Source organism: Numenius arquata, chromosome 3 (assembly GCF_964106895.1).
Source record: "Numenius arquata chromosome 3, bNumArq3.hap1.1, whole genome shotgun sequence".
NCBI lineage: Eukaryota > Metazoa > Chordata > Aves > Charadriiformes > Scolopacidae > Numenius > Numenius arquata.
In genome coordinates, this window is record NC_133578.1 from 72,206,262 (window position 1) to 73,359,694 (window position 1,153,433).

Genomic DNA, 1,153,433 nt, shown 5'->3' on the forward strand with positions numbered 1-1,153,433 from the left:
TGACTTTATTTAATCTGAAATGCAGACAGACTCTTTGCTTCACTCTGAATCTGTGCTCAACTCTTAGACAAAAGAGAAACAATTTTAAAACAGACAAAAGCTCATTGCAACGACAGCACTGGCTTCACCCTTTGTCTCCTGTCTTACAAGGAACCATGTACAGTTATTGGAATAAGGAACATCTATTCTACCAAGCCTGGGAGCATCTGAATTTTTATGTATTAGTGTCATTCCAGTGACTCTGCCAATGAATAGTGCACCCTTATTTGCAGATGCCCCTGTTAGTCCAAGTGTGCACATGGGAGGGCGATTCATTTATTTCATTGCAGAATTTCTGAATTCACTCCTGCCATCTCTCTTGGAATTTTGATGACTTTACTCACCTCCCTCTATTTTATTTATTTTTATCTTACTTATTACCATTGCTTTGCACTCAGGAGTTAGGTAGAAAAAGAAAATAGTTTTCCTCCTGAGAGTTAAACATTTCACTACAAAGAACAAACAAAACTTGGAAAAATAGCAGCTTTCCAGCACAGTGCCACAACTGCTTCTCCAGGTAAGCTGCTCTCCCTCGAATTCACATGGACCTCTTCTCCTGCTACATAAGCAGCTGGGCATGGAGGCAGTTCCAACTCTTCTGTAGAACATAATCTAAAGCCAGAGCTAAGATGGCACAGTCTTCTCCATTATGGTCCATACCACCAGTCAAGTTCATTATATTATTCATGTGTTTTAATTATAGTTGTTCTGCCCCTGGGACTATAGCACTACACTCAGAAATTCAGCTCTCTGTGGGATTCTTTCTGTTCATTTTGGTGGTTGTTAGAACTAAACCAACAAGGAAATCTTCGGTATCATCGGAAGTTGGGGGTGTGTGCTGCAACACAGAGTTACACACTGGGAAATCCCTCCAGATCCTAGAAGGCCTTGATCCTGCACATTTTACGGTCAATGATGATACTGCCCTGGATTTCAACAGAGGCAGAATCAAGATGGGGGCTTTGGGAAATTCACCAGGACAATTTTACACATTGCATATATGTCCCTTAGCTGAGGATCCAGTGTAAACACCCATGCGTGTGGTCACTACATATGTGCAAACAGTCCCGTCAAGCTTCCTTACAAGTGGAGAAGGGTGAACATGGAACATATCCACTTTTAAATTCCACACAAGACCTCAAACTCAAGTGTTGGTAGAGTCTTGCCTCCTCCAGTTCTGGAAAAACACTGAGTTTTCCTCCTTAGGTAGAATTGCGCACTCATTAGTTTCAATAGGATGAGCCTCTTGGCTCTGTTCGAAGTATCTCTGTCTATTGTCTACCAACAATTTTATGTTCAGCATAAAGAAGTCACCAATAACAGCACTACCTCCCAAAGACCCCAGACTACCCAGACGCTTGCTCTTAGCACTGCTTAGCACCTTAGCTTGCTCTTAGCTCTTGGACCTTCTGTCCATCTCCTCAGAACTGTGGTTCCCCTTGCTCCATCTCACCACAACTTCTGCTTCTGGTCCCTGCCATTCACTTGTGAAGGAGGCAATTTCTTGGAATGATTTTTGTTTTTGTTTTCTCTGATGAGAGGTACATTGGGCTACCCTAGCCATCAGGTTGGAGTGTCTTGAGGCACACACACCTCTTCGGTGTGCCCGCATTACTTATTCCAATTCAGCAGCCTACTGTCTTATCTTGTCAGAGTGCTTTAGAAGGCAAATCCTATCAGAGCATAATAGGAAGGGAAGTTAAAGCTATTAGCACATAGCACTTTCTTAACAGGTCAGAGGACAGAAGGGGAGCTCTCTAATAATCTTCAGATACATTTTCTTTTCTTTCTTATAGTCTTGAATAATACCTAAATATCAGCTCCTCCAGATGGCTTCAGATGCTATTAGCATATCTGATAAGTAACACAGAAAGGTAGCTAGAAGGGCAAATTCATGCTTACAAATTCTCCAAGGTTACAAATTCCCTATGTCTAAGACCCTTCTTGCGGGATTTTCCCCCTTAGCTGCTTTCTTACATTGTAAAAATAAGACTAGCACTCTCATCTCCTTCCCATTAATTTACCCATTCAATTCTTGGATCTTGGAGATCTCCTTAAGGAAATTAGGCAAATCAGGCTTAAAATTCTCCTGAACCCTTTCCTCAGTAGTGAAAAGCTGATAGTGGTTGTTATTAGTAGCTTGGCTTTAGAACTAATTGTGTGACGGGATAAGCTAGTCTATTTTAGTAGGTAGCAATTTTCTAATCTATCAGAAGACACTGAGGATTTCAATAGAAAAGACAAATACAAACATGAAAAGCTATAAACATGCTTTACTTGTAGAAAAATCCTAAGAAATTAAGTAATAAAGAACACAGAAAAGTTTTACTGCTATCATTTTTAAAAATACATAGGGTTTAGTAGAGGTCTCCAGGTATTTGCACCCATCCTAGAGGACTGAGTAGGAAGACTAGACATTGTTGGGGATGCAATGGAGTTGGGAGGGAATACTTCCCTTTCATTCACAGCTACAGGTCTCTTCCTCTAAAGCTCAAGTGGCGCTTCAGAGAAAGATGTCAAAGACTGAACAATGGTATTGCATAATGGGAGATGGTCCCTGCAGGTGAAGAAATTTGTAGAGCTTAGACATGCAGTTTCCAGCTGTGTGAAATTGTCACCCTGCTAGTAATAACTAGAAGAATTGAGATGGCAGGCTTATATAGCGTTATTATGCCAGCATTAGTTTCAATTTTTACACGCTCCAAAGATCACTGGTTCCTGTTCACCACCCCTGTTAAATATCCTGAAATACGTCTCTTCTAGAAAACTGTTCTGTTTTAGCCATTCTTTTAAATGGATGCTTCCACAAGGAGGGATTTTCAGCCAGTTTTTGCTATACAGTTCATTGTTTCTAATCTCTCCATTGCCATTACTATGGCAATCAATTGCCTGTGCAATGCCCCAACTAGAAAATGCCTTTTTTATTTGATTAGCTCCCAAGTTCAGCCTTATTACTTATTAATAACCTCCTTCCATCCATGGTCTTCATTGATCCCTCTTATCAGCACTGGCTCCTGCTCTGTTCTCAACTTTCTCAGAGTAACATTTTCAAAGGTAAAAATTTCCAGCCATCTCTCTAAGCAAGACAATCAATAAGAAGCCCATTGCTTCCACACTTACCAGCCGGCCTGGCAGTTCTTGCTTTGCTCGTTGTTTTATCATTCCCGAGAAACCTCTCCTCCTCCTGATGATGTCTATTTACTCTGCGGTATTCAAGCTGCTATGGTTGGGTATGCAGAGACCAGGTGCCTTGCTTGCTCAGGAGAACTGAAAGGCTTAGAAATCTTACAGAGAGATAAGAAGTGGGAGATTAGGGTCAGCATTGCTGCAGTCACTTAGGGACTGAACAGATTCTGTATGCCCAAAAAATCCAATGTGAATATGTTGCATTCTTCTTGCTTCTTTAAAGAGAGTTTAAGTACCCACCTTTAAAGAATCCCTCTCCTCCACCTATCTTTTGCCCATCATGCACCTTTTCCACCCTTTCATTCTTTTTCTTTCTACTCTGTACCCTGCTTCTCCTTCACCTTGTCTTTGGTCTCTTTTCACTGGGGAATTTGGTCCTAAAATAATGCCCCCACATTTGTGTTTCAGCATCTAAGTAGAAATTGTCTGATTTTCAGCAGAATCAGTGATGGGTTTTGTGGGTATATTGGTCTCTGAAAGCCCAGACATTTATGTTATATGCAATCCCAGTGCATGATGGGGTGCAGGAGTCCAGGGAAGGCTGGTAGCCTATAGTGAGTTATGTGAGCAAAAGACCTTTCAAGCTGTATAAGACCCATCCAGATACACTGACTATGTACATTCATTGCACAGAGTAGAAGAACCTTCATAAGGTCATGCTGAAAGTGCCTGTGGCAAGGTCATCAGATTACATGAATCTTCTGAAAGTACACAGGTGCTATGGTCTATACTCCCTCACATCCATGAGTCTTTTTAAAAGAAAAGCCTGATTTCCAGACTTTTTCTTTTTTTCCACTGATTCTCATTTGGAGAAGATGCAGATGTTTCCCATTTGACCAATGTCTCCCTATATCCACTGACAGATGCTTGGCAACGTCAGTGCTCATTTGCAGCCTCTCATCAGATGTACTGATGAATGTCATGTTTGCAGCAGTGTCATCTCTGATGTTTTTCTAAGCCGTTCTATTGTGGCAAGCAAACATATTCACAATTCCAGTCAACCAGTGGCTGTGCCGTAGCCATAGATTGGTTCCTGAGCCTATTTATTTTTCATTTCTGTCTTGAACAGCTAGGGGAGCTGAGCTTCTGTAAGGACCAACAGGAATAGATCAGTTCAGTTCCAGGCATCCAGCAAGGAAACATGAGAACTTCAGAAATATTCTGGAATTTAGTCAGGCTAAGTCTATACAAATAAATTAAATATGCTTGGGTACATTCTTTCATACTGAAGCCAGTATGCATGGTACACTCCATGTCTGTGATAATAAAGTGTAGTAGGCTGCAAAAGAGGGTGACTGCCTTCAAACTCCTTCCTTTGCGTGGTCCCTGGCAGGTCCTAAGTGCCAACCTGTGCGCGGGAATCCCTTGGGAGGATGCTGGGTGTCATGGACCAAAAGCATGGCTGGCCGCCTTCCAGCACTTGAGCAGAACAGACAGCCCAGTGCCAGTGCCCCAAAACATGCCCTGATAGTGTTGGGTTGACTCGAGCACGATGTATCCTCAGAGGGGCCAGGGACAGAAATTATTCTGTCAGCAGAGACAAAGGTCACAGCAGTGCTGAGCTTGGAAAGATAAAGATTAGAGCTGTGCATGATTCTAAGTGCGATCTGCCCATCCAGAGTTGCTGATCACAACGGGATAGTACAAGGACAGAATTCAGTTACACAACCAAGGATGATTACTGGTGTCACTGGGGAGACCAGTGCCCTCGCTCTTCTGGTTTGAAGAGTCCATGATCTTAATCTGCAGAGACTTCACTGTTTTTGTAGAAGAATGTTTTGCAAGGAGATAGATTAATATCTCATGTTTTCCCTCTGTGCTGTTTATTCTGGAAGGTCAGTCATCTGCCCTGTAAATAAATAGAGGGTGTATCATCATTCCTGCTATGGTATCCACATTTCCCATCTATCACTGGGTAGCAAGATTGCTCTGCTGTAGGGATGGAAGCCAGGGGAACTGCAAGTACCTCAGAGTAGCAGCAGATGAGCATTGACTTTCAGCAACAACCACGATAAACCGCATCCATCCAAATAAAGTGAGACAGTGGTGGTAGGAGTCTTGATATTCCTCAAATTATGCCTCTGAATAGGAACTTGCTTTACTGCATGTTCCCCCTGTCTGCATGTCAATATGGGAAAATCCAGACTAATGATAACTGTTGTTCTTGGATGTTGTATAGAATAAAACGGGAATGAAAAATTCACAGAAGTACCAGTTCCTAAGGCCAAATTTAGTCAGTTCACACACCCCAGCACAAAGAGCAAGAACAGTTCCAGGACCTGAGTGTGCAGCTGCTGGTTCCTGCAGGATCACAGCATGAAACCCTAGACCTTCCCATGGTCAAGCGGGACACCAGGACTTCCCGAAAGCTCCTGGGCCCCATTGTGCTGGGCACAGTCTAAATACCATTGAACAATAATCCCTCATATATTTACAACCTATATACATAATGCAGGGACTTGAGGGAGACATGGAGGCAGCAGAGGGGAAGTGATCTATTCCTGTCACAACAGGAGGTTAATTGCAGCCATTTGGGCAGCCCAGATGATGCTGCCTTCCAGCTCCCTGGCTGTTATGGCCTGATTGACCTGGCTGGCTCATGTTAGCCTTGGGAAACACAACCCTGGCCCAGCCCTATCTCTAATGAGGAGCTGACACTCCTGAAGGCTCCCAGGGCTTCACTCTCCCAGAAGGACGAGAATGACTCCCCACGCTATAAGGCAAGTCTTAACTTTCCAAAACAGAATAGATCCTTCCAGAGAGGGATGGTTAACGGCTGGAAAGATTCAGCAGTCCCAGTGGTACTTTAAAAAAGCAATAAAACCAGGAAATATGACTTTTCCAGGAAGAAAAAATAAATATTGCATTTGGCTGTTAAAGTGATAATTCGAGTTAAGCACAGCACTATGGGAACTGGTTGTTTAAAAGAGAGTTAGCTCTCTAATACAGGACTTTCTATTTACTGTGCCAGGATCCTTTCCACAGATAACACAGTCCGTAGGACAAGTCCTTCAACCCCTGTGAAAATGGGCTATTGATTTATTTTTTTCATTTAACATTCTGTCCTTTTTTATCCCTGATGTGTTTTGCTGTTGTTTGTCTGAAGTCCACTGAGTTGCACCGGAGTGAACAGACAAGAGATATGTGCTTACAGTTTGACAGGGAATTGCCAGGGCTGGGAGTTTTCAATACCAAAAAGAAAGATGGAAATGCCTAAGTAATTATTTTAATCAATTGTTCTTTCTAATGAGGTGAAGTCAGTCAACATTATGTATTAATGTTTAAAATCCTCCTAAATCAGACCTTGGAGTGGACTTTCTGGATTGGGAGTCCAACCAAAATGAATACATGTCAATATATCACCAAGGCCTTTTGGGAGCCCAGCTTGTGTATATTAACATGAATCCTTTTTAAAATATAGACTTTAAAAGATCTGAAAAGTACTGTGAAGACAGCAGTCAACATCTCTGAGGCAGCACACAGGGTTACTGAAGGATCTACCTGATTCCTCTCAGCTGTTTCAAAAACATCAGCAGTAGACCACTTCCCCGTGTGCCATAAATGCACACACTCTCTTTCTCACATGCTCTTGTGTGCATACACACAGAGCAACAATAGTCCAGCCATGTTTAAGGCTCTCATGCCAATGCCCTCTCTCGTCTTTTCACCTGCCTTTGAAATAAAAATATTCAGAAATTGCCTTAGGCACAAGTGGGCAGGGTTCTTGAAAGATTACGTGGCAAAAAAGAAAGGCTTTTGCAAGAGAAGTTAAAAAGAAAAAAGGAGGATTTAAGTTTTTCAAAAGAAAAAATATACACAATCTTGTCCTAAAGTATATGTGAGGAATAAAGGAAGAGCAAAAGGCAAATTACTCTGAAGACTGAAATACAATGGAGATGGGGGTAATCAGCTTACGGGCTGCTTTCATACAATAAAGCAAATCAAGCATAATTTTCAGAGGCACCTTCAGATCTCACTGCCTTCAAACATCATCCCTTATGTAAGCAGAGGCTCATCAGAGCAGACCTGTGCTGTTTTCTGCCTTCCATTTGCACCATTGTAGACATCAGGGACAAATCCGATTGGAGTCCTCTATTCTCATGAAAATGAGAAATAATTTCAGCTGCATCTATTGTACACAACATGCTAAATTACAAATTAGTTACTGTCTGTAGAAAAGAAGTCTAGGTGACCTCTTACTGCTATGTACAACAATTATGTTAACAATTATGATATATACAACAATTTTCTTTTCAAGTCCAGGACAGCTGTTTATGTAGGGTTTGTCTCAACTAAGTGCTTGTACAAGGGGGGCTAACTCAGTTCCCTTTTTAAATTTTTGCTCCCATCTAAATGTTGCTGCAGCCAGAAGTTGGGAAGCTTGAGAGCAGCCCTGAAGAAGAAAGGTGGAGCCAAGTGCATTCTCCTTTGCTAATGTTCACATTTTTATGGTAGATAATAAACTAGACAAGAAGGTAGCCAGGAATATCAACAGTGTGTCTCCACAGGTAAATTTTTGCTGGCTAAGCCTGCACGCAATATATCCCCATTCCCCAGAGCAGACAGACCACGTTTAATCTCCCATACAGTATCTCTCCAGACCACTGCTTAGCTCACAAGTCTCATGCGTGCAGCCCAGTGAATTGGAAAAGCAGGAACCAGAATGCTAATTGGTGTTTCTTACAGATTTATGATGGACTTCTAAGCTGTCACACTCAAAATCTTGCTATGGGCAAGAATGGCACATACCTCACATAGATATAGAGCAATATGAAGCTGTTGTTAGTCCAGTTAAAGTTTTCATAATCTAATAGTCAAATGATAAGAGTATACATGCGTAGTCCAAATTAATACAGCGATATCTCTATAATGCTGCTAAAGTTGTTATTCAAGGAAAAAAAAAACCAACAACAAAACACAAAAAACCCACCAACTTTTTGATACCTACCTTTTTTTTGCTACTATGCTTATTCTTCCAGTGTCTGTCTGGGTCCTAAGGTTGAACATTTCAGCCTTACTGAAGAAGACTAGGAGGTGGATTATGATACATTGCCAGTATCCTGAGGTGTCTGCCATAAGTAGTATGATATTTGTGGTGGGGCTTTCTTCATCCTCCCTTCTGGGAGGCACATGATGTTGATGATGACGCTTCACTCTTCCTCAGTTTTGGGTCTGCTGGGAATTATATTTGTATGTTTTCTTAACACATTCTTTCTTCTTTTTATTCAATTTTTTTGTTCTTTTTGTTATCTCCAAAACTAATCTTACCTGAGCAACATAGACTGCACTTCTGCAGTGACCATTGATTGATCTTTAAGATTTGTGTTTACAGTCAGGGGCCTCTGCTATCATCCCATGTCTCTACTCTTCCACACCACATCTTATTTGAACTCACAGACTGTTCAATCCACACTGTAACTCTTTGTTGTCGCTAGAAACTAAAGCTGATCTAAAACAGACCTAGGCCATAGTTACCTGGCTGCTAGACAATTGCTATCCTTAATAAAAAAAAGTTAAAATCAGCTAACCCTAGGCAAGCCAAGACAACCATCAGCCTGGATTGACTAAATCTTGACTGTCAGGTCAACACAAAGCCTCTGGCCTTCAACTTGTAACAGCAGAAATCATAGTTACTGGGCTGCAAAGCCTCCATGCTATACATGCATGAAGACTTGAATCCAAAACCCCCCTCAGACAGCTCTAGAAAGAGACACCTCTTGCGACATTGCCACAGGCAGGTCCCAACCCTCCCACCTCATCTGTCAGTCCAGCTATTGCACCAAACCATGTCTGGGTTCACATTAACAGTGGCTGCTCCTTGGCTGCTCTCTTGCTACTTGTGCCTAATGCTTTAATGAGTAGCCCTCAGTCATTGGATCAGGATGAAGATTTAAAAATCTCCCCACTTTACAAGTGTCTGTCTGTAGCCTTTAATCACTGTTAAAGGCCATCTCTAGCATCCTGGAGTAATCATGGGGTTGAGAGCGCTCAAACTTTGCCAGAATTTTATGCTACACTGCCATGCCTCCTATTATTTTTAGCGTTGATTTCAGCTTCCTCTGTAACAGCCCTGCTTCCCATTGCAGTACCATTCTGTGGTTTGTCCCACATTTCTGTGTATCAGTAAATAATACCTTTCTGTGTATTTCAAACCCAATAAAAGAACACTTAACGTCATAATCTTCTCAACTAACTACCCCTTCTCTCTGTTTCTGGCTCACTATGGTACTCTAGTCTTTGTTTGAGTGCAGGCTACCATGAAGCAGACACTGTGATTTTTCGGCAGTTGGTTTTGATTGTATTCACAAATTTGGAAGCATTACACAGAAGAATAGCTCCCAAAGTCTTTGACCAAGAAACCTCTTACTGAACTGAAATATTAATTAAACATCACATAATTTGGCTCACTAGATGCATATGAATTGAAGATATCAAAAAAATAACTTTGGCTTCCTGAACCTATTAAGTTCCTGGTATTTGCATTCATATCAAAGTGAAGTAAAGGTTTTAAAAAATATATTCCTAGGAGAGGCTCTCCAGCCACAAATAAAATCACACAAACAAACAAATAAATGAAACCAAGCTGGTGATTTGGAAGCTTCCCTGGAATTTAGAGATGAAAATACCCAGAATCACAGAATCGCTGAGGTTGGACAGGACCTCTAGAGATCATCTCATCCAGCCTCCCTGCTCTAAGCAGGGGCAGGTAGAACAGGTTGCTCAGGGCTGTGTCCACGTCCCTGCACTGTCTGACTCACAGCACAGCTCAGAACTCCGGGTCACTGGTCATGCTGATCACAGAATCACAGAATCACCTAGGAAACCCACCACAAAAAAACAAAAAACACACAACACCCACAAACAAACCACACACACCACCACACCACCCAACACTAATCCATATTCCCAAGCACCATGTCAAGTCCTCTCTTGAATACCTCCAGGGATGGTGCCTCAACCACCTCCCTGGGCAGCCCATTCCAATGCCTGACAACCCTTTCAGTAAAGAAATATTTCCTAATATCTAACCTGAACTTCCCCTGGCGCAACTTGAGGCCATTGCCTCTTGTCCTATCATCTGTAACTTGGGAGAAGAGACCGACCCCCGCCTCTCTACAGCCTCCTTTCAGGTAGTCGTAGAGAGCGATAAGGTCTCCCCTCAGTCTCCTCTTCCCCAGACTGAACAACCCCAGCTCCCTCAGCCTCTCCTTGTAAGACTTGTGCTCCAGACCCCTCACCAGCTTCGTTGCCCTTCTCTGGACCTGCTCCAGCACCTCAATGTCTTTCCTGATGTGCGGTTTGGCCACAGAAATCCTTCCAAACAATATTTCTTTCCAGAGATGGCAATGCTAACATTTAGTTTTGTGATATGTTCCTCCATGGACACATGCAGAATGTACAAGGACAGTCACCAGCCTTACAAACCCCTGGATGCCTTCACTCATCCTTTGCTGTGGGGCATGACCTTTCTGTTTCTCTCTGCATAAAGACTGGCTGAGACCCTGCAAAGCCAAGAGCTTTCTGACACAATGTCAGTCTGGTTTTCCTCTGTTGTGGTGTGACTTCTTTCAGTCTAATATTGCAGTTTGGTAACATAGCTCTGGATAGCTTCCTTCTTGCCCTAAGAGATGTTGTCATTGGCAGTCTTAATGCCTGGAGGACTCTCTGATGCCCAGTACAGTTTATATGATATACTCAGGAGATGGGCTGGTGTCCCTAGACTGTCATACTACTACAGTGCTACTTATAACTGGTATAATGATGTCTCATTTTAGATATGACAGTTTCTTCTTCAGTGGGCTCACTGGACCACATCACATTCTGTGTTTTGATGAAGCAAGAGGCTGTAAAAATTGGCCCTTCTGTTTGCCATGTAACTGTGTTGTCTTTTGAAAATGTTAGTTGATGCTAATTATTCTTAGTACTAATATTATCATATCATGCTCAAGCTAAGTAATTAGAAGGAGAAGAACATCTATGTTCATATTAACTAAAACTGCTAACAAGCACAAGCATATGCTCACTTGTTCAAGCTTTCTTCTGTTTTCTGCAGTTTACCAGTTTAAGCTGCCCACAGTCCTGTTTGGTGGCCAGGCCGGGCACACTGGAGGGAAGCTGAACCCTCATCCAGTGCATTTGGGCACTCTATCAAAGTTCACACTGAGAGTTCTCACAAGCACCCATCCCCTTTCAGATTTCACACACATACAGAAGGACTCTGGGACTGCATGAGCTGGCACAAAAACCATACACCTCCAAATTCATTATTGCTGAGTTTGCAAACAGTAAATCACATAGAGACTTTAGTGGTGAGGGTGCTTGAAGATTTATAACATGACCCTTGTTTTGATCTCCAGATACTTTGCTCTTTCTTAGTACTACCTTAAGCATATCTTCTGTGATGGTAGTTATCTGCTCAAGCCATTTTCCAAATCTTACATGGAGTAAGATGTATCCACAAGACACATCTACGTCTACCTGATCTTTGGTCAGATCTCAAACTGTAGCTGCTCAACAACAGGCAAAAACAAGCTTCTCCCTGGTCTGCAAGCAAAAAGTGCATTTATTCTTATTAGTTGTACTGTGGTCCTGGCAACCAGACGTCCATCTTCTTCGTCAATATCCTTTTATTCCACTAGAAAGACGGGATTGATCTCCACATAAATAGGGGACAGCTTCTCCGTATGCATCTCAAAAGACCTGAGAAATGCATATTGCAGCTATTTTCTTCTAACTGTCTCAATATCTCCAGCAGGGATGCTTTATGCTTCTAAAGCTTTACCTTGATGTGATTGTGTTTCTGAACTGTTTTCTCCTTTGCCTGACTGTAGCCTAAATTGGTTTTTGCCTATCTTTTCTCATGCGATTTACATTCTTGGCCAGTCTACTTCTTTTTCTATGTCCTCTGTTTCCTTCACCCAAGCCCCTGCATTCATTTCTCATTATTTTTGTTTTTTGCATTGTTTAGACAAGAAGTCCAAGGTCTGATCCCTGACCGACTCAATGCTGTTATCAGAATATTTGCAGGACATTTCTGCAATGGTTTCCAGGTGGTGTGGGGAGACCAAGAACTGATCCGGCTGTGATTGAATAGAAAGAGCTCATGACATCTCCATCATTTTCTCCCTCCTGCCCCTGCTGTTGCGGATGGAGAGATGCAGTTCACTTGTAAAAGAGAAGCACCAATATATTTATTGATAAAAAATAATAATTTAACAAAGTTTGATAGTAAATGCAACAGCAGTTTAGTAAGTTTCAACAGCAAGCTGAACTTCATTATTTACTGCATGGAGGAGAGAGTAGGACAGAACTGTCAGGGAGACCCTCCTGTTCAGTCGAGGCTCAGAAAATACCCCCTTGCTTTATTAACTCCTTCTCAGAGGAGCCTGGGTGCGGCTGGACCCATCCTAGTCCCAGTCTTGGTCAAAGGTTTATATCTAAAGGATTATATACGCGCAATCAATCCTTTACATCACTTAGCTAAGATTTCAAGGTTTAGCATGCTATTAATCATATACCAAGAATCTATTGTGGCAAAGAATCTCCCAGTCTCGAGGAGTAGGCTTGAGAGGTGTCCCTACTCCAGGGGAGACCCTCAGGTGCAGCCCGCTGATGTGCAGGAGAGCTCAACTGGCCCCGGGTTGCCCACTATATATAGAGTAAGATGATTGACCTAAAGTCATATTTGCATGCCAGCGAGACATGTAGGTCCCTGTTCCAGACAGCCTTTGGCTACTGTGTTTTCGCTCATCCCCCAAAGACCAGCATGAAATGGGTGCAGCCATCAGGACCCCCACTGGTGATTATGGCTTAAGGGGGAGGGGGGCATGCCACTGCACCTGCCCTCTGCTCTGCTAATTCCAGCCAAATCTCTGGTCTCTCAGGAGATGTATAAAACTCCCTCCCCAAACTTCTGCACTTTCTGTATGAAGAAATAAACTCTATCCGTCTTTGAAATTGAAAATGCAGATGAAAATCACTGTCCATTCCCATCGGACTAATACAGGATTGATTGTTCCACACAGAACATTATCCAATCTGATCATAAAGGACACAAATAATAGCTCTTTTAACGCTTTTCCCTCGAGACTGTGCCTCATCCTGATCAATGTCTTTGTAAGGAGTTTGTGCTGGTAATCAGATTCATTTTTCCAGTTTTAAATTCAGCCTGTTACTCTGAGTTACTTTCCATTGTATGGCCCTTAATCAATTCATCATTATTATTGTTGCTGTTTACATTAATGAAGTAAGCAGTGGAAATGCTTTGCTCCAGTATAATCTTTGCTGGTTTATATGTGTGTAATAAAACTCTCCCTTGCACTGAAGAGTTTATAATCTCTTTATGACTCAAGATAAGAGGCTGATGGAAACACTGAGGACTTACAAGACAAGGTGATGGTATAACAAATTCATGTAACAAACCAGTCTCAAAAGTAGGTAATCTGTCTTTCTGAAACCTGCTGTGTATTACTTGATTATGAGAATAGTTAAAAGTTTATATAAGGCCCTAACTGCTGTCCTTTTATATTTATACACAATGGCCTGTGAACCAAGACCTTCTCAGTCTAAGTAACAGGATTATCAAAGATATAGATAGACATACATCCCTGCCTCAAGCATTACTTTCCTAGGTGATACCCATACATCTTTCTGAAAAAAATTAATTGATCTTCAAATACCTTAATGGGGAATTCAATCCGGTGTCTAATAGGGGGACCCACACTGAAGTAAAACACAACTGTGGATTTTGAGTTATAACAATACAAGATTAGAGAAACAGAGGGATACAAGATCATAGAATCATAGAATCATCTGGGCCGGAAGGGACCTTCAAAGGTCATCTAGTCCGACCCCCCCCGCAGTCAGCAGGGACACCCCCAACTAGACCAGGTTGCCCAGGGCCTCGTCGAGCCTCACCTTGAATGCCTCCAGGGAAGGGGCCTCAACCACCTCCCTGGGCAACCTGTTCCAGTGTTCCACCACCCTCATGGTAAAGAACTTATTCCTAATGTCTAATCTAAATCTGCTTTTTTCCAGTTTAAAGCCATTACCCCTTGTTCTGTCATTGCCGGCCTTTGTAAACAGACTGTCTCAAGATCAAGGTTTCTGTCTGTCTTGCTTGCACAAATAGAGTCTGTTACGTGCAAACCCACCCTACTTGTATATCATTTTATCAGCCTAAACTCTTAGTTGAGTTGTCCTTGTATTTCTATGTCATGGTAAGCAGATGAAGGGCTCAGCCCCTTCCCTCTCTCTCCTCCCCAACGAGCAATACCATTGCTTTTCTGGGTATCCTTCTGCAGTCATTCTGCTTCCTTAGAGCCTGCAAGTTCCCATTTTGTCTGCTTGCATAGGTCCATCAAGCACATGGGCCCTGCAAAATTACCTTTTAGCTGCCTGTGGCTGCATACATCTGCAGTGACAAAAGCAACCACCTTCAGCACAAAACATTATTTACTTATTCCAGTAAGGTACAAAGCTTTCAGAACAAAGTCTAACAACCACACTTAGGCTAAATGCATGGGTATTAAGTGCATCTTCATAAATTTTCATCCTTTCATCCTTTAGAGTTAGAAACATCTCACTCTGTCACCACATCTTTGTCTCCCTGCCTTTCCGTGAGACAGGCAGCCTGTCAGCCTTTCACTAACTCACATTAGCCTCACTTACCCAAACTCCTCCCTTCCTTTCAAGCACTGTTAAAATTTTAGGCCCCCTTTGATTTTTATGTCATTTTTAGCTTCAGAAGAGTAGCACTTTCTAGCTGAATGGAGCCATCTAGATGGTAAATAATTTCTCCCTGTAATTCATGGCCAGCTGTTGCTATGTAACTCATAAGCTATGTACCTGAACTGCTTTGTCTATGTGATGGCTTTATCTTTCTTACTCTGTACAGTGCCTTTTTGCTTTAACCTGACTGAAGAAAAGGAAAAAAAAATTAACTACGAACAGATTATCGACTTAATTGAATTTAATGGTGCATAGAAAGAAGAGCAGGTCCGCACAAGTTAAATAATATTTGGATAAGTTTGGTGCCTGCAAGGCAGTGGGGACTGATGAAATACTCTGTAGGGTACATCAGGAACTACCAAAAGTAATCGTTGCATGATAAGGGATTATCTTTAAGATCTCGTGGAGGAAAAGTACCAGAAGAGAAGAGAAGGACAAACAGTACTATCATGAAAAGAAAGGTGAATTCCAGATGACTCAGCCTAACTTTGATACTTGGAAATAAAATAGACTGAACAATTAAAGAGTTGATATATAAGCACCTAAAGGAAAGGAAAGTGATAAGAAACAGCCAACAACAATTTGTCAAAACCAGATCACTTCCATCCAGCTGAAAATGGGACAACTTATCTAGTTAATAACGAGAAGCAGAAATCATTGATATTTCCCACAACTATGCCCTACCATCATCATGAAAGTTGTAACTTCTCCAACTTCTCCCATTGGAGAAATGTGGTTTCATGACTTCCAGCAATCTCCTCTGGGTAGACTGTGAATTTTTAATTTAATTTTTAATGATTTTAATTTTTTTCTTTTAGAATTCGTAGCCTAATTTGCCAGTGTATTGCAGTTCTGAGTTAATGTAATGGTGATTAAAGCACTAGTGCTGCTTCCTTAAAATCTACCTGTTTACCCAGTCAGTGGTGCCAAGGGAATGAATACAGCCTCAGCATCATAAACAACCCTCTGGAACATATGTGTTTCTTGGAAGGAGAAAGTTTCCTAGTGCACAAACAAAAAGCATGCGCATATTCCTGGACAGAAGAACATCCAGAGGCAACTCAAACCCCTGTATGAACAACAGACCTGAGTCCTAGGCAGTCCGTGGAGAACCAACGAATACAGTTGGCAGAGCAGAGAGAGATCAGCAATTAGGAGAACTGCTCATTGCCTGTGGAGTTGAATACATGTGTGCCACTCAGGTGATGCCCCTGTCACCTGTAAACTACAGATCAGAGCAGGGTGATCAAGGGCAGTTCAAATGGAGGCAAACTTCAGGGTGAGGGCCTGTTGTGTCTCCACCAGCTAAATGCAACCTTCAAGACTTAACTCACAGACTGGCAGAAAGACCTCCACAGACCCACGTGGCTCCTTAGTCAACACAGTCAGTGGCTCCTGGCAAGTGATTCAGCTCACCCTATAGTAGACACCAGGGATCCGCTCGGTTGTCCATATTTAGGTGACTAATATGGCTGAGATTTCTTTACAGACTTCCAGGTTGGGCTGGGAAATATGATGAAAAGTCTAAGGAAAGTCCATGCCTTCTGAGACATGCGTCAAGAGGTGAGATGGGGTTCTCTGGGCAGCTCCAACAGTACCACTTGCCGTACCTCTGGAGTGGTTCAATTAAGACACCCTGCTGACAGGCAGACACCTGTTTGTGGGCACAAAAAGGCAGGAGTTCATCTGAGCTGAATTCAATCTTCGTTCACAGTTTCCCTCTTGAAGTGAAATAAGGCACTTGCACTTAATGCAAGCCTAGAGAGTCCCCGCAGGGAAATGGTGTGGAGAAGCCAGAGCATCGTATGTAGAAACAGATTGTACAGTGACTCTGCTCTGTAGACAAACCCTGTGACACTGCTGCAAACAAGGTACATGGCACTCAGGGACTTCTTAAACACCATCATTTCCCTAAGGCCCCAGAGGGAATTATTCCCTGAACCTGGCAGGGAGGGGACTCCTGTGAGAGCGCTGTGTCTGTTGCTCAGCACTGCTCTGTAGTGAAGAAGTAGACAAATTGGAGGGAGCCCAGAGCAGAGTAACAGCAGTGATACAGGTGCTGGAAACCACGGGTAATGAGTAAAGAATTAAACTATTGGGTCTGTGGGTATGTGGACGTGCGACAACCACCGTCAAGTGTCTAAAAGCTCGATAGAAAGATAATTCGGATCCATTGCTCTCTGTGGGCAACAAACCTTCTAACAGGCAAGATAGTGGAGCTCTTAAACACATTACCTCAGAAGACGGTGGATTACAAGCTAAGAAGCTTCTAAAATGTTACACAAACTTCTGCTAGTGGTGGCCAAGATTAAATAAATCTTGCTGCAGCGTGGAAGGGTCACCTCATCCCTTCTAGTCCTACAGTCTGTTGCTTTAATAAATGTAATTCATGCCTAACACCCAATCATTTAATTCTGTTGAGTTAGACAGATGGAAACACAAGAACTGAACAAGGAAATGGGGATGCTCCTGTGCTTCGTCCAGAATAAGAAAATCCCTTTTCCAGTTTGATGATCTTTTGTACAGACTCTGTCACCCTTACTACTATTTAATGGACTCCTGATAGCACTGATGGGACCACTGTCTCTACAGAGCCTCCCCACAAATCCTCCTGGTGAAGCTGCTTTTTGGCCTGGCTCTTCTCTACAGCACAGAGAGGAGGATCAACATGGTAAGACATCAGGGAAGTTCATGGACAGGAGAAGGAAGAAGAGGAAGTAACAGAAAGGGGAACTGGGTAAAAAAAAGAGAGGGGATTGGTGGAAGGAGAAGTGATGTGGAGATGCAGAGTGAACAATGCAGTGCAAAAGAGGCTAACAAGAAGAAACACCCTGTGGTGAGAGAAACCAGGGAGAAAGCAAAGCAAGCTGTATAACAAGCAGGTCAGTGATGTTGCATTAGCACAATTCAGTGTATTTCCCTTCACAGAGAGGGAAATGAGAAGTTAAACACTTTTTTTTTTTCATTCAGAAAGACTGAGGGACAATAGGCTTAATGTACCCAGCCATCCACTGCTTTTTTGAGCAAGAGAAAGTCTGAAGATGAAATGTTGATGCTGCCTCAAACGAGGTACAAGAGTGAGAGAGAGCATGGCAGGATGAACCATGAGATGAAGAGAGGAAGACTGAGGGGTGCCAAGGAGGCAGTGCAGCTCCCGTGTGTGCCAGGCATGAGAGGTGCCTGAGCTTGCTCTAAGGCCCACGTGGGTCTCACTGAAGCACAGGACCAGCCTGACTGCCCACCACATACGGTTCAGCACAGGTCTGACTCTGAGCTCACACACTTGTAGCAACAGAGGACATTTTTTCCTTGTGTAACTGATGAGGAGAGACATGTCTGTCAGGTTGAAATGTTTTTTCTCAATTCAGTGGTTTGTATTTCAGCAAGCACTGCCTTTCTCCAGGGCTTAGACCCTCTAGCGTGATTGCAGAGTATGCCATCCCCAGGCATTTTCCAGAAAAGCATCCATTTCCTCTGGAAAATGTGATGCCTGAGAACACAGGCGATACTGCTGGCTGGTGTAGATTGAAAAGGTGACTGTCAGAGAACAGTGTTCTTGGACAGACAGCAGCACACTGGGCATCAGGCTGTTACCTTCATTATTTTCAGGTGTCATCTACAGAGCACCATGGTTTACAGGTCCTTCACACAAGCTAAGTTAAAAAAAAAAAAAAAATTGGAAAAGGGAAACTTACTATGACAGGCTGAGAGAGTTGAGGTTATTTAGCCTGGAGAAGAGACGGCTGCAGGGAGACCATATAGAGAGGTGGGTGTTGGCCTCTTCTCCCAAGTGAATAATGACAGGACCAGAGGAAATGGTCTGAAGTTGTGGCAGGGGAGGATTAGATTAGATATTAGGAAGAATTACTTTACTGAGAGAGTGGTCAGGCACCGGAACAGCCTGCCCAGGGAGGTGGTGGAGTCACCATCCCTGGAGGTATTTAAAAACCGTGTAGGCATGGCACTTCAGGGCATGCTCTAGTGCCCAAGATTGTTGGTTTGTGTCTGTTTGTGGGTTTGTTTTTCCTTTTTTTTTGTGTGGTTGGACTCGATGATCTCAAAGATCCCTTCCAACCATGAAGATTCCATGATATAGCCCCTTCCAGTATCTAAAGGAGGCCTACAGGAGAGATGGGGAGGGGCTTTTATCGGGGAGTGGAGCGATAGGATGAGGGGAAAGAGTTTTAAACTGAAAGAGGGGAGATTCAGATTAGATATTAGGAAGAAATTTTTCACCCTGAGGGTGATGGGGCACTGGAGCAGGTTGCCCAGAGAAGCTGTGGCTGCCCCAGCCCTGGAGGTGTTCAAGGCCAGGCTAGATGGGGCTTTGGGCAACCTGGTCTATTGGGAGGTGTCCCTTCCCATGGCAGGGGGGTTGGAACTCGATGATCTTGAAGGTCCCTTCCAACCCAAACCATACTATGATTCTATGACAAAAAAAACCCTCCAAGTTCACATTCAGAGGTGGAGCACTAAGTAGGGGGATGGAGGGTCACAATCACCCTCCTCTGTAAAGTAGTCTTGAGAGCAGAAGAATCAGTACGTTCAGAAATCGGTATCTTTATTAGGAACTACGCACAAACACAATTTTTTCATTCTCAAACATTATCCTGTAGTGTGTATATACTGATCTCCCACACATCGCAGTATTTCTGTATCAGGCATATGGATAGTACCAGATCATTCTCAATGACTCACTATTTACGTGCAAAATGTCATGAACATCTGAGAGTGTTTTACACCTGGAATGCTATATTTGGCAGCACCAAGTGACTCAGTTTTGCTAGCAATGTTAGCAACAGTGAGAAAAATAAATGGCAATTTTAATTACATTTTGTAGATATTTTACAGCTAGGATTTTTATTTTGGCAAATAAAGACATCTGGAGTCTAAATATTTTACCTTCTATGCTCCCACTGCTTTAGGATGACAGGGAAAGGACCCTATACATTGCTGTTTCCATATGTATTTGCTGTGTTATTTGCAGAGGCAGGAAGAGCGTAACTCAAGACAGACACCATGGAGTAGGACAAGAGACAGCATTGTACAGTGGTCACAGGAGCAGGGATCTGCTGAAGGCAGGTGATATTGCAGAGGTGTGTTTTGAGGTGAAATTAAGCTGTGCACAGGACAGAGAGGACTCGCCAACTGCACATGTTCATTTCTGCCTTCCACAGTCCTCATAGCCCCGACGCCAGGCTCCGGCCCACAGGACCACTGCTCCTCCTGCACACACCAGCCATGCCTACGGAGCACACAGGCAGGAAGGTTGCAGGTCAGGCTCCTACACAATATGAACCTTTGTGTTTTTCCTGCTCTAACAGGTGAGATGGACCCAGATCTGTCCTATGACAAGGCACAGCAACAACAAAAAAGCTTATGTGTTGGTGTTTTTTTTAAACCTTCCTCTCTCTAACAGAAGAGCTCACAATTTTGCTCTCCATTGCTAAATATATTGAGTACTCTAAAAAAGTCATGACGTGCTGGAGACTGTCCATAAGGGACATTACTTTAAATGCTTTCTCTACTGTTGAAGCAAAGAAGTCATTAGATCCCACTGCAGAGCAGTGAGGGATACCACCTCCTCTCCTGAATTTATGATCTGTGAGCTAATGCTCTTTCTAATTGAAATGACTAGTGACTAATGAAAAAATAAAGGATGCAGCTAAGCTTGGCTATACATTGGGAAGTTCATCAATATGCATTTTCCCGTGACAGTCAAGGATATTTCCCATAAGAAGGCAGGAATCAGGCTGTGAGATATGAAGGCATGAAGGAGATAGCCTTACCCATTTACTCTGAATACTCACCATCACAAAGTATCCCTGGACACTCTAGAAACCATAACTTATATCTTAAAGTCTGAACCTGGACTATTTCATCATCCGCCTAAAGCTCCTCATTCAGCTTCAGTGAAGCTGTGCTTTAAGATCTGTGATATCCAACCTCACTCAAGAAAAAGGCTTCTATTTGGAGATGTGGGTGTATATGTGCATTTGCTTTTTAACCGTGGATGTGGGAACAAGTAGGTCTACTTATACAGAGTACTCCTTTGTAGCCACCTATGAAATGGGAGACAACAGATTTTAACAATATTCAACTAACACTGTGTTAAAGGACTAAATAAATAAATAAAAGGCATTTTCACTGTATTTAGTTAACTGAAATTGGGGGAAGTGACAGACTTCAATGGCAAAGCAACTCATTTACTCCCATTTGGCTGAGTCAAAGCCCCAGCAGTATCCTATGTGTCATTTACCTGACATAATGTTGCTAGGAAGCCTTTTACTAATCCCAGTTTTTAGCTGAAAGATTTCTAGAGCACATCAGGTCATGTAATAGATAGAACTTGGGTTGAGCTGGGTTAAGTAAAGTACTTAACATGCTTAACTTATCCCTTATTTAACTTCCCCTTAAATAAAAACTGTTCAACGAAACCAGGAATGTGGTCATTCATCTAAAAATAAGTAGTGTAAATCTGGGATTACCTGCCTGTACACTCAAATTCTCCATGTCCAGCTTCAGGGTGATTGCCCAAATAGTTGCCCTGGCTTGGAGGCTACCCATCACCACACAGCTGAATCCAAAGGTGCTTGGTATCTTCTGTCTGGAGGATCCACATTTTCCCCCCAAACACTGCCAGAGACTAATGCAAAGGCTCCTTCTCCAGGCTAAGTGTGGGATGGAGGTCTGTATCTATTGGGCTTTTAAGATGAAAGATCATGAACAACCTCCTTTGCAAATATAGGTCCTCTTTGTTAGAATGTCATATATAGGACACTAAAGAGAAGAGAACCATCTAACGTTTGCAGTGCTATTCTGAACGTCACTTTGGCACAAACTTGAACACTACCCATCGCTGTTTACCTGTTACCATCACACCTACATTACCTGTTATTCATCATTAATAACATTACCTGTTATTCATCACAATTTTGGTAGCACTTTCCCAGTCAGAGCCTATGCTGACTTTGGAGCTAGCATGAGCAAGGGGTTCTTCCCAACAAGCAGTTTGACATGGTCACCCCACTCACCCACATGAACAATGCTCAGCCACTTGCCAGAAGGCCAGAAAATAGCCCTTGGCCCATATTATTTGTGGACAGAGACAGAGTTAAGGAAAGAAGATGACAGATCAGACCAGTTAATTAGGACAGTATCCTTGTTATTCCTCAGTGTGGTAAACGGAAAACCGACCTGTGTCTCTCCTCCCATAGGATGCTGTCAAGAGGCTGCTGGCTTTTCTTATTCCAAGCTATTTCCTGCCTCAGCCAGCAAATTTCCTCCTGCCATCCTCCACTGCTACCTCTGTTTCTAACCCTGCTATCAGGACATGCATTAGCTTTTCAGTGCCACATGTAGTATCAAAAATGATGGGTCAAGGAGCAGAAAGAGGGAGGAAGTTCTTCTGATGTGACTGGACTCAACAGGAAATTCTGGTAAAACAAAATCTAATCAAATCTTCTGAAAGGTATAGTTGGGACGTAGAAGTAGGCTCAGTGCCAGAGTAGTGTCGAGCTGTGTAATTTCTCATGCCTTTACAAAATACTCTCCAGAACTGCTCAGGGACTTCTTGTACAAACCCTGACTTGAGCTGCTTTCGAGCCACCCAGACACAAAAACCTGTGATCAGGATCAAATTGCTCAGGGCTTTTTATATCCCACCCTCTCCCCAAAGAATGATTTTGCAGCCCTGGAGGCATCCTGAGTCCAGATATGGTAAGTCCAGTCACAAGAACTACAGTGAAGTCAAAGTAATCAGAGCATTGAAAACTGCCAGTTGTGCAGAAATATCCCTGGTTTTCCATGAGCTGCTGCTCTGTCTGCTGACTCTAAACTGTCTTCCTGAGGCATTTCCACTGTGCATAGAGAAGGCGAGGGAAATGGAAGATGAACCTCGTTAATCTATCTGGAAATCCAACACTCCAGAACTCTCAACTGCTCCAAGGATCTGCTGCTGCTTTTTACTCTATTCAATAACCGAGGTATGCGAGGGATTTTTTTATCTAAAAGGAGGATTTTAGCATATATATGCACAGATGGACTCTTCACTGCATGTGCCATTAGCCCAACGTGCCCCAGATGCATCAAAATGCAACAGTGGACATATCTCATGGAGCCCCTCAGCAGGATCGATCTGCATGGCAGGAGCTTGCCCTTAGGGCAAAGACCCCGTCAAAACACCAAATCAGCCAAAACTCAAGGAAATGCAATCAGCTTTGCTAAGGTCCTCCCTATTCTTCCACCACATTCATACTAGGCGCAGTATTGATTCAAGCCCATTATTTTCAAGCATCATTAAGAGTACAGTGGAGAGTGATAAATTACTATTTTAATGTGAATATAATGACATAAAGACACTTTTAAAGTAATTAGATCCTCAGCCTTGAGAGTGTGGAGTGTCTTTTTCCCATAAAGTTTGTGTGATGCTGACAGCAGTGAGGTTCGAGATGTGCCAAGGGGGATTGACTGCTGCCCAGAGAAACACCTGCAGAGGAAAGGCTCGTCTCTCAAATAGGGGGTAGCTGTCTTCAAGATTTCTGCTTGGTCACTGCGTGAAAGGAGTGTGGGATTGCCCAGAGGTGAGAGCAGCAGGCAAGGCTTGGTTGTAGTGTTGGTTGAAGTGTAACTGCCCATGACTAACCGACCCAAAAAGTGTCCCTTGTTATTTGCACAGTTCCCTTCCCCTCTCCTGGCACAAGTAACATGGGAATGTGTTTCTGCAGTGGAGTGCCCAAGGCTTTAAATCCCATTCCCTACTCTAGCCAGAAGCCAGCCTGCTTTGGTGTCAGCACCCATCAATGTGATAAACAACCTCACGGCTGTGATGATCTGAGTTCAGGTTGATGGCGTCACTGAGTGCCCCTGCTGAAAAAACTCTGCTTTTCCATACCCTTAAGTAGGAGGAGAGCACCAGCCACGTCAGGGATGGGAAAACATAAAGCTCGTTGCTGTAAATTACTGCAGAGGAGTGCAAAGCTAGGAGAAGTTCAAGTAGAAGGTGCTGTTGTGGAAATGCAAGGTAGTATTAAAAAGGTCTAATAGTTCAGGCATGGGGAGTCTGGACATCATATTGAGTTCCTTCTTCCTCTGCCCAAATCACTGTAAACAGCCCTCTGGATTTGACCAAGAATGGCTTCTGAGTTTTAAATGTTCTAAAAAAATAACTGCTTCTCTTGTTACAGTGTGATTTATACAAGGGTTAGCTCTTCTCATTGGTCTCTCATGATGATTAAAGACTCAAGTAATGTCCAATAACTCTGAGATTAAGGCTTAAATACCACTGTCTGGGAACCAAAGACAGCAAAAGGTGGCTGAATGGATCTACAATGATATTGAAGTGTCATTCTAATGAAGATGAGGCAGTAGCAGCCAGGCAGTGATTAGGACATGGTATGGGGAGGGATCGGGGTGGAGACGAGAGGGGGGCATATGCCAATTAGCTTAAAACGAGGTTGAAGAAGGCTTCAGCTGCAATCTCTATTTCTGTAAGTATGACGACTGGTTGGCTAAGGAGAAACAGCTAAGGTTGCATGGGAGCTAAATTTTTTTTTTTTTCCAGAGAGTAGCTCAAGACTTGCTAATGCAGTTCACCTTTCACAAGACATTTAATCAGCAGAAAAACAATTTGAGAACCTACATAGAGAAGTCTCCCCACAGTTTAGGCAAAGTATAGCTATCTTGCAGTCTTGCAGCCTTACAGATTACAAGAATTATTACTAAGCAGCTGATTAAGAGCAGTAGGACAAGTCCTGAAGTCCATACTTGGTCAAAGATTCCCAAGATATCACTGCAGTATCCTTGCTTGAGCCTGGACCCTGGATGGAGACTTCTGAGTTTGTTCTGAGTTTCTAAGTGCAGCAAATCCTACATCTACACATTCATAATGAATTTAATTCACAAGGAACAATTTCTCAAGTGGAGGATTCAACCTGTCCTACAGGGCTCAGAGGGTATTTACCCAGGGCTCTCTCTGTCATCAACAGAAAGAGAAGGGATTCAGAGTTTAGGATGAGATGAACTAACCTCTAGAGGTCCCTGTACCTTGCCACTGACTTCTTGCTTGGAAGTTCGCTTGGCTAAGGTTTTAGAAGGCCCTGCTTTCATACACATTCCGCCTGTGGAGGTGAAAGGGAACCTCATTAGTAAATGTAAAACCTGTGACCATATTATCCCTGGTAGTCACCTGTCAAGCTCTCAAAAACAAAACAGAACAGAGTTGGTCAAGTTATGTTGGTTTGTGAAGAAAAATGGAGATGCCATAGGAAAGATGTGCTTGCCATGTGCTAATTTCAAAGAACTAACCTGGCAACCATCCTATCATTGCTCAGAGGCTGCGCAGGTCCCTGCCACATCCTTATGGGTCAGCTTTGTCAAACTCCATGTGATGAAATCTCTCCCTGAAGTATCTGGTTCAGTGTTACAGACTGCAGTGCCACTTGCTATAAACCCTTCGGGGCAGGGGCTGTGTGATTTTACCAAAGCCTAGCACGGGAGGGTCCTGGTCTGTGACTGTGGTTTTCACTTGCTGTAGTGGTCCGGATAACTCCAAGTGATGGTTTAAACAACACAATGCAGCAGAGTGGTTAGTTTTAGTACATAGGTGGGTACAAGCTCCATAGTACATAGGTTGTCCTCCTAAATAACATTTTCACCAGTGGATAACATGATCTTTGCAATGGAGATCACTCTCACCTTCCTACACAGAGAGGACCTTCTCAGCCTTGCTGCTTGACCCTATGCTGGAGGTGCTCTTCCTTGCTAAGAAGGCTGCTAATGGGTTAGGATGCAGCTTTCTACTGGAAAAAGCATCTCTTCCTGGGCACCTGACCTATGGGGAGTTCTTATTTGTTTAACATAAACAACAACAGCACAATCCTGTCACTTGATACTTTCATAAATCAAAGTATTGCTTCCTCAGAGAAATCTTTATTAGCCAGAGATAAAATATCATCTTTAGCAATGAAGGATGGCAAATTAATTGCATTAATATTTGCAAAGTGCCTGGAAGATTTAAACGGCTCTATATGTTCAAGTTAATTAATACTTTTTATGATCTAGAAGAAGAGACAAATGCCACCACAGGCCAGGGCATTATGCACTGGTGGTGCTAATTGCTGACGATTTTCCTTTTGTGTTAAATGGGATGGCTCCAATGCCAAGAACAGGGAGATGTTAAGGAGAAACAGGGTTTGGGGTCTTATTGGGTTTTGGGTTTTTTTTTTTAAATGTATTTAATGTAGGAAGTCAATGTGAGCCGTTGAAGGGGATGTAGCAGACAAGTGCAGGACAGTTGAATTTTGAACAGAAGATGGTGTGATGGCTCATACAGGTACTTTGGGGCTGGAAGAAGAAGTGGGAGAGCCTGAACGGAGAAAGCCACAGAGGAAGCAAAGACAACCCTTCAAAGGTTGTGCAAAGAGCTGCAGAGGGAGTGGGTAGGTTTCAAGGTGGATGGGCAAAGCTGAGAGGAACCTGAAGGTGGTGACAGACATATTTGGAGGTGGAAGGGGCAGCAGCCAGAGTGAGTGCAGATCCTTAGGGAGGAACAAGAGCTGTGAGTACACACAGACCAAGACAAGCAAGTCCTGCTCTTTGTTCAGATGCTAGCTCGCTGCAAAGCCCTTGGCAGGAGAAAGACATACAATCAGCCTTCCATTTCACCTCTGCAGACGTCATTTTTCCCATCTGCAACATGACAGAAATTAATATTTGCCTATGGCTGGGGAACTGAATTTTTGATTGCCGGATGATGCTACGGGAATGCAAAGTGGGTTGCTACGAACAAAGCTTTTATTTGGTTGCTGACATAGTTTCCCAGGGCAAGGCAGAGGAGAGGGGGCTGGGTGAGATGTAGGATGCAGAGCACAGCAGACCCATTTTCACACCAGTTCAGGGCTGCTGCCGCATCGTGCTGATTTCTGACCCCCCAGGGGAGTGTGCCAAATTCCCCAGGACATGAGGACAGAGCACCCACCTTGCCCTTCCCCAGGAGTGCCCTGCTGCAGTAACCCTGCACTGCCCAGGGATCCTCCACCTGCTCTGGCTGCTAGAGGACACACAGAGCTTGAAAAGAGGCGTGAAGAAGAGTTCATAAATCAGGGTGGGAACTCAGAAGATTTTTCTTCCTTGCTAGGAAGTCTTTTCACTGGCTCCATAAAATGTAGTTTGAAGAGCCATCGGGAATGACCCTCTCCAAGGACTCTGCACTGAAAGGTGACATCAAAGGGTTTGGTGCATCAGAAATGTCTTTTGGCCCATAGCAGACCCCTGTGGTATCCAATGGGAATAAAAATTTAGGAAATTATAATAATGTGGGAGCATCAAAGAGACTGAGACAGTTCATGGACACACTGCGCCCATGGGAAAGGCTCCTCAGTGGACCACAAATTTCCAGTATCTTCTGTATACGAGGGCCCAGCATCTCCCCTCCTGGTCTGCAGTACTTCTAGATTTTTCTGAGCCCAATATTTCTGACCAGGGAGATCCTATGGCTTCTTGAGTGTTTCTGCCCCTCCTCCTCCCAGCTGCTCACAGGGTATCCCACTGCCAGACCAGGGCGCTATGGGAAGAAACCTCTGTCCAGTGCCCAGAGTGCTTTCCAGCAGAGCATAGAAGCTGCACTTATTTAGATTTATATGGCATTAAGGACCGCTCTAGGCACCTTTGCCATCTATGAAAACCACAGATCAGAAGGAGCAAAGCTGCCTCTGTGGTGCGGAAGTGGCTTGATCAGCAGCCAGGGCAGGGGGACATGGGGAGGGAGGGGAAGGAACGAGATGAAAACTCATCTTAATGAAAGGTAAAAATCTGAATCGATAACCTTCCCTCCCCTCTCCCAATCAATACTTCCCTCCCCGAAGACATCACCTGACATTATTCAGCTTCTTTTTCAAGCTTTTCAGTGAATTCCCAGCTTCTGCCTGACTCTTACCAGGAATCTTGGTGATTTTCAGACTCAAGGGGCTTCGCTTCATGGCAGAGAGTTGGCTCTGGAAGACGACTAATTCCCAACAGCACCTGCTGAAAGAGCGTGTCAGCAGCCGTTACACTCCTCTTCAGCGAGCAATCGAGCCACGCTTTTGCTCCTGCCAAAAGGCTGCACTCTCTGCTACATGGAGATTTATAGCGGGGCTGAGATAAATGGAGATGAGTGCTTTTATTATCTATCTGAAACCATGCAAATGCAGACTGTAGGTTAAGAGGTGAGGGAGAAAGGCCTCATTCAGCAAGACAGAAGTGCCAGTTCGGGAAGTAAATAAAATGTTGGCACTTTCCCTTGTAGATACAGCAAGGGAGGGGGAGGACTATTTCCACCTGCGAATGTGGTTTCCAGAACTGACAGTAAAGGACCCCAGGGAAATATAATTACAGAAGTTTATTTAATGAGCAGAAGTCTCATCAGGAAAAATAAAGTCTTCAAATAAAAAGTGATGGGAAAACGCAGGATACACTTCAACCCTTGGAGTCCCTCTGACTGTGGTTAAAAGTTTCTTTTGGAGTTAGGAACTGAGGCTTACACCAGAAAAAAACCCACTGAAACAGCCAGACTCTGAGGAATCAGAGAATCCATGTAGAAACAGAGATTTCTGCAAATTCCCTGCATTACAGATCAAGAGATGGAAGATATGTCTTATGCTTTCTGGAAGATACAATGTAATTTTCCCAGGAAGGCCTGGGAACAGAAAAGACTCCTGATCTCTGGCTGTTTGTCCAACATAAAACAAGTGCCCCCCTAGCCATTAGAGGAAGGATGCTGTCAAGGTGACCTATGTTTCCTTTGAAGTCCAAGAGCAGGTTCCTTTATAGCTGTAGACTGAGAACCCAAGAACAGGATTACTTTTTGAAACCAGGCTATGGAGGGGAAAAAAAAAAAGAAAAAGAAATTTTATTCCTAGAAGTCAGACTTTTACAAGTTACCCAGTGACTCCAGTAGTACCAGTCACGTGAGTAATCAGTAATCACATGCATGGCTGTAAGCCCCTGGCGGGATAAAAAAAAAGTTAAATATAGCATGCATTAGGGTGAAATCACTGAAGTTAGTTTAATCTAAATTAATTTTTTATCCAGTTAAAGGGCAAGAATACATCTCTTCTGGCAATTTTCCAAAAGCATCAGCAGCAGGGTAGTAGCTTAAGAGATTCATATGATAATATTTTAAGACATAAATAAAATGTATAAGGAATGTTTAATTCAAATTAAGGCACAGCCAGGGACATGAATGAAGACTTTTGACTCTTGCTGACTTCAGTGAGTCGCTAATGCTCAGAACTGAGACCTTGGTGTGTGACAGGATCACACTCTCCAAAGGCAAAAGCCAATGAGTAAATTGCTAGCTGAGTAGAAACACTAATGATTAATTCATATTAATGTAGTTAATAGTGAAGCTATTAGCAAAAATGTTCAGAATCTCTTAGTCTGGCACTTTTAAAGGGAATTCTTGGGGCTAGGCACCAAATTGCCAGGGGAGTTGGAACTTGATGATCTTTAAGGTCCCTTCCAACTCTAACCATTCTATGATTCTATGATATGATTCTATGATTTGGCTCATAGGAAATAAAGCTAAACTCATGTATAATCCATCCCTCCTCCTTAAGGCAGGATTAGGTAGACTTAAGCCATTCCCACCTGGCATTTGTCTACCCTTCTTAAAAACTTAGTGATGGAACAGACATCTTCCGTGGTTCTTTATTATTCTTACTGTTACAAAACTTTTTCCTGATCTGGAGTTCCTCTTTTCCAATTTAAGCTCTCTACTTCTTGCCCTATGCACCCTTGGAGGAAGAGTAGTATATTTCCTTACTTGCTGCAGCAAAAGTTGTGTCTATTTTCAGGCTCCTTTTCTCCAAATTGAGAAAAATTCCTTGCTCATTTCTTTGCCAAGAAGGAGAAAATGTCCCTTAAAGGAGTCCGATCAGGTGTCTGCATAAACTCTGTCTATACACATATTTTTCAAAGACAGTTGTTAAGTGAAGAGCAGTAGGAACAGATCAGTCTACACCTTTACGACTTGATTCTGGTCTCCACTCCAAGATGACTCCCTTGACCTCGACAGGATTTGATCACAGATTATTGCCCTGTGGCTCCTAACTCATTTGCTCTCCTGCTGTCCTTCTGTCCTTACATACCAGTGCAACCATGCCTGTGCATTGTGGACTCAGACCTGGGGAACTTCCAGCACTGCAAAGCTGCTGTCCTCCACATTCACTGCCATTACAACTCTCCTAGCTCAACCCTTAAAGCAAATTTCAAAAATATAGTTGGTGAGATTTGGAATTGGCTCAGCACTTGCCTGCTCCCTACTATCTGATCTCCAGTATTGGATCACTTAGCAACAAAAAACAAACAGGTATTACTGGTGCACCATCAAACCTAGTTTAACCATTTGCAATGAATTGCTAAAAAAGCGACCTGCTGACAGAATGAGACTCTGCTTATCGATAATAGCATTCCTTTTAAACACTGTTGAATGTTCAGCTATAAAGAAACTTGAATCATTCTAGCTTTTCCTTTACTCTGTTTTATTTGACCTATTTTCTCATTCTTTTTCAGCCTCTTTGCATGTTTCTACCAGAAGATTTTAATCTATGGAGGTGGGACTCTGAAAACCTTCAGCTGCAAAAAAAGATTCAAATAAAAACCAGAATCCTTTAAATTTATGAAAAGGTAACAACGTTTTGAAATCCTGCAAAGATTCAGAGCTGGTAGTCTGTATTTTACAAGCTCACCATGTAAGCAAATTTACAACCGTACTTACCTGCCTGATTTGCTGCTAAGACGAGGTTAATAAAAAAACCCACCCAAAGTAGAGTGGAAATTCTAGCAGAAAAGCTATTAGACTCTTTGTATTGCCCTGTGTGGGCCTACCAAAGCACTGATATTTTTAATTACCTTCACCTAGGCTGACCTGATTCATTATCATTATCTTAGAAAAAACATGTGATGTCATCAGCAACTCTTCAGGAGCAAGAGAAAAACCAACCTTTACTAACACAGGTAACTCTTACAAACTTGGAGTATTGGATAATGCCAACAGTCTGCTTCAGTTTTGGCATTTCTAGGCCAGCCACAACCTCCCTTGTGCTGCCCCATGTGTATGTTAACAGACTGCTCCGTGCTGCTCTGGTGTGCCAGAAGATGCTTGCTCTTGCAGTCATGCCATGGGACAAGGCACGTGGACTGGATCTTCTGACCTGTTGGACGACATCCATTCCCAATGCCTGAGGACGTGCTTACACATGTTGGATTTCTTCTCGGCACAGCAATAGCTAAAGATCCCAAATGAGAACTAAGGTCCATTGGGCCAGACGCTATGAGAACATGGGAAAAGATGGAGTCTACCCCAAACAGACAGGCAAAAGAAACAATTAATGTCTCTGTTTCATGAGAGGGAGCTGATGTATAACCCAGAGCAGCAGAGGAATCCTGGAATTAGTACTGCCACTGTAAACCTACCCTTTCAATGCACTTCTAATGTGAGGAACAGAGCCTGAGCACCAACAGACCATTGTCAACTCCACTTCGGTTGCTGGGTCTATGCTTACCAACCTGGCAGCGGGGAGCAGAGGCTTCTGACTAATTCCAGGAAGCGTCATCCAACACAGCTTATCACCTTGGGGCTAGCACTGGTGCAGGCAACCTCCACAGTAGGGCTAATGGCTATGCAAAGGAGGCAGTGACACCAAGGAATTAACTTTCTCATATGAATTATCGTTCTAAAGAGACACCTACACTGCCGAGGACCTGAGATGAGAACCAGAAGCACAATGACAGCTCCTCTCTTGTTCCCCAAGGGTGCTGTGTCTGCATGCCCGGCACTCACACTGCTGTTTCTGCAATGAAAGCACAACCCTGGATTGTCATTTGCCAGCAGCTGTCTTATATGGATATGCTTGGCTTGATCACTTGTACAGTCAGCCTAAGAATAGCTTCCTCTCTAACATCTGATTTCTCTTAAAGGATAAAAATAAAACAATCAGAGCCTGGATATAAAAGAGCAAACTGCTGAACACTGCACTGCATGCATCTATGTTTAATGAAGGAAAATTTCACTTTACGAGGGGCACGAGTTATTTGTGTCAACCATATTTGGCCTCGAGATGAGTATCTAAGCTTCCACTTCTTGGTTTGACAGCTAAATGACTTTTCATATTACAGAGCAGTTGAGCGCTCTGATCATCCTCGGCAGTTCCACTTTTATCATGACCCCAGTGGGCTTGCAGCCCATGACTGCTTTAGCTCTCCCAGCCAATGCCCAGGAAGGATGCAAGCACCATGACAACCAGGATCATGCCCATCTGGCACTTGGGGGGCAAGCACAAAGCTCTGGGCACGGGTCATGCATGCACTTGACCTCGGCAGCAAACAACAGACCTTGGCTGGTGTTAGGTGTAGCTTGAGAGTCCTGGGGCCACATCAGGCATCCTGAGAAAGGTGCTTTGCTTGGACATACAAAAGTTGTGACGTTTCTGTTCATGAACAATGTGGACAGCCCAGTTTAGGCTTCCCAGTCTGAGTCCCTGCACTGCCAATGGAGACAAGTAGTCAAAATACTTAGCCCAGATGACTTGAATATAGGCTATAAATAGCACTTGGTCCCTTTCCCTCTCCCCTCCCTATTTGCACTCTGCATTCAATAAGCTTTTCTCCCATATTGAATCCTCATAGGACATCTGCGATATATGGTACCACTTATAAAACAGATACTTTTCCTTTTCAGAAACAAACAAACAAAATACCCTAAAAAACCAGACCAATGGGAAATCAAATGTGACCAGCATTTTGCCCAGGATAATCAAACTGAAGGATTCACAGAGCAGGAAACGCCAAAATCAAGATAACTTTTAATTGTTTTTTTTTTCTTTTTTGCCACACACAACAGACCTGTCTCTGCAGTGCCAGACCACCTGTCACCTTAATAAGATATTTTTCCTGATTCAAAAATAGCATAGAGTGTGATGGAGCCAGGTACAAATTAGCATGTATGCTGCCGAACAACACGATTAAAGCCAAACCTTCAACCAATGGCTGGCGGCCGCAGCGCAAATATCTGAGCGTTCAGGGCAGGGGATCTCAGTGCCAGGTCCTGACAAAACCTGGTCCTGTGATGTACTCTACAGCAGAAATGGCACCAGTAGCAGGTGAGAGCCCTAAAGGACAACCAGCAAAGCAAGTCTCTGATGCAAGGTAGGCTGAGATCGGTTCAAGCTGTAATGCTATGAGACAGGGTTGTAAATATATTTGTCCTCAGATTATAGGACATGATACTTTGGGATCTGATGCTCAAGAGTTGCTAACAACAGGAAGGGATCCTAACATCTTCCATACCTTGCAATCAAGCCACATCTTGCCCTATCAAACCATGAGAAAGACGCATCTAATCGTACCATCTCCTGAGGTTAAATCTTCTACGTTTGCCACAAGCCCTTGATCAAAACCAAAAGAGACTGTCTGAGGGTGGGAGAAGGGAATTGTCATCATCTTTACTTCATGGCCAAGATACAAAGCCACCAATGAGTAATTTGACAGATGTCACACAAGGGGTTTGTGCCAGCACTGGGACCTGGATGCACTCCTGAGTCCTTGTCCGATGCCCTCAACAAGGGTCTGGTCGCCCCCCTTGAAACGTGTTATTTGGCAGCTTAGTTTAGCTTGATTTTGGCTGGTAATTCTTCCCCCGTTCTTTTTCTCTCTGTCTTCTTAATTACATTTGATTTTCCTTCAGAAGAGAATTCTTTTCTACGGTCATATTTTTATGGGAATTTTAATGAGTCACTTGGCATGACATTAATCACTGAAGATTTAAAGTGTCTTTAAATTGTATTTTCCTTCCTCTTGAATGCCAGCCACACATTTTTGTTTACAGCGAAATGCTAGGGAAAAAAATTCTTCAGCCTATTTTCCTCAGTGCTAATTGGGGGTTTATTACTGCTTCATTTGCTTACAATTGAATCAAACAAAAACCTCCATCCCTTTTTCATGGTGCCACTAATTGAATTGAGTGGGTTATAATGATATTACTGTATATACATAAATGAACATTTTTTAAATAAAAAAATGAACATTAAAAATACGCCTCTAAGGACAGAGACTAAGTAGTTGACTGCATACTTTTCTGAAGCAGATTTTATAGCTACTCTTAAATAAATATACACAGCTCATTTCTGCATTGAGATTAACACAGAAATCAGCTAGAAACAGTTCTGCTGGAAAGGTCTGAGGATGGGATTTTTCCAGAGAACCGAGGAGGGTGGAGTGCTTATTTGCAAGGGAATTCTGTTGGGATTTTGGCACATAATTCCAGTGAATCCCAGGGAACACTGCAGGCCTGGGTGTGTGCTAGATATAGCACCGCAGTTATCATTTCAGCTTGCTGCTCTGAACAGCTACAGAAGAGACCACAGGCTTTAGCTGACCACTCCAAGACTTTTCACAAGTTATAAACTCAGGATGTTTTTGTGAAAATTGAGATTTAAAACAGCCAAGGTTGCCAAAAAACTATTTGTTATATTTGGTGATCATTTGCGGAGAGTGTTTTATGGTTCTTATCAATGTAGCCCCCAAAAGTATCCTGCTTCTTCATCTACATCAAGATTAACCATTGATGCTGATCCATCAGGTTCTTCTCTAGAATGTCAGTGGATTTTTTCATATTTCTTTTGATCTGTAAAGCTTTTCTTTCAGCTAATGTGTTTTTAAATAAAGAAATCTTTCCAAACTCATGGTGAGTATTTTTATCTCATTTAATTCCTACCTAACTCTGGTGTTGGTCAGATTATGTTACATAGATACATTAGAGTAGGCATCTGATAAAGACATCACTCCCTTATGAGTGAGAAATTGTGTCCATGTTCAGCTTTCCATTTTGTATAGCACTTCTTGGAGTAAACTTATTTTGTTAACCGTAAGTGCACTGCAGCTGTTTCATGGACAGTCAGTGCTAAAGTCTGCCCTTATATCATCTCCTTTGAACTCACAGGAACTCCAGGAAAGGCAAGAAGAGTATTTGATTTATACAGGCGTACACATTTAACAGAAGAGAAACCTGACACCTGAAGAAAAGTCAAGGGAGAAAAAGTGATGAATGGTTTGGAGAAAATGAATTGGAAATATTTCTTTTCTATTTGTCTTCATATGAGGATTAAAATCACTAACTGAAATGCTTAGGCATAAGATTTAAAGTAAACAAGTGAAGCTACTTTTTCAGAGAGCTTGCAACGAAACTGCCAACTTATTGCCACAGGACATAATTGTACCTAAAAATGGAAAACTGTCCATGTGGGGTTTACACACATCTACAGAAGAGACATGAATCTGCTACGTATAATGGTCTTGATGAAGTCTTGACTCAGTTGGGTTATTGACTGCTCGACACCAGGAGGGAAAGACTCCCTTGGCACTCACTGTGTTTGAAATATCTTTTCTCTGAGTTTCCCTGGGGGTTCAAACCAGAAGCCCTTTGCTGTGGTGGTTCTTATGTGTGCTGTCATGTAGTCTTTGTCCTTAAACACAATAGACGAAGGACACTGTCTTGAAATTATTTAAATGCAGAGGTTCTAGGTCAGTAGCTATTTAATCCTGGCCTCAGAAGACATTAAGTGTTGGGTTGGTTTTTTGTTTTGGTTTCATTTTCTTTTCTTTGAACGATGTAGCATGTTTTTCAAAATACACCTTGAATATAAATGGAAAAAAAATGTGTTAAATAAATTACAAGAGGATTAGCTTCATTGAGTCTGTTTGTAATTTAGTATGGAATTGCTAGTAGAGCAAATCTATCGGTGACACTTTATATTTCACTGGAACAGTGATCTAAATAAGATGCAATACAGTACATTGAATTTTTATGTACTTACCTGTAGTTGTTTAATAAAGCGTGAGTTATGACATGAGTGTGCTTATGTACAGTAGTTAATAGTTACTCGTGTCAATTTTAATAGCATGCTGCATACAAAGATGCTGCCTGAGTGTTTTTAAACATAAAGTATGTTTAACCCAATGTTCATATATTAATCCCCTAGAAGCTTGACACTAACTTATTACTAGCCCCTTTTGCCTTGGCTACATACACAAATTGTTGTTTAGTTGTTGTAGGGTTGTTCAGCGTAAGTGCAGTGCTGCAGGCATTAAGATTTTTTTATACCAGCACTGAAACATTAATTTAAAAGCAATTATGCACATCTATATTTCAGAGCAGTTCTGTCTGAGAAGAAACACGGTTATGCCACTGGGTAAAAGCTGGCACATCCTTCGGTCCTGATTTCATCCTGTCTGACTGTAGGCACCTAAATACCTCTGCTTAGGGAGCAACTGTTCTGAGATCCCTCTCAGTGGTAATGGCTGGAGACAGCAGCTGGTTCACACCTCAACCAGAATGAGTTTCCCATAGAAGGTGTCTTGCTGTCCTTATTGACTGAGGAGGGAAGACTGGGAAACGGGAGGAGTAGGCATGGGGCCACTGCACCCTCGAGGCTTTGCTTATAACTATATGCACTATTTTCCCAAGCCTACGCCTGGAAGAGACTGGTAGAAGATCAGACCTTACCTGGAGCAGCAGGCTTGTCTGGCCTCGAAGCCCTCTCCAGAGTTTGGTTGTTGCAGTCAGTAGCATTAGTGTAAAGGCTCCTGCTTTAGAGCACCACTAACTGGTCTAGCAACTGCTAATGAGCTAACCTAATGAGAACCAGGTTCTCTGCATGAGCTTCCACTGGACTGCATAGACATACCTTTAGTTAACAGCTTGGATAATTACGGAAAGCCAGGACAGCATTCTCCCTTTTTCCAATGTCTAGATCATTTCTGCAAGGCAAAGGAGTAGGGTCATCTCCATGAGCAGACATGACTGAAGGCTGTGGGCAGCAAATTCATTCAGCCCAAACATGACTTTTTCAAAGGGCTACCTTTCAAAGTTGAGTCATGCTATTAAAATCGCCTGTAGTCCTGCAAAAAAAGAAACAAATTTTGTATAAATGAAAAAGACCTCCTAAGAAGGCCATAACAATATCCCTTGTGGTAAAGGGCATAGCGAAGTGTATCGACTGGAAGCAAGTCAATGAAGTTCGAACTGGAAATATAACACAAGATCCAATGGTTCCATTAAGTATTTCAAGTAGTTAACTAGCATGCTGTCCACTAGTAAATTAATGTTATGCCTTTTTGACATTATGCATTGGGTTCAGCCATGTGTTATGAGGGTGAGATGAGGGAACTGCTGAGTAAGGGTCTATGTGAGCATAACAGCCCCTCTTCTGAGCTTAGGTGCAATTCATTCAGCTTAACAGCAAAACTCCTCGTAACTTCAGCAGGGCTAAGATTTCATGCTGCAAATTTATTTATCTGACCAGTCACAAGCCTTGATGAAGGCATAATCTTGTCTCCAGAGTCAATCAAGACCAAACAAAGCTATGAGTAAGTGCTCAAGGGCAAAAATTTAACAGGTGATTGAACAAGCAATATTTATAGCCAGGATGGATCCATCCCAGCTGCTGAGATCTCTATTGCTTTGTGCTTCTGTTCACCAAAGTATTGTGTTTATTCCTAAGGATGACAGACAAGCTGTACCAGTGATATATAACATGGCACATACGCAGCAAAGCCTTTACATTGCTCCTGCCTACTCTCGTGGCAATAGTTTCACCCATATGCACATAAAGCTTTTTCATATTTTTCTTCAATTGATGTGAAATTGGAGTTGCACAAAGCCAAAGAACAGAGCCGGTAGCACAGGTGCTGCTGGCAGGAGGTCTCGGGTACCAGATGAGCAACACTTGTGGTATCGTTTTGAAGAAAAGATACTCTCTCATTTATTTTCACCTCCCTTTACTGAGGCTAAATGACTTGATTTTCAAAGGCACCAAGCCTCCCTGACTCCCACTGACTTCAGCTGGAACAACAACTGTGTCTCACTTCTGATTCCAGGAGGTCACTTCACTGAGCTACAAAACTAACTTCAGGCACCTGACTACACAGACTCTTTCTTTAGTCTCTTTCCAACTGAAAATGTCAAGCTAACAAGATAACTCCTTAGTGGGCTCCTTTCTTTCCCGTAACTGATGCAAAATTAACTTGGGCATTGCTGCTCACAGCCCAGAAAGCCGATTGTATCCTGAGCTGCATCCCCAGCAGCGTGGCCAGCAGGACAAGGGAGGTGATTCTGCCCCTCTGCACCACTCTGGTAAGACCCCACCTGCAGTGCTGCCTCCAGCTCTGGAGCCCCCAACCTAAGAAGGACATGGAACTGTTGGAGCGAGTCCAGAAGAGGTTATGAAGACGATCAGAGGGCTGGAGCACCTCTCCTATGAAGACAGGCTGAGAGAGTTGGGGTTGTTCAGCCTGGAGAAGAGAAGGCTCCAGGAAGACCTTATAGCAGCTTTCCAGTATCTGAAGGAGGCGTACAAGAAAGCTGGAGAGTGTCTTTTTACAAGGGCATGTAGTCATAGGACAAGGGGTGATGGCTTCAAACTGGAAGAGGGGAGATTTAGATTAGATATCAGGAAGAAATTTTTCACTCTGAGGGTGGTGAGACACTGGCTCAGGTTGCCCAGAGAAGCTGTGGATGCCCTATCCCTGGAGGTGTTCAAGGCCAGGCTGGATGGGGCTTTGAGCAACCTGGTCTGGTGGGAGGTGTTGCCGCCCATGGCAGGGGGGTTGGAACTAGATTATCTTTAAGGTCCCTTCCAACCTAAACGATTCTATGATTCTATGATTAATCACCCCAGCCTCACCATTAGAGAGACCATCATAAACTCCCCCTGAATATTTGTTTCGTCAAGTATGTAGCTCCAAGATAGCAAGTTGGTTTTTTTGCTAAAACCTCTGGTCTGGCCGGGGGACTTGGGCACAACTCCTAGCCCTATTATAGACATTTGATGTGACCTGGAGTAAATCATAGTGAATGGACATATCTTGCCAGCAAACTTGACTCTTACTTGGAAACAACTGCATAAAAACACACTGTTTATTCAGATATCAAGACCTGCTCAGAGCCGTGGTAGGTGGCTGGCAGTATGGGGTGCCAGCGCCACTGGGCACCTCCTTTTGTTTTTAGTTGTAACTCATAGCAGAAATCCATAGCCTTGCAAGGTCCCAGATACCTGACACCTGCATGTAGACATAGCTGCCTTTGTTTCTTTAATCATAGTCACCAGAGAATAGTTCCTTCCATGATGTGCTGTAAACAGTATATAAGGTTCAATGTGATCTCATCAAGTCCCTCTGCCAAATATTACTTCCAGAAAAACAACACCACCCCCCCCCAGACCAAACTGAAGATGCCATTAGTGTAATCAAAACTGTAACCACCAGCTCACTGCAGCTTAGGGCTTTGTCACATTAAGCAACACAAAGCAGATAGATTAGGTGCTATGTTTAAATACATGAAGCTATATATGAATACAAGAAAATCATTAGTAGCCAAGGCAACTAATTGTGATGGAACTTTTTTTCATAACAAATACCAAAATAAGCTAAAGAAGGGAAGAGGCAAAAAAAAAAAAAAAAAAAGGAAAAAAGAAAAAAACAACCACAAAGTACACTACTTAGTAAAATATACTCTTTTAATAGTATCACATTTCAAACTACACACAGAAACACAAGCAACTGATACTAAATCTCAGGATGTATGGACAGCCACACTGCTCATGACAAGGGCCAGCCAGCATGGCAGGACAGACACACAGACCACAAAAGCTGTGTGTCCAGCTCATTCTCTTCACACCACTGACCTGGCTTCCACCAGTTCTCCATTGTGGGGAGTTCATCTGCATAGAAAATGAGTCCATTAGTAGATGCTTAGAGAATAGTAAGAGCAAAATAGGAATGTATACCCTGTCCCCTTAACACTCTAACAGTCTTTGATCCTCCTCTCCTCTCCTCTCCTCTCCTCTCCTCTCCTCTCCTCTCCTCTCCTCTCCTCTCCTCTCCTCTCCTCTCCTCTCCTCTCCTCTCCTCTCCTCTCCTCTCCTCTCCTCTCCTCTCCTCTCCTCTCCTCTCCTCTCCTCTCCTCTCCTCTCCTCTCCTCTCCTCTCTTCTCATCTTCCAAATATTTTTCCCTTGAACCCACACAGATTCTCACCCAAGCACCCCTTGCAGGGAATTCTGCTGATCTCCTGTCCTTGCATGAAGAATCATTTCCTCTTGGTTTCACTCTGTCTCCTCACCTGATGACCCCCATTCTTACATGGGGAGAGATGGTGAAGAGTCAATCCCTCTGTTATATCCTCTTCATAACCAATGATCTGCATTTTCATACATTTAAACCACTCATTGAGAATATGCGGGTGTGAAGAGGATTAGCACATGGCTGATGTAAAGGAGGTTATAGTGCATATCGCAGAGACATGAAACCATCAGCACTTGCTCACCGCCTTTCTCAAGGTACAGGCGTGATATGTCAGCTCTGAATCAGAGCAAGATGCCAAATGGCTGCGTGACAGAAAGGACGGTTTGCACCTCTGAAAGGGTTCTGCTTCCACACAGTTGACATCCAAATGGGATAACACATGTTTAAGAGAGTGGGGTGAAGGGCTTGTGGTACCAGGGAGGGGACGCATTCATAGAATCATAGAATGGTTTGAGTTGGAAGGGACCTTAAAGATAATCTAGTTCCAACCCCCCTGCCATGGGCGGCAACACCTCCTACAAGACCAGGTTGCTCAAAGCCCCATCCAGCCTGGTCTTGAACACCTCCAGGGATGGGGCATCCACAGCTTCTCTGGGCAACCTATTCCAGTGTCTCACCACCCTCAGAGTGAAAAATTTCTTCCTGATATCTAATCTAAATCTCCCCTCTTCCAGTTTGAAGCCATCACCCCTTGTCCTATGACTACATGCCCTTGTAAAAAGACACTCTCCAGCTTTCTTGTACGCCTCCTTCAGATACTGGAAAGCTGCTATAAGGTCTTCCTGGAGCCTTCTCTTCTCCAGGCTGAATAACCTCAACTCTCTCAGCCTCTCCTCACAGCAGAGGTGCTCTAACTCTCAGAAACCAAGGGATGTGCTGACAAACTTGTGACTCATTGCTTTAACTCTGTGTAGTCCCATTGGGCTCCTAAGTCTCTTGGGTTTGAATGGAAATATCTCCCAAGTCCTGAACTGAGGAGCCAGGAACCTACTTCCACGTGGTATTAGGCAAGTGCCAATGTCTGTTTTTTCAGAGCCAGTTCCACATGAACACAAGGAAAACATTACACCAATATTAAAAAGGAAAAAACACTCCACAAATTCTGTTCTTCAGTTCCCTCAGAGGTTACCTGCCTTGGCCTTTTTTCTCCCCCCAACAGACTGAAAGCTCTGCTGCTGCTCAAGATGGGGATCTGATATGAAACACTTGTGAACAATGTGAATGCTTGAAGTAATCTCATTTTTTTTCACCTGACTTAAAACATCTGCTCCCAGACACAACCATAGCTGAGACTAAAAGTCTTCCTCAAATGCAAAATTGTCACTCCTATTTGTAGTCATCAGCAAGGGGTCCATTTTCCTGTGGGAAATGGGGTAAGAAACCTCAGCTTACAGAACTCATGTTGCTTATCCTTTACAGCTTAAAAGAAGGATAAAATTGCTCTATCAGTGATTATTGTCCTGAGACTTATTTAATTCTTTCATATCCCAACCCCAGCTTTCACTTACCTGCTCTTGCCTTCCCATATAACATTTCCTTTTATTCTCCCAGTCCTTCTGATCTGAACATGTGTTTCTTCAAATTTGCCAAGGACAGTTCTACACAGTGTTTTCAGACACCATTTTGCCACCTTTTTAAGTGATAGGGTTAATATTTGGCTATGGTGAATTAAAAATAAAACCCCAACTAATAAGTCTTACTATGTGTTTACCTTCCCATGGCTACATCAGACAGCTGGACCGTAACCCAGCCTCTCTAGCCCATGCCTTTCAACTCTCAACAGGCACTATTGCTGTCCGAGTCTTCCCTTTCTTGCTTCTCCTCTCACTGTTTCTCCTTAAAATCTGTGCCAAACGTGAACCTGTAGCAAGCAATCGACACTCGAAGCAAGTGCATTTCTATATTTAGCAGCGAACGCTTCTGTTGTGCTGCCACAGAGGCTTTTTAAAGAGCTGCACCTTCAAAGAGGTCTTCACAGAGCCACTGAGCCAGAAAGTATTGAAGGGGGGTTGTCTACAATTCAGCATTGTTAAGCTTATAACTCTTAAGCTTATAGCTGGAGGCAGAGCAGAGGGACGTTTGCATGGTTAGCTCTGATTCTTTTCTTCCTAGAAATTGAAGAAAAGGAACACAGGGTGAAAAATTAATGCCAGAGCTAAAAAAAACCCAGCATCTGCCTGTAATAGCACTTTCTTTCCCATATAACCTTGTTCAAACAAGAACCAAGACACATTGCATGTCCATTGCAATGACTGAGAGTTAACACTGCTGTCCGAGTCTTTTTTTCCCAGAATAGATGTGACTATCTATATTCACCCTACTTATACCAATAAAACTGCATTCAATTGCATGCTGTTTACCTAAAACCACCCCTGACACTTCTACTGGTGAGACCAGACCTCACATCCCCTTCTATTATCTCTCTGGCAGTGCTAAATGAGCCCAGGCTGACCCTCTCAGGAGAAGCTATAGATGTTGGAAGAAGTCTTCTTAATCCATGCCCCAGATGTGTTTGCTTCTGTACAACCAGGGGTCTAAATCCTACCCTTCACAGTTTATTAATTTTAATATGTGTTTTTGATTTTATGGTCATCTATGGAGTGTGCTCTGTGAAGGTATATCATCTGATGCGAGTCCATGGAAATTCAGGTTTCACTATTCTGCAGAGTATACTCTTCTAAACCAATATTAAAAATATATGACTGCATCAGCACTCTCCACATTGCATAAGATGGAGGAAGAAAGTGAGAATTACAACTGTTGTTAGTTCTAGAGAAAAGCACTGTGTAGTTTTTAATTCTCTGGTGACTTTAATGGGGATAAACATCAGTATGCTGCCAATTATTTGCATAACAGTTATGTGTGTGGGGCATAAAGAGCAGAAACCAACCATCTAGACCATATAATGATCTTAAATCATTATATACATATTAATTAACTAATTAGTTAGCTAAAGATAACAAAAAAATTTCAAGCACAATTCTCGTAGAGTTCTCTTAAAGATAGACATCTGTTCTTCAAGTATCAGTTACATTTTCTTTTTTCTAATTTTATTCTGCCATTTGATATCTGCACCATTTTTATTCCTCCGTCCCTTGACACCCCAAAGCTGGCTGTGTTTAAGTAGAACAAAGATATTTGTACGTCTCTCATACCCCAGTCATCTTTGAAAAAGGAGCCATTGATGTCAATGAGACCTTTGCCTGGGTAAGGATTTCATGGGCATCCCAGGATTTGGTTCATAGCTCCAGGGGCTTTGCAGGAGAGAAGTACTGCAACTGTAAAGCCAGAGTTATTGTCTCAAACACCCCTTTCTCAAGGAAAAAATTTTCCCTGGGTGTAAGAGCTTTGAGGAGATTTCAGGGTTCTCTGTCTCATTTTTAGTGTTTGCCATAGTTAAAGTATGGAACTTGCTACTGATGATTGCAGAGCGGTCAGCACTGCTGTGAGAGCAGCATGGGGCTGTCTGGGTGTAATAAGGAGAATTAAGCTGCCAGGAACAGCCTTCTTCCAGCAGGAGAATGGCATGTTTTGGGGGGCAGGTGCCAGCAAACCAACCCAGCTGTGCCAATATCCCAACCCATTTCCAGTGCCTTGTCAGAGGTGATGGATCATTCCAGTGGAAATGGAGAATGGGGACACGTTGTCTGGGTAAGTTGCACAGTGCTTGATTTAAAGAAATGCTATCAGAACCCAGGTATTTTTCATTTTCCTGTCCTGTTTTGAGATGTAAGTCAATGGGCAGAGAAGGCAGGAAGGAATTTCCCTGTTGTCATATGGGTGACCTGTGGCTCTTTCCTCTTAAAAGCTAGACTTGACCCCTAAAACAAAGAGAATATTAAGCTTGATGGGCGAATGCTCTAAGCTGTCATGTCATGTTGTTCAAAGAGAGGAATTTGCTAGTACTTTCAAGCGCAGAAACATCTGCAGAAGTGGGTGGAAGGGAAGTTCTTTGGGTGCACAGATAATTACTGGGATTTTTACATGATAGATGAGGTTATTTTCTCAGTTCTGTGCATGCAGTTCATAATGATTCTGTCCCCGTGAAGCAATGCGTCATCCAGTGGCTACAAGTAAAAGGAAAGGCTATTGCCACCTGACTGTCAGCCAGAAGATTCAATGGCCTTTGCACTCCAGAGACAAAAACAGGAGATTGTTTATTCAAAATTAATATCCTTTTTCCATGGCCTGTAAAAGATTAGGATCAAGACCTACAATTCCTGGTTATAAGACAGAGCAAATGCTGGACGGGATTTAGGACCCTACATACCTTTGTGATTCCAGTGGGTTGCTCTTCACATCAGTCCATACACACTTCAATTACAAGAAGGAGTTTTTTTCTTTTTTCCAGACCTGTTTTGATTTGGATGTTGAATCTCAAATACTTTGACAAGAATATACAATGTTTTAATTGATTTGGTGCTAAATGGAAGGACATGCATATGCAGTGTTGTCCAAATCCATAACAAGGGAGGGAAAAACTGGGAGAATTTTTTTTAATCAACATTTTGAGTTCATTGTCCTTGACTTTGTTAAAACACTTTTTATCTTCTGTTACCTTACTTTTATGCTTGGAATGAGGCCATATTTCTGAAATTCACGTAGATAAAGCTATTGAGTATACTCAGTGTGAGTGGAGAGCATAATAGCAAACTATAAAAGTAGAAGGTCTGTTTATATGAGTTATGCCACTGTACCCATTCTGGAGGATACTACCAGCTCTAGATTATATTACACTGCTGGATGTACTTGGGCCCACTCAAGGTTATAGAGTCCTTGTTCTCTTCCATCTTGTGAGCTGGGTAGTGGCTGTTCTACTCTGAGAGAAAGAGAACATAGCTTTTTGGAGAATGGGGTTTAATGAACAAATATGTCAGCACACAAGCATTTAAAACATACATATATAAATTCATTTGGCTTACAACACAGATTTACCAGGGGCAAACCTCCAGCGGGTCCTGGTGCGCAGTAAGCTGAAGAGGAGTCAGCGGTGTGCCGCTGCAGCAACAAAGGCAAATGGTATCCTGGGATGCATCCACAGGGGCATTGATAGCAGAGGTAGAGACATGATCATCCTACTGTACCTGAAGTACTGCGTCCAATTCTGGTCCTCACTAATCAAGAAAGACATGGATAGACTGGAGATATCTAAAGGAGGGCCACAAATATGATCAAAGGCCTGGAGAAACTGACCTATGAGGAAAGACTGAAGGAGTTAGGTCTGCTCCCACTGGAGAAGACAAGGCCTGGAGTGATCTCATCACAGTATTCCAGTACTTAAAGGATGGCTACAAAAATGACAGAGGCTCTCTCTTCACAAGCAGCCGCATGGAGAAGACAAAGGTCAAAGGGTACAAGTTGCACCAGGAAAGGTTTCACCTTTCACCTCAGGGATATGGTGGAGTCCCCTTTTCTGGAGGTTTTCGGGATGTGACTGGAGAGGGTGCTAGTTATTCTCACCTAGGCTCCCTTTATCATGCAAGTTTGGACCAGATGATTTTTTGAGGTCCCTTCCAATTTGGGCTGTTCTATGGTTCTGTGTTCTATGATTCCTTGAAATCTAACAGGAGGATAGAACCTAGCATGTTAATAACAACATTCATCAGTTTCACAGAAATGTCAACTAAATTAACATAAGTTGCACCAAGTTTCATAATCATCTTATATATATTTTGTAATACAGTTTTTTGTATCATAATATCATTTGATCGCCTTCCTTGTACTCTGAACAACTCTGAATCCTTCCCCAGTTTGTGCAAATCCACCCTTGCCCTTATGCAGTAGAGGAAAGAGTTTGATTCAGTGTCTACCCGAGGGCGTTCATCCATTCAGCCCCCACAACGGGGTGGCCTCGGCATAACCAGCTGTGCAATGAGTACTGCTGTATACATTGTCTTTATCTTATTGAAGGCATATTGCTGGGCGGTGGCTACTGATGTCTAACCTGGGACTTGAAAATATTATCCACGTATTTCACACAGATATTACTGCAATTCTTCATGGGATTATTTGTCAGTGTTGTCCACAGTTGTAGCAGTTTGCAGCCTCTGGGAAGCATTTTCATTATATCTTGTAAATCATAAGCTTTTTCCAGTTATTCCTGGAGAGAAACCTTTCAGATTTGAAAAACTTTCATATGTTTCTTCCTGTAAGAGGACACGAGGCATAATTTTTGAATGCACCAGGATGGATCAAGGATCCTGGTGCTGTTTTGGCTTTGCCAGGGTGTAGTTGTCACTGCACCTTGGTTACTTCCATTCCTTTGAAAACACAAACAAAAGAAACAGCTTATCTGTGATTGATCGATCTGCCTTTGCACAAAGTGACAGAAAGAAAGAGCAGGTTTATGTCACATTCAGCATTATCTCTTGCCTCTTAAGGTCCAGAAGAACAAGGGGTTTATGTTTTCTCCCACTGGTATTGCTTGAAGCTCCCTGAAATTTAGCAGATCAGAGATATATTTGAAGGTTAAAGTCACCGCACACTCAGGATGTCCTTGAATGTACAGTTCTCAGCCTGTCCCCACCAAGATAAACCATAAGGGCAAAATCGCCTCCTCCACTTTGGAAATTGAGTGCTTGGAATTAACTAAAGGCCAGATGCAAGGAATTTAGCTAGGAATGCTCATATGATTTAAATTCCTGTCCTGTTTACATTCAGATATGAATAAATCATAAACGTCTTAGCAAAATAAATCCTAAATGGAAGCACAATCTGCCTCTTTAAATCTATGGGCATCCTTTAGGATCAGAGGAAAATCTGCCTGCAGAAAAGTTTGCCTGAAACCTGCATGGCTCAAAAGCTCTTACTTGCTATGCATCTCATGCACAGAATTCCCTTCTGCTGAGAAGTACAAGGAGCACAGACTGCATCTGTTTTTAAATCGTTTGATATTGCTCGCATTGTTCAAAAAGATTTTACGACATGTCCTCTTGCTCTGGTAATGATTTGTTGTTCTTTTGTGTTTCATTAAGCTATTATTTGTAAAGTGTTTTGTGATGCATTGCATGAAAGCTGCTATATAAGCAATTTTATGGGATGGAATGACAATTCAGGTATCAAGGGGCAAGGATTAATGATGCTAATTATTCAATAAAATTGTTCCTTTCTTTAAGTCCTTTGTTAAGAGGGAGGGGTGGATTAAAATGAGTGAGTGGATGTTGTATATAATAGGTGTAAGCATTTTTGCTGATGGGAGATACAAGAGGAGATTGAAGAACATGAAAAATAACTCCAAGTATTATCTATTTGAATGTAGCTACTATATGTCATGTAAATTACTCAATAAAATAGGACTGTACAAGCTACAGAGCAAAACTAATAACACACCAAATAATCCATTTGCCAAATATGGAAAAAATGTTAAAAATGCATCCTTTATCATCTTCACCACCAACTCTAACCTACAGCAAGTCTGCTGAAGTGGACTGCACTATTCTAAAATTTTCAGTGGGAGGCACATATCTACTAAACCCATCTCTTTTCAGAGCAATCTGCTGGAAAAAGTGTTACCCCAGTGAAGAAAAAACATAGTTATTGGATTAAAAATGTTCAAGAGTTTTCCTGTCTCTAGGACTGGGACAGTCTCTCCAGGACTAATAGGACATTTTAATGCATAAGCCTAGACAATCCTTGTGTTTCCTGCTTCACGGGCTTGATCATCTTGGCTTCTCTTCTGCAACATCCGCCAGTTAGTCCAGATTTTAGGCCTCTTTCTGGTAGCTTCAGCCAATCCTGAGCAGCTGATCACTTACTGGCCAAAAACCAGCATGGTACCTCCATGTGAAGTAACATCTATAACTGCACGTATCAAATGCTACTCAAATATAATTTTTACTTCTGCTCTGTTTGGGGATAAAGGATGCTCCAACCCCAGTGTGCTGTTGTTTATCCTTAATGACAGAAGATTCAATTTCTATCAAGTCACCTCTTCCTATAGAATGTGATTTGTAAATGTTTATTCATACTGAATGTATTACTTTGTTTCATTGGCTTACTCTGTGTAAGTGCAGGTCCTCGTTTCATACAAAAGATTTCCCATCTAGCCATAGGCACCTGATAGAGCAAATGACCTCCACTTACCATAGGAGAAACAACTTACAAGATTAGGACTAAAATAAGCAGCACTGGAATCTCTTTTTACTGATCTACATGTTTTTTGCTCTGTGATTTCCCTTAAGAATCCAGGTAGTCACCAACCTCATGTCAGAGGAGCTCATGCACATTTCAGTACAGAAAGAAAGTACACATTGAAATTTTTTTCACTGTGAGGGCAATCAAACAATGGAACAAGTTGCCTAGAGAGATTGTGAAGTCTTCATCCCTGGAGATATTCAAAACCCAACCAGACAGTCCTGGGCAACCTGCTGTATCTGAACCTGCTTCATCAGGGGAGTTGGCCAAGAAGATCTCAAGAGGTCCCTTTCAATCTCAACCATTCTGTGATTCTGTGAATATCGCTTGAAGGATCATAGTCTTCAGTGACCTGAAATCAGTGATGGCCCGTGGGGTGCTGAGAATTCTCACAGGTCAGACATTTAGATTATCTATCTAATATTGTGGTTTAACCCCAGCAGGCAGTTAAGCACCATGCAGATGCCCACTCAGCACCCTGCCCAGTGGGACAGGGGAGAGAATTGGAAGGGTAAAAGTGTGAAAACTCATGGGTTGGTGTAAAGACAGTTAAACATAAAGACATAAATAAAAAAGGAGGAAAAAAAAAAAAAAGAAAACTGGAAACTAAAACCAAAACAAGAAAAGCAAATGATGCAAAAAAGCCCCAGTTGCTTTCCACCAACCAATTGATGCCCGGCCAGTCACTAAGCAAAGGCAGCCCTGGATAACCTTTGCCTCATACCCAGTTTTATTGCTGAGAACAACGTCATATGGCATGGAATATCTCTTTGGTCAGTTGAGGTCAGCTGTCCCAGCTGTGTCGCCTCCCAAATTCCTGTACACCCCCAGCCTACTCGCTGGCAGGGCAGCGTGAGAAGCAGAAAAGGCCTTGACTCTGTGCAAGCACTGCTCAGCAATAACTGACATATCAGTGTATTATGAACGTTTTCATCACAAATCCAAAACATCACCACATTCAAAATACTATGAAGAAATTTAACTCTGTCCCAGCCAAATCTATCTATACCAGAATAAAGGACAAAAACCTTTAGACACAAATGGAAGTCCCCATTCCTGCTGCTGCTTTAACCCAATGCACTAAGGGCCTCGGAGGAAGGGAACTTTTTGCACGGAAGGTCCTAGATGCACCGGCTGCTGTACCATGTCCCAGATTGCCACTAGGATTAGGCAGGTGGAGAAAAACAGTCTGTCTGTCAAAGTACAAACTGCAGCTTTACAAAGCCAAAAACTGTGCAAGTAAAGTGCCTTCTTATGGCATTATTTGTTACCTGCATTAACTAGATTTGGGGAGACAGATCAGGGAGGAAAGTTCCAACTTTTCCCACATCAGCCTTGTTTCGTTCATGGTTTTTCTCTCTTCTGCTAAGTTCCCTAAGCAGTGTCTGGTGCACCTGGAGATTGTTGTTTACTGGTAACTGAAACTAGGAGCATCAGTCTGCAGGAAATGTCAATCTTATTTATGTATAAGAAAACAAACAAAAAAAACGCGTACAGGCTGGAGAGGGTCCAGAGGAGGGCCACCAATATGATCAAAGGACTGGGAACTGGCCATATGAGGACATGCTGAGAGAATTTGGTTTGTTTGGCCTTGAGAAAAGAAGGCTCAGGGGAGACATTATCACCATGTTCCAGTATTTAAAGGGTGGCTTCAAAGAAGGTGGAGTCTCCCTTTTTACAAGAAGTTCCATGGAAAAGACAGGGGTTAATGAGTACAAGTTATGCCAGAAGATGTTCCGATTAGACACATGAGGAAAATTTTTCCCAATGAAAACATTCAGCCACTGGAACAATCTCCCCAGGGAACTGGTGGATTCCCCATCATGGGATACTTTTAAGATTCAGCTGGACAGGGGCTGGGCCATCTTCTCTAGACCGTGGTTTTGCCAAGAAAGGTTGGACTGGATGATCCTTGAGGTCCCTTCCAACCTGGTATTCTATGATTCTGTGATTCCATATAGCTTGACTTCCAGCTTTGCCTGTTGTTTACTCCCTGCTTCCTAAGAATGGGCATGGCATGAGAATGTTTTATTCACATTACTGTACTGACTAAATCTTAGACAAAACAGAACAACGCGTGGAGCTAACAAATCCAGCAAGAACACAAAGTGAAACTCCTGCTTCCTTTCTGTTGGCTTCAGATGGGGAAAGAAGATGCTGCTTCATAAGGTAACCAGTCGAAAGCATGACCTCTGTGTCTGTGAAGTTCCACCTTTCTTGCCTCCTACTAGGGCAAAAAAAATAAAGTTGGGCTGAGCGACGTACATAGGTCTGACAGTAGTGGTTAATTGCCAGCCCTGCTCTCCCCAGCAGCTGTGTGCTCAACTTGGATATCTCTGAAGCATTGCTGCTCTTTGGAAACCAAGGCAAGTCATATCTTGCGGTTGCAGGGCCATGGACCAAAGCAGAACCTCATTACTAATACAACCAGATAATTATCCCTGATGGTTAATGTGTATTCATTATAATGTGTATCTAATGCAAATTATTCATTTTAATTGTGTTTTCTCCTCCCTACGCACACTTAACTCCCATTGACAGGGAGATCAGAATGAACCCCCTCCACTTTCACTTATTAGCCAGTGTTACAAGGATTATTCTGGTCAGGGAAGGTTTTGGGTGCTCTGCAATGATGTGTCTGACTCATCCCTTGTGATGAGTAGGGGAGGGTTATTTTCACAGTGTTAATATGAAAAAGCAGGTGGAAAATGTAATGCTTCAAAGAGATGCCTTCTGTGGAAAGTCATTGCTAATTAGGTGATATGTGGGTGTCATCTGGGTCTCTGTAAACTATAGGTCATGCCAATATTTGAATCCTCTGAAGATTTTAGTGTAATTAGGGGAAAATAATTAGCATTTCACCTTTCATTTGGAAATTGTGATTAATTATGAACTAACCCTTTTTAATGATTTTCAGGTTTTCTAGAATTGCTAAATTCCATGCTGCTTTCAAAGCTGTGTGCTTAATGACAACCAGAGGGCATGTGGAAGTCTTATTGACTATCACAAAGGGTCTCCATTTCTCTGATCCAGACAATTATTGTCATCACCTCTTTATGCTGGAACACTGTCTTTACCCACCTGAGATCTGGACCATATTGTGCTAAGTTCTGCACCTCAATAGAGAAAGACACAGTGCCCTGTCTAACCTAAACAAAAACTGGGAAGGAAATCAGAAACACTATTTTGTAAAGAGTCACTTCACATAATAAAGCAGAATCAGGACTACAGGACTGAAGCTATCAGGCTGACACCACTGCTTCTCCTGGCCAGAAATGTAAAGAGTACCTTACTCTCTTCCCGGTGGGTTTTAAAGAGATGAATACCAGGATGTCATAGTATCATAGAATCATAAAATGGTTTAGGTTGGGAGGGACCCTAAAGACCATCTAGTTCCAACCCACTGCCATGGGCAGGGACACCTCCACTAGACCAGGTTGCTCAAAGCCCCATCCAACCTGGTCTTGAACACTTCCAGGGATGGGGCATCCACAGTTTCTCTGGGCAGCCTGTTCCAGTGTCTCGCTACCCTCAGAGTGAAAAATTTCTTTCTAATATCTAACCTAAATCTCCCCTCTTCCAGTTTGAAGCCATTACCCCTCGTCCTACCACTACATGCCCTTGTAAAAAGTCCCTCTCCAGCTTTCCTGAAGGCCTCCTGTATGTCACATCACTTCTTTCAGATGGAGATATCCAGTCCACAAAGAGATGGTGAGTACAGCAAGAGACAGGTATGTGAGTAAGCTCTAAACCAGATAACTTAAGTACTAATTACAGTGTAGTCATAACACGGTCCCCCTGGGACTCTGGAGATATCTTGTGCTAAGCTCCTTGATGCTATTTAATTAAATGCTGTTTCAGGTATGTGCCCGAGAGCTGCAGTCACACTTTTGATTGACATGAAGTGTTTCCCATAATATGAAGCAATTCTGCTCTTATTATGTGCAATATGAACGAACCTCAGTGGAGATGTTCTCTGAGTCTGCTACTCCCTTGCAGCAGTATCTGTCCCTGTGCCCATGTTATGGCAACTGCTATCTTGTGATCAGCTGTGCAATTCATCTCTGGAATCAAAATTCCCTAAATTTGGCAGGTTTCCTGTTCCTATGGGAAGAGTCCAGAGTCAGATCATTTTCACAGAGGAACAAAGTCTTCCTTTTTTGCCCTCCACCCAAATGGACACAAGTTTAACCTCCAAGAACACCTGTCAAGCCATGCAAGGGGATCCATCCAAGATCCAGACAAGAATCCAGGACCCTCTGCTCTCTCTGATAGACCCTAGAATACCAATTCCATTAGAGCCACAGGAACAAATCTCCCCACATCTTAAATAGGATTCCTATAACACAATTGAGAGTATTTTAACATATCCCAGTCTCCATATTTGGAGCTCCAAAGCATCGCTGTGTTGCTGGGAAGCATGCCTTGTGGACCCACGTTGCAGTCCCCTTGCATCCTAAGGGGAGCAAGTGTTTTTGTCTTCTGATTTTATGTGTAAAGCTGACAGACCCCCAGGTGGCATACTTATCCCAAGGTAGGATGTGAACTGTTAGTTTAGATCATTCTGCAAGAAAATGATCCTGCCCTGTCCATGCCGTATCATGGCTTTCCACTTCTCAGCTACAGGTAGAGCAAGTATGTAATCCTCAGGTGTCACATTTTTGTTGGAAATGTGCAGTCTGGCTCCCAAAAGCCTTTGATGAAATGGTGTTAAGTAGGACAGAGCACAGACAATATTTTTGGTTCCTTGATGTCTTCACCACTTTTCTGACTGGCTGTGGGGTGCCCTCTTAGGAGCACTCCAAGACACGTTGCTGTGTGGCATTTCAGCTGGTGCCAGCCAGCAGAGTCAGGCATGCCTTGAATCGCAGCGAGGGACTTGCAGCCATCTCCTGTCCAACTCTCTCTGTAGGTACTGTGGGCCATATGCTGTCCCTGGCAGGTTGCAACCAGCAACACTGAATGTAGGAGCTGGCAGTGCTCTGCCCCTTCTCCCTGAAAAACCACAGATATCAGAGGAGATGCCAGCCATTGACAGGCAGGAGGTTCGGCCGAGATCCATCTGCCCATGCTTACTTTCTGCCACTGCTGTTGCTGATGCCCAGCAAGTTCCCGCAAGCCTGCAGAACCAACTGCATTTGGCCTCACGTAAAAAAAACAGTGCTGAGAGGGAAACATGACAAGAAGCCTGTAACTTTCACCTTTATAAAAGAGGTATGTGTGCGAGAGGAAATTAGGGGGAAGAGGAAGAACAGCACGACCACCTACCTTGCTGGAACAGAGTGGTGTGTCACCATATGTGCATGCTTCAGGGCCCCAGGGATACTGCGCTTGGAAGAGAGGCGACATCTTCAGCCAACAAATTAATAATAGTGGTGCAAATAAAGACTGTCGTTTAATTACTCACATTAAAATCTCAGCAGAGGAGGCAAGTAATGAAGGTGACGTGACAGGTTCTGCTAGCCTACCTTGTTTAGACATGATATTTCCTAAAACACATGCATCGTTAGACTTCACAGCTGTGTGAATATACACCCATGTGTATGCCATAGGCTGGGACAATGCTGTTGGGAGTTTGCAGATTATGCTGGGGAGCAGTAGGCAGTTTCCATACACTAAATCACCCTTGAAGGTAAATACATGCAAGAAAGGGGGTGCCCTGGCAGCCTGAAACCCTGCCTTCAATATCAGCTTTACGAAGCAACTTCAAATAGTCAAACTTGAGAGACCAGGAGTTTCAAAGGAGTGAGCCATCAGTGAAGGAAAAATGGAAGAACAAAATTTATATGTGCTCCATGATGGCAAGACAAACTAAATCACCCTCAAATGTCAGAGAAGCAGCCAGTGACTGGGGACACTCACAGAGGTGGCTGCAGCCCAGGCCAGCTCCATGAAGCATCCTTCCAGAATCCATCTTCTTTCTCTCTGTTTATGAGTTTATGAGGAAACATCTGAGCCATATAGGAGCAAAAGTGGGATCCTGGGACCAAGCTGGCTGTAACTGTTGCCCAGGGACACTAGATGGAGAAACACCTTTAGGGATAGAGTGTAGGTGAGGGTCTGTGTCACCAGCCTTACAGGAAAAAACAGAGGGAGTAAGTGCCTTCAGCTCACTGTTATTAATGCCGTTGGCTTTAAGTTTTGCTTAAAAGCTTTCTGTTTTCGGATCCCATTACAGCTCTATACAGGCCATTAGTTAATTAAGTTATGCCACCAGAGTCTGTCAAAGCTCAGATATGTTGTTACTCGCTGCCAGCTCTCTCAGGCTCCCCCTCGCCTCCCTCCCCTTCACCCCTCACCACTGGCAGAATTGGAAAATACAGTAAAAAACAAGACCCTGAGTGGATCAAAGAAGTTGTTTTATCCTTGATGAAGTTAGGCCAATACAGCTTCCCTGCGCCAAGTACATAAAATCACTATTTCCATACAACTGTGGCATCCATAGCTTTCAGATACCAAAAGCACCATCAGAAGCTATTTCTTTACTTTTGTCCCTACAGGTATGCCTCTGCCTCCCCCATGACACACCTCATAGGAGTAAGAGTTTACCTATAGAAGAGAAATCCACAATATGGAGCAGCCAGCCAAGACATCTGTGCTTTGTAGAGAAAGGCATTGTACGTCCTCCAGGACACACAGAGGAAGAAGAAAATTGGCAAAGCCAAAAAACTGACTGCCTCCACCTCTGTTTGCCCCAACTTGTGTGCCAACACCAATGGTTTCTGCTGGGAAAAAACTTCTCATGGTGGCCATTTCTGTCGTTTCTTGCTTGAGCTTAAGGATGTCTCACAGTGTCTGAGCTAGCAGAGTTCACAAAAATGGAAGCAATGGACCCATGTTGACAGCCTCTGCACCTAACGAGCAGAGCATGTTGGCATACTGGCAACTAATATGGTTCCCAAAAACCTTTATCATAGCTGTGTTCAACACTGTACTGTGTGGCTGCACCAGCCTGGCTCTATACTTGTTTTCTGCACAGCCCTGTATCAGTTTTACGGTCCTAATCTGCTTATTGCTGATGCTATACACCATGTTGTCTTACCAATTCTCCCACTGACAGCCTGTTAATTAAATTAATGTGTGAAAGACAATTATCTTTAGGAGTGGGTATCTATATGTAAAACATGCAGATGGTACTGGAGGTCTCTGAAGACTCTCTGGATGCATTCCTCAAAAGAAGGGACTCAAAAGGGCTCTGATGCATTTATTGCTATGTAGCAAATTGATGGCCTGGGGATTCAAGGCTTGGACAAAGAAATCAAGACTGATGATCACCATAAGCTACACTGAAACAGTTGTTTTTCTGGGAAGTCAGCTGCAGCAGGTTATGAAGATCAGATTAGTTTTAGAACAAGACCAAGCTACTTCAAGCAAGTAACAGTTGTTACTACAGAGTGGAGTCAATATAAATGATGTACCTGGCATAGGGATCACAGCATCCTTCCAATTCTTAAATAACCCTCTTCTGCCAAGAGCTGTACCTGAGGATGGACATTTCAAGTAATGCTAGAGCACTGGGTCTTAGAGAATCAGAATAGTTTGGGTTGGAAGACACCTTTAAAGGCCATTTAGTCCAAACCTCCTGTAATGAGCAGGGACATAGAATCATAGAATGGTCTTCAAGTAGATCAGGTTGCTCAAAGCCCCATCCAACCTGACCTTGAATATTTCCAGGGATGGGGCATCTACCACCTCTCTGGGCAACCTGGGCCAGTGTTTCACCACTTTCATCATAAAAAATTTCTTCTTAATATCTATTCTGAATATACCCTCTTTTAGTTTAAAACCTTTACCCCTCATCCTATTGCAACAGGCCCTGGTAAAAAGTCTGTCTCCATCTTTCATATAAGCCCCCTTTAGGTACTGAAAAGGCCACAATAAGGTCTCCCCAGAACCTTCTCATCTCCAGGCTGAGTAATTCCAACGCTCTCAGCCTGACTTCATAGGAGAGGTGTTCCATCCCCCTGATCATTTTTGTGGCCTCCTCTGGACCTGCTCCAACAGGTCCATATCCTTCTTACATTGGATGTCCCAGAGCTGGACACCGTACTGCAGGCGGGTTCTCACCAGAGTGGTGCAGAGGGGCAGAATCTTTATGGACGATAAAGCATGCAAGCTTATCCAGCCCCTGCAAAAGTTCATTGAGCAGACCTGGTATGATGTCAGCTGCTTTTGGAATCAAGCCTTTTAAGAAAAAAGATTAGGATTCTGGGAAAAAAAAAAATCCATTGATTGAGAACAAAGTGCAGAGTGAAGCCATACAGATATTCATCTTGTTCTGGATAGCTGGAGATGGAGATTTTACAAGGCTGGAACACAACTGATAAAACTGGTAAACCTGAAGCAGTTGTACTTTTCTCTTAGCAGGGGGCTGTTTTATTCTTTGGTAGAATTTGGAAAAGGCACAATCATTACCAGATGATCTAGGTTGCGTTTTACCCAGTGCAAAAGCAGAACCCAAAGGCTACTCAGCAAAGGGAAGAAGCAAACTGCTTTTGACAAGTGACAACGTGTTGTACTCAGACTGCTTCTTATCAGAACATTTTAGGAATTTGCTTCTTACATTTTTTAAAAGTTTATTTTTAGCCTCACTGACTAAATTAGCTACCTTTTATCCTTTCTGAATTTCTTTATTGCAAGTCATTGACAGCAAGGGTGCAGAATAACCCAGCACTTTTCACATATTGGATGCAACTCAGGGCCTTTGTTGTCAAACATGATCTGAGGTGTGGAGGCTTTCTCTGATAACTGACCTTACGAACTCATGAAAACAGTAACTTGTGGCTGTAGTGCTGCTCCTAAGCAGCTCCTAAGGCTGAAAAAAATACTGTGTGTGTGTTTGAGCAGAAGGAGAGAGTTGGGAATGTCGAGGGGCTAAGCCACAGTATGTTTACTTTTCTCAGAGCCAAGAAGTTTTTTATCAGATTATCAGATATTGGAACTATGTCAAGTAAACTGAATTACAGACATATCAATGGAAAGGGTGTGAACTTAACTGAAAACATAGAGGAGAGAATGAGAAGAAAGTTGAAAATGGCAATAGGGACCCTAAATCCAGCTGCATTAAATCTCAGTGGATGCTAGAGTTTTTATTATCTGATACTGTGTTCAAAATCTCCCTGTAGTTTTAAAATAAAGCTGGTCAGACCTAATTAATTGTTTCGTTGTCTTGCAATGTCAACTTGCAAATGTCAAGTGCCTCAAACTGCCCACACCCAGCACTGACTTTGCTTTGACACAGAAGACGTGTTTCCATCAGCAGGAGAAGATGTAGCAAAGTAACGACATCATGTGCCTGAAAGGAGGGGAACTGGGTGCTGATAACCCACTACTGGTTCCAGGGGGTGTGTTTGGGATGTCAGTCCCCACCACATCACAAGTAAGGACAAGCAAAACATGACATCTTCAATTCATCCCTACGTTAATTTAAGAAAATGCTGGATCCAAGTGAAAATTGAACATGGCAGCGGAAACTGGGGTGAGTGCTCATCTCAAGACAAGTCTCAGCCCTAGATAAATAAGCAGCTTCCACACTGCCAAATCATTAGTGGCCAGACCCACAAAGAGATGTAGGCACCTGAATTTCCACTGGGCTGATGAAATTTATTATCTAAACACTCTTGTGAACGTTGGCCCAGGTGCCTACTGAAAACTCTAGGTGTTGAGTGCATTCAGAATCCCATAAGACCTTGAAGAGTTGACCATGAAGCTGATAGCAGCCGTTGCTTTAATCATAAATAGTTAACTGAACTAGTGCTGCCTTGGGTTTAAAGGCTTAGGGAAAGGTAAAACAGTTTGGAAGTGACTCTTAAATAAAGATCTAGTACTTGCAATGCTTTAGACAGATTCCTCTTATATGAAACTACTGAGCTTTACCATGGTCTTTCTACATAAAAAATAAGGTCAAAATGCAGAAGGTCATGTAGTCTACCTCTCTGCCCCAAGACAACATAATCTCTACCTGAAATAACATCAGACTCACTTCTGACATGCAAAAACCTGAAAAGCAAAGACTCTCAAACCCAGGGGCTTAAAATTAGGCACTGCATTCAATGCATAGATCCCATATATTAGAGACAACAGAGTTCAGTGGTGTGCCATGCCTAACTATAGGCAACTGCACTTCAATTTATGACTTTTAGGACCATCTGTGTGGAAATGAAGTATTGGGACAAAATAGCCCCTGGCATGGAGTCCATCCTTGATTCCTCATGGTGAGGAGCTGGAGCTCCAAACTTGGATTTTTCACCCTCAAAGGTAGGGTTAACCAGCTGAAATGACAATGAGAAAAGGTTAGGCACCAGAAGGAGTGCTTCATCAAGACACTTGCCTGATAGCACTTCACAGAAAACGTGTCTAGAAAGAGACATGTGGATGGAAATAAGCCCACAGGACTGAACTTGTAGCAAGAGAAAGTAGAAGGAGAAGCACCCAGGTCTTTGCACTGCAAACAGACAGCAGCTTGCTCCCAGAAGTTTGGGAGCTATTCAGGACCGCTGACTTCCCAACCTGAGTATTTCCTCTCCCTTTTTGGCCCCATTTACACTAATCTGAGTACAATCAATCAATTAGCTTTGTGGCCCCAGCACAGCAATAAAGCTGCAGGTGTGATGAGACCCATACACATGACCACACCAATGACCACATCAGGTCAGACCCACTTCTAGGGCATGGTTTACTGTGGTCTCTATATGGGAAGGGACCCTGTGGATCAGTCTGGGATCATTTCTTCTGCCCCTCCACAGCAAGGATAAGTGTATCTTTAGTCCACCACAAGGTGGTGGCAGGACCCACTCATGAAGGGGTCAATGTGATAGACTGGACTGAAATGGAGAAGAGTCAACTTCTGTTTCTCGCTGCCAGGAAGCCAACTCAACCTCTGTGCCTCTATTTCTCTTTCCAATTTTGTCAACTTAAAATGTTAATCTTCTGGAGTGGGAGCTGTTTTTCAGAACAGTGCCACTAGTGCAATCTGCTGCTCACCACCTCCCAGTGTGTCCCCTTCCTTCCCCACAGGGAACTTCATCTCGATCTCCCAATACTTCCCCTTTTTTGTCCTGATGCCACCCCTCAGATGTGCCAGTACTGCAAAGGGGGAATGATGAAGCTGGGCTGTGCCAAAACAACTCCTCCCCTTTCCCTTTTGTTGTTACATGGGTTTTGGCACCCTTTCATTGTGAAGCTCCAGAAACAGCTGTGGGGACAGGGCACTGGTGGCCCAAATGGCCAGGCCCAGGAGGGGCAGAAGGAAGAGAGACAGTTGGGAGTCTCTGCTGCATGGGTGCAACCATGCCCCCACCATATCTGCAGTGCCCGGTCCCAGGGCCAAGCTGCGGTCTAATCTGGGACTTCTTCTAATTATTACCACGAAGTGATGGGCTATGACAGATATCAAGCCCACAAGCACCTTGATGTTTAGCATGCAAAACCTCTCTCCACGGGATAGGTTTTCTCAGGCCACTGTGCAAAGCCTCTCTGATCTCAGAGTGCTCTGACATTGCCCCAGCCAACCTGACCCCAAATGCTCGCTAAACAAGAAGCAAGTGCCCTGTTTTGCATTGCCTGTAACATCCCAAAACAGTGTCTGACTTCTCAATTAGTCCAGGAGCGGACTGTAAACTTGAAATCCAAACTGATGGGCTGTGAAATCCATATCACGTTGTCACCCACAGCACACTCTCCCTGCTCTGCACTGAGCTATAAATAGACTTTCATTATTAGCAAGCAGACAAAGGCAGCCTGGAAAATGTTCCACGCTGACACTACTCCTGGCTTACTGATTTCTTGTTTTCACCTTGATATAGGAGTGAAGATGGGGACAAGCAGGGAGGGGCTGTTCAGCAGCAACAGAGCTGAAACCACTTCTTCCCCTAACCAGGATTATTTCTGGGTTTTGTCTTGGGTTTTTGTTGGTTTGGGGTTTTGTTTCACATTCTCTCCCCTGGAGCCAAGATGCTCAGAATACATTACCCAGTGCAACAGAATGCATTACACCCACCACCTCCGTTAGGTCATCTGTTTAAGCTCCTGGAGTCTGACTACCAACTCCAAAACAATGCAGTCATTAAACCCCTAATGTTTTCTCTCTCTCTGTTTGATTTCTGTTATTAAAAAAAAAGTTGATCTTTGCTTTAACTCTTTAAATGTCTTATGGGAGCTATCAACTTGGGAAAAAAATGGAAGGAACTTGAATCTTCTGGGAGGATGCAAACCCCGACACAGCAGTCTCCTTTACAAACCCCATCTTTGCAAAGAATGAGCTTGTACCTGCTTTTCCAAAAAAAACAGATCTACAACAAAAGTGTCTGATCGCAGCCAGTGATGAGATACAGAAGCTCTGTATCTCTGACCCTGAGGCATAAACCTGAACATGTGTGTTCTTCAGGCACGAGACACAGGCACCCTTGGTGCACCTTTTCTTTTTTTTTTAATGGTTCTGCCATCCTTTAATCAAAAAAACCCACTTCACATTATGAGCTGAGATGAGCAAAATGGTTAACTTTCCCTGCTCATTCATACTTTGAGTCTAAATGCCAGCTCTGCTCTTCTCATGCGCTGGTCCCCTATGACACGTGGCAGCTATGTTTCTGCCTGGTTCCTTGGCATTTACATCAAGGTCAATTAAACAAGACATTGGCTGGCCATTATTTGTAGAGTAGGAGTTTATTCCTCAACTAACAGAAGAGACACAGCTTGGCAGAAAACCCAGGAGGGTTTAGTTTTGGATCAAATAGCAGACTGAAGTTTTGAGATAGCTGGTAGTGTTCATTTGCTCTGCAAGCTGCTCTTTTGTGTCTTGTCTTTCTTTGACAATGAAGCAAACCCCCAAATGCCCATAACTCATGCATGCTGTGGCTGTGAAGAAAATTTTACCCACAGAGATGTGTCTGAGGTTACTGTTCCATCAATGTTTCTTTCCCACAGCAGCTAAATTCACATCTTTCCAGCCCCTTCTTGAGCCCCACTGGCCATTTTGACCCCATGAGTTTTCAACTCCACAGCTTCTGCTGAGCTACTAAAATAGTTTGTGAAGCTTTGCTGGAAATTGGATCTTTGGGCAAGGGAAGGAGTGTCATCTGTTGAGGCAAAATCACTGTAGCCTGCATCCATAAAATCACCCAGGTTTTAAAAGTTTTTGTTTCAGTGATTCAGTCTAATGCATGGCCCATAAATGGTAGCACAGGTCAATAAAGGGTCAATACATTGCTGCTTGAGAGCTGGGAGACTTAGGCACTTAGGCACATTTTGAGCACCGAAGGGGCTGGAAAGAAATTTTTAGGTATTACTACAGCCACAGCCCTGCCCAGGCTTGGAACAGCATCTTTGAGAGGAGTAACCTGTCCAGTTGTCTTCATGAAATGTTACCTGAGAGATTAGTGAACATATAGTAAAGTTAACTCTTTGGTTCTTCCTGCCAGAACTGAAACAGGAGGTCATGTATCTATGGGTGTCATCTTCTGTAGGGTGCCTCAGTGAGTAATGCAGGGAAATGCAGCTAAGAAGCTATGCACTTATTCAAATGTTTCCCCACAAAATCTAAGTTCAAGGAACATAACAAAACCCAGCAGTATGCCATCTAAACCTGCATTTCATTTTTGCTTATTTGTGGTTGGAATGAGGGCTGTAGATGGAGTTTTTCCTATGCTACTATCCCTGCTTACCCACAGGTGATGAAAACAGATTTCCTAATTTCTGAAGATGTACAAAGCCACGATGAGCCATAACAATTTTCATTTACCTAACCCTTTTTAGAAAACCTCAAGACTAATTAAAGTTCATATGATGCAAAGACACTTTGGAACTCCATAGTGCACACTCACTGACTAATGAAATTAATATCAGGACAATAAGGAATATTACCAGAATAACAAATGCTCCCGAGTCTTTATAACAGCTGAAAAAAAGGGCAGATACTAGATGTTTTAAATCTATTAAGCGCTTCTGCTTTGTGTATTGACACAGGTAATGAGTTCTACGGAAGGAACGCTACACTTGAAAGCCTTTAACACTAAAAGCTTAATTTAGTGTACAATGAATAATACAGGGAGCCCATTCATGGGTCGATCAGAATGGGATGAGAGAGCACCAAAGGAGCAGACAGATCATGTTAATAGGAAGCTTGAGGCTTATTTAAAAATCTATACTGTAGTTAAAATTAGAACGCAAATTGGAACTTGGCATTCTGTTGCTCAGGAAATTGGTAATGGGATACTAAAACCTTGCACTTCTATCTGTCTGGTCCTAGTTAGAAGAGGATAAAGGCGATGACAGTCACAATGTCGTATACCACAGGGAGCCATTAAAGAAAGTGATAACATAAAGAAATCAGCATTTTCCAGCTATTCACACAGTGTGGTGTGTGCTGTACTCCCTTATTATTCCAAATGTAGAAAAATATGGGTCAAAATGAAGAAGCGGACATTGTTATTATCTTCCTCATGACAATTCAAGAGTAAATTATAATTTTGTCTTCTGGTCTTTTTCTTTAGGTATGAGTTCACAAAAAGCTGTCAGCCCTCTGTGGCCAATGGTATCGTCTAGATCAGATACACCATTGAGTCTTCTGCATTAAACAGCTTTTGGCTGGGCATGATAGTGTCCAGTGGCCCTACTGGTAAGAGAAAAAGGTCTCAGAGGTTTTTGTCTCTTTCCCAGAGAAAAACTATTCTTATCTCAAAGTTCATCCTTACAGTTAGCTAACATTTATCAGGGAAGACCCTGAAAGCAAAGGTGAGAGAGGGAGAACAACACTATCTTTTTTTGAGAAATGATGACTGAGTCAGGGCAGAGCCACCTGCCAGGGACAAACACCTCACTTCACTGTTATGGTTTTTAATGGTGTTCTAATCAACCTCTCTGAACCTAGTCTAGGGCCACCCATTTCCCTATAGACAAGTATGTTGTTACCTGAACCACAAGCTGGGGAGCAGAAAACAGGACCCTGAAAAATCCAACATTTAGTACAAAAGTACTGGGGACAGCCATCCATGTCCCGCTGCAAATGGACCAGAAAAGCTGGGTGAGTTCTGTGTCTAATGGAGACCTCACCTGACGGCCCGGAGAATGAGCCCATAGGGAGAGTTCAGAAGCAGCAGACCATCAGGTGGATTTACATCCTCAAGGAAAAGGTGCCTGGAGAGTCTAGAAAACACCCTTGGAGTTCATTTTAGAAATAAACCACAGTAAAAAAATTACCAATGATTCTTAAGATAATTGTTTCCCAGAGTCACAGGAACAATGGAGAGTGGTTAAATAACTTCTTGTTATTTTAAAACATATAAAAAGTATTAAAAAAAAAATAAAATTAAAATGTGTGTTCTGAGCAATGCCTTATGCAAACATAATGATTAAGATAAAAAAATTATAGGCTTAACTGGGGGAATAGTCACAATTTTTTTACCACTGTTTGATTGTAATTTTTTCTTTTTGTATTAAAGCCTGACATCCCTGGCTGACAGTTTAATTATTAGGGTAATGTGATGGATAAAGGGACTTGCTCTGTAGTGCCTCCCACTTACTAAACACTTGCTTGCAACTGCAGCTGCAAAAAATGCCACAGTTCCTCAAAGCCAAGATAATAATTTCCTTGTTGCCAGTGCCCTTAACACTTATTATATGAACTCTTAAAAGAAAACCACTTTTTCAACACAAAGAGTAGCTTACGGAAGTCAGAGCTGTATGAGGCTCCAGATCACTGAAAGGCTCTAAACTCTTGAGCAGCCACATGTAAGAACAAACTCTTCTGCTTCATTGGGATTATTTGAGGGCATCCAGAAAAGCACTTGAAAAATTTTGAACATGGGTCTACAGTGCGTACAAAAAGGCTCTGTTCCAAATCAATTTTTTAGACTGTTTGATTAAAAATAAAAAAATAATAAAAAAAAATCAATAGATGTGAGAGTCCAGAATAACTGCATAATCAATAGAGACAACACCTGACTAGAGGCAGAAAATCTTGAGTAATAGGACAAGAAAGTTTATGGCAGATATGATATTACACGCTGTCATAAAAATTGCAAAACATTGCAGAATGGTCTTCTTATGTTGAGAGAAAAACTGGCGAATGAAATTCTGTGCCAATCAATACAAAGAATTGCATGGTGGGGCAAGGAAAAAATAAACAAACCACAAAACTTAGTTGTACCTACATAACAGTGGACTCTAACATTTTAAATATATCTCCAGAAAGAGATGTTGATTCGATGTATACAGCTCCATGGAAATGTCAACACAATGTCACCAGGAGGACAGTAGTCAAATAGCATCAGAGATTATTAGTAAAAGAATAAAGAACAAGCCCAAACACTTCCTTCCAGTCCGGTGTACGCTACTACTGTTCCCAGTGCAACATGTGCGTTTCTGGTTATCCCAAGAAAGGTGCAGAAGAACTTGAAAGACTACAAGAGAGGGGATCAAAGGTAAAGAACAGCTCTGAGCAATGACAGAGTCTTTAGCCTTGAAAAGGAAGAGAAGTGAAGAGGGTGTAACAGAATTTTGCACAGCATGGAGTCATTGCACAAGAACTAGTGAGTACCAGATGAAATGATCCGCCAGAAGATTTACACAAAGAAGTGCTTGTTCACACAGTGCATAATTAAATCATGGAATTCATTGCAATAAAATGCTCTGGAAGTTATAAATAGGTTCAAAAAGCAATTAGGCACTGCATGGAAGAAAAGACTATCAGGGCCTGTTAAACTCAAAGCAGAGATACAACCTGCAGCATGAGAAAACCCCAGGCTGGCATCTGCCTGAAGGTGGGAGAGTATGCCACAGAAGTGGGGCAGTATCAGTATATACCTGCTCTATTTTGGTATTCTTTCCTTAGGCATCTTCTATGACCATGGACAGGTAAATGTTATTGAGCCAAAAGGACCGTCATCTGATGCAGTAGGACTCTTTGGTGTCCTAACTCCGCCCCTGGAGCCTCAAATACATCTATGCATAAGGTGTTACCTCAAGAAAGACCTCTCTCAGCCCTTCCACTGTGGCTGAACCAACCAGAACTGAGATCTACATGCATCCAGACAGAGAAGGAAGCCAGACCCCTTTCTTGCAGGCTGGCAGTGTGGACACCCATCTTGATGTTTGTCTTTCCTCCTGGATTTTTCCAGACTTTTTAAAGAAGAAATTGTGAAAGAACTCAATCCTTCACATACCCTCCCACTGAGAAGGACTATCCCACCTTAGCAGTGGGATAAGCAGGAAAACTGGAATATGTCTGCATGGAGACAGCTTGTTCTGGAGGGACAGAAAGGAAAGAGTGTGTTGTGTTTTACGTGAAGAGCATGTACATTTTCCACAAAGTTCAGAAGTGATGCAGGTTTGCTGCTCTCTCCACATGAGTATGAGAAGGAGTAATGGGAGGAGGTGGGTCTTCCGTAGGTCGTGGACACCTGAAGGACAGGTTGTAGTGTCAATAAGGAACATCAAGTGCCCAAATGTGTGTTGGGTAAGCATGGTGGGTTCAAACTATCTATAAAGTCCTTGAAATGAATCAGAGACATATCAAATGGTGGAGGAAATTATAAAGAGAGATAGGGGTTTGGATTTGGTTCTGTCTAATAGAGAGGAGCTGGTGAAGAATCTAAAAAGGGAAGGTGACAGGTGAAAGGACTGTGAATTACTGTTCTAAGAAAAAGGAAGGAGTCAGAGAAAAAAAGTAAAGATAATGGACTTCCCCCAAAAAAAAGAAATAATACCAGATTTCAGCAAACCCAGGGAACTCATCTGTAGGGTCTCCAGGGAACGTAATTTAAGGGATAAAGGAGGGCAGAAGAGCTGGTAGTTACAGCAAGAGAGTGTATTAAAGGCACAATAGCAGCCTATCTTGATACAGGTGAAGGACAGAGTGCACAGTGAGAAGCCATTATGACTGCATCAGGAGCTTTTTAAGGGCCCTAAAATAAACCAAGAAAAAAAAATGACACAAAAGGCAAAAAAAAGTGCGTCAATAAGGACAAGGGATAAAAACCTCAGGGCGGGTTTGGGATAAAATGGGTTACAGGTTGAAAGGAACATAAAGAGCCATAGGAAAAGGTTTTGTAAATGCATTAAAAGTAGGAAAAAACAGGAAAGTACCGTTCCATTACTTAACAGGGAAGGAGAATAAATAGCACATGATCCAGAGAAGACTGAAGAATTCAATACTCTCTTTGCTGCAGACTGCTCTAAAAATTTAATTATGAACAGCTACTTAACGCAATTAATTTTAACAAGAGGACAAGCGGACAAGCTCAAACAGAAAATGAATAGGTTAAAGAATATGTAGATAAGATAGAGCTTTTCAACTTTGTAAGTTATAATGGAGTTCACCAAAGGATTTTGAAGGAGTTGACCAAAATAATCAGTGAACTATTTGGAATTACTTCTGACGATTTGTGGAAGACACAAAAGATGCCAGAGGCCTGAAGCAGAGAAAGGAGAATACTTAAAGAAAGGGGGACCCAAAGCCATGAGGGCAGCCAGCCTCACCTTCACCCCTAGACTGACTCTGGAAGGAATTAGTGAACAATCTATAGGCACCATGGTAAAACTCAGGTGACAGGAAACAGCCAACAGGGATTTGTGAAGAATATATCATGTCAGATCAACCTCCTTGACAAGGTAGCACAAGTATTGGATGATAAGGCAGTGGTGGATGTGATTTAAGCTGACTTCACTGAAGCTTTCTTACAGTCTCGCATAACATCCTATAAGCTGTTGGGAGGAACGTGGTATAGACGATATTTCTAAAATGTGTGTTCATCATTGCAAACACATTTATTCACACTCAGGATGCTATTTTTTTTTGCCACAAGAAGACGAAACATTCAAATTGTGTTTAGCCAGACTATCTCAGCTACCTTGGGGAAAGACAGCAGGACAAGAAGCTGCCATGCGTTAGTTGCTTCACAAGAACTGGTCTATACTGCCCTTTTCCCATTGATAAATGCGAGGCAGCTGGAAGTGCTTTGCCCTTCTATTAAAGAAGGGTAATTTATCATCTTCTGCCCTGGATGAGAACATAGAACTTGTTTTTTCCCAATGACAGTTCAAGAGATGCAAAAAACCTCAATCTCCCCTGTCTGCCTCTCTGCATACAGGAAGTGCTCATGGCCCTGCTGAGCCTAATGAGTGGTGTCCATGCATTAAAACCTTTCCTGTGCACAGGTGTGAAGTTTAGATTACAGACATGTCTTGGATTCAGGTACATACATAATTTAAGGTCCCTTCTAACCTAAACCATTTTATGATTCTATGATTTCAAAAGTTAATTGGAGCTTCATATCAAACTTGGACGGCATTACAAGGGATCCTGTGAGGGCCTTTCATGCATGTGCCTCATTCAGTATTATTTTTAATACCTTGGATAGTACAGAAAAGGCCCATAAAATTTGCTGATGAAGTCAAGCTGTTGCAGGGACCCCAGAGGACAGGATCACAAACCAAAACGATCTTGACATATTGAGGAGTTGCTCTGATAAAAACAAAATCAATAAATAAGCGCTTTGCTTAGGAAGGAGAATTCCAACACAAAATGGGAAATAACTGGCTAAGCAGTAATACTGCAGAAAAAAAGCCAGGGTGAGTGTGGACCACTAAATAGGACTCAACAATATGCTGCTGTTGCAGAAAAGGCACAGCTCATTCCTGACTGAATTAACATATGGAAGACACAGGAGGTAATTAGAATTATTCTCCTTTATCTTGGTGGTGAAACCTCAGCTGGAGTATCGTGTCTGGTGTTGGGCATCCCACTAAGATGTAGAAAGATTGGAGAGAGTCCAGAGGATAACAGCAAGGATAGCAGGTTTTAAAATGGCCTGTGGGGAAAGTGGCTTTGTTTTGTTCAGGAAATGATGATATGAGGAGGGATATATCAATGGTCTTCCAGCCCATACAAGGTCTGTTATGAAAGAGGCCTATGAGGAAAGAGAAATTTTCAGAATAGATGGTTCACACTAAACTGTTAGAGGATGCTGATGGAGAAGGGCAACAGAAAGACCTCAGACAATTTGGAGACCTCCTCCTACATAGCTTTTAAAGAACAGGTTAGGCAGATATTTATCACTGATGAGATACAGATATGCTTAATCCGGCCCTGTGCAGGAATAAATATCCTTCCAGCCCTGCACCCCTCAGTGAAGGAAGCTCCTTTCCCTTCCTTCTCCTTTGTGTCTGAAAACCCTATTTCTACACTTGGGAGAGGGGCACGTAAATAAAAAGAGAGAAGCCAGGAAGATCTCATCTGGCTGGACACAATGTGGAGTCAGGAAGTAGCTGTGGCACTTTCAAGGGATGGCTGAAGGCTGGATTCAGAGGAAACAGAGATGTCTTTCTACAGCTCTGAATCAAGCAGTGGATAGTCAAGATTTTAACATCCCTGTTGTCAACATCTTCTGTTGGCTTGCTCTGGACAGCTGTGTGCTCAGCAGAGCGATGATGGACCTCTCTTCACCCTGTATGCTGCATGCTTTGGATACTTTTCTAATCTTTTGGATACTGTATTGTATATGGTCCTGAGAAACTTGCTAGAGGGAAAGCAAGGAGTCAATGGCGAGGCCAAGAATGGGTAATGTCTGCTCCACACTCATCTTTTGTTTCTTGAATTCAAGCCTTGGCACTTTTTTCCTACCTTGTGGCTCAAAGTATTAGTAAAACAGGGAGAAGGTAAGGAAGTTTTCACTCACAAAGTTGTCAGAAAAATAAAAGAAACAAAAATAAGCATTCAGGGGATATTATCTAGAAATGTCACTTTTACTCAGAAAGTAAGGATTTGTTTATTTCTGAATGCCTAGTGAAGACATTTTTTATGAGGTTTGTCTGTCTTTGTGACCATCAGAACTGCTGCTCCTGTCAGATTCCCTCATTTCACAGTTCCCCCCAAAAAATTATCTACTTAAAAAGCAAGTAAAACCCATTTCCTAGTACATTTCAGGTTGTCAGCAGAACAGCATGATTTAAATCATGTGCATGAATGGTTCTTGCAGTACTTTAAAGCTGTCCCAGTTACATCCTCCCAAGAATAAACCAGAGGTTACTATAATGTCTGTTTTCTGAGAAATAAGACACAGATTCAGACTTAAGATGCCTGCTCTTATGTCTTAGCCCAGGCAACGGGCATTACAAAGGAACATCTCAGGGTAAAATCTAGCTTTAAATGCATTTCTTCCCTGAAAAGCACAGCTTTCACTATGGAGTATACTTAGAAAAATAAATGTGACAAAAGAAAAGATGCCTTTAAAAGACTGTTCCAAACAAACATGCTTTGCTGAAATCAAATTCCCTCAAATTTCTCAGACCTTGGGATATGTTGGTTCATTCCTTTATAGAATCAAACTTTAGGAAAAGATAAAACCAATTATATTATCTAATGTAGCTCTTTTCCTGAATAAGACAGTTCTTATACTGTGTTTTATTAGCCATGCAAGGAAGAGAGGAGAAGTCTGGTTAGAAGACTGACCCAGGACTACTGTCTAGCAGAGGTGGTTTGCATTGCTGTTAGTGTGTCAACACGTGCTTTTGCAGCTTCACGCTCTGTGCTGTTGCCACCACCATGGTTGGGCCCACAAGATTGTCAGGATCATCCCTGTCTCCTCAGGGCTTCTTCAGGTGAAGCTGGAGTACTCCAGCATCATGGGAGAGCAATGGGCCAGTAGATGAGAAATATCTGCCAACATCTAGGAGTGTCTTGATCATTCAGCAAGACATTTCCATCTCAACATCAAAGCCCATATGGCCCAGAATAAGGCAAGGCATATGCCCACCATGGCTTCTCCCTGATCTAACCTGATTGTCCCATCAGGCACTCCCACGGGAGTGCCCAGGCTGCTCAGAAGGGACCAGGTCTGGATGTAGGATGGAGGCTGCTCTAAAACCATTCAGAGTTAGCCCTGGGACGACTGGAGCTGTCATGTTTGACTCTTCTATAGTGCTGCAGAGAGTCATCTAATAACAAGCTTATTAGAAGACAGTCATCTAATAACAAGCTTACAAAAAACCCCAACAGATGAAGTAACTGAGACCCACATAGCAGACTTATGACCTGCACTTGAGAGAGACAAAAGCTTTGGCCAGAGTAATGGACTCTTCAGAAAACAATGCACAGTTCAAAACAGTGGCTAGCAAGAGTCGCAGCCAATGGGGAAGAAATGGTTGCATTTCCCAGACAACAAATCCCTTCAGTAAACACTGGCAATCACATAGTCTACTCAGAGAGAGCAACCAGATTCCAAAGGAACACTTGCTCAGGCAGAGTCAGGCCCCCGAGCTCGCAGCAGGCAGGAGACACAACTAAATCAGAGGACAGGAGCTGTTCTACTCCTTATACCTCACACCAGTGCAATGATACTGCAGAACCTGGGAAAGTGCTTGTAGACGGGGAGATGAGCACATTGGGTTCATAGAAAACAGAAGTGAGGGGCTCTGAAACTGAAGAAGGAATCTAGTCTTAAATAATTAGTTTGGGGCTTCATTTTCCTTCAAAGCAGGTTCTATACTAATAAGTTGGGTTTAACAGGGTTTCAGTATGATTAACTCATTGCCATGACAGTGATTTGCAGTTCTATCCTCGTTTTGCAAAGTAGCACACAAGCAAGAGACCAAACAAGGCTAAAGCTCAACCTGCTTGTAGCAGCTGGACATCCCAGGGGAGCCCAGACCCAGGAGAATCCACAGCGCTGAGCCGGCGCAGTCCTGCTGGCTGCAGGTGGGAACCCGCTCCGGCAGGTCCAGCCTGAGTGGTTTGCAGCCACAGCAGGGTTAATCTGTGCTCTGGATAATCCCCTCATGAGTAATTAAGAATTGACTGTATCCCGGAATCGCCTGAGGAAGGTGCATAGCACCCAGCTCATTGCAAGGCTCACTCCCTTGAAAATTCAGCCACAGGCACTCAAATATGTTTCATTGGGGACCAGAATATGCAAAGAGAAGAGTGGGACAGGCACTCTCCAAAGCCAGAAGAATCTTTTTGCTGTGGTACTGGGTTAAACAGGCATAGCAGACATATAGATCTTTAAGGAGGTCCTTTAAAGGACCTCCAATTGCCTTTTATTCAAATGTTCTGCATGGGAAATAACCGCTGTGTTAGTCGATGCTGCCTGTCGTTTGGATGAATGCACTGCATTACGTAAAAGATAAATATGCATATATTTCTCACACAGCTGGACAACTTTCACAGGGCATGATAGAGAAACTTCAATTAATATTTAATAAGGAATAAATCAGATCAATAGCTGTGTGAATTTTTGCTGGTGCATTTACTGTTCGATGGATTAAATTTATACAGAAACAATATTACTGTACTTATGCAACACCAGATGAATTATACAGAGACTTATATACCCTGATCCAATATTTTGAACTGTTTAAGTAACATCGATGACTTTACTCAGCAAAGATGTGCAATTGCAAAGGCAAAGGCCAAAGACTTCCAGAAATGAACAGTATTTTCTGGCATATCAACTTCTGGACACTCAATTTGAGGTGTTTTAAAAAGGGCTTGAGTTTCCTCAATGTACTGAGTCTGCTCACGTCTGAGAGCAAATCAGGACTCCCCACTCCAAACATGGTTTCAACCCATAAACTGAGGCAACCAAATTCATCAGTGATTTCAGAAATCATCTAGACCTAAAGCAAATAGGCTTTAAAATGGAAAGATGAGAGTAAAACAAAAACGATTATCAAAAAAGAAAAAAAGAAGCGCCTGGCAAAGCAAGCTGCACTCAAGTATTGTCTTTTTTCCAAGTGAGTGTCTGCGTGGAAGTTTCTCTTTGGAGATGGGAGGCTTTTTACTTCCTTTGATCTGATTCTAAGCACTTAGGAGAGCTGCCAGCAGCCGAGGAGCAGCCACGTTTCACATGCTTACCTTGAACTTTATTTGATAGAGCCTAACCCATTACGTTATTTGATTGGATTAGGAAGAGTGCACTGCAGCATTGCATCATTACCCAAATTTACTTGACCTCTGGGAAAATGCACTTCTGACGTCTCCATCAATCCGGCCTTGTGTTTTTAGCTCCAGCAGGAGAGATGCTGAGGGAAGCTCCAACACAGCAGCCCAAGCAAGCTCCTGTGCAGGATCCGTCCCCCGAGAGCAGACAGCCCAGGGGCTGACCTGCTTGCACGACTTCTGCAGCCACTTGACTTTGTACAAGGTGACTGGCCCCAGCACAGGGGAGGGGAGCTGGACTGGGAATAACACAGCCAGGCAATGTACTGAGAGGCATGGGAGGAGGGTAGAGGAGGGAGGGAGGCTGTTGGTCTGTGAAGCAATTTTTCAAACAGGTAAGAAGCCTTTTCTCTTTTTTTTTTTTTATTTTTTTTCCCCCTTAGATTCTCAAGCAACCTCCATTTATCAACATATGAAGGAGATTGATTATAAAAGAAATACCCAGTCTGTAAGAAGATGGGGCTGAAGCAACTTCAGGCTCTCAAAACATGCAAGAACAGTTTGGTTTCCCACAGTTTACAGCCTTGATCTCATGATCAAGGACCCCAGAGGGAGGTGTTGATCCCAGCCCCTTCTGTATAACCATACCAGGAATCATTTGGGATACAAATGGAGACAGCTAAATCAATTGCTGGCAAAAGCTACCATCCTTTTCCCACAGGTGTGTCTGTGCTGAAATCTGCCTCTGAATGTGAGCGAGAGAGTGAACTTAGCATTGGTGCCAAATAAAGTCTTTATCAATTGAAGACTTTAATTGTGGCAGAAGGTTTCTTGGGATAGACCTGTAGTTGGCTCTGATTTTGTTTCCTCTTTCAAGACAGGTTTCTTTTTTTTTTCCCTCCAATGACCTGATTCTTTGCACTTGTTTTGTTGTCACAAGATTTTTGTTTATTTAGGACAAGATCCCAGGTTTCACAGGGAAGCCAGTGGAGCAGGTTGCAGCGAGCGGAGCACAGACAAGGGAAAGGATTGTTTCACTTTGTCGTTTCCGAGTGGTGTAGTGCCATGGGAACAAGACTTCAACAGTGTCACCCCCAGAACCTCTACACAACTCTGAAGAGCTACAGTGCAAAGTTTCACAGAACCACAAGTCCCACTGCAAATCAGAACTCATACAACCAGCTTTGATCTGAGAATGGCTCCAAACCAGCCCCATCACAGGTATTTTCAGACAGAGAGGGAGCCTAGAGAAATTGCCCCAAACCCCTGTAGTTCTCCTTTTGAAAATACATGTGATCAAATATTCCTTGGACATTACCTGTAAAGGGTTAATTTATAACTGGTCATTTAATATGCATTCTCAAATTAGGTTTTAGAAAGCCCAGCAGCCCAACAGGTTGCCCACCCCACAGTTTTTATAATTAAAAATGCTTCTTATCCAGGTGCTAGTGTCTGTAAGATGTTTATAGGAGCAATTAATTATTTACTAAACCTTTAGCTGTTTATAATGAAAAATTCATAGAAAGTGTGACCATAAACAGACTAAGCTAGGAAATGCTTCAGCAAATGAAGAAAAAAGAAAACTAAAGATTTCATTTCAAGCAGTGTGTCTTTTCACCCACCAGATCATGGTGCAGAACAGAAAAGGTCCTTTATCCTACACCAATATATAGGATGCTGCTTGCCATCAAAGAGAGAAGCATCCCATCTCTTTGACAGCACTTTCTTGCTTGCATTAGGTAACTTTCCATGCAGCTCTGAACAATGTTTAAAACTAGTTGCAAAGCTTGTCACATTGCCAGCGACATCTCTATATTGTGCCGTGCAAGAACTTTCTTTTTGAAAGCAACTTCCCACCTTCACACAGCACTCCCAGGTATCCTCACTTTTGCAGGGTGTAAAGCTCTTTCACTCTTCCCCTATGACACCTTCTAACCATCTGATTTTTGTAACTAACTCCCGAGCGTTCACATGTAATGGGCTTAGGGGAGTTGTTTTGGAGGATATCATGTATTCAAACACAACAGCAAGTATCAAATGCAAAGAAACACTGGGTTTTGCTACCTTTTTTTTTCCCCCTCAGAAAAGCCTCCTTTTATCTTAAAACATGGCTGTGCTATCGATTCCTCTGTACCATAACCCAGAAGTAACAAGCTACTGCTAAAGATTTGTTTGACTGCCTTCATCATCAAATCTCATTTTCATCACTGGTACTATCTATAAAAAGCATCCACACCACATGGGGTGGCCCTAAACAAATAAAGCAATGGAAGGCTGATGGAAGCATTGTAAGGCTGTTATGAGAAACAGAAAACAAAGGTGTAGGATGTATTTGCAACAGCCCCTCAGTATGGCAAATTGCTCAGTGTTGCCAGGTACAGGTGAACTTCTCCATCCTGGCACCAAACCTGTTCCCTGCACTTCTCTCCTGATGATCTTCCTTTACCTTCCTCTCTGCACTGCACAGATAATGCTGTGGGAGCCTTTCTATACGGACAAAGATGTCTCCTTTCAATCAGTGTTTATAAGGAGGAAGTCCCCAACAGAGGCTGAAGGAGATTCATAGACTCATAGATTGGTCCAGGCCGGAAGGGACCTCCAAAGGTCATCTAGTCCAACCTCCCCGCAGTCAGCAGGGACACCCCCAACTAGACCAGGTTGCCCAGGGCCTCGTCGAGCTTCACCTTGAATATCTCAAGGGAAGGGGCCTCAACCACCTCCCTGGGCAACCTGTTCCAGTGTTCCACCACCCTCATGGTAAAGAGCTTTTTCCTAATATCCAATCTAAATCTCCCCTTCTCCAACTTAAAACCATTGCCCTTCATCCTGTCACTGCAGGCCTTTGTAAACAGACCCTCCCCAGCCTTCCTGCAGGCCCCTCTCAGGTACTGGAAGGCCGCTATGAGGTCTCCCCGGAGCCTCCCCTTCTCCAGGCTGAACAACCCCAGCTCCCTCAGCCTGTCCTCATAGCAGAGGTGCTCCAGCCCCCTGATCATTTTAGTGGCCCTCCTCTGGACCTGCTCCATCAGGTCCACGTCCTTTCTATATTGAAGGCTCCAGACCTGCACACAGTACTCCAGGTGAGGTCTCACCAGAGCAAAGTGGCAGAATCACCTCTCTGGATCTGCTGGCAACACTTCTTTTGATGCAGCCCAGGATGTGATTGGCCTTCTGGGCTGCAAGTGCACATTGCCTGCTCATGTCCAGTTTCTCTTTCATTAGCACCCCCAAGTCCCTTTCCTCAGGGCTGCTTTCTAATACCTCATCCCCCAGTCTGTATTTATACCAAGGATTGTTTTGGCCCAGGTGCAGAATCCTGCATTTGCTTTTGTTGAACCTCATGAGGTTCATCTGGGCCCACCTCTCCAGCCTGTCCAGGTCCCTCTGAATGACATCCGGTCCCTCTGGTGTATCGACAACACCACACAGCTTGATGTCATCTGCAAACTTGCTGATGGTGGACTCCATCCCTCTATGTCGTTGATAAAAATGTTAAACAGTACCAGTCCCAGCACAGACCCTTGAGGGACACCACTTGTCACTGCTCTCCATCTGGACTTCAAGCCATTGAGTACCACCCTCTGGGTGTGACCATTGCAACTGTGCCATCTAATAAATACGCTCTGTAAAGATCTCTGTGACACGTGACCCATTTTTCACAGAAAGAGTGGTCGGGCATTGGAATAGGCTGCCCAGGGAGGTGGTTGAGTCACCATCCCTGGATGTGTTTAAGAGACGTTTAGATGTGGTGTTGGGGGATATGATATAGGGAAGAACTTTGTAGTGTAGGGTAGATGGTTGGACTCGATGATCCCAAGGGTCTCTTCCAACCTGGATGATTCTATGATTCTATGATTCTATGCTCCCAAAACACTGGCTTTCACAGAAATGCTGATATTATATCTGATTTTCCTCAGAATGCTCATCAGTTGCTGCATGTTGATGTGTGTTACATGACCGCATTTCATTGACTAGCCTAGACATGAAAATTACCTGATTTGTTCTGCCCTTTGCTTTACCCTTTGCAAAGATGTTCCATAGCGCTCTGTGTACCGAGGCACTAGGAGGTACAGCAGGCACGTGAAAGATCCATATTTAAAGCAGCATCACTCTGACTCACCCATGTCCTGCTATTTTGCTTCTCTTTTCCACCTGCAACCTTCACTTGTGAAAAAGAGTCAATAGACAAAAGTTGCTGACATCCCTTCAAGTAGGGGATTGGAAAGTCTCCATGCACTATGTTTTCTCTCTTTTTTTCTTAGAAATTCTTCTTTAGGAATGAAAACCATAAGACTCATGTGGCTACATCTTCCTAAGTGTTTGTGCTGGGTTTGGCTGGGAAACAGCGTTCTTCACAGTAGCTAGTAGGGGGTAATGTTTTGGATTTGTGCTGAAAACAGTGTTGATAACACAGGGATGTTTCAATTATTGATGAGCAGTGCTTACACAGATTCAAGGGCTTTTCTGCTTCTGACACCACCCATGCTGGGGGGTAGGATGGTGGTACACAAGAAGTCAGGAGGAGACAGAGCCGTGACAGCTGACCCCAACTGACCAAAGGGATATTCCATAGCATATGACGCCATGCTCAGCATATAAAACTGAGGGAAGAAGAAGGAAGGGAGGATGTGTGGAGTTATGGAGTTTGTCTTCCTAAGTAACCATTATGCGTGATGGAGCCCTGCTTTCCTGGGGATGGCTGAACGCCTGTCCGCTGATGGGAAGTAGTGACTTAATTCCTTGTTTTGCTTTGCTTGTGTGTGCGGCTTTTGCTTTACCTATTAAACTGTCCTTATCTCAACCCACAAGTTTGTTCACTTTTACCTTTCTGATTCTCTCCCTGATTCCACTGAGGGGGAGTGAGCGAGCAGCTCTGTGGTGCTTCGTTGCCAGCTGGGGTTAAACCACAACAACGTTCACAGCTCTGCTTCAAATGAAGTAGACAGAGAGCTTGAAGCTTGAAGCTTTCACCTTCTTTGGAGATGCCCTCCTCAGTGCATCGCATGGGTGTTTGGGACAGAGCCATTTCATTTACTTCTGTTGACACTGCTCTGCTTTGCATAGCTGAATTAATACCTAATGAGCAAGAGAGTGTGGGAATTTCTCCATACAGGAGTTTGGGCATTCACCTGGGATGCAGGACACTTTCTCCTAGTTTCTGCTCCAATGAATAATTAATTATTTATGCTAAAATGGAATGGCTTCAATATATGTAAATGAGAGAGACATCTTCATTACTGGAGAGGCTGAAGTAGCTGCTGGTGAGGGCTGTAAGAAAATGCAAGCGAGGCACATTCACAGCAGTTTGCCAGGAATACATGATAATCTGCCAGCTGCAGTTTGGCTGGATCTTCCTTTTCTGCTTTTGTTTTGGACTTCAGTCCAAGAACTGTAACAAATAAAGACAGGAGGACAACATCCCATCTCTAGACAAATCTCTAATGGTACAAGACTTTTTTTTCTTCCTTTAATGAATATTTGCTCCATGCTTTATCCTTTCATTGTTTTTCTGTGCCTCTTGGAAGATTATTGTACAAGGATAGAATGAAGTTTGGTTTGTTTTTTTCATTTCTGCATATCTGATTGTCAGCTCCTTCAACGTTAACAGCCACTGCTTCTAGGTTGTTCGGGTTTTTCCTTTTTACTATTCTTCCTTTTGATGGCTTTTCAGCCACCACTCTTGCCTCAGTCCACCCTCTCTACACCTCGCCCCCCATCCAGAGACTTCTCTTCCATAGCCCTTGATTAGTGTCCCATCAGCCTTTATTCCCCTTTTTCTTGGTGACATCTGCAATCCTGGCTCCCATTTCACACTGTCCTGCCTTTTGGGCACATCAGCATTAAATCAGTCTGGTCATCATTGATGGTTAGTCCAACATAATATATCAGAACTCTCCTTAGACCTTTATTTGGACACCTAGCCCTCTTTGGAAAACGTTTTTCTTTCTTTTCTGCCTAAAATCCTGCTATATTGTGAAGAGATAGTACTGCTCTCCCAAACAGCTGGTTTTGGCTGCACGTCTTCACTAGAACAAATTTTCTACCCTTCTTCTCTCCATACTTCTCTCTTCTATGATTCTATGAAAATTGCAGTCCATCAACAAGACACACTTTGCTCTATTTCTTTTCGGACTCCCTTCTCATCTGACTGCAAAACCATCAGGACCGGCCAAACACTCAGATATTTCCTCCTCTCTCAGAAGCTTTCTGTACCATCATTTTTCCCTCCTTTGCCATTTTCTTTCCCCCTATTCATTAGGAGTGGCAATAAAACCAAATGGAAACTCACAGCTTAGTTGAGTTTTTACAGTCAAATGTTTGCAGAAGACCAGATGAGACTCTTTCTGCAATCTGGTTCCCCATTCAAATTCAGGATTGTCTCTCCTTCTATGGAACTGAGCCGATCTGCAGATGCTGCATTTTATTCCATATCTTCTTTGTGACTTTGGCACTCAGATCCCATGTTTTGCCAGTTTTGTGCCCCTTATTCATGCAGATCTATAGGATCTAATAATAGTATTTTTTCCATATGCCTGAAAAATACTTGTTTCCCTATCCATCAATTAAAAAAAAAAAAAAAAATCCATGCGAAGCACCTCTCTTGAAATTCTCAAGGGTTTCATTTGGGGGTTTTAGATTTTTTCTTTTTTTCTTCTTCTTTTTCTTTTTTCTCTTTCTTCTGGCCAAGCTTCTGCTTCCTGTTAATATTTTGCATGTCTCTGAAGATGCAAAATATTCATTGTTTTAAGGTTCACTAAGGCACTATTTAAAATAAAAAGCAATAAAAATACTCAGAGATTTAGAAAAACAGAAAAATACTAGAGTAACCAGTCATAACCACTACATCCATAACTTAAACATTCATCAGAAAAATACATTGAAAAATCAGAGGGCATAAACCCACTTTTCTTTTCTCTTGCCTGATATTTTTAGTCCATTTGACTTCTTCCAGAAAATGTTGTTCTCAACCTCTCCTCTTTTTATATCAGAAAGAACAGAATATGTAGGCTGGACTGTAGCCCCACAGCCCATGCTCTGCACCGCAAACTTTCCACTGTGGTCAGGGAAAGATTAGTAGGAATGAGAGACTGATGGATAGAATGATAGAAAGAGCAGTGATTTATGAGACACAGAGTCTCCTTCAAAACAGGACCTAATCATGTATTCATTTTCTCCTCAAGAGAATACAATTTGGTCAATGTTGACTCACTCTAGATGCTTAATTCCCCGAGGCTCTGGTTGAGGAAGGTGCATACAAGGACAAGTCAGAGCAATCCAGACACCCTGTGCACAAGTATATGGGGCTGTAATTATCTTCTTGCCCCATCCTTACCTCATGACATCTGTGAAAACCACACCATTTTTCAAGCATATCCTGACATGCTGAATAGACCAACACAACTTTCTTTTCAGAGAGGGATCCCTTGTTCTTCTCATCCACTGAGCAAAGGACCAAGTCAATACCAGGCACCTTTGGCAACTCCTGCTGAGATGGAAATCTTACTCCATACGCACATGTTGAGACAGTTGACTCTGGTATTACCAATAGATAATGAAACCTCAGAGTCTTTTCTATGGTTGTGCTGCAGGTCAAAATGCAGTTCTGGAAACAAACCTTGGTTTCCTTCCTTCTAAATTTGTGCTTTTCCCATTGCATGTCCTAAGGGAAAGAATTGACCTTCACAGGCCCAGTAATCATGTATGATGTGCAACTTGTATGTCACGTGCTATATATGTGTTAGCATCCACTTATTGTGTTTTTTTTATATATGTGTGTTTGTGTCCACTATCCCCATCTTTACATGTGTTCATATACACTTTACATAAAACTGAGAACGTTCAAAAATCCAGCACTCATTAAAAAAGAGCAAACATCAGAAGTGAGGGTTTCTATGCAACCATAATTTGATACAAAATCACACAGAAAGTTGAAGTTTGAAGGTGGAAGGAACCTCTAGGGGATTATCCAACCAACCTAGGAACAGCCAGAGGAGGTTGCTCAGGGTCGTCTCCAGTTGGGGTTTGAATATCTACAAGGATGGAGATTCAACATCATCTCTGGCCAAAGTGTTTCAGTATTTGGCCACCCTCACATCAAAAAGTTTCATTCTCCTCTCCTTTCCGTTTTCAGTGGGTTTTCTCCCATCCCCATCTAGCTGTTTCTAAATACTTGAATTCTGTTGTTTTTACCAATTTATTCTAAACCTGGTTATTTAGTTGTTACCGTTGCTTTGCCAACTTTCACAACCAGCATGTAGTTATTTCACCAGTATCACTAATGACACCAGCAACATTGCCTGTCGTATATGCAGACCGTGGAGCAGATTAATCTTGCTATCAAAACATTTTTCTTGTATCTATGAACTGTGTGAAAAAAAAATAAATTAATTAAGTTATCTTAATTTACTAAAACTTAATTAAAAACTTGGGTGCTCATTGCCCAGAGCAAGTTAGCATGAAATTTAATTTGTGCTCATCGGCTTAAAACCGGCAGAGTGTAAGACAGTGCCTGAAACACCCCATTCTAAAGTCTACTGGTGCGTGCCACTGTTAGTATTATGGTTATTTTTTGAATCCCAACAGCATCTGAAGGATCCAGTGTCCCCCTATAATAATATGCATGTTCAGCACTTACTACATGTTAAAATATCTAAGTGTTGGTGTGCTCTGTGCTGAATGCCTGAAACTTTTTATACCTTCTCTGGCAATACCTCTGGGACACACTTTTCTTCTGACTCCACAGAACTAACAGATGTTCAGGTGCAGACGCGTCCCTTATCTCAAAAAAGTTTCTCTGGCTTTGTCTCCTACCGCCTCAGCTGCATGGGTGCATTCAAGGCGCTATTACTGGAGTTTTATTCCTGCTCTGTGACTCTGAATATGTCACCTCCTTCCCTCCCTCCACAAGAAAGCAGGCCTGAGAAGAACATCTTCAGTCTCCACAGACCTCCTCCAGTAGGACACACACATCTGGAACTATTTCAAAAGTTCTCTTTTGAAACAAATTAGTTTCTTTTTTTCATACAATCCACATTCATGGCCAGTTTATCCAGTTCCTTGCACATTTTACAATGCATATGTTAATTCCCGATCTTTCTTGCATCATTAGAGAAGTTGACACTGCGTCAATTCAATCACTCCACTGAAATCTAGAAGCCAGAAATATACTGTGGTTTTTTTATCAAGAAAGTAACCAGCTGGGTCTGGCATGCTCTAAGTGCTGGTAAAGCCACTTGGCAAACATATTTTTCACTGACATCCTTTTCTAATTATTATTTCCTTTGAATTTTAGACTGAGATTAGTCAGGTAAGGAGTTATTTTTCCCTTAGCACTTTCATGTTCCATTCATCAAAACACCCAAGTACAAGCCCATTTAACATGTTGAAAAGTGCCAGAAATAAAATAAAACACAGCTTTCAACATCAAGAGACCGATGCTTAGTGAAGCTGAGAACACAAATGAATGAATGAAAAGATGAATAAATGAATGAGTAAATGACTACAGTAAGATGTTTAGGTAAAGTGGTGAGAGAAACGACATAACTTTAAACTCATTAATTCTCTTCCTAACCAGCTCTTGCTACACAGGGTGACCAACTACAGTTATTTCCCAGTTCTTAATAGATGATTAATTACATTTTAGCCCTCCTATGAAGCTTTTATACCTTTATAGATTCCCCTGGTATAACAGAGTCATGCTCTTTAGCTGGCAAGTGCAGCCTGAGGCTAAAATTTCTAGTTATGTTAGGTCAGGTAGGTCTAAAAAGTTATTCAAAAATAAGGTCATAGAGTAAATAAAACACTGAATTGTAGAAGACAACATAATACTTAATTCTTTCAATTCCTGTAGTTCTATTCCAGCAATTCCATGGCTTGACAAATGATTTGAATAGGTGTGTCAAATAAAGACTTACACATCACCCTTTTAACTTTCATTATTTGAAATTGCTCTTTTTATGAAACTTTCCAGACCTGGTGGGGCAAAGAACCCCATCAAGCATTACTGAGGCCAGCTGGGAGGTGCTGTAGTTAGTCATTCACAAAATGTATTAAGAATAAAAACATGACAGCTCTAATTATTATAAATGGGTCATTAAATCCCTTTCAATTGCAATGTGAAATACAATCTCTGAATAGCAAGCACCTCCTGGAAAAAGTCTCTTCTCTGAAGTCAAAAAAAAAAAGATCAGTTCTGATCTGAATGCGATAGAAGGTGAAATGCATTTTCCTAATGAATGCTAGTGTTATTAAGACACTAATAGCTACTAATGGGGGGAGGACTGCGATGAGAGAAGTAATATTTATAGAAAAGGTAATCTGCAAAAAAGGAAAGACAGCCTTGGATTGTCATATTTCAGGCCTAGATTTTACAGCATTAAAGCTCTTGTGGGGAAGGATGAATAAGGTGACCTTAGAGAAATTTCCAGTAACTTTCTGAAAGTCATCACTTGGAGAGGAGAAGGACTGCTCTTATGCATTGTCAAGGGAGCTAGTGGAAGTCCCTTTCCTGGGTACACCTGAGAAGACATGACGTTGTACGTACACATCAGCCCTTTCACAACAACAAAGGAAAAACAGTGCAAAAGGAAAATAGCCCAAAGGGAAGAACTGAAGATACAGCAAGCAGTAATAACTCCCAAAATGCCATAATAGATCTTTTATTTCAGCTGTTCTGTTCCACACTTCAAGCAGTAGACCAAGACATATGGCACAAGGGGAAGACAGAGAATGTGTACTAGGAGTGAGCACAGGCCAGAGCTCCTGTTTTAGTGTGCAACTTACACAACATACCCTGGACAACACTTGATGTGGAGTAAGGAATCAGTTATACGTCAGTTCACAGGAGTTATTAATACACAACACCATTAATTAGATTTTCCTGTAATAGGGAACACTTCAGGCCAAAATCTAGACTTCCTGGTCTGTAATAGCAAGATAAAAAAAATTATCAAATTAAAGTGTAGACATCTGCAAAAGGTAAAAACCAAAAGCTTGTATCCAAACAATTCTGACTGCAGGAAGTGGTGGCAACAAGCCATTTTCATATACAAACTAAATCCACATTAAATAACTTTCTTGGGTTTAGATGGTCCTATAAATATGAGGGCTTATTCTTCTTCAACGCATGTCTCTCTTCTGGGCTGTTTGATTCCCTTAATAGGGACAGAACAGAAACAGAAGAGTTATAGATAACTAATTTAGAGTGAGAGACATGGTGAAATGTTCCCTACACCTCTAAGTGGAGGTCTGACGCAGCAATAACTACCAATTCCTAGTTCTGTTTATGTGTGTGCCCTTGTAGTTATTGAATGCCTATGCCTATGGTGAGCAGTGATCAAAGAAAGGAGTTTTGCAGCATACACATTTGATATTGGATAAAGAATAACATGTGACACATGCAGTCCCCATGCCCAGTTCTGCCATCCTGAGATAAGCCAAAATCCTTCACTACTGGCCTTGTGATGACCTCCATCAACACCAGAAGCAGCACAAGGTAAATTAGGGGACTTGTCACCAAAAACAGTGGTTTAATCATGCCTTGCTTATCTTCTCTCCCATCAGAGATGACTATAACTAACAAATCCACAAGCAAGTCCAAGTCCATTCACAAGTGCATTTTAAAAAGGCGAAGGCAGAAATTCAACTAATGGTCTGTACGCTAACAAATAGAGAACTTCATGAGAACTCCCATCCAGACAGTCTGCTGGCACTACAGAAACATAATGTACAGTTAAACATCTATGTGAAACAATTTTTTGTGGCCTTGGAATAAAAGCAATGTCTTAGGTCAGCAAGTCCATCTCCCTTATAATCAGAGCTACAATGTACCACTCTCATTAAACAAATCTGATTGATTCTTCTCCATTTCTCATTCTGAAAAGCTTTAATTCCTCTGAAAGAAACTTTCTGCCAGGTTCTAGCCAAAATGCATTTCTGGTCACTTTATAGCTGTTTGCTCTCTTGCCAACATTGTTGTCAATAAATACACCAGGAGAATAAACACCTAAGTGATAAAAGAATTATTTGAGATAAAAGACAACCTCAACTCCAGCCAGACTGTTTTTTTACTTGTCTGAGTAAGCCAAGCTCTTTCAGATCCTCCAGTTAAGAAAGGCTCTCCGTTCCCGCCAACACTGAAGTAACTTCTCTCTGCAAGTTCCAGCTGGAGTTTCTTTGCATTGACCATAAAGATAACATACTCTCTAATTCCCTGTATCCAGTAGACTGGCTCAGCAGATATACCCTGAGACACATGTAGCCTTTAATACTGTTTTCATGGTTTTACTGCCTTGGTATTTCATTGTTAACCTACAGAAAACCATGTTTTTATCCTCCTCAGTCATTTCCAGCTGATGAGCTCTACCACATTGTCTGAGTTCCTGTCTTCAATCCCACATGACCTGTGCATTCTTCTGATTGTGTTTGATTTTATTTCCTATATTGCAATCTTCTAAGTCATCCAACACCTGTCTCACTCATGATAGACCCAACTCCCTTTGTATGGAGGATGCGTCATTACTGTTGTAAGTTAATGTTTTTCTCAAACCCCCAATTTTACACTAATTTATTAAAGAAAATATTAAACATGACTAGTCTCAAAGAGTATCTTTGAAGAAACTGTTAGCAACACCCACTGGTGCTGATATTTCATTGTCATTGTAACCAGTTAGTTACTTCTCTACAAGCCCTCTAAGTACTTCACCCATCTCCATTTCTCCAGTTGTAGGGCTAATTTATTTTGAAGAACTGTAGAAAATACGCCACATTGTTGATATCTAGTTCTTTCCCATAAGTCATCTACTGGGTAACTTAACACAATCCTAACCATAAGTCCAGCTTGCCTTCTACCCCATTTATCACTCTATAGTCACCCTTTCCTTTCCAGTTCATTTAGAACTTGATATTCTATGAGATTAGATCATGCTCCTCTTATTTTCTTTCTTCTAACTTTTGCTCTTCAGATACTTAATTCAAGAAGAAACATATTTTGTGAAGAAATAGGACAAATCTGAGTCTGAAACAGGAAGTCTGCCCTTCTTGTTATAAGAGAGCTGGTAAATAATGTAGGGAATTCAGTTACTCAAATGACTAACAGGTAAAGTACACAGAAGATGAATAAAATTGTGAGGATTTGAAAAAATAGTGGGGTTTTTTTTTGACATTTTCTGTCTGTTTTCTTAAGAAAACAAGGCTAAAGCCATTACGCTGTGTGGGTGACTATGAGTATAAATCTGCATGTGTATCAACTGGCTGCCTTTCTTAGAAAGTCTTTGGATGAGAGAGGCCCTACCAGTCACTCCAGCCTGGCCTCACTCTTACTGAAAGTTAGAGAATCCAATCCCCCTTATGGATCCAAAGGAAAATAGGCTTTCTTGTTCATTTTCTCATGAATAAGAGAAGTGATGACATTACAGCGCCATCACATTGCTGTGAGTGAGGTCACACTGAAAGATGCACTGAAACATGCCATTTAAGTGGAGAACGCTGTTCTTCAGCTAAATCTAAATTTACTCTTCAGTGTCTTTGAGCTATATGTTCATACCCCAGTGCTGGGAAGGACATCAGAAAAAGTCAGGCTGGAAATTACTTTCCAGTGAATAATTTATTTAACAAATTCAGATACTTCCTTTTCGTGAATTGTACCTTGTGGTTACAGAAGAACACAATTTCCTTTAACTCATTATGTTAAAAATTCTGCTGAATATTTTCTGCAAATAATTTCTGATGTGAAAAATGAGAACATTCTTTCAACAGTCCAGTAATCACAGCAACCACAATTATTTCATGATCACCAGGTAACATTCCTCCTCTCTTTGTTGTATCCTTCACTTGTTTTATTTCAAGTCCGCAAAAAGCAGAGATCTTATCTTGTTTTATCTTCATGCACAGTTTAACACAATGGAGCTGAGCACTCCACATCTCACTGTAATATGAATAATAATTCAGGCTATGATCTCTGTTGTCAACACACATCAATCTCAGCTATTACACAGCTCCTCTAAGAGAGGCAGCAAAGCACCTCACGATATCCTAATAATACTTCCATTAGACACAGGAATTCTAAAATCCCCACATATTGCTGTGGAAGAAATGTCCATGCGTAGAGTGATTACTTTGGGCATCTGTTGAAATGCTTAACAAGAGCAGCAAGCTTCCAACCATCTATCTTAGGTAATAACCAAGTCAGTGCAGGTCAATAGAGAAGATTAACCACCTTGGAAGGGCAGTTCAGAGTCGTCTGTGGCACTCACATCTCTCCAGTGATGCTTTCAGGATGTTGCACGCTGTCAGCAGGGCTTTGTAACGTTCCCAGAACGTTAAAACAGAAGCAGAACAAAAGTGGAAATCCAGTAGGAAGCTTCATTTTCCTTCACACTTTGCTGTAAATTTCACTGCATCTAGCAGGCATGCTGGACCAGGGATAGTACTTGCAGCTGATCATTGTAGGTACCTTCCAACTGAAACAGTTATTCTCTTCTAGTCTAATCTGTGAAGTCTCACAAATTATGAGAGGGGAGGAAATGTGTTTCTGGAAGCAAACTCTAAGTTGTTGGTAAGAATTATAGAACAGGACTCCACAGGAACATCCTCTGAACCATTCCCAGTGCCAACTCCAGACCTGACTAGAAACAAAGTCCCAATGCCTGGATGAAAGAAGTTGTGGGAAGAAAGGTAGAGATTTATTAGGATCTGTAGAAAGTCCCGGAAGGATGGAGCAATCCCAATACCAAAACAGAATCAACCTTCAGGCACCACAGGGAGGTCCTCATGTGGAGATGGGACAAAGCAACAGGCACAGAAAAGATGCACCCAGAGATCATGAACCTTCACTTTGAAGAGCAATTGAAGACACAAAACCTCCCTTTCCTTAACAAGATATAGCATAGAAATTAATAATATTTAGGTCATAAGCAACCAAGATCAGACAACAAATATAGAACCGTTTAAGGAGCCGGCAGAAAAACCGACATTCAGGCCCAGGCTAAATGTGGTTTTGGTTCTTTGCAAGTTTTAGAAATTTAACAAACAACTTAGGAGAACTACAACGCCTCTTTTAGATGCCAATATTGAGTTAAAAGAAACTTGGGTGAGAAATGCCATCCATGTAGCAATGTGGCAATGTGCTTATTCACTAGGTCTGCCAAAGAAAACACAAAAGGGGAATGATCACAGAGGAAGTGAATTCAGCATTTTCTTCCCCAGTAAATGAGTTGAACTCAGGTCTAACAAGTAGTTAGTAGGATTAATCCTTCTGAAGCTCCAGCAGTGCCTCTGGAAAGATGTAAGAAGCTGCTAATGAAGCACTGTCCTTGGTCTTCCCTCTGTATAAGCACAGGGACTCGTATGTCCAAGGCCTGGATGTTTTCTCCAGATATTTGGAAAACAGGTCCTGGCTCCAGCACTCATAAACAGTAGAGTGATAACATGAAATTATTTCTTGCTAGCCTAGTCTATAATTCTGTTTTCACCAGAAGGTACCAGATGAAGAATCCCAAAAGTGCAATTTAGAGTTTTTGTAATTTGCTTTTTAACATGGACTAAAGCCCTCTTTCCTCTTTTCCTGCAGAAAAAGTCATTTTGCTAGTTGGTCCTGGCAGCTCCAGTCAGAACCACCTACATGGCTCTGTTCTATCCCACATAATTTCATGAGCCATCAACAAAATGCCACTCATCAGCATAGTGACAGTGCTAATTGCAGCCAGGCAGCCCAAACTTTCTGCCACCACGGTGTGGAGAAGAACACGCAGAGGTTTTAGGACTGACTCAGAGTACTGCAGAGAGAGGTACTTCTATCTTTTGTGGAGGAGGATTATTGTTGCAATCAGTTCCAGCCCATAAGGACATCCTCCCCACACTTCATGCAAACCAGTGGTCCTGCCAAAAGCTGCATACACTGCCAATGGCTACATGAAGGACATCAGAGACCCTAAAGACATGATTGCTGCTATGCGAGTTCAAAGAGAACATCACAGCTATCTCTTCCCTGCTTGATGAAAAGCAAGTTTGGGAATGATTTTAGGCAACCTCAGCCCTCATTCTTCCAAGCTTCCCATCCATTCTTCTGACCTTGGCTCAGTACACAAACTCCCCTCAAGCTCTCCTCAAATGTTGCGGGCCCACCCAAGGACAGGCAGATTGCAGGAGTATAAAATCCAGCTAAAATTGATCTACAGATTTTTTTTCTGTGTGAACAAGAGCTTGGTAAGAGAAATACAAAAGCTCGACCTCCAGCTAATGCTGTACCAGAGGCAAACACTACATGAGATGTCTTCATCCTTTTGTATGTAATAAATATTCAAGCCACAGGTCTTTAAGGCAGTGGGTTAAGGTGCTTAACATTTGAGTACACATCATTGAAAAAGCAGGTTGGTACTTAGCACTAACTCATCTCTATTTTTAGTATTAACACAGCTATAACATCCCCAGAAGCCTGACCACCCTGCTGTGATTAAATATCACACTTGTACAGTGAACTGCTGTCTAGATTTTAGAGCAGGTACATTTATTTTAAAACTCTGATCAGCATAGTAAACCCTTATTTTCAGTCTAGGCTATTAAAACAGAAGGGCCATTCTCCTTTTTCATATTTAACCATGCAAAGGAATTGTTAATGGTGATTTACATTTTTATTGGAATTAGTGGAAGGACTTGTATAAAGTTAATTGGGAGTTTTCATGCCTGTCATATCATTGAAAGTTGCTGGGACAATGAGGAAAAGTAATTTTGAAGTGTTAAAGTATTGTGAGAGGGCAAAGAAGAGTCTTCTAAAGATTTAAGATCTGAAATAGCCAGACACAACAGGCAGGTGATGAGCACTGGAAGGGGAATGGGGGATTGGAAAAGTATACTCATGGCACTACCTGAAGCATTTTTATTTCTGAATATCTATATAAATGTTTTAAGTATTAAAGTACTCATTTATTATTTGTATTAAAGTAATTCACAGAAACCTCTGTATAGGACAGAGACTCTTTGCAAATACACATCAGGAGATGGGCTGGTCAGAAAGAACATAGTCCAAGTAGGCAGAACAGAACATTTTGACAGAAAGAAGTATTGTTAGATATATAAATGGGGGAAATGAAGCAGGGAAAGACTGGATGGAGCAGACCTCCAGGTTGAGGCTCTTCAGCGGAGGTGTTAAGATGCAGGTCACTTAATGTCAGCAAGGTACCTCAACCTCCCATTTCAGGTAATGGAGATCTAAATAAAGCATTCAGTGCAACTGAAGATGCAACTGAGCATTTTAGCGTGGCCAGGTTTGCTCTCTAATTTGCATTAACCAGATCTCACCCTATTCTGTTGCCTAGGCACAGTAATCCAATTTAGATGCTCTTAGGTATCCTGTCTGTTCTTCACCTTCCTATCAAGACGCTAAACAACCTCCTCCAGCCCCTCTGTTATGTCTGACAGCTACATACAGATGTCTGAGATGTACTGCAAATATGTCTCAGGTAGTACTAGATAACTGTGGTTAGACAACTCAGTTCCGCTCCTCCTGTGACTATCATGGAGGTTTCCACAGATATGTTACCCATGTAGAGATGTCTTAATTTGGAAATAAATTCTACCATTAGGGTTTCATTTGTGGTTTTACATTTTGAAACTTGGTGTTGGTCACATTAAATATCATGATATACAGATCATCTCCAGATTCATATGTTCTGGCTGTTCCCTAACCACCACTAGGCAATCAGAAGTCTCCTATCGATCCTGTACCATTTCAGCCAACCCTGCAGAGGTCTTACACACTGTTGGGTGCTTCAAGCAACCAAAGGAATTATGCTGTGACTCAGTTATTTTGGGAATAAAGTTCAGCTGCCCAAACACAGCCTCTGGAGTCACTCTAGGTGCTGTGGGTTATCCTGCTGCTGCTCCAGAACCGTGCAGTTCCTCTGCCAGTCACACTTGGTACAACACACGTTTCCTGCCTGTAGTAACACTCAGTCCATGCTCTTACCCCACACTCATTTAACCAAACCAGAGACAAAATGCAATGAATTAAGAAGACGCACACAGACAGCTGCCACAGCTCCAATGGCTTGCAATAATTCATTATGTAGTGCTAAGTCTGACCATCCCGCTCTCCTCCAAAACAATGAACTGGTCCAGCCCAAATGGCTGGATCTCCTCAGCCTCTGCACTGAGTCTGGCCCCATTCACTCCCCAGCTTGGCAGAAATCCTACAAAATGGCAGGCTGTGAGAAAAAGCCTGTGTGTGGCTGGGAAATTCATGGCCATCACGTCAGAGACTGTCTATGTAGTAAGCTGGGACTCGTGTACTTTCTGCTACCAATGGACTAAACATCGAGCACACACAGCTGGTGTGTATTATTGCAGCTTGTTACAGCCAAAAGCTTTTCCTTTTCTCTTCTATCTACTCCTCTTGTTTGTGTCAGCCACCTTTTATGTTTCATCCACCGAGAAAAAGGCATCTCAGAGTGGGCACAACCGTTTACTTTGTATTTGTACAATTGTCATGACTGCAGATGAGATGTCTGAACACCAACCCTCTTTACATAGGAGTTACTACTACTGGTTCCTCCAGGCACTGTCCAACCACAAGTATCTATATATACATTGATGCACACTGAGCAAAGTTTTAGGACTGGAAAAAGGACTTTAAATACCAGTTCTCCTTTTTTTGTAGTTGCTCTGCCTACTCTGTTCTCCTTTGCTCTGAGACATTTAAAATGCAAGGCAGCTCCAGTGCTGGAGGGAGGATGACCTGTGTGAAGGGAACCCTCTCCTTTGCTCACACTATTGCAGATGTTCAGGTCAAGTGTATCACCCAGTAATGTTAGGAGGAATTGCAAGGCCAAAAACAGTCCAAAAAGTAATAAAACCCTCCGACTTTTCAGTTGCAAGATAGCAATCACAGTAAAATACTGGCCCAGTAATATTTGCTTGGCAGAAACTTTTCCCCTAGTGTGTCTGCATTACAAGCAAATGGTTGGTAATGATTTGTGTGCATGCAACACTTCTACGTAATTAAAACAAACCTCCTTCTGCTGCAGAATGCAAATGTGCCAACAAACCAACTCAACCAGGCCAACTTTGTCTAGGCCCAGTAAATTCGCTGCAGTGAATATTCCCTTGGAATGGCCAATTGCAAGGCAACAGCTCTAGGAAGTCAGCTGTACATCCACTTCTTTAAAGATAAGTAACTCTCCGTTGAGATAGCACTGTGCTTGAAATATGCAGCATACTATCAAATTTTATACAAATTTTATACATCAATTCTTGTTTCCAGAGGAAATGGAAATTGTGGCATGAGTTGATGTGGCAGCAAAACTTCACACATTGTTATTCAAACTCTTTCTCTCTGAAATGAAAAAAATCTCAAAATCTTCTCCGCTGAAAGAAACACTGACATCATTGAGATATCACTTAAATGATCAGAACACAAAGCTTGTGATTTTTCGCCCTCTTGGTGAGAGGAGCCCACTTCTACAATGAGGGATGGTATCACTTCAACTGGGACTGCATACAGCTTGTGACAAGGGGAGGGAAACCACGGATGACAATGGTAGATGTTTTCTTTATTGGCTTCTGCCACCTGACACAAGAGGCAAACCACTGCTTTTAGCATCTGCCTTGGGCGAGGGTAAGAGCTGATACCAGTATTTCAACCATTGCCTAGAGATATAAGTAATTCTTCCATTTGAGTAGTTTGAATAAGGTCAGTGTGGGAGGTAGGAAGACATTTCCCAGGTGAACAGTTTGATCCCTAGAAGAAGTGAAAGGACAAAGAGCATTCATGTGTGTGCTTGTGTGACAGGTGTTTTGAAAGTAACTTTGAAATGGCTTTTTGGTCACAGCTAAGAAGAGAACCCTCACAGACAAACAGCTCCCTGCAGAAACTAAATAGAAAGCTTTCATCTGCATGGCATGGCAGGAATAATACAATGTTTAATGATCTTTGTTAAGAATCACTGTTTCCTTACATAAGAAAGAAGCGTTTTCCTTTTCCTTGGTATTTGCTATTGATCTTGCCCCTTGTCTTTTTGCCCAATTTGGCATGCATTTGAAATTGTTCATTCATGTGTCTCACAAGCTTTGATGTCTGTATGGTTTTGAGGAAATTGCAAAATGCTGTTGTAAGTGCATTTTCTGTATTATGGTAATTGACTACAATATACCAAAGGACAATATTAAAGGAAAATATCCCGTGCGCAGTTGCAGACTTGTGCAGAACTCAGCACTCAGATTAGCATAAGAAAAAATTGTGGGTTTATAGTAAATGTGATAGAGGACAGTTAGTTGATACAAAAATAATTTCTTAAAATATGTGTATAAGCTTCTATTTCTCCTAAGATCAAAGGCAAGTAAAAATTAGGTAGCAACAGCTTTGTAACTTTAAGAAACATGGACAGAAAATAACAAGAGAATGGTTTTCTTAACCTTAGATGAAATGTTCACCTTTCAACTCTTCCAACATATATCTCCAGCAAGCATTCTCTGATGAACCTGCTGTCATTGTCAACTCACTTCTACTGCCAAGGAAATCACTTGCAAAAGTAATTTAAAAGCCAAATAGTTATCAAGGTTATTATACAACTACAGGAATTAAGCTAAAACACTGTCCTTATTTTCCTCTCTTCTCGTCTGAATTTCTCACATCTTCCTCTATGTCTCCCCATTTATTCACACATTTTCCCCTAGATATGACAAGATTTATTTCAACTAACTACAGCCATCAAAAAGCTAGGCTTGGCTTTCTAAGATTGCCCTTTAAGCTCACGCTACTTCCAACAGAGAAGGACTTAAAAAAAGAAAACACACTTCAGAAGATAATTCATCCCCTGGTTTTATATGCTTCTGTTTTGGTGGGATGAATTGCTCTTTGAAACTGCCAATTCCTCTGTGTTGTCTATAGGATGAATTCTCTTAAAACTCTCTTAAACCATGCATCTGCCTCCTAAATGGTTAAATGAATTCTAATCTCTGGGTTTCTGTCTGTTCAGGTCCCAACACTATGAGCTGCTTGGCTTATTCCCTCCTCTCTCCACCAATTATCTGTCTACTTAGGAACTGGTCTCCTGGGTACTCAGTTCCAGTCCTAAATCATTGCAGGAAGTCATGTCATATCACCCCAGTCACGCATTTATCAAACGCCCTCTTAAAAGTAGTTATGTGATCTGTACCCACTACTCCAAGTGAACAGCTGATCTGCATTAATCTTCTTCCTCCAAGGCTTCTTCTAATTCTCTGCCTAACCATATTTATGATCAGTTTATACCCCATTTGTCCTTTAGCTTCTATCTCTTCCTGGAATTTACCTGCTCGTAGATATTTATAAGCAATAATTATATCCTCTGCTAGCTTTCATTCTGCTAGTCTGAAGAAAGTAAGCTTTTAATCCTTTTTTTTTTTTTTTTTTTTTTTTAAGGTAGTTTCTCTATTCTTCTGTTCTAGTAACCCTGTTCTAATTTTAATACCTCCCTTGAATAATGCTGATGAGAGGTGTACATTGTATTCCAGGTGTGTTACAATGGCACTAAAATTTCACTCTATACATGGAGAAATCCCACCTAAAGTATCCCAGTGTGCTTTCTCCTGACAGCCTTGCTCTGGTGGGTCACAGCCACTGGGAGCCAGCTCATATGTCTCTATCTTTCCTCTCTTTTGTTTTCTACTGAGAAAACTTCATCTTATAACAGACCTTCAAAACTTCTAAACCTTCCTTCAAATTTCATCCTACAGCAGTTTTTCCAGTCTTTATAGCCAGAAATTCCTTTTGTATGTTAATCCAGTACCCCTCTACCTTGATAATGAATCCCAAATTTTTTGTCATCACTTACTTCTGCTGATATGGTCTTATTTTTTAGCCAATATCCTTCATGAAAACAACAGGTGACATGAACTGCAAGAATTATCTTCGAATAACTAATAGATAAACTCACAGCAATGTTTTTGCAAAATTCTAAGTTAATTATATACTGAATTTTTAGGACACGAACTTTAATGTGGAGCCTATAGCCACTTAGAAAGGGTATCTGGGTTTTTTAAATGTCATTTTAGAGGATATAGTTCATATATACGACATACGAGCTCTGATCTTTCTAGTGTGTGACACATCTCAATTCATATAGTTGAGAAAAAGGGTTTTGTTGAAATGTTACTGTGTTCTGGTCACTAGATCAAGACAGAATGAATAATTTTTTCACTAGTCACCTAAAAGAAAATTGGATATATATCATTTGGAGGCAATTAATAACAGTCTGCTAATCTAGATCACACACTTGCCCACATACTTCCCTTAATTTCACCAAAAGACTTCCTGAACAAAAAGAACTACCTTCACTTTATTTATTCATAACCCTATTATTGCTTCCTTTTATCATCAATCCACTCATTTTTAATATTTCTCGACCAATTTAAACCTCATAATTCTCTTATTAATTTTAAATTATAAGAACAGAGAGAATCCATTCAGGTCTTTTCTATAGAAGAGCTGGCTGCCTTCCTTTTCCTTTTGGACAAATGTTGCTAAGTTCTTCCTTTCCAAAATAATCCATATAGGGAACCGAGTATCATTAACAATTTTATACTAGCACTAAATCTGTCCCAGTTGGCCTACAGAAAAAAAAGTATCACAGAATCAAGGGATAACTTGGGTTGGAAGGGACCTCTGGAGGTCCCTAACCCAACCTCCTGCTCAAAGGTGGTTAGACTAGGCCAGATTGTTCAAAGCCATGTCCAGTCAAGTTGTAACGTCTCCAAGGATCTTTTACATAAAACACCACACACATTTGCAGAAATTTAGAGAATGACAAAGAATGCTCTGTCTAGCTGTCTACCTGAATATGACAAATATATATGCACATATCACACGTTATGTATATAGGTATATAAAAATTTAAGAAAGAGAATTCAGTGTTAAACATGAGGAAGAAAAAAATGAATCAGTGCTACTCTGCATCTAAAACATATTTTGCAAACTCAACTGAGTTAAAGCAGATATGCCACAGAAACCACTTCCTAAATGTGCATGCACCAGAACCGTGAATCTCTCTCCCTTGTGCTGCATTAAGTATGGGCTTTTTTATGATCTATCTTTTTTTTTAAGTCTTCATTTTACCTTTCATTAAACATTACAAAATGTGTCTCATAAGAAAGCATTGTTTTTTATGGCAACATTTCAAGCTCAGTAACTGAGGAGACTTTATTCTGCATCTGAATATGATCTTCGTTTTTCTTTTAATGAACTATTTTTATAGTGCAAGTGCATAAACAAATAAGAAAATGAGTGGGTAAAGATGCTTAAGGTGCTTTTATAGGAACAAGCTTAATTAATATCCAGCTTTCAAGAGGAGCAATTTGGAATCTGTGTAACTGTTTTACTTGCAGACATTAAGAAGAAGCTATAGGGCAATTAGCAAGACCTTGGTTCTGGAAAGCTAGTTTGAAGTCTATTGCATCAGTTTGAAATTGAGCCTTCCATCAAATACTGCTTCCATGCAGCTGTTCAAAGGAAAGTTCATCAAAGTTTCATCAGGAAAAGAAACCTGGCTATACAGCTCAAGTGAGACGATGAGTGGTTCACTAAACTCTTTTGGCTGACCCTTGGGAGTTATTAAGCCACAGCATCTCTGAGTGTTGGACTTGGGACTTGGGTCTTATCCTTCCATCAGATAGTCGTAAAATTAGCCAGTTTGCAGCAACAGCAACAATGAAAAAAACCCACTAAAAACCCAGCTACAGAATCTTCCTGCTTAGCTTAAAGCTGATAATTCCATGTACCCCTGCAGTCTACCTCTGCTGTCTTTTGAGTGTCTTCCTCGTGTGAGCAGACTGAGTAAGGAGGAGGAGGTCTACAGTTTCTACCATCATTATAATCTTGACTGAGACTGAGCTAAGTTCCATTGTGGGTAACAAAACCTGCTGTGGCTTTCTCCTGTGTATCCCAACCTGACTGTTAACAGCCCTACAGACCCCACCTATCTCCTATATAATTTCTAGGACAAAGAAACTAGTTTGAAAAGGAGGCATTTTTTCCTTTGTTTTGCAGAATTTCTCTGCTGACAGCATCTGATTCAACTATAACACATTCCTTCTCTTAATAGGAAGGGTTCCTTTGTGTAACTTTTAGTTCCATTTGTTTCATTTTGCTATGGAGAAGGAGACTCATTAGTACTCCAAAGAGCAGATTTGACTGTGCCGCCGTCCTTAGCTTTTCTCTCCAAGCTCTGTTCATCATCAAGAACAGTTATTCCACTGAATTATTACTTTCTGTTATACATAAGCTACTTCTACTTGGCATCGGAATATCTAATTTTTTTCCAATAACTAAAAATTTAACTGATCAAATGAAAACACTACAGCATTTCAATTATTTGAAAAGAATACTCATGGATGCTTCTAAAATCTGGGCTGTACTAATCAAATAATGATGCATGATGACTTCAAAGATACGAACGCATTAGCTTATGTAGGAAGAAAATATTTTCAAGCTTAATTACTGATACTTTTTAACAAACTTGGCAGCAAATCCAATTTTAACAATAACTAACTGCACAGTCATTAATCCTGGAACTTAAGCCAAATGTAGTCTTCCATACCGAGGACATCTGTGATCGTCTCCTTTGGAACTGGTTCTCTGTGCATCTTATATAAGTGTAGGAGAAATCTTCCAACTCTGATTCTTTTGTTTTATTTACAGCACATGAGAAAGCAGGCTTGGAAGCCTGTCACTAAAGTTTAGCAGGAACAGAGAAGGGGAAAAAAATAAATTCTAAAAATAGTTCTGATTAAGTTGTTTCACTGAAAAAAAGGAATAGAAAAAAGAATAATCATTGTAGTCTTCATTTGTATATGCATAAAAGACAAGATAGAAACATGCAGAATGTAGTCAGACCAAAAAGCACCTAACGAAGATTTCTTTATTGCTGGGATGGTGAGGTTTGCTCAGAGCAATGGGAGTCTCCACTCTCTGCTCCTTGGAGTTAAAAGAAGGCCTTTCCCAAAATCCTGGTTCTTCCCCAAAGTTACACAAATCCTCTTCCACTTCCAAGGAAACGACCAGCTCACAGCTCCCTTGAACCCAGGTTCTCGCTTATGTATGTCGATACATACTGCTCTATTTGGATATTTTAGTTCTGAAAAATAAGAGTATCCTCTGATTTCATGCTGGCCGACCTTACCCTCATCACGCTTCACTTAATAGTAAAGCAAAGGAATATTTTTAGGTACTGAGGAAACAAATAGTGAAAGAATATGCAAGATTTCCACACTATTCCTTCCTGAGTTAATGCCTAAATGCTTCTCAGAAGCATGCATAGATGAAGGTTTCCCACTTACACTTCTGCTTTTATATCTTCTATTTACTACAGTATATATAGTTATTGCCATTGAAAAAAGTGTGAGGCATCTAACTTCAAATGGTGCCCTTAAATGGTGCTGACGGTGTACTTTACTTGCAAAAACCACAAAGCGGAACAAATAAAAAGAGCTGTTGTAAGACTAGCTAAAGAGGTTCAGGTACTTGCCATAATCATTTTGCAGCTGGAGATAAGCCTGAAAGAACATTAAAGTTTCACAGCAGAGACGTTAGGTGGAGTTGATCATGTCAAAAGGTTAAAAATGTTTTTTTGCTTATGCTTCTGGAGAGTAGATTGAGAGATTTGTATAAATCATTCATATTCTATTAAAATAGAGCTCTGATTCACTTTTTGAGAATTTCAACAGATTACCATACCAAAGTACACTTTCTGTCCAGATTCCACTTTTCAGCTATCCGTCTTCTTTACTCTATTTCATCCTCTTCAGTATGATCACCGCATCATTTTTGAAAGCTCAGCACTTTGCAACTTTCATTTTCTGGCACTATTATTTCTTTCTTCCTTTCAAATAACTGTCAAAACATACTTCTTCACTTCTGAAAGCCTTTCCCTTTTTTGTGATAAAAATTCAACACAAACTGTTTCTGGTAAAAGAGTGTAAAATTACTGCAGAAATCAGATTCTTTTAATAATTGAATAATTTTAAAATTCTTTGAACAAACATATGTTTGATGTTCCAGATTATTGACACTATGAAATTATAACGTCAAAAGCATTCATGTTATTTATCAATGAAAATTAACAAAGCTAGATTACACGATGACAAGCCTTAACAAGATGGTAATTTTGAATATTAAAAAAAAACCTTACTTCAGATTGAGTTGAATTGGAAATTAGTAATTTTGAGAAAGAACCATTTTAAGGAAATTCAGAGCATGATGTTGGAAAGTCAGGAACATGGTTATAATTCTGGTGCCTGGGAAAGAGTTCTTGGGGAAAAGTTGGATCTGTTCCGGCTAATCTTTAAATTATGCTAAGCCTAACTTGTCATCTGAGTAAAGATGCCTACATGTTTTATTGCTTTTGAACCATGGATCTTCAAGCACATTCACTTGTAAAGATTATACATTTCCATGGTGTCATGTATTACAGTAATGAAGAATGCTAGTATTGTACATGGGCATAATATGAATGCAGAGAGAAATTCTATTGCATAAAGTGTCTGTCATTATTCATACTGAACACTGAAGTTATTTCTAGCGTGGGTCAGGCCTACCTTTTTAAATATTTTAGTGCATACGTTTGACTCAGTAAAATATTCATTAATATATTTCAGAATAATCGAATCTAATTTAGATTCTAATTTAGAGCTCGTCTATTCAACAGGTCGCACTGTTCATATTCTGCATAGTTGTGAATTGGAGAACTGTTTCCCACTCTGGAAAACATTTCTGAATGTTAAACAGATTGTACTGAAGAAGTACTACTCATTATTTCCCTATGAATGTATCTCAGACATCCAAGCAGGATGCAAAAAAAACCCCAGGCCACGTGAGCTAACACATACGATGAATAGTGATGATTTGAAGTGAACAGTTTGCAAACAGTGCACAGATTGAAAAGTTTTCATCAACAGTATTTAGCAAAAGCTTATAAATATCACAGATATTCATGAAAGTCAGGAAACATTTCTGAATTAAAATGAGACTTAAATGCATGAAGGTTTTGGACTGGTATCTCCTCCTTAATTGGTTGTACCTTTAACTGTGCTGGATCTCTGTTTCTCAAGGTGGTGCTTAGTGTAGCAACTAAATGTAATAAATCCATGCCAAAGGTGGAATTTCTTTTTATGAATAATATGTGAGAAGTGAGAGTGATTGTACAATGCAGGATATCCCTGTATCTGGTATCTAACACCACATTTCTTGTAAGGGAAAGCACATAGACTTTCTAAGCCCAAAATGAAAAAAAAATCAGAGGAAAGACCAGCATGCATTACAGGTTCGTGTAGCCTGGCTTTTTTCAGGCTTCATGGACTTGGAGGCAATGCCAGGAGCCAGCCATGATAACACTGCTACAGGCAGCAATTCTGGGTATGTACAAGGTTCCTCTAATTTTAAGGATTGCTCCAGTGCTTGAAACGGAGCACTGAGATTGAAAAATCATAGAATCATAGAATGGTTTGTGTTGGAAAGGATCTTAAAACACCATCATGTTCCAATCCCCCTACCACGGGAACAGACACCTCCTACTAGACCAGGTTGCTCAAAGCCCCATCCAGCCTGGCCTTGAACACTTCCGGGGATGGGGCATCCACAGCTTCTCTGGGCGACCTGTTCCTCACCACTCTCACAGCAAAGAATTTCTTCTTAATAATGAATCTAAATCTCCCCTATTTCACTTTAAAACCATTCCCTCTTGTCCTGTCGCTACACTCCCTGATAATAGGTCCCTCCCCTGCTTTCCTGTAGACCCCCTTTAGGTAATGGAAGGGGCTATAAGGTCTCCCCAGAGCCTTCCCTTCTCAGGCTGAACAACCCCAACTCTCAGCCTGTCTTCATAGGAGATGAAGGCAAGCAGCATCCTGAGATACCACGGGATGTAAGTGGTGGTCTCTCTTTCATGTTTAATTCTGTTGCACTCTCTCCAAGTCTCAGTGCTGAGGTGGCAGGATGGGGCCAATGTGTCAACTCTACCATCACAGACATGCAGGGAAGCAATCAGGCACCATCCAAAAACTGCAACAAACAGCTCGTTTCAGCAGTTTGCCAGTTTGACTTTCATTTCAAGGTGAAAGCAATGAATTGGGCTCTGTCAGCACTGACTTCAGCTTGGTCCCACAATGATGTGGGGACTCATGTGGCAATGGGAACACTAGCAGTAAAACTGGTAAAGCGTTCAAGGACTTCTAAGGTTGCCAGAACTTGCATCCAGAGCCTCAATTATTTCTTGCTGTAAAGCTGATCAGAAAATCTTCCAATTTTTAAAAAGATTTTGACGATATCACAAGCTGTAAATTTGTACTATCAGTTGTGCATACCTGAGCGTTTGTTATGTTTCTTTCTTTTTTTTTTAGGGTTTTTTTTTCTTTTTTTTTTTCAAGTCTGATTCATCTCTGAGACTGACACAATATAAGAGTGTGATAAAATGAAAGAGTTCCCCAGGAAGATATGAATAACTCCCTTGCCTTCTCTCATTGTACAACATCAGCAACTATTTCTGCTGCTCTTCTCTCAAAATGATGCCAAGAAACAACAATTCAACCATCCATCCTCTGCAACGGACATTTTGTAGAAATAGAAAATGGGACTCTCCTCAAACATTACTGTAAAATAGAATGAATTGCTGATGTGTATATCTGGACTGGGAAGATCCTGTCAATCACAAGGTGGTTCAGTAGAGACCAGCAACAGGACAAGAGGCAGCGGGCACAAACTGGAAGACAGGAAATTCCATCTCAACATGAGGAAAAACTTCTTCACTTTGAGGGTGGCAGAGCACTGGAACAGGCTGCCCAGAGAGGGTGTGGACTCTCCTTCTCTGGACATAATCAAAACCCAACTGGACACATTCCTGTCCAGCCTGCTCTGGGTGACCCTGCTTTGGCAGGGGGGTTGGACTAGATGGTCTCCAAAGGTCCCTTCCAACCCCTACCTTTCTGTGATCCTGTGAAACAGAAATATTTGGCATTTTAGCCATCCTAATCTCCCTCCCAAAATTTCTGTTACATTTTCACCTGGATAAAATATTTGCTTATTCAACGTCTGCTATGTGAGAAGGAGATCAAGGAGCAAAGTCCCATCTCAAGGTCATGTCTCAAATCCAACCAGCAGAAAAATTTTTGACCTCACTGTGTGATGAACAGTACTTTATCACTCATGAATTTCTTCACAAAGGCAGCAAACCAACTCTAAAAAAGCTCAAAGTTTTAATCAACATATGGAATTTGCCTAAGGCAAAAGAAGTAGTTGGTAGCAAAGATGGGATAAGAGCAAGGAAGCATATCTGTGAAAAAATTAGTAGATTTTTTTTTAGCACAAATTTGCCATAAAAATTCTCCAAACACTTAGCAGGAAACTTTGAATGGATTCATTTCTCTGCAGTTTAGGGCACAAATGGTACAACAAGGCTGCCATAAAACTGCCTTAATGAATTCTATAGACCTGGTTGTGGTCATCTCTCTCTGCATGTGAGTATGTTTATTCACCTCAGGGTGTTTCATATTACTGTCGGCCTCATGTTCTTGAGGCTTCAAATAGTCATTTATCAGACATTCTTCAGTTTAAAATGAAAATTTGCAGAGCAAATCATACACTTGATGAATACCTCCTGCTTCCAGAAACACCTTCAAAATGTTTATATATATACATTTCCAGGTGATAGGAATTAACCTGGCCTCTGCTAAACTAGTTGATTTAAAATGCATAAAACATCACAGGAGCTCAGGAGAGAGCAAGCTAATGAATGTGGTGTTATATGCTCAGATTCTCTCTTCATCAATATTTATTTGCTTTCTCTACCCCGCCTTCTATGACTAAAAGACTTTTAAAAGTCTTTCTTCATCTTACAGATGGCTCTGAACAAAACTCCCACTCCAAATGAGTGTCTACCCCTCTCTTTCCTGCCTCTACCTCCAGAGTGCAAAAGTTGTTCATTGCATAGAGGCAACTCAGTGAAATGGTTGTTGAAGGCCTTCTAGTAATATCAATTTCCCTCATACAGAGTGGCTGGAACAAATCAAATCTTCGTTTATGGAGTCAAAGGATCCATTAGGAATTTTTTCTTTAATTTTGTTGCTATGGAAATAATTGAACTTCTCCCCCTGATTTAGCAGACTTCGTACCACAGTCATTTCTTGTGTATGTGGAAGTTTCTAATCTTCAACACCAGTGAGTCACCTAGACCTGTCCCCCTCCTATCCTCACCCACTTAGGGCACGGCCACCTCCATCTCCGTGTTTAGAAATAAGACATCCTTCAGGCTACGAAGGTTGCACTGATACAACTGCAATCAGATGCTGCAATTGCTGGTGCTGTTTCATGCTAGCCTAACTGAATTTTACATTTTTCCCATTAAAATCACCATAGTGCTTTATGTGAGAAGAGGTCTATGGATTCATGATGATGCATATATCCCTGGTGCCTGCATGGCAACATGCAGTTCAACAATTGGCTTATTTTTCCGGGACATTGCCACTGATTTTGGGATCCATAGTGAAATTCCTTCTGTGATAGCTTCCCATCAAGACAGCTCAAGTTTGAAGAACAGTTCTTATACACTCTGTCCCATATGGGTCATGGCATTTGGTGGACTGAAGCTTCAGTTACTTTCCCCACACACAGTTGCACAAGGGCTGGCATCTGCCAGGCTTGATTCATATGCCCAAGCCCCACCTATGGTCTTGGGCTTATTGCTTCCCATGGGCTAAATCCAGGCTTTCAGACATATCAAGCTGGAAGAAAACACTAAGCACAAGGGCTTAAGTGGGACCGAGACCACCTAAATCAGACTGGTGTCTCTCCAGACAAACAATGTCTATTGTTTCCTGACCCAGCACCCAGGGAGAACCTTAACACCCAGTGTCCCCTTCTTCTTGTGGGAGCACACAACGAACTTCCTAAGCTAAGAGACTTGGAGCATAAGTCATGCCCCAAACATGATACCCACCCCACCTGCTTCCAAGCAGCAATTAAATAACCCCATTAGTCCATAAAAAGATGTTTCCCTTTTATTTAGATTACACTCCAGGTTTTTGCTGCTTATAGTTTCAGGATTGTAAAAAACTCTCTTGTCCTGGAAAAGGCATCCCCAGCAGAGTGAAACCTTAGACTGAGAACAGTTTTCAGTTCTTTCCTCATTCAGTGATCTGGAGCATTCAGCAATGTGGAACGTTACAGTTTGTCACCATTATCAGAGGATTTATTAATTGACTTTTATGACAAGGTTACCTAGTGGTTACAGCCACCTTGTAATGAAGGTGTCAGTTCTTACACTATGGAGAGTAATGATAGACCCTTTTGAATGCCTGTTTCTGAATGAAGAGGGACAGTTTGACAGACCTTCACTCCAAGTAGCTTCAGGTTTATGAAAGGAGAGGTCATCCAGACTCTGTCAAGGAACCAGCTGAACTTAAAGCTCTGGGATGCTGTCACTGTGAATTAACCAAGTTGTCTCAAGTAAAATCACACCATTTCTAGTGATATATATCGTGGAGAAGAAAGTAGAGACATTTCAACCCTAAGATAAACTGCAGAACTTTCCCTTGTTTCATAGGTAAACTTTTTGGTTCCAAGATTTTCATCTTCCCTTCATCTTCAGAGGCTTAACAAAAAACCTTAAGAAAAAAACAGCATAAGTTTCTCACTAAAAGACAAGTTCTTTCCACTGTTAAAATATTAAATACATAACTGATGACTGAAAAAAGACTAATTTCTCCCATAGCGGCTGCTGTGCAGCAATCCCTTCAAACAGTTTGAAATACATCAAGAAAAAAATGAAAGAAAGGAAATGTAAAATACTTCAAGTGAAAAAGTCAAGTGACTTTTCTTCTAGGAAAATTCCCCTTTATTCCTCTCACATGCACAGAGATGCTTCAGAGGGAAGTCTTTGGTTTAACGAGTCACTTGCTAGCACCAGCAATCTCTCTCAAGGCAAGAAAAAAAAATCAATCCACTTCAGAATTTTAAGTCAAGAAATTTTTATTTCTTTAAAATTATTCCCATGACTTCTTTTGATGAAAACAAAAGAGTGAAGGTAAAAAAGTAAAAGAGAAGCCATGCAAACTCTTATCTGATCCTCACTTGTGCACCTGTGTCTCAGCTTAGCCTGATACCTGACTGCCATGCCTTGATGCTAGTACTCCTGCTGGCACCAGGCTGTTTGGGTTTGGGTAACCTCCCAAGCACATTGTGCCAGTTTTTTCCTTGAATTGGATTTCTTCCAAAGCCAGATAAGACAGAGCCTGGAAACTGCCAGACACCTGTGAGTTGGAGCCTTTCTTCATGGATTTTCTTTCAAGCTACTAAGGCTGATCACGCTTAGCTGCATTATCTTCTCTGTCTGGTTTGTTTCTTGAGTAGATCCAGAACCCTGGGTGATACTTACTTTTTCAAGGAGAAGGAAATGCTGCCTTCCATCCCAGCTAGGACTCATAAATCTTCAGGCAATATTTAAAAGCACAACAAAGTCAGTTTAGGCTGAGTTCCTCAGATGCTTTTTGAAAGTCATGGTAGCACTTTGCTCTACCCATGGAGTCTTCAAGAACCCCATAAAAAACAACCACCTCAGGTATTCACACTGGGAGGGTTACACAGGAGCAAAACTCCTCAGAGCTGCTTCTCCTGTCATTGCAATGCTGCAGCTGCAGGAGGAATTCACAAATGTCCTTCCTGGTCAGAGCTGCTGTTCCAGGTTGGTATCATCCAAACTGGGCTTCCCAATCTGGAGTGTACGTATCTTGCCCAGATCCTGGTTCTGTACATTGCCATCACTTTACAAGCTGAGAGGAGAGGCCAATGGGGCTGAGTGAGGAACCAAAGGGGGACAACCCCCTTTTCATTTCATTGCTTCAGCTGCACCCAGAGCCTGCACTGCCCTTTATCACTGAGGAGTCAGTCTCTATAACCTGCTTTGTAACTTTTTTCCCCAAGAAAACATCACTGGTCTTATTTCTAGACAGGGCATTTCACTGGTGCTTGAACTAGCCCCATATGTTACTTTTATGATACAGAAGTGGTGTGAAGGAGGAAGAACAAAAAAAGGCTGAGCCTTTGATAAGACAATTTTCTTCTTCCAAAGATGAAGCCTAGTGAGCATTCTTGTAATTACCAGTAGGAGAGCTCTTCCTCCAGTTTTCTGACAAAGAGATGAATATGATATACTGGAGTCTGCAGTTCCCTTCACTCCATTTTGCATTTCCCTTCCAGCTCTGTAAAACAAGACATTTATTCTCTAAGATCATCAAATTTGAATTCTTTTAATAATCAAATTACCAGCAAAACTAAATATGACAGGTCCATTTCCAACTCTTTTAATGATCCTCCCATTTTGCCATCCACAGTTGCCTGCCTTCATCACTTTCTCCCTTTTGCCTTGGCTCTGACACCTATGAGCCCCAAAGGCTTTATTTATGTTAATTAACAAGGAAGTTTCCTTCCAAGTGAATAGCCAGATTACCTGACTCTTGATTTAATGGCAGAGTCAGCTTTATATACTGTGATTTACCATTAAGAAATATGAACCAAGAGAAAACTGGCCTTCTGAAGTGCTCGAGCAGACAACAGTACCTCTCCGAGTTGGAGTATTTCAGCTCTGCCTGATGTCCCACACTTGAAGCAGGTATGCAGTTTTGCAGTCACCAGTTTGCTTTTCCCATTTATCTGCAGATTTCCTCTGCAGCCCCAGCTCCCTGCACATGCCTGGTGTGATGATTGCTCTCTTTGGGGCATCGCTCACTCTTTATCTCTGGGCAACTTGAGGATGCAGCTTTTCCCAGAGACACCATGCAAAAAGAAGCCGTACTGTAGGTGGTGCGATGTGTTTGGAATAAAGGCAGAAGGAGAAGGCAGCTTAACAAAGTCACTTAGACTGGATTTTACAGCAGGAGATTTTACAGATTTAGCAAAGCCTGCCTCTCTTGTGGCCCAGGGTATTTGCTGGAGAAGCGTGCTATTTGCATGAGCACTTTAGAGGACTAGAGGTGGGGGGAGGATCTGAACAATCAAACGGGAGGCTCAGAAGTAGGTTGAAAGCTGAAGATATGCATTTAAGGTCTCCATGAGGACTCAACATGCACAAATTCAGGCACTGCAATTAAGTCAGCACGCACAGTTACTCATCCATTAGTCACTCAGTGGTTTCTCCAAATACAGCATGGCTGAAGGTCCCTCCATTCCCCTTATATAGGAAACTACCCATTACTGATTTATGTGCAAGAATTTTCTGCTGCCTTCTACAGCTCAGCCATATTAAACAACTCACCATAGCACCCTTTTCATTAGGTGGGCCAATGAAGGTAGAGGTCTTTATTTGGCTGGACCCATTTTTACGACATGAGACCCTTCTGACACATGTGTAACCCTGACATTTCCGTCTCATCACTCCATGTCTCCAGCACAGGCAGTTGCTAACACTGATCAAGAGCTCATTGAACCGTCCATAGAAACACATCAATTAACATCGACAACTGCAAGTAAAGACCTAGGAAATTAAGTAGGAATATTGTGAAAGGTACATGACAATGTGTATGCTCACTTCCCTCATCTTCCACCTCAGGACCAAAGCTGTCCTGATGACCCTCCAGCACAGCGTGAAAATTTGGTAGCAGGGTTCTCTGGTAATGAACACTGGTCAGAGGTCTGATAAATTCACAACTGCTTTTCATGATGCTGTTACAGACAGTATCGTTGTTTATTCCCTTGCTCCACTTGCGTTCCTTCATACATATATGGGAATTTCTATGAGGGGTGTGTTGGAGCCATCATTGGTAGTAGGGAGTATAGGGACCTTTACAATGGTGACTATAAGTCCTTACCAGAGAAGGAGGGATGCAAGAATACAGTATGCGCCCAGGGAATTCCAGCACACACATCTGCAATGTGTACCGAGAATGGGTGGAAAAGATACAATATCAGAGATATGGTCATCCTGAATGTTGCTTCCTTGACTAACAGCTAACATTACCTTCATCCATAACACCCGCCTAGCAACTACAGAGCTTCCAGCTTCTCCTAGCGGTAAATCTCAGCGCAAGCTGTGCTTTTCTGGGTATCTCACAGAAAGATCATTGCCAGTGGACACATAATGGGCATTAGCGATTCTGAACATTTTACCAACCTCTCTTAGAAGTGCTGCATAAGTCAAACAATGACCTGTTTAGCTGTGCTGTGCCCCTGAATGAGAAGAGCATCAACAAACTGGAGCATCAGTGCCCGGAATAACAGAATACCTTTTTAATGATTTATGATTCGAGCTAGCAAACTTGCTAGCCAGATGGATCTGCAACTGAACAAACCAAGGCTGACCTGAGGCTACAGAACCTATGTCAGCACACTGCAGAGGTTTTACTGGAGATTGATTGCATTATATCATTGCCACCTAATTACCTGGTTAATTTTTAATTTTTTTTTTAATTACTATAACTTAATCCAGACACTCTCTGTTCACTTTCTTACCAGAGTGCAAATCTTCTAATAAATTGCTGCAAGATTTTAAGCTTTATTATGTATTTTTCTCGTGGAAACAGCAAGTAAAATTTGCAAAGTCATGGAAGACAGAGAGACGACTGAAAAGACAAATGAGGAGCAAAACCCCTCTAACCAACTAGAATTGTACCCACAGCTCAGAAGATATATCGGATGATTTCAAAGTTGCCGTACCAACAGCTAATGGAGGAAGATCAACTTATGTTTACTTATTCAAAGTAGCTATTTTTTAATAACATTAACTATAATTACATATATTATATATATATAATTTTAATAACATTAACTATTAACTATTTTAATAACATTAATATTTAATAACATTTTTAATAACATAACATTTAACATTAACTGGACTCTTGCTTGCAGAGCATATTTCTAGCAAACAATGTTGTGTATAGAAAGAAATATACAAATTTTAAAATATCCACTTTCCCTACTTTATTTTAACTTCTGAGACAGCATCTGAAGACAACCAGTTATTAAAGACATTCTCTATCTAAGGTTGTGTGTATGGGCTAAAGGGCTCATAACCTTCCTCATCAGTGTGTTACCTGATAAATAAGATGGTTTTTTTTTTTGCTCATGGCATCCTTCAAATAAATGATTTTATTTCAGCATTACTCTGTTTGCTCTTATTCTGTTTATAAATTATATACTTTCATGTCTATGTAATGAAAATTTCAGATGACCAAGTATCAAATGATGAATGCAATACATTTGTCTGACTTTCTAGGCAAACATCCTGCTTTATTCACAAATCCTATTTTGCTTTCATGAATATGGTCATCAAAATCAAACTTCTTTTAATCATTACTCACAAATAGTGGTATTATAAGACAATGCTTTCAGGTAAACTGAGATTTACTGTAGAACTGGCAATCAGTTGTGTCGCCAGATTTAGGGTACAGAATCCCAGATACTCCTTCTGCCTGGTAAAAAGAGAAACAAATAAATTAACTCCTTACTTTTCAAAAGAGGGCATCTTTGAAGACCAACACAACAGTGTACAGAGGAGGATGAAAGGAGTGTTTGACACTTACAAATGGAACTGGTCAGGATTGTCTCAACAATACGCTTTGCACGGTTACTATTCAATAAAGTTTCCCAGGTCTCAGCTGTGAGTGAATGAGTAAACACAACAGTACCATATCAGGGTACAAGTGAGACAAAAGGGAAACATTACCAGATAACTAATTGCCTGGTGGTTAGGAAATTCACTGTAAATGTGTATGAAGCTGCAATTTACTGCTCTATCCAAGCTGATATTCCAAGCTGCATCTCTTTCATATGTTCCTTTGAGAAAAATTTATAAAAGACTAGTTTGCAAAAGACTAGCAAAAAGAAAGCCAAGAGATCCTTGACACATTGTGAAGCATAATTTTTATTTTACAGCCTGGCCTTCATTTTCCTCCTTCCCTTCCCTCATCACAGTACATGAGTTTCAAAGGGGTCTTTGAGACATGCTGCAAGAGAGGAACATATATGACGACAGTCAGTACCTCAACTGCCTCACTCCAGGTTTATGTTAATAGTTACAAGCTTGGAGATAAGCAAGTTTGCCATTCATCCCTTCAAAAGGCTCCTTTTCATGTCAAAAGTAGAGCATCTGGGTGCTACACTACCAAGTATTCCACAAATCCATCAAACAATCCCAACAGCCTTATGACTGATTCCGTCCCACTTTTTCTCCCTGTCCATCCCTGTTTGGTGTAGTTGGAATGGCTTTCTGGTAGCAGCATCACTGAATATTTCAGAGGAGCCCTAGTTCTTCCACAGGCTCCTCTGAAATACTTTTTACTATATTACTCCTCTGAAATAGCAGCTTCTCCAGGAATATACCGCGAGTCTTACCTCAGTAAAAGCTGTGCCATAACTCGATAGTTTGAAAGATCTTTTCATTGATCCCAGATACTCCTTGCTTATCCAATTTCCTGCTCAACACCATGACCATGGTGTGTGCTCTATCAGACTTCCTCTAATGAGACGTGTAAAGATTCACTGGCCCCTGCAGCACTCCCAGCTGGAGGTAAGTTTGGTCTGCAAGGAAAAGCAATTAGTGAGGAGAGTTCCACCCAGCTTCACCATAGGTACTTGGATAAGGAAAATAAAAATGCTGCTGCAAAAGTGTTTCTCATTTGTATTTTACTGGTTTATCACCTTAAACTTATTAAGGGGAGGTAGACTCTCATCTTATTTACACAAACAATAACTGGTGCAATGCCACAGCCACCAGTGGAGTGCCTCACGCACTGCCAGAAGAACTAGGCACACAGAATCTGTCCCACCACAAACAGCTTAGACAGCAATACAGCAGAAATCCTTGAGACACACTAACACCGTGTATATCTCAGAGAAATGTTCCAAAAATCTTTTAAGACCACTTGCCTTCAATGCACAATTCCTATATAAATACACTCCCTCTCACGCCATTCTTCTCAACTATGAGAAGTTTGTAAGCATTTGCTGTTTTTTTTTTTTTAGTCGGTGGTGGTTTTGTTTTATTTCCATACATCTTTGAAATTCTGGAACCTATGCTTATTCAATAAATAAGCTCATTCCAGAAATGGGATAATAGAGCCTTCCAGAGAGAGCCCATGACTATGCAGTATCATAGTAGTACACCCAAAATGCAAAGGCCAAGATTGACCTGTGGCTCCAGAGGCAGAAATAAATTTCTGTAATGCTCCTCCTGCTTCTGTGTTATAACCACCTCTTGAGTCTTGACTTCCATTTAATTTGCAAGCTCTCGATGGTTCAACCATTCTGGTCGGTGGCTGTACATTGCCCTTCCTAAAAGTGCCCTGCTATGTGGAGCACCGAAGGATGAACTCAGCATAAATATCCTCTCATTTTTTTTCTAAGGTATAATATACATATAGCATTTGTACAACTAGTAGCAAGAGGAGGTCTACACATGATGTTTCAGTGGTAATTTAACCTAAATCCATAGAATAGTTTTGTATGCTGCAGACCACTGAGTAAACACTTTTGCTGGAGTAGAAACCAGAATGGAATATGTATCCCAAGCTCACAAGGGACAGAGATGAACATCCAGTATCAAGCATCAAAGATTCGTCCCAGGCTACACACGATTTATGGGGAATTTGAACTGACACTTTTATGGCCTTTTACAAATTCTGGAAACCCATATTGCTGAAGATTATACTTTTCTGAGTTGTATGCTTTTCAGCATTATGAGATGCAATCAAGACCTGAAAGCAAGAGTTAGCATTGTATGAACTTTTAATCTGATATTGCTGTCATTGTAGTTTAAAATGATAAGCTCACCATAAATGAAAATAACATACCCTGTTTGCTAGCTGGCACAGGATCAAAGCTAAAGACTTTCCAGCCTGAGTCTTCAGAGATGCTCTTTTTTTAATGCATGCTAAAAAATTTTATTCCCCTTTAAAATTTTAATATGCATTGGAAAGATTAAATGTGTGGTTTGATGTGCAACTGGGCAATACAGAGCCCAAACTTTTTTCACTTTTCTGACATAAAATAAGGTTGTGGTTCATTTCACATTTACTCTGTTCGGGAAGTACAGCCTGGCCATTGAGGCACAGACCTGGGTGCCAGGTGGTAACCAGTTCTTGAGGACCTATGCGCTTCTCGTCTTCCTTAATGGCAATAAATGGGTGTCAGTTTTTCCAATTCTACCATCCTTGCCTGTTTCAAACTGTAATAGAAGACAAACTTACAGAGAAGTAGAAGGAGGAGGTTGCTTGTCCACTTACTGCTTGCGTTGCCTTCTACCTCTTGTCCTTTGGAAACACTAGGGTGCTCCATTGACAGAAGAAAACTGCTTAGAATTAAGATGCCAAAATTTGAGAGAAGCACAGTCCAGATCAACGCATGAGCATTATCTTTCTATTTTTCATTAGAATGTGACATGTTGTACAACTTAAACAGAACTTCTATGAGGAATAACATGACTGACTTTGCTGAAAGCCTCTGACTTGAAAGTAATATATTTGGAGTAGTTTAAAGAACTTTCAATTTTTTTTTTTCCTCTCACATAACTGCTTCCAGGCCCTCATGCTACAGGACATGGGAGTTCTGCTTTACTTCTCCCTTTTCCCAGGATCCAGATAGCTCTCTTTTGCACTTTCTTCACTCAACAATGGATATTTTCAACAGAAATGCTGTTACACAAATGCACGTGTACAAATCACGTAACTGCAATTCACAGTATTTAAGGAAATGGGCAAATTAGGTAATCATAACTGTAATTTCTAGCTTTAAAAATTGTGAATGAAGAAGTTTGCGAACACCGAGTAAAATTCATAGTTGAGATTTCTTTGGGGAGTCACAATACTTCACTTGCAATATTGCAATAAATACTGGGTGCCTAATATTTCAAATATTCTTTTTCTCCAGCTCAGTACCAATTTTTTGCACCAGTAGAGATGAGCAGGAGTTGATGAGCTCTTCAATCATGTAGACAAAAGTTATGGAAAGCATCTGTGGTTGGACAACTAAGCTAGACTGAGACCCACAATTTTAGCAGAGAAAGATTGGAATACAATTGCAGAGGATTCTACAACACTTATGGCCAAATCACAGTGAACTGGAAACTATATCCTCTTGTTCTAACACAGATAAAATCACGGAGGTCCCAAGGTGTGTACTATGCAACAGGTTAGACTATCTGACTACAGCGGTTCCTTTGGATCCTTTTGTCCTGGAATCTGTGAGCCTGTAGCTGATATTGTATCTCCGAGCACAAGTTTAGCTCCTTGGACAACCACAGTGCATGATTAAATCAGAAATTCCAGTTATGCTGCATGCAGCTGTGGTACTGGAAAGGAAGAAAACTCAGCTTCTGAGATTAGAAGCACAGTAAGAGAAAGATGAGATGTTCTCAGCTACCAGGAATATCAATAACTGGAATTTACTCTGAATCTTTCATTGATTATTTTAAAATTTGAATCACTTTTCCAAGAATACAAATGTGAATGGGGAAAATTAAGTTAGGACTCCTCTAGAAGCAACATGTTATCCTGTTCTCTTTCCTTGATAAATTGATCTGACTCCAATTTGCAGTTGCATATTTTATATCCCTTTTTGTCCTGAAAGATAAAGCCAACCTGAATTATTGCTTGACAGAATTGCTACAATTGTCACATGAATTTGTCTCCCACTGAGTATGAGGGACTGAAAAAATGAACTGCCATTTACAGCTACTTTATTGTTACTTTATTTTCAATACAAGTGATTAAAATTGGTTACACTATGATGTTATTACTTCAACAGCAACCCCCTGAAGTGTTAGAATTCCTTTTTTCATCCAGTTTGACTAATCCATTGGAAGAGAAACTCCTAGGATATGGACTCATAGAATTTATAACTTTGAAGTATCATGTTTAGAGGAACTGTTTTCACTTGTGGTATTCTCCAAGCATTTCTAGACAGGCCTTACCAACATGATCCCATAAAGGACACAAAATTTCAAGTTGTATGAAGCTTCACCTCCATCCTAGATACTCAGTCTCTCTGAATATAAAAAATTTCATGAGATCAATGCCAAGGTAGTCTCCACAATTAGATTAAAATCCCCTCAGGCAGGAGAAATAAATGGCTCCTCTAACTAAAGCTTTGAAACCACCATGGATGTAACATCTCAAAACGCTGTGCACTGTTGTCCTCTCCAGCAGTGATAAGATTATCACCAAAAAACATCTACATGCAATGTGCACTCTGCCTGACAGATTTTGAGGTTATGTAGAGCCAGTGATTCATTAGAAGCTCAGCTATTGGTTCTCTTTAACTCTGTTTTTTTGATCAGTGCAAAGTGCTTTTAAAAGAGGAAAAATTTCTCAATAGTGACAACACCAAAGCAGGACAAGTGGCCTTTTTTTGCCTCCACAGAAAACTCCACAGAAAAATCAGCTGTATTCTGATTTCAGTATCTTTGTGGTTGAAGCTAACGCAGGTTTATGAAATTAAGACGGTTGTCGGTTTTGGGAAACTTCCAGATAACAATTTCTAGTGTGTAAGGGGTATCAACAAGTTCCTTTCCAAATGGCACATTTTATGCTCTTTGGTTTTTGAATAGTTATAAAAGACAGGAAGGAATTTTGTAGAATGAGAAAGATATCTCTATAAAATATTATTGGGTAGCTGATGTGCAAATCATTAATGTAAAAGATTATGGTTATAGGAATGTAAAGCCTTTCAGCTGGGATATGAATAATTGCCAGAGAGTAGGACAGAGTTCCAGAAAACTTTCCATCATCAAATAGAAGCTATTTTACGTAAAATGATACAGAATATTGTTTGGAATTACATTAAATTACACTGAAATCTTTAAATCACTTTCTTTTTACAATCACTTTATATCTTCTACTTTGAAATTTTTGAAAGTACAGATTTTTGGAAAAGAAGAGATTGCAAACTGAACAGGACTAAATTTTAAAAGGCATGATATGTGTAAATATTTCATTTTAACTGGTGGCAGCTGATTAAGGAAGGGAAAGGCTGATCAACTCTGTAATGAAAATAAAGCAGTCATTGAATACACCTTAGCGCCATGGCAGGAGGAGGAACAAAGCAAAAGCATCTGAGTCCAAGGGGCTTCAAGAGGTCCCTGCTGTAAACGTGCAGTTAACCAAGCTGTACGAAATGAGGAACTATTCACTCCTCTCATAATAGCAAGAATTAAGTGGACCATAAGTGTGTTTATGTTTACAGAACTGTATCCTTCTCCTCCTGCAGAAATGATTGTTCAGGCTCCCCGTTGAGCTGCCCTGCATCTGATCACTGTATTTTTTATTAGGACATTAACCTGCTGTTTCTACCGTACTCATGGATGACTGGCTTCAGGGGTCAGGAAGGACCTGGTGTGAGCAAACCCTGGGAGCCCTCTTCTTCACACCAAGAGGGAGTGCCTGAAGGGCACCACGTAACCATCCTTCAGCCTCCTTTAACACCAATACACAACACAAAGTTAGCAAACCTCCAGACTAGACAACATTGTGAAGCTTTCCTACACCACAGGTGTTACAGATAAAATCTAAGCATTAAGGTAGGGGCCAGAACTGAAGTCATTGGTAGCTTTTGTGTGGACCTGAACTCACTTTCAGTTAGGTCCTAATTGAAACATGAAATATTTAATCACAGTTCATTAAATGTCTTTGAACTGGTATTTGCCAGGCATTCCGGTTTTCTGAATTTTCCACTTGTCTTTGTTTAAAAATTTTCATTTCTTTTTCGCCTGGTTGCCACAGAGAAAGACAATAAATGACTAGCCCTGGAGCAGGATCCCATCGTACACTGCACGCTGGGACTTTCACAATAAGTTTCTGCTCCAGGGATTATGGCAGACACAGTGAGCTGTCGCACTTATTGATGGCATGTCTCTGCCTCTCCTTACGTATTTCCTGTATAGAGTTATCAACAGATATTTGGCACCATCAGCCACCCTTCCTTGTTCTGTACTAACAGACAAGGCTTTCCATCCTCAGAAAGATGCTTGTCATGCTTGGCACCTGCCCCATACTGCCGTCGACCAACAAGATTTACTCATTTTGGGATCTAATTAAATCCCTTACTACCCTATTGGATGAGTCATTTCCTTTTTAATGACTTCTCCTAAGTTTCCCGCAGCTCCTTTTAACCCACAGAGAAAAAAACAAAACAAAACAAAACAAAACAAAACAAAACCACCACGGAAACCAAAGTCCTGGCATTGGGCCACTTAAGCTCCATTTGAGCAAGTGTCTTGTAGTCTGCCCTTGGGAACACAGCAAGAAATCTGCCCTTCTCTCAGTCGCATCCCTTGAACTAACAACAGAGAGTATCCCAAATCTCTTTTTAATGACTTTGAAGGCATGATCTAGAAATCTGTTGAACTGGTAGGAAGGCTCAATTTGTCTTTTCATTGGTTTGGATTGGGCCTAAAGGCAGCACAGAACAACTAGATGAAGATCAACCAAGAAAAAAATCCCCAAAACTTGAATAAGAGAAGAGTAAAGCAGTTCCAGTATAATTCCCAGTGAAATCAAGAATCAGTGTTGCTATGAGAAAAACAGGATGCAACTGGAGACCTCGGAACAACCCACCTCTCCTTGTAACTGTCACATAGATGGGCTTCCAGCAATGGCCAGCTATGTTGACTTGGTTTGAACCATGTGCATAAAAAGTCTATAGACAGACTAATTCCACATCATCAAGAATTACTGGGTGTTTGCAGTGTCTACTCACATTCTGTAATTTTTAATCCTGTTTCTTTCCCAGCTTTCAGGTCTAGAAATCTATCATCGGCTTTTATACGTTTTCCTCAAAATTTAGAATCTTATTTGAGCTTCTTTTTTTGGTTTTTAATTTCATTGCATTTCTCCATATTGTATCATGAAGACCAAAACTGTCCCTCTCTTAGAAAGTTACTGTAGATGACGTTTTCCTAACCTCCTCACAGTAGCTTTTCCTGCAACTGGACATTTCCATCTCAGTCAATTCTCTTTAGAATTTAAAATCATTCATCCACTTGCTCCAGCAACCTTTTCACTCAGAGAACTTTCCTCCTCACTACAATTTTGACTTCTGGAATACAATAGCTCTTTTCATTGCAGCAACCTGAACTCCAATTCTATATAGACCTCTTCCACGTGTCCAGTGTGAGCTCTCATTTCAAACCTTAGCTACAAATACTTTCCATCACTACTCTTCACTTAAACCATAAACATTACGGCATATCATACAAATAAAAGACAAATTCGTATAAAAGACTTTAAAGTTACGCCAAATTTTTGCTTGGTTCAGGATGGGGGTATTTTATGCCCAGAAGCCTATGATCTAGGATGGATGTAGTTTAAGGGAGAGAAAGAGAACCAGGCACACAGCCAGTTTTAGCTTACTTTTGAGAGCAGGCGGCAATACCGTATGCCAAGTTTTTGAACTAACTTCCCATCAAATATGAATAGGATCAGACTTTTCACTCTAGCAAATTTTAATGAGGTATATTTGCTACCAAATAATAAATATTTGCAGCACCTAATATCTCAGTTAGAAAATCATCTACTTTGTCAGTCTTTGAAGCCTTTGCCTGGGCAAAGTACATTCATTTCGTTGTAAGAAACACAGCACAAAAGAGTCTTAAAGATGTGGGTGGAAGTTGGGCTATTTATATAGAGAGCTATATGTGGTAGGGCTCACGGGCAACAGTGGGAGTTGTTGATCAACAACTTGACAAAGCTGGAAGCCTTGGCAGAGTGAGAGCAGTCATTGGGTTGAGGAGGACTCAGAGTCCAGCCATGGGGGAGAAGGAGGGAAGGGAAGAGCTCTGAAGAGAGTAGCAAGAAGGTTTAATGTGACGTACTGTTGAACCAGGAGCCAACAGCCAAATTCTGTTGAAGGGGGCTGTATTGTACTTTCTTTCCGTTTTCAGCAGCAATTGTCACAGTTTATCTCTGCCACTGCAGTGCTATAAAAAGTTAAATATTGTTATCTAAACACAGAGGGAGGGAGGGAAGTTAGACAGGTTTAGAAATCCACCGCTATAAAACCAGCAGAAACTGTGCTGGAGAGAGAGCCGAAAGGGGAGATTGTTCCCAGCTCCCCCAAAGCCTCCACCTGTGTCATCCTGCTCTACCTGGATGCTTTCTCCCCAGTTTAAACAGAGCTGTTATAGGGTTATATATCAACCCAGTGCCTGCCTTGAAAGGTTCATTTTGCTAGTGCTGCATCATCATCCTCATGTCAGCTGTTTAGCGGCGCAGTGTATCAGTCAGACACATCATTGGAAGGAAGACGATTTGAGGATAATGTATGTAACAGATAATACAATTGCAAAGCTGTTGGGGCTTAATTATGGGATGCAAGCAACTGCTGCATCTGCACCACAACCACCTGGGAACACAGAGAAATGAATTATTTTCCATGTGCACATCATATTGATGGCTCTTTTCTATTGACACTCTTGATACTGGCAGTAAATTAGATTAGACAGAAGGGAATTTTTCCCATTTCAGTCCATGCTAACAGAAAGGTAATTTTAAGTCTCTGCATATTTACCAAGTAAACTTCAATCTGGCAGCTTTGAACAAAGGAGAGGAACGAAGGGTTTTTTAAATGCCACTGGCTTCCTTGCGCAACAGACTGTTAAATCCTATTAGCAACGTTTCCCCAGGAGTAGCTACAATAAGTGAGGGATGTGGTACTCTCGATTGCTGTGATGCTTAAATATCCAAACATTTGGTTTAAGGACAATGTTTTAAGTTTTTTTGGATAAAATCAGCGGGAAGACAAAAACTGTACTGCCCTTGGGGCCTCTGAATCCACTGAGTCAGCCCAAACCCTTCAGGAGAATTTGGATGCTCTTGTGCTACAGAGCCTGATCCAAACATCAGCGATGTCAATGAACACTGTCACTTGAGCAGGCTTTCAACGAGACTTTCCACACATGATTTCCCTCATTATTTAACTTGCAGAGAGGTGGTAAGTCACTGACACAGGGATAGTGGGTAAAGGGAGACTCTCTCTGCACAAGGCACTATGATTCCAGCACATAAATAATGAGCAAAGAAAATCCCGTCTTATTTGTGATTGTTTTCGCAGAGCTGGCATACGCCTGTATCTTTCAGGACTTTGTGTTTCAGAGGCCTTTTTATTTGTAAACAGGGAGTCACCCAAGGAAATTTTTTTATTCAGCTCTTACCTTGCTTCAAGCATGACCTGAGCCGTTCTGGTTTAGTATACATTTAAATTCAACATTTTTTTCAAAGGAACGGTTTGGCTTTAGTTCCATTTCAGGGGGAAAAGAAAAGGGAAAAAAAAAAAAACAAAAAAAAAAAAAACCAAAAAAAAAAGGAAAACTAAAGTGATTCAGTTTCAAAAAAGATTTCATACTGACCATTGCAGTTATGTTTCACCTCAAGAAAATATATGTCTTTAAACCAAGTTTTCATTTGGGTTCAAGCTGAAGTCAACTCTCTGCTTGTAAATTCCATTTATCTTAGGAGTGAGGCATTCATAAGCAGTAAATAAGAGATAGTGCATAACAGTCACTCTAGACATAAAATTCCACTTCAGCATCATAGGGACAGTAACAGCTAACATACTCCTCAAACTGAGATATTGAAGTAGCTCTTAATTTTCCTGAAACTAAAAAGACTCCCTTCTATAAAAATGAACACAAAAGAAAGACAACAAGGAATTGAGCATGATTATTTTCCAATAGCTATTAATTCAAAAAAGGCATGATGTCTAATGACATTGTGTTGGAAGACCCAAACTAAATTGCTTGAAAGGATGAAGTGCTGCTTACTGAGTCAGGTTTTATCCAGTGGTCTCTCATCTTGGTACTGATTTAGTTCAAGCTTGCTTAGTTTAGAAGGGCTGGCAAAACTCAATTTGGCACTGACATTACTGCACCTGTTTGATAAATTCTGTTTCTTTTCACAGAATCATAGAATCATAGAATAGTTTGGGTTGGTGTGTTCTTCCCATGACATCTACACTGTTTAAAGATTTTCTGCTTAGTGCCTGCTCAATTCTGTTTTCTTGTTTAACACAATAGGTTCCAATATATGTTCTCTTCTGTTGTCAGTTCCTTCTCCTTGCATCCCTACCTCTCTGTGATTTGTCATGGCTGAAAACCCCAGAGTGCTTCAAGTCATCAAACAATAAAAATGAAACAGTGGCAATATTTAAATATCCTGTTTGTTTTGAGAAAACAGATCAAAATTCAGCCTTTATCCCAACTTAGTCTATGCAGCATGTCCACCTAGTGGTATCTTTCAAAGATGAGTTGATGGGTTATTTATCTCAAGTCTACTACAATCAAAATTACACTTAGCTTCCTTAGTATATAGTCACAATAAAAATAACCACTTGCAGGCATTGTTTTCCTATGTATGCTTTCATAAGTGGATTTCCAAAACAATGTCTCCACGTGTGACACTTTTCAGTATTTTATAGAGACTAGTAGCCTGTTTGAATCCCACTGTCCATTCAGAGTTTCCTTCACAGAGTATGTTATTATTAATGGTAATTAATAACTCATAGAGTATGTTATTATTAATGGTAATTAGCAAACTTTGTTTACAGTCTGCCAGGAGGTCCATCTACTTGGCCATCTATACTCAAAAGACACCAGCACCTCTGAAGATAGGCACATGCAGGAAAGACCCTTTAGAAGAAGAGTGAATAGATAATATTGCCATTATATATCAATTATATGAGTGACAGAAAGTGCTCAAGGAGCAAGGTTTGGACTTGAGCAGAATCCCAAGCACAAAATTAGCACCTAGGGAAATGTTTGTCTCCAAAGACAAACAAGATCAAGAACCCAATCAATGAAAGCAATTCTGAATACTAGCACCTTGCTGAGGGACTTCATCACAGCTGGGAGAGCTGAGCAAGTGGGCTGAAACAGAGGTGTTTATTCACCTTCAAGGTGAATAAATATACAAAGTCATAGAAGGACACCTTCATTTCCTACATTGTTGCTGTGCAAACTATGAATTGCATCAGTACATACATCCTCTACTTTTACCATTAAGGCTGTATGGGTTTGAGTGCTTGCACGAACCAAGCTAGCCAGGAGAGTGTTCTAAAGGAGATTGGCAAAAACAGAACCAGGGGCGAATCCTTCACCCCATCAAGGGAAATCCAGAAGTCAGAGGTATGCTCATCTACTAGGCTGCACAGCCTGGGTCCCAGCTTTGGTGAGACAATATTAGCCAGAGCGTGAGATAACTGGTGCCAGAATTCCTCTGAATGTCGTGACAGTCCCTGTGTTTAAACAGGTATGATTCAAACATGTCTTTGTAAAGTCCTCAGCGTAGCCTGGAGATGTTGCTTGTTCTTTGTGTATGCCTCAGTTGAATTCTCATAGTAGAAGACAGCAACAGTGAGAAAGCAAAACATGTGCGCTGTAACCTGGTTGGCAGCCCTCTGCCTTGTTACAACCCTCAGGAGCTTCTGAGCATTGCAACAGATCATCTTCTGGTGATTTTGTAATACTGGTAAATGCCCATCAAGGACTTGCTTCAGACAGTGAAGGTCTAGTAAATTAAGGCAGATTTGGAACACGTTCTCTAGAGCTTATAGGTTAGTGGTTTTTATTTCAAAAATGCTATATGCTTCATGGCAGTCTTTCAATAACACACACACACACACAAAAAATATCAAACAAGTCAATCCCTAATGTGCTGGAATCATGCTGGTAATTAATCTGTTTAAGTACCTGGACTGAAAGAACAGATGAGAAAATGCATCCCTTTTCACCTGAAATAGCAGTGTCGTATCTTGAATTCACAAGCCTCTAACGGCTCTGTAATATTATTTTACAATTTAGTCATGACAGCTGTAACTCTAGTCACTACAACTGACCTCTTCCATGACATGGGATGATTCATTATGCTTAAGTCCTTTTGATATTTGGATTAAAAAAGGAGAGAAAAGAGAAAGGAGAAAGGAGAAGCGGAGAAAGCTGTGACTGTTTAACCTGGAGAAGGACTGTTATTGATGTATATAAATACATGAGGGGAGGTTGCAAAGATGATGGGGCCAGGCTCTTGGGCACAGACCCAGGAGCAATGGGGACAAACTGAAACACAGGAGGGTACATCTGAACATCAGGAAACACGTTTTTACTGTGAGGGTGACCGAGCACTGGCACAGGTTTTCCAGGGAGGTTGTGGAGTCTCAATCCTTGGAGATATTCAAAAGCCATCTGGACTTTTGCCATCCTGGGCAACTAGTTCTTGGTGGCTCTGCCTGAGCAGGGGTTTGGACCAGATGACATCTGGAGGTACCTTCCAACGGAAGGAAGGAAGGAAGGGAGGGAGGGAGGGAGGGAAGGAAGGGAGGAAAAGGGAAAGAGGGAAAGAAATAGAGAAAAAGAAAGAAAGAAACAAACACAAATGAACAAAGTAATTTGTAAAGACACAATCAAGGACAAATGCTCAGTTGGTCTAAATCAGTCAGAAGAACTTGTCTAATGGTGCCTATTTATTTTCTCTTCAGCAAACACATTCCCTGTCATGTCATGTGGGAGCTCCCACGCAGTTTCACATTTCTCCTATTCTGATCAAGGACGTATCTGTCTTTGCCGATACCAGGCGATGACTGTCCTTAGGGTACTAAGGAACTGAAAAGAAAACAAATGATTGAACACATCTGTTGAAGTAAAAAACATATATAACAGTTAGGAGCATCTGACCCCCATCTCATAGCAGGTAGTACCTACAAACCGTTAAAAACTCGGGCTTGTGCCTAGACCTACTGACCTCTGTTTCCCTTGTTCTCTCAGGAATTAAAGCTTACATCATGCAAACTACACATTCATCACTTAGCATTTAAAACCTTATTACTTCATTCTGATTCATACTTGATCAATAAAGTAAAAAGTACATTAACAATGAAAAAATACAGAAATATCTATTAACTTCCTATTAACCACAGTTCCTTTTTACCATCACTACTGTATGAAGGTACATCAAATGGCAGCCTACTCCTGATGAACAAAGTATTAGGAACACAAGAGAAATACAGCAGAGCACCTGATCATTAAACCATGACCATTAAGAGCTATTAATGCCATAATGAACCATCCTCCTTGGCATTAAAGAACAATATGTATGTTAATTTAACTATCCAAAGTTATTATGCTAAAAAGCTATGCATGGTTGAGCTCTTTATATAAGTAATAAGAAAAACCGCTATTGGATTTGGTGGATTTTGGACTGCTAGCTATGAAAATAGTATACTTGTAATCCATTGGTCCACATTTGTTACCTCCAAGCATCTTAAAAGAGAAGATATTTGGTCAGGTGCTGTTCTATTTATTTTTTAAATATTTTAGAATACTAGGAAAATTCCAAGGAACTGGGGTAAAATGTATATGACCCAATATTTTGAAAGAAAAATGTGGGTAATTACAGGACTAAATTTCTGTCCGACACCTATCCTGGGCAAAAAACAAATAGCCTGTCTAACATGAGAATTGATTAATAAGCCATTAAAGATGGCAATATGTAAATCAGAATTCAAGTTTAAGAACAGATCTTGTAATAATAATATAGGTGGGTTTTTTTCCTGAGACTGCAGGCTTGTATGAAAAAGACAATAATGTCAAATCAGTAGAAATCACTATGGTATTTCACCTCACACTGGAAAGAACTTGTACAAGAACTAGGAGGGTGCAAATTTAACATGTAGATGTTGAACTTTTTACAAGTGGTTGACTGATAGTCTTTGACATGCAATTGCAAAGAGAGTGTATATTTAGCTGTGTTTCTAAGCAGACAATACTGAATAGAGAGGTCACTGAGAAAGACCTACCTAATAAAGCAGACACACAAAAATTACCCTTTTATCAACTGCCAAGTTATACAAGAAGGAATAAAGAATAATGTGTTAGCTCCTTCCCTCTTGGAAATCAGTGACTTTGGAACAAAATCATGATTTCTGAGTGTAATGTACTCAGAAGGGCTAATATGACTCCTGAATATATAAATTTGAGGATTTCTAAGTGTATGAACAGAAATTATACAGCCTTTCAATTTGATAAGGTATCACAGCTGTAAGATTACTCCTTCTAGTTCTAGTCTCTATACTTCAGGATGAGTATCAAAATATTAGGAAGATCACATGGGTAACAAGCTGCCCACCAGTTATCACACATAGAACTGAAAAGTGAATTAAACATTCCTCTATCTCCCAGGCAATTACACAGAAAGATCTAGCCTAGTCTAGACAAGCTCAGACAAGAAATAAGTCATGAACTTTCAACAGGCAAGGTAATTAACCATCATAACAACTTAACAACAGCTATGATGGATTTTCTATCACTGGAAAATTTTAAATCAATATTGGATGTTTTTCTGAAAGTTACATTGCAACTCAAGCAGAGATAATGGGCTTGAAAAAGGAATCAGTTAAAGCATGTCCTATGGCTTGGTCTATGCATTTCACACTGGATAATTACTATAGTTCCTTCTGGCTTTAAAAGCTGCTACACTAGGAAAATGGCAACATATTTGAGAATCATAACCAGCATTTGAGGGTTACCATGCAGCATTTTCCTAATTAACACTTGAGTGGATGATTTGCATGTCCTTGTCATGGTCAGAGTACCTGATGAGACACTGACTTGCAAATTCTGTCATTTTTACTGTTTCCAGTATGTGTGTATATGTATATGTGTATATATGGAGATATATATATATGTATCACTGTTTGGGCCTATTTTACATTAGCAACATGATGTTGAAACTTCTGGAAAGTAGAATCCTTAGTTTCACGAAGAATCTTGAGTATAATGTGAGGTCATGGTCCTTCAGCTTCTCATTGAAAGTTCTTAAAATGGGCGAGGGAAAGCTTAACCATCTGTTCAAGCTTTTTCTGTCATAGATATTGACATTTGCTAAAGGCAGCTCCGCTTTTCCAAAACAGCTCCCTTCTGTCCAGTCATTCCAGCTCCGAGCCGACCAGATCTTGTAAAACCCAGTTCCTTAACCAATCTTTACCACCTAATTTGGAACTCTTCTCCCAGTTCTCACCTCTGGTTTCCACAAACGTCTTCTGAGACCTTGAGCAAAAGGTGTTTTTATATCTCTTGCTACAAATACACAGCTGTTTATCTAAACTCATTTCACACACCTTTTACTTGCATATCTTCTCTGTTGAAGTGGTAAGGGTTTGGCTATAAAAACCAATTAATCAATAAATCAGTGCTGAATATCTTATCATGAAGACTCTGGTTTAATCGTCAGTATAGTGCCATGCATCAATAAGTTAACAAAGAACTCATAAGTTCACAGAACTCACACTGTGAGAGATAATGCAGAGCACATAAAATATCTTAATTTTTTTCATATATTCATTTAAATAATATAAATCCACTCTGAAGCTTAATTTTTACTCTGTCAGAGGTCTTTTATTATGTTATTATGATCACATGTAGCAGCAAGAAATCAGTGATGGAAATCTATCCATAACGCACGTTAGTTAATGGTTTTCTAAGTGCATTGAAAACAATCTGCTTCCACAGGTTTATGGTGCCCCTACACTTAAGTCTTTATCAAAGTGTCCTTCCATGGGCAGTTTCATGATGACTAGTCAGGCTTAGTTGTACTTTACTCTACATCTGTTCTGCAGTTCTTAATATATTCTAAAAAGCCAAGATTAGGACAAACTAATTATTAAACACTAGCCTAGGTGCAAAAAACCAGCTTTATAGAGATTAATAAAACTATAAGGGTAATAAAGCAAGACCTTTCAACTCATGGAAAAAATAATCCCTTTTATAAGATTTCTGGTTATTGAGGCTGGAATGACTTTGTCTTAGTTATTGATTTCCAAGTCTACATGATTATTGCTCTTTAAACATTGCAGAGTCATACTGTGCTTTGCTGCAGACTCTAAACCAACAAGTAGTAGAAAGGCCACGTCAGTCCCAAAGCCAAGATATATCATGTGAGTTCTTTTTTATCATCTTCAACTGAGACAGAAAACTGCTGTTTAGACCCCTTTCTTTGTCAAAAGTAAAATTACATCCCACCTACCTCCCTTCCTCCCTCCAGCCTGTTGTTCAGTGATTAGCAGCAGTCTTTGTAGGCAACTATTTCTTCCTTTGTATTAATCAGTAGGAATAGAGTGACTCACTCCACCACAGAACATGAAAGTCCTGCTAGGACATCTGGCCTTCCCTCCACTGGAGCAGGAGATACAAGCTGATGCTCAATGCAGTCAACGCTTTTTGCAGGGGGGTTGGACTACATAACCTTTTAAGGTTCCTTCCAGCCCAAACTATTCTATGACTCTACCTACTCTTTTTTCAGCCAAATAAGTAAGTTATCAGGGAGGTTTTTCCTTAACCAGTGATTCAGAAGTTTTTATTTTCACTTCAGAAGTGTGTAGATGAAGAAACAATCTGCCCAGTAAATATTTGAGGGACCCATGATTTCAAGTAGATTATAGAATCTTAGAATGGTTCAGGTTGGAAGGGACCTTAAAGACCATTGAGTTCCAACTCCCCTGCCATGGGCAGGGCCACCTCCCACTAGACCAGGTTGCTCAAAGCCCCATCCAGCCTGGTCTTGAACACCACCAAGGATGGGAGGAAAACAACACTGTTGAAAGACCTTTCTATACCGCCAGAGTAGTCTAAAGCAAACTTTGGATTGTCTTCTCAGCACAATGAGAGTCAGGCTCAGAAATTAAAAAACATCATGATGTCCATTAGCATCTGCTCCTCAAAAAGCCAGAGGCCCCAGTCTGGCATGTAGTGTAGCATGAGGCAGGTGCATGCTATGATGCCTGTTGAGAACAGGGAGCTACACTAACATCCTACGCAGAGAACCCGGCACAGAGAGTGGAAGCTGCAAACTAGCATCAGTCACTTGCTTTTGTACAGAAAGCAAGAGTTTGCCATCTCCAAGACAAGACTGCATGGAATTCCAGCTGTGTTGTTCTCTGCACATCAACTCTGCCTATCACCCTTCAAACTGGAGAAGGAAGGAGATTTTTCTTTGCTTTCATTCAAGAGCTACTCTCTTAAACAGCTCCTGCATCCTCCCCTGAACGAGGCTGCACTAGGACAGCAGGCAAAGAGAGATTTATTTTACAAGAATGCCCATGAAAAGCAGACCCTTTGGCCATAAGAGGCATAGAAAGAGTGTAACAATTATTACAGTCTTTTCAGTGGTCATTACACAGATCGAGAGAAGAGAAGAAACTGTGTGGGATATCTAATGTGGTAGAAAAAAATCCTAAGCCATTACTGATATCTTAATATCTGTGCAGTATTTAGCAGAAGAGTCTTACCACGCTTCACCCTCTCAGTCGGGAGAAATTACAATGCCATATGAATAATAGATGAAGTGCTATTTTGATGATGTAAATTAGTATTAATGCAGAAGATTATTTTAATAGTGTGCATAAATGGAATTTTCAGTGCTGAAAGGAACCCTAATTAAATCTGATTCTTTCAACCATTTGCTGCTATGCCACTCAGCATTTTGGCAGGGGGGAGGCTGTTTGTTTTCTCTAACACTTATTTCTGTCTCCTCTTTAAATCATTTATTGTTATATTTAGTCACTACAATCAAAAAGTAAAATAAAAACCTAATGATGAGGTCAAACAAGAAGCCTTTTAATAATGCAGAGCACACTGCACCAGAAGGAAAACATGCCAGCACCTAGGGAGAGTCATACTGGGGACAGGCATCCTTTAATGCTAGCAAGCTGAAGAAACTACTTTCCATTTCTCTTGCTTGTTTTCCTGTAAGAAAACCTAGAAATTTCATCAGCACAGAACAGCCAAGAAGGCTATTCCTGCAGAAAGGAGAATGTCCATCCTTTGGTAACAGTGACAAAGGATGAGGAGAAGGCTGAGGTACTTAATGCCTTCTTTACCTCAATCTTTAGTAGTAGAGTCCGTTGTTCCCTCAGTATCCAGACCCCTGAGGTAGTAGATAGGGGTGGGGAGCAGAATGAAGCCCCCATAATCCAAAGGGAGATGGTGAGGGACCTGCTCCAACACCTGGACATACCCAGGTCTATGGGACTGGATGGAATCCACCCCAGAGTACTGAGGGAGCAGGTGGAAGTGCTCACTGAGCCACTTTCCATCATTTACCAGCAGTCCTGGCAAACCAGGGAGGTCCCAGTTGACTGGCACCTAGCAAGTGTGATGCCCATCCACAAGAAGGGCCAGAATGATGATCCAGGGAACTACAGATCTGTCAGTCTGTCCTCGGTGCCCGAAGAGGTCATGGAACAGATCATCCTGAGTGCCATTATGAGGAACACGAAGGACAACCAGGTGATCAGGCCCAATCAGCATGGGTTCATGACAGGCAGGACCTGCTTGACAAACTTATCCTCTCCTTATCTTCTCCACTCTCAGAGAAAATTAGAATTGTAGTCAATGTTCTTTCTCTCCCTCTTTCAGAAGCATCACAGGACACATTCTACCAGAGTCAGGATGAGTATTTTGGTTCTCTGGTGAGATCCTGATGTCTTGTGGCCAAGAGTAGCTCCACCAAAATCAATGAAAGGAATAACAGGGAAAAAAATTAAGATCTAGAAGGAGAAATCCAGGATCTAGAACAAACATGCAAAAATCCAGGACAGTAGTAAAAGTAAGAGCTCCCTGTAGACGGAAGAACATTAGAGGTGCTTGAAATACATCAGTCTTTTCAGTTCTACATGCACTGGATGTACAGTACAGTGGCTGGAGTCGGCTCTACCTTATAGCAGGGGTCAGACACTGTCCTCTGCAGACCCTACTCAAAGATGGTTGAAAGCTATGATTGCATCTACATCCACACAGAGGTAAGGTACAGTATTACTGCACAGCCTGTCACGTGCTAGCCATTTGAGCAATATTTATGGCTGTGTATTGCGCTATGAAGCATAATAATCAATGGCAAAATATCAATGGCATATTCATCTGAAGAATCATCATTTATGTGTTTTATGATGGGGCTGTTCCATAATTTATTGCCAAGTTGCTTTGTGCTATAACATGCATTATCCAATAGTTTCTAATGTATGGTCACAACACATTATTGCAGCACTGAGGTTAAGCTCCAGTGTTTATTACAGAGGTATTTTTAATCTGGTACTGCTTATAAAGGAGAAGCCAGGAGTGACTAACCCATTTCGGTAGAAATTTCAGTTAATGGAATACTTACATGAGAACAATGGATGCTGTCAAACTGGAGGGGCCATTGAAAACGGACTGTGGAGCCTTTGCTTTCAGGAGACAGAATGAGTCTTATTTCAAGCTGCTTTGCTTTTGTTCTGGTGGTGTTGAAACAGGTACAAATGCCTGTTTATGGAAAAAATGAGATTTTTGAGTCACTCCCCTGGACAAAGCAGGTCAGCAGTTTAGGGTTTTGCTGTCCTACTGGGGCCTTCAATAACATCCTCTTCCAGATACAGGTAGAGACTGCCATCCCTGCAGGCCCAGGCTTCCCCCTCCGTAGATGCTACTGGCTCTTCAGACCTGTCAGCAGAGTAGGTGGTATCAGAGCGCTTCAACCTACCTCAGCAAAAATGAGCTGGGTTAACAGAGACCTATTGTTCCAAAGAATTTATAGAGCTACACCTCCAGGCCATGGAAAAAAAAGCAAAGGGGTACAGCCACTGTGATCAAACCATGGGTACTTGTACTGTACACATCTACCCACCAATCAAGTCACATCTGTTTCTCCTTCTAAATCACATTTTGCTACTAAAGAGAACATCATCTTGAAGTGTGCAGTCACCACTTCTGTCTCCTCCAGATCCCTCCCTCAAGACCCACCTTTTGAAGGACGTCCACAAAATGCAACACCTCTGCTGATGGTCATCTCTAACAGCTTGCTCCAGTAAGGCAGCATTGCTCACTTGACTGACATATTCCACACTTTCCACAACACAGGTTTTGGTGGGGGTTTTGGTTATTTTTTTCCCCCAATGGATTGCATCCAGCCATAGAACTAGACTGCGAGGGTAAACATTTATTGACCAAGTGCCACCTATACCTTTCAAACCCTGGTACAACCACAGGACACAATGAAGCACAGAAAAGAGATCCTCAAGCAAGCCAGTAAGTTCATAAACCCCAGAACGGCTGTATGGAAATGTCAGTTCAGGTCCAGCACCAATAAATCTATTTAAACACTAATATCTGTGGATGGCTCTAAATTTCTTCTCTGACTTGCGTTGTGTGCTTCCAGTGTGCTCTCCTTCAGGCCAATGCCAGGGTGAGATTTTTCAAAAAGACCTGCACTTCGCACAAAAATGGGAGGTTAAAATAATATGTAGCTAATAATTAACTTATTTTTACATAATTTGAAATTTCTCATAACACTATATTAAAAATATACAGTGCAGTCATAGACCTAAAGGTATATTATTGCCATCAGTGTCATAAGAATTGCTCTCAGAGAAGCAATAATGAGAACTCCAGCATTGCATATTCTCAGCCAACTTTCAGGATATATAATGTGTCACTGCTACTTGTCTGCAGTCATTAAGGAGGTCATTTGACAAGACAGACCTGAACTTGGACTTCAGCATTTTCATCATGGAAATTTCAGCTTCACTCAGATGTGTTGACCTGAAACATGCATTTAATCGAAAGGGAACTCTACTCAGAAAGAGAAAGCTGAGTTTTTTCCAGTAATGGCTAAAAATATGGTTGACATGGCTGTGCATTTAATTGCACATCTGTTTGCAAGGTTATAATTTCCATTCCAGGTCACTGACATTTACTTTCAAGACACTTCCAATATGATTACAAATTCTGCATATAAGCCTAGCAACCAAGAAGCTAGTGAAGAGGTGAGTATGTTGCAGCTGAAGACAGAAAGTCACATCTCAAATTCCTCCTTAACATTTTCTGAATACTCTGACTATATCATCTTAGGAAAGCTCATTTCGTCTTTGACTTTCTTTTAAAATGTAGAGAAAAGAAATCTGTATTGAGCTTAGGTTATCTAAGCTCAAGCTTCATTCTGAAAGCACTTACTGATGAAATAATTTGTATCAGTTTTCCATTCACCTTGAATTTCAAGATTAAGGTCTTTAAGTTTTGATGTCAGCTCAACAGTGAAAGTCAAACCAGACAGCAGTGGAGGACCACTGAGCTCTTCATACTGTTTACCTCTCTCATCCAAGAAGTGGCATATTTCTGGAAGAAGATTTCGAAATCTTTTCAGTGTTTTTCTTTTTCTGTTGCACTGTTGTGTGGAGAAGGTAGGCAGATGTAATTTGTGCTATTAAACGATGATTTTAAAAATGCAAGTAATGGAATCTGACAGGGATGAAATTTGCTGTCTTCAGGATGGTCTGTGTTACCAAAGGACTGCTGTTAACCTTAGCGGGCACTTAGAGGCACTGGAAAGATATCTCTTTCCTGTGCGGTAAATCGGTATCATCACTGAGGCAAGGGAAAGCCACCAGCTGCTGTTATGGGAAGAGGTTGTGGAATAAGCACTTCTATGTCTTCCATCTACCTTATGAATAGCAGGAAAGTTTTTCCTCCCAGTGTTTTCTTTTGTTAGAGTTTTAAACAGCTCTCCTTTGAAACTGTGCTCTACGGACATCATCAAATGAGTACCGGACTGTGTCGACAACAGCTGCTAACTCATTTAAGAGGAAGACAGCAAGTGTGCATGCTTCCAACTTTTTTTCAATTTCCCCTCAGATTTTCCTGTTACAACTTCATTTTTCCTTGCTGCCTCACTCCTCGAAATCTGGATACCATCAATAACATTCAGAATACATATTTATAGTTATCAGAAAATATGTTTGCACTTGCAAGATGACTCTCTTCTACCAGCTCAACAACTTAATTGCATTTCTTTTTGGCACAGATTTCTGGTTCAAGTCATAACTGTTGCAGCTTCAGGTTTCATTCTAAAGTATGTGAGCAGGACCAACACCAACCTCAGACCTGGGGATATATCAGTTCTTCCACACTGGCTGGCCTCCTGGCTGTGCTGTGTGGAAGACTCAACTGTGTTGAAAGGAAAGCTCTCTCCAGTCCTTGCTCTGCACACATCACATGAGCTAATCCTTGATTAAAAGTATGTAGACAGAGGTAGGACTAAGTCCTGGACCCCGTTGCTCAACTTCTCTTCAGCCATCTCTTGTATCTTTGAACAGTAAACAAGCTTCAGTAAAAGGTATGATTAAGATTTTCTTTTCAGTGATGTGATATTTGAAGATGGGGAAGTCCTAGAGGCTACTTCATTACATACTCATTTATCATAGTATCCCCTTCAAAGAAAGAAAAACCTCCTTGCATTGCAACCTTTCCCTCGGCCAGGGACCTCGAGAAGATGGAGGCATCTAAGCTACATGCTTGATTCAGATGTATGCACTCTGCAGAAGGCACTTGAAAACACTCCTCTGTTCAAACACTGCTTGGCTGTTTAATGCCAGGCTTCATGTGACTGTCTGCCCCATGGGATCGTAATTTCTCCCCATCGAGTTTGCAGGGATCCTAGATGTCCACACACTTCCTTTTTCTCACCATGCAGGGTGGCAGCGCAGGGAGCACAGATATCCAATTTTTCATCCTCTGACACCTAAATTGGAAGTGCTTATGGTGTTTTTCCAGATCTTGTCCTTTGGCTGCAGTTTTGCACCTACTGTCAGCAGAATGCTGAACAAGCCTCTGGAAAACCAAAAGGAAGGTATCCTGAACTAGGCACATTGATGAATACTTCAGAGATTAGTTGGCCTTAGCATTCTGCATTTCTAAAATCCAAATAATGATTGTTACTTACCTTGAGGGCATACTGGGAAGCTTAATTCATTAACCGTGTTCATAAAGCAGAGCAGTATCTTTTGGCTCCTAATTTAAATTCAGTAGCCAATGTTAAGTTCCTAAATCAATATGTAGAGATGCGAACAAAAAAGATTTGTCTTTCAAAAGAGTTTGGGTCCATTCATCTCTCAGCAAGAACTCTCCGACTCTCTCTACTTTTAATTGACTCAGTTGAGAATTGGGAACGAAACATCTGACCATTATGATCTAAATTTGTGTTTGTCAGAGCAAAAATCCAGCCTAAATAATGTGGCTATTATACTCCCCACAACAGCAGCTATCTATGATTGAAGTGTTATTCTCATTAACTTCATTAAAAGCCTCTGCAACCAGAAGATACTTCACTGATGGGAATTTTCGGAGACTGTCTCTGCCCTGATTAAATGTCTTCAGTGCGTATTGGCAATTACATTTGGGCGGACATACATACACACGTGAACATTTCAAATGTCCACACCATAGTCTTACCCCTGCAGGACCACAGAGCAGTTTTACCTTCTCATAAGCTAGAGAGTACCTTGTCTTTTTCTTTATTTCCTCCCTATTTCATGGAGCATCTGTCCATAGCACACTCATACTATAGAAGGACTGGAAATGACCTGGACCTGCACATCAGATGCAGCTTTTCTCACCCCCCACCTCTCTTATTCTCTCATTCCTTTTTAGATGCCAACTTCATTCCTTTCATCTTCCTTTGAAGCAGCTGATGCTTTCAGGTGATGCCATTGGTTTGACAAGGAAGCCTAAATCATTGAATATAATATTATTGTCATTCTTCAGGGTTTCTGCCAGCTGCCTAGAAGGATGACGGAGAAACTGTTTCCTTCTTAGGTACAATTTGTCTCCTGGGATGCTTTAGAGGAAGATTTTGCCTCTGAATCACTGCAGATTGCTAGAGACAGGCATAGGCGATAAGGTTTCTCTTTCCTTGTGAGTCTCACTGACATGCTCACATCTTTGGGGCATTTGCCCTTCAGATCAGAGTGGTATAGGGTGCTGGAGTTGGATTTTTGCCTTTGTCTGTAGCATTTTGCACTGTCTGCTTCCTATGAGTACTGCAGGATATCATGGCAAAGCCTTGGTCTTCTTTGCATGCCATACTATAGTGGTGGCATTTGATTTTTTGATTATAAGCCTTGGCATAGGCTGTTATAAATGGTTTATTGGCCTGTGAAGGCAGGTGGAATAAATGTTTTATGGACTTTTCTATGCTACACACTTACTATACACTTGTTTATAATTGTAAGGAATTGAACTTGTTGAACCACAGAGTCCAGTCCAGTGTTTGTATGTTCACTTTGGTGTGACCAGTTCTTTAATCGGCCAAATCCTTTCAATGGATTTTTCAGATCTCCTTATGCAATTGATGTCTAATTATTGTTGCACTCCTTAGTGTGTAAAGACTTCAACAATCTAGACAGGACCAAGCTTTAACCACTTGTTGAGGTGGTGACCTCACAGTACAGTCTGCATTTCCATAAGCCACTTGAGCCCAGTTGAGGAAACAATCCCATTTCGGGGAAGTATTTAAACACACACTCAAGAATAATTGCTTGAGATGACTGGGATTATGATGGCTGGATTTGCAAGGATTTCCAAGACAAACAGGACATTGGGATAATGCGGTTAAGGCCTCCTCGTGTTTACAGTTAACAGAGCACCAGGGACACGCTCTTTGCTCAGATACATCAAAATGTAGGAAACTAATTAACCAACCAGGCTTAGATTTACTGTGTGGGAAGGGGAAATCGCTGCCTTAGAAAGCATCCTCACTCCTGGCTGCGGTGCAACTCTAGCTGCTCATCTGACTTGCTGAATTTGCAGCACAGAAGGATCTGCACTGGCCCAATGGTCACTTCCAGATGCTTTGGTCTTTTCAGACTCATTCTGAGAGAAAATATCAAAATTTTTATGGGTTCCCTAATGCTAAAGTTCCAACAGTTTGCTTTTCCCGCATGTGTGATACCATGGAAAATCTCTTAGTCTCTTTCATTTCTATTTTTCTCCACTGTGAAATAGCCCATAACTCCACCCACCATCAAGCTGTGATAAAAAAAAACAAACAACCCTGTTGTAAGAGCAAAAGCCATTTCTGTTTCTAAATACTCCCACTCTTTCTAGATTGTGGAGGGGAAATGGTAATGAATATACTAAGATTCGTCCTTGTTTCCTGCTAGGACTTTTATACTTGTTTTCACCCTTTGTGTTAAGATAATGGGTTAATACCTGGGCAATGCCAGGAGTCTCCAGTGGGAGGTTTGAATCAACAGCATTATTAAAAAGAGCTGTGGTTCACTTTAGCAGAAAACAGAAATTATTAAGGAGCAGACAGGGCACAAGGTTACACAAGCCAGCCTAACCTTTCCCTTAGTGCCAAAACCTTGTTCTTGAGACCATCTTTCTCTTGGGTGGTCAACCAGAAGCCCAGAGTGCAAGTCAGGTGATAAGAAGATTTCTCAGCAAGGTTTGAAGTCAACGAAGATCCAGAATTACTGGAGCCAGAGCTATGAAGACCTGCCAAATCTGCTTTTAGCCTAGCTCTGGTAGAGAAATTTATTACATATCCTTACACCCTGCTTTCCATCTTGCTTTCTTCTGTTTCTCTAAGCAAAAAGATCAAAGTTCTTCATTTGCAACTATATAAGTGAGGCATCAGTAGCACTTTGAGCATTATACTGTATTAAGTGCTTCTGTACTACTCAACAAAATAGTTGAGAGAAAAGATCTTGAAAGGCTTTGTATTAAGCAAGTGAAGACAAGAGGGACACAAGCACTAGAGACACTAGATAAACAAACAAAAGCTTTACCCAAACATTTGTCTATAACCATTTTCAAATGATTAAAGAATCACAGTTTTTCCACTTTGGAAGAATGGAGAAATAGGTGGTGTTTAAATCTTTAAACAGTAGGACCTGTGGTCTCATCCTTTATTGATTCAGGTACTATTTATCTCCTTGTATATTTCACTGCAACTAAACAAAAATGGTTCCTATTATATTCTATTCCTTTTAGAAAAAAATCAAACATATCCTGCCTGGGAGGGAAGCCAAAATGTTGAAAAGATATGATGAATGAGAGCAGACATTAGCTGAAGCAGGAGCACTGAACAAAAAATGCAAGGCATCGTCACTGTACTGCTTTTATTGTCGCTAGCGAAGCTGAAGGCTGCCACTAATAAAAGCATTAGCACTTATTTTTTTCAACTCAATAGTTAACTCCATATAAATGGAATGTTGGCTATTTTTAATTAAACATCCACCACTGCCACAACCAGTCCCCAAACAGACAGGCTGGAAAATGCAAAAGGTATCCACAGAGGCTGTTGGTTGGGTTCTGAGGTGCACGAGGGAGCTGCTCCATACTGGCTCCCAGAACAGGAAGCCAGCACTTTCTTCTTCCCCATGCGAGCAGAAACCTGCAGTCAAGAGAGGGTTATAGAAACCTTTTCCTCGGGAGAATTTTCCTGGGTCACAAATTCCCCAGTCATTTGAAAGTAGTCTCCAAAGCACAGTGAAGTTTTTTGATAATGTTTCCACGGACCTTAAGGTTTCATTTAGTTCTGCAAACATCGTGAAATGCCCTACCATGTCCTAGACATCCAGAGATATGACATGGGTCTTGTGGAAGATTCATATGACCCAACAGAGACAAGGTGGGATGTGCCAAAAAGTCTAGGATGGTGCTAAGTACTCATGCTTAGGCAGTGGGCACTAAGTGAATTACAAGTGGAGTCTTGTCACCATCCCTTCACGCTGTCTCCTAAAGCTTGGCCTAGATGATTTTCCAATCCAAATGAAAGAGTCAGTCCCTTTGACCCTGCACCAATAAACTGAATTTTCTCTGACCTGCTCACAGTTATCTTGGCATGAATCAGTTTCCAGGTCACGATGTGAAGCTGTGTTGGTGCAGTGCCACACCCAGGGTAGGAAAATCAGTCCCCCAAGAAACCTGTTAACATGGTCACAGATGCTGGGTCTGGCACGCAAGCAGCCAGTTTGATGTCCAGGTAACATGAGCTGGGCTCTCTCTGTTCATTAAATCCCAAACATGGATAAAGGCTGGGTGGAGAATAGATTGAGAGCAGCCCTGAGGAGAAGGACTTGGGGTTGTTGGTTGATGTGAAGCTCAACACGAGCCAGCAATGTGCACTCACACGTAGAAAGCCAACCGCATCCTGGGCTGCATCAGCAGCAGCATGGCCGGCAGGGCGAGGGAGGTGATTGTGCCCCACTGCTCTGGTGAGACCCCAACCAGAGTACTGTGTCCAGCTCTGGAGCCCCCAGCATAAGGACATGGACCTGTTGGAGCAAGTCCAGAGGATGGCCACAAAGATGATCAGAGGGCTAGAGCACCTCCCCTATGAAGACAGGGTGAGAGCTGGGGTTGTTCAGCCTGGAGAAGAGAAGGTTCTGGGGAGACCTTATAGGCCCTTCCAGTATCTGAAGGGGGCCTACAAGAAAGCTGAGGAGGGACTCTTTATGAGGGAGTGTAGTGATAAGACAAGGAATAATGGTTTTAAACTGGGAGAGGGTAGATTTAGATTAGATATTAGGAAGAAACTCTTTACTGTAAGAGTGGTGAGATGCTGGAACAGGTTGCCCAGAGAAGCTGTGGATGCCCCATCCCTGGAGGTGTTCAAGGCCAGGCTGGATGGGGCTTTGAGCAACCTGATCTAGTGGGAGGTGTCACCGCCCATGGCAGGGGGGTTAGAACTCGATGATCTTTAAGGTCCCTTCCAACACAAACCAATCTATGATCCTATGATTACTCCCTGATATTAACATCAGACATTTCCTGTAAGAGATGCATGCCTGGAACTGGGATTAAATTCCTGCTGACCTTTAATCTCAGACCTTCAACTCTAACCTTGGGTGATACCTGTTAATATCAAGACTTCTGGAAGGAGTCATGTGGGTTTGTACGCACCCAAATCTCTCAAACTGGCCAAGTGCTCTTTCAGCAGCCTCTGCACCTCCACGTCAACTACAACTGTGCTGGTAATAGCCTGGGTACATTTCCTCACTCTTGCCTTCTGCCTCAACTCCTTCAAGGAGCCACTCATTTCCATAATTTCATCGAAAGCTCAGGAGATGCTCCTGCATACCTGTGCAGGATTATTAAAAAGGCCAACATTTGTGAGAGCCGTTTCGGCTGATGCATGAGCTACAGAATCACTGCCTGTCAGATCTGTGACCAATGTGGCCTGCGATAGCAGACTCAGCCTGGGCGCACTTAGCTCACTGTCTGGGACGTATTTAAAGCTCTTTGTTTTCATTATGAGATGAGGATTTGCCAACCCTAGTACTTCTATATACTGACAGCTTAACTGCTGATGTCAGATTTTGCTGAAAAATGAGTTAATTTATGATTGCATGAAATGTTTGTCAAAAAGACAAAACACTCGGATCTGTTGGCAGTATATAAAACTATAAATACTAGAGAACATAGTGACAGGAGCCAACATTTATTAAAATTATGGCCTGTAATGTTTTCAATAACCTCTTTCATATGTTTATTATTATTTCACATCAGGAGGTTTCTAAAACCATACGATTCAGGCAGCCAGACCAAGCCTAGAATACAGGTGGACAGCAAGCTTCAGCATAAAGGACTTGGGGAGGGGCACAAGTGGAGATGGGAGAGAAGTCTGTCATCACATTTAGTCATCCTTAGTCTTCTCCATAGGTAAATCCCACCACTCCTTCTGCCAGAGGTGTGCTCCTTATCCAGTGACCTTCTGATGTCTTTACAACAGCTACTTGGATAGTAATCATGGAAGAGTAATGCCCCGAAAGCAAAAAACAAGCTGTCTCCCTCCTGGCCATCTGAAGCCACTCTGGAGAAGCAAACCTCTTTGACTTATTGCCAAGCGTCATGGTTGCATTCGGAAGCCCCAGACGATTCCTAATCCATGATTTCATCAGGAATCTTGGTGCAGTGAACAAGGTGAGGACCCTCTAAAACCAGCTCTTCTTATTCATTCCCACCCATCTCCTGCTTGTTTTGGATCCCAGGTCCCTCCAAGAGGTTGGCTTCTCTCTAGCTGTACTCTCCACTTGCTATTTATGTCACTGATTGGGACTCCACTGTGCCATTCCTCATGCAGCTACAGAAGAGGTGTCTTGCTGTAGTGCACCTCGCATCTAAAGGCTGGTAGAGAAAGGGCAAAAAGGGAATTAGGTGTCCAGAGAAAGCACATAATCATGACTGCACTGGTGAGAGATCTTAGCTTTTCTGACACAAAGCTTAGCTCCATGTCCACTAATCCTGCCCCTTAGTGGTTTTCTCCCTGTCCTAACCTGTCTTTCATATTCAATCCTATTGTATTCTCATGCATACTATTCCCCTTTTACCTATGCTCTTCTCTCACTCTTCGGGGAATTTCCTGGCCTTCCAACCTAGGCAATTCTATGATTCTATGATTCTATGATTCCATGCTCTTTTACCTTGTTATCTGCATCACTAAAAAAAACTGTGGTTTTTTTTCCTGCTACCGGCCTCCAGTAAAATAACACCGTGGCTTTAATTTCCTCGCATTTTCTTTGGTGTTTGCATGTCTCAAGCTGCTCTCGGCCATGCTGGTCCAGAAAGCAACCAAGGGAAGAACTACCAGGATGAGACTGGCAGACTTCCAGACAGACAGCACGACAGAGTCACTCCACTGTCAATGCATGAGCCTTCCCACAGTGTTTACTCCAATTTTCCGTTTATCTTGGTTTTAAATAGATTGTCCAATCATTCCTTTAGGGGACTAGAGCGTATTGCTCAGCACTTAATCATTGTCATTTATTGGCACTACTAGGCCAAAGACACAATCCTCTTTCCACGGAGCATGCAACCCCAATCAGGCTCCTCTCAAATCAGACTCAAGTCAGTGTCATGGAGATAATTCCACTGGTCATTACTGAGATTGCTATGAATCTGTGCATTTAGTAGTACTAAATTCCTCTGTTAATCTGAACACTGGGAAAAGCTTAAACCGTTATTTCTCTTTTACACTGAAATCTGGAGGTGGAAGCACGAGTTCTGGGGAAAGCCTGAGTGGAAGATACAGGTTTCTTTGCCATTTCGATTCTTTGGGCTCAGTTCAGTAGCCCAAAAATAAGTGTGTAGCAGTGACTTTTGAGATGCCAGTGGCATCCAAGTGGCTGCACATGTATGCCAGGGGACCTACAGGAAAGGCAGTATCAGGCAGGATGCCTTGGGGACTCTAGAGTGGTCCTGGATGCTTTTAATCAGGCAACTAGATGGTACCCCCTTTTCTGCTAAGTCCAAGACAGGAGTATAGTAGTGCACAATTTCAAGCTTAGCTTACCATATTTCCCAGGCTGCTATCTCCTGCACAGTTGGCAAGGAACAAACAGGCATGACTGAGACCCCTATTGTCCCACTTATCCTTAACTTCTGCTGCTGAAGAGAAGGAGTAACAACTCAGTCTCTCAAAACACCTTGTCTAATCCATGTAGCCAGCTGGGTGGTGATCTGAGCAAGGAAAACCACATATTCTGACAGAATGTTTTATATTTTTTTCAGGAGAAAGTTTGGCCATCACAGATCCTTTTCTTGGCTTGAAGGGAAAAATCAGTCAGATAAATGGCCAATATAAGGATGCGGTCCCTTGATCTTGAAAGTGTGAGCAGTCAGGCAAAGAAACTGCATTAGCAGAAAACAAAGAGATAGCTGCAGTAGTTAACCTATTCCAGTACTTAGAGAGACACAGTAATGCTAAATACGCCTTCCTATTGGGACTATTGCCATGAAAGGGCACTGTGAAGACAACATACAGAGTTTCTAACCTGTCCCAGAGGCAGTCTCCTCAGCCACTATTTGAGGAACTAAGTTGTGGTATTCACCAGTGCTGCTCCCATTAGGTCCTCAGCGGTGTGTCAGTCACTCATGTTTTCAAAAGCATTTGTGGTGCCAAACATATCTCATGAAGGCTAAACATCTCTCTACACAAGCTGCTTTACCAGCAAGCTTCCATTTTTCCCGGTGCCTTTAATACAGCAAAGATCTTAAGTCATTAAGCCTTAGGACACTGAGGAGACTGTGGGTTTCGCTGCCAACAGAAGAGTCGACACCGAGAGATTTTACTGGAGTTTTGCACGTGCAGTTGTAAAGGGAAGATATTGTCTAAGAAGCAAAGAAAATTAATAGATGCTTTTAATCACGTGATCGATTTGTCATGATGTGGCAGGTTAGCCCTGGCTAAAGGCCAAAATTCCACCCAGCTGCTCACACATTTTCCTTCAACAGGACAGGGGGCGAAAACAGGATGAGAAACCTCGTGACTCGAGAGACACCGCTTCCCAGTCACTGTCACGGGCAAAACAGACTCAAACCAGGGAAAATTAATTTGATTCCTTGCCAATTAAATTTGGACAGTGAGAAAAAAACCAACACCTTTCCCCCGCTGTACTTAACCCATTCCCAGCTTCCCCCCTCACTCCCGACCCCTCTCCCCACCCCGGGGGGCGCAGGGCTGGGGCTGGGGGTTGGGGTCCCTCCATGGCAGCCCCTCTGGGCCGCTCCTCCCTCCTCACCCCTCTCCCTGCTCCAGCGCGGGCCCTGCCCCGGGCTGCAGTCCTTCAGGGACACCCTGCTCCCGCCTGGGCTCTCCAGGGCCGCAGCTCCTGCAGGAAATATCCCCCCTCCCCGGGCTGCAGGGTGGGTCTCTGCTCCAGCGGGGTCTCTCCAGGGCTGCAGGGGATCCCTGCTCCGGGCCTGCGGCACCTCCTGCCCTCCTCCTCCTGCGCCCTCGGGCTCCCTCTGCTGCTGCTCCCTCCTTGCCTTCCTCCTCCTCCGCCTGGGCCGCCTTCCGCCCTTTCCCAAACCTCTTTTCCCCGTTCCCGGCGCCCCCAGCTTGGCTGAGGGGCTCGGCTGTGTCCTGCGGTGGGGCCCTTGGAGCCGGCTGTGTCCGGCTGTGTCCGGCTGTGTCCGGCACGGGGCAGCCCCGGCCGCTCCACACACAGGCCGCCCGGCAGCCCCACTGCCAGCAACTGGGCTCACAGGAGAAGTCTTAAGGCATTTCAAGTTTAAGGAGCATTAGAAATCTTTTTTAGCTTAAAAATCACTTATATCATATTGGCTGAACAAATTGAAGGAAAATTATATAATTAGAGGGAATTTACAATTCATGGGTCTTTCAGGAGATTCATAACGTGGGATATTTGAGGATATGTCTTTGGGGCAGGTTAAGTCTCACCTCTTCAAACTGTGCGATCAGACAGATAAACTCCAGAGGTTCCACGTTGGGTAGATAAGTCGGAGCTGCAGAGCTCTTACAATCTTTAGCAGGTTAAGGTCAGCAAAAGACATACGAGCCTCAAACAAACATGAGTAAGTACAAGTTTGCTTCTTAGCCAGGAAATAAGCCTGCTGTCCTTCACGAACCCCCTGAAGCCCATCACATGGGTATGGCAATGAGGCAAGGTGGGCAACCACTGCACAGCAAGTTCTCTTCTCCAGGAGGACAAGGGCTACTTGAACTAAACAGCAAGGATCAGTCGTAACAGCTCAGCTTGCTCCCCAGAGCACCTGTGAGTCAGACCCTTAATTTGGTTTGCCCACCGTTTGGTTCCTACTGTACTGCTGGGGTTCAGTTGAGTTGGATGCATGGCAAGTTGCTGAATTAGTTCTCAAGTGGAGAGAACGCAATTTTAACACACTTTGACAGTACATTGTTGGTCCTCCTTGTACCTGGAAGCCCTGCTTGATTGGCAATAGATTGGCAGGAGACTTTAATGTCATAGTTAGACAAGCTGGACATCATCAAGAAAGATCACAGATACTGAAATCCCAAGTGAATAAAAGGTGGCAATGAAGTAAATATAACCCAGCAATGTCTCTTTCCTCCCTCACAGTTCTGACAACAAGGAAATTAGCTCTGACGGTTTTCAGTACCACAACACAACAGAAACTCAAAGGAAACAGCTCTCCTTCTCTGAAATTTATCACAATGCTCGCAAATTCCCCATCCTGGAAAGGGCAGGCTTTATCTGCCCAGTCTTTTATCTGTCTCTCCTGTGCAGCTGTAGATGTAAATTGTCCTTTTTTTTTTTTTTTTTAAAAAAAAAAGGAGTTTGAGATCTTGTACCTCAGCCAAAATTCGATGTACTTTTCAACGTCAGCAAATTGGAAAACCTCAGCGTAAGTTGGAAGTTGAAATAAATGAGCTCTGAGATCTCTACCTCAGTGGGAGGATTTGTTTTGTCTTTTTTTTCTTCTTGGCTGCTTGTGAGTATTATTTTTCTTCTGAGCTTTCTCGCCTGTTGCCTTACCATTGCAGACGGTGCAGTCTGTTAAGGAATGTGGAGAAGAGGGCAAACTGACTGCCCAGCTGAAGGCATCAGAAGCAGATACTTTCTAGTGAAAAAGGTGGGAAAGATTCAGGTACTTCTGCAGATGCCAGATCCAAGGACCCATTTCCAGGCACAGGAGCCTGGACTGTTTGCAGGCAAACAACTACACTGTGAAGTGAAATCAAAAGCAGGCATTAAACTATGTGAGACAGCCCATAGGAAAAACAAATGGCTTTTCTTACCCCGTGCACCAACCCTTTCTGTCCGGCCAAGGCCTCCCAAAATTACAGTCAGCCACTGTGGTGCTCAGGATGGCAAATCCTACTTTGGTTTGTGGCATTATAGTAGAAACCTTACACTTGGGCGAGTGCTCGGGGACCCTGCAAAGGGGAAGGAGACTTAGATTTTTCTGAAAAGGATCTATAGAAGTCACACATGAAAGCCGAGAACCCCCATACTAAGAAACACAGAATGTTGCTGACAGATTAATCCCCCTCCTCTTCAGGATCTAAGAGTTTTAGCACAATATTCATTTAAACCCTCTTGTTAAGATAGGAGCTGCCTTTCAAAGAAACGGCTGGAATTGCAAGGGTCTTCATTTCCCTGTCATCCAGTTTTGCTCGATAAGATCTTGTCTCATAATTGTTCCTCGCCCTTGCAGGGTGAGGAGCCCTGCCTGGAGGAGCAGCCAAGATTATGGAGTTAACACCAAGCTGGGCAATGTCAGAATCTTCTCAACTGTTTCAGCAATGAGGATGTTATTTCGAAACTGGGGTAAAAAACCACACATGAAAAACAAGCTATGGTAATGAATTTTAAGAAGTAATTTAATGCTACTCGTAACAGGGGAGCATAATCTCTCAGACTGATGAACAGTCTAATTAAGACTAATTTATGAATAATAATTCAATCTAAATGGCCTGTGTGTGTATGCATGTCTATGTGCGTTTGTGCAAATAGTGAGTCTGCCTCCAGCACTTGGTAATCCTGTGAGTGTTTTGGCAAGGGTGCTAATGAACCATAAAGTACAGAGATCTAGTTGTCTGACAATGCTTCATAATAAGAACAGGAAATGAAGTGTGAAAAGCGGACTGGATATGAATGCATTAGATCTTGCTGGTTTTTTACACTTCTATGCAAAGAATGAAGCACCAATGAATGGAATTGTACCAGGCAGCACCAGAGGTGTTTCAGATACACCTTTTGATCACTCATACTCCTGAAGCAGAGAAGGTTTTGTTTGTCTTGTATTAGTTTTAAGAATCACACACTAAATTTGTCGTTGCAAGCTTATTAAAAATATTTTTATCTGTCGTAAAGCAAAAGCTATGAATTCCCCAAGAGGACAAATAAGGAAAAATAAATCCCTCCTATCATTTGTTGTAAAGCAATGGTTGCAGACCCAGCATCAAATTTCATGTATTTTGGTCTCTGGTTCTTATCTCTTAAACAAGTGTTTCTAAGCAGGATTAGATTTATACTGTTGATAATGTGTAGAGCAACATTTCTTGGCATATTGCAGAAGGAACCAAAAGAAGAAAACATAATGTTTTCCATTTCTTTGTTTCTTTGCAAGGAACACTTATTAAGAACTTTGAGAACTTTGCTGAGAGATTACTCTGCTGTGATCAGTGTCTCTTTTTTGGTTTTGGTTTGTTTTTTTCTTTCACTCAGGCATAAAATGTATAAACAGAAGAACATAAATAGCAGCAGGACAGAAGAATTACCTACTTTTTACATTAGAGAAACCACTATCGCAGTGCTGTGTGCATTTTTCACATCCACACTTTAAAAAAAAAAAAAAAAAAGCTAAAAAAATAGAAAGGACTTAGTGGAGAGCTAAAAGATTTGTTTGGTGTCTGGCAAACATGTTCCTAAAAGATGCCAGAGGTGTCTGATGGGAAGGTTAACAGGCTATGAAATTATTCTCTATGGGGACATCTAACCTGACCTGTGGTGAACAGCCAGATCCCAAAATTGGCCAGCTCAAGAATCAGGCTGGAGAATGTTGTGAAAATAAGTAATAAGGATTAACATTTGCAGCTGTGGCCTCCAACCTTATTCCTTAAGAGACTCTGAAATGAAGAATTTCCTGCAGACTATGAATAGGAAAGCTGGCCCTAATGCAGAGACAGAGGATGCTGGCTGCTTGTGACAGGGGTATATTGAAAAGTCTTTGGTTTAGTGCACCTTTGGAAAGACAAGCCAGTGGAAAGCCAAACCCAATGTGATGAGACAACACCAAGAAGTGCTAGTAGAAGAGTCCTTTGTTGTTCCTTTGTCCTCTGAAATCTCAGGTGGAACCAAGCCCCAGGTGAGAAAGACATGTCTACAGCTATGTGGAGGCCCAGCCTTTCTTTATAATCTAGTCCAATCTTGTCAGTACAGTGAATGGACTCAAAAGATCATTTTGGTTGACCAGTCAGTAAGTTGTTACTTTAGGATGAACTGAATTGCTCTTTTTGACTAAGCAAGCAATTCAGTTGTGAAAAAGTATGTATGTAGAGCCACTTGAAGTATTCTAGGATAACCACAGAAGGCTGACAGATATGACATGGAGAAACATTGCAAGGGAAAGTCTAGGGTGGTGGTTGGAGTCAGGAGAGGCTTCTGTGCAGATTAGATCAGGTCTCATCATCCCTTCTTTCACCCCTCTTCAGATCAAAATATGCCACCTTCTTTTTGTAATAGCTTGGGACCATTCAGTCCCGCCTTCTTCCACATAAATAACTTACCCCCTCTGGTCATCCCAGACCTTCTGCCCTTCAGCCATCTATCGTCTTCTGGAAATGTGAATGGTCTGTTCCCTCCCCAAAAAGATTTTTATCCCACCTTCTTGCAAAGTAGCTTCTGGTCATGATCAGCACAGCCACATTCAAGTCCCAGGCCAACATCCATCAAGGATTCCCTTGACCCTTCACTTTCCCAACATCTGTCCAGCCTCTCCTCACTTCACACCTTCCCATCCATCACAGCACTTCTGCCAAGGTGGGCTCGCTCACAGCTGCACAGGGGTAAAACCATATGAAAATGGGGACTATGTCATGGGTTATCTCCAACAGGCAGCTGAGCACCACACAGCTGCTCTCTCACTCCCCTCCAGTGGGATGGGGGAGAGAATCAAAAGGGTGAAAGTGAAAAAACTTGTGGGTTCAGATAAAGACATCTTAATAGAGAGACAGACAAAAGCTGTGAGCACAACCAGAGCAAAAGGAGTTCATTCATTACTTCCCATCAGCAGGCATATTTTTAGCTGTTTCTAGAAAAGCAAGGCTTCATCAGATGTAACAATGACTTAGGAATTCAAATGCCATAACTCCAAATATCCCCCCTTCCTCCTTCTTCCCTCCAGCTTTTATTACTGAGCATGATGTCGTATGGTATGGGATATCCCTTTGGTCAGTTGGGTTCAGGTGTCCAGCAGTGTAACAGCTAAAACATCAGTGTGTTACCAACACTGTTTTCATCACAAATCCAAAACATGACTCTAGACCAGCTACTATGAATGAAATTAACTCCATCCCAGCCAAAACCAGTAGAGAGTAGAATGAGGAGGTTTCAGCCTATCTCCCCAAGTAAGCTGTTTCATGGGCATAGAAGAGGAAGAAGTTTTAAGGGATGTAAACAGGAAAAATACAAAAAACACATGAAATTTCATCAGTGAGGGTCCTGCCAAAGGCCTCTACACATTTCATAGGGCATGAGAGGGATCAGGCCCTTTGTTTGTAACCTAATGCTTGAGAATCATATGGCTAAAGAAATATCTATTAAGCTTTGGCTTTTATCAAAGGGGTAATTAGGTCACTTCTCAAGACCTTTTTTGGCATTGTTTTCTATTATTTTGCTTGGGTTTTGTTGTGGGTTTTTTTTTTTTTCAATATCTGAGACTCAAGCAGCTCTATAAAGAGATTCAGACAAATACAATACTCCTTTAAAACTGACTTCTCTCTACTTAGTCCTCTAGCTAGGGAGTTACTTTCTTACATAAAATCAATTACAACTTTTTTGAAAACCTGATTGACTCTTCCAAGTGATCATAAAGTGAGTTACTCAGATTTACTTCATTTCAAGCCACACTCTTCTTTAGAGTTGCAGTAGGGGATGAGAAACAAGGGAAAGGCAATATATATCAACCTGCAATGCATTGTTCACGTGCTCATGCACATACTCAGCAGTAGCATCTAAAAATAGTCCGCAAAATGGGGAGAGATATAAATATATAGACATATATATCTCTCTCTCTTTAAAGTTTCAGCAAAAGTTATTCTACCATCTCAAACAATGAAGCTGGGGGGGGTGGAAAGATGCCCCTACATAATTTCTGGATTCAGACTTACCAAAAGTAGCAAACAGTTGGATTCTGAGGTGCTTGTTTTTTGAGGGAAGTGAGAAAGAGAAGTGACATGATGAGAAGATGTCACAGTAAAAGACTTCAGTGGCTGGTGAATGAATACCAGGCTGGAGTTGTGTTGGACGAAGTGAGAGCCAGCACATACCATATTGGCCCAAGTACAGCACAAATATAGGGAACGCTCAGTACCAGCAATGCTCTGGTGTTCTGCTTTCCCTGAAGGGCTGCTGTTATTACTGGGAGGATAAAACAGTTTGTAGAAAGGAAATTATTCTGGGGAAATGCTGCTTGAAAGCATCTGCTGTTCTCATAAGGTATTGCTGCAAATAACTGCCTGCTGTATAACCAAGCAAAGGAATTTGGTGAATACAAGATTACATAAGGTTTACAAAGGCGTGTTAAGATGTAAGATGGGAAGGGAAGCCTAAGAAGGGAATTGTAGAGGATTAGGCACCTACCCTGCTTAGGTCCTTTTGCAAGCTCTGTGAGGCACCTTTATCCATCTCTGTATGCAGAAATCCCTTAGGAAACCCCCCAGGCTTTAATCATATCCCTTTAAATGAAGTTTGAACCTTGAATTTCAAGTTCCAAGCAGAGAAATGAATCATGAGCAGAATTTTCCCATCGCTTTTCAGCTTCTCTCTGAGCCTTCCCTTCCCCCTCTCAGCACCTTCAGCGAGACACAGGCTATACTTGCAGAGCACAAAAAAAGCACTGTTTTTGCTGGAGGAAAACAAGGAAAAGTAAGCCATCAAGGCAGGACTGCATGTGTTCACTGATCTGACACATTTTGACTGATCTCTCATCTTTGTCCTTTGTGTTTCTGTCTCAACCTGCTCTCTTTGTCCTCAACTTCCATTGAGATCAACAGAAAGTTTCCTATCACACCGTAACTGTTATTTACAAACATCAAGTTTGGAGGTTGTAAAGCTTAAACATTTTCCCATAAATGTATGTTTTAGTTTTGGAAAAAGCAGAATCCTTAGAAAATTTCAGCAAAATTTCTTCTGCTGTTTGAAGGAATGAGGCAAAGGAAAGAAGCAGACTAAAAGTAATTTGTAGTAAATCTAGGTAAGTAAACCTTCCATAGAGTTAAAGTATTTATTTCACTGTCTTCGTGATGATTCTGTAGCACCTTCATGCTTACCTCTATTCCTCACTTCTCAGTAGCGTCCTGTCCACTCTCCTTGTGCCTGATGAGCTGCAGTTTCACCAGAGTACGTTGCACAGAGACTCTAGGTCCTTCTAAAACTCTCAGTCTAGCAAGCATGCTTCATCCCAGGTTTTGGATGAATGGGACAAATTTTTCCTGCAATTGCTTCTTTTAGCTGGTACGGACAGTGACGGGACTGAAAGCAGGGTGGCTGACACCCAGGCAGCCAAGAGGAGGAGAAGGGACAAGAACCAGTCTGTGAGAGGAAATATTATGAGGAGCCTGGGGAGTGGAGGACCACAGGGAAGGGAACAGCACTGGAATGAGCAGCAGACAAGGTTGGGGCAGAACAGTCCCCAGAACAGCAAATAGAATTCCCTGAGCTGTACCACTGCCCTGGGATCTGATAGCTTGCTATCTTGGTCCCACTGCAAACGGGACACAAGAGAAAGCATGTAGCCCACCTACCACAGCGTCACAAGCCCCCATAGAACCTGCACAGGGTGATGCATGCTGGTCCTGTGTCATCTCACAGTTCTAAGGGTGAATTTATTGCCTCTCCCGGGAGACACAGAACTACCACAGGAAATATGGCCTGAGGGCTCCTGGCAAATTACAAATGAAGTTCTCAGATTGACAAGCTTAGCTAAATCTGTAAGAGACCCAGACACAATCTTGTGCTGGGAGAGAATGGCAATAAAAAGCAATCTTGCTTTTATATTGCTGAGCAGAGGCAGTAAACATTTAAGGAAATGCTCAGCCAGCAAACTGAAACAGCAACAGCAAAACACTATATTTTTGTCAAAATCCAAACCACCTCAAGGAGTGAATTAACACTAACCAGTTCTGAGCTCCTCGCCCCATCAGAAATGACGGCATTGCCATATTTATTGTTTCAGTGAGCTTCAATTGCTGGAACAAGGGGCCCTTAAAGGAAGCCAAGCAATTTCAAGATGTGGTGGTTATAAGGACGTTAGTTGTGCAGATGAGTAGTTGTTTGCCTGTACTATTTTTAAAGACCATAAGAATTACTCACCTGTGTTTAATGCTGCTAGAAAAAATATGTGTCCAGTATATTTCAGACATCAAGTCAGCAAAGGAAACTGGGAGCTGTGGAGAAAGTACTGGGGACTATTTTGTACTCAGCTCTGTATTCCAATCTAATGTTTGGTCACCTAGTTCAGTGAGAACAAATATTTCTTAGTTACCCTTTGGAAGCTACTTTTTATTTATAATTTCTTTAGGAAAATCTCATAATACAGGTAAGTTATGATTGCATTCATGACAGAGAAGGGTAAAAAAAAACCCTGAAGAACCACATCTTCAATGCCAGAATTAAGAATAAGGATTGATGTCCAAGTCTTCTGTCTCTGGGTGGTTCTCAATAACTCTGCCTTCAACATGCACAGTTACCAAAAGAGCTGGTTTGGTCTTACTATCCCAAGAAGCACATGCTTCTCTGAGTGAAGATTTCATGAAAGAGGGTCATTACATTATGGGGAAAGCTAATACCACCAGCCAGCCAGAGTTATTGCAGGAAGAGCAAGTGCCTGCCTGCATCCCCCTTTCACCTTCAACCAAACAGAGGATCCTGCTTCCTTCCAAGAAGCACATCAATTTAGCATTCCTGATTTTCTTACATATTATGGTTTATTACCATGACTACCATTGAAGAAAAAGATCTGGGGTGTTTCTTAATTGAGATTTATAATACTGGAGTTCCTTAGTGAATGTATTGGTTTTGGCTAGGATTGAGTAAATTTTCTGTATGGTAGCTCATATGCTGATATGTTTGGGGTTTGTGATGAAAACAGTGTTGAAAACACACCAATCTTTTAGCCATTGCTGAGCAGTGCTTAAACAGCATCAAGAACTTTTCTGCTTCTCACACCACTCCATCAGCAAACAGGCTGGGGGTGCACAAGAAGTTGGGAGGGGACACAGCCAGGACAGCTGGCCCCAACTGGCCAAAGGGATATTCTATACCATATGATGTTGTGCTCAGCAATCGGCACTGGGGGGATGAAAAAAGAAGGGAGGACACTGGGAGATACAACATTTGTCTTCCCAAGTATCTGCTATGTATGATGAAGCCCTGCTTTCCTGGAAATGTCTAAAAATCTGTGTGTCAATGGGAAGTAGTGAATAAACTCCTTATATTGTTTTGCTTGTGTGTGCAGCTTTGGCTTTATCTATTAAACTGTCTTTATCTCAACCCACAAGTTTTCTCACTTTGGCCCTTCCAATTCTCTTCTGCATCCCACTAGAGGGGAGTGAGCAAGCAACTGTGTGGTGCTTAGCTACCTACCGGGGTTAATCCACCACAGTGAGTCAATAAACCTTGGTTGGGCATGAACAGTCAGAAAAACCTCAATGAGATGCAACACACCAGCTAGAACCTATCTAGATGGCCAAACATGTCATACCTCTGACATAAAAGAGTATAGCAACTGCTTTAAACACATTCAGACAAGAAGATACAGCTTCTTTTGAAATGCTGCATCTCACTCCTACCCCAAAATAAATAAGTTTTTCAAACAAATTCTCCCACTTATCCCCAATATCCATTTTGGTGTGTGTTATCCTGTCTTATGCTACGTCATTTAGAAACTAGTAGGCCCTTGAGTGGGAAGCCAATAGGCATGGGTCCCATATCCTAAAGTTGTATTCCTGTGTGAATTCTCCTACCTCCAGTAGGAGAGGCCTATGACCTTTCTATCAGAGCATCACTAGCATCTTTTGTCCTTTACACATCAAAAATTGAGATCTGACATCTCAAACTTTTGTTTAAATTTAGTGGAAACTGGCCATCAGGTTAAAAGTTATAAGGGATTGGAGGATACTGGCTAACAAACATCCAGTGTGTTCACACAACCACATTTCCTACTGATTTCAGTAAAAGCTCAGATTAAAAATAAAATAAACCTGTCATGATTTCTATCCATTCTCCTTATTCTAATGTAGAGAAACTATTTTTATCAGGACGCAGTTAGGAGCTATCATCACTAATATCCAAGATCCCCAGGGTATCATTTAAAAAAGAGTGACTGCAAACATCTGTATTCGGCTTCCCTGGAGAATCAGACTCCCATGTAAGTCAACACACAGCTCTCGACCTATATGATCATATTATTCAGTAGCAATTAACCAAAAAGACAATTCATAGGCCTAATGAGCTGTGATTACCTTTCCAGATTGTGTGCAGAGTACAGACATGGGACAGACACTTCTGGCTTTGTTTCCAAACATCTTGGGTGCATTTTGCCACACAAAAAAAAAAAAAAAAAGCATAATTTGGTTTACCATGGATAGATAGGGCTGTTGAATAAAGAAAGCATTAGGAGTCAGAGGCATCTAACCTGCTAGCAGTCCTGCTCTTGTCACAAAGAAATGAGTTTGTTCTCAGAAGATTGTGAGTTTGGCCTAAAATAACAGCTTTTATGAAATGCTGGCCTCTCTGCCCACAGGGGGACCTCAATTCATGCAAAATTTCCTTCACGACAGTGTGTGCTAGAATTATTTGATTTAATCCCCTCCTTTGTCTTTTCGAATGAAGGCTGAGAATATCAAGTCTTTGCTGTTGATTCTGGCAGCTGGGACTTGCTCTAAGAAAAACATCAACTATTATGTGGCTCACAACCGTGTCACAAAACTTCACAGGAATACCAGTGCCACCCTTCCAGCCTGCTTTGTTCAAGAAGGCGTACTATTTTTGAAGGTATTCGGAAGATGTCTTTTCTCCCTGTGCCTCCATTTACACTAAATCAGACCAGAGCATGGACCAGAGCATGCTGCCCTGCATCCAGGCTTTGTGGTTTAGTCATCAGGTTACCCCATGGCATGATTTTGGTCCGTACTAACTAACATGGGCAGTACCTGTGCCTGCTTCACAGGACAGGGCATCCTAACCTGACCTAGGGTCAGGAGGTAGCACAGACTAGACTGATCCCAATACACAGCTGGGATAAGAGGCTTGGGAAGATGATGTAATCATATGGATATAAGTTGTGTCATGCCACCTGCTCTCACAATCAGGGGCTGAAGCACATTTTATTACCAGGGAAGACAGCTCTTCAGCCCAAATACACAAAACATTCAAGAACGGGCTAGATATTAGCTTCACTAAAGCTTTTGATTTGGCAACATTCATACTTGGATTTGTGATTTTCTTAATAAAAAGATCCATAAGTGTGTTCACTATCCTGTCAAAGAGCTGCCAGTCTGAATCTTTGCTTTCATAGTCCTCTTGTATTGTGCAGGTCTTGAAAGCTTTCTATCGTATCACAACATTACAATTCACAAGATCTTTCGAGATTTTAAAAATGTATTAGTACTATTCTCTCTGTTTCCCTCTCTCGGCCTCTCTGTTCTCACCTGTGCAGTTAGCCAGATGGTAACTAAGGAAACCTGGATTTATAGCGGGATGAGGAGACCATGAAATATTTTGTAACTCTCTAACTTATAATATTTCTCTAAGAATCTGTGGCATAAACAAACCAGGAGTGTTAAGAGACACTCATGAATAATACAGCTGTCCTAAGCTTTGCCATGAAACCTTTAATGGGTTAAACAGAATCTCCAAATCTCCCTCCAGATACAGGCCTCTAGAGGTCCCATCTCTAAAGACTGTCTATACTGCAGTTTTGGTAATGGCACCTCATTTGGCCTTCAAACCATGAGGTAATCTCCAGCTAGTTTATTTCCAAAATTCTGATGCAACAGTGTCAAGCAAATGTCCTTGGAGGAATCAAATCTGCTTGCCACAAAAATTAAACACCATAAATTTTGGTATTTCATCCCACTCTTACCTAGTTATTGGACAAGACTTTCCCCAACAGCTAGTTTGAGGTCCGATGTCTTGCATGGGGGTAACACTAGAAAATAGAGGTGGGACCTGCAGAAGGCGAGGAAGCCATCCCTGCGGGGATTCATATAGTGGTGAAAAATATGGATAAAATGGGTCTCACAAGCAGAATATGTCATTCCCATGTCCTAAGGAGGTGGAGAATATACCTTGTTAATACCACAAGAGCAGTGCCCAAAGTAAAGGAAGACAAGTTCATTCCAGGAGCCACTTGAGGCAAAAAAAACTCGTTCTGTTCCTCTCCTCCTCAGTGCACCTTTTTTGAGACCCATTTCAATATGTCTTATGTGCCACAACCAGAGGAGCAGAAACAAAGCACGTTGTTTCCATTATGTGTCTGGACAGTGTCAGACTAGAACTAGAAACGCTTGTCTTCTTTTCAGATTGCAAAAGAAAAGACTCAAAAGCAGGCGGAGAGCTGCCTGGGTAAGGTTATTCAAGGTTGTCCAGATTTGGAGAAGGGTATTGCTTTATAGCAAAATATTGCAATGTACTCACAAGCTAATCCAGTGTCTATCTGAAGCTTAGGCACCCGCTGAGCTAAACTCAGCAGTGTATGCAGGTGACTGCAACCAGTATTGTGATGGGACCCTGATCTCCTGCCGAGCAGGTCCTCGCTCAGTCCCAGGCTGCCTGGACGCAGCAGGGCACAGATTCAACCCAAATCTCCAGATCCACCTCAATCATTCTTCATCTATCTGCTCCTGCCTCATATTGCTCTCTCTGCTTTATACATGCAGGACCGTTGTAGCCAAAAATATTTGGTATTGCCTTCCAATGCTAAACATTTCTTTCTTTCCACAATACAGTTTCTGCATTCCTTTGCCCTGGAGCAAATATTTTTGAGAATTGCAATCTGTGTAGTGCTGTGGTACTGGGTAGACAGACTTAGCTGTGATTTATCTGCTGCCCTTCCAGATTCTTCCCAGGGTCACTGTTGTTATCACAGGAGCTTGCACACCAGCAAGGACCAGTTACCAGCAACACTCCACCAGCAACATTTTACCTCCCAGGGGCTGTATCATCCACCTGGTGACAGCAAGAACTGGTGCAGAGCATCAGGACACCAGCTCACCAAGGTCGTCTTCCAAATGTTTGTCCACTGTATTAACAACAGTGCGTGTATGGAAGTCTGCACGACTCCCATTAACAGCATTTTGCTGAAAACACTAAAAAAAAACTGTGATAGAGAAACCTCCTGTTTGAGGAGTGTAACACTAGCCTTTCTATTTAAAAAACCCTTGGATGAAGTTTGTTTGCAGGGACACCTGAGCTGGATAAGGCTTTGAACTCTGAGACATCAATGTCACCAATGGTTTGATGACGAAGACTGCTGCTGTGATGGCCTGTGAACCAGGGAAATAAAACTCCTGGGATCAGGCACAAAAATGGAGCTGTAGAAGTCGCTTGAGAAATGGAGCAGTCAGTGGTGTAATGACTTGAAAGCTAGGGGATCATGCAAGCGATGATGTTTGTGCTACAGACAAGGAATTCAATCCCTTTCCCAAATAAGGGCCCTTGACAGATTATAACGCTACATTCTGGACAGAGAGATATTATATGCCTGATGCCTAGACTTTTATTGAAGTCCGGCATTATGAACTGTAAGTCATTTAGCCCACTTTAGATAAGTATCACTTTCAAATCGGATTATAATTTGCAAAGGCACAACATGTTCAGGGCAAAACTGTGTCAGACACCAAGATAAGGATTCCAGGAGGCTCCGCTGCATGGTAGCTTTGCAGAGGAGGAACCAGAGTATCAGGAACATCGTAGCAACACATGCACTGACAAAAGAGGCCTTTTTTAATTCAGCTTCAGACAAAGGTGATTTATCAGACATCCCAAAGCAATTGCCACAGAGAACTGGGGAAGACTGTGCCATGTGCAGGTCTTTCTGGTTGCTTGTGGTGCTTTGGCACACATATATGTTATTAATGCCGCTATTGTTAAGTCGTGTTTTGCCTTATGTTTTGCGGAAAGCTACGGCATTCACTGCTGGGCCAGTGACCATCCTTTGAAGGTATTTTCATTCCCCTTTTCTCCCGTGGTGCATTTGTCTATGTCCAGCCAAAGAAACAAACAGAGGAGCCGCCAGCTCTGACACAGGGGGGTGCTGGATGCCACAGGCAGCTTCCCAGAGGAAGCAAGTGTGAAGGTTTCTCTAGCATGGCATGCAGATGGTCTCCGGCATGCTTTGCCAGCTTCACAGAAAACATGGAATTTAAATGAAGGAAACACAGGTCTCCCTCCTGCCCCTGCTTCTCTCAGAGACGTCGATGGAGTGAGTCAGTGATGAGCTGCTGCCGCTGCGTCATCGCTGCAATCATTGGGGAGAAGCCCGAGTCACAGGGAGAGGCTTAAGCCATCAAGTTATTCCTCACCAGAGTGCTGAGGCGGGCAGGGGAGGATGACATTCAGCAGTGAGCTCAGAAGCAATTCCCTAGTAGGATTAAGCTGCTTTGAAGAAGAGGTCTCCCCTTCCCCAGGAGTCCCTTCCCTGCCAAGCTTTGCATTGACCTGCAAGAGGTTAAAGTTATCTACAGCCCAATAAGAAAGGAGAGTTTTGGCTACGGTTTTCTACCCTTTGATACCACTGGAAAAATGGGTGAAAGTGCACAGACTCATAACTGTGGTTCAGTTTTATGGCCAGCTAGATGTGCAGACACAGAAAAATATTGGAAGATTTGGGTCCAGTGATTGGCTTTGCCAGAGCTTTGAGTGAATTGGTTAAATCACCGACACCCAGTTTTATTTCTATCCATGCAGGCGCTTCAAGCCATTCCTTAGGTATCATGCATTGAAAAAACACTGATCAGGCCTTGCCTAATCTATGGAGCTGGGGAACATAAGTTTCCTCCAGACTTGTCCTGAGACCAGATTTGTCCTGCTTATCTTATCAGGAGGCCTGAACTCTGGGTATGGCATTTGCGCTTTGAAATTCTTATGGTACAGGAACACTGGTGAATGTTTAGGGGCTTGCGGTGTGTGGGAAAGGGCAGAGAAGAGGAACATATTGTGGGAATCATCTGTATATTTCTAAACTCCACACGGCTATTCTGTGGAGCAGGAGACTCCAGGTGGTCTCTCGTATTCCTAAGAGGAAATGCTGAAGGGATTATTATCTGACTGAGTTTTTTCTTTATTTGAACCTGGTTTGTTTTTCCTTGACCTGAGTTCTGTATTGTATTTTAGTCTGGCACCTGCACTAACTGTTGAATTTTTAAAGGATCCACCATTTCGCTTGATTTATGAGATAGAGTGACAAGCTTGACTATGTATCTTAGTCTGTGACATCAAACTTTCAAGAAGGTCAAGGAGGAGTTGCCATGAGAGTCATAGTCCCTTAAAAATAATTTTTACATGGAAGATGGATTTATATTAGACAGCCCCACTCACAGCAGCATGAATTCCTGCGTGTATCTCAAAAGGATGGGTAACATGGCCATCTGCTGCACCAGCAAGAAGATCAGGGTCCAGAAGCACAGATCCACTGTACTCAATGATTCTTCCTACCGTCCCTGAATAAAAACCCCTCCTGTGTAAATTCATTGTCTAAAGCCAGTGTCTTCTATGGGGGCATCACAGTCCTGAAGATTCCTGGCCCATCATGACCAGAGAAGAAGACACAACTGAGCTTGCTGTGGCCCAGTCTCCCCCTTCATGTAAGGGAAGCACTAATCCTTAGCCTTGGGGTAGCATAAGGATTCATTAACTCATGTTTACATAGTGCTAAGTATTAATTACTAAGTCAAGCTGCCGCTGAAGGGAACAAAAGGCCTTGGCTTTCTGAATAATAGGGCAAACATTTCTTGGAAGACTTCCACAGCCTATTTGACAGATGCGCAGTGTGGCATGGCATGTAGGAAACTGGAACCATGTTTTCCTTGAAGTCACATAACTAATTAAACTCATGAGTTGGCTCAAGCTTCACCAAATAGTGTGGTGCTTTGGAAGGAAAACTGCAAAGTTTTTATGGATAGCTGAAGCTCTGAAGAAGAGGATTTACTGGTGAAAACTACAAAGACAACATCACTAGTAATCAAATAGTGAGCATTTTTCTTTTGGCAGATTTTTTTGTGTGTTAAAAAGAGAAGGAGACACATGAAGAAGTGAATATTTCCCTTTTACAAACAATTATTGTATCAACAGTACAGCAGCATCCAAAACCCAAATAAAATTAGGACTCTACTGAACAAGTTATTAAGCAGTAAAGTAAAAGACAGCCCCCGCTCAGTGAGAAAGGTCAATGTCTTCTACTCTGGAGCTGAGGAGTGCAGGGAGCACAGGGCATCACTGCAGGCTTCCCTTTGCTTTGCAGATGCTTGGTAACTTCATTGGCAGATGGAAACCTGTCATGACCAAGCATACACCATTGCACTAAAGGATAGATTATTTTCTAAAAAACATCCCAAGAAACAGAAACAACTGGGACTGTGCCATACCAATACCAATAACTTTCTTTCTGCTCAGATCTGGAAACAATAAGTGTCAGGGACCAGGCAAGATCTTGACCTGGCTATTCTATGTATACTATATGCCTCAGTACAATAGCTGACCCACAATACTATCAGGGTAAAAAAAACCAATAAAACAGGAAGATATTTCAACTTGGAAACAGAGGGAGCAACCACGTATCTGGCTATATGGGTGTTATTTCTGCTCTGAAAATTGTAAATGATCTTCAGAGACATAGCACATATCCGTGTGAACATGGCCACGGTCACAATTTTATCACTGGACTCTAATAGTATGTTTGTAATTCCTTACAGCCCAACGCAGCCTTTCCCACTAGCGTGTTTATCTTCACACATACACCCACCCACCCCTTCACCTCCCATTTTAAAGGCACCCCTGCAGCAAATTTAAAGAACACTGTCTCCAAAGTGGCACCCCAGGAAATTCCTGCATGGATAAACTGCAGCTGCCCAAGGCCAGATGGTGCTGGGGAGTCAGTGCTATTCTTTTATTATTTTTTTTGCCAGGGAAGTTTTAGTGCTTGGAAGAATCAGGGAAATGTCTTCATTATTATTATTATTGCTTGTTGTTTTTATCATTAGCAGTACTATGTATGCTGTATCACCTGTATTAGTAATAGTATTAATAGTAGCAGTAGCAATAGCAATAGTAACAAGAGCATTATTCTCAGGAGCCCCATAGTCACAACTTCAGCTTTACTCTTATCTGAAAAATAAATCTTTTAAAGCTTCTGAAACTTTACTGTGAGGATGGTGAGGCACTGGAACAGGTTGCCCAGGGAAGCTGTGGATGCCCCATCCCTGGAGGTGTTCAAGCCCAGGCTGGATGGGGCTTTGAGCAACCTGCTCTAGTGGAGGTGTCCCTGCCCATGGCAGGGGGGTTGGAACTCGATGATCTTTAAGGTCCCTTCCAACCCGAACCATTCTATGATTCTATGATCTCAGCTTAGTTGCACTGGCCAAACCAGTGAAGTCTGGGGAGGGGGGCTTGCTGGTGATGCATGTCTGCTTGAGACTAGTGTGGCATCTCTAGCACATTTCCCATAGGTCCCAAGGCACTATCAGATGGCAACAGCACTTAGTCAGAGCTAACCCGGGCAACACCAGAGATGGAAAAACAAAATGCACTCGAACGAGTAAAGGAGGAGCACAAGGAGATCCTCATTTGGAGCATACAGGCTCTGCTCAGATTTACTGTCACCAGTTAACTGGTTCTGTAAGGCAACCACTTATGTGTAACTGATAGGTAGTAAAAAGAATTATTTGATGATTATCCCATTGCCTTTCCATTACTGGCCTGACCTGATAAGAAGCAGCTTCCCTATCCATCAAAGCTGTGACCGCTCTAACTGAACTCATTTTTCAGACCACTATCAGCCAGCCTTGGCTATTTTTACTCCTAGATTTATGGGGCAAATTCATCCCCTAAATTCAATTTTCTTTGATGAAAGCTTTTCAGAGATTTTTTTTCATCCTTTCTCCATTCTCTGTGAGTTATGCTTTACCTTCTCTGTCTCAGGTGTAAGTCCCGGAAGGTTATCTGCACCTGCAGGGAGATTGCATTGCCTTCCTATATTTCTTTTTAACTATCGAAGTTATTATTTTAGGAAAGAATGTTTTTCATTCAAATTTCACTGTAAGCTTCAGGAAGCCTTAAAACAAGGTAGAATCTACGTTTGTGTATGTGGGTGGTTTTTTTCCTTCTCCCCAATAGACCTTGGATCAGCTGGTGAACTGTGAGTTTCCGTAGAAGTGGGGACACCAGTGAATTACACACTGGAGGATGCCCACCATTCACTTGCGTTACTGCTTCAGTTATCCATTAATATCTGCAGCAGACTGGGATACTGCCATCTGTGTTAGGCACTTTGCAAACAGCTTATGCATCAGTTTGAACATCAGACAAAGAGTGTAAGTGAAAAAATAACTTCCACTGAAGGGAAAGGAGTCATCAGGAAAAAAAAATAATAAAATTAATTCCCCAATAACTCAAATACCCTACTCAGTCGGACATATCCTGTTCCCTCCTGTCAGCTCTATGCAGGGGTGTTGCTGCAAACCCATTTCCCAGAGCTGAGTTTGGCTCTTTGGGGGAAATTTAGCCACCTCCTATTGCAAACATTGAATATCTATCTTGCAGAAGGGAGACAGAAGTTGCAAATGCAGAATTCTGAGTGAGAGACATAGTCTTGATGATTCCTTGGACAATCTATGCTTTTGATGCAGAAAGCCCAGCCCTGCCCAGAAAACACTCGCTGAGGGAGGAAGATCAAACATAATCCACATTTCTGCTTCCCCAGACACAAAAAATCTGGCTTTGGATGTGAGGTCTTAGCTTTTGCTCATCCTTGCTTACATTGCTGCTTGAATTATTAAACTAAATTGCTTTAATGATTTTGAGTTTCGTATTTCACTCCTCTCAGGCAGCTAAACCTCAGTTGCTTCAGTAGGTTGGCAAGGCAAGCACTGAAGGTCAAACACCTCTCCAAACCCTCTTGGCACTGCATAACAAGGCGAGGAAACTGAGAAGAGGTGGTATACGATACTGCCAACCCTGACATTCAAAAGTCTGGAACCAAACCTGACCCCAGGGAACAGACTGTTGAATCTCCTGTGCCATTTGCATGGGTGAAGGTGAATTGAAACCAAAGGCCAGATCAGGTGTTAGACCATATAGAGACCTACAAAAATCATGTCAGACCTAGAATTTGTGACTAGGAAGTTTCCTGACGTCAAGGTATACCTCTTTCTGTCAAATCTGAATCTGCAGCTAGCGTTTAGGATCAATCAAGACCCTTCACTGGGTGCTGGGTTAGGTGCTTGGGAACACAAGCATTGTCCAAGCCCCAGGAGATGTGGCCTTGTCTTTTGCCTTCAGCAGAGTACAGACATTCAAAACCAAAAGCCCAGGATCCCATGTGTTTTCAGGGGATGCCTGTAAGGGAGAGATTTATTCTCTCAGTCTGGAGTTTTCAACTCATTTATTTTGTCTAGCCTTTTTCTGCAAAGCAGTAGCTTTTGTGTTGGTTTTAAACACCATGGCTGCTTTTAAGGAAACAAATCTAAAAAAAAAACCCCAAAAGTAATAGTTGTCTGCCGTAACCAGGTCACTCTTACTTTCATGTCAGTTCTCAATAAACCTTGTACTCTGGCCCTGAGTGGTGATGAGAAGAGAGCAGTAATGCACTGACCCACCACCCCAAGCAATCACTCATTGTACCATAGCATCATAACATACTGCTGTGCTGAAACATCATAATCCCCCACCCCCAAATCCCACCCATACCAAGATCTGGCCACAAGATAGACCTGATTTAAAACATCTGCACAGGTTATATGTGATGTACTGATTACCCTCCTCCACTCAGCAGCAATTTGGTGGGGAAAGCAATGACTTTGAAAGCAATTGGCCTGTAGGAGTTGGGAGAAGAGCAGGAACCATCTTGCTACAGGACACAGATAAGTGTTAATTGATACTGTGCACTAAAAAACTCTTGAGATGAAGACTTTGCAGTGATAAATGATGCCTTACAAGGTGTCCCCAGCTCCCTGTTTGATGCCAATCCCCCTCAGCCATCCTGAAGTATCTTCCCACCCAGTTTCTTCTCACTCCTCCTTCTGGCCTTCCTACTGCCATTGGCCTATATTGCACCCTTCTCAATGTCTGCTATGGACTGTGTGTGTCCATAGAGACAGTGCCCCATCCAGTTCTTAACATCTCAGATGCTTTCTTTCCCTGGGGGATATTGCTCAAGTGAATTAATCTCTCTGCCAGGACATTCAGCTCGCTACGGGGATAGCTAGCTGCACATTCCCTGAGGACCATGGGAATTGGTTTTACTGTTCTGCAGTTGTGTGGACCTTTTGCTAGGACTAATCCTCTGCATTACACTGATCTGTTTCTCACTGAATAGGCTTTGATTGATTAAGGTTGTAAGTGTTTCTCACACTACCACTAACCTTCATAACCTTGGCATCAAGAAAAGTACTGAGACACTCAGGGAAAGATCTAAAAACCCAACAGCATATACCTCTATAACCAGCCCAATAAGATCAGCTACTTTTGTTTTACTGGTAAGAGTATCTGCTACAAAACTCTATTATGAAAAAAGCAGTACTGTCTCTGTGGCAAGTGCTGCATTCACTGATGTTAGTTCTCAGGCAAATTGAAATAAATGAACTGTAGTGTCCCCAAACCCAGACTATTCATGAGCTATACCTGTAACCCAAACATCTGGGTTCTGGGCCAGGCAATTCTTCCAGGGAGAGGACCATCTTTTTGGGAAGGACACAGTCTTAGCAGAATGAGTCTGTTTCTGCCATATCAGCCTGTTGCCTATGTGTCTGCAGTCTTACCTTAGAGCCCTTGCAAACTCAACGGTCTCGACACAAAGCTCCTGGGTCTGCTGCACATCAAAGACCTTCTGGCTTAACAGTGGCCATAAGAAGATTCTCCTTGCTCCCAATACCACGCTGCCCGGCATCCCGTGAGGTGTGAGGGGGCGTACATTCCCATTCTCTTGGCATTTTTCCAGGAATTGAATGCTGTTGGAGTATCTCAGCAACTTCATTTTAAGGACTTACATACCAAAAGGATTATAAGGCTTAATATTAGCCCATTTTCTCTCAATCACTTTATTTCAAGCTGGGCTAAGGTAAGAGAAAATAGTAGTAATACTGGATAGAATTTGCAGTGTAGGAATAGATAATACAGTTCACAGATACATTTCTATAAATATGCTACTTTCTAGTCTAGCAGGTTTCAAAGTTTCTTTCACACTCTGTGATTCAGCTAATAAGCTGAAAGATGCTTCTCAGCCTTCTTATTCAAGGACTCGCACAACCCATTCACCATCTGGCTGCCTCACAAAAAGCAACTCGTGCATAGAGCCCTTTGCTCTTTTACAATTTAAGTTTGCATTTTCTTCGGATCCAAAGATTTCTTATTCAATCAAGAGGAGTGTTGCAGCATCCTATCCCTCTACCATGGCATGGCCCCACTAGCATTTGAAAGAGTAATGTCTTTTGGATATAGCCTAGTGCAATTTCTGTTTGCCCAGATGGTCAATAAAGACATTTAATGAATATTCCTGTGGTCAGGGGATAAATTATTAAGTCATGTAAAAGAAAATGATCTTTCTCCCTGCAACGGCTATAGTCAAATGCCAGGGTGAAGCCTCATTATTCATCTTCAGATTCCACAGAGCCATGTAAATCGACAATCACATTTTATCCAGCTAAATAAATGGTACTGATGCATGTGGCCTACTGTTGGGTTTTCGTCAAGATTATACTGGGCTGTTAAGGAATTTGTGACTAAATGATCCATGAATTCTGATTTTGAGGGAAACATCAGCAGAACCAAGCCAGTCCCACCTTATCCCTAATCACATGGCACCCCAGTTGGTGAAGTTCTTTATGGCAATTATGAAAATGCCATTACAGAAAATTGGGTCTAAAGAGAGACCCAGCCTAACTCAGTCTAACAGGACAGAGACACTCAGTTCTTTGAACACTGAGTGCAGAGCAGCCCATTACTGGCTCTATGGGCATTCCTCCTTCTTTGGCACATAATTTGCCAACAGATACCTTGTTATATCTCACTTCTTTTAAAGAATCTTTATTGTATGAAGTCTTGGACTTTACTGTCCTTTCCCATTTTCAAAAGCTTATTTTTTTTAATTTGTCAATAGGACTGTGCATCAGCTAGAGGAGTTTGCTCAGGACCGTGACCATCCACATTTTGAATTTCCTCTATTTCAATTTTTGTCATTTCCTTTTGTCTCTCACTGGGCACCACCAAGGACATCTCAGACATCACAACATGGTTCCGTCCTCTTTACTTTTCCCCATCAGATATTTATACACATTGAGAAGACACCCCTGAACCCTCTCTTCTTGAGGTTGAATAGTTCCAGCTCTCAACCTCTCCTCATATGCTAGATGCTCCAATACCTGAACTGTCTTTGTGACCCTTCACTGGACTCACTCCAGTATGCCCATGTCTCTGTTGTACTGAGGTGCCCAGCACCAGACACCGTAGTCCTGTTGGGTCTCACCAGTGCTGGACAGAGGTTAAGAATCACCTCCCTTGATCTGCTGGCAAAACTCTGCCTAATACAGCCCAAGAGGCTGTTGGCCTTTTCTTGCTACAAGGACTCACTGCCAGCTCACGTGCAACTTGTTGTTCACCAGGACCTCTATGTCTTTTTCTGCAAGGCTGCTTTCCAGTCACTTGTTCCCCAGCCTTTACTGGTGCCTGGGGTTATTCCTCCCCAGGGGTAGGACTTGGTATTTTCCTCTGTTGAACTTCATGAAGTTCTGTCAGCTCATTTCTGCAGCCTGAGGAGCTTGAGGTCCCTCTGAAAGGCAGCACAACCCTCTGGTCTCTCAAATACACCTCCCAGGTTTGTACTGTGTGCATAGCATAGGACACCCAGAAATCTCATGCAGGTCATCTCAGTTCTACTCTTAGATACAGAAGAGTGAAAATTAGATACCACAGAAAGTAACTTTGGGGGCCTAAGTTCCTCATTAGTTCTGGATCTGAGAACTGCTTTCCCTGTCATACCTTGTTATCCTCCACTGTTCACTGAAAAGACCATATTTAAATATCACAGCCCTGGTGCATGCACTTTATTTCAGTATTCCTGCGTGTTAATATTATTAGTATTGATTTTCTGAGATTTTTCAGCAGAGATGGCAAAGGGGTCTCTCTGCCTCACGCTCAGCACACCACTCACATGTCATTGCTTTCACAAATACGAACGTTCCATCTCATTTCTCCACATGCCACAAAAATTTACTAACAATGAACCTTGAAAACAAGCCACCTTTCAGTTCATGTCTTTTTTCAAAACTGTTTGCTTAGTTTTGTATTTGTTTCGTTGGCTTGACTTTGCTGACTGAGGTTGATCTCTGCAAGGAGGCAGTGAGATTCTGCTTCTTCCCTTACAGCTGATCAAAGAAGGACAGCATGAGTTCAGATGAGCACTTTTGTGAATCTGGGGCACATTTCTCTCCCTCCTCTGCCCTTTGCAGGAGGTCCACTAGAAAGACCTCATTAGGAATTCTTACTCGCGGCTGCTTCAAGCCATCTGTTGCTACAGAAGAAAGTGCTTGTTGAAAGCATTTCTTTTCCTCAGTAGTTACTGAACAGTTGGTGTTGTCTGGTGTTTGGGGTACTCCTGGAGGGCGGTCAGTGTTCAAACAGGACCTGTCTAGCCAAACACTTTCAGTAGTGCTTTTTGCTAAAACACACCCAGTCTCAGGAGCTGGCTGGATCCCAGTGCATGGCAGTTGAATCTACAAACGCCTTTCCTGGAGTCAGAACAAGACTCATGTTCTTTCTAAAATTCTTCTCAGCAACTGAAGTGGTCTCAGCCAGATGATTGGCAGAACTCAGACATTCTCAGTGTCATGGATCACTACCCACCTCACAAGCTGTGGGGTGTTTTTTGCGCTGCAGAAGAAGGTGTTGTTTCTGTATTAGGAGATGAGGCTGTGCCAAGTGGGTTTCTGTCTCACTTTTCTGACCGGTTATTCTGCAGGCGAAGAATCTGTTTTGTACTCCCTGAGCATCAGACCCATTTGGATCCTTTAGCCCTTCCTGTGTTGGCTTAGAAGGCTAGTGGGGCCTGTGACCCCAGCTAACACTTCCCTCTCTGGCAAGGCAGGCTCACATTAAAGTATTCACTGCAATCAGTGCCATTGTTTGTTTTAGGATCCCCTTCCAACAGAGAGCATTCACATCCCTCTGTGTCAACCCTTTAGACAGAAGTACTAGGAAGGTGGTGAGCATCACAACCAGCTTTCTTTGAGGATTAACTAAAGAAGCAAACAAGCTCAGTGATCAAAGTCACTGTTCAAAGCACAAGCCAGTGCCTATTTTACAAGGGACTGATGGGAAAGGCACTGCACAGGACCCCTGTTAGTAGAAGCAGTCGCAGGATGGCAGATGGAAGGGCTGGGGAAGGAGGGAAAGCACAAGAAATGCTGATGGTATGGCCCTGAGAGAAACAAGGAAAGATGTGGTGTTGCACTGGTTGCAAACAGGTTATGAATTGAACAAAGACAACGATAGCTGCTGTGTTTGGAGAAGTGGTACATTGTACATTGCTTAGAAAGAATTCAGACTTAGGCAAGCATATTTAGCCTATAATCAATCAGTAAATAAATATATCAATGAAACAAGGCAGAATATAATAATAAAAACATGAATGTAATAAATTAAGTACAGTAAGAACAAGAACAAAGAGCAAACACCAGACTTCTTGGGCCCTGTAACAGGACAGTCTTTGACTTGCAGAACTCAGAAACTCAGCTACTCTTCATTTTGTTACAGAAGCTGGCCTGTCACTGAAGGTGAATTGGTAGGGGCTGAGTAAGGTCTGATCTACTGACTATACAGTGAGGGAAGAGAAATAGATGCCTTTACAAAGGGCTGGGGAGATTTTCATACATTCATTTGCCTTCGCTTTAACAGCAGAGACGTTGTAACTGAAATCTTGGCCACTTGAAATCTTGGCCCAACTTGGAAAGGGGAAAAAACAGATATTCATGGGTATGACTTTTTTAAAGAATAAGCTTCAGATTTACCTCATGCGGACAGGGAGGAATGGAGATCTCAATTTCTTTGCCAAGTCACAGGCAATATATTCTTCTTCTCCTCTTCCTTGCTGAAGGATCCTAAGCTTTTGTGAATGCTCTTCTTGTTAGAGAGAAGAGTCATCTTACCTATAGGAGCTGGTCTGGGATTGAGGAGAGTGTGAGTGTTTTCCAGCTGTGTGATCAGCATGCATCCTTCAGAAATGCCATGCAATTTGTCAATTTGTATAACAATGAATCTAATATAATCCTTTTAGTCTCCATTTTGTCTTTTTTTTTTTCCCTATCTAGATCCTGATAGGGAGATATCTTTTTGTTTAGAGGGTTAGGACTTCAATGCATTCTACTACTAATATTAACAACAACATATTACTATGTATATTTTCACCGTTATTAGAGAAGACAACCCAATGCTGGTTAAATTTCAGGACCTCTGACTCCTTCAGGATACTCACGCCCTTCCCTGAATCAATAAGTCTGTAGGAATGAGCTTCCCTCACATCCTGTTTCAGGCACGAGGCTGGACTAGATGATCTCCTGAGGTCCCCTCCAAAGTGAATTATCATACCATCCTCCTATATTTTTGCAATTTGCTAGTGATGGTTGGGCTACATATTTTACCTGAAGAGGTGTCTCATCTGGCTGTGGTCATGTCAAAGGTCTCCAATTACTGAAGTAAACAGTAAATACCAAACTCAGTCAAGTGTACTGTAATGTGTCAGCCAAGGACAATACTAAAACTGAGGAGAAAGAAGCAGTGGGGAAATTCAGCTTACCTATTCACTATAAGCAAAATCTATGAAATTGCAAAATGATCTACAAAAGGATGCAACAGAAGGAGCACCATTTCAGTTACCTTAAATGCAGGCTAGACAGAATATACGGTGCAACAGGAAGAAGGTGGCTTCTTGAAGTGCTTGCGATGGGGAATTGTAAAATAACAAAATAATTTTGATTGGAAGTGAAACTTGATCATCTAACCACTGAATAAAGCAGAGCCAACTTCAAAGTTAGATGAGCCTTCTAAAGAACTTTTCCAGCCAGGCTCTGATTATTTCAAGATTAGTACTGAGGCAACTTGTTCCACGGTTTGACCATTCTTATTGTGAATGATTTTTCCCTGGTACCTAATGGGAATTTCACTTGCTGCAGCCTTTTTCTGTTGCTGCTTATCCTTTTGCTGCACAGCTCGACTAGAGTCTGGCCCATCTTCTCCATAAGCACCCATATAATGTGGGAATGGTCCCATCTTTTTCGTGCTGGTACAGTTCCACTGAAAACCAATTGAGTTGCACTGGGCTAAAACAAAGGGACAAATCCAGCTTGTCATTCTGTGGATTCACAGAGGGTTGAAATTTTCTCATCCTCAGTGTAATAATTCTTCGATGTCCCTGCGTCATTTCCCAGCTTGCTTGTCTTTATACGTGGATCTTAGCATTGCGTTTCATGATGCAGAGAAAAAGAACTATTTAATACCTCATATCCCAGCATCTACTCTTGGTACCTCACTGGGATATTGCCATGGAAACGAGGAAAGTTTGAAATAAAAGCGAATACGCTCGCTTTTCTTATTTTTCAGTAGGGACTTCAAAATTTACTGCAGTATAAAACAAGCCGTGTGCCATCTGCTTATTGAAAATTGAATGCAAATGTTTCTTTTCTTTCTTCTGGAGCTCTAAATCACTGCCACGGCATATCCCCTCAGAAGCATCCTTAGAGGTGGTGCGTGAGTTCATGTTCCTTCCTGCCCAGAAGTTAAGTAGATGAGAATTATCATTGTCCTTCAGCCACGGATGGCACAGATAAAGAACAGACTGAACCAAAATGGAAGGCAACATGTACTGGAGACAAGCAGAGCCATGAAGTCAGCTGCTGGAAGAGAATCTAGGAAGTGTAACTCACACAGTCTCCCAGCTATATTTTGGGAAAGGTCATTTTTTACGTATGATAGGAGTGTGTAGGAGACTCTTCACAAACACACCAGCATCATTTTTTTCCCTCTGTGGTCACTTTCTCTGTGAATCAATTGAGTCAAGCACCACTGAACTGGAGAGTTGAGTCCTCTGCAGAGGCAGCAGCACGAGCCTCCCAGCTGGTGTGACTGCGATTTATTCAGACTGCCTTCTAATAAGGGGCACCAGAGCATGGTTTTCGATAAAGTCGATGGAGACAAGTAGTTACAAGGTCTAAGTGAGCTAGCTGGAGGAGGTGAAGGGTCTGTGTGTGGCACCATTTCTCTCCACTGCCTGTTAAGGTCTGTAAAGGATTTCAGTCTCTCTTCAAGTTATATGCCACAGCAAAGACCTACGTCTATCTTAGGATGTGGCTGGAAGGAAGCTCATTTCTTTTCACATCCTTGATCTTTCTCATTGTATTTCTGCTAAGGAAAACTTTTGGCATCATTTTGAATGCTGCTTTTATGACCCAGACACTTGCCTGTCAATAACCTGTCTCTCTGATGTGAGGTATTGCTCTCTGCACTAGCTTCAGTGTTGGGGTACACAGGGAAATTCCCCCTGACTTGAGGAGGTGACAGTCCAGACCCACCACTGAGCCTCTGTCAGCTTCCGGGGGGACAAGCGAAATGTGGCAACACTGGTGAGTGCAGTTGTTTGTTTGCCCCTGATTTCCCCAGCCCTTTCCCAAGTCAGTGGCCAAAGATCTTATGTCTCTTTATGATTTTCCACAGAGTCAAGGAGTCGGATTTGCAAGAAGAGGCTGACTTGCAGCTGGGTCCCCTCTTCCCCTAGAAGCAGAGGCAGCAGCCCAGCTCCCTCTGTCTTGTGTTCTGCTCAGCAGGCAGCACTGCTCCGCAGGCAACTCACGGGGCTGCAACCATTGCAGGATCACCCGTCTCCTGCACGACTTTGTCTTCCCCTGAGCTGTTACAGGGGAGAGGTGTGCGGGTAGCAGTTGCAACCAGGTTGTGTTGTCTGTTGCTGTTTCTCTGGTAATCAGACAGCTACACTAATAATCATGTCCTTACAACCCTGGCTCCCGCTTATCAGAGCCGCCTTTGAGAACGAAAGCACGCGGTGCCCTGTTCGCTCAGCCATCCGTCACTTTGCCATCCTGAATGATTAATGTCTACCTTCCAGAGCCCACACACAGCTCTCCCTGGGAGGCAGTGAAGCTGCATGTACGATGCTTTGGGGCCGGTGGAAGATGGGTATGAATGTGTGATCATTACCAGGGAAGTCCAGGGTGCTGTGAAGAGAGCCTATGCTTTGCAGAAGATATATTTCTTCTGCAATAGAAGAAATATTGCAGAATATTTCTGCGATATTATGCTTCATTTAAGCATTATGCTTCATTTTAGGTTAAAATTGTGCTTCATTTAACCTTCCTCCTAATTCATCAGGTAAAGTCTTCCACTCTGTCCATTTGGTGTGACAGATCTATTGTCTCTGGAACAGTGTTGTTGATATTGAGAGACTACGTTTGTGTGACTGCTGTTAGATCTATGGGACAAGTCTTGATTCCAGGTGTCTCCTTCATGTTACACTGATTCGTACACAGAGTCACTGTCTTGCTCAGGCTGGGTGGGACCTCAGGAGGTCTCTAGCCCAACCTCCTGCTTGAAGTTGGACCAACACTAAAGTCAGACCAAGTTGTTTGGGGCTTTTTCCATTTGGGGTCTGTGGTGGGTTAATTAACCTTGACTAAGGGAAAAACTCCAACTCAGCTGGTCTCCCACTCCTCAACAGGACAGGGTGGAAAAATAAGAACAGAAATCCTCTGGGTCAAGATAAGACAGGGAGATCGCTTACCAGTTACTGTCATGGGAAAAACAAATTCAAACCAAGGAAAATTAGTTTAATTTCTTGCCAATTAAAGTAAATTTGGATGGTGAGAGATGAAAACAACACCTTCCCTCCATGCCCTTTCCCATTCCCAGCTTCCCCCCTCACTCCCGACCCCTCTCCCCACCCCGGGGGGCGCAGGGCTGGGGCTGGGGGTTGGGGTCCCTCCATGGCAGCCCCTCTGGGCCGCTCCTCCCTCCTCACCCCTCTCCCTGCTCCAGCGCGGGCCCTGCCCCGGGCTGCAGTCCTTCAGGGACACCCTGCTCCCGCCTGGGCTCTCCAGGGCCGCAGCTCCTGCAGGAAATATCCCCCCTCCCCGGGCTGCAGGGTGGGTCTCTGCTCCAGCAGGGTCTCTCCAGGGCTGCAGGGTGGGTCTCTGCTTATGACTTGTTTGATACCTTGGGACTTGATTGACTTGTTTGCACTTGGGAATCCTGACAAGGTCACGTCTTGCAAAGCCGTATTAGCCTACAAGCTGTTGCAAGGAGGTGGAGAATGACCGCACGACCACAAACACCGCATGATTTGCGTTCTAGATTTCTCTCTCTCTTCATCCTTCTCCCTCGGAAGAGCAGACACTAATCATTGCCTGTAGCACCACTGGGTGATTAATTTCAATGATTTAGCACCTGGGGATTCACCTTCACACAGAGATCAATGGTTTGGATGTTTCCTACATTATTACCCTTACAGCAATTACCTCCCACAGATACTTGCTCTTGTGCTAATGAGCCAGAAGCTATTAGCATCCACATCTACCATCCACATGTTTTATAGTTGCAGGAGGGCTCTTCCTTGGTGACCACATCTTCTGGGCAGGCAAATTTATAACATGAATGGAAAAGTCTTTTCTGCAGACGTTTTGGGAAGGAAAAAATAAAGGCAAATTGTATTAGCCTTAGGAAGAGAAGTGTACCATGAGAATGAAATCAGAGCCAAGGAGAGCAGAATCAGGATGTTGGTGATGGGAACAGTGCTGAGATTTACCTGCTAAGTGCAAGTAGCCCAGGCAGGAAGACCATACAGGTAGAACTAGAAAGGTGTCATAACATGGACCAATTTGCTGGCTTGACTCAAATAAGCAAAGTTCAGCCCCAGTGTAGGCTATGGATTAAACTGCTCAGTGCAATGCTGAAAAATTGAGATAACTCTCTTATTAAATCTGACTAGTTAAATAATTCCGATCCTATTAATTGCTGCTCTACCCTCTCCTTTTTAACCACATCTATATTCAGCCGAGTCCTATCTCGGTGATCTTGGGGTTTGCACTACTACCCAACAGTTTGGCTCATACCATCCCACCATTCCAAATATTGCTGTTGTTTACAGTAATATAAATTCAGTGAGCCGATATGAGATTTATTCTGAAATGCAGAGTCCATGCCATAATAATCAGAGCCTCATGCACAGTGTGGGGAGAGGCAGACTAATACAGAAATACAAACTGGGAGCACTTGTGCAGTGCAGTGTTTCACATCGGCAACGTGAGTCTAGAATGGAGGGAGGTTGGTGTCTTGGTTGTTCTATCTCTGCTTCTTGTTTCCTTTTGCCTCTTGGGAAAATTATTTCAACACACATCTTCAAAGATGGTGACATGGACAACATCCCCAGAGAAATCTTAGAGGAGTAGGGTGATTTCATGTGTTAGCAGCCCCCTTTTTATACATGGAATTTCTTATATTTTATGAAGTAGAAATAATGAATGAGGTGTGTAGAAGCAATGTGGCTATCAAAGGGTGTTTTCCTTCCTCTCAACCTCAACGAGGAAGTAGAAGGGAAAGAGTAACTTCAAGGTGGCCTGAGGTTTAGGTCAATAGTTTCTAATTCTGGCATTTCCACTCTCTTAGAAACCAAGCGACACACTCCCACCCCAGCCAGACCTGGAACAACCAACCATAGTGCTAAGACAGGACAACTCATCTGAATCCATATCAAGTGTTAAAGCCAAGAGTTTCCATTAATAGCTACGATGTCAGTGGCACAGCACATTGACTTCATTGACTTTCCTGCAACAGTCAAAATTTCCCAGCAGTAAAATGCTGGAGCCAAGGATAGTCTGGATATAAGCAGCAACTAGTCTTTTATACCTCCTTCAGTGGCTGAACTTGGACTGACACACTGATTGCAGGTCTTCCAGAGTTTATGTTTTCTGCCTTTTAATCAAGTAACGGTTTTTCCTGGCTCTGAAGATCCTAGAAATATGCCTTTCGTTTTTTCCAGTATTTTTTTTAAATAACAGAAATAAAAATATTTCCTTCTCTCAATTCTAAGTGTTTTGGTTTCTTTTTAATTGGCTATTGCTTTGTCCTAAGAGAGTAAGAAAGCACAACAGGGAAGAGCTCATTTACTTTTTCTGTACCGCTCATTATTTTGTACACTTCCAGTACAATTCCCTCATTTGTCCCCTCTCAAAAGTCACTGTTTTTTACAGCGGGCAAGCTGAACTGAAGACATTGCCTTAGGTGGGAAAGATGCAGAGATTTGGTCACAGCATGATTACAGGCACAAAACCGTTTCCAGCAACTGAAATATTTTGTTTGCTGTCAACCAAGCAGCTGATGTGTACTGAGCAGGCTCTTGCATTTTGCTGCAGGATGCTTAATTTCTTTCATCCTCTGAGACAGGACCCAGGCACATGGCAGCAGCCAAACCCTGAACAATCAGGCTTCTGTGACTTTGATTCAGATTTATAAAGATATTTAGATGCCTATAGATGAAAGATTGGAGGGGTTTTTCTGTAATTTTCCCCCATTCCCTGAAGTCTAACATTTTTGTGGTTGTTAAGAAAATTTCAGCACACAAGGTCCTCTTCAGATTCTCCTGGGCACGCTGCTGCACTACCTGAAGACCTTCAAAATGTGGTCTTCTAGTCTATATCATTGCTTAGTTAATTACTCTAAAAGGGTTTTTTTTGCTTGCAAAAGGGGTGGATAGGATTCAACAACACTTTGGCCTGTCTGTGTATGCTGGATAAATTGAGATGATAAAATATGCAGGCAAATACCACTCCAAAATGAAAGAAATTGTTGATCTTAATTGCTAACAGAGATGTTATCTCATGCAGCACAGAAAACACATGTGAGATTTCTTGGGTATATTTATCTCTATTGTTAAAGCTGTTTTTCTTCTTTCTGTGCCATAAGAACTCCTGTCTTCACCACCAGAAAATGAAGTTTTTACAAGCATTTTTTGTTGTTATTTTAGTGTAGGCCAGGGGCTAAATATAGGGTGTATATAATACTGACTGCGTCCCAACACACAGTATACGTTGGCTCTTCACTCATTTGTAAGCGTGCCTTATACAGAGCAAGAACAGATGAAGGCTATGACAAGCAGCTCAGCTCGCTCTCGTTATCATACAGAACAGTGACTTCTACCAAGTACTTCCCACATTAAGGCAATGGCTTCTTCCTGTAAGAGTGTACAAGGTAGTTGGTCTTTGCATGTGATGGTAAATTTGCTGCAACCAGTTTTTTATTCTAATGGTTAACTATTCCCACTGTTCATGTAGACCTATTTTTTTTAATCAAGACTGCTGGTAGGAAATATAAAACCTCTCATTCTCTGTCACTCACAGCTGGGATCAGCTTCTGGCCTGTACCTGACTTCACTTGAGACTTACCTGGATGACGACAATGGTACAAGTTGCCCAACGTTCCATCCCAAATGAGATGCTTGTGCCTCACAGCGACGCCCGCCAGCTAAAGCTGGCACTGAGACCCACTTCCCCTTTTCTGCTAGGAAGCACTAGATTAATAATTTTGTGAGTGAAACGCTGATCTCCTCAAATCAGGAGAAGTTACGCTGTTCACTTTGGTATGCTAAGATCTTGCCCTTCAGCTCCACAAAGTTAAGGTGGGGGGAGTCTCAACAGCAAACTCCATCCCACCACGCACTGACTCTGCTCTTATGCCTCCCCTAAGCTTGTTCTGTTCCATAGTCTTCTGGGACCAGCGTGGTTGGGTATTTGATGAAGGTTCATACTTCACTCTGCACGTACTTTTGTCAAAAAAGCTTTTATTGCAATGCAAAATATCTTCTGTATATGACATCTTTCTCCCCCCCAACCCCCTTAAATTTAATGAGTAATCCTTTCTGGGTTTGTACATTGTGATTCTTGTGTGTATGTATGAATATATATACATATCTATATATCTATCAATCTATAGATATTATATTAATACAATCATATATAAATCTGGACCTATATCATTTTATATATATACACATATCACTAGATATATCTGTGTGTGCATATACATATATATACATTGCATATACACTATATACACATATATGCACACACATACATATCGTATAACCATAAACATCTGTTGGTTGTCAAGGGACTTTTCTTTAACAAAATAAGTTCCATCAGTGGATTTTACTTCTGTAGTGCAATTTTACAGGAAGTTAACATTTCCACATTCAATATAAAAGAAACAATATACATTTGAAAACGTGCCATAGGATTTTTAATGAAAAAATTAGAAAAGTGCATTATTTTACAACACTACAGTAAATGATTCTTTTTTTTTTTCTCTGTAAAGACATTGTAAAATATATACAGGGTTGCTTAGTGCATTCATTACAAAAGAAAGATGCAATCCCTTGCATAAATTACATATTGTACAGGGGTTCGCTGTCTACTTGGACTTGTAAACATTTGTGTGATACAGTTTTCATTCTTTATGTAAGCTGCAATACATCTTATTTTCATTTGACTGTTGTTGCATTCTAACTCCAGTACGGCATTCTAAGGCCATGTGTGAAGGCATCCTCTCCCATTACAGAGAAGGCCAGAAAAAGAAATGAAAACACAAAAGAGTCTTTAATTTGGTTCTTTGTCATCAAGTTATCACTGGTTTAACAAATCTCATCTTGATGCTTATGACCTGCTCTTTGTCCTTTGCTAGGACCAGCTCAACAACTATATTGAAGTTAGAGGTCTGAAATGAGCAGAGAAAACAGCTTCCAGGAGGTAAATTCCCAGTGCAGTCTCCACAGCCAAGCAGCTCCTCTTTCTAGATGACCATGCTCCTAACGCTCTGTGTGCTGCACAGAAAATGTATCAACCAGAGTAGAAATTTAGAGAGTTTTGCTCTATCTCAGGCTGTTGAGGGCCTTTAGAATGCCGTCAATACACCATCGGTAAGTACGCATATGCACATTCAAAGAAGTACAAAAATGCACCAAAAAGTGTCAAGAGATCCAGAAGAGACGTAGCATCAACACACACTCACAAACACACACATACACACACGCTCCTGTCTGAGCAGGAAGGCTCAGTCTCCAAAGTAGGAATCACAATTTAATTTCAACATGTATGTGTGTTTGGAAGAAATCCAAGAATTTCCATATAAACTCCTTAGGTCCCAAATTGAACACTTTTATCCCTGTTTCTCATAGATGAACAGTTTGTTGAAGTAAGAAATTGCACCTTGAAGAGACAGTATCCACATTCTTTTGGCCTACTGGAAACAACTTTTAAGCCCCCCTCCCATTCCCCACTGACCTATCCAGCTCCAAATAATTTCCTTTGCCATCGTATCACTAGGATCAAAAGTTTTAGTCAATACTCCTCAATGGCAACAAACAGCCACACAAATCTTAACAAGTCAAGGGAAGAGGAAAAAGAAAACATATTTTTCTTCCACAGTTCACTCCCGACCTTGCAAAAAAGGAACAGATGGATTATTAGTTGTATAGCATATTATAGGAAATTTACATCCTGTAAAAGAAAGAGACATTAGGTTTGCATTCTAAAGAATGAGCCAGTCTGTCATAATTTCTGCTTATTAGTTAGTTGTTAAAAAGGTTTGTAGTAGACAGGAGTCTTTCTAAAGCATGTACTAGTCCTTTTCTCATACAGGGTCGACCCAACAGTACTTACATCCAAACTAACTTTGTGTGGATTAACCAAAGTTGTTAATGATGAAGTCCAAAAGAGTGGTCCTCAGAGTGGTACCCAGGATATAACTTAACAAAGCCAACCACTAGATTCACAGGGTCTTAAACATGTTGTAACCTGGACACTGGGGTGCCTCTCTTGCTGTGCAGGTAGTATACTTGTCCTCCAATATCTGGATAATGTTCCTGCACTAACAACTTATACAGGAAGTATCTGCTAAAATGCAAGTGTAGGTGGGCAGTCAAAAAGGAGGTAAACTGGCATGAGAAGATCACTAAGTTGTGTTGAGCATACCAGTTGTGTTGGTCAATGTTGACAACACCAGACTCTGCTGTACTAATCTTCCCAGGAGAATAGAAAGGGCACTGCATCAATGATGAAGAGGAATTTCCTACTGCTGCCTCTGGCTGCAGTATCTCTCCATGTTGGGAATTGAAAAGATATGCTAAAAAGGAGCAATATGGCATCCATCTTTTCTGGAAAACGTGTGACTAGGGAATTCTTCAGAGAAAAGAGAAGTCACATAGAAAGATAAGTCACCATAGAGCAACTGGGGGTTAGAAGCTGAAGAACATGAAAGGAATGTACAGTGAAGACCAAAAAAACCCCACAACCACTAACTGTGCATTGCTAAAAGGATATCACGTATATGTCTTTGCTCCTGTGTTGCACTTGGCCAGTATTTTGGTAAAACAACAGCTGTCAGAGCAACCAGCAGAATTTGGCCAGGATCTGGTGGCCACAACCACAATGAATAGCTGTGAGCTGCCCCACAGATCTGTTTTGGATGACTGCCACAAAGAAGGTTATGAGGTGTGCCCACTACTGTATGCTGAACAAGAAACTCCAATTCACCTACATTGCCATTCAGGGGTGCTCAGAAGAGCTTCAAATCACAGAGATCAGAGAAATGTGCTAGGTACTTTAAAGGAAACATTAGAAGAAACAGCTGTGGAGCTATCTGAAGTTTTTTAAGCTTGCTTAGAGAGGGTTTGGGAGAAGCATATGCCGTAACATTGGTGTTCTGATCGATCCAGCTTATGACACAGAAACTCAACTGTATCTTCCCCATTCCCCGGGTGGTCCAGACATGTTTGGACATATATCCAGCCACCCTTCCTCCTAGAAGTATAATCTATCCCAGACAGCACAGCTGAGACACTTTGGCCATTGCACCAAATGGGTACCAGAACCATGCTCCATCCTGAAATACACTCCTTTGCTCATCCATCTACATCATGCCATCTCTCTAAGATGCAACACTGGTTCCTTCCTCTGGAAAGACACAACACTGGAAAAAATCAGGCCCAAAGCCTGTCTCCACAAAGACATTTAAGCACCTCTTCAATTCAATGGGAATTAAGAGCCTCACTTATTTTGGATCTGAGCTAAAGTCCTTTCCTCAGATACTCCCATGACAAACATGCCAAGATGATGTTTGTCAATGGGACAGCCATGGCATGACCCCCATGTCAGCAGTGATATTACCAAACAGGCCTTTTGGAAATCATATTGTAGACTTGCGATTTCAGACTCTGGGAGGCAAAAATCATTTACACACTCTACTTTAGCTAATCTAATTAATCTGTTATCAGATTAATTAGCCTCTTAACAATAATTATGATTAAGGATCTGCATACCCGTGCTGTAGGGAGAGCCAGTAATACTGAATTAATGTTATTTCTCTAAAGGTCGATTTTGATTATGTTTTGACATGTAGAAACTATCCAAACACAGTCAATACGAAGAGGTTTCTTTGCTATATGGTGACCTCCTGAACCCAGCTGGAGAAGCTTAGTGTTTCCCACACATTTCTATGGCATGGCTCTTGGGAGATGCAATCAAAGATGGGCAAGAATACCACAATCCAGGTCTCTGAGCCACAGTACGGATTTGCTGCAGGCAATAGGAGGGATGGTGTAACTGGTCTTTTCCAAGCAATAGTAGAGGGAAGATGCTCTAGAAGACACAGTTTTCCCTGCTTACTGCTTGACACCAACACCGGTAATTTGGTCTCACCAATGACAACCCACTCCACCATGAATCAGCCATGGTGCATCTTTCCCACACCTCCTGCCATTCCTGCTTGGGATGCTGGCAGATGGCTAGCAAATAGGCTAAACCCAAAAGAAGGCTCTTCCTTAATTTGAAACCACGCTCCAGACCTTACTGATGATCTACAGACAATGAGCCAAACCACTGTGTCTCTTTGCCTGCTCATGTCATTTGTGCTGCCCTTACTCCTGATGGCCTTCTCCCAAACACACACGCCCCCAAATTCTCCTCACAGGCTAACGCATTGCATCCTGGCAAAGGAAGAAGTGGATCACACCCGTGCAGGTTCATGCACTTTGCATTTCGTCTTTGATTCCCCGCATATTGTTTTTAATCAATCTGTAGATTTCTTTTGTCAGTAGTAATTAGAGTGGAACATTTCCTTCCCCAGGGTGCAGTTCTGTAGCATAATGCTTTTCATTAATAGATGAGGGGGTAAAGTACAGAGCATGGTGATCTTGGATCTGAACATACATCTATGAAATGGCAAGCTAATGAGTTAATGTCTGGGTAGGAAAGGCGGGGGGGGGGGAGCATATGGAGAAAGCCAGAGGGCCACTGTCTGTGAAATGGATCTCTCTTCTAGCCTCACATGTCGTGCTCTGGATACAGCAATTACTGCAAGCTGTTCCACAGACCAGATAAACAATGAATCAAAGCCCAGCTAGCAGTATCAGAACTCATGCATGAGGAAGATGCATTATAGAGCATAGTTTCAATTATTTTATTTGCAAGCTCCACTTGCAAATTAGCCAGCTATGATAAATGTTATCATGCTGTTGTTTGCTCTGCATTTCTCAAAGTGAACTGAAAGACAACACAGCTTGGAACTGTGAATATTAATTACCAATAAAATTGCATCACTAATCTGTCTTTTTCCCTCCCCTCACCCCACCCGCAATCTGTTTTGATGGCAGCACTCCTCGCATTGTCAGAAAGCAAGGTGAGGGAGGGCTTTGGGATATTTATTAATCACAATATTCACTGAAGGAGAGACAAATGAAGGCTGAAGGCTCCAGGGATAGTATTTCCAGCCTAAAATTAGCAGGCGGCTTTGGATGACTGGATTCCACAGAGCAAAATACAGCTGCATAAATTATACAGGTTGACTGTTGTCTTTAGGTCTTTCTGCTCTCCATTAGGTTTAGGAAAGTTTGTTCATGGTAAGCAGTAGTTGGAGACACTGATTTAGTATCTAGCATTAAATAGAGAAAGGCTCACATTCCAGTTTCAGTAAAGGAGTATAAATCAGGAGTCATTGCATTGCACCAAAATCAGGTTACCATACTGGAAATCTGCATGAGAAAAAAGTAGCCTTAGAGTGTTTTGATTTCTCTGCAGCTTATCAATTCACAGCAATATAAACCCAACAGCTTCAGAAAATAGTCCAGCGAAAGTCAGCTCAGCAGCTGTAACAACCACCAAGGCTATATGCAAACCCAACCATCATGCATTTCGCATGTCTGCGTTCTCCAGTGCACACAAGGAGAAACTTTGTGGAGCTCCCGGTGTAACAGGGACACAAATGCTGAAAGCTCCTCAATTTGAAGCTTTATGTTGGACTTACCCCCCAAAGGAATACTGATGGGTACATGTACATCACTTGGCAATTTGTGCAAAGGACAATGCGGTTTGACCAAGAATCAGTTGGGGGCTTTGGAGAAGCCTCTTTGGGAAAAAGTAAAAAATAAGAATAACAATCACCTAACAATTTACAATTAAATGAAAAATTTGGGCCAGTCTGAACAAGTTTAGCTTTAGTAAAGTGTCCATTGGCTTCAGAGGAAGGTCCTGCCACTCCAGGCTTCAGAGAAGGAAATAATTTGCTTACATTCTACCGAGTCCTTGCACTTGGGAGCACCAGTAAAGGAAATAGCATCACTAACATAATGTATCACAGGGACCAGCACTGCTCAGGACGGGCTGGTTGAATAAAATCCTGATTTCAATGAAGACAGCAGCAAAAACCTGTCTGGAGAATCAGGAACTCCATGAATCTCCTTATCAGCAGTAATCAGTGAAACACCCTGACTAAGCAGAGGACGGTTAGTCTCCCAGATTCATTCTACCCAGATCAAAGCACAACAGTCTTCAGTATCACTTCATGGTGTCTTCAACTGGGAATAACACAACTACTCCTGCTGTTGAGAACCATTTCTTTCTTTCCAACTTTCTTTTTGCCCTCTTACTACTTTTTTGGGGGTTAAAGTTCCTTTGCTATGTCCATTATGTGCATCTTAAATAATTGAAAACTGCATTTTGCAAAGGGTACCATCAGTTTTCACGGTTTTAATTCAGCCTCTGAGCTCAGATTAACTAGCATAAGAGTCCCAGAGTGCCTTCCATCTATAATCAATTTCTCTGTGTCCAATGTCATTATTCCATTTGTTTCGACTTTGGTGTGTTGTTATGATGGCGAATCCTTTTCATACACTCTACGTTTCTGAAGTTCCCAAAATAAAGTTTGATATTAAAGTTAGATGACAGGCAGGCTAGTCAGAAAGGCAATATTTCTTATCCAGATCTGTAAGTATTATGCATCTCTAGTTGATGAAAGAAGAGGTGGTGTGATTCTCATTGTGATTTGTGCAACACTCCAGTCAATAATAGTGTCTTGTTGAAATATGCATTAAAAAGTCCATAACATTAGTGTAATGGACACACTCCAACACATCTCTCTGGTCTGGCTTCTTCATAAAGATATTAAATGACTGTCTTAATTAGATCCTAATATTAACAGGAATCTTACATGCTAAATGAGGACATAAAATTCAGCTGAAAGCTACTTCCACCCAAGCCCCTTCCCACCGGTCTGCACACACCAAATCATTCTGGAACAATTTCATTCTCCATCTTCATTCCACTGACTGCTCTTTTTTAAGCTTTTAGCAACACATGATGCTTTTTTCCCATTAAAAAAAAGCTTTCAAATCTGTCAGAGAAAACAAGAAATTACCTTGCTCAGGTTTGATTTGCAATAATCTTGATTACTGCCCTGGCATTTCTTGGTTTGAAGCACTGGGAAACTAACGAGACAACCTACAATACTGGTCACCTTCCTCTCTTTTCTTTTTTTTTTTTTTTTTTTTTTTTTTTATGATGTTGCTGATTTTGTCCTTATGAGGTGTTATAGCAGAGTTCAAACAGAAGTCTATGGCTGAAGGTCACCGTACATCTTTTCCACTCACTAACGACAAAGAAGCTACTTTGGACCCTTGAAGCAGAGTCCTTGATAGGACAAGGGGTAATGGCTTCAAACTGGAGGAGTGTAGATTTAGATTAGATATTAGGAAGAAATTTTTCACTCTGATGGTGGTGAGACACTGGCACAGGTTGCCCAGGGAAGTTGTGGAGGCCCCATCCCTGGAAGTGTTCAAGGCCAGGCTGGATGGGGCTCTGGGAAACCTGGTCTAGCGGAAGGTGTCCCTGCCCATGGCGGGGGGGTTGGAGCTAGATGATCTTTAAGGTCCCTCCCAACCCAAACCATTCTATGACTCTATGACTCTATGATTCCATGATTCTATGATTCTATGAAGTAACATCCAAACACCCCGTCTAGAGCTGTGCCATTACAGTCATCCCTGTAAAGCAGATCTATTTACAAAGTTCTGGCAAAACAGCCCCAGTTAGATCAGTCAGGATCTTCCTTACACAGTAATGAAGACCAAGTGGAAAGTTGTGCCTCTATTGTTCTATTAGTTTCCTCTTTTGTTTCCATATCACAGCATGCTCAGTCAAAGCTATTTTGGTGCTTCACTGATCAAACTGATTTTTCCTTTTGATGATAATATGAAATATGATAGGATAATGGGGTTGTTATATAATCAAACTCGACAGCAGGGAGCTAAATTTGTGTTGTTTTGATGAAGAGCACATTAGTGTGACATAAATAGACTAATCTGATTTATTGTTATTATTTCTAATGCTTAATAATAGGGAAGGGTAGAGGAAATGAGACTCTGGGGACTGAGAGTGCATCAAAAGTGATAGCAGACGTCTATGTGCTAAGGAAACACAGGTTAGGTATTTGGGATATTAGGATGTCTTGTCATAAGCAGCATCACTACTAACTGCTTCTAGCTCAATTTCAAAAGAGCGAGGAGCAAGCAAGAGAGGTGGAACTGAAAGAAGTAATGTCTTTAGTGGAATAAACCGGATAATGTATCAGGGAAAATATTCTGTGAAAAGCAGTGTTGTCAGAAGAAAACTGGTATTCATATAGAGTAATAAGAAGTCAAAGACAGAGCAGACAAAAATCAGCTCACCTTTCCCTGGCTGATTTTTCATGCGCAACTGAAAAGCTGGGATTAACCTTGGACAAAAGCTTCCCTTTCATGATACTGCCTGTTCCAGTTCCAGGCAGCCCAAGTCATTATTCACACATCACTCAAAACCCACAACAACAACAACAAAGAGAGGCATTATTTTGCCAGGTGTACCAATGTGTACAACATGAGAGTTCTGGTATTTGTGGCTGCTCACAAAGCAAAGTCCTGCAAGAGCTCAGGCAAGCGTCTGAATGTGCGCAGGCTTGCAAAGGAACTATCTTTCCACTTTAAAATCCCACGTGTAACAAAAATATAGATTGGACAGAATTGCAGTCTCTTCAGGCAGAAAATTAAAATAAATAAAGATATTTTAAAATCCTAAGGAATGCAGATACATTTTAGCAAAACATTTTCCCACATACACACTCGTTACAGCTTTTAGACTTAAAATGTCACTACGAACATCTGCTCTGGCTCCTTCATATCAACATCCACCGGTTTCTTCAACCACATCTGTAAACTTAGACTAAGCTAAGGCAGAGCTTTGATAAAGCCATTGAGTTTTAATGCAAAGACTCTAAGTGGCAGATAACCCACGACATGCCATGGTAAGTTGTTCCCCTGGTTAAATACCCTACGTATTAAAATTTACTCTTCATTTATGGTTCCAGAGGGAAGACTTAGTAACAAATCAGCTAGAGTATGTAACAGCTTTGAACTTCTGGAGTTCAACATGGTTTATATGACATTTAAAGATTATTTTTATATGCAGAAGAAATAGAATTTTCCTCTTTTCTTAAAGGAAAAAAAAAAGGAAAAAGCTAATCATTTTTTAATATGATGTTACCTTCTTTCACAAAACTGTTTAAAATTTTTTTGCTAAAAGTCCTGTCACAGAAGTTCTCCTTTGCTAGGCAGAGAGAATTTCACTCGAGTTCTGCAAAACCCCAAACTTTTCCTGCTTTTCAAATATAGCCAGCAGTTGTACATGATATAGGTGTCTATATTCCAGGCATACTTCTTCTTATCTCCTTAGCAGGAAAAGAAACCTGCATTTATTTGCACCCCTGGGATGCCGCAAGCAAAGACTACAGAAGTGAATTTGGACAGCACAGTGAACCTGATGGGCCACCCTCACAGAAACCAGCTTCTAGGTGGCACTGAGGTGTTTTAACACATCCTGAAACTGCTTTTCTAGCTATGCTTGCTTCAATACTTCTGCCATCAGCATTTGCCTTAGGACATGGTACCACGGTATCATTAATGCATCCAGCATGCTCTCTTACTGTGCTGAAGGATGTTATCCCCCACGTCAGACTGAAAAAGTCCATCCTCATCCATCCTCATTAAGAACCCTACATTATTTCTTCACTAATATTAAAGGAGGTTTTCATGCCACAGCAATTTATAATCCCAAAGGAAGCTGCATAGGGGAGTCAAAGTCATGGACACTTGCTTTTCATTTACTTGTTGAAACACAGATATGGAAATTAGGAGAACATGAACATATTTGATATAGCTAATAATTTAAAGCCAGGGAGAAGAGAACAGAGGAGGAATGACATTCCTTATTTCTCCTTATTAATGTTTTTTATAGGTGCCTCTTTGAAAGGATATCAACATCCATCAGCACACAGACCTCAGAGCTGGGGCTCATACAAAAATATACCGTCTAGTTTAAGAAAAAAACAACAACAACAAAAAACAAACAAACAAAAAAAAACCCCAAAAGGATTATTGCTTTTACATCGAGAGCATAAAATGGTAGAATCAGCAGGAGGCGATTAGTGCCAAAAAAAGATGGGTTTTGTATGGCGACTTAACACGGAAGGCAATTTAAAAGATAGGATTAAAACAGACAAAGGTGCAGGTTTATAAAACTCCCAGTCCTACCCTTGTCAAATCAAAGATCAATCTCCCAAAAGCACTAAATCCCATGTAATCATTGCAAATTCCTATTGTCTTAAAAGGGAGCTGGATTAGGCCTCTAATTCAGTTCTGTAAAGTCTGTTTGGTCCAGGTGAACAAACGAGAGACGGACAATCTCCAAGGAACAACTTCACGACGTGGTCTCAAGATCCTCCACTATAACTTGCCAACGCAATCACTCCCGATGTTACCCTCCAAACACTGGAGTAAAGCGGCTTTTGCCCGTTACTGCTAAATGCATTTTGCCTTCCTGCCTAGCAAAAAAGCAATATCACATCTAATCTCACAAGTTCCCAGTGAGCCAAACACAAGATACTGTCCCTTGAATTCTTCCTGAGACCAACAAAGGCTTTCCATTATTTACAAATCAAAAGCATTTAGAGACAATCATCTTTATTTTTTTATTTAAAACAAGGAATGCCCTGTCACTATTATATAAGAAAAAATATACATCCACCTATTTATACCCATCCTAATCCAAGCATTCCAAAAAATATAATTCCTATTCATGCAGGTAATTGCTGCACAAATTAATAATAATAATAATAATAATAATAATAATAATAATAATAATAATAATATTTTTATAAATAAAATGAAAATAACAAAATACACTCTTTAGTTCCAACAATTGTCCCAATTTCTCTTAAAAATTCCATTTGCAAATTGTTGGAACAGCTGAAAATTATAAAAGTAAATATAGTTAAATCAATAGGATTATTTGCTTTTGATTATTAATTCCATTGCTAGTTTTTCTTGTGTTTTTATTATGCATACCAGTTTTACAAAGTGCATGCTTTATTTTATTTTTTTTTTTTTAATTTTGAACTGGCAAGCTAAAATGACCCATCTTTTCCTGCCTTTTTTTTAATGTTAATACAATCTAAAATCTAGCATTAAAAAATTTATCGTGATACACCTGGTATATTGACTGCTTATGGCGCATGCTTGTCTTGGCAAAAAAATAAAACAAATTGGCTCCCCTCCCTCCCTCCCTCCCTCCCTCCCTTCCCATTCCTTTTGGAAGCAATCTAAAAGTTAAAAGCAGGCTGGAACACAATTGCTTCAAGGGAAGAAAAAAAAAAAGAATAAAATAATACCTGATGCTTTAATTTTTTGTCACATGGCACTAGTTGTGGAATTGCCTGCACACACGCACACACACACACCCAACACGCACGCACGCACGCTGCAACCTGCTCATGAGGAAAATAGTTTATTAGGTCAGGAGTGCCAGAGGCACATGAAGGCTCCCAGCTGTGTGTGCAACTTTGGATTTGGTACCCACTTCACGTCACCTTGAATCCTCTGACATCCACCGAGGGGGTAATGTAAGGCATACTTTGCTGGAACAGTAATAATCCATGCTTCATGCTCAAGAGCTGAGTCTCAGAGGAGGACTGGCTTTCTCTACTCCCTTTGGCCTCGCTCCGTCTCACTCAAGGAACAAAACAACCCAAAACAACGGAGAAGAACTGGGGAAAACAAGGAAAGCAAAAGAAGACAAATCCCTTTAAATGGACTTTCGCCTTTTCATCAGCCTGTGGTTATCTGTAAAGCTGTGCAACCCAGGTGAGATGGAGCTGACAGGAGATGGGAAAAGGCTGTTTTTTAATGTGCTTGGCGAGATCTCCTCTATCTTGTAAGAGATGGAGTGAAAGTACTGGGGGTTCAGCTTTGAGCTGAACGAATTTTGGTGGGACACCACCCGGCTGGTGTACTCATGGGACCTGTAACACATGCAGGAACAAACTGACTGAAGGTCTGTTACTTCGGCCTTGTACCGTGGCCGACCATGCTGGGAGTCCTCTTGGATGTGGATAATCATGCTGTTGCGGTTCCCTGCCAGGGACGCCCGTTCCTCGGCATCCCGCCTCTCGTCCTCGCTGTTCATGGTTAAGAACCTGAGAACAACCAGATTTAGAAATGCCCCAATGACTGTCAACCCCACTAGAATGTACATAAAGCTAAAAGCCACATAGAGAGGCTTCTTTTGAAGGGCCCCTTTGGTCTGCAGGGCCACATAGTCTCCAAACCCTATCGTAGTCAATGTTATAAAGCAGTAATAGTAAGCATGGAAAAAGCTCCATTCCTCATACTGGGAAAAAGCTGCTGCTCCAATGCAGAGTGTTCCCATGCATGAGAAGAAACCCACAGTGACCATGTTTTCCATGGAGACCTCGGTGCTCCTCATCCCACAGCACTTCTTGATGCGTTTCAAGAGGTACTTGACGAAGGTGTTCATGCGCTCGCCCAAGCTCTGGAACATGACGAGTGTCAGTGGGATCCCCAGGACCGCATAGAACATGCAAAAGGCCTTCCCCGCATCTGTCCCTGGGGCGGCATGTCCATAACCTGGGAGGGGGAATGAAAAGACAGGACGGTCAGTAAGGCAGGTTATGACCACAGCTCCCCCATTCACACAAACCGCATGAATCGCAAAGACACTGATGTCGCAAGATCCAAAGCTACAGGAACTTTGCAGTCACACAATCTTCCTCTCTCCTGGCCTATGTCCCATAACCAGAGCAAATAAGACACAGATCAACAAAGTCGTATGCACAGGACTGGGAGAGATGAAAGGATGGGCCCTCCATCCTACTTCTAATAACTATGTGCTCTCCTAAACAAGATATTATCACATTCATTTGCTAAAGTTTCACGTCCATCCTGTATCACATGCAATACTGGAAACTTTGGAAATTGATGGAATTTTCCACAGTATTTTTGAGAGGAGTTGGTGTTGTCCTGTCCAAAAACCAGAGTACACTGATGGCATCCAAATTCTGTGTCTGCTGGCAGCACAGAGTTAACAACATCCACAGACCCACCAACCAAAGAAATTCCTTTTCAAACTCTTCCATACTAAAAAAAACTTCCTCCTAGACACTCTACAAAAGCCACTCACTGTGGGAACACCACAGGACTTTAGGGATTTAATGCCTGCTCTATCTTTAATTAGAATTATAGAATCATAGAATAGCTTGGGTTGGAAGGGACCTTTAAAGGTCATCTAGTCCAAGCCCCCCTGCAATGAACCAGGGACATCTTCAATTAGATCAGGTTGCTCAGAGCTCTGTCCAACCTGGCCTTGAACGTTTCCAGGGATGGGGCATCTACCACCTCTCCAGGCAACCTGGGCTAGTGTTTCATCACCTGCATTGTAAACAATCTCTTCCTTATATCTAGTCTAAATCCCTCTTTCAGCTTAAAACCATTACCCCTTGTTCTATCGCAACAGGTCCTACTAAAAAGTTTGTCCCCATCCTTCCTGTAGGCCCTCTTTTAGTACTGAAAGGCTGCAGTAAGGTCTCCCTGGAGCCTTCTCTTCTCCAGACAGAGCAACCCCAACTCTCTCATCCTGTCCTCACAGCAGAGGTGCTCAAGCCCTCTGATCATCTTCGTGGCCTCCTCTGGACCCGCTCCAACAGGTCCATGTCCTTCTTATGTTGAGAGCTCCAGAGTTGGACGCAGTACTCCAGGTGAGGTATCCAGAGCAGAGTAGAGGGGTAAAATCACCTCCCTTGACCTGTTGGCCACGCTGCTTTTGATGCAGCCCAGGCTGATTATTGAAGAATAAACAACTCACCAGCTTGGTTTATAGCTTCACATCTTTTACAACTAGTCTGGCAAAGGCAATTTCATCAGGATGTTAAACTAATCCAGGACAGAGGGTATAGCACGTTTCACAGCATAGCTTACAGAAGGCAAAATCATGGCTAAGTCTTTACTGTAAATCAAACTTGGGGGGGAATGGACTGTTTTGGAATTATAATTCACTTTTTCACATCACACTGCTTTAAAAATCTACAGCTGAGATTCTAAGTGACAGTACCAAAGGCTTCAAACTGGGATGGCTGGGACTCACCTGGCTACGGTGTGTATTGACCACATGGGTACCACTATCTAGACTCCCCTTAAACTCAATGAATAGAAATATGCAATTCCCAAGTGCATTTCATCTCATCTACACCGAAGTGTCTAAAACAGGTCAGTGAGTTATTCTCAGGAGACACCTATTTCTCTACAGTCGTTATAATCAAAACCTTGGGACAGAATTCAGGTAAAGATTAGTATACCTAAATTTTGGTATTTACATGTGTCCTAGGTTTCCAAGCTCCCATTATAGTCAACAAGGATTGAATGAAAACAGGCAGTAGTGAGTTATTAACTGACCATCCCAAGTCTACCTTATGGCAAGATGAAATGACAGTACTGACTGTTCCATTGACTCTATTCATTAGGTCCCCATTAGAGTGACTAGACATCTGTTGACTGCAGAAGAATTTAGACACCTACTGCACAGGTAGACAACAACAGGCAAACAGCTCAATGCAGGCTTCTTAATAATGAGTAGAGCTCCACCTTCACTGACTAGCTCCAGTGTAGTGCTTGCATTGTAGATACTGAGGGTTTAAATCGGCTTTCCAGAAAGGAGCATCTAGCATCATTTGAGACCCCCAAGATATCAGGATATCCATAGAGGACTGGCAGATGAAACACGGGGCATACAACAGACCCACACTCTTAGAGATCAGAAACTGGAGGCCAGACAGCACCTGAGATACCTCTGAGGCAGGACCATTCCCCTCGTATTGCCTCAGCCCTGCCCATCACTTTTAGACTCGGGTCATGGACCTGCTGCTCTGAATTTGTCTAATCCTTTTATTGGAGCTGTTGACACTGCTTATCTCCTCAATCTTCTGTGGCAACAGATTCCAGAATTTCACCATCTGCTGTGTAAAACTACTTCATATTTTCAAGCAGATGTCCTTGTTTTAGCTAGTGCCCCTTAGTTCTAGTATTAAAGTTCTACATGTACCTTATCTACCACCTTCATGACTTCAGCTAAACTCAGCTTTATCTCTGTTCTCAGTTTTCTCTTGACTGAACTGGAGTCTCAGCATTTTTAGCTCTTATAGCAGAAATCACATTCCCTTAATCATTTCAATGTCCTTCTCTGGACCTTTTCTAGCTCTACCACATCATTTTTGAAGTGCAGAAACTAGAACTCTGCATAGCCCTTTGGATGCAGATGCACCACAGAGTCTGAAGTTTTGCTAGAACAAAAATATGAACACCAGGCAACCTTCAAAATTAAAAGCAACAATGGACAAGGGAAATAAAATGAGAAAACCAGCAAGAATGCACTCCAAAAAGCAACAGGTATTTCCTTAGCTCAGTTGTTAGTTGTTGGCAGACAGATGGGATGTAAAAAACAGTTTACAAAAGAAGCACATAACTCAAAATAGGAAGTTCTTTTCAGGTTACAAAACAAAGAGATTCACCTGTTGTATTGGGCCAGGTAGCCTGCTCATCATAAAAAGCAGTTTTCAAATTACCTGGAAAGGTCAGTGTCTTCAATAGACTGATGCTGGGTTTGTTCCACCTGACTGTCCCTCAATAAAGGCTATAATTGCCTCTCATTACTAACATCAGCTTTTGAACTACAGGGGTGTTAATTAAACCAGGGACATCTTCCCATTTTATAGTTTTAGTTACAGCTGATAAAGAGAAGGAAAGCTTCAGAAAATGTGATTTTCCAGATGGTTGCAGAGATGGCAGTTGGTGGAAACAGCTTTCACTTTGGGTTCTAAAGAAAATGGTTGGGGTGAAAAAAGTTTTCTTTTGATATCACTAATCCTTCTCACTAAAGACATCCACAGAGATAGTTTAGGGACATTATAAAGCATTAATATTATATGCTTACACACTATCTCACAATTAAATTTCTAAGATTTGTCACAGACTTTGTAATTAACTTGGGACTCACAGTTCTCCCATAACATAGGAATATATCCATATCCCTGTTTTACAGATAGGAAAGCACACACACTGGCAGGCTATAGTTTCTCTCCAATTCACATGGGTAGACATAATATCCAGAAATTCTGATTTCTGTTCTGCCCCATGTCATACTCACTTTCCACAGTATCAGATAAATGTCTTTTACTGTATTTTCACCATGAAGCTGGGGCAAAGAAAGGACTTTATTCATGAAGCTGGAATAAGACTTTACAAATAGGTTCATATATAGGGGATCAGAGTCATATATTTCTCCAGTACAACATGGCTTTAAGGAATAAGCATCTTAGTCATTGCCTTCAGCACTCTGAAATGAGAGGTTTCAAAACACACCAAAGACAGACTTAACTCTCCATTACTTTAGCGTTACAGAATCTATCTAGCAATACACAGAGCAATGCATGAAAAGCAAACTCCAGCAGCGTATGTTCTCTGAAATTCAGTAAACCTCAAATTTAAAACAAATCACTGTCTTCTTAGCGTCAGAGACTGCCTCTGGGAAAAATGGGAAGGTCAGTAATTGCCAGAGGAAGCGGGGCACAGAGGATCGTTAATGCCGGGAAAGAGCCCCCCCCAGTGCACAGAGTTAGTCTCCAAGTAGTTGGGTTTTACTTGTGTCAAGTAAAGGCAGAAGCAGAAGCATCTTATTTGGTAGCATATTTCAGCTACCAAAATTCAGCCAAAGTTCCTCTACGTGAATGCCACAGCCCTTTACCAGAGTATAAAGAGATGGCTCCACGTGAACCATAAGAAACAAAAGGCTTCAACACAAAAAGAGAGGTTAAATGTGACATTGTTATTTCTCACCCTTCTGTGATGAAGAAGAAACGTTAAACAGAAGACCTTAAAATTGGGTATAGCAAATGCATCCCCTAACAAACCAAGGGGCTGGGGTAACAGTGAGAAAGGTATACATGGAGCTATACATTGGACCACACCTAGGTAAATAATACCTATGCTACTCTAGTACACTAACCAGTTTGCTGAGGTTCCACAATAGAGCAGTATGACCCCAGCAGGCAGGTTTGTCTGATATTTCATTAGATATAATTTAAATGATTAAAGACAGTCTAAATAACTTTCACCTTGATTGGAAGCGATGTCATTAGTATTCTCTCTCTCTTTTATAATCCCTCCCAGCTGCTTAGGATTTCAAGACAGACCTCATCTGGGTTGGCACCAAGAAGAATAGTTTGGCGTGAAGAAATGTCATGTGTCAGAGTGTTATTCCAATTCTGTACTGCAAAGCACCGATGCACCGCAAAAGCTGTCTCCTCCCAGTTACGGAAGGACTGGGCTACAGACATCAAGCAGAACTGCAGGAAGGTGGAGGCAAGGCAGGCAAAGGGTCAGACTGTAAGGGCTGACACCAAATGAGTACTCCGTTGAGCTCTTCCCTGCCTTTGATTTTTACAGGCCTTGTCCGTTCTCCAGCAGAAAAATCTCAAAGACCACGTGCATCTATATATAATTCTAGAAAAAAAGGGAATATTATGAAAGTCTGGGGAAAACCCACTCAGCCTCCTTCAAAGTTTATTTTTCAATGGAGCTTTTCAGATGAGACACGCTCCTCATTACAGTCTATTTGAGGTCCATTTGGGAGGACATCTCAAATAGCTTTTTCTTACTTCTAAAGGGACATTGTGCTGGGGTACCAGGTCACAACCATAGTGTGCAGTGGAACACAGTGCACAACTACCCCGAGTCCAACAGCGACCACAAGCAGATGGCTGGGGAAGAATATAGAAATGGTATAATTATATGTGACATTTCCCCCAACCATTCGTGTACCCAGATTCATCATTTGGAGCTCTGTGATTTCCTAAGCCAGATATGATCTCACTGGATTTAGTAAAAAAACAATGGATTTCTCTTCCATGAGCTTGGACAGTGTCCCTTGTGTGTGTATAAACTTTTAGCACCTGCAGCATCCCATGGCAAGAAGGTCCACAGATGAACCATGTGTTCTTTAAAAAAATCACCATCGCTTCTTTACTTCTCTCCTATTACTATCACCTGATGTGCCCACCTTCTCTATGGAAGAGACCAGGAGCAATTTTTCCCTACTGTCCTTCTTTGTGTCACTCGTGATTTTATAGATATTTTATCAACAAAAATGCTGTGCCTGCATTCAGGCCCAAAACACGTACCTCCGGCACTGTATAGCCTCATGTGGACAGACCATCTTCATTAGATCTACATCAGTGATCTTTGCACCATGCTCAGCTGCAGGGTATAGACAGGCCCATAGCCTCTGTCTTGACGTCTAACACAAATTCTCTTGAATAACACTTTGCTTCTGGGGCAAAAAGGTTCTCACTAAACAATTTCATGCTATTGCAATGATGCAGACTGCCCAAAACAAGTAAATACATAACAAAAATAAAACATTATGGGAAAAAATCCTGACTATTTCCAGTGTGTTGCAGCTACATAGTAACCACCTCCAATACTGCAAGGCACTATCTAAGCCAGCTAACTAAACTGAGACAAGGGATGGATTCCACCACCAACCCATGATTGTCCACACTGTTAAATCATTAGCACAGTTCCCATCATGGCTTTACCCTGGACCAACCAGCACTGTCCGAGGCAAAGTCCGCGCCAGGTCCACCTATGGAGGTCAACACTGACCACGAACCACTGCAGCTAAGAACAACTCTGGGGCAGCACATGTGTTTATCTGTTACTGACATTCTCCATGCCATCTCTGCTGGTCTTCACGTCTTAAAAAGCACAGGTCCAACTCTAGTTAGCAGCATAGATGGAGCCTGCGTGGTGTAAAGCAGAGGGTGTCTACACTGGGCTCTGTCAGACATTGGAAGAGGTTTGTCTCTAGATGTGCATTGGTACCAGGCCAAATACATGGTCAGTGTTAAAAAATTAAAATTAAATGTGGCAGTGGTAAGTTATTTATAGTTCACGTTCAGGCCAGTGTGTAGCTGCAGAGAGGCTAAGACTCATTCACATTCACACTCGATGTGCAACAGTTTTTAGATGTCTTGAATCTCAAAGCAACACTCTGCGTTATTCATGAGGGATGCTTTATTTCTCTCAGGAGCAGGTTTCTCCCCTCATTCATCCACACATCATTCATCCCCATGATGGACATTTGGGCCTGGTCGTCTCTGACAACAGTCACTGGAAAGAAATTAACTACTCCATCCCCGTGACTCAAACCTTTCTTACTCATGCTGGCAGCAGCCCTGTCCGCAAGATAATGAAAAGAGGATAACGGCACCTGTTACTCAGATGGGCAACATAACTCAGATTAAAACATCTTCCTGATGTCACACACTTCACTTCAGGGGCTCATCTACGTCAGAGAAACTGCCACAAAGAACAGGCTGGCTCTCCACTGCATTTGCTGCCCGTGCTTTCAGCAGGGAGAAGAAACATCTTTGCAGTGCAGATGAAAGAGGTTTCAGTAAGGATCAGGGAGATGCTTCATTTAACTACCTGGCAGTATCTCATTTACCAGGACAAAGGCATTCTCCTGTAAGGCAATCGAGGGCACATCATGGATGCTGCTGCACCTGGATGAAAGTTGTCGTGTAACTACACCAGCCTCCTGGCACACGAGCACTGCTGACTGCTCCCTTTTCTCTCTGCCACGTGTCTGGGCTCTCCCTGAACCCTACTGCCTTTCTCCCCAGACACCTTCAGGACCCACTTTTTCTTTCATTCCCTTGTCACTGCAGCACATCACCTGTATAATCTCTCTTATTTTGCACTGCTTTCCCTTCCATCCTTAAAGACACCCTCCCCTTTCATGCTCAAAAGGCGATCTCAAAGCATGGCACATGGCTCCCTACTGGTACATACAGCAATATCGGCTGATATCATCCCGTGTCGTGAAGACATGGACATTCTGTGAGAGAAGGAAGGATGTGCCAATGCCCAGGTGCAACCTCAAATCCAAAATTCCTCAACAAAGTCAGGGCAGCCTCTCACCCCTGGTCCATTATGACTGCTTCCATGTCCTGACTGCAGAGGTAAGGCCATGCCACCTTGGAAATTACACTCATCACTTTGCATTGTATCAAGACCTGCAGAAGACCACTTGTTCTGGGCAGTGGGGATGCAACAGGCTCCCCTCACTTTATTCTCCTCACCATGAACACAGGCGTCTTTCCTTGTAGATCCTGGAACCAAACTTTGAAGATGTTCAGAGAAAATAGTTTCAAAAGCAGCTCTGACCATATAGGCAGGCACACATGTACACACATGGGACGTGCAGCAAGGAGACAGGAGAAGAAGAAATGGCTTCTCTCTGTGATCCGTCAACTGCCAGGTGAAGGCACAGCCAAAGACTTCCTTTGGATTCTTAGAGGATCAAGTCAAATAATGTGTCCCAGCCCCAGTAAGGCTCTCAGTAAAGTCACATCCATGGGGCACGTTGGAGAACTGTGTTTCAGAAGTTCTCAGACTGCTTAGATTGGGCTTTCCTCCTCCTTCCCTGCCTGGACTCCACCACCAGCATGTACAAAGGATGGCCTCTCCTCTGTCCTGTTGGACCCCTACCTGGGGTGGTGAGGGGACAAATCTATTCAGTTCATTTGGGCAGAGCAGTTGGAAGTGCTGATCGTTCAGTTGCGTGCCTGTCAGAGGTGTGTGCCCAGGTAGTTCCCACTCTCCCCACAGCTGGAGAGACCTTGAACTTATACCCCAATGGGTATAAATATAGGGTATATAGGGTATACAGGGTATCTCCCCTGTTTTGAGAGATACTGCTTCTGCCTAACATGGAAGCTGACCGGTCACAATATTTGGCCCTCTCAGATATCCACTGGGGTACTGCATGACAAACAGGTTTACAAGTTCAAACCAAGCCCCAATAAACTTTTCTTTTTCTAATTAGTTCTGGTTTTATTCTCATTTCTCGATAAGGATGAGCCACATATATCTATATCTCTGCCCATCTGTCTTTCCTCCCCAGTAGCTTTGAAGCTGTTCACCAATTTCCACCACTTAGAAGAAGCTGTAATGTGAACTTGATAGTAATCTGTTCTGCTGGGCTGGCCATCTGGCCAATCTGTGAATACACATAAAAGGGTCAAAAAATCAACACACACATAGTGCAGACTCATCTGCAATGTGACCCGCTCTTTCTCTGACCAGTTACAGGAAAGAAACAGGAGCTGGGGGTCCTGCAAGGTGGGGTAAGACATAGGGGCATGGCAGAGAGCTGCAGGAGTAGGACTTCTCCATCATCTTATAAGACAACCTGTGATGGAATACCTATCTGCCTGCGAGGATGGGGATCCAGATCAGGGTTCAAGAGAACTTGGGGATGTTTTGGAGTTCACAGGAAACCAGGCTTGACTACTGATGCTGCTCAAGAAACTACTTGTTTCTAGCAAAAGACAAAACTTGAAAAATATTGTTTAAAAGAAAAAAAAAAACCAAATATTTGAGAGTTTTGCATTTGTTTGTTTGTTATTATTTTTTTCTTTTCCACGTGAACCTGTTCTATTTTTTATATGTAAAATTTACACTATAAAGGGTTTTACTAAAAAAGTAAATGAAGGAAAGTGGAAATTTTCAAATGGCCCCATGAAACCACTGACAATCTTCCTGCTCATCTATATGACACAGAAGACCTGATTATCTCAAATGTCCTCTTGTTGAACTTAGACAGTCTTTACTTTTACTGCTGAGATAAGTGATGTCTGCGCTTACTGGCAATTCTTTTGAATATGATGACAGAGCATCCGAGGTAATTGCCACCTGGTGTACCACCCCCCAGGAAATCAAGGATGCCAACACTTGCCAGTTAATTTTGTCCAGACATGACAACATTATCTCTGCTCATCTCTGTGACTTTCTCTGCTTCAGAAAAGATCTGGAAAGAGGTAAGAGGTTTCTCTCCAGCTCTGTCACAAGACTAGCATTGAAAACAGCAGTGATTTGAGCCGTGTTTCTGGTATACCATTTCCCAGCTCCTCCCGAAACCAACAGCAGCTCCGTTCCGGATTTCCAGCTGGGCAGTAGTTGACAGTTCCCTGGCCTGCAGCTGAGCCTGGCCACCTTTCTGAAGAAATCAACAGCGGTACAAATTGGCAGCCAGGCACACCACCAGGAGACTGTGTGTGCATCACAGGGACGCGGCAAGACAGATCAGCCAACAAGCTGGATTCTTGTAACAGCAAGAAAAACAAACCTCCAAAGACAAAAGCAGGTTGACTGTGACTCTTTGGGTCCATACATCTTGGGAGCTTTGTGGCAAGCACCAAATGATCAGCTTTTGTGGAGCCTGCACACCACCAGCTCAGGTTAAAACCTTTGCATCTGGACCTGTGTGTGTTTTATATCTCTTTGGCATCGAGATACCTGACTACACAAAGCCCTGTCACACTTCTGAGTCAACATTTTCCCATGTTCCCTGTTTCTGACTGCCTGTACACACCTTTCCTCCCCTTCCTCCTCTCCGTTTTGTTTTCTGAAACCGTCAGAGGATTTACCTCAGGCTCACATCACATCTAGTCCCAAGACAAATCATGCCCAGAACAAGTTCTCAATCTAAAAAGAATCATAGCAACCACTAGGAAAAGACTTATCAGGCCATGTTATCCACTCCCAGAGGCTGGCATACGATTGTTCCCTACAATATGTTCTCCAGGGCTTTGTCCAGTTTTGTTTAAATGATTGAAATAACAGGGTTTCTTCTCTATCCCTTGGGAAATTATTCCCCTGTCTAGCAGATGCAGCTATTAGGAAGGTTTCTCTGATACACAGCCTGTATTTTTCTATACTGTCTTTTATCACAGTATTCTTTTATAGCCCTCAACCCAACACACCCAATTTCTCTTCATCATTACTCATTCCTTTACACTTCTTGGAGATAGTCACAGCTTCATCCCTTTGTCAACATTAGATTTAAACAGAGCTCTCTGGGGCAGAGTCTTGCAGCAAGGAAGACAATAGGTGTTTTACAACACATACTTAGATTCAGAATTAATTCAGAATTTAAGATCTTCTCTTAAGAAGCAGATCCTTATGCAATCACTTTTATTACACTTGTTTGAGATCCCTCTTGCTCTTCAGAAACTTTAAGGGTCTTTGCTATTGTGCACACTCCTTGTAGATGCAGGACCACAGTAGCAGGGTTATCAGTTCCCTGGACTGCAAAATATCCCCTTTGGGTATGTAGGTCTGACTCGTCATCACTGTAATATTATGTCCTCATTGCATAGCAAATTTTTCCTGACGCTATCATTATTTTACATCCCAAAGACTCCTTCCACTGCAGGCATGCAATTGAAATAGGCATTATTTTTCCTCAATCCCCTCTATAAATGGCCTTCATGGGCAATTTTAATAGTTTTCTGTAACAGATTTTGCTTGCTCCTAGTTTATTGGCAATGATCTGAGACCTCTCCATGAGAAGGAAAGATGAGGGACTCGCCACCTGCAGGGTTGGCAGAATGATCCAAACAGCACTCCAGGGCATCAGGGAAAAATACTTCAGGAAGAAGCATAGGGACTCACGTCTTAACAAGAGGCCAGAACTGAATGGGTTTCTTCTTCCTTTACTATTCTGTGATGACAGGAAAAGGGGCATGAGAAATTTCTGATTTCTCGTTGTTCAGAGGATTAGCTCTTTTCAAAGTAAAAACAACCAAGTCTGAGCCTTTACGGGGTTAACAGGATTCTTCTCTCAGATCTGCTTGAATGCCTGAGACCACTCTCAGTCTGACGCCGCCAGGGCTTGAGGAGCTCGATCTCAACAGAACCCTGCTACACAAACATTCCAGAAGGCTGGAAAGCAGCAGAGTGGCTGGAAACAACAGGGACAAATCATTCCTGACATAGTAATCACGTCCTCCGAACCTGTGATGTCATTCTCCACTGCAGTCCACAGGGCTCCGTTTGCAAATGGGTGTGACATCAAATGCTGTCAGGGCATCCAGCAAGAGACGCAGGGTGACATTTAGGGAAGCGGTTCAGCTGTGTTTTCTCCGAAGCAATTGCATTTTGCCCCTGCGACTCTCCTCTCTGCGCAACTAAGAGACTGAGAAGAGCACAGACAACTTGCCACGAGTTTGCTCACCTAGCTGTTTTTATTTCGTGCTGTATCTACTGCAGATTGCTCCCATGCAGAAGAAAAAAGAGGATATTTTTCAACCTTTTAGAAAATACTAATAGATACATGGCATTTTGAGCAGATTCTCCTTTCTGCTGTTTGAGAAACCAGGGCTTCCCCCATCCAAAAGGGCAGCTAAATGAAGGGTTAGCAATTCCTATTGTGTTTAACTTCAGTCCCTGCTAGAAAAACATGCCAGCAAATCAAATAGGAGACATGACTTTTACTAATACAAATAAAGTGGTACAAAGTTATACAGATACAAAAGTGTTTCTTCCAGCACAGTCTCTGTCTCAGAGGGTGAACAGTCAAGTGTGGAGCAAACACCAGTTCTTCTTCCCTCTCCTGTGCTTCTCATTCTCTGCCCCTTCATGACCACGATAAGGAAGTTTTAAGATGGAATCAAGTCTTCCTGCTTTCAGATCTTTCCAATCACAGACTTCTTTACATCAGTTACAGAATTTATTGTACCCTTCTCTGAAAAAAGCACTCCCAAACACATCTTCTGAATCTGGCTGGCTGCAGTTTTGGCCAAGGCTATTTTCCCTGCAGACACTCTAATTTTCCAGCAGCTTTATTAGCTGAAACCTGGCTTCAGTGATCTAACAGCCAAAGCAAGGGGAGTCCATCATAATTTCCTCCATTACATCACCTATAGACCGAGTAGTGATTCAATTGGATTTATAGATAGATTTCATCAGAGGTACATGTATTTCATTAAAAAAAAAAAAAAAAGGAAAAACATTTTTTCAAATGCTTTGGCTTGAACTTATCTTCCCAATGTACAATTTTTTATTTCTGTTGCTCTTATTCCCAAAACAGACTTATGCTTGAAAATACAAGCAAAAAGAGATTTCTCAATTTTCCTTTACAAATTTTACACGTGTTCTGTCAACTGTCTTTGAAAAACTGAAATAATTCAACCAAAACTTCTCTGAGGAAGAAGTTCAATTCCAATTGAGAAAGCACTTTTGGAAATTGAAACCAAGAAAGTTAATGGAAATATATTGTCCAACTCCACTGCCCTGTTCTGTTTTCCATTGAGCCAGTGCTAATTTTGAGGTACATTTATCCTTGCACTTTGAAGATAGAAGAGCTGAGCTAAAATGTGAAGGTCAAAGTTTTGCAACATTATTCAGGGCTGTCTATGGGAAGATTTGCTGGAACTGCTGTATGAGGGTAATTACACCACTAGAGCTAGACTGGTCTAACTCATTGCATTGACACTTTCATGTGAAGCCACCTCATCCTTTTTCTCTGACAGCAACTTTTATCTCAAAAAAGCAAGCGCACACCAGGAGCGTAGAGACTGCCAGTGCCTTTCCACACCAAGACAAAACCAGTGGCATTTCTCATGGGATGCTGTTCCAGCCAGCAGAAACTGTCCATGGAAGTCAGGTGATTTAGGAACTTGAGCCTAACACATATTAAACTCAAAACTTGCTTTCACATGCAATGAAAATTCCCTTTTCAAAAAACGGAGCTCCACCTCTGATAGGGCTTCCATCTCAACTAATCAAGCTGTAAAGGTGTCCTTAAACTCAGTGCTCTCACAGCTAGAACTCTTCCCATTTCCAATCCGAACCTCTTCATGGTCTGTTTGTTTTGACAAAAGTGAAATCCTTAGCTCAAACAGCAGTCCTCCGTGATTGTCTTCCCTCCTCCCATAGATTAATAAAGATCAGCCATATCTCACCAGCCTGTTTTTTTTTTCCCTAGGATGAATAATCCAGCTACTGCTACTCTGTTGCATTAGACAGTTTCATTTTCATAGCATTTTGCACCTTTCCAGCTTGAATTCCATTTTCTTGTACATCAACAACCCAAATTTAGATACAGAAACACAGAAATTCAATGCTCCATTTGTACAGCCTTTGAATAGTACTTCATACAATTTTAGACAGATCTTGTAGACAGCACTGACACAAAACTTGAAATGAACTACTGCATTTCAAACCTACCTGTCTTTGCTCTGCAGTACTAAAAATCCATGGGATCTTATTTTGTCTCACACTGATGAAAATAGAGTAATCTTTTTTGGTGACTGAACACAGCACTATAACTCAAGTACACATGAGCTCATGGTTTAACTAGAGACAAGCATTGGAGCTAAGCTCCATGTTAGCATTAAACAGATGGATCCTAAAAAGAAACTTTCCATATACTACAAGCATCTCTCCAACAAATGACCCATGAAAAACAGGATGGGGTTCGTGTGTGCTACTGAGTCTTGAAGCTGACAGGCGTAGCCCAATTAGTTATTCTAAAAGTGGCTTGGTTTAATCTCCTCAACACATTTCCAGTTCCCAACAAATCCTTTTGCTGAGACCAATCTGAGATCTTTCACCTCCCCTTTTGTTTCTTCACTGTTTACAGACATCTACCTTTTCCATGTCAGCCCTGATAATCACACCGAGCAGCAAGATTGCAGAAGGCAGTAGAGTGAGACACCATTTAATGCACCTGACTAGGCATAATCAGAGCAATCCATCACTTCAGTTTTCTATTCCAGCCAGCAGGAATAGTCAAACTGAGTGGGAAGCCACTTACCAAGACTTCTTCAAACCTCTTCTCATCACCATTTCTCTTCTGCTGGGTGGAAAATAGTGTCCTACTATATTATTTTAATATCATAATCAAGTGTTTTTCATTTTATTTCTTAACCGAACTCAAGGTAGCTCAAGAAATCAGACTGACAAAATACTTCATGTGACATTTCTGAGAAGTCATAACCACCATTTGCATGGTTTTTGTACTTGAGAACCTCCATTGTGGTCCAAGACCCAGAGTGGCAGGGCTATACAAATGACACAGAATAACATTAGATGGTCCCTGACTATTTACAATTCTCCCCTGACACTGGGAACTACCATCTGCCCTTTCCAGACATGGATACCAGAGGGCCTAGTCACAAAAAATACAGGTAAGACCAAGAATCTGACACCCCCCCAACAAAGGCCACGTTATGAGGAAAATTATTAGTCTGTTCAACAAGGGAGAAAACTCACTGGGAGGATTATTTGAAACTGTTTTGGCCAAAACCCTGGGTAACATCCTCCAGAACTATTCCTGTAGTGATTTAAGTCTCTTCATTCTCTTTTATAAGCTTCCCTTTCCAACTCTGAAGCTTATATAAATAAGAAGCAGCACCACTAAGGGTCCACTAGAGTTCCTGACTATAAGACATAATGACATGCACTACCCCTCCCATGCATTCCCTGTACTTCCAGTGCGATATCATCTCATACTCCTTAGTTTGGAACTGGGGTTGCAGACAAATGCTAAACATTTGGAATGTCAGTAAGGATCTTAGCACAGTTTTGTGGAATCAAGCTTCCTCCACCACACATTTCAGGGAATCAATATATATAATTATGTGGTGAGTTGACCTTGGCTGGCTGCCAGGTGCCCACCAAGCCACTCTATTACTCGCCCCCCTCAGATGGACAGGGGGAGAAAATAGGATGAAAAAGCTTGTGGCTTGAGATAAGGACAGGGAGATCACTCACCGGTTACCATCATGGGCAAAACGAACTCAACGTGGGGAAGAGTAATTTATTGTCAATTAATAACAGAGTAGGATAGTGAGAAACTAAATCAAAATTAAAACCCCTTCCCCCAACCCCTCCCTTCTTCCCAGGCTCAATTTCACTCCTCCATTCCCAGCTCTTCTATCTCCTTCTCCCCTCCCCATTCAGCGCAGGTGGATGGGGAATGGGGGTTGTGGTCAGTCCGTAACACATCATTTGTGCCACTCCTTCCTCTTCATGCTTTTCCCCTGCTCCAGCGTGGGGTCACTCCCAAGGGATACAGTCCTTCACGAACTGCTCCGACATGGGTCCTTCCCACAGGCTGCAGTTCTTCAAGAACTGCTCCAGCGTGGGTCCTTATCATGGGTACATTCCTTCAGGAACAGGTGGCCCCAGCATGGGTGCCCTGCGGGGCCACAGGTCGTGCCAGAAAACCTGCTCCCATGTGGGCTCCTCTTCACGGGCTGCAGCTCCTGCCAGGAGCCTGCTCCTGCGTGGGCTTTCCAAGGGCTGTAGCTTCCTTCAGGACGCATGCACCTGCTCTGGCGTGGGATCCTCCATGGGCTGCAGTGTGGATATCTGCTTCAGCATGGTCCTCCATGGGCGGCAAGGGAACAACCTGCCTCAACAAGGTTTTCACCACGGGCTGCAGGGGAACTTCTTCTCTGGTGCCTGGGGGTGTCTGCAGGACTATTTCACATCTTCTCACTCCTCTCTCACAGCTGCGAAGTGGCAATTTTTACCCTTTCTTAAATATATCACAGAGGTGCCACCAGCACCGCTGATGGGCTCAGCCTTGGCCAGTGTTGGGGCTGTCTTGGAGCCAGCTGGAGATGGCTTTGTCCAATATGGGGGCAGCTTCTGGTGTCTTCTCACAGAAGCCACTCCTGCAGCCCCTGGCTACCAAATCCTTACTACCTAAACCCAATACAGATCACTAGCTTTTTTTTATTTCCTTGCTTGATTGCTTGTAAGTCTTCGAACTAGCACCTCCACTTCCAAACTTACTACTTCATTTGCTGCTGAGTCTCATTTGCTTTGCAAAACCACAAGCACTTTGATGGAGCTTCAAGTGCTCACACTGAGGCCGAAGTGGTTTCTGAGTCCTGAAGACCTCCTGACTTCCTGGCTGTGTAGCAGTAGCAGAATTATAAACCTGTCAATATTTTATTTATCTTTGCAGAGGACTAGCTCTCAGATTGAAAGAACCTGTCCCAGGCAGAAGACTCCAGTAAGCATCAGCACATCTACAGGGTAACACAGTTGCTTTTCTTACTAGGTAGTTAGGTGTTACACAGCCTAAAGACAGAGAATCTGAAAATATCCTTCAAAACAAAAGAAAAAATCATCTTCTTTGGCTGCACTGCCTCTCAAAGAGACTTTTGTACTCACTGGCCTATTTCTCCCATCAGTTTCTTCCTACTTCTTTTCCATACATACCCTTTCCCTTCTTGTTGGCCATATCTATTCCTCTTCTTCCCCTGATCCACCTACATCTTACTCCCATGCCATTCTTGTGCCTTCACCCTACTTGTTTTCATTTGCTGTTGTCCCCTTCCTTTGTTCCCCTCTTTCCCTCATCTCTGTTGCCCGCTTTCATTCCCATCTACCCCTTCTTCATTGTCCTCTGACTTGAATATGGCAAACACCTGCCTCCTTAGGCAAGGCACAATAGTTAAAAGAACTTCATAGCCAACAATCACCCCATATAACAGTTGCTCTATGACCATAATTGCCAACTGTAAACCATCAGCCTTATCTTTGCAGTCAAGATTAATTCTGGCATGGTGCATTATAAAATTAGCCATCCTTGGCAAAGCTACTGGCCTTCGTTTTCACAAGAACACAATTAAATGGCATTTGCACAGTGAAGCTAGAGGAAAGCTAAGAGGGGACAGACATCATGAAGTTTGTTAGATTAGGAAGTAAACCAACTATTCTTTGGTTAGATCAAGCATTTGAACACATTATATAATGTTTCGGAGGTAATATAATCAAAATGAAACTGCTCTTGAGCACTTTCCATCCTTCCCTCCCACCCCAGCAAGCCACAGGGAAGTGCATGTAATAATGGCAAATGAGGAAAATCACTACCTGATCTCCAGATTTTGGGTTTGCTCAGAAGATAACTTGTGCCGCACCAGTGAAAAGGTTAATTCGGCGGGGACTCCTGAGCATGCACACAGCTTGCGGTCTTTCCTAATTAAACACATACGCATACATCATAATCAGGGCTGCTCCCTCACCCCAGGGCTGGATCTTCGGCTCATAAAAGTCAGGATAATGCCCCAGAGGAGCTACTTTGATTTATGTTGGCAAAAACTCCAGTCCCAGAGCCTCTATGCGTACCAGACGATGTTAGCATACTGGTGAGTATTTGGGCTTAAAGAAGCCTTGCTCACACACAGATTTACACCATGCAGGTAGGCACTTGTGTATACATCAGTAGCAACTCAAGCCTCACCTCTTCTCCATGTCAGCTTTTGATTAGTAATGGGCAATGCTGAGGAGCTGGTGTCCACAAGCTCCATCCTGCTGGGGCTATCTCCTCCCCTCCTCCCTTTTGAATACAGTCCGAAGGAAATAAAATCAAGCAAATTTGCTGAGCATGCCCTACTTTATCATCACAGAGGTCCTCCAAATCACTGAAGTTGGCATGATTTTGGAAGAAAGCTATAAAACTCGGAACAGTTTCAATCCACCTTTTTTTTTTTTTTTTCCAGAACCTGCAATGTGGTTTGCTCATGTAAATTGGAAAAGTTAAACATTTTTCCATCCCCCCAACGTCTATGCCTTGTCAAAAGGTAAGCTTCCATACCACTGTTAGGAAAATAAGGATCCCAGTGTTGTTCTTCTTTAGAGGAAAGGAGGTAAGAAACACTGGGTAAGATCTGTAGTCCCTTGGAGTCTGTCAAGGCCAAGTGTCCCAGGCACTCAAATCATTACACAGTGATAACACATCCTCTGGGAACTGAGTTCAACTTTTGATGACCCACACAAGTTTTATGTGTGAATCCTATTCAGCACAGCTTTGTTTCTCCACCCTCCCGCAGCCAAGGGAGCAGATCAGCTTAATTTACTGCTGTTTAAAAACAGACGCTGGCCCTCAATTTATCTCCATCAAGAGAAAAAATACCCAAACTCCTCAAATGAAAAGCCCTGCAGGATTTTGCCTGCATGAATGTGAGATGGAGATTTGACAATAAAAAAGACATTTCATTTGTCTTATTAGTGGCTGGCTACTGTGGAAGGTGTTCAATCAATTAGACTGATCTTGGACTCCTGAATTATTGATAGAGAGAGCTGGATTACACTCTCAAATGCTTTTAGCTTAATTGCCCAACCCATCATTGCTTCATTTTCCTCTTCTTATGTATATAATTTTTTTTGTTGTTGTTTTGTTTTTTAACTATAGCAGTTTGCCAGCGGCTGACCCTGTCACTTTGCCGCTGTTGCCAGCGCTGCCGATGCTGATCCAAGGAGGGAGCGCTGAAGCCCTGGCCGGGCAGCGATCATCGGGTGCAGCAGGCAGACAACACCCAGGTGGTGCTGGCATCCCCCAACACCAAGTGGGACTGGAGAGGAGAACAGCAGCTTCCCACTATGAGAGAGACACACGTGGGGGATCAGGGGTGCCCCTCTTTACCTCCGGTCCACTCTGTACATTTTATAACTCTCAGTTCCTTTCCATGCCTTTCTCTTCATTCATCTGCTCCTCTTCCCTTTGTGGCCCCTTTTCCTTCCCTCCCCTTGTGTGCAGAAATGCAGTACAGCATAGATCTGGAGCTCATCTTGGCCATCTCCAGCACCATTCAGGTGCCCCAATGGCCCTTCTTACCCCTCCTGACCACCACAGTTCCCCCCAAACCTTCTCAGCTTTCCCCCCTCATTACCCCTCTCCACCTTCAATACCTTCCCTCACGTTCCCCTCCTCATCGTTCCTCAGCTCTTACACCCTCTCCCCCATTTCCCAAACTGGACCCGTCCTCTCCCTTCTCCACTTGTAGCCTGGAGTGGGCAGTTCGGTGTAAAAATCATCAGGATATGGAAATACAACCAAAATAGTTAAACGTGGCCATCAGAAGTAACAAGTGTCATTACGTGCAGGGCTTTGAGTAATCCAGTGTGCGCACAAGCCCTGAACTGGACTGACCTTCATTGTTTAACTCTCACTGACGTACCGGAACATTAGCTGAGGCAGATTCACTGTGTTTGAGCGTGCTCCATATTTTATAGACTAAGCACATCTTAAATGCCTTTAGAGGCATTTAAGTTTCCCTGCGACTCTTTTGCAGGCTAACCTAAAGCAGGGAGAGAATCACAAATGGATTTATAAGGACATGGGAACTATTTCACAGTGAAAGCAGAAAAAAGGAAAAGGGGGGAAAAAAAGAGCAAACTAAGACAAGATAGGAAATGGTATGGAAAAAGAGATGAAATGAGCAGAACGAAGAGGTGAAAAAGAGAAAGGAGGATATGAAGAAAGAGAAAGGAGAGAGAAAAAGAGAAAGTGAGAAGGAAATAGAAAGATGAGGAAAACTTGCCCATGAAAAATGGCAGATACGCAATGTGAACGCCTGGAAGAACAAGAACTCCTTCTGCCAGATGCGAAAAAGAGTATTTCTGTGATAACAGGAACATGATATGATCGGTACACAGTACTGGGGGATATGATCTGAGAGAGAAATACAAGCTGTAATGGCAAAACTGCAGTGCAGGCAAATAATATGGTAGCTCATATGGATTTAAAAAATGAGATCATGCATATAACAGGATCCATCTGAACACAATTCATTTTCTGGGAAGCTGTTACAGATCTCTGCCATTGGATCCAGACATGACAAGAGATCTCTGGGAAATTAATAGAAAGATAAATAATACTGGCAAATGTGTCATTTTGCAATTTTCTAGATGGCAAGTAGAGAATTACTGTTACTAGCGATATTTGAGCTCAGTCCTTCCTGGATGAAATAGGCAATAGATTTCACCCCCCTCCCCCGAAATAGCACCAGAGCCAACAAAGAGCAATTTTATTTTATACTTGGTTTAGACTAACAGTGAGGACACTATGGAAAAGTGTTTCATCAAATGTTCACTACTACTCTTTAAATTAAAAAGAAGGATAAGCAAAAGCAGGTATCCAAGTCCTTAATTTCCAAAGTGCAATGGTGAAAAATTAAAGGGATTAGCAACTGAATCACTTGGTACGAAGAACGCAGGGATGACAAAAAAGCAGCTTGAGATTTCTCCATGACAAATGCACAAAGAATACCAGGATTAGATTGCAATAAGGCTCATTGCAATAGATCTCACAACTTATTGCAGGATTACAGCAATACTTATTGCATAGGAAGAATTGTCAGGGACAGCTAAAAGGCGTGGGAAAAGGATAAATCAACAAATCCATGTCTGCTAAGTTTCTATATGCAGGGGTAAAATGACAACTGCCTAATGAACATTAAAACAAATAGAAGAGGGTTCTTTGGATCTGTAAGGAAAGAAGGCAGCTAGGGAACAAAGGGAGGATGAGATGTACATTACAATAATACATTGCTTTGGTGTTCAGCAGAAAGGAGATTACTTAATGCTCAGGCAAAGTCCAAGTGGAGACCAGTAACTGGGATAGAGAACTTGTAAGTCCTGAACAACTCCCCACATCCTCAAAAGTGGAAACCAAGTATTGCTATATCAGAATTAATTAAATAAATAAATAAGTAAATAAAAGGATGCAGGTGTGTTTCTTGTTGCACTCCAGTGAGATTAATTAATATGCCCCACGGGGAATCCTTCCTCAAAATGAGGAATGCTAGAGGATTAAATAAGAAATGTCAACATGTTATGTGGGATGGGAGAGGATCAGTCTAAGAGTTAATGACTGTGTTTATCACTGTGGTTAAAGAGATGTCTGTGGCAGCTTATGAGGGAGACAAGACTTTAGTACAATGATGGGTAAGTGAAGAAATGTCCAAGGAAGGAGCAGCTGAGGCAGGGGCAGAGATTCACAGATCTCAGCAGGCTGCAGATACAACATGGTGGCTGGGCAACTGGCAGAGGCACCAAAGCCAAAGCCTTGCTGGAGAGAGATCCCATCCCTGCAAGCACACATGGAGCTCCTCATGATGGGGTTGATCTTAATTAGTATTTCCATTCCTGTCGCAGAAGTGGGATGCCAGTGATGAGATAAGCCAGCTAGCAAGTCACAAACACACAGAATCATAGAATAGTTTGGTTTGGAAGAGACCTTTAAAGGCCATCTAGTCCAACCAGCCAGCAATGAGTCAGGGACATTTTCAACTAGATCAGGTTGCTCAGAGCCCCATGCAGGCTGACCTTGAATGTTTCCAGGGATGGCGCATCTACCACCTCTCTGGGCAACCTGGACCAGTGTTTCTCCACCCTCATCATAAAACATTTCTTCCTTATATCTAGTCTGAATCTCCGGTCTTTTAGTTTAAAACCATTATCCCTTATGCTATCACAATAGGCCAGGCTAAAAAGTCTTTCCCCATTACATGTATAATAAAGGACAGGTCTGTAGCTGATACCACCAATTGGGAAGGTTTGCATAGTCACAGACCATCCCTGATAAAATAGGAGGTGAGTGTCTTTGGCAGCACAGGCTGCCAGCCCCTTTCCAGGGGGCTGGGAAAGAGCTGAAATGCAAGGAAAATGGTATTCTGGAAAGGTTTCCATCTCCCCAGACACAGAGCAGGGACCTGGCCCCACTCACCCACACCACCCCAGCCCCTTCCCACCTCTCACACAACCCGAGGACTGGGCGAGGGTAGCAGCGTGTCCCTTGCAAGGTCCATCCCCATCTTTCTGACACAAAGGAGATTCAACCTTTCAACAGGTCACTGCCAACAGAGACAAATTGTACGGAAACGAGGAAACACTTTGCTTACGCCGAAGCACCTCAGAGAATGATTTCATTCACAATAAATCTCCTTTCTCAGCAGTAGCGATCGCAAGGGGATGGGCTGTTCTTGTATTTAATTCTCCTGATTGATGTTAGTCCCAATTTACTGTGGTATAAGCGCAGAACTGAGTCCAAATTTCCTTTGCTACTGCTTCGCTGTATCCTCCTATTTAAACTTTTTTCTGCTGGTCTCATTCTGAGGATTAAGTAGCAGGTCCACCCCCTGGCAACTCAACCAGATCTGTGTTGGCCTTGGTCTTTCATGGCCTTCTTCCAGCCCAAGGGCTGGTGAGAAGCTGCTGCATGCCCAGGTCTCAGATCCCAGCCTGTTCCCAAGTCCATACCTTGCTCATGGCCGAATGAGCCGAGATGCTAATTGCCAGATCACGCTACAAGTCCCGGAGGGGCCAGAACAGTCTCTGCATTCTGGATTTGAGGTGCTCAGACAATAATTCAGTGGGGGCACAGGAATCTGTGGGATTAAAGCCATTTGAAATTATTCTGTCATAGTATATTAAGATAGTGACAAAGGAGAATCTGAATGAATAAATGCAAGTTTGGGTAAAAAAAAAATCAACATACAGGTTTGGTTTTTTTAAATGCAGCTTTAAAGAAAATGGACCACTTTCCACAGAGCATCTTTCAGAAGTGAATATAACTCCCTTCTTACTGGTTTGGGGTTCAATCATTTTGTATCCCAGGTAAATCCACGCACAATCATACATCTTTTTAGCCCTCTAACATGCAACCTGAACCCCTGATCTGGGTGCAGTGCTCCTGGAGAGGCCAGTAAAAGATCCCTCTGCTACTAGCAAAACCAGTTATAAGGCAGCTTGGTGTCACCACACAGCAGTGCAGGCCCTGACACTGTCATACCTCTGTATGGATGCAGCACCAGCATCCCAAACCCTCCATATTCACTCGCTTACCCTGAGAACCCACAAAGAGGTAGCCTGATACAAGGAGCGAACTCCTTGGCTTTGTGCTCGAAATGTCAGTGCAGCCAAGCAGGACCCATTTTCTTATACAGATCTACTGTCAAGCTTTTTCCAACACATTTCTTCATATTACTTAAGCTATTATGACCATGACCCAAGGCATTTCCTGAGGACCGGAGAACAGCTGAAAGTACCAAGCACACAGACCATTAACCCCAGACTGTTGTTAACTGCCAGCTTGAGCATTGTGGTATACAAGTCCCCCTACATTCCTGGTCAGGGTCTCCAGCTGCTACCACAGTATAGATGAATACTACAAAAGCTCCTTTTGCACAAACAAACACAGAGAAAAAGAGAAAAACAGGAAAAAAAATGAGTGCTCTCTGGCCCTCATGGGGGAAATGAGAGATACCCAACAGGTTGGGACAGAGGAAAAGGTGCAGGGAGACATCAGGAGTCTGGGGAAGGTCCAGGTTTCCTTTCAACACCTATCCACTGCCCCCTCGCACCCTTGTGTGTCACGCTCCTGGGATGCTTGGGGAAGTGAGTTTGTGCCGTGAACAGGAGCCACCTGGGACCACACTGTGCTGTGCTCCCTCAGCTTGATAGTCCCTGTGGCTGCAATGCCTGGATGAGAAAGCTGAGTTTGACAAAGTTGCAAGGGCTGAGATGAGGTCTTCTACTGCCAGCCTTGAATTTTACACTCGCCCTCAAACCAGGAGAGTGGAAATATCAGACAAGTGAATCTATTACCTGCACTGCTCAATTAGGCTTTTATGATATTCCCTGTCCCCCTCAGAGAAATGCATAGTGTACTCCTGGGTGTTGAGATACGTTCATTTCCATTCCCAATTCCTTTTTATTCACCATCCATCTCCTGGCTGCTATACACACACACTCTCTTCTTTCCACAAGCAAGCAGCCTTCCTCTCCAGCCCCTTCTTCACAAAAAATGCCTCCTGTTGACCCCTGACCAGCTGCTCTGAGCTTCATTATCACACTTGGGGTAGGAGCATAGCTTTTCGGATTAGCCCTTCAGTTCCTCCATCACCTCAAACAACCTTGCACCTACTTGTACTAAAGCACCCAGTGTCTCCAGTAAAAATTGCTTTCAGCCCCCTTCTCAACAGAGACATGGTTTATTGTCCCCTAAGTAGCCCTTCACAGTTCCCCTTCTCAATCAGCACTGGGTAATGGTTTCCTAGGGACCATAATACTTAGCAGCACAGTAATTGAATGATATTATTAACAGCAGCAGCATCTGTGTTGTCTGTTTAATTAACTGGAGAGCAAATGAGGCCCTAAGAGTCATTAGTCTGATCCTTTATTGTTTTCCTAATGATCTGCAGATTCTCTTATTTGATTATTGGCTAAGGATCTCCTTTACCAAAAAATGTACTTTTAATAAAATAATAACAAAACAACTCTCTATACTCCTGAATGACATATATTACTTCTCTCAAGCTGCAGATTAGATAACTGTAAACTTCTACTCTAAATACTCCAAATGCACCATCTCTCCTACTCCTTGAGTAGCATGAGGGAAATAGGAGACACTAGCCTACCTTTCTAAGGAAACAAAGAACAAAGCTGCAATAAAAACTGTATTGCTGCAGAGCTGACAAGTGACAAAAGCAAAGTTCACCCTGCTATTAATGGTGGGAGCTCTGTGGGGGCTCAAGGAGGTAAGACCACCTTTAAAGACCGCTGGCAAGGAAGAGCTACAACAACCTAGTGCTGGTGATGACCGCATTTCATTCTATCCCTGCAATGAAAAAGGGATGGGGACCAAACAAAGACATCCTCTCCATCCCTAATTGGGCTGAATTTATGGGCAGTCCGACAGCAACAGTTCCCATATCTCCACCTGGGAGGTTCTTGCATACCTGGGACAGCCACTCCGCTACAGGCCAAGCCCACTGTGCAAGCAGTCATGCAACCCTGTTGTCACACAGAAGCAATAGTCAGATGTGGATGTGGAGTCATCACTCTCTCCATACCCATTTAGCAGCAGTCCTGCTCGGGTGTTTGGGCTGAGGTTCATTGCCTGACAGCTGGTTATTGGCCTCACTGCAAGGGGCATATGGAAATTTCCATGAAGATTATCCCAACTGCAGTTATTTAGCTTATTAGGGAGCACAGGCAATTGGCATTAACCAATTTAGAAAAAAAAATCCCATCTCAGACAAGAAAAAAAATCCCATCTGAGACAGGAAGGAGATCTTGCTGTTTGCATGCCTAAGATATTTGCTCCTACGAAGCCTGTAAGTTAAGTTAAGCAGTAAAGGGTATCAGATATAGTCATATACAGATCTGGGGACATAGCACTGTGTGTTATATATCCTCTTCAATGGCCAGGCCTGGAAGTCTTACCATTTCATAGCTTTTCTTTAACCTAATCTTGTGTAGCTGGTTAAACTTCTGGTGTGTTAGCCATGACATCAACCACCAACCATCACGCCGCAGCAGGTACCTGGGCTGGTGGCTGTAGATATGTCAAAACCTGTCTTCACACCAACATTAATCTAGTGCCTTTGTGTTCTCCCGGACTTGGAGGAACTGCCTCTCCTGACACTAATCTGGAGACCACTGTGCTCAAACATGGGCCTTATGTAAGAGAGACACCATCCTCTTCATTGTCATCAATCAACGCCCCACACAGATTAAGAAAAAGGGCATGGCTCCAGGGTTTTGTTCAGGTTTAGAGGTGTGGGTCTTGGGCAGTACTTTTTTACTGTTGTTTGTGGGTCTGATAATCAACACAGGCTCTTTGAACACCAAGTCCTTCCTGGCTGCTCTGTTCCAAGTCCCAAAGGCATCTCACTGTGTAATATCATGACTACCAAGAGGTCAAAGCATATGAACACATTTTGGACTAAAACTGAGGTTTTGAGGGGAACTATGGAAGGACAGCTGCCTGTAACTCTGTAATCTCAATACAAAATCCTGCAGGAGTCATTGCCTACTTATCTGAATTGTCATTAAGGAGAAAAATAAACCTATTTTCTCCTGTGATGGCCTCATTCAGTTCAGTAGCATGTTTTATCAAACAGCTTCTGCTAGCACATATTAAATAAATACAGAGTGAAGAATGAGCAGAACTGGATCCTATGGCTTTAAAGAGATTGGGAAAATGACGGTGTCTTGTATGTGATGCTAAGAATAAACAGGAAAATTAAATGAGCAAGGAAAGAAACAAAAATGTAATGTTTCTTGTCATCACTGGACTTTTCTGTCTCAGGATAAATTCACAATTGCTCCAAAATGTGCAGACTTAAAAAGGTTCTGGTTCACTGGACATTTCTTCAGAGCTCCAGACTGATTCTTCACTAGACTAATTTCTTATCTAGGGACCAGCTCCTTAGCAATTACAGATGTCTCTGCCTCTGACTTGTTCACCTGGTATCTCTGCTACGATTCCAACCAGAAGAGAGACGTATTTGTAACCCCTGATTTGCTGCCATTTCCTCCCTCCCTGGATCCTGGTGCAACAGCTGTTGGCAGCCTTCTGCTCACTGCATGGATGAAAAATAAATGAATGGACATTTGAACTTTGTGGCTTCCTGTAAATTTTGAATATAGTAGCTCCTTCACACTGGGCATAACAACAGGTACAACAGGAAGTCGAAAAGCTGTTGTTTCCTGGATGAAATTGCCAGCGTAATTCCTGAAAGGACCTCAAACATCTCTCTACAGAGAGTCTTGGACTTCCAAGTCCTCCTTTTACCACCTCCACAAATTGGGAATAGTAGTGCCTGTCCATCAATAAGCAAAAATGGTTGTGGGATCTCTGAACAGCAAGCACAGGACATAAAAATGCTCCAATAAACCCTGCTGATTTGTGATTTTTCCCATAAGAGTCTTCCTTGGGATAGCTGTTTGGGAAGCCATCCTGCTGGTTTCTCCCAGCTCTTCCGTTCATATTATTTATGGGCAAAATACTCATGGGTCCTCAACACAGCTTCACATGCATTCATAGCTCAACATACCTGCTGATACACCATTATACACCGTTCCTTTCTCCAGACGCCCTTATCCCTTCTGTGCACTTACCTAGTTACGAAATGCCAACTAAGTGCCACACATCTTAGTTGAAAGGAGAAGATCAGGTTCGAGACCTCTTAAGGAACCTGAAGGTGCATAAGTCCATGCGACCTGACGAAATTCATCCACGGGTCCTGAGGGAGCTGGCGGATGAAGTTTCTAAGCCGCTTTCCATCATATTTGAGAAATCGTGCCAATCTGGTGAAGTTCCCACTGACGGGAAAAAGGGGAATATAACCCCGATATTCAAAAAAGGAAAAAAAGAAGACCCAGGGAACTATAGGCCAGTCAGCCTCACCTCTGTGCCTGGCAAGATCATGGAGTAGATCCTCCTGGAATCTCTGCTAAGGCACATGGAAAATAAGGAGGTGATTGCAGACAGCCAACATGGCTTCACCAAGGGCAAATCGTGCCTGACAAATTTGGTGGCCGTTTACGATACTGCCACAGACTTGGTGGACAAGGGCAGAGCAACAGACGTCATCTACCTAGACTTATGCAAAGCGTTTGATGCTGTCCCGCACAACACCCTGGTCTCAAAATTGGAAAGTCATGGGTTCGATGGATGGACCACTCGGTGGATAAGGAACTGGATGAATGGCCGCATTCAAAGGGTTGTGGTCAACAGCTCAATGTCCAATTGGCAGCCAGTGATGAGTGGTGTTCCTCAGGGGTCAGTACTGGGACCAGTGTTGTTCAACATCTTTGTCGGAGACATGGACAGTGGGATAGAGTGCACCCTCAGCAAGTTTGCCAATGACACCAAGCTCGGTGGCATGGTCAACACGCTGGAGGGAAGGGATGCCATCCAGAGGGACCTGGACAGGCTTGAGAGGTGGGCTCGTGCAAATCACATGAAGTTCAACCAGGTCAAGTGCAGGGTCCTGCACCTGGGATATGGCAATCCCAGGCACAGGGATACCATACAGGTTGGGCGGAGAATGGCTAGAGAGCAGCCTTGAGGAGAAGGACTTGAGGGTGTTGGTGGATGAGAAGCTCAACATGAGCCGGCAGTGTGCACTGGCAGCCCAGAAAGCCAACCACATCCTGGGCTGCATCAAGAGAAGTGTGGCCAGCAGGTCACAGGAGGTGACTCTACCCCTTTCCTCTGCACTTGTGAGGCCCCACCTGGAATACTGTGTCCAGCTTTGGAGTCCTCAACACAGGAAGGACGTGGACCTATTGGAGCGGGTCCAGAGGAGGGCCACGAAGATGATCAGAGGGATGGAGCACCTCCCCTATGAAGACAGGCTGAGAGAGCTGGGGTTGTTCAGCCTGGAGAAGAGAAGGCTCCGGGGAGACCTCATAGCAGCCTTCCAATATGTGAAGAGAGCCTACGGGAGAGCCGGAGAGGGACTCTTTGTTAGGAAATGTAGTGACAGGACAAGGGGTAATGGTTTTAAATTGGAAGAGGGGAGATTTAGATTAGATATCAGGAAGAAATTCTTTACTGTGAGGGTGGTGAAGCACTGGAACAGGTTGCCCAGGGAAGTTGTGGATGCCCCATCCCTGGAAGTGTTTAAGGCCAGGCTGGATGGGGCTTTGAGCAACCTGGTCTAGTGGAGGTGTCCCTGCCCGTGGCAGGGGGTTGGAACTTGATGATCTTTAAGGTCCCTTCCAACTCTAACCATTCTATGATTCTATGATCTCCATGGGAGGTTATTCTCTAAACTAACACATCTGACTATAAATTTGTACAGTGCTCAACCTGGACTTTAACCTTCTGTAATTTCCCCCCATTACTGTTAAGTGCTATGCCCTTTGACTAAGCCAAATCATCCCCCTCTTTCTTCAGTTTTTACATCCATTAAATTTTTGTAGCTAGGTAGCACAAGCCTTTTTACTCTTCCCTTGGACAAGTTCTCCAGATTTAACCCTCCCTTAGTATTTTGCATTGCCTTCCCACTGCTTTTTGTGCATTTCTTTTTTTTTTTTTTTGGTAATAGCATAAGAAGGTCTGAATACCTGCCCTTACTGAATCTATGAGTGGGGGACTCCTCTTTCTTAATAGGGTACAACACCTTCAGACTCTTTCTTTTTCTTCCCAGTGGTTGGACTGGTGATTGCTTCTCCCCACTATGCTTGTGCTTGTAGGAAGTGTTGCACGTTTTATATCATGGCATGAAGCCATCTACTCATGTCCTAGCACCTACAGCGTATCTAGGGGTCATGCCAAGAGTACAGGAGGATTCACACACAAGCTGCAATCTCTAAGCTTGTCTATGTACCATCTTTCCAGTTGCACTCTGCAGAGTTAAAGACTGAGGCATATAAAGAAAACAGGAAAGGGATAAACAGGGAAGAAATCCAGCTCTGTTGGAGGGATCCAGGACAGGTTCTTAGGAAGGTGTATATGGAGGAAGCCCCAGCTTTTTACCAAATAATGAAACAGGTGGCCATGTCCCATGCTGCGGAAGAGCCCAGCCATTGCCAACCGGCAATGCAGGGAACCAGAAAACTTGGCTCACCAGTCTCCGCTCTCCATGTGAAGCCCGTGAGCAAAACTACATAATCCACTTAAGCACAAGTCTCATTTTATGATCTCTGGATGTAACAAGATGGCAAGATCAATGGCCTCATTGCCTATATTTGAAGGGTGCGTGGAGAAGAGATGCCTGACTTGGTTTTAAAGTGTTCCTTGCTGCATTCGCTGAAAGTGGCCGTAATGAAAAAGAGGAGAGAGCAATCCCCAACAAAAGAAATCCATCAGGCAACGCAAATGCTATACTAGAATCTGCCGGACCTTACCCAGCCAGAGGTTGAATTTTAGGTAATTGATTTTCAGAAAATTTGTTCTTTGCCAAAATTACTATTTCACTGGGTTTTGCAGTCAAACAGATAATTCAGCTTTTTTGGCAGATCTTTTCTGGTACATCTGTGGGAAGGGGGACCGGTAGGAAGTAACTGCCCCACTGATGTGGAGCAGGACTGACCACATGTGCACACCATCCTCCTCCCTAATGGTGGCTGTGCCACAGGGTGTCACCTCCCATTCCTCATGTCACTAGAGCTCTGCCTGACTGACAAATTAGGGACAGTGCTCCTTGCATTTTCTCGTGTTTTGGCTGGAGAGCCATGTCACATTCATTTTTGCTCCTGGCCATGTGGGACGTGGCCGTCACGGCCTGTCGAGCCCTTCACACTCTGGCTCCTGGCAGTCTGATCTTCTCTGGCCCATCTGAGAGAAGGGCTCCAAACCAAGAGAGGACAAAGTCTGACTCAGGGTAGAAAAGGTCAGCCTATGGCAACCTATGGCTGATGACGCTGTGCTGGAGGCTCCTGGGATGACATGAAGTCGGTTCACCTCCTATTTGCTTTGTCTTTCCAAGGAGAAATGATTGGCAAGGGATACCAGGGGTATTTTGATGGCTGATCATGATCTCTGCTGGCATGTTCTGGCTAGCAGGTTTGGCACCATTGGCTCCAAGTATATCCTGCACTTTCCCAATTTCTCTTCTCCCACCTGCCACTTTCTTTCCCATCTGTCCCTCCCTTTCCCTTGCCTTTTCCACAGCAAACTCTGCGCTCCTAGATAGCTTTCCATGTGCACGAGACATGCACGAGTGATTTTGAGCTTCCTGCATTCATTGTGTGAAAGATTTCAGCCCCTCCATGGCGCTGGTGAGCGGTGGCAGGAAGACTAGTCACCTCCAAAGACCAGTGCTGGCTTCTGCACCGCTGGGCTTCACCAGCCACTGAGGCTGCATCAGAAAACCCAGAAGCTCCCCACGTGCAAAACACTGATTCAGACACTTTGGCATAAAACCTGCTGGCAAATATTACTTTTTGAGCAGACGATTGATCTGTTTTCCCACTATGGGTCTGCCACATACCAGGGGTATTTCAAAAGGGCCACCATTCTGCTAGACGATCACAGTGAGAAGATTGCTCTACCCAAGAGGCCACCAACTCCTTGTTTTACAATACTTTTTGCTATAAAGCAGAGTCTCAGCTTTTTCTTTACCCTGCTGGAGCCCTTGGTGCAGCCCCCCTGATCTTCTCTCTGTGGCCAGCCAGAGACATCAGAAGAGATCAGGGTGGAGAAGGCGAGGGTACAGCTACACTCCTACCACCCCTGCAAAAGTACCTCCAAGTCTGTGATAGGCAGGGGCAAGAATGACAGCCTTACAGCTGCACTGACATATGTAACTATATACCTATATATACGCACAAATATATATTCATATATAGCTCTAGATATTGCAGAAGCCAGCCTTACTGACTGCATCCCTCTCTCAACCAAGACCTGACTGTTTGTGCAATGAGCTCAAAGTCTTTAGCAAAACATTTTGCTCCCCATATGGCAACCCCTGTACTTCGGCAGCTGTGCAGGGGAGAGCATCAGTAGCAACTGAAGGAGTCTGCGAGCCTGCAGCAGAGTTAGGAGCAGAACCCTGATCCGACAGCTCTGTCAGTATTTAAATCACACGACTATCCTTCCGCTCAGCCACAGCCTAATTGTCTCCTAAGCTGGTTAGCCTTGCTTTCTGCCCGTGTCCTGACTCCATAAGACTGTCTCTTGCATAAAGCAGCATGTCCCATCTATTCAGCTTGCATTTAGATTGCCTCGTCTGGGGTGTTTTTCAGGCTGCTCTCAACAACGACTGCTGATCTCATTCAGATTTACCAAATTGCTTCGTAATGCTGAATGCTTGGTAACCTCGCAGCCATCTCAGTAGGAACAGACTCGGGTCCTTAATCTTTGCTGATATATAAATAATATTTTTATAAGCCTAATGCAATGAATGCTATTGTCAGGTACTAGCCACCAGGTTTTTTATAGTAGAAGAAATGTGTCTCCAGTAAAAAGCAATCAGTCTGCACGGAGAGTCCCGTAAAAACTGAGCTGTATGTTAGCATAGGGTAGATTTAGATTTGTAGTCTGTCCCTCCACTGGAAAAGCATGAGTCCCATCTCTCCAGCTCTACTAGGTATTTTTTAGCACTTATCTGTACCACATAATGCATCAGAGATAGCCACAATGGAACTCTCAGCTCCTAGCACTCTGCCAGATGTTGGTATTAACAGCCATGGAGGGCCATGGCATATATGCTATCACTATTAATCATTTGTATAGCAATGGTCCCCAAAGGCCATGGGCATGAGCCAAGACCCTTTAGGCCTGGGGTTTGGTAGGTGTTAGAGCATGGTATACTTTGGATTAAGACACGTAAGTTGTGGCTGGCGCACACCAACAGATGTTAGCAGATGAGTAAAGAAGTGACTACAGTTTTCAAAGCAGGAAATATCTTTTCCTGCTTTAGGAGAAGCTGGGCCAACTAAATCAGTCACCAGGGGCACTGGCTGTGTGTGCAGAACCCTTACCACAACCAGGCTTAAGGATCTAAGAAGTTTTGGGGGGCAATGTCGCTGACTAGATGCTAAGCACAGCACTAATTTTCCCCTGACCGACACACTCCCAACACGTGTTTTTGAACTTTGATAAATGTTGTTACATGTCCATAGGGAAGTAGAGACACATTATTCACATAATTGCACAGAATTACATGACACGAAATAGGGTCAAGCCCTGTAGGGGTGTAAACTGGGTGATCTCTCCTGAAACCTACAGAAGTCAAAATTTTTACAAAACAGGGGAAAAAAGGCAGGTGTGCTTCAGTATCATGCTTCTAGTAGCACCATTATTTGATGGTTCAAAGAAGCTCTCTTTATGTAAAAACACTTCCATAATGGGTAATCAATATTTTACCTGGCAGGGATGTCATCTTTCTTAATCTATGCAGAAAACATTTTATGCTCTGAAATTCATAACCAGAAATGTTATTGCTGCCCTCAAAATTAGGCAGCTACAACTCTAAAAAGCTGGCCTCATCCACTGAGCAACAGGCTGCTTTGCATGCTCATCAAAAGAGGTAACAGGAGGTAACAGACTGATTTCAGCACCTACCGTGACAGGAGAACACCATTTAATTTCCCTAGCCCCTGATGAGCCAGATTTCTTCCCCTGTCATATAATCTGCAATAAATAACCCATCAATCCTTTCACCGGGTGGCCGGCTGCAGAGCTGTTCCATTTAACATATGCACTTTACTGTCCCCGTTACATCGTTTGACATGAGGCCACATTTAAACCATATTTTCCATCGAAAATCTCACTCAGAAGAAAAGACGCACATCTCTCGCAATCTACATTAGCCACCACCACCAGTGACTCATCCCCCTGCAGCACAGCGAAACAACTTGTCCTGGATAATCCCGTTTCATCTCCATTTCATCTCCATCCCTCTGCGCTCCCCTGCCCTTTCTGTTAACCATTTCACTGCTGCCCCTCTGGGTTAACTTTTTGGGTGTTAGACTGAATAGCCTCTGTATACTGACTGAAGGATGGCACGAGTCAAAATAAGGCAAATTTAGTATTTCAAGAAGTGAAGGGAACATCACCACCATGCATCCACCAGCCCGCTGTAGAAACAGAGACATTGGACTTCTTCTGAAGCAGGGAAGGTACTTTATCACTTGCACTTAGCAATCTAAACTTAGCAGTGCTGAGAGCAATGCAGGTCCCTTGCCAGGAAACACACTGAATATGCCTCTAAACACATCCTAGTTTTATATCAAAATTAAATGTGACCGGACCACCTTTATGCTTGCAACAGAAGAGGAGAAACTAGTGGCCGGCCAGCTCTGCCTGCCCCAGACACCTTCAGGAGATCACTTTTCTCACACCGCATGGAAAAAGGAGATGGCAAAGCACCCACACTTCCCTGCAGGCACCAGATGCTTCCACCAGCCCCTCGAGCCTTCCCAGGGCAGAGCAAGGAGGCTGGGGAGGAGTGGAGAGATGTGCTTTCCATGTTGGAATGGGCATAAACTGAAAATAGCCTCCTGGTAGATGAGTACATTAGTGAAGCACGACTTACCAAGCAGGAGAAATGTTTCACTGAGACAAATCTATTGCCTCTGAACTCTCCCTGAGAATGAAGGAGCCAGCACGGGGAGCAGCTGTTCACACCAATATGTTTTCCACCTTTACCTCGGGTAACCTCTGGATCCTCGCTGAATCTTGCTGGGGCTTTGAGAGGACAGAGGATGTCAAGGCCAGGACCAGTACACTGTGCTCTACATGATTGATCAGAGACTTCCAGTTTGCTTGAAGTAGTAATTTGATGATAAAAATCCTAACAATATCCTGCTCCCTTCAACCTCAATATGCTATAATCTTATTTAACACATTGGGGAAAAAAAAAAGAAAAAAGAAAACTCGTAGTGAGCAGGCACCAGAGGGAATGTGGGCTAGAAAAGGATATTACAGTATCACTTCAGAGAGGGCCACAAATAAATCTTCGCCTGAGATAGGTAGGCAGATCAGTGCAGCGCTCCACACAAAATTGCACTGCTCAACAAGACAGTGACTCATCAACTTCTCCACTTCTGATAATCAGTCCAACCAGGTTTTCATTACAGCAAGGAAGAGAAGCTGGAGAAGAGAACCATCTCCCAGCCTGGCTAGAAAACATGGCCTCACTGTCAGGGTGGGGATTTGGGACACACGGGTCCAGATCCTGCCTCTCTTGATCATTTTCTGATGGACAACGTGGAAGCTCTCCAAAGGACAGTGCTTGTAGCCAAGGCATCCAGTGCTGGGCTCCCCAGTACAGGAGAGACATGGACATACTGGAGAAAGTCCAGCAATGGGCCATGAAGATGGTTAAGGGATGGGAGCACCTGTTCACACAAGAAGAGGCTGAGAGAGCTGGGACTGTTCAGCCTGGAGAAAAGAAGGCTCAGGGGGATCTTATCAATGTGTATAAATATCTGACTGGAGAATGTAAGGAAGATGGAGCCAGACTCTTCTCGGTGGTGCCCACTGACAGGACAATGGGCACACAGTGGCATACAGGAAATGCCATTTAAACTTAAGGAACTTATTTAGCATGAGAGTGGACAAACACCAGAACAGGTTGCTCAGAGAGGTTGTGGAGTGTCCTTCCTTGAAGATATTCAACCCCCAGTTGGATGTGGCCCTCAGCAACCCCACTCTAGCTGACCTTGCTTGAGCTAGGGACTGGATGATCTCCCCTCCCTTCAAGAGATGCCTTCAAACCACCATGACTGTGATTCCATGAGTCTCACCCCAGTTCATTGGCTATTCAAGGGTATTAATATCACCTACATAATGGATTTAGCTGTTTAAAAGCAGATACATGTTTAAATACCTGATGGGCCTCACTAAATGTAAAATCCAGTGTATTTACTCAGGTGCCCGCAAGTTTCTAAGCCAATGTCTAGCCATGTACCACCAAAGACCCTAGATGCAGAGGTCAGGTGTTCACCACTCATTTTATTTCTCTTAAAGAATATAAATTCAACATATGAATCAAAGATCTCCAGTGAAGACCCATTAGTGCCTACAGAGGTGTTCTCTAGAGGCTATCCATCTGGCAAAGATCCCCCTCTCAGATCGCTCTCTCTCCCCACTGGATTACAAATTGTCAAGGAATCCATGTAAACGCTTTCTATAGTGCCCATCGCCATAGTAACCAGGCATTGTTCAGGTATACATGTGCACAGCAACACCCTCAGTGTATGTCATGGACTATTCTGGTTTTCTACTGTAGTTATAGGATGCCCCATGTAAAAGACGGATGATATGTGCACAGACAACCAAGTAGATTGGAGACTCCCAGAGCAACCTATCTATCCTCAATTGGTTGCCAACTTGGGTTTGCTCCCTCCTCTATACTCTCTAACAGATCTTTTCAGTTCTTTGACTCTACAGTAGGAAGCTATTTGTTGTTCTTTATTTAACCTCCTTTATCTTTTGGCTAATGATACCCACCATCTCCTTGTAGAGCTGGAACTGGCTCCTCTGCTCCTTGTACTGTATTACATTGCCTCTAAGCTCAGGTTTGATCAGGAGTGCAACAGGCAGAACCAAGTCTTTAATCCTTGTCCTTTGCAGACATCTCCATCCAACTGCCCTGAATGCATTATTTGTTTTGTTCTGTTTTGTTTTTAAATAATTTTCCTTAAGGCAAATATCGCTATTTTGTCTCTCCATGAGCCTAGACAAGTAATTGTATCTCTGTAGAGCCTAGAACAAGGGTGCATTCTGTAGGTCTAAAGCGTGTTATCATTTTGCTTTCCTGTTTCCATGATCTTGCCCTCACTTAGAACAAAGAGACACTGGAGCCAGTTGGAAGTTTTGTATTAATTTCAAAGGCCGCTGGGTTAGGCCTCCATTTCACAATAAACTCCATGTTCCAACTATTCACCTCCTCAGGCTGACAGCAAAATCCAATCATCCTTTCACAGAATCACAGAATCACAGAATATTTTTGGTTGGATGGGACTTTTGAGATCATCGAGTCCAAACAACAACAACAACAAACCAAAACACCAAAACAAAACAAAAAAACCCCAAAAATCCCAGAACACCAAACACCAAAACCAAATCCACCTTTTTTTCCCCCCAAGCTGGGCGCTTTCTACTATCAACCTCCCAACACATAAGCCGTAAGAAGGGGACACCAGGCAGCCAGCCCCCTCATCAACAGCTTTTCTTCCCCAGAAGCAGTATTGACCCCAGTGCTCAGGAGGATGCTCAGGGGGAACCGTGCCGTGCAGATTAAGGGGAGAGCTACAATCAGGGCCAGCCACACTCTTTATAAGCATTCACCAGCTTAATCCCCGCATCCTGGCAGGATGGCAGCTGTGGTGAGCAAGTTTTGTGTTATTTCTGCTTCCCCTAAAGTTTCCCTTGGACACAGCGCTCTCTGCGTACCACCTCAAACCCATGTGTGGGGCATTTCAGGGCAATTGGACAATAAACCAGAATTTCAGCTGGAATAAATCCACAGAACTCTTTGGAGCTCATGTAGTTATGCCACCCCATGCCAGCTAAAGACACAGCTTAGATTTCAGGGTATCTTTAAAAATAACTGATACACTCCACACCTGGGGAAATGATACCTCTGTGATGAGCTGCAAAATCATTAGGATAACACTGATGGCTACAAGAACACTGAAACATTGTGATGTTACTCCTCCACCATCTTATCTGGACACCTCCAAATGACTACCACTGATAATTATTTTTTAAATCTTCCATACACTGTTTCCTTCTTTCTTGGTTTTTTTTTTCCCAACATGGTATTTCTACCCCCTTGCCCACTTGCACCCTCCACTAAATGAAGAAGGAAAATTCAACCAGACAGAAGTATGTAATACAAGAACTGCCACTCTGGGCCCTAGTCCATGCTCTTCAGCAGAAAAATAGGGCTATTCATACCCAGAGAAAGAGAGAGCTATACACAGCAGTACATATCACTTGCTCTGGAAATTAGGTAGTTGATTTCAAAGGATCGGCATTTATATGTATTGAACAGCTATTTAAGGATGTTCACAGAAGCTTTATGGTTGTCTCCAAGCTCTGGAGATCTCAACTCATGATAAGTAAAGCACCTGGATTTCCAGGTGGGAGGATGCTAATCTAAACCTAATTGTAATACATTACAGCTCTTTATAATGTTTGCAGAACAGTTTCTCTGTAAGAGAGCATGTACAGAACAAATGTTAGAGGATGGGATAGGAAGAATTTATCAGTAGATGTTTGCCTTCTGCAATTCTAAGCCCCCATGCGTTACTTAATCAATGACTCCCACAAAGAGTGTAATTGTCTCTTGCATCCTACAGGGCCATTTTGGGTCTCGCATGACTTCCAAACCAGGTAGAGGATAATTTTCAGTCAAATTATCCCACTAACTCTGTATAGTTAGAGGTTTTCTTCTTTGTGGACAGGATGAGAGCAGGAAGGGAGCAGACCAAGGCAGAGAACCCACATGAATCCCAGGGACTGCGATCCCAGGCAAGGGGAAAAGAGCTGTGAGAGGACTAAGAGAAGATCAAAACACTGCTCAGGAATGGCCTGTCCCACGATCCACATGCTCTGTGCAGCACAGAGCAGCAAATGGAAATCCAAGAAACAGCTGCTGTTTAACTGCAGCAACCTACTGCAAAATCAGCTGGGTTATCCCAAAGGGTATGGGGAAGAAGGGTGACCATCCTGATACACTGATGCTGAAGGGGGCAGGTTCATATGACACCATCTCCAGTGGCAAATACAGTTTAAAAGATTCCTATGCCCCAAACCATACATTTCTGCCTGCCTGCCTTCATCCATCCCTTTTCCTGCTGCCACATACATTTGTTCAGCACTCTCACTTTTAGAAAGACAAGTAATCAAATACGTTAAAAAAACAAGAGCACCAAGAGCACACCATAAGCTACTTACTTTTTCCTCACCTTTAAACAGAGTGATATGATTTTTTTAAGCTAGTTACCACTTTCCTATAGTTTCTTTATCAAAGGCTACCAGTTCCAGTGACCCAAGCATTGAGACCAATGTCCAACCAATATTGGACAGGCTAGAAAGGGCTGTTAGTTTCCCTATTCAGCTCTTTGTTTGGATGTTCACTGCCCTCGGTCCCTGTGCCTTTGAATGCTGTCGATCTTGATCATCAGCTCTTCAGATGAGGGTCTTTTTCTTCACAACATGCTTAACCTTCAGTAGGGGCATAAAGGGAAGCTCAAACTCACATTTCTGGGTCTGTAACATGAGGCCATATTCTCCCTATCTATGTACTCTTCATGCGAGACTGAACTATATAGTGACACAGAGAAAGAGTTCAAATCTAATGCTGCATCCCCATACAGAGATCTCGCTCCTGTCTGTGGGAAAACCTTGAAAACAGAAGGAAAAACCAAGATCAGCTGTTCATGCTGGGTATTTAGTGCAACCACACTGCAGGAGCAGGAAGCTTTGCATCTTTGGCAATGGACTTCGGGTACTCGGGCACTGCATGTTGGGACAAGCTCTCAGTTCTTGGTGAAACACGTTCCTGAAAGGGACAAAGGTTTATTACTGTTAATTCCAAGCCTTCTTACTTCTGACTTACCAAAAATAAGTTGGTAAAATAACTACTGTACCAAGTGGTCAGGGTGTGCTATGGGATAAGTATGAATAAAAGCACCAGGAACTCCTGGGTGTAACTCTGTCTTCCTGAAGATGGGACTGAGTGTTCACAACCACAGCGCTCACAAGCTTGTCCTGTAGGCATGTCAGTGGGGAACTGTATGAAATTGTGTCTGGCACGTTGATGGGCACAGCTATTTTGAACACACATTTACCATATTATCTGCAGAGCCACAAGTATCTGTGTCTTTCCTCGACAGCCCTTCTGCATTTCGAGCCCTGATGATATCTGTTAAACTTTCCTCCCTTGGTCTTTCCTTGTTGCAGCTCTAAGGAAACAGTCTGTGCTTTTTTCGTCTAGACTGGCAGGAGGAAAGAGTAGAAGGGCAGTAAGGAAAGATAAATATTAGTTGAAAGCATTACATTCTTGACAGCGAGGGCATGTGCACGTGTGTGACTGCCCATGTCTCTCCAGCCTGCCTCAGTTACATCCCCCCTTAGAGTCCAAGCACTTCAAGGCAAACACCTCCAGACAGATGTCTCCTGGCATCCCTCCACTGACTCTGCACAGTGCCTCCAGGACAGACTATGCTCGTGCATCTACTTCTAGGCTTATTCAGCAAGTCCATAGTGGCTTTATCCCCAATTAGCAAAGCAATACCAGTGCAGGGCAACGTGGTTCAATACTACATCCCCTGGCTTTCTGATTTTGCTCAACTTCCTGCAGTTTAGAGCTGCTCTTCAGAGCTGTTCAAAGGCCAGGGGTATGATGAAAGTCACTGCCCAAGGAGTTTCTAGGGTGCTCCATGATGGATACAAAATCACTGCTGCTTTGCTGGTTCCTGTGGCTGCCTCAGAAACCCCCCAAAGGCACAGCAGCATGGATTGAAAGGTGCAGTTTCAAAATGCCCCATCTCCTGGTGACCTATCATCCGTGGATCACTGACATGGCCATTAAGGCTTATCAAGTCAGTGCATGCCTAAGGAAGGGTCTGAGCCACACATCCACACACATGCGTTAAATCTGCAAAGGAAAACACTCTTGATGTGATTAAGGCTGAATAGCAGTGACTGCTTTTAACAAGACCCTTCTGTTTTTCTAAGGTTTTCAAATTAAACAGAACATTTCCAAAGGGGATTTATTAAAAGGAGAGACCGATGACTTTTTAAAACATATTGTAGGGACATTAGAAAGTCCTTATCATTACTAATGCTTAACACTAAGAGAATTATTCATTGGAAAGGAAAGGATGTGTTTGATTCATTTTAGAAATTACCCATGATTAAGAATTACTATTTCTGGATCATTGTTGTTATGAATTTGCATACCAGCCCTGAAGTGAGGCTCATTCCCCCAGAGCACCCCAGGAAGACCTGACCCGTCCATAGCACGATGCAATGAGGCACAGTGACAAACAGGCAGGAGGGGAGAAGACAGCCTTGATGAAGAATCAAGCTTCTGCTTTACACCCAGGGCTGGCTTCCAGGAAAACCAGAGTCAGTTGCTGGCACTGAATCTCTTTATGGTATGGCCAGCACATTTTCTGTGCCTCAGGTCTCCGGTGATAATTGAAGGATGGAGCACTTCCCTGCCTTCTCAAGCAAAGGGGAGACGTGATCCCTCTGTCACATTTGATCAGTGACTTAAGCGCTTATTTAGCATCCATCTAGACCTTCCTTGTCCTATTTGCTACCTTAGTAGTTAACAGCAATAGCAACAGTGCTGCGGGGAAAGGAGGTGAGGCAGGATGAGAGCAGATGTCTTCTCAGCACCAGCTGGAGGACTCCAGTTAGCATAAGGCTAGGTCAGCAAACACCACTATGGGTGAAACAGTTGTATCAGGTACCTCAGGTGGTCATATTTTAACAAGTGGCTTCAGGAAAAAGGAGAAGAATAGATAGCACATGTTCAATCCTCCAGCAAACCCGTCCCCATCGATGGCATGGGGGACTGACATCTCACTCACAGCAGCAGTCCTACCCATCAGCAAGCATCTCGCAGCTGCCTGAAGCTTGGTGTGGTCCCACGCCAGCACAGGCATGTACAGCAGCAGCGTCCCAGCCTATGTCAGCAGTTCACGGGTCACGGGCAATTTCTCAAGGCACTCTTCAGCTTTGGGTGGATTTCACTTTGTACTTTTCCAGGGAAAATGATTTGGTGTTTTGCTGCCCAAGAGCTGGGATGAACAGACCTGCCCGTGTTTCATTCCTGGGGTTCAAATGAGCTCAAACACTAAGCCTGAGACTGAATTAAAACTGCTGGGTGTCTGCCAGCTGCAGTCACACACAGGCAAAGCCTCCCACCCCTGCACAAGTCATTTTAGATTGGTCTGGGACACTACACACTGGCCACTGGCAACTTCTAGATAGCCTGACCTAGAGCCCAAAACTGCTGTCAGATCTGAATCACATGGAGTTTGGAAGGAGGTAACCCATGTTGCGATCACTTCTGTGTGCAAGGGATTTGTGCATAGCAGTTCTTGTGAGCAAGGTGATATTTCCACAGTGGGATATCCCTTTCCATTCCCAGTCTGACATCAGTATGCACTTTGAATGTTCACAGTCCAGGACATTTTCTTTCCTTTAGAGTACTGAAGTACTAGATCCTTAACAAAAAATATATATCTGTATATATATATGTATATATAAGCATATATTACAAGTCTATACAGCTACCTCCAAGAAATACTTCCCCCACTGAGGTCCACAAGCTGAAAATAGTTGTCATGCAGCCTCTGAACACTTCTCCCCTCTGAAACAAATTGCCTTTAGCTTTCTTTGTTCTTCTCTGCACTCATCACTCCATAAAAAGGATTAAAAGACAAAAAGCAAAACCAGAGAGTGGCAGGCGAGTTCTTCCCTGTGAGTATTAACCCTGTAAGATACGTCATTTCTAACTTACTCATTTTCTTTCCCTGCAGATTAAGCCCCATCACTTTCCCTTCTCACCGTACAGAGGAACGACATGCTGCTGATCACTCTCATTTTTTTCCTATTTGCACTACCATTCCTCTTCGCAACAAAAGGGTGATCAGGACTGAATACAGCAGGTGGTACAGATAAAGCATTAGTTCATCAGATTATTATTAGTCGCATCATTATTATTAGACACAGCTTCCTCCAACCATTCCTTAACTCAGCTGAGCAGTCCTTTCCCCGCTGCAAGCCCCCACTGCGTGCAGCATGAATCCCTTCTTTCAGCTGTTGGCAATGATGTCCCGAGGTCTGGAGCGTTAAAACAAATGCAGAAACCATCAGCATGTAGAAAGAATTTAAATCAGTCCTTTCAAGCAGCATTGCCTCGTGCTTGGCTATATTGAAATTCATGTTGGCAATTTTTGAGGTTTATTAGGCCTTTATGGAGTTGCTTTTATTCCTTGCTAGTCTTCACGAACCTGATTCTGGGTGGACCTTGTTATTAACCTCTTCCCATGCTGAGAATTGAACTCTTAGCCCTCCTCTTTCTGTCCCTCTTCTTCACCGATGCTGAAGCTATGCCTCTGCCTTTCTTCTCCCTCTATAGTCACCAAGTCCCATTAATAGCTTCTTGTAAGGCGCTTCTTCAAAAACTTCTTGAAAATCTAAATTAACTGTATTTACCAGTCATCCTTTATCTGCTCTGCTCTTAATCTTTCCAAAGAAATTGAGGGGTTATTAACATTAGAGACGTAACTTAGTATTTGTATTCAAGTGTGGCAGCATTCAAAGACATCAGCAAAGATCAGGTGGCAACGTGCTAAGTTCTGTCTACAGCAAGTGAAAGTCCCTTTCCCTGTTTGTCCGCTATCTCAGCAGACACAGAAATGCCTGTGAAAGGAGCAGTTCTTACCTTAACTCTAGAAAATGTGAATGAAAGCATGCAGAATTTTACCCTTAAAATCCATGGAGTTTTTTCTACTTTCAACTTATACTTATCCTGGTGTTTTACTGCCTGTTCTTTAATTAATTTCTCAGTTATTCTTTCAGCAACTGCAATAAGACTGAGAAGTCTATAATTCTTTGGATCACCCATAGTTCCCATTAAATAGATGGATACATTGGCCTCTCTCCAGTCCTCCCTAGTCAAATTATTCATCATAAATAGTATTTATTATGAATAAAGCCCCATTTTGGTTAGCAGAATGTTTGGGAACCATTCTGATTTTTTTTAAATGTATTGATTGTTTATAAGCACTTGGCAAACCAACCTTGAGTTATTTGCAAACAATTTTCTTTGACTTCACTTTTAATGGTTGGTTCCTAGTTGGTTCCCCATGTCCATGATCTTTTTCAACTGCTTTAGTAGAGAAGGTAAGAAGCCACATACTACACTGGAAAATCATTGATCGATGATAAATTGATTTACCATCACTGGACTTTGGAGAATGGAAGATGTTTTCCCAAATTCTTTGGGACTCTCAGTATACTTGCAAACACCATGAAGTGAGCTAAGCAAAGCATAGTGAAGTCAAGAGCTCAGTCACAAAAAAATCCCCTCTATTTTAATTGCTTTATTATTCCATTTCTCCAGCTGGTTTTGATGCCGAACAGCAAGGCTATCCTTCTCCCATATAACACTGAATGTCTTAGCTCTTTCAAGACACCTAGATTTTTCCCCACTGTCCTGGTCTGTGCCTCTCTTCTGAGACTTGATCCCTAGGAACAAAATCCTGCACCCAGTCAGCTTCAGTGGGGTACAACAGAGGTGTGCCCATGACGTGCTCCTTATCGTGCTGCAGCCTTGCTATCCCCGTTTGTTCTAATGCCATGTTGATTTTGGCTCACTCTCTCAGCCTCTGTGTTGCCTTCCCTCCCCTCCCCAAATTATTCTATTGGCAAAGCATGAGCAAAGAAGGAAAAACTCTCTGAAATGGGATCCTGGATTACCTGCAACCCCAGTATCAGGACAGTCTTTTAGCAGCTTTGATATGATGCACTCACAGGGGAGACATTATGTCAGAAATACTCTGGCTCACAGAGCTTTGCTTGTGGGAATAGTTCAATGGTGCTCAGAAATTAAAACTCAGAAGAGGAAAGGGATTCCCTCCCACACATCGCTTCTCACCCTGCTGCCCAAACCCTTTCCAATTCAATATGAACACAGCTTTGGAGTGGAGATTGATGCAAACAAGTAATTGAACTCCTTTGCAGTCTGTTTATTGCCCATGATTGCCTCCCTTTCACCTTGAGGGTCTAGTATTCACACCCATTGCAACTAGCTTGTAACTAGGACGAAGGAGATGAATCAACTGTTTATTAACCCAAGCAGGAAATGAATTTGAAAATGATGCATCACTTGGAAGCCAAAAAAGCTTTATGAGAAGCCTGATCACCTCCACATGAATGAAGTCAGTAGGAGGGGTCCCCACCTTTATGGAAAAGGGAGCTATGGTTTCTGGCTGCCTTTCTACACAACTATAGGTCAGCAGTATGAATGCTGTATTTCACATTCATTTTTATACATTAATTCAATGATAAATTGGGGACCATATTACCACCATCGATCTATTGTCATAGTAAATTTTGTGTCTGCAGAATGGAAAAAAAACCCAACAGTTGGAGACTTCATCTTAGGAAAAGTGATGCTCTGCAGCCTCTCTCAGTACTTCCTTATGGCAAAGCACAAAAGCTGAAGAAAGACAGGAGGAGAAAGGGCTATGGAAGAAAAGGATATATTTGGTCTTCTTTCCTTACTGTTCACTGCCCTACTAAATCCAAAAACCTTTCAGGCTCTCATTTATCACCATTTTATGCACCCAAGTTTTCCCCTGACAACCAGCAGTAAAATCTTTGAGGTCTGCGGTCACATAGTTCAATAGAAGCCATGCAATCTATGCTTTTATTAGCCAATACTCAATCAATATGTGTTAGGAGACTTTTCAGCTGGATGCCTCACATCTATCTGTTTGATTTACCCTGAAAGTAGATACTTCATCTTTCACAAGACAAACAACTGCCTGACTGCTACCAGGGCTGGAGACCAACATTAAGACCCCAGCTGGCATGGGCTGTATCCTTTACATCTATTTACCTCTCTGCCAAGCACCATGGCCAAAATCTGCAGTGGTAATGCCTTGCACACCAGTTGGACACCACCACATTTTCAATGCTGATGAAAGGAACCTGTTGGAGCAGGTCCAGAGGAGGGCCAAAAAGATGATCAGAGGGATGTGACACCTCTCCTGTGAAGACAGGTTGAGAGAGTTGGGGTTGTTCAGCCTGGAGAAGACTCTGAGGAGACCTTATAGCCCCTTCCAGTACCTAAAGGGGCTACAGGAGAGATGGGAAGGGACTCTTTATCAGGGAGTGTAGTGATAGGATAAGGGGTAATGGTTTTAAACTGAAAGAAGGTAGATTTAGATTAGATACTAGGAAGTAATTCTTTATTGTGAGGGTGAGACACTGGAACAGGCTATCCAGAGAAGTTGTGGATGGAGGTGTTCAAGGCCAGGCTGGATTGGGGTTTGAGCAACCTGGTCTAGTGGGAGGTGTCCCTGCCCAGGTCAGGGGTTTGGAACTTGATGATCTTTAAGGTCCTTCCAACCTGAACCATTCTATGATTCTATGACATCAGCTGGATTTTTCTGTCTCACCTTGATGGTGCACAGGTGACACAGAGCATGGTGGAGAGTGCTGCATCTCAAAGAGGTGGAAACTACTTGTATCTCCAAGAGGACATGAAGGGGTGGGCTCAGAGATGTGAGACAAGGGACTCGCATTACCACTACATTTGTTTTATGAAGGGAAAAATGGGCTCCCTAGAGGCCAAGCTCTGAAGATCCTGCTCAGACTTTACTCTTTATTTGCAGTGTCTTTATACTGGAATTCTAAGTAGGTATGTATGGGGTCAACTCTCCTCATCTTTCTCTCTCTGCTTTTGTATAAGCAAGTATAAATCAGATTAGGCTTAAAATAAGAATGACATACCATTGTCACTGGGGTTACAGCTCACGCAAGATGGTGGGCTGTTAAAGGAATGAAATAGCACTCAGCCTACCACTGGAGGATTTCCAACATTTTATAAACACCAGGCAATCAGACCTTCTGACACTGGCGAGACAGTGAGCTATCTGCTCTGGAGGGGGAGGAGAGTGCTTACACAACCTTCACGGCAAGTCAGGATCAGAACTGGGAGGAAGACAGAGCTGAGTTAATGTTTAGCCTGGTCCTCCCACCAGTCTCTCCTCTTTGGGACTGAGATGTTGGGAGATTCCTCAGTTTTACGTTGTCCATGTCACACCTTTCCGTAGCCCACACCAGGACTTAGATGAGGCACGTGGTTTTTAATCTGTAGCCTCAGAACAACAACTTTTGAACACTATAGGTTAGTATTCATCTAATCAAGTAGAGTTAGTGGGTCTTCCCTTCCTTAAGATAAAGAGAAGCAAGCTCAGCACTTTTATAAAGAAGCAAAAGCATCAGTGAAGAAAAAGAAATGTTAGGAAGTTACAATCCACTGCTATGCCAGAGAGATCCCTGCCTGACATGGACTGTGAGGTTTTTTCGGGACCTTTTAGGATGAGACACATTGTTTGTGTTTGCAGTGAAGCCCTCAGTTCAGCAGGTCCAGAACAGAGACCAGTTAGCCCATACCTTCCTGCCAACCCTCCAGTGAGGCCTTGGCTCTGAGTTTTCAGAGCAAACAAATCAGACGTCCAGCCATATTCACAATGACACCATGTGAGATGCAGAGATCTGCAGATCCTAGAAGAACACTGCAGGGAAAGCAGACTGACCATCGGCACCTGATCTCACTCTTCTGCAAAGGCTCGGTATCTACTGCCTGGCAATGGCATCACGAGCTCAGGGGACTAAGGCCAACAATTTGCAGTCTGACAGGGCCTCAAGATGTTAGCTTGTGAATTTTTCATGGCCTATCCACACCTCTATCAGCAATGCTTCACTGGCCTGGCCCGTATTAACCTCTTGATCTAGAAGGGATTTTTGTCTTTACTGTTACCCTCCCTTCCATCAAAACTCATTTCCCATTTTTCCACTGCACTACATGCTTCCAGTAGTTCAGACCTCTCCAGGAGACATCAGTGGGCTTGCATATATTATTTAACCCCTACTGGGTCACCTGTAATGTTCTGCAGTGTTTCAGTGGCACATAAGCTGAGTCAGTCACGTTATACTGCTATTTTGGGTAGGCTGCAAAGCTCCCAGCAAGCCCAACTGGGACGGAGGGTGAGCTTCACCCCTTGGATGAGGACGCTGCCGCTACCCAGACCTGAGGTGCTGCCAGGTTCCCCGCCTCAGGGAACTCCCTCCGTCAAAGCCCATTTATGGGAGCAAAGCACAGTGAAACGTTGCTTCACAGAGCCTGTACCTCAACACCAGCCCGCACATCCTTGTCCTGTAATCTGGGCTAGCTTCATGTTTCCAAGTGGAGCCCTAGAAACTGAGAGACCCTCTACTAGCAGTTTCTGAAACAAAGATATGTGGTGATACAGCTATGGTTAGATGGATGTAGTTTCTTCTCTACAGCGGGTGAGGTCTATCCTTGCAAGGGCTGCCAGGTGTGAAAGGTGCTCTCCTTCCCATTTGGAATAGCTAAGAATTGGGTTTTGGTGTCATCTACTTCTAACCCAAGATAGGCAAGGCCAGGCTTTGGCTTTTGAATAGCACGCAGACTGAAGAGTTCAAGAGCCACTCACATTTCAGGAATAAGACCAGATGAGCCACAGCTTTCTGTAAACTGAACCTTTAGTTTTACAAAGGATCACAGAATGGTTGAGGTGGGAAGGGACCTCTGGAGGTCATCCTGCCCTACCTCCCTGCACGGCCACCTAGAGCCAGTTGGCCAGGACCATGTCCAGACGGCTTTTGAACATCTCCAAGGATGGAGACTCCACAGCCTCCCTGGGCAACCTGTGCTGGTGCTCGGTCACCATCATAGTAAAAAAAGTGTTTCCTGATGTTCAGATGGACCCTCCTGTGGTCCTGTCACTGGGCACCACTGAAAAGAGCCTGGCTTCATCCTCTTTGCACCCTCCTTTCAGGTATTCATATACATTGATGAGATCCCCCCTGAGCCACTGCCTTCTAAACAGTTCCATCTTTCTAAGCCTTTCCTCATAGGAGATATGCTCCAGTCTCTTAATCACCCTTGTGGTCCTTCACTGGACCCTCTCTGGTATGTCCATGTCTCTCTTGTACTGGTGAGTGCAGAACTGGACACAGAACCCCTGAGACTAGCAGGACTCTTGAGACCAGCCCCATCAGATTACCTAGCAGAGCCAAATGAGTGACCGGCCCTCGCCCTTGAGAAACCACCATAATCTCCCACTGTAGACTATTCCTGAATCTTCCCATCCCTTCATCTTCCAGGGACAATGATACATCCCATGGCTCACAGGCTTTGCAAAACTATTTGGTATGTGGGTCTGAGGATCAGGAAAATCTGTCACCCTGTCCTGCAGCTTGAAGAGAAGTTGAAGTTTCTGGGGCAGATTCAGGCATATTGGTGCTTTGTGTTTACTGGTTTGTTAGAGTCACTTTAATTTTGCTATCTGAGACTTTGGCTCTGTTGCGGGTACCGACTCTTGTGCAGATGCTTATTCTAAATAAAAGGGCACCCAAGGCATTGGCAAGGCTATTATTCTGTCATCTGACATTTAAATCAAAACCAATCTTTCCATCTCTTCGCTCATATAACAGAAGAGAAAAGTCCTCAGGTTCTCCAGGTGCCTAACCTAGGTGGGAGAAGGAAAAGTCATTAATGTCCTTGCTTTCATGAATATCAGCTAACATTCTCCCCTCCAGTCCTGGCAAGCTTCCATCTACCCAAGGAGACACTCATATGACTCTAATATTGAACCCATCCATGGCACTTCCCGGAGCCACATGCAAGGCTGAACATATGGACTGGATTCTGTTTTCACACTAGCGCACACAAGGATTAACCTCACCAAGGTCACAGAGAGCTTTAGCTCCAGCAATAAGCAGTATTTGATGCAGTACCTAAACCACCAGGAAGAATTACAGCACAACGGGACCCTGGATCTCCTGTGGGAGAGGTAATCCCTTCCCAGTGCTGTTTCAGCATAAGAAGGTGTGAGACGTCCACAAGCTTCAGTCACAGGCATCAGCCTGTTCATTTTGGACTAGATGTCGTTCAAGTTTGGTACGGATGAGGCTATGTCTGGTTTAGACTCCTTTCATTTTGTCACATCAGACAAATACAAAAGAATTAAGACCCAGAACTGTGCAATGAAATCTCACAGTCACAGGGCAAAATCCAGTATAGTCACCGTGACGTTTGCTTTCATTTTCATCTCTCCAGAGGGTTGGTAAAACACTACCAAAACAGATCACCTATGTGATTTATGTTACCTTTTGTGCCTGCGTAAATGATGGTACAAGGTGAGAAACAGGTTAGCATGCACTGATTTATAAAGAATTCCCCCTCAATTGCACAAAAGATGGGAAGCTGCTCACAAACCTTGCGCTAATCAGCACCCCCCAGATTTATTAGAGTCTCTGAAGGGTCTCTAATTTTGGCTCACCTTCCATTTCACATTTCCCTCTTTCCTGGAATCATAAAGCCTTCAAGCATACTACCTATCACTCACCTCACATCTGCTTGCCCGTAATTCATGCCTAGTTCTGTGCTTTCCTGTAACCCCAGGTAGTTCAAGGTTGAATTCAGTAATAACTCTTTTCTAGTTTAAATACTTCTGACACCTTAATGTTGGTCTTAGGTCAGTTACATCTGAATGAAAGTGTTTTCAGATGTGTTACAAGAAGAGAATATCTCTGGAAAAAAAAGATAAGAAGATGAAGTCTTTAGGAAACTTGAATTTTTGGGGTATGTTAATGAGCTGATCTGATACCAGGAGACCTCTCTGAAGTCTTGTTAAATCCATGGAAAGATTGTGTATGGTAAAAATATCTTCTCAGCAAGCATCTCTCTATAGTAAGCAACAAAAAGCGGTACCTTACACATTCCCAAAAGTTTTATTCACACCAGTATCCTGCAGTTCTGATCCTTACCCAGACATCTGGCCCTCTTGGTTTTGCCAAAGTGCTCAAAAGAGAGAGGTGGGGTTTGTAAGAGATTTTCAGTACTTCTTTCCTCATTTAACAAAAAAAAAAAAAAAGCCAAAAAACCCAATCAGATCATAAAAAAAAAACATGGTATTTTGCAGAACAACCGAAATTCTCCTATTCACAAAGCACAAAGCCCAGCTGATGACTCTTTGCATAAAGATCTCCTTTCATGGAAGCACTTTTTGACAGATCCCTAAAGATGTCACGGGCTCCCTGAGGCTCAGGGTTAAAGCCTTTTGTCCATCTCCGGAAGATCCCACAAACCCATGTTCCAGCAGCGGACTGCTGGCTGCTGTGGATGTCTCTGCCAAACCTACTAACAGCAACACAGGGCTGAAGTTACATTTTTAAAACCATTTTAAGAGGTGTTTACTGTGCAGATATCCAGTGGAACGGATCCCCAGTAACTAGCATGAGATTAGTCCCTGAGGATCTCCAAATGTAATCCTTACAGGGATGGACCAACCAGGTACCTTTGGTAATAAGGAGGCTGAAAAATTGGCCCGAAACTCAAAATGTGTGAAAGTTCGAGTATTTATTCATTCAGGAGTAAAATTCAGGAGTAAAATCTGTGAGGTCCTATGACAAATTTCCACAGTCTGCTCTGAAATTAATACACGTGTCATCCTTATATTACTAAGGAAAACAGATAAACTATTCTCTCTTGGCTGATCTCTCCCACATACGCTGTTTCTTCTTACACGATTATAAGGAACAATCTTGCCATGACGTTTCGACTGAGAGCCTGCAAATCATAGAATCAGAGAATCATCTCACGATCTCTAGCTACAGGGTAACAGCAATTAAAAAATGGCAGTTCAGTTGCTCTGAATGTTTTTTTCACATGCTGAACAGAGAATAAAGTAGTTTATTTGCTTGTGGGAAGTAAGTCCAGCAGGGCAAACAGCACAAACTCTGTCCTGGACTGGGTCAGGAGCTCTCTGTGGGTAGGTACGGCCAGCAAGCGGGGAAGGCAAGCATCAGGTGAATTCCTTTACAGCAGACCTTGCTCTCTATCAGAAAAAGATTCAATTCAGCTTCCAGCCTTCCCTCAGAGCTCAATTAAATCTTCACAGCCTGAAGCAGCTGAACTGCTCCATTTACCCATGAATGTGGCTGTGACAACATCCTTAAAATCTTTTCAGCAACTGTTCTTGAAAGAAAAGACCGTGTCTGGCCTCAGATTACCAGGGTAGGATCAGACATGGGCCTAATCCCTCTTTTGTACCAGCAGCCAGAGGGCTGAGGCGGAGGAAGCCCCATCATATGGGTCATCTCACATTGGCCTGAAAAAGCTGGTACCGACAAGCCCGACTGAGCGGGTTTCTCTGCTCAGAATCCAAGCAGGAGCTCTTCAGAGTGAATGCTGAACTGAAAGCTAGGGGAAGATGGGGGTATAGGAGGGAAGTTTTGGGGGGAGATGGCTACAGAGCACAGGTGACTACTCCTACCCCATGCAAGTGATGGAGGTGGTCAGGGCAGCAACTGGTGCTGCTGAGTATGGTCAACCCCCAACTCCAGTCCTGTCTTCAAAGGACAATCAATCCCACCTTGAAGCTGAAACAACTTCTGAACGTGCCTTGCAGTACCGTGCAGACAAATGGAAGCCGGGGAGGGGACAGCAAAGCCACTTAAATGGAGTAAATGCCATTAATATGCAACTGAAATGGTCAGCAGCCACCAAACAGGAGAGGCGTTCTCGCGTGGTAATTGGGCTTGGCTGCAACTTACAGCTTTACACCCCTCCTGTCTTGCTAATAGAGGCTTTGCTGATGCATATTTGATGGCTTCACTGTGTAATACGTAACAATATGCCGGGCTAATAATTCAATGGCTGATAAACCCAGCTAAGCAGGACCTAGGAGTGAATTGTTCTGAACATTAGCTAATTTGCCACTGCTAGCCAATTCATGCAGAAAAAAAAAAAAAAAGAATTATTGTGCACAACAGCATTTCATCACTTGGGCTAACAATTAGCACTTTTGGAGGTATTTCTTGACTCCCACAGAACTGTACCAACATGAAGTAAATAATCCTCAGCAAGGATTCAGGAAGGCAGGCAGTGGTAGGTGCCGTGGCAGCTAGAAGAGGAAACCAAGGCAGCAAATTTAAGCCACTTTCTCAGAATGACCCAATAAAGCAAAGGGTCTTTAAGCTCTACAGAGAGACCTAGATAGATTGGATCATTGGGCCAAAATCAACGGCATGAGTTTCAACAAGGGCAAGTGCCAGGTTCTGCACTTGGGCCACAACAACCCCAAGCAGCGCTACAGGCTTGGGGAAGTGTGGTTGGAAAGCTGCCTGGAAGAAAGAGACCTGGGGGTTCTAATTGACAAGCGGCTGAATATGAGCCGGCAGTGTGCCCAGGTGGCCAAGAAAGCCAACAGCATCCTGGCTTGTATTAGAAATAGCGTGACCAGCAGAAGTAGGGAGGTGATTGTGCCCCTGTACTCAGCACTGGTGAGGCCACACCTCGAGTATTGTGTCCAGTTTTGGGCACCTCAATCCAAGAGAGATATCGAGGTGCTGGAGCGAGTGCAGAGGACGGCAACGAAGCTGGTGAAGGGCCTGGAAAACAAACCATATGAAGAGCGGTTGAAGGAGCTGGGACTGTTTAGTATGAGGAAGAGGAGGCTGAGGGGAGACCTCATCACTCTCTACAACTACTTGAAAGGACACTGTAGAGAGGTTGGTGCTGGTCTCTTCGCACAGATAATTAATGACAGAACAAGAGGGAATGGCTTAAAGCTCCAGCAGGGTAGGTTTAGACTGAACATTAGGAAAGAATTTTTCACAGAAAGAGTGGTCGGGCATTGGAATAGGCTGCCCAGGGAGGTGGTTGAGTCACCATCCCTGGATGTGTTTAAGAGACGTTTAGATGTGGTGTTGGGGGATATGATATAGGGAAGAACTTTGTAGTGTAGGGTAGATGGTTGGACTCGATGATCCCAAGGGTCTCTTCCAACCTGGATGATTCTATGATTCTATGATTCTATGAAAGAAGAGAATGAGTAAAACTAAGAGGATATCTGCCCCAAATCTGCCCACTGAACCAGATTGACTGCTCTCTCAGGGAGGTTTGTCTGTCCCTCTAAATGTTTCTAGAAAGATAAAGTCAGGACAACACCACGGTGGCTACTCTGGCAGCTCTGACTTCTCACATGGCTTCCAGGAGAAACTTTTTCCTTCCAGCTTTTGAGCACTAATTTAATTTTCCTGCAGATACAAAAGGCTCTTGTTATAGGCAGGGGCAGATTTCCGGGAGCACAGAGCAGCTCTAGCTGCCCCCCAGGTCCCTTCTCCAGTCCTACAGACCTGAGAGTGGACTCAATGGGATGCAAGGACCTGGAATGCTTCCTGAGCTAGGCAGATAGATGGTGCCAACAAATGAAGACTATAAGGTACCAATGACTTAATCACACATTTGCATTACAAGCAATGATGTCAGTGCAGGCACTTCTAGGACTACCAATCCCATGTCTGTGACTGGTTCACAGGACCATTAGGGGTGGGTATATCCTTCCTTCCTCACATCCAGAACTGAGTCCTACATTCTCAGCTGTAGCAAGAACCCTAAACCCTTTCTAAGAGCACCATAAATACAAGTTCACCCTCCGTCCTGCTAGAAAATTGTCAACAGACAATGTTCAATAGATACTACAGCAGAGGAAAGTCTGAAAGGACAACAAATGAGGACTAAATGAGAGTTATGTGGATTTTAGCTGGCAGGCTAAAAAGTCGTAAAGCTGTGAGAGCTCAGAGGTCACTGTGGTAGAGGAGAACCACAAGGCCCTAGAGATGCCAAACCCTGAGGGCTTGGTGTGGAAATTAGACCATGACTGACTCTCACTCCTAATTGAAAGAGCAAACAGCATGGTTTCTTTCCATTTTAAACATCTCATAATTTTCACTTAACATTTTAGTAGTACCTTTGCCAGGAAAAGAAAAAAAAAAGGAAAAAAAAAAACAACCAAACAAAAAACCTTTGTTTGTCTTCGCTAGAATTCACTATTTCATTTCCTTTTCCCACCAAACATTATTTTGCTGAAGATACTAAAAATGGTCTCTTATGATGATGATAAAGTAGTGGCACTTCTGAATAGCCAAATCAAGGGAAAAAAAGAAGAGAAATGAATCTGTTGATGAAAAGTTGAATGATTCAGACAAGGGAATTGATTATTTGAGTCAATTCCATCAGAATGTGAATGTCACTGTTCTTCAATTTCACTTTCTTTTATTGAAACCTTATGGTCTGTAAAGTAAAAAAATAAAAATAAAAATTACAAAATATCAACAGAGACTTAATTCTGTATCATTCCTATGGAATTCTTTGGTCATCCTGAACGTGGTTTTGCCTATATACCTAGAAGAAATACTTCGGTATACATTTTCTCGTAACTTCTTGAGTTAGCAGCAGTGCATCTATCCAAAACACGTGTATTTTCTACATTGTTTTATGCTTTTTATAGTCTTCTAAATGAAAAGTATAAAAGCAACATTTGCTTATCTTGTTTTATTAAACATTTATTAACCAGAACGTAGTATGATTCGTATTTACTTACTGACACATTCAATGAGGTACAGGGGGGTTTATTTTCTAGGTGTTCCATAGTCACTAAACAGGTCAAATTTAACTAGATAGTGGCTAAACAAACAGCACATTTTGAATGTAATATTTCGTTATCAATGAGATCTATGCATACTGAAAAGATTTTACACAGTATTTTTCTCCTTTTAATCTAACACAGTGTTACTACTCATGGCATTCCAAGGACTTAGCCACCAGCTATTTATTTCTTGTTTACACGTCACTGCCTGAAAGCTTGGTAATTTTTTGTCATTTACCAAAAATTTTGAAATTATAGTGTAAAGAAAAAAAAGAAAGGCACTCCAGTTCCATCCCCACTGAGCTCCATGGTTACAGAGAAGGAGGCCGGCTTGTTGGTATGAAATGCCAGACCAGACAGTTTCAGGTCAGATGTTTTATTGTAACAGGTGCCAAAGCCTCTCTGATGTCCACCAGTATTATTCTGCTGCCCAGTAGCTGCAGTGACCCCAGGTCACAGCTCCTCAGAGGAGCTGAATTGACATCAATCACATGTAGTTGCTGAAGAACATGTTCCAGTCTTTAGCACTCAAGCCATAAAGGGACAAAAAATTCCTACATAAATCCCATTGATGAGAAAAACATAATACCTGAAAATGTACCTACTCACTCTTCTCATGCTAACGGAGAACCTCCTGACAGCACCTTAGAGATTTACTTTGGGTGACTTGCACAGCATGGAGCAGTCTCCACCCCAAAATACCTTCTTGCAACATGAAAAATGCAAGTATCCTGAGAAAATTTTCACTGACAGGGTTATTCAGGGCTTGAGCTCAGACTTCCCAAATGGTGTCACATTGGTTCCCACTCTGCTTCAAATCTGGAATAAAAAAATTTGCTATCAAGTGAAGAAACTCTTTGCTGCACAACAAGAAACCACCTCAAATGCTACTCCCCACCCATTACAAGCAGTTAAGTGACTTGAATCACATTGGCTGAGTGATTTCAAGCTTGTGCTCAAACCGGACAGATACAGACTGCATAAAATGAAGAGGGAAATACCAGAAAATAATCCTTAGTAAGTATATAGCCCATTGTAAAAATCCAGCCCAGGTGCCAAAAAGAAATCCAACAGGGAATCCATCAGTCTGTGCGTGTCCCAGCTGAATGCATAATAAATTTAGAAGGTGGAAAGACTGTGTCTACGAAGTGTCAAGCGAAACAAATAGAAGCTGAAAAAGGATAGTCGAAAGGCCACCATCCTGAAATGGGAACTCTCTACAAATAAATTGGCATCCCCATGTCTCCCCAGCTGCACGTTGGTTTCAGTTCACTGACTCACCAGGACTTGGCCTTGCTAACAGTGCAAAGATTCCTGTCTTCTCCTCCTTCATCTCGGAGAGGCTAATGGGACCATCCAAACATCACCATAACGTTAACCAAACACCATAACATGGGAGATGAATACTGACAAAGTACTAGCATCTCACCCTATAATCCCTTGCATGAAACCCATGTAATTTGAAGACCCCCTACAAAACACAGGTTTAATGCCTGTGTCATCCCTCTCCTCCACAGCACCCGCTCACAAGGTTGACCAAACTGTCCCCACACTGCACTCTAACCAAAGTTGCTGTTCTCTGCGGCTCATTTTTCTTTATTGCCATAACCCACCCTTTTGGGGCAGAAAGGAAGAGGAGTGGGATGTGAGAAGGAATTGATCCAAACTTCCCCAGCAAAATCAGAAGAAAAACACAAGCTTCATAAAGCACATCCCTCAAACCTGCAGAAGTCCTGACGACTCAGCCAGAAACAAGCGTTACCTAGAGACGTGAGACTGTGCTCCCAAAAAGTGGGAGTTTGGTTTGGCCAGGAATCCAGAGTCAATAGGAACATCCAATATGAGGATGTCCAAACACCACATGAGGCAAAACCCAAGCACAACCATATCCCTCAGAGGACTATGCACAAACATTCCTCCTGCCTTCTATACCCTCTCTCCAGTGACGGCTTGGACTAAAACAGACAGCCTAAATGAGAAGTGTTTATACACATTTCAGCAAATCTCTTTTAACCTGAAGTCTCTCCTAAAAGCTAATGCTAAAAATGAAGCAGTTAAAATTGTTTAAAATAAAATTTTAAAAATATAAAATTTTCTCTTCTCTTTTCCTTTTTCCTTTCCTTTCCTTTCCTTTCCTTTCCTTTCCTTTCCTTTCCTTTCCTTTCCTTTCCTTTCCTTTCCTTTCCTTTCCTTTCCTTTCCTTTCCTTTCCTTTCCTTTCCTTTCCTTTCCTTTCCTTTCCTTCCCTTTCCTTCCCTTTCCTTTCCTTTCTTTTTCTTTCCCTGTATCTACAACAGGCTTAATGACTGACCGATCAGAGGGTACCTGGGTTTTTTCTACCTTCCAGACAGTGATGTACACCTATTCTACACATAAAATCAACCGGCAGGGAAGGGAAAGAGAGGGCAGGGACACATTTGTGCTGAAGATCAAAAATGCTTTACTTACCCACGGCTTTCTTTGGGAAAGAAATAAAAGGAAAAGGGGGGGGGGGGGGGGGGGGGGAAATAAGAAAAAAAGAGGCTTTGAAGCCCTGCCGAGGCTGGCGGGGAGCGGGGCGCCAGCGTGCCTCTGGGGGGAGCTCGGGAACCGCGGTTGTCCCCCCCACCGGGCTGCCTCCATCTCCCTGTCTCCGCTGTGAAATTAGGGGGGGGTGGGGGGGGGGAGGGGGAACAGCCTTCTCTCCCCTTTGTCTCTCATTTGAGAAATAAGCATCCTCTTCCCCTGGAAATTCAGTTTGGAAACGCGGGTACCTATTTCCCTGCATTTTGGCAGCTAGCTTGAAGACAAATAGAAAGAAGGGGGCTGAGTAAACCCGTATCAGGCCCTGCCACATTGCTGTCAACAACAGCGTCTCTTTGGGGTGCTACAAGTTGTACCTGTGCATAGGATCAGGCACACAAGGGCCTGATCCCCGGCCAAGGCATCCCAGGCACTGCCCTGAGGACCAGCAGCTATGCTGAAACTGGTGGCACGTTTTTCCACCTGCTCCTGTGGGATTGCTCAGAGCCTCAGGCATTTTGAACGGGTTCTGAGTTAATTAATCTCAACATCTTCTACCTTGGTCGCTCAGCGCCCATCCCAGCTATCTCCATCAGCATTATCACTGAGGACCAGAGTGCGCCATTCATATCCCTCAGTGAAACACAGATCCTTGAACACCTCTTGCTTAGAAAAGTCTACAGGGAATACACATTAAGCATCCCCTTGCTCCATGGGGGAAGAGAATCTGTGACCCTCCTGTCCCCATCCCCCTTGCCAAGTCTGAATTTGGGCTTGTAGCTGTGATGGCCCTTGACGTTATTATCTAAGCTGAGCTTGGGAAAAGCCGTGTTTCCAAGGACAAGACGGAAATATGAAGGCAGCGGGTCAGCGTGCTGCTCCTGCATTTCAGCCTAAGTTATAGATGTGTCTCTCAGTTCTAGAAGTCAATGTCAACAGTTCAATGCGGTAATTGCTGACATACTTGCACCATTCTTGCATTCATGCTTTCATCAGGGAAGGCAAAATTAAAAACTAAAATCACTGATGAAATACAATTGACGTGAATATTTTGGAGGAAAAAAAAACAAAAGGAGAAAAACTCGCCTCTGTGATTGCTTCTCCATAGTACTCCCTGGCCCAGAAAGGGAGGAAAACTAATTGTACAAGATAAGGAAATCCAAAGAAAGGCACAAGAAATTATTTCAATGTTGAAAAGAACTGACTAAAAAAAAGAAGATTAAAACAGTCAAACAAATATACAGTTTGACTAAATATAACCTACGGTAAGGACTTTATAACAGCCTGGAAATACTGGAAGGATGCGAACACTTTACTTGAGGCAGAAAAACTAGCAAGAATTGAAGGAATTAATGAAACACAAAATGCAGGCTAAATATTAGGAACCCATTCCAAACGCTGTGCCTATACATCGGGGAACAGACTGTCAAGGAAAGTGAACTTTCCCAGAAAAAGTAAATATTTTATTTAATGCGGACGCCGTCTCTCAGAACTGTCTGACATCGAGGAGGATTCAGCCGAAATCAGTGGAGCAACCTGCAGGCTCTGGAGCGCAGTCTCACACGAACTGCTTAACACAACATGTTTGCAAATTGTAACGCTGCTCTTACAACTGATACTGTGCAATTTTTTAGCAGCTCTACACTACGGAAGGGAAAAAAAACCCATCACTCCAGCTACAAAAGGGAGCAGCTCTGCTCTGCTCCTCGGTGACAGATCCCTCGACAAAGTTTTTCCATTCCTTTTTTTCTAATATTCACCTAGATGGATTCCTGGTCCATTGCTCTTGCCCCTGTGATCCTCTGGAAGTACAAGTGCTGGAAACAGTCACGATGGGCCTGAAAATCGTCAGGACTGGTGAGGGAGCAGCTTTGAGGAAAAAGATCTGGGGGCACTGGTGGGCAACAAGTTGAAAAGGAGTCAGCGGTGTGCCCTTGCAGCAGCGAGGGCCAACCACATCAGGTGGCATTAGTAAGAGCATAAGTGGCAGGTCAAGAGAAGAGAGAGCTGTATACCCAGAGGTGCACCACAAAAGGAGAGGCAATGGCCACCAGTTGCAGAGAGAGAAACTCAAGTTCAGAATTAGGATAAAAATCTTTACAACAATCAGAAGAACAGGGGCAGAGAAGCCGTGCAATCTCCAGTTGGTTAAAAATCTGCCTTGGAGATGATCAAAACACAACTGGGCATGGCTCTGACCTAACTCAGGACTGGGTCTGCTTTGAGGAGAGGCTTGAACTGATGACCAACAGAGGTCCTTTCCAACCTAAGCTATTCTGTGGTTCTATGTAAGGAGCTCACTTGAACCACAATTGGGAGCCAGATAAGAGCAAGAGCCCTCAGAAGCACAAAATGGGTTTAGAGCTGCATCAGAAATAAAGCACAGAAACCATTCTCCTTCCCCTCCCCGTAACACTATTTAAGACCCAAACCGGCCCAGACATCCAGCCAAAATCCCAAAGATACAAATGGAAATCTAATGCCACCTTTGCAGGCTCCCCTTTAGGAATCCATCTCCGAGCTGCTACCTTCAGGACACCACACATCCCAACCTACAGAATCTGTAACGTACAAGTGGGGAATCCACAGGACCCTCCCAAAAGAGGGAAAGTGTTTTTCTTCTTCTCCACCACAAAACAGGCACAGAAACATCAGCTTTGCACCACAGTGAACTTTAAATATGAATGTGGGAACCAGGAAAAAAAGTACAAGTTCACAGTTACCAGCGTGTCAGAGTAAAAAGCAGCCCCTTCTTTCTCAAGGTGGCATGTCACCAGATTAGGTCTTCCAATTTTGTTTAGAGGGACTGGTTTTTACTATTCTTAGCACAACAGGGTCACTGCAGTGGAGAATGAACTGGTATCTAAACTGGCTCACGTATCACCAATAAAGCTGTTTCCCATGTGCTGATTGCAGGATATTACTGGAGGCAACAGTCATGAAGGAGAAAGCACTGTTTGATTTCCAGAACCCAGCTGAGTTTATACAGTTGGCAGTAGGGAAAAGAAACAAAAACAAAAAACCAAAAAAAATCCCCAAAAAATCAAAAAACAAACAAAAAAAACCCACAACCAACACTTTTGACTTGAAAATCAAGCAAATCCAGTCTAGAAGTCATTGAGGGGGAATAAACATGGAGTCCCAAGATGCCTTTTATAGAAGCACTTTACCATGGATAAACACACTTTGGAATGAGGCATTTTTCCAACTCTGTCTTCTTTGTGTCAATGTTACGTTTGTAGCAGGAATAGGGAGCTTCTTACAGCTTTTTTTTTTTGTCAGTTAGATAAGAACTGGCTTTTGCTAAGTGCCCTCATCCCTACCTCACCAGGGACATTTCTGAAGTCCTTACTGCTTGAAAGCCAACTAAGAGTAAATGACTCCGTATCATAACCCAGTCCCAACCCATCAGAGAGATGAACTGTCAGGCTCGTTCAGGTTGGCTGAGTCACAACATCATTGCTTTCGTCTTTGTGATGAATGTCAGGGATAAAAGAAAAAGCACTACAGTTACATTATTCCTGCTCTCAGGATATTGGAAAACGTATTAGATGACTTCGAATTGGCTGAGGCACAATACTGGGCTCCCTGAAGTTTTTTATAATGAAGTTCTTACTTCAGCAGCAGCCCAGGGTGTGTTCTGGGGGAACCCTCATCTGCCCAACAGGTCCTACCTACCAGCTGCCTTCCTCAACGTCCAGGATCCCAACTGCGTCTACAGCTTTTAAAATACCGTACAGTTTTCTTAGGCTCCTTTCATAGCTAACCTGGCTCACAAGTAGCCAAAAAAGTGAACTTTCTCGAGCAGCCATTTGTGACGGATATTTAGATTACCCTCTGGGGCTGCCCAGCAGTAGCAACTCTTCCAGAGCATGGGAAGCAGTCGCTCTCCTGCCTACAACACATACCTGAAGCAGATTTGTGAGGATAGACCTGTCCCTCTCACTTGAGCTGAACAAGATGTTCACTCTTCTCTCTTCCTCTCTGCCTGCTTAGATTTTACCGAAGGATGCAGATCACAGGGTGCACTTCTGAAGTTCCCATTGCATTTGCAGGTACATATTAAGGAGCCCCCCACTCATTTTAGGAACAGAACTGATTGCACTGAGATTGTGCTCAACTCCAGCGCTGGAGAGAGGGTCGCTGCTTCTCCTTGGAGACATATGGGATGCCCAGGTGGATACCCTTGCAGCAATGAGGACAGATACTGAATAGAAAGTAATTTTCCTGTATTTTTTATCGAAAGTGTCAATTCAGCCCTTGCCCCCCTGCTTGGGAACACACCGCTTCTGTCACACAGGATTATTCTTAGGAGCAGGACGGAATTTCAGGTGGAAAAGCACTGTCATTAGAGTGACACAACTCCATTCACGAAGGACCTGAATCCTGACATCCCACCACCAAGCTTCCAATAGCACTATTTCCTTCTCTCTCCCTTGGACCTAATCTTCTCTATGGATCTTACTGAGCCATTACCAGAGCAATAATAACGAATGTCATCCAACCACTATCTTTACTACCAGACTAGTCCATCCACCTCCTGAATGCTTGCTCTCTTTGGAGTAATGACAAGGACAAAGAAGGATCATCCCAGAAAAATAGAACAATTTGAAAGCCAAGGGGAAACCCATGCAAACACCATCACAACTGTGGTGTTAAACCCAAGCAGCTACGTTCTGCCACACTGCTTTTACCACACTGCCGTGGTCTTCCCTTACTCACGAATAAAAAGTCAAAGAGTGGGAAAAATATGATCTTGTGCTAGGATTAAATACTCTTAGTTGCCCGTGAAGCCTGAAGCCAAGTTCTTTCTGAGAATGTTATGAATGTCTCAGGCTAGCGCCCAGTTTTGTAGGCTATTGAATAGTTGAAACAAGCATTAATTGGTACTTTTTAATTTTAATCATCACTGTTCACCTACCAGCAACAGTTCTGACAGGTAACAGCTGCCTGCTCTATAACCTTTCAGCGTCAGATCCTGAGTAGAAATTCTATGAAGTAGACATAACATGGGCTAAGTATCAAAAAGGGAGTAAATGGGGGGTAGGGATAGCTTGAGATATGGTAAGAAAAAAAGGTTAAAGCAAAGGGAGTGAGTCTACTAGTGAATGACAGAGCAAGAAAAAACAAGCAGAGGATGAGTTGGCTGCCTGGAAGCCTGCAGAGCATAAGGCTACCTTTTTTCCAAGATTGGCTGAGGCCAATTTATTTCCCACTCTATAAACTACAGATTCTTTCCATTCCATTTGTCTAGTAGGATGCTTCTTATGCTGTTTTATCCCCAACCCACCCGCCAGCACTAAGATTAGCTGACTATAGGCTATCTTTGTGAGCATTCCGTATTATGAGTTGGAGATACTGTTAAATAAATGCCATTTATAGCCGGTTTGTGGCCGTATAAGACAGTAGATATTTCTCTCATATAGGAGACCTTCCACCATGCTCTTATGCAGAAGACCACCCTTACAACACAGCATGGAATGGGGCATTTCTGATTCTACCTGATACCAATCGAGTCCACTCTTACAAACCAGCTGCTGCCTCACAGCTCACAGCACTTTGTAGGGTAAGCAGTAACGGAGTGCAGTGATAACTTGAGATGATAATTTAAGTTGCTGCTTTTTCTTAAGTGTCAGGATTTTTACAGGCTGTGTACCTTAATTCTCTCTGGCCATTAAAACCTCTTTGGGGAGAATGAGCATGAATTCGTAAAAGAAAGAAAAAAAATCCAACAATTTGGAGAATGATAACAGGTGCATACTGATATTGAAATAGCACATTGGATTTGAGCTGGGCTTTTAAAACCTCAGCCAAGCACCTATATATTAGGTACCACACAGACATAGTAAGAGACAAGGGAAGGATTTTTTTCTCAGTGTAGACTGCACATGCAGGGGAAGATGGAGGCACGGTTATACCTGTTTCATTTGCAGAAAACTGAGGCACAGTCAGATTAAGGGCTAGAAGCAGTAAGATACTTGAGCACCTATAAGAGAGGTGTGGCGATGCCTATGCTTTATGCATGAAGTTCACAGGGTAAAATTGAAAACCTTGTCTCAGGGGCTTGGGAGATGTTGTTGTGACTGTTAAAGTATTTAATGAAATAAAAAATCCAGAACCAGTGCAGACAAAAACCAGATTCAAAGACTTCCTCCTCATCTCATCACCATGCTACAACATCACATGCTTCCTCCCTTGTACTCTCTCTTGCTGGATCCTTTTGTATAGAATGGCTCATTTTTAACAACATGGGTAGAAAGTGCTCATTCCCTACCTTCTCTTGCTTCTCGTAACCTCTATTTATGATCCCGAGGATGCCTAAATATGTGTTAGGTGTTGAGATAAAAGAGGAGTGGTTCTGCACACATGCAAAACTGCAACTGTTGTAACTGGAACAGCTCAAAAATCAAAGGGAAAAAATAAACAAAACAGGAGAGGTATCAAAACATTACAGGTCATCTGTGCACCAAAGAAAGCAAGCCTGAGACATGAAGACACATCGTCTAAATTTCCAACCACCAGCAACTCCAAGGCCATGTTGATTTTACTTTATGGCAGATGGGAGCTGGGGAAGGGAACTTGCTGGGACATCGTCCCCTTTCTGGGGTCATGTGTCCTGGTTCTGAACCCAGGTTCCTGGAGAGCTGTGTCACCTTTTCCTGACCTATTCAGTCCCCAGGGCGTGAATGAATATTGAATTTGATTGTGCTGTTCCATGCACAGCATCTCTGTATCTAGGAGAAGAGCAAGCACGCACCTTTCCCATGTCCTTCATGACTCCTGTAACTAATGCATTCCCTAAAGAGACTCTTTTCCCTCTCCCCTTTGCATTTCCATCGCAGCTGGCCACTTGCCATAACAGAGAAAAGCAGCACAGGCAGCACACGGAAGAAGCCCAGAGCCTGTGACAAAGCAGTGCAGAAGTTAACACAGCCCTGAGATGCCAGTCGGTTCTGCCATCTCCAGACAAAAGCAGCAAGGAAAGTGAATCACTGAGATATTTCCACTTCACTTCTGAATTTGCCCTGGCCACTATGGACTTTTCACAGACTCACATAGATTGCTCTCTCCCTTATCAGCACCAGGACTCATCTTTCGGAGCTAGTCTGCCCAGGGTGCCTTTTTCAACAATAACACCACTAAAGCAATTAACATTTCCTTTTAAGTTTTTGAGTCAAGGTAAAAGCACTCAGCCTGCAGAGTGCCGCTTTCATCAGAAAAGGCTGTTGTGCTTTTCAAGGGGCACAGAAGGATCATTAAACAGCTAAATACACCCAGGCATAGCGACAGCTTTGGAAGAAATAACTCGCACAGTCAGGTCTGGAAGGCAGCACATAAACAAGACCAGATTGAGGGTCCTGGCAATGGACATCCTAAGAACAGATGAAGGAGGGGAGCAGCAAGCCATGGATTTTCCACCTAGGAGCTGAGGAGGAAATTGTAACCTCCAGGTAGCACAAAATAACCTTCTATTTCTGAGCTGCAAAATTTGTTGTGAGTCCTGAAGCTTTTTGCCTGTAACAAAACAGAGCCACAGTGTAGAAAGGGGGAAGAAGTGTGATCCTACCACATCCTAGACAACATCCATGCTCCTGATATGTCTGGTGCACTGGACCTAGGAGGGGTGCATGTCAGCATGTCCACCCTACGAAGGGAGACGTGCCGTGGTCCTAACACAAGACAGCACTGTGCCTTCTCGTTGGCCTCTTTTCAGCATGCTGAAAAGATAATGCCACATGCCAGGCAAAAGCAGTCATGGGGATGGCTAAAAGCGTCTAACACATGGGGATCGCGGGAAGCAATGTGCAAAAGATCAGCCCCATGAGGGGAGAGAGCAAGAAGACAGCCAACCCTACCCTCCACGTGCGGGGCTGACAGGCCCGCAGTACATCTCAGTGCCAGCCCAGAAGGACCACAACCAAAAATGAGAAACACTCCATCTCTGCAGAAGGTGCTAAGGCAGGTGGCATTATACGAGGAAAAGATGAAGAGCTTGGCAGGAGCCCTGGAAGGGGGCTGGGCGAGGGGGTGGCTTTGAGTGATGTGAAAACCTGGCTGCCAGAAGTTGGACTGAGATCCACCAACTCATTCCACACAGCTCCCCAAACAGACACACTTCCTTTTCTTAGAAGCACAGATGCCTATATATATTTAAATCACTGCTCAGGGGTTGTACTAGCTGTAAATTTTGAAACTGGGCGGGGAGGGAGAAGGCTCTGAAGATTCCAGTATGTAATTTTCTCTTTTTTGGCTTATTAGATTATACCCTTGTTTAAGAACTAACTGTTCTTTTACTTGGTGTCCTTTTGGCAACCATCTCTACCTAGCAATACGTGGGTGTGTGCACTCCCCCAAGTTCGCTTGTACTTGCATAGCAAGTTCAAATGAAATACAGCTCAGAAATCGTACTCCCGCAGTCCAGGAGCAGGAGTATTTAGAGCAATTAATCACTAAAATGAAGAAAAGGCAATGACTGGCACTGTAGAGGAAGAGAAAAAAAATGTTAACTCAGAGCACTACTGAAACGTGCTCAAAATACACAATCCGGAGAGGAAGCGGCACGTCTGCCTCAGCATTACAGTGACGGCAGCTGAGCATCACGGCAGCTTGGAGTTGTGCTGCTCACAATCAAAATTCTTCTTCGAGGTGACACAGCCAGGAGAGTGGATTTGACCGGTTCCTTCTTCCCTGAGGTAATTTTTCTCTGGGCAGTCACACAAGTAATAATGACAATATTTAGTACTCCCCGGGCGTGGTTTAACCTAGAGAACAGCTCCAGGAAGGCTTACATGGCCCTGCCCCCAGACTGAAAACAGAAGCATCAGCATATCTGCCACACGTTTGCAATAGAGGCTTCCCTCCTTAGAGCTCTGTTTCAAGACACCCAAAGCTGGAAGGTGTCCGCAAATCCAGCTGAAGTCATTAAGAAGTACCTGGTCTTGGAAAATTAGGATTGCAGATTATTGATCAACAACCTGGCTTCAATGCCATAAGTCTAGCATTTCTACTTGGACATTATCTAATCCTGCTGAGGTACGACTGTTTCCACAGCCAAATACCTCCACAGGTCAGAACAGTGGGAAGAGTTTTACATTTCTCTCACCAGTGTTTTAACCCCAAAGTTTGCTGAAAAGTGTTGGTGACTGTTAGAGCTGTGCTACTAATGAGACTGATGTTTAGGATGTGTGCTGAGAGCACACAAAACCTGTAGGTTCAGGCAACACTGTACTGGGATGCTTCAGCCCTGCCTACGTCGCAGCCTTGTGAGCTGCGTGAACCTCATATGCTGTTAGACCATATTACAGATAGCTGTGCAGTGCAAATAGCCTGGGAACATACAACAGTGCTTATCTCTGGAGGCTTAAAAAATAAAATAGGTAGCTTCAGACTCTTTCAGAAAGAACAGTGCATCCCGCATCCAGATCCCCACGATGATGCAAGGCATAAAGCAAGCCCTCAGCCAAGTCCAAATAGCACCAGCATCCCAGGGAAGGTCAATTGAGTCATGTTCTAAACAGCACTCACATAAGCTGTGATGTTCTGTACCTGTAGGCTACCCCATTCAGATGGGACATCCTCACCAATCTTGAAAAAAACATCAAAGGAAACCAAGGTCAACACTTCTATTCTGAGAAGCACAATACCTCAAGAACTTCACCCTTCCCTCTCTATTCACTTCTTTTTTCTCCACATCTTCAAGGTTTTCATGACCACACAGCCCTGCTCCATCTTTCCCAGCTCCCATTTCTCCTCACCCACTTCCCCATCTGCAACGCCATTTGTGCCAGCTGTGACTAGCATTTTCTGGCTTCTTCAAAAAATGTCTCCAGGCATTGTTCCTCACAGCATCTTGGACATAAAAGATGCCCTGAATTAACCCACAAGGCCAGTATCTTTCTTGGGATAAATTCTTCAGCTAGTCAGTGATGGTGGCAACTGAGAGCAATTGGTAGAATATAACTGCTATTATTTTCATTATTTCTTCTCCTTCCATCCTATTACTTGTTGCACTCAGTTGTGTCTTATTTCAAAGCAACAGAAATTTCTCCAAGGCAGTGACTTACTCCTGCATTTCACAGGTATTCAGCAAGTGCCTGTGAATATCAACAGGAGTTGGTACCTCGTGAGCCAACATGCAGAAAGAGCAGTTTTGACTTCTCTGTACAAGCAGACAAGCACCTACTGCAGCTGTCATTAATACTTCACGTGGTGACTTAGTCCCTCAGGAGTAACAGAAGAGGAAAATCTTCCAAGGGAAGTTTGTGTGACAGGTAGCTGAGGAGGTGGATTACCAGAGGACTCAGAGTTACCAGGCACCTGTACCCCTTTTTTTTCAACTATCCTGAAAAGCATATTTTTTACATGTTCTTCAATGACTTCACACCCCCACCAACCTGTTTTCTAAACCTGTATTTGGCAGGTACAAACTTACTTGGCTTGGAAACTAGCCTCCTAAGTGCAAAAGCTACTTTTGAAAATGGAGCTTTAGTTCTGTGGTCTTCTAGACACTTTTTTGAAATTACCCTGAATTTCATGCTGGTACAGAGCCCGGTGCATCAGGGCTCAAATCCAAGGACAGGACCAATCATTGTGACTGGCTCTAAGTTTCAGTGAGTGGCTAATCAGAAGAAAACCAACATCAAATCCAACTGCAGATATAGCTGTGCTGTTGTCACTGCCAAGTGGCGAGGCACACAATTCAGCACACAGCAATTCACCTTCTTCCCAGGTGGGTCTGTCAATCTGAGCCAAGTACCACACTAGCAGCAACGCCCTTAGGAAGGCTAAATCTAGCAGAGCTATAGCTGCAGTAGGTTGTGATTTTGGAGCAGATGCACACTGACGTCGTGAAGGCTTCAGAAGATAGCACACAGGCACAAAGAACAGGGTTACGTGTAAGGTAGGCACCTCCATTGGGTTCCCCATATCAATGGCCCCCAATCTTTTCGGAGGAATCCTCAGTGATGTTAAATGTGGTGTCTATGCCTTACCTCTCCCACACCATGCTGAACTTGAGTCCACTGCATCACTGTGTCCCTACCCTTTCCTGAAACTCTCACACAATCTTGTTACTGTTATTGTCATGGTCATGGCCACCAGCCACACTGCAACAGCTGGCCCCCAACTCCAATTCCTGTTGCACTGCAACCGAAACAGAACCAGCAGCCAAAGCTGCACCACCTCCACCTCCTGAGTGCTGCCACCTCTCCATCAGGCCCTTGAGCCCAGCATAGCGTTCGGACACCTGGAGGAGACAAGCCTGAGCCTTGTGACTATGCTCAGCTCCACTCATTCCAAACACAGGCTTAGTCCCTTTTACACCCACCATTACCTCCTCTTCCCCAAACTTGGGCAATGTTGTCCAAAAAGTTTCCCAAAACTTTTCTGACAAAAATATTTCATCCTCAGACCTCCAACCAGCTCTGAAAAGCTCTGAAAAGGAGCTTTACTGATCTCAAAATGCATGTACTGCTTTCTAGCTAGACATACGCAGCAGGTTGATGTTGGCACATGTGCTCCACCATTTTGCCGCTTGCTAAGGCACATATTTGGGGTTAGTAAGTGGACCCAGACATCAATCTGTTCTCCCTGCCTCACTACTGTTTTTTTAACCCTCTGCTTTACTGCAACAAAGGAAGAAAGTGGAAACTTTCCATTACCCTGAGCATCTGGCCCTGAGCTTGCTGGTCCCTTCCCAGGGTGCTCTGCAGTAAATAAAGTTTGTACAGTAACATGAAGATTGGAGGATGCTTTGCAGCTGAATAGGGATCTCTGTTCAAGCAAAGGTTGGTCCATCATTAGATCATGGGTGAAATGAAAGTGTGGTGACATTAGTGAACACCCTACTAGAAGCAAAGAAAAGACTGCAGACCCACAGATGAGTCACGAAATCTGTCTGTTCCAGTGCTCTAATTACATTGCTCATCCAAGAAAAGCCTCTTTTGGAGCCATTAGGTCAGAATCTGTTCTCCCCCCAGCTGTAAATCCCTCATAACTCAGTGAAGTCAATCGATTCATATTGGTGTAAGCAAAATCAAGTGCAGTGCACTTGCACAGCCATTGATCTTTCTGTCTCTCTCTGAACACAAGCTCGCAGAATGCCATTAAAGAGACAAGAAACCCAGGCCCCCAGGTCTCGCACGCGCTGCAGGCACTCTGAGCAGCAAGATCGACATCAAGCACTGCAGTTGGGAGGTGAAGGAGAAGGGAGAGGAGAGACAAAAGACTTCTGTCTCTCCTTCAAGATGAAAGGCTTTGGACCTCCCAGAGGGCCTACGGACACTTGTAAAAGAGTTGGAGCACGTCACATTGAAAGGTTACATACAAAAGAAAATAAATTATCTGTCTATCTATCTATCAATCTACTTTTCAGGTGATACTATCATTCCAATAGAAATGCAAACACAGTGCGGCACAGCTCCTATGGCTCTCCAGCAGCCTCAGTGAGCATACACATCTTTGCTGATACACAGAACTAAAACACTGGGAGACTGAAGACCACCAAAAGCAGACATTTCTTCTTCAGGAAATCACCTGAATGAAGGATTCCAAGCAATGGTCCATTTTGTTCTAATAGACATTTCCAGCTTCTTCCTCTTCTTCAAAGTCTCTACCAATGTGCTGTGCAGAAAAACTCTCCTCAGCAAAGAGCTCTGCACTGTGAATGGAAGCAAAAGTCACCATTCAAAATACACAGTATGTTCCCCCGATATTATGTGTATTAGGCAAGCAAGCAAAGAATGGCCCTGGGTCACAGGAGCATTTCCTCCTTTTAAATCTAACACAACTTCCACCAAGACAGTTGATAACACAGTCTTCTGGTTAGGAAGATCGTCAACCACCTGCTTAGTCCACAGTCCCGTCTCTTGCTTCCTGGATCAATAGGGACATCAAGATCTCAAAAAAAGAGGAGACGAGGGAATGCCTTCAGCAGCCAAGAGCAGCTTGGCTTGAAAAAATTCAATAGAGAAGCCTGAAAGGATAGCCTGAATGTTACTGATTGTGTTGGAAGATGTGAAGAGTAAAGGAAGAAGGCCATGAGGCATAGACTGGAAAGCATAAGGACATTCTTCTGTCTAGGATTCCCTCCAAGCAGAAGAGCAGCTGAGGAATATAAAGCTTTTAGAATGCAGAAAGCTGAAAGCCTGTCCCTTCTTGGACATCCTGAACCTAATGCTTGTTCTTACAAAGTCATTTTTTAAGTCAGTGGAGATGACTCAGAAAAAAAGAGCTTTTGAGGAGTTGTTTCTAATATCATTGTAACACCCATTAATATATAACCATTTGGATATATATTTACACTTCTTTAGTTCAGTTAATGCTCTTTTGGGGATGGAAAGGGAAAACCTCTTCTGTTATTTAACATCAATCTCTGTCAGGCCTTCTATCCCAGACCTTGCATTTAATATACCATCTCCAAGTTCTGAAATGAGATCCCCTGGGTTATACATTTTCCACAGCACTGAAATGTGTGCAGTATGATGGAGACAAAGACAGAGGTATCTGTAATAGCTAATAGGGAACTGTATTGATTTTGTTGGTTATATGTTGTTTATTTACTTTTTTAAGCCCTGTTTGAGAACATTTTCTCTTCCTTTCAGGCCACTGCCACATTTTCCATTTGCCACAAGAGCTAATATTGATGCTACACTCTGTGTGTGTGTGAATTTGTTGGGTGAGTAGGAGGGGATGCTTCCTTCAAAATACAGGCTCTCCAGACCAGATTCTGCACACATTCATCTCAGTTTAAAGCCACAAATACACCAAAACAACCAGGTTCCACAGGATTTACAGAGAGCAACTGTGATCAGAATCTGTCCCAGTCTGTCAGGATCCACCATTTTTGTCTGTTGGGAAAGACGTAGGTGATCTCTCCCACTCCCTGTTGATGGAAGGGGGCGGGAACGCAGTACCACATGGGAATAATATGCAGCTTTACGGTGAGCTGATATATGAACAGGAATTAACAGGGTGGTGGGAAGGGAATGAATCAGCCAGTCCCAGTGAAGACAAAGAAATTTTTCAGACACTACCCTGGATCTCACCCACTCAGACACAGCATCTTTTCTTGGCCCCTGTGATACATCATCTCTTCCTCTCATAAAAAACCTAGTATTGCAGTGTCAAGTAAACCTGTAAAAATGACCCTGCCAGGAGCAGATCAACTGATCGTACACTCAATCAGTGATGTACAGTCGGTCCGTGAGTGCAAAGTCAGCCCAAGGCATCCAGAATTGTTTGTGTGTAAATGAAGCCCAGACCAACACTGAAGTCTAGAAATTAGGGAACCCAGGCAAAGTTTGGGCATCTTCACTTCCAGAATTAGAGAAGAAGCCATGGAAGGTGAAAAACTATATGGTCATGATCTCAAGGTTATTTCAAAAACAACATGTATCTGTCTCATTGTTACAGTGTAAAGACCCATCCTTGAAGCCCACGGAAGGGAAAGGAGGTTTTGAAATACAAAAATGGAGGCTTGTACAAAGGCTTAGAGGGCTCTTCTAGAAAAAAAGTGCATTTGGGCTTAAAATCTATGTAGTAAATTATCTGTTCTCCCCTTGGTGCAGGCAAGTAATTCCTCTCACTTTAATGGACAATTTTATGGCTGCTAATAACATTTGTAGCTAAGATAATGACAAGGATAATCAAATCCCATGCTTGAGGGCATAAACTGATTGCTGCGGGGGTTAGCAACAAAATCACCATCGTCATATATTGCACAGGTGTATTATGGGATAGATTTCCTTCCTCCAAAGTAGAAAGGTATTGGTGTCTGCCAAGATAACAGATTGGATGATTGTCTGTGTTATGGAAATTGCTGGTTTGTATGCATGGAATTTAGGGAAAGAGGAGAAACCTCTTTGTTTCAGCATGACAGAATTTGTAACCCAAAATGCAAAATGAGCAGGGGTTGCAAGATACATATTGATGCCCATTCTAGCAGAGCAGCTGTCTTAAAGGCAAGTTCAGCCTTGACCGTAATGAAAGTCCACTACCAGATAGCAAATGTTGGTGTACATTTAGCATGGTACCCAGAAATATCTATAGAGTATATAATCCCAGAAACCGAGGGCTGGGAGAAACCTTGACAAAATATTTGACCTGTTTCAGCATGCTTAGATCTTCAGTCCATCACTTCAGGCTTATTTAACTCATCAGTCAGCTCCTGCAGAGCAACTATCACCCACCCAGCTCCTAGGAACACATGGCTTGGATGGACCTCAGAAGGTAACCTAGTCCATTCAGATCTGAGGCAGGCTGAGGTATACCAAGCCCATGCATGTTGGACAACTCTTTAATCCATTCATATAAATAGCCTATTACTCACAGCTGACAATGAACCTACATCTACTGTGCTGAGGAGTAAACCTTGGGTAGATATGTAGAAAAAACTTATCACTGTCCTCTTTACAATAACCTTTCACATAATTGAAGCCTGTTATTATTCCTTCCTTCATATATTTCTTTTCTAGACTAAACAATCTCTGTCTACTTCACACTGAATACAGGTCAAGTTTTCTCAAGGTATTTTGATTTTTCTGTTCCTTTCTCAAAGCAGTGTTCCCAAAACTGGACCTAGTTTTCAAGGTGAAGCCTTACCAACACCAAAAAAACAGAATATCTACCTTCTGTGACTTACATCCAACACTTGCCTGTCTTGAATATCTCACACCATAGACTCATATTTAAACTGCAATCCACTTTATCAGCATGATGTTGCAGTGCTTGCATCTAGTCAGTTGACATCATTTTTCGATATGTGCATTTGATGTTTCCTTCTGCAGTGTAATACTTCGCACTTGTCTCTGTTGAATTTCATCATATTGATTTCAGAGCATTTCTACAATTTATCAAAACCATTTTGTATTCTGCTCTCGCCCTCCGAAGTGAAAGCTGCCCCTCTCACAATTAAAATGTGTACTCTCTGTTCTATCAGCCAAACCATTAATTGGAAAATTTAATAGCACCAACCACAAGACAGACCCTTGTAAGGCTGTACATGTTAAGTCCATCCAATTTGACTGAAAACTACTGATAAATATTTTTGCTTTTTTTATATCCTTTTGTGAAATTATGCGGTAGCAGATGTAGCAGGGGGGCACTGGGTTTGTATTTTCTGCCCTATTTACAACCATCTGCACAGTGTATGCACTTTTCACACATGTGATAAGTCCAGCCACAGTGCAACCTCTAGCCCACAGTGTGTGTGCATCCAGACCTTGGACCCACCTGTGGCAATTCCATCCAGTCTATGTTTTTCTACTGTAATTATGAGAACTCAATGCTATTATAATGCCACATAAGTAATAAATTTGAAGATCTACTGTTCCCCCACTATCAGCTAGACCAGCTACTCTATTGAAAAAAAAAAAACAACCCAAAGCCCAGAGAAGTATGATGAGTTACTCAAGAAAAATTTCCCTTTGTTCCACCTTGTCCCTTGTTATCCTCTAGGTACTTTCACGCTGATTGTTTAACAGCTTGGTCAAATCTTTCTGAGTATCAAATTTAGGTTGACTGAGCATTAACTCCTCGTGTTCTCTCCTGTCCCTTTTTTAAAGATAGGCAATGTGTTTGTTTTTCCCTGCAACAGCCACTGGTAGAGCTGTTCAAACAGCAGCCATAAAAAACTAGTGACACTGCTGACAGTGAACAGTTGCTGCTTAGAGAAGAGGTTTGATTCTTATCCAGATATTCAGCTGGAGAAAAAATTGTTGAATGCACTGATAATCCCTCAGGGAAGTAGGAACCTTCAGCAAAAAAGGACAAGATAAATTTACATAGATCCCAAGCAAGATCCAAGACAAACTTCAAACAGCCTGTGTGTGTACAGAACCATTAAAAATAAGGCAGGAGGAGGCTAGTCCATACCTTGCCGCAAGGCAGGACAGTTTGCATAGGCCATTCTTGACAGATGCTTGTCTATCCTGTTCTTCAAGACCTAGCAAAAAAGAGCCCACACCCTCCCCAGGCAATGTATTTCAGTGTTTCCCTAGTATCACTGCTAGAAAGATTATTTCTCTGTGACCACTCTAACTCTTCCTTGCTGTTGTTTAACAGCTTTTCTTATTCACTGTGCTGCACTCAGGTTCTTCAGGAACAGGCTGTGGTTTTGGTCAGATTTGAAAAGCTCCCCAGACTGGATTCTTTTCAAAGAGATGTGAAAATATTTTTTAATTGCTCATCACCCAACCTGTAGTCAGGTTTCAGCTAGTTATCCAAATCAGGACCACATATGCTCAAAAGCCAGCAACTTCCATTGTGATAACTATGGCCAGATATGTAGAGCCACATTTACCTCTTCAGTACCATATACATCTGCCTCTTTAGTACCACCAGCCTTTACTGTAGCCCATCTTGAGAAAAGAAAAACCTCTCAAAACCTTTAAAAAAGAAATCATACCAAAAAGCCAGCAGCTGACCTACCTATATCATAAGGACATTGACTTCAAATGTCATAAAATGACTGCAACATAGTAAGACTGAGGCTTTATGAAAAATTATCTCTGGTGCCAGTCCAACAAGTCAAATCAGAGCTGAATGCAAGCCATACTGATTAAGCGATCACAAGCATAGTGGTACAAAGACTTCTAAATGAAAATATAATTGGGGGTGGATATTTGGGAAGAAAACAAAATTGAGGCCATTCTGAATCTGAATCATACCTAGTGCTTCTCAAGCACTAAAATAAAACTCTTGGATGTGTAACACATTCATGAACTGACTTGTAACACCGCTAATTTTCTTCTGTTGGCCTACATCAGTAGGTATCAGCTTATGTTGTTTTCTCTGATTGGCAGAGTGCACTCATTAAGGCAAACACATTGCTACTAAAGCCCTAATTGTTTTGAAAAGTGCCCTTTAAATAACAGGCCTTTTACTACTAGGCAGGATGTGTTTTAAGAGCAAATCATGAGCTTAAGCCTTTGCTGCCAGAAGACTGATCATTTATTTGTTTGTCAGACAAAAAAACCAGAAAAGAATGCAAAAGCTGATAGGGCGTCAGTACAGACTGAACAGCTACCATCTCCTTCATCTTCTTGGGATGTTCATTCCCACATAAAACAGCAAAGGAGAGGAAAAACTCTGAGTTTGAGAATTTTCAATATATGAGTTGAAAGGTCAACTGAAGGATTCAGGTCAAATCACTGGGATTTCCAGGTGCTTCCGATGGCACAGATCCAGTGTTGCTGTTTGAACTATCAGTTGCCTAGAATTAGCTTTATCTCGTTTCTAACACACCTAAGTAATATTGCAAAAAAGACTGCAATGGTAAATCATATTTGGTGTCCGGGAGCAAACAAACAGTAGATCAGGGACTTTTAAGGATGATGTGGTGGAGTTGTCATGGTTTAACCCCAGCTGGCAACCAAGCACCACGCAGCTGCTTGCCCACTTCCCCCATGGTGGGATGGGGAAAAGAATCAGAAGAGATAAAGTGAGAAAACTTGTGGGTTGAGATAAGGACAGTTTAATAAGTAAAGCAAAAGCTGCGCACAGAAGCAAAGCAAAACAAGGAATTAATTCACCACTTCCCGTGGTCAGGCAGGTTTTCAGCCATTCTCAGGAAAGCAGGGCTCCATAAGGCTTAACTGTTACTTGAGAAGACAAACACCGTAAACTCTGAACATCCCCCGCTTCCTTCTTCTTCCTCCAGGTTTATATACTGAGCGTGGCATCATACGGCATGGAATATCGCTTTGGTCAGTTGCAGTCAGCTGTGTTCCCTCAACTTTTTGTGCAGTCCCACCCTACTCGCTCGTGGGGTAGTGTGAGGAGCAAAAAAGGCCTTGACTGCTTAGCAACACCAAAAAACATTAGTGCACTGTCAACAGTATTCCCATCCCAAACCCAAAACATAGCACTATATCAGATGCTAGTAAGAAAGTCAACTCCATCCCAGCCGAAACCACAACAGGAGTGATCGTGGGTAGATCCCTTCAAATGCTGGGAGAGACTTGCACTCCCTGAACATTGGTCTCCAGACTTCCACATCCCAAAACATGCTTTTTTCCTCTTCAGTAGTCTAGGCCAATCCACTTCTTTTGACAGCCTAGTATATGTAACAATCCTGAATAATGCCGAAAGGGCACCTCTTTACTGGTTTTAGTCCTCAGCAGAAAATACTATATGCTTTGTCCTGTAAGGAATTCTTCTAGAATTCCTGCTTTACCTCTGCAAGCCCAAGAAGTTCCCAAAGACCAGCAAAATGATGGGAGAGCACTGAGACTTCAAGTCACCTCTGCAGGTATGAGGTGTTTCACTGATGCAAGATTGTAATGGTGAGTTTCATGAACAGTTTTAAAAGATTTCAGAGGCAGTATCTTATACGACACAGCCTGCATGCAGAGCCTTACGTTCAGGGCTCTACATCCTTCTTGTTGCTGGAGTTCATTTTATTGCAGGTCCCCAAGTTTCCAGATCGAAGTTAACCTAAGTACCAAACTGCAGATTTTTAAAAATTTTTACTGTCTATAACACTATTTTCACTGAGTGGTCAGACCTGTTTCACCATACAGTCCAAACTATTAACAGCTAATAGCTGTACTCAGTGATCTTAAAGGTCTTTTCCAACCTAAATGATTCTATGATTCTAACAGTAACTGTTCATTTGTTCAAGTAATGGAGGTCTAGACCTTTGAAAGAAGAGTATTCAATGCCTTCTCCTACTGTGTCTGGTCCTGAAAACTTCCAGATTGGTGTGAAATGCAGCAAAGTGACAACTCAAAACTCCAGGTGGTCACAGGTTTGTTGTGACAGTTAATTTCTGATACAGTTCCCATAGCAATGGCCTGTCGTGTTTTAAACAGGAGGAGGACATCCTTTCTAGAGGACATCAAAAGAAAAGAGGGTGAAAGAAATAAAATATTCCATCTGCACCCAAAAACATCTCTGTAACAAGTTAATAGTAGCATACATTAGAAGCTGCTGACAGTGCCAATTGCCTTGGGAGTAGATCTCTTATTTCTGCCTTCCCTTCAATATGTCAAGAATATCCCTAAATTGTGAGTCTACGAACATTTCCTCATAGCTAATCTCTCCCGCACTATACAATTAGAAAGAGCTGCTGCAGGTTTCATTCATCAGTCTGTGCCCTAAAGCTCTCTGCGAAATTTCTCAGAGAAGGATCCCGCAGCTAGCATAGGGAGCGATCCTCTTCTGTGATGGGGAACAAGGAGACAACCAACTTCCCATTAGATATCTTTTAACCCCACTACTTGCCTGCTTTTCTCTGAAGCTCTTCTTTCTTGCTGGTGCAAGGAATTGAAAGGACAATAGAGTCTATTCCCTCCTAATCATCCTAACAAGTAACAAATACATGAGTCCTTAATAGAGATATGTCTTTCACTGATATGCCCCAATCATCTCCATAATGAAAGCAGTTAAAAAGGACACTGAACCCTTTAACCAGCTGACAACCACACAAGCCTCTCGTGGCAATTGGCCAGATATTTTAAAAAATGGGCACTTAACTTCTTAAAAAGAAAAAATCTTCTAAGAAACTTAGGAGTTCTTCCCCCAAAACAGAAAAGAAGTGTGCAATACACTTTCAAAAAAAACCAAAACACTTCTCAGTGGATCAGAAGAGATTGGATCAGAAGACACTGCTAACTGTCTGGCAGCAATGAAAGAAAGCAAAATGAAAAAAAAAAACCCAGCACCAAAATAAATAAATGGAATAAAAAGCATCAACATTCTTCCTCAAGATTTCTCTTGGCTCCAAGTTTAAGGTATGGAGTAGGCATGTAGTTTATCCTTTCACTTTCAATTAAAAAAATAAAGATCAGTATAAATGCCAAAGTCAACATATGCTCTAACTCCACAAACTCTGTTTGCTTCATTATTAAAAAATAAAATAATCTGAAAACTGCTGTTACAGATATTTTTCAACCAGGAGTTGGTTTGCTATCGAATAGAGCTCCTTGCATTGTAGAATTCACATCAAATAATGGCCTGATCCAAAACTACTGTGACTCAAAATATTCTCTTACAACATTATTGACAACAGACTTTGGATCAGGCCTTAACTTCTGGGGATTTTTTGCCTAACATTCCCTAATCCATCAACCCTTTTACTTTTCTCAAAGAAACTGCCTTAGCTACATCACCAACAATATCAATGTTAGTTCAAGGTAATCAACAAGCAATCAAACAGACACCTGGTAGAGTACAGGTAACCTGGGAGAATGACTCAATCCATATATTTTAATTTGAAGTCAGTATATTTCATGGACTATAGGCCAGAGAAGGTAACGAATTCAATGTAATTTGCATCACAGCAATCTACATATGTGAAATTTCAGAAGTCGTCCATGGCTTCACTCAAAAATATCCACAAGCTGAAAAGAGATGACTAGGCCTGCTACACACAGCAAACATCTGTTGCAAGTCCACAGTAACCTCTTAGTTCAACTCAGAAGCAGCAAGGACTCTTACTGATTAGTTCTGCATCACCAGCAAGCGTCCTTGCTAGCATCTGTTACCAGGGAGGGGGATTTGATGTGGCCTTTATCCAGATCCAGTCAAGGATTTTCAGCAAAAATACACAGAAAACGGATACCTAAAAACCCTAAAGGGCCTTTGACAGAAGACACGTAGTAATAACAGAGATAATTACGCAGAATCATATATGCTCCTTCACATAATAAAGCTCCAGGTTCTGCTGTTAGTGCGTGTCAGAAGACCTAAGCTGCAGGAATTGGATAATATCACCTTGAAATCATTATGGATCTCTGCCTTTGGTTCATCTTCACTGTTTAATCTGGCTATAAACTAATGCCATGTGGTCTGACAGAGAGAGAAGTGAGCTGTTTGGCAATTAGAAATATTTCCCAACCTGAATCTTCAGAAAGTCATTTTATCTTCTTGTCTCTAAATTGAAGGTAATTTTTACACAGAGGTGTTGTGAAGATGAATCACCTAATGTCAGTACAGCATTCTGAATATAAAGTGCTGTGTAACTCCAGCTCGAAGTCATGAGCATGGCTTTCAGCATTTATGAAGGAATATGCTTCAGCATTGAAGGAACTAAGCACCTCAGCTCACATTGCCTTCGAAGGAAGACAACAGCATTCTGATCCTTGACCAGATGAGCAGCATCTGTCTCAAAACCCATGGTATCCAAAACACAAGCTCTCCGTTAATCAGTTTTCCTTTTGATCAAGCCTCGATCATTCTGATGCTGTTCCCAGAGAAAGCAAAGGGATTTTTGTTCTTTTTACTTGAAGCAGGAATAAGCCCATGGCTAACAGCTAAACTTCTTCCTTTATTCTTAGCCTAGAACACCTCCTCTCCCTCCCAGTTCTGCCCTGTGAATTTCTGCTGACCATCCTTGTATCAGCAGGATCATTTTCTTCTTCAGAAAACTTCTTTCCCAAAAGACTCACCAATACCTCTAGCTTGCAGACTTGTCAGTGGACAAATACAGATACTTCTATGCTGACACTTGCAAAGGCATGTAAACGGGTTAACTGCCTAGAAAAACAATCAATAAGCAAAGACCATATAGTGGAGAGAACGGAATTTCAAACATCTTTGGTTTTCTCTCAAGAAAAACAAGCTAGTCTAGGAACTATTAGAGCTCAGGATGTGGAAAAAGGAAGATTCAGAAAATCATAGAGCATACGGCTGATAAAGACTTCAAGAGGTCAGCCAGTCCATCTTCCTCCCTTAAGGCAAAAGCAGCTATAACTTAAGCTTCCCTGACAGATTTTTTGTCTAAACTCTTTTTACAGTGCTCCAACAGTGGAGATTCCACAGTCTCCTAAGGCAATCTCTTCCAGCACGCAACCACCCTGACAGCTGGAAAGAGCTTCCTCGTGCCTAATCTAAATCTCACGCACTTCAGTTAAAGAAAAAAGTTACGAATAGTTAGGAGGAAATCAAAGGACACCAAATCCTAAAAAATGACAAGAGACTAATTTCTCAAGCTTGGTTACGCTAAGGAAATCTGCTGACAGCATCACCCAGCTGAGTGGCTAGAGGCTTCTCGATGCTTCCCCCAAACTGTTTTCAGACTCATACTGGATATTGCATTTCCACTGCCAGTAAGCCATACAGCAGGAAGTTGCAGTTGGTATCAGTCTGAGCTGTATTTTTGCCTTGCTTATCAGTGATTTTTAAAAAGCTTTTGCTAATGTGCCTCTGGCAGGAATGTGAGGTATCATTGCAAAACCAGTTTTCAAGAACTCCAGGACTGTTTCTATGAATATGTGAGCAAAGTAGCCACAAGGTCCCCTCTGTGTTAGCAGAACACTCTTTTTGATTTTTTTTTTTAATTCTCCATGAGACAAAGAATATAGCGAGCAAAGATCTTGCAGAGTATTTTAGTTATGCAGGGGAGCAAAATTCTATGCATCTTCCTGCAGCTCACTGAAGCCAACCTCCTCCTTGCCTAGGAGATACCAGTAACAGATATTACAAGCCCTGATCATCCACTATTCTCCACTGAAGCTTCAGATGGTGTGAATGAATAGATTCATTACTCCAGTGCATCTACTAGCATTCCTATCACCAGAAAATCTCGCTCTTTACTTTCACTTGAGTTTAACAATAATAAAGTGGCTTTAATCTATTCTGTGTTTATTTGGGGTTTTTTATATGAGATATGACCTTCATGGTCCTGGCAAGTCATGAATGTAGAAGTTAACTGACCAAAACGTTGGTGTCTTTGTTCTCTGTCTTTCCCTTTTCCTGTCTTGTCTTCTTCCTTTCTTTTCTTTCTTTCCATTGCAAATTGTCCATCTGCTATGATTCCCTACCCAAAGCTTTTCAGTGGACTGCCTCTAAATATTACCATCCATCAAAAATCAAGAGCAGACACCAGAGGCTTTTCTTAAAAGAGGAGCAATACTATCAAAATAATTCACACATAAAAACACTTATGTCTGTTTCTAAACCAAATTAGAGACGTTGCAACACTACCAACTTGCTATTTTTATACCCATTTTAGAAGAGCAAAGTGATGCAGAGAAAGTATATGGAGATTTAACCACTATCCTGAAATGGATTTAAAGCATGTGTTTGCTTAGTTCACTAATGCAGGTTCAAACTCCCTGTCAGGCCACTGTCTGCCAGAAATATGTAATCTCCTCATCTGGATGTAGACAGTTCCTCAGTGTTTAGCTACTCAGTAGCCAAATAGCTGTCAATAGGTGCATTATCCATTCACCATTACAGGTTTTGTACCATATTCTTAAAAATTATTTTGTCTCTGTTCACCAGGATAGTTCAGTCACTGCATACAGTAGGTTTGAGACTGGAAACAAAGGCCTAAATGCTAGAAAAGGAGACTAGCAATTCACAGCACACACTGTCTGAATTTTGCTCTCCTTACAGTCACTTCTCAGGAAAAAAAAAATAAATAAATAAAAATCCTCAATCTGTTTGTTGTTTCAGTTCATTTTAGGGTGACATAAACAGCTTTCAGTTCTTTACATTCTGCGCAAGCCTCCAGAAATATTCAGTGTTTACTAGAGCTCACTGGTGTTAAATCAAGTATGACTATCACCCTTTAAGGCCTAAACGATGGAGCGATATCCATACCAATAACACATTTTGACAGTGTTGACACCTGCTTACATAGAAGAAGTTTACCCACTCTTATAAACCTGTAGAAAAGGGCATTAAAACTTAGTAGGAATCCCAGGAATTACCTTTTATTTTCAAAAGTTGGTGTTTTCATCCATCCTATCCAGCTTCTTCATGAACTCTGGGGAGTATTCTACAGTGTATCTCATAAAAGACAAATAGCTGGATGGAGAACTTGATTAAATTGTTCCCTGTCATCATTTTGGCTATGTAACTGAAATGAATAGAAAATAATACCAGCTAACTCTGAAGTGAGAATAATCCCGAAATAAACTCAGCAACTGGTGAGAGCCAAGAACAGCATATTCGTTGTTTTTGATCACTTAAAAACTTTCACAGAACTCAAACATGACCCAAACATTGTGAAAGTAGGGTCTTTTTCTTCTGCTAATGGGTTTTAAGAGCAAGTCGTCAAATGTTGTAGCACTTGCGGTTGTTAATTTTTTTTTTTGTTGTAAAAAAAAAATAGAAAAAAACACCATTGCACCCGGAGATTAGAAAAAAACTTGTGTCACAGGTGAAAAAACCTGTTTCCATTTACTTGAATAGCCCTCGCTTCTTTAGTACTCAGCTTGACAAGTGAGCAACAACCCCCCACCCTCTAATGAAAGCCAAACGCCATAGATCGGAGGAAATGTGAGAGTTGACCAAATCTCAGCACTTCGCCTGGCACGGGAGCCTTTCAGTTTTGCATGCTCCCGTCCCAACAGGTCTATAATGATGTCTTTTCACTGGAAGCAACAAGCCAGTCAGGTTACCCGACGAAGCGGGGGACGACCGGAGCTGACGACGGCCGGAGCTGTCCCTCCAGCACCACGCCGGGAGCTGTCCCTTCAGCACCACCGGCAGCCCCGCCCGCCAGCGCCGCGCTCTCCGGGTCCGGCGGTCCCTGCCAGGCTACCGATCATCGTTGCTGGCTCATGGTCCACGGCCAGCGATAACCGGCTGCGATTAAATTAAAGCCACAGTAGCTTAAATCAAGGCAGGAAAGAGGTAATCGCTTCAGACGTGTTGCTAGCACGGCAATCTCAAGGAGAGCAATTAAGTTAGACATAAATTAGTCTGTTATCATATGCATATTGCTAGACTTTGTGGTCCACTGATTCCTATCGCTCTCCCATGAACAGAAGTTTTGTGCAGAGAGATGTACCACTCCAGATTAAGCAGCGAAGGTTTTTATTCACTCTCTTTTGAAAATCAGCCTGTGATGGTTAGTTAGATGCACTTTTGCAGGAGCACCTACTGACTACAGCGTGTTCACTAATGCGTACACCATTGCATGTGCCTCTTGAAGTCTGTCTGGAAGATTTCAGAGGGAGAAGAAAATGTATGTGAGAGCTTACACAGAATCAGATTAAAAAGAAGAACCATCACAAAAGATTAATATGAACATTTAAGATCAGTGTCCCGTGCAAGAAACAGAGAGAGAAACCTTCTCTTATTTTCCTGAGAACCTACGTATAGGAAGTCTTTTTTTTTTTTTTTTTTTTCCTTTGGACCAAATTCTTTTAGGATGAATAAGAAATTAAAGAAAAACCTTCCATGTTCACTTTTACAGACTACTTGTACACCAGATAACATCATAAAGCTACTTTAGCACTGAAAAGATGATACACAAAACAGAAGTGCATTTGGCAAGATGCAGATAGTAACTATTAATAAACTTTTGAAAGACAGATCACATACCCTCCTGGAGCAGGGTTTCCCAAATGAACAATCGTAAAAGAACGTCTGTCTTTATGCACCATTCTTTATTATCACTCTTCCTCCCAGTGGTTCCCAGTTGCTATATACATGTTAAATTTAAACAATTCTGACATCTCAAAGCACCTCTGCCTACAGAAATGCACGCCATCCTCTGCACGCTTAGGTGCTCCAAGCTTCCTAAACAAATCCCAGCTCTTTGCAGGAGAAAATGCTAAAACTTCCCAAGCAAGTTGTACTTGTTTCCAGGTAAAATATGATCAAAACAGCAAAATACTGTAAAAACAGCCCTTTCTACCTGTCACCAACTGAGTTTAAGAATGCAGAAAGTATTGCAGCCACCTCTTAGGCAGGAGTAGAGGACACTGTGAGTACACAGATGTGTGCGTGGAAAGCTGGTTGTAATCCATAGGGGCATTACAGTCCCGTATTCATTTAGCACAAAGAAATGACAAGAGACAGATCAAGGAAAAGAGAATCAGTGACCAAAGGAGGAAGGACAGTTCTGACATCATAAGGAACAGCAGGAAATCTAAGTCATTAGCCAAAGTTACATTCTACTTTATATTCTATAACCTACTAATATATGTATTTTATATATATACACATATATATATAGTAATAGAAAAGGAGATTATCCCTTTAAAATCTTATCTTTCTAGGTAAAAATAGGCTTTATACAGTCAGACGGTCTTTCAAAGAAAATTTTTACTGCCCCAGATAGAATCCAGTCAAACAAATGCAAGTAGACACTGCTCAAAGGGCAGTAGACAGCTCGTTCTACTGTAAATGGTCAGTATCTTCAGGTGGCAACGTGCAAATTTCTTGTAACAAGCCCTAACTGGTACAAAGATCGAGTCCTTCTGTATTAATAAAAGAGCTAGTCTTTCGTGTCCTGTTCAATATAATGCACTATCAAAAAGCCACTGAGCTAGAGAGGTCTTTCCAGATCTCGTTAGGGGGGAGCATCTAGAAGTGCTGGGAGAAGAACATTATCAACAGCCTCAGTAAATCCACCTTAATGAATTCAAACCCAGGAAGAACAAACCTGCTCATCAAGCCAAAGCCAGAGTTGCAGCGCAGTTCTGCGTGCACTCTGCAGCCTCTAGTTATTGTTGTATTTATTTTTACGGCACAGAAGCAAACTTTAGGCAAAACGCTCCACTTTAGCTGCGGGAAGCAGAGATGTACAAAATGACAGCCTGTGGCTGTGTCCACTGACTGTCCCTCGACTGTCCAGGGAAATGGCACATCTGGGAAGCTGGACAGCACGGATGTGACAGTGGGCATTGTTTTGCCTGTCAGACCGTGTGCCCACAAAGAGGAGACACAGACTGTGACCTGTTGGTACATCAGACGCTCCAGCTGCAATAAAAACTTCAGGAACACATTGGGAATACCCGGGAGAGGCCCAGCGATGGGACCACAGCTGTGGGAACCCCCACCACAGCCTTTGCCAATGCCAAAACAAAGTTTGCGAAAGCAGGGCTACGCTTGGATACATGAAGGGCTTTCCCAGCTGATCCAGTTCCCATGCCCTCATCGTCTTCATCCTCATCCAGCTGTCTTTTGCCTAAGTTTTTCCCATGTCTCTTAAGCAAAGGTGAAAGGAAGAGGGTGGCAACAGGACCTCCTTCTTTCTGTGGGGAACCCCGGGAGAGTATCACCCTGCCTATTCCCTCCTCCTCCTTGCCACCCAAGCCACAGCTCAGTGGCAGCCACCTGGCCAGCACCAATCCCCCAACCAGGCCAGTCCCACTCCTCTCCAGTCCCACCCATCCTCCGTCTCCAGAGGAAGCGGTGCGGGACACCATCAAGTCCAACAAGTGCCCATGAAGAGCAATAAATTACATAACACAGGAGGAAAGCCAAAAAGACTCATTACACACTTAACCCTTTGCATGCCATGCCCCCTTCTCCCCCCTTTCTCCCAACCAGGGGGGCTTTTGCCCCAGCCCTGGCACTGGCCCTTGCGGGCCACCCCACTCACCGATGGTCGTGATGACTGTGATAGCAAAGTAGAAGGAGCCGGCAAATTTCCACTGGACGCCGGCCCGGTGAGGCTCGGACTGCATGATCACCAACTCCAGCTGCCGGTAGTCCTCGCTGGTGATGTTGTACTTTCCTTTGAGCCGGATCTCCTCGGCTTTGAGTTTCTCCTCCTCCCGCATCTCGTTGTCGGACTCCAGGGCATCAAAGACGGCGGCCCCAACCAGCAGGTAGGTGAACGTGCAGATGATGAGGGACAGGGTCCGCACGTTCTGCCTCTTCATGGCCGCCAGCAAGGGGCGAGTGAGGGGACCATGTCCCCCCCTGGCCGCCCGGGGATCCGACAGTCCGCAGCAACCGCAGCAGGGGGGCAGCTGCCGGGGGGGCTGGCGGCGCCCGCCGCCGCCGCCGCTGCCGCTGCTCCGGGGCAGCTTGTGCTGCGGCGGCGGCCGCTCTCCGCCCGCCTGCTCCGGCTCCTGGGAGGAGGAGAGGCACAGGAGGCTGCTGGAGCGCCGGGACCAGGTGCCCTGGAGCCGGGAAACTCTGCGCAGGACCTGCCCAAACCAAGCCGTCCCAGTGCGCAGGGCCATCCAGGGCACCCCCGCTCCTCCCCAGCACCCAGGCCAGGGGCAGGGGGTCCCCGCCGAGGGAAGGGGGTGCTGGGCGGCTCCCCGCCGAAGGGCCGGCGGCCCCGGACCGGAGTCCTGCGGCGGGCGGGTCCCCCCGCGAAGTTGTCGCGGCGGTGCGGGGAAGGATCCCCCGCAGCCCGGGCGGGGCGCGGCGCGGGGGCGGAGGCCGCCGCCGTCCCCAAGTTTCTTCAGGCGGCGCGGCGGAGCCGGGGGGGACCGGGCGGCTGCAGTGCGCCCATCCGCGGGGGAAGTGGGGGGCGAGGGGCGGCGGGCGCCCGGGGGCCCGGCCCGCCCCGGCCCCGGTTGCCTCGGAGGGAGCGCCGACCGGGAACGGTCTGGGCGCTTTATTCCTTCCGCCGCGGTGCGAGGCGGGCGGCGGGGAGTCGGGCTGCTGCAGGTGGCCGCGGAACGGCGTCCGGTGCGGCGAGGAGGGCGGCGGCGGTGTCGGTGTCAGGCGGCGGGCGGGGAGTTGAGGGCAGCATCCCCGGGAGCGGCGGGCCGCGCCGCCGGTCCGGCGGGAGGAGGGGGAGCCGGGCTACCGGCGTAGCCCTGGCGGCGAGGAGCCAGCGGCGAGCGGGAGGAGCGGCGCGGAGCCGCCCCGGCCGGCGGGCGGGGGAGGCGGCAGGGCAGCGAGGAGGCGGCCGGCGGGAGCGGGCGGCAGCCGGCGGAGCACCTGCCCCGGGGATAGCGGCGGCGGCGGCAGCGGGGGCTGGCCCCGGCCTCGGGCTGGCGGGAGGGAGCGGCAAAAAAGCCGGCGGCTTCCCCCGGGGGAAGAGAGCGGGCGGGGAAGGGGGCTCGGCCCCAGGAGGACACAAAGCCGGAGACGAGGAGAAAAAAATAAAAAAATAATAATGATAGGAAAAAAAGAAGGAAAAAAAAAAAAAAAAAAGAACAGCGCTACTTTCACGGCTGCTCCCCCGGCGCTCGGGGCTGGGGCTGCTTTATTTAGGATGATTTTAGAACAAAGCCGTTAAGAAAAAGAGCAACCGTCCTCCTCCTCCTCCTCCTCCTTCTCCCAAGCTCTTGACATCATCTCGGGGAAAATCGAGCCCGCGCCCCTCAGCCATCGCCTGCGCGTCCGTGTGTGTGAGTGTGTGTGTGTGTGTGTGCTCCGGCGCGGTACGGGAGGCGGGAGCTCGCCCCGGCCCGCCGCGGGGAGCGGGTTAACCCCCTCCGCGCCGCCCTGCCCGGGAGAAGCCGCGGGGCTCCCCCGGGCTTAGCCACGCCCGGCGGCGGCGGGGCGGGCTGGCGGCGGGGCGGGCTGGCGGAGCTCCCCCGGGGACAGCCCAAGGCCGTTGCTGCCCCCGAGCCGAGCGGCGGGTAACGGCCGGGGCGGGAGGGAGCGGGGCCGGCGGGACGGAGGTAGCGGCCGGGGCGGGTGAAGCTCCGGCATCGCTGCGGGGGAGCCCCGGGGACAGCGGCGACGCGGCCCCGCGCTGAGGTCTGGCTCTCACACCGCAGATACACACACCACAGATACACACGCACAGACCCGTACACCTCTAGCCGCACACACCACAGCTACACGCACCAGAACTACCCCCCCCCCACACACACACAACACTCCATGCACCATAGCTACACACACCGCTGCCCTCCACACACCCACCGCAGCTACACACACGCACACAGCCCTACACACAGCACAGCTACACACACCCTGCAGCCTCACACACACCACAGCCTCACACACCCTCCTCAGCTACACACACCACTGCCCCCCCCCCCCCCCCCCCAGCTCCACACACCACTGTCCCGCACACACACAAAGCCCCCTCACACACATAGGCAGCCCCACACACCACTGTCCCACACACACAGCCCCCCACAGTACAGAGACACACACACAGAGCTCTACACACACTGAGCTTCATGTGCCACGGTCACCATGCACACACACGACTCCACACACCACGGCTCCATATCATGCCCTCACTACTCCACGCACACACAGCTCCCCACACCACCGTTACACAGCCCCCCCACACGCACAGCCCTCCACACACGCACAGCCCTCCACACACCACACAGCCCCACACACCACACAGCCCCACACCAACTGCACAACTACACGCTGCCCCCATCCCATGCACACCCTTGCCCGGCCACAGCGCAGCCTCCCCAAGCACAGGTACACACTCCTCAGACCCATGCATACGCAGTGCCACATTGCCTGTGGCTCTGAGGAGCCAGCCCTGCTCCACACCACCCAGCCCCATGGCTCCTGAGCCACCATGCTGCTGGGGAGGGGTAGGAGGGCGGGCACAATCCCCACATCTGCCCCAGGCCCACTGTCAACCTGTGGCTTCACACCTCTCTCTCACTTCACCATCAGATTCTCAGTAGCAGGTGTTACCACAGAAGCCTGGGGCTGCTTTCACTTACACCCTGACACGAGGCCGTCCCTTCTGGTGTCACCTTGGCCATGGTCACTGTAGGCCACCTCCTGCGTTAGAGCTGGGATTTTCAAACTTATGCAATGAAGGCAAAGCTGCTTCTGACTTCTCTGAGCCACAGGTGATGTTCCCTCGTTTTAGGTCTTTCTTAAATCCTAGGACCCCAGGGCTTGTTACTGTCATCCTCCATCCCTAAAAGCAACTGCATCTTTCTCACTCCTGGCTACACATTGTCCAAGGCCTTCGGATACCTTTCCTGAGATACAAGAGGGCAATGGGAACCCCATGCCTTGCAAATGGATCAAACGTGTGGGCTCAGAAGGCAGTCTCCAAGACTGAAGCCCTCTGAAAGGTGCACCTCCAACTGAACAGACAAAGCCCTTTGTGAAACTCTTGGACACAGGGAGGAGGAGGAATTCATTTCATCAGTTCAACAAACAAGATTTCTCACAGGGCAAATTCTACGTCACGTCACCTGAGCATTGCCAGAATCCTTACAGCACCACACAGAGCAGGAAGGTCTTGCCTGCTAAAGGAAGCTTGTACATGACACCCACAGGGGGAAGGAGGGGAAAGAAGGGGAAAAGAGGAAATACCTGGTTTCGATCAACTCCTTAAAAATAGAAGTCTGATTACCGTTGCCCATTTCTGATTCCCCAAGGGAGAGCAGGAGAAGAAGAATAATCTATAAATAGTTTGCAACACAGAGAATCGTATAGCAAAGTTGCTGGGAAAGATCAATAGCATGATTCAAGGAGGGCTCCAAATTACATCTCAGGGGAGGGAGGCGGTGAACAGAATTGATAAATGAGTTGCAAATGCTCTGTGTGTTGTGTGTATCTAATTAACAGAGGGTGACTGGGATCAATAGCGACGAAGGAGCTGGTCTAAAAATAGCACTCAGGCAGGGATTGCAACCTGCGGGCCACAGCTTGGGTGGAAATGTCCCTTGGAGTAATTAACCTTTACCTGGAAAGTATTGGTTAGTGTGGGGTCGAAGCAGAGTCTGTGAGCAGCTGGGAAGGGACGAGGTCTCCATGGGACTTCAGGACACAGAGTAGTGTGACAGTCGTGGAGGGTACAGGCACGGCCGTGAACTCGCAGCCTTCCTCTCATCAGGCTGCAGTGTCAAGCTGCAGATCAGTGTAGTGCTTTCTGGAGAAATATCTGAGTATTAGCATTTTGCTGGGGTTGTGGAATGGGAAATATTTGTACTTCTGTTGCAAAGATTTCAACATTGCTTAGAGAAAAGTCACAGTCACTTTTTAAACATCTATTTGTGCCTACAAGAATTCATGATTTTCTTCTTTTTTGCTGACCTTGTTGCCAAGAAAGTATCCGCCTCCCTGAGGACCAGTCTTTGCTCATCCAGATTCACCAGTGGGAGTTCATACTTCGAACGACAGAGCAAATAACGTCCAAAGAGAAATGTCATTCAATCCTTCCATCTACAGCAGAGCAGTGAGGCAAACTTCAGGGAGAAGGATTGACATTGGACAGGATGATCAATGGCTCAGCTCATGGTCCCTGCCAGAGTGCCAGGCTGAGCTGGCATCACCCGAGTGAGGCAGAGACATATACACCCTGGAACAGAGTTTGTTGTCAGCCTGAGTGCAGGATTGGGACCCAGGGGTGTACGGCATGACTGAAAGAAAAGGAAACTGTAAAGATGAAGAATTTAGAAAATACCTCTTTGTAAAGCTGACGTTGAAAGGATTTAAGGGGTAAGGCATGAGTGAAGAGCTTTTCTCTCTTTAATATAGATGGAAATGGCTAAAAAGTTCTTTCCTGGCCAAAAGTTTTCTCCATAAGTTAAAATAAAAAGTTGTTTATTCTGTGGAAAAGTGACTGAGTGCAGACCTGGACAGTCATAGACGGAGCTACTGAAGGAGGAAACTTTGATTAGTCACCAAAAGGAAGGTTAACTCGAAGTGTCAACGCATATTTTAGTTCCTCTTGATTTGGCCTAACTTGAAGGAGAGCAAGCAGGCTGGAAGATAGCCCTGAGCTGTGCAGGGGTTGGCCTGGCTGCTGACAGCTGTGCTAACCCGACATTTCACCTACTGCCTCTACAAGAAGCCAACAAGAGTTAGAAGTTTCCCACATTAAAGGTAAGAGTGCGTGGGTACTGTCGTATTATAGCAGCTCTCCTGTTTTACCTTGAGTTTACTCTGCAACAAAGGAAGAGGTAGCTGCAAGGGCAACAGGCGTCCGAGTTGCTTTTGTGGACCTTTTCAATTGCTCCTGTTGATCTGCCAGTGACGCTCCTTGAGAGAGATCTAATGTCTCTCCCTCTCTGCAAGAAGGGAATGAGAGCTGCCAATCCATGAGCCATCTTCCAGCTGAACCACAGGAGTCATAACAAATTTGATAAGGAAAAAAAGCCCCCAAACCAGAAAAATAACAAAAAAGCATGATCAAAATTTGAAAGAAAAAGCTCTAACCTATTTATTTTTCTATACGGGTTATCAAGAAGCCATTTTCTTTCTCTTGAAACAGTGGCATGAAATTGGTCAAAATGGCAGCTCCCATTCAGGGCCAAGGTTCATTTAGCCCAGAAGTCTCTTTTCCATACAGACTGTAGCAGACATGTAGGGAGAAATGTGAAGAAAACAAGTATATGTGATTCTTTTCACCTCCTTAAATACTCTCGTAACCTCAGACTATTTTAATTTAGGAGATTTTCTGAGCCTCAACTAGTTGCTCTATTTAGTGATCCATAATGGGTCTTTCTCCCATGCATGTATCCTGAGTTCATGAATTCAGGCATTCCTGAATCCAGCTAAAACTTTTGTATCCTCAGCAAAAATCCTCATTTTCTGCTTAGGAGGTGTTCAGCAGATATGCTATTTGGAGCAGGAAGAACATTTCCTTTTGTGTGTTCAGACCAGGCTTCCTTCAATGGTCCCTTGCCCTTATGCTGGAAGAGAGAGTGAACTGTGTGATTACTCCATGCCAGCCATGGTTTGGTATAGCTTTTGAAGTGGAAGAAGCCTCATTTTTAGCTACTGTCCCCATGTAGGGGAGTAATGTGACAGCTCTGTGTGACTTCCCCATCTGTCTGCCATGGCAATAAGAGTAAAGGGCTCCATGCCAAATTCTTTGCATACAGGCAAACAAGGCAGAGGTGTAGCCCTTCTGGGGATTTCTTCGAATTACTACAATAAAAGTACCATACGAGGTGGTGTCCTCTCCGGTGCCACCTGCCCTAAGGAAGCTGAAATACTCAGGCAAAAGATACATATCAACACTTGATGGGTGCTGAAATTTGCTGCGGGTGTTCTTTTGAGAGGCGATAGGCAATTACTGGTGGAAGGTGACCACACACAAGGAGTGGTTGTTGCCACACTGAATACGAGGGGAGTGCTTCAGATCTTAAGCAATTCCAATACGCAGCAAGATCAGGAATACATAAGAAAGACACTGCAATTTCAATGATTAAGAATAGCTCACCAGAAGTCCCCCATTATAAGTCTTCCCTGCAAGCTGCAAAAACTCATTCACAAAATGATCGAACCATGAATGAAGACTGTCCTTCACAAGGCGGCTGCAGCACCGAGGTAAACATTGCAATTTTAACAAGTGGGAAATGGCTCAGTGACGCCTGTCGTAGCCATATCTATCTGCTCTGGTGACCTTTAGCTGAGGCTGCTACCAAGAATGCAATGAGTATCGCGACAAGCATTAGAGACTGGATTGTAAGGAGTCAAATTCCCTTTAGCTTCACATACTCTCTTGTCCTTTGCTTCTGCCAGCTGTGGGCATTTGCACAGTCACTGAAGTGTTCATGGACCATGGATTTATTTGGTAGACTGCGGGAGGAAGCTGAGCTGGGGTTACTAGGTGAATACACCCGTGTCCTTAGAGCTGTAGCTCGGGAAAATGATGGAGGAGGGAACCTTCCCTGTGCAGCTCTCATTTTATTCTTTGTACCTTTTTCCCATTGAAGTTCAAAGGATTGCAACCTCTATCGGATACGCTCAGGCAGGTCTCAAATGATTCACCAGTGTTCCCTTCCTCAAGCGGTGTTTATGCAGAAGAAGGTAGAACAGGGGACTGGTGCTTTAATTCTTGCCTCCTTCCCCCTGTGCCTGCAACATGACAGTCCTCTTGAAAGTAATCAGCAGTGACAGAAAACATGCACGAAGAGTCTCATTGACTTAGGGAGAGGGTGCGTGTGTGAAGCAAGTTCACACATGGGAGAAAAAAAAAGAACAGGATCAGACCTACGCTTCTTATTTTTCCCCACACTCCTTTCTTTTTGCAGGGAATTCGCTAATATTAAATCAACCTAGGTGGCAGGAATGTGAGCATCTGGTCCAACCTAAATAGTCTCTTCTGTTCTATTTTTATATTCATGTATCATTTTTATTCTGCAGAGCTGGTGCATGGCGGAAAGGGTGAGTTCACAAACAAGCCAAAGGTCTCTTCCAGAACTGCTGTGAAGGATTTGGAAGATGCTTCACTCAAACACAGAATTTATATATAGGCACAAAGCTTTCATTAAACATGAGCAGCTGAGGGGACAGCATCAGTCACTGACGGTAATGTATGCACATCTTGTAGGCACACTATAGAGGAACAGGCTGCCTTGGAGAAATTAATACAGCAAAGGTGTTGATTATTGAAGCATTTGTTACTGAATTGACTCCGCCTAAGTTTCCCCAGCCAATGTGTCTTCCAGATCTATTTGTAGATTACCAAATGCTCACAGTGTGACTGTCACTTTTGCCTTTACTGCAGCTGATGCCTCAATGTAATATTTCATACATACTTTAGATGACTACCTTGTGTACCAAAACTGACACTGAATAAGTCTTGAAGGAGAACCCTGGCAAAGTAGAAAGGAAGATTCCTCTACTGGTACAGCCTTTCCATCATCACCAAAGGTGACTGAGCTGCAAAGATCCAGAGCGCTGGGAGACACAACAGTCTTTCTGTAGCAACGGGTACTATAATTTGACGCAACAACTTCTGAATGAATTTGTGGGAATTTGCGGGAATTTGCATTTTGGTAAAATCACCACTGAATGAGGAAATTAATTGCTTGGGGGGGACTTCCTGGCTAATGCAATAAGCTACTAATGGAATGCCACTGTAAAAGGAAAATAGGAGATATCATGAATATTTGCTGTGGAAATGTCTTGTCCAGACAAAAAGATTCCATATTGCTTGGTATATTTAAAATAAGGCTGAATAAAATGTGCTGATTTACCTTACTGTCTTCTCTGTGTTGACTGCTTGAACAGCAGGACCTAGCTTTTATCTCCTTTGAGTAAATGGTTGATATGTATACATCATTTTTATTTGGAAGAGATTGAGTGGGCCCTTCCACACCTCCTCCTATTTTTCTCCTGTTTGAGGACACATGAACACACTCACCCTTCAGATACCTCTGTAGTTTCCAGAGTGCATTTTGTTCTAACATTTTTCTTCTGGCTTCTATTCCCATTGTTTATGACCTGACCACCTTCCAGTAATGGAAAAGTTTTTTCCAATCAACATTTTCCTCCTGTATAAACCGTTTTAAAGGCAGGGAACAGAGAGATTTACCAAAGCGATACAGAAAGGCTGTGGCAGGTGGGGTACCCAGCTGCAGCCTTAGTCTGGTTCTTTCACAAATGAAGATGGACATCTTGTGGGATGTCCTCACTGCCTCCACTCCCATCTCTTGCAAACCTGTCTTAGTCGTCCAAGAACTGAATACTCCAATGTCATCCCCGGGTGCTCCAATTGTGGGTGCAACTTTGGAGTCTACTAGGACACACTAGGGCCAAGCAAGCCCATCTGTTGTAGAGCAAGTGGAAAAACAGCATCTTCCCTCTTCTCCACAGACACACCGGGAGTGTCAGCTTTATCTCACCATGATCAGCCAGCAGCTGGACTAATTAGTAATTAAGAAATAGATGCTAAATATTGTTATTACCATATCTGACTGTGTTGGAATGGAAGTAAGAGCATAGCAGTATCTTAAACCCCAGCTAATTCAATTACATTTAGCTGTGCCAGAGTCTCTTACAGCTATTTTCCAAAATAAATTCCAACCTGTATATACACACAAGGCTAAACTGTTTCTTTGAAAGGAAGATTATAGTTTTACTCGTAGAGATCAAGCAGGATATATACTTTAGTGAAAACCTTTCCTGAGAAACTCAGAGAGTCAGGGCAAAGACAGTACCATTTCATGGAGAGAATTTCCCATCACCTCATATTATCACTTATTTTGAAACTGGAGGAGGGAGGGAAAATGAACCTTTAATAACTGCCCAGCTCTAAAATCAATTTCAGTGCTCAAGACAGCTTGTAAACACACAATATGCTTTAAAAAGGATTGATGCTGAGGAAAGTGAAGTGCATGTTTTCCTGCTGTTGAAGTCAAATAAGGCTTTTAAATAGCTTCCATCTTTGAGGGTGAATAAGTGGCTACAGTACTAAGAGTCTTCCTTTGGCTGAAGATGAGGGATTTGATTCTCAGTTCTGTTACACACTTTAAAATCAGGAGTAGCCCACTGAGAATTGACCTGGTGTACATATGCTATGAGAAAAGACTAGGACAAAGACCTGTATAAAAATATTCTAACAAGGATATAAATTATGATGATTTACACTTTTGGGGCAGGAGTTGAGAGTCCTTTTAAAACCACAGTTGATTGATGAAGCCTCACAACATGCCTGTAATTCAGTAAGTTCTCAGTTTGCAGATGGTTGCTCTGAAGCACAGCATTGTTATACAGTTACAAGCCCAATGAGTGAATTAGTGGCAGAGCATGAACCAAATGCAGGTTGCCATATCCTAACTATCATACAGCAGGGCTTTGGGACAGCATTTCTTCCTTGTGGATGCTCAGTACAGGCCAGTCTAACTGACTGAATAAGTTTATAATAATAAGTAAACAGAGTGAGAATTTCTGCATTTTTTTTCTCTCTTGGCTACCAAAAAGGATGAGCTCACATTGCCATGGTTCTCCTTCCTTTATACCTGCATAGTGTCACATCTCATCACTCCAAGACCCATGACTTTGCTCAACAATCCACACTCCATCTAACTCATAGGAGTTGAAAACCTATGCTTACTAGTAGGTTTAGAGATGCTCAACTGCTCAGCAGGTTCAGTAAGGTCATCTTGAAGGACCATCCAAGACTAGGGATGGTTGCCACTGATGGCTCACAGTCTACATATGCAAGACAGAAAAAAACAGTTGTAGGGGCAGAATGCACAAAGAGAGTGAAGAGTATGACAGTGATGGTTGTCATGCAGGGGATCTAACCCAGATGGGGGGGAAATAGCAGACTGGAAAGAAGGTGTGGGGAGACTGAGGAAGAAACTGGGCAGAGAAATTAATAGCTGGGGATGAGGGGCTAGGAGGATTGATGTAAGTGGCCATTTGTCACAGGGCAGAAAAATATTGCAGTCAGAAAACTGCAGAAAATGTTTATCAATGTCCACTTCAGCTGCATCTGCAGCTTTTCGAGATATCTGGCAACTCTGGCTGAATACTCTTGGCGTTTTTTTCTTGCAGGCAAAAAAGTAAAGGAGGAAACAGATAGCACCCGCATTTTAATTTCCCCAGGGGGGCAGATAGTCTGTCATGCAGTGTTCAAAATCTAGAATATTCTTGGGAAAGGCACGTTACATTCAGTGAAGTTACCACTGTACTGGCAGAGTAAAGTGGGATCTCAGATCCAAACTATGTTTCCAACAGGCATCGTGCCTTGAAGATTACCGAGCACATCTCTTGCTAAGGCTTTTTATTTTCTTGCATGGACATAACACTGCAGAGACTTTTGCCTGTGCTTGCATGTCAAGCTGATGATGTGAGCTAAAAAAGAGCCAGGGCGCCACCAGCTCCTCAGTTTTCTGATCCCAACCTCCCTGGGTGCAGATAGAGGATCTTTGTGTGTGCTGATAGCTGAGGGATGTATTAATCCTAATGCACCTCCCCTCCATTGTCCTGAAAAGACTGCTCAGGATACACCATTCAGGAGGGAAATTTGCTGCCTAAATAAACTTTCCTCAGGATTAAATTTATGTCTACAGTAGATACATTTCCTCGCTGCTAAACTATAGTGGCAAAACATCTTTGCAAGTATCTACAGACGCCTGCCTGCAAAGCAGAGCTTTGCACAAGCTTAGTAGCTTTTCCCCATCAGCAAAGCAAGCTGCCCGATTACAGCATACAGCTTTAGCTGTGTAACCGCACTGCTTTTAGGACTTGGTGCCAGCACAGCTAGACAGTCACGGTTCACACCTCCTCATACCCCCAGGCAGCGTCGCTCGGCCAGCAAAAAGCTTGTGGTTGGCCTTGGCCAAGTAGCGTGGCTGGAGCTGGCCCTGGTTCTACAGCGTGTGTGCTCGGGGCACTGCTGAGCTCTTCCTCGCTGAACCTGCCCTAAAGCCACATTAAATAACAGGCAAGAGTTACAGCTCAAAAGTCTCTGAGAAAACGGCAAATGGTATTTCTGGTCTGCTGAGTCAGGCAAAGGAGATGGGGAAGGAGGGACTTGGGACTTTTCGGTTTTCCCTGAAGATCATGTCTTGGCAAGGACGATGATTTCTGGCAAATTGAAAAGTCCTGCAGGGCAGATTGGAAAGTCCTAAAAAGGTCTGTTTTGGGCAGATTGAAAAGGCAGAAATCTGAGCTCTGAATATGAAGCTGCCTGATAGCTTCGTAAGACCACTTACCATCAATCTCATCCTCTTAGCAACTGTATGAACAGCAGGGCATATGATTGAATGTTTTTCATATAAATGTTGTGAAATAAACCGCACTCCATTTCCTGCTGCAGGCTTCCTTCAACGGTAAATGTCAGGTGTGCAAGATAAAACAGGGTCTGAAAGCCACTCCAGATCGCCACATCTCCTGCATTTCAAATGTATGTAGAGCTGCCTTTTCACAAGCTACATAAGACTGAATTCATCACACTTTCCAGCACACTGGTAAGCAAAACAGAAGACTGATATACTACTAATAGTTGAGGCTTCTTATAGCAGCCTCATCTGTTATCACATCCTCTGCCATCATCCAACTTCTACACCCACCTCACAGTTACTCTGGCCCTCATGCTCTGTTTATCTTGCTCTTCCTCTCCTGACTCCGTGCCTATTTCCATACCTCTCGTTTTCCTGGATTCAATGTTCCTGCTGACTCTCGATGCTACCAGCTCATGCAAGTCCTTATTAAAAATCACTTGTGCCATGACAGAAGCCGAAAGCTCCAGACACCCTTCCTGGGATGCCACCGTAGGTCTGTGTTCCTGGCTCTTCACAGGGCGACTCTATGGCACGGTGCAACTCTCTGCACTCCCCTGGGCCTCAGTTTCTTCACATATGGAAAAAAGAAACTATAACCTGACGCCAAACCCCACTCAGGGCTTGACTCTCTGTGTCTTGAGGTCTAGTAAATCAAAGTCTGGGTTTGGTGGAAATGGCTGGTTTCACTGGGAGTTTGTGTGAGCAGAGTCTGAGAACGAATGAAAAAACATCTAGGATTTAGCCCAAAGAATTAATTATGACTATGTCATTAAATCCATCCTAGCATAACTTGTGTGGTTAAGGAATGGAAAAGGAGCTCCAGGCCTGACCTGGAGCAGAGCCTGAGGGACCTGAGGAGGGAGGGAGAATTTAATTCTATGTGGGGTCACTATGCTGTCATGCTGCTTTAGAGCAAAGGAGAGGGGTTGATTACAGAGGGAGAGCAGGAGCCACAAAAGAGCACTTTTACTTTTCAAAACCTTCCCAGAGCTTGGCAGAGCAAATGACAACAGAAGTTAAAACAGCACTTTTTAATTTTCCATTTTTTTTATTCCCACACAATTCTTCTCTGGAACTGCAATTAGGATACTTATTTCCTTGTCTTGTGCTTTTTCAGCACAGAACATCGAATGGATTGGTAGCAGATAGAAAAAACAGGCTCTTATCTCCATATAAATATGAGTGCATCCCTCTGCAGGACTAGACCCAGGTATTTGTGATGCTCATAGCCACCATTATTCTATTACCTAAATGCTTTGCATTAATGGATTTCTCCTTGCATCACTTGAGTGAGGAGAAATTAGTGCGGAATTACTATCCTCATCTTACAGACAGAGAACTGCATCTTAGAGAAATTACAGCATTGACTGGGAGCTCACAGGAAATCTGTGCAGATCAGAAACCTCAATCAAAAGCAATGTGAACACAAAGGCTATTAACAGGAGCCAAATCTGCCTCCCCAAGTACCCACGGGGACTAGATTTCCCTGTGACTGCTCCAGGGCCAGGCCTGAAATTTTCAGCTGACAGAAACGGGGGGAAATGCATAGCTTCAAATCTGCCAACTATGTCAATTTACACCTGCTGAGAATTTGGCCAAATCCATTCACTGCATCCAATTACACAGACGATAAACCACTAAAATTGTCAGATATTATATATCTTTAATATAAGATCAAAGCAGTCTTCTGGACTGTAAGATCTTAGGGAGTTTCTCTCTACTGGTTTGGTAAGAACAAAAATTTTTAATGTGAGGCAAGGATTTTCTTTTTACAGTATTGGTACTAAATTTACTAGAAACAGGGAATTTCCTTTGTGAGGAAATGTGTTCTCATCAGAAATTACAAAGAAACTTTTCTCCATCTCTGTATTTGCATCAGATATCATTCAGGATCCTGGTGAGGATACTGATTAACAGCAAGTTTCCCAGACTCATGTAAAGTTGGGAACAAGAGTACCAGGCTCCAGCTCATAAGGTGATTTTGACCTCTCACCTTTTGGGCAAAGGTATTGACACAGCTCACTGCAACTGTTCACATCACAGATTTTCTTCTTGATAAAGAAAAAATTATTTCCAAAAAAAAAGCTTGGAAAATCTGGCTCAAGCATAAGGTACGTAAAGCAGGAGTTGATCAACCTTCAAATGTAGCCAGCCTTGTCCATCCAAGTGCTAAATGAACACCAAACAGTGAGTGACTAACAGCCCTGCAAAGGCAGTAAATATTCTTACACCCCCTTTTCAAAGCTGTACACCAGCATTTTGGCCCCCAGTGACACCAATCGTAAAATTCTCATTGATTTCAGCAGTGTCACGAGTTCACTTCAGGAATTTAGATGATTCATGTCAGGTCCACATACCTAATCAATGGCTAAAGCAAAAGAGGAACTCAGCCTGTTTAGGAGGAGGTACTTTGGTGCCAGAATGGTTTGGAATTGCAGTGCTTTGGTAATTCTGCTTGGCTTCTGGTATCAAAAGGATTGTGTAATCCCGTTTTTCTTTCTTTCTTAGAAACCTGTTTTCTGTTAACATTGTTGTTAGCCTGTTGCAGTTGTTGGTCTCTCGCAATGAAAGTATGGCTTGCTTTATTAAAAAAAAGTCAGTCTGTGTGCCTGCTTCTCTTCCTGTGGCAATTTGATCAAATTTAGCTTTACAAATGCAGAAATAATTCCATTCAGAAAAGAATCCAGAGTGTGTGTGATACCCGATGCTTTGTTTCAGAACTGCAGGAAACAGAGGCTCCGTTTTCCAGCGCTGAGACTCTTCCTCCCTAACTAAAGCAGCAGATGAAATCTTTTCACAAAACTTCTCATCTTCTCCCTGCCTGAAGGCTTTTCCAGCCATCTCTGGCTCCAGGTCATGTCCTTCTAGTCTTTTGTCAGTTTTCAGATTGTCTCACCTTTTCATTCCTATTTTCCTTTGCACCTGCTCATTATCTCTCTCCTTCATTCTCAGCAATCTAGTCTTTGGTTTAGGTAAATGTCAACTTTTCTCTCTACTGGCATGAAATGATATTTTAACATTTATGCTCCTCTTTGCCTCAACTCATAATTAAAATGATCAAATTAGCTATTTCATTAAAGTCAATGGCCAGACTGCAAAAAGAACCCTTCTTTTAGTATAATTTAACATCAGCATACAGTGCAATGAAGGTGCCCAGCACTTAATATAGGCCAGCATCAGTTGGAATAGACACCAGTTAGCTCTGAACCCAACTGAAATCATTTGACACAACTGAGCTGGAAAAGGGTGACCTCCTGGTCTTAGTGGTGGCCCTTTGTCTGCTCCTGGCATTGGTTAAAGCAGACACAACGTTGTCAATAGACATCCCACCGGCCATGAATAGCTAGCAAGCAGCACTGCTCTGCCTGTGACCTCCTTCTTCCCTGTGTGACCTACTACAAGACCCCTAATATGAGAGCTGGATAGAGCAGTTCATTTAAAATTACTGTATTGACTCAGTGCCTAGGAGAGATCCATGAGGGTTATGGAAAGGCACTAAACCAGCTGTACTGTAATGAGAATGGGTCTGACTAGTGACACACATGTGCCGACAATTTCCTTGAAGGCCTAGGTTAGCACACACAGGAGAATAAGGGCTTTGGTATTTAACAGTTGTTTTATTCTTTGCCTTTGCAAAAATGAACCATTTGATACTGGTATATTCTCTGTCTTTTCAGAAATGAACCACTCAGTACTGATAACAATAACTGAACCAAGCTTGCCTTCTGAGGGATGGATTTGGTATCCTTTTCTAAGTGTGCCCCAGAAAGAGTAAAGCAAATTTCACACAGACAAATCTGAATACTAATGACCATACTGAAGTCTTGCTGTTCCCACTGTGGGAACGGGGAGTTGGGACAGAGAGCTGAGAAGTCCCTTGGACAGCTAAACATGGTGTTCATACTGCATTCAGGAGTTGGAAAACCACCGCCCACATGCTCTAAATGCATCCTTCGGCCACATTAGCAAACCTTATCCCTCAGGACTCCAGCATCAGCAAGTAGGCAGTGTGTAAAAGTCTGGGGCTCTGCACCACTGGTACCATTAAAGCTCACAGTACTGTAACTGTATATTCCCAATGTCTATGCTAATCTCATCTGAAAAATCCTCCTTGGCAATTACAGTCATTACAGTGACTGGTATAAACCACTCTGAATTTATCCTGCTATTACATTGCATATGGCACGGCCTATGGAGCAGATTTACTTCCCACAGAACAAATGCACTGCAGTTTCAGTGGGACATGGTGGTTTTTTTCTTCCTTTCCTGTGGTGTTCTGTATGGGAATCTCTTAATGCCACAAAACTATTTGCAGATTGCAGAAAGTCATGTGTATTTGAGACAGGTCACGCGAGCACCGCATGCACACACAGGAGTGGCAGTCAGGGTGAGGGCTGGGTGTTTTGGAGGGGAGAAGGAGAGCTTTGCTGTAATGAGAAACATTACAGCCGTAGAAGATACTCTATTCATTAAATATGTCTCTGTTTCCTTTCTTTACTTTTATGTTTTCATGTGTCCTGTCTCAATGACATCTGTGCTGAAGAATTTTGCCCTTAGAAGCAAGGATAATATCCCAATTATTAATTTTATAAGTAGGTCACCTTTGGACATAATCTTACACAGACAAATATTACTTCCAGTGTTTCATATTTGCCCTTATTAAAGCCGAAGACTTTATTAACTACCTAGTGGGTGCTTCTGGAAACGATGGAGCCAGATTCTTCTCAGGCATGCACAGTGAAAAGACAAGAAGCAATGGACACAGGTTGCAGTGAGGGAAATACCAGCTATTTGCAAGGAAACATTTTTCACAATGAGGATAGCTAAGCACTGGAACAGATTACCCAGAAGGCTATGGTATCTCCATCCTTAGGTATACTAAACTCAGCTGGAGGGGACCTCAAGCAACCTGACCCAAAGCTTTGCTATGAGTAGGACATTGAACTGGAGACCTCCAGATGTCCTTCCCAATCTATAGTAATCCCTGATTCTAAAATATATTTGTAAGACAATTTCATTGTCTATGTCGCTTAGGCAAATAGTAATACCCTTCATTTTAAATGGCATGAAAGATGGAACTGAAGGCTTCTATACGTAAGCTCATGAATTTCTCCAGCTTTTGAGTTGAAGAGGCACCAGGTTCTTTGTGAATGACAGCTTTTGGAAGGTAACATGTAATGGGCTTTGAAAAGCTTAAAAGAACAGCAAAATATAACTGAATCTATCAGCAGGCAGACTGAGAATTTGTTTTTACAACTGTTTTCCCAGAAGGCTTTACTCTGAGATTTCCTGCCATCCAGTGATGGAAAAGAAACAATCCATGTAACGTGTGTAGTCAAAGCTGCTTGACCTTTGTCAATCATACATTCACAGAAAAAAGTTCGTGATAGATGGAGACACAGTGGCAGAAATTGCTCAGCGTGTAATTCCACTCATAGACTATTCATGAACAGTTTGTGAACAAAAAAAAAAAAAAAAAAAGAAAGGTAATATTTATCAGAGAAATTATTGATGGCAAATTACTCTCCCAACTCTGCCTGTCCCCTATACTCCATTAATGTTACCTTACCTCACAGCTCAGAGGAAGAAAGGCTAATATATTAGCTAGGCTACTATATTAACTGTCACTCAACAAATGAGCAAATCATTATATTTGCAAACTCTGCAAGCAAATCACTGTAAGCAATCTTCAGGAACATGCACATTGACTTCACTCTCATGTAACTCTTGGCATGTCCACAAGTAGAACTGGCACTGTTTAATTTAAAGTTTGATTTATGATCACTTTTACACTTTTACGGTGAACACACATTCCCTCCTTTTTTTTTTTTTTTTTAAATAAAAGCTATATTCTTTTCATTTACCTTAAATCTGCACAAATATCTATAATGGCTTCATTAGGCCATTAAGGCCTAAATAAAAGTTCAGACCAAAACTATAAACAAGTCTGGGTTTGTATGTTAAAAGCACCTTGTCATGGTTTAGGCTGGGATGGCCAATAAATGAATGACAGATGCTCTCTTTAACTTCTCTCCTTTCAGAGAGAAGCATCTGTCATTCAGAGAAGGGAGCAACTATGAGAGAGAGAGAGCTTATGTGTTGAAAAAGAAATAAATTAATGAAATATGAATAATAAAATAATAAAAAGAAAAGATAATATTATTAGTAAGAAAATAATGAAATATATGTAATATATACAAACCCCATATCAAGCTCCCAGGATGACAATCACATCACCAGCAGGCACTGGGGAAGTCCCAGACTGGACGCAGGGGCAGACGGGATCTGGATTCCGGATCTGGATTCAGGAATGCACGGATCAGGGTTAAAGGCGGATGAACAGACAGAGTCCTCCTCAGATGCCGGCCACTGAAGAAAGAGGGCTGACTCTTTGATCTCTCAGCTGTTATACCGAGCATGATGCAGATGGGATGGAATACCCCGTGGACCATTATCCTCAGCTGCAGCATAAGCCATGTTCTGTGTAAGCCATGATTACATGAGGACTTTAAATCTTACAAACGCTCTTACTCTGCCCTCCCCCGAAGCTTGTTTAATCATGCCAAAAAGCATGAAGTTGTACTGTGGGACACACAGGGTGCACTGTGATCCAAAAGAGAGCAGAAAACAAAAATTAGAAACTCAAGAAACTTTGTTCATTGACTACAGAGATCAGAGAGCATCTGTATGTGAACTCTTTTCAATTGAATTTCCTCACAGGATCCTGGTTATTCCTGGGTTTCATGACATTATTGAACAGGGATGGGACTACCAACCTTCTGAACATCAGGCTCTTTGAATATGCCTTGAGCTGAGCTCCAAAAATTGTCACAAAATATTAGTCTGTTGGACTGTGTATTCACAATGTTGCAAAGAATTCTGAAGGGCTCTCAGTGCACTTGGAGTTATGATTTTGAACTCGAACAGAAGTAAACAGTGCTCTGAGACCCTACCTGGTACTCCTGAACTGCATTTCTCATCAGCAGATCTTCATTGCCCTGTGTTAGTTTCTTCTGTTCCACATTCCACGTTCAGCTTCTCTTTCTCACAGCTAGATCCCTGCACAAGTCCACTGTTTTTCATGAGGCTTTTCCAGGTGGGACACAAGTTTCCTTCAGCTCATTATGCCATCCCTGACATTGGCCAGAAGTGGATTCCTGAGAAAGACAAAGAACTGAGTCAGCATGTGCTGGTACTTGCCCAGCTCCTGTAAATTGTCTTCTAGGAATGCCTCACCCAGACATTGTTTCTATGTATTTAACAGTCCTTAGCAGATATTTTCTTCTATGAATCTGCCTAATCACTTTCCGAACCCTTGTAAACTTTTAGCATCTACAGCATCCCATGGGAGGAAATTTCACAGCCTAATTATACATTACACAGGGGACTGTATCTTCTTGTTTGCTCTGGACTTGCAATCTGCAGCCTGCTAGTTCCATTATTATCTCCTCGTACTAGTATTGAAAGAGGACATGAAGAAAACTCTCCTCTTTCATTTTCTCCATACCACTCAGGTTTTTAAAGGCGTCTTTAAAATTCCTCCTCTGCTGTTCCCTTTTGAGGGAGAAGAATCTTAGTCTTTTAATCATCCCTCAGACAGTTATCCTTTGCTGTGTCACCCTTTCTGTGCCTTTCAGTTCTACTGCACTTTTTCAAGATAGACAGGACACAACTGCATACAGTCATCAGGATGTGAGCAGTATGGAGTTACACAGGTATGGCAAAGTTCTCTCTTATGTTGTCAACTGCTCTTTCCAACATCTGATTTGTATTTTTTACCCCTATGGAGCAGCACATGTTGGGTTTGTTTCATGGAAAGTATTGTTCTAGCCTCAAAACCTTGCTCTTAAGAAGCATCTCCTAAGTCCCACAACAGTTCCTTCAGTTAGTTCACCTGATCTTGACCCAGTAGTTATTCTTGCATGTTGATTCCACATCAGGTAGTAGATGCTGTCTTCTGTCCGCTGTGGTAGAGGATTTCTGCCTCTTTTGCAGCTCCACAACTTCGATAGTTCTGAAGCTGTTGGAACATTATTTTTTTGCATAGAAAAGCTCGGAGAGTCTCCAGAGGGATTTGAAACTACTACTGGCACACTGTGCTGGAAAGGATGAAGCACCACCTGCAAAACCCACACAGAAATGTTCACCTGTGTAAATCAGAAACTTTCACTATTGCTTTCTATTGAGCATGTATAAATAAGGTTATTTATATATAATAAATATAATAAATAAGGTTATTACACACCTTCCCCATGCAGACATGCACTTCTGAGAAGTGCAATTTCAAGGTCTAAAATGAAATGAAATGAAATATGGATTAATGATTTGGTTACTGGGAAAATTTTGCATGGTTCATAATAGACAGGGCAGAGACCAGCACCATCCATGAATGTATCAGAAAAATAGCAGATGTGCAAGCATCCAACCAGAAGTATGGCTGGGTCAAGTTTGTTTCTTCTGTCTTCTTGCCCACCAGTGGCAATGGGAATAAAAACATACATACAAATGCACAGGTTTTGAGAGGAAAAAAAAACAACACTAAGACTACCCAGGCTGAGTGAGCAGGATGGAGCCCTGAGTGTTCTTGCACTGAGCTACGTCTCCTGTCATTTTCTTCAGCCCCTCTGTTTAGTTTACTGCCCCATTTTTGTGAAAAGCTGTTAAAAGGAACCGTGTGGCACAAGCAGCGATGGATTCACTGAACCACAAGGCAGGGTGACCACCTGAGAGCCCTTTCAGTTGCATGATGCCTGTTAATGTGGCATTATCCTAAGAGTCTTCTAAGATGTCACCACCATCCTCGTCACTTCTCTGAGCCCTTTAGTCTATGCAAAGCAATCTTTTTATCATACTATAAAGAGAGAATCCTTGAAAGGTTAGAGCTTAAGCTTATTATCCAGCCAGACATTTCAATGTTTTACAAAGGTGGGGTGTGTATAAGACTCACCTAAACTTAGCCCTATATATAAAACACAGAGTGAAGCTTGACCCAAGATTAATCTAAAATGGCCAGATGAAAAGTGGAGCAAGAAATCACCCTGATCTCCTTAAGTACCTTCATTATACCGTTCTTCAAATCCAATTTATGCTGGAGCATACAGAGGTTATGACATAGTAGCCATTCTGGACAAAAATTTGCCTAAAAGTTTGGCTGCTGATCACAGGAAGTGTGGCCGTTCTGCAGATGGCTCCAGCCTAGAATGGAATTACCAGCCCTGGTATTTCTATGATCAAAAAATGAGAAAAGTAAATTCTCCAAATGTCCATTAGCTAAGTTAAGGTATACTTTTTCTCCTAATGCTTTTGCAATACTTCATTTAGATCATGATTATGGGTACCAGTGGGAGGGCCATGAACAGAGATTGAAGACCAGCCTTCTAGGTCTTCCAGCAGAAAGGCTTATCTTCTTTCAAAACACCTCAGATCTGTAACATATTTCAAACAGCTAAGCTTTTCTGTCTACATCTGCTGAATGGAGAAATGAATTTGGTGAGCTCAGAGGAGGAAAGTATGTGTCTGCCAAACCACTGAGCTGGCAAAGATTTTGCTGAGGACTTCAGCAACTTGCAGCTGGCCAAAGGCCTGTTATTTATCTAATTTACTGACAACAGTGTTATGTTATTTTCCTTCTTCAGGCTTCAAGCTGAAGGGTATCGTAATGTACTTGGGCTGTAGCCCCATGAAAGAGAGCAAAGATTTGATTTGCTCATTCTGTGTCTTCCCCAGAACTCTTGACAACAGTTTTCCACTTGCCCTAAAAGCAAATGGTTCTGGTAGATATAAATACTAGGTTAGCTGGTTTATTGTATGCCTGTAAGTTCCTTAACAGGTCAAACAGGACATTGTGTCCTTCGGATTTCCGCTGTGATCTGACAAGTAAAAGTACTGCAGAAATTCTGAATTCTGTGAACTGAGTTTAGCTGGATATTAGCCAGTCAGTCAGAAGAAATTGAAGTCCTGGAAAACACAGGCAAGTGTCTCATCCAACTATTCAGAGTGCTTACTGAAGGCTGGAAGCCTGCGTTCATTTCTCTTTTCTGTCTGAGGAGAAGGACACTGGAGCCCACATCTGCTATCCATAAAAGCAGCCTATCTCCTGCTGTCCTTAAAAGCCTCCTCATGACTTCTACCTTTTGGGTAAGGTGAGGGAGCAGCTCCATCCATCACCTCTGTTGAAGCTGTTCCACATTGCCAAAAAAAAAAAAAATAGAGAAAAAACCAAACCAGATTCACTCAGCACAGAGACAAGAATGAAAATGAATCACCTATTGAGTGATGAGCATATTCTCCTGGGAGGGAAAGAGTTTGAGACTCCAGCTCCTCTTCAGAAGATGATGGTTTTCATATATTTGTGTGATGGACACTTCATCTCACAACCCAAGGCTTCTACCACTCCAACACTGAACCAATTACCTGCCAATCAGACTATCAGATTAGTACACACACTTTTTTTGGATGCCACCTCTGGTTTCCATAGAAACTGTTTTAAGCCTCATCCTCTCTCAATTAGAACTTTTTATAATTTCTCCACCCTTATGAAATCGTTTGTGGTTCCCATGGTAATCACTGAAAATTTGTTATCTCTCAAGTACTGCTTCTTAATCAGAGGCTTCTCCAATAGCAATGTCCTGCTGGAGCAGTAAAAGGCACAAGAAGGTTCTAATCTTCTTTTTAGGCAAGGAGTGTGTCCTTTACATAAGGCCACAGACCACACATCCATACTGAGCCTCCTACCTCTGATATCAAGGTTTTGGCCACTGTAGATTTCATTCTATTCCCAGAGCATGCTACAATGTCCCTATTTTATTGATTGCAAAAATGAGGCACGCAGATTTACACTGATTTTGCCCAAGGTGGTTCCATTGGTCAAGTTATCTCAATAGAACTTGTAGGAAAATTCTCGTCTCCTTTGGCTGAATGTAGCTCCTGTCCAGTTCCTTCACTGGATCACAGCTCCATGTACTGTCATACAAAACAGATGCCAATTGTCCAAATTCTCCATGTACATGCATTTCATGTTCAAGTGTTTAAAACACCACAGTCAATGCCAACCAAATTTTTTTTATATATATACACACTATGCACACACACATACTACATTTACAATGCATTTTATACACTTTCCTTCAAGCCTAGATAGTATTTCCATCACTGCAAATATGCCAACCCATGATAATATGTCCTACTACAGTCCCAGACTTAGAAAGCGTGCTTTGACACTAAATGCAGCAGTGTAGCTGATCTCAGCCCGCTCTTTCAAAAATCAGCCCACATTGCCCCTTCTCTATGGCAGTACTACTTCTTGTCCTGCTCTGATCCTGTTACCAAAGTTCAGCAGCGTGTCTTACAAATAGTGTTCTCTGGCCTTTCTGACTCAAGTCTAGCATTTCAGCAACTGCTATCTTCATCCATCTGTGATGCTACTGGACACCTTTCCATCAAAACACTTGTTGTACTTGCCCCTTGCAGCTGATTCTGGAGTCCTTCCTGTTCTGAGTGATACAAGACAAATTACCTATCTTTCAAATTTTGATTTAATATAAAATACAGATATATGCGTATATCTTCTGGATGTACAATCAGGATGTCATCACTTGATGTGTTAAAATCCCATCCTCTCCTGTTCTAAAACCCTGGGACTTCATCCAGGGTTTTCAAGTTGAGAGGGGACTACTGTAACCAGCTCTCATCATTTCCAGACAACAACTGCTGCATTCAGTTCCCCCTTCCTCTTTGAAATAAACCATGTCTTCTGGAAAGATATCTACTCTTGATTTGAAAAATTAAAGGGAAAGAACACCATTTTTTCTCTACAGAACTGGCCCTAGTAGTTAGTTGCTAGAGATATGCTTTTTGTTTCCAATAAAATGTGCTACATGACACACATTGATCCTATAGAAATTATTATCTTGCGTATCCCTCTGTGTTCTATTCTCTTTTGCTCCTGCTCCCTCAGTACAACATATCATCCCACCGGGACATTTCAGACAGATCTTTGAAAGAGTCTTACTGTGTCTTTTAAACGTGGAATTTCTTTCTCTAATCCAGGGTCTGGGCTGGTGGGATATGATCCTGGGTGTGACTATATGAATATCATTATTTCTCAGATATCATATGTGTGTTGGGACATCTCTTCTAAAAAGGGGGAATGCCATTTGCAGCACTGCAGAAGGGGTTCGTTGATGGAGAAAGTGATAGATAGTTAACAGCAACCTCATGTGGAATTGCTCGGTTTTGTTCCTCAGGTCAGGTTATCTCCCATGCCCACAGAAACCCAGGGTTCATAGTCTGTTCATACCTCATGTCAGGATTTGCTGTTTATGCTTCACAAGAAGGTACATTTTCAAGCCAGGATACTAGCTGCCTACCAGAAAGCTTCTTCAGCATCCTGTTCTCTCTGTGCTTGGCTACAGTCAGAGATTTCCCATCAGAGGGAACTGTAATTATCTTCGTCTATATAGCTGGTAGGCTTTAGGAGCTGTTCATTAGTACTAAGCAGGGTATCATCATATTTTAAAGCTGCATATAGCATTTAAAACAACCGTATCCTAGAGCTGTTAACACACATCAGAATTTAAGAGAAAGTTCTGTAGCTTCGTATTCAAAACGGGGAGGCATCTTGAAGCATTTGACATTTTGATGTGTCAAAAAGGTTAAATGAATACCTGATAATCATGTAGCTGAACACTGGCATCCATTTGATAACCAAGTAAAGGTATTTGGAACCTACAGCAGATCAAAGAGCAGCAAAAACCATTTCATTTATATGTTGAAAAGCCAATGTGATGTCACACTTTTTGAGGGCCTTGCAAACAAGGCATCAGAAGGAAACCAATTGCCACTGAGGCTTGTTAGCAGCTTTATTAGACACAGACAGTAACCACAGCTTTGAAAGAAAATAAGAACAATAAATAAAATAGCATTATTCTGGTACTGCTCCAGAAAGTCAGTGCCTCATCATAAAGAATTTTTTTTTTTCCCACAAAACATTAAAGCTACAGTGGGCTTCAGCTGTCTAGTGTCTCCCCACAAACAACACACCTTACAGAAATAATGTAACAGGAATTAAGTGTCAAAAAATCTCACAAGCATTTTAAAGACTCCCAAGGCCAAGCTATCAGAAATCATAGAATCATTTAGGTTGGAAAAGACCTTTAAGATTGAGTCCAATCATAAGCCCAGCACTGCCAAGTCCACCACTACACCATGTCCCTGAGTGCCATATAGAGAGTTTTAATGCATTTATTGGTATCCTGCCCCTGGGAGAAGGGGAAGGGCTCTGTATACATTCTGTGTTTGTGTGTGCATAGGTTTTAGAGACAGTGATACGAAACCAGAAGTACCTTTGCAAGAATGGTATGGAAAGCTTGTGGGGATCAAGGCAAGGGTTTGCCTCCACTTCTCACATCTTAGGTACAGCTCTTGGAAAATCCTTGTTAAATAGACCACTTATACAAAGGGTTTAGTGCCCACTGTAGTGCAATGTGCATAGCTTGCTCCCAGCAGTACACCAGTGCTGCTTCCATCCCACCCTGCATTATTTATTTCTACCTCAAGGAGCCTCTGCTTTACCCCCTCAGAAGTACTGCCCAGCCTGATGCCAACAGAAAACTAAGAAAAAGGAACTAGAGATCAGGAAATCAACATTTAATTAACATCTCAAATTCCAATTGAGTGTTCGTTTCTTAAATTGCCCATGTCTAATGGTGTAAGCATTTTCTGGTCCCCCAGCAAGGTTTGAAAATAAGAACTGACAGAGGTGAATGATGCAGTAGAATATACACCTTATTGACATGAAAAAAGGATATTGCAGCTATTGTTTACTGACAGGTAAGTTTGTCCAAGGCTGAATTAACAAAAAGACACTGCTCTGATTAGATTACCCTGTTAATTTTGCACTAAGATCATTTATGGATTTCAGGCTTTTTCCATGGAAAGATGTAGGCACCATAATACCTGCCTGTGATGCAGGATCCTAGGCTTCTGAGATCCAGGACTGAGCACTCAGTGCTGAGTCCCTGTAGCACTGTACAGGGAGATTGTGGGACTGCACCTGGAGTAGTGTGTCCAGGTCTGGGGTCCCCAGCATAAGTAGGTCCAGAGGAGGGCCACGAAGATGACCCAAGGGCTGGAGCACCTCCCATATGAAGACAGGTTGAGAGAGTTGGCATTGTTCGACCTGGAGAAGAGAAGGCTCTGCAGAGACATTATAGTCCCTTTCAGTACCTAAAAGGGAGCTAAAGGAAAGCTGGGGAGGAAACTCTTTATCAGAGAGTGTAGTGATAGGACAAGGGGTAGCGGTTTTAAACTGAAAGAGGGGAGATTTAGATTACATATTAAGGAGAAATTCTTTATGTTGAGGATGCTGAGACACTGGCACCAGTTGCCCAGAGAAGCTGTGGATGCCCCATCCTTGGAAGTGTTCAAGGCCAGGCTGGATGGGGCTTTGAGCAACCTGGTCTATTGGGACATGTCCCTGCCCATGGCAGGGGGGTTGAAACTAGATGTTCTTTAAGGTCCCTTTCGATCTAAACCATTCTATGATTCTATGCTTGGGTTCCTCTGCATCCTTTTCTCATCCTACCTTCACCAGCAAAGGGTAATGGGAGAGTCCCTGCATCTTCTCAGAACTTGAAGTCTTGAAGCCCCTCATCCCTCCTTGAAGAAGCAACATAGGTTTATCCTCTGAAAGACATGAGCAAGAGTTTCTCTCTATTTCAGAGCAATGTTGTACTACTCACAGTTGTCATTTCTGTGTTATTTAACAGAGACGTTGACATCAGTGTTCCCCTCAAAGCAAGACATATCTCACCCATATCTGTAACTGCAGGCTTCACAAGGAGAGGTTTGGGGAGGTGGTCTCCATGCCTTATGTCAAAAGAAGAAAGGAGCACAACCTTCATTGACCCATTGGGCAGAAGCACAAGAGAGCTACAGTCTGCTCATGACAGCACTCGTGGGGAAAGGGGAGGTCTGAGTTCCTCTCACTGCTTCTGTGCCTGTTAAATATAAAGTGTATGACCAGCCCTTGAAGGAAGATCAGAACCTAGGTGTTCTGCTTCCCAAATAAGATAAGGAATTTGAACTTTTTTTTCTGGATCCCATATGGACTTTAGTGTAGGTTCCAGCAGCAGAGCACAAGAACAGAGTGGAACTTCAAGAACCTGGAAAACATTGGTGTCAAATACACACCAATAGAAGATGTGCGTCTTTCTAGTGGGAGTTGAAAATGGGGGTTTAAGCTCACAATTTTGGGCTTGATTCTTGTTTTTCATGTTTCTATTCTTACTGCAAGAGTCAACTCCTACTCTTTTCACTCTCCGGTAATATCTTCTGAAGTCAGCGGGTCTGCTGAGAAATCAGATAACCTTCTATCCAGATCAACATCTGAACTGAGCCATCGTGCAGCAGCCATGCAAGAGAGGGGATAGGATTCGAATCACCAGTCTTAAACCATCTTGGGCTTCACAGGTCCCTGGTAGAAAACCCAGCTTCACCAGATTCTGTATTGTCTCAGCTGCAGCTGTAGCTAAAATCACAGTATTGCCTGGGGTAAAATTCCAGTTCTGAGAATAAATAAGTGTGTATATACCTCCGTATAGCATGAGAGATTCTGCTCAAAATTGCACAGGTGACTTTATTTACATCTGTGTCAATGAGGTCAGAATCTCATCCAAAGTGTTCAGCTTTTTGTGTTGGCTAGCAAAAATGTTCACACTCTTACTAAATCTGTCTTATAAATCACCTTGACAGTCCTCATAATTCAACATAATAGGGTTCTTTGCAGAAAGAATTGTCTCTCGGCTGATGCAAGGGGATGGACAAGATAACCTAAGAGGGTTTTATGTCTATGAAAAATTCAGTTCCTGACCCTTTTCTTATTCCTTTGTGACTCCACCCATTCAGGAGCAGTTATATCCTGAACATTAAGGAGATTTCTCTCCATTAGCTCCCAGATCTCTTCGCTAGTCAGTGTGCTGTGGCATTCTTCTAGTTAACATATTCTCTCTTGATATTCTTTGCTCCAAGACTCATTATTCTACATTTATCTGAACTGAACTGGATTTGTCATCTTTTTGCCCAATTACTTAAATGATCTAAGACCTTTTGTGTCTAACTGCATTGTTCTTCATTATTTACCTTTCCTCACCACTTACTGTCACCCAGAAATCTTGCTTTCAATACTATCCAAGTCATGTCTATAAATAATAAAGCATTTAAAGAGCCATGGTATAACACTCATAGTGAAATGTCTTCTCAGTTGAGACATGGAAAATAAACACAGTTTCTGTATGTTTTACACATCTTAGTCTGATGCCTTCCTGTCACTCTCTGCTACTTACAGCCTTCAGATGTAAAAGGCACGTATTGAAGCTGCCAACGTGAATGTTAATTTATGAGCTGACTATCTGAGGCCCATAAATCAAAGGAACATTTTACACCCTAACTGGACTCCCTAGGTTGGAAAATAACCTTATGAGTACATTGGTGGCTGTGAGACTTAGTAATTATGGAAATCCTTTCTGCCGATTTGATTGGCAGGGAACAGAGGAGATGGGGTGACTTTCTTCATGCTACAATTTCCCATCTCCTCATTGGTATGGTATCTTCTGGGATAAAGTCATGTTGTACAGGTCAAGACCTTCCTCATTCTCAGGGTAATGCCTCTCTTAAAAGATAAAGGAGTTGTATGGAAATAAGGGGGACACTGAAGGCATGAAGAAAAGTTTGGATGCATGAGGGAGCCTGAAAGTGAGGAAAATAGTAGCAAGAGCTATGGAAAAGATTAAATGGCATGTAGGGGAGCAAGTCCTCTCTGGCAGCCAGAGAAGAGGATACATTTTTAAGGTAAGTTATTCTCCTTGTGAATGGACAAAAAGACCTATTTTTACTTTCAAACACTCTTGTGTTCTGGGAGCGGACAGAACACCCCTCCTGTTTCAAAAGAGGACTGTAGCCTGTCTTTCTTAGTTGAACTCATTAGTTTCGGATGCTCATTTCATGGATGGAAGAGAACCAACAACATGCACACACACAAACACCAGACTAAGTCACCACAAATTCTGACCACTTTGACCTTCACCCTTAGTCCCCCTATTCATTGCTGTACTCACACTGAGCATCATATTTAAATCAGGTTGCAAGGTCTTTCAGTCTAGAAGCCACGTCATAACTATTAATTTTCTCTCCCTGAAATATCTCAGCACATTTTTTGCAAGTTTACAAATAAGAAATAATCTTCACCTATACCTGTGAAGCCTGAGACCAGGCAACAGCTGCAGTAGAGAAGAGTAGATGTTGGAGACACATCCTTCATTTGTGGTGACCAATGAGATATTTTGCCATCTGCAGCAATCCATTTCATTCTTGATTCCTCCTCAATCTTCCAAGTGTATGACGCCACCAGTGAAGAGCACTTCAAAACAAAATGCAGCAGCCGTTACTTTCCATTCCTTCCTTGACACCCTGCACAAACTCATGAAAGCCATGATGATTGCTTACAGGGTTATCAGTAGCAATATTAGTATGACAAACATTATAAAGTTACTGAGGAATCTGTTTAGGTTGCTGGAAATGCCTATAACTTGCAAGTGCTACTGAATCATCAAGCCTTTCCGCATTTTTTTTAGGGCAAGGTGTGAAGATACTGAAGGGACTGGCAGACCCCAGTATCCCCATGCAGCATCCATTCACGACAGAAGACTGGTTCTCTCCCAACTCTCCTAATGGAAAAAGGAAGGAGGAGTGAAGCCCTACCCCTTTCTTCCCCTCCTCCTGTTTGCAGTTAGGGCTGGTAGAACACGCAGCAGAGACATGCCGTATCCCATTAAGGGTTGTAGCGGTAAACAGACTCTTCAGCAACACCAGGGATAGTCATGTTCTCAAGTGCAGAAGCTAACAAACAGCTGAGAAGTTTCTGGATGAGCAGTTCACAGAAGCTGCAACAAGGCTACCAGTTTGGTCAAACTTCCCACTGCCTGCCACCAGAGATCGCTCCTCCAAGGCTCTCGCTACATTGCAGATGCTGCTTATTGAGAAACCAGCTTCTACAGCGCTAACATGCAGACAGATGACAACTGAGAGACAGGGAGAGCACAAGGCACATATCAGGAGACCAGAGAATTTGCTGGTTGTGTATCTGCACTCTCAGTCTCTCACAAAATTACTTACCTGCCCGTTCTTTACTGTCATCCTTAACTCGTCTTCAGGAAGTAGCTCTGCGGATTGACTGTCCTTTCCTCTTTCATTGACCCTTGGAGAGGAATGTCCAAGAGCAGCTATTTCTTGTGCTGGTGGAGTAGATGTATGTCCACCTCCAAAGGAACAGCATTTCTCTGCAAGCATTTCTCAGGCCAGCTTTTGCAGTGACAGCAATTTCTTCTGGCACCTTTGCAGTTCTTGCATTTCCTGCCTGTTGGAGAAGGGAGGATCACCCCCATGCTTGGCTCTTTCTAGAACTCATACAGGGATCAGAGCCTGGGGAAGGAATTAAAATTAATTTAGCAGGCTTGGGAGAAAGGAGAACGTAGAGTCTTGAGACACTATCGGTACCAGTTTCTTCTGAAGTGTCATTTTAGTTTCTTGAGCACTAGGTAATGTCCATCATGAAAGCAAATAGAGGAGGGAAGCTCAATGCACATGCAAAAACTGACTACCTGCAGGCTTTCCTGCTGTTAATAAGGCATATCCAAGCTAATTTAACAAGCCTGGTAGACCACAGCATCAGCAGAATTTGAGTCTAAAAGTCCAGAACCACAATATAAACTGGTACTTTAATTAGGTTGTGGTATTCTGCCACCTGTTAGACATATATTTTAACAGTAAGCAATCCCACTTGAGTTTATGTGAGTCCAGGTCTTATATTTCCTCCTACAATCAATTTCCATAACTATTCTTCAAATATTTAAACTCTTTCCCTCTTTTTTAAAAATTACATTTATTTGTTCAAGAGATTTTTTTTCTGTCACAGAAATACGAGCCTTAGTTTAAAAATGTCAGTTTATATAGCACTGTTCCTTTTGCTCTTAATCCTTGCACAGTAAAAATTTCCACTGGCACCTCACTGCATCTGGCTAGATTGATACTTTCATAGGTTTGCAGTTTCTTTCTTCCTTTTCTCATTCCATTAGAGAAGTTGGAATGGGCCTGAAATCCCCAATAGCTTGAGTTAATTTGGGAAGAAACAGTGTCCAAAATTGCACCCAGAAATGATGCTAAACAAATGTCCAGGCAAGTAATTTCACCCTCTAAATATTTGATTATGACAGATTCCCAGGAAATCTTACTGCTCAGTCCCTACAGTACTGGACTAATCAGTTACATCAGGCAAAATTAATCTCAACTAACTTCAGCTGTCCGCAATGTAGATGTCTGTGCCTGAGCTTTTATCCTCCCATGGACATCTAGTGGTGTTCCCATGGAGGGCTTGGGGTTCAGGATAGATCTGACCAGAGACAGGGTGAAATGTATCCTGAGCTCCATTGACCATACAGATCAGCTCTGCACTGTCTATAAAAGAAGAGTGGCTTTCTTAGATGGAGATGGAGATGTCTGCATTGTAGATTAACACATTTAGCCATACAGATTTCAGATAGTTGTACACCCATCCTGCCAACAAGGAGGTATAGTGAGGGAGTAGAGCACACCCACAGTGGCTGGCATCTTAGCAGAATGTAGCATGCAGACACCAATATATCCCTACTGAGTATGTGCAAACAGATATTTCAGCAGCTCATAACTAAAATTAATGGGGATGAATTTTAATAGGAGTAGCAGAAGGCACATGCCTGGCACAAGGAGGATGTCATGTCTGCTGTGGAACATCTGGGTGTTCAACTTCCCGAAAAATCTCAGGACCTGAGCAAAACAAGCAGTTTTTCCATTTCCTTGCTACATCTTACAGCCAAATAATTTTTGCTGAAATTATGGCATAGTTTTTTTGAGAAAAAGTAATATTAAAAAAACCCCACAAACCAACCAACCAAACAAAAAGAAACCCAGAAAGAAGTAGCTCAGAAATAAGCAGACATGACATTTCAGCCAAAGCAGTTAAAGTTATTTCATGATTGCATGAAAGTCTGGCAAAACTTTTGAAAAGAGGGGTCATATAGAAGTGAAAGTGTTAGGTAGCTTTATAGGCTGCACTGTCAGCTCTGACTGTGCTTGTTCCTGAATAAAGACCCAGCTAAGATTTAAAGCCTAACATTAAAACTACTTTCATTTGCTCCTTCATTTTGAGAGTGGTTTTTCCATAGACAGGAGGTTAATAATAAGATACTGAAAAGGGTACAGAAGGTGATTGCATAGCTTAGATTAAACCAAGATTCACTGGTACACAATCATTTGCTGCTGTAATTGCATTCAAGTATATCTATATTTGATTGCCCAGGTTTTCTTTCACAGCACCTTTAAAATGTTGTTCCACTACCTGTGGTGAAGGTACCTATGAAATGAATGGGACTTGATATTTTAAAATGCCGTGTACTGAGCAAACCACTAACAAGGGAGATGTAATACTGTTTTATTATGTGTTTAATGGGCTAAAGATCATCATGGGCTATCATAGTTAAAGACCTTCCTTAGCCTGAAAGAACATAGTTTAAAAAATAAATAAATAGCTTTTACTGTGGTAAAGCCAGCTACTTGAAAGTTCATGGGAGATTTTATTTACAATTTAGTTTTATTTAGCCCTTTTCATTTCAGGATGGGTGGCAGGTGCTGTTCTCCATCCTCAGGCATCTGAACACCGCTGACTGCTGTGGCATTTGCTTTTTCAGTGCTTGCCTAAACTTCCTCCAAGGCTTAACTGTTCCCTGATATTTCTTCATTCAAGACTTTCTGAGTTCTTGCTCCTAGTCTGATCACAGGATGTGCCCATATACATTACGTACAGCTGGGGTCAGTAGGATCAACCCTGTATATAGGCCTTTGATGCGTGGGTGGGGGGAGTCTATAGAAAAGGTATCCAAAGATGTGGGTGAAGAGCACAGCAAACTTTCCCTGCTGGAAGGAAAGAAGTCACCTCCATTTCTTTGAATCGATGCTTCATTAACCACAAATCTCATCAACTCCATGTCTTCAGTTTAGCCCCTATCCAGCATCTCACTAATCTTGATTTTGAAAATGTTGCTGAGTTCTCCTGTGCCCCAAGACAAGCAGTCCTACTGAGCATTCTATACACATCTATTTGCTACAAGCCTTGCTGATATCAAAATATGTAGGACTGCAAGGGACGCTGAGCTCTCCGTGCTACTCTGCTTGGCATTGAGTTGCACAGATTCATCCCTCCTCATTGCACAGAACTCAGGAGAGCAGATGTGTCTGATTTACTTGGTTTTCCTCCAAAAGTGCATGTCTTTATATGGGATATTGTTCTTTTATTGGCATCAGTTAGGAGGTTGCTGTCAGAAGTGGTCAAGGACCTCGAGAGAGACTGCATTACGAACTGAGCCTGGGAAGTTGTTCCCTGTCTCATAACGTACCTAGTGATGTTTCTTACAGTAATTAGTGAATAAAATTTTTTAAAATTTTTTTTTAAAAGGTGAATATTTTCAGAACTGAGAGACCCAAAGCTTGGTATCTGTTTATCAGCATTCAGTCTTTACCTGAGAGCACGTGGACAGAGGTGGAGAAAGACATAATGAGCTGACAGATACAAGTCATTACGTTGATGTCTACCAGGTTGAGTTGAGCCACGACATCAGCGTACTGTGACGGAATGCCGAGAGGATCTGCAGCATGCAACCAAGTGGTTTATTTCCAATTTGGGGAAAAAAAAAATAAAACAAGAAGTCAATGTGGAGCTCCGCAAGATCCGGATAAGGTCTTGCCTTTTTAAAAAGCTCTATGATCTGGAAAGCTATGGAGAGAGCAAAGGGTTAAATGAATGGGCACCAGCAAGCAAAATGCAGCCTGAATAGATAAAAGGTAACACATGATGGAGGTGAATCTCCGCTTTAAAAAGTTTAGCCCAAAATATGCCTCCGACTGTGTCAAAGAACTTCACAGAGCCAGAAGATTTTTCCCCTTTAACATTTTTCCTTTAGCTAAAATTATACTGCTACTGTGTTATTATTTTATCACAATTGCTTTTTTTCTTTCCTTCTCTCTCTCCCTCACACACACATACACAAAATCAATAGAAGGAAATACTGAAAATGCCCTATTTTCCTTCTTCTATTATGAAAAAGCTTTTGCATCAGCCAGAGGTTATGGGGTTTATGATGAAGTAGCATTGCTAACTGGACCTAGATAGATAGGAACGTGAAACACAACAAAAGGTTGAAAATTATAACTACATTTAGGGTGGTCTGAGCCTTGATTTTTCAATTCTGACCCCTTTTTTGAGTCTTTCATGGCCAGTGAAACAAGTTAATGGGGCTAGAAAATGAAAAGGCCTTTTTCTGTTTTGTCTTTTAATAATTTAAGGGCACCTCCAGCAACCAAAACAAATATATTTATCATTGCACACAAAGCCTTTAGGCGTGAACTCTAAAGAGGCACATTAGTGTCAATGCATCTGGTATACTGTCACTTTCCAGTTTAGCTTAACTCTTGCTTTTCCTTTTTTCCTAACACTCATGTCTGAAGAGATGCTGTCTGCTGCTGGTTTTTTTTTTTTTTTTAAAAAAAAAAAACACAAACAAAAAAAAAAACCCCAAAAATACATAAAATACACACTGATGCAGAAATCTGTTTGTAAAATTCAATAGTCCAGTTATGCAGAAGATCAGATTCAACAATTGTAATGGATGCACTTGATCTAAGACCTATGAAATAACAGTACCCTTCCACTCCTCAGAAGTCTGTTAGCCTGTGAGCAGGGTGGTTTCATTCACTATAAAGAAAAAAAATGATACAGATGCACAACACAATATCCCCCCTGAAGGAATTTTCTCAGATTAAGTGAAAGTAATACATGAAGGATTAGAGCAGCAGCCATGCTGTAGACAACAGGACTGCAAGCTTTAAGCTGAAGGGAGTGAAAAGATACAGCAATGCATCAGTGTCCTTGTGTTCGATATCTCTTCAGAAGCCGTATTTCATGGTGAAATTATATTATGGGGATCAGCTTGGGGTAATGTTTCTTTTGCATCATTACATCCAGCAGCCCACTCTAGTTCATGAAGCAAGTCAAGTGAGCAATAAACAGGAAAAATTACAGCTCTGCATGTTAGTAAACAGTCTTGGAAAGGAGGATTGCTGAGAATTCGTAAACCCATTTTTACAGATGGGAAAATAAAAGCAGAGCATGTGGGACAAGGTCGTGTGGTAAGTCATTGCTCAAGGCAGACCAAGATGTCAGCACTTTTGGCTCCCAGAGCCATGCTTTGACTAGTGAACCAAACCTTTCCATTCAGCAAGAAGTAAAATGCTAATGTCTGAAGAATGGGGTGAGTTTGTCTTGGTACATCAACAACACAGCAGGTTAGTCAGGGGAAAATCAGCCCAAGTTGTACTCCCAGAAGCCAAGAGATGCTGAACTGCAACTGCAGTCTTATGAAAACCTGCAAGGGTCACAGAGTCCTGCTGCCTCAGAGAGCCAGGGATAACCTGCCCCTAAGTGGATAGCCCACGGGGGAACAGCATATGGGCATCCACAAGGAGCCGCTCTCCAAAACACAGGCTGATCTTCAGGGCAAAAAAATCACACCAAGCACATGCTTGTTTTCATCCGATAGACCTTTGTGAGCAAACTCAACACAGCACAGTCCTGGAGCCAGGACGGGCCTTAGAGGACTGATTTTCCTGGGTTTAGCCCTAGTTTTGGTAGTCAGTTCCCTTGGCTTCAGTGGCATCAGCCATTATTTACCTTACTGTGAAAGCAGAAGCAACAGAGAGGAGGTTTTCAGTTTCCCACTGGGGCTCTTTCTTGGACACCGTCTTGCAGCCAGGCAGAATTATCAATCTCTTCTCCCGAAAGCTCTCTTCTTGGGGCTGGAAATCCTGAGATGCTGAAGGTCAGGAGGTTTAAGGTACATTGGCAGAACTCTATATCTCCAGCTTGCATTATTCTGGGTGCTGGCCAATGCTATCAGTCTCTCGCCAAAAAGGAATAGCTATTATGGCATTGATTTTCTGCCACAAAAAAAAAAAAAAAAAAAACCAAAACAGGGAGAGAGTGACTTCTAGTTAAATGCAACAGTAGAAAGTGCTCCAGTCTTTTACTGCAAAAAGGGCTGTGTCTTGATCTGTGGCGGCTGCAACTGGCACGAAAACCCTTTCAACACCAGTTCTGCACAGAGGAGTTAGAGAGAGCCAGTAGAAACAACCAGTATGCAAAGAGCAGATTTTAGAAGTTTTTATGGATTGATCCCAAATACCAAGAGCTGCCAGTGACAGCAAAAATGGTTAGAAAGCCAATAAATTGTGTTGGAACCCTAAAATTCAATGGTGGGTTGAGATCTGTGAACCATCATAGGTGGACAGAGCCGCACTACAGCAGTGATTTTTTTTTCAGTATGTCTCTCTGTTGAGACAAACTTAATATGCTTATTAACAAAAATAAGTCCAGTCTAGGCTGCCCCAAACACTTCACCTCTAAACAAAAACACAAAACCGAATAGAGACAGTAAACATCAAACAGTCACTAAGTGATTCCTAAGCTTTGTTGATTATCCAGATCACTTGGCCTCTGAGAACACGTTTTCTTACCAGATTTCTGGTACTCTCACTCTGTTTTGAGTAAGTTTTGGTTTTGGTTTTGTCATGTCTGTTTTTCCAGGGCTTGGCCAGAACATCCTTCCAGACAAAGGAAAAGTAAGAAAGTGATGAAGAGAGAGAGAGACCTGTCAGCACAACGGAGGAGATAGATAACCTGTTCTGAACCTTAAATAATCACCTACTTCAATTCAGTTTGAGCCATTGAGGATGTGAAGGGTCATGTTTTATTCTTATTTCCACAGATTCAAAGAAGTCAGAGACAGCTTAAGCTCATATTCTCCAAGCTGAAAATGAACCTGGATTCATTGTATCCAAAAGCCTAATCCATTAAAAAAAAGAGAGAAAATTGATTTCTAAATTCACAGTGATTTCTGCTGCTTACAGTTAGTGAATAATGCTGGACGTGTGCCACGCAACAGAGGAAATATGAACACAAACAGCACTTAAATTCCCGTCAGCCCCAGTTTAGGAGGGTGCTCCTGGGTGGCAGCAGAGGGGAGTTTCACCTATGTGGCATGGCCAGTCTACGCCAGCAGCTGTCAAGGTACCATCTGTTGGGATTTTATTTTTAGTTTTAGTAGTATGCACATTTTCCCTCAAAGACTGAAACTGGTTACATATTTGTTGCCGAGGGTTTCCAGCATCACTGACCAGAGCCAGCTGGGGACCAGGGACCAGGTGTCCATGCATTAAACCCTGTCTTCATGGACCAAGGCAGGTGCTGAGTCCCTCCTGACAGAGCAGTTAGAGCATGCTGCCAAATGTCAGCATCACCCCAGCCTTCCTCAGTACGTACACTTCTTCCTAAAGCCATTGCAGTGGACACACTCTGGATCCAAATGATTTATAGACATAATACAAGTAGAAGACTTTGCAAAGTTTTCCAAGAGCAAATGCTGTCTAATACAGGCTCGCTTTGTCTACCGCAAATGAAGTAACCCTCTTTTCATTGCTGCCATTGTGCCTAAATTGTTCTACCCAAATCCTGAAGACAAGCCATGTTTTCCAGTTCCTTTTCTCTTGCAAATGAAATTTAGTTTTGATTCCACTTGCTGCAATGCACAGTACTTTCATACAGATATGGTTCCCGCAGTCTCTCTAGTATCTTCTAGTACCAGCAGCTAGAAGATGAATTCAGGTACTCAGGTGGAGGCTAACCCTTGTGAATGACTATCTGCAACTGAAGATACACCTTCAAACCTTTTTATGTGTGTAATCTTAAATGTATTCATCCTTTCCAGAGAACTTGATAGAGAATGGGAGGAGTCACATACAGAATCATAGAATGGTTCCGTTTGGAAGGGACCTTAAAGATTATTGAGTTTCAATCTCCTTGCCCTGGGCAGGGACACCTCCCAATAGACCAGGTTGCTCAAAGCCCCATCCAGCCTGGTCTTGAACACTTCCAGGGATGGGACATCCACAGCTTCTCTGGGCAACATGTTCCAGTGTCTCACCACCCTCACAGTAAAGAATTTCTTCTTAATATCTAATAAAAATCTCCCCTCTTTCATTTTAAAAACATTACCTCTTGTCCTATCACTACACTCACTGATAAAGAGTCCCTCCCCATGTCTCCAGTAGCCCCTCTTTGAAGGGTCTATAAGGTCTCCCTGGAGCCTTCTCTTCTCCAGGCTGAACAGCCCCAACTCTCTCAGCCTGTGCTCACAGCAGAAGTGCTCCATCCATTAGATCATCTTCGTGCCCTCCTCTGGACCCATTCCAACAGGTCCATGTCCTTCCTGTGTTGAGGACTCCTGAGCTGGACGCCGTATGCCGGGTGGGGTCTCACCAGAGCAGAGGGGCAGAATCACCTCTCTCAACCTGCTGGCCACACTTCTTTTGAGTCACTATGCCCAACCCTAGTATCCTCACATACTTGGGCTCCCAGTCCCATGAATGCGCCAGTGTTGGTGCATGAGATGCAGAGCCAGTAACTCCCTTCTGTAAGACAGAAATGGGGTTAGGAGGCCCAGATCACCACTCAGATCTGTGTAGAGGCCTCACATCTTCATCTGCAGGAGTTGTGTTTCTCAGCCCCAGCAACAAAGGTTGACTCCTGAGCTCAGCCTGTACGTGTGACTCATGCTCTTAGCTCTAGAGGCTTTTAATTCAATCCCAGGTGTTCTAACCACTGGCCATCATCACCAATACACACGAAACAGCTATATTAATTTAGTTACAACATACGAAGGTAGAACAGGGTCGTTTCTCAGTAATGAATCACAGCCATGGAGATTTGAACATGGGGATTGGAAAGAAAATTAAAGTCAGGTTTCCTGTATGGCTCATTCTCCAGCCCAGCATAGTCTCAGACAGGGGAGCGATTTCTTTTTGTTCATTAATACCAGGGGCAGATCAAGCACCCCTTGCTGTCAATTGTGCCCCAGCTTGGACGCCAGTGACCACACGATGTCATTCAGGATTGGGGTTTGAAGGTCCCCAGCTGCTGTTCTGCAGTGCCTATAGCACTGGTGTGTCTTTTGTCACACACGTAAGGCAGGTGCTAGTGACTTCAGAACTATTTGGGCACAAACCTAAGGACTTTGGTGAACCAAAGTCTCATTACAAAATATCCAACTCTGAGAAGGAAGTTGGCACCCTAAATTAAATATCATGGGTCCAGCCAGGCCATCATAAAGAAGGCTCTTGAGGAGCCCTAGTGCAGGACGAATAAGGACATACCCGAGCATCTAGTTACCTTTATAAAAACATAACAATTTATTGCTTTTTCTAGACCTTTGAATAATGAGCAACACAGTAATCTTATTAAAAAGGACTTTAAGGGCATGACCAGCCGCCTTCAGTGTCAAGCATGACAGCCCTTGGAAGTGCTTAGTCACACTTTAACTCCTGTTATTATTTTCCAAGCCTGTATTTAAGTCAGACAGAAATGTGGCTTTTCATCACCTGGCGCTATATGCCAGCGTGTTTAACCATAACCATCCCACAACAGCAGAAGGGCAGGTATTGCATCTCCTTTTATTAACGCAAAAGAAACAGGCTGACAAAATTGCCTCCAAGTTTAACATTATTGTTGCCTTCAAAACATCTATTCCCAGGGCCAGCTTTTGCACTGATGTCCCTTTGATACACTAGGTGAAGAACTATCCTGAAAAGATTGCCTTTACTAACTACCACAGGGCTCTGGAGCTGTAGGGACCAATAAAGCAGTGATATGTCTGTGGAGAGTAAACACAGGGTGAAGGCACAAAAGAGAGAGGAGAGAGAAACTCTTGAACATGCCACTGAAGGATGACAATTCCTTTTCCAGATAGTGTCCCTCAGTCCTAGCCAAGGGCTATTCTTGTGATCTTACAAGGCTGAAGATGTAGAAGTGAAGCCAATAGATCTGAGAAATTAGTCCTAGAAAGGGAGAAGAAGATACTAGATTAATACACCCAAAATGGACGGGTAGGTATGAGAAGGGCTCATATTAAATACATAACCAACAGGAGAAACTTTGGTGTCACTGTATATTTAGAGTCTGAACTGGGTAAATCCCCTCTACTCTGAATGTTTTTGTTGCTCTAGCAACTAAAGGGAGGGAGAGGAAAGAAAGAGAAGGGGGACTGGAGGAAAGAGGGGAAAAAAAGATAGCCTAATTGATATGAAAGTCCAGAAATCAGAAAAGGGGGAAAGTAAACTGAAAGAAATACAGGAGTTTTGTGGAAAAAAATCATATATATACATATAAATATAGCAGCAAGGTCTCAAAAATACTAGCTTTCAAATTAGTGTTTTCACAGCTGCAGGCTACAGAGTTTATTGCTTGCAGTATGAAACCTAATGATGTGATGAAAAAAAAAACAACCCTGAAATCTCTTCCACCCAGTCCTAGACAGACTGACAGCCCTAGAGATCAATGTCCATTATTAACTTGCTGACTTCATGCACAGCAAGGCAGAGCATGAACTTCTCTGGTTCTCTTCAAATTTGGCTTAATTGGATCACCTACAGGATGAGAGGATAATTTAGCATGCACGTCCAGCCACATCTTCATTGCACCCCTGAGCCTAGAACAAAGGCTCTGGTTAGGAGGATGTGGACATCTAAGCAGTGAGATGCCCTGAACCTATCTGTCCATGTCTTGAAACCCTCTGATCACAGAGGAGAGGGCAACCGATCCGGTCACTATTGATCTGAACTGTCTCCAAGACTGTGGCTTGAAAATGAAATGCCTGTGTCAGACTCTTTTCAAAGGAATCCTAATGAGACATCAAAGAGAAAGGGCCACATGGGCCACATTTCTGCCTCCATACCATTCTCTTTTGGGATTTAATCTAGCCTTACTGAAAGCAATGGGAGTTTTCCATGATTTAAGTTGGCACGGTATCACATCTATGCGGTCAGAGATGGGGTAGGGTCACAGACCACAGGTGATGCATTACTCCCCCTGGTCATCACTCAGAAACCTTGTCCTTACACAGACGCATCCTCCACCAAAGTCTTCTGCTGGAGTTTGCGTCTAGAAAATTAACAAAGGACTTGGGTTTCTTAAGAAATTGGGCTTTAAAAAGAATTTAAGCCATCATACGAAATTTCACAGAATTCAGTTTGCTAAAGTAACTAAAAGAGCTATGAAGAGTTTAAACCATCATTTAGAGGGGATGAGACTATTCATAGTATAGAAACTCATTTCTCAAAGGAGAAAAAAAGCAGCTCTGTCACCTCAGCAGTGAGAAAGCCAGGGGCACTTTTACCCTCTAGCTGCAACGCCCTTTCCCCCATGGTTTTGGTCTCCAGCTTCCAAAACAGATCTGCCAGCAGAAGTCTCCTGCAACCCCCAGAATTCCCTGGGTGGTCCCTGTGCATCCCTCAGTCCCTGCAGACCCTCTGGTCCCACCTCTGGCAGCAACTTCTTTTAACCTATTGAATGCAGTGTCAGAGTATTGAGGCAGGAGTTGTCCATACTGCCGCCGACTCCATTATCTCACACAATATCAGGAGTGAAAAAATGGCTGCTGGGTTTTTTAATGGTCTGGCAGAAGCCTTGTTGATAACAATTCTTTACTTGGGTTTGCTGGAAATTACAGGCATCTCCTCTGCTCAACTCCATTTCTCAGCCTCTTGGAATTCTGCGGGAACTAGTTTTGAAACAGCTTCTCTGGCTTTAGGAAAAAAGAATAAAGAAAAAAGGCAATTTGTCTGAAATTTGTCAGTGCTGAACACGCCTTTCTCTTTTTTAAGCAGCAATAAACAAGACTCTGGTTTCTTATCTCTCACTCTCCTGTGTTAATATTTAGGAGTTGGTTCTAGGAAGACCATCTCTGGTTCTCAGTTACTGCAGTTACTGCTTTGGATTTATTCTACTGATCCCAGTACACTTCTGGATGCCTGACAGCAACTAACGTACACACATCTCATCAGCATCCTGTGACACGGGGTAATCTCAAAGAGACAAGCAGCTGAAATCCTCCTTCTATCATGTTTCTACTGAGCCGGAGTCGGCATGGAGTCGGCACATCCTGTTCCTCACAGTACCTTCCCCAGGTCCCCATGCAATGCTCCAGAAGCCTCTTGATCTCACGCAAGATGTAATAATTGCCTAGAATCCCCTGCTGTAGCTGAGCCTGTGCTGGGCTCCTTCCCTACTGCAAGAGTTTTCTGCACCACTGTTAGCAGCTTTTTTCCCAATGTTATTCTGCGTTTTGAAAAAAAAAATCCTGGGGCCCTGGCTATGAACTACTGGTTTGTTTAGTGCAAAACCAATCTCAGCTGAAGCCCATATGAAGTTTTTCAGGTGCTGGAGACTCAGCTCGTTGGAATCTGAGCTCTTCCCTCAACGTAAGTAGACCCATCTTAAACCAAGTGCAGCTCTGCTTTTGGGTATTTAACTCATTTCTCCTCTAGATGTTGTGCTGGCCATCTCCCGAGAAGACATTTTTCTTGCAAGATGTCGCCTTACTTTGTGCTTCAGGGAGAAATAATCTCTGCCCTCTGTTATTTTAATGACATCCAAAACTGTTGTAGGCATCTCCCACCACAAATGGAAAGAGCTGAACTCTTTTTCACATACCTTAAAAGTTTCAGAAAGGCAGTAAAGAAAACTTGTCCAGACTGGATGGGGCTTTGAGCAACCTAGTCTAGTGGAAGGTGTCCCTGCCCATGGCAGGTGGGATTTGGAAGCAGATGATCTTCAAGGTCCCTTCCAACTCTAACCATTCTATGATTCTATGAAAACTGTCAGGTAAAGCTATTACCACAAGCAATGCATCATTGTGGTGGCTCAGTCATTTGGAGAGGACAGGCATCTGAGGGGAAGGTATGGCCAAACTCAAACGTGGCACCTATGTTTTGGGTTTAAGTGGTGTGAAGAACAGTGCTGCTTTAGACTTGGCAGAGAGAAGACAAAAAGTCCTGCATCATCCATCTCTGCCAACAGTGCAGAATGAGATATTCTTCTATTAAAGAAACAGCAATGACCCAGGAAGAGCAGTCTGAGAGTGGAGTGCCTACAAAACGTCCACCTAGAAATGTTAACACCATCCATTGGATCCAGGGCAGTCACTGATTGGACATAATGTGAGAAGAGGATGGAATTTCTGTACGGCTCCCATGAAAAAATGGAAAATGGAGAAGGACAAAATTCATGCTGGTGGGATGGCCAGGAAAGGCAGGAAAGGGCTGGGAGAATGGTGTCTTGTGGAAGGCTGGGGAGGCAAGGAGTATGGGACACATAAAAAAACTACTTGGAGAGAGGCATTGCATTGCAAGGGTCCTTAGCTGATGCTGTGTGCCTGCTACAGTGGGGAGAAGCATCCAAAAGATGGCAAGTGGTGGAATGTAGCAATGAGACACCCCAGAAGAGGGCAAGGGAGAGATGATGAGGAAGTGATTTGGCACAGAAAATCTCAGCCAATGCTTAGGAAGCAAAGAGGAACCACTTCCAGGAGAACCATAGTCTAGAAAACAACAAAATAACTGCCTCCAAAACAAATAGCTTTCAGAGAGACCGTGAACGACAGGACTCAACAAAAGGTTGATTTTTGTATGAATAAGTTCACCTCGCTTTAAGCTCCCAGGCTAAAACAGCAGCTACTTTCAAGGCCTGTCAAACCCTCTCTCCTGTCCTCCAGCTAGCAGGCTGAACACAACGCGTTTGAATGTCATCTCAGCCCACGCAAAGCCAAAAAGTGCCAAAGACCATTTACTGTCTGTGGACCTCTGAACATTAACCATCTTTTAAGCTCGACACAGTCAGGCTTTCTAATTTTAAAAATAACTGCCACACAGCAAAGAAAAGTTGGGAACTCTTTGTCTCATCTTTTATTCTATGTTTCTTCCTGAGTTAGTTGCTGACTCAGATAGGGACAGACACCTCATGGGTGAAGTGTCCCATCAACTTCCAGGCATTATGTCCCCGATCCCAGTTCTTTTCTTAACAGGGTTAAACTCAGACCATTATTAGGCAAACTGAATCCAACACACACATGTTGCCAGACAAATTGAATTTGCTTTCACTCAGTTAATTAGGATAAGCTTCCATTCTCACATCAACTGTTTTTGCATTCACATGCAGGCACAGTCTCCTCTTCTGTTTCCTGCAATTGCCAGCATAATGCCAGCAGATTTTCAGACATACACCTTGTGGCTTTTCTGTGGCTGATTCAGACCCACCTCCAGGTTCTCACAAGACTCTTTCAAGACTTTGATATCTAACACCTGCCAGAGAGGGCATCTCAGCTGTCATTGTCACATCTCAGCCCTTCAAAACAAGAACCCCAACAAAAACCCAAAAACCAGCCAAGAGAGAAGACAGACGGAGAGTTGCTGAAAAAGAAAACATCTTTCTTTTTCACCTTGTCCCAAACAAACAGCTAGCTTCGGCCCTCTTGTAGACCAGCACAGATTAGCTCAGGAACTCAGAAACAAGCAGTGGGCTAGAGAACATCCATCCCAGGACTTGGTGCTCTGCTTGCTAGCTAATCAAAAGAGAAAGCTTTTTCTATGCTCTTGTACCCCATGTCAGTAGCAGGGATAGTCACACATACTTGTCTTTCAATGTTCTTCATTATATGCTGATGCAAAGAGCAACATAAACATGATTATTTTATTACTATTATCCAAAGGTTCCTGGTTGCTGGATCCCAAGGAAGGCACAAAGAGTGATTGTTCAAAGAGGGCAGCTCAGCTATGAATGGACACCTTTCTCTTTCAAATTTTTAAACATCATATCAAATCTGTTTCCCCCCCTTCTCCCCAATGTGTTCTGTGGACCTGAAGTGCAATGTTATTTCTTTTAGCTGCACAAAGGCCTACAGTGCAAGGCCATATTCTCTCATCTACCCTCATCAGCTTAGCCCACTTCTTTTAAGATAGATGCAAACACACAGGAGCCTAAAGTGCTGCAAAAGCTGAATCTTAATCAGAGATATCTGGTTATACTAAGGTCCCAAGAACATCCTTACCTAGCGGCAACCTTTGTCTTTCAACTCCTCTTCCATGTGTTGTCCTTTGAATCTGTTAAGTCCATGCAGCTTCTTACTCAAATCACCAAAAATGTGTTGAACAAAATAATCAGCCTGTGATTACATTTTAAGGGATAAATAGCACATGACCAGCATTAATCACTCAGTACACCCCGGGTGGGTGGCTGATTCCCAAGGACTTTCAATAAAAGCTAGAAAGTGCTATATTTTTCCTTGAACGCAGTAGCCTTCAACTGAATCAAATGGAATTTTTTTCTTACATCTAATTTGTTAACTCTGCAGATCTCAGAATAGAATTGACAATGCTACTAATAACAACATTTTAGTTATTATCCTCACTGAAGTCCTATAGGATTTTATTAGAGCTAATGTAATTCCCCCAGACTCTAATGATGAAAATGCAGTTTTCAAATCATCTTACAGGCGTATGATTGCCATTACTGTACTTATTGGTTTCCTTAAATACCAAAATATATCAAGGAGGAAAAAGATATTGTTTTAGCAGTTACATTTCCTGCAAAACATTGTAATAACTATGCTCTAGTAGACCTCTAGGATAGATGGATTTAAATCTGGGGAGACAAAAGCAGGGAAGGTCAGGGGTGGGTTATTGCAAACTAGTTGGTGATTAATTTTGGCTGAAGACATGACTTTTTCGTTCACATACTACAGCAAATCCCAGCCCCCATTCCGTTTTGTTGTGTTATGCTCACCGCTTGTCCCATTATGCAATGCAGTTTTAAGAAGTGCACCCTACAGATTGTGGCTGCCTTACTAATATTCTCATCAAGCCAAAGTGTTCAGTTGTTGCAGCGCAGTGGGTGGAAGGGGGATATAATCTTTAAAAATAGATCTTCAAGTCTTTTCTTAGATTGCAAAAAATCTCTTTAAAAAAAAAAAAAAAAAAAAGAAATCCAAGCTACCACACACTCCCCCGTTTGTCTGAAAGTGATTTGTTGGCAAGAATAGAAGTTTGGTTTCCAAGGTACAGTGAAAGAGCATAGAGACCGCCTGAGGTATGGGATAAATATGCCATATTCCTCAGTTACACAAGATGCTGTAGCTAAGAGGAGATGCCGAGGGGGTACCAGAATGAAAACGCTTGCCAAAACCACCCGAGAGCATTTTGTATGTAGTGCCTTGTGTTCAAAAGTGAAGTACAGGTGTGACTCACCCTGCCGAGACATGTGTGCCAGCCTCTCTGCAGCGGATGGACGAGACACTGCGAGGCTCAGAAATCCTTCACAACTTGCTCAGACAAGCACAGCTGCCCTATGCATGGGGACAAGCTTCCTCCAGCTTCCATGGAGGAACCCAGCGGCACTTGCATTGCTCGTGAGCCTTCAATGGACTTGAAGCCTGTAGAAGTTTCTGGTAGCGCTGGTGTTTTTGCTGCAAAAGTCAATATTCAGAGAACTGTAGTCCTGCAAGGTCCTTTCACAGGCCACTGTCCCTCACTGCCTGTAGAAACAGCCAAACCTGCCAAAAAGACCCAGGGACAGTCCTGGGCAGGGAGGGCTGCCACACAAACCCAGGGCTAGGGGAAGGACGGTGAAAAGTTGCGTGTAGGTGAATGGAGCTCAGAGCCTTGGGGTAGCTGTGCCCTATAGAGCCCCTTGCAACAGAAGATAGATTTAATTCCACTTTTCAGGGACCTGATGGCTCTGAGGCTCCTGCTAGGCCTGGGGCAAAATGTTAAAGGTTCTGAGGGAAGGGTTTGCATGAACAGCCTTTCCCATACTGAGATGCTTTGGTGGGGTCATGGCCCACGGTGGGATGGGTTTTACAAAGACAAGAGCCTTCTCAAAGCCATTTTCCATTGAGATACCTGTTCTCCTGTCCAACTTGCAGACCAGCAGCTCTCAGGTGGATAACAACCTGATCAGCCCTGCTGTGCAAACCATGAGAACTACGCTCAGCCACATCTTCTCAGGAACTTAGGAGACTGCGACATGTCTCACCAGGAACTAACAGGCTAACAGTACCAGTCCAAGCTGGGACTAGACAAAAGCAAAACTGCTACAGCTGCACACCCGCACATACACCAAAGAGGTGGTGGTGGGGGTGTTGACTACGAGTCAATCACGTCACGCTATAAAAATTGGTAGCCCATTAAGCTCTCCTGTACAGCAGTGGGCTACATGGCAGTGATGCCCTCCTCGAGCAGGGATGCCTCTCAAGGTTACCCCTCGAGGCTGAGAGACCCCTTACCCAGCATCTGATACCTAGAATGAGGTAAGTGATATTTTACACTGGGCTTAAAAGTGTATTGTATGCTAGCGACATTTATATATGTCCAGCTATAGCTTAATTATTAGAAGTGTAGTAAATAGTAGTGTTTGATAGTTGATTAAATCACTGTCTAAATCATTGTCTAATCACTGTCTAAATTATCATCTAAATCATAGTCAAATCATTGTCAATGATTGTCAAATCACTGTTTAACTAACGTTCAATTATTGCTTAATGACCATTTGATTACCATTTGATTTTCATCCAATCATTGACTCATTACCATTTGGTCATCCTTTGATAACTAATAAAACCCTTTTAGTTAACCTCTTAACAATGACTTCTCTTAATAATTCACCTGTGACAGAAGTTTCAACCACAAGCTGAGGGGACACATTAAGCAAAGCAGCTACGGCACATCTAGCCCTAAACCCCCCAACTGTCCCCAAAGGTCACCACGCTGTTACACTACACTCCATATGGAGCAGGGCGCTGCTATCAGTCTTCCATTGAAGCTGAGCTGGAAATGTGTATGATTCACTGATAGCATCTAACCATTGGGTTATTTTCCTTTAATAAACCGTTCCTGAACTATTTTTCCTTTCTGTGTCCCCACCTCTCATCCTGCTTCCGCAAATAAAGGCATTTCCTATTGCAGCCACGGGAACACTCCATCACCGTGCTGAAATTTCCTACAGCCTTCCTGGCATTTGTCCTCTGAAATGCCTGAATATGTATGAAGGCTTTCATAAAGCTGAATTGCTCACAGAAAAAATAGGAGCAGAGATCAGCAAGACGTTGGAAAGTCAACCAGCACGTGGTTGCGTTGGTTTTCCTCCATGTCCCCTGCCAGCATTGAGTGGAGGGTGGGGAGTGGAGGACAAAAAGAGGGGGAAACACTGTGTTGAAGCAGTGCCTGTCTTCCCCCACTCAGCAATCACAAGTTTCATAAGCTATGGGCTTTGGTTTGAAATCCCTGGTTTCTCTGGCATGTTTATTGATTTGTGCGCTAATGTATTTGGTATGTTGAATAGTTTATTAACTTTCAGGAGAGTTACGTTGCATCCTGATTATATAATTTAGGTTTTTTTGTCACAGAACCACACCAGGTCTGGGTATTAAACCAGCTTTTTTCTTTTCTTTTCTTTTTCCCCCAGTAGGTATGAACACGGGTTACTCCTGGGTGGAGGAACATTGTTGCCTGGACTGTGCTCGCTATCTCACCCGGAGCACGGGGGAAAGCTGCAGCTCTGGTGACGTGGTTGGTGCTGTCACTTGTCCTTCGCTCGCTGGAAAGGTCCCACCCAAGCCCCGTTTGTACACAGGGAGCGTGGGTCCCTGCTGTAAAGAGATAAGGGGGTGATGGATAACAAGAGGGTGTTTCAGTGGCACCCCAGAACTGGCAGTGCCCACCTGGCCCATGGAAGGGCTATGGGACCTGCCTGGAGGGGACCGTGCTATAAAGCTCCTGGGGGAAGCAGTAGCACCACACTTCAGCAGGATTTTTTCTATTTTATTTGACTTTTTCTATCCTGTAAAAGATTGCTGCAAACACTGAGCTTTTAAATTAAAGGGAGTTAATGAAAGTGTACCTGTGATAACTATTACCAGATCCCTTGTACATTCAACAGTCGCATTAAGATGATTTCTTATTATCTCTAAATCCATTCCAGAGGCATGTTCTCGCTGTTACAGCCCTCCTGTGCACCATCGCAGGTGCGGCTTTGCTGCCCAGCATGGCAGATAAAAAAAAAAAAAAAAAGCCGATTGTGTTGCTACAGCTCTGACTTGGGTTTTTTTTATTATTTTTTTTTCTGAGACAGATGAGCTGGGGCTTACCAGGAACCCTGCTCAACATTTCCCTCGGATAAAGCCTGTTCATGTATCCGCATCCCCTGAGCATTCTTAATGCAAATGGAAACTTCACCTAAAACAAGAAGAGATCTTTCTTTTGTTATAAGAATAGCAATGCAGCTTTCAGCTGAGAGCGTGCCGCCTCGTACGAAACGGTATCAAACAAGACAAAAATGGAATATTGTGTTGGTGTAGCCAAGGCTGCTGCAACCACTTCAGTCCCTGGAGTCGATTAGGCAGAGTTTACCAGCAAGGCAGACCATCCAAAATACATTTGGTGCATTGTCAGTCACAGGTAGCCCATGGAATACGCATTTTCCTACAGCAGCCGCTTCATTTCAATTGAACCAGGCATCCACCCCTGAGCTCTTCTCTCTGACACAGCTGGGGGATTTTGCCACTCTTTTGGTTTTGGTTTATCTCACACATCCTGTTACTGGTAACAAGGTAGAGGCCAGATCAGCGTCTCTCAGCTTCACTTTGTCGGATTGACAAATGAGGAGCCACTAATTGTTCCTACCAGAGAGGAGATGCTGAGGAGGCACAGAAAACCCTCTCTACTTCTCTGCCACCATCTGCTTATGGAGATGGTGACCTGATACTGATTCATCGATTGTTGCCAATTCACATTACGCGGTTTTGGGGTGTGTGGGGAGGATATTTTTTTACTGGAAGGGTGGTCAAACACTGAAACAGGCTTCCTAGAGAGGTGGTAGACGTCCGATGCTTGTCGGTGTTTAAGAGGCATTTGGATAATGACCTCAATAACATGCTCTGACTTTTGGTCAGCCCTGAAGGTGTCAGGCAGTGGGACTAGATGATTACTGTAGGTCCCTTCCAACCGAAATCTATTCTATTCTATTCTATTCTATTCTATTCTATTCTATTCTATTCTATTCTATTCTATTCTATTCCATTCCATTCCATTCCATTCCATTCCATAGTGCTTTTGTTGGACCCACAAGCACAAGGTGTACAAGGTTCCCAAGGTGAAGGAAGGGCATGTGCTTGGGCAACGTGCTCCCTTGCTCAAGTCATTGGCGTTGGTACACACGGTGGTTGTCACTGCAGGGTTGGACTGCCTGTAGCTCCAGGGCCTTCTCTTTTAATGAGAATTATAGTACCACCAAGACAGAGGCTTGAAAACAGTTAGGAGTCATGTTTATACCTTCAGGTTGAAGTGAGAAATAGAGCTGCTGAAGCGTTTCCTCCTGGGAAAGATTGTGGAGTAAAGGTAAAATTTGGGTTGAGCTAAGCCAGGCCGTGTCTACACGTGTCAGGCAGTCACCTCAAACTCCTGGGCTCTGCAGGGCAGTCTGGTGAATGTTGTCCTCCTAAGCAGTCTGAATCTGCCCTCAGATTCCACCCTCCTGGACACCAGAAATGTTTGGGACGTCCCAAATACCGCAGAGAGACCGAAACCACCATCAGTACTTCAGCAAACCACCACACTGCCATGGAGCTGGGGCATCCTGTGCCAAGCTGCAGTGCGAGGTCCTGATGTGCCCTTTAGTGTTTGGAAGAGGAGCTGGGAGCCACGTTGCCGAGCCAGGAGACACGGTATTTAGCGAAGCTTAACTTCTTACTGCACGGCAGCACTTTGCATTCAGTATTTTACATGTAGCACTGGGACTGCGTATAAAGATGTTGTCACTAAGCAACAAAACACGGATTTTGCAGGAGATAGTAAGGTGATACTAAATCTCCTTTCCTCCTCCTCCCTCCTCTCCAGTGCACCGAGGTTGCCAGAACCAGGGTCTTGCCCGGGTGTTGGTTGGGAGCCAGTGGAGGACTGATAAATAAGGGAAGAGAGGACAACAGTATCATGGGCTGATTCAAACGACATGTGCCAGGTCTGAAGGGAGAGCCCAGCCAGGCAGGGCTCTTCTTCTCCTCCCAGTCCTTAACCTTGAAATACAGCAGGCAGCAGACCAGGGCAGGAGGTGGACAAGGCTTGAGTAGGCGAAGGATGCACTTGAAAACAGAGAGGAGGACTTCATCCACGGCACAGACCCTCTCTGACAGCTTCAAACCCAGAAACCGAGGGTTAGGTCAAACCGGACAAAATGGTATGGTTTAGTTGCAGAAAAGTGACAGAAAGAAGTGTGAGGGATTACAAAATAAATACACCTGAAGCCAGCAAAAAAATCCTGGATATTGAAAAACTAAAGAGGCAGGGGGGAAAAAGAGGTTTAGATCCGAGCCTTACAACAAAGCGAAAGTAAGGCTGATGCAGGGGCTTTTTCATTTTTGGATGCAGGTATCTGTCTGGTCTATGCCTGGCATCGTTACTCTTTGCATTGCCACCAAAAGAACCAGCCCATGTCCCCAGCGCGATAAGCAGAGGCGAGCTAAACCCCAGTAACGGTGATGGGTGGCACATTTCCATTAGCATCCTATATGCGCAAACAGATAGAGCATCACCTCCCAGCTGCCAAAACACTGCCGCCTTATCTACAGTGCAGCAAGGGGCACGGGGAAAAGAGAGAAGGAAAATATGACTGTGCACAGCTCAAAATGCCTCTCAGCCGAGGGTCTCGTCAGAGCAGGTCTGCACAAAGCCAAGATAAAGCTGCAGCAGGTTTCCCTCTTCCCCTGGACATTTTACATGGGTGGTCCCCAGGAGATCTGTATTTCCCCATCATGTGGCTCCTCACTGACATTCTGCATGATGCCCTGCTCGCACGGAAGGTCACTGCACACCTGGCTGATGGTGTGCACAGCAAAAAGGAAAAATACTGGGAATGAGCCATAGTCCTGGTATTCGTAGCACAGCAGCGCTGAAGAGCCCATGTATGAACCCAGCCCCCATGGAACTGTACCCCGGATGGGGAGGGAAAGGGTTCTGCTCCAGCCCACCTCCACAGAAATGAGATGTTTGCATGCAGAGGTGTCTCCCTGGGTCCTTTTAAAATTTTAAACACATCAGCTAACTTCATCCACATTTGATGGGGCGGGGCAGGGGGATTTATCTCATCCAAATGCAGTGGTTTGGTAAGTGGATATCTCCATCTCAGCTAATCACCTCAGCCTCTGGCAAAAAATAGGCATTTTTGGGTAGGAAACATGACTTTTCTGATTGCAGGGTGGGTGTTTGCTTAAAGATGGCTGGATTCCTACCTCACAAAGCCCCTTTCTCCCCATGGATTTCCTGGGGAGCATAGATGAGTGCCCTGTAAATCACAGCAGCTCATCACGTGACTCCTGTTCATACCCAATGGTTTTAAATAAAGAGGCTTGTGTTAATAACATCTCTGATCTCTCCTGTTGTTTCTCCCAACAGAGTTTGTGTGACCTCAAGCCCCCAATATGGACTGACCACAAGCTTTAAAGGACATGATTTATATTTAAACCAACAGCAGCAACATTTGGAGAGCAATGCCAAAGGGAAAATCTGGTAGATTTACTTGATATTTGTATTGAAAAATAATATCCCAAAGCATCTGCATATATTTTGTCTTACATTTGTGCTAAATTTAAATGCTCATTATCCAATGGCTTTGTTCTGACACCACATGGAGGAAGTGGCTAATATCTATATACAATTCAAGTATTAAAGACCTGGGCCAGGTCCCTTCAGTGCCCTCCTCAAGAGACTTGTAAAGACAGAGCCCTGGCCACGATTTCAGCCAAGTGTGGAAAGACAGGACTATCTTGGATCTCTTCCACTAATAAAAAAGACTCTCGAGGGGCTCAGCTCTCCAAGGGAGTGAGAAATGGGATGGGATGGGCAGGCTTTACACCTTTACCCCTTCCTCCAGGTTTTTTTTTAACATTGCAGATGACAGAGTAGGGAAAAAGAAACCTCTTACTTGGTCTACCTTGTGCTGGGGGTCTGCAACGGTGGCATCTTCTCTGGTGGCATCTTCCATCCAAGCAAATGCCCACAGAGCTGGCTGCAGGATTTATTTAATGAATTAAATTATCCTGTTCAAGTCTTATTTCACGGCTCTTCTGCTCTGCTCTTTACTCACCTTACACTCACATTACCTTTGCTCTTGTGCTTCCTCCAAGGATCTGCAGACATCCAGCTGAGCAAGGCCAAAGGCTGGCAAGGTGACGTCCTTCTGGGGTAACATCCTTCTGCACCCCTGGAGCCCATACCCTCAACTGACACAAAATATATTTGCAGGCTGAGGGGAGCACATCCAAATGCCACACTTGTTCCATGAACCCTTTCTAATTCTCAGGAGCCTGTGGCCTCTCTCAAGCCAGAGGTGAGGGAAAGCACAATCATTATTAAAGTGGTGATTTGAGAGGTATTTAATTTTTTTTTAGAAATAAAAAAAAAAGATGAAAGGGGAAAAGTTCCCCTTTCACACTTCTTAAGGTCACGCTTCATATTAAGGTTCCATTTATAAAGAACACATAAATGCTTAATACATGTTTAAGTGATTGATGAATCATTTATTGTATATTGCTATTGAACTGTTGGTCTCTAGAGCTGTGACTTAATCATCTATAATACCTGCAGCTGCTGTATATACAGCCATCGATAATGTTGGAACACAAAGTATTCGTGTGCATAACGTGTTTACCGCATCTAACATTTATGAATGCTTTATAAACAATTTATAAATGAAATCTTAATATACAGCGTAACCTATTTTTAATGTCATGGCAGTTACATAAGCCACTTGGCCTTGATTCATCTCAGTTAACTTCGGGCACCTTGCGGAGGTGTCTCCGGTTGTAGCCCTGTACCGTTTCTCTCCACATTTCTACCCTCCCCTCCTCCCACTGCTTATTTATCACACCCTCAAGAGTGCTGAAAATGTGTCTGGGAGGGATGCTGCAACCTCACAGTCTTCAACACTCTGTGCAATGATCGAGCTGCACGTCGATAACGCCTGTATACACACACTGAACTGAAAGAGGGTAGATTTAGATCAGATATTAGGAAGGAATTATTTACTCTGAGGATGGTGAGACACTGGAACAGGTTGCCCAGAGAAGCTGTGGATGCCCCATCCCTGGAGGTGTTTCAGCAACCTGGTCTAGTGGGAGGTGTCCCTGTCCATGGCAGGGGGGTTGGAACTAGATGATCTTTGAGGTGCCTTCCAACTCTAACCATTCTATGATTCAGGAAAACACTTCCTTGCCTTTTCTTTCCTTTTTTCAACCAAACTCATTGCATAGTTTCAGCCTGGTGGGGCCATGTGAAGAGGTGAATCAGGCAAAGGGATGGGGAGGGAATAGCATCTGCGCTCCAAATCTGAGCTGTTGGGAAAGGAGGTGGTAGGTGGATGCCTGAACTGGACCATGGCATCACTTCAGCCATCAACTTGGGCCGCTCTGTAAGAGCACAGGCAGACTTTGGATAGCAAAGGGCCCTGTTTCTGACACAGATTAGTGATGACATCCTCATAGCCATTAACAAGATGCTCATTGTTAAACCATTTCAATAGTTGGCCTGATTTCCTTCTGGCAGTGTCTACGTTGTTTTGTTCAAACTGAACACAGGCTGAAAAGGGGCTGAAATCGCCCTTCTTCAGTCATGATATCAAAGTACATTGGGCTGTAACGAATTCTTGTCTTAAGAGGATCCAGCGCTCCCTCATCACAAAAGTGGTGCTGTGTTTCCTCATTGTTAACATATACCTTCCCTTATGCCAAGTAATTTCTGAACAGTTCCTGGGGAGATTCCCTATGGATGGGAAGGTGGGGAGGCTGAGAGGACGTCAGCACAGCCTGTGCTGGTACCAGCCCTTAGAAGAAAAACCCTTGGAAGGGCAACTGCGAGCAGAAGGTGGATGAGCACTGTCTCACCCTGTACTACTGGCTACTGGGCACAGCCTTTGGGTATAACGTGATTTCCCAAGTCTATTCATATGATTTACGCCTGCAAGGTTCATTACTGCGGTTGATGTAGATATACACTGAGGACATACTGGCCTGGAAGGATCTTCTGCACTCCCAGACTTGTTTTACGTATCTATTCCTCATGTATTAAAATGACAGTGCCCGAATTTCGATGAGATGTCTTCTCCTCATACCAGGGTTCCTGGGAGCCTGTGGTGATCCAAGAAGAAGATGGCCAATGCAGCGTAATGGAACAGGGGCCTCAATCTCAAATTTGCGAGTTCAGATGCAGATTGTGCATCTGGACACAAGTTTAGCAAGTTCCCCACGCAGATCTGTGAATGAATTAGCTGTAATCAGTGAGGCCATTAATGTGCTTAACATTAGGCACACGCTTAGATACCTTGCTGAACCAGGAACACAAGGACAATAAGTAATCAATATATGTTAAATTATATGTCATCTACACACAGCACAAGTCCTGTTGGTGTTATGGAATTGATGCATCATGAATGTAGTAGCCTAAGTATCACTCCAACAAGCAACACCAGATGGCAACAAAATAGACAAGGTTCCATTCAAATGAAATATCTCAAGATGCTTTTAAGAGAGGATATGAGAGCCAAACTCCAGTTTAACAACTGAAATAGGATTTGAAGCATTTTTTTTTTTCCCCAGTAGGTGACCGAAGTGTTAGGAGGGCTCTTATGGAGATGCAGAGGAATGAGACAGAAAAAGAAAGGGACATGTTGATCCGTTCTGTTGGAACCAAACAAAGAAAAACAGAAAAGCAGTAAGTGGAAGAATTGGTGGGAAGAATGAGACGAAAAAGAGACAGGAGAAACCAACAGCTAAAATAGAAAGATGCTGGACAAGGACCCTGACCTAAGCCCCAGAATGGTCCAACCTGCGGAAGTAAACACGTATCACTGAACATTGAACATGAAAACTGTCCACATCTACATGTCTTCTGTATTAAGAAAAGAGCATTAGAGTTTACAAACCTCTGCAAAGCATGCACCTGTAGCCTTCAAACCCTACCTGTAGCCTTCAAACCCCAGCTGTGCCCAAACAGCTGAACTGCAAGCCCAGAGCTGTAGACAGTTTGCTTAACATCCTGTGGAGCTAGCAAATAGCACCGTTCCAGTGTGTGCAGTGGAAGTAGGATGGATGCATAGTCCCATTTCAGTGAGAGAAAAAGTGCCCACACCCAGGAAGGGAGCCAGAGGATCCAAGGAAGGGAGAGTGCAGCTGGCTCTCACTAAGGAAAGCTTGAGAGCTTATACATGGGGAAGCCAAACACAGGAGCCTCAGGACTGTTTGACAGAAGGAGCTCAAATAGGGTTGCACATCAGATGGTGCACACAAACAAGTCCAATCGGTCTTCCCAGACATACCACGTCCATAAGTGGTCCTCCTTCCAGCCTTTGAGCTGTTTCTGTAGACGATGGAAAGGATCATAGCGTCACAGAGTGGTTTGGGTTGGAAAGGACCTTTAATGGTTATCTAGTCCAATCCCCCTGCCGTGAGCAAGGACATCTTCAACTAGATCAGGTTGCTCAGAGTCCCATCCAGCCTGACCTTGAATGTTTCCAGGGATGGAGCATCTACCACTTCTCTGGGCAACCTGTGCCAGTGTCTGACCATGCTCAATGTCAATATTAGGATATTAAGGCATAAGTAACCTTTCACGTGAGTGCATCTCTCTCCCCTCGGCTGACAGTTAATAGACACTGACATGGGAGCCACGTGATGGAGCATACATCTTTCATCAGCTCTGAGTTCATCTAGGAAGAGAAAGTTTGAGTGAAAGTTGAAATTTCAGTTCCAGGATCAAATACATTCTTTCAGCCACAGAATGCAGCATCAAGAAATATGTTATTATTATCAGCAGAACACACACAAGAACACTACCAAGAATTATAGACAGAAGAGACAGACAGAGGTGTAAATAACACAAGACAATTGTTTATTCAGACAGTTAAATTTATACAACTTATGCTTCTCCAAAGCATACATATATTGGACCGACGTCTGCTCTCAGCAATGGTGATTTAAATTAGGCATGATTTAATGCAACCAAGTGGGATCATGTCAGATTTACATCTGTGTAACGATGCCAGTTTGGCTCACCATGTTCAAAATAATAGCTGGGTGGTTTGGAGAAACAAGTTTTCACTTCCAGAAAAGGAGAGCAGAACAGAAAAGTATCATCCTTTTTTCAATCACTGCAAAGACCAATCCTGACAGCAATCCCAGTGAAAACTTGCATTAAAAAAGAAAACCCAAAATGATGCAGTATTCTCATTTCAAGTACCTTTGCCTCATCCTTTTCCAAATTATGCTGACACTTAAATATTCTTCTTCAGGACAAATCACAAATGATACCCAGAAGAAAGAATTTCTTGTGTTTCATCTCTCTCACAAAGACAAGTAGAAGTGTGAGAAAATTGGGAAAGATATCATAAACGCCAAAAGCAACTAAGCATCAAAGTTGGCAAGGGGCAGAGTGGTCTACGAAATAATGAACAGACAGAACATTAAGGGTCAGCTCACACATAAGAACTTATATTTATGAGCACATACGGCAGATTTATAATGGCGTATTGGAAATACGCGGCTTGCTTTTGTTCTAATAAAACCTGTTCCCCTTCCAACAGCCTCAGCAGACTGGGCATCAGGATCCTTTGTAAGGGCACAGGAGTGCTGCATCCCAGTATAGGCTTCACAGAACAATATCACTCAAAAATAAATTAGGAAACGATCCCTTAGCTGGATAAGCTGAAGCATCCTGACTGCAACAGCATCTGCTTCACAATATTTTTGTTTCAAATGCAATGTGGTCCTTACAAAGCCTTAGCTGTATTCCTAGCATCTGCAGATTACCTGCTGGGAATACTGAATAAAACCCAATTTGGATTTCACTGCAACAGTGTCGTGTAACATAGTACAGAGACACATGTCAAAAGCAAGCTTTTATGGAGAAGATTAACTGGTCTAATTCCTGCTCTCCCAGGATCTTATTTTTCTGTGTATATGCCTATATAGAGACAGAGAACTCAGCCTCATGGCACTAACTGGTCAAGCAAGCTCCACTAACGCATAAAACATGCCCAGCTCAGCCACTTGGACCCTCTTTCCATGGGTGCCTCTGGCCCAGAACCACCGTGCAAGTCTAAGGAAGAGTTTTCTTACTGGACATTGCATGCTGGCAGCTGACAGAACAGTACATCATCGCAAGTCTTCATTCGGTCTCACATTTTCATCAGTTTAAGACTGAAGACATCCGCTCTGGCATTCAAAGCTGTGTACAGAGCCACAGCTCAAGAGCAAACACTGATAACATTGCCACAACACAGATTTTTAGAGATAATAGCCTGCATACACTGGAAATACAGCTAACGTGCTATAGCTATAGTTACCTCGAATTACAAATATGTTTAGGATGAATACATTCCAGTCATTTGCAAACACGTAATGAATCGAGTTTTGAGCAGAATCATTCCTATGGAAAAAAAAAAAAAAACAACCCAGTCACATCTAAAAGTACAACTAGGCATGGTGCAGAGAGCCAGAATGAGCTATCTGGGCTAGTGCTCCACAGCATGAGCAGGATGGACCAGGTCAGGCATGAAGTGGTGTGCCCACATTTGGATGAAGCCTGAACAAACAAAAAAATCTGCAAAACCTGCGTAGGTTTAGCACATACAGAGCTAACTGGAGCCCCCCTGCCACATCTTGGTGTATCCACTCCCAAAAGTACACTATCACCAAATTTAAGAGCTGCAGGCTGTAAATTTAAGAAAAGATTGAGACAGGCTTGAAACATATGGTCCATGAAATAACATATTAATCATAGAGCTAAGACATTTCCCTGCTTTACACGGGGTAAATGCAGGACTCTTTATACAAAAACATTATTCTGAAAGACAACAGGCTAATTTTTCAGTACATTCATCAACTTTTATGGTCAGGAATCCCATGGCCTTAACTGCCTAATGATTAAACTTAATCATTCTAAAAAAAAAAAAAAAAAAAAAAAGAAGGAAAAAAACAACCACATAATCAAGCCCAGTCTGTTAGCATGAAAAATCTGATCAGAATAGTTTGCAAAAACTCATGCAAAGTGATATCAATGACCAGCTGATTAATTCTGGTGGCTCTTTAAGTGTCTGCAAACGTTACAAGCGATTGTGATTGTATAAAACAGAACTGTGAAAACCCAAATTCACAGGCAAGCCCTAGGCAACCCAAAAGTTGGCTCATTTCCTTTTTCAAGGACAAAACTCTTTAGCTCTTCATTGCCGTCTTTCATTTCTTATTCACAGATCTACCAAACTACAGGCAGTGACTTTACCAGGAGCAAGTGACACTGGGCTCAGGGGAGGAAGAGAATAACCGGAGGCACACTTGCTATTCTTACTTACAGAAACGCGGGAAAAAGCATCACTACTGCTATTTACTACCAAAGACACCAAATACTCAGCAAACAAGTGAGGAAGAACAAGCCCGGGAACAAGTCTGAGAGAGAAGTACATTTCAAGGGTACATAGAATGGGTCCAGCGTAAACCAGGAGGAATTTCATACAGATACGCAATTCTTGTTGAAAAATGCTAAAACAGGATTATTCAAGTTGGAATTGAGACTTTCAAACATATGGTTAAATTCAGCCCTCAAGACTCTTTGAAACCCACTGATATCAAGAGAGTATATGAAAGTATAATGCACGTATTAGCAGTTTCAAAGGCTTTTTGGAAACAGAGGAAAACTCTAGCACAGTTATAATCTCTCTCTCTCTCTCTGAAATTAGCTAAGGCAGCTGCCCAGATGACTATCAGCCAATTCAGAAATTGTTCAGCTGTTCCTCCAAAGTAGGGACTGTGGCCTGGGGTTGCACAGAAACAAGCTGGGGTCAAGCAGAGGATGTGCCAAGCATCTCTGCGCACTGTGGTGAATCAAATAACACACAGTACATTTACGACTTAGTTTGGACCACAGGCTCCATAGCACGGATGTGGACACTGGGAAGGCAGAACCAGGAGAGAGGCAGCTCCCTGCTGCAGTTGTCTTCATGGAATTTGATATTCAGGTAGAAATCACCTGTGTAGAGAATGAGAAGTGCTCCAAAGTACACAGAGTCTTTGGTCGGCTTCACCTGGAAAAAAGAACGTGAAAATCAGCACAATCAAACCAGCAACAAAACAAAATAATTGCACTTTGCAGTTCAGTAGCTCCTTCAAATGATCTCAAAGTACTCTAGATTCACTTCTCGATATTGCCTTCACACAAAAAGGAGTAAAGATCTTGTCCCTATTCTAGCAATGGTAAAACTGGAGCATTGAAAATTAAATCCTGAATTACTCTCTTATGCAGCAAAGTTGTGGCACAGCTCAAAACAGAAATAGACCTTCAGGACTCACTGACTCCAGAACAGAGTTGGTTTAAGGTGGAAGTCCCCCAAAAAGTCCTGAATATCCAGGAACATCTTTCCTCAGACTGCAATTACCAACATCTATATTAAAGGTCTAAAACATGGCTCTGGACTCATGTTAAACACATGGTTAAACTTCATTTAACAACTTAGCAGTAACTAAATTCATCCCCACTTATTATTCTGACTGCAAATTCTAATCAGGAATCTTCAACATTCACTACCATTGAAATAATTAAGTTGAGCAAGAAACATCCCACAAAAAGTAGACACCCTGATTTAACTTGTCCAAATTAAATACAGTTCACACTGTTTCTACATTTATATGTAGAAACTTCATCACAAAACCATTCACAATCCATATCTGTACAACAAATAATATATCTCAATCCATCATTTGAGCAAAACACCGAAGTAATTTCTAACTTTAACAATCCCATAACTGTTTAGCATGTGATAATGTCTGAATTAATATCTGCTTCCACCAGATGTTCAATCCAGTTTCAGGCTGCCTAGAACTGGGTTGAAGTTGCTGCAGATGCAAAACATGGCATCAGCACAAAGCCATTCCATTGGGCAGAATTTATTAAAAAAATGTGAAAGGGCAACTTTACCCCAGCAGAAAAGACCCAATAAAGGGCACCTGACGCTCCTCAGGATTGGTCTTCTCTCAGCCAAGACCATTTTACCAGTTCCTTCTGCTCTCTAGACCCTGAAACCATCAGCTCAAGATATATCATGGGCTCATCTCACAAGTATGGCTGTATATTTTCTTTTTTACTTGAATACTCATTGGTAATGGGCCTTTCTTTGGTCATCTCCAAACACCTCAGTGTCCATCGTGTTGCAGAGTCCAGCATTGATTCTAAATGACAGCGTGACATACCACTGGTCAGCCAAGCCAAGACCACCGAGCCCAACCACAACAGAAACTCTGGTGTTGGATCCAGAAGCACTGAGCTGTCTGGATGCAGTGAATTGGACTGGGTTCAGGGGGAGAAAATCTTTGCGAGGGACATTGCTGGGAACCGATGAGACATTACCACCTGGAACTGTGAAGGGACGAGGCTAAGGCTCAAAGACGGGTTATCAGGATTCTCATCCACTGTAAAAAATTTGGTCATATGGTAAACTGGGACATCAACAACCGGGTATTAACTGGGAAAATGTCTATGGACACTCCTTGCTGAAGGGCACCCTGCCATTGCATAGGAAGGCAAGAACAAAGACGATGACTAGACCATGGCAGTGGAGAGGGGGGAGACAAACCACTAGAAAAGGTTTCCAGGGGTGTGGGGCACCTCTAGAATATAGAATCATAGAATGGTTTAGATTGGAAGGGACCTTAAAGATCATCTGGTTCCAACTGCCCCACAAGGGGTAGGGACACCTCCCACTAGACCAGGTTGCTCAAAGCCCCATCCAGCCTGATCTTGAACACCTCCAGGGATGGGGCATCCACAACTTCTGTGGGCAACCTGTTCCAGTGTCTCAACACCCTCAGAGGGAAAAATTTCTTCCTGATATCTCATCTAAATCTCCCCTCTCAGTTTGAAGCCATTATCCCTCATCCTATCACTACCTGCCCTTGTAAGAAGTCCCTCTCCATCTTTCTTGTAGGTCCCCTTTAAGTACTGGAAAGCTGCTATAAGGTCTCCCCAGAGCCTCCTCTTTTCCAGGCTGAACAACCCCAGCTCTCTCAGCCTGTTGAGCATATGCCAGAGAGCTGAAAATTGTCTGCCACCACCTCCAGTGAGGAACGTTTTCTGTAGCTTTCAGATGTGAGGGGAAGGAGCTGTTTGTTTCTGTTTTCTCCCATTCTGGGATTTTTTGGACCTTAGAGGACCCTTTGCCGGGTCCTGTAGCCAGCAGACCTGCACCTCGTACAGTCCCCGGAGGTTATCAGGCTTCTTTACTGAACTTGTCTAAGCTGCTGCTCCTGCACAGAGGCCTGTCTTTTCACAGGCAGCAACATCATCAGAGCTGGCGGAGCCCAGGCTCCCTTTGGCTTTGGTGCTGAGCACTTTTGCTGACCTACAGCAAACTTGTGTCAGCATCGTATCATCCATGTGAGTGATCAGAGCAGCCACAGCTGTTCTGCTGACCCCTGTCCTTGGCATCTCCCCTCCACGCTGGGTACAAGTTCTTGCCCTCTGGCATTGCGTCTGGACATGCAGAACAACATCAAGCAGTCTCCCCTCTTGCTTCCTTCCCCTCCTCCTGCGGCTGTCTGCCTTATTTCTGCCTCACTGGAACTGAATTGGACTTGCATCCAGAGGAGGACAGAGGCAGGCACCAATGTCAACAACTGGTGAAGGTAAACAGCAAAGGAACCCTCCTCCGGACCCATACCTTTTATAAGCTCCCAATCCATTTTTCCTAATCATAGAATGGTTTAGGTTGGAAGGGACCTTAAAGAACATCTAGTTCCACCCCCTGCCATGGGCAGGGACACCTCCAACTAGACCAGGTTGCTCAAAGCCCCATCCAGCCTGGCCTTGAACACCTCCAGGGATGGGACATCCACAGCTTCTCTGAGCAACCTCTCCAATGAGGCTGCCTACAAACATTCTCAGAAGACCACAAGTACAGTAGCAGCAGTCAGGTCAGTAGATGTCCAGATCCAACCCAATTGGTATACCAGGCACAGAACTAATTTTGAGGTTAAACCACCTACATTTAGGTGCCTCTCTGCACAATAGGTATCCAAGCTCCTACTACAGTAAGAAGACGTCCAGTCCATGCAGCCAGTGGAGCAAACACACGATGTTCTCCCTGGCCAGCCTACAGAGTCAGGGTAACTGCTTAAACAGAAGCACCTTGTGACATTTAGGATGACCTAAGGCACTGAGACATCTGCAGAGGGCTGGCATAATTTACAGGAACATTCACGGGAATTCTGGCAGTAGATGAAGGCCAGGTGGGAAACCCACAATACCTAAATAATGGTAGACACCTACTTTTAGGCAACTGAATCTCACCCCTGGTGTCTATGTTAGGGTAAGCCAGGTTCTACTGGCTGCAGACTACATCTCCATTGACTAATGGGAGCTTAGCTGGCCAGCATCCATGGTAAAAACTACTCATTCAGATGCCTCACTCTGGAACTGAATCCACCTAAATGCCTGTGAAGTGGATGTCCACATCTGAGCCAGCTGTTCAACACAAGGACTCATCCCATCAAATGCAGAATGAGCTAAAATATCCGCTAAACTCCATCAACTCTGATGACTCGTTCTCCTCTGCCTGTGAAGGGAGCTCAGGGTGACTTGTTCAGATGTGTACACAAGTGAGATGTTTCCTACCACAGCTGACAGTACACACCATCCCACCGATTCCAATGCATGATCCAGCCAACCTGCGAGAAACATGAAGATCACATACTCGTGCCTGATCCAGACCAGATTTGTATTGTCGTTCCATCTAGCGGCACACTGCCTCGATATCTGCTTATGTTGTGCCAGTCTGGGGGGCCACTGAACACATGCTTGCTGAATCGAGTCAGAGCCAAAAGAGATTTTACTAAAATTCCACCAAATGCTTCACGTGGAGACCCAAGATGGAAAGCTTCTACCCTAGAAAAACATGACTGAGAAATCAAGAAAAAAATGCCCACATTGCTCCTCTGTTCCACTGAGATAGAAGAAAAATTAAGTTTCTAGCTCCATCCTAATCCTTCCCCGATTCAGGCTACCATGTGGGACTGCGATTGCTTAGAACTAATTACTACTTATTTATACTGCTGTAGTACTTAGGGAGCTCAGTTGGAGATTAGGGCTAGTGCCAGCTACTGTTCGCTGCCCCAAAGAGTTTACAGTGTGAGTAAAACAGTGCCAAGAAAACTAATTTGTTCCAGATGGGCCACAGAGGACCTGCCAGAAGTGAGCAAATGTTCATCATAGCTTCTGAGCTGATTCAAAATGACCATCTACTAATGAATTTCTCCTCATCTCCCACTACCAATCACTTGAGCTAGTGCGTGATCACACATACAGGGAAAAAAAACTGCTGGAGAATAGTAATGGCAAAAGCAGGAACAAGAAGAAAAAGATGAATTGCTGGTAGTTACAGGAATCTCCATGGAAAAAAATAATATTTTTTTTTTTAATTTGGCAAGAAGAAACTCTGCCTGATCAACTAATTAGTCAAAAAAAAAAAAAAAACACTGGTAAGAACTAAGAATTTTTAACAATATGGCCAAAGCTAAACTTCAGTTTTTGAAGTGAGATAAAAAATAATAAATCGATAAATTAACGCAATGTATTTTAATGGGTGGGGCCCCACCATATTATCTCATGTTTCAAAACCCCACACTGAACAAAAACGTCTACTATCTAAATGATAACTGATGAAGGCACTTTTTCTGTTAAATACAGACATAGAAAGGTAAGGCTAACCAAATTAGTTGTGCTTAAAAATAAAGATTTTACTTAATTTAAAATGCATGGAAATATCTCAATGTCCTTTAAAAATTTCAGTAAAAGAATTTTCTTTTTGAAGTAGTATATCCCAGCAGGGACTTTGTGACACAAACGCAGACTGCTGCACTGAATTGAAGTAAGAGTGCAAAAAGGTGAATGAGCACTCATTACGTTACTTTCAAGATAAATCATCTAACATGGACTTTGAGCCACCAGAAAGACAAATACAAAATCGTGTGACTTTTACCCTTTAAACAATTTATATTCACACCGCGAAGCAGCATGTGCATGCTGAAAATTCCTGTATATATCCCCTGTCTTCCAGATAGCAGCAGAAACTGATTTGAAACATTTTAGTCTGGAAATAAAAATAACTGTGATTTGCTGAGCATCAGGCTTAATATGAAATTAACATTTAGGAAAACAGAGGGGGGGTTGGGTTTATTTTGGGGCTTTTTTTCCCCCAGAGAAATCACATTCAGTTGAGCACCAACAGTGTTGTAGTTTCTGCATCAGTGTGACAACAGACCAGATTTTCAGGGCATGAGAAGTATCTTCTCTTGCTGTAATACCTGATGCTCCCCCTTGTTCTTGACCATACATTACTGACACACCAAACCACAGACTAGTTCTCCATCCTGCCTCCCACCCAGCTCGGCAGTGCAATAAATCATGTCACCACCTCCTTGCCAGTGTCAGTGTAAAGTCAGCCCAATTAGCTTAAACTGCTGACGAATGTAGTTTTTGCTAAACTGGCCAACTTTGCACGAAAACAAATGCTCCCACCATCTCTCCAGCTTGGTCTGCTGGGGAAGAGGGGAGCATCTTCCTGCAGAGGGGCAGAAACAAGCAGCTGGGAAACGGTCACCTCAATTAAACAAGAAAAATAATCATGTGCCCATGACCCCAGTATATAAAAATAATGAGCAGATGTTTAATAGCTTTGACAGAGCTGCGCTGAGCTATGCCAGCAGGGAATCATAGAATCACAGAATGGTTTGGGTTGGAAGGGACCTTGGAAGGCCATCTAGTCCAACCCCCCTGCAATGAGCAGGGGCATCTTCAACTAGACCACGTTGCTCAGAGCCCTGTTCAACTGTCCCTTGAATGTGTTCGGGAATGGGGCATCTACCACCTCTCTGGGCAACCTGGGCCAGTGTTTCACCACCCACATTGTAAAAAATATCTTCCTTGTATCTAGTCTAAATCTTCCCTCTTTTAGTTTAAAATCATTACCCCTTGTCCTGTTGCAACAGGCCCTACTGAGAAGTTTGTCCCCATCTTTCCTGGGGAAACATCCATTAAGTACTGAATCTGGTCCAGTGTCTCAGCTTTCATTTGGAAAAAAGAGAAACTCTGAACCTCTTTCATCTCACTCAACCATGAGCTTCTTCAGTGTCTTAACCAGCGTCTGTCTGAGTTTCTGCCAAACTCAGAGCATGAACACAATTCTGAGTGTGTTCGTTCTTCCCTGAAGCATCAAATGCACAAGCCAGGACTTTCTTCTTGTATCCAGAACAGGTGCAGCTTTCTGAAATCTTTTTTCCATTACTGAATTAGTTATTATGGGGGATGAAAGGGCCTCTGACAGCATTAGATACACTGTTTGAAGAATATTCTTCCATGATCAGGGCTCTATGCCTCAAAGAAATATGACTAAGCATTTTCTCTGGGAGCCTGTGTAGGAGAAGTAACAATACTACATACCGTGAAATATAACACTTCTTGTCTAAGAGTCGACATTTTCTTCATTTCACCTTTTTGGATGAAAAGGAGGACAAATAGCAGAAAACAACTCTATTTTTAACTGATCGGGGACTGTGTTTACAGGAGAAATGTCACCATAGTGAACAACGGGGCAAAAGCGGGGTCCGTAACGTATGAGAAGGCTGCCTGGGCAGGCACAAGAGATATGACCTCCTGACTTTTTGCTCCGTAGGAGCCTCAATCAGAAGGTAAGAATACATCACGCTGACATCTCCCTTTTCCCTTATTAGCCTGAAGGGTCAGGCCCTTCGGCAGCTGGGCATCCAAACACTGCCACACTGATTAAAAAATCCACATTGTCAGAAAGAGAGTCAAAGAAAGCCATCTCTTGATTATTTCTGTTGACATATTTAAATTATTCAGCTAAGAATATAGTTAGCTCCCATTAAAACTCAAGTTGATGGTGTATTCCATGCTCATTAGCTTTTTTGAAATATTTTCTTCCCATGATGTGTAATTGAAAAATATGCATATTGAATATCCCTGTGGTTAACCTTTACTTTCTTTCTTACTAAGGTTCACTTAAATATTCAGTTTTGACAGGTACATTTTATTAGCTATCTGAAGAGCTGACCTAAGCAAAGGTCCTAAGCACTATTCCATACACTCACCCTCTTCTTCATGTTTATTTTATAAGTTACCAGAAATACTGCTTATTCTACTCTGCAGTACTGTCTGTACATTTTTCATTCCTGTATTTTTGTTGTTTCTGGTTTTTTGGGAAGGATGTGGGAGACAGTAGTTCTATCTGTATTTTCAGTGTCTTGCCTTAGAAGCAACAGCTCCTAGACTTGAATTTTCTAAGGAAGAATTTGAGAGAAAAATAAAAATCTCATTTGTTCTAAAAAGGGACTTTTCTGTCTCATTTTAAGCATGTTTTCTATTTTTCTTTATGGTTTTATAAGAGTATGCTCGGCGACAAGGAAATGAACCAGCACATCATATTGATCATTAATGTTTAGCATTTTCTTTTTGCAGTCTGTTGCATTTCCTCAGGACTTGACTAAAACTGATTTGCTGAGTTCCTTGGCTCAGCCTGGGGAATATTTCTTATGTACTAAAGAGAAAAAGTTACTTAAAATCTATTACTGCAGGCTGCACTGGATGGCTCAAGGGACTGGCAATATGGTATTAAACATTTTATCTAGGTTCCTCATTCACATTTAGTCAGATCTGGAGTGACCAAAAGTTACTGTCTCTGATAGTTTACTAGTGGTTTACATGAAGGAAATTACAGTCTTAAACCATCTCGGAGAGATGATTCTATATCCCCAAACCCAGCAGCACTTTTAGGAATAGCTGCCATAATTGTAGTGCTTTCCAAAAATGAATCTGCCTTAAAATCACAGACTCATAGAATGGTTGGAGTTGGAAGGGACCTTAAAGGTCATTGAGTTCCAACCCCTGCCATGGGCAGGGACACCTCCCACTAGACCAGGTTGCTCAAAGCCGCATCCAGCCTGGTCTTGAACACCTCCAGGAATGCGGCTTCAACAACTTCTTTGGACAACCCGTTCACCACCCTCACAGTAAAGAATTTATTCCTTCTATCTAATCTAAAACTACCCTCTTTCAGATTAAAACCGTTACCCTCGTCCTATCGCTACACTCCCTGAAAAAGGGTCCTTCCCCATCCTTCCTGGAGCCCCTTTAGATACTGGAAAGCTCTATAAGGTCTCCCTGGAGCCTTCTCTTCTCTATGCTAAACAACCCCAACTCTCTCAGCCTGTTCTCATATGGGAGTTGCTCCAGCCCTCTGAGCACCTTCATGGCCTCCTCTAGACTCACTCCAACAGGTCTATGTCCTTCTTATGTTGGCAGCTCCAGAGCTGGATGCAGTACTCCAGGTGTGTTCTCACCAAAGTGGAGCAGAGGGACAGAATCCCCTCCCTCGCCCTGCTGGCCGTGCTGCTGTGGATGCAACCCAGGATACGGTTGGCTTTCTGGGCTGGAGCACACATTACTGCACAAAGTGCACACTTCAATAATGAAACTCTTTTCTGCAAATGCACGTCATCTGGAATTGGGATCCATTTGACAGAAAGACTTACTGAATCAATGTAGAAGGTGTTGGATCCCACAAAGGTGATAGCATCTTGCAGCTCATAGTTGTGCACCCCATTTTGGTAATCCTGGTAGGGTGTCATGGTGAGAGCGAAGGGCCCCACGCTGTGTTTGCTCCAGTTGGTCAGCTTCACCTCCAGCGGGATGGGGTCCCCCACTTTGCAGTCCACCATGATATCGCAGTCGCAAAGCTTGCCATCAACGAGGATATCTGCACATCGAGAAAACAATTCCATGTTATGTTGGACTCCTGCTTTAGAAACTATATTAATCTTGATCTTTAGGAAATTTAACAGGAAAAGGTAACCTAAATGAAACCAAGAGTGCATGATGGTTAACCTTATGAAAGAAAACCAAACACTGCAGTGCTGTGCAGGGCAGTGTTGCAGGGTAACTACTTGCAACAACCAGTTCCTGAAGGTCTAATATCTGTCCACAACTGTTAAAAAAGCTATGGAAAAAACCAACTATGATCTATACACAGGCACCCTGAGATATCTTTTTAACCTCCTCCCTTCCAGGCCAAAGCCACAGACAACTTCTCATGCTTCTCCTGCAAATCAACAGCATCAGGTTAATGGAAATACAAACAGGAATCATCAGTATAAATGGTGGCTAGATAGATCCAGGGCTGGATGCCCATGTTCACATGTTACAGCCAGAATAAAGCCTCCTATATGGAGGTGACCTTTTGAAGTAGGATAGACACTGCCAGAATTTGCAATGTAATACATATATTACAGTCCAGATTATAAGGAAAAAAGGGATTTTAAAATTATACAGCAGTACTACGAGCTTGTTCACTCTTTGCACTTTAATTCATTCTGGGTTTTCTATTTTTAACTTTCTACTTTTCTTTCCCTTACGGGGATAGCAGAAAATATAAAGCCTCTAAATTGGTTACTGCTGGGACAATGACAGCCGGAGTAATGTGTCCACTAACCTTGCCCATTTGCTTATACAGAACCGAAATGTTTCATTACCAACACGCTATGAAATTGCTAGTCCAATTCCCTGCTCTGAAAGGGTTCCCAGTTGTGCAGTATTACTGTATTTTTCAGATGGGGGTTATCTCCGGTGCACTATTAATACAGGAACATTTCTATTTCACTATGGGTTCATGTTCAGAGATAAGAGAAAGCCCTGGGCGCATGTAAGAAAGCATCCTCCCTGTGAATACCTATCCCCAGAATCTCATACGCCCATGAGGCATTTCGATCACTCCAGCTCCTCCTCAGTCGCTCGCCTTATGACATACAGCATATTATTTCTCTGCCAACAGCATTGGATTTACATTAGTAATATCCCCTCTTCAAGAAAAGACACTATTTTTATACTTCAGGAGCTTTCACGAGGGAAAAAAAAACATTTTACACCAAAGTGATTTTTTTTCAGTACTTATTTTTGTTTTGTTGCCTTAGACAAAAAAACTACAAAATGATGCATGTTCTCTAGATGCCCTTTAGCCTGGCAAACTGAACGAGATTTAGCACAGCAATTGGGGAAAAAAAAAACCAAAAACAAACAAGGAAAAAAAAAACACAACCAAAAACCTAGAGCCAAAGAAGAAACAAGATCAGAAAGGGACATTTATTCCAGAGGCCAGGTCAGTAAAGCTGAGCTACACAGCCTCGCTCTGCAATTACCCAAAAAGAGGTTGTAGCAAGGTGGGTGTAGGTCTCTTTTCCCAAGCAGTAAGTGATAGGATGAGAGGAAACAGCCTCAAGTTGCACCAGGAGAGGCGCAGATTGGGAATTAGGAAAAATTTCTTCACCAAAAGCATTACCAGGCACTGGAACAGGCTGCCCAGGGAAGTGGTGGTCACCATCCCTGCAGGTATTTAAAAGACATGCAGATATGACACTTAGGAACATGGTTTAGTGGTGGTTTTGGCAGTGTTAGGTTTATGGTTGGACTTGATGATCTTAAAGGCTTTTGCAACTGAAATGATTCTATGACTGTGAAAACCCCTCCTTGACCAAAGCTGCCCAAATGCAGCAGCAAGTCCCAGATACAAGAGGCTTGGCAGAGTAAGCACGAAGAAACCCAGCAGTGCTCAAGCTGCAGCTATCCAAACCCCGTGTCGGTGTCGCAATTAGAACAGTCTCTGTGCCAAAACTTCCCTTTCCAAAGGAGAAGTCCATTTTTTGACACAGGAGCAACAGGAGCACTAGTGAGGCCATACCTGGAGTGCTGGGTCCAGTTCTGGGCTCCTCAGTACAAGAGAGATATGGACATGTTGGGGAGAGTCCAGTAAAGAGCCACAAAGGTGATTAAGGGACCGGAGCATCTTTCCTATGAGGGAAGGCTGAGAGAGCTGGCACTGTTCATTCTGGAGAATAGAAGGCTTAGGGGGCATCTCATCAATGTATATAAATACCTGAAGGGAAGGTGCAAAGAGGATGGAGCCAGGCTCTTTCCAGTGGTGCCCAGTGATAGGACCAGAGGCAATGGGCACAAACTGAATACAGAAGGTTCCCTCTGAACACCAGGTAACACTTTTTTTACTCCGAGGGTGACCGAGCGGCAGCACAGGTTGCCCAGGGAGGTTGTGAAGTCTCCATCCTTGGAGATACTAGAAAGCTGAAGGACATGGTCCTTGGCAAGTGGTTCTAGCTGGCCCTGCTTGAGCAGGCAGTTGGCCCAGATGACCTCCAGAGGTCCCTGCCAACCTCAACCATTCTGTCATTCTGTGGCAGGAAGTTATAATCCCCATTGCATTTTAGGAAAGGGCTAGAAAACCTGTTTAGCATTGGGTTTCTTTTGCAATAGCACACTCTAATGTTATGGGGTCTCCTGCCCAAGATGATCAAATTGCTTCTTACAGGGTTGCCCCAAGATCATGGAGGTGAAGTAGTGGTTATAACAGTATCCCATTATCCGAGATTAACTGACTTGACTTGTTCAAAACACAAAAGTATGCGTGTATAATTTTTATGCTTCCCAGCCTCCTGCTACAGAAGTGAAGTCCAGTTGCTTCCTTCAAAAGAAATGCATTTATATAAATTCATGACTTCATATCAGTTTATGTTTTCAAGCTTCTGGCTGCAAGATAAGTGCTTTCATTTAACAAAAAAACCAAACCACCAAAAACTTCCCTTTTTTTTCTGGTTCCTCCAGCCAGCGGGTATTACAGCTGTGAGAACGGTTAGCTCCCCAGACCAACATGAACCTTCAGAAATATTCAGTAAGCAAAGTGGATGAATCTTTTTAAAGCTGCTCATCAACTTGCCTTTTAGCTTTAAAATTCAATGCTCTGCTTTAGGAATTGTAAATGAACCCTTTGCCCTCTGCGTCCACCTTTATATCTAACAATAGCTCAGAGCATTGCTTCCCAATATCTTCATGTGAAAAGAGAAAATCCAAACAGAAAGGAGGCAATTAAGTCTGGCTCGACTAGATTAATTTTCTTCTGTATTCCTAAAAAAAAAAAAAATTAAATTAATTTAAGATTGATTTAAGAGCGTGTGTGTGGACACGTGCTTGTGTACATATTGAGAGATTATTTCCTTCCCTTCCAGCACACCCTTCCCTCCTGCAGTACTGAAGCCAAGGATCTCAATGAGATGTCAGATGAGAAAACACACATGGCTGGCGTGCAAAATACTATGGAAAGGAGTGTTTAAAAACAGTCCCCTTTCATCAGGGAGAACAGCTTGGTTTGACAGGCAGTTTTACTCCCTTCCTGACACAGAAAACATCTCATGGACCATACGGATTTGCTTTAATATTTTCATCCATGAACAGAGGAAAAGCCATGTGCACAGGGTCCCATTTCTGCAGATTCAGCTCACTCACACAGATGGCATATAAAAGCTGAGACTGCTCACACCACTGCTGTGAGAGTGAATCATTATTGGCTTCGGTATACAGGAGCTCTGAATCAGAAGACACAGTCCCTAGCACAGAAGACAGTGGTGGCCGTATCTCTGTACTCCAAAGATTCAGATACAAGACAAACAGTACTTAACGAAAATTAGAAGGACCAAGTTAATGCAAAAAGCATATATAAATTACATAGAAGAGGTGAAAATGTAAACTCTGGCTGTCAGGGAAAAAAAAGCAGAAAGACCTAGCAGTCTCCTTCTAAGTACTTCAATAAACCAACAGAATGCTGCTTTTTTATACTTTTTTTTTTTCTCTCTCTCTCTCACTCCTTTCCTGCTTATTTACCTACACATCCAATATATAGGCATCCTTGGGTGCCAACGTTACCCTGCAATGCTTGACAGCCACAAAAAAAGGAAAGACACAGTCTCTACCCCACACCTGTGACCACTCACGGGACCGCTCTGAGGAAGTGCAGGGTATTTTATCCCTAGGCAATTGTTGTACCAAGGGAGAAAATGTCCAACACATTTTGGAAGGCAGAGGATGAGGATGATACGAACTACTAAGAATCATAGAATCACAGAATCATTTAGGTTGGAAAAGACCCTTAAGATCATCAAAAGAATGGGTGAAAAGGGTGACTGGAAAGCCTTGTTTTTTTGATTGATGGCCTTAGCCAAGCCTTTTAAGATCTCGATGTATTCACCTTTTAGCTGGAAAAACTACTTCACGGCCCAGTTGATAGGTGATGCTTATTGACACCACAATGCCTGGGAGACCATTATATGAAAATAATACATCAGATTTCACATAGTATCTGTCTTTCGGGATCTCAAAACTCAAGAAAAGGGAATGAATGTTACAAACGGGAAGAAAAACGCTATTCCACAAGAGAAATATCATTTACCATCACCTGCCAGGTGCACTTCTGTCTACATCACCCAAAGGAGCAGCTTGGAAATGAACACCAAATATTATTAACATCTTGTGTTATCTTCTCTGCTCATGTTAGTGCAGAGTAAGTTGTTCTTGCTACTTTGTCGAGTTTCTGTGTAAGCATCCGCAACTCATTGGCCCACCCGTACGTCAGGAGTCCTGAGTCATGGCTAATTGCATTTTCGCACCCAACTCCCTGTTCGCCACTGTGAAAGTTTAATTTTGGAAAGCAGAATACAAATACATGGTTAATCTCAGTGGAAATGCATATTCCAGCAATGTTTACTCTCCTCACTCAAGTTGGGGTTGATTTTAAAAACAGGCTGCAGAGGAAGGCAGGGCGTTCGTGTTCATCTTTACAGTGGGGGATGGAGAAATTTCCATTGGATATTTGCTTTTAAAGTGGATTTTGAATCCTGAACTGAAGCAGATACATTGGTCTCTGCCATTCGCTGCAGTTGGAACCCTGCCTCAAGACTTTGAGCAAACACCTCACGGAGGCACGACTTTGCACAAACAAAACTCAAGGCATGAGATGCCCAAATGAGTAAATACTTCTCACATAGGAGGTAAAAGAGATCTTCAAGCCCAGCAAAGCAAGCCTTGCTCAGCTGTACTGTGATAGTTAAGGGAATTTTAGTCAATCAACCACTTTTTGTGCTGTTAGAGCTGTTCCAAAATACTAGTTTTACTCAACTTGGTCTGTGAACTGGGAGAGCCGTGGTCTGAGGAGGGGAGAGGAGCAGGAATGTCTCTAGATAATGCCCATCAGGTGCTTCAGTGGAGAAAAGCCAAAGACTAAGAGCCCAAGCCAGAGTTGCCGCAGAGAAAGTCTCACAGAATTATTCAGTTTTTCTGTGCTAAATCTGAAGTGCTGATTAAAATGTCTGCCCAGGCCAGCTTTACTTCTAATTGCCCTAAAAGAGCAAGGAAAGGGCCAGCCATTCTGTCTGGAACAACTTCTTTTTTTCTTTTTTTTTTTTTTTTTTCCCCCTGTCCTCTTCTGCAGGAGTGTTTGTTCAGGATTTTGCAAGGAACTGAACAATGCAAAGAGGATTCTTTTCTTTTTTTTTTTTTTTAAATCATTCATTTAGAAATCAGCTGAACAATTCTACCCGTTTCTGATCTTACACATCATGCAGATGGAAGACAGATCAGAATGGAAGAAAAAAACCCTGTAATACAAGCAAACTCCGTACAGAGCAAGCTGATCCTGCCTTTCTTCAAACAAGCAAGATCCCTGTCCCTCCTCTCACGCTGCACGTCAGGTCAGCAACATTTTTAGCAGCCTGTTAATTGGGGTTCAGTTGCCTGCTCCGAGGAGCCGGCAGGCAACACGTGGCATTCTGTTAAGACAACAGGTTCCTTGAATTTTCTTATGTATCTCCTCCAATATACACATCTAAACACTATTTCCTCTCCTCCCACTTGTTCTCCCTCACACAGACTGGTTCCCTTTCATTTTCTAAACCATTCATGCAAATTATTTACACATAGAGATGCAGCACCGGTTACATTTGTTTGTCCATTACGAGGTCCTGCAGTCTTTTCAGAGCTGAATACATCCAAGCAAAAGACATGAATATAAAAGCTGTGTTCCCTGTCACTCTCATCACGAAAATGCTGAATGGTTATTTAATAACAGGAGAGCCTCATAGCTATTTGCATAAAAGCTTCTGTATGTGGTTTGGATCTGCTCCTCACACCAAACCTGAGCATCTTGACTTTGGAATAGCATCCTCGTGGTCATTCATTGTTACACCAACACAATACTGAGCCAAATCCATCCCCCGCATAATTTATTTGCTGTCGACAGTAACAGAGGTCTACAGATGTTTGTATTGTAACAGGTTCAAATTCAGGAGTATCTCACCTTGCCAACCTCTGCTAGTCCTGTCCTAGAAAGTGCCCTTATACTCAGCGCCTGCTCATCCAAAACCCCTACGGACCTGAAGAGTTCAGCCACTCTTTGGGTCAAGGACCTTGCACAGGGATGAATAAAAAAATACAGGAAACGACAGGAACAAACTAGTGCAGCTTCCTGCAAGTACCAACAGCCCAGAGACCTTCAGCTGACACAGGGGCACGGACCTGAAAACAAGAAAGTTGGCAGAAGATGGGATGGCTGAACATGAATACAGGCTAGTGAAAGAGGCAATTGCTTCCACGACCTCTGAGCTGCCTCATTCCTGGCAGGCTTCCCATTCCCAAACATTTCACAATTGAATTAAGGACACACTTTATTCGCTCCAAAAGCGATTAGAAAGAAAAACACATTTAAAATATAGTTCTAGCAACAATAAGCAATTAGTCTTTGATAATCGTCTGTGTCTTCCTATTTAATCACTCTTTTGCAGTGGCCAGTATGCTGATGACAGATCCCGACTGGTCCCATTATCGTTCTTGCCAAATTGTTTCGAGTTTGTGTCTGTTCTTAACTCTGTGATGACAACGGACCGCGGCTGCTGCAGCATCCCCGTAGGACTCGCTTGCAAAAGGATTTTTCAACCTTGTCTGCTTGGATTGAGTAGGCTGCCTTCCTCCAAATCAGTATAATGTTTATGTCCAATTTTAACCTCCAAATCTACCCTTGGCAGACACGTGATCAGTGCTACTTGATCTCAGCTATAAACATTTAGATGTAGCATAATATTCTTCAATTAACTCTACGTACCAGGGTCACACTAGCTGAAAAGAGCAGCATGAACGTGTCTAGTGCTCTGCAGTTTGACTGCCTCCAACTTTTACTTGGGATCTTAAACCAGCGAACTTGAATGCACATTAACCACGGATTTAAGAAATGAGTTGTTCAGTTTAACCTCTCTAGTTTTGGTATGAGTTATTTTATTTTGCATGTGCCTTTGATGATAGACATTTCTCCTCCTGCCCTGTGAAATAGCTGGCACAGAGATGGCACCTGCTTGTCTCATTTCTCCTCTGGCAGCCAAGACAACCTGTCATTTTGTGACTTGCCCAATTTGCTATCAAAGTGAAAATCACTTCTGAGTTTGTATCGCTTGTGTCCAGTCCTAATCTAAATGCTCAAAGGCAGACCCCCAAAATTTTAAAATTCTCAAAGCTGTGTGTTTTCAAAATTCTCAAAGCTCTGTCTTTTTCAGTGAGGCTGAACTCCTTTTGACTTATTTTAAAATAGTCGATGACGTAGCCCTAGCTTGCTTAAATAGTATCATTTCTGAATGTGGGACAACCCCTTTTTATCTATTTATCACAAGCAAGCTTGCAGAAGACTTCTTTTGATTATCTGCTACACAGCTAGAAGGTCAGCCTGGAATATACTGTATGCCTGTGTTTCGAAATTTCACATTCCCAGTATTTGCATGTTATTTTAGGTTACTGAAAACTTTATTTCTCTAGGTTTTGGTTTGGTATTTTTTGTGGCAGGACTACTTTCAGAGTATTCTTACCCTGCCTTGCAGAGAAAAAAAAAAGAAAGAAAAAAGAAAAAGAAAAGGGGGAAAAGGACCCTATATTACATTTAAACAAAACTAATCCATACTAGGATATATCATATAACACTATTTTTTCTATACTGAAAGGTTTGTGCAAAACCACTGCAGATCATGAATAACACAGCTTAACCTACAGCTTACTGAAAGAAAATCACCTTATTCCTCACTCTTTGCATAATAAGACTTAAAATTTTCTCCTTCCTTCTGCGATTCTGCAGCGATGGATGTGAGACAAACTTCCCCCTCTGCAGAGGAGATTTTTAAAGGTCTCATGCAACCTTTGTAAGAGTTTCTGACTTGTGGCTGAAAAGTTAATGGTAAAAAAACAGTCTGTAGCCCTTTTGTGCTGGTTTGGGAGTCTGTCAAAGCAGGTTTGGTCTAGACACTACACACGTGAGTTGGAGACCTCCAGGGAGTGTTATCTGCTCTAGAAATCAGTGTTAAAGGTGGTGATCGTGGCACATTCCCTATGGAGATAGGAATGAGCCAGCACATGGTCACAAAAGAAGTAATGCCTACTTAACAGCAGAGACACCAATCTAGGCTCCTGTGCTCAATTCTGTGAATGCAAAGTTAAATATGTGGAATTCACGACACAATCTACTTACCTAAAGTCTCCCTGAATATGGCAAGATGGAAGTGGAAACTGTTCTTCTGGATTTTCTACTGTTCTAAGTGGAAACAGTATTTTCCACATTATCTATTCAACAGGCACACAGTAGTGCTCTGGACTCTCAGACAGATAAGGGATTGTACCTAACAGGTAGCTATTTTTAAAATTCCTACCTATGCGTAGTATAATTGTCATATTTGAGGAGTATTTGGGGCTCCTGTATGATGAAATATGCAATATACTGTCTGAAGCAGAAGGAACTCAAATGCAGATGAGAAGAGAGCTGAGACAGCAGGTTATCTCCATGCCCAGATGTATAGAGACACAGGGGCAGGATGCTTTAGGAAAACAAAAAAAGTGATGTTGATTATTTAAAGAAAAATGATGGGTACGTGACCCATTTTCCACGCTTGTCTTAAAGAAGAACCGTGAAATATCGCATGAGATGTCTGGGCCATAAGGATGTAGAGCAGCCAAAGCCTGGTACGAGATAATATATAACCCCCTAATAACAGGCAGGTAGATGATTTACCACATTTCAGTAACTGTGCAAATATGAGCAGTAGGACACTGAGCCTCCCGGGCCTCCTTTAGCCCAACCATGATTGAAATGCAATGAGCTGAGCTAAATGAGAGATATTAAACAACCCCAAGTACAAATGCTGTATCGCAGCACTTTATGCGCAGGGAAGGTGTGACGTGTGGTTTCTAGACGACATGTGGCTAATGTCTACAGACCAGAGTTGCTCAAAAGCAGAGGCGCCTGCTAAAATGGACATATTCTCATATTTCACTGAATTTCACTGAATTTTTAGAGTTGGAAGGGACCATAAAGATCATCTAGTCCAACTCCCCTGCTGAAGCAGGATTGCCCGGAGCATGTCAGAGCATGTTACTCAGGACTGCATCCAGGCGGGTCTTGAAAATCTCCAAAGAAGGGGACTCCACACCCTCCCTGGGCAGCCTGTTCCAGGGCTCTGGCACCCTCACCGTGAAGAAGTTTCTTCTCACATTTGAGTGGAACCTCCTATGTTCCAGCTTGTGCCCGTTGCCCCTTGTCCTCTCACTGGCAACCACTGAAAAGAGTCTGGCTCCCTCCTCCTTCAACCCACCCTTTAGATACTTAATGATATTTAAGTAATAAATGATATTTATATTTATATTATAAAAGTAATAATGATATTTCATTAAGATATTCTTAATGAAGTTTCCTTGAATTTCAGTCACAGCATATTTCATAAGTTGTTTTATTTACCAGTGGGTTGAATTAAATTTTTACTATTTTCCCGATGTATGGTTAGTCCATTCTGCCACTTTTGTATTAAGACATGAGGCAGTAAATCAGATAGATGTGACTTGGAAACTATCAAGCCCTACTATGGTGCTATGACTTCTTCATTCTGATTGCATTCGCCTATATCATGACCTGTCTCAAAATCGAATTTGAATACACACTAGAACTGCACTAATAGATATATGTAGACAGAAGTTTTCAGTCATCCTCAGTGACACAAATCCATATTCTTCCTTGTTAGACAGGACATGAACACACAAATAACAATCAAACTTACTGAAAACAAGAAATCTTTAAGCCTAGAGTCATCAACCCAAACAACTTTAGGCCTCTCTCTGAGATCTTTCTGTTAATAATTTACTACTTGCTAAAACTGAACATGCTCAAAACCTAGCTCCTGAATTTTTCATGAAGTCCTTTCCTTTCCATACCTGTCTTAATTTCAGAGATAAAATCAGACTCTTTCCTGCCAATCTTAGCTTTCTCTTTGACTTGATCTGTTCTCTCTCATGACTCACACCTCCAGTCTGTGAATAAATCCTGATGCCACCTTCTACAAAACATCTCCAAATTTGACCTTTTCGCTCTGCCTACATTGCCAAACCCTTGTCTAAGATCTAATTGGATTATGAGCCTTAACAATTAAAATCTCTTCATCTCGGCTTTTGACACTGCTCCCAACTAGGGCCTTTCTAATCCACTGAAGACCTTGCTCCAAAGAGTGTCCTGTAGGTCTATAACCTGGCTATGCCCACATGGCACCTTGCAGAGACATCATTCCCAGCTTGTCTACTTTCTAGCTCTAGCAGTAAAGCTCAGCCCAGGCTAAATCTCCTCACACCGACCCAACTTTTCCTGTGCAAGCTGAAACCTGTTGCTGAGGTCATGCAGTAATACAGAAACCTGCTATCTGGTTGCTACAGAGGTGGCAAGTTGTGCTCACTGCTACTTATGGGCTACAACTTCCGTGCAAAACTACTTCTCTCCTATTATTCTGTTATACTATTTTCCCAGTTTCTCTTCCCTGATAACCTTTTTTTCATATAACCTACATACTTCTATACCATATATATAAAATAAATATACATGCACATACATATGTATATATATAATACTAGACTATAAACCCTTAGCGACAACACTCATGTTCCTAAGAGCTTAGCAGAAAAATTTGTATGGCACCTAGAACTACACAGACCTATTTTCCTGGGATGTCCAGGAAAGCACTGCTAGAGAAATAGACACAATAAAAGAAATCACCTTAAACAAAATATTTAAAAAAAAAAAAAAGAAAAATATATATATGTATCTATATATCAAATCTCAATCTATCTGGTGAGGTAAGGAAGTGAGCACTGTACCAGCTTTCCAAATGGGGACACTAAGACATTTTAAGGAGGAGTTAATCTGTCCTGTGAAGAGCCAACAGGAATTTTTACAGAGCAGAAATGAACGCATACGCTACCCAATAGAATGGAGAGGGGAAGGTGACTTCCAGAAGACAGAGAAAAACATCTTAATTGTAAGCTTTCAAAATCCCCATGCTGGCTTATCGAGGTACCAACTCCTTACAGGAATACTGTCTTACACTAAACTGAACGTAAAACCTGAGGATTTATAGGACATGCAGGAAGAAATAGAGAGGCTACAAATCATAAGGAAAAGTAAATTGAAATAAAAATCATGCTATTCAAAGGAGAACTCTTTGATAAGAGAGTTAAAGTAAGAGCCCAGAAACCCCTCCTTCCCCACCACTACATTCTGAAGGAATGGAGACAGGAGTATGGTGAAGTTCAGAGAGGATGAAAACTTTGGGTTTAACTAAAATTACAAATTAAATATTGGGGGGGGGGGGGGGTTGGGAGGGCAGGATGATGAGAAGAAAAGAAAACCACTGAGTTCAGCAAAAGAGAGCAAAAAATTCAAACCCCTCCATACCCAAGGCTGCAAGCCATGCCTTGGGCTTCACCTGTCAAGGGCTACAAAGCATTCCTGCAAACCCCTTTCTCCGTTTAATTGGCCATTCGGGTGGCAAAACTGCTCCTCGCTCAAACCCTGCAACCGTGCTCCAGCCTGCCCAGCCGCCGGAAAAATGAGCAATGAGCAGGTGTCAAATTCTGCCCTTTTATCTTCGGCTTTTAAAAGACAGATACAATTATGTGCAAATCAGTGTAGCGCGGCCGCTGATTAGGTCTCTTTTCTAAGAATTATTTGCACAAGGCTCTGTGCGCAGACTGGCCAGAGCTATCAGCTCATCTGCAGAAACAGCATTGTGTCTGCTCTACCTTCTAGAGACCCACAGAGGCATGAGCAGAGAAGAGAAATTGTTAACTCCTCACCCTCCACGGCAGGCAAAGCGACACTGCAACGTCTCACTGGTGCAATCTTTCAATGGTTTGTGTATTTTGAGGTTACGCGTGTATTTTTGAGACACATCAGTGGAGTGCTGAAGAAATGAATCACAGAATCATAGAATGGTAGGGGTTGGAAGGGACCTTCGGAGATCATCTAGTCCAACCCCCTTGCCAAAGCAGGTTCAACTACAGCAGGTTGGACAGGAACGCATCCAGGCAGGTTTAAGAGAGGTTGTGAAGCACAGAAAGTTGAAAAAATTGACAAAATTAAAGCTAAAAGTCTTCAAAATTCAATGCATGGAAAGACTTTATTGCTTCCTTAGTTTTACCTCTGAATTCATGTATCATTTTGTGGACAGGACAAGAGGAGACGGCCTCAAGTTGCACCAGGGGAGGTTTAGATTGGATATTAGGAAAATTTTCTTCACCAAAAGCATTATCGAGCATTGGAACAGGCTGCCTCATGATGTAAAACAGGAGAGGAGAGAGGATCATTGTGTCCCGATCCTTTCTAAACTCCTACAGAAGTAAAGATTTTCAGTGCAAGGGAAACTTTTTTCTGAAATTTCCAGGTCTCCAGCAAGAGTTTGGGTTATGCTTTTCCATAAATATTTTTGAAGTAAGAGAGTGAAGAAAAGCTTATGAGCTGGTTGGAAAGTATACAAAGCAAACAGTGACAAATAATGGAAACTTTTCCCAAGAGCATTTGCAATTTCAGCAAGTACAGGGCATTGGGAGTTAACCACTCTATTATGTGGTTTGTCTTTTCCAGCATTAATTTGTGAAAAAGTCTATCTTTTACGCACTTGCAATCCAAACAAAAGAACAAATTAAAAGAACTAAGCACACAAACCATGCTGGGCAATAGACCGTCACAGCCAAACGCTGCCAGTAATCTATATTCTCATTGTATTACATGAACTGACCCAGAATTAACTATGGCTGCCCTCTCCCAGAAAACTCTCTAAAACAAATGAAGTTCTCTCTCATCCATTTCCATCAATGGCATTAGCATGCTTAGTGGCAAGACCACAGGAGAACATCACAACCGGATAAACAGCTACGAGGAAGCAGTAACAAGAGACAACAGAACTGAACTATTTTTCCGTAAAGCTCCTGAGCAGATATTATAGTGCCCCTTGTAAACCAGTGTACAACAGAGCTCACTCGGAGAACACAGACTATGTGGTTCCTGGCTTAAAGTTTCACAATGGATGACAAATGTCAGGATGGGAGTAAGAAGAAAACAACTTGGAGTCACATTCAGAGACCTGACTGTGAGCTTTAGCAACCTTCAGCTGCGAATCTTAGCTCCCTTGAGGTTCAGTGGTCAAGCACTTGCACCACGAGCCCTTGTTCCCCAAGACGGGACTCAGTGCTGGCACCAGGCTCAGCAGATCATAATGTGAGAGCTTGCTGGTATGTGTTTGTGCACATCCAGAGAGCTCTTACTTTGCTCTTCAACTAAAGATGGTATTCCCAGATGATCTGAGAACAAATGAAGATGGGGCAAGGAGGAGATAGCCAACTGCACTACATGCGTGAGGAGAAGCAGAGGAGATCCAGCTCTACCTGGCATAGGCGATTCAAAGAAGAGATGAGAAAAGGTGCATCCAATCTTCACAGATGTTAGTATGAGTCAACAAAATGTCCTGATCCACAGTGTCAGATGTTATTGCTGGAATATAGTATCAGTGCAGGTGGCTTCAGCCTCCTGTCCATGACTATATAATCACATATTAGTATACCACTCATAGGCTTTTCTCTGTAGAGATTTCTTGCTTGAGCTCAGTCAATAAGAATCTCTTAAAATCCTTTCTTGAGAAATGACAGACATCATAAGATGGTAATTTGGGAAGATCAGTGGTCAAATTCCAGTTATTAGTTCTTTCATAAAGGTATCACTGAAGTCCCTGAGCCATATCTAGTGATAAAAGCACATAGTTCCAGGCTAATAGGGTAGAAGCAGGATGAGATTTCATGAGATTTAGATACCAAATTGGTCAGTAGAGTATCCCTGATCAAAACAAACTAAAAAAAAAAAAAAATCAGAGGTGAAAAACTGTTGTTTGAACTCACCTTTCAGAGGTGTGACTTTGAAAGGGTTCTAAAAACAGCATCAATCTTAAACATCTATGAGAGCAGGATAATCTGTTAAAAGTGAAGCATCTCATTCAAAACAATAAAAAGCATCCAAAATCTATGAAGCTGAGTTTGAGGATTTTAGAAACTCAGTAATAAATATCTACAGATGCAGAACTTTGCTATCTTTTCTTTCCCGCTTTCGACTCACTCCACGTTGTCCTTTACCATTTCTTAATGTCTCTTGCATTTGCCCCTGTGTAGCAACCAGTGTACCAGGCACTGTACGAAAACAGGCAAAATCTCTGTTCTTAAAGAATCAGTTTGTCACGTAATGACCAGTGAAATCTCCACGTATGCAAAGAGCCCTTTCCGATGCCACATTCAATGTGCCTCAATGAAAAGTAGCTGTTATCGCAAGCAGATGCTCCACAAGGAGGTTGCCAGCTGTTGAAGTGACATACAGATGTTGAGCACACTGAACTTCAAACATTCGACTTTCAGTACAAAAAGGACTCACTCCCAGTCTTAAAAATGCTGAGCCAAGATCTTTGTTACCATAAAATGCAATAAAGTTAACATTACTCTCAGGTTTCTTTCACAAGCACAGAAGCAGCAGACCCAGAAAACAAAACACTGAGAAATTATAGAAAAATAGTGGAGAATTGTCTTTGACAGGAAAGATCAAATCCAGTTGTCTTTAACGACCCGAATCATACAAAACCCAACCAGAGCATCCATCCTCTTGTCCCAATTTTATTTGTAGCTAGGCTCCATTTTTACATTTTGGAGCATGGCAGGCTCAAGTAAAAAATGCTTTGTGAGAGCTAAGGTCCGTTTCCTCTGACACTTTTCTTTGAGATCTGATTTAAATTAATATCACTACCTTCTTTCTAAAAAGCAGGACAAAAAACTCATAAAATTGTTAATTACTCGAAAATCAGACAAGCTTGACCTACTCTTAGTTAATTTAAGTATTTGTCTAAGAAAAGAAGCCAGCATCTGCCACACTGTGCCAACAATTGTTATTAACAACAATCTGAAATTCAGCTTCTTGCAGGGGGACACTGGCTGGAATTGAATATTCTCTCACATCAAAGAACAACTACCCGTAAAGACCAACAGGAGATTTATAGGCACTTACAAGTTTTATTTATTTTTTAACATCTCAAAGTCAGCCAGCAGAATGGGCTGCTGTCTTTACCATCCCAAAGCACCTCATTAAACGAGTGTGTTAATCAAGTATATTCTGCTAATGAGAAAACATGATTAAAAAAGTTCAGAGAAGTGAGAATGAGGAAAAAATTTAACAGAGCAGTCAACCTCTTTCCAACACAGGAATATGCCTGTGGTTCATAAAATGTAAGCCGTAGTTTCCTTAACAAATTAGGAGTTGTAGTTACTTCTTCTGTGAGTAAACAGTAATTAACCTGGTCAAAAATTCATGGGGATACTTTCTGATAGGGATCCATGGGGATAATTTCTAATAATTTTGTTTCCTGCCTACATTTTGGTGGTTTAGAAAGGAAGGCTCTTCCAGCTTTATGACACATAAGATAACTGTAATTAATATACATGACCTGTACACTATTTCTGTATGGCTTTGGCATTTGGGCCTCCAGCATTTATTGTGAATTTGGTATTAGGACCTTGCTGAACTCATGATATGTATAATTAGCCACGCATACATCCAGCAGGTTTATAGAGAAATACATGTAATCACTCACTCTAGGTATCAAGTTAAGGTAGCTAATTTACTATTATTTACTAGTAGCCATCTATAGATAGAGCTCCATCATATGCTTTATATGTTATAATATATATAATATATATATATAATATAATATAATATTATATATATATAATATATAATATAATATAATAATGTTTATATATATATATATATATCATGTTACCTTCCTTTGCCCATTGACCCACTCTCATTTGAGAGTCATTGAACTCATTTCAAATCTTCGGCATTTTCATATATCCCTTGTCCATCCCTGTCCACAACTCACTAAGTTTAGAATTTTCTTCCAAAGTATGCCTGTCCTGAAGGACTCCAACCTGCGCCACTACAGCTTTTCTATGCCTAAAAGTATGAGGTCTAGTTATATCTGGACTATTTCTATTTGACACTGAGATGGAAAAAAAGGCTATGTTTGCTCTATCGGCCTTTCCCCTGCAAATGCAGGAGTATTTCACGCACATATTTTCTCATGCTTTGTGAATCCATAAAATCACAATAACCCCAACAATACATCTAAATATTTGAAAGAAATCATGGCAAAAATCATTTTGGAAACTCCATCTGAGATCAGCATGAGGTTAATTTTCTTGCAGTCTGCTGAAATATTTACACAAATCTTTGTTCCGTGATCTGATTTGCCTGTTAATAACACTGAGCAACAATTTGCCTTACCTGGACTTATCATCCTATCAAAAGAGTCCTAAATACTTGAATCCTGTATGAGAATACGCATTGTCTGGGGCTGGGGACTGTAATCTTCTCTTGGATCATTTGCAAGTACGGCTCTATTGCTTGGCCACAGTGTGAATTGCCATCAAAGCCAGCAAATACCGTCTCCTTCACTGCCCACTCGCCGAGCCCTGGGCAGAATAAAAATATGACAAAGACTGTATTGAGAGCCCTGGATAACCACCTGCCGTCTTTGGCTCTGATAGCTGAGCAATTTCTGCTGGGCAGTCACAGGAATGGCCTTTCTGTTGAGATTTGCAAGGGAGAACAATACAGCCGTTAATTAATAAATAGATCAGGTTCATCTGCAGGTTGTTTATACTAATGAGCAGAGCCAGTATTAGGGTCATTGCTTTTCAAGTTACCATACTGCCTTGCAGAAAGAGACCTGTAGCAAAGAAGATAACGGTGATTATATGAAATGAGTCCTAATACTTCTGAAAACAGTTATTAAAAAAGATTGCTTGAGTTAGGGGGAGACAAAAATTCCTTTCTTCTCCAAAGACTAACAAATTTTTTACTTGTCTGGTTAGTTTCTCTTATATTTCTCTGTTTTATCTTTACTACATCGTTGCCACAGGTCTGTTAGATTGGCAGCACCTGAATGGATGCCTCAAAAATGGCTCCCTACCTAAAGCTGGTATCACGTATCTACCACACCAAAAATCACTGATCACCACACATGTTAGACTGTTAATGGACTTAAAGAAAAAAACTCAAAAGAGCTTAACCAAAGTGGCAAAATAGTGTGGCTTTACTTTCCGGGCCTATATTCAAGTACAGCATACTTTCTTCTCCATAAACTCTTTCCAGTCCCACTGAAGGAGCTGGACGAAGCAAAGGAGGAGAAACAGCCAAAAGTTAGATTGAAAAGAGAGGTAATCTCCAACTATAAGTAAGTCTATGATTGCTCCACGTACAGTAATTCTTCTAATTTATCCCATCTAGTTCCAACTTCAAAATGACGAGACTTTCACCATATCCTGTAGGAAATACCTCCACAGTTCAAAAGGCTCCTTAAATTTCAGTCTAAATGTTCCCACATTCATTTTATCCCATTACTCTTAGTTATAGCCTATATTCTAGCCTTGAAATAATTCCACTCCCACATGAGGTTGGTATCCTTCTAATTCTTCTAGCCTCCATTACCCTCTGGCATTGGAAGACATTAGAAAAATATACTAGAATAAATTAAAATTGTCAGAAAAACCAATGAATGTCAGATAATTTAAAAATAAATACAATTAGGGCAGTTAAAAATGGAGAAGGCCTATTAGATTACTGAATGCGTTCCTGAATACAGGATGTCTTAAATTAATCTGATACTAAATGTGATCTGAGCCAAAAGGTCAAGAAAAGTCTTGCGTATCTTCTCTAATTTAGACTTTCTTGGCCTTTATACAATATGTCTCAAAATGCTAATACACCAGTACCTGAAGGTGTTTTAATTTTTATTTCTCAAAAATCGAGTTAAACTTCTTTTGTTTTTACGAAAATGGTGCACTTTGTCTTACAGCAAGCTTATCCCCAATGTGAAGATCTCGGACAGGACTTCACTAAAGTTACCTGTCAAGCCTGTGTCTTCTTCAAACTGAGCAAAAAGGGAAATATTTCTGTGCCTGCCTGCAGTCAGGTAGAACTGCTGCATCCAACTTCATTTGAGCTGCAGTTTCAACAAACACACATGGGAATGCAGTACTGGAAGAATATTTGATTGTGTTTGTTTACCAACAGTGTTGATGCGAAGCAGCTTTGCCTGGCAAAAAAAAAAAAAAAAAAAGAAGATGAAATTTGATTTTTAATAACACCACAATTCTGATAGGAATTGTGTTACAAGGCAAACCATTCCAGGATATCAGAAGACAGATGGCCTAAATGAAACAGCAATACATCAAAAACTCAAATTTGTAAGTCTTGTGGAAGTTATTTCAAAGGAAACATAAACTTAAATGTATATTACAGAAGTCCGACCATGTAGCGTGACTCTGATCACCAGCGGCCCCACTGCAGTTATATTTTCTTTTAGTTTTCTTTGTGGTTATATCTGAATTAGCTAAAGATACAAGTAATTTCATTTTTTCAACAGAGGACCCCAAAGAAGAACAGTAACGTTACCCCTAAACTTTTTATGCCAATAAACCACAGCTAATCTAAAAAATATCTAGCAGGCTTCCATCTGTTACAGTCTGCATTTAGTTTTGAACAGTTGGCTTAAGGACTGAAGAGTTGGTTTGAAAATACCAGACGTCTCATGCCCCATCCCTGGAGGTGTTCAAGGCCAGGCTGGATGGGGCTTTGAGCAACCTGGTCTAGTGGAGGTGTCCCTGCCCATGGCAGGGGGGTTGGAACTCGATGATCTTTAAGGTGCCTTCCAACTCCAACCATTCTATGATTCTATGATAAGAATGAACTCGGTTTCTTTGAATGATCTTAATTCACAAATCTAGATTCAAGAAAGTGTTTTCTTGTAACAAAACTCTTCATTGCTAGGTCAATTAAAAATAGAGTCAAGAGCAAATAAGGTTCCTTAGCAACTTAAGCAAAGCAGGAAAAACTACAGTCGTTGCCAACCAATAGGGGAAAACTAAAGTACTTTGTCTCCTTGCTAAATTATCTTGGTTTATTTTATTACCAGCCTCTTCAAGCCTGTTATAGGAAAGACATTTGTTGACAAACATAAGTGATTTCAGTAAGGAAGCTCTTGTTCTGCTCACAAGGCACAGAGGAAGCAAGGCTGAGTTCAGGTCTTCCCATTGGCCCTGTTCCTGGAAAACTTGAGGCACGATGGGCTTCTAAGTGTTGAGTTGGACCTTATGTCCTCCGTTTTGTATAAGCAGGACATAAAAAGACATTTCAGTTTCATTTCTAAATACTCAAAACGTGTAATGTAATGACTTCACCTGTCCCGAAAGATTCGAGGACATCCCAGATCTAAACCACAACACACTATCGGTAGAGAAAATACCATGTTCTGCTTTGGGTTCCTTCAGCACCTGGTTTAAGACAGTCATTGCTTTGGTGTTTTGGTTTTAAGACACCATGAACAGCAAGCACTTGAATAACAATACTCTGTTTTTTAAAGAAAAACTACTGGCTACAGCAACAATTATGACAGCTTTTACTTGGAGACTGCAATGAAAGAGATCTGATAGGCTCTGAACAAAGAAAAATCCTTTTATTCATGATAAAAGCCTACAGTGTCCAGAATACTTTTTTTAAAAGTTCTTTTTTTCAAGATATGCCTGACAGACTGTAGCTGGAAGCATATGCCCTGAACACAAGTTAAAATGCTCACCATTCTTTGGAAAGCAAAAGGGATCGATTCATATTTCCTGAATTTTAATGCAGGGCCAGTTATTTTTGCAACCAGCCCTTAAAACAGGTTGAACTGGCATAATTTTGGTAGCAATTCCAACTCTTTTGATTCCGATTTTGCAAACAGCATCCCAAATCATGGGCTGTGCTGAAGAAGCTATGTTCAGTGTTGCCACACTCTGCAGGAAAACATCCTAAATTATTTTTTTGGTCTCTACAAGTTAAGTGATTGTTATCTTCATATCAAGGTGAGAATTTAAAAGTCTCAAATATATGTATGATCTTACACACTCTGGGGAGAATCTACTTGGCAAAACCATCTGGGAATGGCAAAGAGACCACAAAACACCTGGAAGAATCCAGCCAGAAGTCTGTCTTACGAGAATATATTGTAGAATATTGCAAATATTTATCTTTTCTGCTGGACAGACAGGTTGAACCCGGTTTTGTATTTTTTAATTATTTATGTGAATTTCATCTGGAGAAAGGAAAGAAAAAAAGCTCTGCTCATACACAGAAGCTCTGCCATCCTATATATCACAGTGTTTTCTACCTAGTGAGAAGTAGCATGTTTCTTGAATTTGTTCCTAATCTTTCTTAGGAGAGAAAGATGACGGAATCACATTGCCAACAGACCAAAGCAGAACTGTGCTGCTGATAGGCATCTCTTCTTTGTGCAGCATGTAACAGCTTTCCCCCGTTATTATATTGCATACATAGCATCGGCACCCTGAAATGTTGGTGAACAGAATGAATCCACTAAGCCCTGGAAATGACAGCAACGTTTCCCATCACCTCCTTTGCTTCGGTGTCCTTTGGTAGCATTTTGTATCATTAAATGTTCGACCACAAGGACTGATACGAGAGAAGCAGAGGGTTCATGCCTTTCTCCCATCTTTTTGCCTGTTTTCCAGGTTGCCTTTTCATCCTCCTCCTTAGCAAAATAACTAGCCATGTTCCGCCTGTCTGTGGCTCAGGCTTCAGAGTCATTTTTAGATGTTACATGAAGGCACTTAACACTAAGTAGCTCATCAAATGAAGGGTTTAATAACTAGTATGAACAGGGTATCTCACTATCACTCCAGACTTAGAAGGCCAGTCTCTGCTTTTTTATCTTCACAGCAGGAAAGTATAATTTGGTATAATTATTATTATTACTAAACACAGCTATTAACATAAAACTAAATTATCTTCTTTTCCTGACTAACCTATGGCTTCCTTTCCTCCAACATTTTACCTGCCAATACATAAACACCAGCGCACACTTCACAGTCCTGTTTTAAGAGATGCTTTCAATTTCTAATCCTTTCCATTAAGGAGTAAATTCATTCTTAGCACTATTAGAGTTGAAAGCTCAATAAGAACCACAAGCCAAGCTGCGCAGAGTCTGACCATCATACAATGAGGAGAGCTCAAGGAAACATCATGCTGCAAAAACATGTCCTTTTCCCCAAAAAATGCCTGGGCACAATGTTGCTGCAGGTTTTACATGCAGGTTTTGCAAGCTTCACCCTTCCTCCTAATCTGCTTTGTAATGATGCTTGCAGAGCACAGAGAACTATTTATAGAATCACTGAATCACAGAATTGTCTAGGTTGAAAGGGACCTTTAAGATCATGAAGTCCAACCATTAACCTAACACTGCACAAAACCACCACTAAACCATGTCCCTGCCCCAGCAGCCAGTGTGCCAAAATGGCACGGCAAATGCACAGCTGTGGTCAAAGGAAGGACCAGATAACAGCCCCCCAGATGCCCTCTGGGTTTATCTCCAGATAAGCGTCCCACTCCTATCTCCAGATAAACATCCCATTCCTATCCATTAAACAAAACGGTGGAAGGGAGGTGCTCTTAACACAAATAGGGGGCAAAGGGAACATTCCCCCCCGCCATGGTGTTAGAAAAAGGGCAGTTTTATCATTTCTCCCATCGCTTCTGGCCATTGCCATGAACATTAATCCTGCCGGTGGAACATCCTCACTGTTGGGGCTCTCAAATGCTGACCACCCTGTTGCTCATTTTGACCAACAAAAATGAAAGCAAGGAGCACACCGAACGTATCCAGCAATTCTGTATTGCTCACAAATACCTACAAACTAACTTCTCATCTACAGTGCAATGATCTATAATTTTACAGCCCTTCAGTAGCAAAATAAGGCACTATTTACAACACTTTGTAAGTTATTTTCATCAAAATAATGGTACATTTGAAAAATGTGATTTCAATCCCTAGATGAGTTTTATCCATCTGTCCCCAAACCCCCAAAACTTCAATTTTTTTAGCTGATCCTCACCTATACGGAATTATTTTGGTTCCAGTTTGCTGTTTGCAATATGAGACCGTGATGAGATACAACCGAGTAGATTTCCACACCGTGGCATATTTAAAGAAGAGGGGGGAAAAAAAATCCCATTACTTTACTTCCCCAATTAAGCTTTTTCGTTTTGGCTTTTTTTCTTTAAATACCACCATTCCCAACCCCCTGGTGTGCTTCAAGAGCTGCAGGGAGAAACTCGGGTTGCACAAGCATGGGCTGTACAACTCAATTACCGAGATCTGAAGGGAACGCGCGCCCTTGGACAGCATCTCTGAGGTTTCGCCATGAACGCTGCCTGATCTAATTAGGAAACACTCAGCATCTTTGTGGCAATTACTAAAGAAAATAATTATGACATGACCACTGTCTTCTTTCAGATGGAAAAGCAGCAGAAAATGACAGGAAACAGAAGTCGGACAGGAGTTAATAAAACAGCCTTTGGTAAGAGAGGAGAGAAGCGCCAATTCCAGGAAAAGGTACAATTTTCTTGACTGGAAAACAAGGAAAAAGTAGCACATTGCAAGCTGAGGACCAACAGGAAAAGAGTCCGTTTAGTCATAAATGAGCCACAAACTCACCATAACAAAGCACAGCTTACGCTTGCAGACAGCTGCCCACCACAATTTATTATAGGAAAAGCCCCTTTAAAGGGTGCCACGGTTTGGGGCTGCCCTACTGTCGCACGTCTGCCCTCCAGAGATACCAGGTGACAATGCATTAACAATCCTCCACCTATTAATGATACGAATGAAATTTCTTTCCAACACAGAAACCAATTTGAATCACTGAAAATACTCTGAAGTCCCCATAGGAGTTAGTCCAGTGGTTACAGCAGGGAACTGGAAAGCGAAGCTCTCTTAATTGCAGCCCCAACCTTAATCACTGATTTGCTGCGAGAACTTAATCATGCGACTTCACCCCCCTGCCTCAGTTTACTGATATGCATAGTATTAACAAGCGGCTCTGGAGTAATCAAAATATGGCAGATACTTTACAAAACAATGAAGGCGATCAGTATGGCACTTACGCAACACAGAGGGGCGAGTCTTAATTAATGTTTATAAAGTGCCTGAAGAACTTGAGAGAGCTGGCACCGAGGGAATACAAAGTATCATTACACTTATTTTGCAAAGAGGTATGAATATGTGATTATAATTTTATTACCCACGCAGACTTATATGGAGGGTTTGAGCACAAAAGAAATTAAACTTTTTGACACCGTCTCTGCAGCGCAGGTTCATTATCGGAGCAGTGTATCAAATGTAAGGGATTTAATAATTCGCTCTTAAGATCAACTGTGAAATCATACCCAAATCTTCACTATCTTCAAGCAACGTATAAGCAAAAAAAACTGTGTGTGAGAAAAGTGTCTTAAAAGTTAGGATCGTTATATGGATGTTATAGCATCACACAATCTGAGTGCCCTCAGAGCATTCATTTACTGTAGCAGCTGTAATTTCCCCTGTATTTTGATTATCTTGACATTTTCTAATCATGAGAGTTATAAATTTTAAAATGATATGGCAGGCTTGGTAGGCTGCAGATTCACCTCACAAGCAAAGTTATTTTTTTTATTAAATGTTAAATTGGTTTTCTCCAAAAGGAGAATTATATTTTGGTTAATTTTTGCTTTTTGAATGCTACCACAGATTTCTTCTGATAATACAGTGGTCTGAGTGACAGCAGAGATTTTTCTTTTCAATATTCCTGGATAAATATTGACCGAAGATGCCAGTTCTGTCTTTCACCATTGAGATGAATTAGTTTGGGCACAATTACAGCAGGGTTTTTTTTTAGTATAGCGTCTAGTATGACTCAAAAGTTTCTAAGATGTGCTTAGAATTTGTAGAGATTTTTTTTTCCTGAGCAGCTCTAGTATTTTCAGGCATTATAGCTAGGGTCTGAATGTTCCCTGGGAAACATGGGCCTGCATGTTCAGCACGATATTTTTCCTGCTCAACCCAAAGTCCTGTGAATTATAAGATTTGTAAAATAATGTATTATGTACTCCTAGTCAAGACTTTTTATCCAGATCCCCTCTGTGTCCCCTGTACTGAATAGTCTCATTTCAAGCACAAGATATGGAAGGTTTCCCTCCTAAATATCATGTGCAGCCCGTTACAGCTGCGAGTGCCGAAGGTCAGAGCAGCCTGGTTCCTCAGGACTCCCCCAGCTACACCCAAAGCCGCATTTGAAACTTGAAACTAAGTGAGTTAAACACTGAGGAATGGTATGGTTATGGAAAACCATGGAGATCTCATGTCACCTAATTTACGGAGGATAAGAGCCAAGGCTTTCAATAACTTTGTTCGCGAGAAATATTTGTCTTAGACCTTTGGTCAGACCAATGTGTGCATGTCCAAAGCCTCCTCTCCCAGCAAATACACTTTTTACTAATAATCCAAAGTCAGAAGGAGCAGTGTCATTCCTAACTCGCCCTCTAGCAGCATTACATTCAATCCTCTAACTTCCCCAAACAAGACAAGGGATATATTTTTCAATCCAACTTTCCCTAATTCTGAAATTTCAACATGCAAGTTTTGACTGAAAGATGCCCTTTATTAAACTGTAAAAATAATATTTGCCAGAAAAACTTGAGCAATGAGGTCACGAGGGCTGTCCAGCACAAGACAAGAACAATCAACACTAACATTTCCATGCTTTAAAAAGGACATCTGTACACACTTTCCAGCTATTTTATCTCTAATAGCTGTTAACCAATGTAAGAGGCAACTCTACTACCTCTTTGCTTTCAGACAGATTTATGGCACTACTAAAAGCGATTAATTAACATGACTAGGCTACATATCTCCTAACTTACATTCTCTTTCAGAAACTATTTGACTAATAATAATGCTCTATCACATGGCTTCACTTATGAATTCTAACTTTTCTTTTAACTTTTGAAGAAAGAAAGCTATTTGGAGAGCATCAAGCCTCATTTCTCTACTGATACGATTTGAAATAATTTCTTTATTTTTTCATAATTATTTGATTACTTAGTATGTAGACATAAAGCAAAAAAAAAAAAAAAAAAAAAAAAGAAAAGAAAACATTACTGCATATCCTGGCAAGGAATCATCCTAATGTGGGAATGCAGACCTCTGTCTGGGATCCACAACTCATGTGTTGGACAACTGTGTATAGGATTTTTCTGTTTTGGCAGATACAATCTAAAGATAAAAACATATTCCAAGGCAGAAGGATTTTTAGCTTTTTAAATTATAAATGAGCTTTGGCTTTGAATCCCTTAACTTCAGAGGGAGGAATGTGACCACTATCAACCCTGGTAGCTTGACATTAATTTGTATTTGAAGTTCATTTTAACTTTCAGAAGGGTGCATTTGTGTACACTGAAGTCCTATTCTCTCTGCTAAAATGGCAAATAAAGAAGGTGCAGACGTCTGGTGGACAACTAGGACTGTGGTCTTGAACCATTTTTCATGAGACAACACTTTGCAAATCCACACTGAATACCAGTTGATAGCTTAAGATTAACACGCCGATATCAATGCTGACAGTCACATGGGCCCTTTCAGCAAAAACATTCGAGATATCCTTCCTTAGCATTCTTTTTCAAGAGATCCCAGGTTTAGTCAGGCTGACCTACAACTCCTCCAGAAAGTCAATGTACTGAGAAGCGTATCACTTCTACCTATCCATATATCTCCCCAAGGATCTTCTCAAAAAAAACCAAGTCACATTGCAAAATCCTCCTTGTTTGCGGAACTCGTTCTTCCTGCATACATTTACAGTGACCAAGCTCTTTGTTTAGACACATACAGAGTTTCTCTCAAAATACAGTTATCTCAGAAAGCAAACAGCAAGGCAGAAGAGGAAAACAGATTGCCAATGCTGCCTCTGCAGCAGAGCTGCTCTGAATAAATTCCCTAAAATACTTAACCCACAGATAAAGCTCTGATAGCAACATCATTACCCAGGACCTTCAGAGAGACCAACGTGTAATGACCAAATGGTTATAAATACAAGGAGCTCAAAGTTAGATTCCCTTTGAAGTAATCAGATCACATCAGTCTGTACTGTATTACAAATACAATGCCTTGGAGAAATAAAAGAAGAAAAGGACTATTTTTTATTATTTTTTGGTAGACGCCACAGTGCCCCAGTAACAGAACCACATCCCTTTAACTAACTAAAAAGCTTATGGTGCTCTCAAAGCCACTGCAACTTCACATGTTTTATAGCATAGCAGAAATAACCTCCTCATTTTACATTCTGTAAGAAGGGGAAGGTGGTTTAGAAATACATCCATTTATATACTCATTTCTATTCTTGGCAGTTTAAAAAGCTCTATGCAGAGAAAGGAGGATGGTGGGTAATAGAAGAAATATCCTCTTATACATATGAACAACCAGCAACATAAAGCATAAAAATGTGCATTGGGCACCAACTCTAGTTTATTTGGATTCTTAGGTCTTAATATTACAGACATAATGCTTCATGCTGACTTTGGATATACACGGATGTGTCCTCTCCTAAATTTTGAAAGAAGCCTTCAAGATATTTTGCTGTGTAATAACAGAAAGGATACATACCTTTCATATGTGTCTCCAGTCAGACTGAAAAAGGTTTTTGAAGGAATGAAGCATCATTAGCCCTTTTTAATAGTGAGAAGCAGGCACAGAGAGGTGAAAGAACTTGCTCACAATTACACTATACATCAGATATATAGGTGGGAATACATATCTACAGACTCTTCAGCCCTGTCCACTCTTATGCAGACTCTAGCAACAAATTCATTCCAACACACATAGGAAATAATTGTTTCCAAACTTCAAAAAAGCAAAATAACAACTTGCAGCCGGGCAAAACAATTTTATCCCGTTTTCTTCAGGAGAATGTCACCTTTTGAGGTTTGTTTTCATTTCATTCATAGTTTATTCCCTTTCAGCAGAGCAACCAATAGACTCATCAGTCCTTTGAAGTTGCTTTCTTTATCCCACACTGGCATTAGCTACATGGACAATTCTTCTCTTCCTTTCAGTAGGGAAGCGTGAATGGTAGTAGAGCTGTTTGGCATAGGTTTAGGATATTATTTGCTATGTCTCTGTAAATAGCTGCAGTTCCGTAGTGTATCTATTTTTATGGCTAACTTTCAAAGAAACACAGTATTAAATAAAAATGGATTTTCTAGGAAACAACAATGTGGAAACAACGAAAAATAGCCCTGCGCAAAACAGATCATGAAATGGGGCTGACAAGAAGAAAAAGAGAAAGAGAAAAAATGTTGACATCAAGGTGAAGAGAAGGAATGAGAGGGTGCAAGAGTGGAGACCCTGAAATTATCTTGCAAATGAAGACCAAAGAGGCAGGTACAGAGGCTAGAGGGGAAAAGAAAGTGATAAGTTTCTGTCAGTGACAGGGTAGTGGAAGAATGAAAAATAAGCAAGAAGAAGGGAGACCTTGCCAGTCTTCGCATCAGCATTGGGTAGATCTTGCATTGGAGAAACAAGGGATAGGAGAGAGGCTGTAGGGATGAGGCAACATTTACACAGAAGCAATCTGCACTACGTGCAAGAAGAGGGAACGGACCAGGCATGTCGTTCAGTGAATAGCTATAGTTCTGCTGCAAACTGGCAGAACGCTAACGGCACCCGCCAAAACTGCAATACACAATTTCCCATCACCCCATTGCTAGTGATCCTGGCCCCAGAGGCAGAACACGGGAATGGACCTCCTCCTTTGGCACAGCAGAAAAGAACTGATCCTCTTTATCTCTAAGGCAGCTCTGAAGCACTTGGCAAACACTTTTTTTATTACAGCTGCTCTGGCCAAGTCCTTGGCCATCTAATCTACCACCCAACATGCTTCTGACTGACTACAGGTAAGTTGGATGAATTTCTAGATCTAAAGAGACTTTGTTTCCAGAGCTGTCTTCAGTCCAAACCATGTCTTTCTTCAGTTAACTAAGTTTACCATGTGACACTGACTTTCCCTTTGTTACCACTTCTGATTTAACCAAACAGCTTCTTTTCCTACGTTCCTTGAATGGTCTCTAAACCGTTCCTGTAGGCGTTAAATCTACCTGTCCTAAACTACGTTTAATTGCATATAATGTATGAATCACTGGAATTGAGCACTTGGCAAATGACCTATACTGAATATCATTTACTACTGAAATACACATATTTGTTATTCTTTTATGCTGCTCTTTTCAGAAGAGATGTTCAAGATGTCTTCAAAGTAGTGCCTTAAGAGTAACACCAGCTATTCACTGACTATGTGCCTGTGAAATCGTTTCCTTTGTCCAGCTTGAGCTGAAATCCAAACATTTCCCATTGAGCATCTGCCTGGTCATCCTCTTTTGGCTTCCCTTCCTCCACCCTGCAAGGACATCACATCACTTCATCTCTACCAACTGCACCAAAATCCTGTGGCCTCTTCTGTCTTTGGAAGATTTCCAATTCCTTCAGAAAGCAGATTGCAGTGTACTGCTAATTGCAGTAAAGAAGAGTAGACGGCTCAAGTAGCTGTTATTTATTCTTTTGACATTCTTAAACATACACTTGGAATACCTACAGAGTTTCAACAAAGCTTCAGTGAAGTCTAAACCTGCACTTAGTTTTTTTATCCCTGTAATTTGCAGGTCAGCCTTGTGGTTTCTTTTATTGCCAATAATTAAGCAATTCAAGGTAGATTATTTCCCTCACGAAAACATACATTGCTCTAAGAAAATATGCTCTGGGAATGCTGTGCTGCAAATCATTCCCACTTGTTGTCTCTTCATGTAAACTCCAAGCACATCCCCAGAAACCAGGTACCTTGTTCTTCACTGCTGTGTGCTGCTTCACTGATGTAAAGGAAAAGAATGAATGGTTTCTCACAGAGCTGCAGAATCACTGAGCGTGGTAGGGACTTCTGAGGGTCATCTAGTCCAACCTCTGTTCAAAGCGGGGTCAGCTAGAGCAGGTTCCCCAGGGCCATGTCCAGCCAGGTTTGAATAGCTGCAAGGATGGAGAGTCCACAGCCTCTCTGGGCAGCCAGTGCCAGTTTTCAGACACCCTCATAGTAAACTGTAAAACCTACTGTGGATCATCACTGCCCTCCCCTGTCACTCATATGGTGTTTTTGCCCCACTTGGTCAGGCAGATCCTGTCTTTTTGCAGCCATCTTTGATCTCCAAAGAAGGTCCCATAGTCATAAAAGCCAGATCCTTGATATTGACACCAGCTGTGTGTCCACTCCTCTAGCCCTCCCCTCTAAAGAAGAAAACCATCTGAGCCACGTGTCCTCAGTCATGACCTGTGAAGGCATGTAGCTATACTTGTTATGCTCCAGGTTTCCTTGACTGTTTCATTGGTGCTCACATGGAGGTGGGTAATAACCCGAGGGCTGGACAGTTTGTCTACAACATCCCAGATCTGAGCCACTGGTAAGCAGAAAACATCCCTAAAGAGCAGGAAAGGTTGACAGATTCCCCACAGGAGTGAGTTACCCACTAATATCAGCCTTCCTTCTCAGGCCCAGCTGGCTCAGATGCTTCATTGGACAGAGCTCCCAGGGAACTGAAGCTTATTCTGTAGCTGCAGATCTGCAGGTGGAGCAGGAGCCTTCCTTCCGAGGCCAGAAATCACAAGATTCTGCCTTTCCCATCATGGAAGTCTTCATTTCCCAACCTGACAAGCACAGACTGACAGCACATCCTTCAGTAGTACAGTTTGGGGTTCAGGCTTTTGTATCTTCAGGGTCTTTGAGAAGAACCAGCCAGTCTCCTTCTGGAACACTTCTGCACCAACCGTTGCATCTGGGAGCTCTGGCCTATATAGCCAGCAGCTTCTCCACAGAAAGGGTGCTCGATCTTCCCTAACTAGGAGTCGGATGGAAAAAACACAAGCTCAAAGCACCTTCTGATCAGGAATAGCTGGCAGAGCTCGTTAGAAGCTGCTAGAGTCTGCTGGAAGACAGGCCTCCTGTAGCTATCCTTTCCCAACTGCAGCCAGCACCCTGAACATCCTCAAAGAGTTCCCAAGAGTCCTCCAACAGCCCCAAAAGCTCCCAGGACATCTCAAAGGAAAGCACAGAAAGTGCTCGTCTGTTGGCTACCTTTTTTATCTGCGCTGACCTCATGAGTTTACTACAGTCCGAGTGAACGCCGTGAACCACAGCAGCTCCTGTTCAAAGCATCCTTTTTTTTTTTTTTGTGGAAGTACAGAAAAGGGTACGATTTAACAGATAAACAACATGCAAGCTACCAAGTGGAACTTCTTAGGTTGCAATGAGACAGAGTTACTAAAACCTAGCCCACCACTGGCCCAGAACAATGTAAATCAACATTAATGGGAAATCCTGCAAATCTCTACGTTTCTTTTACATTATCCGGTTTTCTTGATGCCTTGATTTTGCTGTGTAACCAACAGCTGTTACAATTCTTTATGGAAAAATAAAATGGAAATATTTAATGATTTTCTGAAAGGCAATGGGGGAAATAGAAGAACAATAATAAGTTTGCAATTTGGAAATTATTTAAAACCCAGCTCTGAAATGCAAACTGTCAAATGTTAAGGGAGCACTATCAACGAGGCATTAAATAAACTCTGCAAATACGGTACTGATTCAAAACTGCACTAGAGAGGACAGTATCTTAACTTCTCATGAAATACATGATGCTGGCAGATAGACAACTGATTTCTGTTTTTTAATGCTGACATAAGGTAAGGCACTTTACCATTTATTTTGAAAGAAAGCACTTGTGTTCTTGTACCAATAGCTGTTACTCTTCAAGGACTATAGGAAAAAGAAGAGATAAATGCATTGCACTGCTGCATTTATAAATTTTTGCAGGAAGTGCAGAAGCATCTAATTCTCATCCTTCTTCTTCCCATTTATAAAAGACAAAGTAATTCTGAGGGTAATGGTTGCCTACGACTTCTTTTTCTTGTGGTTGATTGATTCAACATCAGCTTGTTTTGTGAAGAGGAGGCTAAGGGAGACTCTAATCTCAGCCTGCCACTACCCAAAGGAGAGTGGTCAAGATGATGGAGACAAAAGCTTCTCAATCATGGGCAAAGAGCCCCAAGTTGGAGGTTCAGATTGGGCATCAGGAGAAGCTTCTTCACTTGCCAAATAGTGTAGCACTGGAAATGGTGGTCCAGGGCAGCTGTCAAATCTCCAGCCTTAGAGGTATTTGAGACTCAGCCTAGGCAAATCTGATCTGATGTAGTTTGGTGGTTTGAACAGGAGGCTGGGCTGGAGACCTCCAGCAGTCCCTTCCAAGGGATGTTTCTACCTTCTAGGATACAGGCTTGGTGGTGCCTGCAAAGGTTTGTGCTCAGACTGCAGTCTGCTTCTTAGTGCCCTTCCCTCATTTGAAGTCTCTCTCCTCCAGATTTCACAGATTTGATGGAATTTCATTGTCACTGAGCTCTCCTACCTCTTTATCAAATTGCCTGAAAAATAGATGAACAAATTCAAAAGACATTGGGGGAGACAGAAGGAGAAAAGAGAGACAGAGATGCAAACACACTACTTCTCTTTTTCTTTCTAGAGAGTAATGATCACACACTTGTTTTTTTTGTTTGTTTTGCTCCCACAAAGTTATGCCACAGGGCAGATTGCCACAGGCCAGCGCACATGGGAATTCCTGTCCTGTTCAGTCTGTCCTTAACACAGAGATATGAAGGCACAAAACCACCATTCATCTTCCCAACACGTGTACGGTCCTACTCTCCAGCACGCTCCTTTTCCCGAGGCCCACTGTGCCAACTCTGCCAGACATAATCTCAGACGAGGCAGACAACTGCTCTGACCTGGTATTGTAATTCCTGAGTTCTGGCTCCCATGTAATGTTTATGTCCATGACCCGATTTGCAAATCCAGCTGAGGATATAGGCCAGGACGGAGCAGATGGAACAGCACGTTATGATCTCCGAGTGGTATTTCTCCTAATGTATTGACTGAGCCGAGAAAGCGAGTTACAGCATCGGGCTCTCCAAGATCCTAAAGTAGAAATCAAAGTTAGCATATAAAAATACTGAGTGAAAGACGTTCCTGTGCATCACAAATACCAGCATTGTCAGCCGGTGAGTTCAGTGGGAAGCATCTAGCTGCCCATGTTGGGAAGTAGTTCAGGAGAGAATCCAGACGCCTTACTTAATACTTCATATATTTAATTGGACTTTTCCACACTTAATGATAAACACAATGTGCACCCACACAGTGCATGAACTGATGTCTAAAATACCAGCCATTACATCCACTGGCTGAGAAAATATGATTTTGGCTTGCTTGGAAGAGATTAGCTGTCCATTCTACACTCCTAGGCAGGGATGCTGGCCCAGTCAGTAAGGAAAAGAAGACATATAGGACTCCAGTGAGTCTTTTGAGTTCTGACTCCATCTATCATAAAATGTGTTTTATTTACCACCATCTTTCACCAAAAACTCCTCAAACCTTCCATGTAAAAAATCAATACCAAAAGTCCTTAGGGTTTCTTGACAGCAACTTCCTATATTGATAACAACCCAAAATGAGAAAGAGCTTTTTGATCTTTCTTTGTTTTGCTATTTCACAAGGTTGGGTTTTTTCTGCCTGGAAAGCGAGAGCAGCAGCACTGTGAATGCCATTCATATAATTTCTTTTTGTGAAAGAAGTTCAGCATTATTTCTTAATGATGGTCCAGGCCTGGATACGCATCATCTGCCCACGGGCTCGTTCCAGAGGCAGATCTCTGCTGTCAGTAATCCCTCACCCACAGCTGAGCATGTCCGGAGCTTTCTGATCCACCTTACTTATTCCATTTACAGTGGGGAGAATCAGAAGGAGTCTTGGTATGCTACGTCATTAAAAAACAGGTAGATCTTTCGTGCCTGTCTGAAGCAATGTGAGATTGAGAAACTGACAGCATTCATCGTCTTGATCTGAGACGCCCCACTCAAGGAAAAAAAAAAAAAAAAATCTGATGAGGTTTCCCCTGGGTTTGGCAGAAGATCAGGTAGTAGCTCAGATGTAGCCACCCAACATCAGGCCAAGTGAATTTCAATCTGAACATTGCTTAATTCTTGGGCAGAGCAATCAGGTCCTCCCTGACAGATAACAACACTACTTTGCTCATATTTTTTAAGACTCAGAGTATTAGTCAGCCAAAACCCACTGAGCCATTAGAAAAGCCACCCACTGACTTCCAAATTTTATTATTTTTTTTTAAATCAAGAGGCTAAAATCATCTTTGTCAGCGATATGCAAGAGAATTGTGCAATACAGGCTTTCTTCTACAATTTTCTTAGCTTTTCCTACACGTCTGAGCTGAAGCATCCTCCTTTTCCCCCTTTCCCTTATTCTTTGTCTCCTACTCTTATTTGCACAAGTTTTTTTTATTCACCCATGAAATTCATTAGGCATTATTGTACACAAATCTAAGCACAACATAGCAGATAAAGCGGGGTGGGGTGGGGTGGGGAAAGAACAAGGAAGAGTGAGCATAATGGACCCACATGGGACAACTAAAATCTGTCTGTAATTATTATTAGCGCTAAGATTTTACAGCGTGACAATGAGTCAAAACCAAAATACAGCTACAACAAGGAAAACAACGCAAAAGCACCTTGATAATAAGCAACCGTATTAAAAGGATGAAAAGCAACAGTGAATACATGACCCTTGATAAATAGGTTTGCCGGAATCACCGTATCAGCTAAACACAATCCTACTTGGCCTTTTTTTCTACAAGCCGCAGTTCTGCACTGTTCATTGCACTTCTTCTGTTTTAAGGTTCCTCTGTAAACACCTACATTTTTCCCATTGTGCGTGACTTTAAATCCTTGCCCAAAACACGTAGGGCCACTGCATTACTTTCTATTTTCTCCTTATAATATTTTCCCCTAAATTTTACCTTAAAGTAAACCAGATTTTCAAGTTCCTCCATAGCTATTAAATTAGGAAATCAGAGCCAAGCAATATACACACTTTCATCCTTTTGGGTCCCCAGCTGTTTCAACAGCCTTCTTTAGTTAAACAGTACAGGAACTTACTTCCATTCCTAAATTCGGGGCTGTATTCAGTATAATCTGCTGCCGGTAGCTAATTTAGGTATCATGACTGCTTTTCTCCACTGACAGTGCAGACAGCCGGGTCTGGCAGCGCTGGATTGTAGGTGGCCTGAATCACTGATCACTTTCTCAAATTCAGATGCTAAAGATAGGCTTCTGTAGAAAAACAGTCTGAATATGGCCCTGCATCTCTGCCAATTTTTCTCCTGTGATTTGTGTTTGCCCAGCTCTGAACCTCGCAAAATCTCATCAAAGATGCTGCAAGAAACGCTCAGCGCTTCAGTCTCTCTCTCCTGGAACCCGTACCATAACCATGTCTCTGCTTCACAATTTCTATCCCTCTTTATTAGTACTTCCCTTAATTTGCATTATGTAAACCCTATTTGGAAATAATTTGTAGATCCTGTTTATATTCTGGTTAATACAACTTCCAGACTACTGCTTAGAATAGGGCTGGTGTTGCGCTAAGTATTATTGATCATGTAATCCTAGCGCCCTCCAACATGACAAATATTCTCTCTCATTCAAGCCCTGTTCTCTACTTGCCTAAGACCTATTTTTTCTTTTTTTTTTTTTCCTTTTAGCATCTCTTCAAAGTTTCCTGGTTTAGTTGAGTTCACTATTAATTCACTTGTCTGCTTTCTATTTACCAGGTTTCACTGCAGTCAAAGCAAACGCAGTCAGCTGACTGACATGAAATTTGGTCTGAAATACAAACGGCTGTGAGGATTTTAGCATGTGATACTTCCAGCCTCTATTCTAAGAAGTAATCCTTATTTATAAAGAGGGTCACCTTTGAATGAGCAGCAACGACAGTGATAAGAATCTGCAGGACTGAACCTTATAAATGTGATTTTTTGCAGGTTATTTAGAGAGAACAAAACAAGCAGACGATCAGATTTAGACATCTGTTTTAGAGGCAACTCTGCAATTTGTCTGGAGAGCAAAACAGATTATTAGCAGGAAATGGAGTTTTCTTAATATTGAATCTGATCATGCCCTACTGAAAATCAATGGAATTTTGTCCCAGACTTTAATGGGAGAGGGACTTAACATATTTACACTCCCAAAGACCTGGCAGCATAGAGCTACAGCAACTGTCAAGGAGAAAGCTCAATTTGGTGAAACCTTAACTTTCAATATTAAAGCATTCACACCGGAGAAAGAAAGAGGAACATGGAAAGATTCAAATGTTGGATTTGAGTGGCATTGCAGTGGAAACATTCAGCTCCCTGCATGACCTGCAAAGTATAAAAACTAAGGGAAAGCAAAGAAAATCCAAAAGATTTAGGTCCACAAGAGTGTAGTTCCATGCAGAAATGTTCACATGGAAAGAGCTGGTGCTTCTGTTAGCTATTTTCATTTTAGTGTCTTCAAACAAAAATATCAGAATATTTTACCAACGTCAATTAAGACTCAAAATGCTTCTGGGACACACATACTTATTACACCCATTTTTACAGATTACAATGACACAGAGTTTGACTCATTAAAGGCCAGAAAATGAGTCAGCAAAGAAAAAGAACCCAAAAGCCCCAATCATCCATCGTCTGTGATAACCACTAAATAACCTCTCTCTCCTCCGTCATTAGTCAGCCTTGGGAATAAAGTCACTTATCTGAAACATAAAACTATTCCACACTTGATGTTTGCCTTTTTTGTATGTTTGTTTTTCACTATGATTGCCTCCTAACATTTCCCAGCCTCGCATACAGACTGATGCACTTAATTTTGACAGACACAAAATTCCTCTTAAATCTGCTGCAGTGTTTATACTGGGATGTATAAAAATGACTTTGTGAAACGGAGTCTCGAAATAGAAAACGAGATTAAAAATATTTTGCACATGAAGACTTCTTTAGGCTCTGAGAGAAAAAGAAGAATGTTACAAACCTTATTCTATTTCTCCCGATCGCCTAAAGGGGCCCCTACAGCAGAACTATTACCTTTAATCTTATGTTCTCTTTTCAGCATGTATTTTATTTTCTTCTCTCTGCTAACAATGCCCTGGCCTCTTAATAGCTCCTGAGTTCACCTGCTAAAAAAGATATTTCAGGATAAGACTTCTCTGTATTAGATTTGCAAAGGTTTAGAAACAGCTTGGGTTCTCTCTGTGCTAACAAACACTTAGTGGTAAATGCCTTCTCAAAGGGAGTATTGCAGCAGTGATTCGGTCAGCGTATGAGCCAGTTTCCTTAACAAGCATGAACCTCCCTGGCCTGCCGGTATCACTGCAAAATAGAATCATTTTCCTAAATGGTTTCATTAAAGGGACATTGTGCGGCCTGAATAGGAGATATTGAATGAAAATGGACAGAGTGAGTTTTTAGTCATGCCAAACCAGTCCGTAGCATCAGTCACAAAGGTTTCACTGGGAAAAAAAAAAAAAAAAAAAGAAAAAAAAAGCCTCGATGGCTTTATTCGGAGATGAACACATTTGCAATGATTCTGAAAGATTCGCTGCCACAGCCACTGTGGCTATACGGTGCTCATCAGCCATGATCGAGCCAATTTATCAGAGGAACCCAGGATGAGTTATTGTCTGACAACGCCAAGACTTACATTCTCTGCGGAAAATCATAATCATTCGCTGCTTCAAACAATTCCAGTTGAATTGCCTCCCTGACTTATTCATCCCATACAAAGCCATGATAGGAATATCAAGAAGGAAGAGCGAACCACACAGAGCAATGGCAGCCTCTCCTCCAAGGGGCGTCACACCGAGCAGCTTGGAAGGAAACAACAAGTTCTGCATTTTAACGAAAACCAGGGAGAAGAGGGCCAGGAGAGCATCGTGTAAGAAAGCCATCGCTATTTTTAACGTACAATGATGCCGGAGCAGAGACCGAGCCTCCCATCCTTTGGGATTTTTCAACGTTCTCTGGAAGACAAGAGATAGCACACCAATAGGGTCTCCTGAGGGAACTCCACCTACATAATAATTTAACATGGGCCATGGCCACTAGGGTTTTTCTTCTTTTTCTGCCTGAAGCCCACATTTGAATTTCTGGAAGACTGAAACGTCTATCACTAATGTGTTCAGGCTGGTAATAGTGTAGTTGAGTGACAAAAAGAGTTGATGACCTGTCCTTAATTTCTAATGACACTATATGTGCATTTCCATATAGGAGAGTTATTTAATCTCTGAAACAATATACTTCTTCCTTATACCTGCCACATAAAACAAGTGCCTTTACCGTGTCACCTACACATAAGGCATGATACAGTACTAACATAACCAATCCCATCAATAGGATTAATCTCCTCAAACTGCAGCTGTGTAAAAGCAAGATCCTCTCTAAGTTCATGGAGATAAATATGCTTCCAAAGGTGTCTCCGATACACCCACCTTGGACAGTTCTTGTAGGATGGGAAGAACTGCCCTGGGACTAACTCATCTCACTCCACTGACGGTGGAAAGAGTCTGGACTTTCAGGCAATTCAAATTAAGGGAGATAAATATCACCTGTAGTACACAAGAGAGATAATTATGTGCAGACTCCTACAGCCAGAACTTTACAGTTATTCAGTGGGATGCCTTTTCATTGTTATCAATATTGTGAAGGCACATTTCTAATGCCAAATCCATTTCCAGATAGCATGGGCATAAAACCAGCTGAAAACATGTAGGTGTTGCATGTGTAGGTGGGGTTTCTGTAATTCATCTTGTTTCATATCCACTGTAAATATAAATATAAATGCATGGCGATACTACTGGAAGTTGTTTATCTCAGTGCTGATTTATGGGCTATCGGTCATTAAAAGAAATCAATGACATGAAGTTAGACTGCCATATAAGTAGGAAATAATGCAAAAATATAATGAGGACAAGCAGATATTAACTTTCAATGGCCTGGGAAAATGAATAGTTTAGCAAATGTGTGATGTTATACACAAACTCCTTTAAAAAAAAAGAAAAAGGAAAAAAGAAAGAAACAAAGAAAGGGAGTAAAAAGGAAGAAAGGAAGAAGGCTGCGTCATTCCCCTGAACTCTCAGCCACCTTTCTTTCCAGCTTTCTCTACGTACAGATCCAACATGCATCTCTGTCAAGCCAGCCTACGTGGTCTCGCTGTAAGCTGCTGTCCTCCAAACTGGGGCCTGAAACAAAACTGAGAGACCAATAAATCATGCTACAAAAGGGAAACTCAAAGACCACAGTGGGCTCTTTTTTCCTTCCTCTTTTGATTTCCTAGTGACTTTTTTTTTTTTCTTGGCCTTATTTGATGCTTCTTGCAAAGGCATTTGGCAGATCAAAAAAGCTTACACACAAAGACAATTAATCCTCATCATCCTTAGTGTGACTTGTGCTAACCAATTAAATTTAAAATAATTTTCTTTATGAGAATCATTGGATCAAACCCTGAGATTAGAAAGTGACTGAACTTTCAAGAAGTTCACCCATAATGAATTTTCCTGACTATAAGAGTTTCAGGATATTAAATATATATGTACTGATGGAATCTATTCATTCCATACATTGATTGAACCTTCCAACTACTGTGGTAGGGATGGCTTTTCTGTAGCCTTGATTCTGGTGTTACTTGCAATAATAACATATTTGTAGAACTTCTTTACATCTGTGCAGTTACTGATTTAACAGAGCTGAATAAGACCAGTCATTCACTGCGTCTGCCTATCTAGAGACCAAATTTGATAACAGGCTGTGCCGTTAGCAACGGGATGAGTGTTCCAAGATGGATATATTATGGGGAAAAAAAACCCCAAATGAGATGACAAGTGACTACACCATAGTCAGGGGTGGAAGAAGGACCGATCCTCAGAGAGGATGTAACTAAGCTAAGCAGAAAGCTTTAGCTACACACAGGGCATATTCATAGGGTACAGAAAAATAATACCTTGCGAAACTAAAAACAAATTGGTATATCCTACTCAGTGTTTCACTCCTGTTCTTAACAGATCATGATCAATGCTAAAAATACATCAGAAAAAAAGGCACTCCTGGTACCTAAAGGTTTCTCACTCTCTCACTTCCACAGAAAACCCTTCAGTGCAGTCTCTTTGCTGTGATGACAATCACATCCATAGAGGATTTAAATCTCCAGAGCATTCAAGACAACAATCTTAACCAAGACTAGATTTCTTACTGCCACAGTAATGGCAAATGATTGCCCCCCTGGCCAAACCCAAATGTATCTCTGGACAAATATTCAAAATTCTCTGCTTTGACTTTTTTTTCCTGTATGTCCAAACGAGCAGTTGAGAGGCTGGTCAGAGTAGACGGTACCATGCTCTTTACTCCCCATCCTGCACTGCCAAATTCTAGATCCGATTACTCCAGTCTGCACACTGGAAGTGAGAGTAGAGTCAGACAGAAAAATCTCAGTAAAAACAAACTCGAAAGTGGGCGATATTTGCAGAAAAACAGTAATTTAACAAACAAACACATGGTTCTGAGGCAATTTCACTCAGTGCTTTCCAGGATCCAGGGGTCTCTGTATTATGTTTTATGCAACTGCAGCTGAACGCCTTTTGTTCAGTGTGAACTGCCCAATTTAGTTCAAACGAGTTAGTTTGCCTCCTACATCAATACCTGCCAATGTTTTAGCATAAAAAGAAATGAGGATATTAGGGCTTTTTTTTTTTTCAGATGGCATCTGGTTGGCTATTGTGAAAATACTAGGGCAGTTGTTCACATCCATTTTGCATTTAGTCTAAATTAGCCTTTTAGATTTAAAAATACCCTCGATTTCCCCTGTCTATCATTTTCTCCTTTGATACTATTTCTGAGCTAACGGAAATTTCAATCAGAATGCTGTTAACCACCAACAAATTAAATATTGGGAGAGTATATTAAGCAGACCACGAAAACTAAATAGATTTTAGTAGAGCTGTAAAAGGCAAGAAGCAAACCGGAATAAAAGAGAGTTGGAATTAAAAATAAGATTGATATGTAAGACTGAATACCAATTTAAGTCCAGCACTCATTGAAAAGAGTGCAGGATCTAGCCCTTGCAATGTAACAAAACAAACCAAAAAAAGTAATGCTTAACATTAAAATAATAGTTTCCATTTCAACTTGTGTGGGCACAAGTAAATTTAAAAAATGTTATGCCTTCACACTGGTAAATTGGTGCACTTTGCCCACACACAGCTTTTTTAGAAGAAGACAAAGTGATCCAGAACACAATTTCCCTTTTTGCCATGTCGAGTCAGTGAGCCAGGTGTAAAGCTTTAAAGCTCTGGATTCTCAGCCCTGTGTTTAGACCCCAGAATTAAATTATATGGAATCATAGAATCTTCTTGGTTCCCCCTGTACCTGCCACTGGTGAGGCTGCACCTCGAATACTGGGTCCAGTTTTGGGCCCCTCACTATGAGAAAGACACTGAGGTGCTGGAGTGTGTCAAGAGAAGGGCAATGAAGCTGGTGAGGAGTCTGGAGAACAAGTCTTAAGAGAAGCAGCTGTGGGAACGGGTTGTTTGGTGTGGAGAAAAGGAGGCTGAGGGGAGACCTTATTGCTCTCTACAACTCCCTGAAAGGATGTAGCAAGGTGGGGGTCAGTCTCTTCTCCCAAGTGACAAGTGATAGGACAAGAGGAAATGGTTTAGATTGGATATTAGGAATAATTTCTTCATTGAAAAGGTTGTCAAGCATTGGAACAGGCTGCCCAGGGAAGTGGTTGAGTCACCATCCCTGGAGGTATTTAAAAGACGTGTAGATGTGGGTCTGAGGAATGTGGTTTAGTGGTGGACTTGGCATTGTTAGGTTAATGGTTGGACTTGATGATCTTAAAGGTCTCACCTCTTTTTTTCATTTTCTTAAACCCAACTTTAAAGATAGCTATTACCTCAGTGTGCCGTGTTTCATATTGTCACGCATATAAAATTTTTGTGGGTTATCTGCTTTGAAATCCTTGCTCTCAACTCAAAGGTTGGTTGAGGCAGGGCTACAAAACAGGGCTGAACCAGAAAATAATTATTGATAATCAAGGAGTTTCTTGCTTCCAGCTGGGATGGAAGAACAGCAATGACAGTCTTTTCCATGGCACTTCCCTATCTACCTTTCTATTTGTGGTCTGAATCTGTATTTAACACATGTGATTTAAAGATAATTGAAAATCTGCAATCAATGTGAGATCACTGAAAATCTGCTATCTTTTGCCAAAAATATATCAGAATATTTCAAAGAGGCAAAACCCATGAGGTTGAGTTTTGAGGTCTAGCCAATACCTTAATTGACAATTTAAGTTGTAGGGGGGGAAATAAAATAAATCTAAAAAATAAAGGAAATCTGATTCAAACTGAAAGGTGCTACTGATGATTTGGAGCACATGAATTAAAATTCAATGAGGTTTTGATAACTCAGCCCAAAAATCAGTAAAATGCAATTCACTGAAGACGTGGACAGAATGCTGATCTTCACCAAGAGAATACAAATGTAAATACCCAGCGGCTAAAACAACCCACCCAAAACCCCAGCAGCTCAGGGAAAGCTCTCATCTATCAGCTTGGCTAACCAGGCACGAGTGGCTTCTATAGCAAAATACCCACCCGTCCCTCCAAGCTGCACTAACGTAGGCATCGCTCCATCGCAGGCAGCATCGCTGGCACTTCGGCACCAACACCAGGGTTGGGTTTGGACCACGCAACGAGCACAGGGCAGTGGGAAAACCGGGCAGAAGATGGCAACAAGAAAGGTAAGAGGCTTTCAGCTCACCAAGAAAAAACCTGGAGGGAGGGTGTTTAGTTGCACTAGAAAATAGAAAAAAGCTGTGAGTGGGAAGCGTGGTAACCAGCTCCTACACAGAAAGGTTTTTAAACACGATGGGTTTGGAGACCTCAACAGGGCTCAAACATTCAACGTGAATCTTGTGTTTATAACATCTCGAATGTCTGTTTCAGGTAGATTGTATTTAAATCTTAAGTTTCCCAGAGAGACATAAATTCCCGTTTCTCATATAAATTTTTAATGCACTTCCATTATTAAACCAAATTTTATTCCAAGGAGCTTTGCCTCTGAAATTAATCAAAAGATTTTTTTTGCCGTACTCCAGATGAAGCAAACACAGAATTCCAGGAGCCTAACACAGAAACCAGACTTCTAAAAATAGACTGTGCGGAGCCTGATTTGCTGTAAGTCGAGTGGGTAGGTCACATATCACATCTCTCTCGGCTGATCAGCATCGGTCAGGTGTTGCTTGAAAGGCAGCCCAAGAGGGAAAGTAAATAGATTGATTCAGCACAGAGCTCAGAAACAGGCACTGATATGACAAGAGATAGCAGAAACTCCATGAAATAGAGTGATATCTCTATACATTCAAAAACAGAGTTTGAGGTTGGTTTTGTGTGGTTGTTTTTTTTTTCCATGCCTGTTTATCACTCTGCATCCAAATGCTAAAAATAAAACTTGTTAGTTATGAGTAAGTGGGAGTCGGATCTCCATCCAAAACAAAAATATACCCTAAAACATCTCTCTTAGTCTTCCCAATTTGGACAAATTAATTCCTGTCAACAGCAGAGATAATTTGCATGAGGATAAACAACAGGAGCTACAGCCGGGAACATAAAACTTAATGGCCTGTGCCTAAGGTGTTCCCTCCATGGTGGAGGCAGAGGTCAGCAGAAGACCATGGAAGGGGCTCTCTGGTTTTGGAGACCCAGCATCGAGTCAGAAACGTTCAGCACAGCGGCATACAGATGCTTTGGCATGAGTCAATGAAGGGAGGATTACCCAGGGGAGGTAACAGCGGGGCACAACAGGTGTTTGCAGATACAGAGTAGTCGTTTGCCTGTTCCTCCTGACTGTTTGTGGGCTTACACAGCCCCACTGCTCACACTTGAGAGTCTCATGCTATGGCTTTTTGGTTGAAAACAGGTTTTAAAATACCATCCCATTCCTCTTCCACAATGCCTGTTTTGGTATGTGACAAATAGTGCAGAAATACCTAAATAAAGAGCAAGATGCCTTTAGTGAGATCATCTCTCTCCCTGAGAGAACTAGGAATTTGGTCCAAAAATCAATCTTCTCGTTAATTATTTGTATTAACAGAAATGCTGACACATCAAACATTTTACTTGGCTTCTTATATATTACCCTTAGGTGGCAGCCTTCAGCCCAGCGCCCAGCAGAACAACTCAAAGTATTCAAAGAGGGGGTCAGATGCTGCTTTTGGGGACCTGTCTCCAAGGCTACAGGGTTGTGGCGGCTCCAGGCACCTGGCATTCAACCCCGGGGCTGCACTTGCTGCTCTCGCATCCTTTTCCTTCAACCACATATTCAAAAAGGGCAGAGTCATCCTTCCACGTGCTACTTCAGGAACAGAGATGGGGGGGGGGGAAGAACATTCACAATCTTCACATTGAAGGTTTATTCCACAACTGCTCTTTTGTGAGATCAAGAACAAAAGGGAGAGTGAAAATGTCCATGGCTGTTACTTTAATCTTACATCAGGAATATACAACACACTCTGTCTGACTCCATTTTCGCTAGACAAGACTGGCTTTCCTCAACGTATGAGACAGTATAGGAGTTAGATCACGTGCCTGGTTCAGTTCCAGCCTCAATCCAAAGTTGCTCTTGACACAAAACCAGAGAAAACTTGGCAGAGTCCTCTCCCGAGCTTGGGTTCAGTCCTGAGCAAAATTCCAAATGAAACACAAGGTCCCAAATCTGCGTGGAGCAAACCAAATGAAACACTGGCACTGATGCCGGCAAAAGAAGCGGCCAAGTTTTGCTGATATCCACACGGCACTTCTCTTTCAGCTGCCCACAAAAAACTAATACTGCCTTGTGCGGGCTATTTGCCTGATAATTGGTACCTCAAACCAATGAGAGGGACGTCAAGGAAAAGAAAACTGATGTCAGTTCTCGTGGTAGATGTGTCCATGGGCCATCACCTCCCCACGCCACTGCACACAGAAGAGGTCGGAGCAAACCCGCACCGGGCAGCGCTGAAAATCTCAATAAAGGGAAGCAAAAGGAAAATTGCAGGCATGACTAAATAGTTGATCACATCGAAGGAAAGAGACGTATTTTAGCTCATGAGGCATGGGAGTGATCACTTCTCCTATTGTCTCTACTTATGACACAGGACTGGGGGGCTATCCTTCCTGAACATTTCCTGCGGGATTAGGCTAAAATCACTTAAACCGTGACATATTTGCTCGCATCAAGTAGGACATTTGTGCACAGTGTGGCTATGCAGAGGTTGAAATAATGCTCTGAATGAGTAAGGGTGCCAGAATTGCCTCTTGGTGCTTTCTGTGATTCAGCCCTCGCTCCTCCCTGCGACGTAAGGCAGGACTTGTACCCACCGAAGTCAAAACAGCCTCTTCCATGCCTAAGTGCCGTGAAATCATTGCACGGGTGATGCTGTATGGCTGCTAAATAAGCCTATGCCAAGCCTCTTCCTCAAACACACATGCATTTTCATTAGTCTAAACTAAATGGTGACCAGAGGACGGAGTCGGACCTCTGCGGACAAGTACTCAGGAGGACGATGCTGTCAGAGGACTGGCTTACAGATTGGGAGGAAATTTTTCATTCTCTAGAAGTGGGCAGAGAATCAATAGCTCATTTTTCATGTTACGGTTATTATGCCCAGTGCTCCACTGGTATTGTGTTATATACAGCCTCTATAGCAACAGCTTAGATTCCTTGCTCCTGTTTGCTCTGTCAGTGGCAATAATTGCAAAAATCCCCAGGGCTTGGGAGTGCTTAGCTCCAATTGGGAAATACAATAGTGGACCCAATAAAAGTAAAATAATAGCCAAAGAGAGCACCACATAAATATGAAAACAACTGTAGCACGACACCTTTCCAGTTCCATTAGAGTGGTTACCCCAGTGGCAACCCAGCTCCTTAAAAAAAGCATGCAATAAATGGTTGCTTTTTTATTAGAAGTGCCTTTCACTGTCCACAAGAATTGCTCCTGAGCATTGTAGCAACACCACAACACTGCACACACCGCTGAGACTCTGCTTGCAGACATGCCCCGCGTTCCTTGAGCAGCAGGTTTGGAAAAGCTGATGAGGGTTTGGAGCGTGACTCTCCCCTCCCGGGATCACCTTCAGGCTGGGGGAGGAAAACCTCACCTCTATATCACAATTTTCAACTTCTACCAATCCGTGAGTGCAAAATGGATGTACTGTGAGTATAGAGCTAGGGGCTGAGGGGAGGGAGCACGAATGGGCTGGGATAAACTTGATGATCCCCTCTACCTTAAACACATTTCTGTCTACCTGAAGTAAAGCAAAGGACTTGCACTTTGCTCAGGGAAGGCCTGTGAATGTGACTTTTGTGTATGCAAGAGGAAAATTTGGCTCTGAAACATGTGGTGATTACATGGAAACTGTAAAGTACAGTAAGGTACTTGCTCAGAGTTCACCTGACAAGTACAGCATCAGCATAAGTATTAAAAATAATAGTAGTGATACTAATGGGGAGTACAGAGCTATAGTAAAAAGCAGTATCTGAAGGCTGGTGGCTGCAAGAACAACTATTGTCCAGCAATATACACCAACCCATGGACCCCCCAACCACAGTACATAACAGAAGATTCATTTTTTCGGTTTCCAAAAAGCCAGAGCCTCAGAACTGACAGCTAAGAGAAGCATACAGCAGTAGCAGAGCTGAAAGCACGCAGGCAATTAAATGCCCCCTGCAATGGGTTTGTCTTTCAGATAAGTGAAATGGGGCATTGAGTGTAAAATTGCTCTTTGGTGGCAAAGTCTTCAAGCCAAGTTGAGAATCACAGAATCATAGAATGGTTTGGGTTGGAAGGGACCTTTAAAGGTCATCTAGTCCACCCCCCCCTGCAATGAGCAGGGACATCCTCAACTAGATCAGGTTGATCAGAGCCCCGTCCAACTTGGCCTTGAATGTTTCCAGGGATGGGGCATCTACCACCTCTCTGGGCAACCTTTAAAAAAATTAATTACAAAAACTTGTATCAAGGGCTGATTCTCAACAGAATGCGGAAAGGGAGCGGCTCTGCCATGTACAAAACCCTGACCCAGAATCAGGCCAACTACAATTTAGCAACGGGTGCCCCACGAACATGTGGTATGCGATGGGGGAGAGGTGGTGTTGCATCTGCCCACCCCTCCAGTCCCAGCCACGAGCAGCCCAGGTGGCCAGCTATCACGAGCCCACCGAGGCACCAGCAGTGCTGCAGTATCTCTACGTCTAGGCAGGATTCTGACTTACAGGCGTTCAGTCATGACCCCTTAGACGGTAGCCTCGCGCTGGTGGCTCCTCAGCCAAGTGCCTGCAACCAGGGGTCTGAACCCGTGGGTCCTCTCCTACCGCGCAGGATTTCTACCGCAACAACATCATCAATAGGGCAAAACTAACCTGTCTCACTATGCTCTAGACCCAGCTCACGTTTTCTCTTAGTGGGTGAACAATCCAACGCTTGGTGAGTTCTGCTTCACAGCGATAGGATCAAAGGACCAACATCGAAGGATCAAAAAGTGACATCGCTATGGACGCTTGGCCACCACAAGCCCATTACCCCTGTGGTAAATTTTCTGACTCCTCCTTAAAACCCAAAAAGCCAGAAGGATGGTGAGACCCCGCTTTCACAGTCCGTATTTGTACTGAAAATCGACATCAAGCAAGCTTTTGCCCTTCTGCTGCATGGGAGGTTTCTTTCCTCCCTGAGCTCACCTTATGCTTTGAGAGGTGCATGGTCCCACTCAACCTCTTTACCTCACACCGTCCCCAGAGCAGGTCGCATCTGACACACTGGGCACTCGGCACCAGAAGCAAGAGCTCCCCACCTCATCAGATAGGTGAGAAAAATAATCAGAACGAAGGAGTTGAAGAAACACCACCTCCCAGCTTTATAGAATCACAGAATCATAGAATAGAGTTCTTCATGTTCAACCACTGACTGCCAACTTCTGTTCAGCGCCAATGTTCGGTATAGACTAGGGGATCTATAGAGGAGAATCCTTTTCCAGGAGCTGCCCTGCAGAGACAATGACGGGATATACTAAGAGAGTACACCCCTTTACCTTCCATTTCTAACCTTTATAAAAGTTCCTTTGAGAGCTTGTGTAGCAAACATAAGTTATTTGCTGCACCTTAAATTAGCAACTGCAAAGTTCTGAAATTTCTTATCTCTACAAAATATACATATTCATATATATTCTCATATATATCTGTTAAGTGTAAAGAAAACAAGACTATTTTATTTTCACCCAGATAAACAGTAGCAGGCGTGGAGCTAGACCTTACAAACCTTTGCAGCCTAAATGAAATTTGCCTGGTTGTGTTTGCAGGAACGTAGAAAACTGTTTCAATAAATTCAATAAATAGAGGAGAAATGAAAAAACACTGATGATTGAACCACAGAAAAAGAATGAGAAAGCTGGTTGGACTCTTATGTTCATTTTCTTCTGACTATGCAAGCAAAAGATCTATCAATAAAACTAAAAGATACAAATTGGTAGGATAAAGCAGCACGCACAGACTCTAATTCAATTAACCTGCAGAACTCCCTGCCAAGAGTTTCAAATCAGGGCTGATTTTCATGTGAATTAATATAGTTTTCACCATACAACTCACTAGATTGAAAATGTCAGAGTAGTCTATAGCACCAGAGAGCAAACTGATGGTTTGCTTTGGTGAAAAAACTGCAGCAATGTTCTACCACCATTAAATGGTAATTGCCTTATAGCCGTTTTCCCTCGGCTACAAACATTTAGCTTTGGCCATTGCAGGAGCGATAACCAGTTTGGTCCTGAAAGGATGTTCTAGTATTTGCTTTATACGCAGTGACTTAAAAAGAGGTATGCAAATAAATAAAGGATATTAGAGGAAAGGTTTTCAGGCTCAGGGGCCAAGTGGCCAGATTTACCACCAGCCCATGGTGAGGTGGTAACGCGTATGCTTGACGAGGTTGTGCTGCTGCACTGGATACGGCCGGCAGCGAAGGGGGCTGAAACGCCAAATTTCATTAAGATTCTCCAGCAGCTGCTGTAACAGGAATTAGCATGAGAAGCAGGGCACAAAGCTATCAGAAGAACGCCGCACAAGTGAATAGAAACTGAAGAAAAATGAGCTCCTTGTGAAATATTGCAATCACTTCTTTAAGCAATAAAGAGATGGTTTGTTAAATAATAGACTAGAACAACTCCAATAAAATAAAAACTGTCAAAGTACCCTTTTTAAAGTTGCTACACAATCTTCCAATTTTGCTTTCATTACTAAACAGTAACAGATGATCAGATTTTATCATCATCTTGTCTGGACGATATCTTACCAGCATTTAAATATATGAGAAAATGAAAGAATACCGGAAGAAGAAAATTTAATATAATTACCACTTTCTGAAAATAGCTTGTGCATAACATTCACTTAATATAGCTCAAATAAAGTGAAAAAGAAATCAAGGATGGAGAAACTCTTTCCTATTTAAGATCAGATACAAACAGCTTGTCCTAACCATCTCCTTGGCATCCGCTTCCCTTCCCTGTGTGTTGAACCAAATGAGCAAAAACAATTGTGCCAAAAGAAACCGCACGTTATTGCCCAACCAGGAGCCTCAGCCTTCATTAGCCCAAGGATGATCTGGCTTCACCACCTACAAACCTTGAGTTAGATGAATCCTTTCCCACAAACACAGTTTCCTTCACAGAAGGAGAATGAAAGTACAGAAACAGAGAAACAAAATTGGCACTAAATTGTGTCCCGTTGCCACCTAGGCTGAAGGGCTTAAATCTGCCCCCCCAGCCAACACATTGGCCATTACATCTTCAAAACCTCAGCTCACAGTCAAGAAATTCATCCTTCTCGCTGCCCCCAAAGCAGCCCCGATGCAATGTGCAGTAGCAGCCATTCCCTTGCACGATGCCCTCCCCTGTGTACACAGACAATAGGTTTTCCTGTAAGCAGAAGAAGAAAAAAAATGCCCCATTTCCTGCAAAAGCTGTGCCCGCTGTCCCATGTCCTGCACCAATCACCCCGGCTCCCACTCAGTCTCTGTGACCCCCTCAAGGGTACAAGAAACTATCTCTGGCCCGTTGAGATCTTGACCTGGGCCAACATGCAGGAACATAATTTTTGAGATTTCTGTCCTATTTCAAATATTGTTGAATTCAACTACTGTCTTGAAAAATTACTGGGGAGAGGCATATAGACAGAGAGCATAGCAGACACTAATTTCCTTAGGAAACAGAGCTAAAAACTGTTTTCCTGCCTGTATTGCCAGACAGCAGGCCCCCTTCCTTAGCCTCATGTGTCTCTAGCTCTGTCTACAGCAATCCTAACTCATACCCAAGCTAAAGAAACAACCCGCAGCCTTAGCTACATCAATCATTAACATAACGGCGGCTGATAAGGTAAGTGCACAACGTACATGTATCTGTTTGTCATTAGGACTGCAAATATCCTTTGGCCTTTTTGTAATTCTCAATCAGCAGAGAAACAAGTCACAGTTTGGAGGTAAAAGGTTTGTGTCCTTTCCTCAACCAGTCCTGACTCTGTTGGGCACAAACTGAAAGGCAGAATGGAAAAAAATGAAACACCACCTGGGTCACCGTGTCTGCTCAGGCAACTGATATTAGAGTCCACTTTCATTTATTTTATATTAGAAAGGTGCTCCACTCTAGCAAAGGCAGAACGACAGCCAGCGGCAGAGGTTAAACCTAGAGAAATTAGAATGGGAAATAAAAGATGAATCATAGGGGTCGTTGATATTTAAAGGGCGTGGAAAATTCAAAGCAAAATCTGGTATCCTTCTGAAAATCCTGCAGCCCATCAACCAGAATTTACTGGGTGCAGTGAAGAAATTAAAAAGTGAAGTAGTAGCATCTGTGATATTCAGCGACAAGATGACCACAGCAAATCTCCTTCAGACCTTTCAATTATCAGATCTGCAAAAAGAAGGGAATGAAGAGAAGCAGGATGTCTTAAAGGAGAAAGCTATTCTAGCGGAAGGCTGGCACCAGGTTCTCCAAAGAGATTTGACATGTATTTCTAGTATTTTCTTGATGTGCCTTGAAACCAGGAGATGACCAATTGGAGACCTCCCTGTGCCTCAGCGCATGATGCCAGAGGTGTTATTGAGCACACTCTGAAAACCAACATTTGGTTTAGAGCCGCGCCACCAGTATGCTGGGCAAACTGGTGACTCACTCCGTGCTTTGATTTCACCTCCCATCACGTGCAAAGGATGACCCTGACATCTTCTGTTTATTACTTCAAGATCTATTGCTGAAAAACGTTCTACTGAAGTTACTGTTAACACAGGGAACTTTTTCGTCGGTTAATTGTAAATCTTCAATACAAAAGATAACACTCTGTCTTTTTTTCCAAAATAATAGGCTCACACGATAGCAGGTATCTGCTTTAGAAATGAAATACCTTACTCAAGTGAAGGCAAAACCCTTTGAAATAAGAACAAAAAGATCACTTTTTTTTTTGACTGCCAAATTCTTCCAATGCTTTTCTTTTACTCCTCTGCTGAAATCCAGAATTAAAAAAATCTAAATTATGTATCTCCAGTTTTATCAATGGGAGCTTTGGATTTTTGTTTGAAAGGTTACTTACTTGCCACCCCTGCTCCAAAGAGAATATAAAAGAATTCTGCTGCATTGATAATCCACATGCCAATTGCTGGGAATAAATTTCAGGGAAGGTTAGGAGCCACATAACTTACTGGGAACCACTCTGCAGGATTGCAGGCAAGGTTACAGTTATGTCCTTTAGCAGGACAAATAACATATCCATTCACTACGAGCCAATCCTGTCATGTTAGCTCATTTTAATCAGCCCTTTTATGATATAATATTCATGTGAAAATTGAGCTAAAAATACCCCCTGCCAAGGTGACTGAAGACATAAAATTGAAAACTTATTTTGCATATTTTAAGATCAGGTTTTGTCCTGAAATAATGTAGCATATTAATCGACTTTCATGAAGGGAAGAGAATGAAAGCAAGAGGAGGGAAGGAGGACACGGGCCAGGAGCTATCACCTCTCCATCAATGATTAACCAGCCCAGGCTAAAGCTAACATGATCTTCCTCCACTCCTCAGAAGCAGAGCACTGTTATTTAGCACCTTCGATTGCATTAAAACAATGAAAACTAAAAAGCCAAGTGCTGGGCTGGGATTCTGGAGCACAACTGCTCAGCAGCATCCACAAAAATACAGGCGGCCAAGTCAGTCCTTCAACTGGGTCCAGGGCGGGACCAGAGGTGGACAGATGTGGTGCACACACATTTTCCCAGGAGAAGACAATATCCTTGTGGGGATGGGCAGGGGGAGGAGGGTTTCCTCTACCTGTAATCCTCACCACACAGCAAAGGGAGGTGTCATTAGGAAGGAGAAAAAGTCTTTTTAGTCTATTTGAAGAAGGTGTTTATATAGGAAAGGGAGAAGCATTGACTTTGTGTATCAAAGCCATGCACGGCCATAGCATTACATGCTCTCCAAGCTACTCCCCCAATGGGTCTCATTCTCAGTTTGATCAGTTTATGAATCAAAACAAGTTATTTCACGTCGTTCAGCCTGCAACCTCCTCCTGGTGCACTGAAAGATCAGCTGGTGACCTTTCCCTACCAGCAGCCCGTCCTCATCCCGGCGCTGAGGGGCCTGTAGACACAGCCAAGCCGGCGACCACACTGCTGATGGAGGAAGCCAAGCAGGCACACAGCTTGATCTTTCGCTCTCACATTGGCTGTGCCCTGCTGACAGTAATGAAAATTTGTATCTGTCAGTTTATTAAATTGATCTCAGCGAAAAGAATCACAGGAGACCACGGCTGCGATAAGGAGAGGGCAGTTCTCCAGACTGCAACCGCGTGCTGAAGACGTCCCCCTTCTTTTTTCCCCAAATCCTTCAACTAAGCGCACATAACCTTTAGGCAATCAAACTCATCAGAGGCTCAGTGCACTTGTCTTCCACAGTCATAAGGACACATCAATATTATGCAGACCAGAACCAGTACTGGCAGTTCCATACCAGTGGTTATGTGAAATTTTAAGATGGTTTTCAAAAGGGCATTTTGTCTAGAATATCTGCAGCAGTACGTTTGACTTTTTGCAGCTGAACTGAAATAGATGAGGGGCAATACTAAGCCTATTAGGACAAAATTGAGTATCATGTTGCATACAAAAAATTACAAGAATGATCCTTTTCTGATTTTTTTTTTTACTGTAATAATTCTATTCTACTACATTGCCATAAGAATCAGCAAAGAACATTCCTATTCAAGAAAAAAATTACATTAAGAATTTAACTTTCTTATTTCAAGGGAAAAAGAGACTTGCCATAGCCATTTTCCTTTTCCGTGGGTATAAAGAAACGATCTGACCATAGCCAAAGAGTACTGCTACTGAGCTTGAACTTTTCACAAGTGGTCACAAGGGATGTTTCTCACGGATCAGTTCTGGAGCTGACAGTGTTTCCCATCTTCACCTGGCTGATCGGATCCCATGTGCCCTCAGAAAGTTTGCAGAGGACCTCAAATTCGGGAGGGAGAGCTGTCAAGACCCTGGAGGGTTTTGCCATTCAGAGGGACATCCAGAAGCTGGAAGAATGGACTGCCACAAACTGCACATGCGAAGTTCCGCATTTGGGAAGCAACAACCTCAGTACAGTTGCCCAGGCAACAACGACGCCTAAATGGATGCTGGATTGTTTTCCTGGGAGTGCAGTCTGCAAGTCAATTGAAAGGGATTGTTCCCCTCTACTCACCCCATGTCCAGTTTTGGGACTCTCCCAGTACAAGAGAGATGTTGACAAACTGGAGTGAATTCACGTGATTGGGGGCTGGAGCACACAATGTGTATGGAAAGACTAAACAAACTGGGAGAGGAGGCTCAGGGGGCTTCTCACCATCAATATCCCTACAGAAAGGGAGCTTACAGAGAAGACTGAACTAGATATTCTTCAAGGTCCCTTCCAACCTAAATGAAGACAGGGCCAGGTTTTCTCAGAGGTGCACACCAAAGGGACAAGAGGCAATGGTTAGAAGTTGTAGCGAAGGAAATCTTGATCCACACTAGGAGAAAGTGTAGACTCTCCATCCTTGGAGTTTTGCAAAACTTGCTGGAGGCAGCTCTGAGCAATCTGACCTAATGTTGAGGTTAGGCTTCCTTTGAGCACGGAGTGGGACTACATGGCTTCCAGAAGCCCCTTCCAACGAAAAATTCTGTATGATGCTCAATATCTAGGTCTGTACTCATGCACTTTTTTTTTTTGTTGTTGTTGTGATGGCTGTTACAGAAGAAGGCAGGCAAAGGAGTCAGGTTTCCATCATTATTTTTCAGTAAGAGAGACAGGGGTACAATTTATGCTTGGCACAACTTATCCACATCTTTAAGCACCCCAGAAATGGAGGCATGGGAGAAAACCCAAAACCTACCACTCGTTAGAGGAGAGATGAGGTGGCCTCCCTGTTTCTTCTGCTTTTAGGAGAGTCTTCAGCTTCCATGCACCCAGGGGACCTCAGAATGACCAACAGCAGCTGATTTGTTGTGACTCTGTTCTCCGTGTTCCCTCTGGGGGAACCGAGAAATAAAACACAGAGGGCAAAAGCAAGCACATAGAGAATTATAGACCTACTGTTCTTCATAACAGCAACTGTGCCTCTATTTCACTGTCTCATGCTTAGATCACTTTGAAAACTAGCACCCCTGCTATGCCTCCTGCTGCACACCGTAAGCTCATCACGAGGCAACATCGCTTCAGCAGCCAAACAATTTCAGAAAATCACTCCCTTTTCAGGTTGAAAAAAACAGAGATCAAAGAACAGTGTGTTTTCTAGGTAATGGTGACAGATTCCAGCACTCAAGGTTAGCGACAGAAGGTTTTATGAAGAACAGCACATAGACACAAACCTAATCACCAATAGAAAGCAGTACGGTGGTTCTAGTTAGTTAGTCCAGATAATCATTTCACTACAGGCCAGTCTGGGGAACAACGGCTCTAACTGGGCTACAGGTGAGACTTCCTATATTGCACTCTTAAATGTAAGTAATTAAGCAACTACATGTGTTGATTTGACAAAAAAGAAAGATTTACTCTAAGAGCAACAGACCATGAAAAACAAAAATGGTTTTGTGATAATGTCTAATTTTCAATATTTTGCCTCAATAACACTCATGTCTTAATGACTTCAACAAAGGCTTAAAAGAGCCTTACACACAGAAAAACCATAAAGTTTTCCTGAATTTAGACTATATGGAGTTAGATTAATTCCTTTAAAATATTCAAGAGAAAAACAAAATCATTGTGGAAATAATCACTGACAAAGTATGGTGAAGGACTGGGCTCTGGCAATCAGGAAAGTAGAGTAATGAAGGACAGGTAGCTCTTCAAGTATTTGTGCCCCTTCTCTTAAGACTACTAATTGAGACAGTAATTTGTCTCAGACATATTGAGAGAGTAATGTGAGTGGCAAAAGTAAAATTACTTTTCCTTTTTCACCATACAGTCACCCACATACCAGAACCGCGCTTGTTTTATTTTGGGCTTTTAAGAAATTCCTGAGACATTACGGTGATCTAATGAAACAAATTCAGACAGGAAAATTAAAAACAAAAAAACCCCAAACACAACTCCCCCAACAGTTTTAGTACCTTGCAGCCTCCATCCTCAAAACTTGAAACGAAGTAAGAAGCAGCTGAATTAAGGGATCGCCATTTCTTTGCAATACTTTTCATACCGGGATCATGGAACGTTTCATTTTTATGAAAGATATGTCCTTAGCAAAGACGTATACCTAATATAATAATACGTCTTTATTTTCTGATCCAAATCTAGCAACTAGAATTTTTACAGAATAGATGATGCTATAAAGCACCATATATACAGGACTTCCACACAGGGATCTCTAGTAAAAAGCTCCTAAAGCGGCAGTCTGAAAACAGCAATAAGGAAAGAAGCACAACTCTTTTATAATAACAGAGCGCCTGAATAGCACCCCAAGGAATGTTATTTCTATATAGGCAGCAGAAAATGGAAAGAAAAATCAACATTTAAAAATGAAACTAAAAGTTTCTGGGTTTTTTTTATTGCATGTACGCAATCCATCATAATTCCTTCACTAATTTTAACTGGTGAGTCAGAGAAGTGTCATTGTTCTATTGACTAATCTGCTCAGACCATCAAAACAACTTTAGTTCCGTCATTCACTTATTTTGTTAAGTGATAAATTTGTTGGGGTATTGCATTCCTCTTCCCCCTCCACTTCCCCTTTTTGTGTTTATTAAGGTGTTCAAAGCTTTCTTTCAAACCGGAGAAATTCTTTGGTTTTTTTTCATCTGTGGAAAGAGATTTCCGATAACTCGTCTCTCTAACAGTAATATCAAAGTGAGCTGGAAGTTTAAGAAGAACGATAACACGAACATTTTCAGTGACCTGCTCTCAAACTTTGAGACTAAAATTAGACATGCAGTTCTCAACAACTGATGCTGTAGCACCAATAACGTCTTTAAATTGCTTGGGTGAACTCAACCAATCAAAAAAAGGGCAAAAGCGTGGATGCAATTCCTTCTCCTGTGCACTGTTTTCTTTCCTGTACTCGCACACAAAGAAGCGTGATGACTTCCATTTAAGTTGAAGCATTAACACCACCATGGAACAAGTGTTCGTTAGTAAGGAGAAAGGATTTGTGAAGGCAAACCAGCCACCATCAATCTTAAAACTCCAGCTGACCCCAGTTACACAGGCAGTCCTGGTTGACACTCCTTTATTTCAGAGTTTATTTCAGAGACTCATCCTCTTGCTAACATGATCAGACAGGAAATTTTATATCAAAGCTATAAAAAGTAATGACATTTTAAGAAAACAGAGGCCTATTAATTTTTCCACAAGCTAAAATAGGCCTTTGAAGCACAACCCAAAATTAGACACAGTGCGCACAACTTTAATTCGTAGCATTCTGGGCCTCTACAACATATCCAGAATATTAAGAAAAATATCCTAAAATCTTAAAAGCAGATCAGTTTCTGGCCATGCAAGAGAAAAACTGGCAATGATGGGTTCAAAAAAAAAGGGGGGGAGGGAGGGGAGAGAAGAAAACCTCTTCTTCCTGAAATGAAATTTCAGAAAGCAAATTTTTGTCTTCTCTATTTCCTGCAGAATTAGCTCCTCAAAGGCCATCTTCCTGCTCTTCGGGTGACCTTTCCGCTGTTACATTTCACTGCCTGCCCTCAAGGATATCTTTTTAATATCTTGTTAAAAGGGAAAGGAAACGTGCAATGAGCAAAACACTCCAAAATGGAGGCACTTCTGCTTCAGTAAATACTTTGAGGATATATAAACTACAAAAAAAGGGTCTCCTATTTCCAAAGGCCAAAGATATTTATAGAGCACTTTCTGTCAGCGCTTCGGGAAACTGGTTCCTATACAGTAAAAAGAAGAAACCTAAATAAGTGAGGGTTTCATTGACTGCTGTACATGTTGTCAAAGAGAATATCATTATTAATAGAACTAATACCAATATTTTAAAATAAACTAATAGTGGCCAATCCCTTAAAGTCTTTGAACACAGCCTGACATTTAGTTAGGGATTCCAGAATGCAGTAGGAGAGGCTCCCCGATCAAGCATAAATTGATTGGTTGGGAACATCTTTTAGTGTCAGTATGAAATAATATGCTGATCCCATCCACCTATAATGAACAGAAAAACAACTTTTTCAAAAACATATAGAAGAGATTTTCTTTCTTATCCTCATTTTTCCTGCAGTGAGAATTTGGATATGCTTCTTCTCATCTAACAATGGATCGCCTGGCTCTTCTCCTTCTGTGGGACACAGCAAACTTGAAAATCTCTTTTTGTCTAAAAATTTTGTGCTGCATTTGCAGCAAAAGACACCAAATTAACTGTATTCAGTTAGACAGCATTTCTCGTCTATCTTTTCTTTTGAAGAAGACCCTGGCTAAGATTAACAGGCAAGCAGAACGCTGCTTACTATTTTAAAGGCATTTTAAGTGAAAAAAAATCAGGCTTTGGCATTGGAACACTGCTCCTGTCAGAGAGTTTATTTAAAAAATAAATCATCAGGAAAAAAAACAATGCAAAACGCCAAGGTCTTTAACACACAAGATTTCTAACTCACTACTTTCATCTTTTCTGATCTGTTCAGTAGCAGCAACTGCCTTGTGTGGTCCCTTCTGCTCAAGTGTGCTTGACAGGAAGACTGTCAAGTTAAAAATCACTTTTTTTAAAAGATAACTTAAAAAATAATTAATTCCCACAAATCACTGGGACAGCCAGGGAAGAGAAGCAGGAAAGGAAAGGGGTGGGTGGGTGGAAATTACCACCCTGTATGCTCATAGAATGGATACTTAGAAACAGCAGGACAGTAAATTTCTCTGGTTTCTCCACTCATGTTGCTCTGCAGCGCGGGAGCCCCAGGCTCATGAAACCAACCAGAGTTATGAGCCCCGAGACCTCTGCAGGTCCCCCCCAGCACAGCTTATCGGGCAACGTGGCTCCTCTAATCCAAGGCACACGTCAGCCTAAAAATGCAAGTCCCAGCCAGTATGCTGAAAGTCTCAACAAACCCCTATTCCTCTTGAAATTGCCAAAGAGATGGCTGAGGTGAGGCAATACTGACAGAAAAAGCTCATCTTCCTCTTCCTCCTGCTCCTACGCACCCAGTGAACATTGAGTGAAGAGCCTTGACTAGGTAGAAATTTTACTGGTCAGCTTTTTGGCTTCAAATGACATGTCTTTCCCCTTTTTTTAGCTATGTCTATCAAGTAAAGCTTTATATTCCACCTAATGCCTTCATTCACTTGGACCTTATCAGTTTAAGCTTTAGCTCTCAACCTTTTGACCAGACTGTAAAATGACCTTGTAAAATATTATTTCAGTCTCCTCTAAATCAGCACTGGAATAAGACCTGGGTGAATGTGGCTTCCAACAGGAACTGCCCATGAAAGTTCCTCAAATAACTGTGCGTAGATGTAGTGGTAATCACCAAAAAAGTCACTTACTAACTTATGCAATTAATATTATTTTATTTATTAGTCACTGCTCAAGTGAATGTAACTAAGAATAGTTTGCTAAAAGACATTAAAAACCACCAGATACATTATCCCCTTATGCAACATGCCCATACTATATATCTTAACATCTTTATGTTAACATTGTCTCTGCACCTATATATCCTTTCAAAAATAAAACCATCTTCAGCTTTTAAGTTATAGCTCTCCACAGCTATTCAGTTTTATACACAACTTTCAACAGCTTGAATTTAGGCTACAGATTTTAGGGTTTTCAATGTCTTGGGACCAGTACTGTTCAATATCTTCATCAATGACAGACAGGGGGATTGAGTGCACCCTCAGCAAGTTTGTGTATGACACCAACCTGAGTGGTGTGGTCACACGCCTGAGGGATGGCATGCCATCCAGAGGGACCTGGACAAGCTCGTGAAGTGGGCCTGTGCGAACCTCATGAGGTTCAACAAGGCCAAGTGCAAGGTCCCGCACCTGGTCAGGACAACCCCCGGTATCAATACAGGCTGGGGATTGATGAAGGGATTGAGAACAGCCCTGCTGGGAAGGACTTGAGGGTACCGGGGGATGAAAGACTGGACATGAGCCGGCAATGTGTGCTCACAGCCCAGAAGGACAATTGCACCCTGGGCTGCATCAAAAGCAGTGTGGCCAGCAGGGCAAGGGAGAAGATTCTGCCCCTCTGCACCACTCTTGTGAGACCCCACCTGCAGTGCTGAGTCCAGCTCTGGGGCCCTCAGGACAAGAAAAACCTGGACCCGTTGGAGTGTGTCCAGAGGAGGGTCACGAAGATGATCAGGGGGCTAAAGCACAGGCTGAGAAAGTTGGGATTGTTCAGCCTGGAGAACAGAAGGCTCCAGGGAGACCTTATAGTGGCCTTTCAGTACTTAAAGGGGGCCTACAGGAAAGATGACTAACTTTTTAACAGGACCTGTTGTGATGGGGCAGGGGGTAATGGTTTTAAACAAAAAGAGGGAAGATTTAGAATAGATAAAAGGAAGAATTTTTTTTATGCTGAGGGTGGTGAAACACTGGCCCGGGTTGGCCAGAGAGGTGGTAGATGCCCCATCGCTGGAAACATTCCAGGTCACACTGGACAGGGCACTGAGCAACCTGATCTAGTTGAATATGCCCTGCTCATGGCAGGGAGGTTGGACTAGATGACCTTTAAAGGTCCCTTCCAAACTATTCTATGATTCTATAATTCTATGACCTGACACTCAATTAATAAAATCTACATTTTTTGCTCTTATCCTTGTTTCAAACATACTGTACTTAAACCACTGATGCTCTGCCAAGCAAAAGCAAGATTTTTAGCACTTATGAGAATATACGACTGGTACAAGGAGACATTTGCTTACATTTAAGAAATGATCTAATGTAAATTAAACGGCTCTTGAAGAGTTACACAGTTTAGGTTTCTAGCAAAACATAAGGCTTGGGTTTGTTCTTTGTGACAGAAGTGCTGTTCTACCAGATTTTGCTGCTGTGTTATATTTGGATGGGAATGTCACCCTGCACCCACAATTTGAATTATATGACCTAGAGGCCTAGTTTTTGGATGTGCATCTTGATTATGTCCTGGCTCTGCTCCAGAGTCCTGGTCCCCCAAAACCTAAAACAGGGTCCTGTTGAGTGCATCATGGCTCCCTCTTTTTTTTTGCAAACTGACTGACTACTGAGAAACTTAGAATACATCTTTATGACCATCATGAGACTTAAAATTTTTATTAGTCAGCAAGCATTTTAAAAGGTGACACTTAAAGCCTCCATTTACAGCTCAAATGTACAGACGGAGGTTGTTACAGGAGAATTGGGTGGTTTTAGGCTTTGTAATGACAATATGTTGCCTTAGATCTTTAAGTGACCAATTTAAAATCAGTATCAAGCGACTCTAGGATTGCCATTCTGTGTAAACCATCATAGAAACTATTCTCACATACACCCCTTCAGTATCATCTCAGCACATATGAAGATGAAACAACCCAAGACAGGGATAGTAGTGATTTCTTGGCTGTCTGGATCAGGAGGTCCTAAACCTGTGCTGTTAATCTTCCTTAACCTGCACCCTCCTTATAGTCCTGGATTTGTTTAAAATGAATGCAACAATGATGATGGTAAAAAAGGGTTTTCTGTTATATTTGGCTTCCAAGGTAGAAGAGAAGCACAAAGAAAGTGCGCTTCCCCTCTAATGCTGCGGGACTATCAGAAAGCATTCACAGCGTGTGTAGATTGTACATCTCCACAGTCCATATCTTTAAAGTCCCATCTGGACAGTTTATTTTATCTTCATTTTTAGTGCAGTATAAAACCCTGTAAAAAGCAATCCCCAGAATGGGGACCCTGAGGAAGCAACACAAACTGCCTGTGGATAACAAGACTTATTGTTTCGACTATGGAGAAAGGACAGAAATGGAAAACCATAAAAGTGATCCATGAGATGAAGCCTCTAAAAAATAATGTATTCCTACAGGAAATCAGGCTTTCTTCACATACAATGTATTTCAATATGTATAATACCATCCTGAAAAAAAATTGGCTGTGCTATTGAGTAATCTCAAGTGATTTTTTTTTGGGTCCAGTTGCACATCGTTTCTGCTCATCATACAGATGTTGGAAACACAAGCAGAGCATAAGCAATTTTTCAGTGTTAGTTTTACTCTGGTAATCCTCCCCATCGAACACACATGACTGCCACACAAATACACCACATCGGGTCATGAGGTCTGAAGTGGAGCCAGAGTTTTTCAAAAGCTCTCACCAACATATTAATGACCTCTCCTCTCACCAAAGCACCAATCCTCTACCGCAAACAGAAGACCTGACAACTAGGGCATAGCTGAAGAAAGTAAAATTCTTATTGTTTCTATTATTTGCGACCTCCAGCTTAACTGTTAGCATATTAAGGGAAATGCCACACACCAGAGGAACTATCTGGAACATGCAAAATAAGCCCCCAGGATTTACTGTAAAAATTTAACCATCCTTACCCCAAAACGGTACCTAGTGTTAAAAAAAATAATGATAATTTTATGAATAAAATTAATGTATCATTCTTTCTACCTGGGGATACCCCAAAACTCAATGAAATTAATGGACTTATGTGCAAAAAGCCAGAATGCACAGGATTTTGCAGAGACCAGTTCAGAGATGAATGAGGAAGATTGCTTCAGTCCTCATTAATATGTTGCATTTTAGTTCATGTCTTTCTCTTCGGGTAGTCACAGGCACAACATTTCCTTTCTTCTGACTTTATTAAATTTTGCTGCTATCGGTTGTCCATTACTTTCCTCTCGGACAAGCTCTTAAAGCCAACAAATACGGTCACATTCTGGCAAAACCGGACCAACATCAAAGAAGCCTATGTTTATGCCGTGTAGTCCATACAATCCAAACTTATCCTCCCAGTGACAGTATAAAATCACCACACAGGGAGATTGTTGAAAGAATGAGATGTCACGGGAGGATTTTAATTAGCCCACTGGGAAATCCATTCTCAAGTGGTTACAGAAAAGTGGAAAAATAATAGATATGAGACACTGGAGACGGATTATATCAGCCTTTTATGAAATTCATTCATATTTCAATTCCTCCCTGCATTAAAACTAAACAGTCTCGCAAACCTTTACTGTGACAGCTGTCTCTGTTCACAGCAGCAGTCTCAGAGATTTCTCACCCAAATGCCTGTGCCAGGCCACGAGCACACAGCAGTAAGAGCAGACTATACCCGTCTTTGTCATCTCCCCTCTACAATGTCAACAACTGGAGTCGCTTTTTGGTGTTTAGACGATAGGTTCACTACGTCCTCTCTGTTGACACACACACACTGTGTCTACTGCAGTAAGGCTGGGAGCTCTACAATAATAGTAACACCAGAAAAAAATCCGTTCCAAGGGGCATCTTGATTAAGATTGCAGGCTAAGCATTGCACGATAGCCCACCGTTACTGCCAACGTAGGACTTTTGAGTATAGAAACCCAACTCTACTCAATGGGTTACTAAAAAGTCATCTACAAGAGGTAGATGTTTGTCAGGTAGATGCTCTTCCACTATGTGTTTTAACAATGTTAGGCTAGAGATAGGAGAGTATTCAAAGGGAGGAATAAGTATTTACATAACTGATTCCATTTAGGAAGGAAACATATTCACAGAGCACTGGGCAGACATTAGTTCATCCCCTGGCTGAATGGACAGGCGACTTCAGCTTCCTGACCTGTGTATATAATTGCCACTATAAAAGTTTTATTAAGATTCAGTTCAAACTTCTATTAAAATTCAACCAATCATGACATCAAACACCACTGTCTGAATTTATACAGATGCCTAAAGGAAGAGATAAAGGCTAAAAAGGCTTATCTCCTCCAGTATTAGACAACAACAGTCTGTCAGAGTCAGTTCACAAGTTTACCTCATAAAACGTTCATCCCCCCGAAAAGGGCAGTTTAGTACGCGAAGGGAGCAGAGGAAGAGAAACAACTCAATGTAAGAGGCCACAATAATTTCCTGGGAACTTCTAAAGAGGAAAGAAAGCAGGATTCTTTTTGTTGCCTCCACTGACTAAGCGACGGCTTACAGGAATACCATCACAAATCATTGGTGCAGCAGGGATTTACAGCAAGAGGAATCCTTCTACGTCAGACATTATCCCTGCAGAAGTGCAGAATGAGCAGCAAAGTCTATCACGGTTCCCCACATCACGCACATTACCACATCTCCTCCCTTCAAAACTTCTTGCCTCTTACAGGACAATGGAAAAAGAAAACTGTAGGTTTTCTGGAAAGCCAAGAAGTCAATTTCTCCTCCAAGAGAATTTATACAGTTTCCCAATAATATATCATATTAGATACTCTATTATACAGTATATATATTATATATTATGTAGTAGTATTATTATATATTATATATTATACACCTCTCCATGCACCGTCACCCCAAAATCTGGCTGCTTTTTATAAGATATGCTTTTGGCTACCGTTTCTTTAAGAAGGTCCTGATGAAGACAGCAGTTTAACACAAGGCATTGCAGAGGAAATACAGTGGTACCAGGGAAAAAAGTCTGTCTCTCTTCTCAGCCTCTCAGAATATTGTTATACAAGATTTAAAGACAGCAAGGTCAATGGCTTTAGCTGTACAGAGAAATTACGATATATTTGCAAAATGAAACAGAATTCTGATTAGTAAGGAAAGGAAGACAGGCCTAAAAATGCTGCCCTAATGCCAGCTACTGAGGGATGGTAATGAAGAACTGGTCTCTGAGCATGCTGAGACACGCACATCACCTCGCACGAAGTCCATCATTTGGAAATGTGCACCCATCAAACCTCCAGCACTGTGGAGTAGAGTGGACCGTTTCCCTTAAAGCTGCCTTTGAAATGCAGCAGAAATATCATCAGCTCTCTATGACTTATGGACTTCCAGTGTAAAAATTATTGTTCTGGGACTTTTAACTATAGTCAGCATTTTTCATTACAGAAGCTTGCAAATTGCCCAGGTGATGTCCACAGAGGACAACCAGTAGCTCCCTGGAGATGGAGAGGCTGGAGAACTTCAGAAGACAAACCTGCTCTTCAAACTGGTTAAGCAGGAGCATATGTCTGAAACTCGGACCCAAAAAGAGGAAAAGAAAGGACTAGGAGGAACCTGCTACTGAAAGGGCCCACCACAACAGTCAAGCATCATGTTATGAATTCATGTTTAAAGTGAAAGAAAGGAGTCTCTGAAGTTGGTGTAACCCAGGGAAAACAGGTAAAAAACAGAGTACTGAAGCTCCCTGAGAAACATGTCAACTAAGACATATTGATAACATCTTACTCTGCTGTAGATACGAAAGCCCGAGACTCAGTAAACCTGACAAAGTGCCCTTTTTATCACCCTTGTCCACTTTTCAAGGTACAGACTACCTGGATGGCGATGGAAGCAGAGAGGCAGCATAAGGAATGCCACATGAGCTCCTGGATGGGTAGATTTGCTATGCAAACCCAAATCCTGCTGCTCCCTTGTTCTCTTAGGAGGCCCAGAATGAGAGGAGGAGGAATCCTTTAGCTTGGACATCTTCCACTCAGCCAGAAGATACCATGGAGCCCGATCTATATACCTGCACAGCCCAATTGTGTCACCATGCAGCCAGGTCTGGGGCTTTTTCTCCGTCCACTTGACAGTGACGTGAGAAGCTCAAGTTGCCTACCTAAAGCTGAAAGCAAACAACAGACCGGACAGAACGCAGGGGCCAGCTTGCCCATGGAGAGCCTGCAGCCTGGCAGAAAGACAACCTGGAGAACCAACGACTTGCCCTGCTGCCTTGGAAGCGTCGGCGCAGGAAAACCCTTTGGCTGTGACCATAAAAGTAAATAAGAACTGAAAGGTCATCGCCTACCTCATGTTTCCTCAGCTGGACACCTTTCCACCACAGGCACGGAGTAGCTGAAGATTGTTTTGTCTCACTACTGAAAGCTCCTACCTCTTCCACAGCCTGTGTGCAGACTGGCAAGCAGACCACAACCGAGCTGCAGGTGCAAGCTCCTGACGTTACGGATTATTAGGTTTCCTCCTGTTTGTTTTCCATCTCAGCACTTTGTAATGCTACCAATTAAGGGCTAAATTTATAACGGGCGCATTTTTGTAAAAGAAATTTACTCCACGCTTCTCACTTGTAATGTGATTATTTTTCCTTACGGTGTCCTAAAGTGTTTTACAAAGTTAAAAATTACGGCTAGCTCCAAGACAGGAACGAAATATTGAAACCTATTCTAAGCAGCATGGCATCAACCACCAATTACTGTAAAAATCTATTTATTTAATATGTCAAGGCTAATTGTGGTAGCCCACCCAACACTTCCAAATAAATAATTAACAGCTGAATTTAGGAGCATGAGGTAATCAAATTATCCGCTGCTTATGAAATGCTTAAAAAATATATTGGTTTTATGTCAAAAGAGGGGAGCCTTTTCATAAAGAGCACGCTATTTCTGAGAGTTTGAAGTGTAAGTATGTGACAGGAGCAAGAAAAGTTGGAGAAAGAATAATTAATTATCACTTTTAGCCATAATTTATAGAAATTTAGACAGAGAGCTTATACAAAAAGTGTTCTGTTTTCCTCCTCTCCCTGGCAAAGCAGAAGTTAGGGACCTAAGAGAAAAGTGGGAGAGTAAGTCTGAGTCTCTATTACTACACTGATATGCATTTAGTTGCACCAAGGAAACTTTAAAACAGTCCCTTTGTGGTCCTATACAGAAAACATTTTATGTTGTGAATAGTTAACTGTAAATTTCATTTCCACAGCATCTCAGCATCTGTTTTTCCCGTTGAGTATCACCCAAGTCTATTCTCACTCTCACATTGGCTTATGCTTTTGAATCAACAGACCAATTGGTTTATCCAACAATTCAAATTATTTTAAAAAGGTAACTGCTATTTTCTTGTGCAAGGAAGGGAATTCAGCTTCTCAAAATCACAGTGAAAGACACTACTTGAGACAGTAATGGTATCAAGTCCCATCACCTACCTTCCTTATAAAAAGTCATGTATTTTTAAGAAAATGGACAAATGGCAGGGCAGATTCATAACATAATGCTGATGTAGCTCATGGTTAAGAGATGTTTTATAAAGTACACAAAATCTTTAGATATACAGCTCCACAAATCCTGTGAGGAGGTTTGTAACTCATGACAGATCTGAGAGCAACTGTTGAAATACTAAACTTCATGGTTTCACTCACAACAGCTCTACGAGTCAAGTTTACATTTTACCATCCCTGTGAGTACTGGGAAAACTGTGTCTCCCCCAGATATCAGCTACAAGCATCTAAAAGACTCATCTTCTCTCTTCTCTTTGGCAGTGAGTTGCCAAAGTTCAGGCTCTAGATACGTTTTTCAGTATATTGCAGGGATTGTTGCAAGTTTCTACGTACATTTCTTCCAGGTTTTGTCCAAGTTCTCAGTGAAGGCACCTAGTCCTATTTGTAGGACCAGCATCAGAACAAGAGGCAAACACAGCACAGAACCTGAGTTATTCGTTGGTAACATCCCTGTTCTATGACTCACATGTATTTGAGTCAAAAGTCTATTTAAGTGCACCTTCAGTGCTTCTGGATAATGCAAATCCTGAAGGTGGCCCAAGAAGGACTGAGTCAACCAGTTTCCCTCTGAACACACTATCTGATTGAGAATAATCCTAGAATCATCTAGGCTGGATCATTGAGTCCAACCATAAACCTAACACTGCCAAGTCCACCACTAAACCATGTCCCTCAGACCCATGTCTACCACGTCTACCTCCAGGGATGGCAACGCTGCCCAAATCCCTGGGCAGCCTGTTCCAATGTTTGATAACCCTTTGGGTGAAGAAATTTTTCCTAATATCCAATCGAAACCTCCTCTGGTGCAACTTGAGGCTATTTCCTCTTGTCCTATCACTTGCTCTTACGTGGTTCCTAACTGCAAAAATCCTACAGAATCACAAATAATATCCTAATTTGAAGAATAAATTCCCTTAGAAGCAGCTGGGAAAAGAAGGCTACCATTCGCTGTGACTAACTTTTATGAGTAACTGAAAAGATACCTGAACTATTTTTAATGTTCTTGTTGTCATGACCAGGTTAGAATGTCACCTCTTCAAGACTGCAAAAACCTGCTTCTCTCCAAATCTTTTCTCTAATCTCCTTACGTAATTTCTTGCAAAGGTGCATTCAGCGTTACACTCTGAACACTTGTAACAGACCAGTGCCAAGCAATTACCCATTATTTCCTAATGTTCCCAGTTTAATCAGATTTTTTTTTGTTGTAGTTGAATACAGAACTGAAGTAACCTGATTTTCACTGTGAGACTCTTTTTAGGGCCATGAAATACTTTGCAGGTTGGTTTCTTTCAAATTATCACTGGCATCATGTTAAAAAAACCACACCACCACCCAAACCCTTTTATGCAATGCTCTTGGCTCAGAAGACCAAGCATATGGAACAGGCTACTCATTTGGGAGGCTGTGTTTGTGCCAGTGCATGATGCAGGCAAGAAGTGACAAGATTTGCTTTTTGTTTTTTCCAACAAGAAGTTTGTAACTGATCCTCTCCCCAAAGAGCTGCTCGTATCATGTAAAAGCGAACCCCTGGTATTATATATGGTTAAGAATGTATTTTAAGGATGCAAAATAAAAAACTGCAGCAACAGCATACCAGGGGGCTAAGTTCACCTGAAACTCTTGAACTACATTATAGAATCTCTAATCTACATCCCTAAAAGAGAAGAATTAATAGAGGTTTTTGTAAGTATTAGGTATAGCAATCCTTTACATTATAAGATCTGTAAGGAAGCTCATCCCAAAAAGATCGTAAATAGATCAATGTTATTTGGCTAATCCTGTTTAAGTATCTGAGATTGCAAGCTGGAATTAATTAGGTGACATTACTGTTACTGAGCTGTGGTTACTGTCAACCTGTCTGGGAGAAAAACTATAAAAAAGATCAAATGTCAGTGTTTTAAAAAGAGGCCCATGAAGAAAATATTGCACAGAAATAATATTACACCCCTTTAATTTCTCAGCAAACACAGACATCATAATGAGGAGAGGGGAACTGGTAAAGACAACACAGATCACTCAGAGAGCTCTGTTTATCCAAAAAAGCATCTATTGTGATACAAACACATAGAAATAAATACACTTATATTTCTTCAAGTAACAAAAGTTATTTTTAGAGAGTGGAAGACCTGCCATGAAAATCAGTAGTTTTGAAACTGCTGTAGGAGGGTTATGATACAGATCTATAAAATCAAGAGTGACATGCAGTAGGTGAGCAGGGAACGACTGTTCACAGTCTCTTCTATCAGAAGCAGCAGAGGAAGTCAAACAAAAGGAGCAGATGGTGCACTAAAAACAAAGAAAGGACATGCCTCACCACACAATCCACAGTTAAGCTTGCCAAGGTAAGTTATGAATGTAAAAGGTTTCCTTGGGTTCAGAAAAAAGTGTGTGGACAAAAGGATCAGAAGAAAGAATCATCAAGATCTATTGAACTCAGTACCACCACTTCTTGGGTGAGCCATAAACTGCTATGACAATGGCTATGAATTGCTGAGCTCACTTTATTCTTATGCCATTCCCCAGGATCTACCACTGGGTGCTGTCAGAGACGGGATCCTGGACCAGATGAGTCTTTAGTCTCACTCTGAAAGGCCATTTCTATGTTCCTGCACGTGAAGAGTCGCAGGAAATAAGTAACTTTTGCTTCCCATGCCAAGATGGATTAAAAAATTTTCAAACTGCATAAACAGCCAAAAAGCGGAAGGAAAAAATTTAGTTTTGTATTGCCATTGGTAAGATTAAACCTATAACCAGAATGCAGTTCTGGTGTCCTTTTTTGAGAGGGAATGCAGAACAATAGGGAGGCAGAAAAGAGGAAAAAAATAAAATAACCGAAGACTGGAGAAAGTATTTTTCAGTGACAGACTTAAAAAAGCTTAATCTGTTTAGTTTATCAAAAAGACTGAAAAAAAAAATTACTTGACTATTGTGTAAATATCTCTATGGAGAGAAAATGAAAAGCAATAAAGGACTCTTTAATTTAGTGGAGAAACATGTTACTAAAAGTAACGTCTGGAAGCTGGGGCAGAAGTTGTTCAAATTAGGCAGGGAAGAGGGGGATTACTCCTATCCTGACCTCTTCATACGAAGACCAACGCCTTTCTGCAATCAAACTCAAGTAGTCGAGCACAACGTATTAGCAAGGAGTGACAGATAAGCTCCCAGAACATGGGAGAGATCAGATTGAATGGTATCTTTTGACTGAAGATGTTTATAAATCCCGGGGACTCAAGGATATCCCTTTGCAGTGGTTAGTGGGAGAGACGGGAAAGACAGCAGTGAGCTGGGGCTTACTGTGGGATAAAAAAAGAGAAAGTCTGTTGTTAAAACCCGGGAAAGAATTGTACAAAAAGGAACACCTTGCAGATGTGAAGGGTGAAGCTGGAAAGCCTGGGTGGGAGGATGAGGAGTGAAGGACGTGAAGGGTGAATGCAGATAACTCCAACTACAGCAATCACCGCAGTGACCCAAGCAGCGAATGACAAGAGCGGCTTTTGCTGGGACGGGTTGGGTAAGTCAGGGAATACGGGGAATCAGCCCTCATCTGAGATAGAGACTCAGTCCCTCATGGTTTTCAGTATGTTCCTGCTCCTCAGTCACCTTCTGAAGATAAACAGTGGGGGAGGATCGCAGCCTGCGGTAACACATACTCATAAAGATGTCCATGGAAGACAGAGAAGACAAAGACAAAGCATTAAGCCTAAAACAAGAGCAGAAATTATAGCTTTTCTAGATATCATAGATATAAAATAGATGACATCTGAGTTGTTTTGGAAAAGTAGGAAGTCTCTGGCAGGGATCTAATTTTATTGGGTCAAAATAGCCATTAACAAAGAGTTGTCTACAGAAAAGGAGATCATTTCCCAAAGATTTTCCTTAAATATAATGCTTTATAAAGATAGACATCAAATATATAGTGGCTTGTATTGAATGCAAAAGGGAGGAGAGATCCAATCAGAGGTCTGCAAGAACTAGTTTTTCCATCTTCTCAGACTCAGAGCTTTTCATAAAACTGATTCACTGCTCACTCGCTCACATATTTACTCATTTGGCAGCCTAGTTTCCCCAGAAGGCTATTTCAATTCAACAATGCCTGTAGAGCAGAGACAAACACTGGTAAACAGGGAACGATGGATGTTCACTAATATAAGAGTGTGAGAATGGAATGGCAAACACCTCATCGAGACCTCTTCAAAACAAATAGAAGAGTATAAAAATATTCATTACCAACTAAGAAAGAAGGCAGCATCGGAAAAAAAATGGGAGTTCAACAAAGCCAGGGAGAGCAGGCTGAAGACAAAGGTGATGTGGAACCAGGGATGGAGATGTCTGAATTTATTCTACCATGCAGAGATGATGTCTCTGAGAAGGAAAAAGCAGTATGTTAATCTCTGTCTCACACAGGAAGCAGAAGTCGAAAACAGTTTCCAGCTCTTGAGAGCAGAGCACGGGCCTGAAGGCATTGCCGCTGCCCCTGCTAAGTGAAACTTAAATTACATCTTCTTATTCCATTACTGTGTGGTGTTTCCTATATTGTTTTATGTCATTTTAAATAACTACACTCAGTGGGCCTCCCAGCAGGCTGGTCTGTGGACTGAGAGATTTCACTAACAGCTGTTTCCTTCTTTTTCCTTTTCCAAATATAATCATATTGCATGAAGCTATAGCTCCCCATGCAACTTCAAAGAATTTCTGTGAACAGCTCAGCAGTGGGCAGGGGTGAACTGGATAACATACAAATCCTTCTCCAAAATTCTTCCTTGACAATGATTGATACCCAGGAATGGGGGCAGGGGAAGAGTGGACCATTAAGGTTTCAGAAACTTTGTAAAAATCTCCAGTGTGAACTGGAGATTGTCAGATCCTCGATCCAAGTCCACCTCACTGTCCATACTGTTCTCCTGAAATCCAGGGTTGTGAGCCTACTGTTTTTCTCATCTCCTCAGGGTACTGAACTCCACCATCCCATGGTCACTGCAGCCAAGGCTGCCCCTGACTTTCACAACCCCAGACCAGTTCCTTCCTTGTTTAAAATGTCAGATCCGGGTAGATCTTGTCCACTCACTGGCTCCTCAATCACCTGTGTCTGGAGGCTGTCACCGATGTCCTCCAGAAGCCTCCTGAACTGCTTGTGCCCTGCGTTGCTGTCCCTCCAGCAGTTCTTGGGGTGGTTAAATTCCCCCCTGAGAACCAGTCTCATGTACTTCTCCCTGAAAAGGCGGTTGAGGAGGGCACACCCAGTACAGCACGGTCTGCATTGGTCTGCCCTCTGAACCTGACCCATCAGCTCCCAGGTGGCTCATCATGATTTCATGTTTACATCCTTCTGTCTAAATCTTCTTCACTACTTAGGGTTTGGCTTATGTTTGGTATTAAAACAAGAGAGTGACAAAGTGCTCTGGTTTATCTTCTCTATTTAGCTACACTCTGCTGCTTCCTCACTGCACTTGCAAGGACCACGCTTAACGTACATCACCTCCAATGGAAAATAAAACTAAAAATAGAAAAGGCTGCATTAAGAAAATACTAAGAAAATATTTAATAAGGAGTCACAGCTGGAAATGTTTGTTGGTCATTGATATTTTGGAGTTTCCCTGATCCTACTAAAGTTCCTTCCTTTCTCCCAGGGCCATTCACTGTGAAATCAGCATATTTTAGATTTGCATTTCTGTAGCCAAAAGCATGCTCATAAACGTCTTTATTTTCCATTGCTTTGGGAAATTGCAAATAAAGTGTTGTTTTAACAGTTTGCATGAAAATATAGCAGTGACTAAGATCCATTACACTCCATTTCAAGCCCAGACACCTAGAGAATTAGCTATATGTGCACAATTTACCTCCTACGTAAATGAAGATTATGGTTAACTCTGTTGAAGTCAATGCAGTTAAGTCAGTGTACGCTAAGATAAACTGGAGCAAAGTATAAAGCATTTATTTTAAAAAGAAGGAAATACATAAAATAGAAGTAAACAGACCATAGGCTTTCTGCTGGAGAGCACTCTAACAACCACCTACATGAAGAAAAGTAGAGTAGGTGTGTGTTGGTTATTATTCATATAATTAGGATCTGGTCTAAAATAAAATGTGCATTTTTATATATGAAAAGTTACATATTAAAAATACATATCAGCAAGTTATATCATTTAAATTATATAATGGAAAATTAAGGTTATGCACCTGCCATTCTTCCTGTAGAGAAATCTCACAAGACACAGAAGTTGAATATTACAGAATTTGATGTTGCCGTTAAAGCTATAATTTCAATATTTTATATCCTACAAGTTGCAAGAGTTTTATCTGAAACAAGAGACTGATGGATCTTTCTTACCTTTTCTAAGGTCTTTTCACCTAAACAAGGTAAACTGTACAGAATAAGCCATTTCTTTCTTTTCTTAGATGTCAGTGTAGATGAAGAAGGCTAGGATGAGCTCTGAAAGTCTCCTACTGCCAAGAGAGGGCAGATGTAGGTAGGATGAAATGGAAAGGGCTGAAGGAGAGGAAGGGGGGGATCAGCAGAGGTTAAGGCATGAGCTCAGGGAGAAGTGCCTGGCCGGCGCTGAAGAGGAGGTGGTAAAATGTGACAATAGTGGCCTGCGACCAATGCCAATTAAAAGAGATGAAAAAATGCTGGAAAAAGAAATCAGGCATTAATTTAGGAAGTCTGACTGCGAAGCGAACATACTCTGAGCTAGGAATGAAACTATGTCTGTGGTTAATAGAAAACACTGTAAATCTTATTAAGCAGGAAGTTTAAAGAGGCTTTTCTCTCGTTTTGTACCTAAGAGTCTGAAAATCATTGCGTTATTAGATTAGCTTACAGAAAGGTAGTCATTCAATATCCCAATCTTATCCACAGGGAAAAAAAATTGTTGAAAAAGAAGATTTATAAAAGCCATCGATGCCAAGGCCTATAATTGGAGAGAAAGGATGGTTTAGCTCAGAGTTGGGCTAACAAATGCTAGCCCAGGGAACTCAGACATTGAGTTCAATGGGGATTATAAAGCTTAAGAAAAAGCAGTACTAGTGAGCCATAGCTCAGCTTTTTCCAGCACTGAGACAAGAAGTAGTTGCCAGTTCTGGCTGCAATTGTTCGTACTCACCGTACACCCTCTGTCTGCCCTCAATCAGAGTAGAGGAGTAAATGTTCATACCTAAAATCAGTTCTCACTCCTTGGTCCAAGTGGGACTGAGCAGCTGCATGAAAAGAAATGAATCAAGAAGGCAGCTCACAGCTTCGAGATTTAGTGACATTGCTGAAGTCGAGGACTTGAGAGACCCAGGCTTCATTCCCTGTTCTGCCACAGTCCTTCTGCACACCTGGAGGCACGCCATGAATTCTCCCCCCTCCAGCTTCTCAGCTGCACAGCAGAGATAAAAAGTTCCTCTCTAATTTAGGAGAGCGCCGTCAGCCAAAAATTCAGGGGTGCTCAGACATAACCACGATCTCAAAAGTCAAATCTTAAAATTAAAAATTCAGGAAAGGACTTGCCGTGAAAACAATGTTAAAGCACAAGCTAAACTTACAGGTTTCTTTAAGCCCCTGTTGAATAATAAAAATTAAAGGGCACTTTAATTTCAGCACAGTCTCACGCACTGTCCTAAACACAGCTAAACGTCTTGAGTACAGCCAAAGCATGTTCATTAATTCCTGAAGATGCACAGTTGTCAAAAGAAAAATTAGCTGAAAGGAGTCCAGGAGCTGAACTTCCAAACTGGTCTGATTTAGCAAAGCAGAAACAGGACCCTACCAGAGAGTAAAAAATAACTTTTGCTTTCATACAATTTTGGTACCAAAATTCACATTGTTCTCTAAACTATAAATCAATTTACCACCTAAGTGTAATGCAAGCTATCTAAGTTCTTTGTACTTAAAGCAAACCAAGCATAGTCTCACCAACTGTGACTTACTCGGATGAAACAGGAAAGAAAGATCATACACTTCGATTAAGTTTTCTAAACCATCAACATATCATAACCAATCTGCTTTTTTTCAGTTGCTGAACGACAGCCTCAGCAACCAGATATCAAAATGGATGGACAGTTAAATATTTTTCTATCTGTTCTCCGCTGCCGAAATTTAATCTCCCATGCTACATGCCAGGCGTGAAGGTATTAGAGAGCTTCGTGTCCATCACTTTTTAATCATATGCCTGTTGGCATCTGTTAACCTCTTGTAGTAAAAAAAAAAAAAAAAAAAAAAAAAAAAAATCCATTGAATTTATCTTAGCGGTATTTGGGAGGTCTTTTTGGCTATTTCCTGTATATCAGCAAACAGTCACTGCCAGGTTGTTTGTCTGATGGCCTCCATATCTTTAACAGTGGTTTTATTCTTTCCAGTGTTATGCTTTGCTTTGCACTGCTGTTTTCTAAAGCTCTCTACAGCATCACAGATAACCAAGATGGGGAAAAACACACGGACTTTCAGGGATAGGCTGGCAAAGAAGCCTTAACCAAGTAGTTAGGCTGCTTGAATCCAAAAGGGTTCACAGATTTTTTTAACTGAGTATCACAGCACAAGCTCTGCCCAGTATCCTACACAGAGGCAGTACCTACCAGCAGAGACACAGAACGTTTTACACAGTACAGTATTTTTACTTGACTGCAAAAGATGCCAGTTCAAATGCAGGTGTCTGCACTGGTCTCAGTGGGGGTTTCTCTTGAAGACCTTGGTACATTTTTCTCGTGAAGTCAGAGGGCACCTCTGTGTCCCCATTTATGATGCTAAATGGCTGACACTCACTAAACAAGCCCCTGTAGTGTCAGGCTATGGAACAATGCTGTGCTTCTAGTATTTAAATATAAAACATCCTTCTTTATCTACATATAAAATAGAAAAAAAAGGCCAATATGTAGTTTCCTTCCGGTAATACCATCCTTTTCAAACAAAAATTATATATTCTTAGTTGAGAAGTAGTAACGAGGTTTTTTGTCTCCAATTTTTCAAGTTCCTCTTATTTCCCAGTCTTTGATGATATTATACTTACTGTGATTAATACAAGTTAATAGGTTTTCTGCCAGTTCTGGTGAATTACCAACATGCATGAAAATTTCTCTGTACCATTAATATCACAGATACTTGATTACAATTGTTATTATAATTTAATGAGGCACGATAAGCTGTTGGACAAAGAATCCATACACTGCATAGCTTCATGTTGTAGAAAACATTGAGGGTTTTTTCTGATTGCTCTCTATAAGCTCTCTTAGATCAGCTTAGGCTGATCTTCCTCTGCTGTGTCATTCTCATTGTTTAAGGCAACAGGTTCTTCCATTATTAACAAAAGATCTGAATCACCTGAATAGTCTTGAATAGTCAGCATCCCCACACTAACGAGATTTTGTGGAGATCTATCCAGTTTCTACTCCTAAACCACAGGGCTTCTGAGAATTTTTTCCAGAGCTAATAATGACAGTTATGAAACAAGTTTTAATATACTATCTTGGCATAAGTGGGATACCTTCTGGTACACCCTAAAAAGTGTATCTTTGAATCAAGAATGGCAATGTCCTGGTAACGGCAGCTCAAGAACATTTTCCCACATGAATCTCCAAAATTACTAGTCTTCCTTCAGCTGTCATTTATGCCTTTCTAGTGCCTATGTTGCATTCTTTTTATGTTTATCTTCTTTGTAAACATAGATGGAGACCATAACTATTTAAGGTACAAAGTGAGGAGTTATTTTCCTCTAAGATTAATTATAAAATAGAGGAAAAGTCGGAGGGGAAAGCGAAAAAAAAAAAAAAGCCATGTTTGTGCATGCACTGAGCAAAACCGAAATAAAACGACAAAACCAAAATAAAATGACAAAACCAAAATAAAACGACAAAATGCCATGACCTGTTCATTCATAATACACGTTTTTTCCTATAGCACTGCTAAGGCACCTCTCACTGTAGCAGCTAAGTGCCAAGAGAAACATCACCAAGCCTTGTTGTCCGCAGAAGAGCAGATGTACCCCACCAACAGCAAGAAATTCTGCCCCATCTGCCTCATCTCACTCAACTCCTGATTTCCTTACAAGCCTTTGCAACTCGAAAAGGCCATAGAGAAAAATGCTGCCTTGTAGAGACGCAATGGTTGTGAACAATCTTGGATCCCTTTTTGGCCCCAGAGGTTCTTGGTTTTGCACTTTCTGCACCAAACGTGTAGCGTAACATCTAACCCTAAACAGATGAGAGACGTAAATTAACATATTCTCCTGAAATTCACTTAAACCCATAAAATCCTTCATTCCAAGTTGGAGAAAAATATCCTAGCACTGATTGCAAGTAACTCCATAGTGTGGTCAATCGGCCCATTAGTGCAGCCCAAGGCAGAACTGCGTCACACCTAGAAGACATTTCTTCGGTAATTCTATTTCTATGACTACCAAGCCTGCAGTTAACCCCTTCGGTCATTTCCTCCAAGCAATTACCTAGCACTCATTTTCAGTTTCTTAATAAGTTGACAGCATGCTGCAGACAAATTGATTCACACAGCTACACAATTGATTAATTCCAACTGGAAGGAGATGGCTGTTGTCATGCAAGTCAGCAGGAATCTTGCATTTTGCTTGCTCTCCTCCTCCTCGCTTTTTCACAAGCTCAGGCAGAAGGGAAGGATGCTGGTTTTGTCAAAATAACTTTGGGAAGGATAAAAACAATTAGTGCAGGTACAAAGTGCTTTCACAGCACAAATAAAAGGAACAATCTTGCGTGTATACACAGGGAAGCAAATAGATTTAATGTCTAAGCCTCTGTTAAGGACCGTAACTGCAGTCTGTCAATTCCAAAAGGGGCGAGGACACTTGTACCAAGACCTCAGCAATTTCAGAGGAGCAGAAGGAAAGCAGGATGACTGTCAAGCATACCTCAGAAGGTTGAGGTACTCAATGACTTTTTCACCTCTATCTTCACCGGTAAGGGCCCCAGTGACACCACCCAACTTGCAGAGGGCAAAGGCAGGGACTGAGAGGAGGAAGAACTGCCCACTGTAGGAGAAGACCACGTTCAAGACCATCTGAGGAACCACTTTAGGTGCACAAGGCCATAGGACCTGATGAGATTCATCCGTGAAGGAGGGTAGATTTAGATCAGATATGAGGAAGACATTTTTCACTGTGAGGGTGGGAACAGGTTTGCCCAGAGAAGCTGTGGATGCCCCATGCCTGGAGGTGTTCAAGGCCAGGCTGGATGGGGCTTTGAGCAACCTGGTCTAGTGGGAGGTGTCCCTGCCCATGGCAAGGCATTGGAACTCTATGATCTTCCAACTCTAACCATTCTATGATTCTATATCCAGTCCTCCCCATATGTACAAGCACACAATTAGTCTCAGGTAAAGAAGCACAGGAGCCCTTCTCATCTTCACAGCAATGTGGTTTTCCACATAGATTCTCCACATGAGAAAATGAAAGAAAAGGAAACCTCAAACAAAACATCATAGAATCATAGAATGGTTAGATGCACAGATCATGATGCATAGAGTTTATTAGGGAGCTGGGAAAAAATGCAGCAGGTAAAGCAGTGGTTTTGCTGAGCTGTCTTACAGATGGCCTCCATGAACCCTGCTTGTAACGCAGTTTGAATATGTAAAATAATAGGAATTAGCATGAAGCCGTGGTAGGTCCCACATCTGTATTTTGAGTCAGAGCGCTGGATGAGGCCTACAAAAAGCTTGAACACTCATCATGATTCTAAGTCATAGAAGGAGCCTTAATTTTTACATTTCCTAACTCCTTGAAGATTTGACTTTGCAATTCAGGTGTAACTTTCCTGACTTAACACACTTTCAGTGTCATTTTCAGAAATGATAGAGCCGCACACTGACCCCAGCAGCAAACTGGCTTTTGGGTGTCTCACCACCAACACGTTTTAGCAATGCATCACAGAAAAGCTGACCAAGAACCTCATTGCTGAGATTTACAGCGACACAAATCGTGGCCTCACCTTGAAAGCGTCTTGAATATAAGAAACTCAAATCTTCCTTCCATCTGCGGAAACGTGGTCGCATTATAGCTGAGGATCCTGTGCCCCACGTCAGAGAATAAAAGCTTCTTTGCCATGCTTAAGTAAAAGGCAGCATTAGACTGCTGTGGTATATTTAATGACTAAGAAAAACTACCAAAGGGAGTTCCCAAGTAGTAATGCAATTTAATAGACTAATATTCACTTGTACTTTGAAAGAAAGCCATTGAATTATGTCAGAATAAAATATGCCGAAGAAATATTTATAATGTATGTACGCAAACAACTGACACAAACACATTTAAGCAGGATTGCCACTGGAGATAGTGTTTGGGTTCATTTCAAACAAAATCTATTGTAGGTGCTTGATGCGTTCATATAAAGGCCGAGGCTTTTGGTGGTGGCAACAAAGATGTTTATTTGCCACAGGGGCAGAAGAGCCACTCTCAAAGGTCTGCTGTTTCTAAGATAGGAGCCCATATTTTCTAATACTTTATTCACCTTTCAGATTTGGAGTGATTTAAACCTTCGTTAACTGCTTTCTAATTAAATTAGGATATTATTTTTCCTACATTTGCTTTGATTTAAATATTTGGTTAAATACTTTTTAATTAAGCCAGGATATTATTCGTAGGAGAAGTCTGATACTTCATTAATGATGCAAGGCAGAGAGCTGCTTTTCTTTCCTAAGAAACAGTCTCAGATCACAAGATTTTCAAAATTATAACCTAAAATCTAAAAGTCTGAGATTTATTTCCTCCCTGTTGACCTTAATGAATAAAAGCTAAGAATTAATTTTAAAATTTGGTGTCTGGCAGGAAGAAGCCTTCCTTCTTCAGAATACTGTCTCTAAAGATTACTTTTTCATGGAAAAGCTGTAAGAATTTCTGAAACTGTGATGTATTAATTTTCCAGCAATCAAGCTGCACTGAAAATAGCAATGAAAACTGACATTTGACAACAGTATCAATGTTACATTATTTAGTGCTGACATTAAACAAGTAATATCTTTTGCAGCCACTGCAAAGCTTTATATTGCTCCTATCAAGCACTTTTCAGGTTCCCTACGCAGTCAAAATGCTAATCAAGTTAAATAGTTACTGGGCAGATCCTGATTTAACGTTTGTTTTGATTTCAGTCCCTGCAAAGTCCACATTCAGTTATTAGAACTGAAGTTCAAAGAACTACGTGGTGTCAAAGAAGAGGGGGGCAGAGATCACGAGAACCCAGTTATCATAAAAATGAAGGATCAGCTAGCAAGGGTCTAGAAAACAGCTCTTTTGGACCAAAGTTAAACGAAAAAACCCAGAGGCAGGGAGATGAATGTTAGGCCACACAGACTTCCCATTTGCAAGATTAAATAAAGGTAATGAAATAATCATTATTTTTCTTCTGCACAAACTAAATCAGTCCCTAATTTCTGAATACTACTATTATTATGCTACATTAACATGCAATACAATACTTTTTCACTATTTTGAAGACTCTGCAGCCGTCTGGTGGCAAATACTTCATTTTAGAGAAGGCAACACTAATAAAGGGATGGCAAGTACTGCGCTGTAGACCACCCAATAAGACAGAAGCATCTATAAAAGCAATTATTTCACCCTCAGGATGTTAAGAGCACATTAGTGTTTCCCAAAGAAAATTCAAAGTCTCAGCCCAAACGCAGCATGAAAACACAGCACACAGCCCTAGCTCCTGGAGAAACATTGCCAGCCATATTTTGCTTAGATATGGGCGGAAACCACAGAAAACCCAGTGGCCAGCGATTCCTTTCTACCTGAACCATCACATTTCTGCCTATTCTCCAGACACAACAGCAAGAACCTTCGCTGCAGTAATTCGTGGCACAGCACAGTTCTTCAGGGCTGTAAATGAAATTCCTGCAGTTGGCAGATGCTACCAGGACAGGGCTGTCTGCTCCCGCAGGCAAATATTTTGCTACCCTGATTGTTAAACTCTATAAACCCCACTGGAGAAAGTCACCGTCATCAGAGCAACTCCTATAAGGATCTCCATCTGTTTTACTACTAATTTATGTGTTCCCCATTGAGAAGTAACACCGTGCTTTTAACTGCAACTGTTTGCTTGTTGGTCTCAAAACACTCTCAAAGTGTGGGTGTAAGAGGAATCCTGCGATGAACCAGAGCAAAACTCATCCTGTAGCAGAGGGCTGGTTGGGGAGGATGATATTGCACTTGGTCTAAGCACCCTTTTTTTTTTTAATTTAATCGATGTTCACGAAAAGAAAGTAGTCAAACACTGAAGACAAGTGTGTCTAAATATTTGAGATAATCTGACATATAAAGTATTACCAGTGTTTCTTCAGTAGACTTCGAATAAGAAAAGGCAGCCTGAAGCCAGACACATGCTAATTAAGATATTTAATGAAGACTGAAGAAGAGAAAAGGCTACTATGAAGTGTGTCTCACTGCCATGTAGTAATCCACTGAAAGAAGGAAACAAAATCTCACTATTGCCCAGAGGATGAAGCTAGGGCTCTGGATACGGGTGGGATAAAGGACAAGTCATATTTTAGGGAAAGGTGGAGAAAGCAGACAGAATCCATCCTGAACCAAGAAAAGGAGATGCCACCTTAAAACCTAAGAGAAACAGGAGAAACCAGTGTGACTGGTTTCTCTGACATTTGGCAGAGAAGGAGAACACCCTGGGACATCTTGTAACAGCGAATAAACACAAATAAACCTAGATTTGTGAAGATAAGAAACTGCAGTCCAACTGTTTAAACTGATTTCCTCAGACCATTCAAAAGCTTCACAACATCTGGATGTCCATCCAGAGACCTCCACTGAAAGCCATCCTCAGCATGGAAGACTTCTCTTTTGGCCATCAGACTTGGTCTGGAAGATCAGTGTAGCAACAAACGTTTTTCTGATCCTCGTCCACATCACCACATAACCAATAGGACAACTCTCCCTATGAAAGGGCTAGTATTCTGATTTATATTTCTTAAAGCCAGTCAGCACTCCACTCACCATCTTATTTTCTCTTCACCAGGTAAAAGGCAGCAATGAAAGGACAATGCAAAGAATTTGTAAGTTTGATGTCATCAATTTCTGTATTCCTTTCATTTAGACTTTATCCAGGACCCAAATCCTAAATATTATAGTCTAAATAACCTTGAAATTTCAACTCGAATATGTGAGGTCATACTGTCTTCTTAATAACTATGGAATAAAACATATCAAGTACAAGACCAAATACAGAAAAAAATAATCTCTTTTTCTCAGATCCACTCTCATCTTTCACAGATATAAATAAAGTGGAGATGGGCATTTTCTACAAAAGAAGCAAAGAATAAGGGATCTTTTCTTTTTTTTTTTTGGAAAGAACTCAAAATTACAAATCAGTGGCTCATTTTTGAACTGTACATCCGTGATATCCTTTCTTTTCCTGATATTTTCAGAATACATTAGCTCAGCAGTATCTGTAGTTTACAGTAGCAATTAGCATCCTGGGGAGTCAGCCGCAAATAAAAAATTCATAAACAAAGTACAATTAATCAAGTGTAAAATTAAAAATAAGGAGGAGTTTTCATAATCTTAGAAGGACAGAAGAGCTAAGAGAAGCCCTTGCTCCAGGCAAGGATTAGTCTTTCAAAATTATGGTCAAATGTTTAACCATGCTTCTTTTTCCTTAATGGTTTAAGAAATTGATGGAAGTTAATTATATAATTAAATAATAACAATATTATGGCCTGTCTAACAATTAAATTGGAACCATAATCACCTCACTAAACTTCAAGATGCCCTTGGAACGTTTTCATTTCAGTAGGGGAAGGTGCAGGGGAGGCGCTTTTAACCAGAAATGTTTAGGCAGACAAAATAGTGCACAACAGTGTACGGTTTCTGAGAATGAAATGCCAGCACAAATTTTCCTGTTCCTAAATGTAAAGATGTGATAGGAAGGTCTTCTTCCACTGTGCTATTAGATTATTAAATCAACAGCAAGCAAAAATCAGCCCATCTATTATTTTATACACGCAAGATGGAAAGGGGCGATGTGTGAGAACACAGCACAGAGCTGCAATCTTGTTCTCTGCTTACTGAAACCTGCACTTAATTAAATTAAGCACCAGGCTAACTTTAGTTTAACCAGGCTTTTCTCAGACAGGGCCCCAATGTCACATCTCATTATCAAGTGCTGGATATCAGGCTACAGCAACTGAACCAAGTCCGACGTGGACTTTTTGAACAACAGTAGGCGAGGAGGATGGACAGAGAAGAGAAGGCAAGGAGGTCACTTGTCTCATTTGCTTTTTCTTACAGTTAACAACTCACAACAGAAACCAGGACCATATTTCTGAAATCCTAGTCACGCTCCTGCAGTAAGTGACAACAGACTTCGTAGTCTGCTATGATTACCTGGTAAAACGGGTCAAAAACATTGGCCAGCCCTCTACCAATCTCAGACTGGAAGGCAACTACAACGCCTTCCCACTGATTTTTCTAGTTCAACTATTCATATTATCAGGGCTATAATTTTATTTATTGTTCCCAGACTATGACAATCAGGAAGGAGTCCTCCTTAGGGAGGATATTTTTAACAGAGCTCAGTATGAAACACAGCAGAGCTGGGGCTACAGCACTCCTGACCGGCAGATCGGCTTCCCCAAGAACACCAGGCTGAGAGATGTTTTACTATCAGGAGGAAAACTTGTAGGATTTGGTCTTTTTTTTCTGTCAAGCTAACCCATACTTTCTGCAACTAAGTACTTTAATGAGCATACTTATAAGGAGAAAGCCACTTTGAAGATGAATCCATGAAGTCCACTGAGAGGCTTGCTGTGGTAAGTATAATTTACCTAAGAAGTGCTAAAATACCGACAAAGAGAGAAACTTTAAAAAAAAAAAAAAAAAGCCCCAAAAGAACAAAGACAGTTCAGAGACAGAATCATCTAAGCTTGTCGGAAAGGCAGGTAACATTGTCTGTCTTGGAAACACTTCCACTCGAGTAGACCTGGCAAACTTACAGGACAACTCGCAAGTGCAAAGTTACATCCTTAAACAGTGGCAAGATGAAGCTTTTATTGAAGTGCTACGATTTGCCTTGCATTCCTATTCAAAATAGTTTCCCTTTAGAACATCCTATTGAAAGGAAGCGAAGGGCTCTGAAGCATTATTTTCCTTACATTTGTGAGAAAAAGCCTTTGTACCTAAGGCTGGTCAAGACCCACGGTATTTCAGGATGGCAAAGCCCTCTTAGATTACCAGTCTCGTACCTGAAAGCACTGAGAACAATTCCACAATAGCGAATTTAATAGATACAGTCTTAAAAGAGAAAAATCAAAGCACGTTTGTACATTTTTTTTTTTTTTTCCCTCCATGAACACAAAAACATTCACTAATTAGCCTTCATAACACTCCTCCTGGCTGGGTAACAATTATCACCACCATTTTACAGGTTGCTAACCCAGGAGATTCGCTCCCTTATTAAAAGTGAAAGGATCTCTGTCAGTCCACACTGCAATTCAAAAGGACAGATGCCGCTGCAGCCCGAAGTGCCTCAGTCCACTGGGTGACAAAACAAGGTGCAATTAGTTATGCATTTACTCTGATCAAAGAGAGAAATTTCTAACGGACTGCCCAGCTACAGCTCAATGTGCTCAATCTTTCCTCTTTGTAACAGCAAAATCGCAGTGAAAAGAAACAATTTTCTACAAAGCAAGTCCTAAGCACAACAGTGCAGAAGCTGTTTTTTGCAGCTAATGTTCAATGTTTCGTGCCGCCCCTTTATTCTTTAGGCAAAGGGTACTTATTTCACAAATTTCAAGCTGAGAAGAGGATCTGTATACAAAATGAAGAGACCTCATGCCTTAACATAGAGAAAAGCAGGTGAGTCACTTTAATTATAATCAATGGTAACAATAATCCTACAGCTAAGTCTTGAAAACTGAAGAGATATTTGCGAAGTGCTTCCATAAATTTTCATAAGGGGCATTTCTACCACTTAAACTAATACAAAGCAAGGGATCAATATTACAAGAGTTTCTGTATTTGTCAAGAGAGATTTAAAAACTTTCCACTTGCTTCTGCATTTCAGTTCAACGTATTTAAATTCTCTCTGTTCCCACTGTCCTTCAGCCACATTCAGTAATCAAAACAAGAAGCTCTAATTTATCTAAATATTTTCAATATTTCATTATTTGCACAATTTTATGCAAGGTATGTATCATAATAAGGATATTTATGAGGTAAATCAGAACTGATGGAATGCTATAAATCCATGTCAGTCGCAAGGAGGCATTTTAATTTCCCAGAGCCTTGGACTGACCAGGCCCGGCTTGCCAGGAAAACTCAGTACTGGGCAGGTGCTTCAGTTCTTGGCTACAAAAATACCTCATCTTCCTTCTTCTCACGTTTCCTTCAGAAGGCGAACTTGGGCTGAGAAAGCCTCAAAAGAATCTGGAATATCTGGAATATATTTGGACAAGTTCCTATGTAACCTGATCTAAGAGGAGCTGCTTTGGCAGAGGGGTTGGACTAGATGATCTCCAGAGGTCCCTTTCAACCCCATGTCATCCTGTGATCTTGTCACTGGAAACAGCGTAAAAAACTCCCGTATATTATTACAACAATCATCTTTCACCACCAAGTGCTACACTCGGTAGGTGTTTGCACACCATTCAGGACATGGACCATCTCGGCGGTGCCAGGGAGCTCACCAGTGCGAGGCACAGATTCGCACGTTCAGTTCAAGTGTTCCTGCTTGAGTCCCTCAACTTCTGGCCAAGCCTGTGACACTCTTATAAACCAGGAGACAGATTATAAACTAACCTGATATATTGTAGTGATGGAAATGACATACGTGGAAACACATTTTTTCTCTTTTGGCTACATCTCCCAATTTCTCTGCCTTCCCCCAATCGTATGTTTTTTTTCTATTTATTCTCTTCCATATGTTTCTATGTAATAGAGAAAGCACAAATAAACTAAGAAGTAAAAAAAAAGAAAAGAGACTTCTCTCTATAATTATGAATTTTGTTGCGTGATGCTTTCTTTCTGGTAAGCATTTGGGGAAACAGATTTTATGAACAGGTTCCATTAACAATAACGGGACAAGTTTCAAAAGTAATACAAGCTGGCGTACTTCAGAAGTGCAAAGGCTTCAACTACAGGCTTCAGGAATTAATTTTTTTTTTTTTTTGCTTTGCAATAACCAAACCCACTAATCTAAAGAGTAAAATCTGCAGCCTTCCAGCCTGCTTCGCAGTGTAATATAGTGGCCTTTGCCTACTTCCATAGTGACAAGTGCCTACACGGTAATCTCTGCCCAGGCACGCCAATGACATAGTGTTGCAGGGGAAAAATATACTGTACCGCTTCCCAAACAGTGTCAGGTTTTTGGTCTCTGACACCTATTGGCTCATTACCTCTGTACGGTGCTCACTGAAGTGCTCCAAGTAGACAAAATGACCCAAGAGAAGTCAACCCATGTCAAAAAGCACGTTTCATTTGGTGTAAGGAACACGACAGAGGACCGTGCAAACTACCAGCACACCCCAGCACAGCCAATTCCACAGTATGAAACAACAGATTGCCAGTAGTAGGTTTTAGCTTGCTTCTCATTAGGGAATTATTTCAGACCCTATGAATGCCTCGTGAAAAAGTAGGTGGGCACCTGTGTGCATGGAGGTTTCTCGTGCAATGAAGAAAACACCACGCAGGTGTTCACAAGCCTTGGATCCCCTGAGGATGCTGCAAGAAGCTCCTTGATCTATCACTTACAACAAAATGTATGAGAGCAACCCCATTTTATAATATCACAGGCTTTATTTAGAACATGAAGTCTGTAGAAGTTCTCTCCAACACACCATTCAAGAGCAGACAGGCATTAATAGTTTTTAGGTAAAGGATTAAAGGAACCATTCTAATCCCAATTTATAGTACAGGGGGATTAAGATGATGTTTTTTGCTCTGGGATGGAATGCCTGATTTCCACTGGACTTGCCCCATTAGAGAGCTGAGCAAGAGGAGCTGAAGGCTGCACCCAGACCGCTGCCTGATGAACCCTCACCATCCCTGGGGCTTGGAAACAACCCTACGTATGAACTTCCCATCAAACTGCCATCCATAGCATAAATCTTCCCATAACATAAGAGGGACAAGATACTTGTTATTTAACATCTCCTCACATGAAGGGACTGGAGAGAGAACAAAAAGCCAGTTTCTGCTGGATGAAAACAAGCCAACCTACTGCAAATGGAGCACATACTTCAAAGCCTTCTCTGTGTCAGGCAGCCATGCCAACTACAGCACATTACTTTTACTCAGACTCACTCAGAAATCTGAGACTGGATTTGTCTTTCCATGCCTGCTATAGACTTGACAATGCAGAAAAGCAAGCACTGATGAAAGGCATCTTTATTCCACTCAGCCGTGTGCTTTAGAGGCTCCCTCTGTGCCTGGTTTGCTCCCATCAAGAGTTACTGATGGACTTCTAAGAAAACTCCCCATTTCCTGGGCACACCAAAGAGCAGAGGTATGGAAGCATCAGGGCGCTCTCTCCCCACCTCTGCAGGGTGTCAACGTTTGCTGTCTGTGATCTCCTCAATGCCATAACCACTGCCCAACCCTGCCCTCAAAACCCATGGCAACCAGCTCCCTTCTCCTTCCCAAGGTGTCCAAGGTCTGAGCCCCTTTACTCCACCTTGTCCCACCTCCTTCAGGCAGCGCTCAGTGACTTAGTGCAAGGCATTCATCTACCTCTATTTGGACTCACCTCGTCGTAGTTTTTTCCCCTCTATCCAATTAGTCTGATGGTCTTTTTCATTGACATGTTCGCGACCAGGCTCTATTTTAAATATGCAGGGCGCTAGAAAACATTTACTTGTGATAACTTAGCTAGGCATATTTCTTTTCAACTATTCAGGGCATGCAAATCTATGGAATTTTGCAGTAGCTAGCATACCGGCTTTTCTAACATACATCTCCAATGCTCTTTTTTCCCCTAATTCTTTAAAGAACTCAATATATGAAACTGGGAAGTGCTGATTTGCTTTTATTGCTACAACTTTTTGAAGAACCTCAAACACGTTCTGATGACACCGAATGAGACAGGTAGCCAGCAACAAGCATCACCGTAGCTCTCTGTTAGTACAGAGAAGTTGCCAACTGTGTACCGAGCGTGAAATAGATAGCGCTTTTGAAAAGCAAAGGCTTTGCTTAAGTCCGCTCAGTATATTTCAGATACATTATCATTAAAAATTAAAATTAACTTTCAGTTGCTTGGGCTCTGTACTCTGTTTCAAGTGGTTTTAAATGCACTGGTCTGATTAACATGAAATTTCTAAATTTTTGCTTAAGGATGTTCCTGTATGATTGCCAAGTCTTCCTTTAAACTAATCGCTCCTCCTTTCCCTTCCACTGTTGTGTTTATCATTACTGCACTTATTAATTTCTAAAGGTTGCCCTTCTTCACAAGAGCTCAATAGGAAAAAAAGGAAAGGCTGAACCATGGCAGATAACATAAATTTGGGAAACAATTTCCTTCTCCATCCATATCTGCCAAAACACAAAATACACACCCCTCTTTATGACTTCACGTGCTGCTGGTGATTTGGAAGCGAAGTTATAATTTGTTCACTTGCATTTTAAAAAACACGAGGAATGGCACATGGGTGTGGATGCTTTTTTTTACTAGCAATGGCCAGTCATCTCAGCTGGCCAAATACACCTTTTCCTCCTCCTGTGGAGACAGAGAAATCTCCTTGCTGGCCCCTTTGCTACAGAGCGAAGCAATACAAACTGGGATGAATCCTGTAACTTCCAAGCATTTTGTCCACTTTGAGCACCCTGCCAGTGATCAAATCCAAACAGTTTCCTACTTTAGAAATCTCAGCGGCTGCACTGAGCTAAGTACCTGCCCCGGCTCCTTTCTGCAATGATATTGTTGCATTTACTGTTATTTACCAACAAACTCCCAGACCAAGCCCCTCTCTGTGGTCCCCCGAGGTGGTGCTTTAATAATCCAGGCTGAATAGTCTCAAGAAAAGTAACAGGTTGGGTTGCTTTCTACAAACTACCATCTTCCAGAGCCCGTTGTGGGCTACAGGACCCACAGTGCCGTTGTTTGATACAAAGCAGTCACTAAACTGCTGAAAGTTCTACCACAAAGCCTTTTTCTTTCAAATGCGGTCAAATTTTAAATAATATACAGTTAAAAAAAACTATATGCGTTCTTTTCAGCCATCAGCAAACTTTCTTGAGACTAATTGCAAAAGTTAAACAAGGAGAAACTATCATAACAGGACAAAAAATTCTGCTTAACCCTTTAAAAGCTGAATTATCCCTTAATCCTAAATCCTAAAGGTATTCAAGCTGTGGGTGATGGTGCACTATATAATCAAGGATATAACCTGAGCTGCAAGATCTATTTGCTTGTGCTTATTCAATAAGAAAAAGAATACTTCTGTCTACCATTCTGTTCAAAAGCAGCTGAACAACTTTTACTCAAAGTTGAAACCCATGTATTAGTCTTCAGGCAGAAATCAGAATGGGAAAAAAAATCTCCTCAGAGGGAAAATACAGAAAGGTTTAATGCTGCAGTCAAGGAGTTAGGATGGAAACATTAATGCAATTCTAAATGTGAAGATTTCTGCAGCGCTTTTTGTAATCAGCGTGGATGTATTTAGGTAAAAATCTAATTTTCCAGGGAAATCATAAATGCCTCATTTTCATGAGGAGCCTGAGGGACACTACATGTACCAGAGATTATACGGAGATTATATCAGGCATAGAGTGCAATATCTTTGGATATAAATAACATGAGGAAGTACAGATGCAATTTCATTAAATATCACGTCCCTAGACTACAGACGAGACTACAACTCCTTAAGATCCATCGAGCATCTTTCTGGTACATTTAGAGGGCCCCTCATTATAGCAGGATTCAAAACGTGTTTTAAAACATGCTTCTCGCCTGCAAGGTGGTAATGTCCTTTCTCTGGCCAGCCTTGAATAGTGCTATAAATTGCTTTGCAAAATAGTACGTTGTGCTGGTAGGTTATAAAGTGCTTTACAGCACAGCTTTGTATCCACAGTTTACAGCTCAGTTCATCTCTGTAGCTACGAGGGGGGAAGCTTTAGCGCTGGGCTGGGAAGAACCATCAGTACCCACAGCTTTTCCTAATGCGGTTTTATTCCTCTCGAGAGAGGACCAAAAGAAGCCTTCCTGGTAACCGAAGGGCTTTTGTCAAATGTTGTTCAGCCCAAAGTTTATACAAATTACAAGAGAAATCTAAATATTTCCATGTTTTATGAATACTAAAATGAACAGTCATTACCTGAGTGCAAATACAGGTATTTTATCCATCATTAACAGGGACACTCTCCATTATGGCAAATAAAATATTGATAATTTTTCTCACTCTTCCCTTTCAGAGAAAGGTTGCAGCCCAGCTGCTTTAAAAATGCTCTTTCTTTTTGTTTTCTCAGAAGCTCTACGATTACCTTTTAAATTTGTAGCCATAACTTGAATTAAGGAGATGGAAGAACAGGAAAGTTCTGGGTACTGTTTCAAATCCTGGCAAACATATCAGGGACATATAGGTGCCTCCAAAGCACCAGCTGAGGAAGTGGTACAAATCCCATTGCTAGATCTCAAGAGTACAATAAAAATTAACCCTAAGAAAGAAGCTGGCTTTCCACAGAGGGGCTGGAATAGGCCACGTTTTGCTTCAGATTTTCAAAAGTTCAGTTCTCAGAAATCAATAGAACTCCAAATTTAATTTCTTACATTAATATCCAATCTCTAGCCACACAAAGCCGGGATTTCCATTAGTCTCCCACTTCTGGTGAGACTACTAACCTCTTGGCTAGTGGATGACCTGAAACACGGCTCCGCCAGGCCCTTCTTGCAGTTGCACATTATACAGAGCACTATGTATATGCCGATATATGAAGGGCTAGGGCACTCATCCAGGAAAGGAAATCCATATTTAATCCCATGTGCCACTGAATATTTCCTTAACACAGGCAAGTCTTGCTTTCATCTCCATAACATTTCAGAGGCCAAACTTTCTTTTTTATTGCTCTTTTGAGGAACAAGGAAACCAGATCAAATTGCTGTCTTTTTTGTCTCTTATCTTCTACACAAGAATTTTCTAAAAAATCATCTTTAGTTAGATTCAAATTGAATTTTTCCTCTTGAAAAATCAGTTTTTCACATGATACCTTCCCAACCTTAGTGTTTGGTATGTCCGGCTCTTCCCACCTTTCTCCATCCCCCAAAAGAGGTTCAATAGACTTGAGAAAGCACAGTCATAAGTCAAAACGCAAATGGAGTAATGTCCTCTTGTGGCCTCTCGTGAGAGCATTTTTGTTGGGATGATCCAGTCTGACTCACACATAACACACCTCCTCAGGGAGCCCATGACAAATTTGCAGGAGTCTGTGCAGACAACATCCCCCCCCTCCCCAGTTTTCTCAGGAGACCTGTGGAGATACCCATCCTTCACTGCTGCCGACACAACACTTTGCTCATTCCCAGGTTTAATGACCGAAATATCAACCCACCAAGTGGCAATACATCACAGTATTCCTCCAGTGCATTTAGAAAGGAAGACCAGACAGAAGACTAGGACCAGTGTTGAGGAGAGACAAATTTTGCTATCACAGAGTGATCAGCTGACACAGCATCTAGAAGGTGTAAAGTCATTAGAAGAACTGGTTTATCTTTTCATTTTGGCCCTTGCGAGTGTCTAACTGGAGACAAAGATGCATAAACATGACAGTTTGTAGCAGTGGTTCCTAAACATATCCTACCACAAATTCACTTCTTTGTGCAATAAACTTACTTTTATTTACACTGTCAGATTCCTCCCCCAGTTCTAAGAAAAGCTGGTCGAACAATGATGCACCAGTACAACCCATCGCACTCATAGCTCATCCCTATGATGCTGTGCTATCTACAGGTTCCCACCAGGCACAGGACGATTTCTCTAGGTTGAACCTCATCTCTTCTCCAGCGGTTGAAGAGCAGAACCGTAATTTAAACCAAATTCCATAAACTGATGAAAAGGTCCTGACTCAGAGCAGAAAGCACACGCCCGTGTGGGAGGGCAGCACATGTAGTCATTGCTACCTGGTTTCCCTTTTATTATTCCTTTTTTTTTTTCCTTTTAGTGGATTTTGCCTCCCATTGTATCATTGAAGATGCTCTGATATTAGGACTGCATCCCTCATGTGAAAACTAAGACCTGAATTCCTTGCTGGGCAATGTGACAGTAACTAAACCAAGTCCAAGCAGAGCGCACAGCGTACAGTGGCCTCTGCCTTTCCTGCAGCCAGTTGATAACTGCGTCTGATTTCAAAAGAAGCTTTTTAATTCCAAATGCAAATTTTACACACATGAAAACACCCCACGTTGATACCAATTAGCTGACTAGTATTTTAGATGCAGTAAAATCAAAAGGCAACTTCATATAAATATTTCAGACTCATTTCTCCAAGGTACGAGAAAAGCCAATGGCTCAGTAAGACTTTAAAATCATTCCCTTCTCCACCAAAAGGAAGAGACTCTTAATTAAATTAATAAAGAAGGCATGGCAGGGATGTACATCTTCATTTTCAGGGGAACAGGTGAGATTGTGGGAAGGTTATGAAGCCATTGTGTGTCTCATCAAGTACTTCCAGAAATGTCTGCTCTCAGCTATGTTCATCTTTGCCCAAAAGCCGTGGGAGAGCCTGGTCCTGGAGAAAGGACAGTGGGTGGCGAGGACCACCTGAGCTGGTAAAATAGACTTTATGTTCCTTCTACTGTCAAGCAGGTCTGCTAATGAGAAGACAGAACAAACTAGAGGAGACAACAACCAAATTTTTTGCAAGTTTATTGCCTAAATATTACTTCTGAGTTTTGTACTAACAGCCAATACAATAATGGGGTGTGTTTATTTATAGAGGGGAGACTGCGCTCAGTTCAGTGCTACAATAAACTGGGAGACATTGAAGTGATAAATCAGGAAGGCTTGGTGGTAGAAACTAAAATTAAAAGTAAGCCTCACTAAATCTTAAAAATGGGATGGCTACATAAACAACTTGATGTATAGTTTCTATTGTTGTTTATAGATAATAGAGTTATCTATTTTCTCTAGCTTTGAAGTGCTTTCTGTATTAAAGTACTACTGCCATCATAAAACACTTGTGGAAATTAACAGCCAACTTCTCTTCTGCACCGATTATTAATTTCTATATGAACATGCCTTGCCACACAGCTTTCAAAACATCCTCTCTCCCAGGATATTTAATTTCATGCAGAAAGTGATTTTTGATCAACCTACACAAATTAGTGAATGAAGAGGACATGGTGCATCTAACTGCCTGTCTGAACTCCGGGAAAGCACTCCCCACTGTGAGTTACTAGACTTGAAATGAAAAATTAATTCAGTTTTTTATTTATAAGCAAAAATTGGTCAAAAGACAGATGAGAAGTGGCAATGGTAGATGGCAGTGGGTTGTTTAATAAAAGCTAGAGCTGTGAGGCAAATGCTGGACCTGGATTTAGTTAAAATGAAATGGTTTCCTACAAGTCATCAGAGTGAGTATTACCAATACTGTCATGATGGAAAACTTTAAAATACAGGTATGAATTTTACAGATTATCAGAATTAGTTACAGACAGTATTACATGTGGGGGGAATAATATCAAAAAGATATTGAGAGGAGAGAAAAACCTTGAAAGCAGCAACACCAGAGCCCCCGGAGAAACAACAGACTAACTCAGACCCAGCCTTACCACCGGCCAAGACAGAAAGGCTGCTGGGCTGCTTACAGAATCCATACATTAGCCCAGTCCAGCCACACCTCACTTATTGCTGCTCAGCACAGTGGGCCTCACATCAAAGGCAGACCATACACTTCACCACATCTCAGGGCTGGAAAGGCTCAATGAGATTTCTGAGCACAGTCGACATTAATCATTCAAAAGCCGGAGTGCCGAAATTAGTATGAAAGATACTGCAGTAAGCACAGCTCAGCCAAATAATAATTAAATGACTACTGGGGAAAAAAGAGGAGAAAACAAAAAAAAAAAAGACAAAAAGACTGCACTGAACAACTGCTTCATTCAGGAACGGGGGGCAGGAACCAGCAGAAGTGCCTCTCGCTACTGGATCTTCTGCTGAACATTGATCTATTGGTAACAGGGTGAACTAAAAACTCTGCTGGTGATTTTCTCTTTTTAGGCTCTGGAAACATTTATAAACAGCACTAAATCTCTGCTTCTACACATCTAAGTTAAGATTTCTGCAAAAATGCTGGCAAGTTCCTAACTCTGATTTCTTCATTGCTGCAGAAACTATTCGAGGGTTTTATAAAGCTGCTCGTAAAACACAACCTGAAGCACATACCTTATTTCCCTAGAAAAAGCAACTGAAATGATGCTTCACGCTTTAAATTAATTTAGTTGTTGGTTCCTTTCACTTGTGTCAAATACTCAAACCTCTGTTAGATTATTCTCCTTTCCTTCCCACTTTGAACTGACATCACATAAAACATTTTGCACAAAATTATAATGGTCAAAATCTTCGAGAGAGGGAAAAGATACACATAAAATATAAAACATTTTGCACAAAATTAAAATGGTCAAAACCTTTAAGAAAGAGCAATGAAAAAGAAACCAGCTTTCTAATCTATAAAGCCTCTGTCTTGTTCTTGATAGTATGCTTATAAATAATTAAAGTACATGAACGGCAATAATGGCAAAATAATTTCCTTATTAGGCTTGAACTCAACTTTCTAAGTGTATTATCACCATCGTGAGCCTCTATTTATCTTGCCTGTGGTAGCACTTTATAATGATTACATAAAGAGGTCTATTTTAGGAAGGTTGTATCTTTGATCTCTTTTTACATACATAGAAATCATCTGCAACTGACAGATCCATTACACTCTCACATGATATTCTTCATCTGCAAATAAAACATTCTATATAAACAACTTAAAGAATCATTTTGTTTCCTTTAGAAAAGTGCATGCCTGCTTCTCTCAGCAGATATAAACTGAATCCATACTGTGCAAATCAAAGAGGGTATTGATTCCTTAGGCAACCATGTAGAATTCATCACACAGTATGTTTGTTATTTGGATTTTTTTTTTAATCAACTGCCACACAAACACATCTATTTATAAATCCTGCCTACAAACAACGAGGCATTTCTAAGGCAGGTACAGTTTGTGTGATTTTTCCAGAAAGGAGAGAAAGCAAAAAAGATGAAGGAGGCTTTTTTGGCTGGCCTGATGGAGCGAGCACACAGCCGAGCGCTTTGAAGCACAGGGCTTAGTTCACAGCAGCGCTGAACCCGCCGTGCCTCCAACACCACCTTTCCCACCAAGCTCTCCAGCCCCTCTCGCCGCAGCCTTGTCTTACACACCGTCACTTCATTTTCCATGTATTGTCAAGTCCTGAAAAACTTTGGGCAACTACTGACAGCATAAATTTCCACGTGCTCTTTCCTCATCTCTTCAGTAAATGCCTTAAACAGAATCATAGATGGTTAGAGTTGGAAGGGACCTTAAAGATCATCGAGTTCCAACCCCCCTGCCATGGGCAGGGACACCTCCCACCAGACCAGGTTGCTCAAAGCCCCATCCAGCCTGGCCTTGAACTTCTCCAGGGATGGGGCAGCCACAGCTTCTCTGGGCAACCTGTTCCAGTGTCTCACCACCCTCACAGTGAAGAATTTCTTCCTAGTATCTAATATAAATTTTGCCTCTTTCAGTTTAAAACCTTTCCCCCTCGTCCTATTGCTCCACTCCCTGTATTTTCCTTCAGTAAAGAGATTGCTGTGAGCTTTGAATGAGACAACTCTTACTGGTTTCTCAGTTTCAACTTAAGTCTTGGAAGGGCTATGCTGTTTTATTATTATTCGTACCATACAAGACACCCCCTGATTTAAGTCCGGTTTCATCGCTGTGAATTGCTGTGTTAGGATGGCATAGGCTCATGTACTCTAGTCCCAATTTGATCCTGACGACCTGCAAGCAGTTTGCTATGATTTGATGAACCATATTGATGAGACAGAAGGAACGCTGCAAAGGACTTATCTGCAAACAAATATGTATCTGCCACCAAGAACACATGACGTTGTCCAATATAAGCTCTAAACTCAAGAGATGGGGAAAATACGATTCTGCTCCCCACTGGAGTATAGTCTCTCTGCCGTACTGTGACTAAATCTACTCTACTAGCAGACTAGATTTAATAATGTTCTCCTTCCCAGGAATGTTATAAAGCTGCATTAACATCCTCAGGCAAAAGTCTCCACACAAATGAAAAGGAATATTGTTTCTATTTTAGAGATGTGATAAAACCCCATAGCCAGCCACCTACATAACAAATATTTCCACTCATCCTGGTTGCTGAAAACCAACATTCAGATCACCTCTAAGTTTAGAATAAAGTAGTATGAAAAGTTAAACACTTCAGCAAATTCAGGATTGCAATTACCTTAGTTAAAGTAAAACCCTGATTTATCACCCAATCCTTACCAGAAATCTTTCTGACATCTTTCCAGAACAAGTACACATGACCATATGGAAGGTTTAAGGTGTACAGAAAATAATATGGATTATATGGATTGTGGAGAAGAGAGCTCTTCATATATTAAACCCTCAACACGTCATTTGGAGAAAATCCATAAACAGTAGCATGGAAAAAAAAACCCTGGAAAAAAATCACTTCCACACAAGGAGACAAATGAGCATAATCAAACAGCACTCCCCAAAAATCCTTTAAATTCACCTTCCTGTTTTGGATCTCTGCTGAACTACCAGAAAAACAGACCCTTCAGCTCATTCACAGAAGCTTTAGACAAAGCTCCAGTTTTATTGTTCTTGTGGAACATGAAACACCAACTCATTGCTGACACCTAAATACTACGAACATGAGGAAATTTCAAATAGGTTAAGCACTGGTATCTCCAACAGAAATACTGTTGGAGAGCAATCCTTACCTATTTCACTTCTCTGTTTCAAAACACAAGTGTAAAACAGTATCAAATGCAGTGCAAAAACACAGTAATTCCCAGTCACCTTATTAAAACATTGGTAGGGTTGCAGTAAAATTTACTGGAGATGCAGCTCTGCAATGTTATATATTATCATTTGACGGAAGGCCACCTTATCTAGGAAAGGAAAGTTCACTGAGATGATCTCTTCATACCTCTTCTGACTGATTATCTGCTCAATAACTAAATATATTCATGTTTTAAATAAATATGGACATTGTAGATTCCATCATTATTTCTTCATCTCCACCAAGAAAAGCTTTTCTGTGAAAGAAGGACATAGTACTGGGCAAGGATTCACCAAAATCTTTCCAAATGCTATAATGTCATAGTAGCAGCACAAACTACCCATAAAACCACTTAAGCTGCCAGTACCCAAAACAGCACATAAAATCCAGGAAACTTACGGGGATTACACTGGTGCTTATATAAAAGCTTACTACATACTCAAATTCCTAACAACATCAGAAAGCTTTATCACGGTCACCAAGTAGGAAACACCATATGCAGGGCCAGTGCTTAGGTGACAATTTACAAGCAAGAACAATCCACTTGAGTGACACCTTAAATGGCTCTTAAATTGCTGGAGAATAGATGCATTTCTAAGATTCTTCACAATGGCTAAATAATGCAGTGAATCCATTAAAATGACCTGTCTGAAGTTCCTTTAAGTCTGTCTTTGGAGAGTTCCTGTAAGTCTTTCTGTTTACTGTGATGACCTTTGATGCTCCACTCTACGCTACATGCTTGGCAAACACACGTGCACAGGCAGGGGCATGGCACCTGCTGGGACACTGCGAGATGCTGTGCGCTGCAGAAAAGAAAGGTGGTGAAAAGGGTGAAATCAATAAAAATGTTGGAGCTCATTTCAAGCTGCAGCTGTGCAGCAGCTGCTTCTGTCTCTCCCATCCAGACCTGATACCTGGGCTTCCTGGCTTGACCCTGGCGCCGTCTCATGGTTATGGACTCCCTGGGTGCGTGAGACACTGAGCAGTCTCTCTAGACCCAGTCCTGACTTAGAATCATAGAATCTTTTTGGTTGGAAGAGACCTTTAAGATCAAGTCCAACCATAAACCGAGCACTACCAAGTCCACCACTAAACCTACATCCCTCAGCACCACATCTACTCAAAACGCCTCCAGGGATGGTGACTTAATCACTTCCCTGGGCAGCCTGTTCCAATGCTTGATAACCCTTTCCATGAAGAAATTTTTCGTAATACCCATCCTAAACCTCCCCTGGTGCAACTTGACGCCATTTCCTCTTGTTCTATCACTTGTTACTTGAGAGAAGAGGCCCACCCCACCCTGGCTACAGCCTCCTTTCGGGGAGTTGTAGAGAGCGAGAAGGTCTCCCCTCAGCCTCCTCTTCTCCAGGCTAAAGACCCCAGCTCCCTCAGCCTCTCCTCATAAGACCTGTTCTCCAGATCCCTCACCAGCTTCATTGCCCTTCTCTGGTCACAGCCTGAACACTTGTAGCCTCACACCCTGGCTCAGTGCTCCTGCAGGCCTCACCATGGCCATGGCGGAGCCGCCGGCCATCCGCCGGCCATTGCTGCACCCTTTGGCCTTTGGAGTGTATCTGGCTCTCACTCCTGGTCAGGAGGCACTTGAAATTCTCACAAATCCTCCTGAAGCATTGTTACTGAAAACAAAGCAAACCCAGGGAAGGGATCATGATGTGACGCAGCACTTAGTGCCTTGTTACATGACTAAGGCCTGACAGATGCAGTCGTTCCTTCAAACTGATCTCATTTGAGTGAGACGACAAACCTCAGGAGGTAACACTAAACACTACCTGTGCCTGGTTCTTGGAACAAAGAGTTACTAACTTGAATTTTTTAATCTTATTAAGAGCAGCATGATTGCTAACACAAGAATGAAAAGGTCCACATTCCTGGTGGTCCTCCGATTTGTGAGAGGTAAATAACACCATTTCCCAAAACAGAAACATGACAGAATTCTGAGATCGTACAAATTAAAGAGGCTTTTATCATAACAGACTATCATTTTGCTGTTTTAATTCTTCAGACAAACTTAGAAGTCAAGTTCTGCTCTGTTAAGACTTGTATAATTTTTTTTTGCTACTGGCATTGTTATCCATCCTGGCCCAACGAGCTTTCCAGGATAGAAAGCAATGTACAGTGGGGACATCTTTCCCATAAGAACCAACGGGTAGAAACATTAAAATCTGGAAGCTTTTTGAGAAGGAGCACCAACATGGGCCCATATTGTCAGCCCATCAGTGTGCCAATAACAAGATTAATCCACCGAATACAAGACCTTTCTATTTTACACGCAGTACCTGGCAACAAAGATGTAGATCCCGCTGTAAAGTAAATTCCGAAATGGATTTTGAGTCGCAAAGCGCATCTGGACAGTGGAACAACTTGGTGATAAGAGTGATTCCAGATCCTCCAGGCTATTTTTATTTCTAGCGCAAATGCTTAATCTTTTCCTATGACCCAAGTGGCAGTAGATAGCCCTTGCCCAGACAAACATTAGTCTAAATACAGAACATGGAAAACACAGGCAGATCTCTGAGACAAGATAACATTAAATCCATAAATTTCTTTGAAAACTAGATTCCCTATTCAAAGGATAATTCATAAATCCCTTAAAGAATAATGATTCAATGCCACGCACATGGAATTAACAGCACAACTCTATTCTTGCTTATTTCTGGCAATTTCATGGTGAACAGAGATAAAATGTCTTCCTAGACTAAAGAGAGGATTTTTCTAAGATTAAAAGTAATATGTAGCTTTAAGAGAGTTAATATTAATGTTAGACCAATGCAGCAACTCTAAATACAGAGAGAAATTTAACTCAAGCTTTTGAGAAAACTGCAATTAAAAAATGAATTAAAATCAAGTTAATCTTTGCCCTGTCCCAATGTAATGCTTAAATTGCAATTATGAAATCCGTAACAGAAAAAAATGTAAATAAAGAATAAATTACACATATAGCTGAACAAAGGCAGTGAAAGCTAAAGGAGAAATGCAGCAACTCAACAACAAAAGCGCTTTGCTTGAGGTCAAAGCTTATTATTTGAACTAGAATTATTTGGCCTCATCTGCATAGCTGAAGATGAAAATTTTCCAGCAAACTTGTGAAGTTTTGAATGAAGTAGCCTGACATTTGGGAAAGGATATTTCCACAAACAAATGTTGACACGTGACAGATGGATACAAGGGCTATTTGAGGACTACTGTATATATTCATGTTATTCATATCACATTTTTCTTTACAGGCCTCCTAGCAACAGAATTTCTATCTAAATCCATAAGGAGCCGCATGCTCTCTGATGGACTCACTGCCCTCCCCCACAAAAAGCGTTTGGGGGGGGGAATTCAAGAAAATCATTCAAGGAAAGTATTAAAGAAATGCTCCTCCTGACTAACAGAGAAGTACATGTGTGATCTGAACTGGTTCAGTTGAAAATTGTTTTGTGTATGTTTTTCAGACCAGATTTTTTCCCAATTGTATAGCATTTTGATTAAAGTTGAGCCCTGAAAACACCTTCCACTAGACCAGGTTGCTCCAAGCCCCGTCCAACCTGGCCTTGGACAGGTTCAAGACAGGTTCATGAGGTTTGAGACCTGAGAGTGACATGGAGCAGCCCTGGAGGAGAGGGAAAGGGGCAATGCCCGGGGAGCCGACTTTGGCAACAGTGACACTAAATTTAAAATAATCAAATCACACAAGGTTTTCAAGGCATTAAATGACACATTCTCCCAAACAACAAATATATACACTCCTCTGCAACTGAAACAGGAAAGTGCTGTAGAGAAATCACTGGAGGATGGTGATAACTTCCTTCATTTGCCAAAGGAACAGTATAAAATTAAAAGCCAAACTATTCTTCTATAATCACGTATTTCTGGGATATTTTCTAGATTTCTGAATGAAAGATATTAGAATTGCACTGGAGATGGTCCTAGTGAGCTTTCGCCCTGATTCCTTCTCACATCTTTAACACACTGCAGCAGACACACTGCTTGAAGCAGTGAGTTCAACACAGAAAGAAGATCTGAGGGTATCCAGGACAATGAAAACAAGATAGGGAAAAAGAAAGAATTATTGCTAAATGCATTTCTATTTGTAGCAATGAACATACTCGCTTGTTGCCTCAAGGTTTGTTTTGGTTTGTTTTTTTTTTTTTTCTTTTTTTTCCTCGAAGCCACTATGTTTTCAAGGCTCCTCAAAATACACAGCTCAAATAAGTGGATTCTGGGTATGAAACACACCGAAGTTAAAACTATGGTCTGCCACCAACTCAGTAACAGAGACACATGCAATTTCCCAAAGATCAAAGCATGCATTTTTTAGCCACAAAGTGTGAATTTATCAGCAATTATTCTTCATTCATAGATATATTATGAGGATCCCTTAATGGCTTCACCATACATCGGACATGTGAAAGTACCCAAGTGCCAAATACTACTATTACTGCAGTGTATACTTCCTTAAAAATCTTGAAGATGCAGAGTTGTTCCTCATTATCTCCTCACACGTTTCAGTCACCAGACCTTGTAAGACACATACATGGACACTCCTCTATCAGCACTACTCAGTGCACCCAACTGGTATCTCTTGATCATCCACTTTAACAAAGACGTTATTCTATAATGCTCAAATGCCTTAATTTTGACTGTCAAGTCTGCAGTGAAAATCAGCTATTTGCCAAACAGCAATTTGCCTGGAGACGAAAACTTTCAAATAGCTAATCTATGCTGTAATTGTTCTTATTTCCACTCTGGACGTTGTTTCTACATGGGTGGGACAATGCTGCATCTCCGTCCCAGTTCCAAAGGCCTTTGCGTGCTCCTTTTACATTAAAGCATATAGCAGGAATCCACAGGCTGTTAGTTTATCTCAGAAAATACGGGGATCAAAAAGAATTTTGTTTTTCTTCTAATCAAAACTAACACATAGGAAATATTATGCTAAAATCTATATTGCCCTCATACAACCTAGGAAAAACAGATTTCTGCTGGGCAGACTGTAGTCTTTTCAAGCGCCATCAGCAAAATGTCAAAATACAAATCACTGGAGGCAGAGTGGACACAGATGGATGAGGCAGAGCAGCACAGCATTCATCTACCCAAGTTCTTGCTATTACCTCAAACACCCAATTTACTTACATTAGAGCCAGCTCAGTTTTTATGCTCTAGTTTCGATAATTCACGTACTGGTTTGGATATATTATTGGCCATGTTTCCAGGTTTTTTTGCCATGGATTTGGCTGTCTTCCTGTATTGCTGTGGGGTTTTTTGCCATATATCCATTATGATATGGATCATAATTTTCAAGTAGAGAATCTATTACTCTCTAGTTCGCTGAGGTATTTCTTAATCCCTGTCACAAGGAAACCATAAGTTTTCATATTTAAAAGATGCAAAAAACGTCACAAACTTCTGGAATAATTTACTGGATTTATGCCACTTTATGCTTTTTAATCACAACACCAATGACGGATGCATTCATCTCCCAAACGCTGACTGAGCTCATGACACAGCGGTATTTCATCTCAGACTTCTAATGTTTACAAAGTCAAAGACATCTCTCCATCTCTGGTCACTCGTCTAGTAGACACCCCTAGCTATGTCAACTCGGTCTCTCTGAAATAATGTCTAACTTTTTCTTAAGTCTTATTGTATGAAAATAACTTTTAGTGAAGATGTATTTGGCTACTATACCAGAAGGAAAGGAAAGCAATAAGGAATGGTGCATTCTTGACTGCCGCATACCTTCAGGGATCAGGTTAATAAGAACAACGAATTAAATGGAACAAAGAAATGAAAATCCATCTGCTGTTGGGAAAACCAAGCTTCATAGTCCTGAATCCCCCAAAAGAAACTGTGCAAATTTGTTTTCAGAATTAACATCAAAGGTTGTGGGAAAAGGACCCATATGAAATCAAAATACGTATGTATCACTGACTCTACCGTGGTGTTTACCTTGTGAGGTTTCTGGGGAAAAGAGCTGTGATTTCTTTTGCAGAATAGTGGGGCATATTGCAGGCTCAAAACCCCAATATGTCCCCAGGGAGAACTTCACAGACATGAAATCAAATTTTTCATTGTTTTAGCTTTGATCGCTTAAAGTGAAACATATGAAATAACATTGATTTAATGTACTCCTAGTATCAGCTGCAATTATCTGGATGGTTAAATTCAGCTTACTGGCAAACACGTTTCAAATGCTATTCAAATTTACACGCTTATGTTCATCACAATATTCTGAACCAAAATGTCAATCCCTAATTTAATTTTGCTGATGAAGAAATCAAGGTACAGTTCAATGGCTTGTTCAAGCCCAGAAAAGACATCAGTGACAAACTCCTATTAACATCTCCTACCACTAACTCATCTCCATACCATAGAGCTCAGTAAAGTGCTTCCATCTCAGATTTTTTTTCTCTCTTTCTCATCTGAAATCAGAAATGTAAACTTTTTTCCCTTTTTGTACTCCAGACCAGCACTTCTATATTTCTTCCCTCTGAGAGAAAAATCCTAATTATACTATATTTCCCAACATCACACATAAAACCGCATCTTCTTATTGCATTCCTTTATTAGCTTCCTTTAAGCTTAACTTACAGTTTACAGCTTTGCTGTGAAAAATGTAACTGGAATAATTTCTTCCTAAGGTGACAATTAGAAAAGAAAAAAGAATTACAGAGGAACCACACGGACTTGTAATTGACTATCATGACAATTACATTAACCCAGGGATACTAATTTGAAGAAAGGGCTCTTGCAATGAGGCATTAAAACAAGTATACTTTCTATGTCTTGGGTATCTTTTGTCAGTCGTTCTCAGTGCATCTACAGTTATTCATTAATTAAACTGTAAGAACCTCCAGTGCCATCAAGCAATTACTGCTTATCTCCCCTTGGCAAACCCCAAATCAGGGACAGGGACAGATAACTTTAAGGAAGATTTAAAATCTGTCTTTCCCAACTGACATTACTTTTATAAACAAATTAGGCAGGTATTTGAGATAGTTATGAGTTGTATGTGACGCAGCCGGTGATGTGGAGCACGAGCTGGTGCACACAAATGATGTGAAAGTCTGAGGCTACTCAGAGCCAAAGGCACTGAGGAAAAGTGAGCCAAAGGAGTCCCGAGACAAATCCTAATCCTCCCTACCTCATAAAATGCACAACAGCCCTGTGTTCCAGTTTTCCTTTACAAGGAAAGTTGCAATAGTGGCTGAAATTTGAATTTTCAACCATTTACCTAACAGGTTATATTTTTTTATGTGCCTTCTTTGACTACCATGAATAATGCTTTCCTTAAACAGTCCTTCAAGAATCTGAACCCCCCATAAAAGTCCAATAGTTTAAATAAGAACATATTTATTATTTCAGTTTAACAACAGTTAGACCTTTGCCACAAATCAGAAGTAAAAAGAGACAGAGGAGTCTGCCTTCTTCTGCAAAGTAGGTGTTTTAAACTTATCCTGAACGAGCAGAAATATTTCTTTGGGGCAGATAAGTACTATAAACGCATTATAGAGAAGTTCCAGGACACAATGGGTTGTATATAATGCAATAGCCTTGCCAATTCAGGAAGCTGAGATTCATATCTACATAGGACACAAGCAAAATTAATTTGATGGCCTCAGCACACACCTAATGGACCTAATTAACATTCCAAACCTCTTTTAGAAACAGTACTTGAGTAACTTCTTAAATGAGAACCAAACCGAAATAACACTGTAAAGCCTGAGGTGACAAAGCTCAAAGGGAATTTTGGTGCATGATTATGTTTTCTATAGTAGAGGGAACAGGAATGCATATTAATTAGAATGAAAGGTTTGTAGAGAGAAGCAATAGAAGAGATGACCTCTTTTTACAAACTTTACCTCATTTGTATCCGTAGACTATCCGACTATCATGGCTACAAGAAGGTTACTATCAACAGTTCTTTTTTGTGAGTAAATGCAGTAAACCTCCAATAATGGAGATACTTTTTTTTTTTAATCAAACCTGGCTAAGGAATTTAGAAGTCAACAACTTATCATAGTCACTGCCTTTGAAAACTTGTAAAATGGTACTGCAGTCTTCCTTTGAAAACAATCTTGTACGGCTGGCAGTTCTTCATGCAGCTGCCTACGAACAAAAACTCATCAAAAGTTGAACAGAGTCAGGCCACCCCTTATGTACTGTTCTCGTACTGTTTGCTCCAAATTTTCACCTCCTACTTCCAGAAAATAACGAAGCTAGAGAAACTCAAGATTTGTTTCATCTGAAGTGTTTTGAAAGATACAGTGGATGGAGATGTTTCACCAGCATTAAGCAATGCACGAGTGGAAACCAAGTACCATAAGCATCATCCAACAGCACGCTCCAGACCAGATCTAAAGCTACCGGTACAGCTGCGATACTTCACCCTCCGCTGCTATGAGGAAACCAGGAGTAAGGTGGCTACAGAAAACCCCAGTGCTGGCAGGGGCACTGCTGGACATCCATGTCCCTCAGGTGTCATTCCTTTGGCTGTCAAAATGACAGCTTTTTCTCTCAAGATTTGGTTGTCTTGTGTCTTCAATGCCCAAGCACTGAAGCTGAGCTTCAGGACGTTTAAGCAGCTCATCAGTCCCATCTGCTACAGTTCAGTGTAATTTTTCTAGAATGATGTGGTTTCCTGTTAGAATCACTGGTGGAAAAAAAAAGAGCTCAACGTTAAGTACCTATGTTATTCTTTTCATAGAATCATAGAATGGTTCGGGTTGGAAGGGACCTTAAAGATCATCAAATTCCAACCCCCTGCCATGGGCAGGGACACCTCCCACTAGACCAGGTTGCTCAAAGCCCCATCCAGCCTGGCCTTGAACATCTCTAAGCATTTTACCAGCATTAGGACACTAGCATGTCACTGTCTGCAAAGCAAGACTACATTAGCATCCAGCTAAATCACCGAAGACAGAGCAGAAGCACAAAATGATCCGATTCAGTTGCGCTGTTTACAGATAAATGGCATTACGTTGTCACAGAAGGCACCAGACTGGTCAAGTGAGTGAAATCTTAGGAAAGGCATTTCTTTCTCTCTGTTTCAATTTCTTATCTGCAAAATGGTGTTAATGCCACCTGCCTCTTTATGGAGCCCTTCGAGTGGTCCAGATAAAGAAAAAAAACCTGTAAAACATGTTACTACTCTCAGCATGAGTTACACAATTTTAATCAAAGGCTAATATTATATTGGGGAGATAATTTCCCTTGTTATCATGGTCAGAGTATGTGTGAGACAGATTTAATGAACATGAAGTTTCTTAGAAAAAAACAAATCTAAACAAATCCCATGTTAATTCTCATTCTCCTCATAGTTTAAAAAAAAAAGGACATCTGAGAAATTTCACTTGTGTACCTCTGATGCCAAACAATCAGCTATGCAATAAACAGATCAAAAGCGATAACTTCACAGAGCCCTAGTGAATCAGCGAGGTGATCTTGTCTTACGCTTCAGGCTGAAGTAGCCACTTGGCAGATGGACAGGACGAGGTCTCTATTCCCTTTCCATACAGAACAGAATTGCCTGGTATCAGCAGAAATGGAGATTTCTCCATCCTTTAAAAGCACTTCACTTCGTGCCTCTCTATTCTGCAGAAGGCTACTATAAACTCCAACAGAAAGACAACAACAATCTTTGTTGTTGCAAAATAAACAGCAGGGAGCTTCCTGGTTATTCACATTCAACAGCAACAAATTTATTTCCGTCCAGGAGACCAAAGCCACGCTCCTGCTAAAGCGATGCTCACCCAGTGAAATACCAAACCCATTTTCAACACTGTTGACTCCTATTTTAAGTTCCATTGCATTGAAATGCATTATTTGGGGAAACAGCCTACAAAAAGCCTGATAACAAGGTGGCCTCTAGGGCATCACCAAGTGCCTTTTCATGGACCTCTCTACTGAATAGCGTGGGAACGCGTCTGAAGGCAGCATGAGAATTCATTGTGTTACAGAGGCTTGCTGTGATACAGACATCTGAGGTACTTGAAAGTCCCAGCAAGTCTTTGTCTGAGAAAACAAGTAAATAGCTCTTTTTATTTGGCCTTTATTGGAATAACTGATGTTGCTATAGAGAACACCGTGATAAATTTGATCATCATTCTCTCAAAAAAACCCAACATAATCTCTCTAAAGAACAGTTTGAAAGCAAGTACAACAATTTAGCAGATAGATTTAAAGCAATCATAACTGCAGAGTGAATTTACCTTGTAAATTAAGAACCTACGTATCTACATCTATACATTTGAATGGGAACGCAATGTTACCTTTGCTCAAAGGCAGTTCCAAATATCAAGTGAAAGCAGAGGTTTCATATGTCAAACACTTCAAACATTGACTTTTGACGGTTTGTACTTACATAAAAGAAAATCAACCCAAAGAACTGAGGTTCCAACTAGACCTCAATCTTCTCTATCTGAGAATTTGGTGACCAAAATGCTCTTTCAACTATAGGCACAGCAACAGAAGGGATTCAAGGCTGATTTTTTTTTTCTACCCATAATAACTTTCAGCAGATTTTTCACAGAACTGACCTGTTATCCATCCTTCTGAGCACGTATGCTGGTGACTCCATGGAGGGGAGTTGGCTAAGCACCCTGATACACACTTCTTGTCCTTGTTTGCTTGATCTCTGTCTTGAGAACTACTTGGTGCTCTCTCAAAGGTGGACTAAATTCACAACTTAGACAAGGGCAAGTTGCTCATGCAGTCTCCACTGGGGACACCAGCCACAAGGCTACTTATACTCTTTTTTCCTCCTGATAACAATTCAAATAGTTAAAAAAAAAAATTAAAAGGGGTTCTAGGCTGCAAGGTAGATTTGAACCTATCGTTATCCAGACAAAAATACTTCAACTGGAGCTTTCAGCTAGTTCCTTAAAATCTCTTCTGTCGAGATGGGGAAATGTAACAATCTCCCCCTCAGAAACCCAAAATCTCACTTGGTTTTACATCCTCTGTCTAAAGGAATCTATCGCTTCAGTACATGAATAAGGATTGCTGTTGTCAAAGCTTTCTATTACCACCAAAATGACATGTACATTAGTCACTGGAGGAATCTAGAAGGCTCAAAACATTGGACAGGTTTGGTAAGCAATATTGATGTTGTGATATGTATTTTCATCCTTTCTTGGATTCCTTACCAAGGGCTGTAACCTTCAGTTGCTTACAGCTAAGACCCTGACCCACTACATTCCAGTGTCTAGAGTATAAGCCACTGTGCTTGCTTCTTCCTCCTACCTGCTGGGACAGGAGTAGCCAATAATAAACTACACGTGTTAAGGGCATTGTGCTATTTTAAACCATCCTAAGTATACAGTGCTTTGGCACAAGATATTCGTATAGATCAGTAATGTAATTTCATTGTAATTTATGTTTGTGGAAATCACTATGCTGAATTGCACACCAGACTCAGCTCGTCCAACACTACACCAGATACTTCAGAACGAAAGCAAAGAACTTCATCTTCTAGTACTGGGGAAGGGGACAAAAAATGAGCAACCCGCCCTTTTAATTCTTCTGCCTCGGTTCCAAGAAACCTGGCGTTTAACAAAACTTGAATTTTCCAACAGAGGGCTGGAAAATGGTACCAAGCCTTTTGAAAGCTTCTTCACAAAACATCTATGAAACATGAGGCCAATAGCAATTTTCCATATCTTTACCCGTTTTCCAAATGTTTCTCAGTTTTCTGAAATGCCACGCAGGTTCGTATCGAATGTTTTCATGAATGTTCCTCTGCACCAAACCACTTCCTCTCAACCAGCAGAAAGAAGCTGGCAATCACCCCCGCAATGGCACAAAGCATTTAAGGGGCCGGAGACATTACTTTTACAAGATCAGACAAGAAGGAATAATTTCTCCCTGGGTGAGCCAACGGGAATGGTGCGTCAGCACTTTATGAGGAATCAAACTCCTTTTTCGTTTAGTACAAATCACTTTATATCCTGAAGATTCCTACATGAAATAGCCATTCCTCGGGCAAGATCTCCATTTACTCTTGCCTGAGGTAGACTCTGAGTCAGACCTTCAGAGCTGGCCTCCTGGGTGCTTAGTGGCACACAGGCAGAATGAAAACCTTGTCCCAACCACAATGTCACATGCTGATGAAGGGCACATCCTCCTAACTTCACCAGGAACATGACTTGGGCCCATGACTTCTACCCTTTAGAAGAAAAATTCATAAATAAGCATTGGAGGGAGTTTTTTTTAATTGGCAGCTTTCTCCGAAGTGAAGCCCAGACCGTTAGTAAAGTATTCTTGGTAAAAACTCTCCAATCTCTTTACCCTTATAGGGTATAAAATCAAGTTTGCGGCTCTAGTCTGGCGTGCTTCCAAAGCTGGAACATCTGCAACCTTTAAATCCCTTTTTACTATAAACTCAAAACAGGCTTTCCCAGGAAAGAGTTTGCACTTATTCTGGAAGCCCCACATAACTGAAAAAATTAAAAACCTAAAGTATTAATAATATCCTTCCCCGTGACTAGAGTGCTTTGTAAAAATGTTACCAAAATAAGAGTAATATTCAAGAAATTACTATTCTGCTTTGCATATGGGATCTTGATTTGTAAGCAAGGACCTGTGACTTTAACAGATGATTCAAAACCCATGAAAGAAACCAAAACAATAACTGTATTTCCTTAGGAACCACCCCAAAGCTAAGGAATTTTTAACTTCTGCACACTAATGAAACAATCAACACGGATCTCATCTGTTTTTCAAGATGTTAGAAAGAAAACAAAACCAAAAAAAATTATCTCAGCTATATTTAGTCTACTCTATCCAACGAGAATGTTATATACCTTCTCAGTTGATGGTTAACCCTTGAAAGGGAATGCTATGCATATCCATGAGTCAAAGCATCTTCAAACAGGATAATCTGGTTATCACCTTAATTGATAGTTCATTTCTGGGCCTCTGCTGCAAAACTCCAACAGGCTGGCAGCCCATAATATCAGGAACAGCCTCTTTTCCTTTCTTCTTCCTGCCAGTGTACTTGATGCTAAAATAGACATTTTACCCCGAAACAGGAAGAGTTATTCTAGTAGGACCAACACTGTCCTCAGTTTTAATCACTTGATGTGCACCTTTACGCTATGTTAAGGGATTTGTTAAGGCTTTTAACACACACTAATTATGTCCATCCCTACTTAAAATTGTTCAGTAATTTTAAGTCATCAAGATATACGTGAAACACAGCAGCACAGGATCACCTCCCCTGTAGACCTTTATGTCTACAGACATAAACCAAGGAACATACCAGTAAGTGACTTTTTCCAACTCAAAATAAATAAATGGCAGAGACCAAAATCAACCCAAGAGTATATTTAAGAGAATATGTTAGGTGCATTTCTTCCCAGTAAAGTCCAAAGTAAAATAATAATAAAAGGGCCTTTTAAAATTTTTTTTTTTTCCATTGCTCAAAGTACCTCAACAGGGAAGATGTCCCCTTCTTTTACAGACATAAAGCTGTGTTCATTCAGCGGCGCAGAGAAAAACTTCATCTAGCACCCTATCCACCGGACTGCCCCCCAGTACTAAGGATTATAAAGACAATAAACCATTGGGGGTCAAAGCTAAAACATATGCTGAGCATCATCAATTAATCTGAATCATTGAAGACTTGAATCAAAGGACACACAACAATTTCCTTGAGGTAAGGAGCTTTACACTACATTCTGATATTTATACCCTTTAAAGGCAAGACTGAAGAGTGAGGGAGGATGAAGGCTCTAGGGAAAAATAGGCATCTACTCTTTTTCACACATCTATTAATGGTCAAATGCTCAGGACTGTGTGCATGAAGTGTATGTAAAGAATGTCCAAGGGCTGAGAAAGAGGGTTATCTGGCACAGAAACACACTTCTGATGTTAGCAACTATGAGCTTATTTTAAAATTTGACTAGAAAATAACCTCAACAGAACCTTAAATATAATGTGTGGAAGGTATTCATAATTTCTGAGCAATTACTTCCCAATGGCTTCCACCACAGAAAAGCAGGCATGGTAACTGAAAGCAAAGCAGCCATACCTGCCTTTGCTGTAGTCCTGTGCCACAGACAAACATTACACTCAAACTCAGTTTCAGTTATTTTCTGTAAGTTATAATTACCACCAGTGCTTTAATTACTTCAGTTTGCAGATGACCCATACAATAACCATTGAATAAAAGTCATTAAAGCTAATGAAAAATTCAGTTCCAAAGACTTCACTGGCTTGGCTTCTAAATTCAGCTTTTAGAGTCTTGGAATAAAACACTTTGACAGTTTACATCGTTAAATAATTGAATGTCATATAAATGTCCTCTTTTAGTCATCATTCATTTAATTATCTCCACTGTTGAAATAATGCAATAAACCCATGCTGATCAGTATGACTTAGCACTTAGAAGCACAGATCTAAGAATGCAAAACCAGTTATAGTATTTTTCTTCCAGAAAGATCCATTTAAACTTCAGTGTATATATTCTAATATACATGATTACTAGGTCCTACAGTTGGTTTCACCATCCTACCTGGATTGTAAGGCAAATACACATATTACATATAAAAAAAGAGATTTTCAAGAGGGTAATAATGCTAAAGTTAATTAGGGATTGAAAAAGAGGACCAGCTGTTACAAAACCAGATTGAACCTTTCTTTCTTTTCTCTATATCTCTACATAGAGAATATTTTCTCTTCTCCAGTAAGTCTGGAAGGCAGTCGCCACTTGCCAACCTTTCGTCTCTGGGGTGTAGTTGGGATTTCTTGTTTAACACTCCATGGTAGCAAGCTGATCATGGTTAGCCCAGATGTGGGATTTGAAGGTAGAAATATAAAGCTATAGGTTTTTTGGAAGCATACATTTAATACAAGTCAATATTGGAGTATGCTGCTGTGGTATCTGAGCTATTTTTAGAACAGATGACACGATGTATGGAAAACAGTGTTTCATGTACCACTGACTAGTAAAGATTAGTAAATATACATTTTATTATGATTCATTGATCAGTAATGATTTTCACATATAATTTGAAATAGCAGAATTAAATGCATATACCAAGCCATTTTAAACTACATTCACAGACTCTCGCAAATACGGATGTATTTACATGTGTGTGTCTGCTACAGGTTTCTGTTTGCAAAATACAGATCCCATATGTGAAACAGAAGTACTGTTAGAAACTATCATGTACACCAATGTCTACCAAGAAGAACCCCCAAAATTTTTACAACCAAAAGGGACATTTCAGCTTCTGATTGGTTGTCCATTCATAACAAAAAACCCCCATGGCTTAAATTCCCACCATTTCCTTTTAAATATTTAAGATCCCAACTTTTTTCATCCTACCCTCTGGATTGTTTGCAGCAACTAACACAAATTAAATGCAGAGTAACAACAAAGTTTTAAGGAAAGCAGGTTCCCTGTTAGCACAGAAACAATGAATAACCAACCAAGAGCGTGAATTCTTATAACGCTCTTCCAATATTGCACTAGTTCCAATGAGGTGTCAATGAAGGAAGCCTACATCCTACTCTTTGATCACCGCAGGCTTGTATAGAAGGAGATCTCAATTTAGAAAGAAAATAGAATGAATAAATCAAATCCGTATTTACAAAAGGTCTTGACAAATAATAGGCACAACTCTTACCATCAATAAGCACTGGCTTTTTTCACCTCCTCTGGGAAACTCAGCCTGTGGCATTAAGCTTGCATTGAAAAAAAACTGCAAATTGTAGCATGCTTATTTTCAATCTAAGTCATGCGATGGGATGAATCATGTGCCTGAGAGTAGAGCAGAAAAGCTAGTCACTTTGAAAAATGATTACCTATCTATGTTGGCTACAATCATTTCATACCAAGAATATTACTTCCTAATGAAAAGGAGAACAGGAACACACACTTCATCCCTCTAACTCAACTTCATCTTCTTCTCATGATGTAGGCAGTGACTGTTCCTGTCAGTCTGCCTATTACACATAAAGGAATTAGGGCATTAGGAGTATTAGCAAAACATTTAAGTTCAGAGAGGAATCACATCCCTGAAGAGACCTGACACCAAATCAACCAAATATTCTCATCCACAGATCACACTGTCACTTCTACAGGTTGCACCACCTCTAACACATCCACCCACCTTAGCTGTAACTCAGAGAGAAAACAGGTTTTCTCAGAACTTGCAGTGTGACCTGTACAACACACGTCACCAGATTCCTCCAATTTATCTGTGTTCACATGGGAATGACTTCTAGAAAAGCATCGGTGCCGAGCGATGGTAAATCCAATGCCCTTCATGTGAGAGCTGCTGTGATTAGTGAGTTATTCTCCCTGTTCAGAAGAGCCACCCCATTCAAGTCTGAATGTATCTACCTTCAGGCTCCAGCTGCTGGATCTTCCTTTGCCATCATCAGTTTTTCTTGCCATCACCAGTTTTCTGTTCCTCAAAAAGCTACACGCAGACTGTAATGAACAGCTTCTTAAGAACCTTGCCTTCTTAAAACTAAATACACTGAGCTCCCTCCCAGCCCTTTTAACATATTTTTCTAGTCATCTGAGCATTTCTGAATCTCATCCAATTTTTCAAAACTATACCTATTTTTCTTTATAACGACAGGATTGGTGTAACCATGATGGTATAAGTATATCAAAGTCTGTTCATATGTTGGGAACCTATATAGCTTTAAGGTAACATTTTAAAATCTTTATTATAAAAGTATTACTTTCCAAAAAAAGGAAACATAAAAATAACTTACAACTGAAAATGTGCAAAGAGTATATATAATATATATATATAGATTACCATGTTCAGATTTTATCAAAATTTCCATATTGCTGTTACACAAGATAACTGGAAAATGACTGAATTTAATGCACTCTACATGATGTGAGCTGCCTTTGAACAATGAAATTTTGCTGCTTAATGTTTTCCCAAAGGCTTCTTTGTAATGAACATGGGCCAGCTCCGAGAAGAGGAGATATGAAAGACCACGGCAATTTTAGTATTGCTGCCATCTAAACAATTAGACAGAAGAACTAAAATAAAATTTAGCTAATTGTAAAATGTAATTATCTTTGAGAGGAGTAAACCAGCACTAATTCTTCTAAGTGCTCAAATAAACATAAAGGAGTTTCTCAGACATTCTCCAAGTAGGCAAGTAAAAGAGAAAACTGGAATATTAAAATGAAAGAGGAGAGCATCACAAATCAGGCAAACAATAATGTAAAAGTTTCTTCAGGGAAACATTAACAATCTTCAACTCATAAACTGTATTAGTGCTGTTCTTATTTTTGTGATTAATACCACCTTGGATGTCACTAGTGCTCAACTTCGCTTCCACGTGAAATATATCAAGTTTAATTGATGCATTTTATCTTCCCTGATGTTACTGAAAATGGAGTCAGTAACTCACTGGTTCAAGAAGGATGAACTCCTGAAGTTCAGATGCAGCACAACGGTGCGAGTAGGCACAGAGTATGTCATGAAGGATCGGCGCAGACAACCTCAGCCTGGCAAACTGAAAACACAGTGGGGTATATCTCTAGTCCAAACCAACAAGTCTTCCTCAGCATGCAAACATTTAGGAAAGAAATAAAAATGTCCAAGGTATACCTTAACTAATCTATAAATTATTCTTATTCTGGGCTGGCAAGGGGTAGCTGAAAGGTACACATCAAACAAATCCATCTGACGTACACGTGTGCCACCCCATTTGGGTGCAGACAGCCTGAAAAACCTCCATCTTTCCTCGATGCGAATTTCTTTTAAATACAAAACATTTCTGACATCAAGATATTTGTCCTGTCTTAATGGTAGTTCCAAGCGATGAACTTACTTCATGACATGGCTACAACAGTAGCGCAGAAACCAATTTGAACCTTGAAATGTAAGTTTACATTTTGTAGGAGTAAAGCAAATCAAGTAATTCTAGTTCTCAGTGTCATGAGAAGCTCTGAGTTCAGTGATACCAGAAAAGTGCTTCAGATAATCAAGAAGCCAAGCAAAAATATTCCTGTTTTATAGTTAGCGATGCAGTTGCTTCCAGATTTGAAAATGAGCATTTGGGTGCAGCGCAGTGAAAGAGGCAATTGGAAACCAATTAGCTGAACTGAAAAGGGTTTCAGCCCCAGATCTGCAACCTGCACCGAGATGGCATCAGCATTCTGACTGCATCTTATGCTTTGAAATGGGCTTCACCTGATGAAGAACTGGGGGCCAGATATTTCCTGCAGGAGCTGCGGCCCTGGAGAGCCCAGGCGGGAGCAGGGTGTCCCTGAAGGACTGCAGCCCGGGGCAGGGCCCGCGCTGGAGCAGGGAGAGGGGTGAGGAGGGACCAGAGGGGCTGCCATGGAGGGACCCCAACCCCCAGCCCCAGCCCTGCGCCCCCCGGGGTGGGGAGAGGGGTCGGGAGTGAGGGGGGAAGCTGGGAATGGGGAAAAAAAGGGTGGTGAGTAGGGGGAAGGTGTTTTAGGTTTTCTCTGTTTCACACCACCCAAATGTACTTTAATTGGCAATAAATCAAATTTACTTTCCCCAAGTCGAGTCTCCTTTGCCCATAACAGTAACTGGTAAGTGATCTCCCCATCTTTATTTCAACCCATGATCTTTGTCTCTTATTTTCTCTCCCCCATCCTGTTGAGGTGGGGGGTAAGAAAGCGGTTGGCGGGGGGGGAAGTTAACCAAGGTCAAGCCAGCAAATCCCTCCTCAGGAAATCATTGCTTGTGTGCTCCTCTGAGAATTAAGGAGAACAGAATTTACTAGGTATTAGTTGGCTACTAGATACATTTAATTCTCCGTATATCCCTTCCACACAGCGCTGAAGTTTCAATGCCCCAGACTATGTACTGAATAGACATGCTGTTCTTCAGAGACTATCATGTGGCCATGGTGAAGATAGAAATATTCCATATGGTGTTGCTACTGTACCTATAAAAAGGCTTTAATGAATTCTGACTTCATACCGTCACATAAGCAGCATAGAAATGTAATGCCTGCCACGTTTTGTTGCTCTCAGCCTCTCCCGCAGTCTGTCCTCCCGCGTCTCTTCCTCTCTCGTTCCGCACTGGATGGTTGTGCTCACCTCTAGCAGGCGTGCGAGAACATCCATCGCCCATCTGTTTGATTCTCAATCAAGCGTTTTTTCAAGCTGTTGCTCCTCCTGCCCATTGGCTCTCAGAAGAGTTATGTTGCTTTACTCCCTCCTTCAAGCACTTCCTTGGTGTGATGCCCACAAAGGCTTCACGAGGGTAACGCCGTGGAGATGTTAGAGATCACTGCCTATCGCGGTGAACCACAGCATCTCCTTGTCTTCTCGAACCCTCCCCAACTCATTCAGTTATTTTCTTTCATCTTTTACAAAGGCAGTTATTTCAGGACACGGTCTCCCGTTTTGTCCTGTTGCTTGCAATGCACTAGTTAGTCAGCGGGATTAGCAGGATTTATAGGTTTGATGCTAGCAGAAATAATAAATAATAATAAACTTACTAGGAGTTTGGGAAAACAAATAAGCAATATCGCCATTTTTCATGAATCATATTTTCTAATTTACTTTCCCACATTATCACTTATTAACTCCACTCTTTCAAAAATCAAATACTATATTTTAGGTTTCTCCTTATTTTTCCTCTTTCTTAAAGCAAAACCATTATGAATTTCCTAATTTTATAACTAAAACTATTTCCCTATATTAGAGATAGACCCGTGGAAATACAGTCTGGCTTGAAGATACCAATGGGATTTTCATTGTCAAACAGGAACGATTTATACCTATGCCTAGTGGCTGGCTTTTAAAAATCCTCACCAGGATTCATAGCCATGGACAGAAAAAGCTGTACTATTTTTGGTTGCTGGAAGGAGGCCGTTATTCACAACGAACACTTTACAGTTGGTATACATTGCAGGGGCTGTTGACCACATGAACCTTTAAAGGAGAGCAATTTTAAGCCCAGTAAAACTCAGACACACGCTAACTCCTGAAGAAAAAAGATCTTAGGAATTAAGGAGAAAAACGCTCTATTAAATTGCACAACTCCTCAGTCAACGCGCAGAAATTCTTCCTACAGCCACAAGAACATGGAGGAACCCACAGAAGAGCAACCTGAATATTGTAGACACGCAGTCCATTTGGAAGCTGCTAATGAACTCAACTCAAATTTCACAAAAGCTGTTCAAAAAACACACAGTACTTTGAAATCCAAGTAATTTCTTACCTCAGGTATGCTTTCTTTCACATTTTTAGTTTAATCGTAATACTTTCCTCAGTGGGAATACTCTATTTTCACATATGCTTTAGCACTTGATCAGCTCTAAATGCATAGAGTAGAGGGGGCTGAGGTGGTTGTTGATTCTGTGGGGCTTTTTAATAATTTCCTGGATCCATAATTTCATATGCTATTTTACCTGAATTGTCTAGTGGCCAAATGTGTCGTGGAAGATAATATTCTGCCTAGTGAGAGAGATGAAAGAATTCCAGGCTGCACAATCAACTGGAAGCAAGAGAAGTAAGTTGTGAGGCCAAGACAATTTTAGCTGAATATTTCACTTTGGGTTAGGAAGTAAGCTGAGGAGTTGAAGCATACGAAACAGAAAAGGGTTGGTCCATATTTCCTTTGTTTTTTTCCTAAATAGCCAAAAGGCTCCGCAGTCGTGGGACAACCACCACCTCTCTTGTGAGAAGACCTACCACACAGCACGCCTCAACCAAACAGGCTTTCCGACAGGAACCATTTTTCTTTTCCTTTTGCTCTTAATTACATTTCATTGCATCACATAAAAGTGCATGGCAGACAATGCAGAAAAGTGAAGAGGTAACAATGGGAAGTAGGTATTACAGAGGAAACAAAAGCAAAACTTTTACTGAATTTACAGAAATTCAATATCATACATTATAGCTACCTTCTGCAATGCTCTAGAAAGAGCCCTACAGAGCTATCAACAGAGGCTTCAACTCAGGAGACCTCATTTGTTTTGGAAATTATCTCTCTTTCCCTGCGTAGCATCTAATTTCTGGGACATGGTTTAAAATAAACTATAAACAAAGAAAGTTACTCAACTTCAAACCTGCAATAACACTGACATCTCCAAAGATCAAACCTCAAGGGGACAAAGCAAAGCAAACAAACATCAACAGTTTAGCAGCCAGTTTCATTTGCCTTCACATTTTCAGCAAACAAATTAGTGTTTTAATATTCCCTGGGCAAACTACAGTAGTTGTGCTGTCAGACTTCAAAACACACTCAGAATCTTTTCCTCCTCTCAATCTTGTGTATTAAACAACCCCAATGGTTCGGGTTTGATGCAACAGAACTAACATGCATCCTTCAAATATCATAGAATCATAGAATGGGTTGGGTTGGAAGGGACCTTAAAGATCATCGAGTTCCAACCCCCCTGCCATGGGCAGAGACACCTCCCACTAGAGCAGGTTGCTCAAAGCCCCATCCAGCCTGGCCTTGAACCTTTCCAGGGATGGGGCAGCCACAGCTTCTCTGGGCAACCTGTTCCAGTGTCTCACCACCCTCACAGGAAAGAATTTCTTCCTGATATCTATTCTGAATCTCCCCTCTTTCAATTTAAAACCGTTACTCCTCATCCTATCACTATACTCCCCAGTAAAAGAGTCCCTCCCCATCTCTCCTGTAGCCCCCTTTAGGTACTGGAAGGGGCTTTTAAGGTCTCCCTGGAGCCTTCTCTTCTCCACGTTGAACAACCCCAAGTCTCTCGGTCTGTCTTCATAGCAGAGGTGCTCCAGCCCTCTGAGAGTCACTCTCTCAGCCTGTCTTCATATCTTTTAAATGCAACATGCTGGAGTTCTAAGATGACTTTATGAAGTCACCGTGTGTTCTGCTCTTCCTACTCACAAAACTGGGAATCAAGGGTTTGTTCGCATGTCAGTGTTTAGTAGTCTAACTGTGTGTCCCTTAAACCCTGCCCTCAGATGCACCGGAGAATATTGCACAGTGTTCCACATTTCCTAGAAGCGAATTCCACTGTGAAATTTTACCTGTGACAATGAACATTCCCCAAATAACTTTAATTTACAAAGCAAATATTTAAAAAAGTTTTCTTGAAATGATATTGCCTTTTGGTATTACCAATCTTATCTCATTTATAGCTTATACTCACAGTGCTTCCATATTTCCTTTAACATTTAAGTATTTATATACTGGTATTGCTCTGGTACGGCGCACATGCCAATGACTGTTAGCAGGATGTAAAGCAACAGTCGGATTGGTAGTTAGCGCAAACCTTGCTTGACTTCTTAATAACTGTAAAGATTTTATCACTTTATCATACTAAAGCACGTTGTATGGCTGGAGCTATCCCAAGGTTGTGTTCTATAACTCATAGAGCTAGAAAAAAAAAAACAACTTGGTTCCTTAATACAGGAAATAATTAAGGCAGAATGAGCAAACGTAGCTGATTTTCACCAGTTTTACTTCTTCCTCTGCTCCTTTCAAGGTCAATGGGGTTACAGGCAGGTCCTGACCCAGACAACTATATAGGCCAAACAACTCAAACCTTGCAAGTGCCTATTACTATCATTCCATTATAAAGGCAGCCTAATACAGCAGGATTAAGTACAGACATCTACATCAAATACCATGAATCTTGTCCTTATTGTTTCTGTTTGAATACATCTTCTTTTCACGGAATATTACCTGAGTTAATTAAAAGAAAATACATCATTTTTCTTGGATGCTTATGCAAACAAATGAGAAGTCTCTCAAAGGAATGCAAGGCTATTATTCACTTCTGAACTACTCAAATCACAAACCCTGTTTTGAATGGAATAAGTTTGTTGATTTGTTTGTTTATTTCTACAGCCTATAGCACTGGTATCTCTTTCTTCCAATAACCCTCCTTTGGCCTCTTTGATGTCAAATGGTGGATTGGTTTTGAGGGGTTTTTGAGGGTTTTTTTGTGGTTGTTGGGTAGAAAGGGACAGGGAAACAGTAGCCTGTCATAACGTAGTATCATCAAACAGATCTATGTGATGTCAACCTGCCGTGCAAGCTCTAGACAGGTCAGGAAATAATAAATTATACGCACCATGTTTCCTCTTTCACGGCTTTTATGTAGCCATGCAGATCGGTAGGAAAATATCAGGCAGGAACATTTATAATTTCTGCAAAGATAATCTGAGATTTCAGGTTCCTACATATCAGGTGGAGAGAAGGGACCTTGCTGCTGTTCATGATGCAAAGAGGCCAACCACCAACCCATCAGTTTGGCTTAATATAAATCGAGCAGGGTGACTGGTTCAGATTTATGAATGTTTTCTTTGTTTGTCCCTGATTCATAGACTTTACAATCAACAGGTAACATTCCATCTCCTTCTTCTCTGACCTCCTGTACTTCCCAGGACATACAATTTCATTCATTTCTCCTACTGAAACTCCAGTCATTTGTGTTTGACCACAGATCTCCCCACTGGGGAGTCTGGAGATTAAGTTTATGGTCTTCCCTTTCCAAGAAGTGACATATGAATCTCTCCCGGAAGATGCTGGAGATTCAGTTTCCTAAAGGAGCTCTGACAGCCTCAAACACTAAATTAGTATAAAAAAATAAAACTGACCAGGCAGGTAAGAGCCTTGGCAAGTCTCACGTACATGTGGTTAAATCCTCTTCTTCCCCAAAGCAGTATAGTCTCACCTGTAGTGTCTTCTCAAGCAGTTCCTAGCTATTCCCCTCTATAAGACTGACAATGTGTTCAGTGTGTTACTGGCCACCAGCCATGTCTAGAAGAACTGCTGGTGAAATCTTTACAGATACAGATATTACCTTTCATATTCTCCTTCTCATTTTCTGTTGAAGGAAATGGAAGGGAAGGACAGAAGGGGTGATTCCTTGGCAGGAACCAGCTACTCTAGTTCTCTTACTTATCCCTTTTATCAGCCAAAAAGCTAAAATATCCCATTGTAACACAGGGGTAATGGGCTCATAATGGACATAGAGACTGATGCCTTTGATTTTCTGGCTTTCCTTCCTGAAACATCTGCTGGTGAAAACACTTTTCTGAGAGAGCTCAGTAAAAGGACTGTCTTCCCCTAAAACAAGTGCAGTTGCAGATATAATTCAGAACTGGAAAAATGCATTATAGAGCCAAATCGTTATGCAGAAATAATTACTTAGCAGTTTCAAATATAGTTAGGAATTTCCCTCTGAATGAGGTAAAACTAGCAGCCAGGAGTACTAGGAGAAATAACGGAGGTTCTAAAGACACAAAGTTGAACTGTAGAAGCAAGATAACTTGCTCCCCTATGGCCCCTAAAAAAGCTGATTTACCTCTTTAAGCACCTATGGATCTGAGCACAATGTAGAAGCCTATGAATGGAGTTGCTTTCTGCAGTTAATAGCATTAAAAATAGATAATGCAATGCGATAAATTCTATACTGTACTATACTATAATAAATAAAGCACAAACCCAAGAGGGTGGGAAACTGTTTGACAAACGGCATAACATCCCCACTTGGTTCAGCGCAGTGTGAGGAAGGACCATAGTGTGGTCACTTCCACTGGGAAATTTTTCTTGCTTGGCAAAAAACGAAGCCAAGTCTGCAATGGGAATGCCTATTTTGGGACCCTGTGGGAGCAGGAGAAGGAGAGAAATTAGAATCTTTACCTCTATATTAATTATTTCTTATTTTTCTTCCCCCTCAGTCCTAATGTTGTTTTCACGCAGCTATTTGCATTTATTAAATTATAATTTATTTCAGATAACTCAAAAAGAAAATAAACATCTGAACGCCTTGTACTAATGAAAGTGAAAACCAATATGACAACAAAATTGCTAATATGATAAAAAATTTATTTCTAACCAAGGCAGAATATCAATCCTGCTGTTCCTGGCTCCCATTCAATCTTGTGAAGAGACAGAACGAAGATTTTAAAAAATATATTCATAAATAACACACTAGCACAATCCAATTAGGACAAAAGTTTCTTTTCCCAGGACCAAAAAAATTGCACCAGGCACTGGCACTAGGAAGAGTCCCAACGCTCTCAGACATTTTACTCCTTTTGGGAATAAAGCGGAAGATACTCCCCATTGCACAGGGACTTCTGATGCCAGATAAAGCAGTGGGCATGAGCCATGCTGGAAGAGTGATTCTGCCACCCCAAGTGCTGCCCAAGACAGCTCTACAGATGTCATAGAATCATAGAATGGTTAGAGTTGGAAGCGACGTTAAAGATCATTTAGTTCCAACCCCCCTGCCATGGGACACCTCCCACTAGACCAGGTTGCTCAAAGCCCCATCCAACCTGGCCTTGAACACCTCCAGGGATGGGGCATCCACAACTTCTCTGGGTAACCTGTGCCAGTGCCTCACCACCCTCACAGTAAAGAATTTCTTCCTGATATCTAATCTAAACCTCCCCTCTTTCAGTTTAAAACTATTACCCCTTGTCCTATCACTACACTCCCTGATAAAGGGTGCCAGCGAAAAAGAAATCTAACGAAAAACTCACTCCGAAAAATTTGTAGATACAGGAAGGACAATCAAGATGCAAAGAACGAACATCAATTTTTGCCCCCATCTATTTTCACAAATTAATAATGATTTAAGAGGAGTCAAGAATAAAAAGTGCATGTATCTACTGTGTTTACAGTGGGTGACAATCAAGTGCCTTAACTTGGTCTCATCCTGGCTGGGAAATGGTCACAACCAGTTGACAAGAAAAGCAGAGTGAAAGCCAGGAAAAATCTCTCACCTCCCCAGATATAAGTGGTTCCAGAATCACTTCCATCATTTAACATCACTTATTTGACTTGCTGATGTTCGCAGCTATCTACCAGTACAATAGCACAGTTGCAGGCAAGAAACGAGCACTGTTCTTCATTCTCAGAGGCAGCTAAGCAGTATGTACAGTACTTCCAGGGCAATTATGTTACATGATGCTCTAAAATAAATTCAGTTATTAAACAACACCATATGTCACTTCCCTCCAGCTGAAACGACAGCATACGGTTGCTTTGTTAAAAAATCAAAACCTGCTGGAGTAAATAGTATTAGATGTCACTAAAAAGCTTTTTTCTTTGCTGTAGTATGGGGTGATAGGGTAATTATAAGTTTTGGTAAACTTTATCCTCCCTCAATACCACTCTCATTTCACTCTCCCACCCACAAAATGTCCACGTGCATAAGTTCTCCCCACCATATTTCTTCCCTTGCCTACAAGCGCACTCATTCACGAGCTAACGTGCAAATTCAACACAAACTTCGCCGCGTGCTCTCCCAGCGCAGCCCCCAGAACTCGGAGCCAGGAGGGCACGTCACGCACTAGCAACGGGTGAATTCTTTTTCCTCCCACACCTCCTCTCTCCACGTCTGGGAACACCGCTCCCAACCTCGTGCTCAAGCAGCCTCCCAACATCCCCCATCCGCTCTGCTGCTCGCTTTGCCCTCAGCGCGGCATCTGGATGCTCAGCAGGTCACATCACTTCCCTGCTTTGCAATGTACTGAATATCAAACACTCTTCCTCCCAGCCCAGCTAAATCATTCATCCTTGCCCTGATCATCTCCTGCCTCAATTACTGAGACTTCTTCCTACCTGGGATCCAATTCCCACATGCTTCATTCTTACCCAGCCTGTTCAAATCACAGCTGCTAAAATAATCTTCCTACTCTGACAGTCTGGAAACATCCTTCCATTCCTCCCAAGCTACATGAACTTTTACTGTATGGAGTCCTCCCCTCCCACCCAACACGTCCCATCTAACAGCAGCACGTGCATATTCTCAGCTCTGGAGTGATCCTTGCCTTGTACCTTGGATTTAATTTCTTATTGTGGCCCTTTGTTCCTTCTTTAAGCCACCAAAGCCACAGCCTTTATTTTCTCCTCACTTTTGTTCTTATATTTCCTTTGTCATCCTCTGTCAGTCTTCCATTGTTGAAACTGCAGAGTATCACTTACTGCAAGGTTTTCCATTAAAAGACTTTTCATTATGGGAGAAGCTCAAGAATTTCCAGACAAATTGATTTATATAAAAAAACAGTGGAAGCCCTTAACGTGTTCTAATCTTAAAACTAGTGATGTATAACAAGAACAAATTTTGGGTTCTAAAAACTCTTCCTATTTCTCTGCTTTGCAGAAATCATTACCTGGATAACTTTTAATATTTTCTTTGGGCTTTTCTTTTGGCATTTGGGATTGATATGAAAGAACGTTGGCAACATGGCTTGGCAATTTAAAAGCAAGTTCTAGTACTTTAATATCCATAAGACACATACACTCTCTGATATTCATCTTTTACAACCTTCATAATAGCACCAACTGTTAGTAGCATCCAAATAGTTTTTTAATTTCAGAATTCCTTTTTACGCTAAACTTGCAAAAATTATAAAAAGGAAAAGAAACACTAAGAGACCAGGAGTCTATAGTGTCACTGCTTGACACTGGAGTTTGAAGGGGGAGATGTCAAAGTCTTCCAAAAATACCACTCCCTGTTCACTCCCTACCTTTACTCCCCTGGGTGAAACAGATCGTCTATGGAAGGGAGCAACTACAAGTGCCGTTTCCCAAAGGAAATTAGTTCCCCAGGGAGGATCACAGCTCTGGATACCACACGGAATTTGGCAAATAAAATTCATTTTTTCAAGTGGGAAACAGAATATGCAGAAAAGAAGAGACATAAAACAGGCTCTGGGAGGAGAGAGGTCCCCGACGAGCTGAGATCAGAATCATACCTCCAGAAGTGAGTAAAGGAGACAGGAGGAATAGAAAAGTACAGTCTCTAAGCTAAATGCATTTAATGCATTTTAAAAGCTGCAACGAAGACAAGACTGGTAAAATAAAGTTCATTATTTAAAAAAAAAGAAAAAAGAAAAAGAAAAAGAGGTGCCCTACAGAGAACGTGGAAGATAAGGAAAGCATGAAAGAATAACATACAGTTATAAGGCTTCCAGAGGAGAGATCCGATTACATATTGAAGCAAGCTCTTTATTCCCTTCTGGCTGGTAAGAAATGCACCGAGTGCTATAGATACAAGATCACCCACCAATTTAGGGTGAAGAGGCTGGAAATAAAAACCAAGTAATATTCTTAGAGATTCAGCAAACCTTTATTTGATGCACCTTAAAAATTATGAGCAGGTTTCTCAGAACAAAAAGAAGATAAAGAAAACACACATAAAAACCAAAACTGGATACCAAGAGGGCTGTGATGAAAAGCACCCTTAATTGATAAGGCTTCCAATCCTAAAAGCCAAGGATGGGATGCTACCTGACAAAAATCTCATTAGCCCTGGAATTAAAGCACAAGCAGATCTAAAACTTTTTAAAGAAAATAGAGAAGCAGGAGAGAAACCACATCCCTTTACCAGCAGAAGACAATGTGGAGAAAATAGTAGGACACTAAGCTTAAGGAAAAAAGAGACAATAAGGCTACTCAATTCATTAGGCATAGCAAGAAATATCTGATAACTAGTTCAGAATAAACAGTAAAAATTTTTGACATGATTTATAAAGGATTATGTGGAACAGATACGTCTCCTTTATACAAAGGACAACCAACCGTCCCTATGGATTGACACCAGCGTCAGTAAGAAAAAGAAGATGAGAAGATGAGGCTGGATAATCCAATTATACACGAGTTCATATCTGAATTTTACATGCTTTAAAAGAGCTTTAAATCTTCATTAGTAGGTTTCTTTTATAAAATTTGGCAAAGTAAAAATATTTCCTTCTCCCAAAATTAAGAAAGGACAGTTGTACTTAGAAACTGGAATAATGGCTTGTTATATAAACCTGTTGATAAAAATGTTGATGCAGAGATGTTTACCAAAATGTCAACAGATAGAGTAAAAGCTATACTAATTGGATTTATGGACTTAGAAAAGGATTTATGGTAGACAAAAAAACCCCTGTAGGTAATTGTAGGAGGTCCTTTAAGCTGCTATAAAACATGCACAAAAAATTACTCACTGTGATATAGGCACTGGAAAGTACAAGTGGTTTTAAAGACTAATTAGATAAATCCATCAAAGAAAGTTCAGCGTGACCTAATAAACACAAAGCTGTGGATACAACCTCTGGCTCAAAAAGCGCCTAGGATGCGGTTTTCCAAAACTAGAAGGGCACGCGTACGGGAAAGTGTTATTTTAGACTTGACATTTTATTCCCTAAAAAAGACTCATGCTAGTGGCCGATGTCAGAAAAAGGACACTGGATTAGGGTGGGATCTCTGGTCTCACCCAAACCAGATCTTGGTACAGCTACTCTTTCTACACCCCAAAAAGATGAAGAGAAAAGAAATATTTAAGTGGTTTATGAGAACATTTCTTTTTTTTGGTGTAACTTATGGGCACCTATTTCTGATTTGTATAAAGGCCTTAGACCTGCTGGATGGAAATACAGGAGGTTAAGGGTGAGACTTTGAGATGTGACATCCCATCAGTTTATACATAGGGGAATATTACTGAGAATTTCAGCAGAAAAACATAGAAAATGGCTTTTCATTTATAGGTAGGCACCAGACAGAGAACAGAAGTGGCAGAAGAGCATCTCAATTCTGAAAAGTTCAGATCACACTGACTAGAAAATAAATTAAAACCCACTTTCTTCTCAATATGCCTTCACAACCGCGCCTAAACATGAGAAGTTGTGATATTCTCATATCTCCCTACTAACTAACAGTTTTAAGACAGGTATGATCTGACTCTTTGTGGGCCAAACCCTCCTGAGGAGGTATACAAAATCTTACTAAGCAAAATCTACCATAGCCAACTTTCTGGACTACGTGTTGCAAAGCCTGAAATGCAGCTTAGCTCTGTGTTTCAAAGCTCTTCGAAAAAGATCCAAACGTGCTCAGGGTTTAACTGTGTTTGTTACCTAACACAAAAAATATCAACAGTAAAACAAGGCATAAAAGCTATCATTTGTCATCCCACAGAGACATTTATCTCTAATCACGTGACCTTGCAATCTCTCCGATTCAGCCTAGAATTGTCTACACTGGAAAACATTAAAGTTTTCTATTTCTTCCTCAAAATGTAGTAAATTACACATCTGCAGATGAAGAACCCCATATTTTTGGTTTTATTTTTTCTCCCACTGAACTTCCAGCACCAGGTGTGAGCTTCCAACAAAGCTGAGCCTCTCTCAACCTTAAGGGTAAATAATTTTTTTTATGTGGGCAAGTCTTCTAGAAGAGGCAATCGCTTTTGTTAGACCAACTACCGTAACTAGTTGACACAGGCACCTAAAGGTCTTCCTCAGATTCTAAAGTAGAATAGAAGAACAGCAATAATGATCCCACAAGCCACAAGATCAGCCTTGTATTGAAAGATACTGAGAAGGCAGCTTCTACCAAGGTTCCAGAAAGTGCTGTATCTTCTCTAAGAATGTTTTCACCATCTGAATTGGGAAGGTCTCAATGAAGCTAATGAGGTGATCCTGTATAGGTTGGCAGTCTACATTTTCTTGAACTGGTGTCTTGCCATGATGCGAGCATAGGACCTATGTTTTTCAAGTAAACAACAGAAAGGGATTTTGGCACAAGAGAGTAGACCCATCAGATTTTCCATTTTGGCTGAAGGATCCCAGTGCAGAGTCACTACCTCTGAGCAAATTTCCAAATTGTTGCTGGCAAAAGCCTGGGAAACCATTCGAGATAGCCTGAGCAGATCCAAGACACCGAGGGACCATTAGCCCCTGACGTAAATGATGTACATCAAAAAGAAGTGGGGACAATGACACACAAGATACCTAACAACTTGCAGCACAGCTGTGTCCAACAAAGGGATTTCCATTTTGGTTTTACTTGTGCTGCAGATAATCTTTATTTTATTCAAATCTACATGCCACCACGGCAACGGCTCACCCAAGAAATATGCTGTAGTCACTGCTTAACATTACAGGACGCTTTTATGTGAGACGCAAATACATTTGGGTGTGTGGGGAGACTGATAGGCTCCACTCAAAAGATTTTCCCGGGCTCTTCCAATCTCATCTCATGCGTTGAAAAGCAATCTAAATTCACCCTAAATCGGTACCTCCGCTGTGACAGTCAAGATCTGGAAGTTTATTGCACCGCCTATGGCAAAGCACAGCTCCCTGCTAATGTGCCCAAACAGTAATCTTGTCCACAGAAAAAACCCACAGCCCCTCGACAGAAGCATTTTGACAAGCACCATTTACACAGCACAAATATGTATGATTTTAAGGGTTACCTCTAGGCGTTAGATGAGTCAGCTAAGAGAGGCAATTTTTTTTTTCTGTGGGAACTTAATTACGTTCTGTGGCCTCTATACCAGGTATCACAGCCAATTTTCATGACCACACACTTTAGACTCTGGGTGCTGGTAACTCTGCTAAACATAGCAAGCACATCCAGATCTATATATAAAAATTTGCCTGCAAAGCTACCAGGGATAAAAACATAAATTGGCTGTTAATTAAGACAATGAAAAGAAGACTAATTTTGTATATAAATTCATTATTGGAAAGAGAATAGGTGGAGGGTAGGCTGTGTGTTTGTAAGTTTTCTGCTTTTTCTAGTCACTACTGTTTACTTAGAGTAACACAAAAAGCTTGACTTCTACACCTGGATACTTGCACATTAGTTCAAGGAGTCACCAGCAGGGACAGCCTTCTGAATTGAAACATGAATTTCTCAGCCTGTAGAAGAGCCCATTTCAGATCTGCACCTTGCCCTCTCCCAGTCTAGTAGCTCCACTAAGAATTCCACAGTGCCAGACAAAGTTTTACTATCGTGGTTGAAGCAAGGTGTGAACGAAGCCCCTAATCTGGGTTTCCCTAGGAATTCATATGTAAACTGGTGGGATACACAAGTGGGAAAGCTGGGATAAAAAGAATAGCAATGATGAGACATCGTTAAACAAGTTGTGACCTTCAAGGCATGACAGTGACACAAACGTGACTCCTAAAGACTGAATGCCATCATTTATGAGCAAAAAATAATACTCAATTTTTTAAAAAGGCACTGAAAAGCATAAGTGAGAGTTGCAGTGCTTGTAACTAATTTTGAGCTAATTCAAAGGACCCAACAGAAAAAGGCTGCAGAGATGAAACAAATATACTAGCTGTTTTAAAGCAGTGATGAGATCTGGCAATTGATTAAAAATCCAAGCTAAATATCAATGACTGACACAGAAAATATGAGAAGGAGACATCTTTCAAAAACTGGAATTTCAGAACATTAAAAGCAAAACCCTTTTTTCTCCTACTTGTATGTCAAAGACCTGGAGGTGACCCTTCAGAACAACATGCTGTACTTACAAAGAAATAATGTTCTGTATTTTTATACGAGGCTAAAGCATATCTAAGACTGAAAGTCTACAAAGTTGAAAGGAAACATATGGCTGTTTTAAACTGTTATTAGCCTAATTCAACTTTATCATTAGCTTAACTCAGAGGTTAACACATTTCATTTTTCAAATTACCAGTCCTATCTGCTACAGGCATGCTGAACAAATATCACATAAATCACAGAGCCTGACAAAATTTAATAGAAAAAGCTGCTAAATTGACCTATAAATATAATGCATTACAATGTATCAGTTGGTGTTGCCAGTTTCTTGGAAACGGTGGAAGAAATGAGGACAGTTTTCTATCCTCTTTCAGGTTTTTTACATGACCATCAGATGATTATTCAAAACTTAAACCCAGGGACTTGACTTAGACTTCAATAACCTGTTGAAATTTAGAGTAAGACTCCGGCACCTTCCCTTGTTCTCATCATCTCTGATCTGTCTGAAGCAACAGTTCACCCCTTTGACAAGTGCACTTAGGGTTATTTTTAAATCACTTTTTTGAAACCCAGCAGTTCTGCAAACCCAATTTGCTTTGAATCTCCCTGCCTCTTTGTCGGGGGAGGCAGAATTTAATATTTATAATCTCTGCTCCTGTAAAGGGAGTATTTGCAACTCTTCTGATACGTGTTACTGGGTTAATCATCTTTTCTTTCTCAAAATGTAAGTTATCTTTTGTTCCTACAAGGTAATGAAGGAGAGTTACTCATCTTCATAATTAATCTTGAATTTTAATTAAACCTATTAACTGAACATGCCAAATGTTTGTCACTTTCAAAGCAGCATAAAAATTACACTTAATAATAAATGTAACTTACTCAGCTATTGCCCTGGGTTATATTGCAGCCACAGTACCTATAACAAGATCCCTATGCTTTTTTATTCGCTATTAATATGGTTTATTATGTTATAACAAATGTATTTTATTCACTCCTCTGGACCACCAGCAGTACAAGGATAAATTTCATCGTAGAACACGCTGGTGTGTTCTGTACAGTACACCATGAAATAAATGAGTTTGCAATGACATATACATACTTTCCCTTATCTTCCCTTAACTTTGAGTAAGGAACTCAAAATGCACTATTTATGCATCTCTTATTCTGCAACCAGACTAGTCAAATGAACAACTCAAATAAATATAAGGATATAAGAAAGCATTTGAAAGACTGGAGACCAAATTAGCAGGGTAGGGATATCCTTCCCCATGTTATTTGAATATCTAATAAAATTACACGATATGAAGGACACTGGAGATGAGAAACTGACTCTGTTCTGAAAAACATTCCTGGAAAAACAGCCTTATGGCTTTCCATGCTAAGAATCCATAATGCCATATTTAATGCATTGATTCTGCTTTCCCCTAAAAGTTAGTGCTTCAGGGTCAACCTGGGTTCTAAAAGGGATCTAAAAGTCAACCTGCGTTATCATCTTCTCACACAGCGTCACCAATAGCAAAGATCTCACAAAGCCAATGCTACACCTATTACAGTTCTCAATGCCTCCAAGTCACTTGCAGCCAGGACACCCAAAATATCACCAAATCCCACCACTTTGGGGGTAAGAAATCCATTCCTCAGATTGTGCCACGAGAAAATTGCCCAAGAGTCAAAGGACTGATCCAAGGCTGAAGAAAATGCTAGATGTCACTAGCCATGTCCTCCCATTCCAAATATAGGTGAGCTTCGACAGTTTTGCCTTTGCTGACAAAAAAATATCATGTGAATTAATTATTCACGTAAAGTCACTCTATTCCCTTACACCAATATTTTCTTGGGAACGTGGCAAGGACACGACTAGTGTTTATAGCACCAGTTTTCATAATGGATGCAATAGAGGTAACGGCAGCAAAAGGAAAAAAAAGAGTGTATTTTTCAACAATCCCAACACAGTCCTTTCAGTAAGGTTATAAAAACCTCATGATGGTGATGCACGGGCACAAGCTGGCTGTCTTTGGTGAACTGGTTTCCAGGGTCCCGAGTAATAAGAAGCAGAAAAAGCACTTTGCCACACAAGTCAGCAGGTGCAACCATGTGAAAAGCAGAGCTATAAGCAAGCTTTGAAAAGTGGTATAAAGTTTCTTTCTAGGTAACTGGGTGAAATCAGGTATTTGCTTCTTATTATTGTGTCTGATAAGGTAGCTCCAGTTAACTTAAATAGCAGTGAGCTCTTTCCACACTCGTATGTACGTGTGCCAATGCATTTTAGTTTTCATTACCATTAGTCTGTAGGACAGGAGAACAAAGCACATTTGACTACTAGAAATTAGTGCTTTCACTTGTGTTTTGATGAGTTTTGTAGAAATGTAAACATGGAAGTTTTTTAATCAATATGGGGTGGAAATGGAGCATTCCCCCTAGGTCCAAGTTAAATAAAAAATAAACTGCTTACACAGTGAGCTTTAGATATGTTAGCGTAAAGCACCCTGGTTTACCCTGTTAAGAAGTGACGTGAACAGCAAACAGGTCTCTTTACCTGGGAGCCCAGGTAAAGAAAAATTACATGAACCAGCTCTTTTACGTCTGTTATATTTTTGTCAGGCAGCATCATTCCAGCCTTCTGAAAGGCCAGAGTCCAGGAACACTAAACAACATCAGAGACGCCACCATAATTCCCAACCTTAATGCATATATTCTTGTTCCATTGCACAGATATTGATTTACCCTGTATTATAATAAATATTATGGAAGCTTCTTGACACTGATCAGCTTGCAAGCTGGTAATCAAAGAGAAACAAGTATAACGACCAAATCTATAAAGAAGCATTTTTTACAACCAGATAACGATGCCAAAGTCATGGAGATGAAGACAATCATACGACAGATGGATGTTCACACGGAAAAAAAAGTCCAGCTAGACCCCTTCCTCTACCCATTAACAAAGCGCTAAAGCCGAGGTGGCCATATGGAGGTACTTTAATTTGCATGCTTTGGAATTTTAGCCACACACATCATTTGCAGAATTACAAACATATGCAAAACTAGCCCTTGGAAAGCTACTGAAATAGTAGAATTTGAAAAAATAAAAATAAAGATACAAGCATTGCTTTATATCTAAATGAGACTACAATAAACAAAAAGATAGCAAAAGGAGTGGTTAAGTGTTTAACGCTAAAACCAGATGAACATGCCTGTGGATAGAAATAACGAGCTTCGGCCAAAGAAAGAATTAACGTTAGGCTGGAAAAGCAACATTTCCCCTGCATTTTCAAAGGCAGTATGAGCTCCCTGATTCAGGCTCCAAGTAGTGGGAATGACAGAGGACAGACTTGCTGTAGTTGTTGCAAGAGGCAGCGAAGGAACCCCGAAACAGGAGACACTGCTGGAGACCAAGGGAAGTGGGAGGGAGAGGAGGAAACCAGACACCTTCTGCCAGATGCTTTGGGTAGAGTTTCTCACTTGTTCGAAGTGCTAGTCGCACATCCTCAGTTGAATGCAGAGGCACATTACACATCTATTTGCAACTATCTCAAAATGATCAAAGTCAAACCTAGATCCTTACACAAATACTTTGCCTCCTTTTACTGCAACATTTCCAAAATCTCCTCTAGGAGACTCCTCAATCACTTTTGCTCAGTTATTTAATCCAGCTGACCATAGTCTTCTGTGACCACCCCAGCACATGCATAATTTATTGCTACTGATATGCCTTGACTAGATACAAAACATGTCTTCAATATCTTAATGACATACAAAAGACTGTTCTGCATAATCATTTCTGTGGGACAGTTTCTATTGACTATTAATAAATGTCTCGTGTACAATCTGATCCCTTCTACAGCTGGAACAACCCAGGAGAATCTCTGGGACACTCCATCCATGGACTAGGCACAGCAGGAGCTGCTGGGCAAAGTTCCCCTTCCACACCAACCTGGCAAACAACAATCTCAGAGAACAAGTTCATGCAGAACAAAAGTAAAGCATGCTCAAAAACGGCTAAAAATTGGGCTACATTTTTGTTGCAGCTATCAGACCATCAACATGCCTACATGTAAGGTATTGTTGTAATATCTTGCAGTTGATAGGTTTAATTGGGTATTTACAAATACAGAACCAGAACTATTTAAATCTTCTGTCTTAAATAGTTATTTAAAAATTAGAAAACACCGACCATGGAAAACACGTGGTCCACGTAGCACTTATTCTCAAAGCAACTGCAGAGCTGTGAATGCAAAGCCCCTCACCTCTTGCAGGAAGAATGATTTTTGTAAGCGGAGGACAATAGTTGAAACACATAAATAGTTCCGAGCAACTTCCCGGTACTTGCTCTGCGTGTCCAAATATAGACTGACTTGAAATTTGTCATGGTATTTTATAGCCACAGAACTGATTTAGGAAATTCAGACCAGTATGACTACATGTTTGGAGAAAAGCAGACAAAAAGATAAACTCTAAACACACAGCCAAAAAGGAAGGAACGATTTGCTGACGACTGTGCGCAGAAAGCTATTAACTGAAATACATACAATTACATCAAATTAATTCATATATCAGAAGAAAAAGACAGTATATAAGGCAGGAAGATTGGAGTCTATCACTCAAGATACAAACTAAGAGCATTTAAAACTTCAAGGGATGGACACTTTCCCCCATGCTCAGGGAAGCCAATGTGTGGAGAAGCACGTTTGCTCCTGGTGGACTGATACAAAGGACATACAGAAAACGTTACAGAGATCAGCCAGCCTTATCAAAATACACACCTGTATCACTTCACTTCTTTTTCCACTCCTCTTAGATATTAATTTAGAAAAAGCAAGCAAACACTTTTTATGCTAAAAGAAGTTAGTTTCATTTTTCTCCTACAGAAGATACTGAGCAAGGATGCTAGAATGATGATTCACTTCATGAGAAGCAGATGGATGTTTTTGGTCGGATTATCTGATGTTGTACCACATACCAATCCTGATTAACTATTACTATTTAGTATATGAAAAGACAAAGTCCAGAAGCACAGCCTATTCATTACTTTGCTAGTTCATATGTACTTTAAATGAATATTTTAAAAATGCTGCATCCTAGCGGTGATGGATATGAAGGAGTAATCATCAATTTACGGGCATAATTGCTTACTCTTCTATAAATGAGATGAGGGGCAGAACTGAGGAAACATTTTCTTTTCATCCACAAAACCATGCAGAAGGAATACAACACCCAAAGGAATCTGCCCCTTACCAATCTACCCTGACAAACAACAGAAAATACATACAAACAGACACGCACTCGCACATACGTACTAAAAATTATCCCAAAACATTTTTCTCCTCTCCCATTTCTTTGTCTTCCATAATGAAACTATTCTGTTCTCTAAGAACATCTAACCGGTATGATAAAACGTCGTCAAAATACACACAATTACACATGTAGTTTACGCCTCAAATCACGTAGGATGCACACCAAAGATCTGCAAACACATGGGGCTGGTTCGCTGGCCATGTCACTCTGAACGGACAGGACATGGACCTGCTGGAGCGGGTCCAGAGGAGGCCATGAAGATGATCAGAGAGCTGGAGCACCTCTGCTGCGAAGACAGGCTGAGAGAGTTGGGGGTATTCAGCCTAGAAAAGAGAAGGCTCCAAGCAGAACTTATAGCCCTCTCCAGTACCTAAAGGGGCTACAGGAGAGATGGGGAGGGACTATTTACAAGGGCGTGTAGTAATAGGATGAGGGGCAACAGGTTTACACTGAAAAGGGTAGATTTAGGTTAGATATTAGGAAGAAATTGTTTTCTGTGAGGGTGGTGAGACACTGGAACGGGTTGCCCAGAGAAGCTGTGGATGCCCCAACCTTGGAGAGGTTCAAGACCAGGCTGGATGGGGCTTGAGCAACCCGGTCTAGTGGGAGGTTCCCTGCCCATGGCAGGGGGTTTGGAACTCGATGATCTTTAAGGTCGCTTCCAACTCTAACCATTCTATAATCCTATGAATTTATGCAGTGTGCACATGTATTATACTTGTTGATATGAAAAAGTATAAATGTGGTATGTGTGCCTGTACACCCATGGGCATCTCCTTCTGGTAATGAAGGCTTAGATTAGAGAGAAGTGTGAATTTAATGTCACACAATAATAAAGAAAAGCCTCTAGGTTAGAATATAATCAGGCGAGCTGTATTCCTCAAGAAGGTCTTAACCCTGAAGGATTAAAATGTGTAACATATGCATTAATTTATTTGCGAGGTAGAAAGGAGAAGAAACGTGGTACAGTTGGAGGAATCAATACATGCTTTACTGTCACCGTAAATTAATTTACTGCTTAACTTTCAATTCAACCCATTCCAACCAGATTAGTCTACGTACATTTTGAGCTGCAGCTGGTATAGGGGACGAAACAGTCATATAGTGTTATCATGGTCTTTTGAAGGGAATAAGGGAAAAGCCACATTCAGGAAATGTTACCCATGTAAAAAGATTACGGTGATTAAGTATCACAGTTTTGCCTCCAAAGGTATTTTATCTTGCAGATTTTATGGCACCTGCCTCATTAGCCAACTAAATCTGTGCCTTGTGGCTGAGGAGCCTGAAATGACACAGCTGCCACAGACCTCCTTGAAAATACAGGGTCAGGCCTGAATAGTCAAGTGATCCCCACTCCTTCTGTCCTCCTTACATCAAGGATATTTTGAATATTTAATTTCTTGTATATCAAGCTGATGGGGGGGACGATGAGCACCTTCTGAAGGTGACTCAGCACCAACTTTCCAGGGAAAGGTGTTCTGATATTCTAGTGATGACAGGTATATAAAGTGTAGGCACAGAGGTATTCACATCATATGTAAGGAAATAAAGGGAAGCATCTAGAACAAGATTAAATGAATAGATTAGACAGAGAGCAGAGTCTATTTTTAAAGTTCCAATAATAGTCACCTATGAGAAAACAAAATAATAGCGCTTCAGGAGATCCAAACTAACATCAGCTCTCCAGCGTCCTCCTGAGCTTTAGGGACAGCAGCAACATGGAACAAGAATTTAAAAGCCATTTTGGTTATAGTTTCACAAACTTGAGATTCTTGCTTTCTCAATACAATAGAAACTATCCACCAACAATGTAATTCTGCTGCCATTTTTTCCCTACCAGACTTTAGCATTTGCTTTACATTTTTTAATTGATAATCCTGAGAAAGTCCCAGGACTACATCTGTGTTATCTGGGCTGGGTTTGCAGCAGTTTGATTGTATGGAGACCATCTCAAAATAAGAAATGCAGTCACTAAGCACACAGCAGTTACTTCTTCATGTGGAACTGCATTACGGATGTTACCCCATTGCGAGTACGATTTAACATGTATATTTTACTACTTGTAGAGCCTGCAGAGCCTAAAGAAGGGGCAAAAAAACGAGGGGGGGGGGGAATAAAAAAATCTTTACACCCTAACTGCCAAATTCTGAACTTCTGTGTCTGTTCCTTGGAGACAAGCAGTAGCATTTCTGGGTTTGCAGAAGCAGCTCAGAAATGTGTGAAATATAAGACATGACTGGACAACATCCATGCAGCTCCATGCTGTATTTCAGTCTGCTGCTTTTTCCATGCGGAACAGAAGGGCTCTTGCGGAGCTTAAGGGCAGATGATCAACGCCAGGTGAAGTGCAAACCTCTCCCATCCCGTGACACAAGCTGAACAAATAATGAGCAAGACTGCAGCCCGAGCACTGAGTGGAAAGTGCCTCGTGAAGCTTTCTCCTACCTTTTCCAGATGGATTAATTTTTCAAGATAACTTAGCTTTTCTTTTCCAGCAGGGAAAGAGTGGGTACAGACTTCCAAAAATAGGCTAGCCTGTCACAACTGCTAACTGTCACGCGGTGCCGAGATTGGAGCTGATCTCTTGGGGAGGCGGCTGAGAACAGAGGGGAGTAAAGAAGTAAAGAGAAAGAGTAATTCCTCTTTCCATAGCCCAGCCAGAAAGAAAAATGAATAGGCAACCTGCAGTCAATCACAAATAATATATAAGCCAAAAATCGGTCATTCCGAGTAAAAATATAGAAATGTATCAGTTTAGCACAGTTATTAGCACAAGTGCTATATTCTACAGCATCAACAAATTATGCCCAAATGTACTCTCTGTCCAAGGTCTCACCAGGACAAATACAAGATTATTGCTGATTTAAACAAATTGACCCAGCAAATTAAACCAAAATGCTCTCTTTAAATTCAATTTTCAAATGCTGTCCTAAAAAGGCTCCTGTCCGTGTGGCCTCTGCAGTAAATAGACACGCTGAAGTCACAAGACGGCGAGAACAAATTATGTTTAGCCTTTTGTGAGACGAGGTACCATTCAGATTACAGAAATGGAAAGCTTATTTAGAAGAAAAAATGATAAATAAACCCATTTAAATCCAAGCAAAATTTGCTCAGCACTGAATATGTAAAGTTACAAGACAAGGTAGGGAAAAAAACTACAACTGCATCATTATTAAATGGACGAGAGTATAATCTCATTCAACAGTGATCTTAGCTCTCTGCATCTAATGCATTCATTTTATTAAGAGGTCTGAAGCGGAATATTTGAAAACAGAAATCTTATTAAGAAAGTCTTCATCATCCTTGCTGGCGTTTTTCCTCCCCGCTGCACGAAGGAAATGTATTTTGTCTGTATAATCTTTGCCAATAATGGACTAATTTTTTTTCATTGCCTGCCTTAGTCACATGTTATTGTGGAACATTAAATATTCACTTCGTTAAGCTGCAACACCAGGTGTTTTCTGATGCATCTGTGTAAGATGTTAAACTCGCAATCTCAGCACCAGGACAAAAACAAAAAAAAAGGACAACATAAACTTGGATATCATCACGAATTCGTGAATTTAATTCCCTTTTTAGGTCTAAAATGCAGCCCGCTTGTCTGCAGATAACAATAGGTTTTTGTTGTGTAGAGTCATGAAACGTTGATTTAGTAAGACTGAGATACTGACCGACAAAGATTATTTTATTTTTTTTGAATGATGACCCATCCATTTTGAATGGAGGCCCCACTAATGACACAGCTGTGATTTTAGGCGCTGGGTACAAACAGTGCCAGCATGGGCTCTGCCTACTGGCCATCTCCTTCCCTTTCTTCACTGTGCTTACTTCTTTATTTATACTTCTGCACAGCACTAACATGAAATATAACAAACGCGGTACCTAAATTTTATTATTATGATATTTCTTGAAGCCAATACAAAGCGTTGCTTTGCTCGAGACCTGAATTTGCAGTACAAACACTATTTGTTATCACTTTCCCTTGCGCACCGAGAGGAGCCAGCTCCCATGCCCAGGGTCCAGGAAGGGCCAAGAGAGCAACATCTTCAATTCCTCCTCCTCAACAGCTGAGTCAAAGCAAGCTCTTCTACTAAATATCTATGATAAGCCATTAAAATAAGACTAATTTTATAGGGAACAGTGATGAGTAAGGACTGTGCCAATGGACACCAACGTTACAGTCATCACAGATAACCGGGGGCTCTAACACTGGTATGTTTTTCTTCCCCTCCAAACTTTAATTATCGAAATAAATGACTACTTAAAGAAATAATAACCACTGGCAATTTTTTGTTAATGTCAGATATAAAATAAAATTAATTCCAGTAAACCACTCCTGAACCGACAGTCTAAAAACGAGTGCATGAGAAATACAACGCACCTTTTAAGCAAGCCCTCGCCTGGAGCCCTTCACTCTCACACGGTAAGTGTTTATGAGAGCTTTTACGAGAGCTTTTGTAGGGCTCATCCATATCATAACAGATACAGAGATTACTCTCGGAGAGAGTTCACTAATAACACACATGGCAACTTGCTGTAAGCCACAAGACCGCGGCGAAAAAATCACACAGATCACAAACCAGCTGAGATATGAACAAAATAAAAGTTTCCCCTGGGTATAGCAGAAGAACGTCATCTGTGAAGAGAAGACGACCAGAGTCCTAAGGCAATTATTTTGTTATCTAAAAGTGGCTTTGAAAGTCAGACAATCTGCCTCAAACCCCGAGCAAAAGCAGGGTTTAGATTGCTGCATGTAGGTGTTGTAACAATTTTCAGATACAAACTCTTTTCTAATACAAGTAGCTTGGGGAGAACCAACACATTTTGTGTATATCACCAGCTCTTTGATGATCTCCTTATGAAAAATTAGACCTAACTTTAAATAATCTTCTATGTTAAGGACACCCATGAAATATTGGTGAGGTAATAAAAAGGAGGAGGAAAAAAGCCAAACGTCTCTAAAAGAGAGGTTATAAAAGACTATATCTTTAAAGCAACTTTCTGCACAAAATGGGCCATTTGGAAACAATTACTGCAATTTTTTTCCTTGATTTGAATCTACTTAAAGGTACTTCTTTCAGGCAGATGGCAAAGAAAAAATACTGAATGTACAGCACAGCCACTTTCTAACTCCTGCAACACCTTGGCAGCCTCAAAAATTGGCGCATCCTGTAACTTCAGTTCAGGGACTGATCCTCACCAAGAATGTCCATCTTATACGGTCATCCTAATGAAAGAGCCAGCGCCAGCAAACATCTTTGCACCAGTGGGGAATAACCTCTAGATTCCACGTTTCTGGGTGGAAGGGCAGGACGGGAAAGACAACTCTGGGATCCTGAACGTGGGGACACACAAAAAAATCCTCTTCTAGTTATTTTTTCAGGTCAAACCTAAAAGGTTGCCAAATTGCTTGGATACCAACATGCATTTATGGAAGCAAAATACTGATTCATTACCCTCACTGGAACATACTGCTGGTTAATACTATTTGCTAATTATCTGCTCCCACCTTCCCATTACTGAGATATCAATGCATGTATCACAAAGGGGTTTGAGTGTGTGACAGAGTTTTGGCTACTGAAAAAGAGAGCTGCACAATTTACAAAACCAAAAGGTTATTTCAAGACAAAATTGCCATGAAACACCACCATTTAAATAATGAATGGCTATGCTTGCTTGCTTGATTTCTTTCTCCTAAAATAATTTTTCTTGCTTTCTGTCAGTTGGCAACAAATACATCTTAACATTTGCATTTCAAGTGAAATCCAGACAGTTGCTCCAAAAAGACTGGAAAATGTACCATAAACTCTGATATGTGCAAACCTACCAAAGCCACCCAAACTCAGCCAGACAGGGAACGCATGAGCGGTTTGTCAGAAGTTCAGGAGGAACCCCAAATTTGCTTGGAGGATCTGGAAAATCCATTTGAAAATGCTGTTCACCTACATCCCAGCCTGCACCACCCATTCAAACAGATCCAAATGGAGCACCTCATTCTGCTCACTCCCCATAAACCACAGCAAGAGACCCCAAATGTCCTTTGCATAATTTATGACAAAAATGGCCCAAATAGGGCCTAAATCTGTTGTTGTTGGGTTGGAGTTTTTTTCAGGGGGCGGTTGGGGTAGGCAGTGTTTAGTTATCACTAGAAATCACCGTGGAATCATAGGTCAAGTAATCAAGCCAAAAATGCCCAGCCAGGAATTATCAAATAGGTTCAACTCTCATTATTATTCACTGTAATTATGAAAACTAAAAACTGGCTCAATTGCTACCACAGTTTATGTTTGTGAAGACTTAATATCTATCTGGGACTTAAACAAATGGGAGACATGGCTAGAAACCCTCTTTCAATTGCTTATACCATTACAGGGAATGGGCAAATTTTCAGCAACAGACATTAGCCCTGTTAGTAAGAACACAAAACTAGTGCATATGTTTGGGCAGAAGGGAAAAAGAAAAAAAATAATTAAAAAACCCCCAGGTTTTGTACAAATATTTGGCCTATGAAGTCAACTGGTCAAGCATTTTTTCTGATAATTAACTTGAGTTTGCTGCTTCATGGACTCAAAACATCTAATTTAGAAACCATCTTGCTCAATTTCGTTGTGTACCATGGGCATCTGTCAGAGAGGTCCCAGGTTGAAGGGCCACGGCTGCAGCATCCTCTGCTTCCTTCCCAAGCGGAAAGGAGCACAGAGCAAGTCTCCCTAATCACAAAATCTACCCCAAAGGCAGCTTCGTCACCCCTTTGTTGCGATGCTATCTCAAGCTCACAATAAAAGAAAACATGGTAAAGAGACAACGCTGCTCAGGAATACTCTTGGATTTTTCTAATCTGAGAGAACAGATGATGTTAAACATGGTCACTCCACTGATTTGCTACCACACCATCACAGATCACCAGATATAATTTACAGTGTATGTTGGCACTTAAATAATGGGATGAGATAAATAATAAATGTAAGGCATACGATAAGAAATCAGATTGGGAAAGTGAACATGTGAATTACACAGCTTCAAATACACACAGACGTATGTGTATACATGTAGATACAGAGAGACAATACAGATCTTCACACGCATTTCCACTGTTGACTCTCAGCTTAGATGCTGCCCTGTTTGGGTGGGATGCTTTTAAAAACTGTGTCATTTTATCTTTGTCTCTAAGACAGCGTACTTGTGCAAAGAAAGAAAGTATTCAAAGGGTTTAATTATTTTTTTTATCTTTTTCTGAGCATTCAGCAATCCCTCAGTGAATTATTTTCCCTGCATTCAAACAGGCAAAATAAATCCACCACGGGCTAACTCTCTTCCCACCCACAAATAAATCCGAACTGATGCCCACTTCCAAGGACAAAAGAATCCTAAACAGCAATATCACAGACTTTCAGCTTACACTGAAATGAAAGTTAGAACCATAGAAAAAAGCCACAAGATACAGAGACAGCTGCTGAAAAACATTTCATGGAGAAGTTCTATGAAAGATTAGCAAAATCAAAATTGAGGAAATCCATGGTTTTTAAACTGGCAAAATACGTTTATTATATATGAATATATATGCAGATTGGTGAACTTGTACAGGCAGAGGGTGGATGAGATGACCTCCAGAGATCCTCCTCTTTCTAACTATGGAAAGGAAGCAAGTACATTACAGGGTGAAGTGAGGGTGGTAAACCCCTGGGGAGAAAACATCTTCCTGGATACCTGAATAATTTATAGCAGTATGATGCAATGGTCACTCCAGGAAAAATTCTGTCATACTCAAAGATTCCACGAATTCAGAAGTTTTAATCATTTTATATATTAAGGTCATTTTTGTGCATTAAGGCAACCTCTCAGAATTAAAAAAAGCTTTCACAGTATCATATCAAACGGATGATTTTAACCGTCTTTCAAACATAATGCCAGGGAGAGACCTGACTTACATAGCTTCAAGGAAAGAATGTGAATTTAGAGGCAGCTATTTATTTCTGCTTTATATTCCACTTTATTCCAGAATATAACACCAATTCTAAGGGATTATAAATGCACAAATGTAACAGAAATTGGGTCTCTAATAATAGTGTCAGAAAAAGGTGAAGAAATTAAACCACGAATCTGTCTGCAGCCTCATTCAACTGCTCTTTGCATTTAAGTCCTCAAAGATGATCTAATTCAGAATGGCTTTTGGGAACAGTTTTTCTCAAAAACTAAAATAAATACCAAGACAAGTTGGCAAGATTGAAAACAATTCTCCCTGAGCTGTGATCCTACATCACGACACAAAGATAACATCCCCAAACAGCAGTTATTAAAGAAAACAGGCAGAAAGCAGTCCTGTCATTAAAACTCAGGGGACCAAAGCCACCATCAGAGAGAGCTGCGGTACCCAGGAGATGACAAAGGTGTTTATAAAAGCTCACACAACTGGGATTGTACCTAACACCTCAAACTTTCCTAAACCAAGCAGGACATAAACCAAACCCAGGTAATAAACCCTGCCTTAGGGATAAAATCTGGTGTATCTTTGTGTATGTACATATTTATACATGCTTGCACCATAAATTTCAGGCAAAAAATCCTACCGATTTCTGTCACATGCCCTACAGCCATTGCTCACTTTCTCAACATCCATTTCTTTATAACTTGTTGCCTTTTTCCACTCCCACGAAATATACTCATGGACAATGACAGTACAGATCATAAACCAGTTTTCACCTGGCAAATGAGAAATACTGGTGGGAGTTCAGCCTGAAACCAAACTGTCCCTTTTTGAGATGTTCTGCACACAGATGCACACTTGGACATTTTCACCAGCTCCAATATCAGGGTATCTGGGCCCGTTTTAGTTTGCAAAAATGGCTGCAGGCTCCAAAACCAACAACTCCGGTACAGCTGTAACTGTAATCTCACTCCTGCAGTAAGATTTCAGTGGTCACATCCTCTTTTTAAAATACTAATCTCCAATATGTTTTACTATTTAAAAGCATATAAAGGTTGACTACTTGGTAAAGCAAACCTGACACATTCAACCAACCTCAACGAGGAGTTTATCAAGATCTTAAACCAGGTGACAGAGTTTATTCTTCGGATTATTCTCTGACATACACTGCATAACTGAGTATAAGGATGGCTTCAAATTCGGCAACAGAAAGACCCACCTCTCATGCACCACGCTCCTCTGAAGAGTCCCATCATCTTTTTTCTTTCAAATTCATAAAAACTCTGGTCCCACTGGCTTCGGAAGGACAATTTATGCAGAGACGTTAAACCTACCTGTCAGTATCATGCAAGAATACAGCCAGTGCTCAGGACCTTGCAGCACAGTAGGTCTTCCCAAAGTAATTTTGTTTTCCCCTATTTCATTACCTAGAGAGTCAATCAGTGAATGTAGTGATTTTCCTCTCAGGATCTAGACTTATTTTTAAAACATGATTAATGGGACATAATGTAGTACTAACTCTTACACTTGACACAAAATAAAAATTCAACTGAACACGGTCTACTTTAAAAAATGCATAAGGGTAACTAGAGCAAAACAAAGCCGTTATGTTCTACGATGTCATCTCAGGTCTGCTCCGAGAAAGCATTAGCAAACTAAGATATATTTAGTAAAAATTAAGGTCGCACTATGTGTCTGATTTATTCAAAACCTCATAGGAAAGGAATTAGGAACTGAAAAAGAAAGACTTTTACGTTCATCCCTGCTTTTGTTCTTCCTGAAATGTTAGCAACCATGGCTACCAGACGTCAGTAGGCTTTCGTTTTCATCACCAAGATATACGAAAATGTAATATACTCCCATTAAACTTGCCCTTGGTATTTGTAATTTTTTTTTTAAAGAAGCTTAAAATACTTTGGTATAAGCTGTGACAACAGAGAGAGAGAGACCTGGGACTGTTCAGCCTGGAGAAGAGAAGACTGAGAGGGGATCATCAATGCTGAGCAATATCTAAAGGGCGGGTGTCAAGAGGATGGGGCCAGACTCTTCTCAGTGGTGCCCAGTGACAGGACAAGGGGCAACAGGCACAAGCCAGAATACAGGAAATTCCATGTAAACATGAGGAGAAACTTCTTTCCTTTGAGGGTGGCAGAGCCCTGGAACAGGCTGCCCAGAGAGGTGGTAGAGTCTCCTTCTCTGGAGATATTCAAAACCCGCCTGGATGCGTTCCTGTCCAGCCTGCTCTGGGTGACCCTGTTTTGGCAGGAGGGTTTGACTGGGTGATCTTGGAAGGTCCCTTCCAACCCCATATCATTCTGGGATTCTGTGAAAGACGCTCCCACACATCCTACCCATTTTGCCTAAGAACTGGTGAAATCACCACTTCTTACCCCACAGGGTAAATTAAAATTAGGAGGTAGTAAAAATAGAGCAGCATCAGTTTTAAACACCCTTAATTCACCGATCTTAATTAATATCTGGACCAATCTATGAAAAGAATGATTAAGCCCCTTTTCCTCAGTGCCCACTTAGTTTGGAGACAGGAAAATTAATAAACAAACAAACAGAGGTTGTTAATGCTGGGAGGTGAACTTTGACACACCCCCCCCTTCAAACACATCCTGTTTTCCCATTTCAGGCCAGAGCAGTGTTTGCGGGATAACAGGCTGTCTGTCTCCTCTCCTCCCTTTTCCCAGAATAAGTGTCTGCAGCAGCTTAATTATCAAGTTACAAATAAACATATTCAGCTTGGTGCATACATTCAATTACAGATAATGAGCTCTAGACAAAAGCTATTGAACTATAACTGATACTCTACGAGCCGGTACACAACAAGCAATGATTAAATGATATGGACTAGGGACAAGAAAAGACATTTTTATTCTTCCCTTGAAAAGCATGCAAAGCAAGGAGATTTTTCTGGGGAAAAACTGACAAAGCGGTAATTGTCAATACCTATTATTTTCTCTAGTCTCATCCATTTTTCATAATATTCCAGTGAAAGTTCAAGTGGTACTCAAATTTTTCACTCTTAGTGTTGTGGTTACAGGGAGATGTTTACAAATAAAAGCTCACAGTGTTTGCTAAAAGTTGAACTTTATAGCACCACAAGGATGCACCGTAACATGCTCCACGATTGCAAATAAAGGCTAAGACAAAGTGAAGCCTAAAGGCACATTTTGGTAACTGCAGTAATTTTAAAAGTCTGTCATGATAAACCAAATAAACTCCAAATATTAGAAAGTCAGGAAATTCAGACTTAACAGTTTACCTTAAAGGAAACAGAAACGTCAAAAGTACGGACAGGGAGAAACGAAGCCAGTGGAAAACTCTGACGTCTGTCCAAAGCGCGGGGCACGGGCAGAAGCTGCCCAGATTAATCTTCCCCAGCTTCAAGACAATTTACAAATAGCACATGTAGTGCTTTGAACACATTATGTCTATGAACGGCTACGAAAACGTCTTGCTCTCTAAGGTTTATGACATAAGGGACTGGTTTTTTACATTATTCTTTATAAACTAAGTCTTCATTTGCAGTGGTGTAAAGATTCAAGGATTCCTCATGCAAACCTTACCAGAAATGCAGTTTCTTTATCTCTTCAAAAATGACTGTTGCAATGTTCCATCTGAAAGGTTTGTTGCAGTCCCTCATCCTGGTTTTATCTTACTCAGATTCTAAATATAAAATTATCTGGGCATGTTAACAATTGATTCCTCTCGGTATCTGTCCAGTGGTTGCAAGTTCATCATAATTTTTCATTTTGGTCAAGTGAGTTCAGACTGCACTCTCCTCTGATTGCCCAAAATTAAAACCTCAAGTGCTGCCTCCTACTTCCAGCACAGCAAAACTAGGAGCACAGACAAGCAGAATGATTGCAGATCACAGAGGGCTTTTGCAAGAGGGATTTCACTTTACCTGTTGCTAGAAGAAAATTGATTTCTCTAACCACAGCCTGTGGGTAGCTTTCAAAAGACTGCAGCTATGACCTACAAGCTTCCCAGGGAGCCTCTGGATAACTGGAGGGGGAGCAGGCAGCACTGAGCAGCGGACAGGATTCAGCTTTCAAAGTCCACTTCTTCCAAGTCAACAGGACACTGTCAACTTGCTACAGCTAAAAGTGACACATTTTCCTCCCGTTCAGGGTAAGTGCAAATAAGCGTGATCCACCAACAGCCAAGGAAAGTTCACCTCATACAAAATAACATTTTCCAGTAATCCTGGAGCACGTTACTCTGACAAAAAAAAACCCCAGCTGCTTTCTCACAAGCATAACACAGCTATCAGATAGCCACAGAGTCTTTGAAAATACTGCTTCCTGGAAATAACTGCTTTGATACAGTCCACACAGAATTTTGCTGCATCTTCTCTTGGAGCCATCACACTCAGCTCGCAAGGGGTCAAGGCCAGATGACTTTCTTCCCCATCCTTACTGTTACAGCTGATGACTAGAGTTGTATGTGGAAGTGGTCACGGCACCAACCCTGTCAGAGTTGAAGGAGCATCCGGAAGATGCTCTTAGTCATATGGTTTAGTTTTAGGTAGTCTTGCGAGGAGCAGGGAGTTGGACTCGATGATCCTTATGAGTCCCTTCCAACTTGAGATGTTCTAGGACTCTATGATTCTATATAACCCTTCTTATGTTATGGCAGACTCTAAAACTGGCAACCGACTGCCATCAACCAGGTCTTATCGTCGGGATGAATTTTTCTTGGAAGATAGTCTGGATGGTTACATTATAGTGAGAAAAACTGGGCTAGAGTGCAAAATCAGGTCAACAGAAAGTAGAGTTTTGTGTGAAAGAAAGTTGAATTTGCTTCATATTACTGTACTAGCCATTGCTTACTGCAGGGCAGTTCCCAATGTATCAGATTTTCTAATGAGGTAGGAGCCAAGGAATCTTTTACAAGGATGAGCTTTGGATTAATTTTCTCAGGTTTTTTGTAGCGTAGGACCTGATTTGTTTCTTCAAATGATCAGGTTCTCTTGCAGCTGTATCTATTCCTTGCTAGTGCTCCAATCTTGGCAGCAGAGACATTAGGTGTTTATTGCTTGGTGCCTGGTACGTACGTTATGGCCTTCCAAGAACTGAAATGCTCAAATTCAAATGACACAGCTGGTCCCATACAGGCCATCATTAAACTCAATAATCAGTGCTTAGCAGTTGAATAGATAATCCAACAACTCTTAAAAAGAGTCAGAGATTGGTATTTGGAAGGATGGAGATCAAAGCATAGGAACATCTGAAAAGACTTTGAGGCGATAAACAAGTGACTGCTAGACAAGTGAAATCTGACCTGATCTACTGTTGGCAACAGCCTCTCTCTGAATGGGAGATGGGCCTAGAGGACCACCATGGGTCTACCAAAATGTCTACAACTCTGTGGAAGCTTAAATGATATGAACATACAAATATTTTCACAAATAACCATAACCAATATAAAAAAACCAATATCCACAGAAAATATCCAGAAAAATCTTCCAGCCTTACCCAAAAGACTGCTCTAAACAGACAACATGTAATATGGAAGGTCAGGAGGTCAACGCAGTCGGTAAAACTGCAGAGGAGATTAACTAGACAGGTCCTTTGGCTCTATTGTTAGTCTTTCAAAAAATACTTTTTATCCTACATTCACACCTAAATCTTACCTGAAGGTTTGGTTTAAATTCACCCTTTTCGTCAGCCATGTTTAAACCTGTGTTACAGATCGAGCTAATTGTGATGTCTCCACCTCTCTACAGTATATTTCTGAAAATTATTTTCTACTTCTGATGCTCCTGGTAGCATACCCCCAAAGGAAGAGGGAAAAAAACCCCCAAAACCAACAAAACAACACAGAGTTGCTACTCTAAATAATGTCCAAGCAAACAAAAGGAAAATAAATATCTAATAGTGTCATGGTTCCACAATAAGTCACATATTATTTGAAATAAACTATTATTATGACATAATTCTAAGAACATTTGTGCCTTTAACAGTCTCTGTCCCCAACAAGGTTGCACAGCTTTTTCCTTCCTCAGTTCTCTCATGTAACCTAAATAAGACAGAAAAGCAACATATCTGCTCAGTGAAATTACAGGGTAAATTCCATTAATTCCCCCAAAAGCAAGACACAGATGAGCACATGAAAGCTCTGAGTATTAATGCATTTCCTGGGGCAGGCAGCGACAGGCAGAGATTGCAAGGATGCTTGTTAAAATTATTTTGCTTGAGCTAAAATCTAGTAGTCACCAATGAACCAAGTCACAAGAATACTGAAAGCTCTTCCCCGAGTCCTGCTAATTATCTCCACTCCATTCTGTTTATAAACTCTTTTTGTTTGTGCATTGCTTTGGAAGTGGAAGAATTGGAAAGTGAAGAAGCCAGAGATGGTAGGAGCTACGGCAAACCAAGGTGGCATTTATTCTGCTATGAATAATATGTGATGATGAACAGAGACAATGAGCGCCGAAGTACCATATCTCTGTCAAGAACTGCATTTCCAGCTCCTGGTCGTTGACATAATTTCACAATGCAATTCTAGAAAGAATTTTGGGTCATTATTGTCAAGAGTGGGAGAAAAATCCTATGCAGTGTATTTTAGACTTATATCTTAGCAATAAGATTACCATTTAACTAAAACCAACCAACCAGATTAAGCCTTCTGCTGCTGGAACAAGATAATGTTTGATGCAAAGATGAAGTGAATTTATAAATGAACTCCAGAACCTCTGAAGACCTACAGAACCAAAAGCAAAACAGAAACACAAAAGCTGAGATGAAGCACACAAACTGAAGCGATGTGTGAGCAAATACAGTTTGGTACAGGATTTGCATGGAGTCACAGTCAGGTTGACAGAAGTTTAGGAAAGAGAAAGAACCCTTTTACTTTCAATTTAAGCAAAACAGTCCTGATGAAGAATCTACGTGAACTTAAATGCGAGTCAAACATTGCTATGATATATGTTAGAGGTCACGTATGTGAAAGAAAGGAGTTGATCAGCTGAAAAGATGAAAAAATGAGACTGGGGATAACAGCAAAGCAAAGGATGTAGAGCTTGGCTTGAGAGGTGAGAGCTGCACAGACCTTTGAAAGTGAAGCCAAAGCTCTGGATATCCGACCAAGTGATGAACTAGGATCCATGTGCGAAGTGTCTGATGAGGTCAAATACATGAGGAAGGAAGTTAGCTTGAGAGATTTCAGCTCACGTGATATTGGAAGGAGACACAGTGTGTCAAGGGGGTCAATAAATAGGGTTTAAGAGCAGCGGAGGGATCCTGCCATGAATCTTTCCAACAACCCGATTCTTTAACGTGTTTTGCATCCTGCGTCCAGTGCCTGGGCAATACACTGAATTCAGCTCATTGCAATGAGCCAACACTTAATAAGTATACCTGAGATACATTTCTGTATCTGAGTAAACGTATCTGAGAACAGTCAAGATCTTTGGTACCTCGTTGTAGCATAGTCATAGCACGTTGGAATGAGGAACGAAAGCTTTTTAACAGCCCCTGGGTAACACACAATGGTAACTTTACAGGAAAAAAAAAGGCCATAAGCAAAATGCATGTGTGAAAAAAGCTGATATTACTCCCTTTGAACTGGATTTGGGGGACACTTCACTGCTACGTGGAAGAAATGTGCCCTGTACTGCTCATGCTCATGAAGAGAGGAATTCAGGCTGCCCAGCTACTGCACCCACAGCTGCTGTCGTCGATATACAATAACACCAAATTCTTAAATAAGGAACCTTAAATACATTTTCCTGTCTTTTCTATAAGAATTGCATGAGTCAAAAAGAGATCTAGCAAGTAAAACAAAACTGTACCCTCAGCATATTAAAATTATTGATCTCAACTGGTTATTTAAGTATGCACACTTAATTTTAAAAGAAGCCCAAATAAATGAAAACACAATACGCAGAGCAGTTGTAGTCCTGTTGTTTGATGTCATACTAGCAGGTAACTATAGCTGGATCCGCAAATAGAAATAGATGTTACAATACTCCCTCTCATCATCTAATTTCAGTCTGGCTGAAGGCACACACCTGACCTGGAGGTGTGAGGGACACCAAGGCAGATGACTTGCTGTCACCTGGACTCCACAGAGCCAGGCAAGCTTTGGAGGAGACATCAAGCTCAGCTGGGAAGAAACATGGAGGTGACAGGTGCAACTTTAAATCTTGCCCCTTACTGAGAGCAAAATCCTTTTAAACAGCAGGGAAGCAGTTTTATTTCCCTGAAAGCCCCAATCCTGATTTGTTTCCGAGTGAAACGCAAGTGTCAGCCTTCCTAAAGAAATAGTCACAGTGTGAAGAATTTGTTCTAATTTGCTTCATCGAACTGCTTGGATTCTCCCAAAATGTGGGAGTCTGCCTCTCCCACCATCCCCAGCATGAAAATTCTGTATCAGGAACCCCACACTTCTCCTGCATCTGTTCCATATTTAGGGATCACAAAAGCATCAGTTACTCAAGAGAAAAGGGGAAGACAGTGAAAATGGCTGTGATGTCCTGTGAGGACACCATGGGGTGAAGAGGACAGAAACACTCAAATTGCAGCCTGTGCTCCAAAGATGTTTAGAACTCTTTCCTCCCATGTCAGTTGCTTGGAATTCTATTTCCTCGACTCATGAAAACTGCTGGATATGGGCTAAGAGGGAACACAGCTATAAACCACATCTCTGGCTCAGAAGAGCAATGAAGAGCAACGCAGCTGGTGAGGGATCTTGAGAATAAGTCTTCTGAGGAGCGGCTGAGGGAGCTGGGGTTGTTCAGCCTGGAGAAAAGGAGGCTGAGAGGAGACCTTACTGCTCTATACAGCTACCTGAAAGGAGGTTGTAGTGAGGTTGGGGTCAGTCTCCCAAGTAACAAGTGATAGGACAAGAGGAAATGGCCTTAAATTATGCCAGGGGCAGTTTAGATTAGAAAAAATTTCTTCCCCAAAAGGGTTATCAAGCATTGGAACAGGCCGCCCAGGGAACTGGTTGAGTCACCATCACTGGAGGTATATAAGACATTCAAGACGTGGCACTTAGGGCCATGGTTTAGTAGTGGACTTGGCAATGTTAGGTTAACAGTTGGACTCGATGATCTTAAGAGTCTTTTCCAACCTAAATGATTCTATGATTCCAAGATGAACATTGGTATTACCTTCCAGATGGGTTCCTCAGAGCCAGGTAGTTTGAAGAATCTCAACGCTCTGGGTCATGATGACAATTTCCTTAAAAAATGCATATAGCCAGTCTTCCAAAAACCATGCAGCTAGTGTGGTTAACCACTCCCTATAACAAATCACTCCAAATCATTCAACAACTTCCTCCAATCCTCTCTTTATCTCTTCTGCTAATAATAAGAAATTATCTGCATATTTCACAAGTAGTTCAGCCACAAAAATATCCACTTAATCAGCAGTGAGACCTCTCCACTGGTACACATGTATTATTCATTACTACGTGATCTCAACAGCTTGTTTAACATGCCGGCGGCTTCTCTAACTTCCCACAAAAAGGCTGACAGAGAACTTTTTTCCCATTTTTAAGCACACACAAATTAAGTTTAGCCCATATGCTGAAGCTTTCCTACTTCCTCTTCCCCCAGCCCCTACGCATAACAAATCAGAGGAAAATCCATCAGATAAAAGTTTGACCAAATGATTTCCCAGTTCATCACTGGGCCATAGCTTCAATCTGTTGTTAGAAATGGATAAATCTGACTGTGTTTACGCTTTTCCCTTTCCATGTGCATAAAATACAAAGCAACTAAAATAGAATTTTGACCTGTTCTCTGCACTGGAATTAGAGGTCCATCATTTACAATAGAAAAACCTCTCATTTGGCTTGAAGAGGCAGAAATTTTAAATGGACAAAATCCTTATAGAAATATTTAGAACATGAGCACCACAACAGAGGAAGGGGAAGGAGAGAGACACAGATGAGAAACTGATATTTGAGCCAATCGCAATCAGCTGGGCAAAGGCATCAATTTCAAGGACATGTCTTTGGGTGAAAATAAATCAGTATTAGCCGCACTAGATGTCACTCACCTAGTAGTCAGCAGATGCCTTTTCTTTGCTGAACTTTGGAGCTCTCAAATGTAGCTTCAACCACAGCAATGAAAGCTGCCAACCCCAGAACGGTTTATTTCTACCTCCTGCCCATTCCTGCAGTTGCTTCTTCTTGAGGTGAACCCATCGTATCGGCTACACTAAACCAACCAACCAACAAACCAGAATATCTTCCCTCATGCACTGTAGTAACTGATTTCTGTTGTTGCAAGTTAAACCAGCCTGGGAAAGCAAGATTCTTTTTGAGAATGAAAGACAGCCATTTTTTTTCCTTCTTTCCTTATTTTCTTCATGTCTTTGTCCTCCCCGGCTGGGAGAGTGTGAGTGCTTGTCTTCAGCTCAATGCCCTTGCAATTCAAGTGTGCCGTGTTATTTTCCCAGGGATAATATGCTTTCTCCTTAGCCATTAAGGAAAGAAAGATTCTGGGTTGCCCAACAAAAAAAAAAAAATTTTTTCTTTCCTGTTCCTTTTCACCGTGCAGTAGCTCAAATAAAGGCCAAAACAATATTTCCAAATAACTTTGCACATGCTGACAATCTGTCATACCTCAGAGCGCGGCTGGGCTGTACACAAGTGTGCGAGGAATGACCCTGCACCTCCAGATTGTGTTTCATGTTCTGCTACACCAGTCAATAAGCAAATCACTCACAATCACATGCTAAAATCATATCAAAAAAACACATGAATTTGCTTCAACAGCAGTTCAAACAGCTGACCAGGGGTACAGTTGTGTGCAGCCCATGAGAAGCAGCGTGACGCATCTTCTCAAAAGCGTAAGTTTAGATTCTACAGGCAGATAGCTTTATATTTTGGGTTTTATCTCATCAGATTTTATTGTATTCAAAATAGCAATTTGTGATTAGCCATCCAACGCAAACTATTCTATGATTCTATAATTCAGGATGCCTCTGATATACATTATTATTTTCATTCCACTATACAAAGTGACAAGAACAATTCTTTACATTTTGATGGTAAATTGAGTTACAGACAAATGCTACTAACCTAAAGCATATTGCACTGTGTCTGACTTAAATCACTGATTCCAGGAAAGAATCCCTTCAATGACAGCTCAAAGTCATATGGCCAATCAGGCAAGAAAAATAAAATATCTCTAAAAATCAGAGCCTGGATATACAGTACTTCAATTAACAGCTTACCAAATTAAACACGTATCAAGAAAACACTCTGATTTACTGTTAAAGCTAGTTCTAGGTTGTAAAGATCTGTTATTGATTATATTAATGTCCTTAAGAGTATTAGACATACGGGTTGGAACATCTTCGTACCACGTAACAGTGCAGGTCAGACCCCAAAGAAACACGTTGTGAAGATCACATCATCAGCAAAAATAACTGGGTCTATAACACACCTGGAGAACTGCCAAAAATGTATGATTTTTATGAAGAAACACAATCTTTTTAAGCATGACTTTTGATGTCGTACTGCACTGCCCCGTATGTCCAACCAAATGCCATTTTTAAACCCTGAGGATATATTTAGCTCAACATACATCATCCCACTGTCGTCATTTCACTGAACAAAGCAAAACGTAGGATCATGCTAAATGATGCATCCTCAGCTTGTGTCAAGAGCACAGCAGTGAAAGGGCTGCAATACCAATGAAGTTCAAAATGTAGTCAAATAAGTTAAAGCAATAAGCAGAAGATAGCATGATAGATAAGAATGGATTCGAATTATAAAGTCAAGAATAACGAATGGAAACATAAAATATGCTGAAATATGAACTGTATCTGTTCCTGACTAATCTCTGCTCCCCTGCCACACACACAAGGCACCATCTGAGCTTCCCGGTTTCTGCATGCATGATGAGCTCTTGGCTACAGCCTGGGCCGGTGCAGCCAAATCTCTGCGATTCCACCTGGGCAGGACAGAATGCAAGTTATCACTTCCGACTGGCACAATTTCCTACGCCCAGAGTGACCCTGCATGACAAGTATATGCCTCATTACACCAGCCAAGAAATTAATGTACATCACCAGCCCAGAACAGCTTATTGCCATCTCAGTAGAAGCTTGAATTCAGTTACCAAAATTTAAAACAACCGATGAGGTTTTCAGAGTTTGTTTTTTTAAGGGCCACACTTAGGAAAGAATAAAATTTAACTGTTCTGGCTAACAACTGCAGATACCTTTTGTTATTCGGTACTTGATACCCATCACAACAAACCATTTGTTCATCTCGCCTTCCTCACCAAACTACCTTTCCGACGCTGTGCTCACTGAAGCACGGTCAATCGTCCTGTGCTGGTTTGTAAAGGATGAAGCCCCCTTTCCCCACTGAACCTGAGTGGGCAGTTCTTTTCCTGGCACAAAGGAGCATCAGGAAGCAAAGCCAACTAATTCAATCTGCACTGAAGGACAGCACCAAGTGAGACAGTTCTTGGCACGTACCCACTTATCATCGAAACTACACTGTTGTGGGGTTTTACCCAATTTTTAAAGTAGGCTGTAAAATACGGCGTTTACTCCATTTTCAAGTAGGGTATAGAAGGTACTTAAAGACACACTTCGGAGAGATACTTCACCATCTGATAGTACTAATCAAGCTTAAGGGAATAATATTGTCCAACACTTATCCACAACAATAACTGGTCTTTATGTTGAACAATATAAGCAAAAATATCATCTAGTAAAACAACAGCAGCACAGCGAATTGGTTTTTAAAAGGAGAGTTTAAGTAGAAAGTACAGTACAGCCAAAGGCTTGGTCACTCTGCTTGTGAGGGTGAAACAGTCCTTGATGCACTTCAGGCGTCCACACAACACAACAGATGGCCACTATTTGCCACACCAGTTTGTTCAGAGCTTGCTTTGAGACACAAAAGAACTTGCCAAAGCAATGCCAAAAAACACCAGAGCAAACAGCAGAGCTGCCGAAGCCTGGTTCCCCACGGACACGTGTGCTCTGCTTCTGCGCTCCTCCCCATCATAAGGCCACCTTCACTAAACAAAAGTGATTAAGCACTGGGGTTAATTTGGACCTATAAATTAGCTACGGCCAAACATGACAAAAAACAGGCAAATTCTCCAGCCTCTTCCCAAGTTCACTAACGTTTGGGGTCTCTTTCTTCAGTCTTTTGTAAAACTGGAAGATTACAATTGAGTACTCCTCCACCCTTTTAAACTTGGTTTAGGTTGCCTAATAGGTTAAAAATGTAGTAGGGGGTGACAGAGATAAGCACAAGCACAGAGAGCCACATTCCACAGGAAATCAGTCTAAAAATACAAATAAATGCAGCGAATAGCAACTGAATTCATAGTACAGGTGTGCAAAAATTGGATTTTTCTCTCAGCTGAGATAACTGCCTAAAGACTTGACATTAAAATCCGTTCTCCCGTAAATCATCTTACTCTGAAAATACATGTTCCTTTCAAAATGTATTTGGAGAGGAAATGGTTAGTTTTGTTTTATTCCTTGAAAGTCCCAATTAAGACATTTCTACTAAATAAGCAAGATATTTTCTGTATTGATTTTGGGGATTATCATTACCATTAGCTTGATGCACAGTTCGTACATTTCTTCAAATCTAACATTATCGAGCTTAGATAAAAAAACACCCATATGTAGACTTTTTTGAATTTTTACTGTATTGACTAATGGAAAATGGTTCTCTCATTTCTCTCCATGACAGACATTTTATTTCCCTTGTGCGTTTTCAGAATACATACACTGTGGCCTTTGTTTTCTTCTAAAGCTAATTACAGCTTTAGTTTCATTGACCAATAAAAATTTAAAAAAAAAAAAAAAAGGAAAAAAAAAGAGGCTGTTTTCCTATTATTACCTATTTAAAACCTACCATATCCAAATCAAGCATTTTCCAACACAACAAGGGGCACATCATGCATGCAAGCTCACTTTTGGAGACCTTCTTTGCCCAAAGGATAAGTCAAGCCACTTACCTGCCTTACTGGGCAAGCCTGTTCTCATCACCAAGAAGGTGCTGGTCTGTAACAGCTTTTTTAGTATGAATTCACTCATTATGTATCTTCTTCCCAAAAGCTTTGCTTACATTTTGCTATTTTTACTAGATCAGGCAGCAAAGGTTACTCTATACAGATTGTGCTGTGTCAATCTGGGAGACCAGCTTTTAGTCAGGGGGTTTTAAATTCAGATAATGTAAGGAACTTAGTAATTTCATGGCACAATATCATATCTGCAGTGAAATATCCCCCGTTGGCTTTCCAAATTTTCTGTTGTCTTTGCAAATGCTAGGCCTGCATTTGATTTTTAGGAAGATTTGGTAATGTGTCCAACTCTACTACAGTTTGCTCAAAGTTCATTAATTTGGAAACTTTTGACATGCATGGGAAATCATCGCTAAGGGCCAGGCTACCCGCTTCCATTCTGCTGTGCTCTCTGCTGCTGTACTTGAACAAATCTCAATTTCTTCTCAGCAGTGCTTGTTTTGCAGAGTTTGCTGGGCAGCAAGTGCTACTGAGGTCTCCAAAGCTCCCACGCCTGCTTATTTTCTGCCTATTTGAAACACCGCTGATGATACACTCAAGGGGACTTTGAACTCTGCTCCGCTGTAAGCGAGAGAAGTAAAACCCAAACTACCAAAACAACTTCATACAAATACAGAAAGAAGCCAGAGTGTGGAGAGAGATACAGTCCAGGCTCTCATCCACGGAGGGAAGAGACTGAGCATTGCTACGAGTGCCCATGTACCAGCACACCTGAGGTTCAGATGAAAGTCTCCCATCTCAATTCACCACCTCTTATCATCTTGGCAATCTCCTTCACAACATAGCAAGGGAAGAAGAAGAAACGAAGACTTCAGGGGTGAAACAGCTGAATTTCAATTGGAAGAAGATCCAGAAAGCGAACGGGGGATGGCATAAGGGTGAAAAGTAGAAAGTCTCTGATAGAAGGGAAGTGGGAATGAGAGGATAGTCTATTTAGAGAGAGGAAGTACTCTGTACCAGGTATTCTGCCAGAAAAACAAGCAGTGAGAGCAGCACTTGTCATATGTACTAATTATTTCTGCTACCAAACAGCATGAAACATGTAAGACGGAAAACTAAACAACACGGTCTAGGCACAGAAATCATCTTCTGCTCTTGACCACCAGTTCCTTCAGACAACAAGGACTCAAAATTTCAGGACACGAGAATAATTTCCGGGGAGTCAGACTGACGCCTGTGGCTTCGGATACAGAATATATTCATAGCAGGAAGGTTTGAAGGACAGAGCTTGCTTGACAGCCTAAGGCATACGTTTTCCTTCCTGTAGCGCAAATACTTAGATTTGCTACCCAGAATGCTGAGATTTGCTACCCAGAAAAACATTTTTTAATAAAGTGTGGCTTGGCTTACTCTAAATCCAAATATGTTTTCTGTTGTTACACTACAAAACTGAATACCAAGAATACAATAGCGCTGCAAGATAAGAGTGCAAGTACTGCATGTACTATTTACCCTGTGTATATGCACTATGTGTGTCACATAGCATCAAGATGACAGTTTTCCACCTCATTCTGGGAAGTATTAAATATTTAAAGCATGGTTGACCCTTCTGTCCCAACTACAGCAAAGTGAGATTTCCCATGAGATGGACTTTCTCCTCCTCTTATGAGTTCTTTCATGATCCCTTCACTGAAGAAGTCTCCAAGTCATTAATGATATCCTTCCTAAAGCACTGAATCCTGTTTGGAGAAAGGCTGGGACACGGGTAGCATTTTACAAACTGATGACACCACTGCTTGGAGAGTAATGTGCTGAGATGAAATACTTCACCTGTGTTTAGATAATAAATACTCCCCTTATCTAATCACAGTAATTCAGAGCTACACACCCCACAATAGCATGAAACATATCAGACCATTAATCCCTATTTTTAACTATGACATGTTTAGGTTTTTTGCTTTCTGTATTGCATAATCACCTTGATTCCATTAAAAGTTATCACAGAGGTAGATTTTCGGAGGTTGCTTCTCCACAGTGCAAATAAGTCACTCAAATGAGCAGTCAGGCTTGGCAAGAACGTAACACTGTACCTACATATACCATCCTTCTTCCTTCGTTCTACATATATCTACCTAAAATTAGACTTTGCTGACTTCACGGTCTTGTTCCATGTCTCTCTTGCAGATCCAAAGAGGCACAACAAGCACTTCAGAAGATTATTACTTTTTTAAAATAATTTTTATGACTTTTTCCCAATAGAAAATACTCAATTTATCCTTTTAGCCCTGCAGGTGTAAATGCTATGAGTACTCTTCTTTACCGTCTTCTCAGGCTATTGACAAAGCAATTAATACTGAAATTCTTACATCTTATAAGGACTTTTACTGGAACAGATTGTGCAGTACTTTAAACTACAAACTGACTGCATAAACTATAAAACAAATTCTGCCTCTTCATACTCAGAGAGTTCTGCCTCTATAAGAAGAGACAGGGAATAAGCCATGGTGACATGCTGAATTTCAAGACTTGGATGCAACACGTAGAGGACAGATGGGTGTCAACGCAGAAAAGATGCCATCATCATTTTCTCATGGGTGTTTCCCTGTGCCCACAGGAGAGTTAAAGCAAAGCCAGTTTACTTATTTCAGCTGTTGGTATAAAATGGTGATTGTGGAACAGAGAAAGAAGTTCCTGGATGAATCTGAAAAAGATACTGCCACTCCTCTGGACGTTTAAGAAGCTTTTAACTGACTTGTTTTGGGTCTGAAACTAGAATTGCAATTCAGAAATAGAATGCAATAATTTTTTTAATATGACCAGCTAATATCTTTCTAAAACACAAACTTACTTCCTTCCTTCCTCTTCTGTGGTCCTCACAATGCAACGGACAACTGCAAACAGGCCACACACTAGACACAATTAGTCTTAATGAATCTAAGTATAATGTTCAATTAGACTAGCTGAAAGAAGAGGATAGCTCGCCCTAGCAAAGTTCAGGGGTGTAGCAAAAGGGCCAGTGGTAAGAGGTTCAGACAGCCCCTGTAAAAGAGAAGAGGCAAGTGGATGAGGGACCTCTCTACTGAGCTCCTGGAAAGGGGCATAAATCCAGTATCTCAGAGAAACCTTTATTTCCATCAGCTGCCAGGAATTTTAGCACTTGGGTTCATCTTCTGGAGGTATTTTGTGGAACCCTCTCAGAAATCGTGAGTAAGGAAATGGTTTGTGGCAATTATTCTCCTGCTAATGAATGAGTGCACCTGCCTGACCAACAGTTTGTGATGAAGTTCTGCTGTGTGACTCTCATCTTCCCTCTTCCCACAGCTTCCACAAGGCGTTATGCTCACTGGTACAAACGCATACATAGTAGGGGATACACACTTAAAAGACTCATTTCATGACTCTGCAGATAGTGCTGATCATCGTTGTTAAGAAGCATCAGCAAGCTGTATTCTGTTCTTAAGTTTTGGTACTAACGTGAAATTTCCATTTGGTAACGCATCTGCCAATGCTGGGGAGGTGTCTGAAAGGTAGAGAAGAGAGTAGTTTCCCTCTTTCCAACATATGCTGCAATTATTTAGTGATTTCAACATATATTCCCATGTAGGGCTGTAGGTAATGACCAGCTATGGCCAAAGAGACCTTCCGTTTTGTGCTGTATTTCTGCATAATACACAGTGGCTCATTAAAATTGCAGCTGAGTTCCCTGGAGGAACATTGTTGTTGGGTGGGAGTCATGTTCAGAGGTGCAGGGCTTCGCAAAGCGTGTATTTTCTGTCATCCCCAGCATCTATGGAACTGTCAGCTGTATAACATACCTATAGACACTTCTTTCTAAGTATTCCATATGGTCTTAAGAGGCTAACTACTAAGAAACAGCACAGCAATTGTATACTCCAAAAAACAGGTTCGCTTTTAAAAATCTTTAGCCCTAATCTGCTTTAGATGCTTTTGCTTCACTGTGTTTCTAAGTGGGCAAAAATAAAACTTCTCTTTTTTTCCTGGCAATACTGGTAGAAACTTTATTCAGTTTCCTATTGGACTGAAAATAGACAAACAGCCTGAGAACAAATGAAAAAAGAAAAGAAATAATTCATCCTGTGATCCTGGCTTCTGCTGACACCAAACTTCTTCTAAGAATATGCATTTCCTACTTACAGTTCTGTTAATTCCTGCAGCACTCTTATGCTCATTAACTTCCTTTTAACACTACCACAGATTATTTCCATGCAGTCGGAAAAAAAGGTATAAATGGAGCAGAAAGCAGAGCAGGCACTACAGAAGTTTGTTAGTTTAACAACGGAGCTTCAGGAGCAATAACATTTTCAAACAAATGCAACACAAAATCCTCCTACACTGCAGTGTAACAATCAATTTGTTTGCCTAGAAAACTTCTAAAGCTCTCATAAGGGGAGAAAAAATAAGACAGACAACTCAACAATATCGGAAGATGGAAATTCTTAGCCAAAGAAAACCGTCCCTAGAGCAAACTGCAGGCAAAAAAGAAAACTTCCAATGAAAAGACCACATATTTATTTAAAAACAATAATTAGCATCCCCATCCTTACTTCAGCATCATTGACTCCTTTTGGATGAGTTTTCATGCAGGAAATTATCCCAAAATAAAGACCAAAGCTGGGGGCATTTTGCAAGAACTGTACTCAAAGAGAGGACTTTCTGGTAAAAACTGGAAAGCTGTAGGAACTTGGAATGCTCCAACGGTACCTTGCTTCAGAAGCAATCAACTTAATCTCATTCCCAATGCATTAACTGCAAAGTAAAACAATGAATAAGACAATACTTCCATGCATATGCCTACAAATTCAGCCATTTTCACAGCAGGAATAAAGGAGAACATACACACATGAGAGAAAGAGGGAGAGAGGAGTTCATAGACATGCAGAAATATATTACAAATACAGGCATGAAGAGTGAGTACATCACCTCTGATACTAGAACATAGGCCCTTGTTTCCCTAAAATAAGGTTCACTGCAAAGATGTATTTCATTATAAATGCTACAAGTTTAAAATAAATAGCTTCCTCAAAAACAAAACCTTTAATAAAGACAGATGCTCTGCAGATGCATCAGTGCCTGTTCATTTTTCTCCCTTTTAATTAAAAGAGCATTCTAACTTCTGGTTGAAATTTTCCCTGTTCAAGTGCAGTATATTCCAGAGGGCTGCAATGACATGACTTTGCACACGCATCCAAACATATATCAGGATATATCACATCTGCATAACGGTATCTACAACTCAGGTTCCAATTTACTCTATAATGTATTGCATGGCAGAGATTAATCAGCTGCTTTCCATAATGACAACAGTAGCTGAAAAAAAGGTACTTGTCTACTAAATTGAAATGTGACATCTATATCAAGGTAAACATCCGAGTCCTCTGAATGCTTCATTGGCAGACACACTATTTTAGCTTCAAAATAAATTTTCCCCAATAGCTGCTTTTATTTCATTTCAAATCCATCAGCTCCTCTAGCTTCTAATTCCCAGAGCTGCCCCTTCGCGTTTTTAATCTTATCTTCCTAGTGTGAAAGTGCTGTAGACCAGCACTTTTAAACACAATAATGCAACAGTTTTTGAAAGCTATATAAATCGTGTGAAAGACTATCCTATTAATTCCTTTTCTCATTACCAATTTTTCTCTCTTATTTACAGGGCTTGGGGACTTTAAAATTCAGTTACTCCGAGGGAAGGAAGAACTTCAATTTCACTGGGACCTCCCCTCTGGCTCTTGACATTTTCAGAAACCTGTTGGACAATAACATTCGGGTCAGCCCAGACATGGAAATTATGCTAAGCCTAAACCAGATCAATTCTAGTTTCTAGCTCTCAGATAATGACTTGGTGCTCAAGGCGCTTCACAGATACACCAGCAAAAAAATAAATAAATCTATCTTCAGAGTATCAGACTCATAGTACTAAGAAAAGCCTGGCTGGAAAACAGGATGGTAAACTGATTTAAGAGCACCAGAGGGTAAAGAAGCAACTGGTTGTTTTATTCTACTTAAGAAGACCAATATCTTTTTGCCAGATAGGAAAGAAATTATCCTGTGAGCTGTAAATAGACAAGTTTCCTGTTTTAGATGCAAACATCTACAAGTAACAGGACAGAGGAACTGAAAGCAAATATTTATTAGAACATTGTTGCTGAATTCAGCTAATTAACTGCGTGCAAGCCTGATGTTTTATGGGACTTGTGTTTTTCAAAAGTGAAATCTCAGGGGAGGAAAAGGATTAAGAAGATGCCACGTGCCATTAATGAGCCACTGCTGAAAGATTTTGGCTTCTGCTCTGAGTTAGAAGGACTGACCTAAGCTACCTGGCAGTCATAAATATTAAAAATAAACTAAAAAATATTGTTTCTAAAGCAGAAAGTTCTTGCTGATATTATAACCTTTTGCCCCACTCTGATCTGGGCCACAAAACTCCTCCAACCATCTGCATACGGATTTCCCTAGACCAGCCTCCTTTTCCCTCTGGTAGTGCAGTGGCAGCTGGAAACACTCTAAGAAAAGAGGGTTTGCAATTCTCCAAGCTCCTTTAGAAGAGATGTAACACATAAAAACCTGACACTGCTAGAATATATGATCTTACAAACACTAACATCTGCAAAGGTGGTCCTCTTAGCCCACCGACCAACCGCCGCCAGCATGAGGTGTGATGCCAACTCAACCTCTTGGATTCCTATTTGGAAGCAGCGTCCCTGTGTCAGGCATCTCCCTGATTTCCGACACTGATGGCATTCAGTGCCTTTGTGACTACCTAGACACTTCTGCTATTTCATGGGCTCAAAAGTGTCTTGCCTGCATCCCATCCAAAAATAAACCTTCAAAGATACGAGTACCCTTGGGCTGTGCTCAGCTCCTCTTTGTCACACATTCTAGTTTGCTGAGAGAATTAATTGGCTTTGTGGAGCATGAAGAAACAGAAATGGCAATATGTACCTCAATTAGACTCTATTTTTAAAATCATTTTTAAACTTCATAAATTATGAGGCTTTAAAGACTTTAACAAGTTTGCTTGATTCACTTCGATCAAACAAGGTTAGAGACTCATTAGATGGTACACGCAGCAGTTTAACAATATTAAAATATACCATCAAGTCAATCTTTCTGTAAGCGCCTTCGAAGCACACCGTAAGCAAGATCTAAGAAGCCCTGTAATTTGCAACTGGCATTCATCATTCTGGTAACACCCTAAGAGGCTTTCTTAATTCCACTGGTCTTTAAATTCATGAGCCAAAACACATCATAAGTTGTCTTTTATTGCTGTCAAGAACAACGATATAGATTCTCTTATTTAGCCTTTTGTGACTTATCGGGAGCCTCTGAGTGTCTGAGAAGAAGTCTTTGCTTCACTGAACAGCAGATTGAGACTCTCTCATTTTGATGTTAGAAAGACACAGCACATAAATTAACAACCTTATAGCCTGCAGTCAGAACCCACTGGCTCTTTATAACCAAGCTTACGTCACTTCTTAATTATTAGATATTTTAGCATGGCAGCGACAGAGGGTGAATGCTCCAACTCAGAAAGAAAATGCCACCTTCTGCCAGAAAACTGCTTTGCCGTGCTCTGCCAGTGCCTAAAGGGAATATAAATGGATTGAGGAGGAAACACATGATGCATCACTGATAAAATAATCTGGCATCACAAAAGTATCGGTAGCTATGGCTCCACCAAAAGATCAATAAATGTGCAAATAGCAGCCCCTTTAGAAATCACTGCTTTCCCTCCAATATGTGGTGACAAAGTCCATGACAGCATTTACTTCATGCCACCAGCTTCATTAAATAAATCAGACTCTCCTCATCCACCCACAAAGCCAACTCCAGAAGTCCATGGAAAATATTGATTTTTCTTGACTATGTTCAGGTCAAAGATGCAATGCAATAAAATAGCTTAAGACAACTACTCCCTTTCCAGCTTGTAATTAGAGCCTTGGAACCGTGTTTCTAGGTCCTGGTTTGGGATCTGTTGTCAATTCACTTTGACCTTAGGCAAGCAAATTTCAACTCTCAGGAACTTTCTTCTTGTTGTAAAACAAGCAGAGTTAACTCATCTCGGAAGGCTGGTTGTTTGACTTTGAGACTTCTTGCTCTTTTAATGACTGAATAAAATCCATTTCAGTTTGAGTTCATTAGATAAAATGCATCAGCAAGTAAAATCATTAGATGTGAAAGACTACGCATCTGCTAGGAGTTGAGTCTCCCTCCACGTCAAGGGAGAGGAACAGGCTCTCCAGAGCATGATTTGCAGAAACCACCCTGCGCCATCAGCAGGAGGAGTATTTCTTCCATTGCCTCCCCCGGGAGGACCCACATTTTTTCCTGAAAATGGATAAAGCTTTGAAAAGAGACACAGTTAAGAAAGTTAAATCAAGAAAAGAAGAAATAGTGATTTTGATTATTAGTTTTAGGTAAGATGCAGAACTATTTCTCTGCTATCGCAAGGACCAAATTCAGCCAGAAAATTTTAGGTACATAAATGGCAGTGATTTTTGAGCCCCTAAAAGATACTCCTGCTGTCCAAATCAAGAAAATAACCATGGCATCCACTTCATCCCACCGTGATCCACAAAATGTGGTTTGGCATAAAGGGATACAACAGATTAGAAATAGAGTTTATAATGAAATTTAGTACTCTCAGATGTAACTTGTATATGCAATATTTAATACACAGCACAGGTATCAAAGCTCATTGTGCCAGACCTTCCACGTAGCTTAGAACAGTCTTTATGGAATAGATGCAGAACTTAAATGATATTTTTTTTTCTTTTTGGATTCTTTGATCCTTCTTTGATTATTTTTTTATCATTAGCAGCACAAACACCATACAAACACCATACAAATGCCACTTTTCTTCACTCCAGACTGCAGCTGATAGCTGAGGTAGGTGCACCACACAACAGCCACAGGGAGAACCCTTGATTCCCACTCTATGCACAGAAAAAGAACAAAAAAAATTTCTTCAGGTTCTGAAAGATATTAGCATGAAAAGAGTTCACTCTTTTAAGAGAAGTAGAAGAAGAAAAAACTTGCTGACCTCTTCAACAGTCTTATTTGGTCTTTTATTGCTCTGCAATTTTAGGCAGTGACTTATGGGGAACTCCTGGGAAATTCCAAAATTTGGAGGAGAATCCTTTCCACTAAAATCATGCTCAGACCAGCCTCAACAACAGCATCAGTTGTTCTTGTATTTCCAGACTGGAAGAAACAGGTCTCTCAAATCTTGTAGTGAGCCTTCCAAATTCAAACTGGCAAGTCTGCACTGGGATCAAGCAAACATTAGCAATCCACATGATAAATTCAGCCTGTTCCACCCTCTTTCCTCATGTTGTCCACTTTAATTTTTTGGACAAGAACCTGAGTTTTGTGACATTTCTATTATAACTTCTTTCTAGCTTCAGGGCTGAATATTTAAGGCATAGCAGTGTGCCTTTATGAAGTGTCAAGCATCCTTAACTACCTTGCACATAACAGATTCACAAATTCACACAAAGTCCTTGAAACATTTGGAGTTTGAGCCTCAGCTTTGAACCAAGGAGAGCTATCATCTTGTTTCCCGTTTCCGAGAGTACAGCCCATGACAGCAGTGTGCTGACTGCGCTTGCCTAACTCTCTGATTTCAAGCTGATTTACTTTTTTGGGGCACTGTACATCCACCTGCTGAGAGTTAAACAAAACTTCCATCTTTCATTACTGTTCTGGTAATCACATAGCTCTGGAACGAACCACGGTTCATATATAGCAAAAATATCCAGCCTATCACATGAAAGCAAATATTTTTTCCCCTCTCTTCTTACAGAGAACAGAGGAATAAAGGGACAGTTCTTGACTCCTAAAGTTGGTGCCAACTCTCTATATTTTTTCAGTTTTTTGGGCTAATATTTTCCCAGAAGTATTCTACAGAGCAGCTGCATCCCAGATATTGTGCGCATCGACTACAGAATCTCCAGAATTATTTTGAAGACAGAAATGCTATTCAAGAGTGGGATAACAAAAATGTAGGATTTTAAATCTTCAGATCTCATTTTTGCTAGGTAGGATACAAGATGCACATTCAGGTCGTTAAACTGTCTCTTCAGAATATATTTCTAGGAGTTGTATGAGCAAAGAGAGTTCCTGCAGAGGCAGGGAGCTTGACTCCCATGGAAAAACACCTGCATCGGAGCAAGCTGCTTACTTGAGCTCCTGTGAAACCACACGGTTAGCACTGGGCTGCCACTGCCTCATTTCATACTTAAGGTCAACCCCACCACCCCAGAAGTGAGAGGAGTGCAATATATACACATATATATCTAGACAAACCAAAGCCAGCTTTAGTCTTGTGACTGGTACCGAGGTTGGCCACGGTGGGATTGCCCCATGGGCTGATTCACTTCTGTGTCCCACAGCAGGACCGAAGCACAGCATCAGCAAGAGCACCAAGACATGAAGCTCCTCTGCTTTCTCCAAAGCATTAGTGTTATCTTAGTGTGGCCTTTCACACCACTGAAAAAAGCTCTGAGCGACCAACCAGAGATATTTTTTTTTCCAGCGGTGAGAAGGCACAGTTCGATAATGCAACATTTCATTGTGAGTAAAGTGCTTTTTGGATCCTCACCCGACAAATACTTGACACCCACATGCTGTGCAAACTCTTTATGTCCTGGTGCAAGCAAGACCGTTTCAATTTGCAAAAGATGTAAGATTTAAAATCTAGGACTAACAGAATGATTTTTATTCTTTTTAACATCGTACACAGGGCAGCTCTCAAAACTGTTCAGAACAGCAAATGGCTACCAGCAAAAAGACAAGCAGAGAGAGAGAAATAATGAAAGAACAGCTCTGAAGTCTGTTCTCTTTAGGGCCTTTCGCCGTAACTTGTTTTCTGGGACATTCTAAGCTCAGAACCGTATTTTAATACCTGTCTGGAAAAAAATCGCAAAAAGCACTACTCACAATCTAACAATAATGTATTATTTTATCTAGCTTTATGAAAATGCAGGAAAATAAAGGTATTTAAAATACAAGCATAGGTTCCAATTTACTACACTGCAAGTAGGCGAAGTGCAGAAGGAAAGACAAGAATGTGCTGAAACCTACATTTGCTTTCAAACCATCAAGATTTGAAACTAATTACTTTAAAAAAAAAAAAGTTACTATTTGATAACATTTGAAATCAACAGTAGAAGCTACTGTAGAAAAAGCTGGTATGTAGCATCTCCTCATTATTTGCTTGCACAATGCAGCAGGAATTTGTGAATGTGCCCTGGCACATGGTGCTAGAGGGATTTTTATCACTAACCTTTTTCTTACAGTTTGCTGTGTGTTATTGCACCTAGTGATCATAGAACGGTTAGAGTTGGAAGGGACCTTCAAGATCATCCAGTTCCAACCCCCCTGCCATGGGCAGGGACACCTGCCACTAGACCAGGTTGCTCAAAGCCCCATCCAGCCTGGCCTTGAACACCTCCAGGGATGGGGCATCCACAGCTTCTCTGGGCAACCTGGGCCAGTGTCTCACCACCCTCAGAGTGAAAAATTTCTTCCTAATATTGAACCTAAATCTACCCTTTTCATTGTAAAAGCGTTATCCCTCATCTTAACACTACACGCCCTTGTAAAAAGTCCCTGCCCATCTCTCCTGTAGCCACTTTAGGGACTGGAAGGGGCTATAAGGTTTCGCCGAAGCCTTCTCTTCTCCAGGATGAACAACCCCAACTCTCTCAGCCTGTCCTCACAGCAGAGGTGCTCCAGCCCTCTGATCATCTCTGTGGCCTCCTCTGGCCCCGCTCCAGCAGGTCCATGTTAAATGGATGTAAGAAAGACATGCTTTCTGGTATATGTGGTGCAAGAGGACACATAAAAATGAGGAAAATAAGAACATGCAATGGTTGAGGTCAGGTTCTTCCAATGCAAAATATCAGCTAGAAAATAATATGAGTAGCCTTAATTACAACAGACATCTTAAAATATTACACAGCTTGACAAAGACAACTAAGGGACAATCGGGGGGGTCAGCATCGCAGCTGGAAGCAATCCTACTAACAGGCTGCTGGACCAGGCTGCCTGGTGTGCTGGACTCGCTCGGGCTCCAGGCTCAGAGGGGAGTTGGCATTGCTTCAGTAGCCGCCTGCCAGGAGCTCCTACCTTCTCTGGGAGACTTGGGCACTCCAACACCTCCACATGGGCTGAAGCCTCCTCCCTCAGTAAAAGAAATAATAATTAAAAAAGAATCCTGACAGCTTTTTGTAGCTTTAAATCTGATCCTGGTTGTGCTCACAGAAATATGAATAACAACTCGCTGACTTTTAGGACAATTCAGTTTTCAACTAAGAAGCAGGTTTTCACAAACTTCATAGCCAGGGCTTTTGAAAGCAGAACTTAAAACCTCCTCTCTCCCTCTTTTTTTTTTTTTTTTTTATTTAATTATCTTCGCAATAATTTAAAAAGAGAAAAAAAGAAACGACACCCAGCACCTACCCCTAACATTTTCACAGAGTCAGTAATTTCCACCCACTGGCTCAAAACCCCATTTTGCTGGTACATACACACCAGGAATTAAACTAATCTTCTGCAAGATGCTCAAATCCAACTAGGACTCTGAGTCAATATTGTCAGCTTTGCAAGAAATACTTCTAAGAAAAGAAGAATGATCTCCATTTTTTGAAAAGTGAACCCCATTTTTTTCTGATCCATAGGCAACAGGACTGTTCCCACTCACATGTACAGACACTGATCCAGAAGATCACGAGCTCTGTAAAGAGTCACAGATTTCTGTTCATGGCCATACACTTTGGAACTGGGAGCCCCTTCTTACCCCCCTATTCTTTCTGGAATCCTCTCACTGCTTTGTCTTGGATTTATAGTTTCAATATCAGTAGTTAGCATACTTTAATTAAAAATATATACAAATGTTAACATGTAAACACAACTAAGACCATTAAATGTTTGGCGACCTTCTGTATCGTCATCTGTTACTCAAATGCAAGCTTCCCGAGATGCGGGGTTTTACTCTCAGCAAGTCTTAAACCATTATTTGCAGGAACTTTTAAAATCCAGAGCCTTCAGAAAATCTCTTGGGTTGCTAAATTCCAACACAACCAGGCTTAGGAGTTCTTTGTTTCCCTGTTCTCTCATTTATCCTTAGATACTTTTCTGTAACCTCAGCATATAGTTTCCGAAGAAAGGGTAAAAATAAAAACTTTTTATTCCTCCTTCTCCTGTGTTCTGCAGAAACTGAAGCATAACTTTACCACCTTCAAATCAGATGTTAAATCTGTAGTTTACTGCACATCCTGCTTCCACTGTTAATTAAGAGCTCAAAATAAAGACGTTTACGTTCTGCAGCTCTGCTGCAACACAATTATAAAACACGATGCTTAGAAGAGCCAGAGTTACTGAGCTACTTGCCGTTACGCGCTGCCAGACGGGGCGTTACTGAAATGCAACAGCAAAATAAGCAGGAGAGCAATCAACGGGTCCTGTTACTGATGTCAACTTGTCCAGGAAGCAAATATCCACTGGGTAACTGAACCTTAGGAGATATTCTGGGGACGAGTGTGAGGGTGTCTATTGGAAGGAGAGTAAAAAATAATTGGAAATTGCTAGTAAAAGGAGTCAAAGCAAAGGAACAGCTCTTAACAGCATTAAACCCCTGTACTTTATTCCTATCGTACGTAGCAGCTACAAAAGGCAGGCTGGATATTTATCAGTGAACTGGAACAGCACCAGCTTTGCTGTGCCTCTTCCATTTAAAATCATCCTGGTTCAAGAAGTGGCTCAACAACGGAAGAAGTATTATGAGAAAACGTAAAATCTTGGAGAAAAAAAAAAAAAAAAAAAAATCGATTTGATTATCCTAATGCACCATGTCAAAACTAACTTTCTGGCTGATATTCCTGCCAAATATTATTTATCTGCATAAAAGTAATACCCTTTTGGTACGCAGCAGACATGTTGATAAAATCTGCATATTTTTCAAATTATTTGAAGTTGGAAAAGCCAGCTATCTCCTAATAAGATGGTACTCTCAGGAGTACTGAAGTGAGATTTTTCATCATCATGTGACAAAATTCAAAAGTAATACTTCATGTTCGTTCTATAAAAAGGTACCTTGAGCAATCTGATTTGTATCTTCATATTTCACTAATTCATGTGAATTTCACAAATACGTCCTGATTTTTCCTGAATAAAGAATAAATAAAGGTATGGGAAGTTAAACAAATCCCATTTTGATTCCATCATCATCCAGAAAGTGATTAAATAAATTCATCATTGCAGACTCTATTTAACAGTGATTATTTCTAAGCCCAAAAGAGCAGGAACTGACATTCAGATCACGAGGGGAATTGAAAGCCAAACAGCAGCTGGGTTTTCCTGAGCTGCAGCTAAGGAAACATGATGCAAACATGAAAATTCAGCACGATTTGGTGGCTCCATGAGGCAAAATATGCCCATTTAAGGAAAATCCTAAATGAGGTATCTTTCAGAAAGGATATTTGTATTGGAAGTATGGAAACTACTTGTTCATAATAGTTTATATGCAAGGAAGGAAGCCCAGGGGAGTCCCATCTGTGGTACTACAAATTGGCTGGGTTTGACTGCATGACAACGTCCCCGAGAATATGTTCTTCATCCTCCTTGTATTTTTTGTGGCTTGAATTTTCAGTTTCCTGCTATAGTAAGAGAGAGCATTGTCTCCTGTGCTGCTTTTAGACCTTTCTGCATCTTTGCTCTCCAGGGGTTTTCGAAATAAAGCTCTACTTTCTCACTATCATCTACCAAGAAGCTGTCCTTCAAGTAAAGGCACCGAGTGTTCAGCCTCCCACCAGCTACTTTCCTCCTCCACTCCCAGTTGCGCTGTTCTATTGGGAAAAAAAAAATTGTGGCATGAAACTTTTCTCTAAATAAGAATAACTTGGAAAAACTTTCTCTACACATTCTTAGCACTGCATTGAATCGAACTTAATGCTTTCAGAAAGAGATGCAGAGTGGTCTTATTTTGTTAGAAGCAAACTTTATAATATGGAATACTCTACGAGCAGCAGTTCAGGCTTGCCAGTACACTAACCATCACTTCCTACGCTTTCATTTATAAACTTTACAATATTATCAGAACCTGGATGCCGTAGACATGCAGAAAAGGAATGAAAAGCAAGAAAAAAATAAAAAGAAAGTCAAGATGTGGCAGTCATATTGTGACTTCTTAAATTTTCCATTATTTATTATGCTCAGGCCTTTTATAAATCCTTTTTAGTCATCATATGTGTCAAAGAGAGACACCTGACTTTCAGGCCATTTATGACTAGAAAACACTGTCTATTAAATGTATAAAAAAATTCAGTTTTTTTTCTCTGTTGAGATTTCTTGTCAGGATACATCTCGAAGCAGATGAGCAGAAGCTAAGAGCAGAGATGTTGTCGAGGCTCCGTGAGATGGTAGCTCCGACCTGACCCTCTCCAGCCAGCCTGGGACAAGTGCTCCAGAAGAGAAGACACATGAAAAAACAGGTTGCTGCCTTGCACTGGACGTGGAGGAAAACCAGCTCTGACATACAGACTTTCTTGTTTTCTAATTCCTTCCATTGAGTGCCACAAACGATTTATGGTCAGGGTTACGCTTTATATGAATTAGGACAGTACTAAATATCTTAACGGTTGGACTATTTGCCATTTGCCTCCTCAGAGCAACTCACAGAACGAATGGAAACTGAGCAAGTTACTTTATCATCCTATTTCAGCAGACTGCATAGGTAGGTAAGAAGACCAAAGAAGATGCAATTCCTCCCAATTTCAACTGAACGTTTCAGGAACCCCACGCTTTCTAAAGTTAAACACCAAGAGACTGCCTAAAGCAACAGAGCAACAGTTATTGAGCTGGAGAGTGAGGAAGAGAACGTAGAACCAGATTTTCCATGACTGCATGGGAGCATCAGCTCTATATTTAACAATGAACACTTCTCAGTCAAAGATTCAATAGCCTAAGTGCTCTTTAATCCATGTGTTTACCCAGTTAATCTTGGTATCTGCTTGCCACATATAAATGAGACAACATTAAAGGTCCACATTTGGATTAATTCAAGCAAAGTGCTCCCACAACGTTTTCAACTAAAAGATCAAAATTAATTAGTCCCAACTTATTTTAATACACGAGGAGGACAAGATTATGTTTCTGATGCTCCCAAATTCATTTTAGTGACTTAATACGTGCCTCACAAACAAGTTGGCACTCACTGGCTTTGGGACATGGTGTAACACTCAAGGATTTGTTAAGGACTAAGTCAACGACTCAGATCGAAGACAACATCTGGCAGCCCAGGACTCTGCCGAAGCGTGACGGCTGCCCCAGACCAGGGAACAAGCTGTTGCTGCCGAACATTAGCAGCATCCACGCGCTCGGAGCTCAAATTTTGATCTGTCAGGAATAGGACAATAAATAAGGCCAGGTATTACCATCAAGGGGAACGGAAACGTTAGCAGCACGCTTTGAATAGTAGAGCTGTTTAAGAAGCAAACCTATTTCTGAAAGGTAATGCACAACTCACGGTCAAGCTCTGAAAGCATTCACCTTTCACAAATGATCTATTTTCCTTTCCCTGTCAAAAGCATCCTCACTCGGCCCTTCTGTCGTACATTGTTTCCCGCACCTTTTCCCTAATTTCCTGATAGGTATCTTTCTTGGTGAAATCTGCTATTTTTAGAAAGGACAGAAGACAGGGATGCATTGATGAGATATCACCCAGGGAGAGACAGACCCTGCTGTGCTGCCGGCACTCTCTGTAGCTGAGGCAGGCGCTGCCAAAGACCAGAAGGAGCAGAACTCGACTCCTGCTCATTGTAGTGTTGTTTTGCCACCTACATCATCTTTTTTAAGCAACACAAGCAAAGTTCTCAAAAACACTACTCATGTGTAGCTATGGTTTATCCAGCATCACTGTGTGTCCTTCTGGCGCCTCTGGAAATCTCAGTTATAAATAAGGTTATGAAAAACAGGGAGCTCGGAGTTAGGGTTGATGCTGCCTAAAGGACCAATTTCATTCTGGTTTCGGCGGCTCCCAGGTGACAGTGGGAAAAAGGAAGTAAAGGGAAACAGATTTCTCCATTTCTTGAAGCTCAAGTCAGGACCAAGTGTAACCTGGAACCATTTTACTCCAATACAATATGACATCTCACACAGAAGTGACCTGGAAGAAGCCTACTCTGACTTCCCATATCACGAGATGAGCACGCTGTCCTTCAGAATGCTCCAACCACAGGTCTACCAAAACATGACAATTCAGAGGTAGCTCCAGTATTGTTTTATTCCACAGGTTTGAAACCCCCTCTACCATATTAGGCAACAAATTACAGGGAGTAGCTAAGCTGTCACTGCAATGAAAACCCAAGTGTTTGGTTTGGTAATTAATTCTCTACTCAAGAGCTGGGCAAAAGAAACCCTCTACGACCTTCTGGAAAGCTGTAAGACCCCACTGGGCTACTTAAAGTCAAACTCAAAGACAGAATCACAGAATCACAGAACTTTCTTGGTTGGAAGGGACCTTTGAGATCATTGAGTCCAACCACAAAAAAAAAAAAAGAAGAAAAAAAACAAAACAAAAAAAACCCCAAACACCAAAACCAAAACAAAAACGACACAAACACCCCCACACCACACCCACCCACAAACAGACACAAACCAACAATCTCGGGCACTAGAGCATGCCCTGAAGTGCCATGTCTACACGTTTCTTAAATACCTCCAGGGATGGCGACTCCACCACCTCCCTGGGCAGGCTGTTCCAGTGCCTGACCACTCTCTCAGTAAAGTAATTCTTCCTAATATCTAATCTAAACCTCCCCTGCTGCAACTTTACACCATTTCCTCTGGTCCTGTCATTATTCCCTTGGGAGAAGAGTCCAACACCCACCTCTCTACAACCTCCTTTCAGGGAGTTGTAGAGGGCAGTGAGGTCCCCCCTCAGCTTCCTCTTCTCCAAACTAAACATGCCCAGTTCCCTCAGCGTCTCCTCATATGACTTGTTCTCTAGACCCCTCACCAGCTTGGTGGCTCTCCTCTGGACATGCTCCAGCAGCTCAATGTCCTTCCTGTAGTGAGGGGCCCAGAACTGAACAAAGCCCTCGAGGTGAGGCCTCACCAGTGCCGAGTACAGAGGCACCATCACTGCCCTACTCCTGCTGGCCACGCTATTCCTGATACAGGCCAGGATGCTGTTGGCCTTCTTGGCCACCTGGGCACACTTCTGGCTCATGTTCAGCCGGCTGTCCACCAACACCCCCAGGTCCTTTTCTGCTGGGCAGCTTTCCAGCCGCTCTTCCCCTATAGCCTGTAGCGCTGCCTGGGGTTGTTGTGACCGAAATGCAGCACCCGGCACTTGGCCTTATTAAACCTCATCCCATTGGCCTTGGCCCATTGATCCAACCTGTCCAGGTCCCTCTGTAGAGCCTTCCGACCCTCAAGCAGATCAACACTCCCACCTAGTTTGATGTCATGACGGACAAGACAGACTCCTGTTCTTTTTTCTGAAAGTATTGAGGCACGTACACAGACAAAAATGATTTGCTGTTCAGCTTCTTACATAAGTTAAATAATAACAGCTAAACGATTTCCAATTTATCCATTAAAACACTCCATTGTCTTTCAAGGGAGTTTTGTAAAAATTACTGAGCATTACTAAACGTCTCAGCACCTGCTTTTTCCTGTGGATTTTTAGATTTCAAAAGAAAGCTGCTGGTAATGTTTTGTTGATATGTCAAAAAGTTCAATGTGTTGTTGTATAATTAAGCAAAATTTAATACTGGGTAATTAAAGTATTAGGCTGTTGAACAGTAAGCTTCTCCCAAAATCTTATTTTCAAATAAATTGAAATTCTAAATAAATTCTAAAGTGAAGAGAAAGCAGCAAAGGAAGCCAATTTTCTCTGTTTAGCACTTAAGAGTTATTTTTCCAAAGTTTTGCTAAAACAATGCCAACCTAATTTTTAGGCTGATATACTTCCAGTATAAACACTGCACCCTCTCTTACAAATTTCAAACATTAGCAAGTGCATATAATCATTAAAAAACAGACTGTTGAAGCTGAGCTACAACACAGGCCCATAACAAATCAATGCTTTCTGATGTTCTGCCTCCACCTTTTTTGTCAACCGCAACTACTCAATCACACCCAAAGTAATATGACTAATCCTGCAAAAAGATACTTATATATTTTGCATTTTGCCTATTTTCATAACCTTTTGCTTCTAGTAGAAAGATGGAAAGGTAAACACCTGAAAAAAGCGATCATTCAGTACCCAATATGTTTGTGTACACACGAAGCCAGTGTTTTAGATCGTTTTATTTGAAATGTTGTTTCCCAGCTCTGCTGATGAAACCAACAGCAACGTGTCACGATTGTGACAGATTTTGAAACAAGTGGGTAATGACATTTTTGGACGTGATTCTTCTACATTTAAGAAAGAAAACTAAAGAAAAGGAATAGCAAAATTCAATTTGAATATGCTATTACGAATGTTAACTTAAATTTGAGAGCGAGCTAATAAACATACAGGAACCCAGGGAAGAAGTTTTAGTTTAAAAAAAGAAATAAATCAAATATTATACAGAATAACCATGTTATCCTCTGTATCACACTGGAATAATGCTCTCTCAGCAGTAAATAAAACAAGAACTCTGAAACGTATGGGTTTCTGCTTGCACAGCTTCAGTTAGACACAGAAATCAAGGTGTGGGCTGAATTTCACTGAATCAGTGGATTTATGCTGACATAAAAATGCAACGAGACAGAACTGAATGGGAGCTATATTCCTGCAGGCTCAGCTATTTCTCCTTCTGTAATAATTCCTATAGAACACTGGGTTGTTGACATATTTTTTCTCGCTATTAAGAAATACTGACAATAAATATATCATATACATAGACACATCCACATATTTCCCGATAGTAAAAATCTTAATTTCTCCCACCTATATCACTGCCTTACATATTTCTCCTATATCATGACACATCTTCTGCTGGTTTTTTTAACTTTTTGAAAAGCCCATTTTTCATTCAGATTGTACCTCTTTTCAAAATAGCTTTTTGCAATGGCAAATCTCCAATGTGAATATTATTAGGGCTTGGGTCCACTGAGTTATCTAACTTTAATGCTTAATTTTAATCATATGAATAAGTCTCCCTGAAATGTAATACTTATATGCTTAATGCTGGTCACAGTTATTAATGGCTTTTGTATCAGACACTGCCTGGAAATATTAAGAGTAAAGCTTCATCCTTTGGAGATCCGTATAGACTGAGACGGCCCAGCACACTTTGCAGCACACTCACTATATCACAAATTAAACAGCATCAGAGGAATAACAACCACTTCATCTTTTGTTTTTCCATTATTATTCACTCCATGTTCAGGGAATCCGATTGTTTCAGATTCTTTATGAATTAGACTCAATATATTGTAAAACAGCCCTGAAAAAGCCTCTAGTTAATTTGCTTAAGTAAATAAAAAGAAGCAAACTACTTTAAATTCTTCACCTCTACACTTACAGCAAGAAGGGAAGTTAGTAGGTTGTACGTATTGTCTAGCATCTTTTCATGGCAAGTTTTCACGATAATCAGTTTCACAGAAATTGAAGATAAAAAAGAGTAGCAGACTCTTGCATCCACTCCCTTGAAATATTAACAACTTCTGCATATTCTCCAATGTTTTCCACCAGAGAAGCAAGTCTCAGACATTTGGGCATGGAGACCACTGCTAAAGGTGACTTTTCATGGACTAGTTGGTACCTTCTTCCCAATGTGTTTAATCAAAACCACCTGGGGGTGGGATTCAGCTCGAGATTAAGACATCTGAATTTAGTCATCTGCATGTAGGTACGTCCACGTGCACCCAGTGTTTATGGTCCCACCCTAGGGCATGGAGATCAAGCTGCCACAGTGGATGGCACGCAGGAGGAGGAGGAGGAGCTGGGCACCCAGTACCAGATCGATTCTGGGATCCAGGGAATTGGTCTACCAGCTCCAGCCTTTTACTGCCTAACATGGTTCAGCAGACACATGATCATGCTAAACAGTCCTTTTAACATGTACTATAACATACATATCATGCATGCTGTAACTGTTTAAATACATATTGTAACAGCATAACTTATCATACCATGTATTTGAAAATTTTCATTGACAACACAGTTTTTATACATTTTCATATGTTCCAGAAGTATTCTATTTCTGGCAGCCACTCTCACTATTAAGTCTGTAGACTGATCAACATCAGATGATAAATTAGGACAGCATCCATCAAACACAAGAGCAAGTCCAACCTATTTGGATTCTGACCTGGTAATTCTCTTGCTATTAAGAGTAATACTCAACTTAGCACCTTCCTTTAAAGACATGAATGTACTGCCCGTGTTTCACGTTGCACGCTTGATAAAGCCATTTCACTCCTCAAACTTCCACTTGTATAAGAAGCCACAATTTAATACCTTCGAAGAGCAGCTGACACCTTGTGGAAAACTTTTAAAAAACATTCCATTTTGAAGGAGTTTTCATAATATCAGGTATGTTTTCTGTTGGCTTACTTGCGATATATAACACAAAACTAGTTTTTAAGGCAACACCTCTTTCAAAGGCCTTGTCCCCAAAGAGAACAGCAGTTTCTACAGCAACCAGTTGTGAAATCTTAAGTCCAGGATTAGCACATAAATAAAGCAAAGTGTGAAGAAAAAGGTTCTTTTCTACTAAAATTCTTCTGTGGTGAAGAACCATAGAAAAATAGCCTCAACAAGTAAGTCTAGCCAAAGAGCTGTACATAAATATAAAGTTTCAGGAACTTTAACAGCAACATCAATTTACCACAAACATCTTCAGTAGTTATATTGCATCTGAAACACCCTCACCTTGTGTGCCATAAAAATTCTGCGGGTCTGTTCTCGTACCACATTTAACCTTCCGGATTTTCATTCCTCAACATTTTAATGTTTTTCTTCTTGATTCCCCCCTTTTAATTTTGGCATAACTAAGCAGAGCTGAATCTCTCTTGAGGTTCAAGCCTATGAGCAGTGTCACGTGGGGAAAAAAAAGCACATTTGGAGGAAGATCAGAGGTATGAGGAGTATCACTGGGGTGATAGAGACAGCTTCACCAGGGGGATACATATAAGCCCCTTACCTGGACAGTAAGTTGAGCATCCAGATGCGGAGGAGATGATTGCAGTGAAGAAGAAGAGAACGGGGAAGGGCGCTAGAACATTTGCAAGGCAGTCATGGGGTTATACTTTTAAGCAGAGATTAAGCAGCTAATTAATTGATTAATCAAAACAATTAACTAGATGTCAAATCAGCACAGCAGCAAATTTAAACAGTCAATTAATTCATATATTCAAAAGAACAGTAAATAATTAATAAGGAATTAAAGAGTTTGTTAATTATGTGGCAGTGGATTAGTTATGCAGAAAACTAAGTGAGAAGCAATTAATTAATTATGCAGAAAATCAAATGAGCCACAAAATATTTATGCAAAGAATCCATACAAATGGGCAGTTTAAAAGCAGATGGGTGGCAAAAATGCTGAGATAAGTTTAAAAAAAAAAAGTTTAATAAGGATCAATTACTGGCAACTGCAGTTAGCTAAGCTATTAAGAAAACCGTTTGAATCAAGAATGGAAGTCAGGTCAGAAATCAATTGAGTGAGGAGAATTAGGTTATCAAATAGATTCTGGAATACTCGTCCAGACATTGGGAGTTATTGACAGATTCAAGGGGCAGGTCTGGTTTAGAAACACAGGTCAGCGATACTGAAACGAACACTGAAAATACGCCTTTGCCATAGCACTTTGCTCCTGCAACCTCGCCATCCGCTTTGCCATCTCCTTTCGCTCACTGCCCCAGTGCTGTAGCCTGCAGAGTATTCAACTTAGATTATAAATTAATTAGGTTTCACGTCTTACATTCATCTGCAAATCGTCGTGCGTACCATTGCAGCATTAGACATAAATAATACTCTGCACGAACATTATTTCCAAAGTGGAACTCCCCCAACATGCCTTCATTAAAATTGTAAATGAGCTACAAAATGGATTGGAGAAAAAAGCTCTATTTACATTAGTAAAAGGGAGTGAGATATACATTATGGCATCAACGTAACTAGAAAGTAAGTTACACAGACGTGATGCTACAAAATTGTCCAAGCGGCGCCTTTGTAGTCAGCCAAAGACAGTATTAGGGCTCAATAAGACATAGTATAGTCTCTATCCATAAGAGATATTTGACAGGAAATAGCTGTTTTATTGCTCAGATGATTGAGATGAATTTGTAACATATCAACTAACGTAACCTATGAAAAAAAAAAACCCAAACCCAACCCAGACTATTTCTGCGTTATGAAGTAATGCGAATTTTAAAAGACAAGGTGGTGAAGATTGGATGTGGTAGGTACAGTTATAAATCAGCTGGAAGTCTTCTATATTTAATGTTCATGGTACCACTGGCTGTCCTAGAGGAGGGAAGCACAAAGGCTTCCTGAAATTTTCAAATCCAGAAGGCAGTATGGAGATCTCAGAGTGTGTCTATGTATAGAAATGCAGGAAAACTGTATGTGCTTCAAAGAAAAAAAAAAAACCAAATGTCGACCTCAGTAGTAGAAACAGATTAAAACTGCGAATAGATTCCGGCAGCACTGGTTCAAGGCTTCCCAAGAGTGTACACCTCAGAGTATGGACGCTCTAAGGATGATAGGATGAGACTTACCTGCTTCCAGGGCAGGAAAGACAGATGAAGGACTGTAACAGAAACTGCTGGTTTTGGAAAGCCCCCACGTCTCCTCACCCACAGTATGGCTGTGGGTGTACAGTCCGCATCCTCTGGGCTCTCCCTGAGGCTCTCTCCTCCAGGCTCTCCCTGGCCTGGTGAAGGATGGGGTAGAATCATGGTTGAGTTTTCTAGTGCCTCTCCTCTGGGCTCTCTCCTCCAGGCTCTCCCTGGCCTGGTGAAGGATGGGGTAGAATCATGGTTGAGTTTTCTAGTGCCCTTGGCTTTGCTCCCCTAAACATCTGACTCCACTGTCTATACCTACAGTCAATCACAGATAGTGCTATTCTGAGGTGAAACGGCATTAGTCCTTTCTAGCTTCACTTTTCCACATGGTCTTTATTATAGAAAGAGGATTAGAAGCAGTGAGTACACACACCCACAGCAATACATCTCAAAGGGGTCTGCACACTGAGAAAGAGTGAGAATTCTTACTGTCTCTGATGACATCCAAAATCATCAACACTAATTCCTACTCAAAATAGCCTGGGAAAACTCTTTTCTAGAGATGGTCTGAATTCCCATATACAATGTAAAAACTTTTCACTCTTCAGGCTTTCAAGATCATCATCCATCATAGCACTGCAGCCCAGTAAAGTCAGTCTCAACTTATCTTAGGCTCCAAGAAGCTTCATTTTAGCTTTTTTAGGTTATCAACAAATTTCCTGATGAGCAGGTGGCTAGGACTAATTTGTTTTGCTTACCTCTGTATGTTATAACCATAATTTGTATATAATACCACTAATAAGTTATTATTTGGGGTAAGATGATGTACTTATGAATATGGATACTTATGTCATAGTATTTATGATCTATCATGGAAGAATATAATCCTGGTATGACAGTAGAGGCCTTTGAAAGTCGGGATATGGGACACTGTGAGCAGGACAAAAAGCATGGGAAGGAAAAGGCCACGGGCTGACACTGGAGACCCAGGGCCATAAACAACTCATCAATGGCAGGTCAAAGAAACGCAGACCTGGGAGTGGGAAAAGCAGGAGTAACAAAGATATCAAAAAACATATCTAACATATGTAGATAATATATGTAAAATACAGCACGTATAGTGAATATAGTAGTATAATGCTGTTGTACACTGGTTAAGAAACAGCGAGGAGAAAAAGTGTATCAGAAAACGCAAACCCAGCCTCAAGTAGACTGAAGAACTGGAGGATGGTAGTAACTCACTGCAACCCTTGGCTGCTTCTTCAGGAATAAGGGTACCATCAACCTTAGGACCCAGAAGGGCAAGAGAAGGATGAGCATAACAGCAAAGAGAGAGTCTATTTATACATATATATAGAATACGCATATAACAATTCCAACTATGTTATTATTATGGAGACTAATATTCTTTAAATAAACCATTAAGATTTCAGTCATACCAGCAATAAATTCTTCACTGCATAAATAAGGGCTGGTTTATTTTTGTCTACAGTGACGATTCGTATTGTACTATTCTATTGGAAATTCATGTATTCACCTAACTACCACTTCAAATTATGGGGAACTGGATCCAAGGTCAGGTTTCATCAGTATTCATGGAGGGGAAATCAAGTGAAAAATGTGAGTGCTCAGGCCCCCATGGAGGGGCCTCCAAGTATTCTCCAAACTCCCCTTTCCTATCCCTTCCTACTTCCCTACACAGAAAGGAAATTCATTAGAATTTGATTAATTGCTTCTCTTTTTACCCCTTTTCATACAGCAAGATACAAATTTTCTATTGGAAAAACAAACAAACAAACAAACCTGCTAGTATTTTCCCATAATTTCTCCTAAAAATTTTTTGTTCAGAATTTTTACATAAAGAAATAATTTCAGGAAAAACAGTTAACCTCTTCCCCTCGTACACACACACAGAGCTTCACAGAAGATGCCGTAACAGCCTGAAAACGAAACGCTTCAACAGTTGTCCAAAATTTGGGATAGAAGAACTATTTATGAAAGAAACACTTCATTGTCAGAAACAACTCGAGTTCTGCGAATCTGCAGGGACCAAAAGGGAAAGAAATAAATGGTGACAATAAACCACTGTATTAACCTCTTTTGATTTAAAAACTAATTTCCCACTATTATTTCAAGAAAAGTCTCAGCAGAAACAGACAATTACCATAGCTGAAAAGGTTGTTGTGCTCCCTTAATAGCTGCCAAGAAAACCACTGTTGGAAACCACAGCTTTATCACCCAGCTGTTTTCTGTACCTTATTCTCCCTGGCATGGCTTATGGGCCAGCACAGGTTTCCAACTCAGGATAAAACCACAAGAACGCTGTGGAAGGCTCTAAGATGTAGTAACAACTTGTATAGCATTAGGTAGGACCTGCACTTTGAAACACAATCTTTATTTCCCCCTAGTGAAGGACAGCCTTCCTTTCCCCAATAACTTCATATGCCAAACAAGGACAATTCAGGAAAAAGTCACTTTTAATAGATGAACCCCCCATTGTATCATTAATTGAAAAACACCTAAATGCGTGTATTTATTGTGAAAGATATCAGAAATGGACACGTCTTCTTGTATCATCTTGTTGGCCCTTAAAGGTCCGGGAAGGACGTTTTCTGGAAGTTGTCAGGGTGACTACCTGACCTACTGCACTGAAAATCAAAATAATTTCTATTTTTCTGAGACAAATATGGAAACCTACTAATAAACAATGTCATAAGACTATAACATGCAAACTCATCGTGTTGTTTTCTAAAGGCAGTTAGCATCAGAATTGGAAAGCACATTCTTGTGAGCATCCTCTCTCAGGACTTGTCTCCAAGCATTGTGATGGCCCCTTGCTCTATGAGATGCCAACTCGTAAATAGGAAAGAAAATAAAACCAGTAAATGATACTTAAAATAGTATTAGAGACAGAGTAAAATAAAATGCTTGCCAAGTGGGGAAAAAAAAAAAAAAAATCAATATTATTTAACACATTTCTAGATTGCCAACCACCACAGCACATAGGAGCCTACAACAATAAAAATACAACTTCAATATAGTACCAACAGTGAGCAGCAACAAAATCGATCAAAAGCTAAGTGGAATGCATGAAGCTGTGGATCTTGCTGAGAAAGCTCTCCTGTCCTCCCAGAGCAGACTGCAAAAAAAGCAAGGGGGCTCTGGGTGGAAGTCTTCATGGTTACAACAAAACTATGGAAACCAAAGTTACAGCCAAGGTTTTATATCCGTTGGTAATACTGAAAAAAAGAAAAAATGTTATTGTGGAAGAAAAAATAATTAAATGTACAGTATTTCAAAGTGATTCAAGGATATTAAGAGATCTACAATATACAAACAGTACTATTTTTCTAAGGCCTCTCTGAATTCACCACAAGACCCCCGGTTAAGAGGTAGGAATACATACAAGAGTCAGGGACAGTCATGAAAGATTTCCTCCCAGGAAGGTAAACCTAAAATATACAATGGAAAAGCCTCTTGCCATGAAAAATCCTTCCGTATCACCTCCCTCTACCTAAGGATTTACGTGGAGCGATGAGCATTTCCTGTATTTACAACTGAAAGAAGTTAGCTAACTGAATTTTAAGGGAAGTATTATTTTCTTCCAAGTATTCATTCATTAGTAAATAAGAACAAAATCACTGGATGCCTTTCTATACAGTATGATTTATCTGACTGGGAAATCATTTTTGGTCTCAGAGTAAATATAGCTTTTCACTCATACACATAAAATACATGTCTCTACGTTGGCGTGACTCTTAGCAGCTCAGAGCACGTGAGAAAAAGAGGGAGGTGATCTTAACCCTCTGATGTTGATAAGGGCTGCCTAGGTTTCGCCAGATATCTGTTAGGAAATAATGTTCAGAGGAATTCTGAGCACTCTTGGTATTTTTCCAGATAGTTGAGAGTCAAGTCTGAGCTACTGGCTCGATTTGGCTGTCCAGAAATCCAACCCACAGCGCGTGTGCGCATCAACTACATGGGCAGCAATTCCAAAGCACGTGTCCAGCACGTAGGAATAATGGCCAAACACGGGTGTTGATATTCCGATGAGTCCAGAGCACGTGTGAGTCAACAAGCAACGGCTACATCATGTACAACGATGTTTCTCTCCAAAAAGTCCTGGATAGGGATATGTAGACATGTGCTATACATCTGATACATACATTCCAGTTGTTTCCTATCTTCTGTGTTGCCAGAGGCTCTGCTGCTCTCCTCTCTGTCTCTGGTAGTTACAGAAACTGCAGGACAAACAGATCTACGAAAGGGCAGTGATCCATATGGTACGGAGAAATACGGGACTGCACCAGCGTCACCACAAAACAACACACTCAAAGCACTGCAGAAGACTGACACCTCCAGAAAGGGTAAGGAAAAGGACACGGGGGAAGGCTCGGAGCCGGGGGAACCTGCAAGTGGTGCTCCATACACCAAAAAAAGTGAAACCCAGGAAAAAGGGGCCCTAATCCCGTTTTACCAAGTCACAGCAGTGTTTTAATCAAATCTAAGCTCCTCAGCTCAGTGTTTCACCGGATGAAATGTAATGCTTTCAGCCCTTAAGCTAAATAAATCTGTGAAAATGATGAATTTTAACATTGGGCCTGGCAGTGCGAGACCCCTCATGGCCGTGGCGTCTTCTCGCAAACCAAAACTTGACTTCATAATGTACAGAAGCAGAACATCTCACTCTCTGGACTTCCAACCGGCCTCAAGACTTTTCCAGTTAGGCAGTCCCTATTAATACGAAGGAACATATGAGCCAAATGCTTTTATGGCTTTACTAATCACCTTTATTGATATTTGCATGAAACCTGACTGTTTTCTCAGTCCATCTGTTCCTGCTGTTCATTTATATTGGGAACTCTTAATTCTGCCTTGTTAGAACTGGTTCATATGGAGGTAATTATGTCAGCAAAAACAAAGGACCATGATTTCTAACGGAGAATGGGAAGCAGAAGCTACTAGATTTGCTATTAATGTAATTTCTAATAATCCTTAAGTAGAATTGCTTGTACATACAGACCTTTTCAGGATGTATTGACTGCATTAAAAAGTCAAATAAATGTTATGTTAAACTAAAAAGCCAAATCTTTTAAAGAAAGAGTAAAAATAGTATCTCTTCTAACCTTTCCTGAATGCAATCAGAGCAATAAGTAATGATTTAAGGTGTTTAGAAGACACCAAGGTAGTTTCACTACCTGTGTCTGCACGTCACAAGAGCCACAGAGACATTAGACAACTCCTCATCCCTGTACTTCAGATATAAATACAGAAACCAGAGCTCTTCACAGATATTGTCTCTGCAGATCTACAGTGGAGTTCCTCACTGATGTTATTTATAAACTGACTGGTCACAAATGGAAGGTCCCATTCCTTCAGTGGCCGGGTTCCACTTATTTAAATAATATCAAAATGTGTGATCCAAACTATACTGCAAAACTTTTGCCAGCACATCTTTAAAAAAATACCAGTTAGGAGCACGGCTAACCCAGTGTATAACTCAATCCTTTGTCTCCACTGGCACAAAAACCTGTTTCAGTTGGTGAACTGCCAGTGTTAAAAAGACCTCCAGAAAAGTTGTTATACAGGGAAGCCGTACAGATGTTGGTTTTGTCTGTCTGAATTGAAAACTAGGCATTTTGCAATGAATTTTTTTTTTTTAGTTGTCTTACAGCTTAGGTGTACTCACTACTCAACACACTTCAGTACAGAGAGGCCAATGGGGATCAAAATAAACATACTCACATATTCAACAAACTGCAAATCTGGTTAAATAGGTGCAGTGAGGCCAACGGGGATCAGAGTACACATCCGCAAGGTAACATAAAAGAAGCACAAGATTTGGATCTGCGTGAACTGTAATGATGAACGGCACACGAGAAAGGAAACCTCAAAGTCCTGACCACCTAAACCCTGACTATCTCACCTCGAAATGATCAAAACAGGATTGGCTGGAGAAACCAGAGTATCGGTTGTCCAGGTCTGATGTGCTTCTATTAATTAAGTTTCTGCCTCAGCAGCATGGTTGGAATTTGCTCTTTTGTGAAGCTGAATGGATCGTATTGTAACTCTGACCATAGGACACAGCAGGAAATCCTTTCCCCTGTGAGCAGAATACGTAGGTAAGAGGGTGCTTTCCCATATGCTTGGTAACTTTTGTGGAAATATTTTACTACACTAGCCAAGAAAGGTCAATTTTTGACAGGATAAACTATAGCTCCTCTATACCACCATAGGAATAGTTATCCTGTTGAAATCTTTGTAATTTAGACTACTGGCAATGTGACTCATTGTGCCATGGTGAACCTAAGATTCAAGCTTGCTTCATGCATCCTAATCCATATGCCCAATTTTATTTTTTAAATAAAGAAATATATTTGAGAAGGACCTGAAAATTCCCTGGGCTAACAACAGGCCTTTCCAGGAATCCATTAAATAAATTGTAGCTTATTTTTCATTGGGAAAATAAAATGATATATTTGAGACATTCACTACTTCGCGGGGTAACTTTCATATATTTCTAGTGTGAAACTCATTTCAATTTGCAAAGATTAATGCCTTGATTTTGCCTCTTTGCTTAGTAACAGCATGCAGGGTAATACAAGCTGGGAACGTCGGCATTTTTCTTTGAGCAAATTCTACTCAGCAGGATCCAAATCCTGAACTGGAGAAAAGCAGCATAATTTTTTGAACATTAGATGCTCAAGAAACACTAAGAGTCTCAACTTTCTGAGAAGTTAAAAAAAATTAAACTTTTTTTTTTAATTACTACGTTAGCCTGCAGAAAGTTAAATTCGATTGGATTAGCAATCCAATATTGCTTGGAATTGTGATACATACTATCAAAGTAGCTCTTTCCTAGAAAACTGAGAATGGAATGAATGAATGAATGAGGCATAGCCGCAATGCAGTGCTTCTTCCGACAGCGAGACCTGCAAACTTCCCTACCAGTTCTCTAAATAGCAGCTGTGATTTCTTTTTCTAATTACAAATCACTCTCTCTCCCCTCCTCCAACCCCAAACTAATTTTAATGTAGCTTCTTGTTAATTAACTACGTTAATTGGTAATGCTTCTTGGCAAATTTAGCAGGTTTCTGCAAGCACTGGCTCTAATATCTATGTCTAAATGCATATTCATTCTGATAAAATTCATGAAAAATCCCTCCCTCCACTCTTTACAGACTTCTAATTCAAAAAATCTATCTTCTTCTCTTACTTAAAGTCTGGCTGTGAAGTCCCAGAAAGTTCTGAGAAAACTCCTACGGAATACGCTATAAGCCAGAAATTAAATAAGCACATCCCATGCAATAAAGCTCTGCTCCTCAGAATACTTTCTCCTGAGGGTGTTTGGACACATCGTAGTTACAAATTTCTTAATTTATTAGGGGAAAAAATATAACATGCAAGTGCAAACTAATTTTATCCAGCCCTGCAAAAACATTATTAAGTGCCGAATCTTCTCCGAGGTCTGGAATTTAATGAATTAAGGAGTCCAAGTCATCTGTAATGGCAAGGAGCTCGGTTACATGCAGCTGAATTTAGCCACAAGCATTACTGAGCCAATGGAAGCCACTGGGATTTAGCTTCACTGGAAATTGTTTATTTATTTAGCTACTCAAATATTGGTTTATCCAGGCACTAAGCTGCCTATAGATTTCAAAATGTTGGGTTTAATTATATTAAATTATTTTTTAAAACACCTATCTGTACATTACAGCAATGCAACAAAACTGTGTCATGACAGCGATGCTTTCACCAGGATTTTAGAGACGGGAATCTTGCATCACCTCCCCTTTGATTCGCCAGCAACCTCTCCCAAACACCCAACACCTTGCATTGAGAAAGTGCTATGGACCTCCTTTGGAAACAAATGCATAGACTGTATCGGAAATACTTGCAGTATGTTACTGGAAAACCAATATTCAGGTTTTGTGATTGGAAGGAAGGTAAAGAAACTACAGTAGCATCCCCTGCACTCTTCTCTCCTTCCTCCTTTTTTCTTGCTGTGTGCAATCTGGAGAAAGACAAAGGGCTTTTTAGGAAGCTACTTTCTAGAGAAGTACATACTTTCCTTCAATACTGGTCTCTGCAGGAATGATCCTGCAGTACCTAGAAATGGGTAACCTCCCCCTGAAGTGTGGATATCACTCTTCAATTGGCAAAAAAAAGAAAATGGTAAAAGCCATTCCCTCTTCCCTCTTTGCTGCTGTTCTCAGAACAAGACCACTTTTCCAGTGCGGATCTGCGAGGACATTTGTTAACAGTAGCTCTGCAACAAGATTGGTGAGAAAAAAAAAGAGGACTTGAAAGCATTTGAAAGTCATTCTAGAGTAAACTCTGCAGCCACATAATACTGCACTGGGTCCTGGGAAACAAGGGCTGCCAACTCAGCTAACGGTAACTGAGTAAACAGTAGGGTGAAACTGCTGGAAAAAAACAAACCTGCTAATAGGAGCGGGAAGAAAAGTGCCAACTGCATTTGTAACAGGAATCACATCCACAGCAACACGTCTGCCTGACCTGCAGCATAGCAAGTAGTTCACAAGTCTTATTCTACAGGGTAATGAAAAGCTCTAAAAGCTATAAATCTTTCAATCGTTCATTACAAAGTGACAACCGTTATCATGCCAGAAAGGTGTCATCTCTAATTTGTCTCTGCACCTCTCTAAATAAGACACTTGTGTCTTGATTTTAATGTATGTCTAAAAAAATATACCATGTTTGTACTCTCTTCCTCTTTAATCTTTAAAGGAGAGTTTTCATGGTTTTGTGTACCCATTTAAATTTTTCTTAGTGGAGTTCAGAAGTACTACTGAAGCTTTCTCCCCTCAAATCCAGCATGGATCCTTCTTTCAAAAGCTCTTCAGAGTGGAGAGATCCCAACTTCCAGAGGAGAAAGGACTGAACTAGCATCAGTACAAGAGGAAGAAACAACTGGGGAATAAAACCCACCCTGATTCAAGACTGTGTTCTGCAAAAATCTTCTTCACGGCTCATCAGTCCAAACACCCTGCCAAGCTTATTCCATCTGTCAAGATCCTAACCTACAGCCCTGGGGAGAGTAGCCAAATACATCAGCAAACCAAAATTACGTGTTAGTGAAAGTACCGAGTACACAGAAGAAGTTAACAGCAATACATCCTTGATGCAAACAAGAATAGCAGTTGTGATTTGCCAGAAGTGTGTCACAACGGGATGTGACTCCTACTAGACTTCCCAAACAATTTCAATGTACAGCCATTAAATATTCCATGCCATTTCGTATTACTGCAAAGCCTCTAGCTCCGATGTTCTATTAATTTCATGAACTTCAAAATATATATTTCCACACTGGAGTTCCTCTGTGCCAAAATTCCAAGAAATGTACCAGTCTTTAAAATTGATGTGGACATTTCTCTAATGAATAGTCACACAAAACAATTTTTTGCATAAACAGTATTTCATGCATTCAGTTTTTTGTTATTTTTGCTTTTAGCTACTTCCAAGAAGATATAAATTCAACCCCTAACACAAATAAGCACAGCCTCCAGGGTTCCACTTATATCTTCCTAGCAGGAAAAATAGACAATGAAGGAAAAACTAGTGCATACAGCTAAACTTCACACATTCAGTGAGACTCCTTCAATTTAACTATACATGAGTAGATATCTGCCATATAATACCATACCTTAGCTTGCAAAGAACATGCTGGGTACTGATCTACTTGCGGGAAGACTATAACAACTTACCATAACAACTTGTATTCAGTGAATTTGTGCTGTGGCCAGGAAGGGTAACAGCAGCAGCAAAGGCAGGACCAGCCAAGCCCAAGTGCTAATTCACTGGAGAGCTTCTATGGAAACTGGACCTTCTTTCTCCATTATTGTTACCCATCAAAGCTTGATAGAAATAAATGGGAATAAACCTACAAAACTATCAACACCTCTGGCTCTGAACAGCACGGTCCGCTACAGATTTGTAGGCAGCTCTGCCTGATAACAGAGAAATGTTCTTCACAAATAGTTTTTAATTTTTGTAGAAATGCTAAGAGGTGTTCACTTTCAAATGCACATGGGCAGCTTAAGTACTGGAATCACACAGCAGCCACACTTACAGAGCAGCAGTGTTCAACAGAGGGCACCCTGCCTGCCGTCGTTTCTGTAGGAACTTTCCTTAGATTGATAGAATTTGGCTTTCTCTTAAAAAAAATAAAATAAAATAAAATCAGCAATCTAAATATGTTGATGCATCTGGTAAACAGCTCGCATGAGGGCCATTAAAATCCATTGCTGGAATACTACTAAAATATACTTCAATATAAACTTTTGATACATTGCGTTTTCTAGAGTTTTATTCTGCCACAATAGCATACACTATCATACTAAACAAAATACAGCAAAGGATATTAAATATAGCAGCATTGATCACACAAAGTTTTGGCTTTGAAAAAAACGATCATAAAACTGAAATATGTCAACATTACTTCATTCTGATGGCCAGACTTGGGCCATAGTGCAAACTAACAAAGGGAAATTGCACTTACATGCATCTAAATATGGGGAATATCAAATGATCAATAGTTATTTGCTTGCTATTTTTCTGTCTAAAGATTCATAACACAGTAATGGCTGCAGAAAAAAAAAAAAAAAAATCATTGCACAGCTTCATAAACTTCCCTAAAAAAAAAAAAAAAAAAAAAAGACATTTTTGCATTTATGAGCAATACCTCAAGGCTGATGGTGATTCATCCTTAAATCCCTATTTAATGCACAAAAGAGGGGCTGTACAGGCCAAGGCCATGCTAATCTCTCACAACCTGCAGATGCGATGAGCTTCTGTCCTAACCGAGACAAAGCACAGAGCAGATGAAGGGAGGTGACTTCAACATCTACTCGAGTCCCTATTCTTTCTTGGTTGTAACATGACGATGCTGAGAGCAACGTGCAGAAGATCAAAGAGAAGACCACCAAGTTCTTTCCACACAGATCACTGAAAAGCTTCTAAAAGAGAAATCATAGGGAAAAATCTATCGGTTTGCTAAAAATATAGCTCACTTACCAGGGAAACACACAGGGGACCTGTGCAGCTGAAAAGATTAACACATAGTCTGGAAAATTATTGACTAGTGTAGGGATGAATTTCGCTGACAACAGAAAATTGTTCAGAATAATCAAAATCAAAAGCTTACTGCGAAAAACGGTAGTGTTGAGTAAACCACCTAAGTGATGGGGTGATAAAATGGAAGGCGGAGAGGTCTGAAGTATAAAGTAAGCACTGACAGGTTCTTAGTTAGTCATCACCGCTCTGGAAAGAGATCTCAGATATGCGGTAGACAGCTCTACGAGAACTAGAAGAAATAGGAATGCTCAGCAGACACCACAAAAGAAAACAGCAGGTAAGACATTAATAAAGAATGGGACTGAAAGTAAGAGAGAAAACACTAATGTGCTACCGTACAGAAATCTATGGTGTGCCCCTATCTCAGGCACTGCAGGCAAAGCAACCTCAAAGACAGCAGAACAAGAAAAAACCAGGATGACAAAAAAAGAGATGAAATATGGCACTTTTAACATGAGAAAAAACCCAGTATTTTGATTCTACAGCTGGTAAAATAGGATCTGATACAGATGTATAAAACCACAAATTATAAAATAAAGATGACGAAGGAGCAGTTCTTTCACAGTTCCGCATGACAAAACTGGGGCACGAATGAAGCTACCGAGTGACAAAGGTAAAGCAAACCCTAGAAAATACATTTCAGGCAGCACAGCTGAACTGTGGGACGTCGCCACCACAGGACACTACTACAGGGGCCAAGAGCATAGGGGCTCAAAAAAGAGATGAGGCTAATTTTTGTAGCACAACGCCGTTAGCAGCTTTCAAGTTCATTGTAGCTGCAGCTGAGAAAGTCCTGAACCTGCTTGTTCCCAGAAGCTGGGAAGGTAAATCCTGGAAGTGTAGGTACGGGAAGGATCACCTTGTATTGTCCCTGCTGGAGTAGAAGAAAACAGGGGGCCATTAGAGGACAACTCGTGGGGCAGATAAATCTGTGTCCTCCACTTGCATGGCTGCTCCCATCGGTTATCTGGGCAGGTGAACAAATACCTGATGAAGGGCCCAGCCGCTCAGAACATGAACTGGAATGTCCCAAGGGGAACACAATTTCACTGGAAAACTGAAAGGACGCATCATACAAACCCCCATCCTCCTCCTCCCTCCATTTGTCTGCAAAGGAGACTCTGACTTTTGATTTACTAAGTAGTTACCGCACAGTTCCTCCTACTTTAAGTACTCAAGCGCTGTGTGATCCTTTCACTTTCCTATTCAATTTACTGAACTTCAGATATCACAGATATATCTTCCTGCTCCTGGAGAACTTCAGACGGTCACTTCTTCTTTCCCAATGGTATATTTAAAGGCAGAAATATAGTTTATGATACCAGGTTGTCTAATGCTTACAATCTGTTTCTGTGTAAAGGGGATCATTTTTCCATGCAATATTAAAGGAGAAATATAACAAATAGCAAGGGCTGGATAAATAGTCTCCTCTCCCAATTTAAAATCTACAGCACTTTACACCAAAGTAATTTTAACTGAAAGGAAAATCTAAGTGGTCATTTATCACTGGGAAGAACTGCTGTTATTAGTCTCCAAGTCTAACAGCTGAAGCCTGCGAGAGACCGTCACTGCTCCCAACAAGTCAAAGACACTTTTTTTAAATACTGATATAAACGTCTGGTGCTTTGTACTTCCATTGTGACAACGTCCGCAGAAAATTTTAAACCTGTGATACACATTTTAACAACCTGGTGACCTTACACATCATTAGCTTCTGTTGACACTTTATCTTTTCCCCTCTTTTCCTTTAATAATGTTTTAATTACAAAAGCTAATCTTAAATTATCATTTTTCAAATCTTAAGAGTACTACTAACACCTAATAGGTCTGCAAACACTTCTCTAAAGAAGATTTTGGGGGTTGTTTCCATGGTTGGAGTTGACCCCAGATGCTTTTGTAGGTAGTTTGTAGGTAACTACTTCAGAAAGATGACAATTAAAAGACAGATATTTGGAGATCGCCCAAAGACCCAGTTTTTCCTTTCCTTCTTGGTAATCAATGTTCAAATTTAGGAATTTAAAACCAGAAGAGAATTAGAGAGAACGGCACCACGTATAAATAAAGCAGGCAGTGTGGTTACGCTCCCCTTTTTAATAAATGCCTTTAAAATAAGTAAGTGCCTTTAAAACGCACCGTTATAATTTGTCAACAGTTTTGTTGGGATCATAATGGAAATATATCTTCTGAGGGGATCTGAATGTCATGAGGAAAGCCTGGTTAGAGGAGAAATAAATACAAGGGCAGATATCTGAGAGAAAAAAAGACAAAGCCAGCAATGTGCCCTTGCTGCCAAGAGGGTCAAGGGAATCCTGGGCTGCATAGGGAAGAGTGTGACCAGTAGGTCGAGGGAGGTCATTCTTCCCCTCTACTCTGCACTGGTGAGGTCACAACTGGAATACTGTGTCCAGTTCCGGGCTCCCCAGTTCAAGAGAGACAGGGAACTACTGGAAAGAGTCCAGCATAGGGCAACAAAGACGATTGAGGGATTGGAGCATCTCCCTTACGAGGAAAGGCTGAGAGAGCTGGGACTCTTTGGCCTGGAGAAAAGAAGGGTGAGGGGAGACCTTATCAATGCTTATAAGTATCTAAAGGGTGGTTTGAGGGAGGATGGAGCCAGACTATTTTTAGTGGTTCCCAGTGATAGGACGAGGGGCAACAGGTACAAGCTGGAACACAGGAAGTTCCATTCAAATATGAGGAAGAACTTCTTTAAGGTGAGGGTGACAGAGCCCTGGAACAGGCTGCCCAGGGAGGGTGTGGAGTCCCCTTCTCTGGAGATTTTCAAGACCCACCTGGATGCAGCCCTGAGTAATGTGCTCTAGGCAATCCTGCTTTGGCAGGGGAGTTGGACTAGATGATCTCTAGAAAGTCCCTTCCAACTCCAACAATTCCATGATTCCGTGATTCCATGAAATAAGGGCAAGAAGCTTAATATAACAAAGGTGATGGAGACTGCCTAACAAGCTAGAAACAAAGGGATTATGAAAAAAATCAAAGTATACGCAGAATAGTCTGTTTCAAACTACAAGAGGAGAAAAGCTTTTTAAAGCAAAGAAAATATAAATTATAAGGCAGTAAAATGACAAGGAGGAACCTCAGAGGCACACCTAAAGCCTCTCATCTGATGATTCAAGCCGACATTGTCTTTCAAAGTTCAAGTTCACTATGAAAGAATTCCAATAATTGTTTAGAAGAGTGAAATTTGAAATATTTCCATCTAGTAACATAGCAAACTTACTTCTATTCATAAAAATCACACCGTCATTCAACACATCCAATACCAGTATATTTATATGGTAAGAATAAAATCAACCAACTAATAATGTGCATAAGAAAAAGACCTTTTTGAAGTACGTTATCCATTACTGCAACAATTCTGAGTATATTTTTCAACTTGAACAGTTACTTGTTTCGACACTGTTCATCATACATTATCAGAGTTCATTTTATCAGCAGTCCTTAATAAGAGAACTTCCGTCAAGATGCAAACTTCATTGCAACCAGTAATAATTATGTATTAAAGGACTAGAGGAAGAGGCACTCGGGTATACCAGCCAAGAGGAAGGTAACATCTCTCAGAAGACTTAAAAAGCACCTAAAAGTCTATAATAAAATTGATGACTTCAAAAGTTTTAATATTGCTACAAGATTTTAAACCACAAGCCTTAAAGCTTTATGCATACATTTGATGGCAGAAGGTTAAATGTAGTTGCAAACTCTCATGGTTTTATGCAAACCAGCCAGCTATATAGAGACTGCTCTAAAGGATTACTGCCTAACATCTACATCCTAACAAAAAAGGAGGCGGCCTCCTATATGAGATTATCGTAAGTAATGAGATAAAAAGAAAAAGAAAATAAACAAATAGACTGTCAAATCACCTTCAGCTGCAGTTTTACCACACTGTATGTTCTGAGTTAGCATAAGGACCAAGTCAATCCTTACTTAGGATGACGAAGAAAAGCCCTGATGTGGAAGAAAAGATTGATTGACCGATTGGTTGATTGATTGATTGGAGTTTATGCTATTCAAAAAAAGGAGCATTCATAAGCCACTTGGAAAATGTTGAAGTGCAAATTCTCCATTTCGAAACAGCCGTAGAGAGGCATGTTTCAGAGTCAAATCTTATCTCAAGAGAGACCCTACACAGAGACATTTTAAACGATCACGCAGAGAGCGGAGCTTTCCACGGCAACCAAATTGTGCCTATTAATGAAGAAATCCTCAAAATCCCAAACACTATTTGAAAAGCACTGTAGTTTTCAGAACAATCAAGCTATAGCTTGTACTCATTTTAGAGTCAACATTTGGCACTTCTGAATTTCATAAACCTCAATTTCAGAGAAAAATACGGTATTGTCAGTATAGCTTAGAGCAACTCCAACATTATAAGAATACACAAGTTTTATGCAAGTTTCCTGCATAGTACTTTTCAACTGCATAACACTGTAATAATTTAAAATGTTAGTTAAGAAAAAATATTAAAGACATCCTATTCCCTAAATCCAGGACACATCATTCACTATATGAGCTGATGGCTAAGCCACCTTAACATGTAACACCACAGGTGAAATCCTTGTTATCACTCAACTAAAAATCAAACTCTTACCAACTAAAGCCAGGATTTCATCTCTGAGAAGATCAAACTACACCACAGGATAGATGACATGTTGCAGTACGTGGAAACATTCAGCACTTGAGGAGGTACTTAGAAATGCACTGTCCAACATTCAGAAAGAAGTTAAAATGGTTTTAAGAAAATAATTCTCATTTTTAATTTATATGAAGGATAGTGGACTGAAAGCTCAGCAGAGTATTAGTTGCTGCATTTTTGCAAAGATAATTAAAAAAAAAGGAGCAGCAGGGTAAAATTTCCCTTTGCCACAGCAACAGTCGAGTGTCTCCCAGGAGTACAAACATTCAGTAATTAAGAGGGTCTAATCAGCTCCCAGGGCCCACCTCAACATTTCATTTTCTTAAGACTGCCAATAAAGATGCCAATTACAGCTAAATATAACAGAACAAGATATGCTCTTTTGCAGTACAAAGAAAGATCACGGTTGATTTCAAATTGGTCATCAAATAGCTAATAAACTGTAAAGGGCTTTCATCACTTGGAGTTTGAATAAAAAAGCAGAAACTGCATACAAAAGCTTTTGGAGCAGTTCTACCACAACTCGGCCTAATTCTGCAAAGTTTGGAAATGTGTTAAGTACATTATTTATTCAAAGAAGCGAATAATATTTTAAAAGTTACGTAGGCTAAGTTTCTTAATTCTCCCTGGAATATCAATAGTGGAATTGCTAACCCGAAATGAGATTCTGAAAATTGAAATGAGGTGATAACTACAGCATTTCACTTTGTCTTCTCCCATCAGCCTGGTCTGTTCTGAAAATAAAATTTAAAAATATTAAACCCCCCCCACGTCTTACTTGCTCTACTTATTGCCAAAATTAATCTGTCTTTACACACCGGGCAATTAAATATTGAAAATAAAAGGTACTGACACTATTAGAGCTCCATCCCCCTGGCTGACTGGCTGTACGAGGATTGTGCAGAGCCTGCAATTTTGCTTTTACAGAAGGAAGTCGTACACCCCTTAAGGCTGCCACAGCACAGCTGCTAATTTTGAACACCTCTCTTACAACTGGATCAGTAAACTCCAAGTGGGGATGAATAAATAAGGTAGGTGGTGGATTTTAAAAGGCGAGTGAAACAAAAATAGAAGGATCTTTTTATAGTAAGAAAAGCCTGGGGGAGATCTCACCACTTCTTTTCCCTGCTGAAAAATGCTATTTGCTTTTTAATTAAAGCTTTTTCAGTTTCTTTTCGCGGCCCAATTTTCTCTGAGCACCAGCACGTCTGTGGAGATGAAAAATGCACAGAGTAATGAATTTTAGATTTGGAAGAAGTCAGCTCTAGAAATAAAAAAGGCTTCCACACGTAGCCAAGATTTGAAGGTGAAGTGATTTAATGGCTGACTCGCCTCATTATAATTATCATTATTCATGTTCTGGTGCCACCCAGAGGCTCTGTATTAGGCACCGTACTAATAATATACTTTCAACAATAAATCTGTTTGCAAAACTATGCAAGGATTTAAGAGACCAGGCGGACTTTAAGCAGGAGGAAGAGCAGATGCATGGCAAGAAGATGGGAAATGAAGCTTTAGTAGACAACTACCGACATGTTAGCCAATATGGCTTTGCTTGTCTAAAGAGGAAAGTAAACTCTTCTAGGGAAAATAAATTGGCATAGGTCACTGTCTCAGGAAGCAAGGGCATCGAGAGCAACGCATCCCTTAAATATTGCAGCAAGGCACCCACGATAGCATGGGATGAACCGATATCTTACTCCCGTGTTGCACATCTTACCATTTGGAAAGGTTGGGCAGAAAAAGCACAGAAAGAAGGAAATACAGTACACACCAGCAGTTGAGAAAAGGTGGGAAGTTCAAGGATGAGTAGTTAGGAGCAGGAGTTAAAAAAAACAAAAAAAACCAAAAAAAAAAACAAAGAGGGCATGATGAAAGGCACATGGAGCAAGTGAGGCTGCTGTAGAGCAAATGGGAAAGGCTGGTATTAAACTGCCAGTCAGAAATGTGGATAGTTTATAAGGGGTCAAAACAAAAGAAAGCTGTATGATAATGCTGCTGTAATGGAATGGCAAAAGGCAATTTGGCACTTCCAAGTCAAAATCTTTAGGCTTTTAATTTGTTATACATTATTCCTTGCCAAGTAACTATGCTAGGCTTTCTTCATAGCAAATTTAGCAAAACTCTTTGCTGACAGCTGCCAATAACCTCTCTTATCCAAGAAAACCCACTTTTTACATAACTCCTAAATTAATAATTAAAAATAATTACATATGAACTCTGATTAGACATACCCAAGTAAGATGCGTGCATCAGAGTAGCAGGAAGGGGAAAAGCTCAAAAATGTGTATAGAGGAGGGGGAGGTGTCAAGTTTTCATCAGCAAGAAGTGGATTTTATGATGTCTCAAATTCTCCAGGTCATATCCTGCACTATGTCAATCAAAGAGCTCGTGACATCTTCTCACCAAAATTTAGCTATGATACAACTGACATGCAACTCAACTTTGTTAAATTGACAGAAATCTGACCCTAATTGCAACAAAAAAAAGTCAGTAACTGGCTGTGATGCCGTGACTATGTCCCTGGGAGCTGTGCACGGCTTACTTCTGTTTAGTAGTTATCCCTGGACTCTCTTCAAAGAATACTCACATCTATGATGTAAACAACAAGTATAAGTTTTAACTTTTGTGGCAACCAGATCCAACTGAAGGAAATGATAACTACACTAAAATACTTCTAATTATTACATGAAAAGGCATGCAATTTCACAAGTACCTCAGGGCTCAGTTGTAGGACAGTAAAGCAAAATATTCTATATTTGTCATGAGAACCTAAACTCAGCAATAGTGATATTAATGCATATTTTCTGCTTCATTTCCTTTGAATTTATCATTGTTAATAATTTGCAATTTTTTTTTTTCAGTCCATATTTGTGCAATCAGAAGGCTACCAAGTACCAAAAATCTCTAGGAGAACATTCAACCAAACCATCCTCGATGTTTATTAAAGACACACATCCACTTATTCTCAATGGCACAGCGCTACCAGTTAAATAAAACATAACTGCAGTCAGTAATTCCCAGTCAGCCCTGTAAGGATACAAGGTCAATTATTTCATCCTTGTAAATTAAAGGCTGGGAACAGCATACCAAATAACTAAAAGCCTAACAACAGACAGGCTGTTTTCATTACACTTCGTATCAATAACAGTTGTCAAAATGAAAAGAACTGAATTCAAGCTTCATTTGCTTCCTACAACCCATTAGTAAATGTGTAAGTTTCTGTTTTGATAGGCGAGGGAAGCCTTTATAGTCTCATAAATGTAAAAATAAAAGATCTAATTTATTCACTCATCAACAATGGAGGATACAGCCTGACAAGTTTATATGCCTGAACACACACCCACCAATTAAAATGGTGAGGATGGATGATCACATAAATTTCTGGTGTACCACATATGGCAACCTTGCGAGATTGTCAGGAAAATTAGAAGATCTTGATCCTGAAGAAGACATCTGCTCCATCTCCTTTTCCCACAAGAGGATCTTGTTACACCTAATCATTCATGAGACGTTTCCGTCTAGTCGGATCTCAGAGGCTTCCATGCTAAAGCCACCACAGCCTCCCTAGACAATCTCTTCCATAACTTTGCGATAACTTAATTTTTTTTTTTATCAAATACCCTGTATAAATCTCTTCTCCTGCAACTTTATTGCAAGATTTTCTTTAACCAGAAACAGAATTAATCTGTTATTTTCTTCCTTATCTTCTTTTCTTCAGCAGAGGTGTCATGGTTCAACCTCAGTAGGCAGCTCAGCCCCAGGGAGCCGCTCCCTCCCTCCTCCCCCAGTGGGATGGGGCAGAGAGTCGGAAGGGTAAAAGTGAGAAAAATCGTGGGTTGAGATAAAGACAGTTTAATAGGTAAAGCTAAAGCTGCAAGCACAAGCAAAGCAAAATAAGGAATTCACTCACTACTTCCCACCAGCAGGCAGGAGTTCAGCCATCTCCAGGAAAGGAGGGATCCATCATGTGTAACCATGACTTGGGAAGACAAATGCCGTAACTCTGAACATCCTCCCCTTCCTTCTTCCCCCAGCTTTTATTGCTGTGCACAACATTACATGGTATGGGATATCCCTTTGGTCAGCTGAAGTCAGCTGTCCCAGCTGTGTCCCAACTCCCAATTCTTGTGCACCTCCAACCCTACCTTCTATCAGACCAGTGTGAGGAGCAGAAAAGGCCTTGATGCTGTGTAAGCCCTGCTCAGCAATAACTAAAATAGTCCTGTGTTATCAACACTGTTTTCAGCACAAATCCGAAACATACACAAGCTACTATGAAGAAACTTTACCCCAGCCAGAATCAGTACAAGAGGTAACATATTAGAGGGATGTTATGTACCTCCTGGTCTCTGTCAAATTAAATAACTCAAATTCTCTCACTCTTCTCTCAGATCATGCTGAGTAGATGTCTAATCGTAACATGACTGCACTCGGAATTCTCTATAATTAGTCTGTACCCTACTGGAAAGGCACACTGGAGAATTAACAAAGTGCTCCCACATAAACTTAGTAGTTTGTCCTTGTTCCTGTAAAAACTCTTACATCAGTCCAGTTCTCCAAGTAACTTTGAATTTTGATTCTGTGTTCTGACACGCAATCTTTCTCAGCTCCCTTGCATCTGCAAATTTAATAAGAATGCCTTCTAGTCCACCACCTGGGCTGGTAACAAAAACAGTCTTTGCTAAGCTCCGTTCAACATATCCTTCCAGTCTCACAACGAACCACTCATAATTGTTTTCTATAGGAGGTTTTCCAATGAGTTCTGCATTCATCGTGCAGCAGAGTAATCTAAACCATGTTTCTCCAGCTTAAAGTGTCACAGAATCACAGAGTTGGAAGGAACCTCTGGGGATCACCTAGTCCAACCCCCTGCCAAAGCAGGTCCACCCAGAGCAGGTTGCACAGGAACGTGTCCAGGCAGGTTTGGAATGTCTCCAGAGAAGGAGACTCCACCACCTCTCTGGGCAGCCTCTTCCAGGGCTCTGTCACCCTCACAGGAAAGAAGTTCCTCCTCACGTTTAGATGGAACTTCCTATGTTCAAGTTTGTGCCCATTTCCTCTTGTCCTGTCCCTGGGCACCACTGAAAAAAGACTGGCCTCATCCTCCTGACACCCACCCTTTAAGTATTTATAAGCGTTGATCAGATCCCCCCTCAGTTTTCTCCAGACTGAAAAGACCCAAGTCTTTCAGTCTTTCCTCATAAGAGAGATGTTCTAGTCCCCTAATCATCTTTGTAGCCCTTTGCTGTACCCCCTCCAGCAGTTCCCTGTCCTTCTTGAACTGGGGAGCCTAACCCTCCAAAATACACTACGTACTGATTTTTTGCTCTCCCTTAGGCTTACCACTTCCTCCTGAAAAAATTCTTTTCGACTACTTCCTGCTCATTGATCCTTATCCCCTTGTCTGGGAGTATTAATGCCTTTGATTATTCCTTTTTTTTCTTTTTTTCATTCAAAAGGATAACAATGGTTTTACCCTGTATAATAGTTCCAATTGATGCGGTGGATATACCAATATATCAGAACTTGTATTACTATCAGTCTGATGAACAGAATGCATCCAAAATTCACTAGAAGTGCCAAACAACAATTCCACCTGGAAAATTTAGCTCTTCTAAAGAGCAGAAAAATGACACACATCATATTCTTTACAAATCAGTCATGGGAAATAGGTCGTTGACCACTCTCAAGTATGAGTGCAGAGCTCATTCCTGGTGGACTTCAGGTTTATGTCTCCTTTTTTGCAGTACATTATGGCTCTGCCATATGAGACTTTTAAAAAGATAGTAATAAATGGCTTTGTAGGAACATTGATATTTTTGTGAGTCAATGTTTCTTGTCTGCCAATGACTGTAGATCAAACCCACTGAGTGTACAATTAACAGCCTACTTTTCCAATTACGTACCCTCACAAAACCTCAAGTTGATATAGCTGTCATAAAGAATGAACACGATACACCATACCTGAACAAAGTACTGTATAAAAAGATACAGATTTATATTTTCTAAGCAAACAATACCAAAATACAGCTACCTTATCTGGAATCAATTATCTACCAGGACAGCTGCTAAGTATACTATTTCTCTTTAATGCTATATCTTAACCAGATTCTTAGTAGAAAGCACCAAACGTCTTTTAGCTGGTAGGTTTGAAACAGAAAATCAAAGAGAATAAGAAGCAAGACTATAGCGAACAGACAGCCATATCCTAGTTCAAAAACTGGGATGCCCTGTAGAAAAAATATAATATAGAAAAAATAGAAAAAATCTTAGTGCAGCTCTACATTCACCGTAAAGCAAAATTTGCATGAAAATATTAGGCAGAAATTTGGAACGTTATTGCAGAATTATTTAAGAACTTCCTTCTTCCTGCCCGTACACACATCAGCTCTATGAGCAGAGGGATTTTAGGAAATGCAAACTCCTTCCTGAGGCAGAAATGCAGATGAAAGTGAGAAGAACGGAAAACATATTGTCCTGCTTTTGTAAAATACAATCCACACTTTTAAGAACTGAGTGAAGAGGAATTCTTACAGTTTCACATCACAAGCACAGGTCTCCTCTAACGCAGCTCGCTCAGGGGAGCTTGCAAACCCAAAAAGGAAAGGAAACTTTAGCTTTTTCTTAGTGACTATTGAGCAGCGTGCTAAGAAAGTCTATCTTCAGGGCAAGAGTTTTTGATGGAAGCATGATGATCACCACGCTTCTCACTGCACAGGAAGGTCAGAGGAAGTCTATGAAAAGCAGTGATTATTGGTCCCCACTTGAGTTTTTTCTATACTTATTCCAAAGGGCTCAAGAGCATAATGTTAGTCTTAACACCTTCGCCTCGTAACAATAAATATTTACAGATATTCAACTAAAATGCCACAAAGATCAGCATATTTCACTGTCATCATAAGAAAATGTCAAATATACTACCTGGATTTTCATGAGTTAAAACTTCATCAGGTAAACTTGACACTTTTGACAAAAAAAAAAAAAAAGTCAGATCAACCATAATGGCCCACCTTTAGACTTGTTTCTGCACCAAATTCTTTTCTTTACCCAAAACAAAAATGGCAGCAAAATAGAAGTAACAACAGTTCAACACACGGCAAGACCATTATAACCCTAACAACAATCCTTCCCTAGATAAGCAAGAAATATAAAGAATTTTATCACTTGATACTTGCTTAGGACAACCCGTGGTAGAGATTTCATTCTCATATGGGATGGAGATATCAGTGCGGGTGGGAAGAAAAACTTTACTGACAAAGAGTCGTATTTTTCATTAAATGTTTTGTGATGAAAGAAAGCAGGCCCAAAAGAAAATAAATGATATCCCATCTGTTTAAAAGCATACGGTTATTATCCTACTGTAACAGATCTTGTCCAGATCCAAAAAATTATACACTTTAGTACTTCTCCCTGTGCTAGAAAAATTAGTTCCAGGGGAAAAACAACTGACACAAAGTAATTTTATAACAGTGTGACATTTATAAAAAATTAATGTTTCTGCTAATTGATTGGCTGGGGGAAAATATGGAGTCAATCCAGCTAAGCTTGATGACAATGCTTGAAGAGCAAAAAGGAAAAATCCCTATGCATCTGGCTCCAACTTGCTCATGTGTACCAGGTTTCATAATAAAATAAGGTTTATTCAATCAGACAGTATCCAAATGGATTTGCCCCTTTCCAGTAATTCTTTTTTTTTAAATACTTTTTATTATTTCAACCAAATTTGACAAAATGAGTAGAGGTCTTAAAAGGATAATGTTCTGAACAGCTTCTTGGAAATGAATGTTGAAGAGCAGAGAAACTCCACCAATTCTCACACTAAGCTAAGGGCAAGAAGAAAGCAGCTGTCTTCTAGTCACTAAATCCAACGCGCTTTATGCTGTTAGAAAGAACAAGATTTGCTTTAGTTTTCAACTATCCCCCTCCATCCCTGCCTACCAAGGAAAAACTAAATCAATTTCCCTGCATCTCTGAAATGTCACCTCCCGTCCCTGGTCAAATCTGGTTGACGTTTTCCAAAAAAATATAACCATGTTAATATAAAACGATTAAAATACATCTCAGCACAATCTTTCATCTTTTTTCTTTTTCTAAATTTAAGCTCATCAAACTCAATAGCAGATCACATTTCCTTTCTTGTCATGGCTATGGTGATTGTGAATGAATGACAAAAATGCACATAATTAAAATGTGAGACTAAAGTTGAGAGGCATAACATTCAGGGAGAGATTTAGCAAAGTTGCAGGAGGTTATAGGCGGGTAAAAACGCATCCCCATCTCTTTTCTCTTTCCCTTTTCTTCATGTCTGATTAGGGAGAAACCGTGAAGTATCTCTCAGATCCCTACCAGAATAGTTGATCTGGGTGAATATTAGCAAGTCATGAACTTGAAAGGGAAAAACTGGCCAAAAAGTTAGCTTATATGTGTGCCTACAGAATTTAAATAAAATATATACTGTACTTTTGGCATGTTAAGTGTATTTTAATAAAAAATACTTTCAATTCATATTTTAAATACAACTTTTAATTTGGCTCAAAATGGCTCTATCTAATGGCAAGAGAGGTTTGCTCTTCACAGTACCCAAGAGTCCTGGACCTCTTATGGCCCCACTACACACCTGCATTTCTTCCCCAAAACGTGCAGACCACAATTTTGCTGCCACATGACGTTATGACACAGGCCAGAGGATACATCTCAGCATCATCAGTCTGGCATACTATAAGATAAAGCAAAGATAACATTACATGAATGCAAATAAAAGCTGTTACGGGCTTTTCATTTTGTTTTCTGAGGTGTCTGAAATGGAAACAGGAGATATCAGAGTTGGTTCAGACCTGAACCACTGTCCGAAAGTCCAGCGAATAGGTCATAGCAACTTCTGTGTTCGGTTTTATTCTTTCCCTCAGGGCTCAAATTAAAAGGAAAATTAGTATTTTGAAAAATGAAAAGGAAAAAATGCCTCCTACATCATTAAAAAAAAAAAATCAACATATCAACATCATAAAAAATAATTGTCTAAATCTATGTTGAAGCTTCCACTTCATAACCAGCAGAAAAACTAGAGACAAGATGTGGGACTTGAAACTTTTCCTCTGCTGGCTTTCTGCCAGCTGTCTCCTCCTGTGCTGAAATTAGCACTAACTAGATACCTTCTGTTAGTTATCAATGATACATCTTGCACATTCATTTGGGCATTCTTTTTAAAATATTTATTATCAATGCATTTTGCTGCAATTATATCTCTCTCTTACACTTGAATTTTTTTTCAAGATCAATTTGCATTTCATTTGTCATTTCATCATGACAAAATCCCATTTATTTAGCCCTATATTGCTATGAACTATGATAAATAGTTCAAAATAAATTCACTTAGTTAAGCTATTTTACTAAATGAAAGCAATTTGGACATTTTTTTTTATGCAATCTTAAAGAAAATGCTACAACTGCTCATTACAATGGCAGCCTACAATAAGCAAGCAATTTTTTCTGAAAGCAGAGCTTCAGAGCGAGGTCATGTTTGCCAATATTCTGCTTCAGTCTGGGAAAGAAACCTTACAGAACTTTCTATTGATAATTTCCCTTCCACGGTGACTGATGGTGACCTTTCTGCCAACGTATGAGATATCATTTGCAGACCAGAGACTTCTTCCCTCAACATTCTACAGCAGGTTAATAATAACATTTCCATGTGCACTAAACACAAAGTACCCAGCTACAGCATCCCATCATACTTCCCGTTTCTAGCTCCAAACTGGTTTTCCACCTTATGACATATTCTCAATTCAACATTCTTTGTTTTCCCCCTTTTTTTTTTTTTCCCCAAGGGGAATTTATGATGCTAATGAACATTTGTGAAATAACCATCACAGATTAAGCGTGCTTTCATCCTACCAGTAAATGACAGCTTCAAGCCACTGGTTCAGCATCCTGAGAATCGCTAAGGGATTATTCCAAGTGAGACGACGTGGGGATGTTACAGATTATTAGACTTCATACAATACACATAATTGACCATCGTATTTAAACTAATAGAACATCATCTTCAACCTTTGCTTTGTCTACACAAGCCAGTTGACCCAGGATAACTAATGACTCGCAAACCTGTAGAGCGGACAAGTGTACCCTCATTTCACGAGCTGAGATTACCAAATGACCTGAAAAATTTGCAGAACTTTGTGTTTTCCCAGAAAAATCCTATCACCAGGGGAAGCATCCACCAGCATTGTTGGACTGGAAAAGACTGTCCCTTGAAATTTGTCATAATTAGAAATACTGTTACCAATTCATACTTCAGAAAACAGGTTGAAATTATACTCTCTTCTTCCAGGTCTTATGAAAATTGATTTTTAAATAAGAAAGTAAACATTGTTTTCTCTAAGCCATCGCACCCTTCACACAAATGACACAATTTGCAACAGGTCTGCACTGGAGCACTGCAATAAAACTCCTCTGAGCCTTTACTGGATATTTGGGTTTTATTAGAAGTGTTAAGAACTGGACTGCTTCATAATAAAAATATGATTTCTTTATCTTGTCCCTTTCTGACAACTTAGGATGCAAAGTACATAACGTATTCATCAATAATCCCTTTTTCTGCTCTATGCAAACTTGCCAAGGCACAGGCAGATTCACTGCTTTCCCTCTGACATCCCGTACTGATAAATGGATACGATTTTTTTTTTTCTGCAATTACTATTTTTTACAACTGTGGTTGTATTTGACATTCCCTTCAAAGCCAGGGGCACTCGCAGCCACCCTCTTCTATCTTATCTAGTCACAAAGCCCTGCACTGAAGGAGTTGACATGTAGCTTAGGAAAGACTGAATTAATGCATACAAGAAGCACCTGCTTCGTGTCTCCAGATCTCTCTACTGACATCAGAGCCCCCGGCAATATTGTTCAACTTCAGAACTATCCATTCCCACTGCTACCAAAATCCTCGGTAAAATCCATTGGTGATCTGAAACCAGTGAATAAAAACCGTGTCCATTATTTATGGATATCTTATCCATTTCTATTTGCAATCAACATTTCAGAACTATTTTTTTTTCCTTTTTCCCCTTGCAAGAGCATACATTTCCTTGGAGTGCAAACACTGACAAATTTAAGGTAAAAATAATAAAAAATAGATGAACACATAATATAATGGAACTTTCACGGGGATGAGTGCAAAAAATATATTTATAATTTATTCATATTTTATGAGCAGAAATATTTTGTTATTTGCTTTGGGAACCAGGACAAGCACTTTACTTGATGCCTCTTAAAACCAGCACACATAAAACAGAATGAGACTGAACCAGCTCCCACACTCATACCCCATCCCTTGACTTCGTAGGACCACTGGTTTTACTTCTACTGATGCTTACTCCAGGTAACATCATTTTAAATCACAAAATAGCACAGACATCTTGTTAACAAACCATGCATCTTCCAGTCTAATTCTGAAACCTAAAATGTCCCTGAGTAGTGATGATTTCTCAGAACTCAGATGCGCAGAGGCCTCAGTTTAGGTTTCATATACGGCAATCTTGCAGGAAAGGTTTGCTCAGAGGTGAAAATCGTATTACCATGGCTTCACTCCAATAAAATACATAGGAAAAAAGTAGATTTTTTTTTTTCCTTTTTCTATTCTCTTCTTTTTTTCTTCTTTTTCTTTTGCTTTGCCTCTTTATTTGCAGGGCTTAGTGTGTTCAGTAAGAGCTTTCAGACGTGAAGCTCATGTAGCAGTGTGGGCAAATCTGTTCTCCTGCACTGAAAAAAGTATCAGGACATAACTGTCACCGATGTCAAAACTCTAGTACATAAATTCAGGAATAGGGAAGGCAGCCAGTACAGTACAGTAATCTAAAGCTGAGTTCGTCAATATTTTGGAAATTTCTGATTTAAAAAAAAAAAAAATCTTCACACTATTTTTGCAGACATGCCAAAGAACTTTGTATCATCTCCCTCGCTGGTAATGACATTAGAACAAATCTGGGAGTGGTACCGCACTCTCTGACAGTCGTGCAATTTTAAACCTGGAAAGAAGAAAAATAGACTTTTTTTTTTTTAATGTTTGAAGAATCCCCCTATTTTTCTCTGGTCTGTCGAAGAAGGCCAGACTTTGTGCCAAGTTTCCTGAGCAGGGTATACGAATAAAACGTAGGTGCACGGGAATAATCACCACTCAAGAGATCAATCTCGCAGCCGAGAAACGCTCTGATGGGAAACAATTGGTTGAATAAGAACCCATTCAACACAGCACTGGCCAGACTGGATTCCAAAGCCCACCTTCCTGCCACAGCTGTACCCAGGGGCTGGGAACCTGCCATTCTGAAGAGAAACTCTCCCGAGATAACCATCCGATTTGTCCACGCCATCAAGCGGCCACACAGACTACACGTATGCTGTTTAAAATGCTGCCAGGTTTGTAAAGCTTTCCACTATTTTAAGACCTTTTTCGGGGTCACTATCACTAATGAACCAGAATAAGATGGTTACTTGACACTAAAGTGAAATCCTCTCTGCGGTCCTTCCCACGTTACACTGCACATCGTTGCAAGCAGCAACACCTAATGATTACCTAAAAAATTTAGCGTTATGCACCAAACATTTTGACCAAAGAAAAAAAAAAAAGACAACTTCAGCCACTACCAAAGACATCTTTGAAAGAGGTGAAATAGTAACTAAAAAAAACATCTGATGGATGCTTTTGTAGAAAAACTTACCATGATACCTATACTAGGCTAGATCTCACTTGAATTCTTCTCTAAAATAGGGGTTGCTCTGTACATGGGAATGAACTGAACACTGACCCACAAGGGTATAATAAAGAGAAGAACCTTTTTTTCCTGAAAGCTTCTTCAGTCTAGATTCCTCGTCTTGGATGAAATATTACTATAGTAAGTTGTAAACTTGCAAGAATATGTTGTAGCAATAAAAGCCCTATTTGTTTTAAGAGCTAGCAGGGAAAGCAAGGGCGAATACAACTGCAAGCGCAGAGGTGAAGTGAGACAGGACACAAGCCCCAGAAATTCTGGTGGACACTACATTTTCCTACAATATGAACTAGAAATTTACTTTAAATAGAGTTTGCTCAGAACAACTAGACGAGAAAGAAATAAAATAGAGGTTGAAATAAGTGTTGAGGCCTTTTCTGATTGTTCTTCTTTCTGAATTTCTCCTTTCTGAGTGGCAACAGACTTGGCCCGTTCCCATCTGAGCTACAGGGACTGGCTGAGTTTCTCCTACCTTTTCCTTCAACGAGGTGTCCCTCTGCCTGTGCCCCTTTGCAGCAGGAAAGTCTCCAAATCGAACTCCTTTCTCATTCAGAGGGGAGCAATTTTTCTCTGCCCATTAAAGGGCTCCACGTTGCTGCCCAGCTAAATCTCTTTAACCAGTACTGCGTAAAGGAAGTTCGTATTAGAGCTGCATAACAGGACTGCTTTAGGATCTCCTGAACCCTATAACAAAACCAGTTATTCTCAACCACCTCTCACGTACTGGTTAATTCATGGCAGAACTGGTATCTTTGCTAACAGCCCTCCCGATTTTGAATTTGCAAACTACATTATGAAATCTTAAATTTGGGCAAACCCAGTTTCTATCTGAGAACTGTACATAAAGTTTGTGACACGAATGTTGCCAGCAGTTGGTACAATAGTTCATTTTATTGCAATACACATTTTTTCATTTAGAAATATGTTATCAAGACTCTGCGAGTCCTTCATGTTTCCTTAATTTATGTTAAAATCTGCAACCAATACGTTTATTTTCTCTCTCTCCCATTTTGCTCACAAGCATCATGAGTACATGGCATTGCAGTTTTTTATATGACTGTCACACTAGTGTCCAAACATTGGACTTGGCTGCAGATGTAGGTGACTTAAGGAGGGAGCAGAGGACACACGGTCACTCATTCAGGTTCTGAATGAAAATAAGATGTTTCCAAACAATTTTATTTGAGAGCAAAGTCTGGTAGGCTGCTGGTTTAACATTAGCATGTGCTGCCTGTGAAACAGCTGTTTAACTTAAAAATCACAGGAAAAAATAGAATGTTAAATGGAAGAAAAGGTAACCCATCACTAGTGAATAATAAATAATAATCATAATAAACATGATTCTGTTGTCCCCAGTTTCCTAAAGTCAGGCACGTGCCTAGATTTAGGCCCTGGACTAAACCACTACATTGAACTTCATTTGATAAACTTATCAACACAGAAAGCAATAGGGCATAGAAGTTAAGCTCTCCCAGTACGTCACAAAATAATTTGATACAGACAGAAAAAGTAAAATAAACAGCTTAAAGTAACATCTTTTGTGCTAGTTTTGCTGCAGTTACAGCCTGCATACAGCCAACAAAGAAGCCCAACACAACACAAGTGATAGCGCGGCTCAACGTGTACCAGGATAAGATGCCTAAACGAGCATCCCTAAGAAAGAAAAATTAGCTCCAGTGTGAGACTGCTCCTGGTTTTAATTGCAATTTTATTTCAAATCTCTTTCAGAATCTGTCTCCACAGATCTGCCTCTTTCCCATTTACACACAGAGCAGAAAGAACTACACTGTCAAATAATGATTAATAAACTGGGGAAGCAGTGGGAGACTTCCTAAAGGTCAACTTTCCTACAGGTCAATTTTCCTACAAGAAATATAGGGGCAAAAGCAATTTTTCCAATAAACCGCGAGAAGGGCTGGTCTTGCAGGATAAGGCACAGAACAAGCAGCTGGCAGATAAGGACTTTATTGCTGCGCTCCTGATCTCTTGCAGCAGAATTTGGGAAGATTTTGACATGCAGTGTCAGAATTTTCCCTTACAAATATCAGCAGAACCCCAAAAAGACTCGAGGTCTGGATACCCTCGGTTTATTTAGGAAGCCTAGCAAGACACTGTGCAACCTAAAGGCTCTCAAATAATATTAGACTGATGCTACACAATCATTAAATAGTTCTTACCACAAAAATTGCTGCATCATTAAGACCTCTCTGTCAAAGTGCATTCACCTTTTCTGAAAACACCTCCCCCCGTTTCTCCATGACCAGAGACAAAAGTCAGTTTGATTTCTAAATAGGCAGGCAGAAGTCAAAAGAGCTATGCAAGGTCTAGGGAAGAAAAAAAAAAAAACCAAACCCTAGGACTTTATGGAGGCAGAAACAAAAATATAAGAATTTGGCAACTTATTCAAAGTAAGACTGCGGCAGAGCTAACACAAGTGCTATGGGCTCCGGGGTCTGTGCCCACACCGAAGCGTGGCAACACCCCAAATGTGGAAGGTACGTATGGGAATAATGTGATCAACCCACGGAGTTCAACATGAATACATCTAGGTGTAAAATTACTCAATGCCCAAGTACTTAAAGCTTAAACGATCAGATAAAACAAGCCATTAATGAAGCATTTTGTAATGAAATATTTAATATACTTTGGATAGTATGACTTACATTAATCTATACCACGTATGCTTCACACCCAGAGTGGGTAAAATACGGAAGCCCAGTAAAATACAACTAAGTTAGGCCTATCCTGGGGAATTATTTAGAAGGAAAATGGCCTTATTTGGTTAGCTTTCTTAGGTAGGCCAGCAACTAGAGAAAGCCAAAAAAAAAAAAAAAAAAAGGAGGGGGAGAGATATAACCAAAAAAAAAAAAAAAAAAAGCCAGGGGAACTGTGTCTCGGTGTATGTATCACTTTACACTTTTTTTTTTTAATAACTGTTTAAAAAAAAAACATTTTCCTTGAGAATTACTTTGCTGGATTTAGCTTTACATTTCTTACTTTCCTGTACCCACACAATGAACTGCAACAAATACCGTTGCCCACTCAGCCAGAATTAGTGGAAAGTTAAATATAAAGTACATAGTGAGAAGGGAAAAATGCAGTTAATCTCTTCTAAAACAAGGCTCAATGATACTAAATTGGAATGTATAACCAAAAGTAGTGAAAAATAAAATTGTTTAGAAAATAATCAAAATACTAAGTCATAACTACAACTGCACTGTCTTCATCAAAGTACGTGCTTTGAGATGCTTTGCCTTAAAAAAAAAATTAGAGATAATGTATTAAGAAAAAAGTAAATCTCATATTTTAAATTATTTTTGGTGATGAGTGACACACTACTCAAATCCTTTTCCAATTTCATAGAACTATAGAAGGGTTTGGATTGAAAGGGGCCTTAAAGATCATCCAGTTCCAACCCCCCTGCCATGGGCAGGGACACCTCCACTAGACCAGGTTGCTCAAAGCCCCATCCAGCCTGGCCTTGAACACCTCCAGGGATGGGGCAGCCACATCTCTGGGCAACATCTTCCAGTGCTTCACCAATCTCATAGTAACAAATTTATTCCTCATCCGCAATCTAAATCTACCTTCTTTCAGTTTAAAATCACTGCCCCTTGTCCTGTCACTACAGGCCTTGGTAAAAAGTTTCTCTCCATCATTCCTGTAGCCACTTTAGGGACTGGAAGGGGCTATAAGGTCTCCCTGGAGCCTTCTCTTCTCCAGGCTGATCAACTCCAACTCTCTCAGCCTGTCCTCACAGCAGAGGTGCTCCACCATTCTGATCATCTTTGTCACCCTCCTCTGGACCCGCTCCAACAGGTCCATGTTCTTCCTGTGCTGAGGACTACAGAGCCGGATGCAGCACTGCAGGTGGGCTCTCACCAGGGCAGAGCAGAGGGGCAGAATCCCCTCTCTCGCTGGCCAAGCTGCTGGAGATGCAGCCCAGGATGCAGTTGGCTTTCCGGGCTGCAAGTACCCAATTTCATATCCTAATGAACATTTTTCCTTTCTATTCTTATGTGCAACACCACATATTTCAGTTTTGTAAAAAAGGCATTGCAAAATTGGTTTTTTTATAAATTTTCTGTGAACAAAACCATGCATAACATTTCATTTAAAGAGAACAGTTGTTAAAATACTGATAGCTACTCCTAGTGGAAAAAAAAAAAAGGTCTTCAGAAAAAGAAAAATCTCCCTGGGATTAAATGCTTGTTAATCAATTAGATTTGCATTTTCAAAAACACTTGCGCCCACCATCATGGACAGATGCATTTCCAAATTGGAATAAAAAGTCCGTTAAATTCAAATGCATTTTTGCAATTAACAGCAAAGAAAATGAATCATTCCAATACCCATCACCTTCAATGCTGTTCCAAAATGTGGACTCCTAATAAATTTCCACGCTCTTCTCTTATTAATGGTTTTTAACTCATGAAACTGCAGTGCAGAACTGAAAGCGGCCCATAAGGGAACAACTGTCAACACATGAGAACAAGTTGTCCACAATCTCATCAACAGGCAAATGCCACAGCATCTATGATTGAGAATAACCTGACATTTCTGAACTAAAATCCGATCTCTGCTTGTTTTCCAGATGAACTGATTTCCCAGACTGCTTTTTCTACCTGCCGTTTGCCGATCCCGCTTACTCAAGTGCATCACTAAGTTCCTGAGCTGACGAGATGTGCCACGCAGGGTATTCCGCAGGCAGCACACCAAGGTAAAACCGACTTGAAGGGTTACAATCAAAAACGCATGGATGTCTTAACAGGCACAAAGCTCTTTTCAAGCTTCTGTGCATCACAGAATAAAACGGAAAGTAAAGTTTCTAGCTAAAGTCTCACACGGTATCTTAAAATAGAATATATAATTTGAAAATAGTAATCGTTCTTATGGCAGGATTTTATTCAGGTTGATGTGTATTGTTTGAAAAACCTCCTTGTGAGCCCAAAAGGTCTTAAATATGGACCAAAAGGTCTAAAAAATGCCTACTGACTGAATGGCTGGGCAAACGCTATCAGCTTCTGCAGATTTTTACATTTCTGTTGAAATAAGCAACTATTGTGTTCCTCTTTGGTTGAAAGAAATCTCTTATAAATCTGCATCATAACTTCCAAATTTGCAAGTTCTCATGGATCTGCTGTTGGCCATACGTTGGCTCAAAAGGAGCCCCATGCATTGAATTATATTAAGAAGGGAAAATTTGGAGCTTCCAAACTTAATTTGCTTTGAATCACCAAAATGAAAACCAGAAGCAGCTGCTTGAAGTGCTTTGCCGGGCAGTGCAGAAGGAGAGTCGTCATTCATTTTGACCATTTCTTCCTTTCTTTCTTCCTTCCTTTCCTCTTTCAGGCCACAAGCATATCAGCATTTGGGAATCCAAAACTCATTGTTGCATTTCTATCATGTTTTATTTCATCAAATATGATGACTTTACTATAACAAAATGATAGAATGAAATTGCTAAATGATCAGAATTAACTACAAAGATTTTCAGAAACATCTGGAAGTTTGATTTGTTTCAAGTTCATCTCTTTTACTGTTTATTTTTTGTCTTTTACTGATTACTTTTTGAATAGAATCTGAAATGCAAGCAGACTGATTTTTATTTTACTTGTCACTTTGTGAGGGATCTTAAACCTATGTAAATTAACCTTCTTTCTTCCTATGATTTACTCTCTTCTTAAAGCAGAATTATCATTTATGATTTTTTCTGCATCACATAAGATTTCAGATATCATAACACATGAAAACATCCAATTGATTTTTCTTTCCCTCCAACTGAAGCATCATACATTGCTTTTCATGCTACTTTCTCTCTTTTCTGTTCAGTATTTCTTTTTGTCGAAGCTTTTGGAACTGAATTTTGAGATTAAGGCTACACTGAGACTAGCTGGTGTTTGTCATTGAAGAGAACAGCAAAAATTTTCACCTCAGGGTAATCTGGAAAATGGAGTTAAAGACCTACAGAATAATTTTAAGGAACACGGGTCAGCATAAATGTCAGTATTATGAATGGCCAAGTAAATAGATTGAGGAGAGGGAGATGAGGAAAGAGCGAGTACTTAATTATGGATTGTAATGAAACATTAAAATTCTTTCTGACGTGAAGAGTGATCCTGTTTGTTGTGGCTGATGAATGCTACCAATTTTGGTTCAGTTTCACTATGCTCAAGGGCTTTGAGAAAATTTCAGCAACAAAATCCATAGCAATAACGTCACTATGGCCTTTTTCTATTTCTGAGTTGGAAAATCACTAGGGTAAGTAATAAAATTCAGCAAAAAAAGAGGTAAGAAGGGTACTTCTGGTGACCTAGAGACGATCATTCAAGAAAAAGGTTATTGAAAAACATTGTATTAACAGCATTTGTAGCACATGCTGTTATTTAGATAAACTCACTTGTTTAAGACTTGATTATAACCTCTAATTATTATGCAATTCATGTATTCAGCACAATAATTTATAAGCTAATTTGCTAACTTTATTTGTAAGTGATTGTACAGAGACGATCACATCAGTTTGTTCACCCACAGATTCACAATTAGGGAAGGAAATCTTTATTTCATGGCAAGCCTATTGAAAGTTTTCAGGAAAAGAAAGTAAAACTATCCTAACGATTCTATTTTTAAAATATTAAAATAAATCAAGTAGAAATCCCTTCAATAATCTGTTGCCAGTTTAGAACTCACGTTTTTTCTTTCCTTGCTGTATTTCTAACTTCCTATGGAGTTTTGAAGATATTTTTTTAATTCTCAGCAGTGCTTACATCAGATTTTGACAGGGATGGTGAGTGCATCATATAGGATTTATAAACTACTCTTTATGAAAGGTTTGTGGAATTCAGTGCAAAGCTTAAGTAAGCAATACAGAAGTTTTAATCAAACACATTATGAATTTTATACATTTTCAAAACAGCTAGTTACAGCATATTTTCATCCCTTAAGGATTTGCTTATTGCAGAGTAACCAAAATATTTATGATTGTTAATTACTTTTAACAACAACAACAACAAAAAAGGTTATTCCTTTGAAATTGTCATTCATTTCAATATTTCTTTAGGGCTTTCTTACATCTTGCTGATACTCGAGCTTGTACCATTTAATGAAAAGGCAAAATTCAACATCAACATGCTTTCTTTGAAGTAAGTCTATATGCTACCTTCAGCTTTGGGAGGAACAGAGGTGGGAGTCAGGTTGTAAGAATGAGGGAAATCAGTTGTAGGCTATATCCCATCTAAAGCATTATTAGGCTACATTCTCTATATTCCACCTGTACTCTCACACCTACTTTATGTCGGGGCAGTTACACTTAAACACACAAGATCTGAGCTAAGAGAGTTGGTGCCTTCTTAAAGAAGACTCAGTATCCTTAGCGTACAGCCAAGCCTCAGAAGGTACTGAGAACCTGAGGTTGTGGGCTCCACCAGAGAGCTGGGGATGCTTCGCAAACTCAAACCCAGCAAGTTAAATTTTGATTTTGTATGCATGGAATGGTAAATAACAATGCACTGTAATCAGTTGCTCCTATGAAGAATGAGCTGCCCCTAATCTGTGTAACAAAACCACTCTCTTGCTAATCCATCAAGCACTTTGCCAAGGACACTGCAGGGACACTAAAAGCACCAGTTTCACTGTGGCAGGATTTCTACTCAGCGTGTATGCGCTTGTTGGTATAAGGGAAGAATATAATTTGTTGTGACTAACAGCTTTTATCTTCAGGGAAAAAAAAAAAAATCTCACTACACAGCAAAGTTCTTTTCTATTGATCTTTCTTTTCCCCCATCGTTAAGGTATGAAAGCTCTACGGCTTGCAGCTAAACAGAGCTGGGCCCCAAGGTTCTCTCTGAACTTCACTTCTTGACAAGCAAATCAAGAACGGAGGACTTGATTGCAACTCAACACTGTACACAGGTCAGAGCAGAAGCAACAGAAGTGTACGGTCCACAGAAACCACACCTTGTCAATCAGGTTGTCAGAATTATTTTGAAAATCTTTTCCTACCCAGCACCAAATTCTTTCAAAAATTCATTGAGATCGTGTTTTTTCTCTTTGAACTCTGTAGGAATCATCTTCAAGCAATAAAATCATATCGCCTGCCAGAAAGGGAAAAAAAAAAAAAGAGTATACTTTTATACTTCTCATAGCATTGCAACATTCATGAACCAGTGCGCTTTAGTTAAAGCTCCAGCATTCAGCTTTTTCATGAAGCATGATGTTTCCATAAATTGCAGCCACATCTTTCCTAGAGGAATGTGAATAAAGTTTATTTATGGAATGTTCAGCAAGTGGATACAGGGTGAAAATATCACTTGTGTCTTCAAAGACTAAATTGGCAAGTTTCTGTATCCTGAATTCCATAATCTTGTCCACAAGCTTTTTTTCTCCTCCAAATTTTATATTTTTTGCACAATCACACTCTAATCCTGTAAACCAAACTGACCTGCATATAGCCTCAGTAAATTCTTCGTACACATACATAAGCACACGTGCGACAAGAAACACTATAAATAAAAACACATAAAACTGTCTTAAAATAGGCACAACAACAACCACCTCATAGAAAAATGTGAAAGCTGAGACAAAAAATATGGACCTCCTGGAATGAATACCAAGATGACTTGGGTAAAGGAACAAAGACCACTAAATCTTGCAAATACCCAATTTAATTCTCTTTCCCTTGGTCATTTGGATTTAGCTGGCAGGAATCGAAATCTGTGCCGCAATGTGACAACCACAGGTAATACTAATAGCAGAAATAATTGTTCACCCATAACTCATTATGTGTTAAAATCCTATTTTTCCAAGGAGATCAAATATCCATTAGTCTCATGCTTTGTTTTGACTTGGCAGACACGAAAGAAGTATGCTCCCAGACAAGGTGAGCGTAAATAATTGCAAAATTATTTTTGCAGAAAAATATAGAAGAATGTACATACTTGAGAGCCAAAAGCCCTCTTCCTACAACTTCATGCACTTGAGTCTCGCTAAGAGGTTGAGTGTACGTCGGTTCAGAATAATACTCAGCAGTGATCCAAATACCGCTAATGCTGAAGCAGATGAATAGAAAATTAAGATTTTTAAAATTGCCTGTTTCCACAAGGCCTGAGGCTCTTAAAATTCCGTATGCATTTTCTGTCTTGAAATGATGTATGAAATCTTCAGTTGATAGGATGTTCTAGCATAGGTTCTATTATTAAGCCATGTGAAGAGGCATTGGTAATTATTACCAATTTTATTTTAGGCATCAGTACATAAAAGTAGCTGGAAGAAGTTCTTTTCAAACAGTTCTCTCAGTCTTTCCAGACCGATGTCCTACAGATAAAATGTAACCATCTTCCCAAAGAAAACGTGTGGGTTTTCTATACCAGGAAGGGTCAACCACTCTCACAAAATTAAGTGATTAGAAGTTCTGGTGTTCTGTAGTGAAAAACCCCCACTAAATAATAATAGCATAATGAAGTTAGCTTGGCAACAAGCTTCCAGAAAAGAACTGACTCTCTAAAGAAAATTTTAGAGAAAAATCATTAAAATCTCTGAGATGGAGATGCTGACAGGAACCATTCTCAGGGTGCCCAGGAAAAAGGTGAATTGCAATACATAAAAAGCTATTACATTTTGTCATAGCTCAGATAGGTAAAAATTAGGAATCCTAGGAGTTAGTACAAGAAAGCCTGAGCGTAGCACAATAGCATATAGAACTTTATTTAATAATGACAAGTAACTCTAGATGTTTTAACCCCACAGGATCAGATTTTTGGCTGAACAAAAGAACTGAATGGAGAGAACCTTTCTTGTGACACCTTTAGGGCAAACTGTTCTGGTTTTAGCAGTTTCACAAGAGAAACAGCTAAGACATACTGGTCTGTGCCCACTAAAGCCAGACACGAGCCACATCAAAGAAATACAAAGCATTCTCCAAACCTGGCTCTGCGAAGGCCATACACGCACAGTGTGGGAGGGAGGTAAATGGCATCACTTTTCTTTACTTGCCTGCACATCCTTACGTGCCTGAAATTCTGTACCCCATCAGTAGAGCAAGACAAGGATATTTTACGATGAGAGAGAGCAGAGCGAGGGAGGCCACTGCTGGCTCTCTTCTCTTGCATTGCATGATTTATTTATATATATTAAAAAGTCTATTTGTAACGTACACATCCTAAAATTCAGGGACAAGAAGAAAAATACAAACACGTAACTGAACGCCACAACTTCTCCCAATGGGCTCAAGTAAATCTGGATTATTTTCACACAGATCTGCTGATCGGCAGGATAAGCACTGAATACAAATACGTGTTGATTTGGATTTGGGTTTGGTTCGGTTTTTTAGAAAGAAAGATCATGTTACCCCCTTTCAAGCAAAGATGATGCCATATACTTTAACCAGATTAAATGAAAAGCTGAGAAGGTAAACCAGTAGTCAAAATTTTAAACACTTATTCTTTTAAAAGAAAAGATGACACAAGGAGAAAACAGGTATTGACCCGCAAGGTTTTCTGTGCTAATCTTGCACCTTGTTAACGTCTTAACTAAGGCAACAGATTCAGGGCTCCCATTCTAGAAAAGCTATTTAACTTTCACAACCTGTTTTCCCTTTTCTCATCATAACCTTATGTCCTCCGTCTCACCTTAAATTCTAAATATAATTAATGTAATTACTGAAGAAAATCTACAGTGCACGTAAGAGGCCTTTGCAAGCTATTTATAAGCAAGTTAACCAGAAGACGGAGTTGGGGTGGAAACATGCAGTCAAACCTGCCTCTAACTCATGGATTGACCTTGGGGAGTTGAAAAACAATGACGATCCCCCTCACATCTGGCCTGACTTGGTATTTCTTTTAATATTAAGATTCGTCCTGCTCTGAGTGGGGTCTGGACCAGACGATGACACAGCTCTGGTCCTGCTACACCATATTCATTCCATACTGTACCGTTTAGTGCTTTTCAACTTCTTCAAAACTTGCATACTTTGCTGTAGTGCCTTCACCTTTAATCTAAATTTTACATTCTGAAACTACTGGTTTATGGTATTTAAGTGTGTTTGCAAAGCAATTCAAAAGTGAAATGTAACTACTAGAAGTGATTTCATAATTTAAAAATATCTTTTAAAATTTTAATACATGGCATCACTCGTCTTTATTCCTGCAAATATTTGCTCCAAAATATGCAGCAGGAGTGCTAAATGAAAGCTGTTCTACACAATATATAGAAGAAACTAGAAACAGTACAAATACTGAAAAAAGTGATTCCATCTATTATTCAAAACAAAGTTCATACACAAATAACAACTATACAGACCTCCACACCCTCCCACATCATTAGGTGGGTATCAAATTTTACTCCAGTTCTGTATTTCCAGCCCTCTGGGAGAAAGCAGAAATATCTGCCTTTATTCCAGCTGCCAGTGTAAGGGTAAGTTTTAAAAGTTTTAAGATAAATCACCCTCTATGAATAATTAATACCGCTTTCTCAGTTAGATTTGTGATTATTAAGTCATTGTTTATTTTTACTGATGATTACTCTGGTTTCCCTTCTTGCGTTTAGTCATACAACTCTAGAGAAAAAGGAAACTTCATCAGATAACTTGCAAATTCTGGTAAGAATTGAGCAGTCAGTTCTTAAGAGTTTTGTATTTTAAACTCTCCAGCTGAACAGGCATACGGATCAAAGGATATTCTGCAATGGGTTTTCATATGCATAGAACCAGCCTTGGATTATAAAGTATTCCAGCAGCGGAAGGTCATAAGGTTGGTACAGTGAAGCCCAGAGAGAAGGGCATCGGTCATAAGACACAATTTTTAATGAGGATCACATAAAGAAGGGTTGGGATAGGGATGAAGGAGCTTCCACTTCCTGAGCAAACTATTTCCTCTCTCTTCTGGGGAACAGAGCATCTGAGACCACAATTCTCAAAGCAAGCAAGCCAATCTTCCCATCAGTCATTCAAACCACTAATGCTACAGAAAACTATCTGTGTTTCTCACCGGGTTTGTCTTCTGTCAGACCGGTGTGTTAAATCAGCTCCGGGAAATCTGGCGAGAGTCAAAGCTGCAACAAATTAGGTAGTAAAAGTGCACAAAGTAATTGAGGATATAATTCGGAGGAAGACTCGGCAGCGAGGGGAGAAAGCTGTTTCAGAGAGATCAACTTTGACTTACCCAGCAGCTATACAAACACCAGCGCCAAAACCCAGGAGAACACAACTGGGAAGAGGGGAATGCATAGATACTCCCTCGTAGCAGCCTTCATTTTAGGTCAATTAAAAAGTCCTCCTCAAACTACACTTGAGGAAGGAGAAGGAAAGCAGTGGGTTGCAGGACCAGGAGGACACTAGGAATTTGACATCCCATCTGAAGTTCCCTTGAGTTGAAGTGGGCTTGGAATAAACTGAGCATGGATTTGTGGATGCTCTACCTGCAATTAAAAATAAAACGTCTTCCTAGAGATGGTTTCTTGCAATTCCAGAATGAGGAAGGCGTTTGGACAGAAATTTTGCTGTGATGCTGAGGAGGATACTTGGAAGTCTTCAGGTTCAGAAGACATAAGCCTAATGCCACCTCATTGCCACGGCAGTGGCAGCTAAAGGGAGTAACAAAAAATGATTTGCCAAAATCAAACCAGCCAAATTACATGGGAAAGGACTACTCTGACACACTGATGTGTAAATAAAGATACTGGAAGTAATTCAGTGCAGAAAAACATTTGCTTTGCTTATTAATCAGGGATATCGCCAGAAGCAAAATACAGTCCCATAGTTTTAGTTTAATTTCAAAACTGGTGTGAAAGTCACACGTTATTAAACCCTGAATAGAAGACATTGTTCTGACCAATCATTTTCTAAGCTTTATTCACCATCATTCCTTCCTAGTGCATTTTAAGCCAGTATCATAAATGAGTCATTCACTGGTTAAAACGGGAGACTGCGAGACTGAGCTTCCCACTATATTACTGTCTTATTTTGTAGCCTGAGGCAAAGTAATGATCTTTCCTCAGTCTGTCTATACGTAATATGCACATTATGCTTCTCACAGGGATATGTTTCGCTCACTGATGATAAGAAACATTTCAGTGTTCTCAGAAAAATAGCATCATAAATTCACAAGAGGTAAGCAAAATAGTGAAAACAACTGTCTTCTACCACTGCAGTTGGACAATTTTAAAGTTACAACAAACTTTTTACCTGGATATACACCATTCCCCAGTACCAAGCTCTCCAAGGTTTGCGAGGGTTTGTTTTTTTTTTTTAAATGAAAAATAATATTCCCAAGTCAGTTTCCAGCCTTATAAACAGAATGTTGGCCAGAAAAGAAAAGTCAGAAGTTCATCCTGCCCTCAGAGAAAGATACCCACTTGACTGTTTCAGAACTTCTAATCTGGAGCCAGAAGGGATGAGATCTTCCACGTCATCCCACGAACCCTGAGAGAGAACGGGAACAGCAAGACTCAAGCTCTGTCAGCTCAGGAGGACAACACAAGCCAAGAAAAACGAAGGAGATGCTGGAGAGTGTATTAGCACAAGCTGAGTTGGAAAGCTGACGTGGGAAGAGGAGTTCGGGGAAGAAACCAGATAAAATGGTGAAGACAGGATCTGCTTCTGCAGTTAAACAGACTTGTTCGTTTATTTTATTAAAATGCCACTGGAGCCTTGGTCGGTGATGCAGTTGCAGAGACTGATAATGATGTTTCTTCAGATATGCACAGTATAAAAGAGGAACTCTAGCAGTTCTGCAGGAGGATTTTGCAACATTTTTTTCTGGGAACTTGAGCTATCAAAGAGGCTTTCTGCTCATGTAGTTACAATTCTAGCTCGTATTTCACTTTGTTCTTAGATACAATGCATGATGTCCAAATTAGACATCTTCATAGGCTTTGGCTCCCCCATAACATACCTACATTCTCTTTCCACGATTTTAAGCTTTGGTTTGGATTATTCATTGTACAGTTCCCAGAGTTACTGAGTGAAAAGGCAAAATTATTTTCTCATCTTCAACTTTCACTCCCTAGGCACAGATTGATTATTTTAGAAGTCTCATGCAGTGGTTGAGGTACTCCCTTCAGAAGTGTCAAGGAATGTTTTGGAAGGAATTTTTTTGGCCTACTGTAATGCAATTTGGCAGAAACGTGGTTTTCCCTGATGAAGTCTCGGCTTATTTATCTATGTTTACGTTGAACGTATCACAGAAAAATTTTGCAAATTAAAAAAGCAAATACATGTTTCTATGTAGATACTCAGACCCCTGTATGGAACAAGCCTGTAGGTGTGTTTATGCAGCAAACAAATTATATACGTGGGCAGGCAATAGTAACAGTACCTTTTATCACATCAATCTACATTGCCGGCATGTCAACAGCACACAAATCAGAATCCTTAACCAAAGGGAAGATTTTACACTGACACCTAGTCATTTAACTAACAGCAGGAACAACAAAGTTCATTTCCAGAAATGCTTTAACCTTAAGCATCCCAATTTAGATTTTATTAACACAAATTGCACTGGATGCTGAAATCGTAGAATCATAGAAATATTTAGGTTGGAAAACACCCTTAAGATCACAGAGTCCAACCATTAACCTAACAATGCCAAGTCCACCGTTAAAATCGTGTCCCTCAGACCCACATCTACACACCTTTTTAATACTGCCAGGGATGGTGACTCAACAGCTTTCCTGGGCAGCCTGTTCCAATGCTTGACAACTCTTCCAATGAAGAAATTTTTCCTAATATCCAATCTTAACCTCCCCTGGCACAACTTGAGGCTGTTTCCTCTTGTCCTATCACTTGTTCCTTGGGAGAAGAGACCAACCCCCACCTCAATACAACCTCCTTTCAGGGAGCTATAGCGAGTGATAAGGTCTCCCCTCAGCCTCCTTCCCTCCAGGCTGAACAACCCCAGCTCCTGCAGCCTCTCCTCACAAGACTTATTCTCCAGACCCCTCACCAGCTTCATTGCCCTTCTCTGGGCATGCTCCAGCACCTCAATGTTTTTCTTGTAGTGAGGGGCCCTAAACTAGACACAGCACTCAAGGTGGGGCCTCACCAGTGCCGAGTACAGGGGCATGATCGCTTCCCTAGCCCTGCTGGCCACACTATTCCTGGTACAGGCCAGGATGCCGTTGGCCTTCTTGGCCACCTGGGCACACTGCTGGCTCATATTCAGCTGGCTGTCCACCAACACCCCCAGGTCCTTTTCTGCCACTCTTCCAGCCACTCTTCAGCCAAGAACACAGCTCACACAGCCAAGAGTTCCAGCCACTCTTTCCCAAGCCTGTAGCGATGCATGGGATTGGTGTGACCCAAGCGCAGGGACCCGGCACTTGGCCTTGTTGAACCTCATACCTTTGGCCTCTGCCCATCCAGCCAGCCTGTCCAGACCCCTCTGTAGAGCCTTCCTACCCTCAAGCAGATCAACGTTCCCACCTAACTGGTGTCGTCTGCAAACTTACTGAGGATGCACTCGATAGAACCAGCCTCAAACACTGAGCCCTGGGCACTCCACTCGTGATCGGCCGCCAGCTGGATTTAACTCCATTCACCACCACTCTCTGGGCTTGGCCCTCCAGCCAGTTTTTTATCCAGCAAAGAGTATGCCCATCCAAGCCATAAGCAGCCAGTTTCTCCAGGAGAATGCTGTGGGAAATGGTACCAAATGCTATGTTAAATGCTATAAAGAAAGAGATGCAGTCAGACGAGGCTACCTATAGCTTTTAATTCCTTACAAATCTTGAATGGCACCCAACCACAAGCAGGAAATCACAGAAAAAATGTCTTAAAACTCTTTCAGAGATTCATGAGAGCTTCAAACAGATAATAAACCAAGTCAGTAGTTACACTAACTATCCACTAGCAGCAAGTCACTAGTTACACATAAAATACATTCACTTAAACAGGACTGGAATCACAAGTCATCCTAGCTTTGTATTACAGAGACAGCATTAGCATCAACAAGACTCCCGAGCTGAGCAAATGTAAAGGACAGGACAATTAAAATGTTAGCCACTGCCTGCAGCTTTATTTGCAAAAGCGTTCCCAACGTTACCACCATCAAACAGCTGCTGCTTCAGACGGAGTGAAACGCTAAGACCTAGTACTTCATTTTAATTTGAACTGGATCTACAGCACAGGCTCTGTATATACAATAAACTGAAGTTCACGGATTAGCTCAAGTAGATAAACTGAACTCTCCAGATGATGCTCTGCAGCAGCCCAAAAAGTGCAGTTGAAATGATGAGATTCTCCGATGTACATACAGTTTTGCACAGGTCTCCACACATCTCTCAAAACAACTCAATCTTCCTCTAATAACAACCCTTTGATATTTCAGTCGTTGCGAGGAGATTTAAACTGAGATTCCTAAACCGAAACTTCAGCTGTGTCAGGAATCGTTAATCCTTTTATATAGTAACCAGGAGCCAAATACGTTTTGTGATGACAGACTGCAAATAAAAGGACTTGCAGGGCCATCAAATGTGCTCGGGGCATCGCTACAAAACGCAGCATAGGTATATGAGGTCAGAACTAGGTCACATTTCCATATTTCACAAAATTTGCCAAGTTTCAAATTACAGGCAATCACGCAATAAATCTCAAAACACAAGAGAGCAAGAAGATAAAAATTCCCTTCGGTTAACAAAGAAATCAAGAAAAGAATATACAAGTCTCAGAGCAGAAAGGAGAACAGATAAAACCCCTCTCACAAAAAACATTTGCAGAGAACAGTAATTACAGGCAAGCATTTTTGTCTTCACTACGGATACAGCTTTGACATTTCCACTCTCTCACGGAAACTATGTATTTAAAGCGAAAATATGAAACTAGTAAAAGGCAACTGTGAATTGCTGCATGTTCGTTGAATCTATGTCAATAAAGGCCGGCTTGCAATTATTTTTAACCTATCTCTGCACACGGAAGAGATCCAAGGAAGAATGTAATGAAAACAAAGTGTTTTAGCAACTGACTTGCATTGAATTTTACAAATATACAGCAAAGTTGAACATCAATAGTTACCAAAATTTACCAGTCTTCACCTTCATGCCAATACATGACCAAGCAGGAACATTAGCCCATTAGACTCCGAAAGAGCCGCCTTTGCTTTTACTAACAAAAGCCACTGTTTGTGAAAAAAAAAGGAAAAAAAGCCTTTTTTTTCCCCAAGAACTAGGTAGTATGTGAACATCTATCTATAAAAAAAAGCAATTACAAAAAAAGGACTTCATAGAGATTGTAAAATTCCAACAAAGGCACCACCATTAAAGTAATTAAAGCTGGTCTAGGCTCAAGTAAGAATTAGTCTAAGAAAGCAAGAGAGAATGCAGCAGAGATACCAAACCACATGATATTTCACAGGACTAATGAGTATAAAATTAAGCAAGATTAACTAGGGAAGCTGAAGAAAACTAGAGTATACATCAGGATTTCCACAATACTCTAGTAGCTAGAACAGCAAAATCATACGCATTTTCACACAACATACCAACAATCGATTTAAACACTATTTTGTCAGTCTCTGAGCTAGAACTTACTACTTTTTTTTTTTTTCTACAGACACGATGACTACTTCTACAGGCTATGAAACCTATAAACAAGTAACTTATTAATTTGCAGTTAAAATCACAGATAATGAGTTTATGTAATTTTTTATCAGATTCTCTGCTGATTCCTTCTGTAGTCTAGCAGTTATAGAAAGAAACAAAAACCATCATTCTTTCCTTTGAAAGAAATCTTCATGCTACCATCAAAATCCCAGGAATTTCCGGTTCTCCCAATATATTAAATCCATCACCGATGTTTAGAAACTTTCTTTTTCATTAAGAAAGTGCGTATATGTACACATCATGAAGTCAAGAACTCAGGATAAATTCCTCCATTCCATATACTATGTCCATATCTCACATATGAGCAACCACCTCCCAAATCAGCGTGAAGCCCCAGGAAGTGTCCTTCTTTTTCCAAGCCACGCATATTCGAAGATAACAAATCAATAAAAAGAAAAAAATATCCCAGCACCACAGGACCTGAAGCCATGAGGAGCAGACACCAACGTGGGTTTAAAGAGTTAGAGCAGGGATGGCCAAGCGCTTTGAATGACAGCAGGACACCTTTTGACAGCCCCTTCTTAGGACGGTCTCTTCCACATGAAGACTGGTTGTTCACGCAGGTGTCCTCCTGCCTAACTGAGCCTTTCTCCACCTATTGTCCCTGCTCCTCATGATCTTCCTCAGATTTGTTCCTGTGTTTCTTATGATGGTAAGCTAAATAAAGAGTTCATTACCTGAGCAGGGAGGAGGAGAAGCTGGGCTCCATCCTGCCCTCCTCTTCTGCCCACCTCTAGTTCCCCAGCACAGGAGCCCACTGCTCCTCTGCCCCAGCAATCACCCCCCCAATACAAGGCATCTCGGATTCAACCTCCTAAACCTGACCACCCCAAAAAAATAAGAGAAACCACTATTTATTTTTTCTGGGTTTTTTTTCTGCCATTTTAGTGAGTTGATTTCAGCCACCATGCTATGACGTGACAGAGCCAGAAACACGAGTTGCTTTCACATAAGAGTGAGAGATAACAGATAATGGGACTAAGCAACATCTGTTGGTTTTGATAGGAACAAGCCATTAATGTCTTGTATTTTCATAAAGCTATACCCTCCCTTTTTCTGTCATTCCCTTCAGCCAATGCCCATTTACCTAAATCTCATTCAACTACATAAGAAAATAATTGTAGAATTGAGATCTTTTCAGTTTCTCCAATTCTTTTTTTTTTTACAATCCTTCAATTTTTGGCTTATTTATGTACAAGATTCCAGGGACAGGAGCTGCCTATTAATGTGCTCACTCCGTGCTGCTGCCTGGCTGTAACAGACAGAACAACGTAAGAGTTATAACCACATGGACCAAGTCAAATACTGCCCATAGAGAAAGCTTGGAAAAGGTGGTGTTAAAAACTGGTTTGGGTATGCAGAAAAAGTAGAATTAAAATAATTTCCTGATACGAAGGAACCTGTTTTAAAAGGTAAGTGATAATGGCCTCCCATGTGTCAGAAGATAAGAGCAACCTCCAGCAGCAAAACCTCGAAGAAATTCTTGGAGGAGAAGTACAATTAATTTCATTATACCCTGAGAAGAAAGTGTACCTATCAGTGTATTATTTTACTCATACTCTTCCTATGCTACATAATGTTTGGTGAATAAAAAGGGTTACATAGCAGCTTATTATTATTAAAATATGACGACAGTGCCTGTGTCTCCCCAAGCAGCACAAAACTCCAGACTCGTATCCTCTGAAAAATCTTTTCATTTTTATAAGCCATGTGTCAACAGGCCATTTCTTCTCTGCCTCTCCTTTGATCATACAGCCCTAATTTTCTCAATGTGGCAATTAATCTCTTTTCCCCCTGATTTTTATATAAAGGTATCAGAAAACCTTCTGAAGCCTCCACATTGTACACCCAGCTAATATATGCAGCCTTGTATTCCTATAATTATCCCTTTTTTCCCCTCCTTTCTCCCTTCTCCCTTTTAGGTACCACCTATCATATCCTGTTTCAATAGGACCACAGGATCTTTTTGTGTTTGCTGAGTACCCTATCCGGTGTGCTACGAGCTGTCCTGTAGCAGATATAATCACCCACCACCCACAATTCTGTTCCTCAAATTACCACTAAAAATCTCCAAGCTTTTTCTGCTTTGGCAAACTACAGGTTGGTATTATGTCTTCGGTTCATGCAGCACACTGCTAAGAAAATGAATGGTGTAGATGTCAGGCAGAATAGCGTGTACTTAAAATTCTTCGCTATTCCAGCAGATTGCCTTTTGCTTGCATTAGGTCTTATCCTCTTTAATAATTAAAAAAAAAAAACCAAACCCAAAACTTTCCTAGAATGAATCTTTTGACGAATAGCTATTGAGCTAGTCTTTGGGAAAATAAAATCATTCACTTAGGGAGAAGTAGAAAATTTAATGTGATTGGATACATCATCCTTCCCCGAGTATTCATTTCATGCACAAAATCCTTTTGATGCTTTATACCTTTAGTGTCACAATAAAGAAATCTTCTTATTACTGAAGAACGATAAGAGAGTAAACAGCAGCTGTGTGATAGCACTGATGTAGCAGAACATATCCCCGCGAGGATTCTTGACCTTTCAGCCTCGGTTTTCAATGCTGCAGCTAAAAATATCTTTTCTCCACTGACAAACATTACAGCTACATGCTGCAGAATAGCAATGAGGAGCTTTATGCTCTAATGGCTTTACTATAAATAGAATCTCTTCGATGCTAAAAGCTCTTCATTAAAAGGATTAGTGACTACAACACGCAACAGGAACAACCGATACCAAACCTCAGGCTTTGTAGCACAAACTGATTTTAAATGTACTAGATTTAAGATTTCCAAAGTAACTGCATAATTTGGTGAGTAAAGCAGAATGAAAAGAACTCTCTCCTTCCCATGCAACATTTTGGAGAGCTGTCTTTGATATAAAATTAATAGTTTGAGGAATCTGCTTCCTAGCATTCTCATTTTCTCCAGTTCAATGCCAAATTGACTGTATAATGCAATGTCAAAATGAAGTACAAAGTCACAACAAAACTGATGTCAGTACTTGAGCGTAATAAATGATCAGTTATCTGCTGGAGCAGAAAAATTCTCTTTCCTGCCCGGTTTAAGATAGGGAGGCAAATTCTCACAAGGCGAGGCTGCAGCTCTGCAGCGCTCCGCTACGCTGCAGTACGAGTCCCTCTCGGTGACTGAAGTAGGAAGGTGACAAAGGCAGGGACAAGGAGGAGACAAGCAGAATGGGAATCCTACTTACCATTTCAGGATAAACACTTAATAAAGCCAGGGCTAGGAGGTTACTTTGAGATACGCTGGCAAATATACCATCAGACCGATGTCTCACAAATACTATGCCATGGGAAAAAGACCGGAGACAAGATGTAAATTGAAGCAGAAAAAGGCACATTTTAGAAGCGATGAGTTATTCTAAGATAGCAACAGCGGAAGACTGACTAGGAAGTCAGAAACTTTGAGGAAGAAGATTAATATTACCTGCCAAACATGAGATAAATTGACCATCTACAGATATTAGAAATAACAAGCTTGTCGAGTACCCTGTTAAGAAAAACGTGTCTGAAGCTTTCAAAGATTGTTAAACTTCACTGATAAAAACTGTGGTGTTTGTGCAGTCAATCAATGGAACGCCATCCCCTCCGAGACTAATCGTGTTTGACGACACACTGTAACCCCGCACAACCACTGCGACAGGAAACTACACCTTTCTCAGATGCAGTTTACTTGCTCCAGCCAGGACAACCAAACCATCTTTCAATGAGCCATGCCTACAATTAGCAGCACTTACAATTAACCTTATAAATGGGCTAGTACGTCTTCTAAGTACTAGTCATACCTGGGTGCACACAAGCAAGACTTCAGCCTCTGACAGAAGGGTATTACTTGCAGCACCTTGATACATATGCAAAAACGTTACTCCAAAACACCGCAAAACCCACCACACCAAAAAAAAAAAAAAAAAAAAAATAGCGATCAGACAGGAGTGTATATCGAGCCTTCAAACCACTGAGGTTGTTAACGAAAGGATCATCTGTCTACGGATCCATTCTGTTTTTAATAGACACAACAGTGCGCCATCTAATTGCCCGTCAATGAATTCCGCTCAGGGTCCTCTGACTTTTTATCTCTGTGGCTCTGCAATTATGTTTTTGCTTCAGCATTTTTAACTTATTTGAATGAAGGCAGATGTGCTAAGGTAATTCTTTCTTTTTTCTTAATAAAAGGCACTGTTTTGATTTTGGAACTAATGGAACATTTGGAACATTTAAATACAATATGGTTTTTCCTCTTTTATATTTGTTTATCATTATAGAACAGAAATTTTATCAAACATAAAACAAATTTAGATTACTGAAATAACTAAAGATGGCTTTTCCCCCCCCGACATTTAGATAAATGGCAAATTTTGATTCCCTGCAAAAATTTCTAATATGCAGAACTACATACTTTTTTCATTTTAAATTAGAGGATTTGCTACTAACATGCCATATGCTGTGTGATATGTTTAACAGAATGTTACACTTCTAATTGCATACCAATCAAGAGCTCATATTTTCCAACAATTAGCGGGGTAAAGTATAAATTTCCTAGTGTCGCTGATGCTTTCAGGCATCCGACAGAGCCTACAATATTTTAATCCACACATCTTCAAAATCACAAACATGGTTTGGCTCCAGTAAGAGACCTCCACACACGGGAGACTGGACAGGAGAGGATGGGGAGGGAGGAGAATGGAAGATGCATTTCTACTGAGAGCATCATAATTTTAATTTCCCAGAACTTCCCCTAAAAGTCCGAAGATATTCAACCCCAGAAGTGGGGTAGAGATCTCAGGAGGAGTTTTTATAGGTGGGCTGGGGTTTGGGTTTTTTGGGGGTGGTGGCGGCAATGAGTATCTATTTATAATGTCTTAACCTTCTGTAATGAGGTGTCTCTGCTAACAGGGGTCGAGAGGAAGAAATATTCAGCTATTTCTGACGTCTTGAGGATCTTATAGAATGAGCCTATCATTTCAAAATCACCCAGTTTCATGGGTAAGCCCAAGAAACTAAATATTCTATATTCTTGCCAGTTATAGCTAGTTTGAATGGGGTATGGGAATGGAAAAATCAGGAAGATTTTGGTAAGGTAGGTAGATCTTGTTAAATTCCACTTTCTTATACAGTAGAAGATACCCAATCCTGGTCTTCATCGTGCAGCTTCAGAAAGTTTCCAAGATATTTTACGCTGGCATTAGCTTGCTTTTTATTTGTATCTATTAACTTACTTGCTGATATTCCGATTTCACTAACAAGTGATGAGTCTCCCCATCACGTCATTTATTATTTATGATGGAGCAGGAGCGAGCTACTTAATGAATAGCAAGATGACTTGAATTAATTTTAATCCCTGTTTCAAACTAGAAAGAATCCCAAATGGCGTTTCACCTAGACATTATTACATATGAGTAAAATTTTGCAGAACAAAATATTTACTTGTGTTTATTTCAGTGTTTGCAAACTTGAATAAATTCACTTTGCCACCAGAATATGAAGTAATGACAATCAAAGACTGTCTAATCACTGCTTATAAAGATAGTTTTAATTTACTATTAATTGCCAGATACCATGTACTCAGATTTAATTTCTAGTGAAATGCTCAGGGTAATTCCACTTTAGCACTGAAAATATTTGAACTTACATCTCCTGTTTCTTTAGTGTTACCTCAGAGCTCAGAAAAGCCCTTCTACAGGGCCATGACAATATAGCCTCCTCTCTAGATTTTAGCACGTCAGGGAAAGCATAGGAGTCATCGTTACAGTATTTCAGTTTAAAGCTTCTTCCCAAAGGTAGTTCAAAGACTTTATTGCTGCCAAGTTTGGATATAAATAGTACTATCCAACAGTACGGCCCAACGATGCTCAAAAGACAGGCATGCTGGGAATATGCATGTTGTTAGCGTGAACTTTCATGAAAATCGAAAATAACTGAATAATCGAGGGTCACATTTGGAATCGGTGCAACCGAGACATATCCCATACAGAATACAGTGAGTTTCTAATTAGAATGTAATGTAAACTATAACGTAACACAACTGAAGGCACAATCTGCTTCAAAAAAATCCAATGGAGCAACATTTTAGTCAGTATCTACAGACAAGAAGATCTGAATAAAATGTAGTTCCTGTGCTAAAAGACATTTCTGGTTTTCTGTAATGCTTTGGTCCCTTCATCTTTAAATTTAGACATGTAACAATTTTCTGCTGAGTTCATACCATCCAACTATCCGACCTAATTTGACTAAAGGTTTGCTGATTATTATGGCACGCTGTATGGCAAACAAACAGCTCCAGAGACTGAAACTCCAGATGAAAGATAGAGGTAAACGCCATCTGTGGTATTATACATAAATTAGGTAACACTACTGGGTTATTACCAAGTTGCCAGTGCCAATGCAATACAAAAAGATACTTTAAAAGAAAACACAAAGGATTAAGAATGATGCTATACAGTGCGTCAGAGTTCTTAATCTCACATGATACACTGCCTAAGAAACAATTTATTACCAGAACAGAAGGAAACCTGTGAAGGTTAGCTCTGCATGATGATCAATTTTTAGTCGGATTTTTTCACTCTCTCAAAATAACAGAAGAATTTCATTGTCTGCCACCGTGCTTTTTGAAGAACAGCTTCCAGATTATCATCGCCAACCTCTATTACAAGCTGCTTCCCCTATCAGCCATGTATCACTACATGTCACAGCCCTGGTTTCCCTCTGCTCATTTTTACTTGACTGAATTATGCACAGCGTTCTGAACGGACCTCCTGTACCAAAACCATGTACCGTGACAGCTAGAAAGCCAAAACAATTTCTCACAAGCAAACAATCCTGTATTGTCTCATTTTCATTCCTCGCCTTGTGTCATTCTAGCGTATTTTTTACCTTCGTGTAGTATCTGTCACTTTGGCAGAGATTTCTGAACATTACTGGCTCCAAGGAACTGCAAGGATTGCGCCACAAACCCCCTCCAAAAAGACAGTAATGGAAAGGGAATATCCAGACGCTGAAGTAACAATCTGTGGTGGGATGACCTTGGTCAGCTGCCAGGTGGCCACCCAGCTGCTCCCTCACTCCCCCCCTCCACAACAGGACAGGGGAAGAAAAAAGGATAAAAAAAAGCTCCTGGGTCAAGATAAAGACAAGGAGATCGCTTACCAGCCGCTGTCACAGGCAAAACAGACTCAACGTGAGGAAAATTAAGCTTACTGCCAATTAAAATAGATTTAGATGGTAAGAAATTAAGTCGAAATTTAAAATACCTTCCCTCTCCTTTCCCATTCCCAGCTTCCCCCCTCACTCCCGACCCCTCTCCCCACCCCGGGGGGCGCAGGGCTGGGGCTGGGGGTTGGGGTCCCTCCATGGCAGCCCCTCTGGGCCGCTCCTCCCTCCTCACCCCTCTCCCTGCTCCAGCGCGGGCCCTGCCCCGGGCTGCAGTCCTTCAGGGACACCCTGCTCCCGCCTGGGCTCTCCAGGGCCGCAGCTCCTGCAGGAAATATCCCCCCTCCCCGGGCTGCAGGGTGGGTCTCTGCTCCAGCGGGGTCTCTCCAGGGCTGCAGGGGATCCCTGCTCCGGGCCTGCGGCACCTCCTGCCCTCCTCCTCCTGCGCCCTCGGGCTCCCTCTGCTGCTGCTCCCTCCTTGCCTTCCTCCTCCTCCGCCTGGGCCGCCTTCCGCCCTTTCCCAAACCTCTTTTCCCCGTTCCCGGCGCCCCCAGCTTGGCTGAGGGGCTCGGCTGTGTCCTGCGGTGGGGCCCTTGGAGCCGGCTGTGTCCGGCTGTGTCCGGCTGTGTCCGGCTGTGTCCGGCACGGGGCAGCCCCGGCCGCTCCTCACAGAGGCAACACCAGGGCATGGACACTCCATACCTTTTGATTTCCAAGATTTTGCTTGTGCATGTGGCAAAACCCCTAATAATTGTCTAATGAAAACTAACCTAAACTTGAAATTCATCTGTATATCCGTGTTTCCTAACAGCTGTTGAATTTCCAGCGAGCAACACTGGTACCACAAGAAACCTGCCTTGGCTCTACATTCCTAAGGACAATACAAGTCACCCGGATAGACAAATGTCACTTTGTCACTCAGGATACAAGCCCGGATAATAGGAAAAAAAGCTGTTATATATTTGAGCAGTTAGTGATGGAGCTGCAGGCATCAATCCAATTCTTACTAGACAGCGGCCCAGGTGCAGGGCTCATCACAGCCACAAATGGACCGGTTCTCTCAGCATCAGGGCAAATGACAGCAGGAACGAGCCTTTTCCTCAGAAAATATCTTCTATAGTAAAATCATCAGCACAGCCAGGGGAACGGCACAAACCTGGCGAATATGACACCATTCCAGCTGTTCGGAGAAACGACTCCCAAAGTCCTGTGGAGCACCTTCCTCACTGTTTGCTAAGAAAGACTTAAAGCGATGAAAAAAACCCTAAAGCCACAGGAATTTCACATCAACGGACAAAACTGTGCCCTATTTGAAATATTATAGATGTGCCTTCACAATATGATATTGATCTCTGACAGAAATAAGGCCTGATACTGCTTTACTACACTGAGTGTGATGTTGAGGAGCTGAAACCTGAAACGTAACCAAAATTAACTTCTGAAAGTTTTGGTGGTTTAATTACTTTGTATTTACTCAGAGTGATTACATTATTATCCACCTTAAACCTTAAAGATCTTGCCTCGCTAGAGAGACAGCAGCAACTTGGTGACCACCGTGCTGTAGCCAGATACCAACAAAATTCACGTTGGTCTTAATATGTAAAGTTTGAAATGAGCCAGAAGGCTTAATAAATTGGATTTACTCCATCGTCACCAGTTTCAAACCGATGTTTATGTTTGTGAGAGAGGCAATGCTGGTTTCAATAGCCTACAACATGTTCTGTGAAATACTAAATATTCACTGTAATTCTGGTGATTAACAGAGGATAATGGATAGTCTTGAAAATGTAAGCGCAGATTTACTTCATTAAGATAGAGATCATTGAGGATCTGTGTCAGAAACGATCTGAATGAAGATTTAATCTTTTAATCCAGACCTAAGAAGGAAAAAAAACCCCAAAAAACCTTTACAATAGATGCAGAGAGAGGCTACCGAGATAATTGTGGGGTGGGCAATAAAAACCCCCCAGTATGCTATCAAGGAGACTAGGAGAGGTAAAGCTGACTGCTGTCTCGAAATGCACAAAAGAAAGAGCGAGAGTGAAAAAAGGCGAACACCAGAGACTGAGAAAAGCTATTTAGACTAAAGAACAATATTGACATGAGAACAAAAGGGCTGGAAATGAGTCACAAATAAATTTAATCTTAAAATTCCTATTCACGGCAAGGTTCTCAGACGGAACTCAATAAGTTACAAACGGCTCTCCAAACAAAATTGTATTATTGAGACACCTTCTGCAATCTACTTCTGAATCAAATAACACAAAGATGTATATTTCATGTTATGAGATTAATCCAAAGCAGTATGTGGACAATACAAATCACTATCTATTAAGTACCCATAAACAGGAATGATTTCCTTCAAATACAGCCTGTTTAACAAAAATAGTTCATAAACAGCGAATAGTGAGCAGTCTGCTGATTAATACCTTCATTAGGAACAGATGTTCAGAAGCTCACTGGTTGCTCCAGTAAGTTACACAAAATTATAGTAGCTAGGAAACCAGAAGAGGTCATTTTGCCTCTTTAACAGGCAAAGTTCAGGATGTTCACTCCAACTGACAGCTGTTCACCGATCTTATTTTCATCCAAACCTCAAAACTTAGATTATGTTTCTCACTCATTTTTCATTTTCTTTGTTTCACTACCACTATTTGGCAATTTCATTAGTGAGAGAAACCTGTGTGTTTTCTTTCTGGAAGAGAAGCATATATGGGAAAAACTGGTAATAAAGCAAAAGAGGATGTAGTTACTGGGAGTTAAATGCCATGAAGGAACCCACTAGGCAGCACAGAGGGGACATCCCTCCCCGTGGGGTCAGCTCCCGTTTTGGGGGGCTCCAACCAGCACTATCCGGGGCTGGTGGCACCCGTTTCTGCTCTGAAGTTTCTGATTTATTGTCTCCAACACTTGTAATACCTGGGCTTTTCCTTTAGCTTGAACAACTCTGATAACTGACAGTTGACTGTTTTATCAAAGCACAGAAATGTAATTATCCCTTAACACTTCTTTTAATTATTGAGGATTGCTGCTGCTGCCTTTTTGTCTTTCCTGAAGTTTTCACATGAGGCAACCAATTATTTCTCTGTGTAATTCCAGACACTGCCAAGACATTTTACCCTTTCTGTATACCGCTAACATTTTTAATTAAGACTCTTCCTCATTTCATCTCTTGTGTCTGGCCTTGATATAAAAGTTCTGTAACAGCTCTGCACGTGCCTGATATTATTGAGCCACAACTTCATATGATACTATACAAAACGCAATGAGTAATGGAAAAAATAGAAAACTCGAGTATCTTTTGATGAAAGCCCTTTTGTACAGAGCCATCCTACAGAACACATTGGCCCAGCTTTGATTTTATATCTCAAGATGCAAAAAACAAATTTCTAATATACGCACAGAAATGTTAATCAAAGTGAGCCGGAATTTCTGCTTAATAAGGAAATGGATACTAAAATAAAACGTCTAAGTTCACAACTGAGTGTCAATAGGCACCCAGAATCATAGCTCAGGAAAGCTTTTCTGTTTGACTAGCTTCTTCTGTAAAATCCAATCAATTAATGATTCAAGTCAATCGAATGAAATTAACTTCTTTCTGGCCTAAAACTGTACAACCTTTCTCAAAACAAACAAACAAATTTTAAAAATTATAATTGCTTAATACAAAGGTCTGGGATACAAAATAAAACAAAAGTAAAATCAAGTCAAGTTCTGGCATTATTTTACCAAAGAGACAATGGAGAGAAGGAACAGGCTAAGAAAAATCACAAAATGGAGAAAAATAAGAGGACAAAACCAAATATCTTATGCTAAAAAATAGAAATGAGCTGCCAATTTTGTGAGAGACAGACTAAAAAGGAGAAAAGGAAAGAACATGAAAGAGAGACGACTTCAGTCAAAGCTTATATTTCCTCATACAAATCTGTCTGTTCTGGTCTGTGCTCGTACTGTTGCGGTTTTGACAGTTGGAAGCTATTAATTTCAGTATTACAAGGCTTATTGAGGTGGATTTATGTTCTTTACAGTCATTAATTCACTTCTGCTTCCTTGATGAAATAAAGGACTACTTCAGAATGAACACCGAAAATTAAACCAACTTCCCTCCTCGCAAAACGGCTGTTTGACGGAGAACTTCTACTGATGATAGGTCACGTTGGCCTTAACCTATGAGTCAAAACACATGGGGGTGGGGGGAGAACACTTGCAAATACTTGGCAAATTTTGCTTTTAGGAAAATACAAAAATAAAAGGAAAACTTTCCACTGAACTTGATCACGTATAAACTTCAAACTGCAACAGAGTACATTTGCACTTCTACTGAGACGATGTAATATCCAGTCAAATGAAACATTTTATTAGTAAAAAAGAGTCTGATCCAATGCAGTCAGTGAAAAGACTGCTTTCATTTACAACATTCATGGCACTCAGTTCCCAGCATATGCATTATTTTTTCAAGTGAAATAAAACAAAAGCTGGAAAATGTCAGAAGCCAGATAAGGAAAGCTCAGAATACGCGTTCTGGAATAAGCCCTCCCTTCTTGCTTACTGCCCGAAACCAATTACACGTTGAACCTGTCCTACATAGGCTATTCAGAACATTCTTTCACTACAATTAGCATATTTTCCATTTCTCATTCTCTACACACTTAACTGTACAATTCATTTAATTGCTGGGTAATTAAAATCCTGCCTGATCAAAGCATCTTTCTTTCCTCTCTTGTTAATACATACATCTTCTGATCTTTTTGCCTTTTTTCTTTTTTTAATTGTCCACAAGCTGAATCATATTTTTCTCAATTTTTATTCAAATGGTATCTTCTGTGTCCAGAACAGAAATCTATTTCTCCACAGATTCAGTGATACTTTTCACCAGCTGCTTTACAAGACAGCTTTTTTGTCTTTTCAATCTTCTTCCTTACAATTACCTTCACACTTCTATCTCTTTTTGAACGTGTAACCAATTTTCAAAATTATTTCGATAGCTTTTCATTTTTTAATTGGGATGTTTAATTAATCTATTATTCAATTTACTTTTAACAATACCTAGAAAATTAAGTACCTTGCGTAACAGTGTAACAATTCATCATGGTGTTCCTCAATCACCTGTTATGGCTTAAATGAAATATCGTAAGCAATATTTCTATAAAGTAAACTATGCATAGCTTGGTTTTTTTTTTTTCTTTAGAAATAGAATGGTTTTGTAAATGAAATATTGAAAACAAACTCACGCAACGTAACAAAATGTATTAGGCACACGTGCCTGAATGAAGCTTGAATGAGTTAATTTTCCTGTTTCTTTTTCTCCTTTTGTATCCGATTAAACACCATTGCTCGGTACTTTCCTCTCCACCAGTATTTCTGCTGTAACATTGCGTTGAAAACCTTAATGGTCTTTAAAATATCTAGACTGCACTTATTAACAGACAGTTTCTATTCAGTATGCTTTTATGCCAAAAGCTGCCCTAATTCAGCAATTTTTTTTGCCCTGATTGAGACCCGGACCTCTGATGGATTCCTGGAGATCAGTCAACTCTTGATTTTGCTAAATTAAAGAAATGTGTCTCAGAGGTGCTGTAACTCAAAGCAAGCAAGACTGCATTAGATGTCTAAGTAGTGCAGTGTCACCTGCCAGATTTACTCAGCTTTCGAGAACCAATCTAATTTTATTCAGCGTAGTATCTCCATAGAATAAACCCAACAATAAGTCTTCATTCCTTGATCACCTCCAAAAATTTACTTTTTCCTACTCTGGTTTGATTTGAGTTCTTCCTCTAAGAAGTTTCCCATGGGAGATTTCATTACAGACTTGGACAAACGTCACATACACCTTTCCTCATGGCTGAATGACACCGGTAGCTCAGAGTAACAATCAAATCCAATCCCTTTCCAATCCCTTCAGCCAGCTGAACTTCCAGCAGATTTCTGTGTTAGTAGTCTCAGAACAGATAACCTTTTCTGGACTACATTTCATCCATTTCATTTATGGGACTGTGGTTTTTGAGATTGAGATATTATAAGAAATGCAAAGAAATACTTTTGACCAAGACCAGTAGTGACGGGACAAGGGGAAAGGGTTTTAAACTGAAAGGGGCTAGGTTTAGCCTGGACATAAAGAAGAAATTCTTTAAAATGAGGGGGGTGAGACAGTGGAACAGGTTTCCCTGAGAACCTGTGTATGCCCTATCATTGGAATTGTTCAACGTCAGGTTGGATGGGGCTTTGAGCAACCTAATCTAGTGTCCTAGATGTCCCTGCCCATGGCATGAGTTGGACTAGATAATCTTTGAAGGTCTTTTCTGACCCAAACCATTCTATGATTCCATGTAGTAGTAGCCTGATCTCTTTTTGGAGAGATGGTGGTGCTTATCTTTGAGACATCAGCAAATTTTATCAGTTTATTCCTCCTCATAGAATGGTTTGGGTTAAAAGGGACCTTAAAGATCATCAAGTTCCAACTCCCTGCCATGGGCAGGGACACCTCCCACTAGACCAGGTGGTCCTCCTCATATAATCTTTCCTTTTTTCTTTTATTAAGCCAAAATCACTAATGATTCACAGTGGGGAAATTGGTCCTAGACTAACACTTAGACAACTCCATTAGTATTTATTACTCCATTTTCCCTCCTATCTCTTCTCACTGCTTTGTTAGAAATGCTGGACCTGCAGCTTCAGCTACCAGTTCTGTCAGAAACCTGAGATGAAGTAACCGCTGGCACTGCACCCAACTTGTCTCAAGCTATCTGTCTCTACACAATAGCTTTTCTTATTTTATTTTCACTTTAGGGTGCTCTCTTCATGCTTAGCATCTTTTTCTTTGAAACCACTACTTGTCCCGTTAGGCCCCAAACCCTTTCTCTACAAGTTTTTCCTCTCAGTTTAGAGTAACCAAGGCTTCAGCAGGAATTAGAAACAACAGCTGATTCAAAACATATCACACAATAGCATGTTTTGACATGTGAGAACATTATTCTTGTGCCAGATGCCCTAGTTTTATCAAGTTAGTCCATTTTTTCAATGTACTACCCCAGTCCCTTTAACACTTCCCAGTAACTAAAGCATGTTGCTTGTTTGACATTGCCAAAATATCCTCCAAAACAGCCCGCACACAAGCTGTTAAGATATGAAAGTGTTCCCACCTCTCTTGCATCTTAAAAATAAAAATGAAAAACCTGAAGATTTTTCTAAATGGATGAGAAAGGTTGGTTACCTAGTAAAATCCATTTACCACCAGATTGTTTCTCAGCTTTGGTCTTCTGTGAATCAGCCTGTGATTCTCCACCCTACAGACAGCTTACTCTCGAGATTTTCTGGCTAACACTCTTTGGTTTCATCTTTCTAATGATGATAATGGCCAGTCTACTGTAAGTCTACGATACAAATCATTCAAGAATATTTTAGTTTGATAAATGACCAGAACAACATTCATAAATATTTGAAAGGCAGATGTTCATATACTCATCTGATCTCTCCATATTTCCAAGCTTATACCTGCATAATCTATATGCTCCTGTGGAGGGCCCCACGAGGAGGTTGTTCATTAAAAGAGAAAATAAAACTACTTCCTTACAGTTCCCCATTAAAACTATTCTTTGAAGAAACATCCAAGACAGCCTTGGAAGTTTGAAGATGGGGGAAAGAGCAATATTGTAGGACTGCCCGACTAAAGCAAAACTGTTAACGATGGTCACATCTGCAGAGATCTGTCTCTTTTTAACGAGGGCCTTGGGCACAACAAACTATCAGGGTGTCAAAACGGCATCCAAAACACTGACTGTGAGAAGTATCATTTCACAATCTACTCACCGACAGACACTTTAAACTATTTTCCTCTGTGTTCTGGATGCGGTGATTTGACACTGCTGCAGTCCCCAAGAGTTAATCACATGGATTGTGGAAAGAGAGATTTAATTATGGTCTAAGGTCAGACTGGAAAATGCAAAATAAAATGGGTGAGTAGTTTCAGTAATTAATTTTGAGATCCATGAAATATATAAGCTGCGAAAATTGATTCTGATTTGGTTCTCTCTAAAACATTCAATAAATTATTAAGATAATTTATTTTAAAAGTAATGCTTCCATAAGATGTTTTGTGAAACTTAACCAGACAGAACTTCCAGACAACCTGTCAGGAACCACGTGATTATAAACCATTTTAAAATACTTTTAAATCTACCTCTTCTATTGATGCCAACTATCTGTGAGGGACAATCGAAAACCACCCTTCAATTCTGAGTCTTTAAGGTTTTTTCTAAGTACAATATGCCTGCATGATCAGAGTAGACAACAATTTATGTGAACCCACAAAAAAAACCTGTAGCAATCTCTACCTGTAAGTAAACAATTAAGACTTTGGTTACTATGACTTTTCTTAATTTCAATCTGGAGAGCATTCAGCAACACTATTGTTGGTTTTCCCTTCAATCACATACAGCAAATGAAACGTACTGCATTGTGGAAGGTATCCAGGATTAATTTAAATGTTATAAACTGTGCAGAAATTCATGTTTATTATGAAGGAAGATGCGAAGAATGAAGGAAACGAGTGAATGAAATAAAAGAATGAATGAAAACAACTCGCTATTTCTGGACTTTGCCCATGGTGAAGCTTTACCAATGTACAGTTCTTCGAATATTACTGCAAATGTCTTTAGAGTTCATGTATAATTATTGGTTTTCAGTTCTTCAGCTACTTTCTACAGAGAAAGAAAAGCTAGATATTTGCCCAATATATTAAAACATTTAGCACATTTAGATTTGTCTACAGTTCTGAATTCCTAAAACAAATTTCTCTAATATCAGGAAAAGATGTCCTTATCTTGTGATTGCTGGCAGTGAAGGAAGTTAACTTTATTTTGCTTTATGTAGGAGAATAGAAAATAAGTCTCTGTTGTGAAATTTGTGCACAGCACGCAAAGCGTGGGGAACCTCTTGCTTAAGAAGTACTTTCATTCAAACGTAGGAATATCCTGGGTCCAGCCTATTCCAGGTTCAATCAAGAGTCTATTTCAAACTCACTCTATTTCAAGTTCAACAGCAACGTTTTTGTGCCCAGCATTTGCACCTGTGATAATTTTGCTATCCGATGCAGAAGAGTCCCATCAAACTGATAAGCGTTCGGGCTCAGAATTTTGCTTGCTTGCAAAACCTCGCAACATAAATCAAATAAAGACTGAAAAATTATCGGCAGCCAGCAACTGCAAATGCCTCCATCGGATCATTTTCACATCGAACCACAGAACTTGCTCGACATAACGCCTTTGAAGAGTCTGGGTTCTCCTCATTAAACTTTGCAGGCGATGTTTCCTTGCTTTGATGATATTAATATATTCACCTTAAAACCACATCTATTCCTACATTTGGTTTGTTGCCCAGCAGTAAAAAGAAAATATGTCATAAATTTTAGAGAACATTGAACTTGCTGGTGTTGAGCAAGATTATGTTTTTCAATTACATGTGATTTACTAACCTGCCTAATAGACAACTTCATTTTACAGAGATGTTCTAAATCTTAAAATCAATTTTAACAACATATTAAGAACTCTCCCTCCAGCCTTTGACATATTTTCTTTTTTATCATTCCTCATGTTTTAAATACTTTTCCCTTCCCCAGTCATTTAATTATATGAAATCACAACCAACAGCACTCACTAAGAGCCACTTTTTTTCCTCTATCTGACAACCCTCAGAGCTGACTTATCCTCAACCCAAAACTTCAACACCACTAACTTTTACTCTTTTTCTACTCTTTCCCTTGCATTTAATGACAAAAAAGGACAGGATTGTCAAATTTACATAAAAAATTTTTTCAGTATGGTTCTATAATTTTAGAACTGTAATATTAACTCTAATATGAATTAAATATGCCAAATTTAAAAGGAATTTTGAAGTCCAGCTTTTATAAATTTGAACAAGAGCCAGTCATTTTTTTAATCAAAACCATGTTAAATATTCATTCGTGTTTCAGTGTGAGCACTTATAATGAAGTAAACCCTTCAATGTAACCATCAATATAGCAAAAGCCTTGAATAATCATAGAATCAATTTTATTGTGTAACACCGAGGCAAAATTTTCAGCCAACGTACGCAAAGGTTATATTACAATGATGGCTACTATTAAAGGGTTCACATTAAAACGCAAGTTATACTTAACATATAGAAAAGTAAAACTCAAAGCAAAGTAAGGCTGTGGTGACAGTGTTAAAAGAAAAACCATCTGACTACTCTATTACAGTAATTTTAAAGTAACTTCTTATCAATGATATTAAAATATTGGACGACACAGGACAAGAGAAGAAAATCTGTAGACTATTGCCTTATAAAATATATATTAAGATTGTAGTTCTCTTTTAGTAGAAATGTTAATGATTAAAGAATTTTTAAGATAGCTTGCATAAGTTTATCTCATCCTTGGTACTCAGTACAGACAACTATCACTAAAAACCTGATTCTTACGCCACAGTTAAGGTCAATCGCTTCAAAATATCAAGAAAAAAAACAAACCACAGGGAAAACAGAACTTGCATTACATCTTAGATGATTTGAAACACATAACACTTCACCACGCTTCTAAGTGTTGAATAGGATATATATTCTGCCACCAAAAGTCAATTTAAACTCCAAAAGACAGTATGTCACACTGTTTAAATACGTGTGTACACGCACACACACACCCCCTCCCCTTGATTGTCCAGACATTCCAACAACTCCTTCTTACTCTCACCTACCAAATTGAAAAAAACTCGATCTTTTAACTCCTCCTCCAGCCCACACATTAATAAAACCAAAATTAGCCTGTATCACCATGACACACTTTCCGGAGGGACCGCAGCAGCTTTCCTCAGGACGACTGCAGGTAGGGCTACCAGGCTGCAACATCATGAAACCAACTAGCAAAGATTTAACTGCTGAATATTTGAAGTTAAGGTTAATTGAAAGAAACTAAAATTTCTTCATTGTTTTTAAGTTTTTGCTTTTGTTTTCAAGTAAAATCAGGCATTTAATCAAAATGTCCTTTTCAATTATCTCCGCAAGGAGCTAAAGCTTCTACATGGACATAGCTTTGGTCATAAAAAAATAAATAATATACGCAAGGCTAATTTCAGACTGAGGAAATATTAGACAAAAAATATAGTAGACTTCTACAAAACCAGTATTTTGTGCCACCAGAACTTTCCAAAAGGAGATACCATACAGAAGTTGTGGCAAACCAAGTATTTGATATCCTATAGGATCTCCCTTTCCCTGCTTTATTTAATGCAGAAAATAAACACATAGGCCATAATCAGCCAAGAGATTGTGCTTCAAAAGATTTTGCAGTTATGAGGCAGAGAGCATCACAGAGTTTTGTCTCTGCTCATACATTCTGAAAACTAAAGTAAATGGGATTCTTTAACTGGATTAAGCAACAGCCAGAGAAATTACCAGCTCCACAGGCAATGAGATTTCATGGTAAATCAGTGTTACGTTCCATGTTTTCCAACTACAGCATCAAAGTACCTATGAATATCACCATTTAGGCAGGAATACCAGAATCAATCCTAAGACTCTGAAAGTCTATTTTACTAAGAAAATAGTAGAATTTGGCAGGAAAAGAAAATTAAAAGAAGAAAACAACAAAAAAATATGAAAAGAAAAAGACTACAGTTTTCCTCCTTAGGGCCATCTCCCATGCAAAAGAGCCAAGGGGAAATTTCCAAACACAGAGGCCAGGTTACAACATGTTGAAGGCCAATGGCACTCGGCAGAACTAGGATGACTCTCAAGTGACCTGTTTGAGCTCACAACGCACACCAGACACAAAGCTCCTCATTTTACGGACGAGGAACTGGGCAACTGTAGCCAAAGCCAATCATACAAGCAAGTGCTACCAAATCCTTGATTTCTCTGGAGAACAGAGGCCAGATAAGCATCGTTTCAGGGTCCAATGATCATGGTTAAAGCTCAACATGTTTACAACAAACAACTTTAAACCATTACCAGTTTTAATCTTCTCATCTATAAACAAAGCGCTCACAAGTTTTAACGTATGAGTTGAGGATGGTCCGCAGGCTTGAAAAAAACATAAGCCTTTAAAAGAGTACACAAATACTGGAGTTTGGAGTTATTTTTCTTTCAATAGTTAACACAGACAATACTAATGGATAACTGCTCTTTACAATTGGTTCTCCCTAGGTCATCACATTAATTAAGGAGGATAGAGTCAAATTTGCTTTAAAAGGAAAAGCTTTGAAAACAATTTTCTTATGAACTGGGTTTTTTTCTGAGACTTGTAACTGCCACAGAAGTGTTGGGGATAAAACAAACTGCCAGAGAAGTGTTTGGGATAAACCATGTCCCAAAGCCTCTGAACAAGCCTTTTTAAGAACCTCAGTCACATTATTAAGACTCTTCAAAATTAAATTAATTCAATATTTCACTGTTGGAACATCATTCTACATGCAAAATTAAGAGAAATTGTTCTTCCTCACTCCACAGAGTGAGAACTTTTTCTGTATCTAAAAAGTTAGTAATGCAAATGTCTAAATCATGATAAAAATCATATCACAAAGTATATTAGAATTCCACATGAAAATATTTTAGAGAAATTACTTTAAAAACCCACTGCCAGGCAAAGGGAAAATTAAGTAGCAGCCACCTCTCATACAACACAACTAGGACTGCACATTACAGGAACAAGTGTGCACTCAGGTTTCATATTTACCAGCACTGAACAGTGATACTCAACATACAATAGATATCAATTTTACATTTATCTCCAGGTAAGTAAAATATCTAAAGGAAAATAAAGTTCCTAGCAAACTCTCCTGTATCACAGATTATCAGTAAGCGAAAACATTATCATTCTCACGCTGCTAAAAATTACAAGCCAGTATATCCTCTAAAAGGATCATGGATAGATTTTGACATTACTCACCCCACTGGAGAGGAGCCAACTGCAGATGCTCCAGGACCAGTTGATTAAGAACACCTTCCACGCTTGCTTCCCCTTCACGCTTCAAGGAAGGGTAAATTGGAGTTAAGGAAAATTTTGTTTCAGAGAGAAAAAGAGCACGTAATACATACAACTTTTATTATTGCAAATCAAAACTGCAGGCTAGAGATTCATTAAAGGTTAATGTTACATATTTGGTTTATTAACCTACGAACTGGCTAACAATAATAATTAGAGTAGTTGATATCTTCAGAATATAAGCATTTAATTCCACTGAGGGAGTGTTAAACATGAAGATGCAAAGGTAAAATGTACATGAACCATAGGAAAACACAAGGGGGGAAAAAGCCTGGAAGCTGTAAAAAAGCAGAACCTTTAACTATGCGGTGCAGGATCAGAATTCAAAATGACAAATTAAGAGCAATCTGAAAGCAAAAAGGATAAAATTTAATAAGGCAATACAAAACAGAACAAATGTGGGCTTGGATAGCTTTGAATGCTGGCTCGGTGCCACTTCTGTGGAGGTACAGGGACGTTAGACAATGCAGTGACAGTGACGTTATCGAGGGCAAACATCACGCCAGAGTCGCACAGGCACATAACCTGCAAGCTCCCCTTCCTACTCGCTCCTGTATGAGCTCAGTCACAAGCTCAGACTGAAACGAGAAGAAATTAGGAAATTGTTCTTACTCTAAGGACAGTGAAGCACTGAAATAAACCGCTGGGAAAAGCAGAATCTCTGTTTTTAAAGGGCTTCAAAACAGGTGATGCAAGTGCTAATATAAAAGCTTAGGCAATATTCAATGTAACACAAAGATAGTATTTTCCATTCAAACAAATTAATAAATTTCATGTGTGATGCATCAACCAAGATAATATGTATCTGTAGCAGGAAGAGCGCTGGATTTCCTTTTTTTCAAATTCCCTGACTTCAGAAAGCCACAAAGGGCTTCGAATCCCATGCAAACATTAGCATCATCTTGTATTTGGCCAAACCTGCATTCAATGGCTTCAGGTGCAATTTTGTACCGCGAGCCCCTGTCTCAGGTAGCTTGAGAGGAAGAAGTGGAAGAAGTAGAGGAGGAGCGAGCACGGCTCCTTCTCGGATGCACATACAGCCTACGAGCTTCTGTGTACTTACACTGGAACCCCCCTGGCAAAACCTCCATCGTCTTTACAGCCCGGCTCATGTTTTCCCAGAACGGAAGCATCACACAGAAACAAAATTCAAGTGAAAGGCAGGATCCTGAGACTTGAAAACACTCCTTTCCCAACTTTGCAATCTTCAAATGAAACAACCATCGGTGAAGTGGTGTCTCATCATAATTAAAGGCTCAGCTCCCAGCAAAATTGATGAAGGTTTCAACCAATGACTTCAAAAGTACTGGAACCATCTTCCTCGAAAATAGATTTTTTTAAAAATAGAAGAATATCTGAGCTTTTATAAACAGCTCCCAAATGTGATCAGTTCTTCTGCAAAACTCTGCAAAGACAGGCAAATCATCTAACTGATAAAGTATGTTCTCATCTGTGTCATTTAAAAGAAAATTAACAAGTACCACAGATAACTAATTCCTACCACAGGACATAATTTTACAGGCTCTCCAGGAGATTTAAAAGAAAAGTCTTGAAACTCCAGATCAAAATAAGATCTAACAATTAGTGATTGAGACTCAAGAGCTGGAGGAGATGACAGAAGAGGATAATCAATACATTGTATAGCATTCTCACTTTTTTTTTTTTTTAATATCCTCATTATGCCCTGATTGCCTTAAATAGCTTTTTTTCACCCTAAAAGGACTAGAGTTGCAGAATTCGCAAACGCAAAAGAGTATGAAAGCTGTAAAGACCATTAAAGAAAAGCACCTATTTGGAAAACTGAAGGCAGTAGGATACCAGCGTAGGAAAACATTCCTGCTGAAAGACAAGACCCAGGACACAAGCACAACAGAACAATTCCCATAAACCAAACTACAGGACAGAGAATACATAATTTGGATTACTTTATAGGTAGAGCAGATAAATAATTCTGTTATCACATCTTTAATGTAAGGAATAGAAGTGAGAGAAAACTAATTAAAAGGCAGTATTTAAAAAAAAGTTTTAAAACAGAGTGGCTGCCATTAACTGTAACGTTAAACTAACTTAACTGTAATTTACTTACAACTGGCTCACAGTGGTGCCTGGAATATTACAAATTTTTACTGCTTAAAGCTCCATGGAAAGCTTAATGTCTCAGATACCATTATAAAATGACTATAAAATAGGTGATTCTCCATACTTTATCACTGGTAAATGCTATCAAAGCAGATCCATGTATTCACAAGGAAAACACATTTTGCCTTTTCAAATTCAGCACAGCTACAGATTATTTCTGGAACCAACTACTTCTTAGATTGGGTGCAAAAAGTATGCCTAGCTATATCTCAACTGATAAAAAATGCCACACCTACACTTCTTAAATCCTGTGTCACAGAATCACAGAATGATATGGAGTTGGAAGGAACCTCTGGAGAGCATCTAGTCCAAACCCCCCGCCAAAGCAGGTCCACCCAGAGCAGGTTGCACAGGAACGTGTCCAGGCGGGTTTGGAATGTCTCCAGAGAAGGAGACTCCACCACCTCTCTGGGCAGCCTGTTCCAGGGCTCTGCCACCCTCACAGGAAAGAAGTTCCTCCTCATCTTTAGATGGAACTTCCTATGTTCAAGTTTGTGCCCGTTACCTCTTGTCCTATCACTGGGCACCACTGAAAAAAGGCCAGCCTCATCCTCCTGACACCCACCCTTTAAGTATTTACAGGTGTTGATCAGATCCCCCCTCAGTCTTCTTTTCTCCAGACTAAAAAGACCCAAGTCCCTTAGCCCCTCCCTGTGCCCAGTTTTGGTTCCCCAGTTCGAGACACTGAAATACAGGAAAAAGTTCCCTGGAGGGTTACCAACGTGATTTGTGAGGTGGAGGACATAACATATAAAAGGAAGTTGAGAGAAGAGGGTTTGTTTGGTCTTGAGAGGATAAGAAAGCCTAAGGAGAAATTTTATGGTTGTCTATTATAATAAGAGGGTATAGAGAAGATCGGCCAGACTTTCCAACCTAAATTATTCTACAATCAACGTAACTTCACTGTCTTCTGCCCAGGAAGACCTGGTGGTGCCCACAGCATTCAGTGTTGCCCCATAGGTATGGCAAAACAGACTCAATATAAATGCCGAAATTGCACAAACCAATTCAGAAAACACACGTTCCCTGGCCAGCAAATCCCCAGAAGTACTTAGTTTAACTAGTCCCTAAAATCTTGTCCTCCGAGTATCTAGTCCAGCTTTAATTCTGCTGCCAAGCAGACTCCAAAAAATCACTGAACTCGACAGAGCAGCTCATTGTGGTGGGTAGAGTCTAACCATTCCTAATGGACACAGACAGCATCGAATTTCAGATCATCGATCTTTTCTCCTATCAGGCAAGTATATAAAATTGCTCATTATAGTGCAAATACAAACTGAACGTTGTAGCAAACTCACAGCCTCAGAGATTAAAAGTAACAGAAATAAGCAGTAATAAAATGTCAGAGGAAAAAGAGAGAAAAGCTTAACTCAAGAGTTTGTCTACTAAGACAAGCCTTTAGACGTCAATTAAAGCAAAGGAGTTGGAACAGGGGGTGCCAAATACACCCTTTACTCTTCGCTCAAAGTGGAACCTGATAAAAGACAAGAGAGTAAGATCTAGAAGTTAAAATTCATTGGAAAAAATTGCACAGATAAACAGAAATACAGGCTGCTGAAGTTACGTTTGACGTAGCAGGATCTATGTACTCAACCAAACCTCCACACATTTTCACTCACACAATCAAATGAGCTTCAATGGGCGCCTCGGAACCAATGAACACACAACCACCACGTGCAGTTCAAAAAAAATAAAATCAAAAACCTAATTTTTCCACAGCAGACACCTTCATTTCACCTTTCATTTCACCTTTCTTTAGCAACAGATTGTATATGATAGAAACTCTTTCATTCCAAAAACCTGAACGACAGTCAAATGCACTAGTTCTTTCCCCAAGGAAAACTTTAGTCTTTTACACAATCTTGATTGTCTCACGTGTAGCTGAATACCCACAACTATAACACATCACGTTATCTAAAACTTACTGCTAAAAAAGTCAATAGATTTAAAAAAATGGTTTCGATCTTAAGGTTCCTCATGTTTTTTCTCTCTGTAATGCAGCATTCCACGTCTTGCATCCTTCTAAAAAGATATATTTTCAATAACATATTTCTCAGTCCCTTTGCAGATAAATACAGGTGGAAGCATGCACACGATCATAAACAAATTAGAAAATGTTCATAAATAAAAGTTATACTAATGAAAAACAAATTTAAAAGATTAACGATCACAGCTTACTTATAGCAGTAGCCTTAGTAATATTTAAAGCTTTCTGCTTTATTATTATTGTGGTACTTTATTATTAAAACTAATTACACGCACTTATTGCGGTTCTTAAATAACAGATACTTCTGCAAACAATTGTTGATGGTAAGAAGCTGCATGGAAATGTAAAGCTCCATCCAACTAAAGTATTTCTAAGGAAACCTTTACTGATGTACAAAGTTCCACAACGTGCAATAGTCTCATAACCAAAGATTCATAATTACAATCAAGATGAAGTCATCAAAAGACAAACAGACAAACACAAAAGTCAACTTCAATAGGAGTTATCAGTGGTTTGCTCTCAAGCCCAGGCAGCGTATTGAATGGGATGACTCGAGATTCTATCCAGTACATAATTTCAAAATTCTGATTGGCTACTTAGATGATGAAATACAAAAACAGTCAGAAAATTTATGCATTTGGGAAAGATGCACAAACCTAAGAAACGAGTGAAACTTATGAAGATCACTTAGATGAAATTCAACAAAGAAAAGTTCCAAGTATCACCCTGGAAGGAATCAACAAACCTATAAATGGAAATTGGGAATAAATACTCAGTCAGTTATGTCCAACCACGTGCAAAAAGAAAAAAAATCAATCAGGCATGGGACACTTGCAAAAGAAGTCAAGAGTATTTCTCAGAGCAAACATCATAGCTGAAACATGGAAGGTATAGCTTTTATTCTACGAGAGACCTCACCTGAAGTATTGCTTCCAGCTTCGGATCCCACATATTGAGACAAATATAGCTACACTGCAGAAACCATCAGCAACACGACTGAAAGCAAATGTGCTTTGAAAAAAAGTTGGCAATTAGGTTTAAATATAGAAAAGAAAAAACAGAGGAATGGGCACAGAACACAATTTCAAAAACATAGGAAAACACTGCAAATAGGACAGGCTTCATATAAATCACAGAAATTAATGCTGAAGAAAGAAAAAAATGTCTAACTATAAGAAAAGTTAAAAATGGAACATGATATTTAAGGTGGCACTGGAAGTCTCATTTTTCAAAGGCTGTTAGGGCCAGGTTTAAAATATTTTCAAGAAAATGACTCCAAAATGTAATAGTCTCATTTCACTGGAATAGCAATTCTTTCACAGTACATTAGAAAATTTCTCTGGCTGCAATCAAACCTGGGGAGAGCGGGAGACAGGGGGAGGAAAAGGAGTTTAGTTTTCAGCAGTCATTCTCTTTCCCAGCCCACTGCGGGGCCGCACAAATCACAGAATAACTTATATTGAAAGGCAATTCCAGAGTCACTGTCCGACCCTGTGCTCAGAGCATGGAAAATATTGAAATTGCATCAGGTTGTTCAAGGCCTCATCGAGAATATTTCAGTATCTTTCAAGACATGAATTTTATCACGCTTTTCAACAACCTGTTGCACTATTTGAGCATGCTCCTTGTGAACAGGATTTTTCCTAGTACCTAACTGGAACTTACCTGGATGCAACTGCTGGAGTCACCTCGTGATATGCCTTCCTTAAAGAGTCAGACATACCTTGCTGATTGCTGCAACTCTTGGGCTTTGAGAAGGTTGCCCCTGGAAGTCCATCAGCTCTCCCTGACCCCTCTGCTCCTGAGGGCAGGCTCCTGTGCAATTCTGCCTAACAGTTCCCCAAACTCTCCTCCTAAAGGTCAGAGTCATTATGAGAGAATTATAGAATGGTTTGGGTTGGAAGGGACCTTAAATATCATCTTGTTCCAACCCCCCTGCGATAGGCAGGGACACCTGCCATGGGACACATGGCCCCCACACCATGGGGCTCAAAGCCCCATCCAGCCTGGTCTTGAACACCTCCAGGGACAGGGCATTCACAGCTTCTCTGGGCAACCTGGGCCAGTGTCTCACCACCAGAGTGAAAAAATTCCTCCTGATATCTAACCTAAATCTCCCCTGTTTCAGTTTGAAGCCCTTATCCTTCATCCTATCACTACATACCCTTGTAAAAAGTCCCTCATTAGCTCTATTGTATCCCCTCCTTACCCTTCTATTTGCCTTCCTCCCTTGCCTTGGGATATTAAACTCCACCAACTCCACCACCTTGGGGCGAATGGAGCCAAGGCTGCCATCAAACCTCACTCCTCTAACGGCATCTTCATGATTTTCAAGTAGCAGGTTCCTCACCGCACACGCCAAATCAAGCCACCCAGCACCCGTACACAAAAAGTGTCCTAAAAAGTACTCCAGAAATCTCCACATTTGGAAGACTTCTTTCAGTTGTTAAAGGAAGAGCCCGTCCAAATTTGCTTCTTGATTAAGTGGTCTGTAACAAATGCCCAACGCACCACTCTGTTGGACTCCTCTGTCCTTGATCCAAAAGCTTTCAGCTGGCCCATCCCTCATTTCCTAACAATCCCCTGTGCACTTTGGCCAGAACAACCCCTCCTCATCATCTCTGCCCGACCTTCCTAAATAACCCATACCCACCTGCCAGTGCACCCTAGCAAGTCTGCTAGCAAAGGTGATCTTACCTCATCTCATCAGGAAATGCCCCCAGAGCTAGAGGAAGGGGAAAGGCTGTTCATTAAAGCAGCAGTAAGAGCTATGACAAACTAAAATAGATATAAAACCGAAGCATAAATAACTTCTTGGTGCCACCCAATGCCAAACCTTTCTGTGTCTCCTACAAAAAAAATCCCTTCCACTGCGTGAACATTAATAAATCTTTGTTCATTCTTCTAAAAATGAGGATCACCCGCATGTGACCAATTTCTGGGAAATAATTCTGAATATATTTAAATTTCTGAAGTCAAAATGTAGCTGGCACAAATCAATGGATTACTCTGAAGAGTAATAATCTATGGCGGGTCTAACAGAGAGCGTGTGAAGACCATGAAGAGAAGTTTAACCTGCCCTTCATCTTCCACATGGGAAACACGATGTTTCTTAACACAAGATTTTGATGAGGTCAGGCACAAAGTTATCAGCAAAAAGATGAAAATCTTAGAGCACTCAGCAACAGAAACACCACCCTGGAAACTTTAAAGGCCTTGATCCACGAGTCAGAATGTATAGAAGGTCCCTGAAGAAAATATAGATTTTGTTTAAAAATATTTAGAAAATATGAAGAGAAGTATAATTTGAAAACATTAGCCACCTTAACGGTACATATGCTCTGTCTGTTCAAATCCTGTGTTGAAACAAACCCCAGTTGTTAAGCTGATACCAGATGCCATCTAACAGATGCTTAAAAAACGAGACAGCATGTTCTTAATTTAAATGATCTCAATACACCTATAATCTCAAAGATACACTAAATTACATCACTCCAAATTTTTTCTTAATTGAAACACTAAGCTTTCTCATAAGAAGGTCTATTTTCTTAATAATTTTCATTCTATCAAAAATGTACAAAGGTTGAATTGAACAATATGCTGCGTTGCCTTTACCTCCTGCCTTCAGCCCTCTAAGTGTATGGAAGTCGATCGAGTTTTACAGTACTTCCACAAATGAAGCACTAAATATCTCATCGTTTGAAACCCTGAATATTTCAATGGATAAAGTCATAGAAAATGGATTTTACACACTGGAAAATAATTCTGGTGCTCCTCAAGACATTACAGATACAACCTGAAATCCTCATCCTTTGTGAACTATTCTTGGCCCTCACAGGATTATCGTACAACTAACTTTACACTGCAGTCAATGTAATCCACCCGCTTAAAATTTGAAGCCTCTGTTTATGTGGTGGTTTCATACGGTATCAACCAATAAAGTAAGAATTTAAGGAATCGCAAGCTAAATAATATAGCCCTTCCTGTGTAAACAATACAAGATTACTTGGAACAAAATTGTATGAACTGTGTTCTCTAAAATAGACATTCCTCTTTTCATGCATGTACTTAAGCAGAGAAAGGTTATCTGGAGAGCTCAAAGGTGGCAGAAACCAAAGAGATCACTTGGTCTTCCCATTCAAAAGACTAGCAAAAATGCCTTCTCTAGTAAGAAATATAAGCAACCATATCCCTTTGTATTTTTGCAAATACTTTTTTATCTCTTGGCTGCATTCAGGCTGGCTTCTGAAGGAAAACAAGGTTTATGCCTTTAAGCTATCCATCCATTGCTCCGTCTGTCTGTCCATCAGTATGTCTGAAATAAACCCTGCTGGCCCGTGTCAAAATATTCTGGCAGGAGGAACGATGTCCCAAACAATGTTTCTCAAACTTAGCGGAAGAGAGGGGATATTTTTTTCTTTTTACTGGTTCACATCTAAACGTTGCTGTAAGAAATAAAGGATGAGAAAGACCGGCTCTAGTTGGGCCATGAAACCTAGAAAACAACGTACATGTTTCTTTAAGAATTTTTAAGCACACGCGAGATTCATTGCCTTTCATCAGAATAGTTTTAGTTCTAGGAACAAAGAGAACATTATTCATAACAAATCTTAAAAACACTGAAACAAATGCTTGCACTGAATTTAACACAGAGGATTCATGCATTGTTCTACTGGTTTTCTAAGGCACTGACTTACATGTCAGCCATGATAATTTTGGTATCAAAACTGGGTTTAAATACAGAACACAGAATGGATGTAAACAGTGTTGCTCAGCAACAGAAATGAATGAGGAATCTATTTTTACACCCTGACAAAATTATTACAACTATGCACTCAATTCCAGCATAAAAATTCAACTATGCTATCAAAGAATATTTATATCTTTCCATAACAGAAATTTTCTAAGTGAGTTCTGGTTAAATATTGACATTTTTGCATAAACGGAACTCGTTCTGAAATGCTGTTTCGGGAGCCTGGACGGGACCAGGCACTAGGATTAGGTCTCAGGTCTTGCCTTCGACAATTGATTTAATAGCTAGCAATGAAAAATCATTTCGGATCACTAGATAAAAGTACAATTAAAAGTACAAAAAGACATCTCTAAAGATAAGCCTTGATTTGATTGCCACTCTTCTCTCATTTCCTGCCACCCACTATCACGCGAATTAGAGTGAAAAATATAAATTTCACTCATCTGAGTGAAAAATATAAATCTCCTGGAAGATGCTGAGTATCGACACATGGCCTGGGGGGCTGGTGGCTGCACAGAACGTTTCCCCGATGAAAATCATGAAAAAGCGTACTTTCCACAAACCAAGCACAAGATTTTTTTATGGAAATCATGAAGTTTACAGCAACAGAGTTTATTTTAACTCTAAACTGAATGTAATTTCTTATTAATACTCATAAGGCAATATTTTACTGCATTTAGAATTATTATGGGGATTTTATGTTTAGGATGACTAAGCCATCACGCAAGCCCTTTCTAAGCCTGAAAAAGGCTACCCAAGATTAGATATATTACTAAATCTGTAAAGAGGACTTGGAAATAAAGTATTCTAATATGTTCTGATTTGCTCAAATTTAATTAAATATATGAAAACTCTCTAAATCCAGCTTCACATATTTCTTTATGATTCAGTTACATGGTGGGGAGGAGAAGAGAAAAATTTGACCCTATAAAACTACTATTCATCAATCCTACCTATATTTCCTCAGTTCCCTAAAAGCTGGAAAAAACACACAGGGTTTGTGGCAGGCTCAATGACTCAGAAAAAGCCATTATAGTAAGACCCAAGCATCATCTAAATAATATACAGCACAATTAACCTTAAACAGTCTATAATTATGATAAGCTGCATAGTTCTAATTACTTTTCACTAGCACTTCTATGAAGTGAGTTGAATTATAAAATAAAATGTGTCATAGGGCATCTATTTATATATTTTTAAAGCAAGTATTTATGAAAGGATATAATTTTCCAGCAAATATCCAGCTTGCTGTTAATCTCCAGACCTTTTGCTTGTTGCCTCTCTTCTTCCAGCTGCTTTGTATTCGCAAACTGTGTCCCATCAGCAGGGGATTCTGGGAAGCTCTCAAAATTGAACTTGTCAACTTGGATAGCCATACTGCAGCAAAAGAAAAAGAAAGAGGAAAAAAAAAAAACCACAGGATTTTTACTATAACAATTTTACAGATATTACTTCTGCAGACCACTGTGAAACCAAGCACTACAATATTGGTATATTTGTCTCAGTGGCATCTAGTCTGCATACTAATGCTATCTAAGCCCTATGATTTATGCTACTGAAAACAGAAGTCTAAGTCAATTAAAGATGGTAAGATTTAAAAAAAAAAAAAAAAAATCATCAATCAACATCTTAATGCCTTTGTGAGTGGTGCACGAGATAATCTGTTTTGCAGTTGCAACCGGTCGACCTTATTGTGGTTCTGCAGAGGTTCATCTGCCGTCACTCTTGCTATGTAAATGCTCCTGCTCTGCTTAAGGCTTGCTGAAAAAAAGGCAACAAGAAGGGGCCAAATGCTGATGAACATAATATTTAAAGTAGTCTACTAATCCCTACCTATCCACAAGTGAAGCAAAATATTATATACAAAAGTGTCTCCTGTAGTGAAGAGTAACACATTTAGAAAGCCATGCACACTTCACTGGATTTATGAGCCAACTTCCTACATTTTCCTTTAAAATTTCCTTACAAAACTCAGGAAGGAAAGACAAACTAACCACAGTATTAGGGCTTAAACGCGGCCCTTGTCTTTTCCTTTGAGGAGATACTTGCATCTTGCTTAATGTATCTTCATGAATTACAGGCAATATTAATTTCAGTATCATCGTATAATTCATTGGTAGTAAATGGTTAAATAATTGCTTTATTAAATGTACAGTAAGGCATAAAAGCAAATTAAATTAAATATATTACGCTATAATGCATACTAAATACTTATATGTTAAACCAGAATCACTAATCTAATATAAAAGGGAATTTAGACCAGCTCACATCACATGAAATGTGGTTATAGCAGATCTAATATAGTGTGCTGCCAAAACAGCTTTAATTTCCTGAATCATCTGAAATAGAAAAATAATTAGAGAAGAATTAAAATATATTGCTCTTGAGATGACTTTGCACTTAAGGAAAACAGAAGACCAAGCAACAGCTTTGAAAGCCATTTGATTAAATGCAACCACAATCTAAGAAGGGGTATGGGAAGGGCATTTCACAAAAACACGGGATTATTATTGTTCCTTTATCTATTTCTACATACAGAGGGGGAAACATATTCCATAACTGTTGCCAAAAGGAAAACACTAGGAACAAAAGTCAACAAGAAAGAGCTTTGAAATCCCCCCAGACCAGAAGAGATTTTCTATAATTAGCATTAATTTAAGAGAATTTTGACCCTAAAAGAAACTGGGAGAAAATACAAGGCAATTACAAGAACAAGGAATAACCTAGAGTTTATGAAGTTTACTGTGGAAAGATGAATTCACATGGGTCCATCACGCTTCACCCCGAGCAAAAACTGACATCTCAGGAGAAGCTGTTAATGTTCCAGAAGCACCTTCATCATTAAAAAGTACAAATAGAGCTCTGAGACAAAGGTGGCACAATTACTATGTGAGCTATGCTGATCTTCACATTTAAAAATCAAAAAAGGCAGAGGAATTAATCTCTTCCTCTCTAAGGGGTGTTTTTGTTTTGGCTATTTTTTCCTACAGCAAGAGATCATTAAGAGTTCTTCATTTGCATGCGAAGACCATCACGTGCTGGGCATGTAAAAAAGCTGACATGAGCTACAAAAGCGTATCGCAGGAACTGCAGGAATCAAGCTAGAAATAAAGAATGTAATGAAAAACACCTAGATACGATCTGTAGAGGGGATTTTAAATACAAAATACCAGGCCTGAAACTACAACTAACAACATCAGTCCTTACTGGCGCTGAAGTACGATTCGATTCTGCAAACGCCGGTCGAGTTTCCTGGATTTCGCCTGGGAAATGCATGTGGAAGACAGAGACGCAACTGGAACATCGTGGAATCGTTTTTGTCTTTGTTTCCAAGATTATTTCATCACTGTGGTACGTGGGCAGACGCACACTCACTAGTCTGTTTCCATTATATACACAGCACTGCTGAGATTCTCACATAAATACTCAGAGTTAGTTACCTATAGTCATATTTCGACAGCAAATTATCTTAGTTCCGAACAGTCAAACATATTTAGAGTCCATCTCCCAACGGATCTGGAAACCAGCTCTCATCTAATTAATGTGCCACACTTTTCTAAGTGAATGATATATTAGAGAAACATTCCTGCCTAACAATATTTAATATTTAATTGAGGGCATTCAGATTGCATTCTTCTGCTAATGGATCATTACTGGCAATATGGTAATTTTTTTTCTGGAAATTAAATATGCATGTAAGCGCTTTTTACCCCAACAGTCTACAATAAATCCACACCAGCTTCAGGAATACAGCCTTGATTGCTCCTAACAACAGTTCGTTGTACAGCTCTGTTTGAAATAACTTTTATTAAGCTCTAAGGTATGGAAAACTTTAGTAAATAGGGCTCCTAGTACTCGCAACCTCTACTAATTTTTCAAATTTTTTAACCGTGTTTTCATTTGTACTGTGTAAACATTTAGCGCAGTGACACCCTCATGTCACAGAAGATACAAAACCACCCCCGACAACATACTTGTTAGGTAGAAAGTGAAGAAGTCTGAGTAAAAGAGAACCACGGAGAGAAAAATATCACACAACACAATATTATGAATACAGCAGTAGGCAGAATATACGAAAGCAACAGAGAGAAAATAAAATTTTTCAAGACCATAGTTACACTCAAAGTAAAGCATGACAAAATTAAATCCTAGCTCTTTTTCTTAAACAAATATGCCTTTTATCATCAGTATTCTGCTTTCCTCTAGTGCTAAAAATATTCACGTTGGGTTTTGTCTCTGCATTTTTTATCAATAATGTTGCTCCAGTATTTATTCCTCAGCCCATGGAATGTGTAGTAAATTGGAAGGCTTTACACAGAAATCAAACCAGAAAATAAATACCGTAACCTAAATCAGTCACTCATCCTTCAAAATTTACCCCTACACAAACGCAGCTTCTTTGCTTCTCTCCCAACGTGCTGTTTTCTCCCATCTCAAAGATGCATTTCACCAATCAGGTAGCAACGAACGGACCAACAATTCCTGGAGCCAAGTGACTGAAGGAGAAAACGGATAAACCAGACCAAACCAGACGCTGGGTTACAATCACCAACTACACTGGGATTTGTCAATTTTTAAGTGATCTGTAGAGATCACATGGGCTTTATCCTAAAAGAAACAGAAGGCAGTGAAAGGCAACCTCTAGAACATCACCCAACTTTGTCGCTGCGCATCAGAATAATGAAAATAAAACGTATTTTAGCTGTAAAAGTCTCTCTCCACTTAAATTATTGTTGTAATCTACGGTTATTTTACAACCTGTGGTTCTTGTCTCGAGTTCTCTGCACCTCTTTTCTCCCCAAATTTGTTCATGTTTGTTGTGATACACAAGAATCTATAGAACCTATATAGAAAGAAGTAAAAAAGACCATGCAGATGGAAAGAGGCACTCAATTTATTACAAATAGCTGGGATGACTATGGCTTGTGTTGTGCAAGGGTAACTGTATACACACTACCTCATCCTTCAGAGTAATTACATATCAGGGAAAGCACAAAAGATCTTAAAACGCAAAAGTTTAAACATATATTTGCTTCAGGAAAAGGGACGAGAATTTCTTTTTAACCTTCTTTGCCTCATGGGTAGGTATCCAAACTTCCTGCAAGGAGAGCTCTCAATAAATCATGAGATATTTGTATAAAAACACTGCATTATGTAAAAATATTTAATAGCCAATCCTGCAAATGCAAAACAGGTTTTGTTTCTCTCTGGCTAACCTTGCTCATGCGGGAGGAGGGATAAAGTAACAACAGTTTTCATGAATAATGAAACAATCGTGTTATGAAACTACTGGGTTTTGTCATGAAAGGAGCCCGAGCCGTTGTGACAGCTACTCAGACAACCAAGCATCGTTACAGGGATGCAAATTATTCAAATACAAATTAAGTGAAGGCAGAGGAAAAGGTCAGCTCATCGGCAATGCTGATGATAGGTCTGCGCGGTATCATCTCACGTCACCTGTCAGGACCACTTACGGGGGAAAAAAATGACAAACTTTCTGATGGTGCAGCAGACATTTCAATGACAGTTTATCTAAAGTCCTATTAAAGTAACAGCACGGAATTATTAACGACATCGGACAGATCATTTCACCACTTCTCATAAAACCAGTTTCAACTTTACTGGAAACCCTACTCTATCCTGACAACAAAACGCACAGCGGAAAGGACTTTGTCTCAAGGAAAAAACCCTTCCTTTCAATGGCGTCGTGACTGTTCCTAAGCCAGCGCCTTGCACACCCCTCCTCGCTAAAGCAGTGCCAGTTCAAATTAAGCAACGCCGACAGCTTCACGCAAGTGGCGAGTAGCAGATAAAATTAATGGGTGAAAAATTCCGTAAGGGAGTGAAGTATTGCCTGTAGCGCTATAAACTCCTGCCCTCGCTCCTAGAAGGTCCCAGGCACACCCCGTCCCCCAGTGATGCATCTCGGCTCTTCGGATGTCCTCCTCTCGCGTAAAAGGATGAATCTATACAGTGAAATTAAGGATGTCACGCTCTGCGAATAAAACAGGGTTAAAAGCAGGCATGGTATTAAAAGAAAAGCAGCGATCCGGTTGCCATAATTAGATTTCATCTTTCATTAAGTAAATAAAATACTGCTGCTTGGGTTGGAAGAATAAAATCTAGAGTTAGTCCTTATTCAATTATCTTTAGGAAGAAATGATATAACAGAAACCCAAAACCTCTTCCTCATGGGTAACTACCTATTTAAATACTCTCATCCACAGATGAGTTTGCAAGCTGCTTCCATAATGAAGCTGAAAGGAGGCAGTTGGAGACTTTATTCAATATTATGCTTCTTGTTCATCCTCCTTTCTTATATAAAGTAGACAGCAGGGACATAGAGCCAGAGCATATTACTACTACTCATGCAAAATGCTTATTATGTATATGAATAATCCCTGCATAGCCGACGACTTGAAATTTCAGGAGAAGCTAGAAGTGAGGAGGATACTCTTGTTCTCGCTTTCACGAGGAAAAAAAAAATGCATGAAGACAAGTCTATTTTAAAAAAAAAAAGAAACTTCACCTGATTCTTCCATTGTGCAATCTCAGTAATAACATTTTTATAACATCATGTTTCAGGCATGCATAATTCTATCCTAAATACAAGTTCTGCAGCTGATATTAAAAATGACAGAGTAGTGCCCCCTCCCAGTATACGATAATTTATAGGCAAAGAGGGACCTCAAGAATCAAATCTGTTGTGAGATGAATACATATGTATCACTGGATGAAAATGAGACAGTAAAGCAACCCAAATTAACATATATCTTGTGTTTACTTATAATTATTTCACTGCTTTACAAGCGCAGTCTATATTTCATTCACTGCTTGAAAATGCAACTGTAAAAATAAGCAGCTCAAGCGACCCAAGTAATGATCTCTCCTCCTGGCCTAAACCTGACTTCATAAAGAAAAACGATTGCTTTAATATCTGAACCACGCAGAGCAAAAGATAAATTTTTCCATTAATCTTGCAAAGGTCAATTAAATTAAAAGATTTGCATTTAGAACTTAATTATTTATTTAAAATAACTGAAGAGGAGATAAAAGTCAAACTGTAGCGCTGAAGTCTGTAAAATTCATCAGCTTATACTTATCTGATCCACACCGTTTCAGATGATAAAAAGTTAAACTAGTTCCACTGTATATAATGCAATATTTGAAAATGGAACAGTGTTAAGAGATAGCTGGCTACATAAATCTTCGGTTTAAATGAGATTATACCACGCATGCTGAGAATCTGCCTTTTTAATTCCTAACTCCAAATCTGAAAACCATAAACTGGAAATGAAGAGGCATAACAATTAGCTTCAACTTGCCTCTTTCTTCACTTGCCCGTTTAAATAATTTGGACTTCTCCGGCAATCACCTTGCAGCCAAACTCTTAGCTACTTAAGAAAATATGAGATTTAAAATAATAATAACCGTAATAGCATACTCTACAAATACACCAATTTCTATAGGGGGTATAAGAGACTAATAACCAATAGTCGTTCGCTCCATTAGGAAATCTAGAAAAGCCTAAGCATGATAATGCTTGAAGACTGAGTTGAATATCCTCCCTTCATTTATCGCAGCTGAACTACGCAAGGACTGTAATCCTGCCATTATCCAAAATAATGCCATACCGTACCTCCTACCTCTCTCTCCGTGGAATATATTAATAATCAGAGAAACAAGTTTCAAAAGGTGTATGTTCACATTCAGTCGCTCATTTGTATAATGCGGTATTGCTTTCATAAGGCAGAAAGTTCCAAAGAAAACACATGTAAATTATAAACATGGCATTTTGTGCCAGATATAATAAATAAGACCAAAAAAACCTCATTCTACAGTCATGCCTAATCATCATTCCAGCTCTCTCAATCTCCTCAAGAAAAGATTGGGAAGATGGCCCACCCTAAAAAATAAACAGACAAGTACTCAGGCATCTCTGATATGTTCAAAGCATCTTTTCCAGGTAGCCTCAAGTGGAGGAACCAGGAACTCACCTGCTCCAACCCTTATCTTCCTTCTGACTCTGCTCACACCTAACACCAAGGAACACGGGATAGAAACACCAAGTGCCTCTGCTTTTGGAACACTCTAAAGAAACCAGAAACACTGGTAAGGAGAACTGCAGTCAGGAATCACCACCAGATCATGTCACACCATGGTCTGTGTCCTGTCGCAACATTGACGGTTCTTGCTGGTCCAAGGGCACAGCGGTATGGTACTCATGGAATTGGGTCTGTGTAGGACCTACGTAGGACACCAAGACCCTTTGGAGCATCAACTCACTTTCTCTTCACAGAAAAAGGTTAAAAATCCCCAATAAATCATGCAATTGATGACAACGCTCCTCTTCTAAAGGAATGTGACCATAACATGTTGCACACACCTGAGAGGTTATCTTCAGAGAAGATACTGAGATCCTAGTCAAAACCAAACTTGGAGTGCTTGAAGCTAAAGTGTTCAAAACAGAACAGCCCATACAACTGGGAAATCATTCATAGATGAAGCCGTCCGTCTCAGTGATTACTCACGAGGAAGTGAAGCGATACAGAGCTTTCCACACAAATTTTCCATGAAGGAAGCTATTCAAGCACTTTTTGGTTAAATGATAGGATGCATGAATGCTCATTGTGCAACTACACACATCTTGCCATGGACTGTCACTTCAAGATGCAACTGGGCTTTACATTCAAAGTGAATTATTAATTGACAATCCACCTGCCTGTCTTCTTTTTCATAGACAAAAATAACATTTGCCCTTTTCTCAGAGCACTGCAGTAGAAGTTCACCTTGAGATGATTTACTGCGATAACCAACTTCTTTTCCAAGCCACTGTTTTTCCAAACAATTTCCCTTCCTAGGTGACAAATAACTTGACATTATTTAGAAGCATTGGTATTGTTTTAAAATATGTAAATGTTGAAGGCGGGGGTTTTTTTCAGCATTTCTTTTTAACCTAAAAATTTACCGTCTTTTTATTCATCTAAATCTAAACTTTATGGACTAAGAAAAAATTGTAATCAAAATTCTGTGTCTGTTTCTTTATAGCATTCCTTTGTATATAATAAAAGCTCAGAAGATGATGCTATCTAAATGTCTGCAAGACGATTTTTCCTTCAAAAAAAACCCTGCACACTGCAAGTTAAAATTCAAAGGTACCAAAATAGAAAACAATGATTTGAGATCTCTTTTGTGAAAATTACATATACTTTTCACTCATTGACTAGATTTTGCTCACTATAATAAAAACATAGGTAGGCATAACTAGATTTAGGCATCCATTTCAAATTGAATCCCAGTTTAGGAATCAGTCTTATTCTCCACCTCTAGTGGGAAAAAATCAAAATATTTTCACTTCTGTCTTATGAGAGAGTTGAAATTCACTTGTATAGAGATCACCAACTTTTTTTTTTTTTAAACCATCCTGTCCCACCTATTTCCCAGCTCCTGAAAAGAAGCCAAAACCCTGAAATAAATACACGGAGGGGCAGACAAATTCACACACGCACACAAACACACGCACAGAGTGTTAGGCCAATTTGATAGTTTACAAAAAAAAAACCTAAATCTCTCTCATCTATAAAGAACAATTTAATATAGCAAATGCCAGAGTCAGATTATCCAAAATTATAGGCTGGAACGACCAGACAAATTGTATCTCAGAATTGTGTGGTAGTTTTATAAAACTTCCCATCCACAGCTGAGAAGCCCCCCTGCTTCTGATGTGCTAATTTCCTCTGAGCTATTCAATTACATAGGATTATAAAGTTAATAGTAAAACTGGGAGCATATATTATTAAAATTCAGTTTACATACCCTACACTAAGCAAATAATACTGTAAATATACCAAGCAAAGATTACACAATCTGCTTTGTTCTGAAACTAAGCTTTTAATACAAAAGATTTCCCTTTTTATTGCTCACTAGTCTCCATTTCTCTTCTTCCACGCAACTGAAAAAGAGACGCCATCAAGCAGTAAATTGAGGAATAAAGCTGCAGAGATTTTTTTACTCCCATTTATTCCCATTGAGCCTCCCTCAGGGATGCACAAATTAGAAATTGCTAAATTATCATCTAATAGGCCGAAACAACGTAGGCGAGACCAATTAAGTAAAAGGCACAAAGTCGTATTACACATGTAATTAAAAGAAATTCTTTGCCTAGACTACATTAGAATTCTTTCCAAAAAAGGACAAAACTTGACTTTAATCAGCACGTGCCACACTGTATGACATGTCACTAAAATAGCACACTAAGAGTTTTGATATTACGAAAAAGAGCAGTTTTCTTAATTGTAAATCAAGCTACTTCCAGGTGGTAGGAAATGGGCTAAATAGCAGCATTTCTTCCTAAATATACAAGACTCTAATGATACATAATTGGGTACAAAGTCATAAAAGAGTACTTTTCGTGGGGGTTTTAGCTGTAATATCCTTCAAATAGGTACCTACAGATCTACTTTCACTTGGACTGTTCTCTTACAGCAATCCATACGCTATCATAGAACGCAGGAAATCACTAAATCAAATCACCACCTTAATTGCCAACCCTAACGCGAGTGACAATAAGTAGGAATAATTTTGGCTTGTAATGATGAACATCATCAAGAAGAATAACGCGGGGAAACGCAGTGCAAACAATTCTCATTTACAAGTTTTCAGGCTCTTTATCTCCAGCCGTTCTCAGCACTGAGGCAAACTATTGCTTGTGGCAGCCACCAGGTCACCAGTGCCTGGAGCACTGTCCTTGTGCCACTGCACAGGAGCTTTGGTCCAGCCCTCGGCAGCTATTTCAGGAGCTGGAACACGAGCTGGGATCAAAACACCCTCCATTAAGCAGATACAAGTGACTCTCCAAGGCTACAAAAGCCAGAGGAGCAGGAGAAGCAACACTTACCTCTTCCCACGGTGCTTTTCTACACTTTGCCTTTCTGAAAATTGTCTAAACGAGACATAAAATAAGGCATCTTCACCCCATTTTGAGGACAACAAAATAGGATTTAGTTAAACCAATAATTGTTCATCTAGCTGATAAACAGAATATCAGAAACGGATTAACAGCTCTAAGTACAAATTGCATTTTGGAACTAAATTCTGCAATCATTCTGCATACAAAGGGCGCAAACGGTTTCACAAACCTGTGACAACCCTAAGCCAAATCAGTATTTTCCTGCCAGTAATTCCCAATAACTCACTTTATATCTGTCGCTTTTGATGTTCTACCTTGACAAGCTTGAGAGGTGGGCCCATGGGAACCTCATGAGATTCAACAAGGCCAAGTGCAAGGTCCTGCACAGGGGTTGGGGCAACCCCTGGTATCAACACAGGCTGGGGATGAAGGGATTGAGAGCAGCCCTGCCAAGAAGGACTTGGGGGTGTTGGTGGATGAAAAGCTGGACATGAGCTGGCAACATGCGCTCACAGCCGAGAAGGACAATTGCATCCTGGGCTGCATGAAAAGCAGCGTGGCCAGCAGGGCAAGGGAGGGGATTCTGCGCCTCTGCTCTGCTCTGATGAGACCCCTCCTGGAGTACTGCATCCAGCTCTGGAGCCCCCAACATAAGAAGGACATGGATCTATTGGAGCAAGTCTAGAGAAGATAACCTAAGGGCTGGAGCACTTAGCACTGCAATGAGGACAGGCTGAGAGAGCTGGGGTTGTTCAGCCTGGAGAAGAGAAGATGCCAGGGAGACCTTAGAGCCCCTTCAAGTACCTAAAGGGGGTCTACAGGAGAGATGGGGAGGGACTTTTACCAAGGCATGTAGTGACAGGACAAAGGGCAACAGTTTAAAACTGAAAGAGGGGAGATTTAGACTGAACACAAGGAAGAAATTCTTTCCTGTGAGGGTGGTGAGACACTGGCCCAGGTTGCCCAGAGAAGCTGTGGCTGCCCCATCCCTGGAGGTGTTCAAGACCAGGCTGGATGGGGCTTTGAGCAACCTGGTCTAGTGGGAGGTGTCCCTGCCCAGGGCAGGGGGGTTGGAACTGGATGATCATTAAGGTCCCTTCCAACCTAAACCATTTTATGATTCTTTAGACAATACCATTTTAATAGCACATCTGTGACCTTTTGTCTTGAGAAAGGCAGATGTCATGCCAAGCAAGCAGATGTATTAACTCTGGTTAAATCACTATCATTTATTTCACTACTGGAAATATCGGTTTGTTATTTCTTTCATACATGTACACAAACTAAAATGGAAGACTTAGAAATTAAATAAAGTGATTTGCTTTCTCAATTGAACAGTATGGAAATGCAGAAAATGAGAGAGACACATGGTTTAAATTGCATTGTGAAAAAAAAATAGTCAGTTTAGCCAGAACAAACAGCTTACTTTTAAAAATGCTAATTTTTTTCAAATGTTAATTAGTGGTATAAATCAGTTCTTGTGCACAAGGGATCAAAAATAAGTGAATTTGTATAGTTGATAGCAGCGCTGAGAATAGCAAAAGGCAATACAAGACAAAAACCAGGGCTTGTTTTGGTGAGTGTGCTTTCAGGACAAGCAGTACAGACATAACCAACTGTCTAATGTCACTGTGTGCTTGAAAATATCATTGTACAGGAGTCCAGCCTGCACAGCCTCTCAGATAATGCCAGATAAAAGACAAGAAGCTCTCCTTCAAAATTACAGATGGCCGGCTCTTTCCAGAAAAGGAGACCTAACGTCAAAACACAAGAGAGAATATGAGAAGTTGACTTGAGCCCACACAGAGCAGCTGGGAAACAAACAATAAGTACTGATGTAAGAATATTTCTCATCTAGATTTAAATTCCACAATTAAAGCCTGCGTATATATACTTAATGCACTTGGGACATGGCAATCCCAGGCACAAATACAGGTTCGGTGGAGAATGGCTGCAGAGCCAGGACTTGAGAGTGCTCATGGATGAGAAGCTCAACATGAGCCAGCAGTGCGCACTGGCAGCCCAGAAAGCCAACCACATCTTGGGCTGCATCAAAAAAAGCATGGCCAGCAGGTCACAAGAGGTGATTCTACCCCTCTACTCTGCTCTCCGAGACCCCACCTGGAATACTGCATCCAGCTTTGGAGTCCTCAACACAGGAAGGACATGGACCTGTTGGAACGGGTCCAGCAGAGGAAATTAGGGGAGGGCTGGAGCACCTCTGCTACGAAGACAGTCTGAGAGAGCTGGTGTTGTTCAGCCTGGAGAAGAGAAGGCTCCAGGGAGACCTTACAATGGCCTTCCAGCACCTGAAGGGGGGCCTAAGGAGAGGTGGAGAGGGACTCTTGAGCAGTGAGTGAAGGGAGAGGACGAGGGGTAACGGTTTTAAACTTAAAGAGGGGAGATTTAGATTAGATATCAGGAAGAAATTCTTTCCTGTGAGGCTGGTGAGACACTGGAACAGATTGCCCAGAGAAGCTGTAGCTGCCCCATCCCTGGAGGTGTTCAAGGCCAGGCTGGATGGGGCTTTGAGCAACCTGGTCTGGTGGGAGGTGTCCCTGCCCATGGCAGGGGGGTTGGAACTCAATGATCTTTAAGGTCCCTTCCAACTCAAACCATTCTATGATTAATGCCCGTTGTCACCATTTTATCACTGCTCACTAATCCCTCTATAACTTACTTTCATGAAATTCCCTATTTCATATGAAAAAGGTGATGACTCTGAATATTCTTAATTAAGTCCTGCCCTACTCAAGTCACTGTGTATTCAGAAGGAAAGTGAGTGACAGCTGAAATAAGCTGCTAGTGATGCCCTTCTTAAGATATGCTTTCCACCAATATATTGAGGGGAAAAAAAAGGAAATATTAGTAAAATGTGATGTATCTATTGTGCCTGACACTGCTGGGGGCACAGCAGTGATGCTGTAGGATGAGATGGAGTAAAGGCTGCTCATGAGTAATAAAAAATCCGTTAATAAGAAGCAGTTTAGAGCATTACTTACAGAACACAGCACAGCCTATTATTTAAGCCTATGCATATGTTGAAAAAAATCTCAATGACTTAACACAAAGTTCACTTTCTAAGTTTACTTTCGTGCTTTCAAGTCCAAATTCAAATGAAAAACAACAGAACCTCAGCTCCCGACTTCAAGCATGACGTATATGCTCTCTTATCTTTAAGTTAATGTTTCTAAACTTCTTAACTTTCACCTTTCATTTCATTTTACATCCGTGCTTTGCTTTTCCCTCCAGTGAACAATGAATAATATACAATAGAGGGTGTAATGCTTGAGAATAAATCTAAACTGAATTCAGGGGGGGAAATTCAGCTAAATTGTTACATTCGTGTCAGGATCCAGAACAGTAAGATCTGATCAAGCAGCTGAAAAGACAACACTTATGACTATAACAGATATCAAAGATACAAGAAAAAAAAACAAAAAAAACCAAAAAAAAAACCCAACCCACCAAAACACCAAAACCTAAAGATTTGCAAGTGCATGGAGTTAAAAATAATAAAATATTTACTAAATCTACAGATGTCACTGCATTCTTTTACTCACATTTCTTCCAAATTTCAGTGGATTTAATAATCCAGTTTCTTTTCTAAGGGTGGCAATTTTGATTGTTTCATGATCTTACTGTCATAAGCCTTTCTAGAAAAATAAATTACTCTTGTGTAACAGCTTTAGGAGATGCAGGTTTACCAGTCTCAAGGCACAAAAACATTTTGTGTTTTGATGCACTCTCTTTAATTCAGTGAAGAAATCATCTATTCTCAATCTCAGTTCTATTAATAATTTACATCATTTTTCATAACAGAAAAGTTTTCTCAAAAATACAGACATCTTTAGATAAAACTTTAGCCCTGCCCATAAATTCTCACTGCTTAAACTAAGTTAGCTTGGGGGACAATAATCCTTTGTCTCATTTGCACTTACATTCTAAAAACTATCATATGGTTTATTGGGTTAGTGACTCCAAATAAAATTTTTTTCATTATCCTTTAATTCCTTCCTCCCAGTCTTCTTATCCCCACACTCAGATTATTAATGTTTATAATCTTTTTCCCATTCATCACTATCAATAACAAGCTTTTCCAAAGTCTCTGCTATGCCCAGAAGAGGAGGAAGTGCAAAGGGAGGTCAGAATTTGGCCAAATAATTAGAATTCAGTTAACATTCCTGTAGATAATACATGGTCTAGACTATAATGAAACCGTTTATCATCTTCTTCCACTCCAGCGGCTAAACAGTTTTTAATATCTATAAATATGGAAAAGGAAGGCTATTCACCAAAAATTGGAAGTTCTTTTTAAGATGTCCTGGTCCACTTGAGTGTTTACGTACTGGTTACACTCACCTATATGATGTAAGCTACTTTTTCAGGCTTAGACTCATCAACTCACTTAACACCTCACTCAAGCTGTGACCCATCCATGTCCTGCTAGAAAATGACCCAAAAAACGACATTGCACTTCCTTCACCCCCTTCAGCTTCTCTTATTGTCCGAACTAAATTCAGAAACAAAACATGAGACTGATGAAAGGAAAAAGTCAGCTGACTTTCTAAACTGCAGGTCTTAAAGAACCATAGAATGGTTAGAGTTGGAAGGGACCTTAAAGATCATCGAGTTCCAACCCCCCTGCCATGGGCAGGGACACCTCCCACCAGACCAGGTTGCTCAAAGCCCCATCCAGCCTGGTCTTGAACATCTCCAGGGATGGGGCCTCCACAGCTTCTCTGGGCAAATGAAAATATGTCTAGCTGATTTGGGGTAAATTCTCTGTAGCTCTGGGAGCCACTCAGTTAGTGCAGAGATGCTCTCCATACCGTAGATTTTTAATCTGAACCTTGGGACAATTTTATAACTCAAAAGACCAAGCAGCTCTTGGAAACTTACTCATGATGATATGAATGTAATTACTGCAGCAACTTTAATGCATTCTTCCTAAGGTATTTTCAATAAGAGCTGGAATTGAGGAAAAGCATCCATCATTAGTTACAACCAGTGAATCAGGAACACAAAGCAGTGAATTAGAAACACACATCAGTATAAATCAGAAACACTTCTGATCTGGGCCAGCACAGCACCCACAGCAGAGTGAAATCTCTTGGTGGCACCCAACACGAATGAAATTCCAGACATATTCAGTGCTGAAAATGAAATAAAGGAGATTATCTTGGATGTTAGCTCCTTATTTGGAAGCCAGAAATGACTCAGGCAAATCAAAATGCTTTGTGCTTCATTTTACACTAGTCTCCTGACTATATATCACGTAGTCCTATTAGTACCCACCAGGACCTGCAACATGATCACTGCCGATATAAAAGGAGCCCAGAGCTCCAATGCACTTACATGCATCAGAGACTCTGTGTCCTACCCAGGGAAAAACCATAACAGGGGTAAGGGCTGAAGATGAAAGGCTCCTCTTTGCTGATGCTGGCCATGTCTCATCATCAAACAAAAAGCATGGCTCAAATTAACTCGAGTAAGGGAAACAGCTGCACAATCATCTCTAGAAATCTTTGTACCTGCCTGAAGTAATGATAAAAAATAACTCCACTTAACTTGAAGTGTACATATCTACTGGTGCAGGGACCTCCAAGAACAGCCTTAGAGTTATAGAGAATCCAAACTGCACATCCCGGTACTGATAGGGGTCATGACCTATGAAGAACTGATTCTATTTACACAAAAACATGCAAATTATGAAAAGCACAGCCCCCAGAAGATGTACAGAAACAAACCAGTTTTCCTTACAAAGTGACTGAGTATTTCAACTGCAGTTACCATATTTAACTTGAATCATAAAAGTTGTTCTCCATTTCCAAAATTCAGAATAAGGCTCTGTCCTTCCCCCTCCCCCCCCCCCTTTTTTTACCAGACAATAGCCGCTGTAAAGCTCCATTCTTCTCATATGAGAGGAAACCTAGCGGGGAAGACATTTAGTAGTGCTTCTAAGCAGGTTTCCATGAGGAGTGCAACTTGGTCTACTGAGAGGTGTCCCTGCCTGTGGCAGGGGGGGTGGAACTCGATGATCATTAAGGTCCCTTCCAACTCTAACCATTCTATGATTCTATTAATGTTCCTGAAAAGGATGGAGAAAGATGGGTGGGCAAAGAAGTCATTCTTATGGGCAAGAGATGGGATTTACTTCAAAATGAAGAAAGCTTGTACCTATTTCTAGAGAGATGCTTAAATACCCATTAAACTCAAGGGAGGAGATAAAGAAGGTGGTCCCCTAACAACGATCTGGGATGCCATGAGGATGACCGTTACTGCTGTGTATCAACAACTGCAGCCAAAGCAGATAAGGGAGACTGACAATCCCCTTGTAAAGATAAAATCCTCACTGGAGCCCACTTAGCGGGGGCAGAGAACAAATGACAGCTTCTGTAAAGTTAGTTCAAGCCTCAGAGGCACTCGTTAAGCAGAAGGAACTGCATCTCCCTGTTCTCCAGCTCTTCCACAATGGGGTTTCCTGTCTGCAATGTACTTTGTCTCTTAACAGTTCTGAGAAAATAGTCTCTAAGCTGCAGGACATGCCCATCGCATCAACCGGTGACACAGTAATGACACAGGGTTGCCGTAATTCAGTACTTCGACTGTAACAGCAGGTATGTTCTAAATAACATGTTTGGATGGGAATAATTCGAGGTATCTCCAGGATGCAGGCAGATGACGTACTTCTATTAGGATAATTGTATTACCAAGAAAAAGTTCGATTCATAGAATTGTCTAGGTTGGAAGGGACCTTTAAGATCATCGAGTCCAACCATCAACCTAACACTGACAAAACCACCACTAAACCGTGTCCCTCAGCACCATGTCCACCCATCTTTTAAATACCTCCAGGGATAGTGATTTAACCATTTCCCTGGGCAGCCTGTTCCAATGTTTGATAGCCCTTTCTGTGAAGAAATTTTTCCTAATATCCATCCTAACAGAATCATAGAACTGTCTAGAGAATCATAGAATTGTCTAGAATCACAGAATGGTCTAGTTTCCAAGAAGATCTTGGGAAGTCCTGGAAATTTTAATGCTATGGAATCTCCAGGGAAAGGCTGAGATTTCCCTGAAACTGTGCATCGTGTGGTTCACTGAAAACCAGTGTGACCTGACAGAGGGCTGCAGTGAGGCATCACCAGCAGAAACGCTCACAGCCAAAAGCACCTCCAGAGCAGATGAAGGCTATTCTTTTCCTTCTGCTGTGGCTGATAAAGGCTGCTTGACTGAGGTCTGCTTCAGACCGCACCGTAAACACATACGAGGCCAGAAGACAACAGAGAAGTTACTTCTGGTATTCATGACACAGCGCTAACAAACAAACGACCTTCCTCAAGACTCGGTATTCTGAAACTTTTTGTCTTTTGCATTTGAAAAGAGGAAACCAAGAAAGGAAAATCTATGCCCTTTGGGATCAAACATCAAAAACTGAGATTTACTCAAGAGGCAGAAACAGATTGAAATGAGTGAGACCCTTGAAGCCCAACAGGTTCAAAGCCGACATCCAAAACTGCAAATCACCTATAAATATTATTGTCTAAGTACTCAGCACACAAGCAAAGCTCCAAGCTAAAAGGAACTGCAAGGAAACTAGAAAAACACAGCTGCAGTGTTATGCTGAGACGACACAGGTAGATGAAGTCTCCTTCGGGAGGTATGCATGTATTTTAAGGGCATCAGTTCATTCAGTAAAAAAGAAGTATTTGGTGGCAAACAGTTGGAAATGCACACATCCCTGTCAGAAAACAGACACGGGGCAATCACCTAAAAAAATAAAAGGTATTCATTTCAACGACAAAAAGCGTGTCAAAGGCAAACTATACAAAGAGAACAGATGTAGTTGCTACAAAGCGTTATTTCCACAGCCAGTTTTCATTAACAGAAAAATACCTGAAGATCCTAGACTTTGATCAAATAACATGTGCCGAAGCAGCAAGCTATTTTATGAGATTCCAGGACAAGCTTCTCTCAATTCCATCAGGGAAAAAAAAAAAATTAGGAAGACAAAATGCAAGTCATTGCATGGTGAAACTGCCCCTGTTCCAGTACCTTACACATCAGTCTTTCGCTGGGCTAAGTTTGAATTGTGAATTTATTGAAAATGCAGTGATTAATGTCGGGATAATTATGGTTTGGTTTTTTTTCTGGTTTAAGTTGCTGATTGGACCATTCAAACCGTAGGCTATTTTACGCATAGCTGGGGGTTTGGTTTTATTCCGAAATCGCATTCTTTTTCAAAAGTATCTACAATGTCAGAAATTAATACCCATTAAAACAGGGAAAGACAGCAAAAAGATGATACACAGTAGAAACTATACCTGGTCTTTTTTAAGGGAGGAATCCACACAGCCAGAGGAAGGCAACCAGAAACCACTTCCCAGCAAACATACAGCTGTATTGAATCATTAAGCCAGAGCAGGGCTTAAAAGGATAAATCTCAGCTTTTAAGTGCAAAGCAGAATTCAATTTTAACTACTGAGCCACGACCGCTGCCTCTTTAACAATGTTATAAAAAGCTACTTGGCTTTTCAAATTTTCAAAAGTCAGTGTCACATAAATATGCTCACAAACGGTCTAAAAATAACCTTAACTGCCTACCCACAAGGTCAGGAGCAGCAGACGCAAAAAAATCAAGCTCCACAAAGAGCTTCCAATAAGGAAAATACAATTGACAGAAGTGAAAGCGTTGCCAGCGGTTCACAGCTATTTCTATAAGGTTCTTCAGTATAAACTTACGCTGAGTTATACTCAAGCTGAAATGGCTTGAGATGCAGAAGTAATCTCAAATACACAGTTCTCATCAGCGAAACGCTTCACTGGTGTGCAGAGCGTACTTATTTGAACTTATTAACTGAAATTAAACTTACAGCATGTCCTTTCCATTCTTTACTAATGATGTAATAAAGGAGAATAAAGAGAAACGTATTTGAGATGCATTAAGGCAGAAACCAGTAATTTTCAACAATTCAGTGTAGTCCAGCGTGTCCAGTTACTACGAACACAGAGAACACATACAACGTTGATCACGCTACATCAGGAGCCTTGGCCGTGTGGATCTACTAATGTATTCTTTTCCAGCTCCTGGTGGAAACTAAATCAGCCATTTCATAGCACAACCATTACTTTAACATATTTCGCCTTTTTCAGAGTTGAAAAATATAGTGGAAATAGTGATAATGACAGGGCCTCAGACGTTCTCAAGAATGTACTTATTTATTTGGCTATGGCAAGTCTACTCTTGGTAGACTATCATATCATTAGAAGGATCCTCTTTGTAGACCCTGAAAAACAATCTAAGAAGACCATCAATAGGTGTGCCCCGAACACCAGTAAAGTGGTTCACTGGTACAGCAATTTAGGGACTTCAGTGATTCTGCATGGAGCTGAATTTATCTAGCTTGCAAAATACAAAGGACTTATTCAACCCTCCCAGGATTCGAACCTCTGATTTAAGGAGTCTAAATTTAATTTCAAACCTGATGTTTCAAGCATTCTCCCATCCCCTCCAACTACACTTTTTTTCTTACTATGCTTTTTTAAAACGTCAATGTTTTCCCTAGAAATGGGCACAGAAAGTATTTGATGACCAAAGTAAGAAGTCATGGGCTGAAGCGGAACCGTAAGAAATACTGCAGCCTGTCAAAGGTGATATGTGCCTCTGATTATCCTGTACCGCATTCCCTGGGCTCAGCATTTCATTAAATAGCAATGATCTCTTTTAAAAATAGATTTATCACCATTGTGGCCTGAGGTTCTTCCATGTTTTTAGCTAAAGCTATGTACAGAAATACTACTTTCCTCAGTAATTATATTTGGTTTTCAGTTTCAATGCTACTGATAAGATTTGTTAAGGTTGGGTGGTACCACCTAAACAAGTCATGAACACTCAAACAGCTTTTTCTCTCTGTTTTAAGAATCTCCCTTCAAGCGGATGAATGAATAACTTCCTGGGAGAAATTATAAAATGCCTTAAGAGTTATGTATAAAAATAAATGAGGTGAATTTGGCTGTTACGTCCTTGAAGAAAGACAATACAGTCAAACATTGATATATGTCAAACTAAAATGGGTTTTTTGCTGTAAAATAACAAAAATAACACATTTCAGGACAGAAAGTGTCTGCAGCACCCACCTAATAATGCCTGATCAAAATTTGTACTTTTTTTTACTGATTATGATATTATTTCAAGTAAAATGACAGACCATATATTAAAAGTAAGAAAGATCATGTATATATGTGGGTGGAAATCTTAACAAAACACTGAAAAGTGCAAATATATTTTCAAATAAGTCTTTTTTTTTTTTTTCCTTGATAACAGACATGAACAGCTCTGCTCTGTCGAATAGTTATCTAATTGGGGACAACAACAGAAAAGCTGAATTTTTTTACCGTTAACCAAAACTCAGAAAACAAAACTTTCCTTTCTTCTTTCCTTTCATCAAACATCAGATGAGGTTAATGCAACACTACCAGAAGTCAGGACAGAAAGAAAAATTAAAACACAATACTGTCTCTGAGAAGAAAATATAAGTGGCAGCATCCCACAGATTAATTACTTACAGGGAAAACGTGGTCAGGATTACCTAGTGCTTCCTGCAAGTCAAGATGTTCTTCTACACTGGAAGCTCTAACTCAAATATTGATAACATCACAGAATGAACTTTTGAAAATAGTGTTGAAATATTCTACCATTACATTTATGATAAGGAGCAAATGTGCAGTGTTTTGTATTCCCTTTTTAAAGTAAATACAGCAGCATTTTGAAATACAGACCTTTGCATCACTACTTCCTAAGATGTAAAAACACATACTTTGGTAGCCCCACTGCATTCTATATCAATGGAGAAAATACATAAGCTACAGGTTGAATTTAAACTCTTAGAGAAAAAAATTAATAGCACAGGTATGATCATTATTCTTCTCATTAGTCTAATTAAAACCTATAGCTGGAAAGATTCTCCAGGGTCACAGAGCCCTGCTTCCACCAGCAATAAGCAGTATATCATGTAATGCAAAGTCCTGCTCCAGGAGAGGAATAACCCCAGGCACCAACAGAGGCTGGGGCTGACTGGCAAAAAGCAGCTTTGCAGAAAAGGCCCTGGAGGTCCTGATGGACAAGCGTCCTTGTAGCAAAGGTGGCCAACAACATCCCAGGTTGCATTGAGTAGAGTGCTCCCAGCGGGTCGAGAGAGGTGATCCCTCCTCCCTGCTCAGCGCTGGCGAGATACACCAGCTGCCCAGTGCTGGGCTCCCCAGTACAAGTGAGACATGGACATCCTGGAGCAAGTCCAGCTCAGGGCCATGAAGATGACTAAGGGATGAGAGTATTTGTCACACGAGGAGAGGCTAAGAGAGCTGGGACTGTTCAACCCAGAGAAGAGAAGGCTCAGGAGGATCTTATCCATGTGAATAAATACCTGATGGGGGCAAGGAGTAGCAAAGACAGATCCAGGCTCTCCTCAGTGGTTCCCAGTGACAGGACAAGAGTTAATGGGAAAAAAAAAACAAAAACAAAAACAAAATACAGAAGATTCCATCTAGATAGTAAAAAGCTTTTATGCTGTGAGGGTGTTCAAACACTGGAACAGGTTGCTCAGAAAGGCTGTGCGGTCTCCGTGCAGTCCGTGATTGTGTATGTGCTTCTGTAACCTTACTCATACAATTATCAATTCTGCCTTCAAACTATTTACGAAGACCAGAAGGGCAAAAAGCCAGTCTGAAGGTTATCCCAGAAAGCCCGTCCTCTAACAGTTCACTATTCCAGGTTATGTTTACTAATAAATAATTAGAAAGCGATGGGGAAAAATCTTCAATTGATAATAAATAAAATATTCCCAAACATTGAAGGGGTTGAAAAACCCAGAACAAAACATTTAGAAGATTGCTCTATGGGAATAAATATTTATGTCATCTGCCAAAGGAGAGCATTTCTATTTATCAGGTGAAGTTATGCAGAGTTGGGTGGTTGTTTTCCAGCTTTTTTTACATTCAAGTACTTAAAAGATTGCTTGCATAAGGCATAGTTAGCTCAGAAAACATGTTAACACAGTGGAAGAGAAATGTATACAAGAACCGGTGGGATCATCTCCTGCTCATTATCTCTGCCCTCACAAAACCTGAAAGTTTTCTTGTATATTCATTTCATACTGTTGTCTCAATTAATTTCACAAAAATGAATTCTCTGTAAAGAAATCTCCAACCTTCGGTTATTCCCAACATCTACACAAGATATTGCCTGAAGGGAGAGGGGGAAAAAAAAGGAAAAATCTTCTTTTGCTTCAGAAATCTGTTCGAGATGGGGAGCGAATTAAAGGGTGGGTGTCAAGAGGATGGGGCCAGTCTTTTTTCAGTGGTGCCCAGGGACAGGACAAGAGGAAATGGGCACAAACTTGAACATAAGAAGTTCCATCTAAACGTGAGGAGGAACTTCTTCACTTTGAGGGTGGCAGAGACCTGGAAGAGGCTGCCCAGAGAAGTGGTGGAGTCTCCTTCTCTGGAGACATTCCAAACCCACCTGGACACGTTCCTGTGCAACCTGCTCTGGGTGGACCTGCTTTGGCAGGGGGGTTGGACCAGATGATCTCCAGAGGTCCCTTCCAACCCCATATCATTCTGTGATTCTGTGAAGGTGAAGGAGTAAGAGGAAAAAAGAGGTTAAACTGGGGAATAAGTGAGAGAGAGAGGAGGGGAGCAAGATGCAAAAGGGAACCTCTAAGGAATTTATAATGCTGATTTTTATAGATGACTATTTAATGCACCCAGAATTGATACAAGGCAGATGTAATACATAATCCAGGCTGACACCCGGTAGGTACATCTGATGAACACAGCCTGCAGAATTTAGCACTTTAGCACCCAGGGACAAACAAACAGACAACATGAAGACAAGTCAACGCATACAGGTACACTGCTCCAAATCGCCAAGCCACTTCCAAAGCGAGCTCTGAACTTAATCTAATGAGGGTTTTAACAGTAAAGCCCAATTATCACAATCATTGCGGAACTGCATTTTAGCGTGGCTTTTAATTACTACAGTGTTTAAGGTTGCCAATTTACTCAACAACATTCTGTATCAATAAAGCACATTATTTATGGAGTACTTAATTAAGAGGAAACTGGGTTCTAATGGGAATCTCCTGAAGTTCTGTCACACAAGGAGGAGGCTCTTGGTTCAGAGAGTCATAAGTAAAACTAACCATAATACACCAAGACAGCTCAGATGAAACACGCATCATTAAACTTCAGAGAGATGAAGAATTTGCTGTAACAGTAAAAGTTCTATTCTTTTTTTATTTAAGAAGGTCATAGAAGTTAGGGTATCTAAGCTCAGTATCATTTATCTTCTGGCAGCATCCTGAACCAATAAAGCTTGGGATGCAACACGTGCCTTCCTAAATTGGGGTTCAGGGATGACTTTCTGCTGGATACAGAAAAAAGGAAATCCCCTTTGATTATTCTCTCAGATTGCTGATTATAATGCAACAGATCAACATGCAGTGCTTATAGAAGTCACATGAATTCGAAATAGTGTGTTCAGTATGTGGGATCCATTCACTCATTTACAGACAGCTCTCTCCCACCAGAACTGTAAAGCTTCTTATTCTCACGTTCTCCTCTTGAGACCCAAACATGTATCTGACTCCAGTATCAAACCCATTGACAACAACCACTTCAGTAACAGAGACTACTAAAAGCTCATCAAACCCGGACTTTCCCTCTACTACCGTTTCATAAAAGATTCTTGGTGAAATTCAAGGTCTAAAGCTTTATTCCTCAAAATGCTCGGTGTTATAGCAGTAACTGTTTGTAGTTCTTTTATTATATAAATGAAGTGAATTTCAGGCTGATGTTACATAGTCATAAACACTTTTTTTCTTTTTTACGAAAAAAGATAAGAATTTCTTTGGTTTTACACTTGTTTCCATTAAATTAATTTTCTTTCACATAACTCTCCACAATTTCAGATGTGTCACATTAGTCATCAAAGCAGATTTTTCTTTAGTGCCCCCTTCTGTTTATTGCTTCTCTCAGCACTTAAATCAGAGCTTGAAATACGTGTGTGAACCAATTCTTCTTGTTCATCTCCTTTTACATCCAAGCCTACCAGCGGAGCCCTACTGCTCTTCCAACTGTAGCAGCTCCTGTTGGATTAACAGCCCAGAACACCGTCTGCCTTCATTAACACTCTCCTGATGAACCAGGAGGATACTTCACAACAAGAAACTCTTAAAGAGTCTATATTGGTTTGAAAAGGCTTGAAGAGCATAAATAACGTCACAGTAATTAATTAGTGCCCTGTCTTTACCACGGCTACCAAGTCCTTGACTAGTCTCATTATTACTTTTATCTAGAAGCCACTACATCATATAATAATCAGTGCTCTCCAACGTAAAAGGCTAAAATAATAGAAATAAGGAGCAAATTACCAAAACAACTAAAACCATTTTCTGAGCTTATGCCAGTATGTTCAAAACAAGTTATTTTAATTATTCCTGATGAGTAAAAGCAGAAAAGACAGAACTAATGACAACCCAAACATTAAATCACAGTAATTCAACTAATTTGGGCACTTCTTATTTACGTTCTGCAACTTTTACTTCTAATTCTTTTACTTTCATGTCACTAGCTAGCAAAAACTGTAGAAAACTGGAATACAACTCTCCATCGTGATCAGGCCTTATCTGACTTATGACCATTTAATTCTTTATTGATTCTTTCTTTTTTTTAATCATACCCTAAATGAAACTGACTCTTTTCCCTCTGAAGACAAACACACAAATATGCTGAGCAGTATAATAAAGACTATCATGTCTCAGAGACAATATTCTCTGTAAGAGCAAACCTTCCCTTTACCTTGACAGATGCAATTCAAAATGGGGCACGGTGTGAAATCAAAATATTGAGACTGTCAAATATAATCGCTCTTCTGGCACAGCATGCAAAATGGAGCCTTTATTTTATAGACAAGAAAGATGTTTTATTGCTTTAGCAGACCAAGGTCTCGAAGATGACTCAGACTTACCCTGAGGAACACAGAGCCTAAGGCGGCAGATAAACACAAACCACACAGACAAAGCCCAGTCTTCTACTGTATGTCGGAGGGGAGTCTGTAGCTGAGAGAGGACAACTTTACCAGTGAGAACTGGAGAGGTTATAAGCATAATTCTCCACTTGGTCCTCTTCTCTAACAAGGACTATGAAACAAGGGTGTTAGAATCATAGGATGATTTAGGTTGGAAGGTTCCTTAAAGACCGTGCAGTTTCAACCCCCCTGCCATGGGCAGGGACACCTCCCACCAGACCAGGTTGCTCAAAGCCCCGTCCAGCCTGGCCTTGAACACCTCCAGGGATGGGGCAGCCACAGCTTCTCTGGGCAACCTGTTCCAGTGCCTCACCACCCTCATAAGCTGTATTTTTAAGCACATACTAATCCTGAACAGTTCTTTCCTGTTGTCAAAAGAAAAGGGTTAACAGTCACAAGAATTCCAGGTTTTGAAACCAGGTGGGCTTGCGTAGTTGGCAAGTGGGGGGACAGAAAGAGACTGCCCCAGGGCATCGGACCTTGGTAATGCCAAACTGAGGAGGCTTGAGATAAGACAACCGTATATTTCTGCTTTCATATACAAGATTAGGAGTGAAGAATGACCAATCATTTAGTTTACTGTAGTTTCTTCTTTGTTGTTATTTGGTATATAAGACCTGACATTTCTCAAAAGCTGTGCCAGCTTTGTGAATTATCACCTAGCACCCTTTTCTGCACAGAACTGGAATAAAACAAATATCTCGACTCTGTGTGTCGATGGGTTTTTGCACACTGGGTAAAAGAACCCAGAATTGGGACACCATTCTGATGGTTTTTGCTCTTTCAGCAACACTAACCTTCCTTTTGCATAGAAATGCAGGTTCCTACATTCTCACTTCCTTCGCTCATTTTTCTTTCTATATTTCCATTTTATTAGATTATTTCTTAATAATGCATGTTTCTTTCCAGTCTAAGAAATCCCAGCTCTTTATCTTCTCCACCCCCGAACACAATTTCTGTGCCAAAATCTGAAATGACTGAAGGCGTTGTCCAAACTTCCCAATTCGTTTCCCCAGAACAGTTTTTGACGCTCTCCAACCTAATCCCGGCTTCTTCCATTTCACAGTCGTAACAAAGATTACAAACGCCTCACCAAGATCAAATCTGAAGATCTGCATCATTATCGTCTGCAACACTGGCGCTGTCTGACACAGCTGACCCTTGCTGCTTCTTATTTACATTGCAATCAAGAGAGCAACACTTTATTCCTGCTAGAAAATGTCTAATTTTTGGCAACCCCAGTTTTTGCCATGCTTTTATGTCTGGCTTGTGGGGCTCTGATTTCAGTTTCCACTGTGGATCCAATCATCCAGCCTAGCCAAAGATCTTCAGTTTTCAGCATGAACCTCCCAGTCTCCTGCTTTCAGCCTCACTTCTGGCCATGGAACACATCTTACTCCTAAGCTTATACACCATTTATGTTCTCTGATTTTTTAAGCTTCAGGTCAGGTCAGTCCTGAACACATTTTTTTGATCAGGCACTTCCTAAATTATAACTTTTTCTTGACTGAAAAATTAGGTTTAATCCAAATTTAATCCGTTAGCCAGACACAATGCCCCAAAGATCACCTTGTCTACTTGGGATTTCTTAAAATAGGGTATTATTCCCTTGTTGGCTGAAAGAGCTCCCTACCCTCTTTGCTTACCTGGACGGTATAAAAGCAGAAGCTCCAGTGTTTCTTGCCAGAGAACTCCGGCTGAGCAAATTACTGCTTTTTTATCTTGTACATCTTTTGCCACTGTTTTCTAAAACTGTTTCTGAAAAGGGAAGTATTGGTTCTCCTAGGTTGTATCAGTTATTTCTTTATCAGGATGTTCTGCACATAATTCAAGACCTTTGACAATAATTAGCTTTGCTTTAAACAGTAAGAGAACAAGACTGGGCTTGGAAACTTGCCAGACATTTCTGAACTGAAGCAAGGAAAAACATATAAAAATTGCAATGAAATATAAGTAATATGAATACATTTTTTACAAAAAAAAAATCTCAAACCAGCAACAGAATGCTGTCATAATACGTATTATTTACTTTAAATTATTTTAAAACCCTGTCGGTGATCATTATTTCTGTGTAAGATCATTACTTCTGCACTAACATGTTAGAAGACTTAGATGTTTTCACCTCGGTTTCATTCGTATGATCTGAACCAGACGTGAAAAATGATGAATTTCCAAGTGATTACCTCTCAGCACATTTGTTTTTCAGTAGATTCGAAAAAGCATGTTCTACTCATTGTTAGTTTTTAATGTGATGTATTCACAACTACAGAACTGTAATTATGTAGTTTTTCAGGGCATTAGTATCGTCGATAGTAGATACGGAGCTAAACCATGACCTGCCCCACGCAGCCCACAGGCGCTCTGCGAGGCATCGCCGATCCCTTTGGCAGGCTCGTCGGGTACAGACACAACTTTTGGAAGCCTAAATCAAAGCTAAACATGCTTCAGTCCAACTGTTCAATTAGCACATCAGAGTACAATACGTTAATAGAAAATCAGAACTTTTTTTCTGATTCGGTGTATACACCCAGTTTTTACAAATTCGCCCGAAACGGTTTCCTACTGGTCTCGGTTACACACAGGCTAATGACTAAATCGGTATTTAATTGGACCTGACATCGTCATTTTTGTGAGACGTGCAGTGGAGGTACCAAGCCTCAATCCTTCACCAAAAGACAGTTCAGAGATCTGTCTGCTCTTCCAACCACAAACTGAGACCCAAACACGCATTAAACTCCTTAAGGTACCCCAGCACACTGGCGCTGCTGGGTCTTCCACACCTAGGAGATGCCAAAATATTACATTCTATATCCTTCAGTTTTACTTTTCATTACATACGCAATCATTTTAACTGAAGTACAACAGTGAATCCCCTGTTGGGTTAAATTTTCTAATGTGAGAAATACAATCCCACGTCCCTGGAATAATTTCTACCATTTCTACCATTTCAGTTGAAACTTTTCCACAGTACTCCACACACAAATAAGTATTGAAAAAAACCCACCTATTTCTACTATAACAGCTTCTATCTGTAATTCCTTTATATGATTTCCCAGGAGCTGCTTCCCACTTTGCTGGAGGTGGGACAGGGCCCTTGAGAAGCTCCGATTTGATCACCTGTGACAGTTTCTGAAACCCTCTCGACTTGATGCTCTCATACCTTCAGGCAAATTAGTTAAATTTGCTGCTTCATTTCCTTCCTGATGATTGTGGGTGAGTGGATCCGTTTATGAAAACATCAGAGGGGAAGAGCACACCAGCAAAAAGGCTATGCATCACGTTTGGAGCTCTCTCCCAAGCATTTTTGAGGTGATTCTGCCCCTCTACTCCACTCTCATGAGACCCTACCTGCAGTGCTGCCTCCAGCTCTGGGAACCCCCCACATGAAAGACATGGACTGTTGGAGCGAGCCCAGAGGAGGGACACAGAAATGGTCAGAAGACTGGAGAACCTCTCCTATGAGGACAGGCTGAGAGAGTCCAGGTTCTTCAGCCTGGAAAAGAAAAGGCTCCACGGGGTTGTTCAGCCTGGAGAAGAGAAGGCTCCAGGCAGACCTTACTGCGGCCTTCGAGTACCTAAAGAGGACTTACAGGAAAGCTGGGGACAGACTTTTTAGCAGAGCCTTTTCCTAGCGACAGGACAAGAGGTAATGGCTTCAAGCTGAAAGAGAGAAGATTTGGACTAGATAGAAGGAAGAAATTCTTTACAGTGAGGGTGGTCAAAGACTGGCCCAGGTTGCCCAGGGAGGTGGTAGATGCCCCATCCCTGGAAACATTCAAGGTCAGGCTGGATGGGGCTCTGAGCAACCTGATTGAGTTAAAGATGTCCCTGCTCATGGCAGGGGGGTTGGACTAGATGACTTAAAGGTCTCTTCTAACCCAAACCATTCTATGATTCCATAAGCAGTTCTGGGAACAACTTAAACCAAACCCAAATTTTATTATAACAGTAGAGAGGCTTTAAAGATATCTCTTAGAATTTAAAAAGCATTAAAACTCAAATAACCTTTGGTCTTAGAGATCAGACGTTAACTGCAAGCACAGCCATCATTCAAAAATACAAATGTATCCACACTTAATAAATTAACCTTTGAGTTATGTACCCCTAATTGGTTTCTAATTATCATATGCCACTAAACAAAAACTCTGAACCGACTGAGTAACTACTGATTGTCCAACATTCGTCAAATAAAGGCTAGGAAAGGTTAAGGGATACACAGGATGAAAAACTTCAGGAGCCTACAGTGTGAAAAATACAACTGTGAAAATATATATATATATATAAGTAATCTACAAAAAAAGTGCGGTAGCGATCTCTGACACAGGTCAGACCTGAACAGAATGAATTAAAGTGAATTGCAGAAAGCACACCAATAAAAATGGAGATGCCAATACAGATTTTGAGAAGATCTGATCATGACGAAAATTTCCCATTAGATACTCAAAAACAGTAAAGTGTCCTTCCAGCGTAAAGAACACCCATGAATGAGATGACTCTATGAAAGCAGAGGAAAGAATCTTCTGCTTTTTCTGGATCTAGGCAAAAAGACCAGGTAGATTTCATGTCCAATCAGCAACGCCAACAAAGCCATCTTTAAAAGCGATAAGGAACAGCTCGAAGAAACTGAATATTATATTGGAACTATTTTTTATCTTTGAAGGCAAAAAAATACATTAAAAAAAAATCAAACAAAACAAACACTTTTAAAAATAATTTTTAAAAGAGAAAGATGTGAAAAATAAGGGGCAAAAACTCATTAGGCTGGACACCATGTTTCCTGGATCACTGTCAGTTAAGGGAGGACTTTGAGCATCCTACACAACTCGTTCATCAGCTGCTCTGTGGGAAACCTTCCTACTGCTTTCATCATTCGGGATCGAGTCCCATCAGAAGCGGAGATAAATGCTTGGATTTCTAAAAACTGCTCTTCAAAGACATCGGAGCGGAAGGTACATAGCAGCTTAAAAGAATCATGTCTTAGAAAACTCAGTCCTTAACAGAAAGAGTACACTTAATACTAGGATTCTGTTCTTTGTCAAGTTAGTACATTCCTTAAAGACAATATAATAAGTTATCTCAGGTGGAGATAAAACCTCAGAATCCTTTTTAACAAAGGTAAAACAGAAGCACAGGAAGCATTTTGTCAAAATCCTTCCCTCTGAGAAATTTTAGAGAACACTACTTTTAGTCAAAGAAGTTATTTCATAAGCAGAAAGAACAATAAAGTTTGTTTCATAAGGATTTGTGGTTTTTCACTCTTCTTGATCCTCTAACCTCAGACTTGGTTTCTTCACATTCCCTGCCAAAGAACCAAAAAGCCCCAGGTGTCAAATCAAATATACATTCACTAAATTCTTCCTGTCTTTCTCACAATGGGGACAGTGATTTTGCTCTTTCCCCTCTACCCACCGATGATTTTGACAGAACTTTTAGGAATTAAATCTATCTTTGAGACCTCTAGTCTTCAGTTTACTGGTGAATTCAAAACTTAGTAGCGACAGAACAGAAAAAGCAATTGCATCACGCTTGTTTTGTCGGAAAACCAGATTCAGAAAAGGCAGCTTGGAAAGGTCAGGCCGAGCACTAATCCTCGCCGTAACCACTAGTTTCCAGGTTCTGATAATGAAAACATTCACACCCAAAGCAAAATGGTCTTAAATAAATTTCCTGAGTATTTAAACCATAGCTGTTGTCATTAATAATACAAAGAAAAAACTTTGAATGGCTCAAGCTGTCAAGAGCTTATGATTTATATTTTAACGCATGAAGATAAAATTTAATGTCACTTTAAACAAATTATTTTTTGTCGCAGATTTTATTAGATCATTACCCTCCATGAGCTTTCACAAACCTCTTGCAGTGAGTCATTCATAAATTGGACTTGTATGACAAGAAGACACGGAAATGTGTTAACTGCATGAGTACTTCGTTCAGTTTCCAAGTCTCCTTAGTTATCTGGAATTATTTAGAACTAGGATTTAATACAGACTCCAAAGCAGATTCTGAAAGAGTCACACCAAATACACATTGTACACTAACTGAAATTCTTTTTAAATCATGTATATGACTAACTTCCACTGAAACTCGCTGTTACTGTAGTCTTTTCTCCAGCACCTTCCGCTTGTCAAAGATTTGGTCAGTGTTTTAGTAAAGGGTAGTTCTTCCTGTGGTTTCCACTCTAGGCCAGCCTTCTGCTGAGTTATCACGAATAGCTCTTTCTAAAAATCTCTCCTCCTGCAGCCACACTCCAAGATTGCTTTGTTATGTACATTGATCAAGATCCTCCAACGTTTACCTGGTCAAGAAAAAGCATTATTTCCAAAACTACGCTACCTGTTTGGAATCAGCCAGGATTCAATCTTATTATTACAGCTAATTTTTTGTTTCTGTTATTTCCCTCTATTTTGGGGCACTGCACAAGGCACCGACTGTAGTGGGCTTAGGATGAAACAGTATTTTACGAACATTAAAAAACATGGAGTTCATAATTCAGTACAATGTATTCTATTCTATCACAGTATCAAAAATCATTTTTATAGTTCCCCAACAGTAACAAAATTAGTATCTATGATGTTTTGAGCAACCTGGTCTAGTGGGAGGTGTCCCTGCCCATGGCAGGAGGGCGGGATCTAGATGATCTTTAAGGTCCCTTTCAACCGAAATCATGCTATGATCCTATGTATTAGATGCATTCTGTATGTCTAGTGAAAGATCTGAGAACACATTCGCTGCTGCAACTTAAATTAATATTTTCTTCTTTTTCCATAACTTTGTATTATTCCTTAATCTTCTGTAATTCCTGCAGCAGCAAGTATAAACCTTAAGTACTGACCAGAATGTCAGGGAGAACACACGCAGGAAAAAGACATCCCGTTGTCAATGGATTTATAAACAAAATGGAGATATGAAATTGCTGAGAAGAACAAAAATTATAATTAATGGTCAACACAATAGAAAAGTCAAAACAAGAAGAAAAACTCTTCAGTATGTGTTCAGCTAGAAATCCTTTTATGCAGAAAATGAGTATAATTGGCTATATAAAATTAAAGTTTAAATGCCTCAAAAGCTTGAAAAATTATAACAGCATGTGAATGCTGTTTTCTTCAATCCATATTTAATTTCAGATTTCCAGCAGGCCTCTGGCATTCCCAGGACTGACCACAGGAAGAAACGATATGCCTTTACCAATGCTGTAATTTTCTACGTGATGGCAAATTATCATTTCCATTTCAGACCACTATTGCTGATGCATTTAAAGAAAAAACTTGTGGAAATCTTCAAGCTGCTCTTCAGACGTCCCAGCTCTCGGTATCACTGCGTGTCTATCGACCTTCAGGTACATGGCACATGTTCAGCTGCTGCCAGGGCAGTGAATTCAACACTCAACGACTACAGCAAACCCAGAAAGGCAGGTCGTGTTTCTGCTCTTGGCACTTTCCTGCTGAGCGACAGCCAGAAAATCGCTTACCATTTTATCTCTCAGGCCCCGACTCACAACATACACCTCTTTTATAACGTACTTAAGTGTACGGGTGAAAAAACACGCGAGACGGACTTCGTTATTCCAGTTCCACTACCTGTTACTTTAAATGACTGAAGTTTCCAAAAAATAAGCAAATACTAGTTCTGAATTCTGTTGCTGTTCAGACGTATCAAGTGAAGAATATAGGACAATCTAGAAAGCTCAACAGCGTGTTAGGAATTGTAGCATCGAATACATGAGGAAAGAGAATGAACTGGCTTCACAGTGACAAAATACCCATTTTGTATCCCACAAAGCTCTGTTACCTTCATCCTGAATTATATGAAAGGCCAACTTACTGTAAACAAGCTATAAATCCTGTCCACCTACTTAGCATACACTTGTCCTCCATCTTATCCTTCCAGCTGAAGGAGGAGAATTAAAAATGCTGGAAGCCAATGACAATCTTCCAGAGCTTTCCATTCTGGTTTTGTATTGAAAAAGAGGCTTCTGATCAAAGTTATACACCAGAAAAAACAATGCTGAATGAAACACACCTCTGGATAGCCCCCGAGGAGGTATATAATTCCCAAATATCCTTTTTCTTTTTCTTTTTCAAATTTCCATAGGGATCTGTCTAACTTTGTAGCAAATTTCCATTCGCAGACATGAATTTAAAGTCCTTGCAAATTCCTTCTTACAAAGCACGGAAAGAAAATTAAATTGTTCTAAGAAGCTCCTGCGGATGTATTCTTGGGCTTCAAAGCAATTGAATGCATTAGCCTTCATGTTTTCAAGGAAGTCAACTGTGAATAAACATTTCTTACACCTTTTAAGCTTGCTGTGTCCTAAACTTTCGTGCTGATCTACATCAGGACTGAAGATATTAAAATAGAAAGTTTAATGTTAAAAGGTTGTGAAGTTTTAAGAAAAACTTGTACATCTCAAAAGAGAGAAGGTGGTCAAACGACTGCTGGCTGCACCTTTGGGTGAACTCTGCCAGCTCGGAATTGGCTGAGTGTAAAACAGGGGATTGAACGTGCATCCGTGCCCTTCACCTTCCTGAAAAGCTGAGAATCCTCTGCCCTTTCCCTCATCTAATGGCACAGTTTGATTTACTCCTATCATGCCGTCTTCCTTATGGCTACATTTTGTACCTTATCACAGCTGCAATCATACTTCTCGCTGTTCAGCAGAACTGAACTGTTCCCTCCACGCTATCAAAAGTCACAGCACTTGTCAGTCCCCCCATTCTACCTGTGACTTCTCTTCTCTGCTGCTCTGTACCCGTGAAATGAACACTCCGGGACTGGAACTCACTGCTTTGCTCCCTCAGTCCTGAGCCTCGAAACTGAAGTCAATCAAGAAACTAAGAGTTCTTAGCCACCGGCAATGTTGTAGCAGCAGTCCTCTGAAACCCTCTGAAACAGCCACAGGAAATTAAAGGATGATAACATCAGCCTATGTATAACTTTTTAATTCAAGCTGCTGTACCAGCGTACACCACGGAACTGCATTCGTACTAATACAGCACCTGTCCCAGGTGCAAATATAGCACAAGGCTCACTCTCTCATTGTGCAACCTTCTGTTTATTAGAAACTTACTTTAAATTAGCTTTTCAGTTTTTCAGGATATGGCTTATTTCCCTATATCTCTGCTGGTAGTAGTTTCTGGCAATAAAAAACATGACTAATATTTGGTAATAACCAATAGTAGCAGCCTGCATGAACCAAAACCGTGTTCCAAGAGCATCAATATTATTTCATATCAAAACATTTGAAGCACAAAACAGGTAACATTTTAGTTACCACTGGAAGTTATGATTTAGATTTTTCTGACCAAGCACTAAAGAATAAAATGTAGAGTTCAGTTGCCAATTAGTCCCGCCCTGTAAAGCATTTTCTCACCCACAGCCATTCTGCCAATTCATTCCATTTAGGATCCGTAACTTAAATAGAGGAGGAGGGGATGAGTTAAAAATAGCAGCAGCAAAAAAAGCCAATTAGTAGGAATTGCCACAATAACCTTTGTCAGGATAAATTTAAGGTATAAGGCTCAGAGATAGTTACTATGGCAACCACAGGCACTCGCAAGGTACCATTAATGAGAAATGCAGTATCTGTCACACAAGGAAGTACATGCAACCGCAGCCCGACAGGCTATTTAAAGACACTGTTTTCTTCCCTGCCCCCCTTTTTTCAAAGAGCAGCAGGGAAGTAAACTGCTACACAAGTAGCTTTAATCTGTGTATTTTTCTAATTCGGTATTCTCTTTCCACTTCTTCAGGCACTGAACTGTTAAGACCTCACCGTAAGCTGGATGCGGATGGAAAGGGTTAGATTTACAGGCATTACCCGTGATTTGGCTGCTCTTTGCAGAACAGATTTAGCTCACAACTCGTACAAAAACTTCAAGTAGCAAGAGGTGAAATGCTTCACCCACTTACCGAAAAAGATACAGCCCCGGGACTTACCGTAAAATAATGCAGTTTTACTGGACTGTGAAACAAGACACAAATATTTGTAAAAAAATTTCATAAATTCTCTTATTTGCCAATACAATGCGCAATTGTTACCTATACAAATTATATTTTACTAATTGGAAATCATCTCAGCTATATGTCTGATATTTTTTCCAAACACACACAAAGAAGCAGTCAGTGTGAACAGCTTATAAAAATCAAGGTGTCTCCTTTTTCTGCACAAAGTCCATTTCACTTCCATCTCTAGTGTTTACCAAAAAAAAAAAAAAAAAAGTCAATTTCAAACCTGGACTGTCGCTGCCACCACAAGCACCCTCATTAAAGACAAGTCTGCATTAACTCCTTACCGTACACACGAAATGACACAGTTCCCATCAGGACCCTAAATAACATATTCTTCGGGACTGTGAAAAAAAATGAATAAACAGGTGCTGCTGCTATTCCTCAGGACCTGCCCTGCAGTGCTGCCTCCAGCTCTGGGGTCCCCAACGTAAGAACATCATGGATCTATTGGAGCGAGTCCAGAGGAGGTCACAAAGATGATCCGAGAGCTGGAGCACCTCTGCTGTGAGGACTGACTGAGAGAGTTGGGGTTGTTCAACCTGGAGAAGAGAAGGCTCCAGGGAGATGTCAATGTGCCTTCCAATCTACAAAAGGAGCTTATAAGAAAGACCAAGAGAGACTTTTTACTAAGGCATGTAGTGACAGGACAAAGGGCAACAGTTTAAAACTGAAAGACAGTAGATTTAGATTGAACATGAGGAAGAATTTTTTCACGCTGAGGTTCGTGAGGAACAGGTTGCCCAGAGAAGCCGTGGATGCCCCACCCCTGGAGGTGTTCAAGGCCAGGCTGGATGGGCCTTTGAGCAACCTGGTCTAGTGGGAGGTGTCCCTGCCCATGGCAGGGAGTTGGAATTGGATGAACATTAAGGTCCCTTCCAGCCCAAACCATCCTATGGTTCTACAATTTCAAAATAGACAAATGGATGGAAAAGTTTGTTCAAAACCACCACCGTTATCAAAACCTGGGCCTGCTGAAAGGGGGAAATCATCTGCCCCAGAACCACAGGGACACACCTGGTTTATCTACAGTGTCATTCACGGCTCCAACCCTCACTGTTAATGTTCACTAAAACTTCCTCCTCATATCATGTGAAGTTTCTTCTTGATCCAGTCTGGTTCTGTTCATACCAAATAGAAACTTCATGTAGCAGAAGAATCCTACTAGAAGGATCCTCTCTTAAGAGCTCAGAAGTTACTATCAATAAATTATCACTCAACTGTATTTCATTATCTTTATCAATCCCAAAAAGGCTGTTTCTCTCCTTTTAAACATTGCAAATTAAATACTAAAATCTTTCTTTAAATAATACATCTCCCAAAATCAAAGCAGTCAAGAGAACACAGTATGAAAACCAGATCAGTGGTAGCTTTTTTTTATTTAAATAGGTTAAATGTGGTCTTGGCAACTTAGCAGCCAAGCTTTCACACTGGTTTTAGCAGGTGTTAGATCTCCTTTGAAGCTGTGAAAGCTCTGTCAACTCATTGAGAGATGCACAACTCAATAAGACCATTTTGATATAAAATACAGGGCTGAAAACCAAGATCCCCTGATGAAGTATCCCTGGAAGGAAACTTTGGTGATCAACGTTTTACAGGTTAGGCCCTCACTTGTCAAAGGGAAAGCTTTTAGCTCAACCCATGGCGGGGACTTTACCATACATGTTTCACAGCAACTATTAACAGAATTTTCACTCTGCCACGTGTTCTGTGGAGTTGACATATATTTCAGTTTGAACTGAAAAAAAAAAAAAAAAAAAAGACAACGAATAAACACTTCAGGAAAAATACAGATGACCTAGTAAACTGTTATAGCAGGAGTAATTTAGAGAGAAAAATTTCCTCATGCAAGCAATGACTCAGTAGATTATTTCCAAAATGAAATTAGTTTCTGGAGACTTACACAGCTAAGAGGAAAAATTATTTTAATTGTATTAAAGCATGTAGCCACACTAAACCACTGGCCAAACTCTATTCAGTTATTCTGAGTATATCTCGTTTCAATACATACCTGAATTTATCCAGATTATAATTTTTAATTTTGTCACATAATTTATAATGCTTTCAGCTGATTTTAAAAATATTAAAAGCCCAGGTGGCTCTTCCTGCTTGTCCACTGCTTTCCCCTCTTAGTTAAAGGGCAGACCTACAACTAGCTGACTGGCATCAGCACAATTCATGGGAAAGAAAACTCTGAAAGGAAGAGGAGAACAAACAACAGGGAAACAGAGAAATATCTGAGAGTATTTGAAGAATCTGAAAGAGCACCTGTCATCGGTGAGGAAAATCTCTATTCCACCCCCAAGTAATCTAGTACAAACAGGCTCCGACCCATTACCACCTCCTCTCCTTAAAGCTGTCCTTCAGCAGTGCAAATCCTGCATCAGCTGCATGTGTGGGAACACTCCAGAAACCTTCAGGTCAGAAGCCAGGAAGAGATCTGCAGATAATAGCAAAATCTTCCCCAAGTAGTAAATAACTTAGTTTGGGAAGATAAGAATCAATAAACCAGTTTCCATTTAACCCCTTTACCAACAGTTATACCAGACAGAAAAACTTTAATGCCATAAATGAAAGTGGGGGGAAAAAAAAAAAAAAAAAAAAAGAAGATACTACCAATCATCTCAGGCTATTAAACTTCAAATAGTTTCATAATTCATTCTTCCATCTCTAATGTGGGCCTGCTTTTCTTTTTTTTCCCCCCTCAACTGTAACAGCATCTACATTCCTCAGTCGTATCAGCTTCCCTTTTGCAGATATTGTCTTCCTAGCACTTCCTTCCAACTTAAATAGTTTTCAACTATCACCTTCTCATTAGGTGAGATCATAGCAAAGAAGTGGAAACATCTTACCCTGCGCTGATACAATACATCTGCTCAACAAGATGGGTGTTTTGAATTCAACTGCTATAGAACCCTGGGCAACATTTTCATAGAGGGGTGTATTGAAACCTGCACCCAGTTCCTAAGAGGTGAAAGACAGCTCAGAGCTCAGCATTCACTATTTAAAGTTTGGATTCTTTGTCTCCATCCTGTTCATCACTTTGGATTTATTGAGGCTGAAGTTCACCTGCCAATGTATCCCCTTGTCCTTCTGTAAGAGGCTGAGCAGCTCAGAGTCCGACCCAGGTCCCAGAAGGGCTCCAATAATGACTTGATGTCTACAATAAAAACTGATTATTTACTCCTCTGTCAGCTTTCTCTTTACCAATTAATGACTTTCCCTGCTTATCCCACAGCTGCTTGGATCCTCTGTCAACCTTTGGTGGGGAACACTGTCATACATCAACAATTATATTAAGTAGATCTTCCTTATCCACAAGCTTGTTAGCTCCTTTAACAGAACTGCAATGGATTTATGAGCTTCAGCTTCCCTGAATAAAATGGTGTTTACTCTTTCCCAATTCAGCACACTTATCTGATGCAGACGTAAAAAAGAAAAACTGAAATAAACCTTCTTTATTACAAGCCGCCCTCTTTCCTGAGAGTACTCACTTAAGATTCAACATATTAAAGCTGGAATGTTTCCATAATGTCGGGATCTTTCATAGCCTGAAAGCACTATATAAGACAAGGAGTAATTTAAAAAGCGTATATATGGAGGTTTTAAACACACCTGCCACACTAGGCAGAAATCAAAGTACTACAGGATTCGGATTTAGAGTCCCTCTCTCTCAAGTAACAGTCCTTCTGGGGGCCAGAAAATTGAACAACTCCCATGATCTTGTTGGAGAACCCTCTGTTATTTTTTTAAAAAATCCAACGTTACAGCAGAACTCTTCATTTTTATTACAGATGTCAATTGTAAGAAAACAAATTAGAAGCAGTACACATTTTTGAAAACTGCACTGTGGACCAAGAGCGCACCAAGCCAATGTGGGTGAAGCTCTCCCTTGGGAAGATCCAGCCATCGAGAGAGTGGGCTGGAGTGGAGACAAAGTGGCCATTAAGACCACCCCACTCCCTGCCAAGATTATACACTTCTGCAGGGAAAATCATACATTGCATTCAAATTTATCAGAATATTGGTTTTAGAACTTATAAATCCCTGCGTTATTCCAAAGAAGGCTTCAACTTTTTGCCTACGATCCCAGTTAGTGCAGTGGCATCAGGAGGAAAAAAAGCAAACAAAGACTCCACTTCAAACCAACTTCTGGAGACACCTTTATGACTGCAAAACAAAAATGTGATAAAAAGCAGGATTTAGATACTATAGCATTTACAGAATGTCTTTCAGTGATCTTTTCAGATCACTGTAGTTTTAGCTTTCATTTCCAGTTAATGAAGGAAGAAGTAAACGGATGTCAAGACCGAAGAAAAGTGCTGAAGCACTAATTTTAAATGACTGTTCTCTTTGAAGGAAAGGCTGAGAAAACAGCTATTTTAATTATACTTTTGATCATCTAAGATAAATTAATAGGAATTAGGTATTTTCATTTCCAACTTCAGGAAATCTACGCTGTACCATCATGATCTTTTACAGAACATCAGAGAGCCGGCAGAAAGCCAAATCAGTGCAACATCAGAGCGTAAGTTTAATAAATCCTTTGCCCATTAGAGCAGACGCAACTGGCAGCCACTCAAGACAATCTTCTTTCATCCCATTAATGCAGTCACCGTGTCACCACAGCCGCAAAACACAGCAAGTGCTCCTAAATACAGATAGTGCTATAAGGCTAAATTAATGTATTTATCTACAGATATCGATCAAACCAGGTGTCACCTGGAGCCGCACCTACACCCAAGTGCTCACTCTTTTACTGGCAGCATGAACCAAAGTGTCCTGCAAAGTGTTAGGGAGCGTTTTCCCCGAAAATAAAGATGATGGTTCATTAGGAAATGGAGTAGACCTATTCAGTTATCTTCAACATTTGAACCTACAACCTCTAAAGGTTCTACACATCCATACACCCTTCACTCCCTATTTCCATGTCTCCAAGTACCGTATTAGAGGAATTTATCAGGAAAATAAATTCCACGGCAATTTTTCATCTGTTAGATGAACAAGGTACCAGGTTTTAGGTGCGAGTGAACAGAGAAAGTAATGCATCTAATTGGACCTATGAAATGGATTGTGCAAATACGCGCTACTCCCAGTAACACACTGCTTAAAGTAATATATGAGTCTGGAGGCCAAGAGTCTTACCATAAACTGGCACTATGCCATCCGTAACAGCAGAAAAATAAAGGAAGAAAGGCTAAAGAAAGGAATTTGTCCTCTGGAGGGGAAAAAAAGAAAAAAAAAAAGGGGGGCAAATGTTGGGAAGACAGAAAGAGACTTAGAGGACAAAAGGAAGGGATAGAAGAAGCAATTCATATGGACATGGCCCCATAACACTGTTGGCTTTGGGAAGAAAGATTGAGTTTATCAACGCATAGGCAGATTTTCAAATCAAATAATATTTTAGGTTGGAAGGGACCTATGAAGGCCGTCCAGTTCAGACTCCTCACTCAAAGTGGGGCCAACCTGGAAGCTGTCCACAAAGAGTCATGTTTGCAGCACAGCAGGGTGCAAGTGACAGTTATTTGCTGCGACCCTGCTCCCACCCAGGCACCGCACGGCTCCCTTCACCCATCACGCCCAAGTTACGCAGCGCCCCAGTGTCAACTAGATAAGAAAGAATTCTGAAATAACCTCTGCAATAACAATGTTTGCAGCCTACCTTGAATTTAGTCCTCAAAGCAAGTCTTACAGAGATTTGGGCCACGCCAACTGTATTAGCAGAGCTGCAGATAAGCATCTCCCCACTTTGTGCTCACATCTGTGTGGCACCTCCCTTTACCTTGTGGTTGTCTATCATCATTCCACTTGGTATTCCCAGGTTTCTAACTTGGACTCTACTAAAAGGTGTGCTGACCACTGAGAAGGTTCAGGACAAACCAGAAATTTTGATTCAATGTCCATCTTACAGAAATACTGACAAACATGGGTAGAAAAAACAATGTTGATTAATACCACTTACCTTTCTCTTTCTGTGTTCAGAAAGCCCATTAGAAAAAGAATAGGCAACCCCAAAATTTTCCATGGAATCATTTATTTCCATGAATATTGGCTTTTTTTTTTTTTAATTCTAATGAGGAGGCTAATGCCAAGTGAAAGGTTGATAATATTCACCCTCATTCTCCACTTTTTTCCATCACCCATCCATGTTGAAACATGATTTTCTGAAACCACAATACGAATCTATTGGCTCGAATACGCGTGAATTAAGGGCAAGCACGAACCGTCTCAACCATGACTTCCTTCAGGAAGCAGTATTTTTTCCTTTTTAGCCTGTTGCTCCATTGTTACCTAACAAAAGAAACATTTACGGATTTTCTTACATTGCTACTTTTTCTTCCATGTATCTTGCACAAAACTGAAAACCAATAATACAGTATTTGCGCTTCAGCCAATTTTTTAATAAGCCTGCACTTTGTCAAAAGCTTCCACTAACGTGCCTAGCATCCAAAAATTTCAATAAATAAATAATTTTTCCAAGTATTGAAGAAATGAAGGAAGGAAAAGGTCTGGTTTCTTCTATGACAACAAATAACACCTACCCCAACTCTTTTCTAAATCTGAATTCTGAAATCAATTATTCTGACATTTTTCAAGAGAGAGCTTTCGAACCCTGCCCTTCCGACAACCTGTGATCTACTTAAGATTTAAGGAGAAAATAAAGATTGCTATTTTGGATTCTGAGTGATTTATAGACCATCTAATCTAGGATAGCAAACTCATACTGTATCTGTGCGATATTTTGTTTAAGAGCCAACCTATCTAGACGTGTTTATGCTGTACCCTATTAAACTTAATAAATCCTGTGAGAGACAAACTTGGCCTGCACTCACCAACCTCCCATTTCCCCAGATTGGGTCTCCTGAGGTCAAGTCAATGTCCAAGGAGGTCAGAAAAACTGTCACGCAGGCTAGATCCAGCCAGTTAGCCATCCCAGGTTTAGAAAAACAGTCAAATTGCTTAGACCTACTTTTGAAGAAGTGAGAATAAGAGAAAGATTTTCTGAGAAGTCATATAATACCAAAGCAGTTGCCTACCCAGTGTAGCATCCTCCAATTCATACCAGCAATACATTGAGCCTTTCAAATGAAGCTGGGAGAGGGGAAAAACACCTCACACAGACGAAGCTGAGAACAGGGAGAAGGACTCCATACCAGCAATCAGAGAAGGCAGGTTTATCTGTGTTCCAAGTATGTATGGTTTTGAAAGAAACAGAAATGCTGAATTCAAATGAAAATCACAGGGAAGAGATTCCCTTGCACACTGCCTATAGAAATACACCGTAACACCATATTCAGGACAAAAGGAAGACATTGCACTGGGGAGGGAAGGGAGCGGGGAACAGGCATCTATTCATATATTTGTTGTTGTAAAACCTGCAAGGGCATTTGTCTTCCCACCATCAGTTACAGGGACAGAACACTGGAAAAGGTCTTCCTGCTGGTAACTGCGGCAATGGCAGGCAGGTCTTGAGCAATTCCACTGAGGACACCTTAGAAGCATCCAGGTTCTTGGCCTCCACTTCTCCCTGAGGGAGATTGTTCAACAATCTGATGTCTGAGGCTTGAAAAATCATAGAATCATAGAATCATCTGGGCCGGAAGGGACCTTCAAAGGTCATCTAGTCCGACCTCCCCACAGTCAGCAGGGACACCCCCAACTAGACCAGGTTGCCCAGGGCCTCATCGAGCCTCATCTTGAATGTCTCCAGGGAAGGGGCCTCAACCACCTCCCTGGGCAACCTATTCCAGTGCTCCACCACCCTCATGGTAAAGAACTTATTCCTAATGTCTAATCTAAATCTGCTTTTTTCCAGTTTAAAGCCATTACCCCTTGTTCTGTCATTGCTGGCCTTTGTAAACAGACCCTCCCCAGCCTTCCTGTAGCCCCCCTCAGGTACCTGAAGGCCACTATGAGGTCTCCCCGGAGCCTCCTTTTCTCCAGGCTGAACAACCCCAGCTCCCTCAGCCTGTCCTCATAGCAGAGGTGCTCCAGCCCCCTGATCATTTTGGTGGCCCTCCTCTGGACCCACTCCATCAGGTCCATGTCCTTCTTATATTGAGGGCTCCAGACCTGCACACAGTACTCCAGGTGAGGTCTCACCAGAGCAGTGTAAAGTGGCAGAATCACCTCTCTGGATCTGCTGGCAACACATCTCTTGATGCAGCCCAGGATGTGATTGGCCTTCTGGGCTGCAAGTGCACATTGCCTGCTCATGTCCAGCTTCTCATCCATCAGCACCCCCAAGTCCCTTTCCTCAGGGCTGCTTTCTAATACCTCATCCCCCAGTCTGTATTGATAGCGAAATCTCTTCATTTCTAGCCATATTCATAGACAGCTCGAAGTTCAATTTTTGCTGGTGCCCTCACCTCCCTTAACCTTTAAAAGAGAGCTCTTCTCTGCCCCAACTTCATAGAATACATTAATAATTCCTTTTAAATTTAACTGTGCTTATCAAACCAAAGTCAGTGTCTTCGTTATTTTCATCAGTCATCTGCATCTTCTACCATTTGTTCTGCTCTTTCTTGTATACTCATGACCAGAACAGAACGCCGTAATTGTCACTTATTATTCCCTATTTCCATTTGCCTCTCCCGTTCTCAGATCACACTTGGGTTTTTGCAGCACACTCGCATCCGCCCTGAGGTCATGGAAAGCATCCCCTTTCAGTGAAGGAATTCCTTGAGTGCTTGAACTATAAAGCAGTCCAAAGCCAAATTTTCTCTTTATTATTCCTTCTATTGCTCTTTATTTTTATTATTATGTTTATTATTTTCTCAGCCAAAATTTTTGCAGATTCTTCCTGTAACATCCCCAATTTTTGCGAAGTGCTTTGAAATAAATATCAATATTGGAACTGGATCATACTATGGATTTGATCAGTGCTAGATATGTCACCCTTTCCTACCCAAACAAACATTTCCTTTCCAATTTCTGCATTGAAAATAACTAATTATTCACTCAAAATCATGCAGTATATTTAAAGATTGATTTGGCTATTAGTAAAAAAAAAAGGCACGCCTTAAAAAAATTAAACGAGTATTTAACAAATGCCAAGTGAAAGACTAAATAAAAGTGATTACCCTGAAAACAGCAGGTGAAATTGAAAACTCCATGTTCTAGTTAATACAACCTTTGATGCTTTTTAATTTGACCTGAAGGTATCTCAGAGACTTCCAGCTTGCCATGGATTTAACATGAAGACCCAAGGAAATCGCTGTGAAATTTTATTTTCTGTTGATAACAGCATGTAAAGCCTCAGTCATGCAGCTTTGTCTTTAAAACATAAACTGTACCAGCAACGTAAGGAAAAAATCATGAATCTTTCATACAGACCACATGCCCTGTCATAAACAAAAGCACAAATTAAACACTAACTTGGCAGCTACAAGAAATAACAATCATGATTTACTTACACATGGACAATAAATTTACTAAGAGAACTTACGGTTTAAAAATGGGCAGAATTTCTAACTCTCATACCCTCTGGAAGGGGACTTATTTCAAAATTTTTTTAATATATATGTGCATTGTTAACGGGTACTGCAGAAATTGCAGTGTACCACATCAAAGACTTCACAGCTCAGTTAATCAATGCATTTAAGTAAAATAATTAAGCAGTACTCAATGGCCCTCATTAATAGTATGCATGCAAAGGACTTTTAAAAAATTCCTTACTTTCCATGGATGAAAGAAACAACATACTATGTGATGAGAAGTATAAAAATTAAAGTAATATTTGGGTTCTTTAATTATTCTCGACTCGTTAGAACATAACAAAAAAGTTATTTAAAAATAGGTGAAGTCAGTACACACACAAGTCCAGTTATCAAAAATGAGATAAACAGCTATACTTCTGCTGACTTTAAAAAAAAAACAAACAACAACAACAACAACAAAAAAACCCCACCCAAAAAAGCAACAAAAATTACTATAGTGGATATATATAAGTAAACTCACTCGTTTAACCTTGTAACTCTGCGAAGATGCAGGAACTGCTGACCCAGCAAGAAGTCTGGCGGTTTTTAACTTCCGAGTGTTGACTTTGCTACAGTAATATTTCTTTAGCCTGTTTTTTTTCCTCACAAACTTCCAGATTAAAAAAAATTTAAAATCCCACCATGTTATTTCACATGGGCATTCACATGGATCACCGGTACTTGTTAGAACCTGTCACTTTTGCACAAAAGCCTCTGCCATTTGAGTTACCAAGAAAAGGATTTCCTCACGTATGATGGTCTGTACAGGTGATACACCTTTTCAGAAGCTTCAGAACTGCTTACTGTCCTCCAGGAAATACAGCTCTCAGAAAATGTTAGATTTCATTCCAGCATCTAGTGGAGAAGACAACCTCTCTTGGTTGGGAAGATGTCTGAATGATCCTTCACAGCTTCTCCATGACTGACACCATCTGACCCTTTTCTCCAGCTTCTTCCTACCCAGGTCCTGTTTGCTTTTCATTTCTTAACTCCTCACCCCAGACCTATTCCTGGGCAGTACGAAGCTTTAATCCCTACGGTCCTCACACCAAGGCCAAAACAGTCTGAAAACTCTCATTTAGTCTGAAAGTGTTCTATCTACAGCCACCATCTGTGGAGTCTCGTGTACATGGAAGGCTTTAATTCACAGTTGTGTTGCAACACAAGGACGGATGAGAGGATTGATCTACTCAGATCATCACCATGATAAATCTTCCACTGGTGATGATGTTTGCTGTTCCCGAACGCCAGACACACCACGCACAGAATAGAAATGTAAAGGCAAAGCAGGGTGTGTTGAACAAAATGAGATATCCTGGGGCACATAATGAGATAACATCTATTACCATAAATTATGAAGTGATTTACACATAAGTGAGGGTTGTCGTGAAATTTAATTTTAATGGTTTGATAATCAAGTAAGAAACACAATAATTACCATCCCCAAGATTTTCAATAAATTAAAATCACTCCTAGTGGCAACACTTTTTTGTTAACATCCATAATACAATTCCCCTCCCGGAGCTGTCTGCTACATTCTTCCATCTCAGAACAACTGTTGAGCGCCACATCGCTGGGATAAACAAGTTCAGTTTTACTGCTGATTACATTCAAAACATTTCTACATTAAGAGCAAAGCCCCTCCAACAAACAGTGTGCAGTTGAGTGCTTCAAGAAACAGCTTTGCAGACGGGAGGGCTCTGCTGGTCTAGCAAAGCATCTGAAGGCTGAACTTTCCAACAGCATCTATCAAAGCACTTGTCTCCCTCATCACCACGTGAAGTATATTCAACCGGATAGATTAATAAAACATGCTGACACCACAGTGTGGTACATCAAATGTATTTTTTATTAACTGAAGACATTGCCAATGTCTGAACATCACTCCCTGCAGCCAGAGCAACTTGTCTGACTACTTTTTGCCAGGACACCAGTTCTCCAATATATTCACCTGTGCATATTAAAGCTTAAACAAGTCTTGTAGATGTAAAGCAGCAAAAACAAAAAAAAAAAAATATATTTTTAATCTAGTTTTGTCATGAAACCTAATTATATTGCCAGGATTTAATTGAAGGACCCTCCAAAACCCTTACCCTTCTCTTCAACAGGCCACCCCACAGGAAAGGGAGAGCAAATTTCCTTTCTTTTCCTTCTCTCCTCCAAACGAGTCTAAGTTCTTTCTCCTCAACATCAAATCTTCTGAGAACAAAAGGCCTCAAAGGAAACATATCACTCATTGTCCCATAACGAGAGAAAAAAAAAAGACCATTTCAAATCATATGGAAACCAAAAAGGGGAGTACGAAGATCACTAAGTAACATCTTGGGATACAGGAAAAAAAAAAAAAGGCTGATCCTTTCCATTTGTGTTTCCGCTAAAATATAATGACAAAAGACAGAGAAATGAGTGAACAAAATAATCACTGAGCCCAAATTATCATTTCTTACTATAAAATGATGGGGAACAAAGCACGTTGCCTCTCAGAAACGCTACTTACATACGTATCTGAGAACAGTTACAAGGCACACACCAAATATTTGCAATCAATGGCCTAAAAATTACAGTAAATTGTAAAATTAAGGTTTTGTGAAAACTAAAATGATAATTTTTACTAGTCAGCAGAATAATCTTACTGTACAAAAAGCCATATATTGTCCAGACAGTATTTTAATGGCCTGAAGATGTCACTTTTCGTTAATAGTATAATACCATTTTTACATACTGCATGCAGAGCTATTGTAATGGCTATTGCTTCCCTATCTCTAAGTTAATTGAAGTAAACTTTGCTTCAGACCTTAAAGTAAAAGGAGTGGGAAATATTCTACGTTTGATCCATTTTACATAAATAAAAATAAGCCAGAGAACAGGAGGGAGCTGGAATGCACCAAATAATATGGACACCATAAGGCAGATACCAGGCACTGCCCCGCATGGACTCAGCCAGTATTTATCTGCTGATCATCCCAGACTTTTTTTTGGCATTTCTGCTGCCATCTCCTACACCCTCCCCATTTCCAGCAGCGTAGTCACTTGTGGACCTTAGTCATAAATCAAGTACGTCATGGAAAGTGCTTTAATAAATGCAGCACCCAGAGCCTTCCACCGCCATTCTTCATTTTACATAAAAGCAACGGAAGAATCCCCTGCAAATTCCCACAAATTCCCTCTCACCAGGCACAGGAGGACAAAACTACAGCGACGGCTCCATGATGTAGGAAAGAGAAGCAACACACCAGAGACTTCCAAGTTATTTTACATTCTAAAAATAAAAGCAGGAAGCAAAGAGGCAAGAGTAAGCAGGATGCTGCATTATCCTTCTTTGTAGGTCTGTAGGCAGCAAATATGAAAACACAGTCTCCAGCAATAAGAAGAGGAACGAAGAAAACAATTTCCTGCTATCTAAGCTTTGTCAGGACAGGAGATTTCAAAATGATGGTGATGAATAGAGGGAGAGTAAATTACAAAAGGAAGCAAGAGTGACCAAAGCTGGGAAAAAAAAAAAAAAAGTTGTAATTTAAATAAAAGTGGAATGAGAAAAACGTTAAGAACGAGGATGGAATCAAGAAGGTTCAGGGAAAGGGAAAAAACGTGAACTCAACTGAAGAGCCTCTCTTCAAATATTAGTCAGATACAAACAAAAACCTGATGTCTAAAGATAAGAAAAAAATCATAAAAGGAGACTCTAAAAGTAAGCTCCGTTGAAAAACATTCTATACCTGGCCTGAAAACACTTGGTTCAAATGTAAACTCATGAGAATGTTTGTCCTGTGTTTAAAAAGAAAGACCCAGAACCATTGAGCATCGCTCCAAAAAAAAAAAAAAAAAAAAAAAAAGGGAGAAGATATCGGATTATTTTTATGGGAGGGGGTAAGATTAACAAAAGCACTTTGCTAGGAGGAAGAAGCTAATTATGGTCCAGTGTATGTTCCACGTAAGCTCTGCAGAATAAAAATTAAAACTCTTAAGCAACATAGGAGCTACATACACATAGTTACAATTAAAAGCACTTATTATTCAAGAAATAGATAACAAATGAGTTTAGAACTGATAGTTCTCAGTGCAATTTCTAACCAAGGGTAAAAAAATAAAATACTGTCCAGTAAGAATAAAAATCATTATCCTTCAAACGTTTAAATACTCTCAAAAAAAATACACAATCCGCCTTGATAAATGAGTGTTTCAAAAGACTTATTGAAAGGGTTTATAATATTGTCCCAAAAGTTGGGAGGGAAAAATTTCAAGGAGTTTACCAACTACAAAAACGATGGGAAATAGCAAGAGGCAGAAAAACAAAATTATGAAACAGTACAGATAAGGACATGAATATTTTGAGGAATATTTAGAATGCTTTTAAAATAAAGAAAAATAACCCAATTCTTCCTAAATAAAAGGAACAAGCACTCTATGTTACTGATATTTTTGTCCACTCATTGATAAAGTAAAATTGAGAAAATTCAGCCTTGGTTTGAGTCAATGTATTTTATCGTAGTAAAAAGACAAAATGACTAAAGCAAAAAGCATTCTGAATTTACTGCTATTGTTACATATTCCACACTTCTTTTTGACAATTGCAGGCCTTGCAATTCATGTGTTTTTACTCTGAACTTAATATTCAGACTGAGATTTGAAGACATTAAAGTATCTCTCTTTAAATAAGTTTATCAATTGCACGGTTTAAGATTGCAGCACAACTCTCCCAAGGAAGAGAGCTGTGCAGACAGCCCATGACCAAACGGAAACATTTCCTTTTTTCAGTCTCATCTTTTAAAGATGAAAATGGTGTCATCTAGGTGTAATCATCATCTGATGGAGATAAAAAAAGAAAACTAGGGTCCCACCAGCAGTAGGAATCGTAGGCAGATACATTACGGCAAATAATGGTTATAGCTTGCTACAAATGATCTTTACATCACCACAGTAGGGTTATAAGAATCAATACACGTAACAGCCTATTTAACCTGTAATATTTTTTCCACAGAGATTGTGATTGCTTTTTCTTCAATTCTATTTTTCTTTCCTGCACTTTTCTTTCTACAAAAACTGATGAAATGGCTGGGGAACCACAGAAAGAAAAGACTATTTGAAACTAGGAAAGGATAACGAACTAGTGAGATAAGATTTTAACATCAGAACTACATTCAGAGCACATGAAAACTGTATTAAAACATTCTCCAAAAACAAGTTAATTGAGCTCTACACCTCAGAACCAACTGTTTTGTATTTTGTTATTTTCAGTACTACTAGTTTCACAGACAACATAAATTCACTTGAGATATTGCTAGAACTCAGTGACGCACCTTAAAGAAAGTAAAACTTTTATATTCTTTGACATAAGAACAATATTTTAAAAGACAATTAGGCCCCAAATATCATCAATTCCATAAAAATAAAATAAATACTAAGATTAAAAAGAGGGCCATTTTAATACTGACAGCACTTACCGCTGACATTCCCCAGCGTGCAGGATCAAATCTTCGTTGTTCCTAGCACTGATGGTCAACTCATGTTCGGTAGAATTGAAGACATCGAGAAGTAGATGGCACTGCCGGGTGCTGTTCAGATGGGGGGGAAAAAACAATAGCCCAATTTCAATACCGTACCACAGAATTATACATCTATCAGAATTAATATTTATACATAAATGCAAACATACATGCATAGATATACACGCGTTTGCACACCTATGTATTATACCCTACTCTAATTATAAGAGTATCTTACTCTTTTGCTAGAAATAACTTTTCTTTTTGTAATAACTGGATTTTTCTATTTTTTTTACTAAAACTCAACAGAAGTGTATATCCTAAAGAGAAGAAGCCCCATGACAATTACAACCTGCACAATATTAAGCAGATTTTGATCACGTGTATACATTCTGATTCCACAGCTTTCAGTTTCACTTCTACGGAAAAAGCCACAGATTTCTTTTTTTTTTCAGTTCTTTGAGCATTCACACAAAACGATTTTATTATTTCAAATTAGCTTGACATTATCTTCTCAAAAAACAAATTTACAAGTAAAAACTTAAATTCCCGCCCAGTGTCAGGGAGCAATTCTATTTACTGGGATAGCTGGTTTATCTGCCACCAAAGCAAGGTGGCAACTCAAGCACTTTTCCATGACACCAACTACTCAGACAACTCTGTCCCTGCTCTAAAAAAGGCAAATAACAGGCACCTCACACAGAAAACCTTGTATTTGTCAGCTACTGTCCTTAAAATCCAAATTTGCCTAGAAGCATTCAGTATAAATATACCTGCTGCATTTCTGATAAACTTCGGAAATAAGACTGACAAAGGTACAGAGAAGGAACTTGTACATTTTTATTCTTCTTATAAACTTTTCTTCCTTGTGAAACTAAGCACAAATAGCAGCATTGAGTGATTATAATACAACACACATGGAAAAATATCAGCACCAGATACCAAAATGCCAAACGCAATCATACAGCTGCAATAATGCTTCATCAGGCTACTCTGAAATTCTAAACTTCCTAAGAAGCTACTTAACAACAGCAAAATATCCCAGCCTTAAGCATCACTACAATTTAGCTTTAGCCATCAATGAAGTTTAAATGCACATATAACAAAATTAGGTGACTTATTGTGAATTCCAGGATAAAGCAGTATAGTTACTGTACAAAGATTAGGGATCATCTCATCCCATAGAATTGTTATCAGAATCTATGAGAAGGGAGAAGCAATTTGTGTTGTGTCAGAAGTAGAACCCATCAGCAACGTTAATTAAAGAGAGAGTTCACATGAAATCAGAAGGTCCCCAAACGGGACGAAAGAGGAATATCTTGATAAGGGGAGAGCCATCAGAGCCGTCCTTTGAACGATATGCATATTCAAACGAAGATACAGTTGTGTGTGTCAGGCAACCAAGTACATTTATCCTATTGCACAATAATTTACAATTTAACTCAAACGCCAGCCATTCCAAAGGCAATTAAACTCAAGAGGTGCAAGAGTTTACGAACTGATCTTCTACTTCGGAAACAGGTTCCCTGGTACGTAACACAACTCTTCTGAAAATCAAGAGGTATCATTTTCAGAGCACACACAAGAGGAACCGTGCTGCCACCCTGCCAACCCTCGGGATGGGAACACTCTTAGGACAACCAGGGGAGGTTAAGGTTCAGGTCACTAAGGTGATAGCAATGTCACATGCAATCAGGCACTAAATGACAAGCAAGCACTGCTTGGGGACGATAGCATGTGCCTTAGCAAAAGTAAAAAGCAGATGTCGGGGCGGAGGCTGTTTTTATATATATTTTAAGAGTTTTCACTCTCTTTTTAAGAGTTTTCACTCTCTTTGGGTAAACCCCCAATGAATACTGAATATAGAAAAAACACATGAAGGTAGCTGAGTGCCCGAAGCAAACATGTCAAAACTCAAGAATTTAGAACAAATACGGAGTCAGAGCTCTTATTAGAAACTCCCTTCCTTAACAGCTCACAAGAAACAAATGGCTGGAAGGACGGTGTTGGAGTCGGTAGCTGCCCTGTTACCAGTAAGAGAGAATAAAAAAAAAAAAAGAAACCTGGCTTCCATCTCCTCATTGGGAGAGTGGGATGAGACCTGTGAAGACACAGCAAACTTCTGCCTCTCCAGCAGATGAGAAGTTATGATCCGCAAGAGAGACTTCTAGTGTAGGCCATGTTTACAAAATTCCACATGGAAGGAATTTTTTATTTATCCCATAGCAAAACCAAACAATTGTCGAAATTACGTTCAAACTTCGTGCGATGTCTTTTGGCCGCAGAGTTTTGTAAATAATACAATTCGTGCCATAAAGGACCTCTACAACCCGTAGCCCTTCAGGACTAAACTCCACCACTGATACTAAAACTTCCCAAGTACGAACTCTTGGACTATGCAGTGAAAATTATTCATCATCATGACATTTATTTCATCCTCTTCAAACAGTACACAAAATAGACCTGTAGGGGAAATAGTTCTTTCCTTGTCAATTTTAAGTTAATTCTCCAGGGAAATTTTTAATAAAAATCAAATTTACAGAATTACTACAGTACTTTGAAAACTTAGAAGAATAAAAGTATGAAAAGACTGAAGGTAACAATAAGATTGTAGAAAAAGATAGTACTAGATGTTCAGAGTAAATACAGAACAGTATCAAAGAGACTATTAAGAGCCATGAAAATCAAACACAATTAAAGGTTACCGAAAATATTTTAATTAAAACAGCAAGCTTTAAATACGGAAAGCTGTATCCAAGTAAAGAAACCAAGACAAAGCAGAAGCTCTGGAAAATTAGAGGTAACACCATAATTAAGTTAAAAGGGAAAAAAAGAAACCCTCAAGTTGTTAAAGAGCAATTTGTTAAAGATCTGAAAACTAGCATGAGATTTTTTAACTTTTTTTAACAGTAGGATTGTGTAGAACTGATGATGCTGAGTTATGATCTGCGTGAAAGTTCCAGGAAAACAAAGACCTGGCAAGAAAGCCAAATTAATTATTCATATCAACTTTCACTACAGGTGAAATTACAGAAGGTCGTCCTTTGTGAGACAGGAATTAAAGAACCTATCTCAAAGTGTCAGTGAATGAGATTTGAGAGGCAAATCACAATCATGCAAGTGTGATAAAGGAACCCCAATATGACTTTGCTGATCTACTACACGTAAGCCCAGTCAGCAATCTGTTGCTCAAACTACAGACAAATTTCCAACATCATACTGTTTTAAGGATATTAAGGCAACAGAGTAAATCTTAGACCATTAACCCTGCCCTCCAGACTAAGTAAATTAATTTTTAAAAGAAGTATGTAAGCTTTTAAAAACTTAAGACACTCAAACTAATGAATGGATTTAAAGATTATTAAATTATACACCATAATGGCCTGCTGAAATTTTTGGCTGAGAAATACCAGTCAGAAGCCACAGATTCCTGGAACTGGGAAATATTAGCCCACGCTTACCCAATTTCATCTTACTTTTGCAAACTATCTACCACCATGTAATAGTTTAGTGGGTTGGGGAGAAAAGTACAGGGTGAGTTACTGGATAAAAAAAATCCACTTTGAGTGGATTTTGAGTCCTCTAAGTCCAGTAAAGTAGATGTTCAACACCAGGGAAGGTGGAGAACTCCATCTTCAACATTTCACACAACGTGCAGGGTTATCAGTGGCTTCTCAGTCCTTTTAGATGTTTTGAGTCATTCTGCTGTTACTAACTCCTTTTTAAATTTTGGGTCAAAGACATCTAAAATAAGTCAGGTTGTGTTTGGGTGGTTTGGTTTTGTGGGTGTGGTTTTTTTAGCTATTGAGATAGCATGGTATCATCACACATTAATACACATGAAATCAAACCACCATCTAGTTTTACTTCATGGACGTGGACACACAAAGACTACATGAATTAGTACAGAGTTTCTCATTTCTGCAAAACCCAAATAACCAACTCCTTATGGATTCTTCTGGAAAAAATCTCAGTTCCTATATATCCACATTCCTACCTCCCCCATTAGACTCCTATCATACCTCATCCTCCACTCCACCTAAACTACCCATCTCCACCCAGAGCCCTCAGCCACACTGGGTGCGGAGCAATGGTTTTGGCTGGTCCTGAGCTCCTCCGAACAGAGCAGGTAACTGTTAAGCTCATGCTTCTGCCTTTCCTCACTGGGACATAAATTAGGATCTCTCTTCTCTGACCAGGAATATATTTAACTTTTCTCTATCCAGCTGGCTGAAATTAGTCCAAATTTACCTAGGGGAGAGGGGGGAAACAGTTAAAGTGATCACATAAATTTAATTTCCCTAGAAAATAAAATAGAACGTTATTCAGAAAAAATACAGCAGACACCACAAACACAACGTTTATCCTTTTGGAATGAAATGATATACAAATGATTGCATTATGTTAAAAGTCCAAATCAAATGAAGAGGAATTAAAGCTGGACTGGACTGTATATAGACTCTAGGATAAAGAACAAAAGTTCTTGAAAGGGTTTTACTCTTTTTTCCATCTGCCATTTCGACTGCTAATGGAAAGAAAATAAGCTGGGTCAAACAAATGGTTTGAAAGTCTAAGTGAAAGAACACTAAAAATCACGCTGTGCAAACATTTTCCATTTCACTGATCTTCCTTATTTGTCCACGAGGTTTCCTTTAGAATAATCTACCATAAATTTCATGTTGTAGATTTTTTTTTTTTACAAGTAATGCAAAAATCTATACGTTTGTTTGCAAATGCAAAAACTAGAATTACCAAGAAAGTTCTTTTCAGTTGGGTGATTTATAATCTGAAGGTCTCAAAATAACAGGCAAAATTAAGTCAATACTCATTTCAAACACTAAAAAAAAGATAAGAATTCTTAATCTTTTCCTGAAAATCAAGTTAATTCAACAGTGTCTTGAAGATTTATTGTATAAATTAATTTCTGCTACCCTCTATTGCAGAATTCAGGATCTAACTCAAACAAAAGTTAGTGACACAATGAATCACGCTGTATTTTAAAAACTTACAGTGACAGTTATGACTCGAAAATAGTCAACAAAATTGGGGCTATGGGAACTTAAGGCAAGAGACAATTACGCTGTAATCTAGAAATTTCTTTCAGGGGTATTGTGATTACTATTCCAGTCTACTCTGACATGACAGCAGACGATATTCTTCAGTAACATTTAACACTATTAAAAAACCAGATGCAGCTGCCACGCTCTAATGACGGCTCACTCCAGTGAATAATCTTATTGCAGTTCTGTTTCTAGCTCAGTTTTCAAGGCAGTTTAAACAAGAAACGCCCGGGGCGGGGGGGGTTGGCGCGTTATCTACATCCTGACTCAGCTCAGTGTCCCCATCAACCGAAATCACGGAGCGGGTTCACATCCATGCTTTTGTTTGCTTCTTTTCTCTTTTCTTTAAACAGGCACAGACGACCTCCCTGCTCAAATGGAGACAGCGGGAAGCGAACAGAAGCACGACAGGCGATGGTGTGCCAGATGACAACCCTGTTTCCCAAAAATCCATTGACAAACACGAAGAGCAACTTAGCAAAACAACCATCTAGAGCACCTCCATAGGTGCTATTGTGTTTTCAATAGGGTTTAACTCGATTTAGGTCTTATTAAATTCTCTAAAAATGAAGCTTTTGAGACTAACTGTAGATGACAAAGTCAGATTATCCATTTTACTGTTAAAAAGGTCTTTTCACATATTTCAAGAACCGTCCTCATCTGACTTCTCCCGGTTTCAAACCTTTTCAATTACGCTAAATATTCCCAGCACATCTATAAATATTTGCAGCTTTATGTTCTCACGTCTTCATGTGCCAAACTGTACATATTTAACATTTTGATCTCGAAAATCGATTCTCTCAATCTGTAAGCTACTTTTTTGCTGCTCTTCCCCGAACCCACTGCAACTTTATACAGTTAGCAGAGTTTAAGGTTAGCGAGATGATTTAACTATTGGATGGAACCTCCCCCGTGTCAAGGGTTCTGACTCAGTAGAATCTATATTAAGCTCATTGGTGTGTGTATAAATAAAGAATATATTCTAGAAAGACATCCAGTCCCCAGAACGTTAAAAAATGGTTATTAAAAACATTGCTTGACAGATTTTTCTAACGGTTGATCAGTCCAATTGATCAAAATAAGAGCTTTATTTGTAGTTGAATTTGCCTGTTTTCCATTTTGAATGGCTTTTATTATTACTGATTTTCATTAATGAAACAGTGAATTTAATACTAATTATTTTCTCAATGTAGAAACATCCATTCATTTTAAACAGCTCATATCTTAGCCTTCCTCCAACCTAAACAGATTGCTCTTCAACTGAAAGAGTTTTTCGCCACCCTTCAAAGCTCTATGACGTTTCAACGCTGAAATATTGAGAAAGAGAAGACCAGAAACAGCTGCCCGTCAGTAGATCGTTGATTCTCGTTCTGGATGTAGCAAACATGAATATTTTAAAATAAATATTTTAAAAAATGGCTACATAAAACCAGGAATCGTTTCAGAAAATGTTACAGAACTACTTATTGCGTAAAGAAAATGTTTGTTAGAACATGGCTGAAGAAACATGCTGTTTACTCTTTCCTTTGTAATATTTAGAAATACATAACAACCAGGATTTCTAACCCAAACCTGACTGCGGAAGAGGCTGTGGTGCCATTTTTGGTAGTGAAAATGTAAGCAAACCTGGAAAGTGGAATGAAATTTCTGAAAATAATGTCTCATTTCATTAAGACCCCAAGCTCTACCCACCAAACTGAGTATCTCCTGAGAACCCTCAACACCGTCAAGTTTGTTATTTTACAGTCTTCAAACACTTCAGTGAAACCATGTTAGAAAAACAAGACATTAAATATGTCCTAACATTAAATATGAAACGATGTCAGGTCTAAGACCAGGGAGCATGCTGCGGGCTTTATTATGAACTAAAACATTTCATTAAATAATATACTTAATGGTACAAAGGAAAACTAACTTGAACCTACAGTTAGATGAACTCACACTTTGAATTTAAGTGTCAGACCTGCTGCAGTTTCTCTTATTTTTTTTTTTTCTCTGACTCAATTACAAGAACAGAGTCTGAGCCTCTGCACTTGCCAAAACAGATCTGCAGCTGATGTCTCGTCAGCTGTGTGGTGCTTTTAAGATAGGAAAAAAACCTCTGCTGCCACAAAAAAATGAAAAAAATTACCTTTTTCATCATCTTGAATTTTTAGAATTTAGAGGTAAGAATATTCTGACATAGCTGGTTTCTGACTTTGCCCGTAAGTCCAGGCAGCATCCCTGCTGCACTCTGGATTGACTTCATCTACAAATTCAGACCGTCTCGCCACCTTTGTAATAAGCAAGACCAAGATTTTCCAGCCTTAGTAGATGGCTCTTATTTAAGACACTTTAAGTCTGATGGCAAAATGGCAAGGGACGCAAGGAGACCAAGAGGCACCTCACAGCACACAGAACACTCCGTACTGTGGAGTGAAGCAGGATTTTTTTTCTGGCATTTTTTCGTGCTCTCTGCTCTTTGGTAAAGGCAATAAGGAAGGACATTCAGTGCCCACCAAAACTGGCAGATAATGCCTTTGAGAGAAACAACATGTATAAAGGAGATAGTTCAAGACAAACCAGCTACCAAAGGCTTCAACTGCAGACTTTCCTGGAGCTAACAGTAGGTCAAAATGAAGAGGTGTATCACATGAAGCCGTCAACAGAACATTTCCCTCACACTGAACCGTTAGTATCAGATCTCCGCTGGCTGTCTAGGATCAGATCATCACATCTCTGCTGGCAGTCTATCATCTGCTGGTAACTGAAGTGTTTTGAGGCCTAGAATAACACCAGTAGTTTGGGAGCTAAAATATGATAAGGAATCAATTATCACAGAATCATAGAATAGTTTGGGTTGGAAGGGACCTTTTAAAGGCCATTTAGTTCAACCTCCCTGCCATCAGTGGGACATCTTCCACTAGATCAGGTTGCTCAGAGTCCCGTTTAACCTGGCCTTGAATGTTTCCAGGCATGGGGCATCTACCACCTCTCTGGGCAACCTGTGCCAGTGCCTCAACACCCACATTGTAAAAAATCCTTCCTTCCATCTAGTCTAAATCTACCCTATTTTAATTTAAAACCATTACCCCTTGTCTTATTGTAACAGGCCCTGCTAAAAAGTTTCTCCCCATCTTTCTTATAAGCCCCTTTTAAGTACTGAAAGGCCTCAAATAGGTCTCCCCAGAGCCTTCTCTTCTCCAGGCTGAAGAACCCCAACTCTCTCAGCCTGTCCTCACAGCAGGGGTGTTTCATCCCTCTGATCATTTTTAGGGCCTCCTCTGGACCCGCTCCAACAGGTCCACGTCCTTTTAATAATGGCCTGTAGCCATCAAGAGCCACACTCCAGTCTTGGGATTCATCCTACCAAATTTCAGTAATGACAACATGCTACACTCGATTACACAAGACAATGAATACAATTTTACTATACATGTTTATCTGCATTTTCTGGTAAATAAACAGTCAAGCAAGTAGATCCTTGAAGCCCTTTAAGACTTCAGTGATCTGTAAGTCAGACTCGAAAAACTTTTGATATTAACTCATTATTTCCTATAGCTTATAGCTGAGCTCCCTTAAACACCTACGTTCTTGATTATGCATCACAGGACAATCATCTCCAGACAAGCTCAAACAAGCAGAATCAAGGATTACAGGTAACATGGGTGATAGGAAAAGGGGTAATGGTTTTAAATTGAAAGAAGGGAGATTTAGAATAGATATTAGGATAAAATTCTTTACTGGGAGGGTGGTGAGACACTAGCCCAGGTTGCCCAGAGAAGCTGTGGATGCCCCATCCCTGGAGGTGTGCAAGACCAGGCTGGATGAGGCTTTGAGCAACCTGGTCTGGTGGGAGGTGTCCCTGCCCATGGCAGGGGGATTGGAACTCGATGATCTTTAAGGTCCCTTCCAACCCAAACCATTCTATGATTCTATGATCAGGGCAAAAAGTTTCCCAGCACAAGGCTGTTGGGTCAGTCTTTTTGGATGCAGGCAGCCGAGTGAGAGTAGGTTGATGTACCCAGTGAAAAACCTCGGGGCAGATTAGGTCCATTTACTGACAGAACATCATCTCTTCAGACAGGAGAGCTGCTTCTGAATGAGAATTAAGCAATAGATCAGGCACTGCGGCATGGTACGGGCTGCCTTACCACCGAAGCTTCTACAGACTGGCAGGGATAAAGGTTAAAAGGGTCTCTTTTCAGGATAAAACACATCTTAAGATACACTGAAGATGCAGTTAATGAAACTTCTCCTTATAAAGCAGAAACCTGTGCATCAGTGGAAGACATAATTTTGGCTAGATATTTAGAAAAACAAAAAACAAACCAAAATCCCCAGCTGTTTCAGTGATATTTCCTGTGCATATCTGCTGAAGCAGCTAAATAAAAGAAATACCAATTAAGTTTGGAAGACTTTTACATAAACCATAATGTTTAAGTTACAATTGGGGGGAAAAAAGAAAAATATTTCATTAACGCTTTTCCTGGTTTTTTTCAGTAAAGGCCTAAGGGAAGAATCACTTTTCAAACTTTTTTTATTTTGCTTTGGCTTTTTAAGCCCAGCAGCTAGTAACTATTCTTTCTTACTTTTGTTGAGGTAAAATGTAAAATAAAACCAACAAAAGCATAAAAGAAACATGAAAAATTGAATGCAGAAAATGAAAGCAATGATAACTTTCCTTCTGAAATGACAGCTGAGAAGGTACATTATAAAATTAAGTGTACATTATAAAATTAAGTTTCTCATAATGACTAAACAAAAATAGCCCAGCGCCTCAGATAGAATTTAAGCAACGAAATCTCAGCTGTAAATCAAAAGGAAATCAGATTCCAGATCTCAACAGAGCAAGTAGAAGTACACAATTTGACATATAATTTGCTGTCATTGAGTCTCAGATACTGGCAGAGATGATCAGCAGTCAAAAACCAAACTGTTTCATTTAATGATAAATATTTACCCTTAGTAGATTGGAAGATGACACATTTCTGCTGTTTTTCACTCTAAAACATAGTATCGAATGACACATGACTTCTTCTGAGGGAGAATCAACGCGGGGAAGCACAGGAGTAAAGGAATGGTGTTACTGATCACTAAAGCTAATGGTATGGAACAAACAGCAGGGGAAAATAAATACCTAAAAATCAAAATGCATTCATGACTTCGCAAATAATATATTCCTAATGTAACAAAAAGAACCGTTTGAAACAGCCGTTTGACAGGTCTGCTAATAAACCACTCCTGAAAGAAATTTAAATATTACAGCATTTTCCCCCAACTCAGTAAAGCTTTTAGGCACCCTGATTAAACGCAGTCACATCTCCAACTGCATCTCCAATCAGCAAATCAATTAAAATAAAGTTTTCACTGCTTTAAATGCCGAGCCGTAGGCTGAACAGGCAGAGAATGAAGGAAACGCATACAATATGAGCTGAAGCACTTGGCTGAATTGGAGCCACTATATATAGCACCTGCTGCTATCAGACTTGGGAAACCGTACACAGCTGAACAACGCAGAAACTCTACCTTTGAATTAGCACCTCAACCTATTTTTAAAGATTTGCGCCTTAAATACTTTCCTCACACAGTAAATTCCTGAGAATAGGCTGACAAGGCAGGGGTAGGATAACCTCGTCTTACACAAAACCCAGCTGGGGAAAGCGAGCACAAAAAGGCAGCTTACCAACAAGAGGGTTTCAAATAAAAGCATCCTGTTGTATTTGAAGCTTTTGGGGAAGGTTCGCAGCTTCGCCCCAGAGCTGCTCTGTGACTAGAGGGAGGTAATTGCAGTGAACCAAAGAGCCGTCCTGCTGCCCATTGAAAAGCACACCCAGACAGAGTACAAAAGGACTTTTTTTGACAGGGAATGAAGTGGACTATGAATGCAAACAATAAATGCAAACCGAGTGTTTTCACCTCTATAACGAATCTTCTTGAAAACTATTTAATAAAGTAGATGCTGTGGTACTTCCAGGTTGATAAAAAGAGATCACTTATTAAACCTTGAAAACCTTGCAAAAGCCATCGCAGGGATGAAACTCTGAACATCATTAATAAGGTTCCAGGGATTTTGCAAACAGCTGCTCCGGGTACTGTGTTCTGACTTTGCTGGCAGCATCAGATTCACCTTAGTAGAGCAGTTCCCAAAGAATAAAATGATGGCTATTATGCTACATTTCCCAGCAGCAAAATGCTTGACAAACCTGCTTGCCAATAAAGCCATACAGTTCTAAGTCTCTTTTATAAGAGCTGGATACAATCTATTTATTTAAAAAAATTCAGTTTAGGCCAATCTTGTTTGTCTCATTCTTAAACATGTTTTACAAATGCTATTTCAGTGTTTAATTATCTTTGCCTGAACTAAAATTCCCTTGCTACATGGGAAGGTCATTATTTACTGTATTAGCTGCTGTGAAAAACAGATACCTATCTTCTTGGCAGTGCCACTGTATGTAATTAAAAATTTAAGTCCCCTGTCAGCCTTCTCTCTGGCTTCAGCAAGACCGAGAGCTTCTTTAAACTTATGCTTTAGCATAAGTCATATTTTATCACTCTTCTTGCTCTAAACTTTCTCCACTTTTCTTCATGTTTCTCCAAGTTCAAGCCCTAAACTTTTCTTGAGGTTTTCCTTCTTTTGTTCAAAGGAACAGAAGAAACAGTTCAAGTTTTGCAGGCTACGTTGCTGTCCATCCATCCTTGGTATTTTTGCAATGATTTGATAAGGGTGAGCCATTTCTTTCCTTTAAAAACAAAATATGCTCCCAGTATCTCCTAGACTTATATTCCCCTCTTGGCTATCTTTGGGTTTTATTTCTGAAATCTGTCATGAAAAAAGGTCCAAGGACCAGAAGGAATCTCTGGGATCAATTAAGTTCACTCTCAATTATTATTAGTAGCAGCAGTACATAATTGCACTGAAATAATTTCAGACTCTAAACCAAACAAAATGCTTGCTCTCACTACACACGCTGGCTTTCTTCTCAATAATGTTGCTACTTTGGGAGTTGGTAGATAATTATAAGGGGTTTTTTAATAAAAGCATATTCCTCTCCAATTTGAAACATTTTTTTTCTTGCACTAACATCATCTGCAATCTAAAACAATAACTCCTCCTCCTTGACATTTATGCCTCAGAATCACTTATGCACCAAAACAAAGTCCATTCTCAATCCTCTTTCTTCCCAACAAACCCAAACTCATCTATTCATCTTTTGAATGACAGCTATTCAAAAGCCTCCTCTGAACTGCCAGGGTTTGAATACTTCCCAAATATTTAAAGATTGTAGAGTATTTAACTACTAGTATAGGTGAATTTACATTAACAAAAAATTGTTGATTAAGGATCAGTAAAATCATTAACTTACAGAGTTAATTTTTGCAAAAGCTGCTGTGCTTAAGCAGTATGTAAAGCAATAGGAAATTAATAAAAACATACAGAATAGGAACTGTGGATTTAGCAGCACATGAAGACAATTTTACCAAAAAAAAATTATTGTTAAAACTGATTGTACTCAATTGCTGATTAATTTTACGCAGATTTAAGTAATTACGGCATTTGACCACTATCACACGTTGCCATGATGTTTAAAACTCACTATGATACGTGAAACTACTCTGTGGCTTACAAGAGAAAGCAAGCACCAAAGGAGAGAATTATTACAATTTATTCCTCACATCCAAAGACAATCATTTCCACAGGCACTTTGGGTAAGATTCTGTTAGACAAACACAAAACGCACAACACACTACAACAGCGAAGAGATACAGAAAGGAGTCATCAAATTTTACAAAAATCCAAGAGATATCCTGTCCCTGGTAAAATAGACCATCATGAAAAAGTGTTTGAACCTCAGAAATTGTCCAATGCACAGGGATTGCTTTAATCATAGTCTGCAGGTAAAGGAGGCTAAACTCCTAAATGAGGCATTTTTGAAAATTTGTTCACATAATTCTTTACCTACACGTTGCTGATGATATTGAAAGTCTCCAGCCTGGTCTTTAAGTTACAGCAAATGTAACAGAGACAATGAGTCAAATATACACGAGAGAAAACAAGGCTTACCTTGTTGCTGGAAGGGTGCCGACACGTGTGAAGAACACAGATGGCTCTACTTCTACATGAAGGCCTAGAGAAAGGTTCCTGTAATATCCTTCAACATGTCCTGGTCCGCCAGAGTACTTAAAATTCAAAATGGCTTCCAGCGTCTAGAGAAATAAAAGTAAATTACTTATTAGCGATGTTTCATTACTGTGCATTTCACAAGTTCAATTAAATTAGACCATAGAAGTGATTTACCAATGAAGTTTCCTTTCTGTGCCCTCAAGAATTCGCCTTCCTAACCCATCCATTCTATTATCTCAAGAAAAAAGGCAATCTATCAAATAACTGCATCTTATGTGAACAGTTGCCTTTTTCCCTAATCTTTTCAAAAACTAAGGAGTACAGAACAAAGTCAGCTGGACTTCCCTTTATCTAATTCCTCTTCATACCACGTTTAACAGAAAAAAAATGAAGAGCTTACTTTTGCTTAGAAGAGTTCAGGGTGTATTAAATGATATGCTCCCTCATACTCTTGAAAAATAGTCACCACTTCATTACCTTCATAATCAAACGGAAAACCTTTAAAGTTTTTGAGTGTGGACAGATAAAGATTGTACAAAACTAAAAGCATCTGGTCTTTTAACAAGTCGCTGTAAACATCTCCATTAATTACCAGATCACAACAACACTGTTGAGTTGATCTAGGGCATGAACCTTGCCTTTCTTTGATGTTCGTTTTATAGAACATGATCGGTTAGCAAATATTAAACATGAAGATGATTCTTTAGCATTAGTCTTATGCCCTCATTACTCTCAGCAGTACCGAGCCTTTACTTCTCTGATGAAATTTTGGGCTCTATGTATTTTCCTTAATGAACAGCAGATGGGACGCTTCCCGGCAAACCAGTCCCCATGTCAGCATCAGTGTTCAAGCTCAGAACATTTGATTCATCCAAAGATGAATGCACCAGCTTTTCTTCATTACATTCCCGAAACATAATTTGCTGGAAGCAAGGCAAGAATTTGGGAAATGTCACTGGATTATTTTTTTTTCTCAGCTCTTATTCTGGCCCCCAGACAGCTGCTGTTGCCACGTCTCAGGGCAAGGACAGAGGCAGTGACAGACCTTTACCCTAACGTGGATATTACCATATTGTGTTGAAGCCTATGGCTAGAAGGACAGCCATTTCTTAAAAAGATTTAGAAACGATGCCTATATCCTCTTTGATTGTCTTTTAGCTCATTCTTTACTTAAAAAACAAACCAACCAACCCAAAAAAAAAAAAAAAAAACAACACAAAAAACCCCACCAAACCTCAAGTCAACAACTTATCCAGGAAATCAATTATATTTACCCGATGTCACCAATCCACAGACAATTAAAAGTACTCTCCCTTTCAACTGAAGATTTACAAAGCAGTTCATGAAACTTGTTAATTTTTTGCATAAGCTCTAAGGAACATCATCTAAGGATTTTCTAGCTTAGAAAAAAAACATTTATATTTGATACCATCCTGTTTCTAAGTCTGGCTGGAAGAGCAGAAACACAGATACAATCAATTTCTTAAAATAACCATAATCTAGTGATTTAAAGAATACCAAAACCAAGAGTTTAATGCTTTGCTGCATGTGCACATTTAAATGTTTTGCCTTTAAGTAAAGTGAGCTAACTCCAATTTCTAATTTAATTTCTTTAAAATCCATGAGAGTCACCTTATAATACAAAGTAAAACCTTCACTGGGCACTCCGGACCTACCCGTCTACCCTGTTTATGTCAATTCCTAATTTGTAGTTAATGAACTCGAGTTTATGTTATGTCAGGAGAGGTAACCAATATTAATACTAACACAAAAATAAAATAAAAAAAAAAAACCACAACCCCATTCAAGACATACTTCATTCTAATTAATCAACCGGACTATTTAATAAAAATCAGAGCTAAACTCCACAACTACAGGGAACTGAGAGCATTTACATCGTAATGTGAGAATGGACTTCAATTTCAATTAAGTCATCTGTGAAAACTCTAGCTGTGTATGTTCTGCATTATTGCTGTAATACTCAGTATCACGCTTGGGAAAGCTACTGTGGGATGGATCCATGGTTTATTCTACACAGGACCATGGCACAAGGCTGCTTTATTAAGCCCAGACCTATATAATTACAGGTAAATATCTAATAAAGGTTAGTTGGAAAGGCCATGGAGCATTATCATTCCAGATGCAAAACCCTTCCTAACGTCCAATTCCAAATGAAAAACCTCCAGAAAAAGGCTAAAAACATATGTGCTGTTGATGAGCAGGAGAGTTTAAAGGCATCATCATAATCTTGGTCCCTGTTGTAGTAAGGAATTTGTTAAAGGAAACGTGCTGATGACTCTGAGTGTCCCCCATGCAGAGAACAGGGAAAAGAAAACCTAATGGCCTTCTATTAATCTAGACAACAGGAGGACATCTCTTCTCACCCAAAATGTAAGACCTAACTGGAGACACTGAATACTGGGGACACAAGAGGTGCTGAATATCTCCAAGAACCACAGAACACCCAAGCCTATATTCTTTCTCTGGCCACGGTATTTCGCAGGGTTCCTAAGAACTTACACACACGCTCAAAGATAAAACATCTGGCAGACTTTCCATCAGGAGTGTAGATGTATGCGTAGGGGGGAGCATGAATGAAAGAAATAATTTTTTCAGGAGCCTTCAGGTGATCAGAGAAGGTTTTATTGCTATGGATTCATATAATATGAACAGAATGTGGAAAAAAAAAATAGAATTCAATCTCCTTTAAACCCCTCTACACACATTTACCTTGGAAAGGACTCCACATACATTATCAAAGATTGATTTTCTATCTCTAGGATAGAAAAAAAAAACCCTACACTTTCATAAATTTACAAAGCTTCAATTTAAAACAATTTACCACTCTCTCCCACAGCACCTGCAGAGAAGAACGGTCCAAATGCTACAGCCTTTGATTTAAATAATATTGTATACTTGCTCCACTCAAATCTACACAAATAACAGCCCAAGCTCCAGATTCATCATTCATCTTTACAAATACCAGTAGAATTTATTAGATTTCTCCCAACTGCATCACTGCAGACCAAAAAGAAATGGCAGGGTGTCAGTATGAACCCAATTTTGCCTGTGGATGATCCATAAAAAAAAGAAAAGGAAGGAAGGATGGAGCACACAGGCCTCGGAGGGCAGGCAGCCAGGAAAAGAAGCCTGTTGCTCACTGAACACATCTGGAATTCAGAGTATCTATGGACTAGTGGGGGGGATTCTTGTTTTTAAGCAGAGTTGCACTCTGGAAACAACAGTAAGAATATGGATAAATTGTTTAACCCATATGATGACTTTGGTTTGATAACTTTTTTGCTACTTCATTGGTCCTTTCTTCTACTGATGGATAAAAGGAAATGAAAGTGCTTCTGCGTGTAAGTTCCAGATGACAAGACTCTTATAACCAATGGCACCAGACACTAATACCACCTACTATATTGACAAGAAATATTTTACAGATAAGCTATACGAAAATTACCATTTTGGTTTTGCTCATGCTTTTTGTCCTCAAATGTATTTTCTGCATAGAGCAGGTACCCTTTTTTTTTCAACAACAACAACAACAAAAAAATCATTCTCTCCAGTCATAGAAAATCCTCATGGAAATCCTTCCCGTATTCACTTTCGTAACAGAATTAAAAGCAAAATTAGAAAAAAACCTGCTATTTGAATAACACTGTGCCACTAATGAAAATCAAAACATTGGACATAGAAGTTTCCTATCTAAATGATAACAGTCAGAATCCTTCTGCCAATCCCTCAGCAGGGACTCTGTCTGAACACTAATACCTTTCATGTACTGATTTTAAATCGCCAAGTCAAACAATTACAATCTACAACTGACATCAATTATTTCTACTGACCTACTATGACAGTACTTCCTACCAAGAAGTAGAGAGTAAAACCTAAAGAGAATTTCCATATAATTCTACAAATATTGTTTCTTATGCAGAAGCTAGAACATCACTGATTGAGAAGAGATCTCTCCAAAACACCTAACAACACAAAAAAAACCATATAAATGAAGCAGGAAAGAGCAGTGATGAACAGGATTCTTTGTGCTGGGAAGTTAATATGGAGCTCAGTCCGTTCTGTATGCTTGTTTTCAAGTAAGGGGTAGACTGACTATCAAAATCAAGAAGCTTCACCCCTAAAAAAGTGTTCGAAGTTATATGTAGCAGAACACGATTTCAGCTCAAAAAATTAGTTTACACCAAGCGTATGCACAGCTACTGCACCTCAAGGATGTAAGAATCTACCTGCAGATGTACGTAAAGGAAAATAAACATTCCATAGAAGAACACAAAAGATTAGCTTAATGTAATATTAGCAACGCTCATCATTAGACTGGTTTTAAGCAAAAAACTCTCAAGATACGAGAAACATTAAAAGAGTAGTTTTCTGGAAAAAAAAATAGGAATAATTATCTAACAGCAACATGAGATACAATCAACGAAGAGACTACCAACAATGAGAACAACATACATAGTAGGTGACTTAGTAGTCACGAAACCCCAATTTCTAGTGATATATTGTTAATGAGAAAACAATCAATAAGATGTTCACGTACTTTCCTCCTCACGGCCAAAAAATACTTTTAGTCATCTAGATGTTTGGTTTTGTAAAGTTTACAAAGTTGGAAGCAGTTCAAGTCAGAAGCTCCTGGGTTTATTTCTTACATCATCGATTTTGCTTACTAGATTTGTTTCTTTATTATTTATTTCTTTATTGCTAAGCAATTTTACTAGCCATAGCAATATCTCTGATTTTAAATCTGTGAGCATCTTGCTACTAGAAGAACCAGAAGATTTTGGTTTATAATAGCTCTTCTTACAGTATCGCATCACCGCACATACTGCGTTTGGCGTTTCAGACAGCAAAGCACGAGTTTGTCCTCAATTTCTTCCCAAACTGGAACATGAATTGCTGAAATATTTATTACCAGTGTTTTCCATAATTAAATTAACAATTCATACTTTGTAACAAAGGCTCCCATGCACTGCATTTTCAGGTCTTTCCTAAATTCCCTTAGTGGAGTAAAAATGACACGAAGTCTCACCATTTAATGCAAGATGAAATGCCAGTACTCAGCTACGGGCAGTTTGCTCCCGAGACTCTGCAGATACTGACTGCAATAACTGTGAACAAATACCAGAACGTATCATTGCAGGTCCCCCATTAAGATATACAAGACCAGGCTAAAAATGTATCAATTCAGAATATAATATTTCCATTTTAGTTTCTGAACTGCTTATAGAAAACAATTCTTACTAATGAGTATAATTTCTCTTTGGAGTAGGACTTGAAATTTGAAATAGAACTTATTCTAGGTGTGTAATCTTCAAACATACCTGCTTTTAAAATAAAAAAATAAAAAAATTAAATTACTTGCCCAGCAGTAAACATGTTTTCTTCCCAAATCCCATCATGCTCCTGATCTCCTGCTTGTCATACATATTAGTATGATATGCTCCACGCATTCCTGAGTGCTTTGCCATTCTTTCTTACCTTTAGTCCCTCTTCTCATTGGATGCCTTTTGTTTTCACGTTTGTCTTTTTTGTTTTCCTTAAACAGTCTATAATCCTATTGTTGTTAAATTCTCTGTCCGCCTTTCTCCTTCTTTCCTCTGCTTCTCTGACCTTTCCATTCCCATTTCCAACTCTGATGGGCAATCAGTGATACTCATCAGTAATAAAGAGAAATAAAAACGTACCAGTTCATCAGCTCCATCTTGCAAAAGGTACCCGAGAACCTCTCTCTACAAAATTAATTTCTCAATTTCTTCTATTGGGTGCCACGCTTAAATTCTTTTAAGAGCTTTAAGGATTGTGTACATAAATCAGGGATCAGGAATTTCAGCTGCCTAACTGTAACTAATTAAATTATCTGGCAGTTACAAAGAGAAAACGAGTTTCTCAAATTAACCACGCTCTTCTCAACAGCAGCAGGTAACCCTGGCAATAAACATGCTGGTAACAGCAAAGAGATGGCCAGCCCAAAGCGTGCTCAGAGTGCCAGCGTTGCTGACACAGACGGCATCCCCAGCCTTGGCTCCATGGGTGCAGCGATGCAGAGCTGGTGGCATCTCCTGGCCGCTGCCATTCCATAGCTTCCCCCTGAGGGACACGGTTTAGTGGTGGACTTGGTGGTGTTAGGTTAACGGTTGGACTCGATAATCTTAAAGGTCTCTTCCTTTAAGAGATCACCAAATGATTAATCACCAAAATGATTCTGTGATTCTGTACCTCAGTTTCCCACCTCTGCTATCAAAATTACCTGGCCCAAGCATTACTGGACCAATCCCTGAAAGGTAAAGAGTGTTGGAGACTGCGAGCTTCAAATCTGGCTCAAATCTCAGGCTACTCAAGGAAGGTCCACAATAAGAAATGAAGATCAGAAGTGAAAAGCATGAAGCACCATATAGGAAATTTTCTACCTGCAGAAGTCATCATATCTTGGTTCATAAAAAGTAAAATTATATCATAAATTGAATTTTTACATGAAACTATTGATGGGATGAGCGTGCAGTGATATGCAACTTTGCAGAATGAGATCTATTCGTTGCTCTCTCTCTCACTAGAGAATATTAGTCTTTTCATATACGGCTAACCTGTCTGGTTTTCTGATACAAAAAACATACTTTATGTTTTCTGTATTTTTATACATGATGTAACTCCCTTTTTTCTTTTTTTTAGATAACAAATAAATTAGGCACTCTTAAGGAGAAATTAACAGCCAAGGAAGTACAAAAAGTACCTATATACTTCTCCGAATGCAAATCCTGAAGTAAATCTAAATGTACTGGAATACTTAATTGATCAAGGTAAAATTCCTAATTTCCTCCAAATAGGAAAAGCAGTCTCTCCCAGTAGATACTGTTCCTTAAAGCACCAAATAGTACAGTAATTGATAGCAGAGCCCTGATACATGCTTATAAAAAGGATATGCATATGTAATCATCTTGTAGTGCATATGTAATCACCCTCTAGGACTGAACTGCAGCAAGCATCCTCCATACTAATTTTTCTCCTCTGTATTCCATTAAAAACATACATGGCAACTACAAAAGCTACGATAAAGTTCTTAATAACTGATTAAGCAATGAAATAAATTGTGCCACTGCAGTAATTTTTATGTACAAATACAAAGCCCACACTGTTATTCCTGTTAAACCACCTTATCAGTCGAAAGCAAAATTAAATATAATTTTTAGCACGTGTGTTAATCGGGTGAATTTACGCAACCGTCTACTGAACATGGTGCCTGTTGTGTTCACGCTCGAGTGCAGTTTTACTCCAGTACCTACTGCGTACACACTGACTTTCAGCAGCAATTTTTCCAGCGCACCAACGTTTATCTTGCTCATCCATCTACATTTATGTCTAGTTAAGCCCCTGAACAATGAAACCGCTGCATCCCTTTGTAAAAATAGCACAATGGCAATGACAAGTAGCTGAAGCTAAATATAGCTCCTGCAGGCATATGCCGGGAATTAAATAGTACATTTTACCCCTCCCCAGCCCTAAATCAGTAAGCTTCAACAAGGAATCTCTAGTGAATACACACAGGAGCTCAATAAATCCCCCTTAAGCTTACAAGGCATATTCTGAATCTGTGCTAGCTAAAAATAGCCGTGTTTATAATGAGAATGGAGATGTGAGCAGAATAATATTAAGTTTAAAGGCAGGCATGCCATAGTCATTCCGCATTAACGAACAGGGTGAATCAAAGGTCATTCGAACAAACAGATATATACAGACTGACAGCTAAAATACAATATACGGCGATCTTTTACTGAAGAGCATTCATTTCGCATTAAACTCTGCACTTTCTAATTGGCTGTTGCAGCCACACGTTCACAAGTTATTTTCTGTGCATTTTTTAGCTAACACAAGCTGTTAACTTCCAAAAGACAGAAGAAATATAGGAGAATACAGGATTATTCCTCCGGACAGTATTCTCTCCCAGAGCTCAATTCCCCTCTGGAAATATTCAGGAAATAGAATACATAATTCTTCACGTAATATTAACCTCAGATTTCTGCTTTCTTTAATTAAAGGCAAATTGCATCCAGGCCTCCAAGGCAGCACTAGTGCAGCCAAATGCCCCAGCGGCTGATGCACGTTCTCAGCTGCCTCCAAGGTTTTACCTCCGTCAACTTAGATACCGGCTCTGCTGACCGCAGCTATCACAGAGTCTCATTCTTGGCCGAGACCCAGAGGTTACACACACAGAGGTTAAAAATAACTTAAATAACAAGTAACTTTTATGCGGAACATTCCCATTGAGAGTTATCTGTCTACCAACAGTAAACTGCAGAACATCTTAGAAAAATATGTGCTAGGACAACAGGCAGCCCCGCTTTCTGTTCCTGGGGGACCTGAAGGAACGGAGGGGCAAGTCATCACACACGTTGGTGCTCAGTAACTTCTCTGATTCTGAAATCTTGCCCCAATTCTGAAATCTTGCCCCGATTCTGAAATCTTGCCCCGATTCTGAAATCTTGCCCCGATTCTGAAATAGGAAAGTACAAAAGGAGAGTAAATGAAGGGATAGATGTTGATGAACAAATCACACACACCCTTCAAAGGGGAAATTTCTCTACGTGGAGACCAACACCACAGACTGGTTCTCCCAAAAAATGGCTGTATAACACGTTGGCTGCTCTAAAGAAGCATCACTGAACGTATTTCCTCACCAAAACCTGTTCATGACACCCTGGCAGTCAGGGTCCCCAGGAGCAAAGGCACGAGATGTTGGCAGATACCTTCTGACTGAAAGAACACACCTGTGAGGGGTGGATAAACCAACTCTTGCGGATAACAACGTGAAGAACATCCGTCTAGGATGTCATGAAATTATAAATGAAGTAACAAGATAGTTATAAAAACAGTCACAACCCTGGAAAGAACACCAAGAAAAAACCCAAACCCAAGTGCTGCACAAGCGACTCCCCAGTTAAAAGTGACACATGGGATCAACGATGCTACTCAGCCACACGCAGGTCAGCTCTCACTTTCAAGAGAGCGAGCACACTGCTTTTTTTAATTGCTATCCACCACATCTTGCTACAGCAGACTCGGCAATCGAGTATTAGCCTTCACTATATATTATGAGTTAAGGAAATGAGAATTTTAGAAAGTTGTATGACACTGTTAAAGTTTGCAAGTGTGAGTTTTCTTCTCCAGCCCTCCCACCCGGGAAGGGAATCACAGCAACACCACCAAGCCTGAATAGGCTCACATGCAACAACCTGGAGTCTCTGGGTAACACTATGAAATTATTCAGTTTTATTTTTTCATGCCAATCACTTCTACACCGTTTCACACTTCCCCAACACTGGCCCATCCCTTCTCCATTCCCTCCCACCTTGTCCTTTGTGAGAAAAGGGGATGAGACTGCACATGAAGCGAGGTGAACACAGAAGGATCTTTTTGTTTTGCTCTCTGTTCCTTTACTCTCTGTTACTCCTAGTATTGTTTCCCTTTTGCATTGGTACTACAAATTAAACTAACATCCTCGTAGAATGTCTCATACCTCCAAGATCTCTATCCTGAATGGTGACGGTTAATTCAGAGCCCATCACTGTGTATTTGGGCTTAAGACTCTATTTTCTTCACGTGCATTACTTTCCAATGCAGACATGGATCAATGCTCATCTTCATGTCAAATTTTAACAACCCACCTCTATCACAGGATAAGCTCCTAACCCTTAAAAGTTTTAAAACTGATTAAGATTATATTCCAGACAAAGAAAGAATAGCCACATGCATACCCTTATGGATGTATGGTCTGATACAGGGCCAGGACCATCACCATTACCCAAATAAGCAAAATTCAGAGTTTCTATTTTACAACATGCAAATCCATCCCATACAAAGGACACACAAAAACTAAAGTGGTTTCCTGAAGCTCTCAAATCCATTCACTGTTCAAAACGGTCTCCTGAAAAGCCCAGTTCCATTCACTACTCATACACTTTTTATTCATAATAATGCTGTATCGTACTCTGAACAAAAATGATATTCATACCCTCAAAAGAGAAATCAAATCCTCCTCTGCAATAGCTGAAGTACTTTAAAAAGAAATAATGCATCCAGCAAATAAGAAATAAATCAACTATAACACATGAAAGATCCTTGAAACTGAGCGATCAGATTTTTACATGAGAGCTCTTTGGTATTCCTGTGTTTAACAATCCTCAGTTTTTTTCAGGAATTCCTGTGATTAGGAGGGATAAGCCCAATTAAGTGATTGTTCAAAAGTAGGAGCAAGTGAAGAAAGAGGTTTTAAAACAGGAATGCTTGAACAACGTAATCAATAGATCTGTTTATTCAGCACAGCCATTAACATATAAATATGGAAGACTGAGCACTTCAGATTTTTCAGCTGCTACTTGGGTTGGAAATAGAGGCTCTAGTAGCACAATCATTTTCAAAATCAGTAAAGTTACTGAGCTAAATTTACCACTGATTTAATGAATTTTATATGGGATGAATATTGCAAATTCCCACTCCTTAATTTGATGATAAAAACTAAAAGATTAAAAAAAAATAGCAAAATTAGTTTTCAGGGATCAATGCTTCAGAAATTAAATTTGTCCTATGGTTTTGCTAGAAATCAGGTCCTAGAGTTGCAGAACGGCAACGCTTTCCATTCCAACGTATCTTCTTCCTTTCACTGGGCACGCCATCCGAAAGCTAATATGCCAAGCAACCAAGCATTCACTCCCATTATTAAAATATACAGTTCTCTTAATAGCCTCAGTGTATGTGATTTCCTCAATATGAGGAATTTGGACTTAGCTTGTCAGTAAACACAAGAAGATAATTGCAGATACGAACCAGAAGTAGAGATGACATTAAAATTCATTTCCTCTCTCCAGTGATCCCATTTTGCCACAATTCAGCCAGGTAAACACAGCCTGTGCCAACAGGCACCGTCACCCGCTCCGAGTCCCACCTGCACTAAAGATTCCTGAAGGCTGAGAATACACTTTAAATTCTGTGATACTACAATAAAACCGGACAAATTTTACGAAGGCAAAGGTCTTAAAAGAGATGAAAGGCACGACAAAATGTTTCCTCAGAAATATAGATTTGTAAAGGGCCAGTCACTGACAATTTGAGCAGCGTACGTCAGAGGAGTCTGCGGGACACGCTTATTATTGATTTCTGAGCGTGATCTCCCAGTTCAGACAATACTCGGACCATCGCTGGTTTTGAGCTGCCGCTACTTACACATCTGTATTCTTCACATACATCCATTATGCTCTAAAAGTAGCAGAACATCCTATAAAAATACCATCAAAAAGAAGCCTAATATATGTTGTTATTTTTAGTTTTCCCCCCTCCAACAAAATACATTCTCAAAAGTCAACTGGAGGTCATTACCATTAGGTCCAGTAACTCACTGTTAACAGGAGAATTAATCAGCGGATTCAGAGATCTTCTCCTGAAGGAAACATGACAAATCTCATCCCAGAATCTAAGTTGTAAAACCATCACATGCTAATAAATCAGAAGAACTCTCCACTTTCTAACAGAAAGTACAGAAAATCTTCTTTCTGTGTGAATAGGAAACAGGCAGTCTCTGATTCACTGAATTTCACTGAATTTTTAGAGTTGGAAGGGACTATAAAGATCATCCAGTCCAACTCCCCTGCTGAAGCAGGATTGTCCAGAGCATTCCTTCCTTTTTTCTCCCAGACACTCAAAAACATTAAACGTATTTCCCCGTCTTCCAACAACTGCTTACACACAAATAAAATTTCAGCAAAAAACGCTCTCATGTGACCACTTCACTCTCTGGGGATCCCCAGTGGAGAACTGACCGAAACAAATTATTATATTGAAAAGATTTTTGCAAAGTAAGTATATAAATATTTTATATACAAATATATGCATATTCAAAAAGAGTGTCTAAACGATGTTTTTAGTCATATGGTATATTTTTAGGTAGCCCTAAATGTCTAGCCCTGTGAGGAGCAGGGAGTTGGACTCGATGATCCTTATGGGTCCTCTCCAACTTGAGGTATTCTATCATTCTACGAAATATTATATTATGAAATATTATTACAATTAGATAGATTTAGATTAGATATGGTACTGGTGCCTGATCTTTAAATCACTATTTTGATTTTATTGGGGATGCTAACTAGATCTCCAATCTAAGTGGTTAGCGCACATTTAAAAGGATTACAAATGCTTATTTAAAAAACACACTGAGTCAGCTCACTCAGAGAACTTCATAAATATGCAGCAGGAAACTCCCAAACAGTGACTCATAACTTCAGAGGTTTAAAACAGACAAATAATCATGAGTTTTCCAACTGTTACTCATACTCAATTAAACCCTAAGCCAAAACCATTCCGCTTCTGTGAATTCCACTTGACCAGCCATTCAGTTCTACAGAAATAAAAGCGCTCGGGGAAAAAAAACAACCAAAATTAGATAACTGGGAAAAGAGTGCTAATTCTTAAATGCTTGTGTGGGAAAACTATTCCATACATACACTGAACAATAAGTCTTTCCCTTACAACTGGTGTGTGGGTAGATTTTGTCTTCACCCTATTTAAAAATGAATGACAAACGTAAAAAACCAAACAAACCAAAAAGGCAACTTCACTAACTTTTTTTCTCTTAGAAGAAAGAAAAATTAGACATGATCTGAGAACATCCAACAATCCTGAAGTTTCTTCTCATCGAACTCTGTTCATGTCTATCTATTGAAAGTTGCAACTCAACCATCCTGTTGAGTTCCTAATTAGGAAAGGTATTGACATCCTCTAGCTACCTGCTCTTACAGAATGATGATGCTTAGAATAAACGTCTAATGGCTTATTGCTAAATAGCATCATAATATTCCTATTTTGTCTTCAAATGAAAAAAGAGCATCTTTTTCAAATATAACAGTATTAAATCCAGTACCTGGAAGGGGGTCTACAAGAGAGGTGGGAAGGGACTCTTTATCAGGGAATGTAGTGATAGGACGAGGGGTAATGGTTTTAAATTGAAAGAGGGGAGATTTAGATTAGATATCAGGAAGAAATTCTTTCCTGTGAGGCTGGTGAGACACTGGCCCAAGTTGCCCAGAAAAGCTGTGGCTGCCCCATCCCTGGAGGTGTTCAAGGCCAGGCTGGATGGGGCTTGGAGCAACCTGCTCTAGTGGGAGGTGTCCCATGACAGGGGGGTTGGAACTCGATGATCTTGAAGGTCCCTCCCAACCTAAATCATCCTATGATTCTATGAAAAATATATGTAATTACTGTAAAGGTAGTGAGTTCTGTAAAATGAACAAGAATGTCTTAGAAACTCATTCTTCTGAATCTTAGCAAAATACTGGCTTATTTTATGACACTTTAGTAATCATTTCACCAAAAGACAAGCAAATGTAGACATGACGTAAAGCCATATAAATGCAAATTAATATGGTCACATGGTAAAAGTCTAAACATCTGCCCAACTATCGCTCAAATGACAAAACTGCTGCGTGCGACACAACGAAATACATGGGGATTGATTTTCAACAAAAGGGTGGGACACCATCCTGTACTTCTGAAAACGTAAAAACCATACCCAGTAGTTTACAATTCATTCTTTAGCATTAAGAAGGATATTCTAACTAACCACTAACTAAAGCCTATTTTGTGCTGTTCTCTGAAAGCAACACTCAAAAGAAATCTAGTAACCAATTCTTGGAGAATCTGTATGGAATACAAAGTTTTGAGAGCAAAAAAAAAAAAAAAAGCCAATTAAAAGGATTATGACAGAATGGCGACTTGATTTTTTTATTCAAATTGATTAAACCTGAATGACGGTGCTTTGCTTCATTCAAAACCAAATCAAATTTTTTCTCTTTAGTTTGTTGGGAGGGTTTGGGGTTTGTTTTTTATTAAAGACAGAAGTAATTACATGAAAATTAGATTTGGTTATTTTAAGTATCAAAATACGCAATTTCAGCCATTCAGAATTCTTCCTATGCCCACTCCACTTTTTTAAAGCTAAACGATTAAAATCAGGTGATGATTCAATTTCTTATTTGCTAAAAAATGTGTTCCCTTCTGATTCACAGATTCATTCCTTATAGTTGTTTACCAGGAGAAATTTTGAAAGCTGAGTATTACATATCCATCGGCTTTTACTGAATACAGTCAGGAACTGTAAGTTTTAAAAGTCAAAAACTATTTACCAATAGATTTGGTAATTAAATTAAATTTAATTAAATTTAAAATTAAAAAATAAATATTTTTAAACTAAATTAATAACTAATAATAAAATTAATAAAATTAAAAATTAAATTAAAATTTTAAAAAAGTAAAAAATTAAGTTTTCTTTAATAGAAGATAAATAGTAGTCAAAACTTGCTTTCAAAGTCAAGCAACAATGAAGCATAAATAGTTGACTCCACATTCTTGCAACTAGATGACAAGTGTCACACCCTGCTTTAAAAAAATATTAAGATTATAAAGAATCAAGTTGTTCTTGTCCATCTCTAACATTTTAATTTTATCACACCAAATGGTAAACAATCTGTTTTGCAACTTATGATCTATTTTTACCAGGTAACATGAGGGTAACTTTTTCCTATTGAAATAAAGGCACGTAAGAACTCAGTTTAAATATATAAGCCTCGCAGCTTTAATATAGGAAAAGTGTAAATTACTCCTTAGGACTCTGCTTGAGGGTTCATTTGTAATTGCTTGCCTAAGGCAACCTATCTGCATTCAACCCCTATCGGAGAATAAAAGCAGCTATATGGATTTAAAAAAGGAAATTAACTTTTCCAAAAGAGCCGGGAAGTCCAAATGAGTTCTGAAAAACACAAGTTTATTAGAGTTATACGTAATATTTCAAATATTTGGTACTAAAATCGTGCCAAGGTAACTGCAATAGGCATAAAATGTTAAAAAGAAAATATCCAGTTTTAAAATACCACAAGATAAAGTTAGCCGCTAATTTATGATGGGACCTCAAGACAGCCAGAACGCTGAGATAGCTTTACCTAGACTTCTCTTTCTACCTTTCCACAGAAGTTACAATTTTCTGAGAAAAGCTACTATTTAAAAAAAACCAAACAAACCACAAACAAAATGAGATCGAACAGAATTTTACAAGTTTGGTAAATAAGATCCCTCTGTCTACTACATTCCTTCACATTTTCTATCAGTCCACCTTGGTGGCTTTATGTGAGCTCTGCCCAGTCCACTGTTGGTCTTTCTGGGTGCATTTTCAAGATTTGGTTTGTCTGGATCAGGAAGATCCTTTTGTGGTCAATCTCCTACTTATTCTTTTTTACTGAGCCTTTGTTCACCTTGTGGATGCAAACGTGATTCTTTCAGGGCAAATTATGAAGGGCTGCGTTAGAAAGTGTCACCAGCAGGTGAAGGGAGGTGGTCCTTCCCCTCTACTCTGAGCACTGCTGAGACCCATCAGGAGAGCTGTGTCCAGTGCTGGGCTCCCCATTACAGGTGAGATGCAAGAATACTGGAGCAAGTCCAGCCCAGGTTCATGAAGATGACCAAGGAATTTGAGCATCTGTCATATGAGGAGAGGCTGAGCAAGCTTGGAGCATTCTGCCTGGAAAAGGGAAGATTCAGGGAGATCTTATCCATGTGTATAAATACCCAATGGGAGGGACCAATGAAGACAGAGCCAGGTTCTTCTCAGTGGGTTCCAATGGAAGGACAAGAGGCAACAGGTACAAATGAAATACAGAAAATTCCCTTTAATCATAAGGAAGAGCTTTGATATTGTTAGGATAGTCAAATGCTCAAGCAGGTTACCCAAAGAGCTTGTGAAGTGTCCGTTCTTGGAGATACTCAAAATCTGACTGGACATGGCCCTGAGTAACCTGCTGTAGCACACCACCAGTGTTGGACTAGACGGTCTCCAGAAATCTCTTCCAACAGAAATGATTCTGTGATACTAAATTGGAAAGTATACTCCAGCCACTACTAGGCATTCAAGTCCATAACCACAGAATCATAGAATGTTTTGAGTTGGAAGGGACCTTCAAAGGTCATCTAGTCCAAACCTCACTGCAATGAGCAGGGACTTTTCAACTAGAGCATGTTGCTTAGAGCCCAGTCCAACCTGAGCAATATCAGATTAGAGACAATCTAAAATAAAATCCCCCATCCATACAAAAGCACTGGTAACACGGACATCCTATCCTTAGCAGCAACTGTTTCACTTCAAAAATCTGAATTTTTGTGTCCATATTACTTACTGATGTAGATATAGTCCATTCTGTCACCAGAGAAAGCTGATGATCCCATTCTTGCTATTCACACGCATCCCCCTGGCTGCTGAGGTCTAGGCTCCCTGACAGCAGAGCTCCCATCCTTTCAGCCATTCCTTTTTCCCCTCTCTCACCTCTCACTTGCAAATCTTCTTTCCTTCTCAAGCCTTCTGACCTGCATCCTCAAAAGGAGAAATCTCTCCCTCTGCAGAAGGTTCAGAACAACTCAGGACGCAGCAAGCAGGGACCTTCTAGCCACCTTCTCTGCTACCCAGCCAACCCCTTGAAAAAGCAACACAGCCTACAGCGACTCTTCCCTGAATGCATTTGTGTTGGGTTGAATAACACAGGTGAACGACTACGCACTTTTAGGTATTATAATCAACATGTGCTAACACTTCACCACATTAAGAAAGTGCTGTGGACAGTCTGCACCATTCTATAAATACCCTCAATTAATAAAAATAAATCGTTCATGTCCTCAGGCACTGAAGTGTAGCATTTGTGCTTGATTTATGGACTCCATGTCCATCACCGCCTTTTGCTTCCCCGCTCTTTTTCAGTTGGCTTCATTAGAGCACCCGTGGAAGGAGAAGAACTCACAAGCCTTTGTCAGCGTACATCAGTCTGCAGGTCAGGCTTCAGCCATCTGTTTCACTGACTCTAAGCCTCTAATATTTTGAGGGGGAAATACAATAAAGAGATTTTTTACAACGTTTATTTCCTAACTTTGCTCTAGGTTAATTCTTTCCAACTAAATTAGATAAAGGAAGAGATCCAAGGATAAGGCAAGAAAGTGCTCATGTAAGATTATGTAAAAGCACAGTACAGCTAGACCGCATTTCAGCGTGTTTCTCATTTTAATATTTCAAATCCTATAGAAAGAAAAATGAGGAGGAAAAATGATAAGACAACTCTCAGAAATTTAAATAAAAATGGGGTTGCTTTTGACATATACAAATTCCACCTTTCCCATTTACAGGATTGCCACTTGTCTCGAATTTTGTCACAGGAGACTCCCAGTTTTGATAGGCCTGTCATGTGCCCTGTCAAACAAGCTTGCAAGATATTGTAGAATTTGTAGAGGGAAGTATCTTTCTATTGTGGTGTGGGAATGACAGCTTTATGAATGACGTCAAGGAAAAATGTTGCTCTACAGAGCAAATATAAGGCAAGTTATTACACACTACTCACCCTCTGCCCACGTTACGTGGACATTTCAGGCCTTGCTCTCCCTTTCTCCTGCTTCATACAAATTAAATTATTTTACTTTTTCATACGCTAGTTTAAAAAGATAGAGGAAGGCCAACACAACATACAACTTAAGCTTGCTAATTGGAGAGAGAATAATTAGGGAGTTACGTAGATTATAATACAAACTTAAGCAAGCAAATGTGCTAGAAGTGGCTGAATGCTTTTCACTGGTTCTCTCAAAATTATAACACCACGTTACACACACTCACATTTCGAAGTGCTTCTTTGACATGTTTGATGCACGAATCGATGCATGAACATACAAATATAAAACAAAAATAAAACCTGGTGTGCAGTAGCAGTTCCAATACAAACCCAAATCTTAAAGAGTTAATGATCAGTACAATAATGTAAAAAATACATGCTTTTTACTTCAGATCTCTTACATCAGAAGATCCAGCTCCTGGCTATCTCTCAGCACTTGCTAGGAGGTATCTCTTCAAAAATATTGAAGATACCATGCTTTTAATGCTCATTTACTCTTCTTTCTTTCAGTTAAACAAGACCGTTATGCGGCACGTCCAATGCTTTCCCTAGGCGGGCACCAGCTCACCTAAATTTTCTGACATTCAGTAATATAATCTAGAAGTAGAGTCTTATATCATAACTAAGATAGAGCTTAACCAATAGTACAGTCTGCAGAGCGAAGTTCTTACGAGTTTATACTCGGAAGAGTGGCCACATACAGTAACCAGAACAGGATGCCTAAAGAACAGAGCAAGCACACAAAATACTTCCCATCCCACTCTCCCAGTCACAAATAGTATGAGATTCCTTGAAACAAAGGTGAATTCTATCTATTTAGTAACCCTTACTAAACCTGTCTTCTCTGATCCTCTTCAGTGTTCTCTGAATCCACAAAAACTTCCACCATCTCCCTCCTCCGAGTGTTTCTTCACATCTTCCAGTATGTGAAGCGTATGGACTGTGAAGCACTGACTTCAAAAGAAAAATAAAAAAGCCTTGTCCCCAGTATATCGGACTTGCTCGTGCGTCCCCTAATTCTATATTACAATTTCTATCGAAGTCCAATAGAGCCATCAGGCGTAGCAGCACGCAGAGTCCCAGATCTGGAATTCTCAGAAAGTACTGGCATCGTATTTGCCATCTGTCAATCAGCCCTCAAGCACAAAGATGGTTGAAAGCAGGAGGCGACAAACTACCGTTGACAACTTAACCATTACAACGCTTTAGTTTACAGAGGTGTCTTTGTTGACAGTAATATTAGTTTTGTTTATTCGTACCAAGTTATTTTTCCATGCAAATCTGCATCCTAACAAAAATGTTCTCGGGGCGCTTCTGAAAGATGTCATCTGGCTTTTGATATACTCTTTTGCCTTACTCTTTAGATATGCCAATTCCTTTTGCACTCCTCTCAAGTCATTCTTGACAGGTAAAAGGCTCTTCCTATGGAAATACTTTTGTTCTGTGCTTCTGACAGGGTGCCCTCAAAAAGTTTCCCTGCTACCTACCAAGATTTAACTCTCAGCTGCTCCGCTTCTTTTCTGTCCTCTTCTCTCTCCTCTCCTCTTCTCTCCTCTCTCCTCTTTTCAACATCTTTTCACATTTTTACGAATACTTCCTTTAGGTAACTTTAAGAAGCTCTGCACTGCATCATTGACTGCTGTTGCTGTATCCAGGCATACCTAAAATCGCTATTACACAGTGGCAATTTCAACCTCACGTTTTGAACCTGGTCCTACACGTTGCCCAGGAAAACGTCAGAGATTGACTTTCTCTCCTTGGCTTTCTAATCAACTGCTCCACAAACCAGACACGTCTGCAAATTCAGTCTGTCTCATATCCCAGTGCAGCACTGGTCCAATTTACAACACACCAGTTGGAGTCATCTCTTACTACTCTATCCAAAATTCACAGCCTCTCTAATTTCCCCTAAGATCCTACAATTGGTACCGTCGTGGCGACCGGGCCCTAGTGTTGATTCACTGCCATCTTCTTCCTACTTAGGATGGAAATTTCAAGCCTAGAATTCTGTGTTACTTGTTGCAGCTATTAACAAAGAAATCCAGTGTTACTCAGTGATACGGTTGATTTATTAGTTTGATTTGCTTAAAATTTTCCCTAATTCGTAGCACTATGTCACCATCAAAAAACCTACTGTGCATTCACTGAAATGCTCACCATTATAATGCAGAGAAATATTTAGAAACTTTCAATTTTATGTTAATAAGATTTGTAAAGTGATGTTCTGCAGTTTACAGTTACGCTAAAGAGAATGGTGTGGTACAGTCCGGTACCGGACTTCAAAGCTCAAATATCTGAAGACTTGTCTAAAATGGGACTTACTTATCCCACAACACAGTGATGTTCCTCGTTTTTGGAATACCCATCCTGTGCTCATCTCTAAGCCTAGAACTATGTGACAGGTAATGAATTCAGGATTAACCAATATATTTTAACTCCTCATTAATGGAACCCACTAATTTGCCTGCGCTTTTAAGTGCTATTATATCAGTCAAAACAGAAGAGATGTGACAGACAATTCATGCACGCAAAGTTCCAGTTGCTGATTTATCTATAGATGTGGAATGTTTTCTTCTACTTCAATCAAGCTAAGAAGTTGGTGTCAAATACTTTAACGTATAGAAAAACCACTCAAAAAAATTCAGCTTTGTACTGCTGTAGATACACAGCACCACACGGAGGAGAGACCAGAAACAGGAGAAAGGTCTGTAGCTTGATTTTCTGTGTGATACTTAAAAATCCGATCTCTGAAAGATAAAACCTCTTTGTTGTAAAAAGCCCAATATTCAAAACACGACCTGCAAATGTTCTCCCCTTCACATTTTCCAAATATTTTAAAAGCAAATTGCTCATTAAATTCACAGCTACACAAAGTAAAATTTGGTACCGCTATTAAAATAGCAGTTCCTTTGAATGATCGTGACGGATGGTGTAATAAGTGTTTTTGCATAGCAATATTTTAATGTTTTAATTACACACATATTCAGTAGAGCTCTCAGATGTTTTTCACTGCATCATCTCACAAAGGATCTGCTTTTTAACCAATTCTGTCTGCTCAGCCTGCAGCCCTGGAGAGACCCCGCTGGAGCAGAGACCCACCCTGCAGCCCGGGGAGGGGGGATATTTCCTGCAGGAGCTGTGGCCCTGGAAAGCCCAGGCGGGAGCAGGGTGTCCCTGAAGGACTGCAGCCCAGGGCAGGGCCCACGTTGGACCTCTTCTGCAGAGAGAGACCTGGGAGTCCTAATGGAGAAGTTGACCATGAGGCAGCAATGTGCCCTTGTGGCCAAGAAGGTCAATGGTCTCCTGGGGTGCATTCAAAAGAGCATGGACAACAGGTTGAGGGAGGTCATCCTTCCCCTCTACTCTGCCCTGGTGAGGCCCCATTTGGAGTACTGCCTCTAGTTCTGGGGTCCCCAGTTCAAGAAGGACAGGGAACTACTGGAGAGAGTCCAGCAGAGGCTACAAAGATGATCAGGGGACTCGAGCACCTCTCTTGTGAGGAAAGGCTGAAAGTCCTGCGGCTGTTTAACCTGGAGATGAGAAGACTGAGAGGGGATCTCATCAATGCTGAGCAATATCTAAAGGGCAGATGTCAAGAGAATGGGGCCAGACTCTTCTCAGTGGTGCCCAGTGACAGGACAAGGGGCAACAGGCACAAGCTGGAACACAGGAAATTCCATCTCAACATGAGGAAAAACTTCTTCACTTTGAGGGTGCCAGAGCCCTGGGACAGGCTGCCCAGAGAGGGTGTGGAGTCTCCTTCTCATTCAAAACCCGCCTGGATCCATTCCTGTCCAACCTGCTCTGGGTGACGTTGGACTAGATGATCACCAAATGTCCCTTCCAAACCCTGCCACTCTGCTTATCTGTGAAAATCAAAGCAATACCACCTTGGCACTGACAAAGGTGAACAATATATACATACAATAGAACACCAACCCTTGTCCTTTCACAGCAACAACAACAAAAGATTCTCCACAATTATTTCATTCTCTGGCAACGTCCAGTCTGAGTTTGATCCATTACCGATTACTGTCCTTATCGCCACCCATGAGCTTTTACATCTTATTCTCTCCCCATCCTGTTGGGGGTGGAACGGCTAGGAAGGTATCTGGCAGCCAGTCAAGGTCAACCCACAACACTGGAATTGTCTATAAAAACATGATTTTCATAATTTTTTGGTTCTTACTAGACCCCAACAGATTTATTTTTTTTTTTCTCTTACAATGGCATTACAAAAAACTGCATTTGGACAGTCAATAGCACTCTAATGTGAACTCCTTCTACCCTAATGTGTTCGTATTTGTGTATGAAATTAATTCAATATCATAATTTTAAACAATTCTTTATAAGAGTCTACTATACTTATTAATAATAAAGCATATACTGGAAATAAACAGAAAACCAAGCACAGAAGTTCTGATTGAGGATCATAATAGGAACTCAGAAAGGCTCATGAAATAAAATACAGCATGCAGAATCTTAACTTTTTGCTAAAACAATATATTCTTGTAAAGACTGTCAAGAACAAAATTTTTCTGGGTCTTCGACACTATTGCTCATTCCAGTCATTATATCTATGTAACCAAAAAAATTAAGCACTCAGCAATTCACAGATGTCAAACGGACAGATTAAAATTAACAATAATACTGCTTTCACTATTTACTTTAAATGGTCAGTCTTAACGTCTCGAATCCTCTATTTTCTGAGCTTTTCAGATGATTTGCTCTCCTGTCCCAGCCCACGTGCCATCATGGAGAACTGCTGACTTGGTCTAAATGCAAGCAGCTTGTCAGAAACATCATCAAACCTGAGTTAAATATAGGTGGTGGACCATAATAAATGTGCCACTTGCATCACACTCACCCTTACCACTTCCAAAAATTAAAGGAACTATTGACATTCTATATTTTTATTAAGAATGGAGGCATCGCTCACTGCAGGTAGAAGTCTGTGAGAAGCAGAAAACAAAATGTAAAAGGGGCCAAGTTGCAAAAAGATTTTAGAATTGAATTTGGAGTTGTGGGAAAAATGAGTATATGGTTTAAAATTCTATAATACAGTCCAAAGAAAGGAAATCCTTCACCTTTCAGAAGGTAGCACTCTCTTCCCTTAGGACGAGGCACTGACTTTATACTTCTGACGAGGCATAAAACTGGAACTCTGGCCCCCATTCTTAAAACCTGATAGTTTTCACAAGCAGAGAAGTGTTAACCTTCATGTTTTGGCCAAATTTCATTTGGATAATTATATTCCAACCAAAACAAATTACACTACTTCTTAGCTCTCAGACCAGAGTATAAGGAACTGGAAGGCCACCAAGATAAACAGCAACAGATTGGTAGACAATTCTAAATGTGCAGGATATAAAATTCAATGGAGAGCTAAGGCAAAATTTTTGAAAATTATGCTGAAAATCATATGAGATCTGCAGTAACAGTCACATGCACAGGCTGTGACTGCATTCATTAACACACGAAACCTGAGTTTTACTTTAGACAGTGGCTCCTTTTACAGCCTTTATTCACTAACAAAAGCTATTCCCCTGTAAAGAGTCGCTGCTCTCTGCTCTTTGGCCAAAGAAAGACCTTAGAACTTAGGCCAAAAAAAAAAAGAAAAAAAAGAACATATTTGTTTAATTTCTCAGAAGAGTTAAGACTGTGATATCAAAGGTAAAAATTCACACCTTAGAAAAGCCTGAGTAGACAAAATAGAAAATGATATTTTCATATCACTGAATCACAGAAGCACAGAATATTTTTGGTTGGATGGGACCTTTTGAGATCATCAAGTCCAACCAACAACAACAAAAAAAAAAATCCCAGAACACCAAACACCAAAACCAAACCACACAAACACCCCCACCCCACCCCACCCACAAACAGACACAAACCAACAATCTTGGGCACTAGAGCATGCCCTGAAGTGCCACGTCTACACGTTTCTTAAATACCTCCAGGGATGGCGACTCCACCACCTCCCTGGGCAGGCTGTTCCAGTGCCTGACCACCCTCTCAGTAAAGTAATTCTTCCTAATATCTAATCTAAACCTCCCCTGCTGCAACTTCAGACCATTTCCTCTGGTCCTGTCATTATTCCCTTGGGAGAAGAGTCCAACACCCACCTCTCTACAACCTCCTTTCAGGTAGTTGTAGAGGGCAATGAGGTCCCCCCTCAGCCTCCTCTTCTCCAAACTAAACATGCCCAGTTCCCTCAGCCTCTCCTCATATGAGTTGTTCTCTAGACCCCTCACCCAAACCCCACAGACCCCCCCACAGGGGCCCAAAACTGGACACAGTACTCGAGGTGGGGCCTCACCAGTGCCGAGTACAGGGGCATGATCACTTCCCTAGCCCTGCTGGCCACACTGTTGCTGATACAGGCCAGGATGCTGTTGGCCTTCTTGGCCACCTGGGCACCCTACTGGCTCACATTCAGCCGGCTGTTGACTAACACCCCCAGGTCCTTTTCCACCAGGCAGCTCCAGCCACTCTTCCCCAAGCCTTCAGTGCTGCATGGGGTTGGTGTGACCCAAGTGCAGGGACCCGGCACTTGGCCTTGTTGAACCTCATCCCATCGGCCTCGTCCCATCCATCCAGCCTGTCCAATATTGTACAGGCCAAACCCAAGCAGCACCGCGCAATTTTGCACTGGAAGCAGTATGTTAAAGTGCAGTCTCAAAAAAAAAAACCAGAGCAACCCAGAGGAAAAGAAAGGAGGCTCAGCGAATTGGCCAGAATATTAGTTTTGAAGCATCACACCTGTCTCCCGTTCTCTGGAGAGATATTGTATTAGTATGTATGACAAAGTCAGTGTGCATCTTAAAAGATTAAGAGAAATAATACTATACTGTGACAAAAACAGGACCTGGAAACTGGAGATTTTTATGCTTTTGTTGAGCAAAGTCAGCGCCAATAAACATTATTTCCAAAAACTGTAATGACTGTAATATAATTTAATGTCAGTATAACTCCCAATTAGTCCTCTCTCAAAAAAAAACGCCAACACAAACTGTCAAAGGGACAACAAAATTGAAATAAAAAGAAAGTGAAAGGCCTTAAGAACACCCAGAGAAGGAAGTTTCTTCGAAGTTATGGCCTAGAGACAACTATCACATTAAAGAAAAGGCTAGCACCCTAAGCCACTGAGCTAAAACAAAAGAACAATAAATAAATAAAGGAACTCAACGAAAGTTTCTGTGAAAAATCATATTCAGATAGCCAAAGCAAACAGGCTTTTTGCAGAGGATCAACTGAATGCTCCATCCCGAGTCAACAGAATTAAAGAGGTACAAAGTCCAAGAGAGAAAAACACCTTCACACCCATACCACGCCTGACAGCAGAAAGAACATGGGGAATGCACTGTCTATATACTCTATATACTAATACTATACAGCCTTGAGCACTTTGCGGTGCACAGAAGTCTCCATTACAAATGCGCATTTAGCTATTTTCTGTTCAAAGCCTGCTTAATCAAAATTTTAATTTTTCTGTAGTATTGCTAGAATCTCAAGAGAGCTTCTGTTTGTTATATGTGCGAGTAATTGAAACACTTTTTGCTTCTTTATGGTAATACTATGTACCTGATTATTTCAGCAACCAGAAAAAAAAAAAAAACTAATCAGTAACGTCAATTGTGAGCACAATATTATAGCTAAGTCCGCTAAACCTAACTAAATATGTTCTTAGAAACCAACAAGCTGTCACCATTTTACATCTGAAAATCAAATGAAGGCTACATTAATATTACTGCGCACATACTGCAAACATGTAACTATACAGGAAGATTTTATCTGTTTTTCTAGGTTATCTTGTGTAATTACGTACAAGAACATCAGGAACTGACAAGCAAATCAAACGACCACAGAAGTTTGGGACAGTAACTTCAAACAACCCTAAAGACTTTATAGGACATCACGTGCCTTCATATAGTCCCAGACTAAGTTCTACAACTACCTGGAAGGAGGTTGTCGGGAGGTGGGGGTCAGTCTTTCCTCCCAAGACATAGGCAATAGCACAAGCAGAAATGGCCTCAAGTTGCACCAAGGGAGGTTTACACTGGATATTAGGAAAAATTTCTACACCAAAAGGGTTATCAAATATTGGAACAGGCTGTCCAGGGATGTGGTGGAATCATCATCCCAGGAGGTATTTAAAAGACGGGTAGACGTGGTGCTGAGAGACACGGTTTAGTGATGGTTTTTGTCAATGTTAGGTTGATGGTTGGACTCGATGATCTGAAAGGTCCCTTCCAACCCAGGCAATTATATGATTCAGCTCTAAGCTAAAAATGTTTAGCAACATGTAAAAGGATGAACATCTACACTAACATATATAGCTTAACCACAAAACTCTGCAGAAACACTAATCTCATTGGCTACACCTGGAGAAGTTTGACATCACTAAAAGATGTGTTATGTTAAATCTTTTCTTCCTGCAAGAAAACATCGAAAAGGCAAAGGCATCACAAAAAGCAAGACTTTCATTCACACGTTAGCAAGCGCATCAAGAGATTTCAAGCTTAAAAATGCTTTATCCAATATTCCATCCTCAATAAAAAATAAGTAACCGCAGTTGATGTAAAAACCTTTGCAACTTAAAAATTACTTACTTACAAAGGCACTTTTTGGTTCAGAGTGTATGGGTTATAATGTCTTCTAAAATATTTATAACTTTAGTAGTAATTATGAAAAAAATGTTTTCATTTGTAGGAAAAAAATTTAATATATTCTATCCGAGGTGACAGCTTAATAAGATAACTGCTCCGGCAAACTGAATCACCAGCTCCAGGTATATCACTCTGCTACTTCAAATTTAAAGAAATTCAGTCGTCTTTGAATTAAAATGTCTCCACCAACATGCCAATTCTTATAAAAAATAACAGAACTAGCGCTCAGTGTGTATTACATCTTTCAAAAGTAGTAAAAATAAATTTCATAAGCATATATACCACATATAAATAAAATAAACCCTGCACCTTCACACACTTTTGTGTGTATACTTCTAGTACACGCTCCTAACTTGGCCTCACTCAAAGTATCAGGAGTTGACAATACATATATAAAAGTTTGATGTGCAGAGGATGGGAAGGGTTTCCACTGGGGACAGGAAAAGCATGAAAAGGAAGAGCTTTCTATAGCTTTCTGCAATGGCAAAGGCTAGAGATGATTAAATACAGATTGTGGAATTTCCATCACCAGATCTTCTTCCAGACCAGCCTGGACATCGCTTCTCTGTAACCAGACCTTTGAGGCAGCAAGATAGAGACTTCTTAAAGTTCTCTTAAAGTCCCTCCCAGCTCTACTTTCTGCGATTTGTTTAGCATCTCCTGTACAAACGTGGACAGGAAAATGTATTAACCGCAGCTGGAATATTTGTTAAGAAGTCAGTAATGAAGTCGAGTACAAGCTAACTGAAATCCTACTTCCTCCTAGAAATTTACTTTCTCTTCAGGCAGAACAGAAAGGTTTTTTTTAAAAGGTTCTGATAAAAAAAAAAAAAAAAACTTATCATAAAGCAGTATTATTAACTGAAGCTATTTTATTTTAATGGCATACACGTAAAAGAGCAGCACATTCACTTTTTGTTAACAAGGAATTTTAAAATAATTTAGGTTTTACTGACTTTCAGCTATCAGCCACAAAAAGAACATCAATGTGTTCAGCAGCTACAGAAGAGATAACCTCGCCTCTTAATGAGAGGAAAGAAGACAGAGTAATGTATAATGAGAAACATTTTGTAGAAATGCTGTCTCCACATCAGGAATCTACTGTTTGTGAGGAAATCTGCAATTTTTCAAGTTCTAACCTTTGAACATATCACTGTGCCGAGCATTCATAAGATCAAGGAAGCATCAAATATCAGGAAGCAGCTCATGAATCTAAAATTTAAACAGGAAAATCTGACGTTACTGATAACATTAACTACCAATTCTACAACGTTCAGTCAGTGAATGACTAACCCAACCACAACAACTAGCACGCACATTTTTCTCACCAAATATTAAAAAATGAGTATTATTTTAATCTTTACGGGGTAATGAATTATCACTCTGAGTAGTCTGAAGATATAAATGCTTATCCAGAGCAGTGACATTTTTCTTTTCATACCTATTATTTTTATTACCAAAACTTATACAGTGGAAAAATAATTACAGAATTTTCAGGATGATACAGTATAATAATGCTGCTAATACAAACATACATAGATGGAACTGATACTAATCTAATCGTTCGTACACAAAAGGTTTCCAAATAGGAGATAAAAGATATTACTCCTTATAAAAAAGATAGCAAAGCTTTTCAAACGCAGCACATTACCACAGCCGCCTTATCTCATTAATTCTTAGCCTAGAAAAATGCATTTTCACTATTTCTTCCAACATTTAAGGTCAGCTCTGATCCTCCTTTAAAGATAGTCTCCATGGTGCATTCATCTATTCTTTCACCTGTTTTGTGAATCACAATGTAATTAACCTTTATTCAATACATTTATCATTCACTGACAAGCGTGGCATTTCTCCCTCAAGCCTTTCTTGCCAAGAAAAAGTGCTACTATTGTAACTGCTACCAACAACGTACGCAAACAAATAGTGATAAAAGGTAGAGCAATACACACAAATGTAAGAACAGTCAAGCAACAAGTCATTTTCACTAGTTCCTTGTGATTACCCTTATTCATAATTAGGTCAGAAAATACCCTTCTTTACAGATAATTCTGAGCACAAAACATCTGATGAGGGTTTTTTTAAGTTTTAAGAATATTCCTCCTTTTACTTTCTTCACCGCCTAAGAAGATCACAAGAACGTTTCCAATTTTTAGACTCGGTTTCTGAGCAGGTTTCAAATCCAAAAGGTTTTTAGCATTTCTAGTACGTACCATTTTAAACATTGCTCAACAGCATTTTTTTAGTCATTCATATTCCATGGAGGTCAAGAGGAATAATGATTATCAACATAAATGTATGAAAATTCCCTGGCATACCTCTCAGTGGCTGACACACCACTCAGTGGACAAGTAGTATTTTTTTCTTTTTATATGTATTAGGTTACATATAGAATCATAGAATTGTCTAGGTTGGAAGGGACCTTTAAGATCATCTAGTCTGACTATCACTAAACCATGTCACTAAGCACTAGGTCTACCCACCGTTTAAATACCCCCAGGGATGGTGCCTCAACCACTTCCCTAGGCAGCTCTTTCCAATGCTTAATAACTCTTTCAGTGTAGAAATTTTTCCTGATATCCAATCTGAACCTCACCTGGCGCAACTTGAGGCTGTTTCCTCTTGTCCTTTACTTGCTTTAAAAAGGATCAGTCTATAGAATTTCCTTCGGTCTGGAAGGTCAGTAAATTTTAGAACAAATAAGGAGAAGAGAAACAAGTTGGGGCCACGACGACGATCCAAGGGCTGAGGACAGGCTGAGAGAGTTGGGATTGTTCAGCCTGAAGAAGAGAAAGCTCCAGAAAGACCTTATAGCAACCTTTCAGTATCTGAAGGGAGCCTATAGGAAAGATGGGCAGGGACTTTTTACAAGGGCATGTAGTGATAGAATGAGGGATAATTAGAACAGGGGAGATTTAGATTACATCTCAGGAAGAAATTTTTCACTCTGAGGGTGGTGAGGCACTGGCCCAGGCTACCCAGAGAAGCTGTGGATGCCCCATCACTGGAAGTGTTCAGAGTCAGGGTGGACAGAGCTTTGAGCCACCTGGTCTAGTGAAAGATGTCCCTGCCCACGGCAGGGGGGTTGGAACTTGATAATCTTTAAAGGTCCCTTCCAACTCAAACCATTCTATGATTCTCTGATTCTAAATTGCTACAGTGGTGTTCACATTAGAGACCTACATGAACTCACATACTGAACTGGTGAAATACTCGTACAAACTACCCTCAGCACAGGCTGTCCAACAGGCCTTCTCTTTCTTTTTAAATGAAGGAGATTCTCAGCAAACGATAAAGGAAATTACAGATCTGTAAATGACTTCTATACTGGGCAGATGGGCAGCAACCATAACAGAAAACAAAATTAGTGGACAAATGGATTGAAATGATACATCGGAAGCGCTCAAATGTTTTTTAAGGTCAGAAACGACGTCTGCCAAATCTATTCTCCAAGGAAGTCAATGTCAACATGAATAAGGATGAGTACATTCAAATTTTCCAAAAGCTTCCTAAAAAGCACTTAAGGAACCGAGGTACAAGGGATAAAAGGTTTTCCTCTCAGAAAACTGGTTCAATAAACACCACACGGGTGCAAACAGACACTTTTGAAACAGGGTAGAGAAATATCACCATGGGGATCAAAACCATCCCGTCTCATCGGATGCTGCGCAACACAGTCACGTGATCAGAAAACGGGGTTGTTGATAAGTGGTAAGTTTTACTAATAATTTGTTGATATAATAATACAGTAAGTATTTGTCCCGGTTTGAAGTAAAACCGAACCAATTTTCTGTTCTGTAACTTTACATCCTAGCCAGGCCTCCTCTCACTCTCTGAAATTAACAGCATATTGTGGAGAAAACTGCTCATTCTCAGAATGATAAGACCAATGTTTGTGCTCCGTGCCAAGGGATGGTGAGCAGGGAGGCCCTTGCTTATACTTATTGCCATAACAACCAAGGGCAGCCAATTTCGTTATTTGCCCCCTTAGAGGGTCGGAAATGGAAAAAACGTAGAGGGGTCACATCGGTGGGGAGGAGTGGACAGGAGAGGTGACCCAAACCTGACCAACTGGGGTATTCCATCCCATCTGCCCCATGCTTAGTATAAAGGCTGAAGGATCAAAGGGTCAGCCCCACGTTGGGCGCCAATAAATCTGCCGTGGTTTCGGCTGAATTTACCAAAACCGGACTGGCAGATGGCCCTTCCCCCCCCTTCCTGCGATGGCCGACGTCCAGAGAGGACTCTGTCTGTTCATCTGCCTTTGATCCCGATCCGTGTGTTCCTGACTCCAGAGCTGGAATCCAGTTCCCATTCGTCACTGAGTCCAGTCTGGGACTTCCCCAGTGCCTGCCGGTGATGTAACTGTCATCCTGGGAGCTTGATACGGTTTTGTATATACTGTATCTATTTCATTATTTCCTTCTTTATTTTTATTTTAATATTAATTCTTCATTAAAGTAGTTTAGTTCATTCTAAACTTCTGAATCTCCTTATCTCTTTCTCCTCCTCTCTCCTCTTTTGGGGGGGGGGAAGAGGGGGGAAGGGCCATCTGCCGGTCCGGTTTTGGTAAATTCAGCCGAAACCACGACAGTATTTAAACACAATCACTGGTTATAAATTACAGCTTGATCGTTGTGGGTAGCTCTCTGAAAGCACCTGCTAAGAAGCTCACAAGCTCCAAAAGGAGAGATTCAATAGGCTGAGAGTCTTCAGGTAGACAGATACTACTGAAAGGTGAGACGAACAACAGTCTATCACACAATAAATCTGTGCAGAAAATGAATACGGAATGACCAAGCTACCAATCCGGAAGTGGGGGGCGAAAAAGAGAGGCTAATTGGTATAATTATTTGACAGACAACAAATTCTACACACCAAAAAAACCCAATTTCAGCAGGATACTTTGGAGGTCATAAACTCAGAAAGGGAGTTGAAAAAAATCATGTAAAAGATTGCCTAAGTGGTAGGTTTTAAGTAAGATTGATCAGCTACACCCTCTGCTTAATGAAGCCAGCAGCCAATGAAATGTTGAAACCTCAAAAAAATGAAGCAGAACACAAGCTTTTTTTATGCCATCTTTTTATACTATTTCCTTGAATAACTTACAAGTGGCCTGTACTAGGGATGCAATACTGGGCCAGATGGAACTTCTAAAGGTGTCTTAACCCTTATTCAGCACCCTACTTTTGGTACCCTTATTTTAAAGGAAGCTTCACATGGGAAAGTCAAATCGTTAATAAAAAAAGAAACACAACGGCAAGTAAAAAATTTCTGCTTTGTAATCCTGCAACAAGCCAAGAATCACATCACAAAACTAGCGGGTAACAACCGGAAAGACTGTTATATGGAATTAGAAATAGAAGTTGAATCTCCAAGCTGAGGTTTGAATGCCTGTTTTTTTGAAAAGCCGATCTTCAGAAATTCAAGGCTGTGTTTCCCAGGAGAACGCAGTATGTAACCTCTAAAAACTATAGCCAACTTCAGCTTAACTTATATATATGATTTAAGAACTGAGTAATTTTACTGATTCCCAAAACTTAAGAGTGAAAAAAAAAAAAGGCAAGGAAAGTATCAGCCTGCAAATAACGCACAGTACACACACTTTCTCATAGTTTTGCCTTCATTAACTGAGAAAATGGATTATTACTTTTTCCAAGTTTACCGTTTTCTGCTACAGCAATAGCACATATAAGTTTTCTTTGAAGAAAAAATTAACTAGTAAATAGCACTTAAATGGGATTCTCCTAATATTCTTACTGATGACATGAACCAAGTCATAGAATCATAGAATGGTTAGAGTTGGAAGGGACCTTAAAGATCATCCAGTTCCAACCCCCCTGCTCTGGGCAGGGACACCTCCCACCAGACCAGGTTGCTCAAAGCCCCATCCAGCCTGGCCTTGAACACCTCCAGGGATGGGGCAGCCACAGCTTCTCTGGACAACCTGTTCCAGTGTCTCACCACCCTCACAGTAAGTCCCACAAACAAGACTGTTTAAGCTCTGTATATACGTGTGAGTGTACAGATATGTGCATATATACATATGTAAATACATCCTTTGTCAATCTAGAAAACCAAGCAGTGAGACAAAGCAATTGAAAAGTTATTGTATATCATGCTCGCTACAAATTATTTTCCACACTAACTCGATTATAATCTTTAACCTGGAAATCTTTGATTGCTAAATGGAGCCCCCACAGGTTCTCCTGTTGTTCCATATAAACGTATTCTATAGCTGCTGTTGACACATGTAGTCACCTGTTACCGCATCTAATAAATACGAAACTTAAGTATAGAGGAAATTACTGAAGGACTTGTTTGACAACTCACAAGATAAGTCCCACATCTCTCTGCAGGACTGCTTTACGTGTTCTAGTAATTGTCTGTAACAGAACAGTTTCATTGAATTTCAACTGTGCATAGGAAGGACTGTTCGCTCAGTGTCCCTAATGGGGATGCCAAGAACATTGCCAAAGCTCCTGTACTAGCCTCCATTTCTCACTCCTGTGGGCACAGATGATGCTGCAAAGGGAGACCTGGAGTGTAGATCACTGGCAACTGCAGGATCCTCCTGGATCCTGCCACTCAGGATGGACACACTAGCAGAAATGGATGTATCATGCAGATCACCATAGAAGAGTTTCGGTTGGAAGGGACCTTAAAAGGTCATCTAGTCCAACCCTGCAGGGAGGGGAGAATGGAAATGCAAACGTAGAATAGACAAGATGAAGAGAAAAAAATTGAATACAAAGGCTCAAATATACCGAGCTCTGCTACAGAAAGAATGACCAGCCAAGATCAAAGGGAAGAGCATCAAGGGAATGTTACAGTGGACATTTTAATACAGACTGCCTGACCAAGAAGTGGACAAAGTCTTATTTAAACAGACAAACACATCTCCCAGTTGCAATCCTTCTTCTAATGGAGGTTAAAAAACCTTTCAGCATCTGCTAGGAAGGTAACATGGCAGGACACAAGAAATCCAGGAGATTTTTGGTCACAGATGTTGGACAAGCCTACTTTCTCTAACCTTACAGAAACTTCTGTCTGCTTAAAAAAGTACTCTTGCTGTATGTCAAATAAATTACTTTTACCTTGGTAAAACAAATACTGTTTGCACTGATCTGCTTACACAGCACTTTTGAATAGACAGGACTATTCTTGGCTGCTCTTTTATCAAGAAAAAAAGATGGATGTCTTTACGTTGAGGCTATAAAAATTAGTTCTTCATACTTATGACTCACAGCTTTCTGAAGAAGCTTCCTTATTTTTCTCATAATGGAGCATTCAGCTTTCGTCAGCAGTGGTACCACTAATGATCCTAAAACTGACAGTCTAAAAACCACGACGAGTCCTTACGAAGAGTCCAGTAGCAATTATCTTCTCTTAAATACCGATAGAGCAGACAGATGCTGAGCTGGCCACAAACTTCAGACAGACAAGAACTTGCTAATGATGGATTCTTGACACTATAAGGAATGGGACAGTGGGATAACCAATCATTTGCAGGATTTCTCTTGCAATATAACAGTGCCAAGTTCTGTTAGAAAAAAAAAAAACATAGCAGGGAATCCAAGGTTCCTGGAAGAAAGGATGTGGATGTCAAAATTTAAAATATCACTATCAGAGGACGTGTAGAAAAAAATTTTGAGAAAGCCATTAAGTTAACTGGTGACCTCAAAGAAATCTGACCTAACAGTTCATCAATCTTCTTTAGCAGACCACAAGGAAGAGAAAGGCCTTTGTGATATTAGACAGAACATCCAGCAGCGTGGCCCGTACCTGCAGGGCGAGAATCATGTTCCTCCTTACTCTTTTCCAAAGACTGGGTATTAGAGATTTTAACCTCCTCCCAAAATTTAATTTGGGAATTACAGGACCTGATCCCTTGGAAGAAGAGTTATGGTCAAGATTTAAAGGCAGGGCCATGATAACTAAAATACTAGTCTAAAATTCTTCAGATTGTGGAATAATAATAAAAAAATTTAAAAATTTCTTTAAATAGACCTTCTGGAAGAGAGAGACAAAAAGGATGGTCTTCTCTTACCATCAGTGTTTTCTTCCAAGGAAAGACAAAAACTAAAAGGGGAGGGAGGGGGAAGAAACGGCAGCAAATCAGGCTACCAGAATTATGTTTTTCCCAAAGGGAATGTTCCAAATTCATGTATGTTACATATTTGCTACCAGATATCAACACAATAGTAACAATAAAATACCCAGTTGCTGTTAATCTTATGTAAAACTACACAGTACCACAAGCCTCTACTACTACAACCAAAAAGAACAGAGAATAGTTGAGGCCACTTTACCCCTTGACAGTAGATATATTTCTGCCATCCAAAGGACACCTACTCTATTTCTTTCATACCTGATGGAAGAATGAAGTAGAAGTTCTTCCATCTATGGCCGAGCCAGCAAACTCCAACTGCTTAGCACTCCATGGACGTCCATGTCACTTCCCTGAAACCAGCTGTATTGCTCCCTCTCAGTTCCCCACTCTCCAATTCCCATTCAATGCTAAAATACAGTGAACATTTCCCATTGTTGCATTTTTTGAGGTCTGGGACATCTCTCTAAATAAACAAGACCAGAAAACTATCATTTTGAACTGAAAAGAGTTTTCTCAAGAGTTAGAATTGTCTTCAGAATTTTGTATGCCGTATACCAGTTCTTAAACGAATCACAAAAAGAATCACCACTGAAAATAGACAACGCCTGCCAAGGAATATTTTGCAAATTAAATTTCTACTTTGTCTAAGTATATATAAAACAAATTGAAGTGAGAGTTGCATAAAAATGTACGATTTCTGTGCACACATGGGTGGAATTTTTGATGCGCAGCTCCAACAAATGGAATTGGATACTCCTTTATGAAGTTAGTAATTTTTTCAAAGACTAAATAATACTTTAGTCTTACAGAGAATTTCTGTCTTTTAAATTTTAATCCAAATACAGGGGTTCTCCCAGGTCTTTGCTTGAGACTTGTAGGCATTTAATTTTTTAAGTGCTGCAAAAAACTCTGTCTACCAGAACATCTCAGTGCAATGTGGATATGAACACTGTTGTCTGTCACGCACATTTGTTGGTAACTGAGCTACAGAAATTATTATTTCTCAAATGGAAAGAAACTAATATGCCAAGCAGAAGATGAATGACAGCAGCTCAATCTACAAACCCTATCTTGAGAATTCTATCTGTTCTCAGTCAAGAGAACAGGAAACTGAGATACACGGAGGCAAACAAAGTTGATTTTAGGACTCCAAACAGAAATAAAAGCCATTCTGAAAGGTAACGCTCTTTCCAAAAGGCCATATATAATGTGTTCTACGCAGAACACTAAACAGAAGAAGGTACGCGTCACATCACAGATACGTTCTCGGCAATTGGAATTCAATACATCCAAAGACAACGGCACAAAAATTACATTTGACATCTTCAGCTAAAGCCAGCATCCCATCAGTAAAATAAAACCAGAAAATTGCATTTTAAACCAACATTAGGAAATACGATCGGATCCCTCTTCTTTCTTCATATGCAAAAAGCTAAAAAGCAAAATCTAAGCCAAGCATCATATGTCTTAATAACTAAATGCAGCTACACCTTTTTGAATAAATAAATTCCTACGTTCTCATCTTTTCCCCTTAGTCAACCAGTGTCATCTGCTTCAGTTAGAATGAGTTTCAGCCAACAAGCTCTTAGCCAAAACCCCATTTCAGTCACACATTGATCATCTGAAAAACCTGACCATCTGTGTTTCATGAAAGGGAGATGTAAAAATGAATATTAGTAGCATATTGATGAAACTGAAAACCAATCTGTCACAACGTCCTTTGCAGTCTCACATAAAAGGCAAGGCTGGCAGGAATCTGAAAAATTCCATGGGAGAACTTCTGGAAGAGAAGAAACAACTGCTTCAAACAACTCAGTTGTCTGGGAGATAATAAAAAGAGAATAATTAAAGCATGGTTTCTGCCAAACACTAAGATAACGTGGAGATCTGGCAACCATCTCTTATGGCCAGTGAAAGTGAATACAGCACTCATGCTTGACTTGTTCCATTATAAATATAGTATTATAAAACAATAAAACCAGTGTGATTTCCGCATGTTTAGGAAGAAGTAGATAAAACGCGTTTGAAAACTTGACGATGATCAAACTTACATTACGTCCACAAAAGACTCCATACTACTTCATAATATATAGAATCAAGAACAGCCGTGCCTTATTCCCAGCGAGGACACACTCTTGGCTCCTATAAAACTTGGCATCTACCGTGACTTCAACGACCATTTCATCAGAAGAACTTTGCATTTCTCTTTGCTGAACTTCTGAAATTCCTGTTGGCCCCACCCTCAAGTTTCCCAAGATACTTCTGGACTCAGTCTCTACAACTTACAATGTCTACCCAACACTCAGTACCATCCACAAATGTGCTGAGGACACATTCTGTTTCACCATCTGGATTATTGATAATGGACGGTATCAGCCTCAGTATTGTCAAAGCACCAGCCATTTCATTCAAAAAGGCAACTGGGTTGGTCGAGCTTGAGCTGAGGCTGGTAAGTCCATATTGACTGTGCTCAATTGCATTTTTGTCTTTCATGGGATTGGAAAAGGCTCCGTTACCTTGTCAGAAACCGAAATGAGGCTGAGAGGTCTATGCAACCCTGGATCTGCTTCCTTACCTTTCCTTTAGATGGGCACAAAATTGGCAACTCAGGAAGGTTCCTGATGACTGGAAAATTTTCAATCTCAATTCTGCTTTTGTCCCTTCGATATAAAAAACACCATACCCTTCATCAGACTTCAAAAAAAAGAAATGGGTCACTTGAAAAATCACATCTGGATGCCACCTACGGAATGTTACTCAACAACAAAGTAATTCTTTCCTTCAAAGTTCTCCTCTTTACCAACACATTTTTTCATGCTCTCCAGCATCATCTTTACAAATTTTGGGGTTTTTACCATAACTTAATCTTCAGGCGTTTTTTCTTTATTTTTCTATACACGCCCAGGACCAAACACCAAGTTCTCCTACCTGTTTCTAGGTGCATACATATACAAACACATACATACACACACACAGAGATGTATATATATACAGTAACTTATATAGACATATATATCCAGAATTTGGGGCATGACAAGCCCCAAATGCAGTGAAGTTCTTCATTGTCCAATAAAGCTTATTTTGACCATTCCTTCATACACGTTTTCCTGCTGTCCTACTAAATTATTTTAACATGTGATAATATACCTGTCTCTTTTTAAAAAAAACCACAGCAGTTCATAAATTACCACCCTATAGACTCTTCACTTGGCACCATATCCTCTTAAACTTTTATTCCAAGCACTTTTGGAACACAGGCAGTTTTAATCACAGTCACCTTCACTGCAATATATAACATAGCTTTGATAGCATTATACGGTTAAGAGTAGTAAATCTCCCAGATGTAATACGCTTTTAAGGTTTACATCACGTAAAAACTCCTCTCCTGCCAATCAATTACTTTTTTTCTTTTGGTAGAAGTGGAGTCACTATTAATCGCTGGCGGGACATTTTTCCTGCTCCTTCCTTCTCCCTCTGAAGGCAAGTGCAAAACCAGCATATAAGGTTCTTACTTGCTCTCTTGATTTTTACACAACACTTCACCCAACACTTAAGCCTCTTGTACATTCTAGAAACCACACATAAATTCTAAGGAGTACATATCCTGAGCACGCCAAGCCATATTCGGTCCACCTCAAACTGGAGTTTAGTCTTTTTGTTTTTAAATACAATTTTGCCTGAACTATTTCACATTGACAATACAAATGATACTTGCTTCATTTGTAGACATAATCAGTGACGAAGTAATTACAATAACAAGCTAGAAAGACAAACTGCAGCATGATTCACATTTTGGGGGAAAAAATTGAGCAAACCTATGAATAGAATCTGGATTCATATTTGTCCATTCCTCATCACGTTCACAATTAGAAGACATAGATGACTTGCCTGCACTGATTACGACAAAAGTTACGCTCAAAAACTAGCAACTGCTCTACCATCTACATAAAAACATCCACGTTACTTCAATATTTATTGAAAGCTTTACTGAAAATTGTGCAAAACGTAAAATTATTGAGTAATGAGCCAGTATATTATCTTTTTTTAAAAAAAAAAAAAAAAAACAAAACAAACCTGTGCAGCAAATTCACTGGATTTGACAAAAATGCTCTACACAGACCAGTAAAAAAGTAGGAAAAATGTTAAAAATAGAAAATTTCACCTGAGCAGCCAAATCAAGCAAACTTGGCTCTTGTATTTTAGATACATCAGTAAGATGTTTTCTGATATATTGGGTGATTTGTGAACATTTCTTTATTTCGCAACAAAATCCTTTGGCTACACGGAGCCCTGTTGCTCCTCGTCTTAACACAGAAGGCTTATCTTAATGGAACAAACCAGACATTCCTGCAGCTCTGCATCCTGCGAGGGACAGCAGTATCTGTTCCAAGGAGGAATGTGACAAGCAAGGCAGCAAAATGATCAACATTCATTTATTCTCAGTATCCAGCAACAAAAGTTTTTAGCATGGGCATTGCATTTGGATCATCAAGACAACAGCTACCTGTCAAATCCAGTTTTCCATTGTTCTTGTTCCGTGTGGAACCTGTCTGTCCTTCTGGCCTTCCTCATATTTAGAAGCAATGGATTCTACAACTCAAATTATGCACGTTATGAAAGCAAACTTCCTTTTGATTAGTTTAAAACTTCATCTAGTAATTCCCACAGCTGAAAAAATCAATAATATTGATGCTATCTTCTTCAAAATATTAATCTTTCCACAAATCTTCCTACAGAAACAACACTCATTTTATTTTCAGGCAGGCCTGATCTATAATTCATGTCAATGTCTAGCAGAAAACATGCGTTCAGTGACAACGACGATGTACTAAAAAAAAAAAATTGATCTTTTCATGGTTATAGCAGTTGCAAAAAAGTCAAGATAGCTTTTTTTTTTTTTGATGCGTACCTAATGAATGTACCTAAAGAAAAATTAGCTGCTGCTGCCCGTGAGTCACAGAAGCCTTTTCCCCAACTCCATAGAAGCAACAGAGTAAAACTAGACCAGGTCACCTCTTCCCCAGTATGGTGGATGGTAGCACATCATCCCCAAACCTGAACCACCGACATCATTCCAAGCCTTTTACTGCTGCTCATGGCCCTTCAGTCCAATTCCCTGCAAATCTAATGGCAAAAACAAAACAAAAATAAACTATAAAACTCCAAACCTCTGGCAGCTCCCCTACTGTGCAGCTCTACTCTCTCTTTTCTAGTCTAGACCTGATGTCCTGACTCCAGTCACGCTCACTTAAAGCCTCCTGAGTACTTAGAGGAAGCAAATTAAGCAGTTGATCCCCAGACCCTGTATTATCACTTAGCAAAGATTTACCCGAAAGAGACCATGAAAGATCTTGGATCATTTGGTTTCAGACCCAAAGAAGGAGTATCTGAGGCTTCTACATGATACCCAGCCTCAGAAAAGACCCAGGTCCTTGCTGGGATGCCAGGTCGCCATCTACAGCCACTGCTGGAAGCTTCCAAATGAAAGAGCACCCTCATGAACCCATGCTTGGAGCACAGCACACAAATGTAAATTTTTCATATCAAATTTCACTTTTAAGCAGATGAATCTCTAATTTAGCGATTTTAATTTTTTTTAGAAGCCATAACACCACCCTCTTCAGCATAATGAATTTTTACAGTACCAAAAACAAGTCCACACACAATCGTAGTGTACTTAAGTGTCCACACATTAGCAATCTGACATGAAACAAAAACCAGTAAAGTCAAACTGCTTATATTAAAAATAAACGCCAGTAAAATGCAGTTTAAAACCCTCGTACAGTTTCTTTCACACCCAGACTTCAGACCGTGTAATGCTAAAGAAGTTGCTATATTTCCTTAAACAAGTAAATACACTGATTTTAATTTTTTCATGTGCTTTTCTGCATGTGTTATTTCCTTTCACATCATGTCTAGCTTTGTTCTTTCTTGCAGTGTAAAAATGTGTTAGTATATTAAAATGTTGCTAAGTGTATACAGATGTATAGCTCCTATGTGAGCAGCGAAGGGAATGGTAACCATGGCACTGCTTCCAAGAATAGAATTATCATCTGTAACAGCACTCATGCTGTGGCAGTTGACAGAATGGTTATAAATATATCTATTAGCAGCCTGAGCTGAATCTTTAAACAGCACTATAGGGACAGCAGTTGGCTAAAAATAGCTTGACAATATTGCATTTGAACGCTTGTCCTCAGAAACACTTTGTCACACACACACAGCGAATTTCAGGGTTTTTTTTTTTCCTGCATGAAGCTGAAAATGAACATCTGTGGCACACAGGAGACAGACAGTATGACATTTTTTGACCTCCCTCCTCCCTTTAACATCACAAATAAAAGCACAGCAGTAAAAATCTTGAAAAGGCTGCTATAAAACATGAAGTAATGCCTAGAATTCAAAGTACAAGAAGCAAGGGCAGAATCAAAAATAATTTTACAAGGAAAAAAAAAAAAAACACGGAACACGTGGCAATCAAGAGCACACAAATCATCTGTCTGAGCTGCTGGAGCTCAGCTTCACTCTAATATACTTCCACATAACTGAAACAAGGAAATAACGCTTACACAGTTGTTGTTAACCACTGTATGAGCCACCATTCAATATGAATAAAGGCAAACTGTCTGAAAACAGTTTTCTGAATTCAGTAGTGATGAATTCAAGACACACGTCCTCAAAAAGAGATTTCCTTCGCTTGCTACGCTTAGTATTCTCATCATCTTGAGTCAAAATCTCTGTGATCACAGTGGGTAACAGTGCAGCGATATCACTACGGCCATTTAGTTCAGCTGATGGGAAACCAACAAGTTTCCTTTATTATTCAAGGAAACGTTTACAATTTTTTAAATTATCAAATAAAAATAGAGGCTGCTAATCTCCTAATAAGCAATCGTACGCTGAAAAATGCGGCCATTCAAAAAAAATGATACAAATACTAAGATCTTCACTAAGATGCGCTTGCGGAGTAAATCTTGCCATATGTCATAGAATATTTTAGGTGAGAAGGAATCTCTGGAGGTTGCCTGGTGCAATCCTCTGCTCAAAGCACAGCGAAGTTACGGTAGGTTGTTTTGGGACTCCCCGAGTCCAACACATCTCTGAAGATGGAGATTCTGCAACATTTCTGTATGAACATTTTATTCATACAACGATTTTGTGGTTGAGTGACTTCCCTGTGAAAAAGAGTCCTCCCAATATTTGACTGCAATTTTCTTTTGTTCCAGCTTCTGCCTCTTGGTTATCATCTGGGTGGTGCTCAGTGACAGGACAAGAGGCGATAGGCACAAACTGAAACACAAGAGGCTCCATCCAAACATGAAGATATACTTTCTACCTGTGAGGGTGACCGAGCACTGGCACAGGTTGCCCCGAGAGGCTGTAGAGTCTCCCTCCTTAATGATATTCAAAAGTCATCTAGACACAGTCCTGGGCAACTGACTTCTAGGTGGCCCTGCTTCAGCAGGGAGGTTGGACTAGATGACCTCCAGATGTGCCTTCCAATCTCAGCCATTCTGTGATTATTTTTTTTTACTGTGCACTTCTGAGATGACTCCTCTCTATACTCTCCCATCATGTAACTCCTTTGTCCATCTCCACTTAAACCTGCAGAAACCCAACTCTCTGCACACATCATGGACTCCGATGCCCTACCCAGCATGGAGGTACTCCACTGGACTCAATCCAGCATGTCCATGTCTGTCTTTTACTAAGGAACCCAAAACTGGGCCAAGTACTCCAGACATAGACTCAAGTGCTGAACATAAGGGAAGAATCACTCCCCTCAGCCTGCTGGCTACACTTTTTCTGGTACATCCCAGTATGGAGTTGGCCATCACTGCAAAGACACACTGCTGACTCCTCTTCAACCTGCGGTCCACCCTGTCCTTTTCTGCAAACCTGCTTTCTAGCCAGTCAGCATCCAGCCTATACTGTTCCCTGGAGTAATATGGTCTAAGATAAGCATTTAATTTTATTTTAAAAGTGTAAATCTGTGTATTAAGTTTCAGTAATAGGGTTTTTTAAGGTATTACCTACATTTAAAATAAGGAATTAAAGTGCACTGAATTTGCGTTCTTCGGCAGTAAAGACAAGACCTTTGATATACACTTACAAATGCAAGTGAAAGTAAGACACTACGAAATAAAAAGTACCTCCCAGCCAAAATGAAACACAGGTTTTCGAGTAGGTTTATATTACACTTTCTATCTTTCTTGAAGATTATTTAAGGATAAACTACAATTTAAATAGAACAACTTCTATCAGTCGTATCTTTCTTAAAGCCTTATTTTTGGCAAGAGAATGCAATCTGCCATATAAAACTTAAATACTGAAAACTTAAACTATACCATAATATGAGACTTTAATATTCAGGCAAGGAAATGAAGCTCTTGGGATAATTAGAATTGGTGTTTTCATAAAGCATTTGGATCAATTTGATCATGGCAGTGAACTTAGACTGTGAGGCAAAAAGAATTAACACTTTTACTCAGATTTGTCCATTAAAGGAAGAACCGATGTGTAGTTGATAAAGTTTAAACACTTCCAATCTTTTTTCCTAGATTTATCACCCAGGAATCAGAACATAGAGCATACATTACAACTCTGAACTTCTGAACATTTATATAAATACTGACAGTACTACTCCGTATCTCTCCAGGATTTCTGCATATCTGCCAAGTGATATTACTGCCACCAAGACTTTTACTCAACCAGTCAAAGTGTGATGCTGAGGACCAAAGGAAAGTGATGTCAGATCTGGTTAGATGTTTTTTCAATCAGAAAAAGTCATGACAAAATAAGCCTTTAGAACGAGCAATAGCTTGACTAGTAGTGTTCTTTTAAAATGTCATTCAGGCAACTGATTCTTACAAATAAAACAAAAAATTAAATTTAAACTCTGCAAAAGAATGTAATTTTTGTTTCACTCCAATGTCTATTACAAAATTGCTTTTATTCCAAGGGCAGTAAAACCTTCGACAAGAGTTCCAGTTAAACTTGTGCCACAAATTTAAACAGAATAAAACGACTATTACTTTATGACTCCGTTCCAGTATAAATCTATATATAAATGTTTTTGCTTGGATAAACCAGCAGCTCCTAAGCACCAACTACTGAAACTAAGAGAAGGTACAGTTAAAGTTCAACACAGAAAGGAAAAAAAAACCAACATTGTTTAATATAACAATTTCAGAGAAAACTAACATTTATTCCAAGATCTAGCTGACTATATTTATGGTTGCCTTGTTTAAATTTCAGTCACAGTGCCATCTGGTGACTATTTATATTCTTATACATTTTAAATAGATGGTATGTTTTAGGCTCATCCAACCACCCCACGTCATCCATTACCCTACATTCACCCCCTCCACTTCTCTTAAGTTTTATCTGAAGGAGAGGACAGAAATGATTCTCTATCAACTGGAATGGTTAAAAAATTCCAATTTGCACGTTCTGCTTGCAAACTTCAATGTGCCCTAGGAACATAGCAGACTTTAAACTGCTAAGTCATTTGAATATTGCTATAAAACAATAAAAGTTACTATGGATGCAAATGAACGGTATTATCTCAAGAATGAGATAAATGGAAAGGTGTGCTTTTTGTTTGCTTTTCCCTGGAACTTGGCTTCTAAAAGCCAGCTACGCGAGGACAAACATTGCTGAACTTTGTTTTTCGAGCTCTGTTGCTAAAATTACCATAGCTTTCATTTAAAAAGCGTTGGCAGATAAATAAACTTAGTGAAGATAAATCGGAATATCAAGTATAAAATTTATTGATCAGCTTACTGTGTTCGCATATGAAAAATTCAAATAGACTTCCCAAGCTCATTATATATTTTATCTCTTTTAACAGTTTATAGAAGTGATGAGCCAAGGTCTGACACTTTGATGAAGACAGTAACATGGGAGAAAGATTTCTCATATTAGTGTTGACTTTTTTTTTTCCTCCCTTCCCCAAACTCATAACAAATATTCCCATTGTTATTCACCCTTCAGCCCTTCCCACAACAAAGTAAGTGACAAGACTATAATATGTTGCGTATCTATAAAAGAGGACCATCAAGGGAAATACTGTGTTATACTTGGTAACATTTTTCCTCAAGACAGACATGCTGTAAGAATAATACCCAGTTGGAAGTTAAGACAGCACAAACAATTCACTCAGAAACTGTTACATAAAAAAAGACAGATATTGAACAAAAATTACAAGTAGACGTCTGTCTTTCCTTCCTTCTTGAATAAACCGATGCCATGTAATACTACATTTCTTTTCAGGTTTTCAATACGAGCAATCACTCAACTTCATAGGAAACAAACTCTGGGTACCTGATGAGTTAGAAAATTAATTCCTCCTTGAATGAGGCTCTGCTAGACTCGCCACTCATAAACCAAGAAAACCTGCTCTGTAATATCTCGCTTAGGGATAGCCTTGGCTGCTGTGATCACAATATTGTGGAGTTTGGGATCCTGCCGAGCATGCTGAAGGCCAGTACCTCATAGCAGCCTTCCAATATCTGAAGGGAGCCTACGGGAGAGCCGGAGAGGGACTCCTTCTCAGGAAGTGTAGTGACAGGACAAGGGGTAATGGTTTTAAATTGGAAGAGGGGAGATTCAGATTAGATATTAGGAAGAAATTCTTTACTGTGAAGGTGGTGAAGCACTGGAACAGGTTGCCCAGGGAAGTTGTGGCTGCCCCATCCCTGGAAGTGCTTAAGGCCAGGCTGGATGGGGCTTTGAGCAACCTGCTCTAGTGGAGGTGTCCCTGCCCGTGGCAGCGGGGTTGGAACTCGATGATCTTGAAGGTCCCTTCCAACCCAAACCATTCTATGATTCTGTGATTCTACTAAGACAAAGGTTTTAAATTTTAGAAGAGAAAACTGCAGCTTGCTCAGAGCTCAGTTGGGAGGGATTCCATGGGAGGCTTCCATGGAGGATAAAGGAGTTAGCAAGCGCTGGGAGTTTTTCAAGTTCAAAATCAGTTCATCCCCTTTAAAGGTAAGGGAAGTAGGTGGAGCAAGAGACTCTTGGTTTAACTGTGGGCTTTTGAGTCTGCTCAAAACCAAAATAGAAGCGTACCAGAGATGGAAAAGCAAATTAATACCCTTTGAGAACTACAAGGGCATTGCCAGGGCGTGCAGAGAAGCAGTTAGAAAAGCAAAAGCTCAGCTCAAATCGAAATCGGCGAAAGATGTCAAAAACTACAAGAAAGGGTTCTTCAGGTGCACAAACAACAAGCAGAAACAGACTGTCACATCCCAACCGCTACGTACCATATAAGCTTTCACCACTGGAACACTCAACACAAAACCACAAGGTAAAAATTCAGTTCACAGAACTCTTCAATGTAAGGATTCATACGGCTTCTCACGCCTTCTCAGTAGAAAGTGAGAAGAATACCTTTCTACAACTGTACGTAACTGTACGTATATAACCATGTAATCTATTAATCGGTAGAAACAAACTAGCCCCCAAATTCATATTAAACAAATAATGGTGGTTGCTTTTTCATTCCACTTTCAAAATGAGAAAACAGGAGCACTGGAAGATCTAGTTAGGCAGACAATGGAAACAGATTTCTGAAAGTAAACACATTCAAATGCTTGACTTAAGCTTGCACCTAAATAAGCATCTTCAAAAGTAGCACATTTTCAAGGATGTGTTAAACAGAAAACAGCAGCAGCCAACTTTCAATTTTAAATGAACAAATTCGTAAGCTTGTTTAGAAAGAAGCAAATTAAGAACTGACAAAAACGACAGCTGAAAGTAGTAGAACAGTCACAGCATTTTTTTTTTCTAAATATAAATCAAGTAAGACTGAAATATCTTCAGTTTTATTTATAAAAGCAAGTTATATTTCTCCTTTTAAAAATCCACCTATTTGTATACAACCTTAACTGGCATTAATCAGTTCTAAATTGTTTTTCATAATGCTGAATTAATTAATTTTATGTTGCAATTTCCAAGTTATTTGTAGCTTATGCGGCTCAGAACTTCAGCCACAGATTAGAACACTAAAAGCACAGATACAGATATTAATGAAAGTAGTACCCTTTCCAGGCTATATACCATATAATTATCTGAGAAAAAGGAAAGGAATGTGAAAATTACACGAAGCAACAATCTCTACTTACTAAACAGGTAGCCTTCATCAATATACCTCCAAAAATCAGCAGGTCCGTATCTTTCTGCTACACACCTAAGCATTGCACGCACTCCAACGTACCTGCTGTACGGCCATAAAGCCTTGTTTTCTTCAGGCTTTTCTCCTGCTCACTGTGGTTTTGCACTTTTATATGATTGATCTCACAAATATTTGAACCACTAAGGAAAAGTCTAAGTGTAGAATAGACTAGGGTGTCTTAGACTAGAAGACATAGACTTACAGGTGTACCCTGGGTACTAATAAATCGAGGTATTTCACTTCTCTTCTGTAATGGAATCTAAGAAAAATCATAGACTCATAGAATGGTTTGGGTTGGAAGGGACCTTAAAGATCATCTAGTTCCACCCCCCCCGCCATGGGCAGGGACACCTCCCACTAGACCAGGCGGTCTTTCTGAAGACTTTTTCATAGTATATAGTCTGACTACTCCCAAATTGTTTTGGTGTATTATTTTCTTCAGGGTTTTTTTTGTATACTCTACTGAAGTCCTAGAAAGCACAGAAACTCTTTAGGGCCTAAAACCTGATAATTTCAGTCCTTCCCATTACAAATATTTAACATCTGACAGATCGGTTACTTCGAACAGAAGCACAAATGTGTCTGCAAAGAAGATCTCTCTTCTTTATTATTTCTGGAGTATTTCCCACCACTTCATGGTTCAAACCTCCTATACGCATGCATGTGCACATGACATTTTATTTAAATTAACACCTATATGCGGTAGAATGGAAAACAGAAATCGAATTTCAACAGAATATGAGTAAATCATCCAGATGAAACATTTACATGTATTTATGACACAGAATTTTGTCATTCGTGATTCAATCCATCTTGTGATATTAAATTAATATTAGGGATTGCTGTTTAGATCACATGTAAATTCCTTCTTTGCATTATCAAATTAATACTGGGAATCCCGCTTAGTTTATATATAAATTTCTTAAATAAAAACATAAGGTATAATTCCATGTACGTAACAAATCTTTTCAATTCCCAGCAGCCATTTTTCGAGAGTCATCTCTTTAAATTCTATCTCAAGTTGGTGGCAGGACAGGTAATGTGCAGGTTTCAAAGTAGTGAATTTGGGTATCCTTTAAGGTTTTAATTTTTTTTTTTAAATACCCTAACTCTCAGACCTGGCTACTGTGAAGGACAACAGATGAGTTAATTTACACATGCCTTCTCCAGCTATCATTAATTATTTTTGTAACATGAACTCAACTTTATCGTAAACAGTATATTAATGGAAAATAGAAATCTATTAAAAAAAAATCAAATCATTATCTTCATAGGTAAATTTGGGCAAATTTGATTTTGGGGATGTAAAAAGAGACTTGAGTTTCAATCAGATTTCTTTGAAAGAGGCTTGGATTCCGGGAAAAAAATAAAAGTAAAAAATCACCAGAAGTTGCTGGGACGCTGTGATAATTTAAGCTGAATTTTATCCAAATAGCATGCAAGTTTTGGTAGCACATAAGGATTAATGCATTTAACACTTGCCGAGACTGTCACAACACTGAAGTGTCCTCTTGAATTAATTTCCAAACAGGTGCATCACTACATTTTCAAGACTGAGCACCGACACACACAGCAGCTCTAACAAGATTGCTTTCAGAAGGCCAGGGACATGAACAGACACAGTTATCTATGTGTGTATTGACACTGTTGACATTTTTAACATCATGATGTTATCACGACAGTGATACAGAACTACATAATTTTCAGAGCCATAACCTCTTCTTCTAACTTCCTAAGTGAAAAAGTAAAGGAAAAGCGAGAACCTAGCCAGAAGCAAGCAAACATAATGATGCAATTGAGGGAGGGAAATCTCGACAATTCACTTATGTTTATTTGCAGTCAAACAATTTTTATTTACATTACAGATCAAAACCTCTAGCTGCAGAAAAATCTTAATTCTTTCTATGAGGCCACAGATTTCTTTTCACTCTGTGAATATTTATTAAAGGTGCAGGGTAGCAATTTCCCATAGATAATATGATCATAAACTCACAGAAAGACCTGAAGAAGTGGCCGTGGCAGGCAATCAGAAGAATTAAGAGAGAGAAAATAAAAGAAAAACAAAAAAAACCCAAGAGCAATCACAGTTATTTTAAAAAGCTTGGACATTGTCACGGGATATAAAGGGAAAGGCAAGTAATACACTGATTTCCGTGTGTTTCCTGTTAATTTTCTTTGCAGCTGTAGTTATTCACTATGATTACTGCTACGGATTTAACCAGCTAAAGCAAGGACAAGCACACAGCAAAACCGAATACCATGAGCAGTTGGGAAGCATCATCCTAACCCTGTTAGTTCAATGAGAAAGGCGCATCTTTGCCTCATCATATATAAAGCATTACTTAAATTAGGAACTGTGTATGGACTGAAGTCAAATATGAAGCAAAACTTAAATTATAACTCAATTTGTATGAGAATAACCAGTAAACCCTTTACTTATTGTTCCTGTCTTGACAATTTTGGTCCCCGTTTCCCTTACTGGAAAAAGAAAAGTATTACAGAAATAGAGAATTTGTTATCGAACAATAGTATTCCTTGAAGACATACAGATATCCCTCATATTTTCACCTTAAAACTCATTTAACGGTAGACTTCACTCAATCCATATTCCCTTCAGTTCAGAATTCCACAGGTAACCTCAGTTCCCAGGAAGCTGCTGCTTTCCATGCCCTACATTAAAAATCCCCATTTGATATTCTCCACAACTCCAGCCAGTCTCTAGTTCTGAACCTACTCGCCAAGTATAACCCCTGCAGAGAAACCCGCAGAGTAACTCTCGAAACACAGCGTCTATTTTGCATTGAATCACTTTTGAATCAAACAGAGCCCTGGACAAAACCCACAGACAGAACCGCAAGGAAATAAATGCATTTCCAGTTACACAGAGGATTATATGGAAACCTAATTTTAAAATCCACTAATATTCTTCAGGGGTTTCCCAACTCTAAAACCAGCAATAAAATATAAACCAGCGAGCTAGTCACACAGGGAAATATGAAAAATTTCAGTTTATGCTGTATCATGAGGTAAAATTCAAGGCTTATTTCACAGGTAACCACACAAATGTAAAGAACTTTTAAAATGCAGGAACTAAATGATCAAACATCTCCTACGAAGAAAGGCTGAGAGACTTGGGTTTTGTTAGTCTGGAGAAGAGAAGGCTGAAAGGGGCATCTGATCAACGCCTGTAAATACTTAAAGGGCGGGTGTCAAGAGAAATGGGCCAGTCTTTTTTCAGTGGTGCCCAGTGACAGGACAAGAGGTAACAGGCACAAACTTGAACGTAAGAAGAAACATGAGGAGGAACTTCTTTACTTTGAGGGTGGCAGAGCCCTGGAACAGGCTGCCCAGGGAGGTGGTGGAGTCTCTGTCTCTGGAGACACACCAAACCCACGTGGACGCGTTCCTGTGCAACCTGCTCTGGGTGGACCTGCTTTGGCAGGAGGGTTGGACGAGATGATCTCCAGAGGTCCCTTCCAACCCCATATCATTCTGTGATTCTGTGAAATACAGTGCGGTGGGGGATGAGGGGAGGGGGAGGAGAGGTGGAGAAGGAGAAAAGACGTTAGACAAACTGTGAAACTGTGGTGAGATGTAGCACTGCAAGATATTCATGTGCTAATCCATCATATTTGTTTAGGTTAGTCCAAGGGTAACACTTCAGCGTGGCTGACAACATCTTAATGAAGTGTTTCAGTGTACTGGAGACTTTAACCATTTGAGCACAAAGGACTCCTCACTGTCCTCATTTTGTCCAGTTTTGCGCCCCTTACTACAAAAAAGACATTGAGGTGCTGGACTGGGTCCAGAGAAGGGCAACGAAACTGGTGAGGGGTCTGGAGAACAAGTCTTAGGAAGAGAGGCTAAGGGAGCTGGGGTTGTTCTGCCTGGAGAAAAGGGGGCTGAGGGGAAACCTTCTCGCTCTCTACAATTACCTGAAAGGAGTCGGTCTCTTCTCCCAAGTCACAGGGAGATAGGACAAGAGGAAATGGCCTCAAGTTGCGCCAGGGGAAGTTTTATTTGGATATTAGGAAAAACTTTTACACTGAAAGGGTTATTAAGCATTGGAATGGTCTGCCCAGGGATATGGTTGAGGCACCATCCCTGGAGGTATTTAAAAAACGGGTTGACATAGTGCTTAGTGACATAGTTTAGTGATGGTTTTTGTCAGTGTTAGGTTGATGGTTGGACTAGATGATCTGAAAAGTCCCTTCCAACCTAGACAATTCTATGATTTTGCAGCATTCTGAGTTTTTCTTTTCAACTCCTTCAAAAAAGCTTTTCTTGTCTGAGAGAGCACATTTACAAAGGGCATTTTCCATTGTTTTCCACATCCTCTGACCTGAAGGTTTCGCTTTCCAAAAGCAAGTTCCAATTTTATAAATTTCAGACTGTCTGCAGGGAAAGCAGACTGAATAGTAACCAAGCAGCTTCCTCTCCTTCCTGAGATGGGCAGAGAAACCTTCTAACTCTTTGAAGGAAATCAAACCTTCACTGAAAATATTCCAGTAAGTATTTATTTTTTAGTCCTTTTTTTTGGAGGGATCTGAGTCTGATGCATTACGTCCACCAGATCAAATATTTTTATTAGGCTGTTTTACAAACCGGAGGAAAAAAGCCTTCAATAAAGAAAATATTCAGCATTAAAGGTACTATATGTCAGTTTGAAGAAGTCTAAACCAACTCTTTTATTTATTTTTTTTTAATAAAGGGCTGAAAAACTTCTAATGGTAAATGCATGTTTGCCCACTATTTCAGTGATTCTCAGCCAACTCTCATTTGTGTATATTCAAATACATGAGAAAAACTGAATTTTTAACTCCAAACCGTCTGACCTCATTATGCTGCAGTCTAAAACATACACACCACTGAGACTTTTAAATAGGGACAATTTTTTTGTTGAACCTAAAAAAGAAGCTAAAATTAAGCTGTAAAACAAAAATGCACTACAATCTCAATTATAGACTGACTTCTATTCCCATTTGATATTCTTACATATTCATACATATCCTTAAAAAGCCTAATGTTCATACAGTACGAGTTTTCTTCCTGAAGAAGATGGCAAGCCTGCGAGCTGAACAAATGAGGAAAAGAGAAGATGAGCTGAATCGTACATTGAATTTCACACATTAGGCTCGTACAAGGTACTCAACAGATGGTAAGATTCCTGAAAAAGAAAGCCAGGGTTTGGTACATGGCAAAGCTCTTCAGTGAGTAGAAAATACTATGAGAGATGAGAAGAGACAAAAAAAAAAAAAAAAAACACCACCCCAAAAGGCGGAAAAGCTTCAAACAGCTTAATTATAAAAATATTAACCTACCCAGCACAGGCAATTCTAGAAATACACACTAGTGCTGCGAAGGAGGAAAATACCCAATGAAATTATAAGGCAGTGGTGTGCCTGTCTGAAATCACAGATATAGAAGTGGAAGAAGATGCTTCTACATCAATGGCACAGCCCTTGCTCTTCCATACATTCCTCGTGCATGGGAGAGACTCTCCAGGTGTCACAACTGATCTGGGCCATTTCTTCTGTCACTGGAGAGTACCAATTATGACAGCTCTTCCCTGTTACAAAGGGCATTTGGAGACAGGTTACTGCTGTCAGGTTCTGGTATCATTTCCTGTACATTCCTCACAAAATCACAGAATGATATGGGGTTGGAAGGGACCTCTGGAGATCATCTCGTCCAACCCCCCTGCCAAAGCAGGTCCACCCAGAGCAGGTTGCACAGGAACACGTCCACGTGGGTTTGGCATGTCTCCAGAGATGGAGACTCCACCACCTCCCTGGGCAGCCTGTTCCAGGGCTCTGCCACCATCAAAGTGAACCACCATCAAAGTGAAGAAGTTCCTCCTCAGGTTTAGATGGAACTTACGTTCAAGTTTGTGCCCATTACTTCTTGTCCTGTCACTGGGCACCACCTAAAAAAAGACTGGCCCATTTCTCTTGACACCCATCCTTTAAGTATTTATAGGTGTTGATCAGATCCCCCCTCAGCCTTCTCTTCTCCAGACTAAAAAGACCCAAGTCCCTCAAGCCTTTCGTCCTAAGAGAGATGCTCCAGGCCCCTAATCATCTTTGTAGCCCTCTGCTGTACCCTCTCCAGCAGTTCCCTGTCCTTCTTGAACTGGGAAGCCCAGAACTGGACACAGTGCTCCAGATGGGGCCTCACCAGGGCAGAGTAGAGGGGCAGGATCCCTCCACCTGCTGGTCACACTCCTCCCTGGAGTGAGATGGATATCATGGTAACAGAGGTTAGAAAAGCATCTGTAAATTTTGTCCAGAATGCAAAAGGTGTTTTTCTCACCAAGGAAAATTATCAAATTGATGTCTGCATTCTTCCCCCCTTTCTCATTTAGCCAGTATCCCCTAGAAGTTTGTTCCTGGAATATAAATACCCTGTCTCGTGCTTCACTGGTCCAGGGCAGATTCAACACACCCGCAACTAGGAGAGCCTGGTACACGCGACCCAACAGGATTCAGCCTGACACTGCACAGTGCAGAGAGATGCCATGTCTTGTTTTGCACATCATCACCCCTTATTTTCAGGGAGGAAAAAAGCTCTCTGGCTACACATAGCGTTATAACGAAAGAATGTCCACATCCTCATCGTCATGTTTTTAAATTCAAACACCAAGTGCCTTGACAAAACATGCACTGAAAAAATGCGACTGGGTAATGGTTACAAGTGGTGCCCAGTGGTTATACTGTTCCCACCGTTATCTGTGACTCTCCCACAGGAGTTACCTTGTACAGCAGGGTTCCAAGCGAGTGACTGTCACAGAAGAGGTGAGGCAAGCAGAGCTGCCGTTGCACTAACATCTGAGGATTAGATTTTTGTGGTTTGTGTGGTTTGGGGATTTTTCATCCACAGAAATCATAGTCAAAGTTATTATTCAGTTAAGTACAGGGTTATACGTGCTCAAATTTGGGGAAAGCTCTTTCTTTTTCTCATCTGACTTCTCTGAAGTTGAACAGCAAGCACCCTGAGCAATACTCAACGAAATTAAGTAGCATAGAACGTGATAATACAATTATTATTGCTTTTATAGATTTTTCAGTTAAAAAAATCTAACCAGCACCTAACATTTCAATTCCATTCCATCTAGACTGGGAGATCAGAACTCACACTTGGATACCAAGTACAAAGAGCAGCTACAATTCAATCAAACTATTTTACTCCTTTTGTAGTAGAAAAAATCATCTGGGTGAAGGTATGCATTATAGCTGCATGACAGTGCCACCACAAGGGAAACCCAAAAGGTTAGTTTAAAAACTGCAACATTAAAACATGTTCATTAGAATCTGTAAAACTTTAAAACTTCACAGAGATACAGCTGGAATAGCAAAACCAGCACCTTTTGGGAAATAATCACTGAGCTGTATAATAGTGCTGGAAAGGTAGCGTTCTCCCTCCTTCTAAATCTGACATCTCTGTCATACGCAGAACTTCAAAATAAAACTCTAAAAATAATTGGTCTCACATGAGTTCACTTACAATAAGTAAAGAAAAGATATCTAGGACAGGAGGCCCTTTCCTTGCTTCAAAACGCAGTGGTGGAAACTGAAGGTGGACAAATTAAGGCTAATCGCTGAAATGCACTCTCAGATGATGTGGGTATGTCACCATTAGAGTAACTGCTATAAAGACGTAGAAAGCTTTCCGCCACTGAAATACTTCAATAATATTGGATGACTTCCAAAAATGCATGTTTCAGCTCAGAATTCTTGGATTGATGCTGGAACCAACCTGAGGTAAATTTACCAGGATCAGATTAGACAGATCATCAGTAGGTATTATTTTCAACCAAGGCTACAAGAATAGATTCACAGCATCTGGATAAAATTCCCTCTTTTTGTATTTCAACTCATTTGCTCTCCATCTGTAGCTATTGCCCCCCCTTATTCTAGGCTGGAGCAGGAGCTAACAATGTAGTCTATAGGTGGCTACCAGGCAATCAGATAAACTCAGGGAGAGGGCTTGGATTGACCACAGCACTGAACTGACCAAGCAAGAGGCAGAAAAATAAATTAGGGTGCAACAGAAATTAATATGGAATAATCAAAACAAATAGACAGCTAATTACCCATAGGAAAACAAGCATTACGCAAGAGGCAAAATCTAGAAAAAGCTTTTGGAAAAAGCATCAAGATGCTGAGCAAAGAAACTCTCACGTTTAATTTATTATAGAATGTTGAAAGGGACCTTCAAGATCATAGAGTTCCAATGCCATGGGCAGGGACACCTCCCACCAGACCAGGTTGCTCAAAGCCCCATCCAGCCTGGCCTTGAACACCTCCAGGGATGGGGCACAGATTCATAGATTGATTCATAGATTGGTCCAGGCCGGAAGGGACCTCCAAAGGTCATCTAGTCCAACCTCCCCGCAGTCAGCAGGGACACCCCCAACTAGACCAGGTTGCCCAGGGCCTCGTCGAGCTTCACCTTGAATATCTCAAGGGAAGGGGCCTCAACCACCTCCCTGGGCAACCTGTTCCAGTGCTCCACCACCCTCATGGTAAAGAACTTTTTCCTAATATCCAATCTAAATCTCCCCTTCTCCAACTTAAAACCATTGCCCCTCGTCTTGTCACTGCAGGCCTTTGTAAACAGACCCTCCCCAGCCTTCCTGTAGGCCCCCCTCAGGTACTGGAAGGCCACTATGAGGTCTCCCCGGAGCCTCTTTTTCTCCAAGCTAAACAACCCCAGCTCCCTCAGTCTGTCCTCATAGGAGAGGTGCTCCAGCCCCCTGATCATTTTGGTGGCCCTCCTCTGGACCCGCTCCATCAGGTCCACGTCCACAGCTTCTCTGGGCAACCTGGGCCAGTGTCTCACCACCCCCACAGGAAAGAATTTATTTGTAAGATCTAATCTAAATCTCCCCTCTAAATTTCTCCAGCAGTGAAGAATGTGGGGTTTTAGACTTTTTCTTTGGGTTCTTAAGAAACAGCAGTACATCACCTGTTTCTCACCCTAGTCAGGCTAAGGAACATTTTGTTGTTATATCAAAAATATTCCTAACTGTACATCTTGTGTGATCTTGGGCAAGTCATTCACTCGTTGTTCTGGACCGTCAGCCACTATAGTAAATGGCACCACTAGTAATAAAATTCTCTTACTTGCATTTGCATAGCACCGAACAAAAAATAAGTGGAGTTTTACAGAATGCCTTAATCCTAATTAAGTTACTTTTTCAGTACTCGAAATGTCCTCCTAACTTAGCTAGTCATTTTACACAGAGATATAACATAACTGAAAGTAAAATTAACAAAATTTATATAAACTAGCTACTACCATGAAGTAATCTGGAAGCCTCCTTGCTCCTGCAAATCACTTTATTAAAAAACACGCATTTTAATTGCTTCTTGTCATTTTTCTTTTCCTCTTGGTCAGACCTATTTCAGCTAAATCAATAATATGTTTTAAGAGTCCCAGGTTTAAAATTAGCCAGTCATTATGAGTTCCCCACTTTTACAAATATAATTGCAGAGAATGATGTGTTACGTTCACCATACTTAATGGCTACAGACAGTTGATGCACATCCAAGTCACTTAACAGTAATATTTATACTAATACATCATCAAACTACAGATCTCTAAGTCAAGGGGCACAGAAAATATTCCAGGCACAAACAATGTGCATCAGTGCAAACGATTAGTTTTTCCACGGTAACAGTCATAGTACTTTTCTCTACATCATCTGCCTCTGGAAAACAAGATTTTTATTCCAATTATATACAGTAACATTAGAAATTTTACTCACTGTAAGTTTACACCTACAGGAAATCAGGTACAAACCAATCATAGAGAAAAATCTAAGAAATAACACTCTATTTGATCAGCATCTCCAAATTCCTGCACTTCACTCTCTTCATATAAGTATTTGTTTCATCAACTGTTTTTCCTCTCTGGCATCATCAGTCACCGTGATATTCAGCAAGAAGAGCAGTTTAATGACAATGCATAGAGACCGCTTTCATAAAACGGCCAACAAAACTTGGATCTATTTCATGTAACACAATATTAAAAAGTGTATCCATTTAAGTCTTGCTTTTTTTTTTTTCCTTCTTGTACTAGGATTTTCTTCCCCCCTACATTCAAAAATTTTAGAAATTTTTCATTTCTGGGAAATTTATGGCTTTTAAAGCCAAACTTGTCCTACACATCCTAACAAAGAGCCAGCATTCGACACTGATCAATGATAAAGTTAGCACAACATTACTCTTAGTACTATACTAAGATATAAACCTGCAGTAAAAGCTGGGATTTTATGTCAGTTTTCCCTGAAGGCAATAGAAAGCCTTAAACAAATAAATAAATAAAACTGGAATTCTCTTAAGCAATCCCTCAATGAGAATATTAGTCCAAACCATCTTACTAAAAAATTGCAACCTATGACATTTAAAACCTGTTTTAGCCCATAAACAGTAACTGTGGAGCTTGCTGTGATGATTATCCAGCTATTTCTCTAGGTGAAACCAAGTTAAAGTAGATTCTGATGTGCCCTTTCAAAAATGGCTTGGCATCAATCACAGCTACCACATTCCACGTTTCCAATTTCTTCTGCGGGTAACTACCACACTTGACCTACCCTTGTGAAGTCCCCACAGTGATAAATTACTAAACTTCATTCTCTTTCTCATACTCCTGGGTAAGGCAGCTATTAAAAATGCCACGTTGAGCTAAACAGAAGATCTGCAGACCAAAGATTCTACTTTTTTTTAATTAAGATGCACTTTTACTCCTTTGGTGAGTTGCCCAAAAACCAGAACAAACCTCCACGGCATAACTATGATCCGTGTCTGTGACGGAGAAATCAAGAACTTTTTGAGAAGAAAGATATTTGAAAACTTAAGAAACTGAACTTGCTTGCAGATTTATTTATTCTCAAATTGAAAGAAAAAGAACTGATCTGTATCTATTTTAAAAAGAACAGAATAAAAACAAAGCAATTTTAAACTAATCAAGGATATGCTGCTAAGAAAGTCTTGCATATGGTACCTGGCCTTTATCTCAGCCTGAAGAAAAGATTTTCTTCATTATCTGCCAATGCGCTGGGTCCCTGTGGTTAAAAGACCACAGAAAAAGATTATACTGATAAAATTTATGTACTCTCAAAAAGGTTCCATCAAACATTTGACAAGAAGAGATTATCGTAGGCAAGATGAGCAATATTTAAGCGAAAACGTAACGAGACTGAAATGAACTTCAGCAGCAAATTTCTAGATCATTACATTTTGAACTTGACCATTTCATAATGTAAGAACTAAATCGTAGTCATCAGAAAAAAATGCTCCAAAGAGAGGAAAAAGAACCTAAATTACCCTTTTATATCCACGTCCTTTTCCATATATTCCAAGAGGGTATTGGTATTTGGCTCTAAACAATCAAAACTGCTGATAGCAGCAGCTACACAAATGAATACAACAAGTAGGATGGAGACACTGTTTTCTACCACTAACTATTAATGAAATAAAAGCCTAAACGGGCAGGTTTGGATGTGAAGATGATCAGGATGCAATTCCTGCACAGCATCTAAAGAGGTATTACAGTTATGGAGTAACTGTTCCAGTTACCGAAATTTGGAGAGCATGCCTCCTCTCTCACAAACTATTCTTCCAGAGAAAACATCCTTTTTTATCCTAAATGACTATTTTACAAGCTCATTTGGTTAAGACTATCACATCGGAATGATTTCTGTAGGTAGGCCATTTGTTATGGTTTCAGGGGAAGTAATACAACATCATCATTAGGATCTAAGTCAAAGGAAATACAATGTCTGTTGACGATGCTGCGTGTAAATTTGTATTTCTGACTAAATCACACAGAAGTTAGAAAAATTATTTCCTGCAGGTAGCAGGGCAAAACAAGAAGCAAAGAGATATGAAAACCGAGACGTGAGTAGTATTAATTTGGTATACGATTTACCTACCACGTTATCTACTAGGCTCTAAATAAACTAACAGCTACGAGGCTAAGGGTGAAGAGATCTTAGTATGGAGGTATAAATTAAAGCCTACAAGGTGAAAAGAAATGAAATGGAGGAAGAAAAGGGTGAATTAAGCAGTAGGCGAAAGGCAAGCTGGAGAACTGCAGATTGAAGGCCCTTAGCACTGCTAAGGTACCTATGGAACCACGCAAGCTCACTTATGGAAGAACAAAAATTGTTCCAGCTACTTCTTAGAATATTGATTGTATCAAAGCACACGTAAGAGGATTAATATTTGAACATCTAGCTAAAAATAAAAAGGCAGCCATGAATTTTACTGAATTTACATGGAACACCTCCCAAATGCAAGGTTACTAAACAGAATGTACAGATACCCGAGTGAGGAGAGCTTTGGGTCATACTAAATAGCAACAGGATTTTGAAACAGATGGAATAACAGTAGTTTCAAAATGAAATAAAATGCCTGATTCCACCTATTCCTTGGATTGAGAATTTTGCTTTACAGACAAGAATAACGCAAATCCATAAAATTACTTTTAATACACTTCCAGCTTTTCTCCAAGTGTTTGATGCAAGATACATTACCTTGAAACTCTAATCTTATACTGTGTAAGATTTAGATCTAAAGATTTGTATAAATTTCTCTCTGATACTGTTCAGTAAATGGCATTATTTGTTGTGTCAGGAACGATAACATTCTTAAGGAGGGTTACAATTAGCTGTAGTAAAACAGCACATATATGACATTCTCTGCATTTAATTTCAAACTCACGTAGGTTGAAATATAATCTTTCAAAAAGCTTTCAAAAGCTTTCAAAAGCACACGAATAACTTCACTGGATCAGTTCATGTAGGCACTGGAGAACCTTCCAGCTGATCAGAACTGCCCTCTCACCTCATCTCCCCAGCTCCATTTTCTGGTGCATTTCAGCTTCTGCCACCCTGTTTTCCCACCAGAGTATCTGCCTGCCTCCCAGGTAATTCCACACTCCTGGGTAAGTTAAAACGCTAGAAACTATCATGACAAGCCTAGTGAAAATGAGCACGGCAAAATCCCATGCTTATCAGCACCCATATATTAAATGGATGAAAATACAGCATAAATCTTTGTAAGCATAAAGTGTGAAAATACATTTGGCCATGAAGTTAACAATCTCCAGAATTTCTATTGTAATCGAAATCTAAATGTCAAATGCTTGAAAGAGTCTCCGCTTAGAGCAGAACACAAGTCTCCTCCACATTTTCAGCTAAGTAATTCTGGAAGAATTCTTGTTTGCAGAGTAAGATTTTCTGCGCTTGGGGGAAAAACAGATGTTTTACATCTTACCTACAGCTTTTTTCATAAACATAGTTCAGCTCACTCTGTCCAGAACTTGGTTTGACTGAACACGAGTCAGTTAGGAACTGGAAGATACACAAAGAAGTATAGCACTACGAATAGAATAAGCACTGTTGAAAGAAAGGATTTATTAGCTGAAGCATAGCGGGATACCCAATATGCTACAGGGCTTCCGATTCAGACCTGGACGATATATTCTCATTTTAGGAGCACGGACAATGACTCAAAATCCACCTGCAGACGAGATGAAAAAACACTTTAAATTGGCCATTCAGACCAAATCCAAAGTGCAAGCAGGGAAGCCGAGTACTGACAAAAGGCAGTTCGTTGTTGTGAATTAAGTCTAATAAGTAGAGCCAGTCTTCAGAAGGCTGATCAACCATGCTCTTAACTCGGTGCTGAAACACTCTCCGTTTGGCAGAAGCCATCATGAGGACTACGGCACCAGCTCTTGATTGCCAAAGGATCAAAAAAAAGTATAAATAAGGTACCTGAAATAAAGAGTGGTCTTTGGTCTAAACCCCGTGCCTGACCTACCTCATTTGTCCTCATGAAGGAGGAAAACTAGACATGCAAGAATTCACAAGAGCAAAATTGAAGTATCCTGAGTTACCCTGAATACCCTGAATCCAGAGGTATCCTGAATTTGTGACACTTGACCACGTGGCACAGAGCAGTTCACTTTCTGAGCGCTCCAGGCTACAGGTGATCTCTGTCCTCTGGAAGGGCTGTTGTGAGGAAACGCATCATCCAACACAAGCAGAGCACTGAGACAAACCTCTCAATTTCTAATTATTCTGAAAATTTCTTACAGAGCTGACTGGACTTTCACCACTCCATTCTAAATGTTGGTTCCAACCCTCTCCCCCCTTCAAGTTTTCATCTCAGCAAGTCTTTACATAAGCCCACCTTGTATTTTTCTCCATTACTTTAACCCACTCACCTTCCTCTCCACTTTTCCCTTCACTTTCTGTACAGCCGATGCCCTCCTACATAAGCCCAATTCAATATTAACATTTTCCACTTTCTTATCGTAATGTGACTATGGAAGTAACCCCCTGCTCCTGTTCTATTTGCAGAGAGCACTTCTTCCGCACTACCATGATAAACCAAAGTAATTTTCGGACTTCACAATGATCTCAGGGTATTCCCATCCTCAAATGGGTTCATCTACCGTTACCTTCCGAGTTAAAACAGTTGCTCAGAGAGAACTCTTTTTGTTTGAAATATTTCCAATGTGAGTGCACTGAAACGCTCCGAACACAGGTAACGGATACACACAAATTATATCTGCAGCTGATGCTCACTGCCCATATTAATGACTCAAACGTAGTCTGACAAACTGACAAAAAACTATCAGAGATTGTTAGTCTCAAAAGACACTGACACGTCCTAACCATAGCAACAGGATTTTGTTGTAGTTGAGTAACAAGGCCAATGATGGCCATGGATCGCTCCTCGGGGAAAGAAGCTCTCGTGACTGCAGTCTATTACTGCGCACATAAGCTTTGTTTGTCGTGTTGATGTCAACTTTAATTTTTCTTTTTTCATCTTTAGACAAGAGAGAACGATAGATGAAGTGTGGTTGATATAGTAGATTGTACCTGCTGCAACAACCCTTGATGAGACATTTGTTTGGGCATAAGTAGACCATCATCTCTTGTTTACTGAGTGACATTGAAAAAAGTTTGGAGCGAACAGTGCTTTTCACAGGCAGACAGTGAATCTATCAAAAATTTTTGCCACCAATATAAAAATTTTAATGCTTCTTTCTTGTCAAATAAAATGGCAAAAAAAAAGGAAGTACTTGAAGTTGTAAAATACATTGAATTCAAATTGCAGCTACTACAGTGATAATACTGAATGTAAAATACCAGATGAGATGAATGAATTGAATTTATTCAAATCTGGGGGGTGGGGAGGAAGAAAATTTATTTTTCCCATGGCTCTAGAGAATAGGTTTAGTAAAATATTTTCTTCATGTTCTGAAGTACAATCCTCTCTAGGGCACAACAGAGTGTTCATTTCTTGATGGAACAATTCACAGAAGAGGAAGAGCGTTCATGAGCAGAAATAGTGCTGAACATCGAGCTAAATATTTATAAAACCCAAAACCACTTAAAGGAACATAAGCAACGCCAAACTGGGCAGGGAGGGAAAGTTAAGAGCACTTAGACCCAGACTAATCAAAACCTTCAGGCTTTCATCCAAATCCTGATCATAATCAAGTTTTGCTAGGCATGTATCAATCAAAAATCCAGCCCCCTCTCATTTTTTGGAGATCAACTCTACTTTTATTATCCTCTTTATCTCAAGGGAAAATGCAATTCTAAGCCAGAAAGGCAATAAAAAAAAATGCCTTGCTGACCTGGCTAAGGTTAATTTGGCTCTTGGCTCCAATCTGAACAGACTTCAGGAAATGTGACTGGCTTTCTGATACTTATCTCACCAATGTCACAGAATCCCAGAATCTTCATGGTTGGAAAGGACCTCTGAGATCACCGAGTCCAACCATACACACACAAAAGACCCTCCATGATCTCAGCCACTAGAGCATGCCCTGAAGTGCCACATCCACACGTTTCTTAAATACCTCCAGGGATGAATGTCAATTAATGTATATGAATGTCAATGATGTCAACTAATTATAAAAATAATAAAAATATTATTTTGATAAAAAACAACTTGGGAAGAGAGGGAGCTTTGGGGTTTTCTTTTGCAGGCTTGAAAGTTATTAGAGAAAGAGACATAGAATCGTAGAATGGTTAGAGTTGGAAGGGACCTTAAGTTCCAACCCCCCTGCCATGGGCAGGGACACCTCCCACTAGACCAGGTTGCTCAAAGCCCCATCCAGCCTGGCCTTGAACACCTCCAGGGATGGGGCACCCACAACTTCTCTATCTTTTTTTTTTTCTTCTTCTTCTTCAGAAGACTTGACTTGTTTAACCATGACAACACTGCAGGAGAACTCAGGTCCACAGAATTTACAAGCACAGTGTTGAATTCCATAATAGGACAGTGTGAAAGTAGAACATCTAACTTGGATTACATGTTTGTGCCTAAGATCTCGTTCCTAAATTCACATTTAGCCAACCAAAAAGAAGGAACCTAAATTTCAATTGTGCTCCACAGATTCAACGGCCCCACTAACTTCAGCAGGATCCAGAATTATTTGAACATTTAAAAGAAAAACAATGCAACTTGTTCTAAAGGCTTAAACTTAGAATAGATTTAAGGCTTTAGGGTAAAAGGAGTTTGAGCTTAAAGTATCAACAATATAAAGTTTATCTCAATTAACAGCATACTTTCATACTAGAAGAGCAGAGCCTGAGAACTGCACGAAAAAATCCAATTAAGGCCTGTATCTCATTTTAATACACTGCTGACTGAATCAGAAAGATACACTAAAGACAGTGTATTAAATTAGATTCGCTCTACATACCGTATTTTAACACTTCCTACCATTTACTGATAGTGCAGGAACAGAGTAGTTCCATGAGATTACTTAAATCTTTCCAGTTTCTGCAGCTGAATCTCTTGAACTACAGCTCATGTTCAGTATGCAGAGCCACATTCTCCTGAACATACAAGTTCCAAAACAAATAAATAAGCCAGCTGAGGCCCTTCTAAATTATAAACCAGCCCTCAGTCTGCCACACAACTGGCCAGTAATCAATGTCTGTGTTTAACAGCTCAAACCAAGATTTATAAAAAAAAAAAAAAAAAAAAAAAAAAAAGCTTTCAAAGTTTTCTTCACCCAACTAATTCTTGATTTGGTCTTTTGTCCGGTCAGAGTCATGCAGCATTTCTTAATCCCTGAAAATTTATTCCAAAGAAACCATGGTCACTATGTTGAACCAAGGTATGTTGATGAATAATTCTCCTTTTCACTTTGCAACAAAAAAGAAATACCAATGTATTACTGTTACGTGATGGCAATCACCGTGACTTTAAGGACCAAATTTCCACGGATCAGGCTGATCTCTAAGCCTCAAATCATAATATATGGCATAATTGCCATATTGGCAATTAGTAATTGTGGCGTGGAGTAAGAGCGTGTTTCTTCCATCACTGAGAAGAATGAGACTAAACCAAATAATCTCACCTTCCAAGCATGAAAACCAGTACAGAAAGTCCCTAGGTTAAAAATAACACATTGTTTGCTGAGAGACTACGATATTTGTTTAAATTTCTCTCTGCGGCTTTTGCATTAAGACACAGACTAGTTGAATATCTAAACACACTGCCGCGTTACTCCAAGCATAACAGATTCAGCCTTAAAACAGACTATATCACATACCAGTATAACCACAGCAATGCAGAGCTAAGCGGGGGCTAACACCGCCACACGGATGCACTCTAGAACGACCGAGGTTTTAGACAACGCTCAGTAGTGAACAGCAGAAAAGAGTACATCTGAACATCATCTTCACCGTGATATTCTGTTCAGCTTGAGGGTATAAGCAAGCTTTACGATGAGGTCATAAAGCCATTTTTATACTGAATTTATGAGATCATTATAACAGTCATTTCCAGCAGCCAGTGACTGGTTTATTAGAAGACAGCCTGTAGCAAAACTGAAAACATAGACTGCAGAGACGTTCAACTGCAACACTGGCAATATCCAAGACCGAAGCACAGAAACTGCGTGGCAAACAAACGGGGAGGGAAGGTTTAAGCATTAAGACTTATAAATACCTGAGCAAGGACGTCTCAGAATCAGCAACAAGAGAAGCATTGACTCACATTGATTTTCATTTGCAAAAATTCACCTTTATTTGAAGACCAGCTTACGCCCAGCACACAGGAGTGAAAAATAACTACTGAATATTCACAACAGACGACTGTTGATAATCATGAATAAATGACAGCAGAGCATTTTCACCACACATACAAAGTGCTTAAAATCAATCTTGTTTCTTAATTTCAAAACTCCCTCTTGCTTCTTACATTAGTCTTTGTAAAACCACTTTAATTGCCTATTACAAGATAAACCTTGAAACATAATCAAGCGACCATCCCAAACGGCACTGCGCAGGACACAGGCAACAGCCCACAAGCACCGGATTGTTCTGCAGCAACAAACCGAAGTATCTTTTAAGGAGGTTCTAAGGAACTCAAAACCATTCATAAATATCAAATATTTTGAGACTCAGGTTCAAAGAGAACCTTGGATCGTCTCTTTTGTATATATCCCAGCTTGCTACATTTTAGGCAATAACGTTCTTACTGAGCAAAAGCCTTTGTATTTGACAACAAATGTATATATTCATGTATTCTGAAAGACACCCACTCTAAAACCAACCAAGTCAAATCCAGCAATACAGCGAATACCTCAGAACCTAGCCAAGAAAAGTGGACCAGAACACATTCTAATTATACCTTTAAATGCTTAGTTGACTCAATTATTTACAATAGCTGCCTGATTGGAATTTGTCTAGCTTTTATTTAAGGCTACTGGTGGTTCTTGCGTTTCTTCCTACTGAAGAGCACCATCAAAGTAGGGAGAAGTAGCAAACAGAAATAAACAGTCAGTATTAACCAGAAGAAATAAACAGCAGGGGAAAAAGCTGGATATAATACCTTATCACAGAATGGCTAGCGGTCACACGTAAGATAGTCATCTAAAGAGGCAAACACAATCTCTTCAGCTATGATGGATTAATTTCTTCTGATCATTCGCCCAGAACCAACTATGTATGTCCATATACCTGGAGACTTCATTTTATGTGGATAGGCCAGTGAATCGAAATAATACTTCTAAGATATTCTAAATAGTTCTGAACTTCGTAAGTATTTTAAGTCCAGGAAGATCAAATGATTTGTTTATAGTAGTTTAACTGGGACAAACTGGGACAAGATTATTATTTATGAGTATATTAACATGGTATAAAGAAATGGAAGTTATAGAAACAGACATCTGTTAAAATGGAATGAGCCGTGACAGTAAATGACCCTACAGATAGTGATACCTTAACTGTGGTTTTCTCTCTCCTCATCTACAATAGACCAATTCTATAAATATTGTAAAAATATAAATCATATTTTTCTTATCATGGATGTTGTCTGCAAATACATGACGAGGAAGATAATTTAAGTCATTAGAAATGTAATTTTCTAGACTTGCTCTAGAGCTTTATCCTGATGACTATTTTAACACCCTGATTTTTATTTCCCCCCCCCCGCTATAAATCATCTCTTCTAACCATTAGGAAAAAGTGCCAGGTTAGAGATTAAGCTGGTTTTGTAACAGATGTTAACACAGTAAAACGCTAATTTTGGGCACGCTATGGGAGCTGTACAGCGGTCATACACATCAGGCTCAGAGCAAGGAATCCCTTGATGCTGTTGGAATATGTATCCTCTATTGGACATAGTTTTGATCACCTGCAAGATCCTTCCATCACAAAATACCAATTATTAAATCAAAATTCAGTCCATAAACCTAACAGCAGAATCAAGTATGCGCATTCCCAGCAGAATGTTTCACTACACACTGTTAAAACCAAGTTCTTGCTGTACAGCCCTCCGACATCCTTGTAATGCCATCCCATAGGTCATTGTGAACCTGCAACTTCTTTGTTGCCAGGACAACTGGCTGACAAGCAAAAAGTGCACCAAAAGGGTTTTTTCACATATTTGGTGCAAAGAAATTCTGCATTTCTGGATTTTTTAGTCCAATTTCGAAATAACACTCCCCTTGCTTTTGTAAGTCAGAAGTGTCTATAGGTCAGACGTTCTACACAAAGTTCTAAATTTAAAAATTAATGCTGGACATTTTACCCATTCAAATATCAAATTGTTTCCTCAGTCATGCCGGTTTATATTTATGACCAACTGGGAAACACATTATTATGTCATAAAATACAAAGAAAACCTTTACTAATTTTTTATCACCTTCCATATGCTGTCATCATCCTTTTTGTACTGCAGAATCAAATGATGATGAATTAGCAGTGCTAATGGTCCAAAAGAAACATACTTTAAAATTAATAGCTTCACCTGTTTATTGATCGAATAGAATTGTAAATAATCTCACTGGGAAGAAAGCAAATTCACATGCAAAGTGAGTTACTGAGAAAAGCAAAGCTTTGCTTCTCAGCCAAAGACATGCTAAGCCAAATACTGCATTGTACAACACTCGATCTAAATTCTGAATGAATTAATTAATGCAGAACACAGATCCATGTAAGAAACTTTTATCAAATGCTACAAGGCATGCAAAATATTCACCACAGCTACGGGAGAGACCAATGAAGTGCTACAGCGCATTTTTTACAATCTTGGTCATTTTAATTTTAAATTCTCTCTTCTGCAAATCCGGCCAGTATGAAGCTGTTCTTAATTTCACTGCTCAAAACAAGAAGGTTACATCGTCAACACGTAAGATCTTCAACAGAGAAACAAAGAGTGGCTCGCTCCAGGGAAGCTGCTCTCTCAGGAAGCACAGTGCAGCTTCTACCTACACAATCATTCTTTCATCCCGCTGCTTTTATTTACTTTTCTTCTGGCTCTCTCAACTATTCTGTTTTATTACTTCTACAAATAGCTCCGAAAGGCTTCCTACTAGAAGGCTGAAAATAAGACTTTGATCCCAAAACGTTTGGAAGGTGCAATTCTTTCCGTACAGTTTAATATAAGGAAACCAAAAATTCCTACAGAAGCCCCTTCCTCCAGAGCACGTAGCATAAGAAAGCAACATGAGGTGAAGAACTGACAGTTCCTCGAGTACACAGTACTGAGAACCAACTCTTTACAATTTCTACTGCTAGTGCGATCTCGTTTCACCTTTTTGTTTGTTTCTTCTAATATAACAATCCAAACACAGAACATCAAGCTGTTCTGAAAAAACAAAAACCCTCCAAAGGGAAATATTTATGAGACAAAGAAAACTTTATTTTTTAATCCCGCAACAAATCATAACAGAGTACAATGAAACTCACAGCTTTCAACTTAGTTTGAGGTCACTCACTTACCTTCACGTGACTGAAGTCACCAACCTTGCTGCTTTCTTGGGGATTAATAGGTTTAGTCTCCACTCTTGGTTTGACAACCTGCCGGAAAGGGCTGGAGAGTGGAAGTCCACTAACACTGATTCCATCTAGAAACAGAAGAAATGAAATTACTTTTGCTTTTCTAATATTAAGTTTTATTCCAACAAATCTATATCTGTATTATCAAAGGGAGAGAAAATACTGAAGAAGAAATATTAACATTTTGCACAAAAAAGTAAAGGTTATCTTGCTATATTTTTCTCTAGAAGCCAAGAAGACCCAAACAGGAATACACCTAAAACCCAGTGAAAGTCACAGGAAAGGAAGGTAACTGCATTTCAAATATTGCAATAGAGATGTCAGAGTTAAATGTTAAAACCAATTTTATTTTATTATGACATTAGAAAAGAACAAATATAAAACATTGTGCTTTTCCACGACAGCGACCCTATCAACTGCTTATGATCTTCAAACTATTTTCCAGTATGAAGCGTGAGGATTCCTTTTTAAGATACATATTGTACAAAAGAATTGAAAATAGAGAAGTCGTGTTTTGTACCATCTACTGATGTAAAAATCTATGAAATATTTGTCACGGATAACAAAGAATGGAAACTAAGGCTTACAATGCAATAGTCAACAAACAGCTTAACAGAAACGGATATCCTTAGAAGAATGTCCTCAGTATTTCCTAGCAGTCTGTGTGCTAGGATATAGTATAGCAATAAAAGACAATACGACAACTTAGTAGCATTTTTTTATTGCTGACAAGTTTGCGTAACTCGAAGGTAAATAAATACACTGCGGCATATTTGGGTTTCTCAACCTACCAAAGCTACATTCTAAGCACAAACCATTAAAACCTGTGAAAATTACTGTTGAATCAAAAAGTCAAGAAAATTAAAATAACATTTTAACGTACATTAAAACTAGATTCACAACTGATTATTAATAATTCACTACTATTTAGATTTATATCCAAAGTCCAAAGAAGAACAGGATTTTGTTCCTTTAGGCTATGCAGAGAAACTGCAATCCACAAACACCAACTAAATACAAGGAAAATCTCATATATGGCAGCAGACACAGGTATCTAAACATATGGGAAACACCAAGTTATTATACCAAACCCAAACATATTTCCTCTTTGAAATTGCTCCTATCAAATTATATTTTCTAATATAACATTTCAATTCCATGGATGACCTCAAATCTGGACCCGTTGAGTATACATACCTCAAAAGAAGAAACCAGAACAACATGAAGCATGAAATGGTTTTGCTTCAGTAAAATCCAACTTCACAGGTATCCAAATGAGAAAACAAAAGGCATATTCCCATATTCCTTTACTTACACTTTCCTTCACTAACTAGTTTTAAAATGCATCTTATTTCAGCCTTGATGGTTTCACACTATGATAAACTTCAGATGTGAAGATTCTGATTAAGGAGGTTTAATAGTCAAAAAAAAAAAAACCCTTACAATTTCTTAATTTACAATTAACTTAACTCACATGAAAAATAAAAATAAGTGAAAAGAAATATTACCATTTCTCAAAAAATTAATATTTCCATCCCCAACCATCATCAAAATCATCTGCTCAATCAAACCAGAGCATTTGAGATTTCCTACACGGTCAATAACCTTTACAGATTACGGCAAAAGATGGATTCACATACATTGATGTGCTTCATGTGGGCAAAGACTGACATGTAATGTAGCTTTACCTCAAACTAATCAAAACTTACCATGCATAAATTTGTTTATCCATGTGCAAACACTGCTTTGGACTGTTCAATAGCAAATTTATTAAGAGGTTACTGTTAAGGGACAGACATTAAAGTGACTTGCACAGGTTTATCAAAGTAAGAGAAATACCTGATGTAATACCTGTTTCATTTTTAGATAGCATCATAGATAAGAACAACAAAGATAAGGCACCATGGTGTCTCAAATTCAAGCAAAAGTAGTTCCAGTTACACATCCCAAAGGTTTGCATTTTGATTATTAGTTTGTATGCTAAGCCATGCGCTTTCATAGAATGGTTTGGGTTTGAAGGAACCTTTAAAGATCATCTAGGCCAAACCTCACTCCACCTTCTTTTTTCGCTTTCACTGTTGCTTTTTTCCAGGTTGACTAGTTACTGATTTATACACTAAAACAAAAACAAACAAACAAAACCCACAATAAAACAAAAAACCAAAAACCCCTGAGAGCGACCAGAGCATGAAGGGAACACGTCCACCTTGTACTACTTTGAAACAAATGCAGCGCTAGCCTGGTTTTCCTCACTCTTACAATTCTGCTTTTAATCTCCATGAACGTTGAAACAAAGAGTATTTATTAATATTAAATACTAAAACATATTTGTTCCACATGGGCCCACTGCAGAAAAATCAATCAGCAGCATCTAATTGATAACAAAAAAATCAGGTGTTAAGTCTGACGAGGGTAGCACAAATGGGAAGACAATCTATGAGTTATTATCACAGAATATTTTTGGTTGGATGGGACCTTTGAATCATTGAGTCCAACCAACATCATCGAGTCCAACCAACTTATATGACTATCCTGGAAAACACATTAGCTAAACTGAGTAGTTTTTGTTAACATTCAACTGAAATCAAGAAAACATTTTCTCCTATAATATAACTACATTAAATCATGCACCAATTTAGCCCACGAAGACCAGGGAAAAGGAAGAGAGATGAGAGCCCTAAAGAATTCTGTACGGACTCATAGGTATTTTATTTCTAACTTGCACAAGAAAAAAACAAGGTATCAAACCACTCCTAGATCAGCTCTTAGCACCTCTTAAAAGCCAACTGCTATTTAAGCAACCATACTTACTAGCGTAAGATTTGAGACAATAATACACTAAAAAGTTCAAGACAGCTTGCCAACAAAACTGATCATAAATCTGTTTGACAGCAGGTTTTAAAATCCGCCCTTTTTAATTAAAATAAAAAAGTTTACCTGAGGAAAAATAATTCTTTTCAAACTAATGAGTGATTTTCACCAGTTCTATCGTTAAAACAAAAGCTGACACTGATTGGTGCATAAAATCGCAAAGAAAAACACAAAAAGAGCCAAGCATGAAAAATTGCATGGCATTAGTCAGATGTGCCATTTTGTAAGGCACAAGTTTTCCTTTCTCTGAGAAAGGAGTAGATAATACCTACAACAACATCATGGACATACAACTAACACCTTCCTTAATTGTTTATCTTTTAAAAAGATCTTTTTTTTTTTCTTAGGAAAATGAAAGGCTGGTTTAAACCTTCTCTCTATGGAAGAGAGAATTTTTTTAATCATAGAATCATAGAACGGTTTGAGTTGGAAAGGACCTTAAAGATCATCGAGTTCCAACCCCCCTGCCATGGGCAGGGACACCTCCACTAGACCAGGTTGCTCAAAGCCCCATCCAGCCTGGCCTTGAACACCTCCAGGGATGGGGCAGCCACAGCTTCTCTGGGCAACCTGTTCCAGTGTCTCACCACCCTCACAGTAAAGAATTTCTTCCTTATATCTAACCTAAATCTCCCCTCTTCCAATTTAAAACCATTACCCCTTGTCCTGTCACTACATCTCCTGACAAAGAGTCCCTCTCCGGCTTTCCTGTAGGCTCCCTTCAGATATTGGAAGGCTGCTATGAGGTCTCCCCGGAGCCTTCTCTTCTCCGTATTGTACCAGCAGAAGGAGGTACCACGGCAAAGTAAATATTAATTCTGCTTCAGGCTAAGAGGAAAGTCCGAGGTAACCAACGAGCAGCCGAACTTTGTGTTTCAAATCTGTGGCGCTCAAACGTGGTACAGAACACAGAGCCCGGTGCCAGGCACCATCTTATACTTCAAATGACTCACCCCTTCACAACTTTGTGAAAAGGGACAACTCTGCCAGAGGAAAAAAAAAAAAAAAAAAAAGTTCTATTGCTAGCAATTTTTTTAAAAATTATTTAGCTTTTTCTCTTCTTTGACCAGGCAGCAAAGATGGTCAGATGTTGCCCAGCTCCTCTGCGATACGTGAGTCACCACAGAGCGGGGAAACACGTTCTGTTGGAAGCCCTGGTAGGTTGCACAACTTACCGATGGCAGAAGAAAACAGATAACTGAAAAATTCAGAGCACCAATGAAGCAGTTTGCCACAAGTTTTAAATTACTTGACATTTATATTTTTTTCAGACTTCATATTTTTTTATTTTCTGTCATGAAACCTAGAGATTTGAAGATGCTAAATCCTCCACAGTCGTCTTTCGTCAATCCATGCTGTCAAACAGCTTGAGCAGCCTTTCACTATAAAAAGAACAATTGTCTTTCTACTCTGTCCAGAAATCTTCCTAATTTCTAGAATCCACATTGAATATTTCCATGGTAACAGCACATGACCAACACTTTTTCCATGGTAACTGCAAAAACACAGCATGCCTTTCCAACGTCACAGTCACCGCTGTCACAACAGAGCAAAGTCTCTTACCGCCATTTCCTCTCTCCTCTCAAATGTTAAGTAAATTGTCAATTTAACTTCATTAGCCACTTGCACAGCACACTGCACAGAAGAATCCCACACAATTTCATATTTGAATGAGGGAAAGTTTAATAAGGGAGTTAAACCCGTAGATTTACAACCCAATGACTAAGCACTGAAGAAAGCGCTGGCATGGGACAGCTTCCGTCCCGTTCTCATACATGGCTCCCTCGTAACACTGCGTTGTACGACCAGCACTGCCCTGATCCAGGTGACAAAAATATACACACTTTTCCACAGGTGCATCACAAACTACCGGCATCTCAAACTCTGCGGCAAGGAAACCCTTAAATAACCTTACCACTGAGGCCAGGACACCACAGAAGTTTGTGTTCCAAGGCAGTCTATAGATAACTGACAACGCGATGTCACTTGAGATGTAAGATTTTGGACTGAACTGCTTCTTCTCCTCAGAAGAAATACTTACAAACCAACAGCAGTACTAACCTCCATATTGCTGTTTTCTCAACACACGTAGTCAAGGGAGGTGATTCCACCCCTCTGCTCTGCTCTGGTGAGGCCCCAACTGCAGTGCTGTGTCCAACTTTGGAGTGCCCAACGTAAGGAGAACATGGACCTGTTGGAGCAAGTCCAGAGGAGGCCACGAAGATGATCCGAGGGCTGGAGCCCCTCTGCTGTGGGGACAGGCTGAGAGAGTTGGGGTTGTTCAGCCTGGAGAAGAGAAGGCTCCAGGGAGACCTCACAGCGGCCTTCCAGTCCCTAAAGGGGCTACAGGAAAGCTGGGGAAGGACTTTTTACAAGGGCATGTAGTGATAGGACGAGAGGTAATGGCTTCAACCTGGAAGGAGGGTAGATTTAGATTAGATATTAGGAAGAAATTCTTTACTGTGAGGGTGGTGAGACACTGGCCCAGGTTGCCCAGAGAAGCTGTGGCTGCCCCATCCCTGGAGGTGTTCAAGGCCAGGCTGGATGGGGTTTGGAGCAACCTGGTCTAGTGGGAGGTGTCCCTGCCCATGGCAGGGGGGGTTGGAACTCAATGATCTTTAAGGTCCCTTCCAACTCTAACCATTCTATGTTTCTATATTAACATTATATATAAGGTGTCCATGCCCAGTAGCTGGCAGTGGGGCGGCCGGGGCTGCCCCGTGCTGGACACAGCCGGTCCCAGCCAGCTCCAAGGGCCCCACCGCAAGACACAGCTGAGCCCCTCGGCCAAGCTGGGGGCGCCGGGAACGGGGAAAAGAGGTTTGGGAAAGGGCAGAAGGTGGCCTAGGCAGAGGAGGAGAAAGGCAAGGAGGGAGCAGCAGAGGGAGGAGGAGGGCAGGAGGTGCTGCAGGCCCGGAGCGGGGATCCCGGGGATGAGGGGGCGCTTGGCCCTTAGTCAAGGTCAACCACCACATATTAAAAAATATATAAACATATAGTAACATCTTTCTACATGAGTGTTTTAACGGTGTGAAATAATAACCCAAGAGATATGTCAGAGTTTTTGGGAAGTACACAGCTAGAGCATAAAATATGAAAACTAAATGCCCCCCTCAACCCATTTGTTTGTCAATCCATTGCCTGACAGAAATTTCAAAAAAAGGCCTCTTGGTAGGTAACCTCTGCTAAGAATATTTTAACAGTTTTAAAGTACCTGCAGCATGCAGAAAAGAGAAAAAAATTACTCCAGACAGGAGAAAGAGTATGCTTGCCAAACTAGAATACGCCTTTTTTTTTTCCTAGAAAAAAAAAGAACAATCTTGTATTCTGCTGAAAGTAGACAGAATTCTAGAAACTTGCTGTCTGCAGCAACAAAGCGGGGAATAAAAGGAGTAAACAGAGTTTCAGGCGGTATAATCACTTCACCCTTCACACCACAGGTGGGCATTAAGATGTATTTCCTTCCCTCTCTCAAACACAGGCTGAAGACAATCCCACAGGAGACCAAGGCATCCCGTCCTCCAGACAAAGGTACCGGGAATCCATCAACCCTGGCTCCCAGGAGCGGGGCAGAGACGACACGTAGCAGACTAAGCACTTCTTTGAGACTCCATTACATCTGAAGAGGACAGTAATAATAATTAAGAACGGCAAATGCAGCATGAGTAAGGATTCCTTCCTGAGGTTGGTGAACTAACTATACTAGAATTGGAAGTTATATTTAGAATAAGGGTGAATACAACGAAAGGGAGCAAATGAAGTGTAAAGAAATTCATAATCAAAGACTAGAGAATATTTGCATACATTACATTAGATCCTAAAATGAAATGCCTCAGCAAGGAAATAGCATAACAGGATGGCAGGTCAATTAGCCTTTATGTGCCAATCATAAATTTATTGCTATTTGCCTCAGGTCTGTCTTACCTATTTACACTGTAAAGATTGGGGGCCTTAAATACTTCTTACTACATGTTTGTGTAGCAGCTGATACAACTGATATAGGCTAAGCTCCTATGGCATTTATATACTGTTTAAAAATCCCCACTCTGTATCAGTCAAATTATAAAACAAGATTATTTATCTAGATTAAAAAGCAGCTGAAAGAGACAAAGGCACCTTATCTTCATTAAGTGCTAAAGCTGGACTTCAAGAACTCTGTAAGAAAATTTCTCAAAAAAGTAAGAATATTTTTAAAGTAACATGGTGATGAATTTATGGAGGACACAAAAACATTTATAGTTTAAAAAGAAAAAGAAACAAAAACAACCCCCCCCCTCATTTACTCAGAACAGTGCAACCAAAAAGAAAACTGAAATCTTCAAGCTGCAGAGACTAAAAACTTTTAGGAATTAAGTCACTTTGAAAAAAATATTCTGAATGATTAAATGTAATAAAGGCAACCAAGCATAGTAACAGGTAAATGATCGTACTGAAACATCTCTGAGGACTTCCATCATCATCAGTAATACAGTTATCCTAATAGTGTCCTCCAGGCTACTTAGTTTTTCAGAAGACCTATCAAGACTACATTTAAATTCAAAGCCAGGTATCTTACTAACAAAGAAATATATTATCTATACGCTATGTCAGTGTAGGAATATTTTAAAGTAGATAAAATACAGCCCTTGAAACAGAAAAGCAACAGTGAGTATGAAACAGAGAATGGTCTTGTATAGCAATATCAAAAAATATTCAGGATCACTGCTTTTAGAAATATGCTATTATTTCTCTGCAACCTTTTCTCCCCCAGAGAAGGGAAGGAGAGACTTAATGCATAGATTTGCTTCTCTTAGCATGTAATTAATTAGTTCCTTTGATGAGTTTATGAATTTAAATATTCTCACACCTGTCTTTAGGTTCCCTATACACCAAATGCATGATCGCTAACATTTTACATAATGAAGTACTCATTGGAGATTAATTCATTAATTTTGCAAAACATTATCCCCAAGTAACAGAAGATTTTTAAAGGACTGCTTCCCACCACCAAGTTACCATTTATAAAGCAGTCCAGAAAGAGCTGCTATTGTTCGTTTCCCATTTAGCATCAGGGAAATACTGGACTTCAGAAATTAAAGTATAATGACCGGGAAGGAGAATTGATTATGCTTATAATGTAAACATCCCGTTGACCTCTTTGATTTAACAAGCGACAGAGACCTTAGTGCTTAAGCTCCCTGAGACTGGCTGTACCGAGCAGATATGAGTGCTTTCTCCTGTCTTACTCAGTGCAACAACCTTAGAACAAAATTAAATACGCACACTGACCTTCCGACCAGAGAACCAAGAACATACGTAGAAGGAACCCTGACCCACTCAGCTGAGGGACAGGAGATCCACAACTTCATTAGCATTTTCAGCCAACAGGTCTCCTACAGGGAACCCCTGAATCTTGGTCAACTGCCTTCAAAGACATAAGCCTGGTCTTCTTAATCCTAATTAACAAAGTGTCTCTAGAACACCAGCCCAGCTGTTCAAAGAGCTTGCAAAGTAATTAATTCCAAAGATAATAAACCAAGGCAATCCAGATTGTTACAAGAACACTGAATGACGTACTTTTAAGGGAAGCACATTCTTCTGTTATAAGGCTGTATTTGCATAAACCCAATTCCCATCATGGAAATCTACACAACACAGGCAGAATGGCATGACATCACAGCTAGGACCTTACAAAACTTTATGACTGCGCAATAAAATGTCAAATGAAATTCAGTACAAATAAATGGGAAAAAAAAAAAACAACACTAAACTTATATGCGAAATAAGAGGCTCTCAGCATATCATTACTGTTCAGGAGCAAGATCCTGGAGCGCTGGTTCACAGATTCGTGAGTCTACAAACTCAATGTTCAGCAACATTAGTATAAGGAAAGTAATATAAAACAAAATAAAGAGCATCATCAGGTCACTATAGAAATACATAAATCACCTTTCAAGCAATGTGTACAGCCTACCTCAAACCTATAGAACTGAAAGGGTTCAAAAGGGACAACAGGGCTGATCAACGTATGGAACTGTCTCCAATAACAGGGATGACTAAGCCAGTTAGAAATCTTCAGTCCATGAAAGAGACCACTGTGGCAATAACATGAGGAAACGTATAAAATCCTGAGTGTAGGTAAGATGTTCAGAAGATGTATCGTTACCCGTTTCCTGCAATACAAGAACTGGGTAGTAACAGAAGGACACCTGGATGTGCAAAGCTGTTAAAATAATTTAGATGTGATTCTTCTTGCCAGAGCTTCTTGTACGGTGGTAACGGATAGAGTGAAGAATTTTATGAAAGAGAAACCCACTAAGGATGATTAACAATGCCTAAAACCAGAGAAACCATGCCAGGCTCTGGAAGTTCCTGAGCTAACAACAGTTGAAGCCCAAAAACCTAAAGGAAGGTCACATGTATGTTCATGATTCTCCCACAGGCATCTGCTCTTAGCCACTATCACAGCCAGGATATTGGACTAGACGGTCATTGATCTGATCCTGTACAGCCACTCATGTGTTTTTGCTTCCTTTAATCTAGAACAACATCTAACATTTTTCTTTAAGAGACAGTATCCCATCAACACACAAGAATTAGATCAGCAATTTTGATTGATAACTTAGTTTGCTTTCCAATTGGATAAGTGTATCATCAGAAACATCAGTAATTTATCCTTTCTGTACTGTGTCCCGATTACAAACAACGTAAAAGGAAACAATTTCAGCAGCAAATGAAAACAGATCAAAGTAACAGATGCCCCGCTAAGGGCATTACTTTTAAAAGACAAAAGTATTTTGATCATTATTGTAAATCTGGTCTTCAAAAGAAAAAGGTACCATAGGATCAAAAGTCATGTCATAGTTGCCATTGATTTTTCTAGCTCTCGATTGTTCTTCACATCAGGATCTTACCTGACTCTGTACAAAGTACAATATTTGTAAAGTTAAAAGCAATGCAGAAAAATTAAAGTAGCAAGTGAAAATGTCAACGTACTTAGCATCTCTAATAATACTTTCAGAGTACACACGGTACATAGCACCCAAAGATACCAAAGTTCTAAAGAAACACTAACGGATTCTACTCCTTTATCATCACCAAACGAGAAAAGGCTGAATTGCTTCCAGGCTTCGGTAACACAACCTTTCAAAGAAGCTGTAGGCAGAAATAACAAGGTAAAAATGTTCATAGATTTCGTTCTTATGTGGCCCCATACAAGTTAGGTACAGCTGAAAAAACAGAGGCCCAAATCCCAAATCTGTTCAATGTCAATACCGAGAAATAAGTATGTTATCTTCTCCTTCTATAGAATATTTTGTTTGTATGTTATTTCATCTGAAAAACTGCTGGGCAAGCGCAGCTTCAGAATGCCTTTAAAGCTTTTTGGAGACGGGGCAAATGAAAGAAATTATAAATATATATATATGTATTCAGAAGTTACAACAATGAAATCAAAAGAACTGGCACTAACTACAGTAATGTCTAGCTTTTTAAATATTGACTTTGATAATTATTTTTCAAGTTATATTGATTAAATTGATCAAGTTCCTTCTCATTTCCATGCCTCTGAGTTCCTTCCTAGTAACCTGTCAACATGTAAAAGCTAAGTTACCAAAGTTCAATTTAAATTTTGAATCAACTGGCCCACACCCTTTCCCTACAGGCATGAGTTGAATTATGATCTCAGGGAAGTTCTTATAAAATAAGCAAGAAATAAGCCATTAGAAGTTCCATGGAAAAAGAAAGATCATCTCCAGGGTGCATGAGAACCAAAAGTTCAGGGATCTGTAAGTAACACAGTAGCATCTGCTCCTAAAACAGTAAAATCATCCTACAGTCAGCGTTGAATCTGCTCACACACACACAGAGCACAAATCTGCGCGGTACAGAATCACGTTTCTTATCAAGAGCATTTCTCAAAGCCTCGATTCCTTGGCAGACGTGTTTTCTGACGTTTTCAGACCCATAATACCAGGGTGTGGCCTTCCCCCACTATCAGCTATTTCAAAAAGTTCTCAAGTAAACTTTATTGTAGCCACACTATGGGGTTTTCGCACTTAAATCCTAAAATATTTTTATAATTTATGTTTTGTACATCAGGGAGGTTTATAAAACAAAGAAGTCCTTTAATCTTTACTAATAATCAATATAACTTGTCTAAACGCATTTCCAAGATAACTCACAGAAGTCAGTCCCATTCAATGAGAATAAGCTTTGCATATCATTTTTTTTGTCTTTTTTTCTATATTGAAAATATTTATTTTTAAATCGATTAATTAGACTGATAATGCATACTTGCAACTGGATGCTGGGAAACAGTCCAAATAATAATGATTTTTTTTTTTTTTTTCCAATACAGGAATATCTTGTTTTGTCAAGTTAATTCAATCAGTGTAAATGTATCAGGCAATTGAAAAAATACAGAGTATAGCAATTACTCCAGTGAGACTGTGTGTTTATTAGAAAAAGGAAATCCTTATTACAAGTATCTGGTACTTGTAATTCCAGATAATTCTGATACAAGCAAACACAGGGTTGGGTTTTTTTATTCAAAAGAAACAATGAGTTTATAAGCACATGAAACTTTCTCTACAGTACAAATATTAGGGGGGATTATGCCCTACATTTCAGTACATTATTTCTGGCAAAACTGCGGTCAGCCACAATTAAGAATTCTACAATCTTGGATAAATGAACAATCAACTTAATGGTGTTTCTCTTTAAAACCCACTGATGCTTGCAAACTATTTTTCTTCGTAAGATGAGAATACAAAGAGACACATCAAAAACACTCTGTCAGGAAAGATTTAAAAAGACAGCAGGGCAAGGTTTCATGATGGGAAAGTTTGGTTTGTCACAAAAATTCACTCTTCGATCTATACAGCTCACTGAACGGTTGGTTTTGCGTCACAAGACGCAAATATGAAAATACGCAGCCACATCCTGTGTATTTTAAAACGAGCAGCACAACAATTGGATAAGCGTTTCTCAGAAGTACATACAAACCCCCTAAGCCAGGAGAAACTGAAAACTCACCATCGCTGAGATCCTGCAGGAGGTTTTCTTGGCATGAGAAGTCCAGCTTCACTTTAATGTTTACAATAAATGTTGCAATCTTCCCAGGTTTTAGAGGAAACTGGGAGAGGGTATCTTCCAACTTCCAGCTCAAGAAGTCCCCATACAGCTTCTCTGCATTAAAATAAGGAAAAAAATTCATGAGCATAACCCCTGTGTTAATGAAGTTTAAGTTTATAAGTACTGTAGAGAGTATTAACCGATTTGTCGTTTTCTGTTTATATCCTGAAACATCCAGAATTTAGGCATTAAAAATGAATGTAACACTAGAAGGACATCAGAGGGGTTACTGACATTCACCTGGGAGCATGTAGATCACAAAGCTCAAAATATGAACCTAAGTGAAGAAGAACACTAACACAAGAAAAATACTGCACAATAGGCAGCGTTAAATATATACTTTGAATACTGGAGAACACAGCTTGAAGGGAACCTAAAACTTCATACAGTTTTTAATCATACAGAGTCCAACCCAGGAAATGGCACATGAATGCAAAAAAAAAAAAAAAAAAAAAACCACACCAAAAACACGTTTCATCAAAATATTACACTAAAATAAATCAGTTACAATTCTGAAACACAAGGGAGAAGGCTAGGAAGACTACTGCCCTTCATTTTTTTATAAAATAAAGTCCTTTCTCAAAACCGAGAAGCATAAAGTATACAAGACCCAAATATTAAGGATGCTGCTAGACAGGATATTTTATGTTAAAAGATACTTGTTGGAGAAATTATTTATCATTGGTCCATATGAGATATGGCATCTGTAACTATTAGCTCCTCCGCCCCGAGCCTAAAGTGCCAGAAGGTAATATCAGAAAAAACTCAGTATTTACTGCTCATCAATACATTGAGATACATTGAGCCAATTCATCAATACACTGATTCTCCTTATTACCCCAGTAACATCAAAAGATCCCTCTTGAAATAAAGAGCAGAGGGTTAATTAAGTCCACTTCAGGAAAAAGAGTGAGTTAGTTATCTGTTATTTCAAGCTCTGAAACATGCCAAAACCAAAAGTCATGGACATTTAAGTACCTTCAGCAGAAGCAACCGAAGAAGTTATATTCTATGAACTTTACACAAGAGCAAATAGTTTTTTTTTTAGAATGACAGAAAAGGTTGTTACATACTAGGAGGGTACAGTAACACAGTGACTTCTTCCTAAATTAATCTTACTTCAGATATTAAATAGGCACAAGAAATATGTGATGAGAGAGATGGGGGTCGGTCTCTTCTCCCAAGTCACAGGCGATAGGACAAGAGGAAATGGCCTCAAGTTCCACCAGGGGAGGTTCAGATTGGATATTAGGAAAAAATTCTTCACTGAAAGGGTTATTAAGCATTGGAATGGGCTGCTCAGGGAAGTGGTCGAGGCACCGTCCCTGGAGGTATTTAAAAGACGGGTTGACATAGTGCTTAGTGACATGGTTTAATGATGGTTTTTTATCAGAGTTAGGTTGATGGTTGGACTAGATGATCTTAAAAGGTCCCTTCCAACCTAGACAATTCTATGATTCTTTTATGCACTTCATAAGTAATCGAGAGGGGAGGGATTAAAAAAAAAAAAAAAAAAAAAATCTGTTGTACAGGGTCTGGCTGAGGTGGCGTAAATTTTCTTCACAGCAGCCTGTGTGGTGCTGTGGTTTGGATTTGTGACTAAACCACTGTAGGTAACGCACCAGCTCTGTGGCTATTGCTGCGCAGTACGTGCGTGGTATCATGGTGGGGGCTTCGGTTCCGGTCAGGGTCAACCCACCACAGCCATAAAGTCATTAAAATTGTCAAGATCATATAACATTAACCACTGCAGAAAAATCTATGAATACCTAAAATAAGCATGACGGTTTAACTGGCAGAATCCTGGAAATATATTTATTAATTTACTGTAGAATACTGAAGAATTCTTATAAAGGCTCGGGGACCACCCCAAGTTACACAGTTCATCTCTACTTCATGCCAGGCGACTGTATTTAAGATCATGTTAGTGTATTGCCATTCCAGAGCCCTTCCACAACCATCATCTAAGATCCACGTGTGAGAAAAGGGGCTGGGAAGACTGCCACAACAGCTACCACCTGGAATTAAAGGTCTTTCAAAAAAAGTAGTTAGAATTCCAATCTGAACTTTATGCATTTGCACAGAAACAACTGCATCTAGGGAAGGAAAAAAAAAAAGTGAATATTTTTCCATTAACTCCTAGCTAAACAATAACTGCTTTGCCCCAGATGTATTTTTCTCACAGACCATCAATTGTTGTCGTGTCTTTCCACATCGAATCAATATTATAGACTTCTTTATAAGAACAACGATGAGGTAAAAATAAAAAATTCTTCTAATGATTGTTTCCTTAAAAAGTCACCTCCACCTCATCTCATGATTTAGCTGTAACCGTATCACTGTTTTCACTTTCTTCTATTCTAAAGAAAAGAATTAGCTTAACAAGTACAGCCATCTCTGTCCCCTTGTCCTGATAAGTAAAAACATAATATGCCAAAGGGGTGTTTTTTCTCAGTGCAAGCAAAGAAGAATCACATAACCCAAGCGCTCGAGTGCATCTTCAGTTTAATGAGCAAATTGTTTCCAAAATGTATTTTCATTAAGTAGGAGATTTATTTGAAGATATTATGAGTAAAAAGACTTTCCAAGTGAGAACAGCCCTTGCAGATACTCTCTAATTTAAACACCTGTAATTACAAGACAATGTCTAAATGCTCGAGCTAGAAGTTAAACCGTAGGGAAAAATCTACTTTATATTCATCTGACACCGGTTTATAGTTTATTTAATAATGTTTTCTTCACCTTGTTCAGTAACCATTATTACAGTGAGTTACACTATGGCATGGGGCTTCAAACCTTCAGTTCAGTGGGAAAGAGTCTTATTTGGGATACGCCTGCGACCAGGTGTTTCTAGAGTCCAAAATTTGTGTTTAGCAAACTGAAGTTACAAGCAACTTTTAGTCAAGAATTTAAATTAGTAACTTATTTTATCCTTTTACTGGATACTAAGTCACTAAAATCACAAGAAATATCATCTAATAGCTTACTCACAATCTAACTCTGGGTTACCCTAACCCAATCTAACTCTTAACAGACTTTAAGGTCTGACAAAGAAAAAAATCCACACTGGAATTTGCATTGAGAAACTCGACAGAAAAGCAAGTCCTTTGAGATCACAAGAGCCTCGGTTCCTCAATTCTTTTCAATCTGAAATTCCCAGGTAAATCTGGATTTTCGCCACGTTTGCCATTTCCATGATTTAATCTCTTTGCCAAGATGCAAAAATGGTATATTTTAATGTAAGCATATCAATAAAATGCTTTACTGACATAATTTAAATCTATGTTTGGGTATTTAACTTCACATGGCTGTTGAAACCGTTATGAGAAACCATAATCTGTGTTTACCTTCCCACCATCACAAATTCATGCTAGTGTATAGAACAACATGGATTAGGACTGCTATCATTTTTCTCAAAATTATTTGCTCTTAAAATAACCACTCAACAACCAAAACCATAAAATGATGAATTTAAGAATTACTTAAATAGGAAGAAATTCAAGTTAGACTAGCAATGTGTATTTAATATTTGGTATATTTGACCATTAAGATCTCAACTGCATATATTGCAAAGGTATAGAATTTATGAGCTACCAAGATTTTAATTTCTTTTTTCTCTTCATAAAATGCTTTATAGAACAACAGTGTCGATAGACAAAGGCATTTCTTTCAATAACAAGGTTTGAGGCTATCAGCATTAAAATGTTCTGCAAATTACATTCACCACTTCATCAGATTCATTTCCAGAGATCATCCTGAGTAGATTTCAAAATCCTTTAGGGAAGTAGTAGTGTCAAAGGCAAGAAACTCAAACGGACCTTATGAAATCAAGTGAGTATGCAAAAGATATACATACATACATGGAAAAGCATACATAAAGGTAAACTAATGCATCTTGGGGGAGCGGGCAGGAGATAAGCCATGCCTGGTATGTTGAACTTGGAACTGGCAGTTAGAACTCCAGAAAGAAAGACTCCATGGAGTCACCACGGATGGGCCTCTGGAATCAAGAGCTTAGTGAACAGCAACATGAAAAAACACCCCAAAAAACCACACCATAGGAAAACATAGGTCATCGTTAGGAAGGATACCAAGAGCAAGTCAAAGGGAGACATTTTGGCACTGCATAAAACCTTGGAGCACTCGCATGCTGAGTGTTGTCTGCAGCTCTGGCTTCTCTACTGCAAGGAGGACATCCTAGAGCTAGAGACAGCCCAAAGAAGGGTAAATAAAATCACAGAATCACAGAATCTTCTTGGTTGGAAGGGACCTTTGAGATCGAGTCCAACCAACAAAAAAAAAAAAAAAAACCACCAAAAACCCCCCCCCAAAAAACCCCACACACAACACAAAAAACAAACACACACAAAACCAAAAAAACCCCACACAAAACAAACACCCACAACCCCACACCACACCCACCCACAAACAGACACAAACCAACAATCTCGGGCACTAGAGTATGCCCTGAAGTGCCACGTCTACACGTTTCTTAAATACCTCCAGGGATGGCGACTCCACCACCTCCCTGGGCAGGCTGTTCCAGTGCCTGACCACTCTCTCAGTAAAGAGAGATAATATCTCATAATTCTCTAATAATATCCTAATATCTAATCTAAACCTCCCCTGCCCCAACTTCAGACCATTTCCTCTGGTCCTGCCATTATCCCCTTGGGAGAAGAGGCCAACACCCACCTCTCTACAACCTCCTTTCAGGTAGTTGTAGAGGGCAATGAGGTCCCTGGTATGAGAACTGGGAGCACTTGATAAAAATAGTAGGAGATCGGATTAAAACAGATTCAGCGCTTCTCTTCCCGGCCGGTAGTGAACTCCTGGAACGTGTTGCTCCAGGAGGCCGCAGAGGCAAGAAGCACCTGCAGCTTCAGAATGGGACAGGCAAATTCATGGGCAAGTCCACAAAGGGCTATTTAAAGAGGAATATATTTGTACAGCAACTACAGATGTTGAACAAGCACAACAGGAACACCACAACCGTGGTGAGACTTCAACGCTGTCCCCCAGCAGCATCTCCTAATGTCCCGTGACTACTGAGCTAGACGGACCATCAACCCTAGAAGGACATTTCTCAAATACTTTTGCGCCTTTGTGTTCCTGTGGGAGACTGGGACAGGACGGGACCGAATCCTCTATTAACCATAGCGTTGTGATCTGCAGACAGCCTCAAAATTGCAAACTGAACTTAAAGCATCAGAGAGACTGTATATATGTGGAATAGTGTTCTGAGCACAGGTGTGGATTCCCGACAAACACAGATTTACACCAAAAAAAAGCCCCACAGGAGGACAAGAAGATGCAGTTCAGGCAACACTACTGGCAATTTAATTAAGACACCTGGAACAGGGTGGGAAAGAGTTTAAAGGTAAGGACAAAAGGAAACAAAGTAGAAGGAAAAATGAAACAGACCCAGCTGAAAGGTGACGTCTGTAGAACAAAACTCAAATAACTGCTGCTTCTCAAGCTGAGCAACTGAAAGGGAATATAAATGCAAGAGCAGTTTCCAACTAGCACAGAAGGATGAGACCAGAACACTCCACATCTCTGAATTCAAAGGCTGAGAGAGTTGGGGTTGTTCAGCCTGGAGAAGGCAAGGCTCCGGGGAGACCTTATGGTGGCCTTTCAGTACTTACAAGGGGGCTTTTAAGAACAACGGGAACAGAGTTTTTAGCAGGGCCTGATGTGATGGGACAAGGAGTAATGGTTTTAAACTGAAAGAAGGGAGACAGACTGGACAGAAGGAAGACGTTTTTTATGATGAGGGTGGTGAAACACTGGCCCAGGTTGCCCAGAGAGGTGGTAGACACCCCATTCCTGGAAAAAATTCAAGATGAAACACTGAAACAGCTGCCCAGAGAACCTGTGGATGCCCCATCATTGGAAGTGTTCAGGTCAAGTTGGATGGGGCTCTAAGCAACCTGATCTAGGTAGGGGGGTTGGAACCAGATGGCCTTTAAAGGTCCCTTCCAACCCAAACTATCCTACGGTTCTGCACCAAATGGAACTATGATCAGACACCTGAAGACAGAAATCTGACGTGCTTCAAGGCAACAAAGCTCTTCAGACTTCTATGGTAATCTCCACGGCCGATTCTTGATGCCTCACCAGCTGAAGTGTATATTCCTAGCACAATACACAGGACCTCAAAATAACTATCAGTTCTAAATGCATAGGCATTGGCATTCATACATCTTAACTCTTCCAAGAGCATGACATTCCAGTGAAAATTAAAGTTGCATATTTAGCACTGCAGAGTATCTGTTGCTTTTTTTTTTTTTAAAAGAGGAACTGTGGGCTGTGCACACTGGAATTACAGGGTTAAAAGCACTAATAGTTCATCAGCTCGTAGACATTGTACCAATATTATTATTAATTTCCCTTTGAGATTGGGGAATAACAGCCTCTTTCAATTTGAGGATAAAATCCAGAATATTTTGAATTCAGACCCGGTAGACAGAAATGAACTTGCAGGACTTGTTATGTTCTTTACAATGTAAACGTATCTCACAGTTTCCTCCAGGCAATTAGCAAGTATCCCTGAAAGGAGGAAAAAAAATGTTCTACAATCATGAACCATTTGACATTTATCTTATGAGTGGAAAAAAGAGCTAGTAAGAATCATACAAAATCACAAAGATTTGGTCAGCCAGCGCGGGCAGAGAGGAAGAGAAGAGAAAGCCAGAGAGTAAAAGCAGAGCAGCAAGACTGGGGCTGGATTGCCAACGCTCCTTGCTGGCCTACCTTCACAAGGACATTTGGACTAACTGGAGGAAAGCCTGCCTGCGTTTACAACTCTCTATGGAACACAACCCAACTCCAATCTGAAAGATTTTACAGTTTTGTTTGACAAAAAAAAGAGGTAAATAGATCTATTCTAGGATATTCACAGTTCTTCGAATGGGTTACCTGGACCTCAGAGATTTTTCAGTTGTGGTCTGGCACAGCTAAGCAGCACAAGTTCAAAGACCATGGGAAGAATACAGCTGGACAGGTGAATTTATTTCTCTGTGTTTGAATTCCTGAGGTGAATCCCTTCCAAGAAAGATCAGTGAGGTTTTGCATCATCATCCACGTTCGTTCAGTGCATGCAGCTGGTGCTCGCTACTAGAGCCCAACAGCCCATGAGGTGGTGAGAAGGCCTGGCACGCTCTCCTCAGCGCTTCACATTTGAAAACATCAGGGATACATTTGCCCCCGAGTGGATCAAGTACTTGGGTTATCAAAGCTTCCGGAGTGCAACCCCTAAAGGAGACATACAAGCCTCTGCCAAGAGCTGACTGGAGATAAAAGATGGAAAGGCATCCCCCTTTGCACGTCATCATTCTAAAATAAGTATTAGACCATCTGACCTGGTGAGGGACAATATGAGGTGACACAGAGTTGACCTTGACAGTATACATGTGATGTCCAGCCTACAGATACCACAGCCTGGCAGAGAGAGCAGTGCAATGAGACATTAAAAGACATGACAGACATGTTTATTGTGGCAGCATGACAAGTCCCTTTTGCTGATTTGCCTCGGGATCTGTTCCATAACGCGTGGTTGCTGAAGGACTCAAAAACTCTGTCATGTCCTTTACAAACTGCACAGGGTGAGCTGCAACTTCTGCTCATTCATCTGAGGGCCAGAGTGGAAAAACTAAAGAGCTACAGCTGAAAGAAAGAGAAGAGAGGAAGTAAGGGAGGGCACGTTTGAAAGCCTCATCTCCAGAGGTTCTCATTAACAAGACACCACTGGAAACAATGCCAGAGAAGTGGGCTTCCTCTAGAAAATTCACTGGCTACGCCTAACTTAACAAAAGAGGGTGGTCAGGTCACTGCACTGCAACAGCTAATCCCATCCAGTAATTTCAACCCAAAAAATGAGATCGTTTGCCATTTATGGCATTCATCTTTGTGCTAAATGTTGTGGCCCGAGAAAGAGAAGGTAAAGAAATGGAAGACAGGCAGGCATGAAGCAGCTGCGAAAGATTTACGAGCAAACTGCCAAGACTAAAAGAACCAAAGCAAATCAGGTGAAACGAAGGATGATGGAAAGCTCTTTGTATTTGACTGAAATTGGACAACAACTTCTCATGGGCTCCCAAGATGACAGGGAAGCTGTGGTCATGGCAGATGAAGATGCCTAACGGCTTTCAAGGAGACCTTGAACAGTTTAAATCACAGGCACTTTTCAGCTGAGGAGTAGAAAAGAACATCCAAGAGACAACCTCTGAATGCACTACAGAGAGTTCATAAGCGTCTGCATATACTCTCAGTTTGACATTTAATACCAAGTTAAGAGCTTGTGTTGCTATGAGAGATGGTTTAATGTTGTATCCACATTATTTCCATGCAGGTAGTATTCACCCACCCAACAGAGCTGATGACATTACAAATTCCCTGTTCATCACCAGAATCCCACGTCATGTGTCACAGTCTACCATGAGTCCATCCTTATGCATTTCTATCAATTTACAATCATGGAATCACAGAATGATATTAGATCATCTAGTCCAACCCTCCTGCCAAAGCAGGTCCACCCAGAGCAGGTTGCACAGGAACATGTCCAGGTGGGTTTGGAATGTCTCCAGAGAAGAAGACTCCAGCACCTCTCTGGGCAGCCTCTTTCAGGGCTCTGCCACCCTCAAAGTGAAGAAGTTCCTCCTCACATTTAGATGGAACTTCCTATGTTCAAGTTTGTGCCCATTTCCTCTTGTCCTGTCACTGGGCACCACTGAAAAAAGACTGGCCCCATCCTCCTGACACCCACCCTTTAAGTATTTATAGGCGTTGATCAGATCCCCCCTCAGTCTTCTCCATACTAAAAAGACCCAAGTCCCTCAGTGGATATTTATAACTTACTCATTGGAAATCTTCCTTTTCTGACAAAGACAATTATTATCCTGGTTAATGACATCTAAGAAACTGACAAGTACACAAAGAGGCTTCATTGTAAACATCTTCTATTGAGAAAGAAAATGAAGGATGAAGTAAAATTAAAGTTTTACTAAACTCATAGCTGAGTGTATCAACTTTTCTGCTTTTTCCCCATTGTTTTTAACAAAAATTGTTACAGAGATTATGGTTTTGAAGTTGACAAGAGCCTCTTTTTCAAAATTCTGAGTTAACTGCGTAATGTCACGTACTAGGAGTCTGATTAACATCTGACACTGACAGAACAAAACCTGCAATAAAATAAGGTATTTCTATTGTAAGTAAAGACTATAGTGCTTGTCATCCCGAGTTCTTCTGTGAATATCACTTTCATAACGATAACTCAGAGGACAAACCAAAACTGATAAAACACATCGCAAAACAAAGGCAAGATTCACCTACGAGGCTACTTTTTAATACTAATATGTACAGAGTATTTTAGGAGAAATAAGTGGAAGGCAGGAGATGCAATATATTTCTTCCATACCTTCAACTATTCTTTTAACTCTAAGTAGCTTATTTTATTTATTGCCTTGGTTTTTTTACCATTTTTTTCTTATTGCTCTCTGAGTGAGATAGAAATAGGCTTATTTACTTCCACTCCCTTAAGTAGGACAACATTACTGCTAATGGTAATTTATTTAACTAATCAGTGTATTTAGACATAAGCAGAAAATAATTTAGACCCAAAATTTCTCCAAGTAACATCAAAATGAAATCTAGATATCCAAAAAACGTAGGACCATCTGTGTATCAAGGAGTCACCCAATTGGTTCTACAGACAGTTCTTTCATTTCTATATTCCTACAATAAAATCGAACTGAATAATTCCAGTTCTGTAACAGGGATTATGATATTTATCCTAAACTGTCCTAAAAGAAGCCTAACACAACCAGTGCCCCTTTTATCAGAGAAAAAGTGATCATTATTTTTTTCTAAATGCAAACCAGCAAACATACCCTTCGTGTTGACTGTTTTCGCTGTCACCTCGAGCTTCTCCAGTGGTTCTGTTCCAATATTTTCTAACTTAATGATGAGCTGTTGGGTTTCTCCATTGTAAAGCTGGACAGACACATTAGTGGAGATTTCATCCCCTGAAGAAGGCTGAAGCGTGTGAGCAGACCTACAAAACGGGACCCAAAATAACACAGACAAACAAAATATTATGATAAACATGCTAAAAGCCTGTCAAATTATTACATTCTGTTAACTATCCTTTGAAGACTCAGAAGTCTGACTGCTCTGCAATCATTTTCCATTCTCATTTTTTGCCAGGGTCATTTTTTATAACGATTGAGGACAAACGTTAATATTTTATGCATAAGACAAGTCAGATTTCAAACAATATAAAATATGTATTTCTAACTGTGAAAGCTTACTAAAAATTGCTGCAAAAAACTGCAAGAAAGGGAAAAGAGCAAAAAAGCAAGAGCACGTCATTAGAATGAGCAAACTTGAAAAAAAGCGGTATCTGATCTACCAAGTGTTTGAACACCAGGGTTGAGTAACAGTGAGTACGAAAAGCTGAATGTAAAACAGAAATAATAAAAAAATACAATTGAGGAGACTAAGAAGTTAAGTACTACATAGGAGACAGCAGGGTGAGAGGCCTCTGCGAGATCCCGAAGTCCAGACTGCTCCCCCAGCCCGTAAAAATGACAAAAGTGAGAATAAAGTTAACTGGTAGAAGAAACCTCAGAAGAGCGCTGTAGGATTCTGGAATAGTGGCTGGAGAGCTGCCTGGCAGAGAAGGACCTGGGGGTGTTGGTCGACTGTCAGCTGAACATGAGCCAGCAGCGTGCCCACGTGGCCAAGAAGGCCAACGGCATCCTGGCCTCTACCAGGAACAGTGTGGTGAGTAGGACTTGGTAAGTGATCGTCCCTCTGTATTTGGCACTGGTGAGGCCCCACCTCGAGTGCTGTGTCCAGTTTCGGGTCCCTTACCACAAAAAAAAGACATTGAGGTGCTGCAGTGGGTCCAGAGAAGGGCAACGAAGCTGGTGACGGGTCTCAAGAACAAGTCTTATGAGGAACAGCTGAGGGAGCTGGGATTGTTCAGCCTGGAGAAAAGGAGGCTGAGGGGAGACCTTCTCGCTCTCTACAACTCCCTGAAAGGAGGGTGTAGCCGGGGGAGGGAGGGGGGAGAGGGTCAGTCTTTCCCCCCAAGTCACAGGTGATAGGAGAAGAGGAAATGGCCTCAAGTTGCACCAGGGGAGGTTCAAGTTGGATATTAGGAAAAATTTTTACACTGAAAGGGTTATTGAGCATTGGAATGGGCTGCCCAGGGAAGTGGTTGAGGCACCATCCCTGGAGGGGTTTAAAGGACGTGTAGATGTGGGGCTGAGGGATGTGGCTTAGTGGTGAAGTTGGCAGTGTTAGCTTTACGGTTGGACTCCATGATCCTAAGGGTCTTTTCCAACCTAGACAATTCTGTAATTCTATTACAGCTTCTGCTAAAATTGAGCTTTTTTTAATTGACCTTCCATAACACAGACCTTAAAAAATAATTTACAGTTCTAACAAGACGCTATGATATGCCTAGAAAGGCCTGGAATTATTCTTGCCAATCATCCCAGAATTACTATTAGATCAATCAACTGTTAAAAAAAAAAATTAAACAGCTGTATATCTTTGATCTTTCAAAGAAAACTTTTCCTACATACCAGCAATTTGACCTACAAAGCAGCAAGGCAATAAATCCAGTATCAAAATTATCTCCAATTCTTCAAAATGCATAAATTTGGTGAAAAATTAAGAAAAGTCATCTCAGCTCCTGTAGAAGGTGCCAAAGACAATCAGCTATAACAACTCATGTGCTTTGTCAGGAAAAGACTCTCTCTCAAGAACAGAGCTCAACATCAAATGTTGGTAAGATGGGTGTCAACGCAAATGTAAATGGAATGCAAATCAGCAAGATGCAAGGAGACAAGGCAGATTCAGATTTTATCCTGCTGTCTGTACGTTAAGTATGTTTCTTCTTTTATTTCTTCACCATGCCTTTTAAAAGTACATCATCCTCCGGAGAATCCAAAGGATAAAACGCTGTTGACAGGAGTTGCATAAGGCAAATTGCTGGGATCATAGAGGCTGGGAGAAGGAGGAGTAAGTGATGGTAAACAGGGAGCTCTCTGGCACACAGTGAGGTAGCCAGGAGCACATCCGAATTCCCAGGATGTCACAGGAACTGAGACTGACTACTGAAACTAAAGCATCTGAAAAAACTAACAGTAAATTTAACACCAATGAAAAAGCAAATACACAGCAATATACAAAGAAAATCTTGTTACTGCTCCACATTATCAGCTGAGCGTGTATCCAAAAAGAGCAGATATTATGCTCATTTAAGAATATTTGCAGTTTGCTTTGTATTTCAAACCCATCGTGTTCATTAATATATTCATAACTTTGGTTAGCCAATATTAATTTTGAGTACAGCTAAACCACACAGACTCTGGATCTAGCAGATTTTTTATAGGGAATTTAACAAAATGTAACTCAGTCGCAGCATTTTATTATTTTGCTGTCTTTATCAGGATATTATTTTTATATCTTTGTAATACAACGCCATCAACACAGCCCATTCCACATTAGAAAAGCAGAATTCAGTATAGAAAAATCGGAACAAAACTGGTTCCTTTGCTTTACTAAGTAAATCCTGCTGAAGAACACAACCAGAAAAAAAATTACATATATATACACACTTATATGTCTCTTTGTGACATATGACACTGACGATCATCCTACTAAGGATCATAAACTCCTATGAAGACAGACTGAGAGAGTTCGCGTTGTTCAGCCTGGAGAAGAGAAGGCTCCAGGGAGACCTTATAGCTGCCTTCCAGTACCTAAAGGGGGCTATAGGAGAGAAGGGGAGGGACTCTTTGTCAGGGAATGTAGTGACAGGACAAGGGGTAATGGTTTTGAACTGAAAAAGGGGAGATTTAGATCAGATATTAGAAAGAAATTCTTTCTGTGAGGGTGGTGAGGCACTGGAGCAGGTTGCCCAGAGAAGCTGTGGATGCCCCATCCCTGGAGGTGTTCAAGGCCAGGCTGGATGGGGTTTTGAGTGGGAGGTGTCCCTGCAGGGGGGACAGGGGCAGGGGGGTTGGAACTTGATGATCTTTAAGGTCCCTTCCAACTCTAACCATTCTATGATAAATGGAGCTGAGATCTTCCAATCAATAGAACAATCCCTGGGGTACTTGAGCTATCAAGGCAGTAAGTAACAACAGGTTGTTTTCTGATCCGTAGCTAAAAAGGAATATTAAAAAAAGAAAAACAACAAACCAAACAAAAAAAAAAAAGGAAAACTGAAACTCTGTACTTTTACAGCCATTTGCAAAACACAGATGGATGGCAAGGCTCTGACATATGATGATCAACATGCAGCTTAGTAGGTGAATGCTCTTGAACCTTGAAAAGTTCCAAAAATTGAACTGAATCAGTGTCTTACGAGTTATTTCTAAAATCATGGAATTAGTCAGCCACAGTCTTCATGGAAAAAAAGCTAAAAAAACCTCACAAAAACCCCACACTACTACTGTGTCCTTTTTGGTGAATGTATAAGGAAGTTATTTAAGTTGATTCTTCCTGTCCCTCTTAAACATATTGTTTCCGTAGCACGTTATCGGGTTTGGGCCCCTCCTGAACAATGGAAATATTGATATATTGCAGAAGAGTGTTACCAAAATGATTAGGAGGGTAGAGCACAAGACACATACAAGGGCAGGTTCAAAGAGCTGGGTTTGTTCGATTTGAAAAAAAAAAGAAGAAAGGTTGATTTTTACTCTTGTGAGTGTGGTCAGATATTGGAACTGATTGCCCACAGAGGTGATGGAAACACCACCCACGGAGATAATTAAAATTTAAGTAGATCAAGCCCTGGGCAACCTGATTGAACATTTAAGTCACATCACTTTTCAAAGCTGGCCTTGCTTTGAGCAAGATCCTGGACCAGATGACCTCCAGAGGCGCCTGTCCAACCTACACTATTCCATGGATCACCTCTTTACTTCAAAGATTTTATGAACATTTAGCCTTTAAAGGATTCGTTCTTTTAAAAGTATGACTTTAATAATGAATAACCATTACACTCCCTCAGTTAATTAAATGTCAAAATATTTTCTATGAAATTCCCAGGTTTCAAGCAGTAAAACAAAAAAACCTTAAGATTTATATTCCAAAGTAAATAGCAAGGATATAGTTTACATCTTATTTTACTAAAGCACTGATTATTATTATACTCAGATCAAGGTGTTTTTATTAAGCATGTGACTAACGCTTAAATACAACCGAATAAAATCATCTTTTATTTGAGTTTCTCACCTTGGAAGGGAGGTACTGATCTGCAGCCTCGGCAAAGCTGGGATGACTTCAACAGTACAGCCATTGGTCTTCACTCCTGGCAGGTTGTCCAGGAGGCAATCACTGAAGACTCCAAAAACTGAAGTATGGTAACCTGATTTATAGAAGAAAACACCATTATGTTATAATATTATATAATAATATATAATATATTATATTATAATATATAATATATTTCTCTGAAAGGTCTAAAAGTACTAAGTTTACTAGTCGGATCTTGCCAGTATTTCCGCTACCCAAACCACCTCATTCTCCACAGGGGAATCTTCTCAGGACACAATATGTAAAAGGTTTTCAAACCCCCTAAATAACATTTAAAACTACACAACAACATACAAACAACACACATATACGCCTTCATACCTGTGACATGTAAAATTTAAAAAAAAAAAAGTTAAGAGTCCATGATTTCTACCACACATTGTGTTAAGCAGTAGAATCCTTTACAAGATCAACATCGCAATGCATAGTATAGAGACCACCATTTTATACCGCATCACCTAATCCACTGGTCCACATAAAACTTGTTACCCTTCAACCTATGTTAACAGTTCCCTATTTCCTCAAAAAAATGTTTATAGGGAAGAGTCTCAACCGTATCCAGAAGCTAAGGATAAAAGAATCCTAAAGGAAATTAATCAGGAAAATAAAGAAGTATATATGTATACACACTCAGACATAAAAGACCACAGTTTATGCTCTAAAAGTTCAATTTAGTAGGAAAGTACCTGTACTTGCGCCGTACCAGGCAAGAGATACAAGCTGTATCTGAAGGAAAATGTGATATATCAACACACAAACAGCCACCAAGCGCAGAAATCAACTCCTCTACTTGCAATACATTTTTAGTATGTGAAACTAAAAGCACACAACTACAACACAAGTGTTCTCAATGCTTTGATGCTATTCTCTATTTACTGAAATAGTTTCTTGTAAAAAAAAAAAAAATCAAATGAAGAATCATTTTATGAGCAGACAGAAAAGCACTTAAGAAAAACTCAGTGAGAGCAGAGATTCTTCAAATTCAAAGCCATCTTCTTTTGGTGTTTAGCTTTATTAAATCGGGTTTTTTTCCTGTAACTTTGTATTCCAGGAACACGTACCTAAAACTGCGTGTTGGTAAGATGATTCAGTCCTACTACGTGTTGAATCTATTTTCACATATATTTCCTTTTCTAGGAGACTGATCTGCTCGTCTTCTACAAAAGCTCTTTAATTCTCTTTACTTACTACCAACAGAATTTTATTTAGGCTTATTAATGAAATGATATCTCGACTGCAACAGACTACACATATTAGCTAAATTGTTTCTACAGAAGCAATCTGCAAAAATTTCTGTAATCTTACAGGAACACGATTAATTAAGAAAAAGGAACTGCAAGATTATCTTCTGCATTCTCATGGAAAAGTTCAAGTAATCCTTCCTCAGAAGCTTTCCAAATGAAAGCGTTGGCAAAGGGGAGTTTGGGTTCATTATCCTTTTCCTTTCATACATGAGATACTGTAAATATGTGTTCATTAGTGCTGTTGCAACCGACTGATTTATGAGGCTTTGTTTTTCATGAAGTCTAGTATAGAAAACAGATTTCTTTCTTTGTTTTGTTTTTTCTTTTACTAAGGATTTTCTTTTACTGAGGTGTAAAGTTGCGGCAGGGGAGGTTTAGATTAGATATTAGGAAGAATTACTTTACTGAGAGAGTGGTCAGGCACTGGAACAGCCTGCCCAGGGAGGTGGTGGAGTCACCATCCCTGGAGGTATTCAAGAAACGTGTAGACGTGGCACTTCAGGGCATGCTCTAGTGCCCGAGATTGTTGGTTTGTGTTGGTTTTTGGTTTTGTTTTGGGTTTGGTGTTTGGTGGGTTTTTTTGTTGGGTTGGTTTTTTTGTTTGTTTGTTGGTTTTTTTTGTGGTTGGACTCGATGATCTCAAAGGATCTTCCAACCAAGAAGATTCTGTGATAATTCAGAGTGGCAAATATATAAAGGACATCAATTTAAAATGTGTCATACAAATTTATGCGATCCACAGAGATGTAAAACACATGGTTGTTTTGCTAGGAAGAGCATGACTGAAGACATCCCTTACCATTGACAGTGATCTGTCCAGTCGTTTGAGGAACCCCAACAAGAGTTACCGGATAGAGACCAGATTCCGCAGGTAGAGAAAGAGCTGCAGGAAGAGATTCGAATTCTACTCCTGTTGTCAAAAGACCCTGAAAAAGTCATATTACAGAGATAAATCCATTTATGATATATGCTTACATTTTTATGATATATACTTATATTTTAATCCCTTGCATTACAACACCCAAACTTTTACGATTTCTTCCAATTTGCTCGTAGCAGTTATTGTAAGCTCCAGTGACTGAAGCACGTATCTAGAATTATGGCAAGATTTGTATTCAACAGTTAAACGTGTTTCAGGATCTGAGGAGAGAGCAATGTATGAAGAACTAATAAAAATTTATACCCAAGCAGAGTAAAAAGAATGAGTGATATAATCTGCGTGTTGTTGTTTTGTACCTACATTTAATTGTCCCTGTGACCTTACTCATATATTTGCTCATATTTTGGACAGCGGAAATCAAACATCAATAGCGGCTCTAGCTTAGCTTTAATTAAAGTTCCTGGCCAGAAAATATTTATCTATGGGAATAAAAAAAGGTTAGTATTTACACATAGAGCAGTCCAGCTTTACTATCCAACCTGAAGATCTCAATGAGTTGGAATAAGGCATTCACTTTGCTAAATTAACCCTCTATTAAGCCTAGATGCCTGCAGTTAGACTGGATGATTTACTCTGTGTGACACAGAGAAATCTCATAGCATCCCAAATTTTAAACATGGGACAAAGTAAGAAATTAAGGAAAAAAAAATATTTAACAAACTTTTAATTGCATTATTGTCCTTAGTAGACTGGGAGTTTTTTTAAGCTCAGTTAATGAATTTAAGTTGCTTGAACACAGAATGTATTGTTACAAGTATGAAATTTAATGTTGTAAAGCACATGATTCTAAGTTATCAGCTGCCATTCTATACACATAGATTTTTATTTTTTTAATAAAGATGCCATCCAAATAGCTCCATCAATTAATGCAGTACGCACAACTGGATTGAACCTCAATTCCATGAGGATGCTTCATGGAACTCAAAGCTCTATGGAAAACGCAGATACTAGTTTTGTAAAAACAAATGAAAACACTCGTTTTGAGCTACAGAAAACCACAAAGAGACCGAAGACTGAACACGGACTTTAAGAAGCAGCAACATTACCTGCACAGCGCCAGAATACCAGCATTGCCCTCCTTTGAAAACATCTATGATTGCTTCGGTTTTAATTCAATTGGGCTTTGAATGGTGCACCTCTAACACTCATGTCAGCTGTAAAAGGCAGACTAACCCTCTTATGTTTCTAATTCTCAATTAGAAATTAGGAAAATTGATACTCGTATAACAAGTACTTAAAGAAATGCAAATGACACCATTGGAATTACCCAGCCAATGGCTGAAACTTGACCTGTCACGTCCATTAAGTTTTAATGGCCTGATTTGCATTGGGACTAACCAGCGGCAAGTTTCTTCAAGCAATTCCTAGATATTAACCAAAACCAACCAGCAGCAGTGAAAAACTGAACTAAATTAAAAGCCATTATCAGAATATCTTCCCTCCATGTGCCTTCTGGTAAATTAACAAACTATCTTTTATGTACATGCTACATAACAGCTAAATAAATGCTTTGAACCTAAGATTTTTAACAGCAAAGTTCTAATCACTCCAGAAGCTTAAAAAAGCAAACTGAACAGGTCTGTCAGGTTCTTGATTTGTCTTCTTCTGAAGATCTGAAGTCATCAAAATTATAATACACCCAAAAGCTAAAAGATCCTTTGTTCCAGCAATTACTTTTTTGTAGACTAGACATTGTTGAGACAACACCTAATTCAACCAAAGCCGTTCTTGCTTTGTGGAAAGGTGCGTTAGAGAACTCCATCCTGCTCTAATATTGCACAAAATTCTATTCCACTGTTTCACTTGAGTTACAAGAAAATACTGTGTCAAACCCTCACTTCTACTGAATTTCAGTTTACCGCAGTTTCACATGGAGACTTCAGCTGTCGGAAACAATTCACAAAGAACTAAGTAATAACTAATTCTGTCTTCCTATACATCCACCAGCCGGGGTATCAGAGCACTGATGCTTTTTGACTCCCACCTCATAAACTCAAGCTCGGTCACTACTTTTCAATTTTTCACGTAGCTGGGAGCTTAAAACAGGCCTCGTTTGCACTCTTGGTGAAATATTCCTTGCAATATTTCAGAATAAAAAGAACAAAATAATTATTGCAATAGTTAGCCTATACAAACCAATTTTAGATATGATGCAACGTATTTGTTTGCATGTGACTGAACATGAATCCTTCCAGTGGGATTCACCACGCAGAAACGGGATGAACATTTGCACTTTAATACTGACTAAGCCTCAGCCTTCATCATAATCAGTCTCCTTTTTTGCTCTGACTAAAGGAAATCTTGGAACATAAACAAAAGGTGACCCCATACACACTCCAAAACTCACTTTTAAAACAGGTACAGAATGCTTTGTAAGATTATTTCAGTCCCAAATGCACTGTACTATCCCTTGGCCAAATATTCAAACATATTTGAATTATTCAGGATTCACCTCAACTAAATACTTTCATCCAAGGATTTAAAGTCCTAAAAAACCAATGACAAAAAAACCCCTCTCCAATGTCTTGTTTAGTATCGGCTATAGCAAATGGAAATAAACACAACTGACATTGTGTCCCCTAAATATTGTCTAGCCCATCTCCCTACTCTGAAGCAGCACCAACTCCACATTAACCGTTCCCACCATGTTTATCCAGGGAGTTCTGGAATTTCCCTCAGCAGTAGTCTCTAAGAGAGGACTAGGTGACTTACTGCAGTGGTTAAACTGGAAAGCCTTTCCAGTTCAAACTTTCTCCTAATACTACACTGAACTTACCTTGTAACAATTAAAACACATCATTACTTCTCCATTCCCAGCTAACTCCCCAAATTAGGCAGTATATCAAGTGCCTACAAACATATACAAAACACTACGAAATTATAATGCCATTGCAAAGCCACAGTCAGGTGACTTCTTCAAAATATGGGAAGCTCTTCATTAAGACATGGTCCTAATTAGACCAGTTTTCCTTGGGGCAAAGGGGGAGATGGAAGCAACGAGTAAAAATACAGCTTTTTTCCCATGTTCTTACTCCTCTACTTCACATTTTTAATCAAGCTGGATGTCAGGAGTTTTCATCTATGAGTTCCCTCATTGCAGGGAATTAAGGCCAAGAGCCAAATAACCCTGAAGAAACTAAAGATCACAACCATGGGGGAGGGAAACAGGGAAATGAACTGAGAAAAATTAAATAAATCAATGGTAATATTTTTAAAGGCTAATGGTCAAAGCTCAGGAAAAGCAATGATCACGACCCAGCTGATAGAGAAAGCATCTTCTTCTCATAAAATCCAGACAAAAATCAAGATAAATAGAGACAGTAATAGATGAAAAGGCATGTGAATGTATCTGGAGTACAATCACCCAAAATATGCGTGTGCTTACGGACAAGAAGGAAGAGTTACTATTAAAAGAAATTGCTACTACTAAAATGATTTCATAATAGTACAGCAAAAAAATAAAAAATAAAAAAAAATGCTATATCCAGTGTATATTGTTCACTAACCCCTGAAATTAGATCAAAACGACAACCTTGCATCATGCCAATCACAAACACAGCATGTCCATCACTGGAAACTGCTAAAGCAAAGTAAATCCTCAGCACAATGTATTTTAATTATAATGCCTTACAAATGCATTCTCAGTCTTTTTCTTAACAAAAACCCATGAAAATGAAAAGATTTTCTAGAGAACAAACGCAACACAAACACCAGAACACCTGCATTAAGCATACGCTGTGCCTGGACTAGAAATTAAAATGCCTCAAGTGTATTATCACATGAAGGAAAACACAGCATTCCTTTCTCTCATGACGAGGGTTTTACTATTTAGTAAAACTTCAAGTTTTTAAAAGTAAAAATACTAAGCATAAAAACTCACCAAAAAGGAAAAAACTTAATACAAACCTCAGCTAGGCTTCGGAGTTCCAGACATGAACTGAAATCAAGATACTTGCCCTTTAAACTTAACCCTCACAAGTTAAGTTTTAAAAGAAAATGACAGATCTAGAATGTCTGAAAGACATTTTTGATATCGCTATTTGCCAGAGAGCAGAATTCAGCAATATTTGCCCAACATTGCCCTCTGGTGCCTAAAAAATGTTTTCGATTAACAGTGACAACTAAATCAAGGCTGAAGTAGAATCATAGAATGTGTTGGGTTGGAAGGGACCTTCCTGTCATATCCTGTACTGGCATATCCTTTACCTAAATATATCAGAAACAAACAAAAAAAGGAAGTGTTAGATATTTTTTTTTTTTCCACTTGAGTCTTATACCTTCTTTCAAGCAATACTATTCAGTAAAAATTGTTCTTTCTGACCTTATAGGAAAAGTTTACCCGTGTACGAGGTTTCCTTCCAGGGTATATATGAATCACACAAAAACATCCCAATTTTATATTTCCTTGTATCCTCATAAAACAATTTAAATTGTTTTAGGGTGAATATGTGTGCTATTATGACAGCCTGTCTTTCACTGAATTTTTCACTGAATTTCACTGAGTTTTTAGAGTTGGAAGGGACCATAAAGATCATCTAGTCCAACCCCCCTGCTGAAGCAGGATTGCCCGGAGCATGTCAGAGCATGTTACTCAGGGCTGCATCCAGGCGGGTCTTGAAAATCTCCAGAGAAGGGGACTCCACAGCCTCCCTGGGCAGCCTGTTCCAGGGCTCTGGCACCCTCACCGTGAAGAAGTTTTTTCTCATATTTGAGTGGAACCTCCTATGTTCCAGCTTGTGCCCGTTGCCCCTCGTCCTCTCACTGGCAACCACTGAAAAGAGTCTGGCTCCATCCTCCCTCAACCCACCCTTCAGATACTTAGAAGCATTGATAAGGTCTCCCCTCAGCCTTCTCTTCTTTCAATCGCTTCAAACCTCCATTTAGTTTTAGAGAAACAAAACTACTTGTATGTAAATGGTATCATTTGGGGATGCTGTTAAAACACCGTGCGTATGTAACTGCTTTTTTTTTTTTTAAGGCTTTGCTTACCAGTCCTGAAATGCAATCACTCTTTTTTTTTTTAAAGCAACACCGCCATCAAAGTTAGTTTTGAGGCTGAACATACTTTATACAATGTTGTTAAATACTTTAATAATAAATACTTTTGTCCTGGTTTGAAGTAAAACCGAACCAATTTTCTGTTCTGTAACTTTACATCCTAGCCAGGCCTCCTCTCACTCTCTGAAATTAACGGCATATTGTGGAGAAAACTGCTCCTTCTCAGGGTGATAAGCCCAATGTTTGTGCTCCGTGCCAAGGAGTGGTACGCAGGGAGGCCCTTGCTTATACTTATTGCTATAACAACCAAGGTCGGCCAATTTCGTTATTTGCCCCCTTAGAGGGTCGGAAACGGAAAAAACGTAGAGGGGTCACATCAGTGGGGAGGAGTGGACAGGAGAGGTGACCCAAACCTGACCAACTGGGGTATTCCATCCCATCTGCCCCATGCTCAGTATAAAAGCTGAGGGATCAAAGGGTCAGCCCCCTTCCTGTGATGGCCGACATCCAGAGAGGACTCTGTCTGTTCGTCTGCCTTTGATCCCAATCCGTGTGTTCCTGACTCCAGAGCTGGAATCCAGTTCCCATCCGTCGCTGAGTCCAGTCTGGGACTTCCCCAGTGCCTGCCAGTGACGTGACTGTCATCCTGGGAGTTCGATACGGTTTTGTATATATTGCATCTATTTCATTATTTTCTTCTTTATTTTTATTTTAATATTAATTCTTCATTAAAGTAGTTTAGTTCATTCTAAACTTCTGAATCTCCTTATCTCTTTCTCCTCCTCTCTCCTCTTTTTTTTTTGGGGGGAAGGGGAGGGAAGGGCCATCTGTTGGTCTGGTTTTGGTAAATTAGGCTGAAACCACGACAACATACTTTATACAATGTTGTTAAATACTTTACACAAAAACTGTCAAATATTTATTTAAAAGGAAATTTTCCCTACTATTTCTAATAATATTATCTTAGACCTAAAAAACACCAACCGTGACCATTTTTATCCTCCTCCCCCCTCACCTTTTTTGTGTGTACGTTCTTGCCCAATACAGTTTCAATTAAACGTAAACTATCAGTAAGTAAATATTCTTTCGAGACGGAAGGAATAGTATAAAGATGTGAACCCACTAAAGAGCAGATCATGGAAACAGTTTAAATGATCGTAAGCTGAGTTGTGGGACTGATTATACATCAAGATTTATCAAAACTGTAGATGGTATTTTTAAACCTCAATATAGAGCTCTTGGTTAATAGCACAGTTTTTGAAGTTTATAAAGAAAAAAAAAACAAAAGAAAAAGTAACAGCCATTCTTATACCACCATTAATCAAAACACTATACTTAAATGTCTTCAAATAACAACATGCTCCAAACAGAAGAACTATAGAACAAAGACTTTCTTTTTGAATAATGAGCTTTTAATACTATAAATTACATTACCCCCATATTTTGGGGTAGTATTTGTTAATTTCCCCATATTAATTTATTACAGTTTACACAGCTCTGTATATATTGTAGCCTTCTTAGAACCACGGCTATATTTTCTACAGTAAGTGCAGAAAAAAGCTTTCACTCAAATAAACAAAACTGCCTCCAAATTTTTCAGTTTTTTTGCCTTTAATATGAGACTTGAGAAACAAAGAGGAAAAAGTAGTTAAAATCTTAGAGGACAATACAATTTGCAGTGCATCTTCACCTGATTTTATTTTAATAGTAGATCTCACTAGACTGTACCTGATTTATTGCTTTAAACATTTGTCCCAAGTTTCAAAATAAATCCGTCGGAGATTTCCCAGAATTTTGGGGGTTCTTTTTGAAGGCCTGCAATCTGAAGGTAATTTTTTCCTGAACAGAAAAAAGCCTTAGTGACTACAGAAGAGCCAGAGGCCAGGAGGGCTGGAGCACCTCTGCTGTGACGACAGGCTGAGAGATCTGGGATTGTTCAGTCTGGAGAAGAAAAGGCTCCGGGGAGACCTTACAGTGGTATTCCAGTACCTAAAGGGAGCTACAGGAGAGATGGGGAAGGACTCTTCATCAGGGAATGTAGCGATAGGATGAGGGGTAATGGTTTTAAACTAAAAGAGGGAAGATTTAGATTAGATATCAGGAAGAAATTTTTCACTCTGAGGGTGGTGAGACACTGGAACAGGTTGCCCAGAGAAGCTGTGGATGCCCCATCCCTGGAGGGGTTCAAGGCCAGGCTGGATGGGCCTTTGAGCAACCTGGTCTAGTGGGAGGTTCCCTGCCCATGGCAGGGGGGTTGGAACTAGATGTTCTTAAAGGTCCCTTCCAACTCTAACCATTCTGTGATTCCTATCGCTGGACAAGTCTACACAGAAATCAATATTCCTGGGGAAAAAAAAAAGTGGTATATACACTTCTTACAGCTGAACATCTCGTCTCCTGTTAACTTGGGCTCCACCACCAGGATAGCAAAAATATTCTGTCTAATCCATTGCAGTCAAATCTACTGAGGCTCATTTTTGTCTCTCTCTGTTGATTCAAGGTACCTGCTAAGTTTTATTAAAGCACTTTCTCTGATCACCCCTCAGATCTCTCCTGTTTCGCTTTATAGACCAAAACACACAGCAGTTGGACCTGAGCACCTCCATATCCCATAATTCAACGTTTCCATTTGTCATTTTACAAACACTATTGCACCTTTGATTGGATCAGCCTTCTAACTATAGGGACAAAAGAAAAACATGAAGTAGTAAAATACAGAGAAGTAATACAGAAATGGGACACTCCTGAAGAACAGATATCTAAATAGAGTCCCAAGTCATGAATAAGCATGACAGTGAATAAACAGCAAGAACAACAAAGATGGGCAAAGAGCTTTGAGAACAATAAAATAAAGAAAAAAAATCAACTTTTACAGACAGTACAGGGCTTGTCACCTGAGCAACACTGATCAAAGCCTTGTCTCCACAGCCTCATGTCAAGTCTAAAAAACTGAATTTCCTTTACTTAAATGTACCTCAATTAAACTACATATATTTAGCATGAATACTTCAAATAATGAAAAAAGCTAGAGAAGCCTTTCCATGGGGAAACATTCTTCTTAACAACTTGTGCTCAACACTAAGTTGTTGTTTTCCATCACAACTTCCAGCCATAACAAACATAACACATTAGGAAAAGTATCACGATAAAAACTTGGATCAAGGTTTCCAACACAAATGAAACAACGAAGCTGACATGACACCAAATCCTAAACTGAAAGACTAGGGAAAGGGAAAAATTAGAAAAAAGGGAAAAAACTATAGATAAACCTCATGAGATTCAACAAGTGCACAGTCCTGCACCTGGGTCGGGGCAACCCCAGTATCAACACAGGCTGGAGGGTGAATGAGAGCAGCCCTGCTGAGAAGGACTTGTGGGTGTTGGTGGATGAGAAGCTCAACATGAGCTGGCAATGCGTGCTCACAGCCCGGAAAGCCAACCGCATCCTGGGCTGCATCAAAGGCAGCATGGCCAGCAGGGCGAGGGGGTGGATTCTGCCCCTCTGCTCTGGTGAGACCCCACCCGCAGTGCTGTGTCCAGCTCTGGGGCCCCCAACATCAGAAGGACATGGACCTGTTGGAGCGAACCCAGAGGAGGCCACGGAGATGCCCTGAGGGCTGGAGCCCCTCTGCTGTGAGGACAGGCTGAAAGAGTTGGGGTTGTTCATCCTGGGGAAGCGAAGGTTCTGGGGAGACCTTACAGTGGCCTTTCAGCACTTAAAGGGGGCTGAAACATGGGGAGAAACTTTTTAGCAGGGCCTGTTGTGACAGGACAAGGGCTAATGGTCTTGAACTGGAAGAGGGGAGATTCAGACCAGACATAAGGAAGAAATTTTTTACTCTGAGGGTGGTGAAACACTGGAACAGGTTGCCCAGAGAGGTGGTAGATGCAATGCCCCATCCCTGGAACCATTCAAGGCCAGGCTGGACAGGGCTCTGAGCAACCTGATCTAGTTGAAGATGTCCCTGCTCGTTGCAGCAGGGGCTGGACTAGATGGCCTTCAAAGGTGCCTTCCAACCAAAACTATTCTATGATTCTATGATTTCAGGGCTGTTTGTTACATGTTGACGAATGGTGAACCACAAAAAGGGTAAAGAACAAAGGAAATCAAGCAATGGAGAAGTCCAAGAACTGTCAGTCATTGGAAACATGCTTGAACAATTAGTCATACTGCAAAGGTAAGGTGCTGAGCCAGAGAGACGGAAAAATGTCGTGGGACAGACAAGCTGAAACTGCCACTAAATGACAGAAAAGGATACACTTGCTGTGAAAATGATTCTATGAGGCTAAATAATATGAAAGAACGTGATACATGATGAGAAATCAGACAACAACGGGGCACGGAGGCTGCAGACATAGGTACGTCAATAATAAAACAAAGTAGCTTAAAATATTAAGCAAGACTTTGAATTATTAAAATAAAAACAAAAAAGCTCATTCTTGTGATAAAGTAATAACTGTCCCCAGGTTCTAGAAAGCTCACAGATGAGACTGGAAAATCAGAACAACTTAGGCTGGAAGGAAACGCTAAAGGTCCTCTCGCCCAGCCCACTGCTCACAACGGGGCCAACTCTGACAGTCATTTAGGTTTTTCACTCTTCTATACACTCGAGTTTTGAAGATTTCTAAAGATGGAGAGGCCACTTTCTCTCTGGGCAACCAGTTCCAGTGTATGATCACCCTCATCACTGGAAAAAGGGAATTTTTTTCATTAGGGAAGTTTTCCAGTGTTGCAACACGTTCGCTGACTCGCACCCTTACGCTGGGCACCTCCGGGAAGAGCCTGGCTCCATTTTCACTGCAACTTCCCGTTTTGGGATCAAGGAAAGTGATAGAAATTACACCTGATATTCTTCTCTTCTCCAAACCGAAGAGATGCAGTTCTTTGAACCTCAGCATTAAAGGCAAGTGTAGGGTGCTGCACCTGGGGAGGAGTAACCCCATGCACCAGGACAGCTTGGGGGCTGACCTGCCACAGAGCAGCTCTGTGGAAAAAGACCTGGGAGTCCTCATGGACAACAGGATGGCCATGAGCCAGCAATGTGCCAAGAAGGCCAATGGTCTCCTCGGGGGCATCAGAAAAAGCGTGGCCAGCAGGTCGAGAGAGATTATCCAGCCCCTCTACTCTGTCCTGGTGAGGCCCCATCTGGAGCACTGGGTCCAGTTCTGGGCTCCCCAGTTCAAGAAGGACAGGGGACTGCTAGAGAGGGTACAGCATAGGACCACAAAGATGATTAGGGGCCTGGAGCATCTCTCTTAGGAGAAAAGGCTGAGGGACTTGGGTCTTTTTGGTCTGGAGAAGAGAAGACTGAGGGGGGGACCTGATCAACACCTATAAATACTTAAAGGATGGGTGTTAAGAGGATGGGGCCAGCCTTTTTTCAGTGGTGCCCAGGGACAGGATAAGAGGAAATGGGCACAAACTTGAACGTAAGAAGTTCCACCTAAACATGAGGAGGAACTTCTTCACTTTGAGGGTGGCAGAGCCCTGGAACAGGCTGCCCAGAGAGGTGGTGGAGTCTCCGTCTCTGGAGACATTCAAAACCCACCTGGACTCGTTCCTGTGCAGCCTGCTCTGGGTGGACTTGCTTTGGCAGGGGGTTGGACTAGATGATCTCCAGAGGTCCTTCCAACCCCATATCATTCTGTGATTCTGTGATCTGTCACACACTCCAGCCTGCCCAGCATCTTGGTAACGCTGCTGGACTGATACCAGTATGTCGATATTTCTATTGTATGGGGAGCTCAAAACTGGCTTTAGTTCTAAAGATGTTTTCTCTCAAATGCCAAATCGAGGGGAATAATTACTTTCCTCAGCTTTCTGGCCACAGTCTTGATACCACAGACAAATCAAGCAAAATCAACTAATTTCTACCAACGAGATGACATTAGTGCACAGCAGAACTTCTCAAAGCGCTCTATTTATGGAGCACTGACTAAAGAACTACGTTAATCACTTCAATTATTTGTATCTAGTTTGCATGCCTGCTTCCTCTCACGCTTACCGATGAAACTGAAATTCTGTATTAATTCAAAGATAGAACTTAATCACGCTAACAGTAAAAAGAAGTATTCACACTACTACAGTTAATTTGCTCAGGGAGTGGATGGAGCGCACATCTACGCAAGTAACTGTATTCTGACATCTTAAGCATATGTAAGCACTCACAAAAAATTTCCTCGTTAAGAAAATTAAGAAATTACCAAAACCCAGTTTTATAAATATATAATTACATCACTACTTACAAATTAGACTATAAATCACAATGTTCTTAAAATAAATTAATTCCGATATAGAGTCCTTTCTGATGCGCAGCTTTACAATTACTTTTTCTATTCATTCCTAACAATTTGGAAAACTTCTGTGCGGGTTAGATAAAACACTGCTGAAGAAACCAGCGCCTTAGCTTCCAAGAGTGCTTTTTATTATGCTATAAGCATAACCTTTGGGCATGTTCGTTTCCCGTGGAAAAACACTTTATTATATGTGGCGTATTATCAGTAATTTAGGTCAAATTGTTTGACCAGCTGCTTCAGGAGACCAGTCAATAAAAAAAAAAAAAAATCCAAACAAAAATCCAGGGCAAATAAATATACACTGATTCACTTAGCCTAACAGAACAACAGGCTCTAAGAAAAGGGATTTAGTTTTAAAAGCAATATTTAAGGTAAATATATTTAACGTAAAGGACAACACTGGCTTAGGACTGAGTGGAGATGAAGCAGTTTGGTAGTTAGAGGACTTTTAACCTTTAAATGGATAACAATTTAAAAAAAAAATCCTGATAGTTGGCATAAAGAGGGGGGAAAAAAAAATTTAGTTTGTTTCAGAATACACTGCAAGCAGTCGACTGAAATAGTAGAGGACTTTGGCTTGATCCTTTTAACCTTACCATCTTCTCTTGTAGTTTAGCCTTTTTTTCCTCCCTCCTGACCGTTTTACCTTATGGTGTTTTCAAATAACACGTATTATTGGGAACAGCAGATCCATGAGCTGAAGCTTCTATTAAAAACCAAAGCTTCTCAGAACTAACTATTTTAATTCCTCAATTTTTTAAAAATGTGGTCAAATAGGAATTTGAAAAGCTAGGATGAATGCAGATTTTTAAATTGCAGTAGCAAGTATACACTAATTATTAGGTTTCAGTATATAATTATTACTTGAAAACCAGTATATGCAAATTATGCAGCATGAGTTCTAGTCCATGCAGAAAGGTACAGAATTGATTTACGGGTCAGTAGCAGTAAAATATTTAAACACTCTGAGTGGCAGAGATTTTCATTTCAATACCTCATTACCAACAGATTTGAGGCAATTGACAGTACTGCACTGCTAAACTGAGGTTAGACTGGCTTAAACGATCTTTTTTAATTATTTGATTTATAGAAAACCGTATTTGAAAGTTCACCTGAGAAATTTTTCATTAAAAAAAAGTAATTAAAAGGGGAGACTTAGGAAGATACATACCATGTTTTCTACTCGGAGCTCAAAAGGCATAGGGTTGTACACCATCAACTGAACTTCACACACATCTCCCTGGACCCACTGGAAATCTACGTGAAACAATTAAAGAATTAATGAAAGAATTGCCTAATCATAGTGTTATAAAAAAGTAGCATCAGTTGAGCTGTCAGATCATTATATTATCTTGATGTTCTAAATTAACATCTCTGCATAATCTTCACAGCCCAAGTCCTATTCAAGCACGCTGTGGGACACACGCTATAAATCACAGCCAAAGCAATGGGTTAAAGGAACAGAAGTTTTCATTAATACAGAAATAGTGCTCCAAAATCCCACCATGACAACCTTACATTGGCAAATTAACTCAGTCATCAACTCAAAACAAAACTTAAACACATCCTTAATGCTAAACACTTAAAGGCTTACGTACTTGGAGTTAGGTACAGAGTAGACATCGCCTTGGATAATTAAGACTCAGATAAGAAGGAATGAGACAAGGAACGAACACAACAGGAAGAAGGAAATTAGAATTCATGGAAACAAACCTTCATATAGACATAGCTGATGATACGGAGTAAATAAAAGATCATTCTAAATTAAGAAGGAAACAACTGCCCACTAGCAAGTGCCACCTTAGTTTCCTCCCACTAATTTGCCTTGGGAAGCAGTAAGTAGTTTGGGAGAGGCTGTGGGAGGGGAAGATGACAGCAGGGTCTACAGATATAGATTTGTCTGAGGTTCACAAAATGGAGACTTAAGCAATAACGCAAGTTATTTGGTAACTTGTGAAAATACTTAGGAAAGACAATGAACATAAATTGGTCCGGTAATAAGCTGTACTTCTCGTTTATATCTCACTAACAAGTGACAGAGGTTCAACTTCAAAGACACTTCACCCCACCGAGTTTAAAATTTTGGCTTTTTTATAATTTAAGGAGGTGAGAAGTTTATGGAAGTGATGTCAGCAGCAGAGACGGAAGTTCTGAGGAACTGTTCAACACAGAAAAATTATTGTACATCAGCATTCCATAATCTTTTCAGCCCACAAGATCCTGTCCACCTTCCAAATTTGTCACAGTTAATCACATTCACCCGACGTTCAGACTCAAAACTGAACGTGATATGATTCTCCACACAAGGTGAGGACCTGCAGCCCAAATAAACAAGAGGTGGTTTAACTGTATTTGTTAAATAAATCGTGATTATAAACTAATCTGTACCATACATGGATTAACTTTTACTAGTTTACTCAGTGATTTTAACATACATTACTAATACTTGTTTACTAGGATATTATAAAGTGTCCACTAAAAAAAACGGGATTACTAATATTAAGGCTGTAATTTACAGTTGAAACCATCTGTACTGTAATTGTACATTCACAATCATTTACTATCTGATTACACTTTGCAAGCAGTATTAGAGAGCTCAAGGGACATGTACTTAATGCAAATGTTTAACTCCAATTAATGCTAGAGGAAATTAAAAACATACATTCAGAGATACTAACAGGTTATATTACTACAAAACCTGAAAAGCAAACCTGAGGATTGAAACAAAACATTCAAAAGCTCAATTGTACGAGATGTTCCGCAAATTTCCTTTTTAGTTAATTGCTTATCTGTGCCCACAATGTCTTACGGATTCTGCAGTCCCCAGAACAACCAGTTCCTCCTCTGCAGAGGTATGTACGGAGCTTTGAAGGCATCTAAGCACTGAAGCCCCTTCATGGTTGTCTACATGAACCTTGTAGGAGCTGAAGTAGGCACTTCAGTCCTTCTAAATTAATTTCCACGTTATAAGAACTATCACAAGTTCCGCTACCGCAAGACATTCCACAAGACTGGCATGTCTTTTCTGAAAATGCTTTCAATGCAACCAGGTAAAAAGTGATTCTGAGCACGTCAAGATACCAGAAAAACACGTTGGAAACTCTTGATTTCATCTCAGTATCTCTAAGCAAATGCAAACCATTAATTTCTCTGAAATGTATATATAGTCTTCTCATTCCCACGGTGGTAGTCTCCACCACCACCAAAAAGACACTCCCACTTCTGGAAATCTCACCATCTGCCTCTGGTTTCCTCTCCAGAAGGTTGAGCTACCCCAGGTAAAAGACTCCAGGGCAACGCTACAGAATTGCTTCCTTGGGGAAGAGTTTTTGAAAGGAAAGGTAAAATCAGGTTATATGATCCTAGGTAAAGAGCTGTATTTATATCATCTAATGTAGATACGGCATTAGTTGCCAGATTTACTAATGGAACTGTATTAGACTTTAAACTGCATTAGACTGTCAGCGCTTTAAAACAAAAATACACTTTATGTCAAAAATCAATAGGTTTATTTCTTATGACTAGCAAACTATTAAAGCAATTTAACCAGAATACAATTATCCCATTTCTTGTTTCCAGTCACAAAAGCTCATCAAGCTGAAAGCTGAAAACATTTCCTCAAGACTTTCTAAAGGGTTTGTTTCCCTTTGGTTTGTCGGCAGCACTTGACTTCCTTTGCTGTAACAATAATTTAACTAAAATATGGCTTACACATTTTCATGTAATTCATTTGTTACTGTTGTTGGTTTTAATTAGAGTTACATGCCATTAAAATATTCTCATTAGTTTCAAAGTTTATTAAATTCCTCAGCTTCTTGCAAAGGAAGTACCTGGGTTTGTTTTGTATATTCTTTTGTTCGCAAAACTTTGCATGAAGCATTACAGGCTTTTAAAAGTGACTGCGCTGTGGATATACATCAAAAGATAAATGCTTTACAGGATCCCAAGCAGTTCAGACGTCTCCTTAGGCTAAATAAAAACCTAAAAGGAGAAACTACCCTGTATAATGTGAAACTCCTATGGTACGCACAGCACATAAACAAATCCTAACTGGAACCGCTTCAAAAACAAGCAGGTTCCTTTTGTATCCATCAAGGAACAAGAATATTGCATCATACAACTGTTTGACGAGACTGGCAATAAGGTTTATTTAATTAAAAAAAAAACGGGACAAGGTATACCTAAGAGGTTAAATGTTGAAAATTTAATTGTGATCAATTTTTTAACAAATTATTAAGAGAAATAATACAAGCTATTTTCCAAAGAAATATTTCTTTAATGAGAAAGCACTTTAAGATGTTCCCACACATCTAATCTTTTAAAATTTCTTATCCTTTATTTAATTCTTATTTCTTATCCTTTTTCTAATTCCTTCTCCTTTATCTTTTGAACTCAAAGTAGTACTGCGGCAAAGTAGCACTAACCATGTCCAAACTGCCAGATAATAATCCATGCCTCTGCATAGCTCCTAATTCCTCATGTTTCAATGTTTATTGAAAATACACATTATCATAAGACAAATTAGAAAATGTGTGGCTTTTTCCTCAAGGTGAGGGATATCAATCCTAATCATCATCAGGGAACCATGACACAGATAGGTTAAGACCAACATTTTGGTTGGACTCAATCTTAAAGGTCCCTTCAACCTAGACAATTCTATGATTTCATGAATATCTAACCTAGAAGACTGTAGTACACATCTTGAGTGCTGTGTCCAGTTTTGGGTCCCTTACCACAAAAAAAGACATTGAGGTGCTGGACTGGGTCCAGAGAAGGGCAACGAAGCTGGTGAAGGGTCTGGAGAACAAGTCTTATGAGGAGAGGCTGAGGGAGCTGGGGTTGTTCAGCCTGGAGAAAAGGAGGCTGAGGGGGGACCTTCTTGCTCTCTACAACTCCCTGAAAGGAGACTGTAGAGATGCAGGGCTTGGTCTCTTCTCCCAAGTCACAAGGAGATAGGACAAGAGGAAATGGCCTCAAGTTCCACCAGGGAAGGTTCAGATTGGATACCAGGAAAAATTTTTATACAGAAAGAGTTATTAAGCACTGGAATGGGCTGCCCAGGGAAGGGGTTGAGGCACCATCCCTGGAGATATTCAAAAGAAGGGTAAACATAGTGCTTAGTGACATGGTTTAGTGATGGTTTTTGTCAGAGTTAGGTTAATGGTTGGACTAGATGATCTGAAAGGTCCCTTCCAACCTAGACAATTACACGATTCTTTGATTGCGCGGAAAAAGCCTGTGGCCCCACACATTAGAATGAAGAACCACAGAGAGATTCCACGAGTACTGGCTCCGCCGGCCAGGCACAACCCAGATGCAGTTGCTGCACTGCTGGAGAAAATTCCTTTGAACAGTAGGTGAAAGAGGACTGTTGGAAGTGCAAAAAAGGAGAAAGACAAGAAAGGAGGAGTCCCAGAGAGCAATGCAATAAGCTACAATACAAATACACTGCCCCTAACAAGAGAAACAGAGAACAGGGGAACGGGAAAGCTTTCCCCATCTCTCTCGTGTGTTCGTGCTTGGAAGGAACGGGGAGCAGGGGACAGAAAGTGAAGTCAGGTGCTGAGGAGCACACGCTGGTGCTGCTCAAAAGTTTCTGGTCTAACTTGTTTCTGTCTAACCTACCCATTTGAAGAATTAGTTGGAGCCACTACTGACCGTGACTCGCTAAATGTTTAGTGTTTTACAATTCAAAGCATGACACAGAAAATCTAACAAACCTTGATGACATTTCAAAGTACCGTTTTTCTACCATTTTTTGGTGATTACACAGTACTGAAACCAGCAACACAAGGAGCCAAGTTAAGATAAACACCATTCTGCAAATTTCTGTATTCAAGTTTTTACAATCAGTTCTGTTCCACAGTCGCACGAGTCCTTTTTGTGCTGACACTAATGCTTATGTTAAAGATTATCACATGTGTGATATGCACAAAAGCAACAAAAAGAACTACCAATATTTGTAACTTAATCCAGGGTTGGAAACAAGCCTTCTAACCTACCTCCAGTGGTGCAATTACTGCAATGAAGAGCTTTAGAATAAATGAAATAATCCTGTAGCAGAAAATGACTATAGTATTCTAAACGTTGTTTAGAAGGCTTTTTTGATTTTTGCTGAACTGCCTCTAAGTGACTAATCAGAGAGTCCATCATTCTGAGTTTAAGTTAAATCATAATAGGATATCAACGGGATGTTTGGGGTTTTTTTCTCCCGAAATAGATAAACTGAAAACCAAATCTTAAAATCCCGATGGTCTAACGCTATTAGTCAAAAATTAATAAATAAATACTTCTCAGGGTGATGAACTAGCACAGTCCAGTTTCCCATGGATTTGAATCTTTTGTCTACGCTTCTTATCTGGCTGCCCATGTAGCTCAGGGCACCACACATGGTAAGTGGTTAAGCTGGCTGCTGCCAAACACTGTCAGAACTAAGTTTTCCCTGATTTCTCTTATATTTAAGAAGGAAATAAAACCAGTTTATCTCCTCTGAAAATCTGTTTTATCATCTTGGAGACTTTATTCCTCTTTTGAACTTGAAACTGCCCCACGGAGAACAAAGCTTTGTTCTTTCAGGACTTCAGGCTAAAAAGCTGATTATTTCAATACAAGAAAGCAACGTTCAGGTTTGCTTTCCTTGACCATGAAAGATTTTCTAATTTAACAAAACAAAGGAAAATACTGCAAAACATTCTTACCTATTTTCTTACTTCGTTCTTCCCCACGACTGTGTGCGATAATTGGAGAATATATGAAGGGGCTTTTGGTTGACACATTCTGACCAAGTAGACTTTTCATTTTGTGAGGTCGGAGACTGGTCGGGAGGTTCAAGAGCTTCACAGATCTGTTTGGTAAAAATAATTGTATAATATTTTATTTTATTTTATAATAGATGGTAGCATTAAAAATGTACCGATAAATACTAAACGACATTCTACATAGGTACCGATTAAAATACCTGAAATGGAAAATGTGAAGTGAACACCTGCAGAACAAAAGAAAGTAATACCAACCCAAGGAAACTAAAGGCAAAGTTTCCGAAAGCTCTCAGAAAACAAACAGCAAAGGAAAAACATCTGTAGAAACCAACAAAACCAAAACTAGCCAGATCGGCGATTTGAAAGCCAGCTATTAATTTCCAAGTTAAGTGCAGACTGAACAACAGACACACCACAAGTCCAGGGCAGAAAGCAACCAAATATTTAACTTAAACTCAAACTATACCACACAGGGAAATCACTGGCCTTTCGATGCTGGACTACCTACGTGTCTTGGCTGCAAATATGATCTAGGATAGTCAAATAGGGCTAGTTTAGCTCTATACATATTTTGTGAAACTAAATCAACCCCAAGGTCAGCCAATAATAAATTAGTCAAATAACTTTCCCACTGTGATACGTAGCTTTGGTTCTAACAGTGAAGGTTTGGGGATCACACGTCCGCATTCTATGTTCTCCAGCAAAAAAACTGATACCAGCTGCAACTCCGAAGCATGCGCTGCATCAGTGTCCACTGAACAGGCAACACAAAGCAGGTATCGGCAAAGTCATCCTAGATGACTGGCCAGTGCCAGCTGGATCCACTGAGGGGACAATGCTGGAAGACCTCAGTGAAGATCCACTTTTCTCCCCGTGACTCCACATTAAAGATGAGGTGACCCAGGTGGCTCATCACTGCACAGAATTGTACTTGGTCCAACCAGGAGACAAAATGCTGTTCCCAGAAGACCACTGGAAGTGGTGTGGCCATTCTCATTCCTCATACAATTCCATCTGACCACGTACAACCACATGGCTCCAGTCAAACCTCCACCTGAAGCAGGCACCTCCCACACAACAGATTGTTAGTGTGAACAGAGCTGTCATATTAAATACACTACATATAGTTAGACAAGGTCTCTTTCTTCAGTAAGCATGAAAAAAAAATTGAAGAAGTTAGAGAGGACATAGTAAAACTAGTTCTATCATGAAAAATGGTCAGAGAGTAAAACTTTCATTTTCATTTTAGAGAATAAAAGTAATCTGAAAATAAATGTATTTTTCACTCTTCGGTTATACACTTTATTATCTCTTTGTGATACTAGAACTCTTGCTTCATGAAATATTTGATGACATCCCACTGAGAACGCAAATCTCTGAGAACTTTTTTCAATAACTTCAACCATATTTTTTCTGAATAGCAATTATCTTCCCTTCAAAAAGCCACTTCTTGAGGAAAATTTTCTTTTAGCCTTTTCTTTTATTATTGATGCCCGATGGCTGTTTTCTCTCTCTCTGGACTGCCTCTAATACTTCATGCTAGGCTTTAATCTAAACAAGGTATTATTCATTGGAGTGACTGCATGATGTGCCTTGGCACACAGGCACAAAAAGGGACATAAGATTTAGAACAGGCCAGGGAAGGTGCCAGCTTGAAAATGCAGCATCTGAAAAGGAACAGCTACAAAAGGCATCAGTTCCAGCCGAGTTCCAAGCTCTACGGATGGAGACAGCATCCAACTCATGGACCTTCAGTATGATCAGGTATCTAACTTAGATCTCAGATGCAATTACAAAATACTTTTCCTCAATTGTATCAGAAACTCTTGAATGACTTTTTCTTTAAAAAAAACAAACCAACTCTCCTCTTCTAAAACTAAAGACCACAGAAAGTATTTTTTGCTCAAAGGCTCTATTTCTGCCTAGGAACTTCTCAAAACAAGTTGACATTTTTCCATATTATTGTGAACAACTTATGTAAGGCAAGCAGACTACCTCTTCCAGTATTCTTGAAATCTGACAGCTACTGTGAAAAGTTAGAGATTGTATTTTGGAGTCTTACCTCACAATAGGCAATTTGGTGAATGGAACAGGAGGTAACTTCAAACCATCTGGAAGAGTGATGAATTCCATTGTACCGGGGCATTTTGCTGTGTAGCTTTCCAAGCTCTGTGTTACATCTTTCTTTTCTAGAAAATAAATGTGTTTAAAATGAATTAAAAAACAATTGCAAACTCACACGCAACAAAAGTTTAAGATTAAGTTATAGCCTAAAGCTTTACTTGTTTTGTGGTTTGTTTTTTTTAATTTATACAAAATAACTCTAATAGGAAGCCAACTAACGTTTGCACACAACGCTTACAGTTACGCTCCAGAAGCCTTAATGGATGGATCAAATATAATTAAGTAACCTTAAGCAAGACAGTTTTCTGAATTTTTTAGAGTTTTGAACTGTCAGCCTAAACCTGCTTTTTGTTAATTTTTTCATTGTCAAAATAAAAACGTCTACAATTTATCTAGTAAATCTACATAACCAACACAATTGGCCTCAAGCATGTTATGGTTATTAATAACAGCATTATTATGTGAACAAGACCCGTTCTGAAACATTAGCTTAAACAATACCAAAGGCAAAGAAGAGAAACAAATTACTTTGATGTTACCATGTGTTAAAACTACCTAATTCTTAAAATAATTGTACTATATTAAGCTACTAAAACATAACAGCTGGTAAGACAATTTTTCTTTGGTTTCACTTAAAAATACAAGAACATTCAAACAAACATATGTTATTTGGGTTATCTTCAATAATGTATAATAAATCCTTATGAATTTTATCCAACAACTTTCAACAATGTATAGAATGGTGTCTATTGGACATTGTGTCTATTTGGAAATATATGGCCCGAACACAAAATTATATTTCTCTGATGAAATGGGAGCCTGCAAACAGAAATAAGACTGAGAGTGTGTGTTTAGAGGGGAGAACGAGATAGTTTAAAAGTCTTAGACCTACATTGTTTTAAAGCACAGTGAACAAAACTCCTTATATGTGCTACCAAGAAAAGTAGATATTCAGTAACTAAACTGTTTTTAGAAAATAATTCAGAGATAAAAATACTCGGCGATAAAGCAAAACAGAAAAGGGAAGGGTGACAGCAAATACTGCTTTTCAAAATGCCTGCTTAGACAAGTGTATTGGGTTTATGCAGCAAGGTTTTGGTAGCGATGGGTGCTGCAGGGGTGGCCTTGGTGAGAAGAGACCAGGAGTAGCTCCATGTCAGAGACAGCAGGTTCCAGTCAACTCCAGAACGGACCCAGTGCTGCCCCAAGCCGGGCCCATCAGCCACGCTCTGTGATAACACATTTAAGAAAGGGTAAAAAATGCTGCGTAGCAGCTGTGAGAGGGAGGAGTGAGAAAAACACGAGAGAAACATACCCTGGAGCCCATGCTACTGCCCAAAACACTCTCTTGGGCCTTGGAAGGCTGATCCACAAACATCCACTGATGTTTGTGCTGCCCACATCAATCCAGCTCAGTTTGTAAAGCTTCTACGGCTATGAGTACTTACTCTCTCAAAGCAAATAAACATTGATTGTAATCGCCTTCACTATGAAATTAATGCCACATACTGACAAATTGCCTTCCTTGTGTCTGTGTTTCACTGAACTGACTTTTGAGCCACTCACCGCATTTTAATTGCATGTAGGAAACGTTCCCAAAAATACAGTATTAGAGAGACACGTACGCTCAGATCAGCGTAGCACAGCCAGGAGGTGGTAGTGTAGACTGAGTATTTCCATAACAATTTCAGGCTACCGCATTCGGGTTGTTGTTTGCCATGTTATGTGAGCAAGGGCACACAGTACGAGTAGAATCCACGGAGACGGAAAGCATCGCAGCTACCAAGAATGAAGACGAGAACACTACAGTATGCGCTTAATTCTGCTTAAAACCTGAGGTCTGTCATTCCGAAGAACTGGCTTTCATTTCCTAGTGTGAAACACTGTCAATTATTGTACTCGGAGAAAGCGTGCTGCCACTTGCAAAAGAATTTGTTTATAGATTTGAGAGTCACATTTTTATTTCACAGCAGCAGCTCAGCGTGCATTCCACAAAGACAAGGCTAAAACAAGACATTTTTCCATGCTGATATTGTATGAAATGCAGTTTAAAACATGCTGCTGCCCAGCCAGCAGCTCTATTGCTTTTTATTTAGCACCGCATCTCAGCTAAGATGTTAAAGGAATCTACATCAATAGGACATTAGCGCTCTCTACAACTACCTAAAAGTACGGTGTAGCAAGGGGGGGTCAGCCTCTTCTCCCAAGTAACAAGCGATAAGACAAGAGGAAACGGCCTCAAGTGGTGCCAGAGGAGGTTTAAATCGGATATTAGGAAAAAATTCTACACTGAAAGTGTTATCAAGCATTGGAACAGGCTGCCCAGGGAACCACCATCCCTGGAGGTATTTAAAAGACGGGTAGACGTGGTGCTGAGGGACACGGTTTAGTGATGGTTTCTGTCAGTGTTGGGTTGATGGTTGGACTTGATGATCTGAAAGGTCCCTTCCAACCAAGACAATTCTATGATTCTATGACACACAAGAAGCATTCATGATGCAACAGAGCAAGATATTGCCCAAGAGCCACTTCTGAAAGTAAATGTTGAAGCCTTTCTCTCTTGACCGAGCACCTCTGCAGCGTGAATGAACAAACTTCTCTGTTTAGTCAAATTTGCAAATCCTAAGAGTTGCCAAAAACCCGCTACAGACAGCTACTTTCAAACAGCTCTGAATTTTCCCAGCATCAGCCTGTCATCGTATTTTGACACAATCAGAAACTGTGGCAATCTCCGGGGAGGATCTACTCAACTACTAAGTATCCTGACCCATAGTTTAGAAGACTGTGACTGAAATAGCTATCACTAGTGCTTACCTTTCTCTTTGCAAAGAAGAGATCGAAAACTACTCTTGGAGGTCTTTACCCACCCAGTGTCTTCAAGCTTGTATATGTCAGCAGGAAAGCAATCACCGCTTGATCCTCTGACCTGTGAATTCACCTCAACAGCTTTAAAAGCCTGCACTGCAGCTGGAAATGCTACTGGATACTCTTGAGTAGATATTATAGAGACTCATTTATTGAGTGAGAAATTACGGGTTATTTTCTCATCTGGAATAACTACATTCATGATTTTTCCTTTTTCCTCCACTTTCTCTCCAGACTCATTGAAACATCAGGATCATGGAACAGCTGCACCCAAATAAAGCTGAGCAAAGCCGTAGTCAGTATTGCCACTCGAGCAGATACTTCTCAGCTCATTCAGTGTAACCTCAAAACACAATTTCCCCATTTCACACCAAATTGTTTTCACTACCTTTTTTTGTCTGCTTCCGAAAAATGAGCATTTTTGCAAGACCACTGATACTCTTGGCAATTTTTTTTGCTTAATTCTTCATGCCAACAGAAGGAACATTGGTTTCGTCCCATATCAGCTTTGAACTCTTTTCTAATATGAACAGTGTGTTCATATTTTGTGTTGTGAGAACACAAAAATCTGAAAGCTTCAGTTGCACAGTTAGAAACCATTTGTGACTGAAAGCTACTAAATGTGAAAAAGAAAATGTCTTCCTGCTAATTTCACAATAACGTCAAGCTTTATTCACATAATGTCAAGCAATGTCAGTGTTTCACAAAAACCAAGCCATTGAAAAATCAGATCAGGACAGGAAAGAAGAAAGAAGACTAACGTTTTTAAGTACTTCAGTAACAGCATCATACAAACAGCGTTTCATGTCTTGGCAGATAATGGAGAAAATTAGAAGAACACAATTGTTATATCCGTATGTTTCAGCTCTTTAATATCTGAAGAAATTTAAGGTATCTGCACTCAGTCACAATCATTACCCATTAAAAACAAAGTCAAATATGAAAAATACAATGTTAGGTCTCTGACAAACAAAAGGTTGATCTTGTTTAGATCAAGTCACTGTGTCCCTTGGAGAACAACCTTCAGCAAGGCAGAACGAAGAAAGGGAACATTTTATGTCTGACCTGCTAATTTTGGACAAGTTGCCCATGAAGCAGCAACGTGCCCTTGTGGCCAAGGTGGCCAATGATCTCCTGTGGGGCACTGAAGAGCATGGCAGCAGGTCAAGGGAGGTCATCCTCCCCCTCTACTCTGCCCTGGTGAGGCCACATCTGGAATCTATGTCCAGTTCTGGGGTCCCCAGTTCAAGAAGGACAGGGAACTGCGGGAGAGGGTACAGCAGAGGCTACAAAGATGATCAGGGACCGGAGCATCTCTCTGATGAGGAAAGGCTGAGAGACCTGGGGCTGTTCAGCCTGGAGAAGAGAAGACTGAGAGGGGATCTCATCAATGCTGAGCAATATCTAAAGGGCAGATGTCAAGAGGATTGGGGCCAGACTCTTCTCAGTGGTGCCCAGTGACAGGACAAGGGGCAACAGGCACAAGCTGGAACACAGGAAATTCCATCTCAACATGAGGAAAAACTTCTTCACTTTGAGGGTGCCAGAGCCCTGGGACAGGCTGCCCAGAGAGAGTGTGGAGTCTCCTTCTCTGGAGATCTGCCAAACCCACCTGGATGCATTCCTGTTCAGCCCGCACTGGGTGCCCCTGCTTTGGCAGGGAGTTTACACTGGAAGACAAACAACTTTCTGTTTCCTTATGCAACTTGCTAAAATATTGAAAAAGAAAGTTGGGAAACAAACAGCTAAAAGCCTTCTGACTTCAATTTTCCCCTGGTGATAAGCCCAGAGTCAAAGTTTTAACAAAAAACCCCTAGTACCCAGGGTTCTTAGTGCTGGCTGAGCTTTTCCTTCCCCCTTGAAAACAGCAAACATTGTTGACAAAGGAGAAGTCCGAGGAGACCCCCCTAGAGCATCCAACCCCTGAGAATTGACAGCCAGCTGGCCTACCCAGCTCTCTCAGGAACAGAGTCAAACATATCCTTGATAAATTACTAGCAGGATATAACGAGACAGAAAATTCAGCTTGACAGCAGAAAAAGCAGTAGTTTCTGCACCCAAAAACATAGATATTTCCTTCACAAAAAAGAAGAAAGTCGGTCAGTGAGCCCTCTTACAACTAGAGAAGAAAAAAAAGTCAGCGTCTGCTGCCAGGGAGATCTTCAGCATCACCCTGCCATCAAGACACGGTGTATTCTTTAAATTAAAAAGAATCTCAAAAAGGCCACAAAATACACTTAGACCCTCACAAAAGCTGAAGTAGAAATTGAGTATTCATGGACAGTAAACGCTACAAACTATTTTCCTTGAAGTTAATCACTAGATTATAGCACGGATGCAAAGGTCTTCATGACCTCTCAGGGAGTCCCTCAACTCTAGTTTGGGATAGATGCAGATGGATAGTAACAACCTATTTGTATACTCAGCACATCCCTCTTCACTGCCGCCAGCAAGTTAATGCTGTAAGTGAAGTGCTTTAGCAAGATTTGCATGATCAATCCACTAATTCAGTATTTCAATTATTTAATTCAGCAGAACAGAGCTGGTCTCCTCTAATTCGCAACGAAGCATCACCTGGTTTTCCATTACATTAAATCTGATAGGTAGAATATGACAGCATTTTCTACAGTTTTAGCAAGTAAACAGCATCTCTAATATTTCCCCGAAAAATACATGGAGCAAGTAAACATGACTTCAAACTGCTCGGGGATCTGATACTTGAACAAGTTGCTTTGAAAGCAACGCAAGGAATGGTGGGGTTTCATTCCAGTATTCTCTACTGCAATTAATCTCAGCACTAGCCTATGTTTTCATACTGCCCTGAGCAGCTACATTTCAGACTCCAACCTATATTCATTAGGTCATCGGTTAAGACAGGAAGCACGTGCGAGTTGACTGGCCAACTGGATGATAAAATGACCAAAGCGAGTGAGATTTACTGGTTTGGTTTTATTTTTTTTTTTTCCTTTTCCCCCTCAGGGCACTGTTAGCATCTGCCTTTTCTGTGTATAAACAACTGTTGTGAAAATTAATGCCGCTGGTCTGTTCTCCACACCACGTTTTGTCAGTAGACTCAAAAGCTATTCTTATGGGGAAACCCAAAAAGGCACCGGCAGACAGCATATTATATGAATCCCGGTTCTTTGAGGAATCAAGCAAAATAAACCTCTAACTAAATACAGTAGAGACTAAAACTAATAATAAAAAAATCACAGTTTGACATGGAAAAGAGCAGGAACAACAAGAAAATAATTAATCTATGCTACCCAGAGAGCTAGACCCACTTACATAAACATCATCATGAACAATATCAGAGAAAGTGGCTCCATCCACACAAAGAGGAGAATGAGAACAAAAGGATTCAGGTATTTGTTGTGTAACAGCTCATCTTTGAAAAAGAATTTATCAGCTTTACTACTAACTGTGCAGGAAGGGGAGCTGGAAGAAGACAATCTTTTGAACATAAATAAAAATAGAAGCCTTGTCTGTTAAAAGCGGAATGTTTTCTGCTTCCAAGATGACCACTGCAGAGAGAGAGAATGGGAAGAGACTGACTAAACGCACCTTGGTCTTCCATTATAAGATTTGTAATAATTATATAAAATGTGTACACATTAAGTCACAGCCTGTTTGAAAGTCACAGCCAGCACAAAAATATTTTCGGATAAAGTCTCATGAAAAATTGAGACAGCTAAAGTCAGAGGTCAGAAACACGCCATTAAAATTTCAGTATCTGGTTCTCCACCGTATCTGAGAACTTCAGGTGTCTATACACTTTGAATACTACAAAAACATACTTTGTACATACAAAACCAGTATGTAAACCACTGAACAATATTACTGATTTTTTTCATGTTAAGAAATACCAGATGACCTACCTTAACATAAAATGGAACAATTTAAGCACAGGTACTGTCCATAACAATAAAAAAAGCTAAGGGCTGCCGCAAAGCTGCTTCTGAGCAAAGTAGGCTTTGTAAAAGTTTACGCATACAATGGTGTAACTGTTAAACCCACCTGATTTTGTATTTTGGGCGGAAGAAGCACAGAGACAGAAGATGGCAAGAACAACATGGTAAGTTCTGTAGGACAATTTTCCCAATATACCGTGATGCAAAGTCACAAGAATTTGGCCAGAGGGGATTATCGTGATTCAAAGTTTCAATGCCTTCACCAGTGATACAGAGAGGAGAGACTCTTGCTTGAGAAAAGACAGTTTAATTGTTTTTAAAAAAAAAAACTACACAACCATGTGAAAACGTCAGCTCCCTCTATTAACATACAGTTGAGCTTTCCCATCCTTTTGAAAAAATATTTTTTCAGCATCACTCCTAGACCTTACTCTTCTTGTCTCAGCACATCCAATCATACTCAGTGAACATCATCTGGGGAGTTCAAAGCACACGGATCGCCCTCTTTTAAACATGGATATTTATTTTTACATATAAAGTGCTACTTTCAACAACACCCTTGATTCCAGTACCTTCACTTAGATTTAGGTGAAAAACAGCAGTATGGAGTCTGTTAAGCGTCATATAAAATTTACTTGAATTTTAGTGATGTAGCAGCTCCTGAACCAACCTCCTTCAGTACAAAAAATATTAGCTCTTCAAAATACAGCACAAATTTTTCATGTCTTCATATTGCCAATTAAAGTATGTCTTCGCCAATGTAATCTCTTTCTCTGGAACAAAAACTTTGCAACTTGTCTTCATTTGAACATTTTTCCCTCAATTAATCAAATCAGGCCTCTTCCAAATCAGAGGTAACAACATGAAGACAAGAATTTTGAGCTAAAGCTCAGAAACGTCATTTTGTTCATGACTGACTTTATACAAATTAATAGGAAACTTTTGTCATAAAGAAATGCACCATTTTCTTGTAGTGACTGATCTTCTGTTTCAGCTAAGAATTTGGATCTGGTGGTGGCTGGAGTTTTGGTCCGTACCTCATCAACACGCAAGTCTAAACAAAGGTAAATCATGTGTGAGAGACATTCAGGTTTGTTTGTAAGGCCAGACAATTCGGATCAGTCTTCACTTCCATTACAGTGGTTTTTTTTCATATAAAATATGACTCAAAAAAACTATTAGTCTTCACTTTTTGTGCTATGCAAATGAATTTCAATCTTTTCTCGCTGTTGCTCCTCTAGTCTGTCTCATTGATCTATTCCACTTCAAAACTAACCAATTGACTGAATTAGGATCTGAACCAGAGTTAATCAAGGAACACAAGGATAAGCAGATCATTATTTGAAACGGATAAATACATACAGGCATCGTGGTTTTCCTCTACGCAAGCCTCACTTCCTACATAGTCTAAAAGACATGTATTTCAGGACCTTCTACACCCTTTTACTAAAACAGTTTAAGTGAAGTTATTTTAGAAGCCAGCTTGTCTCTAGAAAGCACTGATTCCAGAGAGAGATTCTAAAAGAATATAACAAGCCCAGAGAGTTTTACCCTGCTGTGACTATTTTGAATTTTTTTTTTTAAAAAAAAGGGGGGGGGTAAAAAAAGCAGGAAAAAGTGTTGCAGATAAACAACTCCCAGCAACAGGAGCACAGAAAAGTGCTGAAGTTTTATAGTACACAACTGAAGAAAACACAGAACTAGATGAAAAGCTGCAAAATTCATGGTACCATGCTGAATAAGAAGAGTTAAGAGGCTTCTAAGAAGCCTCCTCCTACTTCATGTGCAATCTCAGAAGTCTTTTATTACAGTATGTCAGAAAGCATTTATATTCAAACTTTTTTAAATATATTCCTTCTTACACCATGTTGTGCTACCGCTATACATCAAGCACACAAGGTGACAAGTCTGTTCAATTACATTTTATATATATACACACACACTTTTTCAATATACATACACAGATGAGATACGGCACTATGCTGAAAAAGTAAAAAGATTTCCAATTAATGGCTAAGAACCTACCAGGCTGCCATAAATATTCCCTGGTAATTATATTGAAGATTTCAGTCTCCATCCTGAAATCAGTTAATTTTAATATTATAAGACCAACCAACCTAGCTCCCTATTGAAAAATTTATCGGCTAGGCAAATACAACTTGCAGGTACTTTGTCAACTAAAATACAATGCAGTGCATTAAAACCAGTTCATTAGTGTCAGTTAAGTAAACATCACTTCAACTCAGAAGTTTACATCAAGTTTTAATTAGCATTATATTCTCTGTTCAGTCTGATTAAAGGTTCATTCTTTTCAGCCCTTGAAATCAGGAACTTTTACCTTTCTAAAAATGAATTTACACGCTGCAGAGGATGCTAGGGGAATGCTATCTTAATTTAAAGGCGGTAATCAGGAATGGTGCTCCTTATGACTACGAAACATGGCAAACTGCTGACAGGCTGAGTCTACGTTAGCAAGCATCGCAGCACAAAAAGGGAGAAGCTGTAGAGCAAAGCAGCTGGTACCTACATTACACACTCTTCAGGGGACTGCTTGTGACAGTCAGCATAAGCAGGCCTGTTATAAGAAGGTTTCCAATACAGGATCTCTTACTTTCCACTCCCAAAAAACAGTATCACAATCGAACCTACTCTAGAAACTCTCTAAATAACCCTGGCTCAGAAAAAAACTGTGATGTTGCCATTTTTTTCTGGTTTCCTAATAGCTTACAACTGTTTTGAAAAGCAAAAGCAACATGAATAATAATCTCTTTCCCCAACACCATAAACTCATTCACTTATTCCTTCTTTTCATCTCTCCTAATCAGTAATTAATCAATGTAGCAAAAGGGGTTTGGTTTTTTTCCTGGAATTCAGGAATATTGTATTAACTATATCACACTCATTTAAATGCTCCACCATTCCTCAAAAAGAAATCAGGCTTCAAGGATGTTCTACCTCCTTCCCACTAGAGGACAATTATCCATACACTTACTATTATTTACTCTGGTTTCTTATAATTTACCCGGTACAGGTATCAAATTTACTGAACTCCAGATGGGTTCAAAGGATGGAATTCAGTTTATCTTATTTCAAGAGAAGCCTCAATGACTACAGTCAGGTGCAGACACCCAGTTGGTACTGGGATAGCCACATACGTGTAAAGGGAGTGATGAAGCCTGCCCAAAGAATCACTGGGATGGCCAAGATCATTAGGATGAACTGGGAGCAGGCATCTACACTGAAGACAAACCCACCTCATTTAGTTAGAAGAATTTCCATCCCTCTCTGAATTCTTTAAAAAAAAAATGCAGAGATACATTTGCAATATTAAAATGAGAATGAAGATAATTGCAACTGTTAGCAGTTCAACTTTTTAAAATTAAAATACTTTTAGAGTCTTTGAACCTTATCTGGTACCTGAAATTTATTACTACTCATTTTACAGTGCAGATGGCTCCCTACCATAAACCATTTCTAATTACACTTTGAAAGAATTCCACAGATTTATTCTCCGTAGAGGCAGGACCAAGCCTCAGAATCTTCCTTCCTAAAATGAAAATCTTGATCAAAGTTTTCTGATACAGCTTAATCTTCCCCGAGTGTCTCTATACTTCAATTATGCTTCAGTTCTGACAGTCTTCCTGCTTCTAATCACGGAATCGTAGAATGGCTTAGGTTGGAAGGGACCTTAAAGATCATCAAGTTCCAACACCCTGCCATGGGCAGGGACACCTCCCATTAGACCAGGTTGCTCAAAGGCCCATCCAACCTGGCCTTGAACACCTCCAAGGATGGGGCATCCATGACTTGTTTTATCACCCTCAGGGTGAAGAATTTCTTCCTAATGCCTAATCCAAATCTCCCCTCTTTCAATTTAAAACCGTTACCCCTCCTCCTATGAATAAACTCCCTGATAGAGTCCCTCTCCATCTTTCCTATATTTGAAGGAGTTATTAGGTTTCATGAGCTCAGCAAGTTACACCTCAAAAATCTTTTCTGGGTTTAATTCCTCCCCCCGCCTCATTTAACTTATCAGGGTTGACCTTCCCTTCTACTTTCTATGTTTGGACACAACATCCACTTTTATATAGTAAATTATTTTTTTCCTCCCTCAATTGCATTCATTTTGCTGTTTAACTACCCTTGCTTTTTTCATATTTTTTTTTGACTTATTTTAATGGAGAAGGAGAATACATCTTCAACATCTTTAAGCAACCTCCATACTACCAGCAAACACGCCACTCCTTTTAGTTTCTTCCAACTACCTCCTTTACTTTTATATAGCTCCTCATTTCAAAGTTTAATACTACTATCAAGCTGGTTTGCTTATTTTAAAATCAGACATTCATATCCGTTTATCCTAGATTTTATTTCTAATACTTATAATCTTGTTTCTGGTGGCCTAGACATGAGGAACAGGAGAAAAGAGGAGCACTGTGGGAATGGGCAGGAGGAACAATAAAAAAAAAAGGTGAGCAACAAACTCCAACTGAAAAAAAAAAAAATGAGCTGAAGCTCTCAAGAACTCTTGCTACAGCAGTCAAACAGGGAAAAATGAGAAAGTCATAGCAAGATATAAACAAGAGAACAGGCTACAGCTCGGTGAACAAACAGTAATGTGTTGCTCCAGCAGTCCCTCAAAACGAGAGGTGGCTTACATTATTCCATGCTTTAGAGAGGCAGCAGTTATTTATAGGTTTACAGGTTATTCTTATCCCTTTCTCCAGTAAAATGCCATTTAGTCAAATCTGTGTGGGAAAGTACAACTCAACAAGTGCCTTTGCAGCTTGATTGCCTTCCAGTACCTGAAGGGGGTCTACAGGAGCATCATATAGGAGGGAATCTATCAGGGAGTGTAGTGATAGGATGAGGGGAAATGGTTTTAAACTGAAAGAGGGGAGATCTAGATTAGATATTGGGAATAAATTCTTTACTGTGAGGGTGGTGAGACATTGGAACAGGTTGCCCAGAGAAGCTGTGGATGCCCCATCCCTGGAGATGTTCAAGGCCAGGTTGGATGGGGCTTTGAGCAACCTGGTCTAGTGGGAGGTGTCCCTGCCCATGGCAGGGGGGTTGGAACTTGATGATCTTTAAGGTCCCTTCCAACTCTAACCATTCTATGATTCCCAAGTGTTTGGGTGGAAATTCAACACAATATTTTAAGTAAAGATCCCCAGAAACTGAATCTGGTCCTTACTGCTGTCAATATAGGCTTGGCAGAAGGGTTAGACTGAAAGGCATTTAACATCTTCACTTTTGGTCTAACTGACAATTTTTAGGAGGCCAGTTTAATATTCTTTCTTATTTCCTATATTTCTACATGGCAATTTGAAATTTAAATATCACCAAGTGCATGCATATGCAATCTGTTCTATAAATAAAAATGTCTGTAAAATACCGCATAGTTTCCTCTTTCAAGTTGTAAGATAGAAAGGCAGATTTTGAGTTGTCAGACACCACGTCTGACATGATCAAATTACGATCAGTCCAGGCTTAACCATAATTTCTAAAGATAAACAAAGTTTGGGGTTTTTTTTTTTGTTGTTTAGATCAAGCTCGTTGCTTCTTTGCAAATGGGACAGACCTCACTCTGGCAGTTGACGTGTCAGCCATCACCGGAGCAAGGCGGTCTTGAAAGGAGGATGAAAAGGTTGTGAAAGGGATCTCAGATTCTTGGCATGCACTCCCTGGTCCTCCAGCCACCAACAGCTCTGAGCTGTCAAGGCATCAAAGTGCTCTGCCCAGCCAACACTGACAAGTCCATCACAACTCATCTAGAGGGATGAAGGGAACCGAAATAGCATTCAGCATCAATTTTGGCAGAAAAATCTTCAGTGGGGAGGATGATCTCAGCACAGGCAGAGAATAAGTATCTTCTGGAAGGGGAGAGATTGTTTTCTTGAGAAAACAGCCTGGAGCCAAACTCACAAACTTCTAAGGTTAGCATGGTATGGATCAACGCGTTGTATGATTTTGAAGTGCCAAGTGATAGCCAGTGCTGCAGTAGGGACAGAATCCTGCCACCACAGAGCTCAGAATGACATCAGTGAAATTTAGACAACTATGGATATTCTGAAAATTCAACTCAGGACCTCTGAAAGGAAGAAAGGCCTTCTCCTTAGGTAGGGCTATGTTTTTATCATCCCACTGATGTCCAATGATCTAAGAAAGAACCATGGACAGGAATGACAAGGCGGCATCCTAGGACATTTCAGGAAGTACTTCTAAATATTGTTCTCTCCATCACCTGCAATCACTCACCTCAAGAATAGAGACATCCAGAACACTGGTCAACAGATGAAACATGACTTCTGCGAGTTTAATGCAAGGCCGAATCATGGTAGAGTCAGTAAGTTAATTAAGTACACAACAGATAGAGTAGTAGAGACCTCCAATAGGAAGGCTGTCATCGCACTAGAAGGCTGAAAAGAACTAGGACAGGACATCATAGGACAGGAAGATCTTAACGGCAGAGGTATACTGAGAAGCACTGAAAAGCGTAATTTTTTTCCCCAAAGAACAAAACAGACAAACTTCAAGGATCTTTGATGAACTGAACGTGACCACCAAAAAAAGAGAATGAAGCATTCCTGGTTTCACTCCATACCATGAATGGTGAGAAAAGGTCACCTCAGTGCACCAAGATCCTTGTCCCCAAAAGCAAACCATCAGGCACGACAGTTGGAAACCTGCCAAACGTCTGAAGGAATGTGAGCTTGCAGGGGTGACGGATGCGCTCTCTGCGAGTGGTTTCTGTGACAGTCACTTTGGATAACAGCTGTTCCCGAGTAGCTCTGTGTTTAGACAGGCCCTAGTAGATGAGCTGACTCCGAATCATTGGCTCACAATACAAATCACAGTCCTTTTAAGCAGTATGGATATTATCAATAAAGATCCACAATAAAATATTGGGCTGGGGGGGAGGGGGGATGTTTCCAAGTATCAGACCTTACCCAAATCAAGCTCGGCGTGAGCTGTACACACAGTGTTATGTTTCAAAAGGCATTACGCAGAAGAGGTAGATTTCATTCCAAGCAACTTTGCAATTGCACATTTTAACTTTTTTCTAAAGACAGAGTGATTCTCAGGGGCTTGTTAACATTAAAACACAATGGCTTGAGAGTAGAGAGCTTCTATGCAGAATTTGGTACCTCTTTTTGCTAAGCAGAAGACTGCATTTTACATATTTATGTAACTAAATAGCTTAATTTTAAATCAGACTCTTAGCTTCCACGTTGTTAAAACAGTGACTGACATCTCCCATTTACTTGATGATACTTTTTATTCAGATTTGCCAGGCTGCATGGTTGGAAACTGGAATTCAAGTAAACATATACAAAAGGTGTATTTCAAAATAATTACCAAGTGTCATTCAATTAAAATATAAGAAAACTTTGCTTTAAACACAAACCAGTTTTGACTGTGTATTTGTGTCCCATGAATAGAAACAAAAGCTTCTAATTCATAGATCTTTCATTGTAACTACTAAAAATCATCTTCTGAACTTCTACTTGAAGTGACGAGATTTTTTTTTTCTGTTTTCTGAAGTCCCACTATCTCAACTTCAACTGAACTAGTAAAGGAACAGAATTAGATTAACAAGCTGGAGGGCCAGGCCCAAAGAGTGGTGGAGAATGGAGTTGAATCCAGTTGGTGGCCGGTCACGAGTGGAGTCCTCAGGGCTCAATAATGGGGCCTGTTCTGTCTAGTATCTTTATCAATGACCTGGATGAGGGGATCGAGTGCGCCCTCCCTAAGTTCACAGATGACACCAAGTTAGACGGGAATGTCGACCTGCTTGACGGTAGAAAGGCTCTACACAGAGACCGACTGGATCAATGCGCCGAAGCCAATGATATGGGGTTCAACAAGGCCAAGTCCCAGGTCCTGCACTTGGGTCACACCAACCCCGTGCATCGCTACAGGCTCAGGGAAGAGTCGCTGGAGAGCTGACTGTTGGAAAAGGACCTGGGGGTGTTGGTCAACTGTTGGTTGAATATGAGCCAGCAGTGTGCCCAGGTGGCCAAGAAGGCCAACAGCGTCCTGGCCTGTATCAGGAACAGTGTGGTTGGTAGGACTAGGGAAGAGATTGTGCCCCTGTACTAGCACTGATGAGGCCCCACCTCGAGTGCCATGTCCAGTTTTGGGCCCCCCACTACAAGAAAGACATTGAGGTGCTTGACTATGTCCAGAGAAGGGCAATGAAGCTGCTGAGGGGTCTGGAGAACAAGTCTTATCATGAGTGGCTGCGGGAGCTGGGGTTGTTCAGCCTGGAGAAAAGGAGGCTGAGGGGGAGACCTTATCACTTTCTACAACTCCCTGAAAGGAAGTTGTAGCGAGGCGATGGTCGGTCTCTTCTCCGAAGGAACAGGAGACAGGACAAGAGGAAACAGTCTCAAGTTGTGCCAGGGGAGAATTAGAATGGAATATTAGGAAAAGGGTTACCAACTGAAAGGGTTATCAACCATTAGAAGAGGCTTCCCAAGGGAGGTGGTGGAGTCACCATCCCTGTAGGTATTTCAAAGATGTGTAGATGTGGTCCTGAGGGACACTGTTTAGTGGTGGACTTGGCAGTACTAGGTTTATGGTTGGACTCAATGACCTTAAAGGTCCCTTCAACCTAGAAAATTCTATGATTAATAGCACTTATGAAATCTGCTAGTATTTTTAAATAATACTTCTTTTAATGGATGTGCAAATTAAGTTTTCTGATCATATTCTTAATATTTACAGAGGAAACGGAATATTAGGCTTGAGGCAGTCAATCTACAGATGGAAAACATTAAAGGAAGTTTTATTTTAGATACTACACATCAAGTTCAGAACAATTATATTTAAAACTAATAACCCTGTATACCTGATTGATGACCATCAACATGCTAACTCATGCATACACAGAATTCTCTAACTTCTGTGCTCTCCATTACTTCTCAAATTAAACATATTTCAAAACAAAGTCACATTATTTGACGGTAGGACAAAAGAAAGTGCAAATACCTCTTTCTTTTAAAAATCATACCTTGATCAGAAAGAAAATCCAGCATGGTCTGGAGAAGGAAAGACAGATGCCTGACGCATAGAGCAGGATTGCCCATTCTTCTGGAAGCATAAACTAGTTCATGAAGCAACCGCATCTGCACTGCGGCCCATCCTCTGTGAGTTCCTATAAAGTAAGCAGTTATTTATTACTTTTTAAAGCTAGAAGTCATCACACACCAATTGGGTTTGGTTTTATTTATATACTAAGCAGTAATTTAACGGCATTTATAAAAATCACCCAATGGAACCAATAATTGCAAAATCCAAATCTTGCACTCAAAACAGAAGAAAAACAAGATCTTCAAGTTTGCTTGAATATTTAAATGTAAAAGCAATTTTTGTTTTATAGGCTTGTATATCGACTAATAGATTTATCATGATTATTCACAAAATGAAGTTAACACTTCCCATAAAGTAAAAACAAAATGATACACAAAACCTTTAAAGTTTTATATTTTTTAAATTCTCTTAACAAGAAATTCACATGAGATTTCATACAGACACTTCATTTTTATCCAAATCAAGTACATGGTAACTCTCCTTAAAGATCAAGCAAAAGATATTTTCTTTAAATGCTTTCCTGGCCATTAAAAGACAGTAAAAAAAGCAATAAAACTAAAAGACATGAGGCACATTTCCCGATTTTCAGTCTTTAAAAACTAAGTTTTGGACTATAAATTATTTCATATTTGCAAAGTATCTATGGTAACAATAAATAGAACATCATAATCTAACTTCTCTTTCAATAATGTAATATGCAGTAGTCTTCGGAAACTTAACATGCTTTTGGTAGTAAGCAAGAGCAATAATTTTTAAATAATAGGTATTCCATAAACTTCTAAGCTATATTTCATAAACTTCTAAGCAGCCTTCCTTCTAGTATTACCCTTCAGCACTTGGCAAACTTTTCTAGAAATATTTACTGCAACCAAACCTTGAGAGTTTATGTTTTGCACACAAGAGTCTCATTATTTTTCATATGTGAAATTTCATTCTTATGAAGTAGTTCTTATAATTTACAGTGATCTTTCCATATGTCTCAAACAGCCATTTTAGCGGTAAAATCTAACAACGCACTTCAGTGCAACATAAAGGGAAGGTAAAAAATTCAAGATAAACAACAATCATGTAACTTTTTTTTGTTCTAATTGTCACTTTTGCAGAACTTCTACAACCTCTCCTCCCAACACAGTCCCAATCCCAGTCGTCTTCTCCATCATAGGCCACAGCATATTTATTCCAGCACATTCCCTCCTCCTAGACTCTTTGCATCTGTCTGTCTAGTCCATTTTTCTAGTCTATTTTCTGCCTCTTCTCACAAGGAATATCCCGACTTCCCACTTCCCAAATAGTCAATGTGCTCTCAGAAAAGGGAGAGGAATATTGCGACTGTGGTTCATTCCTATTTAAACCAGTTCAGAGTTTTCATACTGGTGAACCCCACCTTCTTTCTATTGATACACGCTTAGCCCATTGCTTGCTGCTCCTCTCCTGCAGCTGCATTTAGAGAACGGTCCCCAAAAATACTACTCCACAAAAGAACGCAAGTTTTGGAGCAATGCGGAAAGGTTTACTCAAAAGGAGTTCCCAAGCAGCACATTAACTGTCTCTGCCTTTCAGCAAAAACTCAGCACAGTATATTAAAATCAAGACAGCTTTTAAAATTATTACTTTATATCCAGCTTTAGATAACATTGATAAAACTGTTGAAGCGTAGCTTACCTAAAGAAGGACAGCAAGCAGCGCGTCATGTGCAGAAAGCAAACAGTATTTAAGAGCTATAAAAACTGGCATTTAAGATATTTTCAGAGCTACAAAAACTTTGGTTTTTAATAGATGCAATAAAATAGCAATTGAAATGATATATAGCATCTAAAAACTGTTGAAATGCCTTAACCAAATGCTATTATTCCAGGTAACATCACTCTGATCTGATTTGCAGAAAAAAGTGACATATTTGACCCTACAGACACACACATATACATACATATATCTACATCTATGTACAAAAATATGTAAAATAATCTTTCATTCTTTCATTATAAGATTAAACAGCAACAAATACCAGAAGAAATACAGTTTCTGATACAGAAGTTGAAGGCACTTTAATTGAAAAAATACTCAAAAATAAAATAAGAACCTTTTGTACTGAGAAGTGTATAATCAAAACCAAAGACATTTTTGAAAAAGAGCAGAAATGAAGCTCTCATCAATAATACATAATTATTTGCTGCTAACAGAGGTACACAGCAATACATTCAGCAGTGGCAGAAATTTGAAGTTATTGAAAGTAACACTAAGAAAAAGCACAGGTGCAGTTTTAAAGAACTGCTTCATTTCCTGCAGTTAGTTGCAGATAGATAAATGATTTAGCTTTAATTTGAAATCTCTCTAGGAAATTTAGTTAAAGAAAGCCAGTTGAGTGACCTACTATGCTAGTCCATACTTGCCCAGAGACACTTACCTTTGCTGAAATCTTTCGGATCCAATGATAAGCTGTAGCCAGGGAGAGTTTCCAAAAGCAGTTTGTAGCAGGCCCTCCAGCCAGGCTCCGGGATGCTGGGGGCAGCGCACTGCATTGCTGCGATACGCTTGAAAAAAGCAGACTTTCGGTGAAAACCAATACGTTCATAGAGCTCGGAAAGAATGCTGTAACGCTGGATTTTTTCTTCTTCTGAAAGCTGAAATTTAAAGGGAAGAGAGAAAAGGATTGGTTTTATTCAAAATTTTAAAGCATATATCTTAATTTAAAAAAAAAAAAAAAATAACAGGAGAAAAAAAACATAGTTGACATCTCTCCAACACTACAGAAGGCCAGCGATTTTGCATACAGTCACGACAGCTTCTACTGCCAGGAAAAATTAAGCTTGTTTCAAGTTCAACAGCTAAGGAAAGCAGCAAAGACGGAGTTCTTTAGGAACTCTATTTGTCAGTAGTACTAACAAGTAAATAGTCAAAACAGTCAATAACAGCTAATCAGCTCCACGTTTTACAGAAGATATTTAATGTGATACTCATGTGCGTAAGAGTGCAAAAATATACCACTTCCAAAAATCTATCGATTCACCAAGTTAAATATTTTCATCCCTTTAAGATTAAATCTAATTATTGATCTTGAAATCTCAGGCTATGAAAGCAAAGAAACTACTGTCTCAATCTTCATATGTCTCTGATCTTGCAAACTGCAGCGTTTTCATTCCGTGACACTATACCTACAGAGACTGCCAACTAGCGAGGAAGAATTTGGTGAAAGGTTAAGCCCCTTTAGGCTTAAAGCTGAAACAAACTTGATGAGTAACTACCAACATGTGCTTCTTTAGCTTATCCATATATTGGCACAAGGCCCAGGTAACCATTCCTTCCCCTCTGCTTTGGATGACAACCTTGCTTTCAAATTTGCCCCATCCCTGGAGGTGTTCAAGGCCAGGCTGGATGGGGCTTGGAGCAACCTGGTCTAGTGGGAGGTGTCCCTGCCCGGGGCAGGGGGTTGGAACGAGACAATCTTCAAGGTCCCTTCCAACCCAAACCACTCTATGATTCTATGATAAATCAGCCAGCCAAGAAAAAACTGCAGCAGAAACTCTGGAAGTTACCAACTATTTCCAGTTTACATCCCAGTAACAAGCGACATTGAGTTCTGCAGGTGGACCAATGCTGACACCTAGTGCACAATATGTGGCATGCACCACCAAAACCAATATAAAACATTATAAATTACTCTAAAGCTGCGAACACGTTTTGCAAAGGCGTTTAAAATGACAAACTTCATTCAAAAATAGCTGTTTGTCCTCTAGTGCATTTCTGCAGCTCATTCCTCAGAACTGAAAGTATCAATCAGTGGATTCTGCACATTTAACTTCAGATACTTAAAGCCTTGGGAAGTCAAAAGAAGATGCTAGCCACACTTCTAGAAATAATTAGCTTTTATGAATGAAGCTTCAAAATATCTTTTATTCACTTAAATCCTAATATAGTTAAAAAATAAAATAGTCTGTTTTCAAAAGTCACTTCTAATTTTGGACATGGGGGTATGAGAGACCTTGAAGAAGCCGTAGAGTTTTCAGAAAGCACCACGACCTTATCGGGCAGTTCAAATCTAGTAGTTCAGGACACGAGGACACACGGCCAGACTAGTAAATCATTTGAGAAGTTTCAGACAATATTTTTGAAGCTGAAGTTTCTGTTTCCCTTAGAACTGACGACACAAGACAATGCCCAATGCAAAAATACTGCCCATCCATATAAAAGACAAATCCCTGTAACAGGAGTTGTAAAAAGGCAATTGCACTGAGCTGAAAACTTCCATGAATCAGTGCAGCTGGAAAGAACACGATGCACAAAAAGAAAATACAGAACAGTTTTTAACCAGTTTATCAGAATCTTCAAGAGCTATCACTCAGAAAGAACACGAGATGTCAGATGAAGGTTACCTAATCTAGCAAAAATAAAGCTGCTCCTACTTTTTTTAAAAAGTTAGCACAATAAAAAAATACGGCAGAAGAGTGGAAAAATGCAGGAGCACATGATCACACACTAAAGTTACAAAAGCTTAAAAAAAAAAACCTATCAAAAGTTATTCCTCAAATACATAATACTGTCAGTGTTCACACACCTATGGAAACTAAATTTTTAAGATCAGGGTCATGCTATTTAGACATGAGCTCTCACTAATAATTAGAATAACTATCAGAGAGTCAACAGATTCTTAGAAAGTTTTTTTATGAGCCAGCAGTGCACGCTGGCAGCACAGAAAGCCAACCGCATGCTGGGCTGCATCAAAAGAAGCGTGGCCAGCAGATCACAGGAGGTGACTGCCCCCTACTCTGCTCTTGTGAGATCCCACCTGGAGTGCTGGGTCCAGCTTTGGAGTCCTCAGCACAGGAAGGACATGGACCTGTTGGAACGAGTCCAGCAGACAGCCACTAAAATGATCAGAGGGCTGGAGCACCTCTCCTATGAAGACAGGCTGAGAGACCTGGGGTTGTTCAGCCTGGAGAAGAGAAGGCTCTGTGGAGACCTCATAGCAGCCTTCCAGTATCTGAAGGGGGCCTACAGGAGAGATGGGGAGGGACTCTTTGTCAGGAAGTGTAGCAATAGGATGAGGGGTAATGGTTTTAAATTGAAAGAGGGGAGATTTAGATTAGATATTAGGAAGAAATTCTTTGCTGTGAGGGCGGTGAGACACTGGCCCAGGTTGCCCAGAGAAGCTGTGGATGCCCCATCCCTGGAGGGGTTCAAGGCCAGGCTGGACGTGGCTTTGAGCAACCTGGTCTGGTGGGAGGTGTCCCTGCCCATGGCAGGGGGGTTGGAACTAGATTATCTTTAAGGTCCCTTCCAATTCTAACCATTCTGTGATTCTGTTTATTTCTTCACAACAGATAATAACCAAGAGAGTCTTTAATCTCAAACTAAGACCTCATGGTTTTATATTAACTCTGAATACCTTTTCAACCAGACTCACAGATGTGAAAATCCTCAGAAGTCACGTCCTAGTGAGAAGGAAGGTCGTGATACAGAAAATGAACTGAAGTCTCCTGAATCAAAGTAACTTTCACACTTAAGTATAATCTTTCAAATGAGAAGAGAAAAAATAACCAGCCTTTTCGCACTGACCTGACGAAGGTTGATATAAACTGCATTCTGAAGAAACTCAGAGGCTTCCATGCTCCTCTTCTGTATTGCAAGGACTCTCACCGCCTTCACGCAGGCTTCCAGTTCAATCACACCAGCATTCTTGTACTTGAAGAGGGAGAAAATGAAAATAATATTGAAGTGTTGCACTTGTTAGATTTGATAAGTATTTCTGCTCAACGCATAAATCAGCTGTCACATCTTCCAAACCCAGCAATTCCTTCACGCTAGTGACTATACTGTTAAATTATCAAGATATGCCCAACCGAAAATTAAGGTGTCATCTAAAATGTTATTATGCAAAACCACAGGTTTCGGCCTCTTCGCTCACTTTTCTTATTTTGAGAGACAGCACAGCTTCAGTCTGAAAGTTCAGACGAGGAGAAAAATTGGCAATATTACTATCATTTTGGATAACCTCATATATATGGTGGGTGTGGGTGGTGTGTCTGCCACAAAGAAAGGAATTCTACCCACAAAGTGTAATAGGTATTCAAGCAGAAAGGTCAGGTTTACATTAATTCATCACCACCTAAAACTGTTCCATAACAGTAAGAATTATTTTTGCCTCTTCTACTAATTAGAAAATACACTATAAAGCACAGGAAACTGTACCAACAGAGCTTTAGTTTTAGTGAATCAATTTTTGCTTCAGTTAAAACAGTACCGCTGATGACAAGTGAATTACAAACCATTCTGAGTTTTCTAGTATCTATTTACAAAACATTTTCTGTAAATGACTGTTTCAGTTACTCCGCTTGCTTAAGAAAGGCAGGAGACAATGTAGATGTGCATTGATCTGTTTGAGCTTGGACAACAAACACAGGCCATTTTCTAGACAAACAATCTGATCTAGTTATTTCCTCAAACAAGACCAATTTTGGATATTTGAGTCTGCCCATCTCCCTGTCTCCTGCTGAAGTTAAACTCTGTCCAGGTAATTATGGAATTCATGGAACAGATCCTTCTGGATGCCATGCTTGGGCACATGGAGGACAGGGGGATGATTCAGGACAGCCAACATGGCTTTACTAGGGGCAAGTCCTGCCTGACTAACCTAGTGGCCTTCTATGATAAAGTGACTAGGTCAGTAGACAAGGGGCGACCTATGGATGTAATCTATCTGGACTTCTGTAAGGCCTTTGACACAGTTCCTCACAACGTTCTACTTGCCAAATTGGAGGGATACGGATTTGATGGGTGGACGGTTCGGTGGATAAGGAATTGGCTGAATGGTCGCACCCAGAGGGTGGTACTCAATGGCTTTAAGTCCAGATGGAGAGCAGTGACTAGTGGTGTCCCTCAAGGGTCCGTCCTGGGACCAGTACTGTTTAACATTTTTATCAAAGACATAGACAGAGGGATTGAAAGCACCATCAGCAAGTTTGCAGATGACACCAAGCTGTGTGGTGTTGTCGATACATCGGAGGGACGGGATGTCATTCAGAGGGACCTGGACAGGCTGGAGAGGTGGGCCCAGATGAACCTCATGAGGTTCAACAAAAGCAAGTGCAGGATTCTGCACCTGGGAAGAAACAATCCTCAGTATAAATACAGACTGGGGGATGAGGTATTAGAAAGCAGCCCTGAGGAAAGGGACTTGGGGGTGCTGATGGACGAGAAGCTGGACATGAGCAGGCAATGTGCTCTCGCAGCCCAGAAGGCCAATCACATCCTGGGCTGCATCAAAAGAAGTGTTGCCAGCAGATCCAGAGAGGTGATTCTGCCACTTTACTCTGCTCTGGTGAGACCTCACCTGGAGTACTGTGTGCAGGTCTGGAGCCCTCAATATAGAAAGGACATGGACCTGATGGAGCGGGTCCAGAGGAGGGCCACCAAAATGATCAGGGGGCTGGAGCACCTCTCCTATGAGGACAGGCTGAGGGAGCTGGGGTTGTTTAGCTTGGAGAAAAGGAGGCTCCGGGGAGACCTCATAGCGGCCTTCCAGTACCTGAGGGGGGCTACAGGAAGGCTGGGGAGGGTCTGTTTACAAAGGCCTGCAGCGACAGGACGAGGGGCAATGGTTTTAAGCTGGAGAAGGGGAGATTTAGATTGGATATTAGGAAAAAATTCTTTACCGTGAGGGTGGTGGAACACTGGAACAGGTTGCCCAGGGAGGTGGTTGAGGCCCCTTCCCTTGAGATATTCAAGGTGAAGCTCGACGAGGCCCTGGGCAACCTGGTCTAGTAGGAGGTGTCCCTGCTGACTGCGGGGAGGTCGGACTAGATGACCTTTGGAGGTCCCTTCCGGCCTGGACCAATCTATGAATCTATGAATCTACGAATTATCACGTATGAAATCTAATGAGGGAAATAAAGCTCAGAACAAAATGCAACAGTTACTCCACCTAAGCAGCTACACATTCCTCTCTTGCGTGTTTGTATCAGCAAAATCAAATCACTGGAGATTGAATCCATTTTAGAAGATGCTACAAAAGTTTCTTAATCTCAGTGATAACATAAAAAAAATATATAGTGCTGCTTCCTCAGCGTCAGAGCTAGGAGTTACTCTATCCGTAGGTCTCAGGCAAAAGCTAACTATGCTTTGTCTTGAACAGGTACAGAGCAGTCCCAAGACAAAGCTCTTTGTTATCTGCAAGTGAAGCTGCAGTGAAGCATTGTTATCACCTGCTGAGAGCATTATGTATATTATTATAATCAAAATATAAACATCCTGCCCTAAGTCCAATAATTTTATACTGCTAAAGAAATCCTACTCTTTTCAGATGAGCAACTTGCCTTTAAGGTAACATAAAAAGCTGAATGAATGTCGTTGTTGTTGAGACGGACAAACGACACGGACAGTAATCTTCAGCAGTTCAAGCAGTAACAGTCCCCCTTTATTAGCACACGTATATTCTTATATATTCTTTCTTAACACATGTGTTCTTTTACTATTGGTTACATATTGTTATAACAATATATCATTGGTTGTCTCTTGCAAAACATCAAAACTACTCCTTATCTTGTCAGTCCCCAGCTGGTACCTAAAAGTTGTTTTACTTCTCAGGATGTTTTCTACTCCCTTCTTTCTCAAGGATATACTTTAATCTCTGCAAGGTCAACTCCTGACTCCATTCCCACAATCAAGGGTTCCACGGACCCGCCGCAGTCCCCCACAAATGAATACTTGAGAATTATTTTTATATCGACGGATTCAAGTTTACCTGAATCTATCCCCAAAACTACCACCTTTTGCTGCTCCTGATCACAATTTAACTCACGCACACAATTTATCTTGTTTCATTTGGAGAGTCTCCTTTCAACAGACATGGAAATGCCACACCATATGTAGATAGTTTAGTCTAAAGAAACTTGCAATATCAAATGAGAAATACCTGAAATTAAGAAGTGCTAAAGCATAAATAGCTACACTGCAATTTAATTAAACTTATCTTTACTGTTGATGTGGATACTGAGCCACTGCTGTCACAGTATGAAGTAGTTTTTTTCTCTTCATGTTATGTGACCATTAAGCTACATTATGTCTTATGCTCTGAGCATCTGCACAAAAATCTAAAAAAAATTCTCCAGTAGAGCTGAAAACGATTTAATTTTTCAAAATCCTCTTGTAACAATGTTTGTCCTTCCCATTTCCTCCATGACCCCTACCTCTGCATACTCTAAATACTACCGTCCCTGAACAATCCTGCAAAATCGTATCCATCAGCAGCAACCTCTTCATCGACTCCTGAACTCCCCAGAGATAGTCCAGCAGGCACAGTAAGTAAACACTCAGCTTCCACAAAGCATAAAGGCATCACCGGAGTTGATGATGTGTTTATGGTCCTTAATACATACATGTAATAGTTAACAAACCTTCAAATATCTAACACTCCTGCTCAGAGTGCTTTAAAAATATAAGACAATTAATCCAAAACTACTGGCAGACACAGTAAATAGTTTACTCAGCACATTGTTGTTTGAGGTGCCATTGGCCAAAAATCTGAGATTCCCAAACTCGAAACCAAGCACTTAGTTGAGTAGTACAAATTATTCCTATTTCTTCCATTATTCTATGTTTTACAAGCTCTATGGCACATGCTTTAGAAGATCCTCTGAAACCAAAACCCCAGCAGTTCATTATTCAGCAGGTCAAGGGAGGTTATCCTGCCCCTCTGCCCTGGTGAGGCCCCATCTGGAGCACTGGGTCCAGTTCTGGGCTCCCCAGTTCAAGAAGGACAGGGGCTACAAAGATGATTAGGGGCCTGGAGCATCTCTCTTACAAGGAAAGGCTGCAGGACTTGGGTCTTTTTAGTCTGGAAAAGAGAAGGCTGAGTGGGGATCTGATCAAAGTCTACAAATACTTAAAGGGTGGGTGTCAGGAGGATGGGGCCAGTCTTTTTTCAGTGGTGCCCAGGGACAGGACAAGAGGAAATGGGCACAAACCTGTGCATAAGAAGTTCCACCTAAACATGAGGAGGAACTTCTTCACTTTGAGGGTGGCAGAGCCCTGGAAGAGGCTGCCCAGAGACGTGGTGGAGTCTCAGTCTCTGGAGATGTTCAAAACCCACCTGGACGCATTTCTGTGGAACCTGCTCTGGGTGGACCTGCTTTGGCAGGGGGTTTGGACTAGATGATCTCCAGAGGTCCCTTCCAACCCCATATCGATCTGTGATTAATCACAAGCACTTCAGTGAAATATCTTAAAAATGAGTATGATTACCTTGCCGTAGTAAGAAATGGCTTCTTTATATTTATCTATGATGTCTTCAGGGCTAAGGCAATTCTTGGCACGTCCTATCTCAGCGCTGGTATCTGCATTTATACCATTTGAAGTCAGCGCACCTAGAACAGAACAGGGTAGGAAATGAGCAGAAGGACTTTTAGCAAATACTAAATACCTAAGAAGAAGACTAGGATACACTGTGGCCTTGACCAAAGCACACACAAAAAGTACTTGCCCTACCTAGAAAATACTAGTTCTGTTTTATTATGCTATTTTAAAGAGTGCAAATGAAAAACGGATTAAATCATAAACCAGCAATCAGAAAGTAATCTTTCACTTAGTAAAAAACCAAATATATTCATAATGTTTTACACTTATCTCAATATTTAGACTATGACTCAAATATTAGATTGCTAAAATTAGATTATGGCCACATCTCAATAGGCAATTTTAATCTTTGGATTATTCCTTGTTCTACTTAAAAATTGCATTTCTAAAGCATACCTAAGAAAAAAAAAAGTGCATTTTTGTTCTAGTACCTAGTTTATTAAAAAAAAAAAGTGACCTTCTCCTTCAACTATTTAAAACAAGTACTTCTCTTCCCTGTGTCTAACCACAGAAAGCCAAGCGTTACATTGTAACAAAGGTCACCAAATCTGAGCCTTCGACATTAAAATAAATTTATCTGAGGCTCAGACAAAACAGTAAGAAATGGGTTTTCTTATATAACAAAGAAAGCAAGAGTCAGAAAGAGTCTTTACAGACATAAGACGTAAGAATTGGAAATAGAAGCCAAGGAAATCTGGGGTATTACAAAGAACATGAAAATTTTATTTCTAGAATTTAATTTTATTGCAGAGTTAACACCATAAAATTGAAAACATACAAAGGTTCGGCAAGGCTCTTTACCTTTTTACATGTTACTTAATCTGTAGGATTACATGCCTGAATTTATATGCTCCGAGAGGTTTCTCTACTAAGATGGCAAAGAAATCTTTGTGTTTCAGAGCTGGACTTAACTCTCAATAGACAGTTAAAAACTACTGTGAAAGATATTTCTAAATATATAGAGAGGAGTAGAAAGCATGTTAATTTACATGCTCAAATGCTAAAAGGACTTTTTTTTTTTTTTATTTATGTTTGTCAACCTTAAAGAATCATTCCAAGCACATCTATAGATTAACACCTTAGGGTTTTTATGTAAGTTAAGCATAAAATCTTTGTTAGTGACGACTGAAAGAGAACCATGACACTACAAGACTACATGGAACCATTCAGGTTTTGCGGTTAAAAACATAATTTAAGAATCCTCACTACTCATGAGAGGAAACAATCTTGATCAGAATTTACAGGGACACAATAATAGAACTACATAATTTCGTTTGTGCCAATTCCCCTTCAGTCTCTTCACTTCCTCAAGATTTATAGCCAAAAACTGAAGCATCAGGAAATCAGTACTAGTTTTGGCAAGTGGCACTAATTATCTATACAATGCAAAATATATGCAAGTAATAAAAGAAAAGACTTTGGAAACATGCATGAAAATAATGTACCTGGATCAATGAGAACTTCTTGTGCCCCTAAAAGGAGGAACAAAAATGATTTTTTTTTCAGCCTTAAATATAGCCAACAAAATAAGATCTTATAATGTTTTATAAGTAACATCAGGCTTGAACAAAATAAGATTTATTAGGATCATCATTGCTGTTTTGAAGGACTACCAATTATAACTCTAGTAGTCACCATATGTTAAATCTCATTTTGTTAAAAAACAAATGTAAAAATCCCATAAACTTGCAATGAATTCTGAGACATCAAAAAGAATTTAAGATTTTGCTGTGTTTAATTTAAAGCCATATTCTTTTTCTCCTTTTTCTTTATTGCTGTTTTCTTTGGCAAGTTTCCATCACATTCCACTTACTATAGGTTAGTATCAGGTCCTACAGCACTTAAATCTCCTTGTGGGAGCTCATTTAATCCACACAATACTCTAAAATAACATTTTTGAGTAATTTTATCCCTTTCAATTGTCATTAATTTCACTCCATCAAATTTTTCTGAATAATCGAGTCATGCCAATCGCGAAATACAGACTATTCACATAAAATAGTTGCCAAGAGTATTGCAAAGTTGGATTATGAGATATATAACGCCTTATTGCCCTAAATTTTGATAAAACATGGCAATAAAACTGTTAAGATCAAGGGTTAAGCAGCCAAAAACAGTTGCTTTACGAGCAAGACAGGACCTCCCTTCAGTTGATTTGCTCAGATTCCAGGGGAGTGAAGTAGAGATTTAGAGATAGATCAAATACTTCACTCCAACATTTCACTCAGGTGTCCTCACTTGGCTTGAAAAAAGAGGAAAGTCAGGTGACAAAATTAAGAGCTTTGCACTTTAAACAAATCAAACACAATAGAGAAATCCAAAACAGCTAGTAAGCTCAACATAAAGCAATCTAAACTCAATTTATTCAACATAAAAATCCCACAGTCAACAGACCACGGCCAGGTTCCTGGCCAACAGGAACCAAGCAACTCAAAATCTTTTATGCTGAAGGCTCCAGAGGGGAATCCAGCCGTTCAAGGGGACACAGCCTAAAGCTCTCCCCCTACAAACAAAAGGGTTTAGGGATGTGAGAAGTCACACTTCTTTAAGACATCGAAGTTCCCTTCACATGATGAGCAAGACACTGGAGTCCAAGGGCTCCTGGCAACAACCAAGAAAGAAACCTGTCCTTGGAGCAGGCAAGATTCCGTGCCTCCCTCCATCAGACAAATAGTTTAAACACTATGTTATCAACAAATTCCCTTCTGAATGAACTATTCCTATCAACAAAGTTTCAAAAGAAGTTGAAGGGCGCACCAACAAAAAAAAACCAGGCAACATTCTAATGGTTACAGACAGGTATGAAATATATTTCAATACTGCTTAGTAGGGAAAAAAAAAAACCCACCCCAAAAAAACCTCTTTAAGACTGCCCTCTTAAGCTTGTGCTCTATATTATACAAAGAGAGATAATACTAACGCCTCCCTCTCCAGAGATGCTTTTAAATAAAGCAGACACCACAACGTTTTTTGAGCAGGCAGGTCCTGTGCTGTAGCCTAAAAACGCCAACTGGTGGAAGTCCCGGGAGATTCAAGAGAAAGGTGTTTCTCTTGATCGGGTCTGGGGACAAAGGCAACCCCAAGAAACCCCAAGGCTGAAGTACAGGCACAAGAAGAGGTGAGATTCCAGGAACATCAGGAAGCAATAAAGGTAACTCTCACATCTGTATGTCTCACGAGTTGGAATGTCAGTTCCAAGTACAGCATCTCTTGATTTGCACAGAATTTGGAAACCCTTTTTTTCTGGCCTTATCCTACAGAAAGATGCACTGGAATTTATACCCCAGATTAAATACCATCCTCGCAAAATTAATTATAACAAAGTAGATGATAAACAAAGGTGCAGTTTGAAAAGTTTCTAAATGAAAGGCACTGCAGAGTCAAAAAAAGGAATTGAAAAGAAACTTTCAGAAAACCGTGTAGGAAAAAGACATCACGCCAATAGCCGTTGGGGAGACAGAGTTCCGCAGCTCAGATCTCAAAACACAAAGAGATCATAACTAGAGTTAGGGAACAATATCTAAAGGACCACGAAGTAACATTTTCATCTGGAAGGAATGATAAAAAAAAAAAAAACTATTATCTGTTTTTCTTCACATAAATGTTTGGGTGCATAGTCCTTTGTAAAATCTTATCACATGAAATTAAAACATTTATAGTATGACCACACTAACAAGTTTGCCAACTGCTAACAGTGACAGGACTTTGAATTACAAGACAATTTCTATACAGAAGCAGCAATAATCTACCCAAAATATTTTTCATTCAGTTATTCTGACAGCAGTGACTTATTTGTTACGTCATTTAGTAAGAAGGAGTATCCATTATAAATGAACGGATTGCAACACCTACCGGTAAATATTCATTGAAAAGTGGACAAAAGTTAGTAACTGTGTGAAATTATACCATAACAGCCAACAACAAACGCTGTCTGCATTTGGTCATGGGACCAAACGCACAGATTTTAGTGACCAGATATTATATGAAAAATTAGTATTCTTTCCTGAAGTAATTTTACTATCATGATTATCTGGTGTCAACACGCAGAGTTCGCAATAAACGTAATACAAAGCAAGTGCTTATTAAAATGTGATTTATAGATTAGTAAAGATGGGAGGGTTTTTTTTGTTTTTTTTTTAAGATTAATTCATTTTGATCACTTTGCACACAAGAGTACTTACACCAGCACTTAAACCCAGCTTCTGTTTGTTTCAGTCCTGTGGAAGAACCCGAGTGTATGCACAGAAACAGCTGTGCTGGGTTAGAACAAAGGCCTGTCTAACTTATAATAATTAATATATCTTTCTCCCACTACCCAAGCCAGCCTCTCCCAGAAGCCACAGAAGCTTTCAGGAGCCTTAACACCGTGTGGCAAGAGTTAAGTTATGCGGTTAAAGGCTCATCTCCACCAACACAAAGAAGCACAGAGGAACAGCGACAGTCAGGTGAACCCAACAACTTAATCAGAGACAACAGAGCTGTCTGGGGGTGAAACCCATCAGGATCAGTTACCGTGAGCAGCGCTGGATCACCTTACAGACGGACTGCCGGGGGTTACTGCCTACAGGGATATGGGACTTATTTTAGGATGTGGGGAAAGAACATCTTGGGATCGTACAAGATTTCTTATAGGATGTGTAGGGGATGAACCAAAGGCAGGGAAAAGGAGGCATGAAGGCAGTTTAGGGGAAGACAGAGGGATAAGGGGAGTGCACATAGGTCTAAGTACCAACAATTGGAATGGTACTGGGTCTCAGAGGCTTATAAATCCAGGTGCCAGTAACTGGTGAGAAGTGTCAATCCAGCAGCTAGCTGTCTGGACAGACTGAGTGACTGAGGCCAGCTACTGGATGGATCTATGCTACTTAAGAGGCTTTCATCCTGATCAGCCAGAGAGGGGCGCAGGATCAGAGCGCTGGTGCTGTCTGTGTTTATGAGCGCTGTGTTTTCTGGCTGTGTTTATATATGTTGTGTGTACACCTAGAGGGAACGCATCCTCAGCCTTACGACTGGCTGGGCCTGGGGACATGGAGCTGCATCAGCCTCGCCCCTATCACGCTACCAGATCCAGTAACTCCTAACAAGGAGTTCCACATTATACCTATAAACTGGATAAAGAATAATTCCTTTCATTTTCTTTTCCATTTGCTAGCTGTATTTGATGTCCTCTAGTTCATCTGTCAAAAGAACCTCTGATCCCTACCCATCCTCTTCCACGACATTCACCATATTATAGAGCTCTCACATTTCTCCTCAACCGTCTCTTTTGCCAAACCTTAGAGTTCCATCTTTGTAAAGAAACTATATCAAGATCATCTTTGTGGCCCATCTGCAACCTCATTTCAGCAGAAAAATGGGAGATAGGGAACACCCAACACCCTTATGAGCTGGGAAACTGAAATGGTGTGCAATATTCCAGATGCAGGTGAACCGCAGACTTAATTATATTTTCTATTTTTTTTTCTGTTACTCTCCTTATAATTCCCAGAAGAGTTTAAGGAGGCCACTTCTCAAAGAACGTCTACCATACCAATGTTAGTACAATCATCATATTAGTTATACAATCTGAGAGTTTAGAAAAAGCATACTAAATCTTAAAAAAATATGTTTTTTTATTGGTGGTTAACCAAATCTATTTATTAAATGTTGACTTTAAAATAGCAAAACACCTCTGACAAAACATCCCTAACTTATTCTGCTTAATATGTGCAGCTCTGCCACATCATATGTACTTTATGAAAACTGTCTGCATCTCCTCCAGCAAAATTCAAAGGAACACAGACACTATTAATAATGAGATTAAGAGATCAAAAGCTTTGCAACTCTACGCAAAGCACACACGTCAACATTAACACCAAAACAGCAGAAAAGCCATTAATGTAAAAGTCTTAAAAAGAAATACAATTCTCCCTCCCCACCCTCCTCCTTCAGTTTATCCAATCATCAGTATAATTTTACAGAGTTAGGAAGTAGGGAGGACATTTTCAGATGTTCAGTGGTGACCAACAGAATAAAAACGAAATCCCGTCGTTACCTGGTCTGTGCCTGTTGCCTGCCTCAGCGGAAAGAGAACCTCCTTGTGCCCTGCGAGATCCAACTTTACCTCCCGTACCACCCGGATAGTGATAGATGACTGATGCTGAGCATAACCCCTCGAGAGCAGCTGTAAAGAAAGAAACCAACAGATTAGCAGAGACACCTGCATGAATTGAAGGATCATGAAGTACAAAAACAAAGTATGCCTCAAATTGGAGATCTAGTGACAAAGGTCATGAAAAAGTCCAATAAAAGTCCTTTTTATCTGTTTTTACTGGTAAGGTTTACCCTCAGACCTCCCCAGTCCCCAAGACTACAAGCAGAGTTTGTAGGAGTACACAGTAGCCACAGCAGAGGAAGACAGACACAGGAAGCACTTACTCCAACTGGGCACAAATCACAGAATCACAGAATGATATGGGGTTGGAAGGGACCTCTGGAGATCATCTAGTCCAAACCCCCTGCCAAAGCAGGTCCTCCTAGAGCAGCTTGCACAGGAACGTGTCCAGGCGGGTTTTGAAATGTCTCCAGAGACGGAGACTCCACCACCTCTCTGGGCAGCCTGTTCCAGGGCTCTGCCACCCTCAAAGTAAAGAAGTTCCTCCTCATGTTTAGATGGAACTTCTCATGTTCAAGTTTTTATACACAAAACCCAGTAAGATGCATCCATGGATGCCAAGAGAGCTGGCCAACGTGAGGATCAACCTCAGCTCCCTGGCAAGGCTATAAAGAAAACCTTCTGGAAATCATTTCCAAACATATGAAGGACAAGAAGGTGACTGGGAACAGCAAACATTGGTTTACCAAGAATAAATCAGTACTTGGCAACCTCACTGCCTCCTATGATGAGATGATTAGCGGACAAAGGAGCAGCAGTGAATGTTATATATTTTGACTCCCGCAAAACCTTTGAACATGGTTTCCCATAGCATTTCACTGAATTTTTAGAGTTGGAAGGGACCATAGAGATCATCTAGTCCAACTCCCCTGCTGAAGCAGGATTGCCTAGAGCACATCACTCAGGACTCCATCCAGGCAGGTCTTGAAAATCTCCAAAGAAGGGGACTCCACAACCTCCCTGGGCAGCCTGTTCCAGGGCTCTGTCACCCTCACCGTGAAGAAAATATATATTACATATACGTTCTTTTATATATATATACACACACATATATATACATACCTATATATATATATATACACACACACACACACACACATATATATATACACACATTCTTATAGCCAAACTGATGAGAGAAGATTTGGATAGCTGGAGTATAAAACAGGTGGAAAATAGGGTGGATGGCCAGGCTCAAAGGATTGTAATCGGCAATACAAAGTCCAAATGGTTGTCAGTTACTAGTGGTGTCCCTTAGGAACCAATTCTGGGGACAATACTCTAACACCTTCATTAACAGCCTGGATTATTGCATAGAGCACACCCAGAAAATTCCCGGGTGATACCAAACTGGGGGGAAGAGAAGGGCAGATCTTCAATTCAGAGAGAACTTGACAGGCTGGAGACCTGGGCCAACAGGAACCTCATGCAGTTCAACAAAGTCTCATGCATCTCAGAAGGGATAACCCTATGCAGCAGAGCAGCCTGGGAGCTGACTGGCTGGAAAGCAGCTTTGGAGAAAAGAACCTGGGGGTCCTGGTGGACAAGTTAACAGCAGTTGGTAGTAGGCTCTTGCAATAAAGGTCGCCAACTGCATACTGGGCTGTAACAGCCACAGCGTAACCAGCCAGTGAAGGGGACTGGTTATTCCTCTCTATTCTGCATCTGAGACACCACATTTGGAGCAATGTGTGCGGCTTTGGGCTCCCCAGTACTAGAAAGACATTTAACATCCTGAGGCAGCGGAAGGCCATCGAAACGGCCTGGGGGCTGAAGCCCATGACATAGGAGAAGCAGAGACAACTGAGTATGTTCAGCCTTAAAGAGCAAGAGGGGAAGGGGAGATCTTATCGCTACTTTTAAAGACCCAGTGGGGAAAAAGAGATGGAGTCAGATGCTTCTCAGAGGTGCGGAGAGTGGATGAGGGTAAATGCAAGTTGACACAGGAAATTCTGCTTTTAATGTAGGATCAATTTGTGATTTGTTATCGGGTTTTTTTCAAGCTATGACCAGCAAAACGATAGAACAGGTTGCTCAGATTGTAGAACTTTCATCCTTAAATATATCTACAACTCAACTGGACAGGTCCCTGAGCAACCCGATTTAACTGGATGTGATATGAGCAGACTTGGGGACTTCCAGAGGTCACTTCCAATCCAAATTATTCTGTGTCTATAAGAATAATTTGGTAGTCCAACAGATGAGCTTTAAAATATTTTCATGCCCTGCAGAAGTACAAAAGTTCTCCTTTCCTGCTTGAAAAATCCTGAACCGTTTAACCTTTTGAAAGAGTAGAAGGAAAGAAGTGGAAAGTCAGAAGATGTTATGGTTTTCATAATATACAACGTACAGAGCCATTAGGAAGCTCAGTGGGTTTCCAAGGAGAATGAGAAAGCTAAAAGCAGAACTGTGAGACAGCAATTCTCCTTAAAGGGTATGAAACTGAGAAGCAGAAATTGTACTCCAAGATCACTTGTATGTATATCCCATCAAGAGAAAAAAGCAGGATGGAAAGAAAGAAAAGGAAAGGAGGACGGAAAAGTCAGGAAAAAAGTGAAGCCTAGGAACTAACGTGAAAGGAAGGAAGTTGCGCTAGTGAAAGTTAAACACTTGTGGCTTTGGCAGATATAAAGGCAAAAGATTTTTGCCAACAGTCCATAGTAGAAACCTCCAGACAGATTTTTGAGACATCCATACCATCCATTGAAAAATAAGTACCTTCCAGAGAAGCATTAAAAAGTTACATGCAATTTTTTTTTTAAGTACATGCTTTACTACAATAATACATTTTATGTTGTGGGTTTTCTTAAACACATTTATTTCTCATGTCTTATTAACTAAATTTTATTTTTACTTAATTCTTAGTCACACCTGATATTCAGATTTTTGGCCACCACAATCATTTTCATAACACAGAATAAAAGTTATAGAAGATAGTTTGATTTACTTGGTTTTAGCAACTAATTATTTGATTCACTGTCATCACTAGTACCTCCAAGCCACAGAAAGTCATTCACAGACCGCAGAAGTTCCACCGCCATGTGATAATGCACCAAGGAATCTTGTAACATGCCAGCTTGTAAACACAGGTCACCAACGTGTTTCCGCATCCGGCCTTGGCAACGCTTCTTATAGTGCCTGCAAAGTAAAAGGTACAATTTACAATTATTTATAGGAAATGCTTATTTGAGGTAATAAACATCTAAAGTCAATTTTCTTTCCTCCTTAGTAGTAGATCAACATTAATTTACTCTCTTTCTCGGAGCAAACATCCAGTATGAATTCTCACAAGCGTAATATGCAAAAGAACCAACAGTGTGAGGATATATTGAAAAAAAAGCACCGCATCATGTATTTTGGCTACAGAGCATTTACACAGATAGAGTCACATAAAACTAAAAGACTGCACTTCAGAGTGCCTTAACACCCTTGTCACGTGTGAAATAAAACAGAATCATAGACTAGCCCGGGTTGGATGGGACCTCAAAAGATCATCTTACTCAACCTCTCACGGGAGAAGGAGGCTAGACGAGATTATTGCATCTTGAGAACCTCCAAAGCAAGGTTCTTGTAGTCCTAGATGGATGTTGGGTTGCCTTTCCATAGACACTATGCTTTTTTGCTCTTAAGCACACCCAGAAGCTCATTATTAAGTCAGGGTGATCTCTTTTTCTGCCTTTTTCCTTTCCCTTGGTAGAGAATGGACTGTTCTTGTGCTTCCAGGAGGCTGCTCTTGAATTTCAACTCCCAGCACTCACAAGCTCTTTTGCCATGCTTCCCATAGAATCCCTCACAGCTGGGCCCTGAGCATATCGAAGTTGGCTCTTCTAAAATCCAGGGTCTTTGTCCTACTATCGGTCTTCAGAGTATTCAACAGAATCCTAAAATCCACAGTGTTGTGACTACTGTATCCAAGGCTATCACTGGTAGTTTTGTTGTCAAGTAAGTCATCTTTGTTTATAAGTAGTAAATCCAGCAATACGCTGTTCCTGGTCAGCACGTCCATCATCTGTAACAGGAAGCTGTCTTCAATGCATTCCAGGAACCTGATGAACAGCTTGTGCACCTCTGTGTTGTTTCCTCAACAAATGTCTGGGTAATGTGAAGTCACCCTTGAGGACCAGGTTCTGTTGGCCTGAGACTTCCTTGAACAGCTGAAGTAAGGTTTATGACTGGGAGGTCAGGAACATTATCTAACATAAGATCTCCCTTGGTGATGATCCCTCTAATCTTTATCCAAAGGCATTTGACAGAACTTTGGTAGACTCCATAGCTCACTTCCATATACTCAAAGTTATCTTTCACATCAAGCGCAACTCTATCCCCTTTTCTTCCCCTCCTATCTTTCTGAAAGAGTTTGTTGCTATCAATTGTGGTCTTCCAGTCAGGTGAGGTTTACCACCAAATTTCTGGGACTCCTATGACGTCATAACTCTCAGGGAACGGAGCCCTAGTTCCTCCTGTTTGTTGGCCAGACCGTGTGTATTGGTAGACATGCACTTGAGGTGGGTGGACTTAGGATTCTTGCCTTTGGAGAGGGTCGGGGAGCACGAGCCACTACTCTGGAAGGTGTGCTCATCCACCCTATTGCTTATGAACATGCACGTGTCACAGCTTTGGACACTATCCCCCCAAGTTCATTAGTTTAAAGCATGATTCACTAAGTCGACCAATTTTATAGAATCATAGAATGGTTTCTGTTGGAAGGGACCTTCAAGATCATCCAGTTCCAACCCCCCTGTCATGGGCAGGGACACCTCCCACCAGACCAAGTTGCTCAAGGCCCCATCCCCTCCAGGGATGGGGCATCCACAGCTTCTCTGGGCAACCTGGGCCAGTGCCTCACCACCCTCACAGCAAAGAATTTCTTCCTAGTATCTAGTCCAAATCTCCCCTCTTTCAATTTAAAACCATTACCCTCATCCTATTGCTACACTTCCTGACAAAGAGTCCCTCCCCATCTCTCCTGTAGGCCCCTTTCAGATACTGGAAGGCTGCTATAAGGTCTCCGCAGAGCCTTCTCTTCTCCAGGCTGAACAACCCCAGGTCTCTCAGCCTGTCTTCACAGGAGAGGTGCTCCAGCCCTCGGATCATCTTTGTGGCTCTCTGGTGGACCCGTTCCAACAGGTCCATGTCCTTCCTGTGTTGAGGACTCCAATTTGCTACCAAAGATTCTCCTTTCCTCTTTTACAATGGTAAATCTCATCTCCCTCCAACAGGATACAGTCATTGAAGTGCAACCACTGATCACAGACACCAAAGCCCTGGCAATGCCACCAACTAGGAACCGATCTGCATGATGTGTCGACTTCTGCCTGCACCCCATCTCTGACTGGCAAGAGAGAGAGGAAAACCATTTGTGCATCTGTCCCTACTCCACACTCCCAGACCCAACATGTCAACCATCACTTCAGGCAAGAAGTGACAGGGTTTCTCTTGCTACTCTTTTTTTTATATATTACAATAAATGGCAAAGCTCTTTCCTTTCCCAAACAAAATTAATCGCCAAGGCCAACGAAGTCCTACTGAAAATATTAAACAGACACTTTGGTACAACTGAAAAGGCAACTTGGGCAAAACCCCACGCAATAAATTCACTAACCTTAGTATTGAATATTTTTTAGTAAGTTGCAGGTAAAGAAATGTAGCAGATGTAAAGTAAAACACACCAGACTTTCAAAGCGCCTGATGATTTAAATCAGGGCTCAGAACAACGCTGCTCTCCTGAGCCCACCAGCGATTCTCCCGTTCTCCCTCCTGCAAAAGTGCTCCCTAGCAAGAATGTCCTTGCTCTACCTTATAAAGTTGCTTTCCTAGAGAAAAATTAAACCTAGGTATTTTATTCATTTATCTACATTACTGCAATACTATATCTTTTTGTTCTAACAATGTCTAAATATATAGAGCCATACAATTTCATTGTCCAAACTTCCACAAGAAAAAAAAATACCTTTTTTCTTTGGATGGTTTAAACTAAAATAAAAGCTACCTGAGAATGAAATTTTAATTAAAAGAATTCTGTAGATGTCATTCTTTATTGTATATGTTAAGTACTTTCAAAGAATCTGGTTAAAAGGGGGTTCCAAAAATGCAAAGAACAAGCCCAGATTGACTCTCACAGTTCTGTGTTTTTAGTTTTGAGTAGACGTAGTGATACTTTTTCAATTAAACTTAGCCCAACAGAATGTCCTAAACAAGATTACCTGGCATACCTGAACCTAACAACTTAAGAAATGAAAATAAAAGACCACACCACCAAAAAAATACCCCAAACCACACCACAGGGTAACATCCATTCTCCAGAGTTTTTAAGTATTTTTTCCAGATTGCATACGATTAAGTTCATAAATATGAGTCATACAGCAAAAGGAAAAGAAATGGTGCCAGACTCCTGAATCAGGACCTAATAGCAGAATCACTCCAGTCATACTGCCTCACCAACAGCTCTTCCTAATCAATACCTAATTTTGCTGAAGATTTATGCATATGGCAATATATGCAAAGTTTGAATGCATTTATTCGCTTAAACATCAATAAACATTGCTCATACAAAACACTTCTCTTTTTGAAACTCTCCTTATTTATAAACAAGTAGATAATTTATTCCTGGTAATGAAGAATTTTGCTCTTAATTATTCAACGACTGAATTCATTCCACCTACTTTTAGGGTCTGAAATGTGGTGCCAAGACAGGATCTATCTCCTTCAGTCCCTGCAAGCCTTCACCATCCTCCTGGAAAACATTTTCTCACTAATTATAGAGCAAGTTTGCACTGTACAAATGTATAAACTGTGTCTAAATTTAGCCCTCACAATTAAGTACAATGAATTCAGGCTTTTCTCCCCCTACCCTCATTACTGCAAGTGTGTCCACAAAGACAAAAGGTAAAGATTTCATTCAAATGAAACCCACTCTCCACAGACACCAAAACTTAATTTACTTTGTATTTGGGAAGCTTGTTTTGAAAAAAAGTTAATAACTACAATGTCAGGTCATTAAAACCGTGTCTAAGTGACTGCTTCTTCAATGCATACTGGGGTGCAAATTTAATGGAAAAAATCATACATGCATATATATATATATATAAGCATAAAATTATGATTATTCATTTTAATACCTAGCTAGTTTTCCTTCACAGCTTTACCTGAAGAATCTGACCACAAAGCTGAAAGTGAGAAGCTTATAAATATGTTCTAATTTATTTCTTATTAAAACACTTTAATTATTTTGGCTCTCTACTGCTTAATCCTAATCTATTTGATGACAGGAAGTCCACATAAATTAACTGCCACTTTATCCAAGATAAAGTGACAGCCTTTTTCTAGGTCTACTCCTTGTAGTACCCTACTGCTAAGAGCTGTTTCTATTTATTTTTCCTCTAGAAGATTATTTAAATCATTGAGCCTCAAGGACACACCCAAGTCTCACTCAAAGACACATCAGAAACCCCTTCCGGAGCGTGACCCACTCAGAAATATCCTCGGGGAAGGCAATTCCACGTAACACTGGACCACACATGGGATACTCCATAGCGTCAAGTCATCCAAACTCCTCTTCAGAAGGTCCTCTCCTCAACACACGTACACATACTGTTGGCTACAAAACTAGTTTAAAATCTTATTCTCTCAAGTTAGTTGCTTTAATTTGGTACCTAACACGCTCTTCATATTCTCTTCAGAATAATAACCACGATCATCGCCATCAGTGACCACGACTACTACTTCAAACTGGAAGACAACAAATCTGTTCCAGGAACCAAAAAGCACTACTCTACCCCATTTCCATTTCTACCTCACTTGCTGTATAGGATACACACTTTACCCTTTCGTCCCCAGCTCTTTTCTAGGATCCCAGGATAATTTTATGGAAAATTCAGAGCAACAGTATTATATTTCAAGACGATTTATTTTCGCTACAAACCATCCAGCAACAGGTTTGAAGGAATTTCTGGATCCTCAAAATGTCAAAAGTGGCTAAATTTAAAAAGAAGAAACATGCAAAATGAATTTGCAAAAGTATTCATGCAAAATGCTTCAACAAAAATTTCCATCAAATTCCGCCAATTCCCATGAGCATGCAGAACTATAGATATCACCAATCATAACATTATCCAGACTTAAAAGACACAGCTATGGCGTTTGATCGACTGCCAGAACTTTTGAATTTGGAAACCAAACACGGGCAGCAACAGCTTCATGGCTTTGGAGTTTAAAAAATAAAGCAAATTCCAGAGGCCAGCAGCCGCCTAAGCAAATTATGTGTGCCCTACAAAAAAATTCAGCATTGCTACCAAATATAATTGCTAAATGCACCAAAAGGGGTCAACCACAGTAGTAAGGCTCCAGGCAGCAATTATTTTTGTGTGTACTGAAAAATAAATATAAAAAGCAACACTAAAATATGCAATGAAGGCGGAGTGGAAAGGCAGTACATGGAAGAAAGCTAACTATTTTTAAATATACGCAATCACAGCCTACCTTTTTAGACCCAACAACAAACTCACAGGGCAGTATGAGAGAAGAAGGGGGGGAAAAAAAAAAAAGAAAGGAACAAAACAAAAATTAGAAAGACAGAGAACAGAAAGAAAATTAACACCCACATACACATACTGAGATATCATAAACTTTGATAAATCAGTGAACAAATCCCATCTACGATGTTGTGTAGAGAAAGATACATCTATCAATAGAGCCCTACTTTCGCATCACTCAGCGGTATTAAATGAATGCCTTACCAGTATTAAAAAAGAAAGAACCTAAGACACAAACTGATGCAAACAACATTAAAATGAGCTTATCCAAGCAGACTTATAATCATACACGAGTATGCGTTTGGGTTTTTTTGAGCTGAAAACAGAAATAAAATAGAAAGATTAAACAAATGGGATTTCTGGTATTTCTGGCAAGTATGTTTCCTAGTTTCAAGTTTGTAGGACCTTTGTATCGCCATGAAAATCTGCATTTCTATTCTTTCCAATCAGCCTCCCTACCTCTACAACCAACTACCAAGTTCAACTGGTTTCAGAAACTTTTCCAATTATCCTCAGCAGCCCTGTGACCATATAAATATTTTACCTAATTTACAGATGAAGAAACAGAAAGAAAAATTAACAGATTTGCCAGGATCACCTATTGGCTGAGTGCTCTAGGAATTAAACCAAGGTCAGATGCCCAGACCTACAACTTCTAGTTAACAGGACAATCTTTCTTCAAAACTTCTTAGGACTTTATCCCACTATTTTTAATACGTAAGGTTTTCTACCAGCCAAAAAAATTCCTCTACAGAAATAATATAGTGGTTTTGTATATACTGTCACCTCAGTACAAGTTCTGGGAATGTTGTCTCTTCTGCTCATTTTACAAGCAACTTGCAAAAGACAAAGATCAGCTCCACTTTTTCTGAGAATTACCTTATTTGAAATGCAGCATAATAATCCATCTTCCTAAATTATGAACTGTGTCTTAGAAGAAGCCAATCATGTTGCAATTATTATGCAACCAAATTAATGCTAGTCTTACTAACTGAGTAACAGAGGCGATTAACTCTATGTATCTAGCCCTAATCATAAGTTATTAACCTTAGTATTTTACAATAAATTGCTTGGTGAGAAGTCTCTTTTAAGATACAAAAGAAGTTCAGTAGCTTCAATTAGTCTTCAAATCATATGACGGTAATTACTCTGTCCCATATAACTTCTTAACATACTTTCATTCAATATATCAACCCAGTTGCCACACTCTGTGAAATTTCACTTCAACTTTAGAAGTTACAGGAAAATATATGCTTATTTATCCTAAGCAGACATCTGCAACTACAGCAGCAAAGGCATATACTCTCCGTTATAAGCATAGAGAGCGTGCCTCCTTCTTCCATCAATTTAATATAGAATATTTGTGCTTTTTAAGCAGTTAGTTGCACACTGTCTGGGAGGTCATGATACATTATATAAAAAAAAAAATTAAAAAGGGATGGAGATTATATAAAAGACAGTAAGGGGACATTCTTTGCCTTTAGCCCTTTAGAAATTTCCACCCATTCTAGAAAAAGCCGTTTCATTTGCCTCTCTATCTCAATAACATTACCCTTTTTTTTTTATTTCATTCTTTAAACTCATTATTGCTGACAGTCTCAAAACCAACAAAGTAGCCAAAGTTATTCTACCAGATGTTGTCATATGCCCTCTCTGCATTCAGAGAACCTTCACCTCCACCCTGAAGAGAATTATACAACATAGCACCCTGGATAAAACAGAAACTGGACTCAGTTGAAGAAGGTCCTTTCTAGGCCTTTATCTCCCCGTTATGACCTAACGCAATACTTTTGGGAAGTATTAGGGAATCTGTCGCTGCAAGAGAGAACATGCTACAGTATAAACCTTTTATTGCAACCCAAGTACTAAAATGCAATAGATTACCATTTCACATCTAAAGACTTAGGCTTGAAAGCACAGGTTAGTTTAATAAACTGATTTTAGTTCAACCACATTTCATGATCCTGAATCTCTGCAAAGTAGAACACAGAAGCAGAGATGCATCAGGCTTCATGAAAAGTCCCTGTGCCGAGACGCTCAGGTACGCTATGGACATGGATTTAACTCAGTCAAGGACAACTCCTTTCTCCAATACAACTGATCTTTACTTGGGATTACGTAAATTTCTCCTTTCTGTTACAAAACTCAAAGATATTTAAAAAAAAAAAAAAAAGAATCCAGGCATTAGCAGTATTTCCTTATTCAGCCATGCAAAGTACTAAACTGAATATAAATATCTTTTAATTCAGATTGCTTATGTTATTTGTATATAAATCCTAAATTTTAAGCAATCAGGAGTACTAACTCCACAGCAAAATAGAAAGTTGAAAAACTTTCTTACTATTGAATGGAAAGAGGAAAGATTAGTCTATCTAACACCTTTTCTTTGAGCTGTTAAGTGCCACAAACATTTAAAGTATATCCATTGATCTAGACTTACTGGAAAACCACTAGGTTTCCATACCTGAACCAGTGCTTAACTCTGGATAAAACCCTATTTTTTACAGATCCAGGGTCATACAACTTCCATTTTGCAAAGGATTCAAGCATCACCCTAAATCTGTTTCAACTCTTCAGTGTAAAAGCATAAAATATCTTCTTGGATATGGACAAATGCATTACCTGTCATTTGAGCTGCTCACCAGTTCAGAGCTTCACAGGAAATATTTAGCCACAGGCTACAACACAGCCACTGCTCATAAATAAGTAATTTATGTCAGGAACTGGCTTCCAAAATACAATTTGGAAGCATACTATTTAGGAGACACAATTGAACAGCATAATTAATTCTGATTTTGAGATTCATGACCAAAACTTGTAGCTTTCCTAACTAATTGGAACAGGAAATCCTGGTGATTGCATTCAACTAACATTCATCTAAACTGAGTAATTAAAGCTGAGATTCTAAGAGGGCTGATCTAGTCTACAAGAACTTACCGCCCATGCAGAGTATGAAAAACAATAAAATAATCATTTTTACTGCTAATGAAAGTTGAATAGTGCAGGGATTAACCGCAACACTGAAAGAGCAGCTTGAGTAGGGAACAACATTGGATAAGCAAGTCCAAGCAAGCTCAACTTGTTCTATTCACCAGCAAAGAGGACCGGGAGCAGGGGAGAAAGGTACTGTTGGCCCTTCGAGCAACCAGAGATAATCTAATGGAGGGCTTCAAACTAATTAAAAACTTAGAATATTTTCTTCTAATATATCACATTCTTATACAGAGATTCTAAGGCTAGGACTAATTATGCAGGCAGAGCTGATTATCATCATCAGGCGGCTTCCCAAGCCTACCTGGGCAGCTCTAGACACCCAGCCTGGATACTTTTGAGTCTTTTCTGAGCTTTTTCACACAATAACCACCACTGGCATCCCTAGTACTACAGGACAGATGTGAAAGACACTATTGCCACACATACTAGGTATTTTGATAGGGCTTCCACACCTCTATCCTTCCTAAGACAAAAGGAAGGTGGCTGCTTCTGTCCTTTTGTTTTGACTCTGCTGTCTGCAGTCAAATCCCATTTTCCACCTGCCCGTAGCTAGCGAGCCAGAATTCCTAATCCCTAATCCAAGAACTATGTAACACTCAAATCTGAAAAGATGAGCATGTGAATGATTAGGAAGGAAAAATGTGACGTGGAAAAAAAAAAAACAAACAACAAAACAAACAAACAACAAAACAAACAAACAACAAAACAAACAAACAACAAAACAAACAAACAACAAAACAAACAAACAACAAAACAAACAAACAACAAAACAAACAAACAACAAAACAAACAAACAACAAAACAAACAAACAACAAAACAAACAAACAACAAAACAAACAAACAACAAAACAAACAAACAACAAAACAAACAAACAACAAAACAAACTATTACATACACAAAACCAAAGAGAACAGTTGTGAGATGAATGGTAGCAAAACAAGACAAGTCAAGAATATCAAATAATTAAATAAAAACAAAAAACAAGGAAAGATGCTGGACTCAGTCACCAAAATATATGGTCACTGTTTCAAGGAATGAAAAAGACAGAGGCTTAGGGGGAAAAAAAACACAGTAAGTAGGATTAGTCAAATACTACTCCACACGACATAAAATTATTTTTCAACACAGTTAATTGAATTTCTTTATCAATACTCTGTATCTACAAACCATTTGAAGCTTTCCAGCAAAAAGTTTCTTTATAGCAGAATCTGTCAAACCTTTCCTTCCTACTATTTGATTAGCCTCATAAATTATATATATATATATATAAACTCAAAACATTGAATGTGTTTTGAGTCTATATATTAAATTAATTAAGAAATTAAATTCTCTCAAATTACAGCAGAGATACACAATAAGACAGTAACAAATTACACTTTGTCCTTTCTAATAGGCTTGCTGTAAAGGCTAGCAATTGCCACATATATTTTTTCAAGACCCACGAGCTGACAAAAATAGCTGCTTACCTACTATCTGTGTCCAGACCTACAAAATCCTTCTTCTCAAAAGGAACGCAGAGGAGCGGGATCTTGTCTCCAGACTTATCAGTGGCTCTGTCAAGCCGCTTAGACTCCAAGACTATGAAGAGGGATTCGATAAAATCTTCTATTCTCTTCTCCACAGTTTCACATTCATCATAACTGGGATAGAACGCCACATCTGTGCGGGGTTGTTCAGCGATCTCTCCTTGAAGCCCAAAGACAAACAACCGGGAATCGTAGAGAGTAGAACCATACATTTCCTTCTGAAGATGGAATTTTTCAAAAGTCTGAGGCCATTCCTTTGCAGAAGAACAGTCTGTGATAGTTATCAGCCCCACAACTTTCCGGTGTGTCTGAAAATCCCCCCATTCGTTGTTCTCTGGGGGATAATGGTGCCTGTAACGGATGTACAACACACGCTGAGAGTCACGCACGTTAACTTGACTCACTGCTGAAATTCGCTTGTAGATCCTGAAAAAGCTCTCTTCGGGTACAATGCCGATCGGCTGCACCACAACCAGGAGAGTCTGATGGTCCTCAGCACACTGCATGTAGTCGGGAACACTCATTTTGCATCAACTGCTAGTAAGAGAAAAGAGTGTATTATTTTTTAACATTCAGAAGTACATTCGTTGCTGAATCCAACCAGGCCTTCGATGCTAAACACTTCTGCATCCCGTATATATGTGCTACAATACTAATACTTTCCTTCATCATTTTACTAAATCTTCAATCATGCAGCCTACTGATGAAGTTACACGGTGCACAATGACTGTTCTTAGTCACGTATCAGTATGACCACAAACAAAAAACTGTAAATTAGGTTTTTCCAAGCAAATCTGTTACCCATTCACTGTGCAGCTACGCAAGCCGACCTCACAGACGGGGCAGCAGAGTCTCTCCCTGCCACAGCCCCAGATTAAACGCTTGCTAAGGCACCACCTCAGAAGGGATGTCCTTTGGGACTCGGGCTCTCCAGCCCATCTCCACACCACTCCTTGGGGAAACACACAAAACTGTGTGAGGTGGGATGTAAACAGACCCCACATCGGAATGACCAAACTTTACACAGCTGTCAGCGCTCGCATAAGGCTGGGAAGAGGAAAATCAGGTGCAGAAAACATTTGTTTTTGAGAAAAAGTGACCTTGTCATTTTCTCAAAACACAGGGCGGGTTCATCAGAAGGACCATGCAATGTTTTCCGCTTTTTTATTTAAATATTTAGACTTCCTTCTCCCCTGAGCTGTCTGAAATTGACTACTGGACTGCAGCTGTGTCTCTGAAATGAAGATGTGCATCCCCAAGCCCCCGCATCTCCCCCCTGAGGCCTCTCGGGCCACCACAGATCCCTTGGCGGATTCTAGCTCCAAAGGACGCTATAAAACGTACATACCACCCAAAAAAAAAAAAAAAAAAAAAGAAAGAAAAAGAAAGATAAAAGAAGCAAACCACAAGGCAGCACAGCTTTAGCCCGACACAACTTGGTTTTACCAAACAGAAGGAAGAAAAAGAGAACCGGGGAGCGCAGGTGGCAGCGCAGCAGCCGTTTGAGGATGGCGGGGGGGGGTCGGGGGGGGTGGTTTCCTCAGAACTACCGGCAGCGCGGAGGCCGGAGGATGTAAAGCCCCTCTGCCCCCGCACCGCCCAACTCCAGCGAGGCAGCGACCGGCCCCCGCCGCCCGCCCCGCCTCAGCGGGAGGCCGCGTCCCGCCACAGCGGGCGGAGCGCTGAGGAAGGCAGGGGGCTGAGGGGAGGCGAGAGGAGCTGGGCTGCGGGGGGGGGGGGGGGGGGGGAAGGTGGCAGCGGAGCGGCCGTGGGGGCTGAGGGAAAGGCAGAGCCTCTCGGGGGGGGGGTGGGTGACGGCCACCTCAGTGCCCGGGGGCGGTAAGGCGGGGATGGGGAGGGGGGCACTCACAGCCGGGACAGGAACCGCCCCCCGCCGCCTCCTGCTGCCGGACGCGCGGGGCGGAACTGACGGCAATGGGCGCGCGGCCCGGCCCCGCCCCGCCCCGCCGGGGGAGGGCAGCGCGTGCGCAAAGGGGCGGAAGGGGAGGGGGGGGGGGGGGGCAGTGATGGCGGCCGGTCTGAGGGGATGTTTCCTCAGGAATCCTGCTTGTGTCTGAAAACTGAAAACTTCGGGGGCTCTAACGCTTAGCAGTAGCCAGAAGCGAGCCTCCCGTCAGCATTTCCAAATCCTGAGACTGGTCTTTGGCGTCTTGTAGATTAAAGGGCAAAAATCCGGAAGAGTCTGAGAAGCACGGGCCTCACGTTGAGGTGCTTTTCTAGAGGAGGATACGGGAACCTCATGAGGTTGAACAAGGCCAAGTGAGGGCCTTGCACTTGGGTCGGGGCAACCCCTGGTCTCAGCAGAGGCTGGGCGATGGAGGGATGGAGAGCAGCCCTGCCGAGAAGGATTTGGGGGTACTGGTGGAAGAAAAGCTGGACGTGAGCCTGCAACATGCGCTGGCAAGCCCAGAAAGCCAACCGTGTCCTGGGCTGCATCCCTGCAACGTGGCCAGCAGGGCGAGGGGGTTCTTCTGCCCCTCTGCTCTGCTCTGGTGAGACCCCACCTGGAGTGCTGCATCCAGCTCTGGAGCCCTCAGCACAAGAAAGACATGGACCTGTTGGAGCGGGTCCAGCAGAGAGCCACAAAGATGATCAGAGGGCTGGAACACCTCCCCTATGAAGACATGCTGAGAAAGTTGGCTTTGATCAGCCTGGGGAAGATAAGGCTCTGGGGAGACCTCACAGCACCTTCCAGTAGTTAAAGGGGGTTTATAGGAAAGATGGAGAGAACATTTTTACCTGGTCCATAGTGACAAGGGGTCAACAATTTTAAACTGAAAGAGGGTAGGTTTAGATCGGACTTAAGGAAGAAACGAGGGTGGTGAGACACTGGCCCAGGTCGCCCAGAGAAGCTGTGGCTGCCCCATCCCTGGAAGTGTTCAAGGCCAGGCTGGATGGGGCTTTGAGCAACCTGGTCTAGTGGGAGGTGTCCCTGCCCAGGGCAGGGGGGTTGGAACTCGATGATCTTCAAGGTCCCTTCCAACACAAAGCGTTCTATGATTCTATGACATCCAGGTTACATCAGCAGTTCTCCCTGAGCGTGACATCTCATATCACAGAATTTGCCGAATACCTTTGAACTTGCTCCTGACATCCAGCAGTATTTAAATGAAAAGTAAACATTTTATTCCACTAAACTACCAATGTCGGAAACCAGTCCTTAGGTTTGGTGAAGAAAACAAAACGCTGGCACACCTCATCGCAGCAGCTCTCTATGACAGATTCTCAGAGTATCCTCTGGTCTTCACTCGGGCAAGAGCTGACAGGACACGTCTGCAATTTGTCACCTCTGGGCCCCAAATAACATCCTTCCAGCGTTGTTTTCCAAATGGAAATCTCTTCAGTGGTGACAAGTCTCTCCATATTTGCCTCGCTTCCCATTTGAGATCCCACTACATATGACTGCACCTTTAGGGACTTTCTGTAAGCCAAAATCTTGATCATCAATTGAACTATGCTATTAAATTACGAGACAGTCTGATAAAGCATTTGCTGTTGACAGTGGGAAATTCTTCATCCAGTAGCCCAAAGAGCGTTGCCATCTCATTTATCAACAGATAGCTCATGTAAGTGCTGCAAATGTATCCCTTCCCCCCCAAAACTGGGAAAAATTACATTACCTCTGAGCTTCGAAAGTGTAAAAGTCTTTAGTTTTTCTAAAACATAAATTTCAGAAGTAGTTATACAAACATTTGGGGGATATTAAAAAATACAGTCAATTACCGTCTTTAGATAGACACTGTCATTTACTTGGATTACTGGCCATGTGGTTCCCTCAAAGGTCACTATCACACAGACCTTGTAACAAGTGTAACGGGGAGGGGGGTAGATTACAGAGCCTGGGAAGGGTCACTTGGATCACAAGCCTACCTCCAACACACAATTATTATATCTAAATGTAGGCAAATGAATGGTGTTATCCCATTTTAGAAGAAGAATTACTTTCATAACATGGTAAGCACATATTTATCAATGATGGGTCAGAAACTTCATCGAAAATAAATGAAAAGGCACCGTTTTAAAGAGAGACGCCCGAGAATTAGGTGTGTGCCTTTAAAACACACAAAATTTACTGGCTTTAGAAATGCATGCGAAAACACAAGAGACTTACAGCAAACTGACTTCTTTGGACGTTGCTGGTCTGCCCGCTATGGGGAGAGCTGGAAATCAAAGTTCAGCAACCAGACTCTTCTTCTATAATTTCATTTCATTTATATATATATATATACACACACATATAGAGAGATATATATGCTTTTTCATATATATATATATCTATCTATCCCTGTGTCCTGGTTTAACCCCAGCCGGCAAGTAGTGTTAAGACATATTAGCTGTTTAGCTTAAATAAGTAATAGAATAAATTACTTAGGGTTATAATATGGTGTGATTTATGCTCTTTGCTTAACTTTACTTAGCCTGAGCAGCTAGATTTGCTGAAGCCTTCAGGCTGCAATAGAGTTAATTTTCCTTAGTGATTTTCCTAGCAGCTGGTACAGTGCTGTGTTTAGTCTTTTAGTATAAGAAAAGATAACAAGTTGATGTTTTGGTAGTATTTTCCCTAAGTTTGGGACTTTTCGGCTCCCCATGTTCTGCCAGCGAGCGCAGGTGCCCAAGAAGCGTAAACCAGAAGATAAGGAGGCTCCAACGCCAGCAGAGACGGCAAATCAGCAAGACAAGAGCAGCCAAGGGCCTGCCTGGGTACAGGCCTATTTACACAACGAAGTAAAAAATATAAGATTACTACAGGGAAGCTCACAAGTGTCAGGAACAAGAAACAAATCTTCACTGTGGGACAAGAATAGCATCTCTGGTCACTCCTTTATTAGACCTAATTGAGTTAGAGAGCTCAAAAACACCTGCACTGAGCAGTTTCTTACTCAGGTTTGCAGAGCACAGCAAAAAGGACTCCTCTCGCGCGGACCGGTGAGCCAGGTGAGAGTAGGAGAGGAGAGCCCGAGATGTGATGCTGCTCTGCATCAGGCTGTAATTAGGACAAACAGTCCCTATCCTGAGCAGGGCATATTAGTTTTAAGGCAAACTGTTGTTTTGAATTTACCCGAGGAGAGATTTATTTTACCTGTGTTCGCAGTCAGGTTTAACGAAGATTTCTTAATAACACCACCAATGCAGTTCTGATTCAAGAGAAATAATTCCAGTATGAACTGCTCTACGGATTTGTTTGTTTTAATTAGGAACAGGTTCGATTCCATTACTGCTACGACATTAATTTTACAATTTCAAAATGTATTTTAAAAAAAAGCGGCATTATTAAATATCCGTAATACTGCAATATCATGGTATTTTCAGAGTTGTGTGCGCACCCACCTTATGCTATACAGATAAATTGATTGTCTCCCGCAAACTGAAGCTGTGTTAGCAGCCTTAAGTTTGCTGTGCTCCTACTCCTGTTCTCCATCAGTTGAAAGCCGTCATCTGCCCAGCTTGGTACTGAAGAAGACAGCGTTGTCCCACACGTGGCCTTTCAGGGAGCACTGCACGGCAAAGAGGAAACATCTGATAATGAGATAGGACCTAGAGGAGAAGAGGGAGTCCGGGTTTGCCCAGACCACCTTAAACTGTGTTGTCCACACCTGAGTAAAATGACTACGGGCAGGTCCCTACATCCTATGGGATCTATACAGATCCTAAATCCGTATCCAAATAGCTTAATACCCTCAGAAATCTTGGGCTTAATGGGGTTTATATGTGTGTTGAAATCATGAAAGGCTCCGGTAGTATCTATAAGAAATTCTGTCGTAGTAATGTCGACTGTTTCCACAAGATGTCACAAGAGGATAAGGATGAAGGAGGAAACTGAGCCTGCTCGATATCCGTACAGCTCACAGGACACGATGCTTCACTTCAAGAGAGAACTTACACGGAATGGCCTCACAGAAGTTGTAACCCCAAGGGAATTATGCAGCCGAAGAGATCATCTGTAATGGCTTAATGTAAAAGATGCATCCAGATACCGTAGCGTTGGAACTGATGCCAGTGAACACATCACTGTACCACCCTTGCAGAAAGGTGCTGACAACTGCTCAAGGTGCTCTCTTTTATTAATAAATCCGTATCATCTGTAGGAAAGCGCTTAAAAGATGTGTAGATGCGGTGCTGAAGGACATGGCTTAGTGGTAACTTGGCAGCGGTAGGTTAATGGTTGGACTTGATGATCTTAAAGGTCTTTTCCAACCAAAATGATTCTATGATTGCCCTTATGTATTGGGCAAATTCTATATAAACAAGTAATATTCTGTTAACAAATCCGCTGTATTTTCCATTTAATATGGTTGTTTATGGGTACATCCCTTTCTGTGCTAGATTCTACACGAATTATTGCTTGCTATGGAAAAGCTCCCGTTCTTCCCTCTCATGCTAAGTAGCCATCAAATTAGTGCCCTTAGCAGCCTTCTTACCAGTACAAATCATCAGGCATATTGTTTGTAAAGCATATTGGAAACTTTTCACTAAAGCCATTAACAAAATGCAAACTACAGAATCGTCTAGGTTGGAAGGGACCTTTCAGATCATCTAGCCCAACCATCAACCTGACTCTGATAAAAAACCATCACTAAACCATGTCACTAAGCACTATGGTTAACCTGTCTTTTAAATACCTCCAGGGATGGTGGTACTTAATGATGGTGCCCACTTCCCTGGGCAGCCCATTCCAACGCTTAATAACCCTTTCAGTGTAAAAATTTTTCCTAATATCCAATCTGAACCTCCCTTGGTGCAACTTGAAGCCGGTTCCTCTTGTCCTGTCGCCTGTGACTGCGGAGAAGAGACCAACCCCCACCTCTCTACACCCTCCTTTCAGGGAGTTGTAGAGAGCGAGAAGGTCTCCTCTCAGCCTCCTCTTCTCCAGGCTGAACAACCTCAGCTCCCTCAGCTGCTCCTCATAAGACTTGTTCTCCAGATGCATCACCATTTTTGGAAGAACAGCAGCTCTTACTCCAAGAGGCACAGATCAACTTGTGGAGCCAACAGCACCAGCAGCAGCAAAACCCCCGGCGCCTTCGGCAGCCCTAAGGTGACACTCGTCATCCAGCAGCACGTTACAAGGTACCTGCACAGTAAACACACAGGTTAAATACTCTCTGTACATGAGGAATGTGTTAATAATAAAAGACACGGCCCCATAATCACCTAATAGTTTACATGTGCCCTCCACACCCCAACATGGAATCATAGAATGGTTTGGATTGGAAGGGACCTTCAAGATCATCTAGTTCCATGGGCAGGGACACCTCCCACCAGGCCAGGTTGCTCAAGGTCCCATCCAGCCTGGTCCTGAACACCTCCAGGGATGGGGCAGCCACAGCTTCTCTGGGCAACCTGTTCCAGCGTCTCACCACCCTCACAGGAAAGAATTTCCTCCTGTATCTAATCTAAATCTCCCTTCTTCCAGTTTGATGAGCGTGAGGATTACCAGACAGCATTCCCTTTTACGGTACTACAGCAGCAAAAGAGGTATTTAGCAGCCTGTAATTACAGTCCGAGGTAACAATTCTGTAGGCGCTGGCCTGTAATTGGGATGTGCGTGGGATGAGCCTATTTCCCATGGAAAAGAAGCGCCCCGGACCCCGGGGCCGAGGCCCAGGCGGAGGGGCCGGGCGAGGGGACCCCTCAGGCCCAGTTCCCTGTGGGAACGCGGCCGTGGCAGGAGGGGAAGGGAGACTCCGCCACCCGGAGGGGCCGGCAGCCGGACAGCCCCGGCTCCTCACCGCGCCCGGCTCCATCTTGGGATCGGCGGTGGCCCCGCCGCCGGCAGAGGGAGGGAGCGGGCGGGGAGAGGGGCGAGGAGCGCCCTGGGGCTTGTAGTCCTCCCTCCGCCCGGCTTCATGGGAGCTGTAGTTCCACCGGCTCCCCGTGACTACAGCTCCCGGCGGGCCGCGCCGCGGCGGCCGCCCATTTCTCGCCGGGCTGGGGAAGGGCCGGTGCCGGGGTTGGGGGGGGAAAGATGGCGGCGAGGCTGAGCGGCGGGGAGAACCGGCTGGTGTCGCTGCCCCTGTCGCGGATCCGCGTGATCATGAAGAGCTCGCCGGAGGTCTCCAGCATCAACCAGGACGCGCTCTTCCTCACCGCCAAAGCCACGGTACCGCCTCCCCCTTCCCCTCGCCCTCGGCCGGCCCCGCTCCTTCCCCGCCGGGCTGGGCCTGCGCCTCCCTGAGGGGCCGCCGCCTCCGGGCCGGGCTCCCGCCTCCCTCCTGGCACCGCCGCCGGGACACCCTGTGCCAGCGCCGGGCTCGTACCCAGCCAGCGGGGCTTCCCCGCCTGCCTGGGCCCGGCGGCCATGAAGCATCAGGCGTCGGTCTCCCACTGTGGAAAAAGGGCTGCATAGAATCCCGGGTAGATAGAGTTGGAAGGGACCTTCAAGATCATTGAGTTCCAACCCCCCTGCCATGGGCAGGGACACCTCCCACCAGACCAGGTTGCTCAAAGCCCCATCCAGCCTGGCCTTGAACACTTCCAGGGATGGGGCATCCACAGCTTCTCTGGGCAACCTGTTCCAGTGTCTCACCACCCTCACAGAAAAGAATTTCTTCCTGATATCTGACCTAAAGCTACACTCTTTCAGCTTAAAACCGTTACGCCTCATCCTATGGTTCCACTCCCTGATAAAGAGTCCCCCCCATCTCTCCTGTAGCCCCTTTAGGTACTGGAAGGGGCTATAACGTGTCCTTGGAGCCTTCTCCAGGCTGAACATCCCCAACTCTCTCAGCCTGTCCTCACAGCAGAGGTGCTCCAGCCCTTGGATCATCTTTGTGGCCTCCTCTGGACCAATTCCAACAGGTCCATGATCTTCTGATGTTGGGGGCCCCGGCGCTGGACACAGCACTCCGGGTGGGGTCTCACCTGTGGAGCAGAGGGACAGAATCCCCCCCCTCGCCCTGCTGGCCACGCTGCCTTTGATGCAGCCCAGGATGCAGTTGGCTTTCTGGGCTGCCAGTGCACATTGCCGGCTCATGTTGAACTTCTCATCCACCAACACCCCCAAGTCCTTCTCCTCAGGGCTGCTTTCCAGCCATTCTCAGCCCAGCCTGTATTTGTGCATGGAATCACCGTGACCCACTGTAGGACCTTGCACTTGGCTTGGTTGAACTTCATGAGGTTCACACAGCCTGTCCACAGCCTGTCCACTTCTCAAGCCTGTCCAGGTCCCTCTGGATGGCACCCCTTCCCTCCAGTGTGTTGAGCATGCCACACAGCTTGGTGTCATCTGCAAACTTGCTGAGGGTTTGGGCATCTTCCCATCCAGCAGAGCTCTCAGAGTCTATGAGCAATGCAGGACGTTCTTATTTCCACCACTGTCAATTAATATAAATTAGCCTGTGTGGAAATGATACCCTGCTGCTTTCTGATCCCAAGGGTCATTTGCTGGGCTGTGGGAAGTGTTGAAAAGCAGCACAAATTAGGTGATGTACCGGAACCCAAACCTGCAGTCAGTTCTCCAAGGAGATGCAACTATATCTTGAACTTAAGCTCTTCTGAAATTAGTGCATCTCTCCACAAAGTGTCAAATATGTACAGTTAAATGTGGCATTTGTGTCTTTAAAAAGGGAATAAAGAAAGAAAACTGCTGTCAGCTCTATGTATGTGTGAATTCACAGTTTGACTTGTGTTTTAATTTTTTAGGAGCTTTTTGTTCAGTATTTGGCTACATACTCCTACAAACATGGCAGAGGCAAGGAGAAGAACGCTCTGACTTACAGTGACCTGTCTCATACTGCAGAAGAGTGTGAGACCTTTCAGTTCCTTGCAGGTATCTATAGCGTGGTGGTAAATCCAGTATGTAATTTGGAAAACGAAATTTTCCTCTTATTGAATTGTTTTTGTGAGGACACAGTTCTACTGGTCATTAATCTCCTGTATAACATTCAACTGGAACTCAGAAACTACATCACTGAAAACATTTCTTTGTGAATGGGGATTTTTCTGGTGCTTTGAAATTGTAAGAAAGAGGCTCCCGAGTTCTCAGCGTATTGCCTGAAGCACTTCTTGAATTCCAGCAACTCCATCGGAAAGCTTTCAGCCTGTAACACAAGGGTCACTGCGCATCTTTGTGTCAGAAGTTAACGTTGGCCCCAGAATTACACATTTAAATCTGGAAGTTGTTTCTCAAAGCGACTCATCCTATGGCTCCTCACTCCTTTTTTTTTTTTATACATGTGTTACGTGCACGCGCACGCTTTACCGATGCTTGGATTTTTGTTGTAACACTTAGCTCAGGAAGAGGTATGGGCACAGGCTATAGGTGGAGAATGAGATATTCCCAGCCCAGTCTGAGTTCCCCGGGGATGTACTTCCAGAGCAGACAGCTCTGCTTTGTCTCAGGGCCATCGTTACTGCCCCGAACAAGTATTTTACCTTTATGCAGAAAACCCGTTTCTGCAGGACAGAAGTGGCTTGTTGAATCTAAAGCAGTTGAGTAATCGAGCGTTCTGTTTTACATCAAATAAAGTATGTGAGCAGATAGTAAAGACGGTTGCCAGTAATCAGTTGTAAAATATATTCCTTATCTGTGGTTACGTGTGCCATAAGGGGGTAATTCCCTCTTATTCCTACAGCTTTATGGGTCAGACTAAGTTAGCATTCACTTAAATAATGATGTTTTTAACAAAACCTCCTTTTTACTTCATTTCCTTACTGGTATGGATGCAAAAGTATTTATTAAGGAGGCAATATAAGTGTTCAAACAGACTATAAAAGAAAGAATTTTACCTTCCAGATATCTTGCCAAAGAAGATCCTGGCTAGCAAGTACCTAAAAATGCTTGAAAAAGAGAAGCGAGATGGAGAAGTGGGGGAAGATGATGAAGAGGATGAGGAGGAAGAGGATGAAGACGAAGCTGTTGGTGAAGATGTTGGATCTTAAGACCAAGGGAGAATTGCCTCCTAGTCCATCCGTTTTCTCTTGTATAAAAGGATGTTATTTTTGTGACTGAGAATCCAGATGCTGGATATATTTATACACTGAGCCATCTGCTTTTGCTTTGTTTAAGAAGTTTAGAAATTGAACTTGAGACTTGTTGAAGAGCGGAATTCCTCCCTCGGCGCCGTGGCGGGATAAGAGGAGCCTGAGGTAAATCCGACAGCGGAACTCGCTCAGATGATTTCGAGTGACTTCTCCAGACAATCGGTATCCAAATTTACGTTTTCTTACGGGCAGCTTTTCAGTCTCTGACTGGAAGGGAGCCCTTCCCCGGTTTGTGTTTCTCCTCGGAGCGGAAGCTGGGGCGTGAGGGGAGGGTGTTCTACGCGGTGTCTGCTGTCCTCTGCTTCCCTGGGGAGCCAATAACCCATCAAACCCTCCCTGGCTTCACGGGAAGAGGGCAGAGGATGAGCCGTTCCGAGAGCTAGTGTGGTTCTGGGGCTGTGGTGGTAAAAAGCACACGCGTTAGATGACGATGTAAACGCGTACGTCTTAGAACCTTTTGCTCTCCTGGGCTCTGCCTCTGCAGCGTGGCCGTGGTGCTCCACCAGAACGCGGGGTGAAGTCTCTTAGATGTGGCCTGTTGAGAATGAGCGACCCTTTAACCGTGTGAGCGACAGAGCTGGATTTTTCATTTGTTTTTTGTTTGGGAGTTTGTTTTTTGTTTTGGGGGGGGAGGGGGGGGTATAGTTTTTTTTTTACTATAGAAATGGTAACCGTCCTGTGTGGAATTTTTATATGCAACTTTTTAAAATAAATGTTTTGTATGAAAAGCAACAGTTGATGCAGAGACTTTCCATAGCTCTTGCCAGGTTCAGTCACGAAGGTGATCGGCACCGGAGCCCAGCGTGCTGCTTGCTGGCCATCTCTCCAGGAAGGGATCATAGGATCATAGAATGGTTTGGGTTGGAAGGGACCTTCAAGATCATTGAGTTCCAACCCCCCTGCCATGGGCAGGGACACCTCCCACTAGTCCAGAACACTCAAAGCCCCATCCAGCCTGGTCTTGAACACCTCCAGGGATGGGGCATTCCCACCTCCAGGGATGGGCACCTGTTCCAGTGTCTCACCACCCTCACAGGAAAGAATTTCTTCTTAATATCTAATCTAAGTTTCCCCTCTTTTTGTTTAAAACCGTTACCCCTCGTCCTATCCCTACATTCCCTGATAAAGAGCCACATCAGGGCCTCGGAGGTGGCTGTGGTGAATTTTGGCAGCTCCCAAGTTCCCAGCGAGGACTTTAGCTGAATGGACTTTTGACTGAATGTACCCTCTCCAACAGTTCCCTGTCCTTCTTGAACTGGGCAGCCCAGAACTGGACCCAGTGCTCCAGATGGGGCCTCACCAGGGCAGAGCAGAGGGGCAGGATGACCTCCCTCCACCTGCTGGTCACACTCTTCCTGATGCACCCCAGGATGCCATTGGCCTTCTTGGCCACGAGGGCACATTGTTGGCTCATGGCCATCCTGTTGTCCACCAGGACTCCCAGGTCTTTTTCCCTCAGAGCTGCTCTCCGGGAATAACCCCCCAGGCCCCGTGCAGCACCTTTCCATTTGGATTACGATTTGACAGAGCGAAATTGGGTGCGGAGTAAGGATCTCCCCAGCGATGAGGTGTCCTCCTACCGCTCTGCTCTACTCACCGCGGAAAATTAATTAAGGGCAGGAATCCGTCCCGCTGGGCGCTCATGGAAAAATAAAAGAGAGTCTTGGACAAGGGACAGCAGAAACGGGCAGAATTGAAGAGGGAGCCATCAAACCCAACCTTGTAAAGATGAGGAGTTTTATTTTATTGACATACTATGAGGCGAAACAAAATCGACACCGTACAAAATAACTTTTATAAAATATCATTCACATCATTATTTCGTCAGGAATTACAGCATTCGGAGCTTGTTACAAGTCTTAATGTTCTGAGGTGAAAAAACACTAGGCTAAAATCTTTAGTATTTAGTCGTATAGATCTATACAGTAAGAAACCAAAACAGAAACTGTTAGGGTTTTTTCATGAGTTTATTGCAAAAGTAGTGCAAACTATTTGACCTTACAAGCTGTAAAACAAACTGGGAAAAGGACCCACCTAAGCTTAAAAACACGACAATAAATGCTCGATTTTTCACAGCCTTTGAAGCTTCCTTCAAACGGTTCCCAACAAAGAAATTCCCCGTCTCGGCGTATTTTCAGATTGGTTTATGTTTTTTTTTAACGGACTCGGAAAGGAAGAAGGAGAGGAGGGACCGGAGAGAGGGAGGGATCCTGCTCCCAATTCGGGGCGGTCGGGGAAACCGAGCCTACATCCCGCCACTTCCCCATCGCTCCCAAAAAAACATCGACCAACCGGGCCCAGTTGGGTCGCTTTGGTTTTTCCTCCGTTAATTACCCGTGTCCCCCCCTCCAATAATTGAAAAAAGAGTCAAGAAAGCAGCGCGAGCGTCAAATAATAATTATAATTAAGAATAAGGAACATCTATTGTCTGTTTTAGAAATATAGTATCCTTTTCCTGAAGCTGACGTAAAGCGTTATTTCCTCGTGGTCCCCCCCCCCCCCCCCAGCTTTGCGTACACCGTGCCGGGCAAATCCCACCCCCCCTTCCCGAGAAAACGACTGGATGAAACCAAGGCCGGATACTACATTCTACGAGAGCGAGAGAAAACAACGCTCCAAGACGCTACCAGGGTCCCCCCCCCAAACCAAAACAATTCTACTCCCCCCCCCAAAAAAAAAAATCCAAATAAAAGCAAACAAATGCTACATGAAAAACGTTAAAGGAACAAAATGCAGCATATTCAGGCTCTTTATTTTTTTTTTTTTTTAATTTTTTTTTTTTTTAATTTTTTTCTTGAGGTACCTGGATCACTATTACCTTCTGCCCAAAGTACTGGTTGTTTCCTTAAAAAACTAAAAGTCCTTACCGGGAGCCAATCGCAGGGCAAACATTATTACCGAGAAAGTGCAACCATGCTGATAATTTATACGCAGCATATTAAAGGATGATTAGGCTTTTGAAAATATAGCTTAACTACAGACCTGATGGAGCAGTTTAATTAAAAACAAACAAACAAACAAACAAAAAAAAAACCAACAAAAAAACCAAAACCACATTTTACCAGAGGCCTTTTCCTTGTGTTCCAGTCTCTCTGGAGCAGGAAGCCTTTAGGAAAGAGCTTCCAAATCCTGCCGGGATGGAACGTCAGCGCTTTTACCGATCCATACGTAAGATTATTGACTATTTTTTTTTTTTTTCCTTTCGTATTTAAACTAAATACAAATTTTACGGAAAGAAAGATTCCCCCCTCTGTATTAGGTGCTGGGAAAAAGTCGATTTTTTTTTTTCTTTGTTTGTTTTTTTCTTTTGTTTTTTTTTTTTCATTTTTTTAAGCTTCAAAAAACGATAGCGCGTCACAGCTGAAAAAAAAAAGTTTCCCAAAAAGGAATTATTTTGAAGTAAAAAAAAAAAAAAAAAAAAAGGTTCACGGAGTAGAAAAACTTACACGGAGTTGTAAACTGTTACGTAGAAACCAGTGGAAAAGCCAAGGACCTTTTACTCCCTTCCCCTCACGCATGTATCCCTGCATTTTTTTTATATATATATATATATATAAAAATATATATATTTTATATGTAAGAATATATATTTTATATATATTTTATATATAAATATATAAGAATATGTATTTTATATATATGTTATATATAAAATATTTATATACTTTATATATTTATATACATATATATGTATATATATGTATATAAATATATATGTATATATTTATATACATATACATATATATTTATATATTTATATACATATATATAACATATTTTATATATGTTATATATAAATACATATAAAATATATAAGAATATATATTTTATATATATTTTACATACAAATATATATAAGAATATATATTTTATATATATTTTACATACAAATATATATAAGAATATATATTTTTATATATTTTACATATAAATATATATAAGAATATATATTTTTATATATTTTATATATAAATATATATTTATATATATAAAAATATATATATTTTTTAATATATATATATAAATACATCTCTACACACTCGCACACACAAAGGCCCTGCGTGTGTACGTGCGCCAGAGACAGATCCACGCCGGGACGGAGATATCCAAGGTCGGGATTATAGATTTCCAAAAAAGCCTCTTTCTTGGCTATTTCTCCGGCCCGGTTCTGCTGGGATACTCTACATTCTCTGCCTTGATACACCGAAAAAGCTTTTAAAATTTGCTAAAACTACTTTTGGTGGTTTTTTTTTTTTTTTTGGTTTTTCTTCTTTTTTTTTTTTCTTTTTTTTTGAAAACTTTGCCGTTAAAATTCAGTTGCTGTTTTTAATTAAGACCGTGCCTTTTGATTGTTACGCACCGCGGGGGGGGGGGGACACACACACACCACGACACAACCCAAAACAAAAATACCAACCAAAACCCCACAAAGGCACAAAGACTAAAACTCCCAACACAACGGTGTTGTCTCCGAACGATAAAGCCCGAGGTTTTGGTCGGCGGAGCGACGCCTCCCGAGAGCTCACACTCGGCACTCGCGCCGTTTGGTCGCTTTTTTTGTTTTTTTACCAAAAATCTCATCGACAATTGGAGTAAAATAGCACCCAACTGTTGGCATGAGGTAGATCCAAATCAGGAAAAAAAAAAAAAAAAAAAGGAAAAAAAATTAAAATAAAATATAAAATAAAATAAAACCAAAAGCGAGCTGGGTCCCCAACATTTCCTTCGCCTCTATTGCAAACGTTTTAAGGGTTCTAAGGTCAGTGGAGGAGGAAGGGGATGGCACCATCTGAAGCCAGCGCAGCCCTCGGGAACGGCTCGGGAACGGCTTGGATGGAAGCGTTAAACCACGCTCCTCCTTCAGGCAGAGGTCTCCTAAGGCAGCGGGAAGGGAGGAGGAGAAAACCTTCAACCGCCGCCAAAGAGGAAAAAAATTAAAATAAAGCTGCCATTTGAGAAAGCCGGGTCTGGGTAAAACTGGGAAGAAGGGATCCGGGCGGCGCCTAAGGATGGGTCACAGCACGGAGAGACCCGCGAGGTTCCCTTCGTTCCCGCAGGTGAGAAAACTTCCTTTTCTACTAGTTCAGCTCCTCTCCTCAAAACCAGTATTTTCGCACACTCTGCGAAAGCCACCACCAAAATAATACTACTAATAATAATTAATAATAAATGTGACCGATGTTATCATTTCCTTAAGGCTTCGCTTAAAGCGGCGCAAAGGGGAAACTACGGGAGCGCGACGCAAAGGGTGGGTTTAAGCAACACCGACGCGGAACCCCCGGCGTTCCCAGTTACCGCGGGGGCGACGCTCACCCTCCAGCCGGTCGATCCCTACGATCCCTACTACGGCGCCCTCGAGGCGTCTCCGAATCCAAGCCAAGGGCTGTTTCTGCCTCTGCTTTTTGCCTTCCGAGAGCGCTGCCCGGAGCCAAACAGCACCAGGGCATCGCCCCGTCGCCAGCACCAGCCACCTTCGTACAGCCACAACACACACACACACACACACGCAATTAGTACCACCTCAAACGAGGCCCTTTAACGACCTTATCGGGGTGTGTTTTCTTCTTTCTTTTCTTTTTTTCCTTTTTAAAAAAAAAAATAAAATAGCAAACTTCAAACGGTGACCAAAGCGTTTTGATTCGAGGGAACGTTTACAATATGAGCTTTCTGAATCGATTTTTGGTTCTTTTTCTCTTATTTTATAAAAAATAATAATTAAAAAAAATATTAATTAAACCAAAAGATTAAAACCTTTATCCTTATTATTTATTATAACCAGACGTCGGTTAAATCGGCAATGTACCAAAATGAAGGACACAAAATAATAATTAATACTAATAATACGGATTTAATCAATACATTCAGTTTTCCGTCTCGCCCTCCCGAGGTGAAGTGAACGCTCTGCTGCACAGAAACCCGGGGCTGGGCCCTTCCTTAGGAACTGCCCGAAAACGGGGAGATGTGGGGAATTGTACAGACGAATGAAGCACTGTGAGACTGCGCTCGGTATCTCCAGCAAAATACCGCCTTTTATATCTTTTATTTGCAGTCTATAAACAGTCCCCCTTTCCTTCCCTTACATATGTGTGTGTACACACACACGTACGTATCCATATGCGTGTGTACACACACACACGTATCCCATATGTGTGTACACACACGTATCCCATATGTACACACACACGTATCCCATGTGTGTACACACACATAATCCATATGTGTGTACACACACATATCCCATATGTACACACACACGTATCCCATGTATGTACACACACGTAATCCATATGTGTGTACACACACGTAATCCATATGTGTGTACACACACACGTATCCCATGTGTGTACACACACATAATCCATATGTGTGTACACACACGTATCCCATGTGTGTACACACACGTAATCCATATGTGTGTACACACACACGTATCCCATGTGTGTGTACACACACGCGCGCATATGGATACACACACATGAAATCTATTAACCCGTACCCACAAACGACAGAGCACAGCGGGCAGCACTCCTGAGGACAGCACAGAACACTCCTCACTGCACCTCATTTCCAATTTGATTTTCCAAGCTACACAACTCCGAAACCCACTCCTTAATGGTTTTCTTTTTGTTGATTTAGGTTTTAGTTTTGGGGTGGTTTTTCCCTTTTTCTTTTCTTCCCCCCCCCCCCCCCCACAAACACCTTGCTTTTCCAAATGGTTTACTGGCGATTATTCCTTAAGTAAACTTTATTAAGGGAAAGTACATAATATCTAACCCTTCCCAGCACCAGGTACTTAAATGGTTTCTCCTGCCCCAAACCAGGTCATAAAGAATTGGAAAAAAATGCACCAATCCGGTGTCGGGAGGGATTTCCCGGAGGATACTGGGGATTCCCCAGTGAGGGACAACTGCAGATCAGTTGAAGATTCAAGCGGGCCAGGCAATTAGAGACGGGTTATTTACTTTCAAATAAAATCACCATGTTGTGACTTGTAAACGAGACGAGCGATTTAAGGGCTCAGTCTTGTTAAGTCCCATAAGAAGAAAAAAAAAAAAAAAGTTATCAGGAACAACAAATTTAGTTGATAATACCTTTTTTTTTTTTTCCCCCTCCCCACAGCACAGAAACGGCGGGATCGGATCGGAGCGTCTCGCGGTCGATGCAGAATTAACGTTGGTGAAAACTGGAAAGCAACTTCTTTGTAACATTACGCTGACGCACCCCAGGCCTGATCCTCCCCCCGGGGCACGCGACCACGACGCTGAGATTTTGGGGTGCCCCTAAAGCACAGACCGGCTCCGCATCAAGCAAAAACGTGCGATTTTCCATATACTGACCCGAGAGAAGCTTCCTCCGTTCGTGGATTTAAGAACAGGAAAAGCTGATAAATACAGAATAGAGTCCGCATTAAATGTTTTTTGTTTTGTTTTGTTGTTTTTTTTTTTTCCTGCCAGGAAATCTATCCTAACAAAGCAAACACAGAGAGCACCAGCCAGGGGATTAGAAACTCCCAAGCTTGTTTGCTGACCTTTCCACAACTCCTGCTTGCCAAGCGCGCTCAAAAAGAAAAAAAAAAAAAAAAACAAAAAACAAAAACCACCCCAGAAAACGGCCGGAAAAGTTTAAATTTCTATTTCAGGGACAATTCCTAAGCTTAATCCCGGGTTAGTCACTACCTGTAATCCCTGCTGCTGATTAGACGGTCGTTATTCCAGCAGGTATTTATGCTGTGCTTATAAAAGGGAGAAAAAAAATTAGCAAAACTAAAGCAGATCAGTAAAATATCCAGAGGGTGGGGAAGAAAAATGAACTAAAATCTGTGCACTCCTAAGAGCCCTACAGAAATGAATATGCCCTTTAATACTGATGGGTAACGCAAGTACTAGGTTTTTCGGAACAGCATCGGTGGGTGGGTGGGTTGGTTGGTTGGTTGAAGAGCAGCCACAGGTAGTTTTAAGCTGCATCTGTCCATCCCATGGATGGATTTAAAGGAATGACTCTGTTGAGGCTATTTAGACGGGAGGAAGGGAGTCGCCATCCTTCGTCTCGTGCCGTGGCTCCGCTTTCTCAGCGCTGCCACACGGAGAACTCCCAAGACTCGCCCTCACCAACCTCTCACGCCTCCAAACTCAGCGACCGCCCCTGCCCTCGCTCCAGCCCTGACACGGGAGGATGAAACAAGTGTTAATTAGCAGTTTTGCTGGAAAACGCACCCCTTTGCCTCCCTATCTCACTCCCACGAGGGATGGGGTACCCAGCACCGCACGGACGGCATTTCTCCTCCACAGAGGCACGAGAAGCACCTACCCCCGGGCTCTTTCCTCACCTCAGATTCCCGATGCTCCCATGGGTCTGCAGCCCAAGCCTGGGAAGCACGTAACGTTCCCCTCACCATTTTTCAAGGATATGCTCACGGAGAAGCACGTTCAGCACAGGGAAACCCCTTCCAGGCCACAGCGACGTCAATAGTGTCTACGGATCCACAACACAAGATGTAGTGAAACGTTTTCTGAAAAAACCCTGCACTTCACGCTTTTAGGGGGAGCTTCGTAAAATTATAACTGAGAACTGACCAAAATCTTCAGGATTTTACCCCGTTCGGTTATCAGTGAGCGGATTTATTCGCTCACTCCCCATTGCTCAACAAGAACTGGCTTCCAGAAACGTCAGAACTTCAGCAACCCTCCCTGCCATCAATAAACTTCATTAGTGTCTACGCCCGAAGATGAAGATAGTTTGATTAAGATAAATTGCAGGCAGCATATAATCCCAGCAAAACTTGCTTCTGAGATGCCAACGTCCATAGCATAAAGCCCACTTATTTGAAATAAAATAAAATTAAAGAAAAAAAAAAATAGAATAATCTCTTAACACTGCTAGGAAACCACGCACCGGCGCGTTGTGCTTCAGCAGGTAGTATTTCTGTCAGCAGAGTGGTTAATTCGGAAAGGAGGAAGCTTGTTTGGGTTCATTGTAAACGAAACGGGATGGACTAACAAGAGTTTTCTACAGTTTCATTTCAGGTCACTTAAAGCACCTTCAGTCCGCGCACGCTTATTTCAAGGGCGAGTTACAGCCAAGGCTTCGCACATCAATCTGACACTAAATATTCACAATAGAAACATGCTCAACGTTGGGGCTGTTTTTTGGTGTTTTGGTTTGGTTGTTTTTTGGTTTTGTTTGGTTTTTTTTTTCCATTTTAAAGTTTATTATGATCTGAGCAGGGAATATAGTATTTCCACTCTTACAGTCTCACGTCAACTTATCTAAAAAAATACATTAAAAAATATTCCAATACGTAAATTTTTTTTGCCTCGGATTCAAAATATATTTCAAGCACCTTCATGTCACTTGCAGGGAAAGCACGACATTTTTCGGGCAATGGCTAAAAAACATGGAAACATTTTTCACTGGAAACAACAGTATTACAGAAAGTCAGCGAGGGAAGGGACGGGTCACAGCGGGAGCCGCTGCACAAAAGCGAAGGTGCCAGACGTGCCTTTTCCTCCCCGTTTCCGATACCTTTTTAATACCCCGCGTGGACACGAGCCCCACCGACGCCTCGGGAAGACAGGAGGAGCGAGGAGCAGCCTCCGAAATCACAGTATGGCACCGCGAGATCTCCGGCAAGAAAGGAAACAGTAAAAGGAGACTTCGTTTGGGAGGGTTTTGGCTGCTTAGTAGTAGGTTCACTTTCAAAATGAAGTCATCTGCGGAGGAATACAGGAGGTAGCCTTTAACTGCATCTGCTTGCTCACTAAAGGGTATCACAAAACCACCTTTTGTAGTGATTTGGCCAAGCCATTACATTCATCTTAACACTTCAGGCAAAGAAACGACACTGAAAAAGCAACTGAAACACGCTAAAATGAGCTAAAACGGATTACGTGCCACACCAAGCACACGCGGGAAAAAAAAACCCATATCCTTCGGATTAAAACCATCTCGGAGGAACGCATCTTTCCAGTCATTAACCCTCAGAAACAGGAGACAAAACTTGCTGGTTTGCATCCGTTTGGGTGTCTCCCATCCCCGAGGGTCACAGAAGCAAAAGGCAATTGCTGCCGGATGGGAGACCGATGGCTTTCTCGTACGGGCACTCGGAGACACAACGCTATCTCCTAGTTCAGAGCACAAAACCATCCACCGCGCTCCACAGTCCCACACCCACGGAGGGGCAGAGAGCAAAACATCCTAACACGGCTCCCAAATCCCTGTTATTCCACTAATTCTGCCACAAAGACGGGTTCTTCTTCATACGACACGAGAGTCAGACGCTGGAAGAAGCAAGGAAAACGCCGCCAGCTACAGCTGATAGCCAGATCTTACATTAATGCTATTACTGAGATCTAAAAGTGATATCAAAGATCAGCATTTGAACGTTGCACGGACAACGAGCTTAAAACCTGCCTTTCTGTCCCTTACGCCGTGGGAGAAACGTGCGTAGAGGAGAGAAGGAAGAAATATTTTATAAACACAGACGAACCCGAAATATTTTCACGGCAATAAAGCAACGGTGCCCTTGGATTGATACCGTAATGCCGACGGGAAGTCCAGCAACATTTTAAAACCAAAGCTCAGATCTCAATACTGTAAATAAAATATGGCAGTATTCCCAAAAACACAAGGACGACAAGGAATGGTGTCCACAGCATTTCAGTATTCGCTTCTACACAGCACTATTTACAGTATTTTCAAACAGCTACAGCAGATGCAAAAAGGAAGTCTTACAGTAAAAGGAGTTTTTTTAAAAAAAAAAAATAACAAAACACCAAAACAATCAGTGCAATTACCTTCTACATGAAGTTTTCCTTAGAAAAGGCTGCATGTATGCCTCAGGAAGCATGTTAACAACTGGAATATAAAAGTAAAAAAACAAAAAATGTACTGTCCTGCATTAGAAATTGAGAAAGCCACGCTGGTAGGAAAAATCCACAAAAGGAGATGCTACTGTAGGAGTAAGGTACTAAAAAAATAGGAAAAAATGTGATTTTATTACACCGGTATCGAGTGTGAAAAATACTGAGAGCTTTTTTTTTTTTTACATTCGTTTATTTAATGTGTAAAAGATCTCTTAAAAAAGAAAAAGGAAAAAGTCCCTTATGGGTTATTTTTGCCATCAGAGATGCTCCTGGGTTATGTCACGAGGCATCTCAACCTCCAAAGGTCCCAGTCCTGCATTTCCAGCACCTGTAGTTTTGAGTAAGTGTGACTTGCAGAACCAACCTGTTCTCACCTCAAAATATCACCATTTTCTTCCTCAAAAAGCAACTATCTGCATGCAGAGTAAAAAACCTAGAGCCATCGAATGAATTTGGCTGGGGGGGGGGGGGGGGGGGGGGGGCAGTGACAGACCCTCCCCCTTGTCCTTGCTCTCAGTTAAATTTCAGAGATCCATTGGCATGAGGAAGACGGGTTTCTGGAGGCGAGATGCAAACGACCACTGTATTTGAGGAATTTTCTGCTGCAGTAAAGAAAACAGCGTTGGCAGCGACACACAAACCCTTCCAGAACACAAGCTTCTATTTAACAGAAAGCCTTTGTGTAAATACACGTAGGATTTAAGACAAAAGCTCCAGAAGCACCTTAACTCCATCAGAAACTTCAATCTTTTCAAAAAGTAACCTCGGCACGCACAAACCTAACGCCCCCCCTTTTCAAAAGTTTAAATTTAAAATCCTTGTGGAAATATTCTCTCTTGTCTTAGTTATAAAAATGACCTACTGACACCTGAACAGCATTAACTCACGGTAAAAAACGGACAAAGGTTGCAGGAGTTATTGACGGAGTCAGAATTAAAGCTAAACCTTCACAACCTCTTTGCTTTTACGATCAGGGAGCGTTGCCTGGAGGCCTGGATGAAGATCAAAAAAATACTTATTACGGATTTCTTGTTTTAAGCATAAAAGTTTCCCGTAAGCTTTCCGTGCTGGCTCCAACAGATCAGGTCACCCCACCTTTCCCTGACGACTCACCCAAAAACCTGACAGATCTAGAAACAAGGAAATGAATCCGCCAAGGCTTCCGTAACACGGAAGATTGTCGATGGTAACTCATCCAGCCAAACGCGGTTGCTGAAATATTCTAACCCAAACCAAGGCAAAATAAGGAATTCTAACAAAACCAAGTGATCTCACTCCATCCATCAGTGCATATATAACAGCGTTAAGATTGCATAGGGCTATCTGGAATGCCACCCTGACATAAGGCAGAGAGAAACCCACCTACTTCCAACAGGTCACAACAGGACGTTTCCTCTCAGGGATTGACTCAACTCTGTTTCCTGGGTGGAGGAAGAGGTGGAGTGGACAGTGTTACAGGATTCAGCCACCAGAGAGGAAATTTCCAAAACTAAGAATGCAATAATTAGACTTGCTATCTCCTACATTAAAGGGAAAAAAAAAAAAAAAAAGACAACTTTTAAGTATTTTCTCTTGGTCGCTATTATTTTTCACCTCCCACCAGGAGCATTTCACGCTTGCTCCTCCTGGGTTTTTGGGGGTTGCTCCAGAACCACATGCCTCGGAAGGGCTCTCTGGAGATGTCTGGTCCAACCCAAAGCAGGTCCAGCAAGGGGACCTTCTCCAGCCAACTTTGAGCCCCTCCGAGGACAGAGATTCTACAACTTGCTTCAGCCTTTGAGCATTTTTGTTTCAATAGTGTTACCATTTCCATAAAAAACCCTTCAGAGAAAGCTAATTCATAGCAGGCAACTCATTAATATCCGTTCATCTCTTATGCACGCTCCTGTAAAGCAAAAGAAATAGTGCTGGGAGTGGTCAGTTTGTCCATCCCACCGCTCGTGCCTTCCATGGGAATAAGATTTTTTTGGTCACCGGGGTGGAATTATGATCAGTTTTCAGACTGAGCACCAGGACCGCCTGCACCGACCACCAAATTCAAGCAAAATTCGGTCATCGGCAGGAACGTAACGGAGAGCAAGAGGAACTCAAGGGATGAGGTCCTGCCCCACGCTCTCGTGCAGCAGGAGCCACCCAACTCCTTTGCACGGGCTGAAAATGAACCCAAAAACCCCAAAACCCAACCCCAACTGCCGGAGGGTAACGCACGTTTGGTTATTGCTGACCTGAGCTGCATAGTGACTTAGTGGTTATAACTGTCAACCTCAGCTGTGGCTTCGACAGCAGGAACGTGTGTGAGACAAAGACGTCTTGAGCTTTGTGTTTACCTGAGATATTGCTGTTCTTACAAGACACGTGGGAGGTAAGAAAAAAAATAAGAGTAGGGTTTTAGGTGTTCATGGTGGGTTTTGGGGTTTGGTTTTTTTTTTGATAGGAGATATTTTTGACTATCTATTTTTTATATAAAAGTTATTCCCAGAAAGAAGAGCTGCTGGACTTCTAGCACGCTGTACTTTTCAAAGTATATACTTCATCAAAATTTTATTTTTTTTTTTTAGAAAAATGCTTTAAATGATTCACTAATTGACCACTTGCAGGAGGTGGGAAGGGAAAGGAGGGAGAAATCAAGCCATAAAGAATTAGCGGTATTAAGAGGCTTCAAAAGATCTGTAAAAGGTAAAAATGTCCCTAGCCTGAAATGCATATACACCATCCCAAGTTCTTCATACTCGGGGAAGGAGAGCTACACAAATTGCCGTTCGTTCCAAGAGGATACACAGACAACAGCTGCTCTCAGATGAAGGGTCTGCGTAACACTCCTTTTCTCACAAAAAGGAGCTGCAACGACTATTCCAGCCCAAAGAGGACACAGGGAAGTCCCATCGTCTGCTTGAGAAATAAGATTTGAGGTCAAGACAGGTTCTGCCCTCCTCACCCCATCTGACCACCTGTAGAAAGTCATTCATTCCAGATCCATGCAGAGAGGAAAGAGGAGGGATGAGTTTCACATCCAAGAGAGCTCTGCATAACGAACAGCAAATCAGTAAACGGCGCCTTAAAATGCTTGATCTTTTTCCTATTTTTTTTTTAAGAATAATTAATATAAAAAAATAATTCTTACATAAAACTCCGCCAAATTAGAATTTTCACTGAAATCTGCAACCTCTCAAGCAAGCGTGGAGAGAAGGGCAACGCACCCACCACGGCAGGGTTTTGCAGCGCTTTAGCGGTGCTTTAGGGGAGGTACGTACGACTTGGCCGGAAAACGTAAAAGATAAGACAACGTGACCTGGAATTTGCTTCCTGTTAAACCAGCAAAATTTTACATCTGGATTTACACAACTACGACCAAGAAGAAAATCTGACCCAGCAGCCCTACTCACCGAATTAAATGATACAATTAATCTATTGATAGGTTTTACATTGTTCTTTCACCTAAACACCACCGACAGCCAACGCGCTGCTACGAGGTGAAGATCTGAACTCGCACAAGTTTATGTACCTAAAACTCTTTTATGCAGCAAAGGTTGGGCATTTTCTAGCTTATTCGAGAGCAAGCGGTTGTAGTCTGCCCGCTGTATGGCACAGAGCTCTGTTACTGGTTAAAGCTACTCGCCCAGCCCAGGGGCTAGAGGTAAATGTATTCAAAACAGCGACCGAGCATCTGCTAAGAGAGAAGGGGGAGAGACAAAGCAAAACACGTCAGTGGAAGAAAAAGAAATTTTAAAAAACCTGCCTCTTAGCGCGTTATTTCAGTTATGAAAAATAAACAAAATCAAGTCAGCATAAACAAGTTTCCTGGGCTTTTTCCATTTTCTTCTCAACTTCCTTGTGGCATCAGAATTAGTGCAATGGTTTATATATGTACTATGGTTTTGTTTTTTTTTATGAACCCAGTGTGCAAACTAACAGAAGCGTTTGTCTAGTAATTATCAGTTCTAGTTAATGCTTCTCCTAAGAGAATGGCGAAACTCTCACATTTACTATTGACCTTATGCATAATGAAGAGAGTTTCACCCCCCTTCATAAGTAAACTTCAGTTTCCTAAGATTTATCTTTACTGCATAGATTCTCTGACTTTTCTCTAAATTACAGTGAGCCGCTCTCCTCTACCGGAGCTCCCGCTTTACCAATACTCGACATATAAATAAAATACAATTGTTTTGTGCTTGAATGAACGTAGGATGTTGGTCTCGTGTGCGTCTTTGAACTGCACAGGTAAAACCTGCTCCGTTGTGTGCACGCTTAAAAAGCCTTTCTACAAATTCCAAGCCCTACGATATAGACTGTACGTATCGCTCAACTCTCACAGCCAAGTGAATTGCATATTTTTGCATTTGAATAGTAATGTCCCCACGATAAGGTTTTAATTTCTAACTCCAAAGCATTCTTGATATGTTAACAGAAGTATAATGAGCACTCCTTAGTAAATAAAAATAAATAATAGCATCTAGTCTATCACATTAATACTGTGAAACATATATAAAATTTACATTAACTCAAACAACAGTGAAAAAGGATTGTACTGGATTTATCACCACAGACCCGTATTCTTTAGAGACTTTGGAAAGTAAGTGTCACAGTCCTGTATGACAAATTCTAAAGTTAGCTGTCAGTATGATTTTAAAAAAATTCTTTACAATTTTTTTTTCTTTTTTTAAATGGCACATTTTCTTTTGCCAATCTAACTGGACCTAGTAAAAGCTTAGGTACAAGTTCATTCTTTTTTTTTTTTAAAATTCTTCTTTAGTCTATGAAAAACATTTTCAAATGCAGCACAATAAAAAACATTCAAGAACAAGCTTCAGAAAATACATTTGCCCTTAGACACACAGAGAAGAATCTTTATAAGACAGTTGAAAACCAGGATTTTGTCACTCTTTTCTTTCGAAAATAAAAATTTTGTAAATGCATCTAGAATAATCAAGGCTTCATAAATAGTCAAAAAATTATTTGCTTTTCTTTGTATTAAAAGCTAATTCGCAGCATTTTAGCCCATCAAACTTTAGTAGGAATTAGGTCTTTCCAAATTATTAAAAGCGATTCATTGAATAGCAAACTGAATGAGGAGTTTTGTGGGTTGGGTTGTTGGTCGGTTGTTGGGTTTGTTTTTTTCCCTAAGCCCTGAGATCACAGCTCTCGATTGAATTATAAAATATGGGTCTGTTTTATACCAAGCAGCTTAGAGATGATTTTTTTTGGCAAACCACATTTCCAACAATAGCGGGGTTTGGTACAAGAATGCAGTTGATAATCAAGACTGGAATTTTGGACGGAAGGCTTTCTTGCAAACGGGGGGGCAAAAAAAAAAATAAAATTAAGATGCATCACTCATTGCTGGCTGTCACTGTAGCTCGGGCAACTGTTGGTCTAAGTGCAGCTGGTCTCGTGTGAATCCAACTCTGGATTGTACTGAGTCGCTAAACATTAAAACATGTCAAGCAAAGTACATAGTGCGCAAGGTGTCCTGATGAACTTGAACTGCTTTAGCAAGTGCTTGATGATCTCTGCCATTACTCTGACCCGAAGTGTGGCTTCCTTCAGCACTGAAAGAGAAGGGAGGGGAGGGGAAAAAAAACAAAACAGAGATTGGGGGGAAGGAAGTGAAACCCTATTTCATCTGCCTCTCCTCGCACACAATGCTTCATATCATTCATTTCATCTGAACGGAATGGTCAAAAGTTAATTACCCTTAAAACACCACTGAAGTTCTGAAACAGCAAAAAGTACAGAAGCACACGGGAACTTCTGCTTCCCCCCCCCCCCAATATAATTCAGTGATAAAACCAAATTTACCGTCAAACTGCTAACTGAGGATTACCACTCACCCCAGAATTCACAAGCCCAATTCCTTCCTGTTCTCTTTCAAATTCTGTAATAACTGAAAACCATGCGACTCACCTATCGTGTTCTTTATCCACCAGATGATACCTGGCCCTGAAGGCAACCAGGTGGGCGTAATATGCTGGTGCAGGGATGGAAACAGAACGGGTACACCGTACGTACGTATGACACAGCTGGTAGGTAAGAATCTGCAGTTCATCCGAGGAGAAACGATTGTCATCCCAGAGGACATGGTAATGAGAAGGTCTGCTCGTTCCCTGAAGGCAAATCACACAGGACATTAGCATTTCAAAAAACAGGTCTTTAAATTTCCACCTCTCAGGTGAATTGCAGTATTAACTGGGCGCTTCCTCAAAAATCATGTGAGCAATTCTACATACTTCGGCAAATTTTTCCTTTTTAAAGGCAAACCACCTCCCTCCTTGCTCCCCATATAACTAATCCCTTCGCATTTTCAGATAGGATTGCATTTGCTAGAATTTCGTCCCTGCTACTGAAATTAAATGATCTTCCCAAAATGCACTTTCATCTTGTGAAACTTGGATCTGACAAAAAGCCATCATAAAAAGTAGCTTCAGGCAAAACATTAATAGCCTGCAGCAACCTAACCTGTGCCCCTCCTGAATACACTTTTTTTAGACAGTATCAAATGTTGACTTTCGGTGCTGTTGTTGATTAATAGCTTCTGACTGGGAAGAAGAAATCACAAGAAAATGTGAAAACTACAATAGTGCTATCTAAATGTATTAGTTGTTTCCTAGTAACTGGATGCACATTTCAGGAGAATTTAATGGGAGAGGCAGCTCTGTAAATACTCCAAATCCCTTGCGACCATTCAAAGCAGCACAGACAGGAGAGAAGCACAATAAACTAAATGCTCAGGGTGTGCTGCGTATCTGATTAGTTTCATTATGTCTTGCGGATTTTAAGGATGACAGAAGAGCGCTGTGGATGGCACAGATGAAAAGCCGAAATACACAGATGGGAGTTGGAACGTTTTTTGCTCCGTAAAGAATGTGAGAAATACCAACAGGCAGAGCTCTCTCTGAAAGTCACCACCCCACACAAAACGCTGTACCTGAATCCCAGCGTGACTACACAGGTAGAAGTCAAACTCCGACGGGTGGGTGATTTTTGTGTCCACTGTGGTACCAGCTGGAATGTTCCCGCTTTTCCCAACCTGCATGAACAGAAAACGCAAATACAGTAAGGCACGCGGTGTTTCTTTTCAGCTGTACAATAAGGAAAAAAACACAAGAAAAAAGTATGTGGAAAAAAAAAACAACTGTAAAAAGCAAAAAGTTAAGAAAGATTGAGGAAAACTGATAGTTTGTTCAACTGAAAATCTGGAGTGTCTCTACTATGGAGGGGAAAAAAACCAGAGGAGCTGCAGAATCTTCTTAGAAGTTACCTACAAAGATAAGCTTTTCTGATTAAAGTAAAAATTTCCTGCAAGTGATTTGTCAAATTCTTTTCACCTTCCCATTCCAGGACAGGTTACTCCTTTGTAACTTTCCTTGTTTATACATGGAAGAGGACAATCCGTAGCTGTAAGACAGGCCTCTCCTTCCCTCAAAAACGCTTAAAAATACTCTTTATTTTAAAACAATTTAACAACTGTAATCGTAGCATGTTATCAATATAAAAGCCTCCTCTGTGCCAGCATTTAAAGTTGTTAATTATTGCCTTGAAGCCTCTGTGAGCCTTCGAAGGCTCACGGAGAAGCCTGATAAAAGGAAAAAGAACATGGAAAACCCTGTCTGTGAACAGAGGTTTGCAATTAGCAACTCTTTATTTACAGCAATGACTCTGTCCTAGACTCGGGGAGTCTCCTCTCCACCTAGAAAGGAGCAATCAAATATTTCTACACGTACTTCACACAGATACAATAACTATGAAACACTCATTTAAAAAAAAAAAAAAAATTGAGATGAGGACTCAAATTTAATTTAAGTACTATAAATAATGTGTTGTGACACTTGATATGCCCAAAACCAAAATCCAAGTGTCCAAGAGATTAGACACCTATGATACCTTAAAGGTAGTGTTAACAGAAAAGAGAGGATTCTTGAAGACACCTACATTATAAACCCTACACTACTCAGACCAACCTCAATCCTGGAGGATCTGGAGACAGTAAAAAAACTGAAAAGAAACCTGAAAACTTTGATGAACTTAAAAAAGGATGGACAGAGTTGTTGAAAGGTAGATCCTGCTGACAGTTTATTATATGGGAGAGAAAATAAACAGTCAGAAAATAAACAAAAAATGAAGGTTTTCCTTTCCAGGCAGAAAGATCTCACCCACTATGTTATATAGTTCTTCAAACAAGTCTCTTACTGCTTCAATAAGCAGTAAAAGGTAACTCGGCTGCCTGATAGATACTTGCCCGTCACAATCAGGACATACCCGTTCGTTTTTATCTGTACAGAAGAGTCTGGTGTGATGCCTTTTCTGCACGACTATAAAGGTAATTCCAGGCTGGTAATCCTTCTCTAGCTTAATGCACGCTTCTCTGATAGCCAGCAATTCGTGATGGAGAACCTGAATCATAAACATAAAGCTGTGTGATAAATACGAAGGATAGCCATCTCACAGATTACTCTGAGCGACAACGCGAGAAGGAACATGATAAATAAGAGTAATGAGATGTCAAACCGTTGCAGGGTCAAACCTTAACTTCTTCACTTAATGAGAGCAAATTAGATCACCCGTTTCCTGAGCCAGGCGAGAGCTGGTTCCATATTTGTTCAGCTCCAAGCACGAGGCTTGCACTAATAAGCTGTATGTCAAAATCTTTTTAACTGCCAAATACAAATACTTAAATTAGGCTGTTGAATATACAACAGCCTAATTATTTTTCAGACTAGTACAGGGGGTAAAATTCAGAATTGCTCAACTGCATGCTCTTTCCCAGCTTTGGGAACTCTCATGCAGGACTACAGGCATCAAGAAAAACTGGGAGAGGGAAGTACAATAGAACAAAAAAGCAATGATTTGGGATTTGGGTTAATCAAAACTGAAAAAATTCAGTGAAAAATAGTGGCAAGCAGGAAAAGTTAAAAGTTCATACAAACAGTAGTTATATTAATTCAATTTACTAAGTGGCCTTTCTTCCCTTCCTCTTGGATTTTGAGAAGTTGACTAAGTTCTGTATCTTTTAGTTTACATATAAAAATACTGGAAATGAAAGTGTACGTGAATACCTTTAAGATATATAGAAATATATTTCATAAACTATGGGATTTGTAAGCAAACAAAATAAATACAAGCAAGTATTTGTTGAATTTTATCAGAAATTAATGAAAAGGGACAGTGTGAAAATACAGGATTTATTAATCCTTGTTAAAAATTTAAGAAAATAAGCTTACACTTAGTTTTTCTTTACTGTCCATGTTCTATAGGATCCAATTTGATTCACGTATCTTGAATAGGTCACAGATGTTGAACATACTTGAGTGCTAGAACTATATTTTGTCGTTTATTTTTGCAAAAGGGCAGTATTTTAAAGGGAAAAAAGTATTAAAGAAGCTCATGAAAAAATATGAAAACTCTTTCCCTGCTTTGCTGAGTTAGAATCCAACAAATTTATTAAGGGAAGATTTGTTGAGAGTGTACTTTTCGTAACTCCAACCACATAAAATTTTATCCACTACCAGAAAACTACATAATCAAACATCCAAAAGAAAAATATAACCTGTTGGAACTGCCCCTCAGAAACGCCATCTCTGTAGAAGATTATACGAGTTGGTTTAAATCTGGTCGATTTGTAGAACTGAATAAGCAGCTCCCTGACCATGGCAGCCAGATCTTGGATGATTTCTTGGCGGTGCTGCTGAACGCGAACAGTGGCACAGTATCGATTAGGATGAGCGTCCATGCTTCCTACAACCTGTTGAAAAAAATGCTTAATATCAAAGCAAATTTAACAAGACTTTAATAAAGGTATTTCATGAAAATAAATGCCCTTTTTAACGGTATCTTGCAAACTAAGGGGTTGACCAAGCGAAGATCAAAATCATGATGTGCTTGGAAAGAGCTTTGAGTTCAGTCAACCTGCGGTAACATACCCTGCTGAAACCAAAAACTTATTTTAAATCTAAAATACTAATTCCCTGTTTGCACCTACACGCAGCTAAAAATGCAAATGCAATTTGGAGCGCTAATACCACGACACCATTGATTTAGTTCTAACTGCAAGATAGGAATTTGAATGCCTGAAGACCAAGACTCTCTTTCTGGGATACTGTGGGTGAATCCACAGAACTGAAATGGAAAGGTTCCACAGAAACAGCCACACCAGGCAGACACTGCTCATTTTTTGGTTATGAAACCTCAAAATTCATGTATTTTGGAAGTAGCATGGAATTAAATACAAGCAAACCAAAAAATTCCAAATTCTTTATCTCAAAAATCACAATTAAGCACATCGTCACCTGCTTTTCCCTGTACATACATGTCTAATTTTTAAAAATAGGTCTTTGCTTGTTTATTTAGCACCAGAGCTAAGCCCTGCACATACTGTCACCAAAGATGTTCATTATTACCTAAGCCAGAGCAGCCGTGATAAGTGTTTGACATAATACAAGTCAAAGCCCCTCCACCTATATTAAAGGAGTAAATTTCCAAGATATTACTGCACGATTTGTGTCATCAGGCAGCCCGAACCCCCCCAAAACCCACAACTGAGTCAGCCTCATCCCCCATCAACAAGGGATAAATTCTTAACATTTTTAGCTGCCGAAAAAGCAGATTTAAACACGCACCAGGTTATGAGAAGTTGCTGGTAAGTATCAGCTAATAGAAAAGCTCCTCTGTGTATTAGCATCTCAGGCATTTTACAAGGTAATTTAAGTAATTAGTATGAGAGCAAGCTCTCCAAAGTTTCGTTAGATTCCTGCAGAAAAATAGTTTATAATACTATAATTAGGCCATCAGGAGAAATGGACCACAAAAGAATTGAAAGTACCAAAACGCATTAGAGCTGAGCAGCAGGAGAGAGCAGGGGTTAAAGATCATTACAGAATTTACTCACTGCAGCAATGGAAGGCTTTTTTCCGTCTCCCGCTGGCGGGTGAGTTACATCAGCACCAAGGAATATCACGGGCTGTTGAAATACTGGTGGTCTGATACAGAGAAAGCAAATTTGTAAAAGCAGCAAGGAACTCAAGTAAATAGACAATTATTACTTTTCATTAAAAATTAGCTTAAAAAAAAAAAAAAATCATAGAATCATAGAATGGTTCGAGTTGGAAGGGACCTTAAAGATCACCTAGTTCCAAACCCCTGCCATGGACAGGGACACCTCCCACCAGACCAGGTTGCTCAATGCACCATCCAGCCTGGCCTTGAACACCTCCAGGGATGGGGCAGCCACAGCTTCTCTCAGCAACCTGTTCCAGCGTCTCACCACCCTCACAATAAAGAATTTCTTTCTAGTATCTAATCTAAATCGCCCCTCATTCAATTTAAAACTGTTAACCCTCATCCTATCACTCCACTCCCTGATAAGAGTCCCTCCCCATCTCTCCTGTAGCCCCCTTCAAGTACTGGAAGGGGCTCTAAGGTCTCCCTGGAGCTTTCTCTTTCCAGGCTGAACAACCCCAACTCTCTCAGCCTGTGCTCATATGAGAAGTGCTCCAGCCCTCGGATCATTTTCCTGGCCCTCCATTTTTTTAAACTTAGAAAATTGCAGCCTTTATTAACTAGACCATAGAAAAGAATAAGATTTGATCCCTTAGCATTCAATAGCACCTGAGAAAATTAAAGGACTGTGTGTGTCTACAGATGCTATGATTTTGTTTCAGAATAAAAAACCAGCATTGGTAAGGAACTACAAAAATTATGGACATCATAGGTATTATTTTAAAAAAGATTATTTTTTTTTAAACTATGCTTCAAAGTTTTAAACAAACACTTAAGTTAAAATATTAATCCACTGCCTCAAGAGTAGAACACCAAAACACTACACTGGAAGTTTTAAGTTTCAACTCTATTCCTTAATAATACACTTTTAAACAGGAGATCTTAGGCCACCAGAGTTTTTTCATGTGTATGTAGATGTTGGGGGGGGAATGATAATGCAGACAGATTCTGCTGTTTTCAGAGTTTCTCTAAAAAGGAATTTGAAGGTAATTATAACAATATAACTTACAATGCAATTATACCAGTAAAAAACTGTCCAATTCCCATCCCAACAGAAAATAATAATTAAAGAGTGATGTTCTAAATACCCAAACAGGCAGTTTTATAGAAGGTCTGGGTATTCTGTGTAGTTATGCCATTTTCTCTTTTCCCCTTTACTTAACACTATTTTTCATGAACACATATTTCATTGGTATAATGAGCAGAATTCAACTTTCTGGCCACATTATTGCTGTCAGCACACACCATTTAACAGAGACCTTATGTTTAGGAATGCAGCATAAAGCTATTTATATGGGGGTGTGTGTGTGTGTGTGTGTTTCTGTTTTGTTTCCACAGCAGAATCTGTAACTCCTTTTTGGAAAAAAAGCAACAACACAACACCACCAAAAACCCCGCTGTGCCTTTTTTGCAATGCATGCTCTGCAACACGATAATTTTTCGTTGCTTCAATAGGAGCCTCCAACAAGCGCATTACCGAGGCTGAGTACATTTAGTTCAATAAACAGAATTTAACAAGATACACAAAATATATAGTCCTTCCGATAACGTGTTCTTTTTCCCTCCCAAAGTACTTGTTGTTGGATTATTTTTAAGCAGCTGCCTTCAGACCAGCCTAAATACGACGTGAAAAAGTGCTTATCTGTGCAAAACAGAATGTTGACTTCTTTGAAAGAGGCTCCCAAGAATGATGTAGCAGGTTGTTCCCTGAGCTCTCTCCACAACTTGAAATGCAAGGATTGTAAAAGCGCCATCTTTTTACTGACACGGAAGCCTAGCTGCTCATTTTGAATAAAGTAATTTTATATAATTAATTTTATTTATCTTTATCCTATCCTTTTCTATCCTGCACAGGTACGACAAAACAAGCTGGATTTTGTTCATTCTTTCACTAGCGTTTCTTGTCACTGATTTTTCAGTAAAACTGATTAAAAGCTTCAATTTAAGGATATTTCAAATGATACACAAACCAAACATAATCTTTAACAGCAGAGTCCCTCCTTTTTTACAAGTAAGATATTTATTTTACTCCCATTTAACTATACGCGGGGCTTCAGTGACAGGTCAGCTATAGAATTCAATAGTATCAAAGCAACTTCACAGAACATTGTCACAGTATAATTAAAACTTATCGATGTAATATTAATAAGAAAACTGCAAGATAAACTGGACCTGGAAACCAATTAAGAGTTTTCTCCTCCCAGCTTTTGTTTTTTTTAAATGTCTATATAAGTTAGGACTTGCAACAAAATGAAGAATCTTGACCAAAATTAAACTAAAAAGGAAAAGGCATCACTATTCAAGATGGTCTCTAATTGTTTGTGAAAACCCCAGGCAAATAAAATATTGTAGATTTTTCATTCAAAGGAAAGTTGTATAATTCAATGGTCAGAGTACTATAACAATATTTTTACTATATATTTCAGCTGGAGCAAGTATTCCTCTCCAGTTCTCTTTACAATACAATACCCTCTTCCTCTCTGAAAGATGGCTTACCTTCCCTGTGGCAGCAAAATATTATTTACGCCTCCTAATTTGACATTTATTTTTAAGCAAAGGTTAGACAGAGTTTGGGGTGTTGTTCTTTGCACATTTTTCATCTGAACGCACTGCGTAGCCATTCCCAGCACAGTGTCGCCGACACGCTTCACCTCCGCTGCAAAACGAAGTAAAAATGAAAAAAATATTCGCATATTACAGATCAAACAACGTAGGAGACTTCAGTTCAGTGAGAATTAACTAAACCTAGAGTTGTAGCAACGAGGTCATTAAGCTTAAAGAAACAAGAAGAAAGCTAACCCCAAACCCAACCCCAGCGTCCAATAAACCTTCTCCCAGTTCTGTACTGCCGACAGCGCCGTAACTGGGTCCTAAATATAACTAAAGACGCTGAGAACTTTTTTAAGTTACACCAATTCTAATTTTAGCATTATAGTGTTTTATCATCAGCATGGAAAAACCTTTGGCTAACGGAGTAGGGAATGTGCATAATATTAGGATGGCGAGCACTTGTTTCATTATTAAACACTGAACTAGTAACACAAACTTAATTAATAGTACGGTGCCAAGTAATGTTCAACCAACCAGTTCACCAGTTCCTCACTGCAAATTTACCACTTGCATTAAATCCGACCAGTTTAGCAAAGAATGGCCCACAAAAACTCAAAAAGAAACTCTTTAAGAACTGTATTATTTAAAAGGTTAAAATAAATCTTAAGAACAGAATTGAGACTTAAAGGCTTTAAGAGAGCCATAACCTTACATACAGGAAAAGACAAAATTGAAGCTTCCGAGACAGGCTCAGAGAAGATGCAACCCCCCCTCTTTGGCAACAGGGGAAGGAACGGGGCTTTGTGAGGAGCAGGGTGAGAAGAGGAGAAAAAGGAAGACGGTGGGTATTGGAAGCGCAAGAGGATGGAAGGGCGCAGGGAGAAAACAGAGATAATTAGAGGGGGCAGAAGGAACTATAATTAAAGATAATCATCAGGAAAGCAGACGAGAGTGGTACCACATCCTTTCAGTGGTTAAGTAGAAGAAAGAGTCCCCCTTTCAATGCCAAGCAGCAAAGCGAAAATGTCATTTTGCACTGACTTTTCTATTGCACAAATTAGAGATGAGCAACTTCCTTTGCAAGGCTGAATTCAAGATGAAAAAAAAAGGTACTATTTCCTTAAGGTTCTTTTTTTAATCTCTCTTTTTACCTTATATGTGATAATCTTGGGAAAAGAAAGTTAGGAAATTACTTTCTGCTATATTAAATTGGTGAGGGATAGGAGAAAAATCTGCAGCTTCTTGGCAGATCTGAGCCATTAGAGAAGAGAGTCCATGAAGCTCTGGAGAAAAACAGTGGATGGTGCTGCAATTAAGGCAAGGTAAGTGAAAAAAGAAGGAAGGCAGGACAGGAAAACGAGCAGTCTTGCCTATAGACAGATCTAGTTAAAACCAAAATGCATGGTTTATCTAAACCATATTAAAACCCATGCATATGTGCTATGTAAAATGCACTAATTGTCAATCTGATTCCAAAAATCAGTTTAAATCGCTGAGTTTTCACCTTCCATGCACCTGTGTCCTCACAACCCAAGAATTAAAAGAAAGAAGTACTGAAGTACTGTGTCCAGGTCTGGGCTCCCCAGTTCAAGAAGGACAGGGAACTGCTGGAGAGGGTACAGCAGAGGGCTACAAAGATGATTAGGGGCCTGGAGCATCTCTCTTAGGGCGAAAGGCTGAGGGACTTGGGTCTTTTTAGTCTGGAGAATATAAATACTTAAAGGGTGGGTGTCAAGAGGATGGGGCCAGTCTTTTTTCAGTGGTGCCCAGGAACAGGACAAGAGGAAATGGGCACAAACTTGAACATAAGAAGTTCCACCTAAACATGAGGAGGAACTTCTTCACTTTGAGGGTGGCAGAGCCCTGGAAGAGGCTGCCCAGAGAGGTGGTGGAGTCTCCGTCTCTGGAGACATTCCAAACCCACCTGGACACGTTCCTGTGCAACCTGCTCTGGGTGGACGTGCTTTGGCAGGGGGGTTGGACTAGATGATCTCCAGAGGTCCCTTCCAACCCCATATCATTGTATGATTCTGTGATTCTTTAATAGGAAAAAGCAATTGGCAGAAATCTCCTTCACTCAAGTGTTTTTTTGCCAGAGGGTGATGGCGTGAGTAAGCAAAGATGATCTACAAGCTACGCGGCTCTTGAGTTCATTACTTCTTCAATCACTTGGAATTTTTAGCACCCAAATTATAGTAAGTATATTTTAATCCACTGCATATCAGTTTCTCAAAAGCCCTGGTTTAGCTCTCTCCCTCACAAACTGCCTCTCAAATGCAAGCAACAGGAAGAATGTGGAAAAGCAAATTAAAAGCATAGACAAATATAATGAAAATAATTAAGGTCTTAATATAAAACATCACGCAACACAAGAAGAAGAATAAAATTAATTTATAGCCCATTCCCAAAATTGAATTTATATAGTTAAACCAGAATTAAACTTCTCTCATTCAGATACTCCACAAAAAAAATACATGAAATTGTGACCGAAACACACACGCTCATGATTTGCACTTACTGACCATAAACTGGTGTTTTTCCTGGCAGAATGACTACAACAAGCTGCAGCCCAGTGTAAGTGTTCTTGAGATGTCTGAACATGGGCTCCACACTGTCAGCTCCTTGTGCGTATTTACAGAAGCACGGCTGCCCCTGGATGGGCATTCCCGCGTCTCTGGAAATCTTCCTTAGTTGTTCTGTAAAGGACCTTAAAAGATGTAAACAAATACATTAGATTCTCAGGCCGCAAAATCCACCTTGATTTGTTATCTTATTTTTAATGGAATAGTTCTGTTAAACTTGCAGAGTTAGGCTGTCCAAAAAACGGGGAATTTACCCCAAGTGCATCTTGAATTGACTGTGTCTATGTAGTCATCAAAGGAAAGATGGGAAAAGATGAGGAAATACACTGTATAAATAACACCATTACTAAAAATTTCACTTCCAAAGCAAATTGCACCTTATTTGATCTTTCTACAGGAGATATAAGCTACTTTTTGCAAAAACACTGCAATGATGATATTTTTGGATAGCCTGCTCCACCATACTGCCACGTGTATCACTGCAGAAATGGCTGGAGTTCCTTCTCTGTTCTTGGTGAGGAAAACAACCCACAGAAGTCCTCAGAAATTGTCTCACTGAACTGATCTAACATCAATAACAATGGACAAGAAACCCTTGCTAGATAGCAGAGAAAAGCTGTGTCCTGGGGTGAAGAGAAACCTTCTCCAAGATGGTGCAAATACAAGTCACTCTTTGATGGAACTGGTCAGAAAACGGAGACAACCTAATTTTCTCAGAGGCTTTTATCAGCGGAGACTCCTTCAGCCCTCCCAGAGAGCAGGGTCTCTCTCTTTTTGAAGGGACACCAGGAAGATTCTGTGCCTGTTTGTAAGCGAGACAGTCAAAAGCACTTCAGTGTAAAAGACTTGGGCTCTGTAGAATATACCCAGTCTGGAAAGTGTCTTCAAAGTCATGGCTCCTCCAGGTTGCATCAGTGGTGACTGAGCAGTCCGTAAGTCCCATCCCCATAAACAAAGGCAAGATGAGCAAGTAGTGAGTCACAGCACAGATCTGTAGAGCACAGAACTTGGTGCTGAGGGACCAACATCCACACTACATGTGTTTCTGGGGCTTTTCTTCAGAGTAGCTGTAGTCTGGCCTGGTGGGCTGAAGCACATTCTCTAGTCCAGTTTTATCAGAAAAAAAATCCACACTGTACACTCAGACTCCTCCTTGATGCAGAATATGGCACGGCAACTGATGACCATCAGGAGCATGACTTCAAATACCATTGTTAACTTCTAAAACCCACTGTTAACTTTCATGAATCATAACAATCTGTGAGCTTCAGTCCTGTAATGTTTGACTTCTTACAGGTAATACGTGCATTAAGCATTTTCTGTGGCAAAAGAGGCACTCGTGACTATAGGCAGAGAGAGTCAGAGGCAGAACATGTAAGTCTAAAACGGTACAGGCTTTGAGCCTTTAGAAGCCCATCCACAAGAACCGTGTCTAAAAGGAAAGGTTCTCTCCCAGTTCCTTACAGGTTAAGCAGGATAATTTTGAAGACTTTTAGGGATTTTTAAGGTGTTGATTCTGACGGATCTACAGCAGCTGAGTTCCAACTTGCTCAACAAGGTGTAACAAGAAGCAACAAGTTGCAACCGGATGCAGCCATATTCCTACAATGAAGGAATGTCCTTTCACGTAAGGACAAACTCCATCTAAGCCATCAAATAATTTTATTTTGGCTCATTGTGTTGAAGACTTCTTCCTGTCTCTCAAAACTAAGTTCTCCTATGCAGCATCTCCACTAGAAGCAACAGTGTGGAAGGGAAAATTCTCCGGCAGCTTAGTGCCTGCCATGTACCTGGAGAGACCAAATCCCTAGACTTACCTTCTACTTTTCTTCCCATTGCGTAAGATTTCCGCTGTTTGCTCGCCACTCATTAGGGAAAAATTCCCAAGCTATTTGGCAAATCATCTAAAGGAACACTGTTATGGCAATACCGTTGTTATGAATAATCGCTGTCTTGCATTCACCTTACGAAGAGCAGCTGAGTCACCTGCTAAGGCAGCTGGAAAAGCCGCACTTGTCCGTGCACGAATGGAGAACAACCACGTGCAAAAGAAGGAATTAGACAACCCCATTTACACAGGCACGCACGCTTTCCCTCATCTAAGGAACAGCAGATGTCACTTTTAACTACAGTCTTTTCAACAATAATGTTCCATCCAAAGATAGAGGAACCAAATTGGGAAGTTTCATTCAAACGTCAAAGTCAACAAAACAACAGCCAGTTGTACCCATCTTCCAAACAGAGCAACTTGCACATTATGGTAACACCAGAAGGTGGAAAGTTTAAGCCAAAAGTTGGATTGCTTTTTAGAATTTTCCTTTGAAATAAGTTCTGCACAAATAAACCTATTCCATATAACCAGGAAAAGAACCTAAGACTTCACACGTGTTAGCTTTCACTCTTGATAAATACTTCGTGATAAACACCCTTCATTACATCACTTTGGTCATCTTAAACTCTGCCCTGAGGCCTCCCTGGTCCAAAACCTGCTGCACAGTATGAATTGCTTTCGGTAAGTCCGATTTGGAGGATTTCATGATGTTAGCATTGAAATCATATTGGCATCATTCAGAACACAGAGACAGAACTTCAAAAGCACTGTTAAGGAGGTATCACCATATGCTAAACAATTTAACAAAATATTATGTATTATTAGTTTATTATAATTAATTATAATTAGTTTATTATGTATTTCCATACATAATAAACAATAAAGTCATCATCTTATGAAGCACACTTACTTAAGATGAACTTCAGTGCACTGGCGCTGAGGAGCAAAGCAGGCAATTGCCCAAACCTTTATTTCAATTCCAGTGTGAAACTGTTTATTCCTCATGTCCCAGACTCCTTGAACTGGTGTAGCAATCGCTTTGTTCTGGAAGGAGAAATAACAAAACCAAAACACTATTGCAAAAATTGATTCATGCTAACAAAAATCAGTTTTGTCTCTGCTTCCCTCCAACTCAAAGACTATTTATATTCTCAGGTGTTTCTCTCCACTCTTCAAACATCTATCTTATAAAGCTCAGGCTACTGCTAGAGCAAGATAGCTTGCTAGCCTGATGAAAAATAAAGCTCATAAAGCTCATATTGTTCATTTTTATTGTTGATGGTTTCCTTTGGTTATAATAAATCAGTAGCAGGTAGATATTACACATGGACAGTAAGTCAGACTCATGCTTGGTATGCAATGTGAAAGAGAACGTACGTTTCTACAGTGACAACTGCTCAGTGAACTTTCCAAAAGTGACTTAAATTAAGTTTTATCAATATTTTGCACATCACTAAGTAGAGGCAAATAGTGGTTTGATGTCACTCATACAACTCTAGAAAAACAATGTGAACAAGCTGACAAAAGATGAGCAGCTATTCAGCTTTGACCTGCGCAACAGTTATTTTCATCCATCAAGCAGACATTACCGTGATGGATTATCTAGAGGACAAGGGATATATTAAGATGACTAAAGTAATTCTGGTGATGTTAATTACCTTAATAAGTATTAGTATCCAGTAGATATTTTAGACAAGTTACCACGATGTCCGCCTTCTCGTTTCACAGCAACAGCTAAAATTTACAGGGATTTTTCAGGACGCGCACAAATTTGGTAATTCATTTTGCAAAGTGTTGCGTCTGCTGAAAGCGGTACCTCCCCCACTCTGACTTTCCATCACTCATCTGCCATTAAGCTCCTGTTCCCCCTCTTCCCCTGGTGCCAGAATAGATCAGGAGAGCACTCTCCCTGATCAGGATCAGGCAGAGACAGCTGGGTTCTCTTAACCTGTCAGCAAAGGCAGGTTCGAGCTAATCTGCCTGATTTAGGTAGAAAACACAAGATCCTCTCCCATTGCAGGTTTATGGAGGTAACGGTCCGATTTGGGCACAGGGACAAAGAAGAGCTTCATCAGAAGCCTTCACAAATTAAATTATCCCAGCTATCAAAGCTTTCATCTTGCATAAAAACAAGACGTTATAAAATTGGTAGAAAATCCTGTTTCTCAAGCTTTTTTTGAAAGATACCTCAGTAGGAAGATTATATCAGAAAGGCCATCTGAATGAAATTCAGTAAAGAGAAAAATGTTTGTGAGAAAATACTTCAAGAGGAAGATATGGCTCTAGAGAAAAACATGCTGATAGACATAATACCTTAAGACAGTTGTCCTAAACACAGCTTATAACACAGGGTGTTGTCAACACCAAGACCACTCAAAACCACCCAGAGGTTCAGGGAGATTTCAGAGTTAGGGGAGGCAAAAAAGAAGAGCAATCATTGAAGTTGTCTCTGTTCCTCTCCATACACACCGATTTGAACCACTATTTGCAGGTTTCTTCTTGCAACACACAATAAAACAGCACGTGAAGGAAAAACACGTCCATTTTTCTCTGAAGTTTACATAAATGTGTTTTTACCGTAGTTTTACTTTCAGAAACAAAGAAGTGATTGAGGGAGATACAACACGGCGATTACATCTAAGGACTTCCAAAACTTGTATTTAAGTTCTAAACATTATACCTATGATGAATTCATCCCTTTACATCCAACATAATTAACTTAAAACAGCCGTGTTACACAAGTTATGAGAGCCGGCAGTGGAAGCCATCACAGATTGTACAGTATCTGGTGGACATACCCGGCCTCCATAGAGGATGGAAGGAGGCTGTAGGACTCTACCGGTCACGTCTGTCATTTCGTCTTTGACCATTATTCCAAATTCACGAACGTAAGGGTCAGTATTAAAACTCGCACTCCGCATCTGAAATTAAAAGGAATTAGTTATTTCTTGTAGAAAAATAAGTTCTTTTTATGAGCTCTAAAACTTCCTGAGAAAACCTGTATTTGGGCACAGATCCCTTATACATGGGTGATGCCAAGCATTCAGAGCCTCTCGTAATTGTACTTGGACACACGGATGCCTCAAAACTTAAAGTAAAGCACCTAAAGAATACTTGAAAACCTTTCGTGAGAATGTATTTCTCTGGGATTAATGGAGAAAGTCTTATAAAAACAAGTTCATAACCTGTGTGCGCTGCACAAACTGTTTAGTATCTGCTAATAGTAAGAAAAATTGAGTCCACTTTCTACACTTTGCTCAACTTTAAGAGCACACTCACCAATTTGCTAATCTCTTCTTGACGGTCAGGTGCTGATCTGGCAGTCGCTCGAATCATAGTGGAAGTCTGATTGTCAGTGAGTTTCTTTATGCATCTTTGTCCTGCCACTATGTTGCACACCTGAAATACACCCACCCCCCCCAAAAAAAGAAGTTTAAAAACACAATGCAACTGGGGTTTGGTTTGGTTCGTTTGCGGGGATTTTCTGTTGCTGCATTACACAATGTCTGAAGTTGGCCACTCAAAAACCAGTTTGTCAACATTTGAGCCTTTTTCCCTTTCACCCCTTACCCCCATTCCCAGAATATAGTATTAGCTAAAAATGTACTTGCCTCGAGAGGAAGGTATGTGTGTTTCTGCTCCTGTCCAACTTGTAAACATGGAAGGTGAGGATAGCGTAAAACTAATTTGTGCCTGTCCTTAAAATACTGAGCTACAGTGCATTCAACTGTTTGTCCATTCTCCTGCTGAAGTGGGAATCTATTGGAAATCAAATATGAAAATAAGCCATTACTTTACACAGAATATTTCCCCACGTTTGCTCAATACGCTGCTTGACACAAGTTAAGCTTTACTGGAGATTAAACCTATCCCGTTGAAATGACACGAGCAGACTTCTGTAACTGAGATTCCATCACTGCCACTACCGTCTCTCTTCTGATAGTACCACAGGGGGCTATTTCTCCAACGTTCTTGATACCTGAAGCTATAAATTAAATTTCCTAAGAGCGGGTGCCTTAGAGACAAAGCCTAATGTTTTCTGCTTATTTGGAATATTTGCAGTACTACATTTTATGATACGCCATGCACAGAAAATAACAAGCCTACTCAGAATCACAAAACCAATTATTGCTTCAGAAATGCATTTCTCTTTCTGTACATTACAAATACATTTCCATATATGCACACACATGTGCATATACTTACACCAAGATGGAACAAATATTGTCTTTTCATTAATATAACTCATCACTGAAAGAGCACGAAAGAAAGCCCAAACATTTAAATACCAGAATTGGATAATGATGGGTTATCTTCTTGTAAAAAGCTGGTATCGGTTTTGTTCGTTACGCTACTTCCTCAAAAATGGGAATAAATAGCTCCATATTCAAGTTATCTGCAACTCTCTGGTTAGTGATTAAAAATAAACATTTTTTCCAGAGGAAAAATAGTTGATAATAAGCAAAATTAGAAAGCTGATCCCAACTGGCACTACTTTTCTACTCAACAGTTCTGGGAAATATTACGCTACCAATAGGGCACCCTGTTCTTTCAATATTTTCCAATGTCATGACATTCATTATAGAACAAAAATAGAACAAAAAGAATGGGAAAATTGGGAAAATACTTAGTTTTAAATATATTGACAAAAGAAAGCACTATTTTTCAAGACAACTTTTCCTATGTCAGTAGGGCAGGCAAGATACTTTTCCAGCCTGAGATTAAACAGACGCTTAAGAAGAAGCAAAATACTTTACGTTTGGTGACTTGCTGGTCGTCTGGTGACATTGCACACTCTGTACTTTCTTTTCATTTGTCCACAGTGTGTTATCTCCACCTTTAGACCTAAACATTGGAAAACACGTATCACTGTTTCTTCAAAATTGAGATGCGAGGCCCCTTAATTGCTACACAAGACCACAGTAAAGGTGTTCACTATTTAGCATGTTCTCAAAGCACCAAAGGGTATCCCGAAAAGAATTTAGAAAAAAACGATTTATAGTCTTAAAGTTCAAAAACCCTGAGCTTCAGCCAAAGGTCAACAAAGAATTTTGTAGACAGGACGAAATCTCAAAGCCCCAAGAGCCTGCAGATGAAGCTGAACGCGTTCAACAAATTCCAATTCTGTACCTCTAAGGAAGTCCAGGATGGTGGAAGGACAAAAAGGGCACGCAACCTCCTTGAAACAAAAAGCTTGTTTATACTCTATGTCTAAACATACGGCGTCTGTGAGACCTCCAACCATCACAACCAACCCTGAACTAGTGAATCGGTGGGGGGAAAAAAAAAAAAAAAAAATACCAAAACAGCTGTAGGTGGGCTATTAGAGCTGGGAAGTTGAATGTGTGGGAATAGGGAAGGGGAGGCTGTAAATAGGAATTCCTGATATATCCGCACGTGTGTACAAACTCAAGCTGCTGCCAAGTAACAGTGCATATTTCCCCTATCTGTCAAAGGCACTAATAAACTTGCCAAACAACATACTAATCTTTCCACGTAATTTGTTATGGCTCACAGTGCCACCTATTATGAAACCTTCAATAAATATCAAGTATTCATGAATACCTGCAAAATCACAGAGTTTTCATTAAAAGATAAACTGTTACCTCAATACCTCAATTTACAGCTACTAATCTGAGATGATGTCTTCTATCTGAAGAATTAAAATCTTCACGGGAAAAATTACAAAAGCAGATGGCAATTCAGTGCCCGCTTATTTTTTCAAAACATTTACAACCAGTACAAACTCAGGATTTATCTATACTTTTCTTGCTAACTTCTAGTTGGGCAAAGATGATTTTGTGGACATTTTGTGGAAACAAGGAAGCTGCATGATGGATTTAGGAAGTTTCTTTTTCTTTTATAAACTTGGCTTGCTTTCTATCAAGCATATCATGAAGGAAGGACCTCAATTTTCCAGAAGAAACCTTCAGTGAACACAAGCAGGAAGATTCCTTCCTTCCTTTCTTTGATTCAATCATTACATATTAGAATAACTTCCAGGAGTATGTATGAAATGTATCTAAATATGCAAAACCACATTGCTAAATTATTAATAAAATCTGGAATATGAAAATATCGACACAAAGAATTAGAAAATAATAAGATCAGGTAATTTAAAAAAAAACAACAACATGAAATCTCAGTCTGTAAACATTTTGAAACCATTAGATTAGAAACTAGAATATATTTGTCATGGAACTGGAATGGTACTACTGGTGTTTAAAAGATGTGAAAAATACAAAATTTTTGTATTTCTGACCTTAGGAAGAGTAAAGCACTACAGTAAATCTAACTTCTAAATACAAAAAAGCAATATTCACTTGGGAAGAGAAATGATACAATAAGGGATGATGCTCTATATGCTGAAAAGATGTCAGTAGTACCTCTGCATTGAGAGGCTCTCAGATGCCAACACGCACCAGTAACTTTGACATGACACTTGGTCAAGCGACTGGGGGGTGGTGAGGCACAAAAAAAAAATGAAGGTATGGCAAGAGAACCTAGACTTAAATGAGGAAAAGCTTGCACAAGTCACAAGCCATTAAGTAAGTAAGTAATCTCACTAAAATAAATTACCATCCACCTGCTAGAAGGTTTTAGTTCATCCCAACACTTAGAGTAAGACATAGCCATGGTTTCACTAAAGCACCTTCATTAAGGGCAAAGCTAATTAAACTACCCCATATTTGCCACAGGCAAAAGGCACTCGCATATATAGTTACCACAGAATCTCAAATAAATGTGACAATTTACTTATGTGCATACCTGAGCTCTAACTGCGGCTGGTTCAAAAATAAAAAGCTCACTTAACTTTTTATACTAGTGATTCATCAAACCTGAAGCCACGTAATTATCTGAACTGACCCAGCTTTGCTTATATTCAAAGCGACTGTCAAGCTCCAGAGACTAACCGATGTAGTAAGAAAAAAGGACAAGTAGACTAAAACTTATTGATCAGTAGACTTCTGCAAGTTCTGAAATATATATAATAAATTGACTCTAGCCTCTTAGTTTTGCTGAAAAATTTTATGTGCACCATTGGTTGCGATAATCTGTTTCCCAATAAGGCAACTGCTACAGAAAATATTTTGAATGTGTGGTGGCAACACATCATCAGACAGAATAAAGTAGTTCTATGTCATTTAATTATTACCTTTTATTTCTTTGGTAAACTTCACCCTTTGGGAATCTGTCAGAGGTTTTTGTTGTTCTTCAATACTTTTGAAGTCCAAAACTTCACATACAAACTCAATAACTGGCTGTGCTTTGTAAAATGCCGTTGCAGATACTGTAGACAAAAACGTTAATGTTATATCGCAATACTGAGGAAACTTTTAAGAAATCTATCAAATGGGACTACATTTTTGCCTTTCCGCTGAAAGAAAAAGGGACAAAAAAAAGGATTTTTATAGGACCTACCATCAATATTTAACATCATTTTCCATAACGAAGGTCTGACTGATTGATGGAAGCCAAACCAAACTTCTCTGCCACCACCCAATGGATTTGAGCACCCTTCTGATGCTGTAAAAAAAGATCGCCCCACGGGAGTATATCTGTAATACAGAAAATAAATTCAGATCATAAAATTAAAGCAAAAAATAAATTGCAATAAAGCCATCGCTAATAAAAATTCTTATTTAACAAAAGCACAGGAATGTCAGTGTTTCAAATTACCAATAATCTGAGATTCCTGTCAAGACTCAGGTTACGCCTCTCAAAACCCAGCTACAATTACAGTAAGAAACTGGCTAATATTCACGTTTGTTTAAATTTATTTTCAGTAAACTCCTTCATATGCCCACTAATTCAAACAAAAAGCAGTAATAACTGTCTTCTTGTACTCTATCAAAAATTCAGCTACTCTTCAGTGAGACAATAACTGAACACGTCTGCTATTAAAACAACAATGTAATAACCTCTACCCTTAGTTGTGCATGAGCTTCCCCTGAAATCCACGGAAACTCTGCGTGGGCGAACAACTGATCTAACAAATATTTTTGATGCATTTTTCGTCTTGACGCATTCGGTACTGCACACTTAATATCAAACTCATCAAAACCAGCGCCAATATGAAGAAAGATGCGTGACTAAGGAGTCTGGACCGTTTTCTGTGTTGCAAAACCTGACTAAAGTGATTTTTACTTTTTTTTAATCCTTAATACGAGGATAAGGTCAATGTAATATAAAGCTATTTAAAGATACTTTCATAAGTTTAACTCATTTTCCCCGTTTAGCCCTTCAAAATGGGAAGGTTCAGCCCTACTAAGCTTTGTTCTCTACTTTCCAATTGAAGGTAATTTGAACACTGGTTTCACGGCAGCAGAATTAAACTCGGTATCTTTTGGGTTTGACTGCAAATGCTGTAGATCCCACTCACTTGGAAAAAAAATCAAGTAATTTCCCAGTTTTTCTTTTCTATCAAAATAGCTCTATTGAGTTGACATTAACGTCCTCCTAGCACAGTATCCTTTATACAAAATTGGCAATAAACCTTTGCCCAAAGACACATAGCAACAGGGTAACAAGTTTTAAAACCACCCTCACATGTCTACCAACCTCCAACTACTTCCCACGCAGGGAGGGCTTCCTTCTCTGAGGCCTACAGAGAAAGGGGATACGGGCGAGATGGCAGGGCACCCTTGACCTGAGAGCACACAAACATGGAGCAGGCCTGCAGACCAGTGGGGAAAGGGCCTTGTGTCCAGGCTGGAGGCTACTAATTCCACCAGATGAGCAGAAAAGCACCGTATTGCCTCTTGCCCGACCATGCCATCTGCTCTTATTTTGGTTGAGCTCTGAAAGAACGTCCTACCCAAAAAGCCACCGAAGCGATTCAAGTAACAATGCAACCTCCTAAACGACATCAAGGTCTTCCCCTCACCTCATGGAAGGCAAATGCCTCATCACTACATCCAGTGCCTGGATGGTTTCAAACGGGACACTTGGCAGCCGACCAGAAAGAGCATCATGTAAAGCCTGCAAACTCACACAGGACATCCACTTTATAGCCACCTTAAATATTCTGTCCTTTCCTTCTCCTGGCAGCGTGACCTCCAGCTCCACCTGCAACAATGCCAAACAACAAACCAAGATGATTCTTTCCATTTAAAGGGGGAAAACGGAAAGGGCTCGGAGGGGACGATGGATTCCTCTGAACAGCGCTATAAAGCATGGGAGTAGACAAAAAGCAATGATGAAGAAACAACATACATTAGGTACAGCCTCTTTTTACAGCTAGATCTTTCCAAAGGTGTACTTCAGAAAGCTGGCGCAATTCCCGACTGGCATCTAGCTCCCTCTTGGAGGCAACAGGATCATTTGGAAGTGTTTGTGTATCAACAGGGAGGTCCTCCATGAAGATCCGATAACCCGATTTCGGATACCTAACCCATACTAATGCATCACCGCTCGCGTCAGCTCCTGCAGGCCTAAAACAAAATATGGTCTGTCACTGCCTGTCAAGAGTCATGAGTTTCAAGTATTCGCTCTCTGGAGCGCGGGAGTGCTTTACACACTATTGCCAGAGATATAGGTCAAACGAGAGAAAATAAAATCCACAAGAAGCTTTCAAAGGGGGGAAAAAAAAAAAACCAAACCAAAACAAGAACCAACACCACCCACCCAAACAATAAAAACAAAACCAACCACAAAACCCAACCCAAAACCTTCTTATTTTTAAACGCCAAAGAAAGAATAAACGATGGTCCCCAAGTACTAGTGATGCTATCAGGCAGGAAACAGGGACACTCCTTTGACATGTTATGCCCTACTTTGAATCTTTTGCCTAAAAAACACTGGCAAACTGCATTATAGTATGTTACTTTAGCTGATTACTTGTAACGCTGGTTTCTCCTCTTTACTAAAACAAAGAAAGCCTGAGCACAGAAGTTCTTAAACCGACTAAAATTAAAGCTTGTCTGAAACCATTAGCAGTTCTGAGAGCAACTACAAGAAATAACAAGATCAGAGGCTCCTTTGTGCTAGATATAAACAAAAACATTGCATTTTCCTGTCCTAGAGAGCTTATAATTTAAATATAAAAGGCATCCACTTAACAGACAAACCGTAATTAGCGGGCTAGCAAAAATAATACATGAGTAACGGTGAGCTAATACATGCAATCATCTGGTCTTCTGCGACAGTTCGCTTCTTGAGGCAAAAAATAGGAAGGAAAGATAAAACACAAATAATAAGCCTTCCCATAAACCAAAAAGAGTTGATAATTTATAGTAGGCAGTGAAAACTAATATTACAGCCACATCTCTCCTCTAGTACAAACATCATTCACCAAGAGAGTCAAGCAGAGGAAGGAGCCACACGGCCGTGGGAGAGCAATGGGAACTGGAGGCTGTAACTGGGGGGGGGGGGGGGGGGGTCACTGGTCTGAATCTGGCCCAGAAGGTTAATTCTGCTGAAAAGCTGTGCAAATAATGGGACAGGGTTTCGCTGACACAGGTTGGGAGCTTTCTATGAAGGCTTTTTTCCCACCAGGCCATCAAAAGGTCTTCAACTTTTATCTTATTGGCAGCAGACTGAAGAAGAAGATCGCACCTGAATTGCATTTTCCTTTAAACTTCTCTCCTCCTCCAAATCAAGTTTGGTAATTTCTATTATTCCTGATACTGTTGGTCCACAACTCATCTGATTATTCACCAGTTTGGTACCTATGATCTAAAAAAATATTTTAAATTTTCTCCCCCTCTTGGGTTCAATTTACAAAGCTCCTTCACCGCCACAGAATGGAAAAAGATGAAGAACGAGATCACTTGTGTTGCAGTGTCTGTGTCCCTGCTAGAAATAAAAGGCCCAGGATTGAAGAATTTCTATTCCAATTGCCAGACTGCAAATACCCCTTACGTTTAGCACAGCTGCAAATTCGGCCCAAACAGCTTTTGCTGCTGGGTCTAACCCCACTTCAAAACGGTTGAATTAAGAGTCACTGCCCATTTCAGTCAGGTTTAAATCCAACTTTCTGGGTTTTCTTCCTTTAATCTCTTGCCTGAATTACCTGCTACTGAAGAGTTTTTGTTTTTTTAAAAAAAAAAAAAAAAAACCCATAAAAATACAGTAGGACCAAAAAAAATGCATCCTTAATCCACATTCCTCAAGATCCCATATACTTTTAGGCTCTTGAAAGAAGAATTTAAATCTCTCAGTAATATTTTATTTATCCCAGTCTGTATTTTTAAGGGCAAATGAACACACTCATGCTCGACAGAGTAAGCAAAATATGAAAAATTTCAAAACAAAGTAGTTTTAAATGGGAGTTTTACCAGGTACTTCGCTACTAGGAGTAAAATCTAAAGTCAAATTTAATGTTTGATTTCCTACAGTTTTCCCAAGTGTAATCTATTCCCAAATAAAAAATTTACAGTCTCAGTCACTAACCTACTACCCGCTGGAGCCATTGCTAAATTGCAACACAGCTGACATAATTTTGCAGCTAAAGGAACTAAATGAAAGGCTAGTTACAGTAGGGATGTGAAAAACTATTAAAGCCTGTGGAAACATTTGAAAGCTGCTCTTAAAAACAATAGGTCTTATATCCAACTCATACAAATCAGCATTATCACTGTTTAAAAATAATAAAAATGAAACCTCACCATGTGTTTCTGGGGAATTCTTAGTACTGCTTCTTCTCTATAAAATATAGGTATCACTATGTGATTATTTTATCACATTTGGGCATACAATGTACCTTTTCTCTATTATTCTAAGAGCTTTTCCTTCTCAGGGATTCAGTGGAAAACAAATGCACGGTTTCCAACCAAATATTTGGGTGCTACCTCCCATGGACTTGCCTGGAAACCTCAAGCTGTGGGGAGAGACCCGCTTCTGCCACGTACAGAGTCAGTACTTCAAATAAAGTCAAGCGGAGTAAGGTTGTGGCCATAGACAGGATTAACACCTTCCTTCTGAAAAAGGGAGCAGCCATGGGACTTGTGTATCAAACCGCAGCTCGGTTCACTCTTAATTACTGGTTTTATAATTAAAGACTGCTTAAGATACTTGTTAAGATATAGCAGCTGTTCTCGAATCTTGCTAGGTTATTAAATTTTCAAGTTCAGTTAAAATTTAAATTCTCGCTTTTAATTGTAGAAGGACATTTTAGGGAAATACACAAGTAAGGCAGCAGTTGTGTACAAAGCCACACTCAGAGGTGACCTGGGCTTGCTGTTAGAACCTACGAGGAAAAAGGAGACTATTAATATCTTTATACCTTGACAGTGTCCTATACACTTCTTTCTTCTCAACGTGTATGAGTAAAAGCTACATAAACATTCTGTTAATATTTACATACTCCATATTTGTTCCGAAAGGTCTAAAGAAATGAAGGAATTAAAGAGTGAAAATGAGGTACGATAAGGAAGGAATGAAAATAGGTATGATAACCATGAAGGCCAAGCAGAAGAGATTAAGAGTATTTATATAATAGAAAAGTCAAGAGAAGCAGGGCTGTCCTCAAGGACACAAAAAAACCACCAAACCCAACCCTAGAACAACCACCAACAACAGGTGAGGACACAGTGTATTAATTAAGTTAAAGAGCAACAGGAGGGGAAGAAAAAAAAAAAAAAACAAACCTAGGCAATTTGGTGTCAGCCTTCTGCTTAGCATCAGTTCTCCCACTACCAATGCAAGTAAATCAAGGTCATCTTCCACTAAGGATCATCTATTAATCATTTTATGTTCATGAATCTTTTCAATATGATCTTAAGTGTAATCAGATGTACAGCAAACTTGCTACATTTGTTATGTACTGAACAGCCAAAAAAACCCCCAAAGAAACCTAATCTAATTATGCTGGAGGAAAGGCCTAATACCTACAAGCTTTATACTGGTTTAAACCCTGCTTAAACCAATTTAGCACCATGTAACAATTTCCCTCATTAAGCGAAATTTCCCACGTCCGACTTAAACCAACTGAAGATTTCTCTATTAGCTCTTTCCTCCAGGGTAATAACATTAATATATGTATGGAAGAAAAACCGACAAAGTCCTATATCCCATGGGAAACAGGGAAACGATACGAGTTTCTTCAAAGTGAGCCTAAATGTGAGCCACAGATGAAACTCTGAACCATCTTGTTCTAACCTCCACTAAGAACACCCTCCTCAGTGACCACCTTTTGCAAATCATCATCGCTCCAGCCAGGTAATTCTGTCCCACCCACGTTCATTTGCATGGACATAAAGGAATCGGGGCATCAAAAGCATTTCCTGCTGGCAAGCTCTCACTAGGACTTCATTTTTACCAGGTACGATTTAGTACATGTGGGCTTTAAAATCCAAAGCATGAAGAATCAAGTCCTGTTTGCGTCAGCAGGAACAAGAGGAGGAGGTCATCTCATCCAGTTCCCAATCAGAGTAGGGTCAACTTGCATCTCACAAAGTCTCCTCAGATCCAAGGACTACAGAAGCATAGAATGGTTCGGGTTGGAAGGGACCTTAAAGATCATCCAGTTCCAACCCCCCTGCCATGGGCAGGGACACCTCCCACTAGACCAGGTTGCTCAAAGCCCCATCCAGCCTGGCCCTGAACACCTCCAGGGATGGGGCAGCCACAGCTTCTCTGGGCAACCTGTTCCAGTGCCCCATCACCCTCACAGGAAATAATTTCTTCCTAATATCTAATCTAAATCTCCCCTCTTTCAGTTTAAAACCTTCATCCCTTCGTCCTATCGAATTTGATCCCAGTTTGTTTATCCTCCATAGATAAACCATTTTTCACAGAATCACAGAATCTTCTTGGTTGGAAGGGACCTTTGAGATCACCAAGTCTAACCACAAAAACACCATTTACCTTTATTTAGTAAATGCAGAACTTCATACTTGTCATAAAATATATTTTATGTGTCAGTTATCCACAACTTGGAAAGTACTATGGTTATAGATAGGTAACCGTGTGTGCATCCAGAGGACCGGTTTAAACCCCAACGAGACACTCGTCAAGGATCATTCCACCTTTAGCAAACAGTTCACAATCTTGCATGTCAAATCTGTAGATATTGAAATACTGTATGTAAAAATGAAAGAAAAAATATTATCTCTAATACTTTTAAATGATTCCTTTATAGTTTTCCTAGAAATTAGCTTATCAGTTAATGAAAAAATAATTAAGACTGGAGTAGAGACTGACCTTTACTGCATGGCATTCATTTAAATACATTTGGGGGAAATAAAAATTACACATAAGAGATTAAGAGCTTGACTCAGGTATAGCTATTAACTACGTGAAGCACTGCATAGGCATACAATACAAGACAGTGAAGGACAGTATGAACTATGTCGTAGCACACTGGCTACTGAATTTAGGAAGATCTAAGCTCTGTTCCCAGTTTTATCACATAAGCAAGTTTCCACATTCCACTGTATTTCCCCTTTAGACATTTTACTTTTGTCTAGCTCGCTTGGAATCAACTCTACGGGATGGGACAGTGTTTCCCTGTAACTGTGCGTGCCTCACCTCGCACCCACAGCAGAAAGGTAAAATGGGCCTCTGGGAACTACCGTAGTGCGAGTGAGTAATGAGAATGGCTGTATCAGGTGTTCATCACCTAAATAAAAAAGGCCACAGAAAATTCAATCTGATATTAGACCACAGAAGCGTGGGCTAAATTATTTTATAGGGTTTGCACGGTAGCACATTCCAATACAGTCCCTTTCTGCTTCACCAGTCACCAATGGGCACAGATGTGGGTAGACTTTGCAGCTACAACCAGAGTGACCGAAGAGGTCACCGCCCCACCAACAGAGCCGGCAAACAGAACGTGCGAGCCCTCTGCAGCTGCCCCAGGGCTAAACTAGCAGGTCTTAACCTGTGCAGTTTAAATTTATTTGGCTCTCACGTCGTAAAGGATTAGGGAAGAGGTTCCACACCACCAATGGAGGGGTGGAGGAGTTTCTTCCAGCTGGTGGATAGTGAGAACCAGCTTACAGTGGGCTTTGATGAGATTAACGAGCTGACACAACAGCTCTCTGCTGCCCTGAGGGTGCTTCCGCTCTCCTCTCCCAAACTCAACTGTGCTTTCACTTTCTCCCTATACCCGCAGCACGGAGCTTGTCCTCTGTCTTGGGCAGTTGATCCAGCTCAAACCAGCAGAGAGAGGGAGGAAAGAAGGGACATGGAAAGGGGAGTGACCATTTCAATGGCAACAAGCTCACACTTCTGCCCTGGTGAAGCACACCCCGAGCAAAGCGGCAACAGGAGGAGACATCAATTCCAGAAATATAAAATCATTTCCTATCAGTTATTAGAAAGGCTCTGCAAATATTACATTAAAATCTCACAATTAGAAACTTTTCTATTTAAAACTTACTTTATCTCTCCCAATGGGAAGCGGCATAGCTGTATAAAGGTTTTTTCTTCCATCAAACACCGGCTTGCGATCCCCAAAAATCTGGGTTTTAAAGTGCTGAACCATATGCTCCACTATTTCTCTGAAAATACAAAAAGATTACATTAATTCAACTTTTTACTGTTGATGTTAAGTAGCAAATGAACACTAATATTTATGAATAGAGGCATTAGGTAAATGAAAGGGCTCTCCACTTCTGGGTATTAAAGGCAAGATATGACTGATCTGAATGAAAGCAACCTTTTCACAGAGTAAACTGTTTTCTTAAAGCAGCTATTTTTAGCTTTTTCAGATTAGAACTTTCCTTCCTCTTTTCTGTGATCTACTGAAAGTGGTAAAACGAAAGCTTGTGCTCTCTCAAGCTCAAAACAGGAGGTGCTTGATATTCTCCTGGGGCTTCTGCTCCCCTGTCCTACAGCCCTTTCTGCAGAGGACCATGGACCAAAAGCTCAGCAACCTGAGAAGCTTTCAAAAAAATGACTATCCAAGCTTATAGCCTTAGTGTAAGGACGACAGTTCTATGACAACAGTGATATGCAACTTTCTGCACAACACTGAGAAAGACTACTTTTAAATGTATTTTTTTTCCACGTACGCAACAAAACTGGGATCGATCCAGCAATACTGGGTATGTGCATTCACTGGGACCCGTGCATATTAAAAATACATATTCATTTAAGCATAGCTGGCATTAGGTTGCATGTTTGTATGAATGAGGTAACCGCTCACAAAGTTCTTGTCAAACCACAGTGTTTACACGCTGGTCAATGCAAAGCAGTTCACCAGCCCATGAGAGGTCTGTTGGAATAATCACACCCTTTGATGCCAAATGTCTTTGGTCCCAATGTCCCAAAGAGACACCCTTCAGGCTATCTGTATCACGAAGGCTGTAAAATCTGAAATCCATTAGCAGCCTTCAAGACGCTGCCTAGGAGATCCTTAACATACAGCTTGGGGCAAAAGGGCATTAAGAAGTTAAACTGACAGGGAAAGGAAAGCACTGTTTCTTTAGTACCGTTGTCAACTGGCAGCTCAGAGACACTGCAGGTGACTACTTCACACACCTCAACTGGAAAAAGCAATTAACCCAGCATATAGTTAGATATTAATGCAAAAAACTAAGAGGAAATGCTGAATTCATTCAAGAAAAGAATGAAGATTGGATTAATTGACAATTTCTTTGCTGTGTGCCAAGGCTTTAAGATAAGATTTGACCATTGAAAGAAACTTGCCTGACCTGCAAAGTGTGAATAAAACTTGCCCCAGTGATTTCTGCCTCAGGTCTGCGCTGTCAGACTGAACAAGCACCTATTTGGAGGGTGGGAGGAAGGAGGTATTTTTCAACCTTGAGTTAAAGACTGAGCAATGGAAAACCCATTCTTGTACTGAGCAAGTTCTTCCAATTGTGAACTACTTCATATAAAAATGAATACTTCCACTTAATTAAGGTTTTCAAGCTTCAAACCGTGCTTAGCACCGGTGCTTCTCAGCTGTGGGTGGAGACATCTTAAATGTAAGTTATTTTCTCCATGTGAAGTTAAAAGAAGAGTTATTTACCAATTCACTAACTTCAGCCCTTTGGGACTGCTACTCTACCGAGATCGTGCAAGCACAGCAAGTGCCAGTGACCGCAGGCAGAGATCATCCTGAACCTCATACGAGTCCTGCCTGTCCACAGGAATTAAACCGAAGGCATCCACGGTGTGTAACCAAACTCACATTGCCCACTCTTCCTGTCTAACTAAACAAACAGATCTGGGATTTCTGCACCACACGAAGTATTGTAGCCAGACTGTATTGGTTTGGCACAGCAGCGTATTGTCTCAGCTTTGTGTTTTCCAGTCCTGCTCCAGCTCACGTCTCACCGGCACGGAACTTGCAGGGACACTTGCACACATCCCCGCGGTGGGTCGGCAGGGTCACATTCCACAGTAAATCCCAGAATAAAAGTCAAGAATGAAGCTGGGACGGATGAGGGAGTACCGTAAATGAAAATAAAATCTCCCTCTGTCCTTTCTAGAGGCTGAAACGTATAAAGTAATGATAAAAACTATTTACTATAAATATACATCTGAATGATATAACCAAAATACTAGAAACGTGCAGCCAGCCGAAAAAAATCTATCATTTAGAATGTGCACCCTGCATAATCCTGATACATATAATATATAAGCACACACAAAAATAAAGGTATACATGTAGGACTGAAAGGTCACAGCCACAAAAACCCAGGTGAGCGCATGTACACCGATGTATACGTAACGCAGGCAGGAATAAGCACTCAAAAGAAATAGAACATGCACTTCATTAAGTGAATCCAATTTGTATTCTTCCCACACTGCACTGAGAAACACGCACCATACCACTGTCAAAGGCATTTATGACATCCTTCTTTACTGCAAAAAGGCATTTAATCTATGCAGATTTATACTTGCTCCTGTTACCACAACAGAGGGAGTGACCGACCTGACAAAGCAGAGCAGGTCAGAAGTTGTCAGTGGAGAAAGAACTTATTACTGAGTACAATCTGCCTTTTCAGTGAGAAAGCTTGCTTTATTATTTAGTAATTAAGCTCTCTGCCACTGATGCTCTCCCCCACCTGGGGAGGAATAACCCCATGCATCAGTACAGGTTGGGGGCTGACCTGCTGGAGAGCAGCTCTGAGGAAAAAGACCTGGGAGTCCTGGTGGACAACGCGGTGACCATGAGCCAGCAATGTGCCCTTGTGGCCAAGAAGGCCAATGGCATCCTGGGGTGCCCTGGTGAGGCCCCATCTGGAGCACTGGGTCCAGTTTTGGGCTCCCCAGTTCAAGCAGGACAGGGGACTGCTGGAGAGGGTACAGCAGAGGGCTACAAAGATGATGAGGGGCCTGGAGCATCTCTCATAGGACGAAAGGCTGAGGGACTTGGGTCTTTTTAGTCTGGAGAAGAGAAGACTGAGGGGGGATCTGATCAATGTCTATAAATACTTAAAGGCTGAATGTCAAGAGGATGGGGCCAGTCTTTTTTCAGTGGTGCCCAGGAACAGGAAAAGAGGAAATGGGCACAAACTTGAACGTAAGAAGTTCCGTCTAAATGTGAGGAGGAACTTCTTCACTTTGAGGGTGGCAAAGCCCTGGAACAGGCTGCCCAGAGACGTGGTGGAGTCTCCGTCTCTGGAGACATTCCAAACCCGCCTGGACACGTTTCTGTGCAACCTGCTCTGGGTGGACCTGCTTTGGCAGGGGGGTTGGACTAGATGATCTCCAGAGGTCCCTTCCAACCCCATATCATTCTGTGATGAGCAGCCATCCTGGACCATCACACAGAGTTAGAACACACACACACAAGAGCTGCATAGCACTCGGCTCCCCCAGGAGCTACAGCATCAGGGCAAGCTGCACCAGACAGCAGTGTGCCAGTTGGCAGGGCCACACGTTAACAAAAGCAAATCACAGCTCCCACTATAGAAAAAGTGACTTAATTTTTTTTTGCGGCACCCCAATGCAGCAAGAGTATTTCAGTGAAATCAGCAGGGCTGCCCTCTGGCAAGAAGGGAGTTCAGCTTAATACACCTACAGCGGTGTTTGCTTTTAAAATTAAATTAAATTCTTGACCAGCTTAAAAATTAAATTTATAGTACATCACGACAGAAAAAAAACAAGACAGCAAAGCGTAGCGATGCTGCTTTATGAAAATGCTATCATTACCGACTCTTTAGTACGACAATGGATAATGCACTCTGGGTTTATTAATTCACATTAAGAAAACTTCAGCTTTCGGGTGCCTTTTTTGACTCCACGCTTTGTTCATGGCTGCATATTTCACCCGTGTGACCTCCTTTAATAAGGAAAAGTTTTGCTCTTGAATATGTAAACATGTCATTCCGATCCTCTACAGTCAAGACGTAGGTAGTTACGATGAAGATACTTTTGGTTTCCAGTTAGTGCCAAGTCTTGTTCTCAAGTTTCACTTCTGGCAACGCTACTCTTGTTCAAGGCAATAAGGTTGCCACACTGTGACTAATAGGGCACATATGTGAAATGCAAGACCTAATTGCTTGTTTCCTTGGCCAAACGATCCATGTTTTCACCTTGCTATCTGTTTCAGGAGCATATCTTTCCCTTATATAGAATCTACAGATGAAGGAAAATTTCTTACCTAATTTAGCCCCTACACAAGCCTCTCGCAGCAGCACAAACGGATGGGTTTTGCCCCACCTTGTCAGTAGGGGAAGGTCGGAAAACAAGCCGGTAACACCAACTCCCTGCTGAAGGACTTGGCAGCCAATTGCGCTCCGATATTTAAAAAGCAATACTAAGAATTATATTTATTAAGTTGGCTTATACTGACCTAACTCCACTAGGGTTAATGCAGTTCATCCATCTGTCACCAGTGGCTTTGATCAGCAGCATCTTAAGATGCTGACAAGTTCAATCAAAATAAGGGACAATTAGCACAGAAATCTTGGATTGGTACAGAAAGTCTTGGAGAAAAAAATCCCTGTTGATGGATATGCAAAGTCAGAAGCTATCAGCATAAAGAAAGACAGACACATCCTCCAAGCTGTCAATGAAAACTGGCACATGACTCCGGCATTTTCAAAGGAAAACAGGAATGTAAATACTGAGAAAAGCAAAGCGGAGTATTACCTGTTAACTCTTCTAGGGCATTTTTCTGGCTTTATATCCAATTCGTAATGGTAGATATCTATTTTAGGAATGTCCATTTCAAAGAAGTTGGCCTGCAGTTTGATTGTTCTCCCAGAAGTGCCAAAATCTGGTCGAGGAGGGGGTTTAAAGGCATATCCCTGTATTGGTGGTGGCAACGGTGGAGGAGGTGCAAGCACTGAAAAAGAAAAAGCACAAGTTAGTTATATCAAACTGACAGTTAATAAAAAACTTATGGGCTATTGATCAACAAAACACAGCACATTTAAACTAGTAACATTTTTTAAGCAATCTAAAATCTGAAAAAAACCTGCCATCAGGAATCCATGAATTCTGACTCTTCCCACACTGCGTCACCATTTTGCTGTATTTCCTAGCCCTTATTATTGAATTAAATCTTAAAATTAGTTGCATTTTCCTATACTACGCTTCAGCTGGGTGGGAATTTGAGAGGCCAAGGGAATTTTCACTGGCACGTTTTCACTGCTGGGAAAATGTGAATTAGAACTTCGTTGCAGGGAAGAACCTCGGTTTCAAAACAGACAGCAAAGCGAACCACCTACCCACATTTATTTGAGCAAACACCTATAAATTGGAATTTCTACCACTTAAACCAACCTTTGCGATCACATTTGGATAAGCTGCCTGCATCTGAAGCAAATGTAACGTGTGCGTTTCAGCTATATACATTTTGCTCTAAGGATCACACTGCACAGCCTGCCAGAGAGGGGAACACAGCACAGGAGCTACTCCTTCATGGCACAGATCTCCAGCAAACACTGTATTAGAATTAAACTACATCCTACTGCTTCCTTTAAACAGAAATGAAATGGAGCAAATAGTCTACTGCTGCTCTACTGCATTCTTGAGCTCAAACACCAGGCTGTAGATCAGCCAACGTGTGGTTGTTTCAATCTACAAAACTCCACTAAACATCCATGGAGAAGTGCATAAGGGACCAACTCGAGTATTCAAAACTCTTGCAGCATCAGGTTTTCCCTGGTGGAGAGCAGTAACAACCTGCAGCAAAACCTTCTACATGTGAAATAACCCAGGAGGCTTCTTATTACTTATGTAAGAAACCAGGTGTGGTTTCCTGGGATTATCAAATCCAGTCCTCTGCGAGCAAAAGAAACAATACACATCCCTTCATTAACACGTCAGTCACCACTCTCCCACCCTCGCTTTCCCTTCTGGAAAGCCGTTCCAGAACTGTGATGCTCTAACGCTCAGAAACATCCTTCCACTTTTATTCCTTGTCAGGTTATACTCACTGCCCTTCACATTAAGTACTCCTTATTGTATTTTTAGATTTAAACCAAATTCCCATTTAATTCTTAATTCTTGGCTATACTACTTTTACTAGTCTCTTCACGTAATCCAGGCTTCATTCTCATCTTTCCCGTCATTTTTCAAGCTAATGCATTTTCAGCTCACCTTTCTTGTGTTCTACATGAGGTCCCATCAGGGTCCAGCACAACCACACTGATGCCTTTATCTCTCACCTGGAAATGTTGTGTTAATAAGCCCTAAACTGCATTTGCCTGTTGCACCACTGGCAGCTCTTCGCCATCCAGAACCAGTCAGGACACGTGTGCCCATCTTGGTTGTTTATGACTGATCATCTCCCAGCTCACAATTAATTCCCAGCTACACCATCTTTAATATCTATTTTTTTAACCCCTATCTATTACCCTAGTGCTTTCTCTACGATTCCCAGGTCCTCCTTTTCTGATAATGCCCCATGATGAGGTTTCACGTACTTATTACCAACATTTATGCACAAGATCTTCAATGAAATAATAAACAAGCCCATTCCCAACCTTAGCAGCAGCATTTCCCCACTTTACCCATCAACACTCCCCATGGCCAGTTTCCCCAGCAGCATTTCAGCCTTCCAATATCTGAAGGGAGTCTACAGGAGAGCTGGAGAGGGACTCTTTGTCAGGAAGTGTAGTGACAGGACAAGGGGGGGTAATGGTTTTAAATTGGAAGAGGGGAGATTTAGATTAGATATTAGGAGGAAATTCTTTACTGTGAGGGTGGTGAGACGCTGGAACAGGTTGCCCAGAGAAGCTGTGGATGCCCCATCCCTGGAAGCGTTTAAGGCCAGGCTGGATGGGGCTTTGAGCAACCTGGTCTAGTGGGAAGTGTCCCTGCCCATGGCAGGGGGGTTGGAACTCAATGATCTTTAAGGTCCCTTCCAACTCTAACCATTCTATGATTCTATTATTTCCTTACTTATTTTTACAGTTCTACTAATTGGACTTCCAGCAATTTCTGCACATATCAGGTATTTCATCAGAATCCAGACTGTTTGGTCTGACATTGGGAATATGATAGGGGTTTGTGTTGGTTAATTGTTATTTTTAAGGAAAAAAAAATGTTTCTTCTCATTTGGTTTATGTTTGGGAAGCTTGTTTCAGGTTTTATCTTTCAAATATATTGAGCTATACACCCTTTTGATGTCACATTAGACAAGTTCAATTTGCTTTTCTTCCTCCCTTTCATAAACATCGTCATTAAAATTTGTGATTCTCCAACACTAACTTGATCAATTTGTTAAAGACAGATGCTTGTTGGTAAAGACTTGTGCTTTCATGACCTAAACCTTCATGTTTCTGTTATAATATATTATTCTGGCTCCCTAATTTAAGTATATGGACTCTTTCAGTTTTGCTTTCAATGGAAATACAGTAATTCTCATTTGAGTATTTTTTCCGCACTATTTATCCATCTTCTTTTTTTTAAATTCCTGCACATCTCCACTTCTAAGACACGGATTTGTCATCTTTTCCCAATGCTTACAGGACCTCTGCTTACTTGAAATATTTTTCTGAATTCACTCAGGTGGCCTCCACGGCCACCACCTCCCCTTGCTTGGTGCGACAAATTCACAAAGCTCCTGTGTCATTAATTGGAAAGACTCCGCTGTTGTGGATGTGACAAAGTTATTCGTAATGTTACGACTACAGCTGGAAAATAATATAAAAAAAATACTCCCACAAATATTTATACTTGCAATGGGACAAAGGTTTGTATTACCCACCTCCAAATCAGATCAGGAGGAGCAGCGAGCACCTACCTCTACTCCATCAGAATCTCGCTTACCATCTTTTCCCAAAGAAATCCAGCTCCCACCTATGATTTCAGCCATTCCCTTGCTTAATGTTCTACAGCTCATCGCTGCATTAAAGTACTTACTTAGTTCCGTCTTTTGTAACAGAACGTTCCCATTCGAAAACCACGTCCTAATCATTAATGTTATTCTATATTTTTTTGCGATTTTGATTCCCAAAGCACTAAAGCCACTCAAAAATATTTCTCTTTTCTGTCCAGGCTCCTGGTATTTGAACATTTCAGTTCCTTGTTATCCACTGTATTATAGCTGCATTACGTACTGCCTTAACCACTGTTATCTGGTCAACAATTACCTCAAGCATTTCCCTTCTCTGTCCTGTCTACTTTTAGGCTTTCTAACATTTCTCTACCTACTACCACATCCCAATTCTCCTGCCCTTCCTTTTTCTGTGCCAGATTTGGGACATCACGACTAGTTTTTAGAAATACAGGTAGGAAAAAGAAAAAGCTTATGAGATTTGGAAGCACAAAGACACGAACCACGGAGGGGGAACCCCCCAAAAACTATTTATGATGCAAAATTAAATAATTTTGTAATTAAATAACACATCCTCTTCCCACTGTATTAACATGGGATAATTTTCTCAGGGGTGTAACAAAGCCTATCTGTAAGTGTTCAGGGATCAACACAGAATCACAGAATGATATGGGGTTGGAAGGGACCTCTGGAGATCATCTAGTCCAACCCCCCTGCCAAAGCACGTCCACCCAGAGCAGGTTGCACAGGAACGTGTCCAGGTGGGTTTGGAATGTCTCCAGAGAAGGAGACTCCACCACGTCTCTGGGCAGCCTCTTCCAGGGCTCTGCCACCCTCAAAGTGAAGAGGTTCCTCCTCACGTTTAGACGGAACTTCTTATGTTCAAGTTTGTGCCCATTTCCTCTTTTCCTGTCCCTGGGCACCACTGAAAAAACACCATCCCATCATTACATTCTTCCACTGGAGTTTTAATGACAAACAGTAAATAAAAGTGAGGGAACACGTTCAGTTTTGAGAGTAACACAGGGAGAAGCAGACTCCTGGTGCAAGATGCGACTGCAGAGTTTTACAACCTGCCTGTCTGATGGAGGAAAAAAAAAAAAACAAAACCCAAAAGCCAGTTCAGAAAGCAGGACTATCACCCTGTATTTTCTTTTTAAAAATTTTTTTCAATGATTTTTTTTTTTTTTTTTACAACCCAATAAAAAAAAAAATAAAAAGGAAGCTATTTCTGGCTCCACTCCCCAGGCAAACTTATTTAGGGCAGGGTGTTGCTTCAAGGAGATAAGCGCTGTTTATCAAACAGCAGCATTGACCCGATAAGCAGTCAACCTGTATTTTTGCCGCATAAAACACATATGTCTGCGTTCGCTATAGGACTGAGGGGTGTGAATTGAACTTCAAGGGGAAAAAAAAAAAAAAAAAAGAATATTACAACTGTTGATCTGAACTCACTTTTTGGACTACTGCCTCAAATTAAGATTGCAAAATCAAACTATCTTGTGTGAAATGTATTCCAGCCACCAGCTGTGAGGACAGGGTCACAAAAGACTGAATTTGGTGCTGACGGGAGAGGCTGGAGCCTTATTACTCTTTTCTATCAAAGAAAAAAAACCATGAGCCTCAATCGTGAACCACAATTGCTACGTTCAAAGTGATTCACCTGCCCCAACTCCTTGTTCGAGCACTCCTGCGTAATTCCCATCACTCGCTCGCTGTTAAACGTGCCAGAAGCCACAGCAATGCAAGAACATTTTCTTAGCACCCAGGTTCCTACTAAAGAGCTTTTGCTGCGCGATGAGGTGTATGACAGAGGCCGCTGCTGGACACTGGAGCTCGAGGTGATGCCCTACCTGAGGAAACCTGCCAAAATTCATACCCCGACGCGTGTTACTCCGGTTTTCAGAGACCCCTTCGCTAATGCCAATGATGCTTTTGGAGAGACGCTAATTCAAAGCGTTGGAGAATCGACGCACGTACTTGGATTTTACTTTTAAAGCACTGTCAAAGGAAGAATGAATTAGAAGATGAAAGACTAATAAACCAGAGCATCCATGTGATAAGTATCAGAAGCTCCTCACTCATTTGCTAGACTATAATATGAATAATGAGAACGTTTCAGCCTTGATATGATGATTGAGGCCATCAAGAGCCCCATTTTAAAGGTGTGAAGTAAGTTAAGCTGGGTACTGAATAATGAGGTGCCAGTATACAGTCTTTAGGCTTATTTTTATCACGAAAAAACAGACTTCCTATTATAATTCATCCAATTCACATAGACCAAACCTTCATAGTTATCAATTTTAAGAATAGCAATTTCTAAAATAAATTAAAAAAAAAGAAATCTGGAAGAAGATATTAAGAAAATAACATTCTTGTGGCAGTTTTCTGAAATAGAGTTAAATGTCAGGCAATACTACTCCGTTAAAAGAGAGCAGCAGGAAAAAGGGGGTGGTAGAGGAACTCTGCGCAGTCCCAGAAATGCTGCTTTAACACAAACACTTGAGTTTTGCGAACTGAGACCAGGGCTGCAAACGGCGGGCCGTCTGCGTGCGCATCAAAACCAGAGATAAGAGTGACTCAAGGACTCCACCGGCCAAGACACTCCCAGTATATAAAGTGCAAATGAGCCGGGTTCCTGGATGAGCTCAGCTCAGCTCGTCTACTCCAAAAATCCACGCAATTATGCAAGGATGAGCTTTCAGGACCGTTTAATTGATAACCACTTCCCAGACTTAAGAGCATTCATTTCTTTTGTCCTTCGGTCTCTATCATCTTTTAAAGCTTAACTGCTGGTCTGCTCAGCATGCTGGAAGCGCTGCCAGTCAGCACTAAACTTGCGCGGTGAAGTTTTTTTAGCCAAGAATTATGCAATTTTAATGCGCAGTTCAGAGGCCTAATGAGTTACTAAATAAGAAGGGGCCGAACTAGTTGCATCTAAGGGCTTGTCGACACAGGAAATCATCTCGGCATAATGATACTAGTGTAATTATATCAATAAGTTTCCTTGCGAGGCAAGTCCCAACGCATATTTAATCATCAGGTGATGTTTTCACAACTCGGAGCATGTTTTAGCACTGGGCTAACGCAACTTATGTTTGTCGATAGGCAGTCTCTCTAAACCCATTTTTCTAAAAATATAGTCTCTAAATGAAACTAAGGTGAAGGAAGGAAGCCTTATTTGGAAGCTTTACTTTCAGCTGAGGTTTCTAATATCAACCAACAGGGCAGCTCTTCCGCATCATCACTACGGGGGTTTTCAGATATTGCTGTGCAAGAAAAGACGCGCTTTTCCAAGTAGTTTAGATAAACTAATTACTTGATACCCAATTATTTAGTAAAAGAAGGGCACATTTCATGCTAGTGTATAGAATATTAACTCAATATGCAATTCGGTTCTCCTGCAGCACTTGATTTGATCCACCTCGCTTGCCTTGCAGACTATACAACCATTGTGCATATTCATTGCTGCCTCCAGGACAGTTACAGATTCCATCACACAGATGCAGAGAGGAGGCATCGCTCCTTGGAAAAAGAAAACAAAAGCATTTAATAACTTGTCTTCAACTAGGGATCAGCTGTTTTGTCTCCAGAACTGCAGGAAACAAAAAAATAACAAATGTGTTCATCACAATCGTGTTAAAAAAAACAAGACTAGTATAGGAATAGACACTACTTGAAAATGCTTTCCAGCAGCTGCTGCAGAGGCACTGAGCATCACGAACATAGAACAACTCAAGTTGGAAGGGACCAGGTTGACTTGTCAAGTTTTCAATATCTTCAAGGACAGAGTTTCCACAACCTGTTCCAGTGTTTCATCAACCCCATGGTAAAATAAATTTGCCATAAGTCTGGCTCCATCTTCTCCACAGCTTCTCCTTAAGCAGTTGTGGACAGCCCAAAGATCAGCCTTTAGCCTTCTCAAGCTTGGACAAACATGATTCTCTCAGCCTCCCCTGGTATGTCATCTGCTGCTACCCCTAGCCACCTTGGTGGCCTGTCACTGGGCTTGCAAACAGGTAATGTCCCCTTTTTAGGAGCCCAGCCTTAAGATGGAGAATGGAAGACTTGGGGAGGAGACACTCCATGACGGGGGAAAGAGGTTTTCCACAAATAGTTATTCAAATACCAGAACTAGAAGGAATTGAAGAATGTGGAAAGCATCCAATAAAAATCCTTGACAGGATCTGAACAGAGTTTTTATTTATTTTATTTACAAATATATATGGTCCCAGCAAAAGAGAGTTCATCCTTTTCTTTTCAGGACCCAACTGAAAAAAGCTCTGGGCTGTCTTCAAGTTGTCTTACAGTCTGGGTTTTATAGAGAAGTTCAACTTACACACTGGCTTTCTGTTAAGAACCGTTAGAGAAAGATAGGAAAAAGGCTGGCAGTGTTTTCTATGAGATAAGGAAGACTCAAAGCTGCAGCTCAGAGTCCCTTGATATTATGGGGGTAGAGGAATCTATATGGAACCTGTACATCCATCTGGACGTGCTCACCGAGCACGTTTTAGAGTATGGAAACTAGAAGTTCTTCAGTCAAGCTACAGCGTTGTTGGATTAGATGGTGCACAACAAATAAAGGTAACGGACTTATCTGTTATCCCCAAGAGTTCAACAAACCACAAGGAAAGTGCTGGAGGGAAGCAGAAGAAGAGATGATGTAATCAGGAGTTCATTTAAATCTAGTATCTGTTACTGCATTATCTTAAATATCAATTATTGAAGGTTCTTTACTAAGATGCGACTGCCAGAAGATTTCATTAGGTTTTCTGCTAATAATGCATTTTCTAGAAAAGCACTGCTTTGTAGAGCCCAGGATGGCAAATAACCTGATAAGCATTCAGAGGAACAGAAAAAAGTAAAGAATAAAAGGGGAAAACAATCCTTCTTACTCTTTTATGCAAATAGAGGCTACTTAGAACAACTCCTTTAACCACTTGCTGCCTTAGCTATACCAATTAGGACAATTATGCAACGGGGTAGAGGGCTAACAGATTACTAAAGGTGTCCTCAGAAAAAAAAGAAGGGTGAGGAAGAGGCAAGCCCATAAACCGTATCTATATCCACTATGAGAAACCCATCAGTTCAGAGTAAAAGCCTTATTGCCCTAGAAATCAAGTCAGATCCAGTAAGTTGTACAGCACCCAAAGTGGTCACTGGACACATCAAATTCAACTTCTGAAGTTGCTTGTCCATCTATTTAGTAGCAAAGTGAAGACGTAGGGCTGTTAACGATGTTCTACTAGTCCAGAGCCACACGGGGTGTCACGGTTTCCCGTTGCATTCAGTCTGTTCCTGTACTTCTCTCAAGCACCTGCTCACTCCAGGCCACCACGTGTCTCCACTTACATTTGGAAGCCAACCCTTAAAGACACGTAGCTCAACTATCTTCTTGAATTCCTCATTTTTTCTGCATGTGTTGTTTCTGTTCTTTCTTTTCTCACTCCAACCTTGTATAAACTGCACCTGGACCCTGTCAAGGATTCCTATATGATGCCTTTCACAACATTTTTGATTAAGCCCCTCTCTAAAGGTTCTTCTGGTCTCTCAGTGAGCAGGTAGCACTCCTTCTAACCACAGCACGTTGCATATGCCAAGGTGGACTATCAAACCTAGAGCTGCTTCAATGCTGATGAGCAAAAATGAAGGCGCTGCCCTAATATTTGGTCGTATTTTAAGTCCCATATATGAAAAGTTTAGGGATCCCATTCTGCCAGATTGCTTCTAATTCTTACATTTCTAGTATGAAATTAAAACCCTTAACGAGGAGTCAGTGTTAGATAAACAGACTTGTAATCTCATTATGTTCAGAAGACCTAATCTAGAGATTATTTTTATGGAATAATTGTCACTTGCTCCAAAAGAATTCAAGCTATGTTAATTCTCAAGTCAACCCTTTTATCCTGTGAAAGACGTCCCTGCCCATGGCAGGGGAGATTGGACTAGATGATCCTTAAAAGGTCCCTTCCCACCCAAACCATTTATGATTATTTTGTCTGCATTAAAGCACTAGTTACACATCTATACAGCTCTATAGCTCCCTTCGTTATCCTCGTTACTTTTTGACCCCTGTAAGATAGAGACAGGATCTCTTCACAGTGCCAGAACTGATATGACCCACAGAGACCAGAATCACTCCCAGACATCAATAGTGTGAGTGGGTGTCGCAGTCAGAGATGAAAGGGAGAAGCAAGACATCAATCCAGCTTGCTTTGTAAATTATCACCATGCTTCAAGTAAGAATACAGGAAAGACTACAACAACAAAATGCCAGAGAACCAAAGAGGAAGAGATCAATGCTCCAGCAGAAAGCAGCAGGCGAGAAAACAAAGAATGGTTCTTCTCTCTAGCCCTCAAGCTTCTTCTGGACAATGTCAACTTGCAGAAGACACCAAGCGTTAATCTCTTGTTTTTTCCTCCCACGTTCTCCTTCCAGCCTAGACCATTAGAGTTATCCTCCATACTAACAAGCTGGTTCTCACCACTCCACTGGCCACCTGCAAGCCACAGAAGAGCATCATCACAGCAGACAAGGAGCACACAGAGCATACAGTAATTATCCTCAGTGTTAATAAGCCAGATGGTTTAACTGATCCCTGTACACAAAACTGTACAAAGTACTACTAGAAACCTTCTTAAGGGATGCAGAAAAATGCTTTTAATTACAAACTACAATGTTGAATTAAGTCATCCAAATAGCGAGCCTCATCCAAACAATGGAGGGGATGCTTATGGCTTACCCACACGTCAGCAGCCCAGTTTAAAGTTAAATGTGAATTCAAACTACAAAATAACTCCTTCTTCAGGCAAACCTCGACTCAATGAATGGGGAAATGGAGAACATTCTTAGTGTTATTTATCACACTTGACTGTAATGATTCATTCACTTTTCCACACCTTAGAAAATGATGAACTAATTCCAGATGCCTTTTTTAACAATTTAAAATAAAGAACGTAATAGTATTTTCTGCATTCATAAAGAGCAATGCCTCCACTCAATACAATCTCTGCGCTTTGCCACTCCAAAATGCCTATGTAGTGAATACACACATCTTCTACAAGGGGAATAAAAACACCCTCTAGCATCTATTCCTCCCTTCAAGCTGCTGCTTCCCCATAGAAGGCAAGACCAGAAAAATCTGTGTTCTTCATCCCATATTACCTTTCCCCCCTGTTCGCTGAAATACTGCATTTAGGTTAGGAAAGAAACGTGGCTCCCCCTCCTTCTGTGTTAGCTGCCTGCATAGGTGTGTATGAAACAACATAACCCACCCTCCTTATATTTTTTTGAAGTCACTAATAGGATGGTAAAGTGTGACTTCTTTATACATCAGTACTAACTCTTCCAATAATATTTACTTCAATGCACAGACTGAAGTTTCCATCTCACTCCTCGGTGTGATTATCAGGCGAGCAAGCACTTGTATTCAATCCCAAGGACAGCACAGAGTCATTCCAGCTAGAGCCAGGCACAGCACTGAGCTCAGCGAGGGGTGCTCAGCCCCAAGCCCCCCCCACCCCCAGCATTAAGCTCTTCAACACCTTTGCACACACAACCAGCCATTAAATAACACCTTTATACTGTACACCTTCCTATGGCACTCCATTACCTCAGTAACTCAAGATCTCAGTATGTCATAGATATTTTTTTCCCCCCTTAGAAATAGTAAGGGCTGTTCTGTGTACCACAGCTCACGAGCAGACCCTGGAGAGATTAAGTCACCTCAACCAGAGTCGTTGTTGCTCTCCCAGCCTTTCTACCAACACCTTCCCCTTCCTTTCCTTCTCCTCCCAGATCCTTTGCCATTACACCCCATGCCTTTCCTCCTGTAATTCTGTATTATTAGAGACATTAGCGCCCACACGCACACAAGCTCCACTCAGCTTAACGAGCTCTAATAGCTTGGACTTTACTCTGTTGCCGCTGGCACATCTTTCTAGCGAGCTGTGCCTCACCAGCTGGAAACTGGTGCCACACAGGCCCCAAATCCCCATTCCCTCTGGTATTCACATTGTATACAACTTAATGAAACACAGAAATGACTTGTCCTCAGCTTGCTGAAGAAAAAAAAGCTAAGATGGCTGTATTTCATGCTGCACCTTTGCAAGCACGTTCATATCCCCACAGACTTTGGCTGGCAGTATTTTTGTGTAAAATCTAAAAATAAAAACTAAAAGTTGTCTTCGTATCTCAAATTTTTTTTTTAATACACAAAACTCAACTGTTGAGCCGTAACTCCGAAGCAGTCATGCTTTCCTTGAAAAAGAAATCTTTCCTCATACCCACACCAGATTAATCTACAAAAACATGAACACTCTCGTGGCTTAGTTTCAAAATAGAAAATTCACAGTTAAGAGCTGAGGTTATGCCTTATTCTATCGGTTTAGATAGTGAAAGCAGCTGTAGGAGCATCTTTAACATGCTAGAGATCCAACAGTATCTACTGTGGTTTCAAGAGATAGGGCTGTGGTTTTCAGCATCGCTGAAAAGAGGGGCAAAATGCAGGTTCCTAATAATGGAATAACTGAGATATGAGGAGGGCGTAGGCTTTGAGCAGAACTCCCCAATGAGAATTTTTTTTTTTTTCCCCTCTTACATCTTGGGGTTTTTTTTTCCTCCACCTGCTTCTTGTAAGCAACTTCAGTTCTCCTATTAGTTGATACAAACCAAAACTCAGCTGTGGCACCCTGCCACCCCAGGCATGACGGCAGCAGCATGGGAGGAGACAGCCAATAATGGCATCTTATTATAGGGAGATCCAAATCCCCACAGATTTTTTTCTCTGAAAATAATTAATTTGCTCCTGCAGTGTCAGTATCAAAACCGTACTGCATGTGGCACTCGGTCCTATAAATTTCCATTTTTGGGCTGTGCATTATTTTAAGGACTCTCTGAAAGGTATGTTTAAAGAAAAGGCACATACAAGTTTCCTACAGAGAGGCCTGTACCTCCACTGAAACTTTACATTAAAGGGGATTTTCAAGTCAGAAACAATTAGGAAAAAAAATACCTACTACTGAATTCTAATCGCATAACAAGACCCAAACAATAAAGCTCCACTTCCTTGCCCTGGTGGGAAGTTTCCTCCTTCTGAACTAAGCTCTCACTTTTTAAAGAACACACCCTTATGCAAATATTCTGAATCCATAGGAATTATTCCTAAGCATTCCCTCATTAAACACTGAAGCTCTTCCCAAAAAAGAAACATACTGGTTCACCAAGACGTTCATTCTTCTGTACTGTCATTTCTACCTGAACTGGGGTTTCTTCTCTATTTTATTTTGTTTTGTTTGTGGTTTGGAGGGTTGGTGGTTTTTTGGGTTTTCTTTCTAAACCTGTGTCTGTCGGTAGCTTTCTCAACAGAAATACTCCAGTCAGAAGGGCTGAAGTTGACAAGTGCGATTGTTTGAGAAACCTTACATTTCACCGGCAGTTACAAAGCACAAACAAGAAAACCCCTGCTCTCCCAAAGCCTCGTCCTCCACACGGGAGCAAATGAAGATTTCAGAAACAATGGAGGAGTATGATGGGGCAAGAGAGCACAACCAACAGAGGAACTGATGAAAAAAAAAAACAAAACAAAAAAAAACAGTAGAAAGGGAGCATTCACTGCAAACCACAAGTTCTATGAAAGGACAATGAAATAAGTTCATTATCAAGGGATCAGCGAAGCCGAGAACACAGCAACATTTAGATAGGAATTTAACCTCTGTATGAATAGACGCCTGTCCTTTAATAGTAAACACTTGCTAAACAAGTTTCAGAAGGTATATAACGAGGCCCTAGTAATAATTATGTTTTAAAGCATTATTCATCTACACGACAAGTTTAACTTCAAACAATTTTTAGATTGACCTAGCTAAGCCAGGGAAACCTCCCCTCTTGGGAACTCTTCTAAAATTGGCTTATTTAAAATAAATCTAAATTAGCACATCCACACACTTCCTACTACTAAATTAAAATTTAGATTTCATTATTTTCTCACATTAATAAGCTCTAACATAAATTTCATGACCAAACGAAGAATACAAAAAAAAAAAAAAAAAGCACCACCAAGACAAAAAGTCCTAAAGCTCCAAGCTGTGACATTAGCAGCTCGAACAGAGCCACCCACGGTATCTGTCACTGCCTGCCAAGTCTGCTCCTCCTCTGGCCAGAAGAGAGTTACAATTTTATTTTTTTTTTCTAGACTACATAGGAAATCATCAACTTGATTCAAGACCAGGCTGGATGGGGCTTTGAGCAACCTGGTCTAGTGGGAGGTGTCCCTGCCTATGGCAGGGGGGTTGGAACTCGATGATCTTGAAGGTCCCTTCCAGCTCTAACCATTCTATGATTCTATGATTCCCTATACACAAATCTGTGCTGTAACACCAACATAGTTTCAAAAGTGTATTTTCAATCTCCCCAGGACGACATGCTGAGATCAGTTATCCTTCAGACATATATATTTTATGGAATTACGTGTTATGCGATTTCACTCTTCACACAGGTGAAAGAGTTAAAATTAAGCATATTCTCCACATTCTGATTATAAAGCAACTTGTACAAGGGAATGCAATCAGGTCATTGCCAAAAGAACTGTTAGGGAAGATGTGCGGGGCCCAAAACAGTGCAGATGTACGTAGTTATTCTGTATCTCTGAAAGTTAAATATATTAACACTTCCCCCAAAGACAGAGACTTTCACAACTGCAGAGTTATCATGGCATACATTAACGCTGGCACCCAGGCCTTAACACCTTCACTTCGGGCTGTAATAAGCTCACATACAGCTTGAGCTGGTGTAAGACAGAACGAGCACCGAAAGAGCAGTCGGTGTTCAGTCTGTCCTGTGATCCCTAAACTTGCCTTATGAGTGTTCCTGCAGAGAAGCAAAGCAGCTAAAACTATCTAGGAGAGGGTGCGAAGGCATGGAATGAAAAGGGACTTAGTTTTAGTTGGGATCGGCCTGCCCAGCAGTGCAAAAGGCAGCCTCCCACACCAACGCCTGCACAACCATTTCTATTGCAGCAGGGTTAGATTAGGCTGGTTTAAGACGAACGTAAAACTACAGGCTGAGACATGGACACCTTCTAAATCTACTTTCAGCAGCAAAAAGTTTTATTTTTCAGTTGCCTATTTAATGAAGGTTGAATGGAGACTACAACCTACAGCCAAGGCAAAACACAACTGAGCAGCACTGGCAAAAAATAGAAGAGGACAAACAAATTACAACAGGAGAGAATGGACTACTCTGGCCACATCTGGGATTTAAAAAAATAAAAAAATAAATCTGTTTCACAACCCAAATACAAACAAAATTTGGCAGCACTGTGGACAGCTCAATCAGAACTGATTTCAAAAGACATCACCCATGGCAGCAGAGAAGAAAAACATCAAAGCAAGCTTCGGACTGACTTGATTATGTCATTATCAACGGTACTTTCACAGAATCACAGACTCACAGAATGATATGGGGTTGGAAGGGACCTCTGGAGATCATCTAGTCCAACCCCCCTGCCAAAGCACGTCCACCCAGAGCAGGTTGCACAGGAACGTGTCCAGGTGGGTTTGGAATGTCTCCAGAGACGGAGACTCCAGCACGTCTCTGGGCAGCCTGTTCCAGGGCTCTGCCACCCTCAAAGTGAAGAAGTTCCTCCTCGTGTTTAGGTGGAACTTCTTATGTTCAAGTTTGTGCCCATTACGTTTTGCCCTGTTACTGGGCACCACTGAAAAGAGACTGGTCCCTTCCTCTTGACACCCACCATTTAAGTATTTATAGACTTTGATCAGATCCCCCCTCAGCCTTCTCTTCTCCAGACTAAAAAGACCCAAGTCCCTCAGCCTTTCGTCCTAAGAGAGATGCTCCAGGCCCCTAACCATCTTTGTAGCCCTCTGCTGTACCCTCTCCAGCAGTTCCCTGTCCTTCTTGAACTGGGGAGCCCAAAACTGGACCCAATGCTCCAGATGGGGCCACCTAAATCTAAAAACTTTCCCCATCTAAATCAAGTTTGCTTCTACTTTGGTCCTGTCCAGTTTTGTTAAGTCATACATTTAAAAAAAAAAAAAACAAAAAAAAAACCCAAAAAAAACCCCAAAACTTTTCTTTCTAGGAAGCCTGGTCACCAAGTACCAGCTCCGCAGCTGCAACAAAGCTACAAAGGAAGATATTTAGGAGAAATATTTTTCCTTAATGCAAAGAGAGACTACAGAAAGAGATGAAATAATGCTCATACTAAAACTTTTTATTTAAAAGCACTAAGTTTACTCTGGAAAGAGAAGAGTAAAAGCAAAACAAATTAAAATGGAAGAGTTAAAAATGAATTGCGCTAACCTACGGTGCTCACTAAACACACTGAAAGACACCACCTACTGAAACAGTCAAGACAAAAACAGGGGCATCACCTCGGTCTGAGGATTAAAACCAACACTTCCTGGACAGTATTAAAAAGTCTCGTCAAAGCACTGCTTCTTAGAAATGGCTAACGAAGAGAACTGTGGACTAACAAATGACAACTCTGCTGTAAGACATGAGATAGATTGGACTTGCGTAGTTTATCTGGGGACGATGCTACTCAGGTCTGTCTTTTACTCTTCCCAATTTTGATAGCATAAAAAGTTTAAAGAAATGTTTAAGTTCAACTTTGGGTATTACAATAAATGTGAAAACACCAAAAAAATCCACAACCCTTGCACTGAATTGGAAAGTGCTGCACTTCCCCAGTCAATAGGATAAGAGATGCTTTACATTCTAGTGGGCTGCTTTGTGTGTACATCAGAAAGGATGCATGACACTAAAGCAAATTAATTGGACAATGCATGGAACAGATCCCTACCCAAAGCCACTACAGTTAAAACTACGTCATATTTTCCACAAGCTTTTTTTTTTTTCCCTAGTTCATAACTTACCAAAAATAAGATACTGGAGGTTGACTTTCTTAATTTTCAAATTTAGTAATATTTTCTGGCAGTCTGAGTATTAGAAATTCCGTCACTAAAAACATGACCAAGTGTTCTGCTAAAACTTGAAATAAGGCAGGCAACACACAACAAAATTTTGATGAGTCTTAAAAGTTTGTAAAGCTATTGTCGGCACATGCTTTGCCGACACGAACAGGACTTTTGTTACGCATGTAAAGTCCCTAATCCTTCCCTCCTATACTGTTCAAAGTAGATAGAAGAACAGACCATCTTATAATAATCTAAGACATATCTTCTCTTACAGAGTTAAAGCGTTTAACTCTCTTTCCCACCCTCCCGTGAAACAGAGGAAGAGTGGAAGAGCAGTGCAGGAGAGGGTGTACAAATTGTGAAAGCGGTACTTTCCTGGAAGTCAGGAAAGTTTGGCTGTTCCTCTGTACTTTTTCTATACACATTACAACACACCACTAAGTATATATGAGCACACGACAATTCTGCAAACCTGAAAAAATGTCAAGACAGAGTAAAAAAATCAGTGTACAAAACCTCATGTAATTGCAGAGTCAGCAAGATAACCGCTGCTGAAAAAGATGTTTCACTTTTCGTATAGCAAATAGTGTGCTTCAGTTCACTAAGGAAAGGAGAAAGTTTGGTTCACGTGCATGACAACATCAATTATCTTTTCATCAAACGACTACCTCATCTTTAAGCCACTTTAAGCCTACACAGCCAGCTGAAGCAACCTAGTAATATGCAGTCATCTTCTTCCTTCGGAAAAATATACTGGCCGTGACAACAATACGCTTGAAAAAGTTAACACTGCGTTTTGTAGTTTCTAACGTTCTCAAATGCAATTTAAGGAAAAAAATCTCACGCAAAAAGGAGAAGAGCTGAAGCTGTACATTAAGTTCTCGTTTCCTCTTCTATGTATGGCAGCTTACAATGAATTTCAACATAATTTACTGCCTAAAATTAAGCCAAAGAAACTGGGCAACTCTGTGATACCAGCTGAGCCAGCACAGTAAGAGCAGGTTCAGATCCATCCCCAAAAGAATACAAAAAGCCTTTCTAAGAAGAGAAGGGCAGACCCTTGACAGGAGGTACATGGGAGTTCTTGCTGCCACTGGGGCATGAGCTAAGGGGACACCGGTGGAGTTAAATTCCAAGATGTGAAGATGTTGCCATTTCTAACACCCGAAGAAAGGCATGAGCATACCCTTCCCTGCACCACACTTCACAAATAAAGAGACCTAAAGAGAATCAACATCCAACCATCGCATATCTTCAGGAAAATATATGGGAGATAAAAAGAAGTACACGCACTGAAAAATAACAAGACAGAAGTCTCAACAGTCTATTAACAATGAGGTAACTTACAGCTAAACGACAACTGAGAAAACAACCTTTGTTCCACTAGTTTGACAGAGGGCTCAAAGTTGTTTCTTGTGCAAGGAAAAGAAGTTTATATTTTACGCGCAAAGCCATTAACTCCCTTCACGAACACACTCTTTCTCAGAGTGCTTCAACAATAAATGGAGACCTTGAGTAGCAGGCAACAATCAAATATCGTTTCAAAGAACAAAAAGATAATCTATAGTGTGCGAAATTCAGAATTTATAAATATATGAATATCAACCAGTGTAAGTTACTGAAGTTTACACAAGTTTTAATCAATTCTTTAAAGTTAATGACAGTAGTTTTACTGTGCTGCTTTGACATTTTTCTCTCCTCCTAGTATAGATATACCAAAATGTAGCAGTATCAAACTTATTTTTCTTAAAAAAAAAAAATAAAAAAATATCTCTTATTTTCAGATTTTTCACTTTTCAGTTTCTTGAAGGCAAGAAAAAAGTGTATGGGCGCAATGTTTTGGCAAATTCAACACTACGCCAAGAACTCACACAGTATTTGGGAAAAAGGAACAGGGATCATAGGTTTCCCTAACCACGAAAACAGTGATTTCATGACGTCCTCCTCTAGTATAAAAAACATCTTACTCCTGCTGTAACAGCATGTTTGAACAAAGTTTCCACATTCGGCAGCAAATTTTTGAAATTAGTCAGATAACAGCCTCCTAACTTGCTTTATACTGTTTCCAGAAAAAGAATTAAGATTAAAATAGCAAACCCTGTGGCAAATTGAGCGATTACGCTGGCAGGAGGCCAGCACCACAGGCACCCTCAGAAGGGGGTTGGCTGCGGTGTCCAGTTTGGCGACGGGAGCTGGAAGAGCAAAGGAGCTCGTACGCGTCGGCAACGTTGGGAGAAGCAAACGGCGGCCAGATCTAAGTTACAGGAGATATGAATGGAGCGTTTAAGCGGTGACAAGGATGTGCTGACAGACATGTAGAGGCTGGGGTTCTTGTGGATTCAACGGCAGCTGCACCTCAGTGAGTGGTTATAAACCACACTTTTCGGCACAGGATTTCAGGATACATTCTTTTTATAGGTATCAGATTAACATATGGAAGGGGACTTTCACCGGCAGATCGCAGGCCACACGTAGCCTTACACAAGACAACTAACCATCCTGCTGACAGTCCCCATTGCCAGACCAGTTCACACTACAGCCACGCTCTCTTAAAAACCTCTCCTCAAATGCCCTCCCTGCCTTACGATTTGGTGCGGACCAGGAAGCCATCTGGACTGCTAGAAGCCACTGGGCTGCTAAGGCTCTCTGTAGATGATTTCACAGGAAGGAAACGGAGCACCTCGCCATGTGGAGAACAACTCGCAGCTCGTACCCCAGAACGGACACGGTCGCTGCCCAGCTCCGCGCAGGGGGAAAGGGCTGAGCCACAGAGATAAACTCGGAAGTAAACAAGAGAGAAGATGAGCTTGGCTGTAAGTAGCAGAAGAGCAGGAGTCCAAGACACGAGTAGCAACCTAGGACTCAAGAAAAGTATAGCGGTTGTTCTATCAAAAGCCTGAGGTGAAGAGAGGGCTGTTCCAGTAAGGGAAAAATACCCTTACACGCTGAACGTGGGTTCTTGATGGTAAAGAGCAGCCACCAACGCTGGTGCTGTGGAAGTAAGATCATTCCGAGTGAAAGGGAGAGTGGTGGGATCAGGCAGAGAGCAAACAAAGGAAGGTAGAGAGACTCCCACATGTAAAACCACTCTCAGTCCGTACACTAGCAACATTTTCAGTGATTTAGCTCTTTATGTATAGCTTTGAAAAAGATATATCAATTGGAAGTGAACATAACAGCCTCAGCAACAACAGCACAATTTGAGCACCATGAATACCTGTAAACTGAAAGCATACCTGAGCATGAAAACCTGACACTAGAAGCCACCAAATGATTAAATCAATTGTTATACACAGTTACTAGTAGTGAAATGTGCAAATGATGTTATACATGAAACCAAAATCTTGAACATCAGTCTGGATTCACACAGCTGCAGAGCCCTATCTTCCTGGAGCGTCTAGTAAAAGCCTTTGCGAACTGCAAAAAGAAAAGCAAGAAAATAAAAACAGAGGAGCTGTACTTTAAGAGGAAAACCATCATCCAGTCTTTCTTTATTCTTGTCCCTTCAAGAGAATCAAACCAAAAAAGAAGCCAGCACCCAAGTGTGGATTCTAAGATGTAAATGCTCTTACAGTAGAAGCACTCGTAGCAGTAAAAGACATCTCAGCTACATTTCACACACTACTCTTTGCTAATTATCCCTATAAGGGAAAAGATTTTATGCAAACCTGTTGAAAACAGTAATATAAAATAAAGTTCCACTTATTCTGAAACTTTTCTGTAAGAAAAGTAGGTACCAGTCACCCGAACATCACAGTTTCTAGATTAGAAAAGAATCATCACCACAGAAACAGCCTAACACTAAAGAGAAAAAACACTGTTGTGTTAACTACACGAACTCCCTCAGTATTAACGTATCCTTCCCCTAAATAATATTAAACGTCCCTGAGCGAGCTGGTAACCTTTCTTCTCTCCACGTTCATCGTTCCTTCGCTCACAGACTTCATTACACGACAGAGCTCGAAGACACCCAACGAAGCCGACAACCTCTTCCAGCCCTCCCCGACCTGTGGATACCATTCACCTCCCTCTAAACACCACAAACTAGCGCGGCGCAGCCGTCGGCGAACACGCCGTGAGGGAAGCCCGGCCCCAGCGGCCTGAACTCCCCGGTATCCCGGGAGGATGCGAGGATCGGGGAGGGAGGAAATGGAGACCCCGGTCCGTACCGCGCTGCCAGCAGGAGGCCGAGCTGGCAGGAACAGCCGAGCGCCGGCCTGGGGAAGGCGGCACGTAGCGCACAGCCGAGGGGACACGATCGGGCCAGGGAGCGTGTGTGTGTGTGTGTGTGTGTGTGTTGGGGGGGGCTGAATCTCTGCCATCTCCCAGCAGCCCTGAGGGGAACTCCTCGCCCGGGAGAGGGGAGCAGCGCCCTCACCTCACCGCCCCTCCACCGCCTCAGGGTTCCCGCCCTCCCCGCGCCGTCCCCTCAGGCCGGGACCAACCTCCCGCGGCGGCAGAGGGAGGGGAGAGGAGGGCAGGGGAAGGCGACCCTCCCCTCAAAGGGGCCTCCGGACACGCAGGCTGGCTCGCCGAGGTGGCGGCGGCCTGACCCCTCCTTCCCCCGTGAGGGCGGCCGGCGGCGGCCTCGGCGGCTCCAGCCAGGCCCAGGCCGGGGCAGGAGGAGGACGGGGCGGGGGGGGGAGGGGGGTGTCGTGCCGCCTCCCGCGCTGACAGACCGCCGCGTGCGCCAACGGCCACCCCCCTCACAGACCACCACCACCACCACCCCCTTCTCCTCACAGACACCCTCCCCTCACACGGGGCCGCCGAGCTCCGACCCCGCCGCCCCGAGGGAGGAAGAGAAACTCGTTCCGGCGGGCGCCCCCCCCGCCAAAGGAGGTAAAAACCGGCCGAAGCCTCACCGGGTCCGGCGGAGGTGGCTCCCGGGTACATGTCTCCGTGTGCGGCGGCGGAGGCGGCGCCTCTCTCCGGGTCCCTACCGCGGCGGCAGACTCCAGGGGAGGAAAGGGAAGGGAGCCCGAGCCCCGGCTATGCTGTGGGGGGAAGGAGGAGGAGGAGGAGGAGGAAGGGGAGGGAAGGGGAGGGGGAAGGAAAAGAAAAGGGGAAAGGAAAAAAAAAAAAAAAAGAAAAGAAAAGAGGGAGGAGGGCCGGGCTGACGCCGGGAAACCAGGTTACTCGGCGGCACTGAGGAGCGGGGCGGTGGGTGGGGAGAAGGGAGGAGCCGCGGGGTCACGGGGAAGGGGGGCTCCGCCCGCCGCCGCCGCCTCCTCCTGCCCGCGGCCGCCCGAGGGGCCCCGCTCCCCGGCCGGGCGGTGGGCCCGGGCCGATCCCCCACCGCCCGCGCTTGGAGCCGAGCCCGGCTCTGCCGCCTCCGTCGCCTCCCCCGCACGCATCTCATCTGCTGGATCCGAGCGGCTCTGCCCCAGCCGGGCCCTCGGTGCTTTTGCTCCTCCTGCGATGTGGCTAACCAGGCACCGACCGTGTGTAGCAGGAGCCTTTCCAGGCCCTGGAGTCACCCACCGAGATGAACCACCGTTCGTTTTTACCAAGCCTCTGCCTTAGGGCAGGAGCAACATCAACAGTCAAGCTAAAACAAAGTGTGTGCTGCAGCCAGGACTGCTTAGAGTCCTGTTCCATCTTTCGGTGGGACCTTGGAAAATATTAAGCTCTCTGCTACCTCTCCTTGAAGGCAGTCTGCCTGGTTTTGCGTGTTTAAAAGGGATGCTGGAAGGGCATCAGTATTACACATACTGCTTGATCTTGAATGCCCTGTTTACTTGAAAATTGGATTTGATAGTTTCATTTCTTACTCCCCAACGCCCTATGAGTCAAAGCTGCTGTGAAAACCTCAGAACAGTCATTTAATGGATCTCACCCCTCCATACCACAGACACTTTTTGTTGTATCTATGAAACCCAGCTGTGCTGTGGTACCTTTCTGTCTTGTACAACCAAATAATCTCTGGTCATACGTGCATCAAGTTTAGTACGGGGGAATACCAACTAGCAATAATGTGAAAGAGGCATTGTATTGGTCAATCTGATGGACTGAGACCCAGGAGATCGCAGTAATGATGATTCCTGCAGGAGCTTTTGTAATCACCTCATTGGTACCTCTTCCTTTCAGGAGGAGAAAGTAGGAAAAAAAAAAAATCTTAAACCTGCTAAGGAGGCAAAGAGCAAGTGAATGATGCTCGTTTCCACCAGAAAGTGTTACCGACAGAATTACACTATAGGATCTATGATCCACACTTTGATTCACCTGCTCCATTTTGATGTGGAAGCCTTTAAAAAAAATAATGCAGTTCTCATCCCAGAACAGTCAAGCCCCTTCAAAGTCAATTGAATTCCTTCAGTAAATATTGTCTGCCAAAGGATGAGGCAAACGTACTGCTCATACGGTTTGTCAATCCAATTAATATCCTCCTTCATCAGTTCATCTCGGAAATGATATAGAAGCATCTCACTGTTCCAAAGTTTCATCAACTATATGTTTACTCTTCCCTTTGGGTCATATTTGTAGATATTCAAGGGTTGCTATTATCAGATCAGCTTTCACTTCAAGTTTACTCTTCCCGAAACCATTGTCACCACTAGAGTTTCCACTGGAGTGATTCTGGATTTGTCTGCATTCCAAGCTCCTCAAGTTGCTGGAAAGTAAAGGTTTACCAGTAACTAAAAACAAATAAAGGACAAAATCATGGGTCAAATTTCATTCTAGAGTAAAGCTGAGGAAGTCTAGCAAAATTATATAGATAAACGTTGAAGATAAACTTGCCAAAGGAGCTGGCAAAAGGGTTGCTGCTTTCCCCTCTCTGAGGAGTTGGGTAACATTTTTGCACAACCACCAAAGATTTCTGGTTTATGCTAGATAACCTTGCTAGAGGCTGAAAGAGGTGGGGGCGGCGGGGTGAGAGGGTGGTAGAAATCCCCAAAACTAAGAGCCAGAAGAGAGTTATCTGAGGCATATTTGGCCTTGTTACCATATCAGATACTACTAAATGCTGAGATGATGGGAAAAAACCATGCACTCCCTGTATCGACATCTGAGGGTTTTTTTTTTAATCAATCTCTTCAATCTGATGAGAAAGATAAATCGCTCTAACACTACACACACTGCTGTGCCTGTTTGTTAGACCTTCTGCATTTAAGCACAAGAGATCATAAAAATAAACCGATAGGTTTCTAGAAAAGTCCACGTGACTAATTTGGTCACCCTGACGAGCAGCACTGAAGCCTTCTCTTGGGCTCCACAGGATACTCTGCAATTGATTTCAGAAATTCCCTGAAAAATAGAGATCCCGAAAACAGCAATTAATACCTGGAACATCCTAGAGTGCAATATACTCATATTGATTTAAAGCTGATTTTTGTAGATTTAGCACTTCATAAGCAAAAGGGCTTATCGCTGTGTATACATGACTGCAGACTTGCACAATCAGTTAAATAATAAATGAGTTAAATAGTTTTATTTAGGCACTGGTTTCTCATGTAGAAGTTCTGCTGTTCCTGCAGGCTATTTTCATGCTACTGCCCACTTGCAGCAGCATTTCTGTGTTAGTGAGGAGAGTCACAGCTCTCTGCTACCTCTGTTCTTGAAGTAACGGGGGACACGCTTATTTTGGGCCCCGTCACTTGCTTTATTTCTAATGCTTTTTGTCACTGACAATTGATGTTTTGGAGCACAGCGAAACCTAATTGTGTCTTACTGGGCAATTTCGCCCAGAAAAGACCTCAGTTTTTGAAAAGGTTTGGTTTGAGTGTTTTGAAAGCTCTATAAAAGCATTCTTTTATGCGTGCTCTTTATATGCTATATTGACAATTATGGAGTAGTATAAGAAGAACTGCTTAAATGATTAAAATCAGGTTTCTTTAGAGAAAAAATTGAGTCACTGTTGGACATACCTACCATAACTGCTGGATTTCAAGCTGACATTTCCCAGAACTGATATCTCTCAAAGAAGGAATTATTAGTTTTGGAAAAACTGATCATTTTCTAATAATTTTGGAAGCAAAGATGGTATTTAGGAACTGCTTTTCAAAATAATTTATATCAGCAGGAGCAATTTGGGGAAAATATTTTATACACAAATAGACTAGTGACAAACAATATGGATTTTCTTTTGATGAGAAAACATACATTGATCTCAGTAGGTAACAACCCCCCCCTTTTTAAACTAACTTTTTAAAACCCACAGTTTATAAATGTCTTTTAGTCTTTGGTAACAATGACATAGTGGCAAAACAGTTTACTTGTAAATCTTATTCTTGAATCTGTGGGGATTTAAGCTTATGTTGTCAAGCTCTCAACTGGCCTAACTTTTAAGATATTATCCTGGAGTGAGCGCATTAGACTTCTCACATATTCTGTGTTCTGCTTTACATAAGAATATAAAATGAGATCAGAACAAAAGTTAAGACCACGACTCTATGATCTAATGTGTTCACATGGTTACAAAGACTTTGAGGGTTCTGGTCCCCTCCCCAGGGGCTGCTTATTATTTTACAATTACTGATTTAATCGCAATTAATCCATGCTAGAGGGACCAAAGCCTGATTTTTTTTCTCTCCTCAACCAGATGACTGTCCTAATTGCTAAGCTACAAAGCCACACTTGATTTCTTTTGCCAAGTTAATTGCAATATTTATTTATATTTAAAAAAAACCAGTCAACCCAAAGTATTTATTATTATTAGATTATTAACTTCACTCAAGAAAGACTTCACTTTTCAAGGTGATCAGGGCCAACAATATGAGTAAACACTATGAAAACGATGCAGCACCACCTATTGGGGATATGTCAGTTATGCCGCTTATTACAGCTTTAAGTAGTAATAGAGTTTAGTTTTTTGTTGCAATAACCTAGTTATTAGGAGAACAAAACCAAAAAACCCAGCAGGGGAGAAAAGTAGTTTCCAAGAAGACGGTGAAGGAAGCAAATACTGTACCTGAGACTGTTCATGAACAAACTTGGAGAAAACAGCTTAATGGTCTATAGCCATTTTGTTAAATTTGAAAACAAAACAAAACACCAGACTCAGTATGTGCAACTGCAAAAAACAGCAGAAAACATTTGCAGAAGGGGATGGCTGTTTTGATTAACAGCACATAACTCAAACAGATCAGGACAACCTGATTATCTACCAACACCTTCCCTCCCTTAGAAGTCAGAACGACTTTAACCTGTTGCCTTTGGGTGAAGGTGTTGGCATGAGTCATAGCATCATTTCTGTTGGAAAAGACCCTTAAGATCATCGAGTCCAAGCATCAACCCAGCACTGCCAAGTCCACCACTAAACCATGTCCCTCTGACCCACATCTACATGTCTTTAAAATACCTCCAGGGATGATGCCTCAACCACTTCCCTGGGCAGCCTGTTCCAATGCTTGATAAACCTTTCCGTCATGAAATTTTTTCCTAATATCCAATCTGAACCTCCCCTGGCCCAACCTGAGGCTGTTTCCTCTTGTCCCATCGCCTGTTACTCAGGAGAAGAGACTGGCCCCCACCTCTCTGCAACCTCCTTTCAGATAGTTGTAGAGAGTGATAAGGTCTCCTTTCAGCCTCCTTTTCTCCAGGCTGAACACCCCCAGCTCCCTCAGCTGCTCCTCATAAGACTTGTTCTCCAGACCCCTCACCAGCTTAGCTGCCCTTCTCTGGACCTGCTCCAGCACATCCCTCCATGTCTATGTCCCTCCTGTAGCAAGGGACCCAAAACTGAACACAGTATTTGAAGTGGGGCCTCACCAGTGCCGAGTATAGGGGGACAATCACTTCCCCAGTCCTGCTGGCCATGCTATTCCTGATACAGGCCAGAATGCTGCTGGCCTTCTTGGCTATCTGGGCACACTGCTGGCTCATATTCAGCCAACAATCAACCAACACTCCCAGGTCCTTCTCCACCAGGCAGCTCCAGCCACTCTTCCCCAAGCCTATAGCACTGCATGGAGTTGTTGTGACCCAAGTGCAGGACTTGGCCTTGTTGAACCTCAACCCATTGGCCTCAGCCTATCCATGCTCTGTAGAGCTTTTCTACCCTGTTGTTGATAATCAACAACCTGAAGATCATTAGTGTGGCTAATTGATAAAACCAGGAGATATATGCTTGTGTAGCCAAATTAGGATCCTCCCAGGGTCCTAATTGTTCCAATAAGCAATTTAGACCATTTGAAGAGTTTAAACAAGAAAAAAAATAATAAACTAGTGGAGAAAGAAAGTGAACTGTATCGAGATTAAGGTGGATTGTATCTACTGTAACTAACTAATATGACTTACCTGTTTTTAAGTCCTCTCACTGTCACACAGTGATTGTTTTTAAGAGACTATAGTATCTATACAGAAGATGTAAGTGATTCTGGACAAGACAAAGGCCATTTAGAGACTCAGGGAATCTCGCATATTTTTTTTTTCCTTTTCAGCCAAGCAGTCATAGCTTTTCTCCTTTTTGGGTGTACAAACGACTTCCCTACCTGCTGGTTTTATACCTGGCTAAGTTTTTAACTCGTGTTGTTTCACGTTTGGAAATGCTGTCTTCAGTGACAAAACTTTTTGCCATTTCACTAACCCTACTTGTTTTTGCTTCCTTAGTCTCAAATCACAATACGATGCAGTTTTCTAGAACCACAGAACACTCACTGTGCAGACTCTAATGCTAGTTTGTTTTGAACCCATGTCTCCTGCTGTGACGTTCAAGTGTGGAATAACAGCAAGGGCCCTGAAAATGGGTGCAGGCAGAAGGCAAAGGCCCCCTAAACCATCAATAATTTATGGCTGGTTATCGGTCATTGAAAAAGAGCAGCCCTGGCAGCTGGGAAAAGGCTGTTTTAAGAAAGGAAGAATCACCTCAGTTCATCCATACCTTGCTGATGGTCTCCTTTCTTGGCTGGCAAGTAACGTACAAGCATATCCAGCCAAATTTCTGCTGCTGCTCTTTACCATCCTCTAAGTGTAAAATATCCACCCCAGGGACGTCTCGTACCCAAATTACTTGGTTTGTGTATCACTGAGATGTTCCTGCGCTATCCTATAACACCAGAACATCGGTTTTCTGGACCAAGTCCCAGTAACTCATCACCCTGGAATTAACTCACTAACCTGGAATTGCAGAATACACAGAAGCATGTGTATATATTTTTTTAAGCCCCCATCTACTTTCTATACATTAATCTAGAATGAAGACTGTTCTGCTCCAAAAGGATAGCGATGTGTTAAATCGACTGTACAAACTATAGACGGTTACAGGATCAGAGGTGAAAAGGACATACCCCTTGGAATTGAACCTTGGAATTGAGCTTTATTAACCAGCAATCCTGACTGGATAACTGGGATTCAAAAAGCTTTAGGAAGCAGCAAAACTGGGTTGGGTTTTCTTTAGCTTTCTTATTACATAGTGATTTGTTTTCATCATAACTTTATTCTGAGCCCCTGCTGAGCAGCCTTATCAGTGTCACTCGGTAGATGCAGCAAGACAGCCATGAAGCAGAGATGTAGGTAAATCTCATTTAATTAACATCTTGACCAACCAAAGCCTAAGCCTATGTGAATGTCACATTTACATTTTAGGTCTTCATATTTTATTTTTTAACAACGCATCAGCATTTTTGATGATTTTTAGCTTAAGGACTTACATCAGAACTGTTATCAGTGTTCCTCCTCCCTCACAAATTTCCGTTCCTACTTTCACCATGAAAACAGAATAGAAGAAGCTGAGCCATACATTCACCTTCCTTCGTATCCACAAGCAATAGGAATTCTTGCACGCTGTTCCCAAATATATTCCATTTCAGTACAACACCAGTAATCATTGCAACCAACAGCACTAATTGCAATCAATGGCACAACATGCTGATCGTGGTTGGTGCTGGTCTCTTCTCACAAGCAAATAGCGATAGAACAAGAGGGAATGGCTTCAAGCTGCAACAGGGTAGGTTTAGACTGGACATTAGGAAGAAATTTTTCACAGTGAGAGTGATCAGACACTGGAACGGGCTGCCCAGGGAGGTGGTTGAGTCACCATCCTTGGAGGAGTTTAAGAGTTGCTTAGATGTGGTGTTGGGGGATATGGTGTAGGGAGGAACTTTGTAGAGTAGGGTAGATGGTTGGACTCGATGATCCTAAGGGTCTTTTCCAACCTAGATGATTCTATGATTCTATGATCATTGCAACAAGAATCCCTGGAATACAGAGAACTCACAAGTTCATTGAAGCTAGGTTTCCTCTACTGTCGAAAGAGATCGATGCTATGTAGTCACTATTTAAATCCTGCAAAATAAGTTACTCTCTGTTTAACACAGGATGTTTTCAGTGGAGCAGACATTTCAGATCTAACATTTTGGGGTTTCTTAGGTGGCAGTAGCTTTAGACATAAGGTAAAAGCTATCTGAGCAGCTCCTTACGTGGGCCGGTCTTACCTTCAGTTCCTTCCTCATATATATAAATGTAACCTGGTCCCCTTTGGAGGGAATCTTTCTTATCTTAATATCTCGAGTCTCCTGCCGTTTTTTTTAGCCTATTGATGAGCTGTGCATTTCCAGAGGTGCTGTAGTAGGAGTTATTCTGAGATCCTGATGCTCTTCAACAAACTCCAGTTTCTGCTTCCTGATATTTAGAACATAGTTATCTACTATCTATGAACTTCCTTCATGAGCAAATTATGACTGGTCTCTATTAAGTCTTGTAATTTTGTTGTTTGTTTGCAAACTTCTGTTACTTGTTTCCCAGCCCACCTTCACTGGCAAGTTCATTTTTCATTTGATGGAACGTTGTTGTTAGTTGTCAGGCAGATTGTCTCATGGTGGTGGTTTTGGCAGTGTTAGGACTGCCAAGCGGTTGGACTCGATGATCTCAAAGGTGCCCTCAAAGATCCTGCCCATGCAACTAGATGAGCTTTAAGGTCCCTTCCAGCTTTAACCATTCCATGATCATCTTCCAACCTAGATGATTCTATGACCCTATGGACCCGTCGGCACAGCTGTTACCGCAAACCAGCAGATAAAACTTTCTAAGACTCAATTTAAAGTTTAGAAAGCAGGCATTCTTTATCGCGGTGCCGAGTGCACCGGGGATAGCTCCTCCTATCGTGCACACCAAATGCCGTTGTCACATCAAATTTATACACAACAGGTATACATATTGCATGTAATGCCAAGAAAACATTAGCATATTCATTACATTTCTGAGAATTCATTTACATATTATAATAAGCTTTTGGGTATGCGTAGTTGTGCCTTCTGGTGGTCTTCATTTTGAGTGAGCGTTGTTTCTTCCTCAATCTTCATCTTCTTCACCTGTCCTTTGGCTCACTTTTCATGTTGGCAAAACATTCTAACTGCTTAATTGCTCATTAAAACTAATGATCTCTCTGCAACCACCTGTTTGTCAGACAATGTCCATATTTATTGCATCTCTGTCTTAGGTCACCATGTTCTCAGGGCCACATACATCCTTTCTTATCTTACTAAGTCCTTGAAACCATTTGGGATGGTTGCTAAAATAGCTACATTTCTTCTCTAAGAGAAGATTCTCTACAGTTTAACCATTTATAAACTACATAAAATCTGCCTTAGGTATCACAGCTCCGGGTGCTTTCACATGGGAGGCTGCGGCAACACTGGAGCGGGGGGACAGACAAGGCAGGTTCAGGCAAGTCCTTTGTGAAATCCCATCCTCAAGCAGCTGGCAGCGACAGAGGTTCCAGGATATTACATCCTACTGGAAGGATGAATTATTTGCTACTTTGAGTTGGGTACTAAAAATGTAGACATTTGCCCTGTGCCTTGTATAGGAAGTTTTAAGCAATTGCTTAAATTCTGGAGCTGGTGACCCTGCTAATAGGGTTAAGTACCCACAAGTTAAGTGCTGCAACACTCTGCGTTGATCATCTCCAGCGTAAGTAGTCTCAAAACTTCACATAGTGAAACTCTGAGTTGTTTCTGATCATAAGAACCCTCAGTAAGTTCGCAGACGATACTAAGTTGGGTGGCAGTGTCGACCTGCTGGAGGGTAGAAAGGCTTTGCAGAGGGATCTGGACAGGTTGGATCGATGGGCTGAGACCAACGGGATGAGGTTCAACAAGGTGAAGTGCCGGGTCCTCCACTTGGGTCACAACAACCCCAGGCAGCGCTACAGGCTTGGGGCAGTGGCTGGAGCTGCCTGGCAGAAAAGGACCTGGGGGTGTTGGTGAACAGCCGGCTGAATATGAGCCAGCAGTGTGCCCAGGTGGCCAAGAAGGCCAACAGCATCCTGGCCTGTATCAGGAACAGCATGGCGAGTAGGACTCGGGAGGTGATTGTCCCCCTGTACTCAGCACTGGTGAGTCCCCACCTCGAGTACTGTGTCCAGTTTTGGGCCCCCTACCACAAAAAAGACATCGAGGTGCTGGAGTGGGTCCAGAGAAGAGCAACAAGGCTGGTGAGGGGTCTGGAGCACAAGTCTTATGAGGAGAGGCTGAGGGAGCTGGGGTTGTTCAGCCTGGAGAAGAGGAGGCTGAGGGGAGACCTTCTTGCTCTCCACAACTCCCTGAAAGGAGGGGGTAGCCGGGGGGGGGGGTCGGTCTCTTCTCCCAAGTCACGGGCAACAGGACTAGAGGAAACGGCCTCAAGTTGCGCCAGGGGAGGTTCAAGCTGGATATTAGGAAAAATTTTTTCACTGAAAGGGTTATTGGACATTGGAATGGGCTGCCCAGGGAGGCGGTTGAGGCACCATCCCTGGAAGTGTTCAAAAGACAGGCTGATGTGGTGCTGGGAGACACGGTTTAGTGACGGTGTTGCATTTTGTTGTTTTGTGGGTGTTTATTTTTGTCAGTTAGGTTGATGGTTGGACAAGATGATCTTGAAGGTCCCTTCCAACCTAGAAGATTCTGTGATAAGGAAGGTATGGTTACAAGAGGTCACCACCTTACTTTTACTTTCAATGGTCAAATAAATCCTCAGAATTTTTAAGAGGGAGCATTACAATAGTAGGTTGTTGGATACGCTTTGCTGGTAATGGAAAGTTGTCATTTTAGGATTCTAAGCTTTCAAGCTTTTTGCAAATCCTTCAATAATTTCGCTCAAGCTTATTTTTGAAGATTTAACTTATTTATCATAGAATGGTTTGGGTTGGAAAGGTCCTTCAAAGGCCATCTAGTCCAGCTCCCCCTGCAATGAGCAGGGACATCTTCTACTAGATCAGGTTGCTCAGAGCCCCGTCCAGCCTGACCTCGAATGTTTCCTGGGATGGGGCATCTACCACCTCCCTGGGCAACCTGGGCCAGCGTTTCACCACCCTCGCAGTAAAGAATTTCTCCCTCCCGCTGGCCCAGGTTGCCCAGAGAAGCTGTGGCTGCTCCATCCCTGGAGGTGTTCAAGGCCAGGCTGGATGGGGCTTTGAGCAACCCGGTCTGGTGCGAGGTGTCCCTGCCCATGGAACTTGATGACCTTTAAGGTCCCTTCCATGAGTCTACGGTTTAACGCGGAGGACCGCGGAGAAGCCGGCAGTGCGCTCGCCCCGCTTCCCCAGGGCCGGGCAGGCTCCGCGCCGGGAGGCGGGGCCGGGAGGCGGGCAGAGGGACCCAGCGTCCCCCCGAGGCCCTGCGAGTCAGCCCGCGCCGCGCCACGGACACCGCCGCCGCGCACATCCGCGCCGTGCCGACGCTCCCGTCATCCCCCACCGCGCTGCGATTGGCGGAGCCCTGCCCCGACGCCATTGGTCAGCACCGCCCCGCCGGTCACGGGTTGGGCAGCGGCGCTGACGGCCTCGGTGCGTCTCAGCCTGCGATTGGCTGCGGGCGCCATTATAAAGGCGCCCCGTAAGGCCGAAGCTCTTTTCCTCTCCGGCGGCGCAAGGTGCTGTGTCCTTCATTGAAGCTAAGGCCGTCTCACCCCGGCGACTAGCACCGCGCCCCGCCATGGCCTCCGTCTCCGAGCTCGCCTGCATCTACTCCGCCCTCATCCTGCACGACGACGAGGTCACCGTCACGGTAAGTGCGGGCCCGGGCCCGTGTCCCGCCGGCACAAGATGGCGGCGAGCGGCAGCATGGCGGGGTGGGAGGCAGCGGGGACGGGCCGGCTGCTGAACGCCGTTCTCGTTGCAGGAGGACAAGATCAATGCGCTCATCAAGGCGGCTGGAGTGAACGTGGAGCCGTTCTGGCCCGGTCTCTTCGCGAAGGTGAGCGTCAGGGAGACCGGCACGGGCTGGGGGGGGTGGGCGACCCGGGGCTGAGGTGAGAGGTGGGGGGGGGGGGGGGGGGAGGGCGACCGACCCGGGCACCCCTTGGGGATGTAATGTGTGTGGGGGCGTCCCTGTTTTGCCTGGGTGCAGATCACACCCATTGTCTCTCCTTTGGGAGCGACTTGGGCAGCGGACCCCTACAGGTTTAGCTTGGAAGCTGCAGCCTTTGACGAGCCCGAGTCACCAAATTATGCTGTCACCCAACGACTGGGCGGGTGAGAGCAAAGCAGCTGTTGGTATGTCATGGTGGGGTTCTGAGGCCGCTCTGGTGGCACAGTGGAGTAGATGCATAGGGTGAAGTGGGGCTGTCCTACACTAACTGGGCTTCCCCACTGGTTGTTCTCCCCAGGCTCTGGCCAACATCGACATCGGGAGCCTCATCTGCAATGTGGGCGCGGGCGGTGGCGGGGCTCCAGCTGCGGCCGCTCCTGCTGGTGGAGCCGCACCGGCAGGCGGTGCTGCCCCAGGTAAGGGAGATGCTACACCCAATGCGGGAATCGTCAGCTGGAGCGAACGCTGGGTTAAAAAACTGCTTGTTTTCAGCTTGAGAGTCAGCCTGGCTCTTCCCCTTGCGATTTGTGCTTCCTAGTACATGTGGGTAGAGCAAACCAGACCCTCGCTTTAGGCTGGAGTTGCAGTTTGAGTCAGTGTTCAGGACTAGCGTTACCTCACAGTGAAGGCTGCTCTGTCATCAGGATCTCATCCTGGTGGCTGAAGAGAGAGCAGCTCCCGTGTAAAGGGGTTTTAGATTTGATAGAAATTAATTTTGAAGGCACACACCCACTTTCCTACCAGTGGAAATACTTGTCTCCTTGGGTTGCTGGCTTGGTGTGATAGCATTGTGCAGCTCGTGCTCGTGAGTAACTAGTTCTTTTCTCCTTTTCTAGCCGAGGAAAAGAAAGAAGAGGAAAAGAAAGAAGAATCAGAGGAATCTGATGACGACATGGGCTTTGGTCTTTTTGACTAATAAGTTTTGTACCCATCTGTAATAAAGAACTTTTAAATGTACTCTTGTCTCTTACCAGGTAATTTAACCTGATTGGGGGCAGGGATTTGTGTGTTTTGCAGCGGTTGAGCTTAAGACGGGAGAAGGGCTGAATTCTCAGCTCAGGGCCCTTGCTGGAGGCTGAAGCTGGGACCATGTTTATTCAGGAGCAGGTATCGTTTACAGGCAGACCGAGTCCTGCAGTGCCAGGCACCGAGCCTGGGTTCTATTAGGGGTGTCACTTTTTGCCTTTGCAGAAAAAAGGAGCATCTCTCGAAACCGCTTTGAAGGGCACGTGTGGAAGGTTGTGTAATTTTACATATGAAAGGAGTATCTTAGAAAGTATCTATTTTTAAAATAACTACTGAACAGGGCTTTCCCAGAGCAATTGAAGAAGGTAAAGGCTGTCTTTTTAATGTGTGTTGTAAAATATTAAATGAAAATTTCAGATAAGGAGGACTCTAAAGCTGTGGGCGCTGCACCGACCCCTCTGCCCAGGAAACGAGCTCCTCTGGTTTGTCAAAGATGTGGGTGCCCGTGGAAGGCTTTGTCTGTGCAACCCCCTGCTTTAAATAAACTTCCCCCTAAGAAAATGGATTTTTCAAAGTCCAAAGGAGTGTAAGGAGTGACACCAAGCAACTACAAGTCACTTACACAGATGGTTACACTGACTTGTTCCTGTGCTTTCTGGAAAACTACTTAAATCTTGGATTTCCTCCTTGGATGTTTGTTCTTGCTCCTTAAATGAATACCTAAATTCTTAAACCCTGGGGATTAGGGTGGGAGAAAACTCATGCACACACACACAAACTCATACAGCCGGGATTTCACTGGTAACACCTTTTTAATAGGTCAAAGTAACTGTACAGTTCATTATATTCTTCCTGAGAATAATTTATATCCCTCAACAGCAAAAAGGGAGTGTGGTTTGTATTTGAACAGAACAGATGGCGTTAACTGGAAAAACCAAGGAAAATCTAATTACGCTGCTCTACTGTAACTCCTCCCAGGCAAGATAGACAAAAGGATGGGTTAGTAACTACAGTGGGTTTAAAATATTCAACATGGCTTTAATCTGTCTTTATAAATTATATAAAAATGGGGGACATGAACGGTTACAGAACTCCTCTAAATGCAGCTCCGAATTGCTCTGGTACAAAGCAGCATTTTTGCTTCCAAGGAAAACAACGTTGCTACAAAAGAACTGGCACGTTATTCTGGTGGAAAAAAAAAAACAAAACAAAAAAACGAGTTTTCAGTTGTGTTCTACAGCTAGTTCCAAACAAATGCTTCACACATCCACATAAAAGTAAAAGGCAGGAAGATGAAGAGGGCTTTTAGTTTGTCTTGAAATGACTGAAGTCTTGAAAATATAGCTTTTTATTCTTTCTCTGTAAATTGTGATTAGCATATTGCGACGTAAGTGTTCTAATAAAAAAAAAAAATTCCAGTCTGGATAGTTCATATACTGTGGGCAAGAATTCTCAGCCCTGAGGTTTCCCCGAATTCTTCACTTCACAATATCTTTCTCCGCTCTGCTGCTCGGGACAAGTTTTGGCTCCGAGGCCGTAGCCCGGTGGCAGCTCTGGGCTGAGCGTGTCCCGTGGAACCGCAGCGCGCTCCGTGGCCCTCGTTTCCCGAGGACGCCTGCGCAAACGTCACGGTGTGATAATGCCGCTGTTTGAATCCCAGACCAGCTCGGCTTTACGATATAAAAACTGGGTTAAACTTTTTGTAACGAGAGAGAACCGAGAGCCGTCAGTCAGCTCCGCTGAAGCAAGAGGCGCTGGAGAGCCAGGACCGTGCTGGGTTAATCCTCGCTGCTGGTGGGAGGTGGAAGAACATCCTTTCGCAAGCACAATTCTTCTTCGCCTGATGAAAACTCTTCCCTCAGCGCTTAGTGGGGTCTGGACTGACTGATCATCTTCAGCCTGGCTTGGTCGATGACATCCAGCAAGTTTTTGGCATCCACCGCCAGGGCGTGAGCGGCCGTGAGCATCTGCTTCTTGTACTCCTGCTGCAGGCTGGTCATCACGTACTGCTGGGCCAGCTTCATCTTGTTAATGAGCTCGGCCAGGTCCGAGTTCAGCAGCTTCTGGGCCATCTCGATCTGCAACGAGAAGATTCAGTCAACTCTCTGCGCTCCTGACAGCGACGCCACACGGCAACGGCACCGTCTGCCCTCCCTCGACAGCCCCCGGGGCTGTTTCCGTGGCCATCGTGGAACAGATGGAATCTCGGCACCCGCTGTGTGGAGATAAGGAGCAGCCCGCTCTTAAATGTCACCAAGAGCCAAATCACTAACAGCAGATCTTCACCCACGCCTTAAGGGTTCTAACACCTTGTTATTCGGTTTCCAGGTCACTATATTTTTATTACTAAAGTAACTCTAAAAAATAAAACAGGTCAAGAAACGAGACACAGGTGCCTTCAAAACCACACGGCTGAAGTCAGGCTGATCCTCTAAGATGGCACTTAAGGAACCATCCCCTGGTTTGCTCGTTACTGCACTCATCCAAGGTTTTGCAGGAAAATGGTTTTACTCATGAACTCCACTGAAAGATCTCAGTCACTGCTCATCCAGGACTAGGTTATTATGGGATATCTCACCAAAACCTTCCAACCCTCCCCAGATCCCTGTCCTGCTGGGGCTCACGTGGAATATAACAGGCCGAGCACCAGGCCAGGGCAGCTCCACGTACCTCTCGGTGGGTGCTGGCAGGAAGCACCGGGAGGCTCTCGTCTACGGTCGCCAGTAAGGTTCTTAACGCCAAACCAACCTCCTAAGGAAAAAAAAACCAAGAAAATTTAAGTTCAAAAACATGGAATGAATGGATGAGAGACTTGTAGCCGGAATGCAGGACGCAACTGATGGACTTCATCCCTCACTGGGGTAAAAGCAGAGTTAGAACATGGCTGAGGGACTCCGAAAACCCCACTTGCAATTCCGTGTTTCGCCATCAAAATGCCAAAGGGTTGATTAAAAAAAAGTTCTTTTTAAAAAAATGAAACGCAGAGAAGATGGTGCACACCTCACTGTCCCCGGACAAGCTAATTGGGGAATAAAAGCACCGTTCCCACACTACTGGTAACAGCATCCAATGCTCCAGCCCTCCACTGGTTACCCCCCAAAACCACAAAATGCTTTTCTACTCCCAGCTTTCCCGAAGGTTTCTCCTGCGCCACTCCAAGACCTCACCGAGGAGAGAATCGATGTTCTCGTTCTTAGGAACGGCCTCCGTACCTTTACCATGGGCACGTACTCCTCCGGCGGAGCTGGCTGTATTTTACTGGACATTTCTATCACCGCCTTCACCAGCCCCGTCACGTTCTCGTAGACTTTGTCGTTGGAGCGGTCCAGGTTGGCCGTAGGAGGAGGGCTGATCTCCTGCGGCTGAATCTGGAAGCAGAGAAGGGTTTGTTTAACCTCCTGTCCCCACCAGATGGAGCTCAGCACCTTCCCAACCTCCGATGATATGCTCGGGGGGGGGGCACAGGGGACCGGGGGCGGGGGGTCCGTTGTGGATGCGAGACCTTCCCAGGGAAGGTCTCGCATCCACAACGGACCCCCCGGCCCCGGTCCCCTGTCCCTCTGAGCGCTCTTGCTCCCGGGGCTGAAGGAAGTTTCCTTTAGTTCTTCTGACTGAACTGGGGAGTTTGTACCAGGATTTCCCTGAAAGAGCTTCCAGTGTAACTCCCACAACAGAGAAGCCAATAATTTGAGGAAGGAGGAGCACAGGGTACTCCGACACCTCCGAGTGCTTCACTGCTGGCGGACAAGTTCCACTGTTAAGGCAACAGGTACTTGGTCCCTCACTCCAGGAGGTTGTTTTGTGCTCCAAAACAACGTCAGAGAACAGAGTTAACAGGCTGATGTAGTAAAGAGAAGAATATCGCAGGATATTTAATTGTTTTGTTAGGGAAAATTCACATCAGATTAACAAAAATGGTGAGAAACACCAAATGTTTTCATAGTTTCTTTCCAATAGATCAGAAAAAAACCCCAATAGGTTAAAAATCCTGTAGTTCTTACTCCTGCAAAGCTTCCATCGAGTCGGATCTGTCTGGAGTTAAATCCAGCACAGACCAAAATAATCCTGGGTCAAGGAAAGAAACAGACTTTGAAAAACTTCCTCAGTATCTCCGCTCCCGAACTGGGAAACTACAAGCATCCCAGTTTCTCACTGCTATGGGATTCCCGAGCACCCACGCAGGTGGTTAAAAACCGGCTTATTTCCTACCGGTCACACAGTGGCCGTCCCTGATGGCTGGTGGCATTTCAGCCCACCACAATGGGTCACTGCTGGTCCTTACAACTGGCCCTGGCTACAGGGATGTTTCACCGGAAGCAGCCGAGATACCCCCCTGCTGAAAGGATAAACTACTTGGATGAAACTCTGTCTAAGGAAGGAGCGAAGGATTTAGAGCACGGTGATTCCATTTTGCTGCGTTTCACTAAGTGGGTACCGCGGGGGATTAGAGAGGTTCAATCTAGTGCATCGATCAGAAAACGCCTTGGGAAGAAGAACATTGCAACTGCCCCAAATCACCAGGGAAAGGCTGTGATTCTCATCGGTTTCAGCAATCGGGAAGTTAAAACAGTGATTGGCAAAGTCACATGCAAAGACATTTTGGCACAGGGCACGTACACGCACACGCACTGCTTACCCTCCATGGCTATGGTTGAGCAGAATGTGGGGGAAGGTTAAAGAAATTTACCAAAAGAAGGGAAAAAAGAAAAACAATATTAATAAAACTCAGCAGGAAGAAAAAACGAAACAACCAAACCAAACCCAAACCATGTGTAGCAATCGAGAGACCAGTTAAAAAGCCTGCAACAAAAAGGCATCCTGGACAGTTGGGGCCAGTCATCTATCCGTGTTAGCTCTCGGTGCGTTTGGTACGGAAGCACCGTGTGCCCAGGGCCTGCTGTGCACCCGCGGAGCAGCGCAGGGGTTTGCCATGCACCCGTGCTCCCTGTTTACCGAACACACGGGGAAGAGGATCATGCAAAGCTTGGCAGGAACAAGCCAGTCGGGCGAGCAGCAGAGTGGTAACCGGAGTAGAGGGGGCTCTGCAACATTGGGGAACAACATCCTGGTCAACCCAGGTCCCTTCACACAAGAAGATGTTGTATTCATCTTTCTAAACTCTTTTTTTTCTTTAGGAAAAGTCACGATAGGAACTATATGGCCATCCAACTGCGTGGGTCCTGTTCGCCATCACAGTTGTGGTTAAGAACTACCAAGGACCCATTCTAGATGGACTGTACCCGACTCAATTCCTACCGCCAGGCTCTAACATTTCAAGAGCACAGACTTGATTTTTTTTGTGTGTTTATACCCAACATGAACGCTATCGCTCTGCAGACTATGAAATCAGGAGTTTCTTTGTGTGGACTGGCTGAATTTGCCTCAGCGAGTAACAGAAACCCAAGTATTTCCCGGTGCGTGCCCTAAAGGCTCCGCAGGGCAACCACTTCAAATCCTCTTGCTTCGTATTTTGCAGAAAAGGGAGACTGAGACGCGAGTCTGAAGTGGGTGCGCAGAAAAGGGAGTCTGAAACGAACCCTAGAAGCATCTCCAGTTCTTCTGCTATATGCCATCAAAAAATAATGGGCTGTTTTCTTGAAAGGGCATAAACCCATCCAATTTCAAGAAACTTTTGAGAGAAAAAGCAACACCAGCCCTTCTTTTCTACTGAAGAAGCTGTTCAGTAAACGAATCTCGTTCACTTGTTATTACCCATGACTTTGGCTGCTCAGGTTTGTTTGTTGTCAACAGGATGTATTTCAGAAAACATTTTTCACGTTCCAGTATCAGCATTCAGAAAGGAAATTATAGAGAAGCCAAGTTTAGAAACACATCTGTTACTGCTTCTTGACATTTTCCAGGGGTTGGCAGCCTGGAAAGCACTGGCATCGGTTTATCATAAATAATCCTGCTCCAATTCGCCACTGCTGTCTATTTACGGTGATTCTTAAATATCCTGATAATCTCAGAAGAAGAGAGCAAGAGTGGGACGGGGCGGCAGCGCCTGGGATCGATTTGTGCTAAAATACTGCTTTGATGGCAAATTTTGAATGACATGCTCAGATGAACCAGATTTTTGCCGTGTTTTCTTAAACCACCTAAAGTAAGTGTGGCTCATCGCAATAGCTGTGGCCACCACAACGTGGATTCCTGTTCTTTGCTACGGGCTTGGCGGGGCTTAGATTATATCCACGATTAGATTATATCCACGATTAGATTATACCCACTATTACATCGAGCTGCTGGAAACAGCTGGCATCAGAAATAGCCCCACTGGGTCCCCTCGAGAGGCCCTGAGGTCACCCAGAGGCTTCGTCTTTCCTGAAGATCAGAAAGGTAACGGAGTCCCAACGGCAGGGAACACCCAGGGGCAGGATTTTAAAAGTGCCGGACACACTAAGGAGCAGTTCCATCGACACCAACTGCAACAGGGGACAGGACGCCGCGTTTCACAGCACCCTCCAGCATCTCTCTGCTACAAAACTGTCAAGTTTCTTTTTTTGGCTTTATTGCTTATTTACTGGAGATGAAACAACGCATTAGAAAGTACCTCAGTCACAGGTGAGACAGCCCATTTCCCCTCTGCCCCAGAACTAGAAGGGTTTTAGGAGTCTTGGTGCTGCAGCAAGAGCTTTGTGGAGCCCCGCAGCTCAGACGTGTCTCACCTCTCTGTGAGCGAGGACAGGAGACTTCGGTGGTACCCGAGTAACTGGGAACCCTGGGCGCGCTCCTTCCTGCTGAGCAGGGAGATCTCATACGCTCTTCAAACTACAAACGAGCTCACCTGGGAGAGGTTCTGGGTGAGGAACGTGCTGAATCACAGCAGCGGAGGACACGAGCCTACCAGTTAACTCCCCACCTCCCTGGAGAGCTGCCAGCGCACGTTTGCCCCATGACAACATTGACTTGGGAAGTTCAGTCGCTTCAGCTTTCCACGGTCTCTACTTCAGGAAGAGCAAACTACCTCAGAGCGGCAACGATTCGTTTTCTGAGGCGTATTTCACGTGACACCGAGCAACGTACCTTCACGCCTTCGTTGTAACTGTCCACGGGGCTGTTGAGGCTCGCCAGGCTGCCCAAGTGGCTGGGGGCTCCGGGGCGGGGGGGCTTCTTTGGCGGAGCTGCGTGATCTGGTTAACGAGACAATTTGCATTTTAGAGGCTTAACGTACCAGATGTAGCCGCGTCATTCCGGTCTGTCAACACTACAAAGGCTACACGTGCTTCACGGGACGAGCAGAGGAGCTGTACCTCTTTATGGGCCTTTCTGGAAACCCATTCTTTGTAGGAGCTACGCTTTGATCTCTATTTCTACTGAAGAAACGCAGACAGAAAAGTTTGTGGAATTCATGACGTGGCTGTTTTAGTAAGATACTTCCAAAATCCCTCCATGGGGCAACTGCTCCTCATCCTACCCCAGGCCCTTTGTACCACAGCCGGGTGCCACACGTGCCGTGTTGTGCCTAGGAAAATCCCGCTTCTTCATGGCAGAAATCACGGGTGTGACTGGCTTTGAGACTGAGAAACCTAAAACTTCTGTTTCACATGCCTGAACCGCGCACACGGCGGAGTCCTACGCAGTGACTCAGCTTCCTCTAGACACTTCCCGCCCCTTGATGAAACACTCTCTTTGCCTTCGCTGACGGCGTCTCTGGGGGCCGCACGGGGAATTTAGACACAGAGTGCACTGTGGAGTTATCGGGAATCGAACCCAACCCTCCTAAGAAAATACTGGCATTAACCTTCGGTCACGACTGCCGCCAGAAGACCTGTAACCAAGGATTCGAGACGACAGGATATGAATTCACCGCTTACCTGGTTTACCCACAGGCTGATATATGTGCTGGTTGCCAGCCTATAAAAGAAAATATACATTTAGACTAGTTATTGCAGTGCTCACAACGTTAATCTCAAACGCTGAGAGGAGCCAGTTCTCAGCAACATTCCCAACAGTTAAAACCACATCCCTATTCCCCATCACTAGCTAAGCTCCCAACCACAGGCAGATCATTTATACAGTAAGAAAAGAATTTTCATTTATTTTGTATCGCTCACAACAGCCCTGGCCTCTACGTGACAGTTTATGCCTCGTTATTAATCAAATGTGGTGGTATTAGGGCTACAAAGATGATGAGGGGCCTAGAACATCTCTCTTAAGAAGAAATGCTGAGGGACTCGGGTCTTTTTAGTCTGGAGAAGAGAAGGCTGAGGGGGGATCTGATCAACGCCTATAAATACTTAAAGGGTGGGTGTCAGGAGGATGGGGCCAGTCTTCTTTCAGTGGTGCCCAGGGACAGGACAAGAGGAAATGGACACAAACTTGAACATAAGAAGTTCCGTCTAAACGTGAGGAGGAACTTCTTCACTTTGAGGGTGGCAGAGCCCTGGAACAGGCTGCCCAGAGAGGTGCTGGAGTCTCCATCTCTGGAGACGTTCAAAACCCACCTGGACATGTTCCTGTGCAACCTGCTCTGGGTGGACCTGCTTTGGCAGGGGGGTTGGACTAGATGATCTCCAGAGGTCCCTTCCAACCCATATCATTCTGTGGTTCTGTATATTCACAATAATTTTTAATTTTTAGTCTGTATTCAGAGATGAAACTGTAGAAGTCGTGGTGAGGAAGAAATGGCCATGCAGCAATCAGAAGACTAAGTTGTTTCTGCACTGCTGGTTTCCATCACAGCAACAGATTCCTAACCTGGCTTATTTTTTGGTTCTGTTGCAAAGCTCTTCGTCAAGGTCAGTTTGCTGACTCATCTGGAAGTATTTAGTAATAGACTGAAGTGACTTTCCTTGGTAATTACATTTATAAAACCTTCATGCCAAGCTCAGTTGCTGAGGCCAGCAGCTCTAACACCGGCACCATCGGCAGTGGAGCGTTCTAGTGTGGTGCACGTGAGGGTTCCTGAACTGAGGGAACCTCAGGGGAGCCCAGAGACCCACCAGGAGCCCCCAGCTCACACCACAGCAGCTGAGGAGACCAGGGCAAGGCCAGGAGCAATGGTGGCCAAGCCCCCACAGCTATACAGAAACCCCCAGGGAGCACTACTGGCCAGGGTGCGGTGTGGCAGTTTGCATGGAAGGGTGTTATAGCTCTGCCAGGGAGCGATGGCGTCCACCCAGCAGAAGCCATGTCATCTCTAAGCTCTGCACCCACCACAACTGAGGCAGCTTCACAGACAAGTCTCTGATGGGGACATGCTGCCACCCAGGTGCCAGGCTGCGGGGTGTCCCTGCTCCTACACCAGCGAGCAACATGTGGGAGCTGCGCCCAGGAAGAGGAACTCCTCCCCTTGGTGACAGAGCTCCGGGAGGACGATGAGGAGCTTGAGGAGTATCAGGGAGTCTGAGAGGGAGATGGACTACTGGAACTGACCCTGCCATCCCTGGGACAGACCTGTCAGGTGGACAGGACACATGATATGGAGGATTCCCTGTCCTCTCCTCGCTTGGCAGAGCAGAGTGACTTAAAGGACAGGGGGCAATGACAACAAGTTCCTGCCTGGCGCAACAGGAGCATCTCCTCTGTGACTCCTCCACCTTCCCGTGTGCCCTTGTATAATAGGTATGAGGCTCTACAAGTGGAACCAAACAACGAGGAGGACCAGGACATTGGCTGAAGGTGTCACCAAGGTTAAGCCAGCCGACACCATGTGTCAAAACCACTATTAAAGAGAACTTCCATTATAATCCATTATTGATTTCTCAAGTAGGCAGCGATGAACTAACTCTACTACTGTACCGCTAACTCGACCTCAAGCTCATTTCCATCAGTTTGCTGTGGAAACCTGTGCGGAGAAGCACAACTTCCAGAAAGTAAGGTCGCATAAGAACGTATTGAACAAAGAGAAATCTGAAGTTCTAAGTTTCATAGATGATATTCTACCAACTTAATACTTTAGAGCAGAAAGGTGATGGCTAGGAATAAAGGCACATATTCACCCTGACTGCTCTGCAAGAAAATCTTCTTTCACTTACAGAAACCAGGAGAATTCAATGATCCAAAGCCCTGAAACTCTTCTGCTGTCACCACAAACCTCTGAAACCCACGGGCCGATCATCTCACACACGGTCCCACAGCCGCCCTCTCTAGTTAGAAATAACATCTGCTTTCTGGCAGCGCCATCCCTCACGTCGTTAGCTTTGATTTGGGTTGTTAACCAGCTATCTCAAATCTGCTAACCCAGGGGGAAAAGAAAGGGGGGGGCGAGAAGGAGGAGAGTAAAATTCTCCCAAAACAATAGTTGCATTTTGACTTCCAGAATATTGCGTATTAAAGGTATGTGTCAAAAGAATGCGCACAAAGTTATGCAGCCACGTGCTCATCAGTCAGCAATTAAAAAAATACGTGATAACTTTTCATTCGTACCACCACATCCAAGAGGAGGATCGGGTATTTCTCCTTCTCCCTCCCAGCGTCCCTGAACTGCGAGAAGCTGCTGCTGTGAGCAGGAATCAGCGCTGCTGTGCTTTCTGCTCCTGCTCCAGCTACCACGACGACCGCTCAAATAAAACGTCGCTTTGTGGGAATGACACCTCAGCGAACTCAATCCTGTCCTCACCACTGTCACAGAAATCTCTGGGTTACACCGAACAACTATTTAACGGTTTCTCCAAGAAATGAGAATTTCTCATCCTCTCAATAAGAAACTGAGATTGACTCACAGAAGCTATTAGCTATTTCCCACTGCAAACGAAGCCAGAGTTACGTTCTCAACGTATTAAGAACTACAAAAATGCAAAATCAAATTCTGGAACTAGAAACGCAGTTATCACGAATTAAGAGTCTCTTTTAAAACTCATTTTGTCAGTGATCACTAAGTGTTTGCTTCACGCTCTTTCAAAAGGGGTGTGAAATTGTACTACCTCGTCTGGGACGACAGGACGTCCCCTACAAGCCGTTTGAGATCTGGGAGCTGGTGGTTTTTATTCTAATCCCAGGCAGTCGTGCTGAAATCAAGCAGCAGCCGGAGAAACCAGCCGGCTGCAAGGAGCTGGACTTTAGACCCGTTGCCACCAACAGCCACCAGAATCACCCCTCTGACACGACTTCAAAATCTCCAGGTTATCTCCAACGAGTAGCACAAGATGCAGGGATGCTTTACTCGCTCTCACATAAAGATGCGACAATAGCAAAGACATAACAGTAACTAATAGTCTTCTCCGATTTCATGGAAAAAACCTTAGCGGCTTCCAGCCGTGAGTGTCTCTAGAGACCACGCTGAGTGTGTCATCAAGATACTCATTCATGAGTGTACTTTGGCTCCAAATGCAGGAAGAGCCCCTAAATTCTTAGGTAGTGAAGAAATGCTGAAGCCAAAGTAGTTTACAATCGCATCCCAAACGAACTAGGAAAGTGCATTTAGAATATTAACCTGAATAGGTCAAAGGTGATCCCTGGGGATAAACAGCAGATGAAACGTCAGGTTTCTACCATTAACAGTCCCTCGCCCAACCCCTCCCTTCGATCAGGATGATTCAGAGATTCCAACGGCAATTAAACAATTGGAGAGACTTTTTTTAGTTAAACAGACAGGAGTTAAGCCCGTAAGAAAGAATCCCAGGGCTGCAGCTGCTGTCTGGCCAGAAATGAACGGCCCTGGGCTTTATCCCATTTGTTTCATAGCGGATGGTTTACCCCAAAGAGATTTCTGGGTAACACAGCAGCAACATTTACATTCCTTGTAAGAAAACCCTTCAGATATTTACACAACTGCAAAAGTTATTTTAGTGCTGCTTCCTGTTGACAGAACTTTCAAAAAACTATCCACATTTTTAAATAAAAGGCCCAATTATACAGCTCAGGCACACTTAAAAATTCTTGCAACGTATTTGTGGAAACATTTTAGTATTTGTTTCAATGGCAGCTTCAAGGGGGAAAAAAACCCAACAAACCCCCAAATCCCCCCAACTGTTTCACGAACAGTTCTGCCACGGATGTTCCCACAGAGGCTGAGCCTCTTGGAAAGCTGTAGAACCATGTAACGACAGCGGAAACATTCAGCAAAAACTGTTAAATCCCCTCCCATGCTCAAGCCCGAGGGAACGACACGCTCTAGCGGGAAAGCAGAGAAAGAGGTGGGAGATGAGAAGATTCCCCCCCCCCCCCCCCCCCCCCAACCACTTACTGGGCCCTGGAGACCTCCATCCTCGCGGTCGATGCTGCCCCTGGAGAGCCGCACGTCGGGTTTCTGAAACAAAAATCCAACATTTCACCCCCTACCCTGCTTACTGACTCAGGAGCCCTGGCCTTAAAACCATCTGAAAGGCAGGAAAACACTGTTAAAAAATTTACACCGACAAATACAGACGTCGTTGCATTCCAGTCTATACCCCCCCGCTCTCCCCCCGGCTGCCGCCGACTCCGCGCTGCTCCAGCTGCAGCTTCCCAAACTCCTGGCAGCCGCCGCTTCTCACCCCCCCTTCTCCGCGCGCGTGGGGAAAAACGCTCGTTATAAATATTGATAGTACCATTTCCCTAACACAACATTGGAAAACCTGCATTTTGATTTTCTCAAAGGCGGCAAAAGTTGCTTTTTTTTCTTTTTTTCCTTTTTTTTTTTAAAATAAAAAAAATAAAAAAAAAATTGTTTGTTTCCCAACAGCAAAATTGCAAGCCCGGGATGAGAAACGCTGCGCATTAATTCCCGCTTCCTGCCTGACGGCGGCTTATATGTGCTTGGCTCCCTCTCCAAGCCTGCAAAGGGGGCCAATTACTGGAGCTCTTTAAACGCTGCATTTGGATAGGGAAAGCTAATAAAGACATCCAGATGCACGATCCTCCCGACACAAGCAGCAAGCTCATGTCTGGTTTATAGGTTTTCAGCAAGATACAGGAACTCAAAACTTGGTTATTTTAAAAAGTGAAAAAAGGACTCCACTGTTTTTTTTGTTTTTTTTGTTTTTTTTTTCACTTTTCTCATCTCCCCAGCAAACCCAGGTACGTGATATTTCTTCTTCGAGGAGAACGTTAATTACACGGAAAGACAAGGGAAAGGGGGGTGCAAAACCAAGGTTACCGCTGATCTGAAGGCACAAGTTCAGCAAAAGGGGAGAGCTTTTCCAGGGCGCTCATTGTGCCACCATAAAACCAAAGAGGATTTCTCTGACTCTTCGGTTCGCTCTCCGACAAGAGCGGATGAGGAATTAATGAAAATGGATAAAATGCGTATCTACATCAGTGTAAATAAAACCTCCTTCGTCCGTCTGTACCTATATATACACATAAAATGGACACACGCGGCATGAGAATGAAAAAATGTTATTTAGAGAAATGTAGGCGTGCGAATAATGACTGTAACCAAAGTGACCCCGTGTTCTTTTGGGGGACAAATATATCCGTTTCTTGCTTAAAGCTACTCCAGATCCCTTTCCTTCTCTCTTTCTAAAAGCACTAAAGAATAATTCCAACCGGCATATCCTGCTACATGACCCTAAAAAGGCAGCAGGGCAGACGGAACTTGCAAAGACACACTAATATTGATCTTTTTACCATTAAAAATACTCCAGTTGTGCCGGTGCTCCGTCCGAAGGGTTTACACTTTGGATTTTCATTCAGTCTGCGTCAGACTGAGCGAGGCAGAGCCAGAGCCAGTCGCTGCCTGAAAGAACTTGCAGATTAAAAATAGACGAATCAGCCGAGACGGGGAAATATTTAACCCCATCTTAAACACGAAGAGCTGAAGCAGACACGAGCAAGCCATTTCCCAATGTTTCTCCGGGAACGCGTGACAAATCCGCTGCTGAAAGCTACCACTGAGGAATTTTGAGTTTATTTCCTTATGATAAAGGAATTTTTTCCTGATTAAAGTCTCAATTGATATGGGTATGTTACATACTTCATTAGATAGCTAACGTAAGTCCTGATTCTCATACTTTTAAGCTAAAGCAAATCCCTATCCTTGTTTATCTAAGCATATGACTAATGACATTTCTATTACGCTGATGGTCACAATTTGCCTTCGTTTCACCATCGTTTCTAGCCAGGGAAGCGCCCAAAGTCTTCGGAAACAGTCGAAGATATTTTATCACAGGAGTCTTTGATGCTCTTTGCGCTTTTAACAACGTATTACTCCAGAAATGCACCCGAAACCGGACTCCAAAGAGAATGTGATATTGAGCATTTTAAAAGATTCAGAAGCGCAAAAATACACACTAGTTCTAATAACAGATTTTTTTCTAGTATTAAAAGAAAAAAGCTAAATTAACAGCCAAAACATCCATCTCCTTCCCTCCTTGTCTAATGAACAAGGTCCTCCTCCCTTTCAGCAGCTGAACTCTCTAAACGCCCAATTCTACAACTTCAAATCACAGCAATAATTCAATTACCCAAGTCACCACCAGCAGCAAACGCTTCAGGACGTCACATACATGAGAAGCACCCGAGCACCCAGCTACAGTCTAAGAACTGTTCCACAGAAAGGTTATAAATACACGTGAAATATTACTACAAGGAGTATTATTAATTTGACAAACACTTGTTTCGCCCATCGCCAACAAAAATACCGAGTCCTGTTGACAACCCCCACGCAAGCGAAGCCACAGACGGCATGGTGTTCCCCAGGCATCTCCAAGAACCTGATCTGAGAATGAAGATGCCAAGTGCCAATGGGCAATGGTAAAGAAGAGCGTCCACGAGCAGTCCGCAGAGCTACACAACCCACCCGCACCCCAGCCATCTGCGTAGTTACATCTTAGAAATAAGGACTGAAAACCTTCAGTGGTACAGAAACGCAAGCCCTTTCAGCTTCTCCAAACGTTTTCCTCCTCCTGCCCCATCAAAACTCAGATAGTAAGGAATAACAGAGAAGTAGTCGATGCACTTTTGGGTCCAATGACTAAGAAGAGGCCCAAACATATTTCATAGAATCATAGAATTGCCAAGGTTGGAAGGGACTTTTCAGATCATCAAGTCCAACCATCAACATAACACTGACAAAAACCATCACTAACCCATGTCCCTCAGCACCACGTCTCCCCGTCTTTCAAATACCTCCAGGGATGGAGATTCCACCACTTCCCTGGGCAGCCTGTTCCAACGTTTGATAACCCTTTCGTTGAAGAAATTTTTCCTAATGTCCATCCTAAACCTCCCCTGGCACAACTTGAGGCCATTTCCTCTTGTCCTATCACTTACTTGGGAGAGGAGACCAACCCCCACCTCCTGAAAGGAGGTTGTAGAGACTTGATTTCCAGTGACTCGACTGTGTTCTAATAAATTCTAACACCTCCCATTTTCGTAAATGATATTCTGATTTATTCATTTGTGTAGCTGTGGAAGCTTCAAAAAGACAAACTTTAGACACCATTTTACAGGGAGTGTATTTTTTGAAGCCTTGAAGCTGAGCACTGACCGCCTGTGATGACAAACCATCGTCGAATGTGTTTCACTCTCCCAGTACGTCGGGACTTCTCAAGCACACAAACCACAGTGCTCTGAATTCTTTTTTTGTGAAAGCACCAACTGGACTAAACTAAAATGCATGTTTAAGCAAAGCCTTTTCCACTCACTATTATATTCATTACAGATATATATTTAAGGGAGGAACTATACACTATTAAAATCTTGCATAAAATCAAAATCCTTCAAAAGTAAGTGGATTTTTTTTTTTTTTTTCTAATAGTCTACTGTCTGAAATCTTTGGAAACATCAAGAGGACTTTTCAGACAGAATGCGAAACTGGAACATAATTTACTTTATTTCCAGTATTTCTGGTCACTCACTAATAAAAGAACATGTAAGTCTTGGCATTCTCAGGACATGCCAAATTGCAATGTCTTGGTGGGATTTTCTCAGGCTAAAAATTAAAATCTTATTTTAGCAACAGTTCACATCAATTACATTCGAATTGCAGTTCTCAGCGGCAAAACAGGACAAAACCACAACTATGTGGGAATTTCAGAAAAAAAAAAACACCACCAAACACGATAAGGAAACTATGTGAGTTATTTCTTCTTAACCTATCACGGGAAAGGACTATACATTTCTTAGCACAACCCTGCTCTCTCTGCCGAGGAGTTACTAAAAGGCATGCACATACATCTCTTTATTTGATATGATTAAAAGCAATGCCGCACACCATCAACACAGCCACAAAAGAAAGGTTCAAACTGGAAAATAAATGTAAATGAGGAAGCGGGTAATTAAACAGGCCCCAAAGAAGAAAAGCGTTCTGCAAAATGTTCTGAAGAGAGTATAAAAATCCCTACTTTCACTATATCCTGCTGAAATTAAAAGGTCACGTTGAAAACACAAAGAACGACACGGTTTCTTTCCCACAACTTCTGTGAAGCAAACTAACTGGCCACCAGTTCAGAAGGTGCCCTCATGGCAATTGCCACCCACCCACTGGTTTCCTGTCTGTGGTTACAGCCGATTCCTCCTTTTGGGTCAAACTCCTTATTAAAATACACAAGGTGTACTCTCTCCTAGAAGCAATTAAAAAAAAAAAAAAAAGAAATATCAGGCTAGTTTGGGGCAGCTCCAAACTTCTGTCGAAATCCACAAATAAAAGCATCCTCAGGGGGGGCTTTTAAAAATGATTTTAACTTCATGAATTTACTTTACTTTTAAATTAAGCCTACACACAAGAAATCAGGGCTGGAAGATTAACGTACTCATACTGTGGTCCTAATGGAGTAATTTGATGTATTCTATATAGTATATATATAGAGAGAGTAAATATTCTATGTAGTGTATATATATATACTATACTATATAGTATAGTAATTCTATATGCTACGCATTATGTACAAGTAAAATCTTGATTCATCTTTGTCAGTTTTATTTTTTGGGGTGCAAACACCCACGTGACCAAAAACCAACCCAGGAGAAAGTGCAGAATAAGAACTTTATGAATTTCTTGTGATACCGCCTGCGTGACCGAGGTCCAAACATCACAGGAGTGAGTGAGAGAGAGAGTGAGTGAGTGAAAACCTCCGTCCATGAGACTGCAGCACCTCAAAAATCCTAACAGAAAGATTCCTTCCGTAGAAGCCCAAACAGCCATGACTTGTTTGGTATTTGTACTGCAGCCATCTCACCTTTCCACCTGCACACGCCCTGGACAGAGACTGTCCTCTGTACTTACTTGTATTAAACTTTAAGTGCACTTACTTAGACTTTGTCTTCGTTTCAGCTCCTTCAAAAATAATTCAGATATTTCTGTCCTCCTTCCTGGAGATGCCGATATCCAAAGCCCTTATGAACACAGCATGAAAGCCCACAAGTTTCATTCGTGTCCATTAGAGCAACATCCCCTCTCTATCAGGGCTGGGGGGCAGTGTCAGTCCTGAAAAAAACCGTCCCCCCAAATCAAGCCATCCACCAATTCTCTTCTCACCTCCCAATGGATATATTTGGTACAATTTAAAATTAAACACCTCTTTACTCTTCATTTTTTTACACAACAGATTGATTTTCATTCCGGAGCTTCCCGTGAAGAGAGATTTGTTTTTTTTTCTCTTTTCACCGCAGAATTTCAGAATTCTGGATTCTGTCACGGCTGCAGCTCGGAAGCAAAATTTCTATCTCCTTTCAAGTCTTGAGGAGTCACAGGTTCTCAAAGGACCAGTTTCAGGCAAACTGCTTGCACAGGTATCACCCTCTCCGAAGGCTGGCAAATTGCCATTTCAGTGGCATCACAATTGAATTCTTCATCTGGGGTGTCTCTTGGAGCAACCGCAGCATCGCTGCTCTTTACACGGGGTACTAACATGCTTTCGGTTGTATTTTTATCCCTGTAGAAGCAGCAATAAATTTCAAGTCAAGAGCAAGTTGGTGTTACTCCGGGGAAACAAAAAAATTGGACTACCGGGAACCCCGCGGAGGATTTTTCTTCTTGTTGCAGCGTCTCACGTTAAATGATTTGCAGTCGCTCCCCGGTGAGTCCGATTCTCAACGGCAGAAGCGAGACACGGCGTAGGAGGCTGAAGACTCTGTAAACGGAGCTGCTTTTTTCAAAGTAGCCAGTTTAAACCGAGAACTACGCTACGCTTTATGGTTGCATAAGTTAAAAATTAAAATTTGGCTCTGCTCTCTCTATTGTTCTCCGGGCTCTAAAGGTAAAAATACTCTTCTGGAACCTGCCTGTAGCAGGGAAGGGAGAGCCACGCTTCAGCAAAACCGTTCTATCAAACGTAAAGGTGAGCAGAGAAAGGTGTCGCAAAGGGAGAGACATGACATCAACCTTGAAGAGTAAGTTGCTTCTCCTCCCAAAATCACCTGGAGGGAAATTAGGGATGTCCCTTCTCCCAAGAGAAGAAACATCACTAGTTACTGACTGAAGGACATGGACCAAGGAGTGTGTGGATATAATACACGGATTATCGTGTAGTGACAGGACGAGGGTAATGGTTTTAAACTGAAAGAGGGGAGATTTAGATTAGATATCAGGAAGAAATTCTTCACTGTGAGGGTGGTGAGACACTGGCCCAGGTTGCCCAGAGAAGCTGTGGCTGCCCCATCCCTGGAGGTGTTCAAGGCCAGGCTGGATGGGGCTTTGAGCAACCCAGTCTGGTGGGAGGTGTCCCTGCCCAGGGCAGGGGGGTCGGAACTCGATGATCTTTAAGGTCCCTTCCAAACCGAACCATTCTATGAGTCTGTGATTTCTACACTGGACCTGTGTTTGGATCTCATGTATGAACTGTGGATATCCTTCTGGAGATCTGCAAGGCCTCCAAGAGTGACTCCCCACAAGACTTTTCTACCAGCTTTATTTCTTCAGGGCTAAAGCTAGAGAACCACATTCCTTTCTCAAGAAACACCCATTTATCCACTGAAAGTTCTTCTGACATACACCCTCCAATGGATCCAAATACACCCTGTGGCCACCACTAGCTTGTTTAGCTTTTGACCCAGTGTGTAGATCTATAACGTGCATTCAAGTATCCACCCCAAAGTCTGTAGAGTTAAAGTGTTAGTGCGGTAAGAAAAAGAACTGAAGTTTCTTATGGATTCCAGTTCCTCATTTGGGCCATTTAAGTTCATTTTGCCTTTTTAACCCTCTAAGGGTTTACATTGACCCAATGCAGCTCTGGAAAGCTGCAGAACTCCAGCTGCTCACACGGTCATCAGTGCTAGCTCTCCCTTGAGTAGGGGGTGGCAATAGAAATGGTGTCTCCTCGCACTGAAAACTAACACGTCATGAAAACACAGTAATTCTTTTCCAAACATACGCCACGACTGTATTACAGATCAAAAGAAAAATCAGCAACTCCCTCCTCAGGCAGAAATCTGGGGGGACGATAAACACCCTAATGGTTCAGAGTAACAAATACTATAAATAATTATCATCTATTCTGCAGAAAAAAAAAAGCCAGAAAGTTTAGAAAGAACAGAAAGTTTTCTGCAGAAAGTTCCCACACGATCTACTGCCACCCGCAATCACAATTCTCAGTAAGTATATTAATTAATTAATTCCTTAAAAAGTTCTTGACCATCCTGAAAGCTTTAACCAACAATGGGATCAATTTGACCTCCCGGGCTTGTGAAAGACACAAGCTACTGGAGCCACTTAAGACTGGAAAAGTTAATGCCTAAATTAGGCAAGAAATTTTCCTTTCCCCTCCCCTCTCTTCAGTTTGCAATAAATTGGACCAAGCAATCTGGGTACAGTGGTTTTTTAACGGTCATCCAATGGCAAACCGCAAATCCCCCAGTGCGCTTTGGAGGAAAGCAGCCAAAAGCAAGCTGCAGCATCCTTTAATCAAAAGTAACATCTTAACAATCTGGCTCTTGGCTAGAAGGTGTACTTGGACACGGAGGGATCTATCCATAGCCCTCGAGAGGCGGTAGAGGTTTATCCTACCTTGGTTGTCTTCACAGCCAGCAGCTGTTCTGAACAGCTCTGAATACCACACATAACCAAACGCCCGAGAGACTAAGGCAATTCAATTGGCAAAGAATAAGGTCTTGGTAACATCGTCTACGTACAAGATCTGCTCTCCATTCCCACCCACCGCCTTCCTGTAGAATAAAGCATAACTTTTGATTTTCAAGGAACTCAATGTCTTGTATTCAAGATCCCTAAAAGTTTATTTCAAGGTTTGTGAGACAGTCACGACCAGCAGTTTTGCTGTCTAAAATCAAAGTAATTCCTCTGTACAACTAAGATTTTCCCGGAGACCTGCTCTAGACAGTGCAGAGAACAGAAACCACAGACCATTATCATAATCTGCTTTAAAGGCTGAGGGACTTGGGTCTTTTTAGTCTGGAGGAAAGAAGATCTGATCAATGCCTACAAATACTTAAAGGGTGGGTGTCAAGAGGATGGGGCCAGTCTTCTTTCAGTGGTGCCCAGGGACAGGATAAGAGGAAATGGGCACAAACTTGAACGTAAGAAGTTCCACCTAAACATGAGGAGGAACTTCTTCACTTTGAGGGTGGCAGAGCCCTGGAACAGGCTGCCCAGAGAGGTGGTGGAGTCTCCTTCTCTGGAGACATTCCAAACCCGCCTGGACACGTTCCTGTGCAACCTGCTCTGGGTGGACCTGCTTTGGCAGGGGGTTGGACAAGATGATCTCCAGAGGTCCCTTCCAACCCCATATCATTCTGTGATTCTGTGAAACAGCGAATATATTTATTCAAATTTACCTCCTTAACAGACCTATAACCTATGGCACCTGCATTTATACAGGCATGTTTTACAACTACATTCAACATAAAGGCTTCCAAACAGAAACATTTCTTGTAATAGGCTTCCTAAGACCAAACATGTGACCGATGTTTGCCACAACCCGTAGCACACCACTGTCCACACATCCACCCTTTCAGTGAGGCTCATGCCTCCACAGGCTCCCCAGCATGAACCTATACAGAGTAATATGCTACCACCACCTTCTGCTCCATCTGGAGCCATCAGTCTTGAGCAGGAGAATTTTAACACAGAACTTGAATTTTGACAGCCAGGAAGCCAGAGTTCAACTTAAAAAACAGACACCAGTAGCACTGACAACAAGAAACCATGGAACTGCAGAAAAACAGCAACAGAAGAGTCCATGACCAATCAATCTCTTCTTTTATCCTCCTGGTGATGGTCAAAGCTTTTTTCCCCACCTCACAGAGCTCTCTCTTACATTATTTCTTCCCCCTACTGTGTCCCATTATTCTTCCAGTGCCAGACTGCTTAGAGCTCTTCCTACGCTCAGGGTTGTTAGATGCCTGATGGTTATCCCTTTTTTTAGGGGTAGAGCACGCACAGATCTGTCTCCTTAAGAACAAACAGCCAATCTCCAGATTGGCACAGAATTATACCCACAACTTCCCACACATAAATACTCAACTGGATAAAGTGAGACCGACTAAAAAACCCAGTTGTTCAAGACATTTATAATCCAGGACTCGCTCACTAGTTGAACACTTAATTTAAAAACTGTTTCCGAACCTACGCATTAGTAGTGACTCCTATGGTCGGTAAATGCTCTCATTTCACAGAAGTGATCAGTTTTAGCAAGCTGCGATAAAAAATGAAAAATCATAATGAATTCAGAAGCACCACGAAACAAAGCATTACCAGGAATCGCTCCTCTTTTTCAAGCCAGCGCTGATCTTCTTCCATCTCCTGTTGCTGTCGTATCAACCTCTCCTCCATGAGATGTGTGGGTAGAACCTGGCCCATTCCTCGGATGTCCAAAGTGCCCGAATCCTACCCAACAGAGTAGGCTTACTCAGTCTCACAACTTATAAGCAGCTGCAAAAACTTATAGATTATAAAAGAATAGATTTTTTTAAAATCCCAAACGCACGACAACAGTCGAGCAGAGTTCCTCCAACTCCTTATAAACTGAAGCAGACCGTAAGAAGAAACTCTTTCCAAGTACAAACATTTTATCTGCCTTGCTCCTAATCACTGGAACCAAAAAGATTTGAAAAATTCTGCTCTGTTTTTCAGTAACATTGTCACATCATATATTGCACTTCATTTAAGCTGGACAACAAAGACAGATTTATCAATTTTGCTTTCTTGGTCTTGAGCAATAATTTAATTGCCCGGTTGTTAAAAGCTGCGAGATACATTTTTTACTCCGAACAAACACGCTTTTCAGTTTTAGCTGACACTTGCAAAGCGTGTCACAAAAACATTTTTTAATGATTTTTCAGTAAGTTTTTATGCATGCCTTAAGTTTACAATACTGAACATACCATATCCCGATGCTGCCTGGAAATCATTAGCAAGTGGTGTATATATTAGCATTCTGAAAGAAGCCAAGGGGAGTTTGGTAACAAACTTCACTGAGATTGTTTTTAGGTAACCAACTTTCCCAAGCTTTTGTGAAACCTTCGGCTGTAACATTTTTACAAACATTTGCAAATCATTCATATGCTTCCACCACCATCTTATCCAAGCAGAATGTAGTTAAACTAAGTTGTTTCTCCAGTCAATAATCTACAGGGATGCTGAAGTGCCTGGGACTACAACCCTCAACTATATACAGCGTGAACAACAACAGCACGGCAGCAAGTTGCAAGGGCAGAACATATGGGCAAATCAAAGATAAGCAGAGGAAACTGAAGACGTAGACACCCATCTGCTCGCCGGTACGTAAGGGGTAAGCCTCAGTCACCACTTCAATGTTTATCAGAGGCAAAGGGAAGCATTAGTTAAGAGGAAATGGATTTAAGACAGAAGCTGCACAAAGTGGATCTTTGTGGAAGGATAAAATGGAATGAAAGAAGTAGAAAAAACTGGAGGAGAACAGAAAAAAAACACGACGGAAGGCTAAAGGGGGAATTAACATGATGCTCCTTGCAGCAGCTCTGTGCAATCCTTATTCTTATATCTTATTCTTCACAGTGAGAGTGATCAGACACTGGAACGGGCTGCCCAGGGAGGTGGTTGAGTCACCATCCTTGGAGGAGTTTAAGAGTCACTTAGATGTGGTGTTGGGGGATATGGTGTAGGGAGGAACTTTGTAGAGTAGGGTAGATGGTTGGACTCAATGATCCCAAGGGTCTTTTCCAATCTAGATGATTCTATGATTCTATGATCCTGACAAGCTGAAAAGCACCTAACAGGAATACAACACAAGAACAGTTTTGCAAACCATTCCATTTTCTGTTCTGGGTAAGTTACGGAGAAGCCTCAGATACTTCAGCTACGCTGGATATCTCCCACGAGAGGTATTTAGAAACACTAATGATGTGACATATTTTTACATGAATGCTCCCATCTCTACTAACAGCAATAAGTTTCAGTAAAGCCTTCTTTTAACATATTTGCTATCACTCATTTAGTTCAGATAATAAGCAGTAATAACTTCATCAAGAACTTGTGTAAAGAGTACACGTTATGCCCAGCCTCACACAGGAGGATTTGTTTCAAAAAGAAGAGAATTCAGTCATGACTCCCATCCTGCTGCAGTAAGGGAAGTTAAAAAATACCAGAGAAACACTCAGTTCTCCTACAGTAATCTCCAGATGTACCTAAATAATAAAAAAAGAGCGTATTTACTGTACAGAGCACAACAACAGATGTGTCGGTTCATGATACCTCCATGTTTGGTTGCCACACCGATATTTCCTGAGGCCGGTGGTTCCAGGAATCTGCTTGATCCAAGAGAGAAGCCTGCCCAGGATAAATGCTGCCTGCCATGGCTGGTATCCCATGAGAACCGGGGTAGCCAGACACCTTTAGGATTTAAAAAAAAATAGCTATATGTCACAAAACCTCTTTTTTAAGTCTTTGAGGATGCCTATCATAACATAACTATTTGAGGATAACTATAACTAGATAGAAATATAACTTTTGAGGATAACTATCACTATTTGAGGATGCTTATCCAACCAGCACCATTAGAAATTATGTTTTAACCTTTGCAGTCAAGAAGATCAAAGTCCTCTGATGAACAAAAATAAATCTACCGATACATTTGTAAGAGCTACAAACGCAGAGCTCGTATTCAAGTTAATGGGAGGCTGCACGCATCACCCTACAGAGCTGTGTAGAAACGTACCCCCTGGTGTATGTTACAAGCTTAAGTCTTGAGTGACAGCATGGAATCAGCGTGCTAAGCTGTGCAGCCTGAGAATGGCTCCCCAGGAAAATCAAAGTAGTTTTAATGAGTATGAAGTACTCATTAAAACAATGAAAACCTCCCCCTCTCCATGGGAAAAAAAAATGATCTCGCCTGAGACTGCTGTAACGTGGCTGTAGTTTGAACAAACCCAAGAATGCTTCAAGCACTCTCACGACAAACTTTTGTTTTAAATTTCTTCAGTGGTTTTAGGAAGAAAAGCAAAACCTGCGAGTACACGATGCAGTAGATCTGAAGGCGGCTTTCAGGCAGCAGAATATAAAAACGTTTCAGAGAATCATCAGGGAGCCCAGTATCAATAAGCCCAAGGAAAGTCCACCAGTTAATGCCATTTTACAAGGCAGGTAATTTTATAGCTTAACACAAATGTTACCACGAACACCACATTCCTTCAATAAAAATGAAAACGGCTGATGTGTTTCATTGTAGTTTTAGGAACCTGAGCACCGTATCGGATATGGAAATATCTGCCATCTGCAGTAAACCGACCAGGCTCCGTTCGGGGTTTGTTCTGATGTAAACCAAAAAGCATTTAACGGAACTCAATGAAACTAAACCGTGTAAGAAGTGACTCAATCCCAGCAGCTGCCACCGAGTTATAAACCCCACGTTTGAACAAAAAAAAAAAAAAAAATGCACGCAGAGTGTTAAATGTAATACCTGGTAGTGATTTGGCTGTACCATATGCTGGGGACTTGGGTAAAAGCCTTCACTGGATCTCGGACTGGGGTAACCAGGCCTGCTGGGCTGTAAATGTAAAGGAATTTTTAGAGACTTTAGAAACAGAAAACTAAATGCAGAAAATTACTCTTCGGTGAGACAAACATTTACAGGTGGTGCACCACAAAAGCAAGCTCAAAAAAACCCCCCTGAAATAAATATTCTAAAATGACTCACATTTTTTTAAACAACTAAAATGAAGTTTTCCTCCATTTTTCCTCAGAAATGGAAGCAGCTGAATTGTTTGCAAGGCAAGTCAATAAATAACGCTTGCTCTGTGAATTCTTTGTGCGTATTTTAATTGCTTGCACTAAATGACCTGCTCTGTGCCGTTTAACTCTAGAGTGAGGACATCAGCTGAGAACATAGCTCTTAAATCAAGTGTCCAGGTGCAAATATGGCATCGTTTCTAAGTTCACAATCTGCAGTACATAAAGTTTTGCCGTTACTTCGTTGCTTTTGTGACCGTTCCCAAAAGTAAATTCTTTCGCTTCAGTCAGAACACAAATCAAACTGGTTTGTTTAGCGTCAATATTTCCACGTGTCATTCTGAGGACCAAAGTTAGTTCTGATAATTAACTTCTGTGTAGCTAATTGCCTCGACACAGAAGGTGCTTTTGATCATATTCTGAACATGGTCGGTTCATTATCCACCAAAGCGGATAATGAATAATTGAAAGTTTGTTTCACAACTCACTCCCAGCCAAGAAAAACCACGCGAGAACTAGCTCCTGTTAGAAAGGAGAGCTAAAGAACAGCTCTCAAGGGTCTTTAATGTGACCATCTTGCTTTATCCCTTCAGGAGAAGGGCAATACTTTACACGCACATAAGCAAGATGTTTAATCACAGAAACACATGAGAAAAGTCACCAGAAATTACACTGCATGAAAAGGAGCCTGATTTTCTGCCCCCATTGAGCAGATCGTCCTTTTGCCAGACTAGATACAGACATTTCCCACTAGTAAAAGCAGCAAAGTTGGAAAATGTTGCTCAGGACAACACGCTTTTATCTTCCAAGCAGAAGTGTTCTGTTAACTTGCTTTGCTACTAACCTCCAAAGGTATATTTGGGTTTTTTGGCTTTTTTTTTTTTTTTGATGAGGAACACCGCTGCTGGGAGTTTCAGGAGGAGAAAAATCAACCCAAGAGGGAAAAAAAAAACCTCCAAACCTTATTGTTCTGGAAATGGGCTCCTTCAGTCCTTCCGGCAGTTAAAGGTGACCACCACATTACTTTGAGATTGCAGATTTTTAGCACCACTTTACGAAAAATGTCATTACCATTGTGTACTAGGCTATTTTCTGCCTTAGGTTTCTAACTGGAATCACTGTGAGATACAAGTGATTTCATAGTACAAATTGTGATAACTGTGAATTACTTAATAAATGTGGAGGAGTTTAAGGCTTTAAAGAAAATGGATTTTAAGACCCATAAAGACCTGAAACTTTTACAATTAATTGTTGGTGGAAAAAAAACAGTTGTCACCATTAGAAAATTCAATAACAAGAGATACTTAAAATTGCGTATCTATGAAATTCAGCTTGTTCAAATGTCATTAGTATGCACATGCATGTTTTACACAAAGATACTGTATAAAAAACCTAACCAGCAACTGCAACACATACACAGTGAGGACATACTGACCCCCTCAAAAAAAGATACGCAGTGGTAGAATTAGTTTCATTCTCAAGGCATCTTTTCTCCAGTGTTTCAGCTTACCCATCGCACCCAAAGCTCTAATGACGATCACTTCACGGTGAAGCTCACGTATTACAGCAGTAAAAGGCACTTATTCTACTTGGATTAGCCCCAAAGCTTCAAGACTAAACAAACTCTTTAAACAAGGTTGTAAGAAGTAAGTAGCATATTGGTCCAATTTATGCAGTTTATTTACTTCTGTAACTCGTAACATCGTGTGTTTATACACATACACCAAATCCTGCTGGTTAATCTCAGATGACTAAACAGGTTGAGGGACTGTTTGCTGGTTTTAACTCTGAGAAGAAAGCATCAATTCTACTGCCTGTATTTCTTGGTTGCCATAAAGCTACCAAAACGCAGAACCAAGCTACGAAATAGAATCATAGAATGGTTCGGGTTGGAAGGGACCTTAAAGATCATCGAGTTCCAACCCCCCTGCCATGGGCAGGGACACCTCCACTAGAGCAGGTTGCTCAAAGCCCCATCCAGCCTGGCCTTGAACACCTCCAGGGATGGGGCATCCACAGCTTCTCTGGGCAACCTGGGCCAGTGTCCCACCACCCTCACAGTGAAGAATTTCTTCCTGATATCTAATCTAAATCTCCCCTCTTTCAATTTAAAACCGTTCGCTCCATTCCCAGATAAAGAGTCCCTCTCCACCTCTCCTGTAGGACCCCTTCAGATACTGGAAGGCCATTGTAAGGTCTCCCTGGAGCCCTCCCTTCTCCAGGCTGAACAACAACAACTCTCTCAGCCTGTCCTCACAGCAGAGCGGCTCCAGCCCTCCGATCATCTTTGTAACCTCCTCTGGACCCACTCCAACAGGTCCACGTCCTTCCTGTGTTGAGGACTCCAAAGCTGGACACAGTACTCCAGGTGGGGCCTCATGAGAGCAGAGACCCCACCTGGAGTACTGTGTCCAGCTTTGGAGTCCTACACAGGAAGGACACATATCAGGCAACAACCTGGGGATGGGAAAACGAAACAAAATAAAAGAAAGTTGCCCTCCTGTGACTGCTGGGGGATGCGTGCAGCAGAAGGTGCCCCACAAGTAATACTGAAACCATGATTAGCAGCAGAGCTTGAGTGGAGAGCTGTAGGAACTCATCACAAACTGATCAGAACGCAGGTAATATTCCACGTTACAGCGGTGACTGCACAAAATTAAATTCTTCAAAATACAGGCTCGATCCTTTAAAGGACAGCAAAATAGCTGTGATGAGAAGCAGACAAGTTACTGAGAGAAGAGAGCGCTCAGCAACCGGTGAGGTTAGACTGTCACAGCTGCCAAACACCTCAGCGACATCCAAACAGCACAGACATGGCACGAAACAAAATCAAGTGTAACCTAAAACACTTGGAAGCAAAGCCTTAATTTTCTGTCCAGAATAATGAAAATGCAACTAGTTGATTTCTATCCTCTCCTTGGTGTGTTATAAAGAAACTTAACATTGCCCCGAGAGCTCACCAGCTGAAGTTTCACAGGAGTGATACAAGAAAGAAGAATAAAGAAAAGGCCAGGAAACAATATTCTGGCAACTATATCAGTCTTTTACAAGTTAAACACCAAGAAACAGAAAATTGTCAGTGCAATGTTACAGCATGGACCACTTCTAGTAACAGTTCAAGTAGAGCCAGGTCATTTCAGGTAAGTATTAGCAGATGATGAGAAAACTGGCCAGAATGCCGTTGTTTGAACAAACCCATCAAAGGGGGCTTTGAAGAAATAAATGGAATAAAAAGGGGTTTTTTTTGTTTGTTCTTTAAACACACATAATTTGCAGTCTTAGCTACCTTGGGAGGAGCTTCATCAGATCCTCCGGAGTCCCAGGATACTGTGACTTGTCGCCTGGATTCCATTCTCATTCGTTCTTCTTGCTGCAGCTTCTCTTCCTCCAGTATTGTACTGTGAAAAACGGATTACATTTAAGTAAAACTCCAGTTCAGTGTCTGACACACCTCTCCCCAGAGCTCCCACACCTTTCAGACTAATGAATACTACTCGACAAAGTCAATGCGAACTGAAACACAGATTTCTTTTACTTATATGTGTTAGATTTCTGAAAACCAGTATCAGGAAGAAATAATTCTGTCGGATTACCCGCGTTCTTTTAGTACCAGAAGAAGCACCGAGTTTTTAGAAAGCTGTGGCTGATCTTGTACAAACATTTTTTTGCATGTTAACAGCTCTTTTGATGTGCAATTACACAGAGAAATCCTCGAAGACAATCAATCAAACACTTACTTGCATGAAGACTTATTTTTCACAAGAAAATATCCACCGAGCTGCTGCAAAGGATCAAAATGTTCTTTACCGAAACTCAACAGAGCTTCAGATCCCTGGGAACTTTTTGTTTTTTAAAACAAAGCAGTCAAAAAGCATTTTAAATACTATGTCTTCAGCTCTTACATTTTAGCCTGACCAGGAATACACCCAGCAAACCAATTTAGCAAAACAGAAGTATCTGACAGTATTCGCTCAGCTTCTAAAGGTTCAGGTCAAAAGGCAACATTTTCAACAAAGTACGAGACAGTAGTAAAACTAGTTCGCTACTTACCACTGTTCTGACTATTAAAAAGACTGTTTGAAGTTCAACGTGATACTGCTGCCCCCACAGCAGCCTCCTCCCAGCTCTGCTATGTGGATTATTAATGTTGGATATTTGCCATTTGAAAAAAATACTCAGAACGAAGCTTTGAAATAGGGAGCTGCACGCTACACGGATACTCTGGAGACGCCAGTAGGGGAGATGATTTACATATCTTCTATCCCCAGTGTAAGGATAATCCTGTAAAGGAGCTATTCCAGCTTCTTTATCACTCAGGAGTTTCCAGAAACAAAGCTAGGTTCTGAGTTCATAATCTCCTCTTCAGTCTGCTAAGTAACCACCCAGAATTACTCATACAGGGGATGAGATCAACTACAGCAATCTATTCTAATCTTGGAACTTTGCTGCTCATTTCAAGAATAAATTCCTGCTTGGTTGGAGACGAGAACTTTGCTTTTCCTTACTCAGCTGAATAAAAAATAAATAAGCTATGCCACTTCTAAAAAGCAGAGAAGTCATCTCGTCTCACTGCAGCCAAAGCAAGTTTATAAGCATTGCTGCAATTTCAATCCATCACTGCTGAAGTAACAGAAGAATGTAGAACAAAACCAAAATCAGACAAGTTATTTGGGAAAGTCATCCTGATATAACTACCACGGAAACACAGCTACAGCCCAACGGAGGGAACCAAAAAGAGAAAAATCTTTTTATTTCACTTTTCTCTTCCTCCAGAATAAGGAAAACGAAACGTTTCCTACTTGGACCCATGAAGAACTAGCAAAAAACCCACTGCTTTGAAGCTGGGTCACGCTTCGGAGATCGGGCTAGCATTTTTCTGTAGCACGAGAAACGAGCCAACGTGCATCCGTGGCCGTGAATCCTGATTCTGATCTTGCAAGAAATACCTCAAGGTTTTTAAAAAACCACAACAAAAAAATACACACACACAAAAAAAATCCACCCAGACATTGCATGAATAAAATACAGATTTTAAACAAAGCTGTTGATACAGCAGTTGCTCTGATCTGAGCGGAAGAGCGGGAACGGGGGGGGCTAAAAGCAGCTGACTAAATTTAGAGATGGCTTATTGACAATTTGGGGTCACGGGTATAATTTGGCACAGCAGAGTCCCAGAATCATAGAAATATAGAATATTTTTCCATGAAAAGGAATGAAACACCAATCTCTACCTGTCTTGCTATCAAACCCCTTGTATCTGCGGTGTCCCGGTATTTAATACAATACCATTAACCTCATGGTATCACTGGAAATGACAAATTTCTACTGAAATGACTTGTTTTTCGTATCGTAGGCTCAGCTTTTTTGCTACAATTCTAATTCATCCCACCCTGCTCTCTCGTCGCCTGTGTCATCGGGAGGTCCCTTCCCCAGCAACCAGCCGGGTCAGGGGCTCATCAGCTCCAGCAGAATTTGCACTGGGATGCCCTTAACACCGCCGACAAGAATATAAAATAGAAATGTCTCAGAGAAGCATTACTCGAAAAAAACCCACAAAGAATATAAATGACTCACAGAAACGTCTTTGTTTTTACAAAGGGAAGACCAATCCATAGACGGAGTAAAATCGTGCCAAGAGATATTTGTGACCTTTTCTCAGCGCAGCTGCTGAAGTACTCTGAGCAGTTTATTAGAATTCGCAGAAGGTCAGGAAAGTCAGATCTAGGCATATTTTCCCAAACTGCACATATTTTTAGCAGCAAAGACGAGAGAGCAGAGAAATATTTCTATTCATACGATTTCCCAAGCAAATCTTAAGGTGGTACAGACAAACTTCACTCCTCTTCTTGGCGAGGTTAAATCTGATGAAAAATCTCAGCTCTTAAAAGTTTGCACAATTGATAAAGTTATTTCCTTTAAAAAGAACCTTTTACTGAAATTGAAAAGGAAAAACATTTACTGGGAACTTCAGTGCAGGATGATCTGAAATGTGAAAATGTATCCTTCCATTTCCAAAGGCAGAGCAATACCAGCGTGTGCAGCAATGGTGGGTGTCAAGAGGATGGGGCCAGTCTTCTTTCAGTGGTGCCCAGGGACAGGACAAGAGGAAATGGGCACAGACTTGAACATAAGAAGTTCCACCTAAACATGAGGAGGAACCTCTTCACTTTGAGGGTGGCAGAGCCCTGGAACAGGCTGCCCAGAGAGGTGGTGGAGTCTCCTTCTCTGGAGACATTCCAAACCCGCCTGGACACGTTCCTGTGCAACCTGCTCTGGGTGGACCTGCTTTGGCAGGGGGGTTGGACTAGATGATCTCCAGAGGTCCCTTCCAAGCCCATATCATTCTGCGATTCTGTGAATCTGTAATGGTGGTGCGGGAGCCAACAGCGAGTGCTGACCCTCAGCAAGCAGCTTCTTTATTTCTCTCTGTGGTCTGTGGCCATCAGAAATGCAAAGCTGGATGCAGATGAGCGGGGCTTTCCCTTCCCGCCCTAATTTAAAAGCACTTTCACATGGGGATTATTCCTAATGGTGACTGTCAAAGAGCAAAAGGCTGACAATGCATTTTGCAACCTCCATCGTGTATTTCAGGTAGGTGCTAAAATATTTTTTGGTGGGATGCAATGAAAGGAGAGGACTCAAACTACCCTCACTCTTGCCAGTTTTGTTTCTTTTATTTACAAGCAACACCAAGACCTACATCGAATGCAGTCACAAAAAGGCTCAAGTCCAGTTCTCGTCAGTAATGATCTTACTGTTTTCAGACAACCAGACTTTAAAGGCATGAATAAGTCTTTTTTAATCTTTTTTTCTTTTTTTTTTTTTTTTTTTTTGGCATTCTTTTTAGAGCTGTATTTAATAGGTGACCTGCAGCACTGGGATGCTAGTGGGGTCATCCGCTCTCTTAAAACCTGTGCTTCTTCACCAGTGACCAACAGAGGGCTGGGCTCACGCTCCTGCCACAGCTGGGACACATACAACTGCTCTGTATTGTGCTATTTTTAGTAGAGAGAAAATATTAGCAATAGACATTTATATAAAATTCATCCAATGATGCAGTGAAAAATGTCATGCAATTACATTGATTTAGAAGCTCAAAATTAAAATCCAACCAAAGGGACATTCAGGGATTTATAAGGAAGCTGATTTATTAAGCCTGGGAGCTGCTTTATTAGGAAGCCTGTCAGTACCCTGGTGCTATCTCAGCAATACACACCTGGAGCATACACAACATAGCAAAGAATAAATTAAATTTAATAATACATCCATGTAGGAGATAGTATAGTGAATGTACGGTTATAGTAAGTGGCTAGGAGTGATTCTGAAGAGAAATGCTGTAAAAGTGATACTGCATGATTTGGGTACATTAAATACTGTGCAAAGGGCCTCTTATTTACCGTGTAGTGCAAGACTAAAAATCTCTTCTACACAACATCAGCAAGGCAACACAGGTTTCCCAATTAAAACACCACAGGCTCCAATTCTGGCCCTGCCAGTGACAGAATGGCAGGAGCAGCAGGGTACCACCTCCCTTCCCTGACTTATTCCTAATTTCACCACTCCTCAAAACTGAAAAAGGGACCTAGGATGCGAGGAGGAATTACGTTTGGAAATCCACAATCCACTCACTTGTTTCTGTGTTTGCCTTGAAGACTAACTCACCCCTATCCACTTTGGACAGACCGAAAGCTAGAAAATATCAGGCCTTAAATACTACCCTAATAACACTATATAAATTCTACAGAAATCAGCATCTTCACATTGCACAAGCAGCTGCAAATAAAGTTTGCACAAAGCAGATGTTACTACCAAATGGGAAAAAAATAACAAACAGAGAACACACGAAATGCTTATGCTCCCATCGGTGCTATTTCAGATGCAGAAAAGAAGGTTTTTTCCCAAAGCCATGGACTTTTTTCCCATTAAAAGAAAGAGGAAGGTTGCAGCGCTGTCTCACTGGCTTCAAGCAAACAACTGCTCTGCTCTCAGCTTGAAAAGACTACCCTGGAGAGGATCCAGAACGAGCAGCAGCAACACCACACAGAAAAGGCCACCAGGGAAACGGCTTGTTTTTGCAAGTTCATGGGAATTTGAGTTTTGAAACACAATCTTTCCTCGCTGCCTGAGATTTCCTCATCATAAGAGAATTGGCAACCTTTCCAGTGAGAGACTGTCTGTGAGCAAAGAATAAAGCCCTAAGGACATCCGTGCTGCCCAACTTCCAGGAGGTAAAGGTCACCAGGTTGGAGTGGCAGAAAACTCTCTGCTTTGGTGACAAGAGAGTAAAAACTGGATTTTAAGGTTGCTGCGGCCCCAGGGAACAGCTTGTCCTCTAAACAACGCTCCAAATCTCCCAACAGGACTACAGGAACAAAACCCCACCCCCCTTGGTGCATTTTTCATCTAGAACCAGAGAACGGTTTAGGCTGGAAGGGCCTCCTTGAGTCCAATCTCCTGGTGAAGCTGGGCTCCAGGCACGGCAAGGTCAGGTTGCTCGGAGCCTTTTCCAGTCAAGGATTGAAAGTCTCCAAGCATGGAAATTCCAGAGTCTTTGTCTGGGTGACCTGTTCCAGAGCTTAGCCACACACACTGGGAAACATTCTGATTTGTAACTAAGGAGAAGGTGCCTTGTTGCGTGTGGTGAGTGCTGGTTCTCACCCTCCGGGGGCGCGTTTCTGCAGAGAGCCAGGCTCTCGGGCACTGGTCTCTCCTGTTCTAACTGGTGATACCATTCCACATCTCCCACTATTTTCCCCTCTCCCCCTTCAGACTTACGCTGTTTAAAGTGTTGCTGCCGTCACACTCTCTCTGAGTACAGCCTACATTTATTTCATCCCAAACACCCCCCGACTTTTACTCTGGATTTACTCATCCTCTTCCCTTGCTGGTGAGATATTCTCCTCGCCTGGGTTTACACACCATAGCCATCTTCCCAGTCATGATTTTTTTAGAGCTTCATTCTCCTCCATGCCAGCTCTAAGTTATCAGTACAACGTGACTGCAAATTAAAAAGAATCCTATTCTTCCAGAGCCAAAAAAAAGAAAAATCAAGTAAATTGCCAATTCCCACCTAATACCCAAATCACGCAACCATGTCATGTCTTTTCCTTGCAATCCCTACCGAGATTCCTGCCCTTGCAGTTAACTCCACACAGTCAATAGCATAAGTTCTTCGTGAGAAGGGCTACGTCTTCCTCTGGCTGTGTAAATTATTGGTCTATACAGGAGCTCCCGGAGTAACAGATGGCAGAATCATATGACATTTTTAAGAAATAGGAAAAAACGTAAAGGTAGCTAAGTTATCCATACAGCAACTCTGAAACAGCAGCATAATTATAATTGTCCTTTTTTTAAAACCACCTATGAATTATCTTGTACCATGAAAAAGTGACAATGACATTACGAAAAGAAAAGATACCCAAAAGCACAACTTTGAAACAAGATGTAAGATAAAACTGAAGAATTTGGCAATGAATTACAACCAATGCAAGAGTGCATTTACAGCCTACTATACCTAGATATTGTCTGAAGTTTATATTGACTTAGGTAAAACAGATCCTGAGCACTCGTAAAGTCCCAAAGATGGTCACAAATACCAAAAGCGTCTACACAATCTCTCAGTGGTGTTTTAAAATTAAATATCACTCCCATTTTGTGGCTGGTGAAATGGAGATAAGGAGGCTGGAATAAATAATTGCAGAATAACTAGGGTGTGAATTTAGACCGGTCTCAAAAGTGAATGCCCACATTTATTCCAAGATAAACAGAAGGTAGACGATATCCTGGTTTACAAAGGGCAAAGGAATTCCTAGTTAATGACGCTGTATTTAGTGCAGGATCTGCAACTGCGCAGACACAGCTGCCACAGGGCAACCGGTGTGCTACGTTATGCAAATAACTTTCAACGGCGCTCACCTGACGGTTCATTTATTGAAGAAAGGATACATTTCTACCCCCAAATTGTACACTGCATGTTTGAGAAGGTAAACACTCTTAAATTCTTTCGCCCTCCCCTCCCAAGGATTGCAGCATACATCGCTAAAATGATAAACAAATTCCTAGTAAAATCTGAAGTTTTTCCTGGGAGAGAAAGGTGAGTCATACTCCCAATTATTTGAATTTATTGCCCAGTCTAATTTTCTCTGACAGATTTCCAAGAGTACCAACAACCTGGCCTTCTGAAGATAAAACTTAATACACTATGTCTTGCATTTCCCACGGAAAGAAAAATACTGTAACAGAAGATAGAGTGAAAATAATTATTTCTGAACAAGGAAACGACCTTTCAGAAGCATAACCCTACCTGAGTTGTGCTTTAAGTTCAGTAAACCTGGGTCGTCTGCTAGGGTCGTACGCCCAGCACTTGGTCATAAGGCTGTAGAGGGTAGGAGGGCAGTTTGGAGGCATTGGGAGCCGCTCACCGTTCTCGATTCGCCCAATCACATCATTGTTCTTCACTCCCTGGAAGGGCTTTACCCCGTGCATGAGGATCTCCCACATACACACACCTGAGAAACACACACACACAAAAACGTTTTCCCAACTGCGAGTGAACGAGACACCTATTAAAAAAGAAACAAACCCCAATTCTGCACAGCCAAACAAGGCAGTTTCTTCTGGAATGTATAGCTAGGGAATCGGTTTTGACTTACCGGCTGGCAGCGGAGAGGAGGGACGTGCGGCAGGATTACGCACGCAGGATCAACCTCAACTATTTATGAGGAAGCGTGACCCACAGCTGGCTCACGGCAGCCCGGCCTCACATGTCCCTACCTTTTACCGATCGTAAATCAGAAGGATTGCTCATATTCAAATCTACCTTTTTTACCAGGTAGCATGAGCTGTGTTTGCTTTTCCCTTTGACTAGCTCCAACTGGCTTGTTTCGACAGGTAGAGTGTATTTTCACTTTGAGGGTGTTTTAACGCTGGCATCGATCCCATTTTTTTGTAGTGAAACTATGTAATAGAACAGTTTCTCTTGAAACTGTGTTAAAAGCACAAAGGGAAAAACGGTCTGTCAGTTCAGGACTGGCCAACACGTTCCACAGACTTCATTTTTCTAACTCTGACTGTACTAAAGTTTTCTTCATACTATTACAAACCTGCTAAAATTCACATACCCTTCACTTAAAAACGTTCAAATTTTATTCTGTAAAAAGGGTGAACCCTTACTTGTCTGTCCTGCTCTTATTTCAAACCTCATCATCTTTGTTCCTTCACACAACCTGTCTTTGCCTTGTCCGGCCAGACCAGCAGCCTGGACCAGACTGAGCAGAGGTGATCAGATTCATATAAAAAATTGCAGAATTAGGAAAAGAGATCAAGGCTCCAGGGTATTCCTATTTACCTGTATTTTTACTCAGCTTCTGGTCATATTTTGTAAGCGGGAGCTATGATAGAGAAATTAAGTGGGAACCTAACGTTCAGTATCTGGAAGCAGGACATGATATAGGCTGATCTACGCACTACGCAAGGACGCAGGCATATCACCATAAAAGAAGTGAAAATATAAAACAGAAAGAGCAAATAACAACGGTGTAACAAAAAGAAATCAGAGGTAAAACCAATGGTAAAAAGATTATCTCCATTATGACTCTAACCTAATTTCCTTGTACCTTCATTTCTGTCAGCTTCTTACTAGAGGCAAAAAAGGCCCTTGAAACTTTAGGTTTACTGAGTAGAAAAAGGAAAGAAAAATACAGAGTTGGAAAATGTGCTGGAAAAAACTGGATTTTCAGTAAGTGCGGTAAAACCAGTGCCAAATATCTGGAAATTATTCATTTACGGTAGTTAAAATGAAACATTCAACTTCTCCAACAAGACCCTTAGGAAACCCCACCACTCGGTATTCGCTTACCAAACATCCACACGTCGCTCGCTGAGGTAAACCGTCGGAAGTTGATTGACTCTGGAGCCATCCATTTGATAGGCAATTTTCCTTTGGAAGCTACAGGGAAGGCAAGACAAAACAGGCTTTTATTTCTACCACTGAGCTCAAACACAGATTTCGATCTTCTGCCTGAGAGAAGAGCAGCACTTTGCCCAAACATTCAGACTGACCCAGCTCCTTCAAGTTTTAAGTCAATTCTTACTTCAAGAAGCAACTATTGCGGTTGAGAAGGTATTGGCATCAAATTTGAAAGCCACAAAATCTCAGCAAGGGAGTAGGTGTTTTTAAATGATTCATAAAAAAAGGGGAAGTCGTTTGGCCTTACATAAAACAGGAAAAAGAATCAACAAACCCCCAAATAACCCCCCCAAACCTCCCAATAAAGCCCCCAACAACAAACAAGAAATGATCGTGTCAAAGGTATTCCTCCTCTCCTCTCAGCAATTAAAACAACAATATGCAGCTCGGAGTGATACGCAGCAAATGAAACAAAGAAGCATGATGAAGTGTAAGGAGACAGATAAAGGATATTTTAAAATATATGACTGAAACAAGAAATATATTGAAGATTAGATTTATGAATACGTGGTTTCGTAATATACACCAGATATAAAGTGCCACTGTTTGGTACCCTACATGCAATCTCTATTCTCCTGCTGCATTTCCCATCTAAGAGGCACTGCAGGACAGCTGCAGGAGCTGCTTAAGATCAGCATTCCATCCAAAATGGGGGAAAAAGTAGACTTTTTTGTACTGAACCTCCCTCATCCAGTGGCACCTGAAGTATGCAGCCCACAACAACAGCACAAACTCAAAATGTACCCATCGGTAACCTTGAACTCATTGTAGGCTACTGATATCACGCCATGAATATGAATATTATCTCAAAAAAATCTCAAATGTGGATCATCTTCTAAAAATTGTGAAGAAAGCACTATAAGCTTGTCCTAAAAAGTGGAATTTTACCTACACATGAATTTCTTACTTTTTGCAACTTAAATCAGACCTTGTGAGTCTTCTTCTTAAGCATACCTGTAGGAATTTACTGCCATCTATTAAACAGCTTCCCTTTTTATACACATACAACAGCTAGACCAAGAAAATCTGGTTAATTCCCCTTGACAAGGAACTCACTATTGTGGGAAGCGATTGTGTTCTAACTGGCCTGCAAGAAGGATCCAGAGCGTCGACTTACCTTTATAGTAAGTACTGTCTTCCATGTATCGGGATAAACCAAAGTCACCCAATTTCACACAGTCAGTGGCAGATACCAGCACGTTTCTAGCAGCAATATCCCTGCCAAGCAGAAGAGACGTTACTTCTGGTTATTAAAAGAATTCAAGTGGTGAAACGTCATTTGGAAAAAAACAAGTCTCAAACCAGAAGTATCAAACACCTTTGAGAAGACCGAATTATTTGTCTAGTTACGGTTTGGGTGGGCATGGACAGGAAAAGATGACTACGTGTTTGTATACTGATATTGAGAAGTTTGCAGAAATGCCACAGGATGTTTGATCCTTATGAGTAATAGCCGTCGTCTGAAAGTATAACCGTCACTGTCAACATGAGAGGAAAAAGTTTTATTCTTCATCTATTTAAATATCACAGGCTAAAAACGTTTAGCAATTAGAACTGATGGAAAGTAGAAAATTGGCCTCCTGACCCTGCAAAGGTAAGGAATTGGTTCAAGATCTCAGATTGCAAGAGGCTTCCTAATAAAGAGCTGGGTTTTTAGTGACGCCACAGGGATGATGAAAAGACTTGGGCATTTTTCCCTTGCAGTTTCCCAGGCAAAAAAACCCACCGCCTGTTGATTCTGGATTGCAGCAGGTTGACTAAGTATCGACAGATCTGCTTTAAGCAGTGAATTAAGATCAGCAAACCGAGCCGTGCTTCCATCTCCCATTTCTGTACAGTATGAATAAGTTGTATTTTGAAATTTTATTGCTAGAGTTAAAATAAACAGCTACTTGGCCAAAATTCAAGTGTCTGTAACAATTGTAAGGGTCTGTTGGGTCTGTCTGATGGGTTTTTTATATACATATATAAATATATATACACAGCTCATACTTACATATACACATGTTTGTATGTATAATATATACAACACATACAGAATTTGAATGTATGTATTTAAACACAAAAAAACCGCTCAAGTTCAAAATGAAATGGTACATGATAATGGGAGCGCTGTGAACTCTCAACTGCATACAACAGGAGGTTAAATCCAGTCTCTTCTCCCTAGAAAGCTCATGTTCAAATCCAAAACACACCTAGAAGGAAATTTAGGTTCACTTTCCGGTTAAGGAAGTACTTGTATTTTATAAATATTTTGTTTTCTCTGTTCTTTACTTAAGAGATGGTTGCCCCTTGTTTTGCTTTTCTGTATTTGGAAGATCACAGCTGACTCACAGCTTAAAAAAAATATTGTAACTGCAAAGCAACAGCTGAGCTGAAATCTATTCTGATTAAAATCCGGCACCATCTCCGAGTCAATCCCGGAGTGGGCCAGCAGGTGTCACTCTTGAAAAGGGTGTAATTTTGGTGACAGCGTCTGAAAAAAAAAAGACATACTCATATGGAGACTGACATAAAAGAGGTAAGTGGATTTTAGGAGTTTCAAAGTATTGCTGCTACACATTCCTCCTACGTCAAGTAAAAGAAACACAAAGGGAAGCCTTCAAAGAATCCAATTATATGTTGTGGTTTGTCTTCACTTGAGCAAGTGTATCTAATAGCCAGAACACTGCCAGTCAAAAAAGACACCTCGTATTCCCTAAAATTTCAAGTAGTTATGCATAAAAATATACCCGTACACATACATATGTATAAAATCTTACCTATGTACAAATCTTTTGCTCTCTAAGTAGGCGAGTGCTGTGCTAAGCTGGTAAGCGTAGAGTATCAGAGAGGCCAGATCCAAGCTGTATTTTCTTACTTGCAAAAATGATCTCAACTGTTTGCACAAAGAAGGAAAAAAAGAAAAGAAAACAGCACAAAAAAATAATGAATTTGAACAAGGCATATCTCAAGCTGTAAAGTTTACATGAGTATCAGTTAGGACAGGGAACTGCTGGAGAGGGTACAGCAGAGGGCTACAAAGATGATGAGGGGCCTGGAGCATCTCTCTTAGGACGAAAGGCTGAGGGACTTGGGTCTTTTTAGTCTGGAGAAGAGAAGGCTGAAGGGGGGATCTGAGCAACACCTATAAATACTTAAAGGGTGGGTGTTAAGAGGATGGGGCCAGTCTTCTTCAGTGGTGCCCAGGGACAGGACAAGAGGAAATGGGCACAGACTTGAGCATAGGAAGTTCCACCTAAACATGAGGAGGAACCTCTTCACTTTGAGGGTGGCAGAGCCCTGGAACAGGCTGCCCAAAGACGTGGTGAAGTCTCCTTCTCTGGAGACATTCCAAACCCGCCTGGACACGCTCCTGTGCAACCTGCTCTGGGTGGACCTGCTTTGGTAGGGGGGTTGGACTAGATGATCTCCAGAGGTCCCTTCCAAGCCCATACCACTCTGCGATTCTGGGATCAATGGTGGTGCCTTTCCTTAAGACTGAATGAGACAAGAAAATCACTTGCCATGAAGAAATTTGACTCTGGGTTAAATTAAAGCAGTTTTTTCTACATGAAAACCATTAGCCAAACAAAAAAAAAAAAAAAAAAAAAGTAAAAAGTTTTGTGCATGGCTTTCAGGCTCCTTGTGAAGACTGAGAGCACGTGCTGCTCCTGCTGTTCCAGAGTAAAGCACTCGTGCCCTTCTTCTCCATCCCTCGAGATCTACGCGCGTTTTTGGCCTAAATGGTGTCAGAACAAAACAGCACACAGCCAATCCGAACACCAATTAGATCAACATTGCTTTCAAAGCATTGATTTTAATCTACATTTGCTGAAACAACTGGATTTAGCTCAGAGTGGCCAATATCAACGCAAATTTCTATAAGCTATGTTCCTAGTATAAGGCAATTAAGACCTAATGGAAGGTGGCACTAGAGTCTCCTTATGAATTAAGGCTTGGAAAAGAGATTTGAGCACTGGAAAGGAAATCTGTCATTTTTTGACAGAAAATGACTTCTCCACTACAGGTTTTTCTGCCTTTTTCCTTGGACAAATTTTCCTTGGACAAATACTGCAGTTCAGTACATGCGACTACCTTACCGTGCAATGAAATATTACTTCAGCTCACATTTTCAAGAACACATAGCTCAAAGAAAACAAATCAACGATAAAAACTGAGAGCTAGTTTTGCTTAAACCACTGATCCAAAAGACATAATAATAGGAAAGTCATCTTATCTAGGATCTCTGCTGCAGAGGCTGTACAGAAAAAAACCCTAAAAAATTCAGTGTTCCAAGGGAAAATGCAGAACTACTCAGGAAGAATACAAGATGCACCACATAATTTCACTTCTAGAAGGTCTGTTTGCAAATGCTGTTTAAATGATATTGCATTATCATCATCCTGACCCAGGTCACGCTCTCACTCTGGAACAGCAACTGAAGTTCTCTGAAAACAGTGACTGAATCACTTTGGTATGAGCTGATGCAGTTCCCTCAGTGGAGGAGTCAGGTCAAGTTCTGCCACTCCTGTTTCTGAGTCCACAATCCCACAAACAAGTATGATATCACGTTTGAGGAGAGTGCCTTTGCTCAGAAATGATGTTTTCAGTCTTTTGTAGAGGTATCTGTGAGCTTAAGGAGAGAAAACTGAAGTCGCTTGAGGTTTTTTCATACCTCTCCAAGCGTACAGAGCTCCATGATTATCCAAACTGGGTTTTCTGTAATAACTCCAATGAGCTTCACGATGTGAGGATGATCAAACTGACGCATTGTTACTAGTAGGAAAAGAAACAAGTTGGTGTGTTACACAAAACCTTTTAGTTTTTTAATAAAAACACAAAAGTCCGTTAAGAAGCATTTACTCTATGACCAGGAAATACGATCACAGTTCTGCAGGACTTGAAACAACTGCTCGGAAAGATTAATGGCTGGTCATTTAATGTTCTGCGGGCAGTATGACTTTAGCAAACTGCTGTGGAAGGGGCAAGTCAAGTCAGGGTCTCTGGCTCTTCTGCCCTGGTTGAGTACAACATAAGTTACCATAATGACCTATCAATCCAGTGCACGACCAATTAACCTATGCCTTTCTATTGGAAGAGGACATTATATTTAATTCATGTCTGGGAAAAACGTCTGTTAGTTTATGACATCGACAAAAATCTCATTTAATCGTTATTCACATCTCATTTTATTTTTCATGGACTTAATTAACTTTGCAGTCTCAGCAGCACTGTCACAGTACACTTTATGCCGTAAGACCTACAAGTTACAGAACCATAGAATGGTTCAGGTTGGAAGGGACCTTAAAGATCATCCAGTTCCAACCCCCCTGCCATGGGCAGGGACACCTCCACTAGAGCAGGTTGCTCAAAGCCCCATCCAGCCTGGCCTTGAACACCTCCAGGGATGAGGCATCCACAGCTTCTCTGGGCAACCTGGGCCAGTGTCTCACCAACCCCATAGGAAAGAATTTCTTCCTGATATCTAATCTAAATCTCCCCTCTAACAGTTTCAAAACATGATATTTTCCTGCAAAGAAATTTATACGGGCAAACTTAAGACAACACATTCTTTAAAAAATTATGTTATGAATAATACAGAAAAAAAATCAGTAAAACAACCATCCCTATCAATGGCACAGTTGAACGCATTAATAAAAAAGAATAAATAATTTGGTGAAATGTCAAATAGGCAATAACAACTGCTGAAATACTACACAGGATTGAAGTTAGATTCCTAAATTATTCAATTTCCCTCTTTTTGAAGCAAATGGAATTTCAGAGAGGGAAGCTATTTCTGGCACCTTGAAAAAGTATGCATTGCTAAACTAGTTCGGAACCCAATGCTAGTATTAAAATCTCAGTAAATAAAGTGTATATTCCAAACAAACCCCAATTATTTAGCTTTAGGGTCCTCTTGTGCTAATCTAACTCAAAGCAATTTACAATGTTTTATAACATGGAAATGTTGCTTCACTGATGTAAAAATGAAGAAGGAATACAGTTTTAATTATCAAAGCAACAGGAAGGCAAATAACACAAATAATTTTATATCAGATTGTCTTACCAGTTTTAAATATAAAATACTCCATGGTTGGAAAGTACTTCCCAGAAATTAATTCAATCAATGTTAACTCACAAGCTCACAAAGGTAGTGGAGTTATTGTATCATTTTGCCATCCAGCTTTTGGAGGTAAGAGGGATGAACTACTTGCAGAAAGAAGCAATTCACCAAAAAGGCAGTGGAAGATCAATAAAAATCTCCCCAAACCAGGTGGTTTCTATTTTAGCATATACAAATGCATTAACAGGAATACACTGCCACGCAGAAGCGGACAGCAGTGCGGCTCGTAATACTGTTTTCTTTCATCAACTTTTCATTCTGAGATGTTCTTCCTTGCAAGAATCAATACTAAATCTTTTCAGCATTGAAAACCCCACCACGAGCAAACATCTAAACCCCTTAAATATTTTAATATTCCTAATATTAAAATATTAGGAAATAAAATATCTGAATTCAGTGACATAACCAACTCTGCCTCTCCAGATGTTGGATTTGGGCCTTTTGAAGAATGCTCTGAAAAAAATTTGAGTCGGTATCTTCTGAGCAAGTTTACAATCTGAACGCAAACAAGAGAAAGGTACAGATGGGAATTAAAATTAAAAAAAAAAAAAAGAAACAAGAAATGGTGAAACTATTAAATCAAAATTGAAAAGCACTATTTATCTGTCTACGACGTTGGCATTTCCTAATCTGTCAAGCTCAAAGCACAATAAGGAGCATTCAATGAGCAATTATTTTCTACATTGTTATGAGACAGCAGCCTACCTTTGACTGCTAAGTTATTACTATACACAATGGTATTTACTTTTCCAACAGCTAGAAACGTAATGGAAAAAATTATAGTAATTTAAGAAAAATCTGACATCCAAAAATAAGAAGCCATTAACTATGAACACAGATTTTTCTGAACAACTAGAAGAAAGATCCTTGAACAAAGGAATAGTGAATAAAAGTATTCTGTAACATCTGGCCACAACCAGATAATTTATTGATATAATACAATACTTTTACAAGATTTATAGATAGACAATAGTAGAGGATAATAGGCAAAAATTAAGGCCTGACTCTCATTTCTTAATTTGCTTACAAATCCAAACAGGAGAGAAAGCAGTAACTACAATATTCTTACAGAAGTTTTCCGGTAGTATTCACCTCAACAAAAAGCCTTCCTCCATGTGTGAAACGTACCATTCAGGGAATGCAATATTTCTGGGCAATTACTTAGAAAACTGGTTTATTCTATCATAATTTTTAATTGTGAATTTTCAGAAGAGCTCTCTCTTAGAGATAACATTTTTAGCAACTTTGTTAACAAAGACAACCCCCTGACCCTCTAAAATAATAAACTCAAACAAGTCCTACGCCTTTTTTTAACTCATTAAGGAGAAAGCAGGAAATGGGAGGATCAGATCTCTAATACTCCAAAACTGGTTCTGAAGCCTTACAGGAGTCAGGTATCACTGTTCAGTTTCGAAAAAATAAAAAACTCACATATAATCATATACATGGGCAATGGAAGGACGTAAAACAGTCTTCCTGGCATGTATTGCAAGAGAGAAAAAGGTCACGCCATATATTAATAAAAAAGATTTACGTTAGTAGCAGAATTTTCTGGCACAGATGGCTGCAGTCTTTGCAAGGACCAGCTACAGAAGTTACCCCAAAATTAGTATTTTAATACTCACAGGCTTCTTGTAAGAATTTTTCTCTAACGCTGTCTGAGGTGCAGTTTTTACATGTTTTGATTGCAACAGCCATAGCTGGATTTTCCTGAAAGACATTATTGAGAAATAACTGAAATACACCCCACCAAATACAGGCCACCAAAAGAGAAATCCACTTAAATTATCACAAAACTACTTTAGAGAAAATTACTATTAACAGTAATATCTTTAGTTAAGAAATTACATTTTGAAAGCTTCAATGTTAAAATATTATCATAATCAAGACACCTAGTGTACAACATTTACATATAACGCCCTTAGGAAATATTCAATCTGTTTTAAGCTATGTTAAACGGTACAAAAATTATGATAAAAGATAGTAAGTTTAACTGAAAAGTACTGTAAATTCTTTTGCATTATTGAGGATGGTGAACTCCTGACAATATTCAGCAGAAGCAAAGGACACAAGTAGATATATGCCTAAAAAAGACACTTGACCTATGCAAGCAAGCAACCTGGAAAGCCAAATCAAAGACTTTTTGTGGCTCTTGCAGGGCAAAGACTGGCTATAATTTTGAACTACAAAGGAAAAAAAAAGATCTTACGTATTCACAAACAGTTATATCAAGGGCTTAAAACCGAGTTAAACAGAACAGATGTATTCAAACTCGGGAACAGATTTTACCATCTGATTGCTGATCCTCTGAATCCTGAACAACGAGAAGCTCTCGGAGAGCCCACAGGAGGCCTCCGAGCTCAGGCCTCGTCTTTCATCTTCTCCTGCTTTGGTGTGTTTTCCATATACCCTTTCCATAAGTTACAGACAGCACAGGGAAGCTGCAAGTGTCTTTCTCCTGAAAAGAAGCTTTAGGTGTTTGAGCCTCAAAACACCACGACTTACTTAGAAAATGGGATTTTTTCCAACATAGCGTATCCCCACGGTGACACGTGGTGCTCAGAAGGTGTCCACTCATACAAGTTCTTCATGGATTGAAAGCAGCTGAAGTGTTTTAAAATGAAGCTTCTGTATTAGATATAGGCCTGCTCAAGGACTGGGATATGCCTGCCTTCCAACTGGGAAATCGGGAATTATGCATTGTTTAATGGGAGGATTACAAATGCACCTTTCCCCGAAAGGCTACAGGGTTAACGTATGTCCTCACAGAGTTTTTAAGGCTCATGCTTGCTCTATTTTACATCTATTTTTACAGACAAACACTATCAGAATTAAAATAAGATTTATATTTTTCAGGCTTAAACGTCTATTTTGTAAGTTACTCACAACACAGCTCTTCAAGCTGACTGTGCAGGAGAATATTGACTGAAACCTTCTCTCACACATAAACTGATTGAAATACTGCTGGTAAATTAAGATGATTTTATTCCCTTCGGAAATCAGGATTCAATAATCAACACAGGACGAGACCTGTGGAGCCCAGCAAGACCGATCCCTCTCCTGGTGTTACAGATAAGGGTTTTTGAAACACCTCATAACCAACATGAGTGTCAAAAGGAAGAGATTCAGAGCCTGCAACCAGCAAAGGCTCCAGAGACTTTGCAAAATAAATACCGGGAAAGGCCTGATCCCAGAGTTTTGCTGAAGTTTTGTTTTTGGACAAGAGAGAGAATAGCGAGGACGTATCAGACTGGCAACACTTTGTGAACTGAGCAGCAAACACCATCTTAAATGACACTTGTGGATTAATCCCACAGTAATACTGATTTATTTGAATCGCTTACATCTGAGCCATAGGATCCTGTCCGTATACATGCATTTTCCAGTCAGTATCCTATAAATACAGGCTGGACGTGATATTTCAGGAATACCTGAGCAGCATTTGAGAAGAGGTGGATGCTGCGGAGTCACAAGAATTAGGACTTTAAAAGTGCAACGAACAGGGATAAATGAGATTTTTTGGATTCAAATTTGAGCCAGCGGAACAAGAGGCCAGAAATCTTCCCTACGTTTTTGCACGTGAGCTGAATATAGGCAAAGATGGAAACGCTATCATGTTATTGTAACTAATCTTTCATCTATTGTAAGATTTCTTCCAAAAGTGTAAGTTACGCTCTGTGACGAGTACATTAAAATTTAGTAAGATCTTTCTGTTTTCCCTTCACCTGTTCAAGTGTCTTAAATGCAGTAAAAACTTTTATTAATAAAAGTAATCTAATAAATTAAATCTAAAAAAATATTTTTACTAATAAAAGTAAATTTACATTTTATTAATAAAAGTAATAAAAGTAAAAAAGTAAAAAAAGAAGGTTGCCACTTCAAAAAACCTCATACTAGACACAGGATGACTGAATAAAATCTGTTTTCCAATTCAAGAAAAAGAATGGAGAAAGACAAGATTTTCAAAACATCAGTCCCTAGGAAAGGGGGTCTTTAATTGGTTTTACAGATTTGTTTTACACTAGATTTATCCACTGTGCCCCGAGTCCAGTGAAACATTACTCTTTAAGTAATATTAAGTGGACAATATTAAATGAAAAATAAGAATCTCCCTTAATGCAATGTACATCAGATCTGCTTTTCTAAATGAAGGTATCAGAAAAAAGTTCAAACTTGACTGAAATAGATAACATTTATTCTTATTTACTTAAATATTGCACTAAAGATTGATTTATTTAATCCACCGAGCCCAGCACCCTAACCAGCTGATTCTACAAAATACTGTTTCTAAAGTTAGCGCTAGATTGTTGGCCACATGAACTATTACTGCATCTATCGAAAATCCAGACACTTAATTTCTCCAAACGAGAAATAAATCTTCATTTTACACTTGCAGCATTAGTTTATTATAACCTTGAAACTGGTTGAAATGAAACAATTTTCCAGCTTTCTCTTGCTTTTTCCCCCAAACCTAATTTTTAATCCATTTAAATTGCAATCTTAATTCTTGGAGCTGCAGTCTAGAAAAACCACAGAAGGACCAGTCTAAATTACACAAGCCCTGCCAGCCTCCCCGGCTTCCCTCAAGTGACTTCTGTGCATTGGGGTTTTGCTGGATCAGCGCCCAAGTATTTTTCATCTTTTCTTTATGGAAAAAGTAGTAACTTTATTAACATACAAGCTTGTCTGGGAGAGATGTAGCGAGATGCTCGATGGGAGAAGAAGACACGTTTGTTTAACATTATTGTCCCTCCGTTGTAGGCTACTGCCCTTCCAGCACAACAGACTAAAATTTATTCTCCGTATTTCAGCAGAGAAGTTACATTAGCCAATTCCAACACAGTTGGCAGCTTCTGCACTGAACACTGAACCTAAACCCAAGTCAGGCTGAACACCAGTAAATACTGGTTTCAACTCTGGAAAAGGTTCTAAAGCACCAAACGCTCACATGGGGAGTAAGGCCAAAGGGCCGCGTCCTCACCATGCTTGGACACACTCAAAATAAAGAAGGAAGTGTATGGTTGGGGTTAAAAGCAATGACTTCTATCTAATTCTGACTCAGCCAGTGGCTCTGGTACGGTCCTGAATAATTTATTTGGCTCTTTTGATTCCTTTCCCGAGCTGGAAGAAACGGGGATACAATGAGCAATGTAAAACGGGGATAAAAGGAGCAATGAAACTACTCGGGAGCTAGTTTTCTACTATCTAAAACATGGGATATATTCTCTACATACTGATTATGCCGAAAAATTAATCACAAAGTCAATTTTTATTTGTTCTGGAAGAGTCAGACCAAGATATCTAAAGAATACATTTATTTTTTATTTTCTTTTTTAACTAGAAAGGTTTTACTGTGCAGTGAGGCTTACCGGACTCATGTAAACTCCTTGGTGCACATCTCCAAACTGTCCTTCACCAATGCAGCGCCCCAGCTCAATTCTCTCCCTTTGAATCTCATAATCTCTGGCTATAAGAATATAACGCACTTAAAACATCAAATTTCTGATGAAGGGCAAAGAAATAATCCACAAGATAACAAAACTTAAAGTAAGTCACTCAAATGTCTCACAGATGAATAACTAAGATTAACATTTGCTGCACACCAACCTATACAAATGCTGTGTACGCACAGTGGAAACCTCTTAAACAAATGTCTGAGTCAAAGCAATGAAAAAGGAATTGCGAAATCTAATTTGCTAAATTAACTGCGACGCATTATTTATTTCAATGCAGCAGAGATAACTGAATCCTTCTTAATTATAGCTAGTAAAAGACAATACAAATAGCCTAGGGCAATACCGATTATATTAAATACAATCTTAGCACACATGCCTTTATACGTTTAAGAGAACTCCACTATGCGGTATTTTAGATTTTGGAACCATCAAATGAGCCCAGAGAATTTTTAAAGAGGTAACTGCAAGAAAAAAAAATAGAGGAACAAGAGCGTGGCGAATAAAGATAAAATGAAAGAGCAAAATTTTGAGAGCACTACACCTCTACCAGTGTGTAACTGAAGTAAAATTGAGATGTTTTGTGGACTTAGGCAATTTTGTTAACTTCGTGGTTTAACAGACTGAGAATATTGCTGATAAAAATGGCTCAGTACTTCAGCAAAACATTTAATCAATTGCAACTGAATCACTTCATTTGCAATTTAATTTCTAGCAGACATGGAAAAACATTTCAGGAATAGCAGAAAAGCATGTATAGTATATGTTTTCACCTCTACTTGTATTATTCAGAGAAAAAAAATATAATCAACCAGCTTAGGACATCATGACTGATGATTTTGACTTCATTAACACTACGGAAATAATGTCATCTAGAGCTGGATAACTAAGTGATAAATGCCTTTTAAATTTTTTTTTTTTTTTAAGCAGTGCATTTTCCTCTTTAAAATCCCAAAGCTAACTGGTTTAACTATAAATAAATAATGTTTATTAAATGAAAGTGAATAGTAAACTTAAAAATTCCACATCATTCCAAACTGCAAGCATACAGGGATGGGTAAAGGGTCTCCTGTTACCTTCATCTATTCCATAGCTTTCTGCAGTGCAATTAAGAGAAAAATCAAATGCTTACTTAGATAAAGCTTCTCAAAATCAAGACAAGGACAAACATTTTTTAACATAATTTTTTTTTAAATGAAGAAATATACTGATGCAATTTTAAGTTTACATTAGCAGAAGTCACAGGTCTGTTCTTATGATTTTATTGACTCGGTCTTTTGGGAGCTGAACGCTTGAGTCCAACTTCAATCCGGCAAAGCGCTTAATGAATTTCGTTTCAACAGCCCATCTCGTGGGCTTTGAATTGAAGGCACACTTAAGAGTTCAGCATCATCCAGGCCTGGGCCCGCAAGTAATTACTTCCATGAGAATTTAAATGAAAATATTAGGAAAAAAAAAAACCAACTCACACAAAGTTAATATGTTAAGGAAAAAAAAAAAAAGTTTATCACAGTACTTTTTGATCCTGCAATTATTTTAGTAGAATCATGTAGTGACTTACTGCAAGACATTCAAAACACATTGTTTATTTCTGGAAAACATATATTCTTGCTTTTCAAATATTTTATGCTCCAATATATATGTTTTTCAAAACATATATTCTTGCTTTTCAAATATTTTCCACAACAGTGGAAACTGTGCGGTGAACACTGAGGTGCATCATGAAACGTTGCTGACACACGGTAAATTCTAGAAAACCTAAAGAACATTTATGGTTCTTCAGCAGAACATGGCACCACTGACCACCATCCACCCCTCTCACGCTAACAACACCCAACATCTTTGCAGGTCAACTTATCAACCGATTGTCTACTTCCAGAGAAATCCTTGGTTGCCAAAACACAACAGTAATTTCGCAGACACAACTGCTAAAATCAGAATACCAGACTTCCACGTTAAATTCGTTAGCCTTGACAGATTAACATTATATTATAATTCAAATATGCCCTAAGACAAAATCCTCGTGATGGCTAATGAGTCATTTTTTTGCCTTAAAAGATGAAGACTCAGAAGAACTTGGTATTTTTATTTTTGTTCCTGAAGTCTTTCATCTTTAACAAAATTGCACGTGGTACAGATGACTTTCCTTTATCAAGGAATTTGAGAGCAGCAAGTCTGTCCTAGAGCGAGGGTGAGATACAGTCAGACACCAAGACACAGAAGCTTTTCCGAATGGTTTGCTCTTATCTCAGAAATCTTATCCGTTCTTTAAATGTTGTGTTCTGCATCACAATCAAAAAATCTACATTTTGAGACATAAAAAGAATTTCACCGCGAAGTCACTGACAGCAGCAAAACAGAATTTGGTTTTATTTGCTTCAAAAACCTGAACTTCGCACTGAATTTATCAGTTTTCAAAACATCATAAAGAATGTTTTCTTTGCATGCATGTTACTTAAGGCTGAAATAGAAGATTCAGTCCCTGCTAAACCCCGAAAAAGTTTGGATAGAAAAGTTCCCAGGTCGACTATTGTACTTACTTGATGGCATTGTATAAGTATCTTCTTCATCTATAATCTCTGCATAGTCATCCGTCTCTGTAAAGGGAGGAATTGAAGAGTTTCGGGAAAAGCAGATGAAAACAATTCTCCAGAACAATACCTTCAATTTATCAAGGCTGATATGTCGCAACCCCCAACTTCAACACTGCTGGGACGCATTTACAATAGCATGAATAAAACTTGCTCATGCATAATTTATGGTATGATAATGACCCCAGTGCCAATTATAACACGTCACATAGATGCATTCAACAAGGAGTAAAAAGGAAGATTCATTTGCGTTTAAAAAAGTTCGAGTTCTGTAATTGAAACCCATCTAAGCTGATGACTTACAATCTTTTAAACAGAAAATTCCACTGCAATAAGGAGAAAACGTTATTAATGGATTAAATTGCTTTACCTTCAATAAAGCTTGAATAAGGGTTTGCTAGTTTTTAATGTCAAACAGGCAAAACAGATAGTAAAGATGTTCCAGGGCAGCATCTCCCTACTGTCAGTGGGGTAAGGGGAGTTATTTTCCATAGAGTCTCCTATAGTGAAAAGATCTTTTAAGTCACACTCTTGCCTTACACCCATTTTTCTTGCATTAGTCTCGATTTTCCTTGTTTAGTGGAAATTCACCCCCAGTTTTGCTGTCAAGAATCAACCTCTCATGGACGGTGTTTCAAAACAATCTGTTCTCAAAAATTTTCAGAAAAATGACAGTCTATTTCTTCCTCTGTTTAAAACTTACGACTTTTACATCAGCTGTTCTCAAAATGGTTTAAATGGTGTCAAGTCATATCAGAAGGTCCTTCTCTTGCCCTAAAGAACTTCCAGGCTGCGTGGGTCATTTCCTAACGGTCAGATAAATTCCTCTGGGGGTTACAAAACCAGGCCACAAGAGTGAGACCATTTTTCACTTCATGGCTGTTAAATTCTACTTGCCAACTTCTAACGCACAGAGAGGGTCTCCAAATTGAGTTAATATCAAAGCCAGTATGTGGTTTTCAGGGTTGGTTTCAGGTGCTCACATACCGGGCCACCTCTGAAAGCCATGATTTACTCCCCCTTTTTCCCCCTTCTGCCCTGGAGCATTCGTACATCCTTCCAACTCCCTGCACCATTTCTAGAGGTTCTGAATGGAGAATGGGACAAAGCCACAGTGAGACCGGAACGAAGGATGGGATGATCCCTTTTGGCAGCAGCCCTCAGTTCAGCCAACTTAAGCCAACTCTGAAACCAGAGCAAGGCTCATAAATATTATACACATACATAAACAAGAGGCTTCGTTTTCATACAAACTGCATATTCAACAATTAGGAAACCACAGGTTGCCTATAAACTTTGAAGTTCAACACACTTCAGTGAGTAGATGTAGTTTTATGATCCTAACTTCCTACTACTTCAGTAAAATTAAAGCTATTTTTCTTCCAAACTCCTGTAGGATTATATCATGCCTTGTAAAAACAGAATCAGGAAATTCTGTACCATTTAAATTTTTGCTAGACAATTTCTATTTGGGACACAGCAAAACTGAGTCACCTAAGGAAAATTCTATTAATTACAGAGACAGTGCACAATTCCAAACAAGCATCATACTCCTGAGGCACTAATCTCTTTCTTGGTATGTTTTTTTTTTTCTCCCTACACTATAAATTAATGTTTTTGTAGAAAATAAGCCCCAGTTTGGTCTAAAAAATAAGCGTCCGTTTGAAAGAAATCACTAGTGAGACACCAATGTGATGGGGATAAATCATTCTGCTTCCTTGTGGTAAGATGCTTTTAACATTTAAGCGTGATATATGTGACTTCTTGTTAAAAGTGAATACTTGAGGATACCAGAAAGTTCTTCATCTATATAAAAACATAATGGGCTGAACAAAAGATATTATAAACATATTTAAGAAGAATTTTAAAAGTCTGGAAACTAGAACTGGTGCCACACTGGCCTTTAAAAACCCCAAACATTTGTCACACTAGATTATGGGCTTATAAAATGTGATAAGTGGCTTAGCTTGTTCATCTCTCTATTTTAAATTAATGAAGTTCCTTGATAATAAAAGCATTATCAGAACACCGCAGAGCACTTTCCATGGTTTTGATACATTGCCCAAAACCATCCTGAAACTAAAAATGTCTTCAGCAGCCAATCCAAATAAATTAAATGTATGCAATTAATGAAACAAATATTTTTTGTTACACATTTAACACTCTGAAGAGGAATATATAATATAGATTGAGGAAATAATTCCTATACGTCTGGCATTGTTTCTGGGAATTAGAGGAAAATTCAATCAAGGCATTAACAGCGACGTGCTCAAAGTGTCCTGCAATGAAGATAACTGACCTCCCTCACATGCAGCCTTTACCGCACGATTAGAGTCATGCAGGAGGAGACTACTACCAAGTCTGGTGAGACTATGACCATGTCTGCTAAGAGATATCCCAGATCCCACTGGCTCTCCAGGTTGCTCTACAAAGCAGAATGTGTTACAGCAGTCTCAAGAGCTGAACACTCACAACAAAGCAGCGACTCCAGGACATGTTCTATCTTGGAGGCCTTTCCTAAGTCTAGTAAAACTAATATTTAGAAATATTAGCTTACTGCTGCTCTCGCGTATTTTAAAACCAGCACTGAACCTTTTCACCTGTTGGCCAACCCTAAATTCTTCTAGATGGAAATACCGATAGGTCTCTTTTGGACAAAGATACAGTGTTGGTGGTAAAGGTGAGCAAGTCGCTTTGAGCTTCACTAAATCTGAATGTATTTATTAAGCAGTGGAAAAAATATCTCAGTATATTAAATCCGTAATAGCTGATCTATGATTTTAACCACCTCTCTGATACAGAATCACAGAATGGTTAGAGTTGGAAGGGACCTTAAAGATCATCGAGTTCCAACCCCCCTGCTCTGGGCAGGGACACCTCCCACCAGACCAGGTTGCTCAATATTTCCCTTTTTATGACTTTTTCCTCCAGGTAGAGACCGTAATTTATAGACGATGATAAGCACCAGTAAAAAGTGATGTAGGGTTAGTATCTGAAACAAAATTTCTGAATTTATGACAGAAAAAACGCCCTTCGAGTTTGTAATGTTTAAGAAAAGAAAGAAAATTTGGGTAGAATTACCTTAACATGACTTACATCTGAAGGAGAGAAAGGAGATGAGAATTTATACACCCCCTTTATATTTTACTGACAGGAAAGCCACAAGACACTATCTATTTCTTCTTATCATCTTCCTTTGCATACTGCTTTTAATCTCTTTTAGTCCCTCCTATTTATAAGAATAAAGACACATACACTACCAGTCGTAGCAGTTTGATTTTTTTTCCATTATCAGATGGAATCCTTTAGAAAAACACCTAAAAATCTCTTGAAAAATCAAAACCCAAACCCAACTTGCTTGCAGAGGACAGCAAGTTAATATTTTCTAGAAAAAAAGACTTTTAAAGTCTGGAAAAGTTAAATATTTTGTCATAAATTTCAAAGTTTTGAAGAAGAACATTCAAATCTGTCTTCAAAATGAGAAGTTTGAGTGGCTAAAACCTGATGAATATTTTGTGTATTCAATCTCCATTAATCTCTCTTGTACAGCTGCTTTTTATGCAAGGAGCAGGAGCGGACTCCAGAGCACTTTGATGCTCCCATGCCTGTTAAGCATCATTTCGTAGACTCCTTTCTCATCTGTCACTCCCATTGATCTCACCCACCGACCAAAAAAAAAAAATATCTGTGATACGACCATTTCAATCAAGCTGAACGGACAACTCTTGCAAAGCTATAAACCTTCTTTGCGTCATGCCAGAGCTCTCGTTGCAAACACATGCAGTACCACAGCCCTGTGGGTCTGAAATCATTTTTTTGCCCTTTTCAATTCCAGTTTAGCGGCAAGTGTTAGTTGCACAGCCTGTAAAGTACAATAGCGATTGGCTAACGCCCAAAGCAGGCTGCTTTTTAATCTTAAAATCGGTATAAAATTTATGACTGAAATGCGCGTTAAGTGGTATACGGATATAAAGGTTGCATATCGCACGTAAGTAACACACAGACTAGAAAACATATTACCGTCCCCACTAATTTCATCTGCAGATCCAGGTGGCATGCAAGGAAAGAGAAAAACAGAGGGGGAGAGAGAAGGGACAGAGAAGGGGGAGGGGAAAATATACTATTAAATTCATGAGTAATCCAAAAGTATTCAGACTGCAGTTATCTTATATACCTGACTCAAGAGAAACCAGAAAAGTAGCAGAATTTAAGACTTCTCACCTAAAACCCAAGGGACAAAGATACGTTCTAAGAAGCTTGTGTGATGAAACAAGAGTTAATGACTTTCGAACACAAAATTACACAAAAATTTAATTTGGGAGTGGAACTAGTTTCTTTAAGGCATTGTTAAGAAATGTCCATTTCTGGTTTTATTCAATACTTCACTCCAAATTAGATCTCCTACAGCCAGACGAGTCACTTCAATTTGACTTTGCACATACACACTTACGACTTTGGGTAAGCAGAGTTGGCGTTGACCCTATTCAAAGGAAACGCACTCTTGTGCTATCGCTAAGACACGAGTAAGAAATGGAACCATCTAAGTATTAATTACACAGAGCATATTGCAGTTATACAAAGTCAAAATTTAAACGAGTGGCAAACGGGGCAGCTCTACTGGGAAGACGTTCAAATGAGCACCATATTCTGCGTTTACAGCAGCAGCCCTATCGCACACCAATACCCACAGCACAAGCTGATGCACTTTAGACATTATTTATAAATAAAAGGAAAATGAGCATTAATGTTGTAAAAGTAATGCGCCTATTACTCCAATTCTTCTCACCCCTAACAAAGCCAAACTGGTCCAGACCAAACGCTGAACCAGTACGCAGCCAAAAGCATCACCGTATTCAGTATTTAATTCAAAGTGATTTTGCTGATGCTTATTGTTGCTATTCCATTTCATTCATAAGCATGCTGGATCAGGGGTCCAAGAATGAAGTAAAAATATATTAACCAAAAACCCCATGGGTATACGGGGGCTGCAGAGCCATACAACTGAAATTATTAAAACGTTTGTCATTGTAGAATAATGATGCTTAAAACTAAGTCCCCCATAAAAATGAGGACCAGCAAGCGACACGGCACGAAAATCCAATTCAAAAGGAAGGAAAAGGGGTAGCAGAAATTTAATGACATTATTCTTGGAACTCTGTTTACCTGAGGCTAAAGTAGTAAAAAAAAAAAAACAACCAACCACAGTAACTGCGTTAGTATATTCAGCTTTTGGGTTAAAAAGGCAGCCTATACAAAGAGCAGTGCAGTACCCTTAGGCGGCGGCTCATGGGAACAGAAGACGAAAGGGAGAAAGCGTCTAGCTTTCTTTACTTTATGCTGACAGTGATTGACTCCTTTACACAGAGGCAAGAAAAGGAAAGAGAAAAACAGAAACAAATTATTTGGAAATAAAAGAAAAGAGACAGGAGAGAACATCTACAATGAATGAACGTAAAAGTAAAGGTTTACATTACAGTTCTGTATACGCAAATGGATATAGGAATGTTGTTGAAACTCTAAAGCATATTTACTATTTTCCTTCAAATTCCTTTCTACAGCAAAGTTGTTCTTACTTCAATTTTTTAAAAGTGAGACTAGAATCTATTAAAAAGTCAGCTTTTGCCAACTGTATGTACCATCCATTGACAACACAAAGAACATTGTCTATGCCAGAAGCGTAACCCCCTTTTACAAGCTCCCCATCTAAGTTCTACCAGAGTGGGCTATAGCAAAATTCCGATTTAAGAGGCAGTCACCAGACTATAAACACGGACGTATTGACCTTCTGGACCCTTATAAGAACTTAACACAAAACAAGTATTTCACACAGTAAGGTTACATAGAACAAGGAAAAACACAGTTTCTCCGTCCCACTGAAATACAACACTGACCTATTTTATCATCTGAAATCTGCCACTGGAGTTTTATCCCCAGTGCAGATCTGTCTCACCGATTGACAGTCACTTCTCCAAGGATCTCTGGGTGAGCGCCCCACGGTACTGTCATCACTGTCCCCTTTCCTACTCACCCTACTGCATTTCATTAGCAAAGCGCTTATCAGGAGGAGATTTTTGAGTAGGAGAAAAAGACAAAGAAGTCACAACTGATTTCACAAGGTGAGAAAGAAGGACACAAGACGACACTAAGAACCTGAGGACAGCAGCTCCTTCTATTCCTCGTTATCTGTTCGGTGCTCTCTGCTTTCTTTTTTTCCCCTCTATCTCAGGAAATGTGAGAGGTGGTTTAAAAAGCCAATCAAGTAAAAACCCGCATCTTGTTGCTGGTAGTCCCTCACCGTTAACACTCAAGAAGGTCCAGCCACCTTCAGTTATACAGGCTGGAGGTACAGGTGGTACAAGAGAAGTCCAGTACTACAAAGCAGCATACCGGGACAGCGTACTAGTCAGGAGGAGTGGAAAAGGAGAATTACTTTTTAATAAAAATAACGTCACATTTTTCATGGATTCTGGAAGCCCAAGAACCATCAAAGCAGCTATACTTACACAAAAGCACCGTCTCCACAGAGCTGTGCAGTTTTTAGTGGTCAGACTTTGAGCGATAACGTGCAGAATTTTTTTAAAGGTGTGTATTGCGTTCCATCACGGTCCAATCTGGAGGCCACATATAATTTCATGCATGCAAATCCAATGGGTAACGCACTCCCATGTACAACCCATGCTTTGCCAAGATGGCAATTTTAATCCAAAGTTAAAACAAGTGGGCAAGATTTATCATTGTGTCCTAAACAACAAAGTACCATTATAAAAACCGCTGGGGTAAACAAACAGAAATAGTTTGTCAACTGTGAAAATTTACATGTAATTGAAAAAGAAAAGCACATTGATCAGATTTAATGCTACAAACTAAAAGAGATTCAAGGAGAGGGCAAAATTATTGCCTAAGTTAGTGTATCAGTATTTCCATGTGTAACACGTCACTGCACTCCGAGGGACTTATCTTCCTAACGTCACACAGCACAACTTTCAGCGCTCTCATTCTAACACAAACCTGAGGTAACATTCATAAGAAGCTTTAGACAAAGTATGAAAGAAAAGAAAAAAAAATACTACAGCTATTTTAAGATACTACTGAAATGAGAATAAAGGAATCCGATGCTCCGTACTGAAACGGAAGAGCGGGTATAGAGTCACTGGAAGCAATACAAGCTGCCGAAAAGGGAAGAGATGTTTCAACTCTTGACCCGTCTGCTCAGGGTACAAACCTAATTTAAGCTTGAAATGCTGAAATGCTGTTCACTTGCATTCATCCCTGGGGGCAGAAGATGACTGAAACCTCACTAACCTATTTCATACAAAGGGCACCTCGAAACGACAAAGGTGGTTTTAATTCATGACATCCTGATGCCCTGTGATACGTGGTCCAACTCCTCTTCTGCATTTCTTTGCCTTTATCATTTATTGTTTATAGTCGGTCCAACTATTCTACCTTCTACATGGAAGATTGCTTTGTCTTAAACGCACCACATCTTCACATCCAGCTAAAAGGAAATTTATTTAGGTAATAAGTTGATTCTAAGTTAAGAAAAAGAAGTTCCAAGACTTTTTCAGGAGCTTAGAGAGTACCTGCTTGAAATGAACACCACTGAGAAGGATTTTGACCATTCCACACCGGCTTCCAGTGTGGTGTCTACCTAAATGCCCATAAAGCTCAGAAATGCTGCTGAAAATTGCACTGGACTTCTTTCTTATTTAGTTCCTCTTCTCAATACTAAGTATTCACGAAAATTATTGTGTAAAAAAAAAAGAAATCACTTGCTGTGCAACAGACTATGTTAGAAAGGAAGCATCCACACTAAAGGGCCATTACTACTGGAGCTCCTCGTTGGGATTGTCTGAGTAATGACCCAGTACTGGAAGGCTGAAACCAAATTATATCCCGTTCTATTTAGTCCTAGAATCATAGAATGGTTAGAGTTGGAAGGGACCTTAAAGATCATTGAGTTCCTGAACCAGTTTGAGGAAAAAGACTGAAAAAAATATCCATAGAGGGAATAAATCTATTTGTTTTCAAGCTTTTGAAATAAAATGAGCACTATGCAGCTGTCACATCAAGTATGTTTATACAGAAACAACAAAACCCCAAACCTAATACTGCAGGGAACGTTTCTTCAGTCACACTACAGTGTTATTGCTGGCAAAGCAAAAGTGTCTGCTCAAATCAAATGAATGGATCACAAAGGAGGGGAGCAGGAGGAGAAGAACCCTTTAACCCACACCACAGAGTGACGAAATCAGTGCGGTAACTTCCACAGCACCGAAACAGTGGAAATCCGCCCAGACTGTCACCACAGCTCACTCTAGTCTTCTTGGGCATGAAAAGAAACATTTTAGTCCGTCTAAAATACAAACAAAATACAGCCTATTCAACCGTGATGGGAATCTGAAATACTGTAATTTATTGGCATTAAGGGTATTTTAAATTATATTATCTTATTAATTAGCAGAGTAGCTGGGTGAGTTGAGAAGCAAGTAACTTTGCGAACTTGGAGACTAATGACTTGCTCAAGGTTTGTAAAATTAATCTGTAAAAGACCTTAGGCTTGAACGTCTTCCCGTCTCGTGACCATACAGCACACCTATACCTGCACGGAGCCTTTATAGTCCCCTAATTACTCAATAATTTGAATGTAAAACTATGTAATTTATGCTAACACTGTCAAGTCTTCCTTTTCAGAAGTGGGCTGTAGAGTATGACATAACTGAGGGAGCAGACCCAGTCATAAGCACTCAAGATACAATTTTTCATCTTCAAAATTTACTTAAACTTTTCGGTATTGTCTTTTTGGAGTGACTTGATAAAACGAGCACGTAAAAAAAGCCCAACTTTGCAACTTCAGGCGAAGAACACCTTTCCCCCCTACCAACTAATTCAACTGGAACTAGGAAATCCAAGTCCTACACAAGAAACTCTTTCAGAGTTGAGCACAGGGCAGACCTTCATTCTGAGCACGGGAATCACTAAATAGAGCACACACTGTGCTTTGCAAGAAGAAGCGATTCAACAAAATCGTATTTGTCTTTCCATCCTTGCTCCCAGCTTTGCTTGTGATTAGCCCACACCATTCCCCATACATTCAGGTCCTTTTGCATGCCGACATCTCCCCCGTTAAGAACATTTTAAAGTGTTGTAATACTAAAATCGGGAAGATATTTATTATTTTTTTCACTCCTGTTTGTTGCATTTTGACATTTGGCTCCTGCTACATTTCAGTTTGCTCTAGGTAACCTTCTGGAAGTCTCTCTCACAGATGTACTACACCACATTTGGTACTATACCATATTTGCTAAAAATCTCACTTAAATCACGCTTCTTTCCTCCAAAAGAGAACATTTTTTATTCAAACTGAAATGTCAGCTGACTGGTATGACTAAATTGACAACTACTTCAAACTCAAGATCTGCTCATCAGCAGCACCTTAGAGAAGAACTCTCATGCCACTCTACTGCTGTGACCAGGAGTTAACCACAGGATGTGACTGAAGTGTAATGATATTATACGATCAATTTGGGATTCTAAGGCAGAACCTGGAAACTTGCTGAGAAGCGCCTCTTTCAGGATGTTAAAATCCTGCCGTTCCTATCAGGAAGTTCTCTCCAAGAGATCCGACTTCTCCTTCGCAGGGCACGTTACTGGATGTATCTAAACCATGGGATGCAGTTACAACTTCCTACAGAGTCACTATAAGCAAACAATTTTTCTCTTTTTCCTCTACAGAGAGGCAATGGCACACCAGCATCACTAGAAATTCATGCCATCGTATTACCATGCACCTACAGCTACACCCCTTCCTTTTGATTTTAAAACCCCGCTTGTGTCAGTAACATCAGCTGCGCCAGCTCTAGGGAACAAGATGACAAATAAATTTCTCTTTAAGATACCTGTTTCCCTGTTAAAGGCGCGTGTCCTGGGGTCTGTCACTTAGACGGTCTGAACAGCCTGCCTTACCATCTGAAACAGGGATGGTATTTTTAAACACCTTTCAGTTTCCCCCAAATAACATACTACAGCTAAGAACCAGCACCTGCTTTGAAGCCAGACCAACCCTGTGGCCGCCCCTAAAACCCTCTTCAGGCACATGCCTTCTGCTGGCTCCTGCAGAACGGCTCATCTTCCTCCTTACCATCAACTCTCCAACTCCAGGTCTCTCCCCACAAACGCCTTCTTTTATTCAGCAGTACCTGAATATCCAAGTGTCAAGAGTGACTGCTGAGAATCATAAAATCATTTAGGTTGGAAAAGACCGTGAAGATCGAGTCCAACCATAAACCTCGCGCCGCCAAGGACCGTAACACTGCCAAGGCTTGTTCAATATTCTGCTTGTTCAATACGTGCTGAAACAAGCGGGACTGAAATGTCATCTTCTGTGGCACCGCATGTAAAAGTAACATTTGAGCTACGATGAAAATAATTTATGTCCAGAGGATTCTCTAGAGCAAAGGAAGCCGAGCGACTAGCCAAGGGAAGCAAAAGTGTATTTATTCTTCCTAGTCATATTTATATAAGTGAGGATGGGGCAGCAGAAACCAAAGAACTCTGTGTCCGACAGATGTAAAAAGGGAGCAAGCAAACTAAGGCTTTATTCATTTCATGTTATGAAGAACTTTTTATAATATATAATTGACTCGGTAAATTATTATTTTTGGAAATATGTGTATCAGGAAATACGTGTGTCACCTTACTGAGGCTAATGTTTGCTGTTTCAAAACAAACTGCTGGCCAAAGTAAGTTCCTGTAGACTAGAGTAGAGCACTTCAATAAGGTGACTCCAAGCAAACCAGCAGGAAATCTAGTCAATAAAATTATAGTAAACTGCTATGCTGCTTCTTACAAATTTGATACATTATTTGTCCAGAGCAACTAGTTTCGCCTTGCTGTTTCCTGAGTGAACACTCTTGACTAAGGAGAAAAAATTCTTTTTTTAATGTAAAGACAGAAGTAGAGAGAGAAGGAGATAAAAGCTGGAACTACCTATCCGTTAGCTAAAACACTAATTGCTTCTGGTGAATCACAATAACTTACACCAAAACGTCAGGTATATAACAAACAAACCTGAAATCCAACTCATATTTAATTGGGCTTTTTATTTGAATTTATTTATAAACCCACCCTCACCCCCACCAGATGGAAAATTTGATGGATAAGGTTATTACTATGCTTTAAAAAAAGAGGGGAAGTTTGGTTGGCATCTTACTTGCACACAGGGAAAGGAACAGGTAATTTAAAGAAGCGAGACAGACAAATAATACCAGAAAACCAGAAACAGGAGGAGGCAGTAAGAGGTGTGTGGTGAAACCTGGTTCAGGGACACACAGCCGTAAGAGAACATTTCTTGGCTCCCAGGTCCAGCAATCTGCTGCTCTGGATTCCTGGAACCCACTTCACCCTTCACTAGTTTGAAAAGGCTTTTATTTAGAGTAAGAGGAAAAAAAAAGTATTTAAAAACCTTTTATCTTTGTATGCTTTGGAATACTGCAACATTCGGAAAGAACAAGTTTGCATTTCACTAGACCAGAAATATTTCAAGGTATGTTAATAAATACTGCAAAAAGAAAGACAAGGCATCTTTCATTAACAGGCTCATTTTTCAACCTACAAACCTTCAGACAAATACCTGAATTTTTAGACCACCAAACCATGTTCCACACTGCTTTGGTGGTTCCATTAACCATGTTTTTGGTTATTGCTGGTTTTTCAACTCACTGTGAAACTTTCCTTTAGAACTAAGGGTATTAATACTAAAGATATGTCTGACTGCTCAATTTTCCTGCTCAATGTCCGTCTCAGATTTTTGCTGTTTAGCTTCAGCTTCAGGAGAGGTCTAAAGAAAGTGGAGAAGTCTCATTGAAAACGAATGGCGGAGTTAATTTATGATTTAAACTACCAAAGGCATGAAGGATGTTACAGCTGTCAGTAAGTTATAAAAGCCCGTCTTATTTCAAGCCCTTAGCTCTGAGTCATTTAAATGTCACCAGAGAAAAGCTCTTATTCTGCAAACCGAGACAGCATCACCCACAGCTGGATGCTGTCGGCTGTCAGCCACTGCTGACCTGGAACTCTGGGGTTAACTCAACATCACCTACATCTGTTGCCTCCCTTGTTCCATACTGATGGATCAGTTATATGTGACAACAGGAGTGACACTTACTTCTTCACATCTACATGAAGTATTCCTTCATTTATAACAAGCTGATTCCTTTGGGGACTCAGAGATTCTTACAGAAAGCACCTCCCGAGGAAAAACCCTTATTATGCCACTTCATCCCAACAATCTGTCTGCGGTTTAAATTTAATATACTGACATCCATGCCACAGTCGATGCATTTCAAATTATTTTTGGACAAAAAAACTCAAACTAACAACAAAAAAAAAATATGTCAGTGTTCTATGCACCCGTATTAAAAAGAAGAACCCTTGAGATTGAATAATAAATGCAATGGCTTGAATCATTCTGGAATTATGTCAGCCCTTCCAGCGGTTTGTAACACGGTGTAAGAAGCAAGAATCAAACACAGGGATTTCATTGTGGAAAGATAAAAACCCTTACTACAATATAGGGAAAATACCTAATTGGTTTTGACATTGGTGCTGGAAAGAAAAAGAAGGACATTTTCTGGTTTATTGTTTTGCTTACGGCACCAGGAGCCAGCTTTGCGCCTTACAAATTCCTTGATGGTCGCTTGAAGAACCAACTCATCTCCAGAGCTGCTACTTGGGTTTCTGCTGTGCTACAGCAGAGCTCTGATTTCCCCATCATTCACCTTTCTGTGCTATTACAATTAATTTCCCTACATTAATATCAAAACACTACTTCAAAAGAGTAGAGAAGTGAGTTTGTGCTCAGACAGGAGTACTTCAGCTACAATGCATCAAGCAAGAGATATCCAAATTAGCAAAGTCCAAGTGACAGCAATAAAAGATCATGAAGTAAGCATTTATTACTGCTTTTAATATTTAGAGTATATCAGCATTCTTAGAAAAATTGAAAGGGTGAAAATTTGAGGTGGCAGGGGATTAGGACTTTTTTGTCCTGGAGATTAACTTTGTTTGTGTAAGCGGAGCGATTAAAAAGCACAGCACTAATCACTTAAGAAATTTCAACTTTTTCTAACAGCTAAAACGAGCCACGCAGGTAAGAATAAGAGAGAACATGCTGAGCACGCTTCATGTTTATCTCCCACGCTCGCTTGACAGGTATTGAAGGAAGAAGAGCTGCTATTTGACTCTGGGAGGTAACAGTAACCGATGAAGCTCTCTTTCACCTCTGCAGCTTGATACACGTTTGAATTCCAAATCCTCTCATCTATTTTCTTGCACAAGGTCTGTTTACTCGGGCTTCCTATGCCAAGGGGTGACTCTCAAACGTCTTTAAAAATAGGTTAAGGGTGGGGAAAGGAATCTGAAAAGTAGGAAATTAATCAAAGATCTACATATCTTTCCTCCTTCTCGGTTGAAATATGTTGTTTTTTTGAATACGTGCCACTAAGCGCTCACGTAACTGTTAAAGTGGGGCTGCAGCCTCCCTGCAGGTCTGGGGTGGACGCTCCACTGGGGCACAACATTGGTTCCTGAAGTTTGTAGCCAAATACTAGAAATCTATAGGAACATATCATATTATTAATACACTTCTGCATTGAAAACCTCCTTAATAAGGATTTAGAAATGTATTTCCTACTAAGACACCGAATCAATCCCTCAAAAGGATTTGTTCTGAGATTCTGTAAAAGAAAAACCTTCTCTCTCAAGTATAAAAACTTAAAACAACTGACAATAACAGAAATTGTAGAAGCCTATAAGCTGTAGAAACAACATCTATTACCTCAAATGCTCATCCTTCAATTAACTTGGGATTTTCAATAGGAAAAATTAAGTGCTTTGATCTAAACAGCAGCTACCAAAAAAAAAAGCTATTAAGTTTCTTCTTTCTGAAAAGCGATGATTAATATTTAATTGCCTATTTTCACTTGTCAAAGCTGCTCCTTCATAATTAACACATACTCAGGTAATTTAAGTTCTAGCCCCCGACTTTCTACTTCATTACAAAGCTCAGGGAAAATACTGATGAGCAGCCTTGCTTTGAAGTGTTCTGGCCCTGTGTGACTGCAGGGATCCGGCTGTTCTGGCGAGTGACGCTACCCGGGACGGCTGTAAAAAGTTGTTCTTTAGAAATAACACAACAAAGGCTACAAGCTGCCGTCGCGGGGAAGTCAATAGCCACGTAGCAAAGAAGTGAGCTAACTGTGAGTCAAAAAGCTGCCTAAACATCTGCTAGCTTTACGAATAAACTTGTATATTATTTTTTTTTAATGAGCCTTACCTGACACAGAGACTGTGTGTGACCTTACTCCTTGCTTCTCATTGTTGGCCAGCCTGTAAAACAGAGGTTGGAATCGCTGAATGCTGTACATTCTTCCCGGTCACATACACTGGGAATTCATCCTAACAGGGCACCTACTGTAATTAGCAGGGCCAATCCATTTCCCGCAGCGACAGCTTTGGAGGGGGAGAAAAGTCAAAAAGGAATCTACCATTTCCAACCCATCTGGGGGAGTAAGAGCGCAGAAAATTCGTTACCCTTTTAATTAGCGTACTGATTAACGACGACAGAGCAAACGCGAGGGAAAAAACAAACCCCAAGTTTTATAAACTTTTAAGATCGAGCTGTACGTGTCTAAACAGTGTCAAGGGGTGTAATCCGATGGTGCTTCTGCTTTCTGTATTATCTACTGGAAATAAAGTACGGATTGAGGGTTTGTCTGTAAAATGGCTTATCCTGTCCAACAATTTTAAACGAGTTTACACGTCAAGTAAATGAAGAAAACCGATGTCATTTAAATGCAGTTAAGGTATAAATGTTCACCAGTATCAGAAATTCCAACGAATTCTTCTAAATTTCGTTCACGTACATACAGAAACACAATTTTAATGGTAATAGAGCACTGCGCTTCATGCTTTCAGAAATCTGGAATTTCATCTGGCACAGGCAAATCTTTCCAGATGCAAGATGCTGTTGGCTAGTACTTTTATATATCTGAAAAAAAAAGCCCATTCCTCTGCTGCCAGACTCAGAGCATGTGTGGAGCCTTTGTTTCAACAGAGTCAAGTGTACAAATTCAGTTTTGGTAAACTGTCCCAAAAACGGGAAGAAGCTTTTCCTTCCAACCGTATTTTTATTTCAGAAATCCCTACAAATAAAAAAAAAAGCATAAAATTTACGTAAAAAGTTATTCTGTGCTTCTCGGTTGTATCTATTTAAGTAAAAACAAGTTTTCCTCTTCTATATGAATGCACACTAAATTTACCAATTTCACTGCTTCCAGCCTCGATTTTCATTTCCTTTTCTTTCCTGCATTTTAACTCCTCTCTCTCTGCCCCCCGAGAAAGCTACCTGGCTAGCGAGGACTGCAGCAGGACCTGGGAAGGAAGAGCTACCACTAGTATCCAAATGCCTTCGTTTCTTGCAGATTCAGGAACAAATTGTGTTCCATGCTCCACCCAATAATTTAAAAAGTAATAATAATAATTCTGGACTCCTTCCAGGAATTGAGGAAGAAACAGAATCATAGAATCAAAGAATCATAGAATGGTTAGAGTTGGAAGGGACCTTAAAGACCATCCAGTTCCAACCCCCCTGCCATGGGCAGGGACACCTCCCACCAGACCAGGTTGCTCAAAGCCCCATCCAGCCTGGCCTTGAACACCTCCAGGGATGGGGCAGATGAATGAGGTGGCTGGGTCAAAGCAGGTATGTTCCCCGTGTCCCAAAGGAAAAAGGAAGCGATGAGACACTATAAACAGCTAAATTCCATTTGGTCTTTCAACAGTTATCTCCTCCTACTACTGGGTACTGGTGACACTACCCAAAAAGGTTCAAGAAAAACAATCTGATGAAACTGGCTTTAAACTGGGTCCGAAAGTGGCTACAGAGAAAGCACTCAGATGGCAAATAACAAAACAAAACCAAAAAGTGGTTTGGTTAAAGGACTGGTTTAGGAGGCCACAACAAGAAACTCCACATGGAAAGGGGAGAGAACCATCAAAACTTGCCAGATGGGATAGACATCTCGTCGCTGACACCAGGAGCGCAGAGAATCGGCAGGAAGAACTAATAGGCTTTTCTACCACTGCGTTATGAGATACCAACAGTGTAAGGAGTATTCTTAGTTCAAGTGCAGTTAAATCAGAAATCTTTTCTTATTTACCTTATTGGGAAGGAGAAAAGTGCAGAGAGGTATCTTAGCATACTTTATGTAAGAAATATGAGATGCAGATAGCACGTCTCAGCACATCTTGGATACAGCATCACCATAAAACTAGCCAGAGGAAAAAAGGCAACTCCATTTGCCTGACAGAGATCAGCATTTTCTACAAACCCACAATTACAATCAGAGAAGGATTTTTCTACATTGCTCTATCTTAAAAAAAAATAGATTAAAAAGTATTAGCTACGTAAATGGCATTCTTTATTACATTGAACCTAGAGATTCCAACTCAAACTGGCCCCATTACAGAAATTTTATTAACAAAAGGTGACATGACAGACTTATGATAGGAGAAGGAAAAATATTTCTGTATTTCACATAAGCAGACAAAGGGACAAGCAGGAAAAAAGAGCATAGGCTGACCCACAGATTGAAACCACAATTCAAAACCTGTTTAGCATCACTCCTATAATTACATTTACTCATGGACTCCAAATAAATAGCCTCAATCCCAGTCAAGTCTTTTCCAAAACATCCTTCTTTTGTTACTGTCAGATATGTTCAATGCATTATGCACTTTTTTCCTCTGATTTTATTTCTGATATCTGTGTAGTTTAATGCTGCTGTCAGTCATTTATGCCCCATGGTCCCAAATGACCGCCTGCTATTTGTCCTAGAATCCAAAAGCAACAATAAAAATTAAGCACGTATAAAAAGTCCTAAAGCGTCACTTAAGCAAAGTTATTTTTCAAAAGTTTTTTTTTTAAAAATATTTAAGAAAAGAGAGCGTAACACTTACTTTGGTATTGACGGTAAAGCTCTTTCACCTTCTGTGTGAACAAGAAGAAAACAGGATTAAGATTTTATTGAAGCTTCCAAACAACCTTTCTCAATATGCAATATATACGTGCCTGAAACAGTAATCATCACAGTCTCTCAGGGAAAATATGTTAATCCAAAAGACTCTTCTAGACATATATTTAGAGCAGCGTATCAACACAACTCCTCCTAACCAGTGATACAGACCTTTCAGCAAACTCTTATCTGAGAGAACAACCTATACAGAATATTAAAGTTCTTTTTTATTCTTAACAAATAACTCCAATAAATCACCTTGCAGCAGGTGTGACAATACCTCATCTCTCTAGTAAGAAAGGCTTTTCTTTTATCTCCAAGACACGCTAAGTGCTAACACATAAATAAAACAATTGAAGCCAACTTGGACTTCCAGGCAAGACAATTGAAATAATTAAAGCACGTAACACACCGTATTGATTTCACATTTGGTTGAGATCATACAACAGTAATGTTTAGCAGCCAGAGGCGAAGTTAGCTTTTTGTAAACTATTTTCAAATCCTTGCCGGTCCTTCTCTGATAACGGTATTGCGTAATAAAAACGTGGACGTACACAATCAGGCTTTTTTTCCCCTACTGGATTTGAAGAGACACTTATTGTCCATGTGGGGAAGGACGATGGGGAGGTTACAGATCCTTTAGTAAAACACCAGTGATTTATAGTAAATCCAAGTATGAAGGGAAGGAGGGAAAAGGCAACGAAAATGGATTATCACTCTCTAAATCACTGCAGTACTGATAAAGTGACCCGAGAGAAAAAGGCAGAGCCACACTTTCAGAAAACAGTGATAAAGAGTAATTACGCAAAAATAATATAAATTCTGGCTTGTTCTTATCCTATATTAAAATTTCTGAAATTTCCAAACGTTATAAAAGAAAACTACCATCTCGCCTTTGTGTATTATGGGACTGAGTAGAGAAATGCCCAACACCCAGATGCCACGCATCAGGATGTTTCACCATTTCGAAGGAAGCCTGCCCAATTTTAGTCAAGTCCAATCAGTGAATAGCTACTTAATATCAGTTTAAATTTTTATCAGTCGCTTCATTTATGCTCTTTGCCTGTAAGAGTTAAGTGCGATAACGGAAACACAAATATTAAATTTAAAGTTTTCACACTGGTCTAGTGGGACCTATATACCAAAATATTTATGAAAAACAAAACAAACTTAATGGAAATATGGCAAACACCGTCCAGGTCTGAACCGTTACCAAATTTAGAAAAACTGGATTTTTAACAGATAGCAAGACAGATAATAACCCCAAAACACAGGTTCCTTTAGCAATCAAGAAGGATAATTTATGAGGAGACTTGCAATAAAGATGTAAATTTACAACAGATAGGGGATGGGAAAGCTCCAAGAGGGGAGGAAGCACATCTGTTGGACCCGGAGTCGCTACATGATTTGTTTCTGATGTGCCTTGAAGAATCAAAACTCACTGGGGGTGGGATCTGGGAATGCAGATCGTGGTGGGGACAGCTCTCCTATGAAATGCTTAATTAATATGTTGAGCATTGCTAGAAACTTCAAAAAAAAGAAACCTCAGACAAAATAACCCCACAATTTGTTTTAACTGGAGGGATTCTCCTAACGCTGGCATAAAGAGGAGTGTTCCCAAAGCGCTGTGTAATGTTCCTTTAACTCAATCACTGCTCATCTGCTCTCCGTTAAAACACACCGATAACAGGATCACACAAATAAACACACTCCATTAAATGCATTGATTTATTTTGCATTCACGTCTGCCGGCAAACTACAGTGCAAGGCGCAGTTGTGCCTAATACTGTACAACACAGAGAAAAATCAGAGATCTGGCTCTTAACAGAGCTTAGTGAGTCTACAAGACATAAAAGCTGAATGATCAGCAAACCCGGTCAGAGGAGGACAAGAATTAGAAAGAAAAAGTGCAAATGGAGTGGGGTCAATTTTTATTGCCACCTACAGCAGCAGTGAGTCAGGACCCACCTGCCCTGCTAACCTGAGACGGGGGTTGCTTCTATGCATCATGGAACACATAGAGGAAGAGGAGAATCATAGAATCGTCTAGGTTGGAAGAGACCCTTGGGATCATCAAGTCCAACCATCTACCCTACTCTACAAAGTTCTCCCCTACACCATATCCCCCAACACCACATCTAAACGGCTCTTAAACACATCCAGGGATGGTGACTCAACCCCCTCCCTGGGCAGCCTATTCCAATGCCCGACCACTCTTTCTGTGAAAAATTCTTTCCTAATGTTCAGTCTAAACCTACCCTGTTGGAGCTTGAAGCCCAGGAAGGAGAAGGAGATGGAAGTCCCGTAGAGACTTGGACTGGGAACTCCTCCCTCACTTGGGCAAGAGCAGCCCAGAGGGTGACAGAGCAGGGTTGGGCTGGGAAATGGAAACACACATGACGGGAGCGCAATCGGTGTCACAAAGCAGAGCTTGGGCACTGGATGAACAGAGCGAAGACCTGATGAAGGGCTTGACTGCCTGCGGTTGCTGCTGCGAGTGGCACAACTGGAAACCCTCAGGCAGAGGTACTTTGTGGATTTAAGAACATGTACGGGAAGGGAAGGGAAGGGAAGGGAAGGGAAGGGAAGGGAAGGGAAGGGAAGGGAAGGGAAGGGAAGGGAAGGGAAGGGAAGGGAAGGGAAGGGAAGGGAAGGGAAGGGAAGGGAAGGGAAGGGAAGGGAAGGGAAGGGAAGGGAAGGGAAGGGAAGGGAAGGGAAGGGAAGGGAAGGGAAGGGAAGGGAAGGGAAGGGAAGGGAAGGGAAGGGAAGGGAAGGGAAGGGAAGGGAAGGGAAGGGAAGGGAAGGGAAGGGAAGGGAAGGGAAGGGAAGGGAAGGGAAGGGAAGGGAAGGGAAGGGAAGGGAAGGGAAGGGAAGGGAAGGGAAGGGAAGGGAAGGGAAGGGAAGGGAAGGGAAGGGAAGCCATTCTAGTAGAGGAAAAGCCGATAATAGCATTGGCAACGTAGACTGAATGGACACAATTTCTAAAACAGCACCAGTGCAGAATGGGATTTACTCTACCTACGCGCCTCTAAAGGAAAAAGCAGACGACAGAGTCCTCCATTAGCTTAGCATGACTGAGAGGTGGGGAGAGGTAACATGTTAAGATATGAAAAAGTTTTAAAAGCTCAACTTTGGCTACTAGAGCTCAGGCTGATAAACAGCCAAACCACTGGGTGTTAGAAGGAAAGTTCTGGGAGTGAATAATGGCTGTAACAAACCGCAAAGCATGATTTTTTTAGAAAAGAAGAGGCACAAAAGACAATCGCTCACAGGTTTAGACTGGATTAATGAAATTAATATCTTGGTTTGCGATGCCAACTGTATTTCTAGTTTATTAACCAGAATTATCACTGATGCCAGCTCATCCTTTTGGTGTCAAATTTTCATGCCAATGGTTCATCATCCCCGAGCTGTGCACCAGGTTGGCTGGAAGGGCTGACAAGAGCTGCTTGTGTTGGAGCTAAGGGTTAGTCACACACACTAAGGGTCAGTAATAACAAACAAATATGCAAATTTAAGAATAATTTGAACAATTACTAAGTGCTGTCAAAATATCTGACACCCTGCAACCACATTTCTTCATTACTGAATGACCAAGTTTCAGTTTTTCCTCTTTTCCTTCCATGCTCGGGCAGGATGCTACGTATGGAACTGGGAAAGACCTGAACTATGTCAATAATGTTATTCCATTTGAAAAACTACAGGGAAAACCAGGGGCACAGAAAAGCGAAAACATGGCTAAAAACTCATCTTTAGACTGGAGAGCTTCTGGGATGGTTTGTCTACTTTCTTGTATTACAAATAGGGAAGAAGGAAACAGCTTATTCATTGTTTTAGATACCAAAAATGTTGGATTGATTTCCAGAAGTTAAGATTAGTACAGGAGGACAGAAATTTCCATTCTTAAGCAGCTTTGCTTGGGTGTTTTTCAATAATTAAAACTGGCTGAAATTAGAAATTCTAATGAAATTTAATTAAAATTCTCTCTTTAAAGTTAGGTGTACCAGCACCCTGGCCTCACTGCTTCTGGCTGGTGGGTTGCTATAAAATCCACTGATCAGCACTACAAAATGCATATCTCTGCTTTAGTTCTATTTTATGAGAAAGGCTCATGAGACTTCTCTTGAAGTTTTTAAACAGGGTATCCTAGGATGATACTCCTCCTGGGAGGAAGGTAGGTATTTTTAAAAATTAACACTAGTCAGAACCTTAATCAAGTGCATTCTAACCAAACTCTCCGAATTTCCACTCGTATATTAGGGAATCACATTCAAGACAACACATCCCTCTTACGAGTGCCTTTAATTACAATTTATTTACACCTGCTAGTTAAGTTCGGAATAGCGCAAAGCAGCGATTACTGAAAACTTGTCTCAATTATCAGCCATTAAGTAATTTTTGATGGAGTGATGCTTACTCTCAGTGCGTCTCGTAACAAAAATACCTGATGGTTCCTCCCTGAAAGACAAGAGCTTTCAAGTGAGGTTTTTGCCGATACCTTGTGTCTTCTATTCGAACACAAAATAATCTAGGTATGAGTCTAGTAACTACCAGAACGAAACACCTCCTTACCTTTCTGTGGCCTGATAATAAAAGACTGCGTAGCTCCGTTCACCAGCCGGCAGTAGCCGTCTATCAAGTCAGCCATGTTCTCCGCAATGGTTAAGGATGGTGCTGTCACCGTCAGAGGCTGAAGAAGGAAAAAAAAAACCAAGTCACCAACAAAGAGGAATTATTGTAGTTGCAAACACTGAGCAGAACAGCTGTGTCATTGCATCAGAACTTCACGCACACTTGCAAACAGTAAACAGAAAAACGTGGGTGAGGAAGAACTATCAGATTCTTGCTTTACCTCTGCTGTCGCAAATTTGGAATGCAAAGTTCAGAAAGCACGGCTGATAAAACCCTCCACCCAAATGTAATATTAATAGGGACTTATTAAGTGGTTTCCTGCCTAAACTTTCAGTCAACCATGGTTCATCACAACTCCTATGACTTTCACAGCTATAATTATGACAATTCTGAAGAAGCTGCTTATTCCTTACAGCTCTTCCAGGTGCTATCTTTTTTGCACCCTTTTGCAGCAAGTTATTCTCCGCCTTAAAAAGTAACCTTCCCAATTTCAAAAAAGATTAAAAAAATAATAAAAAGAATACAGTCAGTGGAAAAGACGAGAGACATACAGACAAGCTATTAATTTTAATACCACCAACATTCATCATCCTCTGCACAGATTTGCCTGTCTGGCTCTACCACAGTGACTGTTTTCCAGTTGCACCAAGGAGATTTGATTTCACTTCCAGCTCTGTCTCTATAATATGAGGGAACAAATTTTCCCTCTTTCATATTTCCCCTTTCCACAAAAGTGGAATTGCTCAGTTTCCTCTTTAAGGCATAGCATCACATACACATGCAGGTTTCAATTAAGTTGCATTTAAGAGCTAGTATTTTTAAATTAAGCTCCTTTTACAAGTATCAAAGCACCTGAGGCAAAACCCAAAACATGTAATGAGCTCTAAATCTGTTGTAAAACCAAATGTTTTAGTATAACGATGGCAGCTCACACTCAACTTCCCCTTCCCCTTAAGGAACAAGAAAAAACAAACAACTGCAGAATGCTTGGAATGTAAAAATGTTAAAATACAACGCACAGGCTGTAACTACAGGAGGAGCAAGAGAGTTTAACACTAACTGAAGTATTTATACACATACACAGACAGGCAGTGCCCACCTTAAACAGGCACGTGCAAAAGCGCAGTACACATTTAGTATAACCTTACACTGACAGCAGAAAAATCCAGAATGAAGTACACACACCAGAACAGAAGTACAATATACAGAATATTTTCATTAAGAGTATACTATTCTCCACCCCTTCCCAGGAAAACCAAAGCTAGGAAGTTTACGACAACTCTCAATATCATACCTCAGGTGCACCTGCTATCTTGAGCTGCAACATCCCTTTTCTGTCCTTGTCTTCACTGTTTGAATACTGGATAGTTTGTACTTGATTAAAGTCTGCTAGATGAGTCGGCTGCAGAAAGGTAATGGAAAAAGTGAAGAAAATTTCAAAATTAGTGGAAAATACTTAGCCATTATTCCCCATGTTGCAAATGCACGTGTAGAATTTGATCTCCAAATTACACTTGTAGAAGTCTGTTCCTCTGTTTTTTCCTACAATGTCGTTAGGCTTCGGCTAACGACATATTCAAATATCCACAGTGTTTGCAAAATGAAGCCAAGCTCCAAGTTTGCCTACAGAGGTCAGTGTTGAGTAACTCCAGGCACTCGCTGAAGCACTTGGTGGAAACAACCTCTTGCAGGTCAGACTCAACAGTTGTCCCCCTGGAACATGCACTCACAGTGCACCGAGCACAAACCAGACTAGTTGTACAAGGTACGTTCTTATACCCAGCTACGTATTCCCAATCTCCAGAACTTTTCACTACCTTTCAGCGAATTTAAGCAGAAGTTGGACATGGAGTCAACTGAAGTCATGACTGTGAAGGTCCCAAGCATTTTGCTACAAGAACCTGTCTGAACACACTTCCTTGCACCATGGAGGTGCATGGGAAATACCATGACACGATCCATATCGGGTGATGAGAAGGCCATTAAGGGTATGAAGTAAAGCAAATAAGCCAGCAATGACTGCACGAGCCCTCAACGCTAACTGATTAAACACGCTCTTCGTTTACACATTCCTAACAAAGAGGAGAATAATTTAGAATAATTTTCATGTTTCCCTGTTAAAAAGCCACCGATAACGCTCTAAATTCTACAAGTGAGCACTTCGCTGGGTACGCGAAAAAAAAAGGCTGACACCATCTCTCTCCTTAACCCAGGTGCATTTTCTCCAATCCCAAATCCTGAGTTAATAATATCTGAGTAACAGCTGTACACGCTGAATTTCCCAGCTCTTCTGTGTTCAACTCAAAAGATCAGACTTGCCATTCCCCTTTGTGTGGAGTTCAGTTCACAACAGGTCACGGTTGTTAAGACAGTAACTGAGAAAAGAAAACAGAAGGAAGACTTACATTTGCACCCTTGTCTGTCAGGTAACTGATTCCTTCTTCTGGGCCGATCGCCAGCTCCACGGAAATAATCCAGCTCGACTTCAGAATGGAAGGAGAAAGGCAGGGCAAAATTTCAACAGGAAGACAAGACCTTATTATGGAACACTATCCTCCAATGTTATAATTACAGTTTTTACTAATTAATCTCCAGAAGCTTTGAAACTCTTCAAGCAATTTAAAAGATATTAAAATCAAGCAATTCACTAAGTAGCAAAACTCCTCGTGACTGGTTTCCTGGGGATCCGTGCTACTCAAAAATGCATTGCCATGTGTTTTATCTTAGGTCTACAAGAGAACTATATATTTCCTGCGCTTCCTCTTCTCATGGACATCGATGGTCATGTTCTAATTTCTACTCCTGTGTCTATTTTCACAAAGCCTGCAGACTTAAGGCCCTCTCTCAAACTTTCAAATTGGTAGAGATTAAAAGGCATTAGAGGAAAATTTACAAACAGAAGAAGCTGAGAAGTCTCATTTTCTCAGGAAACCAGATTAAAAATTGCTTGATTTTCACAAACGAAGCACCGAGAAAAATATTTAATAACGTACAATTCTTATCCCTACTAATGAACAGTGCTTTTATAACAGTCAACTGAGAAAGCTCTAAGTAAAATCAATAAATGTATTTTGTTGTTCATGAAATCTAAGAACTCATCTCTGCATGAAAACAGGAGCTAATTAGTTGCAGAACTAAAGAAAACCAATTAGACTCATCACTACAGCACGTATTCTGGTGACCGTCACATTCCTCTACTTACACCGAGAGCGCACTTGAAGCATTCCTTGTCAAATCTGTACACTGGAGACAGGATCTCAAAGAATTTCAAAATACTTTCTTCTCTATTGAGGTTGGCAAATTGTCGAAATGTTTGTTGGATTAATTTTCGTAGTGTTTTGGCCTGTGTATTAAAATGTTTAAAGATGGATTACTTTACATCTAATCAGTGACGGTGCATTTAAAGAGTTTCAGTCTCTTTGTATCACTAACAGTTTCTTTACTAATGAGATGCAGACAATTCTCAAGAAAAAAACAGCTTCAAAACCTAAGCAACAGTTCTGCCTTCTAACTTCTGCTGGGGAACAAAATTCTTTATTCAATTTATTATAGAGGGAATATCTAACTAATGATGTTTTGAATAAGATGTAATAAAATACAACACGTCAACCTTTGCAGGAACTATTCTCCCCAGATTGCTCTTTTCTCCCAACTTTCTAAGTGTCTATCAATACAAACCCCAAAAAAGCAACCTACACCTTCATATTAGGTTTTAAACTCAAATCACCATTCTCGTCTCTGGTAGTAACAACCCAGCTGTAGCCGTATCTTAATCTCTGTGCACAGTATCTCAGACTATCCATAATATAGTGGATTCTTAAAAGTCTGATAATATGCAAAGGTATATAAAAAGATAAAATTTAAATAGTAAATTAAAATTAAAGTAAAAAAACAAATCAAACTTTTAAATTAAACTATTTTCACTAATATATAAAAATACTAAAATCAAAAAACCTAAAATAATATTTAATATTATTTTATTAACAGTTTTCAGGGCAGAAATAACCACTTAAAAAGAGCAGCAGCAACAACATCTGGGACAGAGCAAGACACCTAATTCCATTTCCTGAAAAATAAAGTATGTAAAGGATACAAGCAGGCTTTCAAAGAACTGCATTTAAAAAAAAAAAAAAAAAGAAAAAAAAAGGATAACTAAACTAAGACTTATGAAGTGAAGAATTCACTTGTACATAATGTTTAATCCCTGGGAAAGCTGCCACTCATGAAAATAGAAATGGAATCTTAAAAGCAATTTCTTTAACATGCCCCAAAAGTGAACAAGCAATCAAGAATCCTGAATAAAACCATCTGTTTCTAAACACTAGAATTCATCTGGACAAAAGTTCACCGCTTTCTCCTTATCTGTCTTAATCATAAGAATCAGAGAATCATTTAGGCTGGAAAAGAGGGAGAAGCACAGGTACGTTCTGTCAGTGGGGCAGGGCCAGGTGACCCACTGATTTTTCATCGCTGTGTACATCACATAATGCCAAACTGTCAAAACCAAAACCACATCTATTATCTTTCCCTTTGCCAAAGCTTGACACCTATCTAAAGTGACCGAAAGGGTTTAAAAAAAACCTTAGTAATACCCATTTCTAATATATCTTCCAACTAACAATGACAGAAGGCAAACCCATGCTTATTTTTGCAATATGTCAAGGTTAAGACAGGAATTACCATTGTTTCTCTACCAAAACTTATCTCAATGTCCTATTGTAACGGCATAAAAACTCTTCACTCTTTCAGGATGCCTATAGCAGCTCAAGGCACTACACAAATATAAACTTCCTTTTGCCGTTACTGCTTCCACTCAGATTAGGCTTTCATTTTTAGTAAGCCTTTATTTAAAAGAACATTCAGAACTCTAAATAGCCAGAATTTTTTAAATGGAGTTTTCAGAAAAGAATTACTCTAACAGCAGTGATCCAAGGGGGTTCATATTCACATAGAAAATGAGTATCAGTTTTGCAACGACACTATAAAAAGAAAAAAAATCCGCTAGCTCAAGGCGTCTAAAGTATTTCAGCCACTCAGTTGTTCAAAAGATACTTCATTCCGCCCACGGTTCGCTCTCCTGGCCTGTTTCAGCATCATTTTGACTTCCCTGCATAATGGCATATGTTATTTGGACTTTGGAAGTCCACAAAGAAGATTTACTCTTCGCTTTGAGATCATTAACAAGGTGTCAATATTAGAAAGTCAGTTTGATGGGTCACACCAAATTTGCTCTTAAAATATTTCCTGTGAATGATGTTTTTTCTCAGCTTTTGCTCAAGGCGTGCTCTAGAGCGACAGGGAAGACTCCTAATTTGCAGACTACACGCAACCTGGGTCACATCCATTTCCCCACATCCCTCTCACCCCAAAATTGTCGGTTTAGTGTAAGTAGATGTTTTTCCCCATGGTGTTTGCATCCTTGCTATACCCACGTACCGCACGGCTCAGCTACACAGAATCACAGAATGACATGGGGTTGGAAGGGACCTCTGGAGATCATCTAGTCCAACCCTCCTACCAAAGCAGGTCCACCCAGAGCAGGTTGCACAGGAATGTGTCCAGGTGGGGTTTGAATGTCTCCAGAGAAGGAGACTCCACCACCTCTCTGGGCAGCCTCTTCCAGGGCTCTGCCACCCTCAAAGGAAAGAAGTTCCTCCTCATGTTTAGATGGAACCTCTTATGTTCAAGTTTGCCTTGAACTCCTTTGCCTGCCAGTTCAAAACCATCGGTCTTCAGAAAGTGCAGGAGTCATTTAATCATTTGAACCAATCCTAGATTTTTTTTAAGAGGGATTTCATTTTCATTAAAAAGCAGACCCATTTTTCCTCTTCATATGTCCAACATTTTTTTCATGTCTTTGCAAGGTTCTACTCAGCTTCAGCTTCTGGCAATTCCTGCTACTTCTGTCTCCTTTTCTCTCCATTTCACAATTTCTAAAGAGCAGTTTTCTTTGCTGGTCAGTTTTCTGGCTCCGTGATACCATTTTTTGAGACAGTTATTCATTCTTTTACGTCTAGAGCCTTTCACCACAATTTCTCCCATTAGAAGAGAATAGAGTTTCAGATAATTGCTTAAATTAAAATGCAGAGGGATTACTTAAATCCACTTGACTTCATTAGCTTCTGATTTTCAAAAGTCTTTTGAAACAAAACCTCTCGATGACAGACCTTTTCTGCTTATCCATTTAAAGCACAAAGTAGAAACTTTCTAAATCTGAAGTAGAAATCTATTATTTCTATAAAACCATCCCTGCTTACCAAATCCAGCTCTAAAATACCAATTTATGATTTACACTTTCAGGTATGAGTGGTAAGAGGTATTTTACCAAGACATTCATATCATAGAATCACAGAATCACAGAATCGTCTAGGTTGGAAGAGACCCTTGGGATCATCGAGTCCAACCATCTACCCTACACTACAAAGTTCTTCCCTACACCATATCCCCCAACACCACATCTAAACGGCTCTTAAACACATCCAGGGATGGTGACTCAACCACCTCCCTGGGCAGCCTATTCCAATGCCCGACCACTCTTTTTGTGAAAAATTCTTTCCTAATGTTCAGTCTAAACCTACCCTGCTGGAGCTTGAAGCCATTCCCTCTTGTTCTGTCATTAATTACCGGTGCGAAGAGACCAGCACCAACCTCTCTACAGTGTCCTTTCAAGTAGTTGTAGAGAGTGATGAGGTCTCCCCTCAGCCTCCTCTTCCTCATACTAAACAGTCCCAGCTCCTTCAACCGCTCTTCACACGATTTGTTTTCCAGGCCCTTCACCAGCTTCGTTGCCCTCCTCTGCACTCGCTCCAGCACCTCGATATCTCTCTTGGATTGAGGTGCCCAAAACTGGACACGATACTCGAGGTGTGGCCTCACCAGTGCTGAGTACAGGGGCACAATCACCTCCCTATCAAGACAGCGATAACTGTAAAAATACTTGCTGACCATTCTTAACCCCCTTTTAAAAACATGTCGAGAAAAATTTGCATTTTTTACTCTGGGAACATATGGAGTTCAATGGAAGTGAGACTCAAGTAACATTTATAGTCTTAACCAGGATTAACATAAGTGGAAATTACTGGAAATCGTCCTTGAATGAGCTGGATACAGCCTTGAGCAAGGAAAGCAGAACACGGTTTATTGAGTGGCCACTAAAAATATGCTGTTTTCTTACATGTCCCTTTCTTCTTTCTCCAAAAGTCTCATTTCTCTTTTAGGGGAGAGAAAAAAAAAAAAAGTTATTTAATACTAAAGGATCTGAGGACTCGTTTTTAACAAGGCTTGAGAGGCAGAAGTGGCCCCCTCTCACAGCAGCTCAGCAAGGCCACATAAATCACTATCATCTTAGTTCTGCCAGCACAAGCTGCACAGCAATTCCCTTACAACTCTACAGGGAAAATAATAGTGCAATTTTCACACTTCTGACACTGATTTTTTTTTTTCAGTAGTATACAATTGACTGGAACTATAATTACCTTCACTGAATCTAGTAAACTCTTCGGAAAAAAACGTCTTAACCCAACATCTTTCCTGAAACAAAAACACACACAGCATTAACATAAAAAACATTGTGCAATATTATATCGCTATTTTTCAAGGTTTGGTTTGGTTTGGTTTTTAATCTGGCACATGCCATATAGTAAATGATTTTCATAGTAAGGTCCTCGACAGTCTCAACATGACATACACAGAACCACTGAAGTGGCTTTAGGTTAAATTCAGAAGGAAATCACATTTACAACAGGTACCTGGTGTGGAAACTGTAGTATTTGAAATGTTGGCTTGGACACAGAGAAGTTTGGAGAATAAAAACCGTATGTTTTAATAATTTAAAGAATATTGAAAAAATGTACAGCATGTAGGAAGCTGAGAAGTGAAAATGGGAAATTCCAATAAGCATCTACTAGAATTGAGCAGGAGATACAACATAAAGGCAAGGACTTCTCATGATACCACCTCAGTAAGCGCGTTGACTGTTGTTCCACTGCTGTTTTACCCTTTGCAGGACTATAATTAGATTTTTTTTTTCTTCATATCGAGCATTCCCAGCTTTTTACTGCAAGGAATCTCAACTTTTTGCATCTGTAAATCAGGCTCCTAATTCTGTCTGTGAGCTCAGATTTTGCAAAGTGAATTACATCGAGATCACCTAGAATCACAGAATGGTTAGAGTTGGAAGGGACCTTAAAGATCATCGAGTTCCAATCCCCCTGCCATGGGCAGGGACACCTCCCACCAGACCAGGTTGCTCAAAGCCCCATCCGGCCTGGCCTTAAACATTTCCAAGGACGGGGCATCCACAACTTCCCTGGGCAACCTGTTCCAGTGCTTCACCACCCTCACAGGAAAGAATTTCCTCCTAATATCTAATCTGAATCTCCCCTCTTCCAATTTAAAACCATTACCCCTTGTCCTGTCACTACACTTCCTGACAAAGAGTCCCTCTCCGGCTCTCCTGTAGGCTCCCTTCAGGTATCGGAAGGCTGCTGTGAGGTCTCCCCGGAGCCTTCTCTTCTCCAGGCTGAACAACCCCAGCTCTCTCAGCCTGTTGCTCTCACCTGCGCGCTTGTAACTAGGGCTGCAGCCCTGGTTTGAAACCCAGAGCCATAAAGATGAAATCTTTTTGTGGCTCAGATGTGCTGCTCCGAGCTTTTATCTGATGTGTGTATCTATCACTACAACTAAACTTTAGCGTCAAGAAAGATACCTGAGGAGTTGCCAGAGATGCGTTAGCGCAAATGATGATCATTATACAACCAGGTATCTCAAATGTTGTATGCCCTTGAACTAGTTGTACAGTGTCAGCTGAAAATTTGCATGAGAAAAAAGAAAAACTTGAAGAAAAATGTAACTACGAACAGGACTTATATCCTTGCCTCTCAAAGGCATTACTGACTTTTTTTCCTTTAAATTTCAGAGGTTACAATCTCTTTTAAATAAACGCTGTTTCTGAAATGAGTATGGAAGCAAGCTTTCCATGACTGCATGCTCTGAACATACAAACACATCTGAATTACACGTGGCAAAAAGAAGACAAGCCAGCCTGAGATATACAGTATCTATTTACCGCTACCTACCGGCGCAAGAAGAAAGGCAACATTAAAGTCAATATAAAAAGCTTTCTCAGAATAAGAAAACAAGGTATTTTTAAAGCTCTCTAAAGACAAGTCGTATACAATTTCACAAAACATACTAAAAACATCCTCAACCGAGGGAAGCAGAACGTTCACGGGCAGCAGCGAACCCTGGCATCTGTGCAATGACAGCGAGCTGAAAGATTATCAAACTTTCATAAATGTTAATTCCTTTGAAGCATTTCTTCTCAAATGCAAATTAGATGCGGTTTATCATCCCACACAGTTAAATAAACCTAACGCACTATTACCATCTAAATAACATGCAAAGACATTTTGACAAGGAATATATTAGTTTAGCATTAAGCAGTTGAGAGAGAAATGGTGTTTTCAAAAATGAAGCACCCGACATCCCTCCAGGATTACTCATTTGAACAGCACTGCAGCACACGGCTGCGACAAGCTGACTCGATCCCTTATTAAAAAGAGTTGCAGAGTAGCCTTTTGCCCAGATCTGTATGTAAAAAAATCAGAAGAAATTCTTACGCAGGATGCAACACAACATAACTCAATAAAATTTGTTAATAAAGCGTGTCCTGTGTTTAACTGAGATGGGGAATTTATTTACTGGAGGAGAATTTAACACAAGAAGCGTACAGATTTAATGCCACGATCAATAAACTATGGGCAGCGTAAATAAGAGACCAAGCATTGGAAATTGGGCCATACAAACAGTTTTAAACACACAACCCAACAAAGTCCTTTCCTTCCCTCCTCAGCTGTGCTTTTTGGGGAGAAAATGACCAACCTGGGATACACACAACTGAGTCCTTCAGATTAACAACTCAGACATCTGTTTTCTGATTACCAGTAGTAATCAGAAATAATAATTAGTATAATAATAATAATTAGTATAATAATAATTAGTAGCAAGATCCTGGTTCCTACAGTTCTACTACAGCTTTGTATTTAACCTCATCTACTCCAACCTACTTGTGGGCTTAACTGTAATTTTGTATTTTTTTTTAAGGTATAAACTTCAATAGGATTAATAAAATACCAACTACAGATAGATGATACTGCTTGTCATATAATGATAAGCAGCTTCAGGCAACATATATCTTTATTTCTATTTTTCATCTCAATTGAAGTTACAACAAAAAAGTAATGTTAGATTTACATAATAGACTTTAACATGCTTCTTACAAAACTGTGGCTGCAGCTGTTCCTCCATATAGCTCCCATTTTTGTACTTGTAATTATCCCTGCTCTATGCTAACAGGCTTCACATTTATTATGAAAAAAAAAATTCTTCTTTCATTACATGAAGGCCCAACTATTAAAGGCTACTTAACAGTTTGATTCTATCTACCATTTCCCATCCACATTTGGTCTTGTATGAAAATCCGATCAAAGAGGACTACACATCAAATAGACATCTGACAAAGCCAGGCAAGAAGCAATCACACCAAATGCAAAAAAGTGCCATTTAAAAATTGCACTCAGCTGGTGAAGTGCCTCGTGATGTACTAAAACTAGAAAAAAACCCCACAAACAAAAAGCCTCACTTGAGAAATAAATATTACTTGTGTAGATAAACCTTTATGGGCTATTAAGGTGGTAAGAGAGAATGAATAAATTTGGGGGTTCTCTGGCACTTCTTGCAGACTCTTAGTAGCTTATAATTATCTATAGCCACTTTAAGGTGCTTTTATCCTCCATCTCTCCCGTACAAAACACGTTTTGCTTCTCAAAGAAAAAATAATCTTGAAGTGCGCAATCCTGCGTTTCCAGTTTCACACGGCATTAAGCTGTTACATTTTGCGTATCGGGGCTTTACTTCGCTCTGTCTTTCCCAGCAGCAATTAAGTTATTTCCCACCAAAACAGCTACTGCTTGGAAAACGCATGACCTGAAAGAGACACATCACTGTTCAACTGGAAGCAGCCCCATACCGAGCCCTCCGGGAACTCTCACCTGTTATAATTATTAATTAATACTTCGTGTCATTTGTTACGACCCTTGTTTCCTCATCGTTTCCAAAGCCGTTAAACTAATTCCTAATGTTTTGTAGCTTTTGAGTTGCTTAATAACTGACTTAAAAATACCTCTCTCAAGTTCTTGCTGGAACGTACGTAAACTGCAACCGCTGTAACTCACAAGCTCCCTTTTCCCAAAGAGGATGACGTGGGATCAGAATTTCTCCAGGTCACAGAACGTTCAGATCTTTTTTAAATCACCTTTTAGCCTTGTCTGTCTGCTCATCCTGTTCGTCTTTATTAGTCCTTTCTCTGTGGTTCCTCAACCGGGATACTTCTACTAGTGATTACTGACAGAAAACTAAAGTCCTTCAAAAAAACCCCTAATTCAAACAAAAACAAAGCTTTAAAAATGGCGCTATAGAAATCAGAAGGTAATTCATTAATTATCTTTGCCTATTAAAATCATATAGTTTCCTCAAAAGTCCTTGTGAACTTATTCATTGTGATGAAAAATCTCATCTTCAACCTCCAAATTCTCTAATTTCACACTTCTAAAAGTTAGCACATGCGTTTTATTAAAAATAGAATAAAAACAGAGACTTCACTGCTACACAAACCTTTTATACCAATTTTAAATTAAACTTACAGTATCTTTTCACAAAGCTAATTAGCAGTGAGGAGCAGAGCACTGGTGTATGTATGTATGTACGTATGAAACTTGTTCTACTAAATTAACACAAATAAAACCAGTTTTCAATCCCTGAAGCTTCTAAAGGACTTTGGATTGTTTGGACTGAAGCCATCGACTGTACGACGTGCTTAAGGAGCCAAAATGCTTTCAGTATAAGGATGATTCTAGGTCATCTTCAAATCTGTGATACACAGATAAATAAACTTGCTAATTGCGAGGTCACCGTTCAGGAAACCCCCACACTGAGCAAACAGAAGAAAAAACAATACCACAAACATTTTCAAGTAACTCAAACTTTACCACGGATGAGTCACAACTGAAGAATGCAAGTATGCACAGAAAACCGTTTAGAAACAGAATCACCTTAGAACTAGACTTGATGAACCCATAAACATTAGCAAAATCACCAAAAAAATGTCACAATAAGGCTCGTGATCAAGTTGAAACAACTCTAACCCTGTTTCCCTGGACCAGAGTTAAATGTTTTCTCTTCCTACTTCTATACCTTGATAGGTTTCATCATCCTTTTCTTGTATTAAAGCACTCGAAGATCTCAAACTTCATGGAATAAGAAATTACAACAGAAACGTTTTGTTACTGAACTGAATTCAAGGTCCCTGATTAAGACACAGTTCGAACCTGAAGCTGGAACACAATACTTACTCTAACACTTCATAGTTGGACTTCTTTTCTAATGCATTGCCTCTCATCTCTCCGTAGGATCTCCTGAAGTCAGGAAAAATATTTGAAAGCGACAATTATTGGATGATCCAGCCTAAAACTACAGCATTAACGTAGTCAAAATCTTTCAGAGACTTACCATTAGAAAACACTGGCACAATGAGTTCAATTATAAAAATTAGTACATTATTCTCCTACCTCAACAGATCGAGATTTTTATTTTACAAAATAATTTAGTGTATGGAACATTACACAGGACTATAGCAGTAGTGCGTTTTCAGAACCACTTTAAACCAGTTCAACTACGCTGCCACCAAAAGAAGTGATTTAATCTGCTTTTCTACCCTTTCAGTGTCTCCCTCCTCGCGTCTGGGCATGTAATAGGGAGAACTGGAGGAAGCAGGGAACGACGAAAACGTAACAGTTTCAATCTAGACATGTTCACATTTAAAAAAATAAATTAATAAATAAATCAAGAACGAGTAGCTGTTGCTGGGAGAAGGCTGGGATCGTTGTTTTCACTGGGAACGTGGACTAGTAAGGCTTATGGGAAGAGAATCTCAGTACTCAGCTACTAGGAACATCTCATGAAAACACTGTGAAGAGCCAGGGCATGAGACTCATGGAGAGCAGGGCTTGGCTGACAAAATAATCATGGATTATTAACCTCATTGCATGATTTGAAATAAGGCACCAAGAATTTTGTAAGGCTGTAAGGAGTTCGCAGTTACACAAAGAATTTTTGTTTTCTTTGGGGATACGGGCAAAACTTAGAGCAAAGACATCAGGTTCTCCTACGATACCCAGGCAATTTCATAAGCCCGAATTTGCTTTTCTTTTGGAAAGTACTGTTCAAAGGACACTTTTATTCTCTGCTAACAAGTTTACATTTGCCATTAATTTCTTATCAACGTTACTTCTTCCCTAATCCCCCTGTGCGAGACAACAGCATAACTAAAGAAATGTTTCAGGCTGGAAATTCTCCATAAATTATCAAAAACCAAAACATGCATTTCAAAAGCTGTGCTGGGAGCTCTCTCAAGGATCTCTTAATCTGATAAATTTATCTTTATTTTCCAGCTGTCTAAACAGTCGACAAGAACACCAAAAAGAATCCTTAAGATTTAATCATTTGAAAACAGCACATTGAAAATTGAGTAAATGCAGAGGAAAGGTAGCAATATTTAGCTTTAATTACATTCTCTAGCTGTAAGATTTATATATGCACAATGACAAGACTATTTGCTAAATAACACCACAGATGCATTTTTTTTAAGTTTACTTCACTGTACTCTACAAGCCTTTGAATTATTCAGACGACAGATTCACCCAAAAGGCAGTAGCAAGATGTCATTAATTAAAATTTTTAAATTAATGTTAATTTAAAAATCACTAGAAACTGGTTACAACACAGCCTATTCAGTTTTTCTTCAAACTACTTGGTAGCAAAAAAAAAAAAAAAAAAAAAAAAAAAAGTCTTATGATGTTTTATTCAACTCTAGTGGTCGAAAATCGATGAACTACAAGCGGTTTCAAAATTAATGTATATATTCAGTCAGAAACAAGTTGAATAATAAATGAAATTATCAGCTTACCGGATTTCAAGGCAACCTAGTTTCAAAGCAATTTCCTGGTCCACTTGATCTGCTATTTCTAACATATAGTCATTTTTCACCTACAGCAAAAGAAGCAGGTACGCATCACAGAGAGATCAGTTCAGTGCTGATACAGACTAAAACAACTTTAGAATAAATATGGTTTAAGTTTAAATTTCTGGAATGATTATTTTGAGCGCACGAAGAGGAAAAAAAGTTATGTTCATATTCTCCACAAATGAGCTGCATTTTTGTAAGAAACCCATTTCAACTGCAATTAATTGGATTAAAAAAATTTTCCTTATCTACATCAATATTACTTATGTTTTATTAAATATCATCAAAATCTTCCCGGGAGGCTGAGCAGATGGTTGCACCTGCGTTCAATATATGTGAATGTTGGCTGTATTCTTGAACCATCTTGGGCAACAGTTTTTAATTCTGTAGGTGCTTTTAATCATGCCTATAAACCAGATAAATATCTGTACATTACTGGGAAAATAACAATAGCAGTAAGTAAAAAGAATAGTATGTGAAAATCGTACTACACGCTGTCTTAAAATAAATGTTTGAATTAGCAACAAGAAACAAGAGTGAAACTAGCTGGTTACCATCTACAGTAGGAAATAAAACAGGCCAAGGAGCATGCTCTGACCTGGAGGAGGCCAAACGCTATGGCCACCTCTCCTGAAGAGGGTTGCTGGGCCAAACCAGCGTATTTAGAATCATAGAATGGTTTAGGGTTGGAAGGGACCTTAAAGATCATCAAGTTCCAACCCCCCTGCCCTGGGCAGGGACACCCCCCACTAGAGCAGGTTGCTCAAAGCCCCATCCAGCCTGGCCTTGAACACCTCCAGATCCCTGGGCAGCCACAGCTTCTCTGGGCAACCTGGGCCAGTGTCTCACCACCCTCACAGTGAAAAATCTCTTCCTGATACCTAATCTAAATCTCCCCTCTTCCAGTTTGAAGCCATCACCCCTTGTCCTATCAATACATGCCCTTGTAAAAAAAGTCCCTCTCCAGCTTTCTTGTAGGCCCCCTTCAGATATTGGAAGGGAACCTTCTGTTCTCCAGGCTGAACAACCCCAACTCTCTCAGCCTGTCCTCATAGAGGCTCTAACCCTCCTGTCTTTATGCAACAGGCATTTTTTATCAGTAACGTATCTCTACAGAAGTACAACTTTTCTTTAACGCCTCATGTTATCCTCTATCTTATGAAATCACAAACTTGCTATCGAGATCCTAAAGCCCAAGATCCTAAAGCTGTAGAAAGTGCTGAAATATCTCAAAATCCCACGAATTAGAGGAGTTTATATGTTATGAAATTAATACACTTCATAAAATGTTTTTTTGAGTGATGACAATTTGTAAGAAAAACTATCTCAATCTGCTACCGCTATGAAATCCATAGTTTAACAGATAAAGAAATACAGCAGGAGGTTCAACAGCTGGAAGCCCTCCCCAGTCAGCATCCTCCCAGTAACACGTGAGCACGCACCACAGCGCTCCCCAGCACACCAGTACGACAGCTGGATCCAGCCCGAGACTACAAAGCAACAAACACGTGAGACCTTCCTAGCTATGAAGTGCATGCAAAATTGTAATTTGTTCTTGAAAGACGCGAAAGAAGAAATACGATAAACCGCACAAGAGTGAGAATGTGAATTGTGACAATAGCTGCAACGTCAGGAGAAAGCTTCTTCATTTGAACTCCTGCAGGTACTCAGCATAACAAAACAATAAGCTTTTAGCTCTTCTCAATTCAACTCCCACAAATACTAATGAGACAGAAAAAGAAATAATTGTCCTTCAGTATCACGTAGTCTTCTATTTGCATACACATATGGAAATGGTATGTCTGTATTCCTATGGCAGTAATACACAAAATAGGTAGAATTAATAATAGTCTTTTTCTTCATTATGCTTACAGTTAAAAAAACACCAACTTCTTATGTGAAACAGTATTCTATTTGAGTTTTTCTGGTAACATTTACAAAGATTTATCTGATTAAGGGTTAAAAAAAAAGCCCTCCCAAAACCACTCTATAGACCTGGTAACTGCAATGGTTCTAAGGGATACAAACTGGGAGAGATGCCTCTTCCAGGAAGTCAAGATGTTTTGAGCCTGTATTTTCATTCAAACCCATGAAGGTCCCTAAGTGCAAGGAGTCCTCTGTGTCGGCCAATCAAACAGGCATTGCTCTAATGGACAAAATATCTTCTAATTTTTTAAATAATTTACGAACGACCCTGTAGAAATTAGAGAGAACAGTCAGTTTTATGACCACACATACCGTGTATCTACAGTACATACCATGGATAGGGATGGATGGGCCGAGGCCAATGGGATGAGGTTCAACAAGGCCACGTGCTGGGTCTTGCACTTGGGTCACACCAACCCCATGCATCGCTACAGGCTTGGGGCAGAGTGGCTGGAGCTGCCTGGCAGAAAAGGACCTGGGGATGTTGGTCAACAGCCGGCTGAATATGAGCCAGCAGTGTGCTCAGGTGGCCAAGGCGGCCAACAGCATCCTGGCCTGTATCAGGAACAGTGTGGCCAGCGGGGTTAGGGAAGTGATTGTCCCCCATGTTCTCAGCACTGGTGAGGCCCCACCTCAAGTGCTGTGTTCACTTTTGGGCCCCTCACTACAAGAAAGACATTGAGGTGCTGGAGCAGATCCAGAGAAGGGCAACGAAGCTGGTGAGGGGTCTGAAGAACAAGTCTTATGAGGAGCAGCTGAGGGAGCTGGGGTTGTTCAGCCTGGAGAAAAGGAGGCTGAGGGGAGACCTTCTTGCTCTCTACAGTTACCTGAAAGGAGGGTGTAGCGAGGTGGGGGTTGGTCTCTTCTCCCAAGTAACAAGTGATAGGACAAGAAGAAACAGCCTCAAGTTGCACCAGGGGAGGTTCAGGATAGATATTAGGAAAAATTTCTTCACCAAAAGTGTTGTCAAGCATTGGAACAAGCTGCCCAGGGAAGCGGTGGAGTCACCGTCTCTGGAGGTATTTAAAAGAAGATTTCCTGATGTTCAGAGGGAACCTCCTGTGTTTCAGTTTGTGCCCATTGGGTCGAGTCCTGGCACTGGGCACCACTGGAAAGAACCCAGCTCCATCTTCTGTGCTCCCCTGCCCCCTGAGCCTTCTCTTCTCCAGGCTGAACAGTCCAAGCGCTCTGAGCCTTTCCTCAGAGCAGAGATGCCCTTCACTGGACCCTGCAGAAGCTCCATCTCTCTTGGACTCAAAGTCATTACAAGGCCTGGAGGCAGTTTCGAGAAACTTAGCAATCCAGAAGTTTGGGTATATTTCTGTCCAGCCTTTAATGCTCAGTATCAGCAAATGCCAAAATGGGAAGAAGTTTCCCAGGAAAGGGCACTTGTGGAAACAGGACAAAAAAAATGCAGAGATTTTGAGTAGTATCTCAAGTAGTGTCCATTTATCATTACTCCTCATTCTACTGCAGAACTGCACCTGTTGGTCTAGTATTTTCTAAGAGAAAATCTTCTATAGCCAAGGTTTTGTTTAAATTTGTATCAGAACTACCATCTAGACACCTTCATAAACGGCACAACGTAGTAACTGAAACAGAAAATTAAATTAGACCTTCTGTTCATCACTAAAGCTATGAAACCTGTCCCGCATTAAAACTGTCAGACCCAAGCTCAGCGCATTTAAATCAGGAATATCGTTTTCAGGCTCCCATGTTATTGCCATCAATGACCTCTGCAGTCCCCACGGTGGCAAAGGACAGAACAGCACTCTTTGTCCCCACGTCTGACATTTGAAAAGTAAGAAACAAACTGAAAATGCAAATTTTACGCGAGTTCAGTTCTCATCCGGACGCCCGCATTCCAGAAACGCACCAAGTTAACAAAAACTATAATCAATTTACTTCTTGTTTATACCACCCACGCTGAGGTTTAACAAACTTTAATTGCACTTTGAATACAAGCTGCCATTTCATTCTCCTGCCCTCTTCCTGAGAACTCACCTTCGTGTATAGGCCAAGTTACGCCAGCTAAAAACCGAACATCTCTGTTCACAAAATCCAATAGCCAGTCTGCCTTACATCCACCCAAAACAAATATCCATTGGTTAGTTTGCTTATATTTAATTATTTTTTTTAAAAAAAAACAACCTTGTGTATTCAATTTTTTGAACCATGTCAGCAATTTTACATCACCAGGAAACTTCCGAGCCGTTATCCACCTATTCCTTGAGGCGTTCAGACACCGAGAAGAACTGACTGAAGCAAAGTATCTTTTCAATCCCGACATATAACCCCCCCATCGCAGAAACCGTGCTAATTTGAGGCTACTCGTATATCACGGTCAAATTTGTATTCATTTATTTTCACAGCTCATTGCCTTGTAGATCCCAGTACAGAAGTACTTCATTTGTTTAAACTAAGCCGCTTAAGAACATCTTCAGTTTCCTGCAAATGTATTTTAAAACGCTGCCAGCCTCAAGTAACTGCTATTCCATAAATAAATAAGCCACATTACCCAAACATGTAAAGTTTGGAGTTTCTTTCCTCTTGCCCTCTGGCTCGGAAGCTTTCACAAATTCCAGTTGCATTTTCCCAGTTTGACTCTGCAACTACAGGCACCAGAACTTGACTAAGAAAATTTTAAATACCCTCCCGACCCCAACAATTTGGAAGAAAAAATAAGCACTGTGAAAATTCTCAGCTTATTTGCAAGACAAAAGTGAGACCTTTTCACTGCTACAAGCAGACAGTTGCCTACTTGAGTGGATAATTTTGGTAGCATGAAAAGCAGAAAAAAGGGGAGTTTTTTTGCACATCCCAGTCCAGAAGAGATGGATCAACACAGACATCTCATAAAGGTGGAATAAATGACATATATTCCTTCCACCTCCCATTTCAGGCAACAGAGACTATCCCTTGCTCATTTATCGTGTGGGGTGTTGTTTCTGCAGTTCCTTGGTACAGAATCACAGAATGATACGGGGTTGGAAGGGACCTCTGGAGATCATCTAGTCCAACCCCCTTGCCAAAGCAGGTCCACCCAGAGCAGGTTGCACAGGAACGTGTCCAGGTGGGTTCTGAATGTCTCCAGAGAAGGAGACTCCACCACCTCTCTGGGCAGCCTGTTCCAGGGCTCTGCCACCCTCAAAGTGAAGAAGTTCCTCCTCATGTTTAGGTGGAACTTCTTATATTCAAGTTTGTGGAGTAACGTGGAGTTTCAAGTCTTTCAAACTCACATTATTCAACCTGAGGAGTGGGATAAAAATGCCTTTATCCACTTAAAAAATGAGATGAAAACATAGAAAATATACCCTCCTTCAGTGTCCACAAGTGCCTAATAGCGGTGTTCACAAAATCGGTCATGACATCCTCTCATCAAAATTAACAGCTGTACTTGATTAGCATAAAGCACTGCCTATACATTTTATACACCTATTTATTTTTGTGTTTAAACTCTGGAAGGTACACACAGAGTTTAGAAGCTTCAAGAAGGCTATGGCCATAATCTTGCGGACTAATTAGATTGAGCAGTGTCCTATTATGGATAGTGAAGGTAATAAATTGATAGTAGGAATTAATTTTATCTTGCTTTTTTCAGAAACCTGTCCGCACACATTCTTCTTTAAATTTCAGTAAGTCTAAGTGGGGGAAAGAAAAAGCAGATTCAATTTCTGCTCCCGGAATGCTAATGAGAACTTCTCTTATCACCTTTAATTTTTCTCGACTATTCTCTCTGAGATGGCATTAGATCAATGCACGAACTAAAGCTCGTGAAAAGATTAGATAAGGATTTTGCAAGAGGTTCAGCACGAGCTGCGTAACCTCCTAAGCAAAAAGCCTGAACAAATATTAAATGGAAAAGACGCAAGAGATAATTTAATGGTAATTAAGCGCACAGTGCCACAGGGCAATTGAATAGTTTTCCTAGAAGTCTTTTGTGTTTGCTCAATTATTGCTTTTATTATTATTGTTAATATAGTTAAATGAGAGAAATGAGAATATTTTTTGTCTGTTTAAGAGAAAAAAGGCCCTATCTTTAAGAGCATAAAGCCCATATACATACAAAGACATTTTGACAAATTTAAAGAACTCTACCAGTTTTTTCTCGTTTTGCTACAAATTCAGAAGTATGTTAAGAGGGAAGATGAATCCCGATCTGTGGGCTTTGGAGATACTGTTATCTGTGAGCTCGTGTGCCACCTGCAGAACTGCCCTCCTTGGTGGCATGTGCAGACCTTTCTTCACGGGGTGGATGTTCAGGTAACAGTGAGCAATGCCTGGAGGAAGGCTGAAGAGCATGTCATCAAGATATATATACACTCTCCAAGCAGAGCAAGTACCACCGCTGCTGTTCTGATCCCCATTTTAATTGTTCAGAATGGGATCTCTACAAAGGCTAAATCAGAAAAATTTGTAGGATGCTATTTAATATAACTTAATTTTACCTAGTTTGTAAGACAACACCAATTTATATAAACTTGTCACACAAACCTGGTTTTGAAAAAGCCACCTTAAAAAACCCCAACCAACCAAAAAAGAAAAAGCAAAGCAGAAACCCTTACTGATTTCCACCAGCCCAATGCAGCCTTTAAACTTAAATGAAGCCCTCAAAATTTAAAAGACTCCTGCTAAGCTTGTGTGCCACTACTTCAGTTATGCCGTATCCTAGAGACCAGATGCTCTGGCAACAGTAGACTCTCTGAAGCCTGCAGTCATCTCAAATGCTTCATGGTCACAGAATCACAGAATGATATGGGGTTGGAAGGGACCTCTGGAGATCATCTAGTCCAACCCCCCTGCCAAAGTACGTCCACCCAGAGCAGGTTGCACAGGAACGTGTCCAGGTGGGTTTGGAACGTCTCCAGAGATGGAGACTCCACCACCTCTCTGGGCAGTCTCTTCCAGGGCTCTGCCACCCTCAAAGGAAAGAAGTTCCTCCTCATGTTTAGGTGGAACTTCCTATGTTCAAGTTCATGCCCATTACATCTCATCCTGTCCCTGGGCACCACTGAAAAAAGACTGGCCCCATCTTCTTGACACCCACCCTTTAAGTATTTATAGACTTTGATCAGATCCCCCCTCAGCCTTGTCTTCTCCAGACTAAAAAGACCCAAGTCCCTCAGCCTTTCGTCCTAAGAGAGATGCTCCAGGCCCCTAATCATCTTTGTAGCCCTCTGCTGTACCCTCTCCAGCAGTTCCCTGTCCTTCTTGAACTGGGGAACCCAGAACTGGACACAGTGCTCCAGATGGGGCCTCACCAGGGCAGAGTAGAGGGGCAGGATGACCTCCCTCCACCTGCTGGTCACACTCTTCCTGATGCACCCCAGGATGCCATTGGCCTTCTTGGCCACGAGGGCACATTGTTGGCTCATGGCCATCCTGTTGTCCACCAGGACTCCCAGGTCTTTTTCCTTAGAACACTTAGATTTACACTAGGATTATGAATTCAGGTGTTATACTGCTAAAAGCCTATACACTTGTTATTTGGTAATAATCAAAATCCCAAAATATCACATCTTAAGTGAATCATTTTAGTTTACGTTGCTTGAAACACCCTTGCTTCCATTTACTTATCCATTTTGCATTCCAGCAGAATGTGCTTATCTGAACTTCCAGAGAAAAATATATTGGAAAACAGTTTAAAGGAGGATAGAGACAAAAATAATTTCTTGCTGCAGTTTCTTGCTGTGGCGATTTCAAGCACCTTTTCCCCGGAATGTTTTTGGGGGTAAACATTCTAACAACTTTAAATCAGATTTACAGCCAAACAGGTGTATGCTTTGGGGGAAACGGATTAGTCTTTTAAGTTCAATGAAACACATTATAATGGAAACGCAAAGCACTCTAGGCTCCTGGGTGAGCACTATTATAATGTCAGTGGTAGAAGAAGTAACTGGACCTGGATTTGCTCATTCACAGGCTGGAAAATCAGAATCAAGGTGTGACCTACGCTTCACGTCTGTAGTTAACTTCTTGGTGATGACAGCTACAAAGAGTCTACTGCAAGGAAGGGATGCGATATGCGGAAAATATGAATGGTAAGCATAAATGCACCTCTCAGAGGTAGGAAAAAGAAGTCCTTTACGTGTCCTGATTCAATAAAAAGTGAAACAAAACTGTCACTCCCCCCCCCTCCCAACAGACACTACCTGTGTTCAATGAACACATGCACTAGTATTTATGACAAACAAGAATTACAAAATTCAACATAATCCTATGCCACAATGTCTTTCTTGACATCTTAACGTCCTGATATTCAGCAAGAATTCACTTTGTTTATTTACTTTCTATTCTCACCAGTATTTTTTCATGGTTTTTTTTCATCCCTGCTCTTCATTGGTTAACCAGAACAAAAATCTCTTACGTCTCTAAGCTTTTGAGCATTAGAAGTTCAAAGATACTGTTAAATCAAAAGAAAAGAAAGGAAGTGAACACTGAACCGTGAAGTAATGAGCTTTTTTTCCACAAGGATGACAGGCACGTAAACAAAAGCCCGGTTTCATTTCTGATGTCAGTCTTTTAAAATATTTGGGGTTTTGCTTGAATGAGCAAATTACTGATGGTGTAACTTCTAACTTCCCAAAATTTACTAGGAAATAATGGGCACTTTCCCAGCTATATAAATGGCAAGCAAATTCCAGCTGGTATAATTTAAAATAAAAACTGGAGACAGAGGAAAACCCATGTTTGTGAAGACGGAGAAATTAGAGAATAGCCCTACGCAGCACACATGATTTACGGAGAAATCTATCACAGGCCTCGTATTTTATATACCAGCTGCTACTTTCAAAAGCCATCTGCTTCATTTTTCTGCACGCTATTTTTTTTTAATGCAGCTGCAGTATTTCAGAAAAAGGTTCACTGGGGCTGACAAGCCATCTTGCCAGTGCAGTTCATAAAAACACCACGCTGGATTTTAATTTCTTTATTGAGAACAAGAGTAAAATCATTCTGAACTTAGTACTCAATGCTTTCCAGGAGTTTAAGGATTTAAAAAAAACCTACTTGCTGTGTCTTAAAAATCTATTTTAGGTTTAAATTTGTATGTATCTGTAGAAATTTTTTTTTTTTTTAAATTATCAAACTTTCTATTGAGTTTTCTTTTGAAGCATTAACTACTGTGGAAATTCTTTATCAACAGTACTATCGAATGGTGTCTCAAAAAGGGGCAAATACCAATAATTAGCCACTGCATTGGCTTTCCCAGCTCATTTAATGTTACCAAAAAATTTCCCACAGGATAATCCCTAATTTTTCAGGAGGACAGTTTAAAAATAAGCAATCTATTTCTCTTGCTTTACTTTCAACGTCTGTGACCTACTTACACAACTTAGTCCTTTTTTATTTATTTCCTTTCAAATTGGCATTTGATCTGAAAACTGCATTTAAACAGCACTTCAGTCATTAAGGACCCCCTAAAGAGTTAAGTGCATAACTAAAAAAAAAAAAAAAATCACCAAAACACATAAGATATTTAGATAAGCAAACAAAGAAACAAAATGTCTTCTGTACTCCATTTAGTAAGTAGACTAAGAATTGTAATTGTAATAGTTTAACGAAGCATGGAAAACAAAGATTCACATTACATCATCTTCTCCTTATCCCTTTGTTCTATCCAGATATTTTTAGCTGGTGTTTCTTATATTCAGAAATTATGTACCTGTGCTTAGTGACATTTATATTAATAAATACAACCTTCTTTTTAACCTTCTGTATCTGCAATAATTATTTATTCTCCTCTTGAAACAGCTCAGGTGTGTTCTAGCACCTGCTTTCAAACACTGAAGTTTCTACTTGGAGGTTTTTTGGTGTTTGTAGTAGTGTTTGTGTGGTGCCACCACAGAAACTGCTCATCAGGATCTTCCTTTTACGCCAACACACACCATTTCTGGTGACACTGGTCCTACGAAGGTTCAGTGAAATTTTTCCTGTAATTTACCAAGTCATAAATTCTGGCTTCTGTAACATGAAAGTCCAGAATACTTCAATATATCTGTCGGAAAAGTTCATCTTCAGCAACTTCTTATGTAACCAAGACAAGGATTGAGGCATATACCGCGTTTATTTTCTCCACAATTTCACATTCCAAATGAACAAAGTTGCTCTGTGCTCAGAGTGCGCCTGTTCAAACTGCTTTTTGTTCCGCTCTTGCAGCAGGTACCACATGGAAGGCCACCATGATCCACAACACAGCTCTTCTGTGGTACCCTATCAGATATAATTATCTCAAATATTCTGTAATCTGTCTTGTAGCGTTAAATACACCACAGAAATGCTGTGGCATACCCTGGGATGGATACATAGAATCATAGAATTTTCTAGTTTGGAAGGGACCTTTCAGATCATCGAGTCCAACCATCAACCTAACTGACAAAAACCATCACTAAACCATGTCCCTCAGCACCACATCTACCCATCTTTTAAATACCTCCAGGGAGGGTGATTCCACCACTTCCGTGGGCAGCCTGTTCCAACGCTTGACAACCCTTTCAGCAAAGAAGTTTTTTGTAATATCCAATCTAAACCTCCCCTGGTGCAACTTGAGGCCGTTTCCTCTTGTCCTGCTGCTTGTTATTTGGGAGAAGAGACCGACCCCCACCTCACTACAACCTCCTCTCAGGTAGTTGTAAAGAGCGATCATTAGATGAATGCAAGAGAGTCACCTTCTATATGGATATAATTGCTTATATCTGTAATCACCAAACTGCAAAAGGAGATGGCTCCTCCAACTTCTCATAGTGGAATCCATCCTCGTTCACCACCAGCAGGTTCCTGTAGGACACTGAATTTTCTTCACTACAGACTCAGAATAATCAGTTTGTAAGAGTAGGGTCCCAACCCAGGTCACTACAGCTTCAGAAATCTTATGCAAAATTAACCCTCAAAGATTTGTGCCTCATCTGCTCTAAACGAAGCCCCATATGCACAGAAGCCCAGAGCACGCTTCTAATGTCATCAGGATTTTTAGGAGCCACCTTAGTGATTGTAATGGTGGTTTTTAAAATATGCACAGGAGGGAAACACATGCGTTTCCACCCCTATTTACCCATCTGATAATATTAAGAGTTATCGTAGAAGCTAAGTCTACATGAGGGAAAATTAAGGCTTTGGCTTTTTCTAGTGGAGTTAAAAGCCCTGATTCAGTATCAGGACAACATTCATTTGCCATCTGCCCTCAGCTGCTCCTCCTCTTCATCTTCCAAGGTCACCGTCTCTCTATTATCTCGAGGTGAACTTTGACATCTCTAACTAATTTTGGAAGCTCCTCTGTTAATAATAAGGGCATTAGAGATGGGGGAAGGCGGGGGGTGGGGTGGGTGAGAGTCAACTTCTGACGAGGCTTTGTTAGGGACAGAATGGCTAAAAATGATCCCTTCTGTCCGAGCGAGCCGATCTCCAGATGTCACTGCAATACACACTGCTGCCTCCCAGATCTTCCATAAAGTAGGACTATACTCTTGGGAGCCATAAAATACTCAACCTACTAAGCGTGTCTGCTAACAGCTAATTTTATACTTCTCCTCTCCGACACACAGTTTTGCTTTTTGAGGACAAACGAGTCCGAGCATCAACGGGAGTCAACTTCTTCTTTTCTTCCTAACAAAGACACATCCACACATCGGTAGATGGAAACCGGCCCTGAGCATTTCACACTTATCGTCTTGAATTAAGAGCAATTCACCAAGAAAGTCCACAAGCGCTATTTTCACCACACCGCTTGACAGGTGGAAATTTTAAATTAAAAGTTTTTCTTTGGCCTGAGCTTGGCTGACTATTTCAGAGGTATTTTGGAATACAAGTGTGTTTTACGTCCCTATCCTACGGCGCCGCTAACAGAAAGCAGAGATTCCACCCAGAACATTTGGAAGGTACCAAAGTAGCTACACGACGATACAAACAACAAGATCCACAAGAAGAATGTCAGAATGGTTTTGAGAGGGTAAATCAAGTTTTGTAGTTAAAAAATGAGAGCTCTATGAGGAATTGTGAATTTCAGTAATTTCATAAACCGACCCCTGTGAAGGGTATCTCACTCATAATTACTTTTACAAGCTGCAAGGAGCAGATAGGTGATGTGCAGTTTGATTTATATTTTTAACATTTTTTTTAAAAAGTAATTTTTAAAATATCTTTTTAAGCAGCTGCTATTCATACATTTATTACCACTTCCCTTTAGGGCAGAGTTTATGTGTCAACCATTAACTCTTCCTGAAAGATCTTTATTTTTGGTTTATTTGTTGTTTTAAACAGGCTGCCAACATCAGGAACAATGCCAGCTCTTCTCCCTACGTCCTTGACTTTCTTCAAAGCTTTTCCTGTCAAAGTCATTTGCTTTAGGTCTCCTATTTTTATTAGGGTATAAGAGATGTTGTTATTTAATTAGGTTAAAGAGTCCAATTCCCAGCCTGCATTTCAAATTACAACTCGTGCACCTAAGCCTTATAAAACTTTAATCATGAAGTTATTAACAGTAATTGCCTGGACTTGAAATTTCCTACAGGTTGGGGGACAGTGTTATAAAAATAATCGAATTTGCATGATGCATTTATTTGCCACAATATAAAAGAGACCTTTCATTTAAGGAAATGCATTTTAAGTGTTATCATTGTCTTCACAGACACTACAGAGACAGAGCAAAAAAGTGCCACAAGAAACTTCGCCTCCTCTTTCTTTAGAGAATTTTCTTTTTTTTTTTGGAAGAAAATAAGTATTACTTTTTTCCTCTTTTCTTATTAAAAAGTTTCCTTATGAAAATGAACCTGCATTGCACTTGTCTGGTGAAACACTGAATCCCAGTGGCACAGAATTAAGCTCAGTTTTTGCCCGAACTTTGAGACCATCCTCTCTCTGCTTGTAATTCCTTCTCTCGTGCGTTACACAAACCTTGGCTCGTTTTAAAAAGCAAAACCAAAACATGCTCCAGTCCTATGGTCTCCTTTATTACATATATATGTACATCTCACAACAGCTCCGGGCTAAACGAGGCAGCACGGAGAAAAATTCTACGCTTATAAAACCAACCCTTTCTTCTTCTTTGGGGTCTAAAAAAACCCCCAAAAGTTACTTTAAGAGTCTTCTGTACAAGGAAGCGACAATGGAAGGGCTGATGCCCAAGAGCTGTCCCCCCCACCCTCATACAGACACTTACTCCCTTTTCATCGAGGGATAAACCAGCTCCAATTACTGGAAGCCAATGTGTTATTCAAGGATAAATGTGCCCAGGCTCTTGTCCCACAATAAAAGGAAGGCAATTCAAGTAGCTTACGTCTGATTCTCATTATACGGATGTTTTTAGAAGCTGTGTTCTATCTTGATGTGAGATATGGCTTTCGGTCCTCGCTCAGCTATTAAGGGCAAAGAGAAGCCTGTCCCCTTTATTCCCACCTCCCGACAGCCATGTCACCGGAACAAGAGGGGAAGGAAGACACAATGAATTTCACCAACACTTATTTAAAGCAACTGGAAACGTTCCCAAAAAGTACAAGAAAAATGTGAAGTCTATTTTTCATTACTCAAAAACCTCCAATTTTTAATTCTCCTTTTGCACCCTTGTGCTTGTTTCCTCTGAAGTTTGGAAAAAATTGATACAAAAGACAGATATCTTTATTCTTCTGAGATTCACAAAGCAGTCAACCGAACAAAAAAAAAAAAGAGGCTACTTAATGATAAAAATTAACTTATAGTATTTTCACTCAACAATATTCATGTTTCAGGTTTTGGGGGTGGGGTTAGAGTTGACTTTGGTTCAGATTTGGGTGCACAACACAAAGGGACACAACCGAAGGCTGGCACATAAAACCTAAGCAGGGAGCATCTGCCAACTGTGCAGCCAGCCATAAATCTGGCACTTCCTGATTTTCTTAATGCTTTAACCTCACAATTCAAACAGCACTGGGCGGGTTCCAATTTGCCTAATTTGGCTGAAATTGTAAGCAGTTGGGCCCGAGGGAATAAGGCAGTCAATGCAGTATCACTCCTAAACGCTCCACTTCATGGAAAAAAAAGAGAAGACACCTCCAAAGACCCGTCATCCACTACCTTTGACATCTTCCAACAGACCAGCAAAAAAAGACAGAATTCTAGCATTAGTTTGTCGATCAGAGCTCTCGACTGGGATGTAAAATGACGTGCCTTGAACGCACAACTCTTCCAGTCAAGGGGAACGGCCAGAGCATCAGCTTCTCCCCCATCTCCAGCCTCAAAGCCTGAAACACAGACGCTTCGTCAAACTGCACAGTGTCAATATTAGTACGATTAATTCTGACGTTCCAAACAAGTTCCATGGGGGGTGTGTGTGTGTGTGTCCCTTCACACACACTAATTCTAATCCTTTGCTGTACAGATTGCAAACCAGGGGCACTCTTCTGAAAACTCTCGTTAAATGCCCCGCTTTTATCCTTCCAATTAGAGCAGCTCACGCCCCCTGCAGATGGCAGAACGACCGCCCCCAACTACAACCGGCTGTACATCAAGCTCCAAACAGTTCTGCTCATGGGTTCGTGATTTGTTCAAGACTCTTGAAAATAAAGAATATATTCAAAACAAAGAAAGGTCACGGCATCCTTAAAATAGTCAAAATTAAGGGGAGGAAAACAAAAAAGAAAGATTTCACTTATTAAGTCCGAGCTGAGAAGACTGAAATGCTTGCACCAATTTTTACAGGGCACTGCACTCATTGGGGTGAATGGGAGCAGTCATGCATGGGAAGCTCCCAACGTGTGCCAGTTTCCAGTTTAACAGCCCAATAACTGTGGTTTGGGTCAACTGTATGAATAAAGGCTGTCTGTTGACAGTGATTAAGGTAACACGTTGTTATCTTTACAAATGTTCTGTGCTTTTCTGGAAAACGAAGATCACTTGAGGATTCAGTCTCTTCCTCGAATTTTCAGCTTTTTTTTCAACAACACTGCTGTTCTGCAACTCTAATTTAAGAAAATAATTACATTTTCTAAAATCCACGGACAATTCACGGATGTCAGAGGTCACCGTGTTTCTTTTCCTTCTCCTTGAACCTTTTAATTCGATGTACATTTTTAATGAGTCAGACAACATGTGTTTAGATGTTATCAAATCATTTATAGGTTCTCAGCCTCATCTTGTAAAGAAAGATTTAGTCACAGGCAGCATCTGGTCCCCAAAATGTTTCTCTCATTTGTAACACAGGAGACAGCAACGTATTTGACTTTTACATCTACGTATCATAGAATCATAGAATGGTTAGAGCTGGAAGGGACCTTAAAGATCATTGATTTCCAACCCCCCTGCCATGGGCAGGGACAAGATGATGTGTCTGATTGTGAAGGGTGAGCTGTGGTTAGCAAAAGAGGATGTTAAAATGTCGCGGAAATAAGAGAGGAACAGAATGTGAAAAATTGTCTTTCCTTGTTTTTCCACATTCCCCTACATTTTAGGTCTGTTTTATGATGCAGCGTTGTTGCACCAATTCTTTTCCTGCCTTCTCTTCACAAGCCAGTGGGGTTGCCTTAACGCTTTTCCAGATAAAATTAATTGTCCTGATTTATTCAAGAGGCCAAGTGAGACTTACGGAACAAAACAGAATCATGGACGGAGAAGGACAGCTCTGAGAAGTTGTGCACCTGATTTCCATGACAACGGTGACCCAAATACCTTGCAGCACCCCAGAACGAAAAGCAGCGCCTTTGGAAGAACTGGAGTTTGAAATACCTCATGATGAGGTGGAGAAGAAAGGAGAAGAGAAAAAAAAAAAAGCATAGTGTGCCGAGCGAGGAGACAAGAACCTCCGATTTTAATTTTATAACAGAATTAAGATTCAGGGCATCGTCAGATACAGGCAGCTGTTGTCTCTGCAGATCAGTTCCTGCTGCCCTTCAAAAACCTTTCTATTCTGAGCCATTTGTATCTGTTTCTAATGATTTCCACAAATATAGTAAAAACACGTGTCTCAGAAAATGCTACAAAAAAATATTCCTCTAGTATTTTAAATTCCTTGCTTGAAAGAAAGAGTTCACTGAGGCAAAAACGAGAGGACGCTGCAGGATCCCCAGCTCTGGGACAGGGAAATGATGGAGTTCAGGAAATGATTTTAGAGCTCATCACCCACTTTTGCATCACGGAAAACACAACTCTCCTGGGTTTAAAGCCAGTACGAAGTCAGTCACCTGCCGCTGAGGTACCGCATGAGGAACATCATTTTGTTGTTTCTAGGAGAACCCCCGGCAGTACTAAAAAGTCGCCAAAATCCAGACATTTTTAGGGTGAAACAAGCACACGGCACAGATGAGTTAAACTAGAATGCTGAGTTCAGGTAAGCACCGGACTACAATTGTCTTCTCAGAAGTCAACTCCATCATTTATCAATACAAGAATTTCATCACACATTAAAAAAAAAAAAAAAAAAAAGTCATTTACCTAAGGCAGAAACGTGTGTGTGTACAATCAAAGAAGACATTTAAGAAATTAGTATGAACATGTTAATTCTACATCCTGCTTTCAGACAGACTTTGTTCAAGTATTGAACAAAGGGTGGGATTACGTTTTCCTCTTTTTAGAAACTTAAAAAGAGAATTTAATCAGAATTACTGTTTCCTGGTTCCTCATCTGCAAATCTGTCCGTTCACAAGGGCAGAAGGGTGCCACACTTTGGAGCGGCTCCAGTTGTATCCTAATTTTAGGGGATGTTGCTCAAGAATTATGGTATGTCCCCAGCAACCAACCTAAGATCAGGATATTTTGGAACGTGGCAGAGACACAATAAAAAGAAGAGTAGCCCGTGGGAGCAGTTTTCCTTGGTAGAAGCCTTTGGGGTTTGAGTAACATTATCAGCACTCCGTATTGTTCCTTTGACACAACAAAATACATCAGTAAAAAAAATAAAATATAATATAATATTCCCATTTTAAAAGAAAACTCCAGAGCTTTCACAGTGTAGTTCTTGAGCTCTGCCGTTTCAGCTGACTTCACAAGCCCTCTCTACTGCCTCATTCCTACCTCATCTCTCTCATTACAATACTCCATCAAACCTCCTTTAAAGAACCTAGATTAAAGCTAATCCTCCATATAGTAGTACGAGGTATTGCTTAAAACTGACATAAAACCGTGCCTGGTTCACAAACCTGTCAGCATTAGTAACACAAACTGTTTGTTAAGCACTAACAACATTGCAGTGTGTGAACACAGACAGGGCGTCATCCAGACGCTGCAAAAGACCCACCTAATAAGTAGCCAATTTTAGGTTTGAATTTTCAGAGACGGATTCTTAAAGTTAGTGGATACTATAACTATTCTCATCCAGGCTCCTCTAAGAGATATCTCTATGATTAAAATTATTTAAGTGAAGAAAACGAAGATTTAGGTGCTTAATTTATAGAAACTTTTACGATTATGCAGTTTTACAAATCAATAAGAGATACTCACATCAAGAAAATAACCTAATAATATGAGCGAAAAAACCATTCCATGATTGTAGTGACACTTCCCACTTACTTGCACTTGCAAAAATAAAGAAATTCAGCATCTTAATAAAGCATTTAAAATAAACAACTATAAGAAGCCAGCTGAAAACCAGTAAATTTTACCACAGTTAAAGACAACAACAGCAGAATTATCATGTCTTTGGAAAATATTCCTCACCACTTCTCAAGGAGAAAGATGCCATGGGCTTCATGTCCTTTCAGCTTTATATATGCAACCTTCAATTTTACCAGTTCCTGTTTCTGCAGTAACATGTTATCCGCATAAAAAAAGCCAGATTTTCCCAAATTTGTGCCAGCAAAAGACAAGAGTAGTAGAAATGAACGTACCTGCTGATAGAAAAAATTTAGAGTGGGTTTGTCCTCAGTGAACTGATTTAGAAATCCTTTGGGCAAATATCGAATTCTCAATTCGTATCTGAAAAGCAAGAAAAAAGAGAACTGGTAAGATGAAAATAAGAATCGAGTATGTTTATAATAAAGTATATTTAACAATCTACTCATGATAGTAAGAGCAAATGTCGTAACACTGAGATTTCATCACAAATAAAAGACATCTTCAAACATTCTTAAAAATAAGGATAAAATCGAAACAAACTCAGAAAACTAAGGGGAAATTTCCTCTCTTGACTACTCAGAGAACTACACTGGAATGTAGCATCTGACAGTTCATGAAGATGTTTACGAAGCACCTTCGTAATCGAAACAAATATAAACCCCTGATGCTTTCTCAAAGCTTGAGTGAGGACCAAAGCACCAAGACCCGGAGCAGAGTTATCAGGTCCAGATCCTTAGGAAAGGAAGCCCCAATTAGGTGACGACAGTGGATGAGCTGCCGTAACCATCGACGTCACTCCCGGCAACAGCTTTTATCTTGGGGTATCACAAGCACAGGACTCAAAACACATCCCACTGCTCCAAGTCAGACTGGCAACCAGTGATACCCACCAGGGAGTCACATCCTACAGACAAACCAAGGGCTTACTCAAGGAACACCACCGCTCCTTCTTTGGTTAAGCGCTGCAATATTCACCTCTGAATTGTTCCAAAGGTTTTGAAGGGATTTCGCTGTAAAAAGGTTTCCTACTTCCTTATTCATCATCAAGATGAATGCAAAGGGCGAATGAACCAGTTTTCAACGTGACAATCGTATTTTTCAAGTTAATAATACATCACAAAGTGATGAATTAGAGTCAGAATTAGCCTTGATTCATGACCTATATCCAATCTTTATCCCTTCTCAAACCCTGAACTACTACTTCAAGCCCTAAAATTAACATTATTGCTTGTGCTGTGCCAACAGCCCCCAATATTTGACATACCCTGCATGTTTCCTCCTCTTAACGCATTCCAGCAATGAAGTTCTGATAATAAATGTCCTCATCTCTTTTGCTGTGCCAGTACAGCATATCCTAAGTATAAAACTCTTTACAGCCCTTCCCCAAAATAAGTATATTTAACAATCTACTCGTGATGATAAGAGCAAATATTGAAACATTTCGATCTGTTGGTTTCAGCAGGACAAGAACTTCTTTCCAGCAAGTGATTTGGCTGCCTGCAATCAAGAGTTATACAGGGATGTGATAAGAAGGTACTAGGAGTTTCTGCTGCTTAGGATTCCACTGCAAAAAGAAGCTGTGGTATTCTTCTTTACTTTGAAATCCTTGAAAAGACATTGTGCCGTCAGAAATCATTAAAATAAGGAAAACATTTAGAAACTGTCAAGCTATTCACATCGCATCCTACAAGCCAAAAATTGGAGGCCTGAAGAAACTCGTGTGGAACTGATCTCAGACCTTCAGCAGCGTAAGCATTGTCTGAGTCACCCTGATCTAGACCAGGATGTAGAACACCTTTACTCTCTGGGATTAAAAAAAAATAAATACAGGAAAAGCAATCTTTCTCCTTTACAGAGGACTTGTCTTCTTAACTGAGGAGTACAGGAGAAACACTGCTTTTTTGCAACAGGATCTCATGAGAAAATCAGGTAAGATGAAACAGCTTGGCTGGGACAGTCACCGAGAGTGACCTTCGTTACTTATTTATAACCTAATCTCCAACTATGCCTATGGGAATGAAGAAGCTGACTTCCAAAGGCCAACTCAAGGATGGGCTTGATTTTCAGTATCTCCTAAATCTACTGTCTTTTTAATGCAGCCAAATGATGAGGACGACAAGTCCCACTCTCACAAACCAGGTCTGCTTTTGGAGCAAGTATAAAACCGGAAAACTGGTGGAGCCAAAAAGGAATGGATGATCCAACTCTTTAGTAATTTTGTGGCACTGAAAGAAACGATCTCACCGGTTCCAATCACGGTTGCTTCCAGCAGGTACTGGTTTGGTTCACTTTAGCAGAAAAGTAACCAGAAAGGAGAAGATGGGAACAAAAAGGGAAGACAAAGGAGGGAGAAAACAGCTTTGTGTGAGTTTAATGAACTGAAATCAGCTCGCTGAAGGATCAGACAAGCATTAAGGCTCATCGAAGAAAAGGGAAAGGACTGGATAACTGGAAGGAAGAGGGGAGAAGACAGACTGTGGAGAGCTACAGAGCTTTTAGATCAACATAGTCAACTCATAAAATCATTCCGCAGGTGGCCCAGCCTTTGTGTCAGCGCCAAGGCATTTGTCTTGCAGCTATCAAAGCTTATAGCACAGGACTTCAAAGCATCGAGGCTTCTTTGGGGCATCTTCTACCTGTTAGAGCCAAAGCAGGAACGTTGCTGCTTACAAGGACCTGCTTTACCTACAGACATTAAGTATAGAAAAGGAAGACGTCTACCCTGTGGGGAACAATTCGTTACTCAAACCTCTTGACTCTCCTCTTGTGAGACAAAAAGGACCAGCAAATGGAGCAGTGTTTTGGCACATACCGTTTTTAGAGACAGAAAGGACAGAAAGGACAGCTGCTGGCATTGCTGTTGAAGGCTCGATATTACCAAAAACGCCCAGCTGATGCTATGATTTAAGAGTCCCACATCCTACTAACCCTAGTTCACCTGGCTGCACAGGGTGAAGGTGAAGGTTAAGGAAGGAAGGCTCATTCATCTTTCACCCTCATGCCCTTGGAAACATCCAGTCATTAAAATAATGATACTACAAGCGAAGATTCTTCATTAAAAAGCGAGTTTAACACATGCCCAGGTCTGCCTTGTGAGTGGAAACAGTTAAGAGGGAACCTGAAGCAACTATTGCTTTCCCATAAAAAAGCCCTGGGATTTTGTTTGTATTTCCCTTGTCACCTGGGATCATCTTGCATGGACAGGTACACCCTTCATACAATGCTTAAGGAACATGTAACAATTCCTGTTACTGGAAAATAAACCTAGAAGCAGCAGCGTTACTGGAATTCAGTAACGAACAAAACTCTCAGACTGCATTTGAAAGACTACAGTGATTCTAAAGCAATTACATCAAAATACATTAAAATTATACAATGCTTCTATAGTGCTACATCTTGTGTAACTCAAAGAAATAAGACAGTGTTAGCCAATGTGACAGAAAACACAGCAGACTCCAGAATACTTATTTCCTGAACAAACTACTACACTAACAAATAAGCAAACAGTTCCCATAATTATAACTCTGATCAGTTTTGGCACCACGATTTAGACACAGTCAAAATTTTCTCATGCTGAAGAGAATTATTTTCATTGCTACAAAATAAAATAAAATGAGAAAGAGGATATTTTGTTTGATACAGTTAATTAACATGAACATTCCTAAAGTAAATGTACAGTGAAGAAGCAGGCCCAGTTAATAGATGGCTTTTATCTGAATTTTAGGATCAATCTTTCTTCTTTGTAGGAAAAACTGAAGTATTAGGACTTAACTGATTTTTTTTTTTTTCTTAAAAGCTACTAGATAGTTCAAAACTCTCCTATCTTGTGCTAAATCCAAACCTTTTTTTAGCAAAAAGGTTAAAGTAGTATATAAAAGCAAACGTGAGGGTGGGAAAAAAAGATTTCCAGTAAGCAATGATTTCCTGTTCATCTTCTGCCACGTAACTGAGGTCACCCATTGCCAGTCTGGCAAAGCCGAACTGCGGGTGCTCCTGAAACGGAACTGTTTGCCACAGGAAGAGGGAAGAAAATTTGAAGTGACAGAATTTTGGTTGACCTTGTCGCCCTAAAGGCCACTATTATTTACTCATCCTAAGCTCTGACTACAGCTGTGCCATCCGAAGCAGAGTCACATCCCTGTCTCTCCCCTTCACCAGTTGATCCTCTGCAGGATTATCAACAGCACAGCACCAAACAAAAGCTGCACATCCAGGAGACGGACTTTTATCCGGTAACTTCTGTGTACAACCTACTGACCTTCAGTGTTAACTTCTAGTACCTGGATTAGTCCAGGAGAACATCCGAGATCTAATTTCTGAACATTGAACATACCAGCCCTTTTAATTTAGATTATTAATAAAATTAAAAATAATCACATAAGCATCAGTTACTGATTTATTAACACTACAGGAAGCTTTTAATTTAAGAACCATTCCAAGATTTCTCCCCCTTTACTAATCTAAATATTTTTACAAGTACTGTCATATGATCTTAAACACTCCGTGTTATGGTATTACAAATATGACAGCAGCATTTTGATTACGCACAGCAAATCTCCGTGGGTTTAAAAGGTACGTCAGGCTGTATGTGTTCCATAAAACACTAAATGACACTCTGGAAAGGTATTGAATAATTTACATGTTATCATAAGCTCTTTCATGAGTATTTTATACAATCCCTGTCCACAAACTTCAAAACAATCATCTAGCTTTGCTTTTAAAACTGATTAACTTTATTCTGCAATATGTGCAATGTGAGTTGCACCGACTAATAAAACTGGAACTGACACTTGTACGCTATCTAACAAATTTCCAGAGCATCAATTATTCGTATTATATTCACATTATACGCAGCACTACCATCATGGGAAGGATGCAGGAATTCCCTGCTTCCTAAACTGGGATTGCACAGTATTATCCATGAAAAACTTCTTGCGAGGTACCGAAGGAAAAATATCGATGGACATCCTAGAAACGTTAAAATGTAACATGCACAGAAGAAAACGTGCAACGTGGCTGAAACCTGAGTTTTAAACATTCCTCACTTGTTTGAATTTGTTGTGTTTGTTAAAACTGGGACCCTAAAGAGAATTTATAAACTGAAGATGACCAAATGTGACACCTGCTAGTATACAACAACTCCATTTGCAAGAAATTAAGTATAGACTATTTCCAATAATTTTGCAGAAGATATGTGTAGCCTTTAAAATGAGTAGGAACTTCCGCAAAAATCGTGGTTATGAACAGGAACCAGGGAAAACCACACACAACCCCCCTGCAATGAACTAGTAACCATAGTTTAACGGTATTTTAAAACTCTGAGCTCCTCCATCTTCTCCAGTAAACTATTGTGTCCTTTCGCAAATAATTTTAGTTTCATCTTGTTGTTCTACCAGGAAAATGGACAATCTTTCCCTTCCTTCTCTCCAGCCTACATCCTCTCCTCGTTCTTTGCTTTTTCAGCTTACTCTGCTCAAAAGCTGAAGAAAATTCAGCCTTCAACGGAGAGCACAGGTCATAGCAATTGTTTTAACCAACTAACTGGTATCATGAAAATATCTCAGCAAATGTACCTAGGCCTTGAAAAAACCCAAGTTCTGCCGTAACCTTTCTGTTCTTCATTGCTCCTGGAATAAGTGAAGATCCCAGAAGAAAGACAGATGTCACTCATCGTTACCCAATAAATCGTTTTACAACTGCAGAGGGATAAACTGATCTATTCGCTGCATTTCACCCTTTTCAAAATACCTTCCTCCTACTTAGTCTACATCTAAATACATCCAGCATTTAATAATATTCTCTTCTTTTCATTTAAATAACAAGATTTATCCTTTTACATTTTCAGTGGTGCGCTTATACCACAAATAGGAATGGGATTCCTGTCCTGTAACTTTTAAGGATGACAAAACCTTCAGATGGGGCTGGTTCACGAGATGTATCACAAATTCAGCAGGTTTTTGAGGACAAACAACTAGGAGATTTCTGCTCCTACTTTATGCCTCCTCTAAATCCCAGATAAGAACACTCGTCTGTTCTCCCCAGTTTGTAGGAAGCCCGTTACAACAACAAAAAGTGTTCTTTATTGCTTATAGCTCTTCGATGTGAAGAGCTGTGGGTTTTCATCCTGTTCCATCACCTCTATTCCAACACAAGAGGATCTTCCTTGATAAAGCAAATTATAGTTGTTTTTTACAACAATGCAAAAAGATTTATACGACTCGATTTTGACACTGAACAGATTTATACTCTTACTTCCATTCTTCTGGAGGGTGGGCTAGTTCAAATTTCTCTCTCACATTGGACACCCCCATGTCCAGGTGTAGCCAGTGAACCTCCTCAGACTGCAGGTGACTGAGCCGTAACCCATAGCAGGCCACATTTTTCACTTTGTGACTGTCCACAATCTTCTGAATTATGCCCTAAAACAGAGAAACACACACTCCTTACAAGCCGTAAAATGCAACAGATATTCTTTTTAAATTTTAAAATATTACCACATAATCCCCTATACAAAATACTAAGCAATAAAAGAGGTACCACCTTTATAAAGATATTAAACATGTAAAACTGTAAGCTGCTGTTTCAGACAACCATTTACAATTTCTGAAGTTTTACCAGTCTGGCTTCACAAAACATCACTAAACACGTTTCCATTCACCTTATCAGAATTAAGCCACTATTTCTTTTATGTAAAACAAAATAACATCAAAGCCAAAATATAAAAAGCAGATTTGTGGATGAAAGCAAGATGTATTTTTTCAAAAAACCCACCATCGGCCTTTAAAAGTCACTCTCCATCTACAACTGGAAAATCACCTTAGACTTTCATCCTATTTACTGCCTCAACGGCCAGGATTTGGAAGGTCACGTCACAGCACCTCATTTACCTTCCCCTCTTCTTCCCACTCATTTTCTCCTGATATTTAGCACAGATCCCACAGAAAATGAGGCAAGAGACAATTATTTGGGAAGATTCTCAACCAAAACAAATGTCCTACTTGTTTCTCCTGAAGTAAATTTCATAGTTTGAGGATCTCTTGCCGGAGAAAGGAAAAAAAATACATAACAGATTGCCATGTTAGACCCTAGAAAGGTCTAACTCGCGGTAACTAAAATTCAAATGTGTGAGCAGATTAGATTAGATTAGATTAGATTAGCAGCCTTCCAGGCGCAGCGTGCCAGGCTGGCCTGCTCTGAGCCAGATTAGAGAGTCAGCAGGAGGTGAGAGCTGCAGCCTCACCGTCCCGCAGAAGGTCCGGCTCGTGTCTCTGCACGGCGGCAGATCCCCACCGGGCCCACGTTTAGCGCCCGGCAGGAGCAGGGGCTATCGCTGCTCCCAGACGCTTCTCCCAGGAATTCGCAGCCCTTGGCTTCTCTCTCTGCAAGGGTCCGAAAAATTCCTACTGGAAATGCTCATGTCAGATATATATATATATACATAAAGACAGACAAATATAGACACAGATGCATGGGCTGCTGGTTCTTGCTCAGAATTTCAGAAAATATCAACAGGAACTTCTACAGGAGATGGGCTACCGGAGTGAGCCAGGCAAAAGTTTGGTTGTTTTTTTTTATAGAATGTCACTGTTTCCCCAAATTTCTTATTTTCTATCCCAAAGAAATTGTGTAAGACCCCGATTCCGCAAATTAAGCAAGCAGAAAACTAACTGCAAGAAGAGAACTAAGGAAGCACTAAATGTGAGTAGAGGGGGAAGGTGACACACGTAGGAGTGGAATCACGCTTTTGGCGAGGTGACAGTGAGCTGTTAGATCAGCTCACACATCTGATCAAACTGCAACCTTTAAATAACCTTCCAGAAGCAACACAGTGCAGAGTGAAATGTAAAAAAAATAATTAAAAATAATTCTTTCAAGCCTCCAAGAAGGGAACCCAAGCTGCATTTATTAAGTTCATGGAGGCTAAGGGAGAAGGGGTTCCATCCTGTCTCCAACAGCAGCACATGAGCATCCTCAGAAGCATCATTTGCTTCAGTCCCAGTGGTTCCTCCCAACACCCTTCTCCCATGCCTGGGAGCTGGACATAACTGCTAAGGGGACGACAAGCCCTACACTTCAAGGAAGATGGACACAAGCAGCAAAGGATGCGAGACGCTTGCAGAGAACTGCATTGTGTGGGAGGGAGACTTCAAAACACACTGGCAAATCCAAGTTTTCAAGTGGCACTCCCAGCTGGCAGCACCACACAGACCAACCAGCAACGGCTGAGTCCTGGGAGGCAGGAGGTGCCCAAGTAGGTTGGATATCAAGAAAAATTTCTTCACCGAAAGGGTTATTAAGCATTGGAACAGGCTGCCCCAGGAAGTGGTGGAGTCACCAGCCTTGGAGGTATTTAAAAGATGTGTAGACGTGCTGCTGAGGGACATGGTTTAGTGATGGCTTCTGTCAGTGTTAGGTCGATGGTTGGACTCGATGATCTGAAAGGTCCCTTCCAACTGAGACAATTCTATGATTCTAAGTTGCTGTGAACAAATGTCTGATGCAAACACAAGTGATCTCCCTGCAGGGACGCTGGTCAAACATCTGAAGGAAGAACCACAGTGGCCACAGCCGGATGCTGGGGGAAGAGGTGACACCAGGCAAGCACAGACGACACTTCCTCCAAGTGCTCTCCCAGCCTCCATCTATTTTTATCCCAGCGGATTTCCTGAGCCAAGTGTTGTTTCTGTCATTCACCAGCCCTGAGTGAAACTCTTCCAGTTACTCATCCCATCTCCTCTTAAAGCAGTTAACTTTCTGCAACCTTCCCCAGCAAGTTCCAAAGGTCTATTATCAGGTCAGCGAATGGTTTTAAATCTGCATAAAACGTATTGACCGCACAATAAAAGAATCGGTTAGGTTTGTTTCTTGCCTGTATTTCAGGGTCTTTGTATCAATTACTGCCAAGGAGAACAGTTGCCTGTATCCTGGGAAACACAAAACCACCACCAAGTACTCTCAACAGCGACAGAGGCACATTTAACCTCTTCTTCACCCAAAGGACAATCTCAGCTTAGTTACTAAAGCCTAACATTTTGGCTGCTCTCCTCGGAAGGGAACGCTGCCAGCTCGCCTATACGCATGCAAACAGAAGAGATTCATTCATTTGCATCTCTTTCTTTACCCTGAATAAATAGAGTACAAAACATGCAGCAGGTTTTTTTCTTTTTTTTTTTTTTTGGAAACCCACCCCTTCCCCTGTCTCTGATGATGTCGGTTGATAATGAAAATGGGGACACGTGTTCTTAAAAGGCAGTTAGGCCTGCTGTGATAAGATTATTTTTTTTTCTTTCCGAAGCCGTAAAGGCAAAATTATCTATGACCATGACCCACCAAGAACACTGATGCACAGGGCTCAGCTGAAACCATTAGTATCTACTCAGGAGAGAATCAAGCCAGACATCTCAGGACTTCTCTAATTTTCAGGCTGGGATTTCAAAAGGACTGAAGAAATCATAGAGTCAGAGAATGGTCTAGGTTGGGAGGTTGGAAACAGATGTCTTAACTCCCACCAAAAGCAAGTGAGATTTTAGAGCTTCTATACTTTTTATATCATTCATCAATTCTAAAGCTACCACAGAACCAAAAGTAAATAATAATCAAAAAATAGATGCATTTTCTAAATTATGTAAGAAGCGTACCCCATCCCTGCTGGCCAGGTAGTTGGTATCACCTCAAGAAAACAAAGAGCAAAAATTGGCACATACTGCAACTCAAGAAGTCAACTTCAATGTAAACACTTAGGAGATGGCAGCATCGATGCAAAGGTCAAGTGCAAGTGTTTAGAAATACATTCTAAAAAACTTATGGATGCCCAGAAAGGAGGAACTGATGCTTTACGCAAAACAAACACCTTAGTGGCTTCTCTTCTTTTCTGTTTCGGAATGCCAAAGCTCGTTCCAGATGCTGACGAACCATAGCCAGAATCAAAAAATGGAGAAAAAAGATGGAGAAATAAGGAAATGTGGTGATTAAAACACTCAAAATGGCTGGTCTGCAGGGGAATCTTGCAAATAAAACACCTATTTGTTTATTTGCCTATGAGGACAGGCTGAGAGAGTCGGGATTGTTCAGCCTGGAGAAGAGAAGGATGCAGTGAGACCTTCCAGTACCTAAAGGGGCTACAAGAAAGCTGGGGAGGGACTCTTGACCAGGGATTGGAGTGATAGGATGAGGGGGAACGGTTTTAAACTGAAAGAGGGGAGATTTAGATTAGATATCAGGAAGAGATTTTTCACTCTGAGGATGGTGAGACACTGGAACAGGTTGCCCAGAGAAGCTGTGGCTGCCCCATCCCTGGAGGTGTTCAAGGCCAGGTTGGATGGTGCATTGAGCAACCTGGTCTAGTGGGAGGTGTCCCTGCCCATGGCCAGGGGGATTGGAACTGGATGATCTTTAAGGTCCCTTCCAACCTGAACCATTCTATGATTATTTACTTCTCTATTAATAAAACAGACAAGTTGAATTTAAAAACATTTAGATCCACATCTTCATTCAACATAAGGCAGCACCACAACAGGGGGGTTCATTCAGTACCGGGGAGGTGCAGCATGAGAACAGCTCAAGATTCATCTCCAAGAGTTGCACCGGCACCGCGGCCATAATTGAGTCAGTGTATTTAACTCTGATCGGGTAGTAAATAACGCGTAGAGTCTCCCCAGGTTCTGGACAGGCTCCACAGACCAAATGGAGACACATGGGGTGTCAAACAAAGCCACCGCCATCACTCCAGGATGGGTGACAGCTTCTCTGTCTTTCATGATCGCAATGTGAGGAGCCTTGCCAGAAACACGCCTGATGTTCTCCATGGGAGTGAACAGAATGCATAATCAGAAGTTTCCAGACGAACAATTTAACTGCTTAACGGCTGCACAACAGCGACTAAGACATCCCACTGAGACACGTCAGGACAATCTTCAACTGGAAGCGTAGCCAAAGACGTCTGAAATCTCTCCAGACCTGACTGCAACCAGCCTTTTGGCTCAGGAAGCTCCTCAGATGCATTCTTGAGTGGACAAAAAACAGGTAAGGAACACCACAGTTTCAAACTTCACTACAAACTTAGGACCTAGAATTAATACAGCTAGAAATACTGGCAGGAGAGCTTGACTCCAGCAGAAACCTACTCCAGAAGGAGATGACACTTCAGGTGGACGCAGGATACGATACCTACATGAATACAAATTTCTAAGAGGCGTTTTCATGTGTCTATTGTAATTCTCATAAACGCCCTACTCCTGTAAGGAAGTCACACGATCATACACCAGTTGAATGCTGTTTACTGTCATCACATTGACTTTATTTAGGTTTCTAGAGCTAACATTTACATCCCAAACACAAAAAAAAAAAGGCAAGTACAGCTGAGCAAAAGAGAATGGGGAGCCCTTAGAGGAATTTCCTACCAATAATAGGTAAGTGATAGGTCACCTATTGAAAAAAAAAGCTTTTTCAATAGCTAGAAGAATGAATAGCAATCGTTTTTTACTCATTTGTCTAAAGAACCCACAAATATTCGATACAGCTGGTTTGAAAAATATATACTATTTCCTAAATTAGGAGAATGTGTCCAAAAATAGAATTTACACTACCGTGTATCGAGGAGGTTGTTGAAAAATCAAGTCAGACCAGAGAAAGGCCAAAAGGCGCAGGATACCCTCGGCTCTCCCAGGATGTATCAATAATACCTTGCGCTTCTCTAGATGAGCGAAAATGAATTGCTTGCTTGTAAATTAACAGAGCTGATGTGCTACTATGAATAATTGAAGTTGGAACAATTTACTCCCAGCGTGACTACAAACCTAATTTCCCTATTTAGTAAGAAGGAGAAAGTGTCTTGCACTAGAAAAAAAGGTCTTTAAGTAGCACCTCCGACATAGGGACACGCTGCTAATGTCTGAGAAGCCCTTCAAATATGTCAAATGCTATTTATATATGAAGTATTGTAACTCCTGATGAGAGATTTATATGGGGAGCTTAAATGAAAAGCTGGACAAAAGTAAACTACAAAGCTCTGATGTAAATTAATTTATAATTTCCATAAAGGAAAACTCTAGAATGTCCTCAAAACACCAAAATGCAGGTTGTCCTCGAATGACACTGTCTGATATTCGAAGAGCAAAGCCCACATCCCTCTCTCTCATTATTGTGCTACTTTCTCTCTCCTGCAGCGATCTAGCAAACACCTTTGTACATCATGGGCTAAACCAGGCTGGGGAACTGATCCAGCTGAACAAAACTCTCCTGCAAAAGCCCAGCAACAAGTATATACTGAAACTACAGCCTGAAAACATGTTACTCTGGTGCCAAGGATTTTAGAATCATAGAACTGTCTCGGTTGGAAGGGACCTTTCAGATCATCAAGTCCAACCATCAACCTGACTCTGACAAAAACCATCACTAAACCATGTCCCTCAGCACCACGTCTACCTGTCTTTTAAATATGCCAGGGATGGTGACTCCAGCACTTCCCTGAGCAGCCTGTTCCAATGCTTGATAACCCTTTCAGTGAAGAAATTTTTCCTAATATTTAATCTAAACCTCCCCTGGCACAACTTGAGGCCATTTCCCCTTATCCTATCACTTGTTACTTGGGAGAAGAGACCAACCCCCACGTCGCAACAACCTCCTTTCAGGTAGTTGTAGAGAGCAAATTTTGTCACCGTGCAAGCCCAGAGACACCGTCAACCCAAGCAACACATCCACATAAACACCTCAGCACCTCTCACACTGAAGCCATACACAGATCAGTCATCCAAGGTGCCTCCCCACATCCACGCATCTTTCCACAGGGAATCTACACTAATGCAGGATGTACTCTTGACTTGAGATGAGGTACTGATCTCCTCTCTCTGGTGACCAGTGATAGGGCACAAGATAATGGAGTGAAGATGCGTCAGGGGAAGTTCAGATGGGATATTAGGAAAAGGTTCTTCACTGAGAGGGTTTTTCGTCACTGGAACAGACTCCTGAGGGAAGTGGTCATGGCACCAACCTCGTCAGAGTTCAAGGAGCGTCTGGACAATGCTCTTAGTCATTCAGTTCAGTTTTAGTTAGTCATACCATTCAGTTTTAGTTAGTCATACAGTTCAGTTTTAGTTAGTCATAAGGTTCGGCTTTAGTTAGTCTTGCGAGGAGCAGGGAGTTGGACTTGATGATCCTTAATGGGCCCCTTCCAACCAGAGACATTCTATCATTCCATGACTTGAAGCCGTCTTTAGATCTAGGTGTTTCCAGAAAAATGCCAAAGGGCTATTTATTGCTATTACTGTGTTTAAAATGTTATTCTGCACATCTTTCTCATCCAAGGATATCAAGAGTATTTTGCACAAGTAAAACAGGCACTCTAAAGACCAAAGGTATTTTTGCCTGTTATAATTAGTCTGAATATCACAGTACCGTCCACTTTTTTTTTTCAATATTGCTTACATTTGCAAGTCTGTAGTTTTGGGTGCTTTTTTCAAGCTCACCGAATGGAGGCACGTATTAACTAACAATTCAACTATGCCTTGTTACCTGTTACAATGCATGGAGTTATGCAGCAGAGAAAAGGAAGAGGAAAAAAGGGTAAGTGGTACCTATTTTCTAGCTCTTTTACTATATCAGAAATTATTTTATACATCTTTACACCTATCTAATTGATGTTAGAAACCAGTGCGCTCCACTGCTTCTATACATCTAGAAGTTCCTCTGCCTCAATGCACATATATTACTGTATACATGTAGAAATTAGATTGAGTATGTAACCACTGCTGTATGCAGCAGATTTCTATAACACCAAAAATAATTACCTGGCACAGTTTTGAGTCATAGAATCATCTAGGTTGGAAAAGACCCTTGGGATCATCGAGTCCAACCATCTACCCTACACTACAAAGTTCTCCCCTACACCATATCCCCCAACACCACATCTAAGTGACTCTTAAACTCCTCCAAGGATGGTGACTCAACCACCTCCCTGGGCAGCCCCTTCCAGTGTCTGATCACTCTCACTGTGAAGAATTTCTTCCTAATGCCCAGTCTAAACCTACCCTGTTGCAGCTTGAAGCCATTCCCTCTCGTTCTGTCATTAATTACCTGTGCGAAGAGACCAGCACCAACCTCTCCACAGTGTCCTTTCAAGTAGTTGTAGAGAGTGATGAGGTCTCCCCTCAGCCTCCTCTTCCTCATACTAAACAGTCCCAGCTCCTTCAACCGCTCTTCATAGGATTTGTTTTCCAGGCCCTTCACCAGCTTCGTTGCCCTCCTCTGCACTCGCTCCAGCACCTCGATATCTCTCTTGGATTGAGGTGCCCAAAACTGGACACAATACTCGAGGTGTGGCCTCACCAGTGCTGAGTACAGGGGCACAATCACCTCCCTACTTCTGCTGGTCACGCTATTTCTAATACAAGCCAGGATGCCATTGGCTTTCTTGGCCACCTGGGCACACTGCCGGCTCATATTCAGCCGCTTGTCAATTAGAACCCCCAAGCCCTTTTCCGCCAGGCGGCTTTCCAGCCACACTTCCCCAAGCCTGTAACGATGCATGGGGTTGTTGTGGCCCAAGTGCAGGACCTGGCACTTGGTCTTGTTGAAGCTCATACCATTAATGTTGGCCCATCGATCCAACCTATCTAGGTCTCTCTGTAGAGCCTCCCTGTCCTCATGCAGATCAACACTCCTGCTTAACTTGGTGTCATCTGCGAACTTACAGATGATACACTCTATGTTATTATCAAGATCGTCGATGAAGATGTTGAACAGAAATGGTCCGAACACCGAGCCCTGGGGAACACCACTTGTGACTGGCCGCCAGCTGGATTTAACTCCATTGAGCACCACTCTTTGGGACTGTCCAGACAGCCAGTGCTTGATCCAGCAGATCGTATGCTCGCCCAGGCCATGTGTAGCTAGTTTTTCCACTAGAATTCTATGGAGAACAGTGCCGAATGCTTTTTGAAAGTCCAGGTAGATAATATCCACAGCCTTTCCCTCATCCAATAATCGGGTCATCTTGTCACAGGACACTAGTCCTGCTGGTGTTCACACCAGCAATTCTTTCCACTGAATGTGAAAGAATTTTGTGTGACCAATGTGCTATCCCTGTACTATCGTACCATAAGGATCGATTTGAAGAGAGAAATCTTCTCCTTTACAGATGGTAGTCAATCAGAACCAGTATTGTGTACACCAGCTCTGCTCCAGCCACAGCATCCGTGACCTTTTGTCCAGATATTGGGTCAAAATAAGGTGGGTTTGGAAAAGGGGAAGAGACTTGGGGGGCAGAGGTGAAGGGGTGAAATTGTAGCTGGAACTTAGTCTTCTCAGTGGCTGAGGTTTACACTGATGACTCTCTTGCTCTTTTTCAAGATAGGCGACAGGCAATATCTTTCTTGGGATGTGTTTGGGAACTGGGAATGCTGCAGCAGATGATGAGAGATGCTCATAAAATAAAGCTTTAATGGCCTATTCCCGGGTGATGCAGTAACACTGCGGTGCTCGCATAAGCATTTCCTTTCTTCCCTCAGTTTTCTCATTGTGTCAGTCTGCAAGTCGATGCAGCGAACGCGATTCCGGAACTGACCTGGATTAAAAACAACACTTAAACAGTCATTCGTTTTAACTTGGACTGAGTTTGTCGAACAGTCACAACAACTCTTCCAGCACAACTAAGGTGGCAGCTTGAGAAAACAAACAGCGAGAAGGAAGCTGGAGCTGCTGCCAGAAGAAATGCTCATTGAACTAGGATATCATTCCAGACCTTTGCACTAGAGACTCTTTCCACTTCTCCACCACAAACTGGATCTCCAATCAAACCCAGGCCTCCTGTGTTACTGGGTAAAAATACAGGAACCATCCATAGCACAGAAATACCCGCAAAAACTCTGGAGCCTAATGTAGAGAAACCTGGAAGGAATGGAAATACTGCAAAACCAGCAAGCCAAACCTGAATGAAATGCAGACCCTGTAGGACGGACTAAGACACGCAAACTGCAAATGGTTTGGGAAGATAAAAATTGGAGATGGATAGCAGGAAAGAGTCAAACAGGAAAAGGGCAAGCAAATACTAACACAGTAATGCAGTTTAAACAACTGCTTTAGGGATGTCGCAGCTAAATGTCCTTCAACCCTTCTTCCAGAAAGCTCAAATTAGAGAATTGCTGGAATACAGAGTTTTCCAACCCTGGACCCGTGCCTTCTAGCTGTGAAAAATAAGATACTGCAGGTGGATAGGGAAGCTGATGAATTTGCTCTGGTCTTTCTCCCTGATGGAGGGACGGGACACAGCCAAGGCACGCCCCTTGACTTCAAACTTTTTGGGCTCCATTAAATTAGAGATACCCTTAACCTTAGCAACGATGTTCTTTTTTTCTTCAGCTTTTTGAGTTCTCATTCTGTCGGCATTAAAGAAGCTGACATTTTGGGGTGGTATTGCATAAAAAAGGAAGAAAAAGACTACTTTAATGAAGTATTAATATTAAAATCAAAAAGAAGAAAATACTGAAATAGATACAATACATACAAAACTGTATCAAGCTCCCAGGATGACATCACCAGCAGGCACTGGGGAAGTCCCAGAATGGACTCAGCGATCAATGGAAACTGGGTTCCCCAGCTCTGGACTCAGGAACACATAGACCGGGATTCAAAGGTAGATGAACCGACAGAGATCAAGAAGAACAGAGAGAGTCCTCTTTGGACGTCGGTCATTGAAGAAAGAGAGCTGACCCTTTGATCCCTCAGGTTTTATACTGAGCATGGGGCAGATGGGATGGAATACCCCAGTTGGTCAGGTCTGGGTCACCTCTCCTGTCCGCTCCTCCCCACAGGTGGGACCCCTCTACGCTTTTTCTGTTTCCGACCCTCCAATGGGGCAAATAAGGAAATTGGCTGACCTTGGTTGTTACAGCAATAAGTATAAGCAAGAGCCTCTCTGCATACTGTTCCTTGGCGTGAAGTACAAACATTGGTCTTATCACCCTGAGAACGAGCAGTTTTCTCCACAAAATTTCAGAGAGTTAGAGGAGACCTAACTAAGATGTAAAATTACTGAACAGAAAGTTGGTTCTGTTTTACCTCAAATCAGGCCAGTGATTTACCCCCAAGCGCTGGTGAAGATGCGGTGGCAGCGTTTACTTCCAGGGTGCACTTGAGACCAAAGAAATTCCATCTCAGCAACACCCACCGGACTCCCGTGTCACATCTGGGGCTGGGAACAGGGCAGAACCCTGCGTCCTCTCCAACCCCACAGCCCTGGAAATCTCTCTCTAGATATGCACGTAGACAACACATCCAAATGAAGAAATTTGGAGATAAACAGGGAAGATAAACAACCTTTCTTTCTCTGGCACCTGCGTGGCTGTGAGAACGCTACATACCCGTTTCGCAGTAGGAGACCGCTGTTTGCACGTTCATAAAAACCTCTTTTTTTTGGTTGTTTTTTCTCTTGGAAGCGAAGCCTGTCTTTAGTATTACACTAAGGAAAAAAGGGGTAAAGGCAGTAAAGGGAGCATGCCAGTTCTTTGAAATCCAAGAAAGCATTTCCAAGAATTGAAAAGCTGCCCTTGAATCCTTTGCAGAACACACAGACTCATCCCTCAAAGGAAACAGCTGTCTTTGAGGGACTAAACCCATCCAGAATAAACAGAGGTCCCCAGCCAGAAGTTCTCCTCAAAGCAAAGCCTACACATAGACCACATAGACACGTTGTTGTCACGGGTAAAGATATTTCAAGTCAAATAGCGAGGAAATTGTTCCTTTAGTCTAGACACTTAAGAGACTCTCACAGAAAGGTAACTCCTGTTCATCTGAGCTTAACAACATGAATTTTTTAATGAAAAGGGTTTCCCCTCATGAGCGAGGATTTGTGTATAACGTAAACAACTGAAGCACTGTTTCCACTCTTAGGAAGTCATAAAAGATCTTTTGCCTTTTTTTTTTTTTTTTTTTTTTTTTTTTAAAGGGAAAAGGGCCTTTCCTCACTTCTTAGACTGCCAAGCGCATCCTTTCCATTGACTTTGTTAGAAGCAGATGATGTTCAAAATCACAAATCAGGAAAGAAAATTCCACCCTTCTTTTCCCTTGGCATTAGTACGTTCCACAAATTCCTCCACTTTACCAGCAGAAATACCTTTAATTGGCTCTCCTGGAGATTTCAGACCACATCTGACTTCCTTTCAATACTGGAAAGGTTCCTCAGCTATAGTTCCAGAAGCTGTGCTAATCAGGGAGGAGTCTTGAAAATCCTTTTTTTTTTTTCTTTTCCTTTTAATTGCAGAGCTGTCTCAAAGACACCCACCTCTCTATATTCTTAAAGAGCTCCTTGGAAAGAAGTCAAAAGCCAAACCCAGCATCAGGCTCCTCAGTTTGTAATTCAGAAGAAATGGAAGCTCTATTGCAGAATGTCTTCTCCAGAAAAGGAGGGAGGGGGTAAAACTAAGGCATAAAAACCTTAAAGGCTATTTTAATCTTAAATTATTCGGCTTGGTCGAACAGCAGTCACTCCATTGGAATGTAGGCTTGTACTCAACAACGGTTTATGGTTTCTAAAATAAATGTCAGGACATCGTAACACATCAGTGCTAGATCTTTACTACGGAGTACCTGCACATTCAACAGTCGTCGACCCAGTTTAACAAACTAAAAAGCCCCACATCTGTTAAAAGAATGAAGTTTAACAGCAACTCATCATATTCTTCTTTATTAGGAAAGGAGAACAATACAAAAATCCCATTAGTTTTACCAGAAAAATCCAATTAAATGTGGATAAAAGAAAACTAAAAATTAAGGCAAGCCTCAAGTAACTGCTACTTGCCTGTTCTTTTGATCCTACTTCTATTTAAAATGACATATTTTTGCTTAAAATAAGGATATGCAACTCTCAAACTGAACTCAGCCCTGAATTTCTTACAGGGACTGTAAATTTTGGATCCTTAAAGCCCATAACCACAGGTATTTCTGAGCTGGACAAACCAGAGATGCAATCTTTGCTTTTGTTTTTTTCAAGTTACTACACACTTCTTTGGAAAGATAACCTTGATTTTAAGTACCATGTAAAGAATCCTAGACATCCATCCACAGTGGAGGCTTGCAAGGTTAAAAACATACTGAGGCTTACTTTTTCTTCCCTTGTACCAAGTAATACACTTTATGAAATGAATCAGTAATGTTAGATATCTATCAAACCACTGTACTTCAGCCAGGGAGCAAAGAAGTTTCAAGTAGCACCCAAAAAACCCTATTCCATGTAAAATAAGTGTATGCTATCGACGATAATGATTCCCATTGTTGTACCTTTAATCTGCCCATTCACCAAGTTATCCCTAAACACAGATGTGAGCTTATTGACAAGAGACAGCTTTTCTGATCATCCCCAATGAAAATCCTTGAATTTCACAGGTCTGTGACCACTGTCACAAGATCTACTCCACTTAAGAATGCTCTTAGGTCTTATCACACGCAGCCATGCTCAACAATAAACAGTAGAAAGGAAAACATTCTAAATTCTTTAGTCTTTTTTACTTAGCTTTCTCTTACAAACCTAATAGTGGGCAGAAGGCAGACAACAGGACTCCTTAACTCTGACGGCTCTCTCCCTTCAGCAGATTGGAACTGTGTCTTTGCAGTGGGATTTGAAGCACCGTGCAGAGATTGGAAGGAACGACCAGATGGGAACCTGCTTCTACAGTAAGAACCTCTCAGAAGAAAACAACCCCGCACACCACCTACCACCACGCAAGATTCCACTCTGGGAGGATAATTAAAAAACAAGCAAACCACAAAGTTTTCAAAGCATTTGACATCTTGAATTGAGCTTCATTGCAGTTTAAATACCACAACGCCTCAAAAATTGAAAGAGTAAGTGTAGCAAATGGCAAGTAAAGGTCTTAGCATTAGAGAGAACGTTTGCTTCAGAATAAATACTGTTTTTTCATACAAACTTACATTTCCACATACCTCTAAGATCACAGATACTTAAAGTTACTCTTTAAAAAATCCCAACCTTTGGGGTTTTTTTGCACAGACTAATCGAAGTAGCACACTGTACAAACCCAAGCATCAGGCGACTACCAGGATGGCAGGGCGGACAGACAACGGGACTTACTGGGGGGAGAAAGGATTCTTCAGCTTAGTTCCCTCACACTGTGGAGGAATGAGTTTCCAAACAACACTTTTTTTAAAAAAAAGTCATGCACAAATGACATTTAAACATTTTAAACATGTACATATACATATCTTACATTTAAACATGTAATTATTTTTTTTTAAACATGAAAAGTGTCATTTAATGTCACCATCCCTGCCATGAGGTGTCACTCAGGCTTGTGGGGAGCATGAAGTGGTAGGAGTCAGCTGACATACGTCAGTAGTGGTATCTACACTGATAACCACTGCTCTAAATTTCAAATTTCTATCCTGCAAAAATGCCTCATGTCTTTAAGATAACACACAATCATAAATCAGGGGGTTTCATACTCAAGGGAAATTGATACCACCTAAAGCTTTTTCTGAAGCTACTCAAAATATACAACAGATAAAGATTCTTTTAAAATAAACTGCAAAACTTCTGTGTTTGTTTGCTTCCAGACTTTTTCCTTCCATTTTTTGAGCATGAAGTTAACACTTCACCTAAAAGATGGCATAAGAATGTTAAAAACAGACTTACTCGGACATCGGTAGCATCTCCATGGCGGATAATGCTGGCCCACGTTGTCGGTTCACTGCTGTTTTCAAAGTAGTGAAAAACCTTTAAGACTCGTTCCATGGCCCCCGGGGAACGCTCCATCCCAGTACTGAGGTGGGTCTTTCCACTTGAACTTGGTGTATGATTCAAGTTTGGATCAAGGTAAGCTGCTGCCATGGTTTTGCTAGATGCTAGGTATCTGTCATATTCTAGGAAAGGGAAATAAAAAATAAATCTATTTTAGTTATATCTGAATCTTACACCGATTCATACAAAGCATTTACCAGAAATCAATAGAGACTCATTTTTAAGGGACATTTAGTTACCTTTTTTGGAGTCCCCTCCTAAAATAGTTAAACATCTACAACCAGAAAAACCAGCCCAGATGACTACCGGAGAAACTGCAAGCCCCTTGGAGCAAGTGATCCCAATTTTTAACAACACAATCATTAACAAAATTGTTATCTTTGGCAAGACTTCTTCCTCTGGTTCCTCAATGACTTAACACTGGCCCCTGTCAAAGCCTTCAAGATGGAATAGCGCCTTCCAGTTTTATCAGGAGTTCCCATCCCTAAAATCCGCCAAGTCTGGACTTGCAACAAGCCTCTGAAGATCAGCACAGGGAAACCCTGACAGCCCAGTCACCCAGCTAGAGGCTTTCCACTAGGAAACCACACAACAGCACCAGGCTCTCCTGTTTAAGGCCAAGACATTGTCACATCACTCATTTCATGCTGTTTTGGGAACCAGTGTCACTCAAAACCATCCAGAGCTAAATTCATTATTCGCCGAGGAACCATTAAGAACACCGCTGCCCTTCCTCTCATTAAGTACTAAATAAGTGGCCAAGTTTTATCATCAATGAGCCCGGTTTCCAAGTGATTTCCAAGTCTGGTGGCAAAAGGCACGCGCCATGGTATGAGTCTGCATCTCAAAGAAAAGAGCAAAAAATTGCCTCCTGGCTACTGCTGCAAATTAATCAGCCACAAGCAGATGGTGTCTGAGAAATCAGCGCAGTAGAAGAGAAAAAGAGCAAACAAAACCTCCTCCCTCTCCTGACGCGCTCTCGAGCATCATTCCAGTCTGCTGGCTGGAAAGAGCAAAGAACTGCAGGGCTTTGCTCCAGGGCTTGGACAAGTGCACCAAGATTTCTGTCCCTCCTCCTCACAGCGAGCAGCCAGTAGGGAGACGGTTTTGGAAATCTGGAGATGTTAAAAATAAAATAAACTTGATCTTTTTGGCATAGAACGCCTTTCTGGTAGTAAAGTTGGCCTGCGCCAGTGGGTGGAGGAGAGGGAAGCTGCTGTGAGCAGCACCGCTACTGAAGGCCTGAGCCTTTGGTTACTTCACTGCGAGGCAGAAGACAGACCCAGAGCACCCATAACGTCTGGCTGCCCCTCAAGAGAGCTTCAGCCACCGACCTGCCACGGGGCTCTGCTGACCTCAACCCGCCACGGTGCTCCACAAACCTCAACCTGCCACCCACCACGGTGCTCCACAAACCTCAACCTGCCACCCGCCATGGGGCTCTGCTGACCTGAACCCACCATGGTGCTTCACAAACCTCAACCTGCCACCCACCACGGTGCTCTGCCCACTTCAACCTGCCACCCGCCATGGGGCTCTGCTGACCTCAACCCACTACGGTGCTCCACAGACCTCAACCTGCTACCTGCCACCAAGCTCTGCCCACCTCCCTGACAACCAGTTGAGGAAATTATTAGGAAAAAAGACAAAAAGGTGATTTGTTTTTCAGGGTTGGCTTAGATTTACACAACAGCTGCCTGAAGTACTCCACCGTAGACGTTAGACAAGCACAGAGGAAGAGAAGTAGAAGCAGCCGGTGGTCACGGGCAGGGTGGGAAGGTCTCCCCTCCAGAAGCAGGTACCCATCCCACCAAGTAATGCCAAATCCACACCATGAGCTCAGCTAACAGGAATCCAGAGCCAGCAATATCAAGGCTTGAAATCTTCAGACTGTAGATAACAACCTTTGCTAGAGGCTAAAACAGGACTTGAAGTCTAACACAAAGATCTTAAGCATCTTCATAATTCAGGCCCAGAAGATAAAGAGGAACCAAACAGCCCATCTGTGCAGTGTGCCTTTACCTCTTGAATAAATGGTTGATATGCATTCATCACTAAAACTGGCAGTCCTGGATCAGACAAAAGGCCTCTAATGTCCTGCCCTTAGGGAAAACGGTAAGAGCAGGCCAAGGAGACACTTCTCCCAAACCTTCGCCCAGTGCCTGACCCTTGAGGGACTTCCCCACCTGCCAAGTGGAGCTTAGTTTCATATCCCTGTCTGAAAATTCAAGAAACCATTATACCCTTTGTACCTTGCTCTATTTTCTCTTCTCTGGAAATAAATACTAATGTATTAAGCCAACCTTACGCCTACGTTAAAACCATTCCTCCTGTCCACCCTACACCAACAGATACAGACCCAAAAATGCCAGGAACCCCTTAGCCACGTTACTCTTGACCTACCCTCATCAGTTTGCGAGCTGTTTTCAGAGAAACCTTGACTTGAAAGCTGAAGCAGGTAAAAAATTTGCCCTGTGGCAGACTAATTCCAGGCCAACATGACCGTACGTGCTCCTAACTGCAGGGCTCCTCTCCTACAAGGTTAAAATACCATCATGAAACTCCAAATGGCCACAGGGTGGGGAATTTCATTAGGACAAATTTGTGCAGATGAAGCCCTTCAGTAGTGCCGCTGCCAGGAGTGAAACGCCCCTCAGAACAACCTGTCCCACCTCAAAGTCACTAGTGAAAACACTAAGCTTCATTTCAAACTTACGTAAACAAATGGCAGGAAAATTTGCTGCAAACCAAGGATCAGGTTGCCCAGAGAAGCTGAGGAAGCCCCTTCCCTGAAGGTTTTCAAGGCCAGGTTGGATGGGGCTTTGAGCAACCTGGTCTGATGGAAAGTGTCCTGCCCATGGCAGGGCAGTTGGAACTAGATGATATTTAAGGTCCTTTCCAACGCAAACCACTCTACGATTCTATGAAATAAGTATATTTTTTAGTAAAGGAGAACTAAAAGAAAGCCTGCTTTAATATTAATTTGCCCTATTCCACCCACTTAACATAAACATTCATCAAGTTTTATTTGGCAGAAAAAGAATAAGGAGAAAAGCTACAGGAAAATACCAAAACAAGCGTTTAGAAGACGTCTGACCAGACTTAATATGGACAATCTACATCCCTTGGGAGCAGCAAACATCAAAGCGATGAGAGACATCAGTTTCTACCTACAGAAGTGCTCTCAGGCAGCGTAATTTCAATGGCCAGGCAAAACACTATTACAGTTTTTTCATATACATCATATTGAGCTCAACATGAGCCGGCAGTGCGCACTGGCAGCACAGAAAGCCAACCCCATCCTGGGCTGCATCAAAAGAAGCATGGCCAGCAGGTCACAGGAGGTGATTCTACCCCTCTACTCTGCGCTCATGAGACCCCACCTGGAGTACTGCATCCAGCTTTGGAGTCCTCAACACAGAAAGGACATGGACCTGTTGGAACAGGTCCAGCAGACGGCCACGAAGATGATCAGAGGGATGGAGCACCTCTCCTATGAAGACACGCTGAGAGACCTGGGGTTGTTCAGCCTGGAGAAGAGAAGGCTCTGGGGAGACCTTATAGTAGCCTCCCAATATCTGAAGGGAGCCTACAGGAGCGCCGGAGAGGGACTCTTTGTCAGGAAGTGTAGTGACAGGACAAGGAGTAAAAGTTTTAAATTGAAAGAGGGGAGATTTAGATTGGATACCAGAAAGAAATTCTTTACTGTGAGGGTGGTGAGACACTGGAACAGGTTGCCCAGGGAAGCTGTGGATGCCCCATCCCTGGCGGGGTTCAAGGCCAGGCCGGATGGGGCTTTGAGCAACCTAGTGGGAGGTGTCCCTGCCCATGGCAGGGGGATTGGAACTCGATGATCTTTAAGGTCCCTTCCAACTCTTACCATTCTATGATTCTGTGATTCTAAAATGTGGAATTGAACATGGGACTGACTGTACAGGGTACAGGGTATCGTCAGCTTTCACAAGGTTTTATGGGACAGAGGTTTTTAAAGGTAAAACAACCTCCTAGGCAAAATTAGAAAAGCAGTTTTCCTTAAGAATTTGATCTTTTTGGGGTTCTTTACAACCTCTTTTAAAAAAATCCCACTGCTTTCTTTATGAGGTACCGAAAGAGCAATAAATTTGATAGCTCAAGTTATAGAAAAACAAGCCACATCTCTGGTTATGGACCTATTAACATTCCCATTAAAACCAGCTCCTGAGTTTGAGTTTATAATGGGACTGTAAAACTCTGCCCCAGGCCAAAGCTTTGTAAAACAGAGCTGCTCGCCATGCAAGGACAGTTACAACTGTTTTACAAGATCTGCTCGGTTGTTTTAAGATACAAAGAAAGCTAAAACTACATGAGCAGGGTGCCTACTTGGGTTCTCCTAAATTAAAACCAGACTGGTGTGTAATCCTGCCATTACAGATCCCAGTTTAGAACAGCAGCTTTAGTCCTCTGTGGATTAAACAGACAAGCAGTGTATTACGGAGCAGAAACAAGCTACAGTCAACTAAAAGAAGGTAGATTTAGAGTAGATATCGGGAAGAAATTTTTCACTCTCAGGGTGGTAAGACACTGGCCCAGGTTCCCAGAAAAACTGTGGATGCCCCATCCCTGGGGGTGTTCAAGGTCAGGTTGGACAGGACTTTGAGCAACCTGCTCCCTGTCCCTGAAGACTAATGGTGTTAAATCAAGTCTGGTCAAACTTGTTTGTCCACAAAGTTGTGTGCCAGCTGCCCCTTTGAGTAAAGGCTATTGTTCTCCAAATGTTCACACTTTACAACCACCACTCGCACTTCTCAGCACTACAAAGACTTATTCTAAGCTTGGGGAGCAGAGTGGAGAACACCAAACCTGGCCTCCTGATATTTAGCAGCTCTTGTTACCAAACTATGATGCGTGTTATTGTTAAGACGATTTGCTCCATTGTGGTGGAGTAGCTGAGGTTTAGGAAAGTATATGGGAAACTGTTGAATGAGATTAAAAGATAAAGCTTTAAAAAAAAAAACAACAAACAAACCACCAAAACCACCACCGCTGCACTTCACAGCTTCTCAACTGAATTACAAGAAAGCCCTGTTGACCTTTTTTGTGCTCCTTTCCTTCTTCATACAACTGGGGTTTGAATATCTGCTATTTTCACTACTTAGGTATCAGTTACATTAGGAAAGTATAATAAAAGTTGGTTTATGTCCTCAAAAAAACCCCAACAAAATGATGAGACAACTAGTTGAATCCTTCTACAATTCTGTTTTCAAGTCATTTGTTGCTCAACGTGACTCTTGCTGACACATCTTACCAGCACTGCATATTCCCGGTATTTGCCAACTACACCAGGAACAGTCTGTGTTACGACTTTCAGTACAAACAGTTAAAGTTCAAAGTCACATTTACTTACCAGCTCTGAGTACTTAGAAACTAAATAATTTCCACTAATGAGAGTCAAAAAATCACTGAAAAAAATTAACTAAAAGTTGATTAGTAAGCTAATAGAAAAGTTAAACTATTCTCCTAAGGGAAATCTTTTCAATGCCAATGTCTTCAACATTAGCAGTCTGATAACCTACCACTGGCTGATGTTCAACAACACAGGGTTAACAAGCCCACGTGACAAGGAATCAAGTTGTAATTATTCACACGGTGACTGCATGTTGCTCTTCAAAGGTATGATGAAGCATTAAAACTTCGCCCAACCTCCATATTCTGATTCCCATCTCAGGATTGACAGCATCAACATCTATGAAATAGTGTCCCTTCTAGGTTGCATTTCCACAAAGTAACTTGGCACATCTCAATTCAAACCTATAAAAGTCTATATAAATCTATAAAAAAATAAAAAGAACCTAGTGAAAATACAATAAAAAACCCCAGGGTTCATTTCTTCCTTTGGGTCCTGGTGTAAAAATTCTATAAGACATAATAACTTCAATATTTTAAAGTATTTTACAAGAAATAAAAACTTTTAGGTTCCTTGCACCCTCAATAAACGGCGCTGCTTTACCAGAGTGACTGGCTGGAAAGCAGCTTTGCAGAGAAGGACCTGGAGGTCTTGCTGGACAAGTCAACCATGAGCCAGCAACGTGCCCTTGCAGCAGAGAACCAGCCTCCTGGGTCATTAGGCAGAGCATGGCCAGCAGGTCAAGGGAGGTGGTCCTTCCCTTTACTCAGCACTGGTGAGGGGCGTCGGGAGCACTGGGCCCAGTACAAGAGAGACACAGGCATAATGGAGACAGTCCCATGGAGGACCACAAAGACAATTTGGGGATTTGAGCATCAGTCGTACAAGGAAAGGCTAAGAGAGCTGTAGTGGTTTGACCTGGAGAAGGGAAGGCTCAGGAGGATTTTACTGATGTGATTAAATAACAGTAAAGACTGAGCCAGACTGTTCCCAGTGATGCCCAGTGAGGAGAGGAGGCAAAGGGCACAAAGTGACAAGAGGAATTCCTATTTAAGAGAAAGCTTTTGGGGTGGGTGAGCACTGCAAGAGGTCACCCAGAGAGGTTGTGGAGTCTCCATCCATGAAGATACTCAAAACACAACCGGACACAGCCCCGAACAACCTGCTCTGAGCAGGGGACTTGGACCAAACCATCTCCACAGGTCCCTTCCAACCTCAGCGATTTTGGGACTTGGTGATTAAGAATTTCTTCCACACTCTAAAGTCCTTAGAATTATCCATAATGCATCTCCCATCAGACGCAAAACATTTCATCAATTTCAAGCTCAAACCTGTTTCACAGTTCACATTAAATCCTGCTGTAGCTCACCTTGCAAATATTAACTTGTCTATCTCACCCTCACAGATAGTAAGGATGTTAGGTACAATTTTACCTATCTTCCCCATGACAAAGCTCGTATTTTCAAGAGTCTCTGTTAGGAGTCAGCACATTGCTGACTTTTGGTATGCCTTCTCCTGAGACAGATATATATAGATACATATATATACACATATATTTAGCATAAGATCTGGTCCCAACGCTTGCTGTTGAACATAAAGTGCATGACTCGCTAAAATCCTTCTTAGCAACACTTAAAATACACGTCTTCTAAGAAAACAGTCATAGTCTATTCATAGAATGGTTTGGGTTGGAAGAGACCTTAAAGACCATCTGGTTCCAACCCCCCTGCCATGGGCAGGGACACCTCCCACTAGACCAGGTTGCTCCAAGCCCCATCCAGCCTGGCATTGAACCCCTCCAAGGATGGGGCATCCACAGCTTCTCTGGGCAACCTGGGCCAGTTGGGGTCACCACCTTTGCAGTAAACTCCATCAACTCCATGTTGATGGGCATGAGGCACGGTCGTTGGGAGTGCCTGGTTATGGCAACAGTCCCATTCCCGGGAGACCAGATAGAACGGATGGATGGAAAAAGCAACGTGGTCAAAGCCGCAGCCCCAGAACACACGCGTGCCACAGGAAAGCAGCAGCATGCACTAAGCGTGCAACAAGGTTTTGTGTGTTTATCTGCTGTTAACATCTCGTTACACATTGAAGGATGCAGACCTAGTGAGGAAACGTTGAGAAAATCATCAGGTTTGTGATTTCAAACTAGGGACAAACATAGAGAAGAGAATCATCATCACTTTTGTTTTCAGAAAGTGTCAATAATTTCAGCTATTTCCATAAGTCACATTGGAAGAGTGTCCGTTTATCTCCTACTGAGTTTATTTTTTCTTGTTCTCTTTTTTTTCAGCTAATGCTGATGTTCAAAAGCGAAAGAAAAAAGCAGTAATCTTTCGTTCCACATTAAACACCTTCAACTATATTCACTCTTCTTGGTAATACTTGCTGTGACTCCATCCAAGAACGCATTTATTTTTCTTGCTGCCCCTTCTCTGATCCCCTCCTGGTCACTCTTTCCCCACTCCTCCAGATATATTTGTATTTTTAAGCATATTATTTGCAGTCAAAAGCATTTATCAAGGCCCCCAGGTCAAAGTATAAGGCAGCTCAGTCAGCCACATTAAAACAAGTTAAAAATTGAGTTTTTAGTATCTACTTCAGTCTGAATTGAGACACCGAATATTTCACTATATCGATATGAAACAGAAAACCAGCCTGGTACCAACAATTCCCCTGAATATTTCCCCCCGCCAGGGAATATTGCCTAAACAGTCACTAACTCTATGTCTCAATAAAGTTCAAGGCAGGAATATACAGTTTTTCTTTCTTTGCCGAGTTAAGTATTTTAGAAATACACTAGAAAATCGACATGGAAAGAAAACAGAAACCAAAGTCAAAACAAGTTTAGCGATGCAAGTTGCCAAGATGGGAAAATTTATTTTCATTATATCAACGTTTTCGGAGATTAAACATTCAGGGGAGCGTGAAAGGAATTCAGAGAAAGAACGAACTACAAGACCCACACGAACCAAAGCAATGATAACTTTGGGCCTGTCAAACATATGGCAAGCATATCTCAGTAAAAATCAATTAATAAATATGTCACCCGAACTAATTAGAACAAGGGCATATTCCATGTACAGCTGCTACTGATGCGGGGTGTTTTAAGGACACGTAGGTTCCTTTTGCTCAGCGCTGCAGAAGCAGCAGCCCGTTACCTGGGCAGCTCCGCACCTTGGGATGGAGAGAAGTTTCAGAGCACTGACAATCGGCTGAACTATTTCTACTGCCAAGCAGCAATTTATATTTACCAAGACGTCCTGCACTCTGTCCACCCCATGACATTCAAAGCGGTCCCCATTCCTCTCACCAAGAATCCCACGGGATTAAGCCCTGACATATCTTAAACGCTCAGTTTAACCCAATTTTATTGTTAACATTGCGTAACCTGCGCTACCAGCAATTCCTCCTGGAGTTGGCACCAATTTCTATTTTTAATGTTAACAAATTTAATAACGAGGAAACATCAGTTGTGTTGGGAATACAGGGAAAAAAATCAATGTCTCTATATGCTTTAATTAGAACAAGGTACCCAGCTAGAAGCTACTTACTTCATTTCTCAGGTTCTCTGAACCTTCGGTGTGCTCCCTTGGCACCACTGAAATCCAAGTAAACACTAATCTTCTGCTGCTGATCTTCTGAATTTCTCTAACAAGTTGTAGAGATATTATTTTTATTATTATTATTATTATTTTATTTTAAATACCATCCCTGGAGGTATTTAAAAAATGGGTAGACGTAGTGCTTAGGGGCATGGTTTAGTAACGGTTTTTATCAGAGTTAGGTTGATGGTTAGACTAGATGATCTTAAAGGTCCCTTCCAACCTAGACAGTTCTATGATTCTATAGTAGTGCAGTTTTCTTTAAAAAAATCTATCTATTTTGAAGTTGCACCACTGGTTGGCAGCAGCCCTACCTATGGACACCAAAACAAGAGCATGAAGTAAGCCCTAGGAATTCAAGTAATCTTTTTTTTGCTCTATGGAGGCCCTACACAGCACAAGCTCTTCTTCTGAACAGCTTTAGAAGTAAATAGAAGCAGTGAGAGTTTACTGGCTTTTCCTGAATAGTAAAAACTAATTGGAATTAGTGATAACACAAGTGTGGTTCTCTCAAATTAAAAACTAGAAGTGCCTGGAACTAGAGGCAGCTAAGGAAAGTGCACAGCTCAACACATTCGGGTTTGGCTACCATTTGACTTTAAACCTGCCTTTCCTGGTTTTACGTTACTGAATGATTATATCTTCCCAGCCCTATATTGCAAAACATTCAACCTCATAGGCTTTTAATTTTTGACCCCCTTTAATACAGTTGCAACTGTGTTTGTGTTATCCCTGGTTTTCCTGAAATCCAGAACCACAGATCAGATAAAAGGCACTGAAGTGCCCAAGAGGAACAGAGCACGTTGTTGTGTTGCACGACAATGGCCTATTACTAAATTCAATGACCTGTAAAAAGTCGTACTTAAGCCTATTCTGGCTCAAGCGTTTCCCAAAGCCAGTAATTACTGCCTCTGGTACAGAGGTAGAAATGAAGAATAAAGCAATTCTTATTCAAATGACTGAGTGGAAGTTCACTGTAGGCTGACCATAATAATTCTCCTAATCACAAACTTTTTGAGATTATGCTCCTGAATATCTCCACACAAACAAAATAAATAAAAATAAAATAAATTTTAAAATAACAGTTATTTCCATAGTTGTGGTTGTTGGAACAGGACAGGTACAATACGTCTCTTGCATCCTCACATGAGATCCTGAAGAGCAGAGTAAATTGTGATATTCCCTTGGATCCCCCTTAGGAATCAGAGCTCTTGGCACCTCAAGACTGTGCCGTGTCTGAGGACCTAAAATACCGGCCACATAATTCTTGAGCAAAACATGCTTCTCCTAAAGTCTCCATCTACCCCACCCAAAGACAGAAAAGCAGAATTAGCTTAAGTAGTTAAGGAACAGAAGCAGTACCTTCCCAAATTTGGCATTTGATTTAACAGTCAAGTCAAAGGCATAATGCCTGGTGAGAAGTCAGTTGGTGGTCTCCAGGATTCACGTACTGACGCGATCATGAAACAGGCACAAGTCCAAACCTCTGCTATGATGACTAGTAAGTCTCAGTCCCCTGATGAAGCCAAGCTAGGAGCAGACAGATATACACTGTATGGCCCATTTCAAGATTTTTATTTAAAAAATAAAAAAATCCCCCACAAAAAAAAACCCAACAAAACTTGACAGAGCCTTCAAAAGTCAATTTAAAACAGTTAATCCATTCAAAACAGTACCTCAGGGCCCTCCCCAGAGTTCTGGAGCCAATACCAATGATTCCACATTGCTTTGTGGCAAAATAAAAATTATGGATTCCCTATCAGCGATTTCAACCTAAGTGTATCCTCTTGACACGTTGTCAAGGGCTGAATCTCAGCCCAGGACCTCTGCCCTCTCACTCACAATCTCCACTCCAGCTGGAACTCGCCCTTAGACACAGTCCCTGTCCCCACAAAACTAGGGAGTGCTGTCCTGTGCGCTGCACAGCTACTGGGAGGGGCATCTTTTTAATACCCATGAATACTACAGATTCTAGTGGGTTTTCCCAGTAGATGCTCCATTAAGTCTTTCACTAGAACCATCAACATGAAAAGCTCTGAAGACCCGAATCATCCAAGGAAACACCCTTGGCCCTCACCAAAGGCATTTTTCAATCCTTTACCTCCAATCTACTAACACAGGGCTACGGAACCTTCCTTCAGTTTAGATTAATTAGATTTAAAAAGTATTTTTAATATACTAGAGGTTCTGAGGTTCAACATCTGCATTGTACTGAGAAATAAGGAATTCACTGTCACTTGGGTAACTTGATAAGGACATAGAGTGAGTCTGAATGGGGGTTTCCTCAACATTCAGTAAATGGGGACATAAAACAGACAAGTGCTTACCAAACAACTGATTTTAGAAAACCTAATTTTTTTCTATAACCATCTCCAATATGTATGTCAGATCAGTAAAAGATTTAGATTTGCATGAGACGCAAGCCATCAGAAAGGTTAAAAGTTCTGAGTTGAACTGTTATAGTTGCAATTAAACCCTTCTATTTCCAACCGAGTCACTATTTCCTAAAGTTTTTAAACGAGGGGGGGAAGACATTCTTAGACTCAGTATTAACCAGCTGACATACATTTACTTTAGGGCTTCATTCAACAAAGTTGTTTGAAAGAGAAATTTAATACTTCAAAGGATAAAATAGTGGTCTGTGGTAGAAAAATTAATTGGAACCCAGAAGAGAAAGGTTCAATCCCCTACAGCAAAATGAATTTTGTTACAATTCATAGAAACATCGAATTGCCTTGGTTCGAAGGGACCTTTCAGATCATCAAGTCCAACCATCAACCTAACACTGACAAAAACCATCACTAAACCATATCTCTAAGCATCACGTCTACCCGTCTTTTAAATATCCCAAGGGATGGTGACCCCTGGGCAGCCATTGGTTTTGTCACTTCAAATTGTGGAACAAACCATGCAGGAACATCAAGAAGAGTTGATCATGGGTTTTGTGGCGCTGTTTTCTTCTCTCCTCTGCCCTCCCATGATAGGGGGCATCAAAACTCTGCTGTGCTTTGCGATGAGTGGGCAATAAATACAACACAGCCTTTGCCACAACCAGCTTCAGCCTGTTCCATTAAATCAGCTTGTGTTATTTCATCTAGTCCATCTCATCCCACCTGAACAAATCCAGATATTTATTAGTTACTACCAGTTATCTAATTTCAAACAACTTGGAACGGGGTCAGAAATATCAGGTTGCTGTACATTTTGGAAAAAAAACAGTAGTAAAATTCAGTCTTTGCACATTCTTTGCCAGCCCATCCCCTGGGCTGACATGACAACAGATCTATCAGCACTCAGGTCCAAAACTACCGGTGTGTGCTGTCCCTCATCACGCCAGGGTACCAAAGGACACAAGGGATGATCGGTGTAACCTCTTCGTGGCCAAGAAACTAGGGTAAATCTGGAAAAATCAAGGAGATTTCACTTCCTCCACAAGAATTTATTGCATCTTTTTATAATGTATTTGATCATGGGTAGGCATTAAGAAGACTCAAAAAGATGACATTTACTTTATTGCGCCTTTTTATTCTATTCAGTTATTTCTCTGGAAACAATAAAACAATTTCACCACCACATCATAGTGATGAAATACGCAGTTTGTGTACAACTCTCTGACCATTTGCAGAAACAGCAGGTGGTAATAAATTAAGTTGATGTTACACAAACACGACACCTCCGTAAGCCAACATCACACACAGAGCTGTCAATCCAATCTTCCCATAATTCCCTATTAGAACATACAGAAATATTAATTTGAGGGGGCTACTTAAGCATAGTTTTTTCTTAAAATTTTTTTTTTTTAAAGCCTGAATTTTACTTCAGGCTGAAAATACAACTTTGTACAAAAGGATCTGGTAATTAAAACACCTTTGCACACGAGCTTCAGGAACAAAGTGTTCGTACATATTTGCAATCTGTGCTCTTAATGTGTTTTAATTTAATTTTAAAATAAGTATTTCCTAGTAGCTAAAGAGGAAATACACACATTTCCACAGAAAACCAGAACACTGTTCCATTGTGGTAACACCCCCTCCACACTACAAACAGGTTTTTCCATGCAGCAGTATTTCACAGGTCGGAGGCTCCTACTGTCACGCAAACCCCTACATGAACTGGTACAGGGGCTGGCTTTAGGAAAAAAAATGACAAAAAGAGATAAAATATAAAGTATTCCAACCAAAGGATGCAGTACCTCATTGCGTTGTTGATTTTAGCCTGAAATGGGGTCTTCAGGGTGACTGTAACTCGGAAAAGGTTCTGTCAGTGGGTACTAAAGGCCAAGGGTGGGTGGGTGTCAAGTATCTTCAGCATCATCGATCCCTTGACAGCAGAGAAGCCCAAGGTCCAGCAGAGTAGAAAAATCAATGGATTTTCCACCACCTCTTGAGTAGTGTTCAGAAAGCCCACAGAAGCGCAACTAAAACGATTAAGGGTTAGAGCAGCACCCATGCAAAGGGAACCTAAAAAAGCTGAGACTCCAGCAGAGAACTCGATCAACATTTACAAAATCCATGGTGACGGATAAACCGAACCCTAAAATAACCCCCTATGAGTTTCAGTCAAAAGATCTTTTCTGAACAGGAGGTACTGGACAGCAGTGGAGGCAGATGGTAGAAGCAAATTCAGAAAGGTATGGACAATGGGTGCATGAATGGATATTAAAAACCTCTCTAAAAGTCTCTTAACGCTGAAGAAACACAAGGATGGGCTGCAGACAGCAGCCACGCTCACGTGGTCCCCTGAAAGAGTCACAAATAGGAGATGCTGTCAATGAGAGTGGACCTACTGATGCAGTACATTGGGGTTTTTTTACATTAAGAACATCCATAAAAGCTTAACCTTTCGCTTCTGCTGTTGAAGCTGAAATACGACCCTTAGTGCTTTCAGAAAGTTCAGGTGAAAATACAGATGTACCAGCTTTGCCAGCTTTCTCGTGCCTTATGTTTTATAGATTCCATTATTGCCAGTGCAAGATGATGATTTCCAGGCTTGCAAAAGACTGACATCACATCAGAAAACAAGACATTTCGATGATTTTCTTGCATAGTACAAATCAGAAAATTAAATAACCCGAGAAAAAAGCACATCTCTGAATGCATCAGAAAAGCCTACGCTGTGTATTCTGATCCTTATGAGGATTCATACAAGCATGCTTTTTTTAAAAAAAAAAAAAAAAGATTTAAAGATGGCCCATCACTCATGCCATATTTTCAGAGGTTTTTAAAAAACGTCAAACATTTTCTTGCACACAGTTCAAGTTCTCATGTAGAGTTTAATGGCCAAATATCATTACAGGAATTTGAATCTGGTTTCTCAGATCTGTCTCTGTACGAAGCTACAGCCAACAGAATTGATATACGAGTATTTCTGAAGAATATATTTGTACAGAGGTTTGAGTTAATTTTTCAAAGGCAAGTAAGTTGTCACCACAGGCTGCTGAACCCACTTAATACAACCAATTTGTTCTTGCTGCTGCCAAAGCTGCGGAGTTTGCTACCCTTTTCCTCCCTGCCAAGCATTCTTCCCAACTATACAGCCCTCCTGCTGCTTCTTAAAGTTTTTGAGCTGCTTTTACTTATTAAGACAGAAGAAATCAGTCCAGGCTTCTTTTTTTCTGGTTTTGGTAGGGATTTAAGTTTTGCTTTGTTTGGGTTTTTTCGAAGGGAGGTCCATTTAAATGAGGTGAAGTGGCTCAGAAAAGGTCGAAAAAGCTCTGGAGGCAGCACAAAGTAAACAGCAAAAGCACATGGCCAGTAAGAGGGAGGAGAAGGCTTCTCATTTTTGGCAGCTTCGCGCCAGCGTGTCGGCTCATTGCTCTTCTTGGACCACATCTTGGGTGGGGAGGAGAAATAAACACATCCACAGGAGAGAGAAACCATCTTCCTCTGCGCTCACCAAAGGGCTGGAGAAATGAATGAGTTTTGTATTGGTGAAATTGCTTTTTTTCAGTACAGCTGCGCGAGTCCCTTGCTGTCCAAATCAGACAGCTCTGAGCCTCTAAGCCTCAACTATTAAATAGCATTTACTCATCTTCAATACCTGGGAAGGGGGGAGCAGGGGGGCTGAAGGGGAAGGCAGAGCATGGGTAGGAGAGGAAGACGAACTCTTCCATTGTAACAATTAAAGAAGGCAAAAATAATTTGGTTTAAATACCAATATTAAAAATTCAAGCGTTAGTTTCAACTTAAACCTTATTTTTTCCCCCTTCTTCCTTTAAAGCCAATTTTCAACTCTTAGCTGGTAGCCAGGTATGTTTGACCAACTAAGTGGGCAGACTTGAAAGACAGACTAGGAATAATTAACAGTAATATACTGAAATGACACAGAGAAATAGCCAAAAAGTGTCAGTGTGGACAGAAGAAGGAACAAACATGAAGACAGAACAGGGAGGAGTTGCTGAGAAAATCAAGTCACACCTTCAAGGCAGCGAGTGAACTTTTAGGGTGTTCAGCAGCAGGTTCATTGAAGCCAGGTTCCCAGCTGAAATAACACTCACCTTTCAGTGCCTCACCTGCCTCACCAGGGAGGACCTTGTTGATCCACAAAGCTCCTGTGTGCATCTCCTAAATCCCCTGGGCTGCCCAGGGAAGTGGCCGAGGCACCACCCCTGGAGGTATTTAAAAGATGGGTTGGCATAGAGCTTAGTGACATGGTTTAGTGATGGAGTTTTATCAGTCAGGTAGATGGTTGGACTAGATGGTCTTAAAGGTCCCTTCCAACCTAGAAGTTCTGTGATTCTAAATAATAAAGACGAGCGGTTCTTTAGATCACCAAGAGACCTATGTCATCTCTACTCCTTAACCTGCATACTAAATAAAAAAATAACTTATTTGTCACATCCTAATCATGAAAAACAGTGTTTACAGTAATGGCTTTGCTGAACTTAAAAGTTTTGTTTCTGTAACATTTAAAAAGAATATATGTAATAGACTAAATGTAAGGCCTCAGACATACGTTAATCGCGTATCATTAATTTAAGATTATTCTTGTATTTCCTGACAGTGGAGCAACACAAGAGATTCATCTTGTGAGTTCCCGGTTTGAAGCGTTTGTAAACTGGACAGTTACAGCTGCTCTAGTATCCAGTGTTCTTCTGAGATACAGCTATCTTCTAAAAAAAAATTAAAAAAAAAAAAAAAATTTCCATCTAATGCTATATTTTGCAACATGCACTTTGATGGTATTATAAAATGTACGTGAAGGAAGAATAACAAGGTCCGGAAAGTCTATTTGGGAAATACTGAACACGTTCACAAAAGCATATCCAAACTTCTTATCTCTAGAAACTTTTACTATTAAAAATTGAGGCATCTCCTGACTTTGGGTTCGGATTAGACAGTGCAGGAGCTGAAGGTCTGGAAGGAAAAAAAATAGTCTCATTACCTAGTTTACTCAAACCAACTACAATTTCCCTTTGTTTAGGAGCAGGTTAGACAGTACTGCTGGCACTAGAGCAGGTTTTATCATTTGATACACTCTTACCGATGAAGTTCTTAATTCCAGTAATTTGGACAGGGGCAGAAGGTGATGAAATTCCTGGGAACAGGACAGAGAAGGTTGGTTTGCACCTGATACAGGGCAGACAGTGATGAGCACCTGTAATTTGCATGAAAATCAACAAAGCATCTGATACTTCACTATCATGGCACCATCTATGGATCATCAGCCAGGGATCAGGATTTAAAGAGGTGGCAGAAGGACATTACCTGATAAAAGTAACTTTTTGGGCAGAGCCCATTTGAACACAGGATGGAACAAGTCACTCTGATGAAGCGTAAAGGAAAAAGGTTAATTTGAAATAAGGCCGGCACAGTCAATGGCAGCACAAACACACCTAACCTCGAATTATTCCCCACTATTTTATAAGTGTCAAAGTATGGTTTAAAGATGCTCAGCATTTGTCTGAAACGTGATTCCATAACATTTTAATCAGATGGAGATTGTTTCACTGAGCAAGTGAAGGGACTTTCATAGACAGCAGCCATTCAAAGAGGAAAAACCCGTTTAAAATGCAGCTATATACTCATGTCAAAGACAACACTTCTCAAATGATGGACACCAAAAAGAAGTGATCAGAGAAGCAAAGGGCAGAAAAGCAGAGCTTATCAGGCTTCAAGAACATTGTCGTTCCACTTGGTGACCGTGGCACTGGGACATCACACCCCAGGCAGCCTGGTGGAACCCTCTGGGAGATGCAGTGCCAACATTCCTTCTACACAAGTGTAAAACCTGAGAAATTAAGAGTGAAGAAGATTTGCTCCAAAAGAAATAAGCTACAAATTATTTTCACACTCCAGAAGGAAATTAATTTTCCCACTTTAAGGAGTAAATAGAAGAATACTTGGCTAATATAAAGAGGAGTGCAGAGCAGCAGGCCTGATGAGACTCCGTGGTTTAATCTACTCCTTCAAGTTGAAAAAAAAAAAAAGAAAGAAAAAGACCAATCCCCCCTAAACAAACACCCCAGAACCACCATCTTTCACTTTCGGCATTTAGGAATTTTTAAGAAAGAGCAAATTCTGCTTTATTAATGTGCAGCACTAATTCCTCATTTAAGATATCAGTTAATAAAGAGACTGAAAACATCCCCGTTCCACTCTTCTTGTGAAAAATGTCTTTTTCACAGCAAGAACTTCAGCTGCGCAGACGGTGTCACTGCGGTACTTGACAGCAAAAGTGAGACACGCACAAAAAGGGTGTTGCTGTAAGAAAAAGAAACCTTCAGGAATAGATACCAGCAGGTTTCTCCCCTGCAGAAGCAATCAGTAATCTAGACATCTGAAGATTCTTCATTGTTTTAATTGACCAAAAGAAACTCGCAGCTCAAAGATTTGAGAGATGAAGACAACTGATACCCAAACTACACAAAAACTTGTTTCAGTTTCTATTTACTTCACATTTATGATGTATAAGGTTATTTGTTATTTTTTAACACCTCTTACCCGTTTTCCCTTGCACGTAGCAATCCAGTCATTTTAACAGTATTTAAAAGGAGAGGACTTTGAGAAAATTATCTTTTTTTTTAAACTTTTTCAATAGGGTGTCTGCCTTTGATTGTCTAATTTTCTGTCATCTACAAAATACTTGATATAAAAAAAAAAAAGTCTGAAGTTAGAACGATGCTTTTATATATCAGATAAATGTCCAGAAAAAAAATTATCTAGTACTTTATTCCTCATTTTCCAGATGCAGGATGCAATTTTAGGACTGAATTTGTTCTTTCCAAGTTTAATTTTAAAAAGAGTTACGTTGCTGCGCAGCATATATTCCATCTTCAACTTACAGATTTACCTTCTATAAGGCATTTAACAAAGGTATATGCCAATATAAGGTATTTACAAAGAAATTCTTTTGGGTAGAGTTTGTCAACTCTTCCAGTCCATCCTGCAGGGGAGGTTTAAATTTCTTGCTTTAATAGAACAAAATTAAGATTAAAGAGAGATGTAACAAGTTACTTTGGGAATATTCCTAGGAACATGTTGTTTTGACAGAAAGATCTGAACTCGTAAATCAAGTTATTATAACATTTATATAATCTACTCTTACATGCTAAACAAAACAGTTCCTAGCGATAAAACAAACAGCATCTCTGTGGCCTGAAAGGAGCCAGAGGAAAAGGGAAGGAACACAAAGAAGTAGCAATCAAAGCCAGAAATAATAGTCCATCTGAAAACTCACTGCCAAATTACACTGCACCACCAATGTCAAAGAAAAACTATGCCACAATTAACAAATCAACAATCTGAAGCGTTCAGGATCCACCCTTCTTCTGTATGGCCTTAATTTTGCAAAATGATGACCATAGCTATGACATGGGGAGAGCCACAGCCAGCATTTACCTGGACTTATGCAAAGTGTTTGACACTGTCCCACACAACATCCTGGTCTCTAAATTAGAAAGGCATGGATTTGATGGATGGACCACTCGGTGGATCAGGAACTTGCTGGATGGCCGCACTCAAAGGGTTGTGGTCAACGGCTCAATGTCCAAGTGGAAGCCAGCGATGAGTGGTGTTCCTCAGGGGTCGGTACTGGGACCAGTGCTGTTTAACATCTTTATCAGCGACACGGGCAGTGGGACTGAGTGCACCCTCAGCAAGTTTGCTGATGACACCAAGCTGTGTGGAACGGTGAACATGCTGGAGGGAAGGGATGCCAACCAGGTGGACCTGGACAGGCTTGAAAGGTGCATCCGTGCAAACCTCATGAAGTTCAACCAGGTCAAGTGCATAGTCCTGCACCTGGGTCATGGCAATCCCAAGCACAAATACAGGTTGGATAGAGAATGTATTGAGAGCAGCCCTGAGGAGAAGGACTTGGAGGTACTGGTGGATGAAAAGTTATACATGAGTCAGCAATGTGCACTCACAGCCCAGAAAGCCAACCCCATCCTGGGCTGCATCAATAGCAGTATGGCCAGCAGAGCGAGGGAGGGGATTCTGACCCTCTGCTCCACTCTGGTGAGACCCCACCTTGAGCACCGCCTCCAGCTCTGGAGCCCTCAGCACAAAAAGGACATGGACCTGTTGGAACGAGTCCAGAGGAGGCCACGAAGATGATCTGAGGGCTGGAGCCCCTCTGCTGTGAGGACAGGCTGAGAGAGTTGGGGATGTTCAGCCTGGAGAAGAGGAGGCTCCAAGGAGACCTTATAGCCCCTTCCAGTATCTGAAGGGGACCCACAGGAAAGATGGACAGGGACTCTTTATCAGTGGGTGTAGCGATAGCAAGAGGCGTAATGGTTTTAAACTGAAAGAGGGGAGATTTAGATTAGATATTAGGAGGAAATTATTTCCTATGAGAGTGGTGGGACACTGGAACAGGTTGCCCAGGGAAGCTGTGGATGCCCCATCCCTGGAGGTGTTCAAAGCCAGGCTGGATGGGGCTTTGGGCAACTTGGTCTGGTGGGAGGTGTCCCTGTCCAGGCAAGGGGGGTTGGAACTAGATGAAATTTAAGGTCCCTTCCAACCCAGACCATTCTGTGATTCTATGATTTCCAGGAGAGACAAGTATAGCTACATAAGCACTGGAGTACGTACGTGCAGACGGATAAGGAAGGAGAAGTGTTCGACCCCTGAAAAGACCTCGCCCTGTAAAAAACTGCACAGTTGGTCACAAAGGACACGTTTTATGAGCAATTTTATTGCATTAGAGTAGGCTGCCTGACCTTGCAAGAACAGGAGGGTAACATCATACGGCCCATCTATTGCCTGCGCCGAGAAATAGTTTTCCCATCGGAGGAAAGGAACGAGACAGTATTTTTATTTCCATTTCCAACAGAACTGAAGCAATACTAATAATCTGAGTGCAGATTGGATATAAAGAGTGAGGAAAGTCTAATAAAAAGAAAGGAAAATATTCCCTGCAAGAATTTATGGTAATAAGTTACAAAAAGTTATAGACAAACTCCTGCTTCAAATGATTATTCCGGGGCTGAAGCATCACATATCCCACAGAGACGGAAATAAAACTAAAATTCATGATAATTATCACATCCTCTCTCCAGGTTCCATCCAGACTAGTGAAAGGGAATGGCTCCCACTCCCCCTAATCTAGTGTTATTCAAAAGAATTGAAGTTTACTCAACTTCTTGTTTATGTTCCTATCACTGAGCACGAAAATACTGACCGGCTTACGGCATCAGTGAATGATTCTTTTTAAAAAAGCATTAAAATAAATCATTATAGCCTATCAACAGCTTGTGTAGATCCACAAACACAGGCTGTGGGCAAGCACACTTGACAGCCAAGGAAAACCATTTTAAGTTGAGGTTTGGTTTTCTACCTCCCGTCTGCCCTCTTGTTTTTACGTCTCCAAATATAGTATGAACACACTGAACTTCTCCACATTGCTTACGACTGAAGAAAGACAGAAGAGATTTAAGTGCAAATTTCAAAATGGGCTTCGTTTCTCATTCTCCTGAAGACGCACAAGCCCTCAGGGCTACACAGACCCAGACAGAAAATTTGAGATAATAAATGTATATTGATATGATATGAAGATATGATATGATATTGATATGAAGACAGGCTGAGAGAGCTGGGGTTGTTCAGCCTGGAGAAGAGAAGGCTCCGGGGAACCCTTATAGCTGCCTTCCAGTACCTGAAGGGAGCCTACAGGAGAGCTGGAGAGGGACTCTTTGTCAGGAAATGTAGTGACAGGACAAGGGGTAATGGTTTTAAATTGGAAGAGGGGTGATTTAGATTAGATATTAGGATGAAGTTCGTTACTGTGAGGGTGGTGAGACACTGGAACAGGTTGCCCAGGGAAGCTGTGGATGACCCATCCCTGGAGGTATTCAAGGCCAGGCTGGATGGGGCTTGGAGCAACCTGGTCTGGTGGGAGGTGTCCCTGCCCAGGGCAGGGGGGTTGGAACTCAATGATCTTGAAGGTCCCTTCCAACCCGAACCATTCTGTGATTCTATGTAAACATCCTTAAATTAATATTTTGGGAATCTCTGAATGGTAAGCACCTTCTGTATTCAAAAATATGTACCCAGGTATGATCCCATCTTATAACCAGTTCTAAATAAGTAGCTTCCAAGTTTTCCCCCTTTTTGGTGAATTTTACTAGTTCCTGAGACTCTTAAGCCCATCCTGGTTTCTTTTATTTTGGCTGAACTGTGATTTTAACATTAAAAAAAAAAAACCAAAGTGGAGATAAGGCTAGATTAAACAGAAGTGAGTATCTGCCATTGCTTTTCTATGCTGGATAAACCTTAGTTTTAAAAAAATCCACCACATACTTGAATTACTGCAAACTTCCTGTGCAATTGAACTTCCTTTCTATCAGCTCAATGAGCAGCCATCAGATTTTAAAGAACTTCACACTGGGCTGGTGATCAACACATACTCATTATTTTTTGCTCTGTTTTTAATTGTTAGACTATTAATGTTTCAGTATCTTCTCTGAACAGCAGTGAGGTGGGTACCACACCCCAGGTTCAAGGTACGGGCTGTGACCTTCGCCGCCTTAGGCCAGTACATGGCATCCAGCACTTAAACGACGCTGGTGTCTAATGACAGAGCACGACAGAAGCACTTAACTATACCTTTTTCTCTTTCCTCACCCTTCTTTACGGCACCTGTCGTGCTTTTCTTTAAATTGTTGAACTAATGCCCTACAAGAAGCACCGAGCAGATGCCTATGGCTATGCTCATCATTGCTCTGCGCTACAATATCGACTTTCTCATATCTACTGCTACTTTCCAGTCAATGTTCAGCAACTAAAACTATTTTCTACTTAGCATTTAACCAGGAAACATAAAAACAAAGTGTTATCGGTTAGAAAAGTATTTCTCTTATATAGCAGTTCTTCTTAGCATGTATTTTTGCTGAGCAATGTGGTTGTTAACTAGAGTAGAGGAACAACAGAAACGTAGCTAGATGAAATCTTGGGAGTACAAAAGAATAAATATCAGAGACAGTAAAACCAAAAAAGTAGTATTAAATTAAGAGAGTAAAACATTCTAAAGAGCTGCACTGTACTTACAGAAACACTAAATATACCCCCTCTTTCCTCTCTCGTAGAAAGTTTTGCTACAAAGGGCTTGATATAGGAGGAAGAGATTCCAGAATTTCATTTCAGCAAAAACAGTAAGAACTTTGAAAATGCCAAGTTCAGAAAATGACCTGAAGGAGGGCTTATCACAGAAATTATCCGGTAGCCACAGCCATAGCAAGTGCTGCTGTTCCGGCTGCAATACTATGTTTACCATCATTGAGGTATAGCGTACTTAAACTGTACAAACCTATCACATCCAGAGTTCTGAAAAGAAGTGAGACGTGACAGACGAGAGCAATATTCCAACTGAATTCTCACCGCCCCTCCAGCCTGACAAAAGATATTTAAAATGATGTTTAGATGTGCAAACTTGGCGCTTGAAGCATCGTGCCCAACAGTCCTGGCCAATGCAGGTCACGCGCCCTGTTTCAGTACAACTAGATCAGCGCGGCCAAAACCAGCAACAGGTTTTGTTCAGTATCAGAACCAGATACCTGCGCAACCCCCAAAACTACTCTGGAAGAAAGAACAAGTCATGGACATTTTCCTGTCCAAGCACTGATTACGCCTTATATCATTTTATTTAGCTTATATGTATTATACATATATTACATACATTATATATATAATATAAATATATTTTTAAAATAGTGTGTGTGTATATATAAGAAATATAAAAGTAAAAACAATGTGGCTGAAGGAACTTAGCAAAAGTACAAAGGTGGAAATCCCTCATTTCAAGGGCAGAACAGGAACACTGCGATGACGTTCTCCTCCCTCTGTATAAGAAAACAAGCATTAAGTCCTCCCATTATAACTAGAGCAAAAAAACCTTAATATTAGAAAGCACAGACTTAGAAACAAATACAAAAAAAAGCCTACCCTCTGCTAAACCCTACTGTTAGTTGATAAAACATTAACACACTGAGCTGACAGGCTCCCTGTTACCTGCCCATCCCACCTCTGAGCTCACAACAGCCCAACAGGTCAGGTGGGTGCAAATCACCCGTTTCTTTGCCACTTGCAGGATAGAGGGGAGATTTAGATGAGATATCAGGAAGAAATTCTTTAGTGTGGGGGTGGTGAGACCCTGGAACAGGTTCCCCAGAGAAGCTGTGGATGCCCCATCCCTGGAGGTGTTCAAGGCCAGGCTGGATGGGGCTTGGAGCAACCTGCTCTAGTGGGAGGTGTCCCTGCCCAGGGCAGGGGGGTTGGAACTAGATGGTCTTTAAGGTCCCTTCCAACCCAAACCATCCTATGATTCTATGATAAAAGCAGTGTACTATTTAGCTCCACACTGCCAACACCCTTAGGTGAAGAACAGATACCCATTACCAGCAAGGAAAGGTACCCCTCAGGAGTTGTGTATCTACAGCACACATTTGCTTCCATTTTGGCAGGTACAGCTATAGACAACCATAAATCAGAGACCTTTTAATTCAGCCTTTTAATTCTGCCAGGATGATTGGAGACCGTTGCAATCAAACACCTGAATGGACAAAAAGCTGCTGTTCAAGCCAACCGGCAATGCAAGTTCTTGTACGGGAACCAGCCGGTAGGATCACATTGAAAAGGTTCCTCTAAAGGATCATTGTTGCAATTCTTCAGTTTATCTTGAGCAACCATCATGTCACAAACCAGACAAAACCCCCTTCAAGTTGAACACACTTGGATTTCAGGAATAGGATTCCTTCTAGTATCTCCCCGTAACAGCAAGGACCACAGATCATTGCCAAGTCGCAAACGCAACAGCAAAAAGCCTACCAGAAGAGCTTAAATCTTATTGCCCCTTATCTTCAGAAGCGTCAGGAAAACATCCAGTTCCTTACCATCCCTCTCCCTAAAAATAAAGATTTAACAGGACTGCAAGCCCATCACTCACCCTGCAACCACTTGTGATGAAAAAGTTCTTTGCTACAATAACCTTTATACGTTTCTTAAAGGAGAAAACTCAGCCAGTATGGGAATCCATGACCAAATACTAGCAATAAAGTAATTAGTGTAGCTTCATCAAGAAGCAGTATTGTCTAAAGGAAGAAAAGTCGGGTTTTACAATTTTAAAGACAATTTTAAGTGGAATTGGCTTAGGCCAAATTCTTACAGAAATTAGAAAAAAAGCATGCAATGAAAAGAAGGTACTACCATTCTTTAATCGTTAGTCAGACAACCCCAGGGTGTTGCATACTATAAAGAACATGACGGTGAAGATGGTCTGCATGTTCTACAAGGTTGAGAAGCAAAAGCTTCCCATTGCTGTTTTGGACATTGCTAAAATTATTGTATCCATACCTCTTCTAATTCCGAAACTGCCACATCCCTGAGGGCCCATTCAGCTCACATAAGATGAACCATCAAACAGTGGATGCAGAGCACAGAAGAAGTCAAGATTATTCAATTTCCTCTGACAAAGAGAGACTTTTAGTCCTACAGCATGTCAAATTGAAGTCAAAGTTTAGCTTTCAGTCTCAAAATGCCACATTTCAGTTTATTATGCTCTTCATCTGTTGGTACACTCTGAGGGTGGTGAGACACTGGAACAGGTTGCCCAAAGAAGCTGTGGATGCCCCATCCCTGGAGAGGTTCAAGGCCAGGCTGGATGGGGCTTGGAGCAACCTGGTCCGGTGGAAGGTGTCCCTGCCCAGGGCAGGGCGGTTGGAAAAAGATGATCTTTAAGGTCCCTTCCAACCCAAACCATTCTATGATACAACACCCTCTCTACAGCTCTTCGCTGAAGAGTTTGCAGTTGCTGGGAGCAGTTGCACCAAGTAATGGCAGAACTGAAGGTCACACACCAATTTTCTTCCTGTACTTACTCAAGATGAGGAGACTTCACAGAATCACAGAATCACAGAATCTTAGTGGTTGGAAGGGACCTTTGAGATCATCGAGTCCAACCACATTAAAAAAAAAAAAAAAAAACAAAACACAAAAACACACAAACAAACAAAAAAACTCAACACAAAACCAAACAAACAACAACACCCCCCCCCAAAAAAAAAAAAAAAAAAAAAAAAAAAAAAAAAAAAGCAAGCAGCATCCATCAACTAAACCCCACACACAACACCCCACCACAAACCAACAATCCCGGGCACTAGAGCATGCCCTGAAGAGCCACGTCTACACGTTTCTTAAATACCTCCAGGGATGGTGACTCCACCACCTCCCTGGGCAGGCTGTTCCAGTGCTTGACCACTCTCTCAGTAAAGTAATTCTTCCTAATATCTAATCTAAACCTCCCCTGCCGCAACTTCAGACCATTTCCTCTGGTCCTGTCGTTATTTCCTTGGGAGAAGAGGCCAACCCCCGCCTCTCTACAGTTTCCTTTCAGGTAGTTGTAGAGGGCAATGAGGTCTCCCCTCAGCCTCCTCTTCTCCAAACTAAACATGCCCAGTTCCCTCAGCCTCTCCTCATAGGACTTGTTCTCCAGACCCCTCACCAGCTTGGTGGCTCTCCTCTGGACACGCTCCAGCACTTCAATGTCTTTCCTGTAGTGAGGGGCCCAAAACTGAACACAGTACTCGAGGTGAGGCCTCACCAGTGCCGAGTACAGAGGCACGATGACTTCCCTGCTCCTGCTGGCCACGCTATTCCTGATACAGGCCAGGATGCCGTTGGCCTTCTTGGCTGCCTGGGCACACTGCTGGCTCATGTTAAGCCGGCTGTCCACTAACACTCCCAGGTCCTTTTCTGCCAGGCAGCTTTCCAGCCACTCTTCCCCAAGCCTGTAGCATTGCCTGGGGTTGTTGTGGCCGAAATGCAGAACCCGGCACTTGGCCTTATTAAACCTCATCCCATTGGCCTTGGCCCATTGGTCCAACCTGTCCAGGTCCCTCTGTAGAGCCTGCCGACCCTCAAGCAGATCAACACTCCCACCTAGTTTGGTGTCATCCGCAAACTTACTGAGGGTGCACTCAATCCCCTTATCTAGATCATCAATGAAGATATTGAACAAGACTGGCCCCAAAACTGAGCCCTGAGGGACACCACTGGTGACCGGCCGCCAACCAGATTTTGCTCCATTAATCACAACTCGCTGAGCACGGCCATCCAGCCAGTTTTTTATCCAGCGGAGGGTACACTTGTCTATGCCATGATTCTCCAGTTTCTCCAGGAGAATGCCGTGAGGGACGGTGTCAAAGGCCTTACCAAAGTCCAGGTAGACAACGTCCACAGCCTTCCCCTCATCGAGAAAGCGGGTCACATGGTCATAGAAAGAGATCAAGTTGGTCAGGCAGGACCTCCCTCTCATAAACCCATGCTGGCTGGCCCTGATCCCTTGGCTGCCCTGCACATGCCTTGAGAGCTCACTCAGGATGATCCTCTCCATGATCTTTCCCGGTACCGAGGTCAGGCTGACAGGCCTGTAGTTTCCAGGATCCTCCTTCCGGCCCTTCTTGTAGATGGGCGTCACATTGGCCACCCTCCAGTCATCTGGCACCTCTCCTGTTGACCAGGATTGTTGATAAATAATGGAGAGAGGCTTGGTAAGCTCTCTTGCCAGCTCCCTGAGAACCTTTGGGTGAATGCCATCCGGCCCCATAGACTTATGCGTGTCCAGGTGCATAAGCAAATCATTAACTACTTCCTCTTGGATTACAGGGGAGTTTGTTCTGTTCTCCATTCTTATCTTCCAGCCCAAGAAGCTGAACTCCCTGGGGGTAGTTGGTCTGACTATTAAAGACAGAGGTAAAGAAGGCATTAAGTATCTCAGCCTTCTCCTCATCCTTGGTTGCAAGGTTTCCCCCCGCATCCAGTAAGGGATGGACATTCTCTGTCACTCTCTTTTTGTTGATGTATTTATAGAAACTTTTTTTGTTGTCCCTTATATTAATGGCCAGGTTGAGTTCTAGCTGGGCTTTTGCCTTCCTGATTTTTTCTCTGTATGACCTAACACAATCTCTGTACTCCTCCCGAGTTGCCTGTCCCCTCTTCCAAAGGTGGTAAACCTTCCTTTTTTCCTTAAGTCCCATCAAGAGCTCTTTGTTCATCCAGGCCGGCCATTTTCCCCGCCCTTTAATTTTGCGCTTCATGGGGACAGCCTGCTCCTGGGCCTTTAGGATTTCCCTCTTGAAGAGCGTCCAGCCTTCCTGGGCTCCTTTGTCTCTCAGGACTACCTCCCACGGGACTCTCCCAACCAGGGTTCTGAACAGGTTAAAGTCTGCCCACCGGAAGTCCAAGATGGAGGTTTTGTTAATCCCCTTCCTTACCTCACTATGAATGGAAAACTTAACCATTTCATGATCACTAAGCCCAAGACTGTCTCCGACCTCCACGTCCCCAACTAGCCCTTCTTTATTTGTGAACAGTAGGTCTAGCAAGGCACCTCCCCTGGTAGGCTTACCTACCATTTGTGTCAGGAAGTTATCCTCCATACACTCGAGGAACCTCCTAGCCTGCCTGCTCTCTGCTGTGTTATATTTCCAGCAGATGTCTGGTAAGTTGAAGTCCCCAACTAGAACAAGGGCTGGCGTTTGCGAGACTGCAGCCAGCCGCTTATAGAATACCTCATCAGCCTGCTCATCCTGGTTGGGTGGTCTATAGCAGACTCCCAGCACAAAATCACCTTTGTTAGCCTTCCCTTTCACCCTTACCCATAAACACTCCACTTCTTCATCACTGGAGTCTATCTCTATAGAGTCAAACAACTCCCTAATGTACAGAGCCACACCCCCCCCCCTCCTTCCTTGCCTATTCCTTCTGAAGAGCTTATAGCCACTTATTGCAGCACTTAAGCCATGGAAAAAGCTTTTTCCTTGGAAATTTCCTCAATAATGCAAGGGACAATACTTAATTCGCAGACTGAGTCCAATTTAAATAAAAAATGACAAACCAAACCCTTAGTGTTTAGTTTTACGGATCTCAAGCAATTGGCAGGGGAAACATTATTTCAGGATGCAGTGACGGTGCTTGGGAAAAGTAATAAGCATTCTCTCTTCCGACAAAGAAACAAACCTGGGTTATCAAATGAAAAAAAATGGAGTTTGCTTATAATTATTTACAATTATTTTCAATAAAATGACTCGGCAGGATTGAATTCCACCCAGAAATACTTCTCATAACATCTTTGCTAAGCTACATTCAGTATCAGAAGAGGAAAATCCAACTCTCTCCCAGTATGCCAGTACAGAAAGTGTCAGGGAAGTGCTGCGCAACCACCAGTTTAACTCCAAAACCTCAGCGATCCCCATCCTTACAACCCTGTCAGGAAAAATCCAGGTTAATTCTCAACCTGGATTCAACAGCAGATATTGCAATAATTGCAATGATCTCATTTATTTTGGAAGATGATGAAACCTTCATGAATGCTACAATAGTTTGATAACTGCTATAAGCAAATACATTTAGGATGTACCTACTTTGTAAATGTTCTATTAAAACAAACCTAAGATACTTCCTTATGTCTGTCTTTTGTTTGCTGCACTACAGAATTCAGTAGCTTGTAGGGGCTTGCCTACTGCTATGTGACGGTGTGTATTAATTTAAGATGTCTCCAGTTTTTAATAGATTACCAACTCCATACGAGGTCATGAACTAAACATACTAGTGAGGGGTTTTTTTTACATACTCTTTGCATACATATCAGATTGTTTTTTGTTTTTTTTACAAGACATGAATTTGCAACTATCCGCTTTAAACAATACTTCAGCAAGTGGAAGGACTGAGGAAAGGCTGAGAGAACTGGGACTCTTTAGCCTGAAGAAGAGAAGGCTGAGGGGAGACCTTATCAATGCTTACAAGTATCTGAAGGGTGGGCTGAAGGAGGAGGGAGCCAGGCTCTTTTCAGTGGCTCCCAGTGAGAGGACGAGGGGCAACGGGCACAAGCTGGAACACAGGAAGTTCCATTCAAATATGAGGAAGAACTTCTTCACGGTGAGGGTGCCAGAGCCCTGGAACAGGCTGCCCAGGGAGGCTGTGGAATCCCCTTCCCTGGAGATTTTCAAGACCTGCCTGGATGGAGTCCTGAGTGATGTGCTCTAGGTGGACCTGCTTTGGCAGGGGGGTTGGACTAGATGATCTCTAGCGGTCCCTTCCAACTCTGACAATCCCGTGATATATTTCTTACAAATGTGACACCAGTCAGAAAAGCTTATTTCATTACAATAGTCCTTCCAATAAAAGCTGTGCATGAAGATCAGTTGCCCAATGAATTGTATTTGCTGAAACCACACCCAAACCAGCTAAGAGATCTTCTTCAGCATCTAAAGATGCTAATTTTAAAATATTGCAACTGTTGCCAGGCTAATTGGGTAAGGAAAATGATGCTGAGTCTGCGCGTGCATGTATACGTGCCATATAAAAAATATAGATACATATACGCACACAAAGTGACTTGTGATAAAAAATTTAAAATATAAACTGCATACGAGCTATTAAGGCCACAAACTCCTGTTTAACTCTTCAGCAAAAATACACCCTTTCAATCAATGCACCTTTCTCTTAAATGCTGACTTCCAGACTTCGCTCTTCAGCCTTTTCCTAATTTATCTTCAAAAGGATATCTAAGGGAAATGAAAGGTTTGAAATAAGTTTTTGTTTTTCCCAGGCAGCTCAGAGCCAGCAGGTTCACTGGGGTTCATTAGGAGGCGCTGCGATTGATAAGATCGTACATCTCCATTACACAGGGAACCCTGAATGCTCCCAACCAGGCAGTGCTTAAAACAATCACTTTACTTTTTTTGTAAAAATATCTAAAGCTCCATCTACTATTCCAGGAGTATTTGAATAAGAAACAAATCGTCCTCATGGAAATGCATTAGTACTGTCATAGCTGCATACCTTCTATACATTTTGAAGAATATCAATGGTGCCACATGCTGTACAGAAACGATGAAGGGAAGAAACCTTCTGCTTTTCCAGACTATTTTCCACTTTTAAATATTCAAAGGCAGTTTAAAAACAAATCCTGAAATGCCTGTGTGAAGTAGTGGTTTGATGAGATTAACTCTGTTTTTCTTTATTCTACAAAGATTTCCAATAAAAAAAAAAACCAGCCACTTTAACAGTTTGCAAATCTCACACCTTAAGAAGCCACAAAGTTAATAAAGTTTAACAGAAGTTTAGACTGTTGTAAGTCAAGAAGAGACTGTCGAACGACAGAGGAGACTTCACCGGGTTCTTATACCCTCAGAAACCATGGGAAAAATCACTTCACAGCATTCCCTAACTGCACCTACAGAGCTGCAAAAAAAATGTGAGTGGGAGCTTCCCTCCAGTCCCCTCAACTGACCCTCACTGCAAAGACGCAGCACAACGCTCATGAGAAGGGCTTTTTTCTAATTTCCTAATACACCTTTGCTATTATATTTTTACGTTATATATACGGTGTGTATGTAAAAAAAAAGTAAGAAATTCTGGTTTAGAGACTATTTACCTGCCTGCCTTTGTGGTATCAGCAACCTTCTTTATTCCATTTCTATTACTGTGTCCCTTTTAGTAACTACACATCACCTAAAGCCCTAAGGGTCTGTTAGACCAAAAATTATCACCCGAGTATCCTTCTGTTCGCCAAACAATAGAGACTTAGGAGATGGGGATGAAGGAGAAATAGCACTGAACTTTTCTCTTCCGTACCCAACTACCCTGCTTATACTCAACACATCCCATCTGAACACACCTCCTGGAACCGCAGGGTTCATCCAAAGAGAAAACATTTAATCTGAAACTGCTTATTGCTTTAAAAAAGATTGCAACATTAACAGATTGCAATAAATAGGGTAAAACTCCTTCTCAGTTGATTAAATACATTTCACAACACAGCTGGCATAATTTTATATTTTTTTTTCTAAAGCAAGACAAGGTTTTAGACTGAACTGGGTTTGATTACCTTAAAACAGTGTAGATCTTTCCATGTTAGTCCGAACGGTTGAACTGAAGAACTGTGATCACCCGTCACTAATTACTCACATGACATACACTTAACAACATCACGTCAATTTATTGTTCATAAATTATTAAACCGAGCTTTCTCATGGAAGATATTCAAGAAACTTCCTCCTCCTCTGGTTGGATAAGGTAGAGCTACACAGCAGAGCCATCCAGCTGTCCTTAACTGTTACATTTACATTTATTTCACTTTGTTATTTTGTAAACTTAAAATAGAATGCCGCGAGAAACTCGGGGAAAAAAGGCCACTACCAAAAGTATTATCATCCCTCTGGTACAATTTGGCTTTGGAGCAATTACTAGCGATCCACACCAAAAAATGTGGTAAACTTTAAGGCAAAAGAAACACTCTTTAGTCTGCTGTTACAGTCAGAAAACATCCCAGTATGATACTGGTATAAATGTCCAGTACTTAGCTGGAAGACAAGCACTGCCCTTCTCGGCGTTCCCCAAAGCTATACCCAAGCTTGAGGCTGTTTATTCCGCAAGAGCAGAGATTTTAAGTTTCAAATGACTTAATAAAGGAGGAGGGAAGCAGCCAAAACCATCTTACTTCTACCGCTACTGAAGTAAGACGGACTTGCCTGCTGAGAAGAAATACACCAGTAAACAAAATACATACTTTTGCTTCTTTTAACAATCAAAATACTATAAAATCCGGAGCGTGCAAATCCAGACTGAATTACCAAATTCTGTAGCGTTACTTTAGGACTGACTTTCGCATAAAGAGAAGGCAAAACCTGGCTTGTATCGTCCACAGATTGCACAAACACTCTCTAAAGAAAGCAAATATTATCTTTTTCTTTGATGCAGCCCTACGGACAGAGCAGACAGAATTGGCTGCAATTAGGTCAGCACCCAGCAGCACGAAGAAGATTGAAGATTTAAGAACACTAAAAAAAAGTAGCAGCACGCTCTGCACACAGACACCCTGAAATATCTCAAAGCAGTTTCAAAGAACAAGCATTTGCTACGAGATCACACATAACACACCAAATGCTCAATCTGTCTCATCCAAATAGAGAACGGACCATTTGGAAAGACATGGATAATAAAACATGGACATTAAAAATCACATTTTAGGACATTATAAAATACTTTAAAAAGTTTTACCAATTTTTTGCTGCAGGTAACCCAAAGCTTGAACAGAAAAGCCAAAGAGCCAGAATAAACCTATCCAGATTAAACTGTTTCTCTCATTAATATATTACCTTTCTTCGACTGCAGGTATCTCACAGCCCTTATCAAAGTAGGCCAGATCCGTTTCATTTCCCTAAGGTTAAGCTGGTGAGCAGGATCCAGAGGATTCATCGACTAAGGAATGGTCACCATTCAATGACAAATATAGCACAAACTATTTCTCATCTGTCCTATTTTTTTCTTTTGGGAGGCTGAGATGGAGCTTTTTCTAGAAATCACCGCAATTGGCAGTCGCAAAGATGCTGGTGCCTTTGTCCTCTTATGCAACTCCCGGTGTGTCCCCCCCTCTCTCCCCCCCCAGGAATAAGAACAGATTACATGGCTGTTCTCCATTTCGGGATAGAGGAGGCTGGATAAACCATCTTCCCTGAAGTTACGTTCTGAGAACACTTCACAGGGGAAGAGGGAGGGATCGTTTTTCATTCATTTTAGTGGCTGGAGTGGGTGGTGGCGGGGAATCGATACCTTTTATCGTGGCCCAACACAGCCACCTCCTGCGAGGAGCAGCCAGCCCTGCCATAGTCATCCTCTGGTGCTGGAGCAGGAGGGAGAAAACCGATATTCCCAGTACTAACCAGCCTTAACAACAGATGGCAACAACTTGCTTTTTTTTTTTTTTTTTTCTTTCAGAAGATTTTTCTTCCCTGTTTTTGGAAGTTACTCCCTGGGAAGTACCATCGTTCTGACCCTCAGAACAGCCCAAGGAGGAGATGAATCCCAATTTCATCTTTCGTTACCCAGTTTGTGACACACAGGAGCAGGCATCGCTCTCACCCCTTCCTGGTAAACAAGTTTTAGTAAAAGCAAAGCACAGCTCTGGTTTAGCTTTGTTCCCAGCTACTGTTACTCACTGTTTAATTAACTATTATTTCCCAGTGAGCTGACAGATTCTGAACTTTACGAGGCATTACCAGGATGTGTTGCTCAAGTTCTACAATTTTTGATTTTGAAGTTATTTATACAGTATGTGCTCCTACAATATATCAATGTGTGGCAAATGCTTGTTTAGCCTGAGCAGTTCAGCAAGGTAGAGAAGGAACACAAGACAAAGACAGTGTTAAATGCTCCTCTGCGTCTCCTCCAAATAACGAGAAAATAAAAATTCTAACTAAATTTCCTGGTTTGTTTTTTTTTTTTTCCCCAAGACAACTCATCCTCAGCTGTGCCCACCAGCTCCTGAGCTTCTGAAGGAACTGCCTCTGTCTGCGATCCAAGATTACGGTGACGCAATACTTCACTGCCAGTTTCTCTTCCAAAAAAGAAAGTACGTTGAAATGAAAGTGAACACGAGGGAAGTTATGCTTACAATCAGCAACACTCAACCTTTTGCAGTTGTTTTCCATCTAAGGAAGATTTCATTCTTTGGCTACTAAGAGAATTTCAAGCTTTACCCCTGTGCTGCGTCTTCATATACACGCTCCCAACCACACCACCGGCATACAAATACTTTTTAAATTATAATAGGATAAATATCTTTGGGATATTTATAATGTTATAAATGTCTTGGGATGCAAGTGAAGACAATCACGTGACTGAGTTTCACATTTCCATCTAATTATTGTTAAGCTTCAACTGCAAGTCAAACCCTCTCATTGTAATAAGTGCATGCTTTGTGGCTAGTTATTGTCTCTTTTGGGGGGTGAATAATAGGGGTGGCAACTTCTAATACATCAAGTAAAAAGACGTTAGTCTTCCACTGTAAACGCTACCTACGAGCAGCCACTTAAAACTATTTTTTTTTTCCCCAAGAGGTAAGTGAAAGCAGAATTACACATTTGCAGTGATTTCCAACGCACAAAGATCAAAAACAAAGCCCTCCGATCCTCACATCAGTGGAAGCAAAACCCCAAACAGCTCAAGTGCTCCTTCATTTCAAATAATTCTGAAAAGCAAAGGGGGTGGGGAGGGAAAAATAATTAAAAAAGCATTAGAGCTGTCAGGTGAAAGAAGATGCTGCAGACTGCTCTGCATTACAAGCGCATGACCAGAATAAAGATATTTTATATTTTAGCTTTGCCTTTTTTCGTCGGTAGGAAAAAAAAACCCATATAGACCCACAGGTGGTAAAATATTGAATTAATAGGGGGTGGGGAGGAAATAAGTATTAGAAAGAAGAGGTAGGTGTACCTTTAGCCCAGCATATGGGGAATGGGCTGCAGCCGCTCTTCTCCATGCAGCCCGCACCTGCCGGCTTCGGGGCCTGCTGCCCTGCCACCTCCAGCACCCACATCCGCACGGCCCCGCGGAGATTCCGCATACACCGCGCCCCGCTCCGCCGGTACGCGGGGAGGTTGGGGGGGGGGGGGGGGGAGGTGAGGGAAAGCCGGGAGGAACCCGCTCCCCCTCCGCGGGCGCGCTGCGCTCCCTTCACCTGCCGGCGGTAGCGCGGCCCCGCTCCGCGCCCCGCGCAGCCCGCTCCGCCGGCGGGGGGGCACCGCGCCGCGGCTTCATCCTCTCCTCCCGCCTGGGCGAGCGGGAGCCCGGACCATCCTTCTCCCCCGCCGGGGGCGAGCGAGGGCGAGCCGGCGGAGTGAGCGCGGGTGCCCGGCCTCCTGCCTTCACGGGGGAGGCGGGGAGGAGGGAGGGGAGGTGATTAGCAAAGCGCCGCATTAATATGCAAATCTCCCCCGGCTGTTCGGCGCAGCCGGCTGGTTACCGAGCCGGGGGCCGCTGCCGAAAGCCTGACCCGGGTGGGGGCTGGAGATGAGATTCCCAACCCACCCCCCGACAGCGTGGGGGCTGTTTCAGCATCTCTCTCTCCATCCCCCCCGGCGCCCGGTCGGGGCATTGAGTCCAACAAATCCCCCCGAGGCACCCACCTCCGGGCATGGCTTCTGTCCCGTTTTGTACAGAAACATAGAATGTTTTTGGGGTTGGAAGGGACCTTAAAGATCATCCAGTTCCAAACCCCCTGCCATGGGCAGGGACACCTCCCACTAGACCAGGTTGCTCCAAGCCCCATCCAGCCTGGCCTTGAACACCTCCAGGGATGGGGCATCCACAGCTTCTCTGGGCAACCTGTTCCAGGGTCTCACCACCCCCACAGGAAAGAATTCCTTCCTGGACTTGCAATAGGGCTGTACTGAAAAAAAAAAAAAAAAAAAGAACCCAGCACCCTAAAGAACAAGAAAAACCTAAGAAGAACCCTAAAAAAAAAGAACCCAGCACAGGAGAACTGCCACAAACTGGGGTCAGACCCTCCCGTCACCACTTCACAGCTACAAAAAATCACTGGATGTGACAACCCCGGTGCCGTTCCTGTGCCTTAAATAAAAAGCTTAAGTATCCCCACCCCTAATTACTCAGCACCACCTCCAGCCCTCCTTCCTCTACACCCAGGGCTTCTTCAGACACTTCTAGGCTAAAGGCAAAGGTCACACAAACGTACACGCCACACGGCGCAGGGCATTTGTTTTTTCTTAACTTCGCAGCAAATAACATCAAAAGTACTTACAACATGTTGTTGGGTTTTGTGTTTTGTTTTTTTTTTTTCTTTTTAAAAAAATGTGAGCATAAACATTGCAAAAGCGTATGTTTATAAACACACATTCGGGCAGCGTACGTACAGGGAAATCAAGGAAATGTTCATTTCACTCCTAGCAAAAGGCTTCACAAAAATTCTAAGCAACCGATTCAGCTAAAATACGTATTAAAAACCAACAGGAAGATGACTCGCACACAGATCGTTAAAGCTCTTTCTATATTCCGTGGTAATCTCTCATCCCTCCCAGCCCTCAGCAGTAAAGGGTAAGGCTTATCCAAGCCTAGAACCAAAAGGGAATTAATCTAAAGGCAGCAGCCTCCGACTGACCCTATCTGCCTACTTGGAGCAGCACGCACTCGGCTACAGCATATGTTTAATTACCATTCTTTACGCTAACGCAGCCGGCTTCGCTTCTCAACGCACTGGCTACGCAGAACCCCGGTGGTATTTATCAAAACTCTGGATTAAATACAGTTTAAATACAGTTGATGCTTTTTTTTTTTTTTTTAATTGCTTTCTTCTATATTTCAAGGAGGAAAAAATAAATATTCACTCGGGGGGAAAAAAAAAAAAAAAAAATTAGAGAGAGAGATTAGGCCAGAAGCAGGCCCATCAGATGTTCTGCATCACTGCTCAGGCACAAAGCTCTTCCTGGGGCTGAAGAAAGGCAAAGGGAACCGAAGACATGCCTGGGTGCCTTCCTCCCTCCCCCCCACCCCCGGCATCGTAAAGTTTTTCAAAGCCCCGAAACGCTCCGCAGCCGGCCAAATACTTCCAGCAATAAGGTCGATTATATTTCCCCTCTGATAATAAAGCAAAACACGGTATAGAAATATTTAGTGCACAAATTGTGTGCCTGCGCGGACGCGGGATGGGTGAATTTCTGGTCCGAGCCGCAGCTCGTAGGGCAGAAAAGCTGCTTTTCCACACCCAGCCACGGGCTCCCACCACGACCTTGAGCAACTCGGTCTCCTTTTGCCAGAAAACCAAAAGCTGTTAGTTTTTTCCTTGGTCTCTGCTTTAGTTAAAATATAAAAATTAAGTGTTTCGCAGAAAAATAGCTAAAAAAAAAAAATTCAAGTAGTAAAAAAAAATGGTAGGGCTTAAATTAAGTTTTATTCATGAAAACAAAACCTCTTTAAATATCAACTGGTGAGTGCTTTACCAAGGAGAATTTTAATAAAGAGAATGGCTGGACTGGCATTTTTCTTTATATTTTTAACAGCTGAGTTTAACACGGATTATCAATCCAAGTGTCAAGAGAGAGCATCTGCTCGTTCCAGCGCTCCTTATTGATGACACGAGGCTTCCAATCGTTCTCCTCAAGGCCAGACCTTCTTCTTGGAATGTCAGGCTACAAAACGAAGGGGAAAACGAAGTACTACACAGCATGAGAAAAAATTTTTAAGTCCATTTTAGAAATTATCCAGGTATTTTCCACTCGCGAGTATATTTCAAAATAAGCCGAACGCTTCCTTGACACTAAAATTAAAAAAAAAAAATTAAAAATTTTAAAAATTTCTATTTGTTATTGCTCATTCCCTTCTTTCAAAGAACAGGTTTTCTGCACACACAAAAAAAGCCAAAAGGTAAAGAATTTATTTTCTGGAGGAAGTCAGAACCCCCAAACTTTCAGTTGTGGGGGGACAGGGCAGGGACAGAGCAGAGGACGAGGCGCAAAGTGGAAAAAAAATTTTAAAACAAGGAAAAAGAACAAAAAAACCTGTTAAATGTGTCTCTGGTACACTCAATACCAAGTATTTCCAACATTTTCTAAATACCGCTCATCAAGTAGGTATGAGTACCATTTATGGAAAATAATCTCTTTCAAGTAATGCCAATCTGATTATAAATAACATTTAGTGAAGTAAGGAACATCTGTCAGGAATTAGGAGCGTGGAACGGGAATGTTGGTTCTTGTTGTATGAGATGGGGCTGCAGAATTACACCCATAGCATCTGCCCAGTGCTCACGGGGTGAGCAACGATGCCAACAGCTATCAGAGAAAATACTAAACAAATTATTTTTTTTAAAATTAACGCATCAGTTTATACAAAGAACACGTAGAAGCACAGGCCGTTTTCCGAAAATCCACATTCTAACCAGAAAAACCTCAGATTCCCCAGTAACAACGGGCAAGGCAAGGTCCTCAGCTAAGAACTGGCGTTTTGCCTCCAAGGAAATTCAAGTCGAGACATTTCTGCTGTGACTCTGACTTTGTTTGCTCAATTGCAGCCTGGTTTTAAAGTCAACCGAACAGCAGCAGCAGCTTTGTGAATGCAAGAGGGGGAAGTCAGAAGCTTTTGAATTGCATCAAGGCATTTAGTTTTTGTTTTAAAATTTGCCTGCGGGGCTGATCCCATCTCCTAAGTAAGTCGACTGCAAAAAAAAATAAAATAATCACAAAGCCTCGTGGAATAAAGGGTTAAAGAGCAGGTTTGTGCAACTGGGAGGCACAGAAAAGACTGTATAATTTTTTTTCCACTTGAGCTTATCCAAACAAAAACAAAGATCTGAACAGCCTTTCAGATGATCTGGCAAAGTTTTTTTGGCTTTCTCCAGGTTGATACCCGGAGATGGAGCTGCTCCCGTGGGTGTCTCGGATATCCCATCAGCAGAGAGCGAACTACGGTTTCCCCCCTCAGTGAACGGCACCATTAGGATCCCTCCGCTCTTCACCCCATTCTGTTCACATCCATTAATATCTCTATTCATCAAATTTTGATCAAACCGGCCGGCAAGTTGGAGCACTGCTGGGAAGGGGAACAGGACAGAGCCAAATGGGGAATATTGCCAGAGTTTCAGCAAACTAAACTCGGTGTTCAGCAGCTTCGTGAAGAAAGCAGACGGGTCTGTATCAAAGCAACATTTTACAGTGGAATTAAGATTTGTTTTTCAGTTCCTCTTTTATAACATCTCAGCTACCAGATGAACACACCAGCAGCAGAGATCTCCTTCCAACAGAGAGAAGAGCAACCCATTTGCTTACGACAAAAAGACGAGGTAGAGCCTAGAGAAATCCCATCATCATCATTATTTTGAACTTTATTATTAATAGTCTTATCCCACTGCATGGCCTACTGTTTATCCCTCTAGTAGTTACTAGATGCTTAAGAACAAGCGCATTTTTTTAGAAAAGATCTGTATATTGATGTAAGAGATGGAAGAAGAACTTTTCTTCATTGTATTCATTTGGCTAATAAAAAAATGTGAGCTCCCAAACCAAGTTTGCCCTCAGGAAAAGCGGAGGATTTTTTTTGTAGAGCCACAAATGCTTTTACCGAGACAACTGCAGAACAGCCTGTAAAGCTACGAGCGCCCGATGACTGCTCTAAAAATTAAAGCATGTTTATTGCTCATGTGACCATCTTCCACATCCTAGTTCATCTCCTTTTCCATGTTTGTACCCAGAACTCTGCAAAGATGCTCTCCAACCATTGAAACTGCACTGTAATCTTCAGTCATCTTCATTCTCTCAAGCTTGTTCCTAACGGTTTTGGTTTTGTTTTTTTTTTAATTACTATAATTATTTTGTGTCCATAATAATTAAGAATGGAAAAGATTATCTGCCCTACGTTTCCCTTTAGCCAGAATCAAACAAACATCATCTCCTTTGCTCACAGGAGCTATTGAAAAATGGTGCATCGCTACTACATCAGATCTGGAATTACAGCTCCTGATGTCTACCTTATTTTAAGCTCAAGTTTATCCAGGTCGTCTTGGAAATCTGCCTTGGATTCCCTGGTCTTTAAATCTATCATCCTTGCCCACTAGCAACCCCTGGCCCCTCCATCCAAGTCTTCTCTACCATAGTCTTCTCCTGAACGCTCCTTCCCAAGGGGGTCAAAAGAGAGCAAGGCCAACAGGTTTCATGAACTCAAAGGATCTCGGAAGACTGAGAAGCTCGGTCACCATCGTGCCGCCACCAGAGATGTTCTTTCTTACTTAACTATGAGCATTCTGACAGATAAAACTAGAAGACAAATGACATTTTACATTGAGTGTCAAAATCCAAGCCCAGTCCTCTGTCATAAATAATTCAGCACAACTGAGAAGCAACATCAGCAATCATCTCCATGAATTCACTTGACTCATTTCAATACTCTAACTCCATGCTCTAGATTAGATTGGGGCATTTTTCTCCTGAAGGAAAAATGATAATGAGGACTTAAGAAATAAATCTTAGAGAATCAATCAATTAAAAAAAAGGCAAAGCAAAGCAATAGTTACATTCATTGCCTTTTGTGAGGTTGCCATCAATCGAATGAAAAATCTGGATTTGTGATTTTAGTCTTCATTTTGAACTTCTAGTGGTAGATGCTTTAAGGTTTCTTGCTCAGAGAATGCTTGAGATTTAAGTAAGTACAACAGAGTGAAGCTCACACTTCCCAGCTTCAACCCGGGCCAGTCGATAGCCAGGAAGAGAAGAAAATACAGTGGAAGATTCAAGCTACAGACCTTCAACTGACCAGAAGAAGATGCCACTATCCCACCATAAACTCATTCTAGAATAAAAACTGCTTTGGATCTCTGCTTAAGACATTCTTCTGGCATAAATTCCATCCAATACTGAATTTATTGTCATTTTCCTCCATTTGCTGAGCTTTATTAGTAGAATACAGCTAGGGTATTCCTGAAACACGCAGAGTTTTAAAGCATCACTTCCTCACCTTCTGGGCCACAGACAATTAGCCTTACTACCCTCTAAACTACATTTTAAAATAGAGGTTGACCAAATTCCCTGCTTTTATTGTCAAATCTCGACCTACTGGTAGTAGTGAGGTGGGGAAGGGAAACAGAGCAGAAAGACCGTAGCATTAATGAAGCTTCCCGTATTTCTCCTTCCCCAAGGATGCTCTGGTGTTGAGCAGCAGAGCAGACCCCACGCAGCCCACGCTTATTAAGACAACAGATGTTAGAAGGACCACTAAGTTAACTTTGTTTTTATTATTTCATAAATAAAGACTAGCCATTTTTTAAAGCCATATGGCTTATATTAATTTTCAGGCCTGAAAGTTGCAGCAGATTTTCCTGTGGGTGGACTAACTCGCTTGCATTCTCCCACTTCCTTCCATTTACTTTTTGAAGGCTTCACTGTAGAGATGTACAGAGTCAGCGCCATGAAAGCCAAGAATGGTTTAAAATTACTCCTTCCCGAGGGCACAGATTCCAATCTTCTGCCTCTTCATGTTCTAAGCTATTTACAAAAAAAACCCAAACAAAACAAAACAACAAAACTGTTACCATCCTCAAGACGTCTTTGAGAAGTTCCTTCACAATTCCAGTGCTTAAAGCAAACATTTGCTTCATAGAGACCTGGAAAACTAAGAGGAGAAAAAGTGAACTCTGCACCTCCCTCTCCTTGTTTTACTGCAAAATTAAGTCTGATGATTTTGCTCTGCGACAGGCTGGCTGCGCTTAGCAGTTTGCACAGCTTCTCTTCAACCTTCTCAGATGGGGAGAAAGAGGAGGGGTGAGATAAAGCTACCCAGAACGGTCACCAGAACCTTTCTTGACCTCATAAATCTTCCTCTATTTATGGGGAAAACCTCCTATTTATGAGGTAAACACAGTAGAAGGTATCGGAAGGGCGAGGACTCCACTCCTTTGATGCTGTTTAAAGGAAAGGCGTTCTGCAAGGATTACTTTTGTTCTGTGGAAGGGATCCATGAGTGGATCAGTTGACCTTACAGATGCTTCTTAAAACTCCGCTTCATTAATTCAAGGGTAACGTAGAAATAATTAGTCACATCTTCTAAGAGGGATCTAGAAAAATGAAGTTGCTTATGGGTCAGCAAGTCTCTTAAAGAGTCTGCTCGTATCTGGGCTGCTTTCTCTCTCATCTATCCGAAAACACAAAAGCAAGTAAAAAAGCTGTGCTGTCACAGAGGGTCCCATAATTTAACAGAAATGGTGCAGCCTGGCCATCTCTCTTGTCCTGCTTCTCCTCCATGTGCTAAATACAAAGTTAGAACATCAGCTTATCAAAAAACTGTGTGCTAAAAAGATGTTTACAACTCAGAGCTGTACCTGATTTATGTATCGCTGCACCTCAGAAGAAAATACGTAATTTTCAAAGACTCCCAGTGCTACACAAAACACAACATTCACATGTCCTCAGACTTCCAAACCATTACAAGCAATTACGAACTGAATTTAAAAAAATAATCTATGAGCTCACAATAACACAATAATATTCCGTTTATATTTAAAAACACACTGGTGGAACAGTTAATGTTATATTTCTTAGTGGAGGATGAGCAGAGTATAAATCCCCTCTGTATAAACAAACACATATAGGCTAAGACACAGAGCTATCTAATGTTCCAGCATTACAGAATAAATCAACAAGCCAGTGTTGACATCCTTCAAGGCTAAGAAAACAGAACATTAAAAATTAATTATTACAGAACATATTTTTAAAGTTTTATAATAGAAATTAACCAAGCAAATTCTGTGCGAAGCCTATCAAGCAAAGACTAGTGTATTTAAAAAACAAGAAGACATTGTCAAATAGACACAAATCCCCCTTTCCCTCTCCAAGTAGCATAATTTGGATTCAAAGATGTTGCAAAAAGAAACTCCAACAAATGGAGTTTGATGTTTTGCTTAGGAGAACCTCTAGCAGAGCCCAGGTGTAGCTCTTTCACCTAATATCACTGCTTCAGGAGAAAAGCAATAAACCTTCAAGGAGCAGTTCCTCAGGCAGTCAATTTATGCTCATTATGGGGAATCAAAGGTCATCTTCGGGTAACACAAACCCCTTTTATTTGATGCAAAATGAACCACCTTAAATAGCCTCATTTGTTCCTCCAATTACACAAGACAACTCGTTGTTAGGACAGTTCTGGTGAACGAGTTAGGTTTACCTATGAAATTCCTGCAGAGTGATATCAAAATGCTCAGAAAACACAAGCCCGTGTTGCTTCTTTTTAAAGTCTTCCAGGAGCTCACCACCAAGTAAGACTCAAGTTAGTTGAGCTCACCAGCTGTGAGACTGGACAAACCAGCAGTCAGTATTTCAAAGACCTGGTCTAGTGGGAGGTGTCCCTGCCCGCGGCAGGAGGGTTGGAACAAGACGATCTTTGAGGTCCCTTCCAACCCAAACCACTCCATGATTCTGTGACAGCAAATATCCCCACTCTGCATCCTTTTATATAATATGTAAATTTATGAGCAGACGAGCATCACCTCTCCGCCACAGCTCCGAATGCTCCTATAAAAATTCAACTAGGCAAGACCAAGATCTACGAGACCAACTGACACAGCTGACTTTTTGGCATTAATCCTTCTTCCGATGCAGGAGAAGAGATATTAAATAAATATCCAATGTCTTGCAGTGGTAGACAGAACATTTAAAAAACCCCTTTGTGATAGCAGCCTGAATGACACACATCACTAAACATCCCAAGAACAACACCGTCGACACGTAACAGCATCTGACAAGGCCAAGAGCTCTGTCAAGCATCACTTCCCAAAAACCTGTGGTACTGGTCTCCACAATCCCATTTGACGCTTTTCAACCAAGAGATGGTATTAAAGCTTTTAAGAGAACAAGAGACTGAGAAAAAAATAATAATCAGTGAATGCATAAACAGGGAAATACTCATCCTGCCACCGAGACACGGAGAACAAACTTTAGTAAACAAACTAGTGGAAGAGAAATTCAAGTCCCTTGAAATGAAAGCATATTAAGAATTTTTAAGTGGCAGAAGAACCTGTGAAACCGCCCTCTTAATAGGTTAAATATCTTCAAAGGACGATTTAAGCGTAGTCAACTCTGCTTTAGGGTGGAAGGAAAGACTTCCTTTCACCCCCTCAAGTTCTGAAGGACAAAGGTCATTAAACAAAGCCTGACCACTGTCCTTAAAATTTTTACTGAAAACCCTTTCTTCAGGAAGCTCTATATAAAAATCTCAATAATTCAATTACTGACGTTTCCAGAACCTCAATGACCATGACTACATCTAACATCTCACTGGATCACTTGGTTCCCCCACCTTTCTCTATCATAAGGCCTCAACTTTCAGTAACACCTCTTCCTCCTCCTCTTGGAGGATGCATAGTTGACCACGGAACAATCAGCAGCAATTTTCGTGCCGATCAATCACATGTTACGGAGACAAAGTCTTAGTTATATTCTAAGTTTTCATTATCAGTTCAGTTGCTCTTCGAGTCCATGTAAGTTTGTTCCACAAAGACACAGAACCATTTTGTTGGAGCTTTTTGTAAAGCGTCTGCAGAATAAGAAGAAAAACAAGCACAACCATGGGTGCTTACACCCCGGCCCAGCCACTTTATAGAGTGAATCAAAAAAGCAGGTAAATCTGAAGATAAAGTCTATTAATCCTGGAAAATACAGTTCCAATAATTCTCTATTTTAAGCCTTTCACAGGAAGAGTTATCACACATTGCTGTGAAAAAAAAACCATATATATAAAAATCAAACCATGTGAAACTATTCCAGCAAGTAATCTGAATGGAGACTAACTAGAAACTTCACGTTTAAAGATCTTTTTAAAGCAATGATTAGTGAACGAGGATATAATCTGGAATACATCTTTGTGCCAGCGTTCAACAATTTATTAAGAATTTCTAAGCGTAATTCCAGCCCACCAATGGAAGCCCAGGCATTTAACACACCGCTTCTGTTATTCTGACCCCTGCTTGCTACTAGAACAGAATGTTTTGGTTGTTTTTTTTTGCTTTATACCTGAAAAAATAACTTCTGCCGTTTTTCATACTCAAATTATTGATCCCCAGCTCCCATCCAACAGGGGAAAGGCCTGCAGGAAACAACACTGCCATCATAAACTGTTTGGATATTTTCTCAATTATATTCTTCACCTTCTGAAAATAAAAAAGAGAAGGGGGGGAAGAAGTCATAGGTACAGTATCTACAATTTTTCTTACTACTTCCTTTTTCCAGTCTTCTGCTGAGCAAAAATAAAAAGTTATTAGCTAACTACACAAGCAGAGCAGCGGAGCTATATATTAAGATCTGTCAAGGACGTAAAAAGAGACTAAAGGAAAACTCATATAATCTTTTATTTATGGTCATTTTAGGCGTAACTTATAACAAAGGAGTTGATAAAAGTTCAGCCATGCAATGTTTTTCCTCTTGGTTCACTGTAGCCCATGATGTTCTACTTCAAACAAGCTTATGTGTATTTTGGGAGAAGATCCCAGGCCACTCCCAACCCAGGTCTCTCAGAACAAAAAACACACTCTAACAACTAACACTTTATATAAACCAGCTACACAAGATCCAACTTGACTTTCAGAATCTTTCTTTCAGCCACATGGTCATCCCCACCCTTCCTTTATTTCATAGTTATTGTGATGAAAACCTTAGGTACTAAGGTACTCGGGTACGAGAGGAAGCATCTCCAACGCACTCAGCCAAGAAAGCTTCAGGTTTCAGCAAATTCAAATGCACAAAAATTAACTTCTTGACAAAATGGATGGATGGGGAAATCCTTCCTTTCCAATGTTGTATTAACAGGGAGAAACAAAACAAACAAAAAAACCACCAACAAAAAAAGGTAAGGTCTTGAAAAACTTACGTGCAGCTCAGTTATTGCTCATTTGGGACACTTCAAGATGGGACATCTCCATCTCTAACGTGGAGACCAACATGGTGGGGTGGATTTAGGCCAACAGCATCCTGGCCTCTACCAGGAACGGTGTGGTGAGTAGGACTCGGGAGGTGATCGTCCCCGTGTACGTGGCACTGGTGAGTCCCCACCTTGAGTACTGTGTCCAGTTTTGGGCCCCTTACCACAAAAAAGACATTGAGGTGCTGGAGTGGGTCCAGAGAAGGGCAGCGGAGCTGGTGGGGGGTCTGGAGAACAAGTCTTATGAGGAGCAGCTGAGGGAGCTGGGGTTGTTCAGCCTGGAGAAAAGAAGGCTGAGGGGAGACCTTCTTGCTCTCTACAACTCCCTGAAAGGAGGGTGTAGAGAGGTGGGGGTTGGTCTCTTCTCCCAAATAACAGGTGATAGGACAAGAGGAACTAGCTTCAAGTTGCACCAGGGGAGGTTTAGATTGGATATTTGGAAAAAATTCTTCATCAAAAGGGTTATCAAGCATTGGAATGGGCTGCCCAGGGAAGTGGTGGAATTGTCATCCCTGGAGGTGTTTAAAAGGCGGATTGACATAGTGCTTAGTGACACGGTTTAGTGATGTTTTTTATCAGAGTTAGGTTGATGGTTGGACTTAGTGATCTTAAAGGTCCCTTCCAACCTAGACAATTCTATGATTTAACAGAAACGGGCACAGAAAGCTGTTACGTGTATTATGCAGTTAAGTTGAAAGAACTGCAAGAGTTGAAGGGGTTACAGAAATTAGCAGAAACTGTACTTTCTGTGGAATAGTCTTATAAAAACAGTGTGAACGCATCATAGGCCCAAGCAGGATATTGCTCACAGGACAGGGTAAAGAGCACACTTATGTACCATAATTACTCATTTCTTCAAAGTTTTGTGTTTTCCTTAAGCAATTCTGCAGCAGAACAAGATAGTTCCAGTGACTGCCGCTGAAGGTGTTGTGTTGTACAGAAGCAACAGAATCTCTCATTCACAGCAGTTTGTTCTCAGCTGCCTGAATAATCGCTGCATCATTTATTACCCCCTGTAATACATGTGAATATTTATCTTAAGAATTCTGCACATTCTCAGTACTGTGAGTTCTTGCTTGCTACTGCAACTTCGTCTGGCAATTCTTCGACTGATTTTTATTTTTCCATCATAGAAAGTATCCATGGCAGTCTTTTATTCTTAATTCTAGCCCGAAAAGCTGTGTTAAATTTCAAGTTGTTATATTCATAGAGGGGCAGGTATAGATTTAGGATAAGGAAGATCTAATTACCCGGCGCAGCATTAAACACCCCACCTCGCATCCGGTGGGCAAGAGAAAAAAGCAGCAGCAGGTTGTTTGGAGGCAGTTGCTTCTGTGGAAGGAGATGAATCTGGTTTAATTAAAAGGGATCGCTAACGAGCCTTATACAAGATGCAAGGCCATATACGCTAATGAAAGACTGAACAAGGACATGGTTTTAATTCCGAAAGAACAACTTCTTCAGATTGAGCTGGAATTGTGTAACAACATACTTTTTTTTTTTTTTTTGGTCCCAAATGAGCACTTGGAACTAAAAATAGTTCCAAAACCGTTTAATATTTCCAGATACCAATAACTATGTGTGGATGGCGCACTAAATTGTACACTGTACATCAAAAAATTAACACAAAAACAACAGACAATTCTAATATATCCCATATCTGGAATTGTGCTACACAAAGGATACTAACATCCTATTAATTTTTTGTTACCTTGTAGTAGGAGACAGCAAAATTTTACACAACTCCGATGTTCTCTGAAGGACAGAGTCATCAGAAACAAGTGTCCATAGCTAAGATTCCATTCCGGGAGAATGTTTTGTTCCATTTTAAACCAAAAACCCCAGTATATGCTAATTTCTTTTATTTGTCTCTATTCTCCTCTACCTATTTGGTATAATTCTTTGGTATAGCTTTTTGCTTCCTTACTAGTTCTTGATTCTGGTCATGAATATTTATTTGCACTAGAAAATCAGAAACGAAAGACCAAGTCTAAAGAAAGGTCACCTACATCACACAGATCCTATACCTGTTTTAAATTCAGATGGTGACAGCCCAGGAGGGATTGGTTTTAATCCCAACAGTGCCAACAGACACAGTTTAACTGCATTTACAAAGGAAACTTGTCTTTCATTCCTCCCCGCATCCCATGACCACACTCATGTTCCAAGATAACTTCACACACAGACAGGAATACTGTGTTCTCTGACTTTGAAATTATAATATTTTAGCAAGTTGCCCCCCAAGCCCCTACTGGTTCACATTCCAAAAATTCCCTATGCTCATATCCATGGCCTCAATTACAAGGTAGTAAAAAACCAAGTTACCCATAGACTTCAAAGCAGCGATATAGATTACTCAGGAGAGGTATCCTACATTAATGATTTAACTAACGACCTAATCAACTAATGCATTCAACAGCACACAAACAATCCGTCTCTGCATGAAGATTTTGCTGTGGAATCAAAGCAAAAAGGCAGTCTTGATGATCCTGGTCTATCACTGACTCTAACGAGTTTACATGTAATGTAACCTCAAACAAGACACTACAATAAAGACCATTTTAAATAGTCTCCTCCCTACTGCAAAGTCTTCAAACCCCTCCCTCCTCCCCCCCCCCCCCGTATTATGATGCAAATTTAGAGTAGTAAAACCAGGTGGCAAAAGTGAGAACATTTCTAGTGACATCTATTGTTCATTGCTAAAAGTGGCACCCAAGAAAAGAGAAGTTCTTCAAAACTTGAAATAAGAAAATACCGTTATTTATTGCAAATACAAGTTCTGACGATTAAAACTTCCCATCTGAATGTAGAACCTCATCTATACTCAAATGCATTTTTTCTTTCAACCTGGCCATTTCTCCAATTTGTCAAATTTCTTTTGAATTTTAATATCATTGAACGTGCTCATAACTCTTTTCATATTGGCATCACTGGAAGATTGAATAGGCACATAAAGTCCTCATGGTCATTCATGAAAATACTGTAATACATCAGGACAAGTCAGATCTCTGTGGAACTCCATTTGACACACCCTTCTCCTTTGACGATATTTTAAGCAGGTTTTTAACAGGTTTCCTTAGTTCCTTATCACTGAATAGCGTCAAATCCCTGCTATAGGCAAGCGGTTGCGTATAGTTTGTCTCCCCTCCATAAGTGCCTCTTGCCTCACCATGGAAAAAGGTTACAATTTCAAAATCCTGGGCAAATTTTTGCCCTCTATCAGTACTTCAACGACACGGCAAAAAAAGTATAATTACGACACCCACACACCCAAAATGAAAAGAATAATCTCACTGTGACTCAGATTCACAGTATCAGACAGGCTCTTCGAGTCCCATGTGGAAACTCAGTAAGAAGTTTCATCACACATCCTCGTCTCAGAACAAAACACACCAGCCCTTATTTTCCCATCAGCCTGACCTAAACACCAGGCATTTATTTTTCCAATATTCTCCACAAGTACTTGCCTTCCTGACAACCGTTCTCAGCACTCAAAATCATTTTTAAGATGCCTGCCTTAGAAGAAAAAAACCCCAACTTTTTCCACATTTAAAGTTCGCTTCACTGCTTCAATCAAATATTATTTTCTTCCAGAAGAGCCACTCTCAAGTCCTTGTGGAAAGACTACAATACATCAGCCACCAAGATTTTAATTGAAATTGCCATTTGATTGAAACGGGAAAGAGCAACCACCTCTGGAGCAGATTCATATTGACCAAGTATTATTACATTTCAAATACTCACTCATAAAAAGGTATTTTGTGGACAGACACGAAGCACATCTCAGTAAGAAGAAATAAAAGAATGGATACATAATGAGAATCACCAACGCAAAGTATAGACGAAATGCAGCAGGCCCAAAAACAAACATCTAATCCCAAACTTGCCCAACCAGGAACAAAAGCACACTATGATTCTAGAATTCACATTACAAACAGTGAATAGATGGACAAAATGCTGGGGAACAGAAGACATCACCATCCTGAGCTCTACAGCACAGCTTGAGCCCACAGTGCGAGTCAATTTATAAAGTTTAATACTCGATTGAAGACCAAACGTATCAAGCAATAAACAGAAAAATGCTATTTTTAAAAATATTTTGGTTTGGGTTTTTTTAGGTGGGTTGGGTTTTTTGGTGGGTTTTGTTGTTGTGGTGGTGGGTTTTTTTCATTTTTAAAACACCACTGCCAGGAGAACCAGGGTCCAACAGAGCAGAGGGGTATTTCCAGCTCTGGCACAAGTCCTCAGGCAAGGGAACATCTCTGTCACCTTCCCCACTGATACCTGGGGACATTATTGCCACCCATAAACCACGTTTTCTTACACATTGTTCCTCCGATTCACCACTATTTGTGGCTGCTGCTAATCTGTTTTGCTGCCAGCTGTATCACCCGCTGTGCTGAGTCCTTTAATGCTTAAAGCATTAACTATATCACACGCATATTTAACAACTGCGTGTATTTATATCTCAGTTCCCTCCTCCCCTTGTCAAAATACACTATTTAAATGTAAAAAAAATCTGTACCTCAACAGGTTATGTTTTGACCCCAGATCCCCACATGACTGAGAACCAATGACAGTGCCAATAAGAACCGATATTTTGATTGTATAAAAGCAGGACTATATTGCAAGCAAGCCCTTAAAAGCCGCCTGCTGTCACATTGAGACATAAATGAAAGAAGAGAACTTACCTGCTGGCAAGGAAAGTCCTGAAATATCTGTAACAATAAAGGAAGACATTTAGAAACAGAAGGAAAAATCACTCTAAGAATTTCATTGGCCTAATCATTTTTCTGCAAGGCTATACTTGTTTAATAAAGCACATTATCTGAAGCAATTTGCTAGCTGCTAGGCATGCCACATGCAAATCACAAGCATTTTCCTTGTCTCACCCCGTTCATTAACAAGATTACGTTTTGCCTACCTAACCCAAGGACAAAGACGGTACTGCGAGGCAACGAGTGTAATTACTACAGCAGAAGACAGGTCACTACACACAAATTAAGTGTTATGTATGGATTTCACCATCAGCACCTACGTAATTTCAGAGCTGAAAGTGTCAGGGTTAGTCTTTGAATATGAAGTGAACATTATTGTATGTTTTCTTTATTCTTAAGCCTTTAGAGAAAAGGTAGCCAAGCTTACAAAAGAGACTGATTTTTGGCGCTGAAGCACGAGATACAGTTGCTGAATATTTTTAAAGCAAATGCCAAGTGTGTATTGAGCTGCAATCAGCTTTACAAGAACAGAATCACAGAATGATATGGGGTTGAAGGGACCTCTGGAGATCATCTAGTCCAACCCCCCTGACAAAGCACGTCCACCCAGAGCAGGTTGCACAGGAACGTGTCTGGGGGGGTTTGGAATGTCTCCAGAGAAGGAGACTCCACCACCTCTCTGGGCAGCCTGTTCCAGGGCTCTGCCACCCTCAAAGTGAAGAAGTTCCTCCTCATGTTTAGGTGGAACTTCCTGTGTTCAAGTTTGTGCCCATTTCCTCTTGTCCTGTCCCCTGGGCACCACTGAAAAAAGACTGGCCTTATCCTCCTGACACCCACCCTTTAAGTACTCTGAGACAGAACTACTGTCTCAGAGTCTAAATAGATCATATTATAAATTATACCCTAGAAAAAAAAGAGTATAAATGCTTATACATTAATTTTTCCTAAACAGGTAATTATATAGACTATAACTTGTTACATTCATTCTGCCTGCTTCTCATACATCTACTTGGCATCTCGGTACACACAACCGTAACCGCGACTCAAAGTGCTGACCAGAGTTCAAAATGGAAACTAGAACCCACAAAGAACTAGGAAGCAAAAATTAGTCAAAGTCTTTAGAAACGAGGACTGGGGACACACATCAAAAGGTTAACGAGAGCTGAAATAAATACGAGTACAGGGGTGACGAGAAAGGGGGAAGCAGTAAAAGAAATGAGTAAGAAACTGAAGAAAAGGGTCTGCACAGTTATTTGGTTAAAAGGAGACTGCAATGTTGAGTAATAAAATTGCTGTATTGGGTACAAAATCCACATGGAAATTGAACTTTACCCAGAGGCGTAGCAACTGGAACAGATTCAGAGATTATCAGGGCAGATGGTCACTGCTTTGCTACTTATTAGAGGAAATAACAAGGCTTAATACATTTATTAGCCCTGCTCTCACCAAGAGATTCTTAACATCGTGCTTGCTTTCAGTTACAATCCACATTTGTGGTTACAAAACGTGATAAAACTTGAATACTAAAGAGAATTACACCTGAAATTTAAAAGTAGCCAACTAAAAAGCTAAAAAAAATTTTATTTGTTACTCTGAGGAGACAACGAAATTGCAACACACAAAGTTAAAACATACTTAAAACACAAAATGAAAACGGCAATAGGACACCACAAAGAACAGAGAAAATATCGAACACTTTACGCTGGTAGAATGTCTATAGTTTAAATAAGATAAGGTACATTTAAAAGATGCTCATCGCACTGTCTGCTTCTGAACAAAACCTTATGTCGTAAGAAATGCCCTGCGATGGGATAAACCCAGAGAGGAAGAAGAAACATAAATTGTAGGAAGGAAAAAGCCCCAGTCTCCTCCTGCACAGAATCCGGATCAGCACATTAGGTACAGAGCTCTCTTCCGGCAGAAAAATATGTTGCAGCGACAACTGATTTGGAAAGTTAAACGAAATGTTGCATCTTTCTGTTTGTTTATATAAGTTCAAGAGTTTCTGTGTATTTTTTTGTGAAGTTGCCAAAAAATTCCTGCTTGTCACTAGGATATACAATAGGAACAACAGCAGCCACCTGAGTAAAACAACTAAAATTGCAGAATAGAAAACACCATATTTGATTTTATTTTTATTACAGTGATAGAAACTAATCTCTAAATCCCATTTATAATTAAAGAACAATGAAAATTTTAAGTTACAAAAATAAAACTACTAAGTTGCTAGTACAAGCTGCATTAAAATTTTATTCTAATTCTGGATGTTCTGGAAATGTTTTATCACCGCATTTATTACCCTTGAAGCAGACTATTTGGTTAAGTTTGCCTGCAAAACAGACTTCAAGAAAATAACAGTAAACATAACCAGCAGAAAAATACATTATCATATGCACACAGATAGGCGGAAAACATTAATTTACATTCCAGGAACTTAGCCGTGCAATTTCAAACACCTCCAGGGAAAGCTCTGCAGTTAAGACACGCACGTATTTATAACTTAAGAAAGTCTTGATCATATTCTAGTGTTTGTCCTCAAACTGTTTCCGCTAGGATCTCTCCCCCCAGCGCTCACACAGATCCCATTCCTGCACTGGGACCTACCCGGGTACCTACAGCATCAGCACCATTACTATATTTAAGTCAAACACTGTAAAGATTTTTTTACTTCCACATTTCACTGCAAATCAGTTCCGTAAGTGCATTAACCGAAGAGCTGCTGCACCTCTGGGACAAATACACCGAACGGCTTCCTGCAAGTACACGTTCTTCTAATACAATTTAGTGTAAGAGAGCCTGTTTTCTATGATTAATTGACACACTAGATTTAAAAACAAGTAGGACGAAAGAAACTGAAGCTTGAAGGTCGTATCAGTCTCCTCAAAATTGTATAAACGCACTTAGCAAGCTGCTTGCATCATATTTTTCAAAGATTTCCATTAAGCACAAGGTCCTCTATAGGCTAATGCATCTTAATTCCAGCAACACCAGCCACAACAGAAGTATCAACTCATAATAGTGTCAATGAAGCAAACGCTGTCACGATTCCAAAGATAATTCCACTTTTTCCTGCGTCGTGTTTGTGTATTCAGACACCGCAACGGTAAGTGAATGGTCGTTACCTTCATGTATTTTTATGAGCTGCAGAGTCACACCAGGAACTTTGATGATATTTCTTACCCTTGGGTTTACCCTGCCTCCCCAGCGCTCTCTAATCTTTTCTGGCTTGAAACTTCTTAGCTTTATTCTCCAAATATCGTTTTCCATTTAACATCTAACACTGAAAATACATTAGTGGATTCTGGCAACGTTTTAAATACTTCATTCACTGAGAAGTAAACCCAAGACTATGCAGCTCGGCAGCTACTCATTTCAGATCTCGTTTCCAAACTTGCTGCCTTCGCTGGGCAAAACCTTTCCCTTTTTGAAGGGCATTACAGCATTCACATCTCTATAGAGGGGAAAGTCATTCAGTGCTGAGATTTGAAGAGAGAAAACAAAAGTTTGGCTCCTGATCTGGTTTGTGACGGCAAAGAGAGATCTGGACTGACTCTTCTCCTGCAACTCGCTTCCTGAACGTATGTGAATGCTGTCACACAAACCCCATTTACAGCTGTACGACATCAACCACCCTTATGTTTCTCAACTGCTCCAAAGCAAAATTAAAAATTAATCAGATTTCACAGAATCATGGAATTGTCAGAGTTGGAAGGGACCTCTAGAGATCATCTAGTCCAACCCTCCTGCCGAAGCAGGTCCACCTAGAGCACATCACTCAGGACTCCATCCAGGCGGGTCTTGAAAATCTCCAGGGAAGGGGACTCCACACCCTCCCTGGGCAGCCCGTTCCAGGGCTCTGGCACCCTCACCGTGAAGAAGTTCTTCCTCATATTTGAATGGAACTTCCTGTGTTCCAGCTTGTGCCCATTGCCCCTCATCCTGTCACTGGGAGCCACTGAAAATAGCCTGGCTCCCTCCTCCTTCAGCCCACCCTTCAGATACTTATAAGCATTGATAAGGTCTCCCCTCAGCCTTCTCTTCTCCAGACTAAAGAGTCCCAGTTCTCTCAGCCTTTCCTCATAAGGGAGATGCTCCAATCCCTCAATCGTCTTTGTTGCCCTTCGCTGGACTCTCTCCAGTAGTTCCCTGTCCTTCTTGAACTGGGGAGCCCAAAACTGGACACAGCGTTCCAGATGGGTCTCACCAGGGCAGAGTAGAGGGGCAGGATAACCTCCCTCCACCTGCTGGCCACGCTCTTCTTGATGCACCCCGGGATGTCATTGGCCTTCTTGGCCACAAGGGCACGTTGCTGACTCATGGTCACCACGTTGTCCACCAGGACTCCCAGGCCTTTCTCCTCAGAGGTGCTCTGCAGCAGGTCAGCCCCCAACCTGTACTGGCGCATGGGGTTATTCCAGCACCCTACACTTGCGCTTGTTGAATTTTATCAGGTTCTTCTCTGCCCAACTCTCCAAATCGGTCCTCAAACAGGCTTTGTGGATCCTGTCACAAACTGTTTTTTCTATGACTTAAGGACGCCTTGAGAACTGGATGTCTCTAACACTGTATTTGCTTTTATGAAACTATGCATTTTGCATCACCGAGTTTCCTCAAATGTTTTCTTGGAAATGGAGCCGCAATTTAATATCTTCTTTCCAAGAGTAACATCTAATCATTGAAAACGGGAATATTTGGTGAGCGTCGTGTTCCTACCTCAAGTTAAAATGAGAATATGGCTCCATGGACAACTCCAGAGGCTCAGACTCTCACCCATCTGCAGCACTGATCTCCTTCCAGAGTTGTGGGAAGCAGCCGACCACGAGAAATTTAATCCTGCTCTCCTGTAGCAGGAACTGAGTGATTCTAACAGTATTCCCTTGAAATGAATTCAGATATTCAGTTTGTGAACCAATCTCTCATTCCAATGCAGAGCAGAGGCTCGGAACACATGAGGAACCACAGACCACAGTCTCCAGGAAGCCGAGTAGCACATCTCATTCCACAACAATCCTTCCAACTGAACCAGGAATATCGTAAAATCAACTTAAGATGCAGTTTTCCTATTTATCTACTGGTACCAAAATCATTTAGGAATATAGACCTGTATTCAGCTTTTAGCCTTTGTGTGACTGATGCTGAAGGATGTTGTCTTAGAGGCTGGATTCAACAATCTCCCTTCCTATTCTTCTCTGGCAGGCAAAAAAAAGAGAGCTGGATGTTCCTCTAATCTTTAATGAAGTTGAGATCTCATCATCCATTTCAAAATATCTTCCTTTTTTTAAAGAGTAAATAATTAAACAGAAAACACAAGTCACCTTTCAAAAAAAAAAAACCTGCTTTGTAAAATTACATTTATTCAGCAACTCAAGGCTTTATTCACGATCATCCGACCTATCGAGCAAAGACCTTGGAGATAGGATGAATTCATTCTGACAGCACACCCACTTCGGAAAAGCTGTTTAGAAGTTTGACAATATGATTAAAAGATTACAGAAACCACCGGTTAGATTGTGCCATACGTGTACTTTTTTTTTTCATCATTAAAAGTGCATCCCTTATTTCTAACCTAGATCTGATCTACTTCTAATTTAGCAGTCTTCGGAGCTGAATGTTAACAGCCCTTTATTATATCATTTCCCCTTAAGGCAATTTTAGGGCAATTTTAAAGAGCAACTCAATCAAATCTTTCCTTCTATTAGCTATGTAGAATGAGAGGCAGAAGCAGATGACTATAAAGGCCCATTTTTCTAAACCTTTGATCATCTTTTACAAGCCTTTGAATGCTCAAACTATTTTTACTTTTAGTAGCTTCCTCGATTTGTAGCCACCAATACCTGACACGGTATTTGTAAGTCAATCACAACAGCACTAAAAATACCATTTGCTTACTTGAAGGTTTCCCCCCCACACCATTGACATATTTATTGCATTTGCCTCCGGCGCAACAGCTGAATATCCACCATTAAGTGTAAATTTTTAGCTGTTACCATAGAGAAAGATGGGGTGGATGATTACAGGACAAACACCCCCATGCACAAAGTTTGCCGGCGTTTTTTTTTTTTTAGCTTGGTCAGATTAGAAGAAATTCAGTGTAGAAAAACCACACATCTTTTGTTTACAATTCTACTTCACAGGAGATTCAGGGTGCACTGTAGTTCTTTATTATCTTTGCTTAAATCTTGGCTTCAGCTGGGAATATCAGCAGTAATGATTTAATGTTTTCAATTATATCTGCTGAAAAGGTTAACTAGCAAACAGCCAAGAATGAACCGCTACGAGACCCTCCTCAGGAAACGTGCGCAGCCTAGATTATATTTTTGAGAAGTTACGTTTAAGCAGTTATTAGTTTTAATGCAAGCAGCTGCCTCTGAAGAACAAAAGCAACACAAAATGAAGGAAAAGTTAGAGGATGGACTGAAGTACTGCACAGAACACTAATTTTTTTTTTCAGATTACGTATTTGGTTGACAAAATACATACCAGGCACATTTACAGTGTGATCATCACCATATCTGACATATTTCAAATAGCTTTAAACAGGCACGAGCATAATGTTATTACAGCAGAACAAGTGTCACCATCAGCTGATTTGTCCTGTACCTCAGGAACATGCTCAGTTTTATCTGCTTCCATAACTGACAACAAATTGATAAATCAGTGGCTAATTAACAGCTGCGCTCTTCTCACTGGCTTCTTCTATTTATACCTGCCTTCTGCTTCCCACCCACCGTCATTTAAAAACAAAAGCAAGGTTTAGTCTCCTTAGCTTACAGCTTCTACAAAAGTCTTTCAATAGTTTCTAATCACCATTTCCCCTCTCCCATTAGGAGGACAAACTCCTCCTAAATCACTCACCTTATGCTTGTTAAATACTAGGTTTTCTAAATTTCAAAAAACAAACAAACAAACAAAACACCACAACAAATTCTGATCAAGATGCTGAAGGAAAACACTGGTGGGTTACTCTCATCTCAGCTGAACTCTGCCCTGAACTGGGAGGGCATGCAACTGGTAACTTTAAATTCATTGAGCATAGATAACAACATTATCTATCTAGCCACCAGTAGCCAAATTTTAGACCAGAAACAGTTAAAAGATTAAATGAAAGAGTTCTAGGGGCAGCTACATTCAAGGAGGTTAAGAACAGCACAAGAAGTCACTCAATCATTACTCAGGGCAGGTGGGATCAATCTCATTACACACCAAGTTACAGAACATGCGGTATCTGAGCAACTCTAGAATTTATTCTCATTATCTCCCCAAGTCCTGTATACACCTTTTGCCTATGGGGAAGAGAGGTATGGATAGAGACTGGAGTAAGGTCCCCAAGAATTGGTTTTACTTTGCATCACAAAATGGTTAAGCGAAATCTTCACGTCTGCAGGTGGTATTAAGCTCTTATGGGTGGGCAAAAGCCATGCCAACGGGGAAAATATCCAGAAGGATCTCAGAAAATGAAGCAAGTTGCTAAAGGGCAGCAGATGGACGTGATGTAATGCATCTAGGGAAAAAATATTCTGAGCAATACCTCCTTAACCACTTAACACTTGCACTTTCTCCAGTTCCAACTGCTGGAGGAAGGCTGAGTCACTGCTTTCTCTGAAACCATCAGCCCAAAGAGCAGTAGCTGACCAAAAAAAGGCAATAAAACATTGTGTATCATTAGGAAGGGTACCAAAAACATGGTCCTTAAAACATGTTACTGTACACAAAACAGGAAAGCATCCACATCTCGTGTTCAGTTCTGGTCTCTGCACCAGAAGGAATGCAGAGTGGACTTCAAGAAGGTCTAGAGTAGGGCAGCTGAAGGGATCCAGGGATGGAGCGGATGCCAGGTAAGGCCAGACTATGAAATCTGGGCCCTCTCAGCTGGGTGGACGTGAGGCTCAAAGTGCTCCCCGCCCCCCCCCCCAAGTTCAAGAAGGACAGGGAACTACTGGAGAGAGTCCAGCAGAGATGGATGATGGGATGATGGATGATCAGGGAACTTGAGCATCTCTCTGACAAGGAAAAGCTGAGAGACCTGGGGCTGTTCAGCCTGGAGAAGAGAAGACTGAGAGGGGACCTCATCAATGCTGATCAATATCTAAAGGGCAGGTGGCAAGAGGATGGGGCCAGACTCTTTTCAGTGGTGCCTGGCAACAGAACAAGGGGCAACAGGCACAAGCTGGAACACAAGAAATTCCATCTGAACATGGGGAAAAACTTCTTTACTGTGAGGGTGCCAGAGCCCTGGAACAGGCTGCCCAGAGAGGGTGTGGAGTCTCCTTCTCCGGAGATATTCAAACCCGCCTGGATGCATTCCTGTCCAACCTGCTCTGGCTGGACCTGCTTTGGCAGGGCAGTTGGACTAGATGATCTCTGAAGGTCCCTTCCAACCACTGTGATTCTGTGAAAAGCAAATCAATGCAGCACCACCGCTCATCAAATCCTGCCAGTATGAGTAGTAGGAAGCACTTGATCCAGTTGTCAGATTCACAGCAGGTTGACAAGGGAAGCTGAGACGGACCAGTCAGGGATGGTTGGCATCTCTGACACAGCAGGGATGACAAGGAAATACAGGGCCAGCTGTGCAAATTCTATTTAAACACCACCTGCTGTGGCCACCACGGCACACTGCTGGGCTGGAGGATCCCCGCTCTCATCCAGCAGCCTCTCATGCTCTTCAACTCCCCATCGTGGCTCTGTGAAGACGTAGGACAGTCACAAGCTTTAGATATGACCCACAAGAACACCTACTCAATCAGAAGTGGTGTTTTAAGAATGTCAGCTCTGTTATAGGAATGTTCTTATCCTTTAACGGCTTACAGCAAAAGGAGACGCGTTTAACTGAACAAGCCCAGGAAACCTTAAAACTGCTTAAGATGTTTAAGGAGGGACATGTGTGTGCAGGCAACAGCTCAGATCTCTCAGGAATATCTCCAGCACTACGACCTGTGAGAGTGTAATCCTGATGGAAATACTGTGACGTTTCATGAACGCAACCATTCAGGCCCTCGGGCACGCTTAGGGAAAGCCACAGATGTGTGATGTGTACTCTATACATTTCTAGCTCCTCGCCATTTGTACTACAGAGCACTTGTTGTTGGAAGTGGTAGGTGTAGTGGAGTATTTTGAAAAAAAAAAAAAAAAACCAACCCCAAAACATTGTCTTGACATTGCTTGCTATCATTGAATTTCCCCTGTCTTTTTCCGTGAGGGACTCGTGACACGCCATGTGTCACCACAAGTCACTCACCTTGTCAAAAGGTGACAGGATTTTATAGTTCCTGTACTGAAATCCAAACCAGCACCGCGTGCCAGGAAATCTGCTTTGCACTCCAGGTATGACAGGAGCTCAGCGTGGAGATGCTTCAGAATGGAAAATACACATTTTTCCAGGTACAGAAATAAACACCAAGGGCACTACCAAGAAAAGGAGAAAGTTAGGAAAAGTGCTTCAGGCAAAAAGCTAAAAAAAAAAAAAATAACTCAAATGGAGCTACAGATCCCAGAACACAATGTAAGAGAAAACTGATTTCTTTAGTGGTTTTTTCTGTCTGGTTTGGGGAGGGTGGGGGGTGGGCTGGGTTTGGATTGTTCGTTTTTTGGGGTTTTTTGAGGGCTTTTGAGGTGTTTAGTTATCCTTTTAAAACAAAAGAAAAAAGATTTAAGAGTAACAGACTAACAATGTAACACCCAAAAGTTTCTTTTTGGAAAAGTAAAACAATATTTTCCAAGTTTTATGGGTTTGGTTGCTTTTTGCTGGTTTTGTTTGTTTTTTTTTTTTTAAAGACAAGTTCTTAGAAAGCTGGGAGAGTCATTCCCTTCATGTTCCACCACTGTAAAATTATGCCGTTTCCATGGTTATGGCCCACACATGGATTCCATTGTTACAGCACTTTTTCAGAAGCTAGAATTAAAGTTTTCAGTTGTTTTTTTTCATCTGGTTACAGAACATTCAAGAGGAGTGAAAGGAGGTTGAAGACAATCAACAGAACCAGCACGAAGGGAGGGAGAAGGAAAAAAATTTCAAGGACAGCTTTCCAGTAAAGAACACACACAAAGTAGTTTGTCAGAAGTTTAACAGATTATAATCTTTGCATATACATTGGACTTCCATAAAAAAAAAATAAAAAATAGGGCCATTACTAGTTAACACTTGCACGCATGAAAAGACTAACTAACTTATTGCCTAAAAAATAAAACGTTTTCTTGATCTCAGTGGGATCACTGCAAGGCATTCAAAGCAAGCCTGACAGTAGCTGCAGAAGTTTTGTTCTGTACAGAAATCCGTCCCAACAAACAAGATGAAATCTATTTTTACCCAAAAAACGGTGTTTTCTTAGTATAATAGCGATAGTATGGGTAGAGATAAATTTTGCTGCAGTTAGAGCTTATTCTCAAAGTGAAGTATAACATCCCTTCACAACAAATGGGCATTTCCACAGGCATATGGTTTAGGGCTTTTGTAGCCAGAGCTAGAGTCTGAAAACAGTTCTGCAGAGAGATGTGACAGTTCTGGACCGTCACAATTTAAGAAATAACAGAACAGAGGACAACACCCAGTGGGAGAGACAAACTTCCAGTAAATGTACCACCACAGGCACAGGGAAGACTCCTTTAATGTAATCTTGTTTCACTGAATTTCACTGAATTTTTTAGAGTTGGAAGGGACCATAAAGATCATCTAGTCCAACTCCCCTGCTGAAGCAGGATTGCCCAGAGCATGTCAGAGCATGTTACTCAGGGCTGCATCCAGGCGGGTCTTGAAAATCTCCAGAGAAGGGGACTCCACAGCCTCCCTGGGCAGCCTGTTCCAGGGCTCTGGCACCCTCACCGTGAAGAAGTTTCTTCTCATATTTGAGTGGAACCTCCTATGTTCCAGCTTGTGCCCGTTGCCCCTCGTCCTCTCACTGGCAACCACTGAAAAGAGTCTGGCTCCCTCCTCCTTCGACCCACCCTTCAGATACTTAGAAGCATTGATAAGGTCTCCCCTCAGCCTTCTCTTCTCCAGGCTAAAGAGTCCCAGCTCTCTCAGCCTTTCTTCATCAGGGAGATGCTCCAATCCTTGAATCATCCTCGTTGCCCTTCGCTGGACTCTTTCCAGTAGTTCCCTATCCCTCTTGAATTGGGGAGCCCAGAACTGGATGCAGTATTCCAGTTGTGGCCTCGCCAGTGCAGAGTAGAGGGGGAGAATGATTTCCCTCGACCTACTAGCCACACTCTTCCCTATGCAGCCCAGGATTCCACTGGCCTTTCTGGCCACAAGAGCACACTGCTTGCTTGTTGTCATTTTTCTGTCTACCAGGACCCCCAGATCTTTCTCTTCAGAACTTGACTCCAGCAAGTCTTACACCTCTTACCAGGGATGCAAATTACAACGCTTTCAACGACTGTACTCTTTGGAGGCACAACGCACTGCAAAGTGTAATTCTGGTGGGTTGGGTTTGGGGTTTTTTCCCCTCTTTGTTTGGTTTGCGGTTGGGTTTTGTGGGGTTTTTTTTTTTTTTTTTTTTTTGAAGAAAAAGTCCAAAAAAAGCTTTCCAAATCCTAGGTCACAAAAGAATGTTGTTTCAAGAACCATCTACAGTGAATAAGTTATTTGTCAAAGAACAGAGCAGACACAAGGCAATGAGAATTAACAAGGAGATAACAACAAACGTTATTATTTCTATTGTTACACAAGCATATGTAATTATTTTTAAGCCAAAAAGACACAGAGCCTGAAACACAGGGAAAAGCCTGAAGACACAGGGTGTGAAATAGGAATTTAGGAAATAAAGTAAACAAATCGGGAAAGGGCAAGAGAGTAATTATAGAGCTATATATTATGCATTCATCTAAACTGACATAATTAATTTTTCCTGCTATGTTTCAGGATAGTCGTATTTGTGTTCAGTCAGTTCCTTCCTCCCTCTCCCCCCATGCAAGTCAGATGCACCAGCAGAAATAGAGAAAAATCTTTTCCCCAGCTTCTCCTCTGCTTCTGCCCCCTTTTATACAGTTTTCCAGATGAAAAAGAAGTGGAGGACGAATTAAGACAACAAAAAAGATATCAAGTGTGGGGGGGAGGAACCCAGGCAGAAAAAAAACCAAACAGCAAGACACACACATACACCAGGACAAAGAAACCAAAAGAGACGACTGATGAAAACTAGATTAGGAAGGAAAATACAGGGGGTGGTGAGGGAACAAGACGTCAGACAGAGGAATTTCAGTACACAACACGAGACAGGCTTTCTTCTCCTAATTGCTTCTGTCATGTAGCCCTCGGAGAGCGACTCTCAAAAGACGCCGTCGTTCGTGTAAAAGGAAAACCCCCGACACGTCTGTTCTCCGCGAGAACACGATGATCAAACGGGAGACCCGGTTGCTTTGACAGAACACACCACGCGCGCGGCTCCTGTATTCCGTGTGCTGCAACTTCCAGACACGGCCATTCCTCGTCTCAGCAAAGCCAACGAGTCCAAGAGTTTGTTTCTAACGCAGCAGCCCGGAACCCAGCACATGATTAATAGAACCTCATATCCACAAACCCACTGCAAAATTCCAGCTTGGTATCATTAAGATTCTATCTGTCCTGAACTGCAATTTAAAACAGTATTTTTCGCCTTAATCTGCTGCTCTATTTAATCAATTTAATGCACAGTAAAAACTTAATGTGACAAAATTGAATAAGTTATTTCTCTCTGCCTCTGGCATGGAACAGATTAAGACCACCAGAAATACTTGCAGAAAGATTTAAGATTCATTACATCTTAGGTGGCGGATAAACATTAGATATGCTATAAAATCCATAGACTCAATACTGTATCTAAGAGCTGTGGGTTTTAAGTCAACACTGCCATTACCTCCGCAGGAGCTAACTCAAGCTGCAGCCCCTACACAAGCCAGGACTGTGATTTTTAAAGTAAAATCTCATAAAAACTTATTTCATACAATCATAGAATGGTTTAGGTTGGAAGGGACCTTAAAGACCATCCAGTTCCAACCCCCCTGCCATGGGCAGGGACACCTCCACTAGAGCAGGTTGCTCAAAGCCCCATCCAGCCTGGCCTTGAACACCTCCAGGGATGGGGCAGCCACAGAAGGTTGTTTCTCTGGGCAACCTGTTCCAATGTCTCACCACCCTCACAGTAAAGAATTTCTTCCTAATATCTAATCTAAATCTCCCCTCTTTCAGTTTAAAACCGTTACCCCTCACGTCCTATCGCTTCATACTAACAGGCACCCGGGAGACAGAACAAGGCCAAAGACAACTTTTAACTTACATACACTTTGTATTTCCTGTGTAGGTTCCTGGCCAAAACTAGGTTGGATAAATGCATGGGGCAGAACAGGACGTGTTCTAGGTCCAGGTCCCCGCTGTCTCAGGTGAGATAGCAAACAGCTTGCAACCCTACCCAAAATTTATCAAGTTTGATTTAAACTAGTTAGATTCTATATAGAAATACCAAAAGAGGTCCAACACAACCATCTGAAGGTGTAACTTCACATATGTTACAGGAGACACATCCACCCACCAGCCCTGCCCGCAGCCCCAGAGCTAGAGGTACCCAAATAGTCCTGGAGCAAGACTGGAGCTGGTTCTCCAGGACCCATCTCTTGTCATCCCAGGGCCAAGGCGATGGCGTGACGGCACTGTCCGTGCTGTGAAATGAACACTTCTGCCTTCAGGGCTGTCAAACAGAGTTTCCTCACAAATACTGAACAAGCCAGTTTTAAGGGCAGCAGCGAGGAAAGGAATCCTGATGGAGTGCTGGTCACAAAACACACTCATCACTTTCTCAGCTAAAAATCACTAAGTGCCTCAGTAACTCTGACTCACCTTATATTGCTAAGTATTTAAGTATTACAGAGCATTGCAGGTCTATTTTAAATTGATTTTAAGTCTACCATAATTTTGTATCTAGACATGACTTGCTAGAAAAAAAAAATTCCAATACAAAATGCATCTACTATTAAAAAGAACAGTCTGAAATTTACTATTTCTGCTGATGTTGTTTCACTTGAAAAGAACACAGACAAATATTCCACTAACAGCTTTTTCCATTTATGCAAAGGGATCATATATTGTATACACTCGTACAACTACATCTTACTTGAACTTGCTTTGTTGATAATATAAGACGCAATACTAATGGGGAATACAAACACTGTTGATGTATAATGATTCCTTATCAGCAAGTTTGCTGTAACGTGCATTGGCAGAAATAAAGAAAACCATGATGTAGACCTTCAAGAATAAACAGAAAAGGGCCACAAAGATCCTCATTATATAAGTGCATATTTGGGTCAGCCCTGTGTAGGTTGGACTCAGTGAACAAATATTTTCCGCACAAAGATAAGAATTCACAGATCACAAAGAAACGCACAGCAGAAATGAGACTTTTTGCCTCGGCGATGAGTGCTAGGAGGCAGTAAAACGTAATTCTTTTCGTACCGCAATATGATCTGTAGGAAACTACAGCAACAGTAATAAAGCCTAAACCAAGAAAAAACATTGCTAAGCTTTTTAAATTCTTCACTGATATTGTAGTTTACTTGTTACCCAACCATTCCGTGTGCCTGAAAAACCAACACCAGCTCACCTCGTTGTTATTTCAAACAAGAATAAGTTATTTGAGGTCTACTCTCCCAAAAGCTTTTCCTTTTCTGATCATTCACTGAGCATGGAAGGAGAGACCAGCAATAAAAGGTACCCAGTTTTCTCTGCTCCTGATCCAACCTGGACAAAGTCAGATGCCACCGAATCCCTCAAGAGTAAGAACAAAGAATGAAACTTGGTCACAGCCATTATCTAGAACTGAACTGACAGTTGTTTCACGCGCTTTCAACCTCAGTAACATGAAGAAGGTGAACATTTTTTAATTACACTGTGATCTACTTTTCAATCTATCACGTCACGTACCCCCAGCACACGCTAACTTATTTCAAACACATTGTTAAAATACCTTCTATCTCCCATAATGTGTGGAATACATATGCAATGCTTATTAAAAAAACTAATCAAAATATTGAACAATATTGAGTTAATCAAGATCTCTTTTGCCCAGCCTTCCCTCTCTAAATTGCTGGTGAATGTATCCTAAAACTCACCCTCAAAAAAAAAAATCATTGTAGTTCAAGCTTGAAGCATAAATGAGAAAGAAAATGGCTTAAGGTCCAAATGAAAAGCCTTATGCAAATTTCCATCAGTTATTACAGAGAGACTCATTTTCAGTGCAAGCTGTTTCAAGATCTAATCAGGTTCAGAGGGGACGTGAACTTAAATGCGCAAGAAAACACTGAATTAGTTCTGGCACAAAATCATCCAGCTACTGCACAAGGATGCCAGCATTTCAGGACCTTCTGAACACATTAATCTCTGCTGATACACAGAAAGGGATCAAATTAGAGAACTGTGGCATGTACTTATTCCAGCCTCAGCTCTGGTACACTTAATATTTATTTCATCGTTCTGCAAATTAAGCATTTGTGACAGTACAAAGGAATTTCAGGCCGCAGATGGTAACAACATGTCACAGAACTGGAGTTGAAATAATTTCTACGTTGTATTTGTCTGCTGCAGCCCCACGCAAGAAATGCACAAGTTCTTAGTGACAGAAAAATCAGAGCAAACCGGAGGAAGCTCAAAGAACAGAGTTGGAAGGGACCTTAAAGATCATCTAGTTCCAGGGACATATTTCCCCACATCAGGTTGCTCAAAGCCCCATCCAGCCTGGCCTTGAGCACATCCAGGGATGGGGCATCCACAACTTCTCTGGGCAACCTGGGCCAGTGCCTCACCACCCTCAGCGTGAAAAATTTCATCCTTATATCTAGTCTAAATCTACCTTCTTTTAGTTTAAAACCATTGCCTCCTGTCCCATCACTAGAGGCCCTCATAGGCAGAGAGAGACTTCTTTTCTCATAAGCCCCCTTCTATATTGAAAGACCCCAAGAAGATCTCCTTCCTCTTAGAGAGAGCATAGAAAAAGGCTTATCCCAACAATGTACAATTAGAGTCTACCAGCTAAAACTCATTTAGGTCATCTCAGATCCAAAAGATTTCAGGTCTTTCCCACATAGACTTTTGTGAGAAAGACATCTTCACATCTGTCTGTAGATACTGGACAACGTCAAGGGATTTGGCAGTTACATACAGCTCCAAAATTTACCAGAAATTAATAAGATACCATTTGAAAAATCACGAAGTTTAGAGGCTGGGCAGCCACCAGTGACTCATCCTGAGGCCTCTTTCCAAAGCAATAACGTGAATGCGAGAACAGTTAAGTTTTACCTTTCTGACCTGTCCTACATCCAGAGAAAAGTTTAAAGAAAAATACCACCTTGTTTGGCTTTTTAAGAAGTTAATACTAAGAGAATGTTAAGTTCCAACTCTCCCATCTCTTTCCCAAACTACAAAAATACCAAGGTAGACTAAGAAACTAAGGACTTCATCTCTATTTAGGTGTCCAAGATTTAGTCTCCACAGGACCCAACTCCCCGTTTTCTTCTCAGCCTCCATCCCAAACCCTAAAACTAAACCATTCAAAATGTAAACATGTTGCTTTTGCAGTTGGGGAAAGTCCATACAGTAGTTTTGTCACAAAATGGACCCCAATGTGTTCCCTTCCATGCAGATCATTAATGGGACATCTTGTTTCCTTATACACTGCTGGTTGATAAGAGTCAGCCTACTACACCTGATGCCTTAAGGCCAACAAGGACCTCCCTTCCTCAGGGGTCGGTACTGGGACCAGTGCTGTTCAGCATCTTTATCGGAGACATGGACAGTGGGATAGAGTGCACCCTCAGCAAGTTTGCCAATGACACCAAGCTCAGTGGCGCGGTCGACACGCTGGAGGGAAGGGATGCCATCCAGAGGGACCTGGACAGGCTTGAGAGGTGGGCTCGTGCAAACCACATGAAGTTCAACCAGGCCAAGTGCAGGGTCCTGCACCTGGGACGTGGCAATCCCAGGCACAAATACAGGTTGGGCAGAGAATGGCTGGAGAGCAGCCCTGAGGAGAAGGACTTGGGGATGTTGGTGGATGAGAAGCTCAACATGAGCCGGCAGTGTGCACTAGCAGCACAGAAAGCCAACCACATCCTGCATCAAGAGAAGTGTGGCCAGCAGGTCACAGGAGGTGATTCTACCCCTCTACTCTGCACTCGTGAGACCCCACCTGGAATACTGCGTCCAGCTTTGGAGTCCTCAGCACAGGAAGGACATGGACCTATTGGAACGGGTCCAGAGGAGGGCCACAAAGATGATCAAAGGGATGGAGCACCTCCCCTATGAAGACAGGCTGAGAGAGCTGGGGTTGTTCAGCCTGGAGAAAAGAAGGCTCCGGGGAGACCTCATAGCAGCCTTCCAATATATGAAGGGAGCCTACGGGAGAGCCGGAGAGGGACTCTTTGTCCTGTCACTACATTTCCTGACAAGGGGTAATGGTTTTAAATTGGAAGAGGGGAGATTTAGATTAGATATTAGGAAGAAATTCTTTACTGTGAGGGTGGTGAAGCACTGGAACAGGTTGCCCAGGGAAGCTGTGGATGCCCCATCCCTGGAAGTGTTTAAGGCCAGGCTGGATGGGGCTTTGAGCAACCTGGTCTAGTGGGAGGTGTCCCTGCCCATGGCAGGGGGGTTGGAACTCAATGATCTTTAAGGTCCCTTCCAACTCTAACCATTCTATGATTCTATGAGTCTATGATCTCAAAAGGGAAACAGCAAACAAGGAACCCCCACTCCACCCGTGGAAGAGTTAAGACAACCTCACTGTGGTAAGTAACTCTTATCAGCTCATCAGAGACAAGGCTTCCAGGTAAGGAGCAGCTCTTTTCAACTGCTGAACTCAACAGTTGCCCTCTATGAAACACTGTTCCTGGTGGGATTTTCAATTTGATATTATGACCAGGACCAGAGACCTGGTGCACCCTCCACCCCAACATTCTTTGAAGTCAAGTATGTTATTCAAATGGAAGGCAATCAGTCCTAACATTAAGAATCAAGCGAGAACATGCATCCAAGTGCTTTTAAGTAGCATAAAAGATTAAAATAATTATATGGCCTCATACAACAGCAACAAAATACATTGTTAGAGACAAAATCATCTCAGTTAAGAAAACCATCACAGATGATGAAATGTAATTCACATGTATAAATCGTGAGAATAAGCTGGAAGAAATCTATGCTGGGAACATTCATGGACTGGGTTACAGCCCTGATTACAGGCTAAATATTGACATTTGCGACAGAAAGCTCCAGAAAAATTGAGGTCTGACTTGTGGGGAAACCAAGTACCCTAAGATGGACAGCGTGAATGTTAAGAATGCGGAATTTCCAAATATTTTACACACAAATTACATTACTTTTGTATTAGAAAACTTGTTCGCAGTAGCTTATGTCTTATTTTGTTCTATGCTTATTTTCCCTTCATATTTACAAGAACTTCAAAGAGTAACTTGCACAGCAAACAAAGCTCGTCTCAAGTCTGTGAAATCGGTTAAATACGTGAACTACATGTGTAAAACATACAGTAATTTGTAATTCAGATGCCTTGCTTTCTGAACCACCGCTGTGTGTTCCAGTATGGCGTTGGAGATCAATTAACCACAACTCAGAAGCACCTTGAAGCTTAAAAACCACAAATTTTTTACCACAGCAACGCACAAATCAGTATTTAATTTGCAGTCAGCGTAGGAGTTAAAAATGTAACAGAAGTTATCTACAAAGTGCGTATTATAAACCACGAAGTGAAATAAATACCAATATGCACTACCAACAGCTTCAGCAATTACATACTATGAATATTTCAACATAAAAGAAGGGGATATTAAAAAAAAATAATAAAAATTTGGGAACAACCACCACATTTAACCTACAAATGGCATGTATGTGCCATTATTTGCATAATCCAAAACCCACTTTTTTCCGCATGTTTCTCTTTCTACCGCAGGGAATAAAGTAGGCTTGGAGACGTTTCCTCGTCCTTGGACTGCTCACATCCCTGACTGCTTTCCTCCTTCAAATTTCTGCATTCTTCAGAAATTTGAGATACCACAGACAAATCAAGACACGTCCTTGCTTCAAAACACATTTTAGGCAATTTTAACGATACAACAGTAAAAAAACAAAAATACAAGATTACCAGGATTATCTTGAAAAATTATTTTGAAGAAAGGAGAAAAGTTCATGCTGAAATAAGAAATTTATAGTAAACTCCACCCAGCCCACTCAAATAACATAAAAATTATTTTTTCCTGACAAAAATATTTTACAGTTCAGATGCAAATGTAGGGATTAAATATTTTCTTTAAAAATATAAACCATCTGAGGAATTTGAATGAAGAGGGGATTATGTACTCTTGTACTTAAGAACAGATGAGCCTTCTGATTGAATGCAACCGTCCCTCCCTCCCCAGTGCTTTCACACTTTGCCCACTAAGAATTAGGGATGCAGAAAAGCATTAGATGCTAAAAGAGTAATTAACTCTGTGTTTGTGCATTTCAGCTGCTTTTTAAATCCGTGGCGCTCCCCTGAATATGGCCAGCACAGATTTTCTTTGTATAAGGATTCTTTCAAGTGGGAGTTGTAGTTAGAAAAGCTAAACCAGCATCTTCTGACCCATATTACCCATACTGCACTAATTGTGCACAAGCACTGATGGTAGAGATTCCATGCAGATTTTTACGCTGCCATCACTATGGATACAGAGACCACCAATATATTGAGAATTGAAATTCGCTGTTTTCCTTATGTCACTCTTTCGCCTTTCCTGAAGGAGAGTTGCATTTATGTTATGTCTCCAAAGCAAAGCGTTTCCCACCAAAAGCAACATATCAAATATATTAATTCCTTGTATTAGTAGCAGGATTCAGTCATTTTTGTCACTTGAACTCTGGATTTAGTATAGAGCTCTAACTCTTCTACTTTTTGAAGGAAAAGATGAAGAGTAGCTGCTGGAAGTTTCACACCTTATACATATGTTTATACGCACATACACACATGCCCCCCAAGCAAATCTTTCAGGTAGCTTTGGTTTGGCTCCTCTTCAAACGTTACGAACAGGAAACCTCTGAACTGAAGCCCAGATTTCACCACCACCACCAGCTGTCTGTCCTATTCTTCATTGACTACCTACATCTACACAAGATACCCTGGAGAAAGTGGGCCTTTTAAAACAAAAAAACAAAAAAACAAAAAACAAAAAAAAAAAAAGAAAAAAAAAGGAAAAGGTCACCCAAAAAAGCCTCCCCTCAGAAAGATGTAGAGGTCAGTGTTTAAGGACCACCCTCGCACCTGGCCATATCTGTTTAGGATTTAGCAGAGAGCTAGAAACACAAGCTTCAGGGTGGATACAAATATATCCTGTGCTCAGGAATATTTAAGGTATCAAAGAAGGATTAATACATAGTAAACACCAAGTAAAAAGGAGGTGCGTTTTAAGTGAACGTCCTGTTTGCTTGTTTGTTTTTCAAAACCAAAAATTACACAGAGGCTTCTAAGGTAAATTATTTACCATAATAAGAGTCCAACTCAAAGTGATACATGAAGCGATTTGCGAGAGTCAGCACACATGGAAGGCAGAGAGTACAATCTGAATTGTTCTGCTTAAAATAACTAGGATACAACACGGTTCAGGCTGCCAGGAATATCACTACTAGCAAAACAACACGAGAAGACTGTAAGAAACAGAAGAAAGGTAAAACACATTGAGTACTACACTACCAGAAAAAGCCCACCACTCCTTTTGGATATTGCTCTTGTAGAGATCATTTAGAATAAAGGAAAAGGTTGAAAGGAAGAACTCCATGATTACAGCCACCCCAATTCCTTTGGAACTTAACACCTACTATGATTCTGCCAAGCTTTTATCATCCTGTCCTGAAAGTTAAACTGAGGAGACTGATCCCGAAAGAGGGAACTGACAACACAACCACCTGCTCACAATACATACAAAAATAACCTGGAATGTCAACCTTTGAGTCCCATTGACAGCCATGACTTTTTAAATGCCCTTTTCCTTTCCACATTCTAAATACTATTTTACTAAAATAAGGAGTGACGACTTTTTTTTTTTTTTTTTTAAATGGGTATCCTGGTTAGCAATTTAAAGCCTGCACCTTCCACAATACAGCTGGGAGCGGACTGTGTTACAATATCCCTTCCACACGTTGTTAAAGGGCAGTATTTCAGCAGTACCTGAACAGCCATTAATAACTTCTGCTCAGCATCAAGGCTCCCTCTTTGCACAGGGGATTACATCTCATTTAATGCATTCATTTATGGGTGCAGTTATAGACTCCTATTGCCTTCTCATGTCCTTTTCATCCTCCGTAGTAAGGAAACACTGCCCAAGCTGCACTTGTCCAGGGAATTCAAGTTGCCTGCTTTATTTCTTGCCACAAAAGGAAAGTACTGATTCCCAGCTACCGGTAAGAAACAAACAAAAGAAATCACGTCCCTTCTAACAGTCATCTGCTTTACACCCAAGATGGCCGTATGTGTGGATGGTACACGACATAATCAAAAATAAACCACCATTTCTGCCAATTCCTGCTACTGTCAATGGATCTAATCAATTTCAAGCATGTGAAAACACAGCATTATTTGCAAAACTTAATAGTTTCAAAAGAAACTGACATCTAAAGAATTACGATGCCAATTGTAATTGTCATTAAGACGACTTACACAACTCAATGTCCCAAAGAAATAAGGGAATAAGCAAACCAAATTATCTACAAGCATCTAAAGGGGAGTCAGGCCAATTTGAAAGGATTTATCCTGGCCATTCACATATAGCTGGTAACGTGTCTTATAAATACACGAGAAGGAAAGAGGTCACATCAGAGGTTTCTAACACTGTATTGCGTGATTTTCCACCAGCTTCACAACTAGGTAAGAATAACCACCCGTGCGTGTACAAAATGAGATTACTGGCAAGGTAGCAATACCACAGAAAGTCTGGGGGTTTTAGTGAATTGAAGCGAGCAGGAATTATTGAGACTGAAAAGGGAAAAAAAAAATAAAAATAAAATTAAGTGGGACTTGCGAACAAGGGGTGCCAAACATAACGGAAACAAGCGATCTTTTCACTTTCTGCAATGCTGATAAGAGTCAGGTTAGAACATCAGGTCCTGTTTTGAGCTCAGCACAGTATTTATAAGCCCTGAATTTCCTGAGGAGTGAAATTCCCTGCGTCTCAGGCGTGGCTAATTAAAACACATTTCAGGAAGTGCACTCGAGGCTGCTTCTCTTCAGAGGAAGTTCTCCATGAACGTCTGCCAGGAAATAAAACCAGATCTTTCCTTTACTACAGCACACACAAACGAACGTGGGCAACCCCTGGGTTGTCACTTACTGGTCCCGCTGCCTATCGAGTTGGCCAATATTCTTTTGCACAGTATTTTATGACTTGTTAGTATATTTGTATCCACTAATTTTCCTTTTCTTATAAGAACACTCATTATAACCTGGGTCTACAACTGCAACTCAAGAGGCTACACCAATGCCAAGCACTATCACAACAGGTAACTGGAAGCCTGGCAAGTCTAACTCAATTTACAGAAAAAAACTGACATCTTCAGGCCTTGAAAAGATTATGGTCTGGGTTGAGTTTGTCTTTTTGATACTCTCAGAAAATTCTCTTCCAGTTCTCTTTTTATGAGCCCTTCGAGGTGCAAGGCTGATGTAGAGTTGATCCACAAAGTGTCTGAACTTTGAACACATCAGAAAAGTAAGAAGTCTACCCCCCAGCAGTGAGATGCACATTATCACTGATTATTCTGTATAAGAACGGTCTTGGCGAATGATTCGGAATAACCTGCTGCTTTTAGAAACCTTCCTAGGCCAGTGTTAAACAGATTTATGTATTTCCTACAGCAAATAACAGGCAGTACAGACTTAAACCCATCAACCAAAATACAGGATCAAAGGACTATTATACATTAACAGCGAGCAAGTGAAGTGTTCTCATCAAAACAGAACTACAGCAAACTTTACTGCAAATATAACCCTGCGTTCCCAAAAGCTCTAAATCTATTTTTAGAGAAGTGATAAATACATTAGCGGGATGGAAAAGAATAGCTGAAGTGGAACAGAGTTAGTTTTGCTTTTTAAGCCACTAAAATGGGTTGCATCCATCTTTGTTATAAGAGTCTACCACCACAATAACTAAGAAAAAATAATATATAGACATGCTTGACTTCAGACGTAAGAACCACTCTTGCCGATTTCAACATTTCAACGTGGTTGCACAAATTTGAACAGGTATGTGTTTGCAGGGTTGGGACGAAGAAAAAAGAATTAGTTGCCCCAAGACAAGAAGAAGAATGTATTTCTGTGAAAAGGTCTCAACATTTCCAAGCTGAAACAATGCTGACACGTACAGGCTAATGCCCTGGTGCACGGGGGAAAGGTTCATGGATATTTAACCAAGTCAATCATTCAGAAATCTGCAATTTGAAGAGTCGGGAAGGTAGCAGCAGCATTACATGGCCATTCCTGACATCATCAGAAGGTACTACTGCACATCCACCCAAGTCATACTACAAAGGAGTACTATTTACAGAGTCAAACTTTCTTTTCTGCTTTATATTTCCCTATTCGCATTTACCAGAAGGGCTAGAAAGTAAAACAAGTAATTTGGTTTTGTATACAGAAGACCTTTGGCACCTCCAGGGGAAAGACTAAAACCCTAGTTCATTCCACCTCAGCAACATATTCCAAGATAATCCAAACAGGCCAAGGTTTTATTAAACTCCAGCGAGGGACGAGACAATTAAGAAGGATGTCACAAGCATCAAAATTTATTCCCCACCAGCCCACTTACTTTCATGTAAAAGCCACCGGTTGCTCTGGGGACAGGCTGAGGAAGAGCAGCTGAGCAAAGGCCAGGACAGAGTTCAGGAAGGCATCAGGCATCGCATAGCAGGGTCTGTGTTCGTTATATTCAGGTTCATTGCTTTTAACGCTCCTGCCAATACACAGAGCCCTTCACAGCAAAAACCTCATCAGAGAGAAGAGCATATTCTGCTGGTGAGCTCACACACACTTGTGAGCCCAACCTGCTCGGAAGAAGTTGAAGTTTACCATCACCTTGGCGAAGAACTAAATCTTTCTCCAGTACATCCCAAAAGTCCAGAATAATAAACCAGATTAACAAACCCAGCAAAATTCCCCTTTCAGAAGCCAGGAGGAGCTATAAGCACACAGGTGTTGCTGGCAAGAAGCAACATACACTAATTATCTTGACACTGAGAACAGAGTGGTTATTCTTTATGGTTTTATAAACTATATATATATAGTTTTTTTAAAATGAAATCTTTTGAAACAGATCTTGTATCAAGAAGAGAAAAGCCCTGTGTGTATTAAAACAAGAATACAAGCATAACATCCAAAATACACAGAAATCATGGATCTTTAAAGATCTCCTTAGGGAAGCACTTCTTACTGTAAGAGATAAAAAGGAACACTAATTTATCGATCTGCCATAAATGAGTGCTATGCTGGACAAAACAAGGCTGCCCATCAAATACTAGTTTAATTTCAACTGAAATAAAACCGTGAAGTTGGAAAGCATCTGATGTCACTTGCAGCAGGGGTGCCATCAGGAGAACATCCTTTGGAAGCTGGCTGTTAGGTGGAATTGCTAGCACCACCTACTGTCTATGGCTGTTCCACACCTTTGAAAACACACACAAAAAATACCCATAAAATTACATGTACCTACAGAACCCCTGCACCAATTCAGTGGATAAAGACTGGCCTGAGGAGGAAGGCAAAATTATAAAGCAAAACAGAAGTGTCATTCATAGTCCCTTCATTGATAGAAGTCTTCTGCATTCACTAATAAATAATCAGAGTAAATAATCAGCATCAGGAAGAAGACAAAGGATACGTTATGAGCTGAAACAATTAAGGGTCATCTGTGCATTCATGGTTTCTGGATGACGTTAGTAGTCATTTAGTAAAGTTTTCTGCCATCACCATGTTTCCCTGTTTCATGGACACATGCCTTGGTACCTGGGGGTTAAACACAGAACTGCCAAGTCCTTTTAGGTACAATTCAAAACCGTGAGAGATCTGCTTTGAGCGTTACAACAAAAAATGTCTGAGCCTGGAGCTAAAATTGAAACCCTTTATCCTAAATTCTGTGACTCCATCCAATACAGATACCAATAATAAGAGGAATGGGTAAAGCCAGCACTACCATAACAAAATGAAAGACAAAAGTCCATCCTGTAAGAGAAGGGCTTGAAGAGTGCAGTGAATAGACAACTATGGTTTTGGTACCAAACAAGGCAGTGGTTCTGTGGAACAGAATATGTGATCGTGTAATGAAAAGACTATCATGAAACACACACAATACTTATAATAACAATTTATAAACAGGGTAAGCAAGAGAGTCAGTGCATTTTTCTGTCATTTCCACTGGAACTGTCATTCCAGTATTTACATACATAATGCCAATTTCAAAGAGTAAGCAGCACTAATCTCTTCCTCCTACCAAATCCCCAGACAGAAAAAACACACGTACTTCAATGTAAACCTGACAAGTCAGAAGTATTTGCAATTTACATTTAAGATCTTTGGCTGTTTCTTCTTCTTACTTGCCGTTATATTTCACAGCCTTGTTATTCACAGGGCTGGTCATCTATAAAGTCTTATCTAGGAAGGTACTGCAAGATATTTACCTAATAAACAAATAAATACTTAGTTGTCATGGTTTTACCAGGATATGACTCACTTCAGCCTTTTACAAACCACGTATGCCAAAGAACAAATGGCTTTAGTTCACAAAACATGCTTTTTTGCCTATGACATCACGACAGTCAGAGCTGTTCCTTTTAAAAGGTCAGACAAAATGGAAGTAAGCACACAAAAACCCTGAAATCACAGGTCTGATTTGTAGGCCTTTATATAGGATAAACTGAAAGGGGGGGACGCGACTGTTTTGCTCCCCTCCCCTTGTTTTCTGGATTTGTCACACTGTTGTCACAGAATGATGCAGGGTTGGAAGGGACCTCTGGAGATCATCTAGTCCAACCCCCCTGCCAAAGCAGGTCCACCCAGAGCAGGTTGCACAGGAACGTGTCCAGGTGGGTTTGGAATGTCTCCAGAGACGGAGACTCCACCACCTCTCTGGGCAGCCTCTTCCAGGGCTCTGCCACCCTCAAAGGAAAGAAGTTCCTCCTCATGTTTAGGTGGAACTTCTTATGTTAAATAAAGTCTGTGCCCATTTCCTCTTGTCCTGTCCCTGGGCACCACTGAAAAAAGACTGGCCTGTTTCTCTTGACACCCACCCTTTAAGTATTTATAGACTTTGATCGATCCCCCCTCAGCCTTCTCTTCTCCAGACTAAAAAGACCCAAGTCCCTCAGCCTTTTGTCCTAAGAAAGATGCTCCAGGCCCCTAATCATCTTTGTAGCCCTCTGCTGTACCCTCTCCAGCAGTTCCCTGTCCTTCTTGAACTGGGGAGCCCAGAACTGGACACAGTGCTCCAGATGGGGCCTCACCAGGGCAGAGTAGAGGGGGAGGATGACCTCCCTCCACCTGCTGGTCACACTCTTCTTGATGCACCCCAGGATGCCATCGGCCTTCTTGGCCCCAAGGGCACATTGCTGTTAGAACCTGAGACATTTTTTAGATACTTTTTGAATGCAGAAAACTATCTGAATCACAATTCAGATTCAATATGATACACAAGGCAACAAATTTAAGTCTTAGTTGATCAAAATATCAGCACTGGTTCTTTTTGTTCAAACTAAAGTACTTAAGTTTTTTTTCCAGTTTAGGTGACAAAACTGAAGACTACTATTTTTTAAACCACTCAACTTACTCATTGGAGGAGTGAAAGTATATGGAATTCCTTTGAAAAAACTAATTATGTATTACAAACACCATTCCATAACAGAAAAGGGAAGGGAGAAATTAGAAAGGAGAAGCAACTAGTCACCATAAACTTGAAAACTGAAGTTTAAAAAAAGCTGATTTATATCCAGACCACTCATGAAGGAAGAAGTTAAGCAAAAAAGCTACTGAAGAATAAAGACATCCACCCCTGAAAATTTAGATAGTCAGGAGACATTAAGTGACCCTCTGCTGTTCCTGGTGAGGCAATACTCTGAAGTGGAATTGCAAGGTAACAGTCTGAAATCCCATTAGGGGCCTAGTCCACCTGAAATGCCACCTTTCCTTTGTTCTCAAGTGCATTACAGCCCAGGCAAGAACATTTATGTAATCTAAACCAGGTGATACAGAAGGTTCTCCACATTACCAAGTTAAATGCAAAAGTGCTCTTGAAGCAGGTGATGAATTTTGCTACCTGCCAAAGCCTAAGAAACAGAAAAAATAACATAATACAGGCTCACAGACCACCAGCCACAGAGAATGCTGAAGAAAGAAAAAAAACCCGAACAGAAACACCGAACAAGAAAAAAAAGGAGGAAAAAAAGAAAAGATCAAATAAGTTATTCTAGCCACACTCAAATGTAAGACATTTATGTTGGCACCAATAAAAGCAGAATTCAGAAATACCAAGTATTCTGAGGAATAAAGCCAAGGTTTGCAAATATAATCGTTCACCAGGGTGGGGGGTGGGAGGGGAAGGTACAAGGACTCAACAAAAAAAAAAAAAAAAAAAAAAAGAAAAGAGACCAGAAATAGCTTCCTGTAATACAAAAACTACTGCAGTTACACAACTTCTCTACTCCTGCTTATAGCAAAACTAGGTAAGATTAGGCCAAATGTCCCTACAGTGAAGATTTTGCTCAAGACAAATTTTCATATACTACAGAAAAGCAGAATGTGAACAAAGAGAATCATTACTACGCCGTTTCAAAGCCAGTACATCCGTCTAGTCAGATAATTTCCAGCTAAATAGTTTTGCTAAGTGAGAAGACACCTTGCAAATTCCTCCCCTTCACAATAAATTCCTTGCTGCACAGGCCTACCCACCTCTGCACCCCGCAGGCTGAACGGAAGGGCCGTAACTGGGACGTCAAAGAAAGGCCAGTTCTTGGAGGCTCAGGGAAAAAGACCAACCAAGAAATTCTGGTTTAACATCCACTGTTTAAATATCAGGATTTTCAGCAGTAATTACAAGGGAAGAACCAAAAGAATAAATCTCAACTTGACCCATTTTATCCAGAATAAAACCCTGTACAGAAGTGAAATCAGTAGCTGTTCCACGTACCTCAAGTAGCCTTTCCAGCTCTCAGCAGCAGGTGCTCAACACAGCATGAAACACAAAATCTGAAACAAAATATTCAAAATTGATTAGGATTTTGTCTTGACCTAACATCAAAGTAGTCAATTATCCAACAAACTTAAAAGCAAATAACTGATATTCTTATTATGAAAGACAAGATAACCTTCCAAAGGAAGGAGCTGCAGTACATACCCTACTTTATAAGTGCAGATTATTTAGCTGGAAGTCCTTAGGGAAAAAAAAAACCACAACACAAAAGAAGTTTGTAGAAGCCGGGGGCTGACATTTGAACTCAAAAATAGATACCTCACAAAGCAAGTGGCCAGAAATCCTGCAGGTCCCATGAAAGTAAACTAAATATTTCACAAGTTGTATGGGATTTGTATTTTGAAGGAGGGTTAAAGAAGGATTCTGAAGAGAACTTTTCAGATAGACAACATACATTTAATAGACACAACAATTCAGTGAGCATTGAAAACCCTGATGAGTGATTGAAAACGTTAGCAGCATCCAAATCTAGAATTAGAAAGATTGCTTCCCTGAGGGAAAGAAAAAAAAAAAAAAAAAAAAAGGCAGTTTGTGGGAGGAACAAGTTAAAAGCATTTATTTCCTCGGGGTACGTGCAGCACAGGGCAGCCAAGCCAGTTTTCAGCTGAAGCAACAAATACATACAGATAGACCTCAAAACACACACGTAATAACACAGTCCAGGAAGAGTTCTGGGTTTTTTTCCCTTGAATTAAATGATCAAACCGCAAGAACTCCAGAGTTAAGTAATCTACAGAGTTGGTTTTGCTATTTTACTAGTTATTTGTGCTCCTTCACCCCTCGAACAAATATATACTACTGGGACAAAGGCAGTACCAGTAGAAAGCCTGAAATTACATATTAAGTGCTTAGAAATTGATTTTAAGAACTGTTTCTGAACCTTCATTCACCTTCACTACCTAAGTTTTTCCCACACACAAAGGACATCAAAAGGTTTCCAGAAGAGAAGAGAATTTGATTTTGGTGGCGCAGTTGACACGCTGGAGGGAAGGGATGCCATCCAGAGGGACCTAGACAGGCTTGAGAGGTGGGCTCGTGCAAATTGCATGAAGTTCAACCAGGCCAAGTGCAGGGTCCTGCACCTGGGACGTGGCAACCCCAGGCACAAATACAAGTTGGGTGGAGAATGGCTGGAGAGCAGCCCCGAGGAGAAGGACTTGGGGATGTTGGTGGATGAGAAGCTCAACATGAGCAGGCAGTGTGCACTGGCAGCCCAGAGAGCCAACCGTGTCCTGGGCTGCATCAGGAGAAGTGTGGCCAGCAGGTCTCGCGAGGTGATTCTGCCCCTCTACTCTGCGCTCGTGAGACCCCTCCTGGAGTACTGTGTCCAGCTTTGGAGTCCTCAACACAGAAAGGACATGGACCTGTTGGAACGGGTCCAGCGGAGGGCCACGAGGATGATCAGAGGGATGGAGCACCTCTCCTATGAAGACAGACTGAGAGAGCTGGGGTTGTTCAGCCTGGAGAAGAGAAGGCTCCGGGGAGACCTTATAACAGCCTATCAATACCTGAAGGGAGCCTACAGAAGAGCTGAAGAGGGACTCTTTGTCAGGAAGAGTGGTGACAGGACAAGGGGCAATGGTTTTAAATTGGAAGAGAAGAGATTTAGATTAGATATAAGGAAGAAATTCTTTACAGTGAGGGTGGTGAGGCACTGGAACAGGTTGCCCAGGGAAGTTGTGGATGCCCCATCCCTGGAAGTGTTCAAGGCCAGGCTGGATGGGGCTTTAAGCAACCTGCTCTAGTGAGAGGTGTCCCTGCCCATGGCAGGGGGGTTGGAACTAGATGATCTTTAAGGTCCTTTCCAACTCTAGCCATTCTATGATTCTATGATTCTATGATAAAGTAAAATAACACAACAAAGTTACGAGAAACAGTACAGAGATTTTTACCTTTTTTTAATAAAAACCAGAACACTGAAATCCTATTTAAAGCCTTCATCTAAACAATAATAAACTGAAAAAAAACCCACCAAACACCAAAATACTTAAATTTTTACAGGTAAGTCACAGAAATGAGCAACAGACACTCACCTGAAACACACACCCCCCACACCATTGGGGAAAATATCACTGAGAACTTGAACTGCTTTTATGGTGGCACCTAAGATGTTATGGTGGCACTGCCTCGAAACACTGATTCTAAAGGTAACCCAGAATCTGTGAAGTCAGTCCCATTATCTCTACCAGACTGAGTGGCAAACTCAGTGACAGCTTTCCCCAGAGTCATGTCTGCTCTGAATATTTTTAGGGAATTAGTCATGATTTGGGACAATTCGTGAACGTACCAACGATTAACACAATGGGAATGACATCACGACGAGTCCTTTATGAAAAGGGAAATCGCTCATGAGTCTGTTTCTCAGATTGAGAAACCCGTGCAGTTATTGGTTTAATTAAAGATGTTTTCTGATATAGCAAAAGCTACTTTTAATTTCCGAGGCCGATAGTAATGACCTTTCCTCACTCTGGGAAGTTACATCAATAGCACCCTTAAAGCATTTGTTAAAATCATTGTGTGTGGAACATCATGGGACTTACCCACGTGCAACATCAAAAATGTACCAAAGATGAATACTAGAAAAATATTATTTTAATTGCTTAGGCATCAATAATGCAAACATGTACAAGCATGCTAAATTTTCCACGCAAGTTATCTCACCGATTTTCAATAGAACTACCCATGTGTGTAAAATTCAGCGTACAAACACATGCTACTGCAATTTGATGTTGGATGGTGACCCTAGAGCCCAGGTAAAGGGTCTCTCTTCTGGTCATTAGCTATTAAGAGAGCAATGCGGCCAGAGACGATCCAAAACCAGGATCATTTAATCTTCCTTACACCAACAGCTGTTTCCAGACACACCTTCCCAAGATTTATTCTCACAGGTTACTTGCTGATGTAATTCATTCACCAGTTACTCAGGAAGAAGTGGTGACAAGAACTCTCCTGCGCTCAACTCAATGTTTGACCAGTTGTAACGCTTCTTAAAACATCAATTAATCTCATCCTAGTTGGGATAAATGCTGAAAGCTTCTAAAGGGGTCAAAAGCAGATAAAATAAAAGTAGTGGCTTCGGTTGAGCAAAATACTGTGCATTTATTTCAACTTTTTGCAAAAAAAAAAAAAAAAATCTATATACATCTTACAAAATGTTTTCTCTAAAATTAAAAAAAAAACCAAACCAGATATATCTGCGGGGGGGGGGGGAGTGTGTGTCATAGCTTTTGAAATTTCTCTACTTTCACCACAAGGGAAAGGTTTTCAGTAAACTGAGAATATTTAAATGTTAAGTTTAACACATTTTTTGTCGTGGAAAACTATGCTTTTTTGGACTTTTTCCAACCAGTGGCTGTAAGCTGCCCATTTGGTCCAGCTTTTTTTGTTTTCTTATCTTTTTTTACTCAGCTTTATCTACTACCCTGTCTTACCTTATTTTCCTTTTAAAAATCGCACAATCCTGTTTTTCAATTAAAAGACAGAGAATCTTACTTATAGATCTAAACCTCCATATACACTGTCTGAAATTTTAAGTTTTATCTTCCAGTATCATTCCATTCCCTCTCCAGTTTGACTTCTTGACCAAGCATAACTGAGGACATAAAACAATTACCAGTAGCCAAGAAGAAAAATTTTAAAATATCTTCTAGGCATGGAGCTCATTCCTCAGCTTCCTTATATTTTCAGTTACCTTTAATGTTCTTCAAGAAAATTTGTCCCCTTTGCTCTTTTCTCATCACTCCATTAATTTACTCTTTACAAATTCCTCTCCCTCTAACCCTCTCCCAGATCCTCCACGCCATTTCAATACAACGATTTATCATCTCAAGCCTTACAAAGCTGAAGATGGACCACTAAAGGTCAGCATCACTTGTCTCACTTCCCTTTCCTTCTAATTCTGATCCGCAGCATCAAAGAGAATAAACAGTTTGGTGCTACACAACATTTTCACCCTTATAAAGCATTTAACGTGATCAGGTCTGGTCTCTAACGATGCCCCTTTGGCACTACAGTAAGTCACAGGAAAACTCCACAAAAGTTCACGGTAGGCTGGAAAGACTTCAAGAGCTCTGGCAGTGCAGGGAAAGAACGGTAACAGCAATTTCTGGACACAAGTAATATTTTCTTTAGCAGAGATGAGACACAGTTATAACTAAGTTATCTGCAATGTTATTGTTCCTGTTAGTTATACAGTAAATGTAAGTTTTTAGATAATTTCCTATATTATGTGTAAACAACTGTATACACACAGCTCCTCTACACCTTGAGGAACGATGGTAATGGACCTGCCTGGAACACTTTCAGCAGCAGCACCAAAAAGAAACCTATGCAGAAGAGTAACACAACACAGCATAGACTACTGACAGATGAACTGTGGCCTTCAGGAAAAGTCCCACGACAGTCAAGGCAGTTACTGAATTCTAGACCAACTCAAAGGCACTATTTGCACGGACACACTGCTGTTAAGATTTACTAGCCTTGAAACCCTTAGCAGTTTGGGATAATTGGTATAAAAGCACTAACTTGATCTTAATATTGCCTAGAGGCTTGGACACAAGAATGTAGTCCATAAAGCAGAATTTGGAACTGACTCCTTGGACCTAAACACCCTAAGCACCACCACAAAACATGCCCACATGGCCACCATCAGCCTCACCACCAGGAGCTCTACAGAAGCTTTTAACGAGATTGTTATAACTTAATTGGGTGAAGAAGGACAAACTTCAGTAAGATCTCGATTCCATATCATATTAAAACCACCAAAAAATAAAGGAGTCCATTCTTCATCACCTCTCCTATTCACAAGGACCATCATACAAAGTCTGGTATAAAGATTTAACAACATGGAACACAAGTTCGACATAACACTCAAAGCTGCTATAACAGACTCCGTCCAAAACACTATCGTATTTCAAGTGGCAGCTGTGCATTAAGTACTCACATTATATGCTCATGGGCACCCCAGTCCCCCCCTCCTCTTTTCGACTATGCTTCAAATCCTTTCTCAAGACTCGCTCACTACTTTCATCCTGCCTTTCCAAAACTGAGCTCGACTCAGCAACCCACAAGGTCTTGCCTTATTTTACTCCTTCTGTCAACTTAAAGAGGAAGGTATTAAAGCAAGTGTGCTTTATGTACATTTATTTTCACAACTTGCCCTTCCAGTACTTCCACTCTATGATCTCTTGCTTCCTATAATATGACCACTGCCCTGACTCCCGCTTGAGAATAGTGTAGTTCAATATCTATTTCAAAAGAAGTAACAAAGATTTTTGAAAGAAAGAACTTCAATGCAATCCCCATTTATCTCCCAAAAGCCACACAGATAAATACATTACAGAACTCCAAAATTTGTTTCCTAGGAAGGGAAGCTCCTGTGCTCAGTACTCTTCTCCGATTATGAAACAGTTTAAAGGTTTTGTTTGCCTTTAAGAGAGGAAAAAGCTGATTCAGTCAGAAAATGAAGCCAGTAATACACACTCCTGTCTTTAAAAATTCCCTCTCCTATTTTGATGAAAAGGGAGCAAGGCATAAAACTGGCTGTTGAAAGCCCTGGAACAGCAGGAGACAAGCGGCGCTGCCACCACACAAAGAAACGCTTCCCCTTCTGCTGAAGCTGAATAAAGCGGGGGCTTGTGCCCTGTGACACAACTGGGCTTTCACTTCATTTAAATCCCCACCTGAGAATTAATCATCTGTTGCAGCACACCATCTTCCTCCAAAGGTGCCTAAGCTCCTAAAGAAATCCACTTGGTGGTTTATTAATTGTGTGTGGGTAACAAATTTCCAGCAACAAGGGAATGAAATCCAGAGTACTGAAGCTCCATTTCTTATAAAAATGAAATATTGATGCGAACTCTAGGCAGAAGATGGAACAACAACAACAACAAAAAAAAGTGTATTTGATGTTATACCCTGCTCCTTCACTGAATTTCACTGAATTTTTTTTAGAGTTGGAAGGGACCATATAGATCATCTAGTCCAACTCCCCTGCTGAAGCAGGGACTCCATTGAAGCAGGGACACTCTTTTGACTCCATTCCTTAACTAAGTTTTACAGGGGATCTGATATGGTATTTTTGTTTCCATCTACAACCCAAGAAACACAAGTAATAAATTCAATCTAATATTCACAAAGCGTTCAAGAACAGACAAAGTCAGAATATTCCCACAAGAGAAGGACATGACATAAACTTTTTTCCTCCCTATTTCTCTCATAAGCTTCAATCCTTAAACTGTACCATCAAAATACAAGGCCAAAATAATAGGAATATTATTCATTTCTGGAAAGGGATTGATTTTTTCCAGATGACCATCAATTAAAATATCCACAACAATTTATGTACATACGCACTAAGGTATATAACAATAATGCTCTCTTCCTCCTTGGAGGAGATTTCCCCCCCCAGCCAAAATCATGCGACTTACAAAGGCAATGCTAAACAAGAAATCCACATAAATTTGAAGTTATTAGATTAGATACTAAATGTTAATTATCAGGATAGAGTGACTCAGTGCTTTTATAACTGATTAAACAGAATTCAATAGAAATGATGAGCAAGAGCCTTCCCCTCACCTCCACACCATATTGGAGGTTTTAAAATCACTTTTAGCTCCCCAGACCGTAGCAAACAGCTTAAAGAGTTTATACACATGGCACAAATGTACACTCTTAGCTCCACCTTTTAGTTTAGAGGCTCCCTGAAAGCCCAGATGTAGCACTAAAATGTTAATTCCAACAGCTTCTACCTCTAAATTTTAACACAGTGTTCAAAAAGCCATCTGATCAATGAGTTTATTCTTTCATAAGCAATATCTCAAATGCGGGGTGCGTCATTAATACCGGTTTCCAGCAGAGGCTGTACTGAGTACAGAAAGGCATAGAGACCACATTTTAATTCATCTCCACACACACTTTCACGAAAGATTACTTAATTCTGTTTCCCAAGCTCAGCAGTGACTTACTCCTTCCTTGACAAAACGCTGAGAAATATTTTGACTTATTTTAAAACAGATTAATTTCAGTTACAATTAAGAGGAAGCCTACTGGTGCAACATCAAAATACAAGCTATCATATTAAAGAGTGAAAGACAGACATAAAAAGGAAGTATAAATCCACTGCAAGTTCCTATTATTCTGAAAGCAAAGCTCAGTTTATTAATACATAATAAAATATAGTCATTAATTAAAGGGCAACACCAAAAGGAATAAGAAAAGTCATCCTCCAAGACCCCTTTATTAACTTGCTTGCACAGTTTAGAAGTCTTGGATGTTTTCTTCCATGAAATTCATCAGTGTATGAGAAAATGGCAACTAAGCTAATTGTTCTAATATCAGTAACCAGTTTATAATTCTGTTTTTCAAGTCATATCTAGGTAACATCTGCATCTATAGAAGAGCGTGACAGTTTCATTTACAGGAAGGATCTTCTCTCTGTGACCTTTACAGCCGTAACTGAGAACCGCATTCCACAAAGAAAATACAAGATGCTTTGCCTGTAACAGATTTACATCAAAGCTGCACAGTTTCAGGCAACAAGATAACAGACAGAACATGCTTACAAGAGCTTTGAGAAAGCTATCAGTTGCTGGGGTTACTGTCAACTACCTTTAGACTATCAGTGTAAGCCTCAAAATAATAACCCCACATTCTTTACCTGTTAGCATCACTAAAATCAGTGCCGGATGGGACTCAAGAGGTCACCTCGTCAATCTGCCACTCCCGAGGTAGGGACAAACAGCATTTCCTTTCTGACAGACGTCTAATTTATTCTTAAAGACCTTGAGTGACAAGAGTCCCCTCCCTAATCTATTCCAATGGTTTGTTATTCTTAGCATTAGAAGTTTTCCTCCCCAGGTCTTCAGTCCTGCTATTTAAGTCAACTATTTCTTGGTTTAGCCCCCATAAGCCTTTACCTTATTCCTCCTTGTAGTAGCCTAACGCACATTAATAACTTAAGACTACAAGGAGATAAAAAGTTAACATCTTAATTTAATTCTTGTGTGTCGTATCCTTCAGGTATCTGATCTGCTACTGAAAGCATCCAAGGAGAGGAAAACCCTTTCTCAATGTACAGTACCCAAAGCCAAACACAGCCTTTAGACTAAATCCTGCCAGCGCTGAATTCAGCAGAACGATTACTCCAAGCACTTACCCCCTCACTATACCACAGCACAGCATTTCTTTTTCTGCACCAGCAGAACCAGGTTAATCCCAAACTGTGCACCAATCAATCAATAACCTGCTTACTCAGCTCTTGGACAACTCCAAAAGTATGTTTTGGGCAGACATTTCAACACCAAAATTCAAAAGGCTCTAAACACAGAGAAGGAAGAGGCTGTGGAGTCCGGAGCCACCAGAACAAGCACAGAAAACAGCCAGCTTTGCGATTTATACAAACTAAAGTGAAAATGACAAGATAATTAATAAACCAACTGGAATCTAGAAGCCTCCAGGATACAGTGCTTAAGCCTGAAATAGATAATGAGAGCTGATAAAAATTCAGAATTACTTCTTCAGCCATTAATTAACAGCATACCCATAATGGCGCTGTTAACCCAGGAGTAAGAACAGAAACTGTAATTTGTAACATTTGCAAAGAGCTTCACTGCAAGGAAGAGACCCTTACAGGTCAGCAGCGCAGAAAGGCTTCCTGGGTGAAGGCTGGTGATGGAAAACTAGTCAAGAATGTAACAAGTCAAGTCTTCAATACAATTAAAAAATGGAGCTTAAAGATTAAAACATGCACCTTTATATACATATTATTGACCAGCTTTTGTTCCTACTCATTAAATAAAGTGCCAGTGCGTTTTATTTAGTGAATGCAAATGTAGTTCCGAGTCATGCATTGTGAAAGGTTAACGAGTGCACTGAAAACGTGAATTAATTGCCACGGCCATGCCAAGGTTCATTCCCAGCAGTAACACAGCACCTTAAATGAACAACTTGGATCCAACATCGTGGTTTCTACTTTTCCTCGTGAGGGGTACCTCTAACCCCCGTGCAGAAAGCACTTCAGAGTTGCCATGTTAATATGCCAGTGGATGAAGCCTTAAAGGGGAATAAGCAGCAGCACAGCAGGTAAATTAGTTTAAACCAACATTAAAAGGAAAAAATTAAGCCACAGGAGAGGTAGAAAGAAGATTCTTGCCTCCTGACTTCCAATGCTGTGGTTTTATCAGTGTTTTCTATCTCTTTCCACCACGGGTTAACAAAAACAGCGGTACCGGGCATGAGAAGTCCTTGGCAAAAAGTGGCAAAAATACAAGAATACCTCCATCACGTTCTGGAACTTGCCGGGGTGAAGGGTGAAGAAAGGGCGGTAAGGACTCAAATTAAAGAAGTACGAAGGTTAACTCTTTTACAAAGAGTAAGTTCAAGCAACTGAACTATGAAGGTACCTGTTACATACATTACTTTTGCGTGCCACAGCCTGGACTGTAAAATCAATTATGGAGAAGTAACCCTGCCTTTAAACAGCTTCCACTACAAAAGAGCATCAGTAAAGGCACAAGGGGGATGAAGGAGACTGCGAAAACCTGAGTTATGAGCAGGCATAAAAGAACCACAAGAGCATGCAGCCACCAGCAAAAGGAATTTGTGCTTGAAGAAAACTGTATTAGAAATAGCAGAGGGAAAAAAAAGTTGGGAAACAGCTTGGTTAATTAACCAAAAATAAAAAGGAACTGAAAGGAACTGTACTCTCTTAAACACGAACTTTATTTTTAATTCCAATATTCTAAACCAGAACGTAGACATTTTTTCCCTCAAAGGACAGAAAGATTACAACTGCCTGGCCTAAAAAAGGAAATCAAGAACAGATACCTATGTAAAAATAAGAAAATGGCAGTAGATTTTATGCTTTTACACTATCTTTCATAGAAAAAAGAATTTGAAAGATTGCCTAAAATCAGTAAAAGGAAATTATCTTTTAAAGATCACAGAATTTCTGAATCTCAACGCTACAGAGTATTGCTGAGGACAAACTTGCCTCAGCATTCACGCTGAACATAAAACCTACCGCAGACAGGATGAAACAGGTATCGATCGATACAAATCCCCACCATTGGGTGTAACCCAGACATTGGGATTTATAATTCTCTTACTGGTATCTTCAGTAGCAGTAATCTTGAAGGCAATGCTAGGAAATTATCAAATGCAGATGGATCCAAGACCATACTGGCTGTTGAAGGTCCCATGGATTTTATCAGTAAACACTCCTTGCAGTGCTAAGAAAGCCCTGGGGAAAAAAGTGAGGTACCTGCTTGAAAAGATGCATTCTGATCTGTAAAATATATTTTTTATAATATAAAACTGCTAAACTAGATTTCTGCTACCCCCTTGCAACTGAATTATTTGCTATCCTAGCAGCAAGAAAACAGGAAAGAGTTGCAGCTCCTCCTTCCCATATTAAAAAAATTAAATAAATAATCAGCTGCTGCTTCAAATCCTTCCCAGGAACTTTAATGGGACTAAAGGAAAAATTATCTCTTGCCTTCCAAAGATACTTTACAGGCTCAGATGGTTCTGCTCCCTCCCCCATCCCCCAAACTGAAATAAAACAAAAGCAGGAATTGCACATTTTCACCTGTGGGTAAACAATGAAAAACCCCAAGCATGGCAGCAGGAAGCAGGAGCAGATCGCAGCCAGGGGAGCCCTCTGACCTCTTTCTTACTGTCCCCAACAGCGAGAACAGCTTCGGCTCTGTCACTACAACCCCTCCAAAGGCAGTGAGAAGCGCCTCATTTAAGGACTCTTGACATATACACTGTCTAAATGCTTCTAAATTTATTGTTCATCAACATACCTAGAATGATAGCAGTACCAAAGAATACGTAATCTCCCACTCCTGTCTCCAGGACAACTGGTGCACACGTTTTGCTTATACACTTTTGGTAAAAAGGAAGGCAATTAGTCCAGGGTCTCAAAATGAGTTAAATTACAGTTCCATGGGGAGGGAAAGTCAAGATTAATCTGTAGGATTAAGCTCTAAACTGACCTATATTGCACTGTACGAAGTTGGAACCCTGCAGCAAAACGAAACCGAGTTGAGTGCTTGTCAGTTCCCGTTCCCAGAGGAAAAAAAAAAATAAAAGAAAAAGCAGTACTTCATTGCAATAGAAAACTAACAAAACCTACTTAAACTTCTACATGCCCCTTCTGCTCCGGACATGATATAAAAAGGGGTAGAGGAAAAACACAGGGAGTTAAAGGGTGGAAAAAAGGTCTTGAAGTCACAGGGACAAAAGAAATCCAATACAGGAGTTTTACCGGTTCAGCCACGGACTGCTGCAGAGCTGAAGAAAATTTAGATGCACCCACAATTAACACCGATGCAATTGAATCATCAGATGTTCTCCAGCAAAGCCCTCTGCCTTCAGCTTTTCTCATTTACCTCTTCCGTCCCGATTTTTACTTGACAGAAATTGCATTCAAACCTTCCTTGTAAACCAGATTTCAGAAACTATTCTCCAATTTCTTCTTAATCTCCAGATTTCAAGTATTGCCAGAGCCAGAGAGCATTCAGCTTCTGCGGTTCTCCTGCCATCTCTGAAACTACTTCTTCCATAGACATGTGTCAGCCCCCTCCAATAATGCATCCCCCAACATTTGAAAACATCCCCTTCCAAGCGTTAGCAGTTCACACACCTTTCAGCACAACACACCTGGGTAATGCCAACTCTCTCTTTCGAGTCTGCTTTAATACAACTAGAGAAAATCAGAACAAGCCATCTAAAGGTTTTTGTGCTTTCGGTTGGTTGATTTTTATTTATTTTTTGTGCACTTGCGGTGGTTTTTTTAAATCATTTCCTCTTCATGAAGGCCTAACACTCAAAAGTCCCCCCACTTTCAAGACTTGCATCCCAGTGTCAGGAACACTAAATGCCAATCAAGCAAACTCCCACGTGAGGAAGCTTCTTACATGGTAGAAAGAACACAAAGTTAGAAAGGAATGAGACAGGGAAAATAAAAATTTAAGCCTACAGCACAAAACCTACAAGTTTTTAAGCCGTTCAGTCCCTAAATAGCCACTTTCTTCAAGAGTTTATCTGATTATGCATCAACTACTGCCTGAATATGGAGGGCAAGACACAAAAAACAAGAGCTTTTAGAAAGATCTACTTGATCATCTCCACAGAAGTTCTTCCTCTCCTACACTAAAAGGACTATTTAAAACCAGATATCTACCCGGGGATCACATTTTCCATTTAACTTCCCATTCTTTCAACTTCATGTCTTTCTAACAGACACAATAAAACACATTCATAGAGCACTAGTAGGACACACTGGACTTTGAAGGTTCCTAAGGGGCAGTCACACATAAATCAAGAGACTCACTTGAAATTGCTAACAACTGACAAACTCTAATCTTGCATTAATCTGCATTAGACAGCTTTTAGTACAAAAGAACTACCCTATAGAAGATCCTACCCAAGGAGCCAAGAATCACCGTAGTTCAGGTGCTAAATAAGTACACTGAAAATTAAGAGTTTTAGAGTGTTCCTAAATAATTTCTGCTCTCATTCCATACAAGAGCTCAAAGTGATTGAGTAAGGATTTGTTTGTTACAGTTTTTAAAATGCTGACCTCTAATTAAAACCTCTTCTAAAAACTAAGTCAGTATGCCCACATTTTCATGTTACTCAGCAATGATACTTGAAACTTTAGAATTACACTAACACGAGGTAAGAGGAAAAACAGACTTAGTCTGGAAACCACATCTGATGGAGTTAAATATCAGTCACAGACTTGAGTTTTCATGGACAGCTGTCTGAAATGAGGGCTCAACCTCACTGGTAAGAAGTAGATAAACACGAAGTTTTTGCTGCTAGGACTCCAGAGCGGTAGTTGTAACACAGGAAAAAAGATCTGGAGTATGAATTCTAGCATAAGAATGTCCTTTTTAAACACCTTCTACCCATTTATTGACATTTGTCCAGAACATGAGAATTCGGAGGCACTTTATGCAATACTCTACATCAAACGTAAAGCTACAAATGCTTAATTTAAGACAAAAACTTCTGCAAGACTAAAAACGTATATACAAGATCTGAATATACAGAATTTACAGCAAAGTTACAACCTACTTATAGTTACCAATGTTCTGCAAAACATGACTATTGTTTAAACACCAGTGCAAGTAGCTATCAAAGACCTGCAGATGAATACGTATACATATATTTACAGTAGTACGTTGTGTTGCAGGTTGTTCTTACTTTGCACTACTCAAAACTATACTTTGAGAACACAGGAAATTCTCTGTCATAGTGAAAAAGACTCTTCTGCAAATCCTAAGAGATATGAAAGGAACGGGAATAGCCTGTATTGTTATTATGAAAGTTACAGAACTGAAAGTTACAGACAGGACTGCTACACACCGCAATGCCTACCAGGGGAAGAAAAAACTGATCATTTGTTATACAAATGGCAAGAAATAAAAATTCATCACATAAAAACTCACACATCAAAAAAATACAAGATAATCTCCTAAACCAAAGCCACCCGGGTTTACTACTTAATCTCCAAAAAGCACTTCACTTTTCTCTCCTCCTATCACCCCCCCCAAATATCTATTAGCTTAGTGGGATTTACAAAACCAAGATTTCCCCCCATTCAACTATTAGCCATCATGTGGTAAACCATTATTTATTGGGTTTTTTTTAAAAAGCACCCTTTCAACAACACGTAACATACTTGGAAGCGAAGTTGCATCACTGGGTATCTAGAAGCTGAAACAATTTTTAAAGCTATTTCAGCAAATTACACATTAGAGGCACAAGAGTGCTATTCTAAGAATATTCATTTGTGGATGAAGCACTCCAATACACTACTAGTTGATTGACTGCTGTCACCTACACATGCTTAGTACTTTTAATAACACCTAAGGCCGAGGCCAAATAAAGCTTAGAGCTTTTGACAAATAAGTACTACGCCATCTTCCTTATACGTGTACATTTTAACCTTCCCGCAAAATAAAAGGTCAACCAACACAAACATCAATCCAAGCCATGTTCTACAAAATCTGGATTTAAGACATAATAGCACAAAAGACAACTTAATTTCAGAACTGGTTTTCTCTTGTTGAATAGCCTGTAGAGTTTACAGTCCTGTGAGAGAAAATGTTTCCCAGCAACTAGCGTCTCCTCCCTCTTCTGGGGTTTTTTTGTGTTAACAGCACCCCAATTTTATGTCCGTTAAATTTACTGCATGGGCTCCAATCTCACCGGTACACACAACACATTCTTTACAGAATCTCAGCCATAAACCTCGCTTTATGAAATCCAAGGGCCGTGGCCCCCATCTGCAAATCACACCATACAGGCAAAGGTGTTCCAACAAAGATACGAGGTAGGATAACAGCCTGATTCCAGAGGTAACAAAAAAGGAGCCGGGTGGAGAAAGGAAGTGGTGGAATTTTGGGCATGGACAACATCAGTAAGATAACAAACTGTTCCAAATAACTATTTAACATTTAATATTTTCTGGCCCCAATCCAGTTATGCTCTTGACCTTACCCAGGTTTAATAGAATCAGAGATGATAAAGGCCGATTAGCTTTGAGGAATATGGGACTTTTCCAATTAACACAGGAAAAAAAAGAGAGATATTAAACAACCAAAGGCCAAAGGAGTCTGAATTTTTAAGGGACATTGCAATACCACTTCACTTTTAAGCTAATATTTATATTAAATACTTCAATATGAATCCCCAAGTGTTTCTCCTTTCAAGTGAACTTTTTATTCAACGCATCTACTACAGCACTGTTATTATCCTACTTAAACTGCCAAAAATTGAGCCGCAGGCTGACACTGCAAGAGTCCAACATTGGTGCTAGGGCCTAGAGAATACACTCTGCTTTCAAAGCATTTAAATAAGACCGACTGCAAGTCAACTAACACACAAAAACAATACAGTGAACAGTATTTCAGCCAGGGGGGAAAAAAAAAGGAAATCAAAGAGAAAGGCTGCCCCTTGTTCCAAAAAAGCATCATCTGAGTAGAGGAGGCTTGGAAAGAGAATGAATGTGAAAACTGCCAATATACAGCACATGCTTCAAAATTAGTCCCAGGGATTTGAGGAGAAAGATACTCCGTTACAGCCGCAGAAGGACTATTCTCACTGTACTCCAAAATCGGGTTTAAAACCGAAAAATAAATTAAATATCAGATTTCTTCAAGAAGTGCAAAGGCTCCTCTCTCTAATCCAACTTCGGTGGCACCAGCCGGGTCGACCGAAAGCCACGCTGAGGAGCACTTGCTCCCCCTTCCCCGCTACAGATTTAGGAAGGCAGCCCCGGGTGAAACCGTGTGCGTGACCAAAGGGCTGCCCCCGCTTCTCTTGGGCTCACACCACCCCACTCCCCGGCGAGCGCAGTAACAGAAGGAACCAAAAAAAAAAAAAAAAAACCCCAACCAAAAAAAACCAACACCACCAAACCAAAAACCGAAAACTAAACCCCCAAAAACCCCAACACGCACAAAAAGGAGAAACCTCAACCACTTCCCCTGCGCTCCCACCCAGGCTGAGGCGAACACAGATTTACCGGGCACGCCTGGAGAGAGGCCGGGGCAAAGCCGGGCTCCGGCAGCGGGGGGACACCACCTCCTCCTCCTCCTCCTCCCTTTTCCTTTCCCTTTGTTTACTTTACGGACCGTCCCGCTCCGCCCGGCCGAGCCGCGGCCCCGCCGCCACCGGTACCTCGGGCCGCCTCCCGCCGCATCCGGTGGGACCGGGGAGGGAGCGGGGAGGGCCGGGCAGGGCCCGAGGGGGCGGCCGGCTTCTCCTCGGGGCGCCGTCCGCCCTCTCCCCGCAGCCTCCTCCATCCCTCCCGTTCCCTTCCCAGCCCGCCCGGCCCCACGGCGAAGCTCCCTCGCAGGCGCCGCTAGGGGAGGGAAAGCGGCGCTGCCCGGCAGCCCCCCAGCCCACCCTTCCCGTACCCGCCCTCCCCTCCAGGGCCGCCCGCAGCCCTCCGGCCACCGGCTGCCCTCCGCCGGGCACGTCCGTGTGCGCACACACGCCTGTCCCCGTTTGGGGGGGTTGCCTCCCGTGCCCCCCCACGGGTGTCCAACCAGCCCCTCCCGAGGGACACAGAAGACACGGGCGGCTTTTCCCCTGAGGAGACGGGGCCGCCGCGGGGGGACACGGAAAGAGAAGCAGCTGTGTCCCCCACCACCAGCCCCCTCTCCCCACACCGACCCCCGTCTCCCCACACAGACCCCCGTCTCCCCACACAGACCCCCGTCTCCCCACACAGACCCCCGTCTCCCCACACAGACCCCCGTCTCCCCACACCCCCCTCTCCCCACACCCCCCTCTCCCCACACAGACCCCCTTCTCCCCACACAGACCCCCTTCTCCCCACACAGACCCCCCTCTCCCCACACCGACCCCCTTCTCCCCACACCGACCCCCCTCTCCCCACACCGACCCCCTTCTCCCCACACCCCCCTCTCCCCACACCCCCCTCTCCCCACACAGACCCCCTTCTCCCCACACCCCCCTCTCCCCACACAGACCCCCTTCTCCCCACACAGACCCCCTTCTCCCCACACCCCCCTCTCCCCACACAGACCCCCTTCTCCCCACACCGACCCCCTCTCCCCACACAGACCCCCTTCTCCCCACACAGACCCCCCCCTCTCCCCACACCTCCATATGTAAGTTGGGGCCGCCGCGCCCCCTCTCCCCCTCACCCTTCCGTCTCCCCCTCCTCCTCCTCCTCCTCTCCTCAGGCAGCCCCTGCCGCCAGCACTCACCGCGCCGCGGGCAGCCGCCTCCGGGCGGAGGGGAGGGCTGAGGCGAAGGGGGAAGGAGAAGCGGCGGAGCCGTCCCGTCAGCGCCGGCTTGGCCGAGGCCGCCCCGCTCTAGCTGGCTCTCCGCGGCGCGGCCAGCCGCCTGCCTCCCAGCTCGCCCGCCCCGGCCACCCCAGGCCGCTCCCCCGCCCTCCCGGCGCGCTGCACCATGGGATGCGCGGCTGCCCTCTCCCTCCCTCCTTCCCTCCCCGCCCGCTCCGCTCCCCACACTAACATGGCTGCGGGGGATGGAGAGGGGGGTCAGCCCGACCGGGGAGGAGGGAGAAGCCGGGCGGGGGCGGCGGGGGATCCGCCGCGGCTGCGCAGGCGCGGGCTGCGGGCCTCAGGTGGCGCGAGCCACGGAATCCTGGTAGCGGCGATGGCGGCGGGGGCGCCTCCCGAACCCCCTTCCCCGGCCTTCAGGGGCTCTTCCCGCTCTCCTTCCCCGAGTGGCTGGGGAAGAGGGGAGGTTCCACCACACGTCCTCCCTCCGCCGTCCAGAAGCGGCTCTGCGGCTCCCGTCCTCGCTGTCTCCCTCCTTCATCCGTGAGCGAGCGGCCCAGCTGCCCGGCGCCTCACGCAAACCGGCGCTGTGGCCTTCGCTGGGACCCCCCTGTCCCCTCCCGAGGGACACCGAGGACACGGGCGGCTCTTCCCCTGAGGAGACCGGGCCTCGCTTCATTTCCACGGAGGCACAATTCTTGTTTCAACACTGGGGTATTCTCTTTCAAGGAAATATTTGCATATTTACCTACATATGACCACAGCACTTGCGTGCCTGTCACTCATTGAGTATATCTAATAACCTAAGCCTGAAATAGTCATTTTAAAAGCCCCTATTAATCCACCACTTACCTCTAGTGGTAGTTGAGCTCTGACTTTGCTCTCCTGAGTGCTTTGGGCAGCCTGAGCGTGAGCAGATCCCGGATCTCCACCTCTGGAAGTGGCCAGGGTGTCTGGAAACTGGAGGTAGGATGTGTTTGGCTTTGGTATTTCGCGTATCTGCAGATGAGCCGTTACAGTCCACAGAGAACTAGTCGATACAGTCACAGAATAATAGAATTGTCAAGGCTGGAAGGGACCTTTCAGATCATCGAGTCCAACCATCAAGCTAACGCCAACAATCCACCACTAAACCGTGTCGTTAAGGACTATGTCTACCCATTTTTTAAATACCTCTAGGGATGATGATTCCACCACTTCCCTGGGCAGCCTGTTCCAATGCCTGATAACCCTTTCAGCGTAAAAATTTTTCCTAATATAATTAAAATCTCCCCTGGAGCAAGTTGGGGCCATTTCAAATGCCGTAGTCAATGGCATTTGGGACTCATCTGATCAAACATGGGTAGCTTACTTTATGGTACACACTCTTAGACTTCCCTATGTTTATTAGTTTTCCAGGCACAAGGAAACCCAAGGGAGACGTGCTGAACAAGATGGCACCAGGACTGTAAATGCAATTTTTCAGGTGAATCCCACCTAAAATGTCCCAAGCCCCTTCAGGAGCGAATCCATCAGGTAAGCTCTGAACACAACAGAAGTTCCATCTAAACATGAGGAGGAACTTTGAGGGTGGCAGAGCCCTGGAACAGGCTGCCCAGAGAAGTGGTGGAGTCTGTCTCTAGACACATTCCAAACCCGCTTGGACATGTTCCTGTGCAACCTGCTCTGGGTGGACCTGCTTTGGCAGGGGGGTTGGACTAGATGATCTCCAGAGGTCCCTTCCAACCCCATATCATTCTGTGATACAAATGCATTGAGCACCATATAAAAATAAGTCTTAGAAACTCTCTTTTAAGCAGCAATACATCATTTCTATCCATCTTTTATAGAAATGCTTGGCCATTAGAGTAGCTACTAATAAAACGGGACACTTTGTGACTCCCTTAACCCAAAAGATTCCTACCTGAATGTGTCATTCTCCTGGGAGGATCCTTTAACCAGGAGTTGTAGGTGAGACAGGAGAGCAAACGCACTCTACCCTTTCTACTGAAGCGGGACCGCTATGCAGGAAGGACGGGAGGGAGGAAGGGAGGGAGGAAGGGAGGAAGGAAGGAAGGAAGGAAGGAAGGAAGGAAGGAAGGAAGGAAGGAAGGAAGGAAGGAAGGAAGGAAGGAAGGAAGGAAGGAAGGAAGGAAGGAAGGAAGGAAGGAAGGAAGGATGGATGATTTCAGTTATTTTATAATTATTGGTCTTGGGATCACTATTGATGCTCTTGCCAGAAAAGGCAGAAATGTGCTAATTAAAATTACTGATGACAGAAAGTTGGGAGGCATCAATGAAGAGGATGTTCACAGTAACACACAGGAGAAATTGAATGCTCTTGAGGACTGGGATAGTAAAAATGGAATGAAATGCACAAGTAAAACAAGAGTATATTTTCAGATTAATACACAGGGAAGGGATGATATAAATATTGGAAAGGGAAAATGAAAGGGAAAATGGAGCTTCATAAATTTTTATGATACGGTTGTTAGCAATAGCGGGGAATTGCACTAAATGACCCTTCAAGCATTTGATTCCAATTAGTAATCATTTCTCCTTTGTCTCAGCCTTCGTCCAAAGATGTCAGAGTGCTCTAGCCTCTGAGCAAACTCATGAAGAAGACAGTTATCCCTGTTTTTTTTACACTGGAAAGCTGAGGCAGCGTTTGAGTTGCCAAATTCACACATTATTCACTGGATGAACAGGCCTAAAAGCAAATAGCTCCTCTCCAGGGCTGTACCCTATGCATACAAGATAGCAGCAACGCCTACTTTCTGCCACGCATAGTATATCCTATTGATTTTATACACAGATTTAATAAACATGCTTCGTTTCAATATCTTTTCAAATGTCCTTGCTCTAATAAATAATTACTGTTCCTGTGTTTTTATAACTTTGTCCTCTGGGCAACATCAATGTATTAATTCTCTTCGTTTTGCAGGTGGAAAAACTATTAAGAGATACGCAGGCGATTGACGGAGGAGACAGAGCGATGCCAGAACAATGGGAGAACTGTGAATCTGATTCTTGTATTTCTGCTCAATTTTTTAATAGTTACACTTTTTCATATGGAAAAGAAATACGCTGTCTGAAATCCTTGGGAGCTTTCCCACTGGTTTCAATGGGATGAAGGCAAGCCCAAAATAATATATCAAATTGGTGGCTTGTAGCAATTCCTGAAAAGTCTCTGTTCTAACTCCTGGTGGGAATTTTTTTGGTGGTTTCTTGTTGCTTTCTTTCATCAAAGAAACAGAAGCTTTCAGCAACGTACTGGTTTTGACAAAGCACTACTGGGAAATCTTTCTCACGTTTCAGAGTGCAGTTTTTAGTCAAATGTAGAGCAAGTTCCCTAAAAGCTGGTGATTCGGGCTCCCCGCTGGGAGAGGGGATCTGTGGTGACGTCCAGGTTACAGCTGTGGTGATGTCCAGTGAAAGGTTACATCATTATCACACAGAATTCGGTTCTTTTTTTCAATTTTTTTTTCTGGGCATGTTTAGTTTGGAGAAGAGGAGGCTGAGGGGGGACCTCATTGTCCTCTACGACTACCTGAAAGGAGGTTGTAGAGAGGTGGGTGTTGGACTCTTCTCCCAAGTGAATAATGACAGGACCAGAGGAAATGGTCTGAAGTTGCGGCAGGGGAGGTTTAGATTAGATATTAGGAAGAATTACTTTACTGAGAGAGTGGTCAGGCACTGGAACAGCCTGCCCAGGGAGGTGGTGGAGTTGCCATCCCTAGAGGTATTTAAGAAATGTGTAGACATGGCACTTCAGGGCATGCGCTAGTGCCCGAGATTGTTGGTTTGTGTCTGTTTGTGGGTGGGGTGGGGTGTGGTTGTGGGCGTTTGGTTTGGTTTTGGTGTTTGGTGTTCTGGGATTTTTTGGGTGTGGTTTTGTTTTGTTTTGTTGGGTTTTTTTTGTTGGTTGGACTCGATGATCTCAAAGGTCCCATCCAACCAAAAAGATTCTGTGATTCTGTAATCACAGAATGATACGGGGTTGGAAGGGACCTCTGGAGATCATCTAGTCCAACCCCCTGCCAAAGCAGGTCCACCCAGAGCAGACACAGACTCCAGCACCTCTCTGGGCAGCCTCTTCCAGGGCTCTGCCACCCTCAAAGGAAAGAAGTTCCTCCTCATGTTTAGGTGGAACTTCTTATATTCAAGTTTGTGCCCATTTCCTCTTGTCCTGTCCCTGGGCACCACTGAAAAAAGACTGGCCCTATCCTCCTGACACCCACCCTTTAAGTATTTATAGACATTGATCAGATCCCCCCTCAGTCTTCTCTTCTCCAGACTAAAAAGACCCAAGTCCCTCAGCCTTTTGTCCTAAGAGAGATGCTCCAGGCCCCTAATCATCTTTGTAGCCCTCTGCTGTACCCTCTCCAGCAGTTCCCTGTCCTTCTTGAACTGGGGAGCCCAAAACTGGACACAGTACTCCAGATGGGGTCTCACCAGGGCAGAGTAGAGGGGCAGGATGACCTCCCTCCACCTGCTGGTCACACTTTTACTGATGCACCCCAGGATGCCATTGGTCTTCTTGGCCACGAGGGCACATTGGTGGCTCATGGCCATCCTGTTGTCCACCAGGACTCCCAGGTCTTTTTCCTCAGAGCTGCTCTCCAGCATGTCAGCCCCCAAGCTGTCCTGGTGCAGGGGGTTATTCCTCCCCAGGTGCAGCATCTTACGCTTGCCCTTGTTGAATTTCATCAGGTTCCTCTCTGCCCAGCACTCCAAGGCCTCATCCAAACTAATTCCCTATGAGAAAGGCGCTTGCAGAAGCTGATCCATCCTACCTGTTGAGAATACAATGAATCGCTCTCTGATTACCCCTATTTTTCTCAATTAACTACGGGAGAGCTTAGGCAATTAGCCTAAATCTTTACATAGCTAACCTCTTATAAGATGTGACTCGCACCTTTGTCTTCTCAGATTCTTGTTTTCTTCTGATTCTTGAGATCTTGTGCAGAAAAGTAGAATAATTTTCTTGCCCGCTCTATCTACACAGAGGTTGTTGGTAGGTGGAAAAAAGACTATCCCTTATAATTTATTATGGAATTCTTAATATTGAGGTAAGACATTCAATTTAATACTAATGGTATTATTTGTCCAGTCCGTGCCGTTATCTCATTTAATTTCCAGTGCTTATTAAACCTGTGCTGCGCTGGTATAAACAAAAAAAGGTAGGAAACTCCATTATATTGTCGCATGTATTGTCTTTCCTTTGATTAAGTGATGGAGCTGGGGCTAATGGCTGTGAAGAGAAGTAGTTCTTGCCGGTGTTTTGGAGCACAGCTGCAGTCGGGCGTCTTCAGCTTTTCTGCAGACTGGTAAATATTCATTAAAACAACCCGAGTGATCAGGCTGATGAGAGACAGATAGCTCTGAACTGCGGGGCTGTGTCAAGCTGTGACAACGAAATGCGGGGGGATTTGGAGACAAAAAAAGGAGAAAATGGCAAGATGTTAAATATTTCGCAAAATACACAGTTAACATTCTTCATTGTAAGAGGATTTATTTTTTTTTTTAAATCATTTAAATCGACCCCAGATGAAGAAGCCTTCAACTGCATAGATACGGAGTCTGTGTAGTATTCTGACACTGGTGAAGGAAAAGTAGGTAGTAAATACTATTTTATAGGTAGATAGGAATAAAATGACGATGCCCGTCTTGTCACAGTTACAATCTGCTGCAAACCTGACGCTGCAAGTTTTTCTCCGGTGGGAGTTTTGGTATTTAATCAGTAGGGGCAGCGGCGTGGGTTACCTTGGGGGATGGGGTCCTGCGTCGAACAGTGAATAACGCCACGCAGATGGAGGATGAGTGTCACAGCAATTAGGGGCACGGTGGTGTGTGCGGCCTCATGGTTGGAAGGTACAGACTTGAACAATTAAAGGCACCAAAATGTTAATAATGTTAATAGGCACGTCTCTGCTTCGCTCTGGATTTAAAAAAAAAAAAAAAAAAAAAAAAGAAAGGCAAACCATTAAAACCATTATATTGGCATTTCTGGGCAGTGTCTAGAGTAGAAGCTGAATGGAAAGTCACCAGTGGAGGTTTTTCTGATTTATTTAAAAACAAAACAAAACACAAAGAAATTCTTAAGCTCTTAAGGGAGCTTTCCAAGGGAAACCAGTAAAATTATATAGGATTGGGAAGGAAATTTCAGGTAGGAAATTTGGTGTGGAAAAAACTAATTAGCAGTTGGGGGACCCACTTGATGGGTTGCTGTTATTAACTAAAACCTCCAAAGCAAATGTTAACGTGTTAATTAGACGCTGCGTAATAACCTCCTAGATTTCCCAGTGGGAAACAAAACAAAAAACCCCAAACCAAAACCAAAACAAGGCGAATTTTTTTCTGGATATAACTGGCTAAAACCAACCATGGCAGCACAGGAACCCTCCCAGTATCTCATTTTCTGACGTGTGTTTGCAGCGTTGATCCCCTAAGGAGAACGCGGACCTCCTTACCCGGCCTTTCTGCAGCGTGAGTTGGTGGAACCACGGGATCAAGAAGTTTCTTTCTCTTTCTAGAAAATCAAACAAAATCCTTGTCCTGGCTGGTAGCTTTGATTTCTAGAAAGAAAGGAAAGGTCCCACGTCGGCTTAATTAGACCGGTTCCAAGTGAGAAATGGAAATTAGAAATTAGAGGAGAGATTCATTCTGCATCTGGTCGGTACCAAAGCACAAGAGAGCCCGGAGACTCTCAGAGTGTGATGGTATGGGAAGCAAAATCCACCATCTATCCTAAAGGGCTGTGCATAGCATCAGAGCGTCTTTTCTTCTCATTGTATTTTGGCCTCCGTGATAGAAATCAATTTTATTTTTCTTTTTTTGCCAACCAAATCTCAGTCAAACTTGTAGCTGAGCCTAATCAAAGTATATATTTTAAAATTACATTCTATTGAGACCAAACGGCATAAAGGGATGGAGTTCTTACAGACCTTTATAAAACGCTTGAATTCTTTGACTTATCTTCTGCAGTTTTCTGCTGGTACGATGCCTCGAGCTGCGTCGCACACTCTTCTCAGCCAGGCTCGGGAGAGGAGGAGGGGGTTCGGGGGTGTGCGCTCTCACTGGCTTCTGGGACAGCCAGGCTTGGTGCTTACCTTCCGGGAGTTCACTCCGTGGCTTTCCCAGTAAAAATAAAGCCTTTTGTCTTTTCCAGTTCTAAGCCAACTCACAATCCTTATATTTTCATTCAGTCCAACTGGTATTGAAAAAACTAATTTATTTTTTTTTATTTTGTCCTTACGCAGTTCTGGTTCTTTGTCACAAATCAGATCAAGTGAGCTTCTTGCAGGAACTGTGACAGTATCGTCATCGCTCCGTTCTCTGTCAAATCCCTCCCCAAATCCCTTCAGCTGCTTTGGAAAGCTTACGCTTCTTCTGTAGAGCCTCTTGATGTGTAAAATGTATGCGATGTTTTGATCAAAGGAGTTCTTGTACTTAATGCAAATTTCAACACCCTTACGGCAGGCAGATGTGAACGTATAGATCTAATCCTCCTGGTCTCCGCAGGGGGACACCGGGCCTATGGGACACCAGTCCAGCCAGCGAGGAGGGCAGGGATGATTGGTGAGGAATAGTTTCACTTCTTTATTTTATTTTAAGACTGTGTTAAGCTTTATCCATTTGTGATAAGGTTAACTAATGTTCTGAATACCTATCGTCTGAAAGGTTACAATGACCGCGTTTGGAACAACTTGTCCTGTTTTTCTTTCCCATTTTTTTCAACATCTGAGCAAATGGCAAAAAAAAACCCGCTCCTTTCTGCAATCCTTTGGCCACTTTAAGTGGCTTTTTAGATGTCACAGAACAATCTGTAGATTTCAAATAGCGAACCAAATACATTAAGTAGGGGGGCTATTTTCTGTGGGTGTTAGTGGTCATTGCTGACCAGTCTCATAGTCAGTGAATGATTTTGAATGGATGTGAATATTGATTCTTCTAATGTTTTCTTTATTTTCCAGTCTCTGTTTATTCAACTGTAGCATCTACAAATTTGGTTATCAGCCTAATTTTTAGTTCTAGGTGGAAGGAGTTCTGACAAGACAATGTGACCAGTCATCTTGGAATCTGTCCCAGAGTCATGAAGACTCTGATGCTACTTTGATTTGGATTTTAGGAGTGGGATACAGGACTAGTACTTGTTCCATATGCCTTTCTTCTGAGTTACAGGGTTCTCCTCATCTTCCCTGAAGTTGTGGCCCTGGAAATTTACTGTTTCTCTCCTCTCTAACCCAAGAGTGGTGGATAGGGGCTCCAGTTGCTCCATCAGACCAGATGTCATTGGCTTTGAGAGCTGTGTTGTGCTGTGGGACGTGGTGAAGAGGACACGTTCTGGAACTTACTTCTGGGGTGGGGTGAATCTTCCTATCCTGTATCCTCTTTCAGAGCCAATCCTCTTGCATTACATTTTCCTCTTGTTACAAAGAGCTATTTTAAGTTATAGGCAAGATATTGCTGACCTGTATGAATTCGTTTCACGATGGCTGCGTAGAGAGTCCCCGCTGTCTACATGAAGTCATTACTTGGGAACCGCTGAATGAGTGACCTCATCAATTTAAGTCAGCCAGGAGGTAGAAGGCTTCTGTCATTCCTCTAATTCGTTCATCCTGTGCTGCTTTGAAAGCTGGAATAAAAATGGAATAAAAGAGGATTATAATTTTCTTGAGTTCAGGTCCTTGCTCTTCAGTTGCCTAATTAAAAATCGATCATTTTTTGTCTTCTAGGATTTTGCAGAGAAAGGATACTGCTCTTGCACAAAGTTTTTGAAGAGAACCTCTGTAATGGCTAAAATATGGAGCTAATTATCATAGCAGATATGTTTAGAAGACAGTGATGCACTGGAAAATACTTTCTTTGCAGGATTGTCGAACTCATGAATATCCTGTTCCTTATCCCTTCAGTTTCCTGGCTGACATTCACTGCCGTGTGTGTATTTGCAGTATATACAGAATATATACACAGGATATTTATACTATATAATGCAGAAAAAGAGAATTTCTGTATTGTCTTCTTTTCCGTGTTACTCAGTTCTGCTGACTAGTTCTCTCACTACGGGCACAACAACTTTGTGTCTTTTGGAGGTGCTCTGTGAAGCGCCTTTGTACCCGACTGCCTCAGTACCACACTTGAGTTTATTAACTTTGTAGGAAGAATATTGCACACAAAAAAAGGTAAAGAAAGAGGGAAGACCTGTGGTTTGACTTAAATCGGTGTATTTGGCTTTGGAGGACTAAATGAGTTAGTTGCGGCACAGGTAGGAACGAGATCCTACTTTACAATAACCTCTGAAGAGCAGACCGCATTCCTTAACAGTTGTATTCTTATATATCCCCACGTTGTCTGCCGTTTCGGTTTGATGTAGCAAGCACTGGAAAACACAAATATTTCTCTTGGGTTCCTTTATTCTGAAAACAATTGCTGTAACGGAAAGATTGCAGCCAGATGCAGTTTGGTTTGCGCGGAGACTTGTGTTCTTCGTGGCAATCTAACGCTCTTGCAGCGCAGTCACCATTAGCTCTAGAAAAGTGAATTGACGGCAGCTGAATCATCTATGACAGCTTTTCATCACAATTTGTTCTCGAGAATTTTATTTTCCCCCCCAAAAAAGAAAAAAACTGTAATAGTAATTTTTACTGAACAAGTTTTAAAAGTGTGACTATTAAGCTTTTTAACAGAATTACTGCATTGAATAAAGGCTGCTTCAGGAACAGTGAGAGGGGAGCGTAGCAAATTATGGCTTTCTCTTTCTAAAAGAGGCAGACGTTTCTTTCCTGTGGATGTCTGTCTCTCTAGAGAGTTATCTGGCTGCTTTGGTGTGCAGGAAGGGAAGGAGCCTTGGAAATCGGTTGTGGATTATTTCTTATTAGTTATTTACTGAATTTCACTGAATTTTTTTAGAGTTGGAAGGGACCATAAAGATCATCTAGTCCAACTCCCCTGCTGAAGCAGGATTGCCCAGAGCATGTCAGAGCATGTTACTCAGGGCTGCATCCAGGCGGGTCTTGAAAATCTCCAGAGAAGGGGACTCCACAGCCTCCCTGGGCAGCCTGTTCCAGGGCTCTGGCACCCTCACCGTGAAGAAGTTTCTTCTCATATTTGAGTGGAACCTCCTATGTTCCAGCTTGTGCCCGTTGCCCCTCGTCCTCTCACTGGCAACCACTGAAAAGAGTCTGGCTCCCTCCTCCTTCGACCCACCCTTCAGATACTTCTAAGCATTGATAAGGTCTCCCCTCAGCCTTCTCCTCTCCAGGCTAAAGAGTCCCAGCTCTCTCAGCCTTTCTTCATCAGGGAGATGCTCCAATCCTTGAATCATCCTCGTTGCCCTTCGCTGGACTCTTTCCAGTAGTTCCCTATCCCTCTTGAATTGGGGAGCCCAGAACTGGATGCAGTATTCCAGTTGTGGCCTCACCAGTGCAGAGTAGAGGGGGAGAATGACTTCCCTCGACCTACTGGCCACACTCTTCCCTATGCAGCCCAGGATCCCATTGGCCTTCCTGGACACAAGAGCACACTGCTTGCTCATTGTCATTTTGCTGTCTACCAGGACCCCCAGATCTTTCTCTTCGGAACTTGACTCCAGCAGGGCCACACCTAACCTGTATTGGTGCCTGACATTCTTCTTCCCCAGGTGCAGGACCCTACACTTTTCCCTGTTGAACCTCATGAGGTTCTTCCTTGCCCAGCTCTCCAGCCTGTCCAGGTCTCTCTGGATGGCAGCACGGCCCTCCGGGTGTCAGCCACCCCTCCCAGTTTGGTGTCATCAGCAAACTTGCTGAGGATACACTCCGTCCCCTCGTCCAGGTTGCTGATGAATATGCTGAACAGGACTGGACCAAGTATTGACCCCTGGGGGACACCACTGGTTACAGGCCTCCAGCTTGAACCTGCTCCATTAACCATTACCCTTTGGGTCCTGTCACATAGCCAGTTCTCAATCCACCTCACTGTCCCCTCATCCAGCCCACACTTCCTTAGTTTCCCAATGAGGATGCTATGGGAGACTGTGTCAAAAGCCTTGCTGAAGTCAAGGTGGATGACATCTGCTGCCCTCCCCTCATCCAACCAACCAGTTATAGCATCGTAGAAAGCTACGAATTTAGAAACATATTTTTTGCACATCGCAATATTATCTTTGTAAGAGTATTACTCACCAGCGTAATACATACACAGCATATTTCACTCAAATGCTTTACAAGTTAGAAGCAGCAGCGCGGTGTTAGGCGGGTTTTTCTGCTCTGAACTTCATGGGGGGTTTAATGTCATTTGGTGCTTTGATGCCTCCAGCTCTGGTCTGTCAAACAGGCGCAGTGATTGCGTAGCTGTGGGGAGATACCGGGAGTTGCAGCCAGGAGAGGTTCAGAAAAGAGCTTGAAGCTGCCCGAATATTGAAGATAAAGTGTGTAAGTCAACGGTTTTTCTCTTTCTCCGCACAGTTGTTTTCCCAACCCTCTTATCTCTATCATAGGAAAAAACCTCCTACGCTTTCAGTGAAGGATCAGATTTGTGCGTAACGGAGAAGCAAAGGTTTCCTTTCTGGTTTGTTTTGATGTTGCTAGATCAGCTCCTGCGTCAGACTTTTTTATTAAAATACCTGTTGGTGCTGAGGGAGTTACAGCCTGAGCTGCTTTGGCTGTTGACCGAGCGGGTGCAACAAGTGTAGAGATTTTTCAGGCTCCTGTTAGTTACCCCAATGCTCTTTTGCTATGATTTAAATCACATCGATGCAAACAGAACGTAATAAATATAACTAATAAATACGTAACAAAATATGTAATCAATACCTAATAAAAAACGCCGTTAAGGCATTTGAGAGATTTCACGCTTAAAAAGCAAATTCTTTTCTGTAAAAGTACCTATTGGTTGCCCTTTGCTGTAACGAGAGGAGCCCGTTTGTCTGAAAACAGAAACTCACAGGTGTTGATGTCAAGAATAGAAATAAAGTCCCTCGCTTCTCACCAGGTGCCGAGGAAAATCTTAATATTTGCAGAGAATATTGTTTTGCTTAAGTAAACTGTATGTAAATATTCTCGGAAACGTATGATATTTTGGGAATATTTATCTATTTTGTCATTATTACGATTTAGTAAGGAAAAAAAAAAAAAAAAAGCTCCTTGAACAAGGTATTCCAGTGATTAGCTCAGAAACTCGGGAGCAGCTGCAGAGCCAGCAGTGGGAATGCCTGGGAATGCTCGGGAAGACCAATAAAGAGCCGGGTGCCGCTGGCAGCGTTTCTTCCAGATGCTAACATCTGGGCTACTTGGCACCTAGACCTCTCCCACCCTTCCTATAGCGAGAGACCACTCGTAGGATGCAGTTTTATATGTTTGTCCATGTTCTTTAAAGAGTGTCAGTCTCTGTTAATCACTGTAATGTTTCAGAAGCGAGAGTTCAAGAATAATAACAAGTTTTCTAGTACGTTGAAAAGCAATTGTCTCTGCTAAGGATCAGATGATACCAGCTGCCCTAGTGTAATACGGTTTGTGCACACATATAATACGCACATGTGGTAAATGTCAAGAATATACGTAACTAGTGCAGAAAACAGGATTTCTCTGTAGTATTATTAGCTCTAAATTAAAACAGTACATTTTAGAATCATAGAATGGTTAGAGTTGGAAGGGACCTTAAAGATCATCGAGTTCCAACCCCCCTGCCATGGGCAGGGACACCTCCCACTATAGCAGGTTGCTCAAAGCCCCATCCAGCCTGGCCTTGAACACCTCCAGGGATGGGGCAGCCACAGCTTCTCTGGGCAACCTGTTCCAGTGCCTCACCACCCTCACAGCAAAGAATTTCTTCCTAGTATCTAATCTAAATCTCCCCTCTTTCAGTTTAAAACCATTACCCCTTGGCCTGTCACTACATTTCCTGACAAAGAGTCCCTCTCCGGCTCTCCTGGAGGCTCCCTTCAGATACTGGAAGGCTGCTGTGAGGTCTCCCCGGAGCCTTCTCTTCTCCAGGCTGAACAACCCCGGCTCTCTCAGCCTGTCTTCATAGGGGAGGTGCTCCATCCCTTTGATCATCTTCGTGGCCCTCCTCTGGACCCGTTCCAATAGGTCCATGTCCTTCCTGTGTTGGGGACTCCAAAGCTGGACACAGTATTCCAGGTGGGGTCTCACGAGTGCAGAGTAGAGGGGTAGAATCACCTCCTGTGACCTGCTGGCCACACTTCTCTTGATGCAGCCCAGGATGTGGTTGGCTTTCTGGGCTGCCAGTGCACACTGCCGGCTCATGTTGAGCTTCTCATCCACCAACACCCTCAAGTCCTTCTCCTCAGGGCTGCTCTCCAGCCATTCTCTGCCCAACCTGTATTTGTGCCTGGGATTGCCACGTCCCAGGTGCAGGACCCTGCACTTGGCCTGGTTGAACTTCATGCGATTTGCACGAGCCCACCTCTCCAGCCTGTCCAGGTCCCTCTGGATGGCAGACTTTAGAGAAGTTTTGAATTTACCATGTTACACGCTAAATGGATTTCTCAAGAATTCCAAAATTTTTAGGTAGAAAAAAAGAAATAACTTCCAGACAATCCCTTCAGTACCCAGTTTCCAGTTCCATTTCCAGTTTGCCGAGCCACGCAGAGGTTCATCACTTCGCCGTGTTATAAAGCTGAGACCAACCTTATAGATTTTTAAAATTAGTTCTGAGGGTTTTGTTCTGTTAAAGGCAAATTGCAGCTCCCTTTTTTTAGCCGTAATACAGTATAACGTGCTGGTGTCTCTTAAGCACCACTGGGTCATGGTGTAAATGAGTACTCTTCTTTTACAAGACTTTATCTTTTAATAAAATTAGTTATTCATAGATTCATAGATTGGTCCAGGCCGGAAGGGACCTCCAAAGGTCATCTAGTCTGACCTCCCCGCAGTCAGCAGGGACACCCCCAACTAGACCAGGTTGCCCAGGGCCTCGTCGAGCTTCACCTTGAATATCTCAAGGGAAGGGGCCTCAACCACCTCCCTGGGCAACCTGTTCCAGTGTTCCACCACCCTCATGGTAAAGAACTTTTTCCTAATATCCAATCTAAATCTCCCCTTCTCCAACTTAAAACCATTGCCCCTCATCCTGTCACTGCAGGCCTTTGGAAACAGACCCTCCCCAGCCTTCCTGTAGCCCCCCTCAGGTACTGGAAGGCCGCTATGAGGTCTCCCCGGAGCCTCCTTTTCTCCAGGCTGAACAACCCCAGCTCCCTCAGTCTGTCCTCATAGCAGAGGTGCTCCAGCCCCCTGATCATTTTGGTGGCCCTCCTCTGGACCCGCTCCATCAGGTCCATGTCCTTTCTATATTGAGGGCTCCAGACCTGCACACAGTACTCCAGGTGAGGTCTCACCAGAGCAGAGTAAAGTGGCAGAATCACCTCTCTGGATCTGCTGGCAACACTTCTTTTGATGCAGCCCAGGATGTGATTGGCCTTCTGGGCTGCGAGAGCACATTGCCTGCTCATGTCCAGCTTCTCGTCCATCAACACCCCCAAGTCCCTTTCCTCAGGGCTGCTTTCCAATACCTCATCCCCCAGGCTGGATTGATAACGAGGTGCAGAACCCTGCACTTGCTTTTGTTGAACCTCATGAGGTTCAACTCATGAGGTTCAACTGGGCCCACCTCTCCAGCCTGTCCAGGTCCCTCTGAATGACATCCCATCCCTCTGGTGTATCGACAACGCCACACAGCTATTAATTTGACAGTTGTTGCTGTTTTGATCTTAAATGCTTGTGTTCAGTCTTACAGTTGGAGTCACCTTTGTGAGTTGAAAAGTTTCAAAACTTTTTCACTTTTAACATATTTAACATATTTAATTTTTTTCTAAATGTACTTTATTACAAAAAAAATCTAATTTCAGTGTTTTGTGCACGGAGTTCCTATCTTACAGCCTCCTTTAATACTGTACCTGAGAGGTTTAAGCACTGCGGCGTTCGAAAGCAGTATTGTTCATGCGGGAAAGATAAAATGTGAAATTTAGATAAAATATTACATGAAGTTTGGCAATAGGAGCTGCTGGAATGTCAAATTTATCTGTAATTCCCCGCAGTGGAGAGAACACCCTTTCTCTAGGGCCAGGGAAGAGCTGGAGCAGTTTTATTTACATTTAGAGGAAATTATGAGCAAGTTTGCAGTTTTTATGTGGATAGACCCAGCCCCTGCACCGCTTCAGTCACTCTCTGCCTGAGAAGTACTCCCCAGGGAACAAAAATCAGAACAAATTCAATAGTAATAGAAGGGTTATTTTTAAGCTACTCTGCTGGAAAACGTCCCCTCAGTAAAAATAATACAAATAGGAGACTGTTGGCCACAATAAATGAGGGCTGGGTTAGAGTCCGTGAGGCTTCTGTTGTCTTTCTCGCGCTGCACCTGTAGCGTCAAGTATTGGAATTACTGGGAAGTCACCTGTGGAATATTTTATGTCGTTAAATACGGACTTGGTGATTTTTTTTTTTTTTTACGTATGCAGATCAACAGTCCTTCGTTATTTTGCCTTTTCACTCTAAATTAAAGCATTTGTCTTGATTTTCAAGAGACGTACTTGATACATTCATTCATGAGCTAAAATAAACTGAAGTGAGCCCACAGGAAGAGATTACTACAGGGGAATGGCTTCTACTACTGTTCCACCAGCCAAATATTTGCAGGATGGCAATGATTCATTCTTTTTCCTCTCTTGTTCAGCAGAATTTTGGAAGAACAGACTAAGGAAGGAGCTAATGACACTCCTCATCCGAAAGAAGATCGAGCCCTTTTTTGGTGATTAATTTTAGCTGAACCAAATCCTTCGTTGCCATAACGTGGCCACAGAAGCGAGCAGAACTGCCCCGGTTCATCCCAGCTGAGGAGTAAGCCCTTTATCTTTCACTTTTACTCAAATTTATTATTTATTTTAAAACAAATGCTGCCATTTCACATTAGTTATTATTTCTATAAAAGGAAATACTCAGGCCTGGGAACCTATCCTGTGATGATGCATGGATTGGGACCCTCTGCAAGGAGTGAGGCTGGGACTGAAAGGAAGCTCAGAAGTCCTCATTGTGGTTCCCTGCTCTCACCAACCGCCTCACGGCATGAGCCTGACCCTCAACTGGTCAAATTCAACCACAAACCAGTTACCTCCCCAGTCCTACTCGAGGGTGTGTAGTAAACTGGTCACCAGTGAGGAACCTTCTTTTGGTCTCCACCCCAAGTTTGTCCGTGGTGTTATTCGTTTTCCTTTTTCCCCAGGTTGTCCCTTATGTTAAACAGTTCTTTTCTTTCCCTTCTTTCCTCCTGCTCTGTATCTACAGGCAGCAGCCAGTTCCCCTCTCCCTTTAAGGTGCCTCCCCCCTCTTAAATAACTTAGTTCCCCGTTCACTTTTGGGTTCTCTCCCTGAGCATCTGCAATGTGAAAACATTAATTCTCTCTTGGGGAACCACTCGGATACTTCCCTCTGAAATGAGAACTGCCCGTAGTGTGTGGGTTTGTTCACTTCAAAGACCACTCCCAGTAGATCCTACAAGCAGTTCTATAGGTTTATCTCCCTTTGTCCTATACAGTCCTCCAATACCTTACTAAAAGGCTTCACACTCTCAAAAATAATTCAATTAGGCCTTGCAGTAGGGAAGAGCCCCAAGTAGGTCCATCAGTCTACTCTAAGAGGGTTTAGCCCTGAAAACCACACACATCATAGAACCATAGAATGGTTTGGGTGGGAATGGACCTTTAAAGAGCATCGAGTTCCAACCCCCTACCGTGGGCAGGGACATCAGAAAGCCAGCTGCATCCTGGGCTGCATCCTTGGCAGCGTGGCCAGCAGGGCGAGGGGGGGGGATTTTGCCCCTCTACTCTGCTCTGGTGAGACCCCACCTGCAGCTCTGCTTCCAGCTCCGGGGCCACCAACACCAGAAGGACATGAACTTGTTGGAGTGAGTCCAGAGGAGGCCATGAAGATGATCTCCCTCAAAGAGAGATCAAAACCAAACCATAGGTTCCATCCCAGATGGGTAAATATAAACGTGACTCCAGGATGGGGTAAGCGGTATTTCCTCTGTCCTCTGCCAGCGACAGCAGAGATACCCCATTCTGCTCTGACTGGAGGTGACAGATGAGTCTCCTTGGCAAATCCAACAAAACCAGCCCCCCCTTGGGTTCATACAGGGGAATGTATCGAAATAAACAGATCATCAAGTCTTGAAATACTTCCGTGAGTGAAAATGTATTTCCCCATGGCCGATCCTTGATTTTATGTGATCTCAAAGTGCCTTTTTACTTCATCCTTTCTTCCAGACGACCACAAGTAGCTTCGTCTCCCCTGCAGGGACCTGAGCATATTAAAAGGTCACGGCTAGATCAAAATGAACACGCTTTTTAAAAAAGGTATTTCCCTCAGTTCCCAATCGTGCCATATTCAAGCTGTGACAAAAAACATCCAGAGTTTACCTACATGTTTTTTGTTTATCATTTATCTTATAAATAATCTTTTCAAACTGAAAACCAAGAGTCATTCTTCTCCCGTATAGTCACTTGTTCTCGCTAGTTTTAGGCTCATTGCAGCAGTACTAGTGCCAAAGCTTGCAAGGAAATATTTAAACACTAATTAACTTCTTAATTCTGTGCGTGGGCAGGCCCCTTGTTTCCCCTGGAGCGCAACTGATTTTCGAGATATTTATTTGGGATTTCAGGGTGTTTGCACACTGTGTACGGCTCCCTATGTACGCGCTGGTATGTGTGTGGGATGCCTCTGGCCGGATTTGCCCGCAGCTGAGCCTGCGCCACATTCCCCTTAGAACAGGCAAGTTTTACAATAGGGAAGTTTTAAAAAACCCCTTCTCTCTCCTATTTTATTTCAGTCGCTGGATAAAAGGCAGGAAATCGCGTAGCTCTTCCATCAAGCTGTGTTTCGGTGGCACAATAAACGTGTGTCGGTCCTTCTGGCCGTAGGGCGCTGGGGGAGATCAGTTTTCAGCATCTGTCCTACAGAAGTTCCACCTGGAGCCACCACCCTCTGCGGAGGTTTTCCTTTCCGATTTTTCCAATAAACGGATCTGCCCGGTGTTACTGCTGACGCTAATCTGATTTTCTCTGGGAGGTGGTTAAGCATGTGGCTAGAATTTCTATTAGCGGTTACTAAAATTGCCTGTGTTTCTGTACTCCCTTCCCATTCAGCTTCCTCTTCCCAAGTCGCCTCTGCTGTGGCACCTAAGGAACGGCTGGAAGAACAATATTGAGACTCTGCACTGAAACTGCATCTAAAATGTCCCCAGGCTGCGTGTTTCTACGTGATGCATGAGAAGCCTTCACAGAAAGAAAAGCGCAAAATTCTTTGCAAAGTTCTCAGCGCAAAATTCAGCCCTCAAAGCATGAAGAAATACTGGCATTAAGGAGAAGTTTTAAAATGGTTTGTTTTGAACAACCGTGGAAATGGCTGTGACTCAATAATGCAGTTTATAATGGAGCCCGTCCTATCCTAAAGCTGCCCGGATGGAGCAGGGGTGAGACAAGCCTTGTGCACACCCGTCTGCAGTGGTTTCTTCTCATCATTGAAGACCAGGGCACTTCCAGGGGAAGAAACAGGCTACAGCTTTGTAGCTAGAAATCACGGAGAAGCCAGAGCCGTTCATGGGGAATCGCTGTCGCTGAACTTCAGGTGTGCTGGTTTTATTCCTTAGTATTTGGGGGACAGACGTAGGCACTTTAGGGACAAGGAGGCACCTAAGCTGGCGTTGGGAGAGATGAGTCTCACCCTTTAGGATCAAACCTTGCTTCCAGCCTCCAGGAATGCCGAGGTAGTGTTGAAGGACTTGTTGCTTCACGCCTGCCTGATGGGAGACTGGAGGCACAGATGAGATCAGCCCAGCTGGTGTTATCTTCTTCACACATTCCCCTCAGAGCAAGAGCGAGGTGCCGCACGGACCCTCCCGTTCTGCTGCTGCTGCAGCCTCCAACACGCAGCCTCCTACAAAGCCTTCTGCTCACCCAGATGTTTCAAAGCACAGACGTGTCCTTTTGCAGGAGAGAAAAGACCCATCCGTGACTTTTCAATCAGTTTTCCCTTCGATTTGCTTCGTTCTCTGCGATTTGTCGTAACCCTTCAAAAAGAACTGCGTTTGTATCAGATTTCCGACAATGACATGGGGAAAGCTGAGCATTAACCTTAAATGTTCTTTCTCCTTGTTATGTTGCACTTAATAATGCAAAGTTATACTCCCTGTGTGTTGAGAGAGCAGGAAATGACACAGTAAATGTTAGCAGAAGCCGACGTTTAGGCTTTTATTATCACTTGATAAACCCATGTAAATCCCATTAACGCAGAGAGGAGTTGTATGTGTATATCAGGGAGAAAAAGAGACCATTTGCTCTCGAGTGCATGTAACTAATTAAAAATTTAAGAGCATATAGTACTTAATTATATATTGGACTGCAGGTTAATGCTCCTGAATGAAAAATGCCGGATGAGCTGAAATGCTTACACGGAATGAGGAACTCTGGCTGCTGCTATGAATAGTCCCAGTATTCGCTGCTCGGGTGGCTCTGCGGCTGGGGCTGACAGAAATGGGCATATCTCCGGCTGTGACCTTGGCCAGGATCTGCAGGGCAGGAAACAATGCAGGGAAAGCCGAGAGGATGAGCCTTGGCACCTGCCAGCTGGTGTAGCACCCTCTGCTGAACTGATTTCTGGCAGTATTTTACTGGCCAACGCAAGCAGCAGGCAACGTCTGAATGTCTGAGAACCTTTCTCACCATCCG

The 1,153,433-nt window shown here is 41.3% G+C and overlaps 6 protein-coding genes across 19 annotated transcripts; 2 read left to right on the forward strand and 4 right to left on the reverse strand.

Moving 5' to 3' along the window:
- Window positions 1-185,081: 185,081 nt before the first annotated feature.
- KCNK9 (potassium two pore domain channel subfamily K member 9) lies at window positions 185,082-271,838 on the reverse strand. Its single transcript, XM_074145638.1, has 2 exons — window positions 271,250-271,838; window positions 185,082-185,923 (listed from the first exon to the last, which is right to left on the reverse strand). Exons 1-2 carry the CDS (start codon window positions 271,836-271,838, stop codon window positions 185,082-185,084), a joined length of 1,431 nt encoding a protein of 476 aa, XP_074001739.1.
- Window positions 271,839-330,984: 59,146 nt separating this feature from the next.
- On the reverse strand, window positions 330,985-820,709 carry TRAPPC9 (trafficking protein particle complex subunit 9). Its single transcript, XM_074144728.1, has 22 exons — window positions 820,126-820,709; window positions 810,125-810,270; window positions 807,013-807,141; window positions 802,424-802,450; window positions 800,868-800,989; window positions 796,185-796,310; window positions 793,036-793,252; window positions 790,552-790,695; window positions 774,695-774,821; window positions 772,573-772,718; window positions 767,046-767,131; window positions 754,439-754,565; window positions 752,315-752,447; window positions 747,949-748,112; window positions 737,960-738,112; window positions 726,017-726,141; window positions 658,255-658,397; window positions 645,109-645,219; window positions 595,407-595,560; window positions 585,209-585,299; window positions 339,680-339,903; window positions 330,985-331,164 (listed from the first exon to the last, which is right to left on the reverse strand). Exons 1-22 carry the CDS (start codon window positions 820,707-820,709, stop codon window positions 330,985-330,987), a joined length of 3,459 nt encoding a protein of 1,152 aa, XP_074000829.1.
- A 7,457-nt stretch (window positions 820,710-828,166) lies between these two features.
- Window positions 828,167-831,913, forward strand: CHRAC1 (chromatin accessibility complex subunit 1). Its single transcript, XM_074145516.1, has 3 exons — window positions 828,167-828,307; window positions 829,849-829,975; window positions 830,942-831,913. Exons 1-3 carry the CDS (start codon window positions 828,173-828,175, stop codon window positions 831,085-831,087), a joined length of 408 nt encoding a protein of 135 aa, XP_074001617.1. The 5' UTR covers window positions 828,167-828,172; the 3' UTR covers window positions 831,088-831,913.
- A 12,700-nt stretch (window positions 831,914-844,613) lies between these two features.
- Window positions 844,614-880,186, reverse strand: AGO2 (argonaute RISC catalytic component 2). Of its 2 annotated transcripts, none has more exons than XM_074145816.1 (18): window positions 879,999-880,186; window positions 875,329-875,449; window positions 868,891-869,072; window positions 867,426-867,562; window positions 867,160-867,294; window positions 864,761-864,848; window positions 863,615-863,762; window positions 863,283-863,402; window positions 862,802-862,924; window positions 860,914-861,047; window positions 858,113-858,297; window positions 855,537-855,696; window positions 852,931-853,021; window positions 851,593-851,787; window positions 850,305-850,439; window positions 848,974-849,075; window positions 847,953-848,152; window positions 844,614-847,597 (listed from the first exon to the last, which is right to left on the reverse strand). In XM_074145816.1, the coding sequence occupies exons 1-18, from the start codon at window positions 880,073-880,075 to the stop codon at window positions 847,489-847,491; spliced, it is 2,442 nt and encodes an 813-aa protein (XP_074001917.1). In that variant the 5' UTR covers window positions 880,076-880,186; the 3' UTR covers window positions 844,614-847,488. The 2 variants fall into 2 exon arrangements, with proteins under 2 accessions (XP_074001917.1, XP_074001918.1); XM_074145817.1 differs by having other exon boundaries at window positions 863,277-863,402; window positions 879,999-880,141.
- Window positions 880,187-911,797: 31,611 nt separating this feature from the next.
- Window positions 911,798-913,252, forward strand: RPLP1 (ribosomal protein lateral stalk subunit P1). Of its 2 annotated transcripts, XM_074145625.1 has the most exons (4): window positions 911,798-911,993; window positions 912,108-912,182; window positions 912,595-912,712; window positions 913,133-913,252. In XM_074145625.1, exons 1-4 carry the CDS (start codon window positions 911,922-911,924, stop codon window positions 913,210-913,212), a joined length of 345 nt encoding a protein of 114 aa, XP_074001726.1. In that variant the 5' UTR covers window positions 911,798-911,921; the 3' UTR covers window positions 913,213-913,252. The 2 variants fall into 2 exon arrangements, with proteins under 2 accessions (XP_074001726.1, XP_074001727.1); XM_074145626.1 differs by lacking the exon at window positions 912,108-912,182 and having other exon boundaries at window positions 911,922-911,993.
- An 806-nt stretch (window positions 913,253-914,058) lies between these two features.
- Window positions 914,059-1,133,877, reverse strand: PTK2 (protein tyrosine kinase 2). 12 transcript variants are annotated; one of them, XM_074145771.1, is made up of 36 exons: window positions 1,133,696-1,133,877; window positions 1,116,876-1,116,934; window positions 1,088,682-1,088,708; window positions 1,038,209-1,038,435; window positions 1,023,820-1,023,986; window positions 1,017,840-1,017,927; window positions 1,000,072-1,000,151; window positions 998,459-998,521; window positions 993,524-993,578; window positions 989,251-989,391; window positions 988,454-988,531; window positions 987,343-987,450; window positions 985,989-986,106; window positions 981,361-981,391; window positions 978,677-978,729; window positions 969,612-969,695; window positions 968,362-968,379; window positions 964,291-964,347; window positions 962,827-962,847; window positions 961,667-961,764; window positions 957,923-958,007; window positions 954,849-954,949; window positions 952,954-953,069; window positions 951,309-951,409; window positions 950,081-950,170; window positions 948,527-948,731; window positions 941,510-941,621; window positions 937,955-938,041; window positions 936,751-936,888; window positions 934,774-934,905; window positions 925,390-925,452; window positions 921,077-921,116; window positions 920,274-920,392; window positions 916,475-916,630; window positions 915,933-916,013; window positions 914,059-915,340 (listed from the first exon to the last, which is right to left on the reverse strand). In XM_074145771.1, exons 4-36 carry the CDS (start codon window positions 1,038,401-1,038,403, stop codon window positions 915,128-915,130), a joined length of 3,294 nt encoding a protein of 1,097 aa, XP_074001872.1. In that variant the 5' UTR covers window positions 1,038,404-1,038,435; window positions 1,088,682-1,088,708; window positions 1,116,876-1,116,934; window positions 1,133,696-1,133,877; the 3' UTR covers window positions 914,059-915,127. The 12 variants fall into 12 exon arrangements, with proteins under 12 accessions (XP_074001872.1, XP_074001870.1, XP_074001873.1 ...); XM_074145770.1 differs by lacking the exons at window positions 1,088,682-1,088,708; window positions 1,116,876-1,116,934; window positions 1,133,696-1,133,877 and adding exons at window positions 917,899-917,907; window positions 1,073,017-1,073,119 and having other exon boundaries at window positions 914,065-915,340; window positions 920,286-920,392; XM_074145769.1 differs by lacking the exons at window positions 1,088,682-1,088,708; window positions 1,116,876-1,116,934; window positions 1,133,696-1,133,877 and adding an exon at window positions 1,073,017-1,073,146 and having other exon boundaries at window positions 920,286-920,392.
- Window positions 1,133,878-1,153,433: the final 19,556 nt, after the last annotated feature.

What these genes read in the sequence shown, in the direction of transcription:
- KCNK9 (XM_074145638.1), bottom strand. Translation starts at nt 271,838, where the DNA reads ATGGCCCTGCGCACTGGGACGGCTTGGTTTGGGCAGGTCCTGCGCAGA. An exon ending in CACAGTCATCACGACCATCG is followed by an intron (nt 185,924 to 271,249) that starts GTGAGTGGGGTG and finishes TCCCCCTCCCAG; the next exon opens with GTTATGGACATGCCGCCCCA.
- TRAPPC9 (XM_074144728.1), bottom strand. Translation starts at nt 820,709, where the DNA reads ATGAGTGTTCCCGACTACATGCAGTGTGCTGAGGACCATCAGACTCTC. An exon ending in TTTATATCAACCTTCGTCAG is followed by an intron (nt 793,253 to 796,184) that starts GTCAGTGCGAAA and finishes TTTAAATTTCAG; the next exon opens with CTTTCAGAAGAAGAAAAAAT. An exon ending in ACACCTTCTACATTGATTCA is followed by an intron (nt 331,165 to 339,679) that starts GTAAGTCTTTCT and finishes TCTTTTTTCCAG; the next exon opens with GTGAAGCCGACCAAAGACTC.
- AGO2 (XM_074145817.1), bottom strand. Translation starts at nt 880,075, where the DNA reads ATGGACATTCCTAAAATAGATATCTACCATTACGAATTGGATATAAAG. An exon ending in GTTTACCAAAGAAATAAAAG is followed by an intron (nt 864,849 to 867,159) that starts GTAATAATTAAA and finishes TCCAATGTTTAG; the next exon opens with GTCTAAAGGTGGAGATAACA. An exon ending in TGCACTGAAGTTCATCTTAA is followed by an intron (nt 858,298 to 860,913) that starts GTAAGTGTGCTT and finishes ACATCTTTTAAG; the next exon opens with GTCCTTTACAGAACAACTAA.
- CHRAC1 (XM_074145516.1), top strand. Translation starts at nt 828,173, where the DNA reads ATGGCGGCGAGGCTGAGCGGCGGGGAGAACCGGCTGGTGTCGCTGCCC. An exon ending in TCCTCACCGCCAAAGCCACG is followed by an intron (nt 828,308 to 829,848) that starts GTACCGCCTCCC and finishes TTAATTTTTTAG; the next exon opens with GAGCTTTTTGTTCAGTATTT. An exon ending in GACCTTTCAGTTCCTTGCAG is followed by an intron (nt 829,976 to 830,941) that starts GTATCTATAGCG and finishes TTTACCTTCCAG; the next exon opens with ATATCTTGCCAAAGAAGATC.
- PTK2 (XM_074145769.1), bottom strand. Translation starts at nt 1,073,146, where the DNA reads ATGCGGAATCTCCGCGGGGCCGTGCGGATGTGGGTGCTGGAGGTGGCA. An exon ending in TATTATCAGGCCACAGAAAG is followed by an intron (nt 981,392 to 985,988) that starts GTAAGGAGGTGT and finishes TTGTTCACACAG; the next exon opens with AAGGTGAAAGAGCTTTACCG. An exon ending in AGCTCTGTACGCTTGGAGAG is followed by an intron (nt 953,070 to 954,848) that starts GTATGAAAAAAC and finishes TTGTGCAAACAG; the next exon opens with TTGAGATCATTTTTGCAAGT.
- RPLP1 (XM_074145625.1), top strand. Translation starts at nt 911,922, where the DNA reads ATGGCCTCCGTCTCCGAGCTCGCCTGCATCTACTCCGCCCTCATCCTG. An exon ending in GGCCCGGTCTCTTCGCGAAG is followed by an intron (nt 912,183 to 912,594) that starts GTGAGCGTCAGG and finishes TGTTCTCCCCAG; the next exon opens with GCTCTGGCCAACATCGACAT. An exon ending in GGCAGGCGGTGCTGCCCCAG is followed by an intron (nt 912,713 to 913,132) that starts GTAAGGGAGATG and finishes CTCCTTTTCTAG; the next exon opens with CCGAGGAAAAGAAAGAAGAG.